Here is an 864,367-nt window from a genome sequence, read left to right as displayed (position 1 = left end):
AGCATAGAGACTTTTTCATTTCCTGGACCCATGTCTGTGCCTTACATGTGGAAGGAATTTACAAATTGTTACTGAAGAAATTAATTTGTATTGTTCCCTGACCTGTGAAATGTATCTTAATTTCTGCATGAAAATGTTCTCCAGGGAATTGAGTAATAAATCACTTTGTCATGTGGCTGACCCAAGTTCAAGTCCAGCCTCTACCATGCGGGAAAACAAAGCATTGGAGGAAGCTTCGATATTGGTCTTCCTCTTGCTTTTTGTCTCAAAAAAGTAGCCCTGCAGTGCCAAAGTCTCAGTAACAAAAGGGAAATGTAGGAGGCCAGGTGGTGGTGCACCAGGTTAAGCACACATGGTAAGAAATGCAAGCATTCAGGTTCAAGCCCCAGCTCCCCACTTGCAGTAGTGGGTGTGTGTTGGTGTGGGGGGGGCTGCTTCACAAATAGTGAAGCAGGTTTTCAGGTGTCTATCTATCCTCCTCTCTCAATTTCTCTCTGTCCTATCCAAAATATTGACAAAAAATGGCCACAGGGGAGTCGGGCTGTAGCACAGCAGGTTAAGTTCAGGTGGCGCAAAGCACAAGGACCGGAGTAAGGATCCCGGTTCAAGCCCCGGCTCCCCACCTGTAGGGGAGTCGCTTCACAGGCGGTGAAGCAGGTCTGCAGGTGTCCTGTCTTTCTCTCCCCCTCTCTGTCTTCCCCTCCTCTCTCCATGTCTCTCTGTCCTATCCAACAACAAGGATATCAATAACAACTACAACAATAAACAACAAAGGTAACAAAAAGGAATAAATAAATTTTAAAAAGTGGCCACAGGAGCAGTGGATTCATAGTGCAAGCACTGAGACCCAGCGATCCTGGAAGCAAAAAAAAAAAAAAAAAAAGGAAATGTACTTATGATACATTTTAAAATTAAAAGCTCAGAACACTTTGATTTTACCAAAGAATGAGAAATTACTATCTAGTAATCTCGGCACAGTGCTCATGGATGGAAAAGAAGCCCCCTCCACCCCACATCCCTATCTCCCACTAGGGATTGAGGTACATAAAAGAAAAGTAGCATCACCCAAGTTTTGGGAGCCACAAGAACTACAGACCCCAAACTTTCTGCTTCTACTCCTGTCCATACCATTTCTTCATTCAAAATTCCTTTCCCCAGATACATTTGAAAATTATTTGGCCAATAATTTTTAATTCTTAATATTTTTTATTATTTATTGGATGTAGGTACAATGAGAGTCCAGGGGAAGATAGAGAAGGGGAGAAAGAGACATCTGCAACACTGTGTCACCACTTATAGAGCTTCCCCTTACAGGTGGGAATTGGGGGCTTGAACCAGGGCCCTAGAGCATTGTAACATGTATAGTCAATGGGGTACAATATCTCCTGGTCTCTTGTTTGACTAATTTTAATGTGGTCTGTGGAGATTCCTGTGCCCAGTTCTTGAAGATGATCAGGGGACTTTGTTGATGTGTATGCTTTTGAAAGTCAGTAGTGTAGAGAGCAACTATTCTTCAGAGATCATTTAAATCATAGTGAAAACAAACAGCTATTAAAATTCATCATAGGAAGGAAGATGGAATGCTTACAGCCTCCAGCATGACCATATGCCAGACCTAAGTCGTTTTCTGCTGTCTTTCTCAGGAAGATAAATAAATAAATATTTAATAAATAAATACATTGCATCATCAAAGGATACACAGGGGTAGGTTTGCATGCTTGAATATTAACTGTAAATTGTAAATTTGACATTTGAGTCAAGTATGAAAAAGTTGTCTTTGTGTGCTGCCAAAGTTCAACTCTGGGTATGTGCCATGTTGCTTCTAAGAAAACCTCAGTTTGTAAAAGAAATAGGTTTCTTAAAAACAAGCAAACAGACAAAAAACTAAAATAAATCCATTAAAACATTTGTTTTTCTTTGTTATTTTGTTTCAATGAAACAAGCATCTACCCCTCTTAACCTTATTTCATTTTGACCTTGAAAACTTTTAACAGCCTAATTCTTAAACTTACATTCTAAGTTCAGAAAGTGTGTAGCACAGGTCAGTATTAATTTTTAAAGTGTCAATTCAGCTTAGTAGGAAAAAGCAATTGGTGTGGTTCAGTAATAACTTCCACATGTTTTTAACTTGTTTTATTAAAGCTCACAATTCAATTTAATTGGAATGTAATTTAATTGCCACACAAGTTATTTAATTAATCCTTTAAATGGAAAAATGTTGTTTACAGGCAATCATATCTCTTTGTTAAAATCTAGAATAGCAAATATTCTTCAGTCTTAGGTTTATGTCATTCATTCAGCCTGGTAATTTGCATTACATGATCATTATATCACAGATTAAATTGATTTAATCCTTATTTGTAATAGATGTTGTGTATTTTTATTGTATTTCGGAGATTCAAAATTTAACCTATGTTATAAATATAAATAAAGTCTTAGGAGTTCTTTTTGTAAATGAAAGTTTCAGTACCACAATATTATATTGCACTGCTTCTTAAATTTACCAAATTCTACCCTCCATTCTTTGCCTAATTCTAGCACATTACTTTTGAAAGTTTACCTTAGATGTTAGTTATTCTAGAAAGGCTGTTCTAATTTCACTAACAGATTCTATAGCTTTCCCCTATACTTTTCAAAGCAGAATAACAATATAAAGTCAGACAGAGATAAGGTCTAGTCCTTACCTTTCACTAATGTAGCGACCATGGGCTTTAGTAGACCTCTAGTTTCTTGGTTGTAAGTCAGGGAGAATGCCTTATTGGGTTAAATATATAGATATGTTAGAAAAGCCTTAGTCTTTGTACAATGCTTGACACACAACATGTCTGTGAAAATTTTAATTATTTTTTAAAGTATGCAATAAATACATCTTAAATGAATAAATAAATAAGAATTGATGTTTGCACTTTATGAGTATAATTGAAACAAATTTCTAGTGACTCTTGATTACAAGTTTTTTTATCTTGAATATAGTAACCACATAGTATATGTAAAACAAAAAGTTGTTGAGACCTCTAGCATACCAATCTCACTAACCACCTTCATAAATACTCCAAGTGAATATATGTATTTATTAAACACTTATTCTGAGCCAAGCATGGTTCCACGGGAAGGTTATAAATCTGTAACAGTCACTGATTTCATAGCATTCGCATCTTAGTAGAAAAAGAAAACAATAACTAAATAGATAAGTACATATCACATTGAGTGATGATTGGATCCCTGGGGGAGGGTCAAGTAGACAAAGAGACATATTGAGTAGGGAGCTGGTACCATTTTAGGCAACATGGTCAGGAAAACTTTCTCATGACAGTGATATTTGAACAGAAGGTCTAATGGAAATGAAGAAGTCAATCATGTGGACAGATGCTGGCTGTAGAGCTCTCTGGTTAGGGGAAATAACAAAGACGGAAGCTTTGAGGAAGGAGTACGCATAATGTGTTTTAAGAAAATCAAGTGACTCCGACTGGGTGGAATAAGAAAGGCAGAGAGAGATAGAGAGAAAAGTTGGCATCAATAGGGTAACAGAGAACCTAGTATACCAGTGGCGGTATTTAGGATTTTAATCAGTTGTTAATAGATGTAAGGTGCCTTTGGACAGAGAAATTTAAAAAATGTATTTGTTATGTAAAATGGAAGGTGGTTTAGACAAGGTATAAATGATTTAAAATCAATGAAAGAGACACAGAGATGAGAACTAGTCTGGACTCCAGGAATTATTCCTAGAGCAAGACTTTAAATTGCCTGCCAATTGTAATTCACTATCTCCCCTCCTATCAAGAAGGCAGAGGTTAGGAGGGTTATTTAGGGGCAATTTAAGCAATAACCATTCACCAGTCACTCCAGATCCACTTCTTGATCCCCAAAGTATTAGTGACTGGACAACAGAACACTGATAGCAGAACAACCTAGGCTATCCTCAGTGCTGCTTACTGGAACATAGACCAAATGGCAAGGGCAGCTCTGCCTTACTTTAATTGTACAAACATGGCTTAGATTCCTGTAATTGGTAGAATTTAGTTTTACCATAAAAAAAAGACTTTCTAGTCTTTGCTGTACATGAAAGCAGAGGAAAGCCTGATAGGTGTTGGCAATTTACTCTCCACTACTGACAGCCCCAGGAAAGAATCAAAGAAATATTTGATTGGTGTTGAGTTTTAAAAGTCCACTCTGACTACTTTACAGAGAAGAGACAATTTGACAGTAGAAGACCACTTAGGAAATTGCAATAATCCAGTGAGAAATGATGGATACTTCGGTGTAATCTTGTGTTTGGAGATGTTATATTATTTCCCAGCCCACTCATTGAATTATGTCCCTGGTTTGTTCAATGGCTTAGGTACTATGTAAACAATGAACTGCCTTCTCAATCTGAAAGAAATATCCATATGTAAGTCTTTTAAAAACTAACAATATTTCTTTAAGATTGAAATGTAATGGGTCCAGGAAGTGACATATCTGGTTTAGCTCCCATGCTCCCATGCTCAGGGACTCCATTCAGCCTCTCCCCAACCCCTACCTGCAGGGGGAGTGTCACATGAAGCATGAAGCAGTGCTATGGGTGTCTTTTTTTTTTTTTTCTTTTTTTTCTTTCTCTCCCTATATCTCTCTGAATATACTTATATGATTGAAATGATGGGAGGGTGCACCTGGTAGAACACTCACAGAGAGCTCATAATAGAGGTAGAGTCCTTGTCCATGCAACAGGACCCAGGTTCAAGGCCCTATCCCACCTGTATGGCAGAAGCTTCATGAACAGAGAAGTAGTGCTGCAGATGTCTGTTTTCCTCTTCCTCTCTATCTCCCTATTCCCTCTCAGTTTCTCTTAGTGTCCATTAAAAAGAAGAAGACAAAAAGGGAGCTGCTTAGAGATGTGGATTTATTGTGCAGGCACTGAATTTTTTTCCCCCAGTGGGGGAAAAATGGAAAAAAGAAAAGAAAAATTTTTAAAAGACTGAAATGAGTGATTATATAAATCACGGCTTACTTTAAAATACTTTCCCTATGATAGAAACATACATGAAAAGATATTAATAGATTATAAAAAGCAAAGAGAGATTCGTCCAACTCTTACTATGAATCTACATGGTTACATGTGAAGCATGTTAAAGCTTGCTACAAAGTCTGTTACAATTACTTCCTCAAGGACTGATAGAAAGCAAAACATCTTGCTTTTTTGATAGTGTTGTTTATTTGATCCTTAATAAATTATTAGATCAAGATGTAATAAACATTTTGATAAAGAAGTAAAGATCATGGTGATGGGGAGAAGGCAAATTGGTTATGTATAAGACTTTCATAAGTGAGGTACAAAGTCCTGGGTTCAATCCCCAGCATCACCCAAAGCCAGGCCTATCTCTCTGCATCTTTCTTTCTGAAGCTTTCTCATTAAGACAAACAACAAACAATTAAACAGATAGTAGAATATTTTAAAAAGTAAAGATCCTGTAGTCAAAGATGTTATTTATTATAAGAAATTTAGTGTTACATTGCTTAATTCTTGAAATTTATTTAGCTTGATGTAAGATTGACCTTAGTTTTATATATCAATAGTAACATACATTATGAAAAACCTAAACTTGACGTCTTGAGAAAAACCTATCCATCTGACCCATATTGGGAGATTGGGTCCACAGTAAGAATTGGGGATGTGGTAAGGAAACCAAGGGTATATTTTTATATAAAAATAACAGGAATAATCTGTTCTCAAAATTAATTTTCCAATGGTCAAACATTTAATAAGGAAGAGATTTTTAGTTTTTTTTGTAATTACCAAAATATGTCCTCACACTTTATGGGTTAAAAATATTATTTAAAAGTGTGTGTGTGTGTGTGTGTCTGCGCGCGCACGCATGCTAGGGACCGGGAGGTAGCACTGTGTTAAGTGCTCATGGTATGATGTTCAGTGACCAGTGCAAGAATCCTGGTTCCAGCCCCACCCTCCACCTGGAGGGGGGTCGCTTCACAAGCGGTAGAGCAGGTCTGAAGGTGTTATCTTTCTCTCACCCTCTCTGTCTTCCCCTCTCTCTATTTGTTTACTGTCATAACACTATATGCAAAGAAAGGAAGATATCTACATGAAAAGGTTGACTGTCACCCTCTGTTTAAAGAAAAAGAAAGGAAGATATCTACATGAAAAGGTTGACTGTCACCCTCTGTTTAAAAAAAATAGATACTCCTTTTATTTTATAACCCCGTAAGAAGGAAGTATCATTTAAAATCTCTTTTTTCCCCCAAGTGTATATTCAAAGATGCTCCGAAAGGACTGGTGCTTTCCTAGAAGTACTTACTCTGACCTAATTCAGGTTCTTGTCATCTCTTTACAGTTCTTTTAATGGCTTTATATCTTAGCTTCCTGATCTCAATTAGTCTTCCTCTCTTTCTCCACATTGTAGCTAGGGGTAATAAGAAGATTTGATTAATACTATTATGAGATCCTGAAATCTGAGTCATAGGACCTAGATTTCCTAGTGGAACTTTCAAAGTCCTTTTAGGAAAGGAACTTCTCCATCTCCCCATCTTTCTTTATGATTGTTGTGTTCCTGGTACTAACCTATTATCTACTAACATATAGTTATGTTACAGGATGGTGATCTTTAAGTCAGGTAAGAGGTAAATAACCAAAATGTATAAAGAACTCACCAAACTGAGCAGGAAAAAAAGTGACCTCACCTAAAACTGGGGAGAGGATATGAACAGAATATTCACCAAAGGAGAAATCCAAAAGGCGAAAAAACATAGGGAAAAAATGTTCCAAGTCATTGATAGAGAAATGTAAATAAAGGCAACGATGAGAAACCACTTGACCCCTGTGCGAATGTCATATATCAGAAACAACAGCATCAACAAATGCTGAGGAGGTTGAGGGGACAAAGAAACCCTCCTGTTGGGAATGTAAATTGGTTCAACCCGTGTGGAGAGCAGTCTGGAGAATGCTCAGAAGGCTAGAAATGAACCTATCCTATGACCCAACATTTCCTTTCCTGGGCATATGTCTGAAGGAACCAAGCATTCCCATCAAAAAAGATCTATGTATTGCTATGTACATAGCAACACAATTTGTAATTAGCCAAAACCTGGAAGTAACCCAGGTGTCCAAAAACAGATGAGTGACTGAATAGGTTGTGGTATATATACACAATGGAATACTACTTAGCTATTAAACATAGTGAATTCACACCTTCTTCACCTCATCTTTGATGAAGCTTAAAGAAATTAAATGAGATAAGCCAGAAAGAGGAAGATGAATATGGGATGATCTCACTTATATACAGAAAATGAAAAATAAAAACAGAAGGGAGAATACAAAGCAGATCTTGGACTGGATTTGATGTACTGCACTAAAGTCAAGGATTTTAGGGTGGGGGGTCCTGGTGTGTGATGGTGGAAAAAGACCTACCTGGGGGGTGGTTAGAGTTTTAAATAGAAAGCTGAGCATTGTTACACATGTACCAACTACTGTATGTTACTATTGATTATAGTCCCCCCAATAAAGGAAAAAAGAAGAGAAAATTAAAGAAACTAGTACTTTATATATGTGAAACATGTGAGGTAAAGTCCCCAAGTCTCATGAATGATTTTTTTTTTTTGAGAAATCAAAGGCAGAGAAAACATCCAGAGGCAAGGTTTTGTCAAATGAAATCACCTTTTTTCTTCAGGTGAAATCTCTTTCCACCTCCTTGATGCTGTCTTTCTTTAGCACAAGGGCTAAACCCTTGACTTTGCCTGCATTTATTTTATAGTTATGTAAAATATCACTTTATAGCTATGTAAATTATTCATGTGTTTGTAATCAAACTTGTTTGTTTTCCTATTAATTTCTTTGATGTTAATTTATTCCTTTGTCCTGCCTCAGAATTTCTCAAAGAGATAGGGGGGATTCCTTCCTATACCCTGATACTAACTTATTGCCTCAGAATTTTACTTATCCTTCCAGACTTCAGTGTCAGCACTTCTTTGAGCCCCTCCTTGCTTTGTGGGTCCTTGCAGCACTATATGTGTACCAGAACCTAATTATAGTGCCAGCAGACTTGACTGTACACTTGTCCATGAAAGGAGTGAAGATAAGAGGTATTTTAACCAGAAGAAGGTAAGATTTTTGAGTGTAAAGATTACATATCCCCCCATATATAGAGTTATCTATCTACGATGCCTTTCACAGTCTAGGACATATGACTCTTCACGAAAGATTGGTTTGCTGGGAAAAAAAAGGGGGGGGACTCAGGCGGTAGCGCAGCAGAAAAAAGGGGAGGACTCAGGCGGTAGGGCAGCGGTTAAGCACACGTAGCACAAAGTGCAAGGACCAGCGTAAGGATCCCAGTTCAAGCCCCCAGCTCCCCACCTGCAAGGGAGTCGCTTCACAGGCAGTGAAGCAGGTCTGCAGATGTCTGTCTTTCTCTCCCCCTCTCTGTCTTCCCCTCCTCTTTCCATTTCTCTCTGTCCTATCTAACAACGAATGACATCAACAACAACAATAATAACCACAACAAGGCTACAATAACAATAATAACCACAACAAGGCTACAACAACAAGGGCAACAAAAGGGGGGAAAATGGCCTCTAGGAACAAGTGGATTCATGGTTCAGGCACTGAGCCCCAACAATAACCCTGGAGGTAAACAAACAAACAAAAAAAACCCTGAAAGAACCATTGTCTAAATCAATTTTTGGTGCTGTTGCAAAATGCAGTTTATTCTTCACCAGAAGGTGTCGCACAAGTTCTATGTTTTCAGCACAGTTTTTGGTTTTTCAGCTTCACTCTAACATATTAATTGGGTTGTTATGGGAAGATGATAATTTAGGCACTGTTTACAGAATAAAACTGATTTAACCTTCAGGTTTTCTATGCACATCTTTTAAAAAAATGTAGCGTTTCAGCTGAAATTGATAAAGTAAAAGAAAGTCTTCTAAAAAATTATTAGAGTCAAATAAAAATGCTAGATAGGGCATCAAGAACACAGGAAAAAATGTGAAGCACAAAATCAACACTTCACAATGGTAATGGCACAATGATCACTACAGCTTCACTGTTTCCTTCCTTCTCATAAGCCAAATGCAAATTGTGTTCAGTATTTGAACAGAGCTTTTCTAAACAAACAAAACCCATAAAGCAATGTGCCTTATTTGTAGGGTATCTTTGATTGTGGAGAGCTCAAAATTCTGCACAAAGTTCATAGACCAATGAACATTATCCATGTGAGATTTTTACAAACTGAAAGTGGAGAAAAGCAAGAAGTAAACAGAAAGAAAACACAAAGATTATCAGTGGTCACTGAAGGCGAGAAGATACAAAGAGAAGAGAATTTGTAAAGTAACATAGCAATTGTTCGGCTACACATTACTGCATTCTTGCAGCTTACAACAGTAAAGAAGAGAGACTCTTGGTATCAGAAGGCTTGGCTTACAGATTCTAAAATGTGAACTAACTTTATAAGCTACAGAGATCTGACCTCTCAACTCCTAGTTTCAAGCATATTATAAAGCTTATCTGCAAATGGTGGTCTAAGATTCAGATAAGATACTGCAGTGTGTGTAAAAATACCCTTCATCTCCTTTCAAAAGATGTACAAAGATGAAGTTTTATTAGAGGAGAAAATGAAGATAAAATTTATTGAACATCTACACTATAGTAAATGTAAATGCTAGGCAGTTGGTGTACTTTGAAATTGAATTATCTTCCTGCAGGTAAGACACTCTCATACTACCCTTCTCTCCTCCCCAGATTTCCTTTTTTTCTTCCTGCCTTTGTCATGGAGTTTCAGGAACTGTCTCTAGATATAGAGAAATATAGTATCATCCCATAACAGCGAAAGATATATTTTAAAGGGAATTTTTTTATCAGAGATAGTAGTTGACAGCTTCTAACGGCATGTGATAGTGAGAATAAAAGAAGCCATGACTACATATGCCAACAGATCATAGTTGGAGATTTCTTTTGAAAGAAAAATGTGCGGAATAATTTGTCACCAGATTACAGATTACATACACCTTTCAAATACCAGTGGATATACCAGGATTTTTTTTTTTAATCAAGGATTTTTTTTCTTTTTCTGCATAAAACCAGTTTTGGTGGCTGACATTTTGGGACAATAGGAATAACCTTGTCCTGGGTGGGTGTGCTCTAAAAAGATATTTACTATGTAAATTACGATAAATTACGATAAATTCCTACCCTTGAAATGTTATCAATCTATATTTCTAAGGTTATTTCAATAATATACAGAGTTATAAGATGCTTAGTAGTTTGTGATTTTTTTTTGCCAGAAATAATTGACTTTGGACAGGCAAAATAGTTTCCGTGCATGTACATACTTTTGCATGCACTGGAGTCAAGAGTGTTATTATTCTAATGAATTTCACTTGGGCTGGCTGAAAAGAAATGAGAAAAAATAGTGAAAGAGAAAAAGTCAATCTCAAGATTTTATTTAGCCTCAGGAGCAGAAAACAGTACCTCATTCAGTCCGAATATTCTCTCCTATTAGTTTTTCACTTCCATATAGATGGTACTTGAGGTATTTGACTCTTAAAAGAGACCAAGTAGCACAGGAAATCACATTTTATTTCTCAAACATATGTAAAAGTTTCAACCAGGATTACATAGCATTAGAGTATCATCAGTATATGTAATAAACTATAACTACTGTAGCTTTTTGTGTGTACTCTAAAACTTCACTATTTCCAAGGATGTTGACCTGAAACTATTGTCAGTTACTGAAAAGGCAGATCAAATATGTCAACTGCTGATTAGTAGCTTTATTCCTTGACAAGGTTACCAGTGCTTCCATTTGATGTTTTCTACAGAGTGGAATTAATGTTATTCCAGGAGGTAACGGTAATGAACTAAATTTCACATCTACAAAGGAGACTGGACAGAAGGGCAATTTTGCCCTTTGGTCTTCATCTCTAATCAGATGCTTCATCATTATGATCTTGGTTGTCAAGTTCCCCTAAATAAGCCAGATTTATTAATACAGGTTGTTATTCCTTGTTCTGATAATGAGCTCCACTCCTAGTGGTTTCTCAGAGAACCACATAAAAAGCAAAGTGGAGGACCTGTCGTTAGATAGCAGACTGCATAGGCAGTGGGAATTGGATATGACTTTTAACTCCACACCATTGATGGTAATTTTTGGTTGCTTGCCTGATTTGCCTGGGGCAACTAAAAACATCACCTTAGTTTTATTCAGGCTAATTGTCAGCCTGTTCAGGGTTGCCCGATTTGAGAAATGACTGACAACCTGATATGTCTCCTCAGGTGTATGACTCTCCAGTTCATAGTCATTAGCACTCAGTCACTTAGGGATAGCCTGCCCCACATACATTGGTGCAAGCTAGAGATCTGATGAAATGAAAAAGTCCTGGGGAGCAACAGCAGTGCATTCTCACCCAGGTGTTCACAATGCTTATTGCATCATTGACCATCCCTGCACAGGAAAAGCTGGATACCTTAGGGCCCACTGTCGACCTTGTTTGACACCCATTTGTGTGGGGGGTGGTTCAGGCTGGATGCCATCTGGCCTGACTTGGCTGGCTGCTTCATCATGTGGCTGCCTCTCCATGTTGATGGATTACTCTGAATGGCTGAGTGTGTCCAGCTGCAGCTAAGTAAATACGAAACAATATATAAGCCATTATATTGCTCAGGCCATTTCTATTTAATCTAGAAAAGCATACTCCCTCTGACTTGCCTACAACTTTAGAAGACACACACAATTACAAATAAAAGTAGATTATTATAATGCCTGCATATTACAGTATCATCATTATAACCTCACCATATCTCAATCTTAGTTATTTCTTCATTGATACTTTTTAAATGGATTAAGTCTGCTGTTGGCATTTTTTACTTGGTGCTCCCTGTGTTCTGTTTATTGACCAAACTTCTATAAAAATTAAAATCCATATGAACAAACTGTTAGTGCTGACATCTAAAACCAGGGCTAGTGCCAGATACACTATGTACTAAAGAATTAGACCTTAGTTGGGAAAAGACATATAAATTAGTTTGTAAAAAGTGACATTTCCCCATCTGTGGAAAAGCATCCAAGGAATTAAAGCACCCACAAGGGTCTTCTGGCGGTCCTATGTAGTTTAGTTCCCATCTTTGCTAGACCTCTTTGTGTCTCTGTTTCTTTATTTTAATTTCTTTAATTTCTTTTTTAATTAAGAAAGGATAAATTAACAAAACCATAGGATAGGAGGGGTACAACTACACACAGTTCCCATCACCCAATCTCCAAATCCCATCCCCTCCCCTGATAGCTTTCCCATTTTCTATCCCTCTGGGAGCATGGACCCAGGGTCATTGTGGGTTGCAGAAGGTGGAGGGTCTGGCTTCTGTAATTGCTTCCCCGCTGAACATAGATGTTGACTGATCGGTCCATACTCCCAGTCTGCCTCTCTCATTCCCTAGTAGGGTGGGTCTCTGGGGAAGCTGAGCTCCAGGACACATTGGTGGGGTCTTCAGTCCAGGGAAGCCTGGCCGGCGTCCTGATGGCATCTGGGACCTGGTGGCTGAAAAGAGAGTTAACATACAAAGCCAAACAAATTGTTGAGCAATCATGGAGCCAAAGGTTGGAATAGTGGAGAGGAAGTGTTGGGGGGTACTCACTGCAAACTCTAGTGTACTTCTGCTTTCAGGTATATATTTTGTACTTGTTTATGGATACGTGTGAACATATGCTCTCTCTCACAGAAACTGGTGTATATCTAGGTTTTGGGACTTTTTTAGAAAGTGAACCACCTGAGATGAAATTAGAGAATACTATGAAAGAAAAGGTCTCACCCGAGTAATGAAGCTGAAGGGTTGTCATTCCACACCTGAAGTCTCTGGACACAGTCTGAGCTGAACCATGTTGAGGTGGCAATTGTTGCTTTGAATAGGTTGCGATCGGCTGATGCAATATTAATTGATATGTGTTGAGTAGTATGCCAGCTCCCCCTGGCTTCTGCTTAACCAAGCACTGGTATGCCTGTATAGGGATTGGTTTAATCCCACTCAAAGCTGCGGTCTATTTACATAAATCACTTTTACATTTACATAAAGCACCACCTTCCCTCCAGGGCATTGGTGGTTCAGTGGTAGAATTCTCACCTGCTCCACCCCCTCTCCTTGTCACACCCTGATTTTCACCAGTCACTTTTCTCTCCACCCTCTCTATGTCACATCCTGTTCACACCCTACTTGGAAAGTATATATAAAGACAGCATTGTTAGTTTTAGTTTTTAGTTTTAGCTTAGCTCAGCTTAGATTGTGCTGTGTCCTGCATGAATAAAGAGATACTGCCTACAACTCAACCATGAGTCCCTGGTCGTCTGTCTCCCGTCAGTGAAGCTCAGCCCGACAGATATGGATTGGGAGAGGCATGTGGGAAAATGGGCCCTATCCTAATGTTCCAGGACTGGGGGAAATATAGACTCTATAGTGGAGATGTGAGGTTCCTGCTGTCTTAGGGTTCAAAAAGACAATGAATAGTTAATGTTATCATCACATTATTTGGTAATTGGGTTAACTTTGAAAAGTTATTTTGTTAGGGTTTGCTGTACAGTACCCAATATCTTGTATATAGCTGTGCCACCGGTTGCTTCTGATCTACTTGGTCTAGGCTTTTGAGAGAGTCCACATATCAAATACACAGCCTATATATTAAAAAGATTCAGTCTGTGTTTTAAAAACTTTGAGACGTACAATTAATTTTCCCCCTCTCATATTAACTAACTAGTGATTTATATGACTACAGTTTACTAGACTGTGTCCCATCCCACCCACCAACCCCCACCCCCCACCAGCCCAGGAAGCCGCATGTCTACCTCTCACCACAGGGTTTTTACTTTGGTGCCCTACTTTCAATTTAGTCAGATCCTGCTTTTAGTTTCCCTTTCAGATCTTCTTTCTCAACTTCTGTTGATGAGTGGGACAATCCCATACTCATCTTTATCTTTCTGACTTAGCTCACTTAACATAATTCCTTTTAGCTCTGTCCAAGATGGGTCAGAGAAGGTGGGTTCATTGTTCTTGATAGCTGCATAGTATTCCATTGTGTATATACACCACAGCTTTCTCAGCCATTCATCTGTTGTTGCGCACCTGGGTTCCTTCCAGGTTTTAGCTACTATGAATTGTGCTGCTATGAACATAGCAGCACACCTCTTTTTGGTTGGGTGTTATGGAGTCCTTGGGGTATAACCCCAGGAGAGGAATTATTGGATCATATGGAAGGTCCATGTCTTGCCTTCTGAGAGTTTTCCACACTACCCTCCACAAAGGCTTGACCAATTTATACTCCCACCAGCAAAGCAAAAGGGTTCCTTTGTCCCCACAGCATCTTCAGCATTTGTTGCTGCTGTCCTTTTTGATGTGTGCCATTCTTATAGGAGTAAGGTGGTATCTTAGTGTTGTCTTAATTTGCATTTCTCTGACAATCAGTGACCTGGAGCAGTTTTTCATATGTTTGTTAGCCTTTTGGATCACCTCTGAGGTGAATGTTTTGTTCATATTCTCTGCCCATTTTTGGATGGGGTCATTTGCTTTTTTGGTGCTAAGTTTGCTGAGCTCTTTGTATATTTTGGTGATTAGTTTCTTGTCTGATGAATGGCATGTGAAGATCTTCTCCCATTCTGTGAGGGGTCTCTTTGTTTGTTTAATAGTTTCTTTGTATGTGCGGAAGCTTTTCAATTTGATGTAGTCCCATTTGTTTGTTTGTGCTTTAGTCTTTCTTGCAATTGGGTTTATTTCATCAAAGATGTCCTTGAGGTGTAGGTGGGAAACAGTTTTACCAATGTTTTACTCTAAATATTTGATTGTTTCTGGTCTAACATCCAGGTCTTTGATCAATTTGCAGTTGATTTTTATTTCTGGTGAGATAAAGTGGTTCAATTTCATTCTTCTGCATGTTTCAACCCAGTTTTTCCTGTACCATTTATTGAAGAGAGCCTTCTCTTCCATTTAATACTTTGGGCCCCCTTATCAAAGATTAGATGTCCATAGATGTGGGGATTTATTTCTGGGATTTCAATTCTGTTCTACTGGTCTGTGTGCCTATTTTTGTTCCAGTACCATGCTGTTTTGATGATGATGGCTTTATAATATAGTTTGAGATCTGGGAGTGCGATGCCTCCATTTCTGTTTCTTTTTCTCAAGATGGTTTTGGCAATTCTAGGCGTTTCCATGTTCCAGATAAATGATTGTAGTGTTTGTTCTATTCTCTTAAAGAAGCTTGGTGGAACTTTGATGGGTATTGCATTAAATTTGTATATGGCTCTGGGGAGAATATTCATTTTGATGATGTTTATCCTTCCAATCCATGAGCATGGGATATCTTTCCATTTCTTGGTATCAGTTTCTATTTCCTTGAATAGTGACTCATATTTTTCAGTATACAAGTCTTTCACTTCTGTGGTCAACTGTATTCCTAGGTATTTTATTGATTTTGCTGAAACTGTAAAGGGGAGTGATTTCTGGATGTCTTCTTCTTCAGATTTAGTGTTTGCATAAAGAAATGCCACTGATTTTTGTACATTGATTTTGTAGCCTGACACATTGCTATATTGCCTAATAACTTCCAGTAGTTTTCTGCTGGATTCTTTAGGTTTTTCTATCTATACTATCATATCATCTGTAAATAGTGAGAGCTTGACTTCTTCCCTTCCAATCTGTATTCCTTTGATTTCTTTCTCTTGCCTGATTGCTATGGCAAGAACTGCTAATACTATGTTGAAGAGTAATGGTGACAGTGGACAGCCCTGTCTAGTCCCCGATCTGAGGGGGAATGCTTTCAGCTTCTGTCCATTGAGTATGATGTTGGCTGTAGGTTTGCTATATATGGATTCCATTATCTTGAGATATTTCCCATCTATTCCCATATTTTGTAGTTTTGAGCATGAATGGGTGTTGGATTTTGTCAAAGGCTTTCTGTGAATCTAATGAGATAATCATGTGGTTTTTGGCTTTGCTTTTATTGATGTAATGAATGACATTGATTGTCTTACGTATGTTGAACCAACCTTGCATTCCTGGTATAAATCCCACTTGGTCGTGATGAACAATCTTTTTGATATACTGCTGTATCCGGTTGGCCAAGATCTTGTTTAATATTTTGGCATCTATGTTCATCAGAGATATTGGTCTGTAGTTTTCCTTTTTTGTTCTGTCCCTATCTGCTTTTGGTATCAGGGTGATGTTGGCTTCATAGAAGGTAGAAGGGAGTATTCCTGTTTCTTCAATCTTATGGAAAAGCTTTAGAATTATGGGTACTATTTCTTGAAGATTTTGTAGAATTCTTTTGTGAAGCCATCTGGTCCAGGACTTTTGTTGTTGGGGAGATTCTTAATAACGGTTTTAATTTCTTTGTCTGTGATTGGTGCATTTAGGTTTTGTAGTTCTTCTTGGTTCAGTTTTGGAAGGGCATATGCTTCTAGGAATTCTTCCATTTCTTCCAGATTTTCTAGCTTGTGGTATATAGTTCTTCATAGAAGTATCACATGATTTTCTGGATTTCTGTGGTGTCAGTTGTGATATCTCCTTTATCATTTACAATTCTACTAATTTGAGTCTTCTCCCTTTTTTGTTTAGTGAGTCTGGCTAGGGGTTTGTCAATTTTGTTTAATCTTTCAAAGAAGCAACATTTGGCTTCCTTGATCTTCTGTATGGTTCTCTTATTTTCGATGTTGTTTATTTATGCTCTAATTTTAGTGATTTCTGTCCTTCTGGTTGCTTTAGGGTTCCTTTGTTCCTCTTCCTCTAAGTCCTTGAGGTGTGCAGTAAGGTCGTTCATTTGAGCTTTTTATTGTTGTTTAATATGTCATTGTATGGCTATGAGTTTCCCTCTCAATACTGCTTAAGCTGTGTCCCAAGTATTTTGATAGGTTGTGTCTTCATTTTCATTTGTTTCCAGGAACATTTGTATTTACTGCTTGAGTGACTCTCTGACCTAGTGGTTGTTAAGGAGTATGTTGTTTAGTTTCCAAATTCTGTGTCTTTTAATAATTTTCTGTTTGTTGTTAAATGTTAGTTTTACTCCACTGTGGTCTGAGAAGATACTTCGGAAGATTTCAGTGTTCTTGAATTTGTAGGTGCTGTCTTTGGGGCCTAACATGTGGTCTATCCTTGAAAATACTTTCTGTGGATTTGAAAAGAATGTGTATTCCAGTTTTTTCAGGTTAAGAACTCTGAAAATGTCCAAAAGTCTAGGCTGTGCATCTCTTCATTTAATTCTCTTTTCTTTGTTGATTCTATATTTTGTTGAGCTAAGTCTGAGAGTGGGGTGTTAAAATCACCCACTATTATTGTATTACAATTGATGTATTTTTGAAGTTCTTTCAATAGGTACTTGATGTACTTAGATGGTCCCTCATTGAGTGCATAGATGTTCATAATTGTTAAGTCTTCTTGGCTCATTGACCTCTAATCATTATGTAATGTCCTTGCCTATCTTTTATTACTTTATTTAATTTAAAATCTATTGTGTCTGAGATGAGAATAGCTGTTCTTGCCCTTTTTTTGTGGTCTGTTAGCGTGTATGATAGTTTTCCATCCTTTCACTTTAAGTCTGTGTTTATCTTGTTGTGTTAGATGGGATTCTTGCAAGCAGCATATGGTTGGGTTATGTTTTCTGATTCATCCCCCCACTCTGTGCCTTTTAATGGGTGAGTTTAAGCCATTGACATTTATTGGTATTATGGATTTAATGTAATGTAGTGCCATTGTTCAACAAATTTTTATTTGCTCTGATATATGGCAAGTATTATAGTGATGTTCTTGTTTATAAGAGGTCTTTTAGAACCTCTTTCAGGGCCGGTTTGGTGATGGTTGCCTCCTTTAACTGTTGTTTGTCTAAGAAGGTTTTGATCCCTCCATCTAGTTTGAATGAAAGTCTAGCAGGATATTCTTGGTTGAAACCCTTTTTCATTCAGGGCTCAATAGATATCTTGCTATTCTCTTCTGGGTTTTAGAGTTTGAGTGGAGAAGTCTGCTGATAGTCTTATGGGTTTCACCCTGTATGTGACTTTTTGTTTTTCTCTTGCAGCCTTTAGGATCCTTTCTTTATCCTTACTTCTTCTCATTGTGATTATGATGTGTCTTGGTGTCTTCAGGTCTGGGTTGATTCTGTTTGGAACTCTCTGGGCCTCTTGGAATCTTGATGTCCTTTCTGTTATTCAAGTCTGGGAAGTTTTCTTTTATTATTTCCTCTAGAATATTTCCTTCCCCTTCCTCTCTTTCTTCCTCAGGCCAGCCAATTATATGAATGTTACTTCTTTTGAGATCATCCCATATGCCTCTGTTGTTGTTTTCAGTGTCTCTCAATCTCTTTTTGAGCTCCTTCACCTGTTTCTTAGTTTTCTCTAACTCTCTTCTGTCTGACTAATTCTGTTTTTTGCTTCTGTTAGTCTGCTTTCCCTTCCCTCAGATGCTTTCTTCAGTTCAGCTATTTCAGCTTTCAGTTCTCTAATTGCCTCAAGATAATCATCATTTCCTTGGGGGTCTAAACTGTTGTTTCCCTAATACTGCCATTCCTTTTCTCCAATGTTGTTTTCATTTCTGTGATTAATAAGTTTATTATTGCTTGCATACTTTTCTTATCTGTGGTTACTTCTGGCTGATATGTAGTTTCTTCTGGCCACTTGTCTTCATTCATTGTAGTAGCTGTTTTATTTGCTCTTGATCTACCCATTTTTTTGATTTATGTGTTTCTTTTTTTTTATTCTCTGTTGTTCCTCAGTTGTTGTGTTTTGAGTACAAGCAACACTGTACTAAATACCTTTATGACAAATGCAGTCACCAACCTCAGAAATTACAATAGCAACTGAAGCAAGGATTAAAGCAGTTTAATCACTACAAATTAGCCAAACAATGTCTTCAGTCCATGAAAAAATAGCAACCAAGTCCAAGTGAAGAAGAAAGAGAAGTAAAACAGGGATAGCAAGAATACACAATTATGCAAATCTACTATCCACTGTATATTCTAGGGGTATCAAGAGGAGAAAGGGAAGTAGAGCAGAGATACACACATAGAGAGTCCACTCTAAGTCAGATTTCTTCCCTAAAATAATTCACAAATGATTATCAGTGAATTCAGAATGCCAAAGAAGAAGGAAGGAAGGAATGAAGACAAGCTAAAAAAAGAGAAACAAGAGAGAGAAAAGAAAAAAGATAAGAAAAAGAGCTGTAATTAAAGAGCAGTGAAAGGAAAGTTTTTAATTGATTAATTTATTTTTTATTTTATTTTATTTTTTTAATTAGCTAGGAGGAGGTAGAAGGGGAGAGTGGGTAGAGGAGGTAGGAATAGTGGAACAAGTTCCTTTCACAATGGCTAAGATGTCCAGTCCCCTAGCAATGGAAAATACACTAAGAGTTAATTCTGGTCAACCTAAAGGTGTGGGGGGAGATACACCTTTATATAATATTAATAATAAAATAGAGCAGGGTGAAAAACCTGTCTCAGATTGCCTCAAGCCTCCTGAGGAGAGGCAGCTGATTGTTAAGAATGTAAAATAAAAGAAACAAACAAAAAAACCAGAAAATAAAAACATCTCAGGAATAGACAAGAATATCAAGAATAGACAGGATAGCAAGAATAGACAGTTATGCAAATCTACTATCCACTGTATATTCTAGGGGTATCCAGAGGAGAAAGGGAAGTAGAGCAGAGATACCCTGAGAGAGAGTCTACTCTGAGTCAGATTTCTTCCCCAAAATAATTCACAAATGTGTATCAGTGCATTCAGAAAGCTGAAGGAGGAAGGAAGAAGGATGACAAGATTGAGAAGAAGAAAAAAGATATGAAAAAGAACATTAATAAAAGAGCAATGAAAGGAAAGAGTTTTATTTATTTATTTATTATTATTTAATTAGCTAGGCAGGGCCAGGGGGAGAGTGGGTAGGGTAGGTAGGAAGAGTGAAACAAGTTACTTAACAATGGATAAGACAGCCAGTCCTCTAGCAATGGAAAATACACTTAGAGTTAATTCTGGTCAACCTGAAGGAGAGGGGGAAAGTGATATGCATTTATCTAGTATTGATAATAAAATAGAACAGAGTGAAAATCTGTCCTGTCTTCAGCTTGGATGGCTGAAGATTGCCTCAGGCCCTCTGAGCAGAGGCAGCTTATTGTTGAGAAAATAAAGCAAGCAAACAAACAAAAACCTCTGGCGGTCTTTCCCTTTCTGAGTAAGACTCTGCTTGGTGGAATATTTGTAGCTGGAATTGGCCACTTAGAAAGAAAAAGAGCCAAGGGTTTCAGAAAGGAATAGAATTGGAATTGGAATGACACCCCCTGGTGGGACAGGAATCTTGGTAAAGAAAGATGCTCAGCAGGGGAGCCTTCTAGGAGCAGCTCTCTGGCCCCCAGGGACTGGTTATGGGGGGAAGGGGGTCAGGGGTGTGCTTCGGGAATAATAATTTAAAAAAAATTTTTTTTCCTTTCTTTTTACTCTATTTTCTAACTCAAATTGAGTTATAGTCACCTCCTTGATGTTACCACTAGGACCCCTTATTGACTGTCCTATTAAAGGCAAAAAATCCTACCGTTTCCAGCAACTAGCAACTTCTCAGTCCGCAGTCTTCCACTCTCCTCGTGTCTCTGTTTCTTAGAATGCCTTGAGAATATATTTCTTTTTAAACCTGCACTTGAGACTTGCCTGAGGTTTTAGGAAAGATCTCTATTCCCTACACAGAGGGGGCTGCAATTACATGCAGATCTAGTGGCTTTCCAAAACTGTTATTCAGTGTAAAGAGAAATCCAACAGGCACTTCTAGTCCTTCAAACCCTATGGTATACTCTTGTGTGGGAAGAGGCATCTTCTCACTACCACATTTCTTTTTTAAAAAAATTTTTTAATATTTATTTTTTTAATTCCATTTTGTTGCCCTTGTTGTTTTATTGTTTGAGTTGTTATTGATGTCGTTGTTGTTTGCCGTGCTAGCATGGGGGTTCCTCTTCCTGGGCACGTACTCTCTGGGTTGGAGAGAACTCGACCGGAGCCAGCCAGGGAGATAGATGACTAAGGAACCAAACACATGGTGCGAGGTAATGCAACCTTTATTGATCAGAGACAAGGCTTTTATGGGATAGAACTGGAAGAGGCAAATCGGAAATGGAAATGGCTAGGAAAGGGGGTGGAGAAAGGCAAAAATGGGCTGGGAAGATATAAACTTCCTTAGCAATTGTTGGAATAGTTTTAGCTGGTGGGATTAATGTTACCCTGCAGGCAGGGTAGGTCTCAAAGAAGATAGATCAAAGGAATGGAATGGGTGGGGATCTTTTAGGCAAAACAATGATTATGTAAATAGGCCATAGTATCAAGAATGCAGAGTGGAGCAAAGGGAGCTGGCTTAATGCCCAGCAGTTGTTGGATAGGACAGAGAGAAATGGAGAGAGGAGGGGGAAGATAGAGAAGGGGAGAGAAAGATAGACACCTGCAGACCTGCTTCACTGCCTGTGAAGCAACTCCCCTGCAGGTGGGGAGCCGGGGGCTCAAACTGGGATCTTCCCACCGGTCCTTGTACTTTGTGCCACATGTGCTTCACTACCACACTTCCTACATTATTTTAAATTTCCCAGTAGTTATTTGCTTCTGACATGGAAACAAAGCCACATACATGGGCTTCCCACTCAGTCTTATCTGAATAAATCCACCTTTGCAAAGATGTTCCAATCCTACACTTCATTCTACCAGGAAGCTGGTGGGTGAAATTGAATCACAGATACATTTTGTTTGCACAGTGTCCTACACATTAAAAATTCTACCCCAAACACCTGACATTTTAGCTTCGCTAGAAAAAAAACCTGGACACTACTAAAAATCATTTTTAGAAGGCCACAAGCAACTGAGCTCAGAAACTCAGTTTAAAAAATGAAATAGGCAATGCTTTATGGTAGAGAATTTATTTCCAGATATTATCAAAACGGGTGCCAGAAACATCTTCTATAAGTTTGCAAATTGTGCCTTTTCTCAGAGTTAAATTGCAGTAAGGTATATATCTATACTTACATATTTTGATAAAGAATACTTCCCTATTACTTGAGGAGGGCTTCCAGGGCACAACTCACATAGCTGGATTCTTACCTCTGTACCTGAGTGATGTAGCAACTGATATGTATCTGAAGATATAACCCTGTTGTATAACCACAGTGTTCTGACTATGAGAAGATCAATGGAGAACTTAGAAGAACTTGTACACCTGAGACTGTAAGCCAGTATCACATTGATATTTTTAGTTGACATGTCACAAAATTCCTTATGTTGAGCTTCCAAGCAACCAGCTAGGTATTTCTCCTATGAATTGCAATTCAGTCAGATAGCTTAATATTTCTCCTCTCATATTAATTATTGATTTATATGGCTACAAATTAATAGGAGTGTACATAAACACCATTCCCAACACCAAAAGACTGTGTCTCATCCCATCCACCGCCCTCCCCCACAGTGCCACCACCCCTGCCCCCACCCTGGGAAGCTGAACATCCACCCTCACCCTCACCCTCACCCCAGGGTTTTTACTTTGGTGCCCTAAGATAGCTTAATATTTTATAAAGGCAAATATTTTTTGAAGCTAAATCAGAATCTCCTTGCTACCAAGGCAATGCCATTAAATGTGGATTTAGGATGCTTTGGTTAGTTCTCACCTGGTCTACTTATTCGATAACCCATTAATCACTCTGAACCTCACTTTTTTCATTTGTATCATAATAATTGTAGCACCTTCCCTGCCACCACCTAAACAATAGTGATAATTTAATGTGAGAGCATGTGTCTGTTGCTGACGTGGTGAAAATACTCTAAGTTCTGGTTGTATTCTTCCTTCTTGATGACATCTGAATTTGGAGTTTATGCAGCCGCCCTGCAGGGGACAGTCTAACACAGGGGCTGAGAGCAATTGTAAAGAAGGTGTTGTCATTTAGAAGCTGTGGCCTTGGGCAAATTATTTCAATTCCCTACTTCTCAGAAACTTTCTCTGTGAAAGGGGAGAAATAATAGTATTTGAGTATATGATGAGAGATTACATTTAATGCATTTAGCACAGAGCCTGGCACACAGCTTGTATTCAAGTATGTGTGTGTGGGGGGCGGGGTTGAGGAGTTATTACTGTTATAGCTGTAGTATAGCTTTTTATTTGCTTGGAGGAGAAAGCAATCTGCCTTAACCTTAGTTACCAGTTATCTGCCCAAACCTTAGTTACCAGGAGCTAAGTTGCAAAGAGAGGGAAAAGGGCAACTTTAGGTTCACCTTGACTAAAATGTGATATGTAAGATATAATAATAAGCAAGGGATCCTTTATATGTTTTAGAAATTATTATAAATAATATTTTGAATAAAAACTTCTTACTCTGGGTTGACAATGAATAATTTCTCTCTCTCTTTTTCCTTCTAAGACAGTAGGATAAGAGGAATACAATTCCACACAGTTCCCACCACCAGACTTCCATATCCTATCTCCTCCATTAGATGCTTTCCTATTCTTTATCCCTCTGGGAGTATGGACCCAGGATCATTATGAGGTGCAAAAGGTGGAAGGTCTGGCTTCTGTAATTGTTTCTCCACTGGACATGAGCACTGGCAGTTAGATTCATACTCCCATCATGTTTCTATCTTTCCCTAGTGGGCAGGGCTCTGGAGAGGTGGGGTTCCAGGGTACATTGGAGAGGTCGTCTGCCCAGGGAAGTAAGGTTGGCACCATGGTAGCATCTGCAACTTGATGCCTGAAAAAGCATTAAGATATAAATCAGAACAAACTGCTTAGTCATCAGGAACCTAAAGGTAAGAATATAGCAGATGATATTTGGTGTTTACATTGTGGAAGAAGCTAGGAAGTCTACTCTAGGTATATTCCAAGGGGCCCATGACTTTACTAATTTTTGCCAGAGCCTGACAGCTAACATGCAGGTGGGATAAAGGTATTGTATGGGGCAATGGTATCAAGAGTTGGGAATAGGATTAGAAAGCTGGATCAGGGTTGAGAGTAGCTCCCAAATATGGAAAAATACATTAAAATACATAAATTGTTAATTGTAGACCCCATCAATTTGATCTGGTTTCTATATTCAACAGAGGAGCCTATGTAACCTCTGCATTCTTGCAGGTCTGAACTTGCATTCTGTAGTCTGAGCTAGGAACATTCTAGGCTGCTCTCACTGCAAGACCCATCTTCCTCAGGTGGCAAAATATGTTGACTCAACATCCCTTTGGAATGAAGGAAGGTTATGAACAACTATATGCCACCAAACTAGAGAACTTGGAAGAAATGAAAAGAGTTCTTAGAAACATAAACCTTCCAAAATTAAACCAGAAAGAACTACAAAACCTAAATGGTCCAATCACAGACAAAGAGGTTGAAGCAGTTCTTAAGAATCTTCCCGGGAGTCCGGTGGTAGCGCAGCAGGTTAAGTGCACGTGGCGCAAAGCGCAGGGACCGGCTCAAGGATTCCAGTTCGAGCCCACGGCTCCCCACCTGCAGGGGAGTCGCTTCACAAGCGGTGAAGCAGGTCTGCAGGTGTCTGTCTTTCTCTCCCCCCTCTCTGTCTTCCCCTCCTCTCTCTATTTCTCTCTGTCCGATCCAACAACGACGACATCAACAATAATAATAGCTACAACAACAATGGAAACAAGGGCAACAAAAAAGGAAATAAATAAATAAATATTAAAAAAAAAGAATCTTCCCAAAAATACAAGTCCAGGACCAGATAGTTTTATAAATGAGTTGTACAAAACCTTCAGGAAAGTTAATACCTCAACTTTTAAAGCTTTTCAAAAAGACTGAAGACATAGGAACACTCCCTTCCACCTTCTATGTAGCCAACATCATCCTGATACCAAAAGCAGAAAGAGACACAACAAAAAAAGAAGACTATAAACCAGTATCTCTGATTAACATAGATGCAAAAATACTGAACAAGATCTTAGCCAACCAGTTATAGCAGTATATTAAAAAGATTGTTTATCAGAACCAAGTGGCATTTATTCCAGGAATACAAGGCTGGTTCAATATACATAAGTCAGTCAGTGTGATTTGCTACATCAATAAAAGCAAAACCAAAAACCACCTGGTTCTAGGTGCAGAGAAAGCCTTTGACAAAATCCAACATCCCTCAAAACGCTACAAAAAATGGGAATAGATGGAAAATACTTTAATATAGTGGAGTCCATATATAGCAAACCTACAGCCAGCATTATACTCAATGGGCAGAAGCTGAAAGCCTCCCCTCTCATATTTGGACTAGACAGGACTGTCCACTATCACCATTACTCTTCAACATAGTATTGAAAGTTCTTGCCATAGTAATCAGGCAAGAGAAAGAATCAAAGGACTACAGACTGGAAGGGAATAAGTCAAACTCACTATTTGCAGATAAAATCTTAATATACATAGAAAAACCTAAGCAATCCAGCAGAAAACTTCTGGAAATCATTAGGCCATATAGCAAGGTGTCAAGCTACGAAATTAATGTACAAATATCAGTGGTGTTTCTTTATGCAAATACTGTTAGAAGAAGAATATATCCAAAAATCACTCCCATTCACTGTCACAGCAAAATCAACAAAATATTGAAGAATAAACCTAACCAAAGATGTGAAAGAATTGTATACTGAAAACTATGAGTTGCTATTCAAGAAAATAGAAAATGATACAAAGAAATGGAATATATCCCATGCTCATGGGTTGGAAGTATTAATATCATCAAAATGAATATTCTCCCCAGAGCCATATGTAAATTTAATGCGGTACCCATCAAATTCTCACCAACTTTTTTTAAGAGAATAGAAGAAACCTTAAAATAATCTATTTGGAACCAGAAAACACCTAGAATTGCCAAAAAAAATCTTGTGAGAAAGAAACAGAAATGGAGGCGTCATACTCCCATACCTCAAACTATATTATAGTGTCATCACAATCAAAACAGACTGGCACTGGAACAAAAAATAGATACAGTGGAACAGAATTTAAAGCCCAAAATAACCCTCAACACCTATGAACATCTAATTTTTGATAAGGGGCCCAAATTATTAAATGGAGAAAGAAAGATCTCTTCAATAAATGATGCTAGGAAAACTGTGTTGAAATGTGCAGAAGAATGAAACTAACCATTTCATCTCAGCAGAAACAAAAATCAACTCCAAATGGATCAAAGACCTGGATGTTATACCAGAAACTATCAAATATTTAGAGGAAATTATTGGCAGAACATTTTGCCATCTAAACTTCAAGGGCATCTTTGATAACACAAATCCAATTCCAAGGAATACTAAATCAAAAACAAACCAATGGGACTAAATCAAATTGAAAAGCTTCTGCACAGCTAAAGAAACCATCACCCAAACAAAGAGATCCCTCAGAATTAGTACTAGGGCTTGGTGCTTGCATGACAATTTGGTGTTAAGAATATACCACTGCCAGTGGCCATTTTTCCCTCCCCCACTTCATATTTTATTTTGATAGGATAGAAAGAAATTGAGAGGGGAGTAGAATATAAAGAGGGAGAGAAAAAGACAGACACCTTCAGACTTGCTTCACTGCCAGTGAAGTGCACCCCCTGCAAGTGGGGTGAACTGTGGATTTTTTTAAATTATTATTTATTTTCCTTTTTTGTTGCCCTTGTTGTCTTATTATTGTTGTAGTTATTATTGTTGTTGTTGATGTCATCATTATTGGATAGGACAGAGAGAAATGGAGAGAGGAGGGGAAGACAGAGGGGGAGAGAAAGATAGACACCTGCAGACCTGCTTCACCACTTGTGAAGCGACCCCCTTGCAGGTGGGGAGCCGGGGACTCGAACTGGGATCCTTATGCTGGTCCTTGAGATTTGCACCATGTGCGCTTAACCCGCTGCGCTACTGCCCAGCCCCTAGGATTGAACCAGAATATTACTCTGGTACATAAGCTGCCGAGGATTGCACTTGGAACCTCATGTTGAGAGACCAACACTATCCACTATGCCATCTCCCAGACCACTGTTTTTTTTTTTTTTTGATGATTGGTGCACACTTTCATGCCTTTTAGCATAATCAGAAAGTCTAAGTAAATCATAATTTGTGAGTACTCCTACAGTTATATTCTTCCAAGTCCTATGTGCCATTCCATCATTTCTGGTGAAATTTCTTTTTTCCTTTCAGTCATAGATAGATTGATTGATAGATGGGAGAGAGAGAGAGATGCCACAGTGCCATTCCACCACTTGTGAAGCTTCTCCCATGTATGGTGTTTCTATATGGTACCAGTGGGTTGAACCACAGTCCTTGCTCATGGAAAAAAGTGTGTGCTCAACTGTGTGAGCTACCTCCCAACCCAGAAATTTTTATTTAGACTTTTAGGAATAAAGTGCTTGATAGTCAATTATTAGTGAAAGGGTCATCAAACTCCCTTAGTGGAGCTTATTTACAAGAAACTAATATGCCAATTACAAAAAAGTCTGTGCCCAGTCAATATACCTATTGCTTTTAAAATTTAATTTAACTGCTCTTTTCTCGGTCAAATTTTGGGTTTTTTCTTTATTTATTTCCTTTTGTTGCCCTTGTTGTTTTATTGTTGTAGTTATTATTGATGTTGTTGTTGTTGTTGTTGAATAGGACAGAGAGAAATGGAGAGAGGAAGGGAAGACAGAGAGGGGGAGAGGAAGAGAGACACCTGCAGACCTGCTTCACCGCCTATGAAGTGACTCCCCTGCAGATGGAGAGCCAGGGGGCTTGAACCAGGATCCTTATGCGGGTCCTTGCGCTTAGCACCACCTGCACTTAACCTGCTGCGCTACCGCCCGACTCCTGGTCATCAAGTTTTTCACTGGGGCTCAGTGTCTTCTTAACCCCTCTGCTCCTGGAGACAGCAAGAAAGAGAGAGAGAGATTGTGCAGATGAGAGAGGCAGGGAGATGACAGACCACTGCACTGCTCCAATACTTGTGAAGCTTCCCACTCTCCACCGTTGCAGATACTTTCAGTTGGTGTCCTAGGGCTTGAACATGGGTTCCTGTGCATGATATGATGTGTGCATTCTATTGAGTGAGCCACCTGCCAAACCCCTTAATACCTGTTTCTTAAGGATGTCATCCTTCTCAATCTACTTTGAATTACAATATAAATTTGTAAGCAATAAGCTATGCTTTCATTTTAAAATAGGTACTATGGTTCAGATGGTTTGCTTTACAAATCTATCACTTATTATCCCAGTGAGCAATTCCAGTCTTTTATTCAAAGTCATGAATTCTCTTTTAACCTACATTTTTTTTTCTCTACACAACTGAATCCAGGGGCATCCAGTTCCCTATTTCCTTCTAGCTATTGAAGGAAGGAGAACAAGATAATTCAGGTAAAGTTTATGATGGCAGTATGCTTGAAGATGAGTGCTATTCTACTTCCAAGGAAGAGTTGAGGCCTGTGTCATTTAAACCAAATGAAGCTGTAAAGCTATTTAAAGATGGTTGCTCTTAAGCACTAGAAAATGTGGAATATCCTATTTACACTGTCAGAAAACAGATGTGCAGTAAGAAATGAGTTTCCTGTTCTGTAGTTTTTTCTTGGCCAACCACATTATCACACCACTGTGAGCTGAGGGAAGCTTGGAGGGAAAGGGTGGTATAAGTGAGAACAACTTTCCTTTGAGATCAGTGACTTTAACAGTTATTACCCTTCCTCAGGTTTGGTTAGTTTTTCTTACCTCTGGAAAGTGTTTGTGTGGGGCTGGGGGTGGGGGGAACTGAACGAAGTGTTTAAAAGTGTAGATTCTGACATAATGTTATGGAATTTGCATCTCAGTTCTGCCAACCACTGGCTGATATTAAACTTAACAAAGGTCAGTTTCTTCATATAAAATCACCCACTTTAAAAGTTGTGAGTATGGGCAGGGGTAGATAGCATAATGGTTATGCAAAGAGTCTCTCATGCCTGAAGCTCCCAAGTCCTAGGTTCAGTCCCCTGCACCTCCATAAGCCAGAGCTGAACAGTGCTCTGTTAAAAAAAAAAGTTGTGAGTATTCTGTGGGGGGGGGGGGGGACACAACAGTCTTTGGTATGTAGTAAGTCAATGAATATTCCCTGAACTGGAGCCCAAGTGGAGTTCTCTGTTCTCCATGTGTGCTCCCCACTTCTCATGACAAACAATAGGGTCACGCAAGTGTAGGTACTTGGGAACACTGGATCATGTTTGCCAACCTAGTTCCTGATCACATTATGACAGTTCTATTCAGATCCTCTTCCCAAAACTTTGTGAGTTAGAATGCATTTTTGACTAATAGTAGACAGTTCAGTTGGGTCCTTCACATCTAACAAGTTCACATCTAACAAGTTTATGAATAAAGCCAGAGCCAGAAAAAGAATAGTTTGTTACTCTTATTATGAACACCTGCTTCACAGTCTCTCCTCCAAGTGTCATGCTTAGGAAAGCATGAATTATGCTCCTTATATAATCTAAATACCTATTAAGTTTTCCTATGTTCATGATAATGTGATTGACATCCTAGGAGAAACCAAGAACTGGGGGCTGGGCAGTGGCGCACTAGGTTCAGCTCACATAGTAAGAAGCATAAGGACCCGCACAAGGACCCCAGTTCTAGCCCCCAGCTACCCAACTGCAGAGGGGTTTCATCACAAGTGGTGAAGCAGGTCTGCAGGTGTCTATCTTTCTCTCTCTCTTTCTCCCCTTCCCCTCTCAACTTCTCTCTGTCCTTTCCAAAAAACAAACAAACAAAACATCAAAAAAATGGCTTACAGCACCAGAGGATTCATAGTGCAGGTACCTAGCCCCAGCAATAACCCTGGAGGAAAAACCAAAACAGAACAAACAAAAGATCAAGAACTTACCCTGTGTTTGGAGGAGATAAAACACACATGTAAACAACACAGTAAAGGAAGATGAAGCAGGAGTGGAATAGATAGCACACAATGGAAGAGAAATTGACTCTTCTAAATTGCAGTGGTGGTTTGACACACCTGAGCCCTTTTCAAACCCCATTTCTTTGATGAAACCATCATTTCTTGTCTCTTCTTTTTTTACTTTTCTTTCATTCTTCTCCAAATCACAACCTTCATTAATGCTTGAGTTACAAAAACCAAAACGGAGTCTTTAGATTGAGTCCACCGTAAATGGGGAAGGTGTTGACTTGAGGAATACATAAATTTCCCCTCAAAACCTTATCTTTCTTTGTAAGATAATATTTTATTTATTTATTTATTTATTTATTTATTTATTATTGGATAGAGACAGAGATTAATTGAGGAGGGAGGCGGGGGATAAAGAGGAAGAGAGACAGAGAGACACCTGTAGACCTGCTTCACAGCTTGTGAGACTTTTCCCCTGCAGGTGGGGACTGGAGGCTTGAACCTAGGACCTTGAGCATTGTGATGTGTGTACTTATCCAAGTGTGTCTGGCCTCCAAACCTTTTTTCTAGCCAATTCCTATCCCTCTTTTGTAGCTCATCTTAAATACAATTTCTTCTATGAACCCCCCCCCCTACTTCTTTAAATATATTTTTTGAGGGTAGGGGTACAGAATGTATTTGTTATAATAATTTGAAGATAATATAAAAATAGATGCCTCTTGCTATTCTTGTAACTTTCTTGATCCTTATGTCCCCATTCCCTAGTGTCTCTGTTTTTCTTCTTATGGCTAGTTTCTTACTCTAATGTAGAATTCTTGGAGAGGGAATGCAAGGAATAATCAAGCTATTGGGACCAGGTAAAGTAGTAGTAGGGTTAGAGAGAAATGATGCTTAGCATCACAGACACTGACTGCATGGCTGAAAATGACAGGGGATGGATTAGGGTAAGAACATTAGTCAGACTCACCTCTGTGCTGCACTTTACACAGGCTGTCATCATAACACCTAGCACTTTCTCATTCTTGGTCTGCAAGCTTATAAACTCAGTCTACTTCAAGCTTGAGGGCAGGCAGAATTCTTGTTCATTTTTGAAACCTCGGGTGTAGTAAATATTGATTTCCTATGGACACAAGCATTTTCTTTCACTGACTGCACCACTTCAGATGATCTGCCTGCAGCTCATTTCCAACTTAGAAACTGGGAAAGGAGAATCTAGAGACATCTTGCTTATCAAGGCTTTCAAAGTCTTCCGGATTTTGTCACTTTATCTCTTCCACATGCTCTTTCAGTCGTTCTTATACCTAATATCTTGCTTCACTAAATTGTTTACTTAATTTGGAGAAGAGAGAACAGTAGTCATGTAAAATTGCTTTCATTGTTGAGGCTCTCAGGTTCCCGGTTCAACCTTCTGCACCAGTGTAAGCCAGTGTTGAGCTCTGATTAAAAATAAAATCAAATCGATGGGGTTTACAGTCAACAATATTTATACACCTTTCCCACATTTGGGAGATACTCTCTTCTCTGATACAGCTTTCTGGTCCTTTTTCCAGCCATGATATCATCTCCCCAGACAATAACTTGGGCCCACTTGTATATCAGATGTCAGGCTCAGGAAAAAAAAAAAAGAAAAAACCACGAGTATAGTCATGGGCCCTTTGGAATATAATTAACATATGCCTGCTAACAATCTACAAAATGGAGACCCCCCAAATCTTCATCTGCCATATTCCAGCCTCTAGGTTCATGTTTGGCTTTATATGTTAACTCTTCTTTCAGCCACCAGGTTCCAGATGGTACCATGATGCCAGTTGGACTTCCCTGGGCAGACGACCCCACCATGAGTCCTGGAGCCCCGCTACCTCAGAGCCCCGCCTCACTAGGGAAAGAGAGAGACAGGCTAGGAGTATGGATATACCTGTTAATGCCCATGTTCAGCGGGGAAGCAATTACAGAAGCCAGACCTTCTACCTTCTACACCCTATAATGATCCTGAGTCCATACTCCCAGAGGGATAAAGAATAGGAAAGCTGGGGGTCTGACGTTAAGTGCATATGGCACAAAGCACAAGGACAACGTAAGGATCCCAGTTTGAGCCCCTGGTTCCCCACCTGCAGGGGAGTCGCTTCACAGGCAGTGAAGAGGGTCTGCAGGTGTCTGTCTTTCTCTCCCCCTCTGTCTTCCCTTCCTCTCTCCATTTCTCTCTGTCCTATCTAACAATGAACGACATCAACAATAACAATAATAACCACAACAAGGATACAATAACAAGGGTAACAAAAGTGTGAAAAAATTGGCTGCAGGAGCAGTGGATTCACGCTGCAGGCACTGAGCCCCAGTAATAATCCTGGAGAAAAAAAAATAGGAAAGCTATCAGAGGAGGGGATGCAATACGGAGTTCTGGTGGTGGGAATTGTGTGGAGTTGTATCCCTCTTAACTTATGGTTTTTGTCAGTGCTTCCTTTCTATAAATAAAAATTTAAAACATTAAAAAAATACAACAAACAAAGTACTAAAAACAAGACCTAAATGGCTTGCTTGAATTCAGCTAATTAGAGAAAGACAACATACTTCTTTGATGGTTTGAAATAAAATCTTTACATTTGCACTCCATTTTTTATGCTTCTCAGTGGTACAGCTTTGGCAGACCCAAGTTAATTTTGGTATTAAAAGCTCATTGAACATATCCTCATGAAATGCTTACACTAATTGCCTTTCATTGGAATTTCACATGATGTTAGCAAAATAAGATAGTTTGGGGGTCCTGTAAATCCATACTTGTGGGAAAGTTTTTGAAAAAGACTTGGATTTAAAAAAAAAATTAAAAATATTTATTTATTCCCTTTTGTTGCCCTTATTTTTTTATTGTTGTTGTAGTTATTATTGTTGTTATTGACATCGTCGTTGTCAGATAGGACAGAGAGAAATGGAGAGAGGAGGGGAAGACAGAGAGGGGGAGAGAAAGATAGATACCTGCAGACCTACTTCACCACCTGTGAAGCGACTCCTATGCAGGTGGGGAGCCAGGAGCTCGAACTGGGATCCTTACACTGGTCCTTGTGTTTGGTGCCATGTGTGCTTAACCCGCTGCGCTACCACTTGACTCCCCAAAGACTTGAACTTTATCTTTGGGAGAAAGATAGGCATGCAGTTATCTCAGCCAGTTATTCGTTCCTATATTTATCAAACACCTACTTTGTGAAAAGTACTGTAATATGTGCTTCACATGAAAGGGTGGAAGATGCAGTTTTTGAAAACCAGGAAAGTAAATTATTGCCCTGATCATAATGATATCCTGATCAGGGATTGGGCCACCTTTTCCTTAAAGGGTTTCTTTTTCCTTAAGGTTTCAGATTTCTTTGGGAGGGTGGGGGGAGGCAGTCATTTGGTCACTGTTGCAGCTACTGAAGGCCTTTGCAGCACACACCATTCAGTCAGTAAACAAATAGGTGTGGCTATGTTCCATTGAAATTTTTTTATGTACCTTTAAGTGTGAATTTCGTGTAATTTTCATGCATCATTCTTTGTATTTTTATCTAACCACTTACAAAGGGAACCATTCTTAGCTTGCTGAATGTACCAAAAAAAGGCAGTAGACTGGATTTGAGCTGTAAATTGCCCACTCCTGACCTAGCTGACAGTCACTGACAGTTTAGACGTAGGGTTCCTAAGTCCAACTCCTATTCAACCGAAGCACAGATCTAATTAGTACCATAGGTATAATCCTTCTTTTCTTCTATCCTATTTCTCTCAATCTCCTGTCCCTAAGCCCCAGCTCCACAGGTCTTTCAACAAAACAGAAATCTTTTAATAAATTTATAATACTACAGGGGACATCTGGGAACTTGTTTTCCTATGAGAAAATGAAAATTACTCTAGTGACTATTTGGTCTCTGAAACTGTTTAATTTTGTAGCTTTTTTTCTTTTCTTTTCTTCTTTTCTCCCATTCCCTAAAGCCATAGTACGAATTAACATAAAAATTCCTTCTCGCTAAATTCCCAATACATTTTCACAGAGAGCATTTTCTGAAGTGAAAATTAGTAGCTTCCTTGCAGTTTTCATCAGGGATGTGAAATTGTGCAGCACACAGGGGTGGAGAACTCAAACCCCATTTATGAATTAATGCATGCTACTGAGGGTACCGCACTGTCTGTGGAGTGTCAGACACTCTTTTTCTATAGAATCCTGATATTTTAAAGAGTGTATAGTAATTTATTATTTTTCCCCATTCCACCATTGAGAGAATACCATTTCCTATTTGCACAAATGAGTTAATATCTAATACTTATTACTTAGAGAAGATTATATTGTTTACATCATCATTAGTGACTGGCAGCATTTAAACAAATTATAATGCTACTTCCTAGCCCCTCCTTTCTTCTTCCCAATTTCTATTCAAGTGATCACAAGTTACAGCATTAAGGATATCTTCAATGAGAACTGCCGTTAGAGTGGGTAGACATAAGACTCAAGTCTCCTTTGTAGCACAGTGATTAAATTTCTGTGGAATGTCTGTGTTAAAAAATAAGATGTCATGTTTATATCTCACATCATTCTTCCATTTTAATATCTGCCTTTTTAAAATTCTAATCTTCTGTTCCCCAAAACAACCTTGAATCCTATGCCTCAGGATCTAAGTCATAGAATCCAATTTCGCCCCCACTGGGATGGCTCTTGCCTTTTACACTGGAAAACTGATGGTATAAAAAATTCATGACATCACCTCCCCACCCAGTATAATTCCTGATATCACATATGCCTAGGAGTAGAGTGGTGTTATAGTGGGTCTCTCTCATAAAGTAAATACATAAACCTTAAACAAATAAATATACAAACAAAAACAAATAAACAAATACCCATAGACTTGGGAACTGGACAGACCAGGATTTGAATCTTGCTTTTTTTTTTTCCCACTTGGAAGTTATTATAGATTTTATGAAAAAGAATTAAATTCTTTGTGTTTTAGTTTGGGTAGCTATGAAACTGAAATCCTACTTTATAGAAATGAAGATTAAATGAGATAATTAGCAGTAAGTGCTCAATAAAAGGCTGAGGAGAGTATTTAGTTAAGTACTCAATAAAAATGCTACCACTTGGAAGATAGTTTTGATTTTTCTTCATTTATACTTCAAACATTTGTTAAATAGATGTTTGCTTTTGAGAATGCATAAAAATAAAAATAAATGCACAGATGAAGTTGTTGCTTATGCTTAAGTGGAAAAGGCAGTCATCTATTAGGAAATGTGTTACAAGGGATATATGAAAAACAAGAGGTTTGTCCAGACAGAAAAGGGCCTTTAGTGGTAAGAGTCTTCAACACACTTGAGGTTATTAAAGAAGGCAGTGTTCAAGTTCAGTATTGAAGGATAGCTAAGAAATTTTGTCAAAGAAAGGTATAAATATTTTCCCATGATAAGGGTTTAGTTTTGCTAGAGTTTGGGGTAACTGAAGTGGTTAAAGTAGTCACAGATGAGACCTACAGAGGATGCTGGAGTCAGAGGATAAAGGATCTCAACTGTTTTGCTCAGTACACTGAATTCTGACATGCTCAATGGGGTTTCTGGATGTGTGTACAATTTATGACATTTATGAGGCATCCTTCTCACCATTAAGTATGGCTGAGCTGGAATAAAGATAAAGGCACCCAGAAAATCCTGAGGAAATAAGAACAGAACTAGGAATAGGTAACTGAATTGATACTTTATACTTCTTGCAGGTCAAGGCCCTCCCATTTAAACCCATGGTTCTTCATCTGAGTCCTACCTTTTGACTATGGGATTCAAATGCAAGTACTAGTCCAATATGCTTGTAAGGGTATATTTTATCTTTTATCTGCCAAGGGCAATCTGAATATTTTTTCCATTTATTTCTTTATTTATGCCTCCAGGGTTATCGTGGGGCTGGGTTCCAGCACAACAAATCCACTGCTCCTGGAGGCCATGCTTCCCATTTTGTTGCCCTTGTTGTTATTGTTGTTATAGCTGTGGTTGTTGTTGTTGTTGGATAGGACAGAAAGAAATCGAGAGAGGAGGGAAAGACAGAGAGGAGGAGAGAAAGACAGACACCTACAGATCTGCTTCACCGCTTGCGAAGCGACCCCCCTTGCAGGTGGAGAGCTGGGGGCTCGAACTGGGATCTGTACACTGGTCCTTGTACTTTGTGCCACGTGCACTAACCCTCTGCGTTGCTGCCCAACCCCTGGGCAATCTGAATATTTATAGCACTGTTCATTGACCATACAAAATTTACAACTTAAAAATCAGCACTTAATGTTGTTATGAAAAAAGCTCTTACCTATACTTACTGTGAAATACTGCTTCCCACCTGCTTGTGGATGCCTTGGAAGGGCCAGACCAAATGATTTTGCATATGGTCCTCAGGTCAGCCCTTCCTAACCCCAGTGGGGTATTTTCTTTTTCTCCTTTCTGAATATGGGAATTGTAAGCCCTGCCTGCTGGGAGTGAAGACATCAGATGAGCATTTTCTGAGGAAATGAACCAGTTGCAAAGTCTTGTTGATACAGAAACAAAGTCAAAACCCAAAACAGATTGAGAAGGACTTAACTCTCCTTGAACTTGCAATCCAGATGTCCTTTCTTTCTTTCTTTCTTTCTTTCTTTTTTTCTTTCTTTCTTTTCTTTCTTTCTTCCTTTCTTTTTCAATTGACAACTAAGGGCATCACATACTGTAATTGCTTCCCTGCATACTCTCAACCATCTTGGCCATCATTTTTTTTCCTCCCCAAGGCCTAGCAGCAAGCACATCATATTACTAAACAGAGAGAGAGAGAGAGAGAGAGAGAGAGAGAGGTGGAGAGAGAGAAAGAATATGTGTGTGTTGGGGTGGGGGGCTCTGACTACCTCAGGAACTTGTGCCCCACAACAACAGAGCAGAGTTGGTCTGGCTCTCCTCCCACACATGGGCCCAGAAAAGTGCTAGAACTGAGCTGAGTTTTCCAGTTTCCCCAGGCTCAATTGCAGCAGCGCCTGGCCTTTCCAGTACCTCAGTGCTTGCCTTTCTCCACCCTTAGCAACCGGGAGGCTGTGGATACCGCCTTGGGGGGTGGGGGCCCAGGAGGCTGCTGGTAGCCCAGAAACCTAGGGGCGGCGGGGCCTCAGCCTTGGTGCGTGGCGACCGCAGTGCAGAGCCACCACTGAACGCGACTGCTGCAGTGCCAGCGCCCAGCGTGCACAGGGCCTCAGCACCCACCCTCTGCACCTGTCGCGGGGTCCAAAAGAGAGCCTGCAAAAATGAGCCACTCTCACCCCTCTGGGTAAGTGACAACTGGAGCTTTTCCACACCGAAGCAGAAGCAGGTGGTGGCTGCTGGAGCCAGCGGGCCCCTCCTCCTCCTTCCCACTGCGAAGGAAAGGGGCGAGATGGGGAGCTCAAGGGAGGGCTGGGGCTAGGAAGCAAAGAATACGGATTCCGGGCTGCAGAGATGATGGCAGAAATCCCAGGCTTCGTATTTCCTCCCCCCACCCCCCTTCTCTTTTTCGCTTCTTTTAAGGGTTTTAGCCTCCTTCTGATTTTTTTTTTTACTCTGGTGGGATTAAAAAAAAAGGGATGTAGAAAACCGCATATATTAAGCAAGAGCTTTAACTGGGATCAAGAGGATCCTGAGGTGTACAACATATGTATTTAAATGCAAAAGCAGAGGTCACCAAAATATGCATTCATTTGGAGATGGAAGGCTGAGAAAATCTCACTGTGGAGACAGGCTTGCTTGCATGCAAAGGGAAAAGGAGAAGTTAGCTGATTTAATGTTGAGGGAGGTTTCATTTAGAGACTTATTTTAGGATGTAGGATTTTATTTCATTTATTTATTTTTTTGTCACAAGGGCTGCACAGCTCGGGATTATGACTTTTTCAATTGGATAGGAAGTGAAGAGAGAGGAGAGAGAGGAAAGGGGGAGGGGGAGAGAGACCAGAGCACCTAAACACCTTCCAGTACAGTGAGGGTTAGTCTTAAACCTGGGTTCTGGGTACTGCCCATGACAAAACAACACAGTATTTAGGTGAACTATTTTGCCTGAATTATTTTGTAATTTTTATCTGCCCAGTCTTTGAAGAATCATAAAGGTTCTTTAAGAAGTACCTTGACCAGAAAAGGTAGTATGACAACTGAATGAAAGGAGAGAAAGAAGATATTGTGTAATGAGTGTTTACACAAGATACCCTATTGCTTTGGCAGAGTGAATCCTCAGGGGAGTTAGTCAATGTGTTCTTAAAAATTAAAACTCATTATTGCTCGTTGGAAAAAAAGTTCTTTGTCCTTATAGTAAAAGGAAGACTATCCAATTTACTTCTGAATTAAACAACATAATGCATATTAGGAGGCTTTTTATTATGATGCATCTATCATTCGGATAATGTCCTGGTTGATCTTGCAACTAATTTGAAGTTGCTTTTCTTTTTAATTGAATTTATTGCACATTTTCAAGTGCAAGAAATTAGTAGAGGACAACACAGTTAAGATCATTTGGAGTTTGTGATAAAAAATATTACATTAATTGTTGGACTCCAGATTTATAGCCAAAGTTAGGTATTTTACTTTTTAATGAATTCCCTGAATTTAATGATACAAAGGAAAATGTCTGGAAAAGCTAAATGTATGTAAGGTTCCATGTTGAAAGTCATTTGCAGAACTTTCTGGTAAATTATATAATTATAACTAAACAAGTTTTTATTTTATCCTAAATTGAATTTAGCTTAGGTGCTTTAATACTTTGATGCTGAACTCCTGTGCAGTTTTAGTTAGTAGAGGTTCATGGGGGATGTAAATGTACCTTTTCTGCAGCTGCTATTTGCAATATGACCACACTTGAGAAAATGAATGTGTCAGTCATGGTTGTCTTTCTATGTTTTTCAAGTTCTTGGCTAAGTTAGAATCTGATTAGACCACTTAATCATCTATTTTAAAAACCTGTAGCTACTTATTAAACTGTACTTGATTAAGACTTCAGATGCTGAAGTGAAATTTTTCTGAAGCTCCTTTTAGTTTTCAACACATAGAAAAAGGGAAATTTTGTGAAAACTTGGATATGCTTCATTGCTGTCTTCAAGATAAATATGAAGATGGTTTCAATAAGTTTTGCACTAAAATCCTAAGTTCCAGACGAGCAGGTCCTCGGTCTTACTAATCAGTGTGTTCCCTTTACCTATGACAGAGGACAGAGTTCTGTTGATATATAAAGCTTAACAAATGTTTGTTGAATTAATGGTACTGGGTGCTATCTAAAAGTGGATTATTTACATATGACAACGATGCTTGAGTGAAACATTTCTTAAATTGTTTGCCACCTGCCAGACTCTAAATCTAATGTTTTCCATGAAATATCTCTTTTAATTTTTTCCACCTACCCAACAAGACAGGTTCTATTCTTCTCCATTTTCACAAATAATGAAACTGAGGATGGAGGAGTTTCTAAGGGTCTCACAAATATGACGGAATGCTACCTACAGGGCTGGAATGTGAAGCCAGATAGTCCATTTTTAGAACCTGTGGTTTACTCATGACACTACCTCTCAGGATCAATCCTGAAAATTTTAGAAAAATTTGGACAGGAATGGTACCTCATAAGGTGAGGTAAATGACCCAGGCTCTAGCCAGAGCACTATATGGGAGGTGCTATGACACTGGAGGAAACACCGTTGTCATGATTTCTCTTCCTCTCTCTCTTTCTTTCTCTATCTGAATGAAAAAGTCACTAAGAGTGGTGAAACTACACATGTATAAGACCCCAGCTGTAAAAAAAGAAGATTATATATATATATAATATATATATATATATATCTGGGATCTCTCTTACCACTCTGGGTCTGTTCATTCAGACAGAAAGACACAGAGAGGATGAGATACCACATAAGAACCTTCTTGACATCTCCCTTGTGCTGGGTCTTGAACCAGGACTGTGTGTATGGCAAAGCACACATTTGCTACCAGGTGAACTATCTCTCTAACTCAGATGTATGTAGAATTTTGTCCAGATCACTGAACAGCAGCTGACAGCTACACCTATTTATCTAGTACTTTGACAAGTGCTTAGGAAATTATTTTCTTATATTATATGCATGCTTTTGTTTTCAGTTCATCAAAGATAAATGAAAACAATAAACACAGCAGCTCTAAATGCCTTAAAATTCACCCAAGAACAGCATTATTCAAATTGCACAAGTCCCCCCCCCCATATAAGTAGTGATTATTTTTCTTGTGTATGTTACCATTTGGAAATAATTAAAATTTCAGTAGCAAATAAAAGGTTTTATTAAAGCTGAAAAAGCTTTTCCATCATTACTGAGGCAGTTTGTACTTACTACATTTTAAGAATGAAGTGATAATAAAGTGAAGTTGTACAATAAAACAGAAATTTCAAATCATTACCACAAATCAATAAACGTTGCCGTGACACCTTTTCTTGGAGCTTCCTTTTAAGTTCTATTGCCTACTTAATTATAGAATGAAGTATTTGATGTGAAGATTGCAAAGGGCCAGTTCAGACTTTGTTCAGATAGAGTCTGAGTAAATAAAAATAGTCTTAAAAAGTTCAGTCAACTGTAGTAGAGAGTCTAAATGTGAAGTGCATTATAATTTAGGGGAAGTCAACTATAAAATGCCATTTCTGGTGCTTTCATCTCTAATGAAATTGTTTCAGAGTGGAAATTTTCAGTTGATAGTTCCTCTGCTTTGCTAAGTAGCATCTTGAGTAGCTATTTGTGTGCATGTTGTATGTTACATAAAGTAGTCCTAGAGATGGAATGGGGATTTCACAGCCCTCAGCCATGCATGAGGATAAAATGAAGTGGCTCTTCTGGCTCCTTCAAAGGATCATCCTAGAATCCATGTGAAGTTGGCTCCCTGTGTGAAAGATATGCTGGACTCTAAGTGGAAGATAGTCACACCTGTAAATTTGATTGGAAGAACTAGAAAGATGGGAAGTATCATTGTTTATGATAGGATAAGAAAGTTTCTGCCTTTGTATGTTTGGAAAATACTGTTCCAGAGTAGAAATTTTTCTGTATGTTTGTTTAGATTTACTGATTTATACTTTTTGATATAAAGAAATGTCTCTCTGTATTGTGATAAAGCGTAGGGAAATACATATAGCATAAACTAATAGATCCTTACTCTGTTCTGGTAATACATATAGCATAAACTAATAGATCCTTACTCTGTTCTGGTAAATGATAACTTAGTCAAAGAGTAAAAACTGCTATAAGTAAACAAGGTCATTGAAATATATATATAGTGGGTTTCTTTTTTAAAATTTTTTTATTTATAAAAAAGAAACATTGACAAAACCATAGAATAAGAGGGGTACAACTTCACACAATTCCCACCACCAGAACTCTGTATCCCATCCGATTCCCTGATAGATTTCCTGTTCTTTAATCCTCTGGGAGTATGGACCCAAGATCATTGTGCGATGCAGAAGGCTGAAGGTCTGGCTTCTGTAACTGCTTCTCCACTGAACATGGACGTTGACAAGTCGATCCATACTCCCAGCCTGTCTTTCTCTTTCCTTAGTGGGGAGGGGTATAAATTGACTGTAAACCCCATGGATTTGATGTGATCTGGGGCTAATAATTAGCTTAGGAGCCTGTGTGACCTCTGCATCCCTGTACATCTGATCTCACATTCTGTGGTCATGAGTAGGAACATTCCTAATTGCCCCAATATCAGGACCCATCTTCCTCAGGTGTATCATAGAGTATGTTGTCCATCCTCCCTTCAGAGGATGGAACATTCTCTACCATTTTTGATCCAAGTTAAGGGAAAGGTCCTATGGGGGCCCACAAAGGGGTCTACTTTGTTGTTCCAGAATATAGTAGGTTTCATATCCAAACTGGCAAAAGAAATTGCAGAACTTACCCTATTTTACAATAGCAGTGTTCATTGCATTTTTTGTCTCCGCCTTTTTACTTAGTTAACAGTATAATGATTTGGATGGCAATAGTATTGACTTATCCATCTTATTTTATTTAACTACATAAAAGCTTTTCAGGGAAATAATAAAAAAACTCTTTTGACACAACTTTCAATTCTAAAATCAGTAGTACTCTATATCCTTGGTGCTTGTAGATTTTCAAAAGTTTATATCACTAGAGATATCATTTTAATGAAAATTTCAGACTCTTGGATATAATGTTTAAACAATCTCTTAAACTTTAGATAATCATTTTGGTAAAACTAATGATAATATACACATTGAATTATTGGCTCATTACCTCCTATAACTTACTCTTCATACAAATAGTTGAAATAGAAGAATATCCCTTGGAACAAATGCATACATGTCTATCAATTTGAAATAAATATGAGGAAAATTAGGCCAAGGAAAAGTTTGCTTAGAATAAACAAAAATCTGGAATGTAATCTTCACATTAGTTTGCAAGTGTCTTTGTCCTTTTCCTAAACTCAACGTGCTAAATAATAAGAACATGACTATTAAAAATGGGTAAGGAAAGAGTGTAATCAACTGAATCAAATTCAATCTTTGGTACTATGAAAATAATGGATATGTATTTATGCTTTCATTTAATTAAGCTATTTAAAGTCACTGTACATATATATAGTTACCTCTTTTTGTTGTTTAAATGATTAATCAGTGGTCCTGATTATGTTGAGTAAGATTTGTGCATTACCACTAAAGGAAAACTATTTGAGCATGTAGATCACATTTAGATATTTTTTAGTTTCTTGATTTGGCTTAGCTCTGTGGTTCCCAATATTTAGCAATACAAATAGTTACTGGATAGCATGGTTTACAAAAAACCATGTGTATTATATTTTGTGGGCTAAATGAATACTTTAAAATTTTTTATTATATTTTATTTATTTATTGGATAGAAGCAGCCAGAAATTGAAAGCAAAGGGGAACTAGAGGGGGAGAGAAACAGACACCAGCAACACTGCTTCACCTCTTGTGAAGTTTTCCCTCTACATGTGAGAACCAGGGGCTTGAACCTGGGTCTTTGAACATTGTAACTTGTATGCCCAACCAGGTACACTGCACCACTACCCAGCCCCCTAAATGAACACTTTGAAAGTCATTTTGATCAGGTACTGTATTTGCTTATCATGCTGCATAAAAAAAAAAGTCAATTCAAGTATAAGGACTTTATCATGCTGAATAAAGCAGTCAATTCATTATGTGAGGACTCTTGTTTTTAGCTGAGCATAAACTGTTTGATTGACTAACTACTAACTCTAAACCAAACTCTTTTTGCAAGAGCCCCAATTAAAGAACACATCCTTCATTGATGGCATCAATGCTACAAATTTTCCTGTATCAGAAAATGTATTTGGATTAAAGGAATTCACTTGAGAGCTTCCATTTCTGGATTAATCCTTTTCTGGAGAAAAGAAAAAAAATGTGACAAGTTTTATAGTATAGTTTGAAAAACCATGTCTTACTTAGATCCTGTCCATATTAGGATTAACAAATTTTGAGAATGATCAGATTACTACTTTTATACTGAGTGCACCTTAAAACTGAAGAACACTTCTAAGTTTAGATGTATGGATCTGAATTCCTTAATAGTTTCTTGTTCTCTTGAGGGTCTTTTCTTACTCTCACTATTCTTTTCTCCCTGTTTATTGCATAGGGCTGACTGCTTCTGGTCGACCTGCTATGTAGTGTAATTTGTTCTCACTTGTACTCTTGTAACTCTCAGTGGAAAACTTCATTGTCATTTCCTTTCCTTACAATTCCCAACCACTTAAATGAATAGAGTAGAATCCAGATGATATCTGTCCCTTTTACTGATGCATCATCAATGATGCCAGCATAGCCAACTCAGAATCAAAGTGTAGCATTTTGGGTTCTTGCTGGTCAGGGAACACATCACACTTCACACCACACACAATTGCCTTTCTGGTTATGACTGAGTAACCAGAATTTCTGGTTATGGCTGAATTGCGCTCACCTGTAGCCATGCGGCACTGAAATCCTAATTCCTGGTACCAAAGATTTGACTGTATTTGAAGGTAAAGTTTTAAAAGAGGTAACTAAACTTATATGAGGTCAGAGGGGTGGGCCTAAATCTAATGTGATCAGTATCCTAAAAAGAAGAAGTTAGCATCTGAAATGTTAATCAGTCACTCCCAACAAGCTCAGGCAATGATATGCAGATGAAATTCCAATCCAACCTATGTCCTGAGGCTTCAGTATGGTTTCCTACCATGTACTTACCAACAAAACCATGTTAACCATGATTGTAATTGTGTAAAAATAACTGTTTGATGCAACTCTGCAGCTATAATAAGGGTTTCCTGGGCATTCAATGAGAATACTACCTAGGTGCTTGATTGAATCATCTTCTTTTCTCTTCTCTTCCTTCCTTCCTCCCTTTCTTTCTTTCTTTCTCTCTTTTTTCTTTCTTTTTTCTTTCTCTCCCTTTCACTCTCTCTCTTTCTCTATCCTTTTAAAAATTGTTATTTATAGAATGAAAATATTGACAAGACTATAGGGTAAGAGGTGTACATTTTCACACAATTCCCACCCCCCAAAACTCCATATCCAATCGCCTTCCTTGATAACTTCCCTGTTCCTAACTGTGGTTGGGAAACTGGGATGTTTTCAACCCTGGTTTCTAAAGCTTGCTCCAGAAACGATCTGGTTCCATACACTAGTAACTTGTATGATGCCATAACCTTTATTGTCTGCCTTCCCCCCCCCCCAATTCTTATTTCTTCTTGGGTTACCTCTCAAATAAGCTTAAACTGAAAAAGAAGGAGGAGAAGAAGAAGAAGGAGGAGGAAGAGAAGAAGAAGGAGAAGGAGAAGAAGAAGGAGAAGAAGAAAAAGAAGGAGAAGGAGAAGGAGAAGGAGGAGAAGGAGGAGGAGGAGGAGGAGGAGGAGAAGGAGAAGGAGAAGGAGAAGGAGAAGGAGAAGGAGAAGGAGAAGGAGAAGGAGAAGGAGAAGGAGAAGGAGAAGGAGAAGGAGAAGGAGAAGGAGAAGGAGAAGGAGAAGGAGAAGAAGTAATAGTGAGAGCCTGGGAGATGGTTCATTGGGTAAGACATTTGCCTTAGGAATTTGACGCCCAGAACCAAGGACAGCAACATCAGAGGAAGCTCCTTAAGTGGTAGAGAAGTGTTTTGTGTTACTCCTTCTCTTTATTTTAATTAATTAATTAATTAATTAATTGTATAGAGTCAGTCAGAAATTGAGACGGAAGGGGGATATAGAAAGGAAGAGAGACAGAGGGACACCTGCAGTACTGCTTCACCACTCACAGAACTTTCTCTCTGCAGGTGGAGACCAGTGGGTGAAACCTGGGTCCTTGTGCATTGTAACATGTGCGCTCAACCAGGAGTACCACCACCTGGTGCTCTTTCTTCTCTGTTTCTCCTCCTCTCTTCCCTCTTAATATATAGAACTAACCAGGGAGGCTGTTTGGATGTATTATGTATGTGAGGTCCTTAGTCCATTCTCTGGAAATATACTACAAAATGCAACTAATCAACCAAACAACAAAACAAAACAAAAGCAGAGGGGAGCCAGGTGGTGGCACACCTGCCTGTGTGCCTATGTTACCATGTGCAAGGACCCAGATTCAAGCTCCTATATGCAGGGGAAAGTTTTAGCAGCAGTGAAGCTCTCTTTTTCTCATTTTTTTTAAATTAATGATTTAACATAGTTTTATAAAATTATCAGCTTTCATGTGTATTTTCATACCCACACATGAATGTAAGTCAACATACCTCCACCAACATTCTGTGCCCTCCACTCCCTAACCCCCATAACCATCTTAGTTTTCATATTGTAGAAGACACAGTCTAGTTATCACCCTTTTATAAGTATTTTATTTTATTTATTTATTTTTTATAAATTCTTTTAAAATATTTATTTATTCCCTTCTGTTGCCCTTGTTTTATTGTTGTAGTTATTATTGTTATTGTTATTGATGTCGTTGTTGTTGGATAGGACAGAGAGAAATGGAGAGAGGAGGGGAAGACAGAGAGGGGGAGAGAAAGATAGATATCTGCAGATCTGCTTCACTGCTTGTGAAGCAAATCCTCTGCAAGTGGGGAGCCGGGTGCTCGAACCGGGATCCTTCCTGGCTACCGCCTGACTCGACTTTTTATTTATTTACCTTCTTCCCCTTCCATCTCAATTTCTCTCTACCATACAAAATAAAAATAAAATTAAAAAAAGAGAAAGGAAAAAATAAAAGATGGCTGCTGAGAGCAGTGCATTTGTGATGCAGGTACCCAGTCTAAGCAATAATCCCAATAAGACGGAACAAAACAAAGAACAAGAGAGGACATTAGAACAGACACACACAGAGAAATGTTGTGAAGATACAAGGTATTATCTGTAAGCCAGAGAAAGAAGTCTGGGACAGATTCTTTCCTCATAGGCCTCAGAAGAAGCCCGCATTTCTGATACCACAGATTTGGAGCACTTCTAAAAATAATAAATTTCTTTTGTCTAAGCCACCTATTCGATGACTGATTATTATGGTAGCTTTGGTACAGTCCTGAGAATTTTGTAACTGGTGTATACCTCATTACTTGCTACTACAAAAGCTGAGAATGATCGATCTGTATGGGAAATGTACACTCATTGAACACAAGCCATTTTATTGGTATGAAGGTCATTGGGAATGAAGACCAAAAGAAAAACTACAAAAGAGAGATAAAAATCAAAACAAAAATACGATTAAAGGACCTGTGAGTAGAAGTAATTGAGATAATAAGTCAATGATCTCTACTGGTAAATATTGAAGGTTTCTTTGTTAAGTCTGATTAGCAATCAAAGTACTCGCCCCTCCGCATTGCTCCATGTTAAACACTAGTTGAGATAGAAAATTGAACATTTTAAGCTGGTGATCCATTTATTCTGTGACTATGACTATCTTTCTAAAATGTAATATACATTTATAAGTTAATGAAAATTCTTAGAGCATAATATTGAAGCAACAGCAGGGGACTAAACATACAATATAAATAGCACATAGTAGCTATAAAACAACATTAAGAACTTATAATTTTAAATTGAATTATAGTGTTTTATAGTAGCAGTTAATTTGGAATTCTCTGTGTGCCATGGATTGCAATATTTAATATTTTTGAGTATTATATGTCTCTCCTATTAGGAAATTGTCTGTCTTCATAGTTTTTTAAAGGATATTTGCAATAATATTTTCTGGTATTTTGATTCAAATAAAAATACTCTGTAAATTAGAATTATAGGCTTGGAAGGAATCTTAGATCTCTGGGTACCAGACATACAAGTGTTTGTGTTTTTTTTTTTAATTTTTATTTTTAAAAAGAAAACAGTGACAAAAACCACAGGATTAGAAGGGTAAACTTCACACAATTCCCACTACCAGAACTCCGTATCCCATCCCTGATAGCTTTCCTATTCTTTATCCCTCTGGAAATATGGACCCAGGTCATTATGAGGTACAGGAGGTGGAAGGTCTGGTTTCTGTAATGGCTTCCCTGCTGAACATGGGCGTTGGCAGGTCAATCCATATTCCCAGCCTACCTCTGTCTTTCCCTAGTGGGGCGGGGTTCTAGGGAAGCAGGGTTCTAGAACACATTAGTGGCAATATCTGCCCAGGGAAGTTTGGTTGGCATCATGTTAGCATCTGGAAGCTGATGGCTGATAAAAAGAGTTAACATATAGAGCCAAACAAATTGTTGGCTAATCAGGAACCTAAAGGCTGGAATAGTTCATATGAAGAGTTGGGGGGGTCTCCGTTTTGTAGACAGTTAGTAGTCTTATTTTAGTTATATTTCAAAGAGCCCGTGACTATACTAGGTTTTTTTCTTCTTTCTTTTTCCCCCTGAGCCTGACATCTGATATTTCTAGAGACATATGTGAAGGACAGGGAAGATAAATACTTACCACTTGCTAATTTATTGGATAGTTAAAATTTCCACTCAGGAAACTGGATTTGTGAGGTCAAACTCAACTACCATCCTGTGCCCCCTCTTGACAGAGCAGAAAAATTGTGATTTTAAAAGGAGAACTAACCTGGTCATGATCATTTTCTGCTTAAAATCCTCTACTTCTGTGGCAAAACCATCTGGTTTAGGAATATGAAGCAAACCCTCCTATAGGACATCCCTTTGATTTTTAAACAGTTTCTCTGTTGTTGCTCCAAAACCTTCCCTGTATTTTTACTTGTTTGTGAAGAACTGTAGAAATGACCCCTGAAAGTATAGTCTTTCACTCATAATTTGTGATGACCATGCCTTCTTAGCATCTTCCTCGGGCCAACCTGTTATTTATTATAATATTCTTTTCAAGAATATATATATTCTTTTCAAAGATGTCAAATTCTAATATCTCCAGAGAAGAGCCTAGAGGTTTAAACCATGTTTTATAGGGACTCACCAACTTTAGTCAGTTGAGTCCCAGGTCTCCTGGGTTTCCAAGCACTGTTTTCTTTTAATTTGATAGAAAAGAGAGAAATGGGGGGGTGGGGGGGCGGGGAAGGAGAGAGAAGAGAGACACCTATAGTACTGCTCCAACATTTATGAAACTTTGCCCTGAAAGTGGGGACCAGAAGCTTGAACCTGTGCCTTCACACACAGTAAAGTGTGCACTCTACCAGCATTGACACTGCCCACCTCCCCCAGCACTGTTATAGTGTTGCCTCATTTATGAACATCACAAAGTTTTCTTGCCAGCAGTCAGAACAGCTGGAGACCAGTTTTATTTTTACTAGTCACTTCAAACCATCATATTAAGGTTATAAATAAAAGCACACTGTGGTTCTCTTCAGGCTGCATCATTAGAATAAGCCCAGTGAAACAGTTAATCAATATTTAGCATAATTGCTGAGATCTGGCAGGTTTGAATGCAAATAAAGAATGAAGAATGTAATATAAAATCATTTATATGATATCAGTTCAATCACCCACTATCAAGTAGCAGGCAACAGAGACCCATGGTCAAATTTCAGTTGGCAAAGACTTTCCTTGTAAAAGATTGGGAAATAATTGACCCATATGGCTATTGCACTTCTGTATTTATCTTCAAGTCTCTTGAGAAGTGTATAATATATATACATATATATATATACATATATATATATATATATATATATATATTCTACCTCTTTGCAAACTTCTTTTGATACTGCAATTTTTGTAGCACTATTGAAGGCACTTACTTGACACAAACCAAACAACACAATTAGTATTGCCAGTATGATAATTCATATTAAGAATTCTGCATTTTTAAAAAGCCAAATATGCAAAGCATGTTTTGGAACCTCTTATCATAGACTGCATTCAGTTTATTATCTTGAAATCAATGAAAAGAAGGGTTATGATCCTTACATATGAATTTCTAAATGGAGCAAGAAATTGGACTAATACACCTTTTCCCATTCATATATTTATTCACCGAACATATACTACCTGAGTATTTATTGTAGGTGTTACTCCATACTGTGCCTTATAAAATGGACATAGGGGAGAATCTTTTAATTTTTTTCCTCGTTTTATGGGGGGGCTAGTGATGTTTTACAGATGTTTTATTTAGGCAATTTATCTTAATTTAGCTTTTAATGACTTCTGTGAATCGTGCTAAAATACAAAATTGAAGGCTTTATTGGGTAATTTGAATGTGACAAATTTGTTAATTGGGCAGGAATTCCATGGATTCTTGCAAATCTTTTCCTTTCTTTAAAAATTAATTAATTTATGTATTTCCTTTTGTTTCCCATGTTTTTTTTTATTGTTGTATTTATTATTGATGTCATTGTTGTTGGGTAGGACAGAGAGAAATGGAGAGAGGAGGGGAAGACAGAGAGGGGGAGAGAAAGCCCTGCTCCACTACTCCTGAAACTTTCCCTCTGCAGGCGGGGACCAGGGGCTTGAACCTGTGTCCTTGTGCACTTACTGAACAGTTCTGCCACAACTTGCCCCCTCTTGCAAATCTTTTCTAATGGACAAGTGACAGAATAATTTGGGTCAGGAGATGAAGCTCCAGTCCACACGAATTGTAGTGTGTGCATTAACCAGGCGCGCCACCACCTGACCCCAGATTTACCACACGTGAATTGCAAAACAAAGGCAACCAAGCCAAAATATTCTGTTACTTGTTCCACTTGCTTTCTCTGTACAAGTTCTTACACTGTGGGTTGAAAAACCATTTTGTTGGGAGTCAGGCAGTAGCGCAGCGGGTTAAGCGCACATGGTGCGAAGCGCAAGGTCCAAAGTATGGATCCAAGTTCGAGCCCTGGCTCCCCACCTGCAGGAGAGTCGCTTCACAAGCAGTGAAGCAAGTCTGCAGGTATCTCTCCTTCTCTCTCAGTCTCTGTCTTCCCCTCCTCTCTCCATTTCTCTCTGTCCTATCCAACAACGACAACAACAATAATAACTAAAACAATAAAAAGAACAAAGGCAACAAAAAGGAAATAAATAAATAAATATTTAAAAAAAAGAAAAAGAAAAACCATTTTGCCTGGCTGCTTTTATTAGAGGCCTGTTTTGACAGTGGAGGCTTGATGTAGGTAGGCCTTCCTTCAACACCATGAAGCTCTTTAAAAAGGGGAGATTTAGTGGCCTCTGAAATGCAAAGTATGTCTCAACTAGGCTTTTCATCTTTAGTAATAAAACTGTGCTCATTAACTTAAGTCTCACTTGAGCTTGTTGAGCCAGAGATGGTATAATCAGGGTTTTCAGATTGGTAGGTGAGTTGAACCTTTCCATTTGTGGCATTGTCAAGAAATATCTTGCATAAAATTTCTTGATTGAAATGCTGTGGGAAAATACCAACATATTTGCTCGATTTCTCATACTCTTTTTTGTTGGAAATAAGAATAATTGAAGGGCCGGGTGGTGCACACTCCTGGTTGAGAGCACATGTTGCAAATCTCAAGGACCCAGGTTTGAGCCCCCAGTGCCCACCTTTGGAAATGATGAAGCAGTGCTGCAGGTGTCTCTCTGTCTCTTTCCCTCTCTGTCTTCCCCTTCCTCTTGACTTCTGGCTATCTCTATCCAATAAATAAATAAAGAAAATTTAAAAAAAGACTGGATACTGAATAGGATGGTTACTAGACTGTATTGTAAGTTATTTAATAGTCAATCAAACGCTTCCTATGTGGTGCTGGGGCTTGAACCTGGGCTGTGTGCATGGCAAGGCAAGTGCCTTACCTACTGGACTATTTCTCCCATTGGCCCACCAACCTTTTTTTTCAGCTTTGAAATATAATTGACTTATAACTTGTGTATGTTTAAGGCATGCAATGTGATGATTTGTCATATATATTGTGAGATGATTAGCACAATAATGTTACTGTTTTCATTATCTTACATAATTACCATCTATGTATATTTTGTCAGTAAAAATTTAAGATTTCAAGTGAATAGTACTGTAAATTTGCAAATGCACAACTTTAAAATGTATAATATAGTATTATTGACCATACTAGGTGATAGACTCCTAGGAATTATTCATTTTCTAACAGAAAGCTAGTATCTTTTTTTTCTTTCTTTTTTATTGTTTTATTTTTTTATTAATTGGGGAATTAATGTTTTTTTTTAATATTTATTTTATTTATTTATTCCGTTTTGTTGCCCTTATTGTTTTTTTTATTGTTGTAGTTATTATTGTTGTTGTCATTGTTGGATAGGACAGAGAGAAATGGAGAGAGGAGGGGAAGACAGAGAGGAGGAGAGAAAGATAGACACCTGCAGACCTGCTTCATCGCCTGTGAAGCGACTCCCCTGCAGGTGGGGAGCTGGGTTCGAACCGGGATCCTTATGCCGGTCCTTGTGCTTTGTGCCACCTGCACTTAACCTGCTGCGCTACAGCCCGACTCCCGGGGAATTAATGTTTTACATTCAACAGTAAGTATAATAGTTTGTACATGCATAACATTCCCCAGTTTCCCATATAACAATACAACCCCCACTAGGTCCTCTGAATCCTTCTTGGACCTGTATTGACCAACCAGGTTATCCCTCTTAACTAACCCCAAACCCTGGAGACCACTGAGTTCATGTTTTTTTTTAAGTATATTACATATATTAATTAGATCATACAATACTTGTTCTCTCTGACTCAATTCACTTAGTATAATGCCCTCAAAGTCCATCTGTCTTGTTACAAATAGCATAAATGTATTAATGTATTTTATGTCTACATGATATAATATTCTATTATTTATTTATATAAGTTTACTCAGAAGTGGGATTGCTGGATAATATGGAAAACGTACTTTTTTTTCCCTCCAGGATTATTGCTGGGGTTCAGTGCTTGCACTATGAATCCACTGCTTTTGGAGGCCATTTTATCTCTTTTGTTACCCTGGTTGTTTATAGTTGTTGTTATTATTGTTGTTGTTGGATAGGACAGAGAGAAATGGAGAGAGGAGGTTCCGGAAGACAGAGGGGGAGAGAAAGATAGACACCTGCAGACCTGCTTCACCACCTGTGAAGCGACTCCCCTGCAGATGGGGAGCCGGGGCTCAAACTGGGATCCTTTCCTGTTGGTATGCTTCTAAAAACCCCTTCTGTTTCATTGGTTTAATCCCCCCTGCTTAACACTATTCTATTTACATAACCACTTCATTCTATTTACATAACTGCTGTTAACAAGCACCACCCTCCCTCTAGGGCATTGGTGGTTCAGTGATAGAATTCTCACCTGCTCCACCCCCTCTCCTTGTCACACCCTGATCCTCTCCTTGTCACACCCTGATCTTCCACCAGTCACTTTTCGCTCCACCCTCTCTGCGTCACATCCTGTTGACACCCTACTTGGGAAGTATATATAAAGACAACATTGTTCGTTTTAGTTAGTTGTTAGTTTAGTCTAGCTTGGTATAGATTGCACTGCGTCCTGCGTGAATAAATAGATACTGCGTACAGCTCAACCATGAGTCCCTGGTCGTCTGTCTCCCGTCAGTGAAGCTCAGCCCGACACTTTCCCACATAAATAAATATAAAAAAATTTCCCACATAAATTTTGCAGTCCTTGGCATTTTGTGCCATGTGTGCTTAATCCACTGTGCTGCTGCCCGGCCCTGGAAGATCTACTTTTAACTTCTGAGAAACTTCCATACATTTCTCATAGTGACTATATTAACAGCGAATTCTCTAAATTCTTATCAACACTTGTTTTGTCTTCCACTCCCCCAAAGGACACACACTTATCCAAAGGGACATATTCATAGTTGCATTATTTACAATGGCTAAAGAGTGACAGCAGCCTAAAAATCCATCCATAGATAACTGGCTAAAGAAGGTATGAGATCTATATTTCTTGTCTTTTTGAAAATAGTGTTCTAGCAAGGTTAAGGTATCACATTGTGAGATTGTTTGTTGCTGTCATTGGGACATCACCTCTACAAACTAACTTTTTCAAGTAGGAAGAGAGACAGAGAGAAGGAGAGAGGAAAAGACACCACAGTGTAGTAGGGGCAGAAGTTGAACCTGAAGTTTATGATTGGAAAATTAGGCACATCCTCCCAAGTGAACTACCTTATCAGCCTTCTCATTTTGCTTGCAATTTGCATTGTCTTGATAACTATAGATGGTTACCACCTTTTCATATAGCTGTTGACTATTTGCATATCTTCTTCAGCCCCTCTGTCCAAATCCTAATTAGATTATCGTAATTTTTTTATGTTTATTTTCCCTTTTGTTGCCCTTGTTATTGTTATAGTTATTATTGTTGTTATTATTGATGTTGTTGTTGTTAGATAGGACAGAGAGAGAAGGAGAGAGGAGGGGAAGACAGAGAGGGGGAGAGAAAGATAGACACCTGCAGACCTGCTTCACAGCTTGTGAAGTGACTCCCCCTGCACGTGGGAAGTCAGGGCTCGAACTGGGATCCTTATGTTGGTCCTTGCTCTTGGCGCCATGTGCGCTTAACCTGCTGCGCTACCGCCAGACCCCCATCATAATTTTTCTGTTAAGTTCCTTATATATTTTGGATAATAAACCCCATCAGATGTATAGTTTAAAATATATCTTTTTAAATAATCATTGTGACTTCACTGCTCTGGACTGATTTTTTCAGATAGAAAGAGAGACTATAGCATATAAACTTTCCCCAGTTCCATGGGGACTTGGAGCTCAAACCTGGATCATGCTCACTGCAAACTCACCCTCTCAGGTTCCTTATCTTGTTAGTCTTAAATTTCTTTTATCATGAATGGGTTTTTTTAGGGGTTGCTCTTGGGTATTCTCAGAAGGAAAACAGTTTGAAAGGGTCCATCTCTTAAAAAATAATTGAATGGGAGCTGGGTAGTAGCACACTGGGTTAAGTGTACATAGTGCTAAGCATGATGACCAGCACAAAGATTCTGGTTGGATCCCCCAGCTCCTCACCTGCAGGGGGACTGCGTTGCAAGCAGTGAAGCAGCTCTGCGGGTGTGTGTGTCTCTCTCTCTCCCTCTCTGTCTTCGCCTCCTTTTTCAGTTTCTCTCTGTCCTATCCAACAAAAATAACAGCAACAGCAAAAGCAACAGTAACAGCAACAACAACAATGGAAAAAATGGCTGCCAGAAGTTGTGGATTTGCAGTGTAGGCACCAAACCTCAGCGCTAACCCTGGAGGCAAAAAGAAAAAAATTCATACATAAACAGTATGTTGCTGGAAATATGGATGGTAAAGATCATTTTGATGAGCTGTCAGATAGGAACAAGGGATATGTTACTGGAAATTGAAAGTAAGATTGTTGGAAGTAAAAAATGGCAAAACAATCAAGAACAATTTTACTGAGTTGTGTGAATGTTCTAGTGCTTTGTGAATGCAGAGCAATTTTGGCAAAAGGAGGATAAGTCACTTACTCCCATATGTGAATAAAGTTATATTGGTGCCAAGTTTGAACTATAACTGGAGTCCCAGCTACTGCATCCATCTCCCTCCACAGAGATAGGGTGGGGAAACAGGGCTGGGAGAGGAGGTTGATGCTGTTGCAGGATAGAAGAAATTCTTCTATTACTGTGACATATAACACCTTTCCTTAGGCTTTCTTGCAACTATCTCATATTAAGTAATCCTATTTTGTTTAGGCTTCCATTTTTGGACATTGGAAGGGCAATAATAGACATTACTTTCATTCCAGGACCTAAAAGAAACCAAATGATACTATGTCTGACTATTCTCTCAGTCTACTACAGAATGAAATAGAGAGACTTCACTACTCTGCCAATTTAGGGCACACAGTGACATCAGACACAAAGATATTCAGTAACTATTCGTGAATAAATTATCCTGTTACGTGGGAAAGCAAGCGCTCTCTCTCTCTCTCTCTCTCTCTCTCTCTCACACACACACACACACACACACACACACTTCTAGGTAGGTATGCAGCTTTGTGTATATCATATCTGTGGCATCTCTGTGTTTCCAATGTCTTATGGAATGCTGTAAAAATTGTAGTCAGCGAATGCTTGCAAAGGACATTTTCCTGGTGACTCTCCCTTTATGTGAGGTTAAGAATTTTTTTTTTTTCTTTAATTTCAGCAGGGTTATTGCTGGGGCTTAATGCCTGCACAGGTTAATCACTCCCCATGCCCATTTTGTTTCCTTTCTCCTCTCTATCTATCCTTCCTTCCTTCCTTCCTTCTTTTCTTCCTTCCTTCCTTCCTTCTTTCTTTCCTTCTTTCCTTCATTTCTCTCTTTCTCTAGATAGAGATAGAAAGAAATAGATGTGGAAAATAAAGTAATATAGAAGGAATGATACTTGCAGTACTGCTTGTGAAGTTTCTCCTTACTGACGGATCCACAGATCCCAGTAATGTGTGCACTCTACCTAATATGCCATGACTTGGCGTATAGTTTGGGATTTTTATGGGAAGACTATCTCAGAGGTAGATAAAGGAGTTTCTAGGAATCCCTCACTTTACTATTTCATAGTCTCAACAGGTTGAGACAGAAATTGCTACCAAGAAAAACAAAAGACAGTGTTGCTCTCTAACAAATATTTGAAAATATGAAAGCAACTTTGAAGATGATGGGTAGGGCTTGGAATAGTTTTGAGGTGCCGTTTTTACTATTGGGGGGGGGGCTCACACATGCATGATTTCACTGCATGGTGGCAGGCAGTGGTTTGAGGGCTCAGTGTTGCAGACTGTTAACTGATAAGGCAACAAGCACTCTCAGTGACTCAGCAGCAGGCACCTCTAATCCTTGGTCACTGCAGAGAAATAAGATCCATCATAAAGGTAAGTGTTACTTTGTTTCCTGGGTGACTGTTTTCCCCATAGCACTGAGCCAAAAAGGAGACTTTACTCCACCTAGCAACAAGCAGGTGGGTAAATAGCCTCGACCATCCCAGACAGAAGCAAAGGGAATAGACTGGTCTGACTGGATGATCGTGGAATTTAGTGTGAACAACAGAGCCTCTGAGTGATATGGTTAATTGAGCTTATGGTGGATATAACCAATACAGTTCTTGGTCCTATGAAAGGACAGGGGAGGATCACTGGCCTGAGGCACTTGACCAGGAAGTCTAGCTTTGACCAGAGGCAGAAAACGATTTGCATAGGGTATGGAGTGCTGAATGAGAAATACAATCACCAAGCCCAGGATAATATGACCTCTGTGGCTCCGGGTCATACAAATTAGAACAAAGAACCCCCCTTTCTCACTCTTCCTCTCTGTCTCTGACCGTCTCTCTCCCTCTCTCCCTCTCTCTCTCTCTTCTCTGTATGTGTGTGTTGGGAACAATGAATGGACAAGACAAAGACAGAAATATCCAAAAGTTCTGCTGTTCTAAGCTAGTCTCTCAGTCAATGCAATTCTTATAATTTAAAAAAATGCAGAAAAAAAGAACTATGAATTCATACTCAGAACATATGAAGGAGAGTCTAGTAGTATATGTTAGTCAGACTTCTCAAAGACCCCACTTTTTAGGTTTTTAGTTTTATTTTATTATTAGAGACAGAGAGAAATTGAGAGAGGAGGGGGAGATAAAGAGGGAGAAAGACAGAGAGACACTTGCAGCCCTGCTTCACCACTTGTGAAGCTTTCCCTCTACAGGTGGGGACCAGGGGCTAGAACCTGGGTCCTTACACACTGTAATGTGTGCATTTAACCAGGTGCACCACTGCCTGGCCCCTAGGATACCGCTTTTTTTTTTTCCTGGTATCCTTTTTTTTTTTTTGGACCTGCTTTTGAATATCAGATCATTGGGACTAGGATTTCACCAAGTAATTTCAGGGGGTAGGGTGGTAACTCTTACTAAATCTATATTTAATTCGATCAAGAACACTTTCCTGATATTCAACAATTCATTAACCTATAGTTTCTGTTAAAAAAAAATCCAGGGGCAAAATAGCTCTCCTGAATAGTGTACCTGCTTTGCCACACATGTGAAACACAGATTTGCATTTGGTTCCTTCTTCACTGGAACTGAATTCATCTTCAGTGCTGTGGTGTATCCCTCCCCCTAGCTTTGTCTCTCTAACCAAAAATAGAGTGCCAGGAGTGGTGGTACCCCCAGCAATGGCCCAAAGAAAGAAAAAACAAAGATTCAGTGGCCAGGAATATATTTTACCATGTGTGAAGATCTGAGTCTGAGCCACCAGCACTAGGTGGGAGCACCATAAACAACACGAGAGTCTCCATGAATTGAGCGGTGCTGTGATGTCTCTTTTTCTCTTCCTCTTTGCCTCTTTCTTTGTCAAGCTGAAATTTAAAGAGAGAGGGAGAAAAAAATCAATACTGTAGTTCTGTAGGAGTAATAGAATCGGGTAGGAGTCCCAGTGCAAATAAACAAATTAGAATGAGTCTGAAAAAGATAAAAAACAAACAAGCAAACTGGTCTCTGTCACATACTGATAGTTTTGAAGGGTTATGTTACATGTCACAGTCCAACTAAGGACCTTTGATTATTCCTAAATAGAGAGAGGTGAGGAAACTGATGTGTGTAAAGGTTCAACTCAACTATATTCATTTGACCTTTCAGTGAGACTGGAGGGGCATCAGGCACACATATTCATAGTAGGAACCTGAATGAACAGAATTAAAATGAGCTTGTGTCAAAGCTGGGTATGCTTTGTTATTTGTATGTAGATATTCAAAAAGTTACAAAGTCTGGATTAAAAGAAGGGAGTATTTTATCAGTCAATAGTGAAGTTAAGGTCAATGTTATACCAGCTTTCTAACCCCACTTCATTTAATCAGAGCTTTAGTCCTCGCAGCTCTTCCAAAAAACTATTGATTTTTTTTTAAAGCTTGGGTTTGAAAAACAGACAATAGACTATATATAATATCGTTCTAATGATTTATCTTAAGAATCTGTGGACTGTGGAATTGTGATTGTTAAGACTGAGAGACACCTGCTCACCTTTCTGAGATGAGTTGCTTAAAAGGTATTCTGAGAGTTAGAAAGGCTAAAGGAGACAATGTTGACCTTTTGGAGACAGGAAACCTTTGATGAACTATAGGACACCAAGACAGTTCATTTAAAAGACAGTTTCAAAGCATTATCCAAGATTGGTCTTGTATGTGTATCACTGAAGCCCTCTGGTTGTCTTTTTTTACATAAATCCAGGAAATAATTGTTTCTGCAGTTGTTCCTATGTCTGCAACCCTTATGTGTCACCTTGCTTTCTAGAAATATAACTGCTTATGAGTTTCTTTTTGTGGATGAAGTTAAACTTTCTTTACCGTTTGATAGCACGGAGCTTTTTGGCGATAGATGTTAAGGACAGAAGAGACAGGAAAAGGTCACCAAACCCATCTCTATGTAATTGATACGGTACAAGCAGCTAAAAAAAAAAAAATCCTAGTGACAATTTCATGTGTACTCCCAACTCTGATCTTTGAATAAGTTAAAGATCAATTGTTCATGAAACATGCAGCTGTTAAGTCTTGCAACTGAAATTTTTATGACAGAAATCACTTTGGTTTATGTCATTACTGAAGGTTCAGATGTGCAGGACTATTTCTGGGTTTAGTGCTTGCACAAAGGAACCTACTGCTCCCAGTGGCCATTTATTTTTTCCTTTTTCCTGTAGAGACAGAGAAGGGAGATAGGGAGAGAAAAAGTGAAGAGTTAGAAAGCCACCTATAGCCACCTGATTTGTCTTCCTTAATTCCTAGAATGAAAGTATTGTGTGTGTAAGAGGGTCTTGGAGAGAGAAATCATTCTATAGAGCACAAGAAGAAACAGTTCACCAAGAGCAGTGGAACTTTGTAGGTATGAAACCCTGGTGAAATCCTGGTGGCAAATAAAATTAGATAAAATAAAATCTGTAAGATTATGTGTGCAGGTCAGGTGCTGACTATGAAATTGTTGAAATTATGTGGCTATAGAGGAGGAGATTGCCATTTCTAAATGATGATTTTAAAGTTAGTTGCAAATCAGTGCCAGTCATAATAGATTTCAAGCCAATTTTTGTCTTTAGTTGTTGAACACAGCATTATTTAATATATATATATATATATATATTATTGGATAGAAACAGAGAGAAATTAAGATGGGAAGGGGATATAGAGAGGGAAAGAGACAGAGAGACCCCTGCAAGCCTGCTTCATCACTTGTGAAGCTTTCTCCCTGCAGGTAGGGACCAGGGGCTTGAACCTGAGTCCTCGCGCATTGTAATGTGTGTGAGTATCTACTGCTACCTGGCTAGAACACAACGTTATTTAGACAGGTAGCCAATATTGTTGATAGGGAAACCAAGAATGATGTAATGCCCTGGCATTTGAACGTAGTAGAGGAGACTTAGATATAAACTATAGCATACTCTATGGTATGAAATGTAGGTTACGATTAGAGGACAGGAGCTCAAGGAAATACCTCACATCTGGTTTGCATCAGGAAATAACTTCAGGGAAAAGTTTGTGCATCTGGGAGTTTTTCCCCTGTTGAATAGAAAAGGGAAATACTGACACAACAGAGAGGCTATGTTGTCACTAAAGACAAAAAAGAATATGGTAGGGAAACACCAGAAGTCTGAGTTACTAGGATTTAGTACCCATTCATTGGGGAAACTGACGATCCTTTCTAGCCGACTGAATCCACATGGATCCCAGTCACTTTCAAAGCCAGCAACAAGCAGCTCCTGACAGCTTTCAACCTGACCTGTTGACTGGCTACAGAAGAAGGGCAAACGCTAGAAGAAGAAGGGTGTGTAGTGGAAAGCTTATGAGGGCTCTGAATGAGGGGCCCAACAGATATGCATCACATAAAGCATTACACACATTACATGAGCAAAGACCTGAGTGAAAGTTGCTAGTAGCCACCTGCAAGTGGGCAACTTCATACGCATGGAGAGGGATTTCAGGTGTCTCTCTTTTTCTATCTCTCCCCCTCTTCCTCTCTCTACTATTTCCTTCAGTCTCTATTGGAAAAGAAAGGAAGAAAAAAAAAAAGAAAGAAAGATAAAGGTTTCCAAGAATGGTGGAGTTGTCATGCTGATACCAAGCCCCAGTTGGGAAAAAAGTCTCTGAAGAAGTTTCTGACTTTCTATTGAGCTTTCTCCTTGAAGATGTTTTCAACAAGTGAAATTGCTAATCCACTCTGTGTGCTCATGACTTCTTCCATTTATCTATTATTGGAGTTGTTCACAGTCAATTAAGTGTTTATGTGTGATTTCTATACTTGCCTTCTGAGTAAGAACATTGAATGTCAGCATACATGATTGAATGATGGTCTGGACAAGTCAATGATTATGCACAGGCTGGGGAGGAGAAAGTTTTCAGCCCCCAGTTTCCAGATGCTAGCATGATGCCAACCAGACTTCCCTGGACAGATGACCCCACCAATGTGTCCTGGAGCTCCACTTCCCTAGAACCCCACCCCACTAGGGAAAGAGAGAGGCTGGCTGGGAGTATGGATAGACCAGTCAACACCCATGTTCAGTGGGGAAGCATTTATAGAAGCCAGACATTCCACCTTCTGCAACCCACAATGACCTTGAGTCCATGCTCCCAGAGCGATAAAGAATAGGAAAGCTATCAGGGGAGGGGATGGGATACGGAGATCTGATGGTGAGAATTGTGTGGAGTTGTACCCCTCTTATCCTGTGGTTTTGTTAATGTCTCCTTTTTTAAATAAATAATAATAAAAAAAGAATTGCCTTGACTACCAAGCAATAATTTATAAAACCTTACTGGCCTATTTTTTTTTTTTCTATTTCAGATTACTTTCAGCATATAATAGTCTTACTGACAAACATCTGGCTGGATATTTTAACAACACAAGAATAAAACGCCACCTCTTAAGATCAGGGCTGGTAAGATTTGGTTTACTTGCTATTTTCCCCTCGTTTCATTAAGGCCAATAATCCCCTACCTCTCTGGCTTCACTTATTAGGAAATCAGACACATTTCCCCCCATAATTTTTAGAAAAGCGACTTTCCCCCCCTCCCAAAGCTCTAACTTCTCTCTCCTGTTACAGAAGAGGGAGAGAGGACACAATGACTCCCTGTAAGTCATTGAGGAAAAGCCTGTGGCTTTCCAGTGATGTATTTCATTTATTTGTTTATTCACTCATTTATTCAGTACTGAGTTACAGAAATTAAGAATTGAAAAGACTTTACTGTCTTCAGAAAAAATATTGTTTTTAATAATTACAAAATATGGTATGGAAGGCATGCACAATTCAATATTACTTCTTGAATTTTAAAAATATATTTTACTTTCAGTGATATTTTATTAATACACTAGTGTCTTTTGTTAGTCTCCAAGCTATTATTTCTGCTCTTTCATAGGTATTTAATAAGAAAATCTTGGAAAAAAATATAGTATTCTATTGAGAGAAAGAGGAGTGGTTATAGGAAGTGTGACCAATGAAGTTTGCTATTTACCTTAAAAAAAGTGGGCTTCCTTAACTATTGTATCCATGGTGTTGAAAGGATATACATTACATTTCTAATTATTGTTTATGTGCTTGGTACTCTTACTCACAGATTTCACAGAGCTTCCTTTTTGTCTCCTGGGGCTTTGTTATCAGACAGACTTGGCTGAAACCTGGCTCTGCCATTTATTTACAAGACATAGATATAGATTCATGAACAAATCACTTGCTTAATTTCCTCAGTTCAAAATCCTTCATTTGTAAACAGAAGATGATTAAACCCATTCTCAGATTTGTGGCACACAAAGATGTATAATAAGTAGTTGTTTAATTATTGCAACAACTATTAACATTTTTCCGTAACAGTTAGATATCAGTAGGAAAAGCTTTGCATTTACTGACCAATGCTGAAAACACCTACTGAACATTGGTGGTGTTCACAGCAACTCAAATGAGGTAGCTAGAAGCCTTTTCTTTCTTTCTTTCTTTCTTTCTTTCTTTCTTTCTTTCTTTCTTTCTTTCTTTCTTTCTTTCTTTCTTTCTTTCTCTCTCTTTGTTTTTTAGCCTCCAGGAGGCTTAGGCTGGCACTATGAATCCACTGCTCCTGGTGGCCAGTTCTTCCATGTAATTGAATAGGACAGAGAGAATTGAGAAGGAAGTGGGAGACAGAGAAGGAGAGAAAATAGACACCTGCAGACCTGCTTTACTACTAATGATGCGAGTTTGTTGGTGGAGAATGGGGGCTCGAACCAGGATCCTTGAGCGGGTCCTTTGCGTGCGTACTATGTGCATTTAATTCAGTGCACTACCCCCCATCCCTCTAACCCCACTTTTTTTTTCTCTAGAGTTCATGGCTCAGCAGTGCTCAATATCATCTAGGAAATGCAAATTCTAGAGCTCCAACTTAGATCAACTGAATCAGAAACTCTAAGGGAGAACCTGTTTTACAATTTATATTTATTCAAATTTATTCTCATGTAGATTCAAGTTTATGGACTTCTGCCCTATAGGCGCTTCCCTGCGGAAGTCTACTTGAGGAGATCATATCTCTTTTCAGAGGAACAATAATAATGACATCTACTGATCGCATGGTAGTACAGTGTAGCCTCGCCCCCCCCCCCATTTGAACTTATATGACACTATAGACTGGATTTTCTCTTTCTTTCTTCTTCTCCTTCTTCTTCTTTTATAATTCACAGCACACTTCCTATAACATTTCTTTCTACCACTGGAAAATATTTTTATTAAAAAAAGAATATTAACAAATGTAACAGTCCCTTGCAACACAGCTTGAACTGATCAAAATACTCCAACATGCTATAATAACAACACTAGAAAGCTGAATTTATAAAAATTAAGCAATGTATGATTTGGATTTGACCTAAAAATGATGAGGAGGAGTTAAATAAGAAAAACGATGACGGGGACTGAGAAGTAGCACAGCCAGTTGAGATACACTTTATCATATAAGGACCTGGGGTTGAGCAATGAATCAGGTCTATAGATGTCTCTTTCTCCCTCTCCATCTACTGTTCCCCTTTCAATTTCCTCTATCTTATCAAATAAAATAGAAGAACCAAAAAAAAAAAGAAAAAAAATAGCAGCCATGAGCAATGGATTCATAGTTCAGGCCCCATCAATAACCCTGGTAACAATTATAAAAGAAGATGGAAAGAAGGAAAGAGAGAGAAAATAAAATCAGCAGTCCAGGAAGGATATCACACTTTGCTTACAGAAGTATAAAAATACATCAAATAGCACCCAGAATGAGTAAAAGAAAAACAGGTAAATGGAAAATAGAAACTACCACTCCTGGGACATATAATAATGCTAGTTGAAACCTGGGTAGACTACTTTACCTCTGCAATAACGCAGACTCTGAAAAATTCTGAATCATAGCAAATTAAATTACATTCTGGACTAGAAGGTAGAAGAAGAAAAGGCAATGTGAAAACAAAATAATGAAACCAATTATTTTAAAAACAAACTGGTAAGAACCTCTGTAGCTTACATGTTTTGTCTTTCAAAGCATTTCCTGTGAGATCATCAGCCCTGTGATCACCACTCCTATTTATTGTTTTAAGGTAGTACCTTCTTTATAAATGTGTTCAAACACAGACATGAAAAGAACACCTGAGTTCCATCAAGAGAAAATTGTTCCTCTAATGAGAACCTTGTTTTAAACACCACATACCACCTGTGTATTTTCACAATGGCAGGTATATGAGACTGCTTTTCTCTCTCTCCCCCTCTCCCTCTTGTGAAATATTCATTAAAAGAGAAATTTTATCAAACACAGTACTATACCTCCATCTAGGCTTAGAAGACAATGTCATTTTCTCCTTTTCTTTGCCTCTCTGCTCATTCCCTTTTTGGCAATTAACTACACATTTTTCTGCTTTGTATTTCTGTGTGTGTTCTATTCATGACAGATCACAAGAAGTGGAAGAATACTTTCTGAAAAAGAATACAAGCTAAATATTATGAAGCGGGATCACCAAAAATATATCCGCGAGTGCTTAGCACAGGCAATTTTCCATAAGGTTCTTGATATGGAGGTACAAATACTATTTTCTTTATATTGATATTTAAAATATAATAATAATGCTTCTGCACCTAGAAGCAGGAGAATTCTCCTTCAAGTTTGTTAAAAAGGAAGAGAAAAGGTAGTCTAAGAAATATTATCTCTATTGGCAGCAAGGAGTCAAGAGACTAAAGTAAGTTTTTCCCCATTTTAATTTGGGAAAATATGATCATCATTATATATTATGTGATATTTAGTTTAGCAAATGTAGATTTTTAAATCCATAATGGCTACTCAAAAACATACCAGTCCTCACCATCTGTACCTCAATTTCCATTTTCTAAAAAAAAAGTGACATCTGTTTAAATATCAGTAATTCCATTGCTATGAATTATTTCAGATCTGTTATTCGTTTGAGGTGCTAAAACTCAGCCGTATGCTAAAATTTAAGAAATAGGCATCGAAACATCTGCTGTCCTTCCTACTTTAGGTCATATTGGTCAGTATAGATTCCCAGCCCATGCATCAAAAACTGTGTGTATGTGTTTATTTTTTTAAACTGACATGGGAATTTCAATGGCATATTTAGCTAACTTGATAAATTATTTCAACCTTGGTCCCTGGAACTTAAAGTTTTAAACACCAGTGCTATTTTAATCTCTGTGAAAAAACATGTCACTTCTTGGCTTGACCATAGAGCAGTAAATCAGAAAACCTGCAGGTGTAATAAACATTTATGAACTGTAGAATCAGCAGTAAACCAAGACTAAGTATACTGCTGCTGGTAATATTCATTATTATTTTAGCCTTATATTGAGCAAGTATTATGTTTACTTGGTATATATATAAACTGCTAATTTAGGAATTCATTATATATTTATTTATATTATTAGATCTGTAGTCATTTACATAGCCATTATTTATGGCCCCCAAATTCTTTTACTTATAAAATTATTGGTTGGGGAATTGTAAAAATCATATAGTACAGTATAAAATTTTGTGCCGATAGTTAAAAATCTACATGTTGTAAAATCTACTTTTAGTTGTCAAACTTAATTATTTTGTTTTAAGTTCTGCATTAGCTTTATCCTCAAAGTCTGACTTTTGATAGAGAAAATATGCTGTTATTTAAGTGTCTTCATGTATTGTTAACATTGCGATATCTTAAATAACATGTAATACATTGCACAATATAATTTTGTATTCATGCATATGATTTTAACATATAACATTTAATATATGCTAATAAATTGAACAGATACCATTTTTCTGTAGTTATCTAACTGTATCATAATTTACATTGATGTTACTAATATTCATACAGTCATTCATGCAACAAACATTAATTGCAGGGTTACCATATATCAGTATGAAACTATCTGGCATACCTGTGAGATATAATCAAAGAAAAGATACTCTAGAAAATGATCATATGCTGTAAGAAAGGAATAAACAGAAATTCAGTTCAGAAATTAAGGGAAGAATGACTTGTTTCAGTGAGAAGTGGAGGAAGAGAAACAGGTTTTTTTTTAACTAGACCTTAAAGATTGAGGTTCATATGGAAACAGGAGAAAGACATTCTGGAGAGTGAAGAAAGCAGTTATAAAAGTATGGGGTACAAAAGGATGTTATGGATGAAAAGGAAGGCTCACCCTGATTCCATTTCTCAGTGGGTTGGTTGAAAGAGTGCCAGGAATTGACAGAATTCACAGAGTAGAGCCCAGCCTCTCTCTGAAGGACATTAAGTCCCCGACTAGGTATTGGAGGGTAGGTGATAAGACTTTTTTTTTTCTAAGCAGGGAAGTGAGGTTAATGAGCAGAGCTGTTTTAGAAAGATGACATTACTAAAAATGTGGAAGATGGATTAATGAGCTGAAAAAGATTAGAGATGGGAGGTCAGTTAGGAAGCTGTTGCCAAAAGGTCTGGGTTAACAGCAGCAGTGGAAACACCAAGGAGATGCAGCTGTCCACAGAGACATGAAAGAGGGAGAAAGACAAAAACTGACTGAATGAAGATGGTGAGAGATTAGGAGACTAGAGCAATGTTTCTGACTTAGCGGATGACACTTGTGTTCCAGGAGATCAGGAACAACCAGGACTAGCAAAGAATCTTCACGTGGTGGAAAATGGGTCTGATATATATGATAGTGTAGTTGTCCGGAAGCCAGGAGTTTCTGAGCTGCTGTAGAGGTGATCAAATAAGATGAGTTCTGAGGAAAAATAAATAAGTTTTACAGAGAGGTAGAGGGACTATTAGACTTGTGTATCGTAGTTTCAGCGATGAATGGGAGTAGTGTTGGCAGGAGGTGGCTGTGGTGAGCTGGAAATAAATGAAAGATGAAAAATGATTGATTATAACTTTAATGAAGCTTATGATAGAGGGATGGGAACAGGAAAGAGTGAAGAAAGGGAAACATCAGGAAGAGACTTGGGGATACTTTCATAGGGAATGATCAAGTCTTCAGGGTAGATAGCAGGACGTGATCAAAACCAGAAAAAAAAAACTTTCTTAAAATGCTCTCAAATGAGCCAGAATGATTTCAAAGCCAATTATAAACAGACTATTTTTACATGAGGTTTGCTTTTCATTATTTAATTAGTATATTACAAAATTAGGAAATACAGGAAAGCATTAAATGAGAAATAAACATATATAACCCCCTTTCCTAGAGATAATCGTTGTTAACATACATTTCCTCTGTTCTCTTTTTTATTCATATTTATACATTAATAAAATATATTTACATTGTAATAGGGATGTGATTTTATTTGTTTTTCAACAGAAAGAGAAAAAAACACAAATGATACCAGGAAGTTAGCATCAGATGCACCAAATCTCTAATTAGAGTTCTACTCTGACTGGATGTCTGATCTGGGGCAAGTTCATGACTCTGCCTCAGTTTCTTTTCAAAGTGAGATTACTACACCATTAGAGTTGTTTGAGAAGAGATGATGCATGTGAAATGCCACCCTAGTTTAGACAAACACACAAGGAGTTTGATCAATTAAATTGTATTTCATTATAATTCTGTATTCTGATTTTCTCTGCCTTACATTCACTTCCCATTTCTAAACACATTTTTATGAACTTTATCGTAATGACTGTATTATATTCTACTATACCAATATGACAAAAATAGCCATTCTCTTTAAGGTTTATCTTGCTTGTGGATTTTTGTTATGAAGGGAAATAAAATCCTTCAGATACCATCTTTCTGCAATTTTTTTTAATTATTCAGATTTATGCGCAGGTTTAAAAGTAAAATTTATTGGTTAAAGGTATGAAGACTTTAAACTACCTAGTATATGTTAGGAATTGACTTTCTAAATAGTTGAACAAATTTATATTCTCACTTACACACTTATGTAAGTGATATTTCTCCATCTCAATGACAAGAAGGGTGATTGAGAATATAGTTAGCTGGTGGGGTTATTTTCCTCTTTTTTTTTTTTTTTAAGTATTATTGATCTGATTCTCTCCTCCATTTTTTTCTGTGTATTTAGCGTTACCAGAAGCTTGAAATAAAGAAAAAGCTGGAGACCTTAGCTAGGAAGGAACAAATTCAGAGATTTAAGGTAAGCAACCACATAACTCTCTTGTTTAATGATATGATTTTAAGATTTTGAAAGCCAATGGTACTATTATAAAAGTAACTTGGTCAAGTTTTTCTTTTGGGTAATTCATAGTTCTAAGGTCCAATAATGATTCTGCCAAGTTTATTTTATGTTATGTTATTTATTCATTTAGTTTTTGTGGAGCAGGCGACTTGAGCAATGATTTCACAGCTCCCAAGCAACTTTTTCCTTCAGAAAGAGATAGAAATAAAGGTTGAGAGAGACTGGGTGTGGCACACCTGGTAGAGTGCACATGTTATCTTGTGCAGGGAACTAGGTTTAGAGTCCTGGTCCCACTTGCTAGGGCAAAGCTTCAGAAGAAGTGAAGCAAGGTAATGCATATCTCTTTCTGTTTCCCACTCCCATTTCAATCTCTGTCTCTATAAAAATAAATAAATAAATAGTAAAGAGAAAGCTATTAAAATTGAAAAAGATAGAGACAGAAAGTAATGGATAGAGGGGAAGGAGAGGGAGAGAAAGAGAATGAGAGAGAGAGACAGAGAGAGAGAGAGCAAGGGGGAGAGAGACTATATAGTACCAGAGATTCACCTATCTTTCAACTCAGTTACCACACCCTCTTTTTAAAAAATATTTTAAATTTACTCTTTTTTTTTTCCCCTCCAGGGTTATTGCTGGGCTCGGTGCCTGCACCATGAATCCACAGCTCCTGGAGGCCATTTTTTCCCCTTTTTGTTGCCCTTGTTGTTGGAGCCTTGTGGTTATTATTATTGTCATTGTTGATGTTGTTCATTGTTGGATAGGACAGAGAGAAATGGAGAGAGGAGGGAAAGACAGAGAGGGAGAAAGAAAGACAGACACCTGCAGACCTGCTTCACCGCCTGTGAAGCGACTCCCCCGCAGGTGGGGAGCCTGGGGCTCAAACCGGGATCCTTACACCAGTCCCTACGCTTTGCGCCACATGTGCTTAACCCACTGTGCCATTGCCTGACCCCCCTTAAATTTATTCTTAATGGAAGAAAGAAGAAGAGGGAGAGGGAGAGATAGAGAGCTACTTAGCTCTGGCTTATGGGGGTGCTGGGGATTGAACCTGAGACCTTGGTCTCAGCATGAAAGTCTTTTGTATAACCATACACTGTCCCTCCAACCCCACACCCTATGTTTTAAGTATCTTCATTTATCCAACTGCTTTGTTTCCCACCCATACCTACCATTTTCTATCTGAAATTCTAGATGTTTTATAACACCTTTTTGTTGGCCTACACTCACTCCTATGGAGGTGAAGGTCAGTGAAGGTCACCTCCAGGCTCTCAGACACAAAACTCTATTCTCTCTGATTAATCTTTTGGTTTCCCTGTGTATCGCACCCTGATGATGTAACAGGGCACCACACAAGAGCACCAAAAACAAACATGGTAGAAGTGCCTGGTTGGTAGAGTGATGCTTTGGTCTCTCTTGCTTTCTCAAGGTAAAATATGGGGGAGTCAGGCTGTAGCGCAGAGGGTTAAGCGCAGGTGGCGGTAAGAACAAGGACCGGAGCAAGGATCCAGGTTCGAGCCCTGGCTCCCCACCTGCAGGGGAGTTGCCTCACAAGTGGTGAAGCAGGTCTGCAGGTGTCTATCTTTCTCTCCCTCCCTCTATCTTCCCTTCCTCTCTCCATTTCTCTCTGTCCTATCCAACAACAATGACAACAATAATAACTACAACAATAAAACAACAAGGGCAACAAAAGGGAATAAATAAATAAAATATTTTTTTAAATCCTTTATAAAAAATATGGAAGATAATTGGTTCAAGGAGGTGACATGGTGGTATTGTGTGTTCATGAGAACATGGTTTCAGTCTCTCTGGCACCACACAAAATAAATAGATGACTGAGTTTCTAATATGATAGGAAATCAGGAGATTCTAAGATAAAGTACATTTCCACGTGCGTGTGATCTGGGACAGTACACGATAGCAAAAATCAACTTTAAAAAAACAGGATAATAAAATTTAGATTTTTGTGACTGCATTTTAAAATTTCATGTTTTGGGGCTGGGTGCTGACATACCTGGTTGAACGCACATGTTACAATGTGCAAGAACCAGGGGCTCCTGGTCCCCACCTGCAGTGGGAAAGATATGTGAGTGGTCAAGCAGTGCTACAGGTGTGTCTCTCCCTCTCTATTTCTGGCTTCCCTCTCAATTTCTGGCTGTCTGTATCCAGTAAATAAATAAATAAATAAATAAATGCGATTTAAAAAGTTAAAAAAATTCATGATTCTACATTATTGATAGTCCTTTGATATGAACTTTGTGGATTATAAATTTGAATAAACAGATAATACATTAAATTAAGCATGCTTGAAAGGTTTGGACTTAGGTTGATATTTTGATTTCTTGAGCTTTTCAAACACGTTCTTCATTTCCAGTGTGCTATTACAAATTTCGGGCCCAAAAACATTTCAGAAACCGATAGTTGTTTGTAAGATTTCTGTGGAATAACTTTCTATTTAGGATAGTAATTTTTTCTCTCTTGCCTGGTAGATTCAAATATATCTATTTTATCATGGTCAAGAGGTAATTTTGTTGCAAAAATGCTGTTAAATAATAGAAAATAGGTCAATTTTTCAAGACCAGAGAAGTTATTATATGGAGATTTTGGTTAATTCAACTTTGCCAGTAGTATCCTACATCAAGAACTGTGTTGAAGATTCTCTAATTTATTTACTGGAGTGTTGATAGAGAAGAATGGTTACTGGAAATAGTGACTAGCACTGCCTCAACCAGTCTACCACTGTGTCTGTACTCTTATAACTCACATTCAGACTGGACAGTAACTAGATACACAATTATGTTATAAAACTGACAGGAATTTCTAATCGACACCCTAGTTCTTCACTGTATGTTATTTATTTTTAACAATTTTCTCTTTATAACTGTACTTGTCAGAGATATGTTTTACATTTCCTTTCTGTAGTGTGAAATTCTCCACTTTTTAAAAAATATTTTATTTATTTATTTAATTTATTTATTCATGAGAAATGATAGGAGAGAGAGAAAGAGCCAGGCATCACTCTGGTACATGTGCTGCTGGGGACTCAGGACCTCAGGCTTGAGAGTCCAAAGTCTTAACCACTTCGTCACCTCCCAGACCACACAAAATTCTCCACTTATTATGTGCAGAGGGAAAGTAATTCTCTTGTGTATGTGTGACACAGCTGAGTAGCATACCCATTGTCCTTACTATATATACTTAGGATGATAGAGAAAGGACAGAAATGGAGAGAAACTGAAGTAAGACACTATGTTGTCCCTGGTACTCCTGTGTGGTTCCTGAGATATAAGTCACGGTCTCACATACAGTAAAGCATGAGTTCTACTTGTTGAGCTTTCTCCCTTCTCCTGAAGCCTATGCTACTGAGGGAATTATATAATTGTTTTAGATACACTAGTAATATTTATCTAATAGCCTCTACTGGTCCATGTAATGAGGAGCATTGTGCTACTTGTAGTGATCTGTGGAAATGAGGTTAGTAAATATTATTGTGAAATCCAAGGAGATAATCCCTTTATAGCTATTTGAGCATAACCATTTATTTTAATAAAGCAAAGTGAAAAAAAAATAAAGCAGATTAAATTTCTGACCTTTTATTGTCATACCCAATCCCCATATTCCAGTCATAATATACCTAGTTACTATGGTGACTACCATAATATGCCTCAGAAGGAATGAGGAAGGATTTCTTTAGTTATACAGTTTCTCTTACCTCGCATATACTCATTCAGATTGCAAGTCATGCGTCAGTTTGTTAAATCACTTTCTTATTTTAGGGAGAACACACGAGATGGCCTGTAGAAAAGAAAATGCCAATTTTGTCTCCCCACCCACCAGTTGGCCCTAAGACTAGCCGTGGTCATAGTGTTCTGATTGATGAAGGACATTCCAGTCCATTAGCACCGGTGAGTCATATTAAACGCTCAACCAGACACTATCCCAACTAATTGATTTATGGTTTGTTGTTACTCTCAGAAAGAATGCTTTCTGAGTATACATCTACATAATCCTATGAAGTCCACAAATGATAACATTGTCTTGCATGTATTCAACTTTCAACTGAAAGTCTCATTTCATAGGAGTCCATCAGTTCCATTTTTGCTGTTGAACTATATTAGTTTTCTTTTGAAGTACATTTCACTTACGTTATTTATATGAACAAATACTTTCACTGGCTCTGTGTAACCCCTAGAAACTTTTACTTGACATTTAAGCTCCTAAACTATATGATCCAATTTAGCTATCCTAATATGTTTCTTCACAGTTACCCTTTAGCAGTAAAATTGAATCATCAGATATTCTCCACAAGTTCTCTATTTTTCTCATCTCTGGGTTTTAGTCTTGCTATTACTATGTATTCACCTTATCTTTAAAACTTATTTATGCACAGAGATCCAATGGTATTTTGTAATATGTTGCATTGAATATATATTTTTTAAAAAATTAAAAGTATGTTCACAGACTGAGATAAAAATAATTAAATGTACAGGAAATCCATTATTAGAAAGTGCACACTGACATTTCATTTCAATTTTATTCTTCCAATCTAGAGATGGTATTTGCTTGAAGAGGTGTAAGGTGGCTTTAAACAATATAGGCACAGGAAAAGATTTGCAAGATATTTGTTGAAGGTTGATGGTTTAAGTTGTAAATGAATTGCTTGCTGTGTCTTTATGCTTGCTTTGTATAGCTTAATATATTTCCTTGTTAGCATGAACTTTTGTTTAGGTTGCACAATATTTATAAAGAAGTTGCAAAGCTTTCACAGGTTGTTGAATTAGGTTCGTCACATATAGTGTTAAGCTTTGATAATTTTCAAAAGGTAAATATGTTTTGACATTTCCTGATGAACAACTCATGTTATGAAAAGCAACCATTTCCCCTTTGTTGTTTCCACATTTCCTGGCTCCATTTAAATGCACATGTACACAAATAAATTCTTCCTTTTGGATGGCAAATTTGCTAGACTCTCAAAAGCTTAACCTGTGTGAAACAAAGGAAACAATCAAGTGCTGTTTTCTAACATCCCACCTGTTTCAGAGAAGAAAAACCCTGGAAAGGCTTTCTTTTCAATTTTCCAGCTGAACACTCTCAATAAGTAGTTTATGATACATCCAGGAGATCTTAATGTGGCAGGAGTAAGAAAGTAATTTAAAAATTACAGGAAACACTGACACCAGCACTTCAGGAGCCTATATATCCGGTGTGGCATGATTTTTCACTTGGTTAACCCTCTGTGGTGTTTCAGCTCCATAAGGGATACCTATGGTGATGTCTGAATTATAGTTCCCATTTTACAGAAAATCAAGTCCTCCTCCTTTTCATTTTCCCAACCTGGATGAGGAGTCTTTAAATTGGACGCATGACCCCCAAGTGACATTGAAATAAGGAGATAATCCTTTTGGGATTGTTGCTATTGATTTTATTCTTTTAACTTTCTTGAGTGAAGAAAGACAACATCCACTAGATAGCTGTTGCACCTCATCACTAGTTACACCTAAAATTTGAAAATAGCATATAGACTTTTAGCTGCACTGTTTCCATTAAAACTGTGGAAAGTCATTCAACTAATTCTGCACATGCCTGGAAAATCCCCCCCTAGAGATCTTCTACTAAGAATTAGAAATGCTCAGTTAAGCTGAGTAATCACCAGGTAGTCAATTTCAATTCACATGTGGGCACAGCTTTGAAAACGTTAAGCTACAGTGCTATATTTATCCCAAGGAAATATCTTATGAACAATTTAAGATACAACAAATTTAAGGTAGCGTTTGATGTGAAATAAAGCAGTTTGTAGCTCACAGCTGTTAGTTGAATTGTACAGATTTGTTTTTAGAGATACATGTAATCTGTTAAACATTTGACTGGAACATTTGTCTAACTGAATGATATCTGTATGCAAATGTGGGAAAGTAAAATCTAGAGCACAGCAGTCAATAGATCATGGTCTAGTTTATAGCAACTTGCTTTCTTGACTTCTTACATTAGATTTTCAATGTTTTGGGTATTTATTTGCCAGAAGACAGTTCAAAAGAATTCTCTGTTTTGCAGAATTTATTTTATTTTTTTTGAAAAGACTCAACACTCTGGGCTGATTTTTTTCAAACAGAGACATAGACAAAGAGAAAAGTAGAAGGACACCACATCACTGAAGCTTTCTCCAGTGTGCTGGGGGGATGGGCTGAGATCTGGGTTCTCTGCCTGTCAAAGCAGGTACTGTTGAGGGGAGCTATTTTTCTGTCTCAAAATTGAAAAGAATTTCTTAGGGTGCTAAGATTTTCTTGTTCAGGAATCTTTAGTTTGAGTTATTTTTGTGGGTTTTCAAAGATCTTTCTACTTCCAACACATGGAGACTACTATCCTGTTCATTTAAATCAAACGCAGCTTTTGTTCGTTCCTGTGCTTTCCAGTATTGATCATGATATGTTTGTGTGTGACACCCCCAAATATCAATGACATACATAAAGATGCCTTCTCTACCCTAGCATATATATGGGAGGCCCAGCCGCCATGCCACCTATTTGAAGTTATTGAAAGGTCAAGATTATTTTTGTCATTTATTGCCAAACTTAGTGTGTCGTCTTCACATAAACCAATGTAGTGTATGGAGACTTCAGCCAGAGGGAAGGGAGTGAGAGGAAGGTGATACCATGCTTTTTTCCCCCTCAGGGCATGTTCTGGAGCCATTTTTCTCATATCTGACTGCCCAAGGATGCATCACACAACTTTATAAAAATTATAAGAGATATTCAGAAACAGTGTTGTGTCATAGCCATGTACGCTAATAAAACCCTATTAATGAAGGAGACAGATATTATCTGGGGAATATTATATTTCCTCTCCATACGGATTTCAGTTGGTTCTCTTCCTACTTATATGTTCAAATTTATCATTCCTCTTCACTATTCATCTCTTCACTAGTCATTGGATTTATTTTATCCAATAAACTTGGATAAAACAGAACTCTGTCAGTTAAAGAATTTTTTATTATTTTCATTGGTTTATTTCAGATTCTTTTCTCAAGATTTTATTTTATAATTATTTTCTTGCTGTTACTTTATTTTTGGCATATATTTGCACTTAATTTGTTACTCACTGTTTTGTATCACTATTAGATACTAAAAGTTGTTTTTGGACTAGGAGGCAATTCATTCAGTGGGGTGCTTACTTTATTATGCACAAAGTCTCGGATTTGAGACCATGGAGCAACACATGGGAGTTCAGAAGTACCAGAGGTAGCTTCAGAGATGAGGGACAGGTGCTGTGGTCTCTCTCTCTCTGTGGAATAAAAATAATGAAAAAAAGTCCGCTTGGAATAGTAGAATTGCTCAGGTGGAGAGCCTTGGTGACAAAAATATACAATTATTATTATAGATTTAATAATGCTAGACAATGCTGTAAGACAAGAGGGATGCAAATCCACACAAACCCCACCACCAGAGTTCCGAATCCCATCCTTTCCACTGGAAGCTTTCCTATTCTTTATCCCTCTGGGAGAACCGAGGATGATTATGAGGTGCAGAAGGTAGAAGGTCTGGCTTCTGTAATTGCTTCTCTGCTGCACATGGGCATTGGGAGGTCGATATATACTACCAGAAAAATATATTATTTTTAAATCTTCTCATGATGTTGATAGTTACAACACCTTAAATGTTGACTTGACAAAATCAGAGAGTTAGATACAGAAAACATGCTTCTTAGGATGGCGCTAACATCAAATCAAGTTTTTTTGTTTGTTTGTTTGTTTTGTTTTATAAACTTGTTATTAACAGAACCCGGGACTTTGTAGCTTTCTACCCTAAAAATTTTTTTTAAATATTTATTTATTTCCCCTTTTGTTGCCCTTGTTTTTTTTTAATTGTTGTTGTTGTAATTGGTGTCATCGTCGTTAGATAGGACAGAGAGAAATGGAGAGAGGAGAGGAAGACAGAGAGGGAGAGAGAGAGATAGATACCTGCAGACCTGTTTCACCACCTGTGAAGTTACTCCCCTTGCAGGTGGGGAGCCAAGGACTCAAATTGGGATCCTTACTCCAGTCCTTACGCTTTGCGAGCTGCACTTAACCTGCTGCGCAACTGCCCGAAACTCCTAAAACATTAAAAAAAATATTTTTATTTATTTTATTATTGGATAGAGATAGAGATAAATTGAGAGGAGGGGGGCATCGAGAGGGAGAAAGACAGAAGGCATCTGCAGCCCTGCTTCATCACTTATGAAGTTTCCCCCTGCAGGTGTGGACCAGGGGCTCAAACTTGGGTCCTTGTGCACTGTAATGTGTGCTCTTAACCAGGTGTGCCATCTCCTGACCCTCAAATCAATTTCTGTACAATAGATTCCCAGAGTTGATAGTCTTTTCCTTTGACTCAATGTACTAAGCCTTTCTACAAATCTTTCTATATCATCTTATATCTTTCACCCAAAATATACATGTTTTTTCCATAACATGTTATCTATAATTTCTTTCTAATTGAATGACTTGGCCAAAAGCCTTGCCACTGTAAGAATGTTGTTGATTTTTATCCTAAATTTGCAGTGTTCTATCAGTGCCCCAAAAGACACTTTTTATGCTCCATATTGGCACTTTTGGTATTCTCTGCACTAGATTCTTGATTAGAAAATGCATTAGTCAGGGTTTCAGCAGGAAGCAGATGGCTCACACAATAGGGTAATTAGGTAGGGTTTATTTAATAGAGAAACTATTTACAAAGATTCAGGCAGGGTTACAGATAACCAACTAAGGATGTTACACTACTAGAGTCAGCACAATGGGAAACCATATCACCTAGACCTAGGGAAAAAGGAAGGAACATATTACATATTAGACACAGAACCAGTGGACAACATTTATATTAGGAGAGGACTTCTTGACAGAAGTTATAAACTTTGGTAGAGGAAGCCAGCCGGTTCATCACAATCTTGATGGAAAAGTCTAGGAGAATTAGGACAACAACCTCCTCCTCTTCCTCCTGATTTTCAGACTCCTTCCTGTATTTTTTAAAATTTTTATTTATTCTTTTTTTTTTTTTTTTTACTGCCTAAGGGTTCCAGTTGGAATCCTAACACTAGATGATGAGGCCCATAAAGAGATCATTCTCAGGGTCCAGTGCAGGACTGAGAAGGTGAATATAGAGAAGCAAACAGGAAATCACCAGTCTGAAAAAAAATCAAAGTGTATACAACATTGTCTGAAGTTGCTAGTTACTTTATTTTCTCATTTTTGTTAACCAGTAAGTTAACAAAATGATTGCATTAAGGATCACGTTACACTAAACATTCCCCTTTCTTCTTTCTATATAATCTTGTCTGTTCTTCAGTACAGAAGTGAAAGATTTGCAGTAGAGTTTGTGTTGAAAGAATTTATACATAAATGAGTTTTTCCTAATAGTACCCTTTTAGACCTTTAAAATAAGAACAACATTCAGCTTAACATTTAATTGAGCAAAGCTGTTCTATGAATAGAATAAATTATGTAATGTCAGTAGTTTTACAGTATGGCTAAAATACAAGAAGCTAATAAAGTATGTCTCCTGTATCTATAGAACTCTGTATCTGTGGCATTTACTTATGTAAAGAAATTCAACACCATATGCTTTAACAAATACTTCAGGTCATAAGGGTCTGTATAATGGAAGGACATAATTAAAGTTTAATCTGTTCAGTGAAAAGCCACCATTAATTACTTTAGGCAATTTGTTGGGTTATTAATTGGTTCTGGAAACATGTCAAGATACTTATTTAAATGGACCTTTTTTCCCCCTAATTGTCTAGACAGCCCCACGACCATATACTGCCCCCGGAAATATGCAGCCTCCAATTCGACTACAGCCTCTTCCCACTAATCCTGCAGTAAGAACTGTTCCAAAGATAACTTCGGGGTCCAGATCAAAAATCTTATTGATGGAAAATGAAGCTGCATTTCCCATTGGGGTAAATGATGCAAGAAATAGCTTTTTTATTTTTTGTTATGAAATTAGATGATGATAGTTCTTAAGATGCCTGATTAAATTAATGTAGCCGGTGACATTCACAATATGTTTCCTACTATGCATATTTGCTCTACTCTCTTTTACTCTACCTAGAAGATCTGTAACTTCTCTGTTATTGGAAAAATGGAATAAGGAGTATACTTGTAATAATGAATGGTGATCACATATTAATTTGAAGGATTGTATAAAAAATAAAGAAGAAATCTTCTTTTAATAGCCAGATATGATTTTTATCAGAATATAGTGTTGACTGCTTGCAAATTTTAGATGCGTGAAACATAGAAAATGAAATTTTCCAAGAATAGATTTGAATTTGCATGCTGACTTACTTTAGCACCAGTGTATGAAATTGCTTCAAGTTTGAGCCTAGAGAAAGTTGGATATAGAAGTAAAAGAATGTCCCTCTTTTAAAATGCTGAATTAATCATACACAGAAACTTGACTCTGCTTACTTTTCAAGATAGTGTCTCAGGTAATTCTGATTTACTTTAATAGAGCACAGAAAGGAGTTAATGATAACCATAAAATATGAGTTTGTTAAACTGGAAACAATAACTAGTATGCAAGGTAATAAGGGATGGCATTGTTTAGATTTCTAAGACAAGGAAGTAACATTTAGTTATGAGCATGATTGCCTTTATGTTCAAATAGGTGAGTTTAGTACCATTTCTTTCTTTCACTTTTGGCCACCAAGTTTATTGCTGGGGCTCAGTAGCCACATGATGATTACTCCACTGTTCCTGGTCACCATTTATTTTATCTGATAGAGACAAAGAGAAAAAGGAACTTTTGCAGCACTGCCCCATTGCTTATGGATCTTTCCTGATGCAAGTATAGAGTAGGGGCTTGAACTTGGGTCCTTGAGCCTGGTAATGTGTGTACTCTACTAGGTGCACTGCCACTAGGCCCCAGTACCATTTGCTATTTGAAAGCACAAGACTTTGGAAATTATGTTTATTGTTGTTTTTGTTTTGTTTTTAGATAGAGACAGAGAGTGTGTGAGGGAGTTGGAGAGAGGGAGGGAGAAAGAGAGAGAGAGAGAGACCAGATCTTCCTTCAGTGTAGTGGGGACCTGGCTTAAACTTTGTTTGTGTGCATGGTAAAAGGACATACTATGTAAGTGAGATGATCCTAGTACTGGAAATTGAAATGTTTATTTAAAATTGAGTGATAACTTTGACACTAAGTAAATTAATCCAGACAATTATAGTGCTTCACAGTTAAATTACAAATATTTCTAGAAACAAAATGTTGAAATCAATTTAATAAGCTTTTCAGTTGAAGTATTTTTCCCCAAGTCTTATTTTAGTTAACTTAATGGTATCTCAGAAAATGAGAAAGTAATCCAAAAATGGTAGCACTGTCTAGAGAAGGCTGATTTGGGTGTGGAAGGAATTGTTGGATAAGTTAGTTAGCATGACTTTTTCTAAGATCAGGTCTCTGCTTTATAGACCCAGAGATCTCCCATCTCAGCTAGTATATAGGGAGGATGGTCCTGAAAGATTGTCTCAGGCTAACTAACAAGCTTGTTTTTATTTTTTTCCTTCTTTGAGTAAGAAAAAAAGCATAATCATGTGCTATTAATTCACCAGACATTAAATAATCACAATTTATAAATCAGTGCATTTTTTTTTTATGCAAGAAGGCCTACATGGGAAGCCATGTAACAATGAGAAGGTTGCCTGGTAAGCATAGAATTAGAATGAGAATATATAGAATGGAATGTTAAAGGAATCAGGCTAAGGTGGCCTGAGGTACCCATTTCATTTAGCCTGATCTCATCTTAGGAATGGACTTTCCAAAGATTCCAGAAAATCCAAAGGTCTTTGGCTGAAACCCTCTGTTTCCTCTAGGGGTAACTTTGCTACTAGGACTGTAATTATTCAGTCCAATGGATGAGATCTCTCCCCTAGATAGTACTCGCATGGGCTCTTTCCATGTTTTCCAAGGTGGTTTTATTTTTTTTGAAGCTTTTGTAACTATTAACTCTACTTTGATCAACATATTTTCTGGTTACATCTATAAACACTATCAATCAGGTAATATTCAAGTTCTGCTAACTGCGGGGTAATTATTTTTTTCTTCCCAGATGATTTCCCAAATCTGCTTTGAGTTACTCGTGATTTAACTGTGTCTATGTACTTTTAGTTTAATGTTACTATGTTTTAGGGTGTGACTGACTGAGTAGTAGACATTTAATGGTAACTCACATAAACTGGCAAGACTAAAACCAATTCCATATCAGTTTTAACTAGCTAAACATATTTTTCATTCAAAAATTATTGGCCACTTACTATGAATTAAGTAAACTCTAGTCACTGGCTCCATATCAATTATCAAGGTAGACAGAAGTCTCTATATTAGTGGAATGTATACTGAAATAGATAGGCAAAATTAGGGGAAAAAAGGCAATTTTTTAAGTAGCATTGATGATGAAAATTAAGTACTAGGGAATAATAATAGTCTGCATTGTTTATGAGTTTGTTCCTATTACATTCTTAAATAGTAAATGTTATGTACGTGGGGACTATTTGAAAGCTCAATAGGCATTAATAGGTTGAAACTAATCGCTCAGAAACCCAAGTGAGGGTCTTTGGGGCTGGTGAGATATTTCACCTGAGAGGATGCCAGCTGTGCCATGCATGCAGTCTAGGTTCTGGCCACTGGTACAGCCACCACGCTTAATGAACTGCAGACTAGGGGAACTTCAATACCATGGTGTCTCTCCATTTTTTTTTTTTTATTTTTAAAGACTAAGATCTTTGATTTAGGCAAAAGTAATTTGGTTTTTTAAAACAGTCTGGTTGAGAAGCAATTAAATGATAAAAGTGATAATAGTGACTTTACTGAAAATAACTATGCTGGTGGGGCCTGGTGGTACTTAGAAGGAGAATTTTTTTTTTTTTTTTTTGGATAAGATAGAAATTGAGGGGAAGATAGGGAGAAATATAGACACATCTTTAAGAGCTTCACAGACTATGTTTTCACCATGTTATCTTAAAATATGTTAACATAGTAAATCAGAAGTTTTTGTACTGGTATGAATAGATGTTCAGGAAACTTTGAGCTAGAGAAAAAAAGAAGGTAAGAGGCACATTTAAAAAAATGTGCTTAACACATTCAATTGACTGATAGTTTCATAACCACTAAAAGAATCTCAGTTTTATTGTTCTTCTAACATTCCCCTTCATTTTATAGTTGTTATTATAATATCAGTACACAGCATCACTGAAAAGAAAAATTTAGGTAAGTAAAAGTGAGAACATAGGGAGAGGATAGTGATTCAGTGGTAGAGTGCATGCCTTGCATGCATGAGGCCCTAAGCTATAGCCCCAGTACCACATGAAATGATGGGAGTAATAGTCTGGTTTCTTACATACAAATTTAAAAAAAAATCAAAAAGAAAATAAATAAATAGCACCTGCAATGTCAACTCTTTGGCGAACACACATACACACATTGGAATTTGAATTTTTATTTATTTTTTTTATTTTATGTGGTTAATGGCTTACAGTACAGTTAATGATACATGAGTATAATTTCTTTTTTTATGAGTATAATTTCTTATCTCCCTATTGATATCTATATAAATTCCTTTCTGCTCATTTAAGTGACTACCCATAACTTTCTATTGTGTTAACTAAGTTAAATTTAGTTCATAACTATCATATTGATGGCTCATCAAATTTATGTATGTGTGCTGATATAGTGTGTGTTTCCTTATACATATTTACATCAATCCACTTGAGTAGTTATCTGTGTAAGATTAATTCCTAACAATAGAATTCTAGGAGAAAATAAGCTTAATAAAGTCTTTGGGCCAAAGCTTGGGTTTAATTCATTGATTTTATATTATTAAAGAATCACATATGAATGATTAAAGTTAAAATGTGAAGAAAGCACTAACATTGCATTGTTAAGTGGATACTCCAGCTATGTTACAAAGTACAATACTTTAAACTTCTTATTTAAAATTATTTAATTGTATTGAGTCTTCCTAGATTTAATTGACTTCTGAGGGAAAAAAAAAAGATGCCAAAGGTACAATAAAAATACCTAAAATACTTAGGTGTGTTCTATGAATAGTACAAAATGCCATTTTTCAAAAAACTGGAGTGTATTGTTTGTCTATTTATAACCAGTTGTGTTTACAAAGCAATATCAATCAAGCTTGTGTTTATTATTAGGCAAATTGGGTGATCTCTCTTGTTTTCACTGGTTCTTATGTCATGAAATGTGATTCCAGGGCAAGAAAGCAATGATGAAACTCAGGTACTCCATGAACCATCCACAGGGAATGAATTCATATCTACTTCCAAATAATAACAGCTATTTCATATCTATTCCTCCTCGACCTCCTACCATGAGTGCAAAAAGCACAAAAGAAAATCGACCTGAGACGTGGAGAAGGAGAAGATTGCGTCCAAGTACTGCTCCAACTGGCATAGACCCTCTCTTTAACAAGGTAATATGAAATATTTTTTTATTAATTCAGCACAGATTACATTGCACTATTAGATTTCTAGATCTGTAATAACTGAGCCTAAGTAAATCAAATACAAAATGATTCACATAAAGAAATATAATACTTTAATACATATAATTGTAATTTTGACTGAATCTAAAATCAAAGATTTAAGTGGTTCAGTTGAAGAATACATTTAACACATTTAGTAACATGCAGTAGACAATGTGATCAAATTTAATTTGTACTCTACCCATTTGAAAAACATTTATTTCCTATAACTTTCCCATCTGATCACATATTGTCAGAGACATCAACATTTAATTTGTTAAAATCCAAGGGCTTAAATATACTCTCAAATCATAAAATATTTTACTAACATTTATTTTTAATGATTTTTAAATAAAAATATAATATTTAGAACAGTTTTTCTTTGGAAATATTATAGTTAATTATAGAAGTTTTTCCATAAAATACTGATAAAAAGTTCTAAGAAATCAGTTAGACTATACATATATAAGCTTGTACATAGACACAAGATCTTATTTTTATTGTTTAAAAACACACCTAACAATAATTACATGTAAATTTTCTGATTACTAGAGGGTATTGGGTCAACATTTCACTGACTGAGAATCAGGGAGTAAAGTGCAGATATGTACATAGACTGTGATTTTTCTCAAAACCAGCCTCACTCTTTAGTGCTGTCTCTATCCTATGCCCATCTACTATCCCAGCACCTATTGTCACCAATGTATTTCTTTATAATTTTGGGCTACCTTCCTTATTATTCTCAAAATTTCTCAATTTGATTCCATCAATTATCTTCCTTTGTTATTCTCCCTGACATAGTACTATATTCATCTCTCACATTTACCTCTGCCTCTGTGTCCTTATCTTTCCCACTACTGACATCTTGCACTGTAGTTCTCTTCTTTAATGTGGACTTCCATACTCTCTAATATGTCTTTCTGTCTCTCAATATACCCAAGCCTTACATAGATTTTCTAAATCCTTCTCTTTGGCGAACACATATACACATATGAATTTGAATTTTTGGTGAGTTGCAATTTTTATACTGAATGGAAAAAATAATTCCTGCCTGGGGTATGTTTTCCCTGTGGACTGAAGGAGTGTTCTGAAGATTCCATTCAAGGGTGACAGGGGTCACTTACACTTTGACTCTATTGCCAAAACTTCACAACAGTCAAGTGGGAATTAACATCGTCTGTAGTGACTACTTGGAGCAATAGCTGAGTTGAACATATTCTCTAATGTGGTTTTTGAACTCGTCACATGCTGGTAGTTGTCTCTACTAGTTAAACAACAATGCTCTTTTGAAGGATGATTCCAAATTAGCAACAACAATGACTTTCTCACTGTCCTTAGTGGCCTTTTTTTTTTTTTTAATTTTCAATATACTCTTTCAATAAAATGGCCATAACTTAATTTTTTTGTCTTTTAAACCACAATGTAAAAATTTCTAGGCATGTGACCTGCAGGACAGCTTAATTCAAGGCCCTGACATACCACAGAAGAATACTGTGGCACTGGGGAAAGTTTTCTTTCTCTGATACCTCTCTCTCTCCCTGCCCACCCTCTCTGTAAATATTGGCCCAAAATTGTAAATCCCCAAGAGGAATAACAACAAAAAAAATCTATAAATCTTTGGTAATGGTTAGTATCGTGTGTGTGTGTGTGTGTGTGTGTGTGTGTGTGTGTGTGTGTGTGTGTGTGTGTGTGTATCTGAATCAGGATGGAGGATACCTGTGAGCAAAAATCATAGAGTCCCTCTAGTATGGATGTATACAATACAGAATTGAAGTGAAGACAATTTAATCTTTTTATTTCTAAAGCAGAATGCAGAACTTAATTCTTTATGCCTCTACCTTTACTCTGTTCCTATTTGGGAATAATCTTTCATCCTAGATAGTCACCTTCCTTCTTCCCCAAATCCTCTGCATTAGAAAAGCTATTTAAAATTACGTTTAAGTTTGTGTCATGAGTTACTCAAAATTGGTTTCCCATATATTTAATTTATGCATATATGTAATTTACTTTTTCTTAGCAACTATCTCGTGTTTACTTATTTTTCCCAGAGTCTAGGGGGTACAAAATGTCTTTTTTCCACTCCCCAGTACTCATGTATGCCATTTCTTAACAAAGTAGAATATTACTGTATGTTATGTGTTCACTGTTGCTACCCTATCACATTCATGACTACTTTCCAGAGCAATCAACATAGTGATGTTTAAAAAAATTGTAGTGATTAACTACACTTTTTGTGTTCTATCACTTTTTTGAATTAAACTTCAGAAATAAAGGCAAACTGAGAATTATAGTGAAAGGACAATATTGCCAGAAGGTAAACTGAATAGACTCTTTGGATCTAGTGTAGGTTTGGCTCCTTAGTAATTTAGTAACTCATTGGGACATAGACTAGGCCATGAGTTTGTCCTAGGAAATTAGGGGTTTACCAGAATCAAGACAATCAAAGCATCTGGTTGGTATGAGTGGGGGCCAGGTATTGGGTATGCTTCTGGAATGTTCAGGTGACAAGGCTAGTGCAGTTGAGCACAGAGGAAAGAGCAACAATTTATCCATTCATTGGTCATGACAAGTACTCATTAGTAGATGTGGAAGCTTCTACAGGCTGTTAGATAGCCTGTCAATAGATATCTTGTCTTTGACAGACTGCAACATTTCTATCTCTTAAATCACAAGGATTTATATAACTTTTTTTGTTCCCTTTTTAGAAACCCTAATTGGGGAATGTTGGACCTACTAGACTGACTCTCTAATATTCTTAACTTGTCTGTCCTGTTTCCCTCTACTTGTTCTCTCCTGTGTCCACATATTGTTTCTAAAGACTGTATTAGTCTTAGTTTTTGATATTTGTGGAATCTGTGTAGATATACTTTGTGGGCTGATATATGGGTTTTCTTTTGTTGTTATATGATTCCCTAAATGTTAGAAGCAGATTTCTATAACTATCCAGTAGATAAGGAAAGATAATTGTTATTTATATTTTTTACTTCTATACTTTTACTGGCTTTGTCTCACAGCTCCTGAGTTCTAATAATTCATTCTCTATATACATGAATGTGTTGACTTATCCATGTAATTATGCCAAGTCCTACATTATAAATATTGAGAATACCTGGATAAGTGCTCTCAGATTTAGGGTTATTCTGCATACTAGTAAAAATATTTATCATTAAAAAAAAAAAAAGACTTTCCTGGGGCCTGAAGATAACTTATGTCATAAAGCATACACCTAGCAAGGCTTGAGGACTTGGGTTTGACCCCCTGGGGCCACATGGAAATGTTATGACAAAGGAAGCTTCATGAGCAGTGGAATAACATGGTATCTCTCTTCTCTCTCTTTCTCAATATCTCTATCTCTCTCCCTTTCTTTCTCTATTTGATACTGAGAGAAAAATTAAAGAGAATGAACAAAGAGTCCTTCTAGGCTTGGTCAATAGCTCACTTGGATAGTATAGTCCCTTGCTATGTGTGTGACCTAGGTTTGAGTCAGGCCTCCAACATATTGAAGGAAGCTTTAAAACAAAATCTTTCTAGAAGGGGTGTACACATTTAGACTGCAAAACTATAGAGGATGTGGGGTTGGCATTTGGGGCATGGGAGTGTAAATTGTGATACCTTCAAATCAATACTTCTAATAGTAATCCTTATTTATTTATTTATTTAAAAGATTTTATCTATTTATGAGAAAGATAGGAGGAGAGAAAAAGAACCAGACATCACTGGCACATGTGCTGCCGGGGATCAAACTCGGGACCTCATGCTTGAGAGTCCAAAGCCTTTACCACTGTGCCACCTCCTGGACCACATAATCCATATTTTTTTACTTTTTAAATTTTTGATGTCTCTATTGTTCTGTTTAAGACTTATAGTGTGTTTCTGAAGGGCCTGGGTACTCATACTTGTTTTAATCTGGAAATCTCTGTTCCTTTAATGAGTATGTTTAGCTCAATTATCTCTATTTTATTCAGTGATATATTTAGGCTAATTTCTACTATTTTTATACTTTTGACATATCCTGACTTTTTCCTTGATGGTAATGTTTCATGATATTGATCTTTGAAACTTCTCTCTTACTTTCCATGGCATTTCACCTTAATAGTTGCTTTTGCTATTTTCTTTATCCTCATCTTATGCCTTTCTGACTCACTTTCCTATTAACTCCAAAATCAAGCCATCACCATTGGATGAGACCATGACACTTGTTTTTCCTTTCAAGATGTAGTCACCTTTCTATAGAACTCTAAGGAGTCTTCAGTTATTTTTTGGATTTGCTGCTTGCTGCTAGGTCCTGCAACACAGATATTGGCATAGTAGAGTGAGTTATTCACTTGCATGTTAGTTCTTATATTTATTTTACTTATGCCTAGCTATTTTAAGAAGTGGTAATTTCTATGACTAATTTGCTTATAAAACCCACTCATTTTATAACTACTATCCCAAGGCATCCTTTAAGTGTTTTTAATAGGAAAGAAGGAAAGAAATGTGGTTTGTTGGTGGTACCCCTTCTGCTTAGAAACCCCCCCCACCCTGCCATCTCGACTTCTGTGCTCTGTTCAAAAGTGGCTCACCAGTGGAGCAAGGTGCCAAATGTGGCAGATCACAGCCCAGCAAATGATCTCTATGCTCTGGGTTGCTGCTGCTGTTGTTTTTTTCATGTTGTTCTAGTACCTAAATAGTTTTATAATATTTTTACAGAATTCATGAAATTAATTAAACTTTTCTCAGATTTATCTTCTTTATTTGTAGATTATTATTTTCTTTTTAGGGTTATTGATCATACACTTTATGTTATAACCTCCTGAAAATATGGCTGGTCTCTTCCTTTGTCCTTTCAGTGGCTTTTTCGATGAGTTATAATTTTCTACTATGGTTCCTCTTTGTCCACTCCTCTACAGTTTATCTCCTACGGGCCTGAAAAACCTTTTCTCCACTTAGAATTTCCAGGATTTAAATCAGTTTTTTTTGGTAAAGTCTGTCTGGTTGTTGCCTTCAGGCCTCCACCTTGACCCCTGGATGATCTCATAAATAATATTCATAAATGTGAAAGTATACACATTCAAATAAGAAACTACTTAGCCTTTATGTTTATCAATTCAAAACAGAAACAAAGTTTGTTTTGGATTTTTAAAAGATATTTTTGCCCAGAGAGGACAAAAATGTTTCGCAGGAATAAAGTAGTTTGGGGTTATATACAAGTAACTGCATATGCAATCATACGTAATTGAGGCCCCATGCCTACCTTTTAGAGTCCATATGATCCTTGTGAAATTACAAGGATTCCTTGTCATTAGTAGATTCTACTGCTCCTTGAATTTAATATGGTTTCAATGTAAATAGATTTCTTCATTCAGTTGCTTTATATCTCATAAAACATGACCTTCTCTCCAATAACTGGGACTGAAAAATCAAGGCTTCCTTTGTGCCTCTGCCTCACACCCCACTTAGTTCTTTAACTTCTGTAGATCTGAGATGTTTGATAGAACAGAATCCAAGCCACATTTGCAGTTTTAATTTTATAAGAGCTACATTACAAAACAGGTAAGAAGAAACTGGAAATTAAATTCAAATGTAATTTATTCAATCAAATGTATTCAGAATGTCATTTTAATAAGTGTCAGTGAGAAAATCTAAAAATCTAATGGGGTATTAAAACAGTTTCTTGAAAAAAAATGTTTTGGAAATTAAATATGCATTTTATGTCTCAGGCAGCCTAGCTGTACCACTTTAACAATGACTTGTATATCTGATAGGTTTTTGCATTCTCATGTCTTTATTGCCAGTCTGTGGCTTGTTGCTTAACTCTTAATGGGGTTGTTACAATCATCTGCATACTTATGCCTGCCTCTCAATCAACAAATAGCTCAATTTAGCTTTTATTGATAATGAGAAACACTATGTTAAGTGCTGAGGTTACCAAGATGAATAAGACCAAATCCTTAATTCAGTGTGATTGCAGTTTTGGAAAGGAGACAGATGACTCTGCAATTAACATGATACACTGAGATTAGTACTCTCACGTTGCTAGAAATGAAGCACAATGGGAGGAACACATAGAAAGGAAATAGTAGTTTTCACAGAAAAGATAGGACTGTGCTTCAGAAAAAAAATGTCTTTGATCTAGAGAGCTATGGTCTCATCAGGGTCAGTAAGGCCCATATGTCAAAACATATGAATAAAGACAGCTATCTACACTGGCAGTCAAGAACTTTCAGACTTTGGCTTGACCCTTTTCCGGATGTTCCTCCAACTCCAAGTCAGACAGAATTACTCCTTACACCCTCAACTTTATATATAGTTTACTTTGTGAATTCACACTTTCAAATTATCTGTTTTGTTTTGTTGTCACTTAACAATAACATGCATTCTTGCCTTCGTCAACCTTTAGTAAATTTATATTCAGTAAAAAGAACATTGATCACACCTTTTTTTTTTTCCCTCCAGGGTTATCGCTGGGGCTCAGTGCCTGCATTTCGAGGCCATTTTTCCCACTTTGTTGCCCTTGTTGTTATTGCTGTTGTTGTTGGTATTGCTGTTGTTGAATAGGACAGAGAGAAACTGAGAGAAGAGGGGGAAACAAGGGGAAAGAAAGATAGACACCAGCAGACCTGCTTCACCACTTGTGAAATAACCCCCATACAGGTGGGGAGCCAATGCTCCAACCCGGATCCTTACTCCTGTCTTTGTGCTTTGCGCCATGTGCACTTAACCAGCTGCACTACCACCCTGCCCCCATCATACCGTTTTTAGGAGATTTTTCACTATGTAAAAGGAGTTTTGCTTAGTATAGTCATATTCTCTTTTTTTATTATAAACGTTATTAACTTTTTTCTTTTTTTTTCTTTTTTTTTATTGTTGTCATTACTGTTGCTCTTGATGTCATCACTGTTGGATAGGACAGATAGAAATGGAGAGAGTAGGGGAAGACAGAGAGGGGGAAAGACAGACACCTGCAGACCTACTTCATCACTTGTGAAGCGACTCCCCTGCAGGTGGGGAGCCGGGGGCTTGAACAGGGATCCTTATGCCTGTCCTTGCACTTTGTGTCACGTGCGCTTAACCCACTGTGCTACTGCCAGAATCCATGATTCATTTTTTTTATATAACAGAGGGGGAGGGGGAGGGGGAGGGGAGGGGAGGGGGAGAGGGAGAGGGAGAGGGAGAGGGAGAGGGAGAGGGAGAGGGAGAGGGAGAGGGAGAGGGAGAGGAGAGAGACCTCAAGCAAGCTGTGACATGTTTGGTTCCAGTGATCAGACATGGGGCCTAATGCATGCTAGCCCTGTGCTCTCCCCATTGAGTGAGCATTTTCTCACTAAAAATACACAGTAATATATACTCAAGAAAGAAATATAATAATTCCACAATTTTAATAGAAACTAAGACAAGTGAAGTAACCTCCACAAACTCAAGTAACTAATTAGGACTCTACTAACTATACTCACCTGATAGACTAAATTTATTTATGTATTTATTATTATTATTATTTTTTTATTTAAGAAAGGATTAATTAACAAAACCATAGGGTAGGAGGGGTACAACTCCACACAATTCTCACCACCCAATCTCCATATCCCACCCCCTCCCCTGATAGCTTTCCCATTCTCTATCCCTCTGGGAGCATTGACCCAGGGTCATTGTGGGTTGCAGAAGGTAGAAGGTCTGGCTTCTGTAATTGCTTCCCTGCTGAATATGGGCATTGACTGGTCGGTCCATACTCCCAGTCTGCCTCTCTCTTTCCCTAGTAGGGTGGGTCTCTGGGGAAGCTGAGCTCCAGGACACATTGGTGGGGTCTTCAATCCAGGGAAGCCTGGCCAGCATCCTGATGGCATCTGGAACCTGGTGACTGAAAAGAGAGTTAACATATGAAGCCAAACAAATTGTTGAGCAATCATGGATCCAAAGCTTGGAGTAGTGGAGAGGAAGTGTTAAGGAGGTACTCACTGCAAACTCTAGTGTACTTCTGCTTTCAGGTATATATTTTGCAGTAGTTTATGGATGCGTGTGAACATATGCTCTCTCTCACAGAAACTGGTGTATATCTAGGTTTTGGGACTTTGTTAGAAAGTGAACCACCTGAGATGGAATTAGAGTATACTATGAAAGGAAAGGTCTCACCCGAGTAATGAAGCTGAAGGGTTGTCATTCCACATGTGAAGTCTCTGGACACAGTCTGAAGTGAAGCATGTTGAGGTGGCAATCATTGCGTTGGTTAGGTTGTGATCGGTGGATGCAATATTATCTGATATGGATGGGGAGAGGCATACGGAAAAGTGGGCCCTATCCAAGGGTTCCAGGACAGGGGGAAGTAGGGGCTCTATAGTGGAGATGTGAGGTTCCTGCTGTCTTAGGGTTCAAAAAGACAATGGATAGTTACTGTTATCATCACATTAATTGGTAATTGGGTTAACTTTGAAAAGTCCTTTTGTTATGGTTTGCTGTACAGTACCCAGTATCTTGTATATAGCTGTGCTATTGGATACTTCTGATCTACTTGGTCTAGGCTTTTGAGAGAGTCCGCATATCAAATACACAGTCTATATATTAAAAAGTTTCAGTTTGTGTTTTGAAAAACTTTGAGACATACAATTGACTTTCCCCCTCTCATATTAATTAACTAGTGATTTATATGTCTACATTTTGCTAGGAGTGTACATAAACACCATTCCCACCACCCAAAGACTGTGACCCATCCCTCTCACCCACTCCCACCCCCCACAGGCCCAGGAAGCTGCATGTCTACCCCTCACCACAGGGTTTTTACTTTAGTGCCCTACTTACAATTTGGTCAGGTCCTGCTTTTAGTTTCCCTTTCAGATCTTCTTAGTCAACTTCTGTTGATGAGTGGGATCATCCCATACTCATCTTTATCTTTCTGACTTAGTTCACTTAACATAATTCCTTCTAGCTCTGTCCAAGATGGGTCAGAGAAGGTGGGTTCATTGTTCTTGATAGCTGCATAGTATTCCATTGTGTATATATACCACAGCTTTCTCAGCCACTCATCTGTTGTTGGGCACCTGGGTTGCTTCCAGGTTTTAGCTATTATGAATTGTGCTGCTATGAACATAGGAGTACACACCTCTTTCTGGTTGGGTGTTATGGAGTCCTTTGGGTATAACACCAGGAGAGGAATTACTGGATCATATGGAAGGTCCATGTCTAGCCTTGTGAGAGTTTTCCAGACTGCTCTCCACAGAGGCTGTACCAATTTATATTCCCACCAGCAATGTAAAAGGGTTCCTCTGTCCCCACAACCTCTCCAGCATTTGTTGCTGCTATCCTTTTTGATGTATGCCATTCTTACAGGAGTGAGGTGTCTTAGTGTTGTCTTAATTTGCATTTCTCTGACAATCAGTGACCTAGAGCAGTTTTTCATATGTTTGTTAGCCTTTTGCATCTCCTCTGGAGTGAATGTTTTGTTCATATCCTCTACCCATTTTTGGATGGGGTCATTTGCTTTTTTGGTGCTAAGTTTGCTGAGCTCTTTATATATTTTGGTGATTAGTTTCTTTTCTCATGTCTGGCATGTGAAGATCTTCTCCCATTCTGTGAGGGGTCTCTTTGTTTGTTTAATAGTTTCTTTGGATGTGCAGAAGCTTTTCAATTTGATGTAGTCCCATTGGTTTGTTTCTGCTTTAGTCTTCCTTGCAATTGGGTTTGATTCATCAAAGATGTCCTTGAGGTGTAGGTGGAAAACTGTTTTACCAATGTTTTCCTGTAAGTATTTTATTGTTTCTGGTCTGACATCTAGGTCTTTGATCCATTTGGAGTTGACTTTTGCTTCTGGTGAGATAAAGTGGTTCAATTTCATTCTTCTGCATGTTACAAGCCAGTTTTCCCAGCACCATTTATTGAAGAGAGCCTCCTTCTTCCATTTATTCCTTTGGGCCCCCTTATCAAAGATTAGATGTCCATAGGTGTGGGATAGACTGAATTTAAAGCCTACATTGTAATCTGTGATTCCAAATTACATAGAATATACTGAAATCTTTCTTTTTTCTCAAATCTTTGAAAATTTTACTTGTGAATGGTCAGGTGTTGCTTCAACACAAGAATCAACTACTCAAGCTGTTGTCTCTTTCAGGAAGGCAAAATAATTTTCCTTGTAATTGCCTGTGAGTGCCTGAAAAAATAAGAAGGATACATTATCACACACAACTTTCCTACTTACCTCTGAAAAATGTGTGTGCTCTACAATGTATTTCTTCTATATATTGTGGCACAATTCCATCTTTTTACAAGAATAGCGTTACTTTCCTTATGCTTGGTACTATGTTCTGCTTGCTATAAGTATTCATGTACCTTTATAATTTCTTAATTCTACTCAGATTTCAAAGCATGCTGAGGCCAGGCATTTGATTAAATTAAATCTGAGTAAGTCTTTATCATTCATACATAGGTATTGCTTTATTCTCTGAGAAAAAAATTAAGTTCTAAAAGTTGTATCTTTTTGGTTTGTTAAATATCATGAAAATATTTTATTCTTTTTTTTAGATAGGACTCTTTTATTCAACAACAAATAAAGTCTAACAAATAGTAGCTTTGCCAGAGAAACTGCATACTTCTTGTTTGACTTAATTAAAAATATATATTTTAAATTTTTATCCTAGTCAAAATATAATCTTGATATTTTTCAGTCCCGTTTTTTTTTTTTCTCAGCAGTTAACTGAGATTTGAGAGTGTAAAGGAAAACATCAGCATGATTTTTAATATGTGATAATACAACATATTCCATAATTGGCCTGATTTATTACAGGAAACATTTTCCTTTAGACAATGTTTTAGCTCAAAATTAGCATTGCAGTTTAGGAACTATGTCACTAAAAAGAGCTTTTAAAAATAGCTTTAAAAGCCAATTCAACAGTCGAAATATCTCAGCAGCTGGAGTCGCAGGGCAAAGCCCTAGAAGGAAGCATGAAAGATTTTGTGGGTGTCATTGCAACAGTTGGAATTTAAGAGCAGACCCAGTTACAACAACAACAACAACAAAATTGAGAAGAACCTTCTTATCAAAAGCAAAATCCAGCTACATAATTTCTGGATGTTAACAAACCTATTGACTTTATTCTGTGTAAAGTTAAGACTGGGAAGTCTTCTGTGTCCTCCAAAATCTAAAATTCTATTTCCTCTGAGGGGATTGAGACATGGTCTGTCATCTCAGGAACAAGTATGAGATCTGAGTTACACAGTAATCAGAAAAATAAACAAAAGGAAAGTGAGAAGAGGAAGTTTAAAAAAATAGAGGGAGAAAAAATTCCTAGGAAAGGGAGGAATCTAATAAGTATAATAAGACATTTTCATCACGATCTGCTGCTTTCTGAAACCCCTTCAAGGCTCTAAGCATTGAAAAGCTTTTCTGTCTCCTCAGAATCCTCTCTCCCTAAGAGCCATGAGTGTCAGCATGGGTTGGCCCAACTGTTTGGATGCTACTTATTTATTTATGTATCTGAGATCAATTGTTATCAAAACTTAATCACCACATATGGTATTTTATTTATCAGGACTCCATATATGAATTTTTGTGTTCTGATACCTAAACTGTACCTATTAATATAGAGCAGAGACAGCTACCGTAGCTTTTATCTCACCAACAGACAATGCTCAATGCTTAATCATTCTCTTGTCAGGTGAAATGTTTTAGCCCCTTACTAGGTAAGATTCCAGAGGCTTAAAGATTGATACAACACTGACCAATTGGCATGACGCTGACCAAGAGAGAAATATGAGGAGATCCCTTTGGTGTCCTGTGACTCTTGTAATCTTGGAGACTTAAAGCAAGTTGGTCATCTTTGAGCCATATAATTAGCTCAACTGTTAGATTTTTAATTGTAACCAAGAAATTACAATGGTGTAAAGACTGTTAGAGTATAAGATATTTTACATTCAAAGAATGTTGAACTTCATATACACATAGAGGCCTCCAGATGGCTGCAGGGTTTTAAGCAGAAGAGTCACATCAATTTAGCGATAGTGGATCACCTGATAGCCAGAAGGAAGGAAAATTTTTTTCTTTATTTATTTAAGAAAGGAGACATTAACAAAACCATAGAATAAGAGGGGTCCAATTCCACACAATTCCCATAACCCGATCTCCACATCCCACCCCCTCCCCTGATAGACTTCCTATTCTCTATCTCTCTGTGAGTATGGATCCAGGGTCGTTATGGGTTGCAGAAGGTGGAAGGTCTGGCTTCTGTAATTGCTTCCCAGCTGAACATGGGTGTTGACTGGTCGGTCCATACTCCCAGTCTGCCTCTCTTTCCCTAGTAGGGTGGGGCTCTTGAGGAAGCCGAGCTCCAGTACACATTGATGGGGTCGTCTGTCTAGGGAAGTCTGGTCAGCATCTGGAACCTGGTGGCTGAAAAGAGAGTTAACATACAAAGCCAAACAAATTGTTGAACAATCATGGACCTAAAGACTGTAATAGTGCAGATGAAGTGTTGGGGGTATTCCCTGCATGCTCTTGTGTACTTCTGCTTTCAGGTATATATTTTTTCCCTAGTTTTATGGGCACGGGTGAACCTATGCTCTATCTCAGGGAACCTGGACTATATCTAGGTTTGGGGACTTTATTGGGGAGTGGAACACCTGTAATGGAATTAAAGAATACTATGAAAGGAAAGTTCTCACCCGAGTGATGAAGCTGAAGGGTTGTCATTCCATACCTGAAGTCTCTGGTCACAGTCTGAAGTGAAGCATGCTGGGGTGGCACTTGTTGTGTTGATTAGGTTGTGATTCGCAGATACAATATTATTTGATTTGAATTGAGAGCAGCATGCAGAAAAGTGGGCCCCACCCTAAGGTTCCAGGACTGGGGAAAATATAGGCTCTATAGTGGAAATGTGAGGTTCCTGTTGTCTTAGGGTTCAAGAAGACAATGGATAGTTATTGCTATCATCACATTATTTGGTGATAGGGTTAACTTTGGAAAATCCCTTTGATAGGGTTTGGGGTATAGTACCCAGCATCTTGTATATAGCTGTGCTGTCGGTTGCTTCTGTTCTCCCTGGTCTAGGCTTTTGGGAGAGAACATATCAAAGACAGCTTATGTATTAAAAAGACTCATTCTGTGTTTTAAGAAGTTCTAGACGTATCAGGAATGAAATTTTAAGGAAAAACAAATTAGAAGTCAGGAGAACAATTAGTAGGGTAACTATGCTTCCTATTTTGCCAGTAGTTCATATTTGTGCTTTTTTTTTACAATTTTTTTATTATCTTTATTTATTTATTGGGTAGAGACAGTCAGAAATCAAGCGGAAGGGAGAGACAGAGAAGGAAAGAGACAGAAAGACACCTGCAACCCTGAGGTGGGGACCGTGGGCTTGAACCTGGGTCCTTGTGCATTGCAACATGTGCGCTCAACCAGGTGTGCCACCACCCGGCCCCTGTGCTCTTTTTCATAGAATAATTATTGGTAACAGCTTTTTCACTTTGCATCCTAGTTTGGATAGTAAATCCTATAATCACCATATTATGTAGGCACATTTTACTCTGGCCCAGGCAAGACTACACAGAACCCAAAATATTCCAGGGCCTGACCAAATGAATGTTTAACATTATACAAAAACCAAAAATTAAAAAAAAAAACAAGCACTTTGATTCCATATATAAAGCTCTCAAATACACCCCTCACACAAACCTGGGCAAGGATGAGAGAGATCTCAGTGACAACTGAGTATATGAACCGAATATTGAATCATATATATCAACAGACTAGTGAACTACTGCTGTTTTTCAGCTCAGATTGTATTTGTCTGTGAAATATAAAGAGGAATGTGAGAAAAATCATAAGCAACTGATAAGAAAATAGAATAAGTTCTAGTTATATATGGTTGTGAGTGCTTGTTCTTATTCTTAAGATGGAAATGAGTTTCCATGGAAGATTTTGATATTCCATATTTGAGGACAGAGGAAAGGGCCTAGGAATCATGTGAAAATCTTACTAGTATGGTCAACTATAACCATGGAAGATACTTCAATATAGAGAACATTTAGTCAGCTGAAATCTAACCGTTCATTTCCAAGTACATGTGTTTAATCAGGAGCTGTCATTTGAACCTCCCATCAGGACCCAGGAAAGGTTACATGGCTACAATAACTGGAAGATATCTTAGAAAGGAGTAAAGTAACCCAACCCAAGAGGGAAGAGATGGTTCTGTCAGGAGTATATTTTAGCAGAAAAATATAAAACAAAGCAAAAACCACAGGAATAAGCAAATAAAAAGCACCAAGGAATTGTCATTTCATGACTGTAAACATTTGTTCTGCCAGTTTTTCATTTTGTACATAGGAGACAGACTTTCCCTTTGCTATAACCATTTAGTGGTTATAGTCTGGAAGCTCTCAAGCTTACCTCTGAATCTGTGCCACTTTAGAACATATTGACAAAAGGGGAATGCTTTCAGTTAATCCTTTATTTTCTTAAATGTTCTAGTGATCTTGGACCTTTGTTTGCCTTAGGCTGTGCTGTGGGCTGCACACATGCATGTCACAGCTCTACATTAGCTCAGGGAAAGGGGAAAACATGGATGATTTTACAAAGAACAGATAGACCAGCCATCATCCCTTAGCTTTCAGCTGTGACTCAGAGATGTTCACAGTCTGCAAAGAATTATCCAATTGGCTGATTTACCGTCATGGATCTTCATGTCTCCCATATATTTCTGTTGATATATTTCTATTTGGGAGTTTTTTTTTCCACATACCAGATTATTTGCTTGAATTTTAAATCTCAGCCCCCCACCCCCCGCCACCTGCATTTATACTTTCTGGGCTTTTCATTTGCAGAATGTTAGACAATCCGATTTAGTGTCTCTGGGTTTTGCTTCAGAGAACAATTTCTCTCAATGAGAAAACATCTTTCTGATGTGAAAGGGAGTGAATTTGGAGATAGAAATATTTTTAGTGGATCCTTCAGAAAGTTTTAAAAAAACATCTTTAGAGACATGTTTAGGCAGTGGGCAGTGACACACCTGGTTGAGTATATACATTACCATGTACAAAGCCCAGGTTTGAACTTCATTTCCCACCTGAAGGGGGAAGCTTTATGAATTGTGAAGGTGTGCAGGCTTCTTTCCTTCTTCCATCCTTCCTTTATCTCTCTCTCTCTTTATTTCTTCCTTTCTCCATTCCTATATCCCCCTCCCCTTTCAATTTCTTTCTGTCCCATATATTAAAAAAAAAAAAGAAAGAGGGAAAAAATGCCTGGAGTAGTGTGTTAGTGGTGCAAGCACCAAGTCCTAGCAAAAACCCTGCAGTCAAAGAAAAAAAAAAAGCACATTCAAAAATGTTTATTGGGCCAGCTGCACACACCTGGTTAAGGGTACATGTTATAGTGCTTCACAACCACCTGGTTTCAAGCCCCCAGTCCTATCTGCAGCAAAAACTTGACAAGCACGGCTGTAGGTGTCTCTCTGTCTCTCTCCCTCTCTATCTCCCCATTCTTCTCAATTTATGGCTGTCTCTATCCAATAAATAAAGATAATAAAATAAAATGTTATTTACTTATGTATTTATTTAAGTATTTATGTACTTATTTATTTTCGTCAGAGCACTGCTCAGCTCTGTGCTATGGTTGTGCAGGGGACTGAACCTGGGACCTTGGAGCCTCAGGCATGAAATCATGAAATCTCTTTGCACATACATCATGCTATCTGCATATTCTCCTTTTGGGAATTTAAAAAAAATATTTATTCCCTTTTGTTGCCCTTGTTTTGTTGTTGTAGTTATTGTTGTTGTTATCGATGTCATCATTGTTGGATAGGACAGAGAGAAATGGAGAGAGGAGGGGAAGACAAGAAAGACAGACAGACACCTGGAGACCTGCTTCACCACTTGTGAAGTGACTGCCCCGCAGATGGGGAGCCAGGGTCTCAAACAGGGATCCTTTCTTTGGTCCTTCCACTTTGTGCCACCTGCGCTTATCCCACTGTGCTACCACCCGACTCCCCTTCTTTTGGGAATTAAAAAAATATATTAATATATTGAGAGTTCGGCGATGGCGCAGCGAGTTAAGCGCTCGTGGCACAAAGTGCAAGGGCCAGAGAAAGGATCCCGCTTGGAATCCCCAGCTCCCCACCTGCAGGGGAGTAGCTTCACAGGCGGTGGAGGAGGTCTGCAGGTGTCTGTCTTTCTCTCCTCCTCTCTGTCTTCCCCTCTTCTCTCCATTTCTCTTTGTCCTATCCAACAACAACGACATCAATAACCACAACAATGTTAAACAACAAGGGCAACATAAAGGTAAATAAATAAATATTTTTTAAAAATCTGTAAAAAATATCAATATATTAATGAACGAGAGAGAGAGGGAGAAAGAAAGAGAAAGAGGTGGGGAGAGAGGGAGATGGAGAGGGAGAGAGAGGCTTTAGAGAGGCCAGAGCATAACACTCAGGCATGCGTATTTCCAAGAATCAAATTTGGAACCTTCTCCCTTTAAGTCTAGCACTCTATCTGCTGTGTTACTTCCAGGGCCACTACTTCAGAAATTTTTGATGTATCTTTGTTCTTCTTTAAGAGATATATGCTTCAAAGGCATTTATAATTTAATAAAATGAAATTCAAATAATTGTTATGAATTTGTTGAAAGTTGCACACTCTACACATTTCCACATAGTTAAGAAATGGTTTTAGAAAAGTGAAGTTTAACAGCAATGCCTTGCTTCTACATAACTCCAGAAGTCAGCAGTATTCTCTAAGATCTCCCAGCTATTTCTAGTTTTCTGCCTCCTCCACTTTCTTTTTCTGTTCCTCTTTCCTCCTCATCTTTTTTGAAAGGAGACAAGCACTCTGCTCATTTACCATTTTGAAATAACTCAGAATATAAGCAAGGAGATAAAGCACAGGGTATTTCTTTTGATTTCTGACATATAATTTTATTGCTTAAGAACTGGTTGATGCCAGAGTACAGCAGAAATTAGTAAGGTGGTTTTTTTGTTTGTTTCTGTCATATTTTTGATATTGAAACTATCAAAAATGCTTGTTTTTTAATAAACTGAATGTTTTCTGTGAAACTGGATTATCCCAGAAACACAACACACACTGTTCCTTCTCTTCAGAGTGACCATGGAAGTAGACAAAAGGGCGCATCTCCTGCTTATGTAAATAACCCCCAGGAAGGATGAATTGTCAGTTTTCAAATACAAAGTTCTCAGGCAGAAAAAAAAATTACAGAAATCACAACCAATGTTAATTTAAATTCGAACAAAGCTATTTCACCACTTGTTTACTTTGATTTAAATTTGTATTTGAGAGCCAGTTAATAGTCAAGAGTGATTTCCTCTTAGCATGATATATTTATTGTGTGTATAAAACACTCACAAAATTATAATAAATTTTTTTAAAGTTTATATAATTCTTAGCATGAACATTAAAAATATAAAGTCAAGATACATAAATCCTGTTGAGGAATGTATTTTGCAGTATGTCTGACTTTGTGCATCTTAGAAAGGTTTCATCTCTAGGTATGTAAAAATAGCCTTTTCTATTGTTCATATTACAGTGTCATCACACTCTGATTAGAAAAATGATTACTTAATAAATTTACCCTTTTTATTTATTCTAGGAATCGAGAAATATTTATAAACCATCACCCCATAGCAATGCAGCTGTTACAATGGTCTACTTGGGGAAAAATGTGCGCCTAGCTTATGATCACCAAGACTTTCCTGATGAAATAAAAGTTTATCAGCAACATTGTGGTGGAGAAAACCTTTGTGTCTACAAAGGCAAACTACTTGAAAATGGTACACATGTAATGTAAATTAAAAAAAATGCTTTAAGTCAACGCTGCATAGATAAGCCCTTGTTGATATAGTATCAAAATGACTTCAATCATTCTATGAAATTATGCATATCCAGGGACTTATAAACCAGCTACCTAAAAGTAAATCTAGATTTATGGCTCCATGATTGAAACTGAAGCAGCAATTACTTCTGTGGACTGCAGGAGAAAGAATTTGGTGTGATTTAACCCAGTAACAGATTAATTTTGGGTTAGAGATATATGATCATTAAAATGTTGCATGAATAAACTGTCCCTCAGATTACAAGTTAACTATTTAACTTGCCACAGCGAATTATGTCCTACATTATGCAAATGAAATATATAAGGTTGACAAGTTTTTTTCTTTAAAATTATGGTGAGGAAGAGGTCACAAATTCAATAAACTTCAGGGTGTCTCACACAGAAATAAACAAGTATGTGATTTGGCTTAATGGTTTCTAGTGCATTTCTGCCTTCATTTGATTATAGATTCATATTTGTTAGTGTACAATAATGATAATCTCTATTATTATTACTATTATTTATTGTTATTTAATTGTCACCAAAGTCCTTCTGGGGCTTGTTTTCTAGATGGCAACTCTTTATTTATTTTTATTCTTTATTTTTGATAAAAAAAAAAACGGAAAACTTGAGAGGGAAAGAGGAGATAAGGAGAGATAAAGATAGACACCTAGATACTTTCAGCACTGTTTCACCACTTGTGAAGCTTTCGTTTTACAGGTAGTGACCAGAGATTTGAACCTGGGTCCTTGCAAATGGTAATGTGGATGCTCTAGCAAGTTTAAGATAATTAAAAGAAATTTATTTGTAAAATGGAAAGACTGATAATACCATAGGATAAGAGGGGTACAGGTCCACACAATTCCTACCACCAGAACTCCATATCCCATCCCCTCTCCTGATAGCTTTCTTATTCTTTATCCCTCTGAGAGTATGGACCCAGGGTCTTTATAGGGTGCAGAAGGTGGAAGGTCTGACCTCTGTAATTGTTTCTCTGCTGAACATGAGTGTTGACAGGTTGATCCATACTCCCAGCCTGTCTCCTTTCACTAGTGGGGCAGAGCTCTGGGGAAAAGGGGCTTCACGACACATTGGTGGGGACATCTGCCCAGGGAAGTCCGGTTGACATCGTGGTAGCATCTGGAACCTGGTGGCTGAAAAACAATTAAGATAGAAAGCAGAGCAAATTGTTGACTAATCATGAACCTAAAGGCTGGAATATTGCAGATGAAGATTTGGGGTCTCCATTTTGGAAAAAGCTAATAGGTCTATTTTAGGTATATTCCAAGTGGACCATGAGCCAATTAGTTTTTGCCTGTGCCTGACATCTAATATGCAGGTGACCTAAGTTATTGTCTGGGGGGATGGTGTTATAGTTGGAAAAAGGACTAGAAACCTGGGTCAGGGCAGAGAGTAGCTCCCAAATATGCGCAAAGTATATAAATATTGTTGACTGTAAACCCCATCGATTTTATCTGGGCCCCATATTAAGCATTGGGGCCTATGTAACCTCCGCATCACTATAGGTCTGAGCTCACATTCCATGGTCATGGTTAGGAACATTCCAGGCTGCGCCAATGATGGACCCATCATCCTTGGGCAGAGTATGCTATCCAACTTCCCTTCAGAGATTGGAAAACCCTACCATTGTTGATCCACATTGAAGGCCAGGTCTGATAGGGGCCCACAGAGGGATCCATTATGTTGTCCCTGATGGAGATGTCCAGTGACAGTGGTGAGAGGGATCTGTTAGAGGTGTAGGCCCACATGTCTGTGTGGGAATCCCATGATTCCCTGACTAGGGCCCCAGATGATGGGGTGGCCTGGTGGTGACTGAAGAGTCATCATTAAGTATGCCAGTCTCTTGCCCTTATTCAGCTTTTATAGTTCTTACTTTGTCTGACAAAGTTAGCTTTGGAGTGATTAAGGAATGTGCAGTAGAAGGTAGGTGAGGAGGGTATTTAGGTCTAAGTAGAGACTATCTCATTAGGGACTTTATGGTGTCTTTTTAGGTCTTTCTGTTTGCTTGCTACATTTATTGACTACTTTAAACCTGTGCACTTTTGCTTTAAGGTATATGTTTTTCCCTCAACTTCTGGATATATGTGCATATGCCCTATCACATGGGCCCTGGCCTATATCTAGGTTTTGAGGTTTGTTAAGAAGTGCACCACCCAAAATGAATTTAAGGAGTCCTGTGAGCTAAGGAATGGTCTCACCAGAGTAGTGAAGCTGGCGGATTGAAATTCCATGCCTGACATCTCTGGATGCAGTCCGAAGTGAAACGTGCCAAGGTGGTACTGGTTGCATTGATTGCAGCAGGTGTAGTATAAATTGGTATTAATTGGGAGAAGCATGCAGGAAAGTGAGCTCCACCCTAGAAGTCTCAGGACTGGGAGAAATATGGGCTTTATAGATAAACAGGAAGGTTCCTGCTGTTACATGGTTGCAGGAAGCAGTAGATAGTTATAGCTATAACCAAATCGCTTGACAATTGGGTTAATTTTGAAAATCCCATTGTTAAGATTCTCTGTAGCATACAAGACCTCACCATAATTTATGCCCTTATACTATTTACTTATAGCTGTATCTTATAAAGGACCACCACCAGTTGCTTTTGTTCTCCCTGGTCTAAGTTTTTAGGAGATTTAAACTTTCAAAGAACAAGTCATTATTAGAAATGTATTAATTTTAGCCCACTGTTAAAATTCTTAAGTCTAAAAAATTACACTGATGTGATTTTTATCAGCACTTAGTTCTGTGAAATAGCAGTGAAACGAAGACGTTTAAAAATTATATTTATTTCCATGCTTAAGAAATTTTTTTGAGAAACTAATGTTGTTTTTACTAATTAAAGATATATTTGTATCTGTGCAATCATGGCGTAAACCTGGGGATGAAGAGGAGAGTTAGTGAAAACATGTGATTGTTTATCTTGGCTTTTCTAATTTCCCCCAGCAGTTACAAACAGTGTCTATTAACAACATATTCAAGTCCATTGAGCTGGAAAGAGAGCTTACCATACAGGCCTGTACCTGTCTTGCACTGTTCAGATTCGATACTGGATAGCACCATTAATGTTGCTATGGCATTAGAGGGAGCTCCAGTTCGGCGATGCGTCTCTCTGTCTTGATTGTCTTGCTATCTCTGTCTCTATGAAAAAGCAACCTGAACCTGGAAATAGTAAATTCATCCATGTGTAGGGCCCTGGCTCTAAAGAAAAAAAAAAGGTTTAAAATGAGAAACTCCATGTATTTAGATGTTGGGTGTTTAAAACTTTCCAACATAAAATTCAGTGTTTGAATGTTTTAACTTTAAGTAAAACACATGTTTTGTTTCCTACAATACATACCATTTATCTATAAAATCAGTTCTCAGTCAGAGGCAGGAGCTAATATTTTCTATCTTACAACTTGGCTGAACTACAGTTTAGGTTGTCTCATTTTGCTATTTGAGAGTTCTCCCCTCTCATTTTGCAGATTTGGGAAATGAGAGGTCTCCAGAGCCACAGTGTCTTTCCAAGGTCACCCATCTAGCTCTAGGCAAGGTCAGAGAAAGCCATGCTCTCCTGGTGAGGTGAAGGACCCTTGCTCTGTACTATTCAGTCTAGTTAGCTGTTTTCTATAGCAAAAGATTTCTTAACATTTTTATGATACGATGATAGTCAAACTAATGATAGTGACATAAATGCATTTCTGTAGTGGTAGTGCCCTACATGTATTTTTTAAGTGTAATTTTCAATTATTAATTGAGATGAATCTACAATTCAAAATAACATAAGGACGCTTTTCCTAGGTTTTTGGTCCCAAATTATTCAGTCCTGCATGTATCTACACTGTATGTTGACTGCTGAAACATGTTACAGACAAAAGAAGAAAGAATGATGCTCAGCTGAGTGATTATCTGGGAGAGGATGTGTATGCATGCTGTGATAAGAGTGGGAAACCAAAGAACATGGGATTGTGCTTGGTTAACTGTTACTTTGCATATGTATTGATCATGGGGCTGACTTGTTATATCACTGAACAGCCTTGAATAATAGGGTGGAATGAGGACTTAAATCATTGAATCCCGTCTGTGCAATAATTTTGTCTCAGCTTGGCCGTGATTGCCAGGAAAGTAATTGTTCAAAATTGAAAAGTTGTTTAGCTCAGAGTCGACTTGTGGTTCAGCAATCTTACTATATTAGCTGGACTGAAAAGAACCTGCCGTTTTTACAATCAAAGTGCATCATTCAGTGAGTGGCAAATGGAATTTTAGAATATTTCATTTTTAAAAAGAGGGTATTTGAACTAGTGCTTGGAACAGTAAACTCATTAACATTGTAGCATTCATTAATCTGTCTTGCTTTGGATGAGAAGTAACAAAAACTTAATTCCTTTGGAATGTGGCAAGAGCATCTTTTATTTCCATAGTAATTCAGGATGTCTTGAAGGTTTAGCCATCAGACCACATTATATATACCTATGCAATTATTAAATAGTTTTGCTGCTTTGCTTATAGTTTTTCATAGGCTTTTTGATTTGCCACTTTTATTCTTTCAGACAAGGCAAACCTTGACATCCCGGGTTCATGTGAATACAAGAACTATGGTAACTTACTTTCTTCTTTCTGGTATTCTTCCAATCCCTTCTTCTTTTGTCTCATTTCCTTGTATTTCCACAGCCTGATTCCTTTGCACTTCTACATTCCCTCATCATTCCCCTCAAGCCCAGCCTCTTCTCTGCTTTGTCTGTGGGCAGGGCAAAGGACTTTAAATTAAAAGTAGAATTTTAAATTGAAATCATATCCATTTTTTAAAAGATTCTATTTCCTTTTATTCCTCCATCTTGATGACTGTAGTTTATAGTCTAAAGCATTTCATTGCTTTCTGACATAGCTTTTTTCTTTTATTTATTATCTCATACTGATTTGTTTAAAATGGTTTCTTTGAGGTATAACTTGGATCTCATAAAATTGTTCATTTCATGATTCACCCAGTAGAACACAAACTTTATCATGTATAAGAACTCAGGTGTGAGTCCCCAGGACTGCATAGGAACATTATGCAAAGGAGAAACTTCAGAAATAGTGAAGCAGGACCTTGATATCTCTTCTCTTTCTTTCTCTGTCTCTTACCTGCTATCCATTTTTAAAATTATATTTATTTAGTAGATTGAGAAAGCCAGAAATTGAGAGGGTAGGGAGAAAGAGAATCACCTGTAGCCCTGCTTCACCACTTGTAAAGTTTTTCCCCTGCAGGTGGGGACCAGGGACTCGAACCCAGGTCTTGAGCATTATAACATCTGTGCTCAACCAGGTGTGTGTGCTACCATTTGGCCCCTTCACCTGCTATCGAAAAAATAAAAAAGAAGAGAAAAGGGAAGAAAAACAAAGTCTACCAGAACATTACAGTTGGAATGACATGGAACTTTACTAGAAAACAAAAGAGTTTGCAGTTCACTGGTTTTTAAGGGTTTTATAGGATTATGTAGTCCTTATTACCAAAACAGACTTAAAACATCCCCATAACTTAAAAGACTTCACTTGTGCTCATTGTCAGTTATTCATATAAAATAGTCAGCCCAAAGTTACCACTGATTTGATTTGTCCCCATAAACTTCTTTTCTAAATATTTCTTATCAGTGAAATAAAGTGGGCAGATTTTTGTGAAATTGACTTCTTCCACATGGCATACTGTTCTCGCTCTTTTTTTTTTTTTTTTTTTTTTTTTAGTATAATGTCTTTCAGTAGTTATACTCTTCTGGTATCCTTCATTACAGTCCTTGATATGGATATACTATGATGTTTTGTTCATTCATCCCCAATAAGGGCCTGGCCTTAAGACTGGGCTGTGGTACACCTGCTTGAGCAGACCCCATACCATGCTTAAGGACCTGCATTCACACCCTGGTCCCTACCTGGTGTGTAGGTGTGGTGTGGGGTGAGGGTGGAAGCTTCATCGGTGGAAGCAGTATTGTGGATCTCTCTTTTTCTCTCCATCTCCTCACCCTCTCTCAAGCTCTCTTTGCTGCTGGGAGCCGTGAATTCGACATGCATTCATGCCACTTCCCTTTAATTGTGAGTGTGTGTAGAGCTCACTAACTGCATATACAACTGCCTTATTTTTCATATCTCCCTGTTAAATTTCTGGATATTTCATTGACATGTTTCTTGCCCTAATTAGAAATAGTCTCAGCCAGCAGAGCCTCTGACCTTCCATGCTAGCTTACCTCTGAAATTATTACTTGTTACTGGTGATGCCACTGGTCAAGTTCTCGCTGTCTTTCTCTCTCTCACCAGTTCTTTGCTCTAAATCAAGTCAGCCCCCACTGACAGTGAAGCTGCTGCTTATTTATGGCTTATCCTTCTCCTTTAACACTATAGTGATGGAATAGAAGCAGGTGAGGGCGATGAACAGCTTCAGGCAAGCATGCCACAGGTTCCCACTGTTCTCATCAAAACTTCAGTAATTTTTCATGAATAATTGCTGCTCAGTTTGCTTTAAGACTAGTCTATTTTCATATTTTAAGATATCATATTTTAAGGGAGGATTTGGTGCCCTCACACTAGATATCTGGTATATGAATGTTGTCTCTCCTGCTAAATTATAATATTTTGAGGGAAGAGACCATATTTGATTTTTTTTAATCTTTTCCCAATCCCTGGTACCTGAAACAGTGCTTTATTTTTAGAAATATTATCAGATGCTTTCTATTTATAATGATTGTGTGAGAACAGGTGGACTGGGTGTCCCTCCTACACCCATCCTACACCCTTACCTCATCGATGTCCGTTTTGTAACTGTAAATTCTGAAATGCAATAAATATACATGATTTACCAAGGAACACTGAAGTAAGAAGTGGAGAACTGACACATGGTTCTTACGATTTCTGGTCTATGTTCCTTCCATTATTTCCTACAGTAACTATCTAGTCGATATTGGGATGCTTTAGAAAGTTTTAAAGTACAAAATGGCAAAGTAAATAGGAAAGGAACAAAAACAAAGGGTGTAAATTTTTGCTCAGTAAGTTTGGAATGAAAGAAAGATGGAAGAAAAAGGGAGGAAGGAAGAAATGAAGTGAAATAATAGGGGTTTGTACTCTTCAGTGACATGAGCACCATATGGAAGGACAGGTGCATATAGAAGTTGACCTTCTATGCCCTCTTGTGGTTTAGAGTACTTTAGAGATTCAAAGAACATGATACAGCCCCAGAGTGTATCATATTAATTTACTTTAATGATAGTAATCCAATAGCTTTATATCTATCACTTATGAAACCCATGTTATTAAGACAAGTAGATTTTAATATCTGATGTATCTTAGTTTCCCTAGGCACTTATTTTTTCATTTTTCTATCTGAATTTGTTAAATTTTGTATAACAAATATTAGAGTACAAAATATGGGCTTTTCAAATAGATATAAACATTGATAGTTATATCTATAATATATTAGCCACCCGATATCAGTGATCTTGGGAGAACTAGTGCAGTTTCTAGTGGAGAGAATAGGGACAGAGAACTGTGGTGGAGGAAAAGGTGTGGAATTATACCCCTGTTATCTCATAATTTTGTTAATTTTAATTTTAATTTTTTTTGCCTCCGGGGTTATTGCTGGGGCTTTGTGTCAGCACTACAAATCCACAGCTTGTGGTGACAATTTTTTTCTTTTTCTTTTTCTTTTTTTTAACTATTTTATTCTGTAGGACAGAGAGAAATTGAGAGGAGAGGGGGAGATAGAAAGGAAGAGAGAGAAAGATGGTTGCTTGCAAGCCTGCTTCACCACTTATAAAGCCTCCCTGCTGCAGATGGGAAGAAGCAGCTTGAGCCCAGATACTTGCATGGCCCTTGTGCTTAACCAGGTGCACCACTGCCTGGCCTCCTTATCTTATAATTTTGTAAATTAACATTAAATCACTAATCCATTTTTCAAAGGTGGATTTATCTTTATTATTATTTGTTTAAATTGCTATCAGAGCAATCATTAGGCCTCTGTTCAAATCCACTGCTCCCAGCATCCACTTTTTCCTTTTTTTAATTTTCCTTTTTTTATTTGATAGGAAGGAGAGAGAGGGAGGGAGGGAGAGAGGGAGAGAGAAAGAGAGAGAGAGAGAAAGAGTGACTAGTAGAACAACTTTACCACTGGTGAAGCTTCCCCTCTGCAGGTACAGACCAGAGGTGTGAACCTGGCTCCTTGAACAGGGTAATCAGTATGCATAACCAGGTGAACCACAGCCTAATCTCTGGGCTCATTTTTTTTTAATTAGCCCATTCTTTAGCATAAATTATATTTAATATGGATTTTTAGGGGCATAAATGGCATAAATATTTTCTCTCTCCCCCCCACGAGCAGTGCTCAGTTCTGGTTTATCCTGGTACCTGGGATTGAACCTGGGGCCTTTGGTGACTCAGGCATGAAAGTTTGTTGGCATAGTTATTATGCTGTTTCCCCAGTATTTTTTGATGCCTATGAAATAAGTTAAACTATAAATTCATTATTAGAGGGGAATTTCCTATGGCATTGTCCTAGGGCTTAGGACTATAGAGATGAGTGAGAATAGTTCCAGTTCTGCACATTTCAAAAACACGTGGAGCTGTAAACATGTAGACAGTTATGTTCTACACATGAAGCTTAAGCATCACCTGGGAGTATAAAGCAAGGCACATTTGTCAGCCCTGCTCAATCTGAAACTCTGAGTGACACCTAGAAATCTGAATTTTATTAAATTTCTGACTCATTCTGATGCACACTGGTGTTTAATAACCACTGGGATAGCCATATGTTTTAGATATTTAAGATACTGTAGTTAGAGTAATAATAGGACATGACTGCATAGCAGAGAGGTGAAAATTGTCAACTCAGTTATTGGTTGAAGAGAAGAGGAGTCCAGGAATTTTTCTTTTTCTTTTTGGTAGGATACAACATTACAAGTATTATGAGAAACAAGTTCTGAATCACTTTAGTGGAGAGTTTCTCTGTCTTAGGGTTTGGGATCTTGAAGGTAAGACTTTTCAAAAAGCATTCTAAAGACTTGGAATGATGAAAAGTTGTTAATTGCAAACAGTGATTATTAATTTACTGGTGGAATTTGGGAATAGCTAGGAGAATAAAATGGGGTTCTTAAATCTAGGCAAAGGACTGAATGGGTTTGAGAGAGAATCATTATGCCTCAATCCCATTATATTACTATGTTTTGATTCAAAACAAGAGACATGTTTAGTAATTTATTTTTCAAAAGATCGACTTATTTTATAAGAAAGACCAGAAAAAATGCATTATATGGGATACTGGGATTGGACCTTTGACCTCATACATGAAAAGTCTGCATTCTACCAGTTAATTTGCTTCCTTGACTGTGAGAAACTAATTTAAAAACTTTACTGGGCTCACAGGAGCCTTGTGTTATGTGTTTCATCAATAGATAATATAGTAGGAAAATCATGAAATCTAGAGAGATATTTGATTTTAAACACTAATTCTCCGACGTACTTTATGATCTTGGGTACATTACTGAACTTCTCAAAACCTTAACTTCTGAATCTAGATACTAGCAACAAAATATCCCCACACTAAGCTGGGGAGATAGTCAGTGTTAGAGCTTAAGACTCTCAAGCCTGTTCTCCCAAAAGTCCAAGGTTCAATCTCCAGGACCTATGATATGCCAGAGATGACTAACATTTGACCCTCCTCCACCCCATTAAATAAATATTAAAAATACTTCCATTTCATATGATTGTAGAGAAATTACCCACTAGAGAGGATGATAGTGGATAAACAGAGTAAAATACTCATAAAATGTTAAGTATTATTATTTTATAGATCCAAGTGCTTTATAAAGCTATGAGTACTTACTAGAAATAGATGTAGTAAAATGTTTTATGATTAAAATTTCCCTCAAATTAAGAAGATGATCTGAACCATAATATTATACTTATCTAAAAGAATAATGTGATATTGGACATGTTTGTCCCAAAGTCAGTTGCTTTCACTAATGTATTTCTTTTTTATCTATTTATTTTTAATTCCAGAAACCTTTCAGTTTATTTCCAAAAGGCACCATGGTTTCCCCTTCAGTCTCACCTTTTTCCTGAATGGGATGCAAGTGAACAGGTTAAGCTCCTGCTGTGAATATAAGCATCGAAACGGTTCCAGACTAGGAGGCAAGCGAGGCTACTTTGGGTTTGTCTGTGTCGAGAGATCATCTCCTTGTTACAAGTATGGAAATCAATATCCTTTGGTAGAGGGCAAGACACAAATTTCTTTTGAAATGATTTACTAGTTTACTTCTCTGTTAAGATATAAGTGTAGATGAACCTAGAAGATCTAAGTTAAAGATTGTTTATTACAGTCCTCTGTGTTATGTTTTAAATTGTAAGATAAAAAATAGAATTCTCAGATGTGCTATGTAATTGGGGGTTAAAAGCTGATAGTGCTAAAGATGTGACTATATTATGTTAAGACTCAGAAAACCATTTGCATGCCCCTAGTTTCAGTCACAGGCATAACAAAATGTAGAACGATTTTTTTTCCTTTTTTTCTTTTTCTAGTTGTTGAGAGGGTTAATGCTTTACAATTCACTACAATCATTAAAACATGAATGTAATTTTTTTTTAATTTTTTATTTAAGAAAGGATTAATGAACAAAACCATAAGGTAGGAGGCGTACAACTCCACACAATTCCCACCACCCAATCTCCATAACCCACCCCCTCCCCTGATAGCTTTCCCATTCTCTATCCCTCTGGGAGCATGGACCCAGGGTCATTGTGGGTTGCAGAAGGTAGAAGGTCTGGCTTCTGTAATTGCTTCCCCGCTGAACATGGGCGTTGACTGGTCGGTCCATACTCCCAGTCTGCCTCTCTCTTTCCCTAGTAGGGTGTGTCTCTGGGGAAGCTGAGCTCCAGGACACATTGGTGGGGTCTTCAATCCAGGGAAGCCTGGCCAGCATCCTGGTGGCATCTGGAACCTGGTGACTTATTTACTAGTTTTCACATTAAAATTTTCATTTGAAATGATGAGACTTATAGGGTTTCTTTAATTTTTCCCTTTTTTCTGAAAGTACTCATGGGAAATTGAAAATACTTTTCTCCCTGGGACTTATTGTAATGGGAGAAGGTCCAATAGTTTACCAGTAAGCCAATTAACACATGTTAAATGGCTGTGAGCATGATGACCACAAAATAGGGTAAGGGGAAGAGAGGAAGTTCTAAGAGAAGACAAGGATGAGAGGATGGTATTATTCCTAGAAGATGGTCAGGAATCACCTTTCTGGTAAGATAACTTTTGATCAGAAATCAGAAATAAAAGCTCTCTTCCTCCATACAATTGCTTAGGTAAAGGAAACATATATACACAGGACTTGAGGCAAGAGCATGTTGGGTGTGCCTAAGTTAGTGTTACAAAAATAAGAAGCCTCACAATGATTAAAAAATAAAGTATGGAGACTGTCTGGCCTGGTCATATAGAGTTCTAAGGTACTTTGATTTTTATTTTGAGAAGGTTGCAAACCTTCTAAAATAAGTTTGGGAAAATTACATCTCATGTTTTTACAGTAGTTCTTATGGGAAAAATTAACTAGGATTATTGAGGGGAGGGTATAAATATTATTATAACTACATTAATTTGGAGGAAAAATTATAGAGTTGTAAGTGTGATCTGGTTCTAGATGTATTCTGCAGGTTGGATTTAAAGGATGTATTGACTAATTGGATGCAGAGCATGAGCTAAGAGCAGAGTAAAAATTATTGCCATTTATGACTGAATACCTGAAATGATGTCCAGTTAGTATGTGCGGAGATTAGGAAGAAGCAGAATTGGGAGTAGAATGAACACATTTTGCTGTGAGTCATACATTTCTGAGAGAGGCCCAGTGGTAGTATACCCTGTACACAGTGCGACAGTGCACAAGACACAAGGACCCTGACTCAAACCCCCATCCTTACCTGGAGGAGGGAAGCTTTATGAATGGTGAAAGAGTGATTCCAGTCTCTCCTTCTCTCTCTCTTTCTTCCTTCATCTTTGTCTCCCTTACCCCTCAACTTCTCTCTATCACTAGGAGAGAAGATACAGAAAAATGGGGGGGGGGTTGATGATTAGTAGGAATGGTGGCAATGAAAAGTGATAAGAAATATATTCATGAGATGTGAAGACATAGCTACTGAATATGTGGATACAGAGTCTGATGAGAGGCTAGAGATAGCCATCTAAGAATAGTTTACAGATAGCAGCACTTTAAGTCATAAGATGCTACTTAGGGATTGAATGTAGATACAGAAAATACTTGAGTAATGACCTCTAGCTCACTGCAGTTCAAGAATGAGGGAGATAAAAGAGAAGGTAGCAAAAAAAAAAAATTAGAAGGCAGTCCTATAATTAGAAAGAGAACTCAAGAAGAATGATGCCCTGTAGATTAACAAAAGAAAAACAAACAAACAAACAAAAAACCCCTGCAGGATAAGGGAATGATCAGCTGAGTCAAATATATAAATATATGAAGTAAAATGAACACAGTGGAGTGAGCGTTGATTTAGTAATGGGTTCTTTATTGGTGATGTAGGCACAAGCTACCATCGCAAAGTAGTAGGAATGCAAGCTTGATTGAAGTGGGTTTAATAAATGAGAGAGGGAGTACATAGAGAGGGCCAGAGAACATAGATGATTCTTTTTAGTTTTGCTGTAAAAGGTAGAGCTTGAGTGTTAGCCAGGAGGGAGGGTGCAGGGATCAGTTATTTTTCATATCGGACCTTCTCCAAAGTGAAAACATATGCTGATACAGTTGATACCCTATATTACAAAAATAAAACAAAACAAAAACATGACATAGTAGGAACAAAATTGTCGGAGCAAAATACTTGACTAAACCAGAGGATATCAAACCTAGGATTCAAATGGAATCACTGGCCTTAGAGGAGGAACTCTTATAATCAACTAAAATGCACAGTTCTTTTTTTTTTTAATTTTTATTATCTTTATTTATTTGATAGTGACAGCCAGAAATGGAGAGGAAGGGGCCATAGAGAGGGAAAGAGACAAAAAGACACCTGCAGAACACCTGTTTCTTCACATGTGAAGCTTTCCCTCTGCAGGCTGGGACTGGGAACTTGAACCCAGGTCCCTGCACATTGTAACATGTGCAATCACACAGGTGTACCCCCACCCGGCCCCTCGCACAGTTCTTATATTATACCAGTGTGATTACTTCACAGTTTTTTCAAATACATAATGTTGTTGAATATCCCAGATGAAACAATATAGTATAATTTTATGTCTTCTGCTAAAGGGCCCAGAAAAGTCAAGACAGACTGGTTCAAATGGGGAAGACATAAATATGTGCTATCTTGCTCCTTTGACCTTGTACCTATTGAGGTTCCTCTGATTATTCCAGAAACACCAGCACTGAACAATTTCCATGAGAATCAAGAACTAACACTAATGAGACTAATAATACCTACAGGAAAATATTTTAGTTATTTTAAGAGATACACATTATTTCCTCTAACTGTAGTATTTGAAAACTACTTTCCTGGAGCTTTTATGAGAAAAATAGAATACTATTTCTAAAATCAATTCTAATTTACCTTTCAACCCTTCCTTTCCCACCAAAAAAAATAGTTAAGTAATACATACTTCTAAAATATGGAGGTTTCACAATTGTACTCATCCACAATCATGAGAATTCTTTGAAGAGACATGGTTATAATTTCAGTTGCTGGAGTGAAACACAGAAAGGAGTACCTACTCAGAGAATGAAGACTGCTTTGAGCTTTCACAGTCAGAATCCACACCTCAAATTATACTCAAAAGTCAGATAGGTAGGCAGTGATGAGGAGATCACAGAGGTTACTCACTTTGTCCAATTCCCGTAAGCAGATGGGAAATAAAAAGTCTGTGCACACAATAGGGAGGCATCAAAGCCTCTACATAGAGCATAAACTAAAACTAACAGCATATAAGGGACTCCAGCTCAATGGATTTTGTGTTGCCATTCATAAGGGAAGAACAATTTGAACAAAAGGCAACTCTAGAAATCATTCTATGGAGATTCATGACACCTTTATCCCAAGGATATTCTCATTTGTAAACAAGTGAGGATCTTAATTTGTTGATCTGTGGAGTGATAAATCCTGTAAGACAATGTCTGTAAGCTACCCCACAAATAATATGGCACAGAGGAAATGCTCAATAATCTTATCATTACTATAACTAATATGTATGTATAATTAATATTATGACTTTTATATTATTAACTTGAGAGAATAGGAAGTTATAGAATTCATCCATGTTAAGTTTGTTATAATTACTTAAATATGTATATTTTGTTTAGCTCCAGGGAACAAACTTAAGAGCTTGCAATGTTCTCTCTTGCTGAGTTGGTTGATATATACATACACACACACATATATATACACATCCATATATACATATATATCCATATATAATAACTGTATAATATATATGGATGTATATACATATAACTAATATATGCATGTATATCATGTATATACATGTATATATAAGGCATGTATAAAATAATATATGTATATACATTCATATATAATAAAAATACACTTCAAAGCACACATTTTATTATTTATTTATTTCTTATTTATTTATTGGGGGATTAATGTTTTACATTTGACAGTAAATACAAAGTTTGTACATGCATAACATTTCTCAGTTTTCCACATAACAATAAAACCCTCACTGGGTTCTCTGCCTTTACTTTTTGTACCTGTAATCTCCCCCACCCCCGCACAAACCCCAGAGAATTTTATTGTGGTGCAATACACCAACTCCAGTTCAGCTTCTACCTGTGTTTTCTCTTCTGATCTTGTTTTTCAACTTCTGCCTGAACATGAGATCATCCCATATTCATCCTTCTGTTTCTGACTTATTTCACTTAACATGATTTCTTCAAGCTCCATCCAAGATGGGCTGAAAATGGTGAAGTCACTATTTTTAATAGCTGAGTCATATCTATCTATCTATCTGTCTCTCTATATATATATCACAACTTTCTCAGCCACTCATCTGTTGTTGGACACCTGGACTACTTCCAGGTTTTGGCTATTACAAATTGTGCTGCTAAGAATATAGGTATACACAAATCTTTTTGGATGGGTGTGTTGGGTTCCTCTGGATATATCCCCAGGAGAGGAACTGCAGGATCATAGGATAGGTCCATTTCTAGCCTTCTGAGAGTTCTTCAGACTGCTCTCCATAGAGGTTGGACCAATTTACATTCACTCCAGCAGTGCAGGAGGGTTCCTTTGCCCCCACAACCTCTCCAGCATTTGTTGCTGCTACCTTTCCTGATGTATGATTGTCTCACAGGAGTGAAGCAGTATCTCATTCTTGTATTTATTTGCATTTTTCTGACAATCAAAGACTTGGAGAATTTTTTCATGAGTTTCAAAATGTTTCAAGAGTTCAATGAAAATGAGGACACAAGCTATCAAAATATTTGGGACACAGCTAATGTAGTACTGAGAGGGATGTTCATAGCCATACAGGCACACATTAGGGAAAAAGAAAAAGCACAAATAAGCAGCCTGATTTCACACCTTAAAGACCTAGAAGAAGAAGAACAAAGGACCCCTAAAGCAACCAGAAGGACAGAAATCACTAAAGTTATCACAGAATTAAATAACATTGAAAATAAGAAAACCATACAAAAGATCAATGAGTAAATGTTGGTTCTTCGAAAGAGTGAACAAAACCAACAAACCTTTAGCCAGACTCACAATACAAAAAAGGGAGAAGACCAAATGAATCAGATCATAAATGAAAGAGGAGATATCACAACAGACACCACAGAAATTCAGCATATCATGTGAGACTTCTATGAACAACTCTATACCATCAAGCTAGAGAACCTGGAAGAAATTGAAAACTTCCTAGATACCTACGAATGTCCAAAGTTAAGAGGAACTAGATAATATGAACCGGCCCATCACAGCTAATGAAATTGAAACAGTTAACAAAACACTTCCCAAGAATAAAAGTTCTAGACCAGATGGTTTTACAAATGAATTCTATAAAACCTTCAAAGAAGAACTAATACCTCTATGTTTAAAAGTCTTCCAGAAGATTGAAGACACTGGAATACTCCCTGCCAGCTTTTATGAAGCCAACATCACTTTGATACCAAAGCAGACAGGGACACAACCAAAAAAGAAAACTACAGACCAATATCTCTGATGAACATAGATGCTAAAATATTGAACAAACTTCTAGCCAACTGGATACAGCAGTATATTGAAAAGATTGTTCATCATGACCAACTGGGGTTTATCCCAGGCATGCAAGGTTGGTTTAATATACGCAAATCAATCAACGTGATCCACCACATCAATAAAAACAAGACCAAAAAAACCACAGGGTAATATCAATAGATGCAGATAAAGCCTTTGACAAACTACAGCATCCCTTTATGATCAAAACACTACAAAAATTGGAATAGATGGAAAATTCCTGAAGATAGTGAAGTCTATATATATTCAAACCTACATGCAGCATCATACTCAATAGTGAAAAACTGGACGCATTTCCCCTCAGATCAGGTACTAGACAGGACTGTCCACTATCACCATTACTATTCAACATAGTGTTGGAAGTTCTTGCCATCACAATCAGGCAGGAGCAAGGAATTAAAGGGGTACAGATTGGAAGAGAAGAAGTCAAACTCTCCCTATTTGCAGATGACATGATAGTATACATAGAAAAAACTTATGAATCCAGCAAGAAGCTTTTGGAAATCATCAGACAATACAGTAAGGTATCAGAATACAAAATCAACATTCAAAAGTCAGTGGCATTCCTCTATGCAAACACTAAGAAGAAATTTAAATCCAGAAATCAATTCCTTTTACTCTAGCAACAAAAACAATAAAATATCTAGGAGCAAACCTAACCAAAGAAGTGAAATATTTTATGAGTCACTACTCAAAGAAATTGAAAAAGACAAAAAAAAAAAGAAATTAAAAAAGACACAAATAAGTGGAAAGATATTCCATGTCCATGGGTTGGAAGAATTAACATCATCAAAATGAATATACTACCCCAACCCATTTACAATTTTAATGCTATCCCCATCAAGATTCCAACCACATTTTTTAGGAGGATAGAACAAATGCTACAAATGTTTATCTGGAACCAGAGAAGGCCTAGAATTGCCAAAACAATCTTGAGAAGAAAGAACAGAACTGGAGGCATCACACTCCCAGATCTCATTGTATTATAGGACCACTGTCATCAAAACTGGATGGTACTGGAACACGAATAGACACACTCACCAGTGGAATAGAATTGAGAGCCCAGAAGTAAGACCCCACACCTATGGACATCTAATCTTTGACAAAGGTGCCCAGACTATTAAATGAGGTAAGGGGAATCTCTTCAACAAATGGTGTTGGAAAAAACGGGTTGAAACGTGCAGAAGGATGAAACTAAACCACTATATTTCACCAAACACAAAAGTAAATTCCAAGTAGATCAAGGACTTGGACGTTAGACCAGAAACTATCAGATACTTAGAGGAAAATATTGACAGAACTCTTTTCTGCATAATTTTTAAAGACATCTTTAAAATTTATACACTTACTAAGGCAAGTATATACCTATGGGACTAAATCAAATAAAAAAGCCTCTGCACAGCAGAAGAAACCACTTCCCAAACCAAGAGACCACTCACAGAATGGGAGATATTTACATCCCATACATCAGACAAGAGGCTAATAATCAGAATATATAAAGAGCTTGCCAAACTCAACAACAAGAAAACAAATAACCCAATCCAAAAATGGGGAGAGGCCATGGATATAATATTCACCACAGAAGAGATCCAAAAGGCTGAGAAACATGTGAAAAATGCTCCATGTCTTTGGTTGTCAGAGAAATGCAAATTAAGACAACAATGAGATACCACTTCACTCCTGTGAGAATGGCATACATCAAAAAAGGTATCAGCAATAAATTCTGTAGAGGTTGTGGGGTCAAAGGAACCTTCCTGCACTACTGGTGGGAATGTAACTTGGTCAAACCTCTGTGGAGAACAGTCTGGAGAACTCTCAGAAGGCTAGAAATGGACCTACCCTATGATGGTGCAATTCCTCTCCTGGGGATATATCCAAAGGAACCCAACACACCCATCCAAAAAAATCTGTGTACACGTATTTTCTTTTTTTAAAAAAACACTTTTAATTTTTTAAAATATTTATTTATTTTCCCTTTTTGTTGCCCTTGTTTTTTATTGTTGTTGTAGTTATTATTGTTGTTGTTGTTGATGTCACCTTTGTTAGATAGGAAAGTGAGAAATGGAGAGAGGAGGGGGAAGACAGAGAGGGGGAGAGAAAGATAGACACCTGCAGACCTGCTTCACTGCCTGTGAAGCGACTCCCCTGCAGGTGGGGAGCCAGGGGTTCAAACTGGGATCCTTACACCGGTCCTTGTGCTTTGCACCATGTACGCTTAACCCACTGTGCTACTGCCCGACTCCCATACACATATTTTCTTAGCAGCACAGTTTATAACAGCCAAAACCTGGAAGCAACCCAGGTGTCCAGCAACAGATGAGTAGCTGAGCAAGTAGTGGTATGTATATACAATGGAATACTACTCAGCTATAAAAAAGTGGTGACTTCACCGTTTTCGGCCAATCTTGGATGGACCTTGATAAATTCATGTTAAATGAAATAAGTCAGAAACAGAAGGATAAATATGGGATGATCTCACTCTCATGCAGAAGTTGAAAAACAAGATCAGAAGAGAAAACACAAGTAGAACCTAAACTGGAATTGGCATATTTCACCAAAGTAAAAGACCCTGGAATGGGTGGGTGGGGGTCCAGAAAAGATGCTAGAAGACCTAGTGGGGGTTTTATTGTTATATAGAAAACTGGGCACTGTTATGCATGTACAAACTATTGTATTTACTGTTGGCTCTAAAACATTGATTCCCCAATAAAGAAAAATTTTTAAACAAGCACACATTTTAATTTGAAACTATAGTTATTTCCTGTTTTTTTGCTTTGGGTAAAATTATTTAGAATGTCTTATAACACAATAGGACAAAATAATAGAAAACAGTAACTTTAAAAGGTTCTGTTATTAATAAAGAGTAAACTGTTTCAGCAAACTATTGCTTATAGCTTATCTTATTGGAATGAAATATCCTTATGACCCCATTACAAAGATTGGTATAATTTTGTATTAATATTTTTTCACAGGTGCATTATTGCAATGGGCCTTGACAAAAAACCAACTCCATCAAAGCCTAGGAAAGAAAAGAGTATTGAAAAACAAGAGGAACTGAGGAAGAATGAAGGGAAACTAAGGAAAGACAGAACATATAGGACACCTAGAAGGAATGAGATGGAGAAGAACAAGACCTCTGCTTCAGCCGGTTTTTCAGCTCAAGAAGAAACCAGCCTGAGAGAAGTGAGAACTGCTGTGGAAGAACTGGAATGCAAAGGGAAACCAGGACATGATGTTTGGGAAGATTACCAGGAAAATGTATTGAAATATGGTAATGAAAAGAGCACACCATGTTCTTTTTTTGTTTTGCTCAGGTCATTAAAATGTGATTATCAAGGCTAGGTGGTGGCTCATCCTGGGAGAGTTCCCAAGTTCACACAAGGACCTGGGTTCAAGACCCTAGTACTCATCTCCAAGACCCTAGTACTCATTGAGCCACAGTGAAAACTATGAGTAATAGTAATAATGATACTAGTAATAATAGTAATAAATAGTAATAGTAATAAATAGTAATAGTAATAAATGGTTATCAGCATTTGCAAGAGTATCTATTATGTGTTGTGGCCTCAGTTACAGCGTTCTGCAACCTCTGAATCCATGACTGTTTTTCATGGAGTTTTGTCACCAACTTATGAGGAAGGTTCTAGATTTAAAGATGTCTGTGTTAGGAGGAAGGGGAAAATGAGCCTATGTCTTTGTAAATAAGAGTCTTACTGATTTCTGCAAAGACTATTTTTCAACAAATAGAATTTTGACTATTTAAGTATTTGAATATATTTTTATTCCTTTTTGTTGCCCTTGTTTTTTTTATTGTTGGAGTTATTATTGTTGTTATTGATGTCGTCATTTCTGGATAGGACAGAGAGAAATGGAGAGAGGAAGGGAAGACAGAGAGGGCGAGAGAAAGAAAGATACCTGCAGACCTGATTTACCACCTGTGAAGCGACTCCCGTGTAGGTGGGGAGCCGGGGGCTTGAACCCGGATCCTTCCACCGGTCCTTGCACTTTGCGCCACATGCGCTTAACCCGCTGCGCTATAGCTGACTCCCTGAATATTCTGCTCTAGTGAAATTGAGGCTTTTGTAGCAGATATGCACAACCTATATGAATATGTAGTAATGAGTAAATGCTAACTAACCTATCCTTTTGCCTCTCTTTTTCCTTAATCCTTCCTTTTCCTTTCTCTACTTCTCCTCCTCTTCCTCTTTCTCTTTTCTCCATGTCCTGTCCCTCTACTTACTCTCTCCCTATGTGTAGAAAGAAATGAAGTGATAGATAAACATGCACAATCCCATATACCTTATTCATATAATGGCATCAATAACAGCAGTGATAAAAGTGTCAATACTGACCTCTGCTTTAGGCATTTTCACCTACTTACCCTCACCATTTGATGTAATGTGTCTTACAACTTACTCCACTTCATAGATAGGGAAATTCGGTCTCAAGTGTACAGAAAAAAAAAAAAAGAAAAGAAAAACTCGCATTCATACTGTAGAGAGAGAAAAAAAATTCTTTCTAGGTTCATTGGTTGGGTCACTATAAAATTAGTCGAACCTAGGAGAAAAATAACATAGTTAGCTAGAACATGGGGACACTCCGAGATGAGTAGCTCAAAAGAGTGGTAAGAACTTGAGTTTATACAGCATCGTAATGAAAGAACAAAACATTCTTTGAGAAGTGACAAGATAAAGAAAAATGACTTTGGAATAACAACTTGTGGGCTAGTGGGAGAACAAGTATATAGAGAAACTGATGGTAGATAAGAGCTGACTTCAGTCAGCTGACCTTTTAGTAAGGTTTATTATGGTGACTTCCTAGTGTCTTCTCCAGGCCAAGGAACTAGAATGCTTTCCTGTGACTTATTTCTGTCCTTTTTAGTAGAGAGAAGCACCTATACAAATATATATTCTAATATATAGTTTTAAGTATATGAGGGGAGATCAGAACATGTTCTAGTTTTGACTTCTCACTTGTCTTCAACTCAAAATATATTCAGCTACTCAGCAATACCCTAATTCTAGAGACCCAACATTCAAGCACTGTTAAAATTTTCTTCTTCCAGTGTATCACTTTACACTGATAGTATCTGGTTGTGGATGATATCTTCAGAGAATCAGAAAAGGAGCTTATTGCTTGAGTATTCTTGCACTCTAGAGACAAAACTTTAGAGAAGCAAGAATCATAGACTTGAGTGAACTGTAGTAGGAAACTGAAAGATTCTACATTTCCTCTTCCTCACCTCTCTCTGTTGTTTCTCAAATAACCCAAGTGAATAATTATAAGATTGTTGTACCACTGGACATTTTATGCTCAGTTATTAGGAAAATAATCATTCCAGCTTTATAAAAGTTATCACTAGGGGGCCAGGTGGTGGCACATCTAGTTGAGCACATATGTTCCAATGTGCAAGGACCTGGGTTTAAGCCCCTAGTCCCCACCTTCAGGGGAAAGCTTCACAGATGGTGAAGCAGGGCTGCAGGTATCTCTCTGACTCTCTCCCTCTCTCTCTCTCCATTCCTCTTCATTTCTGGCTGTTTGTCCCCAATAAACACACAAAGATAATTTTTTTTAAAAAAGGGTGTCACTCATAACACTTTGATCCTGTCTACCTCTCGGTGATTCTTTGTATTTTTAGATTGAGATTATGTATATCAACTATAGTAGGAAGACTAACAAATGGGATGTTTTAAAAAATTTTTTTAACCTTTCTTTTTTTATTATTTATAAAATGGAGATATTGACAAGACCATAAGAGGGGTATAATTCCTCACAATTCCCACTATCAGAATTCTCTATCAAATCCCTCCAGCCTGAAAACTCTCATGTTTTCATGTGCTTTAACTTTTAAGGTATATAGTTTTATTAAAATCATATTCAATGCAGGCTTTTCATCTTCTCCATTTGTTCACCGTAAACCAACATGGCTATTGCTGTGAATGGCACCCTTTATGCATATGATATAGCCTTTCTCAAGATCTTTTTCCTGTTTTGGCTAGGTAATGGCCCTTAAATGCCCATTTTAAATTTCCATTGAAAATACAAATGAAGAAATAGCAGCAGCAGCAAGGCTTTGACTCTGCAGAGCAGCAAGGGCAACCGGAAGCTTGAGTGGAGGTCAGCAAGGGAGGGTTGCAGCTGGATTGATGTTGATGTCGCCTTGACTCACTTCCTCATTAGTGAGGATGGTAAACAATAAACTAATTAAATTCTCTGGAAGAAGGAAGATGAGATAGGGGAACAAAAGAAATTAAGAAAAGGAATTCAGAAAGCTTGCTGCCAGTTTATTCATATTGAAACCTGAGTAGATGACACAAAGAAGGTAATCTTTTTTCTAGCGTTTGCCCTTCTTCCATAGCCAGTCAACAGCATCAGGTTGAGCCTGATGTCTGCTTGTTGCTGGCTTTGAAAGTGACTGGGATCCATGTGGATTCAGTCGGCTAGGAAGGATCGTCAGTTTCCCCAATAAATGGGTACTCACGGGATGCACCACGAGAAGGTCGATCCAATGCATCCCAAAGAAGGTAATAATGGGAATAGACTGCTGGTGGTTAATAGATGGCTACTATTTAGGTGTGATCATAGTGGTGGGTAGAACAAAGCTGAACAATCCTTGAATTTCATGTTTTGAGAGAAAACATTGAAGTGCTGGCAAAATAAGAGGCAGGAACTGTTCTTCTGCTTCACAACATGTTCCTTCAATTTTATGCTCTGCTTCAGTAATATAACCATAATTGCGTCCTAATTGTGGACACTTGTAGTTCGATTTTAATCAGGTGTTTCCATTAAAGTGTATTGCTGATAACAGAGCACATGTTACGTGTGATTTCTCCTGTTCCACAACTCTCTCCACTCCCAATTATAATCACTACAACTACCAGTTCCTAATATTAGGTACCTACTGTCCATGGCACAGTACTCAAAGTTTGTTATTTTAAGAATCACTGCTTTCAGTCTTCGTCAGCTTTGTGCATGGCAGGTTCTATTTATGTCAGTGATGAAGACATGAGTAGTCTGAAGATTAAATATGTGAAGCATATTATATGTCTAAGAGTACACAGTCACTGCATATTTTAAATGGGAATTGGGCACATGATTGACTATCTCTAAACATCTCACATCTCACCATCTGTGATACTATTGATAGATTTGCAGTAAATCAGTATGTTTTGTCTGGCCCCCTGCTTGACCTGTGATCAGTAGCAAATATTGTCAAGTGACATGTGTATGTGCTTTGCTCTTTTTGACTAGCCTTAACTCCTTTTATGAACTCTTCTACAGTCTCTAAATGATATTCCATCTTCCTTTGATTCTATTCCACTAGTCGGACATTATCTTGCATAGTAAATCATGAGTTGTATATAAAAATCCACAGTATAGTGTCTAATAGTACTGAAACACTTCTGAAGATCCCATGCAAAAATATCTAAGCTGTAAGTATATTATTTCTTGTGTATTTGTTTTGTTTCCTTAACAAAATTGAGCATTACTTGACTGCAGCACAACCTGTGTTGTTCCAGTGTCTTTACCTTGAATTACTTTTTATTCTAAATGTTTTTTATTTGTGATTTAATATGTATTTACAGAATTACAAGATAATAGGGGTACAACTCCATAATATTCCCATCACCAAGTTCTGAATCTCTAACGCTTCCACTGTAAGCTACAGAAGTTTTAAGGTTGTAGATATAGGTTAAGTATTATTTCTATAACTGTCTATATATTTGCCCTTATTTTGGTTGTTGTTGTTGCCTCCAGGATTATTGCTGGGGCTCATTGCCTGCAGTATGAATCCACTGTTCCTGGAGGCCATCCCCCTTTATTTTTATCGCCCTTGTTTATTTGCCTGTTTTTAAAATTTACAGTGCAATCATTGACTCATGCACACAATTTCACTGTATAATAGCTGCCCTGCCCCCCTCCTCAGAGTCCTTTGCTTTATAGTGCAATACATCATGTTCAGTCCATGTTTCACTTTGTGCTCTCCCTTGCCTTATTTACTTACTTACTTATTTATTTATTTATTTTATTTTTAAAAATATTTATTTTATTTATTCCCTTTTGTTGCCCTTGTTGTCTTATTGTTGTAGTTATTATTGTTGTTGTCGTCGTTGTTGGATAGGACAGAGAGAAATGGAGAGAGGAGGGGAAGACAGAGAGGAGGAGAGAAAGATAGACACCTGCAGACCTGCTTCACCGCCTGTGAAGCGACCTCCCTGCAGGTGGGGAGCCGGGGTTCGAACCGGGATCCTTATGCCGGTCCTTGTGCTTTGCGCCACCTGCGCTTAACCTGCTGTGCTACAGCCCGACTCCCTTACTTATTTATTTTAATTTTGCTTTTTCCCCCTCCCTTTTGTTGCCCTTGCTGTTTTATTATTGTTGTAGTTGTTATTGTTGTTGATGCTGTCTCTGTTGGATAGGACAGAGAAATGGAGAGAGGAGAGGATGACAGAGATGGGGAGAGAAAGACACTGCCTGTGAAGCGACTCCCTTGTAGGTGGGGAACAGGGGGTGGGTGGACTCAAACCGGGATCCTTACTCTGGTCCTTGCACTTCACACCACGTGTGCTTAACCCACTGCACTACCGCCCAAACCCACCCACCTCCACCACCCCACCCCACCCCCTCACCCCCACCTAATTTTTTTAAGGTCCCATCTTCTTCTTTTCCTTTCCAAGTCACAGAAAACTCATTACTACATTCAAGCATTCCACTCTTTTCCCTCTTCTTTCTCCAGATCCTTTCAGAGTTCTCTGGTTATCTTCCCCCTATAGTTTCTCCCCCACTGGGAGTATGGATTAATTTATTTATTTTTGGGGTATAGAAGATGAGAGTTCTGGTTTCTATAATTGCTTCTCCACTGGACATAGGCATACTCTCAGCCTGTTTCTATCTTTTCCTAGTGGGGTAGAGCTATGGAGAGGTGAGGTTCCAGGACACATTTATGAGGTCCTCTGCCCAGGGAAGTCAGGATGGAATCATGGTAGTTTCTGCAACTTGGTGGCTGAAAGTGGCAAGATATAAAGTGGGACAAAATGATTCATGAATAGGAACCAAAACATAGGAACAGAGCAGATTAGATTAGGAATCTTAGGGTGGAAGAAAACTACAAAGTCCATTTTAAGCATGTTCTGAGGGGCCCATTACTTTCACAGTTTTTGCTTAAGTTTGCTAACTGTGTCAGTCCCCACCATTACTGCTTTATGGCGAGTGTAAGGTGCTGGGAAGGCTGGCACGAGGACTTAAGATGACATTCCTGATTGTATCATGCAACTTTACCCTTTTTCTCATAGAAGATTCTCAATAAAAATCTTAATTAACTAGTAGCTAGTCAATTGTGAGGAACTACTTTATTATTTGACCTGAAATATTTGGATTAATATATTTGTGTTTATTTGTATCTTCTGCTTTTATTGTGCAGTATAAATCAAATTATTCATCATCTTGCTTATTTTTTAATCTTGTTTTATTGACAGTAATGTGCATTTCTTGTTTCTCATATTAAATCTCTGTCAGGAGAACTTTCTCATGATGAATTCTTTTTGTTTGTTTTTCTTCATTATAGTTTCTGATTTCATTTTTCACTTATATCCTCGTCATACATTCCTGGTGTTAGCACAACATTCTTTATATGCACTGGGTATGCGTTTCTAAATTAACTTTTATTCTCTGATGCAATTAAAATTGCTTTCATGTAATAAACCAAGAGGCCACCACCACTGAAAAAGAAGCCAAATTGTCTAATAACTAAAACATATGAAATAAGGAAATCTTTATTTTAATTCTTTTCTTTTAAGGATAATTGTTTATTTGCTTAATTGGCTCTGCATGGAATCTTTTTGCTCACCTTGGCATGTTGTCACTTCAGGATTTTTAGTTTTGGGTGGAAGGTAAAGGGGAACAATTAAATTTGAAAGGTGAAAAAAATTATAACCGCAAGGGACATCTGGAATTTATCTGATGTGACAATTTTCTTTTTCTGCTACACATTTGTTGTACCTCTGTAGGGAATAAAGCAAATTAGTGGCCGTGACAGGAATATTCTATTTTCTGAGAATTTTATTCTTGGAATGTAATTATTTCACTGACTGTAGGGATGAATAATGCATATGATTTCAGTTCTGACCTAGGTATAGAATTCTACATAATGCCTTTTCTTGACGTCCATTTGGTTCTCAAAGAATGTGCTATTAGCAGTGTTACTTTTCAGAGCCTTTGGACTTGATTAATTGAATTTTTCCACTTCAGTATTCATTAACTTGATATCCAAATATTTTGAACATTCTTCATATGAAATCTGACCTCACTGGATCTTCAAATTAACTTTCATTATTGTAACCCTGTTCTCTTCATTTTTAATTTATTTCTAATTTATTGTTTTCTATCAAGTTCTTCTCTTGTCCATTATGGTTATTCTAGATGATAATATCCATTTGTAGAAGGGCTTTTATTAGGTTTCAAGCTTGTCATTTGGCGCTTCATTTCTTTGTGTTCTGGTATGCATAACTGATTGCAGTCTTTGATCACTTGCTGTTAGTTTCCCATGTTCACTAATTGTGTGAAAAAGAAGTTGAGAAAGGCCCAGAGAAGAGACCATATAGAGTCAAAGTTCTCATTAAGACGAAATGCGGTAAGTATCAGGGATTCTATTTTCATTCTCACAATGAAGATTTTCTTTTCTTAGAATATGAAGAAGATTTTGAAGTAGATGAGGAGAAACAAGATGAGAAAGCTAATGAAGGAGGACAGGCTGATGATCAAATAAAAAGAATGTCAAAGTCACCCTCAGATGATGAAAAAGATAATTTAGACCCTGGAAAGAATAGTAAAACCTCATCAAAGAAGGTACCAGATGCTGATGACAATGTGAAAGATGAAGATGATGGATGCTCTGAGAGTGAATTGGAAGATGAAAAGCAAGGCAAGTTGTTTAGCTTATCATATGACATAGGCCGCTTGGCAAGGATGCTTAATGTTGGTCTTGTCCTTATATATACTGAGATAATCTTCTTTTAAGGGAATATTTAGAGCATGGTTCCATAACCAGGAAGCCAGAGGATGTTGCTAGATTAATCTTCCTTAGATATTCAAGTCATGAAGTCACTTTTTAGTTTTTTATCTTTCCTTTTATTTGGTAAAAATTTTCAGCAGTGTTATGTCTCCTGGTTTACTTAAAAAAATCACTAACTTTTTTTAAGTCAAGTTATCTCTTCCTACATATATGTACCACTTTGCAGTTTTGGAAAAAAGAAAAGTAGCCTACTTCAAGAAAGAGTTGTAGAATACTGCCCTAGATTCTTCTTAATTTTTAATATTTTGAACATAAAATTATGTCTATTCTGTGGAAAGGTTGTCATTGTTGACAAAAGTGACATTCTCACAAGCACCAAAATTTCAGACTTTGTTCTCCTTATCCTTCTTCTCCTTTCTCTTCTCCTTCTTCCCCTTCCACTACTCCTACTCCTTCTCCTTCTCCTTCTCCTTCTCCTTCTCCTTCTCCTTCTCCTTCTCCTTCTCCTTCTCCTTCTCCTTCTCCTTCTCCTTCTCCTTCTCCTTCCTCTTCTCCTTCTCCTTCTTCTTCCCCTTCCCCTTCCACTACTCCTCCTCCTCCTCCACCTCCTTCTCCTTCTTCTCCTCCTCCTCTTTCTCCTCCTCCTCCTTCATTTTTTCTTCTCCTCTTCCTTCTTTTTCTTCTTCTTCTTCTTCTTCTTCTTCTTCTTCTTCTTCTTCTTCTTCTTCTTCTTCTTCTTCTTCTTCTTCTTCTTCTTCTTCTTCTTCTTCTTTTTCTTCTTCTTCTTCTTCCTCTTCCTCTTCCTCTTCCTCTTCTTCTACTTCTACTTCTTCTTCTTCTTCTTCTTCTTCCTCTTCTTCTTATCCTCCTCCTCCTTTGACTTCTCCTTCGCCTCTTCCTCCTCCTCCTTCTTCTTCTACTTTTTTATCACTGGAGCCTAAACTGATTATATTGCTCCTGGCAGACTCTTTTTTTTTTCCTTTGTAATTTTAAATAGAGAGACATGAAGGGAAGAGACATCACAACACTTGTCCACCATTCATGAACTTTCCCATGGTACTGTACATGGTGCTCTCATGTGGTGCCTGGGGGTTGAATATGAATCTTTCCACATGGTAAAATGTGAACTCTACCATGGCCTTTAAAAGACCATGGTATACCAAATTAAATGTCCAGTAGGAAGAAAAAACCAATATGGGGAATTCTGCCAGATCAAAGCTCTTCCCTAGGCATTTATGAGTAGTAACAATGTTTTATGTTAAGTATGTGTATATTTTTATATTTTGTATTTCACCAGAAAATGAGATCAACTTGACAAGGTAATATTTCTATATTCAAATAAAAAAAGATTAGGGCAGTAATTGGATCTTCCTTAAAGGAAAAGCTTTAGTCATTTGGACCTATAATTATTGAGTAACTGGCACAGATATGTAAGGTTCAACAACAAAGACTACTTGTATGTACATAATTGGAATCTTATGTTTGCAAAGATGTCCCATGGGTATTTATTAAGAATCTATGTTAAACACTGTGCTAAATATTTTACATGGATTATCTAACTTACTTCAAACAACCTTAGGGAGGAGTTTGCTACTTTATCTGCCTCTATTTTTCAAATAATGAAGTTTGAAAGTGGAAAAATTAAGTAACTCATAGAATTAGGAAGCAACAGAACAAGGCTAGTAGGATCACCTAACTTCAGAGCCTGGGTTTTTGCCTTGTTTGTACATGGGTGAAATTTGACAAGTGGCTGCTTGGATTTATTCTTACAGAGAATAGAACTATATGCATTGCTCTCATGATTACATGATTGCTTGGTTTGCTCTTAATATATCCATGAACTTAAAATTTTAAGTTTGAGTAAAAAAAAAAAAAAAACCAAAAAAAAAAAAAAAAAAACAGTGCCAAGAAATGCAGTGAAGGTGTTGGGGAGATGAACAGAAATCCAGAAAAAGTGACCATAACATTTGGTGCCTACATAATGAATCCACCACTCCATGTGGCCATTTTTTTCCCTTTTTTTATTTGATAGAACACAAAGAAATAGAGATGTCTGTAGCACAGTTTCACCTCTCATGAAGCTTCCCTCCTGCAGGTGGGAACTCGAGATTTGAATCCTGGTCTTTGTACATGCAGACATGTGGGCTTAACTAGAGGCACCACCGCCAACCCCCAAATGTAGACTTTTAAATAGATATGAAATGAAAGGTTCCAAAACACATACAGTTTAAGTCTTATATATGGGGGGATTTAAAAGTAAAAAATTAATTTGGCCAATTGCTTTGTTTTGTTTCAGTAGTGTGCTATTATACTGTCCTTTTCAAAGGCTCTTTCACATTCTTGTTACTTATATGAAAAGTCTATCATTACTCACAGTAACATCTCATTTCTTATTACTGTTTCTCCCCTCCCTCCACCCCAGGCTCTTTTATTTCATGTTGTTTTATTTTTAAAACCTGATCTCATGTTATTTAAAAAAATTAATTTTAGGGAGTTTCAGAATTAGAGATTTCATTCAGCAAACAAGTATCATATATAAAAAATGAAAACAACATGCTAGATTCCTTGCAACATTCTATTAAAAAGCCTGGCAGCATTTTATCTTCAAAAGAATAAGAGGAATAGTGTGACCACTGAATCCCAGACACCAGTACATCCCTTTTATTGACATGATTAAGAATCTTGCCGTTAGTATTTGGATGTGTTTCATTTGAACCTCCCTGCACCTGTTCCCAGAGGGCAAACAATTGCCCAGGCTGTCAGTCTTGTGACAAGTTGGCCCTATTTAAACTGCCAGCTAACAACTGCGTCGGGCCCGCCTTGATGAATACACTGAGTTGAGCAGCGGGTGAGTGATAAAGTGCCCTGCATTAAAAGCTGAATAAGAGACGACTCTGGTAAAGGAGTGATATGTGAGACTTCCCATCATTTAAAAAGAACAACAACTTCCCTGTCTCTGATTCTGTGCTGGCAACCTCAGGCAGGGCTAATTCACCAGTTGGAAGTATACTGTTATAGATGAATATTATAAGGGTGAGGGGAAAGTGTCATGTCATACTGAGATTATTCTTGGACACTTTGGAAGATAGTGCCTATGAGTAAGAAGTAAAGAATGGTAAGTAGATCCTTGGGTAATAGAAAGAAGAATCTGCTCCCAGAACACAATGGAAAAATGAAAACAAACAAAAATACATACATACCGAAAAGTGATAACATGTTACTTGTACTGATTTCTAGTCTGTAGAAGAATTCCTTTACAGATTTTTACAAACTGAGAGTCACCAAATAATGTTTACTTGACTTAACTGACTTCAAGGATTGCACACTATTTCTTTATCTTAGTGTAAATTTGAAGAGAAAGCACACAATGGAAGGTTGCACCTTCTATGTTAACATTACATGTACAGTGAAACCACAGTGCATGGACTTGAGTGTAACTTGTCTGCTCTGTGGACCAGAGAGGACTGGGGGGGAGGAATGGAGATGATTTTTTAATCAGTTATTTATTTTCTTACATTTTTATTTGACATGATAGAAATTGAGAGGGGAAAGGGGAAGGGGAAATGTGGTAATAAAAGAAGACACCTGCAGCACTGTTTTCCTCTCTCATGAAGCTCTTCCCCCAGGGGCTTGAACCCAAATTTTATAATTAAGAGTCTATATGTATGATATTTCATGCTTAAAATATTTTTCCTTAATACTAAGAATTTATCAGTCTATACTCACTTTTAAATTATTAATTTTCAGATAGAGGCAGAGAGGAGGAGGGGAGTAAGAAAGGAAGGAGAAGAGAAGGTAGAGAAAGAGAGAGAGGGAAAGGGAGAGGGAGAGGGAATAGACACACACACACACACACACACACACACACACACCTAGGTACTGAAGTTCCTTCCAACGAAGACTCCCAAAATAACACCCTCCAAATTTCTCCATCTAAAAATTTTAATATAAGAAGTTAGGCATTATTTCTTTTTTAATTTTTTATTTATTCCCTTTTGTTGCCATTGTTGTTTATCATTGTTGTTGTTATTGTTATTGTTGGATAGGACAGAGAAATGGAGAGGGGAGGGGAAGACAGAGAGGGGGAGAGAAAGATAGACACCTGCAGACCTGCTTCACCGCTTGTGAAGTGACCTCCCTGCAGGTGGGGAGCCAGGGCTAGAACCGGGATCCTTACATGAGTCCTTGCGCTTTGCGCCACCTGCGCTTAACCTGCTGTGCTACCGCCCGACTCCCAATTAGGCATTATTTCTAAAAGAATAAATAATACTAGCCTTGAGAAGTCCTATTCCACAACCCTAAAGCTCTTAGAGCTTTATTTTTATATAGGCAAAGTTGTGCTCCGGTGCTACTATGAAAGGACAGTAAGAAATGAGAAGGAAACTAAATTATACAATGAGGTTAGAAAGATTTGAGAAGTGAAATTAGTTTATGTGGGAGGTAGGTCCTCTCACCACTTTGAGGGTATTCATTCCCCTGATCTTTCTTCTCTAAAGGACTGCCTCAAAATCCAATCAGTGTAAGCTTCAGCTTTTTGAAATAAGTAATACAATTAGTAGAACTACCAAAGAAAGAATTCTCATTTTTTTTATTACATGAACAACTCTCAGAGTTAAAAGTGAAAGTATTTCAATGTTTGATATGAATGCTTTTGTGATACAGAACACATATAACACTGTGTCCTAGCCATTGATCAAAGAACCAGGAAACAGGAGCTGTTTTTCTTTTCTAAAGAAAAAAAAAGTGAGATGTTTTAGAGAGAGAAAGCCGATAGTCTAAAGTTTCTGAATTGGTACAAATAAGACTCAGAGCAACTGTCCTTGATCTGCTAAGTCCCCTACAGAGACCGCATATCCAGATATTATGAAGTGGAGATAAAGAATGAGTGACTAAAGTGTGTAATTTCTTTTAGAAATAGTGGTCACCTGGTGCCTGTCAAGGTAGCTGGGAGATAAGAACAAATGCGATTGTACTTAAGGGATTCTATTGCTTAAGGGTATTTTTCGGAGTTTGTTTCTTTACTCCTGTGGAGCAACTCTCAGTACTTTGTTGAAACTGATATGTCTCTGTGATTGTACTTAAAATGCTGAGCCCTGTCAGGGAGAGCCTTTGGGGCTGGAGGAGCCAAGAGAAAAGGCTAAGAGTAAAGGCAGGTATTTCTCCCTTAAACAGCATCAGCTGCTTTAACCATCTGGGCAGCTGCCAAATAAGAAAATAAACTACACAGGGGAAAAAAGAAAAAAAAAAAAAAGAGTAAGGAGCACACAGAGAAAAGAAAAAAATCTAGGCAACATTGAAGCATATGGTATTTCATTTGAAAATAGACACTCTGTAATTATTATAAACACACTATTGGTTCAAAAATAAGTTTGCATTTCCCTGGCCTGATAGAATATATGCAGTGACTTCTATGATCTACATTTTATTTTTAAAGATTTAGTAGAAATTTTTAAATATCTTTGGGGGTAATATCAAGTGTTTTTTCTGTTTTTTTTTCTTTTCTTTTTGGTTTTTCCTAAATTCCTGAACTTCTTACCTATGGTTTCATGACAGTGTACCGCCTGACTCTCCTACAATCTTTTACTGGTTCTGCATGCCTGTCTCCTATTCAGGGAATAGCCCTGGGCTACTAGCATTGCTTTACTTCTGACACAGAGAACCTGGGAGTGTCTGGGAGTTTATGTCACTTAGGGAGGCCTACAGTATTGTATGACTAGAGCCAAGTCTGAGAGCCCAACTTCTTTCTCAGAGGAGAAAAGATCAGAGATTTCTGTATCATCAGTTTGAAGCTGACATGCTGCTTGAAATATCTCCCCTATTTGACTTGTTTCATTCATCCTCTGTTCTCTTATTGCCTCAGTTATCTCCTGGAGTGTATCTGTAGTACAGCATTCAACATGAATCTGTGTTTTGTTGTCTGCTTCTGGGGCATCTGAAAAACCAGTCCCTTCTACCTACCTACACACACACACACACACACACACACACACACACAAACACACACACAAACACACACACACACACACACACACACTACACATGCTTGTGGCACCTCAAAATATCTATTGTTTGGGCTTTGTGTAAATGCTTGGATCTTACCATAGCACACTTAGCATGACATAGCTACCAGGGTATACTAGTATGGTAGATATTACAGATGACAGAAATCTAAATGTATTCACAGTGAATATACTGCAGCTAGCCAAAGTGATATTTAAGGAACAAGGCCTTTCTTTTTTCTGAACAAGTAACTTCTTCTATAACAAGACAGACATACCAAGGATGTTCAAGAACATGGCTTTTCAAAAATAAAAATTATTATAGCCAGGAGTTGGTGCAATGACTAGAATGTTGGACTTTCAATCCTGAGTTCCCAAGTTCTATACCTAGCATTGAATATGCCAGAGTGGTGCATCTGGTGTGTTCTCTCTCTAGTATTAATAAATATTTTTTGTAAAAAACAATCTAAAATAGAGTTGGTTTCAAGTTGCATGTTATTTCCTGATGAAGATTTATATAATCCCACAGATTGCATAGCTTTTTCTTTATTCTAATGATTGTGTGGAAAACTTAGGTTGTATGCAAAAAGTAACAACCCATATAAAAGATTAACATGTTCAACTGCATAACTCCTACAACTAACCAATGATGTGATAGAAAGCAATGACATTTTCCTTTACAAATTTTTTTGTAGATATAAACATGACTTCGTCCTCCTCATCCAGAAGTCAACAGTATTCTTGCAGCAGTGAAGATGAGGCTACACTAGGGGACAAGCATGCTCATGGTAAAAATTGTACTAGTGCAAGCACCAGAAGTTCACTTTCTCAGGATCTGAGTGAAAATGACAGGCCAAAAAAATCTTGCCATCTAGTTGAAGATTCCCTAGAAACTGAAATTAAATACCAGAAAACCATGCAAGCAGGTTCAAAGATGAAACCTCTGGGGCTAGAGCAGAGCTTGGAAGATTTTCTTAAAGAAAAATCAGAAAGAAGAACCCAAGTGACAACAAAGAGCTTAGCTGAAAATTTGGGGAGACATCTTTCCAAGGAAGAAAAAGAAGAGAAGAAGAGTAAGCTTTGGGGAAGAAGCACTGATAAGGTGAAGGACAAAAAGGCAGGTTTTTCTAGGGCAGTGCAAGGTGGTAAGTATGGTCATTGAGTTGACCTGCCATTGTCCCCATGCATGGAAGCTGATTTTGATCATGGCATTCTGCAAGGCTTGGGAAATGTGATTGCAATAATTCCAGAGGGAGTCAGGCTTTTTTTTCCCTCTTCTCTCTTTGTCACATAATCATACATGTATTTTTCAGCTTGCTGTTTTCCTTCTGTTGCATTTTTCAAATTACATGATACTTCTTATTTGTTCTCTTTCCTATTTTATGTAAATTCTTCCCATGATAATTCTATCTCAAGAATAAAATAAAGCACAATATGCATCTGAAGGCAAAGGTATGTGTGGCTTCTTAGTGATTATCTAACACTCGCAGTGCTAGTTATATTTGGCTACTAGTATATAGCTTATGTTGATAGGTGCGTATGTTGTGCTAATTCTAAACATTTAACTGATATTAACTCATTTAATCCTTGCTACAGCCTACTAGTCCCACGAGTTAGGTCTACTTTCACTATTTTTTTTAAGAATAACTTTTTATTATTATTATGTACATTTATTGGCTAGAAACAACCAAATCGAGAGGGAAGGGGTGATAGAGAGGGAGAGAGAAAGAGAGAGACCTACAACACTGCTTCACCAATCACAAAACTTTCCCCCTGCAGGAGGTGACTGGGGTCTCAAACCCTGGTCCTTGCCCATTGTAACATGTATAGTCAATTAGACATGCCACCCTCTGGCCCCTATTTTTTTTTATTACTAATAGCAAAATCATGACTTGGAGAAGTTGTCATCGACTAAAGAGTTTATAAGAATTATATCAAGCATTTGACTTAAGGCAGAGTTATAAAGATATCCTATCATGTATGTGCAATAGAAATTGGTATTTATTTAAATATGTGAGGATTTCATAAAAATTTCAAATTTTACTTTGATGTCTTCTCTGAAACATCTTGTTCCAGGGGTTCTGGAATGTGAACATTTGACATGGGAAGAGTGAGATGAGTCCTAGCACAGTCAGCTCCTAGTGCCTTAGACACATTCTTTAGAAGTACGGTTAAAGGGGAGTCAGGCAGTAGCGCAGTACGTTAAGCAAAGTGCAAGGATCAGCACAAGGATCCCAGTTCAAGCCCCAGCTCCCCATCTACAGGGGAGCTGCTTCACAGGAGGTGAAGCAGGTCTGCAAGTGTCTATCTTTCTCTCACCCTCTCTGTCTTCCCCTCCTATCTACATTTCTCTCTGCCTTATTCAACAACAACGATATCAATAACAACAATAAAAAAGGGCAACAAAAGGGAAAAACAAATCAAACAAACAAAAAGAAGTACAGTTAAAGGTCCAAGTAGCATTTTGTAAGGAGCCACTTCACGTCTGTTAGATACTTGCCTCTCACAAGTATCTCCTTGTATCATGCACCTTGGTCCTTGCCCTGCTTTCTCGGATCTGTCTTCCTTGCCAACATGGATGGCATCTTAATTCTAAGATAAATTTTTTTTTTTGCATTTTAATATTGTCAAAATCCCCTTGTGCTTTAAAACTTATAAAAATGTTTACTATCTGTAACATTTTTCTGAAGGTCTTAAAAGTCGCTAAACTTTTAAGCAGCCTACATCTAAGACTAGAACATTTGAGATGTTCTCTATCTTTCCATTTGTTCATAATGACTATTAATCTTCTAGCAAATGCAGGACACTGAAGTCAATAAAAAAAATACCTAAGAGCATTCATCCTGTAAAATGTTAAGAGCAAAGCTTGACACACGTGTCAATAGTTGAACGTAAATGCAAAGGAGTTACAAATGCTGGGAAGCTCAAAGGGAATGTCCCATTTAGTTAACTTTAATGTTTTTGTGGAGAATGCATTTGAGAAAAACTTTGGAAATTTAGATGAGATTCAGAAGGTTGATGGAGGACAAATGTATTGGATATAGCAAGATTATAAATTTTTTTAAAAAGCTACATACATTGTGCAAGAACCTGGCTTCAAGCACCAACCCCCCATTCCCACCTTCAGGAGAAAAACTTCACAAGAAGTGAAGCAGGGCTGCAGGTGTCTCTTGGTCTCTCTCCCTCTCTATCTCTTCCTCCCCTCTCAATTTCTCTCTGTATCTATCCAATAATAAATAAATAAAAATATTTTTAAAAATCCTTTAGAAAAACAACTTTAGAATGAACAGTTTATCCACCTCCTCACCCCACCTATTTATGGTATTACCTGTAAGCCAAAATTTTTCTTCTTTTGTATTTTTAAACAGTAGGGAAAAATCAAAATAATAATATGATGATGAAGTGAACAATTATTAAGCTCAAATTTAATGTTAGAAAATTAGTTTTAGGATTAGCAAGGTAGCTCACTTGGATAGTGTGTTTGCTTTAGTATGGGCACTAACCAACTTAAAACCTGGTACCCTAGTCCTCTGAAAAAACTAGGGGCTTGAACCCGGTTCCTTGCACATTGTAGTGTGTTCGCTTATCCAGGTGTGCCACTGCCTGGCCCTGATTTTAAGGATTTTTATCAACATTTTCTTGTTTTTGTTTATAAAAGCATGATGAAATGTTTAAACAAAGGGCAAACAAGAATAAAATATAACCTAAAGTCTTCTTGTCAGCTTCTATTCATTTTCTTAGGAGATAAACATATAACTGTAGATAAAGATTTTTATATACATGAACCCCCCCAACTTTTAATATATGCACATACTATAAATATACTCATATATGCATAGTCATTACTTCTATATACAGATAAAAATGTGATACATTTTGTTTGGTAAATTTATTTTTTTCACCTAGCATTGTATTTGAATATCTTTTGGTATCACTATACATAACTACTTTTATTTAATTTTGTTGGTTTTTAAATATATATTCTTTACTCATTTTAGTGAAACATACAGAGAGAGAGAGAGATGAAAGCACAGCTTGGCTTTGGTTTATGGTGGTGCTCAGTGATTGAACTTGGGACCTCATGTCTATGAAATTCTTTTGCAAAACCATTATGCTGTTTTCCCAGCCCGACATAACTATTTACCACACATGTTGTCCTAGTGCACTACCTTAGTATCGAATATCTTATAAACTTAAATGTTTATATAAAAATATGTTGACTTTTATGCAATAACTGAAAAATTTGTTCTTTGGCCATTTTTTTTTCGCAAAAGAAATGTTCTGTTTATGCATTCTAGAATAAGAGTGTGTAGAATATCAAAAATAAGTGCTTAACTGGTAAAACGAAACAAAGACCATGCAAGATATTCAGAATGACGTAGAAGGATTAATACTATCAAAAGTTAAAAATGAAGAAATTATTGTCACTGTTTCCATTTATAGGTAAAAAATTAAAAAATGAATAAATTAGAGAAGCTGCTGTTTTTCAGTATAGTCAATGAAATTCTTCCAATGATTTTAAAATATCTAAAATAAGAAGTTTTAAAATAAACCATAAACTCAATCATTTCTATGAATAGAAATTTTGAATATATTTTTAGATAAAAGTAACCAGGTGTTTATTGTATGGATGATTACATTGATACTTATGTTAAACATATAAATTATAAATATTTGTTTTCTTTCTTCCTTCCTTCCTTCCTTCCTTCCTTCCTTCCTTTCTTTCTTTCTCTCTTTCTTCCTTTCTTTCTTTCATAGTTTCAGAGAGGCAGAAAGAACTTGAAGGAGACCAGGGGCAGGCTGGACCCTGGGTTTCATACAAGGTGAAGAAGAACACTGTCCAAGTAAGGTATTTTATAAGTCCAAGTTCTTTCTTAATTGAATCTTCAGTTAAATAGAAGAGAGAGAGGAAGAGAGAGAGAGAGAGAGAGAGAGAAACCCAAAGATATAGTTTTGAAATGAAGATTTATTTAGATAATTATGCTTCAAAAAACAGCTAGTACAAGTTAGACCGGAAGACTAGTAAACAGGTAAATGCATTTTATTTATATTCTCATCATAATCTCAGACCAAAATGAAAAGGGGGCAAGATAAATGAATAAAGACTATTATAATTTTATGGTGCTAACCAATCATCTTCCTTTAATTTTAGACTAAAAACTGTAGTTATGTTAAGAATGGTTCTATGAGCTAAAAGTTACATATAATTAATGATATTTTACAGCACCTAAGCTAATTAACATAATCTAAGTTGTTTTTATGTCAGACCACAATAATGAATGAGTTGGTAAATATATTCAAAGTCTTTGTTTCTTTCATGGTTAAAACATGAAATGATATTTTCTATTTTCTTCATAATCATTTTTATAATGTCTCACTTAACTTGTCTTTATCTAGTACACCAAAAGATCAGGCTAGTTACTATAAAAGATGTGCTCTATGTAATGAAGTAGAAAAATGAAAACACTTATAATCGCTGGTTACAATATGCAGCTGTCCTGGAGAGGTAGTTTGATATTACAGGGAACTGTATTATTTTATTATGTTTATATGTCTTTTTTATTTTTAGTTCATTTTGCCTTAACACATTGTGACAGATTTTTGTACTGTTTTAATGGCAGAACAACTCATATGCATCACTTTGTAAATTACTATAATTCATGCATTATGAGCAGAATATTTAAATGTAAAATATAATGTAATATGTAAATTGGAAATAGCTATTTTAAATTTTATATGAACCAAAAGAAGCCATAGAGCTTGGGCAGGTAATATAAATCTAAATAATGTAGATTAAAGAAATAGACAATTAGGTCATTGTAGATGCAGAGTAAAATGTTCCTGATGAAAGAACATGAAATCATGTGTTATGAGTTGTAGACCAAATACAATTTCTGAATGAATTATGAGGACATGTAGTTGATTGTTCCAATTTTTTTAAAATTATCTTCATTTATTGGACAGAGAGAGCCAGAAATCAAGAGAGAAAGGGGAGAGAGAGAGAGAGAAAGAGACACCTGCAACACTGCTTCACCACTCACAAAGCTTTCCCCCTGCTGATAGGGACTTGGGGCTAGAACCTGGGTCTTTGCATATTGTAACAAGTGTGTTCAACCAAGTGTGTCACCACCTGGCCCCTGTTCCAATACGTTTTAATGTTAATACATATTTGTTGGGTATCTGCCTTATGCCACCCAATAATCTTGGTGTGAACACAGGGAAGGTATGTGTTGCAAATTCAAAGTAAGTGTAAGCAGTCTAAGGGTTAGATGCTAGGAGAAAAGTAATTCAGGGTTAGGACATAATGATGGCTTGAGGAGAAGAGGTGACCTTTCAGGAATGGCCTGAGGGAAGGACATTTAGGCATGGATCTAAGTGAATGGCAGAGGTAAGTTATTCTGTCACCTGAAACAGAGGAAACAGCAAATAGACCCTAAATTGGGAGCAGAATTGAAAAAAAAAATGGAAGCTTTGGAAAAGTCAGAGTGACAGGAACGGAATAGACAAATATGAAAGTAGTGGAAGATGAGGCCATGAGATGAGAGTAGTGGAAGATAGGGACACGTGTAGGCCTTGGGGAGGATTTTATTCTGAAATAAGAAGTCATGGAATGATCTGAGCATGAAAATCACATGATCCAACATTTTTAAGAAGATTATACTGGTCTCTATCTGGGGATTAGACTCTTAAACTTTTCTCAAGTGTTATCATTGAACAGCTGTAGCCTTGAGGGCATAATTAATCCTGTTTTTGTGTGGGCCATGTGTCAGTGCCAAAAGTAACATAGGAACGTATTTACTGTGTAGGTAGATGATGTTAGTTATATATTTTGTCATGGAAAGTTGTTGGTTGTTGGGAAGATAATTAATTGACTATAGAAAGAACTATCAAAGCACAAGTGCAGTTTTCAAGGTGACCAGAAACTTGGAATAAATCTATATGTAGATTTTGCTTTATAATCTTCTAATGATCTTAAAATTCAGATGACAAGTTCTTGGCAAACCTACCTTTAGATATTGAATAGCTCAGGATTCTTAACATGTTTCAAGAGGGGAACTGTGTTTTGTTTTAAAACATAAAAAATGGAATGAATTTTAAAAATTTACCTATTAATATTGAGAGCTATATTCTTGCCATCACATTTCAATTTTTAAATTATTGATATAGAAAGAATGGGTAGAAATTATGACATTGTCAATTGAGTACAGGTCTTTTTTCGTTATAGGTAATTTTTTTTAATTGTTTATCTCCTTTCTGAAGAACTTGGAAGAATCATATATCAAAGTCTTTCTTTGATCTAATAAATCTTGTTCCAGGAATTTATCTTAAGGGAATAGTTTCAGATAAGTACAAAAATTAAGTACAAAAATTAGTGTAAGCAATATTTGTAAGTGTAGACTCTCTCTCTCTCTCTCCCTCTCTCTCTCTTTCTCTCTCACTGGAATTGTATCCAACACCAGAAAATTGGTTAACCAAGTTTTTGTAAAGCCTTATTAGAGAATTCTGTTGGTAACTGTTAAAAAATCTTTGTGTTTAATACCATGTACAAATTGTCACAATATATTTCTGAATGAATAAAATAGGATACAGCATGCTATCTATAGCTAGATCAAAGTAATACATATACATATGCACATACACAGGTATATATGTTCATCTAAAATGTTAACTACTAATTCTCCCTGAATAGAGAAACTAGAATAATTCTGGAAGAATTTGTTTTTTCTTTGTATCTCCCCCAAAAACTTTAGGTAGTAATAAATATTATTTTCAAAGAAAAACTTAGCATATATAATTTTATATTGTATTATTATTTTTAAAGCTAATATTGCAACAAAAGAATGTTTGGTATTAAAGTCCTGAAAATACCCTATAGCAACTGAAAAGGGGATTTTCTAGGAAAAAAAAATCTCACTAGGACCATTTCCATTTTGCTTCTAATGTTGTGAGAACTGACACTGCCCTTTGCTCTTAGAAGTCACCTTTATAGAGAGGTAAAGGAGAAGAGCCTTGAGGGAGGAAGAGCTAAATATCAGTAGATAAAAGATAAAACATTGGTGTGTGACAGAGATGGCACTGGAGTCTCTATGTGCAGTCTTCCTTTACTACAAGTGGAAAACGGTTAAGGTTAGATCTGACCAAGTTTTTGCTTTTAAGTTTCAATTTCAGAAGAATATCTGAGGAAAAAAATGACCTTGTAAGTCTGTTTTATTATGGGGGTGTGAAGGGTGGGGTGTGGGTTCACACTTAATAAGTCCCTGATGCTCTGGCCAAGGTCCTATTCCTGCTGAATCTGAGTATGGGCTCTCATCTACTTCCGAAGCTTTACTCTCCAGGGGGGCAAGCCAGTTGATGTGGGCAAGTGATGATTACAGTCCTGAGACAGAAGGAATACAGACTTCACTGTCAATTCTGAGTGAGTTGTAATTTTCCAATTATGTTAGTACTGCTTAGCTTCTTAGAATAGCCTTTTGGTTCAATAGCTGCTAATTGCTTGTTTTAATTGTTGTTTGGTTATTAATATTATGGTAAACTATAATCCTTTATAGTCCAGGGACTACTTGGAAAAATGGTCTTAGATGATTTATGGGTTTTGATGAAGGAAAACCTCATACTGTTAAGGAATCAGACTTTCTCCCATCCCCTGTCACACCAACCTTGGAATTTTTGTTGTTCAGTCAGCCAAGAATATTTATATGCAAAACTTAAAACACTGCTTATTTAAATTCTCTAGTTATGCAGTGTTAATATTGTCACAGTGGATAAGATATTTAATTTATGTGTACTATGTTTATAAAGTTCTTAAAATAAAGGTTGACTTGATAACAAATTCCACTAGGTAGTAAGTGCCACAAGTTGTTGTCATCTTTAAACTATATTATTGCACAATCTTTTATTTATAATGTTCAGTAAGTGAAGAAAATTTGTATTAAAACATTTATATATTAGTGACTTACAAGATTATAAAATATAGAGGTATAAATCCATACTAATCCCACCACAAAAGCTTTAGTTCCCCACTTGTTCCAACAATAACCATAGTTTTTCCAAGGTCATAGCTATAGATTGACTATATATATATATTTTTTTTCCATTTACAAGTTGTGTGTTTCACTTTTATGTATTTAACTTATAAGTGAAATTATCCCATATTTTTCTTTTACTTCATTACTTAACTAATCATAATCACTGCTAGTCCCATTTAGTTCTAAAGGACACATTATAGCCTTTTTAGCTGAGTGTTACTCCATTGAGTATATATCCCATCACTTTTTTTTGTACTTATAAGACTCAAATTAGTGATTTTTAGTCCACTGTTAAAGGCTCCCCCCAGCTTTATGTATAAGTATTTTTATAAGGTTTTTATTTACACCTTGACTTTTTAAACTCTTTTTTATTGGTGATTTAATAATGATGAACGAGACTGTGGTATTAAGATGGGTACAGTTCCATACAATTCCCACTCCCAGAGTTCCATATCCCCTCCCATCCATTGGAAGTTTCCCTGTTCTTTATCCCCCTGGGAGTATGGACCAAAGGTCTTTATGGGGTGCAGAAGGTAGAAGGTCTGGCTTCTGTAATTGCTTCTCTGCTGGACATGGGCATTGACAGGTTGATCCATAACTCCAGCCTGTTTCTATCTTTTCCTAGTAGGGTAGAGCTCTGGGGAGGTGAGGTTCCAGGACACATTGGTGAGGTCATCTGCTTAGAGAAGTCAGTATGGAATCAGGGTATCACCTGTAGCTTGGTGGCTGAAAAGCATAAAGATATAAAGCAGAATAAAAAAGGAAAAGGGAAAAAAACATGCATCAGAGAAGCATGTAGGCCATTTGGATCTCATGTGGAAGCTAATGATCATTTTTATTCATTTCCTTTTTTTCTCATTTTTATTCATTTCTAAGGTCCTACCTTCACCTCCTGTCTAGGTCATAGGTCATACATCTATTACAATTTCTGTGTCCTTCCTTTATTCTCTCCTGTCAGATAAGAGAAATAGCACCTGATTTCCTCGGGTATTCTCTACATTCTCTTTCTTCTCAGTGATGTGCAAAATCAAAAGTTCTTGGTCACAAATGTCCTGAGTCCCATTGGAATTGGGGGTCAGTGTCTTCTGGTCATTTTCTGCTAACATTTCCACCTCTGGGAAAATAGACCGAAATTCTTCTTGGGCTGCAGAAGGAAGGGGTTCTGGCTTCTGTAATTGCTTCTCTGCTGGATATGGATCTTAATCAGTTTTCCCATGCATCCAGTCTGTTTCTATCTTCCCCTAGTAGGGTAGGATTCTGGAGAGGTGAATACATTGGTGATGTCATCTGCTTAAGGAGGTCAGGATGGGATCATTGCATCTGGAACTTGTTGGCTGAAAGGCTGTAAGATATAAAGCAGGACTAAATGTTTAATGAGTAGAGAACAAAGAATAGGAATTGAGCATTTGACAATAAGGACCCTAGGGTTGCAAGATGTTAGGATGTCTATTTAGGCTTGAGATATATTTGATCTACAAACATTTACTTAATTGTTTAATAAGAGAGAAAGAGAGATAATATAAGCAAGAAGGAGGATGAGAGAGAGTACAGAGACCAATGGGAACAAATCACTGTTCTACATCAGTATATTTGCTGCCTTTTCAGATATGCAGATATCACACTCTATAGCTGAATCACCTTCCCACCAGTACTGTGGTTTTAATTTTCATGCTCATCCTTTTAAGATGAATAGTTTAGCCATTCCACTTCTTACCAAAAGTCATGCAAAGCATACACTTCACTGTTTTAAGCAAAAAGGGATCAGTAAGTAAACACTTTTTTTGACAATCCACCTTAAACAGAGTAAGAGATTACACCAGACTTTATTCTCCTCAAAACACAGTTTTGGGGCCAATTAAATAATATATAAGGTGAGAGAGCCTTACTAATGTGTAAAAGAAAGAAACAAAGTGAAAAGGAGGAGAGATAACATATATAGGGGGGAAGGAGGGCAGAATGGTGGGGTAAAATAATATTTGTAGTTACCATGCTCTCGTTTAGGAAGACAAATAGTTCTAGTGTTATGATTAATTTTTTGTCAAGCAGAAAAGATGGTAGATATTAGGCATTCAAGGTATTGGTTTATTATGATATGTAATATAGACAAGCAAATGTTAGAATCTAAAGATGAACTTGATATGTCAGTAATGACTAAATTCATACCAAACTCAGTTATAATATAAAATAAATTCTAATTATCATTATCACTAAGTGATTATGAATTTTTAAGTGTATCAAAGATAACACACTCTACACATATTATTACATTCAATTTTACCAATAACCAGTCAGTAGATTTTCTCCTTATTTGAGATAGGAGGTGAACTACAGATAAAGAAGGAGAATTAAAGAGGGAAAATTAAAGAGGGAAAGAGAGAGGAGCGACATTCCAATACTGCTCAACCACTCATGAAACATCTCTGGTGAAGAGGCTTCCAGGTGGTGGCAGAGGGCTAGATCACAGGTCTTTGAGCATGAATGAACTATCAAACAATCCTACTTTTCTATTTTCTTTTAATTAATTCTTTCTGTGTTAGTGATTTAATAATGGCTTACAAGACCATTACAGGGGAATAAGTCCACACAAACTCACCACCACAGTTCTGCTCCCTCATACCTTTCTTCGGCTCTTTATCCACTCCCCAAGGATAACCATCATATTTTGCACAAGGTCTTAGTATAATTGACTCTTCCCCCCCACACCCACTTTATTTTTTACAAGTTCATATGTATCAGTTCTTTATATTGCACATATGAGAAAAACCACCTGGTAGTTGTCCTTCAGAGAAATGCAGGTCATTTGGTAACAGCTACAACAACAAGAGTCCATGAACACAAACATGACCCATGTGATTATATATATGTGTGTTTTATTATATGTTATAAGAATGATGAGAAAAACAAAAAAATTAAAAAGTACTAGAGAGAAAATGACATTAAGACATAGAAAATGTATGTATTAAAGTGAGAGAGAAAATGACATTAAGACATAGAAAAATGTATGCGTTAGTGTGTTATGTGTAAATATATATGATTAATATATAAACGTATTATATATAAATATATCAGGCTCCTTCATATGATGTCACTTCTTCAAAACTCCTCCTGTCCCCCTGCAACTCAAATACAAAGTAGAACCCATTGCTATCTCCTAGGAAACAGCAGAAACCAAAAAAAGATGAGTAAAACTAGGAATACCCCAACAATGGGAAATCAACATGGCTAGGCACTTAATAATGCAGATCCCAGAAGAGAAAGACATTTGAAACTACACTGTCATGAAATCTGAAGAAATATAAAGCTCTCAATATCAAGAAATGGAAATCCAAGACTTCAGTGTCTTTTTCTGATAGGTGATTAAACTGAGACAAGCTTAGGTGAAGAACTTAGTCTAAGGTTTCCCAAGTAAGTATGGGATGTGTGATTTGAACTTAGGTCTTTGTGATCCTAATGTTTCATTCAAGTAATCAGCGACAGATAGTAGGAATGTCTATGACAGCTTTTCCTATAAAATTTGTAGGAGTCTTGTAGTGACATTTTTGCTTTCTCTATATGGAGTGAGTAGTGGGATCAAGTTATTAAAATAGACTGATGGATAAAATGCCCACAATATAGTCAACTGGAAGTTTTAGAAATTAAAAAGCAGTAATGATTATTGTCATAAAAACCACAACACATTTCTAGAAAAGAAAAGATAACTACATTGCTTTTCCAGTCATTTCATTGCATGGACATTTGGCAAAACCCTAACTGCTGTGTCATCTTTTTAGTGCAAATTTGTCTTTGCATGCATTTCTTTATTTCATGATCTATTGTGTTTTCCTTAAATCATGGCTTGGAAGCTTTTTAATATATTTTTTAAACATGATCCCACTTTAATGTGAATGCTTTTAAAGAACACCACTTGTGAAATCGTTCAGAAATGTCCCCATAGCTTGTTTTATACCTTTTGACATTTTATATGATCTCCAATCAGTTGGAAAGCTAACAGATGATGCCTTGGAACCTGATCACAACTGCCATGAAGACTCTGAGTCTGCAGTTAGTCACACAGATGACAAAGAGAAGCACTCAAAGAAGCCAGAGATTGACAGAAGTTCAGGTAAAATCACAGTGTTACTTAGAAGAGATTTTCAAAAATCATCTGCAAATGACTGTCCCATTTTCATCTTCCATTGATTTACCTTTCTATGTTCTTTCTACAACTTTTTTAAAAAATATTTTTTATTTTCCCTTTTGCCACCATTATTATTTTATTGTTGTAGTTATTATTATTGTTGTTATTGATGTTGTCATTTCATTGTTGGATAGGACAGAGAGAAATAGAGATAGGAGGGGAAGACAGACGGGGGGGAGAAAGATACATCTGCAGACCTGCTTCACCTCCTGTGAAGTGACTCCCCTGCAGGTAGGGAGCCAGGGGCTCAAACCAGGATCCTTATGCTGGTCATTGCACTTGGCGACACGTGTGCTTAACCCGCTGAGCTACTGCCCCACTCCCTTTCTCCAACTTTTATTTTCCTTTCAGCTAGTGACTATGATGGCAGGAGATGGCTGAGTGGCCATAAGGCAACCTTTCAAACTGACATTAGTCATGAGTATTATTCATTTTTAATACTTCAATGCCTAAGATGAAAAAATGAATTTAGATTATAAAATATCCTGGTACAGAGTTTCAATTCTGTCTTATTTTATAGCCTCCCTTCCTAGTCAGTTGACCAGCTAAGAGAATTTACCTAGCTGAGACAATAAAGATGTGGAGAGCAAATGCAAATTTGCCAATGGGTTATTTGAATTCCTCATTTTTCTAAATTAAGGAAGGATTCATTACTTTTAGTGACTATCTGGCTCCCGGTGAAGAGTATTCTAACTGCAAGGGTGCCAATTAGAGTGATTCAGCGGGCCATGATATATACATATCTGTCAAATTTCCATTCCCCTTGAAATCAAATTTCCCTACATTTAGTAAATGACTCTTTGAAAAGAGTGTGTGTGTGTATGTATGTGTGTGTGTGTGTGTGTGTGTGTGTGTGTGTGTGTGTGTGTGTTTGTGTGTGTGTGTATGTAGGGGTATTCAGTTTATTCATCACATGGTTGGTTTACTCTCACCTCCAATTTTTCATCACAGTTTTCATGCACTGTGAAGTATTTGGCATTTACCCTATTTTCAAAAATTTAGTCAGTTATGGTTTTATGGATACTGGCAGAAGTCAAAAAGTAAGTCAGAGGTGGAAGACCTTGTTTCTCATAACTATAAACATTAGCCAGAACCTATAATCATTCATTCTGATTGTCTGAGCTCCATATCCCCCTGGACTGCATGGCAAGAACAATGCAACATCTAAACTAAACAAAACTGTAGTTCATCTAAGCTGAACTATATGGGAAGGACCCTGAAATTAAAAACTCAAACCTTTGATGGTGGCTGTTCAGCCAGAGGAGCTCTGTTGTACTGTCCTAAGTATTCTGCAATTCACTCATAGTCATTTCCATCCATGGCATCTGTTTCAAGCAATAAAATGGAATATACTGTAAACAGTAAAAGCAAAATGTGGAAGGGGGATTTCATAGAACTTGCTTAGGGCTGGGCACTGTGATGAAAAATTGACAGGTTACCATCCCAAAAATTATGTGACACAAGCATTGCTATTCCTTTTTTAAAAATTTTATTATTTTTTATTTATAAAATGGAAAAATTGACAAGACCATAGGATAAGAGGGGTACATTTCCACAACTATTCCCTATTTTACAGGTAAAAGAATACTGGCTCAGAGAGATACAGTTTTCCTAGTTCATGTGACCAGTTAGGGACAGAGCTGGTCTTATCCAATCCTGCCTTGTTCCCAATAGACTCATTCAACTAAATCAAATCTCCCCATGCTTGTGAATATTGCTTGTTCTCATTTTTACCAAAGACCCAGGAAGTTAACATAAAAAGGTATGAGTCATGTTTGCATACTGATATTTCTTAGAAAGGCTTCAGTTACTTTTTCTTTCTTTCTGAAGATATGTCATGTCTGTATCTGACAGTGTATGTGTTCATATAATAGCACAGCTGGATGCCTTAGTTCTTTCTCTCCTAGAATTCAGACACAATATATTATTACATGATGACTAGGAAATAGTATCCCTCTATTTTCCTGAATGTTCTCTAATTAATCCATAAATTTAGAAGCCAGCATAGCAATAGCAAGGCAGACAACTTTATTTAAATGTTTCTCAATTCCTTTTTACAAAAGAATTTGAATAGCAGTGGATATACTATTAAAGAGGTATAACACTGTTCTTTCTCATGGTTTCAATTGAATTTTTATAAAGTTTTGAGAAATAATTTGTAATAAGATTGAATGGGCCCTTTTTTAAAATAACCTGAGCACTGATCAGCTCTGGCTTATGGGGGACTGGACCTAGGACTTTGGAGCTTCAGGAATTGAGAATCTCTTTGCACAGCCTACCCCCATGGGCCCTGTTCCCTAGGATGAAATGACTACATGTTCTCTGAGTGACTATTTGGCTCTACATTTCCCTTTGGGCACTCTGAGGTCCAATTTAGGAATTGCTGTGGAGTGCTGATTTATAGAAACTAACACTAACCTATTGAAAATCTTTAAATTTCTATTTTTCTCTCCTGAAACACTGAAATTTATCTTCAAAACATATATTTTTTAAAGGGAAGTAATATCAGCTATTGTTGCTTTCAAAATGGTTTACTGTAATAGTTGGCAAGAACCCAAAGGAATGCAACAAAGGACTATAAGGGGGAGGGGAATGTAGTGATAAAGGTGTCTTGGATGGTGTATCATCAAGTGGAAGAAGTGAGACCAGAGCATTAGAAACCTGGTAGATCACTGAAGATAAAGTGGAGAGTAAGATGCCTGGACAAAGAAAGGCAAGTAACAAAAGTGAGGGAAATACATTTGACTACTTAAGAAGCTTGTATAATTTGGAGATTGACATAATGGAATTACAGCTTATTTTATATCATGCAGTCCAGTTGTTTTCTTTAGATGAAAAAAATATTGATGTACAAGATTAAGATCAAGCTTTTATTTTCATATTATTCTGCATTTGAAAGTTTAAATACTTTGGCCATTTTAGCATGATCTCTATCTTCAGGATGAATAATTTTGAAAGAAGTCTATATTTTTGCTAAATAATTAATGCACATAAATGCTGTAAGTATATAATATATAAGTATAATAGGCATATATGGTGACAGTGAATTTACATGTATTGAAATATCCTAATTTGTACACCCAGATTTGCCAGGAAATTATCAGTGACAACTTGTGAAACATTTTAGGAAGCTTATTCTGTTGAATATAGTTTTAGACTACAAAGTTCTCTTTTGCTCTGTGATCTTGTTTTGCCAAAGGCAAATCAGTTTCTGAATGCAGATAGGAGGTATTCTGCCCTGTAATACAAATTGATGTCTTTAGTAAAATGTCTTACCTTGAGCTACAAAATTATTTGAAGGGAAATTTAGATAATAGTTTTCAGATGTGAGGATAATGTCTGAGATAACAATCAGCTCCACGGTATTATACCTTGGTGCTAAATGCCCACATGAATACAGGAAGCAGACTAAAGACAGCTTTAGGGGTCGGGCAGTGGTGCAGCAGGTTAAGCGCACGTGGCACAAAGCACAAGAACCTGCGTAAGGATCCCAGTTCGAGCCCCCTGCTCCCCACCTGCAGGAGAGTCGCTTCACAGGCGGTGAAGGTCTGTAGGTATCTGTCTTTCTCTTCCTCTCTCTGTCTTCCCCTCCTCTCTCCATTTCTCTCTGTCCTATCAAACAATGAACAACATCAACAATAACAGTAATAACCACAATAAGGCTACAACAACTAGGGCAACTAAAGGGGGAAAAATGGCCTCCGCTGTACAATAACCCTGAAGGCAAAAAAAAAAAAAAAGACAGCTTTATTATGGTGTTAGAAGGCACAATGATATTCAAGTAGATGTAATACTACTTTTCTTATTGTATATGCTTTCTACAGGCCCTAGTATTTTAAATTTAAGGAGATGTGTATTTCAAATTAAAGTAGAAGATGTGTGTGTGTGTGCACATATGTGTGAATCCATATGTGTGAAAGCCTTTTTTCCCAATATTTATGATTTTCAATTTTATGTATTTATTTATTTTGCCTCGGGTTACTGCTGGAGTTCGATGCCAGTACTACAAATCCACTGTTCCTAGTGGACATTTTTTTTCCATTTTATTATATAGAAGAGAGAAATTGAGAGAGGAGAAGGAGATAGAGATGGAAAGAGGGGGATAGATACCTGCAGACCTGTTTCACCGCTTGTGAGGGGTCAAACTTGGATTCTTGTGAGGGTCCTTGCATTTTGTACTATATGCACTTAACCAGGTGTGCCACTGCCCAGCCCCTCAATTTTACTGTAATATAATTGTTTCCGTCAAATTTAATAACATTTGTTTTCATCATGGTGTGTGTTAAGAGTTGAAAATATCATAGATTCAGGGAAATGTTTTGTATATAATATCAATGGTCCCTTGATATCATATATAAATTGGTTATAAATAATAGCATGGAGTATGTGTAATATTTTACCTTTTGTCCACATTGATTAAAGTAATTTTGTTTTCTAATCTCACTTTATAGAAACAAATCGGAATTTAGATGTGGAAGAAAGAGCAGCATACAGTCCAAGCAAGGAACCCAATCAGGGTACACCAGAAATGCATACACAGGAGAAGAAGGAAGCAGCAGCAGAAGATGCAGTGCCTCAGCATGGGGGCCATGCAGATACAGTAGAGGAAAAGGGGAATGCATCACTGCAGGAAGAAGAAGGGTTTGAGGAGGCTTCTCTGAGAGAGCAGAAGCCAACAGCAGAGCAGCCAGACTTACAACAGTTTGAAATCGAAAGAGAAACCCCTCTGGGTGCAGTAAATGGGGCTGAAGAAGAATGGAATGGAAAGCTGGGGAACGAGGGATTAAACTCCATGGAAAATGACACAGCAAAAGATTCTGGAGATCTGAATGAGGAGGAGTCTTCCAAAGAGCTTGATTTGATACAAACAGTATTTGAGACAGACGGAGTAGGTCCTGAAGGGGAAGTGGGTTTAGGGTTGGAGGGGCTTACAAACATGACAACAGCTCTGAACTCTGATTCCTTTCAGGAAACAGAGGCACTAGAGATGGAAGAGACTGAGAAAGAGATGACTGTTAGGGAGGCAACACCCAAAACAGCAGATGGGGAGGATAATGAACAGGAAGCATCCATAGACTTAGAGGGCAAGGAAACTGTGGTAAACATTGCATCCAGGAGACAGGATGGGTCAGAAAAAGCCGTAGTTGGGGAAGAAGTACCCAAAGAGGGGGAGAAAGTTATGGGAATGGAAACACCTTTGAGCACCTCAGCTTCTGAGAAAGCAGAGAAAATCCAGGTGGGTGTTTCAGAGGACAGCTTCGAGGAACTCTCTAAGGAAGACATGGAAAGGGAGGAGGATGAAATGGAAGCAGAATATAATACGGAAGATGAGAGAAAGGAAATGTTACCTGAGGAACTAGATGCAGTGAAAAAGAGGAGGAAAACTGAGATGCTAACAACACCTCCCAGGGAATCTGAATCTGAAAGAGCAGAACTAACAAGGGCAAATACATGTCAGGTTGATGACACTTTAGAAGCAGAGCAAAAGTTTAATGAGAAAGAGACGGCAATACTGAAGCAGGTAAGATCTGAGGAGACACAAGCTCTTCAAAATAAGATGGAATATGATTTTAAGAATAACGTGCCTATTGCAGCATCAGAATTGATTGAAGGCTTAGAGCCACATGGAGAGAATACCCTGAGTGAAAGAAAGGTGGCCATTTTTGAAGCAGTACCTGAATTTGAAAAGTCACTGGAAAATAAAACATCTCTGAGGAAAGAGGAAGCAGAAGAAAGACTGAAGGAAAACGAAGACACAGAACATATAAATGGCTCAGAGCTGCTTCTCAGGGAGAATGTGCAACTGTCAGAGAAGGATGAGGGTTCAGGCACAGAGAAAGACCTTGTGTTAAGCGTTGACAAGGAGCCAGCAAGAAAGGCAGAGGCACCTGAGGACACAGACACAGACCAGGGCCAAGACTATGCAGCCAAAGATGAAGATGACCTCACAGGACTACAGGGGCATTTTAAAGAGCAACAAAGAGTGGGGATCACAGTGGAGACCCAAGAAGGTATTCCTGAGGGAGAGTCCATGATGGTAAGGGAGTTGAGTGAAGAAGCCATATTTGAGACCTCAGAGGTGGAAATGAATAAAGAGGGAACAGGAGTGATAAAGATTACAAACACAGAGGCGGACAAGAACTTCCCCCAAGTTGTTCCTGAGGAAAATTTCCACCCAGTAGAAGCTGTCACAGCAACAGGAACAGCCACAGAGAAGGGAGAAGGGTTGGCAGACTTGAAGACAGCTGAGGAGAAAACAAAGGCAAATAAAGCCTCTTCCTTTTCAGATGTTGCTGAGGAGGAAACTTGGCACAAAGTGGATGAGTTATTAGGAAAAACAGCAGCTGCAGCAGAGGTAGCAGTAGAGGAAATAGCACGGAGTGGGGAGGAGGTGCCAGCGGAGGAGGAAGTGACTGTGAATTGGCCACCAGAGACTGGGGTGGGGAGGCTGGGAGAACTTTTAGATCCTGAAGGACAAGCCTCACAGCTTGGACAGGACCAAGAAAAGGGGGAAGTTGAGACTATGCAGGAGACAGGGCCAGCAGGAAAGAAGGCAAAAACAGGGAACCAGGATGGGAGGTTTGAGACAGGAGAAGCTGAAGACTTTAAACTGGAATTTTACCAAGAAATAGAGTCAGGGCTGATTAGTACTAGTCTACAAGAGGGGGAAACACTTCCCTTTAATAGCTATTGTACTGGAACAGGAGAAAAGCAAGAGCATAGAGAAGACCAAGTACAAAGGGAAAATGTGAACACAGATGTTTCCCTGTATGACAGGAAGGCCTAAGAGACTTCCTGGCAGAAGGTGAGTTTAAACCTCATCTGTTTGCAGGATTAAACAGACACTCCACCTGGGCCCCCTCCCCTTTGGGCTGACTCATCCACTTAACAGTTTCTGAGTAAATACAGAGTCATCAATTCTGTGCTACTTAGCTTCAGATTTTTTTTTGTCATTTAAAAAATTTATTTATAAAAACAACCTGCCAAAACCATAAGGTAAGAGTGGTAAAATTCCACACATTTCCTACCACCAGAGTTCCACATCCCATCCCCTCCACTGGAAGCTTTCCTTTTTTTTATCTTGGGAGAATGGACCCAGGGTCATTAAGGAGTGCAGAAGGTGGAAGGTCTGATTTCTGTAATTGCTGCTCTGCTGAACGTGAGGCATTGGCAGGTCGATCCATACTCCCAGCCTGTCTCTATCTTTCCTTAGTGGGGTGGGGCTCTGGAGAGATGAGGCTCCAAAGGAAATCAATCTAGGTAAGATGGTGATGGGACCAAAGCACACACAGGGAAACATTGTTACTCCTAGTGAAATCTTCAGTCACATTCTCTGTCTTTGTAAGTATGAGTCTTTATTAAAGCAGTGAGAACCCTATATTCCTTACAGTGTCCTAAATATGAAATACAGAGGGGCCAGGTGGTGGCACACCTGGTTAAGTGCACACATTGCAGTATACAAGGTTGCAGGTTTAACCCTCTTGTCCCTACCTGCAGAGGGAAAGCTTCATGAGCCATGGATCAGGGCTGCAGGTGTCTCTGTCTCTCTCCCTCTCTGTCTCCTCTCCCCCTCTTAGTTCCACTCTGTCTCTATCCAATAATAAATAAATAAAAGCACTAAGAAAGTTAAAATAATGAAATATACTGTACCACTGTACTATATGGATATACTACAGAAAGGAAAATTCAAACTGTTCCAGAATTTATTTCCATTTTAGTGCTTGAAAGGTTCACTGTGACTATATTTTTTAAATGGGCTCCATGCTTCTTCACTTGCACAGTTTTGTAAATTGAAATGATATATATATATATTCACATATATGTGATATATATATTCATTTATTTTACATAATACATGTATCCATTTATTTTACATATTTACATGTTATAGTAATAATATAAATAAGTGTATGAATATATGTAAAAGAATTGTTACTGAAGGCCAAAATTATCATTTCCTTTATTCTTGCTACTTCCTTCATATGATTAGTGCTCAGCTTACGCTCCTGAATGAGTATGTTCATTGTTTTTCAGGGTATCTTAAAGATGCCATCTGGAAGATTTAGAGAGTGAAGAGATTCACCGAACCATCCAGGAGGAAAACTGACTTTAGTTTTATTTATTTATTTTTAAATTATGCTTGTCTTTTTTCTAAACTGTCAGTGCTGATCAGTAGCACAGTGAAAATAATGAGAATAAATGAATGAGTCTGCAGGAACCTCCTTATAAATAGTGGTTCCCAATGGATAACACAGAAACCATTCATGTAACCAGCAAAGCTCAATGTCTACGTACAGAACAAATTTGGTAGGCTTTTATGAAAGGTCATCAGAATGCCCAGTCCTGATCTTGAGAATTTATTTACAACCAAACATTTAATCTAAATTTCATTTATGATAATTTCACTTAAAATCTGTGGCCTGGGGGTTTTAATGGTGTGATCTGTGAAAGGTCTTCCTATGTACAATCAATACAAATGATTGCTCTTAGCCTGGTAAATCCTTTTAGAAAAAGATACCACAATATTTGTATTTATACTTAAAAATTCACTACAATGGTCTGGGAAGTGGTGCAGTGGGTAAAGTATTGGTCTCTCAAGCAGGGGATTCTGAGTTTCATCCCTGGCATTTCATGTGCCAGAATAATGCTGTGTTTTTTTTTTTTCCCTTCTCTCCCCTAACTCTCATAAATAAATAATGTTTAAGGGTTCACTATTTCAATTTATGTGAATAAGAAGAGTAAGGTGGAACCTTTATATTCATATTCTCTTTCGGTTTGTGTATGTGTGTGTTTCCATAGTTTTGTTTTCTGAGGGAGATTAATAAGTGCTTGTAGCCTTTTGTCCTCAGGTATCTTACTGAGTAGGGACACTCAGATTCAAAGGAGTAAATAATTCAGCTAAGTGAAATGAGTAACAATATAAATGGTAAACTCTGCACACCAGCACACACACACACATAACATTCTAGACTTTGGTTGGTCATTCAGTGAAAAAGAAACTTGGGTTAAATTAATGTGCTATTCACCTTCCCAAGTTCTGTTATTTCAAACCTGTGAACTAACCTTGCAGTATATTGTACATTAACATCTACAATTACTTTCTTTTTATTTTATTTTTATTTATAAAAAGGAAACACTGACAAAAACCATAAGATAAGAGGGGTACAACTCCACACAATTCCCACCACCAGCACTCTGTATCCCCTCCCCTCTCCTGATAGCTTTCCTATTTTTTATCCCTCTCTAATTTAGCCCCAAGTATTGTTGTATATATATGTATATCAATGTGCTTCTTGGGGATTTTGATTTTTTAAAAAAATGTCTTTATTCATATACCATTGTTCTAAACGACATCTGTTTGGTCCTCAATTGCCTTTGTGAGGAGACGAAAGAAAATTTCCTAGAGCAGTGATTCTCCAGTCAAACTGCTATGTTAGACTTTTATAGGGGCACTTTCCCAAATGATTTGACCTCCAGCCCTACTTTAGATAGCCTAATTAGTTTTTGATATGTGTAGGTAAATACAAACATGCATATAGATGTTGTGTGTGTGTGTGTGTGTGTGTGTGTGTGTGTGTGTGTGTGCGTGTAAATTCCTCAGTTGACTCTACCCACAATTCAGAATGATTGCCATAAATCATTACATGTTCTATGCTGGTTGCCTTACATTTTATGTTCTTAAGCACCAGATGTATTATCCTTTTAGGTATGTATCACTTTAATAAATAAGGGAATAATTCAGTGATTAAAGATAAAAAATAGTCTGGTGGATTTCAGTATGGGTTCTGTTGATTACAATATGATCATCACCTATTTCAATTACAAATCCTTCCCTCTTTTCATACCTATTAAATTGTGACTGTGGAAGGGGGCTTAGCTATTGGTGTTTTAACAAGTAATTCTGATGTACAGTACAGTATGACAACTGCTGCCATGGATATTGATTGTATTGAGGATTAGTATCGAGAAAAATGGACTACAGAAGAACTGGGAACATTATCTCCCTACATCTGTCTCTCTGTTTCCACTTTTATTTCTCTCTAGAAAAATCGAACTCTCTACAGAAGTGTTGAGTTCAACTTTAAACTTATTATGACTATAATGATGTGCATATGATGGCCATCAGTCCCACCCTATGGTAGTATATCAGTTATCTGTCTAAGGGCTAAGGGCTGAATTGTATCTATGCCACATTCCATTTCAGTCACTGTTGAGCTGCGTTCCTGAGGGACACCATTATATGTTTCTCTAATCTCAACCTCAAGGCTACAAAGCACTTTGTATATATAGCACCTATGGAAAAGATTGTCAAAGTGTTAATTTAATTGAAGAAAGAGTTTTGTACAAAGTGCTAAATGGAAATTGCATTGGATTATTTTTATATTTAACACATTCCACCAAAACATTCTGTAACTCAATTCAACAATCTGCCTGTGTGTTTAACTGTGAAATTCAGTGTTGCGATTTTTTTGATTAAGTGATTTCTTTTCTTGCAACTACTATGTCATAAAATTATTTGTATATTTAACTAAATTGATTTTTCCTAGTTTCATTATTAAAAGCATAAACTGTATTTGCAGATACGTGGATTCATAAATTAGACCAGATTTTGAAAATTATCTTTATATTTTGCTTACAGAATATGAATGCCAAAGAGCAGAGCAGATAAAATTGATTTTATTGGGATCTATATTTGAATTTACATTTATGCTGATTGTGTCCATACATTGTTGCATACATGGGATAATTTTAGAGGGAAAGTTATTTTCATTGTGCTATAGGTAAATAAATAGAGACTTGGTATTGTGACTTGTCTAATCTCATTGTCAGTCTGAGGTCTTATTACCCCAAACTCTGACTTTTTTCATAACATAACTACCTTCTCAGAAGACATATTAAAATGACACTAAAAATATTTAATGTGGGCATCTACACATTATTTATTTGTAGTTGACAAAATGTCAATTTCAATATATCCTGTATCAGTGAGGAGTTGTACTTTTAGTTTATGTCAAATAACACAGGGACATTTTAAGTAACTTAATTAAAAAAATATAGACAAAGGTAGGCAGAAGTAATCTAAGTTACTTGAGTCAACTCTTTTCTATGGCTTTCTATGGTTGTGTTATAAGTTTGTAGTATAGCTGAGTTCTTAACTTTTCCTAAAATCAATATTTTTTACCACAATTATTGCTCTTGAAAAATGATTGTTTGAGACAAGAAATGGTAGCCTTAAGAAATACTCATTTAGTAAGTGAATTATTTTAACAGCTGCAAGAACAACCCAGGAGAGGTCACTTCTGACCTTAGGTAATATTTTCTCCTATGCCATATTATGTCATTTAAAAAAAAAGTTCCATGTCACCAAGGCCATAAGCAAGAGGTACAAGAGGGAATAAATACAGCTCACAGCCTTTAAAGTTGCTCTTAAACTCAATTTTTTAAAAAGTTTTTCCTTACCTCTAATATCATGCCTTATGACAAAAACTAAGTTCTTGAAAATAACAAGAACATAAACTCTGTAAGGTAATATACTGAATATTTAAAAACACTTCACTCCAGATTCATTCTAGCAGCCTCAGATAATTTAAAAATATGTGCAACCCCTAACTATCTTTGAATAACTCGATTCCACATTTCTAGAGAAAATGAGGTGTCTCGAAGATTCTCAGGACAAATCAGACATTTCCAAAGTCTTCGTAAGAACTCATTATTTGTCTAATTTGTCAAATGTTTCCTGGTACATATTATCTGTTATAACATCATTTATTTAATTAGTTTTATTTATTTATTTAGTTCCTAAGCCACTCTAGCCTTAGATTTTTTTTTTTCTTTTCTCTGCAGAGTTAGGGAAGCAAACAACAGCATCTAAATTTCTTCCAAGGTAGTGGGATCTGTGCTGGAATCCCTGGGTCATACTCATGACAAAACAGTTCACTACCCAACTGAGTTATTTTGTCAATCAAAATAAAAACTTTAGAGGCATAACTGAGGACAAAATTATAGAAGAACTCTCAAGTATTTAAGAACTTGCTTCTAAATGACCTCAAGATAATTAAATGTACCTTTGAGGAGAGATGAAGCTTTTCAAATGACTCACTGATAGGGCTACTTCTGTTCCATGTCCACATGCACTCCTGTCATAAAACACACTTTAAAACTAGTCTACCATCAAAATATTCCTTTTTAAATTTAATTTTATTATTATTTAAGAAAGGATTAATTAACAAAACCATAGGGTAGGAGGGGTACAACTCCACACAATTTCCACCATCCAATCTCCATATCCCACCCCCTCCCCTGATAGCTTTCCCATTCTCCATCCCTCTGGGAGCATGGACCCAGGGTCATTGTGGGTTGCAGAAGGTAGAAGGTCTGGCTTCTGTAATTGCTTCCCCGCTGAAAATGGGCGTTGACTGGTTGGTCCATATTCCCAGTATGCCTCTCTCTTTCCCTAGAAGGGTGTGTCTCTGGGGAAGCTGAGCTCCAGGACATATTGGTGGGGTCTTCAATCCAGGGAAGCCTGGCCAGCATCCTAGTGGCATCTGGAACCTGGTGACTGAAAAGAGAGTTAACATATGAAGCCAAACAAATTGTTGAGCAATCATGGACCCAAAGCTTGGAATAGTGGAGAGGAAGTGTTAGGGAGGTACTCACTGCAAACTCTAGTGTACTTCTGCTTTCAGGTATATATTTTGCGGTAGTTTATAGATAACGTGTGAACATATGCTCTCTCTCACAGAAACTGGTGTATATCTAGGTTTTGGGACTTTGTTAGAAAGTGAGCCACCTGAGATGAAATTAGAGTATACTATGAAAGGAAAGGTCGCACCTGAGTAATGAAGCTGAAGGGTGGTCATTCCACATGTGAAGTCTCTGGACACAGTCTGAAGTGAAGCATGTTGAGGTGGCAATCATTGCGTTGGTTAGGTTGTGATCGGCGGATGCAATATTATTTGATATGGATTGGGAGAGGCATATGGGAAAGTGGGCCCTATCCAAGGGTTCCAGGACTGGGGGAAGTAGGGGCTCTATAGTGGAGATGTGAGGTTCCTGCTGTCTTAAGGTTCAAAAAGACAATCGATAGTTAATGTTATCATCACATTATTTGTTAATTGGGTTAACTTTGAAAAGTCCTTTTGTTATGGTTTGCTGTACAGTACCCAGTATCTTGTATATAGCTGTGCTATTGGATACTTCTGATCTACTTGGTTTAGGCTTTTGAGAGAGTCCGCATATCAAATACATAGCCTATATATTAAAAAGATTCAGTTTGTGTTTTGAAAAACTTTGAGACAGACAATTGATTTTCTGCCTCTCAAATTAACTAGTGATATATATGTCTACATTTTGCTAGGAGTTTACATAAACACCATTCCCACCACCAAAAGACTGTGACCCATCCCTCCCACCCTTTCCCACCCCCCACTGGCCCAGGAAGCTGCATGTCTACCCCTCACCACAGGGTTTTTACTTTGGTGCCCTACTTACAATTTGGTCAGGTCCTGCTTTTAGTTTCCCTTTCAGATCTTCTTACTCAACTTCTGTTGATGAGTGGGATCATCCCATACTCATCTTAATCTTTCTGACTTAGTTCACTTAACATAATTCCTTCTAGCTCTGTCCAAGATGGGTCAGAGAAGGTGGGTTCATTGTTCTTGATAGCTGCATAGTATTCCATTGTGTATATATACCACAGCTTTCTCAGCCACACATCTGTTATTGGGCACCTGGGTTGCTTCCAGGTTTTAGCTATTATGAATTGTGCTGCTATGAACATAGGAATACACACCTCTTTTTGGTTGGGTGTTATGGAGTCCTTGGGGTATAACCCAAGGAGAGGAATTACTGGATCATATGGGAGGTCCATGTCTAGCCTTCTGAGAGTTTTCCAGACTGCTCTCCACAGAGGCTGGACGAATTTACATTCCCACCAGCAATGTAAAAGGGTTCCTCTGTCCCCAAAACCTCTCCAGCATTTGTTGCTGCTGTCCATTTTGATGTATGCCATTCTTACAGGAGTGAGGTGGTATCTTAGTGTTGTCTTAATTTGCATTTCTCTGACAATCAGTGACCTAGAGCAGTTTTTCATATGTTTGTTAGCATTTTGGAACTCCTCTGTAGTGAATGTTTTGTTCATATCTTCTGCCCATTTTTGGATGGGGTCATTTGCTTTTTTGGTGCTAAGTTTGCTGAGCTCTTTATATATTTTGGTGATTAGTTTGTTGTCTGATGTCTGGCATGTGAAGATCTTCTCCCATTCTGTGAGGGGTCTCTTTGTTTGTTTAATAGTTTCTTTGGATGTGCAGAAGCTTTTCAATTTGATGTAGTCCCATTGGTTTGTTTCTGCTTTAGTCTTCCTTGCAATTAGGTTTGATTCATCAAAGATGTCCTTGAGGTGTAGGTGAGAAACTGTTTTACCAATGTTTTCCTCTAAGTATTTGATTGTTTCTGGTCTGACATCTAGGTCTTTGATCATTTGGAGTTGACTTTTGTTTCTGGAGAGATAAAGTGGTTCAATTTCATTCTTCTGCATGTTACAACCCAGTTTTCCCAGCACCATTTATTGAAGAGAGCCTCCTTTTTCCATTTAATGCTTTGGGCCCCCTTATCAAAGATTAGATGTCCATAGGTGTGGGGATTTATTTCTGCGCTTTCAATTCTGTTCCACTGGTTTGTGTGCCTATTTTTGTTCCAGTACCATGCTTTTTTTATTATGATGGCTTTATAATATAGTTTAAGGTCTGGGAGTGTGATGCCTCCATTTCTGTTTCTTTTCCTCAAGATGGTTTTGGCAATTCTAGGTGTTTCATGTTCCAGATAAATGATTGTAGTGTTTGTTCTATTCTCTTAAAGAAGCTTGGTGGAACTTTTATGGGTATTGCATTAAATTTATATATGGATCTGGGGAGAATATTCATTTTGATGATATTTATTCTTCCAATCCATGAGCATGGGATATCTTTCCATTTCTTGGTATCAGTTTCTATTTCCTTGAGTAGCGACTCATAGTTTTTAGCATACAAGTCTTTCACTTCTTTGGTCAACTTTATTCCTAGGTATTTGATTGATTTTGCTGAAACAGTAAATGGGAGTGATTTCTGGATGTCTTCTTCTTCAGATTTAGGGTTTGCATAAAGAAATGCCACTGATTTTTGTACATTGATTTTGTAGCCTATCACATATATAGCAATATAGCAATATTGCCTAATAACTTCCAGTAATTTTCTGCTGGATTCTTTAGGTTTTTCTATGTATACTATCATATCATATGCAAATAGTGAGAGCTTGACTTCGTCCCTTCCAATCTCTATTCCTTTGATTTCTTTCTCTTGCCTGATTGCTATGGCAAGAACTTCCAATACTATGTTGAAGAGTAACAGTGACAGTGGACATCCCTGTTTAGTCCCCGATCTGAGGGGGAATGCTTTCAGCTTCTGTCCATTGAGTATGATGTTGGCTGTAGGTTTGCTATATATAGACTCCACTATCTTGAGGAATTTCCCATCTATTCCCATTTTTTGTAGAGTTTTGAGCATGAATGGGTGTTGGATTTTGTCAAAGACTTTCTCTGCATCTATTGAGATAATCATGTGGTTTTTGGCTTTGCTTTTATTGATGTGGTGAATGACATTGATTGACTTATGGATATTGAACCAGCCTTGCATTCCTGGGATGAATCCCACTTGGTCATGATGAACACTCTTTTTGATATGTTGCTGTATCTGGTTGGCCAAGATCTTGTTTAATATTTGGCATCTATGTTCATCAGCGATATTGGTCTGTAGTTTTCCTTTTTTGTTTTGTCCCTATCAGATTTTGGTATCAGGGTGATGTTGTCTTCATAGAAGGTGGAAGGGAGTATTCCTGTTTCTTCAATCTTATGGAAAAGCTTAAGAAGTATGGGTACTAACTGTTTCCTGAAAGTTTTGTAGAATTCATTTGTTAAGCCATCTGGTTCAGGACTTTTGTTGTTGGGGAGATTCTTAATAACGGTTTCAATTTCTTTGTCTGTGATTGGTGCATTTAGATTTTGTAGTTCTTCTGGGTTCAGTTTTGGAAGGGTATATGCTTCTAGGAATTGTTCCATTTCTTCCAGATTCTCTAGCTTGGTGGCGTATAGTTCTTTATAGAAGTTTCGCAGGATTCTCTGGATTTCTGTGGTGTCAGTTGCGATATCTCCTCCATTGTTTACAATTCTATTAATTTGAGTCTTCTCTCTTTTTTGTTTGGTGAGTCTGGCTAGGGGTTTGTCAATTTTGTTTAATCTTTCAAAGAACCAACATTTGGCTTCATTGATCTTTTGTATGGTTCTTTTATTTTGAATGTTGTTTATTTCTGCTCTAACTTTAGTGATTTCTGTCCTTCTGGTTGCTTTAGGGTTCCTTTGTTCCTCTTCCTCTAAGTCCTCGAGGTGTGCAGTAATGTCGTTCATTTGAGCTTCTTGGTGTTTAATATGTGATTTTATGGCTATAAGTTTCCCTCTCAGTACTGCTTTACCTGTGTCCCAAATATTTTGATAGGTTGTGTCTTCATTTTCATTTATTTCCAGGTACATTAGAATTTCCTGCTTGAGTGAGTCTCTGACCCAGTGGTTCTTAAGGAGTATGTTGTTTAGTTTCCAAATTCTGTTACTTTTACTAATTTTCTGTTTTTTTTTAAATATTAATTTTACTCCACTGTGGTCTGAGGGTTACTAGGGATGATTTTGATGCTCTTGAATTTATTGATGCTGTCTTTGTGGCCTAACATGTGGTCTATCCTTGAGTATGTTTTGTGTGGATTTGAAAAGAAGGTGTATTCCAGTTTTTTGGGGTGAAGAACTCTGAAAATGTCCAAGAGGTCTAGTTTATCAATCTCTTCATTCAATTCTCTTGTATCTTTATTGGTTCTCTGCTTTGTTGATCTAAGTGTGAGAGTGGGGTATTGACGTCTCCCACTATTATTGTATTACTATTGATGTATTTTTGAAATTCTTTCAGTAGGTGCTTGATGTACTTAGATGGTTCCTCATTGCATGCATAGATGTTAATAATTGTTAAGTCTTCTTGGCTGATTGATCCTCTAATCATTATGTAATGTCCTTGCCTATCTTTTATTATGTTATTTAATTTAAAATCTATCATGTCTGAGATGAGAATGGATGTTCCTGCCCTTTTTTGTGGTTGTTAGCCTGTATGATAGTTTTCCATCCTTTCACTTTAAGTCTGTGTTTATCTTGTTGTGACAGGATTCTTGCAAGCAGAATATGGTTGGATTATATTTTCTGATCCATCCCCACACCCTGTGCCTTTTGATGGGTGAGTTTAAGACACTGACGTTTATTGATATTATGGATTTAATGTACTGTAGTGCCATTGTTCAAAAAAATTTTTTTGTTTGGTCTGATATATTGCAAGTATTATAGTGATGTTCTTGTTATTAGAGGTCTTTTAGAACCTCTTTCAGGGCCGGCTTGGTGATGGTTGCCTCCTTTAACTGTTGTTTGTCTAAGAAGGTTTTGATCCCTCCATCTAGTTTCAATGAAAGTCTAGCAGGATATATTATCCTTGGTTGAAACCCTTTTTCATTCAGGGCTCGATAGATATCTTACCATTCCCTTCTGGCTTTTAGAGTTTGAGTGGAGAAGTCTGCAGATAATCTTATGGGTTTTCCCTTGTATGTGACTTTTTGTTTCTCTCTTGCAGCCTTTGGGATCCATTATTTATCCTTATTTCTTCTCATTGTGACTATGATGTGTCTTGGTGTCTTCAGGTCTGGGTTGATTCTGTTTGGTACTCTCTGGGCCTCTTGAATCTTGATGTCCTTTCTGTTATTCAGGTCTGGGAAGTTTTCTTCTATTATTTCCTCTAGAATGTTTGCTTCCCCTTCCTCTCTTTCTTCCTCTGGCAGGCCAATTATACGAATGTTACTTCTTTTGAGATCATCCCATATGTCTCTGTTGTTGTTTTCAGTGTCTCTCAATCTCTTTTTAAGCTCTTTCACCTCTTTCTTCATTTTCTCTAACTCATCCTCTGTCTGACTAATTCTGTTTTCTGCTTCTGTTAGTCTGCTTTCCCTTGCCTCAGCTTCTTTCTTTATTACAGCTATTTCAGCTTTCAGTTCTCTAATTGCCTCAAAATAATCAGTATTTTCCTTGGGGGTCTCAACTGTTGTTTCCCTAATACTGCCATTCCTTTACTCCAGTGTTGTTTTCATTTCTGTGATTAATAAGTTTATTATTGCTTGCATACTTTTCTTATATATGGTTACTTCTGGCTGATTTGTAGTTTCTTCTGGGCTCTTGTCTTCATTCATTGGATAGCAGTTTTATTTGTTTTTGATCTACCCATTTTTTTGATTTATGTGTTTCTTTTTTTTTATGCTCTGTTGTTCCTCAGTTGTTGTGTCTTGAGTACAAGCAACACTGTACTAAATACTTTTATGACAATTGCACTCACCAACCTCAGGAATTACAGTAGCAACTGAAGCAAGTATTGAGGCAGTTTAATTGTTACCAGTTAGCCAAACAATTCTCCAGTCTGTCAATAAATAGTAACCAAATCCCAGTGAATAAGAAAGAGAAAAGAATGAAGGGATAGCAAGAATAGACAGTTATACAAATCTACTATCCACTGTATTTTCTAGGGGTAACAAGAGGGGAAAGGGAACTAGAGCAGAGATACACACATAGAGAGTCCACTCTGAGTCAGATTTCTTCCCCCAAATAACTCACAAATTCAGAAAGGCACAGAAGGAAGGAAGAAGTGTATGACAAGATAAAAAAAAAAAAAAAGAAAGAAAGAAGGGACAAGAGAGAGAAAAGTGAAAAGATAAGAAAAAGAGCTGTAATTAAAGAGCAGTGAAAGGAAAGTTTTTTTTTATTACTTTATTTTTAATTTAATTTAATTTAATTTTTTTTTGATTAGCTAGGAGGGGGAGGGAGGGGAGAGTCTGTAGAGGAGGTAGGATTAAGGAGACAAGTTCCTGCCACAATAGATAAGATGCCCACTACCCTAGCACTGAAATATATGCTAAGAGTTAATTCTGATCAACCTAAAGGGGGGGAAGATATATGCCTTTATATAATATTAATAGTAAAATAGAACCGGGTAAAAAATAAAATAAAATAAAATAAAAACGCTGTCCCAGATTACTTCAAACCTTGTGATCAGAGGCAGCTGATTGTTAAGAATGAGAAAAAAAAAAAAACCTCAGGACTAGACAAGGATAGCTGAAATAGACAGTTATGCAAATCTACTATCCACTGTATATTCTAGGGGTGGCTAAAGGAGGAAGGGAAGTTGAGCAGAGACACTCGCAGTGAGAGTCCACACTGAGTCAGAATTCTTCCCCCAAATAATTCCCAAATGTGTATCAGTGAATTCAAAAAAGCACACTGTTTGGTGGTGTGGGGGCTGGGGGCTGTGGCTTTGGAAGATGTAGGATTAAGGAAGAAAGGATGACAAGAATGAGAAAAAGAAAAATAAAAAAAGAGAGAAAAAAGAAAAAGATAAGAAAAAGAACAGTCATAAAAAAGCAGTGAAAGGAAAGGTTTTTTAAAAAAATTTATTTTTAATTATTTAATTAGCTATGTGGGGTGAGGTGGTGGGGTTGGCTACTTAGAAAGAAAAAAGGCCAGAGGTTTCAGAAGGGTATAGACTTAGAATGAATGATACTCCCTGGTGGGATAGGAATTTGGTAAAGAAAGAGGCTCCTAGCGGGTGAGCCTGCTAGGAGCTGGTCCCCAGGGATTGGTTATGGGGGGGGGGGGCAAGGGGGAGGAGTTATGCTTAAAAATTAAAAGGAAAAAATTTTTTCCCCTTTTTTTCTACTCTAATTCTTAACCCAAATTAAGTTATAGTCACCTCCTTGGTGTCACCGCTAGGACCCCTTATTGACTGGCCTACTAAAGGCAGACAATCCTACAGTTTCCAGGAGATGTGGTCAGAGCTCATGCCACTAGCAGCTTCTCAGTCCGCCATCTTCTGGGAACCTTCAAAAATATTCCTTTTTTTGTCGAGTCCTCACTTTCTCTTTTTTCTCCACTTTCTTCTTCATAGACACCCACTCTTCATTTGTTTACCAGTATTAGTGTTGTATCTAGGATATAACAAATGATAGACAATTCCAAATGAAGTGTAGATTTTGAGAAATGTATTGCCCTTAACTAATTATAAAATCCTTCTGCATATCAAGTAATTTTCAATTTTTTTGTGTTCAAGAAAACTTAATCAGAAGCTAATTGAATTACTGACTGATATATATATATATATATATATATATATATATATATATATATATGATAAACCCTCATGAGGAGAAAGTGTATTGTTACACAATACAAGTAACTACTTCCACCTCTATTTATATGTGATGAACAAATAATTTATTTGTGTATCTACACAAGTGAAGCAGAAAATTGAATAGCGCTAATGCTGAACAGGCATCCTAGCAGTAGTTTTCATTCCAAAGCACAGGAAACAAAAACTAGAAATTACTTAAGAGATATGTTTACTTTTTAGGTTTATAAATATTTGTAATGCATGCTGTTTAGATCCAATGTATACTAGTAATTATTGAAATGATAGCTCAATTCAAAAAAATTTAACTTAGACTTCTGCTTATAATGTTTTAAAATTAAAATTTAATTTATATAATTGCATAAAAGTATGATGCAGTGATCAATAAGACATTTAAGCACAAAAATATGCTACAACACTAAAGTAGGATAAAAATATTTTGGTAAATGGAATGGAAATGTAAGTTTATTAAGGAAAATATATAATTTGATATTCTTAAATGCTAATGAAGAGCTTAGTCATGAGCTTGAAAACAGGCATCTTAGGTCAGGCTCCTTGGGACACAGCCTCGAGGTTTATAAATGACGGTATGATACTCTTGGGAATACCACTGTGGAGGAGTGAGGGAAGCAGAGTGGATTCAGACAGAACAAAGGGGAAGGATCAAGTTTTCAATTCCCACATGAGACCACTCACTGGAAATGCTGATTGTCTCCCTATGAAGCATCGTAACCGCTAAGTAGTTCCCTTGTTGTTCTTCTAGCGTTTGCCCTTCTTCCATAGCCAGTCAACAGTGTCAGGTTGAGCCTGATGTCTGCTTGTTGCTGGCTTTGAAAGTGACTGGGATCCATTGGATTCAGTCGGCTAGGAAGGATCGTCAGTTTCCCCAATAAATGGGTTCCCTTGTATCATAAAGAAACAGGGAAAAGGGGAGAGGGGAGGAAAGATAGGATGAAATTTGGGCTAAGTGTGGTCTGTAGCAGTAAGCTAGTACTGTGGGGAGAAGCAGGGAGGGGACTGATAAGGGCATTGATGCTAGACAAAGATTATAGAGAAGGACTTAAATTGATGATGAGAGATGTATATCTTAATCATGTGTTCATAACTATCTTTTAAATTGTTATGTTGCTAAAAAATATTTTTAAAATAAAGTTCTTCATGTGGAGACACATATAGATAGAAGTCAGTAGCTAATCCCATTCAGAAAGTTGGGTAATGGATGGACTGAAGGCGAAGAAGTATCAAGATCATACCCCATAGTAGCTACCACATGGATAAAGGGGGCACCAAATTACAATACTTTAATTTCTCTGGCTAAATACAGTGAGGAGATGCAACCATTTATCTTAACACATCTCATTTTACAACATGCTGAAAATTATATCTGACCACTATTTAAACTTATAAAAATGTGAACTTGTCAGTGGAAAAATAAAGGTGAGAGGATATTGACAGTTTTATAAAGATGTCTTAGTGATATGTGTACAGATCCATGAAGAGCAAGGGTATAGTGGAAGAGATGACAACACCAAAGCTTCTTTCAGTGCAGACGGGACCAGGCATCAATCTGGGTCTGGTGTATGACAGAGCAGCATACACTATCCAAGTGAACTATTTTACCAGCCCTAAGTTACTTTTTGAGTGAAGAGTTGGTCTTCCTTTGGGCCACAGCACACTATATCACACTTCCTTCCCAGGAAAAACTTGGACATTGTACTAGAACTCAATTATAATTGTCCTTTAATAAATAATGCATGCTGGAGTGAATGCTTTGTCAGAAAATCTCTGAGACGGCCAGGAGGTGGTGCACCTGGTTGAGTGCACGTTACCTTGCTGAAGGACCTGGGTTTGAGTCTCTGCTCCCCACCTGCTGTGGAAACTCTTCTTGAGCTGAGCAGTGAAGTAGGTCTGCCAGTATCTATATTTCTCTCTCCCAAGTTCCCTCTCCTTTTTCAATTTCTATATATCCTATCAAGTAAAAAGGAAAGTGCAGGGGTGTGTGGGGGGGATGCTAGGGAAAAAAATGGCTGCCAGAAGCCCTGGATTTATAGAGCTGGCACCAAGCCCCAGTGACAATCCTCGTGTCAGTGAAAATATACAGAGGGTGTACTTATATACTTTCCCCATATTTGGGAGCTACTCTTTTCCCTTATCCAGCTTTCTAGTGCTTTTTTCAACTATGAAACCATGTCCCCAGACAATAACTTGGGTCCACCTGCATATTAGATGTCAGGCTCAGGCAAAAAATTGCTAAAGTCATGAGCCCTTTGGAATCCACCTAAAATAGACCTACTAGCTTTTTTCAAATTGGAGACCCCAAATCATTATCTGCAATATTCTTGCCTTTAGGTTCATGATTAGTCAAAAATTTGTTCTGCTTTATATCTTAACTCTTTTTTTAACAGCCAGATTCCAGATGCTACCATGATGCCAACTTGACTTCCCTGGGCAGATGTCCCCACCAATGTGTCCTAGAGCCCTGCTTCCCCAGAGCCCTGCCCCACTAGGGAAAGAGAGAAGCTGGGAGTGTGGATTGACAGGCCAATGCCCATGTTTAGCAGGGAAGCTGCTAAATTACAATTACAGAAGCCAGAATTTCACCTTCTGCATCCCACAATGATCCTGGGTCCATACTCCCAGAGGGATAAAGAATAGGAAAGCTTTCAAGGGAGGGATTGGATATGGAGTTCTGGTGCTGGGAATTATGTGGAATTGTACCCCTGTTATCCTATGGCCTTCTCAATATTTCTATTTTATAAATAAAATTAAAAAGAAAAAAATCTAGGAATCATAGGGCAGGAAAAAATACAGAGGGGGCAGTGGGTAGCGTACCTGATTAATTGCGTGTATAGTACAAAGTGTAAAGACCCTCACAAAGACCCCTGTTCAAGACCCTTGTTCCCTACCTGCAGGAGAGTTGCTTCACAAGAAATGAAGCAGGTCTTCAGGTGTCTACCTTTCTCCCTGCCCCCCTTATCTTCCTCTCCCTTCTCAACTTCTCTCTGTCCTAGTCAATAAAATGGAAAAAAATGGCTTACAGGAGCAGTGGGTTTGTAGTGCTGGCATGGATCCCCAGTGATAATCCTGGAGACATAATAATAATAATAATAATAATAATAATAATAATAATAATAAATAAAGACAAAACATTTCTTTCTGGATGGAGAGAGAGATCACTAGATACAGTGTATATCTTGCCAAGTCTAGATTCAAGTTCCAACACCACTGGAAGCACTAGAGGAAGCTGTGGTGCCCCTAACTCTGTCTCTCTTGTTGGCTATCTGAATGAAAAAATGTCAGTATGTAAGTGCAGGAATAATGAAATGCATTCTTGAGACTCCAGGTGTACACACACACACACACACACACACACTACAAAAACATAGGCTTTTAGCCTCTCTTCCACCATTTTCTCTGTCACATCTGTTTGAATGCAAATGCTCAGTGCTGTGAAGAAGGGAAAGTGAATTGTAGAGTTCTGACAGTCACATTTTATGCAACACTGTAACTAGATCTTCAAAAGAATTGTCAGCTTACAGGAGAAGAAATGTTATGTTGTGATCTATGTACAAATCCCTGCACCAAGAACAATGTCCTGCACATGCCACATGATCAATACATATCTGGCAAATGAGTAAACAAACTAAAGTGCAGATTTAAGTAATATCCTATCTTCTGAAATTCAAGTTTGGATTTGGTTGATATTGATTGGATCCAAGGGCTTATCTGAATGTGTTGGCAGAAGAGAAATATTCATTTTCCTAAAATATTAGATTTAATGGAGTGTTGAGATAACACAGATTCTGTCAGTTCCATTTTAATTGTCATATTGTAAAGGCACAGGGTGTAAGAAAAGGGACATATATGTCTGTTGGGGCAACACAAGTCTGTGACTTTTCAGCGCTTATTTCACTTCTCGATGCTACTTCTCAGATTATAGAGACACTGAACCCCAATTTGAATCAGGATCTTTAAAACTTGGTGATATATATATATATCACCAAGTTTTATATATTATATATATTATATATTATATATATTATAATATCGAGTGGGTTGTCAGAAAAGTCATGACACCTTTTTGCATAAGAATACATCATGACTTTATTGACAACTCAATATATATATATTCATATTCTTAGCAAATGCTGAAAAATGAGTTTTCAAAGGCAGCCCAAGTGAAACATATGGTTTGTATGAATTACAGATGCCCCTGAAGTTTGTCACTGCCCATTTGTAATCCCCACAGAGAAATCTAAGATTTATTATTAGAAGCAGCAGAGTGGTGGCCACATACTATTTATTTTATGTGGACACACAAGCAGGCGAACACACATAGACACGGATACATCTGTCATTATCTTTAAAAAACTCAGAATAAATGAAAACTTTACTGAACTAGACTCAATGTCAGTGGCTCCCTATTTAACACAGAACTTTCCAGTAGAAATCTGTGAGTTACACAGCTATTGAAGCATATACAAAATGACTTAACAAAGTCAAATCTGAATCATTGGATCTCAGCTTCAGCAACACATTAGAATTCCATGTGAACTTTTTAAATCTCTAAAGGTGAGCATTGGACATCAAGAGTTCAAAAGTATCCTCAAGTGACTTCTACATATATCCAGAGTTTTGCATCATTAATCACAAGTTTGAATTACTGAGGGAAAAAAAAACCTGCACATTATTTCAGGAACTTAATTTAAATCTGTACAACACAGCTTAGCATATTATACCTTTGCTATTTTATCCATTATTTTAATCCTTTATTACTTATGCCTCACAATACTATGAGGAAAATAATTTTTCTCCATTTTATAGATGATTAAATTGAGGCATAAGAAAATGAAGTGACATATTTAAGCCACATAGCTAAGAAGTATTACTACTGAGATTTAAGACAGACAAAACGTTTCCTTTGAGACAGGGATGCTCAGCTTAGCTTGCATGAAAATCACCTGGATATCTCATTAGAATTTGCTGGATCCCTTCTTTAGAATTTAAAAATTAGGGAGTTGGACGGTAGCACAGTGAGTTAAGCAATAGCAGTTCAAGCCCCTGGCTCCCCACCTGCAGGGGAGTCGCTTCACAAGCAGTGAAGCAGGTCTGCAGGTGTCTATCTTTCTCTCCCCTTCTCTGTCTTCCCCTCCTCTCTTCATTTCTCTCTGTTCTATCCAACAACAATGACATCAACAATAATAACTACAACAATAAAACAAGGAGAACAAAAGGGAATAAATATTTTAAAAAATCTTTAAAAAAAAGAATTTGAAAATCAGTTGTGCTGTAGGAATTTGTATTCCTAGTACCCCCCCCATATGATGCCATATTCTTTAAATAGGGATCAGACTGCGAGAACCTAGAGTATTTATTTACCTATATATTATCAACAAAGTTATCACTGGAGTTTAGTGTCTGCAGGTCTCCACTGTTTTCAAAGATTTTCTCTTCACTTTCCTCTAGATAGAAGGTAGGATTCAGAGAGAGAGAGAGAGAGGAGACAGAAGAGAAAAGAGAAACACCACAGCTCTAGTTGTACAACTTCCCTTCTCTGCAGGTGTTCCCATGTGGTGGTGACCCAAGGTTCAATTTTTTTTAACATTTATTTTAAAATTTAATTTATTATTAACTTTATTTATTGGATAGGGACAGACAGAAATAAAAAGAGAAGGAAAAGATAGAGGGGAAGAGAGACAGAGAGACATTTGTAGCACTGCTTCAACACTTGCAAAGCTTCCCCCTCCTCAGATACAGATGGGGGCTCGAACCTGGGTCCTTGCACATTATAACATGTGTGCTCAACCAGGTGTGTCACCACCCGGACCCCCTCAAGTTTTCTGTTTCAGTAATGGCCAGGCCCTGGTCAGCTCCCAACATCAGACTGGGTCAGGCATGTTCTGGATAGTAGGGCTATACTCTTAATACTCTTAAATTTTTCGTTGCCAAGTGATGCTGATGCTTTTTAAGTGTTTTAAAATTTCTTTTCTTTTGTTGCCCTTTTTATTGTTGTTGTAGTTATTATTGTTGTTGTTACTGATGCTGTCGTTGCTAGATAGGACAGAGAGAAATGGAGAGAGAAGGGGAAGACAGAGAGGGGGAGAGAAACATAGACACCTGCAGACCTGCTTCATCACCTGTGAAGTGACTCCTCTGCAGGTGGGGAGCCAGGCTTGAACCAGGATCCTTAGGCTGATCCTTGCTTGCTGCGCTACCACCCAACTCCCGATGCTGATGTTTTCTAAAGCATTAGATCCACTATTCTCAGGTTCTAAACCTGACTGCATGATAATTAAAAACATTAAAAAAGTAACATTTTTTGCCATGATTTCAGGGTCGCCTACTGAAAAACACTTAGCACAGGATGACTGTCCAGAGGCTAAATTTGCCACCAATTTAAAAAGTCATGAAGCCCAGGCTGCATAGCAAGCCACTAGAATCTCTGAGGGTGTGCTGTGTGCTGACAAAGAATCTCTGAGGATCTTCTGGAGACCAGACACCATTTTGTTTTGCTTGTTTGTGTTTATCATCACTGTGGCTTCATCAATCTGAGATGACTTTTTCAGGGAGAGGGGGAGGGGAGGGGGAGGGGGAGGAGGGGAGGGGAAGGGAGAGGGACAGGGGGAGAGGGGAGGGAGAGGGGGAAGGGGAGGGGAGGGGAGGGGAGGGGAGGAGAAGAGAGGAGAGGAGGGGAGGGGAGGGGAGGGGAGGGGAGGGGAGGGGAGGGGAGGGGAGGGGAGGGGAGGGGAGGGAAGGGAAGGGAAGGGGAGAGGAGAGGAGAGGAGAGGAGAGGAGAGGAGAGGAGAGGAGAGGAGAGGAGAGGAGAGGAGAGGAGAGGAGAAGAGAAGAGAAGAGAAGAGAAGAGAAGAGAAGAGAAGAGAAGAGAAGAGAAGAGAAGAGAAGAGAAGAGAAGAGAAGAGAAGAGAAGAGAAGAGAAGAGAAGAGAGAGGAGAGAGAGAAAGCTTGCTTCCTCTGGGAGACTCGGTACTTGAACCTAGGCCACTACATGGCAACTCAGGCACCTTTCCAAGTGAACTATCTCTCCTGTCCATGACACCAGTCTTGAAAATTTCCCCTTTGCAGCTAGGGTGGAGAACAAATGCAAATTTTATTCTTTTAGCAACAATGTTGATGAGGGTTTCCAAGGCAAAGTGCTACAACTGCTAACATAATTCTGGAACCATTGTTCTGTCACCCAAGAGGCAGTATTTGGGTCACATCTCATTAGTTTACAAGATACTTAATGAATACCATTTCCTTTACCACTGAGACCTAAAGGGGAATGCTTCTTCCTCAATAATTAATTTTTTGTTTTAAAATATGTCTCCATTTGCAAACAATAAGATCTTTGAAGTCAAGTCTTAGTAAACTTGTGGCTGACTTGACCTCTGGACAGTCATCCTATGGTAAATGTTTCTTTTTGGTATGAGACCCATCACTCATGACAATCTCTAGCCTGTCTCTCTACAGGCCTATAGTAATATGGTTGTATAATTTGAGTCACACAAATCAGAGGAGCTCTTTGAAACTGAGTACCCATCACCAGTCCGAAAAAATATCTCTCTGTTTGTCTTGTCCAAATGAGAAAAACAAGTGCCTCAGAAGATGCATAGAAGATGGGAAAGGACTAGATCTTTGCTTCATAGCAGTTATAACCTGACAAAGTCTGGGCAGATAAGTAAACATGGTTGAACAATGAGTGAAGAAAGAAAAATAAACTGGATGAGTGTAGCCTGAGGAAAAGAGATTGAAAGAAGTCTCACTATACCTTCTTGGTATATAATATGACTTTTTATACATACCTTGAATTATTCTTCTGAGTTAGAATCTACCAGTAGCAGCAAGTAGTAGAAGACAGGGAACATTTTGTAATTTCTAATTTTACAGATGGGTAAAAAAAAATAGCTCTGAGATGCTCCCACTTTGTTTCTAAGTGTTGCAGTCTATGTAATTTCTTTTGAGTTATCTGCCAATTCTCATTTTTATTTGTGTCTAGGCTATTTAACACAATATCTGAATTTGTGCTTTTAACAAATTTACTTTCATTACTCAATTTTGTATGTAGTCTTTTATCCAAACATACTTGTTTATTATGATGGTTCCATGCTGCTGAGTGTTTTTTCCCCCTACTTTGTGTTATTTTATTTAAATATTTTAATTTATTGTGTAGATAGTTAATTTCTATTCTAAAACCAATTATACTACTTGACATCCCTGGCGATCTGACTAGTTTGTCTGCTGAATTTCATCCATGGTGATTTGTTTTTCATTTGTGAGTATTGAGTATACTTAGTTTGGGTAGAATCTTCTCAGGGTTCAATTTAATATGTCAATCTTAACAAGTTTCCCTTCACTGTTCAACCTTACTCTCTTCTCTCAGTTCTAATATTCCACTGCCCTCAGGACACACGTTATTTTCCCCTTTACTTTCTGGGATCACTGATAGTTCTAACTCACTTTAAAAACTTTCCTGTGTTTCCTGAAAATACAGCAATTAAGTAGACATTAAAATTTCACTCAGGACCTACTTTTAGGTCCTTCAAAATATGGATTCAGAGAGAAAAGTGAGTATGGGATGATCCCCCTCATAGGCAGAAGTTGAAAAAAAAAAAACAGGCCAGAAGGGAAAACACAAAGAAGAACTTGAACTGAAGTTTGTGTATTGCACCAAAGTAAAGGAATCTGGGGTGGGGCTGGGGAGTGTTCAGGTCCTACAACATGATGGTGGAGGGGGACCTGTGGGTCTAATGTGTGTTTGAGCATGGATGGTTGATTCCTCTTGGCATGCCAGCCTTGTGGTCAAGTGAGATGTGGCCAGAGTACACCGGGGAATTCCAACCTTCCTATCAGTCTTGCCACATCACCCCACCCTTCCTCCCTCTGGTGGGCTTCGCCTTCTTTAAATTTCTATCTCCCCATTCCTGCATCACCATCCATACCTTCTCATTGCCTTGCTCTCTTTTCCCTTATAAGATATTGGTCTCATTGGCCAGCTTGGCCACTTCCGCTGCACAGCTATCCCTTTATAAACTTGTAACTGCGACAATAAAAGGTCCCGTCCTCCGCCAAGTTACGCTGAGGAGGTTTGTTGTATCTTCAGCCACCATGGTCCACTGGGAGACCCCTCAACAAACGCATCCTTGCCTCTGCTGGCCTGTGATTCACTGCTTTCTGTCTGTTTCCTGGTAGCCAACAGGCCAGATGGAGAAGTGGGAGCTGGGTTGGCTCATTCCCCCTGAGCAACCCTACAGGGACTTAAGTGGGAGTTTAGAGTGTTATGTGGAAAACAGAGAAATTTTACACATGTACCAACTACAGTTGACGGTAAACCACTAATCCCTCAATAAAGGAGAAATAAATAAATACTACTACTACTAATACTAATACCACTACTAATAAAATATATGTATTCTGGGATGGTGAAATAGCTCACACAGAAAGTGTTCTATTTGTCATGTGTAAGTCTCAGGTTTGAGCACAGCTCTTCTCACACTGAGGGAAGCTTTGGTGTTATAGTCTCTTTCACTTTTTTTCTGTCCCTAGCTAAAAAAAAAAAAAAAAAAAAAAAAAAAAGCTTTTTTTTTAAAAGCAAAATATGGATACTTACATTAAAAAGAAAGACTTTCGACATAAATAAGACTCAAAGTAAATAAAAATGTTCAAAAAAGCCAGTATTCAAGATTTTGGTTAGGGTAGACTATGACAATAGTAGAAGCTGAGGCTAAATTTTCCACAACTAAAGTTTCTGAAATGACAGTTTAGTACACTTGTCTTGAAATGGTTGTGAAGAGATTTTAGAATTGCATTGCTTTTGTTATTGGCATTTAACATTGTAATGTTCTTTTATAGTGGTATTTAAATTGTAATGCTCTTGTTTCTTCCCTTATTTCAGTTTCAAGAAAGAGTTCATGTATGGGTCAAGGAAACAAGTAGGTTGTATGAAATTTTAGAGAGGCCCTTTCCTATTTCTTGATATAATTTTTTTCCAGTTTTTCTACTTTCTGGTATCTTGCCCACTGTAGCTGGTGATATAAGATGAGTTCAGGGCATCTTTCTACTTAGAGGGGAGTGACAAGTAGAGAGATCCTATGTTCCTTTTCTGGGTTTTGAATCTGTACTATAATTGTGGAAGATATTCCACTGGAGAGACCAGATAAAGAACTGAAATAAAGAGATTTAAAAATTGCAAAGTGAAACCTAGGGCAAGGCCTAGAGAAAATGAAATGTGAAGAGAGATGTGTCTTGTCTCTGACTGGGTTTTAAAAGAGGAGGCGCAGAGCGAAGGAGTGTGGTGGCACATGTATTATGCATTGTTTATCCCATGTCTCCAAAAATATCTTGAGTTAGAATCCTAACTGTTGATAATGAACATTCATTTGCCTACTGGGTGGCTTCTTATAACATCCCCGAGTGACCCCCACAGGGTGATAGAGAACCCTCAGGGTATGTCTGTGTGTGTGTGTGGGGGTAGAAAACCAGTCGTCTTCTCATTGGAGACACATCTAATCACACTCTTTTAAATGAATGGTGTGACTTCGATAGTTATTAATGCCATGTTTACAAATAAGCCCCATAAATTAGCACCACAGGAAAAATGAACTCTATGGAGCCTATAAAAATAAGAGGAAGTGTAACTTTTTAGGTTAATCACTTAGTGAATACAAGTGAATAAAAGAGGACCTACTTTTTAGCCAGAATGAGAGCACTAAGCACATTTATAAATATTTATAAACTCTCACGTTAGTTCTACAATGTGACTTTGAGTAACTAATATATGCTTACATTATGAATAATACTTTTATATAATAGTGAGATCTAGGCAGAAAATTTTCAACTAAGGAGGTGTATAATTATTGAGCTGTGTTAATATTTTAAATCAATTAACAGCTTAACGAGTGGGGAGGAGTAAAAGAACAAAGTAATTTAGCTTTAGTAAGCAACTTGAGCAGATTCCACTACTCAGTATTTTACATTTTGCAGAATTTCCATTTGTATTAATAACTTATTACTTCTATTAAACTTGCATTTTCCCTAAAGCCTAATGTTTCTTCAGTGGAGACCAATTAACAGGGACAGCCTTCTCTTAGCTAGCCAGTTATTTTAATTACTGGATTAAAAAAAAAAAGTGCTTGCTTAGCATAGATATGACCAATTGAACTAGCCCCCTCAAATATATTGTCTTTGCACTATAGAAGACAGAAGATTTTTGGTGAACATGTGGAAACACAAATACTTTTAGACATTTGGGCTTCTGCAGAACTATAGAGTTGTAAGTTAGAGCCACTACTCTGCTCCTTTCCCTCATGTTCCCAATCCTATTTTTTATCTTTTAATTTCATATCCTTCCCTTCCAAAAGACATTTACTAGCTATTTTTCTCCTTTTTCTCTTTGTGAATGATTACATCTTGAAAGACAGACAATGTAACTAAGGGAGAACAATAGTGTGATAGGTGGGGCTTTATTGTAACAAAATGTTAGTGTTTTATTCCTTATTCTTTTGAGACTGATATTAAAAATGTATGAAGTCCTGGGGGAGTGCAGGGAGTGGTGCATCTGGTTAAGCATACATAGTACTAAGTGCAAGGACCCCGTACAAGGATCCACGTTTGAGACCCCAGCTCCCCACCTGCAGGTGGGACGCTTCACAAGCTGCGAAGCAGGTCTGCAGGTGTCTATCTTTTCCTCTTCCTCTCTGACTCCCCTTCCTATGTCAATTTCTCTAAATCCTACCCAATAATAAAAAATGACTATCAGGAGCAGTGGATTTGTAGTGCAGGCACTGAGCCCCAGTGATAACATTGGAGGGGGAAAAATATGAAGTCCATATTTAGGAGTACTGAATACTTTAAAGGCAAAAGCAGTGAAAAAAAGACTTCTAAGAAGATGAAGAATTGAAAGAGCAAATTGCAGAAAGACACTGAGCATACAACTAGGGAGGAAAGAGAATGTTAGTGTTGAAGAGAACACTAAGTGGAAATAAAACATAGGGAAATTAAACAGATTGCAGAATGAGAGAAGTAACAAGAATCAAAATGGAAGAGAAAAATAACGGACTTACGTAAATTTAGAACAAAAAGTAGTAATGCAGTTCTAGTTTTGCTGGCATAAAATTGCCATTCAACATACTCAAACTGCTCAGACAGATTTTGTGTAAAAAATCGTGTATTGTTTATTTATTTTTGATAGAGGTAGAGAGAAAGTAAGAAGGGAGGGGGACCCAGGTCCTTGGGCATAGTAATATGTGTACTCTACTGAGTGTGCCACCACCTGAACTCTACTGTTTGTTTGGTTGGCTTTTAGAATATGCAAGGCAAACTTCGTCTAATACTTGCTACTTTGTTCTGTGGAACTATGGAACCTCAGCAGATTGTTATGATAACTTTAAAGAATGCAGATTATCTAGGTTTAGGGTCATCTCTAGAGACAGTCTAATTTTTTTAAATTTATTTTTGTGATTAACAGTGGATTACAAGATTGTAAGACTACTGTATATAGTTTCACACCAGACCCACTACCAAACTTCTGTGTCCTTAACCTTCAACTTCCCAAAAGATAATCATAATTAATTTCACAAAGTTTTAGAAACAGTTTGTTTCTGTATTTTTTGTTTGTTTGTTTTTGCCTCCAGGGTTATTGCTAGGGCTTGGTGGGTGCCTGCACTATGAATCCACTGCTCCTCAAGGACATTTTTTCCCCCATTTTGTTGCCCTTGTTGTTGTCATTATTGTTGCTATCAATGTTGTTGTTGCTGGATAGGACAGAGACAAATTGAGAGAGGGGGTTAGACAGAGAGGGGGAGAAAATGAAGTGACCCTATAAAGTGACGCCTATGAAGTGACCCCCCCCTGCAGGTTGGGAGCCAGGGACTGGAACCCGGATCCTTATGCTGATCCTTGAGCTTTGTACCATGTGCACTTAACCCGCTGCACTACTGCCTGACTCCCTGTTTCTGTATTTTTTTTATTTTTTATTTTTTTGCTAATTCATGTGTATCAGTTCTCTAGGTTCCATATCTGGGCAGTTGAACCTTTTTTTTTTTTTTTTTAATCAGAGAAACCTATCTTAATGTAGGACAAACCTCTCTAGGCAAGGCTGCAGGCTGTCGCTCTGAGTCCCCGCTGACTGGTAAGGTAATCATTAACCCAAACGCAAAGCAACACAATGCATAGTCACAGTTTGACAAACTATTTGATCACAAGTGGAAAGTTATCATATAAGGATTTTTTAAATTTATTTATTTTCCCTTTTGTTGCCTTTGTTTTTTATTGTTGCTGTAGTTATTATTGTTGTTGTTATTGATGTCGTCATTGTTGGATAGGACAGAGAGAAATGGAGAGAGGAGGGGAAGACAGAGAGGGGAAGAGAAAGAAAGACACCTGCAGACCTGCTTCATCACCTGTGAAGAGATGCCCCTGCAGGTGGGGAGCCGGTGGGGGGGGGGGTTAGAACAGAGATCCTTGCTCAGGTTCTTGTTCTTTGACCTTACAAGGTTTGATCATGAGCTTCACAATGCATATTTCCCTGGGGGTAAATTACAGGCACCTCAGGGAGAGGGGAAGAGGAGGGAGTGTTGAGTAACAGGAGTGTGCAGTGGTTTTTCAAGTTGGCAAAACACAGTATACAGTAATTCAGGGCCTTTGTTTTAAGGGGAGAGGAGGGGCATATGCAGGAAGGTAGCCCCCATTCTGGAGAAGCCATCCATCATTAGTTCATGAGGTCTGAGGAACCTGCCCTTGTCTTGACCGGGAGAGCTGGGGGTCAACCCACTTGGACCTCATGGAAACAATGGCCTGGAGTTTCAGGACAGTGGGCCCATCCTCCAACAATCACCTTATATGAGGCTTCTTCTGTTCTCTTCTCTCTCTCTCTCTCTCATCTGAGACCTCTACTCTTTCTCCACCTCAGTGCTCCTCCACTGGTGAAGAAGGGCAAGATCAAGATTAATATTTCAAGTACAACAGCCCACCCACAGAAGCCATTGCACTGAGATATTTCTATTATAGTAGTTCAGAAATCCCTGTGATCAAATGAAAATGTATGCCTATAAATGTCCCCAAGGTTGAAAAATTAAAACCTGAAGTGGGGAGACAGCCCATCTGATGGGTATGTGTTCTGTGAGACTTGGGGCCGGAGTGTGAGTATCAACACACTAGGGGAAGCCCTGGTACTGTGGTCTCTCTCTCTCTAAACATTTTAAATTTTAATTTATTGATTTATTTTGGATAGAAACAGAAATTGAGAGGGAAGGGAGAGCTCATGAGGGAGAAAGACACCAGCAGCACTGTCTTACTGCTCATGAAACCTCCCTCCTGCAAGTGGAGACTAAGCACTTGAACCCAAGTCCTTGCCTTCTGTGTGTGGGCTTAAACAGGTATGCCATCAACTGGTCCCCTTTGGTGTGTCTTTCTTTCTCTCTTTCTCTTTCTTTCTTTCTCTCTCTTTCTCTCTCTCTCTTTCTCTCTCGCTCTCTCTCTCAAGTAAGAAGAGTGAAAAGGTCAACCCAAAGTCAGTGGAATTGTACTTGCATGAGGACCTTAGAAGGCAAAAGAAAAAAAAAATCCTAAGTACAATTATTTGTTGGTATGCATGAGACCCCTTCTGTTTCATTTGGTTTAAATCCCCCCTGCTTAACACTATTCTATTTACATAACCACTTCATTCTATTTACATAACCACTGTTAACAAGTTCCACCCTCTCTCCAGGGCATTTGTGGTTCAGTGATAGGATTCTCACCTAATCTGCCCCCTCCTTGTCACACTCTGATTTTTACCAGTCACTTTTCTCTCCACCCTCTCTATGTCACATCCTGTTTCCACCCTACTTGGCAAGTATATATAAAGACAGCATTGTGAGTTTTATAGTACTTTACCTTGAGTTTATCTTAGCTCGGCTTAGATTGTGCTGCGTCCTGCATGAATAAAGAGATACTGCCTACAGCTCAACTATGAGTCCCTGGTCGTCTGTTACCCGCCCATGAAGCCAGCGCAGCGAAAACAACATAACCCATCGAAAATAACATATGGCGCCTACAACGTGGGACCGGACCTGTGCAACTCCCAGATAAGTGAAGACTTTGCTTACCTATGCACCATGGTCTTCTCTTCTACTTATGAAGAGGTTTGCCAAATCCTCTATTGTTTCATCATGAGACAGTTACTCTGTCTCTGGAACATTTTACTCTGGGCCACACTTCAGTTCCCTGACCGAGAACTTTGGTTTCTTATGACCGGGATCATAGAGCTTGGGAGATGCACGGAGATTTATCCTTGGACTTTCTGGATTCCCTCTCTCATGTTTCCAGAGGAAAAGGACTACATTTTGCTCCAGGCCACAGTTTGGTTGTGATCGTAGACCTTGGAATATGCATGGGGATTTCCCCTGGGACTTTCTGGACTTCTTCTCACATGTTTCCCATGGAGATGGACTACTATAATTTGAGGAGCATTCTCCAGTACCCTGGCAGTTCCCAAGTATGGAGACACGTGGCTAGTTCTACTCTCCTGATTGGATTCTTTCTTCAATGGGAAGACACTTTTAAAAATGGGTGCCTGAAGCAATCCAGCCGGAACAGTCAGAAGCACCCTAAATGGAATTTCGAGGACCTTTTTGGACTAGGACGCCCTCCGGGGATTCTTAATCCTACATGGTGTGATTTTGATAATCTGGTTCAAGTTGCGTTTCATAAGAGAATGATTTGAATGACTGAATTTTTGTTTGACATTGACTTAAAAAAAAATGCTGGACGCAGCCATGATTTCTAGAGACATCCAGAAACAATCCAAAAAAATGTTTTTTCCCTCCTTTGATTTCTCTTTTATGTCTTGACATGAATCTGAAATGTTTAATCCTGAAAACTGTATGAGTTATGGGTGGGGCAGATAGTGCAATGATTATGTTAATTATTCTCATGCCTGAGGCTTTTAACTGTGGTTCTTCTGTTTACCTTTCCACATTTTATTGAGTTTAAACTGTTTAAACAACCTTAAAAATCATACTAGAAAGGACTTCCAATTATAATGGAGTTATCTATTATAGTAAACTTCTAATCTGCTACAAGTTTTGTTTGACAAGTACGTGAATTTCAGCTGTCAAAGTCATCACATGAAAAAGCATCTACTCAAATGGAATTCCTGGAAATCCATTTGGATCCTGTTCTCTGACATCGCCCACAAGATGGAATGACTACAACACACCCCCGGAAACCAATGATCAGACCTGGCACGACCTGAAGAAACAGATTCACAGACTCCAAAGCTCACTCTCTACAGAAAAGCAGAATTCTGGTGGCCGATATTCCCCATTGAGACAGACGTGCAGCAGTGTTTCATCCTCCGGCATTTTCTTCTGTGGTCAGCTACTTTGGACTGGCACCTCCATCGGACTTACTGGTACACGCTGCTGTGTTTCTCAAAGACTAACTTCAGCCAATTGCCTTGAGACTTTATAGACCATCTCCCCTCGCCTGCAGGCTCTGCTCCAGAGGCAGAAAACTCCCCCTCCTTATTAAGTTATGCCCACAGAGGCATGAAGCGCCCCAAGAGGCAAGAGATGCCCACAGAAGCAGGAAACACCCTTTGAGGCAAAAGATGCCCCCAGAGGCATGAAGCATTCCCAGAGGCAAGAAATGCCCTTTCGCCTGCTAGCCCTTGCCCTTTGAGGCAAGAAACATTCTCCTTGGCATCACACTGGTTATTGCTGATCACCTATTTTGTTTTCCATGTCATATTCCAGTTCTTTTGAAAACGCCTGTACAATATACGTTTCTGTTCACCCCGCAATGGCCATTAGTTAAAAAGAAAGGGGGAATTGTTGGTATGCATGAGACCCCTTCTGTTTCATTTGGTTTAAATCCCCCCTGCTTAACACTATTCTATTTACATAACCACTTCATTCTATTTACATAACCACTGTTAACAAGTTCCACCCTCTCTCCAGGGCATTTGTGGTTCAGTGATAGGATTCTCACCTAATCTGCCCCCTCCTTGTCACACTCTGATTTTTACCAGTCACTTTTCTCTCCACCCTCTCTATGTCACATCCTGTTTCCACCCTACTTGGCAAGTATATATAAAGACAGCATTGTGAGTTTTATAGTACTTTACCTTGAGTTTATCTTAGCTCGGCTTAGATTGTGCTGCGTCCTGCATGAATAAAGAGATACTGCCTACAGCTCAACTATGAGTCCCTGGTCGTCTGTTACCCGCCCGTGAAGCCAGCGCAGCGAAAACAACATAACCCATTGAAAATAACAATTATTTACAGATAAACAAGTAAGATTTTCCAAATAAGGCAACCACTTAGCCTACAAACAATGAATGATTGAATGCTTTCCTTATTTTGCTTCTGTGTCTTCTCTGTGAAAGCCTTATCTCCACCTTAGCTATGTGAAATCTTCCTAACTACATCTGTTTTGTGCTGTTCCATTCAAATAGATATTTGCCCCAATAAACTCTTAATTTTTTAAATATACTTCAATTTAGCTTTTGAAAGTGCTCATAATATACCACTCCATATTCTCAGAGTGGGTCTACTTCAGACAGCCAACTAACCTGACATGCAGATTATTTTGAGTAGAGAAAGCTTAAGGCTCTGGAAATTAAGGAGAAGCTCTGGACTTTCCCCTTCCCCTAGTCAAAGACATGATCAGTATTCCTTCTAGTGAATGAGAAGAATGTAGTTAGAGTGGTATTATCAAGTTCTAATCATTTCATTATTATCTGGAAAATAAATAATTAGCTTCTTATACTTGGTTGATCCTTTATAGCAAGGTTGACAGTCTGTTAGACAACATTTATCATATGCCTAGCACTGTGATATGTGATTTCTATGTGTTACTTTATTTAATCTTCTCTATGCTGTAAGAATTAATTCTAATGCACAGATAGAGAAACTGAAAATCAGAGAGACTCAGTAGCTTTCCAATGGAAGGCCACACAGTGATTAGTGATAGGGAGATTTAGACTTCACCTAAGTTTGACTCCAGAGCTCATACTAAGAATATAGCTATGTTGGTATTTTCTTTGAAGTTTGTCAACACACCAGTAATATTAGCATCTCCTGGGGACTTGCTGAAAAGGCAAGTTCTTTGGCTTCACTCACAGCTTCTGGCTTTAAAACCCTGAGGCTGGGTCCCAGCAATCTTAATTTTTATTAATTCTCTAGTAAGTCAGGTGAAGTTAAAAGTATAAAATATTTGTTCTATGTTATTCTGCTTCATACAGTTCCACACCAGATATAGGATAAGCATATCGCATCCACTGTGTCACTAATATTTTTAATCTGACAACCATAAAATATTCAGTTTTCTTTTTATCTTATACTAATTTTAGCTTTAGAAAGTGAAAAAAATTCCACTAAGAAGCTGACATTATTCACTGTAGATTTACTTATTGATCATTTGATTGATTGATTTAATATTAATCGAGAAGACCATAGGATAAAGATGGTGGGGAAGCCTTTCTTCTGTATATGAATCCATTGCTTAAGATGCATGTTTGAGATGATACTCTTTTTATTTCACTAATTAAGCATATAGCTAGAGTAAAAGTACTTTGGAGATGTGTTATCATCAGCAGGGCTTGGCACCCGTGGCAGTGTTTTAATTCCAGAAGCCTAATTTAATTAGCACCCTGCCACTGGGTCAGTTGCTATGCTGCCTTGGATCTCTGGCTTGAGGAGAAATATGCAACCCCTGCTCTTTTTATTTCTAGTTAGCCTCATAAAAGTAGGATGTCCAAGAAGGGAGAGGAACTTTGCTTCTCCATCATGTTTTGCATACGGCGTTAATTGAGATGACAGTCTTGGACCACAGTCTATTCCTGCAGCAGCTGAGCCTTCTGCTGATACTGGTGAAGGGATTGCAAATGTCAAATGGCTCATCTTTGCCCTTGTGGTTTTTAAAATAAGGAAAGGAATTGATCAGGGGGAGCTCTTCAGTCTGCATGCTTGAGTAACTGTAAGCAACACAAAACTAGGAAGGAATAAGGTATTCAAATCCTACCGGTAATGGGTAATGGCTAAACCATCTCTCCTCACTTTTGCCATCCAGTGTGCTAATGAGGAGAGGGAAGTGTGAAACTCCTTGGCTTCTCCAGTTGCTGAGCTTTGCCCTCATAACTTTTTTGTTCCTGCTTATCATGGTGAGAGTCTTGCATCTGTCAATCATTTCTGGTTCCTTCTGCCTAGAAAATAACAATGTATATTTCTTGAGCCTTGAGATTATTCCAGCCTCTTCTCTTCCATAATTATAACAAAGAAAATGGTGATGATTTTTTTTGTATTGTTTTTCCTTGCAAAGAGGAGCCATAGCAACCAGAAAAGGTTTGTCTTCATGATCCCTGAAACTTCTCCTGGGATGATTCCTTAATTTTTCTTAGGATCACAGACCTGTGTATTTGTTTACCTTTGCCACAGTTCTGGACTGTGAACACCTGTTATTTATTTATTTATTTAATTTTTTTATTTATAAAAAAGAAACTTTGTCAAAACCATAGGATAAGAGGGGTACAACTCCACACAATTCCTACCACCAATTCTCCATATCCCATTCCATCCCCTGATAGCTTTCTATTCTTTATTCCTCTGGGAGTATGGATCCAAGGTCGTTGTGGGGTGCAGAAGGTGGAAGGTCTGGCTTCTGTAATTGCTTCCCTGCTAACATGGGCATTGACTGGTCAATTCATACTCCCAGCCGGCCTGTCTTTTTCCCTAGTAGGGTGGGGCTCTGGGGAATCGGAGGTCCAGGACACATTGGTGGGGTCGTCTCTCCAGGGAAGTCTGGTTGGCATCATGCTAGCATGTGGAACCTGGTGGCTGAAAAGAGAGTTAACATACAAAGCCAAACAAATTGTTGAACAATCATGGACCTAAAGGTAGGAATAGTGCAGATGAAGAGTTGGGGGAGGGGGGTCTCTGTTTTGTAGATAGCTAGTAGGCATATTTTAGTTATATTCCAAAGGGCCTGTATCTATACTAGTTTTCTTTTTTTCCTGAGCCTGAAATATGATATGCAGGTGGATCTAACTTATTGTCTGGGGAGATTATGTCATGGTTGGAAAAAGGACAGAAAGCTGTATCAGGGAATAGAGTAGCTCCCTAATATGGGAAAGGGGTATAAATATTGTTGACTGTAAACCCCACTGATTTGATTTGGTCTGGGGCCCATATTCAGCTTAGGGGCCTATGTGACCTCTACATCCCTCTAGATCTGAGCTCAAATTCTGTGGTCAAGAGTAGGAACATTCCAAGCTGCCCCAATATCGACCCATCTTCCTCAGGCGTAGCATAGAGTATGTTGTTCATCCTCCCTTCAGAGGATGGAACATTCCTACTATTGTTGATCCAAGTTGAGGACATTGTCCTTTGGGTGGCCCACAAAGAGGTCTATTTTGTTGTTTCTGATAGAGATGACTGGTAACAATGGAGACAGGGATTTATTTGAGGCCTAGGCCCACCATGTCTATTTGGGAATCTCAGGACTCCCCAACTAGGGCCCTAGCTGATGGGGTGGCCTGATAGTGACTAAATAGTCATCGTTAAAGTATGCCAGTCTCAATACTACTGTATAATGAAATAATCCTGTATGTTACTATAAGACAAGCCTTGTTCTATTTTCTACTAGCCTGGATTCATGAAATAATACACATAAAATCATTTAAAACAGTCCCTGATAAAGAATATGTGTTCAATAAATATCTTTCTTAGTTTTAATCAGCATCATATCATTTCAGGAATTATTTTAGTTCTTGTATTTAAGGGATTTTATTTCTCTTCTTATTTTATTTAAATAAGATGTTGATGCTGTTGATATTGTCTGAAACTGCCTCTAAATTATAAGTTTGGCCACCTGTTGTCTACAAAGGTGAAGTTTTTAGGAACTTTGATGATTATTATCATAGTAGAAAAATGTCTCCTCTCCTTTCATATTCTTATTTTACAGTGTAACTCTTTACATAATAGTAAATATGATCGGCAACATTTACAGCATATGCAATGGTGTGGCAGGAACCAAATGAGAACTTTATATTAATTGCACGCTTTACAATAACTCTACAAGATAAATTTCTTAGCACTTAAATTTTTTTGTCCTTGAGGTAACCTTGGTTTCTGAGACCATAAATGTATGTATTCACTATGAAGCCAAGGCTTTGGATATGTGCATTTTTACCACTCATATTCAGCTTTTTCATTCAGGTAGAGAAATACAAAAAGAGAGATAGTGAGAGCAAAAGTGAGATAGAAACCATAGCAATGAAGCCTCCTCCATTGTCATAGGACCTTTGTGATGCTATGACTTGAACCATGATCCTGAAGGCAACTAATGTTTTAGAAATATGCTGCTTCTTCAGAATATTTTTCCATAACACAGCTACTAGCAAGTACCAAATCCATCCACTGAAGTCCATTGGACCCCTCCACCCTTGCAGTCCTCTCCCTTTCAGCCCAATTCAATTTCCTCAGTCCTATAGTCAACTCAATCACTAGTCTTCAGTTGACTTGTTCTCTTCTTTTATTTCTTTATTTCATATGAGGGAGATTGTTTTCCTATTATGTAAGTTCTTTAAGAGTTCTTATAGGAGTGCTTTAGTGACAGTGAATTCATTTTAGTTATATTAATGTTCTGACTCATTCCTTCAAACCAGAATGATAACCTGGCCATATTGATTATGATAGATGTCTGGAAACCCACAAGGGATTATGGGTGTGTAAGAAGTTATTTGAATATATATATTTGGCAGAAATTGCTTTCTTTTCCTGCTTGCCCCAAACCTTTAAAAAATTTATTTATTTATTACTGAAATGAAAAATCTATAGGCTCTTGATTGACGCCCACTTCTACATTCCAGCATCCCAGTGGCAGGCTCTGAGTGGCTGCCCTGATGGCAGCCAACCTGCTCTCACCTTTATTGTCAGCACCTTGATGGACTCTGTTTCTAACCAATCATCTTGTGCCACGACCAGTTTGAAACTGATAAAAGCTGGGAACTGCAGTACAAGAGTGTGCAGGTCTGGTAGGAATCCACCTATAACCCATTAACGTAAAATCAGCGTAACTCCCTGCCCTCCATGTGGCCTCAGGTCTCGTTCTTTGGTTACTTTTGAGCTACACTACAGAATTTTTTATTACATTACTGGAGAGAGACAGAAATTGAGATTGGAGGATGAGATAGAGATAGAGAGATACTGCTTCACCGCTCATGTTGGTGGGAAACAGAATCTGGTAAAATGCAGGCTGGCAGGTGAACACTCCTTTTAGAACTTATCCAAGATCTGTTACTAAAGCCCAGTCCCACCAAGGCTTCCACTTGTGCTGTTCTCAGCAAGCTGTGCAGTTATCTGCTTCTGCAACTTCCACCTGGTTTGTAGGCCACCATTTTCTATTTCCTGAAAATTGTAAAGTTCTAAGCACAAAGTTACATACTTTAGAAAAGGACCCAAGTCGTGGTTGACAGTTTTATAGACACTTATCACAAAGAGATGAGAAATTGTACCCATGAACAACTGTTCTGTAACTCATTGCCCCCCCATAAAGAAGAAAAGAAAAAAACAGACAAAATAAACATGTGATTTCCTCTCAACTGTGGCTTGTCATGCCAAGGAAATTTACCTTGAGAGGAGGGGACGGGGGCAGGGGGCATCTGTATGTGCTGATTTTTTTTGTCTCTTGCTGTGGAAACTTGCTTGAGATTCTAGTTTGTTTCTATAAGTGTTTTTTTTTTTCATTCACTGCTGTGGCTTTGATGGTGTTGGCAGAGAAAAACACAAATACTCTCCATTCATCTTTGCCCAGCCTTTCCAAGATAAATACTATTATCACCCACTTACAATAAACTAGAATTCAGATAGGCTGAGTGACTTCTCCAGTGCCACATAACCATTGTAGAAAGTGTGAGTGACTCCAAAGCTAATGCTTATTATTGAAAGGAGAGAAGGCAGGGAATTAAGGAAAGAAAGAGCAAGTGAAAAAGAAATCAGTTTTTTCCTTTCATATGGATTGTCTAGCTTAAAGTCTTTTATTCCGCAACAAGCACCCAGTCTTACCTCTTTCCCAGAGAAATGCCAACTTTGGAAATAATTTAACCCACATAATCACTCTGTTGAAATAACTCTCTCCTGGTGCTGCTATAATTTGGCTTACAATTATAGCTAATTGTACATCTTCAAAGTGAGTTCAGTCTGTATGCATGCAGGGAAAAATTTAATGTACTAAACATGAAAAATCATGATCCTAGAAGTTCATTTTTGCCAACAGAAAAAGAAAGCAATTAGTGAGACATTTTCAACAAGCAGGAGGAAAAAAAAAAGAAAGAAAGAAAAGAAAAAGAAACATGGTCTGAAGACAAACTCTAAGATGATCCTTGGGCTCCATTAAAACTGCAGTAATGAAAAGGGTTTGTATGCCACAGGTTGGCATCTGTGCAAAGGTTTCCCTTCTCAGTAATCAAAATGCAGTAGTCTCATTATTTGCAAAAACTTGACAAGAGTCAGAGGGAAATAGCAACATAAGGAAATGCAGAAGGCAGCTAATAAAGGAAACAAAGAAAGGGAGTTTGATGAGTTGATTAAAAAAAAAAAAACTCTGGTAAAGGATGGGGTGGTAGAAGTTGCCTCTTTTCTGTGGACATGATGCTGTTCAGCAAGAACTTGGGAGGATTTCTATCATGCCCCAGCACTGACTTCATTCTGCACACATTCTGCACAATATTTAATGTGAATCATAGACTTAAAACTGTCTTTTTAAATTTTTATTTTATTAATTTTATTTATTAATTTTAATATTTATTTTATTTATTTATTCCCTTTGTTGCCCTTGTTGTTTTATTGTTGTAGTTATTATTGTTGTCATTGTTGGGTAGGACAGAGAGAAGTGGAGAGAGGAGGGGAAGACAGAGAGGAGGAGAGAAAGATAGACACCTGCAGACCTGCTTCACCGCCTGTGAAGCGATTCCCCTGCAGGTGGGGAGCCGGGGCTCGAACCGGGACTCGAACCGGGATCCTTATACCAGTCCTTGTGCTTTGCGCCACCTGCGCTTAACCCTCTGTGCTACAGCCCGACTCCCTAAATTTTTATTTTTTTGTTTTGTTTTAAAGCATTACTTTCAGCTCAACTCATAAATAACAGAAGTATCCATGTATTCCAGGCTAGTTGGTGGCCCATTCTGGAATATATCCAGAATAGAGGAAGAGAGGTAAGCTATGGAAATAGGTACCCTCTAACCAGTATATCAGCATCACCCCCACCCTTGTATACACACCTATACTCTGTCTTTACCTGAAAAATTCATGTCTCAAGGCTTCTTATTCCTGCTTATTATAAAACTCTTTGACTGTTTGCTTGGTGGAATACAATATATCTTTGATTCCAGGATAATTGGATGGCAGAAATCAAAACACTGAGGACACTTTAAAAAAAAGTAAATATATAAATAGTTGGTAGTTCCACTGTATTAATTTTTTAATTATCTTTACTTATTTGATAGAGATAACCAGATATCAAGAGGAATGGGGGAGACAGGAAAGAAAGACACCTTTAGACTGCTCTATCACTCATGAGGCTTTCCCCCTGCAGATGGGGGAAAGACCAGGGGCTTGAACCTGGGTCCTTGTACATTGCAACATTTGTACTCAGCTAGGTGTGCCACCACCCCCCATCTTAATTTCTAACTCTAGATTTATCAGCTCATATTAACACTTTCAATTTTGCAACCATATACCATGAGAAAAGGCCCACAGGAACTTTAGAGGTGGGGTTATCTTCCTGATAGAAATTTTCTCCAAGATACATAATTTCTAATTGGTAGGAAGAGAAAGGAGGATAGAGGAGCCTGCCACACACAGAGACATGAAAGGAGCAATCAACTTTAGAATCAGTCTATTCATTTTCATGTATCTATGATTCTACGTTACTCAGGAGTAAAAAGTAAGTTCTACTAAATGCAGCTAGTCAGAGCCAGACTTCATATTTTCTTTCTTGCTATTTAACCCCCTAGTTGTCATCTCAGCATCTAGAATTTTCTCCATCTGGGACAACTTCCTCCCACGAGGCACATTTCATGACATCTGGAGATAATATTTGATTGCTGTGACTGTGTGTGTGGTAGAGGAAGGATGTTATATTGATGTCCAGTGGGCAAGTAAGGCTCAGAAAACTACAAAATATCATATAGTGCTCAGTACAAAAATAATTCTCCCTTCTAAAATGTTAATAGAACTGAGATTTAGAAATCTAAGGTATTCCCAGTTTTTCTTTATTAGTGTTATGCTTTTTTATTTTTTTACAGAGGTTTAAAAACAGTTAATATATAGAGTTGTCATGGTTTTCTGCCTTTTTTCATAATTTTATCTTTCATCAATAATGCCTTTTTTTTTTCTAGTGGAAGCATTCCCATCTTCCTGGTTGAATAAGAATTAAGGGGAAATTTCCACTTTTAAAGAAACAGCACATGGGCCAAATATCCTTCATTCCCCTACATCAGACAATAGTATACTTGGCATGTCTGCATTATGGACCGGTGTCATAACTGAATTTATATTTCTGATTCCTGGGTGGCGACAGCAAGCATTTGTCGAGGTGGAGCGTGGGGCACTTGGCATGCTAGGAAAGAAAGTGAAATAATTAAGTTTTATACTTCTTCAAGCTTCTTGATCTGAAGATAATTACTTCTTTTTACTAGAAGATCTAAAAGAAGGTATACACAGTGGAAATCGGGGGTGGAAAGAAATATACTTCTAAATTAGTTTTGTATGCCACCAAAGAATATTTAATCACAGAGTTGGACAGGAGTAATAACATAATGAGATAAGGAAATGAACAAAATTCTAAGGAATCAAACCCATGGCTTTCAAATGCAAATCTACATAATTTAGTCTAGAAAAACACAGTAATTGTTAGATTCCCACCATGGTCTTAGGTCCCATCCTCAAATAACATTATAAGTTGATTCTCCCTTTACAATATTAAATTAAAACCAATTTTTAAAATACATGCTGCTTTGGTTCTTTTGCATTTTTATTCTTTAGCCATAAATCCAAAGCCCAAATGGTGGCAGGGAATTAAATAGAACCAGTATAAACAACCCAATTTAGGAGACCTTAAAGGGTAAAATATTGTAATTGGAAGTGAGCCTGCCATGGTTGGAACAGTTGCTGTCAATTTGGGGGAAAAACTCTCCTTAGGTATATGCAGAATGCTGTCAGCTGCTGTCCTCAAAGCCGCCACTATTCCGGCAAGAATGAAAATGCATCGGGCTCATGGGATCAGACACGTAGCCTGCATCGGAAAAGAAGTTCAGCTGTTACTTATTGGCCTTTCAGTTCATCTTTCCATTTTTCTTAACCAATCTGAGCTCAGTGCAATATACAACCACGAGACTGCTTCTCTTGGCTCATGTGAACAGGAAAGTGTTAGCAAACAGCTGAAAGAACAAAAACAAGGGGGGCAGGCGTAGTGCAGCGGGTTAAGCACACATGGTGCAAAGCACAAGGAACAGCAAAGTATCCCGGTTCAAGCCCCGGTTCCTCACTTGCAGGGGGGTTGCTTCAAGCGGTGAAACAGGTCTGCAGGTATCTATCTTTGTCTCCTCCTCTATGCTCTATGTCTTGCCCTCCTCTCTCCATCTCTCTTTGTCCTATCTGACAATGATAACAACAACCACAGTAATAATAACCACCACAACGATAAACAACAAGGGCAACAAGGGAGGGGTGGGGGTGGTTGGGTGGGATGGGACACAGTCTTTTTGTGATGGGTATGGTGTTTATGTACACTCCTATTAAAGTGTATTCATATAAATCATTAGTTAATATGAGAGGGGGGAAACTTGATTGTTATGTCTTGAAGTTTTAAACACAGACTGAGTCTTTTAAATATATAGGCTGAGTCTTTGATATGCGGACTCTCTCAAAAGCCTAGACCAGGTAGATAAGAAGCAACTGGTGGCACAGCTATATACAAGATACTGGGAATTATATAACAAACCCTAACAAAGGGACTTTTCAAAGTTAACCCAATTACCAAATAATGTGATGATAACAAAAACCATCCATTGTCTTCTTGAACCCTAAGACAGCAGGAACCTCACATTTCCACTATAGAGCCTGTATTTCCCATCCTGGAATCTTAGGGTAGGGCCCACTTTCCCACATACTTCTCCCAATTCATATGAAATAATATTGTATCTGCCAATTGCAACCTAATCAATTAAACGAGTGCCACCTCAACATGCTTCAGCTCAGACTGTGTCCAGAGACTTCACGTGTGGAATGACAACCCTTCAGCTTCATTACTCAGGTGAGACCTTTCCTTTCATAGTATTCTCTAATTCCATCCCAGGTGGTTCACTTTCTAACAAAACCTAGATATAGACTAGGTTCCAGGAGATAGAGCTTATGTTCACACGTATCCATAAACTACTGCAAAATATATACCTGAAAGCAGAAGTACACTAGAGTTTGCAGTGAGTACCGCCCCCCCAACACTTCCTCTCCACTATTCCAACCTTTGGGTGCATGATTGTTCAACAATTTGTTTGGCTTTGTATGTTAACTCTCTTTTCAGCCACCAGGTTCTAGATGCCATCAGGATGCCGGCCAGGCTTCCCTGGACTGAAGACCCCACCAATGTGTCCTGGAGCTTCGCTTCCCCAGAGACCCACCCTACTAGGGAAAGAGAGAGGCATACTGGGAGTATGGATCAACCAGTCAATGCCCATGTTCAGTGGGGAAGCAATTACAGAAGCCAGACCTTCCACCTTCGTCAGCCCACAACGACCCTGGGTCCATGCTCCCAGAGGGATGAAGAATGGGAAAGCTATTGGGGATGAGATGGGATATGGAGATTGGGTGGCAGGAATTGTGTAAAGTTGTACCCCTCCTATACTACCATTTTGTTAATGTCTCCTTTCTTAAATAAATAATAAAAAAAAAAGAAAGAAAATGGCCTCCAGGAGCAGTGGATTCATAGTGCAGGAACCGAGCCCCAACAATAACCCTGGAGGCTCAAAAAAAAAAAAATTTAAATGATGGACTTCTGGCTTGAACTCAAACTGGTCAGGTCATGTTTTGATTTTAGAGTAAAAGAAGGGAACATTTCAGGAAAGTGGCACAGCATAATGACTAGATGGTCTTCTCGCCAGACAAATCTGCACAGAAACCCTGATTCAGCAAAACTTATTGGTTCTATGACTTCTTTCAGTTTAAATTTTCTAAGACTCAGTGTCTTCAATAATAGCATTTCCTAATACAGTTGCTACCATGTACAAGACAGTTAATCCAGTATTTGTCACACAATGACGGTGCTAAAGAAATGATGATTCAAAAAGGAAGGTAGAGAGAGCAATAGAGAAAAAGAAAAAAAAGTCGTTCTCCAAAGCAAACTGGCTCTAGGATTTTTTCCTCCCTAAGAGTCCAATTTTCATGTGTCTCTTAATAGTTAGGTCTAAATACCAGTAGCATTTCATGTTCATTGAGGCAATAACCTTGTGTGTGTCCAGAGTACGAAGATAGTGGCTTGGGAAGGCTTAAGTATGCTAGATAGCACATGACATGTAAGGAAGCAGTAACATTTCACTCTAAGAAGCCATTTATTGCTTCTGTGGAAATGGGCACATTTGTCAGTTGCTATTGCTGCTTTTGCTCCCCGTTGATAGCCGAGTTTTTAGAACCAGCTCAATCATCTACATTTTCATCAAGACATCTAGCAATATGGAGTTGAATAGCTGTATTTATTTTCCCAGGAAAGGGTTCTGTCAGAATTTCTTAGGCAGCACATACACTCTTCTGAGAGGCAATGCCACTGCTGCTGGTGCTGCTGCTGACCTCTATCACTCACTCATGTCTAATACATGAGGTCCTGTTCTGAACAGATATGAGCTGGGGTGCAGTGGGGAGAGGCTAAGATGTGGGGAATCAGGGCACATGCCCTGATTTTGAGTGGACTAAAAGAAAATATACTTGCTAAAGCAAAACTATATCCTTCTATTCCAGCCTGCAATTGCAACTTCCATTCCAGGCATAGACAGAGGTTTTAATATGCTTGTAGTTATTTTACTGCTATAATCAATCTTCTAATGTATCACACGCAGTCCTAGCCTGTGATTTCCCATGTCTTTCTCCCCACAGGACTCTGGTGGAAATCTGACTGTGAAACTCACATCCTTCCAGTGGGTGTGGGCAGGCTCTCTTTCAGGGATGGGTAGCAAAACCAGGAAGACACAGATGCTGACATTTATTATTGATACCATCACTGCCAGAATAGAAGGGATGTGTGACACAGAATAGAAGGGATGTGTGGCCACTCACTTTAACAGGGCCCCAGTGAAATCTGAACACTGACTATAGAAAAAAAATGTCTGCAAGGTTTGTTACTTTAGGATAGAAGATATAAAGTACAGAGAAAAATATCTATGTGCCTAATTTCATCTCCATTCTCTAGCCATGCTCTTGGGAGGGAGGGGAATGAACAGTTCATAAAGTTGCTGTTATACCATAATTGGTTCATGAAATGAAAATGTAGGTCAATTAGAGTTTTTTTCTTTTCTTTTTTCTTCTGTGATATGATGTTCCTTGTGGGAGATATTAAACGTATCTTCTTTGTTTATAGGGCTCTCACTCCAGTCAAACAGTCTAATGTTAACTTCAACCCCCTGATATAGAGATGCATAGGAGAGCCAAACTCATATTATTTCATCACTTTTGTCTTCCTTCTCCATTTTGGGGGATTCTGCTCATATTCTTTGAAGAAACAAACCATTATATGCTGCATCTTGAATCTCTACAATGAAAGGAATGACTTCTGGTCAAAACATACATATAGAAAGTTTCCCTGTATTTTGTCAGTGTATGGTCACATCTGTAAAGATTTGGGGAAACAAAAAAGAAATAAAAAAAATAAAAAACAAAAAAACAACAACAAAAAAAGATTTGGGGAAACAATATTAGATATTACATCTATAGTAAATATGTTGATGTGACACTTAAAGCAAATTTCTCCTTGTTATTGGGCTGGTTAATTGTGGTGTAAAAACCGATGATAAAAAGCACTTGGCTTGGTGTATTGCATCAAAGTAAAGGACTCTGGGGTGGGGGTCAGTTTTCAGGTCTTGGAACATGATGGCGGGGGAAGACCTAGGTGAGGGGGCTTATAGCTTTATGTGGAAAACTGACAAATACACATATACCAACTACTATATTTTACTATAAATCATTAACCCTCCCAATAAAATCATTCAGCTTCATTCTACCCATGTATTGGGAATCAGAAGCAAAGCTTTCTTTCTTTAACACTCCCAGGCAATTTATCTGCATCTATCCTTTTTTTTTTTCCTCTTTCATTTCTTAAAGACTTTCTCTGACCTTCTGAAATGGTACTCTGCAACTGAGATGCATTTGTAAAGGTCTCAAAGCTGAGGGTTCCAGGATCTATTACCATCTAAATCAGAAAACTGGGAACATGTGATCCAATTTGTTTTTCCCTGAATCCAGTTCTTGTAATAAATCTGATTTCTTTAGCTGATATACATTTTTTTCAGGACTCTGAAGTTGAAGTTTCCAACTTGTCAAAGGCAGGTACCATAAATAAATGAGCTCATTAAGCTAAAATTCCAGCACAGTCAGAGGGTCTCTCAGGCTCAGAGGGTGTGTAAAGTACCCCATAGGTGTAGCACATGAATGTGGTGGCTGATGATGCAAAGGGTGGTTGCCTATCTTCTTGCTCCAATTGTTGTTTCAGTGGGGGGGGGGGGGTGTAGAACACTGTTAATTATCCCAAAGAAGGCAATTAACTCTTTCTAAAGCAGACCTGTGCAAACTGAATTCCATCAGTGATACATTTGCTTCCTCTCCAGTTTTTACAGGGACTTGCTGGATTTATACTTTACCATCCAGTACATGTCTAAGAGCAAAGAGTTCTGCCAGCATATGAGGCAACTATAGAAATTCAACTAGTTTTCCTTTTATCTATTTGTCAGTGATATAGGGTCGAGAGGCAGAGGACTCAATACGGGGAAAACAGTGTCGGAAATGCACTGAGATACAGAAGTCTGTTTCATAAGAAGAGTTATATTTTTATTTTTTAATATTTATTTTATTTATTTATTCCCTTTTGTTGCCCTTGTTTTATTATTGTAGTTATTATTGTTGTGGTTGTTGTTGGGTAGGACAGAGAGAAATGGAGAGAGGAGGGGGAAGACAGAGAGAGGGGGAGAAGTAGAGACACCTGCAGACCTGCTTCACCACTTGTGACGTGACTTCCCTGCAGGTGGGAAGCCAGGGCTTGAACTGGGATCCTTACAATGGTCCTTGCACTTTGCGCCACCTGCGCTTAACTCGCTGTGCTACAGCCCGACTCCCAAGTTATACTTTTATTATTCTCTCACACAGAGACACTCCCCCACACACTTACATATACACATTGTTAAGCTCAAAGGTAAATATCAAGGGGTGAACATTCTCCCCAGAGCCATATACAAATTTAATGCAATACCCATCAAAGTTCCACCAAGCTTCTTTAAGAGAATAGAACAAACACTACAATCATTTATCTGGAACCTGAAAACACCTAGAATTGCCAAAACCATCCTAAGGAAAAGAAACAGAAATGGAGGCATCACACTCCCAGACCTTAAACTATATTATAAAGCCATCATCATCAAAACAGCATGGTACTGGAACAAAAATAGGCACACAGACCAGTGGAACAGAATTGAAAGCCCAGAAGTAAATCCCAACACCTATGGGCATCTAATCTTTGATAAGGGGGCCCAAAGGATTAAATGGAAGAAGGAGGCTCTCTTCAATAAATGGTGCTGGGAAAACTGGGTTGAAACATGCAGAAGAATGAAATTGAATCACTTTATCTCACCAGAAACAAAAATCAACTCCAAATGGATCAAAGACCTAGATGTCAGACCAGAAACAATCAAATACTTAGAGGAAAACATTGGTAAAACACTTTCCCATCTACACCTCAAGGATATCTTTGATGAATCAAACCCAATTGCAAGGAAGACCAAAGCAGAAACAAACCAATGGGACTACATCAAATTGAAAAGCTTCTGCACATCCAAAGAAACTATTAAACAAACAGAGAGACCCCTCACAGAATGGGAGAAGATCTTCACATGCCAGACATCAGACAACAAACTAATCACCAAAATATATAAAGAGCTCAGCAAACTTAGCACCAAAAAAGCAAATGACCCCATCCAAAAATGGGCAGAGGAAATGAACAAAACATTCACCACAGAGGAGATCCAAAAGGCTAACAAACATATGAAAAACTGCTCTAGGTCACTGATTGTCAGAGAAATGCAAATTAAGACAACACTAAGATACCACCTCACTCCTGTAAGAATGGCATACATCAAAAAGGACAGCAGCAACAAATGCTGGAGAGGATGTGGGGACAGAGGAACTCTTTTACATTGCTGGTGGGAATGTAAATTGGTACAGCCTCTGTGGAGAGCAGTCTGGAAAACTCTCAGAAGGCTAGACATGGACCTTCCATATGACCCAATAATTCCTCTCCTGGGGTTATACCCCAAGGACTCCATAACACCCAACCAAAAAGAGGTGTGTACTCCTATGTTCATAGCAGCACAATTCATAATAGCTAAAACCTGGAAGCAACCCAGGTGCCCAACAACAGATGAATGGCTGAGAAAGCTGTGGTATATATACACAATGGAATACTATGCAGCTATCAAGAACAATGAACTCACCTTCTCTGACCCAGCTTGGACAGAGCTAGAAGGAATTATGTTAAGTGGACTAAGTCAGAAAGTTAAAGATGAGTATGGGATGATCCCACTCATCAACAGAAGCTGACTTAGAAGATCTGAAAGGGAAACTAAAAGCAGGACCTGATCAAATTGTAAGTAGGGCACCAAAGTAAGAACCCAGTGGTGAGGGGTAGACATGTAGCTTCCTGGGCCAGTGGGGGGTGGGAATGGGTGGGAGGGATGGGTCACGGTCCTTTGGTGATGGGAATGGTGTTTATGTACACTCCTAGCAAAATGTAGACATATAAATCAGTAGTTAATTAATATGAGAGGGGGAAATCAATTGTATGTCTCAAAGGTTCTCAAAAGACAAACTGAATCTTTTTAATAGATAGGCTACGTGTTTGATATGCGGACTCTCTCAAAAGCCTAGACCAAGTAGATTAGAAGCTTCCAATAGCACAGCTATATACAGGATACTGGGTACTATACAGCAAACCATAACAAAGGGACTTTTCAAAGTTAACCCAATTAACAAATAATGTGATGATAATATTAACTATTGATTGTCTTTTTGAACCCTAAGACAGCAGGAACCTCACATCTTCACTATAGAGCCCCTACTTCCCCCAGTCCTGGCACCCTTGGATAGGGCTCACTTTCCCGTATGCTTCTCCCAATCCATACCAAATAATATTGCATCCGCCGATCACAACCTAACCAAAGCAACGATTGCCATCTCAACATGCTTCACCTCAGTGTGTATCCAGAGACTTCACGTGTGGAATGACAACCCTTCAGCTTCATTACTCGGGTGAGACCTTTCCTTTTATAGTACACTCTAATTTCATCTCAGGTAGTTCACTTTCTAACAAAGTCCCATAACCTAGACATACACCAGTTTCTGTGAGAGAGAGCGTATGTGCACACGTATCCATAAACTACTGCAAAATATATACCTGAAAGCAGGATTACACTAGAGTTTGCAGTGAGTACCTCCCTAACACTTCCTCTCCACTATTCCAATCTTGGGATCCATGATTGCTCAACAAATTGTTTGGCTTTGTATGTTAACTCTCTTTTCAATCACCAGGTTCCAGATGCCACCAGGATGCTGGCTAGGCTTCCCTGGATTGAAGACCCCACCAATGTGTCCTGGAGCTCAGCTTCCCCAGAGACACACCTTACTAGGGAAAGAGAGAGGCAGACTGGGAGTATGGACCGACCAGTCAACGCCCATGTTCAGCGGGGAAGCAATTACAGAAGCCAGACCCTCTACCTTCTGCAACCCTCAACGACCCTGGGTCCATGCTCCCAGAGGGCTAGAGAATGGGAAGGCTATCATGGGAGAGGGTGGGTTATGGGGATTGGGTGGTGGGAATTGTGTGGAGTTGTACCCCTCCTACCTTATGCTTTTGTTCACTAATCCTTTCTTAAATTAAAAATTTAAATAAAAAAAAAAAAAGTTACCATGCCAAAGTACACTTTTAAAAAATAATATTTAAAAAATAATAATAATGATATTTTTTATTTTTCCCCTTTTGTTTCCCTTGTTTGTTGTTGTTGTTATTGTTGTGGATATTGCTGTCGTTGTTGTTGGATAGGACAGAGAGAAATAGAGAGCAGAGGGGAAGACAGAGAGGGGGAGAGAAAGACAGACACCTGTGGACCTGCTTCACTGCCTGTGAAGCAAACCCCCCTGCAGGTGGGGAGCCGGGGGATCAAACCAGATCCTGATGCTGATCCTTGTGCTTTAACTCGCTGTGCCACCGCCGGGCTCCCCAAAGTACACTTTTAAAATACATTGCTTTTTAAGATATTTATTTCAACTTTTTTTTTGATGAGAGAGTTTCCTATGAGTGAAAGAAGACAAAGAATCATTCTATTACATGCAGTACTGGGGATCAAACCAAGAAATTCTACCATATAACTTCTATACCAGATACGGTATGTATCTGGCGATTACGAAATATTAAAGTGTTTTACTTTTTCAGTTACCACAAGACATACTATTTCCTACCCCATTTCCTAGTAGATATAGTATTCTTCAGAACAGTCTTAATCAGTCTGAAGTGCTCATATACTTACCATATTTGTCAGTGGGTGGGAACTGAAGACATTTCATTTCCTCCAAAGACAGGCCTTGAGACAATGTTCAGCACTGAAAAATTTGAAACACACAGTTTCATACAGGGGTCTTTCACTCAAATGTATTCACTCAGCATAGATCCCAGAAAATTGAAAAATGAAACACAGTTGTTTTGATGTTCTTCTTATTTATTTGTTTTACAGTGATGTGTGTGCAATTTCACTGCTCTCTGGCTGCTTATTCATTCAGGTTGATAGATAGAGCAGGAGGGAGGGAAAGACAACATAGCATCAGAGATGGTTACCCCCATGTCACAGAAATTCCATAAGGTGTTCACATTCAAACCAAGGCCACACACATGGCAAGGTACACACTACCTATTGAGCTATCTCTCTGGCCCAAATACTAAACATTTTGTTGTTGTTGTTGTTGGTGGTGGTGTGTGTGTGTGTGTGTGTGTGTGTGTGTGTGTACAAGTGATCCATTAGGGAAGGGTTCAGAATGGTTTAGTGTAAGTCAGATCTAGGTGTAAGTTTTAGCTTTCCAGATAGATTATGGTTCTTTACTGTGTGAACTGACCTCACTTTTTTTACCAGTAAAACAGAAAAGAAAAAATAAACAATTTCTATTTTGCTATTCAGCAGAAAAAACATTGTCCAATCAAAACCCTAGGTTAATATACTTGTAACTGTTATACAAGCAGAACTAATAGTAAAAATGCTACTACCTTCATAATAATGCATCTAAATAAAACACATCTTCAATGGGTACTTTTAACATTATATTGCTATTAAAATTATGCAATTTTAGGACACAGTGATAGTATTTATTGCATGGTTTCTATTTTTTAATTATATATGATCAATATAACCACATCAAATGAAATCAGTAATCTCATTAGATTGATATTAGTATACTATTATAATATGACTGCATCTTTTCTCCCATAAGAAAACTGAGACTGTGGGAGTCAGCTGTAGCGCAGCGGGTTAAGCGCAGGTGGCGCTAAGCACAAGGACCGGCATAAGGATCCTGGTTCAAGCCCTGGGCTCCCCACTTGCAGGGGTGTTGCTTCACAAGCGGTGAAACAGGTCTGCAGGTGTCTATCTTTCTCTCCCTCTCTCTGTCTTCCCCCTCCCCTCTCCATTTCTCTCTGTCCTATCCAACAACAATGACAACAATAATAACTACAACAATAAAACAACAAGGGCAACAAAAGGGAATAAATAAATAAAAATAAATATAAAAAATAATAATAATAAAAAAAGGAAACTGAGACTGAAACAACTTAGTAACTTTTTACACAATTTGGCAAATGGCTGGCCCAGATTTAAACCCAAGTCTTTTAGTTCTCCAAGCCTATGTGCAAGTTACTACTAACATGCAAATTTATGTCTGATTCTTCACTTTATTTTGCTGGGGAATTATGCAGATGCAATCTTTGCCCTCAGGCTTTGCCACTTCTGCGATATTCTCAAGTGCCTCTCCCAACCAATCCTGTCCCAACACGTCACTCCTGGCTGTTGCCCTATGAAAAGCCCTCCTACTTCCGCCCCCCACCTTGCTCCCTGGTTTTTACCTCAGGGATGGAAGGGTGGTGCGGGTAGCAGGGGACGGCCATTTTGGCTAGCTCCACGTGTCCCGAACCACTGCACTCGGACGAAACCCTGAGGGGTCCGTGTGAATAAAAGATTGTGTTCCCTCTACGCTTGGATTCTCTCTCCTCCACTACCCGCCACCACAAAGCAACAACTGGCACCCGAACAGGGACAGACCCACCCAGACACAGGTAAGTATACAGCCGCTTGACCCTCTGCGGACATAGGACAGGCTTTCTATCTCGGAGACGTTTTACTTGGGGCCACACTGTGGATTCTCTTGACCATGATCACAGTGCTTGGGAGATGTGTGGGGTCCCCTCCTGTGTCTCTGTTAAGGAGCACTGACTCTGGCCTGAGAAGCAGCCCTAGTTTAGCCGACCATGAGGCTGTCACCCAGAGGCTTCTATTTTGGCAGACATGTCTTTGGCTGCCACCACAGCTTTTGAGGTCCCTCCCTCTGCCACTTTTGCCAGAGGCAGGATGCCCTCAGGGACTCATGATACAAAATGGCAGAATCTAAAAAATTAGTTCACAGAGCCCAAAAACAAAACTTCCCTACCATTTCTTTCTCCCCTCCCTCACTCTCTCTAAATATCTTAAGCCTGCTTCTGTCTAACCTCTCTGCTTTCAGTAGTCTTAAACCATGTGAGTAAAAATGGTTCAACTAGGACAGTACAGATTCGTGTTTAAAATGGCATGTCTTTGTAAAAAAAGTTTTTCTCCTTGTATATTGAAGACCATGTTTATGTGTGTGTTTGAAGTTTGGTAAACATTAACTTTAAGGTTCGAAATGTAACTTTAAGGCTACATTCTTACCAGAAAAAGTTAAATGAAAAAGGTTTTCAACATAATTCTCATAAAGGTAAAATTAACTTGCATTTAAAATCTGAGGTAAAAATTAGTTAAAAATCAATGTATTTTAACTAAATTTGGTCTGAAAATCCTGTGCATACCTAGGGTGTAACAAAAGGTAAAAAAAGACGTTATTGATATGTAAAGCTCTCAAATACCCTCTCAATTAGAGGTAGAACCAGCCCAGGCGAACAATAGATTACACAATGGTTATGCTAATGATTCTCATGCCTGAGGCTCTAACAATGGTTCTTTGCCTTACCACATTTTATTGCACTTAAATAGGTTAAGCAGCCTTAAAATGATAGGAGAAAGACCTTCCAAGTTTATAAAGATACTCAAACAAATTATAATCATCGAGTTATCAATTATAGTAAACTTCTAACTTGTTACAAGTTTTATTTTTTTCACAAATAAGTGATTACAGCTGTCAAGCCTCCACATGAAGAAACATCTGCTCATATGGTAAGGTATTAAACTATAAAAAGTTCCTCCATATACAACTTATGTAAATTAACAACATTCACATAGTTTCCTACACTTAACTGGTGTATCTCATCTTGCCACTATAGGCCTGCCCTTGTCGGCTAACAATTTAAAAACTTTTCCTTTACAACATCACCCATGCTACAGACATCCCTTACTACCCCCAAAGAAAAATGGTTGTTGGGAAGGCCTGCCAAACACCTAGGCCCAATTAAGTAAAGAAAGAAATAAAAAAAGATACATTCAAACCTCTTCTTCTATAAAAAATTCAAATCAGATGCCCTGCTAACCACGAGAAACAGATTGTTTGTGTTTCTTTCACAGGAATCCTAGGAAAACCATTTAGACCCCTGCACACTCTGACATCGCCCACTAAACGGCATGACTACAGTGGCACACCCTCCAAAACCCAAGATGTCACCTGACATGATCTGAAAAACCTGATTCACAGACTCCAAGGATAGAACTTTCTTACTGCCTGTCTGCCCTTCTTGCTTCTTGCTTCTGCTTTGCCTGTCTCACTCTCTAGAGAAAAGCAGAATTCCAGTGGCTGACCTTCCCCATGGAGATAGACGTACAGTGTTTCATCCCCTGGCATTTCTCCCCCTAGTCGCCTACTTTAGGCTGACACTTCTATTGGACTTAGTATACCCTTTGGACACTTTACACAATTTTACAGCAGCTTCCTTCCCTTCATACTGCTGGTTTTTCAAAGACTGACCCTGAGTAGTTCATAGACTTTACAGACTGTTGCCTTGAGGACTATACAATGCCAAATAGCCCCTCCGTTTGGTGGGCCATGCCCTCCCACCTACAGGTCCTGCCCTTTGAGTCAGGCAACACCCCCTCATTATGAAGCCTTGCCCCCACCCCAGAGGCAGGGGACACCCCCAGAGACAGGGAACATCCCTTTTCACACCAAGCCTCCCCTTGGCATCACACTGGCTCTTACTGCTCCCCTGCTTGTCCTTTCCTGTTTTTTTATATGATTCAGGTTTATGTCCAAAAGGTTTATGCTCACCCCTACACTACTATTCCTCTGTCACAGATAGAGTCTTTTACAGACATTGAACCATCTTAATGAGATGACTAGATAGAAAGATAAAGATGTAGAAAAATTATGAGGAGATGGCTGAGCCTGGCAGAGGTTAACCTATGAGATGAGTCCCTCCAGGTAAGTCTCTCTCTCTAAAGAGGGGTTGAACACGGTGGGGGGGCGGGGGGTCACATGAATCTCACAAGATTGGCAGCCATGTAAGTCTTCCCTCCCCAACAAAAACATCCTACATCTTACCACCTGAGCATGGCATTCCTTAAAAACATTTAAGCCTGCTCCACTCTATATTTCCTTACTGTGTCCATTAGATATAAAGAAAAAAGGAGCAGATGCTGGGGAATTATGCAGATGCAGTCTTTGCCGTCAGGTTTTGCCACTTCCCACAATATTCTCAAGTGCCTCTCCCAGCCAATTCTGTCCAGACATGTCACTCCTGGCTGTTGCCCTATGAAAAGCCCTCCTACTTCTGCCCCCCCTTCCCAGTTTTTTACCTGGGGGACAGGAGGGTGGTGCATGTAGCGGGGACAGCCATTTTTGGCTAGCTCCATATGGCCTAAACTGCTGTGTTCTCACCCAACCCTGAGGTGCCCGTGCAAATAAAGGATTGTGTCCCCTTTGCTTGGATTTTATCTCCTCCACATCCCGCCACTGCAAAGCGATATTATTTCTTTTTTTTTTTTGCCTCTAGAGTTACCATTGGGGCTCGGTGCCTGCACTACAGATCCACTGTTCCTTGAAGCCATTTTTTCCCATTTTGTTGCCCTTGCTGTAGTTGTTATTGTTATTGTTGTGATAGCTGTTGTTGGATAGGACAGAGAGAAATGGAAAGAGAAGGGGAAGCCAGAAAGGAGGAGTGAAGACCTGCAAACCTGCTTCATCACTTATGAAGTGACCCACCTGCAGATGGGGAGCCAGGGGCTCAAACTGGGATCCTGACCTCAGTCCTTGCACTTGGTGCCATGTGTGCCAACCTGCTTCACTACGGCTCAGCCCCCAATTCTTCACTTTCCTTTTTATAAAAATTTGTATTATCTTTATTTATTTATTGGATAGATACAGCCAAAAATTGAGAGGGAAGGAGGAAATAAAGAGGGAGAGAGACAAAGAGACACCTGCAGCACTGATTCACCACTCGTGAAGCTTTCCCCCTGCAGGTGCAGACCTGGGGTGCTTGCACACTGTAATATGTGTGCTCAACTGGGTGTGCTACCACCCAACCTCAATTCTTTACTTCCTCGTCCCTTATTTTCATTTTGTCACCATTTTAGTGAATGGGATCACTTTCTGCCTCATTGATCAAAACTTGAACTTATCAAAATGATCACTCTAGCATCAATCACATGTGTAATCTTTGTCATATTCATCTTGCTACCCACAGAACAGCCCTCACTATGTCTATAGCACAAATTGTTAACCTTCCCATCCTGTCAGTTCTCTCCATCTAAATACTCAGTACCATATTATTTAGTTAGTTTAGGCAAAGTTATTGAAGATATCTTTGGTGCCATTCTTCTTTGTTCCTCTCTCAACATAATAAACAACTTTTTAGTTTACCTCTGAAGTATAACCCTAGCCCAATCAACTCTTTCCTCAGGTTCTAGGCCATATAGTCTCTTTCTTCAACTGTAATCTGATGCCTGACTGATCTCTTTGAATTTAAATTCATTCTCATGTTCACATTCCTCAAACCCTCAATGATTAGCCCTTGCCATACTCCTCTTTTGGTAGGCACTTTTTTAAAAATATTATTTTGGTCCCAAACTCTTCAAGTACAGAGATTTTGTATATTACTTCTGGAGTGATATGTGCTTCGTAATACACCCAAATCCTATTTTTTCTTTTTAAAAAATATTTTATTTGTTTATTTGTTATTGGATAGAGACAGAGAGAAATTGCAATGGGGAGGGTGAAGATAAGGAGACAGAGAAGAGAGACACCTGCAGTACTTGCTTTACCACTTGTGAAGTTCTTGCCCTGCAGGTGGGCACAGGGACTTGAAATGAAAGCGTAAGATAGCCTTTCTTTGAAATTATTTAAAGCCTAGTTGCACCTACCATCTATTAGGAGGACACCTATATCCTAGGTGTAGGAAAGAGCCAAGTTGCAAATAAAGGGAATAGAGTTGGGAAAGCAAACCCAGCACAAATCTTAGAAGTGATTAGTGGTAAAACATACCCCCCCCCCCCATGCAGTACAAAACCAGTGATTTCATAAAGCCACTGATCAGGGAGTTAGTCCCAGTACAGGAGTTGGGAAGTCAGGTTGGTCAGCCAGCTATGGAATAAGGAAGCAGTTCCGATGAAAGAAGCGTCAGGCCCAGCTGAAAAGCTAAGAGGTATGGAATCTGTCCATATCACTGACCCACATTATCTCTACCCCAGGGGAGGCCCAAAGACCACATGGCATGCAATAAAACAGTATATCACTAATTTAGCAAAGCACCCATATCATGTAATTATTCTTTTGGAATTTGTATTTTAGTTTTTTATTAGTGATTTCTTCTTCTTCTAGCATTTGCCATTAGTGATTTAATAATAATTAACAAGATTGTAGAATAAGAAGGGCACAATTTCATACAATTCCCAACACCAGAGTTCCATATTCCATCCACTCCACTGAAAGGGAAGCTTACAACGTGGTTTATAAAAAGTTAGTGATGGAGGAATTTCAGGGAATGAGAGATTGTTAATTACTTAAGAGGGACACAGAGGAATAGAGAATTAGGAAATCAGAACCCTGGGTTGGGGGAGTTTAAGCAGAAGTAGGAAGTTTATGAAGTAGAGCTGGTGGGTGTGAAAGCCAACACCACTTAGTTCACAAGTTTGGCCACAGACAGAGGGCAGCTTCATAAAAATACGCTCTGTTGGGAGTCGGTGGTAGCACAGCAGGTTAAGCGCATATGGTGCAAAGTGCAGGGACCAGCATAAGGATCCCGGTTCCAGCCCCCGCTCCCCACCTGCAGGGGAGTCACTTCACAGGCGGTGAAGCAGGTCTGCAGGTGTCTCTCTTTCTCTCTCCCTCTCTGTCTTCCCTTCCTCTCTCCATTTCTCTCTGTCCTGTCTAACAACGACAACAACAATAATAACTACAACAACAATAAAAAAAGGGCAACAAAAGGGAAAATAAAGAAAATAAAATTAAAAAACAAATACGCTCTGCTACTCAGAAAAGAAAAAGGCCCCTCCCTGGAGGTCATGGCTACATTAGGCCTTTTTCTTTTCTTTATTTTTTAAAATTTCTTTATTGAAGGATTAGTGGTTTACAGTCAGCAGTAAAATACAATAGTTTGTACATGCATGACATTTCCCAGTTTTCCACATAACAATTCAACCCCCACTAGGTCCTCCTCTGCCATTATGTTCCAGGATCTGAACCCTTCCCCCGACCCATGCAACAATTCTTATAGACTACTATATATAAGAATCTTCTGTACGTCAGTACTGCTATTTGGATCCTATGAAACTTGGGACCTCTCACATGCAGGCTTTATGCACCTACACTTACTCTGGATCAGTTTTTTTTTTTTCTTCACACAGAGAAACAAACCAGGGGCTGGGTGGTGGCACATGTTACAATGCACAAATACCTGGGCTCAAGCCTCTGGTCCCCACCTGCAGGGGGGAAACTTTGAGAATACTGAAGCAGGGCTGTAGGTGTTTGTCTTTCTCCTTCTCTATCTACCCATTTCTCTTGACTTCTGGCTATGTCTATCCGATTCACAGATAAATATAATTAAAATAAGAAATCAAACATACAAAAAAGTAAATAAATCTGTTTTTGAAAATGAGAGAGTGTGAGAGAGAAATATACCACAGAACTAGAGATTCTTTTGTGCCACAGTACCTCCCATGTGATACTGGAGGTAGAACCTGGGCTACAGCATGGCAAAGCATGGAAAAAATTTTTAAAAGAGAAGTTAGATTTTTTAAAAAATACAATTATCTGTTCACACTGATTCACTTACCTGGCTTAAACACCATCACATATTTAGCCCAAGCTATGAAGTGAAGATATATATATTTGGTAGAAAGCAATTATTAAAAAGTAGAAGAAAACATATTGCCTTTAAGTGAATCATTGTGTGATCTCAATCAACATCATTAACAAGGCACACTTAGTTTTAGTCAATAAAATGCCATTCAAGATATTTTTCAAAATAAGATTTACCCTGCTAATACATGCAACCTCTGTAGTACTCCAGCTCCTTTTAAGAAATGTGTTAGATGCAATAACAAGATATTAGGGAATAAATATTTTATCACCAAAAAGGCTATCTTGTTTCTTATGAACAAAGTCCTATCTCCAAGCTGTTTTGCTAATTTAGTTGCTGGAAGCTGTTCATGCCAGGGGACTTAACCTTCCTGCCCAAGAGATACCACATAGTCTGGCTTTGAATGCTGTTCTAGAATGACAGACAGATGGAAGCTAAGCACACCCAAGTCAAACAAAACAGAAGAAACCAGAGCATGATCAATGGAACTACTTGTATTCGACCCATGTGCATCCAGCCTTCAGCAGAAATTTCTCAGAAACCCAGAATATAAGCAACACATCAAGATCTCTGTATGCTGGAGTTGTGGTCTGTGAAAAAGCATTTCCAGTGATGCTGCTGCCCCATGAATTCAATGAAAGTAAATGTGAACTGATGGCAGGTAAGAAAAACACTCAATCTTGAGTGTTTGAAGATAACTGGTCAACCAGGCACCCCTCTTTATGTCAAAAGGATAATATATATCCTATACCATTGCCTGGGTGATTTCATATATACATCTAATGAGAAGGGGGTAGGATTTTCTTTTTTTAAAAAAGAAAATTAGTTAGTCTTCAAGCCAGCTTCTGTAAGTTGTAATGTATGTCTTATTTTAGTGGTTAAAATGTCATTCATTTTAGTATGAACATTTCATATTACTTCTGTGATATATAAACATAGTAATCTTTTGCATAGGTCCATTAGGCAATGAGAAATTTATCAAAAATATAGAGTAGAACCAAAATTCAATATTCCTTACTTCTTAAATCCTGCTTTATGGGTAGATACTTCCTAGTAGACTAATAATTAAGTGAGTTTATACCCAAATATACAATATGTAATTTGTTGTCTGTGTGTGTATGTGTGTCTCAAGCCATGGTTTGGCAATAAAAGCTAGCATGTTGCAAATAGTCACATGGCCCATGAGCTGATTTACATTTCCTAGTATTCAAAACTAAAATATGAGGCAATGTTGACGGAAATGAATACAGAGATGATAATGCTTCTGAGACATATGTCAAACAAAAATAACCAATGAAAGGCAAATCAGAATTTATGTAAAATTACAAAAGAGCTATGAAGAAAAGAAGCAGTGTACAAAGAACATGCCCAAATCTGGCTTCAGTTCTCTAAAGAAGGAATAAGGCATAATCTATAAAAGTAAACTAGTGGATGAATATATTTTTTAGGTAAAGTTCCAGGAAGGAATATTAAAACAGAATTTTTCTGTACACTTAAGAAGTTACTAGAATTACTTGATCATTAGAGGTTACTATGGATTCACTAAGAATCTACTTTTCTTGCTGATATTGGACAGTTTCTATGTATTTTATTATCATTATTATTACTACTTGCCTCAGGGTTCTCACTGGAGCTCAGTGTAGACACTACAAACCCATTTCTCCTGGTGGCCATTTTTCCCTTTATTTTTTGATTGAATAGACAGAAATTGAGAGAAGGGGAAAGAGAGGAAGAAAGAAAAATAGACACCTGCAGACCTACTTCATCAATAGTGAAGCATTCTTATTGCAGGTGGGGAGCGAGGGCTGGAACCCAGGTCTTTGAGCTAGTCCTTGCATGGGTCCTTCCGCATAGCACATGTGCGTGCACTTAACCAGGTGCATCACTTCTCATTCCCCTTCTAAGGATTCTTCTGTAAGTATGAAAAATGTAAGAAGTATGATCCATGCTGCATTGGGTTTTCATTGGGTTTTCACTGTGGAGTATGTGGAGTATCTAGAATTTATTTAGACCTCAGGTATGTGACATTCTCCATATACTTAAATTGACCCTTAGACACTTAGTATTAAAAAAAAAAAGACAGAGATTGAGTTGTTTCAGAAGGGAATTTTGCCACAGAAAGTGCTCAAGCTGTGCTTGGAAAACGTGTTGGTTCTGGGTGCTACAGAGGGATTTAAATGTTCACTTGAAGATCACTTAGTGTGCTGTCACAGGGTCCTTCATTTCTCACAGTCTATGATGCTTTTGCAGGTAGTGGTAAACTTGGTGTCTCTAAAAACTGCTTTGACATGTGGGGAATGTAGAGAGAAATTATACAGTTCTCACATAAGCAGAATATTTTATCTTCCTTATGTGAAATAGCTGACATTTGATCAGGACTCTATGCCCGATTTACACATACATGCCACAGCATACCTGCTACAAATCAAGCTAATAGTTTTACCTTTTGTCTATATACATTTCACTTGAAACAATAACTGAACCACACTATTCGCCTGAAGGAACAATCTCCTTTAGTGCTGTTTCAAAGGAAGAACCACACTGCTGTCTAAAATGAAGGAAAGGAAAATGTGGAGAAAGCATTTTCACATAAACCCATCATTAAGAACTTGAATGACAGCTTGTTGTAAGGCTGGAGCAGGGAAAACCCAGAGCTCCTTGCAAAGGTTTTTGCATAAGACACACTTATAGAATATTCATATTGTGATGCCTCAGGGGGTGGGGCTAAACTGCTGTGTCATCTCTTAATTCAGAAAGATGAATTGTTAAGCAAGATCCGAGCACAAATCAGAAAAATACTGTCTGAAGAGGCTTCTGGGAATTTTGGCACTATGTCTCCAGAGGTGGAAAGAGCAGACCGTGCCACAGTGAGTCCACGTGGTCCAATTTAGAGCATCAGAAGCAGACAGTATTGTGACTTCCAAACTGAAGCCTGCCAAATGCTTTTGGTATTGGAATAATGAATCATGGTTTTGGCTATGGGGTTTTCTGAATTCTCAGAATATTTTCTAGTGCCATAATTGCCTCTGACTAAATTATATTCCAAAGGAGATTTCAGACGGTTCTATAGCCCCAATGAAGTCATTTTTATCACAGTTTTTCAAGAGTGACTTTTGGCAGAGCTGGAAACATTGATTTGGTGAGTTACATACGTTTATACTAGTTTACATTACTTGAAAGCAAGTGTTAAATTAAAACAAAGAGTCTTAGTGGATTAACTCCTACCTTAATGACATACTAATATTTTATCTCTCACTAATATTTTACCATCTTGAAGCACCTTTTTTTTTGTGTGTGTGTATGTGTGTGTGTGGCACTGTGGTCTTGCACATGCACAATTCCACTGTTGCTGGCTGATTATTTTAAATTTTCAGGTACAGAGAGAGATGGGGGTGGGGTGGGGTATTGCTCCATGGAGCTTATTTCTTGTGCTGTTCATGGTGTTCCTGGATGGTCCTCCCACAAGATAATGTAAGGTATCTCCTGGATCCTACAGAGGATTTCATAACTACCACATGCTTCTTTTTTGGCAAAATTGGAACATTCTTACAAAATCTCAATGAGGTGTCTGGGAAGGTGGGATTTTCAGCTCAGAAAATCTGAATCACTTACTAAACTCACAGCGCTTGCAAGAGATAGAGCCAGAATGAAAGAACTTCAGACTTTATTCCTGGCTCTTTCTTTACTACGTTTAGTAGCAGGACACATCAAACAATTTGTCTATCACCCTTTGATAGCTCATTAAACTAGTCATGAGTGATAGGACTTTGGTCTTCACATAAAGACAGGCACGCACAGAACTCTTCATAGAAACATGTCCCGGTGCCATGGAACACCTGGTTGAGTGCACATGTTATGCTACGGAAGGATCTGGGATCGAGCCCCCAGTTCCCACCTGTGAGGAAAAGCTTCAAAAGTGATGAAGCAGTGCTGCAAGTGTCTCTCTACCTCTCTGCCTCTCTATTACCCCCTTCCCTCTCAATTTATGGCTGTGTCTGTCCAATAAATAAATAAAGATAATTTTAAAAAAGAAACATGTCCCTCATCATCACAGAGAATCTAGAGTCAATCATCACTACCTAGTGACAGGAAAACCATTGTTAAATAGGGTGAACACACACACACATTATGTGAGATGTCAAAACATGAGATCAACACACTAAACTTTCTAAACGAACTCTTTGTAATTCTCCCTCCAATGCTCTGGTTTTGTGTAAGATTTTCAAAGCAACACATGGAGAATTACCCTCTTAAATAAAGTTCTGGCTTTGTTAAACAAAAATCATTAAGTTGCAAGTGTGATGAAAGGATTCAGAAAAGAAAAATCTTTCCATTTAAGTAGATCCATTTAATTTTTACTCAACCAAAAATGCCCCCTCCCACCCCTAGGCTACCTCTACCCCAGAAAATTTAGCCATTTGGACTTTGTATAAGGCAAGACCATCCAAAGCCTCACAGTTTTGCAAATATGCTTTATGTTTTACTAGATCTTTTGGCCATCTGTCATAATTATGTTGCCTATGTGAGAATATTAGCACCAGGATTAATGCCATATGAACTCTTACTCTCTCAAGAGGGAATATATCCAGTTTAGGAGTCATTTCTCTCTCTCAGCAACAAATACAGGTAGCCTCTAACTAGAACTTGAGTTGTTGACATTAATCCAAGGGACAAGTAGAAAGCGGGTGGAGAAACAGCCTGGTGAGGCCCTTACTATAGATGCCTACACAAGGAAATACAAATGCCTTACCATAGGAAAGGCTACTAGAGTTATCCGGATGTTCCTTTTGGCATTTAGCTGTAAACAAATAAATCTATTTAAAACAGATCTGTCACAAGGGATAAATGCCTTTTCTACAATGTGTAGTGGCTTTTTGTGCAGCCCATCTTTCCTCTGGCCTAAAGAGAAAGATGACATTTCTATTAAAATGGGATCACCTTTAGTGTAACTTTGAAATAGTCCAGGCAGACACTTAGGAATAAGCATTTGTTAATATATCAGCTAAGTTTAACATGTTCATTTATTCATGATTTCATCTTGGCTGTTTTCAAACCATTATTTCGTCTTTGTCAATATTCCTTACATAATCTCATGAATTAAAACAAATTGATTGCTCCCATTACAGTGAATGGACAAGTGCTAAAGTATTTAATAGGGCCAGAGGTCAGAGAAAAATATCTCTTTCAGGAAAATCAAACCCATCAGCTTTCTTTCAATGGCAAATATCCTCGGGCTATAAAAAGGCTTTAAGACTTAGCAATGGGTCATGGCTCTGTTTGAGCTATTAGGCAAATATCCAATGTCTTAGCAGCCCTATTTTTAAAGGAAAAAGCAATTAGGCAAAGAATTATGAACAGGGAAAAATGCTACAAGAACTTAAAGTGTGTGTTAATTTCCCTGATGGCTTATAAATCCTTAATCTGTTCAAAAGTCACCTAACAACATCACCACTTGTTAAGTACCTACTCCTTTAAGGTATAAATGAGTCAATCATACAATCAAGAAGGTAGGCTTTGCATGCCTTGAATGCTAAAACTGAGCAATATCCTTTAGACAGAGCAAGATCTTTCCCCCCTCCACTTTCTGTAGATATATTGCCCCCCTCCCCAAAATTTGGAAAGCATTTAAAATGGATGAGATCTTGGCAGTATGGCATTTATAAAGCCCACTTTTCACTTCTCTGCATTTCCAACTCTTTCACAAAAAAAAATAGTTAAAGCTTTGCAAAGTAAAACAATTCATTGACGTTTAGGTTATAGTGAAGTCAAGAATATCATCTGGTGTTCTAAATATCTAGTCTGTGACAGTTTATCCAAGTTTAAATATAATAGGGAAGCTATAATTCATTGACTGACTGGTATGTCCTGGGGGTTCTGTTAGGTGTTTTACAAATCTTATTATGTTTATTTTTTATTTTATATGTGAGGAAACTAAAGTCCACCAGCTCTTGTTCATATGGTTAAGACTCAGCTCTAGTTAAAGACAACTATGTGATTGATCATTTTACTCATATATGGAAAATAATGACTAAAGCAAATTAACTTGCAAAAGAAAAGAAAGAAAGGAGAGAGATAGAGAGAGACACAGAGAGAGGGGGGAGGAAGGAAGGAAGGAAGAAAGGAAAGAAGGAAGGAAGGAAGGAAGGAAGGAAGGAAGGAAGGAAAGAATGAAGGAAGGAAGGGAGGAAGGGAGGGAGGGAGGAAGGAAGGAAGGAAGGAAGGAAGGAAGGAAGGAAGGAAGAAGGAAGGAAGGGCAACCATACTGTCTCTTGGACTTCCTGAAAACTATGGTGGTTTTGGTGGGAGGTAACAACGCTGGTAAAGAGTGTGGTGATTTATACTATGTGGATGTGAAAATGGTGCCCTTGACATCTTTTTTTTAAAAAAATATTTATTTTTTATTTATTTATTCCCTTTTGTTGCCCTTGTTGTTTATTGTTGTAGTTATTATTGTTGTTGTCGTTGTTGGATAGGACAGAGAGAAATGGAGAGAGGAGGGGAAGACAGAGAGGAGGAGAGAAAGAGAGACACCTGCAGACCTGCTTCACCGCCTGTGAAGCGACTCCCCTGCAGGTGGGGAGCCGGGGTTCGAACCGGGATCCTTATGCTGGTCCTTGTGCTTTGCGCCACCTGCACTTAACCCGCTGCGCTACAGTTCGACTCCCGCCCTTGACATCTTATAAATATTTTAAATAATTTTATTTGTTATTAATAGTTATGAAATTATAAAATTACAATGTATAGTTCCACACCACACCCACCACCAAAGCTCTTTAGCTGCACCCTCTCACATCCAAAAGATAACCACTATAGTTCTCACAAGTCTTACAAGTAGTTTGCTTGCTTCTGTTTTGTTTGATTTTTTTTTTTGGCAAGTTCATGTAAATCAGATCTCTAGATTCTGCATCTGAGTGAGACCATCTGGTAGTCGTCCTCCATCTCTTTACTAAATTTGCGAAGCATAATCACCTCCAGTTCTAACCACTTTGTCCCAAAGGACACAATATCATATTTACTCTCCTTTCTTCCTACCTCATGAACTCTGCATTTACCTTTTAGTTCTCTTGAAATGAATACTGTATGACAGGTATGTTTTTTATTTCAGGCCAACCCATGTAAACTGGCCTTTTAGGTCCATCAATCAGTCTTAAGTGTCCCCATAGAACTTAACACTGTCTCAGGTTTATTTTATATTTATACATCATTTAACACCTCTATAAGTAGAGTATTCTGTTTATATACTAAGACTTAATTAGGAGATCATTTTCATAGTATCTGGTGTCTCTGTTCTATAAATTCCCATAGAAGGGACAAGGGCGATAATGTTGCTTCTCATTCACCCTAGTAACCCCCAATCAAGGAGGAATGAAATTTGATGAATAAATACTGTAGCTTCCCTACTCCTCATTGGGAAAAAATGAAGCCGTTCTGTATTCTCCAAGGATATAACAGGAGACCTGGATTTAGTTGCTCATAACAATGACTTGTTCATTGTCATACTCCTTATTTACATACCTGTCAATGTGTTTCTTGAAATTACATCCCTAAAAAGCAACTGGGACTCAAATCCTTGTCTCATTTCCAGAGGAACTCAAACTAAGTGGTCTGCACCTCTGACCAGAATGTAAATAGCATGGCAGCAAGAAGTTGTCTTATCTTAGACTGTCATGAGTAGGTACAGATAAATGTGAATTAAATAAATGATTAAATAAAATAATGACTTTTTCTCTGAAAATATATTCATATTTACCTCATTAACTTCTTGATTCATTGGTCGATCTCTTTCTTTTCTCTTCCTTGTTCTATGCAATAGAGGAGACCTTTGATACATGTAACAGGGAAGTGAGCTTTCTTTTCCTCTTCTCTGTCTAGCCCATTTCATCTTCCCAATCACTACCATAGGAGTCAGCTAATGTGTCTCTGTTATGGCATTTATTATCTGTTCAGTGGCTTTCAGTGCAGTCTGACAGATATGAAAATAAAATGGAGCTCAATAGAGAATCTCTGTTCTAACCTCAACTCTTCTGAGATAGGGGTTATGGCCAGAAAAGTGTTGGCATGCATGAGACCCCTTCTGTTTCATTTGGTTTAAATCCCCCCTGCTTAACACTATTCTATTTACATAACCACTTCATTCTATTTACATAACCACTGTTAACAAGTTCCACCCTCCCTCCAGGGCATTTGTGGTTCAGTGATAGGATTCTCGCCTAATCTGCCCCCTCTTTGTCACACTCTGATTTTCACCAGTCACTTTTCTCTCCACCCTCTCTATGTCACATCCTGTTTCCACCTTACTTGGCAAGTATATATAAAGACAGCATTGTGAGTTTTATGGTACTGTACTTGAGTTTAGCTTAGCTTGTCTTAGATTGTGCTGCGTCCTGCATGAATAAAGAGATACTGCCTACAGCTCAACCATGAGTCTCTGGTCGTCTGTTACCCGCCCGTGAAGCCAGCCCATTGAAAACAACATAGCCCGGAGAAAACAACATATGGCGCCTACAACGTGGGACCAGACCTGTGCAACTCCCAGATAAGTGAAGACTTTGCCTACCTATGCACTATGGTCTTCTCTTCTACTTATGAAGAGGTTTGCCAAAGCCTCTACTGTTTCATTATGAGACAGTTACTCTGTCTCTGGAACATTTTGCTCTGGGCCAAACTTTGTTTCCCTGACCGGGAACTTTGGTTTCTTATGACCGGGATCATAGAGCTTGGGAGATGCATGGAGATTTCTCCTTGGACTTTCTGGATTCCCTTGCCCATGTTTCCTGAGGAAAAGGACTACATTTTGCTCCGGACCACAGTTTGGTTCTTTATGACCGTGATCGTAGACCTTGGGATATGCATGGGGATTTCCACTGGGACTTTCTGGACTTCTTCTCGCATGTTTCCCATGGAGAAGGACTACTCTAATTTGAAGAACATTCTCGAGTACCCTGGCAGTTCCCAAGTATGGAGACACATGGTTAGTTCTACTCTCCTGATTTGATTCTTTCTTCGATGGGAAGACGCTTTTAAAAATGGGTGCCTGAAGCAATCCAGCAGGAACAGTCAGAAACACCCTAAATGGAATTTCGAGGAGCTTTATGGACTAGGATGCCCTCCGGGGATTCTTAATCCTACATGCTGTCAAAGTCTTCACATGAAAAAGCATCTACTAAAATGAAAATTTCTGGAAATCCATTTGGACCCCTGTTCTCTGACGTCGCCCCCGGAAACCAATGATGAGACCTGGCACGACCTGAAGAAACAGATTCACAGACTCCAAAGCTCACTCTACAGAAAAGCAGAATTCTGGTGGCCGACATTCCCCATCGAGACAGACGTACAGCATTTCATCCCTTGGCATTTTCTTCTATGGTCAGCTACTTTGGACTGACACCTCCATTGGACTGACACCTCCATCGGACTTACTGGTACACGCTGCTGTGTTTCTCAAAGACTAACTTCAGCCAATTGCCTTGAGACTTTATAGACCATGTCCCCTCGCCTGCAGGCTCTTCCCCAGAGGCAGAAAACTCCCCCTCCTTATTAGGTTATGCCCACAGAGGCATGAAGTGCCCCAAGAGGCAAGAGATGCCCACAGAGGCAGGAAACGCCCTTTGAGGCAAGAGATGCCCCCAGAGGCATGAAGCATTCCCAGAGGCAAGAAATGCCATTTCGCCTGCTAGGCCTTGCCCTTTGAGGCAAGAAACGTTCCCCTTGACATCACATTGGTTATTGCTGCTCGCCTATTTTATTTTTCATGTTTTATGCCAGTTCTTTTGAAAACGCCTGTATGATATACGTTTCTGTTCACCCCACAATGGCCATTAGTTAATTGTTGGTATGCATGAGACCCCTTCTGTTTCATTTGGTTTAAATCCCCCCTGCTTAACACTATTCTATTTACATAACCACTTCATTCTATTTACATAACCACTGTTAACAAGTTCCACCCTCCCTCCAGGGCATTTGTGGTTCAGTGATAGGATTCTCGCCTAATCTGCCCCCTCTTTGTCACACTCTGATTTTCACCAGTCACTTTTCTCTCCACCCTCTCTATGTCACATCCTGTTTCCACCTTACTTGGCAAGTATGTATAAAGACAGCATTGTGAGTTTTATGGTACTGTACTTGAGTTTAGCTTAGCTTGTCTTAGATTGTGCTGCGTCCTGCATGAATAAAGAGATACTGCCTACAGCTCAACCATGAGTCCCTGGTCGTCTGTTACCCGCCCGTGAAGCCAGCCCATTGAAAACAACATAGCCCGGAGAAAACAACAAAAAGGAGTAAGGAACTACACTAGTCTCAGTTCTTCCTTACCACAGAACATATCTCATATTGCATATCCATCTGTCCCACAACTTAACCATGGATTCTTCCTAGGTTTGGGCCCAGAAGTGTGCATTTTTCTAATCCCTGGGGCTAGTCACAGCAACTGAAATTGTTTAGTTGAAGTAAATGTGATGACTTCTTGAAGTAACCTTTGTATTTTTCCACGGAACCAAATTTCTAATGTAAAGTATTTCAGAATTACACGACTCAGAAAAAGCAATCTTTTTATGTTTCTAGAGCAAAGGTAAACTTTTTTCCTATAAAGGAACACATAGTAAATACTTCAGACATTGTAGACCATCAGGTCTTTGTTGCAAATATTGAGATCTGCTGCTTTAACATAAAAGCAGGCACAAAGAACATGGAAACAAGTGAGTGTGGTTATGCTCCACAGAAACTTTACAAAAACTGTCAGAAAGTTGGAATTTGCCTGTGGGCCATAGTTTATTAACCTCTCCATTCCTCTCCTTTGAAGCAATAGATAAACCTTAAGTATTGCTCTCCTATGCTGCTTTCCACCTTTGGGCCAATTGAACATAGGATCTCCGCTCATCTTTCATTTTAATAGTCTCTCCAGGAAGAGGAATAATAAAGCCTAATATATAAAAGCTAATAGAAAAATATAAAAATAATACAGCATTTACATTATTTAGTGTTGATCATACACCAAACTTATACAAATCAGATCTATACTTAAACCTCATTACTACTCTAAGAAAAGGATATTATTCTTATTTTCATCTTATGGAGAAGGGACTTAAGGCCCAGAGAGTTCAATTAAGTTGCCTCAGGTCATATAGGATATAATTTGAATTGGAACTCAGATCCAACTGAACCTTGGCTTTTAAACCCAGCTTTTTAATAATTTCTACTTGGTAGTTCCATAAATAAAAATCATGCAGCCAATTTTATTGATGGAAGATAAAAGCAGCAACTAGATAAGAGGCTACAGAGTAGTACACATCCTTTTCCCTTTTTGAACTGTAGAGAGTCCAAAGGCCATCTCTGTTGATTTTACATCTCAGGGCTCCATTGTGTAAAGTCATATCCCTGCAAGGAATTCCATGTTTCTTTGTTCTTCATGACAGGCCAGACTGAATGAGAAGATTTTAAAACTCCCTAAACTCTTTGAACATGCAAAACAATCGATCTTCACAAACCATTTGAAACACCCTAAGGAGTTTACAAAATTACAAGCAGTTTTTTTTGTTTGTTTTAAGTGACTGGATAGCAAACCTCTGGGACCTTTTGCCTCATCCCACAGCTCCAAAGCTTTCTGCTTCTCCTTGGTGTTTTTTTTATTGTCAGATCCTGAATAATACAATGGTATTCTGTTGCTAGGGTGCCTTATTCTCAGTGAAAAGCCCTTCAGCCTGTAATGTGGGGGCTCTTCTCTTCTGTGGTGTGATGTGCTGTGATGCTTCTTTGAATCCTAGGGCAACCCAGGTTTTGACATTTCCAGCTGAGTGACCACTGCTCCTGCCTTCTGTGTTGGCAGGAACATGACTAGATTCTGTGCTGGGTGACTTTCTTTACAACATAACCTTCACGGTCATTTTTATATTGGTATTTATTAAGCCTTGATCAGTGGTACAAGAGATGCACATTCCTTTAGAACAGGAGTCATGTTTTGTCACTTATCTTTGTAGCCCTGATATAGAAGTCTCAACCCATATTGGTTTGTTAGAAAAGTCCTGTCATCATTTTTCTGACAGCCCAATATTTAAAAAAATGGATTTGACTGAACTGAGTTCCTGATGATTTTTCCAGGTTCATTCTTCAGTCCAAAATCTCCGTATAGGTTGACCAAATGGATAGGAGCACACAGTTTATGTCAGTGTCAGCTTTGTATCCTGGTACCTCTGCTTCCTCGCTGTGGCCCTTGGGTATGTAACTTCAGCTCCTGTTCCTTGCTTTCCCCGAGTGTTCGATGCAGAATACTAAATGAATTTACAATTTATCATATACAAGCTTTGTGTGGATTATGTGATACACAAGTCAAGTAGCTAATGCATTACCTAGTATATGCTGTTTTTCTTCTCTTTTTCAAGACACCTGGGTTATCAATGAGGCTTAGTGCCTGAATGATGGCTCAATTGGTCTTGGCAAAGTCCCCCCCTTTTTTCTGTGATAGTGAGATGCAGAGAGAGAAAAGAGGAGAGGAGAGGAGAGGAAAGAGAGAGAGAGAGAGATAGATAGAGAGAGAGAGAGAGAGAGAGAGAGAGAGAGAGAGAGGCCTGCAGCTCTGCTCCATCTCTTGTGAAACTTCCATCCTGCAGACAGGAGCTAGAGACAGAGACGTAATGCAGGTCACTATGCATGGCAAGCCACAGCCCCACCCCCAACCCTCATTTTTTATTTTCATCGCCATTTTCTGCCTACTATTCTTTCCTGCTGTTTGTACTGGATAAAGCCTTTCATCTTTCAGGGTTTGATTTCCTGTTACTTAAAAGGCTTTATCTATTTGTTACTTCCACTGGCCAGCCAACAGCTCCTGATAAATAAAATATGTGTTAAATAATGAAATAAAGGAAAAGAAGGCTGAGCAAACTAAATGACCACCCCTGTGGTCCTCTCTGTCATAAAGTGCATCAGGTAGAGTGGACCTTCTAAAAACTGAGCCCAATCAAGTCGCTTTTCTGCTCAGATCTTTGTAGCAGCCTGTATCTCTATCTTAGTAAATGGCCCAGGGCTTGCACCTCCATCACTGTCTGGCCTTCATTACTTCTCTACTTTGTATCCAGTAACTCCTAACTATTTGTTCCCGGCCTTCTGTCTGTTCTCTGAATTCAGTGACATTATTCCACTTCAGGGAATTTGCACTTGTTGTTTCTACCATCTGGGATTCTCTTCTCTGGAACCTGTGGTTCTGTCACATTCTGTTTACAAGTGAACACACTTGTGAGTATTTTGCTCATATGCTACCACTTAGGTGAGGCTTTTTCTGGTCATCCTGTTTAAAATTGCAAATCATGTCTGTCTTCTCTCCTTATCCCCCATCCCTGCTTTAATATACGATACCATCTACTTAAAAATACCTATTCTTATACTGCCATACCACTAGAATAAACTTCAGCCTGTAATGTGGGGGCTCTTCCATGAGGAAAGGATAACTTGGTCTGTTTGTTTTTGTTTCTGTATCTGTGGAGTCTAAGAGTATATTTGCATCGTATACTGAAGGTAAAGATTTCCCATCTCCCAGAATTGAGTAAAATGGAAAACAGTCTATGGAATTATTTTCTGAAGACAATTTTTTGGTCTTTTGCTAGTACGTGTCTCTGTACAATTTTTTAAATAGAAAGGGTTTAGCACTTCTGCACTGAGTCAGCTCCTACGTCAGCAGTAGCCACAGCCAGTGGGGCTAGGCATCAGTCTTGGTGTTTAAGCAGTTCCCTGCACAGAGGGCCTGTACCTCACAATTGAAAGTGTCAAGACTCCTCTATACCAGCCAGGTTCATTGAGTTATCCCCTCTACAGTTTTCCAGAACTAGCTGAATGAGGCAGAGACGAGTCTGTCAAAACACCCAGCAAGCTCTACTGACGCTTCTAAATAATGTCTGGTGGCAATCACCACAAAGTTACATGTTTTTAAAGACATATTCATGGAAGAGTTCACTGGACACTTTGTGGAGGCTATCACAACAATTACTAGAGCATATTTCTGACTGTCGATGGTTAGGCTATTTCTTCCCAAAATTCTATAAAAAAATTTTGTCTAGCAAAGTCAGCAACTCCACATTCAGACACACCTTCAGAATTGGGTTGGGGTTGGGTTTGGTTGATTTCTTTGTTCTTCCAGATACATAACATATAGAATAAAGTCAAACAAAAAAAATACCACACTCCTAATTATTTAATACATATCTGCACATAGCTCTAAGCTTCACAGATGTTCTCAACTTGGATAATATGTGTAAAAGCACTTTCTGAAATACAAAGTGTTAAAATAGAAGTTTCATATGATTATTTTTTTCACGTAATCTCCCCAGAAGCCATATGGGATAGGGACTGTTATCACCATATCATTGATAATTATTATTATGTGATAAAATATCATAATAACATTACTAATTATTTTTTATTTTTTATTTAAGAAAGGATTAATTTAAAAAACCATAGGGTAGGAGGGGTACAACTCCACACAATTCCCACCACTCAATCTCCATATCCCACCCCCTCCCCTGATAGCTTTCCCATTCTCCATCCCTCTGGGAGCATGGACCCAGGGTCATTGTGGGTTACAGAAGGTAGAAGGTCTGGCTTCTGTAATTGCTTCCCCGCTGAACATGGGCGTTGACTGGTTGGTCCATACTCCCAGTCTGCCTCTCTCTTTCCCTAGTAGGGTGAGGCTCTGGGGAAGCTGAGCTCCAGGACACATTGGTGGGGTCTTCAATCCAGGGAAGCCTGGCCAGCATCCTGATGGCATCTGGAACCTGGTGACTGAAAAGAGAGTTAACATACGAAGCCAAACAAATTGTTGCGCAATCATGGACCCAAAGGTTGGAATAGTGGAGAGGAAGTGTTAGGGAGGTACTCACTGCAAACTGTAGTGTACTTCTGCTTTCAGGTATATATTTTGCAGTAGTTTATAGATACGTGTGAACATATGCTCTCTCTCACAGAAACTGGTGTATATCTAGGTTTTGGGACTTTGTTAGAAAGTGAACCACCTGAGATGAAATTAGAGTATACTATGAAAGGAAAGGTCTCACCCGAGTAATGAAGCTGAAGGGTTGTCATTCCACACATGAAGTCTCTGGACACAGTCTGAAGTGAAGCATGTTGAGTGGCAATTGTTGCGTTGGTAAGGTTGTGATCGGTGGATGCAATATTATTTGATATGGATTGGGAGAGGCATATGGGAAAGTGGGCCCTATCCAAGGGTTCCAGGACTGGGGGAAGTAGGGGCTCTATAGTGGAGATGTGAGGTTCCTGCTGTCTTAAGGTTCAAAAAGACAATCGATAGTTAATGTTATCACCCCTTTATTTGGTAATTGGGTTAACTTTGAAAAGTCCTTTTGTTATGGTTTGCTGTACAGTACCCAGTATCTTATATATAGCTGTGCTATTGGATGCTTCTGATCTACTTGGTCTAGGCTTTTGAGAGAGTCTGCATATCAAATACACAGCCTATATATTAAAAAGATTCAGTTTGTGTTTTGAAAAACTTTGAGACATACATATGGTTTTTCCCCTCTCACATTAATTAACTAAGATAACACTAAGATACCACATCACTCCTGTAAGAATGGCATACATCAAAATGGACAGCAGCAACAAATGCTGGAGAGGTTGTAGAGACAGAGGAACCCTTTTGCATTGCTGGTGGGAATGTAAATTGGTACAGCCTCTGTGGAGAGCAGTCTGGAAAACTCTCAGAAGGCTATACATGGACCTTCCATATGATCCAGTAATTCCTCTCCTGAGGTTATACCCCAAGGACTACATAACACCCAACCAAAAAGAGGTGTGTACTCCTATGTTCATAGCAGCACAATTCATAATAGCTAAAACCTGGAAGCAACCCAGGTGCCCAACAACAGATGAGTGGCTGAGAAAGCTGTGGTATATATACACAATGGAATACTATGCAGCTATCAAGAACAATGAACCCACCTTCTCTGACTAATTTTATTTTTTAATGAAGAATCAATAGGCAGAAAGCCTGGTAATTTTCTCTAAGTGACCTGGAAAGAAATAGGGAAGAGAGGGATTTAACACATGTTGTAGCTCACTGTTTTCCTACTTTCTAGTGTTGCTACCTTACTGAAATATTTTAGTTGTGCTGGAGTGAAATGAATGAATGAATGACTATCTTTCTCCCTCTTACTAGTCATCCGGATATTTTAATTGCCAGTGTGTAACTGGGACTAGAGGTGGAAATCTGGGATCTGGTCACGAACCTATTGAAGCTCTGGATAATACAGTGATGGATCCTATATTTACACAGAATAATCTTGAATCCCCTCCACAGGCAAAGTTTTCACTAGCATCTGAGGCTAAGGTCATAAAACAACACATTTTTAAAAAGAAATATATATTTAAATGATCTTTATTTATTGGATAGAGACATCCAGAAGTCAAGAGGGAAAGAGGGTGATAGAGAGACAGAGAGACAACTGCAGCCCTGCTTCACCACTTGCAAACCTTTGCCCCTACAGGTGGGGACCGGGGGCTAGAACCCAGGTCCTTGTGCACTATAACATGTGCACTCAACCAGGTGCGCCACCACCCGGCCCCAAAACAACACATTTTTATCCTTAAGATAAAACCCTCACTAATTTTAATTCAGATTTGAATTACAGACTCCAGATTCCAATTAGATAATGAATAAAGTTCTTTATACACACTTTTTTTTTTTTAAACCACAGCACTACTCAGCTCTGGTTGGTTTATGGTGGTGTAGGGGATTGAACCTGGGACTTTGGAGCCTCAAGCATGAGAATCTCTTTGCAAGACCATTATGCTATCTACCTCTGCCAATTTTAGTAACTAGAAAATAAAAACTGATGACAGATTACATTTATTTGTAATACGTGGAAAGAAGATTCCTTCTTTCTTTATGCCCCATTTAAAATGTATGATCTCCTCAGGGGTATGCTTTCCATCCTACTATGAATATTCTCCAAGCACCACTCGAAGTGTATACCCTTTGGTGTACCTTTTAATATGAGACACAAAGCTGAAAGGCAGCTGTGTCTGGGGAATGGGTAATCTGAACTTCTGGTTCCCATAGGAACACCAGGAGGCTGCTGCTTTATTTATGCACACATGCAGCAGCTGCCTCCCTTGGATATTGGTTCTCAGTAAGTGCAAGCTGCAGTTCCAAACTCAAAACTTCGCTAAAGGTCTCTCTTTGAAGCTCTTGAGTCCACAGCCTTCCATTTATGTCTGGCCTTGATTTCATCAGAGGTCTGAATGCTTCAGCTGACATGGTAAATTGCCTATAGAGTTTGAACCAGATTTCTGAAGAAGAGCAATATCTGGCCAGTGAATCTCAGCATGAGAATGCTGGGAAAAAATGATAAGAGCAGGAACTACGACAGGTAGTAAAGGTAGTAATTACTTCCTGTCATTTATCTTAGGGAGGATATTTATACATCTCTAGATATTTTGTTCAACTGAATTCAAGTTACCTGGTTAGAAGATAAATGATTGGATGTTGACCTGCAGTTATCTGGGCCTTGGAGTAGTTATGATTCACAGCAGAAATGGCATGAATAGATCATGGATTTTAAAGACAATTTTACTTCTTCTCAGGAATTAAGCCACTTAAGTAGAAATAGCTCAAAACATCCTGCGAACTTATTCATCACTCATACACTCACTTACGAGACCTGTGTCTCTAGACAACTACCAGATGCTTTCAACCATATGTGGAATTTAGAGAATGGATACACTTGAATTTGCAACAAAACAACAACAACAATAACAAAACACACAGAGAAGCAAGCAAATCGACCTGCCAGTAGTCCCCGTGTTTAGCGGGGAAGCAATTACAGAAGCCAGACCTTGCACCTTCTGCACCTCATAATGACCTTGGGTCCATACTCCCAGAGAGATAAAGAATAGGAAAGCTATCAAGGGAGGTGATGGGATATGGAGTTCTGGTTGTGGGAATTTTGTGGAAATGTATCCCTCTTATCCTATAGTCTTATCAATATTTTCATTTTATAAATAAAAATCAATTTAAAAAAGAAGCAAGCAAACTTGTTTCTGGTGGTTTTCTTTGGGAGGTCAGATGGCGGGAACACAGAACTTTGGTGGTGGGTTTGCTGTGGAAACATACCCTATCATCCTACATTCTTGTCAACAACTATAACTACACTTTTGCTAGCCCTTAAGGTGATATAGAGAGGAGTTTTTCTAAAAATGTTCTGAAGTTGAAACTGGGAGCTAGGCTACAGCCAAAAGAAAAAGTATGCATGAAAACACCATCTAAAGGGGCTGGCGGTAGTACAGCAGATTAAGCGCACATGGTACAAAGTGCAAGGAACAGCATTTAAGGATCCTGGTTTGAGCCTGTTTCCCCACCTGCAGGGGTGGGGTCACTTCACAGGCAGTGAAGCAGATCTGCAGGTGTCTGTCTTTCTCTCCCTCTCTCTGTCTTCCCCTCCTCCCTCCATTTCTCTCTGTCCTATCCAACAACGACAGCGATAACAACAACAACAATAATAATAATAGCAACTATAAACAATAAAGGCAACAGAAGGGAAAAGGTAGACTCCAGGAGCAGTGGATTCCTAGTGTAGGCACCAAGCCCCAGCAATAACCCTGGAGGAAAACAAAACAAACAAGCAAACAAACAAACAAATAAAAACACCATCTAGTCAGGGAACCCAGAACATAAAAAGAGCTTATCTGTGCTCTTTATGTGAACCCTTGATACTACAAAGGGCCACTTCTACAATTCCTTATTAAAGATTCTAGTTCAGTCAGTTTTCAGAAGGAAAAAGAAAAAAAAAACAGTTATTCCTAAGCAAGGCATAGATAATAAATATTTGGCACAAATTGTGAATATTAAAGATGTTAACCTTTAGTTCATCTCAAGTATTACATGTCCTTCTTGTGGAAACTTGCCCTGACTTTAGAAAACTTCCATAATAAATGTGGATGGAGGCACAGATTCTAATAAGTGAATGAGTAAATGAATGGATGAATGAATGAATGAATGAATCTTTCTAGTTATTTAAATGTAAGTGTTTTGACACCAGAGAATAAATAAAAACACCTTAATCTGTATTGATCTATCAATAATGTTATTTCTGCTATGAATCTTTACTCTCCAAGGTCATGAAATCTAGGTTTTTGGCTGACAAGAGAGTTCCCTTTGATAGTCGGCTTACTTTGTCATGGGCACAAACCAAGTTTGAGCCTGACCCCCACATAACTGAAGCACATTTAAATGCTGTGACATCTTTCCCTCTGTCTCTCTATCTCCATCTCAATCCCTCTACTTCCTTCTTTCAGCAAAAGTTGGCTTGGAACAGTGAAGCCCCAGTGTTAAAAAAAAAAAACAAAGTCCAATCTTCCCTTAAATATACACTCTGTGGGATAGATTTATACAATCATTAGACTTATAGAGAGGTTTCAGAAGCCTTATTTCTGTTCTTCTTGTTTCCCTTTAAATTGGCAGAAACAATTTAAAGACTTTTAAAAATGTACTTAAAATTGTAAGGCAATTTATTTTAAATTGAAAACTAAATACACCCTTGAGGATTCATATTTTATAAATGGTGTTTTAAAAGGGCATCCTTTACTTCTGGAAAATAAATTGCATAAAAGAAAAATGTGAGCCAAGAAAAAACAAGAATTTTTAACTCAGAAACACTGGTTTGAGCATCATTTACTCAGACGAGCTGTGGGGCTACATCTCTGAAACTGTGACTTAAATATTATCCGGGTAAAAGACATGACCAACTTAGTCATAAGTAGGACTCTATAATACTTTTGAGTAGAGAGTAAGCACACTGCTCCATTGAAAAGGAGTTTATGGGACAGTGGGCATATCAGGTCTTCTACAGAAGATAACAATAACATTTTGGCTGGGTGGTGGGTGGCATGCACATGTTACAATTCACAAGGACCTATATTCAAGTCACCATTCCCCACCTGCAGGGTAAAGCAGAACAGCGGGTATCTCTTTCTTTTTCCCTTTCTCTCTATCCCTACCATCTCTATCTTTCTCTGTCTCTATCCAAATAAATACTTTTTTAAAAGTATAACATTTCATATGAGAGTCTATAGTTACCTTTGAGATACACTTAACCCATAGAAGAAGCAGAATTCTCTGAAATTATCATAGATTAAAAAAAATAAAAAAACAAAGGGGAAAAAATAGGAAGCTATAGGAAAACAAGACACTCAAACAATCATGAGAGCTGACAAAAGAGCTCTCCTTGGTAGTGCACCTGCTTCCTCACGTGCAGGACCCCGGTTCCAGCTTGGCCATGTGCACACTGGAGAAAACTTTGAGGGGTCAGGTGGTAGCACACCCAGTCAAGCGCACATAGTAGGAAGCTTAGAGATATGGGTTTGAGCCACTGCTCCCCACCTACAGTGGGAAATATTCACGAGTGGTGAAGCGAGTCTGCAGTTGTCTCTCTTTCTCTCTACCTCTTTGTCTTCCTCTCCTCTCTAAATTTCTCTCTGTCCTTCCCAATAAAAAGAACAAAAATGGCTGCCAGGAACAGTGGATTTGTAGTGTTGCTACTGAGCTCCAAAGATAATCCTGAAGGAAAGAAAAAAAAAAAAGAGGAACCTGTCTTTCTCTCTATCTTATCTGTCCCTCTGTTCATCTCTGAAAAGATCAGCACAGAGCAGTGAAATCTTGCAAAGATATATATATATCTTTATATATATATATCTTTATATATATATATATATATATATATATATATATATATATATATATATATATATATCAAGCCTAAATCAGTGCATATATAGACAATTAACAGAAGGCTAGGTCTCTCCTGTTTTCTCAGTTTCTTTTAGTGGCTCATCAATTCTTTCAGTTACACTGAACAAAAAATAGATGGTCTCATGATTACTTTCTCATCAATCAATGAGCATAACCACTCATTTCCCTCCACAGAGCCAGTATTTTTCAATATCTACGATTCTCTCTCTGTTTCTACTTGCCTTAGCTGGAAACCTTCTGATCTACCATCTGTGCTCCACTGCCCTACATACAGATGCCAAATTAATCTTTTAAAAACAGAACTCTGGCCAGGTTGCCACTTACTCAAAAACTTTGAATGGCTTCCTGCTGTGTACTGAACACAGTCAAAGATGATTTCATCAAGCATTGCTTAGAGCAGTGATTCTCCAAGTGTGGTGTCTGGATCACCAGCTTCAAAATTCTATGGAAAGTGATTGGGAAAACAAGTTTCTTATATCCACCACATCAAACCAATCAGAAACTTTAAGATTGGCTTTAAGGGTTTGTGTTTTTATCCAGGTAATTCTGATTCAACTAAAATTAGAGAGCCCTGATTTAGTTACAGAGACCAGGATGCCTTTAGATGGTTCTGTCTCAGAAGCTATGACTAACTATTTTTCTATCTCTTAGCTTCAATTTCCTCTACTTAAAAACAGAGCCTCATTAAGCTTGACACTTTTAAGTTAGAATCAACAGATCCTATATAATACCCAGTATAGGTTCTATATATCTGGAGGCTCTATAAGGATCACTTGCTAATCATTAGTGTATAGAACATAAAACACTTTCCACAGACTGATTCACCTGGCCCACTCCCTATCCCTAGCAGGTCTTATGCCATTAGCACAGTGTTTTGCTCATAAATGGACTCAGCTCTTGACATGTGAATTATTGAGGAATGCACGCCAGAAAATTCTTGATACTAATTAAGTGCCTTAGGAAAGGAGCTTACTTTGAAATTGAATGGAGTGAAAATTCTAATAAATGTAAATGAGACATTGATTTACTATCTGACCTGAGAAAATATGATAAAATGGTGGTTTTTATTCCCATCTGTTAAATGGGATTAATGCTATTAACCTCTTTTAAAAGAAGTACCCTTACAGATAGACACATTTCACTGCAGGAAGAGCCCACAGGTGTTAAGAATGATTCCTGTGATACATAATAACGAATTGCATCTGTCCAAATGGCGACAGTCTGTGAATAATTTCTATTAGCAAAGCTGGGGACATGATGATTATGTTATTTTGAATTGTCATTTGTATTATCTCCTAAGTCTGCACATGGGGATATTCACTGTAATTATTTTTTTCATATATAGTCATCACTAGAGCTTCACCACTCAGCATTTTTCAGATATAAAGAGGGACAGGGAGACATAGAGAGAGATACCACAGTACTGATGCTGAGTGGAAGCTGACTTCAAAGTTAGGTTGTGTGCATGATAATGCAGGTGCACTACCCAGGTTATACTATTGGCTGATGCAGTCAACTTAGGTATGTGCAGTCATTATAACATCAGGAGTGCTAGTTCAGTATTAACTTCAATCAACACATTAGATGCGCTAAATCACCATTAATATCAATTGTTACATGCCTTACACAAGGCATGGGCACTGGGTGCAGAAGGGGTCAGGCGCAAAACACTGGCTTTGAGCCATGGCTAACATCTAGACCTTAAGCCAGTACAGCCCGATGCCAGAGGATGGTCTAATTAAAGGTTAGGAAAGGAGTTTGGAGGTATGAAGGAATATCCATTACTACTGCTGGAGAAAGAAAATATTTGAATTTGTGATAGAAAATACATAATACCTTCTTCATATATGAACTAAATATGCTATCATTCATAACCAGTAGCACACCATGTGACTTGTTATTCTACTTTAAAAATACACAGAATCAAACTAAAGCTTGATTCTGAAAATACTGTGTGATTGTCTTCGCATTTCAGCAACTCCTTTTCTCCAGTTGAGTTACATGAATGCTGTGGTAATGATTTCAATATAAAACAAGCTGACCATATCGTCTATTGCTGGAGCCCATTAGCCAACAGGAGAGAGGTACAGTCTCTCATCTCCCCTTGATTGGTATCTATCAGAACTCCTTTCTTTATTGGTATCATCAATAAAAGTTACTACACATCTGGGTGATTTACACATTACATTCTCATTCTCAGTTCAGGTCCAGCTTGACAGTTCCCCAGTGGATGGCGCCTTCATCAGCTAGGAAGTGGTTGATTTCTCCCTTCCTCCTCTGAGGCTTATTAAAGTCATAAATACCATTCCATTCACATCTCCCATGGAAGGCAAGCTTCTACTCCCCAGCTGAGTCAAAGTTCAGCATCTTGAGAGAACAAAGGAAGCAAGTTGGCTCTACCTGGCATGAGATGCAGTCCTTTTAATAACTTAAGATAGCCAGGCTACAGAAAGTGCCAATGGAGGAAGACTAGTTTTCCAAAGATGAAAACCTCAGTTACCTTAGATCCTAGACCTAGCTTGAATGTCCTTGTCAGATCCATCTTTTAATTATTTCCATCAGGGTTCTGTCTCCAGACTTCACATGTTGTCTCTGCCCACCTTAAACCTTGACCCCTGTAGTTTGACTACATCAAATGTCATTCACCTGCCTGACCTCTGCTGTAGTTGACCTCAATTACCTGAAGTTTTTCTCTGACTTCTGCAGTAATTAGGAATTCTCTTGAATCTCTTGTCAAACTCGTTGCCAATAGCAACCATTAGAGACACACCAGTAGCAACTCAGGTAAAGAGCACATCCTTTCTCAGTGTCACTGTAACATGGATGGAGTTTTATAAAATGCTAGAATTTAGCCACAGATTTTGTTATTCATATAGTTATGAGATAGACAGAGAGATACAAGTAAAGGCATCATAACACTGAAGCTTTTTTTCCCCAGTATGGTGAGGACTAGGCTTATGAGTTGTGCTCATAGCAAAACAGGTATGCTATCTAGGTGAGTTCTCTCTCTCTCTCTCTCTCTCTCTCTCACACACACACACACACACACACACACACACACACACACACACACACACACACACACACACCACTCTAGAATTTAAAAGTTTTCAAGTCTCACACTAGGATTGATGTTGTTCGCTATTCAGCCACAAATGAGTAATAAAAAAATTAACAAGTGATCATTCAGGGCATAAGCTTAACATCAAGTCTCAGATAACTAGACAAAGCTTTATTATCCCCAGTGCTAGTTTCCAGGGATGGTGTAACAAAGTTCCAAAAACTGGGAGGTTTAAAACAATAGAAACTTATTATCCACCATTCTATTGGGTTGAAGTACAAAATCAAAGTGTCCTTAAAGAGCCTTTATGATGACTCTGAGAGAGAATTTCTTCCCTGGTGGGCTCTAGCTTCTGGCAAAAAAATTGGTAAGTCTTGATACAATAAATCCTGATTTATGGATGCATCACTTCTAGCTCCACTGTCTTCACATGGCATTTTGCTATGTGTCTCTCTCATCTTACAAGAACACAAGTTGTAAGGTCCCACATACTCCATTATGACCTCATCTTAAATAATTACATCTGCAACAATCCTCCACATAAGGATGCAATTCAGTGTACTGGGAGCTATATCTTCAACGTATCATTTTTGGGAATCACACTTCAACTGACATCTGTCATACATTTTTTACAGTAGTAAAAGCATTAATTTTTACCACAAGTTCCAAACAGAATTTCTTCTGCTGTCCTGGAAAAAGCATATGCAAGTTTTGGTCTTAGTCAGACCTGAGTCAATCCCAATTTCCATAATAACTCTATCAGGGAATATTTCTTTAGTACAGTATTATTTTTGTGCCAGTTATTTTTATGTTTCTATCTGTGATTAATAGAGGTTACAAGATTGTAAGATTATAGTGTATAGTTTCACACCACAGCCACCACCAAAGTTCTGTGTCCCCACCCTGCCACCTCCCAGAGAGAACTACTATAGTTCTTACAAGTCTTAGAAACAGCCTGCTTGCTTCTATCTTTTGTTCATGTATATCAGATCTCTAGATTCCACATATGACTGGAAACATGTGGTAGTTGTCTTTTATCTCAACTTATTCTGCTAAGCATAATCACCTTCAGTTCCATCAATTTTATCCTAAAAAGGACAAATCTTATGTCAAATTTACAATGTTCAGTGAAGGTAATGCCTACTTTGTATCCCTAGGAGTAATAGAGGATATATAAACAGTACATAGTAGATTATCAAAAAATGTTTGAGATCTTTCTTTATAGTAGATTAAGTAACAGGGAGTTGGGTGGTAGTGCAGCACCTGCTGCAAAGTCCAAGGACCTGCTTAAGTATCCTAGTTTGAGCCCCGGCCCCCCATCTGCAGAGGAGTTGCTTCACAAGAGGTGAAGCAGGTCTGCAGGTGTCTATCTTTCTCTCCCCCTCTCTGTCTTTCCCTCCTCTCTCCATTTCTCTCTGTCCTATCAACAACAACGACATTAATAACTACAATAATAAAACAACAAGGGCAACAAAAAAGGGAATAAATAAATAAATATTTTAAAAAAGAAGATTAAGTAACAAAGAGAAAAAAGCAGTATCTGTTAATATGAGTCTTCATATCAATACTTCTCTTGGAATTAATAATAAATATATAGTCTCTCACTTTTAAAAATACATATATATTACATATATATTATTTTTTGTTTATTTTATAAAATCTTAATTTATGTATTTATTTATTTTGGATACCAACAGAGAGAAATTGAGAGTGGAGGGGAAGATTAAGAGGGAAAAAAGACAAGGAGACACCTACAGCCCTGTTTCACCTTTTGTGAAGCTATATCCCCTTACAGGTGTGAACTGGAGGCTTGAACCTGGGTCCTTCTGCATTATAATATGTGTCCTCAACAAGTTACACCACCACCCATCCCCTATATATAGTCTCAATTACCGAAAGCATCATAATTTTTTTTTTTTTTAGTTTGTCAGCTTGTGAACTTTAAACAAAGGAGTGAAAGGTAAATGCTGTCAATAATCACTCCTGACATTTTGGGAAGAATGTATTTATTAGACTATTTTTCATAGTTGATTGCAAAAATAAGCAAAGACCTAAATGGTCCCATTTTAAATGTCCTATAAAGTATTCATTTCAGTACTCTATGATTCATAAAAGAAGTTTCTATTTTGGTGTGCCTGGGTAAATCTTGCTATGTGAACCTTAAAAAACCTTTGGATTAAAAAAAAGGTTACTGTTTACCGCTTAACAATCTTTTCAAGAGAAAATAGGCAGGCACTGCCTCACTAACATAACTTTAGTTAAACTCAATTAGTTGTTGGAAGATTATTTACTCCCCTTAGACTATTATAAAACAACAAAGGTCTGTGAGCACCAGATGTATCTGATTTTAGCAGATGTGGCTGTGGCTTCTGAAATCTTTGAAGATTCATCTTAAATACACTTTCAGGTTTCTCTTTTGTGAAACATTGACAGGATAATAGAATTAGATTTGCTGAATTTCGCTAAACTGTAAAGTAACGTGTCATCAGCTTCAGTTGCTTCTCAAAAAATATTTCTCTCTGATAATACTCATCAATCTAGTTTTTCAACCCCTGAACATGAAACTCTGAAACAAAAAGGATAACTACATCAGTTTCACTAGTGACAAGTTGTTAAACATTTAACATTTCACATTGCAGCACCAGCTGCCTCTGGATAATACAGACTTGTTTAGGTCTGGTTTAAGGAAAGGGGGAAAGGAAAATGGAAAGCAGGAGGAGGAGGAGGAAAAAGAGGAGGAAGAGGAGGAAGGAGAGAATGATGAAAAAGGAACTATCCTCTCTCTCTCTCTCTCTCTCTTAATCTTTGTTTGTTTGATAGAAACAGCCAGAAATTGAGAGGGAAGGGGGTGATAGAGAAGGAGAGAGACAGAGACACCTATGGCACTGCTTCACCACCTGTAAAACTTTCCCCCTGAAGGTGGGAACCAGGGGCTTGAACTTGGGTCCTTGAACATTTTAACAAGTGTTCTCAACTCTCAAGCAGGTGTGTTACCAACTGGTGCCCAAAAGGAACAATTCTCATAGAGAGAATGCAAAATTGTCTATAGATGTGAAGGATTCTGAAGAGGCATGTGCCGAGCTAACAGCTTTTCTAAGGAAACACTGTAAGACACTGGTCTTAAGTTCTAAATTGCTGGAAGTACCCCAGTATCACCATCTCTTCATAGATTCACTCTTATAAGAGTGCTTAGTACACTGAATTAATTTCTTTTTTCTCATTGAGGGAATGGATAGAGTTTCAGTAAAGTTTGTTCTCAAATTCTACTGTAAATTCTCAGTAAGTGTTACTGCATAAATGTTAAAGCATGTGTGGTCTCCTAGGTCATATCTCACTCCACAACCAGGTCCTCACATCAGACACTTCTGCTGTGATCTCAGGTCAGTCAAACAGCATTTTATACTTGGTTGATCTAGCCACAGAACCATTTGAGAAGGCTTCTGTTAACAATCAGATCTAACATCAGCATTAAAGAGCTGAGAGTATTTTCCTCGGCAAGAATCTCATCATGAGTGAGGTTTGTGAGTTGACAAAAAAAAGTCACTTATGGTTTTCCACAGCGAGCCATTGACTTGGATGAGAGGCTGGAAAGGTCAGCTTAGAGTGCTTGCCGTCTGCCCCATCAGAAGGCTTGTTAAAAGTTTTCCCTAGAGAGTGAGTCATGCTGCAGTAGAGTATCCATTTTGAAGAACACAGTATAAAGCTCCTGACAGGGAAGACAGAACAGTAGAAATAGCACTCTGTCAGTGGTAGGTGTTGGTTCTTTTACTCAATGAACTTTTGATGAGGAACTTCCATGTGTCAGGTGCTATTCTAGGCACCAGAAGATGAAAGCAGATGGAAGTGATGTGGGAGTGAGATGCCTATGAAAAGGGATAAGGCATATGGCTGAGATGCTGGGCAGTTATCTCAGTGGGTCTCGGTTTCATCATCCACTTTTCAGTGTAGAGCTTAACAAACTACAAACTGTGAAGCCTTTGAGAAAGTTAATTTTGTCTTCTTGTTTTCAAGTTATGATGCTTGGATCCTAATATCTTTCCTCCCCTTCACTCTCCATTTAAAATGACAGCCTCATAAGTAGAGGATCATGTCCATGATATCATGAACATAGTTATCTAAGGACCAAGAGGCACCAGTGTAGTTCCAGGAGTCAGTCTTGGGTTGAAAGTGGAGCTTTTCTTTTCTTTTATTACTTTTTAATGAATCATTTACCATGACACTGCTATATTCTGGCTTATAGTGCTACTGGGGATTGAACCTGTAATTTCAGAGGCTCAGGCATAAAAGTGTTTTGCATACCCATTATGCTGTCTCCCCTACCTTAAAATTTTCTTTATCCAATTCTTTTCCAGTGCCCCACTGTCAACACAACTGCAACAATCATACTCATTCAAGGTAGCGTAACAAAGACTTGTGGTTGATGTATCCAATCCCATACAGATCCTCACAAATTCATCTCCTGGATGAAGAATTTGTGGACTTAGAGACTGGAAGGGTTGTTCTCATCCTTCTAATTTCCCTTGGATACTGAGCTCACTTGTCTCCATGTTCTCTGATGTCTACTTCAAGTCAACATAACTTTCTGCTCTGATTATTCCCAATTTTTAGTTGTTCCCCAAATGGCTCAGACATGTCCCTGTGTCCTTCCTTTGCCTCTGCTACTTTCTTTCCCCAGCACACCTACCCTTCTCTGCTTGACTAATTCTCCCAGATTCAAATTAAATAGCACTGGTTTTAGAAAGCTTTTCCTGACTCCTCAGACTTCCTGAGCACCCTAGATATAACTCAGTATTTGTCTTACTATTTATTTCTTTGACATCCTCACTACTTTGGATCCTATCAGTGTAGGAAAATATGTTATCCATTTTTGTATTTCCAGTGTGCATTGTAGACTCTGGAAAACAGATAAGTATGATTCCAGTTCAAATAAACTAAAGAAAGAACAATATAATGAGGCAAAGTGGGATATAGTAATAAGGGAACTTGAACAGTTTGTTTTCAAAAAGTCTATATTGAAAAATTACCAATATTTAAAGAAAGGAAATAAGGGAAACACAGAAGGAGAGGGCAGTTAAGTTTGTGATACAAAACTAGCTATCAAAATATTGAGCTCTCTAAATAGGGCTGGACACAGTGCTGTGTTCCTAGAGGGAGGCTGACACATAGCTGTGGGTTAACTAATTCTGTGAATGTTCCAATCTAGGCATATTAAATTAAGCTTAGTTTTCTATTTAAATTCCTATCTCTTCCCAAGAGAAAATAAAGAGCTTACTTAAACATAATACATAGATATTTGTACTTTAGAGTACATTATAGGACATTAATAGTGCAAAGTGTTGGTCTAATTAAAAAGGCAGTGATTTTTAAAAAATGCAAAAACCAATATTTTCATTATCTCTTTTTTATCCAAATGCTATATTTAATGTAAATATATGTATATGCATATATGCATACACACATTAAAAAGGGATGGATATTTATTATCTTTTTATGTCAAAAATTTTAGAAAGCAAAAATATGGAGATAGCTTATATATTTCAACTTTTTTTGTTGCCACAAAGATTATATAGATAGTATTGCTGTGGCCTGGTGCCAGTACTATAAGTCCATTACTTCTGGTGTCCATTTTTTTCTTTTATTTTTCTTTTATTTTATAGGACAAAGAGATTTAGAGGGGAGGGGGAGATGGCAAAGGAGAGAAAATGATAGACACTTGCTGACCTGCTTCACTGCTCATGCTCATGAAGTGTCTTCCCTGCAGGTGGGGAGCAGGGGCTTGAACCTGGTCCTTGAGCTTGGTAATGTGTGTACTCAACCAAGTGTATCACAGCATGTCATCTATTTCAACTTTTCTAAGTAGTCTTTAAACTCAGGATGGTCAACCATTTAAGAAAACTAGCCACATATTATGCAAGCAGCAGAAACTTACTTTTTTAAAAAATAAAAAAGTTACTTGATACCAGAAAATAGTTCACAATACTTTTCACTGTCAAATATTCAATTTTGTAACATAAATGTTAAAAACAACAACCAGCATTGATTTTGTTGTGTGATAATTTTTTATTTTATTTATTTACTTATAATACATGTTCATTTAGTAAGACCTTATTAAAAAAAACAGCATAAGACTCATCTTGTCCTGAACAATAAAGGTTTGTTTTTTTTCATAAAATGAAATATATTCATTTTGGTAAAATCAGTATATTTATTGTTTTTTCAAGCATTTAAAATCTTTTTTTTTCATTTTTATGTAGTGTTTTAGCATTTAGCAGGCCCATTCACAATTAACTATAGTTTTCTTTCCAGGGATTACAAAGAAAGAAAAATTGAAATCCTTGAAAGTCATTTTCCCTGATTTCTGTCATTTTCATGTAAATAACTACTGGATAGAAAACATCCAGAAATCCTGACTTTAATCCAAATGGCAACTAGACTGAGAAATGGTCAATGTTGTTGAATTTGACAAACAATAAGTGCAAAGAAAGCTTTGAGAAATTTATGGATAAAGCTACTATTTAGTGAGAGAAAAAAAAAGAATGCTCTACTATCTCAGTGAGAATAAGGGATAAAAAAAAAAAAAAGAAAGTTCATGGATTAGGATTCTGAATTTTAGACAGATGTAGTTTTTTTTTTCTTCTTAAAATAAGAAAGGTATTTATCCATCTGTTGGTAAAACTGTAATACAGCAAACAACTATATAAACAATATTTAAAACAAAATAAGGAAAACCTCCAAGGATGATATTAAGTATTCTGAATATATTTCTTCCAATCCTTAAAAAATCCATACATCTTGCGTGGTCCAAGAGGTGGAGTGGATAAAGCACTGAACTCTCAAGCATGAGGTCCAGTGTTAGATCCCCGGCAGCACATGTGCCAGAGTGATGTCTGGTTCTTTCTCTCCCTCCTCCTATCTTCATCATTAATAAATAAAATATTAAAAAATTTAAAACCCAGACATCACAATATCATAATGCCTGTTTAATAAACCCACGAATAATTCTTCTATAATAATAGTTCTTAGGGAGACTGGGACTTGAACTCAGATACCTGTAACTCCTTGATTCATGCTATTTTCCAATGTAGCACAGCATTTCCCACTTCTGTCATTAGCAAATCTTGCTCTCCTGCCTAAGCCACTCTATGAACCTCTGTCCTAATCAGGTTCTGACCCATTATTCCCTGTCAGTATTCCCCGAAGACTTTTTATCTCCTGCTCTAAGGAGACAGAACAGACATTCATGAGTGAGCACTTGCTCCCTTTGCCTGCTTTAACTGAAGATGTGTTTGCCTGAACCTGTCACAGTTATTTTGTGACAAAATAAAAACATGCATTAGAAAGAAAAGACTGATACACTGAAAAGTGTCGTATGCGTTAATTGGTTTGTTCTAGCCCTCCCCAAACCAGAGAATTGGATCAGTCCAATTAATTTCGCGGGCCTGCTTGGCCCCGCCCCAAGGAACCCTGAGGGAGGGTTCCTGAGTTCATGAGTCCGAGAGTTCCTGAGTTCCAGAGTAAGGGAGAGGGTTCCTGAGTTCGAGAGTGCCAGAGTTAGCCAGAGTTCCTGAGTTCCTGAGTTAGACAGAGTTCCTGAGTTCCGGAGTTCGAGAGTGCGAGGGTGCGAGAGTTTCTGAGTTCGAGAGTAAGGGAGAGGGTTCCTGAGTTCCAGAGTAAAAGAGAAAGTGCTTGCGCCGCCGCAAAGAGACAGCAGAGTTCTGTTTGGTGATTAGTTTGTCTTAGTTTGTGAATCGTTGTTCCTGAATAAAGAAATACAGCTTCCCTGCCCAGCCACTGTCTCCGCGTCTCTGTTCACCACCGTGAAGCAAGCCAGCCCGGCTAGAGCCTCCGAAAATTTTAACAACAAATGGCGCCCACGTGGACCTGACCTGCGCATCTCTCAGATAAGTAAAGACAATTTGGCTACCTATGTACGATGGCCTTCTCTTCTGCTTGTGAAGAGATCTCCAAAGGCCTCTGCTCTTTCTTCACGAGACTGTTTTGCTGTTTCTGGAACATTTATCTCTGGACCACTCTGTGGTTTCCACTCGCTCGGGCGAACTCAGAACAGCCAGCGGGAAGAGCCAGCGGGCGGGAGGCAAGGCGCGGAGCTGCTGTTTCCACCTGGTCAAACAGCCAGCCAGCCGGCTGCGCCCAGACAACCCCGCGCACTGCGCCCGCAGCCCCGCAGCCCCGCAGCCCGCAGGAGGCCTACGCCACCATGCAAGAGCCCGATGCCAACACGCTAGAGCCCGATGCCAACATGCTGGAGCCCGATGCCAACATGCTGGAGCCTGAGGCCAACATGCTGGAGCCCGAGGCCAACATGCAAGAGCCTGAGGCCAGCCCACAGGAGCTGGCTCTCCACCGCGTGGCGCAGGGCACTGGACGCATGATCCCTCCATGCTGCTCGGCCACTGCGAACAGGGCAGCAGACATGGCAGGGTCATGGGGCAGGGCCGCGGCGTTCTATCATGGCCGCCACCCCTGGGCACCTAGGCTCACGACTTCTACAAAGATGGCCTGCCTGCTCTCTTTCTATGAATTCTGGAACCATCCCGGGCCTCCCGGACCCCCGGGCTCCCTGCCGAAACTGGGCACACGAGATCTCCAGCCGCCGGTCCGGTCTGAAGGCAGACAAGCTGGAGTACGCAGAGATTCGTGCAGAGATCGCAACCTGCAATTCCTAGAAGTGGAGCTACACGGGAAGCCACCTCCGGATGGTGAACCCCCCCCCCCAACAACTAAGACAGTACAGATTTAAATTCGTGTTTAAAATGACATGTCTTCGTAACAAAGGTTTCTCTCCTTGTGTATTAATGACCATGTTTATGTGTATGTTTAAAGTTTGATAAACAGTAGCTTTAAGGCTAAATTCTTACTAGTCAAAGTTAAATGAAAAAGGTTTTCAATGTAATTCTCATAAAGATAAAATTAACTTACATTTAAAGTCTAAGGTAAAAATTAGTTAACAATCAATATATTTTAACTAAGTTGGTCTAAACAAAAGGTTAAATAGACTTGTTGATATGTAAAACACTACCTTCTCTATTAGAAATGGTAGATCGCACAATGGCTATGCTAATTATTCTCATGCCTGAGGTTTCCTCTCCGGCCCACACCTAGGGTGTGTCTCCATCTTGAATGGGTGTAACAAAAGGTTAAAAGACATTGTTGATATGTAAAAGTCTCAAATTCCTTCTCTATTAGAAATGTTAGATCATGCAGTAGATATGCTAATAACAAGTTTTGTTTCATAGTAAGTAAGTTGCAGCCAGCTGCCTTTGGGACCCTAGGCCTTTCCCCGCCCCCATGCAAATGCCCGTCGAGGCAAGTAGCCCCCCAGAGGCAAGAAATGTTTTTTTTTTTTCAGATATGGCCCCCTCAGGCCTTCCCTTGGCAACATGCTGGTTTTGGTTATATATGTTTCTGTTCACCCCACACCCTTGATACTATAGTCATTTAGTTAAAAAGAAAAGGGGGAATTGTCGTATGCTTTACATTGGCTTGTTCTAGCCCTCCCCCTCCAAGAGAATTGGATGAGTCCTGTTAATTTCGCGGGCCTGCTTGGCCCCGCCCCAAGGGACCCTGGGAGAGGGTTCCAGAGTCCGAGAGTTCCTGAGTTCCCCAGTGACAGAGTTCCTGAGTTCCGGAGTTCGAGAGTGCGAGGGTGCGAGAGTTTCTGAGTTCGAGAGTAAGGGAGAGGGTTCCCCAGTAAGAGAGTTCCAGAGTTCCAGAGTTGGAGAGTTCCTGAGTTCGAGAGTAAGAGGGAGTGCTTGTGCCGCCGCAAAGAGACAGCCGAGTTCTGTTTGGTGATTAGTTTGTCTTAGTTTATGAATCGTTGTTCCTGAATAAAGAAATACAGCTTCCCTGCCCAGCCGTTGTCTCCGCGTCTCTGTTCACCACCGTGAAGCTAGCCGGCCCGGCAAGAGCCTCAGAAATTTTAACAACAGAAAAGGATGAAGGGGACAAAAATAAATAAATAAAACCTTAGTCTTCTGCCCATAGAGTCCTTCCAATTCAATTTCGCCAGCATGCCTCAACCAATTCTTCTTTCTTCTTTTTTTACTTCAGAGGGAGGGAGGGAACAGAGAATGACACTGGAGTTTCTCCCTGGTACTATTTCTATGGGGTATCAGAGTTTTAACTCAGGACACATGCATAGCAAGGCTTGTGTCCTACCCAGTGAATTATTTCCTGGTCACAACTATCTCTTTGCAGACTTCTTATTATGTATAAAATATATACAAGGTCCTATTTTGTTAAACAAATGCTCATTAAGTTTTCTCCTATTTTCAGTTGATAGCTTTCCTACCTGATGTTACCGGAAAGCTCAATAATTAGGTATTGAGTATGGAGATAAGAACGTGATTTCTCTTCCTATTTCCTACTCCTTTTAATATATATGTGTATATATATATATATATATATATATATATATATATATATATATAATATTTATTTATTTATTGGATAGAGAGCCAGAAATTGAGAGGAAGGGGGAGAGAGAAAGAGAGACATCTGGGGTTGGGTGATGGTGTACCTGGTTGAGTGCACATGTTACAATGCACAAAGTCCCGGGTTCATGCCCCCAGTCCCCACTTGCGGGGATGGGTAGGAATGCAGTGCTACAGGTGTCTCTCTGGCTCTCTCCTTCTCTATCATTCCATTCCCTCTCTATTTATGATTGTCTCTATTCAATAAATAAAAATAATAAAAAACTAAAAAAAGAAAGAGAGAGACACCTATAGCACTGCTTCACCACATTTAAAACTTTACCCCTACAGATGGGGACTGGGGCTTGAACCTGCTTGAGAATTGTAACACATGTGCTCAACCAGCTTTATTTATTTATTGAATAGAGACTACCAGAAATCAGGAGGGAAAGGAGAGAGAGAGGGAGAGAGAGAGAGAGAGAGAGAGAGAGAGAGAGAGGAAAAGAATAGAAAAGAAGGGAAGGGAAGGGAAGGGAAGGGAAGGGAAGGGAAGGGAAGGGAAGAGAAGAGAAGAGAAGAGAAGAGAAGAAAAGAGAAGAGAAGAGAAGAGAAGAGAAGAGAAGAGAAGAGAAGAGGAGACCTGCAACAGTGTTTCACCACTTGCAAAGTTTTACCCCAAGGGCTGGAACTGGAGTCCTTAAGCATTATAGTATGTGGGCTGAACCAGGTGGGCCATCCTCCTTCCCCCCTCCACCTTCTACTTCTTATTCTGATACCATCTTAAAGGGAAACAAATATGATAGGTCCTGAAGACTTTTCTCTTTCTGTTGTGGAAACCTAAGATATGACTGACTTCCTACATCCAAAGTGCTAAGAGACTTCCCCTTCCTAACAAAGCCATTTGTCTTTCTGCCTGGAGGAAAGACTTCATAATTAAACAATTCTTCCCTAGAAGTTCCTTTTTATTTCTTTTCAACATGTATAGAGAAGAATAGGATCTTTTCCTAAAGTCTTTTTTTTTTAATTTTCTATTTTCCTTGGGAAAATAAAAGCTTCCTGAATTATGCACAGTTGAGTATTTTTCTGTCTAAACTCTTTCCATAAACCCTTTTTCTGTTTATACTAAATTCTACTACTTTGAGTCTATGGCCCACCATTTCTTCTTATCGTCCACTCTGTGCTCAGTTTCTTCTCTTCAACACAGTTTCATTGCCTGACAAGTCATAGTGAATGGTCTTCTTCCTCTCCCATCTCACTGTTCATTTCAGAGGAGAACAAATGGATGACTTTTAAACTACATCTCCTCAGGCACTTGACCTCTGGCAGATGTACTCTCAGTAATACCTCCTATCTGTGCCTCATCCAGGAGTCATATGTCTACTGTTGGATGTATCATAGTGTATTGAAAATGTATTTCAGGGCTATTTTACTTATTAGAATACTTGAAGAGAGTAACGGTTTAACTAAATCATCTTTTTGACATCTCCAGTCCTTATCAAACATCTGACACTACATAGGCATGTTGTAAATGAATGGATGACTGCTTTTCTGAGTGAATAAAATAACTGCTACTATTTTCAACTATGACTATCCTGAAAGCACTCAAGTTTTAGAGTTTCAGCACTCAACTGTGTGGATGACTAACTTATGTGACACTAAAATAAAGTGCCTTCTAGGTATGGAATGCCAGAAGAGCTGAAACAAGTACTTTTTACATGTCACCAAAGAACTGTAGTTCTTTGGTTTCTCAGTGGTGTCAAAGAAACTTAGTTTGCAGTAATAACAACAGAAATTGGAGTTAAAAGATTTGCACTGATGGAGCTATTCCTCCATGCACCTATGTATTCAAAGTACATAAATATACTACTTGCTGTATTCCAAGTATTGTGAAAAATATCAAGAATTAAAAGATGAAAGATACAATTCTTGATCTTGGGGAGAGCACATGAAATGTGTGTGTGTGTGTGTGTGTGTGTGTGTGTGTGAGAGAGAGAGAGAGAGAGAGAGAGGTTCGCTTGTTTGCATGTGGAAGAAAGTATTAACATAATTATAATATAGTCCCTATGTTATGATGGGAGATGTATAGGATAAGATGACAACAAAAAGGACAGGTAGCTAGCTAGTTGAGGACATAAATCTGAGGAGATTTCCTAGAGAGGACATTATGCAGTTCAACTTGGTCATATTAATATCTTTCATTTATTTGTGTACTGAGAAGTGTGGTGTGTGTGTGTTTGGGGAGGTTTGAGGAAGTTTGAAAACTGCTCTTGTCAGGTGAGACATTTACAAACTTCTTTGAACTATCATTTAGAGAACTCTTGGAATATGCTTGCCTTCAAATATTCATAATGTCGAATGTGAGGGTGTTGCAATCAGAGCACTAAATGACATCTGTAACTAAATTAAGATAATGACTTATTCAACATATCTTTCAACACCTTTTTAGTGTAAAGTGTTATATCAGTTGATATTGCAAGCATAAAATTATCTCACATGGCTGTGTCTCCCCCTCAAAGAAATTATACAATGTACACATAATATTATATTGAAAGTGGTAAGTGAATTGAGATAAATAAAAATTTACTTAGAAGGAAGAAAAATCTCTCCATCAAGTATAAACATAGGACTAGGAAGTGGTGATTACAAACTTGGAGGAAGGGTAAGATTTAGAAATCTGGAAATAATTCTACTATCCTAAATATATTAGAGCTAGAAAAGTGTTCCCCAGGGATGGGTATGTGCTGTGCTTCTGAAATTTTTAATATGCATCCATTCATAAAACACCTGTTAACATCTTGTTAAAATGCAGGTTATAATTCCATAGGTCTGGGTGAGACCTGAGAGTTGGAATTTCTGACAAGCTAAAGGTGATGCTGAAGCTTTTGTTTTGAACCACACCTGGAGTAGCAAGGGTCTAGTTTACCTGCTTCAGTATACATGAGGATTTTGAAATTCCAGGCAGGAAGGAACTTGCCCAGGGCACTAGACTCATTAATAAAATAGCATCTCTCTGTTTCATACCACAGCAGTTTACCACATAGTGAAAGACCCTGAATTTAAGAGTCAGGCTGATCTAGGCCCAACTTTGATCTTTCAGCTTACTAGCTGAAAGAAAAGCTTTTGGGTAGCTCATTTTTTTTCTAGTGTGTAGTCTACTGATAAGTAATTCCTACTCTGTAGAAGAGTTGTGGTAAATCAGTGGTATGGATGGTAAACAAAGCATACACAAGGGTGTTTAGAACACAGTATGTGATCGGAACAGGAAACATTTCTTTATACCTGATAGTCAATTTTGCCAGCATGGAGGTATGCACAGTGATCTTACCTCAATTATATCTCCCCTGGCTCGCAGGATGAATTAGCATCTAGTGATTTTTTTTTTGGGGGGGCAGCTAGTGCTGGTTGGCAAACAGCTGTCTGTAATAAAGGTCAATGAAAGAGGATTTTATCTTTTTTGTGTGATTTCTGTGGAAGAGAATTCAGAAAGGTAGGCATTTATCTATTAATGATTTTTTTTTTTACTTTGTAATTGAGATCTTTAAAACATCTGCTCATTAATAGAACATGCTAAATGCCACACATGCTAATAGAGGATGTTTTTCATTCCACTTTGGTTATTTTATGAGTTTTTTTTCTTCTTCTTCTCTAGGTTCATAACTTATTCAAGCTTTCTTGGCTGTTTACTTAAATACCAAGACAAACTGAATCTGAGTTTCCAAGGACACAATAAGAAACAATGATGAGTGAATATTTTCTTTAATGAGTTTTCTGTTTCAAATACTAGAAAGCAAAAAGGAGAGGCTGTGACCCTTTTTGCATTAGTTGAATGTTTCACTGAATCCACATAGAAGGCACTAAAGGTAAAAAAAAAAATCTGCTAGGAATTAAGCCTGTTAAACTGTGCAGTGCCATTTTAAGAGCTCCTTCAGAAATCTATTTGGAAATCTTCAGAGGTCTATTTGAAAATCATTGTTCTTGTATCTGAATTATTAGGGACACCAGTATCACCCACTTCTTACTACTGCAAACATAGCAACAGTTGCCATGCTAGCGAGAGATACTAAGCTCAAATACTGGAGTCAAGAGAAAGCAGGGCGGGGCCAAAGCTGGAATCAGGGTGTTGAGCACAGTGCAGTGCTGCCTATACAGACTTAGTCTAGTTGTTCTCTTTAGTCTCATTGCTGTATTCTGTCAGACATTTCAGTAGAGCAGAGGCAGTCTCCAAAGCAGGATTTTTGAACCTAGTTTTACTATCTGTCATACATAAACATCATTGCCAAAAGCAGTCTTTGTGTTTTGATATATGCAAGCATGAGTTTGGACCCTTGTTTGATTATGAATGGAGAAAGGGCCAGGGTTTCTCTCCATTTCTAGGAATAAAAAACTCATATGACTCTCATTATTAGAAAGTCAGGCTATTCGTTGTCCTAATATGTCATTTCATCTAATTGAAAACTGGGAAATCTGTCACCATTTATTTAGCAGTGTGCCTCTGGCGAATCTTTGCAGGTTCCTTTCATGTGGCTGGGAATCAGCTAATTAGTATCACAAATGCTTGAAATGGGAAGTGTACTCTGGCTCGCCCTTGGGTTATGAGAGAGCCCATTTTAGGCTGCTAATAAGCACCACTGAAGGATAGAAGAGAACATGAAATTATAGCATCAGAATAGCCATGGTAAGAGCTGCATCTTATTCACTCTCAAGTGCATACATTGCAACCTAAATATGTCATTTGCCCTAAATCTTCCCATGCAAATATTCATGCTTAACAAATACATTCAGGTTTTTTAAAAAGAAACAAGATACTCAATTTATAAATGTAAGGTATTTTTTTCCATGTCTTCATTTTTTACTAATTTCCCGCTTTTCACATAGCACTGAGGGACATAACTAAAAGGCATACCAAGCACTTTCATACCTCAGATCAGTATGCATCTATACATATCTTTCCTTTCAGCCCCACTTCTCAGTAGCTTGGTATGCTTTCTTTTACTATTTTTTTCCATTGAGAAAGAAAGACCATTCAAACTGAAAGTGGTTTTAAAAGTCAAGGAACTGAAGGAAAGGTTGACATTTTTCACAAAGTTCTAACTTCAAGGCTGAATGCCTTTGTTCAGTATGAAATTTCTAAGCCATATCTCTCCAAACCTCTCTCCGTATTACAGCCATCAGAATGGATGGAAACCTCACACATGGTTTGTCAACTGGTCACTGGGTGGTGCAAGAGAGAAAGGCAACTAGAAAAGAACCCACTCTCAGAAGTGCTCTTAGTCCAGAGCAGCTCAAGGAGTTCTTAGACAGAATGATACTACATTTCAGTACCAACTATTATATTTCCAGTTCTGTTGATTTTTAGGCTATCAGCAGCGTACAATGCCATGTCGAGAGCACAACAATGCATGATATTTGGGGTTGTGGTGAAAATGTTTTATGTGAACATAAATAGATAAGACATAATTTTCAGATCTTTATGAAATTCATTTGACTTCCTATAAGAATTATCCCACTTTCTTTAATCCCTCGTATTATATGATATTAAAGGACACAATTAAATTGTAAACCAAGTAATTTCATAGCCCCACATCAGTATGTATAGGTATCTTCTTTTTTGTTCTCACAGCCAATGAAGCAATTTTCTGCTTTTGTTAATTAAACAATATATGGTCACAGCAAGAAGTTTTGAAATTAAAAAAAAGAGATAGGAGACCAGGAGGTAGCACAGTGGATTAAGCACACATGGCATGAAGCATAAGGATCAGCATAAGGATCCTGGTTGGAGCCCCCAGCTCCCCACCTGCAGGGCAGTCGTTTCAAAAGCAGTAAAGCAGGTCTGCAGATGTCTGTCTTTCTCTCCCTCTCTCTGTCCTCCCCTTCTTTCTAGATTTCTCTTTGTCCTGTCCAAGAACAAAAACAGCAGTAACAACAATAACAACAACAAGGGCAATAAAAATGAGGGAAATAGCCTCCAGGAGCCGTGGATTTGTAGTGCAGGCAGCTAGCTCCAGTGATAAATCCTGGAGGCAAAGAAAAGAAAGAGAAAAGCCAAATGGCAAGAATTATAATGCTTGTTTGGATTCCAATTACTCTTGTTTAGTTCTTGCATTTTCCTACTGTAGACAATGAATGAGCTTGACAACCAAGTTTTAGCAAGTGAGTGTAACAACAGTTATACATCCTAAATGTAGTAATTATCCTGAAAAGAAAGAAATTTTGTCTGTACACTAGGGAAGCAATATCATACTCACATTATATGAGTAATATGAGTAAAGTCTACAGAACTTGAATTAGGTGGATTTGATGGGCGACTTTGAAAGTAAAGAAACATGTGTTTCTTAATTTATAACTCTTGACATTAATGTTTAAGTAGAATTAGCTGAAAGATCCTGGGATTTAATTGTATTCATTATTGAGGAAATGCAGTGTGTCTCTTCATTTTTAGATCAAAAATTCATGCAAGTCTTATCATTAGATAGGTTATTTATTTTTCCAAAATGTTAGCTAAAGGATTCTTTCAAATGATGCAATGAATGCAATGGAATTAGCTAGTATTGTAGAGAATTTAAACAAAGGACTTGGTTTTACAATGTTCTTACTTCAATAAAGAAATCATACTAAGGCTGTGGAGAGCATAATGATTGTGCAAAAGATTTATACCTGAGGCTTTGAGGTCTCTAGTTAAATCTCCAGGACCATCATAAACCAGAATTGAGCAATGCTCTGGTTTTTTCTGTCTGTAATTTTCTCTCTGTATCTCCATCATTAAAAATAATTTAAGGGGGTTGGGCGGTAGCACAGTGGGTTAAGCACACATGGCAGAAAGCACAAGGACCGGCATAAAGATTCTGGTTCAAGTCCCTGACTTCCCACCTACAGGGGCATCACTTCACAAGCAGTGAAGCAGGTCGCAGGTGTCTATCTTTGTCTCTCCCTCTCTGTCTTCCCCTCTTCTCCCCATTTCTCTGTCCTATCCAACAACGAAAAACATCAACAACAACAATAGTGACCACAATAAGACTACAACAACAAGGGCAACAAAAGAAGGAAAAAAATGGCCTCCAGGAGCAGTGGATTCATGGTGCAGGCACCGAGCCCCAGAAATAACCCTGGAGGCAAATAATAATAATAATAATTTTTTTTAAAGTAAAAGTGATACTAGAGTTATCCCTCCCAACTGGTTCCCAGGCGTCTAGAAGGCGTCTACTTTCTGGTGGGCATTTGATTTTATTAAAAGTACAGTCAGGAAGTCAGATTTGTTTTCAGAGACATGATTAAAGAACATAGTGAAAAGTAGGATTGGCTATGACATGCTGGCAAATGAGGTAGATGTTGTTTGCTGTGTTCATATTGGTCTATATTACTGGAAATAACTTGTTAAGATATATATATATATATGTCTTACTATATAATATATATATATATATTAAGAAGAATTAGCTGAAGTAAAGTGGCTAGTATCAGATGTAGTTACAGAGAGAAGGGAATGAAAAGAGTGTTCTATATGTTCCACTGACTCTGGCAGAGGCTTAGAGGGAGAAAATTCAGCACTCTGGATAGCTCCCTGTTATTTATCCTTCAAAGTATAACCAGAGGTTAAAAGTTTCTGCTTTCTGGTTCAGATACATTGTCCAAGGATAGTCTCCAGAGACAGGACAGTATAATGGAAACACAACCAGATATGCCCAGGTTAAATGCTGTTTCATGTGAGTAAATTAAGTCATTTGAGTCTCAGGCTGCTTTACCTGAAAAGTTAAAAAGAGGCAGTCTATTTCATAAGAATGTGAAGATTAACTGGCAATTTTTTTGCAAGAACCTATCCTGATTATTTATTTACTGTCCAGGTAGGGATTTTAGTATCTGTCATATATAAAGCACTGTTCTAAGTACAGGAGAAACAGGATCAGAAAGTGGAGAAATTCATGTCCTTGCTATACACAACTTAACATATACAACATAACAATACTATAACTCAAACAACTGGCTTAAACTATTGTTCTAGGTAGATGTGAATGCTATGAAGTTCTCATGCTTAATCTTATTGTCTGATGACTTAATCTTTTATTGGGTCACTTGGAAGAGACACAATGTAGACTCAAACAAGGTGATTAGTCAGGTAATAAAACACCCATAGAAAACTAAAATCCTCAAAGAACAACAACATCAAGTGAAAAAATTCAATGTACATAGAGTGGTGCAGAGGTTAAATTTTATTTATTTATTTATTTTCATTATGCTATCTAACCCACCCTCTCTCTCTTCCTCTTTATCTCACCCTCCCCTCTCAATTCCCCAGTATACTTTAAAAATAAAATGTAAACAACAAACAGGAGGGGGTTGGGAGGAAGGGCTGTGGGGAGTCCTGGTTTCATAGTGCTGTCACAGAGCCTCAGCAATAATCCTAATGGTATAATAACTAAAAAAGAAAAGGGAAAATAAAAGTGCAGACAAGAAAAAAGAAAAGAAAAAGAAAAAAAACGGGGGGGGGGGGTAAAGCACATATGCAGCAACCTTTAGTGTTGGTGCTGGGGATTAGAATGAATGACAAGAGTGGTACTTGTCTTTGGGCCAGCAATCACACACTGCTTCAAAGTTTCAAAGGTGAGCACTGTGCCTGGGGTCATGGTGGAGGCCACACAGGCAGGAATCCATCAAGGGGATTCATTCCATTCCAGCTGTTGACCCAGTAAGGCTCCAAGCTGTCACCCGCATTGATACAAAGGTCTCTGATATCCCAGGAGGTGGTTCAGTGACCAGGGCCTTGGACTGTGATGTCTGAGGTTCTCTGACATTTGTCCAACTTTGTCTGAGTAATAAATGTTCTGCACCTCCCCCTCTCTCTCTCTCTTGCTCTTTCTCTTTCTGTTGGTGTGTGATGAGATAATAAATAAAATCTTGAAAATTTTGCATCCTAAATTGATGCCATTTTGAAAAAAAAAACAGAGAGAGATAAGAGAGAAATCAAGTTGGCTTAGGGATTTGTTCAGTGCTGGAAAGTGGAAAATCAATACAACAGGGGCAAAGTTTTGCCCAATGCAAAGGCAGGTGAGTCATGTTCTTCTCTTTGGCCAGGGGTCTGGAAAGTTTGCATTTTCAATGCTGTACATGAATTCAGTCTTTTCTACAGGGGGAAACAATGAGTTTCTGAATTTAGCCAAGTAAGTAGAGAGAAGTGATAACAGTATTTCAGCGTTGGGAATGCAGAAAATCGAACTGTGGCTCACAGATGTAAAAAAAAACTGTCCTATATTGAGCCACCTGGCAGGCTGCTCCATTCTTGACATGAATTAACAATCTGTGGGCTCATGTTGGAAGATGAATATGGGGGCTGGAGAGATAGCATAATGGTTATGTGAAAAGCTTTCATGCCTGAGGTTACAGGCTTCAGGTTCAACCTCCCAGCTCCACCATAAGTCTGAGCTGGGCAGTGCCCTGGAGTCTCTCTCTCTCTCTCTCTCTCCCTCCCTCCCTCTCTCTCCCTCTCTCTCCCTTCCTTTCCCTCTCTCTCCCTCTCCCTCTCTCCCTCTCTCTCTCTCCTCTCTCCCCTCCCCCTTTTCTTTTGACACAAGAGCACTATTCAGCTCTGATCTTTGGTGGATTGGGAGACTGAACCCAGGACCTCAGAGCCTCAGACATGAAAGTCTCTTTGCACAACCATCATGCTATCTACCCTGCCTAATCCTCTCTGTATCTCACTCTTTTTAATTTTATTTATTAATGAGAAAAATAGGAGGAGAGAAAGAACTAGACACTAATCTGGTATATGCTGCCAGGATCAAACTCAGGACCTCATGCTTGAGTGTCCTATGCTCGCTCCATCCACTGAGACACCTCCCAGACCACCTTTCTTTATTTTTATCTCTCAATAGTAAAAATGATAATAGGGTGTTGGGTGGTAGTGCAGATTGCTAAACACACATGGTGCAAAGCGCAAAGACCCGTGTAAGGTGTAAGGTATAAGGATCCCAGTTCTAGGCCCTGGCTCCCCACCTACAGGGAGGTCGCTTCACAAGCGGTGAAGCAGTGTCTATCTTTCTTTCTCTCTGTCTTCCCCTCCTCATTAAATTTCTCTCCTATCCAACAATAATGATAGTAATAACAGCAATAATAATAACCATAATGATAAACAAGGGTAGCAAAAGGAAAAAAATAGCTTCCAGGAACAATGAATTCATAGTGCAGGCACGGAGCCCCAGCAATAACCCTGGAGACAAAAATGATGATAATATAAAGTATAATAAAATATTAAATAAAGGGCTGCTTATATTGCATACTGGTTATGAAAAATGACTTTCATGTCTGAGACACAAAAGGTCCCAGGTTCAATCTCCAGTACCACCACAAGCCAGAGCTGAGCAGTGCCCCAACAATCAATCAATCAATCAAAGCTTGGGCTAGGATGATAGCATAGTAGTTAGCATCTTTAACTCTGTATCTCTTCTTTTCACAACTAAATTTAATACTAAAATAAAGTAAAATATTTACAAAAAAGGGGGGAAGAACTTTGGGGATATTCTGGTAGTTATGCAAGAGAGTTACATGTCTGAGGTTTCAGGAACCTAGTTTCAATACCCAGCATCACTCTCAGCTTGAGCTGAGCCATGTTGTGGTGTTGTTTTCGATGGGCTGGCTTCACAGGCGGGTAACAGATGACCAGGGACTCATGGCTGGGTTGTACGCAGTATCTCTTTATTCATGCAGGACGCAGCACAATCTATACCAAGCTAAGCTAAACTCACTACTACAAACAATCTTGTCCTTATAAATATACTAGCCCAGTAGGGTGGGAACAGGATGCAACACAGAAAGGGTGGAGAGAAAAGTGACTGGTGAAAATCAGGGTATGACAAGGAGAGGGGGCGGAGCAGGCAAGAATTTTACCACTGAACCACCAATGCCCTGGAGGTGTTGGTATGCTTCTAAAAACCCCTTCTATTTCATTAGTTTAATACCCCCTGCTTAACACTGTATTCTATTTACATAACTACTGTATTCTATTTACATAACCACTGCAGGGCATTGGTTCAATCCCCACTAGTTCATGATATGTTTTGGATGCCTGTATAGGGATTGGTTTGATCCCATTCAAAGCGGTCTATTTAAATCACTTTTACATTTACATAAAGCACCACACTCCCTCCAGGGCATTGGTGGTTTAGTGATAGAATTCTCGCCTGCTCCGCCCCCTCTCCTTGTCATACCCTGATTTTCACCAGTCACTTTTCTCTCCACCCTCTCTGCGTCGCATCCTGTTCCCACCCTACTGGGCTAGTATATTTATAAGGACAAGATTGTTAGTAGTTAGTTTAGCTTAGCTCGGCTTAGATTGTGCTGTGTCCTGTATGAATAAAGAGATACTGCGTACAACCCAGCCATGAGTCTCTGGTCATCTGTTACCCCCCCATGAAGCCAGCCCGGAAAAAACAACACTGGAGGGAGGGTGGTGCTTGTTAACAGAGGTTATGTAAATAGAATACAGTGGTTATGTAAATAAAATGCAGTGTTAAGCAGGGGGGATTAAACCAAATGAAACAGAAGGGGGTATTAGAAGCATACCAACAATTCCCCCTTTCTTTTTAACTAATGACCATAGTATCAGGATTGTGGGGTGAACAGAAACCTATATCGTACAGGCATTTTCAAAAGAACTGGCATGAGACATGGAAAACAAATTGGCGAGCAGCAATAACTAGTGTGATGCCAAGGGGAACGTTTCTTGTCTCAAAGGGTAAGGCCTAGCAGGCGAAAGGGCATTTCTTGCCTCTGGGAACGCTTCATGCCTCTGGGGGCATCTCTTGCCTCAAAGGGCATTTCCTGCCTCTGTGGGCATAATCTAATAAGGAGGGGGAGTTTTCTGACTCTGGGGACAGAGCCTGCAGGCGAGGGCACATGGTCTATAAAGTCTCAAGGCAATTGGCTGAAGTTAGTCTTTGAGAAACACAGCAGCATGTACCAGTAAGTCCGATGGAGGTGTCAGTCCAAAGTAGCTGACCACAGAAGAAAATGCCAGGGGATGAAACGCTGCACGTCTGTCTCGATGGGGAATGTCGGCCACCAGAATTCTGCTTTTCTGTAGAGAGTTGTTGGTATGCATGAGACCCCTTCTGTTTCATTTGGTTTAAATCCTCCCTGCTTAACACTATTTTATTTACATAACCGCTGTTAACAAGCACCTCCCTCCAGGGCATTGGTTCAATCCCCAGTTTCATGATATGTTTTTGCTCCACCCCCCTCCTTGTCACACCCTGATCCCTTCTTTATCACACCCTGATTTTCACCAGTCACTTTTCTCTCCATCCTCTCTATGTCACATCCTGTTTCCACCTTACTTGACAAGTATATATAAAGACAGCATTGTGAGTTTTACTGTACTTTACCTTGAGTTTAGCTTAGCTCGTCTTAGATTGTGCTGCATCCTGCATGAATAAAGAGATACTGCCTACAACCCAGCCATGAGTTCCTGGTCGTCTGTTACCCGCCCGTGAAGTCAGCCCGGCGAAAACAACCTAACCCGTCAAAAATGACAGAGAGTGATCTTTGGAGTCTGTGAATCTGTTTCTTCAGGTCGTGCCAGGTCACATCATTGGTTTCCGGGGGTTTATTGTAGTCATTCCATCTTGTGGGCGATGTCAGAGAACAGGGGTCCAAATGGATTTCCAGGAATTCCATCTGAGTAGATGCTTTTTCATGTGAAGACTTGACAGCTAAAATTCACTTAATTGTCGAATTTGTAGCAGAATAGAAGTTTATATGTAGTATCATGAGTCCCCGGAGGGTGTCCTAGTCCAAAAAGATCTTCAAAATTCCATTTAGGGTGCTTCTGACTGTTCCTGCTGTATTGCTTCAGGCATCTACTTTTTTTTTTCCTCCTCCAGGGTTATTGCTGGGCTCGGTGCCTGCACCATGAATCCACCGCTCCTGGAGGCCATTTTTTTCCCCCTTTTGTTGCCCTTGTTGTAGCTTCGTTGTGGCTATTATTATTGCCCTTGTTGACGCAATTCTTTGTTGGATAGGACAGAGAGAAATGGAGAGAGGAGGGGAAGACAGAGAAGGGGAGAGAAAGATAGACACCTGCAGACCTGCTTCACCGCCTGTGAAGTGACTCCCCTGCAGGTGGGGAGCCGGGGGCTTGAACCAGGATCCTTACGCCAGTCCCTGTGCTTTGTGCCACATGCACTTAACCCACTGCGCCACCGCCCGACCCCCAAGGCATCTACTTTTAAAAGTGTCTTCCCATCCAAGAAAGAATCCAATCAGGAGAGTAGAACTAACCACGTGTCTCCATTCTTGGGGACTGCCAGGGTACTGGAGAATGCTCCTCAAATTAGAGTAGTCCTTCTCCATGGGAAACATGCGAAAGAAGTCCAGAAAGTCCCAGTGGAAATCCCCATGCATATCCCAAGGTCTACGATCACAGTCATAAAGAACCAAATTGTGGCCCAGAGCAAAACGTAGTCCTTTTCCTCAGGAAACATGGGAGAGGGAATCCAGAAAGTCCAAGGAGAAATCTCAGTGCATCTCCCAAGCTCTATGATTAGGGTCACAAGAAACAAAAGTTCCCGGTCAGGAAAACAAAGTGTGGCCCAGAGCAAAATGTTCCAGAGACAGAGTAACTGTCTCATGATGAAACAGTAGAGGCTTTGGCAAACCTCTTCGTAAGCAGAAGAGAAGACCATAGTGCATAGGTAGGCAAGGTCTTCACTTATCTGGGAGTTGCGCAGGTCCAGTCCCACATTGTAGGCGTCATATGTTGTTTTCAATGGGCTGGCTTCACGGGCGGGTAACAGACGACCAGGGACTCATGGCTGGGTTGTACGCAGTATCTCTTTATTCATGCAGGACGCAGCACAATCTATACCAAGCTAAGCTAAACTCACTACTACAAACAATCTTGTCCTTATAAATATACTAGCCCAGTAGGGTGGAACAGGATGCAACACAGAGAGGGTGGAGAGAAAAGTGACTGGTGAAAATCAGGGTATGACAAGGAGAGGGGGCGGAGCAGGCAAGAATTCTACCACTGAACCACCAATGCCCTGGAGGGAGGATGGTGCTTGTTAACAGGTTATGTAAATAGAATACAGTGGTTATGTAAATAAAATGCAGTGTTAAGCAGGGGGGATTAAACCAAATGAAACAGAAGGGGGTATTAGAAGCACACCAACATTGTGGTGTTTGTCTCTCTTTGTTTCTCACTAGATATATGTTAGGAAAAGAAAATGAGTACAATATCCAGAGAAATGCTGGATACTTTGGTTGGACCCAGTCTACCACTAGGTGCATTCTGCTTTGCTTCATATCCACAAGATGACAACATAACACATCAGTGCCTCTGGCGGGTTGGACTATCTCCCACTGGATCACCCCTTGAAATTGCCTAGTTGTTCATTTTAGGAGAACATGACTAGTCTGTTCACATGGTCTTTTCACTGAAGCTTCCACACTTTTCACATATGCACACACTCACTCATGTGTGATGAGAGAGTGTCTGAAACCACACAAAAACTCATGGAGAGGGACAAACAAGGTGGAAGGAATTTCAAGCAATTATGAGCATGGCATTGAAACTGTTGATTGTGATCTTGCAACAGAAGTAAGATGAGGCTAGAGAAGGGATCAGAAGAAATGAGAACCTGTTCAAGAGGAGTTTCAGTACAAAGAACTATGTCAGAGAGGTGATATACGCCAGGGAAGTATTTGACTTTTGGTGGATAAGGAGACAGCACTTCAGGCTTCTGATAAACTGATCCAGAAGAGTAAATTGAGGTGATTCCCCACGACTCTCATTTTATTCCTCCTATATACATGAGTTTCAAAGTGCTGTAATCCTATACCACTGCTGCATTCTGGTGGAAAATATAAAATCAAATTTTATAATATATTTTGCTGGATTAGCTTCGCAGGCAGGAGACAGAGATGACCAGGGACTCATGGCTGAGCTGAGAATGCAGTTCAATCTTTATTCACGAGTGGGGATGCAGTCCAATAACCTAATCACAACACAATTCTGTCCTGTATCTCTTCTACCTCCCTCCTGAGGCGGAAGAGTCAGGAACAAAGGAAGTACAGTACGATAGGGGGCGAGGAGAAGGAGAAAGCCCAAACCAGTGAGGACTAAACCAAATGTCCCAGAGGCAGGGGGAGCGAGGGCCAAACCAATGTCCTGGAGGCAGGGGGGGTGCCCAGCCAACAGTGGACATGCAAAGAGAACACATCGCAAGCAACACAAAGAGAACCCAGTGTGATGATAAAAACAGAAGGCTTCATAAGCAGAATCCAGAAGCATACCAACAATATTTTCAACTTTCATAAGTTGAATTGTATTCTAAGTGCACTGGAAAGTGGTCTATTTAAAGGGACCCTTTGATGGACCCCTCTGTAATGTGAAAAAATTAATTCCAAATGTATGTGTTTTACAATTCCACTATTTGGGTCTCTGGTTTTCTTCTGCTGGACAGCTATTTAGGTCAGAACATTCTATTCTCAGAACTCAGCCCTGTACCGGCACTAATTGGTTTTACATTTCAAAGGTTGCATGTTACTTTGTGATTTCTAAATTTACATGAAGTAATCCATGTACAAGATGAGGGATTTCATACCCTGTAGGAGGAGCAAGTGCCACATGCTTGTTTTTCCAAATATATCTGGAGATTAAACATATTTTGAAAGGAGCAGAACTTTGGAGTGCTTTTCTCACTTCAGATATCACAAATTTGTGGTTTTAGTAGGAATTAGTGAATTCCCATTATCTGTGGAGAAGATATCTAGTAGTACTTCCCACCTTAGGAAGGGAAGTGATCATCAACAAATAAATATGTAAACAAACAATAACAAAAATACCCACCCAATAAAGCATTATATAATTAAAAGCTATAAACGTTACTGCCAAAACTTGAAAACTAGGTCAACTGTTTTCAAGATGTCACTGACGATTTGGAGGAAAAGGTTTTAGAATAGCGATTAATCAGAACTGCAGACTAACTCCTGTACCTGGTCTTCAAAAATGTGATTCAAGGATAAATGTAATGTCCTCAGTGTGTGACTTTAATTAGTAATAATGCCCCTTAGATCAAAAGCCACTAGTATATTGCAGGATCTTTAGAGAGAGATCACACAGGTAATAAGCCTTAAAAAAATGTCTCTGGGGGCTGGGCAGTGGCGCACCTGATAAGTGCATATAGTATGAAGCGCACTGACCTGAGCAAGGATCCCGGTTCCAGACCTGGCTCCCTACCTGCAGGGATGTCGCTTCACAAGTGGTGAAGCAGGTCTGCAGGTATCTGTTCTTTTATTTCCCTTTCTGCTTCCCCTCTCCTCTCAATTTCTCTCTGTCCTATTTAAAAAAAAAATGGCCACACGGAGGCCAAGTGATGACCCTGGAGGCAAAAAAAAAAAAAGTCTTCACTGGTCACAGCAGCAGTTTCACCTCTGTCTTCATTTTTCTGTTTGTCTCAGTAATTGTGTCATCTTCCTAGAACATGACTGACAGATTAACACTGTACCGTTCTTCTAAAGCAGACTTCTCATATTTATTATTTTTATACTCATTATACTTATTGTTATATTTATTGTAATCGCCTAGATAAATTTAAAAGGTTCTGATGTATAGGTGCTACCTCTAGACTTTGGTGTAATTTGTTCTGGGCACTGCCACTTGTAAAACCTCTCTAAGTGAGTCTAATGTGCAGTCAAAGTTGAGAGCCTCTGTCTTTAAGGCTATTAATGTGAGGGCTCTATGAGGATTAGTCCATCAGTTCCTGTGTCTTCAGGATCATTAACTTTAAGAACCTATTGATCTTTGGTCTCACTTTCCCTGTCTTTCAGATGCATAAACTAAATAATAATAATAAAAAGTTTGGGAGAGGTGTCTGAAGCCTGATGAACTTCCAAAGGAAACTGGCGAATATAAGCACTGGCAAAATATGACCTTTCTCAAGAGTGCTACTTTCTGTGCCAGAGTAATTTTGAAAACACAGGGAAGTTCTGGGTGAAGATTTTAGTTCTGCTTCTGTAAACTTTGAGATTGTGACCATACATTCTCTTACAGACATGCTTACCACATCCAAACCTCTCATAAAAATTGCGCTTATGTGACTATTTCAAGTTTGCACAATAACACTCTGTACGAAGTAGATACTCAACAGCCACAGCTTTTCAAATGGAAAGAAAGAAAATTAGTTCAAACCTATTTTCTGATTAAACTCCAAGTTAGCTGCCATTGATTTCAATTTATCCAGTTATTTACTCCTTATCTATGAAAGAAATATGTTATATATTGACACTATATGATTCACATTGCTAGAAACTAGACATACAGTGAAAAATAAACCAGACATGACTCTTATCATGGTGTATCTTTTAGCTTTGTTAAATACCTATTTCTGGAGTTGATTTCAAGTTATTTAAATATATAAGTATGTCACAAATAACAGAATGACCCTTAACTCACCTTCACTGTAAACACACAGTGTACACTACCTTGCTATGCAAACTCTGAACCTAGTAGACTAACACTTAACAGAGTTCAGTAATGGTTAGGCTAGAGGAGCAAAGAGGGCATGGAGAGTTTTATGAAACTATCACAGGGAGTCTCTCAAAAAAAACATGTGATGGGATTTCCCCATCCATTCAGGCAGTTTTACTAGTAGTGGTATATAGCTCTGGATTCTTATCCTTATGCCTGTTCTTGTGCTAAGCGCCACGTGCTCTTAACCTGGTGTGTTACCGCCCAACTCCCAGTTCCGAATTCGGAAAGGATCTTTCTCCACCTCCACCTCACCCAGTTACAAATGGCGTCATGCCTCCTATTCTCTGTAGCTGTTTTTCTAGGCATGATTTATCTATGTCATAGGAATATATAGCACATATTCCTATGTTATGCTGGCACCTATCATTCAATCATTATCATTCTTTTGGCAATACTTTCTCTCCTAATAACAATCCTAAGAGCTAGCATGATTCTCTACGTATTACATATGCAATTTATGTCTTGAGTGAATAACTGTCAAAGCGAAGATTGAACCTCTGATATGTCTGAATTCACAGCTCATTCTCATAGCCTCTGCCTCTATTGGACAAACTTTAGGTGACCGTGATTTGGAAATAATCAAAATCTGATAGTTTAGAGAATTAATTTGAAAAGCTGTAAATATAAAGTATGAAGAACAGGTGAACTAGTAGACAGACGATACTATAGTTGACTATAATCTAATCTAGGCCTGAATCCTTTATGAGATTAAAATTTAACAAATATTTCTGTCCAGTGTATGATTATCTAACAAACCATTCAAAAGTTACTCCAATCTTTTTCCTTTTCCCCCAGCAACCAACAGCCTCATTTTTGTTTTTATAGATTTATCTTTTGCAGTGGAGTGAGGGGTATTCCCCTCCTCGAAACCCATATGTTGAAGTCCCAACCCTCCTGTGATTGTGTTGGAGATAGAGCTTGTAAGGACATAATCCTATCATATGTGGAATCTAGTGAACAGAAATACATGATTTTAGGGGAAAAAAAGCAATAAAACCACAAAACAGAAATAAATATACTCTCTCTAGGACTTTGTGAGAACTATGGTAGCTATTATTGAGAGGGTAACAGCACAGAATTTTGGTGGTAAATTAAGTGTAGAACTCGACCCATTAGCCCTATAGTCTTGTAACCTATTGTTTATCATGAAAAAATAAAGTAAAATAAAGAGAGAGGAAAAAGGAGAGGATCAAAGCTAACGAGGTCAAAAGAGCAAAGAACTGATATAATAGGATTGGGTTCCCTAAGAAGGTGAAAGGAGAGTAGATCTCTTTCTGCTATGTGAAGGCAGTGAGAAGTTACCCCATGAAGAGCCAGAAAGAGATTCTCAATAGAAGCTTACGATGATGCTGGTGTCCTGATCTCTGAGGTCTAAACACTGTAAAACAAAAACAAACAAAAACACAAAACTACGTTTCTAAAGTTTAAACCATTCATGCTATGGCATTTCACTATGACAGTTTCTCTGGCCAATATTCATATCCTCAATATTCATATGTATCAGGTGGCATGATACCTATCTAACCTTTGAGCCTGGTTTCTCTCATTTTGACCTTTTCAAGATTTATCCATGTGCATAGCTTGTACTTGTATGTCATATGCTTTTTGTGATGAATGATCTTCTATTGTACTGATATTTCACTTCCTTATTCTTTTTAAAATTTTTTTATTATCCTTAATTATTGGATAGAAACAGCCAGAAATTGAGAGGGAAGGAGGAGATAGAGAGACACCTGCAGCCCAGCTTCTCAAAGCTTTCCCCCTGCAGGTGGGAGCCAGGGGCTCGAACCTGGGTCCTTTCACACTCTAACATGTTACTCAACCAGGTGCGCTACCACCCTCACTTCCTTATTCTTTTACTCTTACCTATTCACAATTATGAATAGTGAAGAATGTTTAAGTACAAGAATTTGGGCACCTGATTTCAATTCTTTTGAATGTGTATACCTGAGAGTGGAACTGATGGATATATGGCAACCTCCATGCCCAGGTTCTCAGCGGTGTTTCTTCAGTCTCACACAAGAAATCCTTTCTTGGATTTCATAAGGTAACTCCAAAATACTTTTAATAAGAACTTTGTGTTGCTCTGTCTAGACAACTTAAGCTGATATAATCACTACACTTGAAATGTGGAGAATTTAAATTAATAAGTAATAAACTACTTAAAGTGGGGTCATAATATTAGACAAAAACTGGTCTCAAATCCCTTCTTTCAAAATGTGCCTGCAACTTCAGAGGTGGCAAACCCCCTATTGATAATAATCAAACTGGCTGACTCTCTTGATGAGATCTAGAAACTGAGTGCGTTATAGAACTTGTTGCACAGATTACCATTTACCTCTGAGACCAGGAAGCATAGGATCTTGCATTCAGAGCATATTCCAATTCAAAATGACTCCGTAAAGCTGCCAGTTGACTCCTGCCGGGCCCTCCCCGTCCCACCAGGCAATCAGAAGAAGAGGAAGGTGAGAGAGAACCACTGCTGTTACTTGATGCAGGAGACATCAGCTGTGTGAAAGAATGACAGTTTCAACAATTTGAAAGCATAGACTAGAACTCGGGTTTATTTTGACTTTGTATTTTAGGGTTTCCCATACTATACTTTATCTTCATCTCAGTTTTTGTTTTTTTTTCTGGTGCTTTTTTTTTTTTTTTGTCAGACATTTGGACCTAGTTCTTTGCTATGCTGGGAGACAGCCCAGTAAACTTATGTTTGTCTTTCAGAAAACATAATTGGCCCAAGTCATAATAATAAAATTGATATTTAAAAAGCTATTATTTGGGGGCCAGGTGGTGGCACACCTGCTTAAGTGCACATATTACCGCACACAAGGAACCAGGTTCAAGACCCTGGTCCCTACCTGTAATAGGAACGCTTCACAAGAAGTGAAGCAGGGCTGCAGGTGTCTCTCTGTCTTTCCCTCTCTGACTCTCCCACCATCTCAGTTTCTCTCTGTTCTAGAAAATAAAATAAAGTTGAAAAATAAAGTTATTATTTAATAGATTGAAAGATTCTCCACATATTTTATTTTCACAAACCTATTCAAGGCAGAGCTCCATTAAATTGCAACCTAAAATTATTCCCTTTTAATGAATTTATTCTGTTTGCATAAAATGAACTTATACAAATTTCCATGAGTATATTCATGGATATTGTAATATTTGACAAACATAGAAACTAAATAAAATTGTTAATGCGAGCACATAAAGATAATCACAAGTAGTAAAAGCATATTTTGGGAATGAGGGAGAATTAGGGGGAAAACAAGAAAGAAAAGAAGGTAGGCAACAGTTTCCTTGTGACTTTGACAACCTTTCTGTTTATGAACTGCCCCCAATCCACCTGAAAACATTAATGCTTTTGACACTGTAACTTCACAAACTATGTAAAGAGTAGGCTTTGCTTTAAAATGGTTTTAAAATAATAAAATAAATACATTATCAGGTCATTTAAACTACAACATTTTTAAATATATGCATTTATTTATTCCTTTTTTTCTTTATTGGGGGATTAATCGTATAAAGTCAATAGTAAAATAAAGTAGCTTGTACATGTGTAATATTTCTCAGTTTTCCATATAACAATTCAACCCCCTCTAGGTCTTTCCTTCTCTGCCATCATGTTCCAGGACCTGAACAACTCCCCCTCATCTTTTACTATGGTACAGTACACCAAATTCTGTTTTATTTGCTTATTTTAATGCAATAGAGATGAGAGAGAGCGCAGGAGGAGAGAGATCAGGGCACTGCTCCGCTCTGGCTTATTTATAGTGGTGCTGAGGATTGAATTTGGAACCTGGGTGCCTCAGGCATGAAAGTCTTTTGCATAGGCACTATGCCATCTCCCCAGCCCTAACCACAACATTTTAAAGTTAACCTCCTAGAATCAAGCAACGTCAGTGTTGTAATGAATCTTCATGCTTTTCAATGATTGAACCTCTCCATACATCCCTTTCAAGTCAGCTACATAATATGCAAGGTTTATGAGCAATCTCATAATTTAGATATACTCATCTAAATTAGGGTAGCTGTGAACTTTAGAAAGTTTTTCCTCAAAATAAACCAGGTGTAAGAACCGAGGAGATGACTTAGTGGTATAGAGCATGCCTCCATGGCTGAGATTCTGGGTTCCATTCCTGGCACAGCATGTACCAAATATATATTTACAAACAGTTCTTGGACTCACCCTAATTTTCTCTTTTTTGGGATAAAAGCACTTGTTTCCTCTAGTTGGGTCTTACATGGCATGGTTTTCAATCCTATATTTTACCTTTTTGATCTCTCTTTCCTAAAATTTGTGCTCTGATTTCAATTTCCCTCTAAAATGATCAGGGACATAACTGGGAACCATTTTGTTTGACCATCTCAAAACAGAAAAGAATAATCATTAAAGCTGCAGCAAGATAATTACTTCATATTCTAATTCGCAGAGAGTTTAATATCCACAAACATTTATAATACTCCTAAATTAAATATTCACAACTTGATATTTTACTGTTTCTTTTTAGATGCTGGTGCATAATGTTTTATATATATTCCTGCTAAATTTATTCCTGTCCAATATTTTGTAAGTCCTCCAAGATATACCAGAATCCTGCTTTCAGATACTTTATTTCCCTCAACTGTACTATATTTGCAGATGTTATGAACAATGTCCTCTTGACTATGAAACTCTGAAAATCAAGTCCCTCTCTATCTGTATTGGTGAAATAACTGGTAAAAAGCCAGTCAGAAAATTGTCTTTACAAACTATCCATTCGTCTTCTTGGGGCAAAAGAGTTTTGGTTAAAATAACAAGACTTTCCAGTTTAGCAAACCCTAACATTATCCCATTTTCTTAAAACTGTTTCCTGATCTAACTAAATAACCCCAGGCTAGGAGGAAATGTGCTCTGGAAAGGAAACAAGTTCAAAGTAAGGAATACACGAACCTTAGCATTAATGGCATTCTTCAACATTCAAGGCCTCTGGCAGGTGCTCTTATTAGAGGCTGTTCATGTCCTATCAAGGCTTCTTCCCACTCTGTATTAGGGAAGCAAAAATCTGTTACTCCCCCAAATAAGCCTTTGACTAAAGGACTGATTTCAAAGAAGGGACTCTTCAAGGAAAAATGTAGATTAACTTTGAAATGCATGTTCTAAGAAGAACTTGGTCTGTAAAGAGGGCAGAATACCTCAGAGCATTCTTTCCAGAATTGTCTAGCCTAGATGTCCTGAAATAAACAGGGTCTGAATGGCTAGACACTTTTGACTATTGGTTTACAAAATCTTTCTCTCTTCCAAAGAAGGAAGAACTTAACATCCTTCCCTTTTTTTTTTTTTTTTCCACCAAAGCCCTTGCACTAGAAGACTTTTTTGGTGGGTACCTGGGACTTTATGGATGAGTTTTTCCCAGAATCCATGGTACTCTCAGATACACAGAAAGTACAAATAATTTGTCTATACTTTTTCTCTTAATCTACTACTTGCTTATTATTTACCTAGGTTGAAGAACCTAGAATTGGATATAGAATAATTCATTTCTTCCCCACTAGTATGTTTCAGGACTGAAGGAAAAGAACAGGAAGTTTTATTCAATATGTCTAGAGACTGAAGCTTCCTTCTACACAAAAGGTTTTCTCTTTAGAAGTTCCAGAACCACTCACAGCAGGCTGCAATTGCAGACCTACAATTTTTTAATAGACTAGGTTCTTCATATTCTTTCATCTCCTCTCCTTCTTTTTCAAATAGAAGTTTGTCAAAATATATTATTTATTTCCAGGTTACAGGATGACAAGTGAACTATTTCTTATTTTGCTACTTAAAACTTTTCTGTATTTTCCATTTTTTTTCTCAAATTGTTTTGTTTATTTTCAGTCATCCTCTGCTTGCTAGTTAACTGAAAAAGAGACAAAAGAATAGGATGAGTACATACATGGGCAGGGTGGATCTAAGAGGCCAAAGACAATGGGAACCAAGACTAGTTATGAAGCACTACATAAAAATAATTGCAAGTATTTGTACCAGGTTTTCAGGACATCTATAAATTTCAAGCTTAACCGCCTTCCATCTTCTGGTGTTTGTGTGGTTTACTACCTCTGTCCAACTCCTAGTCCTCAAATACCCAACTGTGAAACACCAGCCAACATTTCTTTGTGGACCGTTTTACTATATATATATATATGTAATAAATTCTGCTGAGATGTGGGACCCAGACTTGTAGTGTGAGCTAATTCTGGGGCTGGCATCAATAAACTCTATTTTCCTGTATCCCAGGTGTGGTGAAATGAAAATTCCCCAGGCAAAAGGATGAAGGAAAGAAAACCACTGTTGTCATATTCTTTCTTTTAAAAAAATAATTGAGGAAAGTTAAGATTACTTTTTTATGGAAAACTATTTCTTTGAATGGTTCCACTTTAGAATTTCTTTCTACAATGTCATTTTGCTGTAATTTTCCATTTTGATCTCTTTCCTTTACCTTCACATGTACCCACATGTTCACCCTTCCTCTCCTGTAGCACTCGTTTGTTTGGGGGAATATATATTATTATTTTCAAGTTAATGCTCATGTTTTAACTCCCTTGCTTATTATCAAAGGCAATCTCCTGGCCAGGTGTATAGAAAATTAAGGCAATTATAGAGAAAATTAAGGCAAACAGCTCCTTGATATTAACGGAAGAAAATTCCATTAACCTGATTACCACCATTTATCACTTTATGCAGCATATGTGTGGTATAAATGCAATGTCTCACAATTAATTTATGAAATAATTTTAATGATAGTCCTCTATTTTTAGTGATTATACACGGACAAAGGCTTGATATTTTAGCTTACATTTTACTGTATGTAAGAAAAATTACATTTTTATATAGAAAAATTATTTAAATAGTTAACCAGCTGCCATATATGTTATACATTCAGTTTTTAATATTATTTTTATAGTGACCATACTTGTCTGAGTATTTATTTGCAGGAAACAAATTCACTGTGAATTTAACTTTGCCTCTATAGAAGCAGTCTACTCTCTCCACCATAGAAACTTAAAACACAATGAGCATGGATGAATCTACAACTCATTTTCTTTCAAGAAGCACCATCTTACTGAAATCCCTGAACCAACTTAACTATTAAAGGCTGTTCTGAAAATAATCATTTCAGAAGTCAAAGTTCTTATCTCAATATTGCGGAGACACTCTTCTTTTTTCTTTTTTTAATTTTTTTTAATTTAAGAAAGGATTAATTAACAAAACCATAGGGTAGGAGGGGTACAACTCCACACAATTCCCACCATCCAATCTCCATATCCCAACCCCTCCCCTGATAACTTTCGAATTCTCCATCACACTGGAAGCATGGACCCAGGGTCATTGAGGGTTGCAGAAGGTAGAAGGTCTGGCTTCTGTAATTGCTTCCCCGCTGAACATGGGCGTTGACTGGTCGGTCCATACTCCCAGTCTGCCTCTCTCTTTCCCTAATAGGGTGAGTCTCTGGGGAAGCTGAGCTCCAGGACACATTGGTGGGGTCTTCAATCCAGAGAAGCCTGGCTAGCATCCTGATGGCATCTGGAACCTGGTGATTGAAAAGAGAGTTAACATACGAAGCCAAACAAATTGTTGAGCAATCATGGACCCAAAGCTTGGAATAGTGGAGAGGAAGTGTTAGGGAGGTACTCACTGCAAACTCTAGTGTAATCCTGCTTTCAGGTATATATTTTGCAGTAGTTTATGGATACGTGTGAACATAAGCTCTCTCTCACAGAAACTGGTGTATATCTAGGTTTTGGGACTTTGTTAGAAAGTGAACCACCTGAGATGGAATTAGAGTATACTATGAAAGGAAAGGTCTCACCTGAGTAATGAAGCTGAAGGGTTGTCATTCCACATGTGAAGTCTCTGGACACAGTCTGAAGTGAAGCATGTTGAGGTGGCAATCATTGCGTTGGTTAGGTTGTGATCGGTGGATGCAATATTATCTGATATGGATGGGGAGAGGCATACGGAAAAGTGGGCCCTATCCAAGGGTTCCAGGACAGGGGGAAGTAGGGGCTCTATAGTGGAGATGTGAGGTTCCTGCTGTCTTAGGGTTCAAAAAGACAATGGATAGTTACTGTTATCATCACATTAATTGGTAATTGGGTTAACTTTGAAAAGTCCTTTTGTTATGGTTTGCTGTACAGTACCCAGTATCTTGTATATAGCTGTGCTATTGGATACTTCTGATCTACTTGGTCTAGGCTTTTGAGAGAGTCCGCATATCAAATACACAGTCTATATATTAAAAAGTTTCAGTTTGTGTTTTGAAAAACTTTGAGACATACAATTGATTTCCCCCTCTCATATTAATTAACTAGTGATATATATGTAAACCTTTTGCTAGGAGTGTACATAAATACCATTCCCACCACCAAAAGACTGTGACCCATCCCTCCCACCCACTCCCACCCCCACTGGCCCAGAAAGCTGCATGTCTACCCCTCACCACAGGGTTTTTACTTTGGTGCCCTACTTACAATTTGATCAGGTCCTGCTTTTAGTTTCCCTTTCAGATCTTCTAAGTCAGCTTCTGTTGATGAGTGGGATCATCCCACACTCATCTTTATCTTTCTGACTTAGCTCACTTAACATAATTCCTTCTAGCTCTGTCCAAGATGGGTCAGAGAAGGTGGGTTCATTGTTCTTGATAGCTGCATAGTACTCTATTGTGTATATATACCACAGCTTTCTCAGCCATTCATCTGTTGTTGGGCACCTAGTTTGCTTCCAGGTTTTAGCTATTATGAATTTGCTGCTATGAACATAGGAGTATACACCTCTTTTTGGTTGGGTGTTATGGAGTCCTTGGGGTATAACCCAAGGAGAGGAATTACTGGATCATATGGGAGGTCCATGTCTAGCCTTCTGAGAGTTTTCCAGACTGCTCTCCACAGAGGCTGTACCAATTTACATTCCCACCAGCAATGTAAAAGGGTTCCTCTGTCCCCACATCCTCTCCAGCATTTGTTGCTGCTGTCCTTTTTGATGTATGCCATTCTTACAGGAGTGAGGTGGTATCTTAGTGTTGTCTTAATTTGCATTTCTCTGACAATCAGTGACCTAGAGCAGTTTTTCATATGTTTGTTAGCCTTTTGGATCTCCTCTGAGGTGAATGTTTTGTTCATATCCTCTGCCCATTTTTGGATGGGGTCATTTGCTTCTTTGGTGCTAAGTTTGCTGAGCTCTTTATATATTTTGGTGATTAGTTTCTTGTCTGATGTATGGCATGTGAAGATCTTCTCCCATTCTGTGAGGGGTCGCTCTGTTTATTTAATAGTTTCTTTGGATGTGCAGAAGCTTTTCAATTTGATGTAGTCCCATTGGTTTGTTTCTGCTTTAGTCTTCCTTCCAATTGGGTTTATTTCATCAAAGATGTCCTTGAGGTGTAGGTGGGAAAGTGTTTACCAATGTTTTCCTCTAAGTATTTGATTGTTTCTGGTCTGACATCTAGGTCTTTGATCCATTTGGAGTTGATTTTTGTTTCTGGTGAGATAAAGTGGTTCAATTTCATTCTTCTGCATGTTACAACCCAGTTTTCCCAGCACCATTTATTGAATAGAGCCTCCTTTTTCCATTTAATGCTTTGGACGCCCTTATCAAAGATTAGATCTCCATAGGTGTGGGGATTTATTTCTGGGCTTTCAAATCTGTTCCACTGGTCTGTGTGCCTATTTTTGTTCCAGTACTATGCTGGTTTGCTGATGACAACTTTAAAATATAGTTTAAGGTCTGGGAGTGTGATGCCTCCATTTCTGTTTCTTTTCCTTAAGATGGATTTGGCAATTCTAGGTGTTTTCAGGTTCCAGATAAATGACTGTAGTGTTTGTTCTACTCTCTTAAAGAAGCTTGGTGGAACTTTGATAGGTATTGCTTTAAATTTGTATATGGCTCTGGGGAGAATATTCATTTTGATGATATTTATTCTTCCAATCCATGAGCATGGGGTATCTTTCCATTTCTTGGTATCAATTTCTATTTCCTTGAGTAGTGACTCATAGTTTTTAGCATACAAGTCTTTCACTTCTTTGGTCAACTTTATTCGTAGGTATTTGATTGATTTTGCTGAAACAGCAAATGGGAGTGATTTCTGGATGTCTTCTTCTTCAGATTTAATGTTTGCATAAAGAAATGCCACTGATTTTCTACATTGATTTTGTAACGTGATACCTTGCTATATTGCCTAATAACTTCCAGTAGTTTTCTGCTGGATTCTTTAGGTCTTTCTATGTATACTATCATATCATCTGCAAATAGTGAGAGCTTGACTTCTTCCCTTCCAATCTGTATTCCTTTGATTTCTTTCTCTTGCCTGATTGCTATGGCAAGAACTTCCAATACTATGTTGAAGAGTAACAGTGACAGTGGACAGCCCTTTCTAGTCCCCGATCTGAGGGGGAATGCTTTCAGCTTCTGTCCATTGAGTATGATGTTGGCTGTAGGTTTGCTATATATAGACTCCACTATCTTGAGGAATTTCCCATCTATTCCCATTTTTTGTAGACTTTTGAGCATGAATGGGTGTTGGATCTTGTCAAAGGCTTTCTCTGCATCTATTGAGATAATCATGTGGTTTTTGGCTTTGCTTTTATTGATGTGGTGAATGACATTGATTGACTTATGGATATTGAACCAGCCTTGCATTCCTGGGATGAATCCCACTTGGTCATGATGAACACTCTTTTTGATATGTTGCTGTATCTGGTTGGCCAAGATCTTGTTTAATATTTTGGCATCTATGTTCATCAGAGATATTGGTCTGTAGTTTTCCTTTTTTGTTCTGTCCCTATCAGCTTTTGGTATTAGGGTGATGTTGGCTTCATAGAAGGTGGAAGGGAGTATTCCTGTTTCTTCAATCTTATGGAAAAGCTTAAGAAGTATGGGTACTGTTTCCTGAAAGTTTTGTAGAATTCGTTTGTGAAACCATCTGGTCCAGGACTTTTGTTGTTGGGGAGATTCTTAATAACGATTTCAATTTCTTTGTCTGTGATTGGTGTATTTAGATTTTGTAGTTCTTCTTGGTTCAGTTTGGAAGGGCATATGTTTCTAGGAATTGTTCCATTTCTTCCAGATTCTCTAGCTTGGTGGCGTATAGTTCTTCATAGAAGTTTCGCAGGATTCTCTGGATTTCTGTGGTGTCAGTTGTGCTATCTCCTCCATCGTTTACATTTCTATTAATTTTAGTCTTCTCTCTTTTTTGTTTGGTGAGTCTGGCTAGGGGTTTGTCAATTTTGTTTAATCTTTCAAAGAACCGACATTTGGCTTCATTGATCTTTTGTATGGTTCTTTTATTTTCGATGTTGTTTATTTCTGCTCTAACTTTAGTGATTTCTGTCCTTCTGGTTGCTTTAGGGTTCCTTTGTTCCTCTTCCTCTAAGTCCTTTAGGTGTGCAGTAAGTTCATTCATTTGAGCTTCTTCTTGGTGTTTAATATGTGATTGTATGTCTATAAGTTTCCCTCTCAGTACTGCTTTAGCTGTGTCCCAAAGATTTTGATAGGTTGTGTCTTCATTTTCATTTGTTTCCAGGAACATTTGAATTTCCTGCTTGAGTGAGTCTCTGACCCAGTGGTTCTTAAGGAGTATGTTGTTTAGTTTCCAAATTATGTGACTTTTAATAATTTTCTGTTTATTTTTAAATGTTAGTTTTACTCCACTGTGGTCTGAGGAGATACTTGGGATGATTTCAATGCTCTTGAATTTATTGATGTTGTCTTTGTGGCCTAAAATGTGGTCTATCCTTGAGTATGTGTTATGTGGATTTGAAAAGAAGGTGTATTCCGGTTTTTTGGGATGAAGGTGTCTGAAAATGTCCAAGAGGTCTAGTCTGTCAATCTCTTCTTTCAATTCTCTTGTATCTTTATTGGTTCTCTGCTTTGTTGATCTGTCTAAGGGTGAGAGTGGGGTATTAAAGTCTCCCACTATTATTGTATTACTATTGATGTATTTTTGAAATTCTTTCAGTAGGTGCTTGATGTACTTAGATGGTCCCTCATTGGATGCATAGATGTTAATAATTGATAAGTCTTCTTGGCTTATTGACCTCTAATAATTATGTAATATCCTTGCCTATCTTTTATTACTTTATTTAATTTAAAATCTATCGTGTTTGAGATTAAAATGGCTGTTCCTGCCCTTTTTTGTGGTCCATTAGCCTGTATGATAGTTTTCCATCATTTCACTTTTAGTTTGTGTTTATTTTGTTGTGACAGATGGGATTCTTGGAAGCAGCATATGGGTGGGGGTTATGTTTTCTGATCCATCCCCCCACCCTCTGCCTTTTGATGGGTGAGTTTAAGACACTGACATTTATTGATATATGGATTTAATGTATTGTAGTGCCATTGTTCAAAAAAATTTTTTGTTTGCTCTGATATATTGCAAGTATTATAGTGATGTTCTTGTTTATAAGAGGTCTTTTAGAACCTCTTTCAGGCCGGCTTGGTGATGGTTGCCTCCTTTAACTGTTGTTTGTCTAAGAAGGTTTTGATCCCTCCATCTAGTTTCAATGAAAGTCTAGCAGGACATATTATCCTTGGTTGAAACCCTTTTTCATTCTGGGCTCCATAGATATCTTGCCATTCCCTTCTGGCTTTTAGAGTTTGATTGGAGAAATCTGCAGATAATCTTATGGGTTTTCCCTTGTATGTGACTTTTTGTTTCTCTCTTGCAGCCTTTAGGATCCTTTCTTTATCCTTACTTCTTCTCATTGTGACTATGATGTGTCTTGGTGTCTTCAGGTCTGGGTTGATTCTGTTTGGTACTCTCTGGGCCTCTTGAATCTTGATGTCCTTTCTGTTATTCAGGTCTGGGAAGTTTTCTTCTATTATTTCCTCTAGAATGTTTGCTTCCCCTTCCTCTCTTTCTTCCTCTGGCAGGCCAATTATACGAATGTTACTTCTTTTGAGATCATCCCATATGTCTCTGTTGTTGTTTCCAGTGTCTCTCAATCTCTTTTTAAGCTCTTTCACCTCTTTCTTCTTTTTCTCTACCTCATCCTCTGTCTGACTAATTCTGTTTTCTGCTTCTGTTTGTCTGCTTTCCCTTGCCTCAGCTTCTTTCTTCATTACAGCTATTTCAGCTTTCAGTTCTCTAATTGCCTCAATATAATCAGTATTTTCCTTGGGAGTCTCAACTGTTGTTTCCCTAATACTGCCATTCCTTTCCTCCAATGTTGTTTTCATTTCTGTGATTAATAAGTTTATTATTGCTTGCATACTTTTCTTATCTATGGTTACTTCTGCCTGATTTGTAGTTTCTTCTGGGTGCTTGTCTTCACTCATTGGAGTAGCAGTTTTATTTGTTTTTGATCTACCCATTTTTTTGATTTATGTGTTTCTTTTTTTTTATGCTCTGTTGTTCCTCAGTTATTGTGTCTTGAGTACAAGTAACACTGTACTAAATACCTTTATCTCTATTGCACTCACCAACCTCAGGAATTACAGTAGCAACTGAAGCAAGTATTGAAGCAGTTAAATTGTTATCAGTTAGCCAAACAATTTCTCCAGTCTGTGAATAAATAGTAACCAAATCCCAGTGAAGAAGAAAGAGAAAAGAAAGAAAGGATAGCAAGAATAGACAGTTATACAAATCTACTATCCACTGTATATTCTAGGGGTAACAAGAGGGGAAAGGGAACTAGAGCAGAGATACACACATAGAGAGTCCACTCTGAGTCAGATTTCTTCCCCAAAATAATTCACAAATTCAGAAAGGCAAAGAAGAAGGAAGAAGTGTATGACAAGATAAAAAAAAAAGAGGCCAGAGAGAGAAAAGGGAAAAGATAAGAAAAAGAGCTGTAATTAAAGAGCAGTGAAAGGAAATTCCCAAATGTGTATCAGTGCATTCAAAAAAGCACACTGTTTGGTGGTGTGGGGTCTGGGGTTGTGACTTTGGAAGCTGTAGGATTAAGGAAGAAAGGATGACAAGAATGAGAGAAAGAAAAGAAAAAAAAAGAAAGAGAGAGAGAAAAAAGAAAAAGATAAGAAAAAGAACAGTCATAAAAGGGCAGTGAAAGGAAAGTTTTTTTTAAAAAATTATTTAATTAGCTATGTGGGGTGAGGTGGGGGGGGTTGCCTACTTAGAAAAAAAAAGGTCAGAGGCTTCAGAAAGGTATAGACTTAGAATTAATGATACTCCCCGGTGGGACAGGAATTTGGTAAAGAAAAGGAGCTCCTAGCAGGAGATCCTGCTAGGAGCTAGTCCCCAGGGACTGGTTATGGGGGCGGGGGGCGGGGAAGGAGGTATGCTTAGAAATTAAAAGGAAGAAAAAAAAATTTTCCCCCCTTTTTTCCTACTCTAATTCTTAACCCAAATTAAGTTATAGTCACCTCCTTGGTGTCATCGCTAGGACCCCTTATTGGCTGGCCTACTAAAGGCAGAAAATCCTACCGTTTCCAGGAGATGTGGTCAGAGCTCAGCCACTAGCAGCTTCTCAGTCCTGCGGAGACATTCCTCTAACTTGTTAACAACTTCAGAAAATATGGGTCTTCTCTGTAAATAGAGAAAAGATTTTTTTCCCCAAGAGAATAAAAGGGAGTCAACTCTCTCTGGATTTTAAAATTGAGTATTTGCATTTGTAAAGAGTGAGATTGACAAAGTATATATTTTCTATTTAAAACACATTTGTATTGAAGTATTAATTGAACGTTCATTTGCTGTTCTGGGAGAGATGTTGAGTCTCCTTCCGATAAGAGTTTTAAGTCAGAACTTGCAACTACTTTCAGATAAGGAAATAGTGGGAAAGCTTTAATTAGCTTTGCATGTTTTTAAATGGCAGATTTTCTTCAAAATGAAAGAATAAAAGTGAATACTAAAAACTATTAACTATCTCATTGCCTTATACTGCACAATAGGAAAAGAGGAAAAACAACTGCTATAGCTACTTTTATAATTATTTCCATTTTAAAATACCATGCCAGATTTGTAAGTATGATGAATAGACATATTATGCCCAAGTCCTATTTTAGGGGGTAAGATTAGCTTTATATTAAAAAAAACTGCTATTAAATGTATTGTCACTCTGTAGCCAGGAGGATAGCACAATGAACAAAGCCGTTGGATCCTTAAGCCTAAGGATGTGCTAGAGTGATGTGCCTCTCTCTCTCTTTCCCTCTCCCTCTCTCTCTCTCATTAATAAACAAAAATTTTATTTGAAGACATTATCCATTATGAACATCTATATTGAATGACTTTAGTTGAACACATATGTATTGTATTCTGATTTCAATTCAAGTTTTGTTCTGGTTGCTGGAATATAAAAAAAAATAACTATGGATCTGTGGAAAACTTTCTTGGAATTTTAGAAACACAATCTGCTTAGAAGAAATTATATGTTTCTGGTTATCAGATTGAAAGGATCACATAACCTATAATTTCCCCTTTAAAAAACTTCCATGGCTGGGAGGTAGAAAGCTCAATTTAAAATTCTGATGCAGTAACCAACTAATTTAGATTCTCAGTAGAACAATTTCTCCCTTAATATCTAGTCTTCCCCGGAGGATACTACTTCCCTCTGAGCCTTCTTAAGTGGAAGCAGTTTCCTCTCACATTCTTCATACCTCTAGGTAGGTGGGACAAAGGTGGTGTGAGTGAGGTGATGTGTCTTTCTTATAGAGTTTTCAAATGGTTTCATGCCAAATGGTCTTTATCAAGCTAATTTAATTAAGCCTCTCTGATTCTTATAAGGTTTTAGCTCATTGCCATGCTCATGTCAAAACTTTTTGCAACCTTGCAATCCTTTTCCTGGATGTAATTGAGATACATTCCTGACAGGGATGCAGAGGTTGCATAGGCTCCTGTGCTAAATATGAATAGACATGAGCCCAAGGTCAGATCAATGGGACTTACAGTTAATTGTATTTATATACTTTTCCCACATTTGGGAGCTTCTCTCTAGCCTAATCCAGCTTTCTAATCCTATCCTTAACTTTGACACCATCTTCCTAGACAATACTCTTAGCCCATCTGCATGTTAGCTGTCTGTCTCAGGGAAAATTAGTAAAGTCATAGACCCCTTGGGACGTATCTGAAATAGACTTCCTAGATTCTTTAAACATGAAGTCCCCAAATCTTATCTGCTATATTCTTACCTTTAGGTTTGTGATTATTAAGCTATTTTGCTTTATATCTTAATGCATTTCAGCCACCAATTTGCAGATGCTACCATGATGCCAACTTAACTTTCCTGGGCAGATGACCTCACCAATATGTTCTGGAACCCCACCTCCCTAGAGGTCTACCCAACAAGGGAAAGACAGAAACAGGTTGGAGATATGGACTGACCAGTCAACACCAATGTCCAGAGGAGAATCCAGACCTTCCACCTTCTGCACCTCAAAAAGATCTTTATAGTCCATACTCCCAGAACAATAAAGAATATGGAAGCTTCCAATGGAGGGGACTGGATACAGAACTCTGGTGGTGGGAACTGTATGGGATTGTGCCCCTCTTATCCCACAATCTTATTAATCTATTAAATCACTAATAAAAAAAATTTAGACAAACAAACAAAACACTGGTCTAAAGCTTATGGTTTGGAGGGTGCAGTAACAGCCCATCCCTGGAAGCAGCCATTCTTTTATGTTCCTTTGACTTCCACTGGACAAGACAGAACAGGTAAGGATCCCAGACTATATCAATGGAGGCAGTGCAATGGATTTTTCCTAGCCTTATAGTATATACTCTCATGATGATTTCCCCACCATTTTCTATACATGCGCCACATGAATATTGTATGTTCCTTGACTGAGCATGCCTGTCTTGCCCCTTCATAAATATGCTTGCTTATTCCTGGAAAACGTCTAAGCATTTATAGAATCTAACATCATACCAACTGTACTGTATACAACTAGATCCTATTTTCTTTAATGTTTGTTATGAACCTTCCCAACTTGTTATTTTTCTTTTCTTCTATTTTATTTATTTATTTATTTATTTATTTATTTATTTGCCTCCAGGGTTATTGCTGGGGCTCGGTGTCTGTGCTACGAATCCACTGCTCCTGGGGGCTATTTTCCCCATTTTGTTGCCTTTTCTGCTACCCTTGTTGTCATTATTATTATGGTGATCATTGCTGTTGGACAGGACAGAGAAAAATTGAGAGAGGAAGGGAGACAAAGATGGGGAGAGAAAGACAGACACCTGCAGACCTGCTTCACTACTTGTGAATCGACCCTCCTGGTTGGGAGCCAGGGTCTTGAACTGGGATCCTAAGCCGATCTTTTCACTTTGAGCCATGTGCGCTTAACCCGCTGTGTGACTGCTTGACCCCCTATTTTATTTATTTATTTATTTATTTATTTATTTATTTATTTATTTATTTATAAACTAGAGCTGTGTTCAGCTCTGGCTTCTATTTGGTTGCGACTTCAGAAAATTCTGGTCTTCCTCGTAAATATAGAAAAGATAATTTTTCCCCAAAAGGATAAAAGGGAGCCAACTCTCTGAATTTACTAGGGTTTGGACGTGGGGCCTCTGGGGCCATAAGCATGAAGAAAGCCTCTCTGCATATGTGCACCATGCTATCTTCCCAACCTGAGTTATTTGTTAAGTCATTAGCCCCCTTGTTTTCTTTTTCTATACAGCTGCCCTATGAATTTTTTTTCTTTTTTTTTTACATTCTCTGATTCTGCTCATAAGGCTTTTCCTTTCCACACAGATGACCAATATAATGACCTGATTTTTGGGTTCTTTTGTCTTTTCTTCTGTAATAATTTTAACCCCATATGTATCTCTGAGAACGTCCCTATGAATTCTAAATTTGTATATGCAACTCTTGTATTTATAATAGTCGCCTCATCATTATCTAAATCATCATTTATTGCTTGTATTATCATAACTGCCTTATAACTACTTATGCTGCTTCTCATTTTTGACAGCTAAATGTCTTTTCCCAACACAGTAGCCAAAATAATCACATTATAAATTGATTTATATCAAACAATACTACTCACAAGAAACTCTATAATTACTTTTTATCTTATTTGGGTAGTAAGACCATAGTTTTGTCTTTACCTTGAGTGGCCAGTGTACTTCAAGCTTCTTTAGGTGTTTTTCTAATGTTATTTTACCAGTGTTTTTGCCCAGCATAGTTTTTACTTATTTATTTACTTATTTGTATTTGCTATCTTGTCCTTTATGCTTTATTTATTCCATAGCTTATCATAGTTCCCACATCTATTTCCACTGTCCTAGCAGAACCTAGGTAAAAAAAGGTGTTCAAGAGTTCAGATAGAAAACTGAGCCATGAAACATGATATGCAAGCCCAAGGCTCCTAAGATCACAGGTTCAATTCCTGGCCTGATCTTAGCATGGCTCTGAGCTCTCTTTCCTCTCTCTCACTCATAAAAATAAATAAATCTTTTTAAAAGGTACTCAGTAAATACTACTTAAATAAATGTTAGACCCATAGATTGCTTTGTTTTTGATTGATTTTATTGTATGAATATTTTGTAAACCTGTTTTAAGATATTTTTTATTTTAATTAATCAGGGAATGCATCATAAATAAGTGGCTTTTTGAACACTGAATGCAAATGATGTGAATCTTCACTGGAGAGTTTAAATATCATTAAAACAATGGCTAAATTTAATATCTATTAAACATATAGAAAAATTTATTTAACACTCACAATACAATGAAACTTAAAAATTTATGATTATATTTACTTTAAACATAAAAGGCAGAAAACTGAATAAATAACTTAGAGTAATATATCCAGTAAGTAACAGAGTTGAATTTAAAGCTATGTAGACCTTAAATTTCTTAATATTCCTTAAGTATGTCACCTAAATCTTTAAGTAGCAATTCAGTTGTAATAACATAAGGTCCTGTATCTACAATCATTTTCTGCATACAAGAAATAACACTGGGTTAAGAGTGAGATATGAGGTTAAAAAACTGATATTGATTTGACTTCTGAAGGTTTATTAGGCAATGTGAGCTTCAACTCTCTCAGCCTCAAACTGGTTTGCAGAATTAAGAGAATTAGTATATATATATACAAAAGTTCTACAAATTGTACAGTGTGTACAAAGTAACTTTTTAGGTAGTTTATAGTAATGGGTATGCCTTGGTATACCCATTACTTGGTAATATGTGCTCTCTGAATTTATGGTCAAATGCTTTAACGGTTCTATAGTAATTAAAAAAGAAAAAAAAACTTGGGGGGCGGGTGGTAGTGCACTGGGTTAAGTGTACATGGTGCGAAGCACAAGGACTGGTTCAAGGATCCTGGTTCAAGCCTCCTGGCTCCCCATCTGCGGAGGTGGGGGTGGGGTTGCTTTGCAAGCGGTGAAGCAGGTTTGTAGATGTCTTTCTCTCCCCCTCTCTGTCTTCCCCTCCTGTCTCAATTTCTCTGTCCTAACCAACACTTATGGGGAGAAAAAAAAAGATGGCCACCAGGGGCTTTGGATTTGTGGTGCAGGTACCGAGCCCCAGAGACAACCCTGTAACTCTGGAGGCAAGTAAAATAAAATAAAATAAAAAATGAGTAACAATGAAAAAAAAAAAAAAAAACTAGTTTGGGCTTTTCTTCTTCTAGCGTTTGCCCTTCTTCTGTAGCCAGTCAACAGCGTCAAGTTGAACCTGATGTCTGCTTGTTGCTGGCTTTGAAAGTGACTGGGATCCATGTGGATTCAGTCGGCTAGGAAGGATGTCAGTTTCCCCAATAAATGGGTACTCACGGGATGCACCACGAGAAGGTTGATCCAATGCATCCCAGTATGGGCTTTGACTGGGGTTTAAATAAATGGGAGGTTTATTACATCGCAGGTTATTTAGGTACAGCAAAATAGTAAAACGGGCAAAGCTTGGTTAGTCATTATGGCAAGCCATGAGTCTTTAAACTAGCTACCAGTGCTGGTCTACATGGTCCCCGGGGATGTGGTATGGTGGGTCCCAGGAAGAAGGAGTGCAGGCAAGAGCAGCAGGCACAGAGAGCTCGATTTCCACCATACACTCACCTAAATAACTTTCTTTAAAAAAATTTTTTAAAATTATTTTCCTGTTTGTTACCGTTATTTTATTTTTGTTGTAGTTATTATTGTCGTTGGTGGATAGAGCAGAGAGAAATGGAGATTGGAGGGGAAAACAGAGGGGAAAAGAAAAAGAGACACCTACAGACCTGCTTCATTGCCTGTGAAAAGACTCCTCTGCAGGTGGGGAGCCAGGGTTCCAACCAGGATCCTTATACCAGTCCTTGCACTTAGCTCTAAGTGCACTTAACCCGCCGCGCGCTACTGCCAGATCCCACCTAAATAACTTCCTATGGACCCATAATCCCTTGCGAGTTTGCATAAGTCTGTTGTAGCTTGGCAGGCTGACCATCAGCTGTATGCTAATTGCATTCCTGTTCCAACACACTTCAGTTTAAAATCTATGCAAATTAAGATTTCAAGTCATATAGCTGACGTCTTGAGAAAACCTGAGTTGCTCTTTAATTAAAAAGCAGTAAAAACAAAAATTTCTTATGAGCTGAATATGCTGAAATCATGGATAATAGATGGCAAGATCATGACAGCTATTGCCCTCTACTTTTTTTTTCTTTTTCAGGTGGATGGCTCATGCTCTTTGCCATCATGCTGCTACGGTTGGTGGCAGCTTGCCCAGTATCATGCGTGGTGTGCACCAAAGATGTAACCCTCTGCCACCAGCTAAGCTATATAGTAGGTAATAAAACCAGTAACTTAGAAGAGCAGTTTTCAGTGTATCTGGCAAATTCTTTATTGTGCCTTCCATTGGACAGACTGCACTCTAAACTCTGCCTGAAAGAGGTAAATTTTTGCAGAGTAAGGCATTTGTTTTAGTGACTATAAATTCCTGGTAGCATTGCTTTTCTGATGTTGGTGGACTCTTCATTGGTAACAGATGTTTTACTATATATATAAAAAAGAATACAACCAGTTAATACAGCTCACATGCTTTGTTGATCATGAAAGAAAGTAGTAGATAATTTAAATTATGTTTTTATCAATACTTTATACAAACTTGAAACTTGTTATACTGGCTGGAAAATAAATCGAGTCAAAAAAACTGAAGTATAACTGTTCAGTATTAGTAAGATTAAGTGTTATAACAGCAAAACAGATTATTATCAAAGTGCATCTAATTTTGAAAGTCTAGTCCTTCTTATTACTGGTAAATGAGCTGTAGAAATGCTAACAAGATACACTGCCTGTACTCATTACATATTGCTTGCTTAAGTCAACAATTTAATAAGACACTTTATTAACAAATTTGAGGAGAATGTGATTTACATCTTGATATTCAGGAAGAGATAAACAAGCTATAAGCTCTGCCAGTGGATTTTTTTTTCCAGAAATAACTGACTTTAAATTGTGAGGAAAGAAGATAGTGTCTTTTATTTTTAAGACCTCATGACTCTCAAAACCAGGAGGCAGATTTTACTGTCATCTCTAATGAGAGAGAGAGAGAGTTAAAAAAAAATAGTGTTATATACACTACTTGCAGCCAGCTTTTAAAACACTTAAACATTAAATTCCTATCCTCTCAATGGAATTCTTGACTTCATTGCATTTTTTTTTTCTGATCAGAGATAGATGATGTATGGAAGAAACAAATATTGCTTATATACTTTTCTGTACATTTTTGTCTTCCTTATCAATTACAGAATGCCACATTTGTAAAGGTAGATTTCATAAACACAAGGAAGTGAATAGATAACTTTTAAGTAGAACTTCTATCTGGTTCTAGATAAGAAATAATTGACAGAAGAAAAAAAATAGCCTTTTTCCTCAGAGCAGACAAATCCCTGGAGGACTTGGTATCTATAAAACAAAACTCCCATAGCAAAAACAGTGAGTAGAGGAACACAATTCCAGACTGGTCATATTGAATCAAAATCAAAGTAATCAGAAATAAATACTTGAACAAAACAAACAAACATAATTTAAGCTCATTGTGCTTCAGTGATTAGAACAAATTTTTCAAAAGAAGTCACTGAAAATTTTTTGTCTTTTACATTTTTAAAAAATCTCTTTGCTCTTTGCTTCACCAGGTAGCTTGAATTTCATAAGGGACTCTTGATTTGTTTTCCCTCTGGCTGATTGTTCTAATAGCACCTGTAGGTCTCCCAGGGACAATGGAAGCTTCCATCCTTATGACACTGTCATTTGCAGTCAAAATAATTTTAGCATGATAAAGATATGTTACAATAACTCCTGATTATAATACATCTTTATTGAGTTAAAAATGCTTTGATTTCTAATGACAGAGCAGTGATAGCTCTGAGGTGATTATGGTGAAAGGATTAACAGTTGGAAGCCCTGAGTACCACCTGTCATCACATGATGGACTTCATTGGAGGGAACAGATATTAGACAGGAGGCCAAGGTGGCCCAGACTATAATGAGAACCCCACTGACAGATCCTCCAGTTGTCTGGAGAGGATATAGATACTTACCAACTTGCCAATTTTGGGCCTGGAGCTACAAAACAGAAACCAATGCTTCTCCTCAGACTTCCCTCCCAATCTATACTTCATATTTGAAAAATATGATTAACTTCATATCATAAATACTCATTGCTAGTGGTTAGGAAATTCAGACAAAGGCTCTATCTGTCCTAGACTAGAGGTCTGGAGCAGGTCAGTAAAATTTCACAGAGCAAAAGTCTACAGAACTACCTTTAAAAAGATATCAATGAAATAAATCCCAACGAATTAATTTTGCTATCTAAAGGAACAGATGGGTTTATGTCTCTCAGATAATCTTGCCATAGTAACAATGAATATAAAAATCCACAATTCTGACAAACAGCCAGCTTTTTCTTAAATTGAGAAATAAGAGAATCATTTTCATTTGCTCATTGTTCTTACCTAGGTGATAAGACTGCTCAGAAGGTATTGATCACCTCTGCTCTCTACTGTACTCCCTTCTCACTCATGGGTATCGCTTCTAGTCTGTGCTTTTGTTCTCCACAGCAGCCCCTGTGACTACGAAGGTTTTAGTCATCACTGATGGATACCTATCCTCCATAGAGAGCACAAATCTCTCCTTCTGTTTAATCTTGCCCTGCTCTCCCTGAGCAGAAATGGAATCAAAGATGTACAGGATGAAGCCCTGCATGGCCTTTCAAAGTTGCGGACACTGTTGCTGGAACACAACCACATATCCAGCTCTTCCCTCACCAATCACACCTTCAGCAAGCTTCAAAACCTGAAGGTTCTGGTACTTAGCAATAATGCTCTTCACACCCTTCAAGGATCCTGGTTCCACAACAACAGGGGCCTGACAAGGCTCCAGTTGGGTGGGAATCAGATTTCTAATCTGACAGACAGGTCCTTTGGAGGCACAAATCTGCATAGTCTGAGGCATTAGGATTTATCTAACAACTTTATTTCCTACGTTGGGAAAGATGCTTTCCTGCCTCTGCCTCAACTACAGGAAGTGGACCTTTCCAGAAATAGGTTGGTGCACGTGCCAGATGTTTTTACTCCACTGAAGCAGTTAATCCTTCTGAGTTTAGATAAGAACCCATGGAGCTGCAGTTGTGATCTCTATCCTCTTGCTCAGTTCTTAAGAAACTACATTAAGTCTTCTGCTCACACACTCAGAAATGCTAAGGACCTAAATTGCCAACCATCTACCACAGTTATGGCCGATTCAAAGAGTTTGTTAAGGCTGTCTGAAACCAACTGTGAGTCCAAAGCTCCTAACCTCACTCTGACTCTAAAAGAGAAAAGTACTCTCCTCCCAGGGCAGGATGTAGCCCTGCTGACTGTCCTTGGCTTTGCAGGTATGCCAGGGAGATATATGCTCTCTTCTTTTTTCTTATCCATATTCTTAAAACAAAATAACACGATATGATGCCTTTATCCAACAATCGTGAAAATATTCTAGGACTTGTGGATAGAGAGGTTTTCAGCAGCAGACGGTATTAGTTGATCTGACACAATCTGCAAGAATTCCCTGTTATAGCAAAGACAGCACAGAGGAAAGGGCATGGCACCAGCATGTTAGAGTTAGTTTGTATACAACTTACTCTGTTTTACTTACTAAGATAAATTATTATTTATTTTGGTTGTCCTTATATGTTATCAATTACCCATTTGTTGAGGAATACAATCACATTTAAAAATTGATAAGTACATATATCTGTCTACTTTTCTATGATACAAGAAGAATCAGTGGGCTTTCCAAATACACAAGGAGTTGCTATTGTGACAATCACAAAGATCCTTCTTTATAGGGGCTGTTAAGAATAGTGTTTAAATACAAGAACTCTGTAGTTAGATTAGTGTGGCTTGAAAACTGGCTCTACTCTCCCTTATTCTGTGATTTTGGACAAGCTATAACTTCTCTGTGCTTTGGTTTTCTTTCTCCTGTTGAGGAATTTCTCCTGTTTGAAGGTTTTGAATTCTTCTAAGATTTCTGCTTGTCTAATTCTTTTATAAATTTGGTGCATATCCAGAATGACTAAACAGGATATTATTCAGTCCTTTAACTTTTCTATAGTACTTTATAGCAATTTAAACTATGCATCTGCTATCATCTTACTCGGTGAATCATATCTAAGATAAAAAAAATGACATTTCTTGAGTTATGTACTTCCAGGTGTATTTATCCCCCATGCTTACAGTGAGTGAAATTGTCTTCATCTATGGATACCCATGTGATGAGAAGTGTGTATTTATGCGATTGAAACCATAGCCTCAAGAGGAAAGGTCTTCTTGATTTGTTCCAGGAGGGAGTAGGTGACTTGAAATAGATTGGATTATTCAAATGTTACCCCTCTAGAGAACTGTTTTTGCAAAGAATCATTAAAATGCTAAAGATCAATTTGTATAACAAAAAAGAGACACACCCCCGATACACACACACACACACACACACACACACACCCTTTTGTTGTTGTTGTTAGTACTTTAAAAAACTGAGAAAAGTGGTCTGGGAGGTGGAGGTGGCAGGCAGTGATAAAGCTTTGGACTCTCAAGCATGAGGTCCCGAGTTGGATACTTGGCAGCACACGTGTCAGAGTGATGTCTGGTTCTTTCTCTCTCCTCCTATCTTTCTCATAAATAAATAAATAAATAAAATCTTAAAAAAAAACACAGAGAAAGTTGAGCTTTATTTCAGGCTTTATTTTAGGAGAACTTCATGGAATGTCCACCAGGAGATGGGAAGACCTGATTACTGAAGGCCCCAGTCCTGTATTTCCCATATCCCACCTCTTGTTTGATTAGCTATCTACCACAAACTTTTATCTGTAGACATGTTCCCAAAGATAAGGCAGTAAGGAGGTTGATTTGCACATCGCTCTTGCTTCCATTTGCACACTGGGACAACAATCAGTGAATCTGAGCTTTTGCCCTTTAATATAGTATATCAGAGTTAATTTTGCCTACATTTCAAGACTTACTTTTTGCTCAATTCATATAATAGCCATTCTACATTTGTGAGGTTTTTCTTTGCATTTCTCTACTGATAGGCTGTAAAAAGCATCTTTTCATGGGTCCTTTGACCATCTGTATATCTTTGATAAAATGCCCATTTCTTTTTAAATTTTATTAATTTATCTTTTTAATTTTTCCCCATTTGTTGTCCTTGTTGCTTATTGTCATTGTTGTTGTTATTGCTGTCATTGTTGTTTTGCTGTTGCTGAGTTGTTTATATGCCTTGAATAATAATCCCTTATTTTATATATGGATTGTAAATATCTTCTTTCATTCAGTAAGCTACATTTTTTTGTTTTGCATATATATTTTTTACTCTGCACAGAAGTTTTAGAGTTTATATAGTCCTATCTGTTTCTAAGCTTTTTAGATTTTCTTATTGTTGGAGAGAAGTACACAAAAACATCATTAAGGCCAATGCCTTAAAAGGATTATCACTTACGTTTTTTTCTATACCTTTTATAGTTTCACATACTGCATTTAAATTTAATACATTTAAACTATTATATGTGGCTGTCCAGTTTTTCATTTTTATTTTTATTAGTAATTTAATAATGGTTAACAAAATTATAAGATAACAGGGATACAATTCCATACAGTTCCTACCACCAGAGTCCTGGTTCCCATCCCCACTATTGGAAGTTTCCCTATTCTTTAACCCTCTGTGGAAATATGGACCAAAATTCTTTATGGCGTGCAGGAGGTGGAAGGTCTAGCTTCTGTATTTGCTTCTTCACTTTAGATCCATCCACACCCCCAGCCTGTTTCTAATATTTCCCTAGGGGGCAGGGCTCTGGAGAGGTGAGACTTTGGGACACATTAGTGAGGTCGTAGCATCTGCAACTTGGGCTGTCCAGTTTTTCAGTGTGATTTATTGGAAAGATCTGCATCCTTTGCCATTGTGAGATGCTCATATATGGCTCTTTTATTTCTGTATTCTTATTTGTATTCCAATAACTTGTGTGCCATACTGTTTTGATTATTGAAGCTCCACAGCATAGCTTGCAGTCATGGAGAATGGTGCTTTCATTTTTTCGTCCTTTTTTTCTTCAGGTTTGTTTTGACTCTCCAAGGATTTAGTGGTTTCATAAAAATTATTTTCTACTATAAAGAGTATTGTTGAGATTTGGATAGGAATTGAGCTTAAATTGCTAATTGTTTTAGGTAATATACAGACTGAAAACTTTGCAAATGCAGATTTTGATTTTAATGGTCAAATAAAATTTGTGCATAAACAGGGTAGTATTATATACATAGGAGCATATAGTATTATAGACATATGAGCACAAAGCAATGAAGTTTTGAAGAGTGTATTCTAAGACCAATAAATTGAAATCTTTAAACATACTGTTTGAGTGAAGAAAAAGTAGGTCAGGAAGGGAGATGTTGTTCAGATGACACTGAGTCTCAAACACAATCAATTTGACCTTTCCATGACTAACAGTCAGTGACATACTATAAGATAAGGGATGGGCCTTTAAAGATGATAGCATATGGTAATGTGATATAGAATCAGTTTTATTTTCTTTTTGGAAATAAGGTAATAAATAGCCCTTGATCATTTTAACACATGTGCTACATGCAACTAAGACACAGGAAGTTTGGAAATAAACTTGCTTTCTACAATTAAAACATGCATTTTAATGCAAGATACTTGCTTTTTCTTAAGTGAATTTCAGGTCATGAAAAACCTACCAAAGCTCTCAAAAAACTATCAAAGAGATTATAGATGCATTTTTTTCATATACATATGAAGGTTATGTCTGGGGGGATCAGTGCTTGAACAATTATAACACTCCTGACAATGCCTTTTATTTTATAGACGATAAGAATGGGGGGAGGGTAAAGAGTCTGAGAGAAAGGTAAGGACTGGGGGGCTCAGACCTAGGCTCACATGCATGGTAATGTGCATTCTACCGAGTGAGATATCACTAGGTACCTATATAATTTCTGAAAAACACACATAGAATTCAAATTGGAAAACAAAACAGTGTCGATTAAACTATCAGTGTGAACTGATAAATTTCCTCATGGTGATGATTTTCCCATCAATTCTGATACTCTTTAACCCATTAACAGATACAATGTTTATGGACTGCACATTCAATGACTTATATGTTTTTCCCCTTGATGTTATCTCTTAATGGCCTCTCTTTTTGTCACAGGAGCTGTTGGTCTCACTTGTATAGGTTTAGTTATATTTAACTGGAAACTACAACAAAGTAAAACAAATGAACACATATCAGAAAACCTTTGTTGCAGAAACTTTGATGAATCCCTGTGTGCTCATGAGGCAAGAAATTACCAAGCTCAGGGATACCGTAACTGCCACTTAACTCAGGAAAATAAGATAAAGGTCATGTCCATTGTGGAGTCCAGAAAGGAAATACCACTTTCACAGGAAAACAGTCATCAAGCAGGACTTGTTTCTGAGTCTACAATACTTGACAGATCATTTAGAAATGTGAAAGAGAAGGACCACAGGGCAGATAGCTCTTTCTTCTGCCTTGGTGGCAGACTGTTACAGTCAGAATGTTCAGAGTCTCCTGAGAATATGGCAGCTTTTAATGAAGCGAACTTACTTGCAAGATACTATCCAGCAAGAACAAGAAAACTAAGGAATCATATGCCTGAGGAAGTCCAACTTGGAAATTTGTCACAGCAAATGGCAACAATAAGTAAGTTGTTTATGTTCTAGAAAAATCTCAATTTGTTTAAATTCCTTTGACAAAAAAAAAATCCCCTTGTAATGTTCTCCAAAAGCAATGTCAGAAAAAGTCATAGTAGTGCCAACCTATTTCACTTAAAGATAGTGTGTGTGTATGTGTGTGTATATGTGTGTGTGTGTGTGTGTGTGTGTGTGTGTGTGTGTGTGTGTGTAGATAACCACTACTTACTTCCAGGAGCTGAGTGTAGATCTTGTGCTTTTTAGGAAGTGAATTTTGTGACCCAGTTCCTCACATTTTTTTTTAAAAGAAGCTTTTTAAATAGCAATAGCACTGTTAAGATTCATGGAAGATCGACTTGCATCGCAACATCTTTTGAGCTCTAATGCCAATTCTGCAGTAAGCAACGCTCCCAGAGCATGACATGTGAGAAGAATGGGCCTTCTAATACTAGTGATTCATTTCAAGAATGATGTCAAGACACAAACTTTGCTTGCTGAGCTGTCAGAGATAATAACTTCCCAGTCCAGGGAAAGTCAGGACTTAATTCATTGTCCCATATTGGGAGCCAAGTGAATCTGGCCATGACATCTACCCACCGTACATGGGTAATGTCAATATTTAGAAGGAGGCAATGAATTAAATGTCTCCCTTTTTCACCCTGAATAGTAAGGCAATGCTTTCAGACTCAGCAGTGAAAACTTTGACAGTTGCTCTGTAAAGAGGTTCCTGTCATTTATTTGAATTGGTTTACAAGCTGAGGTTTCTCTCAGAATATGAATGACAGAAATGCTGCACCAAGAAATTCTTACCATGGGGATTGGGTCTTAAGGACGGATTTGTGGACAACTGAGTAAGAATAAAATTGTGTGTTACTTCACATGTGGCATAAGGCAGCCTTATGAATTTATCCTACTGCATTCCCCTATCTCTGGTTCTTACAAGTTTCTGGGGACTGATGATTTGACTTGAGAGGGGCAGCCACAAAAAGAAAAATCTGCCACAGAAACCGGATCAAATTTTTCTTAGTTTATAAGCAAATAAGCACTTAGCCTTTCAATAGAATCAGACCTTACGCAGATGTTTCATTTTAGCTATAATATCTTGACTTTTCCTAGTGGAAATCCTACACTGGAGACATTGTGTTACTTAAATTTTTAAAAGTATTTAATAAAATGGGAAACTCAGAGCGGAATCTGACTGAGTTTGGAGTATGTCACCAAAGTGACATATAAAATCTCTGGAAGGAGGGTAAGGGTAGATGTTCAGCTTTACTTTGGTGTGAGGGGAGAGTGACACAGATCTTTGGTGGTGGGGATGGTGTTAATATAGAATATGAATATACATTTATATATATATATATATATATATATATATATATATATATACCAATTCTATGTTTCAAACAGATAAAACAAGTTTGTGAAAAATGTGTCAGTTTTAAGAAGGATGCAAAATTCTGCTATAACCTAGATATGTACTAGAGATGGAGACTATAGGTGTTTCAAGGCCAAGTTGTTCTAAATAAAAGACAGTAATACATAACAACACTCAGATTATGCCCTCTAATGTGGAAGTGCAGAGTCTTTTTAAAAATTTTTAAGTATTTAATTTTTTTTTTATTTTTGAGAGAGATACAGAGAGAGAAAGACACAGAGAGAAACACCAGAGCACTGCTCAGCTGTGGCATATGTGATGTGGGAGATTGAACCTGGGACTTTGGAGTCTCTTTGCATAACCACTACACTATCTACCCCTGCCCAGAAGCACAGGACCTTAATACTTGAAAAGTAGAGGAAAATTTAGAGATGATCCAATTCTATAGTTATTTTTTTTATTTTTTTTTATTTTTATTTTTTTACTTTTATTAATTTTTTGTTTCATTGCACTATGGTCAGATAACTGTTATTACAACTTTTATTTTTTTGAAAGTTTGCTTTTATTATAGACTAATTAATGTATTAATGTGATGAAAGTGTTAGTTTGTGTTTTAAATAATTTTTATATAGTTCTTAATGCAAATATTTGACTCACAGAGTTCTTTGGGAATATGATAAATGTTATAAATTCTTTCTTTAGAATAACTTCTGGGGCTGGGCAGTAGTGCACTGGATTAAGTTCACATAATGCAACCTGCTCAGAGATCCTAGTTCAAGCCCCAGCTCCCCATTTGCAGGGGGTTCATTTCACAAAAGGTAAAACAGGTCTGCAAGTGTCTATCTTTCTCCTTCCATATCTTTCCTTCCCCTCTCAATTTCTCTGTCCTATCCAAAACAAAAATAAAAGCAACAATAACAATAGAAAAAAGATTGACACCAGGAGAAGTGGGTTCATAGTGCAGGCACTAAGCCCCAATGATAGAGGGAAACAGAAAAACAAACAAGCAAATAAACAAAAGAACCCACAGTGTCTAACCCACATAAAGTTCTCATTTAGACTGATCTTTTGATATTCAGAGATTAAGTAGTTTCTCCAAAGTCACCCAGAAAGTTGATGGCAGGTCTTAGAATCATCTGTTTACCAATTGCTATCACTCTCTGAACAAAAATATGTTTTCTACCTCTGAATGAAGCAAACAATTTCATAAAATAAGAGAAAGTATTCTGACAGTATTCAGGGGGCTGTGTGGTGGTACACCCAGTAGAGCACATAGGTTTGCTCTGCCTGAGGACCTGGGTAAAAGCTCCACTGTACACCTCTGGAGGAGGATCATGAGCAGTAAAATGGTGCTTCATGTATTTCCTCTTCTTTCTTGATCTCCATCTCCATCTCCATCTCAATCTCAATCTCTATCTTTTACCCTTTATCAAAAAAAAAAAAAATTGAAGTCGTATAGGTATTAAGCTCCAGTGATAACGCTGGTGGCAAACACAACACAATACAACACAACACAACACACACAATATTAATTGTGGTTAAGACAATAGGGTTTATGTCATAAAAGACCTGTACCAATTTCTACCTATATCTTAAGGAGGATGTACTCAACTTCTCTATACTTGTTGATACATGCAAAAAGTATATGAAACAGACACATTACTAATACTTTTTATTATTAATTATTAACACAATTATATTAAATGAAATAAAGACTGCACACCATCCAGCACAATGCCTGGCTCTTGGTGTATACCCAATTAAATAGTAAATATCAGTCATATCATTCATATGATTTAACATGTAGTTATTATACTAGCATGCATTACTTAAAAGTTTCAGGCAGAGAATACTACAACATAAGTCAACCCATATTCCAAAATTCTTATCTGTTTAATGAACACTATATTAAATGATGGGGAAATTAAACAGATATTGTCTTGACATAGTGGAATCAGGAGTATCATGAATATTTAAATTATATTATTGGCGAATGCTCTGTGTTTGGAATCTGAACATTACTCAGTACTATATCATATTTCCCCCAATATTTATCTTTATCTGAGAAGTGAAGGTAGAAAAAAACTGCTATGATAATTTGAAAAGGGATTAGTTATTTTTATGTTTAAAGATACCCTAAGCAACATCTAATTTAAAGACATAAAGTTAGGAATATTTCCATTTCTAACTCTCAACTTGTAAATTAGCATAGCAACTGATTAAAATATAGCCACAGAGGGGCCAGGCAGTGGAACAGCTGGCAGAGTATACATCTTTAAAAATAGCCACAGATAAATATATATAAATATAGATAGATAGCTATAGATATAATAGTCAACCCACATCTGTGACCTTGGGAGGACTACTACAGTTTCCAGTGGAGAGAATGGGGGCACAGAACTGGTGGTGGGAATGGTGTGAAATTGTATCTCTGTTATCACATAATTTTTAAAATAAGTCACTAATAAAAATAGATTTAAAAATACGTAGCCACAGAGAGTTTCATCAAAAACATACTGACCTGCCAAATATTACCTGTGCACTTAAGAGTTAGAAAATATTCAGAATTGTCATAATCAGAAGAGTCATTTTTGCACCTTTAATAAGGTTTCTAAGCATCTGTTGGTTGGGGTAATAAAACTCACTCAATTCTAAATTTCTGTATTTATTATTTAGCAGATATCAGCAGTGACACATTTAGTAGAAGATATGCAACATCCACTTCAGCCTTGGCAACAAAAAGTCTTGAAAAGCATTTAACAAATGAATCATGGCAGCCTCCAATAGAAAAAGAAGACAGTGGCTTACATCCTCACGGGCAGAGACATGTTATTACAAACTCATCTACCAAACCTTGTGGATCTAAGGGATACAACACACAAAAGATCTTAGAACAACATAGATCAAAATATGATGATCCTTGTAGACTGTTAAAACAGAAGAGGAATAGGTGTTTTCAACCGAACAGTTCTCTTATCTGTAGATATGTGTCCTATGACCAACTTCAAGATTATATGAAAGAAAAGAAGGCAAAGCATAGAGAATACCTAAAGGCCGAGAAAGAACAAATTCAAATTAAGAGTGCAATAGAAAAACTCCTTGTGAGTGAAGACAACATGGAATTATCAGATTTATCAACAAAAATCAAGAAAACACGTACCCCAAAGAAGGTTATCTTCCATGGCCCTAAAAAAAACAGGTTGGTGATGCCATCCAAAACATTAATGCCTTGGAACCAGCAGAAAGATCTGAGTAACCACTTCACTCACCTAAATGTCAAAAACTATAACAATCCTCAGGAGAAAAGTAGGAGAAATTGGTTTACTGATTCACAGATTCTGAAAAATAAGAGAATCAAATCTGACTTGAAGGGGAAAACTAAAAGAAAACATTTAAAGATAAAATTAAATTTACATCCTTTTAGAAAAGTTAGAGTCCATCCAGAAAAACCCTTGCCAGAACTCTCCAAAAAACACAAACAAGTACTGTTTACTTCTAATAAATTATCCAAAGCTTCTAAAAAGGAAGCCCAAACAAACCTTCTGTCCTCTGCAGATTTTTCCCAAAAGCTAGAGAGCAACAATTATAGGAGACATATTTCAAAGAGGGTGCATCTCAAACAAATTCCAAAGCAAATCCCCTATTACAGAAAAAACACTAAAGAGGCCCCCCATTTCAATGCTAACACCTTGCCTATAGTTAAACAGAGCCCTATGAGTGGCAACTATTATCCTGCTGGTCACATACCAGTTGAAAACTCATCAGCATCTCAGCCCAGTCCCAGCAGAGTTGAATACAAGCACACACATTTTCAATCTTTAATTGAACAAATGCAAGGTGAAACTCATATCTCATTGGAAGTTCCTAGTAGCTTATCAGCTTCTTGGAAAAACACAGCAAGCGATATCTTACTGCCCCACTACAGGGAAGCTACTGGCCAAGGAAAAACAGAGGTCAGTGAACATTCAGAACAAGACAAGCCAGAGATGACTGAGTTAGACCAGTCTTCATTGTCCTTGGGGAATCAAACACAGCTTCTAGGTGCCCATAAAACTGATACCCACAAGGAACATAATTCAGATCACAATCACATTTTTCAACATGTAGAGCAAGATTCAGGTCATTTTACACATCTAGGAGCTAGAGAAGAAACATTAGTGACAGACCCAAAAAAAGAATATAAAATTGTAGAAAATTGTATTATAGATGAAGGAAATGATGTTGAAAAAGAAACTCAAGACAGAAACTTATGATTCCTCTTTCAATCTACAGTCATAGTTCAAGGGTAACCCAACATTTATGAAGACAAATTCTGTTCCATATCAACATAGAATAGAACCTCCCAAGGATATCAGTTCTCCTAGTATTCAAGCTATTTGGCATCTAGCCAAAGGTAGTGAAAAATACATTGACAGCACAAATACATTGCTGAGTGATGATGGCACTGAAGGACTAGAGATAAAAATAATAGGGACAGACAAGAAAAGTGTGTTCAATAGAAGTGATGCAAATTCCAGTATGTCAATTGAGACCACAAAGACATTAGAATGCACCACAAAGAGAGTCAGGCGGTAGCACAGTGGGTTAAGTGCACATGGCACAAGCACAAGAACCTGCCTAAGGATCCGGTTCCAGCCCCAGGCTCCCCACCTGCAGGGGAGTCACTTCACAGACAGAGAAGCAGGTCTGCAGGTGTTTATCTTTCTCTCCCCCTCTCTGTCTTCCCCACCTCTCTCCATTTCTCTCTGTCCTATCCAACAACAATGACAACAATAATAACTATAACAATAAATAACAAGGGCAAGAAAAGGGAAAATAAATAAATAAAATCTTTAAAAAAAAAGAAACTCACATCAAAGAATGCACCACAAAAGAAAAGCAGTAAACCTGGGATGATGAAAAAGGTGAAAAACAGGTATTAACTGATTCAAATTCTGCTGTAGCAACGATTACAGTTAAAAATTTGAGTACTACAACTTTTTATGCAACTGAAACACACTGTCTTCTAGTGTAAAATATACTTAAAGTAATGGCAATATGCATGATTTAAGAAATGTTCAAAGTATTCATCAACCATATAAAGACTACAGTGTACACAAAGACAATGTAATGACAACGAAGACACATGAAGCACTTACTCTCTTACCAGTGTTAAAAGACAGCACTGATCATGCAAAAATAGAAGTGCCTCTAATTTGTGGGAAAATAAATGAAACTGAAAACTTAACTCCTAAGCCTATGCGATAGCCATTATCTGCTGAACATGTAAATGCATTACCTTTAGAGGCAGAACAAAGTGAAGAAAATAACTCGAATAATAATCATTTTCTACTTTACCATTCTTCAAAAGGATAAGCAAATACCCCCTAGCCTTTGCATGCATTTCAAATATGTAATTTTGGAGGAAAAATCCTCAGTAACTCTTTGTCATCCATGTAATAAAAGCACATTGTTGAATACAATGCGGAGATTTAAAAAAAAATGAAGCCACAAAATATGCTTGGCACAATTAATTAAGATTTTCTAAGGAATGAGAAATCAGGACAGAAATGTTCTGCCAAGTCTTAGAAAAGAAAGCAAACATAAAAAAAAGAAGACAAAGAAACCTTTAGGCAAATGAAAGATTAAATACAAAAAAGTATTTAAGCAGATTTACACTTGATGTTTATTTTATGGGAATTACTCAACACATCTCAATTAGTGGTACTGCAATATTGCTTTCTACACAGATTATTATATATTCATATTTTTGCCTGTTATGTTTTCCTAATCATGGTAAAAATAAAAACTGAATTTTGTTAATTGACAATATGTATATTGGTATATTACAACCATTTATGACTAGTCTGTTAACAATTACACTAGATTTTGAGTAGATGTTTTAAAACTGGTTATTGAAGAAAAAAAAATTTCCAAGGGTAGTAGGTCATTTTTGTAAAAACTGCAAAATTTTACAAATCCACTAGGTGGAGATCTCTGCTTCAATCATTTTCAAAGCACAAATAGAGTTTAAAGATCAACACAATGGATCCTGAACAAAAGGACTTTTAACAAGATTCATAGCCAATTGTTATTTGCTGAAGATTCAGAAAACTAAACAAACACTTAGCAAGCATGTTGGTTTTCAAAAATTCATCTCTTAAGTTTGGTAGTCACTGATGTTTGGTGTAGGTAATGCACCTTTTAAGTAGGGTTTAAATGGTGCTTATTAATATTAGATTTCAAAGCAGCAGAATACACAACTCTCCTACAAAGCCACAATTATTTGAGAAATGCAGGCAAACTCAAGCAATTATATCTGATATCCCAGTAAAATGTTGAGAATGTTTCATACTAGAGAACATTGTAATATTTCTTAGTGCAATAAAAAGGTTGCAAAGGGAATTAAATTTCTCCTCCTCTATGTATGTCTAAGCCCCTATGTCTTTGTTTTTGTTTGTTTGTTTGTTTGTTTGTTTTTGTTTTGCCTCCAGGATTATTGCTGGGGCTTAGTGCCTGCACTAAGACTCCACTACTCCTGGAGGCCATTTTCCCCATTCTGTTGCCCTAGTTGTTACCTTTGTTATTGTTGTTAATGTTATTATTGCCATTGCTGTTGTTGTTGTTGATGGATAGGACAGACAGAAATTGAGAGAGGAGGGAAAGACAAAGAGGGGGAGAGAAAGATAAACACCTGCAGACCTCCTTCATCGCCTTGAAGTGGCCCCCGGCAGGTGGGGAGCTGGGGGCTCAAACCGGGATCCTTACTCCTGGTTCTTATGCTTTGCACCATGTGCACTTAACCCACTGCACTACCATCTGGCCCCCGGTCCCTATATCTTTGTATCTACATCTGGCAATACTGCAAAGTTTAAAATATAATAAGAACAATGCAGACTTTACTTACATTTCCCATCTGTCTTATGTTTTCTTGTTCAGAATTGCCAGCAAATGACCCAACGTTCTTATTTTGTAAGTCCCTAACTGTATTACCCGCCTCTTTTTTCTTTCTGTATTCACCATTTTCTTGCTATTAATTTCAACTCCTCTCCCCCCTGATTTTTTTTTAATGCCAGTCTTCCTGTTTCGGCTTCCTTTTATACCATCTGTTTGACTGACCAGATCCAACTTTAAGTACTTTTTGGAGAAGAACGTCTACACCAATTTATTGCATAGTCATTTTATTGTTCTAATTGATAGATTCCTTAGCTTTGTAGACCAGGCTACTTTTTTCTTAATTACTCTATATTTTATATGTCTTACTTGTTTTAGTGTGAGACAGAATATAGAAAGAGACAGACTAGAGCAATGCTCAGCTCTTGCTTATGATAGGGGTTTGGGGTGTGGGGCTGGTGAAGAGCAATTAAGCCTGGGACGTCAATGTCTCAGGCATGAAAGCCTTTTGAATAGCCATTATTCTATCTCCCCTTCCTGATAACTATCTTTCTTTTCTTATTAAAACACCTTTACCCAGCTACAGAGCCTTTAATTTTATTCTCTATTCACTGCCAACAATATGCCTGTATCTATTGCCTAACGAGTGCTCTGGTCACTAGTTGACTCAGGAGGCAGCAATGACAGTTCTCTTGACTCTTTCCTCTCTTCCATTTCCTAAAGCTAGTTTTTCATCTCCTTATGATGTTATGTTTCCTTTGAAGTAGTTCCCAGGTTCACCCTTGCTCGGAGTCCCCATGGTAACCATTGTAGCCTTTGTGTTGTAATCAAATGGATTACTGCTATAGCTGGATGCTCTGACTTTTGTGTCTTTTGCTTTCCTTTTAGCTCATTCGTTTTCTGTCATTACGGGGCACAAATCACCTATGGTGTTTATGAAAATATAAATTTCCAGACTCCTTTCTTGAGATTTTACTTGAGTAGATTTAGAATGTTTTGTTTATTTATTTGCTTATTTATTTTTTCAGACAGAGACACAGAGCCAGGAAAGGGACCACAACACCAAAGCTTACCTCAATATGGTGGCTACCAGGCAGGATCTTGGCTCAAATGCATGGCAAAGTAGCACACTATCCAACTGAGCTTTCTTCCTAGGCTAAATATTTGGATAATATGGAGCATGTAATATGCATTCCAGTTACACAAGCACTCACTAGGAGTCAATTATATGACTATCTCACTATAGGAACAACATACAGTTCTTTAAGTGAATAAATCCTTCAGACCAAACTTATATAAACTTTACAAACAATCCTTACTTTTATCATACCTCTTCAGTGCTTCAGAGACAAGAAATATAATTACCTATAATTTCATGTCTAGTTTTCAACACTTTCCAAAATCTACCCCTTCTAGCTAGCAAGACTTTTCCTCATTTTTCACTGACTTCCAACAAGAATCAGCCATATGTTATAGACTGAGATTCTAACACTCTATGGAACATTGTGTAAAGTTCTGAGAAATAAATGGGTGGTGGTGGGGGAGGCAGTTGTGCATATGTAACACCACTGAGTAACCTCCATGGTCCAATTTTCCATTTTTATTTTGTATACTAAGTGAAGAGTGAAGGAAAGTGAGATAAGGGAGATACCAAACCATTGCTCCACTATCTATAGTGCTCCCTTTGGTCCTTGGGGCTATCTATGATCCTATCTTGTGCTAGGAGTTGAATTTGGAGACTCAGTTCAGTTCTGCCAGAAAACCCTTCCAGACCTATATTATTTTTATCCCCCACTTCCTAGTATTTTTTCATATGAAATTTCATATATTCTAATTTCCCTTCATATAGGTTTGTAACTATAAAATCATTAGTGTGTTTATTTACTTAGTCTCCATAAAGTCAGGAGTCCTTATGTTCTATTGAGAGCATGTGCCCATTGAGTCCTTAGCACGTGTTCCTTGGTTTATATACAATAGGAGCTCCATGCAGAAATGTTGAAAGACAGAATGGCAGGTTAATCCATTACTCTTAATTTCCCACTATTCAGCTTACTGATAAGATAAAGACTTTGTTGGGCCATTAATGTAATCATACATTAGACATGTCACAAATAGAAGTGTCTCATCGCCTTTGTAATGCTGAAATGGAGACCTCAGTCAAACCAGGGTCCATCTAACAGAAAAACCCAAATCCTACTGCCCCATAGTAGACACTGTTTTCCTGCTATGCTTCTTCTCCAGCCTTCTCTCTGAACCCCACCCCCAGAGTCTTAACTATGTTCGTATGTGGGCTTTACTTCTTTTTTTGATATATATACAAAGAAGCAGAGAGCATGACAGCTGGGCTCAAACCTAGGTTACATACATGGAAAAGCAGTACACTATACAAGTCAACTATTTTTTTAAGTCCAACAGGACTTACTTCTTAGAAACCAAATATTTTCTAATATTTATTTGATTTCTGACCTCTTACAATTTTTATCTTCAACAAAATCCTCCTCCCCCTCAACCCCCGGGCTCTCTTTCTCATTTCCCCACTTATTCTCATCATCTCAATGCCTGTAGAAACCACCAATGACTTGTATTTATCTGCAGATTAAAACTTCTATGTGTAAGTTAGCTGTAATCATAAACATTAAATTAATAAAAGCAAAAGAGTTGCCATTGATTATTATTTTATATAATTTTTTAAAGAGCTGTCTATTCTCATGAAAAAGAGACCAACTCATCTCTGCTTAGTTCTGGAAAATAATGCTGGGAATTGAGCTTGGGACCTCTGGGACTTCAGGCATGCTATTTTATACTCTAACTTGGAACAGTTTATATCCCACAGAGATAAGAAAATTCTGATTTAGATTCATGACACACTTATTCTTAGCTAATATGCCAGAGGTTCATTTCAAAACAAGGAAAGCTTTTCCTAAAGTATTTTTACAGAGTTGTTTCATAAGGGATATGGAGAGACAGAGAGACAGTGAGGTGTAGAAAGATACACAAACAGTTACTAGAAAACAGATGGATCTTTTGCTCTGGCACAAGAGGAGCTGAGGATTCAGCTCTGGAGCCTTCAGTGTATGAGTCCTATGTTTATGAGTTGTATCCATCCACTCAGCCTCTTTCCTCATCTTCTGGACATCACAGTGCAGATGAAGAGATTGTCAGCATTGGCCAACAAAAATGGCATTCATTCATCTACTCAAAAATTTTCATTATTTTTTTATGGAGGGGGTTAATGCTTTACAGTGCAGTCATTGATGTATACATACAGTTTCATTATGTACCAAGTCCCCAAAGCTTTCTTTCTTTCCTCCCTCATGCTATTCCCCCAGAATTCTTTGCTTTGGTGCAATACACTATGTCCTGTCAATGTTTCACTATGTGCTCTCCCTCTCCATCCCCTACTTAATTAAGTACTGCTACTAAGTGAAGTAATTTGATATTTCTCATTCTATTTTTGGTTTATCTTACTCAACATGTTGTCCTCAAGTTTCATCCAAGAGGATGCAAAGGAGACAACCTCATCATTTTTAGCAGCTGAGTAATTTTCCATTCTGTATATATACCACACTTTTTTAAACCACTCATCTGATATTGGACATCTGAGTTTCTTCCAGATTCTGGTGATTACAAACTATGTTGCTGCTATGAACATGGGTATACACAGGTATCTTCTGATAAGTGTTTACTATTTCCTCAGGGTTAATCCCCAGGAAAGGAATTGCTGGGCTGTACCTTAAGTCCATTCCTAGTGTCCCAATAAATCTCCAAATTGTTTTCCACAATGGCCGGACCATTTAGACTCTATGTTTTGACATTAAAGCAGGAAACAAAACAAAACAATAACAAAGTCTCTGTTTTTATGGAGCTATAACATTCTGACAGTGAGTAAAAGTAAAGACTGCATTTTAACATAGAGCCTGCCAGATGGAAAGGTCAGGAGAAGAAGCTGTTTCTTCTGAGATTTTAAATCTAAATTTCATTATTCTTATTTTTGCTCATAAAGATATTTGTTTACACATGTAGAACTGGGTAATGACTTGGTTTGGGTTTCTCTGAGAAACTTTCTAATGAGAAACTTGTTTACTCTCCCAAATGTCTGGACTGATGCCCCTTCAACTTTTCTTTAGGAGAGATACTTTCTGAGGTAATATCGCTCACTTTAACAGCTCCTTTGTTGAAGCATCAGAAACAAGGTCATATAATAAAATAACAATAACTAGGATGCATTGGACTGAACAAATAAGGGCATTTAGACTTCCATATATTAGGACCTTCACACGGAAGTAAGTGAACTAGTTCTCTCAGAACAGAAGACTCAACAGGAGTTGATAACAAAACACACGCATTTAAATAGACAACAAAATATACTGGCAGGTGGATGCTTAGATATTGTACTAAACTGTGGTATACGGAAAGACTTGTGAAATCTCTTTCTATGCCAATGTCTGAGAATAAAATAGAGATAAATCTGCCTGGTATATTAAGAGGAATCATTTCTTTGCAAACAAATGTACTGAGATTTTATTCTGGGATTATATGAATGACCCCCATAGTCCTTTAGATCTGTTATCATATTTAAGCCTCCCCCCACACACTATTTATGCATTCTTCCTTACTCAGTTCTTCCATAACACTCACTGATGATTCCAAATGGACTCTAAATCTTTACTGTTAACCACTTTATAATATAGCCACATAGAGAGTTAGAGAAGGAATAGGGTCCTGTCTTCTGTCTCATGCTTGAGTCAGTGTTACCAAGACCACTTGTCATGGAGCTTTTGCCGGAAGGCTTGCCTGTGGATTGGCTCACACAAATCCATCTTGTGCCAAGATTCTTTCTTCGGAAAATGACTAAGTGTGGCTCAAGCATAGTTAATAAAATTGCAGTGGAGATGAGACTCTGAGTCATCTGTCATACCCTGGTCTCTCTTTTACTAATCAGTTGTGAGAAACATTTCAAAATCAGAGAGCAGCAAAGAAATATGAGATGCTCAGACTTCTTGAGGCAATTAGAGACTAAAGAGCAGAAGGCAAATCAGTCTTCCTGCCTTGACAGTCTTAAAATACACACTGAAAATAGACTTTGGACTTAACAGTATTTGTGACAGATTTTGACCATAACACATTTTCTAAGAGGAAATAAAAATTACTCACTTCAGGACATGCATTCCACCCTCGCATCAGCAGAGATGATATGGGCTTGGGGATGGAGTAGCCAATGGGTGGTCTGATGTGGTGGTAAGCCATGTCTGCTGCAGCAGCCGCTACAAACCAAATGGTCGTGTCAGTTTTGAAATTCACATATTTATTTTAAGAAACATATGGAAAAACAACAAAAAAGTCATCAAAATCAATCTGTGTAACATCAGCAGAGATTCAAAGAGGCTTTCAGGCTTGTCTGTTAATGCTGAAGCAAAATAGTGGATAGCCAATACTATACATTTATAATTGTTCATTCATTTAGTTACCCATTCAACAAACACTAAGCAGAGAGAATTTATAAATTCATAAAGGAACATAAATAACAGCATACAATAGTGTGTAATTTATTGTATGTCTCCAAAGCATAGAGTACATGCATGATTGTTGGGCATTAAGCCAACTCCCCCTGCTCCACCCTGCATTCCTGATACTATGGCCTATTTACATAATCATTTTGCCTGAAAGATCCCCACCCATTCCATTCCTTTGATCTGTCTTCTTTCTGCCTTGAGACCCTCCCCGCCTGCAGGGTAACATTAATCCCACCAGTTAAAACCCTCACAACAATTGCTAAGAAAGTTTCTACCTTCCCAGTACTCTTTTTGCCTTTCTCCACCCCCTTTCCTAGCCATTTCCGTTTCCAACTTGCCACTTCTGGTTCTATCCTATAAACGTGTTGTCTCTCTGATCAATAGAAAAAATGCATTACCACTATGCCATGAGTTCAAGACTCTCTCTCCTGTGTCACTGAGAGAGTAGTAGCCCAGGCTGGCGCTGGTCAAGTTCTCTCCAACCCAGAGAGCATGCGCCTGGGAAGAGGCACGCCCATGCTAGCCCAGCACACAATGTTATAGAAAATATAGAGAAAAACAGAGTGGACCCACTTGCACAATGCTACGTATACCACACTAGAAAATGCATGTTACATTGAACTTTGAACTTTGAAAAATTTATTCATGATTTAATAATGTTTAACAAAATTTTAAGACAACAGGGGTACAATTCCAAATAGTTCCCAACATCAGAGTTCTGTGTCCTATCCCCTCTATTGTAAGCTTCCCTATTATTTATCCCTCTGAGAGTATGGACCACAATTCTTAGTGGGGTGCAGAAAGTGGAAGGTCTAGGCCCATTATGTCTGTTTGGGAATCTCAGGACTCCCCAATGACTCTTATTTTTTAAAAGTCTAAAATTCAAAGCCTCATCTTTCTATGATCAGTATGTGACTCAAACTTTAAACAAATAATCCCCCTTTGCCTAAATAACATTGGGACTCTTACAAGTTCAAAGTTTAAACTTGCTTTACATCATACCACCTGTCAGCCACCAAGTTGTAGATGCTACCATGACTCTATCCTGACCTCCCTGGGCAGAGGACCTCACCAATGTGTCCTGGAACCTCAGCTCTCCAGAGACCTACCCCACTAAGGAAAGACAGAAATAAGCTGGGTATGCATTGCCTGCCATTGTCCATGTTCAGTAGAGAAGCAATTATAGAAGCCAGCCCTTCCACTTTCTGCACCTAGCCCCAACTAGTTTTTAATTTATATAAATTTTAAATATAGCAAGTATCTGGGTAGCCTGAAGTTCCAGATTTCATATACTTATAAGCCACGGATTGAAAATATTTTATAAACAACAAAAGTGTTCTTTAATCTATAGGTAAACAGCTTCCCTAGTGGAAAGTTAAAGTTCTCAAACATTGCTGCTTCTTGTCTTTTAATCAGATGTCATAGTATTTGTCTATATCTCAATGCTTTTTTTTTATATTTCCTATAATTCCTACCTGCCACCAAAATTTACTACATTTCAACGTAGGAATTAGATCTACTTCTAGTACTGTATAAAATTATATCCAATTTGAATTAATCAATATTTGTTTTACTGACAATATCATTTTGCCAAATTAATACTAATAATATCTATTCTTTGTAGAAGTTTAGGAAATTATAGACATGAAATCTTACTAGTCAGAGGGACCAATTATATTAGACAGGGAGATGAGATATTGTACCTGTGTGTCAAAACTGTACTATAAATCATCAACCTTCCCAATACAGAGACAAAAAAAGAAAAAAAATATTTTGAGCATTCTTGTTTATCCCATGGTCCAATATATATTATGTACAAGTCTTTTCTCCTAAATTAAATATTAAGATCAACTTGTTAAATTTATTTACATGATTTAATGGCTGCATTTAGTGTGGTTTTATTTAATTATTTCTCAATTTTAAATTGTTCAAATTTGAGTGTATTAATTTTTTTTCAGTTTTATAGATTGCTGGCTTATGATATTTTGAGGAATAAGATCAATCTGTCAAAGGACATAAATATTTAAAAAAAATTTGCTATATAGCTGGAAACTGTCTTCCTGGACAGACCAATTTATATTCTCAATAGCAAGTGTGGGAGAGGGTCACCATTATACCTGCACTAGAATTAGATTTGTTATCACATTATAAAGCATTTATTTTGGGGTCAGACAGTGGCTCACCTAGCATGGTACATGTTACCATGCTGAAGGACCTAGTTTTAACACCCCAGTCCCGAATGGCAAGGGGACACTTCACAAGCTATGAAGCAGTGCTGCCAGTGTTTCTCTTCTTGTCTTCCCTTTTCTTCTCAATTTCTCTCTATATCTATTTAAAAAATGAAAAAGGAAAATATGTTTTCCAGAAGCAGTATATTTGTTGCATAGAGCTTCATTTATAAGCCTGGTGGAAAAAAAAAGCCAATATGAAAGGTAAAAACATAGGCTTAATTGTAAATGTTTATTTGATTCTTTGAAAAATAGTAAGACTTAACATTTACCAAAACATTTATTGGTTATTTATACTAGAATCTTATTTATTTTTTTTGTAACTTGCTTGTCTAACATTTTAGTATTTTCTTACATTTTTAAATTTTGTAATAGTTCCAGGTTGGTGGTAAGTCAGGAATTTCATTTTCAGTTTTTTTAAAAAATTATTTCTTTTGTAGCATATTTGCACTTTGATGTTTGCCAGATATTTCTTGCCACTTCCAGGTAGAATAACAATAGCAGGAATTAAGAAAACAAAACAGGGAAAAGCCTGCCCAAAGTATACTTAGTGAGGCCAAATAGTATCGTACCAGACAGAGCATGTGCATACCAGGAGCAAGGACCTGGCTTCAAGCCCAGATCTCCACTGGCAGAGGGGAAGGTTTAAAAAAGGTAGAGCAGTATTGCAACTGCCTCACTTCCTCTCACCCCTCCCACCCCCTACTTCTCTATGCATCTTTAAAAGAAGAAAAGAAAGAATATCAGGAGCAGCAGTGGATTCACTATGAAGGCACTAAGCCCCCATTATATCACTAGTGTAAAAAACAAACATATCTACTAAACTTAATCTGAATTGTGAAACATGTTTTTTGTGTCATGAAAAGCCAGGGATGTTATATTTCTTCTGTGATCTACTCTTGACTACTTTAAACTCTTTTTCAGGAAGAGGGAAATGCATAAGCAAATAAATAAATGGATATTAATGATTAATGAACTTCTGTCTCTATTTTTTTTTATCTATGACCATTTAGATATTATTAAGCAGATGAAGCTGTAAGCTCATAAATCAGTGTAGCGAACACATTTAAACTAATTATACATAACCTAATGGGTGGGGAGGGACTATTCATAAAGTGAATTAAGCTCAGATGCAGGTGCCAAGAGTCTCCTTTTGAAACACTTCCAGGCTCTGATACCAAGAGTACAGTGTTGTGTGTTTGCTTCTTGGCACTACATCTGGAAAATCAGTTTAAGATGAATGATATTTAATTTTTCATTACTCAAAGTAGATTTTGCAATGCTTTGGAATATCTTTCTTCCCTTTGCTTTGCATATACTTGGTAGCTAGTGATGCTACTTATTAGCATCTTCGCCAGAAAGTAGGCAATGCAACAGGACGGGTCGAGGAGTGGAAATTTGTTATCTTTAAGTTTCTTTGTCAGTCTTGCCTACTGATCATACCAACTACTAGGAAACTCAGCTACATAAAATATATTGGATGACTTATGTAAATGTTAAATTTGACTTCACAAATGAAACCATTTAAAATATTTTAACATATCAGTAATTTACCCAGTATTTTCTATTCTTTAGCACCATGCTGATGTAACTATCAATAGTTTAGCAAATTTTATAATATAGATTTTGGAGTAGGACTATTCAAAAGAACTTTCTGCGATGGTAACTGTTCCTCTGAATCATTCAATATGGTAGCATATGATCACCTGGCACTTGAAATGTGGTATGACTGAAAAACTGAGTTTAAGTTTAAATTGATATGCATTGAAATTTAAGAAGTCATGTGTATCTAGGTAGGCTCTCTATTGTTAGCACAATTCTAGATCATAGTTGACTTTTACTCCTTGTAGAAGATCTAGATCATAGTTGTTTTCTACTTTTTTCACTTGGATTAAACACACTTTTCATAGGCATTCAACAGATATGAGCTGAATAATTCAGTAAATGAGATACTTAAATTATAATTTCACTGGACACAATAAATCATAAGTTATAAGACTTAGTAAATAAGCATACATGAATGAAGATGATAGATTAATATCAACTAACGTCTTGCTCAGTAGTATCTTTTCAGGACTGTACATAATGCCTAAGCATCAAGATACATAGAATGAATCAATGTTTAGGTTAACAGTAAATTATAAAGTATATATAGATAAATTACTAAGACCTGGGACATATTAGTCCATAATATTATCTTTTGTTCAAAACATTTTGGGATGTGGGATTTAATATATAGAAACAATATGACTGTTAAGAGATATGCTTAACAAAAAAATCTGGAGATCTAGTTTTTAGTCAGCTTTTCTTTGAACTCTCTGGGACATCCTAATTAAGCCAATTTTCCTCTGTGATAATTAATTCCTCTAAATGTAAAATACAGCATGAAGATCACAGTATAATGATGACAAACATATCTTTAGGACAAGGAGTCACTCATTTAATATTTACTATATCACTTTGCATGTGACACAGAGCATATATTTTTATCCAGATGGAACCTGAACCACAATTTATTATTGGAATTAGCCAAGATAACATACACAAAGATTCTGACACATTCTTGGCTATTAATAAGTCTTAGCTGCTATTGTTACTATGAATATTATCATTCCTTTAGTCTGAACTTAGATAACTGAATATTAGCAATATTGTTGTATATTTTCTGTACTGTTTAGGAAAGAAATTTTACAGTTGTTTTGAAGTTTTCTATTGGTATGAATGCCAAGTAAACACTGCATTAAATTACTGTGAAGAGAAAAGGTTATGTCTTTCATCAGTCAGTCCCCATTCATGATGTGATATAATAATTGTGCAGCTTTCCATAGGAATATTAATGAACCATATATTGCTTATCAGTACATTGATGCTGAGTTCTGAGTAACTCTTGTAACCTATTATTCACTGCTGTTTTAGAGAATTAAACCTATATATTCATTTGAAAAGAGAATGAGAAAACAATATTCTGTAAGCTTTGAGCAAGATGAAAATGCCATATTTTCTCAAGTGTGTGTATAAGCTTTATTTTACATATATATATGTGTGTGTTATTTTCTTAATTGTGTACATATGTGTTTGAAAAAAATTCATTCTGCCTCACTGTTTTTAATAAGAAGGGCTATGATGAGACAAAGCTAGTGGCTTCTACTATCCCAGGAAGAGCTCAGCCACATTCATTGTTAAACTGACACTTTTCAATGATGTATCACCAGAACATATAGCATCTGAGAGAGACCATGAGATTGTAATCTTGAGATTGTACTAAGAATGGCTTAATTTTTTAAACCACATCCCATTCTCATTACAGACTGTCAGAAGAATAGATTAATTTGCACCATTGTCTGTTCCCATTGCAATCTTTGTCAGTGTAATGAAGTATTGGGATGTTAATATCAGCTATATTCACAGAAATATCACTGCTCATTGGACTGATCTGATCTTTTCCATGATCTGTGTAGTGATTGGCTGGTTCTACTCTTCACAGTGATAAATTGATAAAGAGTTAGGAAGCAAACACAGTATTTCAGAATGTTAGCTCATTCCTATTTTCCTTTCATTTATTAGAGTATAGTCCACATTGTCTGTGTGCTTACATTATAGCCTTTGAAGTTACTGCATTGAGAACTTTAATCATATATGGAAAAAAAAAGATAACCACATGTTATTCAAGCAGGGTTAGCAAATGTAAATAACTGAAAATGTAAGATCTGTAACATAAATGTATCCCTATTTCACTCCAATTAATATTTTAAAAATCATATATGAGGCAGAAAACAGTCTAAAAATCATTTTAGGTGCAGGTGTGACTTAGAAAGGAAGAGAATGGGGGGCGAGGGGTGCACACCAGGTTAAGAGCACATAGTACAAAGCACACGGACATGCTTCCAGTCCCTGGCTCCCCAACTGTAGGGGGTCACTTACTTCACAAGTGATGAAGCAGGCCTGCAGGTGTAAATAAAAAAGGGAAGGAGGAGGAGGAGGAAGAAGAGAAGGAGGAGGAGGAGGAAGAGGAAGTGGAAGCAGAAGTGGAAGAGGAAGAAGAGGAGGAGGAGGAGGAGGAGGAGAAAAGAAGACAGGACCATAGTGGATTCCCCCCAAAACACACCAGGAGAATGCTGGGCATGAAGGACCTGGGAAGATGAATTTATTTTCTCACTATGTGTGCAGACTCTTTTCCCCACTTTCATTCATGGCTTCACACATTTTGTATTTATGTGTATATGTACATAAAGATAGTCTTGACTTTCCTCTTCTATCCTCTCCACCAGAAAAGGACTTTGAATAGCCACAAGTAGGTAAATAATGAAAGGAAGGTGTTGCACATGCCACACTCCTGTACTAGCTGATTTGTAGAAAGTACCCTGGTGAAATCTAGGTGGATTTGAAGTATTGTCAGTGAATCATATGATGCCTGGGCATTTCAGGTATCTCTGAAAGGAAGGGAAACAGACGTATAATACAAATGTCCTTTCTCTCTCTCAGCAGGGATTTTTTTAATAAAGGGTATCAAGGATATGTACAAAAAAAAGAAAAATGGACAAATACAGAAAAATATAAATAGAGTCATAGGAATAATAGTCAACCCACATCAGTGATCTTGGGAAAACAACTGCAGCTTCCAATGGAGGGAATAGGGACACAGAGTTCTGGTGGTCAGAACGTTGTGAAATTATAGCCCTGCTAGCCTCTACTTTTGTAAATCAAAATTAAATCACTAATAAAAATAGTTTTAGAGTTGATGCGTAGACTGTAGTTTTAAATTCTGTGTTAAACCTCAATGTGGGAGCATACCAAAACCTGTCTAGAACAAACTGATATAAGTTCTGAATTTGCTGTCATATCCCAGATTTAGAGCATGACACTAAAGAATCCCAGGTCAGAGATTAGAATTTCTTTGTGAACCAGCTAAAATCATCTAGGAAAAACAAAACTTCTCTGTAATGGCCCCAAACTACAATCTGAAAGTGGTCTCTAAAATTGGGTATCTGGCTATAAAGGAATGGAATCGAATACAATACATATAGGTAATTCATCCCAGATTTATTTAGTTTCATATGATATATCAGAGTAGACACAGTCCCTGGGAAATATATAAAATATGGGAAGCAGGTGTTCGTTTCTTTCTCTGAAATATATCCAGGACAGCTTTTGCTTGCCAGGTCATAACATCAACTTTTTCATCTTGTCTGATTTCTCTCTGGTTGGCTTCACACCTTGGTTCCTTCTCTTTCTAATCTCATCATTTCTCACATAAATATGTTCTCTTTCCTTATAGGACTACATTGTGTGAAACCTTTCCCTTTCTCTTTGGAACGCCTACTTCTCTCTCATCCTAAAAAACCCTTGGGAATTTCAGTTTATATTTCTTGATTTCTCTTTCACTGACTCCTTACATAGCTATGTTTCTGGTCTCAACTGAACTGACACTGCTTCTGCATGCCACTATGTCAAGGCATTTCCTGCTGATGGTCTCCTGAGATGCCAGTCCTGATATTGCAATCTCCACCCTCTTTTACCTAGTGAGATCCTTGTTAACACAAGGAACACATTACCCAGTCCAGATTTGGCTTGCCTACTTTCTAACAATGTTACAGATCCTAAATATAGTCTATGGACTATTCTGTGTGGGTAGTGGTCTCCATAAACTATAGACAATTATATGCTTTAATGTAAGAGTGCTTAACAGTCCTTATCAATCAGACTTAGACTTAATACATTTAGCAGCCTAGTAAGATGGCCTACTAAAAACACAAATTAAGAAACAAATAATAAAAAAGAAGAAACCAGTAGGGTCTAACACTCCAGGAACAAATACATAAAATTTTATATACTCTAACTTAAAAATTTATTATCATTATTTATTGGATAAAGACAGCCAGAAATTGAGAGGAAGAGAGATACAGAAATGGGGAGAGCCAGAGAGCTAATTGCAGCTCTGCTTCACCACACATGAAGCTTTCCTCCTGCAGGTAGGGACTGGGGGCTTGAAACCAGGTCCTTGAGCACTATAACATGTGTAGTCATGTTACACCACCACCTAGTCTCTTAATTTTTTTAAATTGCTTATCCCTGACCCAGATCATCACAACTCTAGGGAACATAGATAAATGTATGTTCCATCTTCCTCAGGTAGTAGGTAGAATATGTTGTCCAATGTCCCTTCAGAGAATGGAACATTCTCTACCATTATTGATTCACATTAAAGGCAAGGTTCTATAGGGGCGCACAGGGGTCCATTATGTTGCTCTTGATGGAGATGACCAGTGACAGTGGCGAGAGAGATCTGTTAGAGATCTATGCCCATAATGTCTGTGTGGGAAACCCAGGGCTCTCTGACTAGGGTCCTAGGTGATGGGGTGGCCTGGTAGGGACTAAAAATTCATGATTAAAGTATGCCAGTCTCCTGCCCTTATTCAGCTTTTGTTGTCCTTACTTTGACAAAGTGAGCATTGGAGTGATTGGGGGACATGTAATAGAAAGTAGGTGAAGAGAGTATCTAGGTCTAAGTAGAAACTGTTTGATTAGGTACTTTACAGTGTCTTTTTAGTTCTTTCTACTTTCCGAGGGCCCCGGATCAAACCTGTGGGGTTCACAGTTAACAATATTTATATACTTTCCCCATATTTCACATAGGCTGCTAAGCTAATTATGGGCCCCAAATCAAATTAGTGGGGTTTACAGTCAACAATATTTATACCCCTTTCCCATATTAAGGAGTTACTCTTTTCCCTGATCCAGCTTTCTAGTCCTTTTTCCAACTATGACACCATCTCCCCACACAATAACCTGGGTCCAACTGTATATTAGATGGCAGGCAAAGGCAAAACTGATAAAGTCATGGGCCTCATGGAATATATATAAAATAGGCCTACTAGCTTTTTACAAAATGGAGACCCCAAATATTGATCTGCAATATTCTTGACTTTAGGTTCATGAGTATTCAACAATTTGTTTTGCATTATATCTTAACTCTTTTTCAGCCACTGTCAGGCAGCCCCCTGCTCCATCCTCCACTGCCAACACTGTGGCCTATTTACATAATCATTGTTTTGCTTGAAAGATTCCACACTTTGATCTATCTTCTTTCTACCTCAAGACCTGCCCTGCCTGCAGGGTAACATTAATCCCCCAAGTTAAAACCATCGCAATAGTTGCTAAGGAACTTCCCAGTGTGCCTTTTTCCTTTCTCCACTTGCTTTTCCTAGCCATTTCCATTTCCGACTTGCCACTTCCAGCTTTATCCTATAAAGCCACTTCTGTTTCTGGTTTCTCTCTCTTCTCTTCCTCTCTTCCACGTCCAAACCTAGAGGAGGGCAGGTGTGCAGGGGGAGGTGGACGCCGGCCATTGTGGTCTGGTGCCACGTGGCTTAACCCGCTGGGCTCACACCCAACTCTGGGGCTCCTGCATGAATAAAGAATTGTATTACCATGCTGCCACGAGTTCCTGGTCTCTCTCCCACAATGCAAGCCACCAGGTTCCAGATGATACCATGATGCCAACCTGACTTCCCTGGGCAGATGACCTCAATAATGTATCTTGGAGCCCCACTCCCGCAGATCCCTGCCCCACTAGAGAAAGAAAGAGACAGGCTGAGAGTATGGATTGACCTGCCAATGCCCATGTTCTTCAGAGAAGCAATTACAGAAGCCAGACCTTCCACCTTCTGTACCCCACAATGATATTGGGTCCATATTCCCGGAGGGATAAAGAATAGTGAAACAAGGTCTGGGAGGTGATACAATGGATAAAGCATTGGACTCTCTAGCATGAGGTCTTGAGTTCAATTCCCAGCAGTGCATGTACTAAAGTTATGCCTGTTTTTCTCTCTCTCTCCTCCTATCTTACTCATTAATAAATAAATAGAATATTAAAAAAGAATAGGGAAGCTATCAAAGGAGGGGATTGGACAAGAAGCCTAGGGGTGGGCATTTGGTGGATTTGTACCCCTCTTATACTATAGTCTTGTCAATATTTTCACTTTACAAATAAAAAAAATCCTGCAGTGACTTCCACTGTTGATACGCAGGACCTTTCATCATATGACTAACTTTCATAACTACTACATACATCTTAAGACTGAATCTCTTGTAGTCTCCAATTAATCCTTACTGAACTATTTCTGGATCTCTCTAAAGCTTCTACATCTTCACATCTATATTTCTCTATTTTACCTATTTAATTCTCTCTTATCTCTAAGATACATATAAGACATCATTTTATGCAAAAATTTGTCACTGATATCCTTTTCCTGATACTAGTCTTTGGTGGCAGAGTGGGGAGACCTTTCTTGGTAGAGTCAATAGTATTCAATACTTATTTCCAGTTGGGACTTTCCTTATTGGGTATACTTTATTCTCTCCCCCTCCACACTATGAGAGGGTACAGGTAATAACCTATTTTTTATTCCTTTTACTCTGGAACAAATTCCTGACACAGGGGAACACATAATGATATCCCAAAGATGACAATGAAAGTAAAAATAACTAATATTTATTATAGGCTCACGGATTTTAACCACTAAGGTTGAAATCTAACCCTTTGAGGTAAGTCTCATTATCACAGTTTTAAAAATAATGAAACTTTATCTAGGTGAAACAGTTTGTCATAAGGTTGTATGACACATTGTGCCAAGTTTATTTAGTTCATGCTGTGTAAGCCTGAAAATGTTTTTTTAATATCAAATTAATTGTCAACATTTAAATATTTTGAGATTACTAAACAAATACACAGAAGTACATTGGTATGGTAACAGAAGGTATACTTATGTTCCTGTATGGCACTGTTTGGCTGGAAGTAGGCAGCATCTTGAATCAGAGCATGCTATTTTCAGCTCTTTATGCCATCCATCTTCAAAGCATTTAGCTTCTTCTTCTGGCCCTAGGATAATTTGATTTTGTGACCCTTGAAATGTTGGATATGATACATACATACATACACACATACACACACACACACACACACACACACAGAGAGAGAGAGAGTATTCCTTCTAAACCTAAGATTACAAAGGTTATTTGAACACATAATATGTAAGAGAGATCTCACTTCAAATTTTTCTGACTGTGTACCTATTACTTGCATAGGATTCAAAGCTAATATCTGTGTTCTACTTATTTGTTTGTCTCCAGTGATGGGGTTCATCTAAAGCTATGAACGATGAGTCATATGTAATGTTGCAGCTATCATAAGTGATAATGCTGTCCTACATTGTAGTCACAGATTTGTTTTTCATTGTAAATGGTTAACATGTAGCTTTATTGAATCTGCTGCTGCACATAATTTATTTCTGAACATATGCTGGATTGCCTAATACCACTGCAGTAATATTAACAGTTTTGTTTCTTGATGAATGGTCACTGTCCAACTTAAAAAATTCAGCATCCATCATGAGAAACCTCTCTTTCCATAAAGTATTATAAATTCTAATATCTAGGATATTCGATATTTTAGGTAATACATGTTAAAAACAGTATTTCTAGGATGTCCAAAGAAAGGGGACCTTTTTGTTTTTAAATGTTCATCTTATGATTAGAAAAGGATAACAAAATGGAGAAAACTATAAAACCACATGCATAAAGTATGAGAAATACTGTAAGGACTACAATTCAATTTTTGGAGTCAACTGCTGTTGTATGATGAAAGTGGTATAATTAACAAGTAGAATAATGGGGGCAAAATATGAAAGAGAGAGGAAAACATGTTGAGGAAACTGTATGATTTCTTGTGGCTGAAACATAGAGGAGAAGCTATGAATGACAAGAGGTAGACATGGGGAGGAGGGTGAGTGGTGGCACACCTGGCTGAGTGCACACTACAAAGTGTAAGGACCAGGTTCAAGCTCCTGGTCCTCACCTGCAAGGGAAAAGCTTTCTGAGTGGTGCAGTAGGGCTGCAGGTGTCCCTATGTATCTCTTCCTCTCTATCATTCCCCCTTCCTCTCAATTTCTGTCTATCTCTATGCAATAAACAAATAAAGATTTAAAAAAAAAATAAAGAGGTAGGCCTAGGGATAAAATTGGCAACATAGTTCTGAGGAGTTTTGTGGATTGTCCTAAGAAATGTTGGTTTCCTTTTAAGAGCAAAAATCATTAGAGTTTTAACTAAGGAGTGATAAATGATCAAATTTAGGTTTTTAGAAAGCTAAGCATTATATACAACATGAGTTAATAAAAACATGGCAAGTACAGATGGCAAGGATAACATTTAAGATTCTACATGTGGGGGCTGGGTGATGTGCACCTGGTAATTGTATATGTTATCTTATACAAGGATTGGGGTTCAAGCCCCTAGTCCCCATTTGCAAAGGGAGAATCTTTATAGTACTGCAGGTTTCTCTCTCTCTGTTCCCCTTCACTCTCAATTTCTTTTTGTCTCTATCCAAAGTAAAGAAATAAATAAACATTGAAAGTGGTTCTTCAGTTCTAAAAAAAAAAAATGACCTGTGCAATCTATTCTACCTATGAAATAAGGAAGTATTGGTGGATAGGAAGACATGAGGATAAGTTTATAAAATACTTTAAAAGTGGGGTTGTAAGGAGAAAGAGTATGATTCACCACTTGTGAACCTCTCTCTCTCCCTATAAGAGGTGACCAGGGACTTAAACCCATGTTCTTAAGCATGTTAACATGTACACTCTACTGAGTGCACTACTATCCTACCCTCTTGTTGGAGAATTTTAATGATAGATGTGATGTGAAACCATACTCCTGTAATCTTATAAATCACTGTTAGATCACTAAAAAAAAAATATTCCTTTGAGTAAGCAATATGTTTGCTCCATACAATAATATAATATTAAGTTTGCTGTAGCATTATGTCTGGAAAAACAATGTACATATATCAGGTAAATGTGACAGGGACACAGAATTTCAATTTATTTAAAAGTATAACATAAGGTAAAGTATGCATATATTAATAATGATTTTAAAAATAAAAAGTAAAAGTATTCAAGAAGGGAGAAAGGTAAGAAGGATGAAAACAAAAAGTAAAGAATCACTTTGAAGTTTTTATATGGGCTCTCTAGAGAATGAGAATGGCATTCAAGAGCAGAATCATAAGATTTGACCTTCTATTACACTTTGCACATACTTTGTCTTACAGTTGCAGAGTTTTCAATTTACAAAGTTCAGTCAAAAACATCCTTTATTTGATTCTCACGGTAATCTTCATGGAGCCATTATTAACTACATTTACTGAGGAAACCGAACTTGTGAAAAGGGCTAAAGGCTAGAAGAAATTCAACAGATTGAAGGAAGCAATGAAAGCCCAAGGAGCTGAAGCAAGGAAAGTGATAATGTAAGCAAGATCAGAAATAATAATAATAATAAAAGTCTTGTAGTCTTTTAGGAAATGTTATAAAATCTGAAACTTAGTCCTAAAAACATGGGAATTCATAGAAGTATTTTAAACAATGATTTCATATGTTAAAAAACATTATCCTATCCCACAACTGTGGTCATCTAATTTTTAACAAGGGGCTCAAACTATTAAGTGAGGAAAGTCTTTTCAACAAACGATGCTGGAAAAGTTAGGCTGAAACACGTAGAAGAATGAAGCTGAATCACTAAATTTCACCAGAAACAAATGTAAAGTCCAAATGGAATGAATATCTAGATGTTGGACCAGAAACTATCAAATACTTAGGGAAAAATATTGGAAATACTCTTTTTCCATCTAAATTTTATAGGCATCTTCAGTGATACATATCCAATTATAAGGAAGACAAAATAATAAACCTATAAGATTATATCAAATTGAAAAGATTCTGCACAGCAAAAAACAAAACAAACAAACAACAACAACAACAAAACATTTCAGATGGCGTACTTTTCAACAAACTTACAGATCCTAGATGTGGGATAGGGTCAAGAGGACTGAGTACATGTATATACTTATCCATAAGAAATTTGCCACCTTCGAACTTCTCTGGCTTAGGAAAATAAAAGTGATTAGGAATTAGGTATAGGGACTGAGCAGTGGCACACCTGGTTGACTGCACACATTATTTGCAAGGACCCAGGTTCAAGTCCCCAACTTCCACCTACAGAGGGAGTAGTTAAGCAGTGCTTAACTTAAGTAGTTAAAAAGTACCTCCTTTTCTCTCCCTATTTTGTCTTCCTTTCTCATTTTCTATCTTATCTAAATAAATAAACAAGCAGACATTTGAAAGTGTTCAGTATAGACTTCACCAACAAAGAATCTAGGCTCAAATCCCAGCTTGGAAATGTATTAAAAGTGTGCTCTTGACCAGTAAGTTTAACTTTGTGAATGTTAATTTTCTCATCTGCAAAGTAGGAAAAAGAATGAAGAGGAAGAGAACAAGTAGACTTCTAAGACTGTAAATATCAAATCAGATCAGTTACACCGAGCACAAATGTTCCTACACCATACTCAATCATACAATAAATGCCAGTCATAACAAAAAAAAAGTTAGAGGCAACTATATACCTCAAATTAAAAGTGCTAAATAGTTGGTGTGTAGATAGACTTAGACCATATAAGCTTGGAAATATAGGAGAATGACCTAAAGATGGCACCATACATTTTCTAATCAAATATTTGTTACTTAGGCCTTGATATCTTTCTCTCCTACCCCCTACCTCACATACTATATCAGCATAACTAACTACATATGAGAAAGTAAGATATAGCTTCTAATCTCTTCTGATGTCAGCATTATTTTCACCTCTTGATAACACTTAGAAGAAAAAAAGTATACAGCTGGCCAAGAGATACACAGGCAAAACATTTCTATCAATAGACAACTATTGTCTCTATGATAACCTTTAGTAGAATCATCAAACAAGTAAATGCAGTAAAACTCAAGGTTAACTTAGACCCCATTAAAATCCTAGGTGTATTTCCTCCCTAACTTGAGGCCAGACTCGATAGACTGATTTGGATACAACAATTGACACTCAAAGCTTTAACAGCTGGGATAAAAATCTAGGCTCATCAGATAAAGAAGTTACTGCAAAAGCTAGAAAAGAACAAGAGACTGGGTCACTTAATGGTGGCCTTTTTGGTCACTTCCAAGCTACTTCAAGCTTTGGGGACCAAAGTCAAGGAATCTTAGTATTCCCCCATAGGTACCATGAGCCTAGGCCTCTAACAGAGCCCTCTCTCCACCTTCACTGGTCACTCCCATCAGGAACATCATCATAAGGCCTTTCAAAGGGCTTATCCAAACCTTGTCCTCACTATAAAGTGACAATGGTAGTAACTGCCTCAAAATATCCAAAGGGATTTAGGGTTATACTGCTATACCACTTGAACAAGACTGGCCCTAAAGTGAGAGCAGGCTAGAGTGTTCCCGGCTATGACCATAGACTACATGCTCAGACTGACAGGGATTCAGAGGTTACACAGGCTGCTGTGCTAAATATGAATATAAATGGGTCAGACTGATATAAGAAGTCAGTTGTATTTCTATATTTTCTTCAAGTTTATGAGTCTCTGCCCTGATCCAGCTTTCTAGTTCTATTCTCAAGTGAATACATCTTCCCAGACAATATTTTCAGCCTATCTTCATTTTGATGAGGCGAAAAAAATCAGTACTCATTGGGTCCTAGGAACATACCTAAAATAGACTTCCTAGCTTTTTACCACCCTAAAATCCCTATTCTCACTTGCTCTGTTCCTACTTTCTGGTTCCTATTTATTCAATACTTGGTCCTGCCTCATAACTTACTGCTTTTCAGACACCAAATTTAAGATGTTACTGTGATTACATCCTAAACTCCATTGGTATATGAACTCACTAATTAGTCCTGGAACCTTACTTCTTCTGAGTCTTACCCCACTAGGGAAAGATAGAAACAGGATGGGGATATAAAATGACTAAAAATGCCCATATCCAGTGGAGAAGCAACTACAAAATCCAGACCTTCTATCTTCTGCATCCCAAAATGAATTTTGGCCTATACTCCCAGATAGGGAAAAATGTTATGGGAAGATGACTAGAGGGCCCTGAAATTCAGTTCCAGTAGAACTCAGAAAGAGTAAAATAAAATAAAATAAAAAGACATTCGGAAGTATTGATAGGTTTACATGTGACCTATAAAGGAAGAAAAGTCAGGATGAAAGAAAAAAATGGGATATATATTAGTCATCTCATATCTGTTACCTTGGGAAAATTACTACAGTTTCCAATGAAGGGAATGAGGATATAGAACTCTGGTGGTGGATAGAAATGATGGGCCTACATCTCTTACAGATCCCTCTCTATACCGTTACTTGTCATCTCCATCAGGAACAACATCATAAACCCTCTGTGGGCATCTACAGAACATTACTCTCAATGTAGAACAACCACGGTAGACAATGCTCCATTCTCTGAATGGAGGCTGGGTCAAAATATTCTGTCACTCAAGGAAAACTGGTGCATCCTAGAATGAGAGCTCAAACCAGAAGGGATCCAGTAGTTACATAGGCTCCTGTGTTAAATATGAATATACATGGGCCCTAGGTCAGTTTGATATGGTTTACAGTTAACGGTATTTACATACTTTTTTCTCATTTGTGAGAAACTCTCTTCCCTGATCCAGCTAGTAATATTCCCAACTTTGACACCATCTCCTCAGACAATACTCCGGGTTCAAACCTGCATGTTACCTGTGGGGCTCAGGCAAAAATTAATAAAGTCATAGGCGCTTTGGAATATACCTAAAACAGATTTCCTAGCTTCTTCCAGTATGAAGACCCCCAAATATCATCTCCTATACATTTAGATTTTGGTTCCCTATTATTAAACAAATTGTTCTGCTTTGTATCAATGTTTATCAGCCACCAAGTTGCAAATGTTACCATGATGCCAAACTGACTAGCTGGACAGATGACCTCACCAATGTGTCCTCAGAGCCCTACCCCACTAGGGAAAGATGGAAACAGGCTGGGGGTATGGATTGACCTGACAGCACCCATGTCCAGGGAGAAACAATTACAGAAGCCAGACCTTCTACCTTTTGCTTCCCAAAAGATGTTTGGTCCATACTTCCAGAGGGATAAAGAATAAGGAAGCTTCCAATAGAAGTAATGGGATGTGGAACTCTGGTGGTGGGAATTGTGTGGAATTGTACCTTTCTTATCCCTCGATTTTTTCAATCATTATTAAATCACTAATACAAAAAATTTTATAAAATAAGCAAGCAAAAACAAACAAACAAAAAATGAATTCTGGTGGGGGAATGGTGTAGAAGTATTTATACCCTGTTATTTTGTAACTTGCAAAGTCACTAAAAAAAAATCATCCTAGTAGAGATGTATGAATTGGAGACAACAGTAAGGGGGAGTATAATAAAAAAACTCTTTCAGTAGTAAAAGTGATAAAAAATAATAGTTTTAACTAGGGTGGTGGTAGATGAAACTGTAAGAAGTAGACAGACTTGAGATATACCTATCACTACTTTTAATCAGTGTTATACTAGAGGTTCTTGCCTATACAGGAGCTAATAAAAATGCATAATCACATATACAGATTGGAAAAAGAGAAATCAACTTGTATTTTTTTATAGTCAGCATGTCATCTATTGTACTACTGGAAAAGTCATAATGTATTTTTCTGTTTTGTTATGCAAAAAAGAGTCATGACTTTTATGACAACACAATACCTAAAGTATTCAGAGCAAGCAAGATAGCTGACTTGTGAAGTATGCTTGTGTGTCACACATGCAATCCAGGCTCATGCCCAGCCCCCACTAGACTAAAAGAAGCTTGAGTGATGTGGTGTCTTTCTCTCTGTCAATCACTGTCCTTGTCTTTCAATATGAAAAAAAAAAAAAGTTGGCATGGGGTAGTGAAGCTCCAGTGAACAATAAATTATTAAGTATTCACGAGGCAACTTCAATTGGTAAGTTAGTTTAGCTAATTTATATGGTACTAAATCATTACTGAAAAATTAATTACATCTTTATTCTAGCAAAGGGACATTAACCATTTAATTTTTATATTAACATTTATAATAGCATCAAGAAATTATACATAACATATAATATGCACAGTTTGTATGCTGAAAATCACAGACATGTGTGCTAAAAATACAGATATATTAAAGGACATTGGAGAGAAAGATATTATACCCTTGATTGGAAGATTTAATATGCTTAAATTGTCATTTCTTTTCAAGGAAATCTAGAGATTAAATGGAGTCCAAGTGAAATTCCATGAGGCTTTTTTCTTTTCTTTTACGATAAGTAATAATATCACATCAAAGCAAGATGTTATAAATAACAATGCTAGTCCAGGTTCAAAACTGAGTATTTCAGTACTTTTAACAAAACACTATGATTAAAGCTAAAATATGTTCCCATTCTGATAAATGTGTGTAATACAGTGGCAATTACATGTTAACACAGCAAAAGAAAAAAAAGAATGTGAAATCCAATGCTTTTACTATAAAACAGGACTGGGAATTTTAATACATATTGTTTAGGATAAAATTTACTCTAAAATTTGGTTACAATAAAATCACTGTATACACTTCTCTATGTAAATAAAAAAGGGAAGTATGTGAACCAGGAAAGTAGTTCAGTAGGGAGACTGCAAGTTTGATCCTCAATACCACATGTGTTGGAGTGCTGCTCTGAATTCTACCTCTTTCATTCATGAAAGGAACAGATACACTATGCCTCATTTTGGATGGGCTTAAAGAAATTATGTCAAGTAAAATAAGCCAAAAAGAGAAGAATGATCTCACACACAGACAGAACTTAAGAAAGGACAAAAAGTGATAGGTGAGATAAACCACAAAGAGAAAGAGGAATATGGCAAGGTCCCATTCAAAAACAGAAGTTGGGAGAGAAGAACAGCAAGGGAAACACAAAGCAGAATCTGACTGAGTTTGGAGTATTCCACCAAGTAAAAAGTGCTGGGGGTAGGAGTGGAGGTGGGGACAGTAGATTCAGCTCCAGTATTAGGGTGTGGGGTTAGGGACATGGACCTTGGGTGACAGGAATGGTGTTAATATATACTCCTATTAACTTATAGCCTTATAAATCAGTATTTACTCAATATGAGAGGGGAAATAAATTCAATGTCTCGAGCTTTTTAATGCATAGACTTCAGTTCTGAGTATATATACCTCCAATCTAAGCACTTAAGTTTTCAAATTAGTAAACTGGTCAAATTTTAACACTAGGCTTAATTTGTTCATGCATTTCTAATAATAACTTTTTAAAGAATATTAAGTCATCTATAATTTTAGACCAACGAGACCAAAAGAAACGAGTCTGGTCATCACATAAAATATAGGTATTTGTAAATAGCATGAAATGACATAAATCATGGTGAGATCTTGTATGGTGCAGTAAATCCTAAACATGTTTTTTAAAAGTAAACCATATTCTCAAATAACTTGGTTATAATAACAGTTATCTATTACCTTCTTAAACTATATGACAGCAAAGAACCTTCCTCATGTGCTATACTTTAATTATGACTCTTTATTCACAACCAGGCCACCCCATCACCTGGGACCCTAGCCAAGGAGCTCCGGGTTTCCCACACAGACATGATGGGCCTAGACCTCTAACAGATCCCTCTTGCCACTATCAATCTTAATCTCCATCAGGAACAGTATAATGGACCTCTTTGTGGGCTCCCTATAATACCTTGTCCTCATTGTGAATCAATAATGGTAGAGAATGTTTCATTCTCCAAAGGGAAATTGGACAACATACTGTACCTACTACCCGAGGAAAATGGGTCCTGAAATTAATGCAACCTGGAATGTTCCTACTGTGACCACAGAATGAGAGTTCAGACCTATAGGGATGCAGAGGTTACATATGCTCCTGTGCTGAAAATGGGCCCAAGATCAAATCTATGAGGTTTACAGTTAACAATCTTTATATACTTTACCCATATTTGGAAGCTACTCTCTTCCCTGATGCAGCTTTTTAGTCCTTTTTCCAACTATGGCAACATCTCCCCACACAATAACCTGGGTTTTCCAGCATATTAAATGTCAGGCTCAGGCAAAAACTAGTAAAGTCATGGGCCCCATAGAATATACCTAAAACAGACCTACTAGCTTATTCTAAAACAGAGATCCCCCAATCTTCGTCGGCAATATTCTAGCCTTTAGGTTCATGATTAGTCAACGATTTGTTCTGCATTATATCTTTACTCTTTTTCAGCCACCAGGTTTCAGATGATACCATGATGGCAACCCAAATTCTTTGGTCAGAAGACCTCACCATGTGTCTTGGAGTCCCACTTTGCCAGATCCCTGCCCCACTAAGGAAAGAGAGAGACAGGAGTATGGATCGATGTGCCAACACCCATGTTCATCAGAGAAGCAATGACAGAAGCCAAACCTTCCACCTTCTGCAACCTACAGTGATTCTGGGTCCATACTCTCAGAGATATAAAGAATAGGAAAGCTCATATTAATTAACTAGTGATTTATATGTCTACATTTTGCTAGGAGTGTACATAAGCACCATTCCTACCATCAAAAGACTGTTTCTTTTGGTCTCCTTGGTCTAAAATTATAGATGACTTAATATTTTTTAAAAAGTTATTATTAGAAATGCATGAACAAATTAAGCCTAGTGTTAAAATTTGACCAGTTTACTAATTTGAAAACTTAAGTGCTTAGATTGGAGGTATATATAAGGTTGGATATCGAGCTCTGAAGATGGGTCTTGTGTGGAAATGTACCACTCTTATTCTATAGTCTTGTCAATATTTCCATTTTATAAATAAAATAAAAAAACATATTTCTCCCAGTCCTAGAACCTCTGGGGCTTTGCTTATTTTCCTTCTTTCTTCTCCTGATCTATGTCATTTGATAATGCATCTATTCATCTCAACCAAATCAATGCAAAAACAGTGCTTCCTCAATTTATTTCACTTCAGACTGTGTCCAGAGAGGCCAGACCTGGAATGTCAACCCTCCAGCTCCAATACTCTGGTGAGACTTTTCCTATCTCATAAGACTCCTTAGTTCCATTTCAGGCGGCACACTTCCCAAGAAAGTTACAGAACCCATATGTAGACCAGGCCCCATGAGATACAGCATATATGCACATGTAGCCATAAGTTGGTGGAAAATATATCCCTTAATGTAAAAGTGTTCAACAGTCTACAGTGACTCAATAATTGCAGCAAGCAAGTAGAATGGCATAGATATCATACTTAATCAAATAGGTTCTACATATAACTCGACACCCTCCTCACCTGCTTATTTCACTTCCTTCAATAACTCCAAGTCTAATCTTGTCAGATAAAATAAGGGCTACAAAAGCTGAATAAGGATAAGAGACCAGTACACTTTAATGATGCCCTTTTGGTCACTACCTGGCCACCTCATTATCCGGGGCATTAGTCAAGGAATCCTGGGATTCCTACACAGATATGATGGGTCTAGATCGCTAACAGATCCCTCTCTACACTATCACTGCTCACCCATCAGGAATAATATCATAACTCTTTTGAGCCTCTACAGGACATTGCTCTCAATGTAGTAAAACAGTGGTACAAACTGCTCCACTTTCAAAAGGGATTCTGGGTCAACATACTCTGCCACTCAAGGAAGACTGGTCCTGAAATGAGTGCAGCCCAGATTGTTTCTAGGTATGACCATGGAATATGAGCTCAGACTGACAGGGATCCAGAGGTTACTCAGGATCCTGTGCTAAATATGAATACTCATGGGCCCTAGGTCAGATTGATGGGGATTATAGTTAACAGTTTAATATACTTTCCCCATATTTGTGAACTTCTCTTTGCTCTGATCCAGCTTTATAGTTGACTATAAAATTACAGTTTATAAGAAAAACTCACAGTTTTTCATCTCTGACACCATGTTCACAAACAATACTCTTAGTCCACCTGCATGTTATCTGTGGCAAAATTTAGTAATTCATGCGCCCCTTGGCATGTACCTAAAATAGACTTCCTAGCTTCTTCCAGCATGAAGACCCCACATCTTATCTGTTCTACTCTTACCTTTTGTTTCCAGGTTATTAACAATTTGTACTGCTTTATATGTTGGTGCTTTTTAGTCACCAAGTTGCAGATACTACCCTGATGCCAACCTGACTTCTCTGGACAGATGATCTCACCAATGTGTCCCACAACTCTACCACAGAGTCCTACCCCACTAGGGAAAGACAGAAACAGGCTGGGGTAAGGATTGACCTTCAATTCCCATGTTCAGCAGAGAAGCAATTACAGAAGTCAGACCTTCCACCTTCTGCTCCTCAGAAAGATCTTTGGTCATACTGCCAAATAAATAATAAATAAATAATAGTGCAGCTTCCAATGAGACACATAACTCTGGTGGTAGGAACTGTATGGAATTATAATTATTGTATTCCACAATCCTGTTGATCATTCTTAAGTCACTAATTAAAAAAAAGAAGAAAAAGGATACATAAACTAAAACTTAGACTGGGTTTGGTGTACCGCACTAAATCAAAAGACTCTGGAGACAGAATACAGGGAAGGACTTGGTGAAAAGGGGGCTTAAGGGTTCTGAGGGGTACCTATGTTGGGAGTGAGAATGTTTTGCAGATACTGATTATGGGAAGAAGAGAAATTGTACCCATGTGTCAACAACTGTACTGTAAACCATTACTCCACCCCATAAAATGATTTAAAAATACACCTTGAAAAGCACATAGACAGACCTTAGGTGATTAAATGATCACTGTGGTCAATAACTATGCACCGAGTTTAGAACTGATAAAAAGCTATATTAGACAAGATGTAAAGTACAATTAAAGATCATAAGTTACTAGAGAAGAAAAATCTTACAGGAGACTACAACATGCGCTGTTTGTTCTACACATGAGTACTAAAATTATCATGATCCTGGTTAAGACTTTAAAATTGCATGTATCCATGCTTATAAAATATCTTTCCCTAAAATATATTTTGACTTTATTCTTCTGGCAGATTGTGTGAGTGTGGCTACTTACAGCTTAAAATTTATTTGAGATTTATTTATGATTTAATTTGAAAAACTACCTTTCACATGTGCTAGGTACTAAGAATGCACAGTCCTTAAGGAGTTTCCAGTCTAACTATGGCGATAAGTTAGCAAGGTGTTAAGACTTGAGAGCAACCAAGATAAAATGAAGAGACAGATTATAATGAAATGTGTCTTATACTTGAGGTATGCAAGTTTCTCCTACGCTTAGGTTCCTTACCTTTCCCTTCAACAAGTGCACAGAAAACAGTGTAAGTTTTCATAAAAAATTAGTCCCATAAGACTATATTTTTAGAAGAAATCCATATATGTAATATAAAATTACAAGGAAAAGAAAAGATATTCTGTTTTTTATAATGTGAGACAATAGAAAACAGTTCTATCAGGTTTTTTGTCAGTGTCACTATTTTTGGTTCACCTTACATATGTAATAAAAAGGCACTTCTAAATATAATCTTGAGAATTAAGTATCATGTTGTCAACATTATTTACATAGTCATTTACTTGTCTTAGTAACATTAATGAAAGCCTTAGTATTCATTTAATTAATTAATTAATTTATTTATTATCAGATTAGTGCTCGGTTCTGGTTTATGGTGCTGTCAGAGATTCATCATGGGACTTTCAAGGTTCAGACATGAAAATCTTTTACATAAACCACTGTGCTATTTATCTGGCCCCAAACCTTATTGACATGCCTACCCTACTGTGTATCTGTGTAGAAAAAAAAACAGAATTAAGTCATTAAGTTTTCTGGATTGATCCTACACCTTGAAACAATTTGAATTTTTTTTCACTTTCTCACATTTTTCCTACTCACAAAGAACAAGCATTGGGGGGTGGTTCTTAAAGATGTGAAAATGTACAAAAGTCTGAAAAACAGGGAAGTTGTAATTGCAGCATGGCCTACCTGGCTTGAGATAAGAAAAAGGAATTTCACCTGTGAGAAGCTCCCAGAGACACAGGGCATAGCTGAAAACATCAGCTCTGATGGTGTAGCGTGTGCACTGTGTGGACACCTCAGGAGCCATCCAGCAGAGGTTCTGTGTGGTAAAACATCTACAAGTCATTTATCAAGTGGGAGTAATTGGCAGATTGCATAAATTACATAAATGAGAAGCAACATGCCATTCATATTAAATTTAGAGTAGTGGTATACTTAAAGACTATCCTGCTAGGTAAAATGCATATTAATAGCTGTTGGTGAGATTAAATTATATTCTGTAAAAGTTTCTTTAGTCAGAGACTAAGATGGCTTGATTTTAGAATCATCTGGGGGAAATTCTTTTCTGTATATACTTTTAATTGCTGCCAGAGCTTTGTTTCTGAACAATTTCACTATCCCCAGTAGAGATAAACTTTTTTTTTTTTCCTTTCCATTTCAGACAGAAAGAGGCAGGTAGAGACAGGAGAAAGGAGAAGCATTAAAGTACTGCCCTACTATTTATGAAGATTTGATTTGGGGGGAAATTTTTAGAAGATTTATATACTCAAGATCAGTTCTAGACTTATAAAATCAGAGTTTTAAAAAAAAGTTTCCAGGGTGCCAGGCGGTTCATAAGGACCTGGGTTTGGACCCCCTGCTCTCCCCACATGCGGAGGGGGGGGAAGGACTTCATGAGTGGTGAAGTAGGTTTCCAGATATCTATTTTTCTCTCTCAATCCATTTTCTCCTCTCAATTTCTCTCTGTCTTATCAAGTATAACAGAATGAAACAACAAAAAATTCCAAGCTGCCAGAATTGACAATCACTGACTTAACTTTCTCTATGTTCATGCTCTAGATGTGCTTTACTGTTCAGTGTCTATCCTCTTCTAGTAGAATATTGGTTCCACAGAAATGGGAATTCAGATTTAGATATTTTATTACAATATCCATTTCTGATAATGTTTGATATCAAGTAGGCATTTGTGAAATATTAGTTGGGTAAATAAGTTAACTCCAACACTGGAAACCAGTATACAACATCCTACTAATATTGTAATATATCCTTAATGTTGTTCCTGCCCTCCTTTCTAAGTCATCTCTCACTTTCTCTTCTTCAGTGGTATACACACTAACATATCAAAGTATTTGAAGTTCTCCCAGGTAGTCTCTTGTTTCTTACTTCCTTTAACTTTGTCCATGCTGTTCCTGGTATCCATTTCTACTCTCTGCATCAGATTCATTCCTTTTCATCCCAACAAAGCTTCAAAGATGTCTGGTCTCCTCTGTCACTGAGTCCCACACTGGTTTAAATACATCTGCCTATAATCATATTTTCACCACTAGAAATGAGTTCCCTGTTATCAAAGACCAAACATTTATTCATTTTTCACTGTTTTTTATTTTTTCTAAATGATATTGGACATGTAGTAGATCCTCCTCAACAAGTGTTTGCTGAATAACCAAGACTACAAAATAAGCAGTGGAAACAAAGTGCTACAACATCACAGAGAGAAAAGTGTATGGGACAAGGGTGGGATTGGAAATTGTGGAGGTAGATTATAAAAAGAAAGGACCTTAAAATAAATAATATGTCCTGGACCTTGTAGGATAAGTGGGCTTCCTCTAGATGAACATAATAAAGAAATTTCCTGATGGAGGACATCACACTGGCAGAGTCACAGGGGTATGAAAGTGAACTTCATGTGTGGGGAAAGGCCAGATTTCTCGTGTGCTGGAGCATAGAATATTTGAGATAATTTGTGAGAGAAGAGGCCACAGGTGTGTTGTGGGGACATTTGAGAGGGAAGGAGAATATCAGGCAAAGAGGTTTAGCATTTATTTAGCCTGTGGGCAGTGAGTGTCCTAAATGGCTTACAGAAGAAAGTGAATTGTCATAGCAAAGCATTACAGAATAGATTGAACTGGAAAAAAGAACCAGAATTAGAAATCCAGTGTAACATCTCAGAAAAAAAAAAGTGGACTTAAATTGAGCTGGCAAGAAATGAGATGAATAAAAAGAAATAGGAACAGCTTCAATCCCCCAGTCCCCATCTACAAACTGAAGCTTCACAGGCAGGAAAGCAGGTCTGCAGGTGTCTTTCTCTGTCTCTCCTTTTCTATCTTCTGTTCACCTCTCAATTTCTTTCTATCCTATCAAATAAAAATAATTAAAAACATTTAAAAAGAAAGACAAAATACACTCCCTAAATTTGATAGCAATAAAAAATGGAACAGACAGGAAAAAATATTGAGTCACGTCAGTGAAAGCAGAAAAAGCAAGAAATGAAAAATTATTTCGGACTTGTATAATAAACTAATAGTGGTAGTCTAGAAAAAGAAGTATATTTTTGGAGGATAACAGGAACGAAGGAGAGGGTAACTAATGGATAAATTTAACAGCAGACATGTTGAATAGTAGATATTATAAATTATATTTTATTTTACTTAAACATTACGGTTCCTTATGCTAAGTAAGATAAGTCAGAAAGATAAAGACAGGTATGGAACAATTCCACTCATCAGTAGAAGTTGAAAAAGAAGAACAGAAAAGCTGAATCTGAATGAGTTTGGAGTATTGCACCAAAGTAAAAATCTCTGCATGGAGGGTGAGGGTAGATGTTCAGCTTCACTGTTGGGGGGGGGGGCACAGACCTTTGGTGGTGGGTATGGTGTTACTATTCACTCCTATTAATGTATAGTCTCACACACAAAAAAAGAAACATTAATGTTCTTTTATACTCTACCCAGTGCCTTATACTAAGTGGAAAGCAATGAATTGCTAATACATAATGGTAAACTATAAATTTTAATTCAAACTATAGTATTTATGAACTATGCTCTATCATGTACTTTTCAACTTTATTCAAAACAAATTCTGTATTATTTACCTATAACATTTTTTCCAAGTACAAATCGAATCTATTTTTGTTGCGGAACCTTGAAACAGAGCTCTGTAGCAGAGTTCTTCTGTGCGCTTACTAAAAATAAAAACACAAAGCATTCCCCTGCCATGGGGACCATGACAATTCTTTCAGTTAAAGCTGTTCTCGCATCACACTTCCCTCATGCTGAGTTAACACATTTTAATTGTTTCATAATTATAGAGAACAAAAGCAGCAGCAAACCCCAGGTTGCTTAGTCATATTGTCTTCATCCAGAGACTGGAGAAATCTTGATTCTGAGGTAGGAGAAAACAAATTTATGTCAAAGGTCATATCTTAAAACCAACGTCAGAGATCACAGCTAACATTTTGCAAAGCTAGAAACTCTTATTTATCACTTTCTTTTTTAAATTAATGACAACAATCTGGGAAAACAAGGCAAATGATTTACTTTTAAGATTAAGGCTTCTGGAAATACAAGCTGTCTGTAAATGAAATGAAATCCATTTTGATTTCCAGATGCATCATACCAAATTAGGTACCAGCTCAGAAAAAGAAGGAATTTAAAATCATTTAGGGTATTATTTATGGAAATCTCACCTCCAAAATCTGCCACAACTGCACACCCATCTTCATACAGAAGAATATTGTGACTATAAAGGAAAAAACAGAGTTTGAGGAAACTTTTTTCTTCATAATCCAATTAGTCCTTTAAGGAGGAAGGTAATTTATTATTCTACAAGCCAAATGAGCTCTAAAAGTCTAGCAGAGATCTCAGAGACTTCTTAATTTTACTAATTCAAAAAAAAGGACTATTCACAAAATGTGATTGTTTTCATAACAGTCTCTGAAAGTATTCAAAGTGTCCTATAAATTCTCTAAACATAAAATGAGATATAAAGAAACATAAGATATAAACTCTCTAAACACAATTTAGCTGATTTTCAGTTATTTGTGACTCATTTAGTAGCATAATTCTGGTTACGGGTAAAGTAAAAGACATCTGTGAGTATGTTAAAGTGAGAGGAAGGGAACCATCTTGCTGGAAGGCATAAGAACGGTTCAAGACAGGGACAGACATGAATACAATGAAAGATTTAGAAAATGACTTAGATGAAGAATTCTATCTATAACCCCAGTAAGAAAAGTAATGCTTTTAGGTCTGTAAAATGAAACCAGTTTAAGTACTTGTAAGATTTCTGGGAGGAGAAGTTATACAGCTCACCAAAGTTGCAGGGCCTTCTCATTCCAACACTGAAACCAGATTAAGAGTAATCTGATTTTTCGTTTACACTCTTTTTTATTATCTTTACTTTTATTGGATAGTGACAGCCAGAAATTGAAAGGAATGGGGAGATAGAGATGGTGAGAGACAGAGAGATACCTTCAGCCCTGCTTCACCACTCGTGAAGCTTTCCTTCTGCAGGAGAGGACTGAGTGCTTGAACCCAGGTCCTTGAGCACTGTAACATTTGCACTCAACCAGGTGCACCACCACCCAACCCCAATCTTATGTTAACTAGGAAAACTTACTAAAGTCAGGGAATCCTTGGAACATATCTAAGATAGACTTCCTAGCTTCTTCCCACATGAAGACCCCTAGTTTCATCTGCTTTATGTCTACCTTTAGACTTCTGTTTATTAAGCAAATTGTCTTGCTTTGTATCTTACTACTTTCCAGCCACCAAGTTACAGACACTACTATGATGCCATTCTGATTTTCCTGGGTAAACAACCTCACTAATGTGTCCTGAAGTCTGACCTCTCCAGAGCCCTACCCCACTAGAGGAAAATAGAAATAGTTTGGGGTATGGATCAATCTGCCATCAGCCGTGTCCTGTTGAGAAACAATTAAATAAGTCAGACCTTCTACCTTTTGCACCCCATAAAGTATTTTGGTCCACATTTCCAGAGAGGGATAAAGAATAGGGAAACTTCCAATAGAGGGGATGGGATATGGAACTCTGGTGGTAGGTATTATTGTTATTTTACAATCTTGTTAATAGTTATTAAATCACCAAAAAAATTTTAAAATAAATAAAATCAACAGTAAAATAAAGAATGACCTTCAAGGAAGTTAGGAGGAAAAGGAAGAGAAGAAGGAGGAGGAGAAGGAGGAGAAAAAGGGGGAAAGGAAGGAAATAGTAAATCAAAGTTGAGGTAGTTTATACAGAGAAATCATCCTTCCAACACATTTAGAAAATAAATTGCAGGTTATCTTATACGCATTCATATTGGATCTCAATATTGTCCTTGAGTGCTTCTTACCGAATGACCATTTTATATTTGGCTTATGAATGCTGTATTTCAGTTAAAAGCTGCCATGCTGGATTTTTTGTAGTGCACATAAGCTGTACTATATTTATCTGTTCTATTTTTATTTTGCTTATTGATAAAAATAAGGAAACTACTATAATTTTATTGCTGAATAAATTTGATATCATATTAAATTATATGCATAAATGCTTCCAGTGTCAATTTAAGCAAAAAGAATATTTCTTTTTTTTAAATTTTTTATTTAAGAAAGGATTAATGAACAAAAACATAAGGTGGGGGGGTACAACTCCACACAATTCCCACTACCCAATCTCCATAACCCACCCCCTCCCATGATAGCTTTCCCATTCTCTAGCCCTCTGGGAGCATGGACCCAGGGTCATTGAGGGTTGCAGAAGGTAGAAGGTCTGGCTTCTGTAATTGCTTCCCCGCTGAACATGGGCGTTGACTGGTCGGTCCATACTCCCAGTCTGCCTCTCTCTTTCCCTAGTAAGGTGTGTCTCTGGGGAAGCTGAGCTCCAGGACACATTGGTGGGGTCTTCAATCCAGGGAAGCCTGGCCAGCATCCTGGTGGCATCTGGAACCTGGTGATTGAAAAGAGAGTTAACATACGAAGCCAAACAATTTGTTGAGCAATCATGGATCCCAAGCTTGGAATAGTGGAGAGGAAGTGTTAGGGGGGTACTCACTGCAAACTCTAGGGTACTTCTGCTTTCAGGTATATATTTTGCAGTAGTTTATGGATACGTGTGAACATAAGCTCTCTCTCACAGAAGCTGGTGTATATCTAGGTTATGGGACTTTGTTAGAAAGTGAACTACCTGAGATGAAATTAGAGTGTACTATAAAAGGAAAGTTCTCACCCGAGTAATGAAGCTGAAGGGTTGTCATTCCACACGTGAAGTCTCTGGATACAGTCTGAGGTGAAGCATGTTGAGGTGGCAATTGTTGCGTTGGTTAGGTTGTGATCAGCGGATGCAATATTATTTGGTTTGGATTGGGAGATGCATACGGGAAAGTGGGCCCTATCCAAGGGTTCCAGGACTGGGGGAAGTAGGGGCTCTATAGTGAAGATGTGAGGTTCCTGCTGTCTTAGGGTTCCAAAAGACAATCGATAGTTAATGTTATCATCACATTATTTGGTAATTGGGTTAACTTTGAAAAGTCCTTTTGTTATGTTTTGCTGTACAGTATCCAGTATCTTGTATATAGCTGTGCTATTGGATGCTTCTCATCTACTTGGTCTAGGCTTTTGAGAGAGTCCACATATCAAATACACAGCCTATATATTAAAAAGATTCAGTTTGTGTTTTGAGAAACTTTGAGACATACAATTGATTTTCCCCCTCTCATATTAATTAACTACTGATTTATATGTCTACGTTTTGCTAGGAGTGTACATAAACACCATTCCCACCACCAAAGGACTGTGACCCATCCCTCCTGCCCACTCCCACCCCCCACTGGCCCAGGAAGCTGCATGTCTACCCCTCACCACTGGGTTTTTACTTTGGTGCCCTACTTACAATTAGATCAGGTCTTGCTTTTAGTTTCCCTTTCAGATCTTCTTAGTCAACTTCTGTTGATGAGTGGGATCATCCCATACTCATCTTTATCTTTCTGATTTAGTTCACTTAACATAATTCCTTCTAGCTCTGTCCAAGATGGGTCAGAGAAGGTGGGTTCATTGTTCTTGATAGCTGCATAGTAGCTTTTTCCCTTCCACTGTATCATCACAAGAAAATTAGAAATTGTACCCCTGTGTGAAAAAATATATGGTAAACCATTAGTACCCCACCTCAATAAAACTATTAAAAATAAAGAAATGATTAAAATACATTCAGTATAAAAATAATTCAGTTTAATGGTACATAATTAATATATTCAAATAGTAAAATCTAGAATGTGTTCACAATCACTTTGATTAGGGAAAGTCAGTATAAAAATAATTTAGAATATTTTTTAAAATTTCTTTATTGGGGAATAAATGTTTTACATTCCACAGTAAATACAATAGTTTGTACATGCATAACATTTCTCAGTTTTCCATATAACAATACAACCCCCACTATGTCCTGTGTCATCCTTCTTGGACCTGTATTCTCCCCACCCACCCACCAACCCCAGAGTCTTTTACTTTGCTGCAATACACCAATTTCAGCTCAGGTTCTATTTGTGTTTTCTCTTCTGATCATGTTTTTCAACTTCTGCTTGAGAGTGAGATCATCCCATATTCATCCTTCTCTTTCTGACTTACTTCACTTAACATGAATTTTTCAAAGTCCATCCAAGATTGGCTGAAAATGGTGGTCACCATTTTTTTTATTTATAAAAAGGAAACATTGACAAAACCATAGGATAAGAGGGATACAACTTCACACAATTTGCACCACTAGACCTCCATATCACATCCCCTGCCCTGATAGCTTTCCTGTTCTTTACCCCTCCGGGAGTATGGACCCAAGATCATTGCTGGATGCAGAAGGTTGAAGGTTTGGCTTCTGTAATTGCTTCTTCGCTGAACATGAGCATTGGCATGTCCATCCATACTCCCAACCCATCCCTCTCTTTCCCTACTGGGGAAGGGCTCTTTAGAGGCAGAGCACCGGGACAGATTGGTGGGGTGGTCTGTCCAGGGAAGTCTGGTTGCATGCTGCTAGCATCTGGAACCTGGTGGCTGAAAAGAGAGTTAACATACAAAGCCAAACAAATTGTTGAACAATCATCGACATAAAGGCTGGAATAGTGCAGATGAAGTGTTGGGGGCGGGGGGAGTCCTCCATTTTGCCGATAGCTAGTAGGCATATTTTAGTTATATTTCTTTTTTTTTAAATTTTTTATTTAAGAAAGGATTAATGAACAAAAACATAAGGTAGGAGGGGTACAACTCCACACAATTCCCACTACCCAATCTCCATAACCCACCCCCTCCCATGATAGCTTTCCCATTCTCTAGCCCTCTGGGAGCATGGACCCAGGGTCATTGAGGGTTGCAGAAGGTAGAAGGTCTGGCTTCTGTAATTGCTTCCCCGCTGAACATGGGCGTTGACTGGTCGGTACATACTCCCAGTCTGCCTCTCTCTTTCCCTAGTAAGGTGTGTCTCTGGGGAAGCTGAGCTCCAGGACACATTGGTGGGGTCTTCAATCCAGGGAAGCCTGGCCAGCATCCTGGTGGCATCTGGAACCTGGTGATTGAAAAGAGAGTTAACATACGAAGCCAAACAATTTGTTGAGCAATCATGGATCCCAAGCTTGGAATAGTGGAGAGGAAGTGTTAGGGGGGTACTCACTGCAAACTCTAGTGTACTTCTGCTTTCAGGTATATATTTTGCAGTAGTTTATGGATACGTGTGAACATAAGCTCTCTCTCACAGAAGCTGGTGTATATCTAGGTTATGGGACTTTGTTAGAAAGTGAACTACCTGAGATGAAATTAGAGTGTATTATAAAAGGAAAGTTCTCACCCGAGTAATGAAGCTGAAGGGTTGTCATTCCACACGTGAAGTCTCTGGATACAGTCTGAGGTGAAGCATGTTGAGGTGGCAAATGTTGCTTTGGTTAGGTTGTGATCGGCGGATGCAATATTATTTGGTTTGGATTGGGAGATGCATACGGGAAAGTGGGCCCTATCCAAGGGTTCCAGGACTGGGGGAAGTAGGGGCTCTATAGTGAAGATGTGAGGTTCCTGCTGTCTTAGGGTTCAAAAAGACAATCGATAGTTAATATTATCTTCACATTATTTGGTAATTGGGTTAACTTTGAAAACTCCCTTTGTTATGGTTTGCTGTACAGTATCCAGTATCTTGTATATAGCTGTGCTATTGGATGCTTCTCATCTACTTGGTCTAGGCTTTTGAGAGAGTCCGCATATCAAATACACAGCCTATATATTAAAAAGATTCAGTTTGTCTTTTGAAAAACTTTGAGACATACAATTGATTTCCCTCTCTCATATTAATTAACTACTGATTTATATGTCTACATTTTGCTAGGAGTGTACATAAACACCATTTCCACCACCAAAGGACTGTGACCCATCCCTCCCGCCCACTCCCACCCCCCACTGGCCCAGGAAGCTTCATGTCTACCCCTCACCACTGGGTTTTTAATTTGGTGCCCTACTTACAATTTGGTCAGGTCCTGCTTTTAGTTTCCCTTTCAGATCTTCTTAGTCAGCTTCTGTTGATGAGTGGGATCATCCCATACTCATCTTTATCTTTCTGACTTAGTTCACTTAACATAATTCCTTCTAGCTCTGTCCAAGATGGGTCAGAGAAGGTGGGTTCATTGTTTTTGATAGCTACATAGTATTCCATTGTGTATATATACCACAGCTTTCTCAGCCACTCATCTGTTGTTGGGCACCTGGGTTGCTTACAGGTTTTAGCTATTATGAATTGTGCTGCTATGAACATAGGAGTACACACCTCTTTTTGGTTGGGTGTTACGGAGTCCTTGGGGTATAACCCAGGAGAAGAATTACTGGGTAATATGGAAGGTCCATGTCTAGCCTTCTGAGAGTTTTCCAGTCTGCTCTCCACAGAGGCTGTACCAATTTACATTCCCACCAGCAATGTAAAAGGGTTCCTCTGTCCCCACATCCTCTCCAGCATTTGTTGCTGCTGTCCTTTTTGATGTATGCCATTCTTACAGGACTGAGGTGGTATCTTAGTGTTATCTCAATTTGCATTTCTCTGACAATCAGTGACCTAGAGCAGTTTTTCATATGTTTGTTAGCCTTTTGGATCTCCTCTGTGGTGAATGCTTTGTTCATTTCCTCTGCCCATTTTTGGATGGGGTCATTTGCTTTTTTGCGGCTAAGTTTGCTGAGCTCTTTATATATTTTGGTGATTAGTTTCTTGTCTGATGTCTGGCATGTGAAGATCTTCTCCCATTCTGTGAGGGGTCTCTCTGTTTGTTTAATAGTTTCTTTGGATGTGCAGAAGCTTTTCAATTTGGTGTAGTCCCGTTGGTTTGTTTCTGCTTTAGTCACCCATGCAATTGGGTTTGATTCATCAAAGATGTCCTTGAGGTGTAGGTGGGAAAGTGTTTTACCAATGTTTTCCTCTAAGTATTTGATTGTTTCTGGTCTGACATCTAGGTCTTTGATCCATTTGGAGTTGATTTTTGTTTCTGGTGAGATAAAGTGGTTCAATTTCATTCTTCTGCATGTTTCAACCAAGTTTTCCCAGCACCACTTATTGAAGAGAGCCTCCTTTTTCCATTTAATCCTTTGGGCCCCCTTATGAAATATTAGATGCCCATAGGTGTTGGGATTTACTTCTGGGCTTTCAATTCTGTTCCACTGGTCTGTGTGCCTATTTTTGTTCCAGTACCATGCTGTTTTGATGATGATGGCTTTATAATATAGTTTAAGGTCCGGGAGCGTGATGCCTCCATTTCTGTTTCTTTTCCTTAAGATGGTTTTGGCAATTCTAGGTGTTTTCAGGTTCCAGATAAATGATTGTAGTGTTTGTTCTATTCTCTTAAAGAAGCTTGGTTGAACTTTGATGGGTATTGCATTAAATTTGTATATGGCTCTGGGGAGAATATTCATTTTGATGATATTCATTCTTCCAATCCATGAGCATGGGATATCTTTCCATTTCTTGGTATCAGTTTCTATCTCCTTGAGTAGCGACTCATAGTTTTCAGTATACAAGTCTTTCACTTCTTTGGTCAACTTTATTCCTAGGTATTTGATTGATTTTGCTGAAGCAGTAAATGGGAGTGATTTCTGGATGTCTTCTTCTTCAGATTTAGTGTTTGCATAAAGAAATGACACTGATTTTTGTACATTGATTTTGTACCCTGATACCTTGCTATATTGCCTAATAACTTCCAGTAATTTTCTACTGGATTCTTTAGGTCTTTCTATGTATACTATCATATCATCTGCAAACAGTGAGAGCTTGACTTCTTCCCCTCCAATCTGTATTCCTTTGATTTCTTTCCCTTGCCTGATTGCTATGGCAAGAGCTTCCAATACTATGTTGAAGAGTAACGGTGACAGTGGACATCCCTGTCTAGTCCCCGATCTGAGGGGGAATGCTTTCAGCTTCTGTCCATTGAGTATGATGTTGGCTGTAGGTTTGCTATATATAGACTCCACTATCTTGAGGAATTTCCCATCTATTCCCATTTTTTGTAGAGTTTTGAGCATGAATGGGTGTTGGATTTTGTCAAAGGCTTTCTCTGCATCTATTGAGATAATCATGTGGTTTTTGGCTTTGCTTTTATTGATGTGATGAATGACATTGATTGATTTACGGATGTTGAACCAGCCTTGCATTCCTGGGATGAATCCCACTTGGTCATGATGAACAATCTTTTTGATGTGTTGCTGTATCCGGTTGGCCAATATCTTGTTTAATATTTTGGCATCTATGTGCATCAGAGATATTGGTCTGTAGTTTTTCTTTTTTCTTCTGTCCCTATCAGCTTTTGGTATCAGGGTGATGTTGGCTTCATAAAAGGTGGGAGTATTCCTGTTTCTTCAATCTTATGGAATAGCTTAAGAAGTATGGGTACTAACTGTTTCCTGAAAGTTTTGTAGAATTCGTTTGTGAAGCCATCTGGTCCAGGACTTTTGTTGTTGGGGAGATTCTTAATAACGGTTTCAATTTCTTTGTCTGTGCTTGGTGCATTTAGATTTTGTAGTTATTCTTGGTTCAGTTTTGGAAATGCATAAGCTTCTTGGAATTGTTCCATTTCTTCCAGATTCTCTAGCTTGGTGACGGATAGTTCTTTATAGAAGTTTCGCAGAATTCTCTGGATTTCTGTGGTGTCAGTTGTGATATCTCCTGCATCGTTTACAATTCTATTAATTTGAGTCTTCTCTCTTTTTTGTTTGGTGAGTCTGGCTAGGGGTTTGTCAATTTTGTTTAATCTTTCAAAGAACCAACATTTGGCTTCATTGATCTTTTGTATGGTTCTTTTATTTTCGATGTTGTTTATTTCTGCTCTAACTTTAGTGATTTCTGTCCTTCTGGTTGCTTTAGGGTTCCTTTGTTCCTCTTCCTCTAAGTCCTTGAGGTGTGCAGTAAGGTCGTTCATTTGGGCTTCTTCTTGGTGTTTAATATGTGATTGTATGGCTATAAGTTTCCCTCTCAGTACTGCTTTCGCTGTGTCCCAAATATTTTGATAGGTTGTGTCTTTATTTTCATTAGTTTCCAGGAACATTTGAATTTCCTGTTTGAGTGAGTCTCTGACCCAGTGGTTCTTAAGGAGCATGTTGTTTAGTTTCCAAATTCTATGTCTTTTAATAATTTTCCATTTGTTGTTAAATGTTAGTTTTACTCCACTGTGGTCTGAGAAGATACTTGGGATGATTTCAATGCTCTTGAATTTATTGATGCTGTCTTTGTGGCCTAACATGTGGTCTATCCTTGAGTATGTGTTATGTGGATTTGAAAAGAAGGTGTATTCCAGTTTTTTGGGGTGGAGGAGTCTGAAAACGTCCAAGAGGTCTAGTCTGTCAATCTCTTCATTCAATTCTCTTGTATCTTTATTGGTTCTCTGCTTTGTTGATCTGTCTAAGTGTGAGAGTGGGGTATTGAAGTCTCCCACTATTATTGTATTACTATTGATGTATTTTTAAAATTCTTTCAGTAGGTGCTTAATGTATTTAGATGGTCCCTTGTTGGGTGCATAGATGTTAATAATTGTTAAGTCTTCTTGGCTGATTGATCCTCTAGTCATTATGTAATGTCCTTGCCTATCTTTTATTACTTTATTTAATTTAAAATCTATCGTGTCGGAGATGAGAATGGCTGTTCCTGCCCTTTTTTGTGGTCCGTTAGCCTGTATGATAGTTTTCCATCCTTTCACTTTAAGTCTGTGTTTATCTTGTTGTGATAGATGGGATTCTTGCAAGCAGCATATGGTTGGGTTATTTTTTCTGATCCATCCCTCCACCCTGTGCCTTTTGATGGGTGAGTTTAAGCCATTGACATTTATTGATATTATAGATTTAATGTATTGTAGTGCCATTGTTCTAAAAAACAATTTGTTTACTCTGATATATTGCAAGTATTATAGTGATGTTCTTGTTTATAAGAGGTCTTTTAGTACCTCTTTCAGGGCCGGCTTGGTGATGGTTGCCTCCTTTAACTGTTGTTTGTCTAAGAAGGTTTTGATTCCTCCATCTAGCTTGAATGAAAGTCTAGCAGGATATATTATCCTTGGTTGAAACTCTTTTTCATTCAGGGCTCGATAGATATCTTGCCACTCCATTCTGGCTTTTAGAGTTTGAGTGGAGAAATCTGCAGATAATCTTATGGGTTTTCCCTTGTATGTGACTTTTTGTTTCTCTCTTGCAGCCTTTAGGAACCTTTCTTTATCCTTACTTCTTCTTATTGTGACTATGATGTGTCTTGGTGTCTTCAGGTCTGGGTTGATTCTGTTTGGTACTCTCTGGGCCTCTTGAACCTTGATATCCTTCCTGTTATTCAGGTCTGGGAAGTTTTCTTGTATTATTTCCTCTAGAATGTTTGCTTCCCCTTCCTCTCTTCCTCTGGCAGGCCAATTATACGAATGTTACTTCTTTTGAGATCATCCCATATGTCTCTGTTGTTGTTTTCAGTGTCTCTCAATCTCTTTTTAAGCTCTTTCACCTCTTTCTTAGTTTTCTCTAACTCATCCTCTGTCTGACTAATTCTGTTTTCTGCTTCTGTTAGTCTGCTTTCCCTTGCCTCAGCTTCTTTCTTCATTACAGCTATTTCAGCTTTCAGTTCTCTAATTGCCTCAATATAATCAGTATTTTCCTTGGGGGGTCTCACCTGTTGTTTCCCTAATACTGCCATTCCTTTCCTCCAATGTTGTTTTCATTTCTGTGATTAATAAGTTTATTATTGCTTGCATACTTTTCTTATCTATGGTTACTTCTGACTGATTTGTAGTTTCTTCTGGGCTCTTGTCTTCATTCATTGGGGTAGCTGTTTTATTTGTTTTTAATCTACCAATTTTTTTATTTATGTGTTTCTCTCTCTTTTTTATATCTGTTGTTCCTCTGTTGTTGTGTCTGAGTACAAGTAACACTGTCTAAATACCTTTATGACAATTGCACTCACCAACCTCCGGAATTACAGTAGCAACTGAAGTAAGTATTGAAGTAGTTTAATCGTTATTAGTTAGCCAAACAATTTCTCCAGTCCGTGAAAAAATAGTAACCAAATCCCAGTGAAGAAAGAGAAAAGAAAGAGAGGATAGCAAGAACAGACAGTTATGCAAATCTACTATCCAGTGTATATTCTAAGGGTAACAAGAGGGGAAAGGGAACTAGAGCAGAGATACACACATAGAGAGTCCACTCTGAGTCAGATTTCTTCCCTAAAGTAATTCACAAATTCAGAAAGGCAAAGAAGAAAGAAGAAGTGTATGACAAGATTAAGAAAAAAAAGAGAGAGAGAGAGAGAGATAAGAGAGAGAAAAGGGAGAAGATAAGAAAAAGAGCTGTAATTAAAGAGTAGTGCAAGGAACTTCCCAAATGTGTATCAGTGAATTAAAAAAAAAAAAACACCCTGTTTGGTGGTATGGGGTATCCTGCTAGGAGCTGGTCCCAGGGACTGCTTGGGGTGGGGGGCGGGAAGGATGTATGCTTGAAAATTAAAAGGAAGAAAAAAGAATTTTTTTTCCCTACTCTAATTCTTAACCCAAATTAAGTTATAGTCACCTCCTTGGTGTCTAAGGACACCTTATTGACTGGCCTGCTAAAGGCAGAAAATCCTATTGTTTCCAGGGTTGTGTGTTCGGAGCTCAGAGGCTAGCAGCTTCTTCATCCACCATCTTCCAGGAAACCCCCCCCTCCAGACTTTTTTAAAGGATTTCTCGAAAATGAAAACTAGCTCTAAGTCCTTTGATCCAATGAGAGCTATACTCAAGAAGTCTTTGGATCTGCCTTCAGGGTCGCGGTGGTCCCTGGAGACTCCCAAGAGAAAGCCCCTGAGCTTTAGTGCTCTCTCTGGGTCCTCTGCTGGCCGCCCAGCAGCGCTCTGCAACCGGCGGAGGAGCCGCCTTCCCGGGCGGAGGACAATGCCGGGTGCACTCGCCTTGCCCGGCACCGCCTGGGAAGTCTGGAGCCCCGCTAGTCCGTGTCACCTTTACTCTAATTCTTAACCCAAATTAAATTATAACCACCTCTTTGGTGTCACCCCTTATTGACAGGCCTGCTAAAGGCAGAAAATCCTACCGTTTCTAGAAGATGTGATTAGAGAACACGCTGTTACCAGTTTCTCAGTCCGCCATCTTCCCCGCATCGCCTTAGTTATATTTCAAAGGGCCTTTAACTATGCTAGTTTTTGTTTGTTTGTTTTGTTGTTTCCTGAGCCTGTAATCTGATATGTAGGTGGATCCAAGTTATTGTCTGGGGAGATGTTGTCATGGCTGAAAAAGGACTAGAAAGCTGGATCAGGGAAGATAGTACTGTCTAATATGTGAAAGGGGCATAAGTATTGTTGACTGTAAACCCCTTCGATTTGATGTGATCTGGGGCCCATAATTTGCTTAGGAGCCTGTGTGACCTCTGCATCCCTGTAGATCTGAGCTCACATTCTGTGGTCATGAGTAGGAACATTCCATGCTGCCCCAGTATTGACCTTTCTTCCTCAGGTGTAGCATAGAGTATGTTGTCCATCCTCCTTTTGGAGGATGGAACATTCTCTACTGTTGTTGATTCAAGTTGAGGGCAAGGTCCTATGGGGGCCCACAAAGGGGTCTATTTTGTTGTTCCTGATGGAAATGACCAGTATTCGAGTTCTAGGCTCATCAAGTCTGTTTAGGAATCTCGGGATTCCCCGATTAGGGCCCCAGCTGGTGGAATGGCCTCATAGGAAGTCACCATTTTTTATAGCTGAGTAGTATTCCATTGTGTATATACACCACTACTTGCTCAGCCACTCATATGCTGTTGGACACCTGGGTTGCTTCCATATTTTGGCTATTACAAATTGTGCTGCTAAGAACATATACGTACACAGATCTTTTAGGATGGGTGTGTTGGGTTCCTTAGGATATATCCCCAGGAGGGGAATTTCAGGATCACAGGGTAGTTCCATTTCTAGCCTTCTGAGAGTTCTCCAGACTGTTCTCCCCAGAGGTTGACCAATTTATATTCCCACCAGCAGTGCAGGAGGGTTCCTTTGACCCTACACCCACTCCAGCATTTGCTGCTGTTACCTTTTCTAATTTATGGCATTCTCACAGAAGTGAAGTGGTATCTCATTGTTGCCTTTATTTGCATTTCTCTGACAATCAAAGAGTTGGAGCATTTTTTCATGTGTTTCTTGAACTTTTGTATCTCTTCTGTGATGAATATTCTGTCCATGTCCACTCCCCATTTTTGGATGGGGTTATTTTCTTGTTGAGTTTGGCAAGCTCTTTATATATTCTGGTTATTAGCCTCTTGTCTGATGTATGGCATGTAAAGATCTCCCATTCTGTGAGAAGTCTCTTGGTTAGGGAAGTGGTTTCTTTTGCTGTGCAGAAGCTTTTTAATTTGATGTAGTCCTATAGGTTTATGCTTGTCTTAGTCTTCTTTGTAATTGGATTTGTTTCGTTGATGATGTCTTTAAAATTTATGAGGAAAATTTATGAGTTCTGTCAATATTTTCCTCTAAGTATCTGATAGTTTGTGGTATAACATTCAAGTCCTTGATCCACTTGTAATTTACTTTTGTATTTGGTGAAATATAATGGTTCAGTTTCATTCTTCTGCATGCTTCAACCCATTTTTTCAACACCATTTGTTAAAGAGACTTGCTTTCCCCACTTAATAGTCTGGGAACCTTTGTTAAAGATTAGATGTTCATAGGTGTGGGGGCTCACTTCTGGGTTCTCAATTCTATTTCACTGGTCAGTGTGTCTACTCATGTTCCAGTACTAAGCAGTTTTGATGACAATGGCCCTATAATATAATTTGAGATCTGGGTGCCTCCAGTTCTGTTCTTTCTTCTCAAGACTGTTTTGGCAATTCTAGGCCTTTTCTGGTTCTGGATAAACATTTGTAGCATTTGTGTTATTCTCCTTAAATATGTGGTTGGGATCTTGATGGGGAGAGCATTAAATTTGTAGGTAGGTTGTGGTAGTATATTCATTTTTATAGTGTTAATTTTCCAACCCATGAAGATGGTATATTTTTCCACTTCTTTGTGTCTTTTTCAATTTCCTTGAGTAGTGACTCATAAAATCTTTCAATTATTTTTATCAAGTCGAAATGGCATTCAAAGTGAAGTCCCATGTCCTTAATAAACAATTAAAGTTAAAAGAGAAAAAAGATGCCCATAATCCTTCTCCAACAAGAATCTCATCACCAGAATTCATCAGTATCAAGTGTGGCACATTTTTCCTTACTACATAAAACCTATGTGAATGTAAGGACTGGCATGAGGATCCTGGTTTGAGCCCCCAGCTCCCCACCTGCAGGGGAGTCACTTCACAAGTGGTGAAACAGGTTTACAGGTGTCTATCTTTCTCTCCCCCTCTGTCTTCCCCTCCTATCTCTGTCTATCTAACAACAATTACAGCAATAATAGTAACAACACCACCAATAAACAACAAGGGCAAAAAAAATGGGAAAAAAATTGGCCTCCAGGAGTAGTGGATTCATAGTGTAGGCACCAAGCCCCAGCAATAATCCTGGAGCCAAAAAAAAATAAAATAAATTAAAAGGAAAAACAAAGTAGAACTTGAAATGATGTAGTGTATTGCACCAAAGCAAATGACTCTAGAGAAGGAGGGAAGGGAGAGGGCTGGATGGGGGCAGCAGTTCTTTGAGGTGCATGATGATGAAAAAGGACCTAAATTGGGGTGAGCATACTGTGCAGACACCTATCAACATTAAGACTCTTTTTATTTTTTTTTGCCTCCAGGGTTATCACTGAAGCACAGTGCCTACACCATGAATCCACTGCTCCTGGAGGCTATATTTTCCCCTTTTTATTTATCATTGTTTTTATTATTGCTGTTAGTAATATTGTTGTTATCATTGTTGTTGGATAGGACAGAAAGAAATGGAGAGAGGACTGGAAGACAGAGGGGAAAGAGAAAGATAAAGACCTGCAGACCTGCTTCACCTTCTGTTAAGCCCCCTTCCCCCACCGCAGGTGGAGAACCGGGGGCTCGAACTGGGATCCTTAGACTGGTCCCTGCCCTTCAAACCATGTGCGCTTAACCTACTGTGCCACTGCCCGGTGCCCGAGATAAGATATTTTACCTATGTGTAAACAACTGCACTATAAACCATTACGTCCCCAAATAAAATGATAAAAAAAGAAAGTGAAGAGATAATTTTACCAGCCAACATCCTGATTATTAAAGTGAGGAAATGCAAAGAAGTATATTGAACGTGTGTATATCAAAGTATATTGAAATAAAGAAAGACTTTTTCAATGCTTTTTTAACCTTTTTTAATTTATTATTGGATAGAGACAGAAATTGAGAGGGAAGGGAAAAATATAGAAGGGAAGAGATAAGACAGTCACCTGTAGACCTGCTTTAGCAATGGTGAAGCTTTCCCCATGCAGGTGGGGACCAGAGACTTGAGCTTGGTTCCTTGCAGATTATGATATGTACACTTAACCAGATATGACACTGAGTTAGTTCTAGGACCAGGAAATGGAACAGTGGTAATCCACTAGACTTGTAAGTTTGAGACCCTACAGACCTGAGGTTTAATCACCACAGGGTAGAGCTGAACCTTGTTCTAGTTTCTTTCTCCTGCAAATATATAAGTAAACAAATCTCTCTCTCTCTAAGAAATTAGCTCTAAAGTGGACCTCAGGAGAATTTATACATCTACCAAGACTGACTGTGAACTATCATTTCCCATGCACTCTAATATAGTGATGAATAAGAAAGGTGAGCTCACATAGTACTGAAAGGGAAAAGAGGCTGAGGCAAAGAAAAAAAGCAGGATAGATGTAGGCGTCATGTTAAAAGATACTTATTCACGAGGCTCCAAATTCTCTAATGCAGTCCCCAGGCACCACCATATATCAGAACTGAGCAGTATTCTTGTGAAGGATAAAAAGTTCAGGTTGGGGAGAGACTTTGATGAAGGCCAAGAATTATATATTATGAAACTGAAATGAGAAGAACTCAGTAAGTTGGAGAGTACATGCTGATGAATAATATGGAAGAACTGAATGGAGGTATGTTAACATTGTTTTACTTACTGTGAGCAAAAGGAATTATCTGAAATGTACATAATTAGCATTTGGCTGACATGGAGCTGAGGTCAACAGAATCTGACAAGGGGCTGGGCAGTAGCATATTGGGTTAAGTGCACATAGTACAAAGCACAAGGACCTGCACAGAGATCCCTGTTCCATCCCTGGCTCCCTGCAGGGGGGTCACTTCATAAGAGGTGAAGGAGATCTGAATGTGTCTTTGTCTCCTCTTCTCTATCTTCCACTACTCTCTAAATTTCTCTCTGTTCTATCCAATAAAATGGAAAAAATGGAAGCCAGGAGCAGTGGGTTACAGTGCTAGAACAGAGCCCAGTGTTAACCCTGGAGGCGAAGAAGAAGAAGAAGAAGAAGAAGAAGAAGAAGAAGAAGAAGAAGAAGAAGAAGAAGAAGAAGGAGAAGGAGAAGGAGAAGGAGAAGGAGAAGGAGAAGGAGAAGGAGAAGGAGAAGGAGAAGGAGAAGGAGAAGGAGAAGGAGAAGGAGAAGGAGAAGGAGAAGAAGAAGAAGAAGAAGAAGAAGAAGAAGAAGAAGAAGAAGAAGAAGAAGAAGAAGAAGAAGAAGAAGAAGGAGCAGCAGCAGCAGCAGCAGCAGCAGCAGCATATGGTAGATGTATGTAAATTTGCAAGGGATTGTGGGTATGGGAAATTACTTAAGCCACTGGCAGGAGTTCAGCCCTTTTGGCTTTTTTCTCACCTCACTTCCACTGTTGCTATTCCTGTCTGATCTTCACCCCAGATCTGTGACTTTTTGCCTGAGACCAGCTTTGGTTCTTGTTCTGGTAGTTGGCTCCTAGGGTGGCACATATTGTGGCTGATCACTGCTTGAACCCAATAAATCTGTCACTGTTATAACCAAAACAAAAACTTTTAAAACTTTGTTTTTAAAAAAAAGATTTTTTTAAGGTAATATTGAGTTACAGAGTCTGAAATTTTCTGAGAATGATTTTCAGACTTGATAGAAGTAGTTGGCAAGTTTTAATGTAAAAGATTGCAATATTTAATAATAATCTTAGATTCTAGGTATTAAAGGATGAGTATAAGAAGGTAGAATAGATAACAAATAAAATGAAGATGGAGTCAATCAATCAAAATATGTGAAGGAAATTTCTAGATCTTGGAACAACTGAGATATAAAGAAAAGGAAAAAGAAACTAATAGGGAGCTTCAAGTTTTTTTTTTTTTTTTTTTTTAGGTTGGGGAGTTTAAGTTCAAAGCTATATTATACTTAGTTAGAAAGGACTGTCTTACCTGTGAATTTTTATAAAAAGTGCCGTAGCATAAAATTATAAAGCTTTTGCCACGCCGACAGTTCAGAGGTAGGCCAGTAAATCCCCCCCCCCCCCAGGCTTAAGATATTTACATAGGACACCAAAGTAAAAACCCTGTGGTGAAGGGTAGACATGCAGCTTCCTCGGCCAGTGGGGCATGGGAGTGGGTGGGAGGGATGGGTCACAATCTTTTGGTGGTGGGAATGGGGTTTATGTACACTCCTAGTAAAATGTAGTCATATAAATCACTAGTTAATTAATATGAGAGGGGGAAAATTAATTGTATGTCTCAAAGTTTTTTGAAACACAGACTGAATCTTTTAAATATATAGGCTGTGTATTTGATATGTGGACTCTCTCAAAAGCCTAGACCAAGTAGATCAGAATCAACCAATAGCACAGCTATATACAAGACACTGGGTTCTGTACAGCAAACCCTAACAAAAGGACTTTTCAAAGTTAACCCAATTACTAAATAATGTGATGATAACATTAACTATTGATTGTCTTTTTGAACCCTAAGACAGCAGGAACCTCACATCTCCACTATAGAGCCCCTACTTCCCCCAGTCCTGGAACCCTTGGATAGGACCCACTTTGCCATATGCCTCTCCCAATCCCATATCAAATAATATTGCATCTGCCGATCGCAACCTAATCAACACAAGGATTGCCACCTTAACATGCTTCACTTCAGACTATGTCCAGAGACTTCACGTGTGGAATGACAACCTTTCAGCTTCATTACTCGGGTGAGACCTTTCCTTTCATAGTATACTCTAATACCATCTCAGGTGGTTCACTTTCTAACAAAGTCCCAAAACCTAGATATACACTAGTTTCTGTGAGAGAGAGAGAGCATATGTTCACACGTATCCATAAACTACTGCAAAATATATACCTGAAAGCAGGATTACACTAGAGTTTGCAGTGAGTACCTCCCTAACACTTCCTCTCCACTATTCCAAGCTTTGGGTCCATGATTGCTCAACAATTTGTTTAGCTTTGTATGTTAACTCTCTTTTCAGTCACCAGGTTCCAGATGTCATCAGGATGCCGGCCAGTCTTCCCTGGACTGAAGACCCCACCAATATGTCCTGGAGCTCCGCTTCCCCAGAGACCCACTCTAATAGGGAAAGAGAGAGGCAGACTGGAAGTATGGACCAACCAGTCAATGCCCATGTTCAGCGGGGAAGCAATTACAGAAGACAGACCTTCCACCTTCTGCAACCCACAAAGACCCTGGGTCCATGCTCCCAGAGGGATAGAGAATGGGAAAGGTATCAGGGGAGGGGGTGGGATATGGAGATTGGGTGGTGGGAATTGTGTGGAGTTGTACCCCTTCTACCCTATGGTTTTGTTAATTTATCCTTTCTTAAATAAAAAAAATTAAAAAAAAGATATTTACAAGTGCAAAAACTAGTAGTCAGCTTCAAATCATTATGAATATCAAAAGAAAAGGCTTCCACACCTGGCAACTGAATAGGCAGAAGTCTGTCCCTGTGGCTAGGACACAACCCTTACCTCTGCTTCTCCACAGAACACAATTTCAGTTGAACCATATAAAACCAATAGACCTAGGAGTAGGCAGTTGGCTCTGTCTTTGCTGACATGCCTACCTTTGCTTCATCTTTGAGGTAAATGGCTCTCATTTTACTGTCCACCCTTCTCTTGTTAATATTTCTTAACTTGTTTGTTCTAATAAAGGTCCTATAACCTTAGCTGCATGCTGCCTTATTCTCTCCCAGATCCTCTGTGCATTGCCAGCTAGATGAAAGAAAAATGTCTTCAAAAGAGTGTGTGGGTTATTTGAGAGGCTAAGAAACTTGGCTAAAGTAAATACTTTGGTTGACAAGATTGGACTCAAGGGATAAATCAGAATTATTTTTATCAAGTCAAAATGGCATTCAAAGTGAAGTCCCATGTCCTTAATAAACAATTAAAATTAAAAGAGACAAAATATGCAGTGAAAATTTAGGAACATAGAGTAAATGAGTTAGTTAGTAGTTGTAAATAGTGCCAAATGTCAAGAGTGCTATTAATATGACACTGCAGGATGAGAACCCTTTGGGAAATGCTGGAATAAAAGGAAACTTTCTATCATTTCAAAGTCATCTTTTAAATTCCATTTACTCTTTTTCTAACCACTCATTACCAATGTAAACTAAATTTTAAATTATCTCTAAGATTCATCCATATTTTTTTTAGTTAAGGCTAGGCCACATTTTCTATCTGGAGTAAAACAAATGAAGATGGACAGCAGCTGTCAAGCTGAGAGAACCTACACTAATCAATGACATCACCAAGGCCTCTTCATTGGTGGGTGTCACCCCAGAGTCTGAGAGGTCATTCAAAGGCTCAGTAGCAGCAGGCTTGAAAACTTTAGGGGAAAGAGATGAGCTTTCTAGGACAGTAGATGAAAGTAGTGCCATGAGTCATTAGATTATTATTCAGATACATTACACATTGAAAGTTTTAAGAAATGTGAGAAAAACATGAGGAACATTAAAGTATGGAGAACTAAAAGAGAAGAGAAGATGGAAGAGAGAAAGGGGTCAATACTGTATGAAAATCTCTGGTGAGGAAACACTTGTGCATTCATCATTCTTTTCTTTTTGCCTTCAGAGTTATCGCTAGGGATCTGTGCCTGCATGAATCCACTGCTCCTGGTGGTCATCTTTTTTCCACTGTTGTTGTTGCTGCTGTTGTTGGATAGGACAGAGAGAAATTGAGAGAGGAGGGGAAGACAGAGAGGGGTAGAGGAAGATAGACACCTGCAGACATGTTTCACTACTTGTGAAGGGACCCCCCCTGAAGGTAGGGAGCCCGGGAGGGGGGGCTCCAACTAGGATCATTGCATTGCGCCTTACCTTGTGCTGCCCACAAGGTGTGCTAGGTTCAGCATTTCTATTGCTGTACTTTCTGAAGGCACTAACTGAGTGGAACTGGCAAATATATTCTATCTATGGATGACTTTTAGTATCATCAGAGACTAAGTATCACTGTTAGTAAAAGGTAGAAGCAGCATTCAAATTTTATTTTCCAAAGCCTACCCTTTTTTAGGAGAAATTAACTTCTATATCACTTTGAAGATGAACTAAGACTAATCGAAATTCATGAAATTCTGTGTGGGTGAAGCGAGACCTACTAGCATGTGCCCCAAATATCTGTTTTCAAGGTACATCTATAAAGTAATAGGCCTCAAATCAACAAATTGCATTGGGCTATATCTAATATAACTCTATATATCTATGAACAAACACCACTAAGACATAGCAGCCAAGACTGACTTTCCTCTCTTCAAGAGCACTGTTGTAGTGGTATAAGAGGGTGAATTATGTATTGTCACTGTGAGCAGGGAACTTGTAATCTAACTTGAGAAAGAAGTCAGGCACACAATGAGTGCCATGGAGACTATCATCAGAATCAGAAGAGAAATAAAAGATAGTATGAAAGCTGAGAATTTTTCTTCTCCAGTTGTATTCTGAGAAGAAAGGCTGGGAAATAGCATAATGGTTATGCAAAAGACTTTCACTCCTTACGCTTGAAGTCCCAGGTTCAGTCCTTGGTGCCATCATAAACTGAGTTTTAACCTGGGATCCTTGTGCAGGATAACTTATGTGCTCTTCTGATTGTATGTCACCAAACCCCCATTCATTAACTAATTTAAAAAAGAAAATTCTGAGGTCTTATATTGCACATGAGGCTTCAGAGAATATTATCATGCATATGTTTTGGGGAGCTCTTTAAGACAGAGATTTTTTTTATTTGAAGTGTGTGTGTGTGTGTGTGTGTGTGTGTGTGTGTGTGTGTGTGTGTGTGTATGTGTGTATGTGTATCTTCCAATAACTGGTTGAGGTAGACCCATAAGTCATACTGTATATGGCAAAGGAAACCTGAGGAAGTAAGCTAGGTGACAGCAAGGGAAGGGTTGGAATGAAAAGGAGGAAAATGGTGAATAGGTTTTGTAATTCATGAATGTGTACACACAAGTACACATGTACATGCCTTCCACACTCTCCAGAAACATATTCAGGGGTTCAGTACCACTGAGAAATATGCTCCAGATAGCAGTGGTTTTGCTAATATCATTGATGGCTATTCAATAGATAAAGGTCAAGAGGTGCTTAATACAGTAATATTCAGCATTACTATATTTAACATTTTGATTTCATTTCAATGAGTGTTGTTTGCTAACTTGTAATTTTGTTATGTCAAGTGAGACATAAGCTCAAAGTTGCTTAGCTGATGAATGTGTTTAGTCCACCTTATATCACCACCTTACATCACCAGCTTCAAAGGATTTTTTTCTCTTCTTCCTTCCTTCCTCCCTCCCTTCCTTCCTTCCTTTCTTCCTTCCTTCCTTCCTTCCTTCCTTCCTTCCTTCCTTCCTTCCTTCCTTTCTGTCTTTCTTTATTTTTTTCTTTCTTCTCTTTCTTTCTTTCTTTCTTTCTTTCTTTCTTTCTTTCTTTCTTTCTTTCTTTCTTTCTCTCTTTCTCTTTTCCCCTTCTGTTGTTGATAGAAACAGAGAAATTGAGAGGTAAGTGGGGCATAGGGACAGATAGAAATAGGGACCCATGGCATTGTTTCTTCACTCCTAAAGCTTCCCCTCCTACAGGGAGGGGCAAGAATCTTAAACAAGGGTATTTACACGTGGTAATGTGCAACTACCCAGCTCCTCCAAAAAATGTCTTTATTGTTGCTTTTGTCGTGCTACATTCTGTAGAAATAAGGGGCAGGGTGATGGTGCACATGGTTAAGCACACACATTACAGTGGGCAAGGCCACAAGTTTAAGCCCCTTGTCCCCACCAGCGGAGGAAAGCTTCACGAGTGGTGAAGCAGGGCTACAGGTATATCGTGGTCTCTCTCCCTTTCTATCTCCACCTCCCTTCTCAATTTCTCTCCATCTCTACCCAATAATAAACAAAACTTAAAAAAATAATACACCAGCATGCCATTTAGTACTGAACTGAGCATTTGCACAGGCTGCAGTGAAGACTTAGTTCTAAGCTAAAGAAAGGTGTCCCTACTTTGAACAGATTAAAGTTAACAGTGAACATGAAATGCGAATTAGAGACATATAATAGTCTACATAAGCAAGGAATTAAATTGGTGTTCACTATATATAGAAAAGAACAGAGTGACTACCACTTAAAAAATTCCTTAACCAAATATAAGAGTGGCCAAGGAATAAGCCAACTGGGATAGTATCTGACTTGCATGCCTAAAGTCCTTGATTCAGTTTCCAGTGTTACATGTACCAAGAATGTATCTGTCTGTTTATCTCTGTCTGCCTATCTGCCTATCTCTTTCATTTTCTCAGTGAAATTCTTATTCTATTACATATATTAAGTAAAACAAATATCTAAAAAACAAAGATTAAATGGTCATTAAAAAACAGGAGGAAAAGGTGACAATTTATAGAATAAGTCTCTACAGCCCAAATATATGAGTTTTGCTTTGATTAGTCCTACAGTTTTGGATAAATTATAATACTCAAACTTTTTAAGTCTTCCTTTCTTATTTTCAAGACCTCTGAGAGATGAAGAAAGCCCAAAGAGGTAGTACATGGGATTTTTGAAAATTCTGAATTGCTAAATAGATATTAATTAATATACATACAAAATGTTTTACCAAATATTTATACCACTTAAATGTAAATGAACTTTGAAAACTGTAAAGTTGCATACGTGTTAGTTATAAAATGATGAGTCTTGGAATCAAAGTGACTTCCTCAATCAAAACCTACAATAAAAACTGAATTTACTACAGAATAATTTAACTCACTCTTAGCCCGGAAATAGTTTCCTCTCCTTTTCTTCTCATTGTTTAATTATACATATCTCTACTACTTTGATTGAATGATTGTATTTCACTTAAAGGAATCTTTGTTCTCCTCACTGAATTGACACTGTAGTGTTTGAATCTGGCTCTAGCTTTTCCTTTTATCATGAAGTAAATGATCTAGGTCAATTGTTTATGTAACAGAACTGAGTATTTATCTCTCTGAAGTATCTGTCTCTTACAGATCACTAAACAATAAAGTTCTTTTAACCTCAACTATGCATGCACTTAGCAGAATACAAAATATAACTGAGGGCAAGATTTATTTCATCCAAATAAGCGATGCGAATAAAATCCATGCCTTGACCTTCAGGTCTTTCTTCCAAAGTAACACATTCTCACTTCATTTTTAGAAAAGAATAAGCTATTTCAGTGTGATGTGATGGTGGTGGTGGTATAGGTGTTGTGTGTGTGTATCTTTGAAGACTTTTCTCTTAAGCAAAGTGAATTCTACTGGTTACTTGCAACAACAGAAAATTTTCTCTAACCCAAGAACTGAATTTAATGAAGTCATTATGTAAGCATCATGAGTTTTTTTTTTTCGTTTTAATTGCCTGCATTGAAAATTTACCTAAAGTACTCAAATGATTCATAATCAGTTGGTTATGCACTATAGTCCAACACTAATTGACACTATTAATCAGACTGGCCTGATTATTAGACCATTCTCCATTTCTGACTTTCTTCCAAAGCCAAACTGAAGTTCACAGTTGCTTTAGAAGGACCAAGGTGACTTGTTACTATTCAGAGATTTTTAAAATGTTAAAAAATGTATAAATATTAACCTAATTTTTTGCATTACAAAGTCACATAATTGCTTATGTCAATTGCTACTAATCAACACTAGTTTAAGGACATGAGGGCCAATCTCTCAGTGTCTTTATCTGAAGACATGTCAGTCCCAGAAGTGTAAACGTAATAACACAACAGCAATACTCTCCAGATTTCCTTCAAGCCACTGTTTTCTGATACATGCCTGAAGGTGATTAACTTACATGATTAAAGACACATGGCTACTGAGAAGCCTGGAAGCAGTCCAAGGGTTAAATCAGTGGAGGCAATTAAGCTTCATTTTCAATCTCATCACTCTGTGAAAGTCATTAGTTTATAAACACATCTGCCTGACAAGCAATCATTCAGACCTGATGCTGAGAAATCCCGGATGTGCCTGCTGCCACAGATTGTTGGTAGTGACACATAATGCGCCAAGATTCCCTTCTTTTCCTTTCTTTTTCATTTTCTTCTCTTTCTTTTTCTTCCTCCCCTTCCTCTTCTTCTCCCTCTCCTCCCCTCTGTGTTTCTTTTCTTTTCCTTCCAGTCATTTTATGGGGGAGGTATTTGTTCACAGTATAGTTGAGAAATTGTACCACTATGTTTACAACTGTGCTATAAATAAGTATCTATAAGTATGCTATAAATAAATATCCCCCTTTCCCTAATACAATGATTTGAAGGAAAAGGAAAAAAAGAGAGAGACAGAAACTCCTACACCTAACTTAGATCCTTTTTCAGCATCATGCAGCAGGACTGCAACACCTTGAGGTTTCTGGCTATATATCTCTCTCTACGGAGTACCACCTTTTTGAACCACAACTTGGGCAACTACATTATTCTCTTCCCTCCAGCCATACTTGAGAACCACTCCTAAACTGTTGTAATTTACAAATTAAATGTATCTTTTTTTACCACTGAGAATATACCCCCAGGCACATTCTAAATAACTCTTGATTTGTTTCAAATATAATTTGAGGTATTCACTAGGTACTTTAAATGCAGTGTAACCCTTAACTATGTTTTAAGAACTTTTACTATTTTCTCAACATATGCCCCAGTTTTCTAGATTAGCTCTTTGATGTCACAGATATATCTTCATGTCCTCTCTCTTTCTCTCTCTCTCTTTCTGTCTTGTCTCCAACTAAAACTAAATATGTAAACATCATCATGAGGGGAAGTTGTTGAAAACCTGTGGTTTGAGGCCCAAATAATGGAGATACTATATTTACTTTCAGGTTGGTATCTCATTATATGTTATATAGTTACTGAACCTATAGTAACCACTTGACAGTCTCTCATAATTTGGGCTTTACACACACGAAAACCTAATAACAATTATTCTGTGACATAAGAAATCACATACTTTACTTTACCATCAAACAAAACCTTTACCTATATTCTTTGAACCATGGACTCTAGTATTAATCTTTCCAGAATTCCTACGGCAACCAGAAGATTTGTATGCATGTGGGCCCAATTTGTACTCATGTAGACTGATTATATGTTGTATGGACCTTTAGTTCTTTAGAGAATGCAGGAGAAGAATGATGCTGACAGTACAATAACCCAAGTACATTCAGGAACAGCAATACACAGATCTTGAACATAACCTAAATCAGAGAGAATTCACAAAAGCTCCGTATCATAAACTTCTAAACACTGAAAGCCTAATTCAGTGAACTGTTGGAAACCATGGAAACAGAAAACTTCAACAAATGCAAAGGATTGCAGAACCCTGACTTTTCTTAAAACAAACTTCAGTCTGTCAGTAGAAGTATATTTGAGGGCTTACCTCTAAATCTACTGGATTTGTCCCACTGCCAGTGAGATTGAAGAGGTGGATTATAAGATTTGTATTGTAGTTAAACCCATTTACTGAGGGTAATAGAAAAAAAAACTCCATACACTTCACTATTTGCTCAGTATGAAATGCAAGTGGAGAAGTGATAATAATTGCACAAATCTAACCCCTACCTATCTACCTACCTACACACATACACACAGCATTGATTGTCAAAGTGCAACAACATCAATAAATACTTAAAGCATTTATTTCTATGCATAGATTCGGTTATTTTTTGTCTTAATCTTATGTATAATATTAAGTATAATCTTAATTATGCAAACTGAAAAATGGAACAATTTTGAACACTGACAGTTAAGAAAGTATCACAGATGATGACATCTAAGCATTCACTAAATGTAATTTTAATTCAAATTGAAAAAAGAGGGAGTCTATTAGGAAGTATATTGCTTTTTTGTCCCACAGTATCTTATATTCTAATGCACTGGAACCATGAATGAAGAATTTAGTTGTGAAAACCACAGAAGGACAATGAGGGGAAAATCATACCTTACAGAACATATTATCAAAATTTTGAGGAATGAGGGGTAGGATGGTGGCAAAACCAGTAGAGCACATGTTTTATGAGACAAAAGGACTGGGGTTCAAGCCCTGGTACCCATCTGCAGAAAGTAAGCTCTATGAGTGGTGGAATAGTGCTACAGATGTCTCCTTCTCTTCTCCTCTCAGTCCACCAAAAAGAAGGAGGAAGAGGGGGAGGGGGAGGGGGAGGGGAGGAGGAAGAAAAAAGACTACTGGGAGAATTAAATTCATTGTGCAGGCGTGAAGACCCAGCAATAAGTCTGGTGCTAAACAGACAAGCAAACAAACAAATAATGAAGAAACTATAATATCCAAGTATGGGAATGTAGTAATTAAATAATATGATTACAAAATAAACTGCAAATGAAAAACATCAAAGAACTTTTCAACTTTTACTCTCCCACTATTACCAAAATATTACTTTCTCCTTTCTTTCTATTTTTATTCTTTTTTTCATTTTTTCTTTCTTTCTTTCTTCTTTCTTTCCTTATTTTTTTCTCTTTGTTTTTGTAATTTTTATTTCTTTCTTACTATTGCCCCCAGCCTAGGACTTCCTACATCATCATGCACTAGGACCTGAAAGCCTCCCACCATCCTACTGCCAAATCCTTTACTTTGGTGCAATACACCAAACCCAGTTCAGGTTCTGCTTTGTGCTTCTCTTTTCTGTTCTTATTTTTCAACTGTCCATTTTAAATGAAAGATAGATGGATAAATGATAGATAGATAGATAGATAGAGACATAGATAGATAAGCAGAGAGATAGACAGACAGAAATGATAAACCAGAGCACAGCCCAGCTCTGACTGATGGTAGTGCTTGGGATTGAACCTGAGACCTCATACCCTCAAGCATGAAAGTATCTTTGCATAACCTTTATACTGTCTCCCCAGCACTTGCTCAGCACACACTCTGTCTATCTTAAACAGATGGATAAAAATAAAATCAGACATCATTTTCTGTTGTAAATCATCTGAGTTCCTGAGAAGACTCTTTACACTTTGGCTCTATTCTCTGGATGTCTGTCCCACCACCTTAAATATTACTTTCTCGGTTCCCGGAATATGGTGGACTGAGAAGCTGCTAGTGGCTTGAGCTCTGACCACATCTTCTGGAAACGGTAGGATTTTCTGCCTTTAGAAGGCCAGTCAATAAGGGGTCATAGTGGTGACACCGAGGAGGTGACTATAACTTAATTTGGGTTAAAAAATAGAGTAGCAAAAAACAGAAAAAATTGTTTTTCTTTTAAATTATTAATCCCAAATAACACCTCCTACCCCTCCCCCCCCAGTCCCTGGGGACCAGCTCCTAGCAGGCTCCCCTGCTGAGCTTCTTTCTTTACCAAGATTCCTGTCCCACCAGAGAGTATCATTCATTCTAAGTCTATTCCCTTCTGAAACCTCTGGCCTTTTTTCTTTCTAAGTAGCCAACCCCCCCACCCCACCCTGCATAGCTAATTAAATAATTAAAAATAAATAAATAAATAACTCTTTCCTTTCACCGCTCTTTTATTACTGTTCTTTTTCTTATCTTTCTCTCTCTCTTTCTTTTTCTCATTCTTCTCATCTTTTTTTCTTTAATCCTACAGCTTCCAAAGCCACAGGCCCCATCCCCCACACCAACAAACAGTGTGCTTTCACTGAATTCACTGATACACATTTGGGAATTCTTTTGGGGAAGAATTCTGACTCAGAGTGGATTGTCACTGTGAGTATCTCTGCTCAAATTCCCTTCCTCCTTTACTACCCCTAGAATATACAGTGGATAGTAGATTTGCATAACTATCTATTTCAGCTATCCTTGTCTAGTCCTGAGGTTGTTTTTTTTTTATTTTTTTTTTCTTTCGTAACAATCAGCTGCCTCTGATAACGAGGTTTGAAGTAATCTGGGACAGGGTTTTTTTTTTTAGCCTGCTCTATTTTATTAATAATATTATATAAAGGCATATATCTTCCCCCCCCCTTTAGTTGATCAGAATTAACTCTTAGGGTATCTTACATTGCTAGGGTAGTGGGCATCTTATCTATTGTGGGAGGAACTTGTCTCGTTATTCCTACCTCCTCTACAGACTCTCCCCTTCCTCCTCCTCCTAGCTAATTAAAAAAATTAAATTAAATTAAATTAAAAATAAAGTAATCAAAAAAAGTTTCCTTTCACTGCTCTTTAATTACAGCTCTTATCTATTCTCCTTTCTCTCTCTTGTTTCTTTTTTCTTTGTTTTCTTTTTTTTTTATCTTGTCATACACTTCTTCCTTCCTTCTTCTTTGCCTTTCTGAATTTGTGAATTATTTTGGGGAAGAAATCTGACTCAGAGTGGACTCTCTATGTGTGTATCTCTGCTCTAGTTCCCTTTCCCCTCTTGTTACCCTTAGAATATACAGTGGATAGTAGATTTGCATAACTGTCTATTCCTGCTATCCCTTCTTGATTTTCTCTTTCTTCTTCACTGGAATTTGGTTACTATTTTTTCATGGACTGGAGACATTGTTTGGCTAACTGGTAGTGATTATACTGCTTCAATGCTTGCTTCAGTTGCTATTGTAATTCCTGAGGTTGGTGAGTGCAATTGTCATAAAGGTATTTAGTACAGTGTTGCTTGTACTCAAGACACAACAACTGAGGAACAACAGAGCATAAAAAAAGAAACACATAAATGAAAAAAATAGGTAGAGCAAAAACAAATAAAACTGCTACTCCAATGAATGAAGACAAGAGCCCAGAAGAAACTACAAATCAGCCAGAAGTAACCATAGATATGAAAAGTATGCAAGCAATAATAAACTTATTAATCACAGAAATGAAAACAACATTGGAGGAAAGGAATGGCAGTATTAGGGAAATAACAGATGAGATCTCCAAGGAAAATACTGATTATCTTGAGGCAATTAGAGAACTGAAAGCTGAAATAGCCATAATGAAGAAAGAAGCTGAGGGAAGGGAAAGCAGACTAACAGAAGCAGAAAACAGAATTAGTCAGACAGAGGATTGTTGGTATGCTTTTAAAAACCCTTCTGTTTCATTTGGTTTAAATCCCCCCTGCTTAACACTATTCTATTTACATAAACACTTCATCCAATTTACATAACCTCTGTTAACAAGCACCACCTTCCCTCCAGGGCATTGGTGGTTTAGTGGTAGAATTTTCACCTGCTCCACCCCATCTCCTTGTCACACCATGATCCTCTCCTTGTCACACCCTGATTTTCACCAATCACTTTTCTCTCCACCCTCTCTGCATCACATCCTCTTCACACCCTACTTGGGAAGTATATATAAAGACAACATTGTTCGTTTTAGTTGGTTGTTAGGTTAGTCTAGCTTGGTATAGATTGCACTGCGTCCTGCATGAATAAAGAGATACTGCGAACAGCTCAACCATGAGTCCCTGGTCGTCTGTCTCCCATCAGTGAAGCTCAGCCCGGCAGAGGATGAGTTAGAGAAAATGAAGAAAGAGGTGAAAGAGATTAAAAAGAGATTGAGAGACACTGAAAACAACAACAAAGACATATGGGATGATCTCAAAAGAAGTAACATTCGTATAATTGGCCTGCCTGAGGAAAAAAGAGAGGAAGGGGAAGCAAACATTCTAGAGGAAATAATAGAAAAAAAATTCCTAGACCTGAATAACAGAAAGGACATCAAGATTCAAGAGGCCCAGAGAGTTCCAAACAGAATCAACCCAGACCTGAAGACACCAAGACACATCATAGTCACAATGAGAAGGAGTAAGGATAAAGAAAGGATCCTAAAGGCTGCAAGAGAGAAACAAAAAGTCACATACAGGGGAAAACCCCTAAGATTATCTGCAGACTTCTCCACTCAAACTCTAAAAGCCAGAAGAGAATGGCAAGATATCTATGGAGCCCAGAATGAAAAAGGGTTTCAGCCAAGGATAATATATCCTGCAAGACTTTCATTCAAACTAGATGAAGGGATCAAAACCTTCTTACACAAACAAAAGTTAAAGGAGGCAACCAATACCAAACTGGCCCTGAAAAAGGTTCTAAAAGACCTCTTATAAACAAGAACATCACTATAATACTTACAATATATCACAGCAAAAGAAAAAAAATTTGAACAATGGCACTACAATACATTAAATCCATAATATCAATAAATGTCAATGGCTTAAACTCACCCATCAAAAGGCACAGAGTGAGAGGATGGATCAGAAAACATAACCCAACCATATGCTGCTTGCAAGAATCCCATCTGTCACAACAAGATAAATACAGACTTAAAGTGAAAGAATGGAAAACTGTCATACAGGCTAACAGACCACAAAAAAGGGCAGGAACAGCCATTCTCATCTCAGACACAATAGATTTTAAATTAAAGTAATAAAAGATAGGCAAGGACATTACATAATGATTAGAGGATCAATCAGCCAAGAAGACTTAACAATTATTAACATCTATGCACCCAACAAGGGACCATCTAAATACATTAAGCACCTACTGAAAGAATTTCAAAAATACATCAATAGTAATACAATAATAGTGGGAGACTTCAATACCCCACTCTCACACTTAGACAAATCAACAAAGCAGAGAACCAATAAAGATACAAGAGAATTAAATGAAGAGATCGACAGACTAGACCTCTTGGACATTTTCAGACTCCTCCACCCCAAAAAACTGGAATACACCTTCTTTTCAAATCCACATAACACATACTCAAGGATAGACCACATGTTAGGCCACAAAGACAGCATCAATAAATTCAAGAAGATCGAAATCATCCCAAGTATCTTCTCAGACCACAGTGGAGTAAAACTAACATTTAAAAACAAACAGAAAATTATTAAAAGTCACAGAATTTGGAAACTAAACAACATACTCCTTAAGAACCACTGGGTCAGAGATTCACTCAAACAGGAAATTCAATGTTCCTGAAAACAAATGAAAATGAAGACACAACCTATCAAAATATTTGGGACACAGGTAAAGCAGTACTGAGAGGGAAACTTATAGCCATACAATCACATATTAAACACCAAGAAAAAGCTCAAATGAATGACCTTACTGCACACCTCAAGGACTTAGAGGAAGAGCAACAAAGGAACCCTAAAGCAACCAGGAAAGAAATCACTAAAATTAGAGCAGAAATAAAGAACATCAAAAATAAGAGAACCGTACAAAAGATCAATGAAGCCAAATGTTGGTTCTTTGAAAGATTAAACAAAATTGACAAACCCCTAGCGAGACTCACCAAACAAAAAAGAGAGAAGACTCAAATTAATAGAATTGTAAACGATGCAGGAGATAGCAAAACTGACACCACAGAAATCCAGAGAATCCTGTGAAACTTCTATAAAGAACTATATGCCAATAAGCTAGAGAATCTGGAAGAAATGGAACAATTCCTAGAAGCATATGCCTTTCCAAAACTGAACCAAGAAGAACTACAAAATCTAAATGCACCAATCACAGACAAAGAAATTGAAACTGTTATTAATAATCTCCCCAACAACAAAAGTCCTGGACCAGATGGCTTCACAAACGAATTCTACAAAACTTTCAGGAAACAGTTAGTACCAATACTTCTTAAGCTTTTCCATAAGACTGAAGAAACAGGAATACACCCTTCCACCTTCTATGAAGCCAATATCACCCTGATACCAAAAGCTGATAGGGACAGAACAAAAAAGGAAAACTACAGACCAATATCTCTGATGAACATAGATGCCAAAATATTAAACAAGATCTTGGCCAAAGGGATACAGCAACATATCAAAAAGATTGTTCATCAGGAACAAGTGAGATTTATCCCAGGAATGCAAGGCTGGTTCAACTACGTAATTCAATCAATGTCATTTACCACATCAATAAAAGCAAAGCCAAAAACCACATGATTATCTCGATAGATGCAGAGAAAGCCTTTGACAAAATCCAACACCCATTCATGCTCAAAACTCTACAAAAAATGGGAATAGATGGGAAATTCCTCAAGATAGTGGAGTCTATATATAGCAAACCTACAGCCAACATCATACTCAATGGACAGAAGCTGAAAGCATTCCCCCTCAGATCGGGGACTAGACAGGGCTGTCCACTGTCATCATTACTCCTCAACATAGTATTGGAAGTTATTGCCATAGCAATCAGGCAAGAGAAAGAAATCAAAGGAATACAGATTGGAGGGGAAGAAGTCAAGCTCTCACTATTTGCAGATGATATGATAGTATACATAGAAAGACCTAAAGAATCCAGTAGAAAATTACTGGAAGTTATTAGGCAATATAGCAAGGTGTCAGGCTACAAAATCAATGTACAAAAATCAGTGGCATTTCTTTATGTAAAGACTAAATCTGAAGAAGAAGACATCCAGAAATCACTCCCATTTACTGTTTCAGCAAAATCAATCAAATACCTAAGAATAAAGTTGACCAAAGAAGTGAAAGACTTGTATGCTGAAAACTATGAGTCGCTACTCAAGGAAATAGAAACTGGGACCAAGAAATGGAAAGATATCCCATGCTCATGGATTGGAAGAATAAATATCATCAAAATGAATATTCTCCCCAGAGCCATATACAAATTTAGTGTAATACCCATCAAAGTTCCACCAAGCTTCTTTAAGAGAATAGAACAAACACTACAATCATTTATCTGGAAAATGGAAACACCTAGAATTGCCAAAACCTTCTTGAGGAAAAGAAACAGAAATGGAGGCATCACGCTCCCAGACCTTAAACTATATTATAAAGCCATTATCATCAAAACAGCATGATACTGGAACAAAAATAGGCACACAGACCAGTGGAACAGAATTGAAATCCCAGAAATAAATCGCAACACCTATGGACATCTAATCTTTGATAAGGGGGCCCAAAGCATTAAATGGGAGAAGGAGGCTCTCTTCAATAAATGGTGCTGGGAAAACTGGGTTGTAACATGCAGAAGAATGAAATTGAACCACTATATCTCACCAGAAACAAAAATCAACTCCAAATGGATCTAAGACCTGGATGTCAGATGAGAAACAGTCAAATACTTAGAGGAAAACATTGGTAAAACACTTTCCCACCTACACCTCAAGGACATCTTTGATGAATCAAACTCAATTTCAAGGGTGACTAAAGCAGAAACAAACCAATGGGACTACACCAAATTGAAAAGCTTCTGCACTTCCAAAGAAACTATTAAACAAAGAGACCCCTCACAGAATGGGAGAAGATCTTCACATGCCATACATCAGACTAGAAACTAGTCACCAGAATATATAAAGAGTTCAGCAAACTTAGCACCAAAAAAGCAAATGACCCCATCCAAAAATGGGCAGAGGATATGAACAAAACATTCACTACATAGGAGATACAAAAGGCTAAAAAACATATGAAAAACCGCTCTAGGTCACTGATTGCCAGAGAAATGCAAATTAAGACAACACTAAGATACCACCTCAGTCCTGAAAGAATGGCATACATCAAAAAGGACAGCAGCAACAAATGCTGGAGAGGATGTGGGGACAGAGGAACCCTTTTACATTGCTGGTGGGAATGTAAATTGGTACAACCTCTGTGGAGAGCAGTCTGGAAAACTCTCAGATGGCTAGACATGGACCTTCCATATGATCCAGTAATTCCTCTCCTGGGGTTATACCCCAAGGACTCCATAACACCCAACCAAAAAGAGGTGTGTACTCCTATGTTCATAGAAGCACAATTCACAATAGCTAAAACCTGTAAGCAACCCAGATACCCAACAACAGATGAGTGGCTGATAAAGCTGTGGTATCTATACACAATGGAATACTATGCAGCTATCAAGAACAATGAACCCACCTTCTCTGACCCATCTTGGACAGAGATAGAAGGAATTGTGTTAAGTGAGCTAAGTCAGAAAGATAAATATGAGTATGGGATGATCCCACCCATCAACAGAAGTTGAGTAAGAAGATCTGAAAGGGAAACTAAAAGCAGGACCTGATCAAATTGTAAGTAGAGCACCAAAGTAAAAACCCTGTGGTGAGTGGAAGACATGCAGCTCCTGGGCCAATGGGGGGTGGGACTGGGTGGGAGGGATGGGTCACAGTCTTTTGGTGGTGTGAATGAGGTTTATGTACACTCCTAGTAATATGTAGTCATATAAATCACTAGTTAATTAATATGAGAGGGGGAAAATTAATTGTATGACTCGAAGTTTTTTAAAAAACAGACTGAATCTTTTTAATATATAGGCTGTGTAATTGATATGCAGACTCTCTCAAAAGCCTAGACCAAGTAGATGAGAAGCATCCAATAGCACAGCTATATACAAGATACTGGATACTGTACAGCAAACCATAACAAAAGGACTTTTCAAAGTTAACCCAATTACCAAATAATGTGATGATAACATTAACTATTGATTGTCTTTTTGAACCCTAAGACAGCAGGAACCTCACATCTCCACTATAGAGCCCCTACTTCCCCCAGTCCTGGAACTCTTGGATAGGACCCACTTTGCCGTATGCCTCTCCCAATCCATATCAAATAATATTGCATCTGCCGATCGCAACCTAATCAACACAACGATTGCCACCTCAATATGCTTCACTTCAGACTATGTCCAGAGACTTCACGTGTGGAATGACAACCCTCCAGCTTCATTACTCGGGTGAGACGTTTCCTTTCATAGTATACTCTAATTCCATCTCAGGTGGTTTACTTTCTAACAAAGTCCCAAAACCTAGATATACACTAGTTTCTGTGAGAGAGAGAATATGTTCACAAGTATCCATAAACTACTGCAAAATATATACCTGAAAGCAGAAGTACACTAGAGTAAGCAGTGAGTATCCCCCTAATACTTCCTCTCCACTATTCCAAGCTTTGGGTCCATGATTGCTCAACAATTTGTTTGGCTTTGTATGTTAACTCTCTTTTTAGTCACCAGGTTCCAGATGTCATCAGGATGCTGGCCAGGCTTCCCTGGACTGAAGACGCCACCAATATGTCCTGGAGCTCCGCTTCCCCAGAGACCCACCCTACTAGGGAATGAGAGAGGCAGACTGGCAGTATGGACTGACCAGTCAATGCCCATATTCAGCGGGGAAACAATTACAGAAGGTAGACCTTCCACCTTCTGCAACCCACAAAGACCCTGGGTCCATGCTCCCAGAGGGATAGAGTATGGGAAAGCTATCAGGGGAGGGGGTGGGATATGGAGATTGGGTGGTGGGAATTGTGTGGAGTTGTACCCCTCCTACACTATGGTTTTGTTAATTAATCCTTTCTTAAATAAAAAAAATTACTTTCTATTGATAGTTATTTTTCTGAATACTGACTTTTAACAAAGGTTTTTATGAAAACATCACTTTATTATGTATACCAAAACTGCAAGGATCATTGACGTGATGAGTGAATAAGAATCTTTCAAAACACAATGGTAATGGACAAGAAAATATTGTGGAAATTGAAGAAACAAAAACCTGAGGGGTCTTAGACACACAAGACATACAGAATGCATTGCTTAAAGTTGGTAGGGGTATTTGAGACTATTAGGCTTTTTCTTTATAAAGAATTTTGTTTTGAAGGTTACCAAACAGATCTCCTGACTAATAACTCTAATAAATATCTTCTTCTTTTTTTCACCACCATTTTTTAATTTTTTCCCTGCTTCTGAGTATATAAGCATGCCTACATCAAAAGCTAAATATGGGTGGAACTACAGATAGTATGGGAATCAAATGCAGAGTATTTACTTGGCCAAATAGTGCCATGGACTCTTTTCACCCACACTGAAGAAACCAGATTGAGTGCTAATTCTCTGACAACATGTATCCATTTCACAATCGTAAGAGGCCTATAACAAAGACCTCTACCTTACATGTTACACAGAATCCCAGACACAGATGGGGAAAGGCAATAAAAAAACAAGATTCGAGGGGCTAGAAGGTGGCATGCCTAGCAAAGCACACACATTACCATGTGCAAAGACCTAGACTCAAGCTCCTGCTCCCCACCCTTGGGATGGGATGCAGGGGCCCCCAGTTCACAAGTGGAGAAGTAATGATGCATGCTTCTGTGTTTCTTAACCCTCTTCACGGCCCCTTCCCTCTCAATTTCTCTCTGTCCCTTAGGAAAAACTGGGACTGGGAGCAGTAGATTGATGGTGCAAGCACTTTGCCCAGTTATAAACCCCGGTGGGAGAGAGAGAGAGAGAGAGGGAGAGAGAGAGAGAGAGGGATTGAAAAGAATGTATTAGAGAGATTGAAAAGAATGTATTAGAGAGAGAGATTGATTGAAAAGAATGTATTAGAGAGAGAGAGAGATTGAAAAGAATGTTCTCTTAATCTACCTGCATGTTAGCTACCAGACTCAGGCATAAATTACTAACGTCATGGGCTCCTTGATAACATGCCTAAAATAGACTTCCTAGCTCTTTCCCACTTGAAGACTCCCTAATTCATGTTCTATTCCTACCCTTTGCCCTTTTAATTATTTATTTAAAAATTTCCTCCATTATATCATACCACCTTCCAGTCACCAATTTGCAGAAGTTATTCTGATGCTATCTTGATTCCCTGAGAAAACGACATGACCAATGTGTCCCAGAGTCTCACCTCTCCAGCACCCTACCCCACTAGTGAAATATAGAAACAGGTTGGAGGTATTGATCCACCTGCCAATTTCCATGTCCAGTGGAGAAACAATTACAGAAGCTAGACCTCCAACCTACTGCACCCCATAAAGAATTTTGGTCCAAACTCCCAGAGAGGGATAAAGAACAGTGACATTTACAATGAAGTGGATAAGACACAGAACTCTGCTGGTGGCAACAGTATGGAATTATACCCTTGTTACCTTACAATCTTGTTAATCATTAAGTCACCAATAAAAAAAAAAAGAGTAGGGTGTCTGTATGAAACACAAGAAAAAGGAGAAAAAATTAAGTTTAGTATGGCAGGAATAACGGTGTTTTGTATACCAGATTTTCTGTTAAAAGACCCTGGCACAGTTGTACATATGATAAGCAGAGGAAAACTGAACTTAAAAACAATGTGCAGAAGGGATGTGGTCTTTATCTTCAAGCTAGATTTTCTGGTTAAGCAGAGTGACCTTGGACTTAACCAAGACCAAGAGAACACGTGAGGTAGTTTTATCTCTGCAAACAGAGTTTACATTCATAGGTCTTCATCTCTAAAGAGTATCCCTTGCTAGTCTCAGAATAAACTACAAATAAATGTTGGAAAAAGTACTGCTTTGGGGGAATTTGTTTGCAGTTTTTTTTTTTTTTTTTTTTCGAAGCTGTGATGTGTGGATCACTCAAGAAAGGAAACTGCTTACCTGCTGGGTTAATCTGCAGCTCTGGCTTTTACTCTGGTTGTCTTCATCCTCTGCTCTACTCCCACTACGAGTGAGTGCAGGAAGACAAACTACTCACATGTTTGCAAAAGGGCAAGCTAAAAATATAAGAGTCCCACATGCCTTCCATCAAGGACACTTTGAAAATTCAAAAGAAACAAACTAGTCTGTTTTAAAAACTGAACCAGTCAGCATCTCTTCAGTTGCAGAAAAGAAAAGCTGTTGGTATTTTTCAAATACTAGATAGTCTACCCTGTGGGATAGAAATATTAGTCACAGAAATGTAAGCTATTAACCATGAGAGTTTAGGGCTATTTTCAGTTCTCTTTGTCATTATTGTGTGACTGCCCTGCATTACCCTCAAGCTTCTTCTTCCCTCTCTGCTTCTCTTTGTTCACTTTGTCTCTCCAAAGTTTGAGTTTGATTTCAATTTTTCTTCCAATCAATATCCCCACTTTCAATACTGACCTACTGTTTTCTTCTTATGATTGCTTTCAAAGCATTTGCTTCCAATATGATTATAAGTTTCACAAAAATAAGACCCATGAGCTAAAGAAACTAATGATCATCAGTAAAGCCTCACTGAATTAAACATTCTTATTGATATTAAAGGAGTAAAGACCAAAAAAGGGAATCAGGTGGTAGCGCAGCGGGTTAAGCACATGTGGCATGAAGCATGGGGACCGGTATAAGGATCCCATCTTCAGTGGAGTCTCTTCACAGGCGGTGAAGCAGGTCTGCAGGTGTCTGTCTTTCTCTCCCCCTCTCTGTCTTCTCCTCCTCTCTCCATTTCTCTCTGTCCTATCTAACAACTAACAATGACGACGACATCAATAACAACAGTAGTAAGTACAACAACAATAAAAAAAGGATAGGAATGGAATTGATATTCAATTCCAACTTTTATATTTATATTCAACAATAATATATGTTAAACTATGCATTTTCCTAATTCCCATAGAACTGAACTCTGTAGTTACTTATAAAAAATTTTGTTCATAATCTTTTTTTTTTTTTATTTTCCTCTCTTTCTCTCTCTCTCTTTTTCCAACTCTGAATTATGGTGGTGTGGGATCGAACCTGAGACTTTGGAGCCTCAGACATGAGAGTCTCTTTTCATAACCACTATGCTATCTACCTCTGCCCCCATATTCTCTAGAAATATCCAAATTAGGACTCAAAATAGACCCCCAAAGACAGTAAGAGCTTAACTGTCCCTATTCACTCTTCTTCCAGAAAAATTCTTATCCGTGAGCTTCCTTTATAATCAACACTTACCAAAGCATACAAACAAAGTACTGGACTCATATTTATTTGTGTTTATTATGTTGCTAGATATTGTGTATTACACAGAGAAAACTCTAGAACAAACCTACCTTTTAAGCAAAGATAAGGAAATGAGCTGAATAAAAACTCTGCCCTTCTAACCTGTATCCACCATGTATAAACCAGACACCTCTCGCTGAAGTTCACTTCAGCCATGTTCTTCTTAACTATTTAGATCCTTCTTGCATCAAGAATAAGTCATCACATAGCTTATATACTGAGATATTCTTTCTGGATGCTCATTGAAATAAGCTGAACAACTGCAATAACTTAATCAGTAACTCATATATCACTATTTTCCAGGCATAGTTTTAAATTAACCACTATAGTTGTCACACACAAAACTTTGTCATAGATATAGATAGTTTAATATTTTAAACATAACATAAATCACAGAAAGGACAAGGAAATTTCCCTAAGGTAACACAGCTAACTACTTTGAATTTCTCACTTCATTTAGTCTCCACACTAGCCTTATATGGTAGTGTTAATATTTAACCTCACAGTTGAGAAATCAAAGCTGAGAAGCTTAAAATAATTTTCCCAAGGCTACACATTTGGTAAGAATGTCAAAATTATGATTAGAATCCACATTTAGTTGTATTCAAATTCCATTACTTTCTTCCACATATGCTTCAACAGAGTTACATTGAATGGTTTAAGAGAAACTAAATTGGAATATACAATCTAAGCTCTGATCTGGTGCATGAATTTGAGAACCTTTATTTTGAAGACTGAACCTTTATTTTTAAGGGAAGAAAATATGTGAATATTAAAAGGATAAAAATTCTAAGTAAAGAAAGAAAGTGCATCAAATGGAATAAAAATAATGACTAAGGAGAATCATTAGGACATTTGTAGGGAAGAATATACAGTTTTTTTCTTCCCTAATTCCCTCTTAAATGAAGGAGAGAAGTGAATTTTTCTTATCTCTAACTCATTATGGCTGAGGAGAGGAATAGTGGTAGATAAGTGTCTGAAGAAAGAATTAATCTGGAATATAAAGAATGAATTATTTTGATAATGTTTAGAAAATCTAATGAGAATATGTTAATAGAAAAGATTCTATGTGACTAAATAGTTCAACAACATGCATATTTCATGATGTTGGATTTATGTGACTTGGTTACACACAAACTTACCATCTGAAACAAAGCCAAAAGATAGACATTTGCCAACAGTTAACAAGACTTTACATGCTGCGTGGTAGTAGCAGATGATTAATCTTATAAAGATACCTATGACAATCCAGCATATTATGGGTACTTTGTACTCTATGCTTACTCAGCACAGTGGAACATTTTGTTCTTAAGGAATTTAGTAGTTTTTTTTTTTTATGGGGTAGGGAACTGGTTTTAATTTGCATATCGCTTTTTTATTTAATTCTATGGTAACTGAAACAACAATCTTACAAGTATTACTGACCATATTTTCAAATCAAAGAAACACATGAATACAATTTGAGCAACTGAAATCCAGGGGATTATATTTGGAGAGACCTCAAAATATAGTCAGTTTGAAAGAGCATTCTTGCAGAGTGTAGAATGAATATGTGACTAGAAGCTGAAGTATTTGGGTTTAAATACCAGCTCTGTTATTTAGTTAACTAAGCAACTGGTGACGGGGAGAGTTAATTTGTCCAGATTTGAACTTTTGTTCTTTAACACTATGAGGTTTATTTTTACATATAAAAAATTAAATGAAATTCTGTAAAGAAAGTCATGTCTCATAACTCTGTAACTTAGGGTTTTCTCAATAAAAAATAAAAAGGAAAATGAAATGCCTGAGTCAGAGAGGGTTTTTTTTTCAAAGATTTTATTTATTTATTAATGAGAAAGATAGAAGGAGAGAGAGAAAGAACCAGACATCACTCTGGTACATGTGCTGCCAGGGAATGAACTTAGGAACCTCACACTTGAGAGGTAAATGTCATGTTAAGATATTCTTGAAAATATACTAGCACTTTATGGTTCCCAAAAACTATAATCTTTATGCTCTTTATAAAGTTCACATTGTCTGGAATTAATATTATTGCTTTTACAATCCAGTTAACAAGCTTTACTAAAAAAAAAAATATTTCTTCTTTTTTCATTAGTGAGGCTTTACTGCCCCAAATCAACTTTTTCACATAGAAAGACAGAGACAGAAATAGATTTAAAAAGAGAAAGACACTGATGCTTCCTTCGGTGTGGTAGGAGAAGAAATATTTTCTATTATATTAGTCTGAAATAAATGCTGTCTTAACTGGGGAAAAATTACAAGTGATTACTCCTTAAATTCAAACAGCCCTTTCATTAGAAGAGTAGGTACCAAAGAAGTGATTGCGTGAGAGAAAAAACAAACAAATAAGAACAACAACAAAAGAGGAATTCTTTGGAAAACAATCTGGATATTTCTCTAAATGCTAGAAATGTACCTACCCTTTGGTTGGGAAATTCCTCTTTTAAAAGTATATCCACAGGAAAGAGAAAATCCATCCAAAGATATCTATGCACATCTATATTCGCAGTAGCACAGTTTTCAATACTCAAGATTTAGAAGCAAGCCAGAAGTCTGAGACAAGTCGCTAAGGAAGTTATCATAAATGTATATGCAATAGAATACTATTCAGCTGTAAAAATTATGAACTCAACTCCTTTGCATCTTTTTGGTTGGAGCTTAAAGGAATCATGTAAAATGAGATGAGTCAAAATGAGAATATCTCCCTGTATGCTGCTGGAACTTGAACCTGGACCACAAATAACAAGTAAGATATTTCTCCTGGACCAAAAAACATTCTACCAATATTTAAATTACTGAAAAAATGTATTTAATGAATTATAGGACACTTTTCTATTCATTTGCATGGTTTCCTAGTTCTGTGTAACAGGTGTCTGGTACATACTCTTATTCACCCCAACAAGAACTCCAAACTCCCTCTTCCCCAAAACCCTTTATTCCATTTCCTTCCTAATGTCCCTTGCTTTGGTGCAGTATACCACTCTCAGTCCAAGTTTCAGCCTATGTTCTCCCTTTCTAACTCTAACAAGTTCCACTTACATCATGTGGACTCATCCAGTATTCATTCCTCTTTTCCTGACCTATCCTACCTAACATTTTTCCTTTTGATTCCAGTGAAGATGCAAAGACTGAGATTTCAGAGTTTCTGTTCTGATGCCTAGGACTTTGATAGATGGCCTCAGTTCTCCAATATTGGTCATATCAATGCCCTTTCTTCCCTATATGTTTACACCCTTTATTATTGCTGTTTTAGCCAATATTTCTATTCTATCACACATTACTTAATTTGGAGCTAAGAGTTCCTTTATTTCTTTTCCTATAGGATTTCTTTCAGTAATTCTTGTAAGACAAGGTGATTGGTGAATTCCTTCAGTTTTTGTATGTTTGAGCAGATTTAGATTTATCCTTTATACTTGAATGTTAGTTTGGCAGGATAGACTACTAGTGGCTGATAATTCTTATCTGTTAACACTGTAAAAATGTTATTCTATTCCTTTCTTGCTTCTCAGGTTTGTGTAAAGAAAACTGATGAGAGTGTGATGGTTCTGCCTTGGTATGTCTGCTTCTTCCTTTCCCTTGAAGCCCGCAATATTTCTTCCTTGTTCTTTCTTTTGGAAAGTGTTACTATTATGTGTCTTGACATTGGCTGCTTAGGGTTCAGTAGTTTTGGTTTCCATTCAGCTACCTTTATATCTATAGTTTGACTATTTCCTACATGTGAAAAGTTTTCTACAATAATTTCCTTGAATATGTTCTCTGTTCCTCTTTCCTTCTCTTCAGGCCTCTTAGATAGGTCTTAGTGTTGAATATTTCCTTTAAATTCCAGTATTTCCTTTTGGAGTTCTCTTTCTGAATTTCTTAGCTCTTTGATGAAAAGATCTTTAGAATTCTTAATTTAGATTTGTACATTATAGTTGGAGTTCTCATAATTTGCTCTCTGAATTCAAACTCAGACATATCTTTCAAGTGACATTGGAACTTTGACTTCTTATACTTAGTTTGGTTGGAAGTAGAAGCTGTTTAACCAGCAGGTGATTCTGTGGTTGTATGTTATTAGAGTTCGGGGCTCCAGCAGGCTGGGCTAGCTTCGTGGCAGTAGACAGAGATGACAAGAGACACACGGCTGGGCAGAGAAGCTTTATTCACGAGCAGGCAAACATGTGCTCTCCTGTCTTTCTGCTCTGGCAGCAGAGAGATACCCTTAAACTAATCACCACACAGATCTGTCCTGCATCCTCTCATGAGGCCACACCAAGAACTCCTGAACTACTTAGCACAGGGGGCGGGGTGAAAAAGAGGTGCGAAACTAGCAAGGGCCAAACCAATTCTCCTGGTGGGGGGAGAGTGAGACCAAGCCAATGTGAAGCATACAACAATTCCCCCTTTTCTTTTTAACTAAATGACCATAGTATCAGGGGTGTGGGGTGAACAGAAACCTGTATCGTACAGGCATTTTTTTTTAAAAAAAAGAAACTGGCACAAACATGGAGGAACATGTAAGTGAGCAACAAGAACCAGTGTGATGCCAAGGGAAGGCCTGAGGGGGGCGTTTTTGCCTCTGTGGGAAAAACTTTATCAGCTAAAAAAAAAAACATTTCCTGCCTCTGGGGGCTTCTTTTGCCTCTGGGGGGTGTTACTTGCCTCAATGGGCATTTTTTAGCATGTGGGCGGGAAATGGCCTAGAGTCCCAAGGCAGCTGGCTGCAGTCAGTCTTTGAGAAACCCAGCAGCATAAAGGGAAGCTGCAAAGTGTCCAAGAGGTGTACCAGTGAGTCCGATAGAAATGCCATTCCAAAGCAGATGTCCACGGAAGAATTCCAGGGGGTGGAATGTTGTATGAGGAAGGTCAGCTGCTGGAATTCTACCGTGTGTCTCTGGTCGTCTCTGTCTACCGCCGTGAAGCTAGCCCGGCCTGCTGGAGACCCGAACTCTAACGACAGTTGTACTGTTTATGTGATGGTATAATGGTAGGAAGCCTTTCTGTTATTCATTCAGGTCAGTGGGTGGGGGCATTTCAATATGGCTCCATCTGTTTCCCAAGGCTGTGTTTCCAGCTCCTAATCCCATATGGGTGGTGTGGTTGCTGTTGCCCATGACTAAGGGCACAGCCGTGTTTCTCTTTTCCAGAATGTTGTTTTCGACGGGTTATGTTGTTTTCGCCAGGCTGGCTTCACAAGTGGGTAACAGACAACCAGGGATTCATGGTTGAGCTGTAGGCAGTATCTCTTTATTCATGCAGGACGCAGCACAATCTAAGATGAGCTAAGTTAAACTCAAAGTACAGTACTCTAAAACTCACAGTGCTGTCTTTATATATACTTCCCAAGTAGGGTGGAAACAGGATGTGACATAGAGAGGGTGGAGAGAAAAGTGACTGGTGAAAATCAGGGTGTGACAAAGAAGGGATCAGGGTGTGACAAGGAGGGGGGGTGGAGCAAAAACATATCATGAAACAGTGGGGATTGAACCAATGCCCTGGAGGGAGGTGCTTGTTAACAGTGGTTATGTAAATAGAATGAAGTGGTTATGTAAATAGAATAGTGTTAAGCAGGGGGGACTTAAACCAAATGAAACAGAAGGGGTCTCATGCATACCAACAATTCCCCCTTTCTTTTTAACTAATGGCCATTGTGGGGTGAACAGAAACGTATATCGTACAGGCGTTTTCAAAAGAACTGGCATATGACATGGAAAACAAAATAGGTGAGCAGCAATAACCAGTGTGATGCCAAGTGGAGCTTTTCTTGCCTCACAGGGCAAGGCCTAGCAGGCGAAAGGGCATTTCTTGCCTCTGGGAGTGCTTCATGCCTCTGGGGGCATCTCTTGCCTCAAAGGGCGTTTCCTGCCTCTGTGGGCATCTCTTGCCTCTTGGGGTGCTTCAGGCCTCTGTGGGCATAACCTAATAAGGAGGGGGAGTTTTCTGCCTCTGGGGAAGAGCCTGCAGGCGAGGGGGCATGGTCTATAAAGTCTCAAGGGAATTGGCTGAAGTTAGTCTTTGAGAAACACAGCAGCATGTACCAGTAAGTCAGATGGAGGTGTCAGTCCAAAATAGCTGACCACAGAAGAAAATGCCAGAGGATGAAACGCTGCATGTCTGTCTCGATGGGGAATGTCGGCCACCAGAATTCTGCTTTTCTGTAGAGAGTGATCTTTGGAGTCTGTGAATCTGTTTCTTCAGGACGTGCCAGGTCTCATCATTGGTTTCCGGGGGCAATGTCAGAGAACAGGATCCAAATGGATTTCCAGGAATTCCATTTGGGTAGATGCTTTTTCATGTGAAGACTTTGACAGCTGAAATTCACTTACTTGTCAAACAAAACTTGTAGCAGATTAGAAGTTTACTATAATTGATAACTCTATTATAATTGGAAGTCCTTTCTAGTATGATTTTAAGGTTGTTTAAACAGTTTAAACTCAATAAAATGTGGAAAGGTAAACAGATTAAAAGCCTCAGGCATGAGAATAATTAACATAATCATTGCACTATCTGCCCCACCCATAACTCATACGGTTTCCAGGATTAAACGTTTCAGATTCATGTCAAGACATAAAAGAGAAATCAAAGGAGGGAAAAAACAATTTTTTGGATTGTTTCTGGATGTCTCTAGAAATCATGGCTGCGTCCTGCATTTTTTTAAAGTCAATGTCAAACAAAAATTCAGTCATTCAAATCATTCTCTTATGAAACGCAACTTGAACCAGATTATCAAGATCCCACCATGTAGGATTAAGAGTCCCCGGAGGGTGTCCTAGTCCAAAAAGCTCCTCAAAATTCCATTTAGGGTGCTTCGGACTGTTCCTGCTGGATTGCTTCAGGCACCCATTTTTAAAAGCGTCTTCCCATTGAAGAAAGAATCCAATCAGGAGAATAGAACTAACCACGTGTCTCCATACTTGGGAACTGCCAGGGTACTGGAGAATGCTCTTCAAATTAGAGTAGTCCTTCTCCATGGGAAACATTCGAAAAGAAGTCCAGAAAGTCCCAGTGGAAATCTCCATGCATATCCCAAGGACTACGATCACAGTCATAAAGAACCAAACTGTGGCCCGGAGCAAAATGTAGTCCTTTTCCTCAGGAAACATGGGAGAGGGAATCCAGAAAGTCCAAGGAGAAATCTCCGTGCATCTCCCAAGCTCTATGTTATAAGAAACCAAAGTTCCCGGTCAGGGAACCGAAATGTGGCCCAGAGTAAAATGTTCCAGAGACAGACTAACTGTCTCATGATGAAACAGTAGAGGCTTTGGCAAACCTCTTCATAAGTAGAAGAGAAGACCATAGTGCATAGGTAGGCAAAGTCTTCACTTATCTGGGAGTTGCGCGCAGGTCTGGTCCCACGTTGTGGCGCCATATGTTGTTTTCGACGGGTTATGTTGTTTTCGCCAGGCTGGCTTCACAAGTGGGTAACAGACAACCAGGGATTCATGGTTGAGCTGTAGGCAGTATCTCTTTATTCATGCAGGACGCAGCACAATCTAAGATGAGCTAAGTTAAACTCAAAGTACAGTACTCTAAAACTCACAATGCTGTCTTTATATATACTTCCCAAGTAGGGTGGAAGCAGGATGTGACATAGAGAGGGTGGAGAGAAAAGTGACTGGTGAAAATCAGGGTGTGACAAAGAAGGGATCAGGGTGTGACAAGGAGGGGGGGTGGAGCAAAAACATATCATGAAACAGTGGGGATTGAACCAATGCCCTGGAGGGAGGTGCTTGTTAACAGTGGTTATGTAAATAGAATGAAGTGGTTATGTAAATAGAATAGTGCTAAGCAGGGGGGATTTAAACCAAATGAAACAGAAGGGGTCTCATGCATACCAACACCAGAATACACTCTGGCCTCTGGCAATCCTATCCCTCTGTCTCAGTTATCCCTATACTGCTGACCGCTACTTGGTGCCTGGACCATGCTTCAAAACAGCTCTGTCTGCTTTCCTCCAGTGGCTGGTATAGCTCTGGCTTAAAGTTCCCCCTGTCCCAAATTCCCCCCACTCTCTCCTCCACCCCAGATGCCCTTTTCCACACGCCTATTTGTGTGTGTATATATATATATATATATATATATATATATATATATATATACCTCTCAGTGAATTTCCTCAAACTTTGTAGATTGATTTGTGAAGCTTCAGGTTTTTTGTTTGTTTGTTTGTTTTGTTTCATTTTTTGTTTTGTTTTTAACTTTTATTTGGTTTTCCTCTGATGGAGTTTTCAGTCATTGTTACTCCATGGCCACTCAGTTGGATGACCCTTTTAAAATATTTTACTTGATTTTTTTCTTATATTTTAAGAGCTATCTTGCCAAGTTATAATTTCCTGATAATACACCTATAAAGCCTCAGTAATTTACATAGAATGCACTATATAACTGGAATCATTCATCACTTCTGTATACTTCTGCATCCTTCCCTCATATGGAGGTATCTTAACTGCATAAAATTTCCTTTTTATCTCTTTGAATCTTTGACAAAGAGAACTTGGTAAAATTTTTTGTCTTTTTATACACTGAATTTTTATTAGACAGCATGCATGCTGGCAATGTTGTGAGGATTGACAAATATCTAAAAAGACTTAGACTTAATGGGGACTTTTAAGAAAATCCCAGGAAATTCTATATAATGGAAATAGTGATTACTATGGATAGAAGTAAAATATATTCGAGATAAAAGAACAAAGCTATTTAAAATTCTGGACAGTACCAGCAGGAAAAAAAATCATTCATTTTTCCTTTTAAGGTGGCATTTAAATTTAAAGTCAAACAATTACTTTCAAAGATTGATAAAAGTCACATTCTCAACTTGAAAGAGCTACCATGTGATAATGTTTCCTCTGACACTTATTATAGCTATTGCTAAAACTGGCATCTGTGGAACATTACATCTTAATGCCAACATTGTCTTGTTATAGCTTGAGTGGAGGCATTGCAGTTTGACTGCAGCTGCTTTATGACATGATAAAGAATTTTGAATGTTGCAATGCTGTTTCACTGTCCTTTCCTGATAAAGTAATGGTGTGGGAGATGAATGTTGGTATTTGATAATTTTGAAAGCTTTGAGAAAGCTACAAGAGCTTGGCAAAACATAGCTGGCCAGAAACCTTTTTGAAGTTCTGTGTCTATCCTCAAAGGAAAGTGAAAGTCAAGAAAGATACTTCATGGAAGCGAATCTTAGCACCTGCTTCTGGCAGTCTTGCTAGAGTCCTTTATTGTTCTTTTCCTCCTTTTGTTTGAGTAATTAGATGCACAGAATAATATGAAATCTAAAATTTTCATGTCCAATAAAGCATTTTAAATGCACAAATTTAAGTATAGAAAACATATGCAGAAAATTTTTATTCACAGTTTTATTCTTTCAAATATTTTAGAATTTTTAGCATGTAATTTCTGGCTTATATTTGTGTACATTTCTACCTCTCTGGTAGTTGTACATATATTAAAATGCTTGCTAATATATTTATTCAATCACTTCATAAATATTTGGGAAAAGATAAAATGTAGTCTTAATACCAAGTTCCATTAATAATGTAGAACACACACTCTATTATCTGTGAGAAAGTGAAGTGGTTATGTCAGGTTGGAAGATAATTTCATACTTAAGGATCCTCAGCTGTTACTGAAAATATCCAACAATTGCACTCCTTATACTTACACAAAAGAGCTGAAAATTTATGACTACACAAAAACCTGCACATGTTTATAAAGCATTACTCATAATTTCCAAAACTTGGATGCAACCATCCCCTTCAGCAGATGCTTGGGTAATTCATCCAGGCAATAGAAGAATTTCAGTGCTAATCAGAAGTGAGTTATCACGAAATAAACAAACAAACAAAACATGGATGAAACTTACAAGTACATTTAGTAAGTGAAACTGACCAATTTGAAAAGACCAAACATAATTCTAACTATATGACATTCTGAAAAAGGTAAAACTATGGAGAAAGTAAATAGATCAGGGGTTAGCAGGGACAAGGAAGAGGACAATATAAGTAGAGAGAACATGGATTTTTAAGGTAGTGAAACTACTCTATAATGGTGTATGCATGTCACTGTATTCATGTTCATAGAATTTACACTAAGAACTGACCCAAATATAAGCTATGGATAGCTGTGATGATGAGGTAGCAATACACATGCATCAGATATAGCACATGACCATTTTGGTGGAGAACGAGGTTAATGAAAGAATCTATGCGTGTGAGATGACTAAGGAGGTAAACAGGAAATCTCTGTACAATTTCACAGTCTTGCTGTAAGCCCAAAACAATCCATTGACTTTTAAGTGTACTTTCTCCTAAAAGCTTTGCCTTTTATAATTCTTCTTAACTCCTATGTCATTTGATTTCATTCTCTCTTCAGAGAGTATTTTCTATTTTAATATATCACCATTTACTTTGTCACACTCTTCTAAGAAGCTGTAAGGCATCTTCTAATGCATAGATCTTCATGATCTATATACGTAGCAAGGTGTCTGTCATATAGAAATAATTATTGCTTTTTTTCAATCAATGTGTATTATGTTTCTATATCTTATGTAGGTTATCAACATGTTCTAGCTGATAGAAGATTGAGACACACTTTTTATGCAAACAACTGACTGTCTAATTTAAAAAAGTTTGAATATATTCTACTCAGCAGAAGGCACATATTAGTATGAATAAAGGTCGGGTTCAAGTTGTATGATTCCACCTGGAGGGGGAGAGTTGTACCCCTCTTATCCTATGGTCTTGTCAATATTTCCATTTTTATAAATAAAAATTTTTAAAAAGGAAGAGAAGGCAGGACCATAGAGAAAAAAGTCAAATATATACAATATAGACAGCTATAGAAATAATAGCCATCCCATATCTGTAACCTTGGGAGAATTACTGCAGTTTGCAGTGGAGGGAATAGGGATACAGGACTCTGGTGGTGAGAACAATGTGGAATTGTACCCTTGTTATTTTATAACTTTCTAAGTCAATATTAAGTCACTAATAAAATAAAAATTAAATAAATCTCCCAAAATTTTCAAGTTTTCATGAGTTTAGAGGGAGAAGTTTGAAACACTAAGGGTATCATGATCTAACTCATATTTGTAAAGATTCATTCTAACAAATAACTAAGATAAAAGAAAGAGAGGTTAATAGGCTACTGAAGTAACTCAAGCTAGAAGTAATTGATGGGCTCTAGTTATAAAAGTGGGAGGAGTGGAGAGGGGGACAGTGAGATAAAACACATATGAGAGTGCCTAGATCACCACACAAATTATCCTGCTTTGAATTCTTGGCGCATTTCCTGGCAGTCCTATGACACCAGAGGGGAACTTTGGTGCTGCTGTGTCTCACCCTCTCCTTATGTATGAGAAAGTTGATGTGGAGTGGTGACAAAAGAGGAAAGGAGTGAAAAAAGTGTAGAGCAGTCAGATTCTGCATATGTATTTGATGACAGATCTGACAGAATTTGCTGATAAATTGGATGTAGGGTGCAAGGCAGAGAAAGGCGTCAAGGTGTAAAGTAAGATGAATTTTGGTCCTTAAGTTTCAGTTCCTTGATGTAATTCCTATTGTTGCATGATGATTTGTGAAAACAGGTATTTTGCAAAAAAAGAAAAAAGATTTTAATCACCAGAGAGGGAGATAACCCTGGATTATTTGAGTGGTAGCAACTGAATCATATGAATTAAAACCAGAAGAGGAAATCAGTGAATGATTTGGGATTTTGCCGGGGGGGGGGGGGGCGCACATATGTAACATATGAGAAGGAATATAGAAAAACCTTAGCAACAGAAACTTTGTCCTAGTTGACAGCCAGGAGGAAAATAGGATCATGGCAGTGGATCCAGAACAACAACCAGAGCTGTCAATTATGCCTGCCCCCCGCCAACAGATCTGAGAAGCGCATTTTTCAGTTTCCACAACATCTATTATTTCATTTATCTATACTTTAAAGGCAGGGATATACAAACACATAACCACTATGTTGTTATTATGCCCCTGAAATTTCACACTGACACAATTATATTATCTCATATATTCTAAGCTATTTTTTAAATAACAATGTGGCAATAACCACTAGGTAGTTAGCTATCAGTTTCTGGAATTCAGTGGAGAGTAAAAAGGCACAGGCAATCAGGCTTTTATTAATACCTAAAAGCAATGTAGGTAAATTGCCAGCTATTCAAAGATTCAAATTATACACACATCATAGCATCTTACACAAAGACAGACTCCAGAGAAAATTAATAGAAAATAAAAAAAGACAAAAATGGAGATTGTAGAATAACTCCAGAGACCATAACTACCAGTCAAATAAGTAGGTTTTAAAAAATGATAGTGGTGAATATAATAAAACTACATGGCCAGAGTGAAAAATAATTCTTGAAAGACAAGATATTTAATAAGAATAAGAAGCATGTGTTAATAAAAGTCAGTATATACAGTTTCAGCTCATATTAGAATATATTAAGGAGTAGTATAGGGAGTAAAAAAATATTAGTGGAAAATAAAAGTTTATTAAAGTTTTTGTTTTAAATCATAAGAGTCCAAATAAATATTAAGGTTCTTGTATTTAACTATAGAGATTATATTTCCACAGCTATGCTGACACATTTAAGACCTCTGTTTCCTAGAAAGGTCTACTTTAATAATTTCTAGTATATTCAAAACTTTGTCACACATTCAAACAAATACTTTTTCCAGTTGCTTTATGTCAATTCAACAGTCCTTCCTTCAGTTCTGTTTATTACTTTCTATTTAATTAGCATAACCATTCCAGGGGTTTATACCACCTTCTCTTTTGATAGTACCTGCCATGACATCCAAGGTTATTATCACCAGAGGTCACTGCAAATCTGAAAAATTGATTCTTTTCTTTGGATTTTAAATTTTACAGTGGTTCTATGCTTCATATTGAAGCAGGAAAAATTCCCTTTTCACATCTGTGTGTCATATCTGAACATTTGAAAAACAGAGATGCTGTTATGAGAAGAATTAGTGTGACTCTTGGGTACAACCTCTATGTCAAAGATTTCAGAATAGTCACAGGTTGGGCAAAACTAGGACTCTCATAATAAATAAAAAGAAAAGTTCAATAGTGATTTCTTTAAATATAAAAGTAATCACAATGTAGAGTCAATGATATGGTGTATATTCAAATCATTTAAGAAAGAGTACTTAATGTATATGCAGAGAGATAAAAAATAACAAAGAAATGTGAAAAAATAGATGAGTAAAGTAGACAAAATACAGAAGCCATAAAGTAGTAAAATATAATTGTAACTATAACAGAAACTGTGATTATATATAAGATGTGTAATATAAAACAAAGACAAAAAATAGGAAAAGAAAGATTTATGAGATGAATAGAGAAAAACAATGAAAGATGGATGATAATATAAAAGAATATATATAGTTCCAAGAATGACTGACAATGAAAATGGGCAAGGTCTAGTACTTACAGATAAGGTAATATATAAGTGTAGAAACAGGAAGACAGAGTATGTATAAATGGGAGTAAAATATTCCAGACTTTTGGAACAGCAAAAGAGAGAGAGAGAGATGTGTATTTATATATGTATATATATGTATGTATGTATATATATATATATATATATATATATATATATATATATATATATATCAGGTTTAGCACTCAATACCTTTTATAGAATTTTTTTTAAAGAGCTATCCTTCCAAACTTTTTGTGATTTCTATCTATATTATTCAAAGTCTCTTAGGTGCTTAGTTAATCCCTAGAAGTAAGCATAACGATTGGCTACAATGAAAACTTAAACTTCTTTGGCCTCATGATTATAGCTCAGAATTACCTTGGGCTTCTGTTGGAGTAGATACACTGAATAGTAAATTCAATAATGTTCTCAAAATTAAATGTGCCTTTTAGACACAATTGCAGTGTTGGTTACTTATAATGTGTACTTGGAAATTATTTACCCTTCTTAGAACTTCTTTAAAGATGCCTTGTTGCTAAGGGAAAAATGCTACTTTTTAGTATATTCATAAAAATAAATATTTAGATATATAAGCTGAAAAAATGATATACAACTGAATATACATTTTGTGTTCCAGAAACACCATGGAAACCATGTAACTAGAATAGAGTAAACCAGAGGAAAACTTGTGGCGTATTTGTCAGGGTTAGTCAATATCAGCTAATACAGGGCCACTTAGGTGATTGTATTTTGATTTTTACTGTAAATTATTGGGGAGCCCTGCATACACTTTAAGCATAGGAGTCACAATTTGGCTTTTTTTGTTTGTTTGTTTCTTTCTTTTTTGAATGACTTTTCCCTTCCTTCCCCAGAGTCCTATGTTTTGGTGCAATATGCTAAACCCTTTCTGTCCTTGTTTCTTAAGTTCTACCTTTGAGTGAGATCATAAGGTATTCATCCTTATTTTTAACTTATCTCACTTAACACGATACATTTAAATTCCATTCAAGATGGGGTGAAGGAGGTGGAAAGAAGGGAGTGGGGAGGAATACAGGAGGGTTGTTCTGAGGTCTTGGTGCATATTGGTGAAAAAAGTCCTACTTTCATATCTTGAGGGAGAGAACGTTTTACAAATATCTTTCATGGGCAGGGGATGAGAAAGTATACCCATATATCAGCAACTGTACTTTAATCATCCTTTAAATTCCCCACAGGAAAATAAAATAAAATAGCAATGCAGTGGGCAATTGGTCCTAAGCCAGAATCGTACACATGGCAAAGGACTCAATATCTAGGTGAGATACCTCACTGGCCTGTACAGTTTTTATCTACTTGGTCTATCCAATTTTATTTCTGTCTTATAAGAAAATCAAAATACAATTTTAGTGAAAAAAATTTTGCTGTCTTTGATCATGGAGACACCTATGATATTAAATAGAATTATCAGTATAAAAAAAAAAGACTTGTTGAAAATGAAATGAAGGATTGAGAGTGCAAAAATGGAAGGGGGAAGATGAATTAGAGGTTGCATAATTGTTTACATGATAGGCTAAGAGTGTTTTGAGCCAGAATTTTAATGATCATGCACATAGTCAGAAATAATGTGAACACTGTTTGAATATATTCAAGAGAGTTAATAAAATTTCTGGATATATTAGATCTATTTTCTAGCTGTTGATTTGCCTATTTATCTTCCTTATAAGACTTCTTTATAAAACTCTAGGCTACATAATATCAGAACAAATGTATTATTCAGTTTACATCCTTTGTACTAACATAGTATTTGCCTTATAACATGTAATCAATATTGTCAACCAGATTTAATTTCTAAACAGCTGTATTTTAAAATAGGCATTGTAGAATGGAATAGAAACAGAATAATGTAAAATATACTCAACATCACTCAAAAAATTATCAGCCCCTTACTTGATGCAAATTCTGGAACAGAATAACAATCTAAAGTATAACTGGAAGAAAGGCTAAAATTAATATGCCAGGCCAAATGGTGATATGTTTCTTTCATTGTTATAATTCTTTCATAAAAATACCATGCATATTTTATTCTTTAAAATGAACTGCTATTAGCTCTTACATCATAATGTCAAAATATAAATTTTAGAGAAAAGACCCACTGTATTTGGTACTACATCAAAGTTGTAAAATAACTAGCACAGATTTTTATATATGGCTAGAAAAGTTTAAAGTAAAAACTTCAAAGGGCTTTTACTATGTGGTCAGTTCAGATGCTACAGGGATAGCTAATAAATGAAATGGCTCAATTATAAAATCATTACTCTTGATGCACTCAGTGATGAATTAATTCAGATTTCTACAATAGCATTTTATGAGGCTAAAACTTACAGAATGCTCCTATTCTACAACCAGACACAGTACAGTTATTTTTATAAAATTCAATACATTGTGTGTAATTTTTTATTGCCCCCAGGCGTGTTGCTGAGACTTGTATCTGCATAAAGAGCCCATTACTCCTGGTGGCAATATCCCTTTTTCAGACCCTTTTTATTTGATAGGAGAGAGAGAAACTGAGATGGGAGGGGAGGGAGAGAGAGAGAAAGAAAGACACCTTCAGTATCCTTCACCACTTGTGAAATTTTCTACCTGTAGGGGCAGACTGGGGGCTTGAACCCTGACCCAGTGCATTATACCATAAGTGCTCAACTAGGTGCACCACTGCCAGACCTCCATAATATATAACTTAAAGCATTCAGACTACAAAATAACTAAACTAACATTAGATCCCCTGACATCTAGCAGTGTAACTTATTTCCTGAAGTCTGTATGCTGGTTCAACTTCGTACACTTTTCTTTCTTTGAAGTGCATCTTTAGTATTTTTAAGAAATAACACTAACATGTAACATAATTTCCATGCACACTAAAACAGTAAGTGTAATAAAGTATCCTGCTAGGGACACAATTTTGGAGCATTTTCTTTCATTCAAACTATGCACGAATTTGAAGTTCTTCACACAGAAGAAAATTCTAATTAAATTTTATTAAAGTTTATTTTGCTTTCAGTGTTGGGAAACAAACCCGAGTCCTAAGTGTGTGCTTCCTCCTGACTTAATGTATATTACAGAGACAGAGAGAGAGAAAGAGAGAGAGGGAGAGAGAAACAACTCTGTTCTGCTAAGTATCAAATTCAGAGTCCCAGTTATAATAAAGTCTGTTTTTTTCTTATCTGCTGATCCATTTCTAGACTCACTGAATTTATTTTAAGTTTGCTAAATATAATAATATATATATACCTTGCATTAGAAACATCCCTTGAGATCAGCTAATTTCTTGGATATTGACAATAAAATCAATAGCATTATTGAAATTTAGGAGGATATGTGGCTATTTTGTAATCACTCCTTTACAATTTATTACTATTATTTTAGAAGATATAGCGTTCTTAAAATAACATTAAGTGAACTATGAGATACATATTATATAGTGAAATATAGCATGTGGCTTCATTAAGAATAAACTAGAAGGGCGGAGGGTAGATAGCATAATGGTTATGCAAACAGACTCTCATGCCTTAGGCACCAAAGTCCCAGGTTCAATCCCCCGCACCACCATAAACCAGAGCTGAACAATGTTCTGGTTAGAAAATAAAAAATAAATAAATAAAATAAAATAAAAAGAACAAGCTAGAAAAGTTAAAGAAATCACACTTAATGATTGTTTTAGACTATGTAGAATTTTCTTCTGTAAATGTCATAAATCACGGTGAGATCTAAAATCTCTATATACTTTATCAAGTCATTTATTTTGTAGAATTCCACTACTATATTAATCAATCAAAATTATTTTAAGATAAAACTTTTATTCTATCTATTCTTTAATTCACTCCCACTAAACTATTTTTTATTTCACTTAAACACCCTATAGAATGTATGTTGTTGGGGTATTTAGGAAAAGTCACTAAATCATTTGTTAAATAAATAAAATTTCTTTCACTGTAGTTTACAGTAAAGTCCATAAACTCCAAGCTTCAATAATACAAGAATGAAAACAAAACTTCAAATTCCCTACACAAAGTTTTTATTTTTAAAAAATATTTATTTATTCATTTATGTAAGAGAAAGAGCCAGAGGGAAAGAGAGAGAGAGAGAGAGAGAGAGAAAGAGAGAGAGAGAATCAGGACATCACTATAGCACATGCTGTGCAGGAGATCAAATTCACAGCCTCATATTTGAGAGTTCAACATTTTATCCACTGTGCCACTTTCTGGGCTACCATAATTTTTTCCTCAAGGTAAAAAACACAGATGACTCAGAATATGAAATAAAACAGTTTACATATGACAGAATATATAATTCAAAGCACTAGCCATAAAACTTTAAGCAAAAGAAATTATAAAGAACTCTTCTTTATATTCAAAAAGAAAAACTGTGACAACATGAATCAGAAGGAAGAGGACAGCACTTTGAATAAGAACATCTCCGTCTCTGTTCTTCATCAAACTTGCATTCTAGCACTGACTACTGGACTTTCTTTTATTTTTTTTAAACTATCTTTATTTATTTATTGGATAGTAACAGCCAGAAGTCAAGAGGGAAGGGGAAGATAGAGTGGGAGAAAGATAGAGAGACAAACGTACCTCTGCTTCACCACTCACAAAACTTTTCCCCTGCAGATAGGAAACGGGGGCTTGAACTTGAGTCCTTAAGCACTGTAACATGTGTGCTCAGTGAAGTGTGCTACCACTCAGCCCCATTACTGGACTTTCTATTCACATGACTTTGGATAAGAAGCATAAGTTATCTTAGCTTCAATTTACTCAAGTGAAAATTGCTGATAAACAGACCTTAAAAATGAGAAAAATAGGGAGTCAGGTGGTGCAGTGGGTTAAGCACACATGGAGCAAAGCGCAAGAACCAGCTTAAGGGTCCTGGTTTGAGGCCCCAGGTCCCCCCCTGCAGGGGAGTCCCTTCACAGGTGGTGAAGCAGATCTGGCGGTGTCTATCTTTCTCTTCCCCTCTCTGTCTTCCCCATCCTCTCTCCATTTCTCTCTGTCCTATCTAACAATGACGACATCAAGAAAAGTAACAACAACAATAAAACAACAAGGGCAACAAAAGGGAATAAATAAATATTTTTTTTTTAATGAGAAAAATAGGGAGTTGGGCGGTAGCGCAGTGGGCTAAGTGCAGATGTCGCAAAGCTCAAGGACTGGTTTAAGGATCCCGGTTTGAGCCCCTGGCTCCCCACCTGCAGGGGAGTCGCTTCACAAGCAATGAAGCAGGTCTGCAGGTGTGTTTATCTTTCTCCTCCCCCTGTCTTCCCCTCCTCTCTCCATTTCTCCCTGTCCTATCTAACAATGATGACATCAAGAAAAGTAACAACAACAATAAAACAACAAGGGCAACAAAAGGGAATAAATAAATAAATATACAAAAATAAATTTTAAAAAATGAGAAAAATAATACATAAAACTGAAGTTAGTAGGAACAAATAAATAATGAAATTATTAATAAATAAAATTGAAAACAAAAACACAAAAAATCAGTTAAGACTAAGAACTGGTTCTATGAAATGGAAAATTAAATTGATAATTAACTCATTAAGGAAAATACAGAGAGGATTCTAAAAACTAGACAAGTAAGTGAAAAGCAGAAATTACCAAAGACACCACAGAAACACAAAGATCATATGTGTCTGTAAGGAAGAACACTGCAACAGGAAGCAGAGAGTATAGGGCCAGGGAGATAGCACTGACAGCCACAATCCACATGCATTAGCCTTTGAGGACCCAGGTTTAGTCACCACCAGCATAAGCTACAGCTGAGCAATTAAAATCTCTACTTCTATGCTTATAGATCTACTACCTTTATTTATGTAGGATCCAGTTCTTAATGTTCTCATCATATTTACTATATTGTGTTACATTATCAGTTTATTCAATGAATTCTCCTTCTTAAATTATAAACTTCTTAATAGCAACATATTTTATTTCTTGTTGGATTTACAATACTGCCATATTCTGAGCACTAAATAGGGCTGACAAAATAGCTCTATTTTTCCATATGTATGACCTAAACTCAACCAGGTTGGAGGAAACTTTAGAACTATGATTTCTTTCCTCTCTCTATAAATTAATGATATCTGATTGATGATGGAATAAATAAATAAAACAATAAATTAAGTCAATAACAGAGCTCTGGTTGTTTTTTGGCACCTGATCATTTCAAACTAGACTTTTAGTTATCTGGAAAATTGTAAGTAAAAAAAAAAAAACAGGAAAAACATAAGAGACTTATACAGATTATGAGTAAATTCAAAAATAATGTTGATCAGAAGAAATGAGATATAATCAGTGTCCATGAATCTACATACAAAGACTAAACACCAGACAAGAATAATCCATGACATTCTACAGCGGGAATGGGAAACAGATAATAATTAGACATTTTAAAAAACATTTTATTTATTTTCCTTTTTGTTGCCCTTGTTGTTTTTATTGTTGTTGTAGTTATTATTATTGTTGCTGATGTCATCGTTGGATAGAACAGAGAGAAATGGAGGAGGGGAACACAGAGAGGGGGAGAGAAAGACAGACACCTGCAGACCTGCTTCACCGCCTATGAAGCGACTCCCCTGTAGGAGGGGAGCTGGGGGCTCCAACAGGGATCTTTGAGCTGGTCCTTGTGCTTTGCATCATGTGCCCTTAATCCGCTGCATTACTGCCAGACTCCCAATAATTAGACATTTTAGTGTAGAATTGACTTCTCATGTTTTAAGACAGTATCATTTGTCTAGAATAAGGAAGAATAGGACATGATAATCCACTAGCATTCCTTGTTTTGTCTTTTTTTCTGTTCATAAATTTTCCTCAGGTACTTCAGTAGGATGAGTAGTGTGCTTAATAACAAAGAAGATTTTAATCTTCCTGGATTACCTACTGAAATAAAATTTCTTTTAGATAGACAAAGAAACAGAAAGGTATGGGAGGGGGAGAAAGTGATCATAGTATCTCAGTTTTCTTTGTTATGGTAGGGGCTGGGCTCGAACATGGGTCATGTATATGGCAAACACCACACTATCCAATGAAATGATATCCTACAGCTACTTCATCATTTCTAAGAATCACGTATTTACTGTCAAGAGTTATAAAAAGTCAGGTTATTTGTGATCATGTACCATTTTATACCTGGATAACCCTTTATGACCTAAGACAAAGCTTATCTATTACAAATAAATTAATTAAAATACATGAAGGATAGAAAAGCTGTATTATTTCAACTTGACTTTATTATTCAATATTAAATATTACCAACCTAAACTTATAATTTACATGACTATAATTCAAGATGACAATAATATATATTAATCTCACATTGCATTCTTTCCTCCTTAAATAATAAGCTCTCCTCCAGATATAAAGGCTTACTATGGGTGGTCCAAAGCCCAGATTTAATGGGGGGTTCTTGGTTGAAGATTTTAATTTAAAAATAAAATAAGTGCTGTTCTGAAATAATAACATAGTAATTTTATTGTTTGAATTTATATGGCAAAGATAGGTCTGATCATATTTAACATCTTATTTCTTTTGTTATTTCCTTCTGTGTTAAGCTGTCATTATCTTTTTTAACCTCCTAATGGAAGCATTCTATTTTAGCAATTGCTTCTCCAGTTATGAAAATGAGAGTACTACTTTGAATATACTTGCCTTTGTCCTTCACTAAATACTCCTTTCTAACTTATTCACATGGAGTATGGATTATTTTGCTTTCCCATAACTCAACAGTAGAATTTACCAAACAATGGCAAGCTATTTATATATTTTCCTTTTTGTTGCAATAATGCAGACAGGTACATGTGTTTTCATTGATCGTGCTATTAAAGATTCAATAACACTTGTGAATAACAAATGGCTGAATTATACAGTTAAGTATTAAAGCCAATAAACAAAAAGTTTTATATTTTTCTCCCTGTTGTGAATGCATTAAAAATATCTTTTCTTTAGCTCATCATAAAGAAGAGTACAAAGCACCAGAATTTCTATGACCTGGAATATCAACCAAATATGGCATTCACAGTGTTATATATATATATATATATATATATATATGTGTGTGTGTGTGTTTCTAAATTTGAAGGAGTTACAGAAATAAACTTAACTGTCTTTATAAGTTCTAACTATACAGAAGAAAAAAAATACTATGGAGGCTAGGTTCACTGAATCTTTTTGTCAATATAGAATAGCTACTTAAGAACTGCCTTTTCATGTAAGGCTCACTATCAACTTTGAAAAGTAAGAGAAAGTATATCATGAATTTAAAACTTTTCAATACTCTTGACATACTATTTCTAAATGCTACTAAGGTCAGTTCTCTTTAAGATTGTAAAAATCACACAAAACTTTATTGATCTTTCTCTTTCTTTTCCCTTTTAAGCCAATAGATGGAAATGGCTTGGTCTTTTTCCAAACATCACTGTAATAATCTGAATTTCTTCATATCCCTTTTTCTTAACAAAAGGAATTAGTGCATACCATATTTCTTCATTTTTTTTATAAGTTAATTTTTTCAACCTAAATAGTTTTGAGAAAAAGTTTGCATTCTGGGTCAGAGCCAAGATGGCGACTTGGTAGCAGCTGCTGGCATGAGCTCTGACAACAACTGTTGGAAAGGGTAGGATCCTGGCCTTCATGAGGAGGGAGAACACGACGTTCTAAGCATGACACCAAGGAGGTGACTATAGCTCAATTTGGGTTAGAAAACAGAGAAAAAAGAAAGGAAATGTTTTGATTATTTCTGAACCTCAGCTCCCCCCCCCCCCATATAACCAGACCCCAGGGGTAGGGAGCTGCTGTTAGTAGGGTCCCCACTGACCTTTTCTCTTTACTAAGATTCCTGGCTCATCAGGGGTGTCATTCCAATCCTGTTCCTTTCTGAATCCCTTGGCTTTTTTTTTTTCTTTTTTTTCTGAATAAGTGACTTAGGCCTAATTGGAGTGATAAATATCTGACCAAACAAAGCCTCACCCGCCTGGGAAAGACTGCCTGGAAGTTTTTTTTTATAATCTGTTGTCTCCACTCAGGGTGCCTGAGCTAATCAGGAGCCGTCCAAGCTGCAGACGCACTGTTAGAGCTATTTACTCTGTTCTATTTTATTATTACTATTATATATATGCGTGTCCCTTTGCTCCCCTTCCTCAGGTTGACCAAAATTAACTCTTAGTGTATTTTCCATTGTTAGGCAACTGGGTGTCTTGTTCATTGTGAGAGGAACTTGTTTCATTCTTCCTACCTCCTCTATCCACACTTGCCCTTCTCCCTCCTCCTAGCTAATTAAAATAAATAAAATAATAAAAAAAAACCCTCTCCTTTCATTGCTCTTTTTTTTTTTTTTACTGTTTTTTCTTTTCTCTCTATTTTTTTTTCCCTCTGTCTTCCTCCTTCTGCTTTCTGAATTCACTGATACTCATTTGTCAATTTTTGGGGGAAAGAAATCTGACTCAGAGTGGACTCTCTGTCTGGTGTCTGTCTCTGCTCTACTTGGTGTCTGTCTCTGCTCTACTTGGTGTTTGTCTCTGCTCTACTTCCCTTTCTCCTCTTGATGTCTGTCTCTGCTCTACTTCCCTTTCTCCTCTTGCTACCCCTAGAATTTACAGTGGACAGTAGATTTGCATAATTGTCTATTCTTGCTATCCCTTTTTTCCTTTCTCTTTCTTTTTCATTTGGACTTAGTTGCTATTTTTTCTTGAACTGGAGACATTTTTGGGCTAACTGGTATTGGTTAAACTGCTTCAATCCTTGCCTAAGTTACTACTATAATTTTTGAGGGTGGTGTTTGCATTTGTCATAAAGGTATTTAGTATAGTGTGACTTGTACTCAAAACACAACAACTGAGGAACAACAGAACATAAAAATAAAAAACACATTAATATAAAAATGGTTAAACCAAGAGCAAATAAAACTGCTACTACAATGAATGAAGACAAGAGCCCAGAAGAAACTACAAATCAGCCAGCAGTAACCATAGATAAGAAAAGTATGCAATCAAAAATAAACTTATTAATGACAGAAATGAAAACAATTTTGAAGGAAAAGGCTAGCAGTATTAGAGCAACAACAGATGAGAACTTGAAGGAAAATACTAACTACCTCCAGGTAATTAGAGAACTGAAAGCTGAAATAGCTGAACTGAAGAAAGAACCTGAGGGAAGGGAAAGCAGACTAACATAAGTAGAAAACATAATTAGCCAGACAGAGGAGTATCTAGAGAAAAATAAAAAAGAGGTAAAAAAAGCTCAAAAGGAGATTGAGAGACACTGAAAACAACAACAGAGACATATGGGATGATCTCAAAAGGAGTAACATTCATATAATTAGCCTGCCAGGGAGAGAAAGAGAGGAAGGGGAAGTAAACATTCTAGAGGAAATTATAGAAGAAAACTTCCAAGACCTGAATGTTAAAGGAGGCATCCATCACAAAGCATGCCCTGAAAGAGGTTCATGTTTATAAGAGGTCTTTTAGAACCTCTTTCAGGGCAGGCCTGGTGATGGTTGCCATTAGAATGGTACTACACCACATTAAATCCATAATATCAGTAAATGTAAATGGCTTAAACTCTCCCATCAAAAGGCACAGAGTGGAGGATGGATCAGAAAACATTACCCAACCATATGCTGCTTGCAAGAATCCCATTTGACCCAACAAGATAAATACAGACTTAAAGTGAAGGATGGAAAACCATCATAAAGGCTAATGGACCACAAAAAAATGCAGGAACAGCCCTTCTCATCTCTGACACAATAAGTTTTAAGTTAAATAAAGTAATAAATGATAGGCAAGGCCATTTCATAATGATTAGAGGATCAATCAGCCAAGAAGACTTAACTATTATTGACATCTATGCACCCAATGAAGGGCCATCTAAATACATCAGGCACCTACTCAAAGAACTTAAAAAATACATCAATAGTAATACAATAATAGTGGGAGAGTTTAACACCCACTCTCACCCTTAGACAGCTCAACAAAGTAGAGAACCAACAAAGAAACAAGAGAATTAAATGAAGAGATGCACAGCCTAGACCTCCTGGACATTTTCAGAGTTCTTCACCCCAAAAAACTGGAATACACATTCTTTTCAAATCCACACAATGCATTCTCAAGGATAGACAACATGTTAGGCCACAAAAACAGCATCAACAAATTCAAGAGCATTGAAATTATCCCAAGTATCTTCTCAGACCACAGTGGAGTAAGCTAACATTTAACAACAAACAGAAAATTATTAAAAGACACAGAATATAGAAACTAAACAACATACTGCTTAAGAACCATTGGGTCAGAGAGACACTCAAGCAAGAAATTCATATGTTCCTGGAAACAAATGAAAATGGAGACACAAGCTATCAAAACATTTGGGACATAGCTAAAGCAGTATTGAGAGGGAATTTCATAGCCATACAATCACATATTACAGAACAAGAAAAAGATCAAATAAAGGACCTTACTGCACACCTTAAGGACTTAGAAAAAAAGGAACAAAGGAACCCTAAAGCAACCAGAAGGACAGAAATCACTAAAATTAGAGCAGAAATAAATAACATCGAAAATAAGAGAACCATACAAAAGATCAATGAAGCTAAAAGTTGGTTCTTTGAAAAATTAGACAAGATTGACAAACCCCTACCCAGACTCACTAAACAAGAAAGGGAGGATGTTGGGTATTATGCCAGCTTCCCCCTGATCCATGCTGCATTGCGTGACTCTGTGATCTATTTACATAATCATTGTTTTGTCTGAGACCCACTATGCCTGCAGGGCATTGGTTTAATCTCCACTGGTTATATGGAAGCTTGCTACCTTCGTGCTCTTTTATTTTCTCTCCACCCCCTCTCCTAGCCATTTCCTTTTCTGCACTTCCATTTCAGGAGATATAAAGGCAGTTTTTTCAAATCAATAAAGGCATTTTTGCATTGTGTTCCTGCTAAGCCATGAGTTCCTGGTTCCTCTCCTGCATCACTGAGTAAGCAGCAGACCAGGTTGGCTCCGGTGGAGTTCTCTCCCCCGCTACACAACCCAACAGGAGAAAAAATCCAGAAAATCATGTGAAACTTCTATGAAGAACTATATGCCACCAAGCTAGATAATGTGGAAGAAATGGAAGAATTCCTAGAAACATATGCCCTTCCAAACTGAACCAAGAAGAACTACAAAACCTAAATACACCAATCACAGACAAAGAAATCAAAACAGTTATTAAGAATCTCCCCAACAACAGAAGTCCTAGACCAGATGGCTTCACAAATGAATTCTACATAACTTTCAGGAAACAGTTAACACCCACACTTCTAAATCTTTTCCATAAGTTCGAAGAAACTGGAACACTCCTTTCTACCTACTATGAAGCCAACATCACCCTGATACCAAAAGCAGATAGAGACACAACAAAAAAGGAAAACTACAGACCAATATCTCTGATGAACATAGATGCCAAATTTTAAACAAGATCTTGGCAAACCAGATACAGTAGTACATCAAAAAGACTGCTCATCACGACCAAGTGGGATTTATCCCAGGAATGCAAGGCTGGTTCAACATACATAAGTCAACCAATGTCATTCACCACACCAATAAAAGCAAAGCCAAAAACCACATGATTATCTCAATAGATGCAGAGAAAGCCTTTGACAAAAGCCAACACCTATTCATGCTCAAAACTCTACAAAAATGGGACTAGACAGGAAATTCCTCAAGATAGTGGAATCCATATATAACAAACCTACAGCCAACATCATACTCAATGGACAGAAGCTGAAAGCATTTCCCCTCAGATCGGGGACTAGACAGGGCTGTCCACTGTCACCATTACTCTTCAGCATAGTATTGGAAGTTCTTGGCATAGCAATCAGGCAAGAGAAAGAAATCAAAGGAATACAGATAGGAAGGGAAGAAGTCAAGCTCTCACTATTTGCAGATGATATGATAGTATACATAGAAAAACCTAAAGAATCCAGCAGAAACTACTGGAAGTTATTAGGCAATATAGCAAGGTGTCAGGCTACAAAATCAGTGTAAAAAATCAGTAGCATTTCTTTATGCAAACACTAAAACTGAAGAAGAAGACATCCAGAAATCACTCTCATTCACTTTTGTAGCAAAATCAATCAAATACCTAGGAATAAAGCTGACCAAAGAAGTGAAAGGCTTGTATACTGAAAACTATGAGTTACTATTCAAGGAAATAGAAACTCATAACAAGAAATGGAAAGTCATCCTGTGCTCATGGATTGGAAGAATAAATACCATCAAAATGAATATTCTCCCCAGAGCCATATATAAATTTAATGTAATAGCCAACAAAATTCCACCGAGCTTCTTTAAGAGAATAGAACAAAAACTACAATCATTTATCTGGAACCATAAAACAACTAGAATCGCCAATACTATCAAGGATCTGGATTTTAGACTGGAAACTATCAAATACTTAGAGGAAAACATTTGTGGAACACTTTACCACCTAACCCTCAAGGGCATCTTTGATGAAACAAACCCAATTGCAAGGAAGACTAAAGCACAAACCAACCAATGGGACTACATCAAATTGAAAAGCTTCTACACAGCCAAAGAAGCTATCACACAAAGAGACTCCTCACATAATGGGAGAAGATCTTCACATGCCATACATCAGACAAGACTAATTACTAAATTATACAAAGAGCTCAGCAAACTTAGCAAAAAAAAAAAAAAAAAAAAAAAAGCAAAGGACCCCATCCAAAAATGGGCAGAGGATATGAACAGAACATTCACTCCAGAGGAGATCCAAAAGGCTAACAAACATATGAAAAACTGCTCCAAGTCACTGATTGTCAGAGAAATGCAAATAAAGTCAACATTGAGATACTACCTCACTCCTGTGAGGATGGCATACATCAAAAAGGACAGCTGCAACAAATGCTGGAGAGGTTGTGGGGACAGAGGAACCCTTCTGCACTGCTGGTGGGAATGTAAATAGGTCCAATCTCTCTGGAGAGCAGTCTGAAGAACTCTCACAAGGCTAGACATAGACCTTCCATATGACCCAGTATATTTTCCCCTGCAGATATACCCCAAGGATTCCATAATGCCCAATCAAAAAGATTTGTGTACACCTATGTTCATAGCAGCACAATTCATAATAGCTAAAACCTTGAAGCAACCCAGGTGGCCAACAACAGATGAGTGGCTGAGAAAGCTGTGGTATATATACATAATGGAATACTATGCAGCTATTAAGAACAATGAACCTACCTTATCTTGGATTGAGCTAGAAGGAATTATGTTAAGTGAGCTAAATCAGAAGGATAAAGATGAGTATGGGATTGTTGGTATGCTTCTAAATTCTGCTTCTAAGACCCCTTCTGTTTCATTGCTTGACATTGTATTCTGCTCACATAATTGTTGTTTTCATTGGTTTAATCCCCACTGGTTCGCGTGCTTTTTCCTTCTCCCCACCCCCTATCCTACATACTTCCTCTTCCTGACACTTCCACCTCAGGAGATATATATAGGACAGGATTGTGATTAGGGATAGCTAGCTTGCACTGCATTCCTCATCAATAAAGATTGAACTGAGTCCCAGCTCAGCCATGAGTCCCTGGTCATCTCTCTCCTGCCTGAGAAGCTAGCCTAGCATGGGATGATCCCAGTCATCAACAGAAGTTGAGAAAGAAGAACAGAAAGGGAAACTAAAAGCAGGATCTGATTAAATCAAGAGTAGGGCACCAAAATAAAAGCACTGTGGTGAGAAGGAGGGTGGATATTCAGCTTCTGGGGCAGTGGCAGGGGCAGGGGTGGATGGGTCTGATGGGACACAGTATTTTGGTGGTGGGAATGGTGTTTATGTACACTCCTATTAAAGTGTAGTCATATAAATCACTATTTAACTAATATGAGAGGGGGAAAATTGATTGTATGTCTAGAACTTTTTAAAACACAGACTGAGTCTTTTTAATATATAGGCTGAATCTTTGATAAGCTGACTCTCTCAAAAGTCTAGACCAGGTAGAACAGAAGCAACCAGTGTCACGGCTATAAACAAAATGCTGGGTATTATACAGCAAACCCTAACAAAGGGACTCTTCAAAGTTAACCCAATTACCAAATAATGTGATGATAATAATAACTATCCATTGTCTTCTTGAACCCTAAGACAGCAGGAACCTCACATTTCCACTATAGAGCCTATATTTCCCCCAGTCATGGAAACTTAGGGTGGGGCCCACTTTCATGTATGCTTCGCTCAATTCATATCTAATGATATTGCATCCATCGATCGCAACCTAATCAAGGCAACGAGTGCCACCTCAGCATGCTTCACTTCAGTCTGTGCCCAGAGACTTCAGGTGTGGAATGACAGCCCTTCAGTTTCATCACTCGGGTGAGACCTTTCCTTTCATAGTATTCTCTAATTCCATTCCAGGTGGTCCACTTCCTGATAAAGTCCCCAAACCTAGTTATAAGCCAGGTCCCCTGAGATAGAGCATATGTTCACATATGTCCATAAACCAGGGAAAAATATATACTTGAAAGCAGAAGTACAGAAGAGTCTGCAGTGAGTACCCCCCAACACTTCATCTGCACTATTCCAGCCTTTATGTCCATGATTGTTCAACAATTTAGCTATGTATGTTAACTCTCTTTTCAGTCACCAGGTTCCAGATGCCATCAGGATGCCGGCCAAGCTTCCCTGGACTGAAGACCCCACCAATGTGTCCTGGAGCCCTGCTTTCCCAGAGACCCACCCTACTAGGGAGAGAGGCAAACTGGGAGTATGGATGGACCAGTCAATGCCCATGTTCAGCGGGGAAGCAATTACAGAAGCCAGACCTTCCACCTTCTGCACCCCACAAGGACCCTTGGTCTATAATCCTAAAGGGATAGAGAATGGGAAAGCTATCAGGGGAGGGGATGGGATATAGAGATTGGGTGGTGGGAATTGTGTGTAGTTGTACCTCACCTATCCTAAGGTTTTGTTACTGTCTCCTTTTGTAAATAAAATTTTTAAAAAGTTTGCATTCTCTGTTGTCTAAGATGTTAAATAATGATTTAAATTATTCTTCACCTTCCTCTTGCCCATGTTGGTTTCTGTACTACGTTTCAACATTCCATGTTTCCCTCCTGATCCTCATGCACTTTCCTCTCACAACTCACAAGAGTAACAGTTTGGGCATACCATTAAACGCCACAACACACTTGAATATTTAAACACTGATATCTTTTATATTAGTGGATATTTCATTTTTTTTCAAGAATCAGCTAAAGTATCATTGTATTTCTGTCAGAGTGGGTTAAATTTTTTCTGTACTTTTATAATACTTGGTTTACAACTCAACAGGTAGGTCTGCCCACTAAATTTAGAGCTTCCTACAAATATACAACATATATATAATGTATATGTTATAAATAATTATACATTAATGTAATAATTTAATTTGAGATATAATATATATACTGTTATTTTTATATGTGTAAACTTACTGTAATGAATAAAAACAAGCTTATTTATAAATCTTATTTAATTTATATCATCTTGGTTATACATTCTTGAACTCATTAGATTCTAATAGTGTATTAATATCCTTTGATAGAGGATTGTCCTACTCAAAATCTGTTGTTACTACTGGTTTGGAACATCTAGTACAATTTTAAATTTATTGGGTGTCATAAAATTCATTATGTTTTTCTATGAAAAATGCATCATGACTTTCCTGACAACCAAGTATTAGTATTCAGCTAATGTACATATATAGATAGACATTAATAATAACAAATAATTCTCTATTAATTTAGGGATACTATAATGTTGAATCATTGCTTACTAATTTGCAGTAAGTTTGACAAAAAAACAAACAGTTTTATATGGTTCAATCTAAAGAAATCCAATATTTACTGAATGAATCTATCAATTAAACATATTTTGACTTATTACCCTATAACTTCATAACACTACACTACAGAAATTAGAAATAATGACTTTGTAGCTATTTGTTACTTGACTATCCTTATGATTTATTCAAATTGACTTGTATGTTTAGAAATCGCCTAAAATATATAAATTGCCTGGGGAATTAATTTCCATTTCTAGGTATTAAATAGTTATTTCAGGTGTTTGACCACTAGTAATTCCCTCTTCTAAAGTAAATTCACGATAGCTCACAGGGAGGGTTTCTGCTTTGCCATGGATACAACCAAGATTAAAGTCTGGTTTCAATGAATGGGGGGAAAGTTTGTTGTTATTTTCTCTCTCTTGATATCTCTTTCTGTGTGTCTCTTCCTTTATGTCTCTTTCTCTCTCTATCTCTGCTTTTGTCTATCTGAAAAAGTCAGGCTACAGCATTGAAGCTCTGGAAATAACCTAAAGGAAAAGAGGTGGGGTCAGGGGTAGATAGCACAATGGTTATGCACAAGAAACTCTCATGCCTAAGGATCCACAATCCCAGGTTCAATCCCCTGTACGACCATAAACCAGAGCTGCTCTGGCTAAAAAAAAAAAAAAAAAAGTAAATTTACTTTCCTTATTTTTCTTTGCCTGGGATGTACTTGGTGTATGTTTTATTTTTTAATAATTATATGGTATTTTGATTCATAGAACTGCTTATTTATCATTTTTTCTTAAGACTTCAAATCCATTTGTGCTCACCCCATTCTCAAAAGTCTTTACCATCCTCTCTTTATCCCTTTTGAAATCATTATTATTTTTTCTCTCAGTCTTTCAATGATCTACAATAACATTTGGAGGAAACAGTTTTGAAAATCTGAAAATAAAATATAAAACCTATGCTCACTTTCTTTCACTTACATCTCTACTCCTCCCCAATACATTGTTTTCTGCTGTCACAATAAGCACCATGCTGATAATTTGCCAACTCTGTGAGGACTACATGTTATCTTTCTTCACAGAACCTAGGATGTATGTGGAACAAAGGAAGACAACTATAATTGATTTGTGTTTTAAAAGGAAATATTCTTTGGTGCATTGCACCAAAGTAAAAGACTCTGGGGAAGGTGGCAGTTAGGGGGGTTAGTTCAGGTCCATGAACAGGATGGTAGAGAACCTAGTGGGAGTTATATTGTTATATGGAAAACTGGGAAATTTTATGCATGTACAAACTATTATATTTATTGTCGACTGTAATATATTAATCCTCCAATAAATAAATAATAAAAAAAACAAATAAAAATATAAAGAGCCACTGCTCCCAAGTCCAAGGGGAAAAAAAGAAAGAAACCTGGGAAATGTTATGCATGTAAAACTATTGTTTTTACTGTCGACTGTAAAACATTAATCCCCCAATAAAGAAATTAAAAAAACAAGAAAAGGAAATATTCCTAAAATTCTAGATGCAAAATATAGTTTCTTTTGTATTTCTGAAGATACTTATACTGTTTGTCTTCTTAACATTTGCAAAATTACAACCTCAAATTAAACATTTCATTAGTTAAGTTCTTTGCAATTCATCCATTTGTTTCAAAATTGATAAAAGGAAAATTTGTGTATGTCAGGAGGTTTTTGGTCAAATACTAATTTAAATTAATTTGAATGACTCATAAAACATAACTATGAAACCTCTTGTAGAAGAATGTGGCATACAGAAAGTCAGTCAGGTAAAGAAACATAAATATGGGAATTATCCATATTTGTGAAGAATGCATTCCAGCAAGCAATTGAACCAGGGGCTTTTGCATCTAAATCAGCAGGATTACTCACAGAACCAGAAAGAAGTAACTTTTTAGATGAGAAGTAGACTAGAGTAAGAACTATGAGACAGCATGGTTTAGTGACCTGAGAATTGGATCAGTATTCAGATTAGAATTAAATTTCAATTCTGCTACTTGTCAGGTTTAAGTAAGTTTTTTCAAGTCAACAGAATTTTACTAAGTCCCTACAGATATGTCAGGTCCTAAGACAAGTACAAAAATTTTGTTCACACAATTAAATGTTTCTACACTCTAATATCAGTTTTGCTTACCAGATTATTCCAGGAACATGTACACATGTTCTTGTAATTCCCATCTGTGAAAACCCTCCCTGAAGCTAATATTCCTTCAGATACAATCAGTTTAATCAGTTTTCAGTTACTTCAAAATGTACTATATTCCACACTGCTTTGCCTTCCATTATAATCGTCATCTACTACAATTAAATTTTAAAGAACTTGTACAGCGAAATGATAAAGACTGAAGAGCTGCAGTCATCACATCTAAGTTTAAATGCAAATACTGTCACTTAGTAATTGACGCATGTTACCTGGTGTTTCTCTGTCTCAGTTTTCATAGTGTTAAAATGAAATAGAAATCACAAGTGATTCATAAGGATAATATTAAGTGTAAAATATGTAGAGAACTTAGATGTAAGCTTGTACACTATTAACACTAGATAAGCCATAAAAAATAGGAAAGCCCTTGTGGACTTCTAGGTGCTGTAGCGATTTCTGAGCTGTCTTTCAAAAGATGGATGCTTTGTAAACAGACGTACACTGGTAACTCAAATTTCTTGAGAGATACCATCTGAGAATCACTTAGCTAAACACACATATTGAGTAACTGGAATTTAGACTTCTTGGCCATTTGGAATGTGTAAGATCTTTCAATTGACACTCAAAGAATGAAGCGGTCTAGATTTTTTTAATACAAGGTATAGACTTATGTCTGATGGATATGTATTCATAAACCCATAAATCCATGGAATTACATTTATGAGAATGTTCATAGCAACAGTATTCTCAATATCCCCCAAGTGAAAATTATATAAATGCCATCATATAGTAGAAGGAATACATAAATTGTAATATGATTACAAAACATTATATACTGTGGCATTAATAAAAAAAATACAGCTCCATGTAATGATGTGGGTGAATGATACAAATTGTTGGTCAAAAGAAGTCAAATCTAAAGCTGTAAGTTTTATGATATTTCTTTAGTAAAAACAGAAGGAAAGTTACTATTTGTCCTAAAAGATCTTCATCTGCAAGATTCCAGTCTTTAGGTTCCTGACTAGTGGACAATTTGTTTGGCTTTATATGTTAACTCTTTTTTCAGACACCAGGTTCCAGATGCTACCATGATGCCAACAGGATTTCTCTGGGAAGATGACCCTACCAATATGTCCTGAAGTGCCCTGCTTCCCCAGAGCCCTGTCCCACTAGGGAAAGAGAGAGGCAGTCTGAGAGTACAGATCAACCTGTCAATGCCCATGTTCAGCAGGGAAGCAATTACAGAAGCCAGACCTTCCACCTTCTGCATCCAACAATGACCTTGGGTCTATACGCCCAGAGGGTTAAAGAATAGGAAAGCTATCAGGGGAGGGAATGGGATATGAAGTTCTGGTGGTGGTAATTGTGTGGAGTTGTAGCCCTCTTATCCTACAGTTTTTGTTAATGTTTCCTTTTTATAAATAAAAATTATATTTAAAAAAGTTTAACAATAAATACAAAACAGAACTTGGAATGGGTGTGCTGTACTGCACCAAAGTAAAGGACTCTGTGGTTGGGAGGTGAAGGGTTCTGGTCCAGGAACATGATGGCAGAGGAGGACCTAGTAGGGGGTTGAATTGTTATGTGAAAAACTGAAAAATGTAAACAGGGGTAGATGGCATAATGGTTATGCAAAGAGACTCTTATTCCAGAGGTTCCAAAGTGCCAAGTTCATGGTGAATTCACCTTCTCTACTCCATCTTGGATGGAGCTCGAAGATCCATGTTAACTGAGGTAAGTCAGAAACAAAAGGATGAATATGAGATGATCTCATTCATAGGTAGAAGTTGAAAAACAAGATAAGAAGGGAAAATTGTCAGCAGAAATTGGACTGGAGCAGGTGTACTGTACCAAAGTGAGGGTAGATATTTAAGCTCCACCATAAGGGTTCAGGGTAAGGACACAGAACTTTGGTGGCAGAATGTTGTTAATATACACTCCTATTAACTTACACCCTTATACATCACTATTTAATCAATATGAGAGGGGAAAATAGATTTAACATCTTGAGTTTTATAATGCATAGAAATCAATTCTGAGTACATATTCTTTCAATCTAAGCAGCATTTAAGGTTTCAAATTAGTAAACTGACTTAATTTCAATGAGTTCAAGTTGTTAATACATTTTAATAATAATTTATTTGAAATATCAGACCACCTATAATCTTAGACCAGGGAGGTCAGAAGCAACCAGTCTTGTCAGTATATGAGATACAGTTATTTGTAAATAGCATTAAATGGGGCCAGGTGGTGGCACACCTAGCAGAGCACACATGTTACAGTGTGCAAGGACCTGGGTTTGAGCCCTTGGTCCCCACCTACATGGGGGAAGCTTCACGAGTGGTGAAGCAGTGCTACAGGTCTCTCTCTCACTCTCTTTCTCTCTCTCTCACTATCTCTTCTTCTCCCTCTATCTCCACAGTCCTCTCAGTTAACAATAAACAAATAATCTTTATTTGTTTAAACAAATAAAGATTATAAAATAAATAAATAACATTAAATGACATAAATCATGGTAAGGTCTTGTATGGAACCTCTGGAGCTTTGCTCATTTTCCTTCATGCTTCTTTTGATTCACACTATCTGATACTACATCTACTGTCTCAACCAAGTCAGTGGAACCAATGCCACCTCAACATGTTTCACTTCAGTCTGTGTTAGACTCCAGACCTAGGATGTCATCCCTCCAGCTCCAATACATGTGTGAGACTGTTTCTAGATCATAGTATTCCTAAGTTCCTGTTATTTTTGCCAGGCTGGCTTCACGGGCAGGAGACAGAGATGACCAGAAACTCGTGGCTGAGCTGAGAACACAGTTTAATCTTTATTTATGAGCAGGCAAGCAGTCCAATAACCTAATCACCACACAATGTGCTCCTCCGGCCACAGTGTCAGGAACCTAGGAAGTATCTAGGATAGGGGGCGGGGAGATGCAAGAAGTGCAAAAAGGCAAAGACTAAACCAAAATCTCCCAGAGGCAGGGGGAGTGAGACCAAACCAATGTAACAGAATGACCATGTAAATAGACCACAACATTAAGCAATGTAGCAGAAGGGATCTAGAACTAGAAGCATACCAACAATTCCCCCTTTTCTTTTTAACTAGAGCCGGTGGACTGCACAATGGTTATGCTAATGATTCTCATGCCTGAGGCTCTAGCGGTGGTTCTTTGCCTTACCACATTTTATTGCGCTTAAATTGGTTAAGCAGCCTTAAAATGAAACGAGAAAGACCTTCCAAATTTATAAAGACACTTAAACCAATTATAATCATCGAGTTATAAATTGTGGTAAACTTCTAACCTGCTACAAGTTTTGTTTCATAAGTAAGTGGATTGCAGCTGTCAAGTTCTCTACAGAAAAGTGGAATTCCAGCAGCTGACCTTCCTCATGCAACAATTCACCCCCCGGCAATTCTTCAGTGGACATCTACTTTGAACTGGCACTTCTACCGGACTTACTGGTACACAAACTACAGTAGCTTCCCTTTATGTTGCTGGGTTTCTCAAAGACTGACTGAACCCAGCTACCTTGGGACTCTATAGACCATACTCCCCCCCTCCATGCTAGGCAAGAAACACCAGTCGAGGCAAGAGAAGCCCACAGAGGCAAGATATGTCCTTTAGCTTGATAAGAGAAGCCAACAGAGGCAAGAAACTCCCCCCTCAGGTCTTCCCTTGGCATCACACTGGTTCTTGTTGCTCGCTTACTTGTTCCTCCATGTTTGTGCCAGTTGTTGTTGTTGTTGTTGTTTTGAAATGCCTGTACGATATAGGTTTCTATTCACCCCACACTCCTGACACTATGGTCAATTAGTTAAAAAGAAAAGGGGGAATTATTGGCATGTTTCTAGTTCTGCTTCTGGGATCCCTTCTGTTACATTGCTTAATGTTGTGGTCTATTTACATGGTCTTTCTGTTAAATTGGTTTGGTCTCACTCCCCCTGCCTCTGGGAGATTTTGGTTTAGTCTTTGCCTTTTCGTGTTTCTCTCTTCTCCCTGCCCCTTATCCTGGATAATTCCTGGGTTCCTGATGCTGCCGTGGGAGGAGAAAGATGCAGGACAGATTTGGGTTGTTATTAGATTAGGTTATTTTTTTATCCATTCGCTCATGAATAAAGAAATACTGCTTCTCTGCTCAGCCGTGTGTCCCTGGTCTCTGTCTTCCACCTGCGAAGCTAGCCCGGCATACTGACACCATGAACTTTGACCGACAAGTTCCATTTCGGTGGCACACTTTCTGGTAGACTTACAGACACAGATATAGATACGAGCACATGAGGCACATAAGTTAGGAGGAAATAAATGCCTTAAAGTAAAAGTGTGCAATAGTCTACAGTGACTCATTAAGTGTAGCAAGCCAGTAGAAAAACTTAAAAAAGACACCATACATTGGAAGCTATAGTTGGGATAATTCTAATTAACTAGAAGATAAGAATAATTAAGTAGTAAGAAAGATGATATGGGCATTTGTGTTACAGAAGCCAAAGGAGTACTGTACCTTTAAGTAAATGGAGTAATATACTAGTGTCACAGAAACTACAATGAATTTTAGAAATTAAAAAAAAAAAAGGAATATCAATCATTGCCAAAGAGTAACTTTTGGGTCTGCTTAAAACTTAAATCTTCCATTAAACTATTCAATAATCAAGTTGTTTAAAAAATTGACCATCAATATAAAGTACAGTTTTGAAATGATTAATTTAGACATAAAAATAAAATAAGTTCAGGAAATGTCACCACTGGTTTTTCAGGTTCACATGAATCTAATTTTAGTTTGCACATACTCTTTTTAGAGGATATTTAAATAATTTGACTGTGACAAGCCAAACTATTTTGAGAGCTCATTGAAAGCCAAATGAAAATATTAATCAAATGCAAAAATATTCTAGTCAGGCACAGAAATGCTGCAGGTTAGAAAATAAAAATGTTGCCTCTGAGAAGGAAAATGAATCAATTCAGGAAAAGCAGAAAAAGTTGGGTTCAAACCTACATGGTCAGTAGGGACTAGAAATCACTAAAATTTCAGGGGATTGCATTTTCTTTTTTAAAAATATTTATTTATTTCCTTTTGTTGCCCTTGTTGTAGTTATTATTGTTGTTGTTGGATAGGACTGAGAGAAATGGAGAGAGGAGGGGAAGACAGAGAGGGGGAGAGAAAGATAGACACTGCTTGTGAAGAGGCTCCCCTGCAGGTGGGGTACAGGGGGCTCGAATCAGGATCTTTAGGCCGGTCCTTGAGCTTTGCGCCACGTGCGCTTAACCCAAGTGCACTACCACTGGACCCCCTTCTCCTTTATTTTTAATTTTTCTTCCAGAGTACTGCTCAGCTTTATTATGGCTTATGATGGTGCTATGAATTGAACATGGGATCTTTGGTCCCTCAAGCATTCAAGTTTTTTTTTCCATAATCATTATGCTTTCTCCTCAACCCATGTTGCTTCCTGCCTTTATCAGTATAAAAAACTATCATATCAATTATGAGAATTTCATAAACTGAAATCTTTGAAACATTAAGCTTATATTAGCATAATACAAACACTAATTTTTTATTTTTAAAAAATTCTTGAAATATTTTTAATTTATGTATTTGATAAGTATTAATTGAAATTTACTTGGACTCATTCATTGTGCAAAGTATTAGGGGAATAATACAAAACCCATGACAACAGTCCTGGTTAAGATTAGTGTGTAGTAGAGAATATATTAAATATATGAGTAACTTTAATAGGGTAACTATCCCAAGATAAATAAGAGCATGATATGTTTCTTTCAACATGTCTAGACATACAGGGTAGATGTCTAAAGGCATTGTTGGAAGGAGAGAAGATGACAGGTACTGGGAAAAAGAGTGGAAGAATTTAGAGGAGTGATGGAACATTTCCACCAGAGTGACTTGCATTGTTAAGGGCCATATAAAATTCACCTTTTTTTCAGACAGACCATAAATGCAATTTTACAAAGCCGAAAAGCAAAGCAAATGGAACCACTATGTGTCTCCCCTCTCTTCTGCAAGAAAATTTGCCTTGATTGCCGAGGAACAAGAAGTTTGGCAAATAACGGTTTCTTTGCTTCATATTTAGAAAACTTTATCAACCCCCCAAAAAAGTTAATATGAACTCAGTACCCAAATGCCTGTAAGACCAGCCATCTTTCAAAAGAAAGATATTTAGAGTATCTTTCTCTTTCTGTGTATAAAATGGGGATGAGTAGGAGAAATTAAAGAGAAAGCATGTAATTAATATTCTCCTTTTCAAATCCCTGCAATTTAGAAGGCCTGTCCGGAATTAAATCTTTCAGGGACCACAGACAAAAAAAAAAGTATTAAAATATGCTCCAATCCAAAAGAAAAAGGTGACTCAAGATCTTCAGACCCTTAACTCTGAACAGATTAAATGGAAGTTAACTGCTACTTTAAGAATTTAGGGCGAGGATTTCCCACCTGAAAGAAAAGAAGCCAGAGATCATCAATGCCCCTCAGGCTATTTCATCCACAGCACCAGGCAAGCTTTTCACTAATGTTCTGTAGGATGTTAAAGCCATAAATGAGGGTTTAGTGACTGCGAATACAGTTCTTCACATATAAGGCTTAAACTATAATTGATATGAAAGCTATCCCTTCAGGATTAAAGAGTCCTAACCATTCTGTGAGGCTTGCAAGCTTTTTTCTCCTTCCTGGTCAAGGTAATAATAAGTCTTTCAGAAAAAAAAGAGTTTGCAGTTCCCTACACTGCTTAGTGGTCACGCCACTTTCCTCTTTAGTTGGAGGAAAATAATCCAGGGCTTCTACAAATGGGGCAGATGAATACAAGAAGAATTTTATTCTGAGATTTGCTGGAAATTCAGTTCCATGCAATTACTATTAATGACATGCAGATTTTTTTTTTTTTAGTAAGATCTTTCTCTAAAGTGTTCCCTACACTATTGTTTAGATATTTCTATTGATTTCATGGATAGATATATGAACTGTAAATGTAGAGATCAATATTTCAATTTGCAAATAAGTAACGGAAAGCACAAAGAAGTTGTGACCAGAAAACACAGTATGAACAGAAATATGAGAAAAATGATTTTTTCTTGGGAGTCAAGAATGTATGATGGGATGAATGCCTTTTACTATTAAAGGAAGGGCAAAATGATCATTGCTAATTTTGTAAATATTTTCTCATGCTCTTTATAGGAAGGACAGTTACTGAGTGAACTGAGTGAGACATAGAAGGGCAGTTACCTAATTATATACACAGTCTATATATTCTCTGCAAAGACTAGTTTCTTACTACTTATTTTAAAGATGTGAGTTGTATTGACTGGATAGTGGTGTACCAGGTTGAGTGCGCATGTTGCCATGCACTGAACTTGGGTGTAAGCTTTGGTTTTGACTTACAGGTGAAGAAGCTTTCTGAGTGGTGTAGTAGTGTTACAAGTTTGCGTTTTTCTTTTCTCTCTCTCTCTCTCTCTCTCTCTCTTCCTTCCTCCCTCTCTCCCACTCTCTTTATTCCCTTCCTTTTTTCTGCCTATTTCTATCTCTATAAGAAAAATAAACGGTCTCCAAGAGCAATGGAGTCATCTTCAGGGACTCACGTCCGAGGATAGCCCTAGTGCTTAAAAATAAAAATATAAATAAATAAAAGTGTGAGCTCTAAATGAACTCATGGTCATGTCACTGTACAATTCCATTGAGCTAATTCTCTGGCTCAATTTTCACTCATTTATTAATTTTTTGAGAGAGATGAGAGACATCACAGTTTTTTTTCCTCCATCATCCTATGAGTTCCCCCATAGTAGTCCATGATGCTCCCATGTGCCCTTTTCAATGAACAACTTGTTAGCCCCTATTTTATTTTTTTTGTTCCATATAGTATTTGGAGTATAACTGTGAGGAAAATTCCCCTTTTATACTATTAAAATTACAAACACATTATTGGTGATTCACTGAATGGCTCATACTTAAATTTTATGCTTATGTTATTTGAAAGAGTCTAGTCAGAACCACTAAAAGGATCTTGGAAAATCAAATAATCCTGTCAACTCTTAGCTATGTGTTTATCCAAATATATTCCAGAATGCATTTATCTACTAAGACTATCAGATTAAATCACTATTTTAATTTTAAACATGAAGGGATAGAGATGTCTTAATGAATAGAGGAACGTAAGATTAAAATTCCTTGACCTCTCTTTATAAAGACATATACAGTCAAACAATTCAGTTATCTGGTAGATGTCTATGAAAAGAGAAAATTACATATATGTATAAGTCATTTGTGACAAAATAATCAAAAGGAGAGATAAACTCTTAGAAAAATTTGATTCAGTAAATAAACTTCAATAGCTAAGAATGCTATGTAGTAAAAACACTCTTTTAGAAAAAAAAAGCAATATATAATAGATTTGCTAATTAACACCAATAAGATAAGAATTATTATTGCAATCCTGCACATTTTTAAAAAGGACACTAAATTTCTCATTGACATAAATGAGACAAAACAGATACTCAAGCCTGTATAATTTGTCCTTGTAGTCTGTACCCTTAGTTGGTTCAATCTATGGCCATTAAGTTTACCAATACAAATTCACAAAGTTGTTCATGCTGCTATCTCAAGAGAAAACTAGTATTATTTGAAAATGTGCTTCCTTCTAGGGCTGATAGGAATATTGTTGAAGTAAATGATACTAAACTAGGCAAGAACATTTATATAGATAGATAGGTGTGTGTATGTTTGTGTTTGTGTGTGTGTACATGTTACACACATACTTTTTCTAGGTCAATTAAATGTATTAGAAATTCAATCAGATGGAAAGATAAGGTTGTTCTTTATTAGCTAAATGTCTGGCTCTGTGTCCCTAAAAAGGTTGCACTCAATTAAACTCCAAAATCTTAGGAACACAACAACACAAATGAAGCTGAACCAGTGGGGGTAAAAAAAAAAAAAAATTAAGAACTATGGAACACACACATTACCACAAGGCAGCATTAATATCATTATTAAAAGGTTAGCTACTCAGGAAATTGACAAGTTGCCAAGAGGAACACTCACAATGCCTCCCAAGGAATGAGAGCAGAGAAGAAACGAGGCTGAACAGAGAAAAGCCTTTGTTGACATTTTCAAAAGCTGACTTTATACAGAGCATATCCCTGAAGAATAGAAAATGGCAATGTAAGAAACCAGTAACACTAGAAAATTGCAGGCCAGTAAGTTCACCACCAGTCACAGGGAAGCATTTGAAAGGCTTTATAGGATCAAGAGTGGCATCACTCCAGCTACAAATTTAGCATTTGCAGTGAGAGAAGGTAACATTGTAACATAGAAAGTACCTGGTCTGCTCAGCTTTGTGAATCTTAGGGTATGCCTGTATTGCATTAAGGGGGAAAAAAAACACGCAGAAAAATACTGGATTAAAAAATCCCGAGACTAGGTTTCAATGTGGAGAACTAGTAATTTTATGTCAAATAAAAAAAAATGAAATTTGCTATTTCAGAATTCCTGGTTTTGAACCCAAACTGATATCTTCGGCTAAAGCATAGATATATTTATTTGCACATACATATACTCTTATGTAGTGATTCAAATGGCATATGGTAATTTAGAAGCTACTTCTAAAATGTGATATTCAGGAGTGTGTCTCAGTGGGACAACTGCTGGGTTGTTGGAAAAGTCATGACACATCATGCCAACCCAATAAATTCTAGGTGGAGACGGCAGGTTTGACCAGTTTTCTGTAAGTAATACAATAGCGTGGGGAGAATGAATATTTTTTTTTTCTGACTTAAATATACCTGTTTTAATTTAAAAGGAATATTTGTCTGAGGGAATTTGGTTAATGGGGTATTAAGTAAGAACACTATTTTTAAAATTAGTGGATACAGCACAAATTAAATGAGACGTTCTAACTGAGGTAACTGAGGCAAGAACATTTTAACTGGCCCTCAGAGGAAACATTATGAGCTGTTTTCTGTGGAGTAGTGAGAGGACAACCCAGATCATAGGAACAGTGTAGCAATGAGTCAAAGAAGGAGGAAGAAACCTTCTATTTTGGCTCAGCTGAGAAAACTGAAGGAATTTAAATGTGATGAAAATGCTGGAGGGTATATGTAGCTCTCCTGGAAATGTGGCAATCAGGTGAGGAAACCAGAGGAATCTACTATCAAAGATGAAGATGTGTTGCATAGTGAATTTCTGTTTAAATGATTAACAGGAAATTAAAAGTGTAAGTGAACATTGTGCTTTATCTGTAGAATCAGAAAGCTGAGGACAGACAACTAAGTGCAAATGGAAACTGAGTATGTCAGAAATGAGAGAAATGGGAATTAAATTATGACAACATCAACACCTGATTGAAGCTCAAAAACAGAATTGAAATAGAATAAATGCTTGACAAGCCATTTCTGGATCTGTTGAAATAAGGATTTCTGAAATAGAGTGATCATAGACACTTTGTTTGTTAACTTTCATTCTTTCAAGAGAAGTGTGTGTGTGTGTGTGTGTGTGTGTGTGTGTGTGTGTGTGTGTGTGTGCATGCACGTGTACATGTTGTCAAATACGTGAAATAATTTTTAAAATTATGTAGCCTATTTCATACTATTATATTTCATATATTGCATGGCTTTACTTTCCCTAAGCAAGTTGGGGGACATATATCCTCAAACACTCCTAAAGACCTCATATTTGAAAATATTTGTTTATGAATGACAATGAGAGAGAAAAAAATCCAGAGCATTGTTCTAATGTATATAGTGCTAGGACTACACTGCTAGTCCTATGCTCTGCCATTGTGATACCTTCTGGACTGCACAAATATAATAATTCTTTAACTAGCAACAGCAAATGAGAGAATTATCAAAATTTTATTTAATATAGGATAGTATGTTTTACTAAGTAGCTTTCACTTCCTTTTCAATGAGTGCCTTTTGTAACTTTGTGAAAAAGCATTTAAAAACTGAAAGTAATCAGCATGTAACTCATTGTGTATTTCTGTAGCTGATCCATACAAATCTATACTAGATTTCTTAATTCTTATCTTCAAAAAAATCATTTTTGTAATTACAGAGACTGAGACTAGAACACTATTCTGCCATATGTGATAGCTGGGAATCTGTGTTCACTGAGCCACCCTATGACCCCTTACTTTTTTTACTTATGTAGTAAAGAAATGTAGCAGAGACTGGCTGCCAGCCAAAACGTGTTTCCTCTGTGGGTACATAGCAGGACTACATTTCCCAGTAGCCCTTGCAGCTAGACATGCTCATTTGAGGTCTAGTCAATGAGGTATGACTGAAAGTGGTGTGTGGCACTATAAGGCTTATTCTATAAAGTATTTCATGTACACCATACATATTCTTTTCCCACTTATGTTCACTTACATGAAAGCAATTTCCAAGGAGTCCCTAGAAGGCACAAGTTTAAGAAGGGCTTACATTTATTTATTTATTTATTTATTTATTTATTTATTTATATTTCTTAAATTGCTTTTTAATTTGGAAGCCTGAATTCATATTATAATGTTGGGCATAAACAATTTAGAACTAGAGCAAGTTCCTTTATCCCAAAGTTACTAAACCAAACTACATTATATATATTTTATCAGCTTAACCATTGTGCACCTCAATTGGTATTATGTCTCATCCTTGGAGAACTAAAAGTCATCTCTTAAATCATTTTCCATAGGGCTTAATACTCTAAAAACTTCAGTTAAGAACAGTTGAAAATATCAAAAGCCCATGGAAATATGTATGTTTATAAGTGCACTTGTATATTATATAAAACATACTTATTTAAGGTTTTATATATATTCGTATTGGCTTATGATACATAGTTCTGTATTGAATACCTATATGAACCATGCACACTCTATGTATTTGATTCTTAAACTTTTACTTCTATTACTACTGTTAAGATTTTACTCCTGGGAACTTTCTAGAATTAAACACAAATTATCAGCTAACTGCTGTAGGAAACCTTGTTATACTTAACACAATTCCTATGTAAACTGAATCTTGAAACCTATTCTGTGAAGGGTTCATGTACTTACAGTTCTCTACATTTTGCATTCATTACAGTATGGATGAAAGAAGGAATGAATGAATCTATGGATTACTATACTGTACTTAAGCAATTAGTCTTAAAACACTTTATATTGGAAACAACTTAAGTGGTCTGGAAATTTAACATGTGAGCCCTACTCTTGGACATTCTGATTAAGTAGTATTAGTATTTCCTTAGTTCTATAAGAGATTCTAATGTGCAGTCACAATTGAGAATCATATTTTCTCTCTGATCAAATGTAAGCATTATCTGGCAGTCGTCTTTGAAAGTATACATTTTCATGTACAATTTAGAGTATTCTCAATTTGTGCCCTCAAGGGAGAAATCTTTCAATCTGCTATGAATAAACAAGCACACTCAGATGACTGGGAAAATCTAATAGGATTTCATCAGATTTTAATCCCTGCAAAAAAAAAAAAGCTATGATCTCAGATAAACTTACAGGCATAACATATATTCTGACTCAATTAATCATTCAAAAATTGGGAAATTATGAATAATGCAACTATGAAAATAAAAATGTGTATCTCCCCAGCCCACTCTAACCCCCAGTTCATAGCTAATTATTCACAATAGCCAAGGAGTAGGAACAACCTAAATACACCTAATTGCTGAAAGAATGGTAAGGAAATACACTCAATAAAATACTATTCTGGAAATAAAAAACTATGATATTCTATGCTTTGGGATAAATTGGGTGGGACTGGAGATGATTATACTTAGTGAAACAAGGAAGTAAAAGACAACCATGAGATGATTTCACTAATCTGTGATATAGATAACTGAATTGGGGGCTGGATGGTGGCACAGCTGGTTGGGCACACATGCTACAATGTATAAGGAACTAGGTTCAAGCCTTCAGACCCCACCTACTCGGAGGGAAACTGAGAGTGGTGAAGTGGTGCTGTTGGTGTCTATTTCTCTTCCTTTTTACCATCCTCTTTCCTCTCAATTTCTGGTTGTCTGTATGCAATAAATAAATAAAGATAGTTTTAAAATTATAGATAATTGACTCACATGGACTTGCAAAAAAGACCATAGTAGTTTTCAAGGGGAGAGGTAGTAATGGTGTCATAAGTGGCTTGAAGGGGAAGAGAGGAAAGGACCTGGAAGAGAAAGGGGACAATTATGTACAAATGTAGACAGATAGTTGGAGAGATGATGGTTGGCCCATGTCTACAACCTTAGGTGAACTGCGGTGGCTTTTGGTGGAGAGATTAAAGATTCAGAACTCTGATGGGGCCAGGCGGTGGCGCACTTGGTTAAGCACGCACATTACAGTGCACAAGAATCCAGGTACAAGCCCCCAGTCCCCACCTGCAGGGGGAATGCTTCAGGAGTGGTGAAGCAGGGCTGCAGTTGTCTCTCTGTCTCTCTCCCTCTCTATCTTCCTCTCTGAATTTCTCTGTCTCTATACAATAATAAATAAAACATTAAAAAAAGATTCAGAACTCTGGTAGTGGGAACAATAAAGAATTATATACCTGTTGACATGTAATTTTGTAAATCAATATTAAATCTTTAATATTTTTTAAAAGACTTCTTATTAAGGACTACTATAGTTAGGGGTAGAAGGTGCGGACGGCACAGAACTTTGTTGGTGGGTGCAATGTGAAATTATATACCTATAATTTTATAATCTTGTAAATGATTCCTAAATTACTAATATAAATTATAAAATAACTTTTAAAAACAAAACAAATAGTAAGCAATTAATTCACCTAATTTTAAAGTAAAAATAATGTGACAAAACTTAAAATTCCATTTTTGACTGATTCTATATTAGATAATTATGAAAATGCAGTTGTGAATGATCTCACAGGTTTAGATGAATTCCTTTTCAACACCTACTACTATAATTATTGTGATCTAATCAATTAATTTGCTTCAAGAATTTAGGACTCTCTGCAAGATGGCATTTGTTATTAAATGCAAAATTCCTCCTATATAACTATTTATCAGAAAAGAATGAGAGTGAACTCTATCATCGAAAAGAAGTACAATTATTTATACTTGACTGTTTTGAAATTGTTATTTAAAAATGTAAATATATGAGTTTTAAACTCTGTGCTGTATTAAAAGGCAAGTACTCATATGAAATTATAATTAACAAAATATAAATAGCTTGATACTTTCTGAAGTCTTCATTAATTCAGTTAAATGTCATCTACAAAATTAAAATTTTCTTAACTTTTACAGTTTTGTCTATATAACTATCAGTCATCTTTAAGTTTACAATTTTTAAATTATCACTCATAATTTATCTTTATAGTTAGCCAAGTGAACAGAGATTCAAAAGACAGTAAGTGCTAGACCTAGACCTTCTACTTGGGTTGGACTAATTTACATTCTCACCAGCAATGTAAAAGTGTCTCTTTTTTCCTCCACATCCTCTCAATGTATTTTTTTCTGTCTCAGAATATTAGAAATGGACCTACCCCATGACTCAGCAATTTCTTTTCTGGGGACTTACCCCCAAAAATCAAAATCACATGTCAGAAGAGTTCTCTGTATGCCTATGTTCATAGCAGCACAATTTGAAATAGCAAATTAGAAGGAACCCTGGCACAAGGGTGGCTAGAAGTTCTAGTATATGAACACAATGAGACACTACTCAGCTGTTAAAAATGAAGTCATCTCCTTTGCTTCATCTTGCATGGAACTTGAAGACATTATGTTAAGTAAATACATTAAAAAAGAGATAAAGACGGTGTATGGATCCTGGTTTGAGCCCCTGGCTCCCTGTTGTTGTGCGCGGGCCAAGGAGAAGAAAGAGGGGGTCCGGAGCGAAGAGAAAACACAAATCTTTATTTGCGCTGGCACCTCAGAGTTGGGTGCTAGAGAGGCAAGTTGGGCCACGTGGAGGGAGCGAAAATGGCCGCCTCACGCAGTAACCTTTCCTGCGTCTGAACACCCGAGTGAAGCGCTGGCAAGAGAGCAAGGTGCGGAAGAAGAAGGGCTTTTATAGGAGTAGCTTTCGCAAGAATGGAAAGGGAGAGGAGTAACCATAGCACTCCAGGACAGGATAATAACTCTTGTGAGGATGGGAGGGGGGAGGAGTAACCAAAGAACTCCAAATATCGCGGGGATATAGACAATGCCCTGAGGGCACAACATGGCTGAACAGGCACTCCGAGAATGTCCCAACTCTCGCGGGAACTAGCCTGAGGGGACAACATGGCAGATGTGACTGCATCTGCACAATTTCCCAGCAGCTCCCCACATGCAAGGGAGTTGCTTTACAGGTTGTGAAGTAGGTCTGCAGGTGTCTATCTTTCTCTCCCCCTCTCTGTCTTTCCTTCCTCCCTCCATTTTTCTGTGTCCTAACAATGATGACAACAGTAGTCTAACAACAACAATAATAACTACAACAACAATGAAAAACAACAAGGGCAACAAAAAGGTATAATAAATAAATAAATTAATATAAAAATAGAGATAAAGAGCGATACTTAATGATCACACTTGAAGGTAGAACATAAGAAATAAGGACAAAGAGGGTAAAAATCATAAAAGGAAACAAATTAGGTGGTGTATTGCACCAAAGCAAAGGACTCCGGGCAAGAAGAGGGAAGGGTGGAGGGAATCTTGATATTCTGTTGCATGATACACAGGGAGATGAGAAGATGTACCCATGTGTTAACAACTGTACTTTGAACCACCATCTTCCTCCCTGTAAAAATGAAAAAATAAAAAAGAGTACTGTGAAGTATTTTTCCACCCTCAACAAGGGGTATATATAAGATTAATAGCAATAACAAAGACATTTATATAGTGCTTCATGGTTCACAAAATACTTTCAAATATACACTTCTCATGAAAGTGTCATGTCACACTTTGATGGAAGTATCACTACTTCATTCGTTCTAGTGTTGTTATACTATATGCTTTTACAGGAAAAAGACCATTTATTTGATCCATATATGTTTGCAGTGATGTTTCGGTTTCAATGTCAAACAATTTTGAAATGTTCTTTTCCAAGAAAACATTGACAGCTGCTAGTATCAAGTAAAGAGCTTTAAAGCTTTTAGTTGTATACCCTGGCTTTACAACTAAACAGAAAATAAATGTATACATTGAATAAGATATATGTTGATAAATTGGGAGGTGGTACATTTATAGCAAATTGCCAAGTTCATTCCTGCTCTAATGTAATGGCATTCATAGGAAAGCTCCCAGAATTTGGTTCAGTGTAAAACACACTAAACTGGAGGCTATGAGAGCTCTCTAAGTGGAGAGTGTGCTTTGCCATGTATGTAATGAAGGTCCAAGCCCTAGTCCCACTTAGAAGAGCTATAGCCTGGGAATGGGAGAAGTTCTGCTGCTATGGTCTCTCACAATCTCTTTACCACTTTATCTGAAGGAAAAAGTCAGTTTGGGAGTGATGAAATGATGCCTGTCATGGCCTCAAAACTGGAATAAATAAAAACCTAAATACACTAATGAAACATCTTCTATATGTGAGGCTTTTTTTCACTAGGATTATTACTTGGGCTTGGTGCCTGCACTACTACCCCACTGCTCCTGGAGACAACTTTTTTTCCCCTATATTTGATAAGATGCAAAGAAACTGAGAAGGAAGGGGGAGATAAAGTAGGCAAGTAACAGAGAGAGAGAGACCAATAGCCAACCAGATATAGTAAGTTCTCTGAGAGGGATGACTAGTATTTTGAAGGAATACGAAATGCTATTTACATCAGTATGACACATTGAACATTTGTTGTTGCCCAATTAACAATTAATAGATAATAGAACACAAAAATGGTAAGTGGGACTCTTCAATCAAAGGCATCTATGGGACTGTGTTTTGTAAAATCTGTTTGCTTTTTTGGTACAATTTAAGATTTAAATTTGATTAGACAGAGAATACCATAAAATTAAACAAATATGTTAAAGACATGCTGTGTTTTTACTTTTAATAAGCATTTATGTCTTTGGTTCAGCTGTATAACCCATTGTTAGCAATTTATACTTACAGAACAACAAGACACATTCACAAGCCCACAAGGGACAAGTTACAGCTACAGAAAATTTTCAGTGATTGTGCACTTATTTCAGTGTCATATGCAACGTGATGGGTATGACAAAATACTTCTAAAACTCACAAATATGGTGTAGGAGATGGCATAATGGTTATGTGAACACTGTTACACCTGAATTTCAAAGGCCCTAGCATAAACCAGATCTTATATCTCTCTCTGTATACCTTTCTCATTACAATAAAATAAATACTTAAGATAAAAACTCATAAATCTAAGTTACTTCTTAATTTTTACTTCACATTATGTGAACATTGATGTATAATCATACCTGCAATTTTTGAAACTATTATCTTATATTTCAGTACCCTTAATTATTTACTTAATCAGATAAAAATGTAATATATATGTGTGTATATATTCAAAATTAAAATGTTGTCATATAAAATAATGTAAAGAAATTACTGTGCTTGGTTAAATTTGTTGTTAAATTTAATGTATCAATGTATCAGAATGGAAACAGAAAAGTCCTGTTTCAGATAATGTTATATCAGATCCTCCCCGAATAACTGACATTGTATGAGACATGACATTCTCTAATGCTTATTGATCTCAATATTTTATCTGATCTTACTGACCTCATAGGTAGTTGGTGCATCTTAAAAACATCTCTATTTTTTCTGGACATTTTCCATAGATTTGAAATACCTCTGAGACACAGATATATAGCCTTCTATTTCTGTATGAGACACAAGAAAGCCTTCTGTTGCCTAGGCATCCTGCTTCTTTACCAACATAGTGGAAAACCTTGATCTTCAGTACACCTAAAACATATCTTCATGGAAATATGTCTTAGATTTCAACTCAGTGGAATAAATCTAAATTCATTATGTTAAGGAGGAGATACCTGTTTAAATCACGATGTATAAAGGGCTGTGTCAGGTTGTGAAGGTACTCCATACCTTTGGCAACATCGACTGCAATAATTAATTTGGATTGCAAATCCAGAATCCTAGAATTTAAAAATAGATTTAATGAGGGTGAAATGGTCAAAACCAATACCTTCCTTTTCTATGAGAAATCAATGGTGTATGATTTGTTATTCTGTTTAAATTCAATCTTTTTATTTTACTGAAGGCTAAATGAAAACTTTAACAAATCTAAATAAACAGACTTTCTATTTCAGATATTGCTTAAATATAGATTAACTCAGGTTACAGTTCCTCTTATTTAAAATATTCTACTTGATTTCATAATATTTATAATACTATAGTTAATTTATTTCTAATAATATAGAAATTAAATCTATTTTAATCACTAAAGAAACCACACCCCATATATTTATTGCATGCATAGTTCAAAAAAGTAATTCAAATTAAACTTGTGCAAGACCATTCTTTCTTAAAACTTAAAAATAGATACTGTACTCATAGCAATAATTTTATCTAAGCTCCCCTATATCTGCTTTATTAGTACATAATATATATCAAATTGTTATAAGCTTTAATTACTAATTTAAATTCCTTTAATGCATTTTCTTCAGTACAATTCTTACAAAGAAAACCAGGGGAAAAAAATGAAAGTATTTTCATCCACTATAACAAAATTATTTGGCAGGAACTGCTAGCCATTTTTAAAATGCAACATTTTCTAGTACCAAGAGTTTTCAAAGATAAGGGCTCACAGAAGCAGAAGGCCTCTGAGATGTTGCAAGTATAGTTCCAATGAGAAGGAAAATGAGTCAGACTAGAGACTTATACCTTTTCTGTTCATGAAGGAGGGAGAACAGTGAACCTCCTGACATGTACTGTGTGACAATGGCAAACTGGCTGGGATCATTCAAGCAAGCACCCACGAACTGAATTATGCAAGGATGATTGAGTCGGCAGAGAATGGACACCTCTTGGCAAAACGTATCCACATCTGACTTGGAGCAGTAGGTGTTAGCTCTATAACTGGAAAGAGCAACAGGAAATCCTCAGTAAACAGATGGCTCAAGACAAGGAGTTCACCACACATACGCTTCTCAAAGTTCATAGTTTCTCAAAGTCCATTGAAACATCTTATACTGGATTTTCTCATTTGTTTACTTACTGTTTTATAGCCACAATTTTATTTCTGCATCGTCCTTTATATACTTTTCCAAATGACCCTAATATATTTAAGAGAAACAAATAAACACAAATAAACAAATAAAATTATATAGTTCATATAATTAAAGTAAGCTAGTATTTTATTAGGTTACCTGAGCTGATGATCTCATGGAATTCAATTTCTGAGAGCTGAAGATGGAAATGTGAAGGCAATCCTGCCCTCAGTAGGAGAACATCAGCCTTCTCTGTAAACAGGAATTTTTATTTTATTTTTAAGATTAAAATACACACACACACACACACACACACACACACATACACACACACTGATAAATAGGCATGCATGCAAGCATACACATATATACTTAATCAAAAACTTCATTACTTAGTAACAGTTAATTTTCCAAGTATAATTGACTACTCAGATATGGTAAAAACTATATCACAAATTACCCCTAACTTCTTGCATGAAAAGTGTGTTTGCTTAGGGCCAGGTGGTGGTGCACCTGCCTGAGCACACATGTAACAATGTTCAAGAACTTGAGTTCAAGCCCCCAGTCCCCACTTGAAGGGAGAAAACTTTGCAAGTTGTGTAGCAGTGTTACAGGAGTCTCTCTATCTCCTTCTTCCCCTCTATTTCTGGCTGTCTCTATCAAATAAAGATAATTTAAAATAAAAATTAGGTATTAATTTTTTTAAGTATGTAAGTTGTCCATATCTTCTATGTGGCCTTTGATATAAAGACTAATGGCTTATTTCTTATATGATCAACAGCTAGCTTGTCTGCATGTCATAGCAACCCTAGAATGCAATCCATATTTCATCATGATAAAGAGCTGACCCCTGTAACCTATTGCAGTAGTCTTAGCCAAATTTACATAGACTAAACCTCAAATGAAAGCCAAACATATTTAGTCAATTAGTACACTATCTAGAAACAACCTTCAAAATTGAAAAATAAACTTTAAAAATCTTTGAATTCTAATAATTAAATATACAGTTGAATCATATTTTTTAATTTTTAATGAAAAAATCCTTTCTGTATTTTGCATGTTTTCAAGAAATTTCCCAAAATGTTTTTTATTTGCTTAGCTCTGGCTTATGAATTGAACCTGGGACCTCAGGGAGCCTCAAGCATGAAAGTGACTAGTATGCTGTCTCTCCAGGTGCCAAAATTATTCTTAAGTGATTCTTCCCAAAAGGAACAGTATTCTCAATTCTTAAATATATTAAGATTTGTAATCACATTTCATTAGAAATACAAATATCTATGATAAACTCAGGCTTTGTTTAAGACTCACATAATTTTTTTCCTTGTCATTTTTTGAATTGAAAGGGCATATGAAAACGAAAACAGCAGGTATGGTTGATAATGAAAATATGGTCTGTTAATAATACTGTTTATACTTGCCAAATGATCATCATTTATACTAGATAAAGCAAGGTGGAAAGTTATTATATTTGAACCAATAGTTCTCTTTAGTAATACAATATAATGGATGTCCCATATTAAAATACCTTTTGTCATGCTTTTAATCTTCCCCAAAGGAGATGGAACATAAGAGCCATCTAGAAATCAAATCATATCATAGAATTGAAAGTACAATCCTCTTCCCCCCGCACATAAATTTAAACATTAAAAAATAGATAACAAAAGTCATTTACTAAGTTAATGCAGTGACATCATACATTAAATCCAGGTCTTTTCTCTGGACACTAAAACCACAATTAGTGCTGGCTTAGAAAGAATATAAATGGGAGTCAGTCGAGCAGTAGCACTGCAGGTTAAGAGCAGGTGGCACAAAACACAAGGACAGGCTTAAGGATTCTGGTTCGAGCCCCCCGGCTCCCCACCTGCAGGTGAGTCGCTTCACAGGAGGTGAAGCAGGTCTGCAGGTGTCTATCTTCCTCTCCCCCTCTCTGTCTTCCCCTCTTCTCTTCATTTCTCTCTGCCCTATCCAACAACAACGGCAACAATAATAATAAAAAAACAGCAAGGGCAACAAAAGGGAATAAATAAAGAGTTAAAAAAGTATATATATATATATATATCCAAGGTACAACAAACTCCAAAGTATTTAACTTCTTTCTAAATATGAGTATTCTCTGTGCTTTCTTAATTACTAAAACAGGCAACTGTTTTCAGGTTACTCACTAAGTCATGCACAAATCTCTTAAGAATACTTTCCAGGGAATGTTCAACTTTGGAAAAATGCATATTTTTCAGTTAGAAAACAGTACAAGTGTCAAAGTGGTATTTCTACTTTACTTTAAAGCCCATTCAGATATTAATTAAGCAAATCTAACATGCTCTACTATCTAACTTGAGAATAGCAATAATAAAAACACAGGTCTACCCTTAGGCACAAACTTGCACTAACAATGACAACTGAATAAGAAAGGGGATACCTCCTCCAGGTTGATAATATTCATTACAGGGTAACTCATCTTGGCGTCATCATCTTATAATGCTTCAGTAGTGTGATAATTGCATCATGCCCTTTATGAAAAGAAAAAAAGAACAGGAGTTCTTAGTTTTGGTCTGATGTTTTCAGTTCAGCACCTTATCCCAAAGTAAATAAAAGCAACTCCAAATATAAGATGTATCTTAAGAGATAACATATTGAAATATAACTCTCAAAATAACTGATAAATTAAGATCTACTATACACGAGACATTTATAAACACTGTGAAATAATAGAAAAAAAAACAAACAAGATGACTATAAGCTTACTTTTAAGAAAGTGTAGTTGGGGAGTCAGGTGGTAGAGCAGCGGGTTAAGCGCATCTGGGGCGAAGCTCAAGGACCAGTGTAAGGATCCTGGTTCCAGCCCCCTGGCTCCCCACCTGCAGGGGAGTTGCTTCACAAGTGGTGAAGCAGGTCTGCAGGTGTTTATCTTTCTCTCGCCCTCTCTGTCTTACCCTCCTCTCTCCATTTCTCTCTGTCCTATCAACTACAACAACAATAAAAAAGGGAAAATAAATTAATTAATTTTAAAAAAAGAAAGTGTGGTTAAATGGAAAAGTAAGAAGAATGAGAATTTCTGTATAAAGCACTATCAAATGCTATAGACTATATGGTTTCATTCAAATAGGGAGTACAGATAAATAAACAAATTTTCAAATAATATAATTATATTATAATAATAACCAGACTGACTCTTGGACTCTAAACATTATGGTTGTTATCTTTTTGGATGAAATGAGCCATGTGTGTGTCTGTGTGTGTGCTATGTGCACACACAGGACACATACAAGTGATAAACAAGAAAACAGTTTTGGAAAAAAATCCTTATTTACGTAAATGAACTTGAAATTTCCTTTATGGAACCAAGTCAACTTCCTGAATACCAGTATATTCCCTTTCTATTACTACTGTTATTGATTGTCTTTAAAATACAGTATTATCTTACAATTTTAAAGGTCAGAAACTCAACATAGTTCTCTCTAGGCTAAAATCAAGGTGTTGGAAGAACTACATTCCAATATATGCATATATTCTATTGAGATAAAAACAGAGAGGCAATCATGCAATGAGCACTAAAGTTTTCTTCAATATAATGGAGACCAGACTGGATTCCAGTTTGTGCACATATACTATCCAAATGAACTTTTTTTTTAATTGGGGGTAGGTCAGTGGTTTACAGTAAGTACAGTTGCTGACACATGGGTAAAATTTCTCATCACACTCTGATAGATGTATTTCCCTTAAGTAGGAAGAAGATACAGACAGAATATTTACTAAAGAGGAGATCCAAAAGGTCAACAGAGATATGAAGAAAATGATCTAAGTCATTGATTGGCATGTTACAACAAATAGAACTACCCAAATTACTCAGGACAAAATGTAAGACCAAGAGACAGGTGGGAGAATAAGGAGTGTGTTCACTTATGCTAATTGGTCCAGGTAGAGTTCATTGCTAGAAAATCTAAACCTTAGAGAGGAGTACAAGTAGTACAAGTTAGCGGGGGTTGGGGGCACTGCTTATGGGGGCACTGCACAGTTGGCAGGGAGGAGCTGCTTGTAGGTAGTTGTAGGTGGTTTTACAAAAGGAGAACTTAGCTGTTAGGATGTAAACTTTCAAACTTTGCAGGATGCTTTCTTTCCCCACCTCAAGTCTGTTGGTATGCATGAGACCCCTTCTGTTTCTTTTGGTTTAAATACCCCCTGCTTAACACTATTCTATTTACATAACCACTTCATTCTATTTACATAACCACTGTTAACAAGTACCACCCTCCCTCCAGGGCATTGGTGGTTCAGTGATAGGATTCTCGCCTGCTCCACCCCCTCCTTGTCATAGCCTGATTTTCACCAGTCACTTTTCTCTCCACCCTCTCTATGTCACATCCTGTTTCCACCCTACTTGGCAAGTATATATAAAGACAACAGTGTGAGTTTTAGAGTACCTTGAGTTTAGCTTGGCTCGTCTTAGATTGTGCTGCGTCCTGCATGAATAAAGAGATACTGCCTACAGCTCAACCATGAGTCCCTGGTCGTCTGTTACCCACCTGTGAAGCCAGCCCGACGAAAACAACCTAGCCCGGCGAAAACAACACGTCAGTTTATAGGGTTGTGGCAACTTGGCTCTGACTTCTCTATACCTGTTGCCTCAGTCATAGAAATGCAAATACAGACAACAATTAAATGCCACTTCACTTTTGTGAGAATGTCACACATCAGAAAGAATAGTAACAACACATGTTGGAGAAGTTGCTGGGCTCAAGTAACTTTCCTGCACTGCTGGTGGGAATGTAAATTGGTCCAGCCCTGTGGAATATGACCTAAAGGCTCTCATAATTTGGTTTTGCTTCCTCTTCCAGTTTCTAGAGATCACTGACATGCCTTGGATCCAGACAGAGTAAGTTCTACTCTATCACTGATCCTCCACTTGTCTCTCCCTCTTTCACATTTAAGTACCTCTACTATTTACATTGTGCTCATTGAACAATTCTAAACATTTTAAAAATCAGCTTGGCTCTGAGAGTAGCCTTATTTGCAAATGCAACTTTAATAATTCTCCTTTGTCACATATACCAGTATGCTCATAGATTCCATGGAATAGGATATGGACATCAAGGCGGAACACTAATCAACCTGCTATACTGTGTGCTTGTCTTGTTGGCACTGTGTCCAAATGAATATTTCCCTTTCTCCCTCATGGCTGATGGTCATTTTAGCCTCAAGAAAGATGTCACTCCAACAAAAATGTGCCTTTGGAATCAAAATACTTCTTCATTTGACCTATCGCTAGATGCACAGGTTCTGAGGTTTTGTTTGCACCTCTTCATTCTGTCCACCCGTTTTCATAACCCTACAGTCCTCTGGGGGGTGTCCTTTGTTTAATTAGATTTTTTTCAGTGCTTGGGACTTACAAAATGAAACAAAGTAATTTTTTCCCTGTTTTTCCTAGGAAAGGTTCATTTGGAGGAGGGTAAACAACCATAACCCAAGGATTTTTTACCCAAGCACATGGAAGCTTAATTCATAGAGCCACCTCTCTGTCTGTGAGAGCCCCTCAGCTGGAGTGACTGTGGTTGATGTCTTAGAAGACCTCCTGCTTTCCCCCAGTGAAGCAGAATGGCACTTTTCGAATCCTTGCCTGTGTGAGTCAGTGATCACACCCTTGATGTTACCTTTCATCTCAACAGCTCTCTTGGCTCCACTTGCTCTGAGTAGTTTTAATTTCCTGCCAGCACAGTGGCACACTTTGTTGCCATTTTCTTTAGCATGCTTTTCATCAAGAGCCTAATGAGTGCCTAGGTTCTGGCAGTTGATAACGCATGTGGCTGCCAGGGAAATGCCAAGAGGCTCTCTCAGCTCTGGAAGACATCTCTGCCTGATTTCCCACCTCCTGCTAGCTAAATGTGGGCTGAGGTACACACATATGGGAAAGTCTCCACTATTACAGCTGCTTTGACAAAGCATATGCAAAGAAACATGAAAACCACTGAAGCCCAAATCCCTGCTACTGGCCACAAAGAGTTAAGCAGAAAAATGTTGTGATGGAACTTGCTAAATGGCCTTGTTAAGCCAAATTCCTGATAATAGATACGCCTAGATAACTAAAGCACACTAATGGAACATATCCAGAGATAATCAAATTTCCATTAATTAAATAAAATGTTTTCCTATGTCTAAGAACTTACTATCTACATCCAGGCATTTTACCTAAAGAGGAGGTTACAATGTTATTAGTCTAATGCAATTATAACAATGATTTAGAATCACAGAGTGTTTTTCATTGGAGTCCCTTAAGGTTTTAGTTTCTCCAGAATTCCCTTTTAGTTCCTGCTTCCAATTCTTCCAGTCCTATCTATATACCCAAATCCCATGCTTTCCCTTTTATTTGCTCTCTGGTGTTCATTTGCATATTATATTGGGAATAAGTTCCCTTTCCTAACACCCATCTTTCTTATAAGGCTACATGTTCATCTAAGGGGTTGTTATTAAGACAGTTTAGAAACTATAGCATCATCATGTACAAATGCTTCATACTTTCTTAAGTAGCGTCACAATTTTTATTATTTCTCTATAAGCTTTTCTTCATTTCCACCACTTATTTAACCTTAAGAATGCAAGAGTGATGTTGAGATCACAAAAAAGAAATTATGTTTAAAAACATAGAGAAAAACCTTCTAATGTAAGTGACATCAGGATTAAGATCTCCCAAATTTTGTTACTCTTAAGCCATTTGGGCTCAAGGATAAATAGATACATGGAGATTTCATCTTGACTACAGAAGGCAAGGAACTCATATTCCTCTTATATGTTCCCATTTTGTTGTCGAGATTTTATTTATTTATTTATTTATTTATTTATTTATTTTTACCAGAGCACCGATCATCTATGGCTTATGGTGGTGCAGAGGGATTAAACCTGAGACTTCGGAGCCTCAGTCTTGAGAGTCTGTTTGCATAACCATTATGCCCTTGAAAATTTATTTTAAAAAATCAGGAACCCTACTCTTTTTATCCTTTTCTTTTCCCTTCCCTTATCTCTTAGTTATTTTTTGTTGTTCACATACAGAAAGGCATGACTATAATACTTCATTACTTTTAGAGAAGACACTATATAGTAAGTTTACTATAAATAATTCACACCATACTACACGTGTCAAAAGGAATGAACGAAGCATATATCATGGTATGGGAATCTTGATTTTTATTGTTTTTGCTCACTTACTCACTAATTCTCCAACTGCAGCTCCCTGTCACTGTGAATTAGAGTGGTTCTGTTGTATACAAATATTGTATTCTGGGTAATTAGATATTGGGAGAGAAGCCTCTGTAAATTACTTTAACTGGGATCAGAACTGAAACAAATAAGAAGTTTTTAGTTCTGTTTCTAGTTTAGGTTATTTTCTGACCCTAAACAGCCTGACATAAAGGAGAGCTTTTCTTTGTCAAAGGCAGCCTTTTCAAATCTAACTGCCAGACACACTATTGAGCAATGAGTTCAATTCTAATTGGCTGAGATCTTTTCAATTCAGCAGTTTCATCTTTAATGCAATGGATGTAAGTTTATATGTAGGTCTTTTCAATGGGTTTTCCATACTGGTGATTAGGGCAGAGGATTTGAACATAAGCAGGCTGCTGGCTATTTCTTCTGGCCAATTTAAATCGATTCATACAAGTCCTTTGTACTCCAGGGGAAAAGCAGAACAAATCCAAGTGAGTGAGACAGCTATTGCTACACTTTCAAATGGAACAGTAGAAAAGAAAAGAAGATGTGGGCAAATGTGGGGTGGGAAAATACTGTAAACACTGTAAAATTGGGGCTCTAAGCACTTTGATAAAGAAATACTAAAACTTAACAAGCTGACTTCCATGTAGATATGAGGCCAACAGGAATATTATTTCCAAGATTGGTTTTGATATCTTCAGTTAAAAAGGGCTTTATGAATGTAAAGGACCCTTCACATCTGATCTCAGAAGAGTAAACTCTTTCAGAAAGTATTCCAAGAGTAAATAAATCTGTCAAAGCATCCCTGAATGTGCTTTATATAAATAGTCGAGAAGGTCAGCTAAAATTTTTGAGTCAGATAAGAAATTTGTTTTACCATGTTTCAAACAGAAATGGGTGGCACTGAGAAAGACTTCCAGCTTTCTATTAAGAGGGTAGACTAGTAAGATATTGAATCTAGTCACATCCGAAACTACTTCTATTCAAATAGTGGATGGTGATAATGGATCCTTCAGTTTGTCTCCCCTGGAACAAGATAGGATTCCAGTGAAACCATAATGGGTCAGTTCCTATATCATTTTTATTCTATAAAGAAAAACTCCAAGTATAGCTTTTGTGCTTCCTCATACCCACTTCCAAGTTGCTCACGAAAATACTCAATATGCCATATAAATTAATTTGATGTCTCCTCCACAAGAGAAAAGAAAACATTTCATTATCCAAAGAAATCAAGGGATGCACACTATTTTCAGTATTTTAACAGGGCCATTTCAGTCCTTCTTGAACACAAAAAGTCTGTGCGTTGTTTCTATAGCGAGAGAAAACAGCAACAATTTCATTTTCTTGGTTTGACTTACTTTGCCTTAAAACATATGCAAAACATCGACCTGTCTCCTGAGTAGTAACATTTAATTTGTTAAAATTCATAGCACTAATGGCATGCAACACTGATGCTTGGCACATTAGTTGAACAAATAAGGATGACAAGTATGGCATATGTTGCAGAAACTGATGGGTAAGTCCTCTAAGCTAAAGGATTTTTCCTGTCATTTTGTAGGAAATCTAGGAGCTTATACAATGATTCATTGTTTTGTAAAGTGTTGAATTCCACAAAAAAGTAAAACCAGGTTTCAACTATCATTCTCAATCAGCTAAAAACAAACAAAGACAGCCCTTGTGGAGCTCTAGGTGCTGTAGCGATTTCTGAGCTGTCTTTCAAAAGATGGATGCTTTGTAAATAGACGTACACTGGTAACTCAAATTTCTTGAGAGATACCATCTGAGAATCACTTACCTAAACACACATATTGAGTAACTGGAATTTAGACTTCTTGGCCATTTGGAATGTGTAAGATCTTTCAATTGACACTCAAAGAATGAAGCGGTCTAGATTTTTTTAATACAAGGTATAGACTTATGTCTGATGGATATGTATTCATAAACCCATAAATCCATGGAATTACATTTATGAGAATGTTCATAGCAACAGTATTCTCAATATCCCCCAAGTGAAAATTATATAAATGCCATCATATAGTAGAAGGAATACATACATTGTAATATGATTACAAAACATTATATACTGTGGCAGTAATAAAAAAATACAGCTCCATGTAATGATGTGGGTGATAATAATGACCTTGGGTCCATACTCCCAGAGGGATATAGCATGGGAAAGTGATTCCAGAGGGCAGAGCCAAGATGGCAGACTGAGAAGCAGCTTCTGGTCTGAGTTCCGACAACAACTGCTGGAAACGGTACGATTTTTTGCCTTCAACAGGACAGTGAATTCAGGGTCCTAGCTGTGACACCAAGGGGGAAAATATAGCCCAGTTTGGGTTAGAATATAGAGGAAAAAAGAAAGGAATTTTTTTCCCAAAGCATACACCTGCTCCCCCCCCCCAAAAAAAAAAACCAGACCCTGGGTGCCAGAAAGCTGCTCCTAGCAGGCTTCCCTGCTGAGCTTCTTACTTTACCTAGCTCTTACTTTATTCCTAGCTCAACAGGGGTTTCATTCCAAGTCTATTCCTTTCTGAAACCCTTGGTCCTCTTTCTTTCTAAATGGTCAATTGGCTACAAAAGGGAAAGACTGCCCTGAAGTGTTTTTTTGGGGGGGAGGTTTTGGTTTTTGGTTTTTTGTTTGTTTGTTTTACTTTCTTAACAATCAGCTGCCTCTGCTCAGGCGGCTTGAAGCAATCTGGCACAGGGTTTTTTACCCTGCTCTATTTTATTATTAAGATTATATAAAGGTGTATCTCTTCCCCCCCTCCTTTAGGTTGACCAGAATTAACTCTTAGTGTATTTTCCATTGCTAGGGGAATGGGCATCTTATCTATTGCGAGAAGAACTTGTTTCACTACTCCTACCTCCTATACCCACTCTCCCCTTCTCCCTCCTCCTAGCTAATTAAAAAATATAATAAAAATAATTAATTAATTAATTAAAAAAACTTTCCTTTCACTGCTCCTTTATTACAGTTATTTTTCTTATATATATTTTTTCTTTCTCTCTCTTGTTTTTCTTACTTTTTTTCTTGTCTTCCTTTCTTCCTTCCTCCATCTTTGGCTTTCTGAATTCACTGATATTCATTTGTGAATTATTTTGGGGAAGAAATCTGACTCGAAGTGGACTCTCTATGTGTGTATCTCTGCTCTACTTCCCTTTCTCCTCTTGCTACCCCTAGAATATACAGTGGATAGTAGATTTGCATAATTGTATATTATAGCTATCCCTTCTTTCCTTTCTCTTTCTTCTTCACTTGAACTAGGCTGCTATTTTTTCACGGACTGGAGACATTCTTTGGCTAACTAGTAGTGGTTAAACTGCTTCAATCCTTGCTTCAGTTGCTATTGTAATTTCTGAGGCTGGTGATTGCATTTGTCATAAAGGTATTTAGTACAATGTTGCTTGTACTCAAAACACAACAACTTAGGAACAACAGAACATAAAAATAAGAAACACATTAATATAAAAATGGGTAGATCAAGAGCAAATAAAACTACTACAATGAATGAAAACAAGAGCCCAGAAGAAACTACAAACCAGCCAGAAGTAACCATAGATAAGAAAAGTATGCAAGCAATAATAAACTTATTAAAAACAGAAATGAAAACAACTTTGGAGGAAAGAAATGGCAGTATTAGGGAAACAACAGTTTAGACCCCCAAGAAAAATACTGATTATCTTGATGCAATTAGAGAACTGAAAGCTGAAATAGCTGAACTGAGAAAAGAAGCTGATATAAGGGAAAGCAGACTAACAGAAGCAGAAAATAGAATAAGTCAGACAGAGGATAAGTTAGAGAAAACTAAGAAAGAGGTGAAAGAGCTCAAAAAGAGATTGAGAGACACTGAAAACAACAACAGAGCCATATGGGATGATCTCAAAAGAAGTAACATTCATATAATTGGCCAGCCTGAGGAAGAAAGAGAGGAAGGGGAAGGAAACATTCTAGAGGAAATTATAGAAGAAAACGTCCCAGACCTGAATAACAGAAAGGACATTAAGATTCAAGAGGCCCAGAGAGTCCCAAACAGAATCAACCCATAAGACTATCAGCAGACTTCTCCACTCAAACTCTAAAAGCCAGAAGAGAATGGCAAGTATCTATGGAGCCCTGAATGAAAAAGGGTTTCAACCAAGGATAATATATCCTGCTAGACTTTCATTCAAACTAGATGGAGGGATCAAAACCTTCTTAGACAATCAACAGTTAAAGGAGGCAACCATCAACAAGCCTGCCCTGAAAGAGGCTCTAGAAGATCTCTTATAAACAAGAACATCACCATAATACTTGCCATATATCAGAGCAAATAAAAAAATGTAGAATAATGGCACTACAATACATTAAATCCATAATATCAATAAATTTCAATGGCTTAAAGTCACCCATCAAAAGACACAGAGTGGGAGGATGGATCAGAAAACATAACCCCACCATATGCTTCTTGTAAGAACCCCATCTGACACAACAAGATAAACATGGACTTAAAGTGAAAGGATGGAAAAATATCATACAGGCTAATGGACCACAAAAAAAGGCAGGAACAGCCATTATCATCTCAGACACAATAGATTTTTAAACTAAATAAAGTAATAAAAGATAGGCAAGACCATTTCATAATGATTAGAGGATCAATTAGCCAAGAAGACTTAACAATTATTAACATTTATGCACCCAATGAGGGACCATCTAAATACATCAAGTACCTACTGAAAGAACTTCAAAAATACACCAATAGTAATACAATAATAGTGGGAGATTTTAACAACCACTCTCAGACTTAGACAGCTCAACAAAATAGAGAATAAACAAAGAAACAAGAGAATTAAATTAAGAGATGCACAGCCTAGACCTCTTGGACATTTTCAGAGTTCTTCACCCCAAAAAACTGGAATACACACTCTTTTCAAATCCACACAATGTATTTTCAAGGATAGACCACATATTAGGCCACAAAGACAGCATCAATAAATTCAAGAACATTGAAATTATCCGAAGTATCTTCACAGACCACAGTGGAGTAACTAACATTTAACAACAAACAGAAAATTATTAAAGGACACATAATTTGGAAACTAAACAACATACTCCTTAACAACCACTGGGTCAGAGAGTCACTCAATCAAGAAATTCAAATGTTCCTGGAAACAAATGAAAATGAAGACACAACCTATCAAAATATTTGGGACACAGCTTAAGCAGTATTGAGGGGGAAACTCATAGCCATACAATCACATATTAAACAACAAGAAAAAGCTCAAATGACCTGCATGTTAGACCAGAAACAATCAAGTACTTAGAGAAAAATATTGGTAAAACACTTTCCTACCTACACCTCAAGGACATCTTTGATGAATCAAACCCAATTGCAAGGAAGACTAAAGCACAAACAAAGAAATGGGACTATATCAAATTGAAAAGCTTCTGCACAGCCAAAGAAACTATCACAGAAACAGACCCCTCACAGAATGGGAGTAGATCTTTACATGCCATACATCAGACAAGAGACTAATGACCAAAATATATAAAGAGCTCAGCAAACTTAGCACCAAAGAGGCAAATGACCCCATCCAAAAATGGGCAGAGGATATGAACAGAACATTCACTCCAGAGGAGATCCAAAAGGCTAACAATCATATGAAAAACTGCTCCAGGTCACTGATTGTCAGAGAAATGCAAATTAAGACAACACTGAAATACCATCTCACTCCTGTAAGAATGGCATACATCAAAAAGGACAGCAGCAAAAAATGCTGGAGAGGCTGTGGGGACAGAGGCACCCTTTTGCACTGCTGGTGGGAATGTAAATTTGTCTAGCCTCTGTGGAGAGCTGTCTGGAGAACTCTCAGAAGGCTAGACATGGACCTTCCATATGATCCAGTAATTCCTCTCCTGGGGTTATACCCCAAGGACTCCATAACACCCAACCAAAAAGAGGTGTGTACTCCTATGTTCATAGCAGCACAATTCATAATAGCTAAAACCTGGAAGCAACCCAGGTGCGCAACAACAGATGAGTGGCTGAGAAAGCTGTGGTATATATATACACAATGGAATACTATGCAGCTACTAAGAACAATGAACTCAACTTCTCTGAACCATCTTGGACAGAGCTAGAAGGAATTGTGTTAAGTGAGCTAAGTCAGAAAGATGAAGATGAGTATGGGATAATCCCACTCAACAGAAGTTGAGAAAGATCAGAAAGGGAAACTAAAGGCAGGATCTGACTAAATTGAAAGTAGGGAATCAAAGTAAAAACCCTGTGGTGAGTGGGAGGGTAGACATGTGGCCCCCTGGTCCGGCAGGGGGGTGGGGTTGGGGGTGGGGGCTTGTGGGTGGGATGGGACACAATCTTTTGGTGATGGGAATGGTGTTTATGTACACACCTATTAAATTGTAGTAATATAAATCACTAATTAATATAAGAGGGAGAAACATTGATTGTATATCTAACAAAGAAACTTTTCAAAGCTAACCCAATTACTAAATTATGTGATGATAACAGTAACTATCCATTGTCTTCTCAAACCCTAAGACAGCAAGAACCTTACATTTCCACTATAGAGCCTAAACTTTCCCCAGTCCTGGGAACCTAGGGTACGGCCCACTTTACCATATGCTTCTCCCAATTCTTATAAAATAATATTGCATCTGCTGATTGCAACCTAATCAATGCAATGAGTGCCAATCCAGCACGTTTCACTTCAGACTGTGTCCAGAGAATTCACGTGTGGAATGACAACCATTCAGCTTCATCAGTCAGGTGAGACCTTTCCTTTCATAGTATTCTCTAATTCCATCCCAGGTGGTTCACTTGCTAACAAAGTCCCAAAACCTAGATATAGACCAGGTTTCAGGAGATAGAGCATATGTCCACAGGTATCCTTAAACTAGGGCAAATATATACCTGAAAGCAGTAGTACACTAGAGTTTGCAGTGTGTACCCCCCAAGAGTTCATCTCCACTATTCCACCTTTGGGTACATGATTCTTCAACAATTTGTTTGGCTTTGTATGTTAACTCTCTTTTCAGCCATCAGGTTCTAGATGCCATCAGGATGCCGGCCAGGCTTCCCTGGACTGAAGACCCCACAAATGTGTCCTGAAGCTCAGCTTCCTCAGAGACTCACCCTACTATGGAAAGAGAGAGGCAGACTGGGAGTATGGATCAACCAGTCAATGCCCATGTTCAGCGGGGAAGCAGTTACAGAAGCCAGACCTCCCACCTTCTGCAACCCACAATGACCCTGGGTCCATGCTCCCAGAGGGATAGAGAATGGGAAAGCTATCAGGGGAGGGGATGGGATATGGAGATTGGGTGGCAGGAATTGTGTGTAGTTGTACCCCCCCATCCTACGATTTCGTTAATGTCTCCTTTCTTAAATAAATAAATAGCTTTTAAAAAAAGAATGGGAAAGCTATCAAGGGAGGGGATAGGATAGGGAATTTCGGTGGTGGGAATTGTGTGGAATTGTACCCCTCTTATCCTATGGTTTTGTCAGTGTTTCCTTTTGATAAATAAAAATTAAAAAACAGGGGGTTCCCGGAAGATGGCGGACTGAGTAGCTGCTAGTGGCTTGAGCTCTGATCACATCTTCTGGAAATGGTAGGATTTTCTGCCTTTAGTAGGCCAGTCAATAAGGGGTCCTAGTGGTGACACCAAGGAGGTGACTATAACTTAATTTGGGTTAGGAATTAGAGGTGGTGCGGACTAGTGGGCAGGCTGCTCCAGACTTCCCAGGTGGTGGCTGGCAAGGCAGGTGCGCCAGGCATTGTCCTCGGCCCGGGAAGGCTGCTCCTCAGCCGGTTGCAGAGCACTGGTGGGCAGCCGGCAGAGGACCGGGAGGGAGCACTGTAGCTCGGGGGCTTTCTTTTGGGAGTCTCTGGGGACCACCGCGACCCTGAGGGCGGATCTGAGGACATTTTGAGTACAGCTCTCATTGGATCAAAAGGACTTGGAGGTAGTTTTCATTTTTGAGAAATCCTTTAAAAAAGCTTCGGGGGGGAGGGGGAGGGTTTCCTGGAAGATGGCAGACTGAGAAGCTGCTAGTGGCTGAGCTCTGACCACATCTCCTGGAAACGGTAGGATTTTCTGCCTTTAGCAGGCCAGCCAATAAGCGGTCCTAGAGGTAACACCAAGGAGGTGACTATAACTTAATTTGGGTTAAGAATTAGAGTAGGAAAAAAAGAGGAAAAAAATTTTTTTTCTTCCATTTAATTTTCAAGCATACCTCCTTCCCCGCCCCCCGCCATAATCAGTCCCTGGGGACCAGCTCCTAGCAGGATCCCCTGCTAGGAGCTCCTTTTCTTTACCAAATTCCTGTCCCACCAGGGAGTATCATTAATTCTAAGTCTATACCCTTCTGAAACCTCTGGACTTTTTTCTATCTAAGTAGGCAACCCCCCTACCTCACCCCACATAGCTAATTAAATAATTAAAAATAAATACATTAAAAAAAACCTTTCCTTTCACTGCCCTTTTATGGCTGTTCTTTTTCTTTTTTCTCTATCTTTCTTTTTTATTTTTCTTTTTCTCATTCTTTTCATCCTTTATTCCTTAATCCTATGTCTTCCAAATTCACAGCCCCAAGCCCCCACACCACCAAACAGTGTGCTTTTTTGAATTCACTGATACACATTTGGGAATTTCCTTTCACTGCTCTTTAATTACAGCTCTTTTTCTTATCTTTTCCCTTTCTCTCTCTTGTCTCTCTCTCTCTCTCTTTTTAATCTTGTCATACACTTCTTCCTTCTTCTTTGCCTTTCTGAATTTTTGAATTATTTTGGGGAAGAAATAGGACTCAGAGTGGACTCTCTATGTGTGTATCTCTACTCTAGTTCCCTTTCCCCTCTTGTTACCCTGGAATATACAGTGGATAGTAGATTTTCATAATTGTCTATTCTTGCTATCCTTTCTTTATTTTCTCTTTCTTCACTGGTTATTATTTTTTCACGGCCTGGAGAAAAACTAACATTTAACAACAAACAGAAAATTATTAAAAGTCACAGAATTTGGAAACTAAACAACATACTCCTTAAGAACCACTGGGTCAGAGACTCACTCAAGCAGGAAATTCAAATGTTCCTGGAAACAAATGAAAATGAAGACACAACCTATCAAAATCTTTGGGACACAGCTAAAGCAGTACTGAGAGGGAAACTTATAGCCATACAATCACATATTAAACACCAAGAAGAAGCTCAAATGAACGAACTTACTGCACACCTCAAGGACACAGAGGAAGAGGAACAAAGGAACCCTAAAGCTACCAGAAGGACAGAAATCACTAAAGTTAGAGCAGAAATAAATCACATCGAAAATAAAAGAACCATACAAAAGATCAATGAAGCTAAATGTTGGTTCTTTGAAAGATTAAACAAAATTGACAACCCCCTAGCCAGACTTACCAAACGAAAAAGAGAGAAGACTCAAATTAATAGAATTGTAAACGATGCAGGTGATATCACAACTGACACCACAGAAATCCAGAGAATCCTGCGAAACTTCTATAAAGAACTATATGCCACCAAGCTAGAGAATATGGAAGAAATGGAACAATTCCTAGAAACATATGCCCTTCCAAAACTGAACCAAGAAGAACTACAAAATCTAAATGCACCAATCACAGACAAAGAAATTGAAACCATTATTAAGAATCTCCCCAACAACAAAAGTCATGGACCAGATGGCTTCACAAACGAATTCTACAAAACTTTCAGGAAACAGTTAATACCCATACTTCTTAAGCTATTCCATAAGATTGAAGAAACAGGAATACTCCCTTCCACCTTTTATGAAGCCAACATCACCCTGACACCAAAAGCTGAGAGGGACAGAACAAAAAGGGAAACGACAGACCGATATCTCTGATGAACATAGATGCCAAAATATTAAACAAGATCTTGGCCAACCGGATACAGCAACATATCAAAAAGATTGTTCATCATGACCAAGTGGGATTCATCCCAGGAATGCAAGGCTGGTTCAACATCCATAAGTGAATCAATGTCATTCACCACATCAATAAAGGCAAAGCCAAAAACCACATGATTATCTCAATAGATGCAGAGAAAGCCTTTGACAAGATCCAACACCCATTCATGCTCAAAACTCTACAAAAAATGGGAATAAATGGTAAATTCCTCAAGATAGTGGAGTCTATATATAGCAAACCTACAGCCAACATCATACTCAATGGACAGAAGGTGAAAGCATTTCCCCTCAGATCAGGGACTAGACAGGGCTGTCTACTGTCACCATTACTCTTCAACATAGTATTGGAAGTTCTTGCCATACAATCAGGCAAGAGAAAGAAATCAAAGGAATACAGATTGGAAGGGAAGAAGTCAAGCTCTCACTCTTTGCAGATGATATGATAGTATACATAGAAAAACCTAAAGAATCCAGCAGAAAATTACTGGAAGTTATTAGGCAATATAGCAAGGTATCAGGGTACAAAATCAATGTACAAAAATCAGTGGCATTTCTTTATGCAAACACTAAATCTGAAGAAGAAGAAGACATCCAGAAATCACTCTCATTTACTGTTTCAGCAAAATCAATTAAATACCTAGTAATTAAGTTGACCAAAGAAGTGAAAGAGTTGTATGCTGAAAACTATGAATCGCTACTCAAGGAAATAGAAACTGATACCAAAAAATGGAAAGATATCCCATGCTCATGGATTGGAAGAATAAATATCATCAAAATGAATATTCTCCCCAGAGCCATATACAAATTTAATGCAATACCTATCAAAGGTCCACCAAGCTTTTTTAAGAGAATAGAACAAACACTACAATCATTTATCTGGAACATGGAAACACCTAGAAACCTTCTTGATGAAAAGAAACAGAAATGGAGGCATCACACTCCCAAACCTTAAACCATATTATAAAGCACTCATCATCAAAACAGCATGGTACTGGAACAAAAATAGGCACACAGACCAGTGGAACAGAATTGAAAGCCCAGAAATAAATCCCCACACCTAAGGACATCTAATCTTTGATATGGGGCCCAAAGTATTAACTGGAAGAAGGAGGCTCTCTTCAATAAATAGTACTGGGAAAACTGGGTTGTAACATGTAGAAGAATGAAATTGAACCACTTTATCTCACCAGAAAAAAAAATCAATTTCAAATGGATCAAAGACCTAGATGTCAGACCTGAAACAATCAAATACTTAGAGGAAAACATTGGTAAAACACTTTCCTACCTATACCTCAAGGACATCTTTGATGAATCAAACCCAATTGCAAGGAAGACTAAAGCAGAAACAAACCAATGGGACTACGTCAAATTGAAAAGCTTCTGCACATCCAAAGAAACTATTAAACAAACAAAGAGACCCCTCACAGAATGGGAGAAGATCTTCACATGCCAGACATCAGACAAGAAACATATCACCAAAATATATAAAGAGCTCAGCAAACTTAGCACCAAAGAAGCAAATGACCCCATCCAAAAATGGGCAGAGGATATGAACAAAACATTCACTACAGAGGAGATCCAAAAGGCTAACAAACATATGAAAAACTGCTCTTGGTCACTGATTGTCAGCGAAAGGCAGATTAAGACAACACTAAGATACCACCTCACTCCTGTAAGAATGGCATACATCAAAAAGGACAGCAGCAACAAATGCTGGAGGGGATGTGGGGACAGAGGAATCCTTTTATATTGCTGGTGGGAATGTAAATTGGTACAGCCTCTGTGGAGAGTAATCTGGAAAACTCTCAGAAGGCTAGACATGGACCTTCCATATGATCCAGTAATTCCTCTCCTGGGGTTATACCCCAAGGACTCCATAACACCCAACCAAAAAGAGGTGTGTACTCCTATGTTCATAGAAGCACAATTCATAATAGCTAAAACCTGGAAGCAACCCAGGTGCCCAACACCAGATGAGTGGCTGAGAAAGCTGTGGTATATATACACAATGGAATACTATGCAGCTATCAAGAACAATGAACCCACCTTCTCTGACCCATCTTGGACAGAGCTAGAAGGAATTATGTTAAGTGAGCTAAGTCAGAAAGATAAAGATGAGTGTGGGATGATCCCACTCATCAACAGAAGCTGACTAAGAAGATCTGAAAGGGAAACTAAAAGCAGGACCTGATCAAATTGTAAGTAGGGCACCAAAGTAAAAACCCTGTGGTGAGGGGTTGACATGTAGCTTCCTGGGCCAGTGGGGGGTGGGAGTGGGTGGGAGGGATGGGTCACAGTCTTTTGGTGGTGGGAATGGTGTTTATGTACACTCCTAGCAAAATGTAGACATATAAATCACTAGTTAATATGAGAGGCGGAAAATGAATTGTATGTCTCAAAGTTTTTCAAAACACAAACTGAATCTTTTTAATATATAGGCTGTGTATTTGATATGCGGACTCTCTCAAAAGCCTAGACCAAGTAGATTAGAAGCATCCAATAGCACAGCTATATACAAGATACTGGATACTGTACAGCAAACCATAACAAAAGGACTTTTCAAAGTTAACCCAATTACCAAATAATGTGATGATAACATTAACTATCGATTGTCTTTTTGAACCCTAAGACAGCAGGAACCTCACATCTTCACTATAGAGCCCCTACTTCCCCCAGTCCTGGAACCCTTGGATAGGGCCCACTTTCCCGTATGCCTCTCCCAATCTATACCAAATAATATTGCATCCGCCGATCACAACCTAACCAACGCAATGATTGCCATCTCAACATGCTTCACCTCAGACTGTGTCCAGAGACTTCACGTGTGGAATGACAACCCTTCAGCTTCATTACTCGGGTGAGACCTTTCCTTTTATAGTACACTCTAATTTCTTCTCAGGTGGTTCACTTTCTAACAAAGTCCCAAAACCTAGATATACACCAGTTTCTGTGAGAGAGAGCTTATGTTCACACGTATCCATAAACTACTGCAAAATATATACCTCAAAGCAGAAGTACCCTAGAGTTTGCAGTGATTATCTCCCTAACACTTCCTCTCCACTATTCTAAGCTTTGGGTCCATGATTGTTCAACAATTTGTTTGGCTTTGTATGCTAACTCTCTTTTCAATCACCAGGTTCCAGATGCCATCAGGATGCTTGCCAGGCTTCCCTAGATTGAAGACAAATGTGTCCTGGAGCTCAGCTTCCCCAGAGACACACCCTACCTGGGAAAGAGAGAGGCAGACTGGGAGTATGGACCGACCAGTTAATGCCCATGTTCAGTGGGGAAGCAATTACAGAACCCATACCTTCTACTTTCTGCAACCCTCAATGACCCTGGGTCCCTGCTCCTGAGGGATAGAGAATGGAGCAGCCTATGACACGGTCTGGCACCATGGTCTCCTGGTCAAGATCTCAAGATGCCTGCCTCCATGGGTGGCCAACACTATATCGTTTCTTCTCCAAAACAGAAGATTCCGAGTACATCTGGGTGACAAGTCTAGCAGATGGAGACTTATCTCAAGTGGCCTCCCCCAGGGCTCTGTTCTGGCTCCTACGCTATTTAATATTTACATCAATGACCTCCCAGAAACTTCTTCAAGGAAGTTCATCTACGCCGATGACATCTGCTGTGCAACTCAGGCATCCAAGTTCGATATCCTGGAGGAAACACTCACGAAAGACATGTCTCTGATATCTGATTACTGTAAAAAATGGTGACTAATCCCTAGCACTGCTAAAACAGTATCATCTGTTTTCCATCTACACCATGCCTCGGCCTCATGTGAGCTTAATGTGCAGCTTGGCGATACGAGAATCCGGCATGAAGCCCAGCCAGTCTATCTTGGCGTTACTCTCGATCTCACTCTGTCATTTCACAAACATCTCATAAAAACTGCAGCAAAGGTGGGCGCGAGGAATAACATCATTGCAAGACTGGCCAGCTCCTCATGGGGCGCGAGCGCTTCCACACTACGATCATCATCTCTGGCATTATGCTATTCCACTGCAGAATACTGTGCCCCAGTATGGTTCCGTAGCCCCCATGTCCACTTGGTCGATTCCAAATTATATTCCTCCATGAGGATAATTTCTGGAACCATCCGTTCCACCCCGATTCCATAGCTGCCAGTTCTTAGCAACATCGCCCCGCCAGATATTCGTCAGGATGCGGCATCATCTAAGTTCATTTCCCATGTGTACGCTCGACCGGACCTGCCAATATACGCGGAGATCTTCGCCCACCCTGTTCAACGCTTGACGTCTCGTCACCCAATCTGGTCCCCTATGCCTACACTGAACTTCTGTGTTCCAGTCTCTTGGAAAAAGAGTTGGCAGTCAGCCGACGGAAAGAACAAACACCTCATCATAGACCCCTGCAAGCGTCAACCCGGCTTTGACCTAGCACATTATGATTGGGTCCTCCTCAATCACTATCCAAAAGGCCATGGCCGGTGCGCCGCTATGTTCCATCGCTGGGGAGCCAGAGATGACCCGAACTGCCCCTGTGGCTCCAGACAGACTATGACCCACATAGTCAATGACTGCCACCTCTCCAGATTCAAAGGAGGTCTCGAAACTTTACATCAGGCTCAACCTGATGCTGTTGACTGGCTAGGGAAGAAGGGCAAACGCTAGAAGAAGAAGAGAATGGGAAAGCGATCAGGGGTGGGAGTGGGATATGGAGATTGGGTGGTGGGAATTGTGTGGAGTTGTACCCCTCCCTATGGTTTTGTTAATTAATCCTTTCTTAAATTAAAAAAAATTTTAAAAAAAGAATCCATTAAATTGCATGATCATAATATATGCAAGCATGTGTGGGTATATATTTTTATAACACTAAATTTAAAAATGGATAGAACTTTATCTAATTATTATTCTAAGTCTGTTCACTGGTCTCTGTTAAATAATGCCCATATAATTTTTCACTTATATTCTTCAGATTATGATATTTTATTTCTTTTAATTCATGTGCTATCTATCCATTAAACTCCACCTCTCCTTTCATTAAAGGAATTTCCTACCCTTCTTCAGGCAGAAAATCTTTTAGTTCAAATTGGTAGCTTGTGTTTTTTTCTACTTTAATATTGGTTCTTTTTTATTATGACTTTCTAAAATTCTGGCATTTTCAAAGATAAGAAAACTTTATTACATAGTTTTAAAACCCTAAAAAGAAAACGTAAGCATCAAAGTCCATTATGTTTTTTAGTATGCCTTGTAACTCCACTTTCAGTGACAGTATATACTGATATTTGTCACCTGAAAATTTAACCACCACTGGTACTTACATGTATTGGTAGAATTCATTTCTAAGATAAAATGTATCTTGATAACAACAACTGTGTTGTTTTGATTATTTTTTTCCTTACCTTATACCAGTTACGACTGCAAGGAATTCACAAACATTATCTTATTTAGTCTGCACAGCCTTATGAAGTAGGAGTTATTAGTCTAATTTTTCAGACGAAGAAGGTCAAGAAACCAAAATTCATTAAGAATAAATAAATTGGGGGGCCGGGTGGTGGCACACCTAGTTGAGTGCACATGCTTCAGTGCACAAGGACCCAGGTTTGAGCCTCACAGTCCCCCACCTACAGGGGGAAAGCTTCACGAGTGGTGAAGCAGGTCTGCAAGTGTCTCTGTCTTCCCTTCTCCTCTCAATTTCTGGCTGTCTCTATCCAATAAATAAAGATAATTAAAAAAATAAATTTCCCAATATCAAAATATATGATATTCTTTTAAGTACCCTACCTAGCTCTCAGCATTTTGAACTCCAATAAATGTATACTTATGTAATTATAATTAGTTCTCTTACCTTTGCTACATATTGTTAGCACTATGAGATCTGCCAAAATTCCTTTTCTTTATTTGTATTTATTTAATTAAAAATGAATCTACATAAGAATCCCCTATATAGTATGAAGATTGGCTCTACATCTGTTCATATAAATTACCATAACTTATCACAATTTTTTTTCTCATTTATCTAGGAAAATAATAGCTTGTTCCCTTTTCACAGTGTTAGTACTGAAAATGTCTTCAGCTGTTCTGTAACCCAGGGGTTTTCTTCCCTAGTGACAGTATTGGATTCTTTGATCCAAGTCCTCAGAGACTCAAATACAATCTACAGAGGATTGTACAAGTCGTGTGAGCAAAGGAATTATTGATGCGTTGATATAATCTATGCATATAGTTCAATGTATCACTGCAGAGATGCAATAATGAAAAATGTACCTTTCTCATAAGCCCACATCAAACAGCTCTGCTCATCTTTTTCACCACTAGACCTGCTGGGATCACAAGCAACCAAATTCATATCAGCTCCATTATCCAGTAAGAACTGAACCAGACGAATATGACCATGGTAGCAAGCAGAATGCAATCCTATTACAGAATGAAAGTTTGAAATGAGAAGAAAACAGAACCTTAATTTCCAAAAAACTATCAATCTCAGATAGTAACATTCTTGCTACAGATGTGAAACCTGTATTTCTTTGATAATAATAATTTTTCTAATACCTCATAGAATTATTTATTGAATGTCTACTGTGTCCTTGTGCACTGTAATGTGACAGCTTAACCAGGCACACCACACTGCCTGCTTCCCTCCCACTCCCCCCTACACACACACACACACACACACACACACACAGACAGACACACTTTAAAAATGCCACCAGGGTTATTAGCTGAGGACTGGTGCTAGCACTATGAATCCATAGCTCCTGGTAGCCATTTTCACCCCCCCTTTTTTCTGTTCCCTCTATTTTTATTAGAGAGAAATTGAGAGAGAACAGGGAGATAGAGAGAGGGAGAAAAAGATACCTGCAGAGCTGTTTCACCTCTCATAAAGTGGACCCATTGCAGTTGGGGAGCTGGGTCTTGAATCCAGGTCCTTGCTCTTAGTAAATATGTGTGCTTAACATGGTGCCACATTCCTGGCCCACTGAATGACTGCTCCTCTTATGAAGTCTTTTAAATCAAAGACTGGATTCATTTCTATCTCCTTAGAAGGCCTATCTGGTCATTTCACCCTGAAATACTTGATGCATTGCATCAAATAATGATACACCTCTGCTTACTGTAAAATAAATTTTGTTCATAAATTTTGTTTAAAGGAAGAGTAGGTAAGCACATGGCACCTTAGTGCTCCAACTAGCAGTAAAAAATAAACACCAAAAAACCAAAACCAACAAACAACAAAAAATAGGCCCTTGGCAGTTAATAAAAAATAGTATCTTGGGGGCCATGTGGGGAGCCAGGTAGAGCATATACATGGCCAAGTTCAAGAATATGGTTTCAAACTTCCAGTCCCCACTTGCAGGGGAAGCTTCACAAGCAGTAAAACAGTACTACAAGTGTCTCTCTTTCTCCCTGTCTGTAGCCTTTTCCCTACCAATTTCTCTATCTCTATAAAAAATAATAATAATGGCCATCTAGAGTGGTCAATTCGTACTGCAGGCACTGGGCTCCAGATAATGCTTGTAGCAGAAAACAAAAACAGAAAGTCCTACTATCATAATGTAGTACATCATAGTACCACCTATTATTTGCATTATAATTGGACCCGTACCACTGTACTTCAACTGTTCCATTGTTTGAACTGCTTCATTGTTCTTTTTCAAAGCAAGTGTTTACAGATGAGTTCTTCACGTAAGCATAAATATGTGTATGTATAAAGCAGTGTAACTTGGCAGTAGGAAAATTCATAGAGACGGTTTCCATCCAGTAAAATCAAATTATTTTATAAATATATGCTTAAAATGAACAGAATAAAAAGGGTCATGTTGTTCCTAGTCAGCCTAGGCTTTCACAAAAGCAAAACGATTAGATGTGTACTTGACAATCACTTTTTTATTATAGCTGGTTTCAATGTATGTGCCATGACTAATAAAATGTTCTGAAAACTAGCCCAAGGTGTCAGTTATAACAGGCATGCCTACTGAGGATAGAGGACACCAGCAACTCACATATATTGATAATAGATCTACTTTCTCAAGGGGCAAATCCCACTGCTTCATTTTGACTGAAGGCATGAACTGAAAGTTCTCACATCTTTCCTGTTACTATGTTTGTATGGGAAAAAAGATAAAATATTTTGGCACTAGAACATACAGAAATGTAAAAACACAAGGAATGGGAATTAGACAGGTGCTCACTATATTATTTTCTAGCCAAATGAAACTTCCAAATACTTAGTTTCTTTGAACCTCAGGTTTTTAATGTGTAAAGAGGAATACTAAAACCAACTCCATAAAATGGCTATCTGGGTTAGTTCGGCATTGAATGGAAACTTTGTCTCCTTTTTCACTGACCTCTTTGGTTGATGAGAAAGATGTGAAAATCCATGTCAAATTTTGATGGTTGTTAATGCAGGAACTTATGTTTAATTTTAGTCATTTTTATAGTGAAATTCTTATAATTTATGTTATTTGCCAGTTTGATAGAAATGCCATGCAAATAACATATTGTGCCCAAAGGCATTTGTAAAAGTCATCACTGGGGCTTCACTGCTTCTGATGGACTGTTTCAGATAATAACACAAGAGATGGAAATAATAAAATAGAGAGACAGACACTACAGCACAGAAGCCTTACGTAGTGGGACCAGACTGGAACCTGGGTTGTGCCCATGACAAAGAAAGCACACTATCCAAGTGAACAAACTTGCTGGCCAACCAAATATCAGTTTTAGAGGTTGTGAACTCCCAAGTAATTTGTAATGTGTAGGTAACAATCCTACATTAAAGGCTTACTAAATTCATATTACTATGTTTTTATTTTTATAGCAAATAGTAACCTTAAAAAGAACATCTCTGGGCCAGGTGGTGGTACACCTGGTTGAGCACACATGTTGCAATGCACAAAGACCCTGGTTCAAGTTATCCAGTCCCCATCTGCAGGAGGAAAGTTTTTTGAGTGATGAAGCAGTGCTGGGGTGTCTCTCTTTCTCTCTCCCCCTTCCTTTTGATTCCTGGATGTCTCCATCCAATAAATAACTAAAGTTCATTTAAAATATAAAAAGGGGAGCTTCAGTGCAGTGGTGCACATGGTAGATCATATGTGTTACAATGCATAAAGATCTGGGTTCAAGCCCCTACTCTGTGCCTGAAGGGGGAAGTTTCACAAACAAGCAGTGAAGCAGTGCTTCAGGTAGCTCTCGTTCTCTCCCCCTCTTTACCTCTTCCTTACTTCTCAGTTGTATCTGTCTTTATTCAACAAATTAAATAATTAGATAAATATCAGAGCTTCAAATTTTAGGAAATTTCTGTCTTCCTTTCAGACATTTGAAAGAATCATGTTTGACTTAACTGTTATTATTCCTTTTTCCTCCTATATTTCCTCCCTTCCCCCACTTATTTCCTTCCTCCATTATCTCCTTCCTCCTTTTTAATTTTGTTGTTCTTGCTAAAGTTGTTGCTGCAGCCTTCACAAACCCTATCACTACTTCACTATTTTTATTATTTTTTTTATATTTATTTTATTTACTTATTCCCTTTTGTTGCCCTTGTTGTTTTATTGTTGTAGTTACTATTGTTGTTGTCGTTGTTGGATAGGACAGAGAGAAATGGAGAGAGGGAGGGGAAGACAGAGAGGAGGAGAGAAAGATAGACACCTGCAGACCTGCTTCACCGCCTGTGAAGCGACTCCCCTGCAGGTGGGGAGCCAGGGTTCGAACCGGGATCCTTATGCCGGTCCTTGTGCTTTGCGCCACCTGCGCTTAGCCTGCTGCCTGCGCTACAGCCCGACTCCCTCTACTTCACTATTTTACAGTGTGTTTTCTAGAACACACTGTAAAATAGCCTCATGGATTCCTAAAAGGAAGCTAATACCTTTCTAGGCATCTCAGTGGCCTTCCTGACTAAGCTCTTACAGGCTGACAGATGGGTGTCTTATATAAGTAGATATGTCTGCGCACAGTTTTTTAAAAAATATTTATTTATTTATTCCCTTTTGTTGCCATTGTTGCAGTTATTATTGCTGTTGTTACTGATGTCATCGTTGTTGGATAGGACAAAGAGAAATGGAGAGAGGAGGGGAAGACAGAAAGGGGAAGAGAAAGATAGACACCTGTAAATCTGCTTCACTGCTTGTGAAGTGACTCCCCTGCAGGTGGGGAGCTGGAGACTCGATTCGGGATCCTTACACAGGTCCTTGCATGCACATAGGTTTTAAGTAGTAAGGACAAATGTGTCACATTTGATACTGATGAATTCTGCTAATGAGATTCTTGTTGGAGAAGGATTATGGGCACTTCCCCTTTTGGCAGTTTTCTGCAGAGTGAAGTAGAATATAAGCAATATGCTTATAGATGTTGATATGCCTGTTGCCTTGGCAACATCAGTCCCTGTCTTTGTGGCTGCCGCCTGGAATACAGCATCTGGCCCCAGCCCCATCTGTTGTTCTGATTGCAGCATCTGCCTCTACCTATTCTTCTGTGCATCTACCTTGGGCTCCTTGTCCTCTGCCTGTCCTCTGCTCTTTCTCTCTGACTGCAGCATCTGCCACTGTTTGTTCTAGCTTTATGTTCATGACCTCAGGTGCCACAGGGTGTCATCTACGTTTTGTAGCCATTACACTTAAATGGCTTTTACCTGTGAAAAGCTGTTTCACTGAAGATGTTTTCCTTAGTCAGACTCTGTTCCCGATATTTGGATAAGGTCCTTAGCAACTTCAAATTTGCCACTGTAGCATGCCCTAGAGTTAAAAGGAAACATTTTGCTAACAGTGAATAGTTATGTACAACATAGAGGGAGGACCTCTGGACACACACATAATACTCACAGGTGCAAAGGGGTATCTCCATAGATATTAACAACATGTGGCCAAACTTCCAAATCACTCTGGAGCAAATACTTAACTATATCTTGGTGTCCAAAGCGAGAGTAGAAATGAAGTGGAACATGTCTTCATTGTCCTGAGCATTCACTATTGTCAACAGGACAGGAAAGAGTATGTTAATTTGAATCCTCTATCTTTCAGCTTTCCTGTATGTAGTATTAGGGACTTTTCTTTATGCTTGAGAGATGCTTGGAAATTGCCAGTTAATAATAGTGAAGTGAGACCAAACTTAAAAGGCCATCATTCTATTCTACTTTCTATTACATTAAACAGGAAGGAATGCTAGATCCTATAAGTTCTGTGAAACGATCTAATGAAATCTGCCTTGCAAAACAGAATAGTTCAGGTCAGGAAAAAATATCCAAGGTCTTTATTTTCACAGGTGACCTTATTTTCACAGGTCTTCTTTCAAGTTGAGTTTCCGTTCTAGAATATGCTAAAAATTTTAGATCCTGGATTGACCAGAGCACCAATTTTAGAGATTTTGGTTCATTAGATTAGGATGGGGCCTATTATCATGTGTGTGTGTGTGTGTGTGTGTGTACATATATATATATGTGTGTGTATATACACTTTTTTGTGTATACACTTTTTAAAGACTAATTAATTAATTTAATTCATGAAATGGTGTGTGAGAGAGGGAGACCATAACATAGCTTATCACTGGCATAAGATGGCACCTAGGACTGAACCATTGAATTTGGATTTGTAAATTCTATGTTTTAATATGTTATGCTATCATCTCAGACCCACTATGTGTTTAGAACACTGTTCAGGAGGTTCCAACACACCCTTATTGAAATTGTCATATTACATTACACAAAGCATGGTATGCTAAAAAGACAATGATCTTCAGAGTAAAGCAGATTTCACTGTTACCTTTGACATTCAACTGTTCACACAGTGATGGATATATGTCTTTTGATTTATCCCATCTTGCTTCATTTATCCCTTCTAACAATTGGGGAATTCTCTATCCTGAAATGCTGACTAGAGGTCAAAGCTACATTCTATTACAGAAGCTAAAAATATGCTTTTCAAATTTCCTTTGCTGCTACAGCCCATTGTGAGGTGACCATATGTCCTAGTTTGGGCTTGCTATACTAGCTTAATTTTTAATAATTACTCTTTCACTTTGATAGTATAATACCATATACATGATATATATGATATATATAAATATATCATATATATATATGTCCTTCTTACCAGTTGACATATATTAAGCTCTGATATAAGAACTTGGTGATGACATAAAAAGCAATGTCTAATCCATATATGTTATGTAGCAATGGTTAACTAACACCAACTAATTCCTATGACATTGATTCTAGGCACATATATAGTGCTTTATATTGTTGGTGACCGAAGGTAAGTGTTAGTATATGTGCCTAGTAAGAATAACAGTGTGATCCTTGGGCTATGATTTTGAACACTGCTCTTCACTATCAGTGTCACAAATCTGACTTAACACGTCGTTCTAAAGTAAGTTACTTTCCTTTTCCTTTGCTTCTTGACAGCCATTAAGACATATATTGGGAGTCAGGTGATGGCGCAGTAGGTTAAGAGCATGTGGCACAAAGCACAAGGACCAGAGAAAGAATTCTGGTTCAAGCCCCTACTTCCCACCTGTAGGGGAGTGCCTTCACAGTGGTGAAGCAGTCTCTGTCTTTCTCACTCTCTGTCTTCCCCTCCTCTCTCCATTTCTCTCTGTCCTATCAAACAACAATAACAACAAACATATTAATTATAATAATAAACAACAAGGGCAACAAAAGGGAATAAATAAACAAATATTTTTTTAAAAAGACATATCATATACTTAAATTTGTGAGAATTTTCTAGCAAATAAAGCACATGACTGATACATGCTTATTCATTCATCAATAAGTTTCAGATGTTCACTATGATCCAAGCACTATGCTAGAAGTTGGAGTTTCTATAATTTTAAAGATTTAATTTATTTATTCATGAAGTATGATAGGAGAGGAGGGAGAGAGAAAGGGAGAGAGAGAGAGAAAAAGAGAGAGAGAGAGAGAGACCGAGACCAGCTATCACTCTGGTGCATGTGCTGCTGGGGATTGAACTTCTTCTTCTTCTAGTGTTTGCCCTTCTTCCGTAGCCAGTCAACAGCGTCAGGTTGAGCCTGATGTAAAGTTTTGAGACCTCCTTTGAATCTGGAGAGGTGGCAGTCGTTGACTATGTGGGTCATAGTCTGTCTGGAGCCGCAGGGGCAGTTCGGGTCGTCTCTGGCTCCCCAGCGATGGAACATAGCGGCGCACCGGCCATGGCCTTTTCGATAGCGATTGAGGAGGGCCCGATCATAACGTGCTAGGTCAAAGCCGGGTTGACGCTTGCAGGGATCTGTGATGAGGTGTTTGTTCTTTACCTCAGCTGACTGCCAGCTCTGTTTCCAAGAGACTGGAACAGAGAAGTTCAGTGTAGGCATAGGGGACCAGATTGAGTGACGAGACGTTAAGCGTTGGACAGGGTGGGTGAAGATATCCGAGTATATTGGCAGGTCCAGTCGAGCGTAGACGTGGGAAATGAACTTAGATGATGCCGCATCCCGACGAATATCTGGCGGGGCGATGTTGCTAAGGACTGGCAGCCATGGAACCAGGGTGGAACGGATGGTTCCAGAAATTATCCTCATGGAGGAATATAATTTGGAATCGACCAAGTGGACATGGGGGCTACGGAACCATACTGGGGCACAGTATTCTGCAGTGGAATAGCATAATGCCAGAGATGATGATCGTAGTGTGGAAGCGCTCGCGCCCCGTGAGGAGCTGGCCAGTCTTGCAATGATGTTATTCCTCGCGCCCACCTTTGCTTCAGTTTTTATGAGATGTTCGTGAATGACAGAGCGCGATAGAGAGTAATGCCAAGATAGACTGGCTGGGCTTCATGCCGGATTCTCGTATCGCCAAGCTGCACATTAAGCTCACGCGAGGCCGAGGCATGGTGTAGATTGAACTGATGACCTCACATTTGAGAGTCCAATGCTTTATCCACTGTGCCACCTCCTGGGCCATGAGTTACTAATGTTTTATCAGTAGAATTCAATATAGTAATAATATTGGTGCAGGAATACCAAAAATAATTGAAAGAAAAAGATGATTGTATAGAACTTAATGTGGTATCTACTATATATTAAACAAAAATAAAATGCCCACTTTGTCTTTTTACTTTTACTTCATGAAAATGGATTAGATACAAATGATAAGCTATAAATGCAGAGTTTATATTCTCAATTACTGTGTAATCTAGTTGAGTACTCAAAAATTATAGATCTAAAGTAATAATAACTGGATACTATATTTCAAACATCCTGAATGTGATTCACATTTCATCACAATTAAAGGCAATAAAATAATTGGATCAACTGCTCTGAAGTCATTTACTTTATTATTTAATTACTTTGTCCATCTGTATAGGACATTTTGTTCAAAACAGACAATAATAATCCTTAGTAGACCTCATCTGTTCTCATCTCTGTATGTGTATGTGTGTGAATGCTTGACAGTGACTCCAAATCAAAATAATTGAAGGAAATAAATGATTTTTAATACTGAAGGATAGAAAGAGAAACAAAGCCAAGTTAATAATTTCAAAGTGTACAAGATTTAATACTTATGTCATAACTATTACTTAATATTTAATTCATACTGACCTTGTATCTGCTCTATTTGTAGACCATGAGTTTCATTTTATTGTTTAGGAAGATCTTAACTCAAAGGATATATTCAACATAGAGATACTGAGTATCTCCCCCAGAGCAATTACTAAAAATGCATTTGAATATTGTCTATTAATGAATGATTCAGAAGGACTAACGTGCTTTAGAAGAGCTTCCTGGTTGTTTGATTACCTTCCTTTTATGATACTTTATCTTTGTTCACAATCTGTTGGAAGCCAGAAGAAAGTCAATATTGTGAATCAATTCTGGAGAACAGTTGGGCTTCCAGGGCATTTTGAGGTCACATGAGATTTCTTGAGATTCAGAAAGCCATTGTAAAGCAAAATGCAACACTATCTTCATTAATTCATAGTTCGCCTTTGGCCATCATTGGACCCATCCTAAGTTAATCTTCTCTCGGTGAATCAATAAACTTAAAGGTGCATTATCTAAATATTTGATGAATTACCTATAGTGGTCTAGGCTTTCTTTCCATTGTAGAAAAACAGACTATACCAAAGGAACATATCAGGAGAAATCTAGGCTAGATGGCTAGATAATATGTGTGTGTGTATTTCTTTTCTTTTTAAGTTGTTGTTATCTGCTTAGTGTTGTCTTAGACCAATTTGCAAAAACAAAAAAAAAAGTTACACATTATTATACTTTATCCAAGAATCGATAATATTCTATTTGTTCTAATTTGGCATAGTATTAAGAAACTTAAATAATAGAGGATTTCAAAATATATATATACATATCCCACATTCTTCTATTTGAAGAAAAAGTGTTATATAACAGCCTTTAAAATAAAGACTAAATGAATAAGTAGGTAGATGGATGCTATTTCCCCCTTATTTCTTATTGTTTTAAAGAAAAAGTAAAAAATTCTATCCAAACACCTAAAGTGTAAGTAGATTCCACTAGTTTTCTAAAACAACTCCAAATGTGTCATAAAACTTTAATAATAATCTGTCATATTTATGATATTATATGACTTAAAATAAAATACTTCCTTTAAATTGACCATACTCTAATTTTTGTGCCTTTCTTTCCTTTTCTCTTTTCTTTTATTTTCCCTTCCTTCCTTCCTTCCTTCCTTCCTTCCTTCCTTCCTTCCTTCCTTCCTCCCTCCCTCCCTTTCTCCCTCCCTTCCTTCCTTCCTTCCTTTCTTCGCCATCAGGCTTATTGCTGGGGCTAGGTGCTTGCACTATGAATCCACTACTCCTGTGGCCATTTCTTTTCCTGACTTTTTGGATAGGACAAAGAGAAATTGGGGGTGGGGGCATGGAGAGGGAGAGAAAGATAGACACCTTCAGACCCACTTTGTTTCACTGCTTGTAAGGCTGCCCCCCTGCAGGTGGGAAGCCTGGGCTGGAACTGGGATCCTTGAGCATGTCCTTGTGCTTCAAACTATATGCACTTATCCTGGTGTGCCACCGCCCAACCCCTTCTTGTGCCTTTCTATAACATCCAATTTCATGGTCAAAGAACGATAGCAGTTAGTATTTTGATGACAACTAATTTAAATTATTTCATTTTTAACATCATTAAAATAATGAATTCTAAGAACTGTAGGGGTATTTTCTTCTTATAGACTTAAGCAATATTTTTAACCTTTGCAATTTCATTCAATAAACATATATTTATCCTCTGTCATAGCCCTAAGAAGTGCAAGATAGAAGGCTAGACACTTCAAATATGTGTGGCTGAATTTGTCAAACTTTCAAAAATGTTTTAATCTGGAAGGTTGCTTTTAGAATTGAATTTTGGCTAATTTTGTCAGCTGAATTTATTTTTATTTGTGACATTCTGTCTCCATAGAAACATAGTGAAAATATCAAATTTTAAATTGTGTTCTGGGGGGAGGATATTTAACTTAATCTTCCTCTTATGTCCATTTACCACAAGCAAGGTCCAGATATAAAATAAATTGTCTGGGAGTTTAGCTTTACTTTGGAACAACTGAACTAGTTAATAAGCCCTATACAGTTTCTGCCAACACAATAGATATTCTGACTTATTTGTTGCAGTTGGTAAAAGTACAAAAGGGATTTAAATATCAAGTGTGAACTACACAGGAATAAAAATACTCAGAAAGCCGAGTCATGTTGTCTCTTGATTTTTTTTAAATGACTGGGTAGGAGGTGTATAGTATTTATGTGAATCAGAAAGAAAATGTTTAAAACTATATCTTAAATATAGTGCAGTGCACATTTCATTGCTTTTTTTTTTTTTTTGTAGAAGAGTCCTTTGATCTTGGAGACATGCTGATCAAAAATGACACTCATTTTGACACCACAGAGCTTTGGAATTGCACAAAAGGGGGTTAGGGGGGTGAAAATCTGTGGTTGGCAAGGGTAATAAAAGAGAAAAGTGACAAGGTTCCTGACCCTTTGGAGGAGTGTGGTAGTTTAAAGACCACAATTATGTGTTCAGTTGTTCGCATAAGTATACCTCTGCCTACTCTAAACTAACAGAATTAAAGAGACTGCTTAAACAAGGTCTAAGGATGAGGTTGTGACAACACGGGTTGTCTATGCTAATGCTATATCGAAGAAGCCATAGAAAATGGCACAAACTACATTTCTCAAAATTTACAAAACAAAATGGCTTTTGCTTCCAGCATGAACACTGAAAACTGCCCTAGACTCTCACCCTAGTTGTCTTTGGGAGTCTTTGTATTTTCCTTATGAGTAGATTTAAAACAGTGGTCATTAACTGAGTATCAATCTAGATTTTGGACCAAGGGACTTGCAGTTCTAGAGTTTTGACAACCATGTCCTTTTGGAACTATGTGTCATTTCTGTTGCAAAGGCCAGCAGCTCTTACAGCTGAGCTTTTAATTAGGTCTCTTGGGGGTCAATGGAAGACTGTTGGATATGCCTGAGAGAGTGTAATGACAGAATGTAATTCTGAGTGAGTTTGTGTCAAAGTTTAAAGCACAGGAAGAGAAAACTAAGGAGGAAGAAAGTTTTTCCAACACTTTACTTTTAATCATTTTTTCCAAAAATTAAAGAAGTTAAGTTGTAGGAAATTCTACATTTAATGCAATTCTAACTGTATCTAAAACCTGAATTTAGTTTTTTTCTCAACCTAATCAGATAGTGATTCTATATCTATTAATAATTAGCAATATCAAATATTGGAAAGGTTGTGTGGAGAAAAATAGGCTTTCATATAAAATTGTGGAGTAGAACATTGTATTATTTAGAAAACTACCTGACATTTCCTAAATCAATTAAAAATAGGCAAATCCTTAAAATGCTAAACAACAACAACAACAACAACACTGAGATAGTTACCTATGTATACAGATTAAATAAGAATGTTGCTGGCAGCTATACACTAAAACCAAACATCAATAAAAATTAACTGTTATCAGAGAGATAATGAATAATTTACTGATTATGAAATACTAATATAATCAGCAACATAAAGGGAAAAAACTACAATTAATACAACATAAACATCGACATTATTTGTTGAAAATAAGAAGGTAGCCACAGAATGACACTGTTTATGGCAAAAGAAGCCAGTATGCTGACTAACTTTGGAGGAGCGGGGGTGAAAGATATTTATCAAGAAGATAGCACAAGGTATCTTTCCAAAGCACAACATTGCATACAAACTATTTTCAGTTTTCTAGACAAAACAACCTTTATCTTAGTGATAATTTAATATGAATGAATACACAGTGATAATTTTATATGAATGAATATGTTAGGAAATATTAATTCAACATTTAAAATTTCTCTATATGTAAATTTTTCCTTATTTAAAAAAATAGTGAATGGTAACAAACAGGAACACCACCATGATTTTATTGGGTTTCTTAATATATTAAGAATTTATTTAAATGCTATCCAAAAGTCAAATACATATTTAATTAAAATCTTAGATATATGTAAATTAATTAATATATTTAAATATATATGAATTAGGGGCCAGGTGGTAGTGCAGCAGTTAAGTGAACATGGAGTGAAATGCAAGGACTGGTGCAAGAATCCTGGTTCAAGCCCCAGACTCCCCACCTGCAGAGAGGTCACTTCACAAGCAGTGAAGCAGGTCTGCAGGCATCTTTCTCTCCCCCTTTCGATCTTCCCCTCCTCTCTTGATTTCTCTCTGTCCTATCCAACAACAACGATAAACAACAAGGGCAACAAAAAGAAAGAAAAATGGTCTCCAGGAGCAGTGGTATATATATTGAGTTGAGGAACAAATTAGAGCATGAGTACAAGATTAATTAGTTATAGTTGAGTTGAATAAGGAAAGTTAGTAAAAAGCACAGAAATAAAAAGTTGTGACAGTCTTACCGTCTGCTTTGCTTCCTTTTTCCATTAAGAGTGTTGCAATATTAAAAAAATCCTTTTGCAGATGCTAGGTGGAGAGGTCTGTCTCCAACTTCACCACTTACATTAACATCAGCACCAAATTTCAAAAGAAGGCGGGTTATCTAGAGGATCATTCACATGGAATGAATATTAGGAACCAAGCAAAAATGCAGAGTTGTCATCAATATGGAAGACATGTCATCAAGGCCTTCTTTTAATTTTTTTTTTTACTTGAAAATTCCAACTCAACTAAACAATAAGGGATTATTAGGTCATCTAATAAGAAGTACAATACAGGAGCAGTTTCAGAATTCTATCTCTGTTATATATGAATAATTCTCCCTAAAATTATTCACAAATATCTTTCCAAAAGTATCCTGGCCAGAGACAAATGGATGACTTAATTGTTGAGTTCAGGGCATCTCCATGCATAGGTCACTGATGGACGTCCATCCTGCTAAAATATTTTGGGTGCTTTTCTGGATTTGAGAGTAAATGGGAGACAGATATATCATTTCTGAGTATCTTCTCCAAACTGCTGAAACTCCATATCCAAATGGAAAAAGTAGCAGAAAGTATAAATAACAACTTTTAAGTCTTCTAGAGAATGATTCACATTAATACTGAATTATTTACCAATTTAAACGGTTCAATGAGATACCTTGGAAGGCATCTTTCTAAACCTGATATTGTTTCTCCTAGAAATTCTAGAAATTATTACTGGCACCACAGCTTATATTAGGTTGTATCTTTGTCGTTAAAGATCACAATTATGGAGAGACTTTCTTTTTTTTTTTAAATATTTATTTTATTTATTTATTCCCTTTTGTTGCCCTTGTTGTTTTATTGTTGTAGTTATTATTGTTGTTGTCGTTGTTGGATAGGACAGAGAGAAATGGAGAGAGGAGGGGAAGACAGAGAGGAGGAGAGAAAGATAGACACCTGCAGACCTGCTTCACCACCTGTGAAGTGACTCCCCTGCAGGTGGGGAGCCGGGGTTTGAACCGGGATCCTTATGCCAGTCCTTGTGCTTTGCGCCACCTGTGCTTAACCCGCTGCGCTACAGCCCGACTCCCATGGAAAGACTTTCTTATACTGTCCTTATCACTGAGGTGTCAGCATAAAATTGAGTTCATGCTCTTAAATTTTTTTTACTTTATGTCAGCAAATAAATATTTTTGGTCCTAAATTTCTCAATAACATTATACAAATTTGATAGAAATTCTAAGCAAAAAATTAATTGGTGAGTTGTGCGGTAACTTCCTATTGCATTAGTAAGTAAAAGACAGGCTTTCTGAAATCAGGCTTCTGCTTATTGGCTCTATTACTCTAAGAAAATTATTTGACCTTTTAAGACTTTGGATTCCTCACTAAGATAGTGATGCTAAGAGATATAACTTACAGAGTTAAATTAAATTAAATTCATTATTGAGCATAATACACTCAGTATATGCTAGTAGTAGCACTGATAATGAATTATGCTTATTTGACCCATTTGTCAGGCAATGGCAGGAAAATATTTAATTCTAGAGATATCAAAACAGTAGATGTCTAGTCAAGAACATTGCAATCCTAGGCAGGTATTTTCAATTATATAGAATCCATAAATTCTGATTGTGTGACTTTATAGTAGACAGTCTAAACTATGTTAAAAATCATTTGTCTATTAAACACTCTTATATACCTAGAAAATATAGCTCTTAGTACAAAACAACCTCTTAAAACTAAGTAAATAAACAAATAATAAGGAGCATGGTACATTTGCACATTTATAAATTGAATGTACAATTCTCCTGTCAGCATTTTTCAGCAAGTGACAATAGCATCCATAAATTACTTATGCACTCACTGCCTTCACACATAGTAAGTGAGTCCCTTATCATAAAAGGTCCATCCACATTTTAGCATAATTTTATAAGACTGTGACAACATAGACAGAGAAAGTAAAAAAAGAATGTAGCTGCCTTCCCATCATGAATAGAAATACTTTACGATTCTACTGGGTGATGAGGTTAATTACCAAAGAGGGTAACTCTACGAATAACATGCATTGTGTATACCCTGTCTGAAACTGATGGAAAACGGTATGGAAAAAGGTTTAGGCTTTTGGATTCTATGCTTTTCAAAAGCATTTTTAGTGTCCAGCTCTCCAGTGTACTCCAGCGAACTTTGAACAGCACATCAATGAAATGAACAATCTCCCCTAGCTGCAGGTCATGCTTTACAGGTCTGGGAGTGTCTAAGCATATGCTGGCTAACAAAGAAATAAAGCCAAAGTGACTAGTCTAGCACTGAGTTATAAGTAAGTTTGATTTTTCAACTTGGGATCCTCAGGTGATGCAATGGCATGATCACTATGAAATTAAACTTATTAAATAAGTCTAGTGACATAGAGATATAAAATGAAACAAAGTAAAAATGGGCTGTCAAAAGAAATTAATTTTGGTTATCCTGTCATGTTCATATGTCTATGTTATTTTCCTTTATGAGTTTATTAAGTTACCTAATCTGTGGGAACTTTATGGATATCAGTGATAGAAAAGAGTAAATAGCAGCTAATTCCAAGACTGTGACAAAGTATGAAAAGGAACCAATGTACACACAGATTTTAATATAATTCCTATCTCATACCTAACTTCTTAAGTTCATGAGGTTGCCATGAAGTTCAAATAATGTTGTGTACTGAATGAAGATACCTTGTCAACTTTAAAGTAGTGCTTTCATATAAACTCAAAACACCATAATAAAAGTGTGGGCAGTATATTCCCTCTAGAGCGTACATTTCCTTGCCTTTCAACTTCTAGAGGCACCTGCATTCTTTTGCTGATAGTTTCCTGTTTCATCATTTTCACCTCTTGCAAACAGTTCACACATTCTTATTACACTGATTTCTTGCATCCTATTATAAGGGTCCTTAGGGTATTATCCCAAGACAATCCGGAGTAATTTGTCCATCTCAAAATCCTTAGCTTGATCACATCTGCAAATCTCTTTCAAAAGCTGTGAAGATTAGCCTGTGTGCCTATATCAAGAGAAATTTTTCATCTGAGGATACCTATGACAAAAAAGTTTCTCAAAGACATGTTTTCTTAGAAAACTGTTGGGAAGGTCTTTATGTGTTTTATTGCTATTGTAACTGGCAGCATCACGGTGAAATTTATCAAGCCTTTGTCAATTGATTTGCAACTTCATCATAACACCAACAATGTGACGTAAGTGTCATTAACATCTCATTTTATAGAGGGGGAAACTGTAAATATTCAAATCTCTATGAAAACCTACACATGGTCATAAAGCTAAGGATTTTTCAAAGCCAACTGACTGATTCCTTTGAGTGTTGACTTACCAATATATCCTACTTCTTCCTTGAGTACTTAAAAAAAAAAAAGAAGGAAAAAGTCTAACAGTTGCAATACTTCCATAGATATGCAAGCTCTTTGGTGGTCAAACTGATGAGAACATAAAACAATTCAAATGATATCTTAAATATTTTTCTTTAAACTCAGGACAGTTAAATAAAAGCCTGCTAAATTTAAATGATCTCAGAACCTTTGGAAATTCTAGTCAGACTGACCTGCTCATGCCCATAGTATGCTGCAATGTGTAAGGGAGTGAAAAAAACTGCATCTTGAACATTAACATTAGCTCCATGTTGCAGCTGTAACACATCAGCGGCCTGGACAAGAAAGGAAACAAGGAGTTTGTTTGGGGCATCACTTCATGATAATTATACAAACACAATGTAGACGTCTTCTTTGGCAACTTCCATCTTAAAACGCATTTTTTCCATTTTCCTTTTCCAAACATTTGCTATTGTCTAGAATATAGGAACGGAGCCCCTTTCTATGTCATTCAAGATTCTCTGAGTCTGGTTATATCTATTCCCATGATTTTTTTTCATAAATTCAATCATGTATTAAATAATCAAGCTGTATCAAGTCCTGCTCCTTTAAATCTTTGCTTTCATAGTCATTCTGTTCTACTCAACCTACACATGTCTAGACTCAAACTACCTTCTCTTAGATTTCTCTCCCTTCCTCACTAAATGATTGAAATTTTCCTCCTCCTAAGTCTCATGTAACATTATTTATGTCATTTAGAAAGTTTCAGCTTCATGGGGCCAGGGAGGGGATGGGACACAGTCTTTTGGTGGTGGGAATGGTGTTTATTCACACTCCTATCAATTTGTAGTCATATAAATAATTATTTAAGTAATATGAGAGGGGAAAATAAATAATAAAAATTTTAAAAAGAAAGTTAAAAAACATATTTTTGTCTATTAGCCACACTTAAAGAGCAAAAATTTAGGTAAAATTTGTATGTATTATTCATGTTTATAATCCTAACCTAGTACATTACTGTGCAAATAGTAATCAGTAAACTTTTTTTTTTGGATGAATGAATTCATAAATCAACAAGCAAAAAAATCTCTGAGAGATCATTGGCCAATTCTCTTAATGGAAAGCCACAGATTCCCACTGATTTACTAACTCTTTATATATATTTCCTTCTAATGACTCATCTCTAACTCTTTCTTCTCTGGAAAATTGTTGGGAAATTGTGCAGATGTGGTCGAACATTGGCAGGGCCCACAAACCACTATATTTCCATGCAAGTTTTATTTACAGATTCCCACCACATTATGCCCTCAGGGTATTGCTTATTCAGTTAAAACCATTGCAACATTTGCTAAGGATGCTTCCACCTTCCAGGCACTCCTTTTGCCTCTCCCCACCCCCTTTCCTAGCCAATCCTGTCCGGACTTGCCACTTCCAGAATTCTCCTATAAAAGTCGCTCCTGTTTACACTTTCTCCTCTCTTCCCCTCTCTTTCCCCCTCTCCTTCCCCCTTTTCTCTTCCAGGTCCTGACCCGGAGAAGACCTGGAGAAGGGATGGTGGACATAGTGGGAGGTGGCCATTTTGCTAGCTCCACATGGCCTAAACTGCTATGCTCATACCCAACTCTGAGGCTTCCACATGAATAAAGATTTGCATTTCCACTCCACCACGATCCTGTTCCTCATCTCTTCTCTCTCCCCACGACACAACCCAATAGAAAATGACTGGAATCACTTCTTTCAGGTGTGTTTATTTTAACTGTAGATTGTCCTAATGTACTGTGCATTTTCCCACTGGTCAAATAATATATAATTGGGAAATTTTTCATAAGTCTTATAGAAGGCCTGCAAAATAACTCATTTGGATAGTGTGTTGCTTTGTCCTATGCACAGCTCAGGTTTGAGTCCAGCCTGCACTGCACTGAAGGGTGCTTCAGTACTATAGTCCCTCCCTCTCTCTTTCCTTCTCTCTCTCTCTTTTTCTCTCTCCCTCTTGCTCCCTCTCACTTTCTTTTCTCTCTCTCTCTCTCTCTCTCTCTGTGTGTGTGTGTCTGTCTGTCTCCTTCACCCACCTATCTTCTATCTCTCTATATATTTTTTATTTTTGGTCTTAGATTTACAAAGAGAGAGAAACAGGAGGATGGAATCCTAAAGCTTCAGGCAGTAACACTTATCTAAAAATGGACACTTAAGTCAATTTCCTTTTCCATTTTAATTTCAGTCCTCTAGAAATTGAGCAAGATCATGGTTAATAAAACATATAAACCACCTATATTTCAAACACTGAGAAGTTGATGATCAGAGAACTTTAAACATTTCTTAAAGTCATGCAGAAAATTAGTGTTAGCAGGAAGTAAATTTAGTTTCTTGACTCAAACTTTACTTCTGAGTGCTCCATAGTTTCAGTTTATTTATTTGTTCACTCAGTTATTCATTACAGAACTGAATTTATGGAGCACTCATGAATAAAACTGTTATTTTACCTGATTCTCATAATTTATTCTATCACTAAGATAGCAAAAAAAATTACTACAATTTCCAGTCAAAGGGATATGGAACATTTGTTGAAACAGCTGAAATATTTGGTGGGCTCAAAAACCTAAGGTGAATACATTTCTATACATTCTCAGAACTATGATTTTTCTCATATTGTGGTACTTTTCATGAGTGTTCAAAGGCATACAACATGTACATCCTGAGTGGTTTTCTAATTTAAAAAATGACTAATGCTATGATTATACAACATTATGTATCATAACTTGAACTAAGTGTATAATGGATTGCTGGAATTTCCATTGTTTTCCCCAAAGACACAAAAAGACAGATGCTACTCTACTGTTTTATCTATTTTTGTGGTCTTCCCTGTAGCTTCACCCATTCTGGGATGAATTTTTTTCCAGATAGAGACAGAGGCAGGGAGACAGAGAGAAAAAAAACACAGCATCAAAGCTTCTCTGTATTGTCATGTCCAGGCTCAAGTCTGGGTTATACACATGGTAAAACATCACACTGTTCCAATGAGCTATTTTACTAGCCCAACTCTCCAATTTTATATATATATATATATATTTTTTTTTTTAAAGGCCTAAGGAACATGAGTGTGAATTATATGCAGTGATATAGCTAGTAAAATCTGGCTTTGTTTAGCTTCAAAGTTTCTTTCCATCAGGTCCCTCCTTTGACCTTGATCTCATTATCACTAACACTTAAATAGGTGAACTGACTCAACCTTAGATAAGAAATTTTCTGTCAGTGGAAAATGTAGCTATAGCTTGGAAATGAATGCCAGAGCCATTTACATCAAGCACACCCTATCACATACTTCACATGCTTGGGAATTCACACTAAGGGACCTTTAAAGGAGGTCATGAATGCTCAAGGTGGAGAAGCTTTTTACAATTCCTCTTATTTTAAATGTAGCATAAAATAAAGTAGACAGTCTGAATTTTCTTGTTAAAATGGCTCCCAAATATTAACATAGAGATTAAATTTCTTAGACATGCTTCCAGGACTTATTTTCTTTCTAAAAGTTATAGACTCTTTCTTATGTTTTAATAAATAGTTGTTTTCTCTTCATAAGACTGCACTTATTTAGTTATTCAGAAAGTCATTCTTTTAAGTGAACATCATTAATTATGAAGTGTTGGACTTCTGAAAAACTATAATATGTTTTAACAAAAGAGTAGAGTCATTTTTGGATTGTGGGCTTACTTTATTTTGTTGGTTAAACAAGGAAATATTTAACTATTAAAACAATGCAAATTTTTTCTTTTTCTTTTTTATTGGGGGATTAATGGTTTATGAAAAAAATAAAACACAATAAATAGATTGTTTTGTATAAGTTGTCTACAATTATCCTACAGGGATAAACTTTCCATGTGCTCTGGTAAAAAAAAAAAAAAGCAAATTGAAATTACTTGAGTAATCTCATCAGAATTATGCAAAATTTTTGTTTGGATTTCAGTCATTTGTATAAACAATACATTTGTTGACTTTAATAATTCCTGGACTCATGATGAATAGTATATCTTTCTGCAGTCTTGTGGTGATATAAAATTATGGTGTACAAACACAAATACATCTGTCATATGGAAAAGACAAATGCAACTATATTGACGGTTAGGCTGGAACAAACAATTATCAAATCATCTACAATTACCCCTCTCCAGACTCTGAATAAGTTGATAAATCAACTTCATATCCTTTCACTACATGAAATATGATGAATCCATGGAGTAAACCTATTTTATTTATCAGTACGATAAGTATACAGTACACATCCAAATAACTGTTAATTAAACTTTACTTCTAACAAAGCCAAAAGTTATAACATATATTTGCCATAAGTCATAAAAGTAAATTTTAACATTAATAGTTAGGAATAATTACATGTTATAAATTAAAGCACTATAATTGAACAAATATTAATTGTCTATTTCCTTCAAATTAATTATTAACATATTCCAAGTATTAGCTTCATTCCAGGAACCTTGAAGTTTTATATAGGTAATCTCAAAACATTTGTTTGCACAGCATAAAATTCTGTTCCTTTAAAATGTTTTTATGTGGGGCAGTGTGCCTAACCAGGCATTGGCAAACCTTACATTACACACATTACAGTACACAAAAACCTGAATTCAAAGCTCTGGACCCACCTATAGGGAGAAAGCTTCAAGAGTGGTGAAGCAGGGCTATAAATGTCTCAACATCTCTCCACTCTCTATCTCCCATTTCCTTCTCAATTTCTCTCTGTCTCTATCCAAAATAATAAATAATAGTTTATAGTACAGTTGTTGACACATGGGTACAATGCCTGTCCTTCATATAATAAAAATTATTCCAAGTACATTAAGATGCACATTTCTTCAGATTTTATATTTTCAATTTTCCTTTTCTAATATTAATAATTAGCTCTCAAATATATCCATTCAATCTAGTGTTCTCTCTCCTAAATTTCACAATCTTCTTTTAAAGTAGTCTACAGACACTTTTTGTGCATACTTCTTTATTATCACTCACTATAGTCAATTTTACTGTCTTATAATACTTCAACTGGCCAAGAGATATACTGGTAAAAACTACAATTATTGTCTCTATGACTATTGTTTTTTTAAAAAAATGACTAACTTTATTTATTTATTTATTGGAGAGAGACAGCCAGAAATTGAGAGAGAATGGGAAGATTTAGAGGAAGAGAGACAGAGAGACATCTATAGCACTGCTTTACCACCATACACAAATATTTTCTCCTGGAGTTTCATGTTGTTGTGCATGGTCTGTGGAGAAGAGAGAGAGGGGGTCTGGAGAGAAGAGGAAACACAAATCTTTATTTGTGCTGGCACCTCAGAGTTGGGTGCTAGAGAGGCAGGTTGGGCCACGTGGAGGGAGTGAAAATGGCCACCTCATGCAGTAACCTTTCCTGCGTCTGAACACCCGAGTGAAGCGCTGGCAAGAGAGCGAGGTGCAGAAGAAGAAGGGCTTTTATAGGAGTAGCTTTCGCAAGAATGGGAAGGGGGAGGAGTAACCATAGCACTCCAGGATAGGATAATAACTCTCGTGAGAATGGGAGGGGGGAGGAGTAATCAAAGCACTCCAAATATCGTGGGGATATAGACAATGCCTTGAGGGCACAACATGGCTGAACAGGCACTCCGAGAATGTCCCAACTCTCACGGGAACTAGCAGTAGCCTGAGGGGACAACATGGCAGATGTGACTGCATCGGCACAATTTCCCAGCAGTTTCAAACCCAGATCCTTGTGTATTGTAACAAGTGTGTTTATCCAGGTGTGGTATCACCCAGCCCCTGGACAACCTTTATTAAAATCATCAAAGGAGTAAATACAGAAAAAAAAGGAGGCTAACAAGGACCTCACTAAGGAGCCAGGCAGTAATGCACCTGGTTAAGTGCACACTCTGCAGTCCCCAAAGACCCAGGTTCAAGCATCTGGTCCCCGCCTGCAGGGTAAAAGTTTCATGAGTGGGTGAAGCATGACTGGAGGTGTCTTTCTATCTCCCCCTTCCTCTCAATTTCTATCTCTATCCAATAGTAAATTAATTAATTAATTAGTTAATTAATTAATTAAAAACAATGACCTCACTAAAACCCTAGGTCTATTTGCTCCCTAACTTGAGTCCAGATTCTATAAACCTAAGAGCACTTTGGATATCACAAATGCCACTCAACATTTCAACAATTGAAAGAAAGTCTAAGCTCATCAATGAAGAAAGGACTACAAAAGCTATATAAGGAAAAGAGACTGGTTAACTTAATGGTGAACTTTTTGGCCACTATCAGGCCACCCCATCCCCCAGATTCCTAAGCAGGGAATCCTTGGATTCTTCCATGGATACTACGGGCCTAGACGTCTAATAAATCTTTATCTCCACCATCACTGGTCACATCCATTAGGGACATCATAAGCCCTTTTGTGGCCTCTTCAGAACCTTACCCTCACTATGAACTATGGTAGAGCAATGGTAGAGCTGCCCCACTCGCTGAAGTGAGCCTGGGTTATTCCATTCTGCCACTCCAAGAAGACTGGTTCTGAAGCGAGTGTAGCCTGGAATGTTCTCAGTTGTGATCATGGGTTGTGACTGACAGCTCTGTTTGGCAAGGACTTAGAGGCTGTATAAGCTTCCATGCAAAGTATGAATAGATATGGGCCCTGGGCTAAATTGCTGGAGCTCATGTGGGTTAGCTCTCAGCCAGGAAGGTAAATGACCGGTTCTCCCTCGCTCGTTCAAGAGATGACACGATATAGGCAAGAGACACCAGGGAGAATTGGAACACTCTCATTTATTGACAGATGGACATGGGTTTAAATAGAGAACCAAACAAAGAACATTTTTCAAATATGTCAGAAATTACAGGTTTTTTAAAGGTCAGCTTGCCCCTATGGTAGGAGCTGGTATGACAGGAATTGATGAGATACATAAAGGTCAAGACAATTATTCTCCATGATGCAAGCAACTTAATTATCCAAAAGTATTTGAGAGAAACATATTGGTTAAACCAGCAGGGTGATATAGAGAGAAGATAAACAGAGCATGATAGTTATCAAAGCTATAAGGAAATAAAGTTTGGAGTTTCACTGACTGATGTCAGGGAGGTGTTTGATGGAGTATGCTTTCTCTAGTGGTCAAAAGTGAGGTAATTGTGTGAACTCTGGGTGACTATGTCAACTTTGAATGAACTTTAAGGCAGGCAGCCATGTGTCCTACAGTTAGTAGGGAGAGGCGGTGAGATCTCTGTGGGCTTGAGAGTCTGAAAAGGGAAACTGAGTCTGAGAGACTGTTTTCCCCTTTGCTCATCTCAGTGAGAGAGACTAACAAGGGGGTGTCTTCCCAGATCTCCTTCCAAGGATGGGGGGAGTTTTCCCTAAGCTCTATCAAGCTTACATATAGTCCCACACTAAATCAATTTGGTGCAGTTAGTTGTATTGATATATTTTAAGTTTTTGGGCTACTCTCTTCTTTAACCCTGCTTCCTAATTCTATTATCAACTCTGACAGCATCTTCCCAGACAATATTTCTATTCCATCCCCATGTTAGCTATCAAGCACAAGCAAAGATTACTAAGACATAGGCTCCTAGAAACATACTTAAAATAGACTTTTCCTAGCTGCCCTCCACCCTAAGGTTCCTACTTTCATCTACTCTGTACCTACTTTATGGTTCCTGTCTAGTAAACATTTTGTTTTGCTTTCAATCTTACTGCCTTTCAGCCACAAAGTTTCAGTTGCTGCTATGATTTTATCCCAACTTTCCTGGACAGATGAGCTCACCAATGCTTTCCGGAATCTCACTTTTCCAGGGCCAGACCCCACTAGGGAAAGATAGAAACAGGCTAGAAGTATGGAATAACCTGCCAATTCCCATGTGCAACAGAAAAGAAATCACAGAATCCAGAACTCCCCCTTTCAGTACCTCAAAAAGAACTTTGGTCCATACTCCCAGAGGGGTAAATGATAGGGGCAGTAAGCCTGATGGCTATGAACCCCTATTCCATCAGGACCTGATATATTTGTCACTAGGAGTCTTGTTTATATACCTTCAATGAAAAGAAAGCAAATCTAGAAAACACCAGTGAAATTCAGGGACTGTTTCTCTTATCTGAGAGAAAAGAAGAAAAAAAGAAAAGATACATGGAAGTAGTAAAATGTATAGGTGTGTGATAGAAAGGAAGTAAAGGCAGGACCATTGAAAAAATTGGGATATATATATATATATATATATATATATATAGAGAGAGAGAGAGAGAGAGAGAGAGAGAGAGAGAGGGGTGAATATAGATAGATAGTTATAGAATCAGTGCATATTGTGACCTTGGGAGAAGCACTGAGCTTCAAATGGAGAGTATGGGGATACAGAACTCTAGTGATGGGAACCATATGGAATTATGCTACTTGTTTTCTTACAATTTTGTAAATAAATAAAAAAATTAAAAAGAAACATCAAGAAATATGAACAAAGCCTCAGAGATTCCAAGACTGGGAGAAATACAGATTTTAAAGAGAATAGAAAAGGTTTCTTATGCAAAAAACTAAAGAATCAAGAAGTAAGCTCCTGGAAATTATCAGACAATATAGTAATTCCTCAGGCTAAAAGGTTAACATGAAAAAGTCAGTGGTATTCTTTTATGAAAACACTAAGTCAGAAGAAGAAATCCAGACAGATGACCTCACTATTGTGTCCTGTAACCGTACATCTCCAGAGCCCTGCCCCCATAGGAAAAGATAGAAACAGGCTGAGACTGTGGATTGACCTGCCAAAGCACATGATGTACAGCTGATAAGCAATTACAGAAGCCAGACCTTCAACCTTCTGCTCCCCATAATGATCCTGGTTCATATTTCCAGAGGGATAAAGAATAGGAAAGCATCCAATGGAAGGATAGGATACAGAACTTTGGTTATGGGAACTGTATAGTATTGTATCCCTATTATCCTACAGTCTTGTTGAAATTATTAAATAAATAAAAAAATGTCTGGGAAGACAGTGTCAGAGTTGAGAATAGAACTAGAAAACTGGAGCAGGGCAGAGAGTAGCTCCCAAACTTGAAGAAAATATATAAATACAATTAAATTTTTACCTCACCTATCTGACCCAGAGCAGCTATTTCTTCATATTTAGCACAGTGGCATGTATAGCCTTTGAGTGTCTGTCAGTCTGTTCACAGTCCATGGTTGTTGTTTTTGCTGGGCTGGCTTCATGGGCGGGTAACAGACGACCAGGGACTCATGGTTGAGCTGTACTCAGTATCTCTTTATTCATGCAGGACGCAGCACAATCTAAGCCAAGCTAAGCTAAACTGAAAACTACAGTCTTGTCCTTATAAATATACTAGCCCAGTAGGGTGGGAACAGGATGTGATGCAGAGAGGGTGGAGAGAAAAGTGACTGGTGAAAATCAGGGTATGACAAGGAGAGGGGGTGGAGCAGGTGAGAATTCTACCACTAAACCACCAATGCCCTGGAGAGAAGGTGGTGCTTGTTAACAGAGGTTATGTAAATAGAATACAGTGTTATGTAAATAGAATAGTGTTAGGCAGGGGGGATTAAACTAATGAAACAGAAGGGGTTTTTAGAAGCATATCAACACATGGTCACAGCTGGGAACATTCTAGGCTGCACTATTTTCAGGACTAACTTTCCTTGAGTGGCAGAGTAGTCTAACCCAGCCTCCCTCCAGAGAGTGGGACAATTCTTACCATTGCTAGTTTAAAGTGAGGATGCAGTTCTGAAAAAGCCCATAAGAGCTTATACTGACATTCCTGATGTAAGTGACCACTGATGGTGGAGAGAAGAATATATAGAGGTCTAGGCCCACTGATTTATGGGAGGAATCCAAGGATTTCCTGACTAGAGATCCAGGTGATGAGGTGCCCACCATTTCTTAAAGAGAATAGAACAAAACTTACAAAAGTTTGTCTGGAATCAGGAAATATCTAGAATCACCAAAACAGTCTTGAAAACAAACAAACCACCACCACTAACAACAAAACTTTGTCATGTTCACTTCCAGACATCAAACTATGTTACAGTACTACTGTAATAGAAACTGGAACAAAGATAGACACAGTAGCCAGTGGAATAGACTTAAGAGCACAGAAATAAGCCCCCACACCTATGGACATCTAATTTTTGACAAGGGGCTCCAAACTACTAAATAGAGAAAGGAGAGTAGCTTCAACAAATGGTGTTGGGAAAACCAGGTTGAAATGTATAGAAAAATGAACCTGAACCACTACATTTTACCACACACAAAAGCAAACTCTGAATGGGTCAAAGATTTGGATGTTAAATCCGAAGTTAACAAATATTTAGAAGAAAATACTAGAAAAATCAGTTTTCATCTAAATTTCACAGGCATCTTCAATAATAGAAATATAGTTGCAAGAAAGACTAAAACAAAAATAAACCAATGGGACTACATCAGATTAAAAAGCTTCTCCATAGCAAAAGAAACCACTACCCAAATAAAGAGACTCTTTACAGAATGGGAGAAAATCATTACATGCCATATATCAGACAAAAGGCTAATAACCACAATATATAAAGATCTCACCAAACTCAGCAACAAAAAACATTAAACCACCCCATTGAAAATTGGAGACTGTATATAAACAGAATATTCAACAAAGAAGAAATTCAAAGGGCTAACAGACATATGAAAAAATGCTCCAAGTCATTATTAATTGTCACAGAAATGCAAATATGGACAACAATGAGATATATAATACATACATCAGAAAGGATAGTAACAAGGAGTGCTGGAGAGGTTATGGGGTCAAAGGAACCCTCCTGCACTGCTGGTGGGAATGTAAATTGGTCCTACCCCTGTGGAGAGCAGTCTACAGAACTCTCATAAGGCTAGAAATGGATCTACCCTATGACTCTGCAATTTCTCTCCTGGGGATATATCCTAAGGAACCAAACACACCCATCCAAAAATATTTGTGTATATCTATGTTCATAGCAGCATGATTTGCATTAGCCAAAACCTAGAATCAACCCAGGTATCTAACAACAGATTAATGGCTGAGAAAGTTGTGGTATTTATACACAATGGAATTACTACTCAGCTATTAAAAATTATGAATTCACCTTCTTTGCCTCATCTTGGATGGAACTTGAAGGAATCATGTTAAGTGAGATAAGCCAGGAAAAGAAGGATGAATATAGGATGATTTCACTCACAGAGAGAAGTTGATAAATAAGAACAGAATAAAACCACAATGCAGAACTTGTACTGGGTTTGGCATATTGCAACAAAGTAAAGGAATCTAGGGGAGTGGTAAGGGGGTTCAGTTTCTGATATAGGATGGAGGAGGAGGACATAGATGGAGGGGTTTACTATGTTTTGCAGAAAACTGAGAAATTGCTGGGAAATTGTGCAGATGCAGTCACATCTGCCACGATGACCCCTCAGGCTATTGCCAGTTTCCTGCGAGAGTTGGGACATTCTCGGAGTGCCTTTCCCAACTAATCCTGTCCTGGTTTGTCACTCCCAGTTTTTACCCTATAAAGCCCTTCTTCTTCTGCCCCTCGCTCTCTTGTCTGCTTTTCACTTCGGTGATTAGATGCAGAGAAGGGTGCAGCGTTAGGCGGCCATTTTTGCTAGCTCCACATGGCCTGAACTACTACACACTCACCCAACTCTGAGGTGCCCGTGCAAATAAAGAATTGTGTTCCCTCCCCACTCTGGATCTCTCTCTCTCTCTCCACGTTGCAGCATGACAGAAATTTTACACATGTACCAGCAACTGTATTTACTGTTGACTGTACATCACTACTCCACCAATATAAAATTTAAAAATAGCAACAGTTAATTATTATTATAACTAAGTTTTTTGGTATCTTGGTTAGAACTTACCATAATATATTTGACGTCTATGTTTTATGCTGTATAAGAATATATACTAGTACAGTTTCTTAGAAAAAATAGGTCCAAATGATTTTGATCTATCTGGCCCAAGGTTGTAGGCAACTTAGGTATTTAAAATTATACATACTAATATGGTTTTAGAGTTGCTTAAACAAATTAAACTCAGTGTCAGAATTCTATATTACACATAGGAAACATTAAATACTTTGGCTAAAGAAAATATATATACTCATAACTAAAATATAGAAATTAGAGAACTAGAAGTATTCAGGGAAATAGTGATAGTTCTCAAAGATAGCATTGAAACCTTTTAACTACCATTTGATCTTTTCCTTCATTAAGTAATACTTCAACATCTATTACCACTGATCTTTTCTTCTTTTTTAAATTTATTTTTTATTTAAGAAAGGATAAATTAACAAAAACATAGGATAGGAGGGGTACAACTCCACACAATTCCCACCACCCAATCTCCATACCCTATCCCCTCCCCTGATAGCTTTCCCATTCTCTATCCCTGTGGGAGCATGGACCCAGGGTCTTGTGGGTTGCAGAAGGTGGAAGGTCTGGCTTCTGTAACTGCTTCCCATCTGAACATGGGCGTTGACTGGTCGATCCATACTCCCAGTCTGCCTCTCTCTTTCCATAGCAGGGTGAGTCTCTGGGGAAGCTGAGCTCCAGGATGCATTTGTGGGGTCTTCAGTCCAGGGAAGCCTGGCCGGCATCCTGATGGCATCTGGAACCTGGTGGCTGAAAAGAAAGTATGATGTTGGCTGGAGGTTTGCTCTGTATGGATTCCACTATCTTGAGGAATTTCCCATCTATTCCCATTTTTTGTAGAATTTTGAGCATGAATGGGTGTTGAATTTTGTCAAAGGCTTTCTCTGCATCTATTGAGATAATCATGTGGTTTTTGACTTTCCTCTTATTGATGTGGTGAATGACATTGATTGACTTACGGATGTTGAACCAGCCTTGCTTTCCTGGGATGAATCCCACTTGGTTGTGATGAACGATCTTTTTGATATGCTGTTGTATCCAGTTGGCCAAGATCTTGTTTAATATTTTGGCATCTATGTTCATCAGAGATACTGGTCTGTAGTTTTCCTTTTTTGTTGTGTCCCTCTCTGCTTTTGGTATCAGGGTGATGTTGGCTTCATAGAAGGTGGAAGGGAGTATTCCTGTTTCTTCAATCTTATAGAAAAGCTTTAGAAGTATGGGTACTAACTGTTTCCTGATAGTTTTGTAGAATATATTTGTGAAGTCATCTGGTCCAGGACTTTTGTTGTTGGTGAGATTCTTAATAACAGTTTAAATTTATTTGTCTCTGGTGTATTTAGGTTTTGTAGTTCTTGGTTTAGTTTTGGAAGGGCATATGTTTCTAGGAATTGTTCCATTTCTTCCAGATTCTCTAGCTTGGTGGCGTATAGTTCTTCATAGAAGTTTTGCATAATTTTCTGGATTTATGTGGTGTCACTTGTGATATCTCCTCCATCGTTTACAATTCTATGAATTTGAGTCTCCTCCCTTTTTTGTTTGGTGAGTCTGGCTAGTGGTTTGTCAATTTTGTTTAATCTTTCAAACAACCAACATTTGGCTTCATTGATCTTTTGTATGGTTCTTTTATTTTCGATGTTGTTTATTTCTGCTCTAATTTTAGTGATTTCTGTCCCCCTGGTTGCTATATGGTTCCTTTGTTCCTTTTCCTCTAAGTTCTTGAGGTGTGCAATAAGGTCATTTATTTGAGCTTTTTCTTGTTGTTTAATATGAGATTGTATGGCTATGAGTTTCCCTCTCAATACTGCTTTAGCTGTGTCCCAAATATTTTGATAGGTTGTGTCTTAATTTTCATTTGTTTCCAGGAACATTTGAATTTCTTGCTTGAGTGACTCTCTGACCCAATGGTTGTTCAGGAGTATGTTGTTTAGTTTCCAAATTCTGTGTCTTTTAATAATTTTCTTTGTTGTTAAATGTTAGTTTTACTCCACTGTGGTCTGAGAAGATACTTGGGATGATTTCAATGCTCTTGAATTTATTGATGCTGTCTTTGTGGCCTAACATGTGGTCTATACTTGACTATGTGTTATGTGGATTTGAAAAGAAGGTGTATTCCAGTTTTTTGGGGTGAAGGACTCTGAAAATGTCCAAGAGGTCTAGTCTGTCAATCTCTTCATTCAATTCTCTTGTATCTTTGTTGGTTCTCTGCTTTGTTGATCTGTCTAAGTGTGAGAGTGGGGTATTGAAGTCTCCCACTATTATTGTATTACTGTTGATGTATTTTTGAAATTCTTTCAGTAAGTGTTTAACGTATTTAGATGGTCCCTATTGGGTGCATAGATGTTAATAATTGTTAAGTCTCCTTGGCTGACTGATCCTCTAATCATTATGTAATGTCCTTGCCTATCTATTATTACTTTATTTAATCTAAAATCTATTGTGTCACAGATGAGAATGACTGTTCCAGCTTTTTTTTGTGGTCCATTAGCCTGTATGGTAGTTTTCCATCCTTTTACTTTAAGTCTGTGTTTATCTTGTTGTGTCAGATGGGTTTCTTGCAAGCAGCATATGGTTGGGTTATGTTTTCTGATCCATCCTCCCACTCTGTGTCTTTTGATGGGTGAGTTTAAGCCATTCACATTTATTGATATTATGGATTTAATGTATTGTAGTGCCATTGTTCAAAAAATTTTTATATGCTCTGATGTATTGCAAGTATTATAGTGAAGTTCTTGTTTATAAGAGGTCTTTTAGAACCTCTTTCAGGGCTGTTTTGGTGATGGTTGCTTCCTTTAACTGTTGTTTGTCTAAGAAGGTTTTGATCCCTCCATCGTGTTTGAATGAAAGTCTAGCAGGATATATTATTGTTGGTTGAAACCCTTTTTCATTCAGGGCTCCATGGATATCTTGCCAATCTCTTCTGGCTTTTAGAGTTTGATTGGAGAAGTCTGCTGATAGTCTTATGGGTTTTCCCCTGTATGTGACTTTTTGTTTTTCTCTTGCAAACTTTAGGATTCTTTTTTTATCCTTACTTCTTCCCATTGTTACTATGATGTGTCTTGGTGTCTTCAGTTCTGGGTTGATTCTGTTTGGGACTCTCTGGGCCTCTTGAATCTTAATGTCCTTTCTGTTATTCAGGGTGATCTTCTTTTCAAGATTGGATGATATGGTTACTTCTACCTTTTCCAAATCACTAATTTTCTGTATGGTTACCTGTATCTCTTTTCTTCTCTTAAATATCATTGATATTTGTATTTATTTTAAATCTGCTATGGTTTATTTTCCTCTATAATTATATGCAAAGTAGTTTTGCACAATGCCTGGTACTTAAAAGTTAATTTTCAGTTAGTGGTAATCTTTAGATACTTTAATCTATTCATGCTTTAGTTAATTTCATTGATTACTTCCATTTCAACTATTGCTACCACTGCCATTTGTGCTAGTAATACAGAACATATCCACATACAGAGAGAGAGGTAGAGGGAAAGACAGAGAGAGATCCAATATACCTCTTTTTCCAGTTATAGACTTCTTTCTCAGACTTCCTCTAACACTAGTTGGCAACTGTTATTCCAATTATTTTCCATTACATTGAACATCACCATCATCATTATTATTTACTCTTTAATTAATTTTATTATGAATTAATAATTAGAATAAAAATAAGAGTGTTGAGATAAAGCTTAACTAGCAGAGCACATACTTTACTATGCATGAACACTCAGGTTCAGGCTCTTTCCACTCTAGAGGAACATTTATTGGGGAAACTCAGGAGTAGAAGAAAGGAGCAGTGGTGTCTCTCCTTGTCTCTATCTCTTCCTCCCTCTCTATCTCTCTCTCTCTCTGACTCTTACCTCCTATCTGAAAAAATAAAAGATAGAAAGCATCCGCAGGAAGTATTGGAAACACACAGATACCAAGCACCAACAAAGCCACAGGTGCAGGGGGAGATAAAGGAAACTAACATTTTTTGAATATGTGATACAAAAATATCTATGTAAACTATGTATAAAAATCTATCTCAATTGTCATAACCCTTATTATTTCCTATTAATAGCCTTAATTTTTTAAATAATCATAATAAAGCTCAGATTTATAACAGTTTCATAAGAAAATATACAAAGTATAAGTTCAGTATAAGTTCAGTTTGATGGGAGTCCAAAGCACCATGCTACTCTAGGCTATTTCTTTTTTTTCCCTCTCCTTCTCCCTCCCCCTCTCTCTCTCCCTCCCTCTTTCTCTCTCTCTCTCATATTTTTTTTACCAGAGCTATGTTTAGCTCTGATTTATGATTGCATCTGGGATAGAACCTGGGACTATGAAGCCTCAGGTATAAGAGTCTCTTTGCATAACATTATGCTATCTACCCCACCCTAGGCTACTTCTTTTTAAAAAATATTTATTGGAGGATGAAAACAAATATGATGATTGAACTCAGTATTTCGTACTTTTAATCTAGCCTTTTAACTGCTGTGTCACCTCTGAGGCTTCAGCGTTATTTTCTTTTTATGTATTATTTGGGGTCAGTTAGCAAATTTTGCCATGGCAGAAAGCCTTGATGATAAACAGCTACTATTGGCAGTTTTACTTTTCAAGGCTAAGTTATATAGGCATCATATTATTAAAAATCTTCTTCAGTATATAAGTGTTCTCAGCTGAGTGACAAAAATTAAAACACATTATAAATAGAATCTGTGCATTAGGGATCCCAAGTAATCTTTCATGTTATAAGAAGTTTAGACTTCTCCTCAAACTATTTCCTTGTAGCAATTTACCGAGAGATGAACATATTACTGAAGTAAACATGGGTTAGCAGCATTATACAAATTTCAGATGTGCATTATACTTCAACATCTATATATACTTTGTCATGATCACTTCCAAAGCCCAGTTCTTCTTTCCATCGTCATACATTTAATCCTTATTACCAAGCTAACCCATTCCATGATCAATTCACTTCTGGCAACAACCAATATATTCTACAAATCTCAGATACTGTTTTGTTAGATTGTTTCTATTGTTGGATGAATGAACAAAGAAGATACGGTATTATGTGAAGAAATACTACTCATGTCTAAAATATAGTGACGTTCAGCCATTTGAGACAATATGGCTGGACTAAGAGGGGATTGTGCTAGTTAAATTAGTCATACTGAGAAAGATAAACAGCATATGATTTCATTGCACATGGAGGCTAAAAATAAGTGAATGAAAAGATACTTTAAATGAGTGTAAAATATGTGTTATTCACATCTTTAAAACATCCTTCAAATAATAGTATTGAAAATGTATGGGAAATTAAGTAGGGTAATCCCTTACCAGAATCCATTAGCAAGCTTTTTAAAAGGAGAGAAGTAAGGGTAAAATCAATTGGGGAAATAAAGATGAAGAATGAATTTCATTTTACTACTTTTAATATTTATCTAGCTATTTATTTTTTATTATGAGAGGAAGGGCTAGGCATGGAGGTTGTGTGTGTGTGCGTGTGCGTGTGTGTGTGTGTGTGTGTGTGTGTGTGTGTGTTAATAGAAAGACAGGAGCTCAAGGATGTTTCATTATGTTTTCTGCATTGCTGGGAAGAAAGTACTAGGACATACAGTCTTGCAGTACATACATGTGAGTGTTCTATCAATGAGTCAGCTTCCTGGCCCTAATTTTTAAAAAAAACATTATATATATATCCAGGTGGTGGCACACCTGGTTGAGTACACACATTACTATGTGCATGGAGGGTTCAGATCCCAGTCAGTTCTTATCTGCAGTGGGGATGCTTTATAACTAGGAAAACAGTGTCTCAGGCCTCTCTCTCTCTCTCTTCCCATTGTCTCTCAATTTCTTTCTATCACTACCCCAAACAAATAAATTTTAAAAAATATTGGGGAAACAATAGTTTCTGAGGACCTATATTTTAAAGACATTAAGATAGAGTCATCTGCCTTAGTACAAGCGAGGACTAAGGATGGGAGAAATGATAAACTGTCAGCACACAATGGCTATAAAAGAGAAAGATTAAAGAAGTAAATGAACTTGATGGTAAACCTCTCTGATTTCTAAATTTAAAAGTAAGAAATGTTAGCTACACTTTTTATCTCTCAGGCTAATCACTTGTAATAGTTCTTTGGCCCAATTCCCCTTGGAAGTTTGCTGTGATGTTACTGAATACCACAAGTTGTTTCCATTGGAAACACACATGTATGTGAGTGTGTGTGTGTGTGTTATTCTTGGTGTTCCTTAAAATATTATGTAAGGACTATCCTGTAGCCACAGAGTATTTCACTTATACAATGCATTCATATTTTTGTAATGATTTCTTCCTCCTAACATTGTTCTAACTAAATATTTGAGAAAAAAACTTTGTAAAATCATTTCTTTAGGGTGACATAGAAATGAAGCTTTCTTTTATTATAGTTATCTTATTATTTCAGGTCGATTTTCAAATTTTGTGTGAAACTGAGTAAATTAATCCATATGACAGTCTCCCCCACTCCCTTCTATCTCTCTTTACTGGAAGGATTAATGGTTTATAGTTGACAGTAAAATACAGTAATTTGTACATGTGTAACATTTCTCAATTTTCCACACAACACTCTAACCCCCCACCTAGGTCCTCAATCTTTTTTTATTTACACATGATAATCTTATCAAATAAATTTAATGGAAGCTCCACCCTTCAGATATAGAGATAAAGTTTAGGAATATATTAATTTATATCCAAATAATAACATAACTCCATCAATCATATGAAAGTAAAACTCCTCTGGAAATGAAACATATGTAGAAAAATAATAGAAGGTTGAATAAGGAACTCCTAACATCAAGAATGGAAACACAAGGAGTATTGTCTTATAGAGGTAGTAAGTGGAGGTAGATTATAAAAGCACTTCTAGAGGTGAGTGAAGATATATGTGGGAAATTTTTAGCTAAATTTCGAAATAAAAGAGCCAATGAAGGAAAGAAAAGAGGCATCCAAGAAAGAAAAACAGAAATAAAAGGAATGCTTATAAAGGAAACTGATGGAAAAATATTTTAAGGAAAGAAAAAAAAAGCAAAACTTTCAAAAACTATCACATTGCTGTGTTATTTTACATATATATATGGAATACACATTTCTGCAACATTCCCTTATGTGAGGGTCTTATTTTAAAATATCTGGCTGAGAAAATAGACTTTCACTGTTCACTATGCTACAGATACATCATGTTCTATGCATTTCAAAAGTCAAAATTTTTCTCCCCATGATTTATTTATATAACTTGCTAAAGGCTCAACATTTTTTTTTTTACTATATTCCAATTGCAGAGACTTGAAATTGGAGTACAAATTTGGATTTCTCTAAATGGTGTTCCTCCCCACACTGTACAAACACTGAATTTTATCTTCATATAGGAGTTTAAGTAACACCTGATAACTGATTTTCTCATGATTTTTGTTCTCCATACCAAATCACTTTGTTTCTCCATTTTCTTAAAAAAAAGTTTTTCTTGCCAAAGTATTTTGAAAGCAAGTGATTTGCTTCGACTTGAAAAATCAACTTCTAAATGAAACTTTGAAGGTGAGTTGACCTCAACTAATAAAATATAAGAAGGAGCATGGAAAGGTTCAGTATGTTGTGTAAGACAGTAAAAATTATCTTCAATATAAGTTGCATGATCAATGAAATTCCAGCCATTAAACTTAAAAAAGTAACATAAGGAACTAAATCTGGTGCTGGGTGGTGGTGTACCCAACAGAATGCACAAAAGACACCTCAGTGTTTGAATATCATGTGTGAAGACCCTGGTTTAAGTCCCTATTTCCTATTTGGGGGGGAGGAGCCTCACTAGCAGTGGTGTAGTGCTGATGGTATCTCTCTGTCTCTCTGTTTCTCTCTTTTCCTCTTCTTCTCTGTCTCACTCTTTGTATAAATGAAAATCGGTGCCATTGGATGGTTGATTTGAGGAGAAGCACTGGTGGGGGGTGGAAAGAATAATAATAATTAAACCTTGGACAAAAAAAACTATAAAATGGTAAATGTTTGTTTTATATCACAATTAGAGGAGATTTACATGCAGCAAGAATTATCAAATATACAGTTAAATCACCAAATTCATCACTTAGAAGCATCCAAGTTAGAACTGACTTCTGTATTAAAATAACTATGTACCTCCCAATTGTGTGAATGTGCAAAGAGCAACAACAGTTCAAATCAACAATTATATTTCATTTAATTTTGTAATTTCTAAGTATGCACACATTTCTGGAAAGTATGTAATTGTATTAAAGGACTACGTGTATGAAACAAAGAAAGTAACTGTGAAGTAAGGTGGATCTGATGAAGATTATTTCTGTGTTCTTCTAATAGTGATAAGGAGATATGCTATAAAGCCTATCTGGGTAAGATAAAGATATTGAGGGGGATATACAGTTGAGACCTGAGGTCAAAATTTGTGAAGCAGAACTGGCATATTAATTCATATCTTCCTCAAACATATCTAATTATACAGTAGTTCCTAGTGCAGAACAAATACTTGTCAAATTCAACCATTTCTTTAAAAAGCATCTTCTTGGTCTACTTGACTCACGAAAGTATTTTAGGACTTTAGTTATCTAGGACTAATCATTAAGATAACTTATTAATATCCTGAGTGCTTTAGAATCAAGGTTTTGATGCTTATAAAAATAATTTATTGCAGATACCTTATTCCAAATTCCTCAATCAGAGTCTCTATATTCTGCTTAGAGATGTACTCTTGTATCCACTATGGAATGACAGAGACTAGTCTGGAGAGAAACTCATTGTGAACTCTAGTGGCCAGAGTTCATAAAATAAAGCACTACAGACATAAGAGAGCAACACAGATAACTACGAAGATCAGCAGGAGCCCCAGAGGAGTACTAACTGAGTATTAAGCAGGATGTGCATGTAAGGAAACTACTACTGACTGAGAAAAGAATCAACAAAGTAAAGTAGTGTTAATAATGATGTCTGGTGCTCACACAAGTCCAAGAGTAATAGCTATCCCCATGACCCAGATGAGAGAATCTCATTACTGATGAAGCACCATGTAAAATACTTATGAGACCCCTCAGTATTTTATTATTAGCCTTACACTAAACAATGCTCCAGTGCTATCAAAAATATTTTATTTTAATTATTAATAAAAGAAGTAGGAGGAGAGAAAGAGACATCATTCTGGTGCAAGTGCTACCACGGATCAGATGCAAGACCTAATGTTTGAGAGTCCAGCACTTTACTCACTGCACCACCTCTCAGATCACATCAAACACATCTAGAATGTTAAACCTCAAGGATCAGATTGTAGCTAAGGAAGTTATGTGAATACTAAAGGGGCAAAGGAGTTGTTTAATTTACAGGAATCAAGACATATCTAGTCTCTAACAACATAAAAGTCACCTTTTTTGTTTTGATTTGTTCTTTTCCCTTTTTAAAAATTTGTTATTAATTTTGACTTAATAACTTTTATAATTTTCCTTCTCTTTTATGAGGCTTTATCTTCCCTCCTTCCCTCATTCACTTCTCCTCCAGTTCATAACTCCCCTATCCATTTCTCTCTCCTAAATGTGAGCTCTCTTCTCTCAGTATCCAGTATCCTCTCTAGGGGGCATGACTGGCAACTGATACCTGAATCCAGAAGTCACCACTAATTGCCTGATAGTGAAATGGTTGGCTCTTTGAACAGGGAGGAGTCACTTGGCAGCTTTATGGGTATACATCCCCAGGGCTGAGAACAGTGGCTCAGGAAATACCATCCCTGACCTATAAGAATGGGAAAGAGCACTCTAGCTTAAAGTCCGTCACACCAATGTTCATAGCAACACAGTTAGTGATTGCCCAAAGTTGGAGACAATCCATATGCCTAATGAAAAATGGCTAAGACTAATGTGGTACATATACACAATAGAATACTAAGCAGCTGTTTAAAATGGTGAGAGCATTTCTTTTATAATATCATAGTCAGAACTTGAAAGCATTATGTTGAGTAAGACAAATGAGAAATAGAAAGACCAATACCAAATTATGTCACTTGTAGGTGGAACATAAGAACAAAGGACAGTAAGGGCAAATAGAAGGTGAATCTTGGGTTGGGTGTGGTGCATTTCATGAAAGCAAAGGACTCAGTGGAAGGAGGGTCAAGGACATCGATGATGGGTGTCTAGTCTCCTAGCAAAGAGAAGTAAAAGGTCAGGCCTATATATTAAAGACTATACTGTAAACTATTACCTCCCCCAATTAAAAATGATTTATCTACTTTTGCAGATTGCTTTAAGAATTCAGAGCTGATAGATATAAATAATTTTTTAATTGTTATTTATAATATGGAAATATTGATAAGACCATAGGATAAGAAGGGCACAATTCCACACAATTCTCACCACCAGAACTCACATCCCATCCCTTTCCTTGAAATCTTTCCTATTCTTTATCCCTCTGGGAGTATGGACCCAGGATCATTATGGGTGCAGAAGGTGGAAGGTCTGGCTTCTGTAATTGCTTCCCTACTGAACATGGGCATTGACAGGTCGATCCATACTCCCAGTATGTCTCTCTCTTTCCCTAGTAGAGAAGGGGTCTGGGGAGATGGAGCTCCAGGACACATTGGTGGGGTCGTCTGCATATAGGTCATTTAATACATAGTTACCATGAAAATTAATGCTACTACTAACATTGTTGAGTTTTTGTTCTCTTGATTAATTGGTTTAGTTATAACTTGAGTCATTAGTTATATATTGTCTCAAAATCTTTATGACTGTAGATATACTTATTCAAGAAATATTGATGTCTACTATGTGCCAGGAAAATCTTGTGCTAGGGCCTGAGGATGATAGAGAAATAACAATTTCCACAAAGTCTGTGTCTTTGTTGAGTTTATATTTTTTTCACAGGAGACAGTAAAGCAAAGTAAATAAACAACAGAATGTATTATATAGTGAGTTGGAGAAAAAGGAGGAAAATTATGATAATACCAGGAATTTGATGTTTCCATTTAGATTAGAATGATATGGGAATACTTTACAAGAAAATTACATTAGAATCAGAATCTTAAGAAAATAAGAGAGTAAGATACCTCACTAATAAAGAACTGTCTGTGTACAGAGAAAAATAGTGCACAAATCTTGAGAAAGGGGAATGCCTAGAAATGAAATGTTACTTTTGCTCTGAATGATAATCAGAGCCCTTATAATTTTTAAGTTTTACTTAAGTTAGACTATGACCTTGTGTATTAATTCATTACACATTTACTAACTTGATTTGCTACTCCTTGGTTAAATTTCATATCTCCACAATGTAAGTTTTAAAATAACAAAAGAAAACTTCTAAAAGTCAAGATAAGTTTTGAAAACCTTAAACAGAGAGCATGAATTCTTAAGGTTTACATTTCGCCAGAAACTATGAAACTCAGACAGGGGAGAACAAATTATGTATTTTTTCTTGTCTTTGGGGAAATAAAACTTGATAATAGAATTTTACTATAATCATAGCTACAAAGTTGCCTCTAGGAAAGCAATAATAATGGGGCAAGCTATCCTGTTTTCTTATATATCTAATTAAAGAAAACTCGGTCATGTATGTCAAAAATATACACAGAAAATCAAAACTGTAGTATTTACTCTTTGAATCTCAGTACTGCTTACTAAGTCCCTGACATTGCAATATACAAATGTAATTGAAAGACTGAAATATGCAATCACAATACTTTTTATGCTTGGAAACACTTGAAAATTTTAAATACATAGTAAACTTATTAGTCATTCTCTAGAGCATCTTGTTTGGTTTGGAAACATATAATGCTGTAAGATATCAGACTTAAGAATAATACTTAAACCCAACAATGATTATTCACAGTCTCTGATTATTTTAATTCTTAAAAAAAAAAAACACTGATATTTGTGTGACCGGGCGGTGGCACACCTGGTTGAGCACACATGTTACAATGTGCAAGGGCCCAGGTTCAAGCCCCCGGTTCCCACTTGAAAGGGAAAAGCTTCTTCACAAGTGGTGAAGCGGGGCTACAGGTGTCTCTCTGTTTCTTCCTATCTATCTCCTCCTCCCTTCTCAATTTCTGGCTATCTCTATCCAATAATAAAGATAGTTTTAAAAATTAAAAAAAAACTGATATTTGTAAAACTTCTTATGAGAGCTCCCTTCCATATGTGACAAATTGCCATTTACTAAGTCATCAAATTTTTCTTATGAACATTTTATATGCAAATAATTAAGTATTCATATAAAAGAAATTCCAGTTATTTACTGTCTCATTTCCAGAAATATTCTTCAATATGCTTGTTGTTTTGATCACAATTAGTTGGAGTCTAACATAAGAAGGTTTAGAAGTAAATTTTTCATGATTGGACAACCAATGAATTAGAGAAGTAAGACAGAAACTTCATAGAGCTTCCCTTGACAAATCTCTCACTATCAACAGTGAATAACCCCCCCCCCAAAAAAAAAATCCCAGGGATCTAAAAATATGTATCTTAAGAGTCTGTAGAATGTCACTATTCTTATTTATCTAAATCCTAATCAAGTTACAGTAAATGTAGATAAACATGTATATTGTTTGTGGACTCTATTATAAAATGACACATGTGTAAATGAAAGTCTTTTATCTAATTGTGAGTTACCATTTTCCAGCTAAGAATCTTTTCCTTAATATTTATCAAGCTGTCTGAGAAATAGGTCAAGCATCATGGTGTGCAAACTGTCATATAGGAGTTCATACTGAAAATAACTTTATAATTATCTTAGATTGTATTGCTATCCTTAAAATATTTTAATGTTTTAAATAAGAAGTTATTTTTCTGGTGAAACTTGCAAATCACGCAACAAGTTCTAACATGAACTGAACTGACTAGTACTATCTTTGAAAAGAACAATAATGTAAGTTTCAGAACACAGAAGAAATGAATCGTAGATTCTATATCTAGAAGATCCAAAACAACAGCAATAAATAAATAATAAAGACATAATAGCAAATCAGATTGGAACAAATGATTAAAAAGTGGCATTCTTTTTTTTAGAATATTTTGAGCAACTGTTAGTTGAAATATTTTTCATTGGTGCAAAAAATAAGTTCTGGGGCCGAGTGGTGGCACACCTGGTGGAGTGCACATGTTGCAATGCACAAGAATCTGAATTCAAGCCCGTGCTCCCTACCTGCAGGAGGGAACTTACTGAGCAGTGAAGCAAGTACTTCAGGTGTATCTCTCCCTTTATATCTCCTCTTTCTCAATTTCTCTCTGTGTCATCAAATAAATAAGTGATTAAAAATAAAATAAATCCTAACCAAAATCTACCAAGAAAACATTTATCATGAAAATTTTGAATAATAAGCTTTTCTAGTTCTTTTGCAATATAACTTTAATAGCTTAGATTTTCATCAACAACAGATAATTTTAAGAGTAATTTTATAAAAAATTAACCATTTAGATATGCTAAACTTTTAAGAGGAAATAATAAAGAATATACAGTAATGGATTCTCTCCTATTAGATTCTTGAAGTAAGCTTTCTAAAGGTTCGCTGTATTGACCATATAAATTATTGACAATAGCTCAGTCTTTGGGGTCAGATAGGCTAGATTAGATTTGTAACTCTGACACTTAGTAAATGTGTGCTTTGGTGTAAATTGGTATATTACTTCATCCTTCAGTTTCCTTACTGATAAACTTTAAGAAAACATTATATGCATTTAAGTTCTTCGCTCTCTTAAATATGTGACTGCTTATAACAATTAAATCAATTATGATTTATCCTATTTTACTTATCTCTAAAGAGAGTCTACACAATATTTCTCTGTTTATATCTCTTTCCTTGATATGGCTTTATGAGTCATAAATGAAAGTGAATGAATGAACATGAACAGGTCTCAGCATGAGAAGTAAAATAATCAGTTAACCCAGGAACACCTATTTATCATTTTAAAAGGGCACAGTAACGGAAATCAGAGTCTCAATGACTGTAACATGTAATGGAAATAACATGGGTTATCAAAGGTTGTTTTAATTTATCAAAGGCTTAGTACAAAGATACAAAGCTCATATTTTAATTTTTCATAATTAGATCAAAATGCTGTGAAGTTGTAAAAACCTTCACAGCATACACCTACTCAAAATATATTGTATTCATCACTTAGCAAAGACCTTTATTTAAGAAATGAGGATTTTCTGCACACACAATTTCATTATTCAGAAACGCTTGAATAAAGAGACCAAAATTTCATTTCAGACCCCATGGTAAAACTCATTCCTGTACACATGATAAGATGTCCCCAAGAACAAAGAAACTTCAAATTTGGTCCAGATGACATGCATTTGATAATTATATTAAAACAATTTACTGCTCTTCACACTTTCATAAAATATGCCATGGGGGTTTACTGCAGAACAAAGGGCTTGCACCCCTTTTGTCATGTTTCAGGTACTATACTTCTATGCTAACATGTTTCTAGGGTTTTTTTTTTCATAGAAAAATAGGGGGTATAACATATATAATTATCTTTCACTGGAACCAACGGGATCTATAATTGGATTAATAATTTTTAGTAAGAATAAAATGAATTAAGTGACATAAAAAAAAAAACAAAAATAGTATTGTCTGTGACAGATTTTTTTCCCCCTAAAAGCTAGAAGCCTACAAGTTCTGAATTAATTTGTCTGGTTATGAGAACGGAAAACTCATTAGTATAACTCACCTCAAGTCCTAAATTACTCTACATTTGTTAATGAAGAATTATGATTAAGAGTTATATATTTAAACATCAATAGTTCTAAAGTAACTATATAGCCTTTGTAAAAACCAGTGACTCCCAGAGGGATAGAGAATGGGAAAGCTATCAGGGGAGGGGGTGGGTTATGGAGATTGGGTGGTGGGAATTGTGTAGAGTTGTACCCCTCCTACCCTATGGTTTTGTTAATTAATCCTTTCTTAAATTAAAAAAAAACACAGTGACTCTTGTACCTTGAGATTGTGAAAAAATATTTAAATGAACTTATTTAACAATAAGTTAGTCTATAACTTAAAGGATATATCCTTGAGTCTAGGAATGGAGTTGAATATGTTAAGGTTTTCATGCTTAAAATTCTTCAAGATTCCAGTTCAGTCTCTGAAATCACCATAAACTAGAACTGAGTGGTACTCCAGCCAATCTCTCTCTCTCTCTCTCTCTACCCCTCTCCCCCCCACCATCAAGTAAAAAATAAAATAAAAATCTTTTTTTAAAAAAATTGTGACGAGATCCTTGCACATACATTATTTTACTACTCTGCTTTTTTTTTTTTTCACTCAAATACAACAACAGAAAGAGACAGAGAGGAGAGATATCATAGTGCCAGAATGTCCTGGTAGATTCAAACCTGGGTCACATACACAGCAAAGCATACACTGTACCTGAAGAACAATCTCTCTGTATTCTTTTTCTTTTAATTGTCTCCGTTTTTTTCTTTATTGGGGAGGATTAATGGTTTACAGTTGACAGTAAAAAACAAAACAAACAACAACAACAAACCAGTAGTTGCTACATGTGTAACATTTCTCATTTTTCCACATAACACTCTAATTACCAACCTAGGTCCTCCTCCACCATCATGTTCCAGGACCTAAACATTCCCTTTAACTGCAGAGTCTTTTATTTTGGTGCAATATACAAAACTCACTTTAGTACAATGTACCAAATATACACAATTTCTGATTTGTGTTTTTCCTTCTGTTCTTATTTCTCAACTTCAGTCTATGGGTGAGATCATCCCATATGCTTCCTTTTTTTCCTGACTCATCTCACTTAAAATAATTCCTTAAAGCTCCATCCAAAATAAGGTTCAGAAGGTAAATTCATATTTTTAATAGCTGAGTAGTATTCTATTGTACATATATACCACAACTTTCTCAGCCACTTGTCTGTTGTACACTTAAGTTGCTTCCAGGTTTTTGAGTATTACTAATTGTGCTTCTATGAAGAGAGGTGTACACATTTTTTTTTTTTTGGAAGAGTGTGTTGGTTCCTTTGGATATATTCCCAGGAGAGGAAATGCAGGGTCATAGGGTAGGTCCATCTCTAGCCTTCTGAGAGTTCTCTAAACTGCTCTCCATAGGGATTGGACCAGTTTATATTCCCTTCAGAAGTGCAGGAGGGTTCCTTTGTCCCCAAGCCTCCCCAGAATTTGTTATTGCAATTATCATTTCTGATGTGTGATATTCTGTCAGGTTGCGTCACAGGGGAGAGAACTCAACCAGAGCCAACCTGGGCTGCTGCTTACTCAGCGATGCAGGAGAGGCACCAAGAACTCGTGGCTGAGCGGGAACGCAATGCAATGCCTTTATTGATCAGAGAAAAATGCCTTTATATCTTCTGAAACGGAAGTGGCAGGTCGGAAAAGGAAATGGCTAAGAGAGGGGGTGGAGAGAAAAAAAGAGCACGAAGGTAGCAAGCTTCCATCTAACCAGTGGGGACTGAACCAATGCCATGCAGGCAGGGTGGGTCTCAGGTAAAACAATGATTATGTAAATAGACCACAGCACCAAGCAATGTAGGGGACCTGGTGTAATGACCAACAATATTCTTACAAGGGTGAAGTGGTACATCATCTTTGTCTTTACCTAGATTTCTCTGACAATCAGTGACTTGGAGCAATTTTTCCTATGTCTGTTAGCCTTTTGGATCTCTTCTTTGGTGAATACCTTGTTCATATCCTCTCTTCTTTTTTGAATAGGTCATTTGTTTTGTTGTTGTTGTTGACTTTGGTGAGCTCTTTATATATTTTAGCTATTAGTCTTTTGTCTGATGTATGGCATATAAAAATCCCCTCCTATTTTGTCAGGAGTCTTCTTGTCTGGGTAGTGGTTTCTTTTGCTGTACAGAAGCTTTTGAATTTGAAAAGTAGTCCCATTGGTTTATTATTGTTTTAGTCTACTTGCAGTTGGATTTGTATCATTGAAAATGTCTATGAAATTTAGAGAGAAAGGGTTCTGCCAATATGTTCTTCTAAGTATTTGATAGTTTCTGGTCTAACATCCAAGTTTTGATCCATTTGGAAGTTACTTTTGTGTGTGGTGAAATGCGGTGGTTCAGTTTCATTCTTCTGTATCTTTCATCCCAATTTTTCTAACACCATTTGTTAAAGAGACTCTCTTTTCCACATTTCATAGTCTGGGAACCTATGTCAAAGATTAGATGTCCACAGGTATGGTGGTGTGCATGTTGGGGGGTGGAGGTAGGCTTGTTTCTGGGATTTCAATTGCATTCCACTGGTCAGTGTGGCTATTTTTGTTCCAATACCAGGCAGTTTTATTACAATAATCCTATCATACAATTTGAGATCTGGGAGTGTGATGTCTCCAGTACTGTACTTTTTTCTCAAGATTGTTCTGGCAATTCTAGGTTTTTTTTTTTGGTTCCAGGTAAACATTTGTAACTTTTGTTCTATTGTCTGTGTATTTTAATGGCATTGAATAAATGAGTGTTTATTTTTTTCACTGTTTAGACTCAAAAATTCAGGATGACTTTTTCTATCAGAAAGACAGAGAGTCTAAAAGAGCGAGAGGAGAGAGAGATGGAGAAACAGATAATATAGAACCAAAGTTTCCTCCAGTACATAGTACTCTTATAAGATGAACCAGGGGCTCAAACCTTGGCTTTGCACATGAAAAAGCAGGTGACCTCCCAGGTAACTCTCTCCAGACCCCAAATAAATCTTTGAAAAATTAAGATTAAATATATATTTCAAAATAAATAGCATTTAAATAGGCACCAAGAGACTTATTGCTGTCTGAAGGTTTGTTTGTAAATACCATGAGAAAAACACCATGGGGAGATAGAAGTTATTGTACATGACTGTGTAAGGAGAGATACCTCATTGCTGAAGCTACTAAGTAAATAAGAGTTATTATGTCTGGTGTAAGGATCCCAGTTCGAGCCCCTGGCTCCCCACCTGCAGGGGAGTCGCTTCACAGGTGGTGAAGCAGGTCTGCAGGTGTCTGTCTTTCTCTCCTCCTCTCTGTCTTCCCCTCCTCTCTCCATTTCTTTCTGTCCTATCCAACAACAATGATGTCAAGAACAACAACAATTAATAACTACAACAATAAAACAATAAGAGCAACAAAAAGGAATAAATATTTTTAAAAAATTAATTAAAAAGGAGTCATTATGTTATAAAATTAAAATAGGAGTGCAGCGCCCAATCAAGAATGCCAGGGATTCTGACAGGGTCATCTCCTCTGGACCTGCATTCCGACTTCAAGGAAGCTGGGCAGGAACAACGAGAAATGGGATGACGCATTCTCCCCCCATTATTGTTACAAATAATTATACTGTCACAATTGATTAATAGCACTTTGGCAGTGCCTGGTTGGAATGGAGAGTCAGAAGCACCCCCTCTCCCTTACACAAGGGCATATTTGAAAGTTACATTATGAAAGTGGGGAAGGTGGGTCAACATAGACAGACAAAAGAAGTCATGTTATGACCTGCCCCTCAAAGAAAGAATGCAGAGATTGAGGCCTCCCAGGTACAAGTTGATGTATCGAAACAAAGAAAGATTAATAGTTAAACTTTACCAGATCTAGATGAGCAGTGGCCCACGACTAGGCAAAGATCCGTATGCCCCCCATAGAAGATTAATGATAGAAAGAGCCCTCATCAAAAGTCAAAAACAATTCTAAGTATGACCTCCCCTGAGAACAGGGCGATACTATTGTACCACTCTTTACAGTAAAAAGGGGGAGTGACTTGTACCCAGCCAAAGTCACAAGACTATGATGCTTATTGCTACTTCCTTATGAGCTAGATGTTTATGTAACCTGAATGTAACCTGAAATAGTATAAAAGCTAATGCAGTTTCACTATTAAAATGAGTCCAGATTCACCCTCCATATGAGTGTGGTGTTTTCTGTTCTCCCTTGCGCCAACTCCTGACCCACCAGGGAGGTCACCTTCTGAGACCCCTGACTCTCCGGCTGCTCATCCGCTGTGGTGGTCCGCGGCATAGGAGGAGTGGTGAATACTTGTGTTTGAGTAGAAAGGGATCTATTTCCCATGATGCTACATGTCACTAACTATTCTTAAAAGCAAGTCAAAATCAACGCATTGAAAAATGTTTAAAAGAATAAGGAATTCTTCAAGTAATGAATGGATGATAATAGTATGTAAATATTTGAGTATTGGTGACTACATTAAAATTCAAAATACATTAATACTGTAAAGTTATTCTTCTTTAACTCAGATATCTGAAAGACAGAAATAATAAAAATAACTGCAATACATGTATTTATTAATGGATAATAATATACGAAGAAGGAAACAGTGCCATCAAAAAATATGTGTGAAGGGAGGAGAATAAGAAGTTAATTTTCATATGTGACTAGATTATTATCTTAAAATAAACTGTAATCTCTAAGTTTTTATGTGATCATTTGATGAGTACAAAGCAAACACTGTATGTATAAAAGATAACGAATAAAATAATATATAGAAAATAGTTCACAAAATACTAATAGTACATTAAAAATGAACTTCTAGTGCAACTGATATTTTTTTGTAATGCAAGCACTTCACTTTTTTATTTTAAATTTATTTTCCATTTTGTTGCCCTTGTTGTTTTTCATTGTTGTTGTAGTTATTATTGTTGTCATCATTGTTAGGTCAGAGAGAAACGGAGAAAGGAGAGGAAGGCAGAGAGGGGGAGAGAAAGAGAGACACCTGCAGACCTGCTTCACTGCCTATGAAATGACTCCACTGCAGGTGGGGAGCCTGGGGCTCGAACCCTGCACCTTTTCCTGGTCCTTTAGCTTCCCTCTACGTGCACTTAACCAGTTGTGCTACTGCGCGACTCCCCCTCACAAGCACTTCACTTTTAAGATCTTGATATACAAGGCATCTACCAATATTTCAAAAACTAGAGTAAAAACACCATCAATTACTTGACAAGATAAAGAACTAGTTCATCCTGAACTTCTCCTTGTTTAAGAGATCCCTGGGTGAGTTTTATACCTGATTATCCCCTTGCTTTTTACCCTATATTTAATTCCTGCTCTAATGGTTTAAATGCACCAAAAAGAGGCACATGAAACCTGAGGTATCATACATTCAGTTACTAAAGTCACGGGCCCCCTGGAACATACCTAAAATCAACATCCTAACTTCTTCCCAACCTAAGACACCTAATTGCATCTGCTCTATTCATACCTTGGGTTCCTGTTTATTAAACAATCTGTCTTGCTTTACCACCTTTCAGCCACCAAGTTATTAGGATTCCTCCTGAGTTACCTGGACAGATGATCTCACCAATGTGTCTCAAAGTTTCACCTTTCTAAAGCCGTACCCCACTAAGGAAAAATATAAACAGGCTGGGAGTATGGATCGACCTGCCAACTCCCATGTCCAGTGGAGAAGCTATTACAGAAGACAGAACTCCCACCATCTGCATCCCATAAAGAATTTTGTCCATACTCTCAGAGGGGTAAAGAATAGGGAAAATTCCAATGTAGAGGAACGAGCACAGAATTCTGGTGGTGCAAACTAAACTGTATGGAATTGTACCCGTTATCTTACAATATTTTTAATCATTATTAAATGACTAATACAAATTTAAAGAAAAGAAAGCAGAACCTCTGAATCATGCTTTATCCTTCTCTGTGACCTTGTTGTATGACTAATCCCGATATATGATGGACCCTGCAGGATCTGTAATTAATAAACTTTACCTAATGCTCCTTGATAACTGTTGCAGAGAAACATATTGGGATCACAGAAAAACCACAAGGGTAAGTCCAATAAAAACTTGTTTACTTCAGAAGTTTATAAATATCTGTAGAGGTTTTCCACAACCCCAAGACACCTTGATAACTATTAAAAGGATTTAACCAATAGAAACATAGTTATTAAAAGAGCCAGAAAAATAACAAAATTAGGTTATCTGTAGTTACTTTAAGTGTAAATATATTAAATCATTTAACCAAAAGGCATAGGTTGGTTAAATGGGTTATAGAGAAGCCAAGATTAAGTTTTAGGAAAACGGGAAGAAAGGCATATTAAATCCAAAGTAAGTGGGAGAAAGAAAAAATAGATAAAATTGAAGATGAGAAATAAATAAATTTTGTCTCTGAAATATCAGTAAACCTCTAAGCAGACTAAGGAAAATGTCATTAACCATAATAGTTAATTCATCAAGAGTATAATAGGATTATAAGTATATATACACCCAATATCAGAGTATCCTAACATAAATATCATATACTAGCAGATCTCAGAAAGGAAAAATAGACAGTAACAAAATAATAGTAGAGTATTTTAATAGAAGGAAGGAGAAAAGAAGGAAGGAATGAAAGAACTCTGCCATTTGCAACATGGATTATCCTGGAGGATTGTATGGTAATTGAATTAAGCCAAGCATAGGAAGACAGATGCTATTTGCTCTTATGTATATGTGGATTCTTCCCAGAAATCTGAATTCATAGTAGCAGAAAGTCAATGGTAGTTACCAAGAGATGTGGAGTAAAGGCATGAAAAAGGTTTGTTTAAAGGTTATAAATGATAATTAAGTTCTGTACCAAATAACAAGTATATTTAAAATAATGTATTATACATTTGAACATACTATTAGTATAGATATTAAATATTTTAAATACAAAAAAATCACAGCTATTTGAAGTGATATACATATCATTTACCTTCATTGATTTTATTTCACAATGTACAATCACATCAAATGGTCATGTTTACCACCTAAGTATATATAGTTGTTTTTTTTTAATCAGTCACACCTCCAAAAAGCTGAAGAAATAAGCATCAAAGAATGAACTTCAGTGGGAATTCACTTAGCCAGTGCCAAAATGATTGCTGCTTATATAGCAAAACAGGCTGGTGATATATTGCACAAATATTTGCAGTTGGAAGCAGCTTTCTAGAACTTGGCTTCAGGTGATTTAAAATCTATACTTTCTAGGACTGGCAAGAGAATTACTTGTGACAGTGCCTACTTTGCCATGTTTGTGACTCAAGTTTGAGTCTGGTCCCACAATGTACTGAGTGAAGCTTTAGGCCTCTGATATTCATATTCATATTCATATTCACATTCATATTCATATTCATTGCTCTCTCTTTCTCTCTCCCACTTCCTTATGCCCTTGCCTTTTATGCTGTTTTATGCCCCAACTTCCATCTACTGACACTAGGACATATGAATCATATTTTCCTCTTACTGATGTAGAGTATGGATTTGTATGTATTATATGTGGGTAGGTGGGAGGGGGGAAATGCACTTTATTCACTTGCCTACCTGTGAATCTGTATCTGTATTAGACTGCTTTCATGGTTTAGATATACTGATATATATGGTGGCACAGCAGTATAAAGGTCCTCAGCAGATACAAAGAATAATGAAAACAAACAAACAAAATCTCACAAGGCATTTATATTGACATTATTGGGCTCAATAAAGTTCTTCAGAACAAAATGTGAAGGGTGAATGTTAGATGAAATCATTTACAGGGGGAATTTAATAAACAATGTCAAGGAGATAGTACATTTATGCAAATTAACTTTCATGCCTGAGGTCCCAAAGTCCCAGTTCCAGTTCCCTGTACCACCATAAGCAAGAGGTGGGCAGGGCTCAGGTAAAAAAAACAAATTAAAATAAATTAAAAAGAAAAGAAAAAGAATGAATGAATGAAAGGAAGAAAAAAGAAGAAATGAAAAACAATGACTGAGTGGAAGCCACTAAATCCCCATGGAGCTCTCCCTCCCCCTCACCCTCCCCCATCCAAAAACCACCAGTTTGGAGTGATGAAACACTGACAATGGGGAAAAATAACTACCATGATTTCTAAAATCAGTCGAATTGAATCTCTTCCTAAATCTGATAAAGCTAGTTTCATGATATTATACATGCAATTAATAAATATTATAAAAATGAATGGTAATTAGTAGAAACACAGTTTTTAAAGTTTATCTATGTAGGGACTGTACAGTGGTGCTAGACTTCAGATATGCCTCTTGCTCTTGGTTGCAAGTCATTCATTTGATTCCAGCCAGATCTCCTGTCTTTGTGGCTATAAGATGATTTAAGTTAGCACCACAACACCCAGTGCTTCAGCCACATTTACAGAGGATCAGTCATAATGGGAAGAGAGTATACGATCACGTTCATTAGCAGAACAAGACAACAGCTCAAAAACAACTCCAAAAATGGGCAGAGGATATGAACAAAACATTCACGTCAGAGTAGATCCAAAAGGCTAACAAACATATGAAAAACTGCTCTAGGTCACTGATTGTCAGAGAAATGCAAATTAAGACAACATTGAGATACCACCTCACTCCTGTGAGAATGGCATACATCAAAAAGGATAGCAGCAACAAATGCTGGAGAGGCTGTGGGGACAGAGGAACCCTTGTGCATTGCTGTTGGGAATGTAAATTGGTACAGCCTCTGTGGAGAGCAGTCTGGAAAACTCTCAGAAGGCTAGACATGGACCTTCCATATGATCCAGTAATTCCTCTCCTGGGGTTATACCCCAAGGACTCCATAACACCCAACCAAAAAGAGGTGTGTACTCCTATGTTCATAGCAGCACAATTCATAATAGCTAAAACCTGGAAGCAACCCAGGTGCCCAACACCAGATGAGTGGCTGAGAAAGCTGTGGTATATATACACAATGGAATACTATACAGCTATCAAGAACAATGAGCCCACATTCTCTGACCCATCTTGGACAGAGCTAGAAGGAATTATGTTAAGTGAGCTAAGTCAGAAAGATAAAGATGAGCGTGGGATGATCCCACTCATCAACAGAAGTTGAGAAAGAAGATCTGAAAGGGAAACTAAAAGCAGGTTCTGACTAAATTGAAAGTAGGGCACCAGAGTAAAAACCCTGTGGTGTTAGGGCACCAAAGTAAAAACCCTGTGGTGAGGGGTAGACATGTGACTTCCTGGGCTGGTGGGGGGTGGGGGTAGGTGGGTGGGATGGGACGCAGTCTTTTGGTGGTGGGAATGGGGTTTATGTACACTCCCAGTAAAGTGTAATCATATAAATCACTGGTTAATTAATATGAGAGGGGGAAAATTAATTGTATGTCTCGAAGTTTTTAAAACACAGACTGAATCTTTTTAATATATAGGCTGTGTATTTGATATGTGGACTCTCTCAAAAGCCTAGACCAAGTAGATCAGAGGCAACCAGTGGCACAGCTATTTACAAGATACTGGGTACTATACAGCAAACCTTAACAAAAGGACTTTTCAAAGTTAACCCAATTACCAAATAATGTGATGATAACATTAACTATCCATTGTCTTTTTGAACCCTAAGACAGCAGGAACCTCAAATCTCCACTATACAGCCTATATTTCTACCAGTCCTGGAACCTTAGGATAGGGCCCACTTTCCCGCATGCCTCTCCCAATCCATATCAAATAATACTGCATCTGCCGATCGCAACCTAATCAACGCAACGATTGCCACCTCAACATGCTTCAGCTCAGACTGTGTCCAGAGACTTCAGGTGTGGAATGACAACCCTTCAGCTTCATTACTCGGGTGACACCTTTCCTTTCATAGTATTCTCTAATTCCATCCCAGGTGGATCACTTTCTAACAAAGTCCCAAAACCTAGATATACACCAGTTTCTGTGAGAGAGAGCATAAGTTCACACGTATCCATAAGCAAGTGCAAAATATATACCTGAAAGCAGAAGTATACTAGAGTTTGCAGTGAGTTACGCCCCTCCCCCCCCCAACACTTCCTCTCCACTATTCCAACCTTTGGGTTCATGATTCTTCAACAATTTGTTTGGCTTTGTATGTTACCTCTCTTTTTAGCCACCAGGTTCCAGATGCCATCAGGATGCTGGCCAGGCTTTCCTGGACTGAAGACCCCACCAATATGTCCTGGAGCTCCACTTCCCCAGAGACCCACCCTACTAGGGAAAGAGAGAAGCAGACTGGGAGTATGGACCGACCAGTCAACATCCATGTTTAGTGGGGAAGCAATTACAGAAGCCAGACCTTCCACCTTCTGCAACCCACAATGACCCTGGGGATAAAGAATGGGAAAGTTATCAGGGGAGGGGATGGGATATGAAGATTGGGTAGTGGGAATTGTTTGGAGTTGTACCCCTTCCACCCTACGGTTTTGTTAATTTATCCTTTCTTAAATAAAAAATTAAAAATAAAACAACTCCAAATTCAACAGAACTATATCACTCCCCCCAATGAAAATGTCAATGACATGATCTAATGTTTTTCAACAAAGTGAGAAGAAATATGGAAGACCAGAATAATTTTAGAAAATTACTAAGAAAATTTATTGACAAATTCACAACACTCAGAGGAATGATAAGTGAAACAACAGAGCTAAAATCATAGCAAAAGATCCAAAAAAAAAAAAATGACACCAAAAACCAAAGTGGAGGATGGGAAATTAAAATACAAAAATTCAGCCAACTAGAGTTCCAATACATCCCTCTCTCCACTATCAACGACCACTTCCATCAGGAACATCATCATAAGCCCTCTTGTGGGCCTCTCCAGAAACGTGTTCTCTCTTTAAAGTAGCAATGGTAGGGACTGCCCCACTCTATGAAGAAAGGCAGGGTCACCGTACTCTAGCACTCAAGGAAAACCAATCCTGAAATGAGAGCACCTACTATGTTTCTAGCTGTGACCATAGAGTGTGCTCAGACGGACTCAGATGTTACACAGGCTCCTGAGTTAAATTTGAATAGATATGGGCCCTGGGTCAGGTAGATGGGGTAAGCAGTTAGTTTTACTCATAGATAATTTCTGGAACCATCTGTTCCACCCCGGTTCCATGGCTGCCAGTTCTTAGCAACATCGCCCCGCCAGATATTCGTCGGGATGCGGCATCATCTAAGTTCATTTCCCACGTCTACGCTCGACCGGACCTGCCAATATACGCGGATATCTTCGCCCACCCTGTCCAACGCTTGACGTCTCGTCACCCAATCTGGTCCCCTATGCCTACACTGAACTTCTCTCTTCCAGACTCTTGGAAACAGAGTTGGCAGTCAGCCGAGGTAAAGAACAAACACCTCATCACAGACCCCTGCAAGCGTCAACCCGGCTTTGACCTAGCACGTTATGATTGGGCCCTCCTCAATCGCTATCGAACAGGCCATGGCCGGTGCGCCGCTATGTTCCATCGCTGGGGAGCCAGAGACGACCCGGACTGCCCCTGTGGCTACAGACAGACTATGACCAACATAGTCAACGACTGCCACCTCTCCAGATTCAAAGGAGGTCTCGAAACTTTACATCAGGCTCAACCTGACGCTGTTGACTGGCTATGGAAGAAGGGCAAACGCTAGAAGAAGAAGAATAGATATTCTTCATGTATGGGAGCTACTTTCTGCCCTAATCCAAGTTTCTAGTCTTATTCTAAACTGTGACACCATGTTCCCAGACAATATTTTTAGTCCACCTCCACGTTAGCTATCAAACTCAGACAAAAGCTACTATGGGCCCTTAGAAACACAACTAAACTAGATGTCCTCCTCTCCACCCTAATATTCCTATTCAAATCTGTTCTACTTATTCTATCTGGTTTCTGTTCATATATCATTTTGTCCTCCTTTATATATTACCATCTTTCAGCCACCATGTTGTGAATGCTACCATTATTTCATCTTGAGCTCACTGGGCAGAGGACCTCACCAGTGTATCCTGGAACCTCACCTCTCCAAAGCCCTACCCACTAAGGAATGATAGAAACAGGCTGGGGTCATGGGAGGAAAGGAGCAGAGGTAGATAGCATGATAGTTATGTACAGAGACTATCATGCCTGAGGCCCCAAAGTCCCAGATTCAATCCACCAGTTAAACCAGGGCTGAGCATTGCTCTGGTTAAAAAAAAAAAAAAAGACTTGCCACTGTCCATGCACAGCAAAGAAGCCAGAAATCCCACCTTATAACCCTAGAAAAAATTTTGGTCCATACTCCCAAAAGGGGCAATATTAAAGGATGATGACCATATGGGTCTGAACTCCAATTTCCTCAGGGCCAGGAGTGAAAAGAGGGAAAAAAAAAAAAAAGGAAGAATATTCTAAAGTAGCAATAGTTGTAGGCATGACTTAGAATGGAAGGGAAGAGAGGACCATAAAAAAAAAAGGGTGGGAGGAGTCAGGGGTAGTGCAGCGGGTTAAGTGCACATGGCCTTGCACGTGGCTCAAAGTGCAAGGACCAGTGTAAGGATCCCAGTTAGGAGCCCTGGCTCCCCACCTGCAGGGGAGTAGCTTCACCAGTGGTGAAGCAGGTTTGCAGGTGTCTATCTTTCTCTCCCCCTCTCTGTCTTCCCCTCCTCTCTCCATTTCTCTCTGTCCTATCCAAGAACGACGACATCAATAATAACAACAGTAATAACTTCAACAATAAAACAACAAGGGCAACAAAAGGGAATAGATAAATAAATATTTTTTTAAAAAATGTGACCTTGAGTATACAGTCAACAATATTTATACCTCTTTCCCATATTAGGGAGCTACTCTCTTCCCTGATCCAGCTTTCTGTTCCTTTTCCAGTCATGACATCATCTCCCCAGACAATAACTTGAATCCACCTGCATATTAGATTTCAGACTCAGAAAGAAAAAAAAACTAGTATAGCCACAGGCCCTTTGGAATATAACTAAAATATGCCTACTAGCTATCTACAAAATGGAAGGCCCCCCAACTCTTTATCTGCACTATTCCAGCCTTTAGGTCCATGATTGGTCAACAATTTGTTTGGCTTTGTATGTTAACTCTCTTTTCAGCCACCAGGTTCCAGATGCTAGCATGATGCCAACCAGACTTCCCTGGACAGATGACCCCACCAATATGTCCTAGAGCTCCGGTTACCCAGAACTCCACCCTACTAGGGAAAGAGAGAGGCAGTCAAAACCCACATTCAGCGGAGAAGCAATTACAGAAGCCAGACCTTCCACCTTCTGCATCCCACAATGACACTGGGTCCATATTCCCAGAGGGTTAAAGAATAGGAAAGCTATCAGGATCTCAATGGGATACGGAGATCCAGTGGTCGAAATCATGTGGAGTTGTACCTCTCTTATCCTCTGGTTTTGTCAATGTTTCCTTTTTATAAAAAAAAATAATAATAAATGTGACCTTGAGAGAACTGCTACAATTTCCAGTGGAGGGAATGTGGTCACAGAGCTCTGGTAGTAGAAATGGTGCAGAATTATACCATTGGTATTTCATAGTTTTATAAATCAATATTAAGTTAACAATATTAAAAAATGACAGCAAAAATCAGGATGCACTAAAACAGATAGTATAGGACAGTTATGAGACAGCATCAAAAGTAGCAACATCTATGTCACTGGGGTAAAAGGAAAAGAGGGAGAAAGAGACAGAATCCATACCTGAAGAAATTCTAGCTGAAAATTTCAGCAAATCATATACGGAAGTGTACTCCCAAATTCAGGAGACCCATATGGTCTCAAGCAAAAAAAAAGAAAAAAAAAAGAAAAGAAAGAAAAGCCAAACCTACGTTTACAAAAGAAAATATTAGTTCAAACAGCAAAGATCAAAGGCTTTTTTTTTTTTTGCCTTCAGGGTTATTGCTGGGACTCAGTGCAAATCCACTACTCCTGGAGGCCTTTTCCCCCCCCATTGTTATTGTTTGCAGCGCCCCCAACCCGAATGCCAGGGAGCCTGACAGGGTCATCTCCTCTGGACCTGCATTCAGACTTCAAGGAAGCTGGGCAGAAGGATGGGAATGGGTCGACGCATTCTCCCCCCGTTATTGCTACAAACAATTATACTGTCACAATTGATTAATAATGCTTTGGCAGTGCCTGGTAGAAATGGAGAGTTAGAAGCACCCCGTCTCCCTTACACAGGGGCATATTTGAAAGTCACATTATGAAAGTGGAGAAGGTGGGTCAACATAGACGGACAAAAGAAGTCATGTTATGACTTGCCCCTCATAGAAACAATGCAGAGATTGAGGCCTCCCTGGTACAAGATGACGTATTGAAACAAAGAAAGATTAATAGTTAAACTGTACCAGACCTAGATGAGCAGTGGTCCACGACTAGGCAAAGATCTGTATGCCCCCATAGAAGAATAATGGTAGAGACAGCTCTCAGCAAAAGTCTAAAACAATTCTGGGTATGACCTCCCCTGAGAACAGAACGATACAAAGTATTGTACCCATTCTTTACAGTTATAGGGGAGTAACATGTAGCTTGCCAAAGCCACAAGACTATGATGTTTATTGTTACTTCTTTATGAGCTGGTTGCTTAGGCAACCTGAATGTAACCTGAAAAAAAGTATAAAAGCTAATGCAGTTTCACTATTAAAATGAGTCCAGATTCACCCTCCAATAGAGTGTGGTGTCTATCTGTTCTCCCTGGCCAACTCCTGACCCACCTGGGAGGTTGCCTTCAAGACCCCTGACCCTCCTGCTGCTCATCCACTGTGGTGGTCCACAGCAATTGTTGTTGTCGTTATTGTCATTTCTGTTATTTTTGGATAGGACAGAGAGAAATAGAGAGGGGGGAGAGGAAGACAGACACCTGCAGACCTGCTTCACTGCTTGTGAAGCGACCCTCCTGCAAGTAGGGAACCAAGGGCTCAAAAAACCTGGATCCTTACTGTGTCCTGGAGCCTAATACCATGTGCACTTAGCCTGCTGCACTACCATGCGGCCCCCAACAAAGCCATTTTTCAGAGTATCAGGGAGAAGCAAAGGTCTGTCAGCAGATTTCTCAAGAGAAATGTTAAAGAAAAAAAGCGCTGGCAGGATATATTCAGAGTTCTGGATGAAAAAGGCCTTTATCCAAGAAAATCTAGTTAAGTAATCAATCAATTTGACTGAGACACAAAGTGCTTTTCAAATAAGCAACAGCTAAAAACAGTTCATCATTACTAAAACAGCCCCATAAGAGATATAAGGACTCACATGAAATGAAAATATAAAATGACCTCACATACAGAAGTGAAACAAATATAATCATGAAAATAAGTGAATCCTAAAGAAAATCATTGACTCAAGATTGAACTTAGGTCAACAAAGGGATGGGTGGTGAAAGTGGAGGTGGTGGGAGAAGAAATGTATGGAATGGGCTTTGGTGGAGGGATATTAGTGCTTCTGTAGGTGATGGTGGTGGAGTACTGTTCTTTCAGAAGGTGAAAATTGTACTTCAAAATACTTATAAACTTGTAAACCAAGAGTTCCCATAAAGGAAAAAAAAAAAAAAAAGAAAAAAAACCTACTGGGTTGTTGGAAAAGTCACGACACTTTCTCTGTTTTCCTGTGCTAAAATGCATCATGACTTTTCCAATTACCTAACATTTAAAAGAATAAAAATGAGTAAATAAAGAGGCCTGCTGGGGAGATGTGAATCCATACCTCTTGAACAATCTTTCAAACAAACATTTCCAAAATAAAATTATTTGGAAACAAAACCAACCAACCAAACAAACAAAAGAATGATTTTTAAATAAACACTCTATGTCACTGTTCTATCCTACAAGTACATACCATAGCCAGTAACCATAGTATCCAAACACACAGGCCTCCACTAGTCAGCAAACCGCAGGCTGGAGACAGCTAGGCTTATGGTAGTAAATATTTTGGCATATTTCACAAAAATTAGTCATTCAAAAGATTCTTTATTTCTGCTTTTACCCCTGTCTCTCTTCACCTCTGACATAATTCAAGAAGAATAATTTCAAGTCTTAATTTAAAATGAGTGATGGAGTACAGAGTTTCAGACCATATATCTCTTCAAAACTGTCAGTTTCTTTTCACCACTTTCCCTATATTCCAAAAACAAGTGTAAATTAAACATAGATCAACAATAAATCTGTCAATTGCTGTCTTATTTATGGTGCAGTTAGAAGAGATACTGATGCTCTTTTACAAGCTAAGATGGACACTTTCTGATTCCTTCAGAATTAAAACTAAAACAACTGAAATACTTTATTAGCTGTGAGGTGTGTAGTACTTTGATTATCTTGTGTATTAATTCTTTATGTGTCTTCTACATAAGTTACAAGAGAAACTTGTTTTCTCTCTCTCTTTCAAAGAATTATTGCTTATCTGGAAATGATTAAATTTCTTTGATTCACATGAGAGTTCTTTATCTGGTGATACACAGAAATGCTGGAATCAATTGTTTAATAGAAACAATAAAACATTAAGCTAAAATAACTCAGGTTTCTACTATAAACATTATAATTCCAGAAATTGTTGACTGAATTTTTGAGGATTTATGCTATCCTATTTGCTTATGAGAGTAATATCTAAACTTAGTAAGGGACAGGATGGCAGCACATTCAGTATATTATATACAGTTGTCCCTAACCACTTCGCACTCCCACTACTTTGGCTTCACTCTATTACAGATTTTTTTTCAAATATATTCATTAAAAAGTTAATCTAGACAGTGAAAATGATACAGCATGCACTTAGTTGTCTGAGTCAATTATACACCCCTGTATTACAATTAAAATTACTGTAGGCCTATGTATTCAAGCACCCCCGCGAACCTTCAACTTTAGGTGCAGGACTGTGTGTTTGAAATCGGGTTTGGTAAAGCAAGCCAATTAGAGAATGTTTCTCTCCTATGTGCTTCTACATCTCTATGCATTGGAAGCATCTTTGCTCTTGTGAGTGTCTGAGATTTCTGAGAATCTTTTTCTAAGCCTCACAATGACTCCTAAACATGCTGCTTCTTTTAAGCCTTCAGAGGATGAAACTAAGTGCTGGAGGAACATGCTTACCATCTAGGAGAAGGTGAAACTCTTGGTTATGATCAAAGATGGCAAGAAAATTATGGAGGTTGCCCACCATTACAACTTGAATGAGTCTACTGTTCACTCCAACTATAAAGATGAAAAGACATCCCTGCAATGTCTACTGTCCCTTTCAATAATGAAGCAAAGCTAAAGGGGCATTACTTCACGTTAGAGGGCTCTACTAATGGTAAGAATATATTTAGAAGGTCGTAAATTGGTTTTCTATGCTCTGTGAAAATGTTTAATTTATAAATAAAGAATCTTACTTAGCAGAGATTCACTTATCATGGTAGAGTCTGGAACTGATTAACCAAAATAAACTAAGAATGACTGTGCATTATCATGAGCAAGGACCCAGGATCAAGTCCCTGGTCTCTACCTGCAGGGGGAAGCTTTATGAGTGGTGGATCAATGTTGCAAGTATCTCTCTTCTCTGCCTCTCACCCTCTTTCAAAAAGAAAGAAAAATAGCTGTAGAATTGGTGGTAGCTGTGGAAAATAAAATAAAGTAAAATAGGCAATTTTTCATATTAGAAAAGACTTTAACTCTCTTGAGAAAAGCTGATTATATTTGTATAGACTTTATATTTATTCTATTTTACAGATATTTTTTCTTGATCAGTGCCAGAACACTAATTTGGGACAACTTTCTTTCAGGATAGAACTGACAGTAACAGAGAGACAGAAGATGTAAAGGTAAAGATGCTCCAACACCAAAGCTTCGTCAAGTTTGGTGGGAGGTGGGCTTGAATGTGGGCTTCATACATGGCATGGTAGGTGGTGGACTATTCAGGTGAGCTCTTTGCCAACTTTATTTTAATACTAATTTATATGAGGCTATTTATAAAAATTATTTTGTGATTTTATAAGTTATTTTTTCCCATGAAGGTTATCATTATAATTTGTCCTGAATAATGAAAAGGAGAAATAATTTACTTAATTCTGTATAATTTATTTTTTATATATTTATTTATTTTCCCTTCTGTTACCCTTGTTGTTGTAGTTAGTATTGTTGTTATTGATGTCGTCATTGTTAGACAGGACAGAGAGAAATGGAGAGAGGAGGGGAATACAGAAAGGGAGAAAGATAGACACTTGCAGACCTGCTTCACCACCTGCTTCACCGCCTGCTTCACCGCCTGGGGCTCCAACCCAGATCCTTAGGCTGGTCCTTGCGCTTTGAATCACGTGCGCTTAACCCGCTGCACTACAGCCCGACTCCCATAATTTCTTTTTAAATTTCAGACAGAGAGAAATTGAGAGGAAAGGAGGAGATAAAAGGGAGAGGAGGAGAGAGACACCTACAGTACTGCTTCACTGCTCATGAAGCTTCCCTCTTGGAGGAGGTAATGGGGATTTGAACCCAGGTCCCTGAGCACAATCAGATGTGCCACAACCTAATACCTGCTCTGTATAATTTCTAAAGCTAAACCTTGAATAACCAGTAACCCAATCATTTAGAAAACATTGACTTAAAACCTACTTGGTGTAAAAGTATAGTACAGGGGAATGAGAAGAAAGCTCAGCGGTCAACACAGACTTATATGCCTTAAGTCCCATACAACATTTAGACTAAAAAAAATTACATAGCAAGCTACTGACTTGTTACTGTGGATTATCACCAGAGATGCCAAGCCTGAGGTATCAGCCTCTCAACACAGCTAATCTGGTGAAATCTTTCCTAACACATGGAACTATCTAGTTCCATTTCAGATGACACATTATCTAACAAAGTTACAGATAGTAGATACAGGCTAGGACCTAGGGTACTAGGTACATGTGTACATGTATCAATAAGCAAGGGACAATCATATACCTCAAAGGAAAAGTGCCTAATAGCATTCTGTGATTACAGTCAGATCTAATAAACCTGGGATGCTAGTAGAAGGACATAAAGAAAGCATCATAAATTCTCTAACCAATTAGACTTAGACCTAAAGCTTGACAATCTAATAGAAAGCCCCATAGAAGGCAGACCCCACAGACCTAATAACCAATTTGGTTATTATAATTATAAATGACACTTAATGCTTTAACAACTGGGAGAAAGTCTAAGGTCATCATATTTATTTAAAAAAATAAAAGGACTACAAAAGCTGGATAAGAGCAAGAGACTAGATCACTTAAGGATAGCCTTTTTGGTCAATACCAGATCATTCTATCACATGGGGTCCCAGTTAGGGAATCCTTTGTTTCTCACACAGATCTGATGGGCCTAGACCTCTAATAGATCTGTTTCTCCACCATCACTGCTCACTTCCAACAGGACCATCATCATAAAGTTCTCTCATGGGAGACTCCAGGAACTTGTCCTTCCTATAAAATAGCAATGGTAGGGACTGCTCCACTTATCCTAATTACCCTACTCTGCCACTCAAGGAAAACCAGTACTGAAATGAGAGCACCTGGAATGTTTCTAGCTGTGACCATAGACTGTGTTGCCAAACTGACAGAGACTTAGAGCTTACACAGGCTCCTGTGCTAAAAAGTAATAGATATAGGCCCTGAGTCAGGTAGATGGGGTAAACAGTTAATTTTACTCATAGATTTTCTTCAGGTTTGGGAGCCACTTTCTGCCCTAATTCAAGTTTCTAGTCTTATTTTAAATGGTGACACCATCTTCCCAGACAATGCTTTTAGTCCACCTCCATGTTAGTTATCAGGCTCTGGAAAAAGCTACTTAAGTCATGGGCCCCTGGGACCATACCTAAAATAGATTTCCCACACAAAGATCCCTAGTTTCATTTGCTCTATTCCTTCCTTTGGATTCCTGTTTACTGAACAGTTTGCTTTATATCTCACTGCTTTTCAGTCACTAAGTTGCAGACGCTACCATGATGCCATCCTGATGTCCTCAGGCAGACGATCTCACCAATGTGTTCCAGCACCTCACCTCTCCAGAGCTCAACCTTACTGGGGAAAGACATAAACTGGCTGGGGGATATAGATCCACCTGCCAATGTCCATGTCCAGTGGAGAAACAATTATAAAAGTGAGAATTCCCACCTTCTGCATTCCATAAACAATTTGGGTCCATACTACCAGAGGGAAAGAAATATTAGGGAGAAGAAGAAAAAGAAAGAATATTCAGAAGTAGTAATAGGTGTAGGTGAGACAGTGGAAAGGAAAATAAGGCAGGACCATAAAAAATGGGCAAATACATATAAATACATTATAGAAGGAGTTATAAAAATAATATTCAACCCACATCTGTAACCTTGGGATAACTACTGTACCTTCCAATGAAGGGAATGGGAATACAGAACTCTGCTAGTGGGAATGGTGCAAAATTATACTCCCATTATAATTTTGTAAATCAATATGAGTCACTAATAAAATTTTAAAAATTACATAGCAAAATGTATCAAATGAAAACATACTTATAAAGCAGACAATATTCAGTGCCACACACTTTTTTTTTTTTATTATTCTCAGTGCATGGAAACACCTGAAGCCATGAGGATCTGACAGTTTCAGGAAGGTGGCATTTCCACTGAACTTTTGAGTATGAGCTGGAGAGGCAAACTATAAAGAGATTATAGTGTGATAAAAAGCACAGAGCATATAATGGGGAGCAGTTAATTTAATTAAAGCATTGATTGCAAAATACAGAACATGAGGATCCATGGCTGAAACTGTAGAATCATTACCACTAAATCTCTTGTAGTGTGTTCTTTGGAGTCAGTAAGATTCTTAGAACCAAAGTCATGCTCCAGGGATCCTGGCAAGATTCCAGGACAGTTCAGTATAAAGTAGATTATGAAATATTGTGATACACACTTTTAAATCAAAGTATTATTGCAGGAAGTCCAGGACAACATGATAGTATGGATGCAGAGAAATTGCAGTAACATAATGACCTCTAATAAGAAATAATAATCCCTTACAGTTTTAGACAAAAGATCTGTATCTATTTTTTGTTTTATTTACGTTAGAATTCTTCCCAACTTTACTAGATAGCTAAAAACAAAGCTATACATTTTTAGGAGGGAATTATGAGAATGATTATTCAGCTCCTTACAGGGCTTGCCCAGATGTGGAAACCTATATTAATTATGAGACAACTCAAAGGTCAGTTAAGAGAGTAAGTACATGTGATCTGCTTGAGGCCAGAGGGGAGAAAAACAACAAAGGAAAGTAATAAGAAGTAGGTGAGGAGGGTATCAGATTTCAGGTTCAGGGTTGGGGGTGGGGGGGGAGAAATTATTATAGCAACAGGCCCTTTTGAATATAACTAAAATATGCCTACTAGCTATCTATAAAACGGAGATACCCCGACTCTTGATCTGCACTATTCCAGCCTTTAGGTTCATGATTAGTCAACAATTTGTTTGGCTTTATATGTTAACTCTCTTTTCAGCTACCAGGTTCGAGATGCTAGCATGATGCCAACCAGACTTCCCTGAACAGACAACCCCACCAATGTCTCCTGAAGCTCCATTCCCCACAGCCCACCCCACTAGGGAAAGAGAGAAGCAGTCTGGGAGTATGGATCAGCTTGTCAATGCCCATGTTCAGCAGGGAAGCAATTACAGAAGCCAGACCTTCCACCTTCTGCATCCCACAATGACCTTGGATCCATACTCCCAGAGGATTAAATAATAGGAAAGCTATCAGGGGAGGGGATGGGATACAGAGTTCTGGTGGTGGGAACACTGTGGAGTTGTACCCATTTTATCCTATGGTTTTTCTGTCAGTGTTTACTTTTTTAAAAATATTTATTTATTTTCCATTTTGTTGCCCTTGTTGTTTTATTGTTGTAGTTATTGATGCCGTTGTTGTTGGATAGGAAAGAGAGAAATGGAGAGAGGAGGGGAAGACAGAGAGGGGGAGAGAAAGATAGACACCTGCAGACCTGCTTCACTGCTTGTGAAGAAACTCCCATACAGGTGGGGAGCAGGGGGCTCAAACTGGGATCCTTATGTCGTCCTTGCGCTTTGTGCCATGTGCGCTTAACCCGCTGTGCTACTGCCAGACTCCCAGCACAGAACTTTTAAGGTAGGAAAGCAAAGCCTTCTGGAGTCTCTCTAAGAAGCCATTAAGTATAACACATTGAAGCATAACAACAACAATAATAACTACAACAACTAAACAAGGGCAACAAAAAGGAATAAATAAATATTTTTAAAAATTAATTTAAAAAAGTTCTGTGCTTTATTATATAGCTACATTGGTCTGGTAGTCAGTAGTTCAAGAACAAGTTCTGAGAGGCAGAGATACAAAGTGTTGAGTGGCAAGTCAGGAGGGAGGTACTGTGACAGACTGCAGTTAGTAAGAGCTAGTCACAGGGCATTTCTCTCTCACTCTCAGTATCCTGACCTCAGCAAAATTCAGACAGTTCCATAGAGATTCAGTGAAGAGAGCCATCAAGGAAGGAAAACAATTCACACAATGTTAAGAGAATAGAAAATACTTAAATGGTTCTACTTATTAGAATGAAACAAACCTAAAAGAAAGTCTATTTTACTACTGTATGTTAGTGGTGTGTCTTCCAAACTATTCCTAATTGAGTAAAGAAAGAACAAGATTTTATAAGAAACACAGAACTTAGAGAGAAATTTTGTGGGCATGTGACTTGAGCAAGACATAGAAATATAATTTATAACTTGGCATTCAAATTCTTGGTAATGAAAAGAATGTCAAGTACATATGTAACAAAATATACTGTTATTTCTTATTAGCCATTATAAATATCTAATATATAAAGTATTTTGGTACATTACATAATATAATCTACATATAAGCAATAGTATATATGTAAACAGCAAATAAAACAGGCTTGAACTGGATGAGTTTATTTATATGTCCATTCTCTTATAAACATATAATGTAAACTGATGGTATCTATAAATGTAATTCAATTTTGCAAATGTATTTATCTCCCTTAAGATCTTAATAACATTTCCTCTTTTCTACCTTACTATAAAAGCACAGCATATGGTACATACATATGAGATAAATATTCATATTCATTAACTATGTTTTGATTTAAGGTTTGCAGTAGTGACAGGGTAGCCAGTGCTTCTACCTACCATCAACTCTTCTCCCTTCCTCCCTGTATTATTTAATAGCTAACTGTACAGAAAGATTCATAATAGATACATAGAAAGATGATAGATACATAGATAGATAGATAGATAGATAGATAGATAGATAGATAGATAGATAGATAGATAGAGACAGACAGACAAGGTTGGTGGAATCAGTTTCAGAAGTAGTGGTATAAAGAAGCAAATTCACACAAATCATGAAATGGTTACAAAGGGATTTCTCATTACAGTTGATTTGATTAGCAATAATCTTAGAGTCTAATTTCTCAGGTAATGTTTCTCTCATTATTTTTTAGAGTATCAAGCTGATGAACATCTAATTTACATTTTTATTAGTCTATAAAATGCTTTGTGCTTATGGTCTTTTACTACACACCGAAAGCAATACTTACTGTTTAATAACATCTAGTAGAATCTATAGCAAAGACTTAGTGTCAAAAAAGTGACACTCAAGCTAGTGTTCTCTTACACCATTCATCACAATTGATGTATGCCTAATTCTGACACTATAAAATCACTGATTATATTGTTGGTGTATGATTTTGACTTGATCTCCGCACTGAAAGACTAGGCAGTAGAATACTTAATTGTCGCCTTCAATAAAGAATAATCTGTAGCATGAAGCACACTCAGCAGGGGACATGCACACTGGATTATACTTCAGATAAAATCACTTATATCTCACATAAAATGTTATTTTCCTAAGTCACTTCTAATTTTTATGAGATTATGTACACAATAAATATTTTATATTCTTATTTAACCATTTAATATGAAGGTATATTAGCTGTTGGCATCACTGGATTGAAAATAGCTATTCAGATCAAGATTGAAGTTAATTCAAATGAACAGTGATTAGAAAACCCTCGCAATCATTGATGATACTCACTAGAGTGGGATGCATTGGATCGACCTTCTCGTGGTGCATCCCGTGAGTACCCATTCATTGGGGAAACTGACGATCCTTCCAGGCGACTGAATCCACATGGATCCCAGTCACTTTCAAAGCCAGCAACAAGCAGCTCCTGACAGCTTTCAACCTGATGCTGTTGACTGGCTATGGAAGAAGGGCAAACGCTAGAAGAAGTAGAAGAGTGATATGAAATGATAATTTATAATGATGTATATTATTGCTGTATTTGACTTTTTCAATACTTTCTGTACCTAAATTATGCTAATACATTATGTTCATATGGTGAAATCTTCCTGCAACTTAGGATTTATTTTTCTGATAGACTTATTGGTGATAGGCAATTGCATACTGTGAACTGACATATGGTTACAAACAAGAATCCGAGAGAGAAAGATAATTTCAATGGGATAAATTGCCCATGATCTAACCTTCTGCAAAATTCTTATGTTTCACCTTAAGCTTCAGATTCTTATGTTACTATATTTGGAGATAGGATCTCTAAAGGAGAATTAAACTGTCCTAGTCTCTACTTCAATGTAACTACTCTCATGAAAAGAGCACATTAGAAACAGAGATATTAGATATAAACATACATAGAAATAATACCTAAAAGCATGTGAACACACAAGCTAAGGAAAGAAGGTTCAAAATTAATAATATCTGCCAACATTTTGTTTTTATTTTTATTTATTTAGATAGAGACAGAGAAACTGAGAGAGACTGAGTAAAAGAGCACTAAAGCTTCCTTAAGTGTGGTAGAGGTTGAACTTGAACCTGGGTTGCACAAATGCAAAGAAGCACACTAATCAAGTGAGCTATTTTACGGGTTCATCTGCCAACATTTTAAAAATATATATTTATTTATTCCCTTTTGTTGTCCTTGTTGTAGTTATTAATGTTGTCATTGTTGAATAGGACAGAGAGAAATGGAGGGGGGAAGGCAGAGAGGGGGAGAGAAAGATAGACACCGGCAGATTTGCTTCACGCCTTGTGAAGTGATTCCCCTGCAGGTGAGGAGCCAGGGACTGGAACCAGGATCCTTGTGCTGGTTCTTGCACTTTGCGCCACATGTGCTTAACCTGCTGTGCCTTCTGCCAACACTTTGATACTGCATCTTCACCATATTTGAAACTGTTTTCATAATATTAAGTGTTACTATCTACTTTATATAACAGAATGGAAAGAGAAATAGTAATATGAATGGAGTAACATGAGTCCTAGATAAATAGTTTGTATACTAAGTAATACCAAGTTAGAGACTGAGCTTTGAATGCTACTATAGGCATTACTGAAACATTCTTTTTTTATCTTATTTTTTTTGTAATTTTTTTATTTATTTATCTTCCCTTTTTGTTGCCCTTGTTGTCTTTTTATTGTTGTAGTTATTGTTGTTGTAGTTGATGTCGTCATTATTGGATAGGAGAGAGAGAAATGGAGAGAGGAGGGGAAGACAGAGAGGAGGAGAGAAAGACAGACATCTGCAGATCTGCTTCACCGCCTGTGAAGCAACTCCCCTGCAGGTGGGGAGCCGGGGGCTTGAACCGGGATCCTCATGCTGGTCCTTGAGCTTAACCCGCTGTGCTACAGCCCGGCTCCCTACTGAAACATTCTAACCAGGATCATCCAAAAAAGAAATCAAAAAACAAATAAACAATACACTGTAATAATTTGTTCTTTCTTTCAAGCTAAATTTTAGAAATATCATTGAAATAGAATTGCTTCAATACTCTTTAGAAAAATATTTCTTAAATTTGACTATGGATGGTATTTGCCTGGACATGTTGCTAAGATGTTGATTTTAGGTAGATCTAAGGTAATACATGAGATTCTACTTTCTGGCAAACTTCCTGGACATTGCTGGACTAAGGATCATGTATAGTCAGCAAGACTTTGTAGTATGAAATGATTACTAAGGCTTTAACAGAAAAAAAAAATCTAGCATTTAATTTTCATATAGGTATAATTCATACTTAAAATTATTTGAAAACCATAAAAATTAGCCAGTTCTAGGTTGAACAACAGGGTATTTTTAGTCAAGACTCTTTTACTGCCCATGCAAGATGTTTTATTCCAATTTATGACTTCCATAGCCAATTTCTAGGTATTAATGTAAATACTTCTTGTGTGATAATTTGAATGCATGCTTGTTACTACATAATACAGTTTAATGTTCTGAAATTTTAAAGACTTTTATTATAGTATCAATTTATAGTGAAAATAGAGAAATATTTTTAAAAGATATGCAGTTACACTGTTACTTTAATTATATAAATATGCTTTACTAAAGTTACATATTATATAATTCTGATATAAACTCCAATCACATGGATGAGTCTTGAAAACACTATGCTAAGATGATAATCCCATAATGTCATGTAATTTCATTTAAGTGAAATATTTAGAAAAGTCAAATCTATAATTTATGTCTATAGATTTGACTTTTCTAGTGATTAAGTGAAATCTCTAGAAAAGTCAAATCTATAGACAAACTGTAGACGGATGGTTTTATAGGTCTATGAAGTGAAGGATGGATGGGACTAATAGCTACTTGATATTGGGTTTGCTTTTTTTTTTTTTTAACCTTTACTATTATATAGAGACAGCCAGAAATCAAGAGGGAAGGGGCTGGTAGAGAGGGAGAGAGAGAGAGACACCTGAAGCCCTGCTTCACCACTCTTGAAGCTTCCCCTCTACAGGTGGGGACTTGGGTTTGCTTTTCAGTTGACAAAATGTTCTAAAATTAGATTGCTATGATGGTTATATTACTTTATAAAGATGCTAAAAACATAGGATTATATATTTAATCAATTTATCTTTGGTTGTCTCTGGGCATCACATATGCACAATTTCATCAATCTAGTGCCATTTTTTTTTCATTCAGATAGACAGAAAGAGAAAGGGAGAGAATGAGTTGCCACCAACCAGAAAAAGCTTCCTCAAAACTCCAATGTGTTGCTGAGACTCAAAGTCTAGACACTCATGGCAAGAAGGGTGCCCAACTGAGTCAGCTATTTTTCCAGCCCTAAATTACACATTTAGATGGATGAATTTTACCCCAAGAGTTGTTTAAAGTGTAATAGTGGGGAAGGGTAGTGGTGCAGTCAGAAGAGCTGCTGACATTACCATGTTCCAGGAGCAGAGTTCAAGAGCTTTGTCCCCACCTGCAAGGGAGTAACTTCATGAATAGTGGAGCAATATTACAGGTATTTCTCTTTCCCCCTCTCTTCCTCGCTCCTTCTCCACCTCCCCCACTCCTCATCATGATAATTATTATTCTAATTATTATCATAATCTTCTATCTCTTGTTCCCTATAAAAAAGAAGTAGATGGCTACTAGAAGTGGTGGAATTGTGCAGACAGTAAAAAATAATGTAGAAATATCAGAGACAATAAACAACTTAGAAGGGCTAGTGAGATAGCTCACTTGGGCTGATTCCTTCTTTCCCATGCGCAGCCCAAATAATTTATACACTGAGGGAAGATTTGGATTTGGAGATATGGAGTACTTCCTTTTCTCCCTCTGTCTCTGTCCTTTTTATATGAAAAAGTTGGCCCCAAGCAGAGAAACCTCTGTAATTAAACACACACACACCAGCTTAGGAAGCTGGGATTGTGTAAAGAGTCAAGTGACCAAATATCTCAATGTACTTAGTATTTGTGATGATTCATATCTGAGCACAAAGTATAAAGCAAGTTTACTTAACACATTCTAAGATTTTATTTACCATTTCTAAAACTTAAATTCTGATAAGGTGGACTGAAAGGCTGCTCTTGGTATCAGGAGAAGGAAAGTGAAGTATTGTTGGCACTCCCATGAGGTGAAGTCCAGCAGGAAGGCAAACTGACCGGTTCTCCCTTGCTTACTCAAGAGATGACACAAAATAGAGACAAGAGAAACCGGGTAGAATGGAGGCACTCTCAACTCTCAACTCTCCTTTATTCAGGGGTGGGCTTGGATATATATATATATATATAAAGTTAAACAAAGAACATTTTTCAAATATGTCAGAAATTACAGGTTTCTTAAAGGTCAGCTTGCCCCTATGGTAGGGTGCTGGTATGACAAGAATTGATACAGATAAATAAAGGTCAAGATAATTAGTCTCCTGATGCAGGTATTTAATTACTCAAAGGCGTTTGAGGGAAGAAAAGGGGTTGAACCAGTTAAGGCAAGATAGAGAGAAGATAAGCAAGCTTTGATGCAAATTAAGGACATCAAAGGGCACTGCTAGGAGTGTGTGATAAGGTGTGTTCTCCTCTGTGATCAGAAGGTGAGGTGAACTTTGAGTAAATGAACCTTAAAGCAGGCAGTCATGTGGCCTGCAGTTAGCAAGGAGAAACTGTGAGATCTCTGTGGGCTCGAGAGGCTAACAAGGCAAGCTTAGTCTGGGAGACTTTTTCCCTCTTGGCTCACCTCTATGATGAGAGAGACTAACAAGTGGGGTGTCTATCCAGACCTCCATCCAAGGATGGGAGAGCACCCCTAAGCTCTACCAGGCTATCACATAGTCCCACAAAGTATTGTGAGTGAGAGAATATGGATACCTGCTCTATCAATTACTAGTCCTGTCACCTTGGACAAGCTTGTTGGGTAGTATGCCAGCTCCCCCTGGCTTCTGCTTAACCAAGCACCGGTATGCCTATATAGGGATATTGGTTTGATCACATTCAAAGCAGTCTATTTACATAAATCACTTTTACATTTACATAAGCACCACACTCCCTCCAGGGCATTGGTGGTTTAGTGGTAGAATTCTCACCTGCTCCGCCCCCTCTCCTTGTCACACCTTGATCTTCCACCAGTCACTTTTCGCTCCACCCTCTCTATGGCACATCCTGTTTCCACCCTACTTGGAGAGTATAAAAACAGCTGCTCTTCTGATTAAAGACACTTGGAAATTGCTTTTCGGCTCAGAGAGTTCCAGAGTGTATCTCCTGGGAAGTTAGTGCAGCACGAGTTCCTGAACTCTCTCCCATGCAGCAGCCTAGATCAGCTCCAGTTGAGTTCTCTCCAACCCAGAGAGCCTTAGCTTGGGAAGAAGCACCCTCAGGCTATCCCGGCATTTGGCGCCTGGAACAGGGACACGTAAGCAGCAGATTTACAAGAAGACATCCTAGATAAGTACACACCTTTTGGGTATCTGCAATATTGTGTTAAGGCACTGTGATTTTTTATTCTTTCTTATTGTTTTCCTGAGATATCTCCACCATGGAAAATCTTTTCCAAATTCTGCATTCTTTTTCCAGTATACAGTTTTTATATATCTGGGACATTTTTCTTGGGGCTGCACCTTATATCCTGTTGATTATCATAGCAGCTTTTAAGGGATATATAGGGCAACCACTCAAAAGGCTTAAGGACCTAGAGGCTGAGAACTTAACCAGCACCTCAATCACAGAACTTAACCAGCACCTCAAAAACAAGAAGAAGCAAAGGCCTGTCATGATCCTGACCCACCCTAATTCCTCTGCATCTTGCCCTGAGGCCCTATTTTGGCATCTTGCCCTGAGGCCCCTATTATGGCAGACACGTGTCCGAATTCTCCTTTAGACTCCACAGCCACTTCTTCGGCCACCCCCATTTTGGCAGACACGTGTCCAGAATCTCCTGCTGCCTCCACAGCTGCTTCTTCACCCACCCCCATTTTGACAGACACATGACGAATTCTCCTGTAGCCTCCAAAACCACTTCTTTGGCCGCTTGTCCAGAAGCTTCCACTTTGGTGACTCCTCCTACTGCTACACACTTATCAGAGCAAGTCCACACATTTCCGGTCAATGTCACCCCCAATAGACAAAAACCTCAGGCCTGGTATCTGTATTCTGCCACAGAACTGAAGGAACTATGCCAGGCTATCAGGGATGACAGTGTCCATGCCCCATGGACCAGGTCCATTTTACAAAACCTGCTTCAGAACCTTAATACCCCCCAAGACTGGAGGGATGTAACTCACGCTATGCTCCCATGCCCCCTCTTCCTGCAATGGGAGGCATTTTCTCGCAACGAATGTTTACAGCAATCACAGAAAAATATTCAAAATCAGCCAGAGGGGAATTTTGATGCATTGTTTGGAACAGGCCAATTAGAAACAGGGATTCAACAGGCAGAAGCCAAGTTTTCACCTGGGTATTTTGATCAGGTACGCCTGTGTGCATTAAAAGCATGGGAGCGATTAACACCACCCATGGGAGCGGCCTCAGCCCCCATTCTCTCCCTTCAACAAGAACCTGATGAATCCCTCGCTAAATTCATTGCCAGGGTCCAGTCGAGTTTGGAAAGGAAGACTTACAATCCTGACGCTCATTTTCTCCTCCTGCGATCCATAGTCTGGGATGGAATGCTTCCGCATTTTCAACAGGCCTGTATCACTCTTAAAAACGAACACCCAGATACTTGGATTCTAGCTACACAGGATCTCAGATCAAGCTCTTTTCAAGGACCTATGTTACAGGCCTATGCAGCTACCTTACATAAGCAAAAAGGGGCTTGCTTTCAGTGCGGTCACCAAGGGCATTGGCGTAACCAATGTCCAGAAAATAGACCGTGACCCCGCCTCCAGTCAGGGCAACCCCGCCTCCAGACAGGGAACCAGAGACCACGAATGCCTTGTCCCAGATGCCAGAAAGGATTTCACTGGAGGAGAGATTGTTGGTCAAGGTTCCATAGGAACGGCATGCCTCTGCCAAATGTAAACAGGGATTTAAACTAGGTATGGGGCTTCCCTTAGCCCTGCCCCCAAGAGGGACAGAAGCAGGTCGCCCACTTGGTGCTGTGCCCTTCTTCCACAAACAGAAGCCCAGCTTGGGACGCAACCCATCACTACACCCACCACGCCAAGTAACAATAACAGAGGGTGAGCAGAAGGAGGAACCCGTGGTATGTGGGAACTTCCAGCATAGAAATGACCAGCTGGAGTAAGAGAACAGCTCGATTTTGGAGCCTGAGATTTTATGGACCACCTTTGTTTGAGAAAGGGGTCACCCAACTATGACAGTAAAGATTGGTAATATTCCTTTTAAGTGTTTGATTGACACAGGAGCAGATAAGACAATCTTAAGACAAGTAGAGGTTCCCTAGAGTTGGGAACTCCTCCCAAGACCACGCTTACATAGTGTTGGAGGACTGACTCAGGCATTCCTCACACGAGATTCCCTTGTGTGGGAAGATCCAGAAGGAACTACTGGATGCTTTCGGCCTTTAATAGCTGACATAAGCACCAATTTATTGGGAAGGGACTTGCTGGAATCTTTAGATGTAGTGATATCCTCAGACACCTCTACAGGACACCACAGTCCTGTGAGACTGCTAGACCCAACCAGCACCCCCAATACTAACTGCCACTGTTCGTAACAGAATTCCCCACTTAGATTGGTTTTCTAATGAGCCTGTCTGGGTGGAACAGTGGCCTTTGCCTAGGGAGAAGCTAGAAATTTTAAAAGAACTCGTCCAAGAGCAGTTATCTTTGGGACACATTCGTCATTCTCGGAGCCCATGGAATACTCCAGTCTTTGTGATTAAAAAGTGATCAGGAAAATGGCGCCTCCTCCAAGATCTTGGTGCAGTTAATAAAACCATGCAGGTTTGGGGCTCCCCCCAAAGGGGTTTGCCTCTTGCTTCCACGATTCCCACAGGAATTCCAATCATAGCTATTGATATACAGGATTGTTTTTTCTCTATTCCCTTACACCCACAAGATTGTAAATGTTTTGCTTTCTCTGTTCCTTCTATTAATAATGCCAGCCCTGCCGATAGATTTGAATGGGTGGTACTGCCCCAGGGCATGGCTAATAGTCCTACTATTTGTCAAGAGGCTGTTAAATCTGCCCATTTTCCATATATTCATAAGGGCCTTAAGGTTTTTCATTATATGGATGATGTGTTAATATGGGGAGAATTAGATACAGATCTCTCTGCCCTACGTGGTTTTCTAATCCCTGCCTTAAAGAGAAGTGGACTTAATGTAGCTCCTGAGAAGATACAGCTAATTCCTCCAATATCTTTCTTATGCTCAGAGATTTCCCTAACGCATATTCATCCTTTAAAACCTTGTGTTACTTTTCCTTCTAATCTTACTCTTGCTTCTTTACAAAGTTTTCTTGGAAATTTGAGTTGGCTTAGGCAGTATCTTTATCTGCCTATGAGCTGCCTGCAACCACTGTTCGATCTGTTAAAAGGAAACAAACAGCCGTCCTCAAAGCATATGTTAACCCCCGAAGCCTCCTTGGCACTGGAAAAAGTTAACCAGGCTCTCCAGGACATGCACCTTGTTCGGTTCTCCCCCTCCTCTCCAGTAAATCTTGTAATCTTTAACTCCACCCCCACGGTAGTGGGAGCATTGTGGCAGAAACATGGCATTCTCGAATGGCTTCATACACCAGTAGGCGGAGCTCCAAGACTCCTTACCGAGATTGATGCCTTAGCATTTATGGTTCGCCAAGGAAGAAACAGATCGGTTCAGGTCTTAGGAAGGGAACCAGATTCAATCATTCTTCCCTTTTCTCTCACAGATACAGAATGGCTCATACGCCACCATTCTCGTTTTGCCATAAGTTTAATGGGTTTTCCAGGACAATTAGATAATAAATTTTGTTCTAATAATTTGATAGCTTATTTACCTCTGTTGCCTCTACTAGTACCTAAACTTTTCTCTCGAGATCCCATCCCCTCTGCTCCTACAGCGTTCACTGATGGTGGAAAAAAGGGAGCTGCTGCCTTTATATATTATCCAGACCAGCAATACCCCAAATCTCTCTTTACTGAGCTTCCTGATAATTCCCCTCAGTACAAAGAACTTTATGCTGTTTTCCTTGCATTGAAAGTTGTACAAGAATCCTTCAACCTTTTTTCTGACAGTGTGTATATTGTTAACTTACTTCCATGACTTGCTCGATCTTATGTAAGAATTGATGACAACCCACTTTCTCCTCTTTTAACTCAAATTGCCTCTATACTCTGTTCTCGAACCCAACCACTGTATGTTCAGCACCTACGTTCCCACAGCCCTCTTCCTGGCCCCCTGTCCGAAGGGAATGCTGCAGCCGACCACCTCACCTCCACAGGAATTCTCCTAGCCTCTGTTTCTAATCCTGCTGACTTTCATTCCCTAACCCATGTTAATCTTAAAGGTCTTCGAGCTCGATTTCCTGATATTCCTCTGCCACAATTAAAACGTATTCTTGCTACATGTTCCTCCTGTGCAGGTCTAATCAAAACACCTGATATTCAAACTCTGGGGGTTAATCCTTTAGGTTTAAAAGCCAATGCTCTTTGGCAAATTGATGTTACCCACATACCCAACTTTGGCAAACAAAAATATGTGTTTGTCTCAATTGATACCTTCTCTAAATTTATGTGGGCTATAGCTCAGACTGGAGAAAACTCAAAAACACTTATAAGCCATATGCTCTCCTGTTTTGTTGTAATGGGCTTAACTCTTCAACTTAAAATGGATAATAAACCTGCTTTTACCAGCAAACAATTTAAAGATTTTTGTTCCCTCTGGAACATTACTCATACTACAGGCATTCCATATAATCCACAGGGACAAGGCATTGTTGAGAGGGCCCATCAAAGTCTTAAGGCTCAATTAAATAAAGAAAAAGGGGAAATGTACCCCCCCAATATCCAGCTGGCAAAAGCCTTAACTACATTAAATCTCTTTAATATTTACAAAAACTCAGGCCAACCTCCTATTATTCTTCATTGGCAAACACCACCCACCCTCCCAGCTATTAAAGTCAAATGGAAAGTCCCACTTGATAAAATTTGGATAGTACCTGACCCCCTGTTGACTACGGGGAGGAGTTTCGCATGCATTTGTCCACAAAATTACTCCAAGCCTGTTTGGGTTCCTGCCCGCCATGTCCGGCAATACCCACATGATGGCACTGATATCCCTGAAGAACAAGAAACACTGCAAGAAGACTGGCTGCAAGAGGACTGGCTGCAGGTTGCACCCCAGGATCCATAATACAGCATGGTAGAATCTAAAAAAATCTCATTTACAGAACTCTTCCTCCCGCCCCCCCCCCCCAAATGTCTTATGCTATGACTGGCCAGTTGTGTTTTGTGAGTGAGTTAAAAAAAAAATTGAGTGAGTTGAGTGACCAAAATTTTTTGTACGACCCATTGTGCTCAGAGTACTCTGAAAGTTAACTGACTTTATATAAAACGGCTGGACGCAGCCATGGTTTCTGGAGACGTCCAGAAACAGTCCAAAAATTGTTTATTCCTCTTTTTGATTTCTTTTTTTAAGTCTTGATATAAATATGAAATGTTTAGTCTTAAACTGTGTGAGTAAAGATGGTTCAACTATGACAGTAGATCTAAATTCGCATTTGAAATGATATGTCTTATTTAAAAGTTTTTCTCCTCCTGTGTGTTATAAACTATATATTTAATATGCGTATTTCAAGTTTGGTTAACATTCACTTAACGGTTAAAGTGTAACTTTGAAGCTACATTCTTACCAGGGGAGGTAAAATCAATTCATTAAAGTAACTGAGTGTTTAAGGTAAAACTCTAAATATTCAATGTGACAATTCATCATCTCCTAAGTTAAAATACAAATTCTCTATACAGGACATTTTTGGAGGGCCCCCAAAAATGTCCTGTAAGCTATCTTGTGGAAATTAATCCACAACAAATTTGGCATCATTCTGACATTGTAAATGTACCAAAAAAAATTGTCACTAAAATGTGTTAACTCTAGTAACCTGAGTTTGCTTATAAACCCAATGTAAAAATAGTTAAGAATCAATATATGTGACTTAAATTCGGTATGAAAATTTTGCTATATAGAGACTGCTACATGAGGTCACATAAGATGACCTTTACACGAAATTATAAAGATACCTAAACCAATTATAATCATTGAGTTATCAATTGTAGCAAACTTCTAATTTTTTACAAAGTTTTTTCATAAATAATTGACTACAGCTATGACAAGCCTTCGCATAAAGAAGCATCTGCTCATATAGAATTCCCAGAAATCCATCTTGGACCCCTGACCTCTGACATCACCCACAATTACAGCCATCCCCCGAAACCCATTATGTGACCTGACATGATCTGGAGAACCTGATTCACAGACTCCAAAGGACAAGACTTTCCTACTGCCTTTCTCTCAACCATCGGTGTCTGCTCTTCCTGCTTCTGTTTCGCCCATCATGTTTTGGTGGTTCCAGGTCACTCTCTACAGAGAAGAAAAGTTCCAGTGGCTGTCCTCCTCCATCAAGATAGACGTGTGGCATTTATTTCCTGGCCGTTGACATTGGACTGATGCTTCTATAGAACTTGCTGGACACTCCCTTTATACTTCTGGACTTCTTGAAGAATGACTGTAGCAGTTCATAGAACTTTCCGCCAGCTGACTCGGGATTTTGCAATGCCAGATCACCCCTCTAGTCCCTCGGCTTATCAGGCCCCCACTCCTCCACCCATCAGGCTCACTCTGTCCCTTGCTACTCTTACTTATCCCTCCCTGTCTTGTGCTAGTTCTTTTTGAAGACACTTACACACTATCATTCTGCTTTCTTCCCAGCAGGTTTCTGTTCATCCCTACACTGCTATTCCCCTGACAAAGATGAAGCCTTTTACAGAAATTGACCCAGTTATATATGGCCATTAAGTAAGAGGGAGATGTTGGGGAATTGTGAGAATATGGTTGAGCTTGGAAGGGTTTGAGCCTGAGGGGTGTGTCAATCCTGTTAGTCTCTCTCTCTACAGAGAGGTTGAGCAAGGAAGGACAGTAGAACCCCAAAAGGCGTGCCTCTTATCAGTCTCCCTGCTTCACAAAGTGCCCCACACTCCTGATTCTATGGCAAATAGTTAAAAATAAAGGGGGAGAAGTTGGGTAGTATGCCAGCTCCCCCTGGCTTCTGCTTAACCAAGCACCGGTATGCCTATATAGGGATATTGGTTTGATCACATTCAAAGCAGTCTATTTACATAAATCACTTTTACATTTACATAAGCACCACACTCCCTCCAGGGCATTGGTGGTTTAGTGGTAGAATTCTCACCTGCTCCGCCCCCTCTCCTTGTCACACCTTGATCTTCCACCAGTCACTTTTCGCTCCACCCTCTCTATGGCACATCCTGTTTCCACCCTACTTGGAGAGTATAAAAACAGCTGCTCTTCTGATTAAAGACACTTGGAAATTGCTTTTCAGCTCAGAGAGTTCCAGAGTGTATCTCCTGGGAAGTTAGTGCAGCACAAGTTCCTGATCTCTCTCCCATGCAGCAGCCTAGATCAGCTCCAGTTGAGTTCTCTCCAACCTAGAGAGCCTTAGCTTGGGAAGAAGCACCCTCAGGCTATCCCGGCAGAAGGTTATTAAGTTCTCTGGGTTTTAGTTTTTGCACTTGAAAAATGAAGCTGAACAAGGATTACATCAATGGATATGACTGATACTCTATTACCTCTTTAAGTTGTAAATATTATTATTTTACTATTTGATTCCAAGTGAAATGCACACGGGGTTAATGCATTCTTTTTAAAGACTGGAGGCATATCTGATACCTTTTACTGATAAAACTTGAGTAAATTATCTCTTTAAAAAACAGAGTGAGGTATAAAAACCACACTTCATAATTCCAAGCATTCACTTGTTCTTGTGCTTTTGAGGAGGTAACTTAACAGCCATTGTAAAAGAAGTAATTTAGAGCAAGTCAAAAGCTTCTTGGTAAACAAACTCCCACTGGAACATTTAGATGATTTAGTTAAGAATGAGCTTGAATAAAATCAACTACATTTTCCTAAAATTATAAATGAAGTCTAAAATTACTGGAAAATATCTTTTAAGCAGTCACTGGGGTATTTACAATCTGAAAATGAGATAACAGCATACATTCAACTATGCAAATGATACACAAAATGCATATGAAACTGTTTTTATGTGAAGAAATGAAACACTCCTCAATATATATACATTCTGTAATACATCATTTCAGACGTGCTTTTCTGTTTGCTACTCAAACAGTTTTCTACAACTTCCACTAATTTATTCGTTGCCTGATAACTGCAACAGTTATGGCAGTTGGTATGCTTCTAAATTCTGCTTATAAGAACTTCTGTTTTGATCATCACATTAGGTTTGATTGTATTACTTACGATGGATGTATTCTATTTACATAACCACTGTTAACTAAGCACTGCCCTGCCTCCAGGGCATTGGTTTAATCCTCACTGTTTTGCAGGCTTTTTCCTTCTCCCCACCCCTTATCCTATGTACATCCTCTTCGGACCTGACACTTCCACCTCAGGATATATAAGGACAGGATTGTAATTAGAGAAAGCCTAGATTGTGCTGCATTCCACATGAATAAAGACTGAACTGAGTACCACTCAGCCATGAGTCCCTGGTCGTCTGTTTCTACCCGCGAAGCTAGCCCAGCAAGAAACTATTTACAATTAGTTATGATATCCATTATATCTTCTTGGATTCTAATGTCAATATATTAAATGATTTATAATGTTACTTGTTAACCTCTTAATTTTACTTTATTTGCATATGCAGCAATGCCTGTTCTTTAGAAGGTATGTCTAGTTAAATTTTGCTTTCTTATTAATTTTTGTTATATATTTAATGCAATCATATTTTAACAATGCATACAGCAGTCACAAGAGAATAAGTGTTCTTTATTTACAAGACTATACATATTAAGGGAGATAGATTGCCCATTTATTTATTGTTTGATGGTCCTGTGTTGTGTAATTCCTCCTATCCTCAGTTGACTCATTGATAAACTGAGTCTAATAGCAGCTAGTGTGTGTGTGTGTGTGTGTGTGTGTGTGTGTGTAAGATAAAGCACTATAAATTGTTAGATAATATTTTTCATTTTTTATCCTTGAAAAGTATGACTTATATGCAACCTGAGCTCCAAATGGGAGGTTACAGTTTATTTACTGATTGCATGTTTATTGATTGATTGCAGATAAGACTTAGAACTTGTATAAGGCAATATATGTGTATTATTGACAGAAGAACAAATCAGACAGAAACAAACATTGAGGTCCTGGACAGCTAATACCAGTCTACTTTTCAAAATCCAGTAAATCAAAATTTGTGTCTAATATTGCAGCCAGAATGTCTAGGATTCTGTAGCACATGTTCCCTTCTATTATTTAAGGAGACAGCTGCCTAGTCAATGTAAATTTTATTGTAAAATTGTTTAATAGAATTCACAATTATGGGAGAACAAACACACTTAAGACACTAATGGAAGGTCTGAATTTGATATGTGTAGACAAAGAGTCCTGTCAGACTTAGCATCAGTTATTGTTTCACAGTGAAAGGTGGGCTATAGAAGCAAGTGACTAATGAATGGGAACTCCAAAATGATCCATTTATTGCCATTCTTGTTAAGTCAGAGAAAACAATATAAGAACATGCACATTACATTTTTGATATAATGAGTAAATACCATATTTGTGTTTTATCCCATTCCCATTATAACAGGAATTCTGCACAACCTGATATCATGATGAAATCTTTTTTTTTTCCCCTGTCAGGGTTATCTCTGAAGCTTGGTGCCAGAACTCCAAATCCACTGCTCTCAGAGAGAGGATCTGGACAGAGAGGGAGAGAGAGAGACACCTACATAGCTGCTTTATCTGTGTCCACCCTGTAGGTGAGGAGTGGGGAGGGGTCTTAAACCAGGGTCCTTTCACTTGATATTTTATGTGCGCTTAAACAGGTGTGACACTGCTGCCACCCCATCCCTGTCTGAATTCTTCTAGATTCCTCATTATTATGAAACTACAGTGATTTTCCTGTATCAATCTCATCAACCTTTCTGTGACTCTTCAATCTCTATTCAGCAATTCCTCAAGTCTCTGTGGACATTGTCTTTGATCATCTACTAAATCCAACCTAGTAACTTTCACCTATTACTAAGATTCAAAATATCATCCATTAAAATATTGGGGAAACTACTTAATTGTTAAGCAAAGTAATCCTATGCCTGAAGTTTCAAGATGTCAGGTTTAATCGTAAGCCAGAACTGAACAATAATCTCCGTGTGTATGTGTGTGTCTTTCTCTCTTTGTATGTATCTGTCTCTCTTCATTCCTGTCATTAAAATAAAGCAATATAAATAATATATATATAATCCATTAAATCTAACATAGTAATTTTCATGTTATTATGACTCAACATATCACATATATACATATAATCCATAAAAATATGAGGTCCCAGCTTGCTCATTGAATGCCAGTTTATCTCTATATATTTTTTATTATTTAACTTACTGCCATAGCATTTATCACTGGAGTTCAGTGCCTGAACAATTCCCAGGTGTCTTTTTTCCTTCTTCCTTTGTATAGAGGATGAGAGATAAAGAAGAATAGACTGGGAGAGAGTGAGAGAGAAAGATATATATATGGAGAGAGAGAGAGGTAGGCCAGTAGCATTATTCCACTGCCCCTGCCCCCACAGAAGGGGCTGGGGAGTTACACCTCAGCCCTCATATATGGCAACATGTACACCCTCTAATGTGTAAGCCAGCACTATCACTCAAAAGTCAGACTATCACTCAAGCAACTGAGAGCAACGGGTCTAACTGGGAGCCTCAGGCATGCAAGTCATGTGCTTTACCAATTTCTTCCTTAAACAATTCCTTCTGACTGTTGTATTACTCCTTTCATCTTTCCAGTGCTCCCCCTGAATTACTCTTATAAATCCTTCCCTAACAGTCCCAGTTCACATTTTCTGTTCCAATCAAGCCTAACAGCAATATGTTATCTAGACTTGCTAAGTGAATATCAGATTTCTGATTATTCCAAATTATCAAACCTACTCTAATCTTTTACATTTTTTAAATTTTCTATTTATAAGTATGTTCCTATTTTACTTTTGCACTGTTTATAAATACTCCCTGTCTCTTCTGTTTGTGTGTCCACCTGCATTATACAGACTTTAAGTGTGATGAATTACATCAGATTTTATTGTGCCATCTCAATATTTTAACATTATGTTATGTCAAATCCAGAAAATATTTATTGGCTACATGAATACAGGGATAATAGATATGCTAAAAGTAGATATTAATTATAATCAATACTTTTAAAAACTAACAGAAATATTCTACATTTTGAATATGATATACTTTTTTATTTGTGACATTATTTTCCTTTTGAGCTAATCAGCAAATAAGGGGCCAGTGATGGTGCACCTGGTAAAGCACACACACTTTACAGTGAACAAAGACACAGGTTCAAGCCCCTGGTTCCCACCTGCAGAGGGAAAGCCTCACAAGTGGAGAAGCTGTGCTACAGGTATTTCTCTGTCTCTCTTCCTCTCTCCCTTCCCCTCTACTCTTGATTTCTTTCTATCTCATTTCGGGGTCTTTCTCTCTCTCTCTGGCAGGGTGGTCTCCAGGGGAAAGGTAACGGGCTGGTTCTTTCTCGCTCACGACAGGGGTGACACAAAGTAAAAGACACCAGGGGACTCTTAGCATGCCTAGAATCTGAGTCCTAGAATCCCAAAATCCTAGAGTCCATTTATTAGCAAAGTAGACATGAGTTAAATAGAAAAGCAATGAAGTTAATTATTGTTGAACTATGACAGAAATTACAGGTTTCTTAACAGTCAGCATGCCCCTAAGGTAGGGGGCTGGTATGACAGGAATTGATGAGATACAAGACAGTTATTCTCCATGACACAAGCAACTTAATTATCCAAAGGTATCTGAGAGAAGCATAGGGGTTAAACCTGTAGGGTGAGACAGAAAGAAGATGGATATCAAAAGACCATAAGGTTTGGAATTTCTCTTGTCTGGGGTCTGAGGTGTGTGATGAAGTGTATGATAAGGTGAGTTTTTCTGTGATCAGAAGGTGACTGAATAAGTGAATCTGTGGCCATGTGGCCTGCAGTTAATGGAGGGAAGTACTGGAGTTTCTGTGGGCCTGAGAGTCAAGAAGGAAAGAACCAAGTCTGAGTTTCCCCCCTTATGCTCACCTCGGTTGAGAGAGACTTAACCAAGAGGTTATCTTCTCAGACCTCCATCCAAGGATGGGGGTGGTTCTCCCTAAACTCTATCAGGCTTACACATGGTCCCAATATATCTCTATCCAATAATAAATAAATAAAGCTGTTACAGAACTTAAAAAGCCAGTAAAAATGAAAAAAGTATTAATGCACATGCATGTTTTACTAAATCTTATAGAACCGCTAAAAAGATTATGTTGGAGAATCCACTATAAACATAAGAAAAGAGAGGAGATCTATATGGAATTATTTTACTAATGTTTGGACTAACGACTGTAAAACTGACATTATAAAACCTTCACTACTAATATCACAAAGAAAGAATGACTATTTAAAAAAAGAATGTGGTTATTTTAATAGATAAAGAGATCAAGCTCTTAGCCACATTTTTTGACTCTGCTGTAATTCTATCACTCACAAATATAATCAACTCAATATTTAACAAAAAGTATTTTGTTTCACAAAATGTATTCTGTCATTTTTCTGGCAGTAAGAGGTTGAACATGTTTCACTGAAACTTAATGTCTACCTCATCAATTCTACTCAGTCTTTTTAATATTTATTTTCCATTTGATTTACTGTAGGCATTGACTTCTTTTCTTTCTTTCTCTCTTCCTTTGTTTTCTTCGGTTTTGAAAAACAATGATATTTAAACCATTTTATAGGACAATAATTTATTCTGACAACTAACAAAATTTACTTTATTTACAATGAATCCAACCTAAACGATTCATTTTATGGAAAACAAGAGAATATGGTAAAAGCTGAAAATATCAAGATGAATAAAGATATTTTACACACATAAGATTCAACTGAAGATACTTTATACTCTTAGCACTTATTCAAAAAATTATTGAATGCAAAAATCCTTCAAAGCAGACTGGTAATATAGCTCACCCAAGAAGCTGGTTTTGAGCTATGAATAACCCTGTTAAAGCCTCATCATATCCACATTGGGAGAAGTTTCAGTTTTGTTTCAGTGTCTTTCTCTTTTGATTTGAATAAATCTACCCCCAGTTGTGAAGCACCATTGATAAGAAAAAAAAAGTCCTTGAAAGTAATACTAGTAGGAGAGATATATCACATCTATTTCTATTAGCTTTAATTTTTAATTTGGGTTGAGGAGATAGCACAATGGTTATACAAAAACCTTTTGTGCCTGAGGCTCTGAGGTCCAGGTCCAATCCCCAGTAACACCAAAGGCAAAGTTAAAAATAAAATAAAATAAAATAAAACTGATCAATTTAAATACATTTATAATTTATCACACTGTTGAACTTACATATGATTACCTTAACTGATAAATTATGAACATTATAAGATTTCAAATAAAAGGAACAGGATTCCAGCACATATTTGTTCAGTGTTATAACTTGTAAATAATATTATTCTAGGGTAAGGGAAGATAGCATAATGGTTATACAAAGAGGCTTTCATTTCTGAGGCTCTGAAGTTCCTGGTTCAATCCCCCATACCATCATAAGCCAGAGTTTATCAGTGCTCTGGTTAAAATAAAATCAAAAGGGAAACTTTAAAAATATATAATATTCTATACTTGGTAAAGCAGAGGTTTTAGTGTTCAAGGACAAATTTAAGTTGTCAGTTCCCAATTGCAGGGAATTGTTTCATAAGTGTTAAAGCAGTGCTAAAATTCTCTCTCTCTCTCTCTCTCATCTTCCCTTTCTCCGCATTTTCTTTTCTTCTTTTTTTTAATGAAAAGGAAACATTGACAAAACCATAGGGTAAGAGGGGTATAATTCCACACAATTCCCACCACCAGAACTCTATATTCCATCCCCTCCCCTGATAGCTTTTCTATTCTTTAACCCTCTGGGAGTATGGACCCAAGGTCATTGTGGGATGCAGAAGGTGGAAGTTCTGGCTTCTGTAATTGCTTCCCTGCTAAACATGGGCATTCACAAGTTGATCCATACTCCCAGCCTGCCTCTCTCTTTCTCTAGTGGGGTGGGGCTCTGAGAAAGCATAGCTCCAGGAAACACTGGTGGGGTTGTCTAGGGAAGTCTGGTCTGCATCATGCTAGCATGTGAAACCTGGTGGCTGAAAAGAGAGTTAACATACAAAGCCAAACAAATTGTTGACTAATCATGAACCTAAAGGCTGGAATAGTGCAGATGAAGAGTTGGGGTCCTCCATTTTGTAGATAGCTAGTAGGCATATTTTAGTTATATTCCAAAGGGCCTGTGGCTATACTAGTTTTTTTTCCTACCTCTGTACCTCTAAAACATAAGCAGTCTGCACCCACTATCTCAATAAACAGGTATGTTAGGTAAGTTATGCAGGACAATTTTCTGAGTGTTGCAGAGGTGATGCAGAGGTTACATAGGTTCCTAAGCTGAATATAGGCCTCAGATCAAATCAAATCAATGGGGTTTACAGTCAGCAATATTTATACCCCTTTCACATATTAGGGAGCTACTCTCTTCCCTGATCCAGCTTCCTGGTCCTTTTTCTAGCTATGACATAATCTCCCCAGACAATAACTTGGATCCACCTTCATATTAGATTTCAGGCTCCTCCCATTTTCTGTCTCTATCCAATAAATTAATAAAATAGCTTTAGAAGTATATTAGTGTATAAGCGTCTGTTTTTATAATTATCAAATAATAGCCCTAATACAAATAATTGTTTCCTGAGGCTTGTGAAATTAAGTAAATACTACAAATGAAAGAAAGTAATTTGCAAAGTAAAATGTATGAAATTAATATTTTAACAATTAAATTAAGACAAAAATCTAGTCTCTCCATGGGCTATAAAACTCTATTTGTTTTGTAACCATCTGTCTGACTTTATTTTCATCACTCTCCCTGCAGCTCATATTATACTAATAACTTTGACACACTTGTATCCCTCAAACATGCTCAGTTATTTTCTGTCTCAGGGCATTTGTATGCACTATTTGTTAAGCCTGAAATGCTGTTTCTATCCTTTTGTGCTTGGCATTCTGACTTAATTTGCATGTTTGTTCTCCTCGGGCTTCCTTTCAGAGGAGCATTTCTATACAAATGCAGAGCCACACTCTATAGTTCCTTAAGATAGTATCTATCCACTTTGTGGCTATATTTTTACTTTACCTCATTTTATTATTTTTCTAGTACTTGCAACTAAGTGATAGAATGTACTGTTTCCTTTATTGTTGTCTTACTCTCTACAACTAAACTTTAAGAAATGTGTCTTTTCCTCATTTTCTAGCTGCAGTAATTTCAGCACACAGAACACACATAGGAACTTAATAAATGGATAAGTGTGTGTGTGTGTGTGTGTGTGTGTGTGTAAGTGATCTTTCATGGTGTCCTTACTCTATGTGAAACACTCAGAAAATTGTCCTGCATAAATCTACTAACTTACTTGGTTATCGAGATAATGGGTACAGACTGTCCTAACTTACTTGGTCATTGAGATAATGGGTACAGACTGCTTATGTTTTAGAGGTACAATATCAGACTTCTTCAAGATAATGCTGGCACACCTTGAGCATCACGAAAGTGCTCACCTCAGTAGGGTTATTACTATTTCTATTTTCTAAATGAAGAAAAAAACAGATGCATCATGAGATATAGTAACTTGCCCAAAGTAAACATAGAAAGAGATGGAAATTTATCTGCTTGACTCTAAAACCTATATTCCTATTAACTGTTATAAAACCTGTTTCCAGACTTCTTTGTATTAATTCATCTTTGATATCACCATTACATTATAGACTGAATTATTAAAATCACATACATATATAGATATGTATATAAGCAACATTATTTAACTTTGTTCCCTCCACCCACCTACCCCGCAAATGGCTGTATCGAGTGGTTAAAAATGTAAACCAGGGAGTCGGGCCGTAGCGCAGTGGGTTAAGCACAGGTGGCGCAAAGCGCAAGGACTGGTGTAAGGATCCCAGTTCGAACCCCTGGCTCCCCACCTGCAGGGGAGTCGCTTCAGAGGCAGTGAAGCAGGTCTGCAGGTGTCTATCTTTCTCTCCCACTCTCTGTCTTCCCCTTCTCTCTCCATTTCTCTCTGCCCTATCCAAAAACGACATCAATAACAACAATAATAACTACAATAATAAAACAACAAGGGCAACAAAAGGGAATAAATAAATAAATTTTTTTAAAGTAAACCAAATCCTAGAATTTCAAAAGTCAGCATCTAGAAACAAGAATTTAAAGGCTCAAGTTTGTTTTCATGGGTGACTAAACTTTGACTTACCTCTAAGTGACCTGCTATTACAGCAATATGCAGGGCAGTGAGGCCACCATATCCAACCTGCTGTATGTCAGCTCCACTGTGAATCAGGGAAGTGACCAATTCTGCACTGTCCTGTAAGAAAGCACATCTTTAGTGTTACTTTTCTCTAATAGCAGGTTGGAGCAATGTACAGCTGGATGTATTGATTCCTTGACTGTCAGCCAGTTTTAGGTGTTCAAAGAAAACCTAAGTGTGATCTCTGGTATAAGAACTTACGAGATAATAGATAGCAGCTCTCACTAACTCAACTCAATCCTATATGTGGGTCACGCCAATAAATGTGCTTTCTCCAGTAACTATAGTATTGAATTCATAGTAGCTCAGTAATTTTTCCTTCTCTAACATCTGAGTATCATAAGTCCTATACACAATTAATGACACAGAGTATCATGGGTCTTATATGCAATTAATCAGTAGTGTCTTTCTTAACATGATTTATTTTAACACCGAAAATATTTGAATCATTATTTAAGCCTCAAATTGGAATAATTTGTGTAATGGCCAAATTGATCCTCACTGTCTTCCTACTTTGCACTGTGTTCCTGCCTTAAGAGGGACATAAAACTTATTTACAATATTAACAACAATTAATATTAATTAAATTTATGGTATAATTAAGCATTTATGTGTACCAACCTATTTAAATCTGGCATGTGATAGGGCTTTAGAACTAGTGACTAATAAAAATAAATAAAAAATTAAAAATTAAATATTCCCCAAATACTATAAAAAGTACTATTATAAACCTTATTTTATAAGTCAGAATACTCAAAATCATGTGGAAGGTCACATACTAAGAATTTTTTAATTTTGGAAGGAAATGTAAAGATGTTTATGTTTAACCCTCTACCTCAAAGTAAGAATACAAAACACAGATTCTATAATACCCAAGTGAAAAAAAAAACATACTAGATAGACCATTACATTTATACACATACCTACTATCCATATGATCCTAAATAATAGCATTAAGAAAATTCAAAATTTAGTAAATATAATTTGAGGAAAACTCACACATAGAGCACATGAATTGCTTATCTGAGGCCTCAAGTTTCACTCCTGTTACTATTAGATGTTCTTGTCTTTTTGTCATTAATTCTCTATCCTTTATACAAGCAAAATAAATAAATATTTTATAAAATCAAAGTTAGATATTTAGTGTTGTCATACATAAGTGAAAATCTACAGAAGTTTTTTTTAAAGTATAAAAAAATCAACAATTCAAATAGAAAAATAATTGTTGTAATTTCAAAATCTTCTACTCCACAACATACCTACTCTACCAGGAAAGTTAATATCTCACAGAATAAATAAATAATAAACATTTAATTGCTTCTTCTTACTTGTCACCATTTTTTCCCCAGTAAAGCTAAGTTAATTTTATCTCTATCCTTTTCATTTTCTAAGCTTCTGAAAACAAGTTACTAGCATTCATTGCTAATCGTTTTATCTTTTATTTCCTTAGTAATCTTTTCAGTTACATGACTCAAGTTTTGCATAAAACCTGTTGAGTTCACCCCACACCTTTTGCACTAACCATTGCCTTTCCCTCCAGGATTATTGTTGGGGCTCTTTGCCTGCCCTACGAATCCACTGCTCCTGGCCGCCATCCTTTTTCCATTATTGTTGCTGTTACTGTTGTTGTTGTTGCTACTGTCATTGCTGGATATGACAGAGAAAAATTAGAGAGGACAGGGAGACAGAGAGGGGAAGAGAAAGATAGAAACCTGTAGACCTGCTTCACTGCATATGAAGTGACCCCCCCCCCCCGTAGGTGGGGAGCGAGGGGGCTTGAACCTGGATCCTTTCCCTTTGCGCTATGTGAATTTAACCCTATGTACACTGCCCGACCCCCTAAACATTGCTTTTTAAGATTTTTAAAAAATACTTGTTTTATTTATTTCAATTGGTCAGAGAGTTTCAGTTGAAAGAGAGAGAAGTCAGAGTACCACTCTGGTACACATGGCACCACAGATTAAACCAGAATCCTGAGGTGTACAAGTCTGGTACCAGCTGATATATCCTCTGGCCATAAACTTTGCTTTTGAAACATATTCTTCCTTATTAACACATATTTAATCTCTAACTTTCATTACATTGCATTATCAAAATAAATCATCATGCCAGCTTCTCCCACCCAAGGTTTAAGAATCTCACCACTCTTCAGAAGTCAACTCCTCAGCTTCAGAAGATAACTGTTGTTTACCAAATCCATTGTAACTTATCTTCCTCATCTTTTGCTTCTAAACATCCTTATCTTTTTTCTATCTCCAAACTGTGTAGGATTCCATTTCCTTGCCTCTCTAGTTTTATCTCTCAGAACTAGGTAATTTAAAAATCCAGACCTAACATACATTTTCATTCTAAATTCCATTTTCATAATCTATATACAGTCTTATAAATTCATTTGATCTTTTTTTCTCTCCAAGTCCTATACAGCCTTCCTACCAATAGAAACTCAAATTAAAATTCAAAAATACTCTCTTAAATACAATTCCTAATTTTCCCAGTGTGATATGTTATCTTTTAGCACTGCTTATTTGTATTAATGTCACTTTCATTCTTAAGCTGTTTCTAATTGGCTCAGCACTGGTTTACAATATAATAAGATTTTTAAGAATATATGTGCATGTAAAACTCAAATCACCCACCACCAAGTGATGCTAATTTTGTATTCCTGATGCTCTTGAGTTTTTCAACTCAATCAGCTTCAGAATTCTACCGCTTTTAATTTTCTTGTATTTCTCACTTTCCTTTCAATTTTTTTCAACATCAATCTCCTGTTTTTCTTTTCTTGATCATTTCTGGAGTTTCATTGCTCAGGATATTTTTAAGAAATAAAGAGGAGGAAAAAGACACAGACAGATACCTTAGCTTCAAAGATTCCTCTAAAGAGGTTCACCCTCAAACCTGGGCCTTGCAGATGGGAAAGCAGGTAAGCTATTTTGCACCTTCTATTTTATATAGTTTCCAAATTTGTATCTCTGACTAAGCCCTTTCTCATTACAGCTCATTCTTTACACTGGTACCACATACATTTCCTTACAGTTTTAATGGTGTCATTAAATGGTCTTCCATACACTTAATAAACACTTATTGAACATATACTGTGTATGAAATATCCTTATAAGAAGTGCAGATACTACAGTACAAAGAGTTAAAATGCTCACATTGAGATTACATTTTACTGTGGAATGTGAGGGGAGAGACAGGAAGTAAACTATATATACAGCTAAGTATAGATAACATTATAAAGTATAGATGAGATAAAACAGACATTATAAAGTGGACACTTCAAATTGAGTAGTAGGGAGAAAACTACACTAAGAATAAACTAAGAATATAGACTGAAATACATGATAACTATTTAATATTGAACTCATTCCCTTTGTAATTTCTAATGACTTACACAAAAATTGTATATTATTCCCAATGACGTTCACTGTATAACCTATACATTGGACTTTGTATCTTCCTACATACCTCATGGAAGCATATTTATTTTCTTGTCTAATTTCCCTATGTATCACTTTCCTGTGCTTCCATTATCTAGTATCTTCCTATATCAGTTTGCAGAAATGGCAAAGCAAAAGTTATAAGGTGAATATAAGCTTAGTATCTTTGAAGGCTGTTGTTGAGTAGAAGTAGAAGGTTACAGATAAAGTACAGGTCACTCTGGGTACCCCACCTCCCTGGCCACTGGCAAGGGGGATCAGAGAGGCCCCTGGGGCTCACAGGGTGATTCTGCGTGACGAGGGTGTAGTATGTGGAGAGACACACACAGTCAGTCAGCTCCGGGAGAAGCCTCTGAGGGTTGACTTGTTTATTGAGGGATATAAGCAAGCAGATATACCCATAGTCCAGAGAGAAGGTTGAGGCAATCATTAACCCAAACACAACGCACAGTTATATCTTGACCTACAAAGTATTTGATCACAACTGGAAAGTTACCATATAAGGTTTGGTCATGAGCTCACAAAGCATTTTTCTCTAAGGGTAAATTACAGGCCCTTTAGGGCATGAGGGAAAGGAGCAGTTGAGGAAAACCAGGATATTTGTGGTGGGTTTTAAGCTGGCCATACAGAGTAATTCATGGAGATGGAGTAGCATGTGCAGAAAGGGTGCCCCATCTGGGGAAGCCCATCCATCATAAGTTCATGAGGTCAGGAGGGACCTGTCTAACTTCTCCTCCAAGAAAGAGGGAGAATTCGGGTCAATCTGCTCAGGCTCTCATGGAAACAATGGCCTGGACTTCCTGGACAGTGGGCCCATTCCCCACAATAAAGGAAGAAAAAAAAAGTGATAGTCACATTGAAGTCAAAGATATCTGACTTCATCATCATCATTATTATTATTTATTTATAAAAAAGAAATACTGACAAAACTATAGGATAAGAGGGGTACAACTCCACACAATTGCTAGCACCAGAACTCCATATTCTATCCCCTCCCTTGATAGCTTTCCTATTCTTTAACCCTCTGGGAGTATGGACCCAAGGTCATTGTGGGATACAGAGGTGGAAGGTCTGGCTTCTGTAATTGCTTCCCCACTGAACATGGGTGATGTCTGACTTTTTAGCATCTTGGAGAGTTTGGTGTCTGGTACTGGACTTTTTTCCTGAAATATAGTAGCAGAATAACTGATACCAGGAATTTTCAGTAAAAAGTCATTTTTGACTTAGACAAAAATGTTTTGATTTTCACCTTTTACATCAGAGATACTTATATTGCAGAGTAAAAAATATGGCTTCTGGAGTTATTGTTTCTAGTTAGAATCCCTGTTTTGCTAATGAGGGTGTAATTTGGGGCAAGTAACACAACCCATTTACATTAACTTCATTGATTATTAAAAAGGAGGGGTGACACTTGAGTATATCTTACAATTTATGTAATAATATAAAGTACTAAAGTAGTAATTGGTGAAACACTCAGCAAAACTCATTACCATTGAATATAAAGGCTCATGATCCACAGGGGGAAATTTTCATAATACATAACTTTCTTCTTTTTTTTTGCCTCCAGTCACTGGGGTTCCGTGCTGGCACTATGAACCCACTGCTTCTGGCAGCCTTTTTACCCCCTCCTTTTCTACAAGACAGAGAAATTAAGAGGGAAGGGGGGATATAGAGAGAGAAAGATGGACTCCTGAAGACCTGCTTCACCATTTGTGAAGTATTTCCTCTGCAGGTAAGGAGCAGGGATTGAACCCGGTTCTTGCATATATCATTGCACAGAGTACTATCTCAGCTTAACTATGTACACCCCCTAGACAACTATTTGACTCCATCTAGCTCCCCTGTTTCATTTATCTTCAGTTCCTTCTTGACCTCGCATCCTCTGCTTCACTAATCATCCAATAGAACAAAGGAATAAAACAAAGAAAAATTCTTGATTCAGTACTAGAATTTAGGAGATGTCTAGCAATGCAACTGCAGATAAGTTGCTAGAGACTAAGAATCCCTACATCAAAGTAAACAGTTCATATGACTTAAATTCAACGTTACAAAAAACTTTTATTTTTTAACTCTGAGGGCTAAAGGATTAAGTAACCTCTGGATTCAGTGGAAAACCATCACCTTGGGGGCCAGTGGTGGTGGTGCACCTGGTTAAGCACATATATCACCACTGCAAAGACCGGGGTTTGAGAACCCACTCCCTACCTGCAGAGGGGTCCACTTCACAAGTGGGGAAGCAGGTCTTCAAGGTGTCTGTCTTTCTTTCCCTCACTCTATATCACTATCCTCTTTCTCTCTGTATAAAAGAAAGAGAGAAAGGAAGAAAGAAAGGAAGGAAGGCAGGAAGGGAAGAAGGAAGGAAGGAAGGAAGGAAGGAAGGAAGGAAGGAAGGAAGGAAGGAAGGAAGGAAAATGAAAAAGTAGCCACCTGGAGTGGTGGATTCATAGTGTATGCACTGAGCTTCAGCAATAACCATTCTAATTCTGCTTCTAATTCTGCTTCTAAAACCCCGTTTCATTGGTTTAATCTCCCCTGCTTAACAATGTATTCTATTTACATAAACCACTGTTAACTAAGCACTACCCTGCCTCCAGGGCATTGGTTTAATCCCGCTGGTTCATACCAGCCCCCTCTCCTTGTCACACCCTGATTTCTACCAATCTCTTTTTGCTCCACCCTCTCTATGTCACATCCTGTTTCCACCTACTTGGTGAGTATATATACAGCTGCTCTGTCAACAGAATCATCAGAAGCACTTCACCAGGACTTCCATCTCTAACAGGCTCTGGAGAGAGCCTATAAACTGATCTGCACTGGCAGCCCCAGGATATATAAGGACAAGATTGTGATTAGAGATAGCTTAGATTGTGCTGTGTTCCACATGAATAAAGAATGAATTGCGTACCACTCAGCCATGAGTCTCTGGTCGTCTCTCTCTCTCTCCCGCCCGCAAAGCTAGCCCCGCAAACCATGGTGGCAATAATAAATAAGAAAATAATCATCACCTTAATACATCGTACAGTATGGGCAGGCAAACATTTAAATTCAGGCAAGTCAACTAAGTCAACGGAAACATAAAATAATTTTAAATAGAGGAACTAGGATAAATTTGAGGAAATAAAAGTGGTAAACAACTTACTAAATAAATAGCAAGTTGGAGAAATATTCACAACATATAAAATTAACAAGTGGAGGGACCAGGCAGTGATAAACTTAGTACAGTGCATACATCATCATGCTTAAGGACCAGGGTTCAATCCTCTGGTCTCCAGTTATAGGGGAACATGTCCTGAGTGGTAGGATAGTGGTGCAGGTGTCTATTTCTCTATCCTTCTCCATTACTTACTATATTAGAAAAAAATTAAAGAAAAAAATAACTACAGAAAAAGGTGGAGTTGTCTCCACCTTTGATTGGATAAAGACAGCCAGGAATTGAGAGAAAAGGTGGTAATAGAGAGGGAGAGAAACCTGCAACACTGCTTCACCACTCACAAAGCTTTCCCCCTGAAGGTGGGGATGAGGGCTAGAACCAGGGTCCTTGAACATTGTAACATGTGCACTCCAGCCAAGTGTGCTACCACTTAACCCTCACTCTTACCTTTAGTCCCTCTCCACTTTCCGGACACTCCTTGTCAAGTCAATTAAAAAAAAAAAAAAGATGATAGTTGAACCTCCTATCATCATAAAGAATATTATGAGAAAATAATTATTCATGAAAAGATATTTCAATAAGTAAATTAACTGTGTATCTTTTGTGCAACAACAACAAAAGAACCACTCTTAATCAGGGCTCTCCATGTTTTTTGCCAGGCTGCACATCTCCTTTTGGAGTTCAGCAACCGGCACTGAGCCCAGAGTACCCTCTCCAAATACACACACACACCACCAAAACCAGAACCATGATCACCACCACCACTTACAGTCTACAAGGAAAGGCTTGTGTGTATAAGCCATTCATACACACAACTGCATCAGAGATGTCTGATGTCAATTCTCTCTGGACTCCTTCTTGAGGACCCCAGAAGGAGACCCCAGTCCTCTGCCACTTCTTTCAGAGATGTTTTACTGGAGTCCATAAAACACAGTTTAGTCCCTTCTTGTTGTTGTGATCTAATGGTTAACACTTCCTCTATTCTCTCACCTAGAGTTTTTCTTCCTTGGGCACCATCCCCTTTTAAGTGGGACAGATTTAGATACTCAGAAGTAAAAGTCAAAGTAAAAGTAAAAGCCAAAGAATGTTATAAAATACTGAGATAGTGTGTGTCTTTCATATAAGCTAAACAATGACTTAACAATTGACCTAAAAACTATGACCTTAATTTTTCAGTTGGACTCCTACTAGTCTGAGGGAAAAGTAAGTAAAATGTTGTATGTAGATATACTCTTTAATCTGCTAACAATCTCTCCTCCCTCTCAGCAGAAAAATCCAAGTAGCTGAGCCACCTAAAAGAGTGAAGAGAGGAGTCTATGATTTTCTAACAGACACACAATCTCAGTAACTCTTATCAGAGAACACCATGCTACTGTCCCTTTTTTCTTTATTAATTTCTTTATTTGTATTTGTTAATGATTTAATAATGATTAACAAGACCATAGGATAAGAGGGGTACAATTCCATACAACTCCCACCACCAGAGTTCTGCATCTCATCTCATCCCCTCCATAAGAAGCTTTCCTATTCTTTATCCCTCTGGGAGTATGGACCCAGGATCATCATGGGATGCAGAAGGTGGAAGGTCTGGCTTCTGTAATTGCTTCTTTGCTGGACATGGGCACTGGTAGGTCGATCCATACTCCCAGCCTGTTTCTATCTTTCCCTAGTGGGGCAGGGCTCTGGAGAGGTGGGGTACAGGCATCTGAAGTATGAAATACATCTAGGTTTTGTTTCTAGTCTTAAGAGTCTTAATGAACACTTTTAAGGGTTGTCATTGTTATTCTTGAAACCACCAGAGTAAGTTAGCCTCAAGCTTCTTTCTTTGTGCTAATTGCTGGATTCTTTTCTAACTCATGCCACCTCTAGCCACTAAGTTCCTTAGGCATTTCCCTGCCTACTTTCCCTATAGAGGGTGGGGGCTGCTGTCATCCTATCAGCAGCTTCTTAGAGGCTAAAACAAAAGAAGGGGCTATTTTCTATTGACTGTAATTCATTAACACACCCTGCAATAAAAAATAAATAAATGAAAACGAAGGGGACAGAAACTTTCCAAAATTCCTCATCTGTGATAATAGAAAGGTAAAACTATTCTTTTTGTTAATATAAATACAATTTTAGTGTAAATGCCAAGTTATTACAATGTTTACCATGTGACAATTCTTTCTTTTCTTTTTTTTTTTTTTTTTGCCTCCAGTATTAACACTAGTGCCTGGTGCAGGCACTAAGAATCCACAGTTCCTACAGGCCATTTTCTCCTTCTTTCCATTTTATTTGATAGGGCAGAGAGAAATTGAGACAGAAAGGGAGATAGAAGGAGAAAGAAGTGATAGACACCTGTAAATCTGTTTCACCACTGTGAATTGCAGTATTCCCCACCCTGCAGGTGAATATCAGGGACTTGAACCCTCAATGCTTGCTCATGGTGATATGTGCATTTAACTGGGCCCCTGCATGGCCCTCTCCTGCGACAATTCTTCATCCTTAAAGTTCTAAACATAAAATACATGAGCATATATCTAAGTAAGATATTCCAACGTGTTCTGAAGGTCCCCAAAATATTCTGCGTTCTCTTTGTGGAATATTAATCCATGGAGATTCATCTTATGTGGCATCTTCAATTCTGAGAAGCATTGCCACTGAAAATGTGTTTTTGTTTGTTTGTTTCCTTACTATATGTGTCTGACTTTATAAATGTGACTTCATTTTATCTTAAAGATTTGTTTCTTTAAAATATTTGCTACCTTGGTTAAATAAGTGAATTATTAATATGTCTATAGACTTCAATTTTAACTATAAGGTAATTTAATGTCAATGTAATCTATGTAAAACATAAGTTGTTAAATCAGTGTTCTTTGACTCCGCATGATAACTAACTTCTTAACCTAGATATGTGTTTTCACAAAGACAGTTCCTTGGATATGGTCTAACTAAGTAAGATTAAGTAAATTGGTTTATTAAAATTTTGGAGTCTTCCTTGTTTGTTTATTTAACCAGGAGATAGATGCATGTTGGTATGCATGAGACCCCTTCTGTTTCATTTGGTTTAAATCCCTCCTGCTTAACACTATTCTATTTACATAACCACTGTTAACAAGCACCACCCTCCCTCCAGGGCATTGGTGGTTCAGTGATAGGATTCTCGCCTGCTCCGCCCCCTCCTTGTCACACTCTGATTTTCACCAGTCACTTTTCTCTCCACCCTCTCTATGTCACATCCTGTTTCTACCCTACTTGGCAAATATATATAAAGACAGCATTGTGAGTTTGAGGGTACCTAGAGTTTAGCTTAGCTCGGCTGCGTCCTGCATGAATAAAGAGAGTATATACTGCCTACAGCTCAACCATGAGTCCCTGGTAGTCTGTTACCCACCCGTGAAGCCAGCCCAGCGAAAACGACATAGCCCGGCGAAAACAACATAGCTCGGCGAAAACAACAGATGCAAGGCTTAATAAATAGGGATAGTGAAGGAGACGCACAAATGAAACAAGGACTGGGCACAGTGAATTGCTCAATGCAAATGACTCTGTAGAAGAAGGTGGAAGAAGGGCCCAAGAGAACTTTGGGAACCTGGTGCATAATGAAATGGTGTCTACATTATAAACAATTAACCCCACCCCTAGTAAAAATGATAAGAAAAAAAAAAAAAGAAAGAGCTGAAGTTATTTGGAAAGGGAACTCAGATCCTGGGTATGAAAATAATATATAAAAATATATCTACTTAATTAAACTATGTCCCTATAATCTTCTAATCATGCAAATTGCAAAAAAATAAAACTGGGAGTTGGGCAGTAGTGCTGTTGGTTAAGCGTAGGTGGCAAAGTGCAAGGACCAGAGTAAGGATGCTAGTTCTAGCCCCCAGCACCCCACCTGCAGTGGAGTCGCTTCACAGGCAGTGGAACAGGTCTGCAAGTATCTATCTTTCTCTCCCCCTCTTTGTCTTCCCCTCCTTTCTCCATTTCTCTCTGACCTATCCAACAATGATGACATCAATAACAACAATAAATAACTACAACAATGATAAAAAAGAAACAAGGACAACAAAAGGGAAAATAAAATAAATATTAAAAAATTATTAAAAATTTTTAAAAATTAAATAAATGTTATCTAAAGAGAGTCTTGCTCATTAATCCAGTTTACTAAGCACAGAGATTGTTACTTTTTGTTTGAAATGGCTAAGTAATGAAAGTAGTTTTGTAGTCTTCAAAGATTATTAAAGTTTCTTCTAGGACAGGGAACTATTCAAGGCTTCAATAAAGTGTATTTAGTTACAGGCATTAAAATTTAATGGACTAGAGCTGCCTCATGCAGCATAGACATCTCAATGAAAGGAGTCATTAATCAGTATAAAAATAACTGCATAGGAAGATTCACACCTACATGCTTCTTGTTGAAATAATTCTGAATTTATCTCTACAAAAGGTATCAATTATTAAAAGTTTTGAAATGACAGAAATACTTTACTTGAAATTTTGTAAAAAAAAATGTAAAAAGTACACTCTTTGAAGAGCTATAATCTTTTCAGAAAAATTCTTCAAGTTTGTTTTATACCAATTTTTCCTCATCAGTTCTTTTGGCCCTTCTTCTATTTTCCAATTTTCTGCAAAAATTTTCTTTCTCTGGTCCACTTTTTTTAAAAAAAATTATTTATTTATTTATTTTTCCTTTTGTTGCCTTTGTTTTTTCTTTGTTGTTGTTGTTGATGATGTCGTTGTTGGATAAGACAGAGAGAAATGGAATAAAGAGGGGAAGACTGAGAGGAGGAGAGAAAGATAGACACCTGCAGACCAGTTACTTCACTGCCTGTTAAGCAACTCCCCTGCAGGTGGGGAGCCAGGGGCTCGAACCGGAATTAAAGCGTGCGCTTAACCGTTGCTCTACCGACTCCCTATTCTGGTCGACTTTCAATTGGCCTTTGAATATAATTGTCTTCTTAATTAATGATATGATGATGAATTAAAGAGATGGACTGATCAGAATTTTGGGGAGTTCAGGGAAATGCAAGTGCATACTGTTTGTAAAAGCAAATTGAATATTAAATTTATTTAAAATAACATTTGTTTATTTAACATCATTAAGAAAGCATTTACACAGACAAAATTTTTATGTTTATCCAAGTTAAAAAAAAAAGAAAAACACTTAGAAATTTCCTGTGGCCCTGTCACACACTTTTCAAGGTAGTTCTCAATATATTTTTTCCTTTTGAAAGATCAGCATTACCTCTATTTCCCCAATTCCTTTTGTTTTCAAACCTTTTGTATACTTAGTATTCCCTAAATTTCTTAATATATCTCTTAAATATCTGATAATTTTCTGATTTCTAATACTAAGGATACAGCAGGGCAATATTTTGTTTGATACCAATGATTCTTACTTTTCTGAAGCGCTTTTCCTTTTCCTAGTCATCATAAAATTGTAATATCATCTATTTAAATGATATATAATTAGGGGACTCAGGCGGTAGTACAGCGGGTTATGCGCACGTGGCGCAAAGTACAAGGACCACAGGAAGGATTGCAGTTGGAGTACCTGGCTCCCCACCTGCAGGGGAGTCGCTTCACAGGAGGTGAAGCAGGTCTGCAGGTGTCTGTCTTTCTCTCCCCCTCTCTGTCTTCCCCTCCTCTCTCCATTTCTCTCTGTCCTATTCAGCAACGATGACATCAATAACAATAATAATAACTACAGCAAGGACAACAAAAAGGAATAAATAAATAAACAAGTAAATACTTTTAAAATGATATATAATTATTTGTGCATATATGCCAAGATTTGTTCCAAGTACTCATCATGAGTGATCAATTAGATCTCTTCTCTCCTTGGTAAAACTCATAATTTCTATCAAAACTACAAATATACCACAAAGGGAAAAAATGTGTATGGTTTGGCTTGCTGAGTAGTAAACCTTTAAACAAACAGCCCTCATTTCAGTATCAGGAAACTTTATCTAAACCTAATTCTCTAGAAATTGGGAGTGATATTGAGTTTATCTTTATATATGAAAATAATTAGCTGGAAAAAAATAATGACCTAATTCAAGGGACATAAATTATTTGCCTTACTATAGTCTCCATAATTTAAAAAATAATTTGTTATATTTAATTTGATATGAAGAGAGGAATTGAAAGGGGAAGGAGAGGTAGAGAGGTAAAGAGGAAGAGGGAGAGGTAGAAAGGGAGAGGGAGAGAGAGAGACAGAGGGAGAGAGAGACAGAGGGAGAGGGAGAGAGAGAGAGACATAAGGAGAGGGAGAGAGAGAGACAGAGGGAGAGGGAGAGAGAGGGAGAGGGAGAGGGAGAGGCTGCTCTATAGGTATAGATAAGAGGCTTGAAAATAGGTCCTTGTACATGGTAAAGTGTGCATTAAACCAGGTGTGCCACTGTCTGGCCCCAGTCTCCATCATTTTTAAATTTCAAAGACATCAAATCTGAGTGTCAGTTTCCATTTAACTGTCATATTATCTAATATCTTAATCCATTTATGTTACCTTTCTAATTATGGAAGACATGAGAGATTATGATGATTTCTAATATAGAGAAGTATGTAAAGGTGACCAGACAGTGCAATATAGAAGCATGCATAGTATAATAAAGTTAAATTCAGGGCACTAAGAGAGTATATTGGAAGGGCACCAAGTCCCAACTAGGGAGGCACTTAGAAAGGCTTTTCAGAAACTACTGAATAGAAGGATAAAATAGAAGGATAAAATTTTCAGTTAGGTTCTTCCATTTTATTGAAAACATGTTAATTTGCAAAGAGGTTATGAAATATTTGTTTACTAAGAAGAAATATGAATTCAAGGAAATCCAACCTAATTATTGCTCTAATCCCAGAGTATTAATGTTCTAGGACTTCTTAATGTAAAATTAAAGTATTAATCTGTTATAATTAACTAAATATACAAAAATTGAGATTTCTATTTTTACTTTTTCAGACAGAAACTGAAAGCTGGAGTGGGGGTGAAGGAGTGTGGTGGGGAAGGAACATAATATCAAAGCTTCCTTCAATCCAATGTTTAAGAAACAAACAAAGAAAAGGAGAACACCAGGTGAAACTTGGTCTGGATATGGTTTGGGCACAAAACCAAGGTCTCTGCAAGAGGAAGGCTGGGAGGGGAGGATAAAGACTGGTATCCTGGTATATGATGATGGGAAAGGAGTTGTGGGTAAGAGTGTTTTCCAGACACCTATGCAGAGATGAGAAATTACACTCATGTGTCAACTACTGTATTGTGAGCTATTATTCACCTTCCATAACATGATTTGGGGGGGGGGACTAACTTGTTTGTAATACTCAGCCTAGGAAATAAAACATCAGTTTTACTAGCTAACAGAGTATAATTACTATTGTTATTAAACTTTATAAACAATGTAAAGGGAAGTTTTTTTTTTATTAACAGAAATAATTTTATCTTCAATTTTTTTTCTCTCATTGTCTTAAGAAATACCAATTCAGGGAAGAATGTAATCTTAAATCAGGCATTTTTTTCTTCAAATAAAATGTTGATTTTGAATTTAAATATACATTTAATTAATTTAATTTATCCTCTAAATAAATGATTCTCAACTGGGGAAGATTTTATTCCCTGCTAGAAATATCTGGGGATATTTTTGGTGTCACAGTTGGGGGAGGATGTGGCTGCTGGAATTCAGAAAACATGAGCCAATAATGTGCTTAAGGGGGTAGGGTGGTAGCACAGTGGGCTAAGAGCACATGGTGCAAAGTGCAAGGAGCAGCTCAAGGATCCCTGTTTGATCCCCCAGCAAAGCAGGTGGGCAAGTGTTTATCTTTCTCTCCCCCTGTCTTCCCCTTCTCTCTCCATTTCTCTCTGTCCTACTTAACAACAGTGACTTCAATAACAACAACAATAAAACAGCAAGAGCAACAAAAGGGAAAAATGTGCTTAATATATTCCAGTGCACTAGATAACCACCCTTAGTACAAAATGAATGATCCAAACTTCCAGTAGTGTCAAAGTTAAGATTTTTTTTTTCTTTAGGGTAGGGATAAATAGCATAATGGTTATGCAAAGAGACTCTTATGCCTGAGGCTCCAAATTCCAAGGTTCAATCCCCACAACATCATAAGACAGAATTTAGAAGTGCTCTGGTTAAAAAAAAATTAAATTAAAAAATGAGTTTTAAAAAATTATGGAAAACGTACTTTGGATGTTTGATTTTAGAGCAAATGAAAAAAAATACATGCAACTTTGCTATAAAATAAATGCCATAAGGAAAGGAAAAAGTCAGAGAGAAAAAGATACAATGATTTTCAGGCTATAGATAAGCACAGAATTTTCTAATAGGAATAATTATGTAGTGATTTCTGATACGTATTTACTTTTAGTAGAACAGACACAGGTTTGCATTAGATTTTTCTCTCTTTCTATTCCATGCTTCCATGTAGTAGTGTACAATATGGCTTCTAAATAACTGTAAAAAGATCTTTCTAGAATATTTAGGATGGAGTAAATGACCATTCAAGATATGCCTGTATAATATGAAATACTGAAGATCGTTGTTTTAACTGGGCTGGCTCCACGGGCGGGTAACAGAGACGACGAGAGACACATGGTTGAGCTGAGAATGCAGTTTAATCTTTATTCACGAGTGGGCAAACATGTGCTCTCCTGTCTTTCTCCTCCCACGGCAGAGAGGGACTCTCAAACTAATCATCACACAGATCTGTCCTCCATCCTTCTCCTCTGGTGTCTGCAGCAGGAACTCAAAGTACGTAGGATAGGGGGCAGGGAGAAGGGAGTAGCGCGAAAACTAGCAAGGGCCAAACCAAATCTCCCAGCAGAGGAGAGCGAGACCAAACCAATGTGAAGCATAGCAACAGAAGATCAGCAATTAAAACACTATTTTCCATTTCATTACAGTGTCTATCAAGTGGTTTGTATCTATATTGAAGGAGTTAAGCTAAAATTTCTCTCATTTTCACTCCCACCACCTTATCAATCTATTTCTGTGTCTGCAATAAAAAGAATGGAAAAGGAGATCCAGGAAAGATGACTTGTTTTGCAGTATATAGGACATGAGAAAATTATTACTAATAATAATTAGAAATTAATAAGCATTCAAATATTAGAATAAACAATACCTAGTTTTCAAAAGCTGTTATTACTGAGTTTTCATTTCAACTAACATTACTTGTATGCCAGCATTACTTGTGTTACTTTGTATACCACAGACTTCATACAGAAATATGAATGGATCATTATCTTTTGAATTATTATATTCTAAAGTGATGGGTATGCAATCCTAACATTAAAGGAGTAGATGCTTTTCAATTTTATTTATTTATTCATTTATTGAATAGAGGCAGAGAGAAATTGAGATGGAAGGAAAGATGAACACACACAGAGAGAAAGGAGAGACCTCCAGCATTACTCCACTACATTTAAGCATCCCATCTGTAGGTAGGGAGCAGGGTCTCGAACCTGGGTCCTTGTGCACTCTAACATGTGTGCTTAACCAAGTGCTTCACCACCCAGCCCCTGAATCCTTTCTGAGATCACTAATCTACAAGTAGCTTTTATTATGTGCCCTGTAAAATTAGCGCACACACACACACACACACACACACACACACACACACACACACACATATCTTTGTTCATAAATTAAAAGCATAAACAAAAATCATTTGTGAATATATTTCTCAGATAGTCTTTATTAAAATGTATGCATATAAATTTATGTTTTTTTGGTAAACATTTCTCCTTTGGCTAGTTCTGCTTCTTTTTCTATCCTTGTCACACCAGATTCCCCTGCAATGCTTAACACTGTGGTCTTTTTACATAATCATGGTTTTGTTTGAGACCCTCCCTGGTTTAATCCCCATTGGTTTAATCCCCATTGGTTTAATCCCTACTGGTTTAATCCCCACTGGTTCATGCTCTTTTTCCACTCTTCCCCCTTATCCTACATACTTCCTTTTACACCCTACCACTTCCTTCCTGGAAAGTATAAATGCAGATGAATAAAGCCAGCATGGCATTGTGTTCTCGCTCAGCCATGAGAGTTCCTAGTTCCTCTCCCATGTTGCTGAGTAGGCAGCATCCTAGGTTGGCACAGGCAGAGTTCTCTCCAACCCAGAGAGCACGTGCCCTGGAAGAAACACCCTCAGGCTACCCCGGCATATTTTAAATATGCCATATACATGAAGAAAGGGAATTGGAAACCAAAGATTCAGAGAAGAGATAATTAGAACAACTTTAATGCAATGGTAGAATGAATGCCTACTTTATATTGTATCTTTATTTAAACTGGGATTGTAGGGGGTGGAGCCAAGATGGTGACTTGCAAGCAATGGCTGGGATGAGCTCCAACAAACAGCAGCTTGTGACCAAGGATTTTCTGGATAGGGTAGGATACTGGGCCATCAGCAGGAGGGTGAATAAGGGCACCTAAGGGTGAGACCACTTTTAGTTAGAAAAGTGAGGCAAGGGGGAAAGAGAAAGGAAAACTTTGGATTATTTCTGAATTAACCCCGCCCCCTTACCCCTGAGGTTCCCAGCTGAGCTATTTTCTTTACCAAGATTTCTGGCTAATCAGGGGTACTTTTCCTTTTTGTTTTCCTTCTTTATTTTTTAAAGTGACTGGGGCTATCTCTATTTGAGTGACAAAATATCTGACCAATCAGAGCCTCAACCCACCCCTGCTTGGGAAAGACTACCTGGAGTTGTTTTGGTTTTTTTTTTTGGATACTTCTTACATTGGCTGTCTTTGCTCAGGCTACCTGCAGCCAATTTGGAGCAGTCCAAACTGCAGACTGACTTGGTGTTTTACTCTACTCTACTTTATTATTACTATTATTATAAATGTGTGTCATTTATGTCCCCTCCTTCAGGTTGACCAAAATTGACTGTTGTTGTTTTCTATACTGCTAGGTGATTGGGTGTCCTATCCAGTGTGAGAGGAACTTGTTTCTCTCTACATATTCCCTCCACTCCACTTTCTCCCTCCTCCTCGCTAATTCAAAATACATAAATAAATAAATAAGTAACTCTTTCCTTTCACTGCTTTTTTTTAGTTCTTGTCTTCTTTTCCTCCTTTCTTCCTTCCTCCTTCTTTTGATTTCTGAATTCACTGATACTCATTTGTGAATTATTTTAGGGAAGAAATCTGACTCAGAGTGGACTCTGTGTGTCTCTTTTCTTTACTTCCCTTTTTCTTCTTGCTATCCCTAGAATTTACAGTGGACATTAGATTTGCATAATTTTCTATTCTTGCCTTCCCTTCTTTCCTTTCTCTTCTTTCTTTTTCCTTTGGAGTTGGTTGCTATTTTTTCTTGGACTGAGCTGTTGTTTGGCTAACTGGTATTGGTTGAACTGCATCAATCCTTGCTTAAGTTACTATTGTTGTAATTTCTGAGGTTGGGTGACTACATCTGTAGTAAAGGCATTCAATATAGCGTGGATTGTACTCAAAACACAACAACTGAGTAACAACAGAACAGAAAAATAAAATACACATCAATAAAAAGAAAATGGTTAAATCAGAGCAAAGAAAACTGCTACCACCATGAACCAAGACAGGAACCCATAAAAAACTACAAATCAGTCAGAAGTAACCATAGATAAGAAAAGTATGCAAGCAATAATAAACCTAATAATCACATAAATGATGACAACTATGGAGGAAAGGTCTATCAGAATTAGGGAAACAACAGATGAGGCCCTCAAGGAAAACATAAGCTACCTCGAGGTAACTAGAGAACTGAAAGCTGAAATAGCTGAACTAAAAGGTCAATTAGCAGAACAAGCTAATACTATAACTGAACTGAAGAAATAACCAGAGGGAAATGTAATCAGATTAACAGAAGCAGAAAAAAAGAATTGTCCAGAGAGAATATGAACTAGAGAAAAAAAAGAAAGGTAAAAGAACTCAAAAAGAAATTGAGAAACACTGAAAAAACAACAGAGACATGTGGGATGATCTCAGAAGGAGTAACATTCATATAACTGGCCTGCCAGAAGAAGAAAGAGAGGAAGGAGAAGTAAACATTCTAGAGGATATAATGGAAGAAACCTTCCCAGACCTAGACAACAGAAAGGACATTAAGATTCAAGAGGCCCAGAGTCCCAAAAAGAATCAACCCAGACCTGAAGACACATCACAGTTACAATGAAAAGAAGTAAGAATAAAGAAAGGATCCTAAAGGCTGTAAGAAAGAAACAAAGTCACATACAAGGGAAAACCCATAAGACTATCAGCAGACTTCTCCACTCAAACTCTAAAAGCCAGAAGAGAATGGCAAGATATCTATGGAGCCCTGAATGAAAAAGGGTTTCAACCAAGGATAATATATCCTGCTAGACTTTCATTCAAACTATATGGAGGGATTAAAACCTTCTCAGACAGACAAAAGTTAAAGGAGGCAACCATCAACAAGCCTGCCCTGAAAGAGGCTCTAGAAGATCTCTTATAAACAAGAACATCACCATAATACTTGCCATATATCAGAGCAAATAAAAAAAATGTAGAATAATGGCACTATAATACATTAAATCCATAATATCAATAAATGTCAATGGCTTAAAGTCAACCATTAAAAGGCACAGAGTGGGAGGATGGATCAGAAAACACAACCCAACCATATGCTGCTTGCAAGAATCCCATTTGACCCAACAAGAAAAATACAGACTTAAAGTGAAGGGATGGAAACTATCCTACAGGCTAATGGACCACAAAAAAGGGAAGGAACAGCCATTCTCATCTCTGACACAATAGACTTTAAATTAAATAAAGTAATAAAAGATAGGCAAGGCCATTACATAGTGATTAGAGGATCAATCAACCAAGAAGATTTAACAATTATTAACATGTATACACCCTGTGAGGGTCCATATAAATACATTAAACACCTACTGAAAGAACTACAAAAATACATCAATACTAATACAATAATAGTGGGAGACATCAACACCCCACTCTCACACTTAGACAGATGAACAAAGTAGAGAATCAACAAGGAAACAAGAGAATTAAATGAAGAGATGGACAGACCAGAACATCTGGATATTTGCAGAGTTCTTCACCCCAAAACATTGATATACACATTCTTTTCAAATCCACATAGCACATACTTAAGGATATACCACATGTTAGGCCAAAAAGACAGTGTCAACAAATTCAAGAACATTGAAATCATCCCAGGTATCTTCTCAGACCACAGCAGAGTAAAGCTAACATTTAACAACAAACAGAAAATTACTAAAAGTCACAGAATTTGGAAACTCAAAAACATGCTGCTTAAGACCCACTGGGTCAGAGAGACACTCAAGCAAGAAAGTCAAATTTTCCTGGAAACAAATGAAAATAAAGACACAAGCTATCAAAAATATTTGGGACACAGCTAAAGCAATATTGAGAGGGAAACTCATAGCCATACAATCACATATTAGAGAACAAGAAAAAGCTCAAATAAACAACCTTACTGCATGCCTTAAGGACTTAGAGGAAGAGGAATAAAGGAACCCTAAAGAAGGACAGAAATCACTAAATTTGAAGCAGAAATAAACAACATCGAAAATAAGAGAACCATACAAAAGATCAATGAAGCCAAATGTTGATTCTTTGAAAAATTAAATGAGATTGACAAACCCCTAGCCAGACTCACTTAAAAAAGGGATAAGACTCAAATAAATACAATTGTAAATGATAGAGGAGTGATCACAAGCGACACCGCTGAAATCCAGAAAATCATGCGAAACTTCTATGAAAACTATACATCACCAAGCTAGAGAATCTGGAAGAAATGGAAAAATTCCTAGAAACATATTCCCTTCCAAAACTTAACCAAGAGTAACTACAAAACCTAAATGCACCAATCACAGACAAAGAAATCGAAAAAGTTATTAAGAATCTCCCCAACAACAAAAGTCTTGGACCAGATTGGTTCACAAAGGAATTCTACAAAACCTTCAGGAAACGGTTAGTACTTATACTTCTAAAGCTTTTCCACAAGATTGAAGAAACAGAAACACTCCCTTCCAACTCCTATGAAGCCAACATTACCCTGATACCAAAAGCAGATAGGGACACAACAAAAAGGAAAACTGCAGACGATTATCTCTGATGAAAATAGATGCAAAATATTGAAGAAGATCCTGGCCAACCAGATACAACACCATATTAAAAAGGTTGTTCATCATGACCAAGTGGGATTTAACCCAGGAATGCAAGCCTGGTTCATCATATGTAAGTCAATCAATGACATTTACCACATCAATATAAGCAAAGCCAAAAACCACATGATTATTTCAATAGATGCAGAGAAAGACTTTGACAAAATCCAACACCCATTCATGCTCAACACACTACAAAAAACGGGAATAGATGGGAAATTCCTCAAGATAGTGGAGTCCATATATAGTAAAAATACAGCCAACATCATACTCGATGGACAGAAGCTGAAAGGATCCCTCTTAGATTGGAGATGAGACAGGGCTGTCCATTTTCACCATTACTCTTCAACAGAGAATTAGAGGTTCTTGCCATTGCAATAAAGCAAGAGAAAGAAATCAAAGGAATACAGATTGGAAGGGAAGAAGTCAAGCTCTCACTATTTGCAGATGATCTGATAGTATACATAGAAAAACCTAAAGAATCAAGCAGAAAACAATGGGAAATTATTAGGTAATAGAGCAAGGTATCAGGCTACAAAAATCAATGTACAAAAATCAGTGGCATTTCTTTATGCAAACAATAAATCTGAAGAAGACATCCAGAAATCACATCCATTCACTGTTGCAGCAAAATCAAAAAAAAAAAAAACTAGGAATAAAGCTGACAAAAGAAGTGAAAGACTTGTATACTGAAAATTATGTGTCACTATTCAAAGAAATAGAAAATGACACCAAGAAATGGAAAGACATCCCATGCTCATGGATTGAAGGAACAAATATCATCCAAATGAATATTATTCCCAGGACCATATACAAATTTAACATGATACCCATCAAAGTTCCACCAAGCATCTTTAAGAGAATAGAACAAAAACTATAATCATTTATCTGGAACCAGAAAACACCTAGAACTGCCAAAAAAATCTTGAGGAAAAGAAACAGAAATGGAGGCATCACACTCCCAGATCTCAAAACTATATTATAAGGCCATAATCATCAAAACAGCCTGGTACTGGAACAAAAATAGGCACACAGACCAATGGAACAGAACTGAAAGCCCAGAACTAAACCCCCACACCTATGGACATCTAATTTTGATAATGGACCCCAAAGTATTAAATGGAAGGAGGAGGCTCTCTTCAATAAGTGGTGCTGGGAAAACTGGATTGTAACATGCAGAAGAATGAAATTGAACCACCTTATCTCACTAGAAACAAAAATCAACTCCAAATGGATCAAGGACCTGGATGTTAGACCGGAAACTATCAAATACTAAGAGGAAAACATTGGTGGAACACTTTCCCACCTAAACCTCAAGGGCATTTTGATGAAACAAACCCAATTGCAAGGAAGACTAAAACAGAAACAAACCAATGGGACTATATCAAATTGAAAAGCTTCCGCACAGCCAAAGAAACTGTCATACAGAATGGGAGAAGATCTTCATATGGGACACATCAGACAAGAGACTAATCACCAAAAACAAAGAACTCAGCAAACTTAGCACCAAAAAAGCAAATGACCTCATCCATAAATGGGCAGAGGATATGAACAGAACATTCACAACAGAAGAGATCCAAAAGGCTAACAAACACATGAAAAATTGATCCAGGTCACTGATTGTAGAGAAATGTAAATAAAGATAACATGGAGATACCATCTCACCCCTGTGAGAATGGCATGAATCAAAAAGGACAGCAGCAACAAATGCTGAAGAGGCTGCACTGCCGGTGGGAATGTAAACTGGTCCAGCCTCTGTGCAGAGTAGTCTGTAGAACTCTCACAAGTCTAGACATGGACCTTCCATATGACCCAGTAATTCCTCTCCTGGGGATTATGGAGTCCGCAAGGACTCCATAATACCCAACCAAAAAGAAATGTGTACATCAATGTTCATAGCAGCACAATTCATAATAGCTAAAACCTAAAAGCAACCCAGGTACCCAACAACAGATAAGTGGCTGAGAAAGCTGTGATATATATATATATATATATTATATTAAGAACAATGAACCCACCTTCTCTGACCTATTTTGGATTGAGATAGTAGGAATTTTGTTAAGTGAGATAAGTCAGAAAGATAAAGATGAATATAAGATGATTGCACTCATAAGCAGAAGTTGAGAATGGATAACAGAAAGGGAAACTCAAAGCAGGAGTTGACTGAATTTGAAGTAGGGCACCAAAGTAAAAGCCCTGGGTTGTGGGTGAGGATGGATGTTCGGCTTCATGGGGTAGGGTTGGGTAAGCATGGGACACAGTCTTTTGGTGGTGGAAATGGTGTTTATGTACACTCCTATCAATTTTTAGTCATATAAATAACTATTTAATTAATATGAGAGGGGAAAATTTATTGAATGTCAAACTTTTTAAACCACAATCTTTTTTTAGGCTGAGTCTTTGATACATTGACTCTCTTAAAAACTTGGACCAGGGAGAACAGAAGCAAGTGGTGCCACAACTATATGCAATTAATGTCAAAGGACATAAATTATGGTGATATTGTATATGATACAGCAAACACTAACAAAGGGATATTTCAAAGTTAACCCAATTACCAAATAATGTGATTATAGTAATAACTATCTATTGTCTTCTTGAACCATAAGACAGCAAGATCCTCCCGCTTCCTCTTTGGAGCCTATATTTCCCCCAGTCCTGGAACCTCTAGGGCGGGGCTCACTTTCCTGCATGCTTCCCTCAATTCATACCCAATGATGTTACATCCGTGGATCCCAACCTAATAAATGCAAGGAGTACCACGTCAGCATGATTCACTTCAGACAGAGTCAGGCATGGAATGTCAACCCTTCACCCTCATTACTCTGGTGAGACCTTTCCTTTCATAGTATTGTCAAATTCCATTCCAGGAGGTTCACTTCTTAACAAAATCACAAAACCTAGATATAGACCAGGTCCTGTAAGAAAAAGCATATGTTCACATGTATCCATAAATTTGGGCAAAATATATACCTGAAAGCAAAAATACACAATAGTCTGTAGTGAATCAGTAAAAAATTCATAATTAAATAGATAGACTTAAATAATTAGACTTAGATACCCTCCTCACCTACTTCCGTTTACAGTTCTCTCACTCACTACAAAGCTAACCTTATCAAAGCAAGGACTGCAAAAGCTGAATAAGAGCAAGAGACTGGCATACTTTATTGATGACTCATTAGTCACCATCAGGCTACCCTATCAACTGGGGCCCTATTCAGGGAGTCCTGAGATTCCTAAACAGACATGATGGGCCTAGACCTCGAATAAAACCCTCTCTCCATTTTATCAGTCATTCCTATCAGGAACAACACAATAGACCCCTCTGTAGGTCATCATAGGATCTTGCCCTCAACTTGGATCAACAATCGTAGAGAATGTTCCATCCTCTGAAGGGAGGCTGGACAATATACTCTATGCTACACCTGAAGGAAGATGGGTCCTGATATTGGGGCAGCTTGGAACGTTTCTATGTATGACTACAGAATGTGAGCTCAGATCTACAGGGATGCAGAGGTCACATAGGCTCCTAAACTGAATATGGGCCTCAGATCACATCAATTCGTTGGGGTTTACAGTCAACAATATTTATACCCCTTTCCCATATTTGGGAGCTACTCTCTTCCCTGTTCCAGCTTTCTGGTACTCTGGCAGCCATTACATCACTTCCCCAGACAATAATTAGGTTCCATCTGCATATCAGATTTCAGGCTCAGGCAAAAAACAACAACAACAACAACAACAACAAAAACAATAGTATAGCTACAGGCCCTTTGGAATATAAATAAAATATGCCTACTAGCTGTCTACAAAATGGAGGGGCCCCCAACTCTTCATCTGCACTATTCCAGCCTTTAGGTCCATGATTGTTCAACAATTTGTTTGGCTTTGTATGTTAGCTCTCATTTCAACCACCAGGTTCCAGATGCTAACATGATGCCAACCAGACTTCCCTGGACAGACAACCCCACCAGTGTGTTCTGGAGCTCTACTTCCCCAGAGCCCTGCCCCACTAGGGAAAGAGAAAGACAGACTAGGAGTATGGATCGACCTGTCAATGCCCATGTTCAGCAGGCAAGCAATTACAGAAGCCAGACCTTCTACCTTCTGCATCCCACAATGACCTTGGGTCCATACTTCCAAAGGGTTAAAGAATAGAAAAGCTATCAGGGGAGGGGATGGGATACAGAGTTCTGATGGTGGGAATTGTGTGAAGTTGTACCCCTTTTATCCTATGGTTTAGTCAATGTTTCCTTTGTATAAATAAAAAAAATAAATTGGGATGGTAAGTTTAACTTGTTCCAACCTTTGTTAAAAAATAATAAAGAAATAATGCATTCTATTATAGCCTTTTAAGATTTTTCCCCCCTATCTTATGTACTGATTTCCAATGGATTTAACCACTTTATATAAGTGGGGAAAAAAAAAAAACCTTACAGCCCATGTATATTTCTGTGAAATATAAGAAAATAGAAGAGCAAAGGAAACTCTAAAAATGGAAATTTATTTTTGATAAACAGAGGTAGAAACAGAATATAGATATTCTCTAAAGATTGTAGCAGTAAATCATTCAGGACACGTTTATGTGGTTGTGTCATGCTAAGTCTTAGGGAAATGAATGAATATACAAAGAACCTCCCAGAAAGTCTGTTTCAGAATTCATAGCTTCACGCCCTGCCTTTCATGATCCATCACTAGCTCCCTATTCCTTATAGCACTTTTGCTTTTACCTGCTGCCATTCAGGAGAAAATGATTCTTGTACCCTGAACTCAGTCTCCATGCAAGTCTCACAAGATGATTAGTGAGTATTAAAGAGAATTTAGCACTTAACTGACACTTACTCCCAGAAGGAATCAGAAGAATTGACTGGGTATTGAGTGGGCATGAAAACAGATGAACATTAGAGCATTTGTATTTTGAATCTCAGGAAAATGCATCTGAATCATATTAAAATATGACTTTCTCTTTTCCAAAGTTATAATATCTATAAGGGGGGAGCAGATTTATTGCAAAGTGAGTCTGATATAAGAAACCAGTTACCACCCATCATATACACATTCTGAAATAAAACCTTAACATAGATTTATATGAAATTAAGATAAAAAATTAACAACATTGAATGTCTGGAGCTGGCAAAACTGCTCATTTGAAGCCTTACCATGTGTGGAGTCCCCAGGTTCAGTTTACGCCTTGCTTCCCCTTCCTAGCCCACCCACACACACATTGACCTAAGCTTTGGTGCTGTGATCTCTTTCACTCTCTCTGCCTTTCTACCCCCACTGTCTCTATGAAAAAAAAAGTGGTGGGGCAGTGGCACAGGAAGTGGCATACCAGCTAGCACAAGGCACCATTCACAAGGAACAAGGTTCATGCCCTTGCTCCCCAACGGCAGAAGGGAAGCTTCTTGAGTGGTAAGATAAGTCTGGAGGTGTCTTTCTCTCTCACTCTCTCCCTTTCCCTCCTCTCTCAATTTTTCTCTATCCTATCCAATAAAACAGAGAAACGGGAAAAAAAAAGGTTTGTAACAGGTATAGGTGCTGCTTAGAAAGGATGTGGAGGTAGGGTCCTAGTAGTAAATAAAAATGAGCATCAGCTTCTACATGCAGTCATCCGTCCTTACCAAATGCCCACATGCTTCTCTGATGCAGGCTTTTTGTTTGTTTGTTTGTTTTCATATTCCTGATTAAAAGTATAAAATATAGGAGGGGGGAATAATCCTATGAGGAATACTTAGACAGAGTGGGTTGGGAGAGCTTAACAAGTGGAATAAAACCACTCCTTTGAATGTTATAAATTTAAAAGAAAGAAGAAGCCAGGCGAGATACAATGGGATATTACTCAGCAGTTTAAAATATTATCTCTTTCAGGACATACTGAATGGAACTGGCTTTGATTATGCTTAATGAAGCAAACAAGGAAGTAAAGAACAACTGTGGGATGATTTCATTAATATATGGCACGTAGAGAATTGAAATATATGGACTTGGCAAGGGAAAAAATTATATATAGTCAATCTATATCTATAACTTTGGGGGGAAAGGCACAGATTTATTGTAGGGGGTAAGGGTAGAGGTCTTTGGTGGTGGGAATGATTTAGAAATATACTCCTACTATTTTTATAATCTTATAAATCACTCATAAAAATCAGATGTTCATCTTACTATGCTGTTTTGATGATTAAATAACATACATAAAATTCAGTGTGATCTTTAGCTCCCAACAAATACAGTTATTAGAAACTTACTTATAATAAGAGAAAGAAGTGCCAAATACACTTTCATACTTACTTTCCAGTAAGCTACCTAGATTATGGTGGAACAAAGACATAATGCGAGGAAACAAGCAACTGAAGTAAAGGCAGGAAAAAATAAGGAAAATATAGAGGCCCTCTTTTTTTTTTTCCTTCTTTATTGGATATAGACAGAAATTGAGAAGAAAGAAGGAAGATAGGGAGGGGGGGAGAGAGAGAGAGAGAGAGAGATTGAGAGAAAGAGAGAGCGAGCCCTGCAGTACAGCTTCACTGCTTGTAAGACTTCTTCCCTGCAAGTGGGGGCTGGCTGTTTGAATGTCATGTGTGCTGTACCAAGTATATATATCACTACCCTGCCCCCTGTAAAATCTTCACTCCTTTATTATTGACACCAGGGTTAATCATTGGGGCTCAGTACCTGCACAATGACTCCACTGCACCCCAGCTCATGTTTTTTCTGATAGAAACAGAAACAAATTGAGAAACTGAGAAGGATGAATGAAAGAGAAAGGGAGAGTGTCTGGGGGGGGGTGTCATGCACTTGGTTGAGGACACATGTTTCAATGCTAAAGAACCTGGGTTCAAGCCTAGGGCTCTCACCTGCAGGGGAAAAGCTTCACAAGTGGTGAAGCAGTGCTACAGGTGTCTCTCTTTTTACTTCTCTCTCTCTCTTTCTGTGTTCCTTTCTTTTCATTTTTTAATTTTTTTATTGTTGTTGTAGCTATTATTATTGATGCCGTTGCTGTTGGATAGGACAGAGAGAAATGGAGAAAGGAGGGCGAGACAGAGGGGGAGAGAAAGATAGACACCTGCAGACCTGCTTCACCGCCTGTGAAGCAACTCCCCTGCAGGTGGGGAGCCGGGGGCTTGAACTGGGATCCTTAAGCTGGCCCTTGCATCTGTATCCTTTTCTATTTCCCCCTACCCTTTCTATTTATGGCTGACTCTATCCAATAAATAAGATAATTAAAAAGAAAGAGAGAGGAAGGAAAAGGAAAGAAAAAGAGAGATAAAAATGGGGGAGAGAGAGAGAGCTAGCTGTGGCAGGGATCTACTACTTGTGAAGTTTCCTCTTACTGATTGGTCATCCAACTTTGGGATAATAATATTATTCACTTGCAAGGTTCCTGGGAACATTAAATAAGAGCTAATCAGAAAAGGTTTGTATGTTACATATAGATGATGTGTGTTCAATTTAGAGAATATGTCCATTCATCATTATTAATTTGAAAAAAACATAGAAATATAGTTTTTTGTTTGTTTGTTTGTCTGTTATTGTTTTGTTATTCATGGTCTTCACCATTCAAGGCTGATGTTTTCAGATGGAGACAGAGGAGGAAAGAGAATATAACAATGCATGAAAGCTTTGTCAACTGCAGTAGAGACCAGGCTAGAAACTGGGTGGGACGAATGGCCAGTGGCAGGTACATTATCAAGTGAGCTCTTTGCTTACCCAGAAAGAAGAATTCTAAAAATACACATCATCCTTGGTTCTAATAGAACGCTTATGGGGACAAAGATGCTGTACCTTGTAAACTGCCAAGTGCAAAGCTGTAAATCCATTTCTTGTGAGCCGGGATGGGCGGAGCCCTTTCAGCATAAGAGAGCGAATATGCGACTTGTTACCTTAAAAAAGAGAAAGGTGTGTGTGTGGGGGGGCTTAAATTATTGAGGCATAGATCTAGACTTCAGAATCTCTTTGAGCCAGTGATAAATGTCACACGGACTCATGAAAATGTCACATTTCTGTTTTGCAGGCATTTGTAGTCTTTTTTTTTAAAGCTAATTGTCAGCCTTACTTAGAACATTTCTAATTTCTATTACATTTGTAAAACTTGGTATTAGTACTGTGTATTTTAAACCACTTGTCCTAGATTTTTAATTTAGTGTTCTTACCATCAAATAATTTTAAAACACGAAAAACACTCATCTTAATAAGCTAGAGTGTAAAGTCGTAAAGTCTACACAAATATCTAGTGGTGCTTGGTCTTTCAGAACATCATTGGCAGAAGAACTAAATTACATAAGAGAAATATGAAAGGTATAATTAACCTTTAGATGTCTTTCTGTTTGAGAGAAAGCTCTGTTAAGCAGAGTCAGCTGACTTAGATTGTGTGGGAGAAATGATTAAGGGATATGATCAGAATTGATATTTATATATTAGTATGCTATTTTAAAAATCAAGTTCCATGAATATCAGTTTGAATTAATAAAATAATTTTTTATTTTTAAATATTTATTTATTCATTTTCCCTTTGTTTTTGCCCTTGTTGTTTTATTGTTGTAGTTATTATTGTTGTTGTTGTTGATGATGTCTTCATTGTTGGATAGGACAGAGAGAAATGGAGTGTCGTATGCTTTACATTGGTTTGTTCTAGCCCTCCCCCGCCAAGAGAATTGGATCAGTCCTATTAATTTCGCGGGCCTACTTGGCTCCGCCCCGAGGAACCCCGAGAGAGGGTTCCTGAGTCAGAGAGTTCCTGAGTTCGAGAGTTTCAGGGTTACAGAGTAAGAGAGAGTGTCAGAGAGACAGAGTTCCTGGGTTCCTGAGTTCCAGAGAAAAAGAAAGAGTGCTTGTGCCGCCGCAAAGAGACAGCAGAGTTCTATTTGGTGATTAGTTTGTCTTAGTTTATGAATCGTTGTTCCTGAATAAAGAAATACAGCTTCCCTGCCCAGCCGTTGTCTCCGCGTCTCTGTTACCCACCAGTGAAGCTAGACCGGCCGGCAAGAGCCTCGGAAATTTTAACAACAAATGGCGCCCACGTGGACCTGACCTGCGCATCTCTCAGATAAGTAAAGACAATTTGGCTACCTATGCACGATGGCCTTCTCTTCTGCTTGTGAAGAGATCTCCAAAGGCCTCTGCTCTTTCTTCACGAGACTGTTTTGCTGTTTCTGGAACATTTATCTCTGGACCACTCTGTGGTTTCACTCCCTCGGGCGAACTCAGAACAGCCAGCGGGAAGAGCCAGCGGGCGGGAGGTGAGGCACGGAGCTGCTGTTTCCGCCTGGTCAAACAGCCAGCCAGCCGGCTGCGCCCAGACAACCCCACGCACCGCGCCCACAGCCCCGCAGCCCGCAGGAGACTGACGCCAGCCCGCAGGAGCCCGACGCCAGCACGCAGGAGCCCAATGCCAACACGCTGGAGCCCGAAGCCAACACACTAGAGCCTGATGCCAACACGCTAGAGCCTGAGGCCAGTCCACAGGAGCCAGATCTCCACCGTGTGGCGCAGGGCACTGGACGCGTGATCCCTCCACACTGCTCGGCCACTGCAAACAAGGCAGCAGACATGGCAGTGCCACGGGGCAGGGCCGCGGCAGCCTATCATGGCCGCCACCCCTGGGCACCTAGGCCCACACCTTCTGCAAAACTGGCCTGCCTGCCCTCTTTCTATGAATTCTGGAACCATCCCGGGCCTCCCGGACCCCCGGGGTCCCTGCTGAAACTGGGCACATGAGATCTCCAGCCCCCGGTCCGGTCTGAAGACAGACAAGCTGGAGTACGCAGAGATTCGTACAGAGATCTCAACCTGCAATTCCTAGGAGTGAAGCTGCGCAAGAAGCCACCTCCAGATGGTGAACCCCCCCCCCAACAACTAAGACAGTATAGATTTAAATTTGTGTTTAAAATGAGATGTCTTCGTAACAAAGGTTTCTCTCCTTGTGTATTAATGACCATGTTTATGTGTATGTTTAAAGTTTGGTAAACAGTAGCTTTAAGGCTAAATTCTTACTAGTCAAAGTTAAATGAAAAAGGTTTTCAATGTAATTCTCATAAAGATAAAATTAACTTACATTTAAAGTCTGAGGTAAAAATTAGTTAACAATCAATATATTTTAACTAAGTTGGTCTAAACAAAAGGTTAAATAGACTTGTTGATATGTAAAACACTACCTTCTCTATTAGAAATGGTAGATCGCACAATGGCTATGCTAATTATTCTCATGCCTGAGGTTTCCTCTCTGGCCCACACCTAGGGTGTGTCTCCATCTTGAATGGGTGTAACAAAAGGTTAAAAGACGTTGTTGATATGTAAAAGTCTCAAATTCCTTCTCTATTAGAAACGTTGGATCGTGCAGTAGATATGCTAATAACAAGTTTTGTTTCATAGTAAGTAAGTTGCAGCCAGCTGCCTGTGGGACTCTAGGCTGTTCCCCGCCCCCATGCAATTGCCCGTCGAGGCAAGTAGCCCCCCAGAGGCAAGAAATGTTTTTTTTTCAGATATGGCCCCCTCAGGCCTTCCCTTGGCAACATGCTGGTTTTTGTTATATATGTTTCTGTTCACCCCACACCCTTGATACTATAGTCATTTAGTTAAAAAGCAAAGGGGGAATTGTCGTATGCTTTACATTGGTTCGTTCTGGCCCTCCCCCGCCAAGAGAATTGGATCAGTCCTATTAATTTCGCGGGCCTGCTTGGCCCCGCCCCGAGGAACCCCGAGAGAGGGTTCCTGAGTCAGAGAGTTCCTGAGTTCGAGAGTTTCAGGGTTACAGAGTAAGAGAGAGTGTCAGAGAGACAGAGTTCCTGGGTTCCTGAGTTCCAGAGTAAAAGAAAGAGTGCTTGTGCCGCCGCAAAGAGACAGCAGAGTTCTGTTTGGTGATTAGTTTGTCTTAGTTTATGAATCGTTGTTCCTGAATAAAGAAATACAGCTTCCCTGCCCAGCCGTTGTCTCCGCGTCTCTGTTACCTGCCAGTGAAGCTAGACCGGCCGGCAAGAGCCTCGGAAATTTTAACAACAATGGAGAGAGGAGGGGGAGACAGAGAGGGGGAGAGAAAGATAGACACCTACATACCTGCTTCACTGCTTGTGAAGCGACTCCCCTGCAGGTGGGGAGCCGGGGGCTTGAACTGGGATCCTCTCGCTGGTCCTTGTGCTTTATGCCACCTGCACTTAACTGCTACGCTACCACCTGACTCCCAATAAAATAAATATTAACCATTTATGTATTCAGTAAATTTACTGAATGCTTTCTATATACAGAGACTGTTCTAGGCACTGTAAATATATGAATAAGGTTAGACTGAATCTTCACTTTGAGATTTTTATCTTTGACGTTTATTACTTTCCACATATCTCATTACAGATTGTGAAACAATTACTTGATAATGTTTTGGGAGATACTTTAAGTACTTCTGAATTTAACATGATCTCTGACTGGTATTCCCAATTCTAAAAATAATGATTTCCTGGTTTCCAAGCAAATTTCGTGACTTGATTCAGACAGGAGCACAACAAAACTTAAATTCAGAGCTAAATCGATCTACCTGTAAGTTTCTACTTCTTTGAATGGTTATCAGAATTGTAAATGGGAGTGGGTAGGGGTAGAAGGGTAGTACAAGAAAAAAAAAACAAGTATGAAAAGTATCCTCTTATAACTTGAACCATTCAATTTAAGAACAAAGATTAGTAAAGGAAAACATAAAGTAAAGGTGAATCTTGGACCTGGTGTAGAGTGTGGCATGAAAGCAAAGGACTGTGGCGAAGGAGGAACAGGACAGGATAAAGAAACCTTGGGGTCCTTGTGTCCTAGATAACAATCAAGAGGAGATGAGAGGCTGTGCCTGTGTGTTAAAGACTATTCTGTAAACCACTAACTTTCCAATAAAATTAAGCTAAGAAAGTAACTCAAAGCACTGACAGATATGTGTGTGTTAACTACTCTATAAAGTATTGAATTTCATGTACTCACCTCCACAAATGCAACATAAGTGAAGCAGAGACAGTCCATTTTCTGTGCGGTAGTGTAAATTGACTTTGCCGAAGGCATCATCAGAACTAAAATGAAAAATTACAGATGATCAAAAACATCCACTGTTACAACTTATTTTCTTTAATTTCAAATTATAGGATGGAAAACTACTACTATAAAATCAGAAACATGTTTTTCTAGGTTTCTTGTACTTAGAAAAATGAATTTTGAGGTGCCAGGTGGTGGCATACCTGGTTGAGCACATGTTATAATGTGCAAAGACCCAGGTTCAAGATCCTGGTCCCCACCTGCAGGGGGAAATCATTGCAAGTGGTTAAGCAGTGTTGCAGGTGTCTCTCTATCTCCCTCTCTGTCACCTCTTCCCTCTTGATTTCTGGCTGTTTCTATCCAATAAATAAATAAAGAAAAGAAAATTTTTTAAAAAGAAAAATGAATTTTGTATGTATTTCTATATGAGAAATAGTTATGGTTTAGATAATATAGTAATCAAAGTGTGAATGACTACATTTAAAATCTCTCATGCACAATTCTAAGTTCTGTGTAGAATTTGAACTTTTCTGTTTCCTGTTGAATTTTAACTTATATAAAATAGAAAATAGAGACATTTAAAAGTAAATCCACTTCTCTGGCACTGGAAATCACGTATTTATGAAGGAATTACATTCCAAAAATAAAGTAACATTTGATAAGAGATAAGAGCTTTAAGAAAGGAATGCAATTCCAATGTATTACAAATTCTGCCTGTAGCAAGATTTCCTTCCATTCCGATTGGGTCAACTTTCACAGATAAAGAAGGTCTAAACTCTGATAGTGCACTATGATACAGTCCCAGGTGAGAAGAGAACTAGTGTTAGTGATTCATTTAATGAAATCCTTGCCTTTGTTTGAACAAAGACCATTGCTCCCAGGAGGGCCCTAGAGAGGCATAGGCTAACTTTGAAAAGGAACATAAAGCCAAAATTCTGGACCTCTTGAGGTCATTGGTACTCCCAGGACATTTTTCAGTTGAAATGAGATCATATTCTTGGTCTCCCAGGTCAATTTCAAGCTACCTCCTGCTTATTTGAATCTCTAACAACTTCAGTGAGATAGCATGGTCTTCAGTTAGTGAGCCTGCGACAGCATTTTCAGTACTTACACTTGAAAAGGTCTATAAATTCATAATGTTATCATCATGTTGCCCTGTTAAGAACTACAAAAGCTATTGGAAGCTTGAAACAGAAAGAAGAGAAAAAAAAAGTGCTGTTCTCCAGGTGCTAGTAAAAAGAGAAAGCCAATAAATCATAGGACAATGAAAGATCTCAGTGAAATGTTCTAATTAGCTATTGCAAGCCTAGGGAGTCGTTTCCATAGACATGAAATCAGTACTATCCCACCTTCCTAACCTTTCTCCCCACATCGCGCTTTCAGCAACAAAACATATATCGAGAAAAATATGCCAACTTACTTTAGAATTCTGTATGTAAAAGTACAAATAAATTTCAAGGAATTGCTTTTAAAAGCTAGGTAATGTAGCAAGGAGACTCAGATTTCATAGAAACAGTTGTGAATTATTCCTGATTTTCAGTGCCCTGATTAACTTTGAAAAGAAAGTTAACACTGAAAGCTAAATACACTAACCTTTGTAGCTTTGCTTTTAAAAGACACAAAATAAATCTGTACTGGTTGCATAAGTATTGGTTTGTCAGAAAAGTCATGATGTGTTTGCTGGATTTTTATTTTATTTTATTTATTTATTTTTTAATATTTATTTTATTTATTTATTCCCTTTTGTTGTCCTTGTTGTTTTATTGTTGTAGTTATTATTGTTGTTGTTGTTGCTGGATAGGACAGAGAGAATGGAGAGAGGAGGGGAAGACAGAGAGGGGGAGAGAAAGATAGACACCTGCAGACCTGCTTCACCACCTGTGAAGCGACTCCCCTGCAGGTGGGGAGCCGGGGTTCGAACCGGGATTCTTATGCCGGTCCTTGTGCTTTGCGCCACCTGCGCTTAACCCGCTACGCTACAGCCCGACTCCCCTGCTGGATATTTTTTAAAGCAAAAATGTGTCCTGACTTTTCTGACAACCCACAATAAAATGAATGCATGAATTATGTGACCTTTTATTTAATAATTATTCCTGAATCTTAAATTAGACTTGGACATCCTTAAGTGGCTTAGTATACAGTCCTAAACATTTCCTGCCTTAAAACTGAATTACTGCCTGTTCTTTTGAATTCTCCTCTTGAATTCTATACTCCTTAAATTCATGGAATTTCTGCTAATGCCAAAGAAAAAAATGAACAACTGAGTAGTCTCTGACAATAACATAGTCATGTGCAATTTTAATAGTATATTTTTATTTTAACTTTAATAACTATAATATAAGTTTTAAGTGAGAATTAGTTTGGGCACTATATTTGAATACTAATCTCCTCTTCTATTAACTTCTATTTGAATGTTTCTATTTTTTGATAGATGCAATTAAAATATTCAAGAATTTAAAGCAATCATTACTGTGAGAAATATTTCATTTTTTCTTCTTTTGCCTCTTTTAAAGTAACTGTATATGTCAAATTCACTGACAATTGAGCATCACTTATGTATTCTAATACCCTAAACTCAATTTATTTTTTAATTTCCCCTTACATTTTTCATCACATCCCATGCTGTACTGTGACTTAACATATCCTAACGAGTTCATAGTGCTTGCTGGGGCATGGATGAAGTTCCTAATTAAAAATGAAGTCACTATCATGAATATATTTTTAGTGGTAAATTCTGTCCTTAATCATAAAAATGGTCGTTCTGTACTCAAAGGTTACTTTCTTTCTTGTATCATAATGAACTCTTTCCTTAGCCTGCACCTTTTTATCCAGAACAGTATGCAGTCTTGTGATCCAATTAAACTTTTTTTTCATGATCTCATCCTTTCAAGACTTCTGACATGACCACAAGTGGAAACATTAAAATGTAACATTTGAACATTTAGCCAAAAAAAAAAAAATAGCACACTGCTATCCAAAATATTCAGATAGGTAGATAATATTTTAAAAGTAACCCACGGACTAAAATTTAGAGCAGTTCCAGGAAAGTAGAAAGCTATTAAGAATGGTGATTTCACTGTTTTCAACCCATATTGGATGGAGCTTGAAGAAATCAAGGTAAGTGAAGTAAGTCAGAAACAGAAGGATGAATATGGGATGATCTCATTCAGAGGTAGAAGTTGAAAAACAAGATCAGAAGAGAAAATACTAAGCAGGACTTGGACTGGTGTATTTAAACAAAGTAAGACTCTGGGTTGTGGGGGTTCAGGTCCTGGAACATGATCACAGAGAACCTAGTGGGGGTTGTATTGTTATATGGAAAACTGGGAAATGTTATGCATGTACAAACTATTATATTTACTGTCTACTGTAAAATATTAAACCCTGAATAAAGAAAAAAAGTAAAAAAAAATAAAAGGAAAGTTACAGTCTTGAGGTAAATGTTTGCTTTCTTAAACTTCATATATTATTACTGTTGTTTATATATTTGTAATTAGTACCATTAACTAACCAAAAATACAAATAATATTTTACATCGATTTTATTTCTCCATCTTCAATATTCTAATTGTTATAAAAATACACTCTTCTTTGATAAAATTATCCTGCATTGCTTCTGTAACTAAGACTCATAACTGGTCATGAGTCTGAAAAGTGTTAACTTTTGGAAAATATTTTATTTTAACTAGGAAGGATGTCAAGTGTCCTCAAAGGAACTTTTCAGGAAGAAAACGAGCATGAAGGCACATTTTAGAAAAACAAATAGCTTCATTTACTTTATTTTCAATTTTCCTCTAAATATTACAACTGCTTTTTCATGGAACTTGACATTATTCTAACTATTATCATTTATTTATTAAACATGTTCAATTTCAAAGGGGGTAAAACTGTGTCCTTCTGCTTCTACATTCAAGATTAGTTCCAAAATACAAAGGATAACAAAATTGTAGAGTTACATGAGGAAAATGAATTTTGTTCCTCTATCCCCTTTCCAGGTTAATAAATAAGATGATGAAGACTATGACATTTTGAAATCAAGTCTAGCTGGGTGTGATCTCAGCTCAGCCATTAAAGTTGTGTAACATAGGTCTATTCAATTTAATTTAATTAGCTCATTTTCTTCAGGTATAAAATAGCAATTGTGATTCCTACCTAAGAGAATCATTAAGATAAAGAATAACTATTACTGATTTAATCAACTTTTTTATTGTTTTCCATATGCCAATCACTGTGTTAAGCACTTCACACCCATACTTTTAGGATTACGTAAACATTAGAATATCAACAAGCATGTCTGTCATATGACTGCATCATTAGAGATTATTTAGGGACAGAGACCTCCATGGGTCATGTAGACACAGTCTTGAGGGCCTCTAGAATACTGGAAGACACACCAGGAACTCTGGAGCTGCCCAGCTAACCAAGCAACTTGGAGGAGGCCAGATGACAGAAAATCTTGGACCTACACTAGTGTCTCTCCTTTCTGTCTCATTTGAGGTAGTAACATGGAGATGTGCACACCAGAGGATAGTGACTAAAGGCTACAGGACACAAGGTAAGGGAGAAGTCAAGAGTCCAACACATTTACTTTTGTATTATAACTTACACCCACTGTAGACCCACTATAAAACTAGGAGAGCTAGAAAACTTGACACCTCTCTCACTCTTGAGGGCCAACATATTTCTGTGCATATATCAAACTTTTTTTTCTCTCTGCTTTCACTTCAATAAAGACTTTTTCTTCATGAAATCTGATGGAGTCTCTTGATTTTTTCACTGAGAATCACCTACTATCAAACCATCAGGGTTTAGGGGGTGAGGGTACACTTCTAGAATCCTTATTTCACTTCACCCACAATAGCACTGTTGCTACAAATAATTATTACAAATAAATACAAATATAAATAAAACAAAACTATCATTAGGAAACATTTATCTTAGTGGCTAGACTTGTATATGGATAAAGGCAACATGTCAAAAGTACTATTAAAGTAATAAACATAAGAACATAGATAGCTAGGTGGAAATAATTAGACCATGGTACTTCACTATACCTCCTACTTCTTTCTGCATTCTTTTTTTCATAATCTCTATCTCCCATTTATTAACTCAATAAACACCCAAAACTATGAGTGCATGCAACTTTACTTTGGAAGACAAAGGGACATTATTTTTCATCCTTTCTCATACTGATCTCTGATTCCCAAAATACTATAAGTTGGAATATACAAAAAGTTGGCTTAGCACCTTTTATATTAGGTATTAGTTCCATTATGTCAATATTAGTGTTCTGTAATTTATTGTGGGTGGATGGAATATCAGATTTACTGTGCATTTGAACTGACAGAAGAAGACACACAGTGGTGTGAAAGATCTCTAACAAAAATGTCACAAACTGTCAAAAAATGATAACAATAAAAGGAAAAAAAAAGACCAAGGTGTGGGGCAGGCAGTAGTGCACTTGGCTGAGCATGAAGTGCTCAAGGACTTAGATTCAAGCCTCTGGTCCCTTACTGCAGGGGGGAAGCTTCACAAGCTATGAAACAGTACTGCAAATCTCTCTCTCTCTCTCTCTCTCTCTCTCTCTCTCCCTCCCTCCCTTTTCTCTCTCAATTTATCTCTATCAAAGATAAATAAAATATTTTTAAAAACTCTAGGCAAACCTATATTTACACACTAGAGTTAAATGCTTGTTTTCAGGAATTTTATATAGTTTCCATGTTATCTAAATGTTTAGGTAGTACGATAGGTTGTTCATCACAGAAGTAATCTTTAAATCAAGGAACAATTGCTTACAGTACTTAAGCTACTAAGATTACGGTTTCATGCCTACTATGTGGATATAAAGATTCACTATACTTACAACCAAAGTTCCTATACTATGGTGATATGGAAGTGTCCATCCATTTTTCCTCTTCCTGCCTACTCCCTCCATTCCCTTTGATGACCACTATAAATGTCATGCAGTCTAAGAATCAATTTGGTTACTACTTGGTGATATCACTAACTGATGGAATAAAGACAACTACAATAAATGAGTCTGAAAAAGCAATATACTGGCTCTTCACAAATAGTTTAAAATGTTGTGCAAGTACATGAGTAAGACAATTCATATTCATACCACTTCATTCTTTTCTTTCGTTGTAATCTATTATTATATACTAGAGAAAAGTAAGCCTTTTAAATATTGTTTTAGGCACCACTGGCACTCTTTCCCAATGTTACTATCTGTCTTGATGGTGTCAAGCAATCAGAGTACTAAGCTTTGCTTTTGCCTACTTATTTGACTTCCTCAGCTTGATAAAAAAAAAAAAAAAAAAAAAAAAAAAACCTTGTAAGTTGCCTATTTTTGTTCCTATGGTCCCCATCTTTTCACTTATCCCATCCTAGGCAAAAAGGTCTCAGCAAAAAAAGGAAAATACAGGGTAGAACTTTAATTAGAAATAATCTATTGCAGCAGATCCATTGACTCTAAAGAGGAGGCAGGAGGTTGAAAATATCCATAGTGACAACAACTATTCAGGTTTCTGAAAGCCATTCCTCAAGAGTATCTCTGGTTCATTTTTGTGGTTTCCTTAGCAGATTCAGCACTAGACTACTACTCTTCCTCTTCACAAAATGCCCTGGCATTATTTTTAGCAAGTGTGATACAAATTTTGATGAACCTTCTAGTAAACTGGTCTAACAACTGTCCAAATGCCTATCACAGTCTTTAAATTTTCGTTTTTAGATTTGGTAATCATAAGGAATTGTTCTAATATTCTACATTTGCACTTTTGAAAATATTCTGTTCATATACAAACCTTTAATACTCTCCATTTCTAACTTTTAGTAAGCAAAAAACAAACTTTAGGGAGCTGGGCAGCAGCACAGTGGGTTAAGCGCAAGTGGTGCAAAGCACAAGGAACTGCCTAGTCCTAAGGATCCCGGTTTGAGCTTCTGGCTCCCCACCTGCAGAGGATTCACTTCACAAGTGGTGAAACAGGTTTGCAGGTGTGTATCTTACTCTCCCCCTCTCTGTCTTCCCCCTCCTCTCTCCATTTCTCTCTGTCCTATTCAACAACAACGACATCAATCAAAACTACAACAATTAAACAACAAGGGCAACAAAAGGGAACAAATAATAAATAAATATTTAAAAAAACTTTAGTAAGCAAATCACCAAGTAGTCTTCAATAAGTACGTTTAACTGATAATACCGCTTCAGTCTTTCAACATGCTTATGCCTATTTTATTCAGTCAATCATGATAATAGAGACCTTTGATTACTCCATGCCTACTGTGCATTAAATTCTTAGCTTTTAACTGTTAGACATTTTGAAAATGTCCTGTAAGGTTATTCCTTTATTTTTTTTTGATAGAGACAGAAATTGATAATGAATGGGGATATAGAGAGGAGAGGATATGAGAGAGACAGAGACAGAGAGAGAGAGAGAGAAACTTGCAATATTGTTCCACCAATCAAGAAGTTTCCTTCCTTCACGTGGGGAACAGGGACTTGAACCTGGGTCTTTGATCATTGTAACATATTCTTGTTACTGGATACACTACCACTCCTTGCCACCACTCACCCCCCCACCTTGTGAGGTTGCTTCTTAACTAAACTTTATAGATGTGTATGAAGTTCAAGTAATACATCAAAGGAAACAAAGCTTAAAAATAGAAGAAACTGAACTGAAAGTTCCATATGACCATAATAGCAGATAACTTTCTTATTCAACTTGGATAATAGGGTCAACATTAGTTTTTCTTGACTCCTTGAGACTTTCTATGGTTCTCATCTAATTTTGCTTATATATCTTTACTTAACTCTGCCTTTTATTTGCAATGCTTTGGAAAACTGCTGAATAAATCAAGATCCAAAATATTTTATATATATATATTTGAAAATCATTTATTTTTCTTTCCACTTAACACTTGTCATGGCTTGTCTTCTGGGAGTGTTATTTATATGTATGTTTCTCCTCTACCAGATTGCGAACTCCTGAAGTAAGAAGCACAGCTTAGTAGCCAGCCAAGCCTGGCTACAAATCGCAGTTCTAGCACTTACTGATTTCAGGCTCCTCAAAAGATACAATGTTCCTAGGTCTTTATAAAACACCAAAATTAACATTATCTAACATGGGAGGGTCACAGTAATTATTTGTATTTGTCTTGATGTATATGAAAATAATACCTTGAATATAACTGGACCAACAAATATTGAACTTTAATATAACACTGATTCCTGCTTCTCTTTCATAACATTAATGAGCAGAACAGAACTCAAATTTAATCCGTAGTGGAAATACAAGTCAGCTATAGTAGGAGGTCTAGTAACAGCTAGTTGTTGATGTGGCATGAAAAATACCTACAACTCAAATCCAGTGTTAAATATAACTCTTGAAAGAACAAGGCTATTTAAATTGGCCTTGACATAATTATCTAATACCTGCTAAACTAAAAAAAAAAAGGAAGACTAGGGGCTGGGCAGTAGTGCGCATGGTTAAGAGCACACATTACAATGTCCAGGGAGCCAGGATCAACCCCAGGTCTCCACCTGCAGAGGGAATGTTTCACAAGTAGTGAAGCAAGGTCCCAGGTCTCTCGGTGTGTTCTCCCTACCTCTTCAATTTCTCTCTGTCCTATCAAATAAATAAAATTAAAAATAATAATGATATATATTTTTTTAATTTTGTCTTTAAAAATCTGAAGAAAATCTCCTAGTACTAATCACTTTTTGTTTGCTTGTTTATTTGTTTTTGCCTCCAGGGTTATCGCTGGGGCTTGGTGTCTGCACTACAAATCCACTGCTCCTGGAGGCCATTTATTCACATTTTTTCTGCACTTGTTACTGTTGTCACCATCACTGCAGTTGTTGTTGAATAGGACAAAGAGAAATGGAGACAGGAGGGGAATTCAGAGAGGGGGAGAGAAAGATAGACACCTGCAGACCTGCTCCATCGTTTGTGAAGCGACCCCCCTGCAGGTGGCTCCAACCGGGATCCTTATGCAGATCCTTGTGCTGTGTGCCATGTGCGCTTAATCCACTGCAATACTACCAAGCCCCAGTATTAATCACTGTTGATTCAGCATATTTATTATTCAGCAGGAGTTAAAGAAGTTATTATTAATTCCAAAATTACTTTTTTCTTTTCCAGCTAAATAAGTATATATTCATACACTCATAACATACTATCCATCACATTTCTACGTGATTTTCAAATATTTTTCCATATCTGAAAATGTAAGACCACATGAGAAGTCAGTCCATAGTACTTCATCATGGGTAACAAAATGAGTCAACCACTTGGGGTCAAATAACAGAGAATTAACTATCCAAAACCATAAACTGAAAAAAATTATGAGAGCTTTAGATCTAATTGACACATTTCCTATAAAACATATTGTACAAGGATACTCTCCTTGTTGTTTTATTGTTGTAGTTATTATTGTTGCCGTTGCTGGATAGGAGAGAGGAGGGGAAGACAGAGAGGAGGAGAGAAAGATAGACACCTGCAGACCTGCTTCACCGCCTGTGAAGCAACTCCCCTCCCCTGCAGGTGGGGAACCAGGGGTTCAAACCATGATCCTTACTCTGGCCCTTGCACATTTGCTAGTTATGCCAGCTTTTTATGTTCACTGTATCTATTTTTTTAATATCTAATTTGTTCAGAGCTTTACACTTGTTTTCCCAAGGAAACACAGGGAATTATTTGCCATAAGTACATTAAATGAACATCACAGCTGCCAACTAAACATATAGCTAATTATCTACATGAAGTTAGACATCTAACTTAACCTGATCCTCCAAAACTCATCTAATTTTTCAGTGCCAGATTCAATTTCTCCAGAAGGCTGTTTGTGTATATAAAGGTCCTGCCCCTCTTTTCTGAACATTTTGTGTCTTCCAGCACTAATCTGTGACACTAATCCAGATTGTTTTTTCTCTTGTTATCATGGAACAAAGCCCACTGAAATTCTAACACCAATCTTATACATTGTCATATGATTGTACAGGAGCAGAATGATGCTCAGTTCCATGAAGGGGCATACTTCGAATGTGAAGAGATCAGAGAGGAGGTTGTTAAAACAGGGAACTTCTCATGTGTTAAAGCTGAATTTTGAAACTAAAAGAAAACTCAGAAATTCATTACCCTCCCCTACCCTATTTCTGCTTGCCCCGGGGCCTTTAAGACAACAAGAAGGGCTTTGGGAGAAAATCCATCATGATCCAGGAAACCTGTCATTCCTAATTCTATTTGCTCCAGAAGCAGCCTTCTAAATTTACAGCCCTTATTTCCACCTGTACAAATATTCCCTACATTGTAAGAAAAAGGAGATAGACTTGACCAGAGGCTCCTACCTCCATTGTGTTTGAACTGCAATAAAAAGCCTTTTCCTTCCTGAAAAAAAAAAAACTGGCCTTACCCTACTAGCTCAAAGAGAACAATATGGGCAACATTCAGCCATCATCTGGGAAGCAGAATCTTGCTAATTTTTTTTAACTTGGTTTACAAGAATGATTTAATTCTAGAGATTATTTAAACTAAGTCTGTGCCTTAGAACCCATTCTTTTTAAACTTTAGTGATGAGAGCATGCAAGTCATATTTTAAAGAGATGATATACTTGTATTTTGGGAAATACAAAACTTATCTTTTAAGGTAAAAAATATAATTGCATACATCTGCAATTATGTGGGCTGTGTTTAAATATAATGAGATACATTTAAATCTAAATGATATTGAATATACTTATACAAAGAAATAATAACTCTTGAAAACTTTACCCAAATATATGCCTTAGTTGTGAAAGTTCTATTTCTTTGATCTGTAGGTCATCTTCTAATCTTTCTAGTATAATAACGTAAGATTCACTGACTTTCTTCTTCCATTCATCTAGTAAAAAGAAACAAATAGATCTGATTCATAATTGTGATTTACAGAATGCAGACAAGATCACAACACAAAAGTAATTAAAATTCTCTTTTTTATTCTGAGTTCTACAGTACATAATTTAAATTACTGATTGTGAGTATACAATGTAGATGTTTGTATTTAAAATGTAATCATACTGAATTGTAGCAATTAAGAAACCATTTGATATTGTATAATATATTTACATAAAAGAATATGCTTGACTTATTTCATTTTATCCTATTGCATTCTAATTATATTTTGGAAATCAAGTTCCTAGACAAGTATTTTTAAGATATTAAATATTAACCATTTAAAATTTAGCTTAAATTCAAATTTCAGCAATGTCCTTCTTTTCTAAAAAATATATCGTAAATATATATTTATATAAGAATTTTTCAGTTCTCCTAAATATGTTATCAAGAAAAATAATTTGAATGCGGATAAACTTAAGGCACCTTTGTATAGTAGATTGTCTTATTTTCTATATAAAATTAATTGATATTGCAAAGAAAAATTAGCTTATATAAGTGCTGCTGAACCATTATGAATTTAAGAATATAAAGACAATTACCAGTGCAAGTTCGTGTTGGTCTAGACTTATAATTTCCCATTTGCTAGTAGTTTTCTTCTTTTTCTCTGGGAAGTTCCTCACATTATACGATTCCAAGTTCAAGTGTAGTGATATTGTCCTGTTGAAAAATATGTTGATATGATAGTCTGACTAAAAATAAGCTGACTACCAAATGGAATGTCATGTAACTATGATGAAGAACAAAATAATAGTTGCTTTCAAGGGTGAAGAAATCAGAGTATGAAATAGTCAGTCTGTTTCAAAGAGCTGTGCCAAAAACAAATCTCAATTTTTTTCCCCAATAGGTTTATTTGCCTCTCCATACTCACTTACATGGACAATTTCTTTATACATAAATTTAGAATGTGTTCCAGTTACATCTGAAGTTCACAAAGAGCTACCTAGCTCAGGATCATTTTCTCATTGGAGTATGAGTGAGTATGAATGACTGATGACAGAAGTTGTCTCTATATAAATCATATAAATCTATAAGCAGTTTCTATGTCTTGCATATGTTGAAGTTACAAAACCATGTTTGTTAGAGTTTTTCAATAAAGATAATAAAATATTTTATTTATTCATTTACTTATTTTTACCACCAGTTATTGCTGGTGCTCAGTTCCTGCATCATGACTCCACCACTCCTAGTGACTATTTCCTCTTTTATCTTTGAGAGAGAGTGAGAAGCAGAGTGGGAGACAGAGAAGGATAGATTCTTATAGCACTGCTTCACTATTTGTGAAGCTTCCTTCATGTAGGTGGGGACCATGGTCCTCATGCATGGTAGCATGTGCACTCCATTGGTGTGTCAACATCTAGCCACAATTTGAAATGATTTTTTATTGTGGAAATGTTTTACAAACTGTTGTCTCTGAAATATGATTTTAAAGCTCCCCAGAATATGTTCAGGCAGAGTTTACCACCTACACACACACACTCTTTGCTCTACCCTTAGTGGCTCCAGAGACAGGATTTAGTCATAGGTTTCTATACATTTCACCCCATTTCTTTCATTGCTTTATTTCCTAAGTTATATATATGTGTGAGATCATTCAAAGTATTTCTTATGCTTTTTTTCACTTAGATCATGAATACTTGAGTTCCATAACTGTTGGGTAGTATGCCACCTCCCCCTGGCTTCTGCTTAACCATATGCCTATATAGGGATTTACTGATCCAAAGCTTTGGTCTATTTACATAAATCACTTTTACATAAAGCACTCCAGGTCATTGGTGGTTCAGTGATAGGATTCTTGCCTGTTCTGCCCCCTCCTTGTCACACTCTGATTTTCACCGGTCACTTTTCTCTCCACCCTCTCTATATCACATCCTGTTTCCACCCTACTTGGAGAGTATAAAAACAGCTGCTCTTCTGATTAAAGACACCTGGAAATTGCTTTCCGGCTCCGAGAGTTCCAGAGTGTATCTCCTGCGGAAGTTAGTGCGGCACGAGTTCCTGATCCCTCTCCCACGCAGCAGCCTAGATCGGCTCCAGTTGAGTTCTCTCCAAGCCTGAGAGCACTAGCTCGGGAAGAAGTACCCTCAGGCTATCCCGGCACATAACTAGCAACTTATGAAGTAATACTGACCAAAGTTATAGGAAGATTATAAGTAAGATTGAATGTTATGTGACAGATGCCAATTTAATTTGTCTATACCTACTATTTTCTGTATATTTTCTACAAGTATGAAGGGTATATGACATCCCCATGTTCTGGGTGAGAATAATCCAGACTTGCTAGAAGGTAGTTGAGTCTGAAATCAATTCTGTAGCAACATGATTCTGAAGTCCAACCTGAGGTTTGATAAATGATTAGTAGGTAGCATGCTTCATGATCTAGTAGATCCTGGATTCGATCCCATGAACTAAATGATAGCTCTAAGAATAACACCAAGGGAGCTCTGTGGATGGCAGAAGAGAGGATTGGTGTCTCTTTCTTTCTCTCTCTCTCACTTTCTCTTTCTTTCTCTCTCCCTCAAAATGTACAATAAAAATTGGGTGGGAGGCAATTCTGCATTGCATAATATAAATAGTAAAAAAGGCTAACCTAGGTATTGTTGATACATATCCCATAATTTCTCTTTCATGTACCTTATATTTACTTCATTGGGACATTTGTCCCTGTATGTGCATATTTTATTGATACAAATCAATTCATGATATAAATCAGAATATTTGGAACATATATGTATATATATTACTTTTATTTGTATATATCAGATGCTATACCTAGAAGGTACAAATTATCATCGTGAAATTCACCTCCGGTGGCTATATTTTTAAGGCAACAGGTATGACATTATAAAGATAGCCTAGTATTAGAGCATAGAATTTACCTGCCTGAAACCCCCAAAATATCAAGTTCAATCCCCAACATGAGCATATAATAAAGCTGAGTGTTACGTTAATCTCTCCCTGGCTGTCTGTATTTCCCATGTAAATAAATACATACATAAATGAATCACTTTTTAAGTAACAGGTATGAGATTAGGAAAATAGCAAGCAGTTCATGCAACAGACTTTCATATCTGAGGCACCGGAATTCTCAGATTCAGTCCCTGGCACAACCATAAACCAGAGCTAAGCAATATTCTCATTAAAAAAAGTAAATGGTATCAAAATTATAGTATTTCACAAATACTATGGTTGTAAGTTCATAGCTTTTCCTTTTTGAAGTAAATGCTGAGGCAATCTAAGATTTCTCACGTTTTTCTCTGCAATAGTAATTTAAGTTGCAGAGAAATATTCATACTATTCAGAAATATTTGAAGAAGTGGATATCTGAATTCACAGAGAGCTGAATATACCTCTTGTCTAGCCTTATGTCCATATGCTATTAATGTTGTTGATGGGGTGGGGATAGATAGCACAATGGTTATCCAAGCATACTCTCATGTCTGAGGCTCCAAAGTCCCAAATTCAATCCCCAGCACCACCATAACCCAAAGCTGAGCAGTGCTCTGGTGAAAGAAAGAACTTTTTAATTAATTTATTTATTTATTTTATTTAAGAAAGTATTAATTAACAAAACCATAGGGTAGGAGGGGTACAATTCCACACAACTCCCACCACCCATTCTCCATATCTCACCCCCTCCCCTGATAGCTTTCCCATTCTCTATCCCTCTGGGAGCATGGATCCAGGGTCATTGTGGGTTGCAGAAGGTAGAAGGTCTGGCTTCTGTAATTGCTTCCCCACTGAACATGGGCGTTGACTGGTCAGTCCATACTCCCAGTCTTCCTCTCTCTTTCCATAGTAGGGTGGGTCTCTGGGGAAGCGGAGCTCCAGGCCACATTGGTGGGTTCTTCAGTTCAGGGAAGCCTGGCCGGCATCCTGATGACATCTGGGACCTGGTGACTGAAAAGAGAGTTAACATACGAAGCCAAACAAGTTGTTGAGCAATCATGGACCCAAAGCTTGGAATAGTGGAGAGGAAGTGTTGGGGGGTGGTACTCACTGCAAACTCTAGTGTACTTCTGCTTTCCCAAGGACTCCATAACACCCAACCAAAAAGAGGTGTGTACTCCTATGTTCATAGCAGCACAATTATAATTGCTAAAACCTGGAAGCAACCCAGGTGCCCAACAACAGATGAGTGGCTGAGAAAGCTGTCTTCTTCTAGCGTTTGCTGAGAAAGCTGTGGTATATATATATATATATATACAATGGAATACTATGCAGCTATCAAGAACAATGAACCCACCTTCTCTGATCCATCTTGGACAGAGCTAGAAGGAATTATGTTAAGTGAGCTAAGTCAGAAAGATAAAGATGAGTATGGGATGATCCCACTCATCAACAGAAGTTGAGTAAGAAGATCTGAAAGGGAAAGTAAAAGCAGGACCTGACCAAATTGTAAGTAGGGCACCAAAGTAAAAAAGAAAGAACTTTTTTGGCTTTATATATTAACTCTCTTCTCAGCCACCAGGTGCTAACATGATGCCAGCCAGACTTTCCTGAGCAGACGACCCCACCAATGTGTCCTGGAGCTCTGACTCCCCAGAGACCACCCCACCAGGGAAAGAGAGAGGCAGGCTGGGAGTATGGATCGACCTGTCAATGCCCATGTTCAGTGGGGAAGCAATTATAGAAGCCAGACCTTCCACCTCTGCATCCCATAATGACCCTGGGTTAAAGAATAGGGTTAACCCAGAGGGTTAAAGAATAGGAAAGCTGGGAGTCGGGCTGTAGCGCAGCGGGTTAAGCGCAGATGGCGCAAAGCACAAGGACCGGCATAAGGATCCCGGTTCGAACCCTGGCTCCCCAACTGCAGGAGAGTCGCTTCACAGGCAGTGAAGCAGTTCTGCAGGTGTCTATCTTTCTCTCCCCCTCTCTGTCTTCCCCTCCTCTCTCCGTTTCTCTCTGTCCTATCCAACAACAACGACAACAACAATAATAACTACAATAATAAAACAACAAGGGCAACAAAAGGGAATAAATAAAAAAAAAAAGAATAGGAAAGCTATCAGGGGTGGAGATGGTATACAGAGTTCTGGTGGTGGGAATTGTGTCAGTTGTACCTCTTATCCTATAGTTATGTCAGTGTTTCCTTTTTATAAATAAATAATAATAGTAAAAAACATAGTTTTAAAAAAAAGAAATATAGGACTATGTTTTAATTATTATCTACTAATGCTAATAAAATCATGTTCTGTGGTCCAGTAGGTGGGTAAAAAAAGATACAATTTAAGAAATATTGATGTCTGGCATAATGTCAGGACCTCTTGTTACTTTATCTATGCTATGTATATCTTTTGATTTTTTGCTAGAAGGGGGTGTTATTGAGAAAAAAAACAGGGTTTCATGGTTTCAACTGAGTAGTAGTCCATTCATGGTCACATTTTGGTTATATTCATGTCTTGAGTTTTGTGAATGTTTCTGTGAATACAGTGGTAAACATAACTTTCTAAAGCATTGTTTTAATATTTTTAGATAATAAAATGAAGGTATTTCAAGTTTAAATAGGAGAAAGAAACACAGTCTTGAGAAAGAGAAAAGAAGGTTGCTTAGGATTCTCTAATAATGCAATACTGAAGTATGTACTTGGGTAATTGATGATTCACTCTGTATGAAAAGCCTCTAGTGTAAACATCACAAAATGAAGAGATCTGGATATATTTTCATAAGTGAATGGAGAAACCTACTGTAGGCAATACTCCATAAAATGGGGCATTTTTCAAGCTTAAAATGAAATGAGAAGTCAAGCTAATAAAAGTCATGAAATAATTTTAAATGAATATTGTACAAAGAAACTGACTGACATAAATCAGTCAGATCAATCTCCATTATTCTATAATTCTAACTTTGCGACTTTTTGGGAAAAAAAGGCAAAATTACAGAGACAGTAAAGAGAGCAGTGGCTATCAGAAGAAGGTGGAAGAGAAGAAGGGATTAATAGGTGAAGAAAAGGGAAACTTTAGGATAGTGAAATTATTTTGTGTGATGCTCTAATGGTGGATATATGACACCATACATTTGAAAAAATCCATAAAACTATAAAATGTTACATAAACTATAGACTTCACTTGCTAATAATGATGTATGATATATTATTTCACCCATACTATTCAATATAACAGACTAAATATAACCCCAAAACTGTAAGACCATTTGAATGTTTTAATAAATAACTTCCACAGAAAAATCTTCTCAAAGAAATACATCAACAGTATTCTACATCCCTACTTATAGTAGTTCTTCTATTCAAAATGTCAGGGTGGATTTCACAAATAATATATTTCTTCAATTCTTTCCTTTTATTGTTTTTTGTAATATTTTTATTTTATTTTGGTAGATACAAAGCGAAATTGAGATGGAAGGGAGAGATAGAGACAGAGAGAGTGGTCTGGGAAGTGGCACAGTGGATAAAACATTGGATTCTCAAGCATGAGGTCCTGAGTGGGATGCATTGGATCGACCTTCTCGTGGTGCATCCCGTGAGTACCCATCTAGTGGGGAAACTGACTATCCTTCCTAGCCGACTGAATCCACATGGATCCCAGTCAATTTCAAAGCCAGCAACAAGCAGACATCAGGCTCAACCTGACGCTGTTGACTGGCTACGGAAGAAGGGCAAACGCTAGAAGAAGAAGAAGGTCCTGAGTTTGATTCCCAGTAACATGTGTATCAGAGTGATGTCTGGTTCTTTCTCTCCCTATCTTTCTCATTAATAAATAAATAAAATCTTTAAAATAAAGAGTGAGAGAGAAGGGGACCACTGCTCATGAAGCTCTCCTCCTGCAGGTGGAGATTAGGGGCTTGAAACTATATCCTTGAGCACTGTAATGTGTGTTCTACTAGGCGCACCAACACCTAGCCCCTATTTCTTCAACACCCTTCCTTCCTTCCTCCCTTCCTTCCTTCCTTCCTTCCTTCCTTCCTTCCTTCCTTCCTTCCTTCCTTCCTTCTTCTCTTCTTCCCTTCCTTCCTCTCTTCCTTTTCCTTTCTTTCATCCTTTCTTCTTTTTTCTTCCTTCCTCTTTTTAAAACTTATTTTTTCCTTTATTGGGGGATTAATGTTTTACATTCAACAGTAAATACAACAGTTTCTACATGCATAACATTTCTCAGTTTTCCACATAACAATACAACACCCATTAGGTCCTCTGTCAGCCTTTTCTGGGACCTGCACTCTTCCCACCATCTACCCCATACCCCAGAGTCTTTTACTTTAGTGCAATACAAAGTATTTCTTTCCCTTTCTTTCCTCCTTCCTTCCTTCCTTCCTTCCTTCCTTCCTTCCTTCCTTCCTTCCTTCCTTCCTTCCTTCCTTCTTTCCTTCTTTCTTTCCTTTCTGTCTTTCTTAACTTTCATGTCTTATTAAATTTAATGGTAATGCCTCCATCTCTTAAACTGATTTATTCAACCATTTCAAAACATATTTATATATGTTTTAATATTCTTTCAATAAAACTATTTGCATTCCTTATTAATTACTTGGGGTGCATATGACATATTTATCCCAATTTCTATTTGTGCATCTAATATTTATATTATATACTAATGTATTCATACATATTTAAATGCATGCTTTCAAGAGGAAAAGACAAAATTGACTTTGACACTTCTTCTATTTCTTTGATTTTAACAGACAAATTATAAAGATGTATCACATCAAATAAAACTGATGTGCATTGAATAAATTTGTTATATTTAGGAGTATGAGTTAATTTACAATTAAAGCCTAGATCATTGTTTCATTTACTATGAGTTCTTATTAATATGTTTCCAAATTTTGGACAAGTTTACATCTTTGATGAATTGCATTTGTTTGATAATCAGTTAAGATGATTAGTGTAAATGAAATAAAACAGAAATATTAATTAGTACATACATAGTAATTTTCTTTAACAAACATAAAATGACATAGTATAACTAAATTACATACAAAAAACACTGAGCATTGTCTAAGATGTCTGTAACACTTAAATTTACATTATTCTTTAATTTATTTATTTTTCTCAATGAATCACCAGTGTTTGGGAAGGACAGTTTTTGAACCTGAAAACTCAGTCTGTCTGTCTTGGAGTCCACAAGCATAGCCACTGCTCCAGCCCAGCCACTGCTCCAGCCCAATTGTACAACACTATAATTTATTTTCAAACAGCATATGTCCACAGTTAAACAATTATATTGTCAAGACTATATTTGTCAAATAAATTTTCTTTTTTTTCCACTGAAATGCCTAAATTTAGTAAGTTGAATTGAACTATAAATTACCTCTAAGAATCTGAACATTATTTAATAGATAATGAATAGAATCTGATAATATGTAATAATGAAATTACATGTAGAAAAACGAATATCACTAATTTACACAGGTGTTTGTGCTATCTCTGATAACATTACAGCAAACATCTGCAATTTTTCTTTCCAGTATACTATAACTGTAATGCAAAGAACCTGATATTTTCTATACATTGCTCACTATGCAAAATTCACTAAAGAACCTAAACCCCTTCAGTCATCATATCTCTGTTGTTGTAGAAGTCTTGTTTTTTTTCCAGGCAGGGTACTATGCTCAAGGACCTGTGTAAGGAACCAGGGTCTAGCCCCCACTCTCCACCTGCAACAGAGATACTTCACAAGTGGTGAAGCAGTTTATATTTCTCTCCCCCATCCTAATATCTTTCTATCCTATTGAATAAAATGAAAAAAAAAAAAAGGAAAAAAAATGGCCACCAGGAGATTTGGCTTCATAGTGCTCTGGAGGATAAAAATAAAAAATAAATAGAAACCAAACTTTCTTTTCCAGGCCAGGTGGTGGCACACCTGGTTAAATGCATTTGTTAACAATGCTGAAAGACCCAGGTTCTAGCCCCCAGTCCCTACCTGCAGGGGGAAGGCTTTGGGAGTGGTGACACAGTGTTGCAGGTGTTTCTCTGTCTCTCCTCCTCTCTGTCACCCCCTCCCCTTTTGATTTCTGGCTGTCTCTACCCAGTAAATAAATAAGGATAATACGAAGCTTTCTTTTCTAAATTGTTGAAACTTTGTGTTATCCTTTTCTGGTTTCTTAAATTCCACCTATAAGGGAGATCATCTCGTTTGTGCTCTTCCTTTTTGATTGACTTCACTTAACATAATAGTTTCAGGAGGGAGTAGATAAAATAATGGTTATGCAGGCTCTCATACCTGAGGCTCAAAAGTCCCAAGTTCATTTCCCCGCACCAACATAAACCAGAGCTGAACAGTGTCCTGGTAAAAAAAAAAAGAAAGAAAGAGAGGAAGAAAGGAAGGAAGGAAGGAAGGAAGATAATACACTAGCTTCAAGTCCTATATCACGATGAAACAAAGGAGGTAACTTCATCATTTTTTAAATTGGAGGTTAATGATGTACAGAACAATTGTTGGCACATGGGTACAATTTCCCATCTCATCATATTTGTCTGAGGTATTCTTTGAATCCCAACTTGGATCCTTTTCCATTATTATTACTTGAAAGTATTCTTTTTTAAAAAAAAATTATTTATAAAAGGAAACACTGACAAAAAAACATAGGATAAGAAGGGTACAACTCCATACAATTCCCACCACCAGAACTCCCTATCCCTTCCCCTCCCCCGATAGCTTTCCTATTCTTTATCCCTCAGGGAATATGGATCCAAGGTCATTGTGGGATCCTAAGGTGGAAGGTCTGGCTTCTGCAACTGCTTCCCCGCTGAACATGGGCACTGACAGATGGATCCATACTCCCAGCCTCTCTCTCTCTCCCTTTCCCTAGTTGGGCAGGGCTCTGGGGAAGCGGGACTCCAGGACACATTGGTGGGGTCCTCTGCAGCTGAGTAGATCCCATTGTGTATATATGAACCAGGACTTGAACTATTAGACATCTTCATGTTTTCAAGATTAGGCAATTACAAATTTTGCTGCTTTGGCCCTTGTGAAAAATTAGATGTCCAAATGTTTAGGGGGCTTATTTCTAGGCTCTCAACTCTATTCCAGTGGTCTGTGAGTCGGTTTTTATTCCAGTATCAGGCAGTTCTGCTTAGAACACCCCCTATAATATAGTTTGAGACCTAGAAGTGTTATATCTCTTGTTCATTTTTCTCAATATTGTCCTAGTGATCCTAGGTATTATATCATTCCAAATAAACTTGTGTTGCTTTTGTTCTGTTGTCTCAAAGAAATTTGGTGCCACCTTGGAAGGGATGGCATTCAATCTCTATATGGATTTGGGTAGAGTGGTAATTTTGACAATGTCAGTATTACAAATCCATGAGCATCTTATATCTCTCCATTTATTTGTGTCTTTTTTCTACTTTCTTGAATAGTGATTCATAATCTCGGTATACAAGTCTTTAACCTCCTTTTTAAATTTATATTTTATTTTATTTTTGTCTCCAGGGTTATCTCTGGGCTCCATGCCAGCACTACAAATCCACTGCTCCTGGAGGCCATTTTCCCCAATTTTTCTGCCATTGTTGTTGCCCTTATTGTAGTTGTTATTGTTGTTATAGCTGATGCTGTTGACTAGGACAGAGAGAAATTGAGAGAGGAGGGAAAACAGAGAGGAGGAGAGAAAGATATACATCAGCTTCACCACTTCCAAAGTGACTCCCCTGTAGTTGGGGGAGTTGGAGGCACCCAACTACACCCAACTACACCCAGGATCCCTACCCTGGTCATTACACTTTGCACCATGTGAGCTTAACCTGCTGTGCTACCGCCCAGCCCCCTTTTAACTATCTTTGTTACATTTATTCCTAGAGACTTGTTGCTGTTACTATAAAGGGGATTGATCTCTGAATTTTATCTTCTTCTGATTTTGTATTTGCATAGAGAAAAGCCACTGATTATTCTTCTTAACCTGCCATTATATTGATTAATAAATTCCAGGCGTTTCCTGCTGAAATACTCAGGATTTTTTATGTATACTATCATAGCATCTGCAAATAATGGCAGTTTTACCTTTTCGCTTATAATTTTCATTTCTTTACCTCCTTTATCTTGTTTAATAGCTATAGCTAAGACTTCCAAAACTATGTTTACTAGTGATGGTGATAGTCGCCACCCCTGCCTTTTAACTTGATCAAAGAGGAAAAGGCTAATTTCATTAACAACTTCAATTCCATACATGATATTGAATGATTGAAAATAAATTGGACTTTTATATCTGAAGTAGCTATTAGGGAAAACGTTAAGGAAAATAATGTTTGAGAGTATCCCTAATACCAGGCAGAATTTTAGTAACAAACTGAAGTTAAGCACATCCAAATATATGTAGTCAATATGTCTTGACAGATATATAGCTTATTTTATTGTAATGTGAATACACTTTATACACACTTACCACTTAATATATATATATATATATATATATATATATATATATATTACAAGTTCATTTGCTTTCACTATATATACTACATATATGACTGAAAACATCTGATGGTATATATATGTGTGTGTGTGTGTGTGTGTGTGTTTTCAATAAGAATTTATAAAAATTACACACATTTCTTTGTTTAATTAATTTATTTAATGATTTGATAGAGATTGAGAGAGAAGAAGACAGAGAAGGAGAAAGAGATACATCTTAAACACTGCTGCACTATTTACAAAGATTTCTCCTTTCAAGTGGGGGCTTGGGGCTTGAACTTGGCTCCTTGCACATTGTAATATGTATACTCAACCAGGTATGCCACCATTTGTCCCCTGTTACACACATTTTCTTCTTTCTTTCTTTCTTTCTTTCTTTCTTTCTTTCTTACTTTCTTTCTTTCTTTCACAAGAGCACTACTCAGTCCTGGCTTATAGTGATGCACAGGCTTAAACCTGGGACTTTGGAGCCTCATGCATGAGAGTCTGTTTGCATAACCATCTACCCCCACCCTTTTACTTAATATATATACATATACATATACATATACATATACATATACATATACATATACATATACATATACATATACATATACATATACATATACATTATTGGATAGATACAGAGAAATTGAGAGGGGACGGGTTATAGAGAGACACCTGCAGCTATACTTCACCACTCCTGAAGTTTTCCCCTGCAGGTAGGGACCAAGGGCTTGAACCTGGGTCTTTGAGCACTGTAGTGTGTGCACTTGACCAGGTGTGCTACTACCTAGCCCCAATTTACACACGTTCTGTACAACTTCACTCACCTTCTTTAATATGGATTTTCAGGACTAGACTGTAACTGTTGTTGTCAATAACTTCAAGATGATTTGTTTTCATTTGTGTAAAATATTTTTATATGGTAGCAATGCATCAGAAATAAAAGCACATTATATTTCTCAGCCTGATTCTTTGGAGAGTGAATGTCATTATTATTCTTTTAAAATATTTTATTTTATTTTAATGAGAGAGAGGGAGGGAGAGAGAGAGAGAGAGAGAATGATACAAAGGGAAAGACACAGGCAGAGAGAGGCCAGAGCACTGCTCGGCTCTGGTTTAAGGTAGTGTTGGATATTGAATCTGGGACCTTGGAGCCTCAGACATGAGAGCCTTTTGCATAATCATTACGCTGAGTCACCAGCTCTGTCATTATTATTCTTACTTACTTCATTAAAAAAAAAAAATTCTGACGGGCCGGGTGGTGGTGCGCCTGGTTGAGTATACATGTTATAAACCACAATGACCTGGGTTCAAGTCCCTGTCCCCTTCCCTCATCACCACCCACCCTGTCCCCACTTGCGGGGGGAAAGCTTTGCTAGTGATGAAGTAGTATTTCAGGTATCTCTTTGTATCTCTCCCTCTCTACCACCCCTTCCCCTCTCAATTTCTGGATATCTCTATCTAATAAAGATAATAAACATTTTTTCAAAAGTTTGCATTTAAAAACATTATTTTTCTACATAAAGACTCAGTTTAGGTATCAATACCCATAGGACTCTTTGCCAGCTCCATAAACTATTTAGGTCACCTTTTACTTACTTTTCTGATTATGTCTATTACCCTGCTTTGTCTCTTGAACCATGATTCTTTTTACTTGAGTTTTATTTTAATGGAGTGTGTGTAAGTCAGGATTTAGTTCAATAAAAAAATATCTCTAGGGGCTGGGTGGTGGCGCACCTGGTTGAGCACACTGGTCATGCCCTGGTCCCCACCTGCAGGGGGAAAGCAAGTGGTGAAGCAGTGCTGCAGGTGTCTCTCTGTCTCTTTCCCTCTATGTCACCTTCATTGATTTCTAGCTGTGTCTATCCAATATATAAAATATAATAAAAAGAATGCAAACATATCTCTAATAAATGTACGCAACATTATAGAGACTTGTTCTGAGTCACAGAATGGCAGAAAATACACATTGGAAATGCTAGGAGTACTTCTGTTTTGCTTGAGTCTCTCCATTCTTCCCACAGTACTCACCTTCCCACTTTAGATCTTAGCCTTCTGAGATACAATGTAAATGAAGCAGACATTTCTATCGTGGGTGTCTTTGACGTTTAGAGTCGTAAAGATGCAGTGAAATATAGTCAACTTCAATGGCAAGTACTAAATCTAGTTGTTTAAGTTGTTGCTATGTGATATCATTTCCTGAGTGTTTGCCAGTTTCCCAAGTTGAGGTCTAGGCCTACCTATACACTTACTTAAACTATCTCCATACTTCCCTAATTACTTATAAGCAACCAAGGGAGAGTGATGATGCTTGTAATAAAGAACTAAAAAAGAATTTTGAATCTGTGAGGTAAATCCTCAGTTATATCTGAATGAGAGATGAATATATGTTATCAGTTCGGGTTTAACATATTAATTCCATCCATCATACTTTCCTCTGAAAGTTCCACTCCCCATAATGCAGAAAGGTCTCTACCTAATTTAGCTAAATAATGGTTAACTTAATTAATCATAATAGTTTTCCATGAATCCTCTAAAGGCCACTCTTGTTCATTTTGAAATAATTCACAATAATATTTTAATAGAGTATGAACATGTTCTAACTCACAAAGCCAAATTGAGATGATATTCCATGGTTTTATCCTTTCATGTTACTAAGGGTAACTATTATACATGCTTATTGTTGATTGTCAGTTATAGTTATATTTGGCAAGTATGTAATGCAATTATATGTGTATCCATACATACTTTACCTAAATGTGCACATATGTTAAATTATACATATACATAAGTATATGCTGTATGTACAAAAATACAATATATAGACACTTAAAAATATAGTACATGCATACATACTCCAAGAGTAGCAAGAAAATAAAAGTGCTAACACTTTTAAATCCCATTCTAAGTTTAAATGAATTCAATACTGATTTTAATTACAGTATCTATTACAGATGATAAAAAAGCAATGCTTTGTTTTACCTACTAGACTGTGAGCAACTTAAAATGAATAATACTGGAGGAAGGGGGTGGATACAGACCTTTGATGGTGGGAATGGTGTTAGTATACACTCCTATTTTTTTTTTTTAATTTTTTATTTAAGAAAGGATTAGTGAACAAAAGCATAAGGTAGGAGGGGTACAACTCCACACAATTCCCAACACCCAATCCCCATAACCCACCCCCTCCCATGGTAGCTTTCCCATTCTCTAGCCCTCTGGGAGCATGGACCCAGGGTCGTTGAGGGTTGCAGAAGGTAGAAGGTCTGGCTTCTGTAATTGCTTCCCCGCTGAACATGGGCGTTGACTGGTCGGTCCATACCCCCAGTCTGCCTCTCTCTTTCCCTAGTAGGGTGTGACTCTGGGGAAGCTGAGCTCCAGGACACATTGGTGGGGTCGTCAATCCAGGGAAGCCTAGCCAGCATCCTGGTGGCATCTGGAACCTGGTGATTGAAAAGAGAGTTAACATATGAAGCCAAACAATTTGTTGAGCAATCATGGATCCCAAGCTTGGAATAGTGGAGAGGAAGTGTTAGGGAGGTACTCACTGCAAACTCTAGTGTAGTCCTGCTTTCAGGTATATATTTTATAGTTTATGGATACATGTGCACATAAGCTCTCTCTCACAGAAACTGGTGTATATCTAGGTTATGGGACTTTGTTAGAAAGTGAACTACCTGAGATGAAATTAGAGTGTACTATTAAAGGAAAGGTCTCACCCGAGTAATGAAGCTGAAGGGTTGTCATTCCACACGTGAAGTCTCTGGATACATTCTGAGGTAAAGCATGTTGAGGTAGCAATCGTTGCTCTGGTTAGGTTGTAATCGGCAGATGCAATGTTATTTGGTTTGGATTGGGAGATGCATACGGGAAAGTGGGCCCTATCCAAGGGTTCCAGGACTGGGGGAAGTAGGGGCTCTATAGTGAAGATGTGAGGTTCCTGCTATCTTAGGGTTCAAAAAGACAATCAATAGTTAATATTATCATCACATTATTTGTTAATTGGGTTAACTTTGAAAAGTCCCTTTGTTATGGTTTGCTGGACAGTACCCAGTATCTTGTATATAGCTGTGCTATTGGAAGCTTCTAATCTACTTGGTCTAGGCTTTTGAGAGAGTCCGCATATCAAATACATAGCCTATATATTAAAAAGATTCAGTTTGTCTTTTGAGAAACTTTGAGACATACAATTGATTTCCCCCTCTCATATTAATTAGCTACTGATTTATATGTCTACATTTTGCTAGGAGTGTACATAAACACCATTCCCACCACCAAAGGACTGTGACCCATCCCTCCCGCCCACTCCCACACCCCACTGGCCCAGGAAGCTACATGCCTACCCCTCACCACTGGGTTTTTACTTTGGTGCCCTACTTACAATTTGATCAGGTCCTGCTTTTAGTTTCCCTTTCAGATCTTCTTTCTCAACTTCTGTTGATGAGTGGGATCATCCCATACTCATCTTTATCTTTCTGACTTAGTTCACTTAATATAATTCCTTCTAGCTCTGTCCAAGATGGGTCAGAGAAGGTGGGTTCATTGTTCTTGATAGCTGCATAGTATTCCATTGTGTATATATACCACAGCTTTCTCAGCCACTCATCTGTTGTTGGGCACCTGGGTTGCTTCCAGGTTTTAGCTATTATGAATTGTGCTGCTATGAACATAGGAGTACACACCTCTTTTTGGTTGGGTGTTATGGAGTCCTTGGGGTATAACCCCAGGAGAGGAATTATTGGGTCATATGGAAGGTCCATGTCTAGCCTTCTGAGAGTTTTCCAGACTGCTCTCCACAGAGGCTGTACCAAAATAGGCATACAGACCAGTGGAACAGAATTGAAAGCCCAGAAATAAATCCCAACACCTATGGGCATCTAATCTTTGATAAGGGGGCCCAAAGGATTAAATGGAAAAAGGAGGCTCTCTTCAATAAATGGTGCTGGGAAAACTGGGTTGAAACATGCAGAAGAATGAAATTGAACCACTTTATCTCACCAGAAACAAAAATCAACTCCAAATGGATCAAAGACCTAGATGTCAGACCAGAAACAATCAAATACTTAGAGGAAAACATTGGTAAAGCACTTTCCCACCTAAACCTCAACGACATCTTTGATGAATCAAACCCAATTGCAAGGAAGACCAAAGCAGAAACAAACCAATGGGACTACATCAAATTGAAAAGCTTCTGCACATCCAAAGAAACTATTAAACAAACAGAGAGACCCCTCACAGAATGGGAGAAGATCTTCACATGCCAGACATCAGACAAGAAACTAATCACCAAAATATATAAAGAGCTCAGCAAACTTAGCCGCAAAAAAGCAAATGACCCCATCCAAAAATGGGCAGAGGAAATGAACAAAACATTCACCACAGAGGAGATCCAAAAGGCTAACAAACATATGAAAAACTGCTCTAGGTCACTGATTATCAGAGAAATGCAAATCAAGACAACACTAAGATACCACCTCACTCCTGTAAGAATGGCATACATCAAAAAGGACAGCAGCAACAAATGCTGGAGAGGATGTGGGGACAGAGGAACCCTTTTACATTGCTGGTGGGAATGTAAATTAGTATACACTCCTATTAACTTACAGTCTCACAAATAACTAATTAATATGAGAGGGGAAAAATGGATTGAATGTGTCAAAGTTTTTGATGCATAGACCATAGGCTATTATATGTTCCTTTAATCTAAGCACTTAAGACTTCAAATTGGTAATCAGATCAAATTTTAACAGTGGGATCAAATTGTTAATACATTTCTAATAACGACTTGCTCTTTGAAATATTAAATCTCCTAAAAGCTTAGACCAGGGTGAACAGAAGCAAATGTATCCTTTATATGATACAGCTATTATAAATAGCAGAAAAGGACACAAATTATGGTGAGGTCTTACATAATACAACAAATCCTAACAATGAGATTTTCAAAGTTAACTTAATTGCCAAATTATTTGGTTATAGAAATATCTATTGCCTTCTTAAACCCTAACACAGCCCATACATCTCCCATTACTGGAACCTCTAGGGTAGGGCTCACTTTCCTGCATGCTTCTTTGAAGTCATACCAACTGATACTGCACCTGCTGATCCTTAACCTAATCAATGCAAACAGTACCACCTCAGCATGCTTCACTTTAGACTGCTTCCAGAGACTTCAAAGTGTGGAATGTTAACCCTTCAGATTCATTACTGTGGTAAGACCTTTCCTAGCTCATAGGACTCCTAAGTTTAATTTCCAATTTTGGATGTCTCACTTCTTAAAAAACCTCAAAACCTAGATATAGGCCAGGGGCCATGAGATAGGGCATATGTGTATGTATCCATAAGTCATTTTTGATGTATGCCATTCTTACAGGAGTGAGGTGGTATCTCAATGTTGTCTTAATTTGCATTTCTCTGACAATCAGTGACCTGGAGCAGTTTTTCATATGTTTATTAGCCTTTTGGATCTCCTCTGAGATGAATGTTTTGTTCATATCCTCTGCCCATTTTTGGATGGGGTCATTTGTTTTTTTGGTGCTAAGTTTGCTGAGCTCTTTGTATATTTTGGTGATTCGTTTCTTGTCTGATGTATGGCATGTGAAGATCTTCTCCCTCCTATGTTCATAGCAGCACAATTCATAATAGCTAAAACCTGGAAGCAATCTAGGTGCGCAACAAAGGATGAGTGGCTGAGAAAGCTGTGGTAAATATACACAATGGAATACTATACAACTAAGAACAATAAACCCACCTTCTCTGACCCATCTTGGACAGAGCTAGAAGGAATTATGTTAAGTGAGCTAAGTCAGAAAGATAAAGATGAATATGGGATGATCCCACTCATCAACAGAAGTTGAGAAAGAAGATCTGAAAGGGAAACTAAAAGCAGGATCTGACTAAATTGAAAGTAGGGCACCAAAGTAAAAACCCTGTGGTGAGGGGTAGACATGAGGCTTCCAGGGCCGGTGGGGGGTGGGGGTGGGTGAGTAGGATGGGACAGTCTTTTGGTGGTGGGAATGGTGTTTATGCACACTCCTAGTGTAGTCATATAAATCACTAGTTAATTAATATATGAGGGAAAATTAATTGTATGTCTCGAAGTTTTTAAAACACAGACTGAGTCTTTTTAATATATAGGCTGTGTATTTGATATGCGGACTCTCTCAAAAGCCTAGACCAAGTAGATCAGAAGCAACCAATGGAACAGCTATATACAAGATACTGGGTACTATACAGCAAACCCTAACAAAAGGACTTTTCAAAGTTAACCCAATTACCAAATAATGTGATGATAACATTAACTATCCATTGTCTTTTTGAACCCTAAGACAGCAGGAACCTCACATCTCCACTATAGAGCCTATATTTCTACCAGTCCTGGAACCTTAGGATAGGGCCCACTTTCCCACATGCCTCTCCCAATCCATATCAAATAATACTGCATCTGCTGATCGCAACCTAATCAACGCAACGATTGCCACCTCAACATGCTTCACTTCAGACTGTGTCCAGAGTCTTCATGTGTGGAATGACAACACTTCAGCTTCATTACTCGGGTGAGACCTTTCCTTTCATAGTATACTCTAATTCCATCCCAGGTGGTTCACTTTCTAACAAAGTCCCAAAACATAGATATAGATCAGGTTCTGTGACAGACAGCATATGTTCACATGTTCATAAACTAGTGCAAAATATATACCTGAAAGCATAAGTACACAGAGTTTGCAGTGAGTACCCCCCCCCCAACACTTCCTCTCCACTATTCCAACCTTTGGGTCCATGATTCTTCAACAATTTGTTTGGCTTTGTATGTTAACTCTCTTCTCAACCACCAGGTTCCAGATGCCATCAGGATGCTGGCCAGGCTTCCCTGAACTGAAGAACCCACCAATATGTCCTGGAGCTTCGCTTCCCCAGAGACCCACCCTACTATGGAAAGAGAGAGGCTGACTGGGAGTATGGACCAACCAGTCAACGTCCATGTTCAGCAGGGAAGCAGTTACAGAAGCCAGACCTTCCACCTTCTGCAACCTACAAAGACCCTGGGTCCATGCTCAGAGGGATAGAGAATTGGGAAAGCTATCAGGGGAGAGGATGGGATATGGAGATTGGGTGGTGGGAATTGTGTGGAGTTGTACCCCTCCTATCCTATGGTTTTGTTAATTTATCCTTTATTAAATAAAAAATAAATTTAAAAAAGCAAAAAAAAAAAAAAGAAAAGAAAAGAAAGAAAAAAGAAATAAAAATGCTCCAAAAGTTACTTGGCAAACAAAGGTGAATGACAACTATCAGATGTCTTCAGTCACGTGTGGACTATAGATAATGAAAGCAAATGAACTTCCAAGAATTGGTAACCAAATTGTTTCTCATACTTTATAAGAACTATGGTGGTTATCAGGGCAGAGCGCAGAGAAACTTTAATGGTGGGTACATTGAGTTATATATACAGACATATAACTGTGAAACTATACTCCTGAAATCTTACAGTTTTGTAAGCCAACCTCAAATCAATAGCATGTGAGAGAGAAATAGAGTGTCCATAAAAGGAGTGTAAGACATGTCCTTGACTACAAATAATTCATACCCTAGTTTACAGTCTATATATGTAAAAATATAACTTAAGTTACAAAGTAATTTTTGGTCAGTATAAAATGAATGGTAAAAAGAATATATAAGGGCCCGCAGAATAGTTCATTTAGTTAGTCTATTGTTTTGCCATGTGTAGGACCAAGGTTTGAGTACAGCTTCCATCACATTGAAGGATGCTTCAGTGCTATGATTTCTTCTACTATCTCTGTCTCTGCCTTCTCTGTCTCTGTCTAAAAAAAGGAAGAACATATATGTTAACAGGGTTACGTTGGGATGGCTACTGAGTATTTTTGAACATAGAATGATTATAAATAGATCATAATATGTATGGGATTTAAAGTACTTTATAGAGTGAAGAAATTCCTATTTAATCTTGAGCATATGATAAATAGAGAGCTTGGATACAATTTAAATCACATCACTTAAGAGGACCCAGAAAAATTACTGTGATGTTGATTAAATCCCTATTATTGCTCTACAGGATAAAACAAATTAAGTAAAAATGATGGTACCAAAGTAATTTAAACCTCACCTTGTATTTTTTATACTAACAACTGATGAGATTATTATATCCAAGTCATAAATAGAAAATGACAGAAAATTATATAAAGTGGCAACAATGGTAACTATATATGAATAGCAAAAATAATAGTTCTACAAGGGACAAAAAGCTAAACCAAAGGACCACAGAAATTTTAAGAAAATCTCATTTACCAGAGGAGAGAACCAGGTAATGAGCAATAGGAAGTAATGAGCAGTGTTCTACCATTAAAAGGATGATGCAAATCACATGTGAATCACAATCCATTTTAAGAAGAAACACACTGAGGAAAATGAATGGTTTGTGCTTACAGTAAGTCTACTGAGATTACATTTGAAATGTAGTGTTCAGTGCTGTACACCTAACTCATTATCATGAAAGAAAGAAAGATCAAAGGGAACATTTTTGAAACGGATTGTGAAATATATTTGTCCTGGCTAAAGAGAGTAATTGTACATAGTCTCTAAATGCTCCTTTAATAATCCCATTAAATTTCTTAGATACTATAATTGAATGTGCATAACATTTTCAGCCATTTAGAAAGTTTTTTTTTTTAATTTCAATTTGCAAAAAGGCTTTCTAGTAAGTGTTATCAAGCCATTCCAGATGCACGCACATTGGTGGTGTTCATCTGCCTTGACTTTGAGCACAATATAAATCACAGAGTTAATGGCATAGCTAGAACTAATACTCTATTCAACTTTTATATTTTGCCCTATGTTGGGATTCATGTTTAATCAGAAAATTATACTCTGTTTTTATTCACAAGAAAACTCTGAAAATTGTTCATTGCTTTAGCTAATGCCTGATGGTGGACTATAAAATATGCATTTATGTAAGTATTCTGATTGCTACTGATGCTATTTCCCTAGTAAGAGTCATTAAAGAAAAGGTTTATGCAGTGCAGCTACCTATATAAAAACATTCCTTTTTCTCTTTAAGTCAGATTGATATAGTAACATTTCATGTGGTGTCATCTCATTGTCAATAAAAAAGCCACCTGCACACTGAATTTTAATTCAGCACTAAAATGAAGATTATATCTTATAAAGACAAAAGGTAAATATACATGTCTAAAAATATGCATTTAAAGTCATTCATTTTAACTTTTCTATGATGAAAGTGTATAATATTCTGTACAATAATTATACTATGTTAATCTTCCCATGAATTTTTTCTTTTCCAGTTTGTGCTTTAATTTTATATAGTATAGTAAGCACTGCTTACAGATAAACAAATGTATCACACAAATCACCATTCTCCTTATTTTACAGTGTTTTAGTAGGAAGAGATGTGTACATGCATACACTACTACTACTAGGATGACTATGCCTATTCCTTCACCACATCCACTTTTTCCTCTGAAAGAGATTATAGATGTTGACTGGAAAAAATACATCTTGACACATTCTTGTCAAACTTGGAGAGGGGTGTTGATGAGAGAAACATTTACCACTATTGCCGTAAAATTAAATTATAAAATACCTTATTATTTGGATGAGAATATATCATATTGTATAATAAAATGAATTAAAAGACTTGAAAAGAAAATTCATGGTATTTAAGTTATAAAAATAACTATTAAGTATTATAATAAAATATTAAAAAATGAATTAAAAAGATTACAGATCCTATGTTTGTCATGTTTTATTTTACATGAGTTTATAAAAGGTACCTGACCATTTGTTTTAAAATTTTTTGTTTGTTTGCTTCTGAGATACTAGAATACTAGGTCAGCTCTGGCTATGATTATGTTAGGGACTGAATTTAGGACATTATGAAGACCTAATACACAGCCACTGTGATATCTCTCAATACCCAGTACCTAGATATGTTTTTCAGATAGAAACAGAGAGGCACAATGTGGGCAACAATGGTACAGACCGACCCACTCTCCAAACGGAGGCTGGGTCAACACACCTGCCACTCCAGGAAGATTGGTTCTGAAGTGAGTGAAGCCTATAATATTACTAGTTATGATCATGAATGCAAGCTCAGACCTATAGGGATGCAGGGGTTACACAGGATCCTGTCCTGAATATGGGCCCCAGATCAGATCAATGGGGTTTAAGGTTAATGGTATTGACATACTTTTCCCATAACAGGGAGCTACTCTCTTCTCTGATCCAGCTTTCTAGTTCTATTCCCAACTTTGACACAATCTCCCCAGACATACTTTTGGCCCACCTGCATGTTAACTGTTGGGCTTAGGCAGAAATTATTAAATGAATGGGTGGGTCCCTTGGTATATACCTAAAATAAACCTCCTACCTTCTTCCAAAATGGAAACCCCAAATCTCATTTGCTATATTATTACCTTTAGGTTCCTGATTATCAGACAATTTGTTCTGCTTTATATCATAATACTTTTTAGCCACCAATTTGCAGATGCTACCATAACTCCAACCTGATTTCCCTGGGCAAATGACCTCACCAATGTCCCCTGGAACCCCAGCTCTCCACTAGGGAAAGACAGAAACAGGCTGAGAGTATGGATTGACCTGCCAGTGTACATATCCAGCAGAGAAACAATTGCAGAAGCTAGACCTTCCACCTTATGCACCCCATAATGATACAGGATCCATACTCCCTGAGGGATAAAGTTGATCACTACTAAGTCAATAAAAAAAGATTAAAAACTGTTTCATCTGTAAAACTTACCTTCTTGATCTATTATTTAAAAGTAGTTAAATAAATTATTGTTCCCCTTCTTAAGCCTGGCCACACAACAGCAGGTTCTTTGTGTGAATTCCAAAAGCATTTTTTACTGGTACCCAGTGTGCAATAGAAGTGGAAGACATGGCCTTCTGCCATATCAGCTGTGTCTTCCCCAGCCCTCCTCTGCCTCTGCCTCCCACTCTGGAAGTCCCACTTTCCTTCTCCCTTTGATAAGGTGGGACAGGAGTGGGTCTGAATGCTCTGGCAACAGGGAGGAGGGAAGATACTGGTCACACTGTCACTCTGCTCCCACAGTGCAAGTGTTCCTGCCTTGAGCCATTTGCCCTGCCCCTCCAGTGTGAGGGGATGATGGAGAGCAGAAGACTTAGTTCCAGGCCAGAAACACAGATCACTGTTCAACAAATTCTTCTCCCAGCCTACTTTGGTAAACTGAAATGTTGGGGGTGAAGAGAAACAATCACTATTTTTTTCTTTTTTTTTTTAATCTCGTAAATAATTAAAAGACAAAGAAACTCCCCCCCAAAAATAATAAATTATTGTATGTGAAAATTTTGGGTAACTAAAAGAAAGAAAGAAGCAGAGAGGCAGAGAAACAGGGGAATAAAACATAGGACTAGTTACCTTTAATAAGGTAAGGAATAGGCTTGAACCTAGATCATACACATGACAAATCAGAGCACTATCCAAATGCACTATTTTGTTGGCCCTTCCTGGACATTTTTAAAGTGCTTTATGTGCAGGGAAGATAGCACAGCAATTTACACAGCAGACTTTCAAACAGAGGCACCAGAGGTACCAGCTACGATCCACTCCACTGTACCATCATAAACTATAGCTTAGCAGTGCTCTGGAAAAAAAAAAAAAGCACTTAAACATGGCTTTCTGTTATTTTATGTTAACCTAAAATTCATACTTTTTGACTCATCACACACTATCAGACTGAACTTTTTGTTGTCACTGGTGCTTCACCATTCTTGTTTGACTTTTTCATAGACAGAGAGAGACAAAGGGAGAGAAAAACATCATAATACCAAAGCTACATAAAATCTTAAGGAAAAAAAAAACATTCCAGGGAGTCGGGCAGTAGCACAGCGGGTTAAGCTCACTTAGCGTAAAGTACAAGGACCAGCGTAAGGATCCGGGTTCAAGCCCCCGGCTCCTCACCTGCAGGGGAGTTGCTTCACAGGGGGTGGAGCAGGTCTGCAGGTGTCTTTCTCTCCCCCTCCTCTCTCCATTTCTCTTTGTTTTATCCAACAATGACAACATCAATAACAACAACCATAAAAACTACAACAATAAAAAAGGGCAACAAAAGTGAAAATGAATAAATTTAAAAAAGAAAAAATCATTGCATCTGCTAAGATATACTGATTTTTAAAAACATTTTATTTGTTTATTATTGGATAAAGACAGAAATTGAAAGGAAATGGAGAGGTAGGAGAGAGACACAAACACCTGCAATACTGCATCACCACTCATGAAACTTTCCCCCTGCAGGTGTGGACCAGGTATTTGAACCTGAATCCTTGCACACTGTAATGTGTGTGCTTAACCAGGTGAACCACCACCCGGTCCCTGCTAAGATATACTGATTTTCTCTTCTATCTTCCTCAAAGACAAGGATATATAATCAGATCAATTCCTGTTTTCCTTCCTATGACAGATCTTTTCTGAATAAGTAGGGTCCAATAGTGTCTTAGACATTATTTTATCTCCAGTCAAAATTATTTCAATTGTTTTTAACCTCTTCTTATCATTTTGTAAAGTGGAAAATGCTAAGAGTAGAGGAAATATCCCTAGTATTCAGCAAAGGCCCTGGGACATCTGAACTTTCAATATGCATTTGAATATTATAAATAAGACAAGGATAGAACAATGATAGTATATAATCTAAAAAAAAAAATGACCTCATTGAAGGAATGAATTATGCAGACCAGTCTCCTATTTCAAAACATTTAGTATGTGGAACATAACTTTTGTCAGACTAATCTTACTCTGACTTCTTCTGTGAAAGATTACAAGTGGTTTATCATGTCCATAGGAAGTATCATGCTAGGTGCTGAGTTGTCTGTCTCACTATATTATTTCTGTGTATGGAATAAAAGAGTAGTAGGTCTAAGTGTTTAACTGTACATACTTTTGCCTTTTTTGTTCTAATGTCAGATATGCAATATCATTATTCCCCATGATGGGACCAGGTGCAAGCCCCTGGTCACCATGCATGGGGAAAGTTTTGTAAGCTGTGGAGCAGGGCCACAGGTATCTCTCTGTTTCTCTCCCTATCTTCCCCTTCCCCACAATTTCTGGCTGTCTATTTCCAATAAGTAAATAAAGATAATAAAAAATTAACTATTAACTCTAACAACCCTTGTTGGGACTATGTGTAAGCCTGATAGAGCTTAGGGAGAACCACCCCCGTCCTTGGATGGAGGTCTGAGAAAATAACCTCTTGGTAAGTCTCTCTCAACCAAGGTGAGCAAAAGGGGGTAAACTCAGACTAAGTTCTTTCCTTCTTGACTCTCAGGCCCACAGAAACCCCAATACTTCCCTCCATTAACTACAGGCCACATGGCCGCAGATTCATTTATTCAAAGTCACCTTCTGGTCACAGAAGAACACACCTTATCACACACTTCATCACACACCTCAGACCTCAGACAAGAGAAATGCCAAACTATATGGCTTTTTGATATTCATCTTCTTTCTGTCTCACCCTATGGGTTTAACCCCTATGCTTCTCTCAAATACCTTTGGATAATTAAGTTGCTTGCGTCATGGAGAATAACTGTCTTGTATCTCATCAATTCCTGTCATACCAGCCCCCTACCTTAGGGGCATGCCGACCATTAAGAAACCTGTAATTTCTGACATACTTCAGTAATAATTCCCTTAGTTTGTTTTTCTGTTTAACTCATGTCCACCTTGCTAATAAACGAGTTCTGAGTTCTGAACACATTAAGAGCTCCCTGGTGTCTTTTACTTCGTGTCACCCCTGTAGTGAGCGAGAAAGAACCAGTCCGTTACCTTTCCCCTGGACATCACCCCGCCAGAGACCCCGACAAACCCTGACAAAAGTAGACCCTTTACTGGAACAATTTGCTAAATTTTGGGTTTTCATAAAAGTTATGAAGGTTTTTTTTTTTTTTGCATAGAAAAAATACACCATGATTTTTCCACGAAACCAATACCAACCCCTGTATTAATAAAACATACCATCACTAGGGACAGTATTATATCATAAGTCAATACACTAAAATATTTATTACCCCTCATATAAATGAGAATAGAGAATTGATTTTAAATGTGGAATATAAAATTGCAAATATAAAAAAAATAAAAGAACATAAAAGAACAAAAGTATATAAGCAGTCATTTTGGGGAAAATCTTGAACCCATAAATATAAGCAGAATATGTATTTTTTTTCTTTGAGGCATCTGCGAGAGCACACATATGATCAGAGGACACATGGATATCACAGGTTGAGATTTTTAGAGGAAATTTTGACATTAAGCCAGAAACACCCCTCCCCCAAATATGATTTTAGATTATGGATCAACTAGAAGTAAGCCTGATATCTTTTACTCTAGATAATGGGAACTGTGAAACTGGCAGTTAAATTGCATTAAGCTTCATAAGTTATGCCCCTGAGTGAGATCATCCCATATTCATCCTTCTCTTTCTGGCTTATTCTCACTTAAGACATTTCTTTCAAGCTCCAGTCAAGATAAAAGTGAAAAGTGTGACTTTCTCTTTTTTAATAGCTGATATATATATATATATATATATATATATGTATATATATATGTATATATATATATACATATATATATATATATCACAACTTTCTCAGTCACTTATCTGCTATTGGATACTTTGGTTGTTTCCAAGTTGGAGCTATCACAAATTGTGCTGCTCAGAACAGAGGTACACACAGATCTCTCTAGATTGGTGTATTTGTTTTCTCAGGAGATGGTTTCCAGGTCACAGGGTAGGTTCATTTCTACCCTTCCGAGAGTTCTCCAGATTGCTCTTTACAGAGGGTAGACCATTTTATAGGCTCTCCAGTAGTGTAAAGTGGTTTACCACCCCAACCTCTCCGGTATTGTTGTTACTGCCTTTTCTGATACATGAGACTCTCACAGCAGCAAAGTGGTATCTCATTAATGTCTTTATTTTGATTTCTCTGATAAAAAATGAGCTTGAGAGGCCAGGTGGTTGAGTGCACCTGTTACAGTGCACAAAGGCCCAGGTTCAAGCCCCCAGTTCCCACCTGTAGGGGGAAATCTTTACAAGTAGTGAAGCAGTGTTGTAGGTGTCTCTCTGGCTCTCCCTCTGTATTAACCCCTTCCCTCTCAATTTCTGGCTGTTTCTATCCAGCAAATCAAATAAAGATAATAAAAAAAAATTAAAGTGAGCTTGAGCATTTTCCCATAGTCTCTTGGCCCTTTGGATCTCTTCTTTGGTGAATGGTCTGTCCATATTCTCATCCCAATCTTGGATGGGGTTGCTTTTTGTTGTTGTTGCTGAGTTTGGTGAGCTCTTCTGTATATTTTATTTATTTATTTTTCTGATGTATGGCATAAAGGGATATTTCATTTTGTAAGGAGATTCTCAGAGTGGTGGTTTCTATAAAGGGGAAACCCTTCCTGATTTTGGTCTGTTGGAAAAAAGCAAAGGATGGTAGAGAAAGAGGACACAAAAGGGGCTAGGGATAGGGGGCCTTTCAGGTCCTGGTACATGATGATGGATCTAATTTGGAGATGAGCATATTTTGCAGATTTTTTTTTATATGATGGAAAATTGTGTCCATGTGCCAATAACTGTAATGTAAAACATAACTTCCAACTTAAAAATAAAGGGGAAAGAAATATGGTGAACTAAATGAAAGAAAGGAGGCTGGGTTATAGTGTACCTGGTTGAGCATACACAGTACAATTAGCAAGGACCTGGGCTCAAGTCTCTTGTCCCCACCTGATGAGGGAAAGCATCACAAGTGGTGAAGCAGTGCTGCATGTGTTTCTCTGTGTCTCCCTTTCTTTTCTTTATCCCTCTGGGAGTATGGACCCAGGGTCATGATGGGGTGCAGAATGTGGAAGGTCTGGCTTCTGTAATGTCTCTCCCTTTCTATGTTCTCCTTCCTCTCAATTTCTGGCTGTCTCTATCTAATAAATAAATAAAGATGATAAAATTTTTAAAAAATGAAATGAGAGACAAAGTAAATTCATGGGCCTGAGAAATTATGGCCATAAATATGCTCACTATGAACCTGCATTCTGGAAATACACAGCTGATGGATTTGAGTGCCTGCGTTACATTGGCCTAAGCTTACTTTCAATATCTCTTTATTTTCCTGACAAAAGGAAATGCAAGCAAAGTCCATAGTAGAAAGTTTTCAGATCTTGGTCCATGGGATACCTTTACAGATACATTGCCAATTATAGTGACCAGCAAAGAACCAAATTTAATCAGACAAACATGTAAAAATCATGACATAAGCTGGAAAACCAATATCAAATGCAGATCATTAGATATTTTATGTATGGAAATCTCAAATACAGTTTATAAAATAATTGTGCCTTCCTACTACATTAAAAAAGAGAGACAGTCATTATAAATATATCTTTAGAGAATAGGGAACACCCCCAAAAAAGCAGATTTCTGTGAGATCTTTCTGACTCAAAAAATAAAAGATTAGAAAAGTTTCATCTTATATCTCCCCCATACTTTAAGGAAACAGTGATTATGTTATATACAAATCACATCTGGAATTCAGCCTGAAAAAATACAACTTCAAAAAGACTGATCAACTTAATAAAATATGGCCAGCAGTTTTAGTAAATGTTGAACATTAGAAATTTTAGAGATCTCACTAATTCTAAAAGTACAAATAGAATCAAAACTCAACCCCAAATATGGTTAGTATTGAACACCTGTTATCCTTTTATTTCTTTCTAAAACAAACTTATTAGGAATTCCTGCTATGATGATGGCATATTTTGAACACTTCTTAGAATAAATAATGTACAGGAATCATTCAAATGCATATTTAGCGGGAAGCCATCTGGCTCCATGTGAATTTATGAATAGTTCAGCTTGCTCAGCTAGTCAAAAGTAAAATCTGGCACTTGGAATTATCATGTAGATTTGTGAGAGCATTATAAAAAACCTGCTTCTATAAATCAATGATGATTGACACATCTAGCATAGTTTTTTTTTCTTTCACCATAGATTGACTGTACTTAAACTGTGTAAGCATGCTTAGTTTTAGAAGCCATTATAATGCAGATTGAATTAGAACATGCCATGTCCCATTACAATCACTGTCTTCAGGCTTTCGACGCGAGGTGGTGGTGCACACTGTTGAGTACAAGCATTACCATGAACAAGGACCTATGTTTAAGCCCCTAATCCCCACCTGCAGGAACAAAGCTTCATGAGTGGTAACTTATTACTACAGGTGTCTCTCTCCCCCCCCCCCACACACGTATTTTCTCTGTTCTATTAAATAAATATTAAAAATAATTATTTAAAAACAAAAACACTGTATATAAAAAGAGAATCATGGAATCGGAGTTTATTGTGGTGAACTCTATGATGTGGCATCTAACTCTTTCAACTCCTAGGAATGTTGTCATTAGATAGCTTTCAGCTATCAGCACCACTCATGAGTCTCCTCAGTCACTGAAAGCTATCTTACCTTATATAGTCCTTTCCAAGATAGCATTACTCAATGATGAATAATGCGAAATACAAATGGTGATCACTTAGATCCAGCTAGAGATAATACCAGAGTGTCATTCTGGCATCAGAGAACCATCTGGAATTATTTTACCAAAACTGGTGATGGAACTGCATCACATTTAGACTTCTTCCTACTGATTATACCTACCTCTGTCCCCTGTTTACACAATTAGTAGTTGTGAAGGCACTGCCTCAGAAATATACTAAAATCTAAACTCTAGCAGAGATTCTGCCTTCTAAGAAAACTTGTAAACCTACAGACAGACATTATCTAACTTTATCACTGACCTAAAACAAGGATTTAAAGGGTTTAAGGAAACTCGTAAATTGTCTTCTACTCACCTATATTAAATGCCTAGATATTAGAAAGCTTATTGCCTCATGAGAGAAACCCACCCACTCGATTACTGGACAAAGTAATTCCTAACTGCACCAAGATGAAATGAGTATGGATAAATAAACCCCAAATGTGTGATTATAAAGAAATGCAAATAGAAACACTTGTGAACTTCCAGAAATAAAAGATAAGTAGTATTATGTGAAATGAATTCAGGAAATTAAAAAGGTGATACATGAGTCAGGACAAAAAAACAAACAAAATAACCATTGGAGTTCCTTTAAGCTCAATAAAGAAGGTGTTCCAAAGGAGTGATCAGTCTTGCTTGACAACCCTGAAAGTGACCAGATTTCTTCAAATAGAGATTAACTTGGAAGAATAATAACAGAAAGGAGTGAAATTAAAAACTGAAAGTCTGCTAAATTTATCAGAATGAAAATCACTGGGAATACTCAGAAGAACAAGTTCAGTAAAATTATGAGGTGACAGGGCAAAGTTTGACTGCCTGCATTGAAGACTGAATGAGATATGGTAATTTAAGTACAGTCAATTTGTCCTAGAAATTTTAGTGTAAAGATAATCATTGAAGTAATAGTTAAAAGAAGTAGAGTGAAAAACAACTCTAAGTTAAAAAAAAAACTGCAAATAAACTAGTAGTGGCGAGAAATTATTGGTATAAGACTAAGAAAAGAGACTTGTTGGGAGTGATGTTCTTTTTTATGAATATGTAAAATTACAAAAAATCAGTATTGCTAATTAAATGTGCTTTAAAAAAAACACAAACTGGGGGCTGGGTGGTAGGTAGCACAGTGGGTTAAGCGCACATGGTGCAAAGCTCAAGTACTGGCTCAAGGATCCCAGTTTGAGCCCTTCGGCTCCCCAGCTGCAGGAGGGTCGCTTCACAAGCGGTGAGGCAGGTCTGCAGGTGTCTATCTTTCCTCCTCTCTGTCTTCCCCTCCTCTCTCAATTTCTTTCTGTTCTATCCAACAACAATGACAGCAATAACAACAATAATAACAATGATATAAACAAGGGTAACAAAAGGGAAAAAAAAAAGCCTCCAGGAGCAGTGGATTTGTAGTGCAGGCACCAAGCCCCAACAATAACCCTGGAGACAAAAACCAAAAACAAACAAACAAAAAACCCACACAAACTGGATGTTCATTTGAGGTAAGCATCTTCTGAAATTTTCTGGTCCTGTAACCCATTTCAAGTTGTAACTTTCCTAGAGTCACTAGAATACTGGCACAGAAAAAAGACTGCAGAACTATAGGGAACATTATGACCTCATGATAGTAGACAATAAATGTTTAATCTCAGCTAACAGGCATCAGCTATTTGTTTTTGTAGATGAAAATACTACCTGTGATATTACTAATGGTGTTCATTAATTTCAGTCTCTTAACCATGGGAACTCAATAATATACACATGAGACTACGATTTAGGATAAATGTAATGATAATAACTCATAGAAAACTTTTTGGTTGCACTACTTTCCCTTAGCCCCAACTTTCAAATTTAAACATAAGGAAAATTCCTATTTATACCACCTTTAATGAAAGTGCGTGTTGATACTAAAAATCCCCTGGGACTGTATCGTGATGTATCTGGAAATGTGAAGATTCAATGTACACTTTGGAAAACAGTAATGAGGGAGGGACCAGTCAGGGAAGAAAGATAAGAGACAAAGATTCATTGAAGAAGGCCAGTAAAAAAAAAAGGAAAGAAAGAAAAAAATTATTGGTGATGAGAATGCCAAAGAACTTCCAAAAACAAAAGCGATAATCATTAACTTTGGTTTCTTTATTTTTCTGACACATCCCACATTCCTCTACCTACTTTCTTGAATAGTTATAATTCTTTAGAGAATTTTTTTTTACAGGGCCAGATGGTGGTGTACCTGGTTGAGTGTACATGTTACAATGTGCAAGGACCCCGGGTTCAAGTCCCCAGTCCCCACCTGCTGGGGGAAAGTTTCACCACTGGTGAAGCAGGGCTGCAGGTGTCTTTCTCTCTCTCTTTCTCTCTCTTTTCTCTATTTCCCCCTCAATCTCTGGATGTCTCTATCCAGTAAATAAAGATAATAAAAAATTTAAAAGAATTTATTCACACATAAAATGCTACAAGAGGAGCATCTTTTGGATTGCAGGAGTTAGGTTGTAGGTATCAGCAAAAGGGAGTCTCAGACACATGACAAATTACATGTTAAAGGATAGGCAACAAAGGAGTAAAAGGAACCTAAGTGATCAATAAACATATGCCTGGAGAAGAATATCGTGTCCTTTGGGTCAAAAAGGATGAAACAGAGGTATATTAAAGGCAGGAAGGAAATGAAAGACAACTAATGGTAGGTTTCTCTCATATATGGAATGTAGGAAATTGAAACACATGGGCTTGCAAAAAAAAAAAAGATAAAGATTAAATTGTCTAAAGACTGTGAGAACTATGGTGGTTATAAAGGAAGTGAGGTGGGGTGTGGGGGTATGTCACAGAACTTTGGTAATGGGTGTGGTGTGGTAACTAAAACCCTCAAGTCGTATAATATTGAAAAACATTTTAAATTGCTAATAAAGTAAAAAAAAAGATTCTATTAACTTATGGAACTGTGATAAATTCACATGCAAGCTCAACAGAACTAAACAGGCAGAGTCATAAAACAGTCATAAAGGCATACTACAGGCAGATAGATATATGATCTCCTATTAAGTTGTAGCCATATAAATCACTATATAATTAATATGAGAGGGGAAAAATTAAATGTCTCAAACTTTTTAATGCACAAACCATAGGCTGAGTCTTTGATATGTTGACTCTCTTAAAATCTTAGACCAGGGAGAACAGAAGCAACTTGTGGCACAGCTATATACAAATAATGTCAAAGGACATAAATTATGGTGATGTTGTGTATGATACAGCAAATCCTAACAAAGGGATATTTCAAAGTTAACCCAATTGCCAAATAAAGTGATTATAGCAATAACTAGCTATTGTCTTCTTAACTCTCAGATAGCAAGAACCTCCCACTTCCTCAACAGAGCCTATATTTCCCCCAGTCTTGGAACCTCTAGGGTGGGGCTCACTTTCCTGCATGTTTCTCTCAATTCATACCAAATGATATTGCACCCACTGAACCCAGCCTGATCAATGTAAGGAGTACCACCTCAGCATGCTTCACATCAGACTGTATCCTGAGACGTCAGGCATGGAATGTCAACCCTTCACCCTCATTACTCCGGTGAGACCCTTCCTTTCATAGTATTCTCTAATTCCATTCCAGGTGGTTCACTTTTTAACAAAGTCCCAAAACCTAAATATACACCAGGTCCTGTGAGATAGAGCATATGTCCAAATGTATCCATAAATTAGGGCAAAATATATACCTAAAAGCAAAAGTACACAATAGTCTACAGTGAGTCAGTATAAAGTTCATATCTACTTAGACTTAGATACCCTCCTCACCTACTTCCAATTACAGTTCTCTCACTCACTCCAAAGCTAACCTCATCAAAGCAAGGACTGCAAGCTGAATAAGGGCAAGAGACTGGCATACTTTAATGATGACTCTGTCACTATCAGGGCACCCCATCAGCTGGAGTCCTGAGATTCCCGAACAGACATGATGGGTCTAGACATCAAATAAATCCCTATCAGGAACAACAAAATAGACCCCTTTGTGCCCCCCCCCCCATAGGACCTTGTCCTCAACTTAGATCAACAACAGTAGAGAATGTTCCATCCTCCAAAGGGAGGATGGACAACATACTATATGCTACACCTGAGGAAGATGGGTCACTATTGGGGCAGGTTGGTCTGTACTTTTAATGTGCTCTGGCCAATTATTTCCTTGGGTAGCAGAAGGTTTCTAGTCCCCAATTTTATTAACAATATTTAAAAGTTCTTTGAGGGAAAGCATACCAATGGACTTAATTTGCTTTTTCAAATTCCAAGGCTAAAAATAATAGGAAAGAAGTGAATCAAGTAAAATTTCATTTATCATTACAGTATTTCTCAACCTATAAATGAACTGAATGTTTACTTAATTTTCAGTGTTTTTTTTAAGAGATGTTTGCATCAAGATGTAAATGTTTAAATTATTTCCAGGACAATCAAGTATTTGTCTTCATTGAACAGGTAAATGGAAACTATTAAGAACCATGTAAATCTCCTGCAGAGAGAAAAGAATAGATACTAATGGAGAAAACACATTTAAAAAGTCATTCATATTATATTTAACTCCATAGCTTTGGCTGTAGCAAAGATTTTAAAAGCCTTTAAGGAGGCTGGACATTCAACAAATAGAGCAGTAACACACCATAAAACAGTACCCCAAAAATATAGACATTAGGGACTTCTTTCTTGTATGCATTAAAGCATAATTGGAAGGATCAAATTCTGGCAGAGTACTGAAAAATGACAGTAGCAGATGGATTACATCAGTCTGCAGCAACTAGATATGAATTGCCCTTTGTTAATGACTGGATTTTATACTTTGCAAGGTTACTAGATACAAGTAGCCTGGGGCTTCAAAATATACACTATTTCTGCAATCAGCCAAAGAGGAAATAGTAAGCCTGTTAACTTTAATTATCTACTTATAATTATGTCATTGGGATGAATGCATTTAAACATAAATGTCAATAATCATACTGTATTACAAATGAATGATAATATTGACGAATGTCCGGGCACAGTATTCCTAGTTCTCCTGGTTTTACAAATATAAAACAACAAGGAATTGGAAATTTTATTGTCCCTTTATTCCAATATTTAACCTACCTCAAATTTTTGGCCTACAAAGTAATAGTCAAGTTAACAAATTTTAATGATGTGAAAAGTTTGGTTTGTTATTCATGTAGCTAGCTAGCTCTGCAAGGCAAAGTCCCTGGTACCTTCTGACGAAAGTCTGGTGTAAAATATCTCATAATGCATTATATAATGTATGTGCATTTATTTGTAGTTAATATGTGATTAGTGATTAACTCATCAATAAGTTATGATTGCATTTAGTTACAAGTTAAGTTCTTTGGAAAGCGACAGCTTATGACTTGAAATAAAAATGATAAATCAAATGTCATAAATATAATATATATATATATGACAGCTGAGTTAGGTACACTGTTGGTGGAACTACCTCAAGACAAGAAGCACTGTCAGATTCACTGGGACAGGTAAGATTTCAAAGCAACTAAAAGTTACACATTGTGCATAATTATGATTAAAATGGTAACCACTAATTTGTCAGAATCTTTCCCTGACTACAGAGAAAAGGCTTATCTTCAAGACACATAATGTGATTAAGGCAAGAAACAAAAGTAAATTGTGTACAACTGTAAAACACCAATATTAAACCTGCAAAACAGGTATCTGATGTATATAACTTGGGAGGAAAAGCTACATAGTCATGTGGTTGGGGCAGAAATATAAATCTACCAATATCCATGATGGCACAAAAGATGGCACTAAGTGAAAATACATGGAGATGAGAAGCATTTTTCAAAAATATGGCTTTGAATGTGAGGTTTCAGTCTTGGGCATACTACAGTATTTCATCCTTTCTTCCCCTGTGTGTATAGTAACAGTTTTAAATAAGAATTTATGAATAATGAAATTGTAAAATGATCAATGTAAACACTAAAAACTTGAGTAACAAAGGAAGCAATACTCTCATCTTACTGGTATTGTTGTCTATTACTGGAATATAAAATAGTAACTTTTAATAACTCAAAACACTTAAGATTAGGAGAAAAAGATAGTACTGAACATTAATAAGTGGCATCTGCATATAACATACTCTAAAAATTCTGTATTAAATCATTAAATATTAGGAATAGCTACTATTTATCTTTTTTTGGTGTGTGTGGTGGATGGGGGGGTGGTAACCTTGGAAAAAATAAGAGGGTCTGGTGGTAGGCATAGGGTTAAGCACATATGGCACAAAGGCAAGGACCAGAGTAAGGATCCCATTTCGAACTCCTGGCTCCCCACTGGCATGGGGATCACTTTACGCATGGTAAAGCAGGTCTGCAGGTGTCTGTCTTTCTCTCCTCTTGTCTGTCTCCCCTCCTCTCTCAGTTTCTCTCTGTCCTATCCAACAACAAGAGCAAAAACAACAACAATAATAATGACAACAATAAGAGTAACAAAAACCACAACAAAATGGAAAAAATGGCTTCCAGGAGCAGTGGATTCATTGTGCAGGCACTGAGCTCCAGCAATAACCCTGGAGGCAAGAAAAAAAGGGAGAAAGAGAGGGAGAAAGAGGCACACATAAAAACACAATATAATGGATGGTTACAGACCAGTCTACCAAATAATTATTTTCATCCTGATATATAAATGTGTAAAGACAAAAATAAGTTCTTTTTTCAGTCTATTCACGTTGAAACAAAAAAAAAATCAGAAATCTTGTTATATAGTTATTGGATTTTGATATGAAGCCATTTCATATATGTGCTTACAGCAAAAACAGGAACACATAACTTGGGATACCAGCCAATTCTTTCTTTAAACTGTCATCTGTGTATTTTCTCAGTCTTCATTTTGTATCTTTTCTGCTGTCTACCTTATAGTCATTTTTTGTTTATCATCATTACCAGTACATGGAAAAAAAAATAAACAAAAGTAAAGATAGTTCACCTGTTAATTTAACAGTGTTGTTAAAGAGACTGATGAGAGAATAAAATCAGTACCTAAGATGAAAGTATATGATAATCAGTGAATCTCAATTATCCAGACCATCTTTTCTGAACAAGAAATAACCCTTAGGAACACAAACACATGTCCAAGTTTATAAGGACAAAATAACACATACTGTTTTATTTTGATAAAATCAGTAAAAGAGAAAATGCTTATCAGTTTCAGGATTTTTTTTTAACACCATTTATCATTTAAGATTATCAAAATACTTTGAGCATTGACTGAATTTATCAACTATGGGTTTTGTGTCTGAGAAAACACTTCAACAGTATTCTTAAAGAGTTCTGAAGAACTTCCAGCATGCCGTTTTATCAGAATAGGACAACATTTGAGAGAATGGACAAGAAATTAGAAACTTATTTGTAAGCAAAGCCCAGGAGGAGGAGGGAGAGCAAGAACAGGTAAAAGAGGAGGAAGAAACTTTATCTAAGGTGTGCCTGGAGAACTGCTTTAAAATAATTGTAATGTATGAACAAAACAGAGCCCCACAAATCCATGTTTAAAGAAAATTATAAACAATGATAATTATTTTAAATTCCTTTAATGAACATATAGCCTTGAAACCAATTCAGCATAGATGACTTTACATGTTATTAATCTTAGGCTACCTCACATTAATACATTATTCATTACCTCACTTCAATGACACAACCTCCTAAATCAGTCTATATGTTTATAAATATTCTCATTGGCAATATGGATCAAAAAGGAAAAAAATATACAATATTTAAGATGTCTTTATTTTTTTAGTGATTTAATAATGATTAATAAGATTTAGGATAACAGGGGACCAATTCCATACAGTTCCCACCACCTGTTTCATGTCCCATCCCCTACATTGGAAATTTGCCTATTCTTTTTTTGAACAGAGACAAAGAGAAATTGAAAGGGGAGAGGGAGATAGAAAGGAAAAGAGACAGATACCTGTATTCTTGCTTCAACATCTGTGAAGCTATCCCCCTGCAGGTGGTGACCAGGGGCTTGAACCTGGGTCGTTATACACTGTAATGTGAGCACTTAACCAATTGCTCCACCACCACCACAAACTTCCCTATTCTTTATTCCTCTGGGAGTATGGACCAAAGATTTTTATGACTTGCAGAAGGTGGGAGGTCTGGCTTTTGTAATTATTTCTCTACTGGACATGGGCATTGGCATGTCAATCCTGTTTCTAATTTAAGATGTCTTTTGAAAAGCCTGTTTCTCAGTCAAAGTAACTTCTTGAAAAATGAGATCCCTATAAGCTAGCATGTCTTCTACATCTTTATAGATAAGCATTTCTTCCATGGACAATAGCATATAGTTGTTCAGTTTGAATGTTGACTTGTTCTTCACAGCATTTAACATCTTCAAGGATGTTGTAACTGATTCACTCAAAGAACAACAAACTGGGAAGATGCGAGCATTCCATAAACTCAAACATGTCTTATTTCCAGAGAACAGTTTATCTGTAACTTTCAGATTCCATATATCTAAGCATGACAGGAAACAGACTCCAAAGAACTGAAGAAACTTTATATCTGACAATGCTTGAACATTCTTTTTCAGGTTGTCTTGCACGCCAAATGCCATAGTCGAATATTTTAAGTGTCCATTTATCTTCAAGCTTAAGGAACACACAAAAGAATACGCAGGCAGTACAGCTGTTGTTTGGATACAAACACCACTAATAATGCAGTTTTCCCCTACAGAAACATCAGGTCCTAATCTGGAATATTCCACAACTGAACCAGGTTCCACAAAACATCCTGAATCCAGTATACTTTGAATGACACATGATGCTTTACCAGGGCATTCTGTTTTTGCTGGAAAGATGCTAAAAGTGATATCTTGTAATCCAAGTTCTAATCTTAAATTGTTATCAGAAGTAAAATGAAATAAATACTCTTCGGTTGTTCCAATGTGATAAAATTTGGAGTTATTAAGAACAACAACATTTAGTGGTGTTCCTTTGAGAAGATGAAATATTTTCTGTCTCATGTCTATCAACTCTGACTCTTCTTTAGTGACATTAGATGTATTTCTGGTATATTCCATAGTGGCTCCGGGTCCCAAAGCCTGAAGAAAATCTCCATAGGCATCTATTTCACAGTTTAGTGTGCCTATTTTTTCATAAAAAGAAAGTAACTTTTTTGCTGACTTATAATCCATGTAAAACAGACTATCCGTGTAGACATATTCAGAGTCTAATTTAAGAGAGGAAGTGTCACCCCCAGCATAGTACTGTTGAGATAATTTTTCTGGTCTACACACAGCATCAAACTGACGCATCTTTTCAATACTGGGCTTGTGAAGAAAACGATAGCAGCACCTATATTCAAGGTCTTTACATTCTAAATAATGAAGCGGTTCTAAGACAAACACTCCATGTGTGGTACCTACTGTCAAATCAGAAGGATGAGCTAAAGCAGTTATGCCAGGTTTGTCAAAGCAGATAAACTCTGATTCTCCAACAGTATAAAGTTCAATATCGTCTGCACATGTAACCAGGATCCCAGGATTCATATGTGAAGGAAAATCAATGTACATTGCAAGTTTCAGTTCCAACATCTGATAAATGGGGTTACCGAAAGGTAAAGCAGTGAAAATTTTCCCCAGGGCACTAGCATTTGGAAGACGTTGACTATAGCCACCTATAAAAATTTCAAAATAACCATTTCAACATATTTGTGACATTGTTCACAGACTTTAAAATCAGTGAGGCATCAGATATAACTCAAAGTATCTCTGAAGAAATGTATTGTGTAAAATGCATTTCTGTAACTCAACAAAGAATAAAATTTCAGACTAAAAATTCCACGGACAAATTTCTTATAGATATTTGCTGTAATGTAGTTATAAATATGACTTTAGATTCAGAAAAAGTACTAATATATGTTAGAATCTATGAATTGTTTTGAACCCACTATATAGCCATTAAAAAGAATAATGGGCTAAAACATGATTTTTATCTAAAATTTAAATAACAGAGCTCAATATGTTTAAGAACCCAGTTCTGTGGCTTGCAGGCGGGATGATGCAAGATGAGCCACAGGAAGAAAGCAGCATGAGTGGTGGAGTGGTGCCTTAGTGTCTCTCCTTTGCATCACTTTTATCTTTCCTATCAATGTCTTTGTTTCTTTGTTTCCCTATTTCTATTTGTCTTTCACCTTCTTTGTACAGGGAAGAGGAGGAGGTGGAGGAGGAGGAGAAATACCACCACCAGAAGCAACAGAGTCATACAGGAAGGCACAGAGCTCAGGCAATAAAAAAAATCAGAAAATTAAATCCATTTATATTTTGTGACAACCCCCCCCTACAAAAATGAACATACAACTCCATTAAACACTAAGTTCCAGATACAATGTCCTTCTCCAAAGCAAAGGTCACTGATCTAAAAGCATCTTATAGTCTACATTATTTTAAAATATAGACATTCTCCTTTAAATATGAGCCTTGTGATTTTAATTAATTGAAATTCATATAATTAATTTTCTTACTTATATTAAATAGCTTACATCATTCCCATGTAACTAAATATAACACAAGACAGCAAGACATAGTTGACTTACAAAAAAGAAGGAGGAGGAGGAGGGGGAGGAGGAGAAGGAGAAGAAGCAGAAGGAGAAGAAGGAGAAGAAGGAAGAATTTCAACTCTGGCTCACTACTCTTTAGTTATCTTTACATTTATACCAACTCAGATATGTAGAATAACACTTTCTCATACTTTATGAGAGTGATACATGTAAATTACTTGGCATACAATATGTTTTTCAACAAATGAGATCTAGTCTTCAGAGAACAAAAAAGTAGAGAGAATTAGATCTCATTTGTTGAAAAATGTATTATGTAGTTTTAAATGCCTATCCCTGGATAGTTAGTTCATGAGAAAGTTTTCATAAGATAGTGGAGTACATATATGGCAAACCTACAGCCAACATCATACTCAATGGACAGAAGCTGAAAGCATTTCTCCTCAGATGAGGGACGAGACAGGGCTGTCCATTATCACAATTACTCTTCAACATAGTATTGGAAGTTCTTGCCATAGCAATCAGGCAAGAGAAAGAAATCAAAGGAATATAGATTGGAAGGGAGGAAGTCAAGCTCTCACTCTTTGCCGATGATATGACAGTATACATAGAAAAACCTAAAGAATCCAGCAGAAAGCTGCTGGAAATTATTAGGCAATATAGCAAGGTGTCAGGCTACAAAATCAGTGTGCAAAAATCAGTGGCATTTCTTCATGCAACACAAAATCCGAAGAAGAAGCTATCCAGAAATCACTCCCATTTACTGTTGCAACAAAATCAATAAAATAACAAGGAATAGACCTGACCAAAGAAGTAAAAGACTTGTATACTGAAAACTATGAGTCATTACTCAATGAAATAGAAAATGATACCAAGAAACAGAAGAATTAATATCATCAAAATGAATATTCTCCCCATAGCCATATACATATTTAATGTGATAACCATCAAAGTTCCACTAAGCTTCTTTAAGAGAATAGAACAAAAACTACAATAATTTATCTGGAATCAGAAAACACCTAGAATCACCAAAATAATCTTGAAGAAAAGAAACAGAAATGGAGGCATCACACTCCCAGATCTCAAGCTATACTTAAAAGCCATCATAATCAAAACAGCTTGGTACTTGAACAAAAATAGGCACACAGACCAGTAGAACAGAACTGAAAGCCCAGAACTAAACCCCCACACCTATGGACATCTAATTTTGATAAGGGGGCCCAAAGTATTAAATGGAGAAAGGAGGCTCTCTTCAATAATGGTTCTTGGAAAACCGGGTTGAAACATCTTTGCACATTTTAACACGTGTGCTCAACCAGGTACACCACCATCTGGCCCCCTGGCTCTTTAATTTAAAATGTCTTTGCAAGTAATTATTTTTGTCACGTATTTTTGTCAATACAATGTTTAGTTATCACTTTTTTCTTTTTGTTTATGAATTATTTTAAAGATTTTTGACTTCAACCTCTGATAGGAAGTTTTCGACAAAGTGTTATTTTATTTTTATTTATTTTATTTTTTCCTCCTTTGTTACCCTTGTTGTTTAGAGTCATTGTTGTTATTATTGTTGTTATTGCTGTCATTGTTGTTAGATAGGACAGAGAGACATCGAGAGAGGAGGTGAAGGCAGTAAGGGGTAGAGGAAGATAGACACCTGGAGACCTGCTTCACCACCTGTGAAGCGACTCCTCTGCAGGTGGGGAGCCGGGGGGGCTGGAACCAGAATCATAATGCTGGTCCATGCACTTCATGCCATGTGCGCTTACACTGCTGCACCACCGCCCTGGCTAGAACAAAGTCGTATAATCACAGCATGGAGCCATACTTGCCCCTACAACAAGAATTACTTCTAATACTTCTAAAGTTTTACAAAGAAATATCCACATTATCACAAATTCTGTTATTGTAAGATAAGTCTCTAAATAAATACCAAAAGCAATATTCTTGAAAATTGTTGGTCTGCTTCTAAATTCTGCTTCTAAGACCCCTTCTGTTGCATTGCTTGATGCTGTGGTCTATTTACATAATCATTGTTTTTTTTGCACTGGTTTAATCCCCACTGGTTCAAGCTCTTTTTCCACTCTGCCCCCTCTCCTAGTCACATCCTGTTTTCCACATTTTAATCCCCACTGGTTCGTGCACTTTTTCCTTCTCCCCACCCTCTATCCTAAATACATCCTCTTCTGACCTGACACCTCCGCCTCAGGAAATATAAAGGACAGGGCTTTCTAATGAAGAGAGATTAGATTAGATAGATTGCACTGCATTCCTCATCAATAAAGATTGAACTACGTAGGTCCCACTCAGCCATGAGTCCCTGGTCATCTCTCTCCTGCCCGCGAAGCTAGCCCGGCATCTGGCGCCGGAACAGGGACCAGCATATGACGCACCAACATGGGACCTAACCCACCCATCCCCCAGATAAGTAAACTCCTCTTGGCTACCCACCCACCATGGGATGCCTTTCTACTTATGAAGAGGGTTCCCAAAGCCTCTGTTCTTTTTTCATGAGACAATTTCTCTGTCTCTGGCTCATTTTGCTCTGGGCCACATTTTGGTTCCCTGACCGGGAACTTTGGTTCCTTATGACCATGATCATAGAGTTTGGGAGATGTGCAGAGATTTCCCTTGGGACTTTCTGGACTCCCTCTCGCATGTTTCCCGTGGAGAAGGACTACTCTAACTTGAAAAGCATTCTCCAGTATCCTGGCAGTCCCCAAGAATGGAGACACATGGTTAGTTTTAACCTCCTGATTCGATTCTTTCTTCTATGGGAAGATGTTTTTGGGGATGGATGCCTGCAATCCCTCAGGAACCGTCAGAAGCACCCTAAATGGAATTTTGAGGAGTTTTTTGGACTAGGACGCCCTCTGAGGGACTCATGATATGACATAGTGGAATCTAATAATCTGGTTCAAGCTGTGTTTCGTAAGAAAGTGATTTTAATGACTGAATTTTTGTATGACCCATTTTGCTGTGAGTATTCTGAAATTTAATTGACTTAAAAAAATGCTGGACGCAGCCATGATTTCTAGAGACATCCAGAAACAGTCCAAAAAATTGTTTTTTCGCTTTTGGTACTTTTTATGTCTTGGTATAAATGTGAAATGTTTAATCCTGAAAACTGTATGAGTATGGGTGGGGTAGATAGCACAATGGTTTTGTTAATGATTCACATGCCTGAGGCTTCTAACCATGGTTCCTCAAATGAGCTTATACTGTTTAAACAACCTTGAAATTTAAACAACCTTGAAATCGTACTAGAAAGGACTTCCAAAATTATAAAGGTACTTAAACCAATTATAATGGAGTTATCAATTATAGTAAACTTCTAATCTGCTATTTGCTTCACAAGTAAGTGAATTACAACTATCAAGTCTTCACATGAAAAAGCATCTGCTCAAATGGAATCCCTGGAAATCCATTTGGACCCCTGTCCTCTGACATCACCCACAAGATGGCATGACTACAATGCACCCCCCCCCCCGTAACCAGTGATGTGACCTGGCACAACCTGAAGAAACTGATTCACAGATTCCAAAACTCACTCTCTACAGAAAAGCGGAATTACAGTGGTTGACCTTCCCCATCGAGACAGACATGCAGCGTTTCATCCCCTGGCATTTCTTCCGTGGTCATCTGCTTTGGACAGACACTTCTATTGGACTTACTGGCACAACTCTTGGGACACTTTACACAACTTATAGCAGCTTCCATTTACGCTGCTGGGTTTCTCAAAGACTGACCACAGCAGTCCATGGACTTTGCAGCCAGCTGCCTTGGGACTCTATAGGCCATGCCCCCTCACCTGCAGGCCATGTCCCAGAGGTAGGAAAACCTCCCTCCCTACTAGGTCCTGCCCACAGAGGCAGGAAACGCACTTTGAGGCATGAAATGCTCCCAGAGGTAAGAGATATCCAGAGGCATGAAACACCCTTTCACCTGATAGGCCCTGCCCTTTGAGGCAGGAAACGCCCCCTCAGGCCTCCCCTTGGCATCACACTGGTTCTTGCTGCTCTCCTATATGTTCCTCCATGTCTTATGGCAGTTCTTTTGAAAATGCCTGCTCGATATAGGTTTCTGTTCATCCCACACTCCTGAACTATGGCCATTAGTTAAAAATAAAGGGGGAAATGTTGGTCTGCTTCTAAATTCTGCTTCTAAGACCCCTTCTGTTGCATTGCTTGATGCTGTGGTCTATTTACATAATCATTGTTGTTTTTTTTTTCGCACTGGTTTAATCCCCACTGATTCAAGCTCTTTTTCCAATCCGCCCCCTCTCCTAGTCACATCCTGTTTTCCACATTTTAATCCCCACTGGTCCATGCACTTTTTCCTTCTCCCCACCCCCTATCCTAAATACATTTTCTTCTGACCTGACACTTCTGCCTCAGGAGATATAAAGGACAGGGCTTTCTAATGAAGAGAGATTAGATTAGATAGATTGCACTGCATTCCTCATCAATAAAGACTGAACTGCATCCCACTCAGCTATGAGTCCCTGGTCATCTCTCTCCCATCTGCGAAGCTAGCCCGGCAGAAAACCACAAGATTCATAATTTTAAGGAAAAGCTTTATAAAAAATATCATCCTGCTTACAACCAAGAACTATCTAGAAAAACCTGGGATATTTGTTTTCAAAACAGATAAACTTAGAAGACAAAACAAAACAACAAGAAAAAAAATTTTTTTTAAATAACTAGAAATTATTTGAAGGGAGAAAAGAGTCCCTAAGACATTAAAAATACAATACTAAAATTATACATGCAAGTTAGGATAGTGTAACTTTACCAGAGTGAATTAATAGTACGGTAAAAGAACTCCATCTATCTCCATATAACCTTTCCAAGCATCGAAGGGCAGAAAGTGTTGATCCTCCATTTCCTTAAAAATAAAGTTTAAAACATATAACTTATTTTATAGACATAATTAATATTTTGCAATTATGATAAATCTATAATTAAAAAAAAAGCTTCAGGATACAAATGGGAAAAATGCAAGGATGCTAACAAAATAATTAAATAAAATACACATTTCAATAAAAAATTAAATAAGCAAATGAACAACAGTAATGAAACCAGATGCCAACTGACTTTCTACTTATACTGGCAAATTCTATAACCTTTTGGGCCTCATATCATGAAAGTTATTAAAGCACTGACTCCATAGTTGTAAGGATTAAACTAACACTATTTAGAAAAATTCCAGTGTCACATACAAATACCCAATGTGTGGTATCAAGACTTCAACTTTTAAGGATGTATGGAAAATTATCCACAGAAAAAATGGTGTATCTTTTTATTTATAACAAAGCTCAAAATGTAGTTAAGTTAAACTGATTTTCAAAGGAAATGTATACAGTTCAACTACTAATTAGATTGTGCTCCTTTGCATTCTGTATTGTAAGTCAATTATATAGACTTGATTTGCTTTCTTTACACATGCCTCTGAAGAAACTGTGAAGTAAGAAAGTAAAGAATTCTACTGATAATATCCAAGGAATATTCATGATTTAATTTTTTGCATTAAAATGAAAATTCTCTTCTAAATCATTAAATTTAAGTTTTCATAGTATGTGACAACCTATAGATACACAGTGCCTTTTCTTCCTTAAAAATAGTAAATTTACATTAAACTTTTAAAATCTGTAAATACCATGGGTTGAAGGTAAACAATCCACTGAGAGAGCTTTTCTTCAATGATTATTTTTCCCAGGACCTATGATATAAATCTAAGCATGAATATATACCAATTTTGGCTCCAGCAGGGTCAACAAAAACATGATATTGAACTCCAAGAGGTAACTCCTTTTTTCTCAGTTTTTCTGACAACTGCTGCTTATAAGCAAGTTCCTGTTTTTCATCAGCTGCTGTTATTGCAACAATGTCCCAGAATTCTTCAGCTGTCACAGGTTTGCCTAAGCAAAAACAAACACACAAGCAACAAAAGGAAATAATAATATCAAATTTTCTAACCTCTTCAGGTTCATATATTTGAAATGAACAAAAAAAAAAGTTGACATCATTTTCATAAATATCTTGTTTTTTACAATTAGGGAATAATTACTGTCTACTCAGTGCTACATAAAATAGTTCTAATGAGGTCATTTTATAAATCCTTTTTCTCTGTTTTAGATTACTTACTTACAGTCTATGATCCGATTTATTTAAATATTCTAAAAGATGTAATGTTTCTACCTTAATTCGAAACAGTAGACAAAGGACATATGAGTTTTGACTTAACTTTTTTTTTTTTTGTAGCAGAAGCATTCGTGTTTGTTGGTCAAGAAAGAGTCAACTCCAGGTTGAATTCCTATAATGTTGTTGTTTATATCATATTGCCTTAAAATATTCTAGACAGGTTTACAAAAGCTATTGGTGTATATTAGATTCTTTACAGCAAAAAACAAACGAACTCCTTATTCCCAGACGAACTTATTAAAAGACGTATATACTGGGACTGAGAGGACAGCATATTAGTTATGTAAAAGGACGTTCATGCTTGAGGCTCAGAGGTCCCAGGTTCAGAGCACACCACCACCATGTGCTAGAGGAGCAGAGCAGTGATCTAGCTAAAACAACAAAACAAAACAAACAAACAAACAGACAAAAAACTGGACTACTTTGTAGACAGCTGAAAGATCTTTAATGTTCAGAAAGACGCTAAATAAGAAATTTTATTAACAAACATGAACGCAAAAATCTACTTTCCCTGAATATTTTACCATTGTGTTAGCATTATTATGTTTAAAACGGTGACTTCATAAGAAAATACAGGATTACATCTTTTTTTCAAAAAGTTGTACAGGGAAGTCTTTTTAAAAAAAATACTTTGATACAAACTTCTTTTTAAAAATTGTAATACGTGGGAGTCAGGCGGTAGCGCAGCTGCTTAAGTGCACATGGCGCACAGAGCAAGGACCCGCGTGAGAAACCGGGTTGAGTCTCTGGCTCCCCACCTGCAGGGGAGTTGCTTCACAAGCAGTGAAGCAGGTCTGCAGATGTTTCTCTTTCTCTCCCCCTCTGTCTTCCCCTCCTCTCTCCATTTCCCTCTGTCCTATCCAACAATGAGGACACCAATAACAACAATAAAAACAAGGGCAACAAAAAGGAAATAAATATTTTTAAAAAATTGTAATACACATTTCCTCCACGTTTTACTTTCCTTTCTTCATCCTGGAAAGGTTATTCTTCCAAAACAAATTGGTGAAAGGTGGGTGAAAGAAAGCTAAAATCACATCTATTTGCAAGAGTCAAATCAGCTGCTTTACCTTCTTCTAGATTTATGTAAAACAATTTAAGTTAATCAACAAATGCACTTGGATTTACAGCTTTACTAGCTAGAATAATAATCCCTCTCACTTTTATGTATAAAAGTAAATTAACTACATATCTTATCTAGGAATATATTAGAGACGAAGCATAATGCAAAAGAAAGAACAGTGGCAGATTTTAAAACTTGACTTAGTTATGCCTGGATTTATGTCCCAGACTCTCAAGGTACAGACAGGAAGTGAGGGCTTGCAACAAATTTCCCTGTCAGTAAAGCAACGTCCCTCAGCGTTGTTCCGGGGAATCGGTGTTCTGCTTTTAGTACCTCTCAGCTCAGAAAACTTCCGCAACTTTCGTTGGGTGGCTTCTCCGAGAGAAAAGCCTGAAAAAGTACTTGCTGAAGCCATAACAGCACCGCCCTCAGGGTTCTCCAGACCAGCTGGTGTCCGTCATGCAGCACAGCACGCATGCGCGTTGCCTGCAGTCCATCTCTGCGTCCGGGGTCTCATGGCCCCGCCCCCATACGTCACCACGTAACCCCGCCCGCTCCGAAGCTTTCTGGCGGGCCTTGGGAAAGGCAGACTGGGTTTAGCCCGGAACTTTTCTGTCTCCTTGGCAACGGTCTCCAGCCAGCATGACCACCTAGACAGTTACTGGTGTTCCGGGTCTGGGGCCTTTGTTCCCAACTTAGAAAGCCTTGCAGCCCGGTTGACCCGGTGAGTGTTTCAAGTTCAGGGGACAAGATCGCTTAGAAAAGACCCATTCCTAGCTTCCAGCTTTCCCTTTTGACTCCTGGTTTGATACAACCAGGAGCACTAAGAACTCTTGCTCCCTAATGCCTCTTCCCCCAGCTGTTTTTTTAACCCCAAGTCCAGCTAAACAGTCTGACCATTCAAAATCTGTATTCTCTTCAGGAACACTAGACTTGGGGATTCTTTGCCCTTGCATTTCCTAGAGAATCAGCTTCTCCATTGAGTTTCGAATTTAGGTCATAGGCTTTTGCAAGTTGGTATAAAATTCAGTCTGTAACCAGACCCTTAACATTTATGATACATCGATTACTTCTCTGGCATCCTTGTATATTGACAGATGAATCTAGAACTTTTAGTAACATTTCCTAAGTCAGTTTTTATATTATTTTCTATTTTTTTATCTATACGTTCTGCTTTCTGTAAAGTATCAAGTTTATATTGGATTTTACATGTTAGACCTCTGCGCACAAAAGAAAGCTACGATTCTGAGATAATGACATAGGGTTTCACAATTTAAATAGTAAGGAGTAAAGAAAGTGTAACAAGATATTTCAACCCCAAACTTAGAGATCATTGTAGTGTGTTATATATAGTTTGATTTATTTAAGAAATCTGCCATTAATGTCTTCATAGAGAACACAGGCTTTCAGAACTCTATGTGCTTTTAGACATGAACATTTTTTTTCTTCTAAGGGTTTAACCTATTATTTGATTCTGCATGTATAAAGCATTTGAGTAAACAGGGAAGTTGCTCTGTCATAGATTTATTCTTTGCAACTTTTCCCATTTATTCCAATGAAGACAATATGTCCCTGTCAAAAGAATTCTGGAAATACAGCAGACAGAAATGGGGGGGGTCAATGAGCAAAAGGGAATAAAGCAAAAGAATAGATGAGAGAGACAAGATAGGACCAAAATATTTTATTTTGTTTCTTTACTTATTTAAGTTTGTCTTGTTCTTTTTATTGAGTGAACTACATTTTGATTTGCCTTATTTTTAAAAAGATCATGTGGAAGTGATGAAATCAGACCATTTTTTTCAACTTTAATATCATTTTATGTTAGAAATATTTATAGGGTTGTTACCTCAGGGTTATGTGTCAGTCCCCATCACTCTTCACAAAACAGTCATCATCCTCTACTATATGTCATAGATTCCTACCCCTCCCTGTCAGAGCACCTTTTCTCCACCCTAGGCAATCCCTGGATTTGTTGTGATAAATCACAGCTCATTGAGGTGGCTGGGTATTCTTTAATAGTGAGCAGGTCTCACTTTTCGTGAACCTGTGCCCCAAGTATGTGAGTTTTGCAAATACTTCCTTTTTTCCCTCTCATTTTACATGAAATAAGATAGTAACAGTTAGCCAGAGTAGAGTATTTTTCTGCCAAACTGGAAGACTAGAGGGAGATAGAGTTGCATGTTTTCTGTCTCCCAATTTAGTTAGATTCTGACAAAAACTTAATTTGCTTAGTGCCTATTCAACAGCTTCTCATAAGGGCAGGCCTTCCTAAGAAGAAATAAATGTTTGAGTATAATTCAAAATTATTCCTTTTCTTTCCCAACCAGAAGAACAAAACAAATGTTGCTCTGATTTACTCTAAAAACTTGGTAGACTTCTGACTGTTAATTAAAAAAACAAACAAACAAGAAGTCCTTTTAGTTATTTGTTTCTTGGGAACTTTTAAATGTCAAAGTTGTCAACACTGAGACTCTAGCAACATGTCAATTAAGTTTTTCTATAGTTCTGTTTAGTACAAAGTTTTCTGCTTGTGAGTTTTTCACCCATTAAGCTGAGAAGCTTTGTCTCCACTTGTATGTCACTCTGATATTGGGAGCAACAGTTTCCCCTTTAATCTTACTTCTTTCTAATGACTCTCAGAAGAGCTATTGATTTCTCATTTTTGCCCATATTTCTAACTGTTAAAATGATCTGATAAGTTTTAATCTTTTTCTATATCTGACCAGAAACTCGAATTGCCCTAACTTGCTTTTTTGATGTCTACATTCTATCTTGGTTTGTTAGTTGATATATATATATGCATATATAGACATATACATATGCAACTGCAATTATTGTATAGTACTTTCTGTCAGTCAGACACTAGTCTAAAGAATTTTTGCTCATGTGTTAGTTCTCATAACACCTCTGTCAGTTAAGTTCTATTATCACCAGTGCTTCTATTTGTGAATCAGTTATTTAATTAAATTTTGATAGGCACAGAAGTTCAGAGGAAAGGACGTACATTTCACAAAGTCCATTCCTGAGGAGGTGAGGAGAGGGAATGTAGTGTAGCACACCTTCTCTTCTGTCTTTCTTGCTAGAATTAAGAGCTTTGTGGAGCACCAGGATCATTCTCCATATGAAATTCACTTTCTACAAAGATATTTACCTCCATACACTCTCCCTGGATCTCCCTGCTGGAAACATGCTTTCTGTGTTCCCCAATCTGCCATAATCTTCAGGCATTTCTTGCCACCCTTCTCTTCCCAACAAAGTGTGGATCTGCTCTGTCCCCACTAATTCACTTAGTGTTGGTGTCTAGAGCTTAATGAGTGCTTGAGCTTTACCCCACACCGTGGAATTTTTCTTGGTGTTGTCATTTTCTGACTAGTTTTTGATTATTTCTTTTGAGAGCAAAGCATCTGTTATTCAGACAAAAAAATATCTAAATAAGAGAAATTCCTTTATACTTAAAAGTCAATATAGTTCATACTTAACAAAGTATAAACATAATTTACATAATATGACAATTTAATATTTTGCAAAATGATTACCACAGTAAAGCCAAATACTCTATCACCTCACATAATTCCCATTTGTGCATGGATGTGGGGAGAACATTAGGATTTTCTGTCTTTATCAACTTTTAAATATTTAATACAGTATTAGTAAATAAAGTCATCATGCTAAGATTAGATGTTCAGAACTTGTTCATCTAATAGTTAAAGTTTGTACCCACTTCCTTCACTTCACTTTGCCTATTCTTCTCCTCAACTAATTTACTCTTGTTTAAACAAATTTGCCCTTTTTAGAATTGGAGCTAGGTGGGTACTTAGAGTAATTGTCTTTGGTTTAGTTCTTCTGCTGAAAGGGTTCATCCATATTGATGATAATCTCCTTGTCTCTCATGACTAAATAATGTTTCATAGTGTGTATCTTTGGAGCCTCAAGCATGCAAGTTTTTTTTCTCTGTATAACTATTATGCTATTTCCTCCACTCTATTGTGTGTATGTCTCACATTTGCCATTCATCTGTCATTGGGAGACTTGTTTTGACTGTTATAAATAATGTTTATTCACAGAGGAGGAGATGGTTAACTTTTCCATACACTTTTAAGTAGTCCATTTGAGCTCATACAGTTTCTTTTTAAACTATAACAGGGTCACTTGCTCCTGTGAAAGCAGAAATTACTCATAGCAAATAAAATTTCATATATATGAGAAATACATAAAATTATGTAGAATGCTTTGACCTAGAGGTTTTAGAATAACTTTCATCAAGGTTTTGAACTGTTAGGATTTTAGGTCTTAATTGATTAATTAAATTGAATAAAAAATTATGTTTGCAAATTATCTCTTTAAGAGATAAATGCTATATTTACAAATAAAGCCCTGTATTGCACCTCAGTCTCCATATAGCTGTATTTTTCAGACTCTAACAAAAAGTATCACCCCAGACTTAGGGATTCAATGTATTTGTTAATTTAATAGTTTAATTTAACCAAGATTACTATATAAGATAAACTAAGGTAATGCTTTCTGTTTGTTTTAGTTGGCTTGCCAAGAATTGCCTTTTTAAAAAAGATTTTCATTTATTATTTATTTATTGCCTCCAGAGTTAACACTGGGATTTAGTGGCTGGATGAGAATTCTAATGCTCTGGCAGCCATTTTTCCTTCCTTCCTTCCTTCCTTCCTTCCTTCCTTCCTTCCTTCCTTCCTTCCTTCCTTCCTTCCTCCCTTTCCTTCCTTCCTTTCCTTTCTTCCTTTCCTTTCCTTCCTTTCCTTCCTTCCTTTTCATCCTTTCCTTCCTTCCTTCCTTCTTTCCTTCCTCCCTCCCTTCCTTCCTTCCTTCCTTCCTTCCTTCCTTCCTTCCTTCCTTCCTTCCTCCCTCCCTCCCTCCTTCCTTCCTTCCTTCTTTATTCCCTCCTCTATTGCTTCCTCCCTTCCTATCTTCTTTTTCTTCCTTTCCTTCCTCCCTCCCTCCTTTTCTTTCTGTTTCTTTCTTCCTTTCCCTCTCTCTTTCTCTCTTTGTCTCTCTTTCTTTCTTTCTTTCTCTCTCACTTTCTCTCTTTCTTTCTTCCTTTCTTTCTTCCTTCCTTCCTCCCTCCCTCCCTCTCTTTCTTTCTTTCTTTCTTTCTTTCTTTCTTTCTTCTTTCTTTCTTTCTTTCTTTCTTTCTTTCTTTCTTTCTTTCCTGCTTTATCAATTGTGAGGCTTCCCCCATGATGGTAGGTCCTGAGCCTTGTCCAGAGGAATATGTCTGTTCTACCAGATATACTGCTTGACCTCTACAGGTGATACTTTTTGTCTGAGCTCTCCTTAATTTGCATGTTCTCTGAATAAGTTTTTTTCCCTCCTACTAATTAACTTATTATATGAGATAAATATTACCATTTTAAGTTGTAGAAATGTTAGATATTATGATTCATGATTTATTATGGGAATTAGAGTTGTTTATATTTATTTATTTTCCCTGTTGTTGCCCTTGTTGTGGAAATTGGAGTTTTAACATTGTCTATTCTACTTATTTTTATTCTATCTGATAGCCTATGCCTTTTAAATTTCATAAACATTTTAGCTTTGAAGCTGAAAAAAACTAAAAAGCAATTTCCCATTATTCCTAGATGTTTCATGGAACCATCACAAAAGAACTAACCAATCATGAAGAATGGCGTCATTATAATGAAAATATAATAGAGGATCAAAAAGATTTTGTTTTTGTGAAGTATACCAGCCTTCATTTAAAAACTATGGAATGTCTGCAATCTTGTATTTCTCTTAAAGTATGCATCTTCTCAAATAATTTTATTACAGATATTCACCCACTTCAAAATTGTATAAAATTAGTCAAACTTGATCTTCATGGAAATCAAGTAAGTGATAGCTATTTCAGACATTTATGTATAATTAAATTTGATATTTAATAAGAACTTATATTTTCCCATTTACAATATTTCTCCCAGTCTTTTTCATCTAACATATGAATAAGATATAGAATAATTAATTGTAATCTAAGCATAGTGTTTTAAATATAAAAAGTTAAAAACAGACTGTGGGATATAGCATATTTTACTTCTTAAATATATGGTCTGAATTAAGAATATTTTGTGAATTCTTTTAATAACATAAAATGGACACAACATATTACTTTTAGGTATACAATGTGATGATTCAATGTTTGTGTATATTATGAAATAATCATTATAGAATGCTTAAGTAAATAGTCAACAAAACATATTTATATTTTCTTCCTTATGATGAGGGCTTTAAGGACTCACTTGGTTTTTTTTTTTTTTTTAATTTCTTAAAAATTTTACTGTGGTGGGTTTAATGGTTTACAGTACTGTTTGTCTACACATGAACACCATTTTCCTGGTCCTCACAGTAGTCTTCTGCAAAGCACAACTACCCCACCCCCAAGTCCAACTCTTCCATTCTTTCCTCAAAGCCCTTTGCTTTGGTGCAGTACTCCACCCCAGTCCAAATTTCACCCTGTGTTCTCTCTTTCTGACTCTGTCTTCTGAGTTCCACCAGCATGTGAGACCATCCAGTATTTATCTCTTTTTTCCCGACTCATCTCACCCAACACTTTTTCTTCAGGTTCCAAAGAAGGTGAGATAAAGATTGGGATTTTAGGGTTTCTGCTCTAATATCTATGTTTTTAATAGTTGGCCTTGGTTCTCCAACATTGGTCATGTCATTCTGTCCATTTTGCCTTTCATTTTTCCAAAGTATTTGTTTCTTTTGTTACTGTTATTTGTGTTACAACTTGGCAAATGCTAGAAGATGAAGAAGAAGTGTTTACAAGTTCAATTCCTCTACTGATTACCTCATTTAGAGTTGGAGTTCCTTTGCCTTCTTCTAAGGCAGAATTGGTGGTGGTGAATCCCGTCAGTTCCAAATTCAGGAACTTTGGCATTCATTCAGCTTCTGGAATGTCTATGTTTTGACTATTGTGCAGGTGTGGAAAGTGTTCTGCTATGATTTGAGTATATTCTGTACTCTTCTCTTTGTCCTCAAGTATCCTAATAATTCTCACAATCATTTTGCTTCTGTATGCTATGTTGTAGAGAATTGCTTCATTAACCTTTCTTCTCCAACAGCTTTGTACTCAGGGAGTATGGTGGTTTTATCTTCTAGCTGTGATGTTTTCTCCCCAAGCTGATTAATTGTACTTACTAAGCCTCTTATGCAAACTTCAACTCCATCTGAAGTGTCCTCCACGTCTTGTAGCTCTGTTTAGTTTTCTTAGTGAGCTTTATAGCTCTTTGGTGAAATTATGTCTGATCCTGACTTTGTTTCTGTACGTTATGGTTGGCATTATGTTAAGTCAACTTAAATTATCTTCATAATAAGCTTTCAGAATTCAAAATTGGGCATTTTTTTCCCAGATTCTTGTGAATTTAAACAACTTTTTTTTTTTTAACATGCTTTGGTTAAGTGTGGTTTCTGCTGGTCAGACAGAATGTAGTACTGTGTTTATGCTGTTTATATGTCTTGGGGAGCAGTAGAGAGCATTCTTTTTTTTTTTTCTTTGGGTTGATTCAGACAAAATATTGTTTTGCTGCCTTTTTTCAAACTGTGTTCTGGCCTCTGGAAGCCCACTGCTGCTGTCTGAGTGGACTGCACAGTTTTAGTTTCAGATCCTCTCGGAGGTGAACTTTTGTATTTGGCTTTGTGAGTATCAAGATAATGATCTGCCCACTGCTGGCTCCCAGCTCCCAGCTCCCAGCTCCCAGTTCAAACTTTTTTTTTTTATCTTTTCATTTCTTCTGTGCCCTTTATTAAGTGTATGCCTTCACTCACCTGTGACTTAGTGAATTTCTTTAAAAGTTGTAGTTGCAGTGTTGTCAAATTACACATTTTTCATTGCTTTATCTGGTTGTTCTGAGGTTGCTGCTACTCCATGGCCATGCCCACCAGAAATCAGAACCTATTTTCTTAGCAACTTACAAATAATCAACACAGCATTTAACTGTCATAATCCCATTCTATATTACATAACCCAGACATTACGTTTATTTTATTATTTGTTAATTTTTCACTTATTAGTGATTTAGTATTGATTTATAAAATTATAGAATATTAGGAGTACCCCTAATATCCACTCATTTCCCACCACCAGAGTTCTGTGTCGCCATCCCTCTCAAGCAGAAGCTGCAATAGTTCTCCCAAGTCACAGATAATCAGTTGATATATATATATATCATTATTATAAAAAAATAATATATATTATTTTTACAATTATTCACTTTTTATTCATTTTTTCACTTTATTTTTATTTACTTCTATGTTCCTACCTTCACTTCCTTTCTAAGTCACACCTATCCCTAATACTACTTCTGAGTATCCTTCCTTCCTTTTTTTTTCTCAGATAAGCAAAACAGTGCCAGACTTAATCAGGTGCTTTCCAGATTCACTTCCTTTTTAGTGATAGCATAAAAACTAGGATTCCTGGTGACAAACATTTCCCAGTGGAACTGGGGTTCAGAGCCCCTCTGGTCATTTTCCCTATCATTTCTTCCCTCTCAAAGTATAGACCGAAATTATTTTTGCAGTGCAGAAGGTAGGACTTCTGGCTTCTATAATTGCTTCTTCACTGAACATGGACATTGGCAGACCAATCCATATTGCCAGCCTGTTTCTGTCTTTCCTTAGTGAGGTAGGGCCCTGAAGAAGTGAGGTTCTAGGGATGCATTGGCAAGGTCATCTGCCTTAGGAGGCCCAGACATTATTTTTATACTGGATATGCTTTTTGATTAATTTCAGTCATTCTCTCACATTTTTACCCCACACTTCTGGCAATCACCAATCCTAATACTCCAGTCTGACATTTTACAAATAGAAAAAAGAGAGAGATTAACAGAAGGATATAATGAAATATACCTGAGAAACATAACTTACTGTGATGTGATGTGATGTGATGTGATGTGATGTGATGTGATGTGATGTGGGCCAGAATTCTGTGAATATCACAGTTGACATCCTTTTGGGTGTGCAATTTTGCCAACCCACCAATATGTTCTTTAACAGTTTGTATGAGTTTTTTCTTTTGTTTCTAGATTCCACATGTATGTGAGATTACATAGTATATCACTTTTGATTTACTGTTTACTTCACTTAGTATAAAACCCTCAAAGTTCATCTTTTTGTGACTTAGTCATAATTAATCATATATAAGTATATATATATATATTTAAAGGTTTATTTATATATACACCATATTTTTTTTTACCCATCAATGAGTTTTTAGGTTGGTTCCATCCCTTGACTATTGTCAATAGTGTTGTAGTTAATATTGGAATATATATATATATATATATATATATATATATATATACTTAGCTAGTGTTTTCACTTCCTTTGGATGAATAATCAGAATTAAAATTTCTGAATCATATGCACTTCTATTTTTAATTTTTGAAGGACCTATATAATATTTTACATATTGGTTGCACTCATTTACATCCCAATCACTTGTACAAAAGTATTTCTTATCCATATCTTTGCTTACGTTACTGTTTCTTGAGTTTTTACACACTCTGACAGGTGTGAAATAAGAACTCATTGTGGTTGACTTGCATCTGCCTAGTTATTAGTAATTTTAAACACTATTTCATATAATTTTCAGTACCTCTATGTTCTTGTAAAAATGTCTTGGATCCTCAGTCTATTTTTGAATTGAATTATTCTCTTATCATTGAGTTAGATCAATTCCTTATATATTTTAATATTGACTTCTCAGATTATGATTTTCTCTTATTCTAACTTCTTAGCCAACTCTGGTCTGAGATCCTCTATTGTGTCATTTAATTCCTTAGTGAAATATCCCTTCAATTCTTATGTATGTTTCTCCACATGGTGCTTAGATTCTTGGGGAGTCTCCATAATGAAGCTTCTGTAGTCTTTCTCTGATAGTCTCTCTACATCTATAATATTTGGGGTCCTTCTGTTGCATTTCTGTGTGATTGATATGCCATAGTTAACTGTTCTGTTTCTCTGCTTATGCATTTATTGTTCTGTAATTGCTGGCGAGCAGGTGGTTATATTATTGTGACCTCTAGGCTTCTCTTATTTATATATTTTGCTGTTTGTGGGGTGGGGGCTGGGTTGGGCTGTCTTATGGTTGCAAATGCTATTTTGTTGTTGTTGTGTCCTTACTTTAAATTCAGAAGCTAAAAATCCCCTGAGTCAAATCTTGAGAGGTATTAAACTCCCTCCTCTTTTTCTCTAGCACTGGGAGCTACCCTCAGTGCTTGGTGTACATAGATGCAAGATGGTCTAGCACTATGCTGCCCAAAGTTCTAGTTTCCTATGCTGAACTTCCAACCTGTCTCTTCTCATTTGCTTATTGTTTCTTTTGCTGTGCAGTTTTTTTTTCTTTCAGTTTTATGTCCTACTTGTTGACTTTTGCCTTTATTTCCTTCACTTTTCTGTGTCATATTAAATTTATTAAACTGATGGGAAGTAACAAATTACATGTGTTACCTTTTTGATGTTTAATGGTTTCAGGTCTTATATTCATATCACTAATTCACTTTGCACTAATGTTTGTGATGTTAACAAGGTGGTCCAGATGCATTCTTTTGCATGTTTCCAAGTTTCTGAGAACCAATTATTGAAAAGATAGTGCATCATATATTCTGGTTACTTTATTGTCACAAAGCAATTGATCTTATGTGTGTCGGTTTATTTATGTGCTGTTTTATATGTTCCATTGGTCTTTGTGCCTTTTTGTTTTTAAATTCCAATACCATACTGTTTTTATTGCAGTAGTTCTATAGTATAGTTTGAAATCAGAAGTTTGTTGACACCAGTATTCTTTCTGATAATTGCTCTGGATATTTGGGGTCTTTGATGATTCTGTATATATTGTAAAATTATTCTATTTCTGTGAAAAGTGCCAGTGGAATTTTTTTAAGGGACTGTCTCCATCTTTTAAAAAAATTATCTTTATTTATTGGATAGAGAAAGCCAGAAATCAAGAGGAAAGGGAATTATAGAGAGGGAGAGAGACAGACACCTGCAGCCCTGCTTCACCACTTGCAAAGCTTTCCCCCTGCAGGTGGGGACTGGGGGCTCAAACCCAGGTCCTTGCACACGATAATGTGTTCGCTTAACCAGGTGCACCACCACCCGGCCCACCACTGGAATTTTTTTTTTTTTAGTTTAAGAAAGGAGACATTAAAAAAACCATAGAATAACAGGGGTGCAGTACCACACAATTCACACAACCTGATCTCCATATCCCATCCCCTCCCCTGATAGCCTTCCCATTCTCTATCTCTATGGGAGTAGGGATTCAGGGTCGTTGTGGGTTGCAGAGGGTGTAAGGTCTGGCTTCTGTAATTTCCCCCGCTGAACATGGGCATAGACTGGCTGATCCATGCTCCCAGTCTGTCTGTCTCTTTCCTCAGTAGAGTGGGGCTCTGGGGAAATGTTGCTCCAGTACACATTGATGGGGTCATCTGTCCAGGGAAGTCTGGTCAGCATCTTGCTGGCATCAGGAACCTGGTGGCTGAAAAGAGAGTTAACATACAAAGCCAAACAAATTGTTGAACAATAATGGACCCAAAGACTAGAATAGTGCAGATGAAGTGTTGGGGGGTATTCCCTGCATGCTCTTGTGTACTTCTGCTTTCAGGTATATATTTTTCCCTAGTTTATGGGCACATGTGAACCTATGCTCTATCTCAGGGGACCTGGACTATATCTAGGTTTGGGGACTTTATTGGGGAGTGGAACATCTGGAATAGAATTAGAGAATACTATGAAAGGAAAGGTCTCGCCCGAGTGATGAAGCTGAAGGGTTGTCATTCCACCTGAAGTCTCTGGTCACAGTATGAAGTGAAGCATGCTGCGGTGGCACTCCTTGTGTTGATTAGGTTGCGATCCGCAGATGCAATATTATTTGATTTGAATTGAGAGCAGCATGTAGGAAAGTGGGACCCACCCTAAGGTTCCAGGACTGGGGGAAATGTAGGATCTCTAGTGGAAATTTGAGGTTCCTGCTGTCTTAGGGTTCAAGAAGACAATGGATAGTTATTTTTACCACATTATTTGGTGATTGGGTTAACTTTGGAAAGTCCCTTTGTTAGGGTTTGGGGTATAATACCCAGCATCTTGTATATAGCTGTGCTACCAGTTGCTTCTGTTCTCCCTGGTCTAGGCTTTTGAGAGAGTCAACATATCAAAGACAGCCTATGTATTAAAAAGACTCAGTCTTTGTTTTAAGAAGTTCTAGACATATGATCAATTTTCCCCTCTCATATTAATTCAATAGTGGTTTATATGTTTACACTTTAATAGGAATGTACATAAACACCATTCCCACCACCAAAAGACTGTGTCCCATCCCTACACCCAACCCTGACCCCCCAAGCCTCATCCCCACGGCACCAGGAAGCCCAATGGCCACCCTCCCCTTCACCACAGGGTTTTTACATTGGTGCCCTGCTTTCGATTTAATCAGATCCTGCTTTTATTTTCCCTTCTCTTCTAATTTCTCAACTTCTGTTGATGAGTGGGGACATCCCATACTCATCTTTATCTTTCTGACTTAGCTGACTTAACATAATTCCTTCTAGCTCTGTCTAAGATGGGTCAGATAAGGTGGGCTCATTGTTCTTAATAGCTGTATAGTATTCCATTGTGTATATGTACCACAGCTTTCTCAGCCACTCATCTGTTGTTGGGCACCTGAGTTCCTTCCAGGTTTTAGCTATTATGAATTGTGCTGCTATGGTATATCCCCAGGAGAGGAATTACTGGGTCATATGGAAGGTCTATGTCTAGCCTTGTGAGAGTTCTTCAGACTGCTCTCCACAGAGGCTGGACCAATTTACATTCCCACCAGTAGTGTATAAGGGTTCCTCTGTCTCCACAGCCTCTCCAACATTTGTTGCAGCTGTCCTTTTTGATGTATGCCATTCTCACAGGAGTGAGGTAGTATCTCAATGTTGTCTTTATTTGCATTTCTCTGACAATCAGCGACCTGGAACAGTTTTTCATATGTTTGTTAGCCTTTTGGATCTCCTCTGAAGTGAATGTCTGGTTCATATCCTCTTCCTTTTTTTGGATGGGGTCATTTGTTTTTTTGGTGCTAAGTTTTCTGAGTTCTTTGTATATTTTGGTGATTAATCTCTTGTCTGATGTTTGCCATGTGAAGATCTTCTCCCACTCTGTGACGGGTCTCTTTGTTTGTGTGATAGTCTCTTTGGCTGTGCAGAAGCTTTTCAATTTGATGTAGTCCCATTGGTTTATTTCTGCTTTAGTCTTCCTTGCAATTGGGTTTGTTTCATCAAAGATGTCCTTGAGGTTTAGGTGGGAAAGTGTTTCTTCAAAGTTTTCCTCTAAGTACTTGATTGTTTCTGGTCTGACATCCAGGTCTTTGATTCATTTGGAGTTGCTTTTTGTTTCTGGTGAGATAAGGTGGTTAAATTTCATTCTTCTGGATGTTACAACCCAGTTTTCCCAGCACCATTTATTGAAGAGAGCCTCTTTCTTCCATTTAATACTTTGGGCCCCCTTATCAAAGATTAGATGTCCATAGGTGTTGGGATTTACTTCTGGGCTTTCAATTCTGTTCCACTGGTCTGTGTGCCTATTTTTGTTCCAGTACCAGGCTGTTTTGATGATGATGGCCTTATAATATAGTTTGAGCTCTGGGAGTGTGATGCCTCCGTTTCTGTTTCTTTTCCTCAAGTTGGTTTTGGCGATTCTAGGTGTTTTCTGGTTCCAGATAAATGATTGTAGTTTTTGTTCTATTTTCTTAAAGAAGCTTGGTGCAACTTTGATGGGTATCGTATTAAATTTGTATATGGCTGTGGGGAGAATATTCATTTTGATGATATTTATTCTTCAGATCCATGAGCATGGGGTGTCTTTCCATTTCTTGGTATCAGTTTCTATTTCCTTGAAGAGTAACTCATAGTTTTCAGTATACAAGTCTTTCACTTCTTTGGTCAGATTTACTCCTAGGTATTTTATTGATTTTGTTGCAACAGTGAATGGGAGTGACTTCTGATGTCTTCTTCTTCAGTTTTAGTATTTGCATAGAGAAATGCCACTGATTTTCATTGATTTTCTAGCCTGACACCTTGCTATATTGCCTAATAACTTCCAGTAGTTTTCTACTGGATTCTTTAGGTTTTCCTATGTATACTATCATATCATCTGCAAATAGTGAGAGCTGACTTCTTTCCTTCCAATCTGTATTCCTTTGATTTCTTTCTCTTGCCTGATTGCTATGGCAAGAACTTCTAATACTATGTTGAAGAATAATGGTGATAGTGGACAGCCCTGTCTATTCCCTGATCTGAGGGGAAATGCTTTCAGCTTCTGTCCATTGAGTATGATGTTGACTGTAGGTTTGCTATATATGGATTCCACTATCTTGAGGAATTTCCCATTTTTTGTAGAGTTTTGAGCATGAATGGGTGTTGGATTTTGTCAAAGGCTTTCTCTGCATCTATTGAGATAATCATGTGTTTTTTGGCTTTGCTTTTATTGATGTGGTGAATAACATTGATAGACTCACGTATTTTGAACCAGCCTTGCATTCCTTGGATGAATCCCACTTGGTCTTGATGAACAGTCTTTTTGATATGTTGCTGTATCTGGTTGGCCAAGATCTTGTTTAATATTTTGGCATCTATGTTCATCAGAGATACTGGTCTGTAGTTTTCCTTTTTTGTTGTGTCTCTATCTGCTTTTGGTATCAGGGTGATGTTGGCTTCATAGAAGGTGCTCCACCACCCGGCCCACCACTGGAATTTTTTAAGGCAATTCTGTGTGACTCTGTAGTTTGCTTTTTATAGTATACACAGTTTATGCATATAGCTCTTAAATCCATGAACACAGAATATTTACCAATTTCCTTGTATCTTCAATTTCTTTCATCAATGTTTTACAATTTTACACCTCATTACTAATTTTATTTTTAGGTATTTTATTGTGTTTGATTAAATGGTATGCTTTTCATTGTTATTACACTGTAATGTTTGTAAATATATATTTAGCTGTATGTTTATTGATTTAGTGTCCACCAAATTACTGAATTTGTTTATTAGTTCAACCTTTTTTTTTCATTGTTTTTGTTATTGTTGTTAATTAGGGTTTTCTATATAGAGTAGCACACCATCTACAAATTGTGGCAGTTTTACTCTTTTCTTTCTGATTGGTTACCTTTTATTTCTTTATCTTTCTGAGCTGTTCTTCTTTGCATATCGAATACATTGTGGATAGTGAATGTGTACTTTTGTCTTCTTCCTGACTTTATAAGAAAAACTTTCAACTTTTCACTGTTAATTCTTATGTAAACTGAGTTTGGCATTTAAAAACTTTACTATCTTTAAGTATATTTCCTCTATGCCCAGTTCATTAAAGTATTTTAATGATGAAAGAATACTGAATTTTGTAATAAACTTGACATTAAACTATATTCTATATCTAAGAAATGACCATATGATTTTTGTCTTTCATTTTGCTAATGTGTACAACATTGATTTGATGTCTTAATTCTTTAAATAATACATTTTAGAAAATGTAAAGAGTTACCAGTCACAAAGTTATTTTTACTGGACAAAGTACATATGTATTTCATCATTTAGTTACTCTACTAATAATGCCTTTTCCAGATACCCAGCATACTATGCTTTCACCATTTGGATAGTTGGAAATTCTATTTTATTTTTACATACACTTCTTTAAAAATATTTTATTTATTATTTATTTGAATAGAGACAGAAAAACAAAGAGTGGAGGGAAAGATGAGGAGAAAGAGAGAAACTGCATCACTGCTACAATACTCATGAAACTTCCTACCTGCAAGTGAGGTTGAGGGGCTTGAACCTGGATCCCTGCACATTGAAGCGTGTGCTTTCAGCAAGATATGCCACCACCTTGCCCCCTGGAAAGTCTGTTTTTGTAAATTAATTTGAATTGTAGTATTTGAAAGAAATACTGAATTATAGAAAATATTTAATAATAATTTTATGTTCTGCAATTTATATAAACTTAATATTTGAATTTAAGGTATTGTTACTATTAATGTTTCAGATAAAGAGCCTACCAAATACCACATTTTGGAGTGGATTAAAGAATCTAAAACTACTTTATCTTCATGATAATGGGTTTTCAAAGTTAAAGAACGTATGTATGTTATCTGCCTGTCCAAACCTCATTGCTCTCACGATGTTTGATTGTCCAGTAAGTCTTAAAAAAGGATATAGACATGTTATTGTTAACAGTATATGGCCTCTCAAAGCACTGGATTATTATGTGGTTTCTGATGAAGAAATAATACAGAACTGTGTTCTTCCTGAAAGATTCAAAACATGTAATCACCGACTTTTCTTTAATTTCTGCTCTTCTTTGAAAAAGGTAATTGGCTTCATTTGGGTTTCATCTGAAATAAATTTATATAAGTAAAAATTTAACTTCTAAGTTCAATACCTAAGATATAGAGACTAATATTTTGTATCATTTATATAACATATCATAAACTAGTGGTCAGGGATTTAGGTCTGAGAAGAATCTAGAGCCTCATCATCAATTTGTAACAACTTTTACACTCAGGGGAGCAGAATGTAAGAGTGCAAGGTAGCAGAGGATATGACAAGTAGTGGACTCTCTTCTTAACTGTGTTCTAAGAGGTCAACATAGTGCTTGTTTTCTGTAAGGGTACATTGTTTATGAGTCCTCAGGTACAGGCTGACTAGGTCAGAGCCAGTATGTCTGCTAGGAGTTATCACTCTTGAAAAATGTCTGAGTCTTCAGCTAAATCTCCTGCAAGCTAGGTATGGAACTCTCTCCTCTTGGAACCTGTCCCTTGGTCTGTTATCACAAAGATTAAATTATAGTGTGACCTTCACCAGTCCTGATTTCAGCAAGATTGCAGAGGTCACCAGGAAACCTACTGCCAAGATTCCGACTTGATTTATAGCTTATTGTTTCCTACCTTCCATTGCAAAATTGTTAGTATAGAACTGTAATGGGATTGGGGTATGGTGACTTTGGTACAGCCCACCCCCTTTGCTTCTCAGATTATTATTTTTTTTTTTCTGCTTTATAGACCTCTCTTTAACTGTATTTCATTGCTCAGTGAGGTTCTTTTTTGGGAGAAGGCATCTCTCTGTGTCCTTGCTATATGGATGCTGAACTTTTGTCCTTTACTATGTATATGCTAGTCCCCCAACCCCACCCCAGATCTGAATCTGTATAGATTGTACCACGCATTAGTGTAGTTTTGCTATTATTGTGGGAGGAAGTAAAGGTCCTCAAGATTCAGCCAGCTTGGTCTTGCCACATCTCCAGTTTGTTTTACCTTAATATTACTTTTTTTAAAAAAGGTTTTATTTATCTGTTAATGAGAAAGGTAAGAGGAGAGAGAGAAAGAACTAGACATCACTGAGGTACATGTGCTGCCAGGGATCGAACTCAAGACCTCATGCTTGAGCGTCCAAAGCTTTATCCACTGTGCCACCTCCTGACCACAGTGTTACTTTATTATACTAAACAAAGACATTATTAAATATTAGTGCCCTTTATGACAAAATTTAACAAAATATTAGCAAGTTCAATTTAGTTGTAAATAAAAATAAGTATTTTTCATGAGCAAATAGGGCTTATTTTTGAGATACAAGGTTGGTTTAGTATTTGAAAATTACTATAATTCAACACAGTAAAAGATTAAAAACAACCAAATATCATGCCAATTAGAAGAAAAGAGGTAAAATCATCTCATTCATCTTTGGGTCACGATAAAAATATGCTCTGAAAAATATAGCAGGGAACTTACTCATCTTGGTAAAAAACATGAACTTAAATATCTCCCTTTTCTTCTCTATGGTATAATGTAGGTCCTATCAAAATCCTTCAATAATATTTGTAGATATAGCAGTACACATGAAAATGTATGTATTATTCAATGGTTACACCTAAGAGATACATTTGCATACTTTTACTACCTTATACCATTGGTCTTCCAAATTTAAGCTGTCTTTTAGAAATAGTTTCATTACATATAAATATTAAATATATTTTATTTATGCAGGGATCAAACTATGAAGATGAAATTAATAATATTAAATATATTATGTCAACAATTAATGAAATCTTGGCTCATAATTCACCAGTTTTGATTGTTCAAAGATGGATACGTGGATTCTTGGTTAGAAAAAGCTTAAGGTATATTTATAGTTTATTAAAGTAAGATAATAAGGAAAAGTGTTAAAAAGGAAATTCTTCAGTAGAACACATTTTTGTGTTCTATGTCAGTAGTGTATTTTCTGTATTATTTTATATCAGACATTTTAACATATCCAAAATTTGATACTTCTTCTTTGAAATTGACCATGTGAATAAAAAAAAAAAATCGGTGAAAACTTTTAATAACAATTGAATTTTTCTGAGTTCTTCATCACTTGCAAAACTGCCATCCAAAACCATAATGCATTTATCTCTTCTAATGAAATATAATAAATGCATTACATAAAGGGATAAGCTCTAAATATAAATGTGAATCATGAAACATATGTGAAACATTTTATATTTTTTGCATTTTCAGATAATTTTGCTTAAAAAATTGCTACTATAAGTGTACATTATACCTTGTTTGCTTTTTAAAAAATATTTTACTTATTTATTAGAGACAGAGAGAAATCAAGAAGGAAGGTAGAGAGATAGAAAGAGATCCCTGCAGTACTGCTTCACCACTCCTGAAGCTTTTCCCCTGAAGGTGGGGACCAGGAGCTTGAACCTGATTTCGTGTGCTTTGTAACATGTGCACTCATCCACACTGCCTTTTTTTTTTTTTTTGTCCTTTCTTTCCTTTTTATTCTTTACATTTCTATCTGGGAGGTGACTTTTTTAAACAGAAAAGTATTCTATAAATCTCTTAATGCTCTATATGAAGGAGATAAGATAGGGCACTTTTCATGAATTTCTCTTAGCCACGTCAAGCTTGAAAAAAATAAATAAGCACATTCTCAGGTGTGAGAGAAAGTATATTGTCCTTGAAGTAGAAGTAGGATCAAAATAGATGTAAAATGGGGAAATTAACATTCTCTGAGAAAGCAAAATTGGGAATTTTCAATAAAATGATGTTCAACTTATTATGAAAAGCTAAGAAAAAATTGTCTACTGCATTAACTTGTTGTTCTAAAATTGGTAATAGTCCTGATTTAAAAAAAAGTATGAATAATAAGTAGCTAGATATCTATAATATAGTCCCTGCAACTTATCAGAAAGACTTTTTATAATTTTTAAAAAATTATCTTTATTTATTGCATATAGATAGTCAGAAATAAAAAGGAAGGAGTGATAGAGAGTGAGAGAGACATAGAGACATCTGCAACACTGTTTTACCACTCCTAATGGGGACTGGAAGCTTGAACTCAGGTCCTCATACATTATAACATGAGTACTTAACCAGGTGCACCACCACTTGGCCCAGAACAGACTATTGTAAGAGAGGGTCAGGTCTTCTCCTCAAAGGAACATTGAACAGAACAATTGTTTAGTACACTGAACACAGTTGTGTATTCTTTAGATTTAAATAATATTTACTTGCAGTGCTTGATAATCCTCCAGTAGAGACCCTCAGAGTTTCTTCCTTTCCCTATTGAGACAATGGGGAGATTGTGAGTTCTGAAGCCCAGCCCAAGGGTGGAGACAGTTCTGCTTCAGGTATAAGAGAAGGGAGAAAGGTGAGGGGGTGCACAGCTCCCTGAGGGCCACTGATGACCACTCCCTTTTACAAAAGAATGAACACCTTGCTTTAGCTCCTTATCTCTTGCCTTGACAATTAATTTTAATTGGTTGTTATTTACTATACATTGACTGGGCTTTTCAAGTTAAGGTCAGAGAGAGAGAACATGGGATGCCAGTGTTTTTGAGGAAGAAAAGAATTGGTTGCTAGGGAGATACTGAGCAAGTAGAGTGCAGGACTCAGCACCACATATTGCTAGAATGGTGTCTTGTGTGTCTCTCCATCTCTGGTTCACTTGATAAATCTTAGAATCTCAGGGACATATGACCTCACTAGAAAGAAAAAAAATAACTGATATGAAATATAAAGATTAGTTAGTTGCTAATAGATTCAAAAAATTGTTAATATTTACCTGAAATAAAGGACTAATTACTTATTGGCAAGATAACTATCTGGGAGGGTGCCTCATCTGCCATGACCAGGATTCGAGCCTGAAACACCAATGGCCGGGAGAAGCTTCCATGCTGTAAGTTTTTTTTTTTTTTAATATTTATTTATTTATTCTCTTTTTGTTGCCCTTATTTTTATTGTTGTAGTTACTATTGTTGTTGTTATTGATGTTGTCATTGTTGAACAGGACAGAGAGAAATGGAGAGGGGAGGAACAGACAGAGAGGGGGAGAGAAAGACACCTGCAGATCTGCTTCACCGCCTGTGGGGGCTCAAACGGGATTCTTGCGACGATCCTTGATCCTTGTGCATGTGCCACGTACGCTTAACACATTGCTCTACCGGGTCTCCCATGGTTTTTTTTTTTTACTTCTCTTCTACTGTCTCATTTTTAACTACTTTCTTTGTTGTTTTTTTAACTTATATTAGTTATTATTGGATAGAGATAGAGAGAAATTGAGAAGGAGAGAGGGAAATAATGAGGGAGAGAGACAGAGAGACAACTGCTTCACCACTCGTGAAGCTTTATCCCTGCAGGTGGGGACCAAGGGATTGAACCTGGGTCCTTGCACACTGAAATGTGAGTGCTTAGCTGAGTTCCCCAAGTCCTGGCCTCTTCCATTATCTTTTTACATCTGTCTTTCTCTTCTCATTTGAAAACAGATGACTCATAGTGGTGAAGTCCCTTGTAAAGGCTAAAAGAAAACCCTACTAATTACTTGTACTTATACCCTTAAGTTGAATTTTTCACTTTCAGATTCAGATTTTTCTCTGATACTCTTTAACATACTGTAGAGAAATGGAAACAATTTCTGAAAATTTGGCATACATGAACAGAATTTCAATGAGTTTTGTGAGGGAGAGATGCCAGTAATAATAAATATTTCAATGCTTCAAGACAGATTGATTTAAATTCTTTTACTCTTTAAATGCTGTTCCATTAGGCAAATCATTTAACTACTCTGAGCCCAGTTGTATTATATGCTAAGTACTTAAGTGGCTAATAGCAGTATTATTGCACTGTTTGCTTAGGGAAATTGAGGTAAGGAATGTAAAATACATTGCACCTGGCAAGAAGGACCTACATTTTTATCAGTTGCTACTGTTTAAATATCATGACTACTGACTTATCTTTAGTCTGTATTGTCTAACTCCATAGTAAACATACTTGTCCTTGCATTGATTGGTTTTGATTGATTTCACCAAAACACTGCTCTGCTCTGGTTTATGGTGGTGCTGAGGAGTGGACTTGGAACCTTTGGTGCCATTGGCACAATACACATTATCTGTGGAAAAATGAAATCAGGAAGAACTTTGAAGCATGCAAAGATGCCATGTTCTTTTGGATCCCAGTAAACTAAAATTTTAATTATTAGTCCTCATATATTTCTTTCTTTCTTTCTTTCTTTCTCTCTCTCTCTCTTTCTTTCTTTCTTTCTTTCTTTCTTTCTTTCTTTCTTTCTTTCTTTCTTTCTTTCTTTCTTTTTTCTTCCAGGGCTATTGCTGGGGCTTGGTGCCTGTACTATGAACCCACTGCTCCTGGAGGCTACCCCCCTTTTTGTTGCCCTTGTTTATTATTGTTATTATTGTTTATTGCTGTCGTTGTTAGATAAGACAGAGAGAGAAATCGAGAGAGGAAAGGAAGTCAGAGGGGGAGAGAAAGTAGACACCTGCAGACCTGCTTCGCTATTTGTGACGTGACCACCCTGCAGGTGGTGAGCCGGAGATTGAACTTGGTATACTTAAACTGGTCCTTGTGCTTCATGCCATGTGTGCTTAACCTGCTGTGCTACTGCCCAGGCCCCATGTCTCCATGTTTCTGTTTCTAACCATGAGAAATATCTCCATACACACACACACACACACACACACACACACACACACACGTGTTATTGGTTTGATGAAAAACTTAGTTTTTGCTTTTAATTTATTTGGTCTTAGTGATTTAAAAATGATCAACAAGATTGTAGGATAGCAGAGTTTTAATTCCATATGGTTCCTACCACCAAAACTCCATGTCCCATCCCCTCCACTGGAAACTTCCCTATTCTTTATCCCTCTGGAAATATGGACCAAAATTCTTAATGGGCTATGGGGTGCAGAAGGTGGAAAGCCTGGCTTCTGTAATTGTTTCTCTGCTGGACATGGGTATTGGCAGATTGATCCACATCCCCAGACTGTTTCTATCTTTCCCTAGTAGAGTACGGCTCTGGAGAGGTGAGGTTCCTGGACACATTGGTGAGGTCCTCTGCTCAGGGAAGTTAGGATGGTGTTATAGTAACATCTACAACTTGGTGGCTGAAGATAATACGATATAAAGCAGGACAATTTTCTTAGTAAACAAGAAGCCAAAGGTAGGATTAGAGTAGATGAAATTAAGGGTCTTCTGGTAGGATGAAAGTCTATTTTGGGCATATTCTAAGAGGCCCATGACTTTAATAATTTTTGCCTGAGCCAATAGCTAACATGCAGGTGAACTAAAAATATTGTCATGGAAGATGGTGTCAGAATAGGAAGATGGTTTCTAGGACTAGAAACTTGGATTAGGACAGAATAGCTCCTAAATATGAGTAAACTGGATAGATACAATTAACTATTTACCCCATCGATCGGACTTAGGGCCCATATCAATTCGTATTTATTTTAGCACTGGAGCCTGTGTAACCTCTGAGTCGTCATCAGTTGAACTCACAGCCCATGGTCACAGCTAGGAACAATCTAGACTGTACTCATTTCAGGACCAGGCATCTTGGCAGAGTAGGCTAACCCAGCCTCCCTTCAGAGAGAGGTGCAGTCCTTACCATTGTTGCTCTACAGTGAGGCCAAAGTCTTGGAGAGTCCCATAGGAGGACTTATGGTTATGTTCCTGATGGAAGTGATCAGTGTGGGATCTATTAGAAGTGTAGGCCCATCATATCTTTGTGGAAATTCAAGGATCACTTGACTAGAGCCCTATGTGATAGGGTGGCCTGGTATCCACCAAAAAGGCCATTATTGAAATGAGTCACTCTCTTGCCCTTATCCAGCTTCCTTAGTCATTTCTTTATCTGATGAGGTTAGACTTTCTCCCAGTTGTTAAACCATTGAGTGTCATTTGTTGTATCCAAACCAGAACTGGGTTTATGGAATCTGGCTTCAATTTAGGGAGGGAATAGACCTAAGTTTTAAGTGTGATCTAAGTTAACCTTAAATTTTTCTGTGTTTTCCTTGTTTGATTCTTATAATAAAGGTTGTCATGGGGTACAATGATTGTCCTTTATTTGATATATGTCATTTTGCCAGTGTATCTCTTGGCCAACTGTATACAGTATTTCTTCTAACACTCTTAAATATGTTGGATCTTGCTTGATATCTGTTCACCTGACTCTTGAAATACTATACAGAACTCTGGTTTATCGGAGACTGCCTAAATTTCTATTATTGTGATGACTAATGTTGTTATGTAGTTTATGGATAATATGGTATAAGGGAGTTATACTTTTACTTTTAGAATGAGATATTATTATGAGACCAATAGCTTCTTAAACTTAATGATAGCTCAAATGTAGAGTTAATGGGATAGTAGAGAAGGTTAAAGGATGAAAAAGTTAAGAAACAGACAGTAAATAGTCACTATATGTGAAGTACATGAATTCAGTATTTTATCCACTTATTATTTAGCATAGCACAGCATTGATTTTGAATTTGTCCTGATTTTAGTTTTTGGAGATTAAAATTTTAGAATTAAAATATGGTAGAGAAGTTATGATATGAATTCACTCTTAAATAGATATATTGCTAGACATTTGAGGTTAGTTGTGAATAGATGATAAATATGTTCAATATGCATATATGAAGTTCTTTTGTTTAACCTTTTAATTTTACTCTTCTTTTTACAACCATGGAGTAATGAATTTTCCTATACTATCTTTTCCCACAACTTTTATGTATATTTGATTAGAGATACTGAATGCAGTGTGCTCTGGATGTTTTATTAGTTTAGTTGGCCTCGTTGAATGAGCATTTTCTCTGCTCCTATACTATGGAGGATATTACAGAGAACTTATATATTTTCTCCTTAAATGTTTGTGGAATTTACTAGTGAGCCCTTTGAACTTGGTGTTTCCTGATTAGGAAAGTTGTTGATTCAATTTCTTTAATTGTGGACCATTTCACATAATCTATTATTTTATGCATGTGGTCAATTTCCAGAATGTAATCATTTTATCTGAATTATCATATTTATGGTCATTAATTCATCATTAATTTGACTCCCCTCTCCACAAAATCTATGAGGAAATGCAGACTCACACTTGAAAAATTAAAAATACTAGAAAATTCTATATACATTAAAGGAATTGAATCTGTTACTGAAATTCCAGTAGGATAATTCAGGTCAGGTAACTTTATTGGTTATATACTACAGATATAGAAGGACTCTATAGCACCATCTCACACAGACATTGCAGAGAGTAGGAGAGAATACTTTCCACATTCTTATAAGCAATCAGCAAACTCTTGTCAATATCTGACAATGACAATGTAAGAAAGAAAATTTCAGGCAAATGTATGAATATCCATGAAAAAATATTAGAAATTCATGGGCCTGCAAAGTAGCTTACCAGGTAGGGTGTGCACATGGAATGCATATGCCCAGGTTAGAGATTTGGCAGCATATGGTACTTGGACTGGAGAAAGCTCCAGAAATGTGGTATCTATACTCGTTCTCTATACCTCTATCTAAATGCAAATGTGGCTCTACTTGGTAAAACTTTCTGTGTGTGAGGCCCTGGCTCTACAAAACTGAAACATTCAGACATTTATATTAAGTAATAGATGAAGATAAAATCCTGTAAGCAAAATAGGTTTATTCTAAAAACTTTGAGTAGGACAATGAAGAGAAAAATGGGACACAGTCACAGATACAGAAAGAAAATAGAATACTAGTAGACAGAAAGAGAGAGCACATGACCAATGGCTAAAGGAACCAAAGATATTCCAAGAAGTCATACTGGGGTTTTTAAAAGGGTGAAGGAAGGGGTCCAGTGGTGGTGCACATAATATGAAGTGCAAGTATCATGGTTCAAGCCCCCAGCTCCCCAACAGTAGGGAGGTCACTTCACAAGTGGTGAAGCAGGTCTGCAGGTGTCTTTCTCTCTCTCTGTGTTCCCCTCCTTTCTCAAATTCTCTCTGTCCCTATCCAATAAAATGGAAGAAGGAGAAGGAGAAGAGGAAGAAAAAGAAGGGAAAGAAGAAGGAGAAGGAAGAGAAGGAGAAGGAGGAGGAAGAGGAGAAGGAGAAGAAGAAAGAAGAAGAAGAAGGAGGAGGAAGAGGAGGAAGAGGAAGAGGAAGAAAAAGAAGAAGAAGAAGAAGAAGAAGAAGAAGAAGAAGAAGAAGAAGAAGAAGAAGAAGAAGAGGAAGAGGAAGGAGAATTAAGGATGGGAGGGGGAAGGGGGAGGAAGATAGCAATCATCCATCCTTCTGATGATAGTAGGAAAAGCAAGAGCCATACGTTCATCTATTCTGCTTATCTTGGGGACAGGAATGCAGGTGTGTTGGGGAGAATTGCTGGCACTCTCTTGACAGGTCATCTTGAATAGCACAATGGCCTTGGGAAAAACTGAAAAACATCTTGTTATAGGAAAATTCCATCTTTGGCTCAGCAGAAGGGATGAGGTAGTATAAAGTGACAAGAGAAAAGGGGAAGTGAACAGATTTGAACAAGACAGACTGTACTTTATTACAAACTCCTCATCAGATATGATATTAGTTTAATCTTTCAAAAGTAGTCAAGTTAGCAGAATGTAGAAGGGAGATACTCCAAGGTGTCCCTATATTGCCCAGTATTAGGCTGACTGAAATTTGTGCATATTTTGAGTGAATGCTGTTAGGAGCCAAGGGTTAGGCTCCCTGACTGAAAAGAGTGCAAGGGAGGTGAGGCCTTTAGCACATGGAGGAAAAAGCATACAAAGACAGCATGAGGGAGAGAGAAGCCATAGGAATGCTAGCTCTGCTTCTTCCTAGCTTCTGCCTTTATTGCTATTCCAAACAGTCTTTACATATTGCATCAGTCAATGAGTCAGTATCAGGTGAAAAGGGTTAACATCACATCAATCAAGCAAAATGAGAACTTTGAGCTAAAGCTATAAGCATTATCCTGTCCTGACACTCCAAAAAAAAAAAAAAAAAAAGATACCACTTGGCATCTGGGTGGAGACTCAATGGTAGAGTATAGTTCTTCCCTGTGTAAGATCCAAGTTCAACCCCCAGAACCTCATATGAGTGGGTCTCTCTGGAGTCAAATATTTTCTTGTGTAATGATTAGACTAATAAGAGAAAACGATCCATTAAATATTAGCTTTCTTTATTAACTACGTGCTTGTTTAAAGCTCATTACTTACTGGTTTTATATGCAAAAAGTAGACCCAAAAATACATTGAGAGAAACAAAAGGATAGTTAGTAGGAGCAGAGTGGAAAAGTCTTCATACTCTAATACAAAAGACACGTTTACAAAGAGAGACAAAAATTAGTGTAGAATCATTGAGTAAAAGTTGAACATTCTGCATTGGGAATAACATGCCAGTACTATTAAAATAATGTTTAAAATATGTTATCCTATTGAATAATAACAGAGAGAAATTGAAAGGGAAAGGGAGACAAGGAGAAAAATGCACCTGCTTGTAAAGCACAGAAGATGAAACTAGGGCTTAAGGTCTTTGCACATTGTAGTATGTGTGCTCAGCCAGGTGTGTCACCACCCAGCCAATGCTCTGGTATGCTTAGGTGGTTGACTGGAGATAGTTTGGGCAAAAATAAGTTGTTCTGAATTAAAAGAAACAATTGAAGTGGTTTTTCAGCTAACACATTCTGTAATGGGCTACCTAAATGATTTGACTAGCACCATTCCATGATTATAAGAATACACATAGTTTGAGATAAGAACTAATTCTAAAAAAGAAAACTACAGGGGCAGGAGTAGATAGCATAATGGTTATGCAAAGAGAGTCTCATGCCTGAGGGTCCAAAGTCCCAGGTTCAATCTTCTCCACCACCATAAGCCAGAGCTGAGCAGTACTCTGGTAAAAAGCAAAACAAACAAAGAAACTAAAACTACAAAACATTGCTCATAGAATAAGAAAATAAATTGGTTATATCATCTATTTTATTTTATTTTATTTTATTTTATTGCCTCCAGGATTGTAACTGGGTTTTGTGCCAGCACTATGAAGCCACTGCTCCTGGTAGCCACTTTTTCTATTTTATTGGGTAAGGGGGAGATAGAGACGGCAGGAGAAAGAAAGACACTTGCAGACCTGCTTCGCTGCTTATGAAGCATCCCCCTAAAAGTGGAAAGCTGGGACTGCAATCTGAATCCTTGCTGGGGTCCATACTATGTACTTTGTACTATGTGTGCTTAACTGTTTGCACTGCCACTGGTTCCCTGATATATCATTTTTATATATTGGATGAATCATTGTAGGAAGGTAGGTATTTTTTCCCAAATTGTTCTACATCTACAGTATATTCTTTTTTTAAAAAAAAATTTCAGGTATTTATTCATAAGAGGCAGCAAAATCAAGAGGGAAATGGGTGATATACAAGGAAAGAGAGGGAGAGAGATACTGAGATTTGTAGCGCTACTTCTTGGCAGTGGGGAAATTCCCCCCTGTAAGTAGGGGTTGGGGCCTGAACTCAGGTCTCTGAACATTGTAATGTGCACTCTGTGGAGGGCAAGGCCACTGGGTTCCTATACAGTATATTTGTGATCACAGCTCTAAGGATTTTTTTTATTAGTAACACGTTGAAAAATATTATTTGACACTTCATTTTGCCTTTAATTTTTCTCAAATTTTCACTAACTTGATAGTAAGAATAGTAGAGCACAAGAGAAGGGCAAAGGTAAAAAAGAAAGTTTTAGAAAATTTTAGAAGCTATAAAATAGATGTGTATACATTTATGACTATTTTAGATTTAAGAGACTGTAGCCTAAAGAAGTCATCAAACTATGGCCTGTATGATGGCTACATGTTTTGGGTTTTCAAAAAAGTAAATTTCATTGGAACACAGCCAGATCCACTATTTTTCCTTGTCATGTGCTTTTAAGCTACACGTGACAGAAATATGTAGTTGGAAATAAACTATAGAGCACATAAACTTAAAATATCTACTGTCTGACATTTTAAGAGAAAGTTTGCCAACCTGCGTTATTAGTCTGTTCTGATAATTCCATAAGCCTAAGGCTTATTCATACTAAATAAATCAGGAACGATTATGAATCAAAGAAGGTAGGGACTTCCATATATAGGGGATTGCTTCTTATAAGACAGGAGGAAACATCAAACCTATTTCATAGGTGGAGTTTTGACTAATAATGTTTAAGCAGAGTGTTAAAGATAGATAATTATTTATTTTTACAAGTGGATACATATGTATATATGCTTTCTTTTACAAAAATGATTATAGTATGTGTACTTTTGTATCCCTTTAAATGGGAATAATATATTTAGGTAAATACTTTGTGTTTTACTTTAATATTTTATTATATTTTCACCAAATAAAAAGTTTATAAAGCACAGATTTATAATTTGTGCATATTCATTTTATGTATTTAGAAACAATATCTAGAATTTGAAATCTCTTATCAATTGGTACACATACACACAGGTATATATCTACTTTTTATTACAAATACTAGTAATTGTCTATTAAACAGTATAATTAATAACAATATATCTGAAATTATCTCCTGCTATTATTAAATATTTTCCCACTCTGTTTATCTCTTCAAATGTTTGGATTATTTATTCATTGAATGTTTTAATTATTTATTATTTTTTTTCCCTTTTGTTGACTTTTTTATTGTTGTTGATATAGTTATTATTGTTGCTGTTGTTAATGTTGTTGTTGGATAGGACAAAAAGAAATGGAGAGACGAGGGGGAGACAGGAGGAGAGAAAGACACCTGAAGACCTGCTTCACCCCTGGTGAAGCGACCCCCTGCTTGTGGGGAGCCAGGGCTCCAATCGGGATCCTTACGCTGGTCCTTGGGTTTCCCGCCATGTGCGCTTAACCCGCTGCGCTACCTTCTGACCCCCCATTGAAAGTTTTTAATTAATTAATTTTAATATAGGGTGAGAAGGAGAGAGAGAAAGAGCGAGAGAGAGAGAGAGAGAGAGAGAGAGAGAGGGAGAGAGAAGATATCTGCAGCACTGCTTTACCGCAATGAAATATCTTGTCTGCAGGAAGGGACCAGCAGCTTAAACCCATGTCTTCACACATGTGCATAAAATGAAATTAACTGCTCTAGCAAGGTTGTCATTCCAGCAAATGTACTTTTCAACTAAAGAATTTCCATTTAGTTCTGCTTTACAGTTTCACTATAATCATGTCTATTTTAAATGATATTACCATTAAACCCTTATTTATTTGAAGTTTGTTTCTTTTAAATGAGTTTCTAATAACTGCATTGAAGGCTTTGTTAAGTCTATCATCTGTGCCTTCTCCAAGGTGGCTTCAAAGTCTTGATCTTATTTTGTGTAGGATGTACTTTCATGTTTTTTATTTAGTTGACGAATAGACATTTTAAGTAACATATTATTACAACACTAGATACTGGTCTCCTCACCCTGAAATCTATTTGTTTGCTTATTTTTAATGACTTGGTTGAACTGTTTTTGTAAATTCTACTTCCTCCACATTGCAAAACCTTTGATAGTATTTCTTAGAGGGCATCACCTTGGGATGACAGTGATTTTAGCAGAATTCTATCTCATTGTCTCTTTGTCTGATGTCCCTGTCAAGTTGTCTGAACTCCTTTGATATTGGAACTACCATTAGCCTCCACTAATTGCCAGCTAATTATGCTATTATTTTCCACAGTGTTAATGGAAATAAATTGTTTCTGTCTGATTCTTTTCAAGTTGAACTCCTTTGCATTTTTGAGGTCAGTTTTCACTGTTTCTTCTGTTTCAAAAGACCTCTTAGCTCTCTGTTGCACTGCTTGTCTCTGATAAATGTGAAGCTGGCTCATAGTTTAGTGTTCTACCTTTGTGGAGCTACCTTCTTCCTCTTAATAGTTTATCATTTGCTCAGGCCCAGGGTTTTCAGGACTCAAGTATTACCTGTCTGTGTAAGAGCTTCTGCTAGAAAGAGACAGAGGAAGAAGAGATTCCAAAGCCTCTCAACCATTCTTTATCTTATTTTATTAATGAGTTAATAATTATTAACAAGATTGTAACATAACAGGGGTACAATTCCATACAGTTCCCACTACCAGAGTTCCCTATTCCAACCCCTCCATTACAAGATTCCCTATTCTTTACCCTTTCTGAGAGTATTGACCAAAATCCTTCATGGGGTGTAGAAGGTGGAAGGTCTAGCTTCTGTAATTGCTTCTCTGCTTGACATGGATGTTGGCAGATTGATCCATACCCCCCCTAGACTGTCTGTATTTACCTAATGGGGTAGGGCACTGGAGAGGTGAGGTTGCAAAACACATTGGTATTGGAATAGTGTCTCTGACATCTAAGCTGGTTACCTCTTAAGGAGACCTATATCCTTTAACTGGGACCTTACAGGAGAGAGACTCATCCTGGATTTTTTTAACTGTGCCTACTGAAAAGACAGTGTTTGTAAGGCTGAACTTAGGTGGGATGGAAAAGAGACAGAAGAAAACAAATTGTTTAAATGTCTTAATATTTTATGTTTACCTATTCTTACTGAGATTTAATAGATTTTATTGAATAAATATGTATTTTCTGTATGCTTTTGGGACAACAGAGATATTTAAATAGTTGCATTTAAAGACAGTTTTCTTTAGCTATTGTTGTTTTACAGGGGGCATGACCCACAGACCTCTTCACCACTTTAATAATAATAATAATAAAAATCTTCCATGAACGCTTTCAAAGCCATTTTTATTGCTCAAAACTTTTAAATAATGGTACAGCCCAATGATTTTTCTTCCTGTTTTTCAAACACATCCAATGTTTTCTTGCCCCCTCTAAGAATGCTGCTCCCTGGTCTTTTGTGCATGCTGTTTGCACTACTAGAACATTTCTAGCAGATGACTATTGTATCTTGATTATCCTCAGAAATACTATTCCAGAACAGCCTGTGGCAAACTTAATTTAGTTATTATGGATTCAGTGTTTTATTTCTATATTATCAGCCTCTCTATGAGGAATGCAAGCTTCATGACATTGGGAGGTCTCTTCACAGAGCAAATGTTGGGCTATTTTAGAATACTAATTTTCACCTGAAAAAGCTTGCCTTGCCTTGTCTTGTTTTTGTTTTTGCCTTTGCTGTACCTTGCCTTTTCTCTTGCTAGTGAGAAATAAGACTGAGGGGCCAAGCTATGGTGAACGTATTTAAGTGCATATATCAGCATGGGTGAGGACCCAGGTTTGAGGCCTCACTCCCCACTTGCAGGGAAGCAGGTCTGCAGGTGTCCCTCTATCTCCCCTCCCCTCTCAGTTTTTCTGTGTTCTGTCAAATGAAATAGAAAAAAATAATTTTATTAGTAATTTAATAATGATTAACCATATTGTAGATTACAGTGGTACAATTCCATACAGTTCCCACCACCAGAGCTCCATGTCCCATCCCCTCTGATGGAAGGTTCCCTAGTCTTTATCCCTCTGGGAGTATGGACCAAAATTATTTATGGGGTGCAGAAGGTAAAAGGTCTGACATCTGTAATTGCTTCTCTGCTGGATGTGGATGTTGGCAGGTCAATCCATACTCCCAGTCTCTTTCTATCTTTCCCTAGTGATGAAAGGTTTTAGAGAGGTGAGGTTCCTGGACACATTGGTGAGGTCCTCTGCCCAGGGAAGTCAGGATAGCGTCATAGTAGCATCTACAACTTGGTGGCTGAAGATATAAAACAGGACATTTTTAAAAAAATAAACAGGAAGCCAAAGATAGGAATAGAGCAGATGAAATTAGGGATTTTCAGGTGGGAAGAAACTAGGAAGTCTATTTTAGGTTTGTTCCAAGGGGCCCATGACTTTAATAATTTTTGCCTGAGTTGATTGTTAATAAGCAAGTGAATCAAACATATTGTCTGGGAAGATGGTGTCACATTTGAGAACAGGGCCAAAAAGCTGGATTAGGGCAGAAAGTAGCTCCCAAATATGAGGAAAGTATATAAACACCATTACCCCATCGATCTAACCTAGGACCCATGTCTATTCATATTAAGCACAGGAACCTGTGTAACCTCTGAGTTGCTATCAGTCTGAGCTCACCGTCCATGGTCACAGCTAGAAACATTCTAGGCTGCACTCATTTCAGGACCAATCTTCCTTGAATGGCAGAGCAGGCTAACTAAGCCTCCCCCTCAAAGAGTGGAGCAGTCCCTATCATTGCTATTCTCCAGTGAGGGCAAAGTCCTGGAGAGGCCCACAAGAGAATTTATAATGGTGTTCCTGATGGAAATGACCAGTGTGGGATCTATTAGAGGTCTTGGCCCATCATATCTATGTGGAAACCCAAGAATTCCCTGAATGGAGGCCCAGATGATGGAGCAGTCTGGTATTGACCAAAAAGGCCATCATTTAAAAAAATATATATTTAACATAAAAAAAGACATAGGACTAAAATATAATCAATTTCATTTAAAAGATACATATGTTCAGGTAAGTATATTTATGTTATGCCGGGCTGAGCTTCACTGACGGGAGACAGACGACCCAGGACTCATGGTTGAGCTATAGGCAGTATCTCTTTATTCACGCGGAACGCAGCACAATCTAAGCCAAGCTAAGCTAAACTAAACTAAAGTAAAACTCACAATGCTGTCTTTATATATACTTGCCAAGTAGGGTGTAAACAGGATGTGATGTAGAGAGGGTGGAGAGAAAAGTGACTGGTGAAAATCAGGGTGTGACAAGGGGAGGGGGCGGAGCAGGCGAGAATTCTACCACTGAACCACCAATGCCCTGGAGGGAGGGTGGTGTTTTATGTAAATGTAAAAGTGATTTATGTAAATAGACCGCAGCTTTGAGTGGGATCAAACCAATCCCATACAGGCATACCAGTGCTTGGTTAAGCAGAAGCCAGGGGGAGCTGGCATACTACCCAACAATGTTATATTTAAAAACAGAAGTAGTGAGTACTCCAAAAGCATTGCTTTGAATGTCTATTATTATAATTGTTGACTTTTATTTTCATATATTTCTTTCTTTCCTCTGGAATGTATCAATTATTACTATATCAATTAAATGCCTCAGAGTATGTACATCAAATGTCTTTCCAGAGTCATAGTGTCATATTAGCTTTGATTGGGCAGCATGAAAGAACTTATATTTTGTCTTATTATATAATGTTAATTAGATGAGAGAGGACATCCTTTCTTGTTTCTGATCTTAGAAGGAGAATATTTAGTTTTACTACCAAGCATGTTATTAATTTATGTATTAAATTTACGACACAATATTTGTGACAGGTAATAGGTTGGGCTAAGTAAAACATACTACTAAATTAATGTTATATATTTATTTTCCATCAGGGTTATTGATGGGCTTTGGTGTTAGCTTGACTCCACCACTCCCAGCTGCCATTTTCTTTCTTTTTTTTTTTTTCTTTCTCTTTCTGATAGAGCAGAGAGAAGTAGCAAGTGACACAAAGGCTGAGGAAATGAGAGAGGGAAAGAGAGATACCTACAACACTGCTCACTCCAACACTCATGAAGGTGGGACCAGGGAGCTTAAACCCCAGTTACCCCCCATGCTAACTGTATGCTCTACAGGGTGCTCTACAGTTCATGTATTCATCTTCATTTTTTTACAGTAATAGAGAACTTTAAAATTCGGGTGTCATATCTGTGACCTTGGGATAACCACTGCAGTTTTCGATGGAGGAATAGGGATACAGAACTCTGATGGTGCGAATGATGTGTGTTATTCCCTTGTTATCTTGTAAATCAATACTAAGTCACTAATACGAGAGAGAGAGAGAGAGAGAGAGAACAGAATGGGAAAATTCAAAGTGAAGCTTGTACAGGGTGTAGTGTATTGCACCAGTAGCAGAAGACTCTAGGGAGGACGAGAAGGAAAAGTATGGAGAAAACATTGGAGTCCTGACTTTTAATGGTAACAGAAAGTTTAGGATGGGGGTCAGAAGGCTTTACGGACACCTATGATGGGGAGATGAGAAATTCCTCATGTGTCAACAACTGTACTGAAAAACATTAACTTCTGAATAAAATGATGAAAAGAAAAAAAAATGCTGTGAGGGTCCTACAGTTTTTGACAGAACAGATTTTCCTTGAGGGAAGTAAAATATTCTTTACTGGGGAGGGAGAATAAAGCAAGGATCACACTGGTTCTCTCCTATTTTTTTTTTTTAACTATCTTTATTTATTTGATAGAGATAGCTAGAAATTGAGAGGACAGGGGATAATAAATAGGGAAAGAGACAGAGAGACATCTGCAACACTGCTTCACCACTTGTGAAGCTTTCCCCCCTGCAGGTGGGGACCAGGGGCATGGAACCTGAGTCCTTGTGCATTATAATATGTGCAATCAACAAGGTGAACTACCACCCCCCCCCCCCCGGGAAGTTCTTCACCTAGCTCTAGTTTTCTTAACAGTAAAACAGAAGATACTGGGGGCCAGACAGTAACGCAGCAGGTTAAGCGCACCTGGGGCAAAGCGCAGGGACCAGAGTAGCGATCCCGGTTCGAACTCCCAGCTCCCCACCTGCAGGGAACTCACTTCACAGGTGGTGAAGCGGGTCTGCAGGTGTCTTTCTCTCTCTCCCCCAGTCTGTCTTCCCCTCCTGTCTCAATTTCTCTCTGTCCTATCCTACTACAATGACAACAATAATAGTAACTACAACACCAATGGACAACATGGGCAACAAAAGGGGAAAAAAAGTGGCCTCCAGGAGCAGTGGATTCGTAGTGCAGGCACCAAGCCCCAGCAATAACCCGGTGATTTAGTGGTTTCTTGAAGTAGCTCTAGTCCTGTCTTGTTGAGGTCCCAGGCGGTCTCCTTTGGTATTGCTAGTTGACCCAGGAGAGGAGAGGAGAGAAACACAGCTGCTGCTGCTCCGTAGCCCCGCCTCTGAAAACCTCTCTCCTATTTCTAAAGATAATTCAAACATGTCCTACCTGTCATTAATATGTAAGTATATACATATGATATGTGAAATATATAGCCAGTTGTAGGTACAGAATCAGTTTAGATTTATTACACAGGGATTTCTCAGCACTTATTTATCCTCTGAATAATTTTGATAAACTTTATTATCTATTAATGGTTGTATGTATTAATAGTGTGAACATGTTGCATTGTATTTTCACATTTTTAAAGGGGATTAAGGTCAAGTAGTTTTATATTTTGGCAAAAAAAAAAACTAATCAGCCATTTTCCTCTTTATATTTAGCCACTTCTTATTATATAAAAGACAGCAGGAAAAATTTATGAATGAATATAAGTCAAGATGGATTTACATATGCAAAAGTTATGAAGATAAACTCTTTAAGGACCTCTTTATACATTCTGAAACTAATATAAGAGGGAAATTGGCACGTTGGAAATATGTAAGTATAATTTATTTGTTTTCAGAAATATCTTATTTAAGATATAACTATATAGCACCAATATAAATTTCTTTAGTTTCTTAAATGTCTTCCATTCAATTACTGATATTTGCTTAAAATTGTCCTAATTAATAAAAGTCATATAGTGACATATTACAAATCTAATTTTTATGGTAGATTAATGATTTACCACAACCAGTTTATAATTTATGATTTTAATATATGTTTTTCTCTTATTAATTACTTCAAGTAATTATTAATGGTAATATAGAATATTTTATTAGTAAAACATAGTTTACTAAAGACTGATGGTTGTACCTGTAACCTAATATTCAGTCAGTATTTTATCCTAATTTATGCACAGCTTTGAGAACACAATAGGAATAGAAAATTATATTTATTGAATGCCTACTATGTACCAGGAACTGTGCTAGATATTTTGCATGCAGTATATAATTTATTATCCTTGACATATAAGGCATGCTTTTTAAAATTTTATCTCATTACTATACATTGATTCAGTTTCATTACTTCAATCCACATAATTAAATGACACTGTTTAAACTTAACTATAGGCCTTCTAATTCCAAAGCTTGTTCTTCAATTAAAAGAAAATAACTTCTAACTGTTACAAATATCAAGCAAATATAAAAATACATATAGTGTCTAGATCATATTACCTAGCTTCATGGTTTGTGGCATACGACTAGTGTGTGTGTGTGTGTGTGTGTATGTGTGTGTGTGTGTGTGTGTGTGTTGTATGTTTGTGTGTGCAAAAACTCAAACCCAGGGTCTCACACACCAACAGTGTCTGAGTTTTTTGGGTTTTTTTTTTTTCTACATCCTTGCAACACTTGTGATCTCGTTGTTTGTTGATAGGAGGCATTCTCGTATGTGTGGGGTGGCATCTCATCGTTACCTTAATTTAGACTTCCCTAGTGATAAATCATTTGGAACATTTATTCATATGTCTGTGAGCCATCTAAATGTCTTCTTTGTAGAATTGTCCTTGCAGAACTTTTGCCCACTTTATTTTTCAGCTGAGTTGTTTGTTTCTTTGTTGCTGAACTTTTACATTTCTTTATAAAAAATTTATATTGAGACCAGGGGTGACAAAACTAGTAGAGCTCACACATTACCATGCATGTGGACCCAGATTCAAACTCCTGGTCCACACCTGCTGGGGGTAGGGGGTTTCATATGTGGTAGAGCAATGCATAGGCATCTTTCTTTCTCTCTCTCTTTTTTTCTACCTCTCTATTTATCTCTGACTCTATTAGAAGGAAAAGAAAAAATGGTCACCAGTAGTAGTGGAGTCTTTATGCATTCACCAAGCCATAGCAATAACCATCATGGGGAAATAAATAAATAAGTAGGTATTATTGGTTGACTGACTGATTTAATAATGATTGGCAAGACCTTATAGGATAAGAGGGGTACAGTTCTATCCAATTCCCACCACCAGAGTTCTGAACCCCACCTCATCCCCTCCATTGGAAGGTTTTCTATTTTTTAACCCTTTGGGAGTATGGACCCAGGGCCATTATTGGGTGTAGAGGGTGGAAGGTCTGGCTTTTGTAATTGCTTCCCCACTGAACATGGGCATTGACAGATCGATTCATACTCCCAGCCTATCTCTTTCTTTCCCTAGTGGGGCAGAGGTCTGGGGAAGCATGGCTCCAGGACACATTGGTGGGGTCATCTGCACAGGGAAGTCCGGGTGGCATCATGATAGCATCTGGAACCTGTTGGCTGAAAAATAGTTAAGATAGAAAGCAGAGCAAATTGTTATTAACCTAAAGGCTGGAATATTGCAGATGAAGATAGGGGATCTCCATTTTAGAAAAAACTAGTAGGTCTATTTTAGGTATATTCCAAGGGGCCCATGTCTGTATTCTTGATAGAATAACACCAGTGTAACTTGGTGATTTGGGGGCAGTCCCAGGAGACACGGGGGAGTCTGCAGAAGATAAAGCACATTTACTAGACACCTAGACTAGACCACTCTCAGGCAGCCATACAGATCACCTGCAACTCCTCCCACCTTTCCCTCTAAGGTCCATGGCTCCCTAGGAAAAAAGTATTTATTTATAAAATGGAAAAACTGACAAGACCATAGGATAAGAGAGGTACAATTCCACACAATTCCAGCCACCAGAACTCCATATCCCATCCCCTTTCCTGATAGCTTTCCTATTCTTTAACCTTCTGGGAGCATGGACCCAGGGACATTATGGTGTGCAGAAGGTGGGAGGTCTGGCTTCTGTAATTGCTTCCCTGCTGAACATGGGTCAACAGGTTGATCCATACTCCCAGCCTGTCTTTCTCTTTCTCTAGTGGGGCAGGGATCTGGGGAAGCAATTGAATGGAATGATATATAATACCTTGGAGTAAATCTAATAAAAGAGGTGAAAGACTTATGCAATGGAAACTATAAGACATGGGTAGGGGTAGATAGCATAATGGTTATGCAAAGAGAGTCTCATGCCTGAGGCTCCAGAGTCCGTGGTTCAACCCCCCTCATTACCATAAACCATAGCTGAGCAGTGTTCTGGTAAAAAAGAAAAACAAACAAACAAAAAAAACTATAGGACATTATCAAAAGTAATAGAGATAAGAGCTGGAGAGACAGCACAATGGTTATGTAACTGACTTTCATGCCTATGGTTTCAAAGTCCCAGGTTCAATCCCCAGAACCACTATAAACCAGAGCTAAGTAGTACTTTGTTCTTGTATCTTTCACATTTTTATCTCTCTCTCAAATAAAATTTCTAGGTAAAAAATGATAAAAACACACCAAGAAATGGAGTGATATCTCCTGTTCTGGGATGAACAAAACATTCAAGTGTTTATTTTACCAGAGCACCACTCAACTTTGGTTTATTTGCTCAGGAGATTGGGGTTGGTACTTTGGAGCCTCAGACATGATAGTATTTTTGGATAAGCATTATGCTGTCTCCACAGACCTAGTATGTTACATCAAAATAAATTACTCTGGGGAGAAAGGGTAATGGGTGGGACAGAAGGGGATTAGTCTTGGGGCATGATGGAAAGAGCCTAAATTGGGGGAGAAAGCACCCTGTGGGCACCTATCATGGGGAGATTAGAGGTTGTGTCTGTATATCAACTATACTGGACACTGGTAACTCTCTAATAAAGTGGAAAAAATAAAAATAAAGAATAAGCATTGTTAAAATGGCAAATACACCCAAAGTAACCAATAGATTTAACACAGTTCTGATCAAAATTCTAATTATGTTCTTCAGGGAAAATAGAACAAATAATCCTAAAATTTGTGTGGAACCAGAGAAGATCACAGATAGCCAAAATAATTCTGAAATAAAATAAAAATATATGGAGGCAACATCCTCCCTGACTTCCAAGTATACTACAAAGAACATCATTATTAACTGAAATAATAATATGGGTTCATGCATCTCTATCAGAATCTCAGTTCTTTTCTTCACAGAAATGGAACAAAATATTATGAAATTTATTTGGAATTATAAAAGCTTCCAAATAGAAATACTATTTGAGAACCAAAGCATTAATATTGAAGTAATTTGTCTGAAAATTTCAAGTTATAGTAAAGCAATAGTAATTAAAACAGCATGGAGTTTGAAACAAAACCATAGAAGCAGTTCTACAGAATCTAACTGAAAACCCAGAAATAAAATCATATCTATCTATCTGTCTGTCTGTCTGTCTGTCTAATTAAATTAAAACAGTAGATACAACAGATTACAATGCAACAAAAATCTCTTCAGCAATTAATATGGGTAAATAAGAGCACCTGCAAAAATATCCAGCTAGACACTTTCCAACTCCACACACAAACTTTCTTTGTGTGTGTGTGTGAAAAGTTAGTTATGTAAACTTAGTGATTTTTGCATCTTTTATTATTCCATAGGCTGGAATACTAGTTCTCTCTCTTTAAGTGTATGCTTTTACAGTTTGAGTCTTAAATTTGAGATACAGAGCTGTTGATCTTTTCATCCATTCAAAGCTTCAGTCACTGGGCTCTCAGCTAATTTAAATTGCAGATTCCACAAGAGAGTGCCTGTCTTATAAAATTTCTGTTCTGTTTCCACCTCTGATTGAAAGCTTACTTTCTTTAGACAAGTTATTTTTATTTCTCATAAAAATTGCAATAGTAGATTACGTCTAAAACTAATTCAGAATTTCTTGCAGGGTTAAGGAGATAGCATAATTTTTATGCAAAGGTCTTCCCTGCTTAAGGTTCACTGTACCCAGGTTCATTCCTAAGCACCACCAATGCTAGAGCTCTGCAATACTCTGGTTCAAAAGCAATAAAAACATTAATATGCCTTCAATCCTTTAACTAAAAGAAAAAAACAGAATTTGTTATATAATTTATTTTAACTGTACATTCAATTACTTCTACACAGCTTTTTATTGGTATGTAGATTCCTTTCAAAGTGAAATGTACTATAATCCATTAAACCCCCAAAGAAAAGAAAGTGGAAGTGTTTGGGGACCATAATAACAAAGGTTACTAGTTCTTTCACCTTTACGATCTTGAATCCATAGTGCCTGTTGTCTAATCTGCTATATTTCAAGCATCCTACTTCTAGCTACCATATTGATATCAGTTTAAATTATATTTACCCCTGCATATCAGAGCAGTTGAACATGACAGCAGTTGAAAAAAGTTTGTTCTTTTCTATAAAATTCTGGAAGGATACAGTCTAGTCTATGAAGTATTCTTCCATAGACTTAGTAGCTCCGAGTTTAGTTATTTGATATTTCTCTCTGCATGGTTTCCATTTCAAGGTCACATCAGGTAAAAAATCACTATCCCAAGGGAGTCAGGTGGTAGCGCAGTGGGTTAAGCATGGGTGGCTCAAAATACAAGGATCTGTTTAAGGATCCTGATTCGAGCCTTCACAAGTTGTGAAGCAGTTCTGCAGGTATCTTTCTCTCCACTTTTCTGTCTTTCCCTCCTCTCTCCATTTCTCTCTGTCCTATCCAACAACAACAACATCAATAATAACTGCAACAAGGGCAACAAAAGGGAATAAATAAATAAGTAAATAAATAAGAATAGTATTTAAAAAATTACTATCCCTTTCCACTCATCACAGGCACTCTTTAGTCATAAAAAAGAGGAAAGGATGAAAGAGGGAATGAGGATATTTTATTTGTCTTTTAAATAAAGTTACTAAACTACACCTCTATTATATCTTTGATCAGACTTCAGTAACATTCAGATGAAAAAAGGTTGCAATTTGTATATTAGTTTTCTTTTCTATTTAAATGTATGTAGAAAAAGAAAAAACATTTATTATGAACATGAAGCAGAGACTGTATTGGGGAACAATAACAGTTTTGTTAGTAGCTCCTCATGGGGCGCGAGTGCTTCCACACTACGATCATCATCTCTGGCATTATGCTATTCCACTGCAGAATATTGTGCCCCAGTATGGTTCCGTAGCCCCCATGTCCACTTGGTCGATTCCAAATTATATTCCTCCATGAGGATAATTTCTGGAACCATCCGTTCCACCCCGGTTCCATGGCTGCCAGTTCTCAGCAACATCGCCCCGCCAGATATTTGTCGGGATGCGGCATCATCTAAGTTCATTTCCCACGTCTACGCTCGACCGGACCTGCCAATATACACGGATATCTTCGCCCACCCTGTCCAACGCTTGACGTCTCATCACCCAATCTGGTCCCCTATGCCTACACTGAACTTCTCTGTTCCAGTCTCTTGGAAACAGAGTTGGCAGTCAGCTGAGGTAAAGAACAAACACCTCATCACAGACCCCTGCAAGCATCAACCTGGCTTTGACCTAGCACGTTATTATTGGGCCCTTCTCAATCGCTATCGAACAGGCCATGGCTGGTGCACCGCTATGTTCCATCGCTGGGGAGCCAGAGATGACCCGAACTGCCCCTGCAGCTACAGACAGACTATGACCCACATAGTCAACGACTGCCGACTCTCCAGATTCAAAGGAGGTCTCGAAACTTTACATCAGGCTCAACCTGACACTGTTGACTGGCTACGGAAGAAGGGCAAATGCTAGAAGAAGAAGAAGAAGTGAAAAAGAAAAAAACTAATCAAGAACAGTAAGTGAAGGTAGTATTTAATAGAAATAGATTATTGCAATAAACTCAGATTGATGCCTATTATACCAGATGATATGCAAGTTTTCTAAGTTATTAAGATTTTTTATTAATTTTTATTAATCTACTCTTCTAGTTCATTAATTCTGTTTTTAAAATTTTTTTACTATATTTATTTATTTGTTTATTTATTGAATAGAGACAGCCAGAAATCTAGAGAGCAGACAGAGAGAGACACCTGCACTTTACCACTTGTGAAGTTTCCCACCTGCAGGTGGGGTCCAGGGGCTTGAAACTGGGACCTTGCACACTGTAATGTGTGTGCTTAACCAGGTGCGTCACCACCTGGCCCCCATTAATTCTTTTGTTATGTCAAATCTGCTACTGGATTATCATTTTAATTCTTGTCAGCTATTGGTTTATTCTTCAGTTGTATAAATGATATCTTTTTTTTCAATTTTTATTTGATGATTTTTTTTTTTTGGAAAAATCAAGAAGATATTTCAACACAGTAGAGCATGTGATTTGCATTCCTGAGACCCCAGGGGTCCCAGATACAATCCTTGGCCTAATGATGTGCAAAAGCAGAGTGGCATTCTGGTGTCTCCTCTCTGTTATCTTTGTGTATGTCTCTCTCATTAAAATATAAATAAGTACAAAATACTCTCTCCATGGTTATGTCATTCGTGTTTTTGCTTTCTTTAAACAGTTGCATAGCTCTATTTTGTTTCACTAAATTTAATAGCGCAGTCCTTCTGCACTGCTCACTGAAATAGAAATATTATTTGTAGGGATTTGGGACTCTGAAATGTAATTACTTTCTTTCAGGGTTTCTCCCTCTGTTCTCTGATCAGACACAAAGGATCACTATCACTATTCATCCACTAGAAATTTCAAAATGAGATTTCATTGATTACCCATTTCTTTTTTTTTTTTTAAGTTTAGAACTGGTCACACCTTGCACTTTGATTCACAGTTAAGTATGGGCAGTATCATCTTACTGGATTTATTCTTGAATTCCTGGGCCACCAAATCTATAGTTTAAAGTTGTTTATTCATGATCTTGGATATTCTCAGAAAAGAAGCTTTGAGATTTGGGCTCACATCTCTCTACTACTGCTGTCACATGAATGCTTAACCTGTTAAATCCTTTCTTGATGGATCCTGCTTTTTGAAAAGTAATTTCACCTGGATTTTTAAAACTTCAGCCTGACCTGGATCTAGACATCTAGGACACCCTAGAGTTTGGTCCACTTCTGTGCTGCCACAAGGGTACAAGGTTCAGCTCCTGGGTTATCCTGATGGCTCCCTTTAGTTCACTCATGTTCCTGTGGCATCTACAATTCTAAGTTGCAGTACCAAACACCTTGTCTTCAGCCTCTTGGTTCTTGAGTAGTTCTGTGTGGTCCCTTTATGTCCACCACATAGATTTAAAGCAGTTGCAGTTATGGTGTCCACTGGCAATGCAGTGCTATGTTTCTTCTAGAGTGTTTATCTTCTTCTTCCTTCTCCCCACCCCACCCCCATTCCTGCTGTCTCTGCATAGTCATCAGTCTTCATAGAGTGATTTTTGCTTCTTTTAAAATGTTGTTTATTTATTTATTATTGGATACAGACAAGGAGAAATGGAGAGTGGAGAGGGAGATAAGAAGAGAGACAGAGAGTCACCTGCAACCTCACTTCACCACTTGTGAAGTAGGTGGGGACCAGGATTTTGAATCTGGGTCCTTGCATGTGCACTGTAATTTGAGTCCTTAACCAGGTGCACCATTGCTTGGCTGCCCAAAATGAACAATTCTATCATCCCCCAAAAGTAACTTCATACATATTAGCAATACATCCTATGAATAATGAAAACCCTTAATCTATTTTATATCTCTATGAATTTGCTTGTTTGGGTCATTTAATATTAGTATTAAAATGGTATTTTATGTTTAGGTTCTTAAACTAATCATATTTTCATGAATCCATATTTTATTGTATCTTTATTTGATCGTTTCCCCAATATTTCATTGTATGAATAGGTCAAAACTTAAAGTTATGCATTAAAAATAGAATAATCCCTCTGGGAGTATGGACCTAGGGTCATTATGTGTGCATAAGGTGGAAAGTCTGGCTTCTGTAATTGCTTCCCCACTGAATAAGGGTGTTGACAGTTCGATCCATACTCCCAACCTGTCTTTCTCTTTCTCTAGTGGGTCAGGGCTCTGGGGAAACAGGTTGCAGGAAACATTGGTGGGGTCATTTGCTCATGGATGTCCAGTTAGCAACATCTTAGCAACTGGAACCTGGTGGCTGAAAAAAGAGTCAGCATATAAAGCCAAACAAATAGTTGACTAATCATGAACCTAAAGGCTGGAATGGTTCAGATGATGAGTTGTGGGGGGGAGTGTCTCCATTTTATAGATAGTTCATAGGCCTAATTTAGTTATATTCCAAAGGGCCCATGACTACACTATTTTTTTTTTTGAGCCTGACATCTGATATGCAGGTAGATCAAGTTATTGTCTGGGGAGATGATGTCATGGCTGGAAAAAATACTCCCAGAGGGATAAAGAATAGGAAAACTATCAGGGGAGGGGATGGGATATGGAGTTCTGGTGGTGGGAGTTGTGTAGAGTTGTATCCCTCTTATCCTATTTTTTTTATTGTTTCCTTTTTATCCATAAACTACTGCAAAATATATACCTGAAAGCAGTAGTACACTAGAGTTTGCAGTGAGTACCTCCCTAACACTTCCTCTCCACTATTCCAAGCTTGGGATCCATGATTGCTCAACAAATTGTTTGGCTTCATATGTTAACTCTCTTTTCAATCACCAGGTTCCAGATGCCACCAGGATGCTGGCTAGGCTTCCCTGGATTGAAGACCCCACCAATGTGTCCTGGAGCTCAGCTTCCCCAGAGACACACCTTACTAGGGAAAGAGAGAGGCAGACTGGGAGTATGGACCGACCAGTCAACGCCCATGTTCAGCGGGGAAGCAATTACAGAAGCCAGACCTTCTACCTTCTGCAACCCTCAACGACCCTGGGTCCATGCTCCCAGAGGGCTAGAGAATGGGAAAGCTATCATGGGAGGGGGTGGGTTATGGAGATTGGGTGGTGGGAATTGTGTGGAGTTGTACCCCTCCTACCTTATGTTTTTGTTCATTAATCCTTTCTTAAATAAAAAATTTAATTAAAAAAAAATTAAAAAAAAAAGAGAAGGATCCCGATTCGAGCCCCCAGCTACCCACCTGCAGGGGAGTCACTTCACAGGCAGTGAAGCAGGTCTGCAGGTGTCTATCTTTCTCTTCCCCTCTCTGATTACTTTCCTCTTTCCATCTCTCTCTGTCCTATTCAACGACTATGACATCAATAATAACTACAACAATAAAACAACAAGGGCAACAAAAGGGAATAAATAAACAAATATAAAAAAATAATGAAGTAAAAAAAAAGAGATCAGAGGTCAAAAGAACTTGAGGAGAGCCTGGATGATTTTTCTTGCATGAAAGCAATGAAAATCATAAAATTATGTGTAAACCCCCCTCCAAAATAGAATAATCAATGAAAAGTAAGTGAATAACTACATCCCAAATATCTATCTTAAGAATAAATATTACAAACAGGTTTCTGTTAATAAAATAATGCAGACAGCCAGTGTTTGTATATACTTTTTCCATTCCAGTGGTTAATATGGTTTTTGTCACGCAAAAAAAATTTATTTATCTATTTATTTATTAGGTTAGTTAGTTCTGTTACTATGGGGCTTCATTGTTACCAACCTAATTTTTCATATATAAAGAGTAAGAGCAAGAGAGGAAAAGACATCACTCTACTGAGCCTTCCCCCAGAGTGGTAAAAGCCAGACTAAAGCCTGGATTGTGTATGTGACGGAGCAGGTATAATATCCAGCTAAGCAGTCTTAATGAGTCCACAAGGATTCCCTTGCATTTCTTCTATGTATGTTTGTGTACTTAACATATGATATTATTTTCCATGCTTACTTAGGCTTTAAATAAATTATACATTGTAACAAATTAAAATGAATTTCATCAGTTAAATTGCTTCCGATTTATGGCTGTTGTTAATAACTCCTAAAAAACATGTACAAATATTTGTGTGGATACAGTTTTTAGTCTTGGCCATGTAAGTAGTGGTGAAATTACTGGATGAAAAGGAAATTCCGTGCTTAATTCTTTCTGAAACTTCTAAACTTTTTTTTCACAGCAACTATATCATTTTGAATGTAGAACATTAATGTATGAAAGGTCTATTTTCTCTTAATCCTTAACAACACCTACTATTGTCAGTGTTTTTCATTATTGACATACTAGCAGGTATGGTTTTGGTTTAAATATTTTCTAGTGGCTAACAATGATAAGAATACTTCTTGTTTTGTCCACTTGTTCTTGGGAGAAGTATTTAAATCCTTTGATCATTTTATAATAGAGTGGTATTTTATTGTGGAGATATAAGAATTATTTATATGCAGTTTCCATTGTATATATTAAAACATTTTCATATTATTATAGGTTGTTTTTTAAATGTTCTTAATGATATGCATGAATGTGTAAATGATCTTTTTAATTTTGGTGAAATACAGTTTATTAATTTGGGATGTCACACTTCTCATGTTATATCTAATAAACATAAATAGGTCATGAATGTTTATACCTATCTTTTTTTCTAATGATTTTAGTTTTACATTTAGGTTTTGAGTCATATGAAGCTAAGATAAATACAGTATAAAGTGGGGGTGCAGCAGTTTATTTTGTATGTGATTAGCTGGTTGTCTAGCACCTTTTAAAAACTATGTATAATGAATTGGTATGTTGGCAAAATTAAACTGATCATATATAAGGGTTTATTTTAAAATTGTATTTTTTGTTTCATAGATCTAAAGGTTCACTTCTACAATAATTTTTGTTATTTATAGAATTTCTTACTTAAATGTTATGAGAATGATGTGACATAATAAAACACTGTCTTTAGAATCTCTAACAGTATGCTTTCATTGAGATAAACTCAAAATCTAAATTCATTATCCTAATTTGTGTTTCATATTAGTATATCAAATAAAAAATTAATTGACATCTAAAAGAATTCTTTCCACATTAACAAATCATATATTTTAGGGTAGGGGAGACAGTATAATGGTTATGTAAACAGACTCTCTTGCCTGAAGACCCAGGGTCCCCATTTCAATCCCCTGTGCCACTATAAGCCAAAACTAAGCAGTGCTCTCTGCTTTATTGGAGAAATGATAATTTACAAGGCAGTACAAGGCAGTTTTGTTACATATTTTCAGTTTCACATCTCCTCATCACACTAGTGTCATCACACTACAGTCTCTAGCAGCTTGTCGTCTTCATCTACCACAGGAGTTATACCCCAAACCTGTCTTGCATTCCCTCCCTCCTCATGCCTTTAGAATCTCCAGCTCTGATGCAATAGACTATAGATAATTAATGTTCTGCTCTGTATTTTTCTTTTCTTTGTATTTTTTTATGTCCTCCCTATGATTGAGATCATCCAGTATGTCCTCCTCCTTCTGACTTATTGCACTTACTGTGGATTTACAGAGAGTTTGAATTGTAAGTGTTGAAAACACTTACTATGAATACAGTACTGTATCTTGGGATTCAGAGTTGGCTAGCATAAAAAAGAAATTTGGGGAATTGGCAGTAGCACAGCGGGTTAAACGCACATGGAGTGAAGCACAAGGACCAGTACCAATCCCGGTTCCAGCCTAGGCTCCCCACCAGCAGGGGAGTCGGTGAAGCAGGTCTGCAGGTTTCTCTATTTCTCTCCCCCTCTTTGTCTTCCCCTCCCCTCTCCATTTCTCTCTGTCCTATCTAAAAATGACAACATCAATAACAACAACAATAAAAAACAACAAAGGCAACAAAAGGGAAAATAAATTAAAAAAAAAAGAAATTTGATGGGTTCAGTCATGTGGAATCTAGAGATTGGATACACATGAACCTGATAAAAAAGAAAGAAAGGAAGAGAGAAATAAAGGAAGGAAGAGGAAGAAAGGAAAAAAATTATGCAAGCTGTTTCTAAGACTTCTTAGAACTATGGTGGTTATTTTTGGGAAGTGAAAGGGTGGGGATACAGAACTTCCATGGTTGATGTGGTGTGGTGTGGAGCTATGCATTGTAATCTTATGATCTTGTAACATACTATTAATAACAAATAAAAAAGAAATGTATGATGTTATAATAACTGATCACATGACAAATAACAGTTAATTCACTGGAATGAAATTTTAACAAAACTGAAATTGGGTGAGATAAAAGAAGCTGGTATTATTAATAATAAGTTATTAGGAATTGAAGTCTAGACACTATGCTAAAAGTTTGTCTTTAGAGGAAAATTGGAACTAACAAATGAATTACTAGAGTGGAGTTTTGGGAAAAAATAAAGGCAAGTGTTCCAAGTTGAAAATGAGAAACATCATAAAGGCAAGTGAAGGCTCAAGAATGAGATAAAAATTCAACTACCAAAATTATGTGTTAGACTGTGAACAAAGGTAAATTAACATGATTCATTCAATTTCCATCCAGGATGATGTGAAGGAGAGGGCTTTATAATTTTTAATCACTGAACATATATATAAACTTTCTTAGCCACTCTTCTGTCATTAGACATCTGGGTTCCTTCCACATTTGGACTACTAAAAAATGCACTACTATGAACATAAGTGTACATAGATACTTTGGATGGATATATTTGCTTTCTTTGGACATATCAGGATAAAAATTTCTATTTTATAAAGTAGGTCAATTTCGAATACCAGGCAAAATTATTTTCTCTGATTTAATTAATTGGGATATTCTTACTAAAGTGGTTTTTGTGTATTTTCTACTTAAATTTTATTTTACCCTACTTTCTTGAAGTTGAATGTTTTATGTGAATGTCTACACCAGATAGACAAGTATAGGCAGGTGGCATTTTATTTTCTTTTCCCACTTTTTACCTACCACAATGATAGGCACATAGGTGGCACTCACCAAATATTTATTAATTTCCTTCTTATTTCTATAATATTAGAATTTAGAACACCCAAAGATACAGAAACTAGGCATCACAGACTCTGATCTTTATAATAAAATCCATTCTTCTATAAATTATATAAACTAAAATTATAAACAGAATAAAAATTATGTGGGTAGTTTATGAATAGTAGATATCTGTAGTAGATTATTAAAGAAAAGGAAAAATACTTTTATGAATAACCTTTTCATATTATATATATATATATATATATATTACAATTAGTAGTAGAAGGATCATTGTCATAGAAGCAATTGATCTCACTATACAGTGTCATTTTCCCCCAAATTCTAGGAACTCTCAGAAATCTTGAAAATACTCAGAGACAATACTAGAATTTCCTTCAAGATTCATACCTTTTGAAATTAATGTGTAGTAATTTATAAAAAACTGCATATTCTCAGTTACTAAATATTTATGGGAAATGCACACAGTTATATAGAAGCAATATCTAGTAGAAACAGAAGAAAATATATTGAAAACTGTGCCTTTTCTTTTTCAGTTGTAACATGTAAGTTTATTAAAAATGTGAAGAAGAAAAAAAAACTATCACTCATGTTTCTAGTTTCTGCTCTCAAACAGAGCCATCATCATTAGAATTTATGAGCACTTAAAAAGCAAATCTGGAGCTCACTGTCCTCAAGGCAAAATGTAATGTTTGCTGACTAACATTAACTAATGGTACACCTCAAACATTTAACTGTATTTTGTTCTATCTTTAAACTTTATTGCTGTATCTCTCTTCAGGGTAAAAAAAAATTATGGGTCAATTTTCACTGAAGTGGGCTGGATTTATGTATTCACCTCTCATCAGTGTCAAAAGGAATTATTCACATCATTCCCTGGACAACAGGATGAATACCTGTCTCTGAGTGGACACTAGGGATATCTGCTGTATAAACAAGATAAGTGGAAAGTTGAAATGATAAATACACTTAGTAACTCCTCTGAGTCAGAATATTTTGATAATTGAAACTTTCATCAAAAGTGCTCATGATATTATTTACTTCCTCATATAAGAAAGTTAATATTACCATTTTAAAGTACAGTGAAACATTCCATCATGAAAAAAAATGCTTTGCAAAAAGTGCTATTGCTAAACTTTTTAAGCTGTCCATCTTTTTTTCTAATAAAAAGATAACAAAGTCAATAAAATGACTGTTCTTTACCTCTTAGAATGAAATTTTATTTATTCAAGGTACGAGAGAGTGGTGATTTCAATGTCTTTCAATATTATTCTATGCCTTGAATGACAAGGATTTGTATTTTGTGACTCCTGTAGAAATTGACAGAACTGATTTTTCTCAAAATATTTTTAGGTACTTTGATTTGGAGGGAAAATATTAGCTATTGGACTTGGTGAGTCTGTCTGATCTGCATAAAGTAGTTTTAGAGGGGTTCCATGTAAGTAGCGGGTTCTGTTTGGTGGCATTAATCTAGAAAATTTTGAGAAATTAATAGTAAATTGAATACTTAAAAATATATAGATGTTTGTTTAAAAATATATACAAGGTTCTAGTACTGCATATCTTAGTAGTTCAAGAACCTAAAATATGCCTATTTCTATCTTTGAAACTTTTGTAACTACAGTTTTCAGTAATTTTATCTAATTACAGATATTAATAGACTCCATGTAAATAGTAATGATTAGTATGTCTGAAGTTATTAAGAAAGCTGTGATAGATTCACTATGAAATCAGATGGTTTAAGACGTGCTTTAAGACTATACAACTTGCAGTGTATCTTAATCAGTAACCTTCACTGAAGCTTTAGATAAAAGATTAATATCTACCAGATGAATTCCCTGACTGATAGATAATCTGACAGATTCAAATAGATATCCTGAGTATTTGTGCATACACATGCATACATACATACAAAATAGACATTTATTGTAGACATACATAGGTTTTATACATTATTAGCCCATCTTCTGTTTCATGGAATTTCTGTAGTTCCTGCAATATGTCTGAAATTGGGGGGGGAGCCCTAGTAATTGCATTGGAAACTTTCATTTATGATCTTATTACTTCTATAAAAGCTCATATGAAACTTTATTTACAAATACTCTTAAGTTCTAAAATGAGCTTCTTATTCTCAATGGCAGGAGGCTTAAATCTCAATTTTAGAAAATATTGTCCAAATAATTTTTATTAAATTAACATGATATTTTATCAATATGAGTCTATAAAGTACATTTAAGTTGGTTTCAATGTTTTATTTTCAAAGGATAATATATATGGCTATGATATTGACTTATATTTTCCTTATGGTAAAAGATAAAAACCTTCTTCAGAGTATAAACAATTAAAATATTTAAAAATATAATTTAAAACATATAAACTTTCTAAAGTGCTTGGTTGTTTAGGTTCTTAGGAGTTTAAGAAGAAGGCCTAAGTAATAGTAAAATGTTGTTAATGCTGTTTTTATTTGTTCCTCTTTACATAGATAGAGACATTATTCAAATATACCTAGAAACATAGATTCTTGAGCTATATATTTCCATTAGAAAGATTTATGTACTAAATAAGATTCTATTTCACCATCCAGCTTAAAATTTTACACCACCATATGAAAAACTTTCTAATTTTTGTATTCCTTCAGTAGCGTTCAATTACCAATCATACTGTTTTTTACTTAAAAAATCATTATAAAAATCCTTACACTGATTGAAGGATATTGATTTTGTAATCATTTTATTGGGGAGTTAGTGGTTTATGTACAGTTGTTGACACATAAATACATTTTCTTATCTTCCCACCACAGGTGTTTGCAGATTACTCTCATCCCCAATTTAGGTTCTTTCTCATCATCATGCACCAGGACCTTAAGACCCTCTCCACCTCCTTCCTTCCCACCTTCTCCAGGGTCTTTTGTTTTCATGCATTACACCTCACCCAGTCCAAATTTCAGATTGTGTTTTCTTTTTCTGCCCTTGTTTCCTTAGGTTCCACCTGTAAGTGAGACCATCCAGTATTAGTCCTTCTCTTTTTGGTTTATCTCATCATGATCTGATTAATTTCATATGTGAAGTTTGGTGGAGGGTGTGGAAATATGTCCTTGTGACAGTAACAACCCTGTAAATCAGTAATCCCTCGGTAAATAAAAGTCTGTAGATTCTAACAAGGGATGTATTTAACATTCAGCCTATGTTTTACATTATGTTTGTATCACTGTGCACATCTGTTTTCCTTCCTACATTCTTTATATCTACAGAGAGGACTGTTTATTAAATTATATAAACATTTTTGAGAATATACAATTAAAATATTCACAATAGTTTTGCCTAGAATGGTACCATGATATTTTTGCATATTTCTATTTATCTTTCATAAGTAGTAACATTTAAAATTATTTTCATTACTCATGGAATTGAAACTTCAACAGAGGTTAATTAATACAAAAGCAATGGTGCAGGGATATCAAATATACTGCAACCCTAATCCTCAAAGAGAATAATTTCTTCTATGAGTGAGGCATATACTTAGTCATATTATAAAGAAGAATATACTAATTGCTTGTAAAATAATATAAGCTAATGAAATTTATTATGTAGAGGAGAAAGATAGCACCTTAAAATGTGAGATAATTCTGTTCAGTATTTACTATTAAATTTATTAGCTAATGGTGTAATTAGTGTTTGTTTAGCAAAAACAAGTTCTAGCAACAGAATTTCCTTGTCATGTAATTAAGCATTAATGAAATACATCTGAAGAGATATTCAAAGAAACTTATCTATATATTTTGAAATTATTATATGTCCTTTACTTAATATCAATTATTATTTACAAAGTAACGTTGTTTTCTCTAAGTTTCAAAATATAACCTGTTTTAAAATTGTATAGAAGTTAGCACTGTCTCTTTTGTGTCCTAAACAGCTACCACCAAATGTCTACTGTACTATAGCAGACAAATAGTGAAAATTAAGAATTCACACACTACCTTTAATCTTGGTAAGGATAGACCTTACACCTTCACCATTCTTGAAGTGGAAAAATATATCTTCCAATGATAAATTTGCAGCAAAATTATAATATTCAACACCTTCATTTCCCTTCAATAATTTTTAAATATGTGAAGGGAAAGTATATTTCTCTCTATATGCAGTATGTCATTTCTAATTTTATCCAGTCACCCTTTGTAAATGTTCTTCCTCATATGAAATTATTTTAAATCATGCCCCGTTTTCACTGTTTTCTTGCTATAACTAGCACTTTTTTCTTGAAAGTAGAGTGGGGGTGGGGAGCAGGGGAGCAACCGGTTAAGTGCACAAGGTACTAAGTGCAAGGACCCGAGCAAGGATCCAAGTTCAAGCATCCATTCCACACCTGCAGGGGGACACTTCACAAGCTGTAAAGCAGGTCTCTCCCTCTCTCTCCCTCTCCCTCTTCCTCTCCCTCTCTCAAAAATATTTAATTTATTTATTAGAGACAGAGCGAAACCAAGGTGGAAGGGTAGATAGATAGGGAAAGAGAGAGAGAGACCTGCAGTACTTGCTTCACTGACTGTGAAGCTTCCCCACCTGTGGTGGGGACCAGGGGCTTGAACCCGGGTCCTTGCACACTGTAACACATGTGCTCAACTAGTGTGCCACCACCCAGGCCTCTCTCTTTTCTTCTCTATCAAACCTCTCCTCTCAATTTCTCTTTGTCCTTCAAATAAAATGGGGGTAAAAATGGCCACCAGGAGCTGTGAATTCATAGCGCTAGCAGTAACCCCCAGCAATAACCCTGGAGAAAAAAAAAAGTAGAGTGGAAGTGGTGGAAGTGGCACCCTTAGCTTACTCTCTTTGTGAACAAAAAAATCTGTTCACCTGCCATATGTGAATAAATCATATATTACCCCACACTCCCCCATACTGAATGCTTTGCTTATTCACTTAATGAAACGCTACAGCGCAAACCAAGAGCTAGCAGTTTTCATTCAGAAAAATAAAGGCCAAGTCTTTTAGTTTGGGATTTAGAATATTCTTAAAGTTATCTCTTCAAGTATTATATGGAACCTAAGATCTGGGCTAGCATTTTCAGCACAGTATCTTGACTAGGAAGAGGAAATGAAAAGAATATCCACAAAAGGAAGAAATCTAATGGATTAGTAATTATACTGTGATTTTCGAAAATGTTTGGGGATAGTCATTGAATTATAGACAACACATAGTAAGCATTATAGCCATAATAGACAAAAAATACAAATGTAAAAAAAAACACACAGAGAAAAGCCACAAATGCTTGTTCAGGTATAGAATAATATAAATAATATAGGAATAGTTAAACAATACAACAGTGGGTTTCTACTTTGATTAGACTAAAAATTACCTTTCAAGTCATAAGACTCAAGATTACATAGTGTATCATGTGAAGACAAAAGCCACAATCTTACATGACACTAACTTACTAAACCACCAGAACATGGTCGTCTGTCTCCTATAAAATTTTTAGCTAAGTATTAAGCTATACTTTTCCCTGATGTCTGCCTGACAAGTTCTTTGTTTTATTTTTTCGTAAAGGTATATGGCTTATAGTTTATTTTTCCTGAGTACAAGGCAAAAGGGCAAAGGAGATTGAGGGTGTTCTAAGAAGAATGTATGTTTGAGAGCAGGTTAGAATCTGTAGTGCTACAGGGATGAGTGGTGGCTCACCTGGTTAAGTACACAAGGAACTAGGTTGAAGCTCCCAGTCCTGTTCTGACTGCTGACTCATAAATCCAGGAAGGATGAATTCTTCAATAATGTACAGCTTACTTAAAGCCATCTATAATACTACATTGTTGATCATATAATTATTTTGTCCCCAACTCTCCCTAGCTATGGTTAAAACAGTTGACCAGAAGTTACCTCTCCTATTGTTTGATATCCAGTGCTTTTATTGCTTACACTAATGCCATGTAGCAGCTCACAATTTATTATATAACTTCTTTTGCCACACATGTATATAGAACACACACACACACACACACACACACACACGCACACACGCTAGCATTAAATAAATACATTTCACTTAAACAATGATTAAACATTATACCAAACACTTTAGCTTTATTCACAAAAGGTTGATGCAAGTTACAACCAGCTTTATTATTTTTTTTAATCTGGAAACAATAAAATATTTTAAGTCACTAAAATGATATTCTTAACACTTCATTTAATCTTGTGTAAAAATCTTGTTTGTAATGTCTGGAAGTCTTTTTTACCCCAAACAGATTCTACAATCACTTATGTTTAGTTCCATGGTAAACTTGTATTCCAAGTCATTTCTAGAATTACTCTGAATTTAGAGTATTAAATGATTTCAGCAAATGACAAAATCCTGAGTAACTGCAATTGAAATTCTTTAAAAAATTTTTATTTTATTTTTTTATATCAGACCACTACTCAGCTTTGGTTTATGGTTGTGTCAGTGGATGAAACTGGGACTTCCTTCTGTGCTCAAGTATAATATATATATTCATAACCATAGTGCTGCTTCCCTGACTCTGCAATTGAAATTTTTATTGTGGCATTATTGACCAGAGAGTTTATTAACTTTTATGATATATAATGGTTTAGATTGTAACTAGAAATAACCAAACTATTTACATAATTTTAGATCGCCCACATTGAATATACACAGGTATATTCAGTTTCATCATTTCTTTATATGTGATAAGACTTTTCAAGATGTTTCAATGTATCAACTAAGTCTAGTGCATTTAATATCTTTTCCTAATTAGGTCCAGCTCAATGTAGTGTTGACAGGATTTGATTTCTCTCCATCAGAAGCTTTAAACTCAAGATAATTTGAAATGTAAGATATTTATGTCACGGGCTGACAAAATAGCTCCTTTTAGAGAACTGTATCCCTTTGCCATGCACACAACCCGGATTTGAGCCCCCACTGGAAGAAGCTTTAATACTGTGGCCTCTTTCATTCTTTCTCCTTCTTTGTCTCTGTCTATCCCTGTCTGAAACAGTCATCCTGGAATGATAAAGAAAAAGATAAAGCAGTGGGACAGGAGGTGGCTAAGAGGATAAGGCATTCCACTCTCAACTATGAGGTCCTGAGTTCAATTCCCAGAAGCACAGCATGATGTCTGGTTCTTTCTCTCTCTCTTTTCTCATGAATAAATAAATAAATTCTTAAAAAAAAAAAAAAAGAAAAACAAAAACAAAAAACTGCATCAGTTAAGCAGTTTGAAATCTGTTATTAAAAAGTTACCTAAAGTTTAGGCATGCTTTTGCCTTTTTATCAAATTTAAGTTTAAGGGTTGGAGAGACAGGATATTGGTTATGCAAACAGATTCTCATGACTGAGGCTCCAAAGCCACAGGTTCAGTCCTCCACACCACCATCAGCCAGAGCTGAGCAGTACTCTGGTAAAAATAAATAAATAAATAAACAAATAATAAAAAATAAATAAGTTTAATATAAATATACTACAGCTGTTAAAAGTTTAACACTTAACTTAAAAAATTAAAAATAAAGCATGTGATATTATTTAACAGTACGCACACGCATATATATATATACACAAATAGTACATATATAACACATATTACATACAGCTTAACTGTTAAAACTGAAATCCTTTCATAAAAAACCTATCACATGTTCAGACTACTCTCTATTTCCCAGGCTCATTCAGTTTTATTCTTTTATATACTTTTCTGTTATTTAAAGGAAAATACATTCCATTTAACCTTCCATATTCACAAAACACATTCTATTTCTCTTGTAGTTTTATCATTTTTCATATATATATATATTTGTGTTATATATATATATATATATATATGTTTTCTTTATCCTTAAAAATTCTTATTCCTAATGAAATTTAAATACTGAGAAAGAATATCCAGCAGTCTATATTTTAAAATGACTGTTCTCTTTTATTTGTCCTGTAAAGGTAATTTTTTGAGTTTCCTCCTCTTTTTCACATTCGTAAGACTGATCAAAGTTATAATATTAAGTTACGGAGAATAATTAAAACTTCTTTTTTTTTTTTCAGCAGCGGTTTTCTGTTTGAATGTCCCTTCTTCCTAGTGACTTTTTCTTTTATTTTCTTGATTAGGCTTGTCACAAACACTAAAATCTTGGTCTGTGGCATCTTTTCCCATCCCAACTTGGCAGTCATAAGTTAACATCTTCAATTTTAGCCTTTAAAAATTTTATTTTATGTATTAATAGACAAAAAATAAGTTGAGAAAGAAACTCTTTATATTTGCATCTCTCAAAATAATGCATTAAGCTACAAAGCCAAATTCAATCCAGTCAACAAGATCCACAGTCAGGTTTATAAAAGAGATAAAATTCATAAGCTTTTAATTACATTTCCACTCTTTTCCCAGAAGTTTGACAAAACAATTCCAGTTGTAAAACAGTATATCAGTTTAAAGGTCTATCCCATGGCCCCATCATTCCATATATTTCTATACATAATCACTTTGTTGAAACAGCAAAATCATTTTCTATTTAGTTATGGTCTCTAAGTAGTGCAATCGACCAGGATCTAATAACACTTGGCTTTGATTGAGGTGGAGACTTTCATATTGACAGAAAGGCTAAAGAGAAGTAACTATTGCATTTGGGGAGAGGACTCAGTGGGTAGAGTACTTATTTTGAAGCCCTGTTTTGATTTTCAGTCCCACCGAAAGCCAGTGTGATGCTTTAGGTCTTCTTCTCCCCTTTATTAAATAAATACATATTTTTTAAATAAATACATATTTTAAAGAAATACATGGAAAAATAAATAGGAAGAGCTCTGTCAAACTGTAAATCCTCTTAGAGTGCAGCCAGGTAGAGGTTTCAGAATCTTGTTATATACTCATTGATTCCACAAATAACCTAGAGGTATCAAATCATGACGGACAAAAATGAAGAAGACAAAGGATTCTCAGATGTGCAGACCAGCCTCTTACACAGCCTTTGAGCCAATGACTCATTCCAAACTGAAACTAATCTTCTGAGCCAACTTAACATGGAAGGTAGCTGGTGCTGCAGGGCAAGCAGAGTGTTTCCTTCTCGAAACAGGAAGGTTTTAGCAGCTGTGGAACTCCAGAATATTTTCACTATGGGATCAGCACATAGGACTAATGTTGCCAGTAACATGATCGGGTTACTCCTTGTGTGCTTCTGCAGTCAATTGCTCTGACTTCTGGGAACTGAAAGATACAAACCATCCAGGGTGCATGGTCACTCCTGATTGGCACTGCCCAAATCCACCCTGAATCAAACACTGGAATTACTCTCTGCCATAAGGACAGTTAAATGAGATAAGAATTAGTGTGAGGAAAGTATATTTGTTCAGGTGCTAACAATCCTGAGAAGATGGCAGACTCAAGTATTAAGAAAAATAAAAGTTCTAATTCTCAGTTTGGTGGTAAGTTTTCACAATGAATTTACATTTTGGATTTACAAGCTGACTGGTGGGTCAGTGAGGTTTCATGCCATTTGATCCTCTGACAAAGTTTTCTGTCATTTGGTTGTTCTACTGGAAGATGTCCTGTGTGGTGGTTAACCTAGTCTTTGTCAAACTTCAGCATATCATCATTAAGCCATAGTTTTACCCAGTCATATGCGTGATTTGTTCCTAATGAAATTTTCCAAAAATATATATGGCAGACTCCTACTTGAATATTATTTCATACTATAGGATAAGGCAAAAGGGGGGTGAGAGGACAGAAGCCGAACATAAGTGAAGAGAAAGACAGAGTAGGCTATGCTCACTTTCTCTCTCTTTTATTTTTTATTTTTATTTTTTTAAATTTATTATTTATCTATTTATTCCCTTTTGTTGCCCTTGTTGTTTTATTATTATTGTTGTTGGATAGGACAGAGAGAAATGGAGAGAGGAGGAGGAAGACAGAGAGAGGGAGAGAAAGATAGACACCTATAAACCTGCTTCACCGCTTGAGAAGCAACTCTCCTGCAGGTGGGAAGCTGGGGCTTGAACCGGGATCCTTACTCTGGTCCTTGTGCTTTGCACCACCTGCGCTTAACCCACTGCACTACAGCCTGACTCCCCTCACTTTCTCACTTTCTCTCTTTCTCTCTCTTTATTTACTTATTTATTCACTTCTGTTGCCCTTGTTGTATCTTTTTATTGTGTCATCGTTGTTGGATAGGACAGAGAGAAATGGAGAGAGGAGGGGAATACAGAGAGGGGGAGAGAAAGATAGATACCTGCAGACCTGCTTCACTGCCTGTGAAGTGACTCCCCTGCAGGTGGGGAGCTGGGGGCTCAAACTGGGATCCTTTTGCCTGTCCTTGTGCTTTGTGCCACCTGTATGCTCACTTTCTAACAGATGATATTTATTAGTATGCAAGTGTTTCTTCCTATTTTCTTAGCTAATGCAGCTTTTTCTTACTGTTTCCACTTTATACCCCTAAAACTCTTTCATTATCATTTTAGTTATGATGGTTATTGTGTTAGAGAGTAAGTAGTTAGAGACATTCTTAAGTAATGATTATTCCTTCTAGAGGGTTATCTTTTGGTTTATTAAAAATAATAACATAGACCTGACTAGAAAATTTAGATATCTAAATTGAAGTTCATGATAAAGAACTCTTATAAAATAGCAGATGTCTTTGACTCTCTTGACTTGTCATCTCTGACTTTTTCTCAGACCATATGAGTAAACAAAGCAACAGGCCAGCAAAGGGAAAAAAATCAACATGGGAAGTTACAATGATGTGCTAGGACTGCCACTGTAAAATGGAGACTTTATGTTCAAAACTGTCTTCAGTGGGGTTAAGAGAGAAGGGGCTCACATGGTAAACAGAGGTGAAAGAAAAACAGCAATCACTTAATGTAAATATGAAAAAGACAATGATTGTGAAGTGCAGGTGTGGTGCTCACTTTGACAAGGAGGAGACTGTGGCCCCTTTAGAGCAGCTAGTAACTGTATCATTCTTCACCTATAATAATCTGCATATCCAAGAGATAGTCTTTGAGTATTCTTGAGAACACCAGCTCCCAGAAATTTGCAGTGGTCTAATTTTTAATACCTTGAAAGCCAAGAAAAAGAGCATGGGACAGTTGTAGTGAAAAGTTGTACAGTAACTGTACAACATTTAACATTTCAGGGATAAGCAGGTAATTTCTTTTTAAATTATGTCTGGTCATAGAATGGAATTTATGTTTTGAACCAAAATTGCTAAATCTATAGTCATTCCTTCTAGTACTTTTCTTTGGTGTACTATTCATACTGTCTTTACCAAACAGTTACTGAGTATCTGCTGAATGCTTTAAAACACAAACATTTATCCCAAAGGACATATTCATAGCAGCAGTAGTCACAGTGGTCAACGAACAGGAGCAGCCTAAATGCTTCTCCATAGATGACTGAGTAAAGAACTATGGGACATATATTTATAGTCCACTGAATATTACTCAGCAGTCAGAAAGGATGACATTGTGCCCTTTGGGGAAAAAATAGATGGAACTGGAGGTGATTGTGCTTGGTAAAATAAGCAGAGATGAAAATAAGTTGGTGGTTTTATGCACATCTAGAATATATAAAGCTGATACACATGAACTTTCAAAGAAGAAACAAAAAAAAGCCAGCAACCTTTTTCTGAGACTTGAGAAAATTATGGTGGTTAATTTTGAGAGGTGGGAGGGTAGGAACACAGAACTTTAGTGGTGGGTGTGGTGTAGAATTGTACCCTGGAATCCTACAATCTTGTAACCTTTTTTTTTTTTTTTACTTTCTATTTTTTATTCGATAGGATAGAGAGAAATTGAGGGAAGAGAAAGAGACAAGAGGGAGAGAGAAAGACACCTGCAGACCTGCTTCAGTGCTCTTGAAGTGCCCCCCCACCCCTGCAGATGGGGAACAGGTGTATGAACCTGCCACCTAGGTCCTTGCACATGGTAATGTGTATGGTCATTTGGGTTCCCTACTATCTGGCTCCATAGCCTAATTTTATTTTTAAATAAATTTTTAAAAAATACTAGGACAAGGAGATAGCATCATGGTTTGCTAAAGTCTAAGAGAAATGTGATCAAATTTACTGTTGCCAAGTGTAAATGCAAAAAGATCCAGGGCATTTATATCTGTAGGAGGTTATTTGTGATTGGGGTGTATCATATAGTTTAGAGTAAATTGAAAATAGAGAAAAGTGAAGATATTTTAAATATATTTAAGTGTTATTATAGCTAAGATTCATGGATGATTGCAAAGATCAGATAGTAAGTGGGAAAACTTTACAGTAGCATAATAGCATAGTCCATTTTTTTTTTTACCTTGGTATCTAGTGTAAGATTTGAATCATTTATTTCTTGATCATCTTCCCATAAATGTCTCCCCATTTCATATGAACTCTTTGTCATAGATTCTTCTTTTATAAAAACCAAAATAAAGGGGATACTGTCTTAAGTAATGACAAATAATGATATGTAACAATGTTGGGGAAGGGTAAAAGCTAGTGAAATTTCTGAACAGAACTAACTTGTTATTTAATTTTGTAATTTTCATATTTCATGTTTCTATTATAGGAGTTTATTATCCAGATTTGACAGATAGATTTAAAATATGCCTCTTATTGATTTAGTATAAAGTAAAATAATAAATTATAGAGGAAACAAAATTGTTTAACATATTCTTACAGCCATTTTTGCTATTTTCTTATGAGTAGAGTGAAGTGTGAATTTTAGAATAAAAAATTAATTTTTATAGTTGATATGGAATCTGAGGTGATTTTCTAAAACTATGATAAATTACACTGTGGAGCAGGAGGTAGGAATTATCAAAGCAGAACTAAATTTATGGCAGTAGGAAGATACAAGATAATAGAGACAGCTCACCAGACAACTCAACAGGTGTGTAAGACCCTTGTCATGAGCACAGCCCATGTTTGAATCCTGGCATCATACTGGAGTTTCTATGGTTTCTTTTTCCTCTTTCTGAATGAAAAACAATGACCCACAGAAGTGAAATCGTAAATTCTTGAGATTTCAGCACTACCAGTAGATAAATAAACAAACAGGAATTATGGTACAACTTGAAGATGGCAGATGACCATCTTCATATTGTAAAACAGTTGGAGTTAATTATTGCAGGTTTGAAAAACATTGTCTACAATTTGGCTCAAATTTTAATAGAAAGGAAAAAGGAGAAACAATGTTCAGGATATTTTCGTACTGTGTTAGCTGTCATTCTAGAAAATTTCTGAATTTTTTCTAAATAAAAACAGTGATATAAGCTCAAAAGTGCCTAATTATTTTTATTCCTAGAAAAAAAATAGTATTTTTGTTATTTTTTTTTGAAAAAATTATCAAGAGTTGATTAGTGAAGAATTTTTCAGTGAGTAGTAAAAATGAGGTTGATTTCAGGATGATAGTACCTGTAATGAAACCTTGCTCAAGAAGTGACTTCATTATAACAAATAGTTTTTAGTAAGTGAATCAGAGAACATATCATAGAAGATGTAAAGAAAAAAAAAGGAGAGAAAGAAAGAAAGAAAGAAGCTCAAAGATATTTAATTAAATATATCCATATTGTGTGGCATAGTGATTTGGGAAGAAGTTTATAAATATAGCATACCAAGATACATATTCAATTCATTCTTTTAAATTATATAATAAAGCAGATTGGAATAAGTATATAGGTAAAGATAGTGAGAGAATATGATGGTTTTTCTATTGCAATTTTTTTTTTTCAGTTATCACAGAATGCTTCTTCTTCTAGCACAGAACGCTTGTAACTTTCCTCTCCTTGGATGGTTATGATGCTAGTCACTAAAACTAAGGATAAGTATATTTTTTCCATTCCACCAAGGCTTCCTTGGGACTAAGTCCATGTCTGATTTGGCATCTCCTGAGGGGCTTAAAAATTTTTTTTTAGAGAATGAAAGGCAGAGAGATAGAGATAGAAAAAAGGAGGAGAGATACCAAAGCACTGTCTCACTACTTATGAACCATACCCTTATCTTGATGTTCTCATATGGTGGCTGGGGTCTTAAATCCTGATCCTAGTGCATGTTCTCTAACAGGTAAGCCATCTGGAAGAAAATTAATTCACTCCTTTGAATGAGAGTTGCCTCTGAGATTTTCTAAGGCAGAGAGCAGAACTAACAATTGTTATAAGCATTAAATCAAACTTTGTAAAGATCTTAGAGCATTCTAATTTTGATTCCATTTCTCTTTCTTCCTACTACCTTTTAGAGTTCTAGGATGTAATATTTTCTTCCTTAGTCTAAAACTTTCTTCATTTTTTTCTGGTCAACACTATTTTGCTTCTCCTTGTTTATTTCATATTATTATTCTCCTCTTGTATTATATCATCTTCCTTTCATTCAATCTCATTAAAGAAATATCCATTGTATATCATTAACTTTTAATACAACAAATCACCAAAATCGTACACAATGGAGTTCTCTTCATCTTTCCTTAGTAGTGTCTCACAGAATTTTGTGAATGTTTAGCATAAAACTTAGTCATGATAGTATATAGTATATGTGTTTATTGAGAACTCGTAAATAATTAAATTGTCATTTTATTGTCTTTATTTTCTTTTCACAGAATATTCATTATCCTTTTGATTTAAGCTGTTCTTTTAAGCAGAGAAGGCACATCCCCTCTATTTTATATGAATTACACCCAAAAGATACTGACATAAAGTTAAAACACTCAAAATATCTCATTCAAAAAGGTTAGTTATATTTAATTTATTAGAAATTTAGCATGTTAATTTTGAATCATAAATATTAATTCATGTATACAAGTTTAGACTTCTAGATTAAGTATCTATATCTTGTTCAGTATTTTCTAATATATACCTATTTAGAAAGTTATTCTATGCATATATCAAACCTATTTTTAAGTAGATGTTGAAAGTCAAGAGAAATAGGTATTAGCAAGAACCATGTTAAGCTAATAGCTTTGCTTCTATCTGGCAATGTTATCATAGAACCTTCTTAGTGAAATCTGTCATGTATCGGAGTAAAAAAATAGTATCCAATAAAAACATAAAATTCATTAAAAACGTACTTAGTGCTGGCAAGATATCTCACCTGGGTAGTGTTCCTGCTTTGTCATGCATGTGAACCTTAAGGGAGCCTGACCCCAATACACTGGAGAATGTTTCTGTGCTATAGTTTCTTCCTTTCTCTCCCTGATTCTCTTTTTACTTCATTCTAAAAAAGTAGAGAAGCAGTGAAGGCCCAGAAAGAGCAAAAGATATTACTTTAATAACATTCAACACAATTATTTTTGTTTCAGAAAAGAATTTTATATTGTTATAAAATGTTTATCAAATGAGTACTTGTATTTCTTTTACAATAATTTCCCTGATAGAATTTTATTTTACAATTGAATAAAATAAGTATTTCTCTATTGACATGTAGCAGTTAACAGCTGTTCTGTAAGTTTATGAAAGTCTTTTTTAACTTTCCTCATTTCAAATAGTTGCATTATGTTGATAGTGATGAAATTTGTATGTCATGCTGAATGAAATTGGATTTTGCATGGAACTTGGTAAATTTTTTTCTATGTATTATATAGTTATAATCAATATAGTAGGAACTACATATGTATGTATAATATACACATCATAAATGGATATAAAGAAATAAAAGAAATATTTATATACATAGCAAATAGTATATACATATTATATGAATTTATGTATATGTAGAAACATTCAAATAAAATGTTTTCAGTATTTATAATAAGAACTAGAGCAGGAGAGGAGAAAGAGAAAGAGAGAGACAGAGAGAAAGAGAGTGAGAGAGAGAGAAGCCTGTTCACCACTGAGGGAGCTCCTCTGGTGCTATTTGTGCCTAGGTTTGAACACAGGGTTTTGTATGTGGTAAGGTTCATGTTCTTCTAGGTGAATAATCATATGGTTCTTTGTAACTTCTTATGCTTCCTGAAAAACGCTACACTGGTAAGTAGTGCTTCTATCATCAGTTACACATTTTATATATTTTTGTAGCTTCATAAGTTGAGCAATTTGCAATAGGCACTGTAGAGGATGCATAGGCACTGAGACACGTATCTGCTCAATGATTCTATCTGTTGGAATGCTATTCATATCACTTGTTACCATAATTTCAGCTTTAAAGTTTTATACTTAAGTACTAATATTCAAGGGGCCGGCGATGGCACATAGGGTTAAGCACATATAACACGAAGCGCAAATCCCGTTTTGAGCTCCCAGCTCGACACTTGCAGGGTGTCGCTTCATAGGTATTGAAGCAGGTCTGCAGGTGTCTCTTTCTCCCCTGCTCTCTATTTCCCTTACCCCCTCTCAATTTCTGTCTCTATCTCTATCCAGTAAATTGGAAAAAAAAAAAATGGCCACCAGAAGCAGTGCATTCTTAGTGCTGGCACTCAGCTCTAGTTCTAACCCTGGGGGCACAAAAAAAGTACTTATATTCAAGTAGATAAATGTAATGTGGATGAGCAAACTACTCACAAAAAGAATATATAAGTTTTAATGTTTAATCAGAATAACATGATTTTGTCATACTATGTAATTTCAAGAGTAACTTATAAATCATATATTGCTATGAATAACAACTCCAACATAGGAGCATATTTTCCCATTGAGACAATATTTTGAATATTGGCCAAATTTCAAATTTATCAGATAAGTGAATAGTGAACAATGGTCTGGTAGCTACCTGAACCATGACTGTGTGTCTCCACTTTGTCTTGGAAAGTCAAATAATGCCTGTTGTTAAGATGTTATTATTATTAACTACCTGATGCTACAGTGTATTATTAAGAATAATGCTCAGTCTTTAACAGATTCCAATTAGAGTGACAAGTTATATGATTATATTGTTATGTGCCATCCTCACTTTCATCCATGGACTGATTTAATATGTATAGATTGCAAACTAGATTCACACAAATACAAATACCTTATAACAGTATCAAACTTTGCTAATGATTTAAAAAATACAAATAATCAAGACATCCAAATTAGCAAGGAAGAGATCTCATACGATGGTAGCTGTCCAAAGTATTTCTTCTCTTGAACATTATTAAAGGGATGGGCCCATCATATCTATTTGGGAATCTCAGGACTCCCTGAATAGGACCCAGCTGATAGGGTGGCCTGATAGTGACTAAAAGTTTACAGTCAAAAATATTTATACCCCTTTCCCATATTAGGGAGCTACTCTTTTTCCTGATACAGCTCTGGTCCTTTTTCCAGCCATGACATCATCTCCCCAGACAATAATTGGGATCCACCTGCACATCAGATTTCAGGCTCAGGGGAAAAAAGAAGAAATAAAAAAAAACTAGTATAGCCACAGGCCCTTTGGAATATAACTAAAATATGCCTACTAGCTAGCTACAAAATGGAGGACCCCCCAACTCTTTATCTGCACTATTCCAGCCTTTAGGTCCATGGTTGGTCAACAATTTGTTTGGCTTTGTATGTTTACTCTCTTTTCATCCACCAGGTGCCAGATGCTAGCATGATGCCGACCAGACTTCCCTGGAGAGACAACCCCACCAATGTGTACTGGCGCTTTGCTTCCTGAGAGCCCTTCCCCACTAGGGAAAGAGAAGCTGGAAGTATGGATCAACCTGTCAATGCCCATGTTCACTGGGGAAGCAATTACAGAAGCCAGACCTTCCACCTTCTGCATCCCACAATGACCTTGGGTCCATACTCCCAGAGGGTTAAAGAATAGGAAAGCTATCAGAGGAGGGGATGGAATACAGAGTTCTGGTGGTGGGAATTGTGTGGAGTTGTACCCATCTTATCCTATGGTTAGTCAATGTTTCCTTTTTATAAATAAAAATTAAAAAAAAAAAAACCCTAGATCTTGAAGGGGTAAAACCTAAGCCTTGAAGACCAGAAAAGTGGCTGGGATTTTAAAAGCAGCAAATTTTCCTTTGATCCTGCAAATTTTCCTTTGATTTCCTTTGATTTTCCTTTGAAGATGGATCTTGAAAAATTCACCATTTTTATAGCTGAGTAATATTCTATCGTGTATATATACCACAACTTGCTCAGCCACTCATCTTTTGTTGGACACCTGGGTTGCTTCCAGGTTTTGGCTATTACAAATTGTGCTTCTATGAACATAGGTATACACAAATCTTTTTGGTTAGGCATGTTTGGTTCCTTAGGATATATCCCCAGGAGACGAATTGCAGGGTCATATGACTGCTCTCCACAGGGGCCATGTGGCCTTTTATACTTTCTTCTATATGTGATATATCTACTCATCCAGTTGACATTGTCTTTCTCAGAGCAGAATTTTTTTTCTTTTTAACTAATAAAACTCAAAGTCATATAGATTTTCTCCTAGAACTAAGTGTATTGTTTTTGAATTTATGTTTATGATTTACAATGAGTTGAGTGTTTAGGCTATAAATTCTATGTCTTGATTTTTTTTTTTTAACATTTAAATGTTAAGCTAGCTTAATGTCACTTGTTGAAAATATCTTTGCCCCATTTTATTTTTCACTTCTTCCTTGAAGATCAGTTGACTATATTTATATGAGTTCACTTTGTAGGCTCTTTGTTCTGTTTTACTGATATATTTATATGTTCTTTCACCAATACTGAATACTGTACTCTCTTTTATTTTTTTTTCTCCCTTTGGTTGATCCAGGCCTTTGTACACATACAGACTTGCCTCTCTCAGCTTACTTTTAACTCAGATAGGGAGAGTAGAAGGGAGGAAGAGAGAGAGAGAGAGATAGAGAGAGATTGTTTACAAAACCACAACTATTCTTCAGTGCCATAGCATTGCCTTAGTGGTGTCAAGGCTCAAAACTAGGCAACAAACATTGCAAATTATATGCCCTACCCAGTGAAATATCTCCAAATGTCAAACTATCTTGTTTACCATTATTTTTATACATTTGAAACATATGTTATTTAACACGTGAGCTACAAATCATAAATATATATATAAAGTCATAAATATATGACATTGAAAAATAGTGGTATTTAAATTTAAAAAGCAGTTGAAAATCTGAGGTAATATCAGGCTTAATTGTAATATGATCTAGAATTTCATTTTGTTTTAGAATAGTCAAGTGCAATAGATATTATGAGGCTAAAAAAATACCGTTTAAGTGTATTACACAGAGAGAAAAACTCAAGAAGAGATTTGTAAGTACTCTATAATTAAAGGTTAAGCAAAGTTTATTATCTGGGATAAAGACAGTAAATGTGTATTGGTTCATAATTTTCCCTGGCAAATTGCACACTCTGCCAATAGTGCTGTTGTTAGATTCTAAGGCAGCATCTGAGAGTGAGAAAAGCTTTTGTGTAAATTACAAACGCCTGCCATTTTCAGGGAAGTGAGAACTTTTAGAGTTCAAAATAAAATTGTTAGCTGAGCTAATAAAATCTAAATTTTTTTTCTATGTGAAAAACTTTTTTTTTTTTGTCTCCAAGGTTATTGCTGGGGCTCAGTACTGGCACTATGAATCCACCACTCCTAGAGGGCATTTTTTTTCCTTTATTTGTTTTATTTTACTTTCTTTCCTATTTCTTATTAAATAGGACAGAGAGAAATTGAGAGGGGAAGGGAAGATAGAGAGGAAGAGAGAAAGACAGACACCTGAACAGACACACTTGAACCTGGATCTTTGGGAGGTGTCTTTGCACATAATCCTGTGTGTATTTAATTTGGTGTGCTGCCAATTGGTCTCGGAAAAACTTTTTTCACCATGAAGATATTTTTACTCTATTTTTTAATTTAAGGAAGTTATGGTATTATGGAATTAAGTCATCTCTTTTGACATATCTTTGACGGACCTTGAGGGTATTATGCTAACTGGATAAACCAGAAAGAGAAAGATGAATGCCAGATGATCTCATTCATAGGTGGAAATTAAAAAGCAAAGACAGTAAGGAAAAACACAATGTTTCACTTGGACTAGGTATAGTGTATTGCACCAAAGCAAATGACTCTGGAAAAAAAAGGAAGATGGATGGGATACAGAGGCACTGGCTTCCTAGGAGATGATGGAAGAGGACCTAGGTTGGAAAAGAGAATGTCTTGCAGATACCTATCGTGAGGAGATGAGAAGTTGAAACTATGTGACAACTGTACTGTACACCAGTTTCCCACCCCCAATAATTTTTAAGTTACTTACTGAAATGTTTGGACAAATTATTTCAGAAAACCATTGACTTTTCTTTTTTCTTTTGTAGTCTTAAGCATTAGCCAGAAGTGATTCTAGTCATATGGAAGTTTGAAAATGATAATAGGTAGAGGCAATACATTGTTTCAGTGGAAGCTGAGCTAGTATGATTTATAGATTCAGGGTTGAACAAGAGTTTTGCCTCTGGATATCAGGTTAATAAATTTAGATCTTCACATTCAGTTCCTGCTATTGTAGGGGAGAAAAGTCTTAATTATCATATTCCTTAGAAGATAATCAAAATATAGATTTTAACTTTAGATATTTATACTACAGAATGTATGTATATTTAATGGTTGCAGTGTAGGAAATCAATATCAGAATCTATTGTATTATCACTAAGATAAATTTCAAAGGAAGAGTAGAATCACTGCGTCATCATAATTTCAAAGGCAGTTATGTCTAATAAATCAGCAAAAACTCAGTGCATGATAGATGATCTCGCTTTTTTCATCGCATTCCTTTGTTTGTTTGTTTGTTTCCTTCTTAATCTTAGTTCCATCTGAACTCAAAGATGTCAGAGCCTAGTCACTGCATAAATTCATCTTGTAGTGCTAGGATGTTAGGCACTTACACTGAACAGAGCAATTTTTCCATATCCAATTTGAACACTGCACTGATTTTGAATAGTAGTGAACCACTTGTTTCTTTAAAAATGGTTCCCAAATCTGTAATGTATGTCAGTAGGAGGAGAGATTGAGATATTGATCATTTTTTCATTTCTTATAAGGACAAGTTTATCGTGAAAAGCCTACCACCAGAAATGATGAAAACTCCTGAATACAACTTAATTCCTTTTAGAAAAATATATTTGTTTCACACACACACACACACACACACACACACACACACACACACACACACACACACACAATCATGCATCAAGAATTTACTTAAATGTTTAGTAAAAACTAAAGAACAAACTGTATGTAGTTTCCACATTTACAGTCTTGGGATATTTCAGTTTCAATAGCAACATTCATCATATGTCAATATCTTGAGTATTATAGTAGATCTTTATTTAACTTAAAACAATGCAGACTGTGCAGTTTTGTTTCTTTTCCTATTTCTTATCTATTAATACATAGTGTTGCTATAGATAAAGTGACCAGATAATTTATCTTGCAAACTTGGTAACTTTTGAGACTAAAAGTGGTCATTGTTAAGTTTTTCCAGGATAGTGGGAATAATTTTGGATTTTTCACAGGTATACAAGCATATGCATATACACTCCAGATATTTTTATAGTCATTTCTCTAAGGATGTGGATGCCATGAGACTATAGAAACATTTTTTCTTTCATAATGTAAATATTTACCTAGAATGTACATACTAGGTAGCTTTCTTTTTTAATTTTAATTTTTAAAACGCAAATATTGAAAAGACTATAGGATAAGAGGGGTAAAATTCTCACTCCCAGAACTCCGTATCCAAGCCCCTCCATTGATAGCTTTCCTATACTTTATCCCTAAAGTATGGACCCAGGATCATTATGGGGTGCAGAAGGTGGAAGGTCTGGCTTCTGTAATGGTTTCTCCACTGAACATGGGTGTTGGCAGGTCGATCCATACTCCCAGCTTGTCTCTCTCTTTTCCTACTGGGGCAGGGATCTGGGGAGGCGGGGCTCTAGGACACATGGTAGAGTCTCCTGCCCAGGGAAGTCAGGCTGGCATCATGGTAGCATCTGGAACCTGGTGGCTGGAAAAAAAAAAAGGTATAAAACAGAACAAATTGTTGATTAATCATGAACTTAAAGGCAAGAATATTTCAGTTGAAGATTTGGAGGTTTCTGTTTTGGAAAAAGCTAGTAGGTTTTGGGGTCAGGTGGTGGCTCATCTGGTTAAGGACACATTTTATTTAAGTAGCTTTCTTGTTTTTTCTTAACTATGACGATTTCAAGGATAAATGATGAACAGTGTTAAATGTAATTGAGAGTTCAAAAATAATGAGAAAATAATAAAAGTGTTATTTCTGTTTACTACCATGGAAATCTTTGGTAGGAAGAATTAAATGATTGAATGGGAAAGTAGAGGTGAAATTCAGATCTTAATACGATTTTTAAAAAAGAATGTGAAGAAAAGGAGAAGTAGTGTAGGGAGATAATTATTAAAATTAGCTTTATACTAGAATTGTCTTGGGAACTGTAATGATAAATGTAAAGAAATGTGGATTGGGCCAGTGGTGGTACACTTGGTTAAGTGCACATATCACAATGTAAGGATCCCGGTTGGAGCCCCTGCTCCCCACCTGCAGGGAGGATGCTTCAAGAGCAGTGCGACAGGCCTTCAGGTATCTAGCTTTCTCTCTGCCTCTCTACCTACCCTTCCCTCTCAATTTCTCTCGGTCCTGCCAAAGAAGAGAGGAGGAGGAGGAGGAGAAAAAGGAGGAGGAAGAAGAAGTAGAAGAAGAGGAAGTAGAAAGAAAAAATGGCTACCAGGAACTGGATTTGTAGGGCCAGCACTGAACTTCAGTGATAACCTTCATGGCAAATAAATAAATAAATAACAAATAAAATAAAAACCTGAAATGTGAATTGAGGCAATATGATAGTGCTTGTAGGAGTAGTAGTGGTTGGTACAAGTTTAAATATTGGTGGGATGGGGTGGGGAGGTAGCTCAATGCACTAAAATAAAGGCTTCTCATGCCTGTTAACTCAGTTTCTATTCCTCGCACTTCCACATTCCAGCTATAAGCAGTGCTTGAGTAACTCTCAATATCTCCTAAAGATAGCTAGGTATATCTAAACAATGACAGAATTAATACTGAAAGAATGATGAAGGAAAAAACTAAAATAATGGCCAAACTTGAGTGGACAAGTGAATCACTAAGAATCTGAAGCTGAATAGAGGGTTTTTTTTTTCCCCAACTTCAATTTTATTGAATACAATTCAACAAATATGCACTGGTCATCTCTTGTGAATTTATTCACTGTTAGTTGGTCTGATCTCATGGACATTATAGTTGCCATCTGGACCTTTATAGCAATAAGACCATTTAGGTTGTACACATAACAATTCTGGGGTGCATTTTTGTAGGTGATTGCAACATAACTCACATTCTTTGGTTTTGTATAAAATGGAAGCTCTATTTTTCCTTTATCCCTGCAGTGTTCCACAATTAATTTAATGTACTAACTTGAAACTTTGAGAGATCAGTAATATAAGCTTGACTTCTAAATGCAAATTAACTTTATAAGTCTCAGAAACTTTAGTGAAATACTATTCTCTAGTTCTATGATATATAAGAAACGTTTATCTTGGCTTTCTCTTTTGACTTCCAGAATGAGTCAGTGATAATGGATCAAACCACATGTGAACATTTAGATATTTTCTAAAAGGGAGATTGCTCCTTTGTTGTATCAGAGTAGAAGATACATGAACATGTCTCCAGGCTTCTAAATTTGCTTACAGAAAGATGAGAGCATGTCTGTCATTTGGCTTCTGTTCCTTATAATAGCAAATAAGATTAAAAAAGAACAACAGTTTGTGAAAATGTTAGTTAATAAATGTAAAACACGCACACATACACACACACACACACACACACACACACACACACACACACACACCACACCAGGTTTTTATCAACTTCATTAATACCACTTTCAAACAATTAGGGCAAAAAATAAAAACTTGTACCTACCACTTGTGAAATATATTTTCTTGATATTTGATATAGGTCAAAAGGACTTTGAAGGTGATACTGATGATGAAGAATTGGCTACCAGTTTTAGAATATCGGTGTCCAAACTACCCTTATACACTTTAGATGTAGTGAAAAAGAAAGAACAATGTTTTTTCCCTGTTGGTGCCTATCAATTTTCTAACATTTTTCAAAAGCCAATGATTAAAAGAAAAGATTTTCTGTTGAAAAATAATATGAAAAGAGACTTTTTAATGATACACAGAACTGGTATGAATCTGGAAGCAGTATATAATATTGACAAGCATTACTCAGAACTAAAGAAGGAGGAAATTCATAAAAATAAAATAGCAGCTGTAAAAGCGGCACGTACTGCTGAAGAAAGAGTAGCTTCAACTGTTCAAGAAACTTCAAATAACAAAATATATGCTGCACAAAAACAAGCTAGAAAAGATAATAAAGCAATTCAAAGTGGCTTGCAACAACATTGGCGGGAAAAATTCACCTACCTTGAAGAAGTTAGAGAAAGGAGAGCTCTGTTTTTGAAAGAAAAAAGCCAAAAGGCTGCAAATCGTCTACTAATTCAAACCATAAGTAATGAACGAGATCTTTTGATCAAAGGAGTAATTAACATCAACAGATTGAAGAATAATCTAGATGCCCTAAATGAGAAAAGCAGGATTGTTCAGCAACAAAGGGAAACAGAAAAATATCAAAGGGAGTTAAACCAGCAAATGAAGAAAATTAGGTAGGTGCAGTGTAGATCATATATAAGTTTTTAAGTCAATTAGATGTGACTATTGCATGCTAAATGTTGAGATCTAACAAACAGTTCTTTGACTATGGCATGTTATATTCTGCATTTGTGAATAAAGACAAATACCAAAAAAGGACACATTAAGTTATCAATAATTAGACAATAAAACAACTATACTTTCTTTCAGCTCCATACTACCAACACCCAACAAAGCCTGCTTATTAATGTTATTAGTAGATGTTACATTAATATAATCATAAATTGATCATTCCTTTTCAATTCCACCTCTCATGTTTTATTCAGTCTCTCTCAATCTAAGAACTCACAATTTTTCTGCAGTTGAGATCTTTATCCCCATTCTCTAAATTTTCTTTAAACCATCTGTTCCAGCCTATAAGCATCAACTTTCTTTTAAAATAAAGTTCAGCTAATTTCCTACTTAAGTAAATCAATGCCTTGCAATTGCCCACAAAATCAAATCTAATCTGCTCTAAATGGCATTTTAGACATTATGCTCTATTCCAGTCTATCTATATTCATCTTACTAAATTTGGTGATGCTCCCATAGCACTTACTTCAATCTGAATTCTAGCAGTTAGCACAAGAGTCTAAATAAGGTTCACTTATGTGGAAAACTTTGTAAGGTAATTAGGCTACCTTCTCCTTTTGATGTCTAATACAGTACGCAGTTAACCCACTTAAACTTTAAGTTAAATAAGTGACCTTTACTCAATATTTATTGATAAAAAATATGTAGACCCACAGTTTCTAAAGTGATTATGTATAAGCCCCTTTAAGCTATATAATAGTCTCTGGGAAAGGTGAGCAATTTCATATATTTATACTTAATACTTAAACCAATAAAATGAGAAACAATGAATGATGTTTGTTTATCAAAGATATATATTGTTATTGTTATTATATATATCAAAGATATATAAAGTTATTAGATGTACATATAAAATGTTTAATTAACAAGTCGATTAAAATATCTTACCTATTCATTAGAACAGGTATGTTTCTGACACCAACTGCTTAGTTCATGTATACACAAATTTGTCCTGCACACTTTCCCTTTCTTTCTGCATGACCCTAAAGATTCAGCTGTTGTCATTTCTCAGAGTATGCCAAGCTGTGATACCCTCTCTATTTTTATTTTAGCACTCCATGCTATAAAAACCAACATATGGACAATAATGCCCTTCCTCTATACTTTCTAAGTGATTAATACATATATTACTAAGATACATTAAAGAATAATTTCAACTTTAAGGTCTTTATTTCCCCTCACTGCTTCCTAAATTATGGTTTACTTAGTTTTGTGTCATGCCTTGTTACCTTGTTACCTTGTGTCATGTCTTGTTACATTGTGCTTTCGCTGCTTTACTATACTATTTAAGTTACATAACTATGTTTTTAATCCTCTTTAAGATTCTCAAAATTAGATCATATTATATTTCTCTTTGTTTCTAGAGTGTAAGGGTATTGATAAACCATATGTGCCAATATTATATAACTTCTGAATGAATGAATGAATTTTCCTGAGACCCTTGACATCTGCATGTTTGACAGAGTAGCCTAGTTCACCTTTTTCTAACATAGAATCTCTATTAGTTGGCTACATTGCCCTAGTTGGCTAAAAATGCCTTAACAAAATATCACAGAGCATATGGTTTAAATAATAGAAATTTATTTTTTTATGATTCTTTAGGCAAGAAGTTTAGAATCAGATGTTAGAAAACTTTATTTTTAACAATATTATTACTATTAATTTATTAATTTTTCTGGTAGGGTTATTTCTGGGACTTTGTATGACTTCATAGTTCCTAGTGACCACTTTAATTTTGATAGAGGATGAGCTATAGAGAGAAAGAGAAATTTAAAAAAAAAATGGAGAGAGAGAAGGAAAGCAGAGCTACTCCACGGCTTATGAAGTTCCCCATCTTAGGTGAAGATCAGGATCTTAAAAATGCATCCAGGTGCCTGGTGTCATGTGTACTCTACAGGGAGAGCTGACTGCAGATGGTAACCTTCTTGCAGTGTCCCCATGCTGTCTTTGTTGTGTGCATGCATAAATAAAGACACCCATCCTATTCCATTTAAACCTAATTAACTAATAAAGGCCTTATCTCCATAGTCACCTGTAAGGTATTAAAGGTTAGAACTTCAATATATGGGTGTGAGGTGAACAAAGTACTCTATATAAGACAGATTTAGAATAATCAGGAAAATAGTAGGCCTTAAGAAAAATTTGCACAAGCTATGGCATACTAGTCTTTAAGTACCTCTTGAGAAATCTAAACCAAGGTTTGAAAGAATTATCAGTTACAGTCAATAGAGTTCTTAGAACTGTTAATTCAATATAAACATTACTGAAAATGATATTCTATGTTGTGAGTCCCCTTTCCTATTTATATTTATTTTGGCATGGCGTATAATTATCATTAGCAATATTATTATTATCTTTTTCATATACAAGTATCTAATTATTTTCCTTTACTTATTCATATTAGGGCTCAAGAAATATATAAAAGACACTGTGAAGAAAAATTTGTTACTAATATGATTGCATTTCAACAAGATTGTGAAAGATTTCAAGATGCTAAAAAAAGAGTTGCAATTGTGAAAAGAAAATTTTATTTTTAAAATTCCAACACAATGGCAGAATAAAGTAGTGTCAGATCACATCCCATGATCACTTTGAAGTGTGTTTATTTCATATATTTAATTATATTTCTTGTTTATTCAATGAAAACAATTTCTGAGCTTTCTTCTAAAAGGTCTCACCACTATGTCAGTAACCTGTGCTCTTTTTAAAACTATAAAGTCTAAGCTAAAGTAAACATTTCTCTAAACATCTTTGAACAATGTGACTTTTAAAAAATATTTTTAATTGATGATTTAATATTGTTTTACAAAATTGTAAGATAGTAGGGGTATAATTCCATACAATTGCCACCACCAGAGTTCTTTGTCTCATTCCCTCCACTGGAGACTATAGTCCGTAGTTCTCCCAAGGTCACCTATATGGGCTGATTCTATAGCTATCTATCTCTATCTACATATATATATTCCCCCCCATAAAAACACTTTATTAATGAAAGATAAATGCAGAAAGAAAGATACACAAAGAGAGAAACCAGAGCACTGCTCAGCCGTGGCATATGGTAGTGTGAGGGATTGAATCTGGGAACTTGTAGCCTCTCCCATGAAAGTATTTTGTGTAACTGTTCTGCTTTCTCCCCAGCCCATAACTTTTTTCATATTTGCTTTGGATGTGTTTGTATATATATATATATATATATATATATATATATATATATATATATATATATATATACAGAGAGGAGAAACTAGTGAAAAATGCAGTAAGTATATAATTAGGTTAACAAAGTATATAGGAAAAGTATACATTAAAACTCTGTTTAAAACCAACATAATAAATCTCTTTTTTATTGTAGTAGTAGTTATTTTATTGTTGTTGTTGTTGATGTCCTTGTTGATTGGATAAGACAGAGAGAAATGGAAAGAAGAGGGGAAGACAGAGAGAGGGAGAGAAAGATAGACACCTGCAGACCTGCTTCACCACTTGTGAAGCAACTCCCCTGCAAGTGGGGAGCCAGGGCTCGAACTGGGATTCTTACACAGGTCTTTGTGCTTTGTGCCACATGTGCTTAACCTGCTGCGCTACTGCCGACTACCATAAATATCTCTTTTACCACTCTTATTTTACCTAGAATACACACACACATACACACACACACACACACACACACACACACACACACACATACATATATTCATTTAATATCATTATATAGAACTATTGAGTAATGGACATTTTGTAGTGATCTTGGGCTCTAAGTTAAGTGCAGTAACTATAATAATTTGAGCTATTTCCCTTAGGTAAGAAGATACGTAACTCTTTTGGTTGCTTAAATAATATTTATGTTGGAATTGACCTAATCATAAGTGAGAAATATATCAAAAGAGAAACATAGGGGACTATTTGTCAAGTTATGTCTGTTTTTGTTTCTAAATTATGTATCTTTTATTTCTTAAGTAAACTTTGACTTTGTCATGCTTTGAGTTATAAACCTATGTTACAAGGCTTTAAAATGAATTGATTATATATTCCAGACATTTGACTCTGAATTAATTTTATTTCACCCATTGTATCTGTAATGCTTAAAATAAAATTTTTAAAAAAGGCTAAGCGTTTCTGTAGGTACCATTTTTACCCTTGAAGTTGCTTCAAGAACCAAAGATTCATCTTTAAATTATCAATTTGTTTTCATTAAACTTTTCTCACATGTGTAGAGGTATCTTGATAAAATGTATACAGCCATCCCCTACATTAAATTTTTAAGGAAAAAAAAAACACTCCTCTAACATAGTCTTTGAACTAATTGTTCTGTTAAGGAGTCAACTTTAGGTAAAAGTTTCCATTTAGATGATTTCAAAAATCTACTACTTTCCCTCGTCTTTTCCACAAAAAAAAAACACCCCAAAACCTTGAAATCTGACTTTTTTTTTTAAAGGAATTTGCTTCTTTCAAAATGTGTTTCTTTAGATAAAGAAGAAGAGTGATTATGATAGTTTAAATAAAGAATGGAGCACTTTATCATAGCTTTGGAAAGAGTTCCTAATACACTACCTGCATGCATAATTGTTAGCTATACTTTTCTTGACTCCACTACCACCTTGTGCCGTTGCTAGCCAGAATACAGAATGAAATCAAGATCCCTGTGAAAATATCAGTTATTCTTTGCCCCAACCCTCATGATTCACAAAGTAGTATGCTTTGGAAAAGAGGAGAGACACACCTTGTTATCATATCATGTTGGTTTTATTCTGTTTTAAGGGCAAAATTAACTTCCATGCAGCATCAACACAGGTTTTAAATGTTTTAGGTAATTTGCATCAGAGGAAGTGTTTGATTTTTGAGATGAGCTGGATCTCACAAAAAAATTACTAGCTTCTGAAATCTGTAGGCATTGACATTTTCAACTGATGGTAATAATGTATCGAAGGTCTCTAACATGGTCAACTTAATACATGGGGGGAAGGGACAACACTCATAGGAGATTCTTATTGTATGCACTCTTAATTTTGTGCTTTGTATATCTGTTCCCATGAAGATACTATTCAGAGTTACTGAAAATAACAAGGTTTGAAAAACGATGGATTAGACACTCCATCATGTCAAACAGCTCCTGGTTCTAATTAAATAAAAGAGAAAAATATGAGTGACAGCTTTCCTTCCCCTCCCCTTTTTTAAATTACCTATATTTATTGAATAGAGACAGCCAGAAATTGAGAGGGTTGGGGGATATAGAGAAGGAGAGGGTAGGGGTAGATAATATAATGATTATGCAAACAGACTCTTATGCCTGAGGTTCTATCAAGTCCCAGGTTCAACTCCCCACACCACCATAAGCCAGAGCTGAGTAAAAGAGAGAAGGAGAGGGAGAGGGAGAGGGGGAGGGAGAGGGAGAGAGAGAGGGAGAGGGAGAGAGAGAGAGAGAAACATTTGCAACACTGCTTCACCACTTACAAAGCTTCCACCCTGCAGGTGGGGACCAGGAACTCGAACCCCGGTCTTTGGGCATAGTAATGTGTGTTCAACCAGGTGCACCACCACCCAGCCCCTGAGTGATAATTTCCCAGATCACAGGAAGAAAAAGTCTGTTAAGCTAATTCTTTTAAAGAGTAAATGGAATAACTATTAAAAAGAAGAAGAAGAAATATAACATCTAGTGTCCTGTAGAAGGTAGTTATATAAAAATCCAGACAGTACTTAGGTTTTGTAGAATTTAAGCTTATTCAACTTGTAAGTATCCATTTTTAGACAATTTATATGAAATTATGTTCAAGACCTTAAAGGGGGGACGGTCCTGAACTGTATTAATCTCCTTCACTGTGAGTCTGCCCATAAATCCTGAAAATCTGACAACTTTCTGAAGAAGGAAACAATGAGAGAATATGACTATCAGGATTGTAGAGCCTCATTTCATCTTTTCCTCACTAGAGTGATCACTAGGCAAAAACTGAGTGTTTTATTTATGTAATATATAATACTTCTGAATTGGTACACATGTTTTCTTGAAGTCAAGTAATACTCCAGTATCAACATTTCCTGTATCGGGGTACTCTCATCTTTCTTAGCAGTATGAAATAGACATCACTACAATAACAGTTCTTGAAATATTAGTGGCTATTCCAACCTGGGTCCATGATTGCTCAACAATTTGTTTGGCTTTGTATGTTAACTCTCTTTCAGCCACCAGGTTCCAGATGCCATCAGGATGCCAGCCAGGCTTCCCTGGACTGAAGACCCCACCAATGTGTCCTGGAGCTCAGCTTCCCCAGAGACAAACCCTACTAGGGAAAGAGAGAGGCAGACTGGGAGTATGAACTGACCAGTCAATGTCCATGTTCAGCAGGGAAGCAGTTACAGAAGCCAGACCTTCCACCTTCTGCAACCCACAGCCCTGGGTCCATGCTCCCAGAGGGATAGAGAATGGGAAAGCTATCAGGGGAAGGGATGGGATATGGAGATTGGGTGGTGGGAATTGTGTGGAATTGTTCCCCTTCTACCCTATGGTTTTGTTAATTTATCCTTTCTTAAATAAAAAATAAATTTTAAAAAATTTAAAAAAAAAATATTAGTGGCTTAGCCCAATCTATCTCATTTCTCACTGATATTTACATGTTCAGTGTCTATTACATATGACTTTATTTGTTGGTATGTTTCATATTGGTTTGCTCACCTTCCCCCCGACCTCTGAGAGAATTGGTTTGGCCCTTGCTAGTTTCATGCCCCGCTTTCTCCCCGCTCCCTATGCTAAGGACGTCCAGAGTCCTAGCAACAGCCACGGAGGGAGAATGATGGGGAAGCACATGGTGTGGTGATTTGCCCGTTTGTGAATAAAGATTAAACTGCAGCTTCTCAGCCCAGCCGTGTGTCCCTGAGTCTCTGTCTCTGTCTACCGCCGCGAAGTTAGCCCGGCCTGCTGGAGCCTCCGGACTTTAATAACAAATGGCGCCTACAGTGTGGGACGTGACCTGCCCATCTCTCAGATAAGTGAAGACAATTTGGCTACCTATGCACTATGTCCTTTTCTTCTGCTTGTGAAGAGATCTCCAAAGGCCTCTTCCCTTTCTTCACGAGACTGTTTTGCTGTTTCTGGAACATTTATCTCTGGACCACTCTGTGGTTTCCGCCCAATGCCAGCCCGCAGGAGCCCAACGCCAGCCCGCATGAGCCTGCTTTCCGCCGCATGGCACAGGGCATTGGGCATGGGCTCCCTCCATGCTGCTTGGCCACTGGGACCAGGGCAGCAGACATGGCGGCCTATCCTGGCCGCCACCCCAGGGCACCTCGGCCCGCACCTTCTGCACGACTGGCCCGCCCACCCTCCTGCTATGAGGTCTGGACAGATCCCGGAACACCCGGAGACCGCGGACTCCCTGCCGAAACTGGGCCCCCTGGCTGAGATCCTCAGCTCGGGTCTGAAGGCAGACGAGCTAAAATACACAGAGATTCGTACAGAGATCGCAACATACAATTCCTAAAAGTGGAGCTGCACGGGAGGCCACCTCCAGATGGTGACCCCCCCCCCAACAACTAAGATAGTACAGATCTAAATTCTTGTTTAAAATGACATGTCTTCGTAACAAAGGTTTCTCTCCTTGTGTATTAAAGACCATGTTTATGTGTGTGTTTAAAGTTTGGTAACATTAACTTTAAGGTTAAAAATATAACTTTAAGGCTATATTCTTACCAGACAGAGTTCAATGAAAAAGGTTTTCAACATAGTTATCATAAAGATAAAATTAACTTACATTTAAAATCTGAGGTAAAAATTAGTTAACAATCAATATATTTTAACTAAGATGGTCTAAAAAAAAATCTGCACACACCTAGGGTGTGTCTCCATCTTTAATGGGTGTAACAAAAGGTTAAAAAGACATTGTTGATATGTAAAAGTCTCAAATTCCTTCTCAATTAGAAATGTTAGATTGCGCTATGGTTATACTAATAATTCTCATGCCTGAGGCCTTTTTCTTTCTATGGTTCATGTTTGCCTTTCCACATTTTATTGTTTGAACTTTAAATAGCATTAAAATTGTGCTGGAAGGGACTTCCAATTGTGATAGAGTTATCAATTGTGGTAAACTTCTAACCTGCTACAAGTTTTGTTTCATAAGTAAGTGAATTGCAGCTGTCAAGTTCTCTACATAAAAGCAGAATTCCGATGGCTTTGACATTCCCCATCGAGACAGACGTACAATTCTTCAGTGGACATCTGCTTTGGCCTCGCATTTCTATCGGACTCACTGGTACAACTCTTGGACACTTTGCACAAAACTAGCAGCTTCCCTGTATGCTGCTGGGTTTCTCAAAGACTGACTGTAGCCAGCTGCCTTGTGACTCTAGGCCATATCCCCGCCCCCATGCTAGGTAATGCCCACAGAGAAAAAAAAATGCCCGTCGAGGCAAAAGTTCCCAGAGGCAGCAAAGGTTCTTTAGTTGATAAAACTTTGCCCACAGAGGCAAAAAATGGCCCCCTCAGGCCTTCCCTTGGCAGCACACTGGTTCTTGTTGCCCGCTTACATGTTTCTCCATGTTTGTGCCAGTTTCTTTCTTGAAAATGCCTGTACAGTATAGGTTTCTGTTCACCCCACACCCCTGATGCTGTGGTCATTTAGTTAAAAGCAGAAGGGGGAATTGTTGGTATGTTTCATATTGCTTTGCACCCCTTACCCCCGACCTCTGAGAGAATTGGTCTGGCCCTTGCTAGTTTCATGCCCTGCTTTCTCCCCGCCCCCTATGCTAAGGACGTCCAGAGTCTCAGCAGCAGCCATGGAGGGAGAATGATGGGGAAGCACATGGTGTGGTGATTTGCCCGTTTGTGAATAAAGATTGAACTGCAGCTTCTCAGCCCAGCCGTGTGTCCCCGAGTCTTTGTCTCTGTTAGCCCTGCCTGCTGGAGCCTCCGAACTTTAATGACATTTCTTTTTTTTTCTTTTTTCCCCTTTTGTTGCCCTTGTTGTTGTTAATATTATTGTTGTCATTGTTGTTGGATAGGACAGAGAGAAATTGAGAGAGGAGGGGAAGACAGAGAGGGGGAGAAAAAATAGACACCTGCAGACCACTTCACCGCCTGTGAAGTGATTCCCCTGCAGGTGGGGAGCGGGGGCTCGAACCAGGATCCTTAGGCTGGTCCTTGCGCTTTGCACCATGTGCGCTTAGTTTAACAGTCTTTAAATGTCTTGGCTCCAAAATAACATATATTACATCTGTTTGTGGTCCTTTCTCCAGAATCTTTCACACAAAGACTATGGGAAATGTTGGGTTGCGAATAAAATGTTTTAAGTCCATGCATACACTCAGCTATACTTAGATGATGGGGGGGTCATTTTTAATAAGTCATTTAAAGAGGATTTAATTTTTAATCGATATATACATGGAAAGTCAACATCCATGTTATACATATTTCATAATTAGTATAATTATCATATTTTTGTGTAGAGTAAATCCTTAAAATATGTATTAATATTATGATCTGAGAGGTGACACAATGAATAAGCACTGAAACCTAAAGCATAGAGTCTCAAGTTCAAACTCCAGCATCACATGTGCCAGAGTGATGCTTTTTGGTTCTATCTCGGTCCTGTCTGTCATTTTGTGTGGTGAGCTTCCTCTTGTTGTTGTATGTTGAATGAATATATATATATATATATATACATATATATATATATATATATATATATATATATATATACACACACACACATATATATATAATCTTATTGAAATTTAACAGTTTGGGACAGCTGTCATTTTTATTTAATAATAGCTAGGACTCCCTGGTTTGGGGAACATGATAAAGCAGACAACTACCCAAGTGACCTATCTTGCCCTCTTGGGACATGTTATTTATTTTAATTTTTATCTTCTACCAGGTAAGTCCTATGCTATTGTGTATGTGTGTGTTTTCTCTCCATATTCCCTGATGGTTTCCAAAACATTGTAAAATCCAACAGAATTCACCTGATTTTGCCTTTCCCTGTCTCTTATAAGTTACAGACAATATGCTTGTTCTTAAAGATTGGCTTTTTTTGAATAGCCTACTTGCACCACTGTTTCAAAGTGTCTGAGTCTATCACCAACTAAGAGTCTTGGAAAACCATTTCCACTAATGAACTGTGTTAATTTCACACTTGTGGTCGGAAAGAGTAAATATCTTTTGCTCCCAGGTATAACAGACTCTGGAGAGAAGATACCTTGTTTTTTTCCAAAATGGACATCATTACAAGTCATTAACAATTTTATCTCTTAGATTTTTTAAATTATTTATTTTTAATTTCTCTAGAAACATTAAGCTTATACTTTAGAGTTATTATACTTTCCAAAGGGCACTTAATGGATCTGATTTTCTTATGTATTATTACCTTTTGAACAACTTGATGAGTTGCTTCATTAATCTTTTGGTCGACCTGCCTGTCCTCCATCTGGCATCCTTGAAGATGGAAGAAAAATTGTTCAGATGTAAAGATATCCAACTACAAATACATCACAAAAATAGCAGACAAAGATACTTTATGACTTTAGTGTGACAAAAAAATGCAATTATTTCATGTAGCTGCTATTCCTTATGGTCTTTCACTATATAAAACCATGGAAAATTAACTTTTAACTGTTTATAGGATCCATGACCTAGGGACCGTGGCTCCTACAATTTGCAATAAAGTTATTTAAATTCCTACTATATGATGTTAAAATAGCTGGTGAGTAAATAGAATACAAATGAAAACATAACTTGGTCCTAAAAGTATATAAATAATAATCTCTTAGAGTTAACACATTAAATCTTAATGCTCCTCACCACCTTCAGGTTAAAATCTAAGCACTGTGGCATGACATGGAAAGCTCTTTAAAATTTAATTCAACCTTCTTCCTCAAGCCTCATCCCATCTAGAATTTACTACATGGGATTCCACATTTATAGTGCCTGCTACCCTCATCCTCACCTGCAGCTTCCTAGCATATTCTGTTCCACTACCTACTCATTTTTATTTTTGCTATGTTCATACTTAAGAGAATATCTTCATTAACTTCCTTTAGATTTTTTCTTTTCACTCATCCCTTGTCCCATTGTAGTCTAAATCTGAGGTGTCCCTCCCATTGTGTGTATAAGCTTATGTTTTTAAATTATCAATATTTATTGGATAGAAACAGCCAGAATTGAGAGGGAAGGAGGAAAGAGAGAGAGAGAAAGAGAGAGAGAGAGAGAGAGAGAGCTAGCTTCATCACTGCTTCACCATCACACTTCATCAAAAAGCTTTCCCCCTGAAGGTGGAGTTAGGGTGTTCAAATCCAGGCTATATGACCTTTATTTGTAGCTTTAATTATTATTTTATTGTTGTTGTTCTAACACAAGGTCCTTACACATACAGTTTCACCGTTCCCAGGTCAACTTTTTCATATTTTTCTGCTCCAGATAGAGAAAGATAAGGAAAGGGGGACAGACACCACAACGCCAGAGTTTCCACTGTTGCCAGAAAAGCTCCATCTGATTATGAAACAATGAACCTGGGCTGCACACATAACCAGTCATTGTCCACTGCTGTCAGGACCTGGAGAGGCTGGTACAGTTCAGGAAGTTGTAGCACCTGGTAATGGTGGTGTTCAGTTGATAATACGACTAACAGGTGGTAGAGAACAACAGAGCCTCAGAACTGAGGATAATGCTTCTGTCTGCTTTGGAAGGTGGCAACCTGGGAAAAGGCAGGCAAGTGAGATGTAGAACGAGGCACTACCTGCTAGTGATATCTTTGCGCACAAATCAGCATAGGGAGAAAGGGGCGAAGGTAAGAGACAGAGTTCATAATAATCTGCTGAGATGAGATGGTAGTTACAGAAAATATAGAAAGAAAGAGTTCAGAAAATTAGATTGGCCAGGATAAAATGGTTTAGGTACTGTGTGGAAAAGTTAGGAAAAGCCTAGATGTTAGAATTAGAATAATTTGTTTTTCATCATAATTTTGCCATTACTAACTAAATGACTTAACTAAATGCTTTATTTACCTAAGCCTCAGTTAAATCATGTGGAAAATGGGGATAAATTCTACAGGCAGACTTGTAAAGAAAATTGAGTGAATAATGTGTGTAAAACCAGGAATTGGCATGTATTAGGTATTATGTAAAATTTAACTAATAGATAATTGTTATAGATACTTGACTTTTTTATAGCTTTAAAATGGGTGTTTCTCTTAATATTTTTAGCAATGAAATTTCAATGGATGTTTTTGAACAGGAAATAGAAACATATGTTCTACAACAAGTAATCTGGCTCTTTAAGTTATTTTTTATTGATTTAATAGCGATCAACAAGACTATAGGGTAAGAGGAGTACAATTCTACACAATTCCCACCACCAGTTTCAAATCCCATCTCATCCCCTCCATTGGAAACTTTCCTATTCTTTATCCTTCTGGGAGTATGGGCTCAGGATCATTATGGGGTGCAAAAGGTGGAAGGTCTGGCTTTTGTAACTGCTTCTCTGCTGCATTGGCAGGTCGATCCATACACTCAGCCTATATCTTTCTCTAGTGTGGCAGGGCTCTACAGAGGTGGGGTTACAGGACACATTGGTGAGGTCATCCATTTTTAATGTTTTTTTCTAGTACATCATATGTTTCTATGAAAGATATAGATAGATAGATAGATAGATAGATAGATAGATAGATAATTTCATTGGATTGCACTAGAATAGAGGTCAAGTATCAGGACCTGACAGTGATGCACCCCGTTAAATAAATGCATATAGCAGGAAGAGCTTGAATATGCAAGGATCCATGTTAGAGGCATTGGCTCCTCACCTGCGGGGATGGGGGGGATCTTCAGATATCTCTCTTTCTCTCTTCCTCTCTATCTCTCTCCTCTCAATTTCTCTGTGTTCCATCCAACAACAACAACAGCAGTAACAATAGTGACAGCAACAACAACAATGGAAAAAATATGGCCCCCAAGAGTGGTGGATTTGTAGTGTAGGCAGAGCCCCAGTGATAGCCCTGGAGGCAAAAAAAAATCTGTATTAAAAAAAGAGAGAGAGACCAAGTATCCATCTCCTTATAACTTGCCACAATACATAGTCTGATGATTAATTGATGACTATTCAACAATTCATCAACAATTGATGAATGCTGTTGACAGCAGTGACTGTGTCAATTTATATTTTTGATACCTTCCATTTATTTCTCAAACTGGATAAAGAAAGAAATAAAAAATGAGAAAGGAAAGCTTTTTCTGTATTTGAGATGACTTGACTATGAAAAATAGCTAAGACAGGTAAGTAACATAAAGGAAATTGTGTTAATTCAAGTGTGAAAAGTCAGCACTTGAGTAACTTGTACTGTTTGCTTGTAACCTTAGTTCAATGACTAGGCTGGAAATTATCACACTGACATTATCAGGTGATATTATGAAACTTGAAACTATAAAAAAAGCATGAAAACTTTATTCTTAGGTTACATTAGTACAGATTTCATAGAAAATATCATCAATCATTTTATTCTTAGAAGTGAACCTGTGAAATCTGAGCTGTTGTTTTTCTCTGTTAAATACAAATCATAGTAATCTATTTTGTCCTGAGTTTTTGACCAAATATCCATAGAGGTTTGACTTAGAGTGCCAAATGATATCCAAATCAAAATGTAAAGGCATATTTAAAATATGTGCAGGCCATAGCTTTCACAAGACCTCTGCATGGCAGATAATGGGAGCTCAATACAGCAGGTGAGTTCTCTGTAGCAGTAAGGAATACTAGAAAGCAACAAACATATTTCTCTGCAACAGACTGCTTTCTTCCCTTATCTCACAGCTTTGCAACTCAGAGTTTAATTCAAGTAAAATCTCATTAAATCTTTGAAGATTAACTACCATTAATAATGTGAGAATAATAGCATCGAAGATTAGGTTCAAACCGTTAGCCTATCACTTGTTGAAGGTAGCCTTCAGCACTTCACCTCTCTGATTAGCTTATAGAATATAGAAAAAGATATGATGGGCTTAAACCTCTAACAGATCCCTTTCTCCTTCATCACTGGTCATCTCCATCAGGAACAGCATAGTGGACCTGCTTGGAACCTTGTACTCAATGTAGAACAACAATGTTAGGGACTGCCCCACTCTCTACAGTGAGGCTGGATCACTACACTCTGCCTATTGAAGACTAGTCCTGAAATGAGTGCAGCCTAGAACAGACATAGTTATGACCACAGAATGCAACCTACAGGGAAGCAGAGGTTACACAGGCTCCTGTGCTGAATATGGGTCCCATATCAGATCAATGGGATTTACAGTTAATGGTATTTATATATTATTCCCATAATGGGGAGCTACTCCCTTCCTTGATCCAGCTTTCTAGTCTTAATTCCCACTCTGACACCATAACCCCAAACAATACATTTAGTCCACCTCCATGTTAATTGTCAGGCTCAGGCAAAATTTAGTAAAGTCATGGGTCCCTTGCAATAGACTTACTAGCTTTTTCCAAAATAGAGACCCCAAATCTCATCTGCTCTATTCTTACCTTTAGGTTCCTGATTATTAAACATTTGTTCTGCTTTATATCTTAATGCATTCCAGCCACCAAAGTGCATATGTTACTATGACACCAGTTTGACTTACCTGGGCAGAACACCTCACCAATGTGTCCTGGAACACCACCTCTCTAGAGCCCTGCCCCTCTAGTTAAGGAAAGAAAGAGGATGGGAGAATGGCTCGACCTGCCAATGTCCATGTCCAGCAGAGAAGCGATTATAGAAGCCAGACGTCCCACCTTTTGCACACCAAACTTACTCTGGGTCCATACTGCCAGTGGGATAAAGAATAGGAAATGAAAGCCCCCAATAGAGGGGATGGGATATGGAACTCTGGTAGTGGGAATTTGGAATTACGTAGAATTCTACCCCTCTTATCCAACAGGCTTTTCTATAATAATTAAATTTAAAAAAAAGGAAAGAAAAAGTGCCTGGTACAAAATGTGCTGCTTGAATAATAATAAGTGAACAAAGTTTCTCATTTGCAAGATGATTTCAGATTTCTTCATAGATTTAATGTGGTACTTAAGTGCGATATCATATTAAATGTTTTCTCACAGTCTGCCAGACAGTAAGTACATAATAAATGAGAGATGTTATGGCATAATGAGGGTGGTGATCTCCATTCATCATCATCTATCTAGGAAGGCACTCAGATTTCTTCTAAAAGGAAAGAAACAAAGAGCAAACTGTTCATTGAAATTCACTTGACAGATTACCAAAACTGTTTTGTTGTATTCATATCAATTGGTCCACTTATTGAAATACTGTACATATATATACATATAATATTGTTAGACTTTAAAAGATTATGCTTTCTAGTGATATAAAAGATATAAAAAACAGAAGACTGGCAAAGTTTTACCTTTTTTTTCCCACTTAAATGAAAGATCATGTCTGGAAGGTGATTATTAATTCCACCAAATGAATAAGAAAACACAAAATAGAAGCTTTTAAAACTAATAGAACTTGACCTTCAGTCCCCAGATTAAAAAGACTTTGGCCTTGGTCAGGGAGATTGCATATGGCTATGCAAAATATTTTCATGCTTGAGGCCCCAAGGTCTCATGTTCAATCTCTAACTCTACCATAAACCAGAGCTGAATGGTGCTCTGATATCTCTCTTTCTCTCATTAAAATGAATAATATATATGTGTATATATATACATGTATATGTGTATATATACATATATATTTTATTATCTAGTCATATATATATATATATCATACATAATCTCTAAAAAAAACAACTCTTCTGCTGGGCCTTACATGAAAATATTTATTGTACTTATCTTACCAACAAATGTCTCTGCACTTGGTGTTGTCCCTGTTGACACTTGGGATATATTATAAAACAAATAAAAAGTGTCCAACTAACCAATGTCAGATATAAGAACTGAAATGTTATTATATTTTCCCATAAGACCCATTGGTCTGTTCTTTCTTTATATCTTATGACATGTTTGACTTCTGTGTATATTTTATTTAACCTAGAAGGATAAACCTGGAAATATAGTTTAGTCAATGAATCAATCCCCCTCCCCATATCAACACCACCTCTATCTCATAGAGTACTTTGAGAGTTAATTAGGCAGTTCACACATTTTCCAGAGTTCTCTTAGATAATAAAGAAATAAATATAATAATCATTCCAAATAAATAATATATTTTGGGATGACTCACTTAGATTAAATTTAAAAGCTGGTAAACACAACCATGAGAAGTTTTAATTAGTTAGATTAGTATGTGTGCAATACATTATTGCCATATCTTCTAACTTAGAAAAAAAAATCTGAGATTTTCTGAAGGACCAACTTATTCCTGAGCCCAACATCTAACATGCTGGAGGGATAAAGGTATTGTCTGGAGAGATGGTGTCAGAGTTGGAAATAGGACTAGATAACTGGGTCTGGGCAGAGAGTAGCTCCCAATAATGGGAAAGGTATGTAAATATTGTTAACTGTAAATCCCATCGATCAGATCTGGGGCCTATATTCAGCACAGAAGCCTGTGTAACCTCTGTAGGTGTAAGCTTGCATCTACTATCATAGCTAGGAACATTCTATGCTGCGTTCACTGCAGGAACCCTCTTCCTTGAGTGCAGAACATGCTGAACCAACCTCCCTTCAGAGAATGGGGCAGTCAGTCCCTACCAATGTTGATCCACACTGAGGGAATGGGAAGGACCAACTTTTAACTTCAATATACACCAAGACAGTCATAGGTTATCAGTTATTCAGAATGTCACTGAAATTTAAAATATACGTATTCAATTGTTAAAAACCACAGGGTCGGGAGTCGGGCTGTAGCGCAGCGGGTTAAGCGCAGGTGGCGCAAAGCACAAGGACTGGCATAAGGATCCTGGTTCGAACCCGGCTCCCCACCTGCAGGAGAGTCGCTTCACAGGCGGTGAAGCAGGTCTGCAGGTGTCTATCTTTCTCTCCTCCTCTCTGTCTTCCCCTCCTCTCTCCATTTCTCTCTGTCCTATCCAACAACGACAACAACAATAATAACTACAACAATAAAACAACAAGGACAACAAAATAAAATATTTAAAAAAAAGAAACTAATTGTAAAAAAAAAAAAAAAAACCACAGGGTCACAAAAAATAAAGGGCATCGTCATACATTACCATGTACAGTAATAACAAATGTTGGAGAGGTCTGGGGGCAGTGGGATGTGGAGGGAGTAGTAAAGAAGTGCTAGTGGGAATGAAAAATGGTCAGCCTCTGTGGAGAACAGTCAGGAGAATTCTCAAAATGCTAGAAATGGGCCTCTTACACCAAAACCCAGCAATTCTTCTCCTAGGGATATATCCAAAACAAACAAATCCATCCATCCAAAGATATTTATTTATACCTATGTTCATAGCAGCACTGTTTGTAATAGCCTAAAACTTGGAAGCAACCTGGATGTTCAACAACAGATGAGTGGCCAAAAAGTCATGGCATATATACACAATAGAATACTATTGTGCTATTAAAAATTATAGCGCCCTGGATAGATTTTGAAGAAATCATGCTAAGTGAGATAAGCCAAAAAGAGAAGGATGAATATGGGATGATCTCACTCCTAGGTAGAACTTAAGAAACAAGGACAGAAAGGGAAAGCACAGAGTAAAATTTGGACTGATACTGGTGTATTGCACCAGAGCAAAAGCCTCAAGTGAGGGAGACCAGGGAAGGGTCTGGTGAGAGGGGGGATTTGGGATCCTGGTGCATGATGAGGAAGGGGTACCTAAGTTATGGGTGAGAATGTTTACAGACACCTATCATGAGAAAAAGATAAATTGTACCTTTGTGTCAACTATAAACAGTTAACCTCTCAATAAAAGGGTTCAAAAGAAACGGATGCATGTAAATGATAACATAATTTCAAAAAATCACAGGGGCAGCTAAATTGAAAAGAAGGATTTTACAGGTAATTAGTTAATTTACAAGTGAGAAACCAAACCTAAATAGCACAGGCTGTAGAGCAAGTTTATATATTGTCCTTGTTATTTTTTCATTGTTGTTGTAGTTAATATTGTTGGTGCTATTGATGTCGCCATTGTGAGACAGGACAGAGAGAAATGGAGAGAGAGGAGAAGACAGAGAGGGGGACAGAAAGGTAGACACCTGCAGACCTGCTTCACCGCCTATGAAGCAACTCCCCTGCAGGCGGGACCCGGGGGCTCGAACCAGGATACTTATGCTGGTCCTTGTGCTTTGTACCACCTGTGCTTAACCCAGTGCACTACTACCCAACTACCCAGAGCAAGTTTTAAGAACAGGAAATGAGAGTCTACTTTTATGCCAATTACAGTTAGGGTGATATATATTTTATGCCAATTACAGTATAGGGTGATATAGCAGTCTAAACACGTTTAGGAATATTATAGGACAAATCATACACACATGATTGGGAATAGCCACATGTGACTAAAGAAAATACAATAACCACATGTCACATCTACAAAGAATGACAGAGACATCTTATGTGCTTTTTTAAAAATCTTTATTTAGTAGATAGAGACAGCCAGAAATAAAGAGGGTGATATAGAAGGAGAGAGACACATGCAGCCGTACTTCACCACTCGCAAAGCTTTCCTCGTGCAGGTGGGGACTGAGGGCTCGAACCTGAGCCTTTGCACACTGCTACCATCAGGCCCGCATCTTATGTCTTTTATGGTGGTAATAAGGGAAAAATTATGACTATAGGTTAGTCTGAGCCCCACTGTATATATTCCATTGACAAGTTCTATCTAATCAGGAGTCTGGAGTTCATATTCATACAAAGATAATTCAGAGGCTCTGTTTCATTCGATTACAACCAAATAATACACAGTGTACACCGATGCTATATCCTCCAAACTAACAGCCTGAGGTCAACTTGCGTTTGCTTTTTTAACCAAGTTTCCACCTTAATTTTATTGGAAAAAGAAAACAGGAAATTGTGAAAAGCTTTTTATTGATTATGCACTAAAACATGTTATACTAATTATAAAACATCTTGAATAAAATTTTCCATAATGATTATAATAAACTTTAAATAAAATTCTCAATACCACTCAACAGAGAACAGGTTTATTTCTAGTTGTTGCAGTCAATAAGAAAAATGTTTCCCTTTGGAAAGCTGAGCTGCTCCACCTGGGGGGTTTCTTTATCTCTGGTATCTTTCTACATGATGCAAACAATTGGTTTGTCCCTGAACAGCCATGTTGCAATTAGTCAATAATGACGGTAAACAAAGTTCTCACTCTCTCCTCAATATTTCACTCCTCCAACAAAATGATTTGCAGAGTTAGTCTAATGGAGTGCTGCCACAGAATTAATGGCCTGGCTTTGAAACTATGTCAATCTCTAGACTGGACATGCTTTGGATGGTTGTTCTAGCATATAGTTTCAAAGAGGAACTTTTAACTTGAAATGTTCTATTTCTCTGAATCATCATAAAGAATACTTATTTACAATTAACCAAATTACAGTATTTGAGCTTACTTATTTTTAGAAGAGTGTGGTAGTTTTTGTTTTCATTTTGAAAGATGACCTAAAGTGTTCTGGAAAGTTATGCATTTGGACATGAGCCCACTTTGACAAAGTGGGTATGTAAAAATCATTTAATCTACGGTATATTCTTTAATTTTCCATGTTTCTGTACAGTGAATGGAGAGTATGTGTGAATGTATGGATTGTGACTTACAAACAAAATATTCTGTGAACAAAAATTTCAAACATATACTTTAAAAAATATCTTGTTTTGGCTGGGAGTATGGATTGACCTGCAAATGTCCATGTCCAGCAGAGAAGCAGTTAAAGAAGAAAGACTTTCCACTTTCTACAACACATAGTGATCCTGGCTCCATGCTCCCAAAGGGGTAAAGAATAGGAAAGCTTCCAGTGGAGGGGTAAGATGTGGAACTCCCATGGTGGGAACTGTGTTGAATTGTACTCCTCTTATCCTATGGTCTTGTCGATCACTATTAAATAATAATTTTAAAATGAAGAAAAAAATTACTAAAGTTATGGGCCCCTTGGAATATACCTACAACAGACTTCCAACTCCTTCCCACACAAAGACTCCTAATTATTTCATAGGCTTTATTCCTACCTTTGTATTCCTACCTATTAAACAATATGTCCTGCTTTATATCTTACTGCCTTTCAGCCAAGAAGTTGCAGATGCTACCATAATTCCATCCTGACTTTCTTGGGCAGATGTGTCCTAGAACCTCACCTCTCCAGAGCCTGACTCCAATAGGGAAAGATAGAAACAGGCTGGGGGAATGGATGGACCTGCCAACACCCATATTCAACACCCATATTCAGCAGAGAAGCAATTACAGAAAGCAGAGCTCCCACCTTCTGCACCCCAGAAATAATTGTGGTCTATCCCAGAGGGGAAGAAATGATAGGGGAAGATGACCATAGGGCTCTCAATTCCAATTCCAACAGGACCAGGAGAGAGATTAGGGGAAAGGCAGGAACATTAGGAAGTAGTATACGTGTAGGTGTGTCTTAGAAAGGAAGAAAAGATGGGGCCACAGAAAAAAATGGGCAAATATATACAAATATAAAAAGATAGTTGTAGAAATAATAATTGAACCATATCTGCAACCTTGGGAGAACTGCTATAGCTTCTAATGGAGAGAATATGGATCCAGAATGCTGGCTGTGGGAATGACACAGAGTTGTACCCCTGTAATCTTGTAGTTTTGTAAATCAATATTAAATTACTAATTAAAAATGGGAAGAAAATCTTGTCTTTTACCCATTTTCTTTGTGTTTAAAGCACTTCTGTGTTTTGCAATGAAGCACATAGACATTTTTTTTTCTCTTGAGAAGACATACCCCCTGACACAGACATCTGTTTTAGTCATGCATATTTGGCATCAAAGTCTTTTAAGTCTGGCCAAACATGTGGGCTTAACCAAATAATGAAATAATGAAATGATGAAATATTGATATATTAGGGAAGTCACTACCCCACCTTATCTGGATGACTTCCAGCAAGTGTAGCAAGTGTTTACCTTACATAAAATATTCTTTCTTTCTATTTGACATCTTGAAAATATTTCAATTTATTAAGACTAGTGTAATTCTCTAAAAGTAAATTTGAGAACAGCTCTAATCAAAGAAAAATATATTGCCAACAACAAAATATTTCTTCTTCTTCCTCTCCCTTCCTCCTCTGCCTCCTCGTCTTATTTATTTATGCATTTATTTTTGTGTGTGGGATTAAACCCAGTGTCTCACACATAAATGGATGTTCTCTACTACTGAACTATATCCTTGCCATCCTCAAAAAATGGTTTTTCTAATTAATTTTGTTATTTTGCTGACTCATATACTTAGGAAAACTTTGCTGAGTACTTACTCTTTGAATAGGATAGTGTTAGGGAATAAAAATAGAAATGCGAGAGAGAGAGAGAGAGAGAGAGAGAGAGAGAGGGATCGTGCTAGTCCTCAAGCAATTTAGAGAATAATTAAGAAAACAGAGAGTGGACAAATAAATTTGGTTGGAGTGATAAATGCTATTATAAAAACCAAATATTGAATACTATGAAGAACTTGGTGTTTTTAGAAGGTATAAACTAATCTAGACTTTTAGATTCAGGAAAGCCTATTATAAACATTTGGTCATAACCAAGTTAGCCACATGAAATGAGAGGTGATGTGGAAAGAATATCCCCAGCTGAAATGAAAGCAATAGCAGGGTTCTGAAGGACAAGGTGAATTAGTTTATTGAAATTTACTTAAAGAAGGACTTCAAAGTCATTATCAGAACAGGAATTTTATCCTGAGAATAAAATCTAGTTAATATAAGAGGTTCAGGAAAGGAGTAGCATAATCAAATGAGAAAGATCATTCTGAGTCTAGACTAGATATGGTTTGAAGACAAGATTATAACAGAAAATCTAATGGGAGATTGTGAAGTAATCCAGGAATAACTTTGGTCCATGTTGTCAAAAGAATAATATTCCCAATATGCATAAGTCAATAATGTGATCCATCACTTTAACAAAAGAAAATACCAAACCTCAAGTTTATCTCAATAGATGTAAACAAATATTTTGACAACATTCAACATCTTTCATGATCTAAACTTTAAAAAAAAAGGGGAAGGTGACTTGGTGGAAACTGTTTTTAATCTAGTTAAATATATACACAGCAGGAGTCGGGCAGTAGAGCAGCGGGTTAAGCACAAGTGGCACAAAGCGCAAGGACCTGAATAAGGACCCCAGTTCGAGCCCCTGGCTCCCCACCTGCAGAGGAGTCGCTTCACAGGCATTGAAGCAGGTCTGCGGGTGTCTCTTTCTCTCCCCCCTCTGTCTTTCCCTCCTCTCTCCATTTCTGTCTGCCCTATCCAACAATGACATCAACAACAACAATAATATCTACAACAATAAAAACAACAAGGACAACAAAAAAGGAATAAATAAATAAATATTTAAATATATACACCGCAAACCACAGCCAACATAATATTCAGTTTCGAAAAACTGCAAGCTTTCCTTCTTAAGCTAGGTACAAGACAAGTCCGTCTGCTATAACTGTTGCTATTTCATATAATCTTGGAAGGTCAAGCAATAGCAATTAGGGAAAAGAAAGTAAGAAAAGGTAAACATAATAGGAGGAGAAAAAAATTAAGCTGTTACCATTCATATAAGTTATAATAATATAAAAAAATCCATAAAAATCTAGGAGAAAACTCCTGGAAGTTGTTAGGCAATGTAGTCAGTTGTTAGGCTCTGAAGTTACTATACACAGATAACTGGCATTATCTAGCCAAATAAAATATTACAACAGAAATCAAAAAGTCAATTCTACTTATAATCACAGCAAAAACAATTAGATATCTAGGAATAATCTAACAGCATAGGTGAAATACTTATACATAGAAAATTATGAGTCACTACTCAAGGAAGCAGAAAAATAAGCAAAGAAAATCCTAGTTCATAGATTGGATAAATTAACATCATTAAAATAATTGCCTTATCCAGTAGACAGACACAAATAAAGAGCAAACCAAGGGGGGAAAAATGACAATACAAGAAGGCTGGAAAGTGTGGGTCAGGGTTCTTGACTGGAGATCTGAGGTGAGTATATTTCTTGCAGGTACTTCTTTTTTTTTTAAATTTTTTATTTAAGAAAGGATTAGTGAACAAAAGCATAAGGTAGGAGGGGTACAACTCCACACAATTCCCACCACCCAATCCCCATAACCCACCCCCTCCCATGATAGCCTTCCCATTCTCTAGCCCTCTGGGAGCATGGACCCAGGGTCGTTGAGGGTTGCAGAAGGTAGAAGGTCTGGCTTCTGTAATTGCTTCCCCGCTGAACATGGGCGTTGACTGGTCAGTCCATACTCCCAGTCTGCCTCTCTCTCTCCCTAGTAAGGTGTGTCTCTGGGGAAGCTGAGCTCCAGGACACATTGGTGGGGTCTTCAATCCAGGGAAGCCTAGCCAGCATCCTGATGGCATCTGGAACCTGGTGATTGAAAAGAGAGTTAACATATGAAGCAAACAATTTGTTGAACAATCATTGATCCCAAGCTTGGAATAGTGGAGAGGAAGTGTTAGGGAGGTACTTACTGCAAACACTAGTGTAATCCTGCTTTCAGGTATATATTTTGCAGTAGTTTATGGATACGTGTGCACATAAGCTCTCTCTCACAGAAACTGGTGTATATCTAGGTTATGGGACTTTGTTAGAAAGTGAACTACCTGAGATGAAATTAGAGTGTACTATTAAAGGAAAGGTCTCACCCGAGTAATGAAGCTGAAGGGTTGTCATTCCACACGTGAAGTCTCTGGATACAGTCTGAGGTGAAGCATGTTGAGATGGCAATCGTTGTTTTGGTTAGGTTGTGATCGGTGGATGCAATATTATTTGGTTTGGATTGGGAGATGCATACGGGAAAGTGGGCCCTATCCAAGGGTGCCAGGACTGGGGGAGGTAGGGGCTCTATAGTGAAGATGTGAGGTTCCTGCTGTCTTAGGGTTCAAAAAGACAATCAATAGTTAATATTATTATCACATTATTTGTTAATTGGGTTAACTTTGAAAAGTCCCTTTGTTATGGTTTGCTGTACAGTACCCAGTATCTTGTATATAGCTGTGCTATTGGAAGCTTCTAATCTACTTGGTCTAGGCTTTTGAGAGAGTCTGCATATCAAATATGTAGCCTATATATTAAAAAGATTCAGTTTGTCTTTTGAGAAACTTTGCGACATACAATTGATTTCCCCCTCTCATATTAATTAACTACTGATTTATATGTCTACATTTTGCTAGGAGTGTACATAAACACCATTCCCACCACCAAAGGACTGTGACCCATCCTTCCCGCCCACTCCCACCCCCCACTGGCCCAGGAAGCTACATGTCTACCCCTCACCACTGGGTTTTTACTTTGGTGCCCTACTTACAATTTGCAGGTACTTCTTAAAGGCTGTGAGTTTTTTTTTTTTTTCAGAATTCAGTAGTGTGTGTGTGTACAAAGGGCTGTCGATATTGGGTTCTCCTAGCAGGCTCTGGATGGAGAGCAGGATATTCCTGACATCAGACAAGGCAGACCACTTGTCTTTCTAGTGTCTTGTCAAGTGTCCAGGCAGATGTTGCCAGGGTGTCCATTTTGTAGTGGTAGAAGGGTGTGTGGAACTTCATGGTGGGTGCATTGTAGGGATAACCACTGGAGAACTCCAGGGAGACCTTATACCTCAGGTCTTCATATATAGTTTAATTTAATACAATCTTTTTCAAAGTCCCACTGAATTTCTTTAAGGTAATAAAAGGTTATCTGAAATCAGAAAATAACCCAAAATTGCCAAAACAATTCTGAGAAAAGGGAACAAAAATAGAAGCCTCACATTTATTCACCTCAAATTATATTTCAAGGCTATTACAATCCAAACTATTAAGTATTGATATAAAAACACAGAGAGAGACCAACAATTGAGAGCCTGGAAACAAGTATCCATGCCTACAGAAAACTAATTTGTGACAAGTAGATTCATAACATTAACTGCATGAGGCAACATCATTTCTGTAAATGGTTCTAGTAAGATTGGGTTGAAACATGCAGAAGAGTGAAACAGGACCAATACATATCACCTTGAACAAAAATCAGTTGTAAATAGATTATGAACTTGGATGTCACAATCGAAACTGTAAAGTATGTGGGAGAGGGGGAGCAAAACACATAGAACTGCAGAACGTTCTATTACATTTACTTCAGATACATCCTCAAAGTCTCCAGTCTAACAACAAGGAAAATAAAAGCAGAGATAAATAATGGCACTATCTGCACAGCAAAATGAACTATCACCAAAACAACGAGGGGCCTCACTGAATGAGAGTTTTTTACATTCTATATATCAAAGGAGTAATAATCAAACAATATAAAGAGCTCACAAAAAAATCAGTTACTATAAAACAAACAGCTCCATAAAAAACAAGGAGAGGATATAGATAGAATCTTATCCAAGAAGATATCTAGATGATCAACAGACATATGAAATGTAGCTGATCACATATTTTCAATGATACAAGACAATTGAAAAGATTTTGTATAGGATATAAAAAAAAATACCATCCAAACAAAGAGACTCCTTACAGAATGGGAGAAGAACTTTACATGCGATATATAAACAAAAGGCTAATAACCAATATATATATATCATCAAACTCAGCTACAAAAAACCAAATGGCCCCATCGAAGAAATTAAGTCAAAGAAGAGATCCAAAAGGCCAACAAACATAAAAATAAAAAAAGAATGCTCTAAGTCATTGCCATGTAAATGCAGATAAAGACAACAATGAAATACCATTTCACCCCTGTAAGAATGTCATATATCAGAAAAGATAGTAACAACAAATGCTGAAGATGTAGAGGCAAAGGAATCCTCCTGCACTGCTGGAGGTAATGCAACTTAGTCCAGCCCATGTGAAGAGTAATTTGGAGAACTCTCAGAATGATAGAAATGGACCTATCCAATGACCCTGCAATTTCTTTCCTGGGGATATATCCTAAGGTACCAAACACATCCATCCAAAAAGATCTATGTATACCTATGCTCATTGCAGCACAATTGATGATAGCCCAAACTGGAAGCAATCTAGGTATTCAGCAACAGATGAGTGACTGAGAAGTTATGGTATATATACAGAGTGGAATACTACTCAGTTATTAAGAATGATAAGTTTACCTTCTTTACCTCATCTTGGAGTGAACTTGAAGGAATCATGTTAAATGAGATAAGGCATAAATAAAAGGGTGAATATGGAATGGTATCACTCATATACAAACATTGAGAAATAAGAACCGAAAAGGGAAACACAAAACAGAACTGGGACTGGGTTTGGACCCTGGGAGGCAGGGGTGTTTCAGGTCCAAGTGTGTGAAGTTGGAGGAGGATGTAATCTGGGGGTGAGAATGTTTTGCAGAAAACTGAGAAATGTTACACATGTACCAACAATTATATTTACTGTAAACCATTAATCCCCTGAATAAATACAAGCACACACTAGAAATAAGTAAAAGAGAATTATAACACCAAATAAAAAGTATAGGACAGAAGATGGTAAAGTTTGAATTTAGGCAAACAAACTGGGGATAATGACTGTGAAGAATTGAAATGATATTTTCATTCCATTTCTCACTCATCCTTACTCCCTTTGTAAACTATGCATGAAATAGAAAGTTTTACTATATATATATATATATATATATATATATATATATATATATATATATATATATGGTGACAAAATGCCTGGACTTCTATCTTCATTAAAATCCTTAATATCACTAAGTTACACCCTGCTAACAATTTTATGTGACTCCTAAAATAACTGATAGAAAATGGGCAAAATTTGGTTAATACGAATGGCTTCAGGAGTCTACCTATGCATTGTGGGAGTCTAGGTACCACAAGAGTCTGATAAGGGGGAAGGAAATGAAAACACTTAGAGGAAAGGAGCCTTGGAACCATTCAAGGCATGGCCTGGTATGGAAAGCTGAGAGCATATATTGGGACATAATAGACAGCAAATTTTGGCAAACTTCCCCATGAATTTGGATCCTTCACCCAATTATGTAATTATTTTTTGTATGGACTTGAGACATTCTCTCATTATCTAATCTAGACTCAGAGAAGGTCAGAAGCAAATGGTGATGGCCTATTCTGCACATACATTCTCCTCAGAGAGCTGTTTCAGCATGTATGCCATGAAGTTCTGCCTCTGATAGCTGACTGATAGCATATGACACAGAGGTCTTCATCTGAAAACTGTGCAGCATATTACATTGAGGTTTGTCTCAGGATGTTGTTTTAAGAGTACTCCACCATCTCTCTCCTGACCTGGTTCCCTAAAAATGGTGTCAGAGATTATGAGTCTTGTCACAAAAATATAGCACATGTATAATTCTAGGAAGAAAATTTTAGTCTTTGACATTTAATTTAGAAAAAAGCTCAGGAACATTGCAGTATCAGGACTAGATTAAAAGCATTAGAAACTAGAATTATAGGTTGAATCAAGTCCCTAAAAAACAAAAGTTGAAATTCTAACCTATGCATGTCTATAAATGAGGAAATAGGACCTTTGCAATATGATTAAGTTAAGATGAAGGTAATAGGGTAGATCCTAATCCAATATGATAGTTTACTGTTCTTTTCTTTTCCATTTCCACTGCAGCTTGACTTTTTCAGATACAGAGAAATAGGCAGAGAAAGGGAAAGACATCAAAATATTAAAGTTTCTTTCAATGGATGTGTGCTGGGCTCAATTCTGTGCTACACACATGGCAAAATGAACCAGTTTGCCAGACTTATGACTGTTTATAATAAAAAGGGGAAAATTTGGACACATGGACTCTGCACACGGGGCACCATGTAAATATTACAGTAATACTGACACACACACAAAAGAACTAACAGAAACTACATACAAAAGGCCTATAACAAATCCTTTCCTCTTCTTTTTTGATGAAACATGATCCCACTGACAGTTTAGTTTTGGATACTGGAACTCTCTGACTTTGAAATACATATTTCTGTAATATCAGAAAGCCATCAAATTTGTGTTTATTTAATGGAAGCTCAAGAAAGATAATATAACTATAGGAAAAAAGACTTTAATTATGCTGTAGGGAATTTACTAGATATTCAGAAGTTTAGAAGGGTAATACTATATATACCTTCCATAGAGAAATATTTTCCACTAAATGGACCATTACACATATGGATTAAGTTCAAGTTTTCAGCACTATGTCTAACAAATTTTGAATTTTTTTCTTGTATTATTTATTAATTTAAGAGAGTTAAACAATACCATCTGTCTAATTATACCTTATTTCTGAAGAGGAGTCAAGATTTGACAATTAGTCTTCAGAACTCCTGCATTCAACATCTCCTAATTCTTTTATGCCATCACATTTTCTGAACCTAAGCACCTTTGTTCATCTATATTAAGGTATAATAAACTAATTATAGGTTGTAACGAATATAACTGATTGTTATAGTAACTATGGTATTAGACTAATAATGTCAGTATACTTCCTTTCAACTCATGCCCACACTGCTACCCATACCATTATTAAATGCCTTCTCTAATAGATCTGTCAGGGAGTTGATACCAATAGAAAAGAGTTTGGTAAGCAGAACCAGAAGTTGAGACTTCACAGAAGCAAATATCTTATTGTTAAGACTTTATTATTATTTCTTACTTTATGATGTATAAAAATGCATAGTTTAAATGTATACATTGATAAATTAGTCATGAATACTCAAATATATGCTATATGTAACTTCATCTCAGATCAAAATGAATATGAATATTAGTAACTCAGAGGACTTCTTTATACTTTTTCCATTTAGTAGCTCCCTCCAAGAAAAATCACCTTTTGTTTTTCTTACCATAGTTTATTTTTGGTGAATTTTTATATTTATTAAACTCATGCTAATCTTTTCCCAGTATCTGGTATCATTTTTCAAAGTTATTGGGTAATATTCACTCATGTATTATTAATTTATCCTATATTGTTGCTGTAAAATACTCTTTTTTTATTGTCTCCAGGGTTATTGCTAGGGCTCGAATGCCTGCACCGATTCATAAATTTTATCCCCATCTTTGTTGCCTTTGTTGTTATTGTTCTTATCACTATTGTTGTTAGATAGGACAGAGAGACATTGAGAGAGGAGGGGAAAACAGAGAGGAGGAGAGACAGACACCTGCAGACCTGCTTCATTCTTTGTGAAGCGACGCTCCTGCAAGTGGGGAGCCTGGGGATCAAACCGACATCCTTGCACAGGCACTTGTATTTCGCCACCATGTGTGCTTAACCCACTGTGTTACTACCGGCCTCCTCATTTTTACTTTCTATGGATATAGGATTGCTTTCAGTATTTTTCTTCTAAGAAAAAGCTATTATGAACATTATTTTTATGAAACTTTTATTTATTCATTGATTTGTTAGAGGGAAACTGAGATGGAAGAGGGAAATGGAGAGGGAGAGAGAAAGAGAGGCACCCATTGTGGATATGAGGGATTTGTACCTGAGTTCTTATGCACTGTAATGTGTACATGCAACCAATTGCACCACCAGCTGGCCCCTACTGTGAACATGCATTTTCTTTAAACACTTCCCTTGAGCAGATAGCCAGAAGCAGTTATTTATTTATTTATTTATTTTATTTTGTGTATTACCTACAAATGTAACTAGCTTAAATGTTGTCATTTAGGACCAGAGAGATTGCACAATGGAAGACTTGCATAATACAGTTTTGCCCCCCCCCTTTTTTTTAACCCAAAAAGAAGTATTATTTTTTGGCTAGAGATTGGGTGGCAGTTATATACAAGGTTAAGTATCATTAAAAAAATTCTAATCTCTTTGAGTTTAGCCAATTGGTGATAGTCTAATATTGCCCTACTTTGGTATTGGAAGGGTATGAAGTTCACTTTATGAATCTCTTCTAATTGACATCATATTGCTATAATAGAAGTATAATTGATGAGTCCTGTGAGCATATCAATTTTGGAGTCTAGGGATGGGATGGAAATTGCAGTCAGCTGGTTAGAAATGAAGGTGAGCTTAGAGGCTCCTTAAATTCAGGCAGTGTTGTGATAGTCCGTGCCTGCTATCTTCGAATTTCAGATAGAAAAAGAAGGACACACTGGTAATATCATAGGAGAAGAGGGGTATAATTCCTACCACCAGAACTCCATAAATAAAATAAAGAAGAAGAAGAGGGAGGACGAGGAGGAGGAGGAGGAGGAGGAGGAGGAGGAGGAGGAGGAGGAGGAGGAGGAGGAGGAGAAGGAGGAGGAGAAGGAGGAGAAGGAGAAAAAGGAGAAGAAGGGGAAGAAGAAGGAGAAGAAGAAGAAGGAGAAGGAGGGGAAGGGGAAGGAGGAGGAGAAGGAGAAGAAGGGGAAGAAGAAGAAGGAGAAGAAGAAAAAGGAGGAGGAGGAGGGGAAGGGGAAGGAGGAGGAGGAGGAGAAGAAGGAGAAGGAGAAGGAGAAGGAGGAGAAGGAGAAGGAGAAGGAGAAGGAGGAGAAGGAGAAGGAGAAGGAGAAGGAGAAGGAGAAGGAGAAGGAGAAGGAGAAGGAGAAGGAGAAGGAGAGACAGTTCCAATTCTTGTCTTTCCAAATGGCAGAACCTTCACTTAAACCACAGTTTCAAAGTCTTTAAAGGGCCCAGAGTTGTAGTTAGGGCTCTTCTCTTTGACGAAATGTATTGCTGTCTTTGTTGAGATCACTCAGATTAGATTCTTAACTACTTTATGGAAAGAAGATTATGGGGGAAGTTGACTACAGAAATGAGACTTTCTAGCTTTTTCCAAAATGAAGACTCCAAATCTCATCTGCTCTATTCTTGCCTTTAGGTTCCTGATTATTGAACAGTTTGTTCTGCTTTATATATATCATAATACTTTTTGGCCACCAACTTGCAGATGTTTTCATGATGCCAATATGACTTCCCTGGGTAGATGACCTCACCAATGTGTCCTGGAATCTTACCTCCCCAGAGCCCTGCCCCCCCCCCCCAGGGAAAGACAGTAACAGGCTAGGAGTATGGATCTACCTGTCAACATTCATGTCCAGCCGAGAAGCAATTACAGAAGCCAGAACTCGCACCTCCACTCCATAATGATCCTGGGTCCACACTTCCAGAGGGAAAAAGAATAGGAACGCTTCCAATGGAGAGAATGTGATGCAGAACTCTGGTGGTGGGGATTATATAGAATTGTAGCCCTCTTATTCTACAGTCTTATCAATCATTGTAAAAAAAAAAAAAGACAAAAGAGATAGAGAGAAACAAAGAGAGAAAAAGAAGAAAAGACACCACAGCACTGAAGCTTCTCCCACTATGGTGGGTCTGACTGCAGTCTTTATTATAAGGTGGCAAAATAGATTTTTCTCCCAGGTGTGCTATCTTGCTGATGTGGAAGTCTGTGCTTTTAAACTGTAAAGTCTGACCTTCTATGGGCAATATTGAGTCATAAAATATTAAGATGAAAAACACTATGTAGAATGAAGAGGGTCATACTACAATACTGCAAGGAAATAAGGTATAGTAAAATAACCTTGAAACTTAAGAAGCAAAAATAACTAGGTCAAAATGGAATTATTACATTCATCCAAACAGAAAATACTAACGCACTTAAACTAATTTATAAATCAGCAAGAGAAAATTTTCTTTAGAAAATGTGAACAACTATTAACAATTATTTTATCTTTACTTAGTATCCTAGGAATAGAAAATACTCGTTTTGTTTTTCCTTTCCTTCCTTCTTTCTTTCCTTCCTTTTTCTTCTTCTTTTCTGAACTGTGGCCACATACATGTGTGATCTTACTACACCCTACAACATTTTCATTCAGATAGAGAGAGACAGACAAAGAGAGAGAGAGAGAGAGAGAGAGAGATTAAAATAACATCATCAGAGAAGATTCAAGATGGCATATTTAGGGAATCCTTGGATTCACACACAGACATGATGGGCCTAGGCCTCTAATAGATCCCTCTTTCCAATATCACTAGTTATTTCCATCAGGAACATCTTCATATGTGTACTCATGGGCCACTCCAGTAACTTGTCCTCATTACAAAGTAGTAATAGTGGGCACTACCCTACTCCCTACAGGGAGGCTGATGAACCAGCCTCTGGAGGAAGAATGACCCTGAAATGAGTGCTGCCTAGAATGTTCCTAGCTGTGACTAGGAACAGTCTGTGAGCTCAGAGTGTCAGGGACTCAGAGGTTACACAGACACCTGTGCTAAATATTAGTATAGGTGGGCCCTGGGTCAGGTGGATGGGATAAACAGTAAATTTTACTCATAGAGTTTTTTCAAGTTTGGAAGCTACTCTCTGCCATTGTCCAACTTTATAGTCCTATTCTCAACTCTGACAACATCCTTCCAGACAATATTTTTGTCCACATCCATCTTAGCTATCAAAGTCAAGCAAAAACTATTAAAGTCATGGGTCCTTAAGGAACATACCTAAAATAGATGTTCTAGATGCTTTCTTCCCTAAAATCCCGATTCTCATCTGGTCTATTCCTAGTTTGGGGTTCCTCTTCATTAATCATTTTGTCTTGCTTTATATCTTGCCACCTAATTGCAGATGCTACTATGATAACATCCTGATTTTTCTTGGGCACATCACCTCACCAGTGTGTCCTAGAATATCACCTCTCCAGAGCTCTATCCCACTAGGGAAAGACAGAGACAGTCTGGGGGTATGGATTGACCTATCAATGCCCATGTCCAGTGGAGAAGAAATTATAAAAGCCAAAACTCCCACCTCTGCCTTCCAAAAAGAATTTTGGTCCATACTCCCTGAGGGAGAGAAATGATGACTAGAGCGCTCTAAATTCCAACTCCATTAGGTCCCAGAGAGAGAAGAGCAAAATAGAAAGTACATTCCTAAGTAATAATACCTGTTGTTTTGACATAGAAGGGAAAAGAGGGAAGGACCATAGGAAAAAAAACTGGCAAGTATATGAAAATATAGAGAGATATAAATAGTGGTCAATTAATATCTCAACTTTGGGAGAACTACTATAGCTTCCAGTGGAAGGAATGGAGATACAGAGCTCGGGTTTTGGGAATAATGCAGAATTGTACCCCTTTGCCTTGTAATTTTGTAAGTCAATGTTAAGTCACTAATAATAATAATAATAATAATAATAATAATAATAATAATAAATCGGGTGGTGGCGCACCTGGTTGAGCACATGCATTACAATGTGCAAGGATGCAGGTTCGAACCCCTGGTCCCCACCTGCAGGGGGAAATCTTTGTGAGTGGTGAAGCCATGCTGCAGGTGTCTCTCTCCCTCTCTATCACCCCTTTCCTTCTTGATTTCTGGATGTCCTTATCCAGTAAATAAAGATTTAAAATAATAATAAGAAGAAAATTCTAGATGGTATACATCTAATAGCTCTAGGATAACTCTCCTGGAGACAAAGACAACTGTGCAGCAATTACAAAAGCTATGGAATCCTCATCTATATATGATCAACAAAGCTAGGAGCTGTTTTTTTGAAAGGGTAAATGAAATCAACAAAACTTTGGTCAGACTCACTAAAAAAACCAAAGGAGAAGACCCTAATAAGGCATATCATAAGTGAAAGGTGAGAGAGAGGACACAACAGACACCACAGAAATCTGAAGCATCATATGATGTTTCTATGAACTATATCCCATAAAACTAGAAATCTGTAGGAGATGCATCCATTTATAGAAATGTACATACTCCCCAGATTAAGCCTAAATAAAATGCAAAACATGAATAAATCAGAGCCAAAGGAATCAACACAGTAATTGAAAAACCTCCCCAACAATAAAATCCAAGCCAAGATGTGGTCCAAATGAATTTTATAAAACCTTAAAGAAGAACTACTGCCATAGTTTGGGATGTGGTGCCATGGATAATGCATTGGACTTACAAGTACGAGGTCCTGAGTTCGATCTCTGGCAGCAAATGTACTAAGAGTTATGCCTGGTTCTTTCTCTCTCTCTCTCCCCCTACCTTTCTAGTAAATGAATAAAAATCTTTGAAAAACAATTCTATGAATATTCCTCAAGCTTTTCCCAAATATGGAATCCAAAAGGATTTTCCTTAGCACCTTTTATAAAGCCAACATCACACGCAAAAATACCCAAGGCAGAGACTCAACAAAAAAAGAAAACTACATACCAGTATCCCTGATGAACATAGATGCTAAGATATTCAATACCATCTTAGTCAACACAAACATAAATACATCAAGAAGATTGTGCACCACAATCAAGTAGGTTTTATACCAGGAATATATGGCTGGTTCAATATATGTAAATCAATAAATGTGATACATAAATCAATAAATGTGATACATGCATCAATAACTATAAAACCAAAAATCACATGATCATCTCAATAGTAGCAGAGAAAACATCTGGCAAAGTTCAACATTTTATTCATGATCAAAACATTACAAAAAATAGGAATAGCAGATTGGGTGGTAGCACAGCGGGTTAAGTACACATGGAGCAAAGCACAAGGACTAGCATAAGGATCCCAGTCCCTTCATAATCATTGAAGCAGGTCTACCAGTGTCTATCTTTCTCTTCCCCTCTCTGTCTTCCTTGCCTCTCTCCATTTCTGTCTGTACTGTCCAACAACAACAATATCAATAACAACAATAATAATAACCACAACAATGATAAAAAACAAGGGCAACAAAAGGGGAAAAAATAGCCTCCAGGAGCAGTGTTTTCATGGTGCAGGCACTGAGCCCCAGAAATTACTCTGGAGGCAAAAAAAAAAAAGATAGCAATAGATGGAAAGATTCTTAAAGATAGTGAAAGTCCATATAGAGCAAACTTACAAACAACGTTATACTTAATGGTGAAAAACTGGAATGAGGTACTAGACAGGGCTGCCCACTTTCACCATTACTATCCAACACAGTTTTGGAAGTTCTTGCTATAGCAATCAGGAGGGAGCAAGGAATTAAAGGCATACATTTTGGAAGAGAAAAAAATTAAACTCTATTTGCAGATGATATAATAGTATACAAAGAAAAACCTAAAGAATCCAGCAGGAAGTTTTTGGAAATTATCAGGCAATACAGTAAAGCGTCAGGCTACAAAATTAACATACAAAAGTAGTGTCATTCCTCTATATAAACTCTAGGTTAGAAGAAGAAATCCAGAAATCAATTCCTTTTACTATAGCAACAAAAACCATGAACTAAACCTAGCAAAAGAAGTGAAAGACTTGTATATTGAAAAGTATGAGTCACTGTTCAAGGAAATAGAAAAAGACACAAAGAAGTGGAAAGATATTCTATGTTCATGGGTTGGAAGAATTAACATCATCAAAATGAACATACTACCCAGAGACATACACATATTTAATGCAATCCCCATTAAGAGCCCAACAATTTTTTTTAGGATAATAGACCAAGAGCTACAGGTGTTTATCTGGAACCAGAAAAAATCTAGAATTGCCAAAACAATCTTGAGAAGAAAGAACTAGAGGTATCACACTTCCAGATCTCAAATTGTATTATAGGGCCATTGTAATCAAAACTGCTTGGTATTGGGACATAAATAGACACACTGGCCAGTGGAATAGACATCTAATCTTTGCCAAAGGTGCGCAGACTACTAAATGGGGAAAGAAGAGTTTCTTCAACAAATGCTTTTGGAAAAAGTGGGTTAAAACATGCAAAAGAACGAAACTGAACTACTATATTTCACCTAACACAAAAGTAAATTACAAATGGATCAAGGACTTGGATATTAGATCAGAAACTATCAAATACTTAGAGGAAAATGTAGGCAGAACTCTTTTCCATCTAAATTTTAAAGACATCTTCAATGAAATGAATCCAATTACAAAGAAGACTAAGGCAAGAATAAACCAATGGGACTACATCAAATTAAAAAGCTTCTTCACAGCAAAAGAAATCACCACCCAAAGAAAGGGACCTCTCACAGAATGAAAGATATTTACATGCCATATATCAGACAAGAGGCTTATAACTGAAATATATAGAAAGCTCACCAAACTCAGCAACAAGTGAGAGGAGTCAGAAACAAAAGGATGAATATGGGATGATCTCACTCACAGGCAGAAGTTGAAAAACAAGATCAGAAAAGAAATCACTAAGCAGAACTAAGACTGGAGTTGGTATAGATGCATTAAAGTCAAAGACTGGGGTGGAGAGGAAGGTTCAGGTCCTGGAACTTGATGGCAGAGGAGGACCTACTGGGAGGTTTATGTGGGAAACTGAAAAATATATGTATGTACAAACTATTGTATTTTAGTGTCAACTGTAAACCAGTAATCCCACAGTAAAGTTATTAAAAAAAATCCATCAGCTAAAAAAGTCTTTGAGGAAATCTGAGACAAAAACTATTTAAACATGGTGACTTAATAAATAATGTATATAGGGGATTGGGCCGTAACACAGCAGGTTAAGCGCATATGTGCTAAGCACAAAGACCAGCCAGTTTGAGGATCCCAATTAGAGCCTGGGCTCCCCACTTGCAGGGACCTCGCTTCACAAGAAGTCTACAATTGTCTATCTTTCTCTCCCCTTCTGTTTTCCCCTCCTCTCTCAATTTCCCTCTGTCCTATACAACAACAATGACAGCAGTAACAACAACAATAATAACCACAACAACAATAAACAACAAGGGCAACAAAAGGGAAAAATTGCCTCCAGTGCCAGTCCCTGTTCAGGGCGCCATTTGCCGGCCTAGCTTCACGGACTGGAGACAGATGACCAGGGACTTATGACTGAGCTTGGAGTGCAGTTCAATCTTTATTGACGAGCGGGGGATGCAGTTCAACAATCTAATCTCATCTAATCTCTCTTCATTAGAAAGCCTGTCTTTTATATCTCCTGAGGTGGAAGTGTCAGGAAGAGGAAGTACTTAGATAGGATAGGGGGTAGGGAGAAGGAAAAAAAGCACAGGAACCAATGGGGATTAAACCAATGAAAACAATGATTATGTAAATAGACTACAATGTCAAGCAATGCAACAGAAGGGGTCTTAGAAGCAGAATTTAGAAGCATGCCAACATCCAGGAGCAGTGGATTCGCAGTGCAGGCACTGAACCCCAGCAATAAACCTGGAGGCAATAAATAAATAAATAATAAAAATAAACAAATAATGCATATATAGCAAACATTTTCATCAGTTTTGATATGTTATTTGAGAACATGATCTTTTTTTTACGTTTTTTAATTAGTGATTTAATAATGATTGACAAGACTGTGGGGCAAGAAGGGTACAATTCCACACAATTCCCACCGCCAGAGTTCCATCTTCCCTCCCCTCCATTGTAAGTTTTACTATTATTTATCCCTCTGGGAGTATGGACCAAAATCTTTATGGGGTGCAGAAGGTGGGAGGTCCTGCTTCTGTAATTGCTTATCCACTGGTCATGGGTGTTGACAGATTGATCCATATCCCCAACCTATTCCTATTTTTCCCTAGTTGGGTGGGGTTCTGGAGAGGTGGGGTTCCAGGACACACTGAGAGGTCATCTGCCAGGGAGGCTGGCATCATGGTGGCATCTGCAACTTGGTAACTGAAAAGCATTAAGATATAAAGCAGAATAAATTGTTTATTAATCAGGAATATAAAGGTAATATAGCATTTGAAATTTGGAGTCTTCATGTTGGAAGGAGGTAGGAAGTCTATTTTAGGTATATTACAAGGGGACCATGACTTTACTAATTTTTGACTGAGCTTGACAGCAACATGCAGGTAGGATAGGAGTATTTTCTGGGAAGATGGCATCAGAATTGAGGATAGGAATAATTCGCATGTATAGAAGAAAGGTGTGCTATTTTAACTTGACTTGCAGTTACCAGTAGATGGCAGTACATATTCAATCTTATGGGAAAAGAATTTGTGTAACAACAGAACACATCCAAACATTAAAGAAGTCTTCTGTAAGTGCTCCCCAAACCCCAAAACAAAAGCCAAAGCTCTTAATTGCAAAACACCTCTATTTGATATGGGTTTTAAATATTCATCTTTATTCATGAATATATACTTTCATTTCAAGAAAATTTTTAAAAAGCACATTATAAGGTCAGATGAAAAGAAAAAAATCTAATAGATAAAAATTTACTTCCATTCTATATACATTTCATGCACAGGAGGAAAAGTGATACTCTTCAAAAGCTGGTATGAAATTAAAACAGAAATCTGGAAGTTAAAAAGGAAGTGTTTAAGTAGGATTTCTTCAAGGGACAGAAGGTCTATTGTAATGGGAGAAGAAGAATACTAACTACTAGAGCTCACTAGATCTATGGGAATTTAAATTTAAATAAAAATGTGTTTTTATTTTTCATTGAGACTTGTAAACAAGGCTAGCAAACCTAAATGTGAGGAAGTTGAATGAAAAGGTGTGGTTGGAGAGAAGATCAGAGAGTTTTTTTTTTTTTAACCCTTAAACCAAGTCTATTCTCTGTAACAATTATTTAAAAACAAAAAGAATCTTACTCTAGCTATGGGCCATAGTGAATCAAAGGTCAAAGCCCTGGGGCAAAGAAAGAGGCTTACCTAGCTTTGGTTAACAAGCACTCTATTCTGATTGATCACTGGGGATAGGAGGTTCAACTAGTCTTTAACAAAGCAGAGAATGAAAAAGATTTTTGCCTAACCTTGTCTTAGGTTAAATGGGAGTGTTTATAAATCTTACATAATTCACGTGGGGAAGGTTGTCTCCCTGAAACACAAAAGGGTGCTTAATGTTTTTATTGTTGTCTTTGTTCCCTCAAGCTCACTGCCTCTTGGTAGAGTTCAACACTGTCATGAAAAAAAAAAAAAGGTTTGGTGAGGTAATAAATATGTTTTTTCTCTTGGTATAAAAAATAATATTTCAGGGTGTCGGGAGGTAGTGCAGCAGGTTAAGCACACATGGCACAAAAGCACAAGGGCCAGCTTAAGGATCCTGGTTCCAACTCCTGGCTCCCTACCTCCAGGAAAGTCATTTCACAAGTTCTATCCAACAACATCAATAGCAACAATAATAATAATGACAACAACAAGGGCAATAAAATGGGAAAAATAGCCTCCAGGAGCAGTGGATTCGTAGTGCAGGCACTGAGCACCAGAAATAACCCTGGAGGTAATACTAATACTAATACTAATACTAATACTAATACTAATACTAATACTAATACTAATACTAATACTAATACTAATACTAATACTAATACTAATACTAATACTAATACTAATACTAATATATTTCTTTGGAATTCAAGCAATGTGTAGGTGTACTGAAACGTGTCCTTAGGAGTCACCTTGAAAGAGCGCTTCTGATTTGAACCCACACAAACTGACACGACTCCCACATATAAGTGAAGTATAAGGAATTTATTCTTAAATTTGAAAGAGTGAGATTAAGGCCCGTACACAGACTTACACAAACAAAGACAAGAGATAAGTTCTAGCTAGGAGATCCCAGGCCGACTGCCAATGTGGCCCCGTAGCTCTGAGATTTCGAGGTCTGGAACTCATCTCCCTTTAAAGGGTGTAGGAGTGGGGGTTTTCTAGGGGGGCTACGTGACATTTCTATAGCTATCTTTAAGGTAAACATTCCAAAAATCTTTTGTGGCACCGGGGAGCTAGGGTTACATGACATCAGGAAGCAAGCATTTTTTTTACAGAAGCAGAGAGAGAATGTGGGCTAGTGATAATAAAATGAAGTTTCAACATTATCTTTGACTGTAAGACCTTGCTGTTCTGGTTTTGGGATGAAAAGGGGAAATTCCATTACTATCTTATTCTCTACAAGTTGCTTTTAATCTCTAAAATCACCTAGCTTTCTATATGAGGGATACCTAATTGAATCAACTTGGGGGACGTATTCCTTCACAACCTGTCATATGTGATTAAGAGTGTTCCCCATGGACGTTGGTGCACATCTAGTGCAGGGCATTCTACAATTATTCATCCAATTTGAAAAACAGGTGTAGTTTTTCTGAAATAATCTATGTTAATTAACTAAAATAGGTGCTTAATGAGAAGTTTTTTAGATAGTTGGACAACTAGATTCATCATTAAACATATTGTTACCTACTTACATACTTGGCTGAATTAAATAAGATTGAGCTCCACATTTTAAGATTCCTCCATCTTAGAGACCGGTTTTACAAGTAAAAGACAGTAAAAGTTGGGAAACAAGCTGACCTCTCCCCTAGGAACTTCCGGGCTGTCTGGGCAGCTATAGATAACTCCTTTGAACTGGTAAGAGTGATGATGCAAAATAAATGTTTATGTGACGGTTTAAATTTGTAAGTTCCCACTCAGTTTTGCCTGCCCAATCTGCTTCTGTACATCTGCTTTGCTAAAGATTGGCACCATAGATAGAGATGAGAATATACATCTGTTTTAATTAGATAAAGTTGGAATGTGCTTCCTTAAGTGCATGAAACAGAGGACCTTAGAGCAGTTCAGGGTTCCTAGCCCAGCGAGCGGGCCCAGCTAGTGAACCCTCAGTGCTGAGTTCTGCTATATGAGTGAGACTCTGTGTGTGTTTGTATGAATAAAACTTTGAACACCTGTTTGTCTTGGTCTGTGGTCCTGTTTGTCTTGGTCTGTGGTCCTGTTTGTCTTGGTCTGTGGTCAAGCTTGGTCAGTGGCTTCCTGATAAAATGACTTAAATGTTAATTTTTCAAGACTAGAGAGACAGTATAATGATCATGTAAAAGAGTTACATGCCTGAGGCTCCGAGGTCTGGAAGTTCAATTCCCAGCACTACCAAAACCCAGAACTATGCAGTGCTTTAGCACCTCTCTCTCTCTGTATTTTTCATTAAAATAAATAAAATAAGTTTAAATGTTAAATTCCCAAAACATTTCATTCTTCTTTATGGGAAAAATCTCAGGTGTTTTCTATAAAGTGCAAGTATTTGATTCTCAGTGTATTTGTATACTATTTTATCTTCAAATATATAGTTTATTTTTCAGAGACACTGATGATTTATTTCCTACTTACTCAAAAAAACATGTTTGTGAATATAAACTGAAAGAATAAAGATTAATGTCAAGCACAAATAACCTTTACCTAATTTACTTATGAAAAACATTGATGTTCAGTGATCATCTGGAAATTATCACATGCAGCTGTACACTTCATATGTGAGTCTTAATGTTGTTAAATAAGAAAATTTGGACAAGTTAATTTAAAGCTTATTAAGACACTTTAGTATAGGACAGTATTATATCTAGGAAGTGAAAATGGCACTGAAAGAAATTATACAGAATGGGGGGGTGTTTATAGTTCAAATGAGAATGGGACAAGGCTATAAAAAAAAGAAAGGAAGGTTAAGATTATTTCACCAAAGCATCCTTCCTTTGGGAAAAACAAGAGGAGGTACTTTTTATATTCATTGCCTAAAATAGGAAATTCCCGATTATTTAGTTTAAATTTTAGTATAATGCTTGTTCAAAACTCTCTTGCCTGAGACACCAAGGTCTTAGGTTCAATCTATGGCACCAGCATGAACCAAAGCTGGTAAACAAACTGGTCTGGTAAACAAACAAACTACACAAATAAATTAGCTATAAAGTCTTGGTGAAGCCTGGCATTGTCCTATTTTGGACCTATTGTTTCCTTTATAAAAGAAAGTACAATACCCTCAACTTCTTTTCAGGTATAGGGGAATAAAAGAAACTATATAGTAACCCTACATATTCTTTAAGTTAGAATGTCCCTCATGTAGTATCTTACTGTTAAAATCCCATGGTTCTAAAGTTAAAAAATTCTTAGTGGTTAAAGATAAGTTAGTCTTCAGGAAAAGTGGGCCTGGATAGAAAACAGTGAATACTCACTTTTGGATACATTAATTAAGATAATTAAAGAGAAGGAGGAGGAGGAAGAAGAGGATGAGAAGACATACAAGAAGGAGAAGAAGAATATTTCTTTGGAAGAAAGAGAAAAGTTGTTGGCAAAGAAAAGGCTAAAAACAAAGGATTTTAGTCTTCCTAAAAATCAGTTTTTGAGAAAATATTTATTTGCATAGTTGTTGTCACATCTCCCCAGGTTGGGTGTCACAGAACATGTCTTTTCCATTGAGTTCTAGAAATAATAATGCACAAAAGCTTGGATTTATTTTAATTCTTCTAATAAACTCTGATAAAATCTGATACCTACATGTCAGATAAAATCTGATAGCTTGCATACACAAGACCTTATGTAAGGATTAATATGAGAATTGGGAATGGATTCATAAAGAAAGGAATGATACTCCCTATATTTTTCAGGCAGCTAGTATTATGGTGGCACAATGTAGAAGAGCAAAGTAACCTATAGTATCAGGTGGTCCCCAGCCAAAATGAATGTTGAAGAGAGTTAGTGCTGAGAGCCATAAGGAAAATCACATCTCATGTAGCCACAACAGCCAAGGAGATGATTGAGTAAAAGGTATATTAAATATGAGACGTACTGTCTTAAAAAAAAAAGAGATAAAAGGGGGCAAGTTTTTGATATATATAGTATAGAAGTGTCTGCCATACTTTGGACAAAAGTTACTATTTCTTTGTGGCTATAGTATAGGATCTATGAGATGGTAATCCAAAAATCTATGCATTACAAGAGAAGGAACTAAGACACAAGGCTTACATTAAGAAAAGATAATTCATTTGATGAGAATTTCAAAGTAGTGAAAAGCTAGTTTTTTGTTTGCTTGTTTGTTTTTTCCTGTCATTACTGAGACTTCACCACTCCAAGGTAAGTTTTTTCAGATAGAAAGAGATAAAAATGTTACAATATGTAGGGAACAGGGTTTGAGCTCCCAGTCCCCTCCTGCAGGGGAAAAGCTCTGTGAGTCATGAAGCAGTGCTGTAGGTAGTTTTTTGTCTTTCTCCCTATCATTCCTTCCCTCTTGCTTTCTGACTGTCTTTAACCAATACATAAATAAAGATTATATATATATATATATATATATATATATATATATATATATATATATAGGATAGAGGCAGAGAAAGATAGAATGAAAAAACACCACAGCAACAAAGCTTCCCACAATGTAGTAAGAACATTGGTCTCAAACCTAGGTCATGTATATAACAGAACAACCCAGGCATGCTAGTATACCAGCTCAACTACTGAGAACTTAAAGAAAGAGAAATCATAAGATTTGTGTTTTCACAAAGCAATCTCTAGTAAAATTATTAAAGAAATAAGAAATGATAGCTTAATGTGGGTACAAATTTGCAGAAGGTTTAGAAGTTGCACAGAAATATTTCAGGAATTAAAGAATGGAGACAAGAATCAGAACCTCAGTTACTTCGGTGATTATGGAAAAGATTACCTCGATTTCTAGCTTGAATGAATTCTGATGCCTTTTACTAAACAATGGAAAGCATAATAAATAATTTTGTCTAATTAAAGTTTAACCTGATATAGTAGTAATTTAGTTTTTATTTCATTTTTTACATGACAAAAGCAAAGTAGGAAACCTCAAAGTTATCATGAATCTCCAACAGTTTTTGGTTTGATGACACAAAAACTTTTAGTAAAATAAAATAAGGTATTATGAAAAGTATTACAGGTAGGAATATTGACTTCCCATATTGCAGTACCATAAAAAAGGTTCAGTTACCTCTGAATAAACAGAGTTGATTATTTACAGTCCCTTGTTTTCCTTAAAAAAAAAGTTAAGTGCCCTTCCCATTGTTCACTTTTCAGAAAACATGTATGTGTACCTTTTATGCCTGTGCTTAGCTTATGATCTACTATGACCTAAGTCCATTTTATTTCTATCATCTTATTATGTCTTTCCTCATACTCATGTTTTAAAATGATTATTAAGTGCAGACCTACATTTTGATTCTAAGTTTTTCCATCTTCTTTCAGTAGCTTTGAATTCTTATTGTTCTTAAGATATTAGCAATTGTACTTGCTATCATCTGAAGATGTGGCCATACTCTTAAATACATGCTTGAAATGATTTATAAATATACAACTTATCTTTTCCATAAGAACAGAAAATACATTAGTAACAGTAATAACAATAATTGAAATCACCATAACTACCTATGTAAAATATACAAATCACTTGAACAATAAATCCATGTGATATTTTGCTGGAAGACATGAAATAATGCTTGGGTTACTGAAGAAATACACCATATTTCTGGATGAAAAGTGTTTGTTAAAACGTTACTGTAAAAACGTCAGCTTGTCTAAACTGATATTGTAGTCTTAACATAATTAAATTCAATGTCCAATTAGAGATTTTTATGTTGGTGTCGGGCCTTAAAGCCAGCCCCCCATCCTGCTTTGCTCCATGCTCCATTGCTGACACTATGGTCTATTTACATAATCATTGTTTTGCCTGAAAGATCCCCACCATGTTATTCCCTCAGGGTATTGCTAATTCCTGTCAGTTAAAACCATCACAAGGGTTGCTAAGGATGCTTCCACCTTCCCAGCATGCCTTTTGCCTCTCTCCACCCCCTTTCCTAGCTATTTCCATTCCTGACTTGCCACTTCCGGTTTTTACCCTATAAAATCAACTTCTGTTCCTGGTTTCACTCTCTCTCTCCCGTGTCCGACATGGAGAAGGGCTGGTGTGCAGAGTGGGAGGTGGCCATTGTGGTTTGGTGCCACGTGGCTTAACCCGCTGTGCTCACACCTGATTCTGGGGTGTTCTGGTATGAATAAAGAATTGTATTACCACGTAGCCACGAGTTCCTCAACTCTTTCCAAGGACACTAGCCTGGCATGTTGGCAAATCGTCTTTTATTTTTTTCAAATTCAGTATTCAAAAATAAATAACAGGGCAAAATAAAAAGATTAAAACTGGGCAAGGGTAGATAGCATAATGGTTATGCAAACAGACACCCATGCCTGAGGCTCTAAAGTTCTAGGTTCAATCCCCTGCACCACCATAAGCCAGAGCTGAGCAGTGCTCTGGTAAAAAAAATAAATATTAAAACATCTATAATATTGATTTTAAAAGTATGTAACTATATACGATTATATAAATGTGTTTTAGTTTAGGTCTCTAGAGTCGAAATTGCAGAGCATTCATGTACAAGTGATTTATAGAGAAAATGATCTCAGGAGAAATTTTCCAGGAAGAGAAAGTGAATAGAAAAAGGAAAAAAATTAATCAAGTATGTAGTGGAGATTATGTAATTTAAATTGATTGTTAGCATTTAAGTGGTAATGCTATAATAGTTTGTATCCAGTCTCCCAAAGGACCAAAGATATAGTAGTCTACCTGTGAAAGCAAAGTTTTATGGTGTATATTATTAAACAAAATTTCATGGTATATATTATTACTAGCAGACTTTTGTTAAAGTCTGTAAGGGGTAGTTAGGGGAAGAAGAATTCAAACAAACAAACAAACAAAGGGAGGGTGAACACTTTCAGATTAAGTTTAGTATCAAACCCATTTTAGGAAGAACTCTTGAGTATACCATCTAATTTTATTGTTATAAGAGAGCTTCATGCTACTAGTCATTAAATATTAATCCTCTGTGAAGAGAAAGGGTATTATTCTCAACCACTTTCTGTTGAGGCAACACAGCAGTGATGAGTCATCCTGTGATGAAAGCATCCTGTATAAACTCATTAGTGCTAGTATCTATTCCTGCTGGGGGGAACTGGGGGCAGTGGAGAGGGGAGGGTGAGGATAGGGGAGGCATGACGAAAGGTGCCTACTTGCACTTCCTAACAAAATTACAGAACATAGATAGAGATCAGGGCCCATGAGATAGAGCACATGTGCACATGTATCCATAAATTGGGGGAAAACATATACCTTAAAGTAAAAGTGCGCAATAGTCTGCAGTGACTCATTAAGTATCTTCATATTTATATTTGGTGTTTAAGAGCAAAGCAAGGATAAAATGTAAATTAACCCTTGGTCAATTCCTGCAGATTTGGTTACTAAAGGGGAAAGGGGATAAGCTGGAGCAAGGAGCGCAATGCCTACTTATGTTCTGTCCTCTTCAGCAATCAACTTGAATACTTAGTTGAGGTTTCCAAACAAAACACTAAAGCCAAAGCTTGGTTTCTTTCTGCTGCTTATAGTTAAATATGAGAGAAAGAAAAAAATAAAAAAAATAACTAACAAATAAGTAGAGTTGGAACATGACAGCTCTGAAAATGTTTTTATGCTGCAAAACAAAACAACAATGAATTAGGAGATGCACTGTCAAGGAGTGTGCTCTAGGTGCAAGTTAAGGCTATAGCTAGACAATTGTTTGCTTATGCTTTAGAAGAAATACCAAGTCACAGGATTCAGTCACACATAGAGCTGTTTGAGGAGATTAGGTGTGTGACTCATGAATTCCCTCCACCATTTCAGGAGAAGTGAAAGATAAAAATGAAATACTTTAAGAAAAAACCAAGGAGAAGGCACTCATTAATGGGATAAAGACCCATGAGATTGTTTTTTGTATATTATACCTGAATTTCCCTAAGGGGGTGGAGGATGAGGAGATTTAAAACAAGGCAGTTGGACTCTCACAATTCTATAAGCAGGAGACAAACTGACAAAAAACCACTCAGCTCCAAATACATGTTTCATGAAAAGAAGAATAAATCAGAGTGAACAACTTTAAAATGTAGTGGAGTTAGTCTTGCTGGATTTTAATATAACTCAGCATCTGTAACTCCCTTTTTCTTCTTCACTTTGCCATAACTTTCCATTAATTTTTCTTTTCTTTTTAATTGGGGAAGGAGAGCTAATGGTCTGTAGTACTGTTGCTGACACATGGGTACAATTTCTTATCTCACTATGATAGGTGTCTGCAAAGCACGCTTACCCCCAATATAAGTTCTTTTCCATCTTTATCCACCAGGAAATCAGAGTGGACTCCTCCTTCAGTAATCTCCCTGTGCTCTTTGTTCCAGTCCTTTGCTTTGATGCAATACACCAAAGTAGTCGAAGTTTTACTTTGTGTTTCCCCTTTCTGCATTTGTTTCTTAAGTTTTGCCTTATCTCAGCATGATTCCTTCAAGGTTTGACTATAGCCTGACTAAACTATAGTTTATGGTAGTGCTGGGGATTGAACTAGCTATTTCTCTTTTATGCTTTTCCTATTCTACCACTGTACTTTGGAAATGATTCAACTGTTTACTAGAAACTTGTAAAATATGATTTAAACAGTAAGAAGAAAAGGAGATGTGACGGTAGAAAAGAGAGACAAAGTCAGTATACTTTGATACTATAGAAAGTGGGCATATACCAAGAAGTAAAGGAAGTATTTAGAAACTGAAAAATACCAGGAAATATTTTTTCAGAGTTCCAGCAAGAAACCAATCTGCTTTTAGTTTAATAAGACTCAGTCTGAACTTCTGACCTCTAGACCAAAATAGGGAACATTTGTATTTTATGTCAGTATGTATGTAATATTATTATAGCAATAGGAAATATATATATAATTTATATGTCCATACATTTGCATAATATTCAATGTATTTTATCTTCATGTGAAATGTTCTATAGGATTTTAAAAATATTTTTTGCTTTATTTTAATGAGAAAAAATGGAAAGGGAAGGAGACAGAGGAAAAGACAGACTAAAAAGCACTGTTGATCACCGTTGTTTGTGGTGGTGGATGGGATTGAACATGGGATTTTGGAGCCTCAGGTATAAAAGTCTTTTGGCATAATTATTATGCTATCTCCTGTCCTCTTTAAAATCTTCTTATTTTTTACTAGAAATTTAGTTTGTAGTTATACCATGAATAATATATCAACTTCCATATTTCATAAATGGGAAATCTGGTACTTAGGTGCAATAACGGGTCTAATTTAAGTAGCTAGGATTGGGCTTAGGTACAGTTCTCCAAAGACTGTGCTTTCACATAAGGTAAATATATGGTCTGGATACTTCTGTTTTTTAACAGAAGCAGAAATTAGAAGTCTGGAAATAAATATAGAAAATGTCATTTTAAGTGTTAGAATTGATAGATATGATCCCCCTTTTTATTTCTCTTCCATATCAGTCACATATTACTTTCAGTGTGGGAAGATAAAATGATTATTGACCACAAATTGATAGTCCTATCTAAGATTAGATTTTATATTAATAATTCTTAATTATTTTTCACATTGTGCCTTTACACTAACTCTTTAAAGTCACTTTTATGTGTTAAAAAGCATCTGAATAGCAGTTTTGTTTTTCAGAATAGTACTGGATTTAGAGCTGAGATTTCTTTAACAACCTTGGAATCAGATTGTGAAGAATGGTATACCTAGCAGGATATGACAACACATAGACCTGCAAAGAGAATTTAAATAGAGAAAAGTATTAATTATTTTCTGACTCTGAGAATCAGATTGTTTTTGCTTTAAAATGATTTAAAATGTTATAGGCAGAATCCTGTGATGACTCCTAAGATTTCTATCAATTGGCTTAAGTTTCCTATGTAAATAACCATTTGGTTTTGACTGCGGGCAAACCCTAAGATAATCACAGTCATAATGGGACAGTTAAACTTTGGGTTAGGTTGCATTGTTTAAGACTGGAATTGCTCTGAAGAAATGTGGAAATGTTTTGAAAGTTTGACTGGGACCTAACAAAAATCTCTTTTTTGTAGTTGAGTTGCTATATGCTTGACTCTATTCAAATCTCAGCTCCCACAATACTGAGGGAGCTTTTTGGTGTTGTACTTTTCCCTCTCTAGGTGACTCCATCTCTCTCCTATTTTTATTATTATTTTTATTTTTTTATTATTTTTTGTTGCCCTTGTTATTTTATTGTTGTAGTTATTATTGTTATTGTTGATGTCATTGTAGTTGGATAAGAAAGAGAGAAATGGAAAGAGGAGGGGGAGACAGAGAGAGGGAGAGAAAGATAGACATCTGCAGACCTGCTTCACTGCTAGTGAAGCAACTCCCCTGAAGGTGGGGAGCCAGAGGCTGGAACTAGATCCTTAGGCCAGTTGTTGTGCTTTGTGCCACCTGCTCTTAACCTGCTGCGCTACGGCCCAAAACCCTCCATCACTTTCTTAAATGAAAAGTTTGCCTAGATAAGTAACGTTCTAACAGTGACAATATAAGAAGAAGGAGAAGGAGAGGGAAAAGAAGAAGAAGAAGAAGGAAAAGAAAATAAAAAGAGAAAAAGTGACTCAGTTCTAAAACTTTAGAAAACTGAATTATTCAAATAGTGTGCAAGACAGCCACCAACAACAGAGAACACAATGCTGGGTGATTGATTGATTATTGCCTGGTGAGAGAACACAGTATCACTGTACTCTGAATTCTGTCACATGGAAACTGATAATAATTTTTTATTCTATCCTAAATTTATCTCCAAATTTTCAGAAATATTTGTACATAGTAGAAGTATTTTGTATTCTTAACATTTCTTATACAAAGAGGCTTGATGTATTACATAAGCCATCCTCACTGGACTAAATTCCTAATCCATATTATTATTGTCAGTGTTACTACTCATGTCTTTCCAAATTCTGACCAAGTCTCTCAGCTTTTTTCCAGTATCAGACTATTATAGAACTTTTAGATGACACACAAGAAGAGTATTGTAGACTAATGATCAGAGTATGTTCACCATCTTAAATGCAAAGTAACAAGAGACAATAAATCCTTTGATAAATTGCAGGCATCAGAACTAAATACATATGTCAATAAGGAGAGGCTATGACTCTAAAAAAGCTACCTGGGTTTCAGTACTAATTTGCATCAGTATTAGAAAGTTAAGTTGCTGTAACAAAGCTGCCAGAAAACATAGTTAATTGAACCATGTAAATTTTTTTTTCCTCCTTTACATGGTTGAATAGTTCAGTGAGGACAATGTAGTACAATGTTGCTATTTTCAAAATACGACTTCCTATGTTTTACAAATTAAGCTCATTTCAAATGAGCAGAAATGGAGAAGGAAAAGGCAAGAAACTTTAATCCAAAGTTATGATATATCTCTATCTCTCTATTATCTATCTATCTATCTATCTATCTATCTATCTATCTATCTATCTATCCATCTATCATCTATCTATCATCTATATTCTCTTTTGATACAATGTGGGTGAAAGTAGAGGGGGTTATGTGCTAAGTGAAATAAGCTAAATCCTGGATGATATCATTCATATATAGAATGAAGCAAACAAAGCAAGTAAAAAGATATATTTGTACTGGGAGGAAGTGGGAGGAGTAAAAAGGAAATTGGGGCCCCAATAGAGGCAGTGGGGGGTGGCACTTTGGTAGAGTGTAAGGCATGGCAGTATATTTTTGAGAAGTGTGATACTGTACCCTGAGACAACAGATGCTTTTTAGACATTCCCCAACAAAAATTTAAACAACACAAATTTAAAAACTGAAGATACAGTATTTTCCTTTGCACCCAACTCATTCAAGTCTGGTCATATAGTCCAGTTCCTCCTGTTATGCCCCATCAAGAGTTATCACTTTCTTTAGCAGCATAAATATCGTATCTCTGGAATTCGTAGACTGGAAGTCCCAGGATGAATGTTTAAACTGTTAAAGAGGTGTGAGATTTTAAAAAATAATTTTATTGGGAACTTAATGGTTCATATTACAGTTGTCAATACTTGAGTATAACTTATCACCCCCCCCCCCATAATAGAAATCTGAAAAACACTCTTGCTATCTACCTCTGCTCCATTTTGGCCCTTTTCTATTATCATATGCCAGAACCTCAATGCCCTTTCTACCTTCCCTTTCTTCTCCAGAGTCCTTTGCTTTGGTGCAACACAGCACACATAGTTAAAGTTTCATTTTGTATTTTCCCTTTTTATCCCTATTTTCTAAATTTCACATATAAGTGATTTTGTCAACTTTGACCTTCACCACTAAAGTTATGCCAGTGAATATGATTCATTACATGTGAAAGGGGTGTGATTAAGGTTGTAATAAGCTGACTTTAATTTGTAAAGCTATCCTATATGGTCTGATTAAGCCCAATATATTATAGACACCACAGAAAACAGGTTTTCTCTGGTGGCAGCAGAAGAGGAAATCAGAGAAACATGAGAAGGATTTAATGGTGGCTCAAAGATGAGGGCTTTATTGTAAAAAATTAGAAACCTCTACTGTATTTTAAAAACAACAGTGGTCAGTGAAATAGTTCTCTTGGGAAATGCTGTCCTTTTCAACTGCAAGACCCAGAGTTGAGACCCTGGCCCCCATGGCATTGTAGTATCTCTTTTTAATAGAAAACATAAATAAATAAAAGACTGTGATGACAAAGTTTTGATGTCAATATACAATATACCAAAAACAAACATAAAATGAATTTGGCAATAATACCACCAAGATTAGAAGCAGATTCTTTCTCAGAGTTTCCATGTAAGATCTCAGTATAGACATTAACTTGTTTTTGATGCGTGGAACTCTGTCAGTAATTCAGCTGAATCAATCTGACTTCTTGTCTACAAGAAGGTATAATTTTAATATTATAGATTTTGATAATATATTATGACAGTAATAAAAAGCTAATCCCAAATTTTGAAATGTAGACTCTAGCCATGAAGTCAAATGCTAGAGCAGAAAGATAGCATTGGGAGCGTTCCTGCTTTGCCAACACATCACCCAGGTTCAAACTATCTCCCAGTGCACTCAGGGAAACTTCTCATGTGGTGTTGCTCTGTTCTGTCTTTGTCTGAAAAAGTTGGTCTGGAGAAATGAAGACAAAAAAAGAAAAAAAATGTCAAGCTAAAATTTAGAATATTTTTTTACTGAAAGGAAAGATAGAAAATAGTTAATATTGGGATTAACTAGTGGGCTGTACAATAGGGAATATTTGGATTCAGTTAATCATTTGTGAAATTTTGACCTAACTAGAGGAACACTATGTTTTTCTTTTGATATAACCAAATAGTTACAGTGAAGATATAGTAAAGTTTGTCTTTTCTTTTTGTTCATTAAGAAACTTCACTTCCTTCCTCCTCTCCTTACTTTAGTACTCACCAAATCTTCTCAAGGGAAAAGGGAATAATGCACGATTCTAAAAAGGAGTCAATAATAATAATTTAAATGATTTTCCCGAGTTGGGTTTACTGGTATAATTTTTATGTGTTTAAAGCTATTTCACTTTCAAAAACAAAGGTGAAATTCAAGACGAAGTCTTAAGTATGCAGGTATTTCCATTAAACATGGTCATTAACACTGATGCTAGAAGTGGGCAATGAATCCAGAGTAGAAAGGAAAGGAGGAAGGAAAATGAGAAAAGCTGCTTTACGTTTCCAGCCAATCCCCTCCCGCTTCCAATAGAAGAGAAAAACAAAGTTAGTATTCATGCAGAAGAAAAGAGCAGGATTACAATTATTAAAAAGAAAAATGCAATCTAAATCATGCTTACTACTTCTTTCTACTATTTCTCTCAAGATAAACTACCATCTCAATCATTATTATATGAAGAGAGAGAGACAGAGAGGAGAGAGAGAGAGAGAGAGAGAGAGAAAGGGAAAGAGATATGCATGTGCACAATGCATATCCACATGAAAGTTAAGAGATTGTATATACTAAATTCCTCCTTCTGTCTATTCTGTGCTAATTTTGTCTCTAAGGCATAGGAGTCATTGTTTATTTTCAAGCCCAAACAAGTTTGTTTTCAAAAGCTATAAGCTATATTACAGCATATGGTAACGAATGATTAAATGATGGTGTCTAAGGTTATGATCTTCCCCACCATTAGCTTTTGATTTTGCTTCTGCTCCACTTAAGGTGCTGTGATATCTTAATTTGCTTCGATAAAGGTTTACTTAAGAAATAAAACTCTATCTCCTGGAACCTGGTCTATATCTAGGTTTTGGGACTTTGTTAGGAAATGAGCCACCTGGGATGGAATTAGAGAATACTATGAAAGGAAAGGTCTAACCTGAGTGATGAAGATGAAGGGTTGTCGTTCCACACCTGAAGTCTCTGGACACAGTCTGAAGTGAAGCATGCTGGGGTGGCACTCCTGGCCTTGATTAAGTTGCAATCAGCGGATGCAGGATGCAATATTATTTGATAAGAATTGGGAGAAGCCTGTTGAATGTAAAACATTAATTCCCCAATAAAGAAATAAATTTAAAAAAAAAGAATTGGGAGAAGCATACAGGAAAGTGGGTCCTACCCTAGGGTCCCAGGACTGGGGGAAGTTTAGGCTCTATAGTGGAAATGTGAGGTTCCTGCTGTCTTAGGGTTCGAGAACACAATGGATAGTTACTGTTATCATCACATTATTTGGTAATTGGGTTAGCTTTGAAAAGTCCCTCTGTTAGACATACAATCAATTTTTCCCCTTCTCATATTAATTAAAAAAGTGATTTATATGACTGCAATTTAATAGGTGTGTACATAAACACTATTTCCATCACCAAAAGATTGTGTCCCATCCCACCCCCCCACCCCCCAGCCGGCCCAGGAAGCTGCATGTCCACCCTCCCGCTCACCACAGGGCTTTTACTTTGGTGCCCTACATTAAACTCTGAAAAGACTCATAAGATTTCAGGTTTATCTTCTCTGAAACGTTAACAAATTTTTAAGTAATGTAATGAAATTAAACATTTTTATTTTCAAGTACCTTAGTAGCTGACATATGTGCAGATTCGAGTATCCATTTGATTTTTCTCCCCAAGAATCTGATGAATCAGAACTTTTCTTCATGAAGAATAACTCTCTCTACACTTTCCAGCTGAATTCATCATTTAAAAATTGCAGTGTCTCAGTCTTAGCAAGTTACCTTTTTTTTTAAATGTCTTTCCTCAAAAAATTACTTGAGACTTATTATTAATTGGAAGTACTAAAAATATTTTTTTTAATTATTAACTTCTTGATGAGAAAAGAAGGGAGAGGAAGGAGTAAACTCTGGAGCATTACTCTGGCACTTGTGATTTGGGGGACTGAACTGTAAACCTCATGCTTGGGTCAGCATTCTACATATTTTTATTAAAGTTGAGATTATATATCTGTGCAACAACTACTGAAGAGACTGTAATTTGAGAGTTAACTCTGTAAATCTTCTTAAAGTCCTAATTGTGAATGTGGCCTTATTTGGAAAGAAAGCCTTTATAAATGATCAAGTTAAGATGAAGCATGGGATGGGCCTTATCCAAATATACCAATAGTTGTATCCTTAAAAAGTATGTATGTGGGGAGTCAGGTGGTAGCACAGCGGGTTAAGTGCAGGTGGCAGCAAAATGCAAGGACCTGCTTAAGGTTCCTAGTTCAAGCCCCCAGCTCCCCGCCTACAGGGGAGTAGCTTCACAGGCGGTGAAGCAGGTCTGCAGGTGCTTATCTTTCTTTCCCTCTCTCTGTCTTCCTCTTCTCCATTTCTCTCTGTCCTACCCAACAACGATGACAACAATAGTAACTACAACAATAAAAAACAAGGGCAACAAAAGGGAATAAATAAATATGAAAAAAAAGTATGTGTGTGGAATCAATATGGGCCCAAAGACATATGTATGTAAATAAATTTATATAATGGCACAGGGCAAATACCGTCTATAAGTCAAGCAGGACCCAAATTACCAGGGCATAGGAGAAAGGTATGAAACAGGTTCATTAGTCCTCACACAAAACAAATAAACAAAGCAACCATGTTGCTCACTTGAATTTGGACTTCTGGTTTTTTGAATTGTGTGATAATAAATAGCTATGGTTAAGCCACTGAGCTTATGGCACTTCGCTTGGCATCCCTGAAAAGCTACTATAAATTCTGGACTTTGCTCTCTCCTGTTTAGAAACATTTGCAAAATATGACAGAAAGTTGAGACAAGTATTGGTGGGAGAAAAGTAGATTTATTTCAGGTTCTAGTTACTTGAGAAAATGGCAGACTTACATCTACATAGGCATTTCACTCACAGTCTTGGATTTTAGAGTTTTAAAGGGATAGCAAGGGAATAATAGTTTGAGAGTCAAGGGGTAATGTACTACTGACGATGAAGGGATACAGTCCCTCAGGATATCTGCATGTCATTGGTGGTCAGTGAGTTTGTTCCAATCTTCTAAATTGTCAAATACATATTTAGAAGAAATATCATACAAGTTTTTTTTTTCCTGGAAGTTGCTGGGCATCTGTGTTGTCCCGTAAGGATATTTCTTTCTTTCTTTCTTTCTTTCTTTCTTTCTTTCTTTCTTTCTTTCTTTCTTTCTTTCTTTCTTTCTTTCTTTCTTTCTTTCTTTTTTAGAAAAAGACTTATTTTAATTCAATGATCAAAAGAGGAATTCCTTTAGACTGGCATTAAAATAAAACCTTTTTTTCTTCTTCTTATTTTTATTTAAAAAACAAGACATCACCAAAACCATAGGACAAGAAGGGTACAACTCCACACAATTCCCACCACCAGAACTCTGTATCCCATCCCCTCCCCTGATAGCTTTCCTATTCTTTATCCCTCTGGGTGTCTGGACTCAAGGTCATTGTGGGCTGCAGAAGGTGGAAGGTCTGGCTTCTGTAATTGCTTCTCCACTGAATATGGACTTTGACAGGTCAATCCATACTCCTAGCCTGCCTCTCTCTTTCCCTAGTATGGTGATGTTCTGGGGAAGCGGGGCTCCAGGACACATTGGTGGGGTCGTCTGTCCAGGGAAGGATATATTTCCTGATGTTGTTCTGCTTGTCATCTGTAGCTGGTCCCTGGTTTACCATCCACACAGTGAAAGCATGTCTTTCCTACTATCCATAGCTAGGTAGAAATGTAGTGAAAAAATATGATGTTAAGGTCATGAAGAGAATTATTAAGGAAAAAACCAGAAAGGACAATGATTTAGGAAATAATTCAGTGACTAGGGCATTGGATTTATATGACTAAGTTTCCTTATTAGATTTTTAGGAGCCTGCTTTTATCAGTGTGTAGTGCATGTACCAAAGTGGCAGAGAGAGAGAGAGAGAGAGAGAGAGAGAGACCGACCTACTGACCTGCTTCACTGCTTGTGAAGTGTTCCCCACTGCAGGTGGGGAGCATGGGCATGAACACAGATCCTTTGCAATCACTGCACTTAGTACTATGTGCGCCTCACTGGTGCACCACCACCTGGTCTGGCTAATGTGATTTCTTTATTCTGGTCAGCTATGCCATATAATGTGACCTAATCATGAAAGTAATACTCCATTATATTCATGAGTTCATGCTACCAAGGACTGAGGGATCATAGCAGATTGTTGATCATTTTAGAACTTTACTTATTGCAACAGTCCAGGCTATGAATTACTATGCAGTCTAGGACAGTGAAATGCAACTCTATAAAGCAGGTCCATCCAAAATAACAAAGATCAACTTATGTAGAAAAGGTACACTGATCAATGAAAAGTGTTCGAAGGATTTGTTTATTTTGTGTAATCATTGTAGAAAATAAAAGCTAATTTATTATTTTTAATTTTTATTTATTTCTTTATTTTATTTTCCCTTTGTTGCCCTTGTTGTTTTATATTAGTGTTGTTATTGTTAGATAGGGCAGAGAGAAATGGAGAGAGGAGGGGAAGACAGAGAAAGATAGACACCTGCAGACCTGCTTCACCACCTGTGAAGCCACTGGGATCCTTATGCCGGTCCTTGTGCTAAAAGCTTATTTTTTTAGACTTGTATTCATTTATGTGAAGAAATACTGAAAATATATCCCAAGAAGTTATTAACTGATAGGCATAGGTTGACAGAAGAAGGGTGAAGAGTGGATGAAGACAGGATTAGGAGTAAGTGTAGTCAGTGTCTTCTATTCATGCTGCACTATTTGATTGCTGAGAACTTCAACTGTGTTATCTATTAAAATTAGAATCTAAGCTTTAATAAAAATATTTATTTATATCTATTACATTTATGTCCTTAGGAGAAAAGTGAAACAAAGATTAAAAATAAAGCCTCTGTTTAACATAGCAGGCTGTGTGGCATTAGTCAAAAGTCAAATTCAGAATTGACTTTAATACAAATAAGGGAAATGTCATAACAGAAAGATAAACATACCGTTTTGTTGGTCTTAAAGGAGAAAGCTATTATACCAAGTTCCTGCAAAACCTATTTTTTGTTGGATATAACTTCCTGCTTGCCAGGAAAGGTATTTTAATTCATTTTCTATTGATTCATATAATTCAAACCTTCACATTTAAAGAAGTATAAGAAGCATTAAATCCCTCAAATCTTATTAGGTATAATGTTATCATTGAATTTCACATATTGATTAACAGATGATATGTACAGTTTACATGATTTAATACTACTTGTAAAACATTATTCTATGTGAAAGAAAATGTGATATTAGTTTTCTTTATTTTGTCAAGGCTGATATACAAGGAAGCATGATGGCAAAATTTGAATAAGATATGCTTATCAGATAATTATGCTATCCAAACACACTTTTATTATTACTATTAATTTATTTATAAAATAAAAAACATTGATAAGACCATAGTATAAAAATTCCATGAAATTTCCACCACCAGAGTTCCGTATCCCATCCCTTCCCTAGAAAGCTTTCTTTTTCTTATTCTTTTTCCCTCTGAGAGCATAGACCCAGGGTCATTATGGGGTGCAGAAGATGGAAGGTCTGGCTTCTGTAATTGTTTCCCCGCTCAACATGGGCATTGACAGGTCAATCTGTACTCTCAGCCTGTAGCCTCCCCACTAAGGGGAGGGCTCTGGACAGGTGGATTTTTTTTTTTAGATTGTCATTTTTATAACCTTAATTTCTTTATTGGATAATTAATGTTTTACATTCAACAGTAAATACAATAGTTTGTACATGCATAACATTTCTCAGTTTTCCATATAACAATACAACCCCCACTAGGTCCTCTGTCTTTCATCTTAGACCTGTATTCTCCCTCTCACAAACACACACCCAGGGGTCTTTTACTTTGGTACCATATGCCAATTCCAGTTCAGTTTCTACTTGTGCTCGCTCTTCTGATCTTGTTTTTCAACTTCTGCCTGAGAGTGAAATCATCCCATATTCATCTTTCTGTTTCTGACTTATTTCACTTAACATTAATTTTTCAAGGTCCATCCAAGATCGGCTGAAAATGGTGAAGTCACCATTTTTTATAACTGAGTAGTATTTCATTATGTATATAGACCACAACTTGCTCAGCCACTCATCTGTTTCTGGACACCTGGGTTGCTTCCAGGTTTTGGATATTACAAATTGTGCTGCCAAGAACATATGTGTACAGAGATCTTTTTGGATGGGTGTGTTGGGTTCTTTAGGATATATTCCCAGGAGAGTAATTACAGGATCATAGGGTAGGTCCATTTCTAGACTTCTGAGAGTTCTCCAGACTGTTCTCCACAGAGGTTGGACCAATTGACATTCCCACCAGCAGTGCAGGAGGGTTCCTTTGACTCCAAAACCTCTCCAGAACTTGTTGCTGTTGCCTTTTCTGATGTATGACATTCTCACAGGAGTGAAGTGGTATCTCATTGTTGTCTTTATTTTCATTTCTCTGACAATCAAAGACTTGGAGCATTTTTTTCATATGTTTCTCAGCCTTTTGAATCTCTTCTGTGATGAATATTCTGTCCATGCCCTTCCCCCATTTTTGGGTGGGGTTATTTGTTTTCTTGTTGTTGAGTTTGGAAAGCTCATTATATATTCTGGTTATTGGCCTCTTGTCTGATGCATGGAATGTAAAGATCTTCTCCCATTCTGTGTGGGTTCTCTTAGTTTGGGTAGTATTTTCTTAGCTGTGCAGAAGTTTTTTAATTTTATGTAGTCCCATAGGTTTATGCTTGCCTTAGGCTTCTTTGTAATTAAATTTGTTTCATTGAAGATGTCTTTAAAATTTATGCAGAAAAGAGTTCTGCCAATATTTTCCTCTAAGTGTCTGATAGTTTGTTGTCTAACATCCAAGTCCTTGCTTCACTTAAAAATCAACAAAAGATTAGTAATAGTCCCAAAATGTGGAAACTCAACAGTATACTACTTAACAAATACTGGATCAAAGATGAAATAAAGGAAGAAATCAAAATGTTTCCAGAGTTCAATGAAAATGAAGACACAAGCTATCAAAATATTTGGGACACAGGTAAGGCAGTACTGAGAGGGAAGTTCATAGCCATACAAGCACACATTAGGAAACAAGAAAAAAACACAAATAAACAGCCCGATTGCACATCTTAAAGACCTAGAAGAAGAAGAACAAGGAAACTGTAAAGCAACCAGAAGGACAAAAATCATTAAAATTAGGGCAGAAATCAATAACATTGAAAATAAGAAAACCATACAAAAGAACAATGAATGTAAAAGTTGGTTCTTCGTAAGAGTGAACAAAATTGACAAATCTTTAGCCAGACTCACAAAATAAAAAAGGGAGAAGACCTAAATGTCCAATAGTTCTATTTTATCTATGTCCTCATTTAGCTTCTTCATGTCTTTATTGATTTTCTGCCTGGAAGATCTGTTGAGTTGAGAGAGTAGGGTGTTGAAGTCCACTACTATGACTGTGTTGCTGTTAATATATTGCTGTAGCTCTTTCAGTAGATATTTGATGTATTTATATGGCTTCTTATTGGGTGCATAGATGTTAATAGTTTTTTAAGTCCTCTTGATTGACTGATCCACTGAGCATTAAGTAGTGTCCATCCCTATCTTTTTAAATTTTATTTACTTTAAAGTCTGTCATGTCAGATATGAGAATAACTGTTCCTGCCCTTTTTTGTGGGCCATTGCATTGGCCTGTATGATAGTTTTCCATCCTTTCACTTTGAGTCTGTGTTTATCTTGTTGAGTTAAGTGGGTTTCCTGCAGATAGCATGTTGTTGGGTTGTGTTTTCTGATCCATCTTCCTACTCTGTGCCTTTTAATAGGTGAACTCAGGCCATTGACATTTTATTGATATCAAAGATTGAAGGTATTTGAACACCATTCTTGTAGAGTTTTAGAGTGTTCTGATATATGGCCTATTTATGGTGGTCTGACTGTTTATAGGAGACCTTTCAGAACTTCTTTAGAGGCTTGGTGAAGTTGATTCTTTCAACTGTTGCTTTTCTGAGAAGGTTTTGATGTCTCCATCTAGTCTGAACTGCAGTCTAGCAGGATACAGTAGTCTTGGTTGAAAGCCATTCTCATTGAGCACTCAATTGATATCTTGCCATTCTGTTCTGGCCTGTAGTGTTTATGTGGAGAAGTCTGCTGCTAATCTTATGGGTTTTCCTCTGTAACTGACTCTTTGTTCTCTTGCAGCCCTCAGGATCCTTTCTCTGTCCTTATTCCTTTCCATTCTAAATATGATGTGTCTTGGTGTCTTTAAGTCTGGATTACTTCTGTTTGGGACCCTCTGGGATTCTTGAACCTTTATGTCTTTGATGTTGTTTAGACTAGAGAAATTTTCAGCAATTATGTCCTGAAGAATGTTTTCTTCCCCTCCCACTCTTTCTCCCTCTGGTAAGCCAAAATGAGTATATCATTTTTTTTGAAGTCATCCCATAGGTCTCTGTTGTTTTTTCAGCATCTCTTAATCTCTTTTTGAGATCTCTTACTTCTTTTTTAGTTGTCTCTAATTCATCTTTGATCTTGCTAATTCTGTCTTCAGCCTCATTGATTCTATTCTCTCTCCCCTCTACTGTTTTCTGGAGTTCATCAATTTTGTTACCGTGTTCTGATACTGTTGTAGCTTGTTAGCGTGTTGTGTTCTTTGCTCAGCTATTTCAGCTTTCAGTTCTCTAATAACCTTGAGATAATTAATGTTTTCTTTCAGGGTCTCTTTTGTTGTTTCTGCATTTCTGATGACAATTCTTTCAAACTCTTTACTCACTCCTGTGATTATCTCCTTAACTAGTGTTTAGATGTTGATCTCATTATTTTGTGCTTCACCCTTTGGATGGCTTTTAGATGTACTTTTGTTTTGGTTCATTTCTCCATTATTTCTTCTTGTTGGTTTAACCATTTTATATAGTATGTTATGAGGTTCCTCTCTCAGTACTTTTCAAATTACTGATCATTCTTGACTGGATTGACAGTTGTTTCAATAATATTTTAATCCCTGAGTTGGAGCTCAGTGCCTTAAAAGCCTTTTTTTGTTCTTTTTCTTCCCTGTATGCTATGGGGGCCTGAGGGCTTTTAAACTATAAGTAGGCTTCATAGCTTAATCACTGACTCCTGACCAATAGTTAAAGCAGGGTGGTGCAGAGATAATGCAGTGGTTATGCAAAAAGACTTTCACAGCCCCACCAGTAGGCCACCAAGGTGTAGGTCTTCTCCTAAGTTTCCTCTTAGTTCTCTGTCCCCTGGTGTCAGCACAGGGCCTCCCTGCTGCTGCTCCAAATTATGAGGCCAGTAGCAGTGGACACTCACAGTTGTGTTTGGTGAGTCTCAGGGGAGTCCTCCTCTCCCTTCAGTCGTCCCCTTGTTGGTGAAACCAACTGGAGGTGGTGTCTCAACTGGTAAACTGCCAGACTGTTAACAGCCACTTATTAGGCTCCTCTTTGTCCAGGAGCCACATGTGTTTGCCCTCAATGGTGATTTGGTGGGTTCCTGAAGTAGTTCTATTCATGTCTTGCTGTGGTCCCAGGTGGTTTCCTATGGTATTCCTAGTTGACCTGGTTGAGAAGAGGAGAGAAACACAGCTGCTGCTGCTCTGTAGCCCTGCCTCTGTAAGTCCTATAACCTTAATGTCTTTAAAGTCCAAATACCCATATTTACCATGAAATATAGCAAAACAACTGGACTAAAACTGTTATGTGGTTTGCTTCAATGTTTTCCTTTAATCTTTTCTCAAATAACAGCTCTTTAATAAATTATTCTAAAAAATAATCCCATTTTTTACCTAAACTACCTGTACCTTTTTATTTTTCATATGATATTTATCTTTGAAACTTTCACATATGTGACTGTGTTTATTGGTTTACTATCTTCCTCACCAACAAGACTCATACCACAAAGAGAAATGGGATTTTGTTCTGCTAGCAGTTGTGTACAGTAACATTAGAACAGACATTGGGTCTAATGGCATTACAAATATACATATTGAGTGAATAAATGACTGACTTAAAGAAGGAAAAACTCTTACTGTCCTCAAATGAGCTATGTTATTATTCATTTTTTCTTCTTTTGAAAATGTTTGCAACAAATATTAAAGAACAAATACAGTGTGTATTACCTGCTAAGGTATCTGCTTAGCTAGATGCTGCCCTTCTCTGGAAATAGCATCAGGGCTATGGTTATAGACTACCATTTTTCAGATTGGCATAATGAATCTTGAGCTTTGTCCCTAGCTGTTGGCATAGAACTATTACACCCTAAGAAGTTATTGTTAGTAATGACTCTTGGTGGAATTCCTAGATAGTTTTAACCTGAAGGTTTGGTCAATAGGAAACATGATAGCAGGGTGAGACAGTTGGAATCAGAAAGGAACTGTTGGTTGAATTCAGTCATTAACATTACATTCAGTCATTGATGTAACTAACCATGACCACATAAGGAAAAATTCAATTACAATTAACAGCTGGGCTAGGGAAGTTTTCCAACTTGGTAAACACATCACTGTGCAGTGAAGGTGGTATGTGTAGAGAGGGAATGAAAATTTTGTTATCTATTTCCCTAAGACCTTCCTCTATGCATCTGCTGTAGGAGATAATCTAGAACCCATGGAGGATGGTTGATTCACAAATGTATCCTAGAGAATCAGAGGAAAATTACCTCCTGCCTTGTCCATGGAAAGAACATCCTTCCCATTGTTCCCATACTAGCATTCATTTAGAGTATGTAACCTTGAAAAAGTAGGTGGTGTTGCAGCACCTTGACTAAATACATGATTGGACCCAATTAAGATCTCAGTATAAACAGTGAATATTCTGGCTTTTTTATCCTCATAGATATTCATGTTGAACTTGATCAAAGAAAGCTGGGTCAACATACTCTGTCACTTGATGAAGACTGGTCCTAAAATGATTATAGCCTAGAATGTTCCTAGATAGGACCATGAACTGTGAGCTCAAACCAACAGAAGTTACACAGGCTCCTGTGCTGAATATGAAGACATGGACCCTAGATCAGATTGACGGAGTTTATAGTTAATAGTGTCTATATACTTTTCCTATATTTAGGAGATACTCTCTGTCCTGATCCAGCTTTCTAGTCCTATCCTTACTCTGACACCTTCTTATCAGACAATATTTTCAGCCCACCTGTATGTTAGCTGTCAGGCTCAGGGAAAAATTAGTAAAGTCATGAGCCCTTTAGAACTTGGATGAGGTTACAAAGTAAAAGTTAATGTAATTTTGATAATTTTCCTTCCTCCCATGCATAATCCCACAGGAACCTCAAGCCAGAGACTGCTAGGAAATTGTGCAGACGCAGTCACATCTGCCATGTTGTCCCTTCAGGCTATTGCTAGTTCCCGCGAGAGTTGGGACATTCTCAGAGCGCCTATTCCGCCATGTTGTGCCCTCAGGCCATTGTCTATTCCCCGCAGTGGTTGTGGTGCTCTGGTTGCTCCTCCCCCTTCCCATTCTCGAGAGAGCTACTCCCATAAAAGCCCTTCTTCTTCCGCACCACTCTCTCTTGCCAGCGCTTCACTTCGGTGTTTAGATGCAGGAAAGGTTACTGCGTGAGGCGGCCATTTTTGCTACCTCCACGTGGCCCAACCTGTTTCTCTCTCACCCAACTCTGAGGTGTCAGTGCCAATAAAGATTTGTGTTTCCTCTTCGCTCTGGATCTCCTCTCTCTCTTCTCCACGGCGCAGCCCAACAGAGACCTCTTGCTTGGCAGAGGAGGGTATTTAGAGTTCTGCTTGTTGCCATCTGAAGAAACAGGCTCCACTGGTTATCCACAGCACATATTTGCAATATGCTTTATAAAATTGGAACATCTTTTATGAGAAAAGAGAAGGAAATGAACAGTATGTGCTCAGTACAGGGACAGACTCATGAACTAGAGAAACTGGATACAATGATGGAATAATTGCTGAAAATGGTGTCCAACAATAAGGATTCTTCTCTGTAACAAGCAATAGCTTACAGATACTTTGCATGTGTATGAATTCAGACTACTGCATTTATATATCCAATAGAATTTTACAGGTGATGACCCTCTCAAGTACAATAAAATCTTCCATCTCAAGAAAAAAAAAAAGAATTGATCTAAAATAGATTTCTTAATTTCTCCCAAGAGGAAGACTCCAAATCTCATCTGCTATATTCTTACCTTTAGGTTCCTGACTATTAAACAATGTATTCTACATTGTATCTTAATGCTTTTCAACCAAGTTGCAGATGCTATCATGATGCAAGTCTGACTTTCATGGGCAGATCACCTCACTAATGTGTCCTGGAACCCTACTTCCCCAGAGTCCTAACCCACTAGGGAAAGACAGAAACAGGCTGGGTGTATGGATCAACCTGTCAATGCCCATGTTTAGTGGAGAAGCAACTACAGAAGCCAGATCTTCCACCTTCTGCACCCCATAAAGATCTTTGATCCATACTTCCAAGAGAGATAAATAATAGGGAAACTTTTAGTGGAGGGGATGGAAAACAGAACCTTGCTAGTGGGAAATGTATGAAATTGTACCTTTCTTACCCCACAGTCTTGACATTCATTATTAAATCACTATTAAAAACTTAAGAAAAAATTATAAGAGAGAAAGAGAGAGAGAGAGATATCAACACAGGGAAAGAGAGATATCAGAGCACAGATTAACTCTTACTTAAGGTATTTTTACAGCTTGAACCTGAATCCTTTGGGACCTTAGGCATAAAATCTTGGTGAACTGCTGTTGAACTAGCTCTCTGAACTTTAATTTAACTCAGAGAAGTTCTGAATTTACAAGTCAGTAGCATTTCTTCCATTTAGCTACTGCTGAATTATCTTTTTTTTAAAAAAACTTTTATTTATTTTATTTTTGTTTTTTATTTTTTAATTTTTTAACCAGAGCACTGTTCAGCTCTGGCTTATGGTGGTGTGGGGGATTGAACCTGGGATTTTGGAGCCTCAGGCATGAGAGTATGTTTGCATAACTATTATGCTATCTACCTTCTGCCCTGAATTATCTTTTATAATAATATGGTAATTGTAAATAAAATGCTTTCCTGAGTTCTGTGAATCATTCTACTGACATCTGAAAACCAGCCAGGGAGCTGTGATAATCTTGGATTGTGATGAACTGTGTAGAAGTGTGGATAGCCTGGGTACTCCATTTATGATCAGCATCTGAACTGGGGGGTCGTTTTATAGGTTATTTATTCAATAGTAGGCATTTCAATTGCTAAGTACTGAAACAAGAGCCTTTATTGTCCATTCCAAATCATTTGTTCTCTGATTTTCTGAGTATTATTACAATTAGTAGTTCACTACTCGCTCCCTCTCTTTCTCTATTGATGCTAATATTTATTCCTTTTCCCCTTATTCCCAGCAGCATTTGTAAATTTTACAGCCTCTCCTATCTTTTCTATACCCAATTTTGCCATTTAACTATAAAACAAGTTTCTGTGTAACATGTGTAAGAACTTTGGGATCACATTCTCTTCCCTTTTTGAAAGTCTCTAAAGACAGCAGAAAGGAGGAACTGGGTGTGTGTATTGCAATACACACACTTGGACTGGGTGTGTGTATTGCAACAAAGCAAAGGAATGAAAATGGAAGGGGAGGAAACAGGTTAATAAAGTATCAAGGTCCTGGGAGTAACACAGCAGGTTAAGTGCACATGGTTCAAAGGGCAAGGACAGGCGTAAGGATCATGGTTGGAGCCCCTGGCTCCCCACCTGCACGGGACTTGCTTCACAGGCCGTGAAGCAGGTCTGCAGGTGTCTGTCTTTCTCTCCCCCTCTCTGTCTTCCCCTCCTCTCTCCATTACTCTCGGTCCTATCTAACAATGACAACATCAATAACAACAATAAACAACAAAGGCAACAAAAGGGAAAATAAATAAATAAAATACATTAAAAAATTTTTAAAAAGTATTGAGATCTGTTGCATGATGGTGAAAAAGCATCTACACTGGAGGTGAAAGAGCTTTGTGAACACCTAACATGAGGAGATGAGAAATTGTGCCTATGTATCCAAAATTGTACTGTAAACCTTTAGCCATCCAATTAAAAAAACAAAATTGATAACATAAGATTTTCATTAGCCTACCATCCTGACTATTAACTTACGAAACTATTCAGTATCTGCTGTTAAACTCTTGTCTCTTAATCTCATTTTATACTCTATCAAGTTACTTACTACTCAGGGACTTGGTCTCATTGTTTTCTCTGTGTGAAATGTTTCTCCTAGATTTTTAAATGTGTTTCATCTCCTATTTCTTTTGTGTGTGTGTGTGTGTGTGTGTGTGTGTGTGTTTCTCCAGGGTTATCTTTGGGGGTTGGTGCCTGTACTATGAACCCACTGCTTCTGGAGGCCATTTTCCCCATTTTTATTGCCCTTGTTGTTATTATTGTTATTGCTACTGTCATTGTTGGACGGGACAGAGAGAAATTGAGAGAGGAGGTTCACCACTTGTGAAGCAGCCCTGCAGAAGGCTCAAACTGGGATCCTTATGCCGGTTCTTGGGCTTCACACCTTGTGCGCCCAATCCACGGTGCTAGTGCCCGGCCCCCTCGTCTCCATGCTATTTAGCCTACAGTATATGTTCTCCTTCCTCTGGAAAATTTTCTGATTTTTTATTCCTAAATAATTTCAAATAAAATTTTATTTTATTTTTATCATAGGTCATATGTCAGTTCTGCATTTTGTTCAGTTAATTGCTTATTTTATTTGCATCCAGTGGAATATAAAATTAATGAGAAAATGTATAGATTTGTTTGTCCTTTACTATATTTACAGTGGTCAGAAAAGGAGTTGGAAATAGTAAATTTATAAGTAATACTCATTAGATGAGTGAATAGATTAATAATTATTCTTCATGTATATCATAGGGGGGGAAGTTTACCATTGTGTGAAAGAGAGTAGCTTGATTTAACTAAAAATTAAAGTTATATGTTAAAAGAATCTCATTATTTTTAGATAATTTAGCCTAAATTAAAAATAATTGTACGGAGGGGCTGGGTGGTAGCACACCTGATGGAGTGCACAAGTTACAACGCACAAGGATACATGTTTGAGCCTCTGGTCCCCAACTACAGATGGAAGACTTTTGTGAGTGGTGAAGCAGTGCTGCAGGTGTCTCTCTAGTTCTCTCCCTCTCTCTCTCCAATTTCCTCTTGATTTCTGGCTTTCTCTATCCAATAAATAAATAAATAAAAATAACAAAAATAAAATAATAATTGTATAGAAAAACTTTTAAGAAATATGTATTAAAAGAAGATAATGAATTTCTCTTATGCTATTGATTACTTTTATGTAGTTAAATGCTAATAATGAGCTTTTAAACTAATAATGAATTTTAAGTGATTATTTTTAATCAGATAAATATTTCCTTTGCAATCCATTTTCATATTGGTTGGCTTTGCAAACTACCTTTCTTTTTTACCCCCAAAATTTCAAGATAAAATTTACCCTAGGCTAGGACTGAATAATTATACACTGTTAATTAGTAGAATCTGAAAAAAAATGTAACTTATGTAGTGAAACTAGAATTTAATAACAGTATATAAAAATGATTGTATTAGCTTTTTTTTCAGCATGTTTCCTTAAACTAATTTAAACGTGATAATTATGGAATGATAAAAATAGTTTCTAAAAGATGATTGTTAACTGATCATGAAATGTAGTAGATCAGGTGCGTGTAGGCTGTGAAATAGTACATCTGCTAAGGAATACACTCTACTGTACATCAGCCAAAGTGGATTGGAGACCTAGTGCTACATGAGAACACCAGAGAAGTTCCAAGGTTAGTGGAGCTATTTTGTTCTCTCTCTTCAAACAAAACCAAAAACAGAGAATTAAGTAAACCAGGCAGGGGACTCTGCTTAGTGGTACTGCACATAAGCAATACTCTGGATTTAGTACCTGACTTATAATTTAAAAAATAATAAGGTCAATGAGTAACTAGCACTGTACTTTGATGCCAGCATAAAATTGTTGAATTTCAAAATCTGTTGGTGACACTACAATTCTCCTTTCTTTGATAAGATCAACTGAAATCACAGAGGTTCTTCTTTCCTGATTTTATTCCACAAATCTATATTCATCACCACTTAAGTGGCAGACACCACCTTTGTTTTACATATATAGACATTTTGTATATAAATCTATATATGTCTATTAGTTATTCAGTGTCCTTGGACTTAAGCAATGTATGTTCTAATTGCAGTAACAAAATAAATTGCAAGTGATGATGAATGATATAATAGGTTTAAAATAAATGTGGTATATATAAAGGAACAACTAAACCTGAGGGGAAAAGAAAGTATAGATAAGGGGGCTGGGAGGTGGTACACCTGGCTGAGCACACATGTTACAATGAGCAAGGACCCAGGTTCGAGTTCTGGTCCCCACCTGCAGGGGGAAAGCTTCACGAGTGGTGAAGCAATGCTGCAGATGTCTCTCTCTCTCTCTCTCTCTCTTCCTCTCTATCCCTCCCTCTTCCCTCTTAATTATTTATTGGATAGAGACAGACCCTCTGGCTGTCTCTATCCAATAAATAAATAAAGATAATTAAAAAATTAAAAATAAAGTATAGATAATGTCCTAGAAGAAAGAATATTAATTCTGAAGCATTAAGCATATTTAATACTCATTTTCTAGGTAATTGGAAGATAAGAAATATTTTTTTGACAAATAGCTTAAAGCTTAAAAGCCTAAAAGTCAGAGACAGTGATAACACATAAACCAGTTGGGAAACTCAAGGCATTTGTCAGAGCTGCAGTTTAGAGTATGTATGAGGTGCTGGCAATAGATGAGACAGAGTATATGAGTAAAGATCATTATGAAAGGTTTCAGGGACAGATTAAGTAAAATTTGTGTTTGAGATTTTAGCATGGGGATGGGGGAGGGGCAGGCACTTATTACCATGTACAAGGAAGCGGGTTCTAACACCCAGCACCCTACCTGCAGGGGAATGCTTCACAAACAATGAAACAGTCTTCAGGTGACTGTCTTCCTCCCTCTCTATTTCCCCATTATTTCTCAATTTCACTCTGTCCTAGCTATTAAAAAACAGAAAAAGAAAAAAAAAAAAGGCCCTTGGGAGCTGTGTTGTGCGGGCGCCAAGCCCCAGCAATAACCCTGGTGGCAATAATAATAATATTCGTAATAATAAATAGATTGTATCATGAGGTGTCAGGTGGTGGCACATCTGGTTTAACACACATGTTACCATGTACAAGGACCTTGCTTCAAGCCCCCTGTCCCCACATGTGCTGCAGAAACTGCATGAGTGGTGAAGCAAGACTGCACTGCCAGTCTCTATTTTCTTTCTCTCCTTCTATCTCCCCCTGCTCTCTCAATATTTATCTGTACTATCAAATAATAAAATACAATAAAAACAAAAACAATTAAATTTGACATCATATTTGCTGTCTCTTGGATATGATTATTTTCTCATGTAATAAACAGATTAATTTCCATTTTATCGATAATAAGTTAAAGGTCCTTTTTAGAATTTAAACTGACAGTCATAAAAAGTTATATATATATATATATGTATAACCATGTGTTCATAGTACCATACACTTGAAATGAACCCAATTGTCCACTGACAGATGACTGGATAAGGAAGCTTTGGGAGTTAAATTGAAGGAGACACTACTCTGCCATTCAAATTGGCCATTGTTTGGTGGGGGAAGGGCATGTATGGAACTGAAGGTGACTGTGCTAAGTGAATTATGAATAGAAAGACAAGGGCTGGGTGGTGGCATACTAAGTTGAGTGTACACATTACCATGCAGAAAGACCTGGATTCAAGGCCCAGTTTCATGAGTATGTATGTGTGGAGATCTTCAGTGAAACAGTGCCATAGATGTTTATCTTTGTGTCTCCCTCTCTGTTTTCTGTCCCCTCTCAATTCCTCTCTGTCCTACTAGAATATTTTTAAAAAGAATTGACGGACATCTACTTTATGGTTACATGCACAAATGGTATATAAATAGATGAAAGAAATAAACCTCACAGATATTATTGACAAATGCTGAGGGAAAAAGTGGGGGATAAAGAGGGGTCTCTTTAGTGGCACTGGAACTTTGATGGTGCATGTGGTGAATAATATACATATACGCAGGTGTAAACTAAACATTTAAATCAATAAAAATGTTATATGTGCCATTCTTCAGATTATACCATGCACTCATTCACTAATATTTTGATGGAGTAACAGAACATTGCTTTTAACATAAGCTCACTGGTTGAATTCTCATGTTGCTTTGTATGAACAGCTGAGCTACAATTTTCAGCTTTAGATTCTTTAGAATGGGTAAGGACATAGAAAATTACAAAAAATATGTTGACTCAATCTTTCCTGATTTTTATTGTTTCTAGTACTTTATAATGACTGCACAAAACAATTCAACAGCCATTTCATTTTATTGAGCTGTTGGGGTGCATTGGATCGACCTTCTCGTGGTGCATCCCGTGAGTACCCATTCATTGGGGAAACTGACGATCCTTCCTAGCTGACTGAATCCACATGGATCCCAGTCACTTTCAAACCCAGCAACAAGCAGCTCCTGACAGCTTTCAATCTGAGGATGTTGACTGGCTACAGAAGAAGGGCAAACGCTAGAAGATTGACCTGTTTTTATTCATCTCCTAAAGTATTCTACGTAACATTCACTTTAGACCACTTGCTTTCTTTAGGCTCTTTCTTATTGGGTCGCAAGTTATTTACATAACATATACGTTAATATTAAAGATGAAGTATTCAACTCAAATGATTCTTGGTAGCATAAAACATTAACAATGGACAGAATAATGAACACTTTTCAGTACTCTTTAGTACTGGAAAGCACTGTAGTTCCTACTAGTTACTGTTCAATTTGTGCTCAGAATTGTTCATGGGGAAGTTAGAAAACAGTAGTTGATCTCAGCAGACTTTTAGGTAAAGCATATTTAAGACAGTTCTTTGCTATTGCATCTGCTTTGTAAAGTTTATGGAAGAGTTTAAGATAGTATGTAAACAGCTAACGCAGTGCCACGTGCACAGTCAATATTTAAGGCTGTATTATATACATTTCATGCTTAGTGTGATTTATACTTGATAGGTGACATTAAATTTTCTTTTCTTTATTTTTATTGCCACCAGGGTCATCAATGGGTCTTGGTCCTATAGGACAAATCCACTTCTCCCTGTAGATTTTTCTCCCCCAACCCACCCTTTCTTTCTTTCTTTCTTTCTTTCTTTCTTTCTTTCTTTCTTTCTTTCTTTCTTTCTTTCATTTGATAGGACAAATAAAAATTGACAGTGGAGAGGAGAAGATAGAGAAAGACAGAAAAGAGACATTTGCAGATCTGGTTCACAGTTTATAAAGTGCCTCTCTGCAGTGGAGGAGTAGAGCCTCAAACCTGGTCCTTGCATGGTAATGTGTATGCCTAACCGCATGCTACTGCCTGTCCCTGAAGAGAGTAACTTTTGCCTGGTATTTTCTTCTATGTTAATATTGATCCATGTTGTTAAAATTCGGAGGCTCTAGCTGGCCGGGCTAGCTTCACGGGCAGGTAACAGAGACGATCAGACACACGGCTGGGCAGGGAAGCTGTATTTCTTTATTCAGGAACAACGATTTATAAACTAACCCAAAATTTTTATAAACTAACCAAACAGAACTCTCTTGCCTCTTTCCCCCGAGACGGGGCCAAGCACTCTCTTACTCTGCAACTCTCCAACAACTCTGGAACTCTGGAACTCTGGAACCCTCTCGGGGTTCCTTGGGGCAGGGCCAAGCTGGCCCGCGAAATTAGCAGGACTGAACCAATTTTTCTTGGCAGGGGGAGGGCTAGAACAACCCAATGTAAAGCATACAACAGATCCATATAATGCTTCTGTGGGAATTAGAGATCAAGTACTGAATTAGAACAGTTATTCAAGCCCGTGGTTTATGAGAGAATACTTTTAATGTGAACTAGAAAAACATATTACTTTATCTAGAAGTATGCCCTGACAGTGGGCTGTCAGTCCCCTCTCAGCATTTTAGCTGGGTGCTTTGTGTGGCAACAATGGTAAAATCCTGCATTGCCAGTCCCAAGCACAGCTTCAGTCTTGCTGAAATGAAGCATATACGTTCCAGGGCATCTCAGGCTGTGTGAACGATCTGTTGAGTCCAGGGTTGATCGGACCTCTCCTACTTCCTGAAAGAGAAATCCTCCCTGCTTCAGATGATCAGATGTACTCTTCTATTTGCACATTTTTTGTGCTTCCATTAGCATATCCAGTGGGAGTTAACATTAGTTAGATTTTTTTTTATATTGCTATTTCTACTGGGAACAGAAAGGGTAGGGATTGATTGTTGATGAGGGTATGAGTTGCCAACTAACAAAAATGTACATTCATAATGCATGATATTTCTCCTTCAAGCAGGATGACAGAGAAATTTGGACCAAATAGTAGTTTTCCATATATATATATATATATATATATATATATATATATATATATATATATATTTAACTTGGATAGAGAATTGAATAGTTAAATTTTACACTGTTAATTATAAAAGTTTACATACAAACCAAGGCAGAGCTTGCATTAGTTTTGATGGAATTACTCATCCTTTTGGGCTTTCAAATGTTTCAGATTTTTTGAGGCAAAAAACATTTAATTTTACTTATGCCAGTCTTGGATATTAAGTTATCCTATTCCTTGGATTTACTGCTAGTATGCAAACTAAACTTTTAAAATATCAAATAGCATGTTTTTTTTTTAACCACCTTGAAACAAAATATATAGGAAACTACAGCATAGTTGTAATTTTATTTGATGTTAAATGAGTATTCTCTCTGGTATTCTGAGAATATGAAAATGTCCTGCAGTGGAAATCACACCTTGATTGCTTCAGTTCTTCTTTTGCCAAATACATTTTGAAGCTTAATGTTGTTCTATTCATTGGGGTTAATTCATGTCCAAGAATAATAAATGATAGGTAGTTTTCAGTCAAAAAAATTTCTTAAGGAATTAGAAAACTTAGCAACAGTAAAAGACTGAGTTATGTTGATTTTGAAAGAGTTATTTTACCTGGTGACTGTAGGAAGACTTTTTCACTGCATTAAGGAAGTCTGCTTAATAAGGATGAAAATCAAATATAATTATCTGGTAAACTCTGGATCGCTAAAAGAACTGAAGCAATCATTAAAGGAAACAAGGAAACAAGGATGTATATGTATATGCCTATGCATATGTGTATGTATATATACATATATATAGCTGAAGTTAAAATAAAATATTTATTTAATTTAAAAAGAAAAACCAAGAGTTAAATTTCATTTTTGGGCAGGGGGTGAGGGGAAAACCAGGAGTATTACCAGCAGAAGACAGGTACCTCTACTGCTCCTGGAGATCAGCTTTTATAAGAGATGAGAGATAAAATCAGAGAAGAAGAGACACCTGCTGCTGCATTACTCCACCACTGAGGGTGGGAACAGGTGGTTTGAGCAGAGTTCTTTATGCATGGTGATATATGTGCGCTACCAGGTGAGTCACCACCTACTACCTCCTTTTTCTTTTTTTCTTTTTTCTTTTTTACCTTTATCTTATTTCTAATTTATTTTTACACCTTATCTCAAATAATTTCTAATCTGCTAGTCAGGAATAATTCTATTTTGAGTTATGCAGGTTTTCTGCTAAAATATTTTCTAAATTAATTAGGTTGAGGTCTTAGTTTTAAGAATGTCTTAGTTTTAAGAATAAGTTGTAAGATTGTTGATGACAGGATCAGTGCCTCACAAACACCTGACCTGTGAAGACTGTCCCCTAAAAAGTGTAGTGTAAGTAAATGAATTAATATGTCTTTTATAGACCATACTTTTAGCATTTTAGTTACCAGTCCTAGGTACTGTGAAAATAAAAATGCTCTGGGCTTAGTGTATCACATCTTTCATAAAATTCTAGTCATCTTTAAAAATGGCATTACAAATCTGTAATAAATAGAACATAGGAATTGTGTTTTAAGAAGACACAATGATAACTAAAAATCATTAAGCTCTATGTCAGTGTGAGATGACAGAACTTGGATGGAACTATCAGCTCTGTTGTTTGTTAAGAATTCTAAGGCAGTCTAGCCTTTGGCAGGCAAGTTGGCAGGCTGTAGGAAACATCCCTAGATTATACTGTAGACACATGGGAATCAGTTTTACTTGCAATTTACTAAAATGAAGGGTTGACACAGCATTTATTAATGCTATTTTATAGAGTGCAAATTTCATTAAAGGGACAAGGAACCAAAATACTTACATTCATTTCATCATTTATAATCAGGAATCGTCTTTGTACATGATGTACATGATTACAATGTTGTCACTCAGGGCTGGTGAAACCTAAAGCAGTAAGCACAGAGGACTTTTATGCTACAGGTTCTAGGTTCAATCACTGGCACTAACAGTATCCAGAGCTGAGCAGTGCTTTCATGAAAAAAAAAAGTCATATTGTATTCTAGCCATTTATGTAGCACCATTGTTGGTCAGATTACTTACAGAAGCTTACAGAAATTCTTTACTGTCAGCCTCATGTTAGTGGTTTAACTGTCTTGTCTAAGATACATCTTCATTTAGATGGAAAGTTCAAAATGAATTTCATTTTTGTGAAGACTACTCAGTTCCAAAAGAAGAAATAAATTAAAATAGTGTAAAAAAAAAGTAGAGTTGCTTATTGTTTGTCTGCCTCAGGGATCACAATGGGGTGTCCCATGTTCTCATGGAATACAGTAACATAAAATGCACTTGAGACTAAAAAAAAATGGAAACATGAGTAGGAAGGCCCCAAGATAAATGGCATGTGGATCTTTGTTTTTATGGATTTTATGGACTCTCCTTTCTTTTTCTTTCAAGTATGTTTGATGTTTCTCTTATGATTCTCTGGGTATATGATAGAAGATTATTTCCTTATAGCTGCCAAGTCTAACTGCTCTCAATTCAGCTGATGAACATAAACCAGCATCTCTCTCTCATTAAATCAAACTACTGCAAGAGATAATGTTAATGTCACAGCGAAGTGCCCATATTGTCAAATCAAATACAGTCAGAAATTACAAAATTGACTGTCAGGGGAGGCTACAACTTTGAAAGGGAGTTTCATAAATATTTCCTATTTCTATTCATCATCTGATGAGGGCACCACAAATAGAAAATAAATTCTCAAATGAGTTGATGGAATAGGAAGTTAGCTGCCACTGAAAATGTTCCCAAATGCGCATTCCATTGAGTGATTGGGAATGCACAATGCCTCCTGATTGCCTCTACACAGACATTTCAGAAATCTGATGGAATATTCCCCAGCTTGCAAAAATCTACCCACTTCACTGGCTTCCCTTCATTCAGGTAAAAGCTACTGCAAAGGAAAGTGATTGGTGATGCAGAGACACAGACACCTGTGAGGAGAGTGTTACTTGATGTTGGAGGCAGAGATTGAAGTGCTATAGCTGTGAGCCAAGGAATGACAAGAAGTATTGAGAAAACCACTAGAAGTAAGACAGATGTAATGAAAGACTGTTCCCTACCAGTTTCATAGGGAGCATGGCTGTGCTAGTGCCTGAATTTTGGTCTTTGAGTCTGTAGAACTGTTGGACAATAAATTGTTCTAAGTCATCCAGTTTGGAGTACTTTGTTATGACAACACTAGAAAACTAAGACAAAATATTATAGAAAAGACCATAATCTCAAAGTTATTTCTGGCTTTGTAGGGACATTTGTTAGATGTATATCTTGAAGGATGACTTTGAACATGCTATTTCTCATAGTAATGACAAGTATTTAGATCAGAGGTGGTGATCTGAGAGAACTGGATGAGAAAATTGAAGAGAATTTAAAATAATAAATAGAAAGATGGTAAAAGTTTAGGTAATTAAGGGTAAGGTAGGGAGAAAATCAACAAAAGAAGAGTTCTGGATTTTGTTGGGGGTATCTGATACAGTTAAGATTGGGTTTGTATTTGTAAATTTACCCACCTTAAAAATTTTACTTGTTGGATTCGGGTGGTGGCACACTGGGTTAAGTGCACATAATATGAAGTGCAAGGATCCACACAGGGATCCCAGTTTGAGCCCTGGCTCCCCACCTTCAGGGGAGTCACTTCACAAGTGGTAAAGCAGGTTTGCATGTGTCTTTATCTCTCTCTCTCTCCCTATCTATATTACCCTCTCCTCTCAATTTCTGTTCTATCCAAAAAAAAAACAAAAAACAACCAAACAAACAAACAAAACCCATAAAATGGTCTCAGGAGCAGTGGATTCAAAGTGCAGGCACTGAGCCCCAGTGATAACCCTGGAGGAAAAAAATAAAACAAAACACCTTTGGAATCAGCACTTGTAGTTTTGCAGTTACTTATGTTTATGAGGAGAGAAAGAGAGACTGAGAAGGAGGGAGGAGAGAGAGAGAGAGAGAGAGAGAGAGAGAGAGGTTAGAGAGTGATCCCAGAGCAACACACAGCTTTGCAGTGGTGCCAGGGATCGAATCTCTAACTTCTGGGGTTTCAGGCATAAAAAACCTGTCTCTAACAAATGTGCTATCTCCTTATACCAGAGGTTTATTTTATGTTGATACATGAAAGAAAGGGTAGGGATAAGGCAAAGAATCTCAGGTTTTGTCAGTTGTCAGAGCTCGGATAAGGGAATAGACTTAGGGAGTAAGGCTGAGAATTCAGCTGGAGATTTACCAGGTAAGTCCTCCAGAATTTCACAGACACACGGAACGGATATGACACTTTGTAGATGTCAGATGTGGATTTGATATTTTTGTCTTTCAACACTAAGTAGCAGAAATTTTAGTAAGACCTATCTGTTTTCTTCTTTGGGACTTGGCTCTTAACCACTTTGCCCTGGATGAAATTTTAATGTGACTTTGCAAATAACATAATAATTAATCATACCAAAACTTTTTTATATCTATAAACTATAAAGACTGCACTAGTGCTTTTTATATAGAGTTTCAAGTATTAAAGAAACACTATTCTATATAATTCTTCTCCCCTTGCCCCTCATTCTCCTTCCTCTTCTTTATTGGCTCCACAATTATCAGTGGTGTGTGGTCCCTGGATAACAAATCTACTGTTCCTAAAGGTGATTCCCTCCTTATTCAATTTAGTTTTTTACACATTCAGAGAGAAATTGAGAGGAAAGAGGAGATAGAGAGAGGTTAAGATAAACATCAGTAGCACCACTGCACTGTTTGTGAAGCTTCTGTCCTTGCAGGTAAGGACTTGGGGACTGAACCTGAATCCTTGAGCACTATAATGTACACACTCTAACTTTTGTGTCATTGCCTGACCCCTGCATAATACTTCTTGTATGTAAGTCTGATTCTTTTTTTAAAGCATGACTAACTTGAAATAAGAACTATACAATTCTTCTCTCTCTCTCTACCACCAAAACACGTTACTACACATAAAAAAGAAACTACTCATTAAACCTTACATTTTCTTATTTACCTCAAATTCTTATTCAAATCATCCTTTAAAAATATTTATTCTTGTTTGTTTTGCTATAATATGGGTAGACATGGAGGAAATCATCCAAGGAGAAATAAGCTACAAGGAAAAAAGCAAATTCATGTTAATCTCACTTAAACTGAGATCAAAAGAAGCAAAACAAGGAACTGACAAAGTCAGACATACACGCAAATCTTTAGTCTGTGACTTCAGATCTGAGGTTACCAAGAGCCAGAGGCTCCCAGGTCTATAGCTGAGGGGCAGTGACACTTTGGTGGTAGGTGAAGTGTGGTAACATCGTGTGAAATAAAGGTAAACATTAACTGAAGTGTTAAGGTTAAAATGTTAAAATGATGTTATACATTAAACTAAAACATTTGTGCAAAACAGCACGATCTCAATAAAAATAATATATGTATTGTTGTCAATAATATAGATGTTCTAATTAAAACTTTAAGTTTCAGACTGAAGAAGACTTGGCTTCATGTCCTAAATCACATGACCTTAGACAGATAAGACTTGAGAAAATATGGGTAGTGCCAGTTGATTCGGATGTACTTGGTCTAAGATTTTAGGTAATTTAATATTGGAAAAAAATGTTAATTTTAGAAATGCTCCAACAGTTTAAGCCCATTGCCAGAATTCAACCAGTTTACCAATTTGACACATTAAGTGATTAGACTAAAGGACTGGGTATGCAGAACTGAAATCTATGTATTTAAAGAACTCAAGATATTCAATCTTTTCCCCTGTCATATTGAATTAACAGTGATTTATAAGATTATACATTAATTGGAATATAGTTTAACTCCATTCCCACCACCAAAGGTCTGTGTCCCCACCCCTTCAGGCACAGGAAAAAATTACTAAAGTCATGGGCCCCTTGGAACATGCATTGCTTCTTCTCATCCACAGACCCCTAATTTCATCTGCTCTATTTCTACCTTTGGCTTCCTGTTTATTAAACGATTTGTCTTGCTTCATATCTTACCGCCTTTCAGCCACCACACTGAAGAAACTACTCTGATGCCATCCTGACTTTCCTGGGCAGACTAACCTCACCAAGGTACCCCCAAATCTCACCTATCCAGAGCCCTCCCCAACTAGGCAAAAATGGAAACAGGCTGGGGGTATGAATTGATTTGTCAATGACCATATCCAGCAGAGAAGCAATTACAGAAGCCAGACCTTCCACCTTCAGAATCCCATTCTTCTTCTTCTTCTAGCGTTTGCCCTTCTTCCGTAGCCAGTCAACAGCATCAGGTTGAGCCTGATGTAAAGTTTCGAGACCTCCTTTGAATCTGGAGAGGTGGCAGTCGTTGACTATGTGGGTCATAGTCTGTCTGTAGCTGCAGGGGCAGTTCGGGTCGTCTCTGGCTCCCCAGCGATGGAACATAGCGGCGCACCGGCCATGGCCTGTTCGATAGCGATTGAGGACGGCCCAATCATAACGTGCTAGGTCAAAGCTGGGTTGACGCTTGCAGGGGTCTGTGATGAGGTGTTTGTTCTTTACCTCAGCTGACTGCCAACTCTGTTTCCAAGAGTCTGGAACAGAGAAGTTCAGTGTAGGCGTAGGGGACCAGATTGGGTGACGAGACGTCAAGCGTTGAACAGGGTGGGCAAAGATATCCGCGTATATTGGCAGGTCCGGTCTAGCGTAGACGTGGGAAATGAACTTAGATGATGCCGCATCCCGACGAATATCTGGCGGGGCGATGTTGCTAAGAACTGGCAGCCATGGAACCGGGTTGGAACGGATGGTTCCAAAAATTATCCTCATGGAGGAATATAATTTGGAATCGACCAAGTGGACATGGGGGCTACGGAACCATACTGGGGCACAGTATTCTGCAGTGGAATAGCATAATGCCAGAGACGATGATCGTAGTGTGGAAGCGCTCACGCCCCATGAGGAGCTGGCCAGTCTTGCAATGATGTTATTCCTCGCGCCCACCTTTGCTGCAGTTTGTATGAGATGTTTGTGAAATGACAGAGTGCGATCGAGAGTAACGCCAAGATAGACTGGCTGGGCTTCATGCCGGATTCTTGTATCGTCAAGCTGCACATTAAGCTCACACGAGGCCGAGGCATGGTGTAGATGGAAAACAGATGATACCGTTTTAGCAGTGCTAGGGATTAGTCGCCATTTTTTACAGTAATCAGATTATCAGAGACATGTCTTTGGTGAGTGTTTCCCATAAAGAATAGAATAGCTTTCAATGGAGGGGGTGAGACAGAGAAAGAACTCTGGTGGTAAGAACTGTATGGAATTGTGCCCCTGTTATCTTACAATCTTTTTAACCACTATCAAATCACCAGTAAGAAGTTAAAATATATGGGCAGCACTAGATCCTGTCTTAAAATGTTAAATGAAACTTAAATATCCAGAATATGGTATCATACATAATACTCAAAACAAAAAGACAAAAAAAAGTACTATGTGCATGAACAGGTGGGAAGGGAAGATTAATTGGAGTTATGATGAATTACATCATATTCATAATAGAAAGTAGCATATTTTATAGTTTATAGAACAGTCCTTATTGAGACTATAAATCCATTTGGAATAACTTATAGGAAGCTCTTCTGTGACTACTTTCATTAGTACTTAAGTAGCCCCACTCCTGACTGAACTTCACCTTTCTGGTTACTTTTTTAGGGCATAAAGAGAGAGGAAAAGATACCAGAGCACTGGAATTTCCTCTGATGTGATCATACTTCTATGTAGTGTACCTGTGACTTGAACCTGGGTTGGATGCATAGAAAAGCAGGGGCCCCACCCCATCCACATAGGCCAGGCGAGTTATCTTGCTGATTTAGTAACTGTCCCTTTCCCCTGGACAACCCATACAAGTCTTTTTTTTTTAATTTGCTTTCCTCTCCCCCTTTTATTATCTTCTTTGTTATTGTTGTTGTAGGTATTGTTGTTGTTATTGATGTCATCGTTGTTGGATAGGACAGAAAGAAAGATGGAGAGAGGAGAGGAAGACAGAGACGGGGAGAGAAGGATAAACACCTGTAGACCTGCTTCATCACCTGTAAAGCAACTCCTCTGCAGGTGGGGAGCCGGGGGCTTGAACTGGAATCCTTATGCCTGTCCTTGTACTTTCTGCCATGTGCTCTTAACCTGCTGTGCTACCTCCTGACCCATAAAAGTCTTTATAGAACTTGTGATGATCAAACATCATCATCAGCAGCAGCATCTTCTTCTTCTCTTCCTTCTTGTTCCTTTTAATGATTAATTCTTGAGCATCGCCTTTTTAATTAAAAATTTAAAGATCTTTATTTATTGGACTGAAACAGTCATAAATTGAGAGGAATGGGTTGATAGAGACAGAAACAGAAAGACATCTGCAGACCTGCTTCACAACTTGCAAAGTTTCCTCCCTGCAAGTAGGGACTGGGTGCTTGAACCTGGGTCCTTGTGCATTGTAACATGTGCACTCAACCAGGTGTGCCACCACCCAGCCTCCAAAAAGTCTTCTTAAAGCTATCTTTTTTAGTCTGGCCACAATAGGAAATGACCCTGCTAAGTGAATAATTATTATTACAAGTGGCACTGTTTCCTTCACCTTCATAGTGAGCTTACATAGATTTAATGACCCTCAGGAACTTTCTCAGAGTGAACTATTGCCATTAATCCTGGAGGATAAAATCTCTCTTTATTTTTAATGCCTTACATTCTCCAAAGCAACTGTCTTTCTAAGTTCAAGCTGACAAAAGTATTCTCAGTGATTTTGTTTTGAATCACTTTTTTCTTTTTTCAAGTACTATTTTATTTCCTCTTTAGTCTCCTTTTATTCCTGTTCCCCTCTGTCTCCTTGTTCTTTTTCTGTTAGGCTCTTCACTAATGTGTTAGATGGGTCCCAGCTGTGGGACACAACACTTAAATTGATCCCACATGCTGTTGGTCTCTTTTGCTTTATAGAGTAGCAAGTCAAACATTTCTGTTCTCAAATGGGGCAGTTGACTGCATGTGTGCTCCACATCTCTGTTTCTAAGACAAGGTGTTGAAACTGTTCAGCTTTACTTGTAACTACATCTGGTCAGGTGAGATTTTTCTGGATTTTGAGTAATATTGTACTAGCAGGCTTGATTCATGGGGTTTGAGGGAATCACAATTAAGATACTAGCTCCAAAAGGAGATATGCTGATTTTCAGATACTCGGTGTCTTCAAGAGCAAGCATCAGTTGCCTGGAGTACAGCAGGCATTCCCAACTTACAAGTCCAAATTTTTGAAATTATGACACATATTTGTCTGGACATGGTGTGTGTGTGTGTGTGTGTGTGTGTGTGCATGTGTGTTTAATTCCATAATCGGAGTCTTTGAAGAATTCTGAGTTAGTTTCATTATTATATGAATCATTTAAGCCTTTTGTAGCTAAAGCAATATTATTTTTATTATATAAGGAAGGCAACCATAAAAATTACTCAGAAATACCTCATGGGAAAATCACAGTAGCCTCTGTCATTCCACAATGATTGAGTTGCTTACTTCTTCTGGAAGAGCTGACTTTGAGGGTACTCAGAAGAGCACTAGAGACTTGTGTGTGCAATTTAGCCAACTGATTAAATGTAGGCACAGTAAATTCAAAATTAGTCTCTCATTAGAGACACATTATTCTAATTACAAAAACATTTGAAATAAGCTTATAAGCTAGGGCACCCAAAAAGTAAAAAAAAAAATTGAACATTGAGAAAAAATAATCTTATAGGTAGTTCAAATTGCCCAAGATTTGATCTTTGTCTATGGGTCTCCTTGCATTACTGAGTAGTAGGAAATAGTAGGAAAAAATAACTGACTTTCTTGTGCCATTTTGTATTTCTAATAAATTGTATGTGGCAATAATGACATTTTTTTCTTTAGGCTATGTTGATAAACTGAGTTGGTGTAAGACATTGTGCAGAAGCATACATTTCTCTCTTATTCTTTCCCCCTCCTTTTATCCTTTCTCCCTTCCTCCCTCCCTTCCTTCCTTCCTTCCTTCCTTCCTTCCTTCCTTCCTTCCTTCCTTCCTTCTTTCTTTCTTTCTTTCTCTCTTTCTTTCTTTTTGCCTCCAATGCTATTGCTGGGGCTTGGTTCCAGTGCTATGAATTTACTGAAGTATCCCCCTTGCAGGTGGGGAGCTAGGGGCTGGAACCTGGATCCTTGCACTTAGTACCATGTGCTCTTAACCTGGTGTGCCACCCAAATATATTAAATTGTAAGCATACAATTTAATGCTTATAAACTTTGTACTAGTTGTGTCCTATAGATTCTGGCTTATTCTAGTCATTACTATTATACTCTATTACAAGAGTGGTTGAGCCCCAGGGCCAGGTACTGATAAAGTGAAGAAAAGAAACCACATATATACTATAGTCATGTAAAAAGAAGTGAACAGAAAATCCAATAATCTTATTGGATTTTTAAAAATAATGCTTCTAGAATAAAGCCGTAGGCAATAGGAAATATAATAATAAGGATAAAGCTGTTGTGCTATTGACTTTACAATGATTGCTTGCTCTACAGAGTCATATCTTAGATTATGACTCAGGAGTTCTATTAGATCTTGGAAGATACCCCAAGTTTCTCTTAAATATGCTTTCTCATCCTGGTATACTCAGCCCCCTGAAGCTTTTCTTGGTCTTTATTTGATTTTGCTCCAGCTATTTTAAATTTGCCTTGACACATGTGTATTTACTGCCTTACTGACCGCCCAGTCAAAATGCTTCTGCTTCTAGCAGTCATTTTAAATTATGAGTTTTTTTAATGGGAAAATTATCTAGCAAAAATTTGTGTCTCTGTGCAGATATTGTTCTAGGTAATTTGGATCTGAGAATATTGGACATATCTACCTTTTCTGAAGTTATTACTTTGCCAATAATTTAAACTTCTAAAATAGACAGACTTTATTCAGAGTCATTAGAATCAAATGACCTCCAAAAGGTGAAAATGATAAGGGAATTACTGATTTAACTTCTGTCATCTAAAGGTTCTATACTATTGAATAATTACTTTTTTGAGTGGTTTTGAGTTTAGATCTGTCTTTTTTATTTTTTCTAGTATACTTATAACTTGCTACTTTCATATCTATGTTCAAAATCAATCAAAAGACCTTAATGAACTTAATCACTACAAATCTATAACTAAGATACAGATTTATATCAGGTAAATATGACACATTAACCACTTCAGAATGATTTAGCCCACATTGTCTCATCTCCTGAATTACATAACTCTAACCAACTGGCCAGAATGTATTGACCTAAGTATAATATTTCACCCTTGGAGCAGCATCTAGGTAACATTAATGCTTGTGAATAGATATTAATGAATCCTTTCTATCATATTGCCTAGGCATACTCACTTCCAATTTACTTTGAATCTTAATCATTCAACTCTAATTGTGATATTGCAATTTTTAGGGCCCAAGAGATACTTCCTCTGGTAGATGAAACATTTTATCAATGCAGAAGGACCTTGCTTCATGTGGATTCATGTGGGGGTCATGATGCCAGCTGAAGGTTCATGAAAAATGAAGTGGTTTTGTGGTGTCTCTTTTCTATCTGAAATTAGAAGAAAAATCGTAGATTGGCTCAACCCCTGTGGAGAGCAGTCTGGAGAACTCTTAGAAGTCTAAATATAGGCTCGCCTATGATCCAGCAATTCCTTTCCTGGGGATATATCATAATGAACCAAACACACATATTCATATATTCATAGCATAGATATGTTGTAGCAGCACAATTTGTAATAGCTCAAACTTGGAAACATCCTAGATGTCCTACAACAGAAGAGTAGCTATGAAAGTTGTAAATAAATAAATATATATATATATATATATGTACACACACATATATATTGTTCTGCTGTTAAGAATGATGAATTCACCTTCTTCATCTCATCTTGGATGGAGGTTGATGGAATCATATTAAGCAAGATAAGCCAGAAAGAGAAGGATGAATATGGGGTGATTTCACGATGGGGAAAAGTTGAGAAACAAGGATAGAAAGGGGAAATGCATAGGAGAACTTGGCCTATGTTTGGTGTATTGTACCAAAGCAAAGGACTTTGGGGATGGAAGAGGGGCAGGGATTGATTTTCTTGTACATAATGGTGAAGGGGACATATTTAGGGATAAGAGTGTTTGACAGACATTTGTCATAGTAAGATGAGAAATTATACCCATGTGTCATCACTTTGCTGCAAAGCATTAACTCCCAGTAAAAAGTTATAATGAAAAAAAGTGGAAAAAAATCAGCATAGAGATAAAAGTGTGACCAATGTATTTTTTTTTTTTAAAGTTCATAGTGATTGGTATAACTGCACATGCTTGAGGCCCAGAAAATAAATAATGCATACTAAATGTTGCATTTTTTGTTGTTTTATCATTGTTGTGGTTATTATTATTGTTGTCATTGTTGTTGTATAGGACAGAGAGAATTCGAGAGAGGAGGGGAAGGCAGAGAGGGGGAGAGAAAGATAGACACCTGCAGACGTGCTTCACCGCCTGTGAAGTGACCCCCCCCACAGGTGGGGAGTCAGGACTAGAACCCAGATCCTCATGCCAGTCTTTGTGCTTTGCACCATGTGAACTTAACCCGCTGTGCTACCACCCGACCCCACAATGTTACATTATTGATATTTTATACTTTAGTCTCCTTTTAATAAATTCAATTTTTGTTTTCTCTAGACACAAAAGATTTTCTTGAAGAAAGAATTCTTTATAAAAAGTTGTCTAGCTAAATTCTCTAACCTTGAATCAGGTCAATTCATTCTAACAATAAAAACAATGTTGATGATACTTTGATTCCTTTCAAGGCATACAGAATGTTCCTTAGATTTATTCCAACTTCTCTCCTTTCTTGTTATAATTGGAAATTTATTTCTGTCTTAGTATACTATTTTTGCCTTAAGCCTATTCTTTGAAGTTGTTGACTGATGCTGGGTTACTGGCTTGGTCTTTATACATTATCTGCTGTATAGTTCACACCTTACTATGACTCTTTATACTCCTGGCCATATCCAGTAGCATCAATCATTGCAGGAATAACCTTGTATATTCCAAATTTCAACTGATCTATTTGGCCAGTATAATGAATGATGTGTCCAAGACAGGCTCAAGAGAAATATTTCAGCTGGTAGTAAAGGATCAATAACTAAATATTATGGTTTGTAGTTTGAACTCTTGACACAATTTTATTTATTTCTTCTAGTATACTAAATTTAAATTATGAATTAACATGTTCAATCTTCAAGTATGCCTTTTCAGTGTGATAATAGAACTTGACTTTAAATTTGGGGCAACAAACATTGAGGAACAGAAATTTTTACCAAACTGCATTTTAATTATGTATGTTTAATGCACTAAATTAATTTTATGAAATAAGAAAACCACTAATGATTTCTATTTCTTTTAGAATTTATAAATTTTTATTTATCTTTTTTTATTTTATCTTATTTATCTTGTGGTGCCTTTCTATCAAACTTTTTATGACTCCTTAAGTAGAATTAGTCACCCCATCTCTGACCTGATTGCGGGTCTAGCATTGTTACACCTGTCACCTATAATATTCATTTAAAATATTTTTAAGATGCTTATCACTCCTCCCCACACCATATCTATGTCCTCTAAAGCAGTGGCCATCTCTGATGTGCTTCACTATGATGAAGGTCTAACATTTTGTATATTTCTCAATATGATTGAGTGTATTGGAAGAAACAATGAAAAAATAAATACTTTCAAATTAATTTGACATTTTACTACCTATCAGACACACCCTAGTTGATTACTAACTCAGATAACCATTATAAAAATTTTGAATCTGCTGTTTTCTTATTCCTTTATGGCCCATATATTTTCTACTTTTTGTTTTTTTTAAGATTTTGACTATATTCTAAATCTTTAATTATTTAGCTTTAATGTATACAGAAATATTTTAGTTTTAGATAGATTTAAGGAGACTTTCTAGAGTATCCTGGTACTTTGAGATTAATGGTAGATAAAATAGTGACATGATTTAAAAGTGATATTAAGTGGGTCAAGTACTGGTTTGAAACCTTGCAGAAATTGCAATATATTTGATTCATAGGAATCATTTTCTGGCAACTTTTTGAAACAAAGTACTATTGAAATATGGGGGGAAAGATGGGTAGAGTTTTCCCCAAAGAAGAGATCCAAAGGGCCAATAGATGTATGAAAAATGCTCTAAGTCACTGATGATCAGAGAAGTGCAAATAAAAACAACAATAAGATATCCTTTTATACCTGTGAGAATGTCATCCATTAGAAAAGAGAAACACCAACTGTTGGAGATGCTTTGTGTATGTGTGTGGGGTAGGGGGACTCTGATACACTGTTGGTGGGAATGTCAATTGATCCAACTACTGTGGAAAACAGCCTGGAGATTCTTCAGAACCCTATAAATGGATTTACCTTATGACTTGGCAATTCATCTCTGGGAATATACCCAGAGAACCCAAAGACACTATTTGAAAAAACTTACAAACAGCTTTCTTCATAGCAGCATAGTTTGTAGTAGCTCAAACTTGGAAGCAACTCAGATACCAATAGCAGACAAGTGGCTAAGAAAGTTGTGGTACATATACACAATATAACACTGTGTAGCTGTTGAAAATAACACAGTTTTCTTTGTTGCAATGTCTTTGTCAGAACTTCAAGGTATGGTACTGAGTGAGATAAACCAGCAAAAGAAAGACCAGTGCCAAATGATCTCAAACATAGGTGGAACTTGGGGAGAAAAAGGATAATAAGGGAAAACAAAAAGTAAACTTGGGTTGGGTGTGTCTTAATGAACCAAAGCAAAGAACTCTGGGGAAGGAGGGAAAAGGATGGGATGAACTTTACATTGGAATCCTGCTGTATGATGGGAGAGGAGGCGGGGAATCAAAAATCTCCAGGACACCTATCTAGGGAAGGTGAGAGGTTGTGCCAAAGACAATACTGTAAACCATTAACCATCCCCCTCTCAAAAAAATAAGCAATAAGGCCCTGTGTACAAATTAATATATTACTTAATACAGCCCCAAAGTGCAACTATCATTTCCTGTTATAGACTAAAGCTACTGGTAGTAAAAGAATCAGAATATTTACAATAATATATAGCCTTAATGGTTTTCACAAGCATAGTGTAAAGAAGAAATGATTTTTTTCCATTCTTTTTTTTTTTATTAAGAAAGGATAAATTAACAAAACCATAGGGTAGGAGGGGTACAACTCCACACAATTCCCACCACCCAATCTCCATATCCCACCCCCTCCCCTGATAGCTTTCCCATTCTCTATCCTTCTGGGAGCATGGACCCAGGGTCATTGTGGGTTGCAGAAGGTAGAAGGTCTGGCTTCTGTAATTGCTTCCCCACTGAACATGGGCATTGACTGGTCGGTCCATACTCCCAGTTTCCCTCTCTCTTTCCCTAGTAGGGTGGGTCTCTGGGAAGCTGAGCTCCAGGACACATTGGTGGGGTCTTCAGTCCAGGGAAGCCTGGCCAGCATCCTGATGACATCTGGAACCTGGTGACTAAAAAGAGAGTTAACATACAAAGCCAAACAAATTGTTGAGCAATCATGGACCCAAAGCTTGGAATAGTGGAGAGGAAGTGTTAGGGGGGTACTCACTGCAAACTCTAGTGTACTTCTGCTTTCAGGTATATATTTTACAGTAGTTTATGGATACATGTGAACATATGCTCTCTCTCACAGAAACTGGTGTATATCTAGGTTTTGGGACTTTGTTAGAAAGTGAACCTCCTGAGATGGAATTAGAGTATACTATGAAAGGAAAGGTGTCACCCGAGTAATGAAGCTGGAGGGCTGTCATTCCTCACATGAAGTCTCTAGACACAGTCTGAAGTGAAGCATGTTGAGGTGGCAATCTTTGTGTTGATTAGGTTGCGATCGGCAGATGCAATATTATTTGATATAGATTGGGAGAGGCATATGGGAAAGTGGGCCCTATCCAAGGGTTCCAGGACTGGGGGAAGTAGAGGCTCTATAGTGGAGATGTGAGGTTCCTGCTGTCTTAGGGTTCAAAAAGACAACTGATAGTTAATGTTATCATCACATTATTTGGTAATTGGGTTAACTTTGAAAAGTCCTTTTGTTAGGGTTTGCTGTACAATACCCACTATCTTATATATAGCTGTGCTATTGGTTGCTTCTGATCTACTTGGTCTAGGCTTTTGAAAGAGTCCGCATATCAAATACACAGCCTATATATTAAAAAGACTCAGTCTGTGTTTTAAAAAACTTCGAGACACACAATTAATTTTCTCCCTCTCATATTAATTAACTAGTGATTTATATGACTACATATTACTAGGAGTGTACATAAATACCATTCCCACCACCAAAAGACTGTGACCCATCCCTCCCACCCACTCCCACCCCCCACTGGCCCAGGAAGCTGCATGTCTACCCCTCACCACAGGGCTTTTACTTTGGTGCCCTACTTACAATTTGGTCAGGTCCTGCTTTTAGTTTCCCTTTCAGATCTTCTTCCTCAACTTCTGTTGATGAGTGGGATCTTTCCATACTCATCTTTATCTTTCTGACTTAGCTCACTTAACATAATTCCTTCTAGCTCTGTCCAAGATGGGTCAGAGAAGGTGGGAGAATAGAAAAAATACTACAATAATTTATCTGGAACATGAAAACACCTAGATTGCCAAAACTATCTTGAGGAAAAGAAACAGAAATAGTGGCATCACACCCCCAGACCTTAAACTATATTATAAAGCCGTCATCATCAAAACAGCATGGTACTGGAACAAAAATAGGCACACAGACCAGTGGAACAGAATTTAAAGCCCAGAAATAAATCCCCACACCTATGGACATCTAATCTTTGATAAGGGGGCCCAATGCATTAAATGTAAGAAGGAGGCTCTCTTCTATAAATGGTGCTGGGTTGTAACATGCAGAAGAATGAAATTGAACCACTTTATCTCACCAGAAACAAAAATCATTTCCAAATGGATCAAAGACCTGGATGTCAGGCCAGAAACAATCAAATACTTAGAGGAAAACATTGGTAAAACACTTTCCCACCTATACTTCAAGGACATCTTTGATGAATCAAACCCAATTGCAAGGAAGACTAAAGCAGAAACAAACCAATGGGACTACATCAAATTGAAAAGCTTCTGCATATCCAAAGAAACTATCACACAAACGAAGAAACCCCTCACAGAATGGGAGAAGATCTTCACATGCCATATATCAGACAAGAAACTAATCACCAAAATATATAAAGAGCTCAGCAAACTTAGCACCAAAAAAGCAAATGACCCCATCCAAAAATGGGCAGAGGATATGAACAAAACATTCACTACAGAGGAGATCCAAAAGGCTAACAAACATATGAAAAACTGCTCTAGGTCACTGATTGTCAGAGAAATGCAAATTAAGACAACACTAAGATACCACCTCACTCCTGTAAGAATGGCATACATCAAAAAGGACAGCAGCAACAAATGCTGGAGAGGTTGTGGGGACAGAGGAACCCTTTTACATTGCTGGTGGTACGTAAATTGGTCCAGCCCCTGTGGAGAACAGTCTGGAAAACTCTCACAAGGCTAAACATGGACCTTCCATATGATCCAGTAATTCCTCTCCTGGGATTATACCCCAAGGACTCCATAACACCCAACCAAAAAGAGGTGTGTACTCCTATGTTCATAGCATCACAATTCATAATAGAAATGATTTTCTATCACTCTATTTTTAAAACCTGAAAAAAACGACATGAAATGACAACAAGACTGCTGGAAGATCTGTTATATCCCTAGCTGGACTTTGATGTAGAAATGTGATTCCAACATAGAGCCAACCATTAGGTTGGCAAGCAAGATTCTCCATATCTCTTTGTAAGTCATACAACTGCTAGCCTTGTTCCACAAAGGGTTCATCTATTACAGAGTAATACAGTGTGGAGGACTGATGACAGTATAATGGTTATGCGAATGCATTTCACCACTGAGGCTTTTAGGTTCCAGGTTGAGTAGTGTTTTGATATCTCTCTGTCTATGTCTCTCTCTGTCCTTCTTTCCGTATCGCTCATAAAAAGTAAATTAAATATTTTTTTAAGAAAAGAATGAGGGGCAGGACTGAAGCTGTTCATTAGTGTACATGCATTGTTGTGAAATAGTTTTACTGTGATATAGAATTTCCTGATGGACACTCCAAGAATGTGGTAAAGACAAGATGGGGGTGGAAATGAGTTTTGTTTAAGGTAAATTATACATATAAACATGTATATATATATAGGTGAAATCTGGTTAAATCATATTTATTTAGTACCAATCACACTAATGGAAGAAATCCTTTCTTTAATTTGAAAGGTTGGACTCAACTAGGTTTATAGAGAAAGACCTGAAATTTATTTGTTGATATAAATGTAATATGGGAAGTCAAAGATATTATTTGCCATTAATAATGGGCATCTAGATTTTAAATTTCAGCTACATGTCTCTACTGTGCCATTTCAGCATGCCTATGAGTTCAGTCTTGTGTATAGATGTACTGCATGCTTAGAAGGTTTCCTAAAGAACCCTTCAGTGCTTTTAGGCAATAGATTTTTGTAAATTGTTTTCAAATTCAGTTCCTTAATATTCTCTTCACAGGTAGTTTTTTTGGTACTTATTTCTTTTGTTGGATGACAGAGCATGAAGGAAACCTTATATTGAGCTCAATGGCAGTTTCATCAAAGTCATATCTAATTGGAAAGCATTGGCTTTGAACATTTTCTAGGAAATGGAAAGGTGCCAAACATTCTCAGAACTGCTCAGATGGAAAGTTTGATCAACAGAATCTAATGTAGAAAGCCTATACTCTAGAATTGCAGTATCTGTACTAAAGTTTTAATATTTTGCTGATATGATTAGCAAGTGCACCAACAAAATACTTAGGAGCTTCCAATCTCAGCCAAATGTAGTGAATTTCTCCTTGCATGAAAGGTATTAGCATCTCTCCTTTTGGCTACTTCATTATACTGTTATCTTATGCACTGTGATTGTTTTCTTCTGTTCTCTCTCCACTTCTCCACTTCTTACTCATTCTTCAGAGTCTATTCAAGATTGTATTTTCCAGATTGTATTTTATATCTCAGAGAATTTTCTTGCACCTTTCCAGTTGCACAATTCATCTGACTTTTGAGTTTTTTTTTTAAATTGGGATCTACCTAATTACTTTTGTATTCTGTCTCTTCTAAGAGTTTCCATGATCTATATCCACATGTAATCAACAAATGATTTTTTACTTTACATATAATTATAAAAATTCTGAAACATCTTGTCTATTAATAAATTGTTCATCTCATATTGAGGAGAGAGCACAACCTACTACAACACCAATTTGATTCCTGAGGCCAGAGTCTGCATGTTCAATACCTGGTATTACCTCATGCCAGAACTGAGTACCGTCCTAATTTCTGCCCATCCTTCCTCTCTCAAAATAAATCAATTAATCTATTTCCTCCCAATAGGTCAGAGAAAAACTGAGAGGGGATGAGAGATAGAGAGGGAAAGAGAAAGCTAGACACTTGCAGACATGCTTCATTCCTCCAGAAGCATTCTAGCTGCAGGTGGGGAGCTGGTGGACTGAACCTTTCACAGGTCTTTCCACATAGTACTATGAGCACTTAACCAGGTACAGCATTGCCTGGCCCCTAAATCAATAAATCTTTTATTTATTTATTTATTTATTTATGAGAAAGCGGAGGAGAGATAGGAAGAACCAGACATCACTCTGATACATGTGCTGCTGGGGATTGAACTCAGGACCTCATTCCTAAGAGACCAGTACTTTATCCACTGTGCCACCTCCCAAAACACCTAAATCAATAAATCTTTACAAAATTATGTTGAGAAATTTTAATCCTAGACTTCAGCTATTCTTTCCTTTCCTTTGTCTACAATGTCATTATCTTTGTCCTTGACATCATATGAGAAAACAAAAATTACATTTTTCATGTCTGTGCATTATTTCACACTTTCAAATGCTGTATTATATTTCATCAATTCTGAAATTCTGAGTCCTTAAGTGTATATCTTAAGGGTTCTATGAAGAAAAGGACATGTCCATGTTATTACCATTGGCTAAGAATTAATGTCAAAGGAGTCAGGTGGTAGCACAACAGATTAAGCCACGCAGCGCTGAGCACAAGGACCAGCTTAAGTATCCTGGTTGGAGGCCCTGGCTCTCCACCTGCAGGGGAGTCACCTCACAGGCGGTAAAGCAGGTCTGCAGGTATCTTTCTCTCCCCCCTCTGTCTTCTGCTTCTCTCTCCGTTTTTCTCCATCCTATCTAACAACGATGACATCAATAACAACAACAATAACTACAACAGCAATGAAAAACAACAAAGGCAACAAAAGAGAAAATAAATATAACAAAAATTTAAAACAAAATTTAAAAAGAACTGTGTCAAGACTCAAATTTTGTGTGCTTAAAGTGAAGCATTGCCTTGTTTTCTCTTTCCTTTGTTACATTTTGTTCTTCTAGAAGAATTCCTTGCAATTTCAGCACATTTCCTGCTTCAAAGGGCCTTTCTAGCTTACATGAATTTATTGATGAAAATAGGTTGTTTTGTATTTGATCATCAGCTGCTGAGAGAAGCTCTTCTCACAGTTCTGATTAAGTAGCATCATATCTATCTTTTAAAAAGTCTGTTTTGTTTCTTAATTTTTCATTTCAGTGCACAAGGCTACTTACCAGATAAATGGTTTAAAAATTCCAACAGCTCTTGTGGTGAAACTATTTCACTTCATCCCAGAGTTACTTCAATATTTTCAAACAAATGGTCACTTTTTTGACTGAGTCATGTGATTTAGTAAATGAAATAAATTTGAAAGAATCTATTAAACTTGGGTGATATGTAATAATCTGGTGCAAATTTATTTCGTTTGGCAGAAGCTTTTCATTTGGATGTAGTCCAATATGTATTCTTTCCCTTTTTTCTCTTGCCTTTGAAGTCAAGTGGCCAGATACCTCTGTAAGACTGATGTTAAGGAGCATATCACCTATGTTTTATTCTAGGTATTTATGTTTTCAGGGCATATATCCAATTTTAATTCATTTTGAATTACTCTTGTGTGTATTATTTTGTGTAGTGATCTAGTTTCATTCTTCTTAGTATTTTTCAAACATGATTTAAAAAATTCCTCCAACATTATTTATTGAAGAGATGTTCCTTTATACACAGTAGGCTTTTATCTATTTTGTCTCAAACTAGCTGTCACTACATCTGTGGATTTATTTCTGAACTCTCAGTTCTATTTTATTGACCTGTATGTTGACTTTTATTCCAATAGTATTCTGTTTAATTATTCTCACCTTACAATATGAAGTTGAGAAACCCCACTTTGCTTTCTGTCAGGAGTATTTATGTTATTCAGTGTATTTTGTAGTTACAAATATACTTTATGTTTTTGTTATAACTAGGCAAAAAATAGCTGGTATTTTGATAAAGATCACATTGAATATGTTTATCACTTTGGTTAATAGTTCTTTTTAAAATTAATTCATTTATACATTTTTATTTTATTTTATTTTATTTAGAGCAGTGTTCAGTTCTGGCTTACAGTGATGATACATAAAGTACCTGGGACATCAGAACATCAAGCCTGAAAGTTGCTTGGATAACTATTTTGCTGGTTCTCCTGCTTGCTATTTGTTAGTGATGCAAATTCATCCAACCCATGAGCTCAGGATATTTTAAAATTTTTAAATCTTTTATTTTCTTTAACAATGTCTGCAGTTTTCCTAGTATAGGTTTTCTACTTCCTTAGTTAATTTCTTCCAAACTTTATAATTAATTTTGTATTTTATCTATTCATTATTTTTAAGAACAGTGGGAAGAAAAAGAATGAGAACAACCATAGTTCAGCATATTTGGCATATGACAGTGCTGAGGATTAAATCTGGGTCCTTGAGCATGCAATAATAATAATAATTATTATTATTATTATTACTGCCAAGGTTGTCACTGGGACTCGGTGCCTGCACTATGAATCCACTGCTCGTGGAGGCCATTTTCTGCATTTTGTTGATCTTGTTGCTGCCCTTGTTGTTACTGTTGTTGCTGGATAGGACAGAGAGAAATAGAGAGAGGAAGGGAAGACAGAGGGGGGAGAGAAAGACACCTGCAGATCTGCTTCACAGCTAGTGAACTGGTCCCACTGCAGGTGGGGAGCCATGGGCTAGAACAGGCATCTTTACTCTGGTCTTTGTGCTTTGCACCATGTGCTCTTAACCCACTGCACTACCTCCCAGTCCCCAGAATAATTACTTTTTTAATGTGACTATAAATATAACAGTTTCCTTGATGTTTTGAGAGTTCATTAATATATCTAAAAGCAAGAGATTTTATTTATTTATTTTACTGTATTTGCTATTATTTATAATAGTTTATTTATTAAGATTTTCAAAGAATGTTATTACCTCATCTACAAAAGTGACAATTTTCCTTCTCTTTGGATTCTTTTTAATCTTCCCTTGTCTAATTGCTCTTACTAGGACTTTCAGTGCTATTACTATTAGTGTTGAGTATGGATATTCTTGTCTTATTCCTGTCCATAAAGGGAAATATGGAGAAAGGACAAATATCAGGATTGTTTAAATAGTCACAGAAAAAATATTGACAAGTTTCAACATATTTAGGTCAGAGAGGTGGCTCAGTAATGAGGAGCAGAATTATATGCATGATATCTGATAATTGATTCTCAGCTGCAATAAATTTCTGGCTGTTTTACCTTGATCTCATTAATATTTAAACCAATTAATTATATAAAAATATCAGTACCCTTTTAGATTAATAAAAAGTCCTCAATAAAATGGGTCAAATAGGATGTGCCTCAACATCATAAACACCATATATGATGAAGACACAGTCAACATTATATTTAATGAAAGAAACAGATACTCGGTTTAGATGACCTTTTCATTTAATTAGCTCAAAAATAACTGATCTGCCTTCATCTTCTTCTAGAATACAATTTCCAAAAGATGCCTAACCATCTCTACATACCTTTGTTTCAACTCCTGAAGCCATCATGATTTGACTCAGTTACTTTCTTTCGTATTAGCATCATATTATTGGAGGATATAATTATCCATGCAGATGATCACTTCAGGACTTTAGAGTTTCATTTCTTTGAACTTTCCTCTTCTAATTATCTTAATTTCCATCTACCTTAACTATTCATCCTCAATGGGCAGAACTTAGACTTTGTCATAACATGATCTCAATTTAAAACATTTAATTCTCTGTTCATCATTTCTCATTCTTTCAACTGAAACTCTTTCTAGTATCCCGAGTCCAGCAGTAATATCATAACACAAAGATATGGAGTCTACTGATTTAATCACTTGTTCTCTGCTCTTTATGTCTTGACTTCCATCTATTTTTCAGTTTAAATACCATGAACAACTCCTATAATCATTCTCTTACTCCTGGATATCTTGTCCCTTTCTTTCCTTATAATTTTTACTTATCAAAATTATAGCATTCTTTCATTACAAATAACTATAACTTTTAAAACTGCATGTTGGAGAACACACAGTAACCTAAAGAGAACTTTTAATGCTATTTAAGAATTATGCTAGAAATTTTCTAGTTCATTTACCCTTCAATTCTCTTATAGAAGTATTTAATACAGTCCCTCTCTTTTCAAATGATTAACACATACTCCTCATCCTTAATGTCAGGTCAAGACCTTACTTCTCATTTTACTGAGAAAATATAATCAAACAAATGGAATGTTAACAAACTTCTAAAGCCATATCTAACTATCCATCAGTATCAACCTTCTTTTAATACAATTAAATTGTCTATGCTAAAAGGAAAGACTAATTCCTCTATCTATAAGACATATTTCCTCTTATCCTCCTTGGGCTAAATAAGGACTTTGTTCCAACACTTTCCTCTCACCTGAACATTCAGACCTTTTTACAATCCTTCCAGCTCACTTTAAGTGATTTTCCTGATGCATCCAAATAATTTACTGTTTTCCCAAAATGTCCCCTTTACCTCATACTTCTCCATTTCTTTGACTTATATTAGAATTAGTTACTACTGTTGTATGCACAGTCTCTGATTACTTGATAGATACTAAGACTTGAATTTAATTCAGTAAAGCCAACTATGACTATCTTGAAACTACCCTTGACAAGATCACTAGCATCTACATTCCTAAAACCTGTGATTACTTCTCAGTTTTTATTCAACATAATTTGTTTGCAATATTTGACACAGCTGATCACTACTTCATCATTAAATAGTTATTCCTTTGGCTTTTAGGATCTCTTACACTTCTAGTTTTCCCTCTGCTCCTCTGGTTGTTTCTTAGTCTAATTTTTTTTCCTCCCATAGAACAGATAGGAAGATAGAGACGAAGAGGGATACTGTCAGCACTACTTTACTATTCATAAAGTTTTCTCACTGAAGGTGGGTACCAAGTGCTCACACTCAGGTCTTTATACTTGGCAATATGTGTGCTCAGCTGGGTATTGTACCATCCACTCCATGTTTTATTTTGCTTTGTTTTTTAATCTTTACACTGAAACTTTCTGTTCTTACTTATTTCCCTCTGTCCTATCTAACAATGATGACATCAACAACAATGAGAACTACAACAACAACAAAAAAAAAAAAACAGCAAGGGCAACAAAAGGGAAAACAAATAAATAAAAAATATGATTTTGTATCTGTATCTAATTAAGATTAGATGTTTTTCATAGTAATCTCTAGTTCTGCTTTGAATTCCTAAAGAACATATAGTTCTATCATTATATAGCTTTTACTCCTTTTACTGCATTATCTTATTTGATTCTCACAGTAACGTTGGAAATAAATTACTGTTGTAATGTTTATTTTAAAGATAAGAGTGTGGACAGATGAGTGGCTAAGAAAGTTTTAGTAAACATACACAGTGGAATACTACTCTATTATTAAGAATAAGAAAGTCACTTTTTTACTTCATCTTGGATGAAAGTTTGAAGAAATCATGTTAACTGAGATAACCCAGAAAGAGAAGAACTGATGTGCGATAATTTCCCTTATCCCACAATTTAGGCAGAATTTGAGAAACAAGAACAGGAAGAGAAAACACAAAGTAGGACTTGGACTGGGTTTAGTGTATTGCACTAAAGCAAAGGACTCTGGAGAGGGTGGGATGAGGCCTTTCAAGACCTGCTAAGATGAGAAATTTTACCCATGTGCCAACAACCATACTTACTGTAAACCATTGATTCCTTCAATAAAAAGGGAAAAAAAGGAATTTGGATATTTAAAGAGTGAGTATTTTTTCCAAGGAACAGAGAGGATCAAAATAGGCAGTGGATTTCAAATCATTAAGAGAGTAGAATATTGTCAACAAGTTTGCTTTATTCCAGTGTTTATTGAAAGAATGATTTAGCTTTGATGGTTAGAGGGAGATGGGATTCATAGACTACTTCCCAAGAGTATATTCAAGCTGTGCATCAAATGGGGAATGTTTAGAAGGCACTTAGTAATGAGTTGCTTCTCATGCAATAGCTTCGGACTTAGAATGGGAGAAAGTAGACTCCTGCTGAATTACCTAATCCAAAGCATTTGGAAGAAAAGTCTGTTTTCTCTTTTGGCAAAGTTATCAGTTCAAAACAAGAAGGAACAAAAAATTATGAGTTAGAATTTCAGCTTCCAAACTCCACTTTCTTGATGGATAAAAAAGAATGAAAGATAAAACTATCTCATTTTTTTCAAGTTGTATGTTTAATAAAAATCAGATGAATTTCTGCCAAATGTGTGAGTGGGGGTCAGATATATAATTTAATCTCCTTCTGGAATTTACTCCACTCAGAGATCAAATGGCTAACATCAAATTGGTCTTTCCAAATATGACTTATTGCTTAATGGAAATATGTCAATAACTTTTTAACATGGAAATTTAAAGAAATGTATTTTAAGTAAATGTTCTAACACATTTAGGAATATAAATAAAGAGAAAATGAATAAAATATTATAAATACCATTTAATACAAGCAATGTCTCTGAATGTATACAGATAGCATGTTTGGTTTCTTTTAAACTTAACGCCACATAACCTAAGTTATTCCCAAGGTTTTTCTTCTGAGACCTATCTCAATAATGATTTACAATAAATGGATGGGTATAACCATGTGATGAATGACATTTTATGTGAAAACACTGTATATTTGAGTTTGCCCTTTCATGACATCTAAGGAAAAAAAGGGGGGGAGGTGGTGTGAGGAGATATTCACAGTTAGAATAGAGCAGATGAAAATCCAGTACTACCTTTAAATACCATTCAATATATATAGCTGTCTGTTAAAAAGAGGTAAATAACATTTCAATTATAGGAAAACAAATGCTTTTTCAAGCACTTCCTTCTACTGTGAAGCCCCAAACAGATGCTATTTCATAAGATCACATCTCCAGTAATGAGTGTAACTCATTAGACATCATTAAATAGCTATTCTCAAAATCAATATACTAAAATGAATACAATATTTAAAATGTGAAACATATTTTTGACATTTTTTTCTATTCAGGATGTACTTAAAACGACTTGTTTGAGTGCTAAGAATATATTTCTTCTATGTCAGCAACAGGTTGCAATTAATATTTTCCTGTATTGAATAATGAACAAAGCAGTGCCACTATTTGAAATCTTTTTTGGATACAAGGATTTTTCTGCTTTTATTTATACTAAGAAAAGTGTATAGATACTACTCTCAGATCTTGTAACCTATCTACCATTTAGTCTCTTTCTAGGTGAAAATTTACTGTGGTCTTGAAACTTGGGTAATTTGAGCCTACCCTGAGAGGTGGTGTAAAGAAAGCCCTTATTCCAAAGGGAGGTTTTGTTAGCCTATCCTGATACTCCAGAACATCTAGTCATGAAATGAGTGTAGTCTAAAATGTTTCCAGCTGTGATCATGGACTGTGAGCTCAAACTGACAGGGACTCAGAGGTTACACAGGTTAAATATGAATATACATGGGCCCTTGGTCAGATTGATGTGGTTAACAGTTAAATATATGTATATATTCTCTTCAAATTTGGGAGTTACTATCTGCCCTAATCTAGCTTTCTGGTTCTGTCCTCAACTCTGATTTCATTTTCTCAAACAATACTTTTATTCTACATTCATGTTAACTGTCAAGCTCAAGAAAAAATTACTAAAGTCATGGTCCCCTAGTAACATACCTAAAATAGACTTCCTAGCTTCTTACCACCCATAAATCTCTAGTCTCATCTGCTCTACTCCTACTTTCTGGTTCCTGTTTCTTAAACATTTTTATCTTTCTTCATATCTTAACTGACTTTCAGACACCAAGTCACAGATGCTACTATAATTCCATTCTGAACTCCCTGGGAGCATGACCTCACGAATGTGAGCCTCGCTTCTCCAGAGTCCTACCCAATTAGGGAAAGAAAGAAACAGACTGGGGTATAGATCCACCTGCCAATGCCCATCTCCAGTGGAGAAGCAGCAATTTAAGAAGTCAGAACTAGCTTCTGCACCCTAAGTTTTTTTGTTCTATTCTCCCAGAGAGGAGGAGAACTGTTAGGGGAATATGAATAGAGGGCTCTGAAATCCAATTTCATTAGGACCCAGAGAGAGAAGAAGAACAAAAAGGAAAGATATTCAGAAGTAGTAAAAGGTATAGGTGTGACTTGAAAGGAAGAGAAGGCAGGGTCATAGAAAATGTGGGCAAAAAAATAGATGGATGGATAAATAGATAGGTAGATAGATAGACAGATAGACATAGACATAGACAGACATAGACATTGACAGACATAGACATAGACAGACATAGACATAGACATAGACATAGACATAGACATAGACATAGACATAGACATAGACACAGACACAGACACAGACACAGACATAGAAACAGACATAGACATAGACAGACATAGACACAGACAGACACAGACAGACACAGACATAGACAAACATAGACACAGACACAGACATAGACAGATATAGACATAGATATAGACACAGACACAGACACAGACATAGACATAGACAGACATAGACATAGACATAGACATAGACATAGACATAGACATAGACATAGACATAGACATAGACATAGACATAGACATAGACAGACAGACATAGACATAGACATAGACATAGACATAGACAGACATAGACATAGACATAGACATAGACATAGACATAGACATAGACATAGACATAGATATAGACATAGACATAAAGCAAACCTATATCTGTAACCTTAGGGAAACTACTGAAGTTTTTGGGAGAGTAGCATGGGGTCTTAGAAATTTAATGGTGGGAATGGCATGGAATTATACCCCCTACTATCCTAAAAATTTATATACCATGACTAAATCACTAATAAAATTTTGCTTTGTGGTCCAGAAGGTGGCACAGTGGTTTTTCAAGCATACAGTCCTGAGTTCAATCCCCGGCAGCACATTTACCAGAGTGATGACTGGTTCTTTTTCTCTCTCCTCCTATCCCTCTCATTAATAAATAAATTGAAAATATTAATTTTTTTTGTTTTAATGCCATGTCCAATGAAGAAGTAATTACAGAAGCCTGACCTTCCACCACTTTCTGTACCCTACCCCATAAAGAATTTTGGTCCATATTCCCAGAGGGGTAAATTTTATGGAGGGATGATCAGAGAGCTATGAACTCCAATTCCATTAGGAGACAAAGAAAGAAGCGGGAAAAAGGAGGGGAAAACTCAGAAGTAGTAGGTGTGACTTAAAAAGCATGAAAAGGCAGGATATAAGAAAAGATTAGGCAAAATGTATGAATATAGAGAGTTATAGAAATAATACTCAAGCCTTATCTGTAATCTTGGGAGAACTACTGCAGTTTCCAATAGAGAAAATGAGGACACAGAACACTCTGGTGGTGGAAGAGGTATGAAATTATACCCATGTTATCTTATAATTTTATAAATCAATATTAAATCACTAATAAGTTTATTTTAAAACTTATTTTACAAATAATAAAAGAATGTCCCTATTCTAAAGAACAACTCTAAATAAACTTGTTGCTGCTTTTTTAAAATTAACTTTATTTATTTAATAGAAATAGCCAAAAATCAAGAGGAGAGAGAGAGAGAGAGATTGAGACCAGCAACACTGCTTCACCACTTGCAAAGTGTTTCCCCTGAAAGTGGAGACTGGGTGCTGGAATGTGTCCTGCACATTGTAACAAGTGTGCTCAACCAGGTGTGCTACCACCTGGCCTCCCTTATTGCTGTTTAGCAGTGACAATGATCTTCATGCCTATGTTTCTGATAAATTCTTCTATGATTTTATAATGTTACCTTATACTATTGTTCTTGCTTTATAAATGTAACAAAAGCTTAGCCTCCCTTTGAGTTTTACACAGAGAAGGATTATTTCCCTTGATATATATGTGTATATATATATATATATATATTTTTTTTTTCCCCACCAGGGCTATTGCTAGTACTTGGTGTCTGCTGGTGTCTGCATGAATCCATCATTTTCAGTGACTATTTTATTCTTTCTTTCTTTTTTTCTTTCTTTTTTTCTTTCTTTCTTTCTTTCTTTCTTTCTTTCTTTCTTTCTTTCTTTCTTTCTTTTGAGAGACATTAGCAAAACCATAGGACAAGAGGGGTATAACTCCACACAATTCCTACCACTAGATATTCATATCCCATCCCCTCCCCTGATAGCTTTCCTATTCTTTATTCCTATTCTTTTCCTATATGGGTTCATATATCCCTCTGGGAATATGAACCCAAGGTCATTGTGGGATGCAGAAGGTGGAAGGTCTGGCTTCTGTAATTGCTTCCCCGCTGAACATGGGCGTTGACTCCATACTCCCAGCCTGCCTATCTCTCTAGTAGGGTGGGTCTCTGGGGTAGTGGAGCTCCAGGACACATTGGTGAGGTTGTCTGTCCAGGGAAGTCTAGTTGGTATCATCCTGGCATCTGGAACCTGGTGGCTGAAAAGAAAGTTAACATACAAAGCCTAACAAACTGTTGAAAAATCATGGACCTAAAGGCTGGAATAGTGCAGATGAAGTGTTGGGGGTTACTCACTGCAGACTATTGTGTGTTTTGCTTTCAGGTATATATTTTGACCTAGTTTATGGATACGTGTGAACATAGGCTCTATCTCATGGGACTGGTTTTCATTTCCCCCAGTCCTGGAACCTTAGGGCGGGGCTCACTTTCCTGCATGCTTCTCTGAATTTATACCAAATAATATTGCATCTGCCGATCCCAATCAATGCAGTGAGTACCACCTAATCAATGCAGTGAGTACCACCTCAGCATGCTTCACTTTAGACTGTGTCCAGAGGCTTCAGGTGTGGAATGTCAACCCTTCACCTTCATTACTCGGGTGAGAACTTTCCTTTCATAGTATTCTCTAGTTCTATTCTTCTTCTTCTTCTTTTTTTTTTTTTTATAAAAGATAACAGAGAGAGAGAGAGAGAGAGAATAGAGAGAGAGAGAATGGAGAGAGAGAGAGAAAAGGGAGCTACAGCACTGCTCTGCTTTTCATGAAGATTCCCTATACAGGTAGGGTCAGAGTAATTGAATCTGGGTCCGAGAGTTGGTCATATGTGTGCCCTACCAGGTGAGTCAGCACAACAACACCCTATGTCCCTTGCTTTTTAATTAATACAGAAATGCTGTGTGCAATTGCTGGTGCGGTCTCCTTGGAGGTCAACAAGAGCAGAATTTAAAGCTAATTTTAGGCAGAGAAAACTTAGGGTGTCTTTAGATTGATGGGTTTTATTTAAAGGAAAACCTGTTCCCTCTACTAAGTAATACTTATTAGCAGTATTATGGTGGAGTTTATGTGACTCTGTTTTCCAAATACTGCCTCTGGATAAAGGAACTATACAGAGGACAGTTTGGTTGGAATGTGAGAATCACAGAACTTTGTGCAACTGGATTGTAAATATATAGAGTTTGGGTTTTTTATTTGTTTTTGGTTATCACCTAGGTTTCACTCTTCTAGAACTATATTTTTAGATAGATTGATTATAGATAGATAGGTATTATTATATAGAAGCTTTATAACAGTGAAGCTTCTCCCAGAGCTTAGATTAGAACCCAGGTAGTACATAAGGTAAAGCCAATATACTTCCAAGTGAGTTATTTCACCAGCCCTATAGTTTCTTATGAAAAAAAGTTACTCTTGAAAGCGATTTTTTCAAGTTACTCTTGAAATCTTTAAAATTATTAGAGACAGAGACAGAGAGAGAGAGAGAGACCTGAAGCCCTGCTTCATTGTTTGTGAAACCAATTTCCTTGTGCACTGTAATGTGTGTGCCTAACCAGGTGCACCACCTCCTGGTTCTATCCTCCTCTTTTCTTCAGTAATACTAATGCTCATATAGATGAGGAGAATAATAATTTTATAAAATTTTATATTGCCACATTAGTATTTTGGGTAGTGTAAATTATCACTTGTAGTCACACATACATAGTTTATTTATATCAAATAAGAACAGTAATAATGGCAATAATAAAAGTGAAAAAAATGTTAGAAGTGTTATTTTTATTTTCCTTTCCCTTTTTATAGAGTTTAAGAGACAGAGAGAGATAGAATGATCTCCCTCTCTTTCTCTCTCTCTCTCTGTCTCTTAACAATAGATAGACTACTCTACCAAGTCAGTTTTGAAAAACTAAGGTGTTTTGCACAATGTTTGAAGTTGTGGTATAGGTGCAAAAAACTTAATTCCTTTTGACTTCTGCCAGTTAGTATTAAACTTATGAGGCATGAAACCATCTAATTCTTGATAATAGGTTTTTTATAGAGTTCCCAGAAGAAAACATTTATGTTAGAGACATATGTGTCTAGGTTTCACAAACTACAGGAACATTTATTTATAAAAAAATTAATAAAGACTGTTTTCTTTTAGTGCTCAGAAGTGAAATAATGGGAGAAATGGGCCATAAATTTGACCATAACTTTTTCGAAGGCTCAACAATCAACTCAATTAAAGTCTAGGCTCTATTAAATTTGCATATTTATATATCCCTCACAATTTTGGAAATTGCTACTTTTCCTTCATCTTCATTTTATTCAATTTTTTTTCCTGTTGGAATAAAATGTTTTATTTTTGTCAGCAAGTTGAGAGGTATCGTGCCTGATAAGATGAAAGTAAGATGAGAAATTATCCTATTTCATGGTATGAAAATATCAATTTTAACATCAAGTTTCATGAAAGGCAGGGCATATAAATGTGTGTCAGATACTGAACTGTCACTAACTTATTCTCAATTTTATGTTCACCTAATACTTCAGTGTATAGTCCAATCCTTATGACAAAATCCTGGGTTAAAATCATGAAATCTATCAGATTCAGTATAAACTGTTTCACTACATTTTAGCTCAATTCATGATTGTCAAGAACATACCAGCCACTTAAAGAAATACTCAGCTCTTGATTTCTCTCTTTTTCCTGTGGTTTTCCAAACCACATTATTTTCACTTTCTTTCTTTCTTTCTTTTTTTTAAATTTTCACTTTCCAGATACTAATCTGTAATATCTTACAGTTTATTTTCTAGGTATTTAAGTAAGCCTGTTTTTTTTTTTTAAATGTTAGTTTGATTTCTTTATTGATAACTATTTTTTTCTTTTTTATTAAAGAAAGGATTAATTAAGAAAACCATAGGGTAGGAGGGGTACAACTCCACATAATTCCCACCACCCAATCTCCATATCCCACCCCCTCCCCTGATAGCTTTCCCATTCTCTATCCCTCTGGGAGCATGGACCCAGGGTCATTGTGGGTTGCAGAAGGTAGGTCTGGCTTCTATAATTGCTTCCCCACTGAACATGGGCATTGACTGGTCGGTCCATACTCCCAGTCTGCCTCTCTCTTTCCCAAGCAGGGTGGGTCTCTGGGAAGCTGAGCTCCAGGATACATTGGTGGGGTCTTCAGTCCAGGGAAGCCTGGCTGGCATCCTGATGACAACTGGAACCTGGTGACTAAAAAGAGAGTTAACATACAAAGCCAAACAAATTGTTGAGCAATCATGGACCCAAAGCTTGGAATAGTGGAGAGGAAGTTTTAGGGGGGTACTCACTGCAAACTCTAGTGTACTTCTGCTTTCAGGTATATATTTTGCAGTAGTTTATGGATACGTGTGAACATATGCTCTCTCACATAGAAACTGGTGTATATCTAGGTTTTGGGACTTTATTAGAAAGTGAACCACCTGAGATGGAATTAGAGTATACTATGAAAGGAAAGGTCTCACCCGAGTAATGAAGCCGAAGGGTTGTCATTCCACACCTGAAGTCTCTGGACACAGTCTGAACTGAAGCATGTTGAGGTGGCCATAATTGCGTTGATTAGGTTGTGATCGGCAGATGCAATATTATTTGATATAGATTGGGAGAGGCATACGGGAAAGTGGGCCCTATCCAAGGGTTCCAGGACTGGGGGAAGTAGAGGCTCTATAGTGGAGATGTAAGCTTCCTGCTGTCTTAGGGTTAAAAAAGACAATCGATAGTTAATGTTATCATCACATTAATTGGTAATTGGGTTAACTTTGAAAAGTCCTTTTGTTAGGGTTTGCTGTACAATACCCAGTATCTTGTATATAGCTGTGCTATTGGTTGCTTCTGATCTACTTGATCTAGGCTTTTGAGAGAGTCTGCATATCAATTACACAGCCTATATATTAAAAAGATTCAGTTTGTGTTTTGAAAAACTTTGAGACATACAATTAATTTTCCCCCTCTCGTATTAACTACTGATTTATATGTCTACATTTTGCTAGGAGTGTACATACACACCATTCCCACCACCAAAAGACTGTGACCCATCCCTCCCACCCACTCCCACCCCCCACTGGCCCAGGAAGCTGCATGTCTTCCCCTCACCACAGGGTTTTTATTTTGGTGCCCTACTTACAATTTGGTCAGGTCCTGCTTTTAGTTTCCCTTTCAGATCTTCTTCCTCAACTTCTGTTGATGAGTGGGATCATCCCATACTTATCTTTATCTTTCTGACTTAGTTCACTTAACATAATTCCTTCTAGCTCTGTCCAAGATGGGTCAGAGAAGGTGGGTTCATTGTTCTTGATAGCTGCATAGTATTCCATTGTGTATATATACCACAGCTTTCTCAGCCACTCATCTGTTGTTGGGCACCTGGGTTGCTTCCAGGTTTTAGTTATTATTTTTAAAAAAAAATGCTGTGTTTGTTTATTACAGGAGAGAGAGAAGAGAGCAGAGGGGGAGGAGGAGGAAGGGGAGGAAGAGGAGAGAGAGAGACAGAGAGCGAGACAGAGAAAGAGACAGAGAGAGAGAGAGAGACTCCAGAACATCACTCTGGAACATATATTGAAGGATTAAATTTGTGATCTCACACCTGAGAGTCTAACACCTTGCCCATTGTGCTGTCTTCCAGGCAACTAAGTTAAATTTTTATGTAAAATGTTTATTTGTTCCTAAAATACATAAAAAGGTTCCACTTTATTTATTATTATTAGAGAAATACAAATTAAAACTGTACTTAGTAAGCATTTGCTCCATCAATGAATCAAACTATTTTAATAGTTTTTTTCCTTTTTATTTAATTTTTATTTATAAAAAGGAAACATTGACAAAAACCTTAGGATAGGAGGGGTACAATTCCACACAGTTCTCACCACCAGACTCTGTATCCCCTCCACTCCCCTGATAGCTTTCCTATTCTTTATCCCTCTGGGAGTATGGACCCAGGGTCATGATGGGATGCAGAAGGAGGAAGGTCTGGCTTCTGTAATTGCTTCCCTGATGAACATGGGTATTGGCGTGTTGATCCGTACTCCTAGCCTGTCTTTCTCTTTCCCTAATGGGGAAGGGTTCTGGGGACGTGGGGCTCCTGGGGCTCTTTACCCAGGGAAGTCCAGTTGACATCATATTAGCCTATGGAACCTGGTCGCTGAAAAAAAGATTTAACATATAGAGCCAAAAAATGCTGACTAATCATGAATCTAAAGGCTGGAATAGTTCAGATGAAGAGTTGGGGAGGGGGGTTCTCCATTTTGTAGATAGTTGTATCTTGATTAATAGTTTGAGAATTTATGCAGGAAGTTTTTGTACTTATATAAGATCTCAAATCCACTACTATAGAAATTGAGTTCATTACACTCTCTTTTCAACCTGCCACTTTTTATCCACTTTCCATACTATTTAAGGCTACTTTGTCAGCTCAAAAAAGAAAAAAAAAGGAAAAGGAAATGAAGTGGGGGTGGGGAATAACAGAAAAGAGGAGAAAAAGTCATACTAAGCTCCTACCTTTTATTATTTTATAATTGGTCACCTGACAAACTTCTTGAAATACATGTTATTTATCCATTTTAGAATTGTTGTAAATAAGCTTAATCTCTTGAATATTCTTAATCTCTAAAGAATTGGTTATTCAGAACTGCATTTTATCATTTTAATTTAAAACTTATATAATAAATATTTCACTTCTTTTTTTAAGCTCCTTCGAGTTAAAAACCCATGTTATATTGTCTCCATGTTTGATTTTATGGGGAACAGTTTAGTGATATTTCTAGCAAGTATTCAATAATATCTATTGAATTATTTATGTCAAGAAGTATCAGAAGATAAATTTAATAATATGATATTTTTGGAAACTGCCAATATCACCAAGGATAAATTGCTTTATGTTTATTTTTATTTTACATGGCTATCAGACAGTGCGCTGTATTATTTATCTTCAGCAAAAAGATGTTGAAGGATTAGCAAATGAAGTCATTTAGAACAAAAATGAAGTACTGGAGGAATGACAATGAATTACATTAGATTATAGGATTTGGCTTATTGTGTTATTAGTATTCTGTCTGTCTATTGAAATCACACTGCCAAATGATGACCTAATTATATCCCATTTACCAGATGGTTAATTGTGGCAAGCAAAGATGATTTGCACTTATTGTAAATATTATGTCTTAATAGTAAAACATTTTCTGGAATTAATAATTTATCCTTTAAAATGATCATTTTCACCTTGCAACTTTGGAAATCTGTTTCTGATGTGAATAATAAAGTTTTTTCTTTAGATATGGAGAGGGATGATTTAAAAGACTGTTCTAATATAGTAACAAGCATAGTGTAATTTAAAACAATTTGATTTTATTTACAGTGTTGGTCCAAATATGTTCCAGGGGCAGGATGATATTGATGATGGATGCATCTGATCTCTTCCAACTATGATTCCTATTCTTTAATATGAGCCTGTGTAAAAGCAGTACATGTCCATAAACACATCTGTCATTCTGGTAAAATAATTCAGGTACTACTTCATCATTCTAATGTGTGGAGTATTGTCTAATTCTTTAGAGTCCAATGCATCTTTTAAATGCATCAAAATGTGGGGCCTTTATGAGCCTTTAAAGTGACAAATATGTAATGATACTCCTCATCCCTAACTCAGTCTGGTGTAGTTCAAAATGAACTAGTACAAAATTATAAAAGAAGCTTAGGATAAACTAATACAGTTATGATGTCTCTTATCATAACTGATTCTTAGTCTTGTAAAAAATAGAAAACCTTTACAAATATGATTTCATTGCTCTACTTTGCTTATTCCATTAGATTTTTCTTGGCTGCCTGTTGGGTAATCCAAATGGAACACTGAAGTTCTCTGATTTGTCTTTATCGATTTAATTCAATCTTATATCTGATATTGTTAAGTCACTTTGCCACTCTCAAGTCAAATGTAGAAATAATAGTAGGTATTAGACTTTAAAGTATCTGACAGAATCTGTCTAAAAGGGGCTGCTTCTCTATTAAACTATGTATTGTTATAATTAAAGTTAAAAACAAAGGCCAAATTAGCATATATTCCTCAAATTCATTCTGAATACAATGTACTGAGTCTTATATAGTTTCAATTTCTGAGAAGTTTGATGATACTTTAGTTATTATGCACTTGTTAGCCTTAGGAAAATGTACAGTAATCCTCCACTATCTGAAGTTTTGTTTTCCATGGCATGTTAACTACAACCCACAGGGATGAAAAAGATATTAATATAACAGGATATTTTGAGAGAAGAATGGAAAAAGAGAAAGAGGTCATTTCATTTGTTTTTTATTTTTTTGTTTGTTTTCATTGGGGATTCACAACTCCAGATCAATGTTATCAGAGAGAGAGAGAAAATAAAGATGAGAGAGAGAGAGATTGAGAGAGAGAGAAGGAGAGCAGAGAGGCAGAAAGAGAGGAGAGAGAGAGATCAGAAAGGAAAAGAGAGCAGAGAGAGAAGAAGAAAGAGAAGGAGGAGAAGGAGAAGGGGAAGGGAAAGGGGAAGGACAAGGAGAAGGAAAGGAAGAGGAAGAGGAAGAAGGAAAGAAGGAGAAGGAGGAGGAGGGGGAGGAGGAGAAGGAGAAGGAGAAGGAGAAGGAGAAGGAGAAGGAGAAGGAGAAGGAGAAGGAGAAGATGATGAGGAGGAGGAGGAGACTGGTACTAAAGTTTCTCCAGTGCAGTGGGGGCGATACTCAAACTCGGATCCTGCACTTGGCAAAACAGGCACAGTACACAAGGGAGTTTGTTTGCTGAATCCATACAACTTTTATAAGTTAAATTTTATCATAGGTACATCCATGAAAATAGGACACAGATAGTTTGACACTCTCTGGTACTGTATGAGGAGATTACTTTGGTGGCAATCAATTCATGGCTTAAAAATATTAATGTTCTATCAGATCAATTTCTTATTCCTGTAGTAGTTCAATAAATTTTGAAAAAAAAAAGAAAAAGAAGCATCTACTATGTTGTATTTATTAGGGTCCAATGTTGAACTCCTCTGTGCTGAATCACAGTGATTGTGCCAATCACCTTAATTGTAAAGTAAATTGTCTAGTTACATATTTAATAATGAGTAGAATTCGCCTTTATAACCACTTCTCTATTATTATCAGTCAGCGATTTATATAGTCACAAGGGAAACCATATCATTATTCATTGTGTGAGAGAGTAACAGACATAAAATTTAATTGCCCTACTAGGCACTGGAGTTGTAATCTTTACACAACACTTAATGCTTTCATTACTTATCAATTCACTTATAATTATGCTACACTCACAAAAGTTAAGCAACTAGCAAACAGTAAATCTTTCATTGCTGTTTGTATGCAGAGTTAAACAAATAGATGTGAGATGTGTTAGTGTTAATATATTACCTCAGATGACTATGTAGAATGTCAGTTGTTCTAATCTAGCATTACTAATACTGCTAAAACAGATTGTGTCTGATGTGTTTACCTTTTATTGGTAAAACTTCCATATCTTTGTATTCACTTTAATTTTTACTGTTTTTTTTTCTTGAGACTTTTTCAATGTTTGTGCCTACCATTCATTTGTTCCTTATTTTATAAACATAAGAGAAATGTGAGAGAGGAAATGACTTTATATACAAAGTCATTCATGTATTCAATCATTACTCTTTTTTTTTTTCCCACCAGGATTATTATTGTGGCTCTGCAGGCATACAATTCCACCACTCTTGATAAGTCTTTTTTTTTTTTAAGATAAAGGATAAGGAAGAGAGGTAGAGAGAAGACACAGAAAAGCCACAACACCACAGCACTGCTATACAAATCATGAAACTTCCTCTGTCACTCCTGTTTCAGTATTCCCATTTCATGGCTGGGTGCTCAAACCTAGGTCCTTCTGCATTCTAACAGGTAAGTTACCTCACAGAACTGTGCATTTTTTAATCAGTAATTTAACATTGCTTTACATAATTATTAAGTTTCAGGAATATTTTCATACCCACACTTGGTACATGCAAGACACATCCCTGACAGGAGTTCTATGAACCAAAGTTCAGGACGCAGTCTTCTTCTTTTTTTCTTCCTCCCTCCCTGTTTCTTTCCTCTCTCTCTCTCCCTCTCCCTTGCCCTCTCTCTCTTTCTCTCTTTCCATTTAGATTATTTTTTAATTTACTTTAATTTATTTATGAAATAAAAAACAGAAAATATCGACAAAATCATAGGATAAGAGGAATAAAATTCCACATAATTATCACCATCAGAACTCCATATCTCATCCCCTTCACTAGAAGCATTCCTATTCTTCATCTCTCTAGGATCATGGACTCAGTATCATTATGTGGTGTAGAAGGTGGCAGGTCTGGCTTCTGTTATTGTTTCTCCACTGAACATGGGCATTTGTAGGTTGATCCATACTCCCAGCTTGTTTCTATCTTTCCCTAGTGGGGCAGGGCTTCGGAGAGATGGGGTTCCAGAGTACACTGGTGAGGCCCTCTGTCTGGGAGAGTCAGGTTAGTGTCATGGTAGCATCTGTAACTCGGTGTCTGAAAAGGCAGTAGGATATAAAGCAGAACAAATTGTTTAATAATCTGGAACCTAAAGGCAAGAATATAACAGATGAATAGCTGTATTTTACTTTTTTACTTATTTTAGCTCCTATGGAAAACAGTTTGGAGAATACTTAAGCAAATAAGTATGGAAATACCTTATGGCCCATCAATACCACTCCTAAGCACATACTCAAAGGAACATACATTCAGAGGATATATGCACTTCTATGTTTATAACTGTTTTATTTACAATAACTATGTCTTTTTAAAAAATGTGTTATACTTGGTGAATATCAAAAATGATTAAGAGTTACAGTTATCTCTGTTGGTCTTTTGGATCTCCTTTTTTTTTTATTGGTGAAGATTTTGTCTATGTCCTCTCCACTTTTAAATGGGGTTTCTTGTTTATTTTATTGCTGAGTTTGTGAGTTCTTTACATATTTTGTTATTAGCCTTTGTCTGATGTATGGCATTTAAAGATCTCCCACTATGTAGGAAATGTCTCTGTTTCAGTGATGGTCCCTTCTGTTGTGCAGAAACATTTCAGTTTGATATAATCCCGTTGGTTTAGTTTTGCTTTTGTTTTCCTTGCAGTTGGACTTGAGTAGTCTGAGATGTTTTTAAAGCTTTCATCAAAGTTGGCATCATTAAACCCCCCCCCAATACAGTGGTTGAAAAAAAATTAAATGTGTGATTGTATGCGTGACTTTTCAGAGATGTACAAGTAAATTCTAAATTAAAATGCACACATGGCTGGGGATGTAGTTCAGTGACAGAATGCATGCTTTGCATGTGTAAGACCCCAGATTCAATCCCCATCAGCAAAAGCAAATCAAACAAGCAAAAAGTATTCAGTGATTCTGAAATAACTCTGTTGAAGAGAGACTGAGGGTCCTGAAATGCAGTCTGAAAGTTTGACATTTATATTTTCATTTTTTAATGTTAAGAATTCAAAGCTTGAATTCTACTAGAATAGTTTCCAGATCAATCTTTTTTTAAAAAAATATTTATTTATTTACTTCCTTTTGTTGCCCTTGTTGTTTTACTGTTGTAGTTATTATTGTTGTTATCGTTGTTGGATAGGACAGAGAGAAATCGAGAGAGGAAGGGAAAACAGAGAAGTGGGAGAGAAAGATAGACACCTGCAGATCTGCTTCACCCACCACCTGTGAGACTCCCCTGCAGGTGGGGAGCCCACGGCTGAACCGGGATCCTTGCAGGTTCTTTCGCTTTATGCCACGTGCCCTTAACCCTCTGTGATACCGCCCGACTCCCCCAGATCAATCTTGTAGACAACATACTTTCTGCAAAATTTAAATATCTAATATGTATAATGCACACAAAAATATATAATCCTCACTACTTCTAGAGATGGCTCTTCTGCAGAGCTAGGATTCTTAAGATATCCTGATTCTACTCAACCTGTATTTGTTTATGAAAATACTTCAAATTCTTAGATGAATTACCTAACCTTAATTGTACAATATCTACTCAAAAATTTCAATAAGTTATCAGTTATTTATTATATGACTTTATTTTTTAACCACATGTTATTATTGGGTATGCTTCACGTGTGCATATTGAGTAGCATTGTGGTTTCAGTAACAGGGAACATAGTGTATTTAAACACAGAACACTAAGAAACATACATTAAAATATCGAAAACAGAATAGGAAGGGAAAAAAGAAAACTTCACAGAAGGATATTTACTAAGTAGCATACTTATTGACTATTTTGGGTGCTTATAAAATATTAGTGACTAAGAGAGTACATATCAATCCTATCCTCTTGAAGTTAGTAATCTAGCAGAGTTTGACAAATAGTATTCTAAAATAGATGACAGACATCAAGTCACTTATTCAAAAGCTGCTATGTAACCAAGAAGAAATAATAAAGTAAATTTCATTATATTTTACTAAACAAGAGAAAACAACAATAAAAAGAAAAACTTTTCAGTAACCTAAGTGAGAATTTTCATAGAAACAATAATTAGATTGACTTCATTATAGGAATCAGTGGAAAGTGGAAAACAAAAATAAATCCCTTATACATTTCTAAAGTTTCTGAACGAATAATGGCTTCTGAACAAAATTTCTAAAACTGATGGAAATATTTGCCAAGAATAAAAATGAAAACTAGATATTTTCAGACAGATAAAATATAAAAAAATATTTATACCTAGAAGCTCTCATCAAAAGAAATGATATTGATTATGATCTGGACAGGAAATAAGTACAGATATGTATTAGTAAGCTCTAGCTGCCAAAATATCATAGACAAGATGGCTTTTAAAAAGGAAACATATAGGGCAGGGGTAGATAGCATAATGGTTATGCAAAGAGATTCTCATGCCTGAGACTGGCTCTGAAGTCTCAGGTTCAGTCCCCTGCACTACCATAAACCAGAGCTGAACAGTGCTCTGGTATATATATATATATATATATATATATATATATATATATATATATATATATGGAAACATGTTTATCCCAGTTCTCTAGTGCAGAAGACTGAGCTCAATCTCCTGATTTAGTTCCTGGCAAGAGTTTTCTTTATGATATTGAATATATGGTACCCCTTGTGTGCTCTCATGGTCTTTCCTATGTCTGTTGAAAGAGGACAAAGTCTCTCTTTCTCTCAATTTATATCTCTTTCAAAAATATTATTTATTGATTGATTAATTTTTGCCACCAGGGTTATCATTGGGGCTTAGTGCCTATATGACTACACTGTTCTGGGGGTTGTTTGTTTCCATCTCTCTGATAGAGGGTGAAAGACAGTGAGAGATAGAGAGGGGATAAGCGAGAAGGAGAGATGTCTAGAGTACTGCTCCACTACTCATGAAACTTCTCCCATGGGGACTGAGTTCTTGAACTTAAGTCTTCATGCCAGGTAACTGGGTGAACCATCACACAGGCTCAAGGTATATCTTCTTTAAGGAAATTACTACTATCATGAATCCCTATATTTGATTTTTTTATCTTTATTTATTGGATAGAGATAGAAATAGATAGGGAAGGAGGTAATAGAGAGAGAGAAAGACAGAGAAACACCTACAACACTGCTTCATCACTTGCAAAAGCTTTCCCCCTGCAAGTGGGGACTGGGGGCTGAAACCTGTGCCTTGTGCATTGTAACATATGCGCCACCACCCAGCCCTATGAGTCCCTATATTCCTAACGTCACTTAACTCTAAATACCTCCCAACTCCAAATACTAACATCACATTAGTAATTAGGTATGTGTATTTTGGAGGAATATTCAATCCACACAATGGCAAAGTAGAAGGTTATTTACAGGTGAAAATGAATAATTGTGAAAGTTATTATTACTTATCAAAATTATTACAATGAAAAAAGCTAAAAAATACTCCCATACTTGAAGAAGTAATAACAAATATAAGAAAATATTTTCTTATTTTTCCCCAAGCCTGTAACTGAGGCTCTATGCCTACACTGTGAGTCCACTGCTCACAGAAATCATTTTTTCCCATGGGTTTCTATTTTTTTTTTTCTGAAAAAGAAACATAGAGGAAAGAGAAAGAGTGGGCACCTGCAGCACTGCTTCACTGATCCCAAGGCTTCCTCTGTACAGATAGGGATTGGGAGCTTGAACCCAGATCTTTGTGCATGGTAACATATGTGCTCATCTGGGTGCACTACTGCCTCACTCAGAGAAAATATTTTCATTTGAATCTATCTATCATCTATCTATCTATCTATCTATCTGTACACATAGATATTTATGTAATTAGACTAAGTAAATAAATATCTTACAATATTAATGACTAATATAATTACTGTACAGTCATGGGAAATAAGATATCTGGAAGACAGAGAAATAATAGTAAAAAAATTTAGACAAAAGTTGAATAACATCAAAAAATGAACATAGTAAAGCTGAATAGAGAAATGAATCACCTGAAAGTAAATATACTATGTGGTTCACTAAGCCCATAAAAATGAAGAAAAGTTCTCATTTACTTTTTGAAGTCAGAACTGCCATTATGTCAAAGTTTAACAATGATCATACAACCAAAGAAAGTACAGGGCAATGTTACAAATACATAAACTTTCCAAATCTCCACCAACCCTAATAAAATCAGTTGTGACATACTACAAATAGTATACCATGACTAACTGAAGGTTAGAAATGAAAACTGACTCAACTCTTGAATATAGATAAATATGGTGAATTGTGTATCAAATGCTAGACAAAATAATAAATGAATTTATTTAATTAGCTTGAGAACTCAGGAAATGTAATAACTAATTTTATTTACAGATTAAGTACAGAATAATTTTTTATTTAATTGATTAGTATTACTAAGACTCTACAGAAATTGTTATACCTGATTTTAAAATACTGAAAGCCTAGATTTTCCATTTGAATAAATATATAGATTTTTGTTATTTCCATATTTAAGCAGCATGTTCTAATATACCAATAAGTTTAAAATAAAAATAACAGGTTCAAATATTAAAAGGAAGCAAAAAGTTTCACTATCTATAGTCAATACATTAATTGAATACATTAAAAAATATTGAATACATTAAAAAAATTGCATCAAGCAATGCAGCATGGAGCAGGGGGGAGCTGGCATAATGCCCAACATCTCCCCTTTTCTTTTTGTCTAATGGCCATAATATAAAGAATGCGGGGTGTTTTGTGAGGCAGAGAGTCTGATAGGATGAGGCATACCTTTGGGGTTACTACTATCCTTCCTTGCTCAACCTCTCAGTAGAGAGAGAGAGACTAATAGTCTCTCTCTAACTCTCTTTCTTTCTCTGTGTGCCTTTCCCCTCAGAAAAATAGTCAATATGAAGAACACTTCATATGAACTTTTCCAGCCTTTAGGTTCATGATTAGTCAACAGATTTTTTGGCTCTATATGTTAATTCTTTTTTTCAGTCACCAGGTTTTAGATGCTAACATGATGCCAACTGGACTTCCCTGGGAAAATGGCCCCAGGAGCCCAGGTTCCCCATAATCCCACCCCACTAGGGAATGAGAGAGATAGGCTGGGAGTATGGATTGACCTGCCAATGCCCATGTTCAGTGGGGAAGCAATTACAGAAGTCAGACCTCCCATCTTCTGCACCCCATAATGACCCTGGGTCCATATTCCCAGAGGGATAAAGAATAGGAAAGCTGGGAATTGGGCAGTGGCGCAGTGGGTTAAGCACACGTGGCGCAAAGTGCAAGGACTGGTTTAATGATCCTGGTTCGAACCCCCAGCTCCCCACCTGCAGGGAAGTGGCTTCACAAGTGGTGATGCAGGTCTAAAGGTGTCTGTCTTTCTCTCCCCTCTCTGTCTTCCCCTCCTCTCTCGATTTCTCTGTCCTGTCTAACAACAATGACATCATCAACAATAACAATAATAACTACAACAACAATGAAAAACAACAAGGGCAACAGAAGGGAAAATAAATATAAAAAAATTTAAAAAGAATAGGAAAGCTATCAGAGGAAGGGATGGGATACAGAATTCTGGTGCTGGGAATTGTGTGGAGTTGTCGCCCTTTTATCCTATGTTTTTTGTCAGTGTTTCCTTTTTATAAATAAAAATTAAAAAATAATAATGAATATTTTGGTCATTAAGGCCATTTAGTGGTATCATTCATGGATGAGGTCCTGGATTCAGTTCAGTACAAAAAAAGAATGGATTTTCAGTCATTTCGTCTTTTATATTGCATAATTATCAAAATATAAGAAATGATTTTAAAAAATTTCTAGTCTTTATTTATTAGATAGAGACAGAATTGAGGGGGAGGAGGAGTTAGAGGAGGGAGACATAGAGACACCTGCAGACCTGCTTCACCACTTGCGAGACCTTCCCCGTGCAGCTGGGGGGCTGGGGGCTTGAACCTGCTTGTGCATTGTAATGCCTAATCAGGTGCACCACCACCTAGCCCCCAGAACTAATTTTTTAAAATGAAATTTGTATTAAGCTATGAAAATGTTCCCTGATCACTAATACTAATAACTAATATAATTACTATAAATATTTGGAGCAGTATGCTATCTTAGTGAAAAGGAAACAGAAAAATCTGCTGATTCAAAAGTCATGTAAACTTAAGTCAGTAAGACTTTCAATATATTTGTAACTTCACATGGGGGAATTTTCATGACTGCTTTGTCTTGATCATTTGTTTAAGCAAGCTTTTATTTCTTTTTGCCCTTTAGTAAAAGAACTCTGATTGAAGTGGCTCAATTAATGTAATCTGTAACTGTAAATATACCCTTCCAGTGGGAATAAAATGAGACTGGTAGCTGATCCATTCTTTGCACTATTTTTAACTGAAATTAGCCAATTTTATTAAGTTTCCTGATTATTAAACAATCTGTTTTGCTTTATATATCAATGTTTTTTTCAGCCACCAAGTTGCAGATGCTACCATGATGCCAACCTTACTTCCCTGGGCAGAAGACCTCACCAGTATACTTTGTAACCTCACCTCTCCAGGGACCTGACTTACTAGGGGAAGATAGAAACAGGCTGGGAGTATAGATCGACCTCTCAATGCCTATGTCCAGCAGAGAAGCAATTACAGAAGCCAGACCTTCCACCTTCTGCACCCCATAAAGATAGTTGGTCCATATGCCCAGAGGGATCTTCTTCTTCTTCTAGCGTTTGCCCTTCTTCCATAGCCAGTCAACAGCGTCAGGTTGAAAGCTGCCAGGAGCTGCTTGTTGCTGGCTTTGAAAGTGACTGGGATCCATGTGGATTCAGTTGACTAGGAAGGATCGTCAGTTTCCCCAATGAATGGGTACTCATGGGATGCACCACGAGAAGGTCGATCCAATGCATCCCCCCAGAGGGATAAAGAATAGGAAAGCTTCCAATGGAGGGGATGGGATAAAGAACTCTGGTGGTGAAAATTGTATGCAACTGTACCCCTTTTATCCCACAATCCCATTGATCATTATTCAATCACTAATTAAAAATATTGAAATGAGCCACAGTTTACTAGTGTTTAACCCTGTTTTTCTTTATTTTGTCTCTTAAATTCCAGCTATGAGTGAAATTACCTTATCTTCATTTTCTGTCTGGATTATTTCATGTAACACGATTCTAATTACAAGTGGCAAAAGAGATCTCCTCTTTATTGTGAAAGGAATTGTTGGATCTAATGCTAGGCCTAATTTTAGCATTTTGAGGATGCTCTAGACTATTTTTCAATAACTTGGACTAACTTACATTACAATCAACAATGGCAAAGTATTTATTTTGTACCACATTCTTGCCAATACCTGTTGTTCCTTACAGGTAGAAGAATTTGTTCATTGTTGTCTTGATTTGTATTTCACTGATGGTAAACTATAGTCATTTTTTTTTTATGTCTCTTAGTCATCTGTGTTCTCTGGTTAAGGGACTGTTCATTTATTTCTCTCATAATTTTAATAGAATTTATCTCTGTTGTTATCACTGTTAAGTTTTGATTATTACTACTTTGACATATGGAAAGCAAATATCTCCTATTGCTCATTGTTTTGTTTTGGTGATGGTTATTTTACACTGTAGAAATTTTTCAGTTTGATGTAATCTACTTTCTTTTCTTTTACTTTAATAAAGTATTTTTTGTCTTCACTCTAGTTTCATGCTTCAGGCTGCCATTTTCAGATAAACAGATAGATAGATAGATAGATAGACAGACAGACAGACAGACAGATAGATAGATAGATAGATAAAAGAGTACCATAGCACCAAAATTTCCACCAATAAGGTTGAAAATATAGCAAAGCAGACACACTATCCAGGTGATTTATTTTGCCACCCCAAAAATTATTTATTTACTGGGCTAGTGTGAGGGTGCCTCTTCCTGGGCGCGTACTTTCTGGGTCGGAGAGAACATGACTGGAGCCATCCTGGGCTGCTACTCACTCAGTGACAAGAGGGAGATGACTAATGAACCAAGCTCATGGTGGTGAGGCAATGCAATTCTTTGTTGATCAGAGAGCCAATGCTTTTAAAGGGCAGACCCAGAAGTGGCAAGTTGGAAATGGAAATGGCTAGGAAAAGGGCAGAGAAAGGCAAAAGGGAGTGGGAAAAGTAGGAACTTCCTTAGCAACTGTTGCAAGGGTTTTAACTGGTAGGATTAATAATACCCTGGAGGCAGAGAGGGTCTTGAGGGTAGAAAGAAGATAGATCAAAGGAATGGAATGGGTGGGGATCTTTCAGGCAAAACAATGATTATGTAGATAGGCCATAGTATCAGGAATGCAGGGTACTTTGTGAGCCCTGCTGAGCTAAACCACATCCTCACAATTTCCCAAAATTTATTTATTTATTATTTATTTATGAAAGAGGATCAATGCATCACTGTGGCACATTTGATGCTAGGCATCAAACTCAGGGTCTCATGCTTGAGAGTTAAATCATTTATTTTCTAGGTTACCTACTGGACCAATCATTATTTTATTTTTGCTTTTGTATTCTTTGAGGTTGTCTCAGAAAGCATTTCTGAAGCATACATTATGGAATGTTCTGCTTATATTTTCTTCTGTTTTTTTTTTTTGAGTTGTTTTTGTATACAGTGAGATGTGGTAATCCTATTTCCTTCTGTATGTAGCTACCCATTTTTTCCCACCACCACTTATTGAAAAGACTTTCCTCCATTTTCCATTGTGTGTTCCTTTGTCATTAATAAATTGTCCATTTGTACTGGAGCTTATTTCTGGGCTCTCAGTTATGTTCCATTGATCTCTATGTTCATTTTTTGATTTTTTTTTTTTACCATGCAGTTTTGATTACTATGACACTTACATTTTTGCACTTTTTCCCCCCCTCAGGATTCTTTTGATGATTTATGGCCTTTTTAAGTTCCAGACAAACTTCTATAGCATTCGTTTGATTATATTAAATAAATAAATTGGACTTTTCCTTTTTTCTCTCATGGTTATCACTAGGTCTCGGTGACTGCATGATGACTCTCAATTGTTCCTGGATTATTTTTTTCATGCCTTCCCCCCATTTTCTGATATAGACAAAAAGAAATGTAAGAGAGAGAAAGAAATAATGAGAGAGAGAGAAAGAAATGAGAGAGAGAGAGAGAGTGAGTGAGCGCAATCTCATGAAGTTTAAGCCCTGGTTGCTACAGGTCAGGATGAGTAACTTAAATTTGGTACATGGTAATGTGTATGCTTTACTGGTTTTTCCACCACCTGGTACCTCACTGGTATTTTTTTTTTTTTATTAGTGGCTTAGTAATGATTGACAAGATTGTGGGATAAGAGGAGTACAATTTTACACAATTCCCACCATCAGAGTTTCACATCCCATCCCTTCCAGTGGAAGCTTCCCTATTCTTTATCCCCCTGGAAGTATGGACAAAAGATCTTTATGGGGTGCAGAAGGTGGAAGGTCTGGCTTTTGTAATTGATTCTCCACTGGACATGAGCTTTGACAGGTCGATCCATATCCCTAGGCTATTTCTATCTTTCCTTAGTTGAGTAGGACTCTGGAGAAGTGGGGTTCCAGGACACATTGGTGAGGTCCTCTGCCCAGGGAAGTCAGGTTGGTGTGCAACTTAATGGCCAAAAAGCATTATATATAAAGCAATACAAATTGTTTAATAATCAAGAAACTAAAAGTAAGAGTATAGTAGATGAGATTTGAGGTCTTCATATTGGACGAAGCTAGAAAGTCTATTTTAGGTATAATCCAAGGCCCCATGAATTTACTAACTTTTTTTTACACCTGCAGACCTGCTTCACCACCTGTGAAGCGACTTCTCTGCAGGTAGAGAGCCAGGGGCTCGAACCGGAATCCTTATGCCGGTCCAAGCGCCATGTGCGCTTAACTTGCTGCACTACCACCGGATTCCCTACTTTACTAATTTTTTAAAAGATTTTAAAGTATTTATTTATTCCCTTTAGTTGCCCTTATTGCTTTATTGTTGTAGTTATTATTGATGTTATTGTTGTTGGATAGGACAGAGAGAAATGGAGAGAGGAGGGGAAGACAGAGAGGGGGAGAGAAAGATAGACACCTGCAGACCTGCTTCACCGCTTGTGAAGCGACTTCCCTACAGGTGGAGAAACAGGGGCTTGAACTTGGGATCCTTATGCTGGTCCTTGTGCTTTGTGCCACCTGCGCTTAACCCGCTGTGCTACCACCTGACTCCCTACTTTACTAATTTTTAACTGAGCCTGATAACTAACATGCAGGTGAGCTGAAAGTATTGTTTGGGAAGATAGTGTCAATGTTGGGAATAGTACTAGAAAGCTGGATCAGGGCAGAGAGTAGCTCCCAAATATAGGGAAAAGTATATAAATATATTAACTATAAATTGCATCAATTTGACATAGGGTCCATGTCCATTTGTTTTTAGCACAATAACCTGTGTAACCTCTACATCCCTGTGAGTCTGAGCTCACATTCTATGGTCTTAGCTTTTTATGGTTGAGGGAATGGTTTTACACAAAAAGCATAAGACTTTCCTATCTAATGTCCCAGATTTGATCCTGTGAATATATATATATATATATATATATATATATATATATATATATATATCAGAGTGTAATACGTACTCTGGTCTCTCTCTCTCTCTCTCATAAAATAAAAATTTTAAAAATAGTCTTGGAAGTTTCCTGTGGAAAGGATGGGACACAGAACTCTGGGAACTGTATAGAATTGTGCTCCTGTTATCTTACAGTCTTGTTAATCATTACCAAATCACTAATAGAAATTAAAAAGATAGTCTTGAATTTAGGCAAGGTGGGAACTATTGGGCACATATTTTTGTTTAAAAGGTAAAGTATATAAGAGATGAGAAGTCATCAGTATTGGAGTCTGATGGTATTATACCTAGTGAAGCACACACTTAACCATGTACAAGAACCTGGGTTTCAGCTCCTTGTCCCTATCTTCAGGGGGCTGGCAGGGTGGGGAAGCATCACAGGCACTAAAGCAGCATTATAGTTGTCTCTTTATCTCTTCTTCCCCTCTCAATTTCGCTCTGCCTTATCAAATGAAATAATGAATAGATAAATGTTTAAAAAGGAAAACTTTAGTATTTTTACTGCTCTTAATAACTGTGATTTGAACAATTGCCCCCCCCCCAAAAAAACATGAAATACTTTTATTCTCAGAACTTCAGTTCAAAAGTTAGTCTCTTGGACTTTTTTTTAGTGGGACAAATACAATTATCAAAAGTACACCAGTTTCTGTGAGAGAGAGCTTATGTTCACACATATCCATAAACTACTGCAAAATATATACCTGAAAGCAAAAGTACACTAGAGTTTGCAGTTGCAGATGCCACCAGGATGCTGGCCAGGCTTCCCTGGATTGAAGACCCCACCAATATGTCCTGGAGCTCAGCTTCCCCAGAGACACACCCTGCTAGGGAAATAGAGAGGCAGACTGGGAGTATGGACCGACCAGTCAACGCCCATGTTCAGCGGGGAAGCAATTACAGAAGCCAGACCTTCTACCTTCTGCAACCCTCAATGACCTTGGGTCCATGCTCCCAGAGGGCTAGAGAATGGGAAAGCTATCATGGGAGGGTGCGGGTTATGGAGATTAGGTGGTGGGAATTGTGTGGAGTTGTACCCCTCCTACCTTATGGTTTTGTTCATTAATCCTTTATTAAATAAAAAATTAAAAAAAAAAAGAAATAGAGGGACACACACACATACTTGATGTATTTTTCTTTGTTGACTGGGAAAATAAATATTTAAATGAAAAAAAGTGCTCTTTTTTTCATTCAGGATTTCAATGCAAATAGCAAGAACAAGAACTTCTCTTTTTTCCAAAATTAATAACAGAAGTGAGAGAAATATGAGGTAGGAGAAGGGATGATTTAGGCAGGTAGCAGAAAGCTCTGTGCTTCTTTCAGAGATGAATTTCAGGCAGGGAGTTAGATTCCTACTCACATGCTCCCATTTCACTCCTCTTGTTGGAGTCAGTGACTAGCTCAGGCTCTCAGAAGCACTTCCCATTCTGGCCTTCTTTAAGTGGATGGCTCTTAGGGAAAGACAGTATATCTAGATGATTTATTATGGCCCAGAAAAGGTTAATTTGGGAATAAATTGCTTTTTCAAAAAAATTCCTGAGAATACAGTATTCAAGCAGTTTCAACAAATGTTCAGAATAACCACTTAAGAATCTGATTTTGGCAACCTTTAAAGGAGTACTTATTTCAAAAAGAAACTGCTTTCATTTCTACTTATTTACATGCAAAGTTGTATTCAAGAATTCTGTTTCAAGGTTTCAGTTCTGTTTTTGTTCTTTCATTTTACCAATGCTCTTTCCCCACCTCTTGACCAGGTTGGACCTTTTAACAACAATGTTGCCAGTTTCTATCTTCCCATTTGTTTTACAAGAGATTTCTGGATGCAATCTTGGTGACTAATTTAATTTCCCTGAAAGGCTGGCTTCCCTTTTCCTGAAAAGAGGAGACAAAATTTAAATACATATTTTGTTTTCTCTTTAATTACATATACTTTTTTCAGTTTATTGAAATAAAACTGGCATATAGCACCATATAAGTTTAAGATGTATGTCACAATTTGATTTACACATAGGTGAAGAGATAGATTACTGCAGTAAGTTAACATCCATCATCTCATGTAAGTGCCAAAAAAAAAAAAGAGTAAAAAAAATAAAGGAAAATGTCAGCTTTTTTTTATCTTGTGAGAAGGATTTACATTTTACTTTATTTTTTATTTTTTTTGATTTTTTATTTAAGAAAGGATTAATGAACAAAAACATAAGGTAGGAGGGGTACAACTCCACACAATTCCCACACCCAATCTCCATAACCCACCCCCTCCCATGATAGCTTTCCCATTCTCTAGCCCTCTGGGAGCATGGACCCAGGGTCATTGAGGGTTGCAGAAGGTAGAAGGTCTGGCTTCTGTAATTGCTTCCCCGCTGAACATGGGCGTTGACTGGTCGGTCCATACTCCCAGTCTGCCTCTCTCTTTCCCTAGTAAGGTGTGTCTCTGGGGAAGCTGAGCTCCAGGACACATTGGTGGGGTCTTCAATCCAGGGAAGCCTGGCCAGCATCCTGGTGGCATCTGTAACCTGGTGATTGAAAAGAGATTTTGACGTCTTCCCTTCCAATCTGTATTCCTTTGATTTCTTTCTCTTGCCTGATTTCTATTGCAAGAACTTCCAATACTATGTTGAAGAGTAACGGTGAGAGTGGACAGCCCTGTCTAGTCCCCGATCTGAGGGGGAATGCTTTCAGCTTCTGTCCATTGAGTATGATGTTGGCTGTAGGTTTGCTATATATAGACTCCACTATCTTGAGGAATTTCCCATCTATTCCCATTTTTTGTAGGGTTTTGAGTATGAATGGGTGTTGGATTTTGTCAAAGGCTTTCTCTGCATCTATTGAGATAATCATGTGGTTTTTGGCTTTGCTTTTATTGATGTGGTGAATGACATTGATTGACTTACAGATGTTGAACCAACCTTGCATTCCTGGGATGAATCCCACTTGGTCATGACGAACAATCTTTTTGATGTGTTGCTGTATCCGGTTGGCCAAGATCTTGTTTGTTATTTTGGCATCTATGTTCATCAGAGATATTGGTCTGTAGTTTTCCTTTTTTGTTCTGTCCCTATCAGCTTTTGGTATCAGGGTGATGTTGGCTTCATAAAAGGTGAAGGGAGTATTCCTGTTTCTTCAATCTTATGGAATAGCTTAAGAAGTATGGTTCACTTTCTAACAAAGTCCCATAACCTAGATATACACCAGTTTCTGTGAGAGAGAGCTTATGTGCACACGTATCCATAAACTACTGCAAAATATATACCTGAAAGCAGAAGTACACTAGAGTTTGCAGTGAGTACCTCCCTAACACTTCCTCTCCACTATTCCAAGCTTGGGATCCATGATTGCTCAACAAATTGTTTGGCTTCATATGTTAACTCTCTTTTCAATCACCAGGTTCCAGATGCCACCAGGATGCTGGCCAGGCTTCCCTGGATTGAAGACCCCACCAATGTGTCCTGGAGCTCAGCTTCACCAGAGACACACCTTACTAGGGAAAGAGAGAGGCAGACTGGGGGTATGGACCGACCAGTCAACGCCCATGTTCAGCGGGGAAGCAATTACAGAAGCCAGACCTTCTACCTTCTGCAACCCTCAATGACCCTGGGTCCATGCTCCCAGAGGGCTAGAGAATGGGAAAGATATCATGGGAGGGGGTGGGTTATGGGGATTGGGTGTTGGGAATTGTGTGGAGTTGTACCCCTCCTACCTTGTTTTTGTTCATTAATACTTTCTTAAATAAAAAATTTAAAAAAAAGAAGTATGGGTATTAACTGTTTCCTGAAAGTTTTGTAGAATTCGTTTGTGAAGCCATCTGGTCCAGGACTTTTGTTGTTAGGGAGATTCTTAATAATGGTTTCAATTTCTTTGTCTGTGATTGGTGTATTTAGATTTTGTAGTTCTTCTTGGTTCAGTTTTGGAAGTGCATAGGTTTCTAGGAATTGTTCCATTTCTTCCAGATTCTCTAGCTTGGTGGCATATAGTTCTTTATAGATTCGCAGGATTCTCTGGATTTCTGTGGTGTCAGTTGTGATATCTCCTCCATCGTTTACAATTCTATTAATTTGAGTCTTGTTTTTTTTTTTTTGTTTGGTGAGTCTGTCTAGGGGTTTGTCAATTTTGTTTAATCTTTCAAAGAACCAACATTTGGCTTCATTGATCTTTTGTATGGTTCTCTTATTTTCGATATTGTTTATTTCTGCCCTAACTTTAGTGATTTCTGTCCTTCTGGTTGCTTTAGGGTTCCTTTGTTCCTCTTCCTCTAAGTCCTTGAGGTGTGCAGTAAGGTCGTTCATTTGAGCTTCTTCTTGGTGTTTAATATGTGATTGTATGGCTATAAGTTTCCCTCTCAGTACTGCTTTAGCTGTGTCCCAAATATTTTGATAGGTTGTGTCCAAGAGGTCTAGTCTGTCAATCTCTTCATTCAATTCTTTTGTATCTTTGTTGGTTCTCTGCTTTGTTGATCTGTCTAAGTGTGAGAGTGGGGTATTGAAGTCTCCCACTATTATTGTATTACTATTGATGTATTTTTTAAATTCTTTCAGTAAGTGCTTTACATATTTAGATGGTCCCTCATTGGGTGCATAGATATTAATGATTGTTAAGTCTTCTTGACTGATTGATCCTTTAATCATTATGTAATGTCCTTGCCTATCTTTTATTACTTTATTTAATTTAAAATCTATCGTGTCTGAGATGAGAATGGCTGTTCCTGCCCTTTTTTGTGGTCCGTTAGCTTGTATGATAGTTTTCCATCCTTTCACTTTACGTCTGTGTTTATCTTGTTGTGACAGATGGGATTCTTGCAAGCAGCATATGGTTGGGTTATGTTTTCTGATCCATCCCCCCACCCTGTGCCTTTTGATGGGTGAGTTTAAGCCACTGACATTTCTTGATATTATGGATTTAATGTATTGTAGTGCCATTGTTCTAAAAAAAAAATTGTTTGCTCTGTTATATTGCAAGTATCATAGTGATGTTCTTGTTTATAAGAGGTCTTTTAGTACCTCTTTCAGGGCCGGCTTGGTGATGGTTGCCTCCTTTAACTGTTGTTTATCTAAGAAGGTTTTGATCCCTCCATCTAGTTTGAATGAAAGTCTAGCAGGATATATTATCCTTGGTAGAAACCCTTTTTCATTCAGGGCTCGATAGATATCTTGCCACTCCTTTCTGGCTTTTAGAGTTTGAGTGGAGAAGTATGCAGATAATCTTATGGGTTTTCCCTTGTTTGTGACTTTTTATTTCTCTCTTGCAGCTTTTAGGATCCTTTCTTTATCCTTACTCCTTCTCATTGTGACTATGATGTGTCTTGGTGTCTTCAGGTCTGGGCTGATTCTCTTTGGGACTCTCTGGGCCTCTTGATCTTGATATCCTTTCTGTTATTCAGGTCTGGGAAGTTTTCTTCTATAATTTCCTCTAGAATGTTTGCTTCCCCTTCCTCTCTGTCTTCCTCTGGCAGGCCAATTATACGAATGTTACTTCTTTTGAGATCATCCCATATGTCTCTGTTGTTGTTTTCAGTGTCTCTCAATCTCTTTTTAACCTCTTTCACCTCTTTCTTTGTTTTCTCTAACTCATCCTCTGACTAATTCTGCTTTCTGCTTCTGTTACTCTGCTTTCCCTTGCCTCAGCTTATTTCTTCATTACAGCTATTTCAGCTTTCAGTTCTCTGATTGCCTCAAGATAATCAGTATTTTCCTTGGGGTCTCAACTGTTGTTTCCCTAATACTTCCATTCCTTTCCTCCAATGTTGTTTTCATTTCTGTGATTAATAAGTTTATTATTGCTTGCATACTTTTCTTATCTATGGTTACTTCTGACTGATTTGTAGTTTCTTCTGGGCTCTTGTCTTCATTCATTGGAGTAGCAGTTTTATTTGTTTTTGATCTACCCATTTTTTTGATTTATGTGTTTCTTTCTTTTTTATGCTCTGTTGTTCCTTAGTTGTTGTGTCTTGAGTACAAGTAACACTGTACTAAATACCTTTATGACAATTGCACTCACCAACATCAGGAATTACAGTAGCAACTGAAGTAAGTATTGAAGTAGTTTAATCGTTACCAGTTAGCCAAACAATTTCTCCACTCCGTGAAATAATAGTAACCAAATTCCATTGAAGAAAGAGAAAAGAAAGACAGGATAGCAAGGTTAAACAGTTATGCAAATCTACTATCCACTATATATTCTAGGGGTTACAACAGGGGAAAGGGAACTAGAGCAGAGGTACACACATAGAGAGTCCACTCTGAGTCAGATTTCTTCCCCAAAATAATTCACAAATTCAGAAAGGCAAAGAAGAAGGAAGAAGTGTATGACAAGATTAAAAAAAAAAAAAGAGATAAGAGAGAGAAAAGGGAGAAGATAAGTAAAAGAGTTGTAATTAAAGAGCAGTGAAAGGAAATTCCCAAATGTGTATCAGTGAATTCAAAAAAGCACCCTGTTTGGGGGTGTGGGGTATCCTGCTAGGAGCTGGTCCCCAGGGACTGCTTATGGGGGGGGCGGGAAGGAGGTATGCTTGAAAATTAAAAGGAAGAAAAAAGAATTTTTTCCCCTTTTTTCCCTACTCTAATTCTTAACCCAAATTAAGTTATAGTCACCTCCTTGGTGTCTAAGGACCCCTTATTGGCTGGCCTGCTAAAGGCAGAAAATCCTATTGTTTCCTGGAGATGTGTTCGGAGCTCAGCGGTTAGCAGCTTCTCAGTCCACCATATTCTGGGAACCCCCCCGCCCCAGACTTTTTTAAAGGATTTCTCGAAAATGAAAACTAGCTCCAAGTCCTTTGATCCAATGAGAGCTATACTCAAGAAGTCTTTGGATCTGCCCTCAGGGTCGCGGTGGTCCCTGGAGACTCCCAAGAGAAAGCCCCCGAGCTATAGTGCTCCCTCTGGGTCCTCTGCCGGCCGCCCAGCAGTGCTCTGCAACCAGCAGAGGAGCCGCCTTCCCGGGCGGAGGACAATGCCCGGCCCACCTGCCTGGGAAGTCTCTAGTAGCCGCCCGCTAGTTCATGCCACCTTTACTCTAATTCTTAACCCAAATTAAGTTATAGTCACCTCCTTGGTGTCACCGATAGGGCCCCTTATTGACTGGCCTGCTAAAGGCAGAAAATCCTACCGTTTCCAGAAGATGTGATCAGAGCTCACGCCGCTAGCGGCTTCTCAGTCCGCCATCTTCCGGGAACCCCCTGGCCTACATTTTACTTTATTAATAGCTTTAAATATACTATACAGCAAAGTTATCTTTCATCATTATGATGTCTATATATTCCTGGCTCTTAATTATTCTAGGTAGCTTGTATTTTTTGATCACCTTCAAATTCAAAGACTTTGTTTATTTCTTTTCCCATCTGAGTCAATAACATTTATATGAAGAACTTACAGAGAAGTACAACTGTCTCCTAAGTCATAGTTACCATTTCCAATGCTGAAACAATTACACTTTCTCCTTAAAGCTGAGTTAAACTAGCTCTTTGCTATTTTTTATCTTATTGTCATTGATATAACCATCATAGAAATTAAGTTTATCATCAGATTCCTTGTTCAAACTGTCATTTTGATCAAGAATTGTAACATATAACTAGTGGAGAATTTTTTTTAAATATTTTTTATTATTTATTTATTGCATAGAGAGAAGGGGAAGACAGAGAGGGAGAGAGAAAAAGAGTTACCTGCAATACTCCTTCAGTATTCATGAAGCTTCCTCCCTGTAAGTGGGAATCAGGGGCTTGAACCCTGGTCCTTGTGCATGGTAACATGTGTGCTCAACTGGGTGCACCACCACCCAGTCTCTAGTAGTGAGGTTATTTTAAGGGAAAGTGTAAGAATGAAAATTTTTATTGATAATTAAATATTTTCATCGCTTTGCATTATTTAGGATGTATCCATGAACTAAAGAGAGAGAGAGAGAGAGAGAGAAAGAAAATGTCAGAGACAAGAGTTTTATATTCTTGAAATCTTATCTTCCAAAGTTGAGATAATATTTAAAAGACTAAGAAAAAGCATATACTTCATAATTAAGTGCACCTTTGAGCTTGTATATTAGACAGTTTAAATCATTTTGGAATAGATTTAGACCTTGGAATCAGTAATAGTAAAGAGCATTTCTCATTTGTATTAGACTCATGAAACTGTTACTTTCTTGATTTTTATCACAAATCATCATTCTTGGCACTGTCTGTTCTGTGCTTGCATAAATCTAGCTTTGTAAGAGAAGAGGCGGCTTCCAATGTGCCCTAGATAATATGTCATAAATATGGTTTCAGGTGACTGGAGAAACATTGAACACATTTCCCCTAAATCTCAAATAACAATTTATGGTTACTATGCTCTAAAGTGTTGGCAGAGAGACCCTTTTATCTAGACCTAACCCACAGACAAGATGCTCTTGTGCCCCTGCAGTCAAGAGAGAGTGGAATCTGTCACTGTGAATCAGACTCAACTTCTCATCTACACAGCAGCTTGGAGCCCTTGCTTCTAAGGTTGCTTCTAAGCTACACAGGAGCACCCAGGCAGAAACAAGCAAAATCCCACCTTGAGCCAGTGTGTTTGTAAAAGTAGCACAGTCGGTCTTTGTGTATTCATATGGGTGAAATAAACCAGGAGACAGTGCTGGCTGTTGATAGATATTCTCATTTAGGGGCCTCACTTTTCCTGTGCTGAAAATTTTTGCAGAGCGTGAAGCCAGGTATCCTTTGGAAGCAAATGATTTATGAAGGTTAATTCTTTGGAGGAGGGCTGATTCCACAGTGTGTTTTGTGTGAGGTCACTCATCACCCTTTGAATTCTATGTGTGTGTTAATTGCAGCAATTTGAATTATTTTATTTAAATTGCCAATGAAATTGTAGCAATTAGAACAGCATGACCTGTTTCTGTTTGCTTTTTTTCTCTGCTGCATATGCCATTTTGGACTCTACCAGGTTAACTTTATTAGTGCTGTAATTTACTCCTAAACTTAAATATCTGCCGGTTTCACAGAGGATTGTTGTCAGCAACATGAGTGACACTTTTCTATTTTTTTTTTTTTTTTTGCTCATGACTTAGATAGTGTTGTGTAAAGCCATAGCTATCTTCAAACAGCATAGTTTTTTTTTCAATGCTTGTTTTACATTTAAAATGTTAATACTTTAGGGCACCAAAGTAAAAACCCTGTGGTGAGGGGTAGACATGCAGCTTCCTGGGCCAGTGGGGGGTGGGAGTGGGTGGGAGGGATGAATCACAGTCTTTTGGTGGTGGGAATGGTGTTTATGTACACTCCTAGTAAAATGTAGTCATATAAATCACTAGTTAATTAATATGAGAGGGGGAAAATTAATTGTATGTCTCGAAGTTTTTTAAAACACAGACTGAATCTTTTAAATATATAGGCTGTGTATTTGATATGCGGACTCTCTCAAAAGCCTAGACCAAGTAGATCAGAAGCAACCAATAGCACAGCTATATACAAGATACTGGGTACTGTACAGCAAACCCTAACAAAAGGACTTTTCAAAGTTAACCCAATTACCAATTAATGTGATGATAACATTAACTATCGATTGTCTTTTTTAACCCTAAAACAGCAGGAACCTTACGTCTCCACTATAGAGCCTCTACTTCCCCCAGTCCTGGAACCCTTGGATAGGGCCCACTTCCCCATATGTGTCTCCCAGTCCATATCAAATAATATTGTATCTGCCGATCACAACCTAATCAATGCAATTATGGCCACCTCAACATGCTTCACTTCAGACTGTGTCCAGAGACTTCAGGTGTGGAATGACAACCCTTTGGCTTCATTACTCGGGTGAGACCTTCCCTTTCATAGTATACTCTAATTCCGTCTCAGGTGGTTCACTTTCGAACAAAGTCCCATAACCTAGATATACACCAGTTTCTGTGAGAGAGAGCATATGTTCACATGTATCCGTAAACTACTGCAAAATATATACCTGAAAGCAGAAGTACACTAGAGTTTTCAGTGAGTACTCCCCCTAACACTTCCTCTCCACTATTCCGAGCTTTGGGTCCATGATTGCTCAACAATTTGTTTGGCTTTGTATGTTAACTCTCTTTTCATTCACCAGGTTCCAGATGTCATCAGGATGCCGGCCAGGCTTCCCTGGACTGAAGACCCCACCAATGTGTCCTGGAGCTCCCCTTCCCCAGAGACACACCCTACTAGGGAAAGAGAGAGGCAGACTGGGAGTATGGACCTACCAGTCAACGCCCATGTTCAGCTGTTCAGCGGGGAAGCAATTACAGAAGCCAGACCTTCCACCTTCTACAACCCACAATGACCCTGGGTCCATGCTCCCAGAGGGATAGAGAGTGGGAAAGCTATCAGGGGAGGGGGTGGGATATGGAGATTGGGTGATGGGAATTGTGTGGAGTTGTACCCCTCCTACCCTATGGTTTTGTTAATTAATCCTTTCTTAAATTAAAAAAAATGTTAATACTTGACCTGAGATTTAAGTGGTAAAGTCAAAGATTCCAAGTGTGAGTTTTCACAATGATTGGTTACTTTTAGCCAAAACACTGTATACAAAGACAAATAGCACTCTTTAGGATTTTTCACTCTTGAGAGAAAAGCATTACAGATAATTCTTAACTAGAGACTTCTTCCTTATGATACACATTTGCAAATAGAGGTTAATACCACAACATCTCCCCCTCAGCTCCCAGCCATCCCAAATCACCCTCCCCCAACTATAGATTTGAGAGGAGATTCCTTGATCCCATAGCTGTGTTTATGTGAGTTAGGAGATAACAAGCATTTCCTACAAGTCTTTTTGACTGCATGAAGGACTATTTTTTTTTCCTGAGGCATCACAGTTCTCTTTCTGATATCAAGAACAAAAGTTGATGACTGAAAGAAAGCCCAGCGTCATTTCACCTCTAGTAGTTGGTTCTGCATACTAACACAGTCAAACTTAAATGCCCTGATATGTTTTGAGGAAACTGAGTACACAGACAAATATGCAAACCTGCTCCAGAATGCAAAATATCATCTTAAATATTCCACTTGCCTCTTTTATCTATGTATCTTTCATGGCTTCATCCAAATTGTTCTTCACAATCTTCTTTCATTTGTAATATCTGTTAGTAAAAAATAATCAGAAATATATTACCTCTTTAAGATTAAAGGCATTTTAGAAAGTTTAATACACCTGATATTTAAGCCTTATAAGCCAAGGACTTTTTCTTACAACTTTTCAAATATACCCTAAACTGTGAGTGCTATTAACTTATAAACATGCAAATATAAATTAACCAGTCACCAAGACTTATATCTAATCATTCAGAAACTTGCCAGTCACTTGTATTATAAAGTTATATATAGGTTGTTCAGAAGAATTCACATATTCTTATTTTAAAGTCTTAGTCAAATACTGTTTTGAGTGTATATGCATATTCTAAAAATTATGCCAGGTTCCTAATGCTAAAATTACTGTCATACTAAAATTTCTTTTTTATTATTTTAATTATATTTTTACTTATTTGTTATTGGATAGAGCCAGAGAGAAATTGAGAGGAAAGGAGGGAATAGAAAGAGAAAGAGATAGAGAGACATCTGCAACCAGACTTCACCACTTGTGAAGCTTTCCCCCTGTAGGTGAGGACTAGGGGCTTGAACTTGGGTCCTTGTGCACTGTAATGTGTTCTCTTAACCAGGTGCACCACCACCTGCCCTGCCAAACTTTCTATAGCAACGGGGTAGACACGGCTCCAAGGACTCAATCTGTAAAATGTGTCAATGTCACTAATAACAGTCTGACACTCTGAAGGTTAGTTTACAATGAAAATTAGCCTTAGAAGATAAACTAGAGCATGAATCATGGTTTGAAATGAAATGTCACTTGTTTCCAGGACTGTGATTAATTGTTCATGGTGTAATTAACTATATTTTAGGTCATAGAATACCTAGTTATATCCTTGATCGGGTTCTCTGCAGTTAGAAAAGCAGAATCATCCCTGTTTATCAGGTCACACATGAGAAAAACTTTTTTTTTCTGCCTCCAGGGTTATCTCTGGGTCTCAGTGACTGCTCTATGAATCCACTGCTCCCAGAGGGTATTTTTTTCCCATTTTGTTACCCTTGTGATTGCTGTTGTCACTGTTTGACGGGACAGAGAGAAATCAAGCAAAGAGGGGAGAAAGATAGACACCTGCAGACCTGCTTCTTCGCTTGTAAAGTGACACCCCTGCAGTGAGGAGCCAAGGGCTCAAACCAGAATCTGTACTCCAATCCTTGTGCTTTGTACCATGTGAGCTTAACCCAGTACGCTACCGCCAGGCCCCATGAGGAGAATTTTTTTTATTGCCTCCAGGGTTATCTCTGGGGCTCAGTGCCTGCACCACGAACCCACCACTCCTGGAGGCCATCTTTTCAAACCCCTTTTGTTTTTTGTTGCCCTTGTTGTTGTATGTAGCCTTGTTGTGGTTATTATTGTCATTGCCGATGTCGTTCATTGTCGGACAGGACAGAGAGAAATGGAGAGAGGAGAGGAAGACAGAGGGGGAGAGAAAGACCTGCACACCTGCTTCACTGCCTGCCACCCGTGAAGCGACTCCTCTGCATGTGGGGAGCTAGGGGCTCGAACTGGGATTCCCACGCTGGTCCTGCTTAACATGAAAAACTGGAACTAGTTTTTCTATAAGAACAGTCTTTCTGGCGTTGGGTCACAGAGCACCTTTGTTAATCAATTACAGAAGTCAGACCTTCCACGTTCTGCATCCCACAATGACCTTGGGTCCATACTCCCAGAGGGTTAAAGAATAGGAAAGCTATCAGGGGAGGGGATAGTATATGGAGATCTGGTGGTGGGAATTGTGTGGAGTTGTACCCCTCTTATCCTATGATTTTGCTAAAGTCTCATTTTTTAAATAATAAAAAAAGTTAAAAGAGAAAAGAAAAATTATATATTTATTTATTTTATGAGAGAAACTATTTCACTATATGTTGTACTAGGGGTTGACTAAACAAGAGGCCTCACACATGCAAGGCATGCACTCTACCAGCTGAAATAATTCTCCAGACACATTGTTAGTGAATTTTTTCTTTTTTTTTCCAATGCTGCTCTTTAGTTTTCTGAGAAAAATCCATCTCAGTGCTTGATTATGGATTATAAAATACTCTTGCTGCGTAGTACATATCTCTGAATAATTAAAGTATTATTAAGTATTCTGTGGTTGTTTTCTATAAATTACTCCTGGTAGACTTGCTCCTGGGTGGTCACAGGGACTCATCAGAGATATCTTTTAAGAATCCTCATAAAGACCCCTAATTTCATCTGCTCGATTCCTATCTCTGGGTTCCTGTTTATTAAGCATTTTGTCCTGCTTTATATCTACCACCTTTCAGCCAACAAACTGCAGATGCTACTATGCTACAGTCCTGACTTCTTCTGACAGATGATCTCACAAATATGTCCAGAAACCTCACCTCTCCAGAGCCCTACCCCACTAGGGAAAGTTAAAAATAGGCATACACAGACATGCCAATTCCCATATCCATTGGAGAAGCATTTACAGATGCCAGACTTTCCTTCTTCTGCACCCCATAAAGAATTTTGGTTCATACTCCCAGAGGGTTAAAGATTAGAGATGCTTCCAGTGGAGAGGATGAAGCACCCAACTTTACTGTAGAAACTATATGGAATTGCACCACTGCTATAATCGCACCTTTTATGGTATTTTAAATCACTAATAAAAATTTAAAAGTTTTCATAAAGGACACTTGTAGTTTCTGTACTTTATGACTTCCTACTTTTATTCTCTTCTTTTGAATTTTTTTCTATATTGAGATTTTACGATTATCATAACAGCTTCTAGTGCATCATAGAAAACTGTCAACAATTTCACAATACACATATTCAGACTACTAAATCTAAGAGATGATCCACTTTATTTCAAATTGAAAAATGTATAATTATTTCCAGCCTAGAATTTTCCTAGCTATGACCATGGAATGCGAGCTCAGACCTACAGGGATGCAAAAGTTACACAATCTCCTGCCCATGAATATGGGCCCCAGATGAAATTGATTGGGTTTACAGTTAACAATTTTTATATACTTTTCCCTTATTTGAGAGCTACTGTCTTCTCTGAATGAGGTTTCTTGTCCTATTTCCAGCTCAGATGCCATCTCACCATACAATACCTTTTGCCTCCCTGCATGTTAGCTATCGGGCGCAGGCAAAAATTAGTGAAGTCATGGGCCTCTTGGACTATACCTAAAATAGACCTACTTGCTTCTCCCAAAGTCGGGGCTCCAAATCTTATCTGCTATATTCTTACCTTTAGGTCCCTGATTATTAAAAAATATGTTTTGTTTTTTATCTTAATGCTTGTTAGCCACCAAGTTGCAGATGCTACCATGACACCAATGTGACTTCCCTGGGCAGAAGACCTTAACAATATACTCTGGAACCCTAACACTCTATAGACCTGCCCCACTAAGGAAAGATAGAAAAAGCCTGGGAGTATGGCTCAACCTGTCAATGCCCATATCCAGCAGAGAAGTAATTACAGAAGCCAGAAAGTTCCACCTTCTGCACCCCATAATGATCCTGGGTCTGTGCTCCCAGGGGAATAATGAATAAGGAAGCTTCCAATGAAGGGGATGGGATGTAGAACTCTGCTGATGGGAATTGTGTGGAATTGTACCCCTTTTATCCTACAGTCCTACTGATCATTATTAAATCAATAAAAAATCACTATGTCATCTCTTCTTTGTAGTTCATGCCAAGTATTTTACCACTTGATTATGCACTGCATGTTTTGTGTGTGTGTGTGTGTGTGTGTGTGTGTGTGTGTGTGTGTGTATGAAAAGGGAATATTGACAAAACCATAGGATAAGATGAGTACAACTCCACACAATTCCCAACATCAACACTCCACATCCCATCTCCTCCCCTGATAGCTTCCCTATTCTTTATCCCTCTGGGAGTATGGACCCAAGGTCATTGTGGGGTGCAGAAAGTGGAAGGTCTAACTTCTGTTATTGCTTCCCTGCATATTTTAGCAGTTATGTGGTGATACTTAAAACAGATTCTCACTCAGTGGTTCTTTCATCTGTCCTGGAGCAGCTGTTCTTCTTCCTGGACCCTCAGTTTACAATTATGCAATGCTGATTTATTGAAGCCCAAATTATTATATTTATTATTTGACTTCTTGAAATAAATTTAGATAATGACAATAATGATAATATTAATAATAATAATAGTGTATACAAGTATAATTCAAAGAATAAATGATACACAGAAATGCTTTTATTTTGTATAAGAATTTATATAAATTTATAATTATCGTATACCTATAGAACAGTATATAAATTACATTACCTATTAAAAGAAGGGGGGGGAGCCAAGATGACAGACTGAGAAGTAGCTTCTGGTCTGAGTTCTGGCAACAACAGTTCCAGCAACAACTGCTGGAAACGGTAGGATTTTTTGCCTTCAGCAGAACAGTGAATTCGGGGTCCTAGCTGTGACACCAAAGGGGCGAATATAGCCCAGTTTGGGTTAGAATATAGAGGAAAAAAGAAAGAAAAAAATTTTTTTATTATTCCCGAAGCGCACCCCTGCCCCCCCACCCATAACCAGACCTGGGTGCCAGAAAACTGCTCCTAAAAGGCTTCCCTGCTGAGCTTCTTTCTTTACCAAGATTCCTAGCTCAATAGGGATTCCATTCCAAGTCTGTTCCTTTCTGGAACCCTCAGCCCTCTTTCTTTCTAAATGGTCAATTGGATCTACAAAAGGGAAAGACTGCCCTGAGGTGTTTTTTTTGGGTTTTGGGGTCATTTTGTTTGTTTATTTGTTTGTTTTACTTTCTTAATAATCAGCTGCCTCTGCTCAGGTGGCTTAAGGCAATCTGGGACAGGGTTTTTTACCCTGCTCTATTTTATTATTAATATTATATAAAGGTGTATCTCTCCACCCCCTCCTTTAGGTTGATCAGAATTAACTCTTAGTGTATTTTCCATTGCTACGGAACTGGACGTCTTATTCGTTACAAGAGGAACTTACTTCACTACTCCTACCTCCTCTACCCACTCTCTTCTTCTCCCTCCTACTATCTAATAAAAAATAAAATAAAAAATAAATAATTAGTAATTTAAAAACTTACCTTTCACTGATCCTTTATTACAGTTATTTTTCTTATCTTATTTCTTTTCTCTCTCGTGTTTCTTCCTTTTTTTTCTTGTCTTCCTTTCTTCCTTCCTCCTTATTCAGTGGTCTGAATTCACTGATACTCATTTTTGAATTATTTTGGGGAAGAAATCTGACTCAGAGTGGACTCTCTATGTGTGTATCTCTGTTTTACTTCCCTTTCTCCTCTTGCTACCCCTAGAATATACAGTGGGTAGTAGATTTGCATAATTTTCTATTCTTGCTATCCCTTTTTTCCTTTCTCTTTTTTCTTCACTTGGACTTAGTTGCTATTTTTTCATGGACTGGAGACAATGTTTGGCTAACTGGTAGTGGTTAAGCTGCTTCAGTCCTTGCTTCAGTTGCTATTGTAATTTCAGAGGTTGGTGATTACATTTGTCATAAAGGTATTTAGTACAGTGTTGCTTGTACTCAAGACACAACAACTGAGGAACAACAGAGCATAAAAAAAAGAAACACATAAATTAAAAAAATGGGTAGATCAAAAACAAATAAAACTGCTACTCCAATGAATGAAGACAAGAGCCCAGAAGAAACTACAAATCAATCAGAAGTAACCATAGATAAGAAAAGTATGCAAGCAATAATAAACTTATTAATCACAAAATGAAAACAACATTGAAGGAAAGGAATGGCAGTATTAGGGAAACAACAGACCCCCAAGGAAAATACTGATTATCTTGAGGCAACTAGAGAACTGAAAGCTGAAATAGCTGAACTGAGAAAAGAAGCTGAGGGAATGGAAAGCGGACTAACAGAAGCAGAAAACAGAATTAGTCAGAGGATGAGTTAGAGGAAACTAAGAAAGAGGTGAAAGAGCTCAAAAAGAGTTTAAGAGACACTGAAAACAACAACAGAGACATATGGGATGATCTCAAAAGAAGTAACATTCGTATAATTGGCCTGCCTGAGGAAGAAAGAGAGGAAGGGGAAGGAAACATTCTAGAGGAAATTATAGAAGAAAACTTCCCAGAACTGAATAACAGAAAGGACATTAAGATTCAAGAGGCCCAGAAAGTCCCAAACAGAATCAGCCCAGACCTGAAGACACCAAGACACATCATAGTCACAATGAGAAGAAGTAAGGATAAAGAAAGGATCCTAAATGCTGCAAGAGGAAAAAAAAAGTCACATACAGAGGAAAACCTATAAGACTATCAGCAGACTTCTCCACTCAAACTCTAAGCTAGAAGAGAATGGCGAGATATCTATCGAGCCCTGAATGAAAAAGGGTTCAACCAAGGATAATATATCTTGCTAGACTTTCATTCAAACTAGATGGAGGGATCAAAAACTTCTTAGACAAACAATAGTTAAAGGAAGCAACCATCACCAAACAAGCCCTGAAAGAGGTTCTAAAAGACCTCTTATAAACAAGAACTTCACTATAATACTTGCAATATATCAGAGCATATAAAAATTTGTTGAACAATGGCACTACAATACATTAGATACATATATCAATAATGTCAATGGCTTATACTCACTCATCAAAAGGCACAGAGTGGGAGGATGGATCAGAAAACATAACTCCACCATATGCTGCTTGCAAGAATCCCATCTGACACAACAAGATAAACACAGACTTAAAGTGAAAGGATGGAAAGCTACCATACAGGCTAATGGAATACAAAAAAAAAAAAATCTGGAACAGCTATTCTCATCAGTGACATGATTTTAAATTAAATAAAACAATAATAAATAGGCAAGGACATTAAATAATGATTAGAAGATCAATCATCCAAGAAGACTTAACAATTATTGACATCTATGCACCCAATGAGGGACCATCTAAATACATCAAGCACCTACTTAAAGGACTTCAAAAACACATCAATAGTAGTACAATAATAGTGAGAGATTTTAACACCCCACTCTCACACTTAGACAGATCAACAAAGCAGAGAATAAACAAAGATAAAAGAGAATTAAATGAAGAGATGATCAGACTAGACCTCCTGGACCTCAAAAAACTGGAATACACATTCTTCTCAAATTGACACTACAAATACTCCAGGATAGACCATATGTTAGGCCACAAAGACAGCAACAATAAATTCAAGAGCATTGAAATCATCCCAAGTATATTTTCAGACCACAGTTGAGTAAAACTAACATTTAACAACAGACAGAAAATTATTAAAAGACACAGAATTTGGAAACTAAACAATATACTGCTTAAGAACCACTGGGTCAGAGAGACACTCAAGCAAGAAATTCAAATGTTCCTGGAAACAAATGAAAATGAAGACACAACCTATCAAAATATTTGGGACACAGCTAAAGCAGTACTGAGAGGGAAACTCATAGCCATACAATCACATATTAAACAACAAGAAAAAGATCAAATAAACGACCTTACTACACACCTCAAGGACTTAGAGGAAGAGGAACAAAGGAACCCTAAAGCAACCAGAAGGACAGAAATCACTAAAGTTAGGGCAGAAATAAACAATATCGAAAATAAGAGAACCATACAAAAGATCAATGAAGCCAAATGTTGGTTCTTTGAAAGATTAAACAAAATTGACAAACCCCTAGACAGACTCACCAAACAAAAAAAAAAAACAAGACTCAAATTAATAGAATTGTAAACGATGGAGGAGATATCACAACTGACACCACAGAAATCCAGAGAATCCTGCGAATCTATAAAGAACTATATGCCACCAAGCTAGAGAATCTGGAAGAAATGGAACAGTTCCTAGAAACCTATGCACTTCCAAAACTGAACCAAGAAGAACTACAAAATCTAAATACACCAATCACAGACAAAGAAATTGAAACCATTATTAAGAATCTCCCTAACAACAAAAGTCCTGGACCAGATGGCTTCACAAACGAATTCTACAAAACTTTCAGGAAACAGTTAATACCCATACTTCTTTTTTTTAAATTTTTTATTTAAGAAAGTATTAATGAACAAAAACAAGGTAGGAGGGGTACAACTCCACACAATTCCCAACACCCAATCCCCATAACCCACCCTCAAACTTTATTATAAAGCCATCATAATCAAAACAGAATGGAACTGGAACAAAAATAGGCACACAGACCAGTGGAATAGAATTTTAAGCCCAGAACTAAACCCCCACACCTATAGACATCTAATCTTTGATAAGGGCACCCAAAGGATTAAATGGAAGAAGGAGGCTCTCTTCAATAAATGGTGCTGTGAAAACTGGGTTGTAACATGCAGAAGAATGAAACTGAACCACTTTATCTCACCAGAAACAAAAATCAACTCCAGATGGATGAAAGATCTGGATGTTAGACCAGAAACAATCAAGTACTTAGAGGAAAACATTGGTAAAACACTTTTCCACCTAAACCTCAAGGACATCTTTGATGAAACAAACCCAATTGCAAGGAAGACTAAAGCAGAAACAAACCAATGGGACTACATCAAATTGAAAAGCTTCTGCACATCCAAAGAAACTATCAAACAAACAAAGATACCCCTCATAGAATGGGTGAAGATCTCTACATGCCATACATCAGAGAAGAGACTAATCACCAAAATATACAAAGAGCTCAGCAAACTTAGCACCCTATCCATAAATGGGCAGAGGATATGAACAAGATATTCACTTAAGAGGAGATCCAAAAGGCTAAAAAACATATGAAAAACTGCTCCAGGTTGATGATTGTCAGAGAAATGCAAATTAAGACAACATTGAGATACCACCTCACTCCTGTGAGAATGGCATACATCAAAAAGGACAGCAGCAACAAATGCTGGAGAGGCTGTGGGGACAGAGGAACCCTTTTGCACTGCTGGTGAGAATGTAAATTGTTCCAGCCTCTGTGAAGAGCTGTCTGGAGAACTCTTACAAGGCTAGACATGGACCTTCCATATGCCCCAGTAATTCCTCTCCTGGGGATATACCCCAAGGACTCCATAACACCCAACCAAAAAGAGGTGTGTACTCCTATGTTCATAGCAGCACAATTCATAATAGCTAAAACCTGGAAGCAACCCAGGTGCCCAACAACAGATGAGTGGCTGAGAAAGCTGTGGTATATATACACAATGGAATACTATGCAGCTATTAAGAACAATGAACCTACCTTCTCTGACCCATCTTGGTCACAGCTAGAATGAATTATGTTAAGTGAGCTAAGTCAGAGACATAAAGATGAGTATGGGATGATCCCACTCATCAACAGAAGTTGAGAAAGAAGACAAGAAAGGGAAACTAAAGGCAGGATCTGACTAAATTGAAAGTAGGGCATCAAAGTAAAAACCCTGTGGTGAGCAGGAGGGTGGACATGAGGCTTCCTGGGCCAGCGGACGTGGGGTGGAGGTGGGGGCGGGTGGGTTGGATGGGACACAATCTTTTGGTGATGGGAATGGTGTTCATGTACACACCTATTAAATTGTAGTAATATAAATTGCTATTTATTTAATATGAGAGGGGGAAAATTGATTGTATGTCTAACAAAGGGACTTTTCAAAGCCAACCCAATTACCAAATGTGGTAACACTTCTTGAACCCTAAGACAGCAGGAACCTCACATTTCCACTATAGAGCCTAAACTTCCCTCAGTCCTGGGACCCTAGGGTAGGGCTCACTTTCCCATATGCTTCTCCCAATTCTTATCAAATAATATTACATTCGCTGATCGCACCCTAATCAAGGCAATGAGTGTCACCCCAGCATGCTTCACCTCAGACTGTGTCCAGAGACTTCAGTTTTGGAATGACAACCCTTCAGCTTCATCACTCATGTGAGACCTTTCCTTTCATAGTATTCTCTAATTCCATCCCAGGTGGTTCACTTCCTAAGTCCCAAAACCTAGATATAGACCAGGTTCCAGGAGATAGAGCATATGTTAACAGGTATCCATAAACTAGGGCAAATATATACCTGAAAGCAGTAGTACACTAGAGTTTGCAGTAAGTAACCCCAAACACTTCATCTCCACTATTCCATCCTTTGGGTCCATGATTGCTCAACAATTTGCTAGGCTTTGTATGCTAACTCTCTTTTCAGCCACCAGGTTCCAGATGCCATCAGCATGCTGGCCAGGCTTCCCTGGAATGAAGACCCCACCAATGCGTCCTGGAGCTCGGCTTTCCCAGAGACTCACTCTACTATGGAAAGAGAGAGGCAGACTAGGAGTATGGATCGACCAGTCAATGCCCACGTTCAGCGGGGAAGTAATTACAGAAGCCAGACCTCCCACCTTCTGCAACCCACAATGACCCTGGTTCCATGCTCCCAGAGGGATAGAGAATGGGAAAGCTATTGGGGAGGGGATGGGATATGGAGATTGTGTGGCGGGAATTGTGTGGAATTGTACCCCTTCCCATCCTATGATTTTTTAAATGTCTCCTTTCTTAAATAAATAAATTATTTTTAAAAAATCAAAAAAAAAAAAGATTCTTCAAAGAGGAGGGAATGGAGTGATACCATCTTTCATCCAGAAGAGGTTTCTTACAGCCAGGACTTGATTTCTTCTACATGGAGTTAACTATTTTCACTTGAAAAAAAATCAGTCAACCAATTGCAAATCTTAAGTAATAGGTTTTGAATTTAGGCAGAACTAGGCTTTAGTCCTCTGCAGTTATTTACTATATTATTTGTGACTTTGCAAAAGTTGTCTATTTATTCTGTGGCTGAATATCATTTTTTTTCATATGAAAAGAAGAAAATGTTTCTTCTTGGAGTTACTAAGCAGTCATCAATGCTTAAATACATGCAAAAATGGCTAACACTATGCCTGGCATCAGGAGGCTCAGTTAATCTCCTTAGTTATTAGAGGAATCACAGGAACAATTACATGAGACTACTACTGGGAGATTTCACAATTTATACATTGAGTTTTTTTTTTGAATGTGCAAAATGATTCTGCTTATTTATTAATTTTCTTTTACTTTCTTTCTTTTTCCCTCTAGGGTTATTGCTGGAGCTTAGTGCCTATACTATAAATTCATTGCTCCTAGAGGCTATTATTTCCTTTTGTTGCCATTGTTTATTATTGTTGTAGTTACTGTTGTTGTTGGGTAGGACAGAGAGAAATTGAAGGAGGAGGGGAAGATAGAGATGGGAAGAGAAAGATAGACACCTGCAGAACTGATTTACTGCCTGTGAATCTACTTCCCTGCAGGTGGGGAACCTGGGGCTTGAACCAGGATCTTTGCACCGTTTTCTGTGCTTCATGACATGTGAGCTTAACCTGCTGTACTACCACCCATCCCCTATTAATTTTCTAAGTTCATATAGTCTATAAAAAGACAGACAACATGAAATTTTGCTTAAAAAAATCTGAAGACAGCTGTTAAACAGAAGACAATAAAGATAAAGACAAATGAAAAAAAATGAGAGAAAGAAAAGGAACAAGATTTACTGTCATATATTACATTTTAACTTCAGTTAATATAAGTCTAACTTAGATTAATATAATGTACCAAAGCTTCAATGTTTGATTATTTTTTAATTAATGGATATCTTTGAATAAATATCTTTAATTGTTTTCCTGAGAACTCACACTTCATAATCAACTGAATTTCTTGACACAACAGTAGTGCTTTCTCATAAAATAAATTAGAAAATTACTTCCCACAAGTCCATAAATTATTCTTAACCTACACTAAATTACCTGTGGATTAGATAGGAAAGGAATACTACAGTTATTTTATAGGAAGAAACACTGAGGATCTCTTAAGTAACTTGTCCTAGATAAGTCAGATTTATATTTGCTGGCAGAGTTTAAACTAAAATTTCTGTCTTATTTTATAACCATTATTAGATGCAATGGTAAATAATCAAGGAATCAGAAGTACCACATTTTACAAATTTTGATTTACTTAATTATGACAATAGTAAATGACACATAGTCAACGTGAATCAGATTTCACTGAATTTTGTTTCTATTCCTATTTTCTTTTTTTTTTATTTATAAAAAGGAAACATTGACAAAACCATAGGATAAGAAGGATACAACTCCACACAATTCCCACCATCAGAACTCCTCATCCCATCTCCTCCCCTGATAACTTTCCTGTTCTTTATCCTTCTGGGAGTATGGACCCAGGGGTCATTAAGGAGTGTAGAAGGTGGAAGGTCTGGCTTCTGTAACTGCTTCCCTGCTGAACACGAGCTTTGACAGGCCAATCCATACTACCAGTCTGTCTCTCTCTTTCCCTATAAAGTGGGGTTGGGCTCTGGGGAAGCAGGGCTTCAGGACACATTGGTGGGGTTGTCTGTTCAGGGAAGTCTGGTTGGTATCATGGTAGCATCTGGAACCTGGTGGCTGAAAAGAGAGTTAACATATAAAACCAAACAAGTTGTTGACTAATAATGAACCTAAAGTCTGGAATAGTGCAGATGAAGAGTTGGGGATGGGGGGGGGGTCTCCATTTTATAGGTAGCTGGTGGGCCTATTTTTGTTCTATTCCAAATGGCCTGTGACTATGCTAGTTTTTTTTTTCTCTGATCCTGAAATCTGATATGCAGGTGGATCCAAACTATAGCCTATTTTCTTTTGTAGAACATTTATAGAGATATCATTGTTGAGCTGAGTAGATACCATAATGGTTATACATGTCTCATTAGGCTCTGAGTTCCCAGGTTCAAACTCCACCATGACCATGAACTGTGAGCTGAACACTACTCTGCTTCTGTCTGTGGGTCTATCATCTACCTGTTTATCTTCTATTTTTCTCTGTGTATCTCTTTCTTTTCTTTTCTTTTTTCCTCCATGGTTATCACTGGGGCTCAGTGCCTGCACTATCAGTCCACTGCTCCTGTGGTCTTTTTATTTTTTTTTTGGATAGGACAGGGAGGGGAGTGGACGATGAGAGGAGAGAAGTTAGACCTGCACTTGTTTCACTACTTATGAAGCAGCCCTCCTGCTGGTGAGTACTCATGGGCTCAAACCAGTATCCTTGCACGGTAACATAAGTTTAGTACTATGTGAGCTTAATCCTGTGTGCCACCACATGACTCAGTCACTATTTCTCTCAGTGTACTTCTTTCTTAAGTTGTATCTCTTTCTTTTACATAAAGACATTAAAAAGAGCTTCTGAAAGCAATTTTCTTTTTAAATTGTTGCACGCTGGGACTTGGTGCCTGCACCATGAATCCACTGCTGCTGGTGGCCATTTTTTTCCCTTTTCTTTTTTCTAATTTTTACTAGATAGGATGGAGAAATTAAAAGAATATGGTGAGATAGAGAGAGGAAGAGAAAGCCAGACACCTGCAGACTTGCTTCACCACTCATGAGGCATCCCCTGCCTGCCGTTGGAGAGTGGGAATTCAAACCCAGGTCCTTCCTTGAACATTGTAATGTGTGTGTGCCACCACTAGGCTCCCCCAACATTTTTTCTTTAGTTGTGTAGACATCAGCTTATTCTTTTCCCTGAATTTTTAGTCAAATGTAAAACTCAGATAATAATTTCTCAAATAAAACACTATTTTTTTTAATTGGCAGCAAGACTTCGGTTTTTCCATAACCACGTGGAGCTATCTATCCAATTGCCCTATATTTTTTGTCTAGATTTTTTATTAGGACAAGACAATAATTACTAACTAGACTCTAGCTCTAAGTTATGGCTATCAATCACTGAATTAAATTTAAGTTTCTAGATATAAAGTATTGAGATAAATCCTCTCTCCCAAGTTTTGTTTAGTTATTAGGATTAATATGTTACATATTTTATTGAGTGTTAAAGGACTTGCTATTTAAATAAAGAGATTTTACAGGAAAACAATAAATGTTTTTATATAGCATCAAAAATGACTTCAGAGAGCAAAAATGTTATGCAACTAGTCTGGGGTTTTATGGTTGATGGCTGGTAAACCTATGAAATTGTTTCCTGCACAGGCTGGGAATTGGATAGTTTCAAGTCTCAGAAGTTCTACAGGAAGGAATATCTGACTTACTAGTTTTACAAAGTTTTTCTTAGAAGTCATTCTTTTGTCATTAGTGGGTCTTCACTATTTCAGGCCAGCTTTTTATGTTTAAAGAAAAAGAGACAGGAAGGGATAAAAGGCAAGATGTCATATCACCTAGGCTTTTCAGATTTGAAAACGGGTCTTGGGGACTGAATAAGTGACAAAGCAGGAACCATTCCAATTAGCTATCTTTCTAGCCCAAGGTTATTCTTATGTTGTTGCTGTCACCAGGGTTACAGCTGGGAATCAATGCCTTTATGACTCCACCATTCATAGTGGGCTTTCTTTCTTTTTTAAATTTTTTTCCCTTTATCTAGATAGAGGGTGAGACACACACACACACACACACACACAGAGAGAGAAAGAGAGAGACACTGTGGTACTACTTCACCACTCATGAAACTTCCCCTCTGTAGGACAACCCAAATAGTGGCCCAAGGTTTGAATACAGGTCCTCAAACAGGATAACAAATACTTTACAAGGTGAACAGCCAGCCAACCCCTCAAAATTATTCTTATTAACTTGTTCAGAGGAGTAAGTTGGGCTTGAAAGCTGTAAGTGACCAAGTATCAGAGACTTTTTACTATAGCTGATATATATGTAAGCAGTTGATTGAAACATTACTTTAATAATTAAACAGCATTTGTTAATTCTGTTTTTACCTTAGGTTCACTGCTTTAATAATTAACAAACTTGTATTTCTGGGGTTGCTGGTGAGGTTAGAATTAAATATAATATTTCTATATATTTATGAGTATAATAAAACAAATACCAGTTGAGCAAATGGAAGCCTGCCCTCTCTATTACATATCCTTGTTGTACCTTGGCTTTTCACAAGAGGTTTGGCAGCTTAGAGGGCCCTGTACACTATTCTGTATATTCTCTAAGCTCTGTAAAATTAAACAATTGTAGTAAATTGGCCATTTATGAGGAAGGTATACAGTAGAACAATCTGGTTGATTAACTGATGGACTGTCAGTGGGATTTGATTCCTTTCATTTTATTCGTCTGCGTAACAAATGAATAAGTTTCATTTCTCTCAAAGTCCTTGAAGTGCCCCCAGGAAGTTCCTTTATCTATGAAACAAAGTGTTTGTGAGTCATGATTTCAATACCCGTTTCATGGTACTCACTGTCAAAGGGAGTGTGTGTGAAGAATGAATCTGTAGCAGAAATGGATGCCATGACAGCCTTATAGAGCCAATATCAAATATGTTAGTGAACGATTCAGAAGGCCATCAGACACTTGAATAGACTAGACTTTTTGCCATGTACCATCTATAGAGTTGGGGTAGACTGCTACAGGATAAGAGCATAGAGGTGGAGGACAGCAACACATACCATGCTATTAGAAAGACTTTTTCATGAAAAATGATGAATGAAATAGTGGGGGTTGTATTGCTAAATGGGAATCTGGGGAATGTTATGCATGTAAAAAAAAAAAAAAAGAAGTAGAAACGCAAAGCAGAAATTGACTGAGTTTGGAGTATGGCACCAAAGTAAGAAAGCAGAAGTATACTAGAGTTTGCAGTGAGTACCTCCCTAATACTTCCTCTCCACTTTTCCAAGCTTTGGGTCCATGATTGCTCAACAATTTGTTTGGCTTTGTATGTTAACTCTCTTTTCAGTCACCAGGTTCCAGGTGTCATCAGACTTCCCTGGATTGAAGACACCACCAATGTGTCCTGGAGCTCAGCTTCCCCACAGACCCATCCTACTAGGGAAAGAGAGAGGCAGACTGGGAGTATGGACCGACCAGTCAACACCCATGTTCAGCAAGGAAGCAATTACAGAAGCCAGACCTTCTACCTTCTGCAACCCTCAATGACCCTGGGTCCATGCTCCCAGAGGGATAGAGAATGGGAAAGCTATCGGGGGAGGGGGTGGGATATGGAGATTGGGTGGTGGGAATTGTGTGGAGTTGTACCCCTCCTACCCTATGGTTTTGTTAATTAATCCTTTCTTTAATAAAAAAAAATTAAATAAATAAATAAATAAATAAATAAAAAACAAAGTTTTGCCCACAGAGGCAAAAAAATGGCCCCCTCAGGCCTTCCCTTGGCAGCACACTTGTTCAAAAAAAAAAAAGAAAGAAAGACTTTTTCACTTGTTTAAAAGACTGGTCATCACAAGATACTTTTCTTTAAGAAACCTGGGACTCCATTAGGAGAATGAAGGGACAATTTTGGGGGGTCTATTGCATTTTTCACAGGTTGGAATGGAACTTGCTCAATTAAATTTATCATTTCATTTTGTATCTGTTATCTCAGCCCATTTGAGTTTTAAAGATCAATTCTAACCCCATTCTTTCACATTGGTCATTTCTATTTAAAAGACTACATAATAACAATTTTTATATTCATTTTAGTGAAATCATAGTTACACATTTCCTGTTACAAAGGTTTGAATATATTTTCTATTTTCTGCATTTCAGTAACAACTAGGTCATTACTTTTTTTTTTTCTTTAATAGAAAGCACTTGTTTTTTTTATTTCAGTTCAGGACTGTGAACGAGTATGAATCATGTAACATTCATACTATTACTTTTTGTGTGTTTCCATATTTTGTACTGGCACACAATAATATTTTCATTCATTCAACTATTGCTGTTATCTAACTTTTGTATAACAAAATAATTAGACTGCTGGAATCATTATATCAATTATCTGTCTAGACTACAGACCTCATGAGAACAAAAGTGGTTTTTTGTTTTTGTTTTTTGTTACCATGGTTATCGCTGGAGTTTGGTGACTGCATGAGGAATCCACTGCCATCAGCAGTCATTTTTCTTATTATTATTATAATTGAAAATTGAGAGAAATTGAGAGAAAGAGAGGGAGATAGAGAGGGAGAGTCATAGACAAACACCAGCAGACCTGTTTTACCACTTGTAAAGTGTACCTCCACAGGTAGGTGGAGGTGGGGGGCTCATACTTGAGTCCTTGCATATGGTGATATGTGCACTCAACTGGGTGCATTACTTCCTGGCCCCCGATTAAAAGTTCTTTATGCTTTGCTCACCAGGCTCCAGTATTTAGCATACTACTCAGTTTATATAGCATTCAAAAAAAATTTTAAGTGAATATATACTGTAATTGCTTTTTCTTGAAAATGTTTATATAAGTCATCAATCTTGCTACTTATTTGTTTTTGACTAATCTCTTTTGTTTGTTTTTCATTAACAAATAGGCTTTTTATTTGGCAGTATAGATATATTAGAAGAGATGATATTTCCTGCTATTTCTGAAAGTTTAACTCTACCTCCATTTCTGCTTGTTTGGGTACCATGCTGAAGCCATAGAACATTGATCAATACCAACTTCTGATTTGGTAAATAATCTATTTTTTAAATAGCATCTTTGACTGTATCACCTGATTTTTTTTTTTTCTTATTTACAGGAGCACTGCTCAGCTCTGACTGATGGTGGTGCAGGGGATTGAACCTGGGATGTTGAGGTCTCAGGGATGAGAACTGATTGTATAACCATGTTGTTATCTACCCCTGCCCAATAAATAATCTATTATTGTCAAGTTAGTATTCTCTGCTTATTTCCCTCCTAGAAATATGTAGGGCTTATGGTGTTTTCCTCACTTTCCTAAACATACTGAGACTAACATGTCCTGAAACTAATAGTTACAAACCATTTTCCAAATGAAAATATTTATGCTTTTTAAGCTAGAATGTATATATTTAACTATGTAGTTATTTAGTTAATTTCTTATTTAGTTTCTGGATGAGCCCAACTTAAGAGATTCTATGTATCATTTGACATCTAATTTTCTTTAAACTCAGAAAACTGTTTAACCTTAGTTTCATTTCTCTCTGACAAGTATTGTGCTCACTGTACTCCAATTTTGTTGACCAAAGAAGAAAACATTTCAAACTTTTTGGAGCTCTAATGACAAATACAAGCAAAATAATATCCCATTGCCTCTTTTACTAAAATAAAAATAGTTTTAGATATTGAATATTCAGATGTCTATGAGAGAAGTAATTATGTTTCTTTTAGGAAAAATATAAAGTAACTAATACTATAGTTTAACAAAACCTGTACACTCTAAGAATCTAAGAATTTATTAGATTCCATGTTTGCTAAAGCCAAGGAATAAAAACAAAATGCATTTTGAGGCATATTTGGACTTTTGACTACCAGCTTTCTTTCTTTTTTATAGATTTCATCATTCAGGCTGGGGAAAAAACTTAATGATTATGGAAAAGACTCTCATGACTGAGACACTGAGGTCCCAGGCTCAATTCTCAACACTGCCATAAGCAGCCTCTCTCTCTCTAATTAAAATTAAATATGATAAAATATATTTTTAAATAGTTTCATTTTAAAATTTTATTTTATTTATTTATTTATCTTCCCTTTTGTTGCCGTTGTTTTTTATTGTTTTTGTAGTTAATGTTGTTGTAGTAGTTATTATTGTTGTTGTTATTGATGCCGTCATGGTTAGATAGGACAGAGAGAAATTAAGACGAGGGGAAGACAGAGAGGAGGAGAGAAAGATAGACACCTGCACACCTGCTTCATAGCCTATGAAGTGACCCCCAGGCAGGTGGGGAGCTGAAGGCTCAATCTGGGATCCTCATGCCGGTCCTTGCACTTAGTGCCATGTGCACTTATAGTTTCATTTTTAAATGAGTGTGTGTGTGTGTGTGTGTGTGTGTGTGTGTGTGTGTGTATGTAGTGGCAGGGAGAGGGAGAGGAGGAGGGAGAGGGAGAGGAGGAGGGAGAGAGAGAGGGAGAGTGAGAGAGGGAGGAGGAGAGGGGGGAGAGAGAGAGAGAGCAGAGAGATATTTGAGAAAAACACTTTTATATTTGCTGTTTTGGAGCTCAAACCCTAGGTTCCATGCATGCAGAATATGTTCTATAAATTGAACCACCTCCCAAGATTCTGACTACCAGTTCTTATCCATCAATTTCAAAAATCCTTGAAGAGTTCTTTGTACCTTTTATAAATCGAGTTATGCCAACTTTGACTTATAGAAAGATGGATGAGATGGACACTTGTAATTCTTAGTTTGTTTATTTATTTGATTCCAAGTTTGAGTTTTTTGTCTTACTTTATTAATTGTAAAATTAGACTACTATGTTTACATAGTTTTGATCACTAGGACATTTGGCTCTTGTAAAATGTGGTTACTCACATCACTGCCATACACTGAACACTCAATTCTTCTTCATTCATGGAAGATTTTTGACATTAAGTTCATTTGGGTGACTTTGACAAGCATGTTGAAAAATAAGTTTTTGAATACTTTAACTCAAACCCCTTCTTCCCTCATCTTTAAACATCATTATTTCCTTCCTATTTAATCTACTCCTTCACATGATTACATTTGAAGTCTTATCATCTGGAAACATTACCCTTTAAATAGCTTCAAAAGCCTAAATTCAGACATTCTACCTTATGAATTAATTTCTTAATGGTTGAGTAATCTAAATAAATTACTGCTAGTCTTGTTCATTTATTCAGTTCTTTGGCTCATCTGTTTTTTTTCTCTGTTAGACTCCTCTACTCATCTCATCATTATTTCATTGGTTGCTTACACTGGGCTTCAGTTTACCATTGTTTTCATTACTGTTAGCAATATTTTAAACTCTATTGAGATTGCACAGAGAAAGCATATCTGGTTAGTCTAATAATCTGACCTTTAAATATCATAATATGACCTTTATATAGGTCCTTAGCATAGCTGAAGAATTTATAGAGTAGAGCAGTTTGGTTCAACATAAATCCATGTGTTCAGTTTCTACTGCTTTTCCAGTCATCTAATCATCTTTCTCATGTATATGTCTCATAAAACTTGATCTAGTAATTCTCTCCCATAAACTCTCTCCTCTATTTCACAAATTGTTCTTTCCAATAAGTTGTTAAATATGTTTTTGTTGCTATACAACTATATACAACACACCTATCACAACCAAAACAAAATCTTTGTATCATAACCTCTGTAGCAGCTAAAGTTAATCTCACTCATTCATAGAGCTATTTACACATCTTACTATACTTTTTTTTATTTCCTTGTCACTTACTGTTTTTACATAAGAGAACTTTACCCTTAGTACTGATGCTGCCAATGTTATAATATCAGACAACTTCGATCACTATCTTTTTCCTAAACAATTTAGCCACATTTAACATCGTTGACCTTCCTCTACTTGAAAAATGCTTCTTTTGCTTTTTGAGAGCCCTTCTTTTGAGATTTCTTTTAAGGTGGTGTCTTTTGCTCCTTAATTTCATTCTTTTTCTAATGCATGCTCTCTAAATAATAGGTCTAGTGTTATAATAAATACTATATACTTATGCCCATGATTCAATTACCAGTAGGGTAGAAATTTCAAAATCTGTAATCATTCTATAATTTACACATTCAGTATATATCTCCATATTCCCCTTTGAACTAGACATCTCCACTTGGAGATCTATGATATAACAAATACAAATGAGCCCAGTTGAATGCATTACTTCATTTCAAGTTTAGTTCTGGTATTAGTCAAATCACCCCTAGCACCATGAGTGGCATCATCTTTCATCCAATTTTCTAATTATTCTTCAAGTCCTACTGATTTTTACTATTGAGTACTTATTAAGTGTAGGCTACAATATGAGTAAATTATATAGAAAGATAATTTGATTTTTTATCTTTATTTTTATTTATTTTTTTGTATAGAAACAGCCAGAAATGGAGAAGGGGAGATATAGAGGGAGAGAGACAGAGAGACACCTGCATCCCTGCTTCACCACTCATGAAACTTTCCTGCAGGTGGGGACTGGGCGCTCGAACCTCGGCTCTTGTGCACTGTATCATGTGTGTTCAATCGTGTGTGCCACCACTCAGCCCTGAAAGATAATTTGTGTTTTAGAGTGCAGATAGAAAAATACAATTTAACTGCTAAAGACTAAATGAGAATTATCCAGATGAAAGGTATGAGAGTGGGATTGAGAGCTGTCTAGGAGGGAGGAGCAACATACAAAAAGAACTTAGTATAAAGAAGGCTCAGGAGTCAGGCGGTAGGGCAGCGGTTAAGCGCAGGTAGCACCAAGCACAAGGATCATGGTAAGGATCCTGGTTTGAGTCCCCAGCTCCCCACCTGCAGGGGAGTTGCTTCACAAGCGGTGAAGCAGGTGTCTATCTTTCTCTCCCCTTCTCTGTTTTCCCCTGCTCTCTCCATTTCTCTCTGTCCTATCCAATAACAACATCAATGATAACCACAACAATGAAACAACAAGGGCAACAAAAGGGAATAAATAAATATTTTTTTTAAAAAGAAGGCTCACTGCCTGTCTAAAGAACATCAGCAAATATGCATAAGGTATGTAAACAAAGATGATATATATGTATGTGTGTGTGTGTGTGTGGTCTCTGAATCAAGGAAAAAAATGGGGGAAGATGACTGTTGAAAGTTAACTAATGTAGAACTTTATATTTTACCAAGAACTTTAAATTTCATTTTAAGAACAGAGAAAAGCTACTGAGTACCAACTAAGCAGAACTTGACAGTATTTAATTTAGTAACCTTATAGTGGGTTGTGGTTGAATTAATAAATGTCCTAAAATATTTATATTATAAAAGTAAATATTACTTTGTGTTATATATATACTACATAAGAATATTTCAACAACTTGCATTGCTTTTTTTATACTTTTACTTATTTGCTAGAGATAAAAATTGAGAAGGGGGAGATAAAGATAGATAGATAGGTAGGTAGATAGGTAGGTAGATAGATAGACACTATCTATAGACACTTAAAGCACTCCTTTACCAGTTGTGAAGCTTTTCCCCTATAGGTAGGGACCACTGGCTTAAACCCAGATTCTTACACATGGCAAAATGTATACTCAACCAGGTGTGCCATTGCCTGGCCCTAATAATTTGAATTTCCTTTCACTTTACTCTGATAGTCTGTCTATATTTCTGCTATTTACCTTAAATAACTCACCTGCTTTACCAGAAAGAATTATTAAGTTCCCAACAGTACAATTATTTCTTTTCTAGAATGATATATTTGACTTATACTGTAAATTATTCTGAAAGTCGTTATCTAACACATAGATTTAATAGAGTACTTCATACAAACACAGGTCTTTTATTTTCTTCCTCTCCTTTCTTTTCTTTCTTCTTCTTTCTTTCCTTCCTTTTTCCCCTTCCTTCCTCCCTTCCTCTCCTCTCCTCTCCTCTCCTTTCCTTTCCTTTCCTTTCCTTTCCTTTCCTTTCCTTTCCTTTCCTTTCCTTTCCTTTCCTTTCCTTTCCTTTCCTTTTGACATACTGCTTGATACAATTTGTTGACTATGTTAAGGCTTCCTCACCTCTAATTAAAATAGAATGATAAAATATTGTTAGTGGCTAGGAAATTTTACTCTGATTTGACAAATAATGAACAGCTTTCACTGATAGTTCTTTTTAAGATGCAGCTGGATGAAAAATCAACCACAAAGGGAGCTCGATTTTATTTATCATTAGTTTTGACATGTTCCCACAGATGTTTTCTGGGAACTATTATAACCTGCTTAATTTGTCTCTGTATAATGGGAAGCAGATAGCCTCAATTAAAAGACTGATTAGTAAGTTCTTTAATGAATTTCAGTAGTTTTGCTCATTATGGCTGATATAATACACTGAATCCTGAAGCTGAGATTTGAGCATTATTTGAACATAAAACCTGAACCTCTGGAAAATTGCTTTTCTATGGCAAATTTGTTGTTTATTATTTACTTCTCTCTTGTGTGTATATGAGAGCAGGGAAGACATTAAAGTCACATGAAAGGGAATCCTTTGACCTATAGAGTGTACAAAGCTGTTGATGCACTTGGGTGATGCATATATAAAAGGGGAACGTCGGGGTAGGGCAGCGGGTTAAGTGCATATGGCACAAAGCGCAAAGACCGGCATAAAAAAATTCCCATTTCGAGCGCCGGCTCCCCACCTGCAGGGTTGTCGCTTCATAGGCAGTGAAGCAGGTCTGCGTATGTCTGTATTTCTCTTCCTCTCTCTGTCTTCCCCTCCTCTCTCCATTTCTCTCTGTCCTATCCAACAACGAACGACATAAACAATAACAATAATAACCACAACAAGGGTACAATAACAAGGGCAACAAAAGGGGGAAAAATGGCAGCCTCCAGAAGCAGTGGATTCATGGTGCAGGCACTGAGCCCCAGCAATAACCCTGGAGGCAAAAAAAAAAGGGTTTACTGATAGTGACTACTGCTTGATGATGCTAGAATTGAAATTCATTTCTGAAGTCATAGTTGTACTTAGAAATAAAGTAGCACATTTCTTGGTTTTTGATGAATTGTGGATATTTTATTACTGATTATCCACTGGTTGCATCTTTTCATAAGCAAGAAATAAAATATCTCACTCTGAGGAACTGAATTAACTCTTTCAGGTGGCAATTCAGAGACAGAAGAAAGGTCTATGGAAAAACACAAGAAAGATAATTTTGTCCTGAACAGGCAGTAGTGAGCATTCATGGGCTGAATATTATTAAGAAAATGTAGTAACTTGCTTCTCTTGATCTTTTCTGTTTACTTGATTTATTTTATTTTTGTCAGGTAGAGACAGGAAGAGAGAGGAAGAAAGAAAATGACAGCACTGAATCTACCTTCAATGTAATGAGGGACAGATTTGAACCTGCATTGTGCACATGGCAAGGCAGCAGACAATCCAAGTGAATAACTTCAGCAGCCTGTTATCTTAGTCTTCTAAAGAAAAGACTTTGAGACCTATGGGACCTATAACAGCAACTTGTTATGATAGTCTCAAATAAAAGAATTTGAGACCTATGGGACCTTTTAAAATGCAAGGTTACTTGGAGAGTAATGACTTTTTTCTTGCAACAGAATACAGAATTTATGATCAAAACATCGAGTTTTTTCTCCTATGAATGTTTACAGCAATTTTTTTTTCGGTTTCTATTAAGGACATTTCTTGCTTTAGCTATGATAGGCCAGATCAAGCAAACACCAGAGTATTCTCCAAGTGCCTGTTAGAGAACTTATCTTTCATAGAAAGGTGCTTCCTAGTTGCTAGCTGCTCCATTTTATGATAACATAAAGTTTCATGACATTTATGGAAGTGTGTGTCATGAAGCAGATGGCTTGTTAGCCTGTTTTAGTAAGCTCATTCATATCCATACAATATTAAAACTTCTCCAAGTTCATGAATTATAAAAGAACAATAGATGTTATGTAGTCCAAAGAGTTGTTTAATTATTAAAACTAGACATGCCAAAGGATTCAAACCTGGGTGGAAATTAAAGATTGGCTTTGAATCAAGATAAGGATGCTAAATTTGATTTGTGTAAAATTACTTCTCTTCAGGAGGTACTGAAGTGCCACTACTATTACACATACTAACTCACCATTATCTCTTATTACTTCCTGACATAAAGCCTTTGCAAGAGTTACATTTGTATAACAGAGACTGTTCGCTTCCTTAGGAGCATGAAACATACTCTAGTAATAATAATCAGTGCTCCTGCACATTCAGTCTTTTGTGCATGTGTGCTCAAAAAAAGCTTACCTTAGTTTTCATATCCACGTTTACAGAGGCTACTTACAGGTCAGGGTCCATCTTAAACAAAACTTCCCTGAGAACACTGTCATGATCCAGCCAATTATGTGTGATTTTTAGTTCCTCTTTGCCATGCCTATAATACATACAGTGATGTCTCTTATTAAACTATGTGTTTGTTTGGAAATGCATTAGATAAGGATTTCAAGGTAAATGATCTTTTCTTTTTTAATCTCAGTATAGCTTCAGATTGCTTAATGGAGTATTATAAAAGTAGTACTTATTTAATGGCTATTTATTGACCTTTATTTTTTAAAGTTCCATATAAGACTCACCCAAAATGTTTTTTGTGTGTGTGAAAGACACTTTTTCCCCTTCTCAATTTAAGTGTTGAGACCATATGACTTGTTTTCCTTTTACTGTAATTTTCAGGAAATTCTGAAATGTTTTTTGCTTGTTTTCAGTGTCTTCCATTTGCTTCTGACATACTTTTTTCTCTTCTCTCATTGTTAGCACTTGGCCCTATTTACTCTTATATCTACTGCTATGAATTACATTATAGCTATTAGCCATACCAGAGTTTCACTCATTTATGAGACTTTCATTATCTATTATATAGTAGGTAATATTATCAGAGAGAGAACCAAGGACGGACATTTAGAAGTAGTAACAGGTTTACATGTGACTTAGAAAAGAGAAGTCTGAACTAAAGTGGATATATATATATATATATATATATATATATATATATATATATATCAACAAACCCATATATGGGACCTCAGGAGAACTATTGCAGTTTCTAATGGAAATGAAGAAGGACATAGAACTCTCAGAGTCATAGGTTTGAGTGGATTCTGTAAGATGTAGGGATGAGTAGAGAGAAGCAAGAGCAGCAGGAATGGCAAGGGAGGGGCATAACTGGCTAGTATTTTCCTCTTTTGTTTATGTATCCCCCCAATACTCAGTTGGCTAAAGCGTTAACTACATTAAAATTTTTTAATATTTACAAAAATTCGAATTGTCCACCTATTATCTCTCACTGGCAAATGCCACCCACCCTTCCAGCCATAAAAGTCAGGTAGAAAGACACTTTAGATGGTTTGTGGAAGGGGCCTGATCCCTTGCTAACAACGGGAAGAGGTTTTACTTGTGTGTATCCACAAGACATTGGACGGCCTATCTGCGTCCCTGCACGCCATGTCTGACATAGTCCGGAAGATGGCATGGCTCTCCTTGAAGAAGAGACACAAGATCTGCAGCAGTACACCCTCCAGGACACATAATGCGACCTGGCAGGACCTGAAAAACCTGGTTCACAGAGTCCAAGGGCAAAACCCTCCCACCGCCCTCCTCTCACCCATTGCTCTCTCTGTATACTTCATTCTATTGTCTGATCTTCCTATCCCTGCTTCCTCTTCACCTGTCCTCATTTGGCAGTTTCAGGTAAGGGAAACTTACAGTAACATAAATAAAATAATCAGGACTATAAACTGTTCTCTCAAAAGATGCCAGTCTGCTGTCACTATTCCAGTTAAATCTGAAACTACCAGACCTTGTGCCAAGGCTGGACGTCCTTATGTCTGCTTTCCTTTTGATAATTCAGACAGTTGTCTTACAGCTATTGATTACTATGGAACATGCTGTTACTGGTCTTGTAAAATCCATAGAATCCCCTCCGGCTTTATCAAACATGATTATTACACTATCCCCATGCCGGTATACTACCCTGGCTGACAATATTTTGCTGACATAGGCTCTCTTAAATTCATTATCCATGACCCTTGGCATAACAGATGAGTTACTGGAGTCACTGGAAAACTTTACTATAGTGCTGCCTTTACTTCTCCCTCTGCTGACATTTTCATCTTTTGACAGTTAGTCCCTGCCTCTAGAGAAGTTCAAACTCAAAGTATTAAAACAAGACAAGAACAAGCTCTCTCTCAAGCCCTTGCCCCCTCTTCCTCCTCCTCTAACCTTGATCTCTCATCCTGGCCTGATTATCTTCAATATGATCAATCCCCTGCTCTTCCTAATGCCTCCAGTTGCTTTCTGTGTGCATCCCTTGACAGGCTCCTTCTCACTGCTACACCAGTAAACAATACCCCAACCAGCCTTGCTAGCCTACCTAACTCCTCCCCTGTGGGACTATGTGATAGCTTGGTAGAGCATAGGGGATCTCTCCCATCCTTGGATGGAGGTCTGGATAGACACCCCGCTTGTTAGTCTCTCTCGTCATAGAGGTGAGCCAAGAGGGAAAAAGTCTCCCAGACTAAGCTTGCCTTGTTAGTCTCTCAAGCCCACAGAGACCTCACTGCCCCTCTCCACTAACTGCAGGCCACATGGCCGCCTACTTTAAGATTCATTTACTCAAAGTTCACCTCACCTTCTGATCACAGAGGAGAACACAACTTATCACACACTCGTATCAGTGCCCTTTGATGTCCTTAATTTGCATTAAAACTTGCTTATCTTCTATCTCGCCTTAAATGGTTCAACCCCTATTCTCCCCTCAAACACCTTTGGGTAATTAAATGCCTGCCTCAGGAGACTAATTATCTTGACCTTTATGTGTCTCATCAAATTCCTGTCATAACAAGCCCCCTACCATTGGGGCAAGCTGACTTTTAAGAAACCTGTAATTTCTGACATATTTGAATAATGTCCTTTGTTTGGTTTTCTATTTAAACTCATGTCCACCTGCCAATAAACGAGATTTTAGAGCACTTCATTTCTCCTTGGTGTCTTGTCTGTCCTCGTGTCGTCCCTTGAACAAGCTAGAGAGAGCCAGGCAGGTTTGCCTTCCAGCTGGACCACATCCCGCATGAATGCCGACATTCCCCCTCTACTGACTTACCGCCCCTTACCTCAATTCCTCTTTACACAAAAGCTATTAGCCCTGACTTTACCCTTACATGTCTGTTAACCTCCTCCTTTTCTCCCAACGTTCCCCACTGTTCAAAAAACCTCACTTTGTCTTCTAATGTTTATGCCCCTCCTCTGTTTGTGTTCTGGTGCAATTCCACCCTATATTTTAATGTCAGCTCTACTCTACCCGGTCCTTGTCTCCTAGTCTCTCTTATTCCACATCTAGCCCTCTATAAAAAAAAAAAAGAATTCCACTGGCTGTTATCCCGCCTGAAGACCAAGCATGTGGTGTCCTTCCCCTGGTCATTGACACTGGACTAACTGCCTCCATTAGACTTCCCGGTGGAGCTTTGGGACATTCCCTTTATATGGCTGGACTCCTCGAGGACCGACTTCAACAATCCATAGACTTCACTGCTGATAGCCTATAATCTCTTCAGAGACAGATAAACTCTCTCGCCAAAAACTCTCACTCCAAAATAGGCTTGTGGTTGATCTTCTCCTGGCAGAGCAAGCAGACATATGTTTGACACTCAAAAAAAATGCTGTTTTTTCATAAATAAATCTAGTCTGGTGAAATCTAGATGTTGATACTTTATACAAACTCAGCCTTGACCTCAAAATCTCTTATTCCTCTTTCAATACTAACTCTTGGTTTTCCTCCCCTCTGACATCTTGGCTTTTACCACTTCTGGGCCCTTTGCTGGCTTTTGAAGCTGTTACTGATTGCTCCTTGTTTTCTTTATTCAGTTCCTTAAAAGACACATACATGACACATGTGATTAACATCACAGTTCAGAAAGTCTCTGTCCATCCCTACACTGCTGTCCCTATGACAGACATGACACTTTTGCTGATATAGATCCATAAACACTGTAATTAAATAAAGAAAAAAAGAGGAGTTGTAGGGTTAATTGTGAAAGCATGGTAAGAGCAAAGGGGAACTCCCATCATGAAGATGGAGGTCTGAAAAGATACCCCACCTGTCATTCTCTCCCTTTCAGGGGTTGAGCATGGAGGAAAAGCTTTCCTGACTCAGTTTCCCCTTGTCAGTCTTCCAAGCATGACAAGAACCTACACCCCCTAACACTTAACTCATTTCCTTGTTATAAACCAAATGGTTTGCCTGCTTAAAGTTCACTATAGTTCACCTGCTTTTGATCACACATACTCCATTCTGCCTTGACTAAAAGGCTTTTCTTTCTATTTACATCCTCCTCCACTTTGGTCTAACTCCTCTATCTCATCTCTCTGTCTTCAAGGCTCTTTTCTGTCTGCTTCTCTCTTGCCACTAATCACTCTGAAACTCCCCTTTACCACTATCAATTCTCTTCATTCCTTAGAACTTTTGCCATGAAGGTTCTGACCTTCAAAGCCCACCACTATTGCCTCATGTGAAAAATTTCCTTTTTTCCTTTATGCTACTTAAACCCTGCCTTCTATACAGTAAAGCAGATCATCTGTGATTAAAATGGTCTCCTGTTCCTTTTCTGTTGTTAGCCACTAGAGTTAACAGGAGGGGCAAGTAACAAGGCTTTCTGCTGTGAGGCCCCCCATGCAAGTACCAGAACCTACCATCATTTTTTAATTGATTTAATAATGATTGACAAGACCATAGGATAAGAGGGGTACAACTCCACACAGTTTCTACCACCAGAGTTCCATATCCCATCCCCTCCATTGGAAGTTTCCCTATTCTTTATCCCCCTGGGAGTATGGACCCAGGATCATTATGGGTACAGAAGATGGAAGGTCTGGCTTCTGTAATTGATTCTCAACTGGACATAGGCATTGGCAGATATATCCATACCCCAGCCTGTTTCTATTTTTCTCTAGTGGAGTAGGGCTCTGGAATGGTGGGGTTACAGGACACATTGGTGAGGACTTCTACCCTGGCAAGTCAAGTTGGTATCATGGTAGCATCTGCAACTTAATGGCTGAAAAGCATTAAGATATAAAGCAGAACAAATTGTTTAATAATCAGAAACCTCAGGTAAGAATATAACAGATGAGATTTGGGGTCTACATTATGGAAAAATTAGGAAGTCTATCAGTAGAATATACTTTAGGTATATTCCAAAGGCTTCATAACTTTACTAATTTTTTGCCTGAGCTTGACAGCTAAAATGCAGGTGGGCTTAAGGTATTGCCTGGAGTGATAGGTCAGAGTTAGAAATAAGACTAGAAAGCTGGATTAGGGAAAAGAGTAGCTCTCAAATATGGAAAAGTATATAATACTGTTATAAACTTATAATTAACTGTAAATCCCATCGATTTGATCTGGGGCCCATCTTCAGCACAGGAGTTTGTGTAACCTCTGCATTCCTGTATATCTGAGCTCATATTCTGCGGTCATAGCTAGAAACATTCTAGGATGCATTCATTGCCAGACTCATCTTCTTCAAGTGGTAGAATATTTTTGCCCAACCTCCCTTCAGAAAATGGGACAATCTCTATCATTGTTGATCCACATTGAGGTCAAAGTCCTATAGGGGCACACAGAGGGGTCCATTATGTTGTTCCTGGTGGAGATGACCACTGGCAATGGAGAGAGGGATCTGTTAGAGGTCTAAGCCCATCATGTCTGTGTGGGAATCCCAGGTTTTCCTGACTAGGGCCCTGGATAGTGGGGTGGTACTTGGTAGTGATCAAAGAGCCATCAGTAAAGTCTGCCAGTCTCCTGCCCTTATCCAGCTTTTGTAGTCCTTACTTTGTCTGACAAGTTTAACCTTAGAGTGATTGAGGGAAGTGAAATAGGAAGTAGATGAAGAAGATATCTAGTTCTAAGTAGAAATTATTCTATTAAGATCTTTATGGTGTCTATTTTATGTGTTTCTACTTGCTTGCTGCAATTACTGTGTCACTGCAAACTTATACACTTCTACTTTAAGGTGTATATTTTCCCCTAGCTTATGGATACATGTGCTCTATCTCAAGGGCCCTGGTAATTAATCTATTTCTAAGGCAATCATGAATCAGATTACTAGAATTCTGGTAGCTTAAGTGTCAACCTCAAGGACTACCATTAGGTTTAACAATGAGCATCCTGATCTTGACATATGTTTAAGCCATGCTTATCTATAGCTGATAAACAGAGTATTATTAACAAGTGAATGGCAGAGGCTAAACATAACATGAAAATATGTATCACATTATCATAAAACAAGCTCTTGTTTTTCAGATTTTGGTAGGTTTAAAATATGTTTCTGAAATACCTTAGCAAATGTTTTTTTCCTTAATTAGTATTGTGAAAAGCACATAACAAGTATTATATCATAATTTAACAATAGTTCTACCAAATTAGTGATGATGGCATGACACCTCTCTAAGCCATAATTATCTTGTGTACAAAATGAAAAGATTGGGGTAGTTTAGTCTCTTAATTCCTTCTCAGCTCTAAGATTTATGTTGTTCCAGGTTTAATTTAAGGGGACCTTTAAAAATGAAATAATTGGCTAGTTAATCTATTAATTTACATAAAGATTATTTTGTATGGTCAGATAAATTATATTCTTCCCTTGCTCCAGTTAAAATGAGGTCTTTATGTCATTAAGTTTGCTGAATTAAAAAAAATACTCTGATTATAAGTGTTCTGTTCCTATAAACCTTATAACTATTAAAAAGAGAAAACTATGTTTGATCTCTACATCTTGGCAAACAATAATTAGACTGATCACTTTGAGAATTTACTGCTGGCAAACTAGTTATAGTTAATACATTTAAAATAAGCATTCAAGGTAACTAATTTTAAGTAAAATATGTACACATAATTATAATTACCTCCACCATTTGTTTGTAAGAAGCTGATTTTTCCCCCAATTAAATGGAAACAAAGTGAAGTATAAATTATTTTCTTTTAATGTAAGTCATTTCTGGAGCCAGTATCTTATTATATATCAGTAATGTACACAGTTTAAAAACTGACAGACAATAGACAGACAATCCATATGGTACTTAGGGTGTATAAAGGGCCAATCTCATTTTCCTTACTACCAATCCCCCATATCCATCTCTTCTTGCTAAAATTACATCCAACCTCCTAAGTGATCTCTCTTAATTAAGAGGCATGAAGATTATCATGACATATTTATGAACAAAAATTTAAATGCTCTTCTGATATTTGACTGGGAGAACTCCATTGTTCCTTACTATGAAATCTAAAGGTTGTACAGGCCCCTTCACATACTGACCTCTCCGAGTCAAACCAATTACCAGCCAATTTTTGATAATGAGCAATCATATAATCATAAGATTGGAAGGCATAAGATTGAGAGGGCAGATGGCAAGCCCTCCAATCACAGTTTGGGCTGCAAAGAAAGCATATTGGAAAGTATTCTTTACCCTTTTCTCTGACATTTTTTTAAAAAACAAAGACCCCAGAAATGTGCATTTGTTGACTTATTTTCCTCCATATCTCGTTCCCCTCTCCTGTGGATATTTCCTGGAATCAGCTTCCAAAGATAATATTTGCCCTCAGATCTCAGGATAACTTAGGTACATTTTGATTATTGTCCTTATGGAGACAAAAGTCATCCATTAAAGAGAAAATTAGCTTGATTACATTAATGTTAACCCATATAGGATATCTTAATATATTGATTACTACTAAAAAACAGATACCAAGCACATCTTTGGCATAGATAGTTTGGTATTGTTTACTACTGGTATTATTTTCTAAAACCTGATATGTGTGTAGTATAATATTCATAATAACATGAAAATAAATCAACAGTTGTACATATCTATCCATGCAGCTACCCTGGAATAGATGGAGCGTACACTTAAAATATTCATTGAATTTTCAGAAGCTCTTAAGGGGATATTTTAGTGTATCCATCAAAAGAATCCAGAATTTCATCTCATTTATTCTCCACAGATGTAGATAAATGGAGGTTAGAAGAAAATCATCATAATTAAATTCCTTAAAGGCAAATGAAAAGTATATGAAAGTATAAGATTTTAGATTTTCATATTATTTTATTAGAGTTAACATAGAGTTCTGCCAATAGATCAAAATGTCACTTAGACCAAATTCCATATAGAACATAGTTGAGAGACACACATATTCAGTTCCCACCCTTAACTCTAATCTCTAGCCGGGGATAACATAGAACGATTTAAACACTAAGTGGAGACCCCATAAATTACATTTTGTCACCAACTTCCTGGGAACAAAAAGGTGTATCTTTGAGGCAGACATATAAAACTATATGTGTTCACTTTCATTTTTTTCTTTGAGTCATTTGTAGGAATAGTACATAGGTAATAAAATCAATATTTTACTCTATTATTTTTTCCTTGCTCATGAGTGGTGAGACATACATAGCTGTATATGGACTTGAATGGCAGCATTTATGTATGACAACCCAACTTTATTTAGGGTAACAAAAAAACAAGTCCTTGAAGTTTGATTTCTCTGGTCAATTTCTAGGCAGGCCATTAGGAAGCTTGTGGCCTCCAAGAGGTTTGGTCTGCCAAGATCTTTCTTGTTCTTGTCATTATAAAGTCATTGCATACTGCAACTTTCTTTCAAACCCTCAGTGAGAAACAGAAATCAACCAGATTCAGTTTTCTGATTATTCCCTCCTCTAATGGAATGGAACACATATTCTTTATTCCATCTACTTGATTATAGTGGACACTTCCTTTCTACAGTGTTATGATGAACACTCAGCATTAAACCTGGAAACATTTTATTGACCAGTTCAATTTATTGACTAGTTACATTCAGTCTTAGAAGGGTCACAACTCAGGGTCACACACAATTGGGACTCAGCCTAGACAAGTAGTGATTCTGGGGGTCAGACTTTGTAGTTAATAAGAGGGTGAGGTGACTCTTGGTTCCTGTGGAATGATTAAATTTGTTTGAATAATTTCATGGATTAACAGCAAAGTGAAACGTGAGAATGAAGACTGAGAGGAGAAAGACTGGTCCAATTGTGAGTAGAATTAACTGTGTAGGAATTTCTCCTTTTTTTTTTTTCCTCCAGAGTTATTGCTGGGCTCGGTGCCTGCACCATGAATCCACCGCTCTTGGAGGCCATTCTTCCCCCCCTTTGTTGCCCTTGTTGCTATAGCCTTGTTGTGGTTATTAGTATTGCCATTGTTGTTGTTCATTGTTGGACAGGACAGAGAGAAATGTAGAGAGGAGGGGAAGACAGAGAGGGGGAGAGAAAGATGGACACCTGCAGACCTGCTTCACCACCTGTGAAGCGACTCCCCTGCAGGTGGGGAGCTGGGGGTTCGGACCGGGATCCTTACGCCGGTCCTTGGACTTTGAGCCACATGCACTTAACGCACTGCGCCACTGCCTGACCCCCAATTTCTCCATTTTTAAGGAGCATATCTACTGATTCCAGGGCAACTCACAGGTTTCTGGGGACCTATGAGATTCAGAAATGTCAAGGTAGCATGTGAAATTTTAGACCTTACAAGATGACAGATTAGTCTTTATCTGGTGATCTGGAGATGGTTAATTATTCTGATTTCTTAGTCACTGGTGTCCTCAAGGAATAGAGTTATACCAATTAATGGAAAGTTTTCTATTTCAAGTCTGCATAGTTAGACTATCCTTGGAATATTAGTTTAGTCCAGATAATGATTGCTTTTGCTGTTACAAGTTTGCACAAACTTTGAACTAAATGCACTTCTTGTAATCTTATGGATTTAATTATACTTTTCATGTAATATGAGCCTCCAAATTTAATTTTCCCAGGCCTTATACCTGCATGTTATTGTCCTTCTGTAGCCTTAATATACATTATCAGTATTTGTAAAGTCTTTTCTGCCAAGTATATCAATGGTCCTTAAAAAATGATTTTAAAGTCAAGTCTTCATAGCAATGCTATTT

General features: G+C 37.4%; 5 protein-coding genes across 10 annotated transcripts; 3 read left to right on the top strand and 2 right to left on the bottom strand.

Annotated features, from left to right (window-relative positions):
- The first annotated feature begins 36,911 nt into the window (after positions 1-36,911).
- ERICH3 (glutamate rich 3) lies at positions 36,912-155,596 on the top strand. 3 transcript variants are annotated; one of them, XM_007528116.3, is made up of 15 exons: positions 36,912-37,070; positions 60,872-60,965; positions 63,962-64,087; positions 67,558-67,629; positions 71,442-71,570; positions 77,434-77,592; positions 81,898-82,116; positions 99,722-99,902; positions 109,955-110,141; positions 119,152-119,450; positions 126,864-127,100; positions 133,885-134,334; positions 146,192-146,317; positions 150,844-153,197; positions 154,427-155,596. In XM_007528116.3, the coding sequence occupies exons 1-14, from the start codon at positions 37,048-37,050 to the stop codon at positions 153,177-153,179; spliced, it is 4,638 nt and encodes a 1,545-aa protein (XP_007528178.3). In that variant the 5' UTR covers positions 36,912-37,047; the 3' UTR covers positions 153,180-153,197; positions 154,427-155,596. The 3 variants fall into 3 exon arrangements, with proteins under 3 accessions (XP_007528178.3, XP_060058166.1, XP_060058167.1); XM_060202183.1 differs by lacking the exon at positions 154,427-155,596 and having other exon boundaries at positions 150,844-154,165; XM_060202184.1 differs by lacking the exons at positions 77,434-77,592; positions 154,427-155,596 and having other exon boundaries at positions 150,844-154,165.
- A 37,272-nt stretch (positions 155,597-192,868) lies between these two features.
- On the bottom strand, positions 192,869-621,059 carry TNNI3K (TNNI3 interacting kinase). The gene is given in 30 exon segments (XM_060202368.1): positions 192,869-192,945; positions 201,482-201,554; positions 245,191-245,200; positions 263,569-263,738; positions 275,660-275,728; positions 302,721-302,830; positions 327,154-327,286; positions 330,296-330,348; positions 330,653-330,705; positions 419,735-419,839; positions 420,588-420,782; positions 420,922-420,979; positions 421,073-421,165; positions 422,439-422,489; positions 423,330-423,378; positions 423,380-423,420; positions 444,281-444,471; positions 448,641-448,682; positions 448,684-448,743; positions 448,831-448,954; positions 448,957-448,974; positions 456,883-456,931; positions 456,933-457,022; positions 460,475-460,576; positions 532,052-532,162; positions 560,607-560,704; positions 564,771-564,856; positions 575,587-575,695; positions 576,288-576,405; positions 620,979-621,059. Coding segments are annotated over 29 exon segments (2,460 nt in total). The 5' UTR covers positions 576,328-576,405; positions 620,979-621,059.
- On the top strand, positions 280,298-296,048 carry LRRC53 (leucine rich repeat containing 53). The gene is given in 9 exon segments (XM_060201012.1): positions 280,298-280,301; positions 281,790-281,906; positions 284,179-284,247; positions 284,250-284,993; positions 288,816-289,328; positions 293,370-294,927; positions 294,929-295,272; positions 295,553-295,696; positions 295,699-296,048. Coding segments are annotated over 9 exon segments (3,843 nt in total).
- Positions 613,201-623,952, bottom strand: FPGT (fucose-1-phosphate guanylyltransferase). 2 transcript variants are annotated; one of them, XM_007531697.3, is made up of 4 exons: positions 623,784-623,952; positions 621,937-622,104; positions 620,979-621,071; positions 613,201-615,308 (listed from the first exon to the last, which is right to left on the bottom strand). In XM_007531697.3, the coding sequence occupies exons 1-4, from the start codon at positions 623,863-623,865 to the stop codon at positions 613,852-613,854; spliced, it is 1,800 nt and encodes a 599-aa protein (XP_007531759.2). In that variant the 5' UTR covers positions 623,866-623,952; the 3' UTR covers positions 613,201-613,851. The 2 variants fall into 2 exon arrangements, with proteins under 2 accessions (XP_007531759.2, XP_060058164.1); XM_060202181.1 differs by lacking the exon at positions 620,979-621,071.
- Positions 623,953-624,040: 88 nt separating this feature from the next.
- LRRIQ3 (leucine rich repeats and IQ motif containing 3) lies at positions 624,041-699,451 on the top strand. 3 transcript variants are annotated; one of them, XM_060202179.1, is made up of 8 exons: positions 624,041-624,174; positions 629,057-629,305; positions 639,492-639,815; positions 641,488-641,621; positions 658,963-659,119; positions 686,759-686,888; positions 696,044-696,755; positions 699,278-699,451. In XM_060202179.1, the coding sequence occupies exons 2-8, from the start codon at positions 629,057-629,059 to the stop codon at positions 699,408-699,410; spliced, it is 1,839 nt and encodes a 612-aa protein (XP_060058162.1). In that variant the 5' UTR covers positions 624,041-624,174; the 3' UTR covers positions 699,411-699,451. The 3 variants fall into 3 exon arrangements, with proteins under 3 accessions (XP_060058162.1, XP_060058163.1, XP_060058161.1); XM_060202180.1 differs by lacking the exons at positions 624,041-624,174; positions 629,057-629,305 and adding an exon at positions 629,721-630,044 and having other exon boundaries at positions 639,492-639,584; XM_060202178.1 differs by lacking the exons at positions 624,041-624,174; positions 629,057-629,305 and adding an exon at positions 629,721-630,044.
- Positions 699,452-864,367: the final 164,916 nt, after the last annotated feature.

The sequence above is a fragment of the Erinaceus europaeus genome, chromosome 11, assembly GCF_950295315.1.
Source record: "Erinaceus europaeus chromosome 11, mEriEur2.1, whole genome shotgun sequence".
NCBI classification, from domain to species: Eukaryota; Metazoa; Chordata; class Mammalia; order Eulipotyphla; family Erinaceidae; genus Erinaceus; species Erinaceus europaeus.
The sequence above is the reverse complement of the archived record's forward strand: the minus strand, read 5'-3'. Positions and strand labels throughout refer to the sequence as shown.

What these genes read in the sequence shown, in the direction of transcription:
- FPGT (XM_007531697.3), bottom strand. Translation starts at nt 623,865, where the DNA reads ATGGCTTCAGCAAGTACTTTTTCAGGCTTTTCTCTCGGAGAAGCCACC. An exon ending in GAAGTTTTCTGAGCTGAGAG is followed by an intron (nt 622,105 to 623,783) that starts GTACTAAAAGCA and finishes GTTTTTGCTTAG; the next exon opens with GCAAACCTGTGACAGCTGAA. An exon ending in CGTACTATTAATTCACTCTG is followed by an intron (nt 615,309 to 620,978) that starts GTAAAGTTACAC and finishes AAATTTTTATAG; the next exon opens with GTGGCTATAGTCAACGTCTT.
- ERICH3 (XM_007528116.3), top strand. Translation starts at nt 37,048, where the DNA reads ATGAGCCACTCTCACCCCTCTGG. An exon ending in AAGCTGCATTTCCCATTGGG is followed by an intron (nt 77,593 to 81,897) that starts GTAAATGATGCA and finishes ATGTGATTCCAG; the next exon opens with GGCAAGAAAGCAATGATGAA. An exon ending in TTCTAGGGCAGTGCAAGGTG is followed by an intron (nt 134,335 to 146,191) that starts GTAAGTATGGTC and finishes ATCTCCAATCAG; the next exon opens with TTGGAAAGCTAACAGATGAT.
- LRRIQ3 (XM_060202178.1), top strand. Translation starts at nt 629,763, where the DNA reads ATGGTTTACAGTACTGTTTGTCTACACATGAACACCATTTTCCTGGTC. An exon ending in TCTGCTCTTCTTTGAAAAAG is followed by an intron (nt 639,816 to 641,487) that starts GTAATTGGCTTC and finishes TTATTTATGCAG; the next exon opens with GGATCAAACTATGAAGATGA. An exon ending in TTGGTTAGAAAAAGCTTAAG is followed by an intron (nt 641,622 to 658,962) that starts GTATATTTATAG and finishes CTTTATATTTAG; the next exon opens with CCACTTCTTATTATATAAAA.